The sequence below is a fragment of the Saccopteryx bilineata genome, chromosome 2, assembly GCF_036850765.1.
Source record: "Saccopteryx bilineata isolate mSacBil1 chromosome 2, mSacBil1_pri_phased_curated, whole genome shotgun sequence".
NCBI classification, from domain to species: Eukaryota; Metazoa; Chordata; class Mammalia; order Chiroptera; family Emballonuridae; genus Saccopteryx; species Saccopteryx bilineata.
Window position 1 is genome coordinate 56,691,573 of NC_089491.1, and position 1,148,152 is coordinate 57,839,724.

General features: G+C 38.3%; 2 protein-coding genes across 7 annotated transcripts; both read left to right on the plus strand.

Moving 5' to 3' along the window:
- Positions 1-413,916: 413,916 nt before the first annotated feature.
- Positions 413,917-956,698, plus strand: TRPM3 (transient receptor potential cation channel subfamily M member 3). 6 transcript variants are annotated; one of them, XM_066257107.1, is made up of 28 exons: positions 413,921-414,241; positions 678,148-678,227; positions 679,507-679,711; positions 697,097-697,310; positions 700,264-700,388; positions 713,784-713,955; positions 732,851-732,925; positions 754,393-754,567; positions 773,974-774,097; positions 811,157-811,229; positions 840,276-840,376; positions 841,748-841,882; positions 846,355-846,405; positions 854,988-855,023; positions 855,190-855,330; positions 858,901-858,930; positions 860,152-860,441; positions 861,713-861,941; positions 865,215-865,382; positions 871,318-871,458; positions 878,593-878,721; positions 883,656-883,907; positions 890,826-891,000; positions 938,306-938,456; positions 938,565-938,764; positions 941,086-941,218; positions 951,225-951,508; positions 953,181-956,698. In XM_066257107.1, the coding sequence occupies exons 1-28, from the start codon at positions 414,065-414,067 to the stop codon at positions 953,201-953,203; spliced, it is 4,089 nt and encodes a 1,362-aa protein (XP_066113204.1). In that variant the 5' UTR covers positions 413,921-414,064; the 3' UTR covers positions 953,204-956,698. The 6 variants fall into 6 exon arrangements, with proteins under 6 accessions (XP_066113200.1, XP_066113202.1, XP_066113203.1 ...); XM_066257103.1 differs by having other exon boundaries at positions 413,917-414,241; positions 951,225-956,698; XM_066257108.1 differs by lacking the exon at positions 732,851-732,925.
- A 131,937-nt stretch (positions 956,699-1,088,635) lies between these two features.
- Positions 1,088,636-1,118,089, plus strand: KLF9 (KLF transcription factor 9). Its single transcript, XM_066257109.1, has 2 exons — positions 1,088,636-1,090,122; positions 1,114,717-1,118,089. The coding sequence occupies exons 1-2, from the start codon at positions 1,089,618-1,089,620 to the stop codon at positions 1,114,944-1,114,946; spliced, it is 735 nt and encodes a 244-aa protein (XP_066113206.1). The 5' UTR covers positions 1,088,636-1,089,617; the 3' UTR covers positions 1,114,947-1,118,089.
- Positions 1,118,090-1,148,152: the final 30,063 nt, after the last annotated feature.

Genomic DNA, 1,148,152 nt, shown 5'->3' on the forward strand with positions numbered 1-1,148,152 from the left:
TTGGTTGGCACTACAGGATTACCTAATAGATATGTGCCAGATATGGTTTTGTAAATCATAGTCTTCCATTTCAAGCATATGTTACTATAATTATCAGGGCTGTTAACTGCTTAGGAAAATGACATGTGCCTCTTTTGTACACAATTTATCTCACAGAAATGTCATTTGGTACAGCTTTAATCACAGCCTAATCAATGTTTTTTTTATTGTTATGTTTTTGTTTTTTTACATTGGCTGCATATTAAAATCACCTGGGGACCTTAAAAACATCCCTGTTCCCAGGGTTCTCCCAAGATCAGTTAAATCAGAATCTCCAGGTATTAGTAATTTCTTTTGAAGAGCTGTATGTGATTACAGTGAACAACCATATTGTGAAGTGGTTCTGAAGCTTGCTACTCAAACTCTGATTCACTGAGAGCAGCATGGGCATCCATCTATCCATTCCTCCACCCATCTTTTTTTTTTTTTAAGTAAGAGGTGGGGAGATAGACGGACTCCCACATGTGCCCAACTGGGATCCACTCAGCAACTGCCATCTGGGGCTGATGCTTAAATCAACCAAGCAATCCTCAGTGCCTGAGGCTGATGCTCAGACCAACCAAACTATCCTTAACACCCGAGGCTGACACTTGAACCAGTGGAGCCACTGGCTGTGTGAAGGAGAGAGAGAGAGAAGGGGAAGACAGAGGGAAAGAGAAGCAGTCTCTTCTTGTGTGTGCCCTGATTGGGGATCGAACTCGGAACTTATACACACCAGGCCAACACTCTATCCACTGAGCCAACCAGCCAATGCCTCCCTCCACCCACTTTATGCAGCACTAATAGTCCTGCCCCAGACCTATGGAATCAGAATCTGCATTTTAACAAGATCCCCAAGGGACTTTCAATGACTAAGTTATTCTAAGTGGGTAATATGTATCCTTGCTCTATCATTCTTTTTCATCAGCACTTGCCTTTTAAAAAAAAAATGGCTTTGTTGGGATATTATTAATATACAGTAATATTTTCCTTTTTAGAGTGTACATAAATTTTGTACACAACTGTGAAACCATAGCCACAAGCAAGACAACAAACATACCCATCATCACCAGAAGTTTTCTTCTGCCCTTTATATCACCTTTTTCTCACTTTTCCCCTCAGCCCCATCTCTGTTCCATGCGTCATTGACCAACATTCTGTCACTATAGATTAGCGTGTTTCTAGAATTTTATATACATGCAGTCATTTAGTATGTACTTGGATTTGATGTCTTTCACCTAGAATACTTACTGAGATTTATCTGTGTTGATGTATGTAACTGTAATAATTCCTTTTCATTGCTGGGTAGTATTCTGTTGTATGATGTAATATAATTTGTTTATTCATTCACTTGTTCAAGATTCTTGGTTTGTTTCTAGTTTTTGGCTTTTACAAATAAAGCTGTTTCATGCAGGTATGAAGAACTTTCATACACAACTCTTTGTATGCACATAAATTTTCATTTTTCCTAGGACTGGAATGATTAGATCAGGGGTCCCCAAACTACGGCCTGTGGGCTGCATGCGGCCCCCTGAGGTCATTTATCCGACCCCCGCCACACTTCCGGAAGGGACACCTCTTTCATTGGTGGTCAGTGAGAGGAGCACTGTATGTGGAGGCCCTCCAACGGTCTGAGGGACAGTGAACTGGCCCCCTGTGTAAAAAGTTTAGGGACCCCTGGATTAGATTATATGATAGCTGTATGTTTAACTTTCATAAAATTGCTTTTTATAATAATCCTTTAAGGTAGATATTATTGGTGATCTCATTTTGCAGTTGGAAAAAAGGCCCAGAGTGGTTAAGTGACTATGTTGCCTATTCTGAGATATTTTCCCACTCTTTAGAGTGATACCTCAGTAATAACAAAATTTTCACATATTCCTGGATATTCACATTATAGACATTACTATAGTTTGGGGCCCATACCTGGCATCTCAGCCAGATATGACTGAAACCCTTAGGTCCCAGGAGGGGGTGGGGCCCTTACATATTCAGCAAACTCTCTTTCCTTCCAAATTAGCAGATGCTGCTGCTGAGAGCCAAATCACTCTATGGATCTGAAGCAGGTCAAAGCCCACATTTATATACTTCTTGAGCTAGCAATGTTCTGTACCTGTAATGCATTTGTGAAGATTGTAGACATTTCCTAACTCTTGCCTTTGTCTAGCTTGTAACTCATATCTTAACACAAAGACTTGATTCAATGTATAATTACTAATACTTATCTGCCAAACAGTTTTACCTAACTTCATGTCTGCCTCACTTCAATTATTTGCTGTAGTTCTGAACTTCAGTCTGTAAAAAAACTCTCCTGCCTGACAAGGTGGTGGCGCAGTGGGTAGAGCATCGGACCGGGGACATGGAGGACCCAGGTTCAAAATCTCAAGGTTGTTGGCTTGAGTACAGGCTCATCTGGTTTGAGCAAGGCTCACCAGCTTGAGCCCTAGGTCGCTGGCTTGAGCAAGGGGTCACTTGGTCTGCTATAGCCTCCCAGTCAAGGCACATATGAGAAAGCAATCAATGAACAACTAAGGTGCTGCAACGAAGAATTGATGCTTCTCATCTCTCTCCCTTCCTGTCTGTCTATCCCTATCTGCCCCTCTCTGTCTCTGTCACACACACAAAAAGAAGTCTCCCTTATTGTATCATTACTCTTATTAAATTAGTTTCTTATGTTCTCTTAGATAAACAGATAATATATGAAATATTTATGTTGTAAAGCATAACAAACATTCATGAACTCATCATCAACTTAACAGTGAGAAGTCTACCTATCCTATTCCCTCCCTCCTGCCTGCCCCCACCAGAGGTAAATGGCATTTAAAAATTTGTATTTATTATTACCTTGTTTTAAAAATGTGATTTTATTTAATGTATATGCTTCCCTATACATTATATTATTTAGTTTAACTCTTTAAGAACTTTTTAGCCTGACCACGTGGTGGCGCAGTGGATGGAGCGTCAGACTGGGATGCAGAGGACCCGGGTTCAAGACCCCAAGGTCGCCAGCTTGAGTGCGGGCTCATCTGGTTTGAGGAAAAAGCCCACCAGCTTGAACCCAAGGTCACTGGCTCCAGCAAGGGGTTACTCGGTCTGCTGGAGGCCCGCGGTCAAGGCACATATGAGAAAGCAATCAATGAACAACTAAGGTGTTGCAACGCTCAATGAAAAACTAATGTTTGATGCTTCTCATCTCTCTCTGTTCCTGTCTGTCTGTCCCTGTCTATCCCTCTCTCTGATTCACTCTCTGTCTCTGTAAAAAATAAAAAAAAAAAAAAAGAACTTTTTAAAATAGCATAATATAAAAATCATCTAGAAGTTGCTGTTTTAATTTGAGAGATATATTTCAAAGGCTCAGTTACATTACTGTGTATAGCTTTGGTTCATTTATTTTTCATTGCTCTAGACTGTTTCTTTTATGACATATGAGTTTACTGCTCCTATGAATATTCATTCGTATATAGATCTTTTATTGTTGCATGTTAAGAGATTTGATGACCAATTCTCCATCTTCAAATTCAGATCCCTAAGGCTAAAGTTGCTTTAACTTCTAAGACATGCTACACAATAGAGAAAGAGGTCTTGCCCTTAGATCATTGGTTCTCTAACTTGAATGATAATAAGTATAGTCAGGGATGCTCATTAAAGCTTTAGATTTCTGGGGCCCTCCACAAAGTTTCTGATTCAGTATATCTGGGATGAGATTGAAAATCAGCATTTTAAAGTAAATGCCGCAGGAGATTTGCTATGGAGTCTAAATGATGGGTAGCAGGATGTGTGAATGGTCAACTTTACAAGATTATTGCCAAGTGTATTTCCTTAAGGGGTGTAACCTTTTTATATGCCCGCCAGCAGTATGCAAGAGTTAACCTTACTGAATTTTCAGCATTATCTGATGTTGCCAGTCTTGTGGCTATAAAATTGGGTATCACTATCATCTTTCTTTATACTGCTCTGGATTACAAATAAGCCGGGGTAAAATTTTAAACCTCTATGTTCCCTCTTTTGAGAAGGAACAAGTCCTGCTCATATACAATATTTAAAATTTTGGATTGTCTTTTTCTAATTAATTTTATGAAGTTCATGTTGTATTAGTAGGCATTAATTTTTGGTTGTATGTGTGCACTACAAATACTTTTGTATGTGACTTGTGTATGTGTGTATTGTTTGTTTTCACCTCTTGGTAGTTTTTGAGGAATAAAATGTCTTATTTTTAGGGCAGTTGAATTTTCAACTTTTTCTTTTATGAGAAGTGTTTCTTGCTTTGTAGTTAAATTCTTTTCTACTTAAAGTAATGAAGATATTCTCATATATTTTACTTTTATATTACCTTCTATATATTGGGAATTGATTTTTTGTGAATAATGTGAGGTAGGCACTCAATTTCAGTTTTTTGACTTAAGATAACCAATTATCTAAGCACCATATAGTATACCAAGTTTTCATATATGCATAGGTCTATTCTACAATTTCCATACTCTTTATTTTGTCCTTTTGCCTGTGTTTCTTACTTGTCCTTAAAAATTATTCAAGATTTTTATATTCTTGCTTAATTTTTCTTAATTTTCCCTCCTACTAGTTTAATAACTATATACTTTGCTTCTATGTTTTTATGGTTATTTTTGAAATTTTTATCATGTGCATTTAACTTAATAAAATTTATAGTTATTAGTTTAATTGTTATCTCATTATAAGGATGTCAGAGACCTTATTCTCATCACAATGATATTGTCTAGTATTTTAATTTTATTCTTTTTTTTTTTTTTCTGAAGTGAGAAGCGGGGAGGCAGAGAGTCAGACTCCCATATACGCCTTACCGGGATCCACTCGACATGTCCACTAGGGGGGTGATGCTCTGCCCATCTGGGCCGTTGCTCCATTGCAACCTGAGCCATTCTAACACCTGAGGCGGTGGCCATGGAGCCATCCTCAGTGCCCAGGCTAACCTTGCTCCAATGGAGCCTTGGCTACAGGAGAGGAAGAGTAAGATAGAGAGAAAGGAGAGGGAGAAGGGTGGAAAAGCAGATGGGTGCTTCTCCTGTGTGCCCTGGCTGGGGATCAAACCCAGGACTTCCACACGCCGGGCCGATGCTCTACCACTGAACCAACCAGCCAGGGCTAATTTTATTCTTAAAAAAACCTTGTTAGTAAGAAATAATTTATGTCAATCATGTTTGTTTAAATTTACCTACATATTTTCCAATTTGCTCACCATTATTTCTTTCATCTCAGACTATTCTTCTGGGTATCATGTACTTCTTTTCTGAAATTTCTTTGATGAACATCTGTTAAGTATAAATGTTTTTTTACCCCCTGTTCACCTAACTCTTTATAATAGTCTTGGGGTTATAGAATTCTTGGTCAACTATTTATATCAGCATATTAAAAATGTGTTTCAATTATAGTTGTTGGGAAATCTACAGTTACGTACATTTTTGTACTTCATAGGTAATCTTTGTATCTTTGTATCAGTGAGCCATTGCTGTGTAACAAACTAAAAGCTAAAACCTAAAAGTTTTTATTTATTTCCACAGTCTGTGAGTTAGCCAGGATAACTGCTTCAAGCTGTAGATCTAACAAACCAAGTCGTTTTACTGTGTGTTGTGCTCAGGTCAGTTTCATTTGTCTTTATTCTGGGGTCCACATATTAGTTACTATTATAATCATTTCTGGTGAGACCAACTGGCATACTCAATTTTCTAGAATGAAATTGCTAAGTGCATGGATAGTTATACTAGAGTGGTGGAATAGAAATTGTACAAGTAGGGATAAAAAGGCACAGAAGAACACAGAGAATTTTTTCTTTTACAAGTAGGATACCTTTAACAAGCACCATCCAATCTGTGAACAGACTGACATATTCACCTAAGGAATCCTGCATAAATTAGAGGTTAGCTGATTCCATTTAGCACATTAAATTATATCCACAATACTGCATTCCTCTTTTCTGCTTGAGAAAAACCTGAAAATAACTTTGGTAGCTTATGAAAGATATTCATAAAATTATAAACTCTAATCTTCCAGTTTGCTTTAGGTTGACTTATAACAGACTGATGATCTAGCATTATGAGAATAAGCTTAGCATAGAGGATTACAATGAATTTGCTGATAGAATGAGCAAGGTACAGATCCAGCTGACTTTGAATAAAATCACCAAGTTGATGATCAGAGTACAAATAAATTAATGACTGGCAGCTAAGTGCACTATATGATTTTAAAGTGATAATAGCATTCTTACTTTGAGATAGTTTCATTAGCCATAAATGCTCTAATGCTATTAGACTAAGCCAGTCTTTTACTGGAATACAGTTTCACCTTTTCCTCTTTAATTAGTGTTTGTGTCTCTATTTGGGAGCAAGTAAACATTATTTTCTCACTCATGTGACCTAAATGTCAAATGAACATGAAAATATAATTAGTGTAAATTTTCAGGTCTTGGTAGAGTGTCCCAGGCTGTTAATTCTAATTTCAGAAATTCATCGTCCATATAAACAGGCAAGATAAAACCAGTTGGTTTGCATAAAATGGCACAAAACCATCACTACCATTGGAACTAATTTGATGTGCCATCACGTAAATGAAACATAGGCATGGTTCCCTAGGGCTGTTTTTGGAGACGGTCAAAACATTGACACCCTATCACCAATAATGGAAAGTGCAATTTAATACTCTGACCAGGAACATTGCTGTCCCTTGAATTTTTTATTTTATTTTATAAATATATCGGTGCTCTTCACCTGTTGGTTAAAAAGTGAGTCATTTCAATTTTATAAGTTAGTAAACCTTGCATTCTTATTAATATCATAACATTAGTTAGAATATAGAATTTGTAGAGGCTGGAGTTCCAATTAAGCTCATTAAGAAATCCCATGCAATGTGTGGCATGACCAATTCTCCAACTTCAAATTCAGGTCCCTAAGGCTAAAGTTGCTTTAATTTCTAAGACATGCTACACAATAGAGAAAGAGGTCTTGCCCTTAGATCATTGGTTCTCTAAATTGAATGATAATAAGTATATTCAGGGATGCTCGTTAAAGCTTTAGATTTCTGGGGCCCTCCACAAGGTTTCTGATTCAGTATATCTTGGATGAGATTAAAAATCAGCATTTGAAAATAAATACCACATAGGATTACCTGAGATATTAGGGGCAGGAGTCATTTACAAAAGGAAAATGGGTGTGAAAGGATAGATAAATTAAAGAGATTATCTATCTCACAATTTTATTTAGGGCTATTCTTGCCCATCACATTGGATGAAATGATATAAAATTATCTTCATTTTTCTGTGTGTGTGAGGTGCCATGTGATCTGCTCATATTAATAAAAAAGAAGTAATTTAGAAACAAAGGAAACCCTTTAATGTTAGGGATGTTTATAGTAAAATATGTACATATTGTGCTGATGTATTTCAAAGGGGCCAGAGGAGATACAATTAACAACTGAAGTATGGAGAGAAACATGCAGCAGTTGTCAAATGAGAACCTTGAATGAATTTTTTCTCTAGATGACTAGTATCTTACTTGTATGTAGACAGACTTGAGTCCACTGGGAGAAGTCACAGATTTGGAGTGGATTTTATCTAGAACACCAAAGAATGAACATTGTTCGAGGGCCTTTTAGTTACTACTTCTTATTTAATATGGCAAGGTTTGTGTTATGACTCCTGATGTCTAATATTCTGGCAAAACCTGGGCAAAATGGGAATAGTCCATTTGAAAATTCATAAAGTACATCTCAAAAGCACATTACATTGTAATTCTCATTGAAGATGAAAATAAGCCAAGCTTTCTTAAGATTACCCTGAAGGAATGGTACTAATTATGAAAAGAAACTATCCAGTGAAGTGACTGGTCTTGAGCACATTTCAATTACACATCAGAAAGGAAAATTGCATTAGCTTTTCATGGAGGGGAAATGGGAGGAACTCATTGTCTTTTACTTGTTTTGTTTTTGTTTAAATATACACCACTGGTATATTTTTAAAGCTATTTTGAAAGTATCTAGGAGATCCTTGTGCTAATACAAACATCTTAAAAGTCTTTGTTGGCTAAAGCAACTCTTCTTTTTAAATTAAAAATGTATATTCTATTATTATTTGATCAATTCCATTATGTTGCTCTTCACAGATTTTTCATTTTAATACAATATGTGGTTTAGAATTTTGAAGTTAGGTTTTTCCTTTCTTATTTATTTATTTATTTATTGAGAGAGAAGCAAGGAGAGAGAGAGACAGGAACATGAAGCTGCTTCTGTATGTGCCCTGCTGACCAGGGAATCTAAGCGGCAATCTCCGCTCTCCAGCACAACACTCTAACCAGCTGAGCTATCCAGCCAGGGATTAGCTTTTCTTCTTTTTTATTGAGACAGAGAGAGGAAGAGAGAGAAGGGAGAGGAAAAGGGAGCATTCATTTGTTATTCCAGTCAGCGTGCTGAGTCTTGCTGAGTCGTTGCTTCCCATGTGTGCCCTGAGTGGGGATTGAACCCGCAACCTTGTTGTTTTGGGAGAACACTCTTAACTGACTGAGCTAACCAGCCAGGGCCTAAAGTTAGGTTTAAGTCTTCCAATAAGACATGATGGAACACATAATAGAGCCCAAATCAAATCAATCCTAATCACCCCATCATGTGTCCTTGGATCTCTGTATTACCCAGAGCCCAGAGCTTTCAATTCCAACTTTCCATAGTTTCTTTGGCGTAGTGGTTCATTTCTTTGTGGTCTTCTAATCCTAACTGGGGTAGTGCAGAGAACGGGAATATAATAATGAGAGGCAGTCTTGGAGGACTGAAAAGACAGAGACCCCAAAAAGAGAGGATTCTAAGGTCAGATGTGGGAAGGTTTCTATTGTCACTGAAGTAAAATCAATATGGGTAATTCATAGCTCTCATGACTTTGGTATGAGAACTACCTGTCCCTTATTTTTGCACATTATCTTTGAGTGCAGAAAAAATTGTTAGACCTTTCATATTGCCTCTGAAGTCAACCAACAAAATTGGTTTTTGATATTTTCTTCTGGTGGCTCATCATTTTGGAGGAAATAATTGGTTCAAATGATTGCAGAATATAATATTTCTTTTAGAAGTTTGACTCAGAGCCAACAGCAAATGGATGTTACAGATAAGAGAGAGTGCAATTAATAACAAGGCAAGACGTATATAGTTACCTAGGAAATCACTCTCCTTCCATTTTTTTTCTTAGAAATGTAGTGGGTTATATAAAATTCTAACTGTAGGAATTATAGTACACAAATATAAAATTGTGGAAACATTATTATACTAGCTAAGTAAATAGCCTTTATCAAGTATACATTAATAATTTTAAAGCTGTCCTTGTAACACAAAAGACAAACACCACAGTTTCTTGAAAAGACAAATTCAAAGGGCATCTAAGATGGCAGTGGAGTAGGTGGAGGTTACACTCACCTCTTCTCAGAACCAGCCTGAAATTACAACTAAAATATAGAACAATCAACCTGAATAACTGACTGAAAAATAGCTGATCAGAAGTTTTATAACCAAGGATTTACAGAAGAAGCCACATTGATTCCTAAAGGATATCTCAGCCGCAAAGTTCCCTCCTGAGTAGCTGTGGTCACTACCCCATGTGAGTCTCCCCAGCCTAGAGTGCTAGAGCTGGGAAGAGGCTTCCACATAACATCTGGTGGATTTTGTCTGCCAAGGAGAGGTAGTAATCTGCCAAAACACAGGTGCCCTCTTAAAGGGCCAATGCACAAAATCTGATTCATAGATACTCACCATGGGCTCTGGCGAAGGGAAGGTGGAGCAGACTAGAGTCATATGAGAAGAGATTGGGATTTGTGGCTCTGGGGAGAGAGCTGGAGGGACAGCCACCAGGATCCCAGTGCTTAGTCAATCCCCAACTCCACTGATGTCATCTTTCTTGCGTGGAGCGTTCTCCTCCATATGCATCAGCTTGTGGGGATGCAATAGCCTCACCCTCTGTACTCCTTGTCACCTTACCCTGCAGGGCTTGTGCCTTACTGAGGAGTCAGCTGCTTAGGCTGGTGTGTAGAAGTCTAAACAGACTTAGAGGGTGTTAGTGACTGAGTTATACTGCTTTGGGACAGGGGCTATTATCAACATTTTCCCTGTGAACCTGACTGGCACATCCTCCTCACAGGAGATCTTTTAGTTTCACTCTTTGGGCTCCTGGGGCCCCATCTTCCTGACTCCTGGTGGTTTTTCTCTGTCAAGATCTGGGCAGAATCTGGGACTGACTTATTTGTGTGATTCTGGCAGGAGCCATTCCCTCCACCTTCCCCCAAGCTCGAGCAGTCCCTCCACCTCACAGGAAATCCACTAGCTCTCTCCTCCCAATTCCCCGAAGCCCTGTTTTGCTGAGATTGGGCCCTTGGAAGAATTTGGAACAGATTGAGTGGTATGGCTCGAGTTTGAGGTGGCATTTTCCCCTTGTACACCTAAGCATGCAGAGCCCTCACTTCACACAGTCAAATATTTGTGTGATAAAACCAATCTTTTGACCTGTTAAATTTTGCTGGCCTCAACCTGATGACTCCCTGAGACCTCACCCGAATACAAAAGTGTGCCAGTGTCCAGCAGTTGGCAGCAGGACTTGGTATACCCTTGGGCATTTTCTGAGTGGCCTCAGACCTAGCACTGGCACTAAGTTGGAACTTATATCAATCTGGTGAATACCACTCACCCTACCTGGTGACTCACTAAGAATCTACCTCATGCAACTTGAATGTCACTAGAGGCTCTTTTAGTGACTGAGTCCAATAGGCAGCTGGCAGGCAAAAGCAGACAGTGGTTGATCTTGTGGTGCCTTGGGACATTTTCTTATTCTTTGAAAAGATAAACAAGATTGAAAAACCTTAATCCAGATGCAACAAGAGAAAAAGAGAGAACCCAAATAAATAAAATAAGAAATGAAAGAGGAAAAATAACAATTGGCTTCATAGAAACACAAAGGTTTATTAAGAAATACACTGCTCACAAAAATTAAAGGATTGGGGAACATGCCGATATTCCAGTACTTTCAACCTTTTGTACAGTGCATTTTCACCAATGAAATAAAAGTTTGTTTTGCATCTCATTTGCATAATCAAACAACTTTCTTTGACTTTTCATTTGCTTTTCTGATATTCTTGTTTAATAAAAAAATATCAAATACTTCTTTCTTATCACTTTATATTCATTTTGAAATATCCCCTAATTTTTGTGAGCAGTATGTTATGAACAACTATCTGCCAACAAATTGGAAAATCTAGTGAGTAAAATGGATAAATTTCTAGAAAGATACAATCTTTCAAAACTTAACCAGGAAGAATTAGAAAATCTAAAAAGACAGGTAACAAATAATAAAATTGAATCAGTAATACTAATAATATAAAAAACATTTCAATAAATATAAATCATGAACCAGATGACTTTACAAATGAATTTTACCAGACATTCAGAGTAAAACTACATGTATCCTTCTGAAACTATCCAAAAAATTCAAGAGGGAAGACTCTCAAGCTCGTTTCACAAGGCCAGCATTATCCTAATTCCAAAATCAGTTAAAGACACCACAAAGAAAGAAAATTATAGACCAGTATTCCTGATAAATTTATGTGCTAAAATATAACAAAATATTAGCAAACTGGATTCAGCAGTACATTTAAAAGATCATACACCATGATCAAGTCAGATTTATTCTGCAGATGCAAGGTTGATATATCTGCAAATCAATAAATGTGATACATCACATAAAAAGGAAGGATAAAAATCACACAATCATATCAGTAGATGCAGATAAGGCCTGTGATAAAATCTGGCACCAATTTATGATTAAAACTCTCAGCAAAGTGGGGATAGAAAGAACATACTTCAACACAATAAAAGCCATATATGATAAAACCCACTACCAACATCATACTCAATAAGCAAAAACTACAAGTGTTTTCCTTAAGATTGGAAAAAAGACAGGGATGTCCACTTTCACCACTCTTATTCAATATAGTACTTACTGGAAGGCTTAGTCACAGCAGTCAGACAAGAAGAAATACAATAAAAAGCATCCAATTTGGAAAAGAAGAAGTTAACCTGTCATTATTTTCAGATGACATGATACTGTATGTATATAGGGAACCTTAAAGATTCCATCAAAAACTACAAGAACTGATAAATAAATTCAGAATATAGCAGGATCCAAAATAAATATGCATAAGTAAGTTGCATTTATATACACCAATAATGAACTATCAGAAAGGGAAACTAAGAAAACAATTCCATTTAACATTGCATCAGAAAACAAAAAATCTAGAAATAAATTTAACCAAGGATGTAAAAGACTTGTACTCAAAAACTTATAAGACACTGAAGAAAGATATTGAAGAAGATACAAGTAAGTGGAACAATATACTATTTTCAAGGATAGGAAGAATTAACATCATTAAAATGTCTACACTACCTAAAACAATGTATAACCTCAATGCAGTTCTTATAAAAATGCCAATAATATATTTCACAGTACTAGAACAAATATTTCAAAAATTTATATGGAACCACAAAAGACCTCAAATAGCCATAGAACTCTTAAAAAAAAAAAGGAATAAAATTATAGGAATCATGCTACCTGACATTAAACTATACTAGAAGGCCACAGAAATTAAAACAGCATGGTACTGGCCGAAAAACAGACAATGGAACAGAATAGAGAGCCCAGGTATAAACTCACATCTTTATGGTTAATTAATAGTTGACAAAGAAAGCAAGACCATCCAAATGGGGTAAAGACTGTCTCTTCAATAATAGTGTTGTAATGTTGGACAGATATGTGCAAAAAAATAAAAATTAGATCACTTCTTATCCCATACAAAAGAATAAACTCAAAATAGATTAAAGACCTAAAATATAAGACTCAAAATCATAAACATCCTGGAAAAAAATATAGGCAGTGAAATCTTGGATATCCCACAGCAATATTTTTTTCTGTTATATCTTCTTGGGCAAAGAAACAAAAGAAAAAACAAACACATGCAACTACATAAAGCTAAAAAGTTTTTGCACAGCAAAGGAAATAATCAACAAAATGAACAGACAACCCACTGAATGGGAGAACATATCGTATATTCCAATGATATATCTGATAACAGGTTAATATTCAAAATTTATAAAGAATTTATACAACTCCACACCAGAAAAAAAACAATTTAATTAAAAATGATGGACAAAGAGCCTGAAGAGACACTTCTCCAAAGAAGACATACAGATGGCCAATAGACATATGAAAAGATGCCCATCACATATCATCGGAGAAATGCAAATTAAAACCACTTGAGGTATCACCACACACCTGTCAGAATGGCTATTATTATTAAATCAACTAAGAGCAAATGCCATTGTGGATGTGGAGAAAATGAAACCTGGTGCACTGTTGGTGGGAATGCAGATCAGTTCAGCCACTGTGCAAAACAGTATGGAGTTACCTCAGAAACATTAAAAATGGAACTGCCTTATCATCCAGCAATTTCACTTTTGGGAATATATCTGAAGAAACCCAAAACTCTAATTAGAAGAAATATATACACCCCTATGTTTACTGCAGCATTATTTACAATAATCAAGATTTGGAATCAGCCCAAGTGTCCATCAGTAGATGAGTGGATTAAAAGGCTGTGGTATGTATACACAATGGAATACTATTAGACTGCATTGAATGTCACCCCATTAAATTTAATTTCAAAAAAAAAGAAAAAAATCATACCTTTTGTGACAACATGGATGGACTTGAAGAGTATTATGCTTAGTGAAATAATGCAGTCAGAGATTATTTGATCTTATTTATATGTGGAATCTAGTGAACAAAAAAAAAACTAACAAAGTAGAAATAGACTCAGGTGCAGAGAACAGACTGATGGCTGTTCCAGGAGAGGGCTTCTGGTAGGCTGTGTGAAAAAGGTGAAATGTATTAAGCAAAAAAATAGACAAACAAACAAAACAACTCGAGACAAATAACAGTATGGTGATTACCAGAAAGTGGGATGGGGGAGGTAGAAGAAGGTAAGGGGGCAATAAATAGTGGTGGAAGGAGACTTGACATGGGGTGGTGAACGCACAGTACAATGTATAGATGACATATTATAGAACTGTACACCTGAAACCTATATAATTTTATTAATCAATATCACCTCAATAAATATAAATAAAAGTTTTAAAAATGAAGATTAAAAAATAGAAAAGACAAATCCATTCATGGGGGAAATCAATAAATGAATACACAAGAGCTATAGCATATTAGAGCTGGGGGGTTTGTTAGAGGTTACCTGTCCAATTGTGTCATGTAGCTGTGGAACCAAGCTCAGGGAAGTTAGCTCAAGCTTACAGTCACAGGCAGTACTGGGGTTCAATTCAAATTCAGAATTCTTTCAATTAGAAGGAAATCTTTTTTCCCCTCTTTTGTCTACATTTTCTGCCTCCAGAGCAGTGGTTCTCAAACAGGGGCAATGTTGCTTCCCAGGTGTCTTCTTTTGCAAAGTCTAGAGACACTTTCAATCGTCACAGCTGAGTCTGTGTGTGAGGATGTTGTTATGGCATCTGGTATGTAAAAGCAGAAGATGCTATTCCACACTGTACCGTGCACAGAACAGCCCCCACAACAGAGAACGATCTCTTTCTAAATGTCAATAGTGCTGAGGTTAAGAAAGGCTCTTCTAGATTTTAATAAATCTTAGAGCATCCTGCATTAAAATAACAATGTGGGAAAATCTAGATTAAAAGACAAATGAGTGCTTACAAAGCATTTACCAAAGGGTTTTTTATTAATTTATAATATATTCTACTGTGAACATTTTAAGTTTTAATCAAGAACAAAAAGCCATGTCAAAGATAGGTGCTGCTAAAAAGGCTGACATTCTTACATGAAAAATCATGAAGACAAGTGAGAAATAAATATTGTAATACATGCTATAGAATATAACACAACTTCACAGGTTGTTCCTCTCTATTACAGTCTTAAATCAGTCAAGTGAAGTCAGGAGAGCATTCCTTAAACATAAAACAAGAGCAGAGAACCTATCACACTGCAGTAGAGCTAGCGCCGAAACACAGGATTTGTCTCTAACAACAATGTTCTCTATACATTTATATGTTGTCTACACAATATATAGGTTTTTATATGTATATATTTTAAGAAGCTATAGTCTGGAACATATACATATTCTTTTTTTTAAAGGACTTAAGTCTTTTTTTTTTTTTACTTTTTTTATATTAAATTTAATGCGGTGACATTGACAAATCAGGGTACATATGTTGAGAGAAAACATCTCCAGATTATTTTGACATTTGATTATGCTGAATACCCCTCACCCAAAGTCAAATTGTTTTCCATCACCTTTAAAGGACTTAAGTCTTTATATTAAGAGCAGTAGGATAATATTGAAAAATTTTAACTATATAGACAACATGATGTTTTTTACATTAAAATTTTTTTAAAAAATGTTTAATTTTTAAAAAAAATGGTTTCAAGTGTCCCACTCAATTTAACCCCCCTACCCCCATCATGCCATCCATGCCCCATGCAAAGTCCCTTTCCATTCCCATCTCCCCCGCTTTGCCCCTCTCCCCCTACCAGTAAATGTTCTTATGTCTTGTGTTCTGAGTACAGAGAAAACCAGTCTTGCATTATTTTTCACTGAGAATCAGAAACAAAAATAGTAATAATATTTTATAAGACTGGTGCTTCTTGGACTGAAAGCACATTAATTTTAAAAGTCATGACTTGTCTAGATCCTTTCTTCGTGGTATTAGGGTTGTATTAAAATTAGGTGAAGAAAGCCATGACCAAAACCCATGGAGGGCTTCAGATAAATGTCACAGTTGATGTTCTCAGTGAATTTTTCATGTACCTGTACACGGTTACACGGTTTCTTTGTTCACAGACTTCACCGGGAATATGGGTATGGGGTACAAGTGACAGGACATTATTTTGATCTGTTGAAATCAAAAGGCCACCATCACTAAGAGTGTTAACTCTGCTACGTTGGAACTACAATATTTACTTTTCAATTTCTCAGTCTGAGTTTCTGTGTTTTCTCTCCTGAAAGCTTTCAAAAGGAAAAGCCTCTCCAAATGCATATTTCAGGAAGATGACATTCAATATTAAAAGGGTATCTCTGGTGTGTCTCAATTTTGCTGTATTGATTTAAACTCGCAATTTAATTGTTTCTTCTCTTCTAAGAAATTGATAATTTGAACCTGTTAATTTTGAACCTTTTAATACAAGTGTTTTTTATAACATGTAAGTACTGGTTTATATGTCAAGAACAAAAACAAAATCAGATTTTTAATGGAAATTCATTTTAATATTATTTTTTTATAAATTCTGTAGTCAAATTCTGAGAATCTTTTCCTGTAGGCTGTTTCTCATGAGTCTCTATGGTAAGATGATTTATTCTCAGGACTAAATAATCCTCCATTATTTTAGTCTTTTAATCTCCCCCATGGCAGATTGAAGGCAACTTTACTACCTGTGTTAACTTCCTTCCAACCCTTTCCATTTTGTACCAAACACTAAAGGTGAAGGAAACTTCTTTGAAGGTAGCATTCTCCTGAATGTTCTAGGGAGGAAAACATTGATAGTTGATTCTTGACATCCCATGGTTCATAGGCAGGAGTCAGGCTTGGTCTGGATTTAGAATATATTTAGCATCCTGTATTACCTGTGTCTAAGTCTACTCTTAGGAAGGCTAACTATGGAAAATACTACAGGGAGGGCAGGTTAGGGATTGAAGAGCATAAAAGTACTGAGCAGTCAGTCGTTTCTGGGAGCCCATGGGTTGGTATCATGAAGCAGGACAGAACTGTTAGAAGTCCAAGAAAATATTCAAACTGTTTCAAGATATTGTCCTGGGAGGCCACTATCTATATAGCAACAAATTCAGCTGCTACCATTCCATTTATTCATTATTTCATTTATATAGCCTTTCATTTTTTTTCTTCTTTTCCAAGTGAGAGGAAGGGAGATAGACTCTTGCAGATGCCCCAACAGGATCCACCTGGCAACCCCCATCTGGGGCTGATGCTCTGCCCATCTGGGGCCATGCTCAAAACTGTGCAATTTTTAGCACCTGAGGTGGAACCTCCATGGAGCCATCCTTAGGACCTGGGGTCGATGCTCTTGAACTAATGGAGCCATGGCTGCAGGAGGAGAAGAGCAAGAGAGAGAAAGAGAGAGAGATAGATATATATATAGAGAGAGATAAGAGGGAGGGGTGGAGAAGCAGATGGTTACTTCTTCTGTGTTCCCTGACTGGGAATTGAACCTAGGACATCCTCACACCAGGCAGATGCTCTACCACTGAGGCAACAGGCCAGGGCCCATTTATATATTTCTAATTCATTTAGGCATTAGTTTAATCAAACAAATATTTATTATTGATTGTGGATGATTCCCAGCACCACATTCTCAGGAAATCAGGTGCCCAGTTTTCTCAGAAAAGAGTCTCCTTTTATATGAATGTGCCAGTGACATGAATTCTTCACGTGTAGAAACATAGGGCTATGTTGTTACTTTTAGCACTTGTAAAAAATACTTAAATTAAGACATCTTAAGGTTGCCTATTGGGCAACCATAAACATACACAACCCATAGAGACTGACCGTAACATGACTTACTTGGAGAAATGTTGTTGTAAAAAGACACACTCCTGTGTGTACATAGGAGTTATGATTCTGAAGTATTGAGGCCAGTTTTTTAGTCAAGCATAAAATTTATTTTTATCACTCTAGAATTTTTGGAAAAATTTTTATAAGCTATTACCAAAAAGATATGTAGATAATGTTTTCACCTCTGCATATTATAAATAGTAGTAGAGAAATAAAAACACTGTGTCTAAATTCTCTCAGATGCTCAGTCTTATTGAATAAATATCAACCTTTTCTTTAGCAAAAGTTATTTATTTATTATAACATAAATAAAATTAATAAAAAATAATACTTGGGGAAAGTAGCTAAATAAGTAAATGGGGAAAAAACTTTAGAAAGAGATTTATTTTTGTGAGTTTTGTAGGCTGTGATATTTGATCTGGGTAGCTCTATGTTGGCCAGATATAGGGTGGTGTCATGTTTATAGCTTCAGATCTTTCAACAGAGCCATCTTTGTATTTATTAAGAGTGTGGAATGTGGGGTGGGACAATAAAACCACAAATTAATCACAGCAATTCTCAACAGGGGAAAAATACATGTGTAAGAAGCGTCAGGAGGAGTCCACTTAGCAATAGGAAGCTAATTGCTTCATTTCTATTCCACAGCAAAATCAAAACCAGGTGGCTGGCTGGCAGCCCACACGTGAAGATGTTTCTTGGAGTTCCCCGGTCATGGCCATGGATGCTGTTAGATGAAGTTGGAAGGCTGAAACAGCCATCTGGTGGCCAATCATAGTTTTGAACTCTATGACCTTGGCTTCACCATGGAGCTTTCTAGCTAAGGTCACCTTCCTGGTGGTCTGCACATCTTTTATCAAGAATCAGTACAGCCAAGAAAAGAAAAAAAATTCAATAGAGCCACTAACATTAGCCAGACGGATCACACACACACACACACACCTCATTAACTCACATTGAGGTTGATTCTCCATTCTTTATAATAAAAGTAGAACTTATTGTTTCTTCAGAATTGCCTGGAGGGCTTGCAGGAAAACAGAGTGCTAGGTCTCCTCCCCAGGTTTCTGAGATGGCTGATGGGGTGGGGGTCTGAGAATCCGCATTTCTAACATGTTCCCAGGTGGAGTTGCTACTCTGGTTCACTATCATCGAGGGCACCATTTATTGTGTTAAGTGTAACTAAACGAAGAAAAGAGCTACATTATAATATATTTTTCTCCCTTTATGTTGGACTCAAAATTTCTGAATTTTTATTTTCTATGAAGTTATAGGGCAGGGTTTCCTGTATTAATGTTTTTGTATAGATCCTTTTTGATCATGGATTCTAGGTAAAACCTCTATCCCCACCCTTTCACCCCAAGAAGTAGAAATAAATTAATGATTCTATTTAGAATGACTCATTACTTGGTCAGAAAAACATTCACATCCAATGTGGGCTGACCAGACCTGCAGGCTGGCTCATCAAAAAAGGAGAGAAAAAAAGCAGATCTATTGTGTTTTCACACTAACAAGCATTTAATAACAAGTAAGGTTTTTTTTTCTTTGCTTCTCTTCCTGGAGAATACACTGACCTACACCTGGTATTCTGTGTAATGAACATTTTTAAGAGTTTACAATGATAGAAAGGTGGAGAGCAGAGGTGGGCTTCAGAGAGCTGGAGAGTTTAAAAGAGTTGTTTTATAATATATCTGGAGATGAATGTTATCTTTTTTTATTAGAAATAATAGAGGCAGGTTCTGCATGTACAAACTTTAATCTAATTGACTAAAATAGATGTTGGTTAGATGTTTCATAAGAAAGAAAAACTTTTATTTTGTAATATAAATCTTGAAAAAGAAGAACATGTACTTAACCAGCATAGGAAAAAAGGAGACCCATAGAAGAAGTAGTGGTTTTTTAAAATTTTAGTGAGAAAAGGGGAGGCAGACAGACAGAATGTGCCCTGACTAGGATCCACCTGGCAAGCCCATTAGTGGGCAATGCTCTGCCCATCTGGGGCCATTCCTTGGTTACTCAGCAACCGAGCCATTTTTTTAGGGCCTGAGGTGAGGCCATTGAGCCCTTCAGAGCCCGAGGCCTATTCGCTGGAACCAATCAAGCCATGACTGTAGGAGAAAGAGAGAGAGAGAGAGAGAGAGAGAGAGAGAGAGAGAGAGAAGGAGAGTGAGAAGAATGGGGAAGCAGATGGTCACTTCTTCTGTGTGCCCTGACCAGGAAAGGAACCTGGGACATCCACATGCAGGACGATGCTCTACCACTGAGCCAACCTGCCACAGGGCAAAAAATAGGGTGTTTTTTAGCTTGGTGATTTAATAAAAATCTCATTATTGGCCACAACAATTTCTTTTCTCCCTTTCATTTTTTCCTTCCTTTCCTCTTTCTTCCCTTCTCATTTCTTTCCTTCCCTTTTCTTCCTTTCCTTTGTATCACTTACTAGATTTTTATTTGGCCCTAATATGTATAAATAATATTTAAGATCATAGGGGGAGATGACTGAAATGTGGATTCTGCCCTCAAGAAAGTGCAAGTTGACAATTATACTATGTTTAAGTTTACTTGTACTTGAACTATAGTTATTTCACCCCAGATTCTCAGTATTATGATAAATTCTTTGAGGAATGACACAGTTGTCTCCCATACTCTGTTATGTTTTGCTTGCCCTGAATATTTTCTCTTCTCATCTTGGGTGTTTCTCTGATAGCCTCTGTCCTTTAATTTGATTTTCTGTTATCTTTTAGTTGGTTTAAATATGTACAGCTTACAGTGAATGGAGCTGGTTTTTCAACACTCTAGAGAACTGGGCTTTTCAATTAAGAATGTCTATCCTTTCAGCTGCCAAATACAGCTTATGCCCAAGACAAGCCATGTGCCTGTCAATGAAAACGGTTATTATATTCATATAGCTATGGCTAGTACTAAATTATATTGGCTCATATAATGGTTTAATGTATGGTTACCAAACAAAATTATTTGCATTGTGGGCATGTTTCTTGGTCATTTAATTGATCTGGGAGTCTTGAAGAGCAGAGCATGGTCACAGCTTGGGTGTCTGTCTTTGAGTCATGCTGGGACTTTGGCAGCACTGATGGTGGAAGAGGGGAGGAACTGGTGAGTGAGCAGGATGAGGGGGCAGCCTTGGTTCCCAAATATTGTATTGACCAACATGGAATAAGAGGAATACATTAGATAGGGAGACATAACTTATAGTTGTTATAAAAAGTGAAATCATCTATCACTTGTGTGGACCTGCTAAGGCAAAATTTGCAATGAATTAGTGATTGATTGCAATGTAGTTCCAGGGTATTGGCAGCTATAGCAGAGGCATCCAGCCATCAGCTGAAAATCCAAAAGGTGCAACACTCCAGGAAAGGGGGCTGGGGCAAGAGATAGACAGGATGGCCAGCTCTGCTCTATCCTTCTTTTCCCCATCCCAGCCAAGCCACCTGGCACCGGGGAAGGATTCTCATTACCTGAGAAAGTGAAAATGCAAATCATAACAGAATCTGAAAATAAGAATAGAGTAAGGGAAGCCTCCGATTTTGTGGATATGTAGGTAGCCAAGATCCACTTACTATAGGAACCCAACTTATCCCTGACCGGGTGTGAATAGACTCTGGGATTGGTTTGGAACTGATGATGAAGAGTGCAAGTATTCATCCTTCCACCTGAACAGAGCTTGGCAAGGGACGAAAATATTGGGTAGACTCCCACAAAGTATAATTAACTTCAGTTCAAAACACCTCTGATGCTATCTACTTCATAGGCCTGCTGCTCTGTGCTCCTAGCTGACAGATTCACAGGCATCATGGAAACTTCTTTTTACTTTGTTTTAGCATTTTCTTTCTTTCTTTTGTAAAAAATTTTATTTAGAAAATTAACTTTAGCCTGACCTGTGGTGGCGCAGTGGATAAAGCGTTGACCTGGAACGCTGAGGTCGCCAGTTCAAAACCCTGGGCTTGCCTGGTCAAGGCACATATGGGAGTTGATGCTTCCTGCTCTTCCCTCCCCCTTCTCTCTCTCTCTTTCTCACTCACTCTTTCTCCTCTCTAAAAATTAATAAAATAAAAAAAAATTTAAAAAAAAAAGAAAATTAACTTTAACAGGGTGACATTGATCAGTAAGAGTACATAGGTTTCAGGTGAACATTTCTATAACATTTGAACTGTAGATTATAAGCATTTTCTTTCTAAGGCCAGCTATGTGTGTCTGGTGATAGCTGCATGAATCCCCAGGGATTGCCCTCTTATTTACACACTGTGTCCAAGTGACCTGGGCTAGAAATCAGAAATGTGTGCTTGTGTTGGATGATCACACTTGGCCACAGGTAGGGCTTCCACAGTGACTGTTTCAGACACCTCATGGGAAGAATCACACAGTGACATAACTGGAAGACTTCTGGGAAATCATTTGGCATCTCCTCCTGTGGAGAACCCAGGACAGTAAAAACAAGATAAGAAAAAAACATAACAAAACCAAAAAATCCTTAATTTTCTCCCCTCTTGCTGACACACTGTATAATTCCAGTGCTTCCTCCCCATGTTAGCAGAAGAAGTCAGGCTCAGGATGCCAGTTGGGTGTTTTCTCAGCCCTCTATCATTTAAACTCTCACAGTATGATACTCAACAGCTTGGAAATATTACCCCTCATCTGTAAGGTATGGATTGAAATTCTGCCTTACAATTATGACTAGAAATGAAATCCAGTTGAATCAATGAGGGTCCCCTTGTTATTAAATAGAAATTAAAACCTAAAAATGTGAATGAGTTTAACAAATATTTAAGTCCCCATTAGGGTAGTTCTCAAATATCAAACAGAAGAATCACTTGAAAGACTTATTTAAAATGGTTCCAGGAGTGGCGAACACACCATATAATACACAGATGATGTATTATACAATTGTACACCTGAAACCTATAAAATTGTATTAACCAATGTCACTCTAATAAATACAATAAAAAAGTAAAATGGTTCCAAGACTCTACCCTCAGAATTTCTAATTCACTGGGTTAGGAATGAGACCCAGAAATCTATATTTTTTACAATTATGCCCCAGGTGATGCTAACATTAGTGCTCTATGAAGCATATTCTGAGTAGTGCAAGTAGGGGAAAGGACAAATACTTTGTGAGCAGTTACTGCAAGCAGGTTGTAAGCTTCCTACCAGCAGGAACTGATTTTCCATTTGCCACCAGAGTATTCAGTCTTATGGGTTTAAATACCATTTGTATGCTCAAAACTCTGTATCTGTATCTTAAGCCCTCACAAAGTTTCTAACTCCAGATTCATTTACCCACTCAGATCCTTCACACAGGTGTCTAGTCAACATCTGAAATTTAGCACGTTGAAACTGCACTTCTGATTCTTTCCTAAACCTATGCTGCTTTCACTAGTCCCACCTCAGCAAACGGGAAACACATCCTTCCAGCTGTTCAAATGAAAAACCTAGGGGTGATCTTTGACTCCTTTCTTTCATACCCTTTATCCAATCTGTTAAGAAATCCTGTTACCCTATCTTTCCCCATTTGAAGTAAAAGCCAAAGTACTTACAATGGACATAACACCTTTAAGAAGTGACTTCTCATTGCCTCCCTGACCTCATCTCTTGCTATTCTCTTTGCTTACTTTACCATATCCACATGATCTCCTGGCTCTCCCTGCAAAACACTTGGCATGTTTGCATGCAGGCCTTTATATTAGCTGTTTACTTTGCCCAGAACACTATTTCCTCATGTATTCAACATAGCTCACGTCACATCTTCTCCATGTCTTTGTTTCCTTCTCAATAAAGTCTATCTTTGCTGCTCTACTTAATATTGTAGCAACCACTGAAATCCTCCCTTATCTTCCACTGAAACTGTTTTTTTCTATAGCATCATATGAAATTTAGTGATTTCATGTTTATTGTCTCTTCTCCCCCATTAGAATTTTTTTGAAATTTATTTTAATTTATTGTTTATGTAGATTCTAGGGTACTCCCGAATACATCCTCCCCTCCCCCATGTTCCTCAGTACATCCCCCCTGTTCCCCTCATAACGCCCCCCTCCCTTCCCTCCAGGGTCTGTTTTCTGCTCTTATCCCATCCTATCACCCTATCATCCCCTTTCCCTCTGTCTGCTTTCCCTCTGGATCCTTTGATCCCGCCTCTGTCTCTATTCTGCTCCTCAGTTCATATTCTTTGGATTCCTCAAATGAGTGAGGTCATATGATATTTTTCTTTCTCTGCCTGGCTTATTTCACTTAACATAATAGTTTCCAGGTCCATCCATGTTATCACAAAAATGAATATATTTCCTTCTTTTTCATGACCCATAGTATTCCATTGTGTATATGTACCATTGCTTTTTAATCCATTTGTCCACTGTCAGACACTTGGGCTGTTTCCGTTCTTGGCTATTGTAAACAATGCTGCCATAAACATGGGGCTGCATTTCTCCTTTTGAATCATTGATGTGGTGTTTTTGGGATATATTCCTAAAAGTAGGATGGCTGGGTCAAAAGATAGTTTGATTTTTAATTTTTTGAGGAATCTCCATACTGTTTTCCACAGTGGCTACACCAGTCTGCATTCCCACCAGCAGTGCAGGAGGGTTCCCTTTTCTCCACATCCTCACCAGCACTTATTCTGTGTTGTTTTGTTGATGAGTGCCATTCTGACTGGTGTGAGGTGATAGCTCCTAGTGGTTTTAATTTGCATTTCTCTAATGATTAGTAATGTTAAGCATTTTTTCATATGCCTATTGGCTATCTGTATGTTCTCTTTGGAGAAATGTCATTCATTTCTTTTGCCCATTTTTTAATTGGATTGTTTATCTTCCTAGTGTTGAGTTTTACAAGTACTTTATAAATTTTGGATATTAACCCCTTATCAGACGTATTGTGAAACATGTTCTTTCAATGTGTGGTTTGCCTTTTTATTTTGTTCATATTGTCTTTAGCTGTGCAAAAGCTTTTTAGTTTGATATATGCCCATTTGTTTATTCTGTCCATCATGTCCCTTGCGTGTGGAGATAAATAAGCAAATATATTGCTGCAAGTGATGTCGGAGAGTTTATTGCCTATGTTTCCTCTAGGATGCTTATGGTTTCATGACTTACATTTAAGTCTTTTATCCATTTTAGTTTATTTTTGTGAATGGTATAAGTTGGTGGTCTAGTTTTATTTTTTTGCAGGTAGCTGTCCAATTTTCCCAACACCATTTGTTAAAGAGACTGTCTTTACTCCATTGTATGCTATTTCCACCCTTGTCAAATATAAATTGTCCATAAAGGTATGGGTTTATTTCTCGGTTCTCTGTTCCATTCCATTGATCTATATGCCTGTTCTTATGCCAGTACCAGGCTGTTTTGAGTACAATGGCCTTGTAGTATAACTTGACATCTGAAATTGTGATACCATCCATTTTATTCTTTTTTTTCAAGATTGGTGAGGCTATTTGTGTTCTTTTTTGGCTCCATATGAATTTTTGGAATATTTGTTCTATATCTTTAAAGTATGTCATTGGTATTTTAATAGTAATTGCAATGAATTTATAAATTGCTTTGGGTAATATGGACATTTTAATAATGTTTATTCTTCCTAACCATGAACACAGTATATGCTTCCACTTGTTTTTATTTTCCTTGATTTTTTTTTTATCAATGTTTTATAATTTTCCAAGTCCAACTCTTTAACCTCCTTGGTTAAATGTACTCCTAGGTACTTTATTTCTTTTTGTTGCAATAGTGAAGGAGATTGTTTTCTTAATTTTTTTTTAGACAGATCATTGTTGGTATATAAAAATGCCTCTGATTTTTGAGTATTAATTTTATATCCTGCCACATTGCTGAATTCATTTATCAGGTTCAATAGTTTTTTTTTTTTTTTTTTTTTTTTTAAATAATTCAATAGTTTTTTGACTGAGACTTTAGGGTTTTCTATGTACAGTATCATATCATCAGCAAATGATGATAGTTTTACTTTTTTTTTCCCAATTTGGATGCCTTTTTATCTTCTTCTTGTCTGATTGCTAGGACTTTCAGAATTATATTGAATAAGAGTGGTGAAAGGGGGCACCCCTGCCTTGTTCCTGATCTTAAGGGGATTGCTTTTAACTTTTACCCATTGAATATGATGTTGGCTGTGGGCCTGTCATAGATGGTCTTTATCATGTTGAGTTATGTTCCCTGTATTCCCAGTTTGCTAAGAGTTTTGATCATAAATGGGTGCTGGTTTTTATCAAATGCTTTTTCTGCATCTATTGATATTATCATGTGGTTTTTGTCCTTCCTTTTGTTTATGTGATGAATCACATTGATTGATTTGCAAATATTATACCAGCCTTGCCTCCCCAAAATAAGTCCCACTTGATCATGATGTATGATTTTTTCATGTATTTTTGGATCCGGTTTGCTAATATTTTGTTGGGAATTTTAGCATCTGAATTCATTAGGGATATTGGCCTATAGTTTTCATTCTTTGTGTTGTCTTTGCCTGGTTTTAGAATCAGAATTATTCTTGCCTCATAAAAAGAGCTTGGAAGTTTTCATTCCTCTTGAATTTTTTGAAATAGCTACAGAAGGAGAGGAGCTAGTTCTTCTTTGAATGTTTGGTAGAATTTGCCTGTGAAGCCATCTGCCCAGGGCTTTTCTTTATTGGGAGTTTTTTGATAACTGTTTCGATCTCAATTGTTGTAATTGGTCTATTAAGGTTTTCTGATTCTTCCAGATTGAATTTTGAAAGATTATATTTTTCAAGGAATTTGTCCATTTCACCTAGGTTGTCTAATTTTTTGGCATATAGTTCTTTATAGTATTTTCATACAATCCGTTGTATTTTTGCTGTGTCCATTGTTACTTCTCCACCCTCATTTCTAATTTTATTTATTTGAGTCTTTCTCTTTTTTTCTTGGTCAGTCTGGCTAAGGGTTCATCGATCTTGTTTACTTTTTCAAAGAACCAGCTCTTGGTTTCATTGATCCTCTGTATTTTTTTTTTAGTCTCTATGTCATTTATTTCTGCTCTGATCTTTATTATTTCCTTCCTTCTACTTCCTCTAGGCTTTACTTGCTGTTCTTTTTCTAGTTCTTTTAGATGAAGGATAAAGTCATTTATTTGAGCTTTTTCTAGCTTCTTCAGTTATGCCTGTAATGCTATGAACTTCCTTCTCAGGACTGCTTTTGCTGTGTCCCGTAGATATTGAGTTGTTGTATGCTAATTTTCATTTGTCTCAAGGAAATTTTTTATTTCTTCCTCGATCTCATTGTTGACCCATTCATTATTTAATAACATGCTGTTTAGTTTCCAAGTGTTTGAGTGTTTTCCAGTTTTTCTATTGTAGTTGATTTCTAGTTTCATTCCATTGTGGTCAGAGAAGATGCTTGATATGGTTTCAATCTTCTTAAATTTGTTGAGACTCGTTTTATGCTTTAATATGTGGTCTGTCCTAGAGAATGTACCATGAGCACTTTAAACGAATGTATATTCTGCTGCTTTAGGGTAAAAGGTTCTGAAGATATCTATTAAATCTAGTTGATCTAGTGTGTCTCTTAATTCTAATGTTTCTTTGTAAATATTCTTTCTTAAGGATCTATCCAGTGATGTTAGTGGGGTATTGAAATCCCCTACCATTATAGTATTGTTGTTTATTTCTCCCTTTATGGTCCATCAAAATCTGCTTCATATATTTAGGCATTCCTATGTTAGGTGCATAGATATTTATAAGGTTATTTCTTCCTGTTGGATTGCTCCCTTTATTGTTATGTAGTGACCTTCTTTATCTTTTACTATAGTCTTTGTTTTAAAGTCTATTTTGTCTAAGTATTGCTACCCCAGCTTTTTTTTAAATTTTCATTTGAATGAATTATTTTTTTCCATCCTTTTACTTTCAGTCTATGTGTATCTTTTGTTTTGAAGTGGGTCTCTTGTAGACAGCATATGTACGAGTCCTGTTTTCTTATCCATTCAGCTACCCTATGTCTTTTGATTGGATCTTTTAATCCATTTACAGTTAAGGTTATTATTGATATGTAGTTATTTATTGCCATTTTTTTCTTTTAAATATACCTTCCTCTTTTACTATCTATATGTATTCCACTTTGTTCTATCTACAGCAGGCCTCTTAACATTTCCGACAGCATTGATTTGGTTGTGATGAATTCCTTAAGTTTTTTTTTTTTGGTCTGGGAAGCTTTTTATTTCTCCTTCAATTTTAAACAATAGTCTTGATGGATAAAGAAGTCTTGGTTGTAAGTTCTAATCCTGCATGACTTTGAATATTTCTTGCCATTCCCTTTTGGCCTCAAGTGTTTCTGTTGAAAAGTCATTGTCATCTTTATGGGGGTTCTTTTATAGGTGATGAACTGTTTCTCTTTTATAGCTTTTAGTATTTTTTCTTTATCTCTTAGCTTTGGTATTTTGATTATGATATGTCTTGGTGTGGGTCTCTGTGTTCTTTTTTAATGGGTTTCTCTCTGGTTCTTGAACCTATGTGACTCTTTCCTGCATCAATTTAGATAAATTTTAAACTAATTTCTTCAAACAATTTCTCTATTTTTTTTTTCTTTCTCTTCTCCTTCAGGAACCCCTATTCAGATATTATTTCTCTTCATGTTGTCACAGAGGTCTCTTAGAGTTTCCTCAGATTTTTTGATCCTCTTTTCTTTTTGCTGTTCTGCTTCTGTGCTTTCGCTTATCTTGTCCTCTAAGTCGCTGATTCAATCCTCTGCTTCATCCAGCCTGCTTTTTATTCCTTCTAGTGTAATCTTCATTTCTGATATTGTTTGTCATTTTTGTCTCTTACTTCTTTATGATTTCCATGTCCTTTTTTTTTTTTTGTATTTTTCTGAAGCTGGAAATGGTGAGAGACAGTCAGACAGACTCCCACATGCGGCCGACCAGGATCCACCAGGCACGCCCCCAGGGACGACACTCTGCCCACCAGGGGGCGATGCTCTGCCCCTCTGGGGCGTCACTCTGCCGTGACCAGAGCCACTCTAGTGCCTGGGGAAGAGGCCAAGGAGCCATCCCCAGTGCCTGGGCCATCTTTGCTCCAATGGGGCCTTGGCTGCGGGAGGGGAAGAGAGAGACAGAGAGGAAGGGGGGGTGGTGGAGAAGCAAATGAGTGCTTCTCCTATGTGCCCTAGCCAGGAATCAAACCTGGGTCCCCCGCATGCCAGGCCGATGCTCTACCGTTGAGCCAATCGGCCAGGGCCTCCGTGTCCTTTTTGATGCTTACAATTTCTTTATTGAGGTGTTCATTAAGTCCATCCATTGTAGCTTTGAGATCCTTAAACATCCTAACAATCATTATTTTATACTCTACATCTGATAATTTGATTATTTCTATTTCATCCAGGACTTTATCTGAAGGTTTGTCTTGTTGAAGCATATGATTTTTTTTTTTTGCCTTCCCATTCTCTGTATGGCTTGTAGGCTTGATCCAGTTGTGATCTCCTTTCCTAGTAGAGCTGCTTTGAAGTCTTGACTTGTTTTCTTCTCAATTTTCTTAAGTTAGTGGTAATCTTGTTTATTGAGCTCAGCAGGGGGTTTATTTGAAACTGTATCCAGGAATGCAGTGGGTGTAACCTCTGAGAATGGTAAGCCCTGTTCTGCCAGCTGCTCTCTGAGGGCAGAGTGCTTTCTCAGCTTCAATAAGGGAAGGTGTATCTCAGATCTCCCTGAAGACCTAAGTTACTGTGTCCCCTCCCCACTTCCTGCTTTCAGCTGTGTCTTTTGCACTGATTGGAGCTGGAGAGTTTTCTGGAAGTGGTTCACCTGGATCCACTTTAAGCTTGTGCTATGTGGAGGGATCAACCCCTCCCCCAGCTATGGCTGCCTCTGCACTGGATGATTCAGCTTTCCAGGTCATCCCTGGCCATTCCTCTGCCTGCCACCATCTGCCTCACTCTCCCCACTTTCCTTTTGGAAGACAAGCCTGTCTTCTTAGCCCTCCTTGTCCCTAGGGCCCCAGGCCAGTGTCTGTGAGCAATATTTTCTGTTCTGTCCCTTTAAGGCACCCCCGCCTCTTCCCACTCACAGATCCTTGCTCTTTTCCATCTGTCTCCTCAAGTCTCTGGATTTCTAGGCTGGGTCTCCAGTTCTGAGACTGAGGGCCCCCGTCTTTCAGGCTCTCTCTCCTTGTAAAGAGAGCCCTTCTGGGCTCTCAGCCTCACCCCCCCATTCCTGAAATCAGGGGAGCCCCCACCACACCTCCACACTCCCTACTAGGCTCAGTGTGGCTCCTTCTTTGCTTCTTAGTTTTTGAGACCTGTCTTTTAGTCCAAAGTTGGTTTTTCATGCTGATTGTTCCTAAATTAATTTGTAATCCAGTTTGATGGTGTGAGCTGGGTGTCTGTGCATCTGCCTACTCAGCTGCTATCTTACTTCTCCCTCCCCCACTAGAATTTAAGTTTCACAAGTGTGTGGATTTTCATCTATTTGGTTCACTGACACATCCTAGGCACCTAGAACAGTGTCTTGCACATGTTAGGTCCTCTATTAATATTTGCTAAAAAAAATTAATTCTCAGTACACAGTAAATTGCCAATATTTATTGAAATATTACTTTAACTCACAGCAGCCCTCTTATCCCTATTTTGGAAATGACAAAACAAAGATGAACAGATATTAAGTAACACGATCAAGATCAAACATCCATATTTGCCTGATTTGGAAATGCCTTCACTTTCTAGCTCTCTCATAGCATATACAATGCCTTAGGCACTATACTGGCTATTTGGAATATGCAAAATAAAAGAAGCATGGATAGCTCCTTCTCCAAGTATAGATAAAATAAACAACGCCCTCCCCCCCTAAAAACCACTGTCCTACAAGAAACTTACAGTAACATATTATTGTAGTAAACATATAGATAAATAACTGCATTACATACAGAATGTGGCATCTATTATAAAAAATACACTAAATGTCATAAGAAAGAGAGTTAGTCTTTTCATGGAATGACAAGAGATTGTTAGAAGAAGGAAATAGTGATCATTGCATATGTGAATGATCCTTGGTTAGTTACTGAATAATGGGTAAGATTTAGCAGGTAGAGGTGGTAAAGACTAGCATTTCATCATGAGCAAAGGAAATAAGCAGGAAAGTGAAGATTAGGTGTAGGTTTGAGACATGATATTTTCTAGAAACACAATGTATAAGGTGGCATAAAAACAGTAACCTGGGTAAATCTATTGGGTCTTTCTTCTGAATCTACTGAAAGTTCTTGTTAATGGAAGAGCCATTCTGGCAGGCATATGTTTATTTAAGTAACATTATTTATTAAGTGCCTGTTATGTGATGAAGGGGTTAAAATGAAAAGAGAGGCAGAGGATGGGTCTGTTTCAAAGCTTGAAATCTGGCAGATACGGCAGCTAATTAAATAAGCAAATACAGTCCAGTAAATATGTACAATGAAAGGAGACATAGAATCCATGACAAGGGAGAATTGATTTACTAGAGGAATTTTCATTTCAGCTGAGACCTGTGGGGTATGTCAGCATTACCAGGGCAAACAGGAGGGTGAAGAGTGTTGTAGGCCAGGGAGTGACATATATGAAGAACCAAAAGTGACTGACACCTTTCATTGAACTCTCCAAGATCTAGAAGAAGTTCAGTGAAGCTGAGGTATAGAATGCAAAAGAAAAAAAACAGTAAGGAGTCATGTTGGAAGAGTAGGCAGAAGTCAGATCATGAAGCATTTTATAGGTATTTTAAGAGTCTAATCATAATCATAAGGGAGAAAGGGTGTCATTAAAGGCATCAAGAAGGAAATTATATGGTCAGATTTACATTTTAGAAGCTTTAATCTTGCTTCCATGGGCAGAATGGATTGAGAGGCACTAAAAATGAAAGTAAGGATATCTCTTCAGAGGTTGTGTTAATAATACAGTCAGATGGGGTTGGATGAAAGTATATAGATGAGACTGTCAAAATCTGGGAATTGATAGGGTATATAGAATGTAGAAAAGGGAAGGGTCAAAGATGACTTACCTATGTTTCCAAATTCTGCAAATGGGTCAAGGTAGAGTCAGTTACTGAAATATGACTGAATGGAAACTACGCATTTGTGTAGGTACATACAGACATATGTGTGTGTATGTATCTTTGTAATCTGCTAGGGAGTGAGTACAACAGACCAGACAAGAGACTTAAACATGATAACAATACAATGGAAATCAGGCAAGTAATCTGTTATCAAATTTATGAAAATTTTAAAATGATAATTAAGAATCCATGTTGATTTAGAAAGTGATTATAGCACAAATTTTATAATCCATTTGTAGTTTCCTAACTTATTATTTGATAGTTTGCATTCTGAGTTGTTGAGTCAGTGCCTCATTTATTTAATCAATGCTTACTCAGGGAGAGTGTTTTAAACCATTTTATGAGAACAAAATTTGTTATTTAAGAAACCAAAAAAAAAAAAAAAGAAACCCTTTAAAATATCCATCATTTTATGTAAAGAATGAGTGCCTTATTTAAACGAAGTGTTAATTTATTAGCTCCAGTACAATAGGAGTTGCTACCTATTCTTTTTTAAGAAACATAGTAATTATTCAACTGTAAAACTTAAAAAGTAAATAGAAGGAAGAGAAAGTCACAAATGGCTCATACATGAAGGATGCATAGAACTTCATCTTTGCTTAATTCTTCAGGGAGTGATTTTCTTCAAACACTTGGTTAAATTTACATATTATATTCATCCAAGTGGCTCCTTGCATATGAAGAAAAAAGCCCAAACCTGGAATTGCAAACATTATTCTTTTAAAATAAAAAACTTAAACGTTAATTTTGAAAGCACAAATATAAAAAATTAACCTTCAAAATATCTGCTGAGAGCAGTGATCAATGAACTGGCAAGCATTACTGGACTAAGAACAGAGCGTGCCCAGTGCACAGAGGCTACCTCTGCATGCTCTGCTGGTGACTGGCATCGCAGGAAAAGATCCAGCTGATGGGAAATTAGCTTCATCAACTAAATGGACTTGGTAAGATATTTCTCTTTTCTACTACTGAGTAACTAGAAGGGATCTATTTATATAATCCTCAGGAGTCTGGTCAGCTTCTATTGCACACCTCCTTATTTTTAAAAGATAAGTAATACTTCCCAGCCCTGAGCTAAGTGCTGGGGATATAAGGTACAGGTTCTGGTCTCATACTCTGGCAGCAGGGACACTCTCTTTAATGCTATTTCTAGTGATTGAGCAACTGGAATATTGACCTGCTCACAGGAAGTATTCAACAAATGAATAAATAAACAATCAATACTAAATGATTTATAATACATACTGCCTGATTTTACTTCCCTGGTTCCCTGTAGAAACCCATGCACTTGATATGTCTATTTTTTTTCATGCAAAAGAATTTCAGGTAAGACTTCAAAATTAGATTGTTATTGCAAAACCCTTAAATTTGCCAAAATAGATTCTTCTTTATAACTATTGCTATCATTCCACAGAGTGTCTAATAACAACATTGTTCCTTGCTAAATTATTAGATTAAAAGTAACATTTCTGTCCTAATGTAACCAAATATTTGGAAATTGGATATATACAGCTGAATGGAAGACAATTTCCTCATTTAGCCACAGATGGAGGAGATTGATCAGCAAGTGTGTGGTGGCCTGAAGAGCCTTCAGTTTTTCTTTTCCTGCCTTTTCCCTAGCTGGGCCTTCTTCTTTGAGTCTCTAATGTCATTCAATTTTACAAATCTGCTCTCAGAAAAGCATCTATAACTTCATAGAAAATTAAAAAAAATGATATTGTCTTATATTTTAAGGCTTAATTCTATTATGAAAATTACCTTGTTATAAATGTACAGTATCTTTTAGGGGTCAAATGGGGGCTCATGAGAGGAAGGGTAGGAGGTCCCTCAATATCCCTGTTACCAGATCACACAAGTACTGCCTTTAAGAGTAGTTTGCTTTGAATAAACATTCTTAATAAATTAATTTATTAATTGCTTCAACAATTAAATACTTATAAAGTTGTTGGAGTTTATAAGACAAGACAAAGTTATGAAGTGACAGAAATTTTTATTCAAAAATTAAAGGTAGATAGTAAGTAAAATGGAAACAATGAAGTCAGTAGATGAGTGAGCAGATTCAGAAAAACACAGACACTGCTGGCCTCAAATGTCTTGAAAGGACAGAGATCAGGGCCATACCTGACACTTACATCTTTGAAAAGTATACTGGAAATTATTTTAAAACTCTAAATGGAGTAAGTGGGAAGTTAGGAACCAAGGAAACATTAAGCCCAAATACCCTTCTTCTTCCTTATAGTGACTTTCTCCCTTGTACCTCCAACTCTAATGTTCTTCATGAAATCCTTTCAAAGTTGGCTTATCTGCAAACTATTTAATATATTCCTAATTTCTGGAACACAAAATCTGTGAAAGTAATATTGACCCAGCTCATTTCTTCACTGTAGATTTGCTATATTTATGTCATGCCTGATTCCTGGTCTAATTCATTATCCATTAGTGGCTGCCCAAAACTAGGGTCATAGGTAAGGCTGTTTACTCTAAAAAAGATTTGGATAGGCAGCCAACTTAATGAGAGATGATATTTTCAAATGACAGCTCAGATAAGGGGCTAATATCCAAAATATATAAAGAACTCACAAAACTCAGCAACAAACAAGCAAACAATCCAATAAAAAAAATGGGAAGAAGACATGAACAGACACTTCTCCTAAGAAGAAATACAAATGGTCAACAGATATATGAAAAAATGCTCATCATCATTAGCTATTAGAGAAATGCAAATCAAAACTACAATGAGATACCACCTCACACTTGTTAGATTAACTATTGTCAACAGGACAGGTAATAAGTGCTGGAGAGGCTACAGAGGAAAAGAAACCCTCATTCACTGTTGGTGGGAATGTAAATTAGTACAACCATTATGGAAGAAAGTATGGTGGTTCCTCAAAAAATTAAGACTAGAACTACCATATGACCAAGCAGTCCCTTTATTGGGTATATACCCCCAAAACTCGAAATCATGGGTACAAAAAGACACATGTACCCCTATGTTCATCGCAGCATTGTTCACTGTAGCCAAGGCATGAACACAGCTGAAATACCCTTCAATAGAGGATTGGATAAAGAAGATGTGGTAAATATATGCAATGGATTACTACTCAGCTATAAGATGTGATGACATAGGATCATTTATGACAACATGGATGGACCTTGATAACATTATACTGAGTGAAATAAGTAAGTCAGAAAAAGCTAAGAACTGTATGATTCCATACATAGATGGGACACAAAATTGATACTCAAAGACATAGACAGGGGTGCAGTCGTTACCAGGGGGAAGGGAAGGGTGAAGAGGGAAGAGGATGGGGAGAAGAGGAAAGACTTAAAGAGAAACAAAATATAGGGTGACAGATGATGATGTGACTTTGGGTGATGGGTATACAGCATAATCGACTGTCCAAATGATGTGGAGATGTTTTCTCTAAATCTATGTACTTTGGTTGACCAATGTCAACCTGTTAAATTTAATTGTCTAAATAAAAAGAAAAAATGATTTGAGACACTGTAGGCATGAAGACTAAAAAAATTTAAAAAACAGTGGGTTGTTAGGATAGAAAAAGAGCTAAGTATTTGCCATATGCTTCATACTGCTTTATACACATGAAATTTATCTAACCTTAAGAACAATTCTTTCATTACACTTGCTTTATATATGAGGAAATTGAGGCACATATATATTCAGTAACTTGTCCATGTTGATGCAGACAGCAAGGGGCAGAGTTGATTTGAACTCAGGCAGCCTGGCTGCCAAACCTATGTACATAACCATTATGTTCTACTGTCAAGGTTTAAGTTGTGTTTTCTCACTTACTCTTAGTTGTGTGCTTCTAGGCAAGTGATTAACTTCTCTAAACTCCAATTTTCCATCCATGTAATGAAGAATAGGAGATTTTTCTCAGGATTAAGAAAAAATGTATTTAAAAATTCTTTTTATACTATATATTATAGTTTAAAGCAACAACATTGATGTTGATCAGATTACTGCTGTCCCATCTAAGAAATGACATTATTACTGAAGAAAGGCAAATATCCAGGGTCTGCATCTATTTTTCTCTTTTTCATCCTCCCACCAGTGATTATTTGTGGAATAGATAAATTTATAACATGATTTAAAAGCTTCATCTGAAAGGTGTTATAAGCAATTTAATAATAGTATGTTCTGTTACATTGTTTGTGTCTTGAGCTGTTCAACAGCAAATTGCACAATGGGAAGCTCCTTTAACTTAGAGCTCTTTTTAGTTATATGTCTGCTTTATTTTACCACACTAAGATTTGTATAGCATACATTTACATAGCACACATCTACATTTATGAAAAAAGAAATAATTTTTTATTTTTTTCTTATCCATGAGCTTTTATTTTAACACAATTCACTGGAACAAATAAGAACACCAATGTGTTTAACTGGAAATAAATGGGAATAAAGGCAATTATTTCTCCCAAGTTTCTCTATTGAAGTAGCAAGCACAGTAAATGCTAAAATAGCATTAGCCCCCAAAACATATTAGTTTGCTATGGGCTTATTAGAACTCCATGGTAACAATTATTGGCAGAATTTACAAGATATACTTTTGGAATTAAAAGATGCTAATCTCATTGTCTTTTTTTGTAAAAATAACAGGCATAGATCAAGGAGAACAGAGGAAAGTTTAAACTGGACTGTTTTTATTTTTTAAAGACTTGACTTTATTCATAATTACTCCTTGCCTGTGGATATATTTGTGTTATTTCACTTTCTCTTATATTTCTCCTCTCCTTTCATTACGACAAAGGGTGAGCTTGTGCTTGTAGTCTGCTGGGGGATTATGTATGGTTATGAGGTTGGAAAGATATTACATTTCACCTCATAAAGTTGATTATTTCCTCAGAGTATGCATAAAAATAAAATTTGCTTTATTCGTTTGTGCTTAGAGGAAGATCCTCAGATAAACTAGTGTCTTCATTTTAATTAAGTTGACAACCATATCCTCCACCTATCATTCATAATATTCTTCTTATGCTTTTACCTCTGGGGCAACAACCTGTTCTTATAAAGAAAGAGGCAAGAGTCAAGGCTAATCACTAGAGACACGGTACACAAAACCAGAGAGTCAGATATCATCTCAAAATTCTGGCAAAAATTGTTATTACAGGCATAGATAAAAATGGCCCTTTGAAATAAGGTGGGTTTAGAAATTGTGAAATAAATACTACCATCCATTTTTCATGGTTATAGACACAATGATGCAGAAAAAACACTTGACAAAATCAATACCTTTTTATTATTAAAAGACACTCTACAAACTAAGAATAGATAGTAACTTACTCAACATGATAAAAGGCATAAAAATACACAACTAACATCATACTTAATGGTAAAAGACTGGAAGCTTTCCCTTTAAGATCAGGAGAAATAGAAGAATGTCCATTCTCATCACTTCTGTTCAGCATTGCACTGGAAATTCTAATCAGGGCTATTTGGCAAGAAAATGAAATAAAATCATACAAATTAAAAGGAAGCAGTAAAGCTATCTTTATTTATAGATGACATGATCTTATATTATAAAATTCTAAGGAATCTAATTTTAAAATCTATTAGACCTGGTAAATGCATTGAGCAAGAATACAAGGCTAAAAAATCCACATACAAAATTAGTTGGATTTCTATACACTAGGAATAAACAATAAAAATATAAAACTAAGAGAAAAATTCCATTTAAAATATCAAAAGGGATAAAACACTTAGGAATAAATTTAGCCAAGGGCACTAAAAAGTTGTACACTAAAAACTGCAAAATATTGTTGAAAAAAATAAAAGAAAGTCTAAATAAATGGAAAGAAATCTCACATTCATGGGATGGTAGTCTTATTAAGATATTATTATTGTTAGGATAATAATATTCCTCAAATGGTCTACAGACTTGATCTAATCTTTATCAAAATCTCAATGACCTAATTTTTCAGAAATAGAAAAGCTGATACTAAAATTCATATGGGATGTAAGTGACCCAGAATATCCAAAACAATCTTAAAAAACAAAGTTGGAGGACTCACATTTCTCAGTTTAAAAACTCATTACAAAGTGACAGTAATCAAGACAATTTGGTACCGGCATGAGAGTAGACAGAAAGATGGAACAAAATTGAGATTCCAGAAGGAAACCCTTACAATCAATTTATTTTTCAAACAGTTGCCAAGATAATTCAATGCGAGAAGGAATCATCTTTTCAATAAATGGTGCTGGGACAAGAATATGTCCACGTGCAAAAGAATGAAGTTTGGACTCCTTCTTACCCCACATAAAAAGGTTAATTTAAAATGCCTCATCAATCTAATGTAAAAGGTATAAAACTCTTAGATGAAAACATAAAGGCAGTCTTCATGACCTTGAATTAGACAATGATGTTTTAGATGCGACACCAAAAGCACAAACAAACAAAAATAGGTAGTTTTCCTTATAATTAAAACATTTATTCACTAAAGAGGACCATCAAAAATGTAAAAATAAAAACAACCACACACACACAATGGGAGAAGGCATTAGCAAATTATATATCTGATAAGAGACCTGCATATAAAATGTATAAGTAACTTACAAATCAATTATAAAAAACATAAAAATAAATTAAAATCATTAGTGGATCAGAATAGACATTTTCCCAAATAAAATATATAAATGATCAATAACCACATGTAAAAATAAACAACGCAATTGGTTTAAGACCACTAACCAATATCACTGTACCCCACTAGGATGACTGTGATTAAAAAGTCAGATAATAACTGTTGACACAGCTGTGGAGAAATTGAGACCTCATATACTGCTGATAGGAATGTAAAATGGGAAAGGTGCTTTGGAAATCTGTCAGTTTTTCAAAATGTTAGACATAGAGTTCCTATATGACACTAATTTCATTCTGAATATATACCCTCCACCAAAATACATTCATGCAAAATTTTGTACACAGTAGTTCCTAGTAGTCTTACTCATACTAGATAAAAAAAATGTTGATAAATCAAAAGTTTCTCAACTGGTGAATAAATAATTGTGGTATATCCATACAATGGAATAGTACTTGGCAATAAAAAGAAATGCACTGCAAGCATACCTCAGAGATATTTACAGGTTCAGTTCTAGAACACCATAATAAAGTAAATATCGCAATAAAGTGAATCATAATCTTTTTGCTGGTGGAGGATCTTGTTTTTGGTTTGTAAAAAAGCACAACACTTGTGAAGCTGAATGAAATGAAGTGAATAAAATGAGGTATGCCTTACTGTTACAGGCTGCAACTTGGATGAACCCTGAAAGCATTATGCTAAGTGAAAGCAACCAGGCACGAAAGACCATGTATTGTATCATTCTATTAATATAAAATGTCAAGAAATGATACATCTTTTGAAACAGAAAGTAAACTAATGGTCGCCTGGACTAGGGGGAGAGTGATTGCTAATGGCTGTGAGTTTTTTTTTTAAGGCAATGAAATCATTCTGACATTAGATTATAGTGATAGTTGCACATGTCTGTGAATATATAATATTTTAAAAATGTATATTTTTTTACACTTTAACAAGGTGAATTTTATGGTATGTAAATTATATCTCAATTAAGCTTTAAAAAAAGAAGGTTGAATAAACCCCAAATGGGATAAACCCAAAAAAATCCGTGTTAAGACACATCATAATTAAACTCACAAAGAAAAGGCAAAGAAAAATCTTGAAAGTAGTGAGAGAGAAACGACACTGTCAAAACAACAACTCAGATGGTATTTAATTTTCATCAGAAAAGAAACCAGGGAGGCCAGAAGGAAAAACACTTTTCAACTGCTAAAAGAAAAGAATTGTCAGCCCTGAATTCTACATCCCATAAAATTTTCTGTCAGGAATGAAAAAGAAATAAAGACATGAGACAAAGGATAACAAATAGAAATATCATCAGTAGATATAATATAACAGTATGCTAAAAGAGGTTTTGAAAGAGGAAGTATATCTGAAAATATCAAGGAAGAATGAACAATGAAAAGAGTCAAAATATAGCTAACTACAGTAGCTTTTTCTTTTCCTCCAAAGTTTTCCAAATTATATTGGACAGTGTAAGCAAAAAGTAAAACATTGATGTGGATCTCAAAATGTGTGGAGGAAATACTTAAGACCATTACAGTATTAGTAGAGGAGGGTAAAGTGTCTTAAAGAAAGGTAAGTTTTCACTCTGGTAAAGTGCAGACAACAGTAGATTTTTGGACTATTTCTTTATCTTTTCGCCTATTGTGGCTACCAGAATCTACACGTTCGGTGAAATGGCATAATGATACACACATGTTTACCAATGTCAATAATCTGACTTTGATACTGTATTTTAGTTTAACAAGAGGTAACTATTAAAGAAAATTGGGTGAAGAGTACATGGAACCACTCTATACTATTTTTTTTTTTTTTGCATTCTATACTATTTTTGAATCCCTGTGAACCTATAATTATTTTAAAATAAAGTTTAAAAAATAATGAATACATATATACTTATGGTATGTGTGTATGTGTATTGTGTATGTGTATGTGTGTGTGTGTGTGTGTGTGTGAGAGAGAGAGAGAGAGATAAAGGAGTGGGTGGGGGGGAGAGAGAAAGAGAGAGATAGAACGATAGAAAATGTATTGAATGGTAAATAGAAGATGCTAAGTGAAGGTGGACCAATATAAAAGGCAAATTTCACCTATTTCTCAGCCTGGTTCATGGTAGTCTTTATATTTTCCCAGTAGAACCTTATTTCTCACAATTAGTTTTTCTTACTTTCATCTCAATGTTTTCTAAGAATTCATACACGCTAACTTCTTAAGCCGTCATTGTATGGTAAATCAACACGATTACTTAGATCCTGCACATGCTTCAGTCTTGTGACTTTGTTTTCCACTTAAGTGTGTCTTCAATGCTTACTAGCATCCTTCATGATTTTATTTATTAGAAGGTAGACTTTAAAAAATAAACATGTGTTTACTAAATACCATCTATGTGCAAAGTAGAGTAAATTTGGAGTTTAGGTGATTAAATAAGAAATTATAGAGAATCAAGAAAAAATGTGTCATATATTTTATTTTAAAACTTTATTTGTAGCAGTTTTAAACCACTAAAAGACAGTGAACTATAAATACAAAACGCAATAACCTTACCAAACAGGCTAATTATAGTTAAATCAGACAGAGGTAGGACCTCTTGCTGACAGAAAGGAAAAATAAAAGCAATACTTAGGATACTGGGAAGAGTTGAAATGAAACACAAATCAATTTAAAATAAGCACCCCTCCTTTACAAAAAAGTTAATAAAAAGCTTAATTTTTATTCCCTTAGAGGAAGGCAGGGTATATGGAAAAACATACTAACTTATAAATTTAATTATATTTAATAAATATCCACCTGTTATGATGAATGTCAAAAGCTTCCTAGAGTTCTGCACCTTTGAGTACAGTGGCAGATTGATGTCTGAGAGGGAGCAAGTAGGTGTGAAGATTAAAAAATAGTAAGAATCATGGATTTGCATTGCATTACTTCTGTATGCATTGCTTTTAATAAGTAGATAGATCTGGATGTAGATGGGAATTGAACATTATAAGCAGATTGAGTGGTTTCTCTATCAAGAACTCCATGAATATATGCAGATGACACCTAGTACATGTTCCCAAGCTCAAAAAGATGACTTGTGAAAGGAGCTTCAAGTTTTTATGTTTCCATTTGTCGAGGGCAAACCAAGAGTGTTTATAGCTAGGTCTTGACACTTAACTAGTATACAAGCAACATTTGCGGAACTATCCCTTCCGGTAGGAGAATGTAATGATTTGTTTCAAGATAATAAGACATAGAAAGTAGTTCAATCCAGGGTCCCTGATATTTGCTAGAAAGAGAAAGAATTAGCAATTATCCTGCTAATTTTTCCTTCTCCTCCACTTTGATATCAAAATGCTTAAAAAAAAATCCAGCTAAAACAAAATTTTAAAATAGATAGTAAAAAAAACAACAACACCTAATGATGTGTACCCCACCACATTGGCTTGGTTGCGGTGGAGGCAAGAGCCCTGTTATTTTAAAAAATAATCTTGGGTGGGTAGAACTGCCACCTCCCCACCAACTGCCTCCATGACTCACAGCCGATTCTCCCTCAGCCCTGGGAGCAGGGACGGGGGCGGCTGGGTGATAGACCTTCTGTAGTACTCAGTTGTTAGCTGAAAAGTTTGACTAGCAATCCAGCTGGTGGGAAGTGTTTCCCAAAGCACTAAAATGCTGGTGACATCAATTTGGATTAGGCCAAAACTGAACAGTAGATAAAGTAATAAAACTTTATACAAATAAATATAGCATCATTATTATCGTTCATAAGCCCTTGCACCATTATCAACATGGTATTGGAGATGAGACATCAAGAACTAGCTTTCTCCATTTCAGACCGAATAAATTGTCAGCATTTGCCTTAGAGCTGTTTAAATATGCATGTTTATATTTGTTAATATTATTTGCCTCCCCACTCTCACAGGGCTAACATACAATATACAAGTGTCAAATATGATTTTAAAATGTACGTTTCTCATATTTTCTCCAACTTGTTCTACAGATAATTATCACCATCAGTAATGAAATTTTCAAGTACAATAAATAGATGAAATTTTGAGGTACAAAAATCAACATGACTTTTCCATTCTTTACTTAACATAAAAAGGCTATCTTTATTACAATAAAATATGAGTACTGTGTGTTGATAAATTAAGAATGAAGATTTTAAAACTACTTTTAATAAGAAAACTCCCTCCCCCTCTAGAGAGATAACAAGCCTCATGTTTATTTTTAGGTGTGGCAGAATTCCTTTCATATTGGATATATTGAATGCATACATATTGGTGTAACTGGCATCAATACTTTTTCTTTTGCTATTATTGAGTATAATTATGTTAAAAGGACAAAACATTTCTTTTCACTAATTATAAGTTAAATTGTTTAGATAGAAGGTGATAAGGACTTTTAAAAAACTTCTCAATTTTAAATTGAGATTCTTAGGAGGTTGCGAAGAACTGTAGCACAAAGCTTGCAGAAATGAACAAGTCTGAGGCGCGATGGTGTGTAACTGACCTGGGTGCGGATGAAGATGGCCCTGGGGAACTGTACTTTTAGGCTACACTAAATTTATTGTAAAGTATTTTTCTTTCTTCATAAAAAATTGGCCTTAGCTTACTGTAATTTTTTACTTTATAAACTTTTTTTAATTTAATTTTTTTGACTCATCTATAATAACACAGCTTAAAACACAAACAGATTGTTCAGCTGGAAGGTGGACTTTATATTATATCCTTATTCTATGAACATTTTTAAATTTTTAACTTTTTTTTTTTTTTTTTTTTTACTTTTTAGATATTTTAGTTAAAAACTAAGACACAAACACACATGTTATCCTAGGCCTCCACAGAGTCAGGGGCGGCAGTCTCGCTGTCTTCCACCTCTGCATCTTATCCCACTGGAAATAAAGTCTGCAGGGGCAATAGCAGGCATACTGCTGTCATCTCCCGAGATAACAAAGCTTTGTTTTGAAATACCTCCTGAAGGACCTGCCTGTGGCTCTTGAAGGGCTGTTACTCTTTTCAGAAATATGTCCATGGTAGTTAACTTTTTTTTTTTTAATCATTTAGATTTTTCTTGTAAACAGACAATGAGCTTAGACGAGGTTCACTTTATTGGAGGAATTCATAGGAAGGTTACTATTCTGTATTGTCCTTCAGTTTACATGGTTTCTCCTATGCTCAGTGTAGCATAAACTCACCTTTTGTCGGCAAAGAAATTAAATTGAAATCTTGGCTAAACAAGATAACCTCACAATAAATGGTGTTGGGAAAATTGGAAGAATACAGTTAAAAAAAAGTGAAACTAGACCACTTTCATACACTATACACAAGAATAAACTCAACATGAATTAAAGACTTAAATGTAAGACTCAAAACCACAAAATTCTAAAAGAAAACATAGGCAGTAAAATCTAGGACATTTCTTGTAGCAATATTTTTTTCTGATGTATCTCTTCAGGCAAGGGAAACAAAAGAAAAATAAACAAATGGGACTACATAAAACTAAAAATGGTTTTGTACAACAAAGGAAACCATCAACAAAATTAAAAGGCAACCACTGAATGATAGAACATATTCACTAATGATTATCTGATAAGGAGTTGATATCCAAAATTTATAAAGAACTTATACAACTCAACACCCCCCTCCCCCCAAAACCCCTCAACCGACCCAATTAAAAAATGGGCAAAGGACCTGAATAAATTCTCCAAAGGGTATAGACAGATGGCCAATACACATATGAAAAGATGCTCAATCATCAGAGAAATGCAAATTAAAACCACAATGTGGTAATACTTCACACCTCTCAGAATGGTTATCATCAATAAATCACCATACAACAAGGGTTGGTGAGGATAAGGAGAAAAGGGAACCCTTGTGAACTGTTGGTGGGAATGCAGATTGGGACAGCCACTGTGGAGACAGTACGGAGTTTCCTCAAAATTAAAAATGGAACTTCTTTTAATCCAATGATTCCACTGCTGGGAATATAGCCAAAGAAACCCAAAACACCAATTTGAAAGAATATATGCACTTCTATTTTCATTGCAGTGTTATTTACAATAGCCAAGATCTGGAAACAGCCCAGGTGCCCATCAGTAAATGAGAGGATAAAAAACTGTGGTCTGTTTACTCAATTTAATACTACTCGGCCATAAATTAAAAAAAAAAAAAAAAAAAAAAAGGAATTCTGCAACAACATGAATGGACCTAGAGGGTGTTATGCTTACTAATATAAGCCAGTTAGAGAAAGATAACTACCATATGATTTCACTTATATGTGGAATCTAATGAACAAAATAAACAAACACAAAATAGAAACAGACTCAGGTATGGAAAACAGATTGACAGCTATCAGAGGGGATGGGAGTTGGAGAGCTGGGTAAAAAGTGAAGGGATTGAACAACAACAAAAAAATAGCCTCATAAACACAGGGCACTATATGGTGATGACCAGAGAGAAAGAGAGTGAGGAAGTAGAGAGAGAAGGGAGGATAAATGGTGACAGAAGATTTGACTTGGGTGGTGAACACACAATACAATATACAGATGAGATATTATAGAATTTTACGGTTGAGACCTATGTAATTTTTTTTTTGTATTTTTCCAGAGTTAGAAGTGGGGAAGCAGTCAGACAGACTCCCAGATGTGTCCAACTGGGATCCACCCGGCATGCCCACCAGGGGGCGATGCTCTGCCCATCTTGGGCATTGCTCTGTTGCAGTCAGAGCCATTCTAGTGCCTGAGGTGGAGGACCGCCATGGGGCCATCCTCAGTGCCTGGGCCAACTTTGCTACAATGGAGCCTTGGCTGCTGGAGGAGAAGAGAGAGATAGAAAGGAAGGAGAGGGGGAAGGGTGGAGAAGCAGATAGGGGCTTCTCCTGTGTGCCTCATTGGGAATTGAACCTGGGACTTCCAAATGCCGGGCTGACGCTCTGGCTGAGCCAACTGGCCAGGGCTGAGACCTATATAATTTTATTAACCAATGTCACCCCAATAAATCCAACAAAAATTAAGAAAAAACAAAATAAAAAAAATATATATGCATAACACATAGATGAGATAACAGAGTGGCAATAGCCAGAGGGAAAGGGGAGGAGGGTGAAGAGGGAAAAAATGGGGGGGAAATGCTTGGGGGTGGGGGTGCACAAGGCAGTGTGTAGATGGTGTTATACTGAGTTGTATACTTGAACTCTTTACAGCTTGGTGAACCATGTCATCCCAACAAATTTTAAAATAGCAAGCAAATAAGCTTATGGTTCAGAAATCTCTGCTGAACAAACAAAACAAAGAAATGCTTTGTAACAATAAACTAAAATATGACAGAATTTTTTTTTATAAAGCTTAGCAAAGATAACCTTTTCCCAAAGAGTGAGGTTTTAGTATTAAAAAGAAAAAGTGGCCTGACCAGGTGGTGGCGCAGTGGATTGAGCATCAGACTGCCATGCAGAAGACCCAGGTTCAAAAACCCAAGGTCACTGGCTTGGGCGCAGGCTCACCAGCTTGAGCGTGGGATCATTGACATAACACCACAGTCACTGGTTTGAGCCCAAAGGTTGCTGGCTTGAGCAAGGGGTCACTCGCTCTGCTGTAGTCCCCCCCTCCCCCCGTGAAGGCACATATGAGAAAGCAATCAATGAACAACTAAGGGGCCACAATGACGAATTGATGCTTCTCATGTCTCTCCCTTCCTGTCTGTCTGTCCCTATCTGTCCTTCTCTCTGTCTCTTTTTCTCTGTCTCTTGTCTCTCTCTCTCTCACACACACACACAAAGTGGATGACAACAAACAAGCAGAACAGAAATAGACACAGCGAACATTTTGACAGTTAAGGGGATGTGTGGAAAAGGTGAAGGGACTAAGAAGTAAAAATTGGGAGTTACAGTATAGTCATGGGGTGTAAAGTGCAGTAAAGGGAATATGGTCAATAATATTCTCATAACTATGTATGGGGTGTATGGGGTCAGGTGGGTGCTAGATTTATAGAAATAATCATTTCATAAGTTATAGAAATGTATAATTATGGGATTGTACACCTAAATCTAATATAATATTGTACATCAACTACAATTAAAAATAAAAAATTTAAATATTAAAAAAATTAAAAAGTGGATTAGTCAATAACCCTAAGAGATATGAACATTTGTATTTTAATGGTGTCAATGTGATAACATTCCATTTTCCTCTTTCCTGAAGCTTCAGGTCTTATTGGGTAGCACTTGGGTCCTTCCAGGGAGGGATTACAGCCTCATTTTCCTATCTTTACATACGTATTGCAGGGCACCCCTAAGGACCTGCATGTTTTAACCCACGAGCCAGAGAAAGAGCCAGAAAAACGATGAGAGGGAGTGATTTTGTTAGATTGCCGTTTGAAGTTTCCTAATGCACAATGTTGCAGTAGTTCTCTTGAGCTTAAGTCATTCTCATTCAACATTTTACTACCTTGAAAGTAAAACAAATAAGATTTTTAAATTGTTTTTCTGGCCCTCAAGATACAGGGGCAAAAATAAATTTACAGTTGTGAGTACTATAAGATACTAAGTAATTTCTAAGCTAATGAATCACTAAGCCCCTCAAGATATAGGGGCAAAAGTAAATTTACAGTTGTGAGTACTGTATTCTCAACTTCCTGTTGAGAATTTATTCTTTTCCTAACTTAAAAAAAATTGCATTTCTTTATTTTAGTGAAAGAGGAGGGGAGAGAGAGAGAGAGAGAGAGAGCAGAGAGAGAGAGAGAGTGAGAGAGAGCAGAGAGAGAGAGAGAGAGAAACACTGAGCTGTTTCTGTACACGCCCTGAACTGGGATTGAACCAGAAACCTTTGCATTTTGGGATGAAGCTCTAACCATCTGAGCTAACCAGCCAGGGCCAAGTTTATACTTGCATTATTATTTATTAATTATTTTATTATTTTCCATATGAACAACTGTAAACCTACTTTTGCCACAACCTGTAAATGTTATTTTAACTCCTTCCTAAACCCACCAAGATAAAACCTAAAATGTTACTGGTTTTCTCCCTTGCAACACTATTGAAATTGTGTGACAGACATTGCAATGATTTTTCTTATGGCTTCTAAGCTTTATGTTATAGCTTTTTGATGTTTTAGATTTATGTGGTTACTTTCCTAAAAAGTTTGAGCTGCCATTTTATTTACTATTAATGGTGTATGTGTATGTGCATGCACTTGTGTATGTGCATGCTTGATGTAGCTCTGATTTGTATTATTTTCTTCACTTTATCTGCAGCTACAGTGTTGTAATAAAACCAGGATCATTGCGAACACCTCTAAATAGAAGAACAGTATTGTGACTACCATGTTATTGTGGTTTCTATTGTATTGTGACTCATTAACTTAGAAAAAGAGGCTTTAGCTCTTAGGTATCCCAATTCTATGAAGATTTCAGGCCACAAATGAAAAAGCAAACACATTTCTTATTAAAATAAAGCAAACCTTTTTAAGGCAAAAGGGTTTGTTGGCTTGTTTGATTGTGGAATCAGAATAGGAAAAAAAATAATGCCAATGAAATGATTGAGTCAGTTCCAAATGATATAAAAATATGTAAAACTGTGAAAATAATACAGCTTTAATAAGTAGTTATTGTAAAATTGGGAAATAATAGGTATCAGTAAGTACTCTTTACCCAATAGTCACGGTATTCTGTGCTTTGTAATTACTACTAGATAGATGTGATTATGCTCATACTAGACACCATGCAATATAACAAGGACACTGTGGGTAAGAAAAATAAAGATATTTGTCCAAAACATATACATAGCAAGTAAGGGCAAGAGTTTGAACTTAGATCTGTCTGACCCCCAAATTCTTGCTTTTTAGACTGAACCTTTTTATTTTTATTTCTGACACAGATAAAGCATTTCCTTTTCTTTGTAAAGACAAGACTGATGTAACGGTCAAACTCTTCTTGGCTTCTTTTGAATCCAAGATTTAGTTAGAAATAAAAGCTTGTTGTTCTTGAAAAAAAAAAGGTGGTAGTTAAGGAAAACCTAGAAAACTTTTGTCATTTCCAAAATATTAGCTTATAAAACTTGATCAACAATTGTGTCAGATAACTTAGTGTTACTCTCTTGGTAGGAGTATTTCTCCAGGAACTTTCTATATAGAAGAAATTACAAATATTCACTTGTCAACATGATTGTCATTATATATATATATATATATATATACACACACACACACACACACACACACACATACATACACACACACACACACACACACACACACATATATATATATATATATATATATATATATTCACATATATGAAACAAATGTGAAAACTTCCCTCTACTCTCTATTATCTTTTGCAGCTAGAAGGAAAAGCTTTATAATTCCAGGCATTTTGTTTGGGGAGAAGTAATGAGTACCATATGGTATGTCTGCTGTGAGAAGTGGTATGCTATTTTCTCATCTAGAGAACAGAATTGGGTAAAAGAATAGGATTGATGTTATGGGACCATAGAGCCAGGAATAGTCAGGGAGGAGCCTGCCAGCTTCTTCTAATCCATCAGCATGTGTAACCCTCAAGTTACCATCTTCTCCAAAGACAGGGCAAATTCTGGAGCATCTCTAAGTGTTAGAGTCCAGACAGGAAGAGACTCAAAAGAAACAGAATTTAGAGTTCTCATAACTTGGTTAGGCTGGACTAGAGGAGGGGACAACATGATAGATCTATTCTGGTAAAACCCCAGGATGCATCTGAAGAGTTGGAAATTTCTAGGCCTTCTTTGGCTCTGGCTTCCCCGTGGGTTAGTCTAATTGGTTCTCAAATTGCAATGTTTGGTTTGAAACATAATAAGCCTTTAAGAGATAAGAGGTGGGTAGGAAATGGGGTGGAGTGTGATGTCTGAGAAACTACCCGCAATCAAACTTTTGAATGGTATGCATTGCTTACTTTTGGAGTTGAAACACACTTACCCACATACACTCCTCCATGCAATTCTTTCTAATAACAATGACTCTTTCCTTTGTGGAGATCACTGTTACTGTTTCTAGACTTGTACATAAAGGTTCAGCTGTAAACTCCTATAGCCAGGAGGCATTCTAGGGAGAAGAGAATTAAATACAACTGGCAAAAAAATAAGGGACATAATGGGCTTTTCAAAAGGAGATTTTATAATTTTTAAAGAAAGCCAAAGTCTCTAGTTTTGAGACTATTTACAAATACTACAAACAGAAGAGAAAATCTCTCTCCCTGACACAAAAACACAGGTTGTAATAAATTAAAATATAAAGGAATCGATTGGGTGGCTTAAATACTTTTCTTTTTCTCCAAGGTAATAAACATCCTGCCTGAGTTATATTCTCATTATGTCTCTGAGAAATACACTGCCACATTTAGTACAAAGTCCTTTGTAAACAGTGACAGTCTCAAAGGTGCCTCCACACTTAGAAATAATCATTTATTCTGTCAAATTAATAAGAAATTGATGGAGAACAGATGTTATTAAGAAAGAATAAGTAAATATTTAAGAGCCAGTTTGACAAATAGAATTAAATAACACTTGGTGTACTTAACTTTTTAAAAGATAATCAGGAACATAAAATATGGATTCAGAATAATTTGAATTTTGAGTGATTTCATTCCAAATTGGGTAAGTGAAAACCAGTGATGGTTACATAGTAAATTATAAATATCGGGAGTTTATTATTGTTATCAGGAGTTTATTATTCTCACTGTTACTGTTAATATGAAAATCTCAGTAACAGTAACTGCTGACTGGAGGTTAATTTTAATGCTGCAATTTAAAAGTTGAATAATTTGGGTCATGCTGTCCCCTTGTGTGAATCTCTGTTTTTCTCATCTGTAAAATGAGAATAATATTTCCTACTTCATAGAGTTTCTGAGGTTAGTGATCTCATGCAGGACACTTAGCACAGTGCTTGGCACAAAGGAAGCAGTCTATATTAGGCAGGTATTATAATTTTTTCCTCCATCTGCTTTTCTACATATGTCATAATGGTAAAGTGCATGGGCTCAGGTGCCAAACTTCCTGGTTCAAGTCTAGGGTCTGCCACTTTCTAGCAATTTATCTAGTCTTCTTTGTATCAGTTTCTTCATCTGTAAAAGAGGGTTATTGTGAGAATTAAGTAAATTAATTCATGCAGAGAAGCAATGCCTAGAACATAATAAGTGCTTAGTAAATGTTAACCATTTTAATTACACTACTAGTTTCAGTTTCTTATAGTCTCCTCTTCCTTTCATACTTTTACTGTTTTTCTTTCTCTTTTGGATTCTTTACAACATATCACTTGGGCTTCCAGGGACACTTGTTAATGCTATGTAAATAAATTGGTAACAGTACTAAAATTACTACTATAATCTTGATCAGTGTGTTTACTTTGCATCATAAAGCAATTTCAAAAGAATATGATCATATACCCTTTTCAAGGCATTTTTATGTTACCCATTATTTTCAAGTTAAATTTTATCATAGACTCAATCGAGAAGTTGAGATTCTGAGAACAAACACATAGATGTTTGTAATATTCAAAACCCAGCTGGCCAAGGAATATCACCATTGTAAAACTGATTAGACAGAAACTTACAACCAAACTTTTACTAATGGATGTGAAGTAATGAATAGGACCACTTCATTCATTTGCCATGGCTCCAATGTTAGGTCTGATTGAAAAATACTGGTAGAAGATAAGAAGTAAAGCTGCCTAAACTCTCTACAAATACTGAGGCATTGTGTTGGTAAGAATTCTAAAAATCAATTTTTCACCACTAGGTAAAAGAAACATTTATCTATAAAATGTTTTTGAAAATAAGAGTTTAGAAGGACTATAGCTGTTCCATTTGTATTTCACATTTTGGTTAAGTTTTTATTTTAACCAGCTTGGCATTGCTTTGCATCTCTTATAATTTTAACATCTTGATGAGTTTTGTTTCCATGACACCAACCTGGACATGCAACTTTGCTAAACTCCTTTACTGTTGTAACATAGATCATACATTTCAGCCAATCAGAGGAGCCTTCCTTTCAACTAACTAAATGTCATGACTCTCTGCATAATCTGGTAAAATGTATTTCCTTTAAATCCAATTTAATACAAATCATCTTTTAATCCCAAATATCATATTAGGCATTGAAATCTGTACTGACTCTCTCAGGACCCCATTCACATGGCAAAGATAATTTCCGTGGAATATATTGTGTTAATGACTATACCTTGTCTCATTTTTTAGCATACTAGTGGCTTTGTTTCTTTTGTAGAAGTCAAAAAAGACATGTGAAGCCTGTGAGACTTTTAGTTAGTTCATTGAACCTCTGCCTTCAGACTCCTTTCAAGCTCCAGTAATGATTTTTCATGAATTGGAGGAAATGAATTATGAAAGTATAATAAAAAAATGAAAAGATAACTAAGCTGTTATTTCTTGTTTAACTAATTGCTTTCACTTCATTCATCTTTGTACTTTAGAAGGGAAAATGCACAAATTTGTTCTGTTTTGAGCAGTAAAAAATAGGATTCTAATTATTATGCTCAGATTCAAAATCACATTTAAATAATTCTTTTCAGCATGAATAGAAATTTTGACTATTAGGATTATGAGAATTTTGCATGGTCACTTCCATGCTTCCTTTTACTCTGTTTTTTAACAGACTAGATGACATTACTATTTGTCTTCCTGCACAAAAAGAAAAAATTGCACAAAATTGTTCTGAAGGACAGTTTACAATTCTAGTTTCATAAGGCCATTTAATGCACTCACACTAGGAAACTAAATGTGTCTGAATGTTGGACCTTACAATTTATTACTTACTACTAAATATTTTCCTGGACCTGTGTGGTACTTTGAGAAATCCATATTTTCATAAAAATAAAGAAGAAAAATAATGATTTTCCCTAATGACTAGACCCTACCTCTAAGACTGTGTGTTCCTTTTCAAGATGACCATTGATGTTTTCTAGCCATTTATGCTGGACAGAAATAATTGGACTTTAGCACAAATGACTGCCTTCTGTTCTAGTTTTCTAACATGAAAGCAGGAAGTTTAGAGCTCCCCAGGCACTGGATTCTGGACCTCTTCTTGCCATATCTGTGTTGTGTAGCCCTGTTTTGTTATACACCTAAAAAATTCTGACTGCAGAAAGGTGATAGATAATAAGTGATAAAATTGAAAAATTACTTGTTGCAGAGGAAGTTGCATTTTTAGTGAAGTAAAAGTAATAAAATTTTAAAGGTAAACATTCAGGTTTCTATCATGTCAGAAAAGCAGTTTGAGGAAAAAAATTCGCCATTTTAGATGAGTAGCAACCAATTTCTTTGACTGTTAACAAGACCAGTTCCAACAGAGATAGCATTATCTTCTACCAGTTGAAAAGTTGAATAAACTCAAACATCTGTTTAACTGAAAACAGATTATGCATATTTACTATTTTTTGATATAGGGATAGTCTTGTTTTTATGTTATTAGTACTTGAATCTCTGATTTATCTTTTTACATAAACCACATCCATTATGTAGGATTTAATTTCTAGCTTTGTTTCTTTAAAATAGAGAAATCTTAATTATAACTGCCCAACAATCTGGTGGATGACAACTTCTTTTTTCTATATTATTATTATTATTATTATTATTATTATTATTTACCGTAGTCTATAACATGCTGTAGTTGTTGCATCACCCTGGTTTTGCATATAACAGTGGTTCATTCATTTCCATTGCTGAATGGAATTCCATTGTTCTATTATACCATATTTTTTTACCCATTTTGATGTTGATGGGCATTTGTGTAGTTTTTGGTTTGGGATTTCCACAAATAGTGCTCCTAGAATATTTTTATAGTCTTTTAATGATCATATTTATGCATTTCCGTTGAGTATACACCCTGAAGTAGAAGTGCAGGGTCATAGTATGCATATCATCAGCTTTAGTAGATGGTGCCAAATAGTTTTCCAAATGGTAATACTAATATACTCCCACCAGTAGTGTGTGAGTTTCAGCTGCTTCACATCCATGAAAATAGTTGGTATGTTTTTTTCTACTTAAATTTTTTATCTGAAGAATTTTAGCCCTTCTGATGGGAGTGTTACATCAATATTTCTTTCTTTGTTTATTTTAGACATTATTTTGTAATAAGTGGAAATGTACTTCACTTATACTTCCTTTTCTTCCTTTTTTCTGTTTTCTCTCCATTCTCCCCAATTTTAGTGGTTATATTATTTTCAATTTTATTACCATTTACCTTTATAATTTTATACCATTCACTTTAGTCATTATCTCTTAATTTTAAAATAAAGTTTTTTAAAATTGCTATATGTAGATTTAGAAAGAGAAAAATTTGTTAATGTGTATATATCAATTTATACTAATGCATTATTAAAAATAAAGAGGACTTTATAGTAAAGATTACTACAAAAAATTTTTTTATTCAATGAGAGTAGGAGAGGAAGACAGACAGACTCCTCCTGCATATGCCCCAACTGAGATCCACCCGGCAAGCCCAGTAGGGGGTGATGCTGTGTCCATCTGGGGCATTGCTCCATTGCTCAGCAACCGAGCTCTTCTTAGTGCCTGAAGTAGAGGCCATGGAGCTTTATTCAGTGCCTGGAGCCAGCTTGCTCCAATTGAGTCATTGCTATAGGAGGGAAAGAGAGAAAGAGAGAAATGAGAGAGGGAAGGGTAGAGAAGCATATGGGCACTTCTCCTCTGTGCCCTGGCCGGGAATCAAACCCAAGACATCAGCATGCCGGGCCAACACTCTGTCATTGAGCCAATTGGCCAGGGCCAATTCCTACAAATTATAATAGCACTCAAAAGTAGAAAGCCTGGGTAATTGTAGGAATTTCTTCAATGTTGAGGTTTGGTCTACAGAAAAACTAAAAATAGGAAGAAAAAATGAATGAAAGAAGGGAGAGAAGGAAGGAGGAGAGAGGGAGAGAAGAAAGGAGGCAAAGAGAAACAGGGTGTGCACTAAAGAGGAAAGGAAGGTTTCCTTTTCTCCACATGTTTACCAGTCCTTGTTTGTTGATTTGTTAATGAAAGCCATTCTGGCAGGTATGTGGCGATATCTCACTGTGGTTTTAATTTGCATTTCTCTGATGATTAATAACGTTGAACAGTATTTCATATGCCTATTGGCCATCTATGTGTCCTCTTTGGATAAGTGTCTATTGCGGGAACTCTCCTGCACTGCTGGTAGAAATGCAAACTCGTGCAGTGACTTTGGAAAAAGTATGGAGTTTCCTCAAAAAATTAAAAATGAAATTGCCTTATGATACAGCTATCCTACTTCTAGGAATATATCTTAAGAATCCAAAAACACACTAATTCAAAAGAAGATATGGACCCCTGGTTCACTGAGCATTGTTTGCAATAGCCAAGATCTAAAAACAGCCCAAGTATCCATCAGCGAATGAGTGGATAAAAAAAGCTATGGTGCATTTACACAGTGGAAAACTATGCAGCTGTAAAAAAGAAGGAACTCTTACCTTTTCTGACAGCATGGATGGACCCGGAGATTATTATACTAAGTGAAATAAACCAGGCAGAAAAAGATCAATACCATATGATCTCAGTTATATATGAAATCTAATGAACAAAATAAACTGAGGAACAAAAATAGAGACAGAGGCAGAGTTATAAAGAACAGATGGACAGCTATCAGAGGGAAGGGAGAAAAGGGGATGGGATCAAAGAAGGTAAAGAGATTAGCCAAAATCATATATACATAATACACACATATATAGACAACAAGGTAGCAATAGCCAGAGGGAAAGGGGAGGAGTGGGGGGGGAGGGGGACAAAGAGGAGGAAATGGGGGTGGAAAGTAACTTTGCATGGGACATAGAGGGCACAATGTGGTATGTGGAGGGTGTTGAGTAGGGCACTTGAAACCATGTCAACACAATAAAAACAAGAGGGAAAGAGGACAGGAGAGAAAAGAGCTGGGAAGATAGGTAGATAGGATGGAAGCAGTGCAGATATGTAGTTAGATTTTCTGACCTGCAATGATTTTTGTTGGGAGCAGTTGATGGGATGTGTAAAGAAAGGCTTGTCAGCAGGTATTTCAGGGAGGATATGAGATTGTTTTTCACTGAGAAGGAGGATAATTTTTCAGGAATTTATCACCCAGAAAAGTTCATCCACATAGATGGCCAATTTACTTAAACCAGTTTAACCTTATTGCTCCTTTTCTTTATAAATAGTTATGGACTTTGGGAGATTTTTGGCCTGAGTTACAGGAATAATTATTTCAACTCTCATACTTGTTCGGCTTGAGTGAGACCGCCTTCATGTTTACTGTAGGAAATCTAATCATAACATAATTTCTACATCCTATCTCCTACTTCATAGGTATTGACTAATTCTACTTTGCTGTGAATCTATTCATAGTGATTAAGCTTTTAGTGAATTTACAGAGCAGTTGGCCCCCCATTCATTTCACACTCACCATTTTCACATTTCTCGTAGTATTTGGAAGTGCTGGTTCTGACTTTGCTCCCCTATGGTGCAAAGAGACAATAAAAAGATCTAGACATTGTTTAGCTTAAGAGATGAGAAAATCTAGGGGACTTGCAAAGGCTATTGTCAAGTATTTGATAATTATTATAAGAAGGGGAAGGGGACCATATGTTAAATTAGTGTGATTCCAGAATTTAAAATAAGGATAGAAAGCTTGGGTTTTAGCTTATTTTTTAAAGGTGGGCATCCTACCTTTAGGAAGGTAGAAACTTAAAACTGTTTAAAAATTAAATGTCTTGCTTATGAGAAAGAAGATATCTAATGCTGAAGAATGAATGTTTAGGTAGAGGGTGAATGACAAGAATGTTGAGTTTCTAAGGTCAGATCTCCAGGAGTCCACCTGCCTTTGGGGCTTTATGATTCACATTATACTGAATCTGAGAGATACCATTTATTATAAAAGGCATTCTGTTTCAAAGGGGTTAAAAGTGTAAAAAATTAAGGGTGATAGAATTGATAAAATATGGTTTATATTATTTTGTGAGGAGGGTTTTTGGATCAAACATAGTTTTATAGTTTCATCATTTCTCTGTTTACCCAACCTTCTGTACTTTTCTTGATCTAGTTAGTCCCAGAGTATGCTATGGGTTTACACATACTGGGAATAACCAAAAGGAAAAACAATTCTTATTAACTTTCCTGCAATAAGTGCATGTCTATGTGACCTAGCAGTTGGGAGTTGGACAGAAGTTGTTCGGATTTAAGACTCATATTCAACAAGCTAGTAGGGCCATGTAAGCTGCATAGAGTTCCTAGGGCAAATAAAGTACTGTTGGCATTTGATATTTCCTTGGGAATTTTTTTAGGATACTAGTTAAAGTTTACTTCCCAGAAAACTGGAAAGCCACATGCAAAAGAATGAAACTCGACTACAGCCTGTCCCCGTGTACTAAAATTAATTCAAAATGGATCAAAGACCTAAATATAAGACCTGAAACAATAAAGTACATAGAAGAAGACATAGGTACTAAAATCATGGACCTGGGTTTTAAAGAACATTTTATGAACTTGACTCCAATGGCAAGAGAAGTGAAGGCAAAGATAAATGAATGGGACTACATCAGAATTAAAAGTTTTTGCTCAGCAAGAGAAACTGATATCAAAATAAACAGACAGCCAACTATATGGGAACTGATATTTTCAAACGACAGCTCAGATAAGGGCCTAATATCCAAAATTTACAAAGAACTCATAAAACTCAACAACAAACAAACAAACAATCCAATAAAAAAATGGGAAGAGGACATGAACAGACACTTCTCCCAGGAAGAGATACAAATGGCCAACAGATATATGAAAAGATGCTCAACTTCATTAGTTATTAGAGAAATGCAAATCAAAACTACAATGAGATACCACCTCACTCCTGTTAGATTAGCTATTATCAACAAGACGGGTAATAACAAATGTTGGAGAGGCTGTGGAGAAAAAGGAACCCTCATTCACTGTTGGTGGGACTGTAAAGTAGTACAACCATTATGGAGGAAAGTATGGTGGTTCCTCAAAAAACTGCAAATAGAACTACCTTATGAACCAGCAATCCCTCTCCTGGGTATATACCCCAAAACCTCAGAAACATTGATACGTGAAGACACATGCAGCCCCATGTTCATTGCAGCACTGTTCACAGTGGCCAAGACATGGAAACAACCAAAAAGCCCTTCAATAGAAGACTGGATAAAGAAGATGTGGCACATATACACTATGGAATACTACTCAGCCATAAGAAATGATGACATCAGATCATTTACAGCAAAATGGTGGGATCTTGATAACATTATAAGGAGTGAAATAAGTAAATCAGAAAAAAACAAGAACTACATGATTCCATACATTGGTGGAACATAAAAATGAGACTAAGAGACATGGACAAGAGTGTGGTGGTTACCAAGGGTGGGGGGAGAGGGAGGACATGGGAGGGAGGGAGGGAGAGAGTTAGGGGGAGGGGGAGGGGCACAGAGAACTAGATAGAGGGTGGCGGAGGACAATCTGACTTTGGGCGAGGGGTTTGCAACATAATTTGATGACAAAATAACCTAGACATGTTTTCTTTGAATATATGTACCCTGATTTATTAATGTCATCCCATTACCATTAATAAAAATTTATTAAAAAAAAAAAAAAGTTTACTTCCCAGATCAGAACATTTCACAAGTGTATTTTGATTGATTAATACAGAAAGATATATATTTGCATTTTTATTTTATATAGACTATCTATTATTTAACAATATTATTAATTCTTGCTTATTATTTTTTTATTCTTTTTCTAAGTGAGAAGAGGGGAGATAAAGAGACAGACTCCCACGTGTGCTCCCAGCAAATCCCATCTGGTGCCAATGCTGCCTATCTGGGGATATTTTTAGTGCCTAAGGCCGAGGCTCCACAGAGCTTTCCTCAGCAACCAGGGCCAATGTGCTTGAATCAATCAAGCCATGGCTGTGGAGGAGAAGAAAGAGAAAGAGAGAGAAAGAAAGAAGGGGAGGAGGAAGGGAAGAGAAACAGATAATCACTTCTCCTGTGTGCCCTGACCAGGAATCGAACCCAGACCAGCACTCTACCACTGAGCCAAGTGGCCAGGGCCGGCTTTAATCTTATTTATATAATTTTTAATTATTAAGTGGGAAGCGGGAGGCAGAGACACAGACTCCCACATGCACCCCAACTGGGATCCACCTGGTAAACTCCCTACAGGGCAATGCTCTGCACATATGGGGCCATTGTTCCATAGCTTGGCAACTGAGCTATGTTAGCACTGAGGGGAAGCCATGGTACCATCCTCAATGCCCAGGGCCAGCTTGCTTGAATGAGCCATGGCTGAGGGAGGAGAGAGGGAGAGAGAGAGAGAAGGGAGAGGGGAGGAGAAGCAGATGGTTGCTTCTCCTGTGTACCGTGACCAGGAATCAAATCTGGAACTTCTACATGTCAGGCCAACGCTCTACAGCTGAGCCAACTGGCCAGGGCTAGCCTGCTTTAATCTTGATTTGCTAATATTTACATTCTTTAATGCCTAGAAACCATGGAAGAAAACACAGTTTTTTGTTTTGTTTGGAAAAAAGGTTTATATTGTACTTCCTATTTGTATTTGAATGTATTCACATCCACCATTGTGACTGCAGTGACTCTTTTAGGAAAAGTGCTCTGTAAATACCTTCCAATCCTGATTCCAGAATTTCAGTGCTGGTGATTTTATTTCCTATTTTTATATATATTTTTTATGACCTTCATTTTCCAAGAGACTATTATTTAAAAATTAAATAATGTTCTTTGCACTGTGAAGGCCCTCTAACTAGCTGAACCTCTACAGGTAGCGTCAGAAGAAGGTGATGGGCAGGGAGCCGCTGAGGACAGGAGCTAGCTCTTCCTTCCTCAGTGCTGGTGATTATAAATTCTTAGCCTTGATGCCACCATTCTCTGCTAACTTTGTAAAAAATATGAAAGACTTTCAACCTAGATTTCCAGTTTCTGGCTATTAGAAAATTTGGAAAAGACAAATGAACATCAGAAGTGGAAAGGCCAATTTTCTGCTTGCCTATAATCACGTCTAATTTAGCCTCTTGTACAGTTTCCAGATAATTTTTGGTATGTGTCAAGTGCAAAAAAAAATTGCAGAGTTGTCCTTCAAAAAGGCTTTAAAAACACCACTGTAAGTAAGATAAAGGCAATGGAAAGCTCATTTTTAAAGCAGGAAAAAAAAAAGACATGTTCAATCACTACTCATCATTACATTTTTTTAAAGTATGTCTAAAAAGTTAATCAGTTGCTGTGAGTGCTCATGAAATGCTGGTACCATTGTTCATGACAGATATCCTTGATAGCAGGGTTATTTTCCCCTTAATTGGCTGATATGAGTGAACCAGGGTGCCATGGCTCTGTGAGATGAGCATTCTTGGATGATGTTCCTTGATATATCTGTGAAGCCCCTCTTAGCGCTATATCAGGGATTTTATCATTAACCCTAAAAGAGTGAACTCTCCAGGCATCTAGGTTAACACACATACTTTTCATCTCCAAGGAGTTTTTCCATTTGTTAGCAAGTAAAGGAAAAGGTAAATATTTTCTTTAAGTCATAATTTGCCAACTTTTATTCTACGCCCCAGCTGATATTTAATTCTCATATCCATCTAATTTGCAAGCTATGCATACTCATTTTGATTTATTTTTGTGAGAGGGAGGAATCTGAACTGAATTGTTATATTTCTATGAAATGTCATGAATAATTTCAAATCTATGAACTTAGATAGAAAGTAAGAAGAAACTGCAAAGCGGAACCTGGGGTTTTCTCCTTAAATGGCATTGTGTATTGCAAACATTGTTTAGAGTCTCATTTTGTTTAATATGGCTGTGTGATTTCTGGACACAGAAGATTGTTTAAAAAGGTAGGAAGTATGCTCTGTGAGTCTCCTTGCTTAAAATGACAGGATTAATATTAATGTAGCACTACACACAGGTGCACAGCTGTGAGATTGTAGAGCTTTCTGTATTTCATTTCCATGAACTAGCAGATTCGAAAGCCTCTGCTTAATCAGGCTGACCACTGACAACTCAGACTATGATTTTCACAGCTGGCAACACAACACTAATTTTCCTACAGTATGTTTCATCTCGTCCCCTTTCTGCTTAATCCCCTTTTACTTTTTCCTTCTGGGAGAACCTGGCATTTTTTCATATAGGAGGGAAAGGGCTCTATTTCAGAAAACAATGAAGATACGCCTGTTGCCATTGCAACAGATAAGTGACCAAAAACAGCTCTTTTGACCAGAAGCAGTTTTAGGCCTTCTTTCCTTCAACAACGAGTAAGATCATAGTCTCAGCTTTTGTAAATTTATGATGCCCCTAACGGCTCTCTCTAATCTGATCGAGGGTATTTCTGAACATCAGGACAGCTCAGTCTGGTAAAATAACTGACATACATCTTATGAGAAACTTCAGGCTTTCCCTCTAATGAGCAGGAGGCAGACATGTGAAGCTAGGACGAGGTGTAACTGCCAAAGAATATGCAACACACAGGAGCTCACAAATCGTCCTCACTGCACTTGCCCTGGGAGTGAGAGGGTACACTGAATATCCCATTCCGACCTCAGAGAGAAAAATTAGTCAATTAAGAAGTATCGACCCTTTCTTTCCCTCAAAGACCCTCCTCTGTCCTGTCGCCATAGTATGAGTCTTTGAAAGCACTAATTGAGGTTAGGACAGCAAGAATCACTTGGGGAGATATTTTAACTATTCCGATTCCCTGGCCACAGCCTGGCGAATTATATTCCGAGGAATATGATCATCATCGTCATCAACAACAACAACAAATTTAGGTAATTCGAACGTGTAGCCAAGATTGAGAATCAGTGGACTAATCGGAGCAAGGGTGAGAAGGAATTCGCGTGGCGTCTAACAAGGAGAGGAAGCCCTACTCTCCCCAAGGATACTTAGAGACATTTGTTGCTGCAAGGTGGAGAAACGGGAGAAAGATAAAGGAAGGAGGGCAGGGCCAAGTTTCCTGTTTTCTGTCTTTCTCCAAGTCAAGGGAATCTCTACCCACCCAGTGTAGATAACCCAGGCTTCCACCTGCAGCGCGGGGTGAGGTGAGGTTGTTCTCCAAGCCTGGGGACTGGGCGAGGTCAGATGAGTGGAGGTCACTACCCAATGGCTCATCAATAGCTTCAGGCGTGGGCCGTGCATTCCGCCCCCCCCCCCTTCCAGAGAAGGCTGCTGCCGCTGCGGGGTGGAGAGCGATTTGGGGCGCAAAACGAATCTGGCTCCAGCGCAGGTGGCGCTCGCAGTCCCAGCCCACAGTTTAGCCAATCGCGGGCGCAAGCGCAGCCTGGTGGCGGCGGCGGTAACCGAGCGCGCGGCTCCGGCTGAAGCCCGCGGCGGCAAAGGCAGCGCCAACCGAGAGCTCCGCTGAGACTGGAGTGAGACCCGGCGGCGAGGGGTGCGAGCGAGAGCGCTCGGCGCCGAGGGTCGTCCCGCCAAGAAAAGCGAACTTAGCATGGGGAAGAAGTGGAGGGATGCAGCGGAAATGGAGCGGGGCTGCTCGGACCGGGAGGACAGCGCGGAGAGCCGCAGGCGCAGCCGGAGCGCCAGCCGGGGCAGGTTTGCCGAGTCCTGGAAAAGGTTAAGTTCCAAGCAGGGTTCCACCAAGCGCTCGGGACTCCCGTCGCAGCAGACGCCGGTAAGTGGCGAGGGGAGAGCTCCTGGCTCTTTCCTTCCCTTCTACCTCCACACTCGACTCGAACTCTTTCCATGGTGCTGAACTTGCCTCCTTAGGGGCTCCAGCCAGGGAACTTGTGGAGCCTATTCTAATGAGAAATAAATAAAAATAAAGGGGAGGGGGTGCTGTGAGGAGGGGCAAGAAGAAATGATTTCCCTTTCTTCAGACATGGAGAGTCTCCTGACGTCTCTGCAAAAATGAAAAACATGTTTGAGAGCCGACTGTCTCACTGTCAGATCATTAGAGCTTTGCAATTAACAGAGCGTGTGAGGTGTTGTTGAGTATATTGTTGTGACTCATGTGTACATCCCGGGGGTCTGTCTGTGCAGCATGTTCAGAGGCACTTGGCCACCACTGAATTAGGGTGTTATAGAAAGGGCCTCCCATATTTTTACTCTATTACAGTTGCTCTATTTCATCCCACACTATGTTAATGGATGTGTTTAATTGTTTGCAGAATATAATTTGCATGAATAGAATAGCAAAAATATCCCAGGTGTTTATAATCCTAGTTAACATATACCGTATTCAGAAAATAGTTGTCGCATGTGTCAGCTCCTCCTCAATGTCTAATTAGTGCAACAGAAGCACTCAAGTGAAATTAATGCAGGAATCGTATGTATAGAGAAGTACAGTTGATAAAAACTTCAGCCGCATTTGCATTTTTAGTATTTACATATTAGCTGTTTTTCTTCAGCCCAGGGAGCGAGAACTCTGTTCTAAAAGAGAGTACAGAGCCCTCCTGTTGCTCATAGGGAAGAAGGACACACCACTTAAAAAAATTAATTTTGTTGACTTTATTGAGGTGACATTGATTAATAAAATTATACAGGTTTCAGGTGCACAATTCTACAATACGTCATCTGTATATTGCATTGTGTGTTCACCACCTCAAGTCAAGTCTCCCTCCATCACTATGTATCCACCCTCTACTCTCTTCCACCTCCCTCCACCCACTTTTCCTCCTGTAATAACCACACTGTTTTCTATAAGTTTTTGTTTTGTTTTGTTTTGTTAATCTGTTCACCTCTTTAACTCTGTTCTAAAAGAGAGTGCAGAGCCCCCCTGTTGCTCACAGGGAAGAAGTATGCAGCACCTTTAACTTCCAAAATATTAAGGACATCAGCATATGTGTGTGTGTGTGTGTGTGTGTGTGTGTACACACTTATGTTTTACATGTAGAGAAGTTGACAGCAAATACTCAGTGAAGAGAAACTGAATTAATTAAAAGAAAGGAGATACATAAGCATTGTATTCCATAGCATGAATAATGTTAGCCTGCTCTGTTTCTGAACTGCTCATCATTGAAGGATAAAAATTAATCCTTGAAAAGCAGGATGTTCAAAACATTACTTTGACAGAATAAAATATAAACACATTAAGATTTATGATATATTATTTTGTTTGCTTGTTCATCAAAACTACTAGCAGAAAATGTTATTAAATTTGAAATACTTTCTCCTGACCTGTGGTGGCACAGTGGGTAAAGTGTCAACCTGGAATGCTGAGTTCACTGGTTCAAAACCCTGGGCTTGCTCAGTCTAGACACATATGGGACTTGAAGCTTCCTGCTCCTCACCCTTCTCTCTCTCTCTCTCTCTTTCCTCTAAAATGAATAAATAAATAAAAATAATTTTAAAAAATTTAAAATACTTTCTGTAATATTTAGTATGTTTTGTGAGTTTTTCACTCAAATGTGAATATAGTGCACTTAAAATGCAATTAATTTTATTACGGCATGAAATATTTAGAAATGTAGACTTGGAAGTATTTATAAGAGGATATTAATATTTTGAAGATAGATTTTTCTGAAATAAATTATGTAGAAAATATAATATTGGTGTCTTCTGGTTACTATCAATTATGGGAACTAAGAATTTTATTCCCTTTCTAATAGAAAGTCTGAGTATTATTCTAAGTAACTGATGTTGTTTCTTCAATTCTGTTCAACAGGTGTGTACAGTCTGTATCAGGAATATATAAAATCATATAACTATAAGTTAAATTAAATAATTTATAGATTTGTTATCTAGAATAAAGATGTGCGTGTGAGAGAGGGCATAATATGATACCATGACAACCAGAAGACATCTGGAAAAGCAACTGTGTTTTGTTTACTAAGAGTGATGAATGTGCTATATTTCTCTTAAAAAAATAGTAATTCAATTAAAAACTAGTTATGGCAAAAGCCTGAGCTTATTCTCACATTACATGGCAAGTTTGATACTAATTTTGTTCTAAAAAATCTAATAAGTGCTCCTAACCATACTTTAATTATCAGAATGTTTTTAAACAAAGATAATGGGTTTTTAACCAAGGTTTGATTCTGTTAATTGTTAACAAAAACTTTCTACTTTATTTTAAGAGAAACACCCCACTTATTTATGTAAACAGGAGAGAGGGGAATAATAATGCTTAGAGCAGATATGCTTTGCACAAGTTATAATCTTCAAGGCAAGATTTTTTTCCCCTCTTAAGGTAGGCTGGTGTTATTTTTAACTGATTGTATTTCATGTAAAAAAATAGCTTAAACTATAGAGTAGGAAGTGATTAAAACATGCTGGTTTTTATTTAATCTAAGTAAATCAGACATTCTGTGATGTGGTTTTCAATCATATCCATTCTGTATTGTACTCAGAAATATTGTGACATCCATCCTGATAAAAATCATGTGAGGATTTTACTCTTTTTTTTGAAAACAAAATAAATAAGTGTGTAAAAATTTAGTTAATAATAAAAATTGGAAGCTTTCTTAAATCACCCTTTCTTTTGAGAATGTAAAATAATTAGATAGTTGTTTTATTAATGTGGCTTTTGTTACTCTCTTCTTTGCTATAGTTAGAGTCTTGAAACCATTTTCAGTTAAAGATATTCCCAGGGAACGATACAATCCATGACTTTCTCCCCAATGGGAAAATTGCATTATTTTACATTTTAACAAACAACAAAGCATGCATAGATCATAAATAATGTGAGAGTCTGCCATCTTCTTGGTCAACTAGAAAATACTTTTCTTCCATGATCTGAGTCATGGTGGTTTTTGTATGTGAAGTGTAGAAGAGGTCTGTTTGAAGCAATCTTGGCAATTAGATTTCCTACCTACTTTTCACTAAGTATGTTGTGGATTTTTTTGAGATTTCTCAGAGGTTGGGCTGGCCCCATGATTTTAATGCTGCTATTAGAAATCACTTTGGTACTCAGAAAATGGTGTCCTGGTGTTCTTATGGAGAAGGTAGGCGTGTGTAGCATCCCTGCCACAGCTCTCTGGGGTCTGCTTCTGTTCTGGCACTAGGCAGAAGCAGAGCACCCTGTGCAACAGCTGGAAGACAGGAAACCAGCCAGACTCAGAACCACCCTGTTCAACAGCTGGGAGAAAGGGCAGCTGTTCTGAGTCACAACAGTGGCATTTAAAGGGCATGTTTTTGAGTTCTGGGCCCCAGTCTTTTGTCTGTCTAATAAATCAATTCTTGATAATTTCAAAAGATATTATTTTTACTTTTGTAATTCAAGAAACACTCTTCTCTCCCCTCATTCTTATGCTTTATGGTTGGCAATGCAAGATTTCATCTAGTCATCTACAGTATTCAAATTACATTCCAAATCATAAAATTTTGATAGAGTGTTATAGGAGTTAATTATATTTAATCTTTGAAGTTTGTTCCTCTTAGAGAGTGTGTCACAGATTATTATTTTTAAATCTAAAGACTGTTTTTAAATAAATATAAAAGAATTTTATGTCAGTTTTATAGGTATATTAGTATGAAAGTTATATATTTGAATTTTTGGATATGAAATTAAGTTTCTGGATATTAATGTGTTAAATAATGTCTCTTTTGAATTAGTCAATAGGCATAAATGTAATTAAAGTTTTTTGGCCTTCATTCTATATGATCTGAGTTTTATATTTCTCCTTGAAGCATGGTTCTTATTATTCCTATTACTTGTTTCAATTCTATCTACACAGCAATGCATGGGAATCTGTTGAAAGGTGATTCAGCAAGTGCCGTCTGCTGTTTCAAATAGCCAATGTTCACATTGCCATGTATGTATTTTTAATTTTGAAAGATGATTTCCTCCTCTGGTGCCACTACTATTTAAAGGCTTGTTTTCAAATAGTTGTACATTTAATTTAATCTCCAAGTAAGTGCAATGTAAAAGAAGAAAAAAAATGTTCTGAGGAGTGAAATAATAGAGTTGTAATTAGAGTTGTTTTTCAACCTTAAATGGCAAGCTTGCTTCCACTAATGCCATAATTACCTTTATCAGCAGGTGCCGACCATAGAAGAGCACACCTTGTGCAGACAGGTGAGCAACTGAGAGTGTATATAGAAACCACACTGAGGATGTGAGGGCGATCTGGCTGTGACATCTGCCACCCCATTGATCGCCATGGTTGATTTGGCTGATCTGGCTGGGCAGGTGTCCCCTTCCTCCCTCACTGCCTCATGTTCATCCCTCCTGAAGCTGTGCACTGCTCGGCTGAAAAGGACAAGGACAACCTTCTCTGATAGAGGAGGGGACCGTTCTTCAGTCAAAGGTATACGACTAAGCTGCGCTCCCCTGCTAGAACCTCCAAACAAGAAACCACACTGAGTGTGCAGAAGCTATAGCGCAGTGAAGTAGACAGGTCTAGTTCAGCTGGTTACCAAATTCACTGTCACCACAGCTGTTGGGATACCATGCATGCAGGAGGATTCCATGAACAAACCTGTTTCCATTTCTGGAGCTGACTTGCTCCTTTAGGCCTAGTAGGTGACTTTTGGCTCATCGAGATCTAGTTTTGAAGCTGTGTTCTTCAAGATCTTAAAATAAATGAGGAAAAACTAAGTCAAAGGCAGGACTAAAGTCAGAAAAACTCATCCCCAAATCAATTGCCTATTTGAGGATTGTGTGGATGATAGATCCCTTGGTGGCTGTAGTAGAAACTACAGCAAGTTGGTGAAAAGAATCCTCGTTCCTCTTTCAGTGTCTGATATGCTATTGCAGTGTCATTAAACCCTTAATAGTTTGTTCTTGTTACACAAAGGGCTCTCCTGGTGGAAGCCGAATGAATTCCCCGCAGTGCTAGTCCATTATTGAATAAATCATTTCTGGACAGGTTGATTTTTGTCTACTGCCTTTTACTCACTATGTTAAAAAACTAAAAAAGGGACACAATTTTGTTGCTCAGGAATACAGATGTATTCTCTTGTCATTGTGAATTTTTTGATGGGGAAAAATGTCATTTTCTGATTATGGTTAATTTTGTTTAAGCATTTCTGAAATGCTATCTTTTTTCCTACTAATTAATATACAACTAACAAGCTTTTTCTCATCAATCATAGTGATTTAAAATTTATTGGTTTCATCTTTAATTTGAGAGCCTTGAATATATCAGGTGGCAAATGAGTGATTCAAATATTTTAAAGTGTTTTTATGTTATTGTTTGTTTGTTTTGAGAGAGAGAGAGACAGGGCAAAAGAGACAGGAACATTGAGCTGCCTCTGTATGTGCCCTGACCGGGGAACTGACCAGCAACCTTTGTGTTTCAGAATGAGGCTCCAACCAACTGAGCTACCCAGCCAGGGCTTAATTTTTTTTTTCTTTAGACTGATTTAGTTTTTTAGAGAAACAGAAAATAAGGGAGAGAGAGGGGAGGGGAGAGGGAAGTATCCATTTGTTGTTCTACTCAGTCATGCATTCATTGGTTGCTTTCCATGTGTGCCCTGACCAGAGACCAAATCCACAACCTTGTTGTTTTGGGAAAGTGCTCTTAACTGACTGAGATAACTGGTCAGGGCAAATATTTTAAAGTCTTGAGAAGTAAAATATACTTGTATGATGATGGCTTTAAATATTTTCAGTTATTTAAAAATATATTAGAACAGTTCCTCTTGCCATTATTTATTAAGATATTTAAAAAATTGAATTGTTAAAATTATTTATAAATAGTGGCATAACAAATATATTCATTTGTTCTGTCCAGATGTGATGGTCAGTGTATTGGCTTTACTTTTTATTTCTTTCATTAGCAAAGCCAAAAAAGGGCTGGTAGAGCAAAAAATGGAAGGATTGCAGGGAACAACATCTTTAAAAAATCTTTTTATTTATCTAACATTTGTTGAGTACCTAGGAAATGTTAGGCACCATGCTAGGTTCTGAACAATTACCCTAACAGAACTGATGGTTTAATACAAGACAGATATGCAAAGCAACAGGACAGAGATATATAGAGTCTAGCTTTATAGTCAGAGTGAAATATAGCAAAGGCTAAAGTAGCCGATGCCTCTTAAGGGATGATGATAAGAAGTTTAGATAAAATGTTTCCTAGACTTGGTTCCTGATTCTTAAAAGATGGGTTTGGAAATTTGGAAAAAGAGCAGGAACACCTTTCTGAGAGTCATTATTGCTCTCTTTCCAGGCTTTATTTAATACATATTTAGTCTATAATGTTAGTGAATAATTCAATGTTATCATGCAGAAATATGTGTTTTTGTGAAATTTTCTTTTTGTTAATCCAGAGGTTGCTAAAGCATTACTTTGTATCTTTGACCTATCCAAATACCTCAATACTTTGATCTCTCCAAATACCTCAACAGTTGTGGGAAATTTCTCAGATTTCAAAAAGGTGGGAATCACTACTTTAGTTGCACCAAGACAGTTATTTTAAGTTCAGAGTTGACAGGAGAAACTAACAATGCATGCATTCAATGTCATGGGATTGCATATTCATTCATAATGTCTCTCTAGGATAGTGGAACTTCAACCACAAAATAGTTACATAAAAGAGAACCCATCCATGGTAATAACCATCTAGATTTATCCCTCTTCAGAGTTTGAGTTTTCTAGGAATTCTATGGGAATGAATTTTATAGTAGCAAGCTTAAGAGGGAGGGCTGTAGTGGATAAGTATTCCCAAGAGGCTCAATTTGAATGCAGGTTGATTCTACTCTGGGAGTTCTATGGAAATCTGAATTAATTTTAGAGAACAGGGTAGCTTTTAAATCAAGCAGAGCTAGATTGGACTCCTGGCTCTGTTAGTTATTAGCTGTGTGGCTAGGAACAAATTGTATTTCTATACCTCTTTTCTACTCAATTCTACCAGAAGAATTCCTTCTTCCTTTCTCAGTGTTTAAGAGTTCCTCTAGTGTTCTTCTTCTTCTTTTTTTTTTTAAATCAGAATTTCTTTTTTTTAAGTGTATTTTTTTTAATTTTTTTTTATTTTATTTACTCATTTTAGAGAGGAGAGAGAGAGGGAGAGAGAGAGACATAGAGAGAGACAGGGGGGAGGAGCTGAAAGCATCAACTCCCATATGTGCCTTGACCAGGCAAGCCCAGGGTTTCGAACTGGCGACCTCAGCATTTCCAGGTCGACACTTTATCCACTGTGCCACCACAGGTCAGGCCTAGTGTTCTTCTTTATAATAAGGAAAAAGTATTTATTGCATTCATTTTTATTTGAATTGTCTCAAATATAAAAAAACATATTTTGAAAAAAATCCACATACTCATAACACATTAAAATATTGTTAACAACTTAACATATCTTTATATCTTTTTATTTTATTTATTTAAATTCATTTTAGTGAGAGAGGAAGGACAGGAGAGAGAGAGATAGGAAGATCAAGCTGTTTCTGTATGTTCACTGACCTGCAATTGGACCAGCAACCTCTGTGCTTAGGGACAATGCTCTAACAAGCTGAGGCATTTGGCCAGGACTTTATATCTTTTTAAAGAGTAAAGTTTTATGGATACAGCTGAAATATCTTCCTACCATTCTCTTGATTCTTCTGAACTTGAGGATCATTGTTCTTATATAGGTTTATTTTTTTAAATCCCTACTAATGTACTTATAAAGATATGCTAATAACTAAAAATTTTACATGAATTATATTATATAGTATATATTCTTCTGCAATTTGCTTTTTTCACTTAACATTATATATTTTGAGGTATATCAAAGAGTCACATGTAGATGTTGCCTATAATTTCAATATTTGTTTGTACCATAGGTAATTAACTCATTGCTCTATTGGCAACATTTTAGTATATTTTCTTTCTTTTTTTTTTTTTCTTTCTTTCTTTGCTATTTCAAACAGCATTCAAGAACATCTCTGTACTTATCTCTTGGTTCTTAATCTGCAAATATTAAGGTCTACCCAGAAAGTTCTGTCCGTTTCTATCACAACAAGTTTTGACACGTAAGCACATGTTTATTTGGCGCATGTGTGCCTCTCTATTTTTATCACTTAATGTATACATACTGATGTAGCAAATTAACTAAAACAAAGTTGATTCACGTTAGTCTTATATGTGAAGCGATAGTGTACCCATGGCTACTGATAAAGTTCATTTACACCACTGTAATTTTTACGAATTTCAACAAGGAAGAAATGCTACAGAAGCATGTCTGTCACATCCACCATATTCCCCGGACTTAGCACCCTCCGACTATCACTTGTTTTTGTCCTTACAAAATTTTTTGAAGGGCAAAAAATTCAAAAATGAAGAAGATATCAAACAAGCACTGGTTCAATTTTTCGCATCAAAAGATAAAACATTTTTCAAAAATGGGATATACAAATTGCCCTCACGCTGGCAAGAAACCATTAATAATAATGGCGATTATATTATTATTATTTGTATTTTTCTGAAGCTGGAAACGGGGAGAGACAGTCAGACAGACTCCCACATGCGCCTGACCGGGATCCACCCAGCACGCCCATCAGGGGCAATGCTCTACCCACCAGGGGGCAATGCTCTGCCCCTCCGGGGGGGGGAGGGTCGCTCTGTCACGACCAGAGCCACTCTAGCGCCTGGGGCAGAGGCCAAGGAGCCATCCCCAGCGCCCGGGCCATCCTTGCTCCAATGGAGCCTTGGCTGCAGGAGGGGAAGAGAGAGACAGAGAGGAAGGATGGGGTGGGGGTAGAGAAGCCAATGGGCGCTTCCCCTATGTGCCCTGGCTGGGAATCGAACCCGGGTCCCCTGCACGCCAGGCCGACGCTCTACTCCTGAGCCAACCGGCCAGGGCCGGCAATTATATTATTTAATAAAGTTTATTGATGGTAAGAAAAATTTGTATTTTGTTTTATTCCAAAAACAGACAGAACTTTCCGGTAGACCTTATACTTTTGACAGGTTATAAACTCAGGAATGAGCTTGCTCTTTGGAAGATGTAAGAAACAGGGCTTCTTCTCTAGAGTTGTTGTGCACTGGAGACAAGTTAAGCTTGTTTAGGTCCTGACCTCTGAATAGAGCCAAAATTGGCAAGGGGCTGGCGGGAAGTGGTACTGGCTTCCTGCTTTAAGACTGTATTGACACTCAAACCAGACAGACTTAATTTCTAGTTTGACTTAGGTCATTAACTGGCTTTGGAACTTAGTCTCTCTGTGTCTCAGTGCCTTAATCATAAAATGAAGTGGGAATACGTGTCCCCAAGAGAATTGTGAACATTAAGTGTAGTGATGTTTATGGCTAGTTAAATGTCTGACAAGAGTGACTTAAATGGAATGTTACCTAACTGTGGTATTAACTAGAGGTGTTACAATAAAAATCAAAAGCAGAAGTTGCCTTTGTTGGGGAGGTACTGTTTGTGGTCTTTAATTATTCTGAAATTAGAATGTTGTTGGTTATAGCCAAAATGTAATATAAGACTAATAATTGTTTGTATTAGGCTTCTGGTTTTGAGAATGTTTTTGAAAATAAAATCAGCTTGTCTTCCTCAAAATAATTGTTTTTCATACTAGATTCTGGTCCTTGAAATGCCCATCATTTTATGTTTTTTCCTGGAGGTGAATTGAACAGTTTGAGAAAAAAAAGTAAAATCTATACCATATTGACATATATGATACTCTTTGCTTTTGGTTTTTCTATCACTGGGTTCTTTTTGTTATGAAAGAAATTGTGGTTATAAAACCTTATGATTTTTGGGAAAAATGTTTTTTTAAATAGTTTATTAAGGAAAGCTCAATCATATATAGGTGTGTAGAAGGAGTAGTATAATAAACCTCATGTACCCATAAGCTAGCTTCAACAATGGTCAAATAACGACAAATCTTGCTTCATCTATGCCCTTATTTTCTGTTCCTTCTCTCCCCACTATATCATTTCAAATAAAATGCCAGATAAATATCACTTCATCTAAAAATATCTGAAGGATAAAGATTCCTTATTAAAATGAAATGCAAACAAATTAATATTTTCCTAATATCTTCACACATTGAGTTAGGACTGCATTCTCTCAATGACCTCATAAATCTTTTTTTGTTACCCACAGTTCAAATTGACACATTACAAGTGTTTGGGCTTTTTAAAAATTAAAAAATAACTTTTTAAGTCTATGGTTTTTTTCTCCTGATCTTTTATTTTATTCCGTTGAAAATTATTTGTCAAGAAAATTTATCTGTCCTGTACTGTTTCCCACATTCTATATTTTGCTGAATATATCCCAGTGGTGTTATCTTATGTGTTTCTCTGTCCATTGTAGTTCCTGTGAACTGGTAGTTTGATAAGCACCCTAGATCAGTTTTGATTTTTTTTTAAAGGGGGAGGGAACAGACAAACAGACAGGAAGGGAGAGAGATAAGAAACATCATCTCATAGTTGCAGCACCTTAGTTGTTCATTGATTGCTTCTCATACCCAGGGGGGCTCCAGCTGAGCCAGTGACCCCTTGCTCAAGCCAGCAACCTTGGGCTCAAGCCAGTGACCTTTGGGCTCAAGCCAGCAACCATCGGGTAATGTCTATAATCTCACATTCAAACCAGCGACCCTGTGCTCAAGTTGGTGAGCCTGCGCTCAAGCTGGTGACTTTGGGGTTTTGATCCTAAGTCCTCAGAGTCCCAGGTTGATTCTCTATCCATTGTGCCAATACCTGGGCAAGCAATTTTTTTTGGCAAGACTATGTCATAGATATTCTAGCTGCCTGACTGAGAAACACTCTTGATCAGTTTTAATTTTTTTTTCGCAAGACTACTTTCTTGGTATTCTAATTGCCTCTCATCTTATGTATTAGCTACCATTGATGATCATTGCCTAGAGCTGGGGTTGGCAATCTTTTTACGCAAAGGGCCAAGTAGTAAATATTTTAGGTTTTGAGCACTATAAAGTCCCTTAAAACTACTCAACTCTGCTCTTACATTTCAAAAGCAGCTACAGATATTATGTTAAATAAATGGGCATGGCTGTGTACCAATACAACTTTATAAATAAACACTGAAATTAGAATTTCATATAATTTTTACATTTTGTGAAGTGTTATTGTATTTTTGATTTCTGAAAATCATTTAAGAATGCAAAAATTATTTTTAGCTCACAGGCTAAGAAAACATAGTACATGGGCTAGATATGGCCCTTGGTAGGAGTATACAAATCTCTGGACAGATTCATTGCTTCATTAGGGCATTGGAAAATGGTGATATTACAATTTGTCTTTTCTTTTTCATTCATTAGATGAACTATTTTTATAAATAAGAACCTCTCTCATCAATTCTTTGCTTACCCTGAATTATAATTCATACAGTAAAGTTAAGATAAATGCTCAAGAGACAGAATTTCTGACAAGTTGAACTGATAATAATAATAGGAGCTATGTTGTGGCATTGCTCATTTGCTGTCAGGCCTTAGATTTTAATTGGGTCACTGGGTTTAGTTAATGTTCAGAAAATATTTGGCTCATTTATTGTGGAGGCCAGTTAAACTGTCATTAAGAAACAGAATATGTAAAAATATTTTGTCTAACTATTTCTGTGTTAAGGTTTTCACTCTTGGGTTTTAAAAAACCCTGGGCATTGTGTAAGATTTCTACTGTTGCCTTAAGAATGTATCACAAAGTGAGTGGTTTAATGCAACATGAATTTATTATCTTACAATTCTGTAGTTTGGAAGGCTTAGAATAGAGAAACACAGGTTTCTCTATGCTAAGGTTAAGGTGTCAGCAGTGTTCCTTTTTGTAGTTTCTAGGGAGAATCCATTTATTTGTCTTTGCTAGTTTACAGAAAATACTGATATTCCTTGGCCTCTAACCCCTGGCTCTTTCCTTTTTCTTTAATGGCAATCAAATGTCATCACATTATAGACCCTTAAGGTTACATTGGATCCACCTGGATAATCCACAGTGCCTTCTTTAAGGTCAGATAATTAGCATCCCTAATTCCATCTGCAACCTTAATTCCCTTTGCCACATAAAGTAACATATTTACAGGTTCTGGAGAGTAGGATGTGAACCACTTTGGAAGGCCATTCTTTTTGCTTTTCTCTGGTATTAAATATCATCATTTTATTGGTTAAATCTTTACTCAGGAAAGTCTCGAAGATGGTAGTAAAAGATGCTCTCTCTAGGTGCCTTTAAATCCATGATAAACACTCATTTATATGAAGTGAGTTTTTGCTGGCAAACAAAGGAACAGAATAGAAGAGGATTCACTGCATTCTTCCCCACCCCCACAGCTTTATTGAGCTATAGTTGACAAATTAAAATTGTGTATATTTAAGGTATACAGCTTACCTTAAATATATACAATTCTATACATGATGTTTCTGAAAGGCAGAAACCATGGGAATAACCGAAAACACAAGGCTAGTGTGTTCCGAAAGGAAAGTTTATTTTAAAGGTGTTTGGGTGCAAGCAGGCTGAGATCAGCAAAGAGTGTCAGTATGGAGCTGGGGGAGGGAGCATTAGATATAGGGGTTACTGCAGGCACTTGCTGGCAGGGGGTTGCCTACACCTGGACATGCTCAGATTAGCTTAATCGGTATTTGTGGCCTTGGTCAATGAGCAGGAGGAGGGAAATTCCAGGGCAGAAACACAAGTTGTTTTTTTCTTTCTGGTGTCTTTGGTAAATTTTAAGGATAGTCAAGAGGCCAGGAATCTCCCAAGATTAGCTTGGACCTGTGTCTGTGGCTAGGCTTTTACAAACAACCATTGTAATTTAAACTCCCCTAGTGGTCAGGTCTCTCCCCAATGCAAGCTTTTCCTGACATTCCGCAAAGATAAACTTTTTGCTGTATTTCAAAATGAAGGCCAGGACGCCATTAAGAGAGAGAATAGCAAGCAAATTAACTAAAACCTTACTGTGGGGGATAAGAATGTTCTGTTTTGAGCCTGGGTGAGAAGTTGGGTGAGGAGAATTTGAGTTTTACAGGCGCTGGAATTAAAGGAGTCAATTTAAGCCTAACAGTTTAAAGATAATATACATTGTGAAATGATTCACAGTCAAGCTAATTGACACATTCTTCACCTCACATAGTTACCTTTTTTGTTTTTGTGGTTAGAACACTTAAGATCTATTCCCTTAGCATATTGTTAACTATAGTCATCATGTTGCACGTTTGATATTGATAATTTATTTATACTGCATAACTGAAACTTATACTTTTGCTTTCTGAGTGTTGAGTTCATAATGCTATCTATAGCAGTGAAAGTTATCTTTCCTACAAGTAAATTTTGGGATATAAATATTTTGTTTTGCTACATTTTAATGAGCACCCACTCTGTACAAGATAAACCTTCATGCTGCAGGAGAAAAACAAATGTGAGAAAGACTTTTGGAAGACTTACTTATGATGGTGGGAGGGATGAAACAATAATTTGTCATATAGCATGGTATAGCATAAGCATGTTAGGTATATACTAGTTAGTAATTATAAGTAAATATATTATGATTTATTTATAAGTACATTAAAATTGTCTTAACTATTGGTTTGTTATAAAGCTTGGTAAGAATGTCCACATGAATGAGAAAATTAATTGATTGGTCCTATGAATAAAGAATATCCTTATTTAATATTTTATATACAGATGTTGCAAAGAGTAATTTTTACTACATTGTAAATAGTTTATTAATTTTCTACTTCTTAATGAATAAAAATAACTCAACTTGAAATTTTGAGTTTCAACTCTTTTCTAAATAAGGCCTTTACAGTTTTTTCTTGTTATTTCAGGATGCCTGATTTTTCATATGTCTCCTTTATTCAATAATCATTATAACAATGGATAATTATTATAAATCACTGTTAATAGAAGAGAAAGGAGGATAAATAATGAGTAGCAAATGAGGACATAGTATAGGTAAGAGTCTTTATAATGCTAAGGTCAAATGAGGTAAGAAGTTGAGTTTTTTTTAAACATGCCTTTTTTTAAATAATTTTATTTTTTTAATGGGAAAGGAAGGGAAAGAGAGAGAAAGAGAGAGAGGCAGAAAATCTGTTCCTCTATGTGCCCTGACCAGGGATCAAGCCCACAGATTTTGCGTATTGGGACGATGCTATAACTAACTGAGCTATCTGGTCAGGGCCCATTTCATTTTCTTAACATTTTTTTAAATAATTTTATTTTTAATGGGGCAACATCAATAAATCAGGATACATATATTCAAAGATAACAACTCCAGGTTATCTTGTTGTTCACTTATGTTGCATACCCATCACCCAAAGTCAGATTGTCCTCTGTCACCTTCTATCTAGTTTTCTTTGTGCCCCTCCCCCTCCCCCTTTCCCTCTCCCTCTCCCCCCTCCCCCCGTAACCACCACACTCTTATCAATGTCTCTTAGTTTCACTTTTAAGTCCCACCTACGTATGGAATAATGCAGTTCCTGGTTTTTTCTGATTTACTTATTTCACTTCGTATAATGTTATCAAGATCCCACCATTTTGCTGTAAATGATCCGATGTCATCATTTCTTATGGCTGAGTAGTATTCCATGGTGTATATGTGCCACATCTTCTTTATCCAGTCATCTATTGATGGGCTTTTTGGTTGTTTCCATGTCCTGGCCACTGTGAACAATGCTGCAATGAACATGGGGCTGCATGTGTCTTTATGTATCAATGTTTCTGAGTTTTGGGGGTATGTACCCAGTAGAGGGATTGCTGGGTAATAAGGTAGTTCTATTTTCAGTTTTTTGAGGAACCACCATACTTTCTTCCATAATGGTTGTACTACTTTACATGCCCACCAACAGTGTATGAGGGTTCCTTTTTCTCCACAGCCTCTCCAACATTTGCTATTACCTGTCTTGTTAATAATAGCTAATCTAACAGGTGTGAGGTGGTATCTCATTGCAGTTTTAATTTGCATTTCTCTAATTACTAAAGAAGATGAGCATCTTTTCATATATCTGTTGGCCACTTGTATTTCTTCCTGGGAGAAGTGTCAAACATGCCTTTTTAATTTCTTTATTGAAATATATTTGACATACAATATTGTATAAATTTAAGGTGTACAACATATTAATCTGAGACATTTATGTTTTGTAATATGATCACTGTAAAACAGAACAAATTCTGACCAAATTACTGGAAATATAACTGAAGAAGCAGTTATGAGAAAGGAAGTAGTTTATCTTTAAAACAATAGTTGATACTAATTTTCTAGAGTTTCATACTGTGATTGCCTAAGCCACAGCACATTAGGCAATGAACAATTAAATTGTAAATCTTCAGGGAAGCAGTTGATTGTTTCCTTTCAACATCTGTCACATGATGGAAGACATTTTATGGTGAAACTGGAAAATTTTTCAAGGTGCTTGAACCCTCTAAATTGGGACAGTAGAGAGCTTTGCAGAGTGTGAGATAGCCTGGTCTGGAGCTGCTATTTTCCTATCTTTCTATCCCAAGACAGAAAGAGAGAGAGTGAAAGAAGGGAGAGAAATCAGGGCAGGGGGAGGAAAGGAGAAGGGAGATATGGATGAATAAATAAAGATAAGTGATCTGACTATAACATTTGTATCAGGTGTTCTTGGGCTATGGATCAACCATGGTCAGTCATTTGTATATGTAGGGAATGTTTTGAATGTGAAATTTCAGCATGTGTTCAGAATTAGTGAAAAATAAACATATATTTGTAGATCTACAATTTATGGTGAATTAAGTAGTGGGTTATGAAAGCTAGAAATTCTACAGTTAGTTATTAGTGACTGCAAAGTACTAGTGAAGCATGGAGCAGAAACCAGAGAAAGCTGAAGACCATGTCCATAGCAAGGCAAAAGGACCAAGAAGAAGACAATAGATTTAGACCCTGACTCAACATAGAGACATTTCCTTTTATCATTTTGACTAAGGTTTTTACTATGGCTATAGCTATGTATGTATGTATGTATTATTATTATTATTATTACAATGTGTATATGTGATTCAGTTTAAGGTAATTGAAGAGTTAACTCTATTCATTTTATTTTATTTTTTTGTTGTCTTTGTATACTCTGTCATGGAAGAAATCCTTAGAAATTATTGAGGGAAGTAGCATAATTGAACCTGAGAGACATTTGTTGTTACCAACCCATTGCCCAGTGAGAGTGCCAATTTCAGAATAAGATCTATTCCCATTGTTTTGACTTTATATCAGAAAGCTGTCCATCTATGTGAAGACACATTTTGAACAATAAGATGAACTTTTTCCTTTGTTCTGATTATCAGCAACCACTCTGTGGGAAATAAGTAGGAATTTTTAAGCATTTAAAAATATTAGATACCCTAGCAATAAATGAAATTAGTTTTCCTTAAAAGATAAACAATAATGATTCAAATTACCAGAGCCTAGGACAAAGTGGGAATGATTTAGGTTGCAGCTACAAAAAGAGCTCATAGTTTAAAAGGTCCATCTGGTTATTGGATGTAACTATAGAATGCAGTGGTAACAGTAACTAAAACAAGAGCTTAACTCATGTTATAAAGACTCCATACTCCAACTAAATAGACTGAAAAATGAATGCGGGAGAAACCAGTGATAAATAATGGCTAAGGTCTACTTTTGACTCATCTATTAAATACAATTGGGGGAGGGAATGTGAGTTTTTATTTATTTATTTATTTTTGTGTGACCATACCATACCTGCTATAACTGGTGCCTTTGGGTCCACTGATGGAGACAGATGACTAAGCTGGTATGATAACATCATGGTCTTGTGTTGATCTGAGTGGTGAGGTAATTTACAGGATATTGTATTACCACATAGCTTGTGAATCATACACACTGTAAAAGCTTTGGAAGGCTGGGCATTATTTCTTTTTCCTTTGGAAAATGTCTGATTGTCAAACACAAGCTTAGCTATACCTGGAATGTAATCTAGTCCAGTGATTTTCAACCTTTTCATCTCATGACATACATAACTAAATTACTAAAATTCTGTGGCACACCAAAAAATGTATTTTTTGCCAATCTGACAAAACAATAGGTATGATTTTGATTCATTCACACTGGACAGGTAATGTTGTGTTGGCCTTTGTCATTTGTTTGTTTGTTTGACAATCTAAAGGAAAAGAGGTCTTCTCTTTTTTTCCTGACTAAATAGTGCCCCTGACTAAATAGTCCAATATTGCATGTTTTAAAAATTCTTGTGGCACACTGGTTGAAAATCACTGATCTAGTCCTTTGGTTTAGGATCTCATTTAGGACAAGAGATGCATTTTATTCTTCAGGGTATCCCAGATCTTGCTCAGTGTCTGCATGCTATGACAACTTGGCACTTGTGTGTGGAGTAAGTGAAAGAACATAGTGAAAATGGTCTAGACTTAGATGTTTTATATCCTGGACAGAGAAACAGTCAAGGGGAGGAAAACAAGGACTTTGAACGATTTCTTCTCTAATCTTGTCAATATTATCCTGAGGTAGGATTAATTTGGCTGCCCAAAGCTCAGAAGAAGAAACTACATTTCAGAGAAGTCAAGTAAAGGTTAACCAAGATAGCCTGGGAAATGGGATAGGATTCAAATGCACCATTCATTTGTTTTCCAATACTCTGTTGACCTGTGAGTTAGGGATAAGATGATTAAAAGAGAACAAATAGTTTATACTTATCTTTTCCTTCACAAAGGCAATTTGTTTATGCAGGTAGCTTAAGGGTTATTGTAGATAGTGATATTCCGCAGGATATAACTAAGTAATGAAAGCAGTGGGACTCTCTTGTTGGCAGTCTTGCAAACAAACTTAGTTAAAGGAAGAAACAATTGAATAGATAAAGAAAAACATGGCATCTTTTATGTCACTTCTCTTAATATTGGTCAGTGAAAATAAGGAAATATAACTGTATTTACATGATCACAAGACATTATTTCCTTTATTATTTTTAACATGTTGAATCGTTCACTTATTCAAGTTTTAAATAAACTCTGGTTATTTGTGTGATGTCAATCAAAACCAGATCTAGAAGACTTTAAATTTAAACAAAATTTAAGTATAGAACCCTTGTTAAATAGGTTCATCTTTATGTGCATGTGTGTGTGTGTGTGCATGATCTACTATTAGAAAAATATGACAAATAAATCTAAATAAAATACCTTTACTGTGAGTTTAATTTGAAAAAGTAATTACCTTGGTTTGCTGTGAGGTCAGAATAGAGTTGGAACAATATGCTGTGACGTCAGTATCTTTAATTATATCAGATGGTAATTTGGGTCCATAAGAGTATCCTCAGCCAAAATGTTGTAGTCAGATATAAGAGAAAATGGATTTATGTTCCATGCTTTTACAATGGGTGAAAAAAATGAGTTGATTATGGACTAAAAAAATCATTTAACAAAACATCCTATTTTACAAGGACTCCTATTGAATCTGACTCTGTGTGTACATAAGAAGTATGTACCTATATTTTCACAAACAGGTTTATTTAAAATCTAATTAGGACATGCTGACTTTTGCTGCAAATCTAAATAATGATCATAGAACCAAAGAGTTTCCATTCATTTTTCTCAGGTCTCTAGGATACTAATTGTGGAGGATGACAGTGGTGGTAGGGCTATATATATAAGAAGCAACATGTGCCTACCCTCTTCACTTGTTATTATAAGAAAAGGAAGAAAACGAACATTTGCGATATGCTCAGCATTTTGTTATATTTTTCATATTTATAAAAGGTTTATATTTCATGCATGTTGTCTCATTCAATCCATACAACAACCTAATTGGGTATGCCTCACTTCCATTTTACCAAGTTTCAGCCTTTCTGCAGCTTATACTTTAGTGAGGGCTGACAGAAGATACACAGACGAACTAAAAAAAAAAAAAAAAAAAATATATATATATATATATAGTAAAATGTCTAGTGATTATAGGTCCTATGAAAAGGAATAAAGCAAGGCAGAGAAGTAGAAAATGAGGGGAAACTGTGTTGGTGCGATAGGACAGATGTCAGAATGAAGCCTGGGAACAAGCAATGGAGATACCCTGGGGAAGAATGTTCTAGGCAGTTAGAACAGCAAGTACAAGTGTCCTGAGGCAGAGGAATGTTGAAGGAATAAGAAGAAGATTAACAATGTTGGAGCAGAGTGAACCAGGAGGAGAGGGGAAGGACGTAAAGATGGGAACCCAGGTTTGTCTGACTCCAAGCCTATGTCCACAATGTTCCCTTTACACCACAGTGAATTGGGGAGATGTGTACCAGCTAGAGAATGACACAGGAAGTTAGAATCAACTCTAGGCTTTGCTGGATAGACTATAAAAAATCAAGAATAGAACAGCAAGATGTCTTGTTGGAAGCAGGATGACATGGGCTCTTAGGTTTAGGCTCTTGGATATAGGTAAATATGGGTTTGCAAATTAAAATTGCAAAGAGCAGATTGAAGTGCAGAGTAATGACACAGGGATGTTAGTAATAGTTACACATATTGAACTCTATGTGCCAGAAATTGTTCTGTGAGGCTTACATTTATCGAATCATTGGATTCTTTTTTTTTTTTTCATTTTTCCGAAGCTGGAAACGGGGAGGCAGTCAGACAGACTCCCGCATGCGCCCGACCGGGATCCACCCGGCATGCCCACCAGGTGGCGATGTTCTGCCCCTCTGGGGTGTCGCTCTGTTGCATCCAGAGCCATTCTAGCACCTGAGGCAGAGGCCACAGAGCCATCCCCAGCAGCGCCCGGGCCATCTTGGCTCCAATGGAGCCTCGGCTGCAGGAGGGGAACAGAGAGACAGAAAGGAAGGAGAGGGGGTGGGGTGGAGAAGCAGATGGGTACTTCTCCTGTGTGCCCTGGCCGGGAATCGAACCCGGGACTCCTGCACGCCATGCCGACGCTCTACAGCTGAGCCAACCGGCCAGGACCTGGATTTTTATATTAACCTCGTTGTACCCATTTTACAGATGATGAAACTAAGGCATAGAAATATTAAGGAATCTGCCAAATGTAATGAAGTTTAAAACTGAAATCAGGCTGCCTGACTCTACATTCTCTACTCATGAGAAATGAACAGAAAGAGAAAACATGTAATTTTCCTTTTATCTTTTTGTTGTTTTTGGCCTTCACCCATCACTTGCCTATAAAATGGAGCAAAGACTGACAGATGAAATATCAGAAAAAAATTAATGTTTTCCCCTTGAAGAGTAGATGAGGAAGTTTGGGAGGAATACGTTGGGTAGAGGCTGGTGAAGATGCACATTTAGTCAGAGTATTTTCTCATCCTAGGTTCCTCCTGGCTTGTGGCCAGGGTGAAAATTTGATTAACCAGTGAGGTATAGTACTACAATCAGAGGTCCCCAAACTTTTTACACAGAGGGCCAGTTCACTGTCCCTCAGACCGTTGGAGGGCCGCCACATACAATGCTCCTCTCACTGACCACCAATGAAAGAGGTGCCCCTTCTGGAAGTGCGGCAGGGGGCTGGATAAATGGCCTCAGGGGGCCGCATGCGGCCCGCGGACTGTAGTTTGGGGATGCCTGAAGTAGATCCTCAATAAGGAGCCTATTAAATCTGCTTCAACATTGTTTTTATATTTAACTAAGCTAAGAAGCCAAGCATTGAAACCTGGGGCAATTTGATGATTATACTATATTTAAAATGTTCTCAAAGGTTCAAAAAAGCCATGAAAAAATATAAATTTGGTTCCATTATTGCTCTATCTTTTAAAAGTTATGTTTTGTGTTTTTCATTAAACACAATTTTTAAGCTTGTTTTACTTGCAAATTTGTCTGCTGTAAAAACAAGTAGTTTTAGATTAAATTTGAGCATAAAAACAAGTAGTTTCAGATTAAATTTGTCAAGCTCTGCAGAGATACATCAATGAAAAATAATCTGAAGAAACTCAGCGTTGAAATGGTGAAATTGTTCATTGAAATGTGTAACCGATTTTAAACAGCAAGTGCGTTAGAGAAGGGTTCTCAAATCTGCTGGCCATCTGAGTCACCTGGTTTGAATTGTGCAGGTCCACCGGCCACACCACACCTGCAGACTTTATAGCTTTGTGGGAACACTGAGCAGCTGACCCTTGAACAACATTTGGATTTGAATTGCGTGGGTCAGTTGAACTGCAGGGGTCGACTGAAAAAAATGCACTTGTAAGTGGATCTGCATAATTCAAATCTGCATTGTTCAAGATCCCCAGGTGATTTGGATAATAACCCACAATTGGATACTACTATTTTAATAAATATTACCTGTGGACCTTTCTAACTACACCTGGGGAGTGGTTGGAGAACTGCAGTTGGAATAAATTTTCAGGTGTGGAACTGGCTTCTGAGACTGCTGCTCTGGGCAGTGCACTTTGAGAACCCCTGACTTCCAGGAACCCCAGAGTAAGACATGGGAGGCTACAGGACAGGTAAGCCACTTCACTATTATTAACAGTATCTGGAAGACTCCATGGCACCGTCTAGAATCACTGACCACTTAAGAAAAACATTGTAGTAAGGCAACATCATTGCTCTAAGGTCCAGTAGTCTTCCCATCCATAGTTTTGTTTCCGTAGTTTCAGTTACCTACAGTCAACTGTGAGCCAAAAAAATTAAGTGAAAAATTTCAAAAGTAATCAACTCGTAAGTTTTAACTTGCTTGCCATTCTGAGTAGCATAGTGAAACTTGGCCATTTGGCCATCCTGCTCCCTCCCCGCACCCCAGCACGTGAATTATCCTTTGTCCAGTGTCTCTCCCTCCATATGCTGCCCACCTTTACTCCCTTAGTAGCTGGCTATCAGGCTAACTGTGATGTCACAGTGCTTGTGCTCCAGTAACCCTTATTTTACTTATCATTGGCCACAAAGTGCAAGAGTGGTGACACGGGCAGTTCAGCTCTGCTGCAGACAAGTTGTAAAGTGCTTCCTTTAAGTGAGAAAGTAAAGGTTCTCAACTTGATGAGGAAAGAAAAAAATTGTACACTGAGGTTGTTAAGATTTAGGTAAGAATAAACCTCCCATTTGTGAAATAAGATATTTTGAGAGAGACCATGTTCACATAACTTCTATTACAGTATATTGTTATGATTATTTTATTAGTCGTTAATCTCTTGGTGTACCTAATTTGTAAATTAAACTTTATCATTGGTATGTATGTATAGGAAAAACATAGTATTTAAAAAGGGTTTGGGGCCCTGGCCGGTTGGCTCAGTGGTAGAGCGTCGGCCTGGCGTGCGGGGGACCCAGGTTCGATTCCCAGCCAGGGCACATAGGAGAAGCGCCCATCTGCTTCTCCACCCCCCCCTCCTTCCTCTCTGTCTCTCTCTTCCCCTCCCACAGCCAAGGCTCCATTGGAGCAAAGATGGCCCGGGTGCTGGGGATGGCTCCTTGGCCTCTGCCCCGGGCGCTGGAGTGGCTCTGGTGGCGGCAGAGCAACGCCCGGGGGGAGGGGGGGGGCAGAGCGTCGCCCCCTGGTGGGCGTGCCGGGTGGATCCCGGTCGGGTGCATGCGGGAGTCTGTCTGACTGTCTCTCCCCGTTTCCAGCTTCAGAAAAATACAAAAATAAATAAATAAATAAATAAATAAATAAATAAATAAATAAATAAATAAATAAAAAAATAAAAATAAAAAGGGTTTGGTACCATCCTGGTTTCAGGCATCTGCTGGGAGTCTTGGACCATCTCTCCTGTGAATAAGGGGGAATGCCTTCAGTCAATTTAATTGTGGTTTTGGTGAGTTTGTGAATAAAGGGTTAACCAGGGCAATGTAATTTATTAGACAAAGTCTCTGATTGGATTCTAGACTAAGAAAATGTAAGATAATCTAGTTTTATGGGATTGGAAAGAGTAGAAGTGGAAAAGTCATCTTTTTTATTTTTTATTTTTTATTTTTTCAGTGAGATGAGGGGAGGCAGAGAGAGTCTCCTGCATGTGCCCCAGCCAGGATCCACTTGGCAAGCCCACTAGGGAATGATGCTTTGTCCATCTGGGGCTTTACTCTGTTGCTCAGCAACCATGCTCTTCTTAGCACCTGAGACAGAGGCCATGGAGCCATCCCCAGTGCCTGGGACTAACTTGCTCCAATTGAACTATGGCTGTAGAAGGAGAAGAGAGAGAGAGAGAGAGAGAGAAGTGAGGGGGGGAGGGGTGGAGAAACAGATGGGCACTTCTTTTTGTGCTCTGACCGAGAATCAAACCTGGGACATCCACACACTGGGCTGATGCTCCACCACTGAGCGAACTGGCCAGGACTGGAAAATTAATCTTTTATCCAAAGATAATACCAGTTTTAATGACAGATATAAAAAGAAGATAAGCAGACATTTCTCAAGACAGAGAAAAGATATACAGGCATATCTTGGAGATATTGTTGGTTTGGTCCAGACCATGGCAATGAAGCAAGTAGTAATCTTTGTGCTAAGGGAGGATCTTGCCTTTAATTTGTCAAATAAAAGGCAAAAAAGCAACACCTGTGAAGCACAATAAAATGTGATAAGCCTTTAGTGAGTTACATCTGGGATTAGGTCTGGAAATTTCTTTCCCTTAGCACTAGTGAATACCTTACAACTGTGAATACAGTGGTAAATCATTCAGTGTGTTTAGATCCTAAATTGTTTCAAGTAAGAAAATGCCAAATTAGTGGGAATAAATTTAGGAAGCTCTGCATAGCAAAACCTGTGGCACAGTCAGGAGCAGCTGCACAATTTGTGGAGCCCAGTACAAAATGAAAGTGCAAGGCCCATGTTCAGAAATTAAGAATTCTGAGATGGCGATAAGAGAGCAAGAAACAAAGCATGGGGGTTCTGTGTGACTAAGAGGTTCTCACACCTATGAAGCCAGCTCTGGGTATAATCCAAAGGTCTTCGAAAGATTTGGAGTTCAGAGCTAGATCTGAATGCCATCCCTGATGGTATTATCACAAGCAGCATACTTTTACTCCTCAGTTGCTTGATATGCAGTTTGATATATAATTAAGGTGACTTAACTTTTTTACAATGAAAAGGAAGACAAAAATAAATAGAAGAAAAACAATATCATAAATAAAAGAAATATTTTATTCATTGTAACAATAATACACTATAATATGATAAATGCATAATAAAAACATTTGTAATATTTTATATTGTAATTATGTTTACATGCCTATTAATATTTAATAATAATTGTAAGAAAAAAGTACTCATTTAGATACAAATATGTCACATCACTCTCAATAGATTGACTCTGCCTCGATCGAATATGGACATTTACAGAATAGTCTTCCAGTATCAAAAAGGAGGACATATAGGAGGACACTTTTTGAGGGAGGACGGAACTTACAAAAGAAAGACTGTCCTTCTAAAGGAGGACGATTGGTCACCTTAATATAATTCTTTCACAATGTATTGAGCAAAGCAATTAGGTAATATATGAAAGGCCCTATGGTAATGGATGGCATTGGGAAGACAATAAAAAAAAATCCTAAAAAAAGAAAAGAGTTAGTAGGCTGGAGAGATATTTACTTCCTTAGTATGTCATGTGTCATATTCTTATAAAGCTGACTCATTTAACAAATGTTAGTTAATTGCTTATAAACTGCTAGGTAGTATCTTAGGGACTGGGCTCACCACTGTCCTCATGCAGGTCAGACACAGCCAATAAACAGTAGATGAAAACATAATTGTGAAGGAGAAAATGCAATGGAAGGAAATAACTGGCATGAGAGGTATGGAGAAGCCTCTCTGAAGAGGTGGCATTTAAATTGCTACAGTCTCAAGGTTGAGGAAAATCCAGTTGTGGGAAGAGTAATGTGGAGAGAACAGCATAAGAACCAGCTCTTAAACAGGAAAGACTTTGACTTGTTTGAAGAACTGAAAGAGGACAGTAGACTACAGCCAGACAATGAGCTAGAGAGTGCTTGGCAATGAAATCCGGGAGGATCATAGTGCCAGATACCGAGCCCCCTGTGGACAAGGCTGGATTTTATTCTAAGCACGCTGGGAAACCATTGAGATTTAAACAGGGAAATAACGTGAGCTAATAGATATTGCTAGACTCTCTCCAAATGCTTTGTAGAGACAATACTTGGGAGAGGAAAAGGAGAGGAAGTGAGAGGCTGTTGTGGAGAACACAGTGAGAAATGATGATGGCCTGGACCAGCTTGGTATCAGTGGAGTTGAGAAGAAATGGACTGATTTTCTAATGTATTTTAGTAGAAGAGGGCAGTTGGATTTGCAGATGAGATTCATGTGAGTGTAAGCAAATGAATCAAGAATGGATCTCATGTTTCTGGGTCAGGCAACTGAATGGACGGTAAGAGTCACTGAAATCATGAAGACATGAAGGAAATGGGCTTTGGACAAAAATGGGCAGGGATGGGTCTTCTATAAAATAAAATTCTGGTAAAAAAAAAAAAAAGGCAGAGTGTCTTTCTGCGAATAAGAAGACCCCAGGGTAATCCTGTCATTATCAGTAATAGTTGAATGTGTCCTCCCTTACTTATGCTGTTGCTTATATTTGGATTATTTAATTTGTCTCGTAAACTTTCTCTATTTCTCTCCTTGGCTTGCCAGCTGCCAGAGGAAGAAAACCTGTCTAATTTACGTGACGCCTAGCGCAGTGCCTTGACATAGAACCATCCAAATGAGTTTCCTAAAATGTTGTAGTGGGGAAAAAATGGAAATTTAAAACCAGATCTCTTAATTGGTAGGTGGTTTCCCATCGGTACAAAATGGCACTTCCTGAACAGTAGATTAATGAAAATGCAAACAGACTGAATTTAACATAAAACAACGAAGAAATGAAATTTCTTTATTGTAGACTAGCTGTACTGAATTATGTACATGGAAACTCATGACATTGTAAAGTGGTAGTAGTCTTATAAGATCCTTAAGAATCCAGATGGTTAGAGTTCTGGGTGGAAATCAAAAAGGCAGACCCTGGAAAGTTGGAAAACTGCAGAATAGCATGCACTATGATTGGGAGCACCCACGGTCTAGAAGCTCAGCTCGCCTAATTTCATTCAGCCCCTTTTTGTCACATGATCCAAGACAAGGTGGAAATATGACTGAATTTGGAAGGAAAGCAAATGAAAGAAGAAGGTTAGCTACATGTGATGACATCTTAATAAATTAAAGCTCATTAAGAAAATAGTGCTTCTCTGGCTTATGAAATTGGGGGCTGAGGCTAAGATTTAGGAGGAAATAAACTGTCAGAAATAATAGAGAAACATTAAATGAATTAGGCAAAACTGTCCCCATAATGTTAATATCCTGGATCATTCTTTTAGATTTCTCCAAACTATATATACTTAAATTTCATAGCCAAAAGGTATAATGTACAATGTTTTGTTTTTATATGTAGAAGAGCAAATATAATGTTTTCTATCCACGGAGGTTTAGTAATGAGCATAAAATATTGAGAGAAAAACTGCTTTCATGATGCCAGGCTTTATTTGGTTCTGGAAGACTGTTTTGTAGAGATAATTGTAAGAGTAGATTGTTCTGAGAAAACAAAGGAATGGTTAGTCAGAAAATGCCATGTTGTTTTCATTGTTTAGATGGAGTGTTTGCTTCTCACATTTGCAAATAGTTTTAAAAGGATGAATCTTGAAAACAAAAATGGCAAATTTTGATTGGTTGTTAAAGAGTAGTTAATAAAAAATTTTTAGAAGTCTCTATTTAAGGTTTTGTTTTTTTTTCTTGTCATCTTCATGGGATTTTAACTATGGCTCTATTTCTCATAATGTTTCCAGTTTAAAGTTATCTGTCAAAAAGTGAAAAACTGCTGCAAACATGAGAAGTGAGTTTAATGTGAATGAAAACAGTTTGCTCGCAGCAGGGAATGGCACTTTAGTCTGGGTTTTTGCTTTGCTGTGCAAGTGACAGTAGACTGAAATGAAAGTGTTGGGAAATGAACAAAACTCTTAATAATCAGCTATGTAGGAAACGGTGATAGGATGCATGTGTTTAGTTTACTGGGCTGAGACTTAGAGAGGGTGGATTTTGCTTTGTAGATACTGCATCTTGATGTGGTAATATGAGTGTAGGGATACTTCAAAGGTCACCTGTCTTTCTGAGGGAGTGTGGCAAGCGGATCAAGGTTTAAAAATTATTCTTAAATCTCCCCCAAACAAAAAGGGATCTGAGTTGCTGTACTGTATAGATGTTTTAAAGGTTCAGAGATACTGGAAAATATCAAACAATGTATGTTTTAAATATCAGCTAAATAATTTGCAAAAGCTAACTGTTTCTAAGAAACTAAACATAGCAATATGACAAGGATTCAGCCAGATGTCTCTCAGTTGGAGTTCCTTTTAATTTCAGTGATCATAGAAATTATTTTAGTGTATTTGGACGTCTGTGGGGTAAAAACGTGTCAAATTATGTTATTTGTAGCCTGACCAGGCAGTGGCGCAGTGGATAGAGCATTGGACTGGGACGCGGAGAACCCAGGTTCAAAACCACAAAGTCACTGGCTTGAGCGTGGGCTCATCTAGTTTGAACAAGGTTCACCAACTTGAGTTCACGGTCGCTGGCTGAGCAGGTCACTCAGTCTGCTTTGTAAAGTTTAAGGGGGCAGTGATTTTCAAACTATATTTGGTAAAACCCTAGGTTTTTACAAAATGTGTTTTGCAATCCCTTGGGAAACTAGACATGTGATCAAGAAGTCATTACCATTTGTTTGTCACTAGGTCTAGTAGGAAGTGGATTGAGGGATCTCTAAGGCAGAAGGGTCCCTTGAATCAAAGGGTAGAAAATCATTGCCCTAAATAATATATGTAGATGGCATCACTTGCTGAGAGTGTCTCTTTATAACTGTTTAGATAATCTCACATTTTCCTTCAGCATGGAATATGCTGATTCCTTTTTTCATTTTTCCTTTCAGTATGATGTCAGAGTAGTCATGGTTCCTTCTTAAGTTGATAGTCGTGTTAGTATTTTTGTGATATTTTCTACATTACTCCCTTCAGAGTAATGTAAAGGTGTTTTATACCTTTGCCCTAAACATCATTCTGAACGAAGGAGGGGTGTAACAAGACAAATGGATTCATGGTTAATTAGGTGCCTCTTTGAGGGAGGAACAGGTCAATAGAAAGTCCATGTTATTCTTACCCTGAGTGGTTTTCTTTAGTCACCCCTCTCATTATCTCCTGTTCCTGTTCCTTCCCTACCAGACTTCCCACCCACACCACCCACCTCGTGATGTCTCAGCTCCCCAGTGTTCTCTCCTCCTCATGTACAGTAATGTGAGACAAAGAAAATAACTAACGGTTATAAAGGTTTTAAATATGGAAACAATAAAAATTGTTATTTAAAATGAGATGTAGCAGAATATTTTAAATGTAAGAGTGTATATAATTAATTGGAACATGAATTACTAATCGCATAATTTATGATTTTATTTTAAAGAATAGTTTTGTTTTATTTCATTGAATGAACTTCAAGAGCTCTAATTGTTCCAGAATGTAAGAATTATACTTGAAATAGGTATATTTCAAACCAAAATATGAGCATACTTACCATTATTTGCACCTCTGTTATGGAATAGAAATTATTAGTCTGATTTTATTAGGAGAAAATAAGCCAAATTGAGATTATTTATATCAGAACTTTTTACTAGTATATTTCAATGTTTTTTACTGTGGTAAGATATACATAACATAAAATTCACCATTGTACATTTGTAAGTGTACAGTTTAATGACATTAATTACATTCACATTTTTATATCAGAACTTTTTAAGGGACATGCTTTGTGACATGTATTTCCGGTCCCAAACTTTAATTGCTATAGTTTTAATTTTTTTTATTACTTACCCACATTATAAAAATTAAACTAAAAGAATTCATAATTTATGGCTAACAGAAATTAACTGACTTTGTATTTGACTGATTTTTTTCAACTTTCTCAAGAATAAATTGTCTCAGAACTCCATTTCTCAGGTAACTGGAAGCCTACCAATTTGTAAACAAGTAAAAGCTCCATTTGACAATATGGTGTCTTCTGCACATTTAAATAAATTTCCCAACCTTGAACTCTCTGAATAGTTATTCAGTTTCTGCATCCTTTGGGAGGGAAATATGTTTTTAATGCAAAAGAGAGTCTCTTCAGAATAAACAAATATCCATAATTACTGCAACTATAAATAATTATTGTACTACATAATTTCACCTGAAGTGATAAGAAATTATCAACCAATCCAAAAAAATTGTCAATCAATCCAAACTAATTCATTAAAATAAAAATGATCATCCTTTCAAAATATTTAACTTAATATTTGATTATGTATTTTATAAAACTTGTAAGAAAAAACACATTAATGTGTTAACATTTCTTTTACTCTCTTAAATACCTACTCTAAGATATATTATGAAACCTTCTCTGCTCATTTACAACTTTTAATATCAGCCAAATGAATACTCGACCAGTACCTTGATTGTTTAGGTAAAATGACAAGGTCCATTTTTCAATTAATAAAATAAAAATATATTAAAAACTCATTAATTGGAAAGGGCAATTCTCAGCCTGTCAGCTAATATAAAGTATTATCTTACAAAAAATTTTGCAATATTATAACAGGATTATTAAAAATGTATTTTTCCAAAGCCTCTAGCAGTCATGGAAATTCAACATTTTTCTACCATCCCCCCTTTTTAGTGCAATTTCAGAGCAAGATATTTGGAAACAATTTTTTCACAATTCTTTCCATACTATTTAATGCTTGGTGTTTATAATTTATAAAAATCTTTAAACCATAAATCTAGAGAGGCTGTTAGGGATGGGGGAGCTCACAGACAGTTAGATACCCATTTCAAGTTGGGGTATATAGAAAACTTTTTCAATGAGGCAGCAACAGAAGGTCAGGGATGCATTTTGTGAGCTGAAATTAATGTCTACATTAGCATTAAGAGTTTAATGGCCATACATAGCAGCTGAGGTTTATAATTTCCTAAAAAAATTCTGCTTGCAATTTTTAAAAATAGTTCTGAAGCTTACTTGAGGGTTTATCTCCTTAAAAGCAATTTCAGTATCAGCTTTAGTATTGCTTCAGTTTATTAGCATATGCAGAAAAAGAGGTTTTCTTATTAGGTTGTTTTAAACAGTTTTAGAATAATAGAAAAATTCATGTTTATATGTATTTGAATAATAATTAGACAATTATACTATATTGAAGCTTAATCATTACTGCATTAGTTTCCTGTGGCTAATGCAATAACCACAGCTACATAAAATTCATTCTTGCATGGTTCCAGAGGCTAGAAGTCTGAAATTAGAACCACTGGCTGAAAGGAAGGTGTCAGTAGGGCTACACTCCCTGCAGGGACTTGAGGAGAGCATCTGTTCCATGCCTTTTTAGCTTCTGGTGGCTATTGGCATTCCTTGGTTTATAGCCACAGCCTTCCAATTTCTGCCTCCAGGGCTGTGTCTCCTCCTCTTCTGTCTGGATCAAGTTTAACTCTGCCTCTCTCTTATAAGGATGCTTGTGATTTCATTTAGGTCCCACCCAGGTAATTCAAGATAATTTTTCCATCTCAAGATCCTTAATCACATCTGCAGAGAGTTTTTTTTCTCCCCAAATCAGTTAATGCTTACAGGTTCCATTAATTAATTACAAACTCATATTTTTAGGGGGTCATTATTCAGGCTACTACAAAGACTTAAAAAATGAAGCTTTCTATTCTAATTACATTGCTCTTTTTCTTGTCACTTTAAAGCACATATGGTTTTTCCTACACATTTTATAGATTGAATATATTATTTACTCAAAAAAAGACTGAGTACTGCTATTGTATAAGACACTGTCTGTTGTCATTCATAATAATCAGAAGAATCTTTGCATTTTCTCTGCTTCATGAGTTAGTATCTTCCCTGTCCAGTACAATGGTAAAGAATTTGAGCACATGACCTATGTGTACAAGGTCATGTACCCAAGAATTTCCCTGAGAGGACCAATTTAAAACATTCATTTCTGTTGTTAACCAGTGTATGGGTTACTTTACATTTTTTGATTCAGAAACTGCGATTGCCATATATAGTCTGTCTGATAGAAGAGGTCTTTTAAAAAGTATCTGTTCAAGAGAATAACAGCATTTCATATTTTTAAGCTAGTTCATGACATCCCACTATTTTTTAATAATTTTATTTAGACAATTAATTTTAATGGGGTGACATTGATCAACTAGAGTACATAGATTTAGAGAAAATATCTCCAGATCATTTTGACATTTAATTATGTTGTATACCCATCACCCAAAATCAAATTGTCCTCCATCACCTTTTATTTGGTTTTCTTTATGCCCCTCCTCTCACCCCACACCCTTTCTCAGCTCCCTTCCCCTCCCCCTGGTAACTGCACTCTTATCTATGTCCATGAGTCAGTCTCAATTTTGTGTCCCACCTATGTATGGAATCATACAGTTCTTAGTATTTTCTGATTTACTTATTTCACTCAGTATAATATTATTAAGGTCCATCCATGTTGTTGTAAAGAATCCTATGTCATCATTTCTTATGGCTGAGTAGTATTCCATAGTATACATGTACCACATCTTTATCAAATCTACTATTGAAGGGCTTTTTGGTTGTTTCCATGTCTTGGCCACTGTGAACAATGCTGCAATGAACATGGGGCTGCATGTGTCTTTATGTACCAATGTTTTTGAGTTTGGGGGGTAGATACCCAGTAGAGGGATTGTTGGGTCATATGGTAGTTCTATTCTTAATTTTTTGAGGAACCACCATACTTTCTTCCATAATGGTTACACTACTTTACATTCCAACCAATAGTGAATGAGGGTTCCTTTTTCTCCACAGCCTCTCCAACATTTGTTATTACCTGTCTTGTTGATACAAGCTAATCTAACAGGTGTTAGGTGTTATCTCATTGTAGTTTTGATTTGCATTTCTCTAATAGCTAGTGAAGATGAGCATCTTTTCATATATCTATTGGCCATCTGTCTTTCTTCTTAGGAGAAGTGTCTGTTCATGTCATTTTTCCATTTTTTTATTGGTTTGCTTGTTTGTTGTTGAGTTTTGTGAGTTCTTTGTATATTTTGAATATTAGGCATTTATCTGAGATGTTATTTGAAAATATCATCTTCCATTTAGTTGGCTATCTGTTTTGTTGTCAGTTTCTTTTGCTGAACAAAAGCTTCTTAGTCTGATATAGTCTCATTCATTTATCTTTGCCTTCACTTCCCTTGCCTTTGGAGTCAAAGTCATAAAATGTTCTTTTTTAAATTTATTTATTCATTATAGAGAGGAGAGAGAGAGAGAGAGAGAGAGAGAGAGAGAGAGAAGGGGGGAGGAGCAGAAAGCATCAACTCTCATATGTGCCTTGACCAGGCAAGCCCAGGGTTTTGAACCGGCAACCTCAGCATTTCCAGGTTGATACTTTATGGCCAAGGGCTGTGAGTTTAGTACCTATGTTTTTTCTGTGTAATTTATTGTTTCAGATCTTATATAATTATATTTAGGTCTTTGATCCATTTTGAATTAATTTTGGTACAAGAAGACAAACTGTAATTGAGTCTCATTCTTTGGCATGTGGCTCTCCAGTTTTCCCAGCACCATTATTGAAGAGGCTTTCTTTTCTCCATTGTGTGTTGTTGACCCCTTTATCAAAGATGATTTGACCATATATATGTGGTTTTATTTCTGGGCTCTTTATTCTGTTCCATTGGTCTGAGTGTCTATTTTTCTGCCAATACCATGCTGTTTTGATTATCATGGCTCTGTAGTATAATTTGAAGTCAGGTATTATAATGCCCCAGGTTTTTTTTTTTTTTTCCTTAGAATTACTTTGGCTATTCAGGGTTTTTTATGGTTTCATATAAACCTGATAATTTTTTGTTACATTTCTTTAAAAAATGACATCGGAATTTTAATGGGAATTGCATTAAATTTGTATATTGCTTTAGGTAATATGGTCATTTTAACTATATTTATTCCTTCTATCCAAGAACTAGGAATATTTTTCCATTTCATTGTGTCTTTTTCAATTTCCTTTAACAATGCTTTGTAATTTTCATTATATAGGCTCTTTACATTCTTTGTTATGTTTATTCCTAGGTATTCTTTTTTTGTTGCAACTGTAAAAGGGATTATTTTTTTTAGTTCATTTTATGAAGTTTTATTGTTGACATATAAGAAAGCAATAGACTTATTTATATTAATTTTGTATCCTGCAACCTTACTGAATTGGTTTATTGTTTCTAATAATCTTTCTGTGGAGTCTTTGGGTTTTCTATGTACAGGACCATATCGTCTGCAAAAAGTGAAACCTTTACTTCTTCTTTCCCAATATGAATGACTTTTATTTCTTTCTCTCATCTGATTGCTGTGGCTAGAACTTCCAGCACTACGTTGAATAGGAGTGGAGAGAGTGGGCAGCCTTATCTTGTTTCTGGTTTTAGAGGAAAAGTTTTCAGTTTCTTTTTGCCATTTAATATGATGTTAGCTGATGGTTTGTCATAAATGGCCTTTATTATGTTGAGATATTCTTCTATACCCACTTTATTAAGTGTTTTAAATATAAAATGATGTATATATTTTATCAAATGCCTTTTCTGAATCTATTGATAGGATCATGTAGTTTTAGTTCTTTGTTTTGTTGATATGGTGTATTACGTTAATTATTTTATGTATGTTGAACCATCCTTGTGATTCAGGATGAATCCCACTTGATCATGGTATATTATTTTTTTAATATGTTCTTGTTCAATTTGCTAGTATTTTGTTTAGGATTTTTGCATCTGTATTCATTAGAGAGATTGGTCTGTAGTTTCCTTTTTTGTGTTTTCCTTGCCAGGTTTTGGTATAAGGGTTATATTGGCCTCATAAAATGTATTTGGAAGTATTGCTTCTTCTTCAATTTTTTGGAAAATTGAGTAGAATAGGAACCAAATTTTCTTTAAATGTTTGATAGAATTCACTAGTATAGCCATCTATCCCTGGACTTTTATTTTTTGGGAGGTTTTTGATAGTTGTTTCTATTTCCTCCCTGCTTATTGGTCTGTTTTGGCTATCTGCTTCTTCATGACTCAGTCTAGGAAGATTGTATTGTTCTAGGAATTTATCCATTTCTTCTAGATTGTTAAATTTCGTGGCATATACTTTTTCATAGTATTCTACGATAATTTTTGTATATCTATGATATCTGTGGTAATTTCTCCTCTTTCATTTTGGATTTTGTTTATATGAGTTCTTTCTCTTTTTTCCTTAGTGAGTCTTGCCAAGGATTTGTCAATTTTGTTGATCTTTTCAAAGAACCTGCTACATGTTTCAGTGATTTTTTTCTATAGTTTTTCTGTTCTTTATTTCATTTATTTCTGCTCTGATTTTTATTATTTCCTTTCTTCTGCTGTATTTGGGTTGCCTTTGTTCTTTTTTAGTTCCTTAAGATGTGAAGTTAAGTTGTTTACTTGGGCTCTTTCTTGTCTGTTCATATAGGCCTGTAGTGATATGAACTTCCATCTTATTACTGCTTTTGCTGCATCCCAGAGATTCTGATATGTTGTATTGTCATTTTTGTTTGTCTGCATATATTTTTTATCTTTGCTTTTATTTCTTCTTTGATCCACTCATGATTTAGAAGTATGTTGTTTAATTTCCACATTTTTGTGGGTGTGTTTACTTCTTTTTTTGCAGTAGAATTCTAGTTTCAAAGCTTTATGATTAGCAAATTTGCTTGGTATAATTTCCATCTTTCTGAATTTGTTGATGTTAGTTTTGTGGCCCAGTATATGGTCGTTTTTTGAGAATCTTCCAAGTACACTAGAGAAAAATGTATACTCTGATGTTTTGGGATGAAATGTCCTATAGATGTCTATCATATCCAATTGTTCTAGTGTTTCGTTTCAGGCCAGTATTTTTTTTAATTGATTTTCAGTTTGGATGAACAATCTAGAGCCATCAGCAGTGTATTGAGATCTCCAAGTATGATTGTATTTTTGTTTTTTTATATTTTTAGATCAGTTAGTAGATGTCTTATATACTTTGGTGCTCCTTGGTTTAGTGAATATATATCAAGAAGTGTTATGTCTTCTTGATTCAATGTCCCCTTTATCATTATAAAATGACCATCTTTGTCTCTGATTACCTTTGCTGTCTTGTAGTCAGCATTGTTAGATATGAGAATGGCTACACCTGCTTTTCTTTGGATATTATTTGCTTCAAGAATTGTTTTCCAACCTTTCACTTTGAATCTGTTTTTTTTTCTTTTTAAAAAAAATTTATTTATTAAATTTAATGCAGTGACATTGATAAATCAGGGTACATATGTCGAGAGAAAACATCTCCAGATTATTTTGACATTTGATTGTGCTGCATACCCCTTCCCCAAAGTCAAATTGTCTTTTGTCACATTCTATTTGGTTTTCTTTGTGCCCCTCCCCTCCTCCAACCCCTCTGTCCTTTCTCTCCCCATCCCCCCACCCCCACCCCCATTGCCATCACATTCTTGTTCATGTCTCTGAGTCTCATTTTTATGTCCCATCTATGTATGGATTCATATAGTTTTTAGTTTTTTTCTGATTTACTTATTTTACTCCGTATAATGTTATCAAGGTCCATCTATGTTATTGTAAATGATCCGATGTCATCATTTCTTATGGCTGAGTAGTATTCCATAGTATATATATACCAAAGCTTTTTTATCCACTCATCCTCTGATAGACACTTGGGCTGTTTCCAGATCTTCGCTATTGTGAACAATGCTGCCATAAACATGGGGGTGCATTTCTTCTTTTCATACAGTGCTATGGTGTTCTTGGGGTATATTCCTAACAGTGGGATAGCTGGATCAAAAGGCAGTTCGATTTTTAATTTTTTGAGGAATCTCCATACTGTTTTCCACAGTGGCTGCACCAGTCTACATTCCCACCAGCAGTGCAGGAGGGTTCCTTTTTCTCTACATCCTAGCCAGCACTTATTCTGTGTTGTTTTGTTGATGAGTGCCATTCTGACTGGTGTGAGGTGATATCTCATTGTGGTTTTAATTTGCATTTCTCTAATGATTAGTGATGTTAAGCATTTTTCATATGCCTATTGGCCATCTGTATGTCTTCTTTGGGGAAGTGTCTATTCATTTCTTTTGCCCATTTTTGGATTGGATTGTTTGTCTTCCTGGTATTAAGTTTTACAAATTCTTTATAAATTTTGGTTATTAACCCCTTATCAGACGTATTGTCAAATATGTTCTCCCATTGTGTAGTTTGTCTTTTTATTCTGTTCTTGTTGTCTTTAGCTGTGCAAAAGTTTTTTACTTTGATGTAGTCCCATTTGTTTATCCTGTCTTTTATTTCACTTCCCCGTGGAGATAAATCAGCAAATATATTGCTCGAGAGATGTCAAGGAGCTTACTGCCTATGTTTTCTTCTAATATGCCTATAGTTTTAAGGCTTACATTTAAGTCTTTTATCCATTTTGAGTTTATTTTTGTGAGTGGTGTAAGCTGGTTATCTAGTTTCTTTTTTTTGCAGGTGGCTGTCCAATTTTCCCAACACCATTTGTTGAAGAGGCTGTCTTTACTCCATTGTATTTCCTTACCTCCTTTGTCAAATATCAGTTGTCCATAGAACTGTGGGTTTATTTCTGGGTTCTCTGTTCTGTTCTATTGATCTGTATGCCTGTTCTTATGCCAGTACCAGGCTGATTTGAGTACAATGGCTTTGTAGTATAACTTGATATCAGGAAGTGTGATAGCTCCCACTTTATTTTTCTTTTTTAAGATTACTGAGGCATTTGTGTTCTTTTTTGGTTCCATATAAATTTTTGGAATATGTGATCTATATCTTTGAAGTATGTCATTGGTATTTTAATTGGTATTGCATTGAATTTATAGATTGCTTTGGGTAATATAGACATTTTAATGATGTTTATTCTTCCTAACCATGAGCACGGTATATGCTTCCACTTGTTTGTATCTTCCTTGATTTCTTTTATCAATGCTTTGGAATTTTCCGAGTGTAAGTCTTTAGTCTCCTTGGTTAGGTTTACTCCTAAGTACTTTATTTTTTTTGGTTGTAATTGTGAAGGGGATTGTTTCCATAATTTCTCTTTCTGTTTATTGTTGGCGTATAAAAATGCCTCTGATTTCTGAGTATTAATTTTATATCCTGCAACTTTGCTGAATTCATTTATCAGGTCCAGCAGTTTTTTGACTGAGACTTTAGGGTTTTCTATATACAATATCATATCATCTGCAAATAATAATAGTTTTACTTCTTCTTTTCCAACTTGAATGCCTTTTATTTCTTCTTCTTGTCTGATTGCTGTGGCTAGGACTTCCAGGACTATGTTAAATAAGAGTAGTGAAAGGGTGCACCCCTGCCTTGTTCCTGATCTTAAGGGTATTGCTTTTAATTTTTGCCCATTGAGTATGATGTTGGCTGTGGGTTTCTCATAGATGGCTTTTATCATGTTGAGGTATGTTCTCTGTATTCCCACTTTGTTGAGAGTTTTGATCATGAAAGGATGTTGGATTTTATCAAATGCTTTTTCTGCATCTTTTGAAATTATCAAATGGTTTTTGTCCTTCTTTTTGTTTATGTGATGAATCACATTGATTGATTTATAAATATTGTACCAGCCTTGAATTCCCAGAATAAATTCCACTTGATCATGGTGTATGATTTTTTCCATATATTGTTGGATCCGGTTTGCTAATACTTTGTTGAGGATTTTAGCATCTATATTCATCAGAGATATTGGCCTATAATTTTCTTTTTTTGTGTTGTCTTTGCCTGGTTTTGGAATCAGAATTATGCTCGCCTCATAAAAGGAGCTTGGAAGTCTTCCTTCCTCTTGAATTTTTTGAAATAGTTTGAGAAGGATAGGAGTTAGTTCTTCTTTGAATATTTGGTAGAATTCCGTTGTGAAGCCATCGGGCCCCGGACTTTTCTTTGTTGGGAGTTTTTTGATAACTGTTTTGATCTCATTTGGTGTAATCAGTCTGTTTAGGTTTTCTGATTCTTCCAGATTAATTTTTGGAAGATTGTATATTTCAAGGAATTTGTCCATTTCATCTAGGTTTTCTAGTTTTTTGGCATACAGTTCTTCATAGTATTTTCTTACAATATTTTGTATTTCTGTTGTGTTAGTTGTTATTTTTCCTCTCTCATTTCTAATTTTATTTATTTGAGTCCTCTCTCTCTTTTACTTGGTGAGTCTAGTTAAAAGTTCATCAATCTTGTTTACCTTTTCAAAGAACCAGCTCCTAGTTTCATTGATTCTCTGTATTGTTTCTTTAGACTCTATGTCATTTATTTCTGCTCTGATCTTTATTATTTTCTTCCTTCTACTACATTTGGGGTTTACTTGCTGTTCTTTTTCTACTTCTTTTAGATGCAGGGTTAAGTTGTTTATTTGAGCTTTTTCTAGCTTCTGAAAGTGTGCCTGTAGTGCTATGAACTTCCCTCTCAGTATTGCTTTTGCTGTGTCCCATAAATTTTGAGTTGTTGTATGCTCATTGTCATTCATTTCTAGGAATTTTTTTATTTATACTTTGATCTCATTCTTAATCCATTTGTTATTTAACAACCTGCTATTTAGTCCATGTGTTTGAGAATTTTTGAGCTTTTCTGTTGTGGTTCATTTCTAGTTTCATGCTGTTGTGATCGGAGAAAGTGCTTGATATGATTTCAATCTTCTTAAATTTGTGGAGAGCACTTTTGTGCCCTAACATGTGGTCTATCCTAGAGAATGTACCATGAGCACTTGAAAAGAATGTATATTCTGCTGCTTTAGGGTGAAAGGTTCTGAAGATATCTATTAAATCGAGTTGATCTAGTGTGTCCAATAAGTCTGCTGTTTCTTTGTTAATTTTCTTTCTTGAGGATCTATCTAGTGATGTTAGTGGAGTATTGAAATCCCCTACTACAATATTATAGTATTGCTGTTGATCTCGCCCTTTAAATCCACCAAAGTCTGCTTTATATATTTAGGTGCTCCTATATTAGGTGCATAGATTTTTATAATAGTTATATCTTCCTGTTGGATTACTCCCTTTATCATTATGTAGTGATAATACATAATGATAATACATAATTCTTTATCTCTTACTATATCCTTTGTTTTAAAGTCCAATTTGTCTGATATAAGTATTGCTACCCCAGCTTTTCTTCATTTCCATTTGCATGAAATGTTTTTTTCCATCCTTTTACCTTCAATCTATGTGTATCTTTTGTTCTAAGGTGTGTCTCTTGTAGACAGCATATGTACGGGTCCTGTTTTCTTATCGACGCAGCTACCCTATGTCTTTTGATTGGATCATTTAATCCATTTACATTTATGGTTATTATTGATATATAGTTGTCTATTGCCATTTTATTCTTTAAAGCTGTATTCCTTTTTTGCTATATTCTTTTTATTTGCTATATTCTTATTCTATATTGATCTGTTTATAACAGGCCCCTTAACATTTCCTGCAGCATTGGTTTGGTTGTAATGAATTCCTTGAGTTGCCTGACCTGTGGTGGCGCAGTGGATAAAGCGTCGACCTGGAAATGCTGAGGTCGCCGGTTCGAAACCCTGGGCTTGCCTGGTCAAGGCACATATGGGAGTTGATGCTTCCAGCTCCTCCCCCCCTTCTCTCTCTGTGTCTCTCCCTCTCCTCTCTAAAAAAAAATGAATAAATAAATGAATTCCTTGAGTTGTTTTTTGTCTGGGAAGCTTTTTATTTCTCCTTCAATTTTAAATGATAGCCTTGCTGGATAAAGTAGTCTTGGTTGTAGGTTCTTGTTCTGCATTACTTTGAATATTTCTTGCCATTCCCTTCTGGCCTCAAGTGTTTCTGTTGAGAAGTCGGATGTCATCCTTATGCGGGCTCCTTTGTAGGTGATAGCTTTTTTTTCTCTTGCAGCTTTTAATATTTTCTCTTTATCGCTTAGCTTTGGTATTTTAATTATAATATATGTCTTTGTGTAGGTTTCTTTGGGTTGCTCTTTAATGGAGTCCTCTGTGCTTCTTGAACTTGTGAGAGTTTCTTCTGCATTAATTTAGGGAAGTTTTCAGCCATGATATGATTGAACAAAGTCTCTGTACCTTGTTCTTTTTCTTCTTCTTCAGGAACCCCTATGATGTGGATGTTATTTCTCTTCATGTTGTCACAGAGCTCTCTAAGAGTTTCCTCAGACTTTTTGAGTCTCTTTTCTTTTTTCTTCTCTGCTTTCATGCCTTCATTCCAGTTGTCCTCCAACTCACTGATTTGATCCTCATTTCTATCTATCCTGTCTTTAATTCCTTCCATTGTGGTCTTTATTTCTGATATTGTATTTGTCATCTCCATCTGATTCTTTTTTATACTTGCTATTTCTTTATTTAGGTGTTCATAATGACCATCCATTGTTGTTCTAAGATCCCTAAGCATCCTTACAATCATTATTTTGAACTCCACATCTGGAAGTTTGATTATTTCCATATCACTCCGTTCATCTCCTGAAGGTATCTCTTGTGGTTTCATTTGGATTGCACTTTTTTGTCTTCTCATTGTGTTTGGGTGTTTTATTTGTAGAGTTGGTTGAGTCTAGGCTTGGTGTTGTCTGCCTCCAGTTTTCAGTTGTGTTATTTCTAGGTCTTCTTGGGTTGGTATCAGCTATTATTTGTAATCCACTTTCGGATTTGGGCAGCTTTGAAGTCTTTATTTGTTTGTTTTCTTAACAGGTGATAATCTTGTTTATTGATCTCAGCAGGGGGCTTCCTTGAAACTGTATCCAGGAATGCGATGGGTGTAACCTGAGACTCTGAAGGCCTCTTCTACCAATTAATCTCTCTAGGGGCAGGGTGTTTTCTCAGCTTCAGTAGGGGGAGATGTATCTCAGATCTCCATGGAGACCTGAGTTACAGCCTCTCCTCCCCACTTCTTGTTTTCAGCTGTGTCTTGTTGCGCTGATTGGAGCTGGAGAGATGTCCGGAGATCTCTGTTCTGGAAGCAATTCAGTACTGTTTTGTGGAAGGTTCAGTCCCTCCTGCAGCTATGGCTGCCTCCAGCACAGATGAGTCAGCCTTTTTAGTTTGTTTTCTGCCTTCCTTAGCCCCTCACAGTCTGTCCCTCTCCCTGTTCTTTCCACTTGGGAAATAAGCTGGTCTTTTCAACACAGCTCGCTCCCTGGTCGCCAGGCAAGTGGCTGTGAGCAGTATTTTCTGCTCTTTTCCCTGGGGTGATATCCCCTCTGGGCTCTCAGCCTCCCCCTCTTCTCTGTTCCTGTAAACAGAGGAGATTCAGGTGCTCCCTACCAAGTTTGTTGTGACTTCGTCTTTGCTCCTTGGTTTTTGAGAGCTGTTCTTATAGTCCAGAGTTGGTTTTTCATGCTGATTTTTCCTAAATTGATTTGTATTCCAGTTTGGTGGTGAGAACTGGGCGTCTGTGCATCTGACTACTCCGCTGCCATCTTCTCATCCTTTAATCTGTTTTTATTTTTGTAGCTTAGATGTGTTTCTGGAAGGCAGCATACAGTTGGATTTTCTTTTTTCATCCACTCTGCTACTCGTGTCTTTTTATTGGTGAGTTCAATCAATTTACATTTAATGTAATTATTGACACTTGAGGGTTTCCTTTTGCCATTTTATATATTGCTTTCTGATAGCTCTGTTTCTTGTTTGGTTCTCTTTTGTTTTTCTATCATTTTTTAAAATTGTATTTCATACTTCTTTCTCCTGTTTCTTCTTTTTTTAAGCCATGTGTTTCTGTAGTGGTTTTTTTCAGGGGTGGTTACTGTTAGGTAAAAATAAATATTAAAGAATATATAATATATCCTATTCTTTGTAGAACATTATCTCGTGAGTGCTTCTGCACTCCATCCTCCTTTGATACTGCTAATCTTTGTCCTCTCCCCTTTTTTCTTTTGGTTGTCACAGATTATTCTTGTTTTTATTGTGATATTTTTGGAGCTTATACTTGTGATTTCATTTTGTTTTGTTCTTTGTATCTGGTCAGATAACCCCCTTTAGTATGTCCTGAATTAGGGGTTTTCTGGTGATAAATTCCCTCATCTTCTTTATATCTGTGAATGTTTTTATTTCTTCATATTTGAAGGATAGCTTTGATGGACATAGTATTCTTAGCTGGAAGTTCCTCTCTTTCAGTACTTTAAGTATTGAAGTCCACTCTCTTCTGGCTTGTAGAGATTCTGCTGAGAAATCTGGTGATAGCCTAATGGGCCTTTCTTTATATGTTGTAGTCTTCTTTTCCCTGGCTGCCTTGAGGATTTTTTCTTTGTCATTTATTTGTGATAATTTTATTACAATGTGACTTGGAGTAGGTCTGTTTGGATTAAGGTAACTTGGTGTTATGTTTTCTTCTTGGATTTGAGGCTCTAATTCATTTTTTTAAAAAAAAAATATTATTCTTTTATTTTTAATTATTATTATTTTATTCATTTTATAGAGGAGAGAGAGAGTGAGAGAGAAAGAGAGAGAGAGAGAAAGGGGGAGGAGCAGGAAGCATCAACTCCCATATATGCCTTGACCAGACAAGTGCAGGGTTTTGAACCAGCGACCTCAGTGTTCCCAGGTCAATGCTTAATCCACTGTGCCACCAGAGATAAGGCTCAAGGCTCTAATTCTTTGCACAGGCTTGGGATATTCTCAATTATTTGTTTGAATATGTTCTCCATTTCTTTTTCTTTCTCTTCTCCTTCTGATATACCCATTATTCTTATGTTGCTCTTTCTGATGGAGTCAGACAATGCCTGTAGGGATTTCTCATTATTTTAAATTTGTGAGTCTCTCTCCTATTCTCTCTGTAGTATCTCTAGTTGCCTGTCTTCTATGTCACTAATTGTCTCCTCTATCTGGCCTGTTTTATTAGCTAAGCTTGTTACCTTGTTTTTCAGTTCATGTATTGAGTTTTTCCATCTTTGTTTGGTTGGTTTTTATAGTTTCAATTTCCTTGGTGAAGTATTCTTTTTGTTCATTAAATTGTTTTTTGAGCTCTCTAAGTTGCCTTTTCTTTTATTTCACTAAGTATTTTTAGGACTTAAATTTTTAATTTTCTGTCATTTAACTCCAAGGTTTCCAAGTAATGAAATTTTTTTCTAGAGGTTTATCATCATGTATCTGAGCTACATCTCTGTCTTTTGTAGGCATGATATTTGATTTTTTTTTCTTAATGGCATGAAAGTGGTATTGTTAATAACACTAATGAGAGATAATTTAAAAAAATTAAATAAAAATGGAAAAAATACAGTGAAAAATGAAAATTCTATACTGATAAATGGAACAAAAAGCTACAGAGAACAAGGAGCAGGAACTGAGGCAAAATGACAAAAGAGAGAAAAAATGAAGTAAAAAACAAACAAAATGCCACAAATAAAATTATGAGTTCAAAATATAATAATTTGATGATAAATGATGATTGAATGAAAAGAAAAGAAAAAAAGAGAAAGGAGAAGAAATGGGATGAGAGAAGATAGGGAGGAAAAAAAGAACAAAAACAACAGCAACAACAACAAAAAGGTTTCTGAAATGAAACCCTCACAAAAAACAAGAATGAAAAATATGACAACTATGGATAATGAGGAATAAAGAAAAAGAAAAAAAGATAAAATGACCAAAATGAAAAAAAAGTTATAAAAATGTAAGTTTTTCCTGGTTTTGAGAGGTAACTTCTTCCTTTTTTCCCCATCATGTGTCACTGTACTACAGGTTTTGCCCCATGGGGCTCTTGGGCAGCTGTCTGCTGGTGTGTCGCTGTGGCAATGATATAGGCTGGGCCTCAGTCCCGTTGGTAGGCAGGGCTTGTTAAAGCTCTAAGGCTACAACAATGGCAGTCTCAGCTTTCCTGTCTCCTCTCCCTACATCCCTCCCACCTGAATCAGCAACCTGGGGACCCAGTCGTGAAGTTCACCCCAGCTACTGTCTTCAGAGCAAGAGGTTCCAAGGGCAGTCAGGTCCTTCCTCCAGTACTGCTCAATGCATAGTTCTAGGTAAGGCAGTGGCAACCAGAGCCTCCAGTGAGAGCAGGCAGGGTTGGGAGCCCATTGCAGATCAAGTGCCCCTCTATGAGCCCCTGGGTAGGTCTAGCACGCCTCAGTGCCCCACGGGTCCAATCTCCACAGCTTCTTCCTCCTGCATTGTTTGGTAGCCTGCAGTTAGCCACATGTGTGCCCAGATCCCAGACTCCTGCAATGCACACAGAGGCCTGCCCCTGCTCACTCAGGCGCCCAGCGCCTGTGATCTCAGTCAGAGCCAGGAATGCATTCAGAAAGCCTGCATCGTCCCACAGAGGTACCCAGCTTGAGCAGTCTCAGGCCAAGGGTTTTGGCCTGTGTGTGTGCCCCGCACTGGTGATTGTGGAGCTGGAATGCACAAAGATGCTGGTGCCAGCTCACATGGGCACCCTGCACTGGCAACTCTAGGTAGAGCCCGCCACCAGTGTGTGTGCCCCACATTCATGATGTCAGGCAGAGCTGGTGTGTTCTTTCTTCTGTTTGAGCACCTACCCTAGCTCAGCTCCTTCTCCTCTAGCTCAGACTCTCTACCTTGCTCAGCTCCAAACAAAAGAGCCCCTTCTTAAGATCAGTAAGGAAAGCAAAATACCCCATTCTCTTTCTTATTTCCTTTAGAGTGGATTATATATTCAGCCACATTTTCGCCCAGTAATACCTTTGTCCAGTGTGTGTATATTCAGGTGCTCTTGATATTTTTTCTCTGTGTTTAGTTGTTGAATTTGTTGAAATTTCAAGGGGAGAGACTGGGAGTCTTCCTCACAGTACCACTTCTCTGACATCACTCCCACTACATCCCACTTTTATTTTTCACTTTGTAAAAGGAAGTAAAAAGGTAATCAGTGAATGAGCTGTTGAGAGTAACAATATCAAGTCTATTACACAGCATAAAATTATGACAGTCTATTATTTTTATGATGAACTGACTCTTATAAAAAGGCATTGATGTATTGTAGAAGAAAGTCTACCACATTAGAATTTTATTTCCATGGTCTCACTAGGTGCTGACATCTGCCCTCAAATAGTATAATCTTTTTCTTTTTAGTATCTTTTAGCTTAGTAGTAGACTACTGACATGCAAGTTGTGTGGGAGAGGTTCAAGTTAACCTATATGTGATGAAGACTGGAACTACAACTGCAATACAATGGGACAAATTAAATTTTATTTCTGCATTGCAGAATTAAAAGGCTATGTTTACATTTAGCCTTGTTAATATTGCAAAGCAAAGAGGCCATTTCGGAGTAGTGCCCACAGATGTGGGTGATGAAATATAGAATAGAATGAAAAGTAAGCAGATGGTATATAAGCCAGGGAGGAGATAAACATGACCAGTAAGAACTGTTCATTTATCCATTGAACAATCATAAAGAGTCCATCCAATATTTAGACACTTATTAAAGGTGTAGTTTTGGGAACCTTACCACAAGCACATAAATCACATTGCAACTTCTTATTTTATGATCTTGGGAAAGTGATTTAATGTCAGCAAGCAAAGTATGTTCTTAGCTATAAAAAAGGATTACAGCTAGTGCTCAACTTACGGCCACGATTAGTTCCGACAGACCATTTGTAACATGATTTGGTCATAAGTTGAGTAGGCTATATGTATAGTACTGTGAAATGATGTTATAAAAAATTTTAAGACAAAGACAATTTCCTCTTGGTAGACATCTTGGGAGGGGTTTGATGAAAAATATCCAAGACACAAAACACAAATTGCTGTACCAAATCTGGGATAACAGTTGAAATGGTGCACAAAGAGATGGTAGTACTGCTGGAAACTGGTCTGCACTGTCATACGCCCAGCTGGGAAACACTTGTGCTGCCAGACACGGAGCAGTCGTGGCTAGCGATTGTGGTCGTAGTTGAATGGCCATAAGTTGCATAGGTTGTAAGTCGATCAATACCTGTATAGTTTCTATTATTTCATGATTTTGAGGTGAACTGAACTAAGCACTTAGGATTAGTACCTACTAGATGTTCAATAATGTGAGTTCCTGATTTTCAGGGTCAGAACAAGATGTAAAATGATACAGGAAAAATAGCCAGTTTGATTAATTAAACATAAGTAGGTCATACTCAGTGCACAAACCCAATAAAAGTTTTTCTTAGTTTTTTTCTTTAATAAAATCAGAGCTTTTTGAAACTCTCACACTGGCCTTCAAATCCCACATATCAAACCCAATCATTGCTTTAAACCTGCACCTCAAAAGTCTGAGTTCTAATTTCAGGTCATTTTGTTGTCTTTGAATTAAATCCTCAAACAATACCATCATTTTCATTTTCTAAGGGTATTATTACCTCAAAACAAAGTCCCATAATTCAGTGAAACTGTTGGCTATGGTTCACAAGGAAGTAAACACACATGACATGATAGTAATAAAGGTGGTAGAACAAAACAAAAAAACATCTTTGACTTGAATTGATTTCAGGTCATTCTAAGTCTCTGGTAAAGTTTTAGTTACATTGATTTCCCTGCCCCCTCCCTACCTTACAGAAATCTATTTCTCTTTTTCTCTCTCAAAAAAAGACTCATTTGTGCTTACATTGTGGTGTGTGTGTGTGTGTGTGTGGTATTTTTATTTTATTTTTCTCTCAGTAAACTGAGATTAAATGGTTTCTTTATTTAGGAAGGCTGGTCTTGACTAAATATTGTGGTTGAATTCAGTTTAACTGAATTAACTTTCAGACATTTTCTTCCTTTGGAGGGTCCCCCTTCCCAGTGTATCTCACTGTCTTCTTATTCCTTCAGGAAAATTTCGATTAACTTTTAATTTACTTGCATTTCTAGACTATCTCTATAGGCAGAGACTATATTGTGTTCCTTCTTACATTGATCTACATTCTGTTTATTCATTCTCTTATTCAACAAATATTTATTAAGCATGCTCAATATTTCAGAGATTATATGCTAGGCTCTAGGAAAACTAGAGTAAACAAAATAGGTGGGCTTGGATTGTTTTTGGAAAGGGAACTATTTACCACCTTCTTAATGTTTAAAAAATAACACTATATTCAATGATGGAAGGCTTTATCTTTATTTTTTTTGTTTTATTTTATTGCCTTTTGAATGTTTATACACTCAGATATAAGACAATGAAGAATAGGGAAATAGATATTTTCTTAGCTTTTAGCACCCTTTAAAATATATTTTTGTTTTGAAAATGTATTGTCATCTGCCACATATTAATTACTGTTCTTTGAAGCAGCCCTGTTTTAGAGAATAAATACAAATAGAGTTGATAATTTTACATGGCACTGTGAAAAAGAGCACTATCAGAAGAAGATGAAATTCATAAAATAACATTTTTGTTAAAAAAGCAATTATACTTGGATCTTAATGCTTTAAAAAAATGTTCCAATGAACTGTCTGAACTTATGGTGGCTTGAATGGTTTAAGGGTTCAAGCTTTTGTCCTGCTATCATATTCCTAAAGAAAAACACACATCCATTTATACAACATTGACAGAAAGGAAAAAGTCCATGTGTATGGTTGAAGTTTCAGAATAAAATTCTGTTTCTAAGAAAAGAAAATCTACTAGTTATTAGTGTTCAAGCACCTTTGGGATTTGGGTGAGGATCGAGCAGCTGGTTTGTGTCTCTACCTACTCTAAACCCAGTATCTAATGATTATTTGTGCCTTTTCTTAAATTTTTGGAATTCGTCACAAGAGAAAAGTTTATGTGTGAGTGTGTATTTACTTTGTGCATCTCCTGGGTAGAGGACAGGGCCATACACATAGTAGGTAAGGAAATACTAAATTCTAATAGACTCAGAATAAAGTTGTTTTCATATGATGGTAGAATGTATGAAAATAGTCAGATAAGGAGTAATTATCACTTTGTTTATCAGTTGACACATATTTACTGGTAATTAGTAGAAGACAGAAATAAATGTTGAGAATGTGAAGTCAAATGAAACAGAATTCCTGATTTAAACATACTCATAGTTTAAGTGTGACACATGACTGATAACTATAGCACATTGTGGGAAGATCAAAATGTAGATTGGTACAACTGAAGGGATCATTGACCAGTGCTGCCTGGATACATTAGAGAGGACCTTTAAAAGTACAGGTGACACTTGATTTATATCTAGAGATATTTTCTAGTTTGTCAAACAAGAGAAGAGCAATGAGCCTAATTTATGGGGAAGAGTCAAATACTGAGGCAGTGAAGCTGGATGAAGGGCAGCTAGAGATGGGTCTGTGGGCTGTGTGAAAAAAGCTCAGACTTCATCCTCCATACAATGAGGAGCCATTGGAGCCATTGGAGGTTGGAAGAAGACCAGTGGCATCATCTTAAGATACCAGCAGCCAGTTTTGAGAATGGTCTGGAGGAGAAAAAAATATTGGAGGCAGCAAAAGCAACCAGAAAATGATAGCACCAGTCAAGAGAGGACTAGCATTTGCCTGACAAGATAGAAGGACAAGAAAGAGGAGGAGCAATTTTAGATTTTTTTAAAAGCAAATTTGAGAGAAATTGGTGAGTAATTGAATTGTGGTAAAGGGAGAAATGAAAGATGAGTAAGAAATAGACATCTGGGATAATTTCAAATCATAAAAAGATCTGCACATTATGTTGTGTTGTTCAAGTGGAAATGCATCTGATTAAGTTTGATGTTAGCTAAATTCATTTTCTAATGAAAATCTATCAGTGCAACCAACAATAATTGAACACCTGTTTATTTCTGTTATGTGTTAAACACCTGTTTCTCCTTAAAAATTCAATAATAATAACTATCATGACTGAGCTGCTACTTTGTGTAAGGGATGGTGCTAAACACTTAGACATTTTTATCATCCTCTTGGAATGTGTGTATGACAGTAACTATTTTACAGATGAGGAACTGAAGCTTTGAATCATTAGTTTCCTGTATAACTTTCGAAACTTGTGAGAGGTTTACAAGTAGAACAAAAATTGCACATCTTTTATTCTAAAATTCTACCTTTTGCATTAGCTTATTTTGTGTTTATGTCAGAATTTCATATATTCTACAATTTCAGAATTTTAAAAGAAAAAATATTTCCTTTATTGTTTTTTTCTGTTTTTGTTTGTATGTTTTTTAGGTGAGAGCAGGGGAGATAGTGAGGCAGACTCCCACATGCACCCTGACTGGGATCCACCCGGCAGCTCTATCTAGAGCCAATGCTTGAGTACCAAGCTATTTTTAATGCCTGATGCTGATGCACTCCAGCATAGCGATCTTCAGCATCTGGGGCCATGCTGAAACCAATCAAGCCACTGTCTGTGGGGGGGGGGAGGGAGAGAAGTGAGAGAGGGAGGGGGGATAAACACATGATTACTTCTTCTGAGTGCCTTGACTGGGAATCAAACCTGGGAAGACCATATGCCAGGCTGACGCTCTATTCACTGAGCAACCAACCAGGGCCAGGAAAAATATTTCTAATTTGTCATTAAGAAGTACTGACTTGTTGATACCTCCTGAATTTCTTTAAATTTCATTTGTGCAGATCATTAATTCTCTTTAGGAAAGTGCATATGCTCTTTGTCTTATAGCAATCTATGGGGTTCTATCAGTCTTAGCTCTTTGAATGCCATCTGCCAAAGAATTTGCTTTATAAGTATGGAGAATAGGAATCATATCACCTGAGTTCAGACCCTTCGTCTGTCATTTATTGGCTAGGTGGCCTCACTTTGATTCTCTCTACATCTGTTGCTCACTTGTCAAATGGAAAAAATAGTTTTACTTCATAGGACTGTTGTGAAGCTCAAATGAGATAATGAATGAGAAATGGTTGGTATAGTAATACCTGGCATATAGCAAACATTAAAAAATGGTAGACATCAGTAATACATTTTTTTTTCAATTATGAACTGCTTTGTAGGCTGGTCCATGGTCATTTTCTACCTATATTTCTCCCACTACCCAAGCATACTTTGCTCTAGCCAGTCTGAACCACACATAGTTTCCAAAAATAATTGACTTTTGGTTACTATGCTATCTTTGCACATGCTTTCCTACCTGGAATGGCCAAACCCTATCTCCAAATCCTTCACCTTTTTCTTTAGAGCAGGTGTTGGTAAGCTTTTTTGTCAAGAGCCAGATAGTAATTATTTTAGGCTTTGAGGTCCATTACGTATCCATAGCAGCTACTTCATGTTGGTATTGTATGGCAAAAACAGCCACAGACAGTATTAATGGAATAATTGTGGTTGTGTTTCATTAAAAGTCTTTTACAAAAGTAGTCTCCATCTCAGTTTGACCTGTAGGCATAGTTTGCTGCCACGGAACAGCGCAGTTCATAATTCTGGGTCTTGAGTGAGAGCGATGTGGAATTAAGAAAACAGACTTATTAAGAAAAAAGGATGGGATTGGGAGGCCTCTTCATTGCTAATGGCAATATCCCATAGCCCCAAGTGTCCATAGCCCCAGTTTGCTTTATTATATAGCCATATGAAAATCAAGAAAGTCCTTGATACAAAGTTACACATCTGAGGCAAAAACAGGAACTCTCCCAAGGCATAAACAGGAATCCCCCTACCATGCACAAGCAAAATCAACCAACATCTGAACAAACAAAGAGTAAGAGGAAGGGCATGTAATCTGCTTCCAGCAATTTAAGCAAGCAAGTGAAGTGGGTGCAAATACTCAGCATCATAGCTAATATGGAGTTGGAGGGAGGAGAATTTAGCCTTTTGCTAAGCCTTGAATTTACAAAGGCTTTTTTCCATTTGCAGTCTACAACAGTTTGCCAATTCCTTTTCTAGAAAGTTTTCTCAAATTTCCCAGTCTGAAGTGGGTCCCCTCTAGGTGGGCCTTTACCTACTCATTTACCTATAACTAGGCTCTATTTGCCCTTGGGAAATTGTGTCTCTTTATCACAAGACTGAGAAATTTTGAGAGCAGAATTGCAACTTGTCTTTTCAGACTTTTGATACCTTCCCAAGGGTAGAGAGGCTCGTTACTCTTTCCTCAGTGAATGGATGAATTTCATTAACAAGATGCTGTGTACCAGCTTTGTGTGATTCAGTTGCTTTTTAAAAATCTGGAATACTACTCAGCCATGAAAAGTGATGACATAATGACATTTACAACAACATGGATGGACCTTGAAAACATTATACTGAGTGAAATTAGTAAATCAGAAAAAGCCAAGAACTGTATGGTTTCACACACAGGTGGGATATAAAACTGAGACTCATGGACATAGATTAAAGTGAAGTGGTTACTGGGGGAAGGGGTTGTGGGGGAGAGGGAGGGGAATGGTGGAGGGAAGGGTGTAAAGAGGGAGAAATATAAGGTGATGGAAAATGATCTGACTTTGGGTGATGGGTATACAACATAATCACCAGTTCAAATGCTATAGAAATGTTTACCTGAAATCTATGTAATCTTATTGATCAATGTCACTGTGTTAAATTTAATTTTCTAAATAAAATTAAAAATAATAATAGAAAAATTAAAAACTAAAATTACCATATGGTCCAGTGCAAGAAAAATAATCTAGCTTAAACTGATAAGGTTAGTGGAAGTTCAAACTGAGGCCAAACCAGCAGGAATCATAGTTGGGAAAGCCATGGCCTTTCTGCCTCACAGATAACATGTGCTGGGCATATACAAACTCTTTTCTGCTTCCTTTTAAATAAGTCTTTTTTCCTGTTCATTTCTCCCTCCATTTCAACCTTGCTGGCTAAGAGTTGGCAGAAACAATTCTGAGTACAATGTTAAAAGGTCATTGAAATGAAACAATTCAGTATATACTGTTCTCTCATGTCTTAGAAATGAGGTGATTCAGTTAAGTACAGTTTAAAAAATTTTGATGATGACGGAAAAATAATTTGGGAAGGGCATGTTGCTTAATTGTTTGCTTTGGAAATATCTGCTAATAGAATATTGAATTAGATAAAGGAACTACTATAGTCCTGTGATACACCCATGTAACACTTTAGCATATCTTCAACATTGCTGAGCAGGGAGGAGGTCAAAGATAGGGGTTACCAAAATGACCAAAGAAGGATTGATCTGGAGGAGGTAGCAAACCACAAGATACAAAATCAAATTCAAGACGTCTCTTCTCCAGTTTCAGGATATTATGTGTGTACTTATTTTGATTACTAAAACAGCAAAATTTTATAGCATCTTTTCACATTTCTGTTAAGTTGTCTTGACACATAAAAACAAATCATATACCTAAAATAGCTTTGGATTTAAATTTATTATGGCATATGTAAGCAGCCAAGTGCCAAGCTGTGTTGACTTGCATGCTGATACTAATTTCTGATAAGCAATTAATGACAATTTGTTCAAATGTTCATTTCTCTCTCCATTTCAACCTTGCTGGCTAAGAGTTGGCAGAAACAATTCTGATATGTATACCAGCCATCACTTTGCTACTTACCGTATTTCCCCATGTATAAGACACACCGTTTTTGGAAAAATTTGAAGTCTAAAAACTGGATGCGTCTTATAAAGTGGTTGCAGTTTTTTTACTTGCGTTTCCTGCTTTTTCGTGCTTGTTTTGCGCTTATTTTTGAAGACAGTGATTCATCATCAGACACAGATAAGGACAGGGTAATGGTGGGAGTTTTGATAGTGATGAAGAGTTGTACGAATTTTATGATGAATTAAACTTGAGCTTAATAACTTTATATAATACATTTTTTTTCAAATTTCGGGCCCAAAACTTAAGGTGTGTCTTATGTATGGGAGCATCTTATCCTTGGGAAATACAGTATAGTCTGACCATGTTTGGTGTGACTTTTTACAACTGTCTGTCCCCTAGTAGCCCATGAGAGTGATCTGAGGGGGTAATATAATTTTGGAAATTTCAGATTTTTGCCTCTGTCTGAAGGCTGTTCAATAGTATAAGTCACTTATTTAAAATAATTCCTCAATTACCCAATTGTTTCTGGGTTGGAATAGAGACTAGCTTTATGTTGACATAGCCTAAGAAGTCTCAGGCTGCTTCCCTTTGAAATAGCAAGCAGGCGCTTTGCTTCCTCTCCACTCCAGTTGTCAGCACTCAGGTTCATCTGTTTAGCACCTTGGCCTTATAACCCATTGCCCATTCTCTAATCACTCTCTTCTCTGACTATTCTGTGTATTAATTCTACTTTCAGAATATCATTATTTGTTCCAGAATAATTCAGTATTGACTAATGACCCCCTAAAACAACACACCTGGAGAGCTGATACATATTCTATTGAGATCGTCCCCTAAAATCTCCACCCTTAAAAGCCTGAGGGCATGCCTGTGCCTCTCTCCTCCCCCTTTCAAGGCCCTCCCCCTTTTTTTGCCTGCTCAGTCCCTTCTGAGTATATTCCTGTACAACCAATAAATTCCTCCTTTACTTGTTGCATGCATGCATAAGTAAAAAATATATTGTAGCTCCAACTTGTCTCTCCAACCCTGGGTTTTCTCTCTTACTAACTTAAAATACTGTTTTCATATCTTGACTGTGAATAATGTTTCAGTAAACATGGGAGTGCAGATATCTCTTGTCAAACTCATAGAAATAGAGGATAGAATAGTGGTTGCCAGGGCTGGGTGGGCGTGGGGAGGGAGAAATTAGGATACATACTTATGCAAGAAGAATAAATTCTGGAGATTTAATATGCAGCATAGTTAACAACATTGTATTGTATACTTGAAATATTATAAGAGTATATAGATCTTAAATCTCAACCCATACAATGGTAAATATGTAGAGATGATAAGTTATTTGGCTTGATTGTAGTCATCTTTTTATAATATGCATATATTAAAACACCAAATTGTATACCTTAAGTGTATACAATTATTATATATCAAAAATAACGCAGTGAAGTTGTTAAAAAACCCTTTTCTCCACACATGAATTTATTTACTGTCCCTTGGGCCTGCCAAAACCATGTCCTCCATCTGCCTGCCCTTTATTTAATAGTCCATGTATATGAATCCTAGGTGACTTCTGAGACACTGTAGTTCCCTGAATCCTCTAACTGCTCCAGCCTTCCCCAACCTGATCTTTCCCCATCTTCTTCCCACTCCATGTCCATTTGATTCAGTTACATGGAATTCTTTAAGTTCCTTGAAAGCAGAGGTTACTGGTTACATCATCGATTCTTAATGAATGTATGTCTGGTTTTGTTAATGAAATTTAGAAACCTTTTCTTTGAATGTATTTTTGTAAAGTTTCTTTTTTTCTCTGTTATTAGAATCTCTGGAGAATAAAATATAGGAGTAAAATTAACATAATCATTTTACTGTCCAAAGATAACTCTTGTTCTCAGTTTATAAGTTACTTTGCAGTCTTTTTAAAAATATATATATTTAATGCATAACTATAGTCACTGTGACCATCTGAAATCAGTAGTTTTTTTTATCTAGTTATTTCCACTAAAGTCTAAGCTCCATGAAGGCACTCTCCTAGTGCCTTGAAAATTCTCTGGTGTATGCTATACATCAACAAGGACAATTCACTGTTTTTTTGTTTTGTTTTGTTTTTTTACTTTTATTAATTTTTAGAGAGGAGAGAGAATGAGAGAGAGAGAGAGAGAAAGAGAGAGAAGGGGGAGGGAGGAGCAGGAAGCATCAACTCCCATATGTGCCTTGACCAGGCAAGCCCAGGGTTTTGAACCGGCGACCTCAGCATTCCAGGTCAACGCTTTATCTACTGCGCCACCACAGGTTAGGCCCACTGTTGTTAGTTCTATATTAAATAGTCATAATCACAATAGTGAATTATACTATGTTAATTTAAACATCCCTCTATTTTTTATTTTAGTTACTTTTTGTATTTTTCTGCAGTGAGAAGCAAGGAAGCAGTCAGACAAACTCCTGCATGCACCCAACCGAGATCCACCTGGCATGCCCACCAGGGGGCGATGCTCTGCCCATCTGAGGCATTGCTCCATTGCAACCAGAGCCATTCTAGCACCTGAGGTAGAGGTCATGGAGCCATCCTCAGCACCCAAGCCAACTTTGCTCCCATGGAGCCTTGGCTGTGGGAGGGGAAGAGAGAAAGAGAAGGAGGTATAGGGGAAAATCAGATGTTTGCCTTTCCAGTGAGCCCTGAGTGGGTATCCACACACCCGCTGATGCTCTACTGCTGAGCCAACTGGCCGGGGCCCATATTTATTTTTTTTTAAAGATAAATACTAGAATTACTGAGACAAAGACTATGGCCAAAATTCTTTAATTTAATGGCAAATTATGAATATTGTTGGTGCCCTTAATAAATATTACCAATTTTGAAATATTTTTCTTTTTAATCAATCTAAAGACAATTTTAATTTAAAGTATGCATTATTTTATTCATGAAATTAATTGTTTTCTAACATTTATGATTACCGCTACTATTAATATTACTATCATCAACAATTGCCTGTTCATAACTCTGTGGCCTTTATTTCATGGGAGTGTTCTTTATATTTATCACTCTACATTGGTATAGTGATTTATGGATTCAAAATACACATACTACCCTAATTTATTCTTCGTAGCAATCTTTTAGGAGAAATAGTGCTACATATGAGCCTTATTTTGTATATGAAGGAAAATTTCAAAAGTTGCTAGCTCAGGGTAGTAGGCTAACAAAGATATATTTGGAACCAGAACATGACTTTTCATATTTTCCTACAACTTTTCCCTCAACCCTACTCTAGCTGGTAGAAAATCTTTTCAAAGGTGAGATCCTTGAACTTGTAAGGTAAAGGAGCAATTACAATTACCTGAGAGGATCAGTTATAATGAAGTTTCTGTGCTGTGAGACTCATGAAGCAAACCAGAGTTTATCAGTTTACCAGTGCCTCTGCCAGTGTCTGACACAGACAAAGCACTAGGTACACAATTGCTGAGTAGATAAATGGAGAGAGTCTATAATGGATAAAGTGGATAAAGTTACTGAGAGGGTGTATGTTATGTTACAGTTGAAAATCAAACTTATATGGCTGGAGTTTGGCTTGGTAGAGAGTCTATTCTATTAAGCAAGGTTCCGATCTACATTGGAAAGCAATTTTGGCTAATTTAAAGAATCTCTAATATGAGTTCAGTGAATTTTGGTGGACTTGATATTCTGGAATATATAATGTAGGTTCTCCATCTTTCTCTTCCTAGTTTTTTTGTGATATAAAAATGAGAGTTCGGAATAAATACGTTGTAATATTAGACGCGTGAGTTTGGTTTGCATAGTGCTCATCTGAAATTTCATTTCAAGCTCCTCTGACTTAGGTTATCACAAGTTTAATACCAGAGTTTTAATTTTTTTTTTTTTTTTGCCATTCCTTCTGCTTGGAAAAGAATGTAATCAAAGAGAACCTTGGGGAAGGAGGCAAGCCCCAACTCTTCCCTGGCGAGGTTTGCATTTTTAAAGGTTTAATCCTACGAACACTTCACTGTAATGGTGTATGTAATATTCAACAGATTGTAGGGTGTCAGGATCACAGTTATATTAAGATTAGATGATTTCAGAAAGACATTCCATTCTTTAGGGTAGAAAGGAAAAGCAAAGATTGAAAAGTGTGATTATACTTAAAGGTCTTTAAACACAGAATAGTATTAATCAATATATGCTTTATAAACAAAATCTATTATACCAAGTATCCTCCAGATAAAGACTTATTGTTCTGGTGGTAAAAGAGTATAATAGTAGCTTCAAAAATGATACTCATCTCAATGGAGATACATTTTATTGTTGGAGGGTTATGGTTTTATCCTGATTACCAACTGTGCTGTTTTTATTTAGAAATATCTTGTTGCATATATTAAGGTTACTGAATTAGTTCTCTGTGTTGGAAACACACACACACATATATATATTTAAATTTGTGATCTGAGACTTTATTTTTCCTGCTTTACAAAACATATGTAGGCATAGCTGTAAACATTGACCTCCACAAAGCTTGTGTATGTTTCATTCTACTGTTTATGTCTCTCTCTCTCTCTCTCTCTCTCTCTATATATATATATATATATATATAGAGAGAGAGAGAGAGAGAGAGAGATTGTTTCAAAGAATGACTTTAATTTTCTTAGACATGAGTCTTTCTCCTGAGCAGATTTCTATAGTTCGGATTTCCAAAATATAAGAGTGTAATAGGATAACTCACATCTAACACCCTGGCCTTCTGGTTTTAAAATACTCAATTTCATAGTGACAAACTTACTGCGTTAAATGAAAATTAGGTCAGAGTTCCTTTAAATTGAGAAAAATGTACTCTTTGGATTCTTAAAAGTTATTTGTTAATTAAAATGTGTTTTGATAATTATTACTGATATATAACCATGTGTACATTAAGAATATTTTAGTCAGACAGTAATTCTTAAAAACAAGGTTTAAAAACTTGAATATAGAGAATGTATATCTACTAAATAATCTGATAAATTCTAAATGTCATGAACTAGAGCAGAAAATTTACAAAATTATTTCTTTCACTTCACTGATCTGTTTGAATCAGTTTTATGGTCTTAAGAATTGTTTCCCACTGGTTGTGAAATTAACACCAAATTTCCCAAACTCTTCCTCAAAGTAGCCCCTTTTATTAACTTTTGATATTCTCTCTCTTTTTTTGCATTTTAGCTTTTCAAGGTGATTTTCCTGATTACTTTCTTCACTTGATTTTTTGTCTCCCCTCTTCTACTCTATTTGTTCACCAAATTCATACCCAATGGAAATTGTCCTCCTGCTTTCAGATGGTCCACTCCTGAAACTTTACATTAACTCTAACTGCATCCTTCCCTTGAAACCATCTTCACTTTACTGGTTAAAGAGGGTCATTCTCCTTCCCCTCAGCCTTCCAGGCATTCATTTTTCAAAGCATGCAATTTCTTCTTTGTTTCTGTCTTTTGCTTCAAGACCCTCTCTTCCACAGGCCCCCAACATCCTAGGCCCCTTAAAACTAAGTCCTTTATCTCCACATGGTAAAATTTTACTTGGTTGATTTCCTTAGTTTTTTTTTTTTTTTTAGTCTTTGATGGAAAACTAGTCAAAGGTAAATGTTTGGTTAGTTTTAATTGGTATTAAGTTTGCCCAGCACATGAACCTACTAAGTGCTTCTGAACTTGATGCTAAAGCATGAACTAGAGTTTTAAGACTTCAGTCAGGATGTAATTTCAAAATGCTGTGTGGTAAGCTTTCGTTATGTAATTTCCCTGCAGCTAGCATAATCAGAAAGGGAAATAGTTAATATTTGATCTTCTACTTTGGTATCAGTACTGCCTGAGCACATTACTGCTACTTCTGTCAGTGACACAACATAGAGGTTAACCATTCAGCTCAACGTGTGTTTGTTTCTTAAAAATAAATCCCTTTCCCTAGAAAATATAAAGTGTTTACATTATCTGACCTTTTTTTTATGTAATCTATTCTGGTTTGTTCAGATAATGCTTAGTATTTTCTAGATGATAGTGTTCAGAATTTTCTTAGATCACTATGCACTTGGAAGCTCACAGTTCTGTCCAGGAAGGTGAAGCATTTATATATGAAGCTGTTAAATCTATACATGGGAAACCATATAATTAAGTACCAAATAGAGTACAAGAAAAATACAGAGAAGAAATGCAGTGAAGTATTTGGGGAGGTTTCACAGAGAAGAGGAAAGGATAGGAAGAACACAAAGGCTGAGTGTTTCTAAATGTAAGAGGTATTGATTGGCCTTTTAGTAGTACTGTTCTTCATTCTGACCAATTTTTCTGGTCACTGCAGAATGTTTAGCATTCCTGACTGTTGGGTACTAAATGAAAGTATTTGCCTCCAGTTAACAGTGGTAATCAAAACATCCCACACAGTTCAAAGCACTTACTTGGGTGCTGTATGTACTGCCCTAGGTTGGAAACTATACTAGAAATGCCTTCCTCCAGTGAATGGTCCTGATTTCGGCCCTCCCAGGTAAGTAGCAGGAGGTAGAGGTTTATTAAGTGACACTGTCATATATTTTAGAACAGGGGTCCCCAAACTACGGCCTGCGGGCTGCATGCGGCCCCCTGAGGCCATTTATCTGGCCCCCGCCGCACTTCTGGAAGGGGCACCTCTTTCATTGGTGGTCAGTGAGAGGAGCACAGGATGCATCTGTATGTGGCGGCACTGCAAAGCGCAGCATCGCTCATGTACAGTACTACTTCTGATGATGCGGGACGCACACGTCAGGGCTCTGGAAGTACGTCATATAACTTGTTATGGCTAGCAGTGACAAATATGGAACTGGACATTGACCATCTCATTAGCCAAAAGCAGGCCCATAGTTCCCATTGAAATACTGGTTGGTTTGTTGATTTAAATTTACTTGTTCTTTATTTTAAATATTGTATGTGTTCCCATTTTGTTTTTTTACTGTAAAATAAGATATATGCAGTGTGCATAGGGATTTGTTCATAGTTTTTTTTATAGTTTGGCCCTCCAACGGTCTGAGGGACAGTGAACTGGCCCCATGTGTAAAAAGTTTGGGGACCCTTGTTTTAGAAGAAGATGTAGATTGAATTCTTTTAAAGGATCGGCTAGATTTTATCTTGAAATTGTTTCTAAATTTTAGTTTTTCAGTGATCCAGGAGAAACTTTATTTTGGATTAGAGAAAAATAAATATGTGAGACAAGCATATTATATATAATAATAAAAGCTGGAATATGTGAGGACAGGATAGGCACCAACAAAATATAATTTTCACAAATTGGCGAGTCTCCAAAGAATCCAAAAATGGATTATTTTTGGGTGACTCAGACACCAAAACACGGAAAATATATTCTCACATTTAGTCTTAGAAGTCTGTTGTTTTCATGTATCTTTATAAATTATATATCAATATACAATTAAATATATATCTAATCTTTAAACAATATATGCTCATATAAGAAAATTTGAAAAACACCAAACATTTTGAAAAGGAAACTAAGAATTATATAACCTCAGTGAGGAGCTGTTTTTCAAAATATGTTTCCATGGTTAAAATCATGTAATTTAGTTACCTAACTTTTTTTTTAATTATGAAAAAGGTATTTTATATGTTAAACTTCTTATAATCATTTATGATGCAGCAATAAAAGGATGTTTAATATCCCATTGAGTCAATTGCATTACAGTCATATGATCAGTTCTACAAAACTTCTCATATTAAATGAATAAGAAGGTGTCTTTGATTTTCTTAGTATTTAGCCATGATTCCTAATTTCTTGTCTATCACATTTCTTTGAGGTTCTGAGGAAATCAAAGGACTTTTCCTCAAAAAAAGGACCATATGCACTTACAAAGAAAATTTCCAGACAGCCTGAAGACTAAGGATCCCCTAAAGAAGTAGAAACCTTGGGTTATGAACTATTTTTTTAGCATAAACCTTCTCTCAAATATGGAAAAAGTCAGGGGAAGAATTAAGAATAGTACTGAAATGTCTGTCACTTGTTGGTTTCAGTGGAACTTAATGATATGGGTGTACTGTGTGGTGTGTACTCTTGCCAAGTGTGTGTACCCTGAGGCCATCTAGAGTTTGTTTAGTCCAGACCATTGTACCAGATGCTGTTATTGACAGATCTGGCTGTGTGACATTAGAGGGGTTTGAAGAGTCTAAGTTATTAACTTGGGCAGAACTGTGCTGTTCACATTTTCAGAGTGTCGGAATAAGTCTCTATCTGGTCACTGCTGCCATGCTGCACAGTTGAGAAGTATTCTGATTTTCTCTGGTGAATTTCCACTTTTTCTTCAGGTGTTTTTATCCCTTTGTTTGATACTGCATTTTCAGGTTAACCTCTACTGCAACATTTCTCCTGCAAGCACCCTTAGCACTTATTAGCATTTCCATTTTTATTCTTGCCTCACCACTGTCTCATCTATTTTTTTTTCTTTCCAACTGAGGCCAAGTACTATTTACAGATGTGAGAATGGAAATGGATATTTTCTCAATACGTGGAACATTTCACTTCATACTATGCCATTCAGTATCTGTAGAAACACCCAGAAAGAAGTTTCTCTCTCATTCTTAATTCTGTGCTTCTCCTTGCCTGTTTTATTGCCATAGAACACCCATCAGATGTAGAAGTCAATTCACTTTTCTCACTCCGTTGGCCTGAATCAATCTCTTCTTTTCTTATTTTTACATTATTTCAATCCCTCCAGACTTGACTACCCAGTTATTGCTGATGTCTTTATCTACCAGACATTTGGAAACATGGAATTCTCTTAAAAATCAAATCACTCCTTCTTATTGATTCCCACGACTACTGCCTTAATCCAAACCATAATTTATGACTTAGATTTCTTGTTTCCTTTCTTTATTCTATACTCCTACCAAATAATTTTCAATACTTTGATCATAGTGCACCTGTACTTCACAACATTTAATGGTTTCCCCATTTCCTAGAGGGTAAAATGCTTTCAGTTGAATAATTATATTGAACTAACATGTCTTAAATGCCATTTTCTATACTGTATAGGCTACATATGTTATTTAGATGTAGTCTATCAAGAAACTCACTGTTAAAAGAAAAACCAAGGTATGCAAACTTAACTATAATGCTAGATAGTAGGTAGAATAAGTCTTGAGAGACATAAAGAAAGTTCTAGTGAATTTGAGAGAAGGAAGTGATGATAATTCCTTCTGACTGAAAGATGGAGGGCAGGCTTGGTAAAACCAGATCTCAAAGAATGACTAGAATACAGTCAAGGAGAGAAATGGCTTTGAAAATAGAATAATATGAATAAAGGGAAGGCACAGTTGAAGAAACTGAAGTTGTCCAGTTTAAACTTGTTAGTGTTTCGCTGATGACCTTTCAAACCTTAGCCTGAGATTTCTCTCCTTTAATCTCCTTCTAAGCACCGGCTGTCCTGACCAAATTGGCTGATGCTTTCTTGGCTGGCAAATGCTTTGTTTACCCTTTCTCTATGATTTTGTGTCGCTTTTCTTTTAGAAGGCTGGATCTCTCAATCTTCTCTCTCACCAAAGTCCTCAGACTTTCAGTCTCAGGTCCCACTTTGCTTCTAAGGATGTCTTTTGTGTAGCAGATTCAATTTTTAAATTGAATTTGAATGCGGGGCGTACATACTATAGTTCATCACAGTTCCCCTAGTTTCTGTTGTCATATTCTTTTAAGTAGCTTTTCTTTTTAGTTTCCACCCAGACCCTTGTAAACATTTGAATTTGAATTTGTAATCTGTGTGAGTTCATTCAGATCTTACTGAATTTTTCTTTAATGCTTTTTCAAGTCACTCTAGCCCACAGAAATGACCTCTATCTTTAAATTCTCTTTCTTCTTTAAATTCACTTCTTTATGCCCTTCAGTTGGAAATTATATACTACTTTCAAGTACCACTGGGTTTACTGATTAAATTTGCTTCAGTATTTAACCACTATCCCGTATTTCCTCAGCAAGCTAAAGGACCTAGAAGTGTTTTATAAGCGTCCCATACCCACAGAATGCCTAGTAGTAAGTTAAATATTAGCTTGAACCATGTGAATTACTGTTTTTTGCTGGTCTGGATGTTTGAATATTAGCAATTTCACACAGTTCAACATAATAAAAATCAGATTTGATTTTTTAATTTGCAAACTCATGAAATTTTCTAAAGTGGATTTTCATATTGTATTAGTAAAAGTTCATTTATTTAGCACTCTTCATATGGAAAAAATCCAATAGCATTTACTAGACTATTAAATTTAATTGTCTATTATATTTGTAAATTAGAAATTTAAAAAGGCATTTTAATCAGTATATGAATAATAACTATTATTAACCTTTACTTAAAATAAGAAAAAAAACACTCTATTTTTAAAAGAAAAGTATTATCTTAGGAGAATCACTTTATATATTTTACCATTCTTTTTTCTCAAGAAATAAAGAGAGGTAAATAGATGTAGTTGCTTGAGTTGTTTAATGTAGAATCAGTTATCTGAACTTAAAACTGGTTTTAGGCAAATTGCTTCATTTGTTAGCCTCAGTTTTCTGTTGTGTGAGGGTAATAATAACTTTACAAGTTTGTCAGGAGGATTAAATACGACAGTACATATTAGGAGACTAAGGATCATGTCTAATATGTAATAGACACCCATGCTGGTTTCCTTCCCTTTGATGTTCAGGCAAGGATGGTCTTAGGGAGAATGTTGGCGACAAGGGTAATTTGTAATTATCAAGGGTATGTTTGCTTTTTTATTTATTTATATTCTATTCATTTGGATCTGCCTAATATATATTTTTGGCCTTGTGCTCAACATTTTTACCTTTTCATTTTACTGTTGTTCCCTTTGCTCTAGCCAACTTCAAGTCTTCTTTTAATCTTTCCTTGAAATATAACCTTCCTTATATTTACAAAAGCACATCTTCCAGAACCCTGTGCCTCCTTTTTCTTTACAAATTCTCATAAATGCAATGAAAAAGCAATCATGCAGTTCAGTGTTTAATATCTTCTCCTTCATTAGATTTAAAAATCCAATATGATGACCGTGTAAGTTTCATTTGCCACCATCACTACTGGGCCAAGCATGGTACATGGCCCATAGCAGTATGGTATTTAATGATATTTACAGAGTCAATGACTGACTAACACACTTAATTAGTGAATGTCTAGATCTAGAGCAGCACATGCACAATCAAGATGAATAAGAGTCTGTTAGGTAGTCACTTCAAGTTAGTTTTCTAGCTGTAAATAAACTAGGTCTAAAGGAAGGACTACTGACTCTTATTTATGGAGTTGGTAGAAACGAGAATCCTGTCTTTAGCCAAACCAAGCATGGGGCTCTCTATTTAGAATGATCAGAATTTAAAGATTTGCAAGTGACTAGATCTAAAATTTGGAGAACTAGAAATTTAAGTGCTCTTCAGATTACAAGAGCCAAGGTCATTTGTTGACTCAGATGAAGAAAGTTATTTAGTTGTTTATTATTGTGTTCCTTGTTAATATGTATGGCAGACTTGACACCATACATTCCTTCCATCTCTCTATTTCTTTCCCCTCTCCTTTTCTTCCCTTCTTTAAATAAATGGGCTCCTAATACTTTTACCTCCTATCTTCTTCTATGTGCCAGTGAGATCTCTCTGTCTGTCTATCTATCTATCTATCTATCTATCTATCTATCTATCTATCTATCATCTATTTATCTATCTATCATCTATTTATCTATTTATCTATCTATCGTCTATATATCTATATATCTATCATCTATCTATCTAATCTATCATCCATCCATCCATCCATCCATCCATCCATCTATCCCATATATAGAGTGTAGATGAATGAATGTATGTATGTGTGTATATATATATGTCATATGTATATATATATGCATTTCACCAATGCTTTTTACTCTAAAATTAAATTGTCCTAGATGGATCATGTGAGTCTTACATGGAGATAAGATTATCTTATTTTTATCATATGACATTTTGTTCTTTTGTTTTCTTTTATTTTCTAAGAAACTGTTGCTTTGCTATAATTCTTACAGCAGGAGCTGATACTTTTCAAATGGCCAAACCTATTCACATTAATGCAAGTCGCCACAATTCTCATTTTGATTTCTCTGAAACACAGTAGACTCCGTTGATCCTGGGCTCTAGACTGCAAATGTGCATTTCCTCAAACTGTTAGAGTACTCCCTCCTGGGATGCTGAAACCACATTAGAAAAAAATGAAGATAATTTTTGCTGTTGTTGTCCTTGAGTTTTAAATGACTTTGCTCTGAAGCTAAAGCCTCCCTTGGCTGGTATATGTAAAGCTGTTACAGAACTTCAAGTCTAGTAAAATGAGTCTTTGGGCCCCAGTATACTGTACCAACTATTCTCTAGGCTGAAATAGGCCGACCTGGCAGGAGCATGGATTAATTTCTGCTTCAGAATCAAATAAGCTACATATTCCTTAAAGCAATTTTAAAATTATCATTGGCTTTCCTGTATGCATCCCATATAATGAGACCAAGCTAATGCCACAGATGTAATGTATACTAAGGCTTTATTTCAGAAATTTTGTGAGAAGGGCAAATTTTTTTCACTTTCTCACTTTTTATTTTATCTTTCTCTTAGCCCAATTTTAATTTGACATGTAGATGTAATTAAATAGCCAGATTTTATATTTTTCTTGAAAAAAGGGATGATGTCCTTTGATGTTTTCTATTCCTCTAAACTTTGTGTGCCTATGCATGTTTCGGTGTGAAATTACAAAAGTATCAAAGGACAAGCCTGCAAACAAGGTTTCCTCCTCCTGGTTCTGCATATACCTGGTGGCTCTTCTTTCTCTTATCTAGCCATGTAAGATGGGTACTGCCAAAATCTTCCAGACAGTAGCACAGAAATCTCTGATTAATGTCTCTTTGATTATTGTGTTTCTTTGAAGATAGGAAAAAATCCCTGAAACTTCTTAGAGTCAGAGCTGTCTAAAAAATTGACATTGGAAAAGTTAATGAATAATGTAGATGAATTTATATATTTTGATGTTGGAAATGTATCCACAATATATGATTGAATGGAAAAACATTTTACAACATACTATATAAAGTATGATTTATTTTTCTCCAGAGAGAAGATTTACGTGTGTTGGCATCTGTATGCGCCTTATTTGTACGTGTCTTGCTGGATATTCATTTTGGTGCTAATAGTGGTTATCTCTGGAGATGATATTTTGCTTTTTGATGTGAAGTTTTTGTAAAAAAAAACAACATCAAAAAACAAAACTTTTTTTATAGTAAAAGTACCTAATACTGATATGTAGTTTTTCTTGACAACTTAATATGTCAAACCTTATCTAAATTATTTAACTTCTCATGTTATGTAATGCTATACATATTTTAATAAGAATCAAGTAATACTTAATCAAAACAATAAGAAATGAATTATTAAAAGAATGCTACCTTATTTTCCCCATTTTTCCAACTGTACTAAAGTGAGCTGTATTGTTACCAAATATTTAGTTGAAAATTGTGAAACTAACATTCCTTTTCATAAAGATTCAGTCTTCCTTTTCTATTTCCTTGTAGTTCAAGGAACCTTTTCATGGAGTCAATTATAGATGCAAAATACTGTGGGTTTTGGTATAATTAAAAATGTAATGATCATCTGTGTCAAAACTTGGTCCTTTACCTGACAGACCACAGATCACCTGCTGATATCAAATTAAAGACCCTAAATAGTTATTAAAAAAATAACTGAATTATTTTTTCAGAAAAACTGATTTCATAGATTGCTATTTTGAGAATACTGAAGACACATTTTGAGACTGCTGAGGGACAAATGTAGAGATGGTATTCTGCCTCCACATAGTCTGGAGCCATTCTCTGGGGCTTCAAGAACAAACTTCTGTAATTTAAATTAGTGCTCTTCATGTGCTGCTCAAAGCTTTTAGAGGTTTTCTTTGTCCTTTTCTTTATCAAGGAAGGAGCTTAGTTTTATTCCCAAAATGGAATGGAATGTACTGTGTTTCCATTGAGTTCTCTCTGGAGACTCAATGATTTATATGTTCTTGCTTACATTTTGCCAAAATGGATAGACTTCAAAGTCCCTTATTAAGTAACATTTTCTCTCTATTATTTGAAAAATGTTTATTAACTGAAGAATTAATGTCCTTTAGGATTGTTGATTCTTCTTAAACAACATTAGAAGTAATTTTTTATTTTAGAATCTTGAGAGTTCCTGAACAGTTTTAAGGCTCACCTAGGATTCTATTAAACTATTTTTAACATTGAGTTTACTGCTCAGATTTTGATGACTGATTTACGCTTTTACATTTTAGGTACAAGATATCTACAATTTTTTGATTATTTGTTTTCTTTGTGGTATTGCTAGAAAGCCCTAAGACTGCTAAAAGCTAAGAAGATCATAGCTGAAATTTCAGTGATATCTATGGGAGCATCAAGAAATGGAAAGGCTAGTGACTGGCAGTTTCTATGGCAACAACGGGATTTTTCAGCTAGAAAGATGTGTAGGTTACACCATCAAATGTGCCAGAGATTGGTCTCCATGACGACAGCATGTGAATGGGGCAATGTATGCTCATGAGATTTTGTTTTAAAATCCTACTGGGTTATTTTAGAAAAATATCTTCAGCAAATCAACATTTTTTCTATACCTAAAAAAATACATAGTTAAAATAAAGAATTCCATTTGTCCCAATATTTTTTTAACATTCTTAAATATTTGTATTACAGCAAGTATTATTGACTTACAAACAACTCCACTGGCAGCATTCCTGAAGATTGCAGATTTTTTCAAATGTATTTACTTTTAAATGTAAACATTTATTTCAAGGAACAGTATCTCCAAATGTGAAAATAACTCCAGAATTCTTTCAACATTCTGATGTTTCTGAACATGAATCAACCACTAGAATGCATAATGTATTAAAGCTTTACCCTTGTTGCATTAGAAAGACAGGATTTATTACACCAGTCATAGAATAGAAGAATGCTCAAAACTAATTACTACTCAAGTTCTTCCTATGATTTGTAACAGCTTTTGGTGAACTTTCCTTATTGCTGTTTTTTTTTAAATCTCTAATTTAACATAAGCAACATAGGGAAATGGACCATGCCTTAGTGTGCTGTGTATAATTAGCGATGCACATGTGACATGTTAGTGAAGAATTGATTTAACCACAGAAATCAACTCTGGCCTTATGCCTAAGGTTTAAAACACTTGGTGAAAACATTTTGCTTTCATTTCATGGGAGCATGCTTCTGAGATAATTTTTTGAGACCTGCTTGGTAAGGTAAATCTGTATATTAGTGAGGAAATGTAAAACTGTAACAGGATTTGGGAAAAGCCAAAAAGGGATAGTATCTTCTGGCCTGGCACTGTCTGGGAACAATTAGGCTAAATGTTATAAAAGGAAGGAAGTAATCCCACAATGTGGAGAGAGTGCAGTGGAAGAGAGCTACCTGACAAGATCCTCTGCTTTTGCAGAGGGACACAGGTAACTAACTTGCCACAGTTTAGGAGAGTAAGGACCGGGGGTTTAAATATCATGACCTCTTGATCTCCTGCTGGTGTCTCCCATTGATTGAACCCAACAGAAGTCAGAGGACGAAGAAGCAAATATAAAAAGTCAACTAATGGTCTATTTACCAGGGCGCAGAACAGGGAAAAGAGGTTGTAAAATGGATCTGGGAGGGTCAAATACAAGATTCCCAGAATCAACTGAAAGAACACACATCAAAATGTTAAGAATAAAATGTTTGTGGGGAGAGGGGAAGGGGAGTAGAGAGGAACAAATATAAGGTGACAAAAAATGATTTGACTTTGGTTGGTGGGTATACAACATAATCAACAGTTCAAATGCTATAGAAATGCTTACCTGAATCCTATGTACTCTTTTTGATCAATATTACCCCATTAAATTTAATTTTCTAAATAAAATTTAAAAAAATACAAAAATACCCCATCACATACATATACATGTACAAATGTGTCTTTCTGTATTAGTTTGGGTAAATAGTGATGTAAATATTAATGTAAAATGTTAGAATTATTCTTATGCTCTACCAAAAAAAGAAAGCACAATTGAATATTAATATGGGGTATTGATTAAAGTCTTTATACTAATGAGTTCCACTTACTCATATTTTATCCATAATTTCAAGTACTTAATTGTGTTAAATCACATGTTTACATCTATTTATTCAGTATCTATAGTATTCAATATTTTGGGAGCTTATACAAAGTAAGCTAAATAACTCTTTAAAAAATTAGTATCCTAGACCTGACAAGGATTATCAGACTTATTTTAAGGTTTATTATCTGCCGTTAGACTATTATATAAACTATCTCAGTAAGTGGTTCAGTGTTATGAATATGCTCATTTCTGAGTGGTAAAAAGAATGTCTAAAACATTGTTCTGGCCTTTAGAGAGCTAATTATTTGAGAAAGAAGACTATATTCAAGAGACTAAAGAACACAAAAAACAGACTGTGGTGATCTGCAAAAATGACTTTATAGATCCCAAAATTCTATGGCTATTATTATTTTTTTCATTTCTTTTGAGATTTGCAAACAAGAATTAAAATACCACTTGTTTGGGAGTTCATCTGGTATTTTCCTGATCTTACAGACAAGCATTCTTTTATTTTTTCTCACGCAGCATTATATGTATGGATCTGGTTTCTTTGTGTTTTTTTCCTCCCTCTGGCTGTTTAAATTATCAGTACCACTGTAGTCAGTCAAAACACATGAACCCAAATCTTGGTTCTACCATTTCCTAGTAGTGTGATTCTGATCTTAACATGTCAGTGCCTCAATTTCCTTATGTGTAAAATGTACACTGAGGCATTGATTCTGGTGAAGTTCCATATCAATTTTGTGGCTATTGAATATAAGCACTGTAATGGGGCAAGTAATGATATTTCATAGTAAGCTTAAATTTGAGAATTGGTTTAAAAATCTTAGATGAAATTTCCCATGAGCTCCTTTCTTCTTATAAAATAACTCAAATTATTATCTTTGAATGGTAGTTAATACTTTATTTCTGAGTTTAAGGATATTTTATTTCTATATCTCAGGTTTATTATAATAACCTGTTACTAAAATATTTTTGGTTAATAGGAATTGTAACTAAATGGCTACTATATTTAAGTTTTTTTTATCTATATGTGGCACTGTTGTACAGTAAAGAGAAAAAGTGACTTGGCATTTTCAGAAAGTGATATGAAACTTAATTCTATTATTTATCAGTTGTTTACTTTGTGTAAATTTCTTTATTTCTGAGCAATTTCTAATTTTTATACTAAAATAGAAGTACTCTCATGGTACATAGTAGATACATGGTAATTAATAGCTATTATGTAATTTTTGTGGCTTTTCAATAATTTAAAATTTTATTTTTAAAAGAATTTAAAGTGAAGTGATATAGATGAAAATTAAATTTTGTGATTTCTACCTGACCAGCTAGTGGCACAGTGGGTAGATTTTCAGACTGAGATGCAGAGGCCCCAGGTTTGAAACCCAAGGTTGCTGGCTTGAGCTCAGGCTCACCAGCTTGAGCATGGGGTCCCTGACTTGAGTGTGGGATCATAGACATGGCCCCATGGTCACTGGCTTGAAGCCCAAGGTTGCTGCTGGCTTGAGCCCAAAGATCATTGATTTGAGCAAGGGTCACTTGTTCTGCTGTAGCCCCCACTCCCAGTCAATGCACACATGAGAAAGCAATCAATGAATAACTAAGGTGCCTCAATGAATTGATGCTTCTCATCTCTCTCCCTTTCTGTCCATCTGTCCCTGTCTATCCCGCTCTCTGTCTCTCTGTTTCAGTCACACACACAAAAAAAATTGTGGTTACCATAGAAGTAGAAAACACTTTCAAATTTAACTTACATATTAAGCAGAAATATAAATTTTTATCCATGGTTCACTGTGCCTTTGTGAATAGAAACAGAATTTCCAAATTTTCAGTTCTCTTATTATATTATTAAATTAGAATATATATAATTAAACTTAAATCATTTTACTTATTATTATTTTTCTGTGTATGTGACAGAAACAGAGACAGAGAGGGGCAGATAGGGACAGACAGACAGGAATGGAGAGAGATGAGAAGCATAAATTCTTTGTTGTGGCACCATAGTTGTTCATTGATTGCTTTCTCATATGTGCCTTGACTGAGGTGCTACAGCAGACCAAGTGACCCCTTGCTCAAGCCAGTGACCTTGGGCTCAATCTGATGAGCCTTGCTTAAACCAGATGAACCCACACTCAAGCCAGCGACCTCGGGATTTCTAACCTTGGTCCTTTGCGTTCTAGTCCGACGCTCTATACATTGTGCCACCGCATGGTCAGGCATATTCCTTATTTTTGATGACAAAAACCTGAAGATATATATTTAATTTGGAGAAAAGGAGTTATTCTGATGATGAGTATGGTGATAAAATAGCAATTATTAAGCTTTTACTAAATATTATGATCTGTGAACTTGGGGAAAGAGATTGTAGTCTTGTCAGGAAATATCTAGGTATATAATTTAATTTTTAAGGAAATATTTTATTGCAGTATAATATACATGCAAATAAATACAGGCAGTCTCCAGGTTACAAATGAGATAGGTTGAATAGATATGAAAATGTTTAAGTATTTATCTGAACAGAAAAGTGAAAATAAATACTATGTTAACACAAACATCTCTGTTGCATTTAACAGGTACATGTACCTGTTCCAACCTACATACAAATTCAACTTAAGGATAAACCTACAGAACCTATCTTGTTCTTAATATGGGGACTGCCGATACACAAATTATAAGTGTAGAGACTGATGAATGTTCACTAAGAAACACATCTAAGTAACCATAACCCCAATCAAGAAATTGACCATCACCAGCAAGTCAGTTTTCTCCTTTTAGTTTCCCCCAGTCACTGTAATCCTCTCTAGAGAGCGCTAGTAAGTTGTCGATCTTCTTTGTTCAGTTTCTCTAAGTTCTGAATTTTTTTTTTTTTTAGAAATGTGTTCTATCTTCAGTTCCAAGTATATTGGCATAAAATTGGTCATAGTATACTCTTATTATTTCTCAATATATAGAGTATTATTACTTTTTAAATTCCTGGTATTAAAATTAGATTTTTCCTCTTTTTGTTCTGTAATCAATATTACTCAGAATTAATTTTATTATTCCTTTTAGAAAAACTAATTTTATTGTTAATTTCTCTTTATATGTTTCTCTTTCATTCCATTTATCTCTGGTCTCTCCTCTTATTTTCATTATTATTTCTTTTTATTTTGTGAGGAGGTTAGTTTGTAGTTTTTCTAAAATGTTTAAAATGGATAGCTTATTTTATTTTAGTGAGAGAGAGAGAAAAAAAGAAAGAGGGGTGTGACAAATAGGATGGGAGAGAAACGAGAAGCATCAAATCATAGTTCTGATACTTTAATTGTTCATTGGTTGCTGTCTCATACATGCCTTGACCAGGAGACTCCAGTGATCTCTGAGCCAGTGATCCCTTGCTCAAGCCAGCGACTTTGGGCTCAAGCCAGTGACCCCACACTCAAGCCAGCGACCTGAGGGTTTCAAACCTGAGTCCTAGGTCAACGCTTTATCCACTGTGCCACTGCCTGGTCAGGCTAAATAGTTTATTTTTAGCTATTCTTTTGCAATATATATATGTATTTAAGACTATATTGCCTCTAGGCATGATTATTTTCTATATCCTACATTTTTTTGATATGTCCTGTTTTTATTATCATTCAGTTTATCAATTTTGGTTCCATTATGATTTCTTTTTTGGCTGATGTACTGCTAATTTTGGGGATTATCTGTTTGTCATATATTTCCTTTTCGCTTAATATTTTTATTTTATGAAATTAATTCAACAGAGTTTGTTATTTATTATAAGTTACAAAACTTACTTGTGTATTAGTATTGGACTATTTGTTTTGTTATGAATCATACAGAAAAGATTTTATTCTCTTCATAAACCAGAGTGAAAACCTTTTTTTGATTACCTAAATTTAGATTTGAGAGAAAACATTTTAGACCAGTAAATCACTAAAACCATAGTATGCAATTATATTCAGGTTAAAGATAATTATATAATTATAAATAATAGTACATAGTAAGCATTACCTGTTTTGATTTATTGTTCTAAAACCTTAATACTCAGACACATTTACTAATGGAAGATGAAACTAATTTTAGCTTGATATTGAAGTTTGTAGCTCTGCTTAGGGTACTAGTCAAATATAATTTATAGAAGACCAGAAAAAATTTCTTTTAACATTTTAAGATTTGAAAAAACCTAGATAAAATTAATGGATGTGGCCTGACCAGGTGGTGGCACAGTGGATAGAGAGTCAGACTGGGATGCAGAGGACCCAAGTTCAAGACCCCAAGGTCGCCAGCCTGAGCATGGGCTCAGCTGGTTTGAGCAAAAGCTCACCAGCTTGACCTAAGATCGCTGGCTAGAGCAAGGGGTTACTCAGTCTGCTGAAGGCCCGTGGTTGAGGCACATATGAGAAAGCAATCAATGAACAACTAACGTGTCGCAATGAGCAACAAAAAACTAATGATTGATGCTTCTCATCTCTCCATTCCTGTCTCTCTGTCCCTGTCTATCCCTCTCTCTGACTCTCTCTCTGTCCCTGTAAAAAAAAAAAAAAAATTAATGGATGGGTAGTTTTAAAATGGCTTTTTAAGTTTACCAATGAAGTAAAATTTTGGATCCCTAAAGACAAAATCGATGAGTGTTATTTTGAATGCTTTCAGAGCAATAATAACAATAATTGGTGAGTCATGATCTTATATTTCTACATATCCAAGGATGGTTTAACATGTTTTAAGAGCAGTGGAATTCATATGCCATTTTAGCATTTGGATAGTAAGAAAAATCTTATTATAGTAATTAAAGGCAATCTACAATTTTGCCTCAAAATCTAGTATTATATATTTTGACACAAAGCACACAGTGCCTAAAATGATTAACCTCACTGATAGGGGAAAAAAAATCAAAGAATCCCTGCCAAAGGACACAGTGATAATACTTTAAAAACAGGTGTATTACTGTAACTGCTGCAGGTAGTACATTTTCCAAATTCTGATGAGGAATTTGTAAATGTTCTCCAAACAGTACTCTGCATACATGATACCATATGAAATGAAACTTTTTTTATTTAAAAAATGTGATTGCTGTTTATTTGTACTATAATATCAAACAGAATCTGTCTTTACAATTTCTGCTAACTATGTCTTTTTCTGTTTCCTCAGCTTGAAATTATAGTGCAAGTTTTGTTACAAATTGTTAAAGGGACTGAGCGCTATGCCTCTGAAGGCTGCACTATGGGCCCAGCTGTGTTACTATACATATTTGGGAGGGGGGAAGGAAAAGGGACAAATTCTCAAAATTTAAGAGATTTCAATAACATTATGGAATGCTGCCATGAAATAAAGCACCTTAGTCTGGATTTAGCTTGTATGAAGTAGGAAGTGATTTATGACCCTCATACTGTGTTACTTTTTCCAAAGTACTTTTTTGATGTGATTGACAGTTACAAATTATTTTGTTGTGTGATGGTGAGTTGGTTTACTCATAATGAAATGGCTTCAGTTAGCTAAATTTGTGATTTTTAAGCTTCTTTTATCTTTAAATTTTCTAGCCTTAAATTTATGAATCTAAAGGAATTAATGGGTAAAAAAATTATCTGACTACCTTATTTCATTGTTTTAATAGTGGATTACTAGTCCATACTATCTAATTCTAAAAATGTGAAATTTCAAAAAAAGTATTTAGATGAAGATATGGTTAAAAAGTGGTTATATTAATGTTTATATAGATTATGATCCTCTGGCTACCACTAGATCCCATTCAGTGACAACTGAAAGCAAGCATTATCTAGAAAGCCAATTAACTAGCATAGTAATAAATCAACCAAAATATTTAGTGCTTAAAATATTTTTTTCCTTTTAAAGAGAAAATGAAAGTGAAAAAAATACAAAGTGCTCAAGGTAAGTAAAGAATATGGTTTAAATTCATAAAATGTTCTCTATGACCAAGGTCTATAAATTTAGTATAGTACCTATGTTTTCTTCTGTGTAATTCATCATTTGAGGTCTTAAATTTAGATCTTTGATCCATTTTGAATTAATTTTGCCCTACAAACTGTAGTCTAATTTCATTCTTTTGCATGTGGCTTTCCAATATTCCCAGCATCATTCATCGAAGAGACTGTTTTCTTCATTGTGTTTTTTTGTTCCTTTGTCAAAAATTATTCACCCATATTGTTTTATTTCTGGGCTCTCATATGAATTTTATTCCAAAGGCAAGGGAAGTAAAGGCAAAAATAAATGAATGGAACTATAGCAAACTGAAAAGCACCTGCAAAGTAAAGAAATCAACAACAAAACAAATAGGAAGTCATCTGAATGGAAGATGGTACAGTATTTGCAAACAACAGCTCATATGAGGAGTTAATATTCAAAATATATTAAGAACTCATAAAACTCATCACCAAAAAATAAACAATCCAATTAAAAAATAAGCAGAGGACCTGAACAGACACCTCTCTCATGAAGACATTTGAACAGCCAACAGATATATGAAAATATGCTCATCTTCATTAGCTATTAGGGAAATACAAATCAAAACTACAATGCGATACCACCTTATACCTATTAGATTGGCTGTCATCAACAAGACAAGTAATAAGTGTTGAGAAGTTGTGGAGGAAAGGAACCCCTCATTCACTGCTGGTAGGAATGTGAACAGGTACAGCCACTATGGGAAACAGTCTCATGGTTCCTCAAAAAATTAAGAATAGAGTTACCATATGACTGAGCAATCCCTCTACTGGATATCTGCCTGAAAAACTGAAAAACATTTGTTTTCAAGGCCATATGCACCCCCATGTTCATCACAGCATTATTCATAGTGGCGAAGACATGGGAACAACCAAAGTATCCCTCAATAGAGTATTGTTAAAGAAGATGTGGTACATATACACAATGGAATACTACTGAGTCATAAGAAAAGATGAAATACTGTCATTTGTGACAACATTGATGGACCTTGACAATATTATGCTAAGTAAAATAACTCAATCAGAAAAGCTAAGAACTACAGGGAGTCCTTGTGTTACGAACACAGTTCCATTCCTATGATAGAGACATAACATGAATTTTGGTGTAAGTCAAAACACACCCTAGCATAAGTCACTTACCTAACCTAACACAGTTGTAAAATCATAATCTAGAATATAAAAACACAGCTAAGCCACAGAAAAAGAAAAAGGACATAAATATACTGTTCTGTACACTTGTACTGTAGTAACAAAAAACAATGACAAAAAATGAGCGTAAAAATAATTTCTTACCTTTATTCCTGTGGTTGGCTTGCACACTGGAAGGGGCATTAAAGGTGGGAGAGACTGACCTATTGGGAGGAGGAAGCTGGGGAGGCACGAGAACCTGAGAAGGCGCTGGAGATACTGGGTCAGGAGAATCAGGATTGCCTAAGGAACATGCAGGAGACGCTGGAGATGATTCTACCTGTACTACATGTGTTTCACCTCGAGAAGCAGCTGATGTAGAGGGTACAGGATCTGTTGCAGGCCTCTCAACCTTCTTTAAGAATTGTTCTAGGCTAGTTTGGAAGGTTGATGACATCTTCTCTTCTAAAATCTGCCTATAGCATTGCAAGGCATCCATAACAGGTCTGTAGACCTTACTGAATCTGTCACCGCCAGGGTCCTCAGCCTGAAATTTTGCCAACCTATGCCCTACCCTAGAAAAACCTTCTTCCAAATCCTTGGCAGTAAATCTCTTGGGTTCTTGGGTTTCTATCTCTTCCTCTTCAATCAGTTGCTTCTCCAGCTGAACGAGGTCCTCAGGAGACAGCTCCTCTCCATGTGACACCAGTAGCTCTGTGACATCCTCAGCCTTTACCTCCAAATTAAGCTGTTTACCCATCGCAACAACCTTCTCTGTTATAGCCTCCACTGACTCCTCAAAGCCATGAAAGTCATACACAAACTGGGACATAGATTTTTCCACACACCATTTAAGTTTGTTTGCCTCACTTCATCCCAGGCAAAAGCAATGTTTTGTACAGCATTGTAAATGTTATAAGACTTCCAAAAGTCTGAGTGTCAGGTTCTTGTCATTCTCAGCTGCATTAAGGGCAATAGCAAATGTCTTTCAGAGGTAGTAGGTCTTGAAAGAGGAAACGACACCTTCGTCAATGGACTGTAAAAGGGCAGTGGTATTAGGTGGAAGGTAAACCACCTTGACATTAGGGTTAAAGTCACTCAAGTGGGCAGGGTGACCAGGGGCATTGTCCAACACTGGCAACATCTTAAAAGGCAGCCCCTTGCTAACACAGTAGTCCTTCACTACTGGCACAAAGTGGCTGGAAAATCACTCTTTAAAATCTGCAGCGTCACCCACGCTTTCTTGTTAGACCTCCAGATGACAGGCAGTTGACTCTTCCAAATGCCCTTTAGGGCCCTTGGATTCTCTGCCTGGTACACCAACAAAAGCTTGAGTTTGAAGTCACCTGTGACATTCCCCTCAAGAAGTTAAGTCAGTCTCTCCTTGCCAGTTTTATGACCTGGTGCTGTCTTCTCCTCCTTGGCAATGTAGGTCCTGTTAGGTATATACTTCCAAAAAAACCTGCCTCCTCAACATTAAACATTTGTTCAGCACAGTAGCCCCCCTCTTTAATTAATTCAGCCAACCTATAAGGAAATTCACTTGCTGCTTTCTCATCCCCACTAGCAGGCTCACCCTGTACCTTAAGGTTATGCTAGTTGGCACGAGCTTTAGAATGCACGGACCAACCCTTACTGGCCACAAACTCTTCACTCCCTTCCCCTTTTCACTTTTTATTGCCTCAAACAATTGTTTAGCCTTCTCTTGAATCAACGTTAGACTAGCTGGTTTTGTATATGCTGCAGATGCTGATCTTCCAGCCACAAAACTAGCAGTCTTTCCATCTCAAGCATTATGCCACTTTGCTATTTACTAAACACAGTCAATTTTATAGGGTATGATTCCTTTGCATGCTCTAGGATGCGATCTTTATCTTTGATAATTGTTGCTACAGTAGAGCGGCTAAGGCCTAGCACATGGCCGATGTTCGGTGCTGATTTCTCCTTTTTCTGATCCTTTACAATGTCTAATATCACTTTCATCGTGATGGCTTTTCGCTTCTTTGAAACACTACCATCTGAAGACTCTGACTTTTGATTAGGAGCCACAATAAGGGCCAAAAAGTCATGAAACAAAGCAACATAAATGGAACACTTGCCCTTTTAACTGTCCAAAATGGTGTAGGTAAGCGTACTGGGGGACGCCAACTCCCTCACTCATATGTCACCTTACTGTGTATTTTTCTGCCTCATGCAACCAAACTAGTTTTCCCACAAAGTCCATAAGTATGATGTTAATGGCTTAAGCTGAAACACTAATGTTTTAATTTTTTTTAAAGTTTTTTATGGGAGTGAGTACTGTAAACTCAAAACATTGTATGTCAAGACTATCATAACTCCAGGACTCCTGTATATGATGTTACTCATAGGTGGGATATAAAACTGAGACTCTGAGACAAGACAGTAGTATGGTGGTTACCAGAGGGAGTGGGGTTGGAGGGAGGGGAGTGAAGGGTGCCAAATGTACAGTGACAAAGGTGGTTTGACTGGGTGATGGGCAGACAACACAATAGCCAAATCATGTACTATATAGATGTACACCTGAAACCTATATGATCCTATTAACTAAGTCATCCCATTAAATTTAATAAAAAACAATGTGGTTTAAAGTGCACAGAGCTGCATGTATGTATTATTTTGTGGCTTCTCTTAATGACTGTATACTTGCTAAAGACACAGACCATGTCTGTGATGTGCAGCCTAAATACTCACTGTCTATTCTAGTAGGTTATATGATTAATGATATTGAACAGAAAACTTAAGACATATTGAGAGTTGTAGGAAATCTTACTTGTGGCTCTAAACTTTATTGGAACAATACATGTTCTTGGATAATAACAAACAAATTCATGTATCACTTCAGAATTACTCTGAAGGGGATATAGGACTCTAGCCATAAAATTTCTCTGCTTCCTTTTCTCTTTCTTCCCCTCAGATGCAGCTTACAGGGGCTTTGCACAGATAGAGTAAAACCTCTCATTTTACTGTAATTTTTTTTATTCATTCACGTAACATTTTTCAGAGCACCTCACTCTATGCTCCCTGCTGGGCAATCACGATTAAGCAGATTGACAGGGTCCCTGTTCTTGGGGTCTTTCCATCTACTGGGAGGGGCACTGCTTTACTCCTTTGCTACAAGCCAAACCAATATGGAATGTTTTTCCCTACAGGCCTTGGGATAAAAGTCTCCTTGCTGTTCCTAGAACTCATGTGGGTGTTCACTGGGAGTGTGGCCAGCTGACTGAGGATTTTCTAATCACTCATTTTGTCAGTAAAACTTTCAGGGCAGCTCTGAACTAATGGATAAACTCTGCAGTGGTTAAGTAATAAGAAGGTCCACATCAGCTTCTACAGTGGTACTCATGATCAGAGGGAAGAGCACTGTTGGGAGTCTCATCACATTTTACCATAGAAAAACATTTTTATAAGGTAGGTCACTGTGGCACACCTAAAATCTTGGTCCTCTCTTCAGTGGTTGCAGGTCTGACCCTGGTTACTGCCACTTCTTCATTTAGTTAACCTCTCTCTCTGACACTAGAAAGTTGAAAGACCAACTATTGAGGCATTTGAAATAGGAGAAAAAATATCTATTAGGAGGATGGCAAAAAAGCAACCTCTGATTATCCTAACCGTAACTGAACACTTGCCCAGAACGTAGCAGACACTGATGGCATATATTCCCATCGAGACAAGATAACTTCCCCATGGGTGTTCTGCCAGTAATTTAGCAACATGGAGAAATTGCTAATTCCTCATGCTCTGTTCTCTTTTGTTTATAGAGCACTTTGTCTTTATCCTTTTATTAATGGTTTTGGTGGGCTTGGACATGGACTGGATGTTTTTGGATAAGAAAACAGTCAGGAAGAGAGGGCTGAGACTGTCACTAGAGCTCAGGTCTTCTTTCTCCTCCTATTACTCTTCGTTTTCTGCTATATGACTTTATCACTAATCAAAAGAGAATTTAAAAAAAAACCTCACAAAATGTTTTATTTATAAATTTGTCTTGTACTGTGTGAATATTAGACAGCTTGGTGAACTTTAGCAAGATCTTTATTTCCCTGTCTAGAAAATGGAGGTGATAATAAAATCTCCCTTATAAAGTTCTCCAAAGGACCCCAGGAGGTTTAGCTGTTATTATGCAATTCTTTCCAAAATGTTTTCCTGTGTATGGTCTCTTTATTGTTTGTATACATTCTTTTCCAATTGTGCTCTTAGCCTAGGGCAATGCATTGCTAATATCACCAGATTTTTTAAGCTATTGTTTAAGGACGAAAATTTGATTCTGAGATTGCATTGAATATTTTTCTTAGGATCATTTTGTTCTGTGTGCTTCCCATTAGAGCAATACAGTTCTAATAAAATCTGTAAAAATTTCCTTATTCTGTTCATTATATACAAATTAATGCCCTCTGTCTACCTGGCACTTTCAAATGGACAACTAAATAAGCTCTTTAGCCTTATAAAAATCTTCAACTCTTTTCGATTGGTAGAATCCTATCTATGAGAAATTTATCTGAATTTTTAATGACTTTTTTTTTTTTATAATTTTATTTTTTTAATGGGGTGACATCAATAAATCAGGATACATATATTCAAAGATAACAAGTCCAGGTTATCTTGTCGTTCAATTATGTTGCATACCCACCACCCAAAGCCAGATTGTCCTCTGTCACCTTCTATCTTGTTTTCTTTGTGCCCCTCCCCACCCCCTATCCCTCTCCCATTTCCCCCTCCCCCCCGTAACCACCACACTCTTGTCAATGTCTCTTAGTTTCAGTATTATGTCCCACCTACGTATGGAATAATACAGTTCCTGTTTTTTTCTGATTTACTTATTTCGCTTCGTATCAAGATCCCACCATTTTGCTGTAAATGTTCCGATGTCATCATTTCTTATGGCTGAGTAGTATTCCATAGTGTATATGTGCCACATCTTCTTTATCCAGTCATCTATTGATGGGCTTTTTGGTTGTTTCCATGTCCTGGCCACTGTGAACAATGCTGCAATAAACATGGGGCTGCATGTGTCTTTACGTATCAATGTTTCTGAGTTTTGGGGATATATACCCAGTAGAGGGATTGCTGGGTCATAAGGTAGTTCTATTTGCAGTTTTTTGATCATATCATCTGCACCATACTTTCTTCCATAATGGTTGTACTACTTTACATTCCCACCAACAGTGTATGAGGGTTCCTTTTTCTCCACAGCCTCTCCAACATTTGCTATTACCTGACTTGCTAATAACAGCTAATCGAACAGGTGTGAGGTGGTATCTCATTGCCGTTTTGATTTGCATTTCTCTAATAGCTAAAGAAGATGAGCATCTTTTCATATATCTGTTGGCCATTTGTATTTCTTCCTGGGAGAAGTGTCTATTCATATCCTCTTCCCATTTTTTTATTGGATTGTTTGTTTGTTTGTTGTTGAGTTTTATGAGTTCTTTGTATATTTTGGGTATTAGGCCCTTATCTGAGCTGTTGTTTGAAAATATCATTTCCCATTTAGTTGGCTTTCTGTTTATTTTGTTACCAGTTTCTCTTGCTGAGCAAAAACTTCTTAGTCTGATGTAGTCCCATTCATTAATTTTTGCCTTCACTTCTCTTGCCATTGGAGTCAAATTCATAAAATGCTCTTTAAAACCCAGGTCCATGAGTTGAGTACCTATGTCTTCTTCTATGTACTTAATTGTTTCAGGTCTTATGTTTAGATCTTTGATCCATTTTGAGTTAATTTTTGTACAGGGGGAGAGACTGTAGTCCAATTTCATTCTTTTGCATGTGGCTTTCCAGTTTTCCCAGCACCATTTATTGAAGAGGCTTTCTTTTCTCCATTGTGTGTTGTTGGCCCCTTTATCAAAAATTATTTGACTATATATATGTGGTTTTATTTCTGGACTTTCTATTCTGTTCCATTGGTCTGAGTGTCTATTTTTCTGCCAATACCATGCTGTTTTGATTGTCGTGGCCCTATAATAGAGTTTGAAGTCAGGTATTGTTATGCCTCCAGCTTCATTCTTTTTCTTTAGGATTGCTTTGGCTATTCGGGGTTTTTTATAGTTCCATATAAATCTGATGATTTTTTGCTCTATTTCTTTAAAAAACGTCATTGGAAGTTTGATGGGAATTGCATTAAATTTGTATATTGCTTCTGGTAATATAGCCATCTTGATTATATTTATTCTTCCTAGCCAAGAACAAGGTATATTCTTCCATCTCATTATATCTTTTTCGATTTCCCTTAACAATGGTTTATAGTTTTCATTATATAAGTCCTTTACATTCTTTGTTATGTTTATTCCTAAGTATTTTATTTTTTTTGTTGCAATCGTGAAGGGGATTATTCTTTTGAGTTCCTTCTCAGTTGTTTCATTGTTGGCATATAGAAAGGCTATTGACTTCTGTATGTTAATTTTGTATCCTGCGACCTTACTGTATTGGCTTATTGTTTCTAGTAGTCTTTTTGTGGATTCTTTGGGGTTTTTGATGTATAGGATCATATCATCTGCAAAAAGTGATACCTTTACTTCTTCTTTTCTGATATGGATGCCTTTTATTTCTTTCTCTTGTCTGATTGCTCTGGCTAGAACCTCTAGTACCACATTAAATAAGAGTGGAGAGAGTGGACAACCCTGTCTTGTTCCTGATTTAAGGGGGAAAGCCTTCAGTTTAGTGCCATTTAATATGATGTTAGCTGATGGTTTATCATATATGGCCTTTATCATGTTGAGATATTTTCCTTCTATACCCATTTTGTTGAGAGTCTTAAACATAAAATTGTGTTGTATTTTATCGAAAGCCTTTTCTGCATCTATTGATAAGATCATGTGGTTTTTGTTCTTTGTTTTGTTGATATGGTGTATTACATTAACCGTTTTACGTATGTTGAACCATCCTTGAGATTCTGGGATGAATCCCACTTGATCATGATGTATTATTTTTTTAATATGTTGTTGTATTCGGTTTGCCAGTATTTTGTTTAGTATTTTAGCATCTGTATTCATTAGAGATATTGGTCTGTAGTTTTCTTTTTTTGTGCCATCCTTGCCTGGTTTTGGGATGAGGGTTATGTTGGCCTCATAAAATGTGTTTGGAAGTATTGCTTCTTCTTCAATTTTTTGGAAGACTTTGAGTAGAATAGGAACCAAGTCTTCTTTGAATGTTTGATAAAATTCGCTGGTATAGCCGTCAGGGCCTGGACTTTTATTTTTGGGGAGGTTTTTAATGGTTTTTTCTATTTCTTCTCTACTGATAGGTCTGTTTAGGCTTTCTGCTTCTTCTTGACTCAGTCTAGGAAGGTTGTATTTTTCTAGGAATTTATCCATTTCTTCTAGGTTGTTGAATTTAGTGGCATAAAGTTTTTCATAGTATTCTACAATAATTCTTTGTATATCTACAGTGTCCGTGGTGATTTCTCCTCTTTCATTTTGGATTTTGTTTATATGAGTTCTTTCTCTTTTTTCCTTGGTAAGTGTTGCCAAGGGTTTGTCAATTTTGTTGATCTTTTCAAAGAACCAGCTCCTTGTTCTATTAATTTTTTCTATAGTTTTTCTGTTCTCTAATTCATTTATTTCTGCTCTGATTTTTATTATTTCCTTTCTTCGGCTGGTTTTAGGTTGTCTTTGTTCTTCTTTTTCTAGTTCCTTAAGGTGGGAAGTTAAGTGGTTCACTTGGGCTCTCTCTTGTTTGTTCATATATGCCTGAAGCGATATGAACTTCCCTCTTATCACTGCTTTTTTAATGACTTTTTAAATTTCTGAATGTTCAGATCTGCTACTGCCAAATTATTTCTATTAGAGAGTGATCTGTATTGAAATTACTGAATTCATTTTTGATAGACCTGTAATGAAAAACAAACCTATAGTTTAAACATCTAATTAGAAACTCTTCTCATAACCTACTGCCCTATAGAATAAATTATTAGTAGGAGAATACTCTCTTGGGGACATAATATTTTAAGACATAACTAAATGTGTCTTTAAAATACAAAGACAATTATGGTGGCTCTACAATGTCAAGCCCCAAGTAGACTGGTCACATAGATGGGCCTGGGTGTGGAGACTCTATTTCCTGCTCTCCTCCCCATACCACCTCAGCCTCTCTTCATGCTTGTGCCTGAGACCCCAGGCTGTCTGCAGGGCTATGAAGAGCCTTACGTGCCCTTCCTTTCAGTCAGTGTGTATCCCCAGTTCCATGCGCCTCTCTGCTTCTCTCCTTGGTGCCATCACAAAGTGTCAGTCCTTTAGGCTAACTCCATTTCTCCCATTTTACAAGGAAACAGTAATAGGATAAAGCTCTCTATGGTAGGGTGCTTATGGGCAATATTGTATTTGAATAAGTTGGGCCTGAAGGATAGAAAACAAATGAACTCTAATTTTTATGATGCCTACCATGTTTGAGTGCTTACTAGGCACTAAGCATTTACTGTACTAGGTCCTTTATTTATAATTTAAAAACAATTTATTTTTAAAAATATGTTTCTTTATATTTTGGTACTCCTGTCTAGCATGCCCCACCCCCATCCTTCTTTATCGCCTGTTGCTATTTCATTTTGTTTCGTATCATTTATATGTTGGTATTATATTCAAGGTCTGTCTAGGTATTTGTTTATATTCTGTCACATCAGCTAAAACGGAAGCCCCATGAGAGTATGATCTTTGTTTTGTCTGCCACTGTGTTCCCATATTTAGAACAATAGGGGGTATATACATATATTTATTAAATTAAGTTGGGCATTATCTCCATTTTCACAATTGCTGAAGTGGCTCAGAAAAATTAAATAATGAGTAAAAAGTCATGAACATAGATAGATAGAAAATGGTGAACATGGGTCAGAATCCATACTTATTTGGCTCCAAATCCTTAGTCTCTCATAACATCATGCTGTAACTTTCCTCACCTCTGATATAATAAATTAAATGGCAGATGACCTAAGAACTCTTTTTTTTTTTATTTTTTTTTATTTTTATTTTTATTTTTTTTTATTTTATTCATTTTAGAGAGGAGAGAGAGAGGGAGAGAGAGGGACAGAGAGAGAGAGAAGGGGGGAAGAGCTGGAAGCATCAACTCCCATATGTGCCTTGACCAGGCAAGCCCAGGGTTTCGAACCGGCGACCTCAGCATTTCCAGGTCGACGCTTTATCCACTGCGCCACCACAGGTCAGGCCAACCTAAGAACTCTTTAAGAGATTTTTTTTTGCTAAGTCATACCTTTCAGAACCCTAAAATCATAATTACAAGGTTGCCATCTCTTCTCTCTGTGCAGCTCGCTAATCCAGTCAATGTTTATATTTAAGGAGTATTGAGAATCTAAGATGAAGTGATATTTTGAATGAAATCAAATGAAAAGGAACATTATAACAGAATAAGAAAAATAATATGAAAATCAGTCCAATATGTCACTCAGATGTTGGAAAATAGTAAATTAAGTAAGTAAGTAAATAAATAAATAAAATGGAGAAAAAGTTCTTGCCTGACCAGGCAGTGGCGCAGATAGAGCATCGGACTGGGATGTGGAGGACCCAGGTTCGAGAACCTGAGGTCGCCAGCTTGAGTGCGGGCTCATCTGCTCTGAGCAAGGTCACCAGCTTGAGCCTAAGGACACTGGCTTGAGCAAGGGGTCACTTGGTCTGCTGTAGCCTCCCGGTCAAGGCACATATGAGAAATCAATCAATGAACAACTAAGGAACTGCAACGAAGAATTGATGTTTCTTATCTCTCTCCCTTTTTGTCTGTCTGTCCCTATCTGTCCTTTTCTCTGACTCTCCCTGTCTCTGCCACACACACACACACAAAAAAAAATGGAGAAAAAAATTCTTTATTATGATCTTTACGTGGTGTCTGGTATTGATTAGTGGAAAAATAAAGCTTAACAAAAATAAACATGCTATTATGTGACTTAATTTTTAAAAGCAATTTATTGTGAACCAGTAGGATGTTTTTGGATAGACTCAACTTGCTCATTTATTTCAGGGGCCCATGGTCACAGAACAGAGGAGGAGGAGGATCTTGGCCTGTTGTCTACACTGACATATTGTCTACATCATCTATTGTCTACAGTGACCTTGAAATAAGTTCTGATGCTCTTAAGTCCCTTGGTAGCCTATTTCTTTCTGTATCTTTTCTTGTTCTTTTTTCCTTTATGATCTGGTATCACTAATACCAGGTGTTTGTTTTTGTCTAAAGGTCTGCATTCCCTTTTTTATTTTTATTTAAAAAATTTTTTCTTTTCCAAGTGAGAGGAGGGAAGATAGACAGACTCCCACATGCATCACCTGATAACCCCTGGCCTGGGGCCGATGCACTCCCCATCTGGGGCCATGCTTGGAACTGCACTATTTTTAGTGCCTGAGACAGAGACTCAGAGCCTGGCAGATGTGCTGAAGCCAATCAAACCATGGCTGTAGGAGAGGATGAGAAAGAGAGAAAAAGAGAGAGAAAGGGAATGGGGAAGGAGAGGGGAGGAGAAGCAAATAGTCGATACTCCTATGTGTCCTGACCAGGAATCAAACTGGGGTTACACTCTGGGTCAATGCTCCACCACTGAGTGAACTGGTCAGGGCTAGTATGCATTCTTAAAATAAACAGATTCTAGTGAGAAACAGATTGTATCTTATGATGTAATTTCCTTTCTGGAAAATAGACCCCCCTCCCCCTTACAGGTGAGTGCTTATGAACATTCATGTGATTATTCAGTTATAAAGAAAAGGGATGTGTTTCTGTGTATAAGTCAATCTGTAGTGACTCATAGTTTGTGCTCCTCCTCCTCCTCCTCCTCCTCCTCCTCCTCCTCCTCTCCTTCTTCTACTTCTACTTCTTCTTCTTCCTCCTCCTCCTCCTCCTGCTCTCCTCCTCCTGCTCTCCTCCTCCTCCTCCCCCTCCCCCTCCTCCTCCTCCTCCTCCTCCTCCTCCTCCTCCTCCTCCTCCTCCTCCTCCTCTTCCTCCTTCTTCTTCTTCTTCTTCTTCTTCTTCTTCTTCTTCTTCTTCTTCTTCTTCTTCTTCTTCTTCTTCTTCTTCTTCTTCTTCTGTATTTTTCTGAAGTGAGAAGTGAGGAGGCAGACAGACAGACTCCCACATGAACCTTACCAGAATCCACCGGGCATGCCTACTAGGGGGAGATGCTTTGCCTCTCTGTGGCATTATTCCATTGCAAGTGGAGCCATTCTAATGCCTGAGGTGGAGGCCATGGAGCCATCCTCAGCGCTTGGGCCAACTTTGTTCCAGTGGAGCCTTAGCTGCAGGAAGGGAAGTAAGAGATAGAAGGGAGAGGGCGAAGGGTGGAGAAGCAGACGGGCACTTCTTCTGCGTGCCCTGTCCGGGAATTGAACCCAGGACTTCCACATGCTGGGCTGCCGCTCTACCACTGAGCCAACCGGTTAGGCCTGTTTGTGCTTTTCTAATTGTAGACTTGTCTGTCTTTATTTTTATGCCCTGCATCAGTAACTTGAATCACCAATGATAAAAGATATTTTGTTTAATGAGATATAACTGCTCTTAAGATGTAGGCATGAATACTCAAATTTCTTATCCATGGGATCTTAACCATCTTCCCTGTCCTAGGATTTGTGAAAAAAAAATTTTTTTTTGTATTTTTCTGAATTGAGAAGCAGGGAGGCAGAGAGACAGACTCCCCCATGTGCCTGACCAGGATCCACCTGGCATGCCCACTAGGGGGGAATGCTCTGCCCATCTGGGCCATTGCTCCATTGCAACCAGAGCCATTTTAGCACCTGAGGCAGAGGCCATGGAGCCATCCTCAGTGCCCAGGCCAACTTTGCTCCAATGGAGCACTGGCTGCGGGAGGGGAAGAGAAAGATAGAGAAAAGAGGGGGAAGGGTGGAGAAGCAGATTGGGTGCGTCTCCTGTGTGCTGTGGATAGGAATTGAACCTGGGACTTCCACACGCTGGGCTGACAGTCTACCATTGAGCCACCCGACCAGGGCAGACTTGTCAAGATTTTAAAATCATTTCCTTGTCCCACTTTAGCTTTGAATCTTACATTAAACTCTAAGAGGATTTATAATCCTTTACAGTCATTTGAAATAATAAGCTGGGTTCTGCAATAAGCAAGTTAGCCAGCCTTCTTCTAATGACTCCCCATTTCTCCCTGACACTGCAAAAGGCTGACAGGTCAAGGTAATCAGCCCACGAGAACCATGTTATACCCTGACCAATTAGTGCTTGAAAATGTCCAGAAGAATATCCCATTTAATTAGGCATAGACAAACAAAGACTATGTGTGTCTCCTATTATCTTTAAATATTCAAGTTCCCTTCAAGTGTTCAAGAATTAATTTTCAGTATTGTTTTATAATTTATATATCCTCATAACAGTGAATAGAAATATTAAGGAATATTTCTGCCCCTTGAAGGACAATGCTCTCTTTGTACATGGGGCCCAACACTTTCATTTATTTATTTATTTATTTATTTATTTATTTATTTATTTATTTATTTATTGTGGTCATACTTTATATGCTTTGCTTCTTTACATTCTTTTATTTTTTCTTTGCATAGAGATGTCTATTCATTCTATTGTGAGATAAACCTAAGTCTTTTTTTTTCTAGTCTTATTTACTTTTTGACATTATTAAACAAACATCATTCAAAATCTAAGTGAACTTAAATACTACAAATTTAGTATTTAATTTCATCCATTTACTTTATATACATTTTTGTTCTTTTATTATGTATGAGGTTAGGGACAGCGTGGGATCAAAGTCAAGTTCAGGATCTACCCTCACAGAATATACAGACCAGTGGGATAACAGGCTTCAGTACGAACTTAAATCTAGTGTGATGTGTTGTGGCAGCGCACGGGGTGATAGGAACGTGTGTCAGTGGCTTCCTGTTTAGGAGCAGGAAAGAATTCCCAGAGGAAGTGTGGTGTAAGCTGAGATGCCATGGGTAAGAATGTTAGCTTAAAGAAAGAGATTTTTACAAAGCACATTTTTTTACTCCTTTTGTGCTTATGAGCTTCTAGTTCTGGCAAATGTATTTTTAGATAACTAGGACCAGAAGAGTTGTTTCAAACAAAAAACAATGCACTGAGTTAAAAAATGAAACAATATATAATTAAACCATATGGGGAAACATAGTGACATAAAAATGAAATGGTGTTGGAATGACTGGAGAGCTTGAGCTCAAAGCCAACCTCTGTGGTTTATTAACTGTGTGCCTCTGGATATGTTACTTAACTATGCCAACCTTCAGTTTTCCCTTGTCTACTAAGGTTTGTTGAAATTAAACAAGATATAAAGTATCAGTATACAGTAGCTCTTTTCTAAATGGTTTCATTTTATTGCTAGTTTGGGACTCTTGGACAAGATCTGAAAGCTATCTATCATATTAAATATTTGCAGTCTGGTGAGCAACTTAGCCTACTGAAAGGCATTTGAATCGAGAGACATATTTTGCTCCCTTATTTATGACATGACGTGTGTACCTCTTTCAGAATCAGTTACCTCATTTCAGAAAAGATGGAGATGATCTTCGCAAATTTTTATTTCGCAATTTTAATGACTACAAATAAAGTGATTTTTATTTGTTATTTGTGGATCAAGAACCTTTGCAGACATTTTGAATTATATTCCAGTACTATGTATTTTTCTGGAGTACACTTTTGGAGTTCTATGCTTTATTCCCTTAAATTATAAAAGATGAGACTAAGAGTATTTCCTTAACAACCTCTCAATCCAGAGTCTGTGAAAGTGATTTTCGTGGCATATCACATTTAAGCATCTGTAAGGGAAACAGTCACTGGATAGATTGGGGACTTAGATTTTAGTTACCCTGTGTTCTAGGTCTGGGTCTGCTACATATTAACTTGGAAAAATTGATGTCACCAAGCCTCTATTTTCCCACCTCTACTATAATACTTGTAATAGTTACTACAATAATAATAACCACCTGATAGTGATTTTAGGGTTAAGATAATAAATATAAAGTACATACTACATGCTTAGAATAGAACATAAATTCAATTAATGGCAACTATAATCTTTCAATTCGGTTTGGAACATTAAAATAAAAGTACAACTCCTGGTCTGCTAGCAGGTGGACTACTTATTGGTCTGGTATAGGTAGAACTTAAGACAAAATTAGTAATTCCATGCTCATATTAGGAAATGATGGTAGAATGCTTTTATTAACCTGGGAGTAATAGCAGGTGCCCTTTTATATAGCTGGGTGTTTCTCTTAATATAGTCTTAACACTCCAGTAATAATTGGTTGAGTTCCAGTAGAGCCCACATGCAAATATTTTGCCAAATGAAAATATTATCATTGTGGTCCCTCAGGAGTAGTACATAGAGTAAAATGAATAAAATTAACACTTCTGATTTCTCAAACTTAGCATTTGCAAGGCTTCTTGTTTTCAATATACTGCTTTAAAGCTGATTTTTGTTTCCAGTTTATTTGCTTGTGTTAAATGAAAAAGTTGCTTATGTTTTTAAACAATCCCAATGAAATGCCAGCATGCTTTCCCAAACCTATGCCTTCTAAGCTTATTATTTTATGGTTATTATTTCTTGTATCTTTACAAGTTCTGGACTAAATTTCATGCAGCCATTAACTAGAGCGATAATCTGTGTTCCCAAGTTACTCAGCTTTAGTAGTACTGGTACTGTTTAGTTTTAAAATTTCAATTTAATTCATTATGTTAGAAGAAAATGTATTTAATTACAAGTTATAAGAACTGTTATCTATTATGTTCAGAGGTTTACCTGTAGTCATAGAGACAGGCAGTAATATTAACTAGAAAGGATCATTATGAATGTTGTAGTTTGAAATATTAATTTTAGCTCTCATATTTTTAGAGTATATGAATACGCGCTACCTTTGCTGAAATTTGCTTTAACCAGATAATAGTAACCGTGTACTGTTCTTCAGGGCCAGCAACAGGGGAATAGTGAAGTATGCGGAGATTTTCTTTCCCCAAATCACAGCTTACTGTACCACCATTCTGTTTGCTCTGAAGAAAGCCCTGAGGGGAGCATCTTTGCTTTTCATTCACTGGACTCTGCCCTCTCCGAGGTCAACATCCTTTGCTCTGTGTTGATCATTAGTGGCTACAGGTGCCTCCCCTCCCAGGGGAACTGGTTTTGTAATTAATTATTCCCGAATAAGGAAATTTTAAGAAACCTCCTCTGCAATGAGAGATGATGCTAAGGTCATGTGAACAGATATACATGTGAGATAGAGGAACCCTTTCTGAAGTTCCTGCAGTCACCGATATATAACGGGTGGTGTGTCCTTAAATGTGGGCAAGATGAATGCCACAGGGAGCACTAGCTCAGAGCCAGCAGCCTAAGACCACACCCCAGTGTGGCATTAAGTAAAGTGGGATGATCTTAAATTAAATACCCTCTAGCTGAACCTTGGGTTTCTTGCCTGAAAAACGAAGAGGCTTCAACTCAAACATGCTGTGGTTCTAGAATCTCTTCCATCTCTTCTGCACACTTGCTTCCATTAGACTGCAAGTAAAAAAAAAAAATGGCAAGGTTTTGTTTTTGAAATACATTTGAAACTGATCAGGGAAGAATAACAGTCCTCCAAATCTGTAATAAATCCAGTTTAATTAGTACCAGCTTTTGAGTGGAAGTTGTAGTGTAGTGTAGTCTATGAAAACAGTAGAGGAATTTCATACAGAATAATTCATAGGCACTAGGAATGAAGCCATTTTTTACATGCTGGGCTGTGGCCATGCCATGGGAACACAAGTAATAAATATGCAGTCTGGGTCAAAACAGTGAGCTTGGTTACAAACGCAGATGCGAGAGAAGATTGCTCTTTCATCCAGCCAGTTTGCCATATCAGAACTAGAACCTCTCGTATGTAAAACTCCTGTAACCACCACTGTCTAATCAATGGTTTGTGTTATGGTCAACTATAAGGGACCATGCATGAACCAATCCCTGCCATATATTCTTGCACCTCGGGAGGTAGCATTTTTGGGTAAATTTTTCCAGTCCCTTTCGCACCATTTGTTTTTGCCTTATCCCCCCCCCCCCCCCCTGCTTTTTTTTTTCTGAAGCTGGAAACGGGGAGAGACAGTCAGACTCCCGCATGCGCCCGACCGGGATCCACCCGGCACGCCCACCAGGGGCGAAGCTCTGCCCACCAGGGGGCGATGCTCTGCCACTCCGGGGCGTCGCGACCAGAGCCACTCTAGCGCCTGGGGCAGAGGCCAAGGAGCCATCCCCAGCGCCCGGGCCATCTTTGCTCTAATGGAGCCTTGGCTGCGGGAGGGGAAGAGAGAGACAGAGAGGAAGGAGGGGGTGGGGGATGGAGAAGCAAATGGGCGCTTCTATGTACCCTGGCCAGGAATCGAACCCGGGTCCCCCCTTATCCCTTTTCTTTTCCTGAGGATCTGATTAAGAGTTAATTTTATTATGCTATCGTCTCTCAAAACATCATATTGACATTTAGTGTCCTGATGGATTTATTAGTTTTGAGAAATGCAAAGTTCATTTCCAGGTTAGGTTATAGTTAAGATTATTATAATAAATTTCTAATGTACACAAAAGAAGAGACTAATTTGAACCCTTACATATCTGTCATCTAGCTTCCACAATTTTCAACGTTTTGACAATTTTCTTCACTCTTATTCTGGAGCATTTTTCTGCAAACTTTGCTGTTACAGTAAACAAAAATGATGATATTGTGCTGTGCTCTGGCAATTAATACTTCTAAATTAGGAATTCTTCTAAATCATAAAAATTCAGTTGAATGAACAGAAAACTACAAATAAGCTGTCTTATCTGATTCCAGATAGAAGTGATGTTATGATGACATGCAATCAGAGATCATCTGTAAGATATTGGTATATTATATTTTCTTAGTTATTGATCATCTACTGAATGGAAGCTTGTGAGAGCAGTTGTTTTTTAAAGTGATTTATGTTAATATTTGGTCAGTAGTTTTCGATTTAGATTTTAGAATATCTTAGAAATTTAAATTGAATGGATCTTTGTTACCCTCTTACACCCAGTTATAATATTTAATCCAACATTTTATGATGAAATGTCTGACATTTTAAAGCTAACTGTAGTGAAATTACTATGTACTTTTCAAATTTGAAACATTTTTATACATTGTTTAGCTCTCATGATCTTTGTACTCAGAAATGTTCATAACAAAACTATGATTTTATTATACTATTCTATCTATTCACTGAGAGAGATTTGTCCAAAGTCAAATAATTGTATGTGATTTAATTAGAACTGGACTCCTGACTCTTAAGCCAGGCCATTTACCACTATCTCATAATGCTTTCTAAAATCCAATAAAACTTCTAGACTAAAAACTGCCTTACAGTCAGTCATACAGCTGGGAACTCAAGATTAGGACAAATATAATAAGAATGATAATGATGAAAATAATAACTAATAATTATTTAACATGTGCCAGCCACTTTTCTACCACCATTGTTTATTCTCTCTTCTTTACTTAATGGATCTTTATTGAATTCCCACGAAGTACCAGATACTGTTCTAGGTGCTGGAATGTAGCACTGGGCGGGGTCCTAAATCCCTGCTCTTATGCATCTTATTTTGCAGTGTTCTATATAGATCATCCTAGTATTTGAATTTACACAACTTCTCCCTCCCATCTTATTATTGTAGAAAGTGAGTCACAGAGAGTTGAAATATCTTCAACTCAGGATCATTCATGTAGGGCATGACACCCAAAATTTAAACACAGGTGGTTTGGTTTCAGAAACCATATCATAAGCACCATTCTATACTCTTTCCATATTGAAATCCAAAGCCTTTATATATAACAACCGTGCTATGCCCACCACTAATCCTGCATTTCTTACTGAAGTTCTTTCTTAGCTTTGCCATTAAAAGTGAAATCATAGATGGCAAACCAGGTTATACTATATCCATGTGATTTAGCCTGTTTCAGGCAACTTCTATTGGAGGCAACATGAGAGTTTTCTCTCTTCATCATTTTGTCATTTAATCTTCGGTATGTTAGTTAAAATCTTCAATTGTGATTTGATTTTTCTGGTGGCAACACAGAGACTGCCAGCTTGTATCAAAATTGCAGCAGCATTGTTTCTTGGGGTCACCCAGCTAATATGCCCCAAGACAGCCAATATCAAATCGGATTTAGAGAGAAGGATGGACTTTTTAAAAGAATATCATAACCCATTTAAGTCACTTTAATTTTTGTTTCTAAAAAGTAGCTTTCTTATGGAAGGAAAAAGTAAGCAATAGGAAAAATGTTAGCATATTTCTAGTACTGACTGATGAAGAGTATATCAGACTATTAGATAATAGTGAATCAAAGTAGCCAGAAATTGATAACATGAACATTAAAATGTTGCTTTTACCAACAAGCATTCTCTTAAAGTATTCCATAGAAAATATGGCAATTGATGAGATGTTAGAATTTAAAAGGTAAAACAGTCCCTGGCCAGTTGGCTCAGAGGTAGAATGTTGGCCCAGCATGTGGAAGTTCCAGGTTTGATTCCCAGCCAGGGCACACAGGAGAAGCACCCATCTGCTTCTCTACCCCTCCCCCTCTCCTTTCTCTCTCTCTCTCCCTCTCCCTCAGCCAAGGCTCCATTGGAGCAAAGTTGGCCCAGGTGCTGAGGATGGCTCCATGGCCTCTGCCTCAGGCACTATAATGGCTCTGATTGCAGCAGAGCAATGGCCCAGAGGGGCTGAGCATCACCCCCTGGTGAGCATGCTAGGTGGATCCTGGTTGAGCACACCCAAGAGTCTGTCTGCCCCTGCCACTTCTCACTTCGGAAAACTACAAACAAACAAACAAATAAATAAATAAATAAGATAAATAAGATAAAACAAAGACATGCAAAGTGCAAAGTTAGATTTGTTTCCCTTTTAAAAAGGCTTCATACAGATTAAGTTTAGTTCCCCTCTTTAATGTCGTCTATTAACTATGAGTGTCAATAATTTTAAGTTTGGCTTAAAGTCCCTTGCAATAGGCATCTGTGGAAGAACCTAGCCATGAAGAGTTCTGAACTAGCTGAAATCCAGTAAGATGTCATAGGTATGTGCTTTGTGACTGAAATCAAGAGTGATGCTAAATTATAATTTCAATGGCATTCACAAGTTATCTTGGCACTCTTGCTTGGGAATCAAGAATGTTACCTCTATGTCCCTTCTATTAGCCTAACTACTGAAAAGGGTGAAAAATTTTGCTTAATGTGTAGTTCTAGGAACATCTGAAAATCCTGGGTGGAAATATGTGCCCAAGGAGAAAGTTAATATGAAAACATAGGGAAAAAGTCTTTTTAAGTACTGGCATATTAAGAGCTATGGGAGATTAATCACAATGTTTGTCACTAGCCATTATACTGAAAAATTGTAGCACTGTGTTTAAAATTATTTGTATTACAGAATAATAGATATTTTCTTAGACACATTTTAGAATTTTCTGTTAAGGTTTCAATGACTTTCATTGAAGATTTCCTTACTTCATGGATACAGCCATACTGCATCACAGACAGCCCAAAAAACCAGCACTTTTCTTTTTTACCTTACTAACCATTACTTGACTATTCACCAAATGGATTGTGTGATTCTAACAGGTTCATTGCCTCACATTCAAGCTCTAAGCCTCTTCTTTCTACTACATAATGATTGCTATTCTCTAATTCACACTCTTTGGGTAGAATAGGATAATTGCTATAATTAATCCTCCTCTGACTCCAGTTCTTAACACTTAGATAAATGACACCTAGCTTTGGTTTTAAGAATCAGTGTGGTGCCATATCATTAAAGGAAGTATGACTGAATTTTTATACAAATTGTCAATAGAACGTTAAATTTATTTTGATGTATAAAAGTCATATGTTATTTTGAGAAGTATTTAAAAGGCCTTGAGGTATGTTTGCTGTTGTCAAAAAGTTTGGAAATAATAAGCTATACCTGTTTAGCCCTTGGGCCAATAGCACTGATGTGTTTGTTGCAAGCCTGATGATCCCCAAATTTTTGCAATTTCCATAAAGCCAAACTAAAAACTGTTCTCTTGATGATTTGTGCTTTATGGGTCTGTTTAAAAATATTTCTGATCCTGAGTTCACAAATATATTATTCTACATGTCCTAATGGTAGGTTTTATTTTTTTCCCTTCCACATTGGTCTATTTGGACTTATGTTTTGAATATGGTAGATGTTATCAGTCTAATTTTATGTTCTTCTATAGATTGAGCTAATTTTCCCAACACTATTTGCAAAATAATGTATTCTTTACAAATTGACAGATACTAGAGTATTATATAAGTGCTTCCATTTTTGTATTCTTTACTGTATCTCCTTAGTCAAGTTATCTATTATTATTCCAGAACTGGGTATGCTGCTATAAATTTTATGGATTTTTAAAAATATGACAACATATAAAAAGGAGTGTCTTCCCCTTTTACTTTTCTTTGAGAAATTTTACCATATCTGTATTAGACTTTGTTCTTCCATGGGGAAAAGTAATTTCGGGACCTGTCACTTTGATCAGATACTTGGTAGAAGAGAGGTGTCATGTCCAACTTTAAAACTTCTGACTTCCTCTTTCACCTTACTTTGTTTTCTGATCTCTCATCATCTTCTGGTGCACTCTATTTTCTATTCTTTCTTTCCTGTCTAGTGCCTTTATATATATTAAGGGTTTGAACGATGAAATACCTTTTACTTAGACAAGTTGTCAGTAAATTGTAAAGCATTTAGGCTCAAAGTCCATTTAATCTGAAGAAGAAAAGCAAACAAATGTATAACATGCTTGCAGCCCTTGATTTTGGAGGTTAAGTTCTTACCCACAATTACTAGGCTAGATTCCTTTAGTTGTTTTTCCAGTATTGGTGATGGGCTGTGTTCGTCTAGCTGTGTGTCTTACTTGGGTCTGCCTGACAAAAACACACATTTTCTAAAAACTTGTCTAAGGCTTAAAAGTCTGAACTTTTGTAAGTGATATATAGTTAACAAATCTATGTGAAGATTGAGCCCATAACTGGCCTCAGTAAACCCTACCAATGAGTAAATTGTTTATACATAAAACAAAGAGAAAATAATAATAAACAACACTGTTGGAGCTGATGATGTCTGATAAGAAAGTAAATTGACATTCTGATAATTATTATTATTATTTTTTTTTTTTTACAGAGACAGAGAGAGAGAGAGAGAGTCAGAGAGAGGGATAGACAGGGACAGACAGACAGGAATGGAGAGAGATGAGAAGCATCAATCATTAGTTTTTCATTGCAATGCCTTAGTTGTTCATTGATTGCTTTCCCATATGTGCCTTGACTGCGGGCCTTCAGCAGACTGAGTAACCCCTTGCTCAAGCCAGCGACCTTGGGTCAAAGCTGGTGAGTTTTGCTCAAACCAGATGAGCCTGCACTCAAGCTGGTGACCTTGGGGTCTCGAACCTGGGTCCTCTGCATCCCAGTCTGACTCTCTATCCACTGCGCCACTGCCTGGTCAAGCCTGATAATTATTGAATGTTCAAACTACTTTATCAAAAGTGAGATTTGAACCCAAGCTTATTACATTTATTGAGGATAAAATGACTCCTCTAGTTAGTAAAGAAGGTCTACTGAGGAAGTATTGTATTTTCTTAGAGTGTTTTACTTTGACTCTGTTGTTCACTTGTTTCTGCACTTTTTCTGGTTCCCTAAGGCCTTTTTTGCATTAAGATCTGGGGCAGAAATATGGAGTGAGTAATCTAGCCTATTTGGACAAATTAAAATTTGTTTTCTGACCTGTGGTGGCGCAGTGGATAAAGCATCGACCTGGAAATGCTGAGGTCGCTGTTTCGAAACCCTGGGCTTGCCTGGTCAAGGCACATATGGGAGTTGATGCTTCCAGCTCCTCCCCCATCTCTCTCCTCTCTCTCTCTCTCTCTCTCTCTCTCTCTCTCCCTCCCTCCCTCTCTCTCTCCTCTCTAAAATGAATAAATAAAAAAAAAATTTGTTTTTAGTGTGTATTATCTTTCATATTGATTTGCTAGTGATTTGCAGTCACTTTCCTTTATCACAGATTCATGGGAAAAGTTTTAGAACAGAATAGTTTTCTGACTCTGAATGTCTCTGTATAATGATTTTCTTAAAAGATGCATTTTCTTGTGGGTAATGTCACTAAATGTAAAATGGTTAAGCCTAGTTTGAGCCTAGTCCCAAGGAAATGAGGGCATCATTAGCCCTTCAGAGAAGGCCAGTTAATTTTGGTGTGTGACATTGCCACAGACAGTGTTTCCAGTCCCATGAAGACATCTGGCAATAACATGCTGTTTTTAATTAGAGACTAGACCAGAAAATGTTGATGGATGCAAATTTATACCAAAGTAAAGGGACAGTAGTGCAATCTCTGTGTGTGACAGAGAGAATTGCTATGAATTTCAGTATAATGAAACATGTATACTTATCCTTGTATTTGGAACTGCTGAGCTTTGGTTCAATTTCAAGTTACATGTCTCTCACTGTTTGAGTTAATGGCACTCAAAGAATTTGAACATGCTCTTTAGGAAATATTACCACTTTGGATTGAAGATAAATGACATGAAATTGTATCTTTACATGTGCCATTTGCTTCTTTAGAAATAGAAGGCTAATAAGAAATGATGACATCGGAACATTTACAGCAAAATGGTGGGATCTTGATAACATGATACGAAGCGAAATAAGTAAATCAGAAAAAAACAGGAACTGTATTATTCCATACGTAGGTGGGACATAATAGTGAAACTAAGAGACATTGATAAGAGTGTGGTGGTTACGGGGGGGAGGGGGGAATGGGAGAGGGATAGGGGGTGGGAGGGGCACAAAGAAAACAAGATAGAAGGTGACAGAGGACAATCTGACTTTGGGTGGTGGGTATGCAACATAATTGAACGACAAGATAACCTGGACTTGTTATCTTTGAATATATGTATCCTGATTTATTGATGTCACCCCATTAAAAAAATAAAATTAAAAAAAAAAAAAAAAAGTTTTGAAATAAAAAAAAAAAAAAGAAATAGAAGGCTACATAGAAAATGTTGGTACTACAGCAAAAAGTAAAGCTTACAAGTTTGAAAATGAGTCAAAGAAACCAATTGCAACTGAGTAGTATGTTCATTTTTAAAAAAATGATCCCCTCCCCCTTAACAAACCTAGCATTGTGATGACCCTAAATGCAGTGGTTTGCTGGAGAGTGGGCTCTCTGTTCATTTTCACCCTGCCGTCCCTTTTTATTATTCTGTTTTCATAAGTGCCACCATGCCAGCAACCTCATGGTTTCCCAGAAACTGCTCTGGGAGTGTTTTCTTGTCCCCATTTGGTCTAATCATATTGTAGTTCTAGTTCTTTTGTTAGCCTCTCTCCTTGGGGCTTAGAGATGAAATACATAAGGGAGTAAGAAAGATTCAGGATTAAATGTGCATAATAAACAGAAAGTGGTAGAAGTCTCTGAGTTTTGTGCTACTATGTCAAAAAGTTATATAGTTTATAATAACAGTTGGTAACATTGACTGAGAACCTCCTATGTGCTGTGCCAGACATTGACCCAGTCCATGGTTCCCATGGATTATCTCATTTAATTCCCACAGCAACCTATGGGAATTATTATCTCCATTTTATAGTTGTTAAAACTGAGGCCTAGACAAATAAAGGGACATATTCATAAAGGTGGGAAGGAGCTGAGATTTGAATTCAAGCGCATCCTCTTATTCACTTCTCTATTCTACCATCCTAGGGCATAGAGACATTAATCTCCAAGTTTCTTTGGTCACAGACCTCACTCTAAGAGTTCAGTTAAAAGTTGTTGGTAATCTTGGCCACAGTCTGTTTAATGATTTTCATTAGTGGAATGGATAGTTACTTACCTGATATGATTCAAGTATGGCAGAAAGACCTACCGAGACCTACCTGCCAGTTATTGTCTGAAATGTCACAATTAGAGATGTCCTCCAATACTGAAAACACAATAAAACCTAATCAAACACTAGCTAGCAGATTTTGTTTTTCCTGACTTGTCCTCTAAGTAGTGTGATTTTGATTATTGGACTTTATTGTCAGATTTAGTTGTCTATTAGAATTCTTAAAACTTTTCCTTGTATTCTGTTCTTTCAAGGAATATAATAGTTATAGCCTCTGGAAAAGCCAGAAGCTATTATGCTATGGTAAAATGTCCTGTCAGTAGTTTGCAACAATAAAGGTTTTGTTATAGCTTATGCTATGTGTCCAGGTCCATTATAGGTTGTTAGAGACCTGGGCCAGAGGGAAAAATATTTTAAAGGGTTTCACACCAGCAGCAAATTGCTTTTAACTGTGTGTAATTTCATGTACTTTCCCTATAGCTTATTGCAGCCACACGGGACTGTATTAGTTTCCTAGGGTTGCTATAACAAATTATCACAAATGGGAGATTTAAAACAACAGAAATTTATTCTCTCATAGACCTGGACTAGAAGTCTAAAATTCAGGTGTTGGTAGAATTGGTTCTTTCCAAGGGTCTGACTGATAATCTGCTGTATTCCTGTCTCTAAGCTTCTGGTGGTCTCCAACAATCCTTGCCATTTCTTGGCTTGCAGAAACACCACTCCAAGCTCTGCCTCTGGTTTCAAATGGGGTTCTTCCTTGTGTCATCAGTTTCTCTGTGTCCACATTTTATTCTTATAACAACACCAATCATTGGATTAGTGCCCATCCTACTTCAGTATGACCTCATCTTAATTACATCTGCAGATACTATTTTTTTTTCCTAAACAAATTCACAGTTACAGGTACTATAGATTAGACTTTGGGCACGATTTTTTTTTTGAGGGGGAGACAAATTAAACCCACAACAGGGACCACAAAGTATAGTTACAATGTGGTCAGAAAGAAAGATATGTGAAAATAGTAGATATATGGCAAAGGGCGCAAATGCCAACTACATTCCCCTTTGAAATTTGACATGGAGACACTTCTTTTCAGTTGTTAGATGTTTAAAAAAAGTTAGCAGCTCAAAGAACTAAGCCAGACTTGTCTATGGATGTAAATCAAATAGATCTGCAAAGTATGTCTGAATAACGAAGAGAAGCTATTTGGGAAAGGAGCCACAAGGATATTTATAGTCTTGGTTTTTTGAGGCATCTGCATATCTACTTACCTTTGTCACCTCATGGAAGGAAGTGAATCAGGACTTTTGTGAGCTTAGGAACGGAAATATAAACCAAGTTCTTTTACCTAACTGGAGCACTTTCTATAGGATATGAGTAGTTCCTCGGCAGTGATTGTGACAGAAAATAACTTAGAAATGAGTTAGATAAGACATTTTGGTGCCAGGGCTGTCTGAAGGTGGAGGATTTACTACAAAGAACATAACTTGATTGCAAACAATGATTTTTTTGTGTGTGTGTGTGAAAATCAATGAAAAAATTCAAGATTAACATTGAAAAGTTGGCAAGCTGTATTACTTAGGTATCTTTTAAAATAAAATTGTGTTTAAATTCTGAAGTTTAGGGATGAATTATATTTGAATAGATAAGCTGTGGGAAATGCATGATAGTAAATGTCTGTAGGGTTAAGAAGCTGGCCCCGTCAGAAGCCTGTATAAAGTATCCATAAGTCAAAATCATGGGTTCTGGGTCATGCATCTAGTTAGTGTATAAGGTGATGCTGAATCCATAAATCAACGTGGGAGCAATATAACAAGAATCCTGTGTGTTTGGGTAGTTGGGGTGCCATGAGAATGTTGGGATCTGCCAAGTAGCAAAACAAGTCATTAAAACGGGAGCATCTGAAAACACCTTGAATCTAAGACTATTTCTTATTACAAGATGCATCTTCTTATGGCTGGACCCCTCTTGATGGCATTTTTCAGCTTCATTGGGTCTCTCCTCATGATCTATTTCCCATAGTTTTGGGGGGGGGTTTAGGGTAGGTAGTGATGAGACCTTTCACACATTACAATCTCAAAGGCCAGCAAAAATGACAAAGTATTTCAGGAGTGCGGACAGTGGAGCATGTGGATAAAACAGAGTGGATACTCCATGGGGAGTGGAGACCTGAAGGAAGTCAACAGTTAACTGAGATGAGAGGCCATGGGATCCAGTATAAAGAGTGGGAGACAGAAGAGTAGGGAGTAGGGTTGTAGGACAAACTTTATCACTAACCATTATGTCTTATGCAAATCACTCATCTGCTTTAAAATGGAAACAGATGTTTTCTAATCTCCTTTCTAGCTGGAAACGACTATATAATTAAGGACAGCTACAACTTTCTATTTATCAGTATATGTGGTCAATGATTCATAGCAATAGGCAGTGCTCAGTGTTGAGAGAAGGCTTTTTTCCATAAAATTACCAAATGTTTATAAAGAAAGAGTATTTCTAGTTTGATATCAGAACTGCATACAGGGAACATAAGAAAAAAATTACAATGAATATTGAGTGTAATAATAAATACTGTTGTCAGACACTGGTCTGAGTTTTCTCAGCAGTTATTCCTCATACAGCTCTTCAGAAGGAAATGGAACTGCAGAAGGTAGAAGTAACTTGACCAAAGTAATACAAGTAGGAGTAATGTGGCCTGACTGCTGAGCCTTTGCTCCTACTCCTTCATCATAATGCTTGCCATGGATAAATACATAGACATCAGATGAGAAAGAAGCCAGGACTTCCGGACAGCCCTGGACTTTGCTTAAATTTATGCATTTACTCATTTACTCAGCATTAATTTACTGTGTACTTGAGTGCTCCTCACTGTTCTAGACACTAGAAACATAGTTGTGATCAAGAGACGCCCACGCCTGCCTTCATAGTGCTTTCAGTGCAGTAGAGGAACAAAGGTGTTCATCAGCTTTATAGTGCTGTGTGAGAAATGCAGATATAGCCTGACCAGGTGGTGGTGCAGTGGATAGAGCATCGGACAGGGATGCGGAGGACCCAGCTTTGAAACCCTGAGGTCACCAGCTTGAGCACAGATTCATCCAGTTTGAGCACAGGCTCACCAATTTGAGTGTGGGGTCACTGGCTTGAGCGTGAGATTATAGACATGACCCCATGGTCACTGGCTTGAACCCAAAAGTCACTGGCTTGAAGACCCAGGTCACTGGTTTGAGCAATGGGTCACTTGCTCTGCTGTAGCCTTCCGGTCAAAGCACATATGGGAAAGTAATCAATGAACAACTAATTTGCTGCAACCAAGACTTGATGCTTCTCATCTCTCTCCCTTCATGTCTGTTGTCCCTCTCTCTCTGTCTCTGTCGAAAAGAAAAGGGATGCAAAAAAAAAAAAAAAAAAGAAAAAGAAAAAAAAAGAAAAGCAGATCTAGAACCAGATGCATTTAGGAATGTGTGTGTGTGTGTGTGTGTGTATGTGTGTGTGTGTGTGTGTTTAAAGAGGTCATCCTGGATGAAATATCCACCCTGTAACTTGAAGGCTGTATACTAGGTACAGGAAGAAAGAAGTAGGTGGAGAAAGAGAAGTGTTTCTAGCAGAGACAGCAAGTGTGCAGCATCTATAGCTAGCTCATAAACTCTGGACTGGTGCCAACCTGACTGCTTAAGCATCACTTGAAATGCTGACACGGTAGCTGTGGGATGGGGCCTGAGCGTTTGTAATGTGAACAAAGTAGTTTGAATGTCAGGCATGTGCACCTGGTATTTTAGGTTGATTTGATTCTAGGAGTCCTACATGCACACAGGGTGGTTCTGGGGCCCTACCTTAAAGTTCTGGATTGTTTTGGAAGAAAGCAGGTAAAGAACTTGGTCAGATGTGAAAGATGATGACCTCCAAGGAATTTTCTGCTGTGCAAGGATTTGGGTGGCATCTGACACAAACCAAGGCTGGACTTTCTGAGAACAGTTGGGGAGTGGCTGAAGCCTGCCAGGGGGACATATGTTGGAGGAGACACTGAAGTGACAGAGCAGGACCTATTTTTTCCTTGTCTGAAAATCTATTTTGTGAAGTATCTAATTCTCAAAGACTAGAGGCAGAATTATATCATAGGGTGAATAATGTTCACTTAGGTGCCCTCTTTCACATGTGAATAACATGGCAAGTATTTGTTAGTATTGTGACAACATTTGTAGGCATTTTCCATTAACTTCAAAGGCCCAATTCTGTGATTGCACATGCCATTTTTATCAATAAGTAATCTTAGAAGAATATAATCAGGATCACTATTTTTTATGGTCTCAGTGACATCTCTATGATAGTCTTTCTAAAAGAAAACACTAGTTTAATCTAATAAAAAAAACTGTCTGAAGTTATACTGTATTTAAGTTACTTTCTGAGTAATCATGAGAGAAGTTCTTAAATCAGTTTTCTTTTAAAAATGCTGTGGGGAAGCCCTGGCTGGTTGGCTCAGTGGTAGAGAGTCGGCCTGGCGTGCAGGAGTCCCAGGTTCGATTCCCGGCCAGGGCACACAGGAGAAGCGCCCATCTGCTTCTCCACCCCTCCCCCTCTCCTTCCTCTCTATCTCTCTCTTCCCCTCCCGCAGCCAGGGCTCCATTGGAGCAAAGTTGGCCCCGGGCGCTGGGGATGGATCTATGGCCTCTGCATCAGGCGCTAGAATGGCTCTGGTTGCAACAGAGCAAAGGCCTAGATGGGCAGAGCATTGCTCCCTAGTGGGCATGCCAGGTGGATCCTGCTCGGGCACATGCAGGAGTCTGTCTGACTGCTTCCCCGTTTCCAACTTCAGAAAAATACAAAAAAAAAAAATCTTTTTAAAAATGCTGTGGGGCTGGGTGAAAAAAAGTGAAGGGATTAAGCAAAGAAAAAAATAAACCCCTTGCCTGACCTGTGGTGGCATAGTAGATAAAGCATCGACCTGGAAATGCTGAGGTCACCGGTTCAAATCCCTGGACTTGCCTGGTCAAGGCACATATAGGAGTTGATGCTTCTTGCTCCTCCCCCTTCTCTCTCTCTCCCTCTCTCTCTCTCTCTCTCTGTCTCTCTCTTCTCTCTCCTTTCTAAAAAAAATGAATAAATAAAAAATAAAAAAAAAATTAAAAAATAAATAAATAAATAAAATAAACCCCTCACAGACACAGACAAAGCATGGTGATTAGCAGAGGGAAAGGTGGTGGGAGGAGGTAGGAGAAGATAAAGGGGGATAAATGGTGATGAAGGAGACTTGACTTGGGGACACAATACAATACACAGATGATGTATTACAGAGCTGTACACCTGAAGCCTAAATAATTTTATTAACCAATGTCACTCCAATATATTCAATAAAAAATAAAAATAAAAAATAAAATTATGCTAACAGATTTTTTTATTTTTTATTTTGGTACTTTTCTAATATATAAAAGGTTAACAAAGAATAATATAATGAGAACGCGCGCGCGCACACACACACACACACACACACACACACAATGTTCACCTGAAAAATCTTCCCAACTTCATTTTCTTCTGTTTTATCATCCGCTCTGCTCTCATAATAAGCTTTATTGAATTTGGTTTCCAGTTTTAATTGGGTCTTCACCTTAATGTTTTTAAATGTTCAAATTACTACATATTTCTAGGGTTATACAGTTATATAGTAAAATTATAACATTTATGGTGTTTAAAAATATTATATATGTAAATGTAGAACCCTGAAATATATAGTAATTTGGACATTTAAAAACATTATTTAAATCATAGCTTTCTGTACATATATTTGCATAGTTTTTTTGCTCAACATTATATTTTGAAGATCAATCTCTGGTGATACATATCACTCACTACTTCCTCTATTTTTATTACATTGCTTTATAGTATTTCACTGTCTAAAAAGGCCATGATTTATTTATTCATTTTCTTATTGACAAGACATTTAAATTGGAAACAAGCTACATGTCAGGTTCTTTGACTAATCATACATGTAATTTAAATGTGCCATTTATTACTGCCTCCTGTCTCATTTTCAGAAATCCTGTAAGGTATATAATGATTGTTTCAGGAAAAAAAAGATTAAAGAAAAGAAGACAACATTGCAGTAGCAACTAAATTTGCTTGTGTGAATTCAATTCCAGCTTGAGCACTCTATGCCTAAACTTACAATCGGAACTAAGGATGACATTCTAAATGGAGAGTAGTCACTTAGCCATATTAAAACTGAAGCTCTGTTTGTGTTCCACAACGCAATATTTTCTAGCCCAGTGAGTTTATTCAAGAGGCCAAATAAATTGGTAGCTATCTACAGGAAAATATTTTTATATCAACTTCTTAGTTTAGCAGATTCACCTTTGAAAGAATTACTTATTATATGAAAAGGTCACTCAACCAGATCCTGTCACACTCTTGGCCTTTCAATCTTGAATTATGAATTTTAAAAAAGCCCTTATTTTTAGCCATTTCCAATTTCCAAAATGTTTCAGAAATATTTGTTTCATGAGCATGGAGTTAGATATCATTATGGCTTAATCACCAGGGTGTGTAGTGAATTATCAATCCTCTCCCGAACTTTCCACATTACTTATTGAAGTTTTGAATGTCATTGTCAGAAGACATACCCTTTCTCCTTTATGACTAAAGATAATGCTTACTTAATTCGGGTAACATAAAGCTGAGCATGTGACTTGTAAGTTAAATGACAGAGGTAGTAACTTCATATACACAAGGGAGAAACCTAAATCAAAATTAAATTGAATTACAATAAATGGAAATTCAAAGAATCAATGAAAAAGCATTAGGCTGGGTCAACTCTATTTGGCAATCTTTCATGTAAAAAACTTCTGAGGATTTTAGATGACAATAATTTTAGTGTGAGTCACTTATACTAGGAAACTAAGAATACAAACTGAAGGCCACATTAATAGAAGCATATTTAGACAATCAAGGGAGGAAATGAGCCTATTCTACTAAGGGACTAGTCAGCCAACATCTGGAGACTTGTTAGAAGTTCCAGAATCTGAATTTTTATTGACACATTGGTCAACTAGAAGTCTGGAAACAGACCAGCGTACTAAAAGGTTTGGAAATATTGCTAATGAAGAAGAGTTTTTGTGAAAACTAGCTCTTTGTAATCGTGACACAGTTCTAGTGTTGTGATTGACCACTAGTTGACATAGAATACATTTAACAGATTGAATTGGAACAGTATGTAATTATTACTTTTCATACAATATATAAGCAATTTGGTTATTATTTGTGGATATATCTCATCAGGATGTTTCCATAAGGATGAATCATAATAAATAGGAAAATGAAAACAAGAACCAAGTTCCTATATTCAGTGTGTTGATAGAGAGAAGGTAATTATTAATATTTGGAGGAATGCCACAGTTCAGGTACATACATTTTGAAGAAAATACTGAAGAACCTCTAAATCAGAGTAAAGGTTAATTTCTTTCAAGCAGGTTATTTGTGAGACCCATATAAATATAAGTATAATGTGCACACTCTTAAGATGGGGCAATGGACCCCAGGTTTCTGCATGATCACCTTCTTCTCTTCTCTCTGTGGTAAACAGCTGAGTGGAGGAGGTGACTGTGTCCTGGCTCTGTGGCCGGCTATGAGAATATTGTTGGGGGAAACAGGCCACACAACACGGTTAAATTGTTTAGGAACTCTCTTTTAAACATGTTTTAGAAAGAAAATAGGTCAAACAGAAAAGGCATTTGCCTAATTGCTGATTGTAATCATATTTTCAAATCCATATATGAAAAGAGCATTCTGTAACTTTAGAAGTAGGATTTTGGGGGCAAACTTACAAAGTCAGTGTATTATAGTGAAGTAGAATGTCTTGGGATTTTAAAAACCTGAAGTCAGTCTCCATTTAAAGAAAACATTCACTGAACCTTACGCTAAAGGTCTCCTTGATGGACTTTCTATTTGGTGGTTCTTTGGAGTGGGAACCACTCTGTGAGTTTGCCTGTGCAATTTCAGTGAGCCCTCTAGAAACAGAAATGGAGGTTTCCTCCCTCTGGCTCTACTTAGTTGAGCCTTTACAAGAACGCAAGATCTTAATATTGAAAACAAATAATTTTATATTTTTCCTTAGTTAGAAATATTGATACAAATTTTATTTTGATTCTAAGATCGCAGGGAGGTAATTTGAAAGCGAGTCTGAAGCCCTGTTAGATCAGGTGAACTACAAAAGAATGAAGGCTTTTTCTGGCTCTTATATAAAACCACTTGATATTCTTGAATATAATATGTACCTGAAGCCCAGGAAGGTAGGATTTTAAGTCAGGGTGCATTATGTTTTTGAGTTCACATGTTGGCTAACCTAACTGATCTTCAATAGCTTTATTTAGGAAATAGCATAAAAACACTACCGGTGGCTAGTCCTGGATAACCTTATACTCATCATTCAACCAGAAAGAACAAAAATTGTTTTCAAAAAAGTTGGTTTATCAAACAACCAAAATGATGCTATAAACTGAAGAATTTTTGAAACAGTTTTAATCTACAAAAATGGAAATGGTAATGATTTTTTTTTCTAAATTATTTTGAAGATTAAATGAGCTGTAATGTTTGTGATGGTGCTTAGCACAGCAGCAGCTACCCAGAGAAAGTCGTGAAGTGAGAGAATTCAATCACAAATCACAGAAGAAATTTGTCTAATGGATACAGCTACTGTTAATAAAATATGGCAATGATTTATACATAAGCCCCAAAACCTTTTCTGGGTATTAACATTTATTTGCATTAATACCTCTGTTGCTCACTGAAGTGCAGGTGTATGTACATGGCAACTTTTAAATTCTTACCATTAAGACAAAAATAAGAGAAAGTGATTTTTTCATATTTAGGGCTTTAAACTCTAAAGCTCTTGTTCATAATCAGAATAAATGACAAATTTTCTAAATTTTATATTTCTCTTGGTCACTTGACATTTTTGTAGAAAGGAAAATATTCCTTAAAGTTCATGAAAGTTGTTCATCTGACTTTTTCCTCAATAAAAGGGGAGCAAAAATTTTCTCAATAAAAATGCAAATACATCAGCTTTATTATATGATATCTTTTGAACTTTGCAAGAAATGAGCAATCAACAGTATGCTCTTTAAATGTAAACTGCTAAGACTAATTTTAAACTTAAAAAGCTTTTTAAATTTCTTGTTAAACTGCAGATAATGGATATATTATCTGGTGGGCAAATATTAAACTATTTAATCCAAAATATATTTTTATAATTTTAAATTGTAAAACTACTGTATCTATATAAAAGGTTTTATTTTAAAATCAACCATTCCTTCCCAAGCACTATAATAGTGCATTTTAATAATAGTAATTAAATTAACTAGACAATTGAGCAGAACTATGTAAAATTCATAAACAAAGACCCCACGTGCCTTGGTAGAAAAATGCTTTGGCAGGAACCAAAACAAGAAAACTTCGACTCACTGGGGAAAAGAAAATGATGTGAGGATATTAGTGATGAAATAGAGTTGCAGAGAAAGTAACAGGAATAAACATAGCTAAATGCCTACTATGTGCCAGGCAATTCTGCATTTGTTATCATGGTTAATTTTCCCAGCAATATCATTTTAGGGTGAACATATAATTTATGGTTCAAATGGGAATACCTTTCAACCACTCAAATGTTAAACCAGGCATGATATTGGAACAAAAGAAAGGAAGTGGGAAGTAGAGCATATAGTCACTGCACATTCTCTATCTTTTCATGATAGGGAATCCTTCTTTAGGGTTCTGCTTAATAGCCAGTCTCCCCAGCATACCAGCAATGTCAGGGTTTCTCTCACTGTAGTTCACTCGTGGTTTGTTCCACATTACTTTGCCAAATGAAAGGAGCAATGTTATATTCTAAAAGTCCAGGACCAGGAAACAAAAAGAGAAACCAGATTCTAGAACTTGATTTCCCCTACCTGCCCCATCAATGCACTATTCCAACCCCATTCTGCCCTTTCTTGTACACAGTAGTGGTGGTCTTTCTTTACTTTCCTGTTTCAACCCAGACATTAAAATGGAGATGCCTTTGTCCACTCATCTTAGTTTTTGTGTCTTCAATTATTACTGCATCTAAAGTCAACTTCTCTTTCCTATTATTTCCCCTCTGCTTCCTTTAGCTCATGAACCAATGACTCCTCTTTTTTCTAGAAGAAACCTCTTTCTAATTAAAAAAAATATTTATTTTTATATTATATATATATATATCTTATATTTTTCTGGTTTACAACAGCTAACAGTGACACTGGCTCCCTTTGCAAAGAGTTTGAACTCCCAATAGGTGAGGTATGTAACAGTCAGGAATGGGTTTACCCTGAAGTTGTTGGAACTTAATCAGGTTTCGTGCCTAAGTTGTACTTGTAATATTGCATTCCGTTCCTTAAAATAAGTCCACAAAACTGTAGAAGCAGCAGACTAACCCTTAAAACCTGGACCTAATCTTGGTAAAAATTTACAGATTAGGAGGGACAGTGATTGAGGGAATGTAGTAAAAAGTTCATAATAGGAAGAGGCCAAAGTTGTTTTTTTTTTGTTTTTTTTTTTGTTTTTTTTTTATAATTTTATTTTTTTAATGGGGTGACATCAATAAATCAGTATACATATATTCAAAGATAACAAGTCCAGGTTATCTTGTCGTTCAATTATGTTGCATACCCACCACCCAAAGTCAGATTGTCCTCTGTCACCTTCTATCTTGTTTTCTTTGTGCCCCTCCCACCCCCTATCCCTCTCCCATTCCCCCCTCCCCCCCTGTAACCACCACACTCTTATCAATGTCTCTTAGTTTCACTATTATGTCCCACCTACGTATGGAATAATACAGTTCCTGTTTTTTTCTGATTTACTTATTTCGCTTCGTATCATGTTATCAAGATCCCACCATTTTGCTGTAAATGTTCCGATGTCATCATTTCTTATGGCTGAGTAGTATTCCATAGTGTATATGTGCCACATCTTCTTTATCCAGTCATCTATTGATGGGCTTTTTGGTTGTTTCCATGTCCTGGCCACTGTGAACAATGCTGCAATAAACATGGGGCTGCATGTGTCTTTACGTATCAATGTTTCTGAGTTTTGGGGATATATACCCAGTAGAGGGATTGCTGGGTCATAAGGTAGTTCTATTTTCAGTTTTTTGAGGAACCACCATACTTTCTTCCATAATGGTTGTACTACTTTACATTCCCACCAACAGTGTATGAGGGTTCCTTTTTCTCCACAGCCTCTCCAACATTTGCTATTACCTGACTTGCTAATAACAGCTAATCGAACAGGTGTGAGGTGGTATCTCATTGCCGTTTTGATTTGCATTTCTCTAATAGCTAAAGAAGATGAGCATCTTTTCATATATCTGTTGGCCATTTGTATTTCTTCCTGGGAGAAGTGTCTATTCATATCCTCTTCCCATTTTTTTATTGGATTGTTTGTTTGTTTGTTGTTGAGTTTTATGAGTTCTTTGTATATTTTGGATATTAGGCCCTTATCTGAGCTGTTGTTTGAAAATATCATTTCCCATTTAGTTGGCTTTTTGTTTATTTTGTTATCAGTTTCCCTTGCTGAGCAAAAACTTCTTAGTCTGATGTAGTCCCATTCATTAATTTTTGCCTTCACTTCTCTTGCCATTGGAGTCAAATTCATAAAATGCTCTTTAAAACCCAGGTCCATGAGTTGAGTACCTATGTCTTCTTCTATGTACTTAATTGTTTCAGGTCTTATGTTTAGATCTTTGATCCATTTTGAGTTAATTTTTGTACAGGGGGAGAGACTGTAGTCCAGTTTCATTCTTTTGCATGTGGCTTTCCAGTTTTCCCAGCACCATTTATTGAAGAGGCTTTCTTTTCTCCATTGTGTGTTGTTGGCCCCTTTATCAAAAATTATTTGACTATATATATGTGGTTTTATTTCTGGACTTTCTATTCTGTTCCATTGGTCTGAGTGTCTATTTTTCTGCCAATACCATGCTGTTTTGATTGTCGTGGAGGCCAAAGTTTTTTAAAAACATTTTTTAAAATTGAGGTTTGAATTGTATGCAATAAAATGCACAAATTTCAAGGGAAGAGTTAGAGAAATTTTGATAACTGCATGTGTTTCTGTAACTCCACTCCAAACACGATAGCCAAATTTACGCCACCCAGAAAGTTCCCGGTCCTTTCAGCGGTAAACATTGTTCTAATTTGCATCCCTTTAGCTTAGATTTATCTCTTCCCAAATGTCACATAAATGAAATCATAAAGTACATACTCCTTGTGTCTACCTTCATTTAGCTTAATGCTTTGGACATTCATCCTTGTTTTTTTTTTGTTTTTTTTTAAATGAGAGGAGGGGAGATAGAGATAGACTCCTACATGTGCCCTGACTAGGATCCACCTGGCAACCCCTGTCTGAGAATGATGTTCTGAGTACAGAGCTATTTTTAGTGCCTGAAGCTGATGCTCTTGGACCAACCAAGCCATTCTCAGTGCCCATGGCCAACGCTTGAACCAATTGAGCCACTGGCTGTAAGAGGAGAAGAGAGAAAGAAGGGGAGAGGGAGGGTAGGAGAAGCAGAGGGTCACTTGTCTGACTGGGGATCAAACCTGGTATGTCTGCATGCTGGGCTGACCCTCTATCCACTGAGCCAACTGGCCAGGTTTCATCCTTGTTTTATGTGTCAATAAATCATTACTTTTTATCGCTGAGTAGTATTACATCATATGAAATATCGTTTAATTTGTGTATCCATTTGCTTGGTGATAGACATTGTTTTTTCTTTTTTTTTGTATTTTTCTGAAGTGAGAAGCGGCAAGGCAGACAAACTCCCACATGTGCCCGACCGGGATCCACCCGGCATGCCCACTAGGGGGCGATGCTCTGCCCATCTGGGGCGCTGCTTTGTTGCAACAAGAGCCATTCTAGTACCAAAGGTGGAGGTCATGAAGCCATCCTCAGCACCCAGGCCAACTTTGCTCCAATAGAGCCCTGGCTGTGAGAGGAGAAGAGAGAGACAGAGAGGAAGGAGAGGGGGAGGGGTGGAGAAGCAGATGAGCACTTCTCCTGTGTGCCCTGGCTGGGAATCGAACCCAGAACTTCCAAACGCTGGGCTGACGCTCCACTGCTGAGCCAACCGGCCAGGCATTTTTTTAAAAAAATTTTAAGATATTATCAGTAAAACTCCTGTGAATATTGAGAATATATAACTTTATTTCTTTGGGGAAAATACCTAAGTACCTAAATGAATGTATAACTTTTTAAGTAAAATGTGTTAAATAAATCTACTTCAAGCTAAAAGTTTTAGTTGTTCCATGTTTCTGCTAACATTTTGTTTCATCAGTCTTTTCAACATGGGTTATTCTAGGGTTTGTATGGTGCTATTTGTGGTTTTAATTTACATTTTCTGATGACTAATGTTCAGCATATTTTTGTATAGCTATTAAACAGTCATCTAGCTTCTTTTGTGTTGTGTCTTACATAGACACATCTTTTGCCATTTTTAAATTTGGGTGTTTGTCTTACTGATTTATAGGCATTCCTTATATATTCTGGTTATAAGTTATTTATCACATATTTATTGTGAATCTTCTAGACTGTTATTTGCATTCTTATTTTTTTGATTGTATCTTAGGATGAGCAGTAGTTCTTAATTTTGATGAAAATCAGTTTACAATTGTTTTAAAATGCCAGTGCATTTTGGGTTCTGTAAGAAATTTCTGTCAATCCAGTGGTGTGAAGATCTGTAGTTTGAGATGCCACTTTTACCATATTATAAATTTCTATAAGTTGTGAGGTCTTTTACAAGGCTTTTTTATTTTTTTTTATTTTTTTATTTTTCTGAAGTTAGAAGTGGGGAGGTAGTCAGACAGACTCCTGCATGTACCCGCCCGGGACCCACCCAGCACGCCCCCCAGGGGACGATGCTCTGCCCATCTGGGGCATTGCTCCATTGTAGCTGGAGCCATTCTAATGCCTGAGGCAGAAGCTATGGAGCCATCCTCAGCGTCTGGGCCAACTTTGCTCCAATGGAGTCTTGGCTGTGGGAGGGGAAGAGAGAGACAGAGAGGAAGGAGAGGGGAAAGGATGGAGAAGCAAAGGGCACTTCTTCTGTGTGCCCTGACTGGGAATCAAACCCGGGACTTCCACATGCCAGGCCGTCGCTCTACAGCTGAGCCAAACGGCCAGGGCTCATCAAGGCTTTTTAGTTTATTTCATTGGTTTCTCTATTTATTCATATACCAGTACCTATACTACTTTATTTATTTATTTTATTTTTTATTGATTTATTTTAGAGAGAGAGGAAGGAAAAGAGAGAGAGAGAGAGACAGGAACATTGATCTTTCGTTCTGGTATGTGCTATGACTGGAAATCCAACCGGCAACTTCAGGATGATGTTCTAACCAACTGAGCTCTCCTGGCAGGGCCGCACTGCTCCCCAGACAGGGCCGCACTGCTCCCCGGACAGGGCCGCACCGCTCCCCGGACAGGGCCGCACCGCTCCCCGGACAGGGCCGCACCGCTCTCCGGACAGGGCCGCACCGCTCCCCAGACAGGGCCGCACCGCTCCCCGGACAGGGCCGCACCGCTCTCTGGACAGGGCTGCACCGCTCCCCGGACAGGGCCGCACTGCTTTATTTTTAAGACTTTATATAATAGAATGTTCAAATATCAGGTAGAGAAAGAGTTTCCTTATAGTTATTTTTTATCACTGTTTTCCTAGTTTTTCTTGAATATCTATTTTTTTCATTTGAACCGTAGTATCAGTTTGCTTAGATCCAGGAAAAATGCTTTTTATTGTCATCACATTAGATTTATAAATTAACTTTGAGAGAAATTACATCTTGATGATATTAAGATTTAAAAATCAATAAAAACTGATGTTTTCTATTTACATGGGTCTCTAGTTATATTTTTATGCATGTCTTCATAATTTATAAATATTTTGAAGTTAGTGGATACGTTTATTTCTGAGTATTTGCTGTTGTGAATTGAATTTTCTCTTCCATTTCCTCTTCTAAGTTATTATTACTTGATATAAAAAACTATTGGTTTTTGAATGCTAATTTTATATCTGCTACCATGTCTAACTCTTTTGTTGCTTTGGTTAGTTTTATCATTGATTTTCTAGTTCCTTGGTGTAATATCATTTATCTGCAAGTAGAGATAGTTTTATTCTACCTTTTTAATGTCTAATTGCATTAGCTAATGCCTCCAGTACAATGTTAAATAGTACCGAAGATAGTGGATGTTAAAGTCCTTGCCTTATTCTTGACTTTAATAGAAATGTTTGTTTCCCCATCAAGTAAATGCTATCATCAAGACTGAGGTGTTGTGTGTTATGTGTATAAGAAATATTCATTCTCTATAGCAAGGGGTTTATTAGAAATAGCTGTTGAATTTTGTTAAAGATTTTTTCACAACTAATTAAATATTTTATTTCAGATGTTGTTTTTCAATTCTAAGATTTATTGAACTCTTTTATAGTTTTTATATTTTCCCTGAAATTACCATCTCGTTATTTAGAAATTTATCTGTATAGTTTGGCTTATAGGTTTTTTTATTTTCTACTTCTTGTGTGCTAATTCCAAAATTTGTCTTGTCAGTGGATCTGTTCCTTTGTATTTTTTCTCTTGACTGTGAGTCATATTTTTATGTTTCTCTGCTACTATCCTGGGCATTATGTGTATGACCCCCTGGGGAGACTTTGGATTCTATCATGTCCTGAGGAGTGTTGAGTGATGTTCTAGCAGCCACTTAAATTTACTAGCATATCACTTTGATCTTCTGGAGGCTTGGTTTCATATTTAAAAAAAAAATTTTATTAATTTTAATGGGGCGACATCAATAAATCAGGGTACATATGTTCAAAGAAAACATGTCCAAGTTATATTGTCAATCAATTATGTTGCATACCCATCACCCCAAAGTCAGATTGTCCATCACCTTCTATCTAGTTTTCTTTGTGTCCCCCCCCTCGTAACCACCACACTCTTGTCCATGTTTTTTAGTCTAGTTTTTATGTCCCACCTACGTATGGAATAATGCAGTTCTTGTTTTTTTTCTGATTTACTTACTTCACTCCGTATAATGTTATCAAGATCCCACCATTTTGTTGTAAATGATCCGATGTCATCCTTTCTTATGGCTGAGTAGTATTCCATAGTGTATATGTGCCACATCTTCTTTATCCAGTCATCTTTTGAAGGGCTTTTTGTATTTTTTTAAAATTTATTTATTAAATTTACTGCAGTGACATTGATAAATCAGGGTACATATGTTGAGAGAAAACATCTCCAGATTATTTTGACATTTGATTGTGCTGTATACCCCTCCCCCAAAGTCAAATTGTCTTCTGTCAACTTCTATCTGGTTTTCTTTGTGCCCCTCCCCTCCCCCAACCTCTCTCTCCTTCCTCGCCCCCTCCCCCCCTCCCCGTTGCCATCACATTCTTGTTCATGTCTCTGAGTCTCATTTTTATGTCCCATCTATGTATAGATTCACATAGTTCTTAGTTTTTTTCTGATTTACTTATTTCACTCCGTATAATGTTATCAAAGTCCATTCATGTTATTGTAAATGATCCAATGTCATCATTTCTTATGGCTGAATAGTATTCCATAGTATATATATACCAAAGCTTTTTTATCCACTCGTCCTCTGATGACACTTGGGCTGTTTCCAGATCTTCGCTATTGTGAACAATGCTGCCATAAACATGGGAGTGCATTTCTCCTTTTCATACAGTGCTATGGTGTTTTTGGGGTATATTCCTAACAGTGGGATAGCTGGGTCAAAAGGCAGTTCGAATTTTAATTTTTTGAGGAATCTCCATACTGTTTTTCACAGTGGCTGCACCAGTCTGCATTCCCACCAGCAGTGCAGGAGGGTTCCCTTTTCTCCACATCCTCGCCAGCACTTATTCTGTGTTGTTTTGTTGATGAGTGCCATTCTGACTGGAGTGAGGTGATATCACATTGTGGTTTTAATTTGCATTTCTCTAATGATTAGTGATGTTGAGCATTTTTTCATATGCCTATTGGCCATCTGTATGTCCTCTTTGGAGAAGTGTCTATTCATTTCTTTTGCCCATTTTTGGATTGGATTGTTTGTCTTCCTGGTATTAAGTTTTACAAGTTCTTTATAAATTTTGGTTATTAACCCCTTATCAGACATATTGTCAAATATGTTCTCCCATTATGTAGTTTGTCTTTTTATTCTGTTCTTGTTGTCTTTAGCTGTGCAAAAGCTTTTTAGTTTGATATAGTCCCATTTGTTTATCCTGTCTTTTATTTCACTTCCCCATGAAGATAAATCAGCAAATATATTGCTCCCAGAGATGTCAGAGAGCTTATTGCCTATGTTTTCTTGTAATATGCCTATAGTTTTAAGGCTTACATTTAAGTCTTTTATCCATTTTGAGTTTATTTTTGTGAGTTGTGTAAGCTGGTGATCTAGTTCCTTTTGTTTGCAGGTAGCTGTCCAATTTTCCCAACACCATTTGTTAAAGAGGCTGTCTTTACTCCATTGTATTTCCTTACCCCCTTTGTCAAATATCAGTTGTCCATAGAACTGTGGGTTTATTTCTGGGTTCTCTGTTCTGTTCCATTGGTCTATATGCCTGTTCTTATGCCAGTACCAGGCTGTTTTGAGTACAATGGCCTTGTAGTATAACTTGATATCAGGAAGTGTGATACCCACTTTATTCTTTTTTAAGATTGCTGAGTCTATTCGTGTTCTTTTTTGGTTCCATATAAATTTTTGGAATATGTGATCTATATCTTTGTAGTATGTCATTGGTATTTTAATTGGTATTGCATTGAATTTATAGATTGCTTTGGGTAATATAGACATTTTAATGATGTTTATTCTTCCTAAACATGAGCACGGTATATGCTTCACTTGTTTGTATCTTCCTTGATTTCTTTTATCAATGCTTTGTAATTTTTCGAGTACAAGTCTTTAGTCTCCTTGGTTAAATTTACTCCTAGGTACTTTATTTTTTTGGTTGTAATTTTGAAGGGGATTGTTTCCTTAATTTCTCTTTCTGACTGTTCATTATTGGCGTATAAAAATGTCTCTGATTTCTGAGTATTGATTTTATATCCTGCCACTTTGCTGAATTTATTTATCAGGTCCAGTAGTTTTTGACTGAGACTGTAGGGTTTTCTATATACAATATCATATCATCTGCAAATAATGATAGTTTTACTTCTTCTTTTCCAACTTGAATGCCTTTTATTTCTTCTTCTTGTCTGATTGCTGTGGCTAGGACTTCCAGGACTATTTTAAATAAGAGTGGTGAAAGGGGGCACCCCTGCCTTGTTCCTCCTGATCTTAAGGGTATTGCTTTTAATTTTTGCCCATTGAGTATGATGTTGGCTGTGGGTTTCTCATAGATGGCTTTTATCATGTTGAGGTATGTTCTCTGTATTCCCACTTTACTGAGAGTTTTGATCATGAATGGGTGCTGGATTTTATCAAATGCTTTTTCTGCATCTATTGAAATTATCATAAGGTTTTTGTCCTTTTTGTTTATGTGATGAATCACATTGATTGATTTGCGAATATTGTACCAGCCTTGAATCCCCAGAATAAATCCCACTTGATCATGGTGTATGATTTTTTCCATATATTGTTGGATCCGGTTTGCTAATATTTTGTTGAGGATTTTAGCATCTATATTCATCAGAGATATTGGCCTATAATTTTCTTTCTTTGTGTTGTCTTTGCCTGGTTTTGGAATCAGAATTATGCTCGCCTCATAAAAGGAGCTTGGAAATCTTCCTTCCTCTTGAATTTTTTGAAATAGTTTGAGAAGGATAGGAGTTAGTTCTTCTTTAAATATTTGGTAGAATTCACTTGTGAAGCCATCAGGCCCTGGACTTTTCTTTGTTGGGAGTTTTTTGATAACTGTTTCGATCTCATTTGGTGTAATTGGTCTGTTTAGATTTTCTGATTCTTCCAGATTGATTTTTGGAAGATTGTATGTTTTAAGGAATTTGTCCATTTCATCTAGGTTTTCTAGTTTTTTGGCATACAGTTCTTCATAGTATTTTCTTACAATATTTGTATTTCTGTTGTGTCAGTTGTTATTTCTCCACTCTCACTTCTAATTTTATTTATTTGAGTCCTCTCTCTCTTTTTCTTGGTGAGTCTACTTAAAGGTTCATCAATCTTGTTTACCTTTTCAAAGAACCAGCTCCTAGTTTCATTGATCCTCTGTATTGTTTCTTTAGCCTCTCTGTCATTTATTTCTGCTCTGATCTTTACTATTTCCTTCCTTCTACTACATTTGGGCTTTACTTGCTGTTCTTTTTCTAGTTCTTTTAGATGCAGGGTTAAGTTGTTTATTTGAGCTTTTCCTAGCTTCTTAAAGTGTGCCTGTAGTGCTATGAACTTCCCCCTCAGTACTGCTTTTGCTGTGTCCCATAAATTTTGAGTTGTTTTATGCTCATTGTCATTCATTTCTAGGAATTTTTTTATTTTTTCTTTGATCTCATTTTTAACCCATTTGTTATTTAACAACCTGCTATTTAGTCCATGTGTTTGAGAATTTTTGAGCTTTTCTGTTGTGATCGGAGAAAGTGCTTGATATGATTTCAATCTTCTTAAATTTGTAGAGAGCATTTTTGTGCCCTAACATGTGGTCTATCCTAGAGAATGTACCATGAGCACTTGAAAAGAATGTATATTCTACTGCTTTAGGGTGAAAGGTTCTGAAGATATCTATTAAATTGAGTTGATCTAGTGTGTCCAATAAGTCTGCTGTTTCTTTGTTAATTTTCTTTCTTGAGGATCTATCTAGTGATGTTAGTGGAGTATTGAAATCCCCTACTATTATAGTATTGCTGTTGATCTCGCCCTTTAAATCCACCAAAGTCTGCTTTATATATTTAGGTGCTCCTATATTAGGTGCATAGATATTTATAATAGTTATATCTTTCTGTTGGATTACTCCCTTTATCATTATGTAGTGGCCTTCTTTATCTCTTACTATATCCTTTGTTTTAAAGTCCAATTTGTCTGATATAAGTATTGCTACCCCAGCTTTTTTTTCATTTCCGTTTGCATGGAATGTTTTTTTCCATCCTTTTACCTTCAATCTATGTGTGTCTTTTGTTCTCAGGTGTGTCTCTTGTAGACAACATATGTACGGGTCCTGTTTTCTTATCCACGCAGCTACCCTATGTCTTTGATTGGATCATTTAATCCATTTACATTTAAGGTTATTATTGATATGTGGTTGTTTATTGCCATTTTCTTCTTTAAAGGTGTATTCCTTTTTTTTGCTATATCCTTTTCCAACTTTGATCTGTTTACAACAGGCCCCTTAACATTTCTTGCAGCGTTGGTTTGGTTGTAATGAATTCCTTGAGTTGTTTTTTGTCTGGGAAGCTTTTTATTTCTCCTTCGATTTTAAACGATAGCCTTGCTGGATAAAGTAGTCTTGGTTGTAGGTTCTTGTTCTGCATTACTTTGAATATTTCTTTCCATTCCCTTCTGGCCTCAAGTGTTTCTGTTGAGAAGTTGGATGTCATCCTTATGGGGGTTCCTTTGTAGGTGATAGCTTTTTTTTCTCTTGCAGCTTTTAATATTTTCTCTTTTTCACTTAGCTTTGGTATTTTAATTATGATATGTCTTGGTGTAGGTTTCTTTGGGTTTCTCTTTAATGGAGTCCTCTGTGCTTCTTGAACTTGTGAGAGTTTCTCCTGCATTAATTTAGGGAAGTTTTCAGCTATAATATGATTGAACAAAGTCTCTATCCCTTGTTCTTTTTCTTCTTCTTCAGGAACCTCTATGATGCGCATGTTATTTCTCTTCATGTTGTCACAGAGCTCTCTAAGAATTTCCTCAGACTTTTTGAGTCTCTTTTCTGTTTTCTTCTCTGCTTTCATGCCTTCATTTTAGTTGTCCTGCAACTCGCTGATTCGATCCTCAGCTCTATCTATCCTGTTTTTAATTCCTTCCTTTGTGGTCTTTATTTCTGATATTGTATTTGTCATCTTCATCTGATTCTTTTTTATACTTGCTATATCTTTATTTAGGTGTTCATAATGACCATCCATTGTTGTTCTAAGATCCCTAAGCATCCTTACAATCATTATTTTAAACTCCGCATATGGAAGTTTGATTATTTCCATATCACTCCGTTCATCTCCTGAAGGTATCTCTTGTAGTTTCATTTGGATTGCACTTTTTTGTCTTCTCATTGTGTTTGGGTGTTTTATTTGTAGAGTTGGTTGAATCTAGGCTTGGTGTTGTCTGCCTCCAGTTTTCAGTTGTGTTATTTCTATGTCTTCTTGGGTTGGTATCAGCTATTATTTGTAATCCACTTTTGGATTTGGGCAGCTTTGAAGTCTTGATTTGTTTGTTTTCTTAACAGGTGATAGTCTTGTTTATTGATCTCAGCAGGGGGCTTCCTTGAAAGTGTATCCAGAAATGCAATGGGTGTAACCTGAGACTCTGAAGGCCTCTTCAGCCAACTAATCTCTCTGGGGGCAGGGTGTTTTCTCAGCTTCCGTAGGGGGAGGTGTATCTCAGATCTCCATGGAGACCTGAGTTACTGCCGCTCCTCCCCACTTCTAGTTTTCAGCTGTGTCTTGTGCTGATTGGAGCTGGAGAGATGTCCGGAGATCTCTGATCCAGAAGCAATTCAGTACTGTTTTTTGGAAGGTTCAGTTCCTCCCCTAGCTATGGCCACCTCCAGCATGGATGAGTCAGCTTTTTTAGTTCATTTCCTGCATTCCTTAGCCCCTCACAGTCTGTACCTCTCCCTGTCCTTTACACTTGGGTGATAAGCTGGTCTTTTCAACACACCTCGCTCCCTGATTGCCAGGCAAGTGGCTGTGAGCAGTATTTTCTGCTCTTTTCCCTTGGGTGAGATCCCCTCTGGGCTCTCAGCTTCCCCCTCCCCTCCATTCCTATAAGCAGAGGAGATTCAAGCGCTCTCTACCAGGTTTGTTGTGGCTTCTTCTTTGCTCCTTGGTTTTTTTGAGAGCTGTTCTTATAGTCCAGAGTTGGTTTTTCATGCTGATTTTTCCTATATTGATTTGTATTCCAGTTTGGTGGTGAGAGCTGGGTGTCTGTGCGTCTGCCTACTTCGCTGCCATCTTCCCATCTCCTGAAGAACTTTTTGATTGTTTCACATGTCTTGGCCACTGTGAACAATGCTGAAATGAACATGGGGCTGCACGTGTCTTTACGTATCAATGTTTCTGAGTTTTTTGGGTATATACCCAATGGAGGGATTGCTGGGTCATAAGGTAGTTCTATTTTCAGTTTTTTGAGGAACCACCATACTTTCTTCCATGGAGTAGTCCTATATCAGGTTACCCTAATTTAGGGAACATCTGTTGGTTATGAAATGTAATTTTTGCTCCTCAAGTAAACTGAGATCTTCAATGGAATAACTGAGTTGTTTACCAAGGTCCTCTGACTTCGTGTCAAGGGCGGCTGCTGAGGTCTCTGCTCAGCCCTTTCCCCTTATTTGTGTTGTTTTCCCCCTTGGCTGCTGGGCATCCTGTCTCAGGTGTGGTTAAGAGCCATCCAAACACTTCAAGAAAAAAAATTTATACAGATTTGGGATTGCCTTATTTGTAGTTCCCTCCTTTCCAGGTATTTCCTCATGAATTTATAGTTTTCCTAGCAACCCAGACTCTGACATCTGACTCCTCATTTCAAAGGTGACCATTTCTGCTTGAGGTCTAGTCCTTGCTCTGGATAGAATGGGTGGTGCTCTCAAGGGAATGGCTGGGTACATGTGGCTCTCCTTTAGTGTCATAGCCTTCTCCCAAGGCATGGATTCTTTCTAGTTCCTGTCTACTTTTCATCACTCTCCAATACCTCCAGACACATTGAAAAAACATACTGCCTACAATTTGTTTTATTATTATTGGCAGGATACGATATAGTCTGTTATAAATTGTGCCAATTGAATTTAGAAGTCTAGAACCAAGGCTAATCCCAAGGGAATTAACTCCAAAGTCTGCTTGTTCCATTTCATCACACTGCCCTACCGACTTGATTGGTACTTCCTAGGTGTTTTACTGTTTTCTGGTTGTTTTTCAAAGCTGGAATGCCAGAAGATACCTGGTAGTTTTGGTGTGTGGTAATAAGCAATCGTCTGACAGTTCTTAGTGAATTGATTGGTAGTTTGGAGAAGCAACCACCTTGACTATTTTCTCCTGGGCTGTTTATTCTCACTGATCCTATGATGATTTGCCTGACTTTGGTAAACACGTCTGCTGCTTTTATGTTGTTTATATACAAATTCTGAAACCAAAGTGCACCATAACTTTACACTTAAAAAAGGGTTAAAGATATTTTGTACTGAAGCCCCAAACTAGTTTCTAAATGTTAGATTCTAATAGGTTCTACTTGATATTAGATCTTACACAGATATTTGTCATGTTTATAATATGAATTTGAAGATTTGGGAAATATATGGTAAATCCATAAGAGAAAAACTCATTTTAAAAAGATTGCTTATTCTTTCAAATAATCTAGTTCATTGGTCCCACGGGCATAATATCTGACTGTTATAATTTCTTTCTCATATTATTTTAAATGGAAAAATTGTGAATTTAATTTTGGCAATTGTCTTTAGCATTGTTTTATACCAGTGATGCGGAGGCTTTCTTATGCAACTTCATCAAGTTATAAAGAGGTTGGTATGAGTCATATAATGGGAAGATTATAAAGGTGTGTTCTATTTTAAGAGAACTCAGTATATGGGAATTTATTAATTGTTAAGTTTGTGAAGGTCTAGTCACTTTATGAAGCATTGTTTTATTAATATGTTTTGTGTAATTGGTCTTTTGATATATTGAAATAAAATATAATCTGAAAGAGTTTGATTTTCCAAACTTCTACACAGTGTTTCTGGGCAAGGACTGCGTTTAATGCAATCTGTAATAACCAATCTATGCTAAAGAGTAAATCTTGGCAAAGAGGAGAGTGAACTGCATATTCCTAGTGAGCCATGACCATAGGTCTCATTTCTGCAAACTTGTTAATATACATCCAGGTCATTAAAATTGGTTATATTTGCTTTTGGCCATCAGTTTTGGATTATCCATAATCTGCTTCCTAATTTTTTTTTAGCTCATTTCTTGCCATTATGGCAGTTTAAAATTCAAGGGTGACTGCATTTTGTAATGCAGGAAGAAATTCTATTATATAATAGAAGAAATTCTATTATAGAGAATAATTGCTATTTTACTCAGTGATATTTTAAGGGGCTCAATTTTGGTATGTATTGGTGTTATATAGCAATATGTATAAACTAATGAGGAGTAAATAGTTGGAAAGAAAAAGATGAACAGAAGAAAATAACAGTGTTAGTTGGTGAGAGCTTGAACCAGGGTCATTCTTACAGAAATATAAAGGAAGTAATTTTTAAAATAATTTAAGATAATTAAGATAATTTAAAATAATCTGATTAGATATTCTTTAATTATATTTCTTTAATCAGATTTTTTAACTGAAGGAAAATGGCTGTGGTGGCATGGTGTGGTGTAGGGGGACACAATTTGAGGAGAAAGAGGATTGCTGAATAAGAAATAGGATAGCTAAGAGAAAATATAATTTGAGATAAAGAATTGTAGTTAGAAATGTGACCAGAGATAGAAATGCATATTTGGGATTCATTTCATAGAAGTGATAGATGAAATGTTGAGAGTAAGCTGGGATTAGCCATTGTTGGTAATAGAGCAGATGATGCTATGGTAATTCTGTGGCACAAATTTATAGAAACATTTAGCTCTAAAATATTTTAGAATGACTTATATTCCTGAGAACATATCTGCATTAGAAATTGACCTCTTTTGCCTAGCAGTTAGCAGCTCATGTATATTTAGGATAGAATAGGTTTTCAAATTTAAAAAGGAAAAAATAATCCCTTGGGTTTACTCTGCTTCTTGCTATTACCATTTAGTGGAAACACATGAGCAAAATGTTAAGCAGATTTAAAAATTAGAGCTTTGATTGATTCAAGGTTTCTCTCTGGTGAATTGCTCAGTTAGTTATGATTTTTTCCCTCTAATTTTATTACTGTCATACCTACTTGCAACAGAAACTTCTTCCCTTTCAATATACTATCTCTGTCTTCTTATACTTTATAAATAAAAGATAATTTTTTTCTTTTTTATTCATTTGGAAATTAAATTTAATAGGGTGACAATCAATAAGAGTACATAGATTCCAGGTAAACATTTCTATAGCATTTGAACTGTGGATGGCGTTTTGTGCCCATCACCTAAAGTAAGAATTTTGTTGTTTTTATTTCAGCAGACATTTTCCTTATCCCACATGAGTATATGTGTATGTGTATGTATATGTATATGTATATGTATATGTATATGTATACACACACATACATATATACACATTCATTTTTGGTTATCATCTCTGGTATTTCCCTTATTAATGTATCAGTGAGAAACTGGAAATTTGTAACCCCTTTAGCCTTCAGATATGGCTACATATTTATCTATTAAATAAGTTGTTTTTCTTTTTCTTTTTTCTTCTTTTGTTTTTATTCCTTTCCAACTGAGAGGAGGGGAGATAGACAGACTCCTTTATGTGCCCTGATCGGGATCCACTCAGCAACCCTCATCTGGGTCCGATGCTCTGCCCATCTGACTCTATGCTTGCAAATGAGCTATTTTAGCATCTAAGGTGGAGGCTCCAGGAAGCCATCCTCAGCGCCAGGGCTGATACACTTGAACCAATGGAGCCATGGCTGTGGGAGGAGAGGACAAAGAGAGAAAGAGAAGGAGGAGGAGTGAAGAACTAGATGGTCACTTCTCCTATGTGCCCTGACCAGGAATCGAACCTGGGACATCCACATGCCAGACAGATGCTGTACTACTGAGCCAACCAGCCAATGCAGTAAATTATTTTTCAACATTAAAAAGCTAGGAGGTTTCTTTCATACATGTGAATCTGGAATTTTGCCTAGCTGCTTTGGAAAATTTGATGACACACTGCATAGGCTGTATACGGCTTGAAACAACAATATTTATTATCTCAATTTCTGTGAGTCAGGAATCCAGGAGCAGCCAAACTGGCTGAGGGTCTCTCACAAAGTTGCTCTCAAGATGTCTGTTAGGACTGCTCTCATCATATCCTTATAAGATTCTGCTGGGAGAGTAGCATCCAAGCCTACTGCCTAGGTCAGTGGTTCTCAAACTTTTTGAAGTTGAGGCTTATTTAAAATCCTACAAATAATTGTAGGCACAATATAAACAAATTTCTGAGAAATATATTATAATAAGTAAGTCAAATAATAAAGAAAAAATATAAAGTCCAAGTGTGCCTTTATGGTAATTAAATGAAATAAATATGACAAAATTAAATTTATTCTGACATTAAAAAACATTTTTATGTTACATTTTTGTTATGCTTTTTAGAATTTGTAAAAAAGAGGTGTTAAAAATTAAAAAAATGACAAAAAGTTATTTTTTTTATATACATAGATACACTCTTAGTAAGATTTAGTAAATTTGGCAGGTCCCAGCACAAACACGTTAAGTTTTGTCATTCTTGTGTTTATGAGAAACATGAGCCTGATGTGTCCTAGTGATTTCTTCACTACTTGGGCATACATTTGAAAGTCACACTCTCATTTTCTTGTCACTACATTGAAGAATTCCTCTCTTTTTACTCTTAATTGTGTTGAGTGCAGAAAACCACCACCAAACTTTACACCAAACAAAGGATAGAAGAAACTTGCCTCCAGTCTTTCTGGGGAACATTGGGGTAGTGTAAACAATTCAGCATCATAGCTTAACAGCCTTTTGCAACCTAATCAGGCAAGTGAGGTGGGGGGGGTTGGGCAGACTGTCAGCTTACAGCCAATTCCCCACACCTCTGTCCCCCAAAAATCTAAACTCCAAACCCTGTTGGTTTTTTGGTCCCCAACAGGCACATATTTCTCTGTAATACCTTAGGGTGCACCTGTAAATCTTCTAGGGTGCACCAGTGCACCCTGGCACACACTTTGAGAACCACTGGCCTAGGTTGTTGGAAAAATTAGGTTTCTCAGGGATGTTAGTTAAAAGCCTCCCTTTGGTTTCTTCTCACGTGGGCCTCTCCACAGGGTGGCTGATCACATGGCAGTTTGCTTCATCAGAACAAAGTAGGAGCCAGAGAGAGGGCCAGCAGGAATGAAGACACAGCTTTTGCAATCTCATCTTGGCCGTGCCATCCTGACACTGTTGCTGTGCTTTTCCCCCATTGGAGGCAAGTTACTGGTTCCAGCCCACACCCAGGGGGAGGAGATTACCTAAGTGTGTGAATGCTATCCCAAGCCGTTTTAGAAGTCACGTATTGTTCCCTGTTCCTGAACTACCACAGCACAGCCATGTGTTACAGCTGAGTACTGACTGGCACCTTATGAGTAGGTCATGCACTCTCGGGTTCACAGCTGACCTTGTCCAGTTCTCTTAACCTGAATATATTCCCTCTTGGGATTCTATGTGCGATTGAGTCTGTGAGCCCTGTTTATTGTTATTGTCACTATCTTTTTGTAGCAACGTTTGTTTCACAATTTCAAATTCTTCTCTTCTCTACCCTTTGGAGACAAAAATAGCCAAATGGACCCAAAGTCCTTGAAAAGGACCAGATTTAATATAGACTGGTTGGTTAACATATACTGCTTAGTGTTTCAGAAGTTCTTTAGGAATACTCTGAATTTTAATTCAGACTTTATTAACATAGGTATTTAAATTATTTTTAAAATGTTTAAGAAAATCTACTAGCTAGTGTTCCTTGAAAGTTGTCACAGTTAGAAATCAGCAAAACATAATTTGTGTTGTTCTGGGTAAATTGTCTACTTTGCACATTCATTTTACATTTGTGTAAATGTGTTATTTAAAAGCTATGGCACTGTACTGGTCTTCAAAAATTTTATAAAATTCTGCATAAATGCTCATTGATATGAAGCATTTATGTGGAAAGGTATCAAGCAGGTTCTTCATGAAATTGTACAACTAAAATGAAATAATGTGAATAAATAGACAATGAAGCAGATATCATACTAACTTTTCTTTCTATCCCTGACTTCATATTTTTTGGTTCATCGGAGCAGACTGTATTTTCATTGACTGATTATATGAGTAACTTTTTTTAAACATGAACTTAGGCCCTGGCCGGTTGGCTCAGTGGTAGAGCGTCGGCCTGGCGTGCAGGATTCCCGGGTTCGATTCCTGGCCAAGGCACACAGGAGAGGCGCCTATCGCTTCTCCACCCCTCCCCCTCTCCTTCCTCTCCTTCCTCTCCTTCCTCTCTGTCTCTCTCTTCCCCTCCCGCAGCCGGGGCTCCATTGGAGAAAAAGATGGCCCAAGGGCTGGGGATGGCTCCTTGGCCTCTGCCCAGGCGCTAGAGTGGCTCTGGTCGCGACAGAGCGACGCCCCGGATGGGCAGAGCATCGCCCCCTGGTGGGGCGCATGCGGAAGTCTGTCTGACTGCCTCCTCGTTTCCAGCTTCAGAAAAATACAAAAACAAACAAACAAACACACAAAAAACCATGAAATTATTTATGTTAATAAAATTCCATTTTTAGCTCAATTGCAAAGGGCTTCACTGCTAAAAAACATATTCAAAAACATTGAGCTAAACCGATTTTCCTTTAGGGTAAACAGGCTTTATCAAGAGATATTTCAGTAAAAGTGTTATTTCTAACTGAAATCATTAAATACAATAAAAGCTTAAATTTCTGAAATAGCTACAGGTAATATTTACACTACTAACTCTGAGGTACAGCAAGATTCTGAAATATCTTTTTTAATCATCTGAGATTTGAATGTGCATAGTATAGATTTCATGTTGAAGAAATTATCAGTTATCTAGATATATTATTATTTGGCCATTATATTCAATTAGCTCAAATTTTCTATTATCTCTCCATACTATGTTACAGAATTTATTTTATAAACACTATGTGTACACAATAACTTGTATAAATATTGATTGATTTACCATAATTATTTTCACTATTTTTAGAATGCAACTTAAATGGTAAGAAATTTTAAAAGTATACTTATTTTCTTCTGGCTAGGTTTCTTTTTTCCCTCCACGTAGAATTTAGTAGAAAGTTATGTGCAGTGATACTATTAGCAAATCAAAGATCAGTTAGTTATCTTTATTATATAAGTCTACGTTATAACCTATTTCAAGGAAGTTTATTACTTATGAGGCAAAATAAACATGAGTAGTTTATTATATCTGAGTATTAATGAAATGTTTCTTTTGCTTTTAAACACAGATATTTTAAGAATTCACAATATTACTTTTCGGATATGGTTCTGTCATGTAATATTTTGGACATTCACTACCCCAATAGGGCAATGACTTTATTTTAATTATTTATAGATGTGCTATGCAGTTAAGAAACCTGGTACTCAAGATAATTTGTTTCATCTTGTCTTCTGTGCTAATCCCCTCTCAGCACTAATGAAAAAAAAAAAAAAAACCCTCACCCCAGGGAAGCCGTCACTAGAACTGGAGATATTATTGTCTCCTGGCTGAAATTTTTAGTTCCGTCATAAACTGGCAGATACTTAGTGACAGGCAATTGTTTGTGGATATGAGGAGCCCACTGCCATTTATAACCCTTTGCTAGAGCAAAATGTGTTCTGAATGCTGCCTTACTGTCCAAACTTTACAATCCAACCTAGTAGAAGGGTTGAAGACTGCCAGTACTTTTTGTTCAAACAGATTTGCGATCATCTTAACAATTAAACCTTTCAATACAATTGAAATTTTATCCTCAGATTGCCTCTTTCCAATCTGAATATAACATGTATTTTTATAAACTCATCTGAAATTTATAAATCTATAAATCATCTGCTTGAGTCCATTCTCACTTTCGGCTGGCATCCTTGGTCTTATTCTGCTGCTGCTTTGTACTCAGATTCCAACCAGCTCGTTCAGGACAGACACTTAAGCTTCACCGGCTATGTACTGCTTCCCTCCAGGGGGTGCCGTTTGCAGGGTCAATAACTTGAATATGTCCCTCTGACAGTGTAGCACTCAACCTGCCCAGTAGCCCAGTGAGTGGATCATGCTTTAGATTGCCTGAATAAACCGGTTGTTGGCGTGTCTTCACTGTAACTGTTAACATAGGCTGCAGCATTAGGCTTGGAGATACTAATCTCCTTTTTTCCTGCTTCTCTTAGACAGAGAAATCAGAAATGTCTTCTGTGCTTTCTCTACTATACCATACTGAGAATTTATTTCCTGGGACTATTGCAAAAATATTGGCAATAATAAATTTTAACTTTTTGGGATTATTTTGATGATTAGTAATATAATACCTGGTAAGTGGTTGGCATTTATTTAATAAGGCTCTTTATCCTTTTAATGCAACTAATTAATATAAGATTCTGAATTTGTGCAATGCAATTTATGTATGAGTTAATACAATGATTATTAAAAGCATGTTTTATTCATTGGGGTAGGTCCTCCACCAAACTGAAAATATTTTGTTAGCTTAATTGAGTTACTTGTGGTCTTAAAAGTAATTAAACTATGTAAGCAAAAATTCTGCAATTTAGTATTTTAAAAATTCAGAATGCAATTTCTGCTTTAATGAGGCAACATTAGTGAGACATTGCTGTGTGTGGTTTGACAGATACAGGAGTTGCCTGCTTGAAGGCACCGGGACTCAGAATAAAAAATGCTTTGTTGGGTGCTGTGTTGAGAACGATGTTACACCTGCTACCAGGATGTAATATCCGAGGTGTTGGCTTTCTTCTATTGTCTTTCTAAATTTGGGTTCTATTTTTCTTGCTCATTTTTTTTTTTCTGGTCTGCCAACTTACATCCCACAACTACTTCAAATTAAAACTCAGAATATGATGCTTCCAAGAAATATGTTCTGTATTTCTATAAAGGTTCATGAATACTTGCATTTGAGTTGTTAGATGCTCAGCATACAGCAGGTGCTCAGGAACGCCCATTTAACAGAATTGGGGAACCATAAAAACATGTTTTCACCTTGCTATAGGGAAAGGGTCGGGAATCTTTTTGGCTGAGAGAGCCATGAACACCACATATTTTAATATGTAATTCTGTGAGAGCCATACAACAACCTGTGTACATTACGCATTATCCAATAAAAATTTGGTGTTGTCCCGGAGGACAGCTGTGATTGGCTCCAGCCACCTGCCACCATGAACATGAGCGATAGGAAATGAATGGATTGTAATACATGAGAATGTTTTATATTTTTAATGTTATTATTTTTTTTATTAAAGATTTGTCTGCAAGCCAGAGGCAGCCATCAAAAGAACCACATCTGGCTCATGAGCCATAGGTTCCCGACCCCTGTGATGGTATCCCTCCCAAGTTCTGGGGTCATGCATATATCTCTGTTCCTCAGGGTAAAGAATGAAGGGAGAACATAGAGGAAGACCCCTCTAGAATTTAAAGATAAGTGGTTTGATGCAAGATATCTACAGTTCATATTGATATGTGTGATATGTGTCATATATTATTTTGATTTCCTATGGCAAGAATTTCCAACCCCTTTTTTAAATCTCCCCCACTTTTACCTAATTTCAATTTTACTGAGAGCTCCAAATTATAAAACATCTACAGTAGAGCACCTGTAGTTGGCACTGCACCTTCTTGGCCCTTTTGAGCCCTCTGCTGTATCCTTGAGGCTCAGTCTGCCTTACAACTTTGGGATAATACATAGCGAACTTTTCTGACTAATTGAAATATTGAAGAAATGTCAGATAATTTAAACTATTTGAATCTGTCTTCTGTATGTTCACAATCACATTAGATACTGTACAAAATACAGAAAATTATAAGACCTACTCATGTCTCTTCGGGTGCTAATTTAAGAGATGAGCTAAACACACGTGAAATGAGCATGAACGATCAAAGCAGTAGATAATTAAAATTATATAGTTGGTCTGGGGATTCTTGCTATTGAAGTCCTTCATGGATTCTACAAAGCCCAAGATAACAAAAAGCAGCTAACACTTTTCAATAGTGCCAGGTACTATTCTTGCCTTAACCTATTTTAATCTCAAGACAGCTCTGTTGTCACCCCTCTATTACAGCTAATGACACTGGGGTTCAGTAAAGTTAAGTGTCTTGCCCATAGGCACCAGAGCTGAGTTTTGAAACCTGCTAAGTCCATACTTTTATTGTTATACTTTGCTGGCATTCAGGGTTGTCCATATGTGAGTATGGGATGTCTTGGCCTCTGGGGCATGGTAACAGGGATGCATTTCTTTGGTGGTGTTGGAAGTAGCAGTTAAAACAAAAATGAAGGCCCTGGCCAGTTGGCTCAGTGGTAGAGCATCGGCCTGGCGTGCGGGAGTCCCGGGTTCGATTCCCGGCCAGGGCACACAGGAGAAGCACCCATCTGCTTCTCCACCCCTCCCCCTCTCCTTCCTCTCTGTCTCTCTCTTCCCCTCCTGCAGCCAAGGCTCCATTGGAGCAAAGTTGGCCTGGGCGCTGAGGATGGTTCTGTGGCCTCTGCCTCAGGTGCTAGAATGGCTCTGATTGTGGCAGAGTGATGCCCCAGATGGACAGAGCATTGCCCCCTGGTGGGCATGCTGGGTGGATCGCGGTCAGGTGCATGCGGGAGTCTATCTGACTGCCTCCCCATTTCCAACCTCAGAAAAATTTAAAAAAAATGACATCTGTGTGGTAATGTAATGCATGTGATATAGTAATTAAGAAAAACAAATCTGCTGAATGAATTTTGTATTTTGAAAGCAGCTTTATTACGTATTATCATAGATATGAATCTATCATGACAAGCTCTTATGTTGTAACAGCATTGCTCATTGAAAAGATGAGGAAATACCAGAAGACCTCAAATGACTTGTCCTCAGCTACAGGGCTAGTGATAGATCTGGGAACAAAATTTGGTATCCCAGACTCCTTTTCACCAAGGTTTTCTTCAGAATTGAGAGACAGAGTAAAAAGGGGACATTTTTGTGGGCTACCTGAATATTCTTAGTAATAGCAATTTTTCAATGTATAAAAATCTTCCATGCATGTAGAAGTAGTGTTGGATGAAAATTTAACATTAATTACTTGGACATGGAGACTTGATTCATGCTGATTTTTCATTTTTTTAATAATCTTTCAAATGCCCTGAAATTACCTTGAACCCCTTAATTATTTGATCATATTCTGCTCCAGTAGCAATTGTGGAAGAATTCAAACCTACTTGCCTGAAACCTTGTGGCAATCACCTGGACAGTTAGTGATGGGCATTCTTTAGACCCTAGCATTCAATTTTTAAAAAAATTTATTTAGTGATTTGAGAGAGAGAGAGAGAGAGAGAAACATCAATTTGTTACTTTACTTATTTATGCATTCACTGGTATATCTTATATGTTCCCTGATCGAGAACCGAACCTACAACCTTGGCATATTGAGACCACTCTTTAACCAATTGAGCTACCTGGCCAGGGTTCAATTAGTTTTTGAATATTAGTGAATTATTTATAAACATTTTCCCCTTTGGTTCACAATTTTCATAAGTTTCCACCTCAGTCACATTTTAAACTCTTAATAATTATACTCTGTGGCCTGATGGGAAGGGGAGAGCAAGGGAAGGATTAGTATGAAATATGAGGTGTCCTATTAGGACACCCGAGTGGCAAACATGGGACAAGTTAAGCTTCCAGGGATGTAGTAAAGGTGAAGGTAAAGTCAGGATATAGACAGGGTGTTCGGAGACTCTTTGGCTTCTTCACTCAGGCCATCTGGGTATTTTTTTTTTCTCAGAAAGACAATATATCTTTTCTTTGGCTAATGCCATCTGGATCATTACCACTGCTCTGAATGTCACCCCCCAAATGAATCCAGCCCCGTAGTGACATGGAGCAGTCAGCACAGTTTCAAGGCTGGAGAAGAGACTACTGGAAGGGACACTTATGAAATACTTTTTCTTACATCCTTTTGGAAGCAGGCAAGGTTTAATGAGTAATGCAACACAACATTTAAAACCCTTGAGATCCTCTCAGGAAGATGCCAGTCGGCACAGATTGTTTCAGAGGAAAAGCTGACTTCTGAAGGGAATTCAGAGGTTGTTAGAGAAAAGAAATGTTGAGGAAATCTAAGAACAATGTGTGTTGTGTTTCAGATACACAAAATCAAAAACTAAATACATTATTTGAACCTTTTGCAACACTGGTTCATTCACTCTATAGTGTTGGTTTGGGAAGCCTATAGGTGATTTGTTCTTTGCTGTTCCATTTGGTGACGGTGCTAATCTCATATATTATCTCTATCTGGTGATTTTGCGTTAAAAGTTGTCAATGTGACTCATATTGCAGATAAAATTCTTCTGTACCCTGGAAAGCCACTGCCTCTCTGTTGGAGGGTACATTAGCTGGGGAGGCAAAAAGTATATAATGTGGCTGATTAGTCTGCCTATTCCAGCATGCTAGGTTCTTAGGTATTCCTAGAAGTACTAGCATTGGATGCTTGTCCATGGCTTTCCACAGGTCACCTTTTCCCAATGAATGTGTGTGTGTGTGTGTGGGGGGTGTGTGTGTGACAGAGACAGAGAGAGGGACAGATAGGAACAGACAGACAGGAAGGGAAAGAGGTGAAAAACATCAATTCTTCTCTTGCGGCACCTTAATGTTCATTGATTGCTTTCTTATATATGACTTGACTGGGGGGCTATAGCAGAGCAAGTGCCCCTTGCTCAAGTTAGCAACCTTGGGCTCAACTCAGCGACCTTGGGCTTCAAGCAAGTGACCTTTGGGCTCAAGCCAGCAACTATGTGGTCATGTTTATGGGTCATGTCTATGATCCCATGCTCAAGCCAGTGACCCTGTGCTCAAGCTGGTGAGCTGCGCTCAAGCTGGCGACCTCAGGGTTTCGAGTCTGGGTCTTCTGTGTCCCAGTCTGATGCTCTATCCACTGCACCACCACCTGGTCAGACTTTCTAATGATCTTTTGATTTTTATAACATTTTAACAAAATTCTAACTTTTGATATCAAATCTTCAGCATCTCTCTAATAAAAGTTAGAGATATTCAACTTCATTATCACAAGAAAGCAGATGTGATGGTCCAAGGGAGATGGATAAGCAGCTTAGCTCCAAACAGTGGCTTTAGAAAACAGAGTATGAACTCCTGGATTTGTAACTGAGGAGAGTTTCCTATAGGCAGAGAGTCTCTGAATAGCACACACGATTGGTCAGTCCACTCAGCTTTATCAAGAGACACAATCCTATTGTTATCATGTGGGCTGAGTTCATAATCAGTGTGCAGTACACCTGGAAAAAGAGTATGGATAGTTGTTCTCCCACTGTGTATATTTAGGAGGACCAGGGTTTGGGAGACATACCAGAGATGCTAACTCTGTTTCTCATCTGCTGGGTCAGAGGAGGTTGTGAGAAGGGATCTTCGTTCTTGCCCAGGGCTCGGAGCTATAAAAATGTCAATATATTTCTGGACTTGGGGAGGTTTCAGCTGTCTCATATCTCTCTTGTTCATCTTCCTTGTTACAATAGTATTCTTGGGATGCTTTGTGAGCTAATTAAAAACACTAAATGGCAATAATAAAGATTGTGTTAAAACAGCAATCATCTAATACTTCGTCTTTGTTATATCCTATGCTTCAGGGATCTGAGTTGCATCTTATAGATATGTGTCCCTACACTTATCAAACATTTGGTCAACAGTCTTATGGTAAATATGCTCAAAGCCTGTATTTTAAAACTTTTGAATATAAAAGTAAAGATATTTTCTGACATGGGCAAGTTTTGCTCATATGGAGGAAATATATAAGTCAGATACAGTGCAATGTTTATCTCATGCTGAATGTTATCTCATGTTTATCTCTGACTTTTAGAATGGACTTCTGCTATAGTGAAAATACCTTCTGAAATTATAGTTCTAGAATCTGCCCAAGCATGCCACATATGTGTAAAACATCTAAGTAAATCAGTTATAATTAGCAATTAAAAATATGTTGTTATAAACAGAATGAAAGAAATAAAGTCTCAGTGGAAAACTCATCAAAGTCCTATTCCCTTTAATGAAGTATGTGGCAGAATCTACATCATTCTGTGTGTGTGCACATGTGCATAGGAGAGTGACAGAGAGAGAAAGAGTGAGGATGAGAATGAGGACAGCATCTATGAGAACAAAGAAGGGGGGTAGTTGCATCTTTGACTTGATGATTGTCATAATTTTTTTCTTTACTAAGCTATTACTTCATTTATTAAAAAAAATTACTTACTTGAAATGTGAAAGGCAGTTTTTAAAAAATGTATCCTATTCTCTCTCACCTATGGGTAAAAGTGGATTAAAGCTACATGATGGTCTCTTCAATATTAGTTTTATGACTTACCATCTCTGTGACTCTAGACTTGACATTTGATCTCTCTAAGCCTCAATTTTCTCACTTATGAAATAGGGAACAATTTCTTCATAAGATCTTTGTGAGGATTTTAACAAGCATGGTATGTGAAAAAAGGCTACAAATGTGTAGGCAGCCTCCTGATATGGTGAACTCTTGCTTGAAGACATGATAGCCCCTTTTCTTGCTTATCGCATTGGCTCTAAATGTAGAAATTTTTTGTTGACATTAGCCCTATTTCACAGTCATGTGGAAGCCAGTTTTAAAGTTTTGTGCTAGAAAGAATCTGCTTTTTAGTTTGGATTACAGAAAATATAATTTCGACTCACTTATAAAAGAGACCCATAATTTTCAAGATTCAAAAGAATTTTGAAAAATATTTATCTATTTTCTCTAATTATTTCCTAATTATTATTTTTATAATTATAAAGAATAATAATTCTATTCAACCATAGATCTCTGTCTCTATATAGAGAGAATAGAAGGTTATACCAGTGAGCATATTCTGACACTCAGTCTATTTAAGGTATCAAATCAATGAATTCCATAAGGAAGAGAAATTTCACAATTTTGTGAATGACAGAAACACTGGGAATGAAACCCAAAGAATGATAATTCAAGTCATGCTCTACCATTATTTTTTAGTTAAGAAAGTTTTATTTGTGACAGAGCCTGCTCAGAATAGCCCAAGCAAAGAGATTTATTGTAAGTCTTTAGTAGTCAATTTCATTGTCATCGAAGATCAGGAAGTAAAGTACAGTCACACGTTGGGGATCAGAACTGAAAATCAGCTACGAAAACACCTTTCTTTCTTCAAGCTGCGTTTCCCTTCATGTTGTTTTATCTTTGATATTTGTGTGTCAACTTCATTTTATTTTTCTTAACTAGTTTTTTTTTTTTTTTGCTTGTTTGTTTTCAGCTTACTTATATTGGATAGGGCTTCGCAAATTTATTTCTTGGTCTCTCAAACTATAGTGTGGCCTTTCATTTCCAATACCTATATCTAATTGACAATAGTCTCTTTATATCTTGGTTTAAATTCTCCAAACAACCTTATGGGTTGTTGGTTGCTTTAGGTTCGAATATCCATGCCTGCTCCATTCGGTAGTTTTGCTTGGGAAGGGTCCAGACAACAAAGCGTGCCTAGTAAATCCTTACGAGTTTGCTAAGTTTGGATTAGATTCAGATAAAATTTGTCATTTGAAAAAAAAAAAGTGCATAGTACTACCTCCCTCAAAGTATAAGATTTAAATAAAATAATGTACATGATATTGTTAGGTAAGATGTAAAGAGTTTTATAGCAAGAAAGACCTACTCTTGGGTTACTGGGTAAGTTGCAGTGTTTGGTAGCTGGTATTTCTGAGACTACAGATATTGCCCTTTAAATCGACTCCAACTCCTTTAAGGACTCTGACCCCAATTGTGCTATAAGACATGGAGGCTAATGAAATGGTGTCTCTGAAGAATGAATAGAGACTACACTCTTTAAATTACTAGAATATAAAGATAGGACAAATTAGCTTGAAACTGTAGAGGAGAAAAAGAGGTTTTTGTGTTTCCAAATGTTGGAATATTTAATATCATACATCATCAAGTCTTGACATTTAGAATATATCAACTTTTTTATTACAAAGGGCAAAAAAAAATATGCCAAAGTAGATATATTACAAAAAGGTAAATAAGAATGGCTGGTTTTTTGGTCATCAGCATACTTTACTAATTAAACTATTACTTTTACTTTGAACTACTAATTTTTTTTCAAATTCATGTACTTAATTTATGGTTTGTCTTAAGCTACTCTTTTTTCTTCTTTACTTTGAAAATGATGAGATCAAAGGTGAATTGTTTAATATGAAACTCATCATTTCGATAATGTATCAGAACTTAGAGATCTGCTAAAAATAAATGAAAAATCCTAGCTTTTTGAAATAGTGCTTTTTTACATGAAAAGAAAACTTCAAACTGTATCAAAACTTAAGAAATCAGCTAAGAAATAAACAAAAAAGTATTAGCTATTTGATCTGGTGCTTTAACATGAAATCCTGGGATAAATGTTTATCTGCTATAGTTTATATTTTTAATGGAGTTTATTGATTTTATAAAATATAAATTGCAAGAAGTGAACTGCTTTTTATTTTTGCCTTGTTCTCAAAATGTAGTTTATGAGACAGGATTCAATATGTCCTTGTAACTACTTACTAACATAGAACATGTTGGCATGGTCTAATTCTGCTGTAACCAGAGGCAGTGTGACAGACTGAGATGTCATTTCTAGGATAATGTATCAGGGTGGATAGCTACTTATATATGAAGACGCTTAATAAATTTTCATTTAAGAGAATTTACTGAAGCCTTAAAAAAATTGTTTGAGGAATACTATGTTATCTTGATAACTAAGATATCATCATCTCATTGTATGAATCATTTCAAAGGTTTGTTCAGATGTGAATTATCTGTTATGAATTCACAGGCCAACATTCATTTAACATACCAGTGGGGTTTCTCTTGACCTCTAAGATGGCTTATGGTCAAATGAATGACAAGTGGTTTTAATAATCAAAAATATTTAAATAGTTAAAAGCACTGCTAAATATATAATTAACTCAAACTAGGTAAACATTATGGTATTGTTCCTCACCATTATCACACACAAAAAATCCAAGTTGTCTATATAACCAAAAGTTATTGGTTAAATACTTCCTTAAGCCTGACCAGGCAGTGGCGCAGGGGATAGAGCATCGGACTGGGATGCAGAAGGACTCAGGTTCGAGACCCTGAGGTTGCCAACTTGAGTGCAGGCTCATCTGGTTTGAGCAAAAGCTCACCAGCTTGGACCCAAGGTCTCTGGCTCGAGCAAGGGGTTACTCAGTCTGAGGTAGCCCCACAGTCAAGGCACATATGAGAAAGCAATCAATGAACAACTAAGGTGTCGCAATGAGAAACTAATGATTGATGTTTCTCATCTCGCTCCGTTCCTGTCTGTCCCTATCTTTCCCTCTCTCTGATTCTCTGTCTCTGTAAAAAAACCCAAAAAACAAAAACAAAAAATTTCCTTAAGTCAAACCTCCCGCCCCAAACCATAGACTCCTTCATCTCTAATTTTTATTAAATATTTATTTAGTTCTGCTACTTCTGTTTGTTTCTTACAAAGCTTCTGTATACCTATTAATCTCTTTTGCACCACCTCATTTTTTTTCCTTCTGGGATATCTTCTCATTACATGCTTTTAAACTTTATCTTGTATCAGTTATAGCTCCTCAACTAGATTATGAGCACCTTGAGAGTAAGGACCATTTCTTATACCTCTGTATGTACTAAAAGTTGTTCACTAAACTAATGTACTTATACTAGCTGCCCAATAAACATTTTCTCAATAAGCTGGACATTTTTTTTTAGCCCCAGCTCAGACCCCTCAGCAGTTCATAAGCAATTGTAATCTCATATATCTAGAAGATTATATTTACCAGGAAATTCTCTTCATAGTAACTACTGTCATTTAGTTGAAACAAGTATGTAAAATACTTACCATATTTTGTGCTCCATAAGATACACTTGACCATAAGATACACCTAGGGGTTTAAGGAGGAAAATAAGAAAAAAAATATTCTGAACCAAATGATGTGTTAAAATATTTAATAAAATACTGTATTTTTCACTCCATAAGATGCACAGGCATCTTCCCTTCCACTTTTTTTTTGGGGGGAAAGTGCATCTTATGGAGTAAAAAATACATATATCTTACTAGCAAATGCTTAAAATTTTAACTCTATTTTTGTGTTCCTTGTGTCTTACAACATCCTAGGAGTGGTAAGTCTTATAAATAAGGGACTCTTAAAAATTGAAAGTGATATTTATGTATATTCATAGTTTCATGTTAATAATTTTTTTCTATTTGTATAATTTTAACTCTGTAGTTTAAGCAGGAGAGAGAGATAATCCTTTTCTTTAGAACAATGAATTTGACTGCACTTGTAAAACATACCAGGGAGACAAAGACCGAAGGCAGAGAGAACAGTTTCAAAGTGGCTGGTATAATCTAGGCAAGGGATGAGGATGATGATGATGTCGGGGTCTAGTTGAATGACATTGGGGTTGGAGAAAGATGGACAGATTTAAGGGATATTTGGTAGGTAGATTAAAATTCTTGATTGAATTTGAAAGATCTCTCTGGCTGCCTAGCAGAGAATGAACAAGAACATACCGGAAGAGGTATGGGTTGACTAGTTAGTGAGTTACTGCAGTTGTCTATAAGGGCAATTTGGACTAAAATGAAAGCAGTGGAAATTGATAGAAATGGGCCAATTTGAGAGAGATATGATGTTTAGAGGGCAAAGATAACAAGTGTTGATGATGGCTTAAATATGGGAGGGGGTATAAAGGAAGGAAGAGTTAAGGATGGCTTCTATGTGTGGGTGGCTGGATGAATCATTCACAATGACCGGGAATTGTGGAAGAGGATCTTGCTTGGGAGGAAGATCGAAAGTTTATTTTTGGCATGTTGATTTTGAGATGGCTTTGAAACATTCAAGAGGAATTATTATGTAGGTGAACGGATATATGTTTCTAGAGCTGTGAGGAGAGGTCTTAGCTGAAGATACACTACTATGAATCATCATGTTGAGATACCAATTAAAGGCATGGGAATGGAAGAGATTGTCAGAGATGAAAAAGAGGGTTGACTGTCAAGCTCAGAAAAACTTCAGCATTTACTCACTGGGTTGAGGAAGTTAAACCTGAAAAGGAGATTGAAGAGAAGTTGCGGGGTTGTATTGTACTGGGCAGGAGCAATGAGAGAACAAGTGATAGAGTGTTGGATATTTGTCTTTGACCAACATTGGTGTTTTCTAATTTCCACTCTATGCTATATTGGTCTGATCCATTGATGGAGACTCTTGATAAGCAGAGGATTCTTTCATTTTACGAATAATTGCTCAATGCTTAGACCACAGAAAATATATTTGTTTTTCTTTTTAAGTAATATTGCAAATATGTTTGCAACACCAGAATTACAGGACATAGAATTCCAAATAACAGAATTAACTTCAAACTATTCTGCTGTTGTTTTTGTTTGTTTGTTTGTTTGTTTTAGTGAAAGAGACAGAAAGACAAACAGGCAGGAAGAGAGATGAGAAGCATCAATTATTCATGCAGCACCTTAGTTTTTTATTGATTACTTTCTCATATGTGCCTTGACTGGTGGAGGACCTTGGGCTCAAGTCAGCGACTATGGGGTCATGTCTGTGATTCCATGTTCAAGCTGGTGACCTTGGGGTATTGAACATGGGTCCTCTGCATCCCACACTGATGCTCTATCTACTGCGCCATCAGTTGGTCAGGCTGGCTGTTTGTTTTCTAACAGAGCTTTCATACTTTAAGGAAGACAAATACTTTTTTTTAATATTCAGCCTAAAATGAGTTTCATGGACATAGATAAAAGTCAGGTGGTCACCAGAGGGAGGAGATTGGAGAAGAGGAAAGTAAAGAGGGACAAATATAAGGTGACGAAAAATGATTTGACTTCGTGTGATGGGCACACAACATAATCAGCAGTTCAAATGCTATAGAAATGTATACCTGAAACCTCTGGATTCTCATTAATCAATGTCACCTCATTAAATTTAATTTTCTAAATTAAAAAAATAAGACATCAGAGAAGCCTTGAGGACTATACTTACCATTAGAGGCATAGATAAAACTGGACAAATGAAGGGGCTTAAAGGAAGAGTGGAGAAAAGAATAAAATTGTTTTATAATTAAAAAAAAAAGAAAAGGAAGACAAATAGTATCTTATGGGATGGCTGAGGCCCCTTCCCCTCTTACTCAAATCCCTGTCATTCCAGCAGCTAGAGTGGAAGTTATGTTTTAAATATGCTTTGCTCATCTGCTCTAATTATCATAATGTGAGCCTTGAAAATAACAAAGTACAAAAATATAAAGTCTTTTCATACTGGGATTTTTTTCTTGTCAGATATCACAGGAACCAGTGTGATGGCACAAGGGAGTTTGTGTTCTTCCCCCTTCAAAACCTGCTTCCCAATTCACGCACCAGCAATCATTTGCTAAGAACCATTTGCTTGTTGCCAAAGTTGTGGAATGTCTAAGGCTAGGGTTAACAATTTGAAATAGTAATATCATATTAATTTAATAACATTATCTTGTGAAATGCATGTAACATTTGTGATGGAAAGAACTGTGAATCATAGTTCATTAAATTGCTCACTGAAGGTTCATTATTTGAATTAAAAAAATTAACTTTAGGAGTACTACTCAGAAAAAATAAAAAATATTGATATGAGCAACAAAACAGATGAACCTTAAAATCATGTTGAGTGAAAGATGTCAGGCAGAGAAAGTTATAAATGGCATGATTTTAATTATCTAAAAGACAAGTGAACTTTAGATAATGAAAATGCTCATTATTTTGATTCTGGTCCTGGTTTCAAATGTCAAAACTGCCGGTGATCAAATTGTATACTAACTATTCACATGTCCTTTAGTTATATGCAGTAAAACCTCCTTATCACTATAGAATAGTGAAATCTGGTCTGAATTTGTAACAAGTAAAAATTTTAGATTTTTAAAGAAAATGACAGTTTAAATCAAAATTTGACATTTAAATGTAAAAATAGTGATTTACTAATAGTGCATGATTATATTTGGAGGTAAGCCTGTGTTATAAAACCCTAAGATTTTTCATTTTTTTTTTTTTCTCCTGCACTTCTCTGAAGCTGGAAACGGGAAGAGACAGTCAGACAGACTCCTGCATGCGCCCAACCGGGATCCATCCGGCACGCCCACCAGGGGGCGACGCTCTGCCCCTGCGGGGCGTCGCCCTGCCACGACCAGAGCCACCCCGGGGCCTGAGGCAGAGGCCAAGGAGCCATCCCCAGCGCCCGGGCCATCCTTGCTCCAATGGAGCCTCCACTGCGGGAGGGGAAGAGAGAGACAGAGAGGAAGGAGAGGGGGAGGGGTGGAGAAGCAGATGGGCGCCTCTCCTGTGTGCCCTGGCCGGGAATCGACCGGGACCTCTGCACGCCAGGCCGACGCTCCACCACTGAGCCAACCGGCCAGGGCAAAACCCTAATATTTTGACTACTTTTTAATAACTTGGAATTCAATAATGATCAAATAAGTTTCTGAATGATCACAAAATCTCTATTATGAGATATCACTTACACAGCTTCACTTTTTCCCAATTTATTCTAAATGGTGAAACCCAACATTCTCTCTGCAGTTTTTCTAGGATATATTTAAAAGGTACATTTTTTTGTTTTTATTTAAAGCATTTGGTCCTAGATAGGTCAAAATTTAATGAATATGATTAATGCTATTTTTGATAATTTTGAATACTTTCTTTGTGTATGTGTGACAAAGACAGAGAGAGGGACAGACAGACAGGAAGGGGGAGAGATGAGAGCATCAATTCTTCACTGTGGTACCTTAGTTGTTCATTGATTGGTTTTTCATATGTGCCTTGACTAGGGGGTTATAGCAGACCGAGTGACCCTTGTGCAAGCCAGCGACCTAGGGTTCAAGGTGGTGAGTTGTGCTCAAACCAGATGAGCCCACGCTCAAGCTGGCAACCTTGGGGTTTCGAACTTAGGTCCTCTGCGTTCATTCCGACACTCTATCCATTGCACCACCGCCTGGTCAGGCTTGAGTACTTTCTTAAAAATAAGAAAGTATTTTGTTAGTTGAAAGAATAAGTGAGAAGAATAGTGGTTCGAAAACATATATATAATTATAATAACAAGTCTTTTTCCCTGTTCTATGCTTTGAACAATTTATGTTCTTGATCCTATAGAAAACAGAAAATTGTTTTTATTTGCCAATAACCATTTTTTTTTTACTTAACAGAGATAGTTATCATTCTGGCCAAAATATTTATCCTTTTTTTAAGTACAAGAAATGATTAATTTCTTTTCCATGCATTCATTTTTTTTAGCCTTTAATTTCAGCATTCACAGGTACTCCACAATGCAAATTTCTGAGAGGTCAGAATTACATCCTCCTTGTTAAGAATGCATAGTTGAAGTCTACTGGAGAACAGAGCAAAATAGAATGACAGAAACCAAAAGGTGGCCTGGGGACTATGGTTTATGTATAACCACGATATTTCCCATGCTTCAAAAAGTTGGAGATTCAATATATAAATTGGCTTAATATAGAAAAGTATTTTAGAAGTGATATTGTAGAGTTGTGAATGACATTACTCATATGAAAAGCATAATAGTCAGTTGGTCCACAAGATTTTTTTTCTTTTACAATGAAAGTAATCCTTGTGAATTGTACCAGTTTTCTCTTGCTGTCTTGACAAAATCCCACATCCTTAGTGGCTTAAAACAATAAAAAAAGTTATTGTCTTAAGGTTCTGTAGGTCAGAAATCTGGGGATCTCTCTGCATCAAAATCAATGTGTCAGCAAGGCTCGATTCCCTCTGGAGCCTCTAGAGGAGAATCCATGTCCTTGCTCTTCCAGCCTCTAGATAGCTGCCCTGCATTTCTTGGGCTCATGGCTTCTTTCCTTCATCTTCAAACACAGCAAGATTGCATCTCTCTGTGACCTCTATCTGATTCTGATCTCAGCCAGAAATGTTCTTTTAAAGACTCACGTGGTTAGTGTGAGCCCACCCAAATTATTAAGGATAAACTGCCTTTTCAAGCTCCACAATCTTAATCATATCATCAAAGTCCCCAATGCAATGTAAGATAACATAGTCACAGGTTCCAAAGATTAAGACAGAGACATTTTTGGAAGGTCATTATTTTGCCTACCATGTGGGTGAAATACAAAAGTTAGGGATTAAAGCAAGGGCAGGGGGAGACTAAATTAATGGAGACTATCTGTTGGTGTAGTTCTCTACAGAAGAATCAACAAATGAAAAAAGAAATTATTAACAGAAAAAGGAGTAAGCATTAGGAAAGCACTCTATAGTTATCAGTTACCACACTTTGCATATAAAGAGTGGTATTCTTTGTTCAATATTTTAATTAAATAATAAGCCTGTTTGTCATCTGTTTCTCAATCTGGGTAGCAGATTCAACTCTGTCATTTAGATACTTGAATACTGAAGTTCTGTTGCAAACATTTATGACAATTAGTTGATAAGTATTAATTAAATAGAAGTAGGTTAATAGACAGTTTTTAAACCTAGAATTTCTTGCTTAGGGTATACTTAGGATCCATAGGAGAATGACAATAACTGTGGATAAGCTACATGAAACATTGAATATCTTCTGACGTTTTTTACTCAAACAGTAAAACTATGATATGTGTGAATATTAAAAGAAGGGCAATATTTAGTTCTAGCTTATAAATTAACAAAACAAAAAATTATAGTTTATACAAAAGTTAGTTGATAGGAAAAGACAGATTACATTTTTAAAATATATTGCTAGATAATATACTTTTTGTCCTATTTAAATGCCTTTAATTTCTTAGTAAATCTTTTAAAACTGCATTTTTCTTAAATTGATTTTAATCAATGAGCTGAATAATATTAATACTCAAATGAATCTAACAGCAGCAATTATAGCTGGATTTGATAGTCTTAAAAGTAATAGGAGTTTGCTACAAGCTGTAAAATCAAGAACAAGTGGGGAAAGCAGAGATCCAGACAGAGTGGAAAAATAATTTTGCATGCCATGGGAAATTTCTCAGCTTCAAATATATAGAAAGTTTGAAAAAAAAATGCCCTCTTTCCAACACTGATATTTATAAAAGCAGTAATTCTCTTTCTCCACCTCTTGGAGTAGGCTGGACAATCTAGAAAGAATTCAGAATTTCCTTGATCTCACTCTTTCTTGAGTGTAGAGGGGAAACAGGAAGGCATAAGGGAAGCGGAGGTCATCTGGAGGCTGGGAAGGGAATACAGTTTATTAAACACTTACCATGTACCAGGTACACCACTTCATGCTTTACACAGGTTGTCACAACTGTTTGAGTTAGTGGTTATCCTAGAGAGAAAACTGGGAGTTCAAGTGTCCAAGAACTTTATCAGACACACCCTAAGCAGTATATGGCCTGACTTGAACTCACATGGACTTGACTCCAAAGCTTTGTTCTTCTGATCGCTTCCATGTTTCTACTTGAAACTTGAGACCCATTTTCCTGCTTCTCAAATAGAAGGCTATGTTTATCTGAAAGAAACATCAAAAAAGAAAAAGTCCCTCCAAACCTTTGACACTGACAGGTTTATAGGATTCCCCAAAGTATCCCAAGACCCCTGAATCAGAAAAGCCTTTAAATCATGAAACCATTCTTGATCATCTAATTGTATGATCCATTCACCCTCTAACCTAGGCCTTACTCCCAAGTTACGAATCTCTGGGAACAGATTGACTATGAGTCCGTAGTGTTTTCTGAATGATGGTGAGCATAGTTATAGTTTAGATCTTTCTGTCTCATCAAACCTCCTGAGATTGCTCTGAACACTCCTGTTTCCTTGTCTGTTCCTTCCTTCCTGTACTCATCGGGGATTAAGGGGATAGAATGTGGGGCCAAAATAATTTTTCTTGATTTTAAAAGAACTTCTTCAATAACATGGACTGTAGCTAAAACCAGAGATTAAATGAATTATCACTTAGGCTACTGCAAGAAGAAAAAAACCCCTTTCATATGTTGAGGAAGAAGGAAGGTAGGAATATGTGGGAAATATGTTTGATAAAATGATATAGATCTACATGATACTTTCATGTGATAAAGAAAAATATAATTATGTTCATGGTATATTTATAACAGGTATATTTGAATTATTATTAAGGTCAGCATGGTATCATTTAGAAAAGCAGCTGCAGGGGGTTCTTAAAATGTAGGCAGGCTCTGTTGTGAAAATGTATTTATTGTAACATGATCATATTTGGCAATAGGAAAATGATTAAACAAATTATTGTATCTCAATGTGATGTCCTTAGTCTTTAAAAGTGATATTTATAAGAAAATTTATAATGATATTTTAAAAATAAGATGGAAAGTTAGGGATAAATATTTTCTCAATTTTGAAAATGCATACGGATTCTAGATAAAATTGCTGAAATGTTAACAGTGATTGCCCAGGGAATTCTGGTTTATTACTGAAATATTTTTCTGCTTCATTATATTCTTCCAATATTTACAACCAGAAAAACAAGTAAGTCTCCATTATGAAAAAGAAGATTTTATAAGAATTTTCAAGTGACCAGCGAGGGAGTAAATGGCCTTCTGGCCAGATGGGGCTTACCATTGTTGCAAGTTAATTGATTCAGTGATCCTTCTGTGATTAAAGCTGATAGAAGTCAGGTAGTGGCTGCAATCTTAAATATCATGTTATCTTAGGAACCAGAAAACAATACATAGAAAAGTTATGCAGCAAAAATTTCTCAACTCTGATAAATCAAGATAAGGCATGTCCGAAATCATATAAGGCATATGTTTTAGACATTAAAGTGTTATTTTTGGAAGGAATCATGTAAGTTATTTATATAATTTTGATGTAAAATGTAACTAGTATAGTATCTTAATGAATTTTCTGCTCTTTTCGTAATTTATTTTGACATAAAAGTACCTCTGTTTAAAGAACCACATAAGTCATCCACATATATAGGAACCAGTTATCATGTATCATTTCATCCTTTTTAAAGCTCTTAAAATATTAGATTTGGGTATTCATATTAATAAGAAATGATATAGATTATGTAAGTTCATAAAAATATTACTTTTAATTTTTTAGTATTTTATTTCTCTTAAGTAGACTTTTTAGGAGCAGTTTTAGATTCATGGCAAAGTTGAACAGAAAGTACATATAGTTCCCATATTCCTGTATTCCTCCTTCCCCTCATACAGGCACAGCCGTTCCACTGTCGACATCCCACTCCCAACGGGTGCATTTGTTGGAATTAATGAACCTACATTAACACAGCATTATCACCCAAAGCTCATAGTTCACATTTAGGTTCATACTTAGTGTTGAACAATCTATGAATTTAGACAGATATTATAATGATATTATCTACCATTTTGGCATCATACAGAATATTTTCACTGCCCTAAAAAATATATGTGCTCTGCCTATTCATCTCTCTAATCTCTGGAAACCACTGATCTTTTTACTTCTGCCATAGTATTGCCTTTCATAAAATGTTGTATACTGGAAATCATACAGTGTATAGCCTTTTCAGATTAGTTGCTTTTATTTTCATATGCATTTAAAGTTCCACTATGTCTTTTCCTGTATTTGTTCACTTACTGAAACATATCGGTTGCTTCCAAGTATTGGCAGTTCTGAACACAGCTGTTATAAACATGTGCAGGTTTCTGTGTGGACATAAATTTTCAAATCTCTTGGGTAAATACCAGTGAATACGATAGCTGGATTGTATGACAAGAGTACATTTGGTTTTATAAGAAACTGCCAAACTATACTGCTCACAAAAATTAGGAGATATTTCAAAATGAATATGAAGTGATAAAATATCCCCTAATTTTTTTTATTGATTTTAATTTATTGTTTACATAGATTCTAGTGTTGCCCTGAATGCATTCCCCCTCCCCGTATTCCCCTCAACATCTTCCTTGCACCCCTTTTTAAAGTGCCCTACCCCCTTCCCTTCAGCTTTATCCCATCCTATCATCCCCTTTCCCTCTGTCCTCTTCCTCTGGTCCCTTTGATCTCTCCTCTGTCTCAATTCTGTTCTGCAGTTCACATTGTTCATTGGATTCCTCAAATGAGTGAGGTCATATGATATTTTTCTTTTTCTGCCTGGATTATTTCACTTAACATAATAGTTTCCAAGTCCATCTATGTTGTCACAAAAGGTAAGGTTTCCTTATTTTTCATGGCCCCATAGTATTCCATTGTATATATGTACCACTGCTTTTTAATCCACTCGTCCACTGATGGACAGTTGGGCTGTTTCTAGATCTTTCACTATTCTGAACAATGCTGTCATAAACATGGGGGTGCATTTCTTCTTCTGAAACAGTGCTATGGTGTTCTTGGGGTATATTCCTAAAAGTGGGATAGCTGGGTCAAAAAGCAGTTCCATTTTTAATTTTTTGAGGAATCTCCATACTGTTTTCCACAGTGGCTGCACCAGTCTGCATTCCCACCAGCAGTGCATGAGGGTTCCCTTTTCTCCACATCCTCACCAGCACCTATTATATGTTGTTTTGTTGAGTGCCATTCTGACTGGTGTGAGGTGATATCTCATTGTAGTTTTTATTTGCATTTCTCTAATGATTAATGATGTTGAGCATTTTTTTATATGCCTATTGGCCATCTGTATGTCCTCTTTGGAGAAGAGTCTATTCATTTCTTTTGCCCATTTTTTTTATTGGATTGTTTATCTTTCTGGCGTTGAGTTTTACAAGTTTTTTATAAATTTTGGTTATTAACCCCTTATGAGATGTATTGTCGAATATGTTCTCCCATTGTGGTTTGTCTTTTATTCTGTTCTTATTGTCTTTAGCTGTGTAAAAGCTTTTTAGTTTGCTATAGTCCCATTTGTTTATCCTGTCTTTTAGTTTCCTTGCCTGTGACAATAAATCAGCAAATACATTGCTGCGAGAGATGTCGGAGAGCTTACTGCCTATGTTTTCTTTTAAGATGTTTATTGTTTCACAGCTTACATTTAGGTCTTTTATTCATTTTGAGTTTATTTTTGTGAATGGTGTAAGTTCGTGGTCTAGTTTCATTTTTTAGCAGGTAGTTCAATTTTCCCAACACCATTTGTTGAAGAGGCTGTCTTTACTCCATTGTATGCTCTTTCCTCTTTTGTCAAATATCAGTTGTCCATAAAGGTGTGGGTTTATTTCTGGGATCTCTGTTCTATTCCATTGATCTATTTGCCTGTTCTTAAGCCAGTACCAAGCTGTTTTGAGTACAATGGCCTTGCAGTATAACTTGATATCAGGAAGTGTGATTCCTCCAACTTTATTCTTCCTTTTCAAGATTGCTGATAAAAGAAGTCAAGGAAGATACAAACAAGTGGAAGCATATACCATGCTCATAGTTAGGAAGAATAAACATCATTAAAATGTCTATATTACCCAAAGCAATTTATAAATCAATGCAATACCAATTAAAATACCAATGACATACTTCAAAAATATAAAACACATATTCCAAAAATTTATATTCCCTAATTTTTGTTAGCAGTATATTTTTCAACCTACAGTGGTACCTTGAGATATGAGCAGACCAACATACAAAGTTTTTAAGATACGAGCTGCGACTCAGTCCATATTTTTGTTCAAGATTTGAGTGACATTCTGAGATACAAGTTGTGATTTGGGAAGTTGCCGCTAGTTGGCGCGTTGGCGCATGGGTCCAGTATCTGCAGCACAACACCAGCATCTCGTTCTTTCTCACATTTACCCACAGAATCAGATCGAATCTCATGCGCTGTACTCGTTCTTGCATTATTTTGCATTTTTTACTAACTTTTTTTGTTTGCTATCATGGGGCTGAAGAAAGTGAGTGTAAAGGACAGTGGTGAGAAGAAGAAGAGAATGATATTGATAGAAGTAAAGCAAGAAATAATAGAAAAACATGAGCATGGTGTACGAGTGATTGAACTGGCAAGGATGTACGACCCCAATACATCTATAATTTGTACCATCTTTAAACAAAACGATGCCATCAAAAGCACAAATCCAGTGAAAGGAACTATAGTTCTGTCCCAATTAAAGACAAATATCCATGAAGAAATGAAGAAGCTTCTGCTGGTGTGGGTGAAAGAGAAAGAGCTGGCAGGAGATACAGTGACAGAGACTGGAATATGCAAAAAGGCACTTATTATTTATGGTGACTTGAAGAAGAAAGAACCATCAACTTCAAAAGTGGCAGCAGAAGATACATTTAAGGCAAGTCACGGCTGGTTTTAAAATTTCAAGAAGCGTTCTAGCATCCACTCGGTGGTGAGGCATGGTGAAGCTACAAGTGCTGATGTTAAGGCAGCTGAGGAGTACATTGCACATTTTGCTGCGCTTATCGCAAAGGAAGGCTACATCCCCCAACAAGTGTTCAACTGTGATGAAACAGGATTGTTTTGGAAAAAAATGCCCCGGAGGACTTTCATCACTGTAGAGGAGAAGAAGCTGCCAGGCCATAATCCCATGAAAGACCGTTTAACCCAGGGGTCCCCAAACTATGGCCCACAGGCCACATGCGGCCCCCGGAGGCCATTTATCCGGCCCCTGTCACATTTCTGGAAGGGGCACCTCTTTCATTGGTGGTCAGTGAGAGGAGCACATTGACCATCTCATTAGCCAAAAAGCAGGCCCATAGTTCCCATTGAAATACTGGTCAGTTTGTTGATTTAAATTTACTTGTTCTTTATTTTAAATATTGTATTTGTTCCCGTTTTGTTTTTTTATTTTAAAATAAGATACGTGTAGTGTGCACAGGGATTTGTTCATAGTTTTTTTTATAGTCCGGCCCTCCAACGGTCTGAGGAACGGCGAACTGGCCCCCTGTGTAAAAAGTTTGGGGACCCCTGGTCTAACCCTTGCATTGTGTGCAAATGCTAGCGGTGACTGTCAATGAAAGCCACTGCTAGTGTATCATTCTGAAAATCCTTGAGCCATTAAGACTCACAAGATTCTTAAAGAAAAACTGCAGGTTATGTGGCATGCCAAGGCTAGGGCATGGGTTACGTGGCAGTTTTTTATTGAATGAGTAAATCTCGTCTTTGGTCCTGCAGTGAAGAAATATCTTCAAGAAAATTAACCCCCGATGAAAGCATTACTAATCCTTAAAAATGCTCCAGCCCACCCACTTGGTCTTGAAGATGACATTCTCAATGAGTTCAAATTCGTGAAAGTCCTCTACCTCCCACCCAAAATGACTTCAATCTTGCAACCTATGGATCAGCAGGTCATTTCCAAGTTTAAAAAGCAACATACGGAGCTTCTGCAAGAGATTAGTAATGAGGAGGAGGTCGAGTCCGAAGAAATGATTTCCACAAGTGAAATTAAAGACATGCTGGCAATGTGGGAGAAGCTTTCAAGTGTCACTGAAAAGAAACAGCCAGAAAAAGTTTCAAAAGTGCTTCAGCACTTTTTAATGACGCTTGTTTGTCACATTTCCATAACATCTTAAAAGGCAGGCAAAAGCAAACCTCTTTGGATAGATTTTTATTCAAAAGTCCTGCAAGTGAAAGTGCTGAAAGTGCAGCCAAAAAGGCAAAAGCAGGTGATGATTAAATGAAAAATACATAATGTTAAGCTTAGGTTAAATTTAAAGTTAAGAAAGTGCATTTTTTTACAATTAAGTTTCTGTGGTTTTATTTTAAGTAAAGAAAGTGCAGTTTTAGTTTACATTTAGTGTTAAGAAAGTGCAGTTTTAGTTTACGTGTCTACAGTGCCTGCATCCCTTCCTCTCTCCCTCCTCCTCCACCATTCACCTTTGTTAGTCACACTCGTCTGTCTCCAAGGTAAGAATACAGTACTAAATAACACTTTTTTCTTTTATTTCATATATTTTGTAATGCATTGGTAAAGTATACATATGTGTTTCTTAATTAAAAACATGTCTTTTCATAATTTAGGATGGTTTGGGGATGTTTCACCGAGCTGGAATGGATTAAATATATTTCAGTTATTTTAAATGGGAGAAATTTGTTTGATATATGAGTTGACTGACTTACGAGCTCGGTTACAGAATGAATTAAACTCGTATCTCAAGGTACCACTGTAACTGTACTGTTTTGCATTCCTACCAACAGTTGATGAAAAGTTCCTACTGTTCCACAGTCTCACTAACATTTGGTGTTGTTGGTATTTGGATTTTGGTCCTTTTATTATGTGTATATCTATTGTTTTAACTTGTAATTTCCTATTGACATATGATATAGAATATCTTTATGTACTTATTTGTCATTTTAAGTCTTCTTTGATAAGTTGTCTATTCATATTTTTTGGCTTATTTTTAATTGTTTTGTTCTCTTGTGTTTTAAAAGTTTGTTTTTTGGTATGTTGTGGATAATATTCTTTTATCAGTTATGTCTTCTATAAATTTTCTTTTGGTCTGACGGTTGTCTTCCCATTCTCTTAGCAGTGTATTTTCACATAAAGAGTTTGTTTTTATATTAATGAAGCCTGGTTAAACAATTATATATATACTTTTAGGTATTGTGCCTTTGATGTCGCATCTAAAAGGTCATATTTAAGGTCATCTAGATATGCTCCTATGTTATTTTCTAAAAGTTTTATAATTTTTCATTTTACATTTATGTCTCTGATCCATGATAAGTTAATTGTTATGTAAGGTATATAGCCTTTATCTAGATTTATTTTATTGTATGTGGATGTCCAATTATTCCAGCACCGTTGGTAGAAAAACCTCTTTCTCTTTTGTCAAATATCCATTGACTACATGTATGTGAGTCTATTTCAGAGTTCTCAATTCTGTTCCATTATTATATTTGTCTATTCTTTGTCTTGAAGAGATAGTACTTTTAATCAATTTAATTTTTCTTTATTTTTTTTTAATTGAAATTATTTGGGTGACCCTTGTTAACATAGTTATACAGGTTTCAGGTTTCCAATCCTACAACACATCTCTGTACAACATATTGTGTGCTCACCCCCTCCCCCATTAAGTCTTCATCACCATTTATCTCCTCTAAACCCTCCTCTATTTCCCCCTAGCTCCAGACTGATAGAAGGTACAGTTCTTTCCACCTGACAGTGATTTATAGTTTATCCAAAATAATTGTGTTCTTGTAGAATATGTTTTCTTTTTTCTTTTCTTTTTTTTTTTTTTTTTTTCATTTTTCTGAAGCTGGAAACGGGGAGGCAGACAGACTCCCGCATGCGCCCGACCGGGATCCACCCGGCACGCCCACCAGGGGGCGATGATCTGCCCATCTGGGGTCGCGACCAGAGCCACTCTAGTGCCTGGGGCAGAGGCCAAGGAGCCATCCCCAGAGCCTGGGCCATCTTTTGCTCCAATGGAGCCTCGGCAGCGGGAGAAGAGAGAGACAGAGAGGAAGGAGAGGGGGAGGGGTGGAGAAGCAGATGGGCGCTTCTCCTGTGTGCCCTGGCCGGGACTCCTGCATGCCAGGCTTGACGCTCTACCACTGAGCCAACTGGCCAGGGCCTAGAATATGTTTTCTAATGTTGAAATCAGTTCAAATGCCCTAGAGAGCTTAAATAGCATTAAAAGATGAGTTTACAGAAAAATACTTTTTTAGTGACAGTTTGGTTTTACTATGTCTATTTGTGAAAGTTTTAAACTATTAATTTCTGTAAGAATAAACAGAAAATAAATTATTAGAATGATATTGCATTACAATTTCTTTTTGTATTATTTATAGTGTCACTCCCCAAAAGAGTTTGTAAGGAAAAAGAGAAACCTTTATGATTTCTAGTCACCATAATTCTAGAATAACATTTTTAATAATTTTAGTAGAAAATTCTATTCAAAAATAAAATTTAGTTAAATAGGGGACTGAGAAATTAACAAATAATATCATATTAGACAATTTTAATTATTTCATCTCTTATTTAACTGACTCTGTGATAAAAATAAATACATCAAACTATTTCAGGTTAAGCCTTTCTTGGTGTCTAGATTTTGATAAAGGGTATTATTTAGTATACTGTCCTACACTTGAAAACTCTGAGCATGTCTGATGAGCTGTAGGTGGTAACAGTCTGAAAGACTGATTCATAATAGCCAAAGTTACAAGAGACTGGTTTATAACTGTTAAAGCCCACTCATTCATTTATAGTGGGAGGCTAGATTGTATACTATAACTAGACTAGTTAACTGTACATGATGCTCCCTTTGAGAGGTACTAGACATATTGGGTTGGTCACTTTGTAAGTTATATAAATGTCTAATCACTATGTTCTAAACCTGAAACTAATATAATATTGTATGTTGACTGTAATTGAAAAAATATATACTTCCTTTAAGGGAGTACACGCACTCCAGTGACCAAATTATAGATTGGAAATGTGCTTGGAGGCCATGAAATTAGAGCAATGAGAATTGACTATTAACAGATATTTATTTCTAGCTGGAGGAGGCTAATAATTTGCCCTTTGTTCCTCCAAGGATTTTTCTATTTTAATAATCAGAGATGTTGCCCAGATTGCCCCTTAAATTATTTTTACTTTATAATTCCTTTCTTTAAATCATTTAAAATTGCTGTGATATACTGTCATTAAACTATCCTTCATAAAATGCTGTGTTTTGTTTTTAAGGTTATGGTGTATTTCAGATTTGTCCCATTTTATTCTGGGTCTGTTATGCTGACTCAGATACATTTTCCTAAGAAAAAAATACCTTTTGAAAATATTAATATAAGGTAGGTTACAAAGAATTCCAGCTATTATGGGTTGATTCTCATCTCATTTAATCTCAGAGATTACAGCCCTTTGACTTCGGATCTATCTACTCCCCTCCTTTTTTTGGCTTGTTGTTTTCTTTCCCTATAGCATTGACTAATAGGCTAAGATCTAATTTTTAGTTTTATATTTTATTTTGATGGTTTAATATCAGTAGTTTAATATTTTTACTGCTCACCATAATGTGCACTATATTCTTTCTTTTGTGAAAGGTAAAGGTTCTCTAAAAGTTTGTTCTCTACAATATATTTCTATTTTTTCATAATTCTGTTTATGGGCTGAATTATAACGATAGATATGCTTTATTCAATTTTGAATCCCACAGATTACCTTTAGAAATTAAAAAACAAATAACATGCTGAAGGAATCTTTTTTGCTGTCATGTTTGTGAATTCTGCCATGATATTTTTATGGTATTTGAATGAAAATGAATATGTGAATATTTCAGTTGTAAATTAAAATCTCAACAAATAGGTTGTAAAAATTATGTTATTCTAAGAAAATAAAAACAATGAATTCAGTATTCAATTTGTATCTTTCCCTTAAGTATTTATTAAATACAATATTTTATTCATGTGAATAATATTTCAGAATTACACTAAAATTATAAGATTAAAAAAACAAAATTCAGCATTAGAAAAATGCAACTCTGGTAGATTTTGCCAAACATACTTTATTTTTGATTGATATGTGGTTTTAGTGATGGCTAGGATGCTTTTCTTAAAAGTCTACTAAGTAACTAAAATGGTTTTGCCTTTAACAATCTATACTGAGATGTATCTATTTTGCAGGCATTAAAAATGAAACTATCACATTGGTATCTTTCTGGAAAAAATATGAAAAATGTTCATTTTTTATATATTATCTTGAGCCTATTTGTATGGAGAGAAATGGAAATTTGCCATGAATACAACACAAAAGGGAATATTTGTGAAACTCACTTCAGAGAGTTTACGTGTCCAAAAACATTATAGCTGTAAAAGATATAGGCTATAGGCAAGATTGTTTATTGTGAATACGTTTGAAAAGGAATAAATAATCTAGAGAAGCTACACTATTGATTGCACATTTAAAGATTAAAAGAAAGTGTCAGGTAATACAATATTTATACTTCTCACACTGAATCCTGTATTCTTTGGGTGGGGTGACTTCTGTGATGGTTTCAAACATGTACCAGCACCTTCAAATAATGACCATCCAGGGGCGGCATTCTACCCAGTGGAAAATTCTGATAGTCTAGTCACTGTTATGTTATGATGCCCCTTGACACAAGAACAGTAATAGATTATTATCTTCCAGTAAACTTGAAAAGCAACTTTAAGAAAGAAGTACAATTTATTGCCAATGCAAGGTCCCACAGTATTAGAATTGGCCTCATATGTTTCTAAAGATTGGGAATTGGGAACCAGTCTTAACCAGAAGCACCATTGGTTTTTATTTGTTTTCTCTGAAAATTTATCTTGGTTTTCTGCTTCTGTGGTTTCAGTCTGTCTTTGAACTTCAATTACAGAGCACAGTAGTACTGTTTGTCTTGAAGTCCTCAATTACTTTGTTTGCTGAAGTATAAAATAATTTTTATTCCATGCCAGAAGAAGTCCTACCTAGTCTCCAGCTGTCCCTAGAACAGCAAATAAAAATGATTAGGTTCTATAATTTAAGGGGTTTACATACTACCTTTAAGATAAACATTTTATTGAAGTGGTAACTGGTCATTAGATAGTAATGACAACCACACTCTGCCTGAATTGCTAAGACCAGACAAATATAGTGATCACAAATTGATGTTTAAATTAGATATACAAACAACCTTATTAATCTTCTTCTTAGTTCTGGATTCATGCTGAGAAAAATCTCAAAAAATCCTCTATACATAGGCAGTGACAATGTGTAAACACAAGTGGTGTAATTTTTCAAAAGAGATAAATAGTTCTCAAATGTTATAGCTACTTCCATATAGACTGTAAGTATAAAGTTTTAAAATTGATTTTGGGCCCTGGCTAGTTGGCTCAGTGGTAGAGTGTTGGCCCAGTGCGTGGAAGTCCTGGGTTCGATTCCTGGTCAGGGCACACAGGAGAAGCACCCATTAGCTTCTCCACCCTCCCCCCTCTCCTTTCTCTCTATCTCACTCTTCCCCTCCCACAGCCATGGCTTGGTTGGTTTGAGCTCATCAGCCCAGACACTGAGGTGGCTCTGTGGAGCCTCTACCTCATGTACTAAAAATAGGTCAGTTGGGAGCATGGCTCCAGAAGGGCAGAGCATCTGCCCCAGATGGAGGTTGCCAAGTGGATCCCAGTTGGGCTGCATGCAGTAGTCTGTCTCTCTATCTCTCCTCTTCTCACTTGGAAAAAGAGGGGGGAAATTAAATAAAATTGATTTGGGGGCAAAGGGTTGTTAGAATATAGGAGTGGGTAAAAATAAACTTATAGTTGTTTATATGGAAATAGAAAAATAATACAATAATTAATAAATAACAAGAATAAACTTTTATGCACACACAACTGTAAACCTACTTTTGCCCACACCTGTATATTTAAATATAAACCTTAAACATTTAATTATTGATATGTAAGATTCTTAGATAAAAATATTTTCAAGGGGAAATCACAAAGCATTTAGAATTCTAACCCTAAAACATTATAATTATTGACACTTTTTGGAGACATAAAGTTCTTAAGTAGAAAAATTAGATTAAACAATATGATATAGAAATCATTCTACTCAAACAACTCAGAATTATTCTATAATGTGTTCAATATTAGTAAATTTATTAATGAAAGAGATTTAAATTGAAAATTAGTGGAAACCAATAGGATTATGTTAATAGATGAGAAAGAGGCATTTAATAAATATTAACATAAATTTAGAAAGCCGCTCAGAATCTAAATATCAGGAGATTTCCTTGACATAGTTAACATATAAATTCCAAAGCAATACATAATTCTGCCTAGCTGAAATCATATCTATTTTTATAAAATTTAAAATGTTTGTCATAATTATTTAAACACAATAGTATTTTTGATGTTTTGACAAAGGCAATGTAATATTGAACCCAAAATATCAGTGTTATAATAACCAGGAACACTCACAGTAATTAAAAAAAACTTTTAAGAAAAGTCTCTATTAAAGTAGATGAATACAAAGTAAGTAATTAAACAACAAAATAATGCCTTAATAGACACAGTTTTTCAAAAAAATAATGAAAAATATCAATTCCTAATAGAAGCAGATATGTATAAAATATCTAAAAAATAATGTGCAAAGGGAATGTGCATTTCTTACGAAACTTTACTAAGATAATAAAAAGCAGATGTGAGTAGATATACTTCTAGTGGGAAAACTAAAATTCATATATATGGCACTTTTATCCAAGAAAAGACCTGAATTCTTGGAAAAGAAAAGATAATCACTGAATAAACTTAATTACAATACACATATACTCTTCCCCCAACCTCCTAAAAAAGGGAAAAATGAACTATATAAAAATATTTTAAATAAAGAGTTGGCGGATTGGGGGACGAATTCAGTTAGATGCACACTTTTTTTTTTCCTGAAGTGATTAGGGGGGAGGCAGAGAGGCAGACTCCTGCATGTGCCCAACCTGGATCCACCCGGCAAGGCTGCTAGGGGGCGATGCTCTGCCTGTCTGGGGTGTTGCTCTAGTTGCAACCGGAGCCATTCAAGCGCCTGAGGCAGAGGCGATGGAGCCATCCTCAGCACCCGGGCCAACTCTGCTCCAATGAAGCCTTGACTGCAAGAGGGGAAGAGAGAGATAGAGAAAAAGGAGAGAGGGAAGGGTAGAGAAGCAGATGGGCACTTCTCCTGTGTGTCCTGGTTGGGAATCAAACCCGGAACTTCCACACACCAGGCTGATGTTCTACCACTGAGCCAACTGACCAAGGCCTAGATGCACATTTTACTACAATAATTTTCCAAGACCAAAATTACAATAAATATGTAAATAAGTAAGAAAAAAATAGAATATTTATTACCTCTTACATAAAAAAGTATCTAATTTTAACTATGCTGAAAATCTGAAAGAGAAATATTAACAAATGTAATTATATAAATTTTTTAAGTTAGGCATCCCGAAGAACCAAAATAATTAGATAATTAAGTACAATATTTGAAAAATATAAAGAACAAATAAGTATAATATTTTAAAAGACAATATATTTAAATTATATCAAATTATACTACAGGGTCATAGTAATCAAAACAGCATGTTACTGGAATAAAAACACATATAAATCAATGAAACAAAATAGAAATTCCAGAAATAAACTCATGCCTTTATAGTCAATTAATATTTAACAAAGGAGGCAAAAACATACAATGGGGTAAAGATTGTCTAATTAGTAATGGTGTTGGTGTATATAATAAAATATGTAATTATGTAATTTCATATGAAAAGCATGTAAGTAGATAAAAGGCCAAGTTAAACATAAAATTCACAAAAGAAGAGCTATATTGGTAAATAAAAATGAAAACAGGGAAAGATTAAAGCACTTGCTATGCTGAGAAAAAAATTACAAGAAAAACAAAGGAAAAAGAAATGAAAATAAAAAGGAAGAAGAATATAGCTTCTCTCGCGAGGTTGCCATAAAACCAGGCGGTGGTGCAGTGGATAGCGCATCAGACTGGGATGCGGAAGACCCAGGTTCAAGACCCCGAGGTCGCCAGCTTGAGCACGGGCTCATCTGGTTTGAGCAAAAGCTCACTGGCTTGAGTCAAAGGTCGCTGGCTCGAGCAAGGGGTTACTCGGTCTGCTGAAAACCTGCGGCGGTCAGGGCACATATGAGAAAGCAATCAATGAACAACTAAGGTGTTGCAACGTGCAACAAAAAACTAATGATTGATGCTTCTCATCTCTCAGTTCCTGTCTGTCCCTATCTATCCCTCTCTCTGACTCTCTCTGTGTCTCTGAAAAAAAAACCAAAAAACCCAAAAAACAAACCACTATGTATAGGCATAGCTGAGAGGTATTGCGGGTTCAGCTCCAAACCATCGCAATAAGGTGAGCATCTGTATTGCTTCAGTCAGTGCACATAAACTAGTTCCAAAAGTTATTAATATTTACTGATGTGATCATAGCCCTTTACCCAGTAATCCCACTTTGACATTCCAAATTAGTCCAAATGTGGAAAAGCTAAAATCAGTAGGCTTATAAATATACAACATGTCCAACACAGCAATATTTAATGTTAAAAAATTGAAAGCAAACTAAATAGTGATCAAAATATTAAATGCCAATTAAATTATGTTTTGTGGTAATGTCAGAGGGACATTTTTATGGACAGTAACTTTAACAATCAGGAGAATTTGGAAATATCCTTGAACTTCTACTTCAAGTTTCATTTTTAGCTATATATTTAAAAAGAAAAATACAGAAGGCTTGTAATTGTATTAGAATAGTGCATTTATATATTACCTACTGGGTTTCAAATTTATTTGAATTTTTAATATAAAAATAATAAAATTAAATAGAGAAATACAGGAGAGCTTGCTATATTGACCATGTCTGTCTATTACATGTAAGAATGTCAAACTGAGAGGATAAGAAAATGTTAAATGTCTAGGGATATTCCTCATTTAATTTGGGCAGGAATTCTCTGCTGTGGGGCGCCAGTTATAAATGGAGGCTCTGGAGGCCAATTTAAGTCATTTGCTTCATGGGTAACAAGAACTCACATGAAGGGAATAAATGGTCCTCTTATATTTCAGAAAAGTTAAGAAGTCCACAGGGAATATCTTTTCAGTCCAGAATTTATACTAGGATTTATAATTTGATCTTAGTAGCCAAAGTGTTTCCCCCCACCTTCTAAACTATAACCAATCAAATAAGCTTATGGTAATAGTTAGCAAGGAACTAAGCCAGGCCATTTTCCACTTGCATTTCTGCTTGAGATACTATGCACTTCAAATAGTATGTTTATGCATGACAGTCAAACATCCTTTTTGTTAATGGCAACATCAAACTCTAAGAGAGGATCTATCAATTTGAAAGGCAGACGAGGAAGAAATCTAGAGTACATGTGTCACCTCTCTCAGATGTTCTCCTTGCAGCTACAGAAAATTATAAACTAACACCCTGGTTAGGGATAAGCCATAATGGCATAAAGAAATTTCCATACAAGAAACAAAATGCTGGTACACACAGCAAGTAAATCCTGGTTATAAAAAGATATAGCTGTGAAGAACAGGTGGCTTAAGGAAAGAGGGAAAGCAGGGCAACACTAGCTTTTTAAAACATATAAACCTAGTCTGAAAGCTCACATTTTATATTCTTCTCACAGAGATGGTTCTGTAGAAAGATTCTGAAACCAGATTGCGTGTTAGCATCGCTGTAGAGTGCTCAAAATTCCGGACATCCAGGCCATGACAGAGGACAATTGCAGCTGAATTTCTGAGGCTATCTTTAAATCTCCCCAAGAAATACCATTATGGAGCCACTGTGGAGAATCAGTGCCTTAATGAAATATCAATGGTTTAGAGGGGTTTCATAAAATAAAGGTTGCAAATAAAAATAGAGATTACAAGAAAAATGTCCTTATAGGTAGTGCAAATGAGTGAAGCTGGCCAGGTTGGTTTGGCTGTTTTTGTTTGTTTTTTCACAATGGTGCCTTTAGTGGTATTCTTTCGGAGCAAACACTTTGCTTACATACGCAATGCATAAGAATAGTTTGTACTTCTACAAAATATATGCTGTCCTGGCATCTATAAAAAAAACCCCACCCAAACCTGGCCATTGGGTTCCATCTCATTTGCCCAATTTTGATAAATACTTGGCACAGATATATATATTTTACTTCCTACATTACCTTTTATAAACATACCACTAGGGTGATAATCAAGGACAGTTAACACTTGTGGCTTTCCCTAATGGCAGCTGCTTTTCATCAGGCAAGAATGCAGACCCAATCATTGCCATATTTGGGAACATTGCAGGTGAAAACAGATTCAGGAATATATGTGAAGTCTCTGAATCTTTAAATATTGATGATCCAATTTCTTTAAAAATCTTAGTGTACATCAACATTCCAAGTAAAAAAATCCATCTGTGAGCTTTTTTTTTTTTTTTTTTTTCCTCACAGATAAAATTTGGCTGGCAGGGTGGCAGTTCATATTCTTTGGTCTAAAGTAAACTTATCAAGGCATTATAATCAATTGACATTATTGAATCATTTGAGAAAGAGTTAGTCATCGGTTTTAAAATAAGGTGGGGATTCAGGTACAAAAGATGCCTGTCTCAAAAATAAGGCCAAGGCACTAGAATTAAGGCACATGGTCGAGTTAGTTAAGGCACTATTGGCCAAAGAGATTTGACGGGTTCCCGATAGAGTAACATTAAATCAACTCTTACCAGGTCAGGGTAGGTTCCATAGTTTCTGGCATGGGTTAGTTAGTAAGATGAGAGCTGTAGGAACAAAAGAATCAATGCCAAAAAAAAAAAAAAAAAGAAAGAAAGAAAAAAAAAAAGAAACACCAGTGGAGTCTGAGGCTTAAAACATATCTTTGTCTTGTTGAGCCATAAGTGTCTTATTAATGTGGAAACCATGTCTGCCTCTTATTAGCTCCGTGATCTAAACAGCTCAGTTAATAATCTACCGCATGACTTTTTCACTAGGTTGGTTTTTTGGGGAGAATTTGGGGGAGAAAAATATGTTCTCCTTTGGCTGACTAGACAAGAAAATGAACATTACATTTAGAGAACAGCAGGTCTCAAACTAGTATGCCTCAGAATCACCTGGAGGATTCGGTAAAACATCGGTAGGCCACCTCCAAAACTTCTGAGCAGTAGGTAAGAAATGGAACCGGAGAATCCGCATTCCTAACAAGTTCCCAGGTGATGCTGATTGCTGCTGGTTGGCAGCCATGTTTTGGATCCTTAGGTCTTGAACTTTAATTCTTATTTTCCCACCAACCTGTTTTTGTACCCTGTGCCTGAATTAGTGGGAAATGTTTTTTTTAGTGTTTGTTAGAGTGCTTCTTAGAATAAAATAAAATATACAAATGTTGACTATAAATTATACGCTGTTTCCTTTCTAGGGCCAGCACTAATCTTTGGGTTCTGTTAATCGGCAATTTTAGGAGCCACTTGAGATCCTTTCCCTGGAAGTTTTTCATAGACATCAATGAAAGCTGTTTCTGCACTTCCAAATTTCCCAGTTCGTTGTCAGGGATAATGACTAGTAAACCCCAGAGTCTGAGCTGCATAGAGTCCAAACATGTGTGCTTGGATTGTCTCGTGTCTTTTTCTCATCTTTATATATCTGATGTGATTTTCTAAGACAGTTGAATCACGAGGCACATCCTGGAAGCTGTTTATGATTTCCTTGTTATTATGATGTTAGTTGCTGGAGCTGTCCTTTGTCAGGCATGGACCCAGTAATTGAACTCTCTGGAGATCAGGATCACTGAGAGAGGGAAAGCATTAGTATATTCAGTTCAGCCAGATATTTTTTCCTGTCATATTTTCTGGGAGGAATACTATGTGCATTAGTGCCATTTGGAACAGATCTTAAAGGAAAACAGGCCAGTGGTTCTCGACTGTAGCTGAGACATTAGAAAATCCTAGGCAACTTTGGGGTGGGAGGTGGAATGCCTGGGTTCCACCTCAACTAATTAAATCTGATGTTCCAGATGGGGAGCCTGGCATTGTTATATTTAAAAATCTCTCTAAATCAGTGGCTCTCAGATACTGGTCTGCATCAGAATCACCTGGAAAGCTTGTTGGAGAGCGCTGGGTTCCACCACTAGAGTTTAGAATTGAATTATGTCTGGGATGAGAGGCGCAAGACATCTGCATTTCTAACAAGCTCCCAGGTGACGCTGATGCTGCTGGCTCAGAGACCACCGCTCCTAATGAATGCAGTGTGCAACTCCAGCCATCTCAGCCTTTCCTTTTAGCTCAGCTGTTACCTACTTCATTAACCCAGCTTTCCTTGCCAGCAAAATAATAACCTTTTTTTTTTTTTTTAATCAAGTAAGAGGGAGGGAGGCAGAGAGACAGACTCCCACATGAGCCCCAACTGGGATCCACCCAGCAACCCTGGCCTGGGGCTGCTGCTCTGCCCATCTGAGGCCACTGCTCCGTTGCTCAAGAACCAAGCTATTTTAGCACCTGAGGCAAGGACATGGAGCCATCCTTAGCACTTGAGGCCAACTTGCTCATTGGAGCCATGGCTTCAGTAGGGGATGAGAGAGAGAGAGAAGGAGAGAGGGAGAGAAAGGGAGGTGAAGGGATGGAGAAGCAGATAGTTGCTTCTCCTGTGTGCCCTGACTAGGAATTGAAATCGGGACTTCCAAACACCAGGCCAATGCTCTACCTCTGAGCCAATCAGCCAGAGCCAAAATAATAACCCTTAAATCCACTTGAACCTCTCTTTACACACACTAAAGAATTTTAGGGAGTTGTACTTTTAGTTGCAATGATGCCCATTAAATTCTGTGGAAATTTGTGCAGAAACAAAACTATAGTATTTGTATCAAAATTTGTCACATTAACCACCTCAGACTGCATCAATCAGCTTCAGAAAGCTCTAGCTTGGCTCTGATTTTTCACATTTTTCCTATAATTTTATTTACCAGTAGAAAAATAAACAACTGCAGTATCAAAAGGCCAAAAATAAATTAGATCTATGTGGGAAGTTTTCTGCATTATACTCCCCTGGTATGATAAATTTGGTCAATTAATGAGGCTCACCATTTCTGGGAAGGTAATTTTTTTGTTTTGTTTTGGTTTTTGGTTTTTGGTTTTTTGGATCTTTCTGAAGCTGGAAACGGGGAGGCAGTCAGACAGACTCCTGCATGCGCCCGATCGGGATCCACCCGGCACACCCACCAGGGGGCAATGCTCTGCCCATCTGGGGTGTTGCTCTGTTGCGACAAGAGCTACTCTAGTGCCTGAGGCAGAGGCCATGGAGCCATCCCCAGTGCCCGGGCCATCTTTGCTCCAATGGAGCCTCAGCTGCGGGAGGGGAAGAGAGAGACAGAGAGGAAGGAGAGGGGGAGGGGTGGAGAAGCAGATGGGCGCTTCTCCTGTGTCTCCTGGTCGGGAATCGAACCCAGGACTTCTGCACACCAGGCCGACGCTCTATCACTGAGCCAACCGGCCAGGGCCTCTGGGAAGGTAATTTTTTACCGACATGCCTAAAAGTCATCCTCCAGCTCAGTGAACCCTAGAAGTTTTCAATTTTTGGTTCTCATTTTGGTTCTTGGCCTTCCTCTGATCCTGCAGCATTCTGAATGTATTCCAATCTTAATTAAACCATTTAAAATGTCTCTGTATGTTGGTTTTCTCACTGCATCAAATGTCCATGCCTCTCTTGCTGGTGTAAAATGAACAGCAAGGCTTTCACAGACAAATCAGGATTCTTATTACTGCGTAGACTTGAGAAGATTACTTATTTTCTTCCACCCCAGTTTTCTTATCTGTGAAATGGGAGACTAATCCTTGTCTCACAAGGATATTATTGTGAGGCTCAAATGAGATAAGGAAGGCCAAATCCCCAGCATAGTTTGTAAGCAGAAGTGTACTTTATTCTGAAGTATTAAGTGTGCCTCAAGAGAGAACGTTGCAGGCCAGACCTCTGCTCTAAAGCAGTGGTTCCCAACCTTTTTTGGGTCACAGACTGGTTTAATGTCAGAAAATATTTTCAAGGACTGGTCTTTAGGGTGGGATGGATAAATGTATCACGTGACCAAGACAAGTGTCAAGAGTGAGTCTTAGACGAATGTAACAGAGGGAAGCTGGTCATTTTTTAAAAATAAAACATCATTCAGACTTAAATATAAATAAAACGGAAATAATGTAAGTTATTTATTCTTTCTCTGCAGACCTGTACCAAATGGCCCATGGACTGGTACCGGTCCACGGCCTAGGGGTTGGGGACCACAGCTCTAAAGGATGACTTTTGCAAACAAATATAATTGCTGACCTAATTGTTAGTACCATATTTCATGTTTACACAGTGGCGTGATACATCTGTAGGCACTATGGCAGTATGGGGTCTTCATTTAGGCTGAATTAAAAATAGAACTTGATTGCATGAAAGGATTACATTCCTAGTAAATGTTAGTTTGGATTTTTTTTTTTATATTTGTAAGTCATTCTAATTTTCATGTGGCTGATGCCTTGTGAGACTGTGCTTATTTATAGCTCAAGCCAGTCCTTACAATGCAGATTTCTTATCTCACTGAACAAAAAGGGGTTGGGAATTTCACCCTACCTTAAATGAGGTGGGCACACACTATAGTTTTTCAAGGCCAACACTAGTTTGAAATAGTCTATGTGAAAACCATTATCAAAATTACATCTAGAAAACTCTAATTATGCTTATCTTGGATGATAATTTAACTAGGCTGCACTATAACTGCATTACTATATAGTATCATTATAGAACTATATAGGTGCATAGACTAGGAACATTAAGCTCAATTTGTTACATCAATTATGTGTGCAATTTCTTCACATTAGGAGGTTTCTTTATTGGTCCCCAAGATTTGTGTGTCTCAGTGTTCACAGCTGTGTTTATATGTATGCTTTTGTGCAAGTCTGGGAGCAGTTTTTTGGGGATGGTCTTTTGTAATCACAGAAACAACCCTTGAGTAAATCATTGCAATATAATGAACACAAAGCATAGTTTTATTTTCATTAAGTACTTCTGTTAAAACACATTTAAAATAATATAAAACCTTTATATTCTACTTTTCCTCCTGAGGTCTTAATAATAGAATTTAATTCTGTGTATCTTTATATTTTAATAAGTTAATGTGACAGGCGAGCCTCTTGGATTTTATTTTGCCAACAGTAGGTAAGGGCTGAGTTTTCTCCTATAAGCTTAATCATTCCTCTCCTCTCCCCCTCAGGAGGGTCATCTGTTCTTCTCAGTAATGAGCTAAAAACTGAAAAAAACAGTGATGTGCCCAGGAACGCATGGGATTGTGACCTCTGGGATAAGGATATGCCCACATCTTTTACCTGAGTCCATTCTGAGTTTTTGCCAACATTTTACTTTTCTATCTCAATATTCTTATTGAGTATTTCTGCTTCTCTTTTCTGCCAGTGTTCAAAAGTTAACATCAAGGGAGAAATAGTATAATCCATTAGAATTTACTCTGCAGGATGCAGATAAATAGAAATTTGACTTTGTGTTCTGCAATTTATCTTACTTTTTCAAAGTCATACATTTCTTCCTTGATACAATTTAGTTTCTATATAAGACAATGAATGAATCCAGAATATTTTTCTACCATTTCCCTTCTCGTTCCTTCTCTTGGGAAAAAGGGCAAAGCTTACCTCACAGCATGATAGGGAGTAAAATGGGTTGGAGTGTTCAGGATGTCCTCTGTGCTCCCTCCGGACACTGTGGGCGAGGTCATAAGATTTACTCTCATCTGAGCTTTGGTCATCACTCGCTGTTAGTGTCCATGGAGTCTTTGATAGCCTCAGGCCTCAAAGTGCAGAAACTCTGAACATGTATCCTTCAACTTCATGACGACCTCCTGGTATTTTCTCAGAGCCCCAAGTATGAGCCAGGACACAGGTCCCCTTTATTCCAGGTTCCCTATCAGTCTATCTGGACTTGATACAGTTTTTTCTTGGGCCCTCATCTTAACCTCAGGCCTTTCTCAGTGATAAAGGAAATATTCTTTTAAAAAGTTGTTTTTTTGCGAGGGCCCAGCATATGGACATCCTGAGTTTGGTTCCTGGTCAGTGCAAACAAGAGAAGCGGCCATCTGCTTCTCTCCACCCCTCTCTCTCCCTTCTCTCCCCTCTCTCCCTTCTCTCCCCTCTCTCCCTTTTTTCCATTCTCTCCCTTTTCCCATCCCTCTGCCAGTGGCTCATTTGGTTCCAGCATCAGCTCTGGGGCTCTGGGGACAGCTTGGTTCATCTGAGTGCACCAGTCCCCTGTGCTAAAAATAGCTTGGTTGATTTGAGTACCAGCCACAGATGGATCCTGGTCAGGATACATGCAGGAGTCTGTCTCAATATCTCCCCTCCTCTCACCTCAATTTTTCTTAATTCAACTTTCCCTGGCCGTTTGGCTCAGTGGTGGAGTGTTGGACCAGTATGGGGTTCAATTCCTAGTGTGTGTCCTGGGTTCAATTCCTAGTGAGGCCACACAAGAGAAGCAACCATCTGCTTCTCCCACACCCCTCTTCTCCTCCTGCAGCCATGGCTCTATTGGTTCAAACGTATCGGCCCCCGGTTCTGAGGATGGCTCCATGGAGCCTCAACTTCAGGTGCTAAAAATAGCTCAGTTGTGAGCATGGCCCCAGATAGGCAGAGTGTTGTCCCCAGATGGGGGTTGCTGGGTGGATCCCAGTCAGGGCACATGCCGGAGTCTGTCTATCTCTCCTCATCTCACTTGGAAAGGAAGAAAAATAATTCAACTTATTGGGGTGACACTGGTTAACATAGTTATATACCTAGGTTTCAGGTGCCCAATTCTATAACACATCTGTGTACACTGTATTGTGTGTTCATGCTACAGGCAGTATCTTAACACTAGGATTCTTCATAATCTGTTCATTGTGCAGTACAGTTTGTAGGACCTTTTTTATAAAAAAATTCATGGTAAAAAAATTATATATATATATATCTTTATTCTATATTCTGCAGTTGACCTTGATTATTTTTGTACCGAGTCTTCTAGCTTGGATCCATTGGGCCTTATGAATCCATCCTTTCAACAACACCTGGCTCTTACCAATGAAAGCTTTGTATCTTAGGAGTATGGACTGAGAATTAGCAAGAATTAAAGAAAACAATGCTATTAGATAATAATTTAGAATTATTTCCTAGTACTACTTTAATCTTGAGTGTTGCAGATCTTGCATATTGGCGGTTTCCAGTATTGTTCTGGAAACTATTTGATTTACTTTTGTATCAATTACATGGTCCTACTTATTCAAATAGTTTGTTAACCTTTCCATTTGATCACAAAATAGTAGGAGATGATAATATATAAAATATTTATTAATCCTTATTGGCTAATTTCCATGTTTCCAGCCATACTAAAGAATTTCTGCAAAAACTTTTGTTCTATGGGATTTAAATAACTGCAGTTTATTTTTTAAGTGTATAGATTGTTTTGTTAGTGTGTGTGTGCAAATGCGAGAGAGAGGGAGAGAGATGAGAAGCATCAATTTGTAGTTGTGGCACTTTAGTTGTTTATTGTAGGCTTTCTCATATGTATCTTGGTTGGGGGGCTCCGGCTGAGATAGTGACCCCTTGCTCAAGCTGACAACCTTGAGGTTTCAAACCTGAGTCTTCAGCATCTCAGATTGACACTCTATCCACTACACTGCCACCTGGACAGGCCAGATTTTTAAAACTATAGCTACATAGAAAGCAATTTAAAATCTTACAGCATAGGAATTGATATATTTTTTAATTTTCATTTTATATAGACATTTGGAGTCTGCTTTATTATTCCCAAAGCAATGGTAATTATCTCTAATGAATCAGGATAAAGAGGGACATAAAACACAAAAGCTATTTCAATAAACTTCATTCAATGCACCATTGGAAAGGAGAATAATTGATCAGATTTTCTCAACATTGAGAAAACTTCTTGAGGATAAATCTATGTTTCCATAGAAGCATAAAAAGAATTCATATTTATGAAGCATCTACTATATGGCGGGCACTACACAAATAGCTCATGTTTTATTTAGCCTCTATTAGACATGTAGTTCTTATAATAATGAAGTACTTTATAATGAAGCAAACAGCATATGTCCAAACTGGCATGAAACGCTAGGTCTCTTCCCTTTAACATAATGCCGAACACAACAATCACCTTTCTATAATCTTTCTCATCATTAGATGAATAGGTGACTTTTGAATATATAATGTCTTTAGAAGATAGTTATTCAATTGAATAATTGCAGTGATTTTAATTTTAATTTTTTTTTATTTTATTTTTTAATGGGGTGACATAATATGACAGTCCTTGAATGTCATTTGTATTACCCAATCTCTAGCAGATTGTTTGCACAAAATGTTACTAAATATATTGTAAGAAAATGAATAAATAAATTGATGAAAGTATTATTTAAAAAAAAGATAGTTATTCATAGAAAACAGTTAACCATGTAATCAGAAAGTGATTTATTAAAACATTTTTATAACATTATATTTTGCCATAAACTATAAATTTTAGTCTGACTCATATATTGATTCGGTAAGTGACTTGGAAAGTAGGTACAAAAAGTGATTTGAGAACAATTGACAATCATTTGGCATACATTCAGTGACGCTTGGAAATTGGGCATAACAGTAATCAACATAAAAAGCATCACTTTCCCCTCTGAGAAATTATTTTAGAACTAGGAAGATTTCCCTTCTCATGCTCTGTCCTATTCATAAAGTAAAAAATTACTTATAGTACTATTCAGCACTCCAAGCATTCTTTGGGTGCCTATGAGTAGGGCTGTATACCACACATTCAGAGGACAAAGATGAGTAACATATGATAACTGACATCTAATCAGATATGAACAACAGTAAATTAAAATGTTTTAGGCACATGTCATAAGACAGTTCCCTGAAGGCAGGTATGCTGTTTTTCTGTGTTTCTTTTTCTACTTTAAAATGTTGTATATGTAGGACGTGCCTATACATATTTATTTGATGGTGATGGAATGGAAGCGTGATAAGACAGATCATCAGTTTAGTAATGTAAACTCCAGTACAAACTAGCTATTGAATATATATTAATCACATTAAATTGAATTTCAGGTTACTATTTAAGACGATGGAGGGTTCAGTCTGGTCTAGAGAACATGAGTCAGTAGCAGACATCTCCTAAGCTCTGAAATTCCACATATCTTTTGGGGGACATCATTGGCTTTAGGTACTTTTTCCATTTCATAAAAAAGTATCTTTCAATTACTGTATATCTTTTAGGAATTAATTATGCAACTTGGAAAAAGTAATATTACTTTTTAAAAAAAATTTGTAAAATTTTTATCAAAGTTAACATTTAATACAATATTACTTTCAGATGTACTGTACAACATAATGGTTAAACATTTATATACCTTATGAAATGATCTCCCATAAGTCTAGTACCCATCTTGTCACCATACATAGTTACTACAATATTATTGACTATATTTCTTATGCTGTATTCTACATCCCCAAAGCTAGCTGTACTTCCAATCAGTACTTATTAATCCCTTCACTTCCTAGCTGTACTTCTTAATACCTTCACCTTTTTACCCATCCCCCAAAGCCCCTTTCCATCTGGGAACCACCAGTTTCTTCTCTGTATCTATGAGTTTCTGTTTTGTTTGTGTATTCTATTCTTTAGACCTCATATATAAGTGAAATCATTTGGTATTTGTCTTTTTCTGTTTGACTTATTTTACTTAGCACAATACACTCTAGTCCATCAATATTGTTGCAAATGGCAATATTTCATTCTTTTTTTTATGACCAAGTAATATTTCATTTTATCTATGTTGCACATCTTTATCTAATAGTCTATCAATGGACACTTAAGTTGCTCCATATCTTGACTACTGTATATGAAATATCCTTTTTCCCTTGTTGTAACCTTTGTTTTAAAGTCTAGTTTGATTTTATGAACTTGACTCCAATGGCAAGAGAAGTGAAGGCAAAGATAAATGAATGGGACTACATCAGAATAAAAAGTTTTTGCTCAGCAAGAAAAACTGATATCAAAATAAACAGACAGCCAACTAAATGGGAAATGATATTTTCAAACGACAGCTCAGATAAGGGCCTAATATCCAAAATTTACAAAGAACTCATAAAACTCAACAACAAACAAACAAACAATCCAATAAAAAAATGGGAAGAGGACATGAACAGACACTTCTCCCAGGAAGAGATACAAATGGCCAACAGATATATGAAAAGATGCTCAGCTTCATTAGTTATTAGAGAAATGCAAATCAAAACTACAATGAGATACCACCTCACCCCTGTTAGATTAGCTATTATCAACAAGACAGGTAATAGCAAATGTTGGAGAGGCTGCGGAGAAAAGGGAACTCTCATCCACTGTTGGTGGGACTGTAAAGTAGTACAACCATTATGGAGGAAAGTATGGTGGTTCCTCAAAAAACTGCAAATAGAACTACCTTATGACCCAGCAATCCCTCTACTGGGTATATACCCCAAAACCTCAGAAACATTGATACGTAAAGACACATGTAGCCCATGTTCATTGCAGCACTGTTCACAGTGGCCAAGACATGGAAACAACCAAAAAGCCCTTCAATAGAAGACTGGATAAAGAAGATGTGGCACATATACACTATGGAATACTACTCAGCCATAAGAAATGATGACATCAGACCATTTACAGCAAAATGGTGGGATCTTAATAAAATTATACAGAGTGAAATAAGTAAATCAGAAAAAAACAAGAACTACATGATTCCTTACATTGGTGGAACATAAAAACGAGACTAAGAGACATGGACAAGAGTGTGGTGGTTACCAGGGGTGGGGGGAGGGAGGACATGGGAGGGAGGGAGGGAGAGAGTTAGGGGGAGGGGGAGGGGCACAGAGAACTAGATAGAGGGTGACGGAGGACAATCTGACTTTGGGCGAGGGGTATGCAACATAATTTAATGACAAAATAACCTAGACATGTTTTCTTTGAATATATGTACCCTGATTTATTAATGTCATCCCATTACCATTAATAAAAATTTATTAAAAAAAAATAAAATAAAAAAATAAAGTCTAGTTTGAGTCCTGGCCAGTTGGATCAGTGGTAGAGAGTTGGCCTGGCATGTAGAATTCCTGGTCAGGGCACACAAGAGAAGTGACCATCTGTTCTCCCCATCTTCTCTCTCTGTCTCTTTCTCTCTGTCTTCTTCTCCTGCAGGCAGCCATGGTTTGATTGGTTCGATTGAATATTTCCCTGGGTGCTGAGGATGGCTCTGTGGAGCCTCTGCCTCAGGTACTAAAAATAGTTTGGTTGTGAGTATGGCCCTAGATGGTGGAGTACTGGCCCTAGATGGGAGTTACTGGATGGATCTCGGTTGGAGCACATGCAGGAGTCTGTCTATCTCCCCTCCTCTCACTTGAAAAGAAGAAAAAGTAATAATAAAGTCTAGTTTGTCCAATATAAGCATTATTATCCCAGCTTTTTAAAAATTTTCATTTTCATGATATATTTTTTCCATTCCTTTACTTTCACTCTGAGTGTCTTTTGATCTGAAGTGAGTCTCTTGTGAGCAGCATATGTATGGGTCTTATTTTCTTATCCATTCAGCCACTATATATTTTTTGGTAGGAGTACTTAGTCCATTAGTCCATTTATATTTAAAGTAACTATTAATAGATATGTATTTACTATCATTTTATTATTCATATCTTTACTTCTCTTTCTTAAAGAAAACCCTTTAATATTTCATGTAACTGGTTTGGTAGTGAGGCATTTCTTTAGTTTTTCCTTGTCTGGGAAGCTTTTTTATGTCTCCTTCGATACTAAATGACAGCCTTGTTGTGTAAAGAACTTTGGTTGTAGATTCTTACTTTTCATCACTTTGAATATTTTATACCAATCACTTATGGTCTGAAGAGTTTCGGTTGAGAAATCAGCTGATAGTTTTATGGAGCTCCCTTGTACATAACTGTTTTTTCTTGATGCTTTTATGATTCTCTCTTTGTCTTTAACCTTTAGCATTTTAATTATAATGTGTCTTGGTGTGGGCTGCTTTGGGTTCTTCTTTTTTTTCTTTTAATTTCTATTGATTGATTTTAGAGAGAGAAAAAGAGAGAGAGAGAGAGAGAGAGAGAGAGAGAGAGAGATATCAAACTGTTCCTGTATGTACCCTGACCAGGGATCAAACTGGCAACCTCTGCACATCGAGACCATGTTCTAATCAACTCAGCTATTTGGCAAGGGCTCTTTGGGTTCATCTTGTATGGGAGTCTGTGCTCCCTGGACTTGTGTGTCTTTTTTCTATTCTCGATTAGGGAAGTTTTCAGTCATTATTTCTCCAAACAGGTTTTCAATCCCTTGCTCTGTCTTCTTTTTCTGATGCAAATATTGTTACATTTGATGTTGTTCCAGAGGTTTCTTAAACTATCTTAATTTTTTAAATTCATTTTTCTTCCAATTGAATGTTGTCTACCAGATTGTCCAGGCAGATTCAATACTATGCTTGATCTAATCTACTGTTGATCCCATCTAATGTATTAGTTATTTCAGTTATTATAGTCTTCATTTCTGACTGGCTCAGTTTTATATTTTTTATCTCTTTGTGTGAATTCTTACTTACTTTATCTATTCTTTCCCTAAGTTCAATGAGAATCCTTATAAACAGTGTTTTGAGAATTCTGTTTCTGGTGGATTACTTACCTTTATTTCACTTAGATTTTTTGTTTATTTGCTTTTCTGTTTTTCTAGTGTTTTCTCCTGTTCTTTCATTTGGGACATGTTTCTCATTTTGGCTGCCTTCTTGTGTTTGTTTCTACATATCAGGTTGATCTGCTAGGTTTCCCAGTCCTCTCAGGGTGTCCTCTGGGACCAGTGGTGCAGACTCCCTGGTCAAGCAAGCTGGGCTTCAGCTGTGTCCCTTGTGTGAGTTGTGTGTGCCTTCCTTTTGCAGTTAGTTGTCTTGATTGCTGTTGACATGTCAGCACATGAAATTAACCTTCAGGCTAACTGATATGAGGACTGGCCATGACTATAGGAAGTGAGCTGTTGTGTGAGAGCTGATACCACAGAGTAAGAGTCATTCTAGCAGAGATTTGATGCCTGCTGAGTCCACCCTTTGGATGTGTCATTTGTGGAGCTAACTGGTGGTGCTTTGGTGTGGGCTGAAGCCAGCAACCTGGTATATTGGTTCCAGAACCTCTTGGAAGGGGTTGTGATTCAGGCCTAGGTCAGCTGCTGTCTGTTCCTGGCCTGGGCCATCTAGTAGGAGCTACAAAGTGATCTGTACTTGGTAGTTGCCTATGTTGAGTTTCAAGGGACATGGGAGATGCTGTACTATGAACTGAGACTGGCTGCTTCTAGAGTCAGGCTGGGGACACTTAGGGAGATGTACAGGGCATGCTAGAGCCATCTGCTTTTTGTGAATTTTTTTTTCATAGATTTTAGGGGACTTTACATTATGGGATGAAAGAGATTTCAGCCTGTGTGCAAGTCCTGAGGGAATCACCAGGGTGGGGCAAGTTTGATGAAGACTCAGATTTGGAACCTGCTTAATTTCTGCAAGCTGGGATGGTGGGTGCAGTCTCAGCAAAGGAACACTGACACCTGCCAGCCCTTTAGTCCCAAGAGAGGTGCCCCTCAAGCTCTCATTCTGAAGTCTGACAGTTCTGATTCTCTTCATATGTCTCTGGTGCTTTTGAGCTGCTGCCCCAGCATTGGAGCTCAGAATGAGTCTATCATCATGTAAGTGCTGATAGCATGTGCTACCCTTAAAAAAAGAGTGTGAAACTACAGTATCCCTTTCTCTCACCCAGATGGAATCCCTTCTGATTTTCACAGTCATATGTTGTGGGGACTCCTCTTCCTGGCACTCATGGTCTGGGCTGGGGAGTCCAGAGTGGGACTGGAATTCCTGGCTCCTCATAGGGGACCTCCATGGTCAAGATATTTCTTCCAATTCTTAACCACCATGCATGGGTGTGGAACCAGCTCATTCAGTATCTCTTTCTCTCCTACCAGTCCAGTCTCATTGTCATTTCTTCCTCATATCCTTCCATATAGGAAATTCTGTTCATCTAATCCTCAGATGGTTCTCAAGGGTGGTTGTTCCATAATTCCATTGTAATCTATGGAATGTGGTTGTGGGAGGAGGTGAGCACAGTGTTGAACCTACTTGGCCATCTTGACTGGAACGGGCATTTCTTATTAATGAACTGCTATTATAAAGACAGACAATGAGGTGAAAATTCTAAATTAGGAAGTCTGAGAAAATTCCTGACTTAGAATTATATTTAAGATTTTATATGAATATCATCTTTAAAAACAAACATATAAACGAAACCTCTGCTATATTCATCATTCAGGGAGTTTTTCATTTAACTATACACATTTGAAAAGGGTTAAATGTTTGAAGTTGTAGTTAAGTGTGTAGGTCTTACACTTAAACGCTCAACTACATTTTGACAAAGAACCCTTAGGAAAGCACTGAGAAACCTTAAGTAAGCTAAGAAATGTATATACTTTATAACTAAATGGAGAAAGAGTCCATTAATAGGCAGGCATAGCAGTTCTGGGCTTCCATGATAGTGCTATTAAAAGCAGCTCACAGCTTCATGCATTTTGGAAGTGTTTTGACTACCTTTGAGGATATATTTAAGATAAATATTTATGAATTAACTGTCTAAGTTATTGTTTCTTTGGATGCCTTATACTTAATATTTCACCACTATAGAGTTTATTTTATATTTAAGAGACATAAAATGAGGAACAGTACCAATGATGTCTTGCTTCTTTATAGCTCCAAGTGAAAAGAAAGATAATTCTCATTTAGAAATTCCACTTCCTCTTTGTGTATGGGAAATAGCACATGGAGACAGATGAGCCCAACTAATATTTTTAGACTTTCCTAGAAAGACCTCTTCTACCAAACCTCTCACATATAAATGTGCTTTTCTAATGGATTCTTATCCTATTTTCCCTCTCCCTTGTATTGTAACCCGATATGTCTATTTAAACTCAGAAAACCTTTGCCTCTTATGAAGACTTTGTTCCTTAGTAGATATATTTTTTAATAAATTTTCTTTTGATTTTATGTTTATAAAAGCAAGGCCATTTCAGGAGAAGGTATGTAGTCAGTCACCCAGTGGGAAATAACAAAGATGAAATGTGTTTGCCACCTTGAATAACTTTCTAAGTGGAAAGTGGTCTTTGATTTTTGGGAGGACTGAGACACACATTTCACACTAAAACTAATAGTAGAACAATGATAAAATTTGGGAATAGTTTCTCTATTACTTTAATTTCCTTCCCTCCCTCTCTATTTTTCTTCCTTTCTTTTCTTTTTCCTTCTCTTCTCTCTCTCTTCTTCCCTTAAATTTCTAATTATTTTTCCCCTTCCTTTTCATTTTTTAAGATACCTTTCGCTTTTAAACTTTTTAAACTTTAAGTTTTTAGGTAACAATGGTATATTTTCAAAGCTCTTTTGTATTTTTTCACCTACCCCAAATCCTCTATTCCAACACCTAGTAATTGCCACTGTGTAACAGGAATGGTTTATATCTATGAAAATAATGCTTACTTCACAAGAATGCAATGACATAACCTCAGTCCACCTCTTCCTTTTATACTTTCACCATTTACCCTTATTTATACTCTGATAGTATGTTTTTATGAGTGACTTTTTCCTAATACGCTCATTTAAAGAAGCCCGTTTTCAGAGCTTTATTACAGTGTGTTAATATTACCCAAAATTTCTCCTGGAATGCTGATGCCATTTCTGAATTTCATTTTTTGTCTCCAGTGTTGGCACTTTTTTCCTTTCTCTAGCCAGCTGCCAGGGTGATCTTTTCAGAATGTACATCTGAATAATATCACTTGCCTGCTTCCAACCTTTCTATGATTCCTCATTGACTAAAGCTGGGTTCCCAAACGGTATGCGATAAGGCCCCAGGCATTGTTAAACTCACATGGGCATGATGAGATATTTTAAATGTTTAGGGGGGAAACAAAGCACTATGTCTGTTGAATACCCTTTGCACCAGCTTGAGATAGTTCAGTTTCAACATTAGATTGGCTGCATCCCTTTGGACAATGCCATATTTTGCATGGCTGGTTTTTCAGTGGTTGCTATAATAAAAAGTAAGTATCACATTAAAAAAATATAAAACAAAAATGGAAGATGGCTGTGTCCAATTTGACTTTTGTCTGTGAAGACGTGCAGTACCCAGCCAAGCTCATCCCATTGATAAGTGATGTGGTTACTGAAGGATGAAGTAAAAAATGTTAATTATTTTCTCAATCTATGTGTATTATTTTTTGAAATGGTTATTAAGTTCTTAGAACATAAGTGTTTATTTAGTTTTTTAAGATATATAAGTACTTAGCAAAGAGAATGTTATTCAGTCATTTCTTTGGGCTGAGAGTACCAGTGAAAAAAATTCCTGAGATGAAGAGGGCTGCAAACAAGGAAAGTTTGCAAGTATCTGGTTTATAGGGCAAAGTTCAAATGCCAGGCAAGGTATGACATGCAAGTCCTTCAAAATCAGTTTTCTTGTCTTAAAATGAAGGAATTATACCATTCATATAAGAATCTAGGTTTTAATTTTCTCATCTGTCAGATTGGGATAATATTAGTGCCTAATATTTAGTAGGAGAATTGTTGAAATAAAAAGATATTAGCATGTTCTAGCTCTTAGCATTGTGTCTGGCACAGAGTAACCATTCATTCAAATTTGGCTATTAAATCAAACACATTATTTTTGTTGTTAAAATTAATATCATCTCAATCAAAACAATGCAGGATTAAAATACGAGAGCCCTAATATTCTTAAGCCTCTTAGTGTTTGATGACTTGCTTAAGGAATTTCAGCTAGTTAGTGGCAAAGTGAGACATCATAGTCAAACTTCTTGGCTCTATCTCATCAGCTTTTTCTCTACTTTGTATGCAAAATCAGTGGTTTTCATCATACAGAAAATGTGCATAAAGAAGTACTAGTCTTGAGTAGAAAAAATGTTGTCTAGGTTCAATGAGAACATTAAGAAATCAAGTACAATAGTGGGGTTTTTTTTAATTTTTTACTTTGCTTTGGACAAAGATTTATCTGTTATCACTTTTATAGGAATGAGAATAGCATATTAGTTGTTTGCCTTATCTAGAAAGGTAGGACAAAGTGGCTTATAATTTAAGTTGGTTCTTATGTCCATCTTGCCTTTTGATTCAGTGTCTTCTTTTTCCTTAAAAGGTATGGTTCTTTAAAAATACTCAGATTTATTCTGCAGGTGAAAAGCACATTTGCCCAGTGACGCAAGTACTCTGAAGGAGGCCTGTTTTGAGCTGGAGAGAGGAAGAGAGGTATCATAGAGGTGACATTAGAAGGCCTTTTCTGTGATGCTACCTGCAGTTCGGTCTTGGGCCCTGGCCAAGCAGTAATGGGGCATCTGTTTAGGCTCTGAATTTCTAACATTGAGCAAAACAAAACAAGGGTAGGGATTAGTCAAGTACTGTATTAAACACATATTGCTGATGAACAAATTTAAGACTGTGAACCTTGATTTTTTTATGTATGTAAGAGAAAAATATTTGGGTAGATTATTTTTAAAGTTCTTTCTTTTTCCATAATAATATGGGAGAATCAAGTTTTACTGTCAGCAGAACCATAAACTTATATTCTACCCTTGTGGTTTAGACAAGACACTTTCCTCAGTGCAGGGGTTTCCTGATTTGTTGGGTTGATACAACTGAGTCAATGGATCATGCTTTTTGATGTCATGCAGAACAACCCCTAAGGATTGCTAGATTAGCATATAAATATTCATTATTCCTCTTAGAGAGTCATAATCACATTATTATATTAAAAACTTAAGATCACTTCACAGGGATAGGTTTATTTCACTCAGTTTCCTAAAAAAAATTTAATTATATATATTTATACACACACACACACAGTGACACAGTTAATGGATATACTGTGGACTAATCTCTCTGGACTAGATTATCTCTAAATTGCAACTGTAAACATTTTGATGCTAAATTTCTAAAAAAATAATTTAGGAGACCAGAGGAGTTGATGGATAGCTCTCTGAGTCTGCTGAGCTTTATCATTCACCTTTTATTATATACAATGGTCAACTGCATTCAGAGTATGCTGAGTAAACCATGAGATCAAGCAGTGAAATGGCCAAGAGTGAAAATAATGGAACCAGGTTGTCTAAACCCATGACTCAAATCATGTTTCTGACATTAATTAGCCTTGAAACTTGGGGCAAATTAAGAAACTCAGTTTTCTATTATCAAATGGATACTATGATAGTACTTATATCTTAGGATTCTGATCAGGAACAGGGTCTGGTATACAATATGTTTTCAATAAATGTTACTACTCCTACTAACTACTACTGTGGTGATTACTAAAGGAAGCTGAAGATTTCTCTCCTGGAGATGCTGAGAATGAATGAAAATATTCTAATCTTATGTTCACTCATAGTTCAATTCTTATCTCCTTACACATTTTCTCCACATCTCTGTAAAAGGCAGCATCCTTCAGACAACAGTTCAGTCTCAAAACTGTGGAGCCAAATTAGTTTTTTGCTCTCTACCTTCAAAATATATCTCAAAACCAGTTCTTTTGAGATATTTACAGCTACAGTCACAGTGCAAGCTACAGTCTTGTCTTGTCTTCCCTGGGATCCTGTAAGATAATCCTTTAATAGTTTGTGATTCTACATAGTCCTTTTAACAGTAACAACTAAAGTACTCATTTAAAACATACATCAGATAATTTGCCTAGGATCTCAGTGCATTAGAATAAAATCTGAACCTCTAAGTGACCTTCAAAGTCTCCACCTGCTTCCCTAATCTCATTCCCTTTATTCATGGTGCTTTGGTCTCCTGGCCAAATAAAGCCTGTTTCGTCCTTGGTTTTTGTATTGATGTTCCTTTGCCTACAATACTCCTTCACTAGATCTTTATAAGCCTGGTACCTTCTCTTTATTCTGGTCTCAAATGTTACTTTCTCAGAAAGACAATTCTCCATTACCCTAAGTAGAAGTAGCCTCCAACACACTAACTGAGTTTTAAAATTTGTTCATATGTTTATTTTTCCATCATCCTACCAGAATTTAAAGCTGCATGGGCATAGAGGCCATGCCAGTCTTATTGAGAGTCTAGAATAATTATTATTATATCCATTTCAGTGTATATTTAATTACTGAGTGCAGTTCACTTAAGAGCTTAATAGTACCCATCTCACAAGCTTGTTCTGAAGGCTAGAAGAGAAACTATGCATAAAGCAGTGATGCCCAGTGCTTAGCTCATGGCAGTTGATGAGTACCTGCCCTTAGCATGTCTTAGTATTTTTTTTTTTTCATTTTTCTGAAGCTGGAAACAGGGAGAGACAGCCAGACAGACTCCCTCATGCGCCCGACCGGGATCCACCCGGCACGCCCACCATGGGGCGACGCTCTGCCCACCAGGGGGCGATGCTCTGCCCATCCTGGGCGTCGCCATGTTGCGACCAGAGCCACTCTAGCGCCTGAGGCAGAGGCCACAGAGCCATCCCCAGCGCCCGGGCCATCCCTGCCCCAATGGAGCCTCGGCTGCGGGAGGGGAAGAGAGAGACAGAGAGGAAAGCACGGCGGAGGGGTGGAGAAGCAAATGTGCGCCTCCCCCGTGTGCCCCGGCCGGGAATCGAACCCGGGTCCTCCGCACGCCAGGCGGACGCTCTACCACTGAGCCAACCGGCCAGGGCATGTCTTAGTATTTTTATGCCACTTCCATATTTTCTTATTCTAACACATCAAAGGTCCCAAGAAAGAGGCTCAAGATCCTCTAAAATTTAGAAGTTGCAAGGAGGCAGAGTCAGGACTGGGACCTGGATCTCAGAGCTTTTTGTCCAGGATTTTTTCCACTATCTCACCCAACTTCTAGATTTATAAGTCATTGGTTATATTTTTATACAGTGTAAGAATAAATTATAATCATTTTTTTTAAAACCCACTACAACTGATTTTGAACCCACAGTGGAGTTTCTTTTCTGTCCTATAATTATTTAAAATCTATTTTTATAGTTAATTATTTATATATTTTTACCTCCTTTAAGACACAGTATTTGGTATGAGATCTCATTTTATAGATTATACTGTTAATTATATTAACTTCCAAATATAATTTAAAATTTCTATTTCCAAAGTTTGAAAGTATTGACTATCGATATTTCTCATTTTCCATATCTAATCCCTTTTCTACCCTTCTGAGCTTTATGTTATTTGAATAACAAGTTAACAAGATTAATAGTTGTGTACCATGGTCATCTAGAATAAGTGTTATTATTTCCATTTCAGTGTATATTTAATTACTAAATTCAGTTTTACTTAAGGGCCTAATAGTACCCATCTCATTGGCTTGTTTTGGAGGTTAAAAGAGAAACTATGCGTACAGTTGGATACAATTGTGCATATTGAAAAGTATCATGAGAAATATGTACAAAGTATATATAACATGAGTATATTATAGTTTTAAAATAATAATTAAATGAATATCTCTATTTTCCCAATCCAGGTTTTAAAAATAGTCAAGATCAGTATCATTGACGTTTTTTGTGTGGCCCCTTCTACTTAGGTGATTGAATCTGAATTTGGCAATAATCATTCCCTTGATTTTCTTTATATCTCTAAACAACATGTTTAGTTTTACCTATTTTTGTTCATTTCATACAATCAAATAATACTGTACACATTGCTCGGTGACTGGATCTTTCCACTTTATATTAAGTGCTTGAGATTCATCCATGTTAATGACTATAACTGTGATTCGTTGGCATTCATGTCAGTATAGAATTCCATGGTGTGACTAAATCACAATTTATCTCTCCATCATCTGGCTGATAGATATTTGAACTGTTTACAGCTTATTGTTATCTGAACCGTGTTGCTGTGGACAATTTAATATGCCTCCTAGTACACATGTGCAAGTGTTTTTGTACCTAGAATTTGTATTACTTGGTCATAGTATATATAGTCTCATAATCAACTCTACTAGGAAATACCGATTTGTTTTCAAATGCGATCACTTCAAATTATATGTGCCTCCAGAGGCACATGAAAATTTATGGGGTTTTATATCCTCCTGAACATTATCAAATAGATTGGCAGACGTTTCAAGTTTTACCAGTCTGACAGGTGTGAAATGATATCTCCATGAGATTTTAATTTCCATTTTCTTGCTTACTAAAGAGACTGAGTATCTTTTCAAATATTTATTTGGCATTGCCATGTTTTCTTTTGGGAAATGTTTGTTCATGCTCTTTTCTGTTGGGTTATTTGTATTTCTCATTGATTTAGAGAAGCTTTAGAATACATATTTTAGATACTATTTTGTTTGTCATATGTACAACAAATATTTTCTCCCAGTTTCTGCACTGTCATTTTGATAAACAGAAGTATTACATATTAATATGGTTAAATTCATTAGTATTTTTTTCTTTTGATTAGTACTTAAACCTTCTCCAACTCGATGTCATAAAGATATTTTCTTACATTTAAAAAAAATCCCTTAATATTTAATTCTTCACATTAAGGTCCTTGAATAGATTAGACATATATGTGTGTATACACATACACACATATATTTATTCCAAGGAAGGACTCAATCTTCTATTGTCTTCTCTGTAGATTTGTAATTATTGCAGCATAACTTATTGAAAATAGATCAATACCAGCTCTATCATATATCAAGTCTCCATATACACACAAGTCTGTTCTTGAAATCTCATTTTTCTGTTTCTCTCTCATTGGCCTATTTATTCCTGGAACAATACCATAGTTTTACAATTTATAATAAGTCTTAATAACTGATAGGGCAAATTTTTATATGATTTTTTTTTATCCTTTACTCCTATGTGAAAATATTTGGACTCATTCTGTTATGTCCTATGAAATATCCCATTGAGATTTTTATTGGCACTACACTAAAGGTATAGATTAATTTAGAAAAAGAGATTGGTATCTTTACACTATTGGATATTTCTATTCATAAACACAGTGCAGCTTTTCATTTATTTAGATATGCTTTAGGGTCTTTCAATAAAAATTTATAGTTTCTACATAAAATTTGTATATCATTATGTTAGAATTATTTTTAGGTTTATTATTCTTTGAACTAAATTTTTTTTTTTCTGTATGTGTGTGATTTTCAGAAGTTAGAAGCAAGGAGGCAGTCAGACAGACCCTGCATGCACTTGACTGAGATTCATCTGGCATGCCCCCCGGGGGGTCGATGCTCTGCCCATCTGCAGCTCTGTTGCATCCAGATCCATTCTAGTGCCTGAGGTGGAGGCCATGGAGCCATCCTCAGCACCCGGGCCAACTTTGCTCCAGTGGAGCCCTGACTGCAGTAGGGGAAGAGAGAGAGAGAGAGAAAGGAGAGAGAGAAGGGTAGAGAAGCAGATGGACTCTTCTCCTGTGTGTCCTGGCTGGGAATAAAACCCAGTACTTCCACATGCCAGGCCGATGCTCTACTGCTGAGCCAACTGGCCAGTGCCTGAACTTGAATATTTTTTTAAAATTGCATTTTCCAAATTGTTCTATTGAAAAACTACGTATTATTAATTTTAATAATTTGGAAATGCTTAAGTTTTCTTTTCATGCAATAATGTTAACCATGAATAATGGAAATTTTATTTCTTCACTTACAAGCTACTTGTATGTTATATTTTTTCTAACTAAATGTACTGATTAAAAAATAAATTTTTTTATTAATTTTAATGGGGTGACATTGATAAATCAGGGTACGTATGTTCAGAGAAAACATCTCCAGATTATTTTGACATTTGATTATGTTGCATACCCCTCACTCAAAGTCAAATTGTTTTCTGTCACCTTCTATCTGGTTGAATTAAAGTAACAGTAGGCTTATTTTTGGTGTAAATTCAAAGGGAATGATTTCAATATTTTCCCATTGAACAAGATGTTTGCTGTAACATTTTTTTGTAGATATCTTTTCCAAGATAAAAAAAAAATTTATTCCTAATTTTAAACAAAGGTTTTAGGTAAGACGAGGTAAAAGAGTGAGGCAGATTCCCGCATGTGCCCTGACTAGGATCCACCTGACAACCCTCTAATGGGACCGATGGGCCCAGAAATGAATTTTTTAATTTCTATATTTTATATTTCTCTTTCTTATTCAATGTGCTGTTCGTATCATCTGCCTCTTTTTATCTTTTATTATTTGTTTCTAACTTGTTTGTAGTAAGAGAACATGATCTATATGATATTGATATTGATTCTCTTAAATATGATGGGATTTGCTTTATTTCTGAAATTGTAATCAGTTTTCCTAAATGCCCATGTGAACTTGAGAAAAATACATATTATTCAGTTATTGATTGCAGGATTCTATTTATCCATGATGTCAAGTTTCTAGTTATGCTGTTCAAATATTTGCTATTTTCACCATTTTGTTTTTATTGTTTTATAATATAAATTATTGAATGAAGTATATCAGAACCTCCCACTAGATGGCAGATTTGTCATTTTTCTTGTACTTATTAATTATTTCTTTATGTATTTTTGAGGTTACCTCATTACGGGGATAGAAATTTGAAATTGTAATATATTCTTGGCAAATTAAATAATTTATCAATAGATAATGTCATAATTTTATCTTTGTGAAGATTTTTTACCTAAGAAATAATTTTGATTAGTAATCATTTATTGCCTTATGTTGGTTCAGGTAGTATTCACTAACGTATCTTTTACTAATTTTATTTTTTTAATTTCTGGTGTCTTTGCCAACAACACACATTTGGATTTTATCTTTTTTTTCTCATTTTACTATTTTTCTCCATGTATTTAAAATTTATATGTGCTATGTCTATTCTTTTAGGCCCAATACATTTTAAAATGCACATTTAATTTAGCAAAGTCTAATATTAACCCATATTTTAACATCATCCTAAATAACATAAGGATTTAAAAAGGGCTTTATCTTGCATTATTTTCTTCCTGACTGGACTAATTGTCCTGGATTTTAGCTGTTTCTTGATTCTTTTCACTCCAGAAATAAGACCTATATTATTGTTGTTTTATAGTTTCATAATTTTTTTTTGTTCATAGTTTTCTTAAATCTTATATATTTCTTTTGACACTTTTTTCTTTTCTTTAGAATATGCCTTTTAGAAGGACCTAGGGTCTCTTAAACTCAGTTGCTATTGACTGGTCTGAAAATACACTTGTTCTACACTAATTCCATTGGACATATAATTCTGGTTGATTTTTTCTCTCTCATATTTTGAAAGTACTGTTCCAACTACTGATTTCCACTTTTTCAGATAAAAATCATTTAACATACTTGTCTTTCATTTGTATATATATATTTTTGTTATTTTTAACATCTTTGTTTTGGGTCTTCTGAAATTTCATCATGACGATATATTTAAGTGTGGATTTATCTTTAATTATTCATGGGATATCTTTTTTTTTTTTTTTTTTTTTTTTTTTGACAGCGACAGAGACAGGGACAGACAGACAGGAACGGAGAGAGATGAGAAGCATCAACTCTTTGTTGCAGCAATTTAGTTGTTCATCAATTGCTTTCTCATAAGTGCCTTGACCAGGGTGCTGCAGCAGACCAAGCGAGCCCTTGCTCAAGGCAGCGACCTCAGGCTCAAGCTGGTGAGCTTTGCTCAAACCAGATTAGCTCGCACTCAAACAGGCGACCTCGGGGTTTCAAACCTGGGTCCTCCACGTCCCAGTCCAACACTCTATCCACTGCGCCACCATCTAGTCAGGCTATTCATGGGATATCCTGAACTTGAAATAAGTGTTTCTGTTTCTTCAAATGTTGCCTCTGCCCCATTTGGTCATTTCTCTCTTTTGTGAACTTTGAATAAACCTGCGTTGCCCTTTCTCTTTCTGTTCTCTAGCCTTTTAGACTTTTGTAGTTTGTCTCTCATTACTGCTTTAATTTCTTCATATCTGTCTTTAAAGACACAAATTATTCTTCAGTTGTGTGCAGTGTGTTAAACTCATTCCTTAATATTCTGATTTCTATTCTAGATTTTTATCTCTAGAAGTTTTATTGCTTTCTTTTTCAAAACTTTGTGGTCAGTTATTGAAGGTCCTTTTTATTTATTTATTTATCTTAAGTGAGAGGTGGGGAGGCAGAGAGACAGAATCTCGCATGCACCCAGACCAGTATCCACGCGGCAAGCCCCCTACCAGACATTGCTCTGCTCTACCCATCTAGGGCTACTGCTCCGTTGCTTGGCAGCTGAGCTATATTAGTGCCTGAGGCAGACCATGGAGCCATCCTCAGTGCCCAGGACCAACTTGCTCCAACCAAGCCATGGCTGTAGGAGGAGATGAGAGAGATAAAGAGAAAGAAGGGAGAAGGGAAGGAGTGGAGAAGCATATGGTTGCTTCTCCTGTGTGCCCTAACAGGGAATTGAACCTGGGAAATTCATACATATGCCAGACAGATACTCTACCAATGAGCCCACCGTTCAGGGCCTTGATGGTCTTTTATTCCTTTGAAATACTCTTACTATCTCCTTTTATTTATCTCACTTAAAGCATTTACAGGTACTAAATATTTGTGGATTTTGCAGGACTGCTCCTGTAGCTTGCATTTCCTGTTGACTGTAGCTTACTGTTTTAGGACGCATTTTGTAAATTTATTTTGATAAGCTTATGTTTTTAGAAATTTACTTGTGGAAATTCTTTTAGGCCGAGTTTTACAGCGAGTTCCTACAAAGAGAATCTGCTTTGTGTGTGATGCTAGAGACATCCCCCATCCATTGCTTCTTTAAAATAAATATGTATATTAGAGGGTTTTGAGTCACTGAGGTTGTACATATTGTGAGCTCTCAAAACACAATGGGATCTGGGATTAGAAAGTCTCAGGGGACAGTTTTTCTCTCCTCCTGCCTAGAGTCAAGATCAAGAAGGCGTGATACTCTCTGCCAGCTCTGCAGAAGGTTTTATTCTTCTAGCTCAAGCACTGAGGAGATTCCAGCTTCCAGACAAGCAGGTCTTCTCTGTGATCTTTCATCCACTTGACCTGTAAGCTTTTCCTCTCTTATTTTCTGCTCATGTAACCTTCAAGAAGCTAGGTTTTGGGTTACAATAGATTGGCTGATACTCCGGGGTAAATGCTGGTTTTTATGCTGTTTACCTCTGAATTCATTCTTTTCTGTCATTCTGTCCTCTGGAATTCTCCTTATTTCTTGATTAGCTCAGCCTTGAATTAAAATTACTTTTTAAATTCATCATTTTTAGTTTTTTGGTATTACAGAGTTTGTGTGTGTGTGTGTGTCTGTGTGTGTCAGTGTCTGTGTCTATGTGTTTAAAACCAATCTGCTATACGTTTGGTAACCAAGTGTGCATTGCATTTTTTTTCACCAGGGAACATTCCGTTGTATTCAGATAAGTCTTCTTTTTATTGTTTGTGTTTTTCTCTCTGTTTATATATGGACATAAATATATACATACACATATATATGTAGACATATATATGTGTATATAGATACAAATGTACATGAAATACAATTTAAAGCTAAGGAAAATAGTATTAGTAAACTTTAATTTTGTTAATGATTGAACAATTTTAGCTCTACATACACATTATGTTTTTATAAGTTGTTCTTGTGCTATCTTTTAGGTACCTTTTTAAAAATTCATAATTTAAATAAAATATCAGGGATTTAGAGGAAGAAATAATGGGAAAAAACTTTTTCCTTTAAGAAGGAGGCAAATGTTATAAAGTTTCCATCCAGAAACAAAGAATAAGCCAGCTTAACAAACACTTAGGCTTGAACTCAGTCACAGAAAAGAGATAGTTAATGTAGGTCTTCTGTCTGTCAGGAAGTTTAATTCAGAGCCATTGGTACCTGTCTTTGGAAGTACCTGTAAATATCTGAGCAAACAGGCAGATGATTTCTCAGAAATGTGACCTTGCCTGCAATTCTAGAGTTCAAATCCTAGTTCTGATTATGTATGTGACATTGGGCACCATGCTTAACTTCTCTAATTACCCTTTCCTTATTTAATGGGTTTAATGAATATAATACTTATATCTGTCTCATATAGCTTCTGTAAGAAATAGAAAAGAATATTCAGTTGGATACACAGTGCATGGCTAGAGTGAAATCTTAATAGGTCAAGTTTTATTTTTCTGAGTAAATGACAACATATTCTGATTCTGAAATCTTAGCCTTTTCATGCATTTAAATCTAGCCGTTGAATTTGAAGATCTTCCTCCCTACCTGCTAAAGTAAGAACCTAAACTTGTCATATTTTTACTTTTTTGAAGTTGCTCAGCACTTATAAAACATCCTATTACCAGGAGCACATACAGATTTTTGCAACCAGGTTAATGATTTTTTCTATACTCTGCAGAAGGGGAATTTGTGTGCCAACCCTATCATGGTTGCCAGTATAAAAATCTGTTTGCTCCACAGCCACAGGAGCACATGGAAGTGTATTCTGAGATTTCAAGACTTAGGAAGGAAAGGCAAGTCATTGTGTCTACCCTGAATGCCTGTAATTCTTTCTCTTGCCATTTGTGCAACACATCCCGGTATTGTTTTCCTTACACGCTAGATTTCTCAAAGTAGATGGCAAGTTCTCAGAGGATGGGCATCCTCATGTATTTTTCTAATGTTACCTATTCAAAATATTATTGTTTTTGAGACTAAACTTATCCCTCATTCATTCAGTCATTTAACAACTATTCATTGAGCATCTACCAAAAGCCACCAAAAAGAAAAGTTTTAGGTTCTAGGGAAGGCATATTAGTGAATAAGGGATACAAGGCCTTGCTCTCATGGAATTTACATTGGCTTAAGGGAGACAGGAAAATGAAGTCAATTAAGAATCATTATAAAAAAAAAGAATCATTTTAAATAGTGGTAAGTGCTCTGAAGACATAAGAGATATGGGATGGGAAGGAGGCCAGGGAGGCCTCTGTGAAAGATGATAGTTGAGCTTTGAATTAAACAGTGAAAAGTTGCCAAGCATGTGAGGATGTGAAAGAACAATCAGGCATGGGAAAGAGGTTGCTGTGCTGAAAAACAGGAAGAAGGCTAATGTAGTCACAACCTAACAAACAAGGCATAGGGTGATACTATACTACTCACAAAAATTAGGGGTAAAATATCCCTTAAATTTTGTGAGCAGTATAGATGAAATCTGAGAAACAGATCAGGACTACATCATTTAATGTGGGCTTTTATTAACAGTACTCCAGGTGAAAATGATAAGGATTTGCCATATTGACTTCTTCATTTTGTTTCCTCCCCTTGGACACTTGTTGCTATTATTCCCTTTACATAGGCTATTGATGCCAGTGAATGCCACTTCCTCTCTCAGCCTTCCATACTCATCAGAACTCCTCTGGGATCCAGTGACCAACAAAGCTAGTTTGATTAATGAGGTATTAAAGAATAAGGGTATTAATAGGCCCTATGGGAAGAGATTTTCCCTCCCAATGGAAGACAGATTCTGCAAAGTGAGTTTTGCACATGAAGGGCAGATCACAGCAAGATTCTGGCTTCTTGCAATAAACAGATTGCAAGTCTGAATAAATTACATGCCCCTCCCTTGGCATCGCTTAATTTGAATCACTCTTGCCTACTATGAGTTCCTTGAACTGTTTATTATGATTTATCAACAAGTTGATTGGGAAACTATAAAATGACTATCCCTAATTTGATGATACTAAATTGTATTACAGACTTGCTGCAGTTATCACACCTTCCTACTCCCTCTGAGAGGCCCCCAAGAGGGAATTCGTATGATCTTAGGGGACACTGTTAAACGTTATAACCTTCTCATAGATGTGGTGCCCTTATCTCGTGGCTCATGGGTCTCCAGATTTGTAGACACAGGGCTTCTCTTTTCTGAAAGTTACATGGCTTTTTGCATTGAAGGACATAAGCACTGGAAGAAATAATGATTTGGAGAAAGTTACAAGCAAACGCAATTTTGTGCTGTTGCATTATAAATCATCTGCATTTGTAAAATGGGTATGTTACTTTTTTACAAGTATGGGCATAATAGGTTAATTTGCACCTGTGGGTTGATTGTCAAAGGGAGTCTAGGTGGCGGTCTTCTGTGAGGCTTGATTTTAAAATTTGGTACAAACTCCAGCTGGGAAGTTAGCTACCGAAAGCAGCAGGAACAAGCTAAATGTGCATAAAAACTGGTAGTGTTGGCACTTGTTCTCAGCAAAGAAAGCCTAATATGATGTCTGAGCACTTGAGAAGCTTGGAGCAAACGGCTTAGGCATTACTGATTTTATCCCTGGGATAAAAAGATCTTTCATTTAACTTCGTTAAATGTTAAGGGCATGCTGTGCTTTGCTTTACTCCTAAGTTTGCCAAGTGGAAAGGTTGGCAGCTATGGAACAGAGCAAGACATTTCTGCTACCTCACCCTGTTGATGGCAAGTCATTTTCAACTCAGAGCTAAGAGGCAGCTTTTCAACTCCAAGAGCTGTTTGCGCAGTGTTTCCTTGCTTGTTTGGTTACATAAAAAGAAATAGAATGAAAAAGAGGCCCAGACCATACCTTTCCATAATGTAGCTAGGGCCCTCTTGTGGGCAATGATAAGTATGCAGGTAATTTGAACTGCAAGTCTGGAAAAATTGGACTGTTTCTAACACTCAGATGAATGATGCATACTAAGAAAGATTGGGTACAGGTTTAGTGGGGTCTAAAACATACAATTTGAGGGGCCCCTTTTAGAAAAAAAATGCAAAATATCTTAAGTTTTACGTAAACCAGCAAATGTGTAAACACAACGTGCTTTCCTTATCACCTAAGAAGCCTCATGAATTTCATGGTAGATCTACCTCTGGGTTGACTGATTCTATGTATGCTGATTTTAAATAAAAATGAAATTAAAAAATTTAAAAATAATAAAAAAAGAAAAAGAAATAAAAAAATGAAATTATGGAGAATGTATTTTTTTAATTGATTGATTTTAGAGAGAGAAGAAGGGGAAGAGAGAGAGAGAGAGACAGGAAACAGGAATATTGATCTGTTCCTGTATGTGCCCTTACTGAGGATTGAACCGGCCACCTCTGCGCTTCTATACAACACTCCAAATAACTGAGCTATTCGGCCAGGGTAGAGAATGTATTCTTTAAAAATGTTTGGGAATTGCAGTTTTTTAGTCTATAGAAGTTATTTTGGAAAAAAATATATAGTTACTTTTAAAGTATAATACAAAATTCAGACCTAATTCACATTTTTTTCCTCTTAGGAGTAGTTAATCTAGTTTTTATTCTGTTTCCCAGAGAGACTATTCTTTTATTCCCTGACTAAGTTTAGCAATGTTTATACTAAGTAATGTACATAGTACATTACTCTTTAACCTATAAAATTTTAATTGAGTATGATAAAGTACAAACTTAGTAAAGGCTAGTAATTAGTTTGTCCTCATTAATCTGAACAGAATATTTTAGTGGTCAGCATATTTACTTTTACTTATTTATTGGTGTCTATGGAAGTAGATGATTCTCATAATTAGAAATGTTAGAATTTGCAAATTGGCCAATAGATTTGTAAAGTGCCTAAAAACTAGCGTGTTAAAAGGTCAATTTTGAAACAAAATAAACAATCAATTTTTCAGTTTCCTTGAATTAAAAGGGATATACTTTTGTGGTTTTGTGCTCATTTACAAGATTTTTAAAAAAATTAGAATTCTAAGTAAAGTTACTTAAGTTGGAGAGTTTTCTATACTAAAAAACATCTCCTAAGTAAGAATTTATAGATTTTTTTTTCAAATAGTTTCATTTGTGAATGGGGTGGGGTTTTTTGGGGGGGGTTGTTTTTTTTATAAAAAAAGAGACAGAGAGAGAGACAGACAGGGACAGACAAGCTGGAAGGGAGAGAAATAAAAAGCATCAATCTTTGTTGCAACACCTTAGTTGTTTATTGAACGCTTTCTCATATGTGCCTTGACCGAGGGGCTCCAGCAGAGCTAGTGACCCCTTGCTCAAGCCAGAGACCTTGAACTCAAGCCAGTGACTTTGGGGTCAAGCCAGTGACCATGGAGATCATGTCTATGATCCCACCCTCAAGCTGGAAATCCCGCACTCAAGCTGGATGAACCCATGTTCAAGCTGGCGACCTCATGGTTTCAAAACTGGGTCTTCAGCATCCCAGTCCAATGCTCTACCCACTGCACCACTGCCTGGTCAGGCAAATTGAACTTGTTGATTGCTACAAACATCGAGTCAAGCTACTTGAAGTACTAAAAGCACTGGACTATTAATTGGAATCACCAGCTTTTATAAAGAAATAAAAGTTGATTTTATTTTTGCAAAGATAATTTATTTTGATTTAAAATCTAAAATTATAATAGCTCTTTTGTTTGGATTTATAATATATCAGGCACTTGCACTTGTCCATGTATCATTACAGTGCTTACACTTCTCACCTGTCATTTCTCTCTATCTTTACAACAACCCTTTGAGGCTGAACTGCAGATGAGAAAACAGACAATCACAAAGGTTCAGGAAATGGCCCAGGGTCATTTAGCTACCAAGCCTGGCTTCCTGATATATTGTGCTCCTATCAGAAGCCCTGGAGAAATCCTACTGGTGACTAAGCATGTGACAGATTCATGCATTAAAAAGGAAAGCTATAGGTACAATTATAAAACACAAACTCCAAAAACAAATAACTATGTTTATGTGGTTGTTGGTACCTTAGAAAGCACACCAGGTTTGGAATCTTAAACTTCTGAATACTGGTGGGAGTAGATGCAATTCCCAAGAAAGGAGTTACAGCTAAAAAAGGAGGACAAGAATGTGGAAACTTGGGGAACAGAAGAGAAGAGGAAAGGTGGCCAGAAGGTGAGACTGAAAAAAATGGAGAGTAAGGAGAGAGAGCTCCCAATGACAGTGACTCTGGGGGAACTAGACAGACATTCTTACAAGTTGAGGGCAGTTGGCAGTACTGTAGTATAACACACACACACACACACACACGCACACGCACACGCACACGCACATGCACACATGCGCAGCCTCCTTAAATAAGTACACTCGATAATCACCTGAAGGTATCTGGTCATAATCAGCCACAGTTAGAGTTTGATTATATTCCAAAAATAAGGAAATAAGTTACTTTGCAGGGGACAATGGGCAGGAGCAGTAATATTTTCTAAATAAGAACATCAATCTAGTGGTCTTCGGTTCTGCAGCTGGTGAGCCTCAAACAAGAAAGAGCATGCTGTTCATTTCGAGTTTGAATTCCTACGTGGTCTTAACAGATGGTCTTAACAGATGTTTCCAAACAACAGACTTCTAAAAATCACAACTCTACTTCAGGTTTCAAACATAAATACACGCAGACTTTGTAGTACTTGGGCATATCTCTTGTTTTCAAAATAGCACCACAGCCTCAATCACTTGGGGTAATTGAGCGAACCTCTGTGTAAATATCATTTTCGCGTTTAGATGTACCTTACCATTGTTACGAATATTCGTGTACACTTGAACGTGGCTTTTTCTTGTTTTTTTCATGGCTTTAATAAGAAATGAAAGATGACTCAGGGCTCCAGCAAATTCTAAAATAGGAAAAGTGCACTCCCTAGTTCAGGAAAATACAGAGACATGGATGACATGGATGACAATAACAATAACAATTATAAAATATTTTTTCTGTCCTGGCCGGTTGGCTCAGCGGTAGAGCGTCGGCCTAGCGTGCGGAGGACCCGGGTTCGATTCCCGGCCAGGGCACACAGGAGAGGCGCCCATTTGCTTCTCCACCCCTCCGCCGCGCTTTCCTCTCTGTCTTTCTCTTCCCCTTCCGCAGCCGAGGCTCCATTGGAGCAAAGATGGCCCGGGAGCTGGGGATGGCTCTGTGGCCTCTGCCTCAGGTGCTAGAGTGGCTCTGGTCGCAACATGGCGATGCCCAGGATGGGCAGAGCATCGCCCCCTGGTGGACAGAGCATTGCCCCTGGTGGGCGTGCTGGGTGGATCCCGGTCGGGCGCATGCGGGAGTCTGACTGTCTCTCCCTGTTTCCAGCTTCAGAAAAATTAAAAAAAAAAAAAAAAAAAAGAAAGTATTTTTTCTATAAACCCCTACTGACAGAATTTTTAATTTTTTTATTTTTTTATTTTTTAGTGAGAAGAGCGAAGGCAGAGAGACAAACTTGTGCATGTGCCCCAACCAGGATTCACCCAGCAAGCCCACTAGGGGACGATGCTCTGCCCATCTGGGGCTGTTACTCTGTTGTTCAACTACTGAGCCATTTTATTTAGTGCCTGAGGCAGAGGCCATGGAGCCATCCTCAGTGCCTTAGGCCAACTCACTCCAACCAATTGAGCCATGACTGCCATAGGAGAAGACAGAAAGAGAGAAGCAAGAGGGGGAAGGGTGGAAAAGCAGATGGTCACTTCCTCTGTGTGCCCTGACCAGGAATCGAACTCAGGACATCCACACACTGGGCTAATGCTGTACCATAAAGCCAACCAGCCAGGGCCCCAATGGAATTCTTTTAATCATTAAATATTTATTGAGTATGTACTACAAACCAGATGCTATGTATGAGGAGACAGCAATGGACCAAAATGCTTTTCTGTGGAGCTTTATTTTAAAAAATAAAATAGATAAATAAAACAGATGTTATGTTAGATGAAGATGAGTGTTTTGGAGGCCAGGTGACCCAAGCTTCCCTGATCCATTAAGTATTTCAGGGTGCTAATGAGTTCTTTTTAATATACTTATTCAAGTTGTATCATTCTCCTTGTTGAAGTGTGCCTTTCCTCTGTCCCTTCTTCTATTGTGAATTGCTGCTGTCTTGTCATCTTCCATATTGATTTAGGTTAACTTTTCAAGATTACAGTGACCTCGGGTATGCCTTTCATCACATTGACACACCTGTCACCTTCACTTTGGAAGTCCTGATTCTGTCTATAGCAATGGCCCTTGCTTCAGTGTATTCAGTGGTCATTTCAACACATATTTATGGAGAAGGTGTTATATTTCAGGCCCTGAGCCAAGTGTTGGCCAGACATGATAAATAAGACAGTCATGGCCCTTGCCTGCATGGAGCATATTGTCTGGATAGGAAAAAAACATCACAAAAATGCAGACACTCGAGTGAATCTTGTCAGTGCTGTGAAGGAAGCAAACAGCATTTTGAAATAGAGAATAATCAGGAACATTGCTTTAGACCTAGTGGTCAGGGAATTCTTCCTTGAAAATGTACCACATAAGCTGAGATTGGAAGTAAGAAAGGAATCGGCCTTTTTATTTATGTATTTATGTATTTGTAAGTATTTGTGTGAGGGGAAGGTTGCATTTCAGGCCATGAGAACACCCTGTGCGAAGACCCTTAGCCAAGGAAAACAAAATCCGGCCCCTTCAAGGACCTTCACAAAGGCTTTTGTGACATTGAGTTCGAACTGGAACACTGGGTGGCCCGAATCTGTTTCTTAAAGTACACTTAAGTTAAAACCATTTTTGACTCCATTATTTAATTTTTCCCCTCATATCCTCTCTCAAGAACCTGAGGATCATTTCTCTTCATGCTGGGTGTTCACGAAGCCTGAATCGGTGTTGTTCTCCAAATCATCTCTTCCTGTCTACATGGAGGCCCACCATTGAAACTCCTTCCTCAGACATTGTCCTCTGAGCATAGGGCAACCATCATTGTTCTTCCTAGGATTCCATGGAGTCCCTAAGAGTTTCCAGTGTCATACCAGGCTCAATGGTTTGATTCCCTTTCAAGACCCTTGTCACCAACACACATGCTTGGTAAAAAGATATCATTTCATGTTTTTCCCACTTAGATAAAAGAGGTTTTATTTTAAGTCTAGATTTAGTTTCTCTTTTAAAAAATACTTTATTTTTCAAACTGTGCCAGTTGAGCAAATATTTAGCTACACCCTCTATTACCTTGGCGAACTTCTTAGTAAGCCAACATACCTTTCAATTCTGTTGTGTAACTATCCATATTTTTTTTCTCATAATATATTTTTTACCCAGTGGATATAACTCCAGCTGTTGATACTTTCCCAGGAAGGGGTTGCCCTCCTCTGCCTGTCTGAACATTTTGGGCTTAGTAGCTCTGCCAAAGGAAATATTTATGGTAAGGAACAATCTGCTAAAGAAATTAAGTTACTTACTTTCATTACCACTATGAGGTATTCTTCAGCAATTTGACTAGAAGGAAATAATGAGCATAAGTGGTCATTGGCTGTTTTTACTGTGTGTGTGCCTAAGCAGGATAAGTTTTGGTCAGTAGAGAACTGGAGAAAAAAGGTGTAATTTTTGACAATCTGATGAACAAAAATTAGTATGTTATTGCTTTAGCTTGAGTTTCTTTGATAACCATTAAGATGAGCATTTTCTTGTTTACCACTGGCATTTCTGTGTACCTTGCTTCTTTTTGTCTCTTACCTGTTTTTCTTTTTGAGGCTTGACCTTTCCTATTGACAGGTTGCCTATATATGCCTTTATATATGTTTTCTATAGCTATATTAGTATGTAATCATTAACCCTCTGTCACCTATGTTTCCAGGTTCTTATTTCTGGTCAAATCAGTCCATTTATCTTTTATATCTGGTTGAGCCACTTGCCATTGCTATTTCTGTTCATCAAACTTGGTTTCAAAAAATCTAGCAATTACCTATGACTCAAACTCAATAACTTATTTCTTTGATGTCAGACTTAGGGTTTGTACTCATCCCAGATTGTATTGTTTTGTATGTTCTTTTCTTTATGCCTAAAACCTATATTTGCTCATTTATTTATGAGTTGTGTTTCTTTGAAAATAAATACTTTATTCCTCACTATAATATATAAACACTCTCTTCCAACGTGGCCTGGTTTCAGCTGATTTGGTGCCTTTTGCTTTTCTTTTGTTTCTAATACTGTGTTGTTAATATTCTCTCTGACATCTTTTAGATTCAACGCAGGCATCGCCAGTTCTAGGAAGCCTCCTCTGACCCCTTTGGCTTCATTTGGTGCTAATGTTCTCTGTTTCCATGGGACCCTGTGAGCACTTCTCCCAGGGAATTTACCACTTCTAATGGAGTTATTGATTTCCTATCTTCAACCTGGGACCACATTTTATTTACCTCTTAGTCCTAGGATCTAGGACAGTGGTTGCCTCAAAGCAGACTCCTAGATGTGGGCTTATTTATTTATTTATTTCCTGAATTGATTTAATTATGCTGTTTCCCATGGACGAAGGAATAGAGTGGTTACTTTTTACAGGCTATGTTATGTAATATACATTTGAGCAGTCTCCCGAGCACAGCACTGTTCAGTTACCCCAGAACCAAATGTGCTGAATTCCATTACATTGCTATTCTACACTCTTTCCTCTTTATTGTTTTTTTTTCAATTCCATTTATTTATTTATATATATATTTTGATTTTAGAGAGAGAAAGGGAGAGAGCAGGAGAGAGACAGGGTCATCTGTTCCTGTATATGCCCTGATCGGGGATCAAACTGGCAAACTCCATGCTTCAGGCTAATATTCTAACCAACCGAGCTATGGGGCCAGCATTATTTATTGATTTTACAGAGAGAGAGGAAGAGAGAGACACACAAAGACACATTGATTTGGTATTTCACTTTTATGCATTCATTGGTTGATTCTTGCATGTGCCCTACCCAGGGATTAAACCCACAACCTTGGTGAGTCAGGACTACGCTCTAGCCAACCGAGCTACCCAGCCAGGGCTTATGCTCTTTCTACTTAGATGTCTTTCCCTTTTTCTTTTCTTCTCATTCACTTTCCTTTTTATGTTTACAAAATAGCCACCTGCCTTACATTTCAATGCTCTAACCTTGTCCTACATTCTCTTTTCCTGAAATTCACCTTTGGAGACTAGTGTTTAGCTATTTTATGTATATGTGCATTATATAACAACGAAGTATTTTTCTATTTGAATATTTTATTCTTCTTATTTAAATGCAGGCTAGGTGTTTGTTGGGGGAAAATGTCATTAGAAGAGTCATATCATTATATACAGCCTGGACCATGGGCGTTTTCTCTTTGGAGAGGTGCTCTGCTTTCTCGCTGACCGTATGAATATATTATAGGTCATTAAACCTTTTCTTACACTTCAGCATTTCCCACCTTGTGCTCTTCTTTACTGTTCTCATCTTTCTTTTTCAAACAAGTGTTTAAAATCAGCAAATCCAGTCATGTTCCTTCAATTCATCATACCGACTTTTCCAAAAGTTTCCTCTCATGCATGTTCATTTACATTAAGTATAAATAGTTCATTATAAACTCTTTTTAAAAATAAAAATATTTTTATTGAGAAGTATAGACAACATAAGAAAAGTACAGGCAAACATATGCAGTTTAAGAATAATAAATAGGCCCTGGCCGGTTAGCTCAGTGGTAGAGCATCGGCCTGGCGTGCAGGAGTCCCAGGTTCGATTCCCGGCCAGGGCACACAGGAGAGGTGCTCATCTGCTTCTCCACCCCTCCCCCTCTCCTTCCTCTCTGTCTCTCTCTTCCCCTCCTGCAGCCGAGGCTCCATTGGAGCAAAGATGGCCCGGGCACTGGGGATGGCTCTATGGCCTCTGCCCCAGGCGCTAGAATGACTCTAGTTGCGACAGAGCGACACCCCGGATGGGCAGAGCATCGCCCCCTGGTAGGTGTGCCAGGTGGATCCCGGTCGGGTGCATGCAGGAGTCTGTCTGACTGCCTCCCCGTTTCCAGCTTCGGAAAAATGGAAAAAATAAAAATAAAAAAGAATAATAAATAGATATCTGTGTATATTTCACCCAAAGCAAGAAATGCTCACTATTTCCATGGTACTCTCATTTATTTCCTATGTAGGCCTTCAGAGGGGACCATTATCCTAAATATTGTGCTATTTCATTTGATTAGAATATAAATTATAGATAAATTTGTGATCAAATAACATTTTTTCAAAACTGAGTATTCCAGATCCTTAATATGGTATTTCAACATAATAAATTAGTCTTTAAATAACTATTAAGCTATTTAAGTTATCTTTACATTAAGTATTAGTTCACCATAGACATTTTGCATATGATTTTATGCTACTATTAAACAATGTCATTTTTAAAAAGTTTTCATTTTCTAAATTTTGTTGCATGTGAATAGAAATTTAAATAATTTTTGGTGTGTTGGTTTTATATCCAATAATCTTGCTCACTGTGTTTATATTTATGATAATTGGCAGAATTTTTATTGTATACAAATGTATGGTAAGTAAAAATAATTTTGTTTCTTTTCCAATCTTGGTACCTTTATTTTTTCTTGTATTACTGAATTGGCTAGGAATGTCGAAATGAGTCTGAATAGGTGTGATTGCAGATATCTTTTCCTTTTTTGCAAAGTCAAAGGAGGTGCTTTTAATATTTCAACATTCGGAATCAGATGAGCTGCTCCTCCCAGCACTAAGTCTTATATAGTGAGCTTTTAAGAATTGATGTGAAGCACTGGTGACAGGAAAGAATGCTAACTTAAGGTTATGTTTATGCCACAAAGTGTATTTGGACTTTAATGTAAAAATTTTTATCAGAGAAAAGTAAAATATTTCTTGCATATCTAAGTTTGTAGACAAAGGTACATGCCCACTACACAGTGAATAGTTTCAAGAAAATGCTTATTCTGGTGCCAAAAACATCATCAAAGTTTCGCATAATCATTTTCTGGTACTCTTAGTGGGTGAGTTCTTAAGGAATTACTTTGTATTAATTCTTCCTATTAAAGAGTAATGCAGTGGCTGATAGGTTAACTAGCCTTTGCAGAATTTCCTGGAGGAAAGGAAGAAGGCAGGGTGCTTGCAGGGCCCCTTAAAGGTCCCAGTAAGTGTATGTGGGACCTGGTGTGCTCTTCCGCTAATACCTTATGGGGTAAGTATAAATGTAAGTGAATGGAAACAAAACAATACAATAAGACTATTCAGTTTTCTCATTGTAAAAGAAGTCAGAGTTCTCAGTAAAACCATTAGTTCCATCCCAAATAAAATCAAAAGTCTCAGTGCTGGTCCTGGCAAAAACGAGCTTTTCTCCTGAAATCAACGTGGACATTTTAGAAATCAAACCAAATGCCTGATAAATCTAGGGGCTCCTCTGGCTGGCACACTCCTGTCACAGGAAACGTGGGCTGAGCCACTGAAGCAGCCTGGATCACAGGTGAATAATGACAAAGGAGATGGTTTACTTACAGCTCTAGGGAAGAATGGAATGAACATTATACAGAAACCACTGATAACAGAATAAGAAATGTGTAGATTTTATCCATGAACATATGTTGTTTATAAATAATTACTCAGTGACAAGAGATGGCATATCCTGTTTTATTATTGGGAACTCAAGGAGGAGAGTCTTAGGGAACAGTGTGTAGGATGTAACTGGGGTTTTGTGAAGCTACTAATGTAGAGATCAGGGTTGGCCTAGAGAACACGTTTCATCCTGACTAGCAGACATGTGTGCTGGACTTTGCTCTGTGTACAAACATTAAAGTGATGCACAAATTTCAAGTGGTTTTTAGAGATTCATTATCTCCCCCAAGAGTTCTAAACCCATTATAGGAACAACATGCTTAATTAGCACTTTAGGGAATAGATTAATAATAAACATTGTAAAGTTCCCAGAATTACATCAAGCTTTCTTTTTGATGCTAAAACCTTAATGTATAACCTCATTGACATTCTTAATGAAAATCATAACAGGAGAAATATAGAGGGCATAATGATCCTTGTGAAATGATCACTTATTGATGTCAACTTGGTCTGCCAATACCATCGTTTTGTTCCTATGCCAAGAGATGAGACAGAATAGAAGAAAGGAAAACAGACTGGGGTGAGAGTTCAGATGACAGGGCTTTATTTTCTTTCTTCCAGCATTGTCATGTCTCTTACAGTACCACAATGCATAATTACAGCTTCGCTCTAGTGATCACTCTTGAAAATCCTGTAGAGATGGAACTGAACAGGTCTGTGATGGTCAAGGGGGGCAATGAACGACTCAAATTTTGATTTTTTTTACCTTCAGGATTCTGGTCATGTAAAATTATTGTTAGTGAATTAAACCTGCTTTATAAGATTCCTATACTAGAAATTTATGTATGTGTTAGACCTGACTCCTGATTTACCTGACTAGCATGATACATCTGAGTTCTCTTTACACAGAGCATAATCATGAATAAATAATATAACAGTAAACATATGATTATATAAAAGTATGTAATATTATATAAAATAATTAACTACACAATGCAAAAATTAGTAAATAATTTATATAGTTCCTATTTCAAATGGGTCAATTTTATAGCATCAGACTCCAGTGATAAACTGTACAGACATGTACGCCTGGTCTAGTGGATACAGCTGCATTTCATCTTTTAATCATAGATTATAAACCACTGAGTCTATTTCATCTTTGTATCTCCCAAGCTCCTTAAGTACTTAGCAAATGAATAAATATATGAATGAGTGAATAAATTAATAAAGGAGATAATATATAAGTATATAAGTGAGTAAATTAATAAATTAGCTAATATATAAGTGAATACATTAATAAATGAGTTAATGACTTACATACATAAATATGTAAACACATGGTGTTTCTCTAGGAAAAGTAGTTTGTACATATTTTGGCTTTTATGCAGTATATTACCAAATGGACTTTCACTTATTTAATACCCTTTACATTGATGTACAGCTCTTTGTATTTTTAGGTTTTTTAAAATTATTTTTATTATTGTATAGAATATAGCTATGGAAAATTGTAATCACCTTTTAAAAATGTCAGTGTCTATGCTATTTCCACTTTCCCAATGTCTTAATCATTAAAATGCAAAAAAGATGATAAAAACTTTCCTTCCAGCCCTGGCCGGTTGGCTCAGTGGTAGAGCGTCAGCCTGGCGTGCAGAAGTCCCGGGTTCGATTCCCGGCCAGGGCACACAGGAGAAGCGCCCATCTGCTTCTCCACCCCTCCCCCTCTCCTTCCTCTCTGTCTCTCTCTTCCCCTCCCGCAGCGAGGCTCCATTTGAGCAAAGATGGCCCTGGCGCTGGGGATGGCTCCTTGGCCTCTGCCCCAGGCGCTAGAGTGGCTCTGGTCACAACAGAGCGACACCCCGGAGGGGCAGAGCATTGCCCCCTGGTGGGCAGAGCGTTGCCCCCTGGTGGGCGTGCCGGGTGGATCCCGGTCAGGCACATGCGGGAGTCTGTCTGACTGTCTCTCCCTGTTTCCAGCTTCAGAAAATAAAATAAAATAAAATAAAATAAAATAAAATAAAATAAAATAAAATAAAGTAAATAAAAAGTTTCCTTCCATACCCTGTTTGAACAGGATGCTCTCTCATTTCAGGTTGCTACCTGCAGGGTTCATTTTCCAAGATTCCTTTGAGCTACAACTCTTACTTTTCTAAGTTTCGAATTAAACTTCTGTTACCCAAAATTATGTCTCAGACTCTCCAGCTGGTAAAACAGGGCTGGGATAACTGGTACTGAACTGCTCTTTATAGGAGGAAGGAGGAGAGCCACTACTTTGGCCCCCCCAGGAAGAGAGCATGAATAGATTTCTACCCTTTCTCTCTTCATGATCCTGTCCATGAGACCCTTTTTTTCAGTATTTTGATTCAAGAAGGCAGCTTCTGTTAGTGGAAACATGACTCCACTTTGTGCGTTTGGATCGGCTGGGGATGATAGTGAGACCTTCCATTGAGAATTCCATGGAGGTGTATTTGCCAGTCTAGTTAGTCATTATCCAAATCAAATGAGGCTCTTTGGGAGCCTTTTGTGGCTCTTTTAGGGATTTTGTTAGTTTATTTGTTTCCCTGGCCAGGCACTTTTTTTCGGCCCCTATGAGCTTACTTAGCATGGCCTCTCAGAAGCATAGTCATGTCCTTTCTTTATTGTAGGAATGATCTTCCTTTCCTTTATCACAGACTTGGTGAGCTGGTGCTAAGTCTGCATCCATAGTAGAGAAAGCCAGAAAATACAGTAGTTCAAAGATGTGACATCTTTTGCCAACTGTGATTGTCTGTTTTCAGTAGTTAAGTTTGTTTTTTTTTGTTTTTTTCAGAGACAGAAAGACAGTCAGAGAGAAGGATAGACAGGGGCAGACAGACAGGAATGGATAGACAAGAAGCATCAATCATTAGTTTTTTGTTGTGCGTTGCAACACCTTAGTTGTTCATTGATTGCTTTCTCATATGTGCTTGACCGTGGGCCTTCAGCAGACTGAGTGACCCCTTGCTCGAGCCAGTGACCTTGGGTCCAAGCTGGTGAGCTTTTGCTCAAACCAGATGAGCCTGTGCTTAAGCTGGCAACCTTGGGGTCTCGAACCTGGGTCCTCTGCATCCCAGTCCGATGCTCTATCTACTGCGCCAACACCTGGTCAGGCAGTAGTTAAGTTTTGTAATTAAAATAAATTTCATAATTTTGACTATAGGGTAATTATTTGTCAATTTTAATTTTAGAGTAGGATGCAGGAAAAAACAAAAACATTGTTTTTTTATGTTTGTCAACCAGGACATTTTTTTATTACTAGAGCTTGTTGAATGTTATATAGTTAAGATGCTTATTCAAACTTCTGATCGTTTAACTCCCTACCAAATATATTGTCTTACTGCATGGAAAATACTTCACACATCAAATTTAGTACAGCTATAGTTTATTACCTCTTAAAATTTTGATTGAAATTTGATACATTGATTGCTTTGTGCTTCTCTCAGGACATGAATACCAATATACTTCCTAAGGCAGCATAATTGTAAAGTCGTACATGTAGGAACACATGGCAAGTATGTGAGGGTGTGTTGGGGTGTAATGTTGCTTCACTATTGAAAAATGCGGTTCAACAGACACTTTCTGCAGCTGTGACTTTGTACACATGGCAGGACCTAAACCAGAGGGGCTAACAAGGCTTCCTGGAATGGAGCCAAGAAATAGATCCAGTTTTCTTCTATTGGATCTTTTGTAAAAACCACTTGAAAATCCATGTTGTGTGTGTGGCTATTCATGCTGGATGTGTGTAGATATTTTACCCCCCTTTTGGTCATTGAATTATATCTGCTACACCTACTATCTGCTTATGAAGCCTTAAACCATGTACTTATGTAGAACTTTTAAAACATCTGTTTTATTTAACAAAGAAAGCTGAACATAGAGCAGTATTTCTTGCTTTGGTCTTAGAAATGCTTTGAATGATTCAGGTGCAAATATTTCAGATGGTCTGAAGATAAGCAGATACCTCTATTACTTTCTTTGAATTGTTTGCCACCTCATTATAATATTTTTCTCTCTCTTTTTCTGGTAGTGATCATCTCTTTTACCTTAACTGTAATCCTCTAATTAATGTCCTCCTTTTTCTTGCTAAAAAGAAAAAAAAATCCCGTTCTCTATATTATGTACATTTCTACTAGATCTCCAGATTCTTTGTCCTAAAAACTTTCCTATATACCACTCAAAGCAAATCAAAAACTTGACCCTTTCTGTAGTTCAGGACATGCAGTTTTACCCAAGGGGTAACTAGGACCCCTGGCTCTATTTCTTTGCTTGGTATAAACACTCCTTTACTATTGCAAGAAATCTGGGAATGGTAAACCACCACATAGATTAGGAGAAGAATTAGACTTACCAAACTCCTACACCTTGAAAAAAATAAGTAAAAACATATTTGCATATAGTGATAAGTTATTCTTTCAACAGATATTTATTGACTGTCTTCTCTAGATGACCCAATTCTGGGCATAACCACTGATGAATCAGTCAGACAAGGTTTTTTCCTTTAAGCAGCTTATTACATTCCATTGTGGGAGAGACAAGTGCTAAACAAAAAAATTAAAATGTTCAAGATAACAAGCTATGGGTGAAATGAGAAAGAAAAAAAATGAATAATTTTGTAAAATGTGACGTGGGTAGGGTCTTTTAAGAGTCAATATGAGGAAAGACCTATATGAGCAGGTATACTAGTTATTACTGCTGTGTAATCAAGTACTCCAAACCTACCCACTTAAAAAAAACATTCATCCTGTTACATGACTTTGTTAGACAAGAGTTCAATAACAACTTGAATGGGTAGTTGTAGCTCAGGGACTCTTAGGAGACTTCAGTCATCTGAAAACTTGCCTGGAGCTGAAGAATCTGCTTGCAAGAGAGCTCCCTCCCAGCTGTTGGCAGGGCACCTCAGTTCCTCCCCCCACGGATCTTTCCATCAGGGAATGCAAGTGTCCTCGTGAAATGTTGACTGATTTTCCCAAAACAGATGATCCAAGAGAACAAAGCAGAGCAGCAATCTATTTTATTTTTTAGCCTCTGAAGTCACATGGCATCACTTCTTATGCTATTGGTCACACAGTTAATGCTGATGCATTATGGGAAGAGACTGAGGCAAAGGTATGGATAGCAGGCGCTGTGCGGATCATTTGGGAGTGCATTTCGGGTGCTGGCTACCACAGGAAGGGATAGTTGAACTGAATGAAGCCAGAATAATGAGAATAAATCTGTTACGTAAGTACCTGGGAGGATGGTATTTCAGTTGAAAGGAAGAGCAGGTCTTATGACACTGAGTCAGGGATAACTTGGTGTTTTCAAGAAATAAACATAACAGAGAAAGACAGATACTATACAATTGCACTTATATGTGGAACCCAAAGAACGAAATAAATGAACAGACAAAATTGAAATGGACTCAATCAGAAAAGTAGTGGTTGTCAGAGGGGAGAAGGGTTGCGGGCTGGGTGAAAAAGTGAAGGGATTAAGAAGTAACAATTGGTAGTTACAAATTAGTCATGGGGATCTAAGCATAGGAAACATAGTTAATAATACTGTGATAACTCTGATTGGTTGCAGGTGGGTACTGGGAATATAGAAGGGAACAGTACGACTGTCTGTAAGGCCAGTAGTCGCAGTCGTCATGGCCATTCACACACAAGTTCTCTTTGAATTTGGGCAGATGGTGAAGAAACAGTGGAGCCAAAAGTGGTGGGCCATTCCTTTATTAAAGTCTCGCACCGGCCAGTGAGCAAACACAGAGGGAAACACTTTCTGTTTGACACATTCTGACATATTCTCTGGCTCCACAACCAGGAAAATTTTCTCCAGTTTCTCCTAGAATCAAAGGCCTCATCAGTCTTAGTAGTGTTAATCCAAATTCGGAGGGACCCAAATTATGGAAGACAAGAGCAAGGTCCGTCGTTTACACATTAAAGTTTTATTTTCTAGCTTGGCCAAGCGGCGGGAACTCCGACAGAAATCTGACGGAGACCGCGCTGGCCCTTTGTTCTACTTAGTTTTTATAGTTTTGTAAGTGGGAAGTACAGAAGCAAAAATTGCAATTAGGAGCCCCTTACCACTATTGGTTATAGTCATATGTCCTTTAACATGATAGGACCACGTTCAATTTGCAAACCATACATCATTTTGGAGAAAACAAAATTTACAAGTCAACACAATGGTAGAAAGATATCTCTTTACATATTAAAAGGCCTTCCTATATTTTCTAGTGTTCATCCGCCAGAGGTATTAACCACATGCATTTACATAAGAGAGGTAGTTTCCGTGGGGACAAATGCCCGCAAATGGCTCATAGTTATAAGAAAAGGTTTATTTTGGCTTTTCCCTTCCTGCACCTGGCTAGCCATTCACTCCTTTCCCCACAGGTGTGGTGGAATGTCTGGGAATCTATGCTTTCCTTCCCTTTTCATTTACAATACAATGGCAAGTGCCATCCTGGTTATGCTAATCACACAGTACAGAAACTATTCTCACAATTTCTCTGCACACCTTAACCCAAATTAATAAAGTGTTCTCCAAGCCTCCTAAAATATTAATATTAATTCTGTAGCCTTTTGGTACTTTACAACATCTGCAGGTGAAATGGCTCAGTGGCTCCTCAGTAGAGCTAACAAAGCCCCTCAGCACTGGTTCCCCATCTGCACACCTTCTCTTTCCCTGCCAACATGGCTTCTTCTTCAGCACCCTGCATTCTCTCTACTCTCCCTGCAAAACATGGCTTCTTTCTGCCTCTCCTCCTCCTTATCTCTCACTTTTCAAAACTTTCTGGCATGAAAAGCTCTCCTCCAGCAAACATTAGCAAAATAATAGCCATTCCCAAGCAGGAAGGTAATTTGCAATTTCATAGACCACATATACCTGGCGTTGCCCAGCCCTCATTTTGTAACAATAAAAGTGAACAAACTCAAAAATACAAATTTTACAAACTCATTTGCCCGACAATGTCTAACCACTTAGCTGTACACCTGAAACCGATGCAAAATAAAATTGAAGCAAGCAAACAAACAAACAAACAAAAGCCTAACCTGACAGTAGCACAGTGGATAGAACATTGGTCTGAGATGCAGAAGACCCGGGTTCAAAACCACGAGGTCACCAGCTTAAGCACAAAGGTCGCTGGCTTGAACCAAGGTCACAGGCTCAAGCAAGGGGTCACTGGCTTGGCTGTAGCCATCCCCTCTCCCCCCGGCAGGGAACATAAAGGAAAGCAATCAATAAACAACTAAAGTGCTGCAATGAAGAATTGTTGCTTCTCATCTCTCTCGCTTCCTGTCTGTCTGTCCCTATCTGTCCCTTTTTATTTCTCTCTCTCTCTGTGCCTTGTAAAAAAGAAAAAAAGAAAAAAAGAAAAAAAAAGAAAAGAAGAAACATAAAATAGGTTGAGTAAGTTAGGAGAATTGTATAGGATGAGTCCCATGAGAAAGGGCCACATTACGTAGGACCTTGTAAGGGTTTGGAATATATTCTGAGTGTAGGAGAAACTGTTGGAAGGCTTTAGGCAGAGGAGTAACAAAAACTGCATACCTACCTGTTAAACAAAAGTGTAATTCTTATAATTAAATTGGGCCTGAAAAATTGTAATACTAAAGAGAATGAGTTAGAGTAAGACTCTTTTGCCCTTGTTGATCATATTGTGGAAACTCCTAAAGGTGAGAAATACTTATTCTACTCTGCTCATAGAACAAAAGGGATTTAAACATGAAGTGTGAGTTCTCCTAATCAGCCCTGAATTCAGGTTCTGTCATTAAAAAAAAAGGCTTTGCTATGACTATTTCTTGAAACCAGAATGCATGGGAATTTCAGGCAGGAATATATCTATCTAGGTGGCATTTTATAAATGTTTCAAGGGCCAAGTTGTATTCCTGCTTGAGCTGTTGGGTGGCCTCCCTGTTATGTGCCTGACAGAGTGTCCTCCTCTCCAGTTCCCCAAGTTTTTTCTCATGTTGTTAAAAGGCAGGCTTTAATTCATTTTTAGAAAATTTCTTCAGATATAAAATAATAGCTCTTTGTGCTTCTGACTCTTACGTCCTACGCTCTCAGCTCACTGGTTAATGGTGAGTCTTGCCCTTTGTAAGGTGGTTCCAGCCTCCAGAGAAAATGTAGCCTTTTATTTCAAATGAGATTATTCCATTCTGTTGTTCTGTGCAGATGCTGAGATTCTGGCCATGGTTCACTGAATTGAAGTTATTCTCTTAAATACCTGCCATGCTCCTCAAAACATTTCAACGGTGCTAGAATGTAGCACATAAAAATGTTCATAGTCTCTGATCTCGATTGTGTATGCAAAATTAACCTTTCTCCAGGTCTGAAGTTTTGCTGTGACATTCCTATCTCTTCACTGCTTAAATTTCTTTGTACTTAAGAACAGGAACAGGCATGGTTGTACTTTTAGTGACTTGCATATGATGGACCAACTTTTCAAATATGAATCTACTAAACTTTATGTCTTTATTAGTTAAAATATTTCTGATAGTTGGAATGTACATATGTTATACAATTGAAAAACCATATCTGAATTTCTTGTCCACCTGTGCCCACACCTTGTACTCTATGCTGTCGCTCACTGATAAGTATACTGTGTACTTTCCTATTTTCACCCTGCACATGCTGTTTGCTCTCCCTGTAATGCCCTCCAACCTTATGTGTATCTTGTGAATGTATACTTCTCTTTCAAAGCTCAAGGCAAATATCACTTCCCTGAGAAGTCTTTACTGGTCCCTGTAAATTTATCTAACTCCAGTTTCCACCATGAACCTATGCTAGGACATTCAGGCCTCTGTTTGAGTAATTAGTTTTAAATACCATAATTTCTTAAAGACATAATTCATAGTCTCTAATATAGCCTAAGCTCAACAAATGTTTATCTTTACCAGTTAGCGCTAACCATTTTAAATAATCAATGTAAGGTATTTTGTTGTTTCTTAGCAAATTTGTTCCTAAGTCGTTTGCTCATCAGAATCTTGTAACAGCTTCAAGACAGGGACAACTTCACAGTGATTGATCTCAAGAGATTTAAATGCACAGAGATGGAAAGTAAATTCCTGTCTTTTCTTTTACACTCCCAGAAGCTTTGGGAGCCACAATCAGGAAGATCTGAAGTTCGTTTGATTTATGAGATGATTGTTCTCATTCTTTATCTCCCATTGGAATATCAGAAAAATGATACTCAGTTCCATCTTTTGTCATATCCATTTAGATCGTGTGGCAGCAAATAAATGTCTATTTGTGTTTCTGAACATTCTAAAAGTAAATATAATGAACGATCACAGGTAAAGAGTGAGACTTGGCATTTAAAGTGGGCTGTGGGCTGTGAGTGTTAGGCCCTTTGAGGGAGCAAAGGCTCAGTGAAGAGTCTACTGGGACTCCCAAATCTCTCTGTGGAGTGGGGGAATGACAAGAAGTAGCTGCATGGCAGAGTACTTAGGGAAATTATCATCCATTCATCTATGCATTTGCTTATTAATTCATCTATTCAGCCATCATCTACCAAGCTCTCTCCCTGTGGGCTGTCACTGCTGGGTGTTGGAGGTACGGTATTGAATAAAACAGAACAGATGTTGTCCTCATGGTGCTTCCAGTGTGGAAGGGATGAGAAACCTGATTACATGAATTATTTGTTTACTATATTTTTATAAGTGCCATAAGTGATGTTCTGGGGATGGTAAAGCACATAATAGCGGATGGGGCATTAACTTTGTTAGGGATCTTAGAAGACTTTCCTAAGGGGGTGACATTTAAGTTGAGTCTTAAAAGAGAAGGCAACCCAGCAAACAGAATGGGACATGGGGAGAATGAGGGATGGGACAGGATTGTGAAGGGAGATCAAATGCTCCAGGTGGATGAAAGCACTCCTAGGGCCCTCTCCTCCTTGAATTTGCCATAGTGACTAACAGGGTTCGCTTTATTGCTTGTTTTAATTTGAGTTGTGTGAAATTAAAATGAACACTAGTCATTTGGCATAATACTTTTTTGGAAGAAGAAGGAAATGGAATTCAAAGGATTAATGTTTTGTTCATTAATAAAAACAGAGCACTTTAAAACTATTTTTATTTATGCTCTGTGTTCTTTTTGCCACTAATAGAGAAAGTAGGGAGAGAAAGACAAAAGGAAGGAGAGGATGCTAAGTAGGAATTATTGGAACGACAAAGGCACAGAAAGAGAAAATAGACAAAATTAAATATAAATAAAGTGTTGATGTATTGTCTGTATCAACAATTAAATAAATGGTTTTGTTCTGGCTGGAATGTCAAAGTTCAGACTGCTATCTGTTTTCATTCCTTCATGATATAAAAATTACTAGGTTAGTTTGTATCCATAGCCCTCAACCTTATTTGGACATCATCAAATAAATTGTTCTCGAAGTTTAGTACCCATAATCACACAACCCTGAGGGTTGGATAAGATAAAGTCAAGAGTCCAGACAAGCTTTTGTTCACTAGAACCGTGCAGTGGAACGCAAGGGGGTGAACTAAACTGTGAAAGTAGCCAAGAAATGGCAACTATTTTAGGATTTGGAGTTTGGCTGTAGTAGACTTCTTAGGTTTGAGACATCTGACAAATCTCAACCACTTAAGGAGTTAGAACTGGTAATGAACAAAAATTACCATTCTTTAGCCAATGAGAGGGCAATGACAACAAGTTGGTTGATACCAAATCATAAGATAGGTTATTTATCCTCAATGGGAAGTCAATGTGTGATATAGATTGATAATAGCCATGACAGTTTTGGATTTTAATGGAGTGGGTAACTTGAATTTAGAATATGGGAATAAAAGAGGTGAGAAAGAAAGAGAGAGAACAGTCAATGGTTAGAAGAGGTGACAGTATGAGGGAAGAACTACAATGGTAGAAAATTAACCCAGCCTACTGTTAGCCTTTAGAAAGGAAAACACAAAGATATTAATGTTGTTAATATCACAGGGACTTGTCCATAATGCTAGAACACTTATAATAATAAACTTATAATAGTTTTAGGCTAGATATCATCATGGAGGAGTAAAATCTATTAAAGGAGACTTTAGTATCTTTTGAAAATAGATGTTTGAAAACAAATGATAGGTAAGGCAAGAGGAAGAAAGTTAGTAAACAGGGTGTCTTGAACTTTAGTTAACTTGACATTTATAATCAGGAGGGACAATAAAGCAACAGCACACACATTCACACATCCAAAAATGTCACCCTTTCAAAGAAGGTTTTTAAAGAATCAGTCTTACTAATTCATACTTTCGTATCTTTTTAAAAATTTTTATTTAGAAAATTAAATTTAATGGGTGATATTGATCAATAAGAGTATATAGGTTTCAGGCAAACATTTCAATAAGATTTGAACTGTTAACTGTGTTGTGTGCCCATCTCATCCAAATGATTATTGCAAAGAATGTGAGAGTAAACAAGTTTAATAAGGTGTTCAAGAAATTTAAGTTCATGTCAGAAAGATAAACCTAGATGAATATAGTCTATGTAACTATGGGACTCTTTGGTATTGTTATACTCAAAGAAAATTAAAAATCACAAAATAATTTTTATATTTTAAAAATGCTTAAGATATTTTGTAAGTAATAGATGAGAGTGGCTTTATTAACCTTTATATTTTTTTCTTTGTGTCAGAAAAGTTCTAACTCATCTTTTTTCTTAATTTAAATTAAAATATTAAAGATCCTACACTTAGACTTCAGAGAACTGAGTGGGTGCTTTGTTAGCATCCAATTAAATGTATTTCTTTGTTAAAACACTTTGTGCAAGATTTAAACATTTTTTTCTTCAGTTTTAATGAGAAATTATACACCCACACACAACCAATAGCTTCTAAGAATTTTTTTTTAATTTGGCATAAAGCAGAGTTTCAAAATATATCTTAGAAATATTCTGCTTTGGTATATAGAGGATAAAAGATAAAATAATTTTATAACATGAGAAAGAAGGTAAAGTAAAGCTTAGGGAAATCAGAGAGGTGCAATGAGTGCATATTCAGCTCCAAAATATACTTGTTTGGATTCTTACTGAGGCTCTAATCAAGAGTGACTTTGAGCAAGCCACTCAAATTTTCCTAGCTTCACTTTCCACATCTGCAAAATGGGTAATAGTGGGTTCCACCTCATAGAGATTTTGTAAGGATCAAATAACTGAGTGAGTGTAAAACTCATAGAATGTACATGGTGCATCCTCACCAATTATAAGCTCATTTATTATTTTCTTTCAAGAGGAGGCTATTTCTGTGGTGTTTTGGGAACTTCCTTTGGGTTACTTAATGTGATGATAGTAACATCAGTTACTTTTGTTTCCTCAGTACATCAGGCAGTAGAGATTGTAGGGGAGGTGGAGCCCACTATTGTCAATATGAAGGCTCCTCTCTGCCCTCTAGAGGAGGCACACAAATCTACCATGTGGTTCTCTAGCTCAGTTTTTGATCCTTTCCTTTGTCAGTTTTGTTTCCTTCCCCTTCTCCTGACATTCAGAATCAACAATTGGATCAAAGGTAGTGACATTGTTGTGGGCTAGAAAAAGGAGTAGCAAGTTAGTTCAAAATAGAACAGGTGAGGTGTTTCACATTCAAGATTTCAGGTGGTTATTTCCTCAGCTGGTTCTGTGGCTCTCGTACATATTTGTGGATACCTTATTTCTTAATTCACCAGAATTATGCCAAAATCAACACACAATGTTGCTTCTTTGCTCTAAGAAGAATGATCTAATTTTGGTAAAGTATAGAGAAGGTAAATAAGACAAGCTCATTTAGTCTAAGAAATGAGTCATCACAACATATACAGTGTTAACTGACAATTCCATGGAGATTTGTGATGAATGTCATGACAGTTATGGCTGAAAGAATTGACAGATGAAAGATATTGTTGTAGGCCCAGAAGTTCTCATGAAATTTATCTTTTGGGACTATTCTATCTCATGATTTTAGAAGTAAATTTCAAGAAAAATTAATAGTCCCTAATTATGTTGTTTCCTGCTCATTTTGAAATTTAATTTTAAAAAATTAACCCAAAAAGAAGGAAAAAGTTTGAAAAAATTAGTTACTATAACATTTAGAAAACATTTTTTTAATTTTAAGCAAACTAAATGATAATGGTTGGAGGAAAGTTAACTAAGTTATAATGCAACTAAGTACAATAAGTTATAGCCATTAGAAATGATAATTATAAAACACAGGATTTAATGTTAAGTAAAATCAGGTTTATATAGTTTTAGAAAAAAAGAAAAAAGAATTAAAATAGTGGTAGTCAGTGTAAATTATGGGATTACAGTGATTTTTAGTTTTTTTCCAACTTTTCTTATTTTTTTATTTTATTTTATTTTTTTCTGAAGCTGGAAACGGGGAGAGACAGTCAGACAGACTCCCGCATGTGCCCGACCGGGATCCGCCCAGCACGCCCACCAGGGGCGACGCTCTGCCCCTCCGGGGCGTCGCTTTGCCGCGACCAGAGCCACTCTAGCGCCTGGGGCAGAGGCCAAGGAGCCATCCCAGCACCCGGGCCATCTTTGCTCCAATGGAGCCTCGGCTGTGGGAGGGGAAGAGAGAGACAGAGAGGAAGGGGGGGGGGATGGAGAAGCAAATGGGCGCTTCTCCTATGTGCCCTGGCCGGGAATCGAACCCGGGTCCCCCACACGCCAGGCAGACGCTCTACCGCTGAGCCAACCGGCTAGGGCCTCCAACTTTTCTTAAAGCCATTGAAGTTCTTATAAATATAGTTTTAAAATTGAGAAGGTTAGGTATTTAAATATACTTATTACTAAGAACTTACAAATTTATTGTGATCCCCAAATTGCAAGTAGCCTGTCATTTTTAAAGGGGTTGAGATCAGGAAAAACTTTTTTACCCACTGGGGAGCTCAGATTGTTTATCTGTCAAATATTCTGTGCAAAATGAAAAGTAAAGATATAATAATGCATGTAAAGCAATTACTACAGTACCTGGCAGTAAACAAGCACACAAAAAGATATTTATTTTATCGATATCTTTTAAAGTGTTAACATATCAATTAAAATTAAAAAGAAACATTACTTTGAGTGATAGAAATTCAAAATGAAAATTCCACAAGGTAAATACCAGTTTAGTCTAATCATATAAGGCATTTATTTATTTTTAAATGGGAAAAAAATAAGAGGACATATAGTATATTCTCAATAATGTATACAATTCAGATGATAGATAGATTGTGCTCCATCTAATGAACAGAATTCCTGGGGACTGTCGGGGCATGAACTTGAAATATCACTCTGGACCAGTACAAATAAGGTATGGCCAGGGAATCAAGAGCTCATGCTCTGGAGACAGGCTGCCTGGGTTCAAGTCCAGCTCTGCTGCATGAACTTGAACATCTTACTTAACTTTAGTTTTCTCATCTATAAAGTGGGGTTAATAGCAGCATTCACTTCATACTGTTATGGAAAGAATTAAATGTGTCAATATGTGTAAAGAATTAAATGTGTTAATATGTATAAAGAGGGCAGCACTTGGTACATCAATGAGTGCCATATAATTTCCCTAGAAAATCTGACTGAAATTTTATGCCATATAATATTTTTATTTTTAACTGCTTACTCACTTATAATTTGATGAGCAATACCATGTGTGGTGTTAATAAAATAAAATGCTATTCTTTAAATTGAATTTATTAGCATGACACTAGTTAACATAATTAAACAAGATTCAAGTGCCCTGATCCATAACATATCTCTAGGCAGCATATTGTGTATTCACCTTCCTCCCAAGTCAAACCTTTGCTCATCACTATTTATGCCTTTACCAGGCCTCCCCAAACTACAGCCTGCGGGCTGCATGTGGCCCCCTGAGGCCATTTATCCGGCCCCCGCCGCACTTCTGGAAGGGGTGCCTCTTTCATTGGTGGTCAGTGAGAGGAGCACTGTATGTGGTGGCCCTCCAACGGTCTGAGGGACAGTGAACTAGCCCCCTGTGTAAAAATTTTGGGGACCCCTGCCACCTTCCTCCAGCTTCCCCCTCCGGGCAATCACCACACTGTTGGCTGGGTCCATGATTTTTTTTTAGTCTTTTTTTGCTTTGTTCCTCCACATCCCTTGCCCAGCCCTCCCACTCCTTCATAGTTGTTATTGAAAATGTAAGTCCTGATGCTTTTAGATGGAGAAAATCTTCAGATTTTCCTTGTGTTCTTGAGCTATACATACTTGTTGAATAAGTTCAAGAAAATTATCCCCACAGAGCAATTTAATACATAGTGACCAAATTGTCTTCCCCTCCAATTTTATGTATCTTATAAAGACATAGTACCTTATTCTCAGGAGGTGAAGCAATCACACAACTGGATGAAAATTAAAACAGTTCACTCAGTTACCAGGATATTGGCAATAATGGCATAGTATTGACTGTCAAATGACATTATCAAAAGACCAAAATGTGTCAGCTTTAAAAATCAATATGTCTGCAAGTATAAACTTAGTACAAAGATACATTTCCTTGTGTTTACAGGTTTTATGAAATTCCCTTAGGATTTCTATAAATACACAATTTCTTTTGATGTAATTCAATTCAAGGTATATAAAAATATGTAAAGAGACTATGTCTTAAATAGCTCAGACCTATACCTTTGCTATTATATTGAAAAATATATGTAGTATTTTAGTCATCATGATCACATAGGTTTTATTGAAACCACGCATGGAGTTTTTATTTGCATAAGAACTGAAATCACTATTTTGCTCCCAACCTGCTCTTTTCCCTTTTTCTCTCTTCTGTCAGATCATTCACCATCTACTAAGTTGCTCTGTTTGACAATCTAGGGTCCATCTTCTCTTTCCTTTTTACATAATGCTCACTACTCAACCAGTTACCATTTTCTTGGAAGTCTCTCCCCTAAATGTTTTTTTTTTAATCTAAAAGCCCATTTAGATATGAATTTAAGGCCTTGTCATCTTTGTACCATTATAGCACTTTCCTACCTGTTTCCCACTCTGATCCATTTGCTATATTACTTTAGAAGATAACCTTAAAGCAATTCTTCTAAAATGCAAATCTAATTATGTTACCAGACATTTCCCATATTGCTCAGCAAACATTCTACAGGATGTTAAAAATGTTACATGTGAGAAATTCTGGGTTACATACTTCACTGTAAGATCTGTCAGAGTTTTGGGGATATATACATTATTGTATTCCAAAAGATTATAATATAATTAATATAATATATACAATATAATAATTTTTTCCCCAACTTTACTTACCAAAAACTTCTGTTTTGAAACAGAACAAAGAGGACTGGTGTCTGTAAAATGCACTTTGTGAAATACTATTTTATTTGCTTCTACAAACCTTCAAAATTCACATTAACCTGTAAGATAAAACAAAAATTTCTTAACATGCCTCTCAAGAACCTCAGCAGTCACCCTGACCCCATCGTCCATGTCCCACCCACGCAGCTGTTCTTACCCATACACACCTTTTTTTTCCAGCCCCTTGAAATCATGTCTAAATCCCACATCATAAATATTGTCATGCCTCACATTCATGGCTCTCTCTACCTGAAATGCTTTTCCATACTTTGATTGCTTGGTAGACTCCTCTTCGTCCTTCAAAATGAGGTACAAATAACGCCTCCTTGGTAAAGCTTTCCCTGACACATTCAAAAGTCAATCTCTCACCTGTGACTCCCTGATACTTATCTCTCCTATTGTCCTCATCACCTTTTATTAAAAATAAAATGTTTGTATGTAGTCACCCTTCTGTACAGACTGGATTCCTTAATTGTCTGTGCTCCTTAATCCCATGTCCTGGCACCTGGCACATAGTTGATGCTCAGTAAGAAAAAGGATAGTGCTTTATTGAGGTAAATGGCCACCTGTTGTCAGAAGAGAGCTTCAGTGCAGTTAAGTGAGGACTAAATGGAACCATAAAGGTAAGACTCTTTGCTCATGAATACACAGCGACTGCAAATATGAAAACAGTATCAGCATATATAGCATCTGAATTCCAGCTCCACTGTCTACTATAAAAGATGTCCTCAACTCAAATGGTGAGCATTTGTTAACTTCCAAGGTTACTTCCTGCTTTCTCTTTTTATCTGTTTTCATGGCTACCATTGAAAAAAAGAGGAAAGAAACAGAATGGCCTTCAAAGAGGCTGAGATCATTATTGAACATGTCACATCTCAGATTATGGAAGAAGATCAAAGGAAAAACAATAAATAGTTTTTTTCCCCCTTTGATTTAACCACTTGCTCTTAGTTAGCTGTACATCATCCATTTTTGAAAAAAGATAATTGTGGTAACAACTGTCTATAAGAAGCAAGCAGCAGAGTTGACTTTACTCCAGGAGAAAAGATGCTTAGAGAATGACTATACTCAGAATTACAACTTTATATAGGCTTTACAATTAAAAGGGGGCATTTAGAACCCATTTTATAATATGTAATAAAATGGTGCTAGACTAGGGTAAAAGAATTTTTTAAGGCTTCAAGAACAAAAATATGTACATTTTATAGGTTGCAATGGTATGTTTTTACCCAATGTTTAAAAATAAAGATAAAATAAAACTGGAAAAATAAACCAAGTAGACTTTAAGATTATTAGGCAAAATAATATCAAGCTTTTGTCTTCCCTGTTTTACCTTCAATTTGTGGGTAGCATATGTTTTTCTAATGTTTTTTACCCTAACTGATGTTTCATGCTAGTCAGTTGGAAAGGTTTAAAAAGAGATGGGTGTTCTTTGTAAATGCAGGCAGCTGGGTGAATTCTTGGCCAGCCAATGAGGGTAGTGGTAGATCACCATCTTGTATAAGTTTTGCAAGATGAATCTAAAGCATACTTCATTAATATTTATTTATTTTTGTTTTCTAGTATCAGAAAATCCAAATTACTGACTAGCTGTTGGGCAAACAAGTTTGTAATGGGGTTGCTTGCTTACATTTTGCCTAATTGTTGCATTGGCGTGGGGCAGGCCATGTGTGTATAGTCTGTGGAAGACTGTGGGTGCTTGCCCTCAGGGCGGCTGATTGCAAGTTGAGGATTGCCTTCCTGCATGAGAGGGGCCATTATTTGCTATTGTTTGCGGAGAAGGGTTTTTGCTGGAGAGTGCAGAGAGAGAGAGAGCAAGAGAGTGAGAGAGCTGAGGGGCTTAGGAGCCCTGAGATTTCAGCCCAGCCTGTTTGGATGGGGAGTGCCGAGGCTGGTGGGGGCCTGTGAGTTCAGGTGAGTCTCAAGTGCTGAGGGGCCTGGGAGCCCTGCCTGTTTGCTCATCTGCCGTTAGGAGACTTTAATAAATGGAATGGTCCACCCTTTTCTGGCTCCACTGCTCCTTTACCATCTGCCTGAACCCAATGGGAACCTGCGTGGCCATGGCAGCGGCCACTGGCTTTACACTATGCATTCTGCGTTTTCTTTTAAATGAGCATTTAAAAAGTCATTAGAAAACTTAAATATAAATATTTATGGGAGCAGGATGGTTTAGCTATGAAGCAATGGGAAGATGGAAATGGACAGAGGTGGTCACAGGTGCAGGTTCTGGTCCTGTTTGCTTTCAGCAAGCTCAGCCATGGACTGGAGGTAGCTGTAGGGACTTTGATGCAATCCTTTTGTGGGCTCAGTGGAGCTGGTTTAGGAACAGCCACTGCTCCACGCTACAGAAACCAGCAGACTCCAACAGTGGCTATGACTTTGCTGGAATGAGGGCTATCCATAAAGAGGTAGGGCTTTTATTTGCTATTTCAAATATATTTTTGAATATTTGATATTTCAAATAAAAATTATTGAAAATTTTAGCCAACCTTTTCTGAACAAGAGAGAAGGAAGGACAGTTGTCTTCATTCCTCTCACCTTCATTTTTATTCCCACCTCTTTTCTGTCTTTGCTCTTACCTCTGTGCACATTAAGGCCATGTGAGATCTGATCTTGACATTGTCAAAAATCCAGAAACAGAAAAATTAAAACCAGATCAGTAAAATTTTATTTAGTAAGAGTTTCATGTGCATATAAGAAGAGTTCACAGTCTGAGACCTTTCAAACCCAACACTGATACAAAGCTCTCAGGTATGACATTATAGGATAACTTATAAAGTAAAAGTGAGAAAGTTGTTTAACCTTTACAGTAGGGGTCGGAAACCTTTTTGGCTGAGAGATCCATGAATGCCACATATTTTAAAATGTAATTCTATGAAAGCCATACAATGACCCCTGTACGTTACACATTATCCAATAAAAATTTGGTGTCCCAGGCCCTGGCCAGTTGGCTCAGCGGTGGAGCATCGGCCTGGCGTGCGGGGGACCTGGGTTTGATTCCCAGCCAGGGCACATAGAGAAGCACCCATTTGCTTCTCCACCCCCCCCTCCTTTCTCTCTGTCTCTCTCTTCCCCTCCCGCAGCCAAGGCTCCATTGGAGCGAGGATGGCCCGGGCACTGGGGATGGCTCCTTGGCCTCTGCCCCAGGCGCTAGAGTGGCTCTGGTCACGGCAGAGCAACGCCCCGGAGGGGCAGAGCATCGCCCCCTGGTGGGCAGAGCTTTGCCCCTAGTGGGCGTGCCGGGTGGATCCCAGTCGGGCGCATGCGGGAGTCTGTCTGACTGTCTCTCCCCGTTTCCAGCTTCAGAAAAAAAAAAAAAAAAAAATTGGTGTCCCAGAGGACAGCTGTGATTGGCTCCAGCCACCTGCAACCATGAACACGAGCAGTAGGAAATGAATGGATTGTAATACATGAGAATGTTTTATATTTTTAACATTATTTTTTTATTAAAGATTTGTCTGCGAGCCAGATGCAGCCATCAAAAGAGCCACATCTGGCTCGTGAGCCATAGGTTCCTGACCCCTGCTTTACAGTATACAGGGAATACTATTGGGGCTTTCCAGAAGGAAGGAGATTCATGAAAAGAGATTATCTTTCATGAATAGGGAGATGACTTGAGTTTCTTTTGTGATGATCACAGGCATTTGCAAAAATTAACCTAAGTTAAGTTTTGTTCTTATTCATCAAATTAGCTAGATTGAGTTTTGCTTACATGGCTTAAGTGGTTTTGTTGGCTCTGGGGATTTTCAAATTTGGTCTCCATTTTGTATTTAATTTTAACATCATGTATATATAAAGCTTTTACAAACGATCTGAAGAATTACAAGGCCAAAATGCTAAAGTGCTTTTGCATTCAATCTCTTAAAAATGCTGTTTTTGTAGACCTTAAGACTTTGAATTAAATCAAAGCAGTTTCTGGTAGGATAAATCTGTGGGCTGCTGTCTTATTTTAATATGTGTGAACAGTAAATGAAACCTTAACCTAAAGCCGAGTGTCTCAGCCTTGGTACTATTGACATTTTGGACCATATAATGCTTTATTGTAGGCAGTTGTCTTGTGCATTGTGTGCTTCAGCAACATATAGCAAAATTTATGGCTTCTACCAACTAGATGACAGTAGCACACCCCCCTTTGCAGTTGTAACAACCAAAAATGTCTCCAGATATTGACAAATGTCCCCTGGCAGCCTAAATTGCCCTCAAGCACAGTTTGTGGTTTCTTGCTTATTATGAAGTAAAAATTAGCCTTTCAGTCAAAAAAACTTCAGTACTACTGAAATCCATTTTTCTCTTATCACATATATGTTGAACATGTTACAATGAACAAGATGCTAGGGATAGAAAAATAAATAAGAAACTGCTCTCATGGACTTGCGTTTGAATAAGGAAGACAAATGTATGAAATAAATCATGACTCGATAGATTACAAGTATAATTCTGTAGAGGTTACGTACATGGTGCCACAGGAGTTCAAAGAATGCAGAATCAACTTCAAAATGAAGATCTTAGGGAAGTTCTGTAATGAAAAGTATTTCTGGTCCTGACCGAGTAGTTCAGTTGGTTGGAACATTGTTTCAATATGCCAAGGTTGTCGGTTTGATCCCCGGTCAGGGCACATACAAGAATCAACCAATGAATACAAAATAGGTAGAACAACAAATCAATTTTTCTCTTTCTCACTTGCTCTCCCTTTCTCCCTCTAGGCCCCTTTCTCTCTCTAAAATGGAAAAGAAAGGAATTATTTTCAGAGCTGTTTCTCTTGTTATAGATATATTCTCTGGGAGGTTAGGTTCCTCCTAGTTGTGATAGATGTGGAAAAATCATCAATTTTAGTTATCAAAACCTGCTTCCAATAAAGTTGCATAATTTTATATTGAAAGAAGTTGGTCCTGGTGAGTAATTTTCAGAGAATTAACTGTGTGTTGATGTGGGAAGTCATGATGACAGAGAGGGTTGATATCACATATTTTCATCATTTTCAGAAACATGAAGTAAGCAAAGTCAATATCAAGTAAATCAGTGTCATAGCTTTAAAGAAAATGAACAAAACTGAGAATGTCACATAAATGCCAAAACTAAAAAAAAAGAAAAACTTTGTTACCCTTATATGCTCTTTCCCACTTGTTTGAGGAGCTGAGCATCAGAATTTATATAAAGAATCATGAATTCTACCTCAATTACCATAATAAGAAAACCTAAAATAATAAACTCAAAATAAATTAGCTTTGATCTAAATTTTTCTTTGGGGAGGTAAATATTATAATTTTAGAAATTAAAATTTTATGTTACAAGGAATTACTATTATACTTCAGTTTCTTACTTAGTTAAATATTTGTTGTAAAGCTTCCCAATATAAAAGACAGTATTGTAAGACTGCAAAAAAATGAAGACACTGTTTCCTGTCAAGCATGTATATAGTCTTGTAGGGAAGATGAGCACAAAATAACAAGGTTAATTATCGTAAGATTTGTGCTGCGATAGGGGAAATTAAGGAGGAAGTGCAGAATTATAACTGGTTAGTGAGGCAAAATGAGCATCAATTATTGCTCTTATTTATTGAGCACAAGAATATTTGCAGGTCAGAAATGTCATCGTCTATCAATATTGAAGCTAGTAGAGAGTTGTGACATGGTTTTCAGTAAATTGTTCTTAAATTCATTTTTTTCTTTAAACAAAACAGTAAAAGGAAACTTTCTTTAAAAGTATGTGAATACCCTCTCTTGTCTGTCCATACACCCGTCCATCCATCCATCTGCCAAATAGGAGCTGTACTGATCTTTTCAAAATGAATCAAATCATTACTCTTGTGATTAAATCCCTCCAATGGCTTCCCATTACTCATAAACTAAGAATCAGACTTCCTTATGCTCCAGCTGTTGTGCCTTCCTCTCCCCCCTCCTCCATCCTAGCACCTTTCTGTTTCCTTTGCTCTTAGCTCCTGCTCTCCTGTCTCCTGGCTACTTCTCATGTTTCACATCACTGCTTAAATGTCACTTTCCTAGAAATGGTCTCTATTACAGCCTCTGTTCACTTCTTCCTTTATACTTCAAAGCACTCTTTGAGAGTAGAAATCCTTGTCTTTTTTTTTTTTTAACTAATGAATCCCTGAACAAGGTACAAGAAATAGTGTATGAATAAACAAATGCATCTCTTCAAGAGTTTATCAGCTACACTAGAGTATAAGCTTCTTTAGGGCAGGGTGAATGTCTATTTTGTTCACAATTGTATACCAAATGCCTACATCAGTGTGCAGTTTGATGGATTGTCAAAAAAATTTTTTTTTGAAGATGGAGATGAATGAATGAGTCACTCACAACCTATTTCAGGTAAAAAGCAGAAAAGCATATTGAGCAATAACAATACCAAAACCCTATGATCCTACCATTAGGCTGCCAATCAACATACAAGTGTTGGTGAGGATGTGGAGAAAAGGGAACCCTTGTGCATTGTTGATGAGAATGCAGATTGGTGCAGCCAATGTGGAAAGCAGTATGGAGTTACCTCAGAAAATTAAAAATGAAATTGTCTTATGACCCACTAATTCTACTTCTGGAAATATATCCAAAGAAACCCAAGACACCAATTTTTTTTTTTTTTTTGTATTTTTCTGAAGTGAGAAGCAAGGGGAGGCAGACAGACAGACTCCCGCATGCGCCCAACCAGGATCCACCTGGCATGCCCATCAGGGGGCGATCCTTGGCCCCTCTGGGGCATTGCTCCTCTGCATTGGGAGCCAGTTTAGCACCTGAGGCAAAGGCCATGGAGCCATCCTCAGTGCTGGGGCCAACTTTGCTCAATGGAGCCTTGGCTGCGGGAGGGGAAAAGAGAGATAGAGAGGAAGGAGAAGGAGAGAGGGAAGGGTGGAGAAGCAGATGGGTGCTTCCCCTGTATGCCTTGGCCAGGAATTGAACCCAGGACATCCACACGCCAGGCCGATGCTCTACTGCTGAGCCAACTGGCCAGGGCCCCAATACACCGATTTGAAAGAATATATGTACCCCTATGTTCATTGCAGTGTTATTTACAATAGCCAAGATCTGGAAGCAACCCAAGTGCCCATCAGTAAATGAGTGGATAAAAAGCCTGTGGTACAATTACACAAGGACTACTACTCAGCCATAAAAAGAGAAAGAAATCTTACCTTTTGCAACAGCATGGATGGATATGAACAGCATTATGCTAAATGACATAAGCCAGTCAGAGAAAAACTAGTACCATATGATTTCACTCATGTGGAATCTAATGAACAAAGTGAACTAACAGACTTATACTTAGAAATCAGGCTGACAGCTGTGGGGTGTGGGCTGGGTGAGGGGGTGGAGGGATTGAGCCAAAAAAGAACCCCCACCCACCCCTCAAAAAGAAAGAAAGTACTCATGGACAGGGAGTAGGAGGAGAGTATATCTGGAATAAGTGGTGATGGATGAAGACTTGACTTGGTCAGGGGGCAGGGTGTGTGTGAACAGAGATGTGTGGTAGAATTGGGCATCTGAAATCTGTATAATTATGTTAACCAGTGTCACCCAATAAACTCAATTAAAAAAATTTATGATCTTATCATTAGGCTGCCAGTCAACATATAGAAAGTGTTGTTAAGGATGTGGAGAAAAGGCGAATCTTCCACACTATTGGTAAGAATGTAGATTGGTGCAGCCACTGTGGAAAGCCGTATGGAGTTTTCTCAAAAAATTAAAAATGGAACTGCCTTATAATCCAGCAATTCCACTTCTAGGAATATGTTCAAAGAAACTTGAAACACCAATTTGCAAGAAATATATGTACCCTTATGTTTACTACAGAGTTTACAATAGCCAAGGTTTGGAAGCAGCCCAAATGTCCATCAGTAGATGAGTGGATAAAAAAGTTGTAATAAATTTACACAATGGAATACTACTCAGCCATGAAAAAGAAGGAAATCTTACCTTTTGTGACAGTGTGGATGGACCTGGAGAGCATTATGCTGAGTGAAATAAGCCAGTATGGAAGACAAGTACCATATGATTTTACTCATAAGTGGAATCTAATGAACAATATAAACTAAGTAACAAGATAGATACAGACACATAGATACAGAGAACAGACTGACAGCTGTCAGAGGAGGTGGGGGTTGGGGGGCTGATTGCAAAAGGTGAAGGGATTAAGCAAAGGAAAACACTCATAGACACAGACAACAGTATGGTGATTAGCAGAGAAAATGGGGATGGGAAGTAGAAGAGGGTAAAGGGGATTAGTGATAATGAAAGAAGACTTGACTTGGGGTGGTGAACACACAATGCAAGATACAGATAAAGTATTATAGAACTGTACACCTGAAACCTGTATAATTTTACTAATGTCAACCAAATAAATTCAAGAAAATTAAAAAAAAACTTTTTGAAAAAATAAAAAATTTGGTGAGTTAATTAAAAATTGTAGCTTCAAGGCTAAATATAGTTGCAAATATATATGCAATTTGAATTTATTACAGAAAAAATTTTCTAATTTGTTTATTAAACAGGATGGAGTAATTTTAAACATAGTTCCCTACCCCATAGAATTCTGATATTCCATTATTAATATTCTTTATAAAACTTTAATTATTCTAAATGGCAAAATAAATGTTGTTAATAGGGTTTACTTTGTTAATGGCACTGGGGAGTTATAAAATTTTAAATTATGGGCCATGTGAGAGACCAATATTCACATTACGTTTTTATTAATTTAACATAATTCCCAATATTGGCCACCAGATGGCAATGTCTCGGACAACCATACTTCAAGAAAAATTCTTTCTTCAGCCACTTGATGGCATCTCTTCATTGTTTTCAAGAACTCTTGACTCTCATTTAGATTCCTTTGTGTTCCCTATTCTGCATTGCTTTAGAAAGTTCTGCAGTTCTTCCCTGTCACGTATATTCCTACCTGCAATGCCAGTCATGTGTAAGATTTCATAAAGAGAATGTCTTTAGGACATTCTTTTAAAGAGTATTTATTGTGAAATTTTCATTCTAATTGGTTAAACTGTATTTTACAGCAAAAAAAATTTTTTTCCTCTGTTTTAAATTAAGTGGAAAGCTGCATAGAGTTTTTAAAAAATATATAAGGAAATTATGTATATAGAATGGACGAAATGTATATGTCATGTTTTTGTTTTAAAGGCATTATGATGAGCTTGTATAGTAGCATGGAGTATGACTGCACATGAAGTTGTATTCCTCATAGCAAAATACAGAATATTTAAATCGCATTTGCTCATTAAATCTCCTCTGACTTTTAAAAATATTTAGGGTAAAATATACATCCACTTCAAATCTTCAATGTAATTTAAACTTTGGTTTTATAGTACTTGCAGGCAAATAAACCTTTCAAACTGTATATATATATATTTTTTTCTTTTTCTTTTTTTAAGGAAAATTTTCCTCTGAGTTTAGATGTTTCCTTATTAACATATTTGTTTTGATCTTAGAATAGAAATTTTGATTGGCATTTTATAAACAAAGTTTTAGAGATCATAATTTCAGAGATTCCTCTTTCAGAGCAATTTTAAAGATGCTCCAGATGAGTTTTCCTATTAATAGTTTGCAAACACTATTTTTAAGTCAATTCCTCATGAAACATTGTTTTCATTGCCTACTGTTTGTTTGTTTATTTATTTATTTATTTATTTATTTATTGTTATTTAGTGAGAGAATGGGGAGGCAGAGACAGACTCCCATATGTGCCCCAACTGGGATCTACCTGGCAAACTCTCTAGGGGGTGATGCTGTGACTATCTGGGGCCCTCATTCCATTGCAACTGAGGCAGAGGCCATTGGAGCCATCCTCGCTTCAATCTGAGCCATGGCTGCAGTCACGGAGGAGAAGAGAGAGAGAGAGAGAGAGAGAGAGAGAAGTTAGAGAGGGAGAGGTGGAGAATCAGATGGGTGCTTCTCCTGTGTGCCCTGACAAGGAATCGAACCCAAGACATCCACATGCTGGGCCAATGTTCTACCACTGAACCAGCCAGCCAGTGCCATTGCCTACTATTTAAAAGCAAATCATAGACATCTTAAAGCTCATTAGAGATGATCTGCTTTGAAATAAATGTTTTCATATTCTTCCTTCATGAAGATTTTTATCTGTGTATCTTCAAATGGCCTTTCTTTGTGCTGTGTCAGGTTCCCTTCTTTCCACAATACAAAAAAATATATATTTATGATCTTGAGAGCTCTTCCAAAATATTAGTATTCACAGAGATTGACAAACATAGGGAATCTATAAGAGCAATGAAACGTACATTTTATCACATATCAGGGCTCTGTTAGAAGTGCCTTGGCTGAAGGATAGTCACTCAGACAATGACAAAACTGGTAATTAGCTGGGAATAGGGACTCTCTCTATGCTACCCCTTAAATGAGTTAAGGTGGGATTTTCTCCAAGTAACAAAAACTAACAGAAAAATATAAGAACATGTAACCTCATATAAAAAGGACCAAGGTATGATGTTTCCAGGTTGGTTAGCATAAAGCATGATAAATAACTTCTCTGTCCTTTCCTTCTATCATCTCCAGCCTGTCATCTTTGTCTTCTGTCTTGTGCCCTCATAGCCACTAGATGATTAAGATTCAAATACCAGAATGTACAGAGAAACAAGATACCATCTAACCATACTGAGAGACACTGTGGTCACCTTCCTCTGACCTTATTGGTCAGAATTGGCTGAATTCCCCTTTCTAAACCAATCTGTAGCAAGGCAATGTGTCCATGATTGCTCAGACTATTCAGTTTACCACTGAGCCACATAGTGATAGGGTGAATTTTCCCATGAAAAATACCCAAGAGTGAATGAATGGGCTTTGGGTAGACAACTAACAATTCCTGATGCCTCGCCTTTCTCTCAATTGTTGGAAGTTTTGGAAGGCTTGAAAAATGCATTAATCAAATAAGAATTTTCCTAAAATCTCAGGAGTTTTAACATTCTGGGATCGCAGATCCTTTGGGAATGACACTCCTTCAGCCTTTGAGAATGTGCTGTCAGCAGGTCTCATTCTTGTCTCCCCAAATATTTCATTATTGCATCTACTTTGATGTTTTCACTCTAGATAGAAAAATAGGGTATTGGTTATAAAATAAAGATTTGGGATTCTGAACTTCCTTGTTTTAAATCCTAGTTCATGTTTGTTGAATCTTATCTTTTCAGCCAGGAATGGTAACTCTAGACCAGGGGTCTCCAAACTACGGCCCGCGGGCCGCATGCGGCCCCCTGAGGCCATTTATCCGGCCCCCACCGGACTTCCGGAAGGGGCACCTCTTTCATTGGTGGTCAGTGAAAGGAGCATAGTTCCCATTGAAATACTGGTCAGTTTGTTGATTTAAATTTACTAGTTCTTTATTTTAAATATTGTATTTGTTCCTGTTTGTTTTTTTACTTTAAAATAAGATATATGCAGTATGCGTAGGGATTTGTTCATAGTTTTTTTTTTATAGTCCGGCCCTCCAATGGTCTGAGGGACAGTGAACTGGCCCCCTGTGTAAAAAGTTTGGGGACCCCTGCTCTAGACCATCATTAAATACTAGGCAGAAGAATGCAATCTATTCTGGCATTTCACTAGCCCATTACCCCAGCAGCTGTTCCCTCACTGTGAGCTTTTAATCTTGTATCACTGAAAAAAAAAAAAAAAAGATTATCTCACATGAATCACATCAACTGATCTTCTTTTTGTCCTCTCTGAGTTTCCCCTCCTTTCCCATTTTTTGAGTATGGATACCTCTCCTCTCTTCCAATGCTACTTTCTCTACCATCGTTCCTGATTCCTTTCTCTCCTGACTTCTTGAACCTTGTCAGTTCAGTCCTCTCCAACCATACTTTGGACTTACTTTGCCTTTTCTATAACCCCACATGCAACGAGTTGCCAATTTCTATTGATTCTCCCTGTCAGCTATCACTTTTACCCCTCCCTACTCCCACTGTTGTCTCCTGCTGAAGTAATTGTAGTTATTGGAGCTCAGTAGACTCTGTGTCTTGATTCTAGTTGTGCAATAGTCTGGCCTTTAAAATGCAGTTTCTATTTTGCTATTTTGTAGCTTTATTAAGTGTTCTGAGAGATAACCTTTTGGTAATCTGTATTTGCTTTTCAGTACACTAGAATTACAGGATGTACATAAATCCTGAAGAGGCTAAAATGGTAGTAACTAAGTACCAATACAGAGAAAGCACTAATTAAAGTGTCTTAAAAATAAATCTCCCTGATATTAGGGTAGATAAATTAGAACTGTGTGAATTTACAGAGGCCAATTTTGAGATGGCAAAATAATCCCACTATTATTCACACCCTGAAAATAGGTTGATAAAATTGTAGGCAAATGTCATCTAGTTTTGTGAAACTAGTTATTTGTATAAACGGCTATTTTATAGGACCAATTCAATTCTGGGTACTTATGTTAAAACCATTGTTTACTTCTATTTTTTTTTTCTTTTAATCTCAGTCTATCTGTTATTATAGCCAACACTAAGGGCTTGGTGAAATATCTCATTTTCCAGAACCATGTGTTGAAAACTGAAACAGCACCTTAAGTAATTCCATTTAGTTTGTGTACAATGCTCCGTTGACTGTTCCACTCTTGTTTTAATTGATTTAATTCATTTGCAAATCTGAAATATGAGCATGCCTTTTCTGATTGTTTTCTAAAATATAAATACTTTAAAAATTTAAAAAAACATTCAAAAATCTTTAAACCTTAGAGAAGAACATAAAACATTCTTGTAAAAACACTGTAGTTTTAGAATATTCATTGAATTACTTCTCCACCTCTCAGCAGATCAAGTAAAAGGTATGTTAGGAAACTTAATAAGGATCCAAATTCTCAGTCCCACAATCCATTACCAAATCCCCACTCAAGTTCCTCTCCGTAGCTTTAGATGGCTTAAAACATTATTTAAAACCACAAACTCCAATTCTTTCTCAAGTAATGGTCTTGGGTCTCCTTTACTTAGAAAATAAAATTCATTCAAAAACTTCATCTGACCCTGACTGGTTTGCTCAGTGGTAGAGCATCAGCCTGGCATGTGGAAGTCCTAGGTTTGATTCCCAGTCATGGCTCACAGGAGAAGCAACCATCTGCTTCCCCATCCCCCATCTCTCTCTCTCTCTCTCTCTCTCTCTCTCTCTCTCTCTTTTTCTCTCTCTTCCCCTCCCTCAGCCATGGCTAGAATGGTTTGAGCAAAGCTGTCCCAGGGTGCTGAAGATGGCTCCATGGCCTTGCCTTAGGTGCTAAAAATAGATTGGTTGCCAGGCAACGGAACAGCAGCTCAGGGGGCATAGCATCGCTTGGTAGTAGGCTTGTCAGTTGGATCCCAGTCCAGTGCTGCAGGAGTCTATCTGCCTCCCTGACTCTCAATAATAATTAAAAAGAAAAAAAAATACTTTTTCAGATACCTTACCACTTCTATAAATCTTTCTTCCATTCCTCCCCTTTTTAGGTCAATGTAGACTTCAAATCCTGTTTATTTGATAAGATTTGTTACTATTTCCTAAGCCTTTTAGTCACTATCTTTTCAGGCTAGACAGTTTCAAATCATTTTTGGCCCCTTCCAGGAGCCTCTAATCAAGTAGTAACTCGTTCCTGTTCATTTAACTTCACAATTCTTCTATCCAATTCCTTGCATTTCCATCACAACTGCTCTGTTGAACACCTACCTCATCTGTACAACCTTCTCATTAATTTATTCTTCTTATGAACTGCTTCAGCTTATTCTTTAAAAAATTGGAATTATGTTAACTCCTTGTCTCAGAAACATTCAGGGCCTCCCTCTGGTCTAAGGCTAAATTTAGATGTTTTCAATTTTCATTCATACTCTTCCTTAGTCTGACACAATACTGCCTTTGCATACTCTTCTTCCAGAATATTCTTTGATCTACTCACCTTGCACTTGCCAATGCTGTACCAATTGCTATGATTGTCATGTCTCTGCTCATGTTCTGTCAAACCAAAATGTCCTCCCCACCAACCTGAACTGTCAAAGTCCTATGTACCTTTCAAGGTCCACTTTAAATACCAGTTACAGGCCCTGGCCGGTTGGCTCAGCGGTGGAGTGTCGGCCTGGCGTGAGGGGGACCCGGGTTCGATTCCCGGCCAGGGCACACAGGAGAAGCGCCCATCTGCTTCTCCACCCCTCCCCCTCTCCTTCCTCTCTGTCTCTCTTCCCTTCCCGCAGCGAGGCTCCATTGGAGCAAAGATGGCCCAGGCGCTAGGGATGGCTCCTTGGCCTCTGCCCCAGGCGCTAGAGTGGCTCTGGTTGCGGAAGAGCGACGTCCCGAAGGGGCAGAGCATCGCCCCCTGGTGGGCAGAGCTTCGCCCCTGGTGGGCGTGCCGGGTGGATCCCCGGTCGGGCGCATGCGAGAGTCTGTCTGTCCCCGTTTCCAGCTTCAGAAAAATACAGGAAAATAAATAAATAAATACCAGCTACATTTTCACATAAGCTTCTTCTCCTGGTTCTTCAGTCAGAATTAACCAAACATTTCTTATACTCCTAAAATAAAGTCCCTACAGCATGATCAAATTGCTTCACTTCTCCTGCTTTTTATTGTATCTGATGGTTCATTTGCATTTTCCCCATTGGATGACCCACCTTTTGAGGAAGATGACTACATCTTACTTCCCTTTGCAGCCATTCCCACTTCCCTGCTCTGAGAACTTAGCAGAAAACCAGTAACATTTGTCAAAATGAAATCACCTGTTATTCAAATAGTCTGGCTTATGTTTTGATGTGATGTTTATAATTTTATGATATTTACAATGAAAAGCAAAGCACAGTGCTCAGCTTTTTAGTTTATAATGCACTAGTTTACCTCAAGGGGATTTTCTCTCTGTCCAAATATTGATCCTTTTAGTATTCAAGGCTGGAGAAAACTTGGGATAGCTTGAATGATTTACCCCAGTAAGAAGTACAGATATTAATGCTTTCTCTGGTTATTGTGATGTGAACAAGGTCGGCAGAGTGGTTAAGAACACGGCTGCTGGAATGAGAATGTTCAGATTAGAAATCAGACTCTGCCACTGACTTTTGAGTCTCAAACTTTTGAATCTTAGTTTTATTATTAGGCTGGTGAAATAGGGCCCTGCTTTCTTCACAAGATGAAGAGTTCATGCTACTAAGGGGGCTCGTACTTCCCTTTTAAAAATGGTCTGAATTCCCAGAACATGCTATCCAGAGGAACTGGGACCCACTCCAGCACCTGTCTTCAGGTGACCACTTTCCTCAGCCTGTCTTCCTGGGGAAGAGCACAGGCACAAATAGGCTGCTTGAGGAGATGTGGACAGAGAGGAGACATGTGAGCTGAGGTGTGCACATACTGTGCACAGGATGTTTTGTGCAGTGTGGGACGCAGCCTGGGGTGGGAGATAAGGGAGGGTAGACTGGGGATGGGGTCCAGAATGGTCTTGCCCATGCCTTCGTGTGCCTGTGTGAATGCTGAAGAGTTTAGGAATTCAAGCCCGATTAGTTTTCATGAAGGTATATTGCCAAGATAAGAGTAGGAAATGTGTTTTATTTAACAGATTATCAGCTTGGTTTATTATTTTTCAGTATTTAGACTCAAGATATGCGAGTCTCCGTTTGTCTTCTTCCCTAAGCCTGGCATGTTTTAAACTATTAAACTGAGATAATTAACACCTCTCTCCCTTATAGGCTGACAGTGTAGATTAATTATGATGATCTAATCACAACACATTCTCTGGTTCTTAGTGTTTAGTAAATATAAGCTCCCATTAACAATAATAATTTAATCTTCCATTCATTTGTTCACAATATTATCTAGTAATTTCAATTTATCAAGCATGATTTTATGTGAAAGTGACAGGATTCCTGCCCTTATGAAGTTTACATCTTAGAGAAACAAACAATAAAGACATAAAATATGCAAATTATGCCAAAAGCAATAAAAAAGATGAACTGGTTATGCTAGAGAGTAATAGGGCAGCACTGTGCAGTCAGGAAGGCATATGACCAGGAGGTGCCAGTTAAACAATGGAGATGACAGTAGTTGGAAGAAATCTTCACACGAAAGATGGGCATGACAATTCCAGGTGTGGGGAGGTGGGAACAAATATCATGTGCAAAGGCTCTGGGGCATGAATGAGCTCAAAGGGATTAGGGGCAATGAGGGCCAGTGTACAGTGCCTTCCAATGTACCCGGGCTACACTACTGTGGTATAAAATTGGTAGACAAGGGCAAATTGTCATTTCTGTATAACAGGATAAATAGCTTGCATTTGATTTTGAGCAAATGGGCAAACATTGGAGGACATTGCAGGGAAATGACATAATTCACACCTTTTAAAAGCTCAATCTGGTTGCAGTATGGAGAATGAAAAGTGATAAAGGCAATAATGGATAGTAAAAGGGCAAGAGTACAAGTAGAGAAATTAGTGAGAAGGCTATTACAGAAGGTCAGGCAAGGAGTGGTTGTGGTAATGAAGATGGCAAGAGTCATAGTCATAAAAGTAGTAATAATAATCAAAATAATATCAATGTCTGTATCGGTGATATAGCAATAATAGTAATAGTAATATACAGTTATTTTCTTTGTCAGGTTCTGAATTGCATACTTGTAGAAGTCAATTTTTAGACAGCCAATTTAAGTTGAATTCTTGGATCAAAAAATAAATTATTTTAATGACATGTCATTTTGTTAACAAAAGCCAAGCTTAAATGAATAGATCATTTTCCCCAATTAAGCCAATAAGTAACTAGACTTTTCAGAGTGGCACTGTGCAGTTATAGAGGGTGTTAGGCTGCAGGAAATCAGATATTTCCTCAGTTAACTGACCATTTCACAGAATCAGCCTCTTTGAGTTGAAAGTTGTCCTGTGAATCATGCCATCATTTGCCAGGGTGGAAACTGCATCAGAGGACATAGTAACCTAAGCTGGAGGTGCCTCAGTTTCTTTGTGTCTTCTCATCTATTGTGGCCATGCACTGCTATGGCCCCATACCTTGTGCTGCTGAAGGATAGTGGAATCTTATGCGTACAACATCTCTTTCCACATCTGCTGGCTACAAAAAATTATTTAAAGCTGTTGAGAGACGATGATTTCCCAAGTTGACACATATGCAAATAGGAGAAATATTTTTGTCTTCAAGTCCCCTTCCAAAATCAGTAATGTATCTGAGTCATTCTGATTCTGTGTGCCCGCTGGCAAAATGAGCACTGTGGCTGATAGCTGATGAAATGAATGCCCTGAATTAAGTCACATGAGGTAGCTTTTCGCCCAAGAATGTTTTAAATCACACTAATTTGCTCAAAGTCCAAAGTATTTCTTCCACCTTTAACTTTAAAGTAAGTCTGCATATATCACATTTATTTCTATAATTCGATTTTTGCAAGGTGAGTTTAGATTTCATAGTATATCAAATAAGTGAGCTAATAAAGCATTATTATTACATAATAGATTTATATTCTATAGAAATTATTTTTTAAAAGATATTATTTATTGATTTTAGAGAGGAGAGAGAGAGAGATTGAATGACGGAGGTGGAGAAGGGTGGCAAGCATCAACTGTTAGTTGCTTCACTTTAGTTGTTCATTGCTTGCTTCTTGTAGGTGTCTTGACCCGGCAAGTCTGGGGTTTCAAACTGGCCACCTCAGCATTCCATGTCAATGCTTTCTCCACTGCACCCCCACCACAGGTCAGACTGTAGAAATTATTAGATACAGATTTAATCCAGCATTATATATATTTAAAGTGTTGAACCAACTAAATTTTTGGATAGACACAGTTAAGAAAAGGCCACCAGAACTATAATGAAATGAGCTCCAAAGAACATAAGCAAGAAACACTCTGGCAGCTTTGCTATCTCCACTACTGAAGATTTTAAGTTTAAAGGTGTAAAACAGAATTGGAAAGTGCGTGCTCCCCAGAGGTTCAAGGTCCATTTGAAGGCCTGCATTTGGGTGAAGCAATGTGTTTTGCTATTAACTTTAAACTCTACAAAGAAGTGATAGTTTGAAGTATTCCCTCTATTTGCATTTCTCTTAGAAGCCAAGAAACCAAGAGTGTTTATAAAGCTTTTTATGTCTTTGGAAAGAAAAGAAATAGTTTTAAAAAGACACAATGTTCATTAAAATTTTAATCATCAACTAATAATATAGATCATATTCTCCATTGTAGGAAATTTTCAACATAAAATAGTTGGGTTTCCTACTAGGAGACAAAAAAGTTCAATTAAAATTTTATTCCTGCCATGACCTAGATACCACTCCATGACTTCCTTTTAGCAGACTAACCCTACAATGGGTGGCTACAGACTTCTGAGTTGTTTTGTTTTGGATTTCTCAAAAATGTTGGTATTCTCTTCCTCTCTCACTCTTGCATTCTCTCTTTTCTTTCCTCTCCTCTCTCTCTGAATGTACCTTAAACGTGAAAAATGTTTCTTTAAAAGTTTTAAACACAAGAATATTTTTCAAATGCGTATCTTTGTTTAAAATAAGAAAAGATATATTTTCTGTTTAATTCTGGGTTTTTAATGCAAGTATTAAAGTTGTGTTGATATTTTCACAAACTACCTGTATTAGAATCAATGTAGACTTAGAGAAAAGATGTTAAATTAATAAATAAAGCCAGATGGTAATGATAATGTATCCTGTTGGCTAACAGGCATGGCTGTATTTACAATGTGTTTATTCTTTTACTCAGTCAAGACCACACTTGTCTATTGCTTATTCTGATAAACCAGATGCCAGGGATAAAAATATGAATGTGACATAATTTATACCCTCCAAGAATTTGTAATCTGGCCAATCTCTCTTATCCTGATGGTCATTTTGCTATAAAAATAACTTAAAATTTCCCTAAAAGAACCAAAATATTTATTTAGTGTTGATGTAAAGATTTGTTTTTAAATCTACAAAATAAAATTTTAATAATCTGAAACAGGTGCACAAAGTTGTACATATAAGGCTCATCCAGCTCTAGAGGGAAAGAATTTTTACATTTATATAATAAATTTCAAAATGTGCTAAATTATTCCTCTGAGCTATATTTAGATGCTATAGAGGTCTCTTCAGTTAATCCTTGACAAAAGAATGAAACCTTTCAAGTGGATAAATCCTTATGTAGCAAATGTTGCGAATAAATTCCACAGGCTGTGCCAATTAATTTTATTTTTTCAATACAATGCAATTTCCCTTTTAACAAAGACCTAAATAGGCACAGCAGTCCTTAAAGTTAAAAACTCTAACTTTATTATGCTGATATAATAGTTTCAATGCATAACTTTTATATTTGATAAACTTAAGGGTTTGAAGTCAATAAATTACATAAAAATATATTTTCCTCATTCCAAGTTAAAGAAAAAAAGAAAGAGCATCAATACTCTACTCATTTTTAAAAATGCATAGTATTTTCCATTCTAAGGAATGTAAAAGTACATTATCTTTTCAGTTGAATTATATTCTGAGTTCGTACCAAAGGAAACAGGTAAATATATATTTTTTTATTATTTTGTATTCAGCGAGAGGAGGGAATGTGGATCCACCAGGATCCACCAGGCAAGCCCACTAAGGGGTGATGCTCTGCCTATCTGGGGCATTGCTCCATAGCTCAGCAACCAAGCTCTTCTTAACACCTAAGGTGGAGGCCATAGAACCATCCTCAGCACCAGGGGCCAACTTGCTCCAATCGAGTCATGGCTTCAGGAGGGGAAGAAAGAGAGAGAGAGAGAGAGAGAGAGAGAGAGGGAGAGAGAAGCAAGAGGGGGAGGGGTAGAGAAGCAGATGGGCATTCTCCTGTGTGCCCTGACTGGGAATCAAACCTGGGACATCCATACACTGGGCTGATGCTCTACCACCGAGACAACGGCCACAGCCAAATATTTTCTATAACTAATGAAATCCCTATTTTGATTCATGACATTTGATGTTGAAAGGTGATTTTGTTTTAAGTTCATGCTACTTTTTAGTAAAGTTAATTTTTTTTTCAAAATACTCGTGATTTTTTGAATGATAAAATCATGGATCAATGTGGTTATATATTTTCCTATAGAATATTGAACTATATAGTAAATGTAATTTACTACTTTGATGATTCAGAAGTGCCCTAAAATATTTGATTTGCAAGAGCCACACATGATGAAATGTTTATCTGTGTGAAAATTTTCAAAGCATACCATTAATTACAGTAATGAACCTGTTTTCTTCTGTTTTGGGAAATGCTACCAAAAATTGTTGATAAATTTTACTGCATAAAAGGTTAAAATTCCACATTAGATTTGTAGGACTAGGTTTTAAAAATTTGTCTTTCCTCCACCACTACTACTACTTCTCCTTCTCCTTCCTCCCCCTCCTCCTCCTCCTCCTCCTCCTCCTCTTCTTCTTCTTCTTCTTCTTCTTCTTCTCCTCCTCCTCCTCCTTCTCCTTCTCCTCCTCCTCTTCCTCCTCCTCCTCCTCCTCCTCCTCCTCCTCCTCCTCCTCCTCCTCCTCCTCCTCCTTCTTCTTCTTCTTCTTCTTCTTCTTCTTCTTCTTCTTGGGAAAACCATATTTTATCCAACATATTCATATGCGCTTTTGGAATATTCTCTCATCTAAGATCATTTATAGAACACTTTTTTGGTAACCACAGGTACAGTTTGTAGAAAGCCATATCAAAGAGAATATTAATACCTCTTAGAACAAGGATTAGCAATTTTTTTAAAGTGTTCTTCAAAAGTAACAATACTCTCGAGGTATCCTAGGAAGGAAGCCCAAATATCTTTCCATATTAGAGAATAGCTGATTGTTTGTGTGATATTACTTAAGTAGAATCAAGAATATCCCCTTTCCCTGTTTTCTTGACAACTTTCACCCACTTTCACTGCCCAAAATTCTACTGATTAGAGATACATTGAGTATATAAGTAAATGGCTTTTGAAAACCAAAGATGTGTAATATCAAATTTGATAGCCATTTACCTTATTTCCTAACACCAGAAAGAAGCTTACTTTACTCAGTAAATGTTGGAGAAGTGGGAATTGAGAAGAACTGAGACCTGAGAGATAAGGGTAACAGATGGCCAAAATTAAATGAGGGCTGTATAAAACAAAGTAGGAGTTTCTCCTGTGGCTGAGTTGATAACTACATTTATATCCAAGCTTAACACTTGGACCAGGAGAGATAGTGATCATTTAACCTGAGTTAGGAAATGCTCTATGAGAAGCCAGACTTATTCCCTGAGATCTCAGGAACCATCTCTGACAAAGTGTTTATGATCTGTGTGAAATGGAATCAAGGAAGATTAACTGAGGAGCAAAATGGATATCCTAATAATGCTGCTACAACTTTTTTTCTTCATAGACATACATTATGCATATTACTTTGGAAAACATGTGAAATATCTGCTAATTCTTCATTGCAATGAACCATTAGAAATTTGATAGGTATAACCTATGCCCTCCAAGGGGAAATAAGAAAATGAAAAACCTGCCAATTACTTTTGTGGAGTGTTCTGGGGAGATTCGCATTTAAATTAAAAACGGTATCACGACTACTAAAAGATTAAATTCTATCAGAAATGCCAGAGGACTTTAGAATGGAGTAGACCATCTAATAATAAAATTATAAAATTTGGGCTTTTTACTGCTATCTACACCTTCTTCCCCCAGCCACCTTATAAGAAAATGAAACAGGTTTCTGAAACAATGTGTCTGGGTAAAGAACAACTGCTTAAAATCTCAAGGGGGAAATATTTCTAAAGGATACAGTCTAGGGAAATGTTAAAGATATGTTGGACATGCTTTTGAACTATGTTCATACTATAATCATTCCATTCCGACAAAAGCAAACAGCCTTTGACTCAAAAGTATATACTAAGAAGACTTTGAATGGGTCAGGATGATGAATGAGAAAGTGTCAAAACCACACAGTCTAGATGTACCCATTTCTGGTATAGCTCAGAACCAACTATTTAAACATTTAGCTTCTTTTATATGTAGAGTTTTACATAAGACCTGTAGTAGGGGAAACACTGGCATATTAGGTACAATTTTTGAGCATGCTCGTCCATAATTGCTATAAGACATAAGATATATTATCTTGCCTCTGTCTTGAGAGGACTCAGTTAATGTTGATGACAAGGCTGTCTTGTACATGGATAGTTTAAATTATGAAAATTAATTTAAAGCCACCTGCCTTTATTTAACAGATAATAGCAGAGTGGTGCATAATTTCTTCCAGCTTGAACAATTAACAGAGGTGTGTTTATCTTATGACCTGATGTGTGCTATCTTAATTCACTCCCAGGAAATTCTGTCTCTACAGAATTTGGGAACAGCAATCGAGGAGTAATAAATAGTAAAGTACATATCTTTGGATTCTTATTAAGTGAAATAAGATTATTTACTTATCACTTTTCTTAAGTTTTCCCAGGTACTTCTTATTTCTATCTCCAAATCTGAAGGGAAGAGGAGGGAGAGGATAAGAAAAAGTAAATGACAGGACTTTTGAATCAAAAGAAGTGTTAGAAATTGAATATCTACTGCTCAATTTATAAATAAGGAAACTCTGTCCAGAGAACTTCAATGCTTTGCTACAATTCACACATAGTTACAGATCTAACAGTAGAAATTAGGTCCTCTCAATCCCAGCCTAGAGGCACATAATGCAGAACAAATTTGAGACTGCAGACAGATTATTTATGTGTCTCTGAAAGTGCTTTCTGTAGGTGATGCCTATTAATTTCTTATACAGCATCTGTAGAACATGAAGTTGCTGAACTATTTAATCTTTTGTCATACCACTATAGGTACAAATTATTGTATAAGTTCAGGACTTGATTTCCAGGTAAGAAATTAATGTACAACAAAAAAAGAAGTTGTGAAGCATTCTGTAAGCTTGATATTTGGTGTATATAAGAGAGTAAAGAAGTATCTCTTCATGGTTGAATTTTGGATAACATACAAAGCTCTGTTATCAACAGAGATACCTTTCCAAATATGGGAACTTGAGTTTTTAATATTGAGAAATTCTGGGAAACACATCCAGATTGGCACTAAATTTTGTGTTTGCCTGTTCAACATCGCATATGTAATATCTAAATGTCAGAGTCTCATATCTAGGGAAAATAAACATTCACTGGCAATTTTCAGTATGATTAAAGCAATTTAACTGAAATTATATCATCAAAGCAAAAAAAAAAGTTTGCTATTAGTGATCAGAGACCCTGGAAGATGTAGATCACAAAACATAGATACCACCATAATTTATCTTTCTCTAGTACATCCAATAAGTCAGGCTGCCCAAACTACCCTAATTGATTTAGTCACTAGTTTATTTATTTAACAAAAATATATACAGCTTACATAGTATATACTATGTTCTAGGCACTGAGGACACATAATGAACAGGATAAATAAAGCCCCCCATTGTTATGGATCTCATGGTCTAGTGTCGGAACTATACAATAAATAAAGAATTAGAAATATAAACTATACACACACACACACATACTATAGTTTCATGTAGCTATATATTCTATGATTAAAAATAATTCAGGGTAAAATTTAGGAAGGAAGACAGGGGAAGGTTAAAGAGAATGGTTGGTCAGGGTAGGTCTCTCTGAAAAGGAGTCATTTGAGCAGAGTCCTATTCAGTATGTAAATAAGCCATGCAGTGATACAGCAGAAGAACACAACAGGGAGAAAATAGGATGGGGGAAGGTCCTCTGGCAATGACCTTTTCAAGTAGGCTATTGGAAGAGAAAGGAGGAGGCTGAAGAGTCTTCAACAGGCAAAGTGGTATGGAATTAGGTTGGAGAGATAGTCAGGGGCCAGATAAGATGGAGAGAGCTCAGTCCATGATAAAGACTTCAAAGTTTGTCCCTATCTTCTTGGAGCTTTCTCTTGAAAACATGTGACTTATATGGAGATAGATATAAACTAGTTACCTATTCAGTATTTGTTAAAGTTATTCCTGAGTAAGCATTTTGAATACTTGGCTTTATAAGTCCAAGGGCAAAGGACATATATTGAATAATAGGGTATTATGGATTGAATTATGCATCACAGAAAATTTATATGTTGACCTGGAAATGCTGAGGTCACCGGTTCGAAACCTTGGGCTTTCCTGGTCAAGGCACATATGGAAGTTGATGCTTTCTGCTCCTCCCCCCCTTCTCTCTCTCCTCTCTCTTTCTCTCCCCCCTTCCTTTCTAAAATGAATAAATAAAAAAATTATAAAAAAATTTATATGTTGAAATCCTAACCCCCAGCACCTCAGAATATGATTGTATTTGTAGATAGGATCTTTAAAGAGATAATTAACTTTAAATAACGTTATTAAAGTGGGCCCTACCTAATTCATTATTACTGATGTTCTTAGAAGAAGAGATTAGATATAGACATATACAGAGGGCAGTCTGTGTGATGACCCATGAAAACAGTCATCTGTACACCAAGGAATGGGGCCTCAGAAGAAACCAACCCTGCTCACACCTTATTCTCAAACTTTTAGCCTACAGGACAGTAGAGATGAGGGAGCCAACTGTTTAAGCCACCTAATCTGTGGTCCTTTTTGGCAGTTCTAGCAAACTAATGAATCTAGAGTCATCATCATTTTCTAGTTGTGGTGCTCAGCACCAAAGATGACCCCCAATGATCCCTGCCTCCTGGTAATCCAACCCTTGTGTGGTTCCCTCACACATAGAATAGAAATGATTTGTGTAACCCATGGAAAGTCAGAGTGACTTCTAAGGCTAGGTCTTCAATGATATTGCAGCTTCTGCTTGCTTGGTTTTGGATCATGCATTCTGGAAAAAAAACAGGTGCGACATTATAAGGACACATAAACAGCCCTATAAAGAAGTTCACATGGCAAGAAAATTAGGTTTCTTGCCAACAGCCAGGCATGTGAATGAGAAACCTTAGAGGCAGACACTGCATTTCTGGCTGACATCCTGGCAGCAACCTCATGACAGATCTTGAGCCAGAACCAACCAGCCAAGCTGCTTTCAAATTCTGCATCCACAGGGATCATTAAATAATAAGTATATACTCTTGTTGGAAGCCACTAAGTCTGGGGGTAATATGTTACATAACAATATGTAAGTAATACAATGATTAAAGAGAAAGGAAGTCATCAAGATAGCTACATCATTTCCTGTGAATCTGATAGTTGGTTAGTGTGATTTTATTCAGTCTGAATTAGAGAAAAAGACTTTTGAGCTTCACGACAAAGAGAAATTTCAAGCCTAGAATAATGTTTAAAAGACCTAAGTTTTTGCCTAGAATCTTTGAATGTTTGGCCTCTTAGAAACTCTGGAAGATGTTCTAATGCTAAATAACACCTATACTTTATTTGGCTGGAGTTTTAAACATGTTCACATATAGTTAATTTAATCTTGAAGATGACAGTCTTTTCTGCTGTTACTTAGAATTTATGTATTCTTCTAAAAGTATCAAGGCTGTTCTCCATGGAATGATAGATACAATGAGGTTTTTTATTTTTGTGGTATAAACAATGCCTTTGCAAATTAAGACTCCTATCTTAGCATGCCATTTAATGTTGCATATATTACTTTTATCAGGAAATGAGCAATTGAAGATATCTGCATATAATTACAGAAAATATGTTACCTGAATATAAGTATTTGGTACTGAAATGCCATCTTACTTTCAAATTGAAACTTGGTGACATAAGATGTCTGTTGAATTTAAATATCTACAGATTTTACAAAATGGCAGTGAAGAGCAGTCTTTGATAAAGTTAATATGGATTTTTTTATTAGCCTTTGGTTTTAAAAAAGAAAAATTTATTTGACTAGAAAAAACATCATCTGATGTCATCAATAGGTTCATTAATTCAATTGTCCTATGCTAGTCTAGGATATATACTGGGTAATGTATACTATAGGACGTAAAAGCAAGACAGTAAAATGAACACCTTAGCTCACCTTTTCCTAGCTGCGGCAGGCACTTTCAAATGCAACCTCAGAATGAGCCTGGGCTTGGCTCACTCCTGGATGAAGACAGGACAGATAGCAGATACAAGCCTGCTTATGAAAGGAAGGTGATCCCTACCTTCCCCCAACACAACTGTGTGATGAGGTGGAGGGCTAGAGGGTTTGCACAGGTGCAAAGACAACACAATGAATGGAGAAGAGATACAAAGTTCAGTGTGGACCAGGAAGGGAGAAGGGTGAAAGTTAAAGAATTGGTATCTTGACATTGAATCCAATTTATAAAATGCATTAGAATACGCATCTGGGAGTGGACAGGGCGAGGAAAATGAACAGATATTACTCTTGTAGCAAATATACGGGAGGCAGAGTGGTAGAACCTTGATAGTATGTGCATTGTAGTTATATCCACTTCAGAGTAATTTCTGGTTCCACTATTTACTAATCAATAATTTGATCTTGGCAGGTTGTTCTGCTGGTGCAATAAGATACCCAGCACAGTCCAGATTAACATGTCAGGGTTGTGGTTTCAATCCATTTTTAGATTGGAACCTCAAATTCTCTTTGCTTATTCCTTTCCTTCTTAGAATATGCCCCATTTTGTATGAACATCTGCTTAAAATCCTGCTTTCTAAGGCTGGTTTTCATTTTTAATTTGTAAAGATGATAGCTTATTAGCTAGCCAGCATCTTTTAAATCTCTAAAGGATCATAGTGCCTTTGGAGTTCTTTGATTTCAAATCCTTGAAAATACTAATATAAATGTAATATTTATATAATAACCTCATTTTTAAATGTATTATTTCAATGTCAGTATATGTGTAAATATAATCTGTGTGTATTAATTTCCTCTAGCTGCTGTAACAAATGACCACCAACTTAATGGCTTAAAAAATACAAATTTAGGCCCTGGCTGGTTGGCTCAGCGGTAGAGCATCAGCCCAGCCAGGGCACATAGGAGAAGCGCCCATTTGCTTCTCCACCTCTCCCCCTTCCTCTCTGTCTCTCTCTTCCCCTACCGCAGCCAAGGCTCCATTGGAGCAAAGATGGCCTGGGCGCTGGGGATGGCCCCTTGACCTCTGCCCCAGGCGCTAGAGTGGCTCCAGTCGCGGCAGAGCGACGCCCCAGAGGGGCAGAGCATCGCCCCCTGGTGGGCAGAGCGTCGCCCCTGGTGGGCGTGCCGGGTGGATCCCAGTCGGGCGCACGCGGGAGTCTGTCTGTCTCTCCCCGTTTCCAGCTTCAGAAAAATACAAAAAAAAAAAAATTAAAAAAAAAAATACAAATTTATTCTTTGCAATTCTGGAGTCCAGAACACCCTAAAACACTAGTTGGCAGTGTTTATGTTCATTCTGGAGGATCTAGAGGAGAATCTTCTATGTCTTTTCTAAGTCGTTTAGCAGCTGCCTGCCTTTCTTGGTTCATGACTTTACTCTGCCCCCATCTTTAAATCTAGGTGGTAGCATCTTCCAATCTCTCTCACTCTGCTTTTATCATTAAATCTTCTTCTCCGATTCTGACCCTCCCACTTTTCTCTCATGAGGACGCTTGTTAATACATTGGGTTTACTTGAATACTCCAAGCCAATGTCCACATCTTAAGATTCTTAACTTTATCACTTCCGCAAAGTTCCTCTTGCCATGTAGGGTACCATATTTACGTGTTCTGGAGATAAGGACATAGGTGGGCTATTTTTCAGCCTACGACATTCTATACTCCAGTTTACTGGTTGAATATTCATGATTCATAACTTTATCTTTAATAGCAGTCACAGGAGACAGTTTATTAGCATTTTCTGCAGGCTGCAGTGTTATCATTTGCTGTTATAGTGATTGTTTTAAATACCACAGCTATGTGTTGTTTTTTATTTTTTTTTAATTACAGTTGACATTCAATATTATATTAGTTTCAGGTGTAGAGTTTAGACATTTATATAGCTTACAAAGTGATCCCCTTGATAAGTCTAGTATCCCCTGGTACCATAATAGCTACTCAATATTACTGACTTGATTCCCTATGCTGTACTTTATAGCCCCATGACTTTTATAACTGTCAATTTGTACTTCTTAACCCCTTCAACTTTTTCACCCAGTCGCCCAACCTCTGACCAGTTGGCAACCATCAGTCTGCTCTATCTATGTATCTGTTTCTGTTTTGTTTGTTTGTTTTGTTTTTAAAATCCCACATAGAAGAGAAATCATGTGGTACTTGTCTTTCTCTGTCTGACTTATTTCACTTAGCATAATACCCTCTAGTTCTAGACATGTGTTTTTTGCATTTTTATTTATTTAATTTTTTAAAATTTATTTTTTACATTATACTGAGTGAAATAAGTAAATCAGAAAAAGCTAAGAACTGTATGATTTCACAAATAAGTGGGATATAAAACTGAGACTTATGGACATAGATAGAAGTGAAATGGTTACCAGGAGGAGGGGGGGAGGGAAGAGGTGGTGGGGAGAAAGATGTAAAGAGTGACAAATATAAGGTGACGGAAAATGATTTGACTATGGGTGATGGGTATACAACATAATCAACAGTTCAAAAGCTATATAAATGTTTACCTGAAACCTATGTACTCTTATTGATCAATATCACTCTGTTAAAGTTAATTTTATATATAAATTTTAAAAAAATTACTTTTCAATTACAGTTGACATACAATATTATATTAATTTCAGGTGTACAGCCTACTGATTAGACATTTACATACCTCATGAGGTAATCACTCTGATAAAGTCTAGGACCCATCTGATACCATACATAGCTATTACAATATAATTGACTATATTTGCTATACTGCAAATAAACATTTCTCTCTGTTTTGTAACATATACTTTCCTGGGTATCAGTAATTTGAAGTTTGCCTTTCAACATGAAAGAAAGACAACCTATAAGCCAAAACAGAAATAAGTGCTTTAGAGGTAGGAGACTTGGGAAGTGGCAGACTGCATTTGCAAGCCATAGTCTTGGAAGATTGACTGTAATTGTCTTCAGTTTATGTACAATTTTATATCTCACTGCTTTGAAAGCTATGCATATCAGGGCCCTTAACTTACTTAGAGTAAGAACATAACCAATCTAAACCACATCTGTTCTGCAAGTGCAGAATTTGGGGCAAAATTTTTTTGGCTTTTGGCTAAGTTGTCCTATAAACACCTTTGTATTAGTTTTCTTTGTTAAAATTTCCTACCTTAATTATTGGAAAGAATACATATAGGCAACTTGAGATCAGAAGTTCCCGTGCCCAAAACAAACTACCAAAAGAGTCAAGGATCACTTCTATCAACAGGATAATGCTTGCTGTTTGTCAATAGAACTTTATTTCTTAACTTTCAGACTCTGCTCCTTATTAGACCCCAAGCTTCCTGGGGAGATGAAAACTGTTATCAGTCACTGAAAACTGGCTTAATGTATTTTTAATCTTTCATAAAGATAGTCGTTTATTGATTAGCCATTTATCAACAGTCTATTGCTTGGTTTCAGCTTCAAGTGATATATTTTAAGCACATACCAAAGGCAAACACCATAGTAGGTACCATGATCACATATAATAAATGTGAATATATAACATCGTTTTTGCCTTTCAAGACCAATGATCCTTTAAAGATACATAACAAATGTAAGAATGATTTCAAATCTCAGTGGTAGAGACATTTAATTTTGTTAAACTTTAAGTAACTGGGCATACGTGTTCATTCATAGCAGCTCTAGCCGGCTTCCTCTTTTGTGGCTATCGTTTCTCTTCATCCTCCTCCCTCAGGTACATCCTACATTTCTTGCCTTTTTTTTATCTTACCTGTGTTTTATTCCCTGATCTGTATAAAGAAGGCTCCCGAGTGACCCATTGCCTGATAGGGTTCCTGAGGTAAAATGCCTGTGTTTAGATAAGTGACCTGGCCAAGGCTTGGTCAAACAGTCACTTCTGTCCTCATGATGCCACTGCCCTGCTTGGACCTTGAGTCCAGCACCGTGTGATATAGCTACATGTGGCTACTGAGCAGTGGAAGTAGAAATGGCTAATCCAAACTGACATATGACTTCAGTGCAAAACATACACCAAATTTCAGAGATGTAGTTTGAGGAAAAGAAAGTAAAATCCCTCATTAACAATTTTTAATGCTTTTAAGTATATTGACTTAAAAATAGTAAAATAATTCTGTTTTACTTTTTTAATATGGCTACATGAAAATTTAAATTAGATAATTTTTATATTAAGATATTGAAAATTATATAAATTGTTTTATAGGACAGCAACTTTTTCAGTAAATGGCCAGATAGTAAATGGTTTTGGTTTGTAGTCATACACAATATGTAATGAATGAGTATGGATATATTCACAAGCTGTCCAGGACAAGGGCAGACCAGATTTGGCCTATAGGCCAGAGTTATAGACACTTTCCCTAGACTTTAAAAAAATAGGTAAATATTTTCTGCAAAGGTGTTGACTTTAGTTGGTTTTTGGACCTCTGCCTCTGTCTGAGTCATTTTCACTAACTCACAAAAACACCGACATCTCCCTGTAACCATAATACTGCTCTTAGTAAGCCGTTCTCACATTTTTCAACTGTCTTGGAATAAAGGCCTTTGTGTAAGGCCCTTACAACAGAGAATCATAAAAATAACTGCTTTACGTATAAGACACAAAATGATAAATGTTAAAGCAAAGTGCTGTGGGAGCACAGAAGGATGTGGTCTGTGATTCAAGTGAATTAATTTGCAGTTTGGCAAGAAAATGTTTGGATAGAAAGAGTAATTCCTCCTTTTCTAGGTCATGGTCACTGCAGGGTCATAAGTTGGGTGGTAGGAGACGCTCCTAAATTATTCCAGACGCAGGCGGCTGTCAAGTACAGTTCAGCAGAAGGGCCCCGGAGGGGATGCTGTGGCCAGGATACACTGTTGCATAAAGCCTTATGTCCATGACTCCAAGTTTTCTGGGTTGGTTCCCAAGTAGGCTGTTTGACTTTCTCCAAAGTAGAATGACCCGATGAAGGAACATTGGATTTAATCAGGAGAGTGATATTTCAATTCATGCTTCAAATCCTTGTATTAAACCTTTAGATGTCAAATGTTGCCTATTATTCCCTAGCCTAATATTCTATTAAATGGTATTAATCAATAGATTAAGTTTCACTGTGCACATTGTAAGAATGATACCGTACTAAATACCATGGACATAAATTCTGACTTCACAGGGAAGTGATGAAGGTAGCTGGGAAGAAGACTGCTATGCTTAACACTTTACTTGATCATAGAGGACAAGCATGAAGCATTCCTTGGTTCCTTCTCCCTGTTCTTGGCTCATGTATAACAAGATGAACTTGGCATAGTGTGTCTTTGCTAAACATATGACCATGAATTCCATTATGCTGTTCAGAATTCATAAGAGAGAGAATGTTCTAAGAGAGGGCCACTAAATATGTTTGTACAAGGCCGATCTCACAAATTTCTGTTAGGGTATTTTGTGAGGTAGAATTTTTTGGTGCTTTGTCTGGAAGTATTTGCTCTTTCTCAAGGGATAAGGCTAGAAAGCAGATATTCAATTCAATGCTACCGCTATATGTATTGAACACCTTCTATGTGTCTACTACTGTTAACCTATAGAGATGAGAAGATAAAGATTAATCTCTTAAAGGAACTTATAAGGGAGAAGATCTAACTAAATATACATAAGCCAGGTATTATACTGGGTACGGTATAAACATGCCCTTTGCTTAACTGTTCACTTTCCATTCAACCCTATAGAATAATTAAAAAATAAGCCACCTTTCTTTCCCTGTACATGTCTCTAAGTCATTATGGACAAATGTACTGAAATGTGACCACGAGGCTCAAAGTCAAATTTACAACCTTCTGCCAAAGAAAAGAGCTATATTTTATTATTTTATGCAAACTATAATAATTCAATTAGCCCTTTTAAACAATTGCAATATGGAAGTGATTTATAATCTCTGATTCCCTTACCATTCCCTAAAAATGAGGCAAAATGAGAGACAAGAATAAAATCTCTGAATCTATTTTAATATGTTTGATAGGTATTTTAAAATGTACACAAATTAGTAGAAGAATGATTCATATTATACTTGTTTGTAATAATTCTCTTGCTTTTAATAAAATCACATTTGTTAATAACCAAGAATGCTGACATTTCCTTATTTGGGAGCAAAATTATATCAGTAACTTTTTACTTCAATTACAGTCAAGGTGTAGGTTCTTGCTTCAACCGTCAAATTGATTGAGTTTTGCAGTAGACATAACACTGGACCCTTTTCCACAAATCTCCGTTGGCTCCAGCCTCTTAGATTCTGTTCCATCTTTAGCTACAAATTTGCACTTACCCTCCCATCCTATGAACCCATTAAGAGGAGACGTTTCCATATGTTGTAGATAACTTTGAAGGTCTCCCTGTTACTCAGTGATACTTCCTCTGTTTTGCACTGAAATGTCTGTTCATTCTGGCATTAAAAAGAAAAAGAAGAAAAAAAAAGTATGGATAAATCTTTAAAACAGTAAATGAGTAAATGCCATATATAATTAAAATCACCAGAAAAAAGTCCTCAGTTCCTTCCTAAAGTGGAACTGGCACTCTAGAGATTTCATTTACGTTTTTCTCACACTTAAGTAAATCTGCCTCCTAAATTGGCCAGTTTCTTAATAGTGGTCTTCAGATTCCCAAGGATTTCAAGAAAATTTAGTGCATTCATTGGTAGTGACCCAATAATACATTTAGTTCAGATAAGTTCAAAGGAAAATTATTTTTAAGCCCGACTGCTGCTAGAAGGAATCTCTTAAATTGAAAATCAGAGGAGTTAAGTAATTTTGTAATCCCATGGAACTTAACATTAAATTTGTGATCTTGAGCAAAAGTGAATTGCAAAGCAGAGTCTATCCTTTTTTTAAAATGGAATTTTATTAGAATGACACGTGTTCTACAGGTTTCAGATGCCCAGTTCTACAACATGTATCTGTACATGGTATTGTATGTTCACCCCTCCAAGTCAAGTCTTTGACCAGCACTATTTATACCTCCATACCCTTCTTTACCTCTGCCCCTCATATTCACTGCTCTGTTGTTCATGTCCATGAGTTTTCTTTATTTTTTGCTCTATCCCTCCACCTCCTTCACCCAACCCCCACCTCCACCTCCACCCCACCCCCATCCCTACCCCTGACCACTGTCAGCCTACTAAAGCAGTCTATCTTAACGGCAAGCTTTCGCTAGATGATGAGCACAAGATAATATATACAGATGATGTATTATAGAATTGTATACCGGAAACTTACATAATGCTATTAACCAATGTTAGTCCAATAAATTTAATTTATAGAAAGTTTTATAAAATTTCAGAGATGAGACTACTGAAAATGTGTCTTGTAATACAAACACATTCTATGAAACAATGGTCTTTGTCTTCATTGTTGGCTTATATTTATGCTTTAAATGAGTGTGTTCAACATCTCCATATACAGGTCAAATTCAATATCTTATTAAGATAAATTAAGAAGTATAATTTCTTGAAAATGTTGCTTGCTAATGAAAATGTGGGTAGTGTACCATTTTATACCAGCACTCCTCAAAATTGTTTTAAGTCATCAGAAACAAGCAATGTCTGAGAAACTATTGCAGCAGAGAGGAGCCTAAGGAGGCATGTAATGTGTTGGTCTGCATAGGATCCTGGACAGAGAAAGGCATTAGGTAAAATCTAAGGAAACCTGAATAAAGTATGGACTTTAGCTAATAATAATGTTGAATATTAGTTTATTAATTGTAGCCAAAGCACCTTACTAATATAAGAAGTTAGTAGAGGAAACTGGGTCTCAGGGACTATCTTCAGAGTGTTTCTGTAAACCTAAAACTGTTGTAAAGTTTAAAGTTTACTTTTAAAAATAAAGTGAATGTTGCCCAAAAAATGTAAGTAGTGTTCAAAGATGTTAGTCATTTAACATATACTTTATGAGCTATAACTTTTTGTCAGGCATTTGTGAATAAGACATGGCTATGACATTCTTCCTATCCTCACAAAACTTAGACTTCAGAGGGTTTTTTTTCTATAGGGATGGACAGATATGACAGTAAAGTCTACTAAAAAGTGAAAATGATAAAATTATAACAGTTGTGAAGAAGCCTCTGGGTACAAAACGATAGGACAGTGTACCTGGGAAAGTGGAAGGACTCAGGAAAGTCATCAAAGACAAGAGTCTACTTCATTTGACCTTGAAAAGCAAGTTTCTAGGGGAGCAAGATGGGGAAGGGCATTTTAGGCAGAGGAATAAACAGAATCAACAGAGACAGACGTGTGGAAATGAAAGTACATAGAATAGTCAGGGATAGGTCATTAGTTCTGTGCAGCTGGAATGTATGATACTTGGAAGTAACACCTGTAAAGGCAGTTTGGTAGTGTACTATTGTTCAGTTGTTTGACTTTACCTGCCAGTAATAGGTAGCCATCAAAAGTTTAAAAGGGAAATGACATAATATGATAAAAATTTGAGAATAAGGAATAGAGCCTTTACATAGAAGAGATTGAATCATTTGATAGTTATATTTAGAGAGTCGAGAGCAGTTGAAGCCATTAAGTATTTTTTACTTTTTTGCTGCTCTACATCATGCTGCTAGAAAATTTTGTGTCCAAGTCTTTGTATGGATGTAGATTTTCATTATTCTTGGGTGAACACCCAATAGTAGAGTTGCTGAGTTGTATGATAAAGATATATTTAACTTTTGAAAGAATTTCCAAATTGTTTTACTACTACTACTAATTTTTTGCAATGCCTTGAAATTCTGATTTATCTGATATATTAAGCTGTGATTCATGTTCCGGTAACTGTTGCTCCTACCCAACAAAACTTTCTTTCCTGTTCTCTCAAGTCTCTTCATTCTGGGGACCCTGGCGCCCTGCCATAGACCTTGTTTATAATGGTGAAATGAATTGGAGGCATTCTATTTCAACAAATCCTGTTACGTAATTCTGAGTTTCAGTATCTTTTAAGATATGTATGCTGAATTTTGAGACATTTGAGAAAAAGAATCTCACATCCCAAGTCAAATTACTTTCTTCTTGAAATGTGGAGACAGAAAATGGAATGTTTGGAGAAAAGATAAAAGAGATTACAATGCAAGATACTTTAGACTTAAGTATTTAAATTAAATAAAAATTGTACCTGGCTCTACTCTGGCAAACAGGTTCCATTATATATATGGTACCAGAAAAAATTAGATATTCTTGACTCTTAAAAAGTCAATGGATGTGGTCATTTAATTATTCAAGAAGTAGCTACAGACTTAATGCAAAATAGGAGCCATGTCCTAGCCTTCTGGCCACAAAGGAAAGGTTGGTGATCTTTGTAATATCTATTGAATGCTCTCTACCTCCCAGTAGCCTCAAGAACTGATGTTTCTCATTTGTTTTGTATCCTTTTCTTAAAAGGGTGAAGTCAAAAAGACAAATAATAGTCTTGTTATTCATGACACCACTATAAAGAGTCATGACACATCTTTAAAAGGTATTTGTTCTAAGCGTAAACATAATACACCAAAGAAAGAATTAAGCCAAGTAGTGTGTTTAGTGGTTGGTGAACTGTTTCTGTAAAGGAACAGCTAGGAAATATTTTAGAATTTGTGCACCACATAATCTCTGTCACAACTACTTAACTCTGCCATCGACAAATGTCAATGAATAGCTGTGCTCCAGTAAAACTTTATTAATGGACACTGACATTTTGATATTATATTATGTCCATGTGTTTGATTCTTTTCAACCATATCAGAATATAGAAACTGGTCTTATGTCATGGTCATATGGGAACAGACAGTGAGCTTGATTTGACCTGTGGGCAGTAACTTGCCAGCCCTACAGTGGACAGTTCTCCTCTTTTGCATCAGCAAATGCTCCTTGTCTCTCCCTAAAAGTTTTCTAAGCTCACTGATGATCTTTGTGTGCCAGTGATAATTTGGAAGATTGTGGGGTACAAATTAAGAGGTGGGTTCTACTAGCTGATACTGTTTAGGTTGAGATTTCTTTGAAAACCTTTTTATTTTCCTTCTTGTTTAATTGCTTTGATATTCATGTTAGAGGATAATCCTTTTTGAATAAAGTTAAGTCTCACCTTCCCCATTTCTCTATCTCTGCCTCCCTAATTGAAAGCCCTTTTCCTTAGATGTTCCAACTCAAAATTACTCTTGGAAGTGGCTTCCTTATTTGAGTTAAAACTTCAGAAATAAATATTGCTTATGAAAATGCAAAACATTCACTCCCTAATATCTGTAAATTACAAGCTTATTTCTTAAAAAAAAACAGGCAAAATTAGCAATCATTGTGCAAAATAGAAATGGGTCATCAATTTGCTAATTACTCTTTCCCACTTTAACATTGGCCAGAATTCAGTTTCTAACTTGTGGAATATGAATAATGAAAGGGATGGAAATTTCATTGTATACATTGTATCTGGATAGGCTATGATGTCTATACTTATGTAACTTCTTCACAAGTGAATACTAGTTTCATGGATGACCACTAAAGTCTTCAGATTTGCACTACTAGAAATGTTTTCAGTTTACTAGGGTTTTTAAGATACATAATAAAACTTTGCAATAATTTTCCAATCACTGAGAGTTACATTTATGTTTTTATGTCCCTGTCCATTTCACTTCTTACCTTGGAAATGGGTCAATGAAAGAGAGAATGATAGTATGGGGTTTAGCAGTTAACACAGAAATGTTTAGACATATTGTTTTGGCCATCAGGTCTATTAGTGTGATGGAAGATAATTTAGAAAATTTTTAATTTCATAAGCTTTAATAACATTAATAAAATACAATATTTTATTTTGTCTTCAAAGACCCAAGTAAATTCTTGATTCTTTCTTGGAATCTGACCTCATACTCAGTGGTAAATTACTGCTAACCTAATTAAGCCTTCAAGGGGCAATTTGAGCTATTTATTCTTAAGACCCTGTAACAACCACCACCTCCACAACACCCCCACACCACCTCTACACCACCACCACACCACCCCCACACCACCTCCACCACCTCCACTACCTCCACCACCTCCACTACCTCCACCACCTCCACTACCTCCACCACCTCTACACCACCACCACCACCTCCACACCACTACCTCCACACCACCTCCACAACCACCACCACCTCCACCACCTTCACACCACCACACCACCTCCACACCACCTCCACCACCTCCACACCACCTCCACACCACCACCTGCACAACACCTCCACCACCACCACCACCTCCACACCACCACCTCCACACCACCACCTCCACACCACCACCTCCACACCACCTCCACACCACCACCTCCACACCACCTCCACACCACCACCACCTCCACACTACCACCACCTTCACACCACCTTCACACCACCACAACACCTCCACCACCTCCACCACCTCCACACCACCTTCACCACCACTACCACCTCCACCACCTTCACACCACCTCCACCACCACCTCCACACCACCTCCACACCACCTTCACCACCACCACCTCCACCATCTCCACACCACCTCCACCACCTCCACACCACCACCTCCACACCACCACCTCCACACGACCACCTCCACAACACCTCCACCACCACCACCACCTCCACACCACCACCTCCACACCCCCTCCACACCACCACCTCCACACCACCACCTCCACACCACCACCTCCACACCACCACACCTCCACAACACCTCCACCACCACCACCACCTCCACACCACCACCTCCACACCACCACCTCCACACCACCACCTCCACACCACCACCTCCACAACACCTCCACCACCACCACAGCACCTCCACCACCTCCACCACCTCCACACCACCTTCACCACCACTACCACCTCCACCACCTTCACACCACCTCCACCACCACCTCCACACCACCTCCACACCACCTCCACACCACCTCCACACCACCTTCACCACCACCACCTCCACCATCTCCACACCACCTCCACCACCTCCACACCACCACCTCCACACCACCACCTCCACAACACCTCCACCACCACCACCACCTCCACACCACCACCTCCACACCCCCTCCACACCACCACCACCTCCACACTACCACCACCTTCACACCACCACAGCACCTCCACCACCTCCACCACCTCCACACCACCTTCACCACCACTACCACCTCCACCACCTTCACACCACCTCCACCACCACCTCCACCACACCCCCTCCACACCACCACCACCTCCACACTACCACCACCTTCACACCACCACAGCACCTCCACCACCTCCACCACCTCCACACCACCTTCACCACCACTACCACCTCCACCACCTTCACACCACCTCCACCACCACCTCCACACCACCTCCACACCACCTCCACACCACCTTCACCACCACCACCTCCACCATCTCCACACCACCTCCACCACCCCCACACCACCTCCACCACCACCACCTCCACACCACCTCCACCACCACCACCTCCACCATCTCCACACCAACCCACACCACCTCCACCACCCCCACACCACCTCCACCACCACCACCTCCACCACCCCCACACCACCTCCACCACCACCACCTCCACCACCTCCACACCACCTCTACACCACCTCCACCACCCCCACACCACCTCCACACCACCTCCACCACCACCACCTCCACCACCTCCACCACCACCTCCACCATCTTCACACCACCACCACCTCCACACCACCTCCACCACCACCACCTCCACCACCTCCACCACCACCTCCACCATCTTCACACCACCACCACCTCCACACCACCTCCACCACCACCACCTCCACCACCTCCACCACCACCATCTCCACCACCTTCACACCACCACACCACCACAGCACCTCCACAGCACCTCCACACCACCTCCATACCACCTCCACCACCACCACCTCCACCACCTTCACACCACCACCACCTCCACCACCTCCACCACCACCATCTCCACCACCTTCACACCACCACACCACCACAGCACCTCCACAGCACCTCCACACCACCTCCATACCACCTCCACCACCACCACCTCCACCACCTTCACACCACCACCACCTCCACACCACCTCCACCACCTCCACACCACCTTCACCTCCACCACCACCTCCACCACCTTCACACCACCACACCACTTCCACACCACCACCATCACTCCCACACCACCTCCACCACCACACCATCATCAAATGTTTATATATCTGCCACTTTAGAATTATTTCTACTTTTATTCCAGGTTTTGGGGTAAGGGATAAAAGTTAAAGTATAGAATGTCAATGTTTCAAAAGCTTTTGAAATACTGTACCTAAATTATTGATTTATTTTGTTGAGTGTTTTGTTCAAAATGAAACTTTTATACTGCAGTAAATTATACTTCCACCTCTCTCTTTGCCTTAGCAGTATCATTTGGTATTATAATTCAGTAGACAGTTCCATCTAAGGTGAATATTCATTTTAGGTAGATAGGCATACCAGATAAAAATAATTGGTTTAAAATCTAATAGTATTCTCTCCCTTGCCCTGATTTTTTTTTTTTTTTTTTTTGCAAAACACATCCAAAAGTTAATTTTCTTTTTCAGAACTAGAGGTAAGAAAACAAACTTGAAGTAATTCTGCCCTTTTCCTATTTTTTCAACTGCCCTCCCTCCTCTTCACTCCTGTTCTATAAGATGCTTTATTCTACAGGTTAATTGTAGACCTAAGATGGGAAAGCTTTGGAAACAGGGTCACAGTTTTCATCAAAAACAAATTAACAAGCCCTGGCTGGTTGGCTCAGCGGTAGAGCGTCGGCCTTGTGTGTGGAAGTCCTGGTTTCGATTACCGACCAGGGCACACAGGAGAAGCGCCCATCTGCTTCTCCACCCCTCCCCCTCTCCTTCCTTTCTGTCTCTCTCTTCCCCTCCCACAGCCGAGGCTCCATTGGAGCAAAGATGGCCCGGGCGCTGGAGATGGCTCTATGTCCTCTGCCTCAGGTGCTAGAATGGCTCTGGATGCAACAGAGCGACACCCCAGATGGGCAGAACATTGCCCCCTGGTGGGCATGCCGGGTGGATCCCGGTCAGGCACATGCAGGAGTCTGTCTGACTGCCTCCCCGTTTCCAGCTTCCGAAAAATGAAAAAACAAACAAACAAATTAGCATAATTTTGGGCTAATTAAAATAAAAAGAAGTTAAGCTATATTGAGAAATTGATAAAAATAAAAGTATTTCTTATCAGCTCTTTATATCTGTTTAAACAGATTTTTCAGAAGGGCAATGAAGAGCTATTAAAAAGCTTAAAGAATCAATTGGTTTTATACATATTTAAAAATACTTTAACATTCATTCTCATTTTAAACAACAACTGATTCAGAGAGTTTCTATGATTGCACTATCCATTCCATACAGAAGTTTTATGTAATACCACACTATATAGTGTCAAATTGCCAACTGGAGAAAAGTTAGGCAAATGATGTGCTGTATCTAATATAGAGTATTGGTTGCATATCTCACATTTATCTCTCTTTGTCATGCAAAAAAAATCATGGAAGGAAATAATGACCAATTTGACTTAATTTGGCATCCTATTGAAGAATCTCAATATTTTTATTTAAAAATGGTAAAATATATGAAATATATTACTTATCCCAGGAATTAGGTCTATAATTGTTAGTGGCATGTTAGATATATGTATATTTTTTTTTTTTCATTTTTTCAAAGCTGGAAACGGGGAGTCAGTCAGAATCCCGCATGCGCCCCATCGGGATCCACCCGGCATGCCCACCAGGGGGCGATGCTTTGCCCTTCTGGGGCATCACTCTGTTGTGTCCATAGCCATTCTAGTGCCTGAGGCAGAGACCACAGAGCCATCCCCAGCGTCCGGGCCATCTTTGCTCCAATGGAGCCTCGCTGGGGGAGGGGAAGAGAGAGACAGAGAGGAAGGAGAGGGGGAGGAGTGGAGAAGCAAATGGGCGCCTCTCCTGTGTGCCCTGGCCGGGAATCGAACCTGGGACTCCTGCACGCCGGGCCGACGCTCTACCGCTGAGCCAACCGGCCAGGGCCAGATATTTTTATAGTATCTTTATTCTTCTGTTTAAGAAAAAGGAATTGTAGTAGAAACAGATTACTTGTTTCATAAAATTTCAAGGAAAAGTTATCATTTTTGACCAGTGTCCAGGTACATAGCATGGATTTAAAAGATCAACTTTATATACTAATAGCTACTTAGTCTCCTTGTTTAGCTTCTATACCCACTCCAACTGCTGAAAAGAAGACCCTCCCATAAAGACTGCCTCAGGTATCTCTGGGTTCATGAATAATTCCTTGAGGTAAAGTAGAGAACCCTTTTAGTACATTATAAATCATTTTTGTCTTGTCCTGCAAAGCATTTTGCAAACCTACAAATTTTCTTTGCTTAGTGAAGAAGTTAAAAGAATTTCTCTTTATACCAGCTATTTAGTATCTCTCATCTCTTGCTTTCAAATTTCTGAAGTGTGTTCTCAGAATGGAAGCCAAGACTTCATTTGCTTGATTTCTTTCCCTGAGGTGACTCTTTCACACTTTCATTCTCCTAAAATCATAGTGTACAAACACAGGGATTTCTGTCATTTCTCATGGAAAGTACCAGTAGATAGTTTAATTTTTTTCATTCTGATGACAGGAGATATTTATTAATTTGTATGAATGAGTCACTGTTGCCACTACACAAAATGTCGATTACTTTTTGAGCTGAGATCTTTTAGACTACATAATATACAGGATCAGGCAAAGTAGGTTTAGGGTTGTAAGTATAAGAAATGTATTTTTATATTATTATTATTATTTTCCATAAGAACAACTGTAAGCCTACTTTTTCCCCACCATGTATAGTTCAAAACAGAAAAAGCATTTTTTAAGGAAAGTGCATAATTAGTAAGCATAGCTCTTATTTTGTCTGTATCCTCAAACAGCCCGTACTGTGTTTTAACACTTCACATAGCATTGCATCCAACTTTATTTTAAAAGTACCCAATACACTTGGCATGGATGCCATTCCATTCCCTTAACCTTCCTGTCCATCTTGATTTCTCCCTAACTGTTCTCCACCCCATGAGGAAAAGGAAGCATATCTCAAAACATGCACTCGTAAAACTCAAGCACATTCAAAGTAGAACACATTAAATTCACTTTGAGCTCAATGAGTAGTTCTTTTTAAAACTGTGAGAATAAAGACTAGTGTGTATTGTTATAGAAGCATTTTCCCTTTTTTACACTCAAATCTTTAAAATGGAATTACTAATAATTGTATTGCTACATGTGGCACTGAATTGTCATTTAATATGATAGTTGATTATGTTTGATACTTCTATAAAAGTCTTTATGCGGTGCTGGGTACTATTCAAAGTACCATAGGTATGTTAACTCATTTAATCCTCCCAACAATCCTAAGAGGTAGATACAACTATAATCATCTACAGATGAGAAAACTGAGACACATAAAGGTCAGACAGCATGTTCAAGGTCCCACTGGTAGTTTAGTCCATAGCAAAGCTGGGATTTCAACCTAAACATTCTGGCTCCAGGGTTCTCCTGCCCTCCTAATATCTAATCTAATATCATTATACTCAGTTTTACCCAGTCTGTTGGGTCTTTAAGATAATTTGGCTGAATAAACAGAGGAGCAAATAAAAGTTAAAAACACACTGAAGTTTATTATACTTTGGTACAAAATTAAGCATTGTAGATTTGGCTGCAAGTTATTGAGGCAGATTAAAAGAGAAAAAGGGGTAAAAATAATATTGAATATGTATCATGAGCTTACCATAGTGGTACTGTAAGGGGAATATTTTCCAGATTTGCAGATAAAGGAGAATGAAGCCAAGACAGTTTAATAAATGTGCATGATATGATAAGTGGTGAAGCCAGCATTTTAAACAGTTTGATCCTGCTCCAAAGTTTCTCAGAAACTAGCCTTTCCTCAGAGAGCATGTATCAGTCAGTGTTAGCCAGAAAGCGGAACGAGTAATACATGTCTGTTGGCCAAACCAAACACTTCTAGGAGCCAACCTGCAGCTCACCAATTCGCAACCTTCTCTAATTAATTGATACTGTTTTCTTACAATCAGAGCATATCATGGTATTACTGGCCAGTTTTGGAGTGTCTCTTTTACCAAGGAAAAATGCATTATTCAATATTTATGTTGTCCTTGCTTGGAGAATCTTTTTCTAATATCTATTATTTATCAGGCACTATTTTATGGTACTTACAGAAATTTTCTTGTTAATCTTCATAACCCAACATAAGCTGAATCATTAGCTTCATCTTGTTAATGGGGGTACAAAGAATAAAGGGGTCTGGTTGGCAGTATAGTGGTATTCAAACCTGAGCAATCTGGCTGCACAGTTGGAGCTATTAAAGTGATTTTTCATTAATGTATTACAATCAAGAGTACTGAAGCTTAACTTACACTGAAACCTGCATTGTCCATCTGAGCGCTGGACCTCACAGTCTTCCGCATAAAGCTTATATGTATCTGCTTATATAGATCTGCTATGCCTGGAAAGATGCTCAGAGCAAAAGTCAGAAAGGGTTAAAAATAACAATCTGAGATCCCAATCCACCTATGAAGTCCATGCCAGAGAACACCATAATAAGGCTCTGTTCAAATATTAACAATTGATTTATCTCTTCTTTTTTTTTTTTTTTTTTTTTTTTTTTGTATTTTTCCGAAGTTAGAAGCGAGGAGGCACTCAGATAGACTCCTGCATGCATCCAACGGGGATCCACCCGGCAAGTCCACCAGGGGGCGATGTTCTGCTCATCTGGAGTTCTGCTCCGTCTTGGCAGGAGCCATTCTAGTGTGAGGACAGCCATGGAGCTGCCCTCAGCACCCGGGCCAACTTTGCTCCAATGGAGCCCTGGCTGTGGGAGGGGAAAAGAGAAATGGAGAGGAAGGAGAGGGGGAAGAGTGGAGAAGCAGATGAGCACTTCTCCTGTGTGCCCTGACCGGGAATCGAACCCCAGACTTCCACACGCTGGGCAGACACTCTACCACTGAGCTGACCATCCAGAGCCTGAATCATTACTTGAGCTGTTCAGAAAGCCATAACATACTTCATTCTGCTTCACAGCAGAGAGTGCTGTGCAGTTGCACCTATGTGTATAAAAAATGGCTTAATGTACTAGTCATATCTTAGTTTTCTATGGACTGCTAACTTAAAGAAAAGAATTTAAAGAAAAGAAAAACTCTTAATGCATCTGATATTTATTTGGTTTAGTGGGAATTTAGCTGCCAGGTGGCAATTAGAAAATCAGACTTTGGGAGGGGGTTGTGATTGGGGTGGAGTTAGAAGTGAGTGACAGCGTCAGGATAGGTCAATATGTAGGGGAGAAAGAGTGAGTTGTGGCAAAATACACATGATATTTATTAACAGAAAATGTAGACTATAATCTATCCATGATATTAGAGTGGAAATGAAAATATTAAATATTCCCATGAATAAGGCCAAAAGGGTAACAGAGATTTAAGATTATGCAATTTGAGATAGGGATATGGGTGATTTTTTTTCTGTTTGTTTTTTGCTTTCTGTCATTTCACTACTCTCTGAAACATATAATATATTCAAAAAGAAGAATAAAAGCAAATAGTTAAGGTCAAGAAGTTGAGAAACCAAATAAATATACTATGAATAGAACAAATAAAAACAAAACACTATTTTGTGGTAGTTATATGTGTATGTAATCTTTTACAGTATCCGAAGTGATGATTGATACCTATTCTGCATTTTTCCTTTATAAATTAAATCAATTAAATGAGAAATAAGATGTCAATTTTTCTATGTGTAATCTGTATGCCATTGATTCTGAATGAGTGACCTAATTAGAAATTGACTCAGGGTGATTATTTTTGGTGAGGGGTGTTGTTGTATACATTTTGATAATATTTGATCCCTTTTTCAAGTCTGAGTTCTTAGAACTAATTAAATTAAGGTTTTTAAAAATAATTTTTCTGAAGAACTTTATACTTCCAACCATGGAAGTATAACTAATGCATGTGTAATAGTTAAAGTAGAGCTTGCTTCTGTGGCAGGTAAATCCAGTGGTTTAAACATGGCAGGACTTGACCTCTCCTTTGTGTCAGAGTTCAGGGAGGGTGTTCCAAGTGTTGCAGCTCTCCTCCAAGCAGTAATTCAGGGCCCAGGCTCTTTTTGTCTTGTGGTGTCACCATAATCAGTTTATGATACTCAGGCTCACATTGGAGGCCATATTCTCTCCAACCAGCAGCTCTCCTGTGGGAGGTTTTCGTGGACTGACTGGGTCTGGAAGTAGAATGCATTCATTTGCCCAATTATTTTGTGTAGAATTCTGCAACAGAGCCACATATAACTAAAGAGAGGCTGGGAGACATAGTGTAGCTGGGTGCGGAAGGAGAGGGATAAGATGTGATAACCTCATAGTCTCTGTCACAATTGACTTTCTTGGTCACCAGGTATCTAAATTCTCTTTCTCCCATACATGAAACATTTCCATCTCCTTTCCAAGGAAAATACTGAACTATCAGGAAGTGCAACATTTAATAAAAATTCCAGTAATCTGTGATGTAAATTCAATTTTCTAATTTAGTAGAAACCAAGAGCAGGTGGTGAAGGTCTGAGCTATCCATCACCATAACAATTACAATAATTGCAAATAATATCGTCCCTCTCAACAATATGAAATGAGTTCAGTATCAACTACACTGAAAAAAAAAGTTTTTATTTTAAATTTGTATATTTATTTTAACTATCTAAATTTAACAGTTTGGTCATACATTGAATTCCTATTAATTGATGCTTTAATGAAGCTGAAACTATGAGAAACACAGAATGCTGAAAATGTGCATTCTGATAATGATAAAGAAATTGATCTATAGTTAGTGTAAGCCAATTCCCAATATTAAACCACTTATTAGTAGCATAATTTCTATAATCCACACGGCATTTCTGTATTTTAGATTTCTTACTTGAATTATCTGTTGAGTAACAACACCATAATGTGACTTAAAGAACACAGGAAAATAAAAAGTCTGGAGAATAAAAGAGACAAGTTTGTATTTAGTTTTGGACTTATTGAGTTTAAAGTGATGATGAGCTATTTTGTGAACAAATTTAATAGATCATTTAAATTTCGGTATGGGAGACTACTAGGAATTTGAGGATTAGAATTAGAAAAGAAATAACTAACATAATAGTGTTCCTTTGACATTAAAGGAAGAAAAAAGTTAATTTAGGAAGCAGTGGTAGAAGAAGAGGAGGATGGGAAATGAGCAAGGACAAGAAATGAAGGGAAAATTTGGGAACTAAATCCATTACAGAACTGAACGTAGAAAAGAGTTTGGCTCTGTACGAGAGAGTGAGTCATGAGAGTTAAGAGGATGGACAACAGCATTAAATATTAAGTGGAGTCCAAGAAGGGCACTGGTGACTTTTCTAAGGTATTTTCAGCAGAGTCAAAAAGGTAGACTTCCAAATTAACTGAGGAGCAGTGCAGAGAAGGAAAGAAAGTGATGACCACCTGGGAAATGAGAGGAAGATGACACTACATCATTATGATGAAAATGGTGATGAAGAGAGCACTTCTAAGAGAGAGGAAGGGGTAGAGAGAGAGAGAGTTCTATTTGTTATTCCACCCATTTATGCATTCATTGGTTGATTCTTGTCTCTGCCCTGACCAGGGATTGAATCCACAGCGTTGGCATATCAGGATGATGACCAACTGAACCCAGGGCTTTGTTAGCACTCTTATGGTTGGACTTTAAATTGCCAAATTACTTTCAGAGAACAAAACTACATGCCTTGTTTTACTTCCAACTCTTCAGAAGCCTAGATTTGGAAAAAGAGAACTTTAAAAATGCCATAAAAAGGAGAGAGCCACAGTGACACCCTTTGTACTTCTTGTTCATTTTTATGTTCTATTTACATTACATTTATGTTATATTTAAATGAAGGTTTAAAACATTACCTTCTATAAGCTTAGAAATAATATATATGGGATACATTTTTCCTCTTTTTTTTAATTTCACTACTGAAAAGGCAGGGCAAAAAAAATAATAACAAGATTATTAGAATGTTATATTCATTTCTACATGAAGGAGTAAAGCAGCCAAAGGTAGCTTCTCATCAGCTCTCAGGGTCAGGAAGAAGAAAGGGAGTGAACCCCACAGCTACCCCATTACCCTGAGACCAAGGCTCTCAGTGGCTAAATTCACACTTCAGTTTTCTGATCCTTGATGTTGTGGTAGGTTCAAAAAAATTGCTGTTCAGTTGTTTCTTACAAAAATAAATACAGATTAAAAAATAATAGCTGACCTAGGTGGTGCAGTGAATAGAGCATTGGCCTGGGATGCTAAGGACCTGGGTTTGAAACCTCAAGGTCGCTGGCTTGAGCATGGGGTCAGTGGCTTGAGCAAGGAATCATAGACATGACAACATGGTTGCTGGCTTCAGCACAAAGGTCACTGGCTTGAAGTCCAAGGTTGCTGACTTGAGCAAGGGGTCACTGGCTCAGATGAAGCCCCTGGTCAAGGCACTTATGAGAAACAATCAATGCACAATTAAGGTGCTTTAACTGCCAGTTGATGCTTCTCTTCTCTCCCTTCCTGTCTGCCTGCCACTGTATATCTTCCCTCCCCCTCACAAAAAAAAGTTAAAATAATAATAATTTGTCCACAAAAATTTCTATTTGAACATGAATTGGTCCAAATTGTCAAACCTGCAATGCTTCCAAATAATTTTACCTTCTAGAATTGCAGGTCAGTAGAATACAGTTCAGCACAGAGAATGTAATTTGTCTATCACTGAGATCCAGACATTTAACAAAGTGATGTCTTTAAGAATTAAGAAGTCCATGTGAATAAAAGTAAATGATAAATAAATGATGAGTGAATGAATGAATAATACATAAATGTTGTAAGGGGCATTAATTGCAGTTTTCTAAAGTAGACCGTAAGTTAATGAGAGAGAGAAACAAGCTGGCTAGGCTAGTCATGGAAAGGTTATGGAAGAACATGAAATTGAAAAGGAAGTGGAGGAACGGCAAGATGGTGATGCAGTAGGTAGATGTACTCACTTCTATCTCCCAGAACCAAAGTGTATTACAACTTAATTTTAAGAAACATCATCTGGAAAAACCAACTTTGGGCTAAACTAAGAGGACTCTTTAACCAAGGAACACCGAAAAGCCACACTGAGACTGGTAGGAAAAGCAGAAATGTAGAGAAAGCTGCCCAGCTCCCCAGAGCGAACAGCAGCCTGAAGAGACTCACATGGTGGGAAGAGAGTTTAGCACAGAGGGGAGGGTCCTGAGCCCCAGGAACAAAGCCCCAGCCTGCAGCCCCAGAGCTTAGAAGAGGCATATGGACAGTATTTAGCTGCAAACAAGTCAGAATACTGTTTGTGAGAAAGAGACAGATTTCTGAGACCCAAGACTCTTCTTAAAGGGACCACGCAGAACACTTCTCTCACAACCACCCACCTGGGCCTCCAGGGGACAGGGAGAGAGGAGAGGACCAGAGCAGCAGGAAGAGAGTGTAATCTAGGAGGCACAGGGAGAAACACTTTGAAGGACAGCCACCCTAAACCCTGGGCTGAGTCACTCCCCATATCTGAAGCAAATATTTCCCCTGGAAATAGCAATACCATCAAAGGGAAGCAGGACACCAGCCACACGAGCTCTCCCGTGGCATTCAGAGCAGTCGCTTAGAAGGAGGGAGCTTTCAGGACTACAGTATTGAGTGTTAGGGTCTGAGCTGCAGTGCCCCCACCCACACGGCTGAGGGCTCACCAGAGGGCGGGCAGCAGTGGAACGCAGAAGTGCAAGCACATTTTGTCATCAAGGGCAGAAGCCAGCCGGCCACAGCTGAGGCCTGAGTGTGAGCTCAATCTTGCCCGGCTAGGCGGAGGGGACAAGCAAAAGTTCAGGCCCAGCTGCAGCCCGCCTGCAATCCTGCCTGTGGGGAAAGGCAGGAGCCCCAGAAGGGGTAGACACCCACTGCTGAGCAAGGATGCACACAGCCTTGCCCAGGCATGCAGGGGTGGGGCTAAAGCACAGAACAGTTGGAGACCTGTGACTGAGTGTGGGTGCACAGTCCCACCAGCCCGCAAAGCCGAGGCTTACAGCTGACAGGCGAGTGGGCTCCGCCCGCGGGGGCAGGGCAAAAGCCCGGAAACAGGTGGAGACCCGCAGCTGAGCAAAGGTGCTCACCCATGCCTGCGGTGCCCAGGCTTGTGGCCCAGGCACAGTGCATAACCCCACCTGCAGGGACAGAGCGAAGGCCAAAGCCACCAAGGCTTGTAGACCTGGGCACATGATCACAGCCCATTCCGTGGAGGAGAAGCAGAAACTGCAGCAACACCCCAGCAGGCTGGCACCAGCAACACCCATACCGAATGCCATAGGCAGCAGCGATAGAGGGGGTGGTGGGCCTGCAGGCAGACCACGCCTAGGGAAAACTGAGGCTATACCCATTGAACTCCAATGGCCACACCCTTCCTATACACAGACAGAATGAGAAGGCAGAGAAGTGCAACACAAATGAATCAAGAGAAATACCAGAAAAGGACCTGAATGAGTCAGATATAACCAAATTACCAGATGCAGAGAGTGTCTGCCTGGCGTGCAGAAGTCCCAGGTTCGATTCCCAGCCAGGGCACACAGGAGAGGTGCTCATCTGCCTCTCCATCCCTCCCCCTCTCCTTCCTCTCTGTCTCTCTCTTCCCCTCCCACAGCGAGGCTCCATTGGAGCAAAGATGGCCTGGGCTCTGGGGATGGCTCCTTGGCCTCTGCCCCAGGCACTAGAATGGCTCTTGTTGCGACAGAGCAATGCCCCGGAGGGGCAGAGCATCGCACCTTGGTGGACAGAGCGTCACCCCCTGGTGGGCATGCTGGGTGGATCCTGGTCAGGAGCATGCGGGAGTCTGTCTGACTGTCTCTCCCCATTTCCAGCTTCAGAAAAATAAAAAATAAATAAATAAAATAAAATAATGATTGTTAGGATGCTCAAAGATCTCAGAACAACAATAGATAGTCATTGCAAACACCTAAATAAAGACATAGCAAACATAAAAAAGGACATTGAAATAATTATAAAATATCAGTCAGAAATGACAAATACAATATCAGAAATGAGATCACAGTGGAAAGAAATAAAAGCAGGATGGATGAAGCTGAGGATTGAATCAACAAGTTAGAGGACAAAATAAATGAAGGCACAGAAGCAGAGCAGAAAAAAGAAAAGAGACTCAAAGAGTCTGAGGAAAATCTAAGAGAGCTCTGTGACAACATAAAGAGAAATAATATCCGCATCATAGGGGTTCCTGAAGCAGAAGAGAAAGAACAAGGGATAGAGACTTCATTCAATCATATCATAGCTGAAAACTTCCCTACATTAAAGCAGGAAAAAGGCTTACAAGTTCAAGAAGTACAGAGAACTCCGTTAAAGAGGAACTCAAAGAGATCTACACCAAGACACATCATCATTAAAATATCAAAGCTAAGTGATAAAGAGAAAATATTAAAAGCTGCTAGAGAAAAAAGGCTATCACCTACAAAGGAGCACCCATAAGGATGACATTCAACTTCTCAACAGAAACACTTGAGGCCAGAAGGGAATGGCAAGAAATATTCAAAGTAATGCAAAACAAGAGCCTACAACCAAGACTACTTTATCCAGCAAGGCTATCAATTAAAATTGAAGGAGAAATAAGAAGCTTCCCAGACAATAAAAAAAAAAACCTCAAGGAATTTACTACAACCAAACCAATGCTGCAAGAAATGCTAAAGGGGCCTGGTGTAAACCGATCAAAGGGGAAAAAGAATGTAGCAAAAAAGGAATACAGCTTTAAAGAATAAAATGGCATAAACAACTACATATCAGTAATAACTTTAAATGTAAATGGATTAAATGATCCAATCAAAAGACAAAGGGTAGCTGCATGAATAAGAAAACAGGACCCATACATATGCTGTCTACAAGAGACACACCTTAAAACAAAAGATGCACATAGACTGAAGGTAAAAAGATGGAAAAAAATATTTCATGCAAATGGAAATGAAAAAAAACATGGGGTAGCAATACTTATATCAGACAAAATGGACTTTAAAACAAAGGCTATAGTAAGAGATAAGGAAGGTCACTACATAATGATAAAGAAAGCAATCCAACAGGAAGATATAACATTATAAATATCTACGCACCTAATATAGGAGCACCTAAATATATAAAGCAGACTTTGATGGATATGAAGGGTGAGATCAACAGCAATACTATAATAGTAGGGGATTTCAATACCCCACTAACATCTCTAGATAGATCCTCAAGAAAGAAAATTAACAAAGAAACAGCAGACTTAAAGGACACACTAGATCAACTGGATTTAATAGATATCTTCAGAACCTTTCACCCAAAAGCAGCAGAATATACTTTCTTTTTAAGTACTCATGGTACATTCTTTAGGATAGACCACATGTTAGGGCACAAAAGCAGTCTCAACAAATTCAAGAAGACTGAAATCATATCAAGCATTTTCTCTGATCACAATAAAATGGACTATAAATCAACCACAACAGAAAAACTGAAAAATACTCAATCACTTAGAAACTAAGTAGCATGTTATTAAATAATGAATGGGTTAATAATGAGATCAAAGAAGAAATAAAAAAATTCCTAGAAATGAATGATAATGAGCACACATCAACTCAAAATTATGGGACACAGCAAAATCAGTCCTGAGAGGGAAGTTTATAGCATTACAGGATTACCTTAAGAAGCTAGAAAAAGCTCAAATAAACAACTTGACCCTGCATCTGAAAGAACTAGAAAAATAACAGCAAGTAAAACCCAGAGCTAGTAGAAGGAAGGAAATAATAAAGATCAGAGCAGAAATAAATGACATAGAGGCTAAAGAAACAGTACAGAGGATCAATGAAACCAGTAACTGGTATTTTGAAAAGGTAAACAAGATCGATGAACCTTTAACCAGACTCACCAAGAAAAAAAGAGAGAGGACTCAAATAAATAGAATTAGAAATGAGAGTGGAGAAATAAAAACTGACAGAACAGAAATACAAAATATTGTAAGGAAATGCTATGAAGAACTGTATGCCAAACAATTAGACAATCTAGATGAAATGGACAAATTTCTTGAAACATATAATCTTCCAAAAATTAATCTGGAAGAATCAGAAAACCTAAACAGACTGATTATAACAAATGAGATCGAAACAGTTACCAAAAAAATTCCCAACAAAGAAAAGTCCTGGGACTGATGGCTTCACAAGTGAATTCTTCCAAATATTCGAAGAAGAATTAATTTCTATCCTTCTCAAGCTATTTCAAATAGTTCAAGAGGAAAGATGAGTTCCAAGCTCCTTTTATGAGGCGAGCACAATTCTGATTCCAAAACCAGGCAAAGACAACACAAAGAAAGAAAATTATAGGCCAATATACCTTATGATTATAGATGCTAAAATCCTCAAAAAAATATTAGCAAACTGGGTCCAGCAATATATGGAAAAAATCATACACCATCATCAAGTGGGATTTATTCTGGGGAGGCAAGGCTGGTACAATATTTGCAAATCAATCAATGTGATTCATCACATAAACAAAAGGAAGAAGAAAAACCACATTATAATTTCAATAGATGTAGAAAAAGCATTTGATAAAATCCAGCACCCATTCATGATCAAAACTCAGCAAAGTAGGAATATAGGGAAAATACCTCTACATGATTAAGTCCATCTATGACAAACCCACAGCCAACATCATACTCAATGGGCAAAAATTAAAAGCAATCCCCTTAAGACCAGGAACAAGGCAGGGGTGCCTCCTTTCACCCCTCTTATTCAACATAGTTCTGGAAGTCCTCGCCACAGCAATCAGACAAGAAGAAGAAATAAAAAGCATCCAAATTGAAAAAGAAGTAAAGTTATCATTATTTGCAGATGATTTGATATTGTATATAGAAAACCCTAAAGTCTCAGTCAAAAAACTGCTGGACCTGATAAAAGAATTCAGCAAGGTGGCAAGATATAAAATTAATACTCAGAAATCAGAGGCATTTTTATATACCAACAATGAACTGTCAGAGAAATTAAGGAAATAATACCCTTCACTATTGCAACCAAAAAAATAAAATACCTAGGAGTAAATTTAACCAAGGAGGTTAAAGACTTGTACTTGGAAAATTATAAAACATTGATAAAGAAATCAAGGAAGATACAAACAAGTGGAAGTATATACCGTGCTCATGGTTAGGAAGAATAAACATCATTAAAATGTCTATATTACAAAGCAATTTATAAATTCAGTGCAATACCAATTAAAATACCAATGACATACTTCAAAGATATAGAACACATATTCCAAAAATTTATACGGAACCAAAAAAGAACATGAATAGCCTCAGCAATCTTGAGAAGGAAGAGTAAAGTGGGAGGTATCACACTTCCTGATATCAAGTTATACTACAAGGCCATTGTACCCAAAACAGCCTGATACTGGCATAAGAACAGGCATATAGATCAATGGAACAGAACAGAGAACCCAGGAATAAACGCACACCTTTATGGACAATTGATATTTGACAAAGGAGGTAAGAGCATACAATGGTGTAAAGACAGCCTCTTTAACAATGGTGTTGGAAAAATTGGACATCTACCTTCAAAAAAATGTAATGAGACCACCAACTTACACCATTCACAAAAATAAATTCAATATGGATAAAAGACTTAAATGTAAGCCATGAAACAATAAGCATCTTAGAAGAAAACATAGGCAGTAAGCTTTCCGACGTCTACCACAGCAATATATCTGCTGATTTATCTCCACGGGCAAGTGAAATGAAAGACAGGATAAACAACTGAGACTATATCAAACTAAAAAGCTTTTGCACAGCTAAAGACAATAAGAACAGAATAAGAAGTCAAACTACACAATGGGAGAACATATTTGACAATACATCTGATAAGGGGTTAATAACCAAAATTTATAAAGAACTTATAAAACTAAACACCAGGAAAACAAACAATCCAATCAAAAAATGGGCAAAAGAAATGAATAGACACTTCTCCAAAGAGAACATACAGATGGCCAATAGGTATATGAAAAAATGCTCATCTCTAATCATTAGAGAAACGCAAATTAAAACCACAATGAGATATCATCTCACAACAGTCAGAATGGCACTCATCAACAAAACAACACGGAATAAAGGCTGGCGAGGATGTGGAGAAAAGGGAACTCTCCTGCACTGTTAGTGGGAATGCAGACTGGTGCACCCACTGTGGAAAACAGTATGGAGATTCCTCAAAAAATTAAAAATCACACTGCCTTTTGACCCAGCTATCCCACTTTTAGGAATATACCCCAAGAACACGATAGCACTGTTTCAAAAGGAGAAATGCACCCCCATGTTTATGGCAGCATTGTTTGCAATAGAGAAGATCTGGAAACAGCCCAAGTGTCCATCAGTGGATGAGTACATTAAAAAGCTTTGTTGTATATATATATATACACACACATACCATATATATATATACACACACATATATACATACACACATACATACACTATGGAATACTACTCAGCCATAAAAAATGATGACATCGGATTATTTACAACAACATGGATGGACCTTGATAACATTATACTGAGTGAAATAAGAAAATCAGAAAAAACTAAGAACTATATGATTTCATACATAGGTGGGACATAAAAAGGAGACTCAGAGACATGGACAAGAGTGTAGTGGTTACAGGGCAGGGGCGAGGAGGGGCACAAATAAAACCAGATAAAAGGTGATGGAAGAAAATTTGACTTTGGGTGATGGATATGCAACATAATCAAATGTCAAAATTACCTGGAGATGTTTTCTCTAAATATATGTTCCCATGATTTATCAATGTCACCCCATTAAAATTAATAATAAAAAAAGAAAAGGAAGTTGAAGAAAGACAGGAGTGAGGTGAGGTATAGGGGCTTTATCAACCAAGTCAAAAAAGCAAGTAGACCTTACAGATCCTTTTTCATTTATTCAATAAAAGTTTATTGACTGACTGATATATACCCAGCATTATATTGGCCACTAAGGATAGAGAAAAAAAGTTGAAGTCAGACATTATAGGTCTGTTCAACATAGTTTTAGGTTTTAAAGGGCTTGAAATTTATATTTTAATTCTAGCTACATTATTTCCCATCTGTGTGGCTTTAGAAGAGTTACATAATATTTTCGGTTAAAGTTTCCTTATCTCTTAATCCAATACGTAACGATTCTCTGGCAGAACTGTTGTAGGAGTAAATGAGAAAATATACCTCGGCTATTAAACACTGTGTATATATAATTTAGAGCTTAGAGAATGGAAGTTACTTTTCCTTGATTGAAACTTACATTTAGTGGATAGCAGGATAGTTCAACTGGATAATGGTTGGGAGACAATCTGAATGGTTTTCAGTGGTGATTGGGAATTTGGGCATATTCTATAGGTTATAAAAGTCCTTACAGGCCCTGGCCAGTTGACTCAGTGGTAGAGCGTCAGCCTGGTGTGCAGGAGTTCGATTCCCAGCCAGGGCATATAGAAGAAGCGCCCATCTGCTTCTCCACCCCTCCCCCTCTCCTTCCTCTCTGTCTCTCTCTTCTCCTCCCGAAGCCAAGGCTCCATTGGAGCAAAGTTGGCCGGGCACTGAGAATGGCTCTGTGGCCTCTGCCTCAGGCACTAGAATGGCTCTGGTTGCAACAGAGCAATGCCCCAGATGGGCAGAGCATTGCCCCCTGGTGAGCATGCTGGGTGGATCCTGGTCGAGCGCATGCGGGAGTCTGACTGCCTCCCTGGTTTTTTTTATATAAATAAATTTTTATTAATGTTAATGGGGTGACATCAATAAATCAGGGTACATATATTCAAAGAAAACATGTCCAGGTATCTTGTCATTCAATTATGTTGCATACCCATCATCCAAAGTGAGATTGTTCTCCGTCATCCTCTATCTAGTTTTCTTTGTGCCCCTCCTCCTCCCCCTTCCCCTCTACCTCCTTCACTCTCATGCCCCCCCTTCTTCCCCACCCCAGGTAACCACCACACTCTTGTCCATGTCTCTTAGTCTCGTTTTTATGTCCCACCAATGTATGGAATCATGTAGTTCTTGGTTTTTTTCTGATTTACTTATTTCACTCTGTATAATGTTATCAAGATCCCACCATTTTGTTGTAAATGATCCAATGTCATCATTTCTTATGGCTGAGTAGTATTCCATAGTGTATATGTGCCACATCTTCTTTATCCAGACTTCTATTGAAGGGCTTTTTGGTTGTTTCCATGTCTTGGCCACTGTGAACAATGCTGCAATGAACATGGGGCTGCATGTGTCTTTACGTATCAATGTTTCTGAGTTTTTGGAGTATATACCCAGTAGAGGGACTGCTGGGTCATAAGGTAATTCTATTTTCAGTTTTTTGAGGAACCACCATACTTTCTTCCATAATGGTTGTACTACTTTACATTCCCACCAGCAGTGAATGAGGGTTCCTTTTTCTCCACAGCCTCTCCAACATTTGCTATTACCTGTCTTGTTGATACTAGCTAATCTAACAGGAGTGAGGTGGTATCTCATTGTAGTTTTGATTTGCATTTCTCTAATAACTAGTGAAGGATGAGCATCTTTTCATATATCTGTTGGCCATTTGTATTTCTTCCTGGGTGAAGTGTCTGTGCATGTCCTCTTCCCATTTTTTTTTATTGGATTGTTTGTTTGTTTGTTTGTTGTTGAGTTTTATGAGTTCTTTGTATATTTTGGATATTAGGCACGTATCTGAGCTGTTGTTTGAAAATATCATTTCCCATTTAGTTGGCTGGCTGTTTATTTTGTTGTCAGTTTCTCTTGCTGAGCAAAAACTTTTTAGTCTCATGTAGTTCCATTCATTTATATTTGCCTTCACTTCTCTTGCCTTAGGAGTCAAACTCATAAAATGCTCTTTAAAACCCAGATCCATGAGTTTAGTACCTATGTCTTCTTCTATGTACTTTATTGTTTCAGGTCTTATATTTAGGTCTTTGATCCATTTTGAATTAATTTTTGTACAAGGGGACAAACTGTAGTCGAGTTTTATTCTTTTGCATGTGGCTTTCCAGTTTTCCCAGCACCATTTGTTGAAGAGGCTTTCTTTTCTCCATTGTGTGTTGATGGCCCCTTTATCGAAAATTATTTGACCATATATATGTGGTTTTATTTCTGGACTTTCTATTCTGTTCCATTGGTCTGAGTGTCTATTTTTCTGCCAATACCATGCTGTTTTGATTGTCGTGGCCCTATAATATAGCTTGAAGTCAGGTATTGCAATATCCCAGCTTCATTCTTTTTCCTTTGGATTACTTTGGCTATTCAGGGTTTTTTATAGTTCCATATAATTCTGATGATTTTTTCCATTTCTTTAAAAAATGTCATAGAAATTTTGATGGGAATTGCATTAGATTTATAAATTGCTTTGGGTAATATGGCCATTTTGATTATACTTATTCTTCCTATCCAAGAACAAGGAATATTTTTCCATCTAATTGTATCTTTTTTGGTTTCCTCTAACAATGCTTTGTAGTTTTCGTTATATAGGTTCTTTACATTCTTTGTTATGTTTATTCCTAGGTATTTTTGTTGTTGTTGTTACAATCGTAAAGGGTATTATCTTTTTGAGTTCATTTTCTAATATTTCTTGTTGGCATATAGAAAGGCTATGGACTTTTGTATGTTAATTTTGTATCCTACGACCTTACTGTATTGGTTTATTGTTTCTAGTAATCTTTTTGTGGAGTCTTTGGGGTTTTTGATGTATAGGATCATATCATCTGCAAAAAGTGATACCTTTACTTCTTCTTTTCCAATATGGATGCCTTTTATTTCTTTCTCTTGTCTGATTGCTCTGGCCAGAACTTCCAGCACCACGTTAAATAAGAGTGGAGAGAGAGGACAACCCTGTCTTGTTCCTGATTTAAGGTGGAAAGTCCTCAGTTTTATGCCATTTAATATGATGTTGGCTGATGGTTTATCATATATGGCCTTTATCATGTTGAGATATTTTTCTTCTATACCCATTTTGTTGAGTGTCTTAAATATGATGTTGTATTGTATTTTAGCGAATGCCTTTTCTGCATCTGTTGATAAGATCATGTGGTTTTTGTCCTTTGTTTTGTTGATATGGTGTATTACATTAACCATTTAATGTATGTTGAACCATCCTTGAGATTCTGGGATGAATCCCACTTGATCATGATGTATTATTTTTTTAATATGTTGTTGTATTCAATTTGCCGGTATTTTGTTTAGTATTTTAGCATCTGTATTCATTAGAGATATTGGTCTGTAGTTTTCTTTTTTTGTGCCCTCCTTGGCAGGTTTTGGTATGAGGGTTATGTTGGCCTCATAAAATGTGTTTGGATATTGCTTCTTCTTCAATTTTTTGAAAGACTTTGAGTATAATAGGAACCAAGTCTTCTTTGAATATTTGATAGAATTCACTAGTACAACCATCTGGGCCTGGACTTTTATTTTTGGGGAGGTTTTTAATAGTTTTTTCTATTTCCTCCCTGTTAATTGGTCTGTTTAGGCTTTCTGCTTCTTCATGACTCAGTCTAGGAAGGTTGTATTGTTCTAGGAATTAATCCATTTCTTCTAGATTGTTGAATTTGGTGGCAAATAGTTTTTCGTAGTATTCTACAATAATTCTTTGTATATTTGTGATGTCTGTGATTCTCCTCTTTCATTTTGGATTTTGTTCATATAAGTCCTTTCTCTTTTTTCCTTGGTGGGTCTTGCCAAGGGTTTGTCAATTTTGTTGATCTTTTCAAAGAGCCAGCTCCTTGTTCTATTAATTTTTTCTATAGTTTTTCTGTTCTCTATTTCATTTATTTCTGCTCTGATTTGTATTATTTCCTTTTTTCAGCTGGTTTTGGGTTGTCTTTGTTCTTCTTTTTCTATTTCCTTAAGGTGTGAAGTAAAGTGGTTCACTTGGGCTCTCTCTTGTTTGTTCATATAGGCCTGAAGTGATATGAACTTCCCTCTTATTACTGCTTTTGCTGCATCCCAGAGATTCTGATATGTAGTATTATCATTTTCATTTGTCTGTATTTATCTTTTGATCTCTGTGCTTATTTCTTCTTTAACCCATTCATTTTTTAAAAGTATGTTGTTTAGTTTCCACATTTTTGTGGGATTTTTTTCCTCTTTTTTGCAGTTGAATTCTAGTTTCAAGGCTTTATGATCAGAAAATATGCTTGGTACAACTTCAATTTTTCTGAATTTGCTGATGTTGTTTTTGTGGCCCAACATATGGTCAATTCTTGAGAATGTTCCATGTACACTAGAGAAAAATGTATACTTTTTCACTTTGGGATGAAATGTCCTATAGATATCTATCATATTCAGGTGCTCTAGTGTTTCGTTTAAGGCCAATATATCTTTATTGATTTTCTGTTTGGATGAATGATCTAGAGCTGTCAGAGGTGTATTGAGGTCTCCAAGTATGATTGTATTTTTGTCAGTTTTTGTTTTTAGGTCAATAAGTAGCTGTCTTATATATTTTGTTGCTCCTTGGTTTGGTGCATATATATTAAGGATTGTTATGTTCTCTTGATTTAGTATCCCCTTAATCATTATGAAATGACCATTTTTGTCTCTGAGTACTTTTTCTGTCTTGTAGTCAGCATTATTGGATATGAGTATTGCTACACCTGCTTTTTTTGGATGTTATTTGCTTGGAGTATTGTTTTCCAACCTTTCACTTTGAATTTGTTTTTATCCTTGTTGCTTAGATGTATTTCTTGTAGGCAGCATACAGTTGGATTTTCTTTTTTAATCCATTCTGCTACTCTGTGTCTTTTTATTAGTGAGTTTAATCCATTTACATTTAGTGTAATTATTGACACTTGTGGGTTCCCTATTGCCATGTTATAAATTACTTTCTGTTAGTTTTATATCTTGTTTGATTCTTCTCTTTTGTTTTTCTATCATTTGTTTTTGTTTGTTTGTATTCCATACTTCTTTCCTCTGTTGCTACCTTTTTTAAGTCATGTGCTTCTGTGGTGGTTTTTTCAAGTGTGGTTACCATTAAGTAATGAAAAGTGTTCCTACCATATTCATTGTAGTACCCTATCTTATAAGTGTTTCTGCACTTCATCGTCCTTTGCTACTGTTAATCTCTGTCCTCTCCCCCTTTTTTTTTTCTTTGTTGTCACAGTTTAAATTTGGTTTTATTGTGTTCTTGGTGGAGCTTCCACTTGTGGTTTTGTTTTGTTTTGTTCTTTAAATCTGGTTGGAAAACCCCCTTTAGTATTTCCTGGAGTGGGGGGGTTTTGATGATAAATTCCCTCATCTTTTCTGTATTTGTGAATGTTTTTATTTCTTTTTTGTATTTGAAGGATAACTTTGATGGGTATAATATTCTTGGCTGAAAGTTCCTCTCTTTCAGGGCTTTAAATATTGGGGTCTACTCTCTTCTAGCTTGTAGAGTTTCTGCTGAGAAATCTGATGCTAATCTAATGGGCCTTCCTTTATATGTTGTATTCTTCTTTTCCCTGGCTGCCTTGAGAATTTTTTCTTTGTCGTTGGTTTGTGCCATTTTCATTATGATGTGCCTTGGAGTAGGTTTGTTGTGGTTAAGAAAACTCGGTGTTCTGTTTGCTTCTTGAATTTGAGGCTTTAGTTCTTTCCATAGGCTTGGGAAGTTCTCGTCTATTTTTTTGTTTGAATATATTCTCCATTCCATTTTCTTTCTCTTCTCCCTCTGATATACCTATTATTCTTATGTTATTCTTTTTGAAAGAGTCAGACAATTTCTATAGGGCTTTCTCATTTTTTTTTTTTAATTTTTGAATCTCTTCTTCTCTATCTTGTGCCTGAAGTTGCTTATTGTCTATGTCACTAATTCTACCTTCTATCTGTACTGTTTTATTAGCTAAGCTTGTTACCTCATTTTTAAGTTCATGAATTGAGTTTTTCATCTCTGTTTGATTTGTTTTTATAGTTTCATTTTTTTGGTAATATATTCTTTGTGTTCATTGAGTTGTTTTCTGAGGCCTCCAAATTGCCTTTCTTTGTTTTGTTGTATATTTCTGAGTATTTTTAGGATTTCTATTTTAAATTATCTGTCATTTAGCTCCAAGGTTTCCAATATATTAAATTTTTTCTCCATAGATTTTTTTCCACATCTATCTGTGCTACTTCTGTATCTTTTGTATCCATGATATTTGATTTCCTTTTTCTTAATGGCATCTGAGGTGGTCTTGTTAATACCACTAATAAAAATTAATAAAGAATAAAAAGTAAAAAAAATGGAAAAAAATTTGGAGAAAAAAAACACACAAAGAACATTTATAATTAATATTTCCCCGCTTTTTTTAGTCTCTTCCCCTCTTCTCCCCTCCTCCTTAGGAAAATATCATGATGAATTGTGAATTATATTATGCTAAATGGAACAAAAACTGCCTATAACGAAGGGCCTGAGTTGGGGGGAAGTGTTCAAGGGGCAAAAAGGAAGTAGGGACCCACAAAATGAAAAAAAGAAAAAATATGAGTCAAGTATAAAATGATTTGCTTGTAAGTGATGGTTGACAAAGAGATATAATGAGAGGAATAAGAGCAAAGCAGGAAAAAGGAAAAAAAACTATTGTATTAAGTGGAGCAAAAACTAAATAGAATGAAGATCCTGGGTTGGGAGGAATGCTAATGAGTTAAAAAGCAAGGTAAAAGCACCCAAAATGCCACAAAAAAAAACCTTGAGTCCCAAATTAAAGAATTTGTTCATGATTGAGGATTGATTGAGAGGAAAACTAAAAGGAGAAAAGAAGAAACTAATAGGGAGAAATAAGAAAAAGGGAAAAAGGAAAAGAAGAAAAAAAACAAAAAGAGGGAGAGAGAGAGAGTTAAGGGTTTTGGAGTGTAACACTTATGGAGAGTAAGGAAGAAGAAAAGAAATAAAATTAACACTTATGGGTAGTGTAGTTCAAGAAGAGGACAGAATAAGATGGGCAGAGAATAAAAGGACCAAGGTGGAGGAAATAGAAATAATAATAACAAAGGCAAGAAGATGAAAGAAACAAAAATATAGTGGAAGAAGTTATAAAGTCTGTGGATTTTTCTTGATTTTGAGAGGGTAACTTCTTCCTTTTTCTTTCCTCTCCCTCTTCCTGGTCGGTGACTCTGTACCTCAGGCTCTGCCCCTGTGGCATGCTTAGGTAGGGATTTGCAGTTGATGAGACTCTATGGCAGGGGTCCCCAAACTACGGCCCGTGGGCCACATGTGGCCCTCTGAGACCATTTATCTGGCCCGCCACACTTCCGGAAGGGGCACCTCTTTCATTGGTGGTCAGTGAGAGGAGTAAAGTACGGTATCACTCACGTACAGTACTACTTCCGGTGACGTGGGTCCTATGCGTCATGGCTCCGGAAGTGCGTCCTATCACTTGTTAGGGCTAGCAGTGACAAATATGGATCTGGACATTGACCATCTCATTAACCAAAAGCAGGACCATAGTTCCCATTGAAATACTGGTCAGTTTGTTGATTTAAATTTACTTGTTATTTATTTTAAATATTGTATTTGTTCCCATTTTGTTTTTTTACTTTAAAATAAGATATGTGCAGTGTGCATGGGGATTTGTTCATAGTTGTTTTTTTTTATAGTCCGGCCCTCCAACGGTCTGAGGGACAGTAAACTGGCCCCCTGTGTAAAAAGTTTGGGGACCCCTGCTCTACGGCGATGTCATATATTAGGCTTCAGTCTTGTTGGTAGTCAAGGCTTGTTAGCGTTTGCAGGCTCTGACAATGAGAGAGTCCATTTTCCCGGAGCCTCTCTCCTAGTCTCTCCTTCCTGGATTAGCAGCCTGATGATCCAGCTATGAGGCTGCCGCTGCCTCTGCCTGGGGAGTAAGAGGCTCAAAGAGCTGGCAATTACCCACTCTATCCCCACTCAACACAGGGCTCTGGCAGTCAGAGCCGCCAGGGTAATCAGGCGGGGCTGGGAGCCAATTGCTCTCAAGGTGACTTTTTATGAGCCTCCAGGCCTGTTCAGCATGCCTAGCACTATGTGGGACCTCTCTCCCCAGGCTTTCCACACTTTGTAACCTGTTTTGGCTGGAAAGAAGATGTCCTAGTCGCTGCCTGCAGTACAGGAGGTCTTAACATCTGCCAAGTCCCTCTTTTTATCATATATCCCTGAGTATGAAAGTTCTGCCAATCAGAAGTTGCCCCCACCCCTTTAGCAAGAGGCACTAAAAAATATCATGACCTCTTGTCTTAGATTGCAGAACTGAGAGAGATCTTGTCAGTTAGAGCCACGTAGGTCAGTTGGGAGGTGAGCAGACTGTGGGTTAAGCTAATTCCAGCAATTGTATACGAAGATCTGCTACAGAAAGGACTGCAAGCTGCCCGCGCGCCCCTCCCCCGATGCTTGATTGTTAGCTTGAATGTCTGGGTGAGGCGCCCCGCCTGCCCAGAAAAGCTTGGGCATAGGGAAGTTCACTTTGGCGCGCGCACTCCCCGCGTGCCACTGGCAGCTGCTGCTCACAGTGCACGCGTTTGCTTGAGTGGGCTGATCCACCACAGGCACACTCTCTCCTCGGCTTGAACGAACATCCATGCCACAGGCTAGCCTCCTCCACACCCTTAAGCCCCCCTGGACTCTCAGTTCTAAGTGAAAGCAGCCTTTGCTCAGGTTAGTGAGAAAGGCAGAGTGTTTTTTGGTTTGACTTATTTCCTTCAGGGTTGGTTATATATTTAGTCAATTTTTCACTTGACCCTACCTTTGCCTTCAGCGTGTGGAACTCCCGGATGCTCCAAGGATAGATTTTTCTGTCTCTGGTTGATGAACTTGTTGAAATTTTAGGGAGATTTGTAGGTCACGTTCCTCATAGCACCATTTCTCTGACGTCACTCCGCCTCCCTGTTTCAAACTTCAGAAAAATACAAAAAAAAAAAAAAAAAAAGGCCTTACAGGTTTCTGCCCAGTGTACATGATACTAGAATCATTGTGGTTGTATGACAGGTGAACAAGAGCAAAGGAACAAGGTGGCATTGAGTGCTATTAAAACTTGATGTTGGTTCTGGCTGGTTGGCTCAGTAGTAGAGCATCAGCCTGGTGTATGGATGTCCTGGGTTCAATTACTGGTCAGGGCACACAGGTGAAGGTGAACACCCATCTGCTTCTCCATCTCTACCCTCCTCTTGCTTCTCTCTCTGTATCTCCTTCTCCTGCAGCCATGGGTTGATTGGAGTGAATTGGCCCTGGGTGCTGAGGATGGCTCCATACCTCCGCCTCAGGTGCTAAGAAGAGCTTGGTTGCTGAGCAACATAGCAATGCCCCAGATGGGCAGAGCATCACCCCCTATTGGGCTTGCCAGGTGGATCCTGATTGAGGTGCATATAAGAGTCTATCTCTCTGCCTCTCCTCCTCTCACTGAATAAAAATAAAAAATAAAATAAATAAAAAAATTAAAGCATGATGTCCTAGAATAAGTGATACTGTGATTCACTATACTTAGATAGATGTGGAGACCCTATTTAATAAGAACTGCATGTCTTAAATGGAATGTATGATATTAATTCCAGGAGTATATAAAGTACAAATTTAAAATATGTACAAAATTAAACATTCCCTTTACCCCATACCCTTCATTAGCCTCCCCATCTCTCCTTAGAGCAGTGGTTCTCAGAGTGTGCACCAGGGTTCACTGGTGTGCTCTAGAAGATTTCCACATGTGCCCTACGGTATTTGAGAGAAATATGTGCCTGTTGGGAACCAAAAAACCAACAGGATTTTTGGAGTTTAGGTTTTTGGGGGACAGAGGTGTGGGGAATTGGCTGTAAGCTGACAGTCTGCCCAACCTCCACCTCACTTGCCTGATTAAGTTGCAAAAGGCTGTTAAGCTGTGGTGCTGGATTGTTTACACTACCCACCATGTTCCCGGGAAAGACTGGAGGCAAGTTTCTTCTATCCTTTGTTCGGTGTAAAGTTAAGGCAGCGGTTCTCAACCTGTGGGTCACGACCCCGGTGGGGGTCGAACAACCAAAACACAGGGGTCACCTAAAGCCATCGGAAAATACATATTTATTATACAATACATTTTAAAATAAAATATGTATTTCCCCTAAAGCCATCGGAAAATACATATTTATTATACAATACATTTTTAAATAAAATATGTATTTCCGATGGCTTTAGGCAACCCCTGTGTTTTGGTCATTTGACCCCCACCAGGGTCGCGACCCACAGGTTGAGAACCGCTGAGTTAAGGTGACATGTATGGTGGCAGTTTTCTGCACTTAACACAATTAAGAGTAAAAGACAAGAATTCTTCAATGTATTGACGAGGAAATGAGTTTGCCTTTCAAATATATGCCTAAACATTGAAGAAATCGCCAGGACACATCAGGCTCATGTTTTACACAAGAATGGAAAAACTTAACACATTCACGCCAGGACCTGCCAAATTTACTAAATCTTTCTAAGACTGTATCTATATATATAAAAAGATAACTTTTTGGTCATTTTTTTATTTTTTAACCCCTCTTTCTTACAAATTCTAAAAAGCATAACTCAAAAAATGTAACACAAAATGTTTTTTAATGTCAGAATAAATTTAATTTTGTTGTATTTATTTTGTTTAATTACTGTAAAAGCATGCTTGGACTTTATATTTTTTAATATTTGACTTTATTATTATAACATACTTCTCAGAAATTTGTATATAGTGTGCCTACAATTATTTGTAGGATTTTAAATGTGCCCTGACTTTAAAAAGTTTGAGAACCACTGCCTTAGAGGGTGGCCTTGGATACCTGGAAAGAAAACTTGTGCATTTTCAGATATTTCATAAATTAAGTAAAGTTATTGAATGGGAAAAGAGAATTGTTGTCTTTGAGCTAATTGCACTAAGTCCTTGTGGCAAAAATTTCAATATGATACTTGGATATGAATGGAAGTACTTTAATTGGTGAGGATATATGCTATTTACCCAGAATATATTAATTAAATGTTAAATAATCAGTTAGGCCTGTAGTCAAGTTCTTTTGGAACAGAAAGGACTGAGTTGCTTTGTGTGGATCCTAGCTCACAAAGATTACATTGCCATTGCTGCCTTGTGTATATTGAACAACTGTAAAAATTGACATGGATCTAGTCCTGCTCATGCCTGAGTGTTGAACTACTGACACAACCAAGCCCATGTGCTTTTACTACAAAGTCAAAGCAAAAAGCAAACTATTTGGTTTGCTTTTTCAAATTCTTACATCTCTGATAGGTATTTAGGAAATTAATTTGTAATTTACTGTGGGCTATAGATGGATTTTTATATGAATAGTACATGTGATGGACACACTATACATATTTGTTGATATGTAAAATCTTGGAGATAAAAGATTTAGAAAGTACATGATAAATATCAGTATATATGTTATCAAGAGATATAGAAGCCCTATGGTAGGGAAGAGATATACAGATAAATTGAGATAGATGAGGCAAGAGCTAACTTGAGACATATATAGAGTGTTATGGAAGAAAAGAGAGGGATGAGGGTAAGAGGGTGGAAGAGACATTTGAGCTGGGCTTGATGAGTGGGAGTTTGGTGAGCCAGTGGTTGGGTGGAGAGGAGGAAGCATTTCTAGGCAGCAGGGGCAGCGTGGTCACAAGTACAATGACATGAAAACGTGGAAGCTGTCAGGAAGCCATGGGCTGACACTTTTTTAAAAAAAAGAAAGCTAAGATGATAGTTCCAGAATGCAAAAAACTTGTCTTTGAGGCTAAGGCATTAGTATGTCCAGTAATATATAATACCACACAGCCAGCAGCATAAGGATTTGCATATATGCATTAATATCTACTATATAAAATTTCTTTAAACTAGCATATACTCAGGTGGACCCAAAGCAAATGCACATTCCTACCTTGATTGATTTATGTAGCAGAAACAACAAGTTTTTCTATCAACTGACTTACCCTAATCCTCCACTAAAAAATAGTAGTTTTTTTTCCCCTCTGTTTTTTGGGGTGGGGTGGGGGGAGATGATAAGATTTCAGAAAGCAGTAAGCTTTTATTACTCATTCATCAAGAGTGCTTTCTTAAATGACATGAGGCTTATACTAGAGATTAAAATTTTTGTAGGGAAAGGAGAAGGTGAATTTTAGTATGCTGCAAATAGCCTTCTAGTTTTTATACAAATGTGCCATATATGCTGTTCAAGAAAGAGGCCACTACTCTATATCTGAAACAAAAACCCGGATATACTGCGTATTAAGCTAAGAAAAGCTGTACTTCTAAAGCAGAGTGGACAAAGTAAACAGAACCTTGCATAGAATTTTAGAAGGGCTGGTGTTCGAGTTTAGTGGAATTTTAGAGGTGGGAGTGGTTAAGGACTGGCTGACCTTTATCCTAGAAAACCTAGACACAAAAGCAAGGCAAGAGCTGATCAACTGACTTTCACAGTACCCTTGTTGAATTGATATTTGTACAGATAGATTTAATACCAGTTCTGGGTATTACATGTTCAAGGATTGGGGATGAGAACAATCAGTTTCTTTATTTTTTGAATGCTACTGGGTATCTACCCTAAAAACACAAAAACATTGGTACATGAAGACATATGCACCCCCATGTTCATTGCAACATTATTTACAGTGGCCAGCTCATGGAAACACCAAAGTATTCCTTGATAGAGGATTGGATAAAGAAGATGCGGTACAGATATACAATGGAATACTGCTTAGCCATAAGAAATGATGACGTAGTGCTATTTACAACAACATGCATGGACCTTGGGAACATTATACTAAGTAAAATAAGTAAATCTGATTTACTTATTTCACACATAGGTGGGATATAAAACTGAGACTCGTGGACATAGATAAAAGTGAACTGGTTACCGGGGGAGGGGGATCTAGGGGAGGAGGATGAGGGAGTGGTAGGGGGAAGGGTGTAAAGAAGGACAAATATAAGGTGATGGAAAATGATCTGGCTGGGTGATGGGTGTACAACCTAATCAACAGCTCAAATGGTATAGATGTACCTGAAACCTATGTACTCTTATTGATCAAAGTCACCCTGTTAAATTTAATTTTCTAAATAAAGTTAAAAAAAAGAATTTGTAAAATTTTGACTTATATACAAGTGGAGAAACATGGTGGCCCCTGGGTCATAGTGGAGCATCTTGGGGTCATGCTCTGAAGTCTGCCTGTAGGTGTTTGAGAGACATGCATTTTCTCCCTAGCCACAGAGAGGTTCAAATTCTACAATTTAGTGTTTCTAAGCATTGTAATCCTAAATATCACATGGTAGCTTCAAAAGGTTCATCCTGTTGTTTAAACAAGAGGGGAAAGGTATAATATTGCTTGCACACTGATTACAGTGAGATCAACCTACTTAGGGACATAGTCAACCTATGCATATCAGTTCTATGCGTAAACTCTGCTGTCATGTTGATGTGTTTTTAATTAAAAAGTTCCCTTTTCCTAATGACATTGGAAAAGATTCATATGTTGGTGACGCCCAGTGTTGGCAAGAATGTGGGGGAGCATGCACTCTCACGCAGCCCTGCCAAGAATGTAAACTGGTACAGCCTTGGTTGTTTCCCACTAAAGTTGAAAACATGCAAAATTTTTATTCAACACTTCCGTATGTAGAAACTCATTGTGTAGGTATACTAGCCTTTGTAGCTGAAGAAAGGTATACAAGGATGTTTATTACAGTTGTTTGTAATAAAAAAACTAAAATTTAATTAAGAGAGAAATGCTAAATAAATGATGAATTATGATATAGCTATGTAATTGAATGGTTAAATTAAGAAAATATGTATGTAAATGTATATGTGTGTGTTGACATAGAAAAGAGAAGGCACGCTCAGGGAGAAGAGTGTTGTAGAATCATATGGAAAGTATATTTCTTGTTGTGGTGTGAGAAATATGTGCCTATATGTGATCTTATATTCTTGGAAAGTGAAGAAATAAGAACAAAATTAGGAGTGATCAGCTTTGGGTAATGGGGAAGTAGGAAGGGGAACTTAAATTTTGCTTAATATATTTCTGTGTTTGAGTTTTTATTTTATAAAGGGTTATGTTTTCAAATAACAATAAACCTTAGGTTTAAAGAAATCACTTAATTTTGTTAGGTTTCTCCCTAAGATAAATTGTATTTCTGATGTTCATTAATGACAACCTTCCTATCCTAGTTTCCCAGAAATTTCTTGAGGGACTGATGCAGTGGGAATATGCTTGGTTATAATGACCAAGAAAACACATCCATTCTGCATTCCCTTCACCCCTTCCAGCTGGAAGGCCTTTGCTTAGAGTGCTGAGCACCCAGCAGGATGTGGTGGAATACGAGGTGAACACGGTTTTATTGGCATTGTGATTTGAAATTTTCTGGAGGGAAGAGAGAACTTCAAAGTACATGTTGAATGATAATTCAGCTGGAACAAACTATGTAGCAACAAAGATTGGGATGCCAGCATATAACCTCTTGAGTATAAATTGACTAATTAGAAATAAGAGAATAATTTAACCTAAATTGAACTAATGTTTAACTATCTGATCTATGAAGAAGAGATTTGTCAAGCACAATAGTATTGTTAAAAAGATAGTCAAAGTCTTGTTTATGCTGCTTTATAGAACTATTAAAAATTTAGTGACCTAATTAGTGGTATGCAGATATACTAGAAATTACAAACCAGGCTTATCTTTTAATTAAAACTGGCCCAGAATTATGTGTGTTCATAATACATGATAAAGTATTATGCACCATTATAAATGATTTTAAGAAGAGTTTTTAACTGATAAGGGAAATATATTATGAAAATCATTTAAAACCCTTGGCATGCTCAGATGTGCTCAAAGATCCTGTCTAGAGATAATGAGACCATCAGACATTTCCTAGATCATCTTCATGAACAAAGCATCAGTCTAACAGCAATACACGTAAAAAAAGCTTCAAGATTTTATAGACTTTCAAATCTGTTTTTAAGGAACTAAATGTAAGAACTAATGACAATATATTGCCCTTAATATATTTCTAGCCTGACCAGGCAGTAGCGCAGTGGATAGAGTGTCAGACTGGGACGCAGAGGACCCAGGTTTGAAACCTGAGGTCACCAGCTTGAGCGCGAGTTCATCAGGTTTGAGCAAGGCTCACCAGCTTGAGCTCAAGGTCTCTGACCTGAGTAAGGGGTTTACTGTAGCACCCAGTCAAGGCACATATGAGAAAGCAATCAATGAACAACTAAGGAGCTGCAACAAGAGCAACAAAGAACTGATGTTTCTCATCTCTCTCCCTTCCTGTCTTTCTGTCCCTATCTGTCACACACACATACACACACAAATATATATATATATATATATATACATATATATATATTTCTAATTAGCAATATTATAAATTTTCATAAAATTCTAATAGATTTCATTCCTAATCTTGGTCTGGACTAACTATGCAGAGTGGGACAAAAGTAAGTTTACAGTTATTGGTATAAAAAATAATATAATAATATAATAATAAATATATAACAATACTGGGATAAACTCTGTGTTTCACATATTCACAACTGTAACTCTACTTTTGTCCCACCCTGTATATTGCCATGGTTCATTTATGTATTTTCTCACGGAAACACAGTTTATATTGCACATAAATCAGTAGCCTTTTGGAGGATAATTTGCAAGCTACATGCCTTTGGAGACTGAAAGTTAAGATAGACATAGATCTTGCCCTGAAACAGCAATAATCTAAGAGCAGATGGTGTCTGATTTAAAGAAAAGTTGTCCTGGGTGACCTCTGTAATATGACATATTTTTCTAAGTTTATAGTTTGAAAATAGTTTAAACTCATCAGTTGTTTCATTATTAAAATATTGTTAATACAATAAATAACTTAGGAACTAACCATTTAGAATGATTTTTCTCTGAATGTGAGATTGCAAAGCTTTTCAAGTGCTCTTGATATTCAGAGTGGTCAAGGAGCCCCAGGATGAGTTGCCTTATTTCTGTGAGCCTCAGTTTTCTGATCTGTAGGATATTTAGACAGATACCTAATAGCATTATACAGTTATGTGGTGAGACTGCACATAAAGCATGGAGACAGAACCTGACACATAATAGATGCTTAATAAAGAAACATGAATTCTCATGCATTGACTCTTTATGAGTTGTGAGGACAGAAGATACTCTCTGAGTACATTTGTTCAAATTCTCTTCTGTATAACTAGAGTCGGAGTAAGAGAAACCAGGTCTACTTCAGGGACTGAGTTATTCCCCACCTGGCCTAGACATTTAAGCAGGAAACAAAGAGGGTCTAGCTACTTCTAAAACAAATTTTTAGTTCTGTTGTTGTTTTTGTTTAGTTTTTTTTTTTTACTATTTTTTATGAAAATACAGATATTTGTAGAATTTCTACAGGTTAATAGCTTTGCTTTAGATCAAGGAACATTACTATGCTTTTCAATGATGAAAAGCAGGAGGAAAGGATGGGAATGAAACAGCTGTAGTTATACTAAGCTTTATACCCAAGATTGATTTCTTTCTACTCTGAATTGATTTCTTTCATGTCTCCTCATGCCTTTCATTTACCAGTTTCACACTAGGTTGTTATTACTATAGGTCCTAGATTCTCCATAGCATTTTTTCCTATCCCCAAAGCATTCCCTACAGTTCAGTCAAGAGCACAATCTTTGAAAAGATATTTGGTTTCTCTGGGCAGGTGATCTGCTCATCAGTGTGTATATTTTCATATCTGCTTGTGATAGAAGATCAACAAATCTTGGGCTGGTCATCCTGTATCATGATATATGCTATTCTAATGTTTGTGTATATGTTTTGACAGCCTATTTCTTACTTTTCTCCATCTTTCTTTTTTGTAAGAATAAAGACACAGACTTCTTCATCACTTAAAAATAGGACTCATATGCAAATTCTTCTGGAGTCAGAAACACATGAAATCAAATTTGGATGAGCATGCAAAAATGGTGTCAGATCCTTGCTTGAGAGAAGGGTCAGAGACTAAGTAGTACTTTTTTTTAATGGGTCAGTGACTAAAGGAACATATGGAGAAAGAATAGGTCAACAAGACAGAGAAGAAGGCAAAGGATGTGTGCTTATGAGAATGTTTTGCCTTCATCATGATTTTGCCCAAGGGTAGTTCTAGGCTAACACTACACAACAGAATAATGAGCCTGCTCAGTGCACACACAGACCTGCCCAAAAGGCATCATTGCAGGGAACAGGTATAGAATAAATTGAGGACTAGCAGTATCAAGAGAAGCCCATGACATTTTCATTTTTTAGGGTTTCAATACTATTAAAGAGAAAAAAAAAAGGAGTACCAAATGAGGTCATAAAAGTTGTGGTATGGTTTAAATCAGGGGTGGTCAACCTTTTTATACCTACTGCCAACTTTTGTATCTCTGTTAGTAGTAAAATTTTCTAACCGCCCAATGGTTCCACAGTAATGGTGATTTATAAAGTAGGGAAGTAACTTTACTTTATAAAATTTATAAAGCAGAGTTACAGCAAGTTAAAGCATATAATAATAATTACTTACCAAGTACTTTATGTCGAATTTTTGCTAAGTTTGGCAGAATAAATCTTTATAAAACAACTTACTATAGTTAAATCTTTTATTTATACTTTGGTTGCTCTGCTACCACCCACCATGAAAGCTGGAATGCCCACTAGTGGGCGGTAGGGACCAGGTTGATTACCACTGGTTTAAATTATTATAAGCAACATGTTAACACTTCTTTCATTTAGAGAGAATGGCTAGCAATCTAGATTTGAGGCCCTTACTAAGTGTGAGGCGTGGGCCAAGTGTTCCTTGTGGAGCGCCCATTCCAGGTCCAGGCATGAGTTGATACTATTACTTATGCTTTGATCCATTTCCACGTGTTATGTTCGAGGCTGATTATTCTGAGGTCATAATGATAGCTCACTGTGGGAGGTGTTACTCATTTATCTGACGTCTGCACATTGGTGACATGTGGGAGAGAATCCCCAAAAGCTGCTTCTGGAGATTTACATTGAAAAGCTGGCTCCCTGTATATAGCTTGCAATCTGCCCTGATTTTGGCTGAGCTGCTGGTAAGAATAGACACTTCCTGACAATAGGGACAGAAAAGATATAACAAAGCTACAATACCATTGCTCACTATTTGTCAGTGGGGCCCTGAATGGATTGCTGTTAAATTATCTATATTGTGGAAAGCAAGGAACATATCAGGGATGCCTGAAAGTTGTTGCTATGTTTTCTTGTACTAATTGTTAGCCTGTATTTCCCCCACGGGAAATGTCCTAACACTTTTTATTTCAAATGCTCCTGTAGGTTAAATTGTGATATGCAGAATTGTTTAAAAAACAACAGAGGACATTGAGAAAATTACACCACTTTTTGTGTGCATGAGTTCAGTGAGAGTGTAATTAGCTACAACGATGTGATTAAAAACTTAAGAGGAGAAAGTTTTCTTGACTGTGTGTATTTGGATAAGAGAGTACTCAAAATAAATCATCTTAAATATAAATTATAGAATTAGCATGAAATTAATAAATAAAGCTCAGAAAAGAATAGGTTGGTACATAATAAGGAAAAATATGTAAGGCACTGTTTTCGGGAGAAGGAGCTGATACTTGTAATAAGACAGGAAATTAAAGAGCAGAAGAGGAAAGACACTTTCAAAAAAGTTAGCTGGCTGGGGGAGAAATGCCTCCAGCATCACCACATGGAGGAGGACATCCAAGAGAAAGATGTGATTGAAGTGAGATGTTTCTCTTTTCTGCTCTTCAATTTGCATTAACCTTAGAGAATGTGGCAGAGGATGAACAGGTGCTAATGAGGACCAGAAAGCACAGTAAATGCTATGGCCTTGACTTCGAAGGTTTTGTCAGCTGGGCTGATCCAATTGGACACACATTAGTAAGTTCTGGATCATGAACATTTATTTGATTTTAGGTCCTACCCAAGTGATAAATGTTGGAAAATCTCCTAAAGCATATTATCCTATACACCCAAATCCCTATTTACTGCTTTGCCAGATATATTCTATCTGTATACCACCACATATCTTTTTTTTTTAACCCTACTTAGGGAATGAGTTAAATGATTACATTCTTTTATGTTTTTTTTGTTGTTGTTTACAATAAGCCATTACACTATTTTGTTTAATTCAATTAAATGAGATTTAAAGAATGCTAAAAATGTATTTTAGGAAAAATAAGTTCTTTTATGTTTTTGATAGATTATATATGAAGTTAAAACCATTGTCTTCATTGAGATCAACCTGCTGTGTTAAGGGGGAGGAAAAGAAATATCACATTTTACTTAGCCATGTAGAATTATTATTACTTTTATTTATTTTTTTTACATGAGAGAAGGGGAGATAGAATTCTGCATTCACCCTGTCTGGGATCTGAAAAGTTGGCCAAACAAGGAATACACCTGAGTTCAGGCAAGAAAACTTTATTGGGGGTTATCTGCCAGGCTGATTCCTAAGGTGGAGGTGAGCAGTGGTCTTTCTAACATGCAAAGTTAAATAGGGAACCGTTGGGTGGGAGGCTAACAGCCACTGGAGGAATGGGAAAATGCGATTTTGGCTGTTGACATAAGCTTTCCTGTAAGGAGGTTATAGGAAAGTTCCATATCTAAGTTAATCAACCCGGGTGTCTGAGTTAGTCAACTCAGATGCCAGGGGCAGTGATTTGGATTGTCCTGTTTGTCAGAATTCTTTTCATGTACTAAGAGAAGTGGGGGTTAGGGACCCTGGCTACAACCCAATCAGGATCCACGCAGCAACCCAGGGGCTGATGCTCCAATCAACCAAGCTATCCTCAGCACCTGGGGCCAACACTCAAACCAATTGAGTCACTGGCTATGAAAAGAAAAGGGAGAGAAGGGGAAAGGGAGGGAAAGAGAAGCAGATGGCCACTTTTTCATGTGTGCCCTGACTGGGAATCGAACCCAGGACTTCTGCACGCTGGGCCAACACTTGATCCACTGAGCAAACTTATTTCAGACCATCCTGTGTGGTTACTTTAGGTCCCTGAGTCTGTAAGGCCACCATGCAGGCTTTCCCTGAGCTTGTCAGGGTCAGCATGTGGCCTCTTTTTCATCCACAATATTTAGGAATATATTTGAGTACAGAAAACCTTCACAAGTGGACATTTATTCAATACACTTAAAATACCTATTATATACTTGTGTGGATCTAACAAAATATGATTTATTTAAAAAATAAGACAGCCGAGTATAATATTCAAAAAAGAATTTGGGCATGAATCATGTAGAGGCTGTGCTTTGCTTCACCCAATGTGCTTAAAAATGGCCTGTGGAGTTTGTCAAAGATTTCCAGGCCCCCACTGATTCTGGTTCTGTATTTATGAAGTGGCTTAGGAATTTGTATTTTGGGTGATTTATGATGGAGGTAAGCAGGTAATAGAGGAAACACTGAGGGGATAGTCTTAAACCTCTGTTTTATGCTGGTCACGGTAAAATAATCTTAAAAGGATTACTTGGGGGTCAAACATTTTAGCAAAAGTTTTATTCAGCAGCTAGTTCCATAATAACAGTCCCATGTGAATGAGTGTGTATGGCAGATACAAATAAGAAAAAAGAAGTGGAAAATGACCTCTTTGTTGCTAAAGAATATGGTATATTTGACATCACTTTTGTAAGTTTTGAAAAGAAAAATTGATCTGTAGAACTATAATAATTATAGTATTTGATTCATAGAGAAGATTACATAAGAAAATTATTGTAAAATACTGGACGTAGTATTTCACATACTGTCTGATAATATATTTAATAAACATCGTATTTTTCTTATCCTACTATTATTTACATTATGTATTTCCTGTTTACTGCTTTGTTTTTTAATAGAGTAAGTTGACCTATGGGTTTGCTTTTTCATTTTGTTTATCATCTTATGGTTTAAAGAACTAGGTTTTCTTCTGTTCAAAAGAAAATAGCAGTCTGCATTTCTTTTTCTTTTTTTTTCTTTTTGTATTTTTCTGAAGTGAGAAGCAGGGAGGCAGAGAGACTCCCGCATGCACCCGACTGGGATCCACCACCTGGTATGCCCACCAGGGGGCGATGCTCTGCCCATCTGGGGAGTTGCTCTACTGCAACCAGGGCCATTCTAGCACCTGAGGTGGAGTCCATGGAGCCATCCCCAGCACCAAAACAACTTTGCTCCCATGGAGCCTTGGCTGCGGGAGGGGAAGAAAGAGATAGAAAGGAAGGAGAGGGGGAGGGGTGGAGAAACAGATGGGGGCTGCTTCTGTGTGCCCTGGCTGGGAATTGCACCCTGGACCTCCACATGCCAGGCTGACGCTCTACCACTGAGCCAACTGGCCAGGACTATTTTTTTTTTAATCAAAGGACATGGATAGACCAGGTGTAAAGTCTAAGCCAAAAGCCAGACATATTGAAAGGTATGCAAAACAATGTCCAAGTATTTTAATTAAAACATTAGATGGAGAAAAAAAAATGAAAGAGTTACATAGTTTTTCTTACAGTTTTAAAAATTAAAGAGGTCTAGAGTAGCCCAGGATCAGTTGTCGCACAATTTTTGTTTCTTTTGGTGGTGCTTTGGGATTGTTTGAAGTGTTGGCTCTTAAGTGACTTGGGGGCAAATGAAGAGTTGCTATCCAATTTAAAAGAGAATCTTAGATAAGTCTGAATGGTGAATGGTGAGTAGTGAATGACTGGAAGAACTCCTTTGTTTTCAGGCAGATCACAGATCTTTCTTTCTCTATGAAGTAGAAGTATTTTTTAAAAAGGCATCGTTAAGTCAGTTTTAATGAAAATGAATCCAACTTCTGAAGAATCTAGGCAGTCTTGTAACCCCATGTGACTAAATGAACATGATAAAAATGAGCCCTATAGAGCATAGGACCATTTACTTTTATTTTAGCAACTTAATTCTCACAAGACTGAAAGGCCAACCTTTAAGTGGTACTTTTATTTTGTAATTAGAAGCCCCAATATACTAGAATTTAGGAGGGAGATGAAGGACCTCTTTTCAACAACTATTAGCCTTTATTTACTCTAACTTTGTAATCATGGGATTTAGAAATTTTAACTGGGGTCAAATTGCTCAAATCTTGTTTTGTACAAGAGAGAAATCCCTTAAGATACATGCTTTCTTCTTTTTAGTAGAAATTTTCAGAATTTCATGGGTAATAAAGGGAACACGTGGCCCAGGATACCTTCCAACAGAGCAACACACTACTAGTTTCAATGGGGATTGTGTAACTACACAGGATCCTTCCCTTATAGTCAATAACCCACATTTTCAGGAATTAATTTGAATTTAGAATGTCTGGTATAGATTTCCATGTGATGTACTGAAATGCACAGTTCTCACTAAGTACAATAATTATAAAGTATAGTCTTCTTTCTAGAAATGGAGTCAGGCCATGACCCACACCTTAGGGAATTATGTTCAGGTTAAATTCCTTTTAAGATGAGTCAAATTTGAAATACATTGGGAGGGATGTTCCTTTCTAAGGAAGATGGATGATAAGGATCTCCCTTTTCACTGTGTAAATGTCAAATGTATTATGTTCTACTGAGAGATGGTTTCCAACATGGCAGTTCCAGTGAAGCTATTTCCTGCACTGACAAACACCAGCATCCCAGACACATTAATGCCATATGGTGGGTCCTGCTGCTATTGTCAGGTGAACTCTAAAATTTGCTTTCTATTTTGGGAAGCAGATTTTATTAGGAAGTCTGATTATGATTTTAAAATTTTGTTTACAGAGAATGTTTATGGGGAAAACATTTTCCAAATGGAAAATTCTCCAAATGGGAAAAATGTTGGTTGGTTATGTTTAATTGGTTTGACAGATTAAGTGCTTCTAATGACAGCTGTCTTCAGCTAAGTTGGTGTCCTGGCTCTTCAGAAAAAGCATCAAGTCTGGTTTCTTTATTGCCTAACCTCATTCAGAAGCACTTTGTTTTTATTTTATTTTATTTATTTAAAAAAAAAATTTTTTTGTATTTTTCTGAAGTTGGAAATGGGGAGGCAGTCAGACAGACTCCCACATGCGCCCGACCAGGATCCACCGGGTATGCCCACCAGGGGGCGATGCTCTGTCCATCTGGGGCATTGCTCTGTTGCAACCAGGGCCATTCTAGCACCTGAGGCTGAGGCCATGGAGCCACCCTCAGTGCCCGGGCCAACTTTGCTCCAATGGAGCCTTGGCTGTGGGAGGGGAAGAGAGAGACAGAGAGGAAGGAGAGGGGGAGGGGTGGAGAAGCAGATGGGCACTTCTCCTGTGTGCCCTGGCCGGGAAGCGAACCCGGGACTCCTGCACGCCAGGCCACCGCTATACCACTAAGCCAACCGGCCAGGGCCAAAATTTTTTTTAAGTGAAAGGAGGGAGAAGTGAGATAGACACCCACATGTGCCCTGATAGAGATCCACCTGGCAACCCTGTCTAGGGCCATTGCTCAAGTACCGAGCTGTCCTCAGAGCCTGAGGCCAATGCTTGGGCCAATTGAACCACTGGCTGCAGGAGAGGAAGATGGAGAAGAGGGAGAATGGATGTGGAGAGGAGAAGCAGATGGTTACTTCTCATGACTGGGAATTGAACCCAGAATGTCCATACACCAGGCCGACGTCCTATCCACTGAGCCACTGGTCAAGGCCCTACTTTGTTTTGTAGCTTCAGTATTTACTAAGTAGATTTCATTAAAAAAACAACAACACAAAACTCATTCATTCAAAATTATCTAAGCTGATAATTTACTAAAAAATGCTGAACCCTCCATTGTATTTTTACATAATATGCTTTTAGATTTGGTTCCTAATAAAATAAAGCAAAGTCAAGCAGAAAGAACAAGAATGTGGAGAGACTCTGGCCCACAGCCTTGGATGTGGTGTAAGTTTTGCTGTTTTTGTGGGACAAATGGATATCTGTCTGGTGACTGTAACTCTCCTTAGGATCAGAAATGGTGATGCCTCATGCTTTTCCCTGTTTCTTTTAACAACTGGCTCTTCTTATCCATTCTTGTAGACCCCATCTGGCTACACCAGTCCAGTCTCTCACACTGACACTGACAATGCATTATTATTGGCCCGTAGCATGTTGCACCAGATTGTTCTCTTTTGCAGATGTGTTCACTTTTTCTCCTAAACTCATTTGTCAATTTCTTGAAAGCAGGCAATAAATATTGGCATATAAAAAACTAAGAAAAATCAAGGTATCATTTCTTCTGGAAATTACTCTTTCTCTAGTTCATTATTCGAATGCATAAAATTTCTGTTTAATTAAAGTTTAAACAGTCTTCATAAAAATGTTTTTAAACAAAAGTTAATTTTAGAATCTAGGTTCTATGGTGGCTGGAATGTCACTGAGGGAATAAAATAGAATAATTACCTTGACTTTATAAAAGGAACTCCTTTGAAGTAAGAAAAGCATCCCTGTCAGGGTTTCAGGGGGCAGAAGCAGACATTTTTAACAGAAGATTGGAATAGAAGGGATAAGAGGCTGATGATTAAGATAATATGGATGATATAACATTTATGCCTTCTATTTAGCAAAATATATCCTTAGAAATGGAATGAATCTTACAAAATTGCTATTTTTCTCTTAATACATAACATTCATCATACAATTTGCCTGTTTTGGGTGATTATTTTAAAAAATATTATCCTATAAACATCAGTACCATAAAGATAATATCCTAAAAGAAATAGTCTTATACATTACCGCAGTAGAAAACAATTATGACTTAAAAATTATTTGCAATGTATTAGTCATAGATTTGAATCTCGAAAGTCTATGATGTAACTAATTCTTAAATCTTATTTGACAGATTTCTTATTTGACAGAGGTCTTATTAAGTAATAATGATTATTTTTTTATTTTTATTTTTGTATTTTTCTGAAGTTGGAAACGGGGAGGCAGACAGACAGACTCCCGCATGCGCCCGACTGGGATCCATCCGGCATGCCCACCAGGGCGCGATGCTCTGCCCATCTGGGGTGTTGCTCTGTTACAACCAGGGCCATTCTAGCGCCTGAGGCAGAGGACATAGAGCCATCCTCAGCGCCCAGGCCAACTTTGCTCCAATGGAGCCTTGGCTGCGGGAGGGGAAGAGAGACACAAAGAGGAAGGAGAGGGGGAGGGGTGGAGCAGCAGATGGGTGCTTCTCCTGTGTGCTCTGGCCGGGAATCGAACCCTGGACTCCTGCACGCCAGGCCCAATAATGATTATTTTTAACAGAAATTAAATTGCTCAAGATCTTACAGAGTGAAGTGGTATTTTGTTTTTAATCTTCATTTTATTTTAAATTTCTTAGGCATGTAACCTACTTTCCTCAGAAGCTTTTATATTTGACTACTAAGGGAACTGTTATTTTATTATGTTTACATTACCTAAAACAAAATGTATTGCTTTTATTCACTCACATTCTGAAATGTGCTCTATTGTGTTGTTTTGTATTGTCTTATGTATGTGTATAGCATACATAAGAATTTCCTCTGAAGTATAGTCTTATCAATATAAATGCAATGATACATTGTGAATCACACATTACCCACTGCTACATTTGCCATTGTGTAGGTTTATTATACTCTTTCTATAGTGTCTTTATGATAGCAACTTTATCTAGAGAAAATAAATTCTAAGAACTACCAAGTTGAACAATGCTTATACTTGTACTGGGTTTAAGACCATATCTTGATTTAATAGAAAACATCTTCTGTTAGCAAAGACAGGTTTATTAGAAGCATTTGCTTTTAAACTCTTCTTCCCATTGTGGTACAAAAATGCAGTCTCCCTGAAGTGTAAGCAAAGGAAGGAAAACAGAAAATGAAAACCTTATGAATACCGATATATAATAACCCCCTATGGCATTCCCACGTGACTAAAATCTGAGCCTGAGTGTGCTGGTCCCAAAGTCAGAGGAAGCAAGAACTGAAAACCTAGTCAAATTTAAATTATAGGTTGAATAACTTTTAGAATAGATAGAAGATTAATTAGGTGTTCTTTAAGTTGAGTATTTGAGAGTGGCAAAAGCTAGGTTTTCCTAATGCATGAACAACACAGAATCCTGTCTATGTGTGTGAAAACTTGAGTATTCAGTGGGTTACCGAAACAGTTTCCATTGCATGCCATAAAATCACTGATTGCTTTTTATACCTTCCAACTCTTCCTTGGATTTTCGATGCCCAGTCTATCCATGTCCTGTACCACTTGATCATTTTAACTTCTATGTTGAAAACCAATCTGACCCCTCCATCACCTGGCTTTATGCCTTTGTTGATGGCACAGTCACTCACCAGGAGAATGTAATCAGAGATCTTTCCTCTATCCTCTTACTCTGTCCTCACTGCCACTGAGACGAGTCACCACTCCAGCCTGCCTGTCACATCTACATCACTGGCTGCCTTCCAGCTTATCAAATAATTCCCTCTCTTTTACCTCCAATCTCCATACTTTTAGAGATTTGTTTTTCCCATGCACAGTTTGTCCCTTGATTATCCTCATTTTCAAATGTGCACTGATGACACTTGAAACTGTCTCAGCTGATGTTTTCTGCTCTTCTGCTCTTCAGGGGCTAAACTTGATGGGAGAAAGGGTAGAATTCTACAGGCTAAGCCTATTACAGGGTCACACAAATTTAGTTTGGCCACTATGATAACTTTACAAAGGCTACTTGTGACCTTTTTTCCTTCTTTGACTCTCAATTCTGCCTTCCCTCAGTTTCAAATGTATGACAAAGATCATCAGTCTTGCAAGAGCTGCTCTGCATCTTTGGTCATGTTAATCTTCATGTGTCACTTCCTTCCAATCCTCTTCTCCCTATACTTCATGCCTTCGTGGAATTTGTCCTACCTGCTTCGAGGCCTTCTATCACTCATTTGCTTCCAATAACTCCAGCTCCTTTCAGTATCTGACAACGGAACATCAAATAGCTTTCGCTTGGCTTTACTAGCCTCTCTCAGTATTCTTGACTCGCTGTCTTCTGTTGAGCTGCTAGAATATGTGGTACTCACTTGATGCCTGCATCACCTTCATCAGCAGTATTTCTTTAAGTTCTTGGACTTTTGCTTCTAATCTTGCTGAATTCAACAATTCAACGTTTTCCCAATGGTCCTGCTCTGATTCTCTTCTTGTTGCCTGATTTTTTTTTTCCAGTCAGTGTCTAAAATGAATGTCTTTTAAAAGGTCGATCTTGGGTAGCTTTCCCTCCTTATTCTTTGCTTGGCATTCCCCAGTTCCAACTATTAACTATATTTCCATGATGCCCTAAAATATGCCCTAACACAAATCTATCTCCAAAATTACAACTCTGTTTTCAAAGGCCTACTGAACATTTCAAGTTAATTTTTCTATAATTTCTTTCATTTTAGCTTGTCTAAAATTTAATCAGTTCTCTGCCTCCAAACTGTTGCCCTATGCCATTCCTTTTCCAAATGATTTTTTTTATTTCCAAATTTTATATTTTAGAAAAGAAATATAATGCTAGTAGAAATATAATATTTTGGCTTGGTGCTAAGCTAATTATATGCTGAGTAAGTTATTGCTTCTGGAGATCTTGAAATATTTTTCTTCTTAGAAAGTACATTCCACTGCAGATGATTATTGTGATCTGGTTTATCTTTGAGTGCAAAGAATACAGAATGATTTTATTGTTAGGTATGTATTTATAATGCAAAATAATGCCCAGATCATGTCAATTATTTGATAATCAAAGTCATTTTTTTACAGTCAAAGCTCAGAATAAGAACAGTGATTTCAAGAAATAAATTGGTTTTCTGAGATAATGCATCTAAAAACAAATTAAAAGTTGACTTACGCTGTTTTCCATCTATTTCAATATCATTTTAACCTTAGATTAAATTTTTTAAAATGGATAATTTGTGATGTGCTTGTCTCAAAACATCCTTACTGTTGCTCCCTGTAGCCCTGATGGAATTTTCCATGAGGAACTCAGGCACCTCCATCAACTCATAGCCATGGATTTTTTTTTTCAACCAAATGCAGAGGCTGCACTTGCCAACTATGTTCTAAGAAGCAAAACTCTTGCAAACTAAAAGCTTGTTTCTTACATCACCCTCAAATACAAAATATATAAAGTTAATATACACTGTTTCCATATTCTATAGGGAAGGAAAAAGTTTTCCTCCATCCTCTTTGGTATTGGTTGGGTCTGAATATTGAATAGCCAAAGAGAGATTAACAGGAGAAAAGCATAAAAATGTATTTAATCTGAGTTTTACATGACACCAGAACCTTCATAATGACACAGAGACTCAAAGAAGCAGACCTAAGTATTTGTATGCTAGGTTTGATGAAGACTGCAAGGTCATGTAAGAATATGGTAGGTTAAAGGAGTGTGAAGAAAGCATAGGAACTGGGGGAAACTTAGTAAGGTCTGCTTGCTGGGATACTTTGCGACATCCCATTGTCTTCAGTGATTAAGATGCTCTTTTCCTTTGGGTAAAGGATGAGCACCTCTCACATGTGAGGTTGTGAAGGGGAGAAATTGGGGAAGACCCAAGTCACCTTCCTGCTTCTGTTTTCTCAAAGACCTTCAGCTTAAAATATTCAATATGCCAAGATGCTGTATTTTGGGACAGCATGTCCTGCACTCCATCAGTTCAGTTTACTTCTTGCACTCTCTGTTTCTCTAGTTGTCTTTATTATTCTGTAATTAGGAAAAGTTAATTATAATACACTGCTAAGGGAAATGGGTGTTTGGAACAGGGGAGACCTTGTAAATTGAGTCACTACATATGTGTATGGAAGTTTGGAGAGTCTAGGGCAAAGTTAAGTTGTTTTACGTAAAAAGGAAGTAGAAATATTAGAGGCATAGAAGGAAGATCAGGATCAGTGGTAAATATACTTACTGACTCAGACACCTTTCCAGAACCCCAGTAGGAGGCTGGGTAAAGAGACCAGAGGAAAAAGAGATTTGTCATTGGTGCTGTGGGGAGCAGGATACAATATCCCTCTCCAATTATAGTATAAAACGCTCGGGAAAGTTTTCTTTACTTACTAATCCTTTTCAGTGTAAGCAGACACTTCCTGGGAAATGCAAAGACTCCTACATCCTGCTGGCACTCATAAAGCCTGTGTGGTAACAACTGCACATGGTGGTGTTACAATTCACATCTCATAAAGCTTGGGTGATGCCATTGTTTTCTATTTATAATCATCAACATATGTTAATGGCCCAGGTTCATGCTCAAGCCTCTGTGAAAAATGCAGAATTATGAGACAGGGGACTTAAGATCTAGTAATGAAGGTAGAACAAAAAACTAGCTAGAAAGGCAAGCAGGGCATCATTGAAAAGTGTGTGATTCAGTCAAAAGGTTTTCAGAAGAAGGATAGATTATGGTTTTCAGAAGAAAAGCCTTACTATGCCTTCACATGTCTATGTGGATTTTCCCATTTGTTGCGGTGTTTTGTTTGCTTACGCTTGTTACCTTACCGGTTACAAAATCCCTTTGCCATTTATTTTATTATATTAATTTTTTTCTTTTTTAATAAATGTATTAGGGTGATATTGGTTAATAAGATTATATATGTTTCAAGTGTAAAATTTTATGTTATATCAGTTGTGTATTGTATTTTGTGACTTGACCAAAGTCAAGTCTTCTTTTATCATATATTTGTCTTTATCCTTTATTTTCCACCAACCCCCTTCTCTCTGGTAACCACCATACTCTTGTCTTTGTCTATGAGTTTTTCTTTCTTTATTTTTTCTGTTTATTTATTGATTTTAGTTTTATATCCCACATATGAGTAAAATCATATGGTTCTTAACTGTTTCCGTCTGATGTATTTCACTTAGCACAATATTCTCAGGATCCATCCATATTGTCGCAAATGGCAGTATTTCAACTGTTTTTTATGGCTGAGTAGTAACCCATTATATGTACGTATCACATTTTCTTTTTCCAATCATCTAGCAAAGGAAACTTCAGTTGTTTCCATGCCTTTACCACTGTGAATAATGCTGCAGTGAACATAGGGGTGCATATATCTTTGCAAATAAATGTTTTCAAATTTAGAGGTAGCTACCATGAAGAGGGGTTGCTAGGTCATACATTAACTCTATTTTTAATTTTTTGAGAAGCTTCCATACTATTTATGATAGTGGCTAATATCTAAAATATATAAAGAACTTCTACACCTCAACACCAAACAAATAGACAATCTATGTAAAAAAAAATGGCAGAGGACCTGAACAGACACTTTTCCCAAGAAAACATACAAATAGCCAGCAACATATGAAAAGATGCTCAACTGCATTAGCTATTATGGAAATGCTAATCAAAGCTACGAGATATCACCTCACACCTGTTAGAATGGCTATGATCAAAAACGCAAGTAAAGGCCCTGGCTGGTTGGCTCAGTGGTACAGTATCAAAATTACAGAAAAATCATCATTTAGAACTGCCTGAAATCTGGCTGAATGGAATCCCTAAAACTATGGAATTAAGGGAGAAGCCATGTGGATACTTATAGGAGGGGTGGAGATTTGGAACAGGCTGTTTCCACATGCACATGTAGCAGATAAAAATTGGGAGGGATACATCAGCCACAGAGGTCCCTTTGCAGAGCTAGGGCTCCCAGACTTGCAACAGGCCTCCCAACCCAGGGTTCTAGTGCCAGGAAGAGAAGTCTCCATAAATTCTGGCTAAAAAACCAGCAGGGATTGAGGCCGAGGGAGATGAAGGATTGCTGGAGTTCCAGGCACTTCTTAAAAGGGCCCCTGCATGGACTTACTCAGACCACTTGCTCGGAGCTCCAGTGTTGGGGAAGCAGCTTGAAAGGCACCAGAGACATATGGGGAGAAACTGAATTGTCTGGCATGAGAGCGAGACCGGGGGCAGCTTTCTCACAGACTGATATGCTGACAGAAGACATTGTTCCTTGACGAGTCATACCCCCACAGAGCCAGTGGGTGGGCACTGTATCAGACTCCAGCAACCTGGCTCACACTGTTTGCCCTACCTCGCTAATTCCCTGAGGACTCACTCAACTTTGAGGTCTGCCCAAGCTATTTCCAGTGGCTTTTTCAAAGAATGGCCTGTCTCAGCTTATACTTCAATTTTCCTAAAATATTTCTAATAAGCAGCATCAGCTTTAGTGTGCCTCATCCATCTTGCTAAGCAGCCCCAGCCGTGGATGGAACTAGCAGCATTTGGCTTTGGTTCACAGCTTGGCCTTGCCTGGGCACCTCCAAGAACAGCACAACATCTACAGATCACTCTATGGCTCATGTTGTCTGGCCCCAGGCAGAAAACAGGTGTTGGCTGACTTGGCCTGCACCTCCTGGGAGGCTCCAGAGCCAGCATCACCATCCAACCACCTCCAAAAGCAACACACTCAATGAGCAGACTCAGTGGGCACCAGAGCCCCGCTGAAGTAAGTTGTGCCCTGTGGGGTGAGCCCCTGCAGAGCTGATTCTCCATGGAAGTCAGAGGTAGTGGTCACAGTCAGTCCTTGCAGCTGATTGACCTGGGAGTAAATCCCTCCCATTGATGTGCCAACAGCAGTCAAGGCTTAACAAGAAGAAGGTATGCACAACCCACATGGGGGGGGGGGGGGTCACCTCAAATGCCCAGCTGGGGCTATTAGGGCGACTTTGCCACTTGACCCTACAGTATACCTACTATATTAGGCCATTCTACCAAGTCTAGGAGATGTAGCAGGGAGGCTGCCAAAATGAGGAGACAAACAAACATGTCCCAAAGAAAGAAAAAAACTAAACTTCAGAAACAGAACTAAGCAAAATGGAAACAAGCAATTTATCAGACGCAGAGTGCAAATTACTGGTTATTACGGATGCTCAATGGGCCCTGGCCGGTTGGCTCAGTAGAGCATCAGCCCAGCATATGGACGTCCCAGGTGAGATTCCTGGTCAGGGAACATAAGAGAAGCGACCATCTGCTTCTTTATCCCTCTCCTCTCCCCTCCTCTCCTCTCCTCTCCTCTCCTCTCCTCTCCTCTCCTCTCCTCTCCTCTCCTCTCCTCTCCTCTCCTCTCCTCTCCTCTCCTCTCCTCTCCTCTCCTCTCCTCTCCTCTCCTCTCCTCTCCTCTCCTCTCCTCTCCTCTCCTCTCCTCTCCCCTCCCCTCCCCTCCCCTCCCCTCCCCTCCCCTCCCCTCCCCTCCCCTCCCCTCCCCTCCCCTCCTCTCCTCTCCTCTCTCCTCTCTCTCCTCTCTCTCCTCCCTCTCCTCTCCCTCCTCTCCTTCTTCTCCCTCCTCTCCCTCCTCTCCCTCTTCTCCTCTCCCTCTTCTCTCTTCTCTCTCTCCACTCCTTCCTCTTTCCCCCACCTAGCTCCCACAACCTGTGGCTCGATTGGTTCAAGCATCAGCCTGGGAGCTCAGAATGGCTCGGTTAGTCTGAGTGTCAGCCTCAGGAGCTGAGGATAGCTCAGTTGATTCAAACATCAAGAATCAGCCCCAGACAGGGGTTGCCAGGTGGATCCTGGTTCGGGCACACGCAGGAGTCTGTCTCACTAGGCCCTCCTCCTCTCACTTAAAGAAAAAGAGTAAAAAAGATGCTTAATGAACTTAGAACTTCAACAACATAAAAAAGGACAAGTCAGGCCTGACCTGTGGAGGCGCAGTGGATAAAGCGTCGACCTGGAAATGCTGAAGTCGCCAGTTCAAAACCTGCACTTGTCTGATCAAGGCACATATGGGAGTTGATGCTTCCTGCTCCTCCCGCCTTTCCCTCTCTCTCTCTTTCTCTCCTCTCTAAAATGAATAAATAAAAAATTAAAATAAAATTTAAAAAAAAGAACAAGTCAGAAAATAATGTACAGGGAATCAACAGTAGAGTAGATGAAACTGAGAATCATCAAATCAGTGATTTGGAATATAAGGAAGCAAAATACACCAAATCAGAACAGAAAAAAGAAAAAAGAATCCAAAAAAAAAATAAAGATAGTACATGGAGCCTCTGGGACAAATTCAGGCATACCAACATCCATATCATAGAGGTGCTGGAAGGAGTAGAGAGATAACAAGAAACTGAAAACCTATTTAAAAAAATAATGACAGAAATCACCCCTAACCTGGCAAAGGAAATAGACATAAAGTCCAGGAAGCACAGAGAGTCCCAAATAAGAAGAACCCAAAGACTCTTACACCAAGACACATCATAACTAAAATGCAAAAATTAAAGTCAAAGAAAAAAGATTTTTTAAAGCAGCAAGAGAAAAGCAGCTTGTGGCCTACAAGGGAGCTTCCATAGCCTGTTAGCTGACTTCTCAACAGAAACTTTACAGGCCGGAAGAGATTGGCAAGAGATGCTCAGAGTGATGAAAAACAAGGACCTACAACCAAAACTACCCAGAAAAGCTATCAGACTCAAAGGACAGTTAAAGAGCTTCCCAGATAAGAAAACACTGAAGGAGTTCATCAACGACCAAACCAGTATTCTATGAAATGTTAAAGAGTCTTATTTAAGAGGAAGAATAAAAAATGATAAAAAAATGAACAGTAAAATGGCAATAAATATATATATATATCAATAATTGAATCTAAAAAACAAAATAAATGAAAAAGCAGAACAGAAACAGACCTGTCGAAACAGAGGACATTTTGAAGGTTGCCAGATTGAAGGGGTATTGGGGGATGGGTGAAAATAATGAAGGGTTTTAGAAGTACAAACTGACCATTACAAAACAGTCACAGGAATGTAAAATACAGTATAAGGAATACAGTCAATAATATTCTAATAACTATGTATGGTGTCAGATGGGTGCTGGATTTATTAGGATGATCACTTAATAAATTATATAATGTCTAATCACTGGGGTGTACACATAAAACTACTATAATAACATATGTCAACTATAATTAAAAATAAAAATGAGTTGTCTTTGAAAATTAATTCTATGACTTGCTATTTGGCAGCTAATGTCTTTTAAGCATGACAATGGTGAAACTATTAAGAACATGTATCTTGTCTTTCTCTAATTTTCTCTTTTTTTCCTCTCTCTCTCTTTTTTTATTTTTACAAGTTCTCACAAGAATGTGTTGTTTCTTGTTCCCTCTCCCAACCAATTTTTGTATTTCTGAAATGGTTAAATTCTGAATGGCTAATTTTTTGTATTTCTGAATGGCTAAATTCTCCTGATAATTTTAAGACTCAGTCCAGGAGCTACTTCATTTCAAAAACCCTTCTTGACACCAAACTCATCTAAGTTACATGCTTGATGCTGCCACATGATTCAGTTCCAGGGGACACCATTTACTTCCGGGGTACGTGAGCAGCACCTCCTGGACTTACACAGTTCACAGCCTGAGAAGCAGCGTATGGCAGCCATGGGCATTTCCCCCACAGCACCCAGTGCTTTCCTACATTACACTGTTGCCTCTTCCTATTTAAATTTCTATCTCCTAACGTATTGCAAGTATTTTAGTAACGGAGTGTGACTTAATTTCTGGTTCGTAGAAAGTACAGAATAAAGTTTATTTTATTAATGCAAAATAAAACTAAGTTGAATCTCTCTGTAAAATTCCTATCTTACTGATGACTTCAAAGACTGAGGCTTAATTCACAGTGTTGTTATATATCCTGACCCACCAATTTGGCAGTTCAGACTTTCTTCCCAATTGTGACTCCTGATCCAAAATACTGTACAGGGGTTTCCATTTCCTAAGAATCCTGTACACTTCTGATCTGACCCCCTGTGTCTGTGCATTCTTTATCTCTGCACTCTCTATCTACTGCAGCCATGTTCACAGACGTTATCACCTTCTTCCCCTGACTCGTTAACTTTAGAAAAAGACTACTAGAGAATCTTTTCATAACTCCACCACTTCCAGTTTCTTCTCCAGGGATTTTTCCTTCTTATTTTCATTGTTCATCTCTAACTGTCCTCCTCCACACTTGCCACCAAAAAATTAGAAATTCAGCAGTTTATTGAATTTGAAGTTTATCACTGCCTTTCTTACCAATGGAAGGCAGAAATCTATAGGCTTAATATCAATAAGAAAGCAAATGTCTGTCTAGTTGAAACAAAGTAACTGGTTAGTGCAATTGCCTGTAAATAGTTTTTTTTTTTTTTTCCTATACAGACATGGCTTTTAATTAGCATTTCTGATCCACCCTTTATCTGTGTAGCATGGCTACATTCTGCACATCAATTTTCTATTGCACATAGATAACATTCACTTATATACACTCCCTTCCAAGGCTACATTTCCCAATCTCCTCTTATGTAGAATATATTTAGGAGATTCTGTTTCCTGCTCTTGGTGAACATGAACTGCAAGCCTTGCAAATTGGAGGCTTAGCCTTGGAAATTTGGCGAGCACAGTACTTGGAAGAAATTATTTTTCAGCCAACATATGAAAATTAGAAGATTTTCAAAAAGTGTATATTTCTGTGTTTTATTTTTAAAAAATCCAACAGATGATCTACTTTACAACATGGGAAAAAAATTAGTGAAGGCTTAGTAGCAATGACATCATCTTTTATAGATTTTCACTCCCCATAGAACACAGTCCTCACCACTCTCTATTGTCTCCCTGATGTGGAGGCCTGCCATTCATCTCTGCTCTTTCATTGTATTTTCTTGTCATAAAGAAACACTTCCTTTTTATTCATGGCTCTGTCAATTAATTAAAGGAAAATGAAAGATGGTTGAAGAGAGTAACTTCTCTCAAGCAAAAACTGGAAGCTACTTATTTCTTTGTGTAAATGAAGCATATTCCTACGTATCAAATGCAAAAAAAAAAAAAAAAGATGTGTATGTGTAGAAGTTTAACCAGGCATCCTCACTCATTTAAGTTACTTTCTTGTTCCTATAGACATTTAAATCTGTGACCCTTGGAAAAAAAATGGTATTACTGTAATAATAATACTAACACCCCAAAAAGTAACTGTTTGCCAGTAGCACAGGAGAATCTGTGTGATGATGTTAGGGTCAAAGAAAGATGTCGGAGTTGTAAATAAAGGTGAAGTGAGGCAGTGACAGACTCCCTCCAACTCTAAATCACCATGCAATATCCACTGCTGTTTTCTCTCCGCCTACATGGAATGGTGGCTGGATTAGGAGAGGTGGTATAGGGTCTGTCCTGATTGATTCTCTGATACTTAAAAGTACACACAGTGAAAACTAGACCACAAAGACAGCAGATAAATAGTGTATTCAGGATCACTGCAGTCTAGATGTCACTTGGAAACAAAAGCATCTGGTGGCTTCAAAGACATGCAAACAATACCACTAAATTGGATACAATGATGAGTGGTAGTTTTTAATTTGGTTTGCTCAGACCCTTAAAGTGACATTTTTGGCATTCATTTTTGTATTTTCTATAAGTTGATAGTAACAGTTCTTAAATGATGTACTGTATATCACAGTGTACTTTTATGTTCAACTTCAGCAAAAACAATTTCTTAGCAGTCTATTTGTCATGGTATTATACAGCTGTTGGTAAGGTAATTGTGTATCTAATAAAAACTATTGTTTTATTTCCTCTATTCTCCCACATCCTCCTCTCCACTTATCCCTTCCAATTTCTCAATATTTCTTTCTGCATAATGCAACTAAGATGCTGTTAGACTTAAAAAAAAATACACTGTCATGATTTCCTCCATAATTGGTTTACTGGGAAAGTCTGTATAAATCTCTCATAACTCAATAGGCAAAACACTGAAAAACAAAATAAAACAAAACAAAATCTCTAATTTGTGCAAGGGGTAGAGAGTTTTAATTTGGAACTTCAGCTCTGAGTCTGATTCTCTGAATTCTGGAAACTACTAATTAGGTCCAAAATTAACTTCTGCATGAAGCAGAGGATTGTCGAAGTTAGGAATGTATTGTCACTATTTGAAAAAGTGGTATCCATAAAGAATCCAAAATTAAATGTATTATAGGAGAATAAGGTGTGGGTGTTTGAGGGGTTCAGGCATGGAAATATTCTGTTGGTTGGTTGGTTTTATGGATAAAGCGGGTATTTTTGTAAGTTCACTCTTATGTTCTTAAAGTCTTCCAGTATACAATTTGGGAGTGGCAGAAAAAAAGTAAGAATGGATTTTAAATAAAAGGTAATATCTTCATATCATGCCCAGTGGTCTTAAGAAAAAAACACATGAAGAAAATAAGATAAATAAGTAAGGAACTCAACTAACAAGATATACCAGACTAAAATGAAACCATTTCTTTTTCAAAATTCTCTGGATGTTCTACTACTGGTTTTGAACCAACCAGTGACTAACCAAAGTAGTATCTTATATCTACCCCCAGGTGTAGGCTATAATCTTGGCTACTTGGACATTGGAGAGCAGGAGCGTCTCCCTTCTATATCCTTCTATATCCTCATTCTCTCTTCCTTTTCAAGGTCCAGTTCCTTGAAATAGGGAGAAAGCAGAATAGCAGAAGCAGAACTTGTTATATAACTAGGCTGCTCTTGTCCCATCTATGACCTACAGAGAGAATGGTCTCCGTGTAGGTGCTTTACATTTTGGTGGGGTTAGAGGAAAGTGAGGACTTTGTTTATCCTCCTCTTGGTGACTGCTGTTGCTGGTAACTCCTGCAGAGAGCTAGTTTCCATTGAGTCTTTCCAGAAGGCATGTTCTCAATTCCTTCCTGTGGTGGGTACTTCCCCACTTGTTCCTGCCCTTCCTCTCTCCTATTTGCTTCTTCATAAGAAGTCACGAGAATCGTGGAAATCTTTTTCCATGCCCACTGACAGCCTCTGGGAACCTAGAATGGGCTGCCCTATTATTATTTTTTACCCGTATAATGTGTTTTAGTCTTCTAAAGACCTGCTGACAGGGGCTACTCTGAAGGTCTTTCTGCCTTCAGGCATTTTTAGCCCAGAGGTGGGTAACAGGTTCTGTATTTATGTTTATCCTATATTCTGAGGGATGGATGTTAACCTCACCTAAAATTTTTTCATTGTGCTCAACTTCAGCTCAGAAATCAACTAGCCAGTTTCCCCTACAAACCTCTGTATTTGAGTTTCCTCCTCCCTGAAATGTTTGGCTTTAGAAACAGACTATTCTTGCCTTTATCTTATGGTTGGGACAGGGATGAGCAGCCTCTCAGCACAAACAGTGCATAGCTATCAGTTCTAAGGCTGACAATCAGGCTATTTCTTTCATGGACTGGAGTAATAGAGGGCAGGGGGACAGGCTGGGGAATGGGAGAGCTGGTTCTGCCACCCCTTAATCCTTATGAACAGGAACATGCCTTGTGGCTTATTGTTAGTACAAGTTTGTCCTCTTCCTGCAATATAACATGCTGTTAGCCAGAGTGTGTGTACACATGTGTAACAGTCTGTCTTGTGTATACATGTGTGACATTCTGTCTCTCCTTCATGGATTTTAAGCCACTTTGAGGCAGAAGGAATGTCTTGCAGCTTTTTTCATCCCTGCAAATAATAAAATGATTAAAAAACAATAATAATAAGAAGAAAATTTTTTATGGTTCTAGCTATAAACCAGGCACTGTCTTAAAAGCTTATTTATTTATTAAATACTCACAAACCCTATGAGGTTGGTATTATTATTGATACAATGTTGCCTTGTGAAAATAGATAGAGGTTAAGTATCTTTCCCAGGATCCCATAGCTGATAAGTGGTAAACCTGGGATTGGAACCCAGGGAGCCGGGCTCTGAGGCTCATCTACACTAATTGTTCTTATTATAAACATATGGCTTTGCTGTGAACAGGTGTTGTCGGTTAAGGTAATTAAACAAAAGATGAATTCATTCAGTATGATTTGGTATGTGAAGAAACATATCAAATTTTAATTAAATAGGTTATTTTATTGAAGAGGAAAATCAGGTAATTATTATTTATGCATACAACTTTATAAATTATTGTTGAACTTAGTGAATTTGAAACTTTATGGATTGAACATAAGCAGTAAGATTAGTCATAAAAGAGGAGAGAACATTAAAGCAATTCCTTCCAAAGGTAAGTGTCCAATCAGTTATTTAGTGAGGAACTGTACCTGAATATGCTAGATGTAATTATAAAGTTAAGTTTGAAAAAGTTCAAAACATAATTGTTATCTCCTTTTAGATACTACCTGGTATCTCTGTTATTGTTATAGAAAAATCAAATCATAGTTCAGACAATGAAGTTCATTTTTCTGACTTTTCATCTCCTTAATCGCTGATTATCTCCTAGCTTTAAATATACTTTTTGGACCATCCCTTCCACAATCCCCTTCTCTTTCCTCTTTCTCTGCCCCTCATTCTCCACCTACTCGTGATCCACAGCAGTAGCTGTCCTGGTGTCGTGGATTCTGACTCCCCTCTCTGCTCTTTTTTTTTTTTTTTTGTAATAGAGAAAGAGAGAGAGAGATTCAGGGACAGGTAGGGACAGACAAACAGGAAGTGAGAGAGATGAGAAGCATCAGTTCTTTGTTTGCAGCACCTTAGTTGTTCATTGATTGCTTTCTCATGTGTGCCTTGATGGGGGGGGGGGGGCTACAGCAGACCGAGTGACCCCTTGCTCAAGCATCCCAGTCCGACTCTCTATCCACTGCGCCACCGCCTGGTCAGTCCCCTCTCTGCTCTCTTTCAGCTGTAGTTTCTTGCTCTCTGCCTCTTCTCCGGCCAGCTCTCTTCAGTTCTAACCTTGGGGCACACTGAACTCTCTTGAAAAGACTATTTTGTAGAAAAAGTAAAGAACTGCTCAACTAAAACAGCATAAAAATTTCATAAGATTATCCCTACCTCATCCAATATAGTCTTCTGTAAACCATCTCAAATCATAAAAAGGAACAAGTAAATTCAGTGATCTGGTTGTTTGCTGAACTGGCGGTTAGCAAACTGGCTTTAAGTGAAATGGCCATTCAGTCAGCTAGTGAAATGTGGATTGTCTTTTGCGATATTGGCCCTGAGAGTGCCCTGGTTTCAGCCTTCCTGTTTGTTCGGCTCATCCTTTGATGCCATGAGCTATCCCAGCATGCTTTGGCTGGAGCTGGTTCTGGTAGGCATCTATCCCTCTATAGAAAGAGCACTAATACTTCAGAACCTTATTCAGCTAGTCCGTGAGCAGTTCTGTTGGGAGTGGCAAAAGCAGAAAACTGAGACATTCTGTACTTCTGGTTCCTGGCTCCTCTGATCACAAATGGTCTGTGCATGTCTCTTGCTCATAGTTTAAAACTGTACTTTTTAATATGTGTATTATAGATACAAACTGATAGGATTTGGGTTAAGGTTATCAATGAGCTAACTGCTGGATTTTTGATTCCTCAATAAAAAATAATTTAAAGTAAGGTAAAGGTAAAGTGACCAACTTTTTTACAATGAAAAGGAGGACAAAAATAAAGTGAAGAAAACAATATCATAAATAAAAGAAATATTTTATTCATTGCCACAATAATACACTATAATATGATAAATGCATAATAAAACATTTGCAATATTTTATATTGTAATTATACTTACATGCCTATAAATTTTTAGTAATAAGTGTAAGAAAAAAGTACTCATTCAGATACAAATATGTCACATCACATGCAATGGGTCGACTGCATTGATCAAATACAGACATTTACAGATTAGTCTTCCAATATCAAAAAAGAAGACATGGGCTCTGGCCGGTTTGCTCAGTGGTAGAGCATTGGCCCAGTGTGTGGATGTCCCAGGTTCGATTCCCGGCCTGGGCACACAGGAGAAGCACCCATTTACTTCTCTACCCTTCCCCCTATCCTTACTCTCTATCTCTCTTCCCCTCCCGCAGCCAAGGCTCCATTGGAGCAAAGATGGCCTGGGCACTGAGGATGGCTCCATGGCCTCTGCCTCAGGCGCTAGAGTAGCTCCGGCCCCAATGGAGTAATGGCCTAGATGGACAGAGCATCGCCCCCTGGTGGTCATGCTGGGTGGATTTCAGTTGGGCTCATGCAGGAGTCTGTCTGTCTCCCCACTTCTAACTTCAGAAAAATACAAAAAACAAATTTAAATAAATAAATAAATAAATAAATAAATAAATAAATAAATAAATGGAGGACATGTAGGAGGACACTTTTTGAGGTAGGGTGGAACTTACAAAAGAAGGACTTTCCTTCCTAAAGGAGGACGATTGGTCACCTTAGAAGGGGATTGCACTCCCTTGTAGGATGCAAGCTGACATTTTAAAATGGATAGCCCAAGTACAATTCATTAAGAAAATGACATTTGATTAAAAACCTGGAAATAAAGACAAGAACCATTTATATATGTCAGAGGAGAATGTTTTGAGAAGTGAGTAGTAATGAGGTCAAAGTGTGTCTTGTATGTTCAAGGAATAGCATGAAAACCACTGCAATTGGAGCAAAGCAGATAGAATTCCAAGGTTAGTCAGAGAGGTGTGGGGTGTGGGGGTGGGTCACACAGGGTCTGAGAAAAGGTTTAAAAGCCTTCTTGCTTCCTCTGCCAACACTTGTCCCAAGCCATCAGCAGTTTCACAGTTTTGATATTTCACTCAAAATGTGGAGTCAATGTTCTGCCAAGCTTTTCCCAGGAGGGATGTGGTGATTTATTTATTTGTATCCCAGCAAAAGAAATCAGCATAGATACTATATTTCATATTTTGACTCAACCTCATAGATCTCTGGTATGCAGATGATTTTATGAGTCTTCAAAGAGTAAGGAAGCAACATCTCAGACTGTTAAATATTCCCTGTGTACGAAACATAGCCATGTTGCATTAGGCACAAGACTGAGGTATTTTTCACTCAAAATGGTTTTTATCCCAAGAGTATTCAAGGAAAATTTAATATAAATTAAGAAGAGTTGTTTCTATTTTGCTTGTTAGTTCAGTTAGAGAGCAGGCAGACAGCTGTTGGGGAGGGAGTTGGGGGCAGGGGTGTGTGTGGAAGGATTGAGCAAAAAAGAAAAAAAATTTCATGGACACAGACAACAGCGTGGTGATTGGGGTGGAGGAGAATGAAGGGAGGTGGAGGAGGTTCTAGGAGGGATAAATGGTGATGGAAGGAGACTTGACTTGGGGTGGTGAACACAATATAGTGTACAGAAGATGTGTTGTAGAATTGTGTACCTGAAACCTATATAATTTTGTAAACCAGTGTCACCCCAATAAATTTATAAAAAAGGGGGAAAAGATTGTTAATAATGACATTGTTAAACACAAAGGATGGAAAGATAAAATGATATGTTAATAGGTTTGATATTGGTTAGTATTATTCTTTTTAACATATGTGTGCTTTCTCTGACCAAACATTGAAATACGCTTGCTTGACATAGTTGATTCAACACGTTGACAATTGTATTTCCTCTTTTAATTAACACAGATGGTATAGCCAAGTTTTCTTTTTCCCCATAACACTATATACAGCAGGGATATACAATAAAATATGTTTGTGTGTGCCTGTGTTAATGGACTTCTATAGCCCATTGTGTTTACTAATGTTTGTGCTATATGTTATCTCTTATCCTTACAATGACTCTATAGGAGAGTTATTTTTATTCTAATTTTATAGAAGAGTTACCTGAAGTTTAGAGGAGTTAAATAATTTTTCCCAAATTGCATAGCTTATATGTTGCAGTGAATGCTGTAATATTAGCTCATATTGCTCGAACCCCGAACCCTTTGTATTGAATTGCCATCTTCTTTTTAACTTGTGTGAGTAGTGCGTAACTACAGTCCAGTAGAAGGAATACATTTTTAATAGGTTAATAGCAACTGGGGGTTCATTAACGCCTGATATGGTATCCTAGACTAATGTGGGTAGTAAGGATTAAAAGTACTGGATTCAAATCTTAGCTTTGACCCTCAGGAATGGTAAAACTTTCATCAGGTTATTTTATAGTTTTGAGCTTTCATTTCCTGATCTATAAAATGAGGATAATTACATCTACCTTGCTGAGTTGTTAGGGGAATTGAATAAAGGCACATTTTAGAGTAAGTAAGGCTTCAGGTTTTTTTAGTTAAATATAGTAGGACCTTTTCTTTGGGTGTTTGGCAAAGTGTGTTACTATATCAAGAATTAATGGTGAGCAGTGTCACAACTTTAAAATTGCATATAATGTAGCTCACTGTAAAATATTATAATTAGGTTTCCATAATGAAAGTTCATTTCTAGTCTTGCACAGCAAATTTTATTACCCTCTTTTAACCCTGTCAAGTGTTCCATGGCGCCAAATGCAGAAAATTTTTGACAATCTGTCAAATTTTGCATAATTTAATTATTTCAGTTTCAACAATCTGGGTTCTCTTCAGCTTAGATCTTCTCTTCCTAAGCTACTTGATTTCTCCTATCTACAAAAGAATAACTAAAAATAGCCTAACTCTAACCTAGTTTCTTTTATTACTATCCATCTGCATTTAAATATTATGTCAGTTAAATGTTAGACTATCACAAATCTACTTAAAACAGTATTGATGCAACAAAGCATGTGTAAGCTAATAATGTGGCTAATTACTGAACTTTAATCAGAGTTTTGAGTTTCTGAAAAAATATATATTAATGGAAAATCAGAATGGCTTTGCTTTGACTTACAGATTTTAATTGATAACATCTTTGTAGTGTTATAAGACTCCTTAGAGACTGCCATTGCTTTAATTTTATCCTGCTCCCCTGTGAAAGAGCAAGAGTTAGAAAAATGATACTATCTGTATATTCAGGTGACCATAGGATAGAAAATAGAAGAAACCAATATCTTTTGAAATTGATAGCTCTAACCTTTAGAACTTTTTGAAATAAAAGTAGTACTTTTTTTTTTAAATTCATGAGAGGAGGGGAGGTAGAGAGACAGATTCCCACATGTACCCTGGGATCCACCCAGCAAGCCCACTAGGGGACAATTATCTACCCATCTGGGATGTTGTTCCATTGCTCAGCACCAGAGTTCTTCTTAGTGCCTGAGGTGGAGGCCATGGAGCCATCCTCAGCACCCAGGGCCAACTCACTCCAATTGAGCCATGGCTGCAGGAGGGAAGAGAAAGAAAAAGAGAGATGTGAGAGGGGAAGAGGTAGAGAAGCAGATGGGCTCTACTTCTGTGTGCCCTGACTGGGGATCGAACTTAATACATTCACATGCCTGGCCGATGCTTTACTGCTGAGCCAACCAGTCAGGGCCTAAAAGTAGTACTTTTAAAGACGTTTAAATAGATTGTATACCCATTTATGGTAATTTGCTTCTGATTTTTTAAAATATTGTAACATTTTGCTATTTCCTTAGGCAAAAATAATTTTACCTTCATAACTCTAATATTTGTTAATTCAACAAACCAAAATGTACCTTCAGCATAGTTTATGTGCTATGAATTTTTTGATAATGTACTGTTACTCATCATCTACTAATATTTGGAAAACAAACCTGGAATCCAAGAAAAGTCAGTATATGTCCATTTTGGATTATTACAGTCAGGGAAGCGCTCTCTCATTTATGTGTGTGAGAAGGAGGCAGAAGCAGAGCATTTAAATGTTTGATCAAGTACACTTTATGAAAATTATATTAGGTCATGATGATCTTAAGACAATTCATATGGAAGCACCTTTTAATGGTTATGACTTAATTCACTTTTAAGTGCTTTGGTATGGAGAATGGTTGTTATAAAAATGCCCATCATTACAGCAAGCTATCATGGTTTTTCTTAACAAAGCAATTTGAAACACATTCACAAGTGACATTGAACATTCTATTATAAGAGTTTGCAAATTTTCAAGAGGGTAAAATTTTCCGGATCCTATATTAAAAATTTTTATACGTCTCTTAATCCTTGATAATCCTTATTATTTGTTTGTTTGTTTAGTAAGGGAGAGAGAGAAGGGGGCAGGACAGTCAGATAGGAAGGTAGAGAAATGAGAAGCATAAATTCTTCATTGATTGCTTTCTTATATGTGCCTTGGCCCCGAGAGGGCTCCAGCTGAGCCAGTGACCCTTTGCTCTATCCAGCAAACTTGGGCTTCAAGTCAGTGGCCTTTGAGCTCAAGCTCGTGACCAGGGAGTCATGTCTATGATCCCATGCTCAAGCCAGCAACCCCGTGCTCAAGCTGGTGAGCTCACACTCAAGCTGGTGAGTTTACACTCCAGCCGATGACCTCAGGGTTTTGAACCTGGGTCTTCAGCATCCCAGGCTGACGCTCTATCCACTGCACCACTGCCTGGTCAGTCTGAATAATTCTAAATAGCAAGTTTTCTTAAGTATGATGATGAATAAATTAGAAATAAGTATATTTTTTATTCTACAATGAAAAGCATTTAATAAAATAATCACAAAGGATTATATGGATAGCAACCTGATCACAATCAGTTCATTTAAAGCATTAACCCTTTGAGTTGTATGAACATTCATGTACATCCTCATACCTCTCGACCATCCAGAGTATGAGATAACAGAAATTCTTATTTTAAAAATGTGTAAGACAACATTAATAAAAGGTAAATGTATGTTCTTCTTGTTTCCATAAATTGGTTATCAAACAAACATGATTTTAAGTTAATAAAATGGTAACTGGAACTAATTTCATTTTTTGAAAAAAAACCCAAAAAAACAAAACTCACTCCCGGGGATCATCCAGCATGAAAAAAATCTCACTACTCAAAGGGTTAAAAATTAATCTTGAGATCAAGAACTTAGATGTACTTTTAAACAAAAGTAACTAAAAAGACTAGGCTGTTTCTTTAATTATTAATTATCATAGTTGGCATTTACTGATTAGTTACTGTGTATCTGGTACAGCTATAAACACTGTACATTCATTAGCTGATGAACAATGCAATAAGTACTGGTGGAAAACTTGTATTCTCTATGAAGAAACTGAGGTTTAAAGAATTTAACTTGCCCAAGACTATACAGTGGATGAGAGTATTCAAACCAGTAATGAGCTGACTGCATGGCCTCCATCTCCACTCTATGGCTTTTCTCAAATTCTCAGTGTACCTGACCTAATGAAAGTCAACCTAGGTTTGACCCTTAGAGTGAGGGACCCCAACACATAATCTAGTTGCTAGAACATGGCAATTTATTGATTAATTTTGAGCACTAGATTTTAACTTTTGTATCAAAGTTATCTGGGGAATTTTAAAATATACTGAGATTCTGATTTAGTTGATCTTGCTGAGGCTTCTGCATTGGTTTTTCTTTTTCTTTTTTTTATTATTGTTAGGTGAGAGGCGGGAGGCAAAGACAGACTCTTGCATGTACCCCAACAAGGATCCACCCAGCAAGCCCCCTACCAGATGATGCACTACCTGTCTGGGCTACTGCTTTATTGTACGGCAACTGAGCTATTTTAGCACTTGAGGAGAGGTCATGGAGCCATCGTCAGTACCCGGGCCAACTTGCTTGAACCATTCAAGCCATGGCTGTGGGAGAGGCAGAGAGAGGGGGTCAGAGAGGGGTGGAGAAGCAGATGGTCACTTCTCCTGTGTGTTTTGATCAGGAATCAAACCCTGGAGTGTCACGCACTGGGCTGATGCTCCACCACTGAGCCAGCTGGCCAGGGCTTGCTTTGGTGTTGCTTAAATTCTCTGCAACTAATGTTAATGTGCAGCCAATATATAATGGGTTTTTTTTTTGGAACAAACAGTTTCTAGTAGGACAGTGGCATTCAGTAAAATGCTTCAGGTTTGTCTCAAGTTTAATTTTTAATATAGTACATTCTAATTGTTAAATAATTATAATAAAAATACATCAGTATGTTTAGATACAAACGTTTAACTGCAGAATGGGTCTAGCTAGCTCACTTCAGCCTCAGGGTTAGGCCTAGCTTATTTCAGCTTTAGGGTCTTTCCAAATGGCCTAAAATAGAAGCTTTGCCTACACTTTTTAATTTTCTGCAATTTTCTTATTTTTATTTATTTATTGTTGGTGTTCATGCCATCTGTCCTGATTTAGCACGTGTGTATCTCTAGCACAAGTTGTGGAGTTTGGCACAAGTAAGCACTCTATTAATGTCTGTTGAGTGAATTACTAAACAGCCAAAATTTTAGGATAGATACTTGGTTAATCTACCTGCTTTTCAATTAAACAGACTCTCCCAACTTTGAACAAAAATTCTATGTGTATCATTGTTTTTCTAGGTAATTAGAAGATAACATAGCTAGTGTCCAGATAGAGGTATTCTGAATTCATTCTAAAATTAAGATTATTTGATAAAGCCTTTATTTATAGCTTGGCTGATAACTCTTATTTCAGAATACAGCACTGTATCTGAAGTATATTAGTTGTTTTCCAGTAAAGTGACATCTTTAATATATAGCAAAATTAATTTTTTTAGACTATCCAGCAAAATTTCAAGGTAATGCATTTTGGATGGATGTGTATTATTAGTATCATTAGATTTAATTCTGTAATTTGTATCATTTTGAAAGGAATCTTGAGTTTTGAATTCTAGACAGTATCATTCTTTTCTTTGGTGACAATGCTTTTCAACCAGGGCACAGTATTCTTTGGGTAAAATAAAATTAGTTGGGAAAAATCTCTTTTTCTAGAGATCAGAAGTTGGGCGATAGGGGATACTTAAAATATTTCCTAAGAGAAGTTTCGAGTCTTTGCTTATTCAGAATGCAATTTCTAGAAACTGCCCAATTCGGGTTCAGATTCCTAGAATAATACACAAGGAAATTCACTTCTTGAATAAAATTGGCTTAGTGCTTATTGTGGGATGGGAAAAGTTGAGGAAAAGGGCAGTTGGGTTCCATCCCATGCAAATATATTTTGACCTGCCGCCAATTGAAGTTTGCCAGTTTGCAAAGTAACAATGGACTTAAGGCATAGTTATGTGTAAAAAAGACTTACATATTATTTAGCTCAACCACTTCATTTTACATCAGGGAAACTGAGATCCAGAAGGAAATGAATCTGGAACTCTGACTTCCCTTGGTAACTGAGGTGGAGCCACATGTTTTGCCTTCCTAACTAAGATACTAGATGGTTTACTTGGTATGTTTTGGTGTTTTTCCTAAAGGAAGTGGGTTTTTTTATATACTTACAAAGCCTGAAATACAAGTTCTAAACATAGTAAGTTTGTATGTGTGTGTATGTGTGTGTGTGTGTGCATGTGTCTAATAAATGCAAAATATTAGCGGATGAAGGAACTAAAGCATAAGCAGTCTTTCAAGTAACAATTTAAAACTAAAGTTTTTCTGTGTGTGTATATATATTAAAATTACTTTTGCAGAACTCTAAGATTACAAACTTCAAAAATTATTTACTGTTCAAGGTTTGAACTTTGCCATTGTGGATCCCTCCAGCGCCAAAATAAATTTCCTCCTGGTGTTTTAACATCAGCTCTATGTAAAGATGGCTACATATACCTCAATTGCAAAACATTAAAGGATCATGGAAGGAAATACTCTAAATTAGACTTTTTGAAATTAAGTCAGTTTCCTAAGATAAAAGAAAAAATAATAAAGATTTTCACTGTACCTGTTGTGTCACGTTTTTGGGTTATAAGAGTCTTCATTTATTAGGGTTTCTTTTTTCTTTTATTCAGTGAGACAAGGGGAGGCAGAGAGGCAAACTCATGCATGTGCCCCAAAGAGAAACCACCCAGCAAGCCCACGAGGGGGCGATGCTCTGCCCATCTAGGGTGTTGCACCATTGCTCAGCAACCAAGCACTTCTTAGCACCTGAGGCTGAGGCCATGGAGCCATCCTCAGTATCCAGGGCCAACTCATTCTAATTGAGCCATGGCTGCAGGAGGAAAGAGAAAGGGAGAAGCAAAAGGAGGAAAAATGGAGAAGCAGATGGGCGCTTCTCCTGTGTGCCCTGACTGTGAATCAAACTCAGGATACCCACACTATGGGCTGATGTTCTACCACTGAGCAAACCAGCCAGGGCCAGGGTTTCTTTCTTTTTTCTTTTTTTTTAAGTTTTATTTAGAAAATTTAATTTGACTGGGTGACATTGATCAATAAGAGTACATAGTTTTAGGTGAACATTTCTATAGCATTTGAACTGTTGATTATGTTGTATACCCATCACCCAAAGTCAAATCATTTTCCATCACCATATATTTGTCCCTCTTTACTCCTTTTCTCCCAGTGGTGGGATTCAAATAATTTAACAACTGATTTTCTGCCCTAATGACAGCTTTAAGTATTAAAAAACAATATATTAAAAGGTAGTTTGTTATTTCATGCATTTAATACTTAAATAAGAACAATAAAAGAGGTACACAAAACTAGATTGTTATAAGAAAGTTTTAAAATATTAATGAAAAATACTAAATAATACCTTAAAAATGAAACTGTTAAGATATTTCCATATTGCTTCTTGATTGGCACCCTCACTTGCAATTTTTTTCACCTGTGGACAGAATGAACATTACTACAGGTGCTTAGAATATGCTATTGTACAGATGAATGTTAAAAAAGAGTAAGGAATGTAAATTTGTGATTTCCACATTGGGCAGCTGCCCAGGTGCACACCTTAGAGAGAACCCTGATGACAGGTGCCATTTTAACAACCAGTTCACCGAATTCAACAAAAAATTAGGTATTGGTTCTGCCAAACTGGTGAGAACCAACGGAATCCCACCACTGCTTTCCCCTATTCCATCCCCATACCCTCCTTCCCTTGGTAACCACTTCATTTTTATCTATGTTCATGAGTCTCTCTTAGTTTTATATTCCATATTGTGGTTTCATTTCTACAATTTCAGTCACCTATGGTCAACCATGCTCTGAATATTAAGTGGAAAACTAATGGAAATAAATAATTTTTATGTTTTAAATTGTGTGTTGTTATGAGTAGCATGATGAAAACTTGTGCAACTCACTCTCACTCTTTCTGGATAACATGAAGCACCCCTTTGTCCTGCATCTCCAAGCTTTTCATACACTTCCTGCCTATTAGTCACATGGTAGCCACCATCTTGGTAATCAGACTGACTGCTTTGGTATTGCAGTGCTTGTGTTCAAGTCACCCTATTTTACTTAATAAGTGTGCTAAAGTGCAAAAGTAGTGATGCTGGAAATTCAGATATACCACAGAGAAGCTATAAAGTACTTCCTTTAGGTGAAAGGCTAAATGTTCGCTACTTAATAAGAATGCCAAGGTTGCTAAACATAAATCTTTTATCTATGAAATCAAAGAAGAAGAAAAATTTTGAAGATGGGTAAGTGCAATATAATGAGATATTTTGAGAGAGATAGAGACTACAGTCACAAAAGTTTTATTACAGTTTATTGAAATAATCATTCTATTTTGTTATTTTTGTTGTTAACCTCTTACTGTGACTAATTTATAAATTAAATTTTATCATAAGTATGTATATATAAAAAAACATAGTATATATTGGGTTGGTGATTTCAGGCATCCATTGGAGGTCTTGGAACATATACCCTGAGACAGGTAAGGGGGTATTACTACATAGAATTTCACCTTTGATGAGAGATACTGTAGTTTAAAAGCATGAATGTCTGAGTCAGGTTAACCAGGCTGCAAGTCTCACTCTACTTATGAGCCAGAGCCCTAGGGTGACTGACAAGGCAGCCCTGACCCTCCTTTGGCTCAGCTGCAAAATTATCTTAGGATAAAAGTATAAAAGTGAATGGGGGTGTTTCCCTAAGGCATTGACATCAAGGGAGAACAAACATATTACAAGATAAAATTGTAACAGTTAAAATATTATAACATTCACATATTGACAGCGTATATGCTAAATTTGCACCTACTTAGCAAGACAGAGTAATTAAAATAGGGAACCACCATGTGAAAAGCATTGTTACCTACACATGAGGCACATTACCAAGATGATATACGATGCTCCTACTTTCCCTGGGCGTAGTATTGCCTGTGACTTCTCTGTTGTTGCCAACCTCACAGTGGTATTAAAAGATTCTGTAAAATGGCATATAAAATGCTGCTATGAAAGTATAAACGGTAGACATTGTCCATTATGACAGGAGCTCTTTCTCAGTTCTCTGTGTTTAATGTTATACTGACTTTTAGTTTTTTAAATCTACCTGCTATCTGTTCTACTAGACTTTTTTCAGGGTAAGGCCACAGTTGGTTCTTGTTTGTATTTGTGTCTGCCAAATATAGTGGCTGATATGGAGTAGGTCCTCTTTAAAGAGTTGAAATAAATGTACATAGTTATCCAAAAGTTACTTTATTGGGGATCTTGTTATCATTTTGACAGTTTAAATCTCTGCTCAATAGGGTAATGAGCTAATAAAGGAGAGTTGAGTATGTATGTGTTTTACTCCTGGATGGTTTAAACCTTCTTGGAAAGTGATAAGGCGAGGAAGAGCCAGTGCTGCACCACTCCAATGTGAGGACAGACTATATCTATGTATTACTTCTCCCCCTCCTCTGTGTTTCAATTCATTTGAAATGCACAGCATAGCATGACCTGTGGTGGCGCAGTGGATAAAGTGTAGACCTGGAGTGTGGAGGTCGCCAGTTTGAACCCTGGGCTTGCCTGGTCAAGGCACATATGGAAGTTGATGCATCTTTTTCCTCTGCCACTTCTCTCTCTCTCTCCTCTTTAAAATGAATTAAAAAAAAGTTTATCTTAAAAAAAATACACAGCATACCTCTCATTGTATTGTACTTTGTTTATTGTGCTTCACACACATTGTGCTTTTTACAAATTGATGGGAAGACGCACCACAAGCAGAGAGATTAAGCCCAGCTATGTGGCTGTACTCGCTTTATTGTGAGGGTCTGGAGCAGAGCCTTCTATATCTCCAAGGCAAGACTTTAATGGGTTGAAATCGATAAATTAAAATTCTCCCTTATTTATATTATTTTCATTGGGCATTAATAATGCAGTGTAATGGAAAAATAGAACTCTTTTTTTTTTTTTTTTTTTGCTCAAAGCTGTATTTGCTTTTCCAGTTAAAGATTTCTTTGAGGTTGATGACTTTAAATAATGATGATTTACTCCTGTAAGCATAATAGTAATTGTAAAGACACTTGTCAACTCATTAAGTATGTACTTAGAAGCAAAGTACTAGGCAATCAACACTGAGCATCTTACTTCAGACTACATAAAACAATGCCCTCCAAAGTGACTTGGTTTTTAGCAGTGTCCTTGACTTGAAAAATAAATCTTCAAGTTACTATGCAGTAAATCTCAGAATCATTTTTCTTACAGTTTATAGCAGAGCAAGTTGAAGGTGATAAAATTCTTATTAACAAGGACTTCACAGTTTTATATGTGATTAAGGACATGTACTTCTGGTTATTTATAACATATGTTCAGATTTTAAAAATCCTTATTATCATAACATCAGCTATATAAAATGATTGAAAAGCCATAGCTCTAATACTTTTCCTGAAAGGAAAGGTAGATCCATCATAGTATGGTTTTTATATCATACATTTTTCACTTGTTGATGGCAGATAGTTGAGGTAAAAAAAATTCAGAACATTTGTATGGCAGCTTGGAAAATATTTTTACAATAATAGAAACATGAAATACTGTTATCCACCTTGCTTTTTTCACATGGAGCTCATGCCATATTAGTACATATAGAATTTTCTCATTTCTTTAATAGCTGCTAAATATCTTTTACTCTTTGGATTTAAAGAAAGTAGTTGAATTTTCATCCATAGGAGAATGGTCATGTTGCTTTGCTGCTATAAACACTGTTTCACAGAATACCTGTGAGCTCGTGTCATTGAGCTCCTGGGTCAATAGTCTGCACATAACTTTCTAGTAGTCAAATTGCTAAGTCCTGAGGTCTTTTATTTTTCATTAAGATGGCCAAATTGCCTGTCAAAGAAATTGTATTTATTTACACTCCCAGGAGTGTTAAAAGATGTATAATTCTTTACATATGTAAATCAAGCTTTTTAGATATCTACCAATCTGATAGATGAAAGGTGGCATCTATATATAAAATTTTTAATTCATATAGATTTTGTTGCAGATGAGAGCATTTGAGATTATTTATGTTTTATTTTATATGAATTTTGTCTTTCTTTTGTCCAATCTTGGATAATTGGTCCTTTCTAATTTAAAACTCTTTCCATATTGAAAAATCTATGGTATTTTAATAGGGTTTTCAAATATTATATTTCCTCCTTTGTCTTTTAGTGACACATTTTTCCATGAAGAAAAATTTAGATTCTTTTTTTACTTTTTCAATTTATGAACCTTATTTTATGACTTCTCATTGTAATTTCTCTCTCTCTTTCATTCTTATTTGTTTCCAGTGGTTTATCTTGAATTTATTTTGATATGAGATAAAATATCCAACCTTAATCTTTCCCAGATGGCTTCCTGGTTGTCTCAACACCATTTAATAGATATTCTGTTGATGCACCATGTCACTTATACCATAAACTAAAGTCACATATGAATTTGGATTTATGTCTAGACTCTATTCTGTTCCATTGACTTGTCTTTTTATGCATCAAAACCACAATATTTTAATAGCAGCAGACTTATAATAATAAAACTACTTTTTACTCTATCTCCTCCTCTTCATCAAAATTCTTTTCTAAAAATTTTGGTTTTGTGCACATTCATTTTTCCATGTGAATTAAATAAACAGCTTAGTAGTACAGATCTAAAGTATCTTGAAATTGTATTTAAGGTTTATGCATCAGTTTTCTTAAGTGCTATTTACATGTGATTTTAGTGGGAAGCTATTCCATTATTTCATGTTATACTGGCTTCATATAAATAATATTAAAATTTTTCTTTTTTTTCTATGCTTTGCAACAGTTTTATTAGTGTTGGAGGTAAGATTTCATATAGTATTGGATCTATTTACTCCTTACATGTTTTTTTTTTTTTTTAATCTGGGAATTACCTGAGAATAGTGCTTTTTCAAAGGTATATGAGGATGTGGAACAATCACTCTTCTAGTGTTTCCTCAATTTTATTTTCACCAATTAGGATATTTATACATTCTGCTTTCTTTTAGATCATTTAGGTTTACAAGAAAATTGAAAGGAAGGAATAGAGATTTCCCATATACCCTCTGTTCCCACGCATATATAGCCTACTCCTTTATCAACATCATTGACCAACATGGTACTTCTTTTCATTTCTTCTCATTTCTTTCTTTCTTTTAAACAAAGGATGAACCTACATTGACACATCATCATTACCCAAAGTCCATAGTTTACCTTAGGATTGGCTTTTGGTGGTATACTTTTAGTGGGTCTGAACAAATATATAATGACACAATCTAACATGTTGATATTATACAAAATATTTTTACTGCCTTAAATCCTCTGTGCTCTGTCTATTTATTGCTTTCTTATTTTTGTTCAGTTTGTGCATATTATAATTTCTAATTAACCATACATTTCATACAGATTTTCAAATTTATTTTCAAATTGCTGAGAATCATAGGCAGCTATTATTTCTTCTCATTTCCTCTGTGCTTGAGATTATTTCCCCCTTCAACCTTGTGTATGTGGGAGTATGTGCTTCCCCTTTTCTCTTGGTTGTGTTTGTTGGTTATTCTATTGCAATTTTTTAAACCATCTGTTATGTTTTTAAACTGATTCTGCAACATTTCTGTACTGAGTTTTTTGATTTTCAATTTTCTTATTTCTTTGGTTTTGCATTTCATAATTTCATTTTGCTCTTTTTCAAAGTTCTTGCATAAGGTTGGAGAATTATTAACTAATTTTTTTCATTATTATAGAAATATTTAAGACTGCATGTTTTCTCTTTACCCTGGTTTTAGCTATTTCTTATTATTTCTAAAGTAATTTTCATTATATGTAAATATTCTAATATTTTATATTCATTTCCTCTAAAACACATGTATCTGTACTGATTATATTTTGGGGAGATTTATTAAGGTTTTCTATATAGCCCAATACATGGTTAATTTTGTGTGTCTATTCCATCATTACTTCAAAAGAAGTTACTGTTTTGGTTTATATCAATTACTTTGTTAATTTTATTCTTTAGTTCTAAGATGGTTTTGATTATTTCTGGTCCACTTGCTCTCCTGTGAACTGGTAAAAGGAATTAAAATCACTATGACTGATGTGATTTCATCTACATCTCCAAATGGTTTCTGTAGTTTTTTCTAATACATTTAATGCTATATTATATTATTTATAGATATCATAACTGTTAAATTTTTAGTGGGCTGAACTATTAATCATCATTGAATGTCTTTGTTTTGGTTTAGTATTTATGACCCCAAACTTAACTTTGTTTAATAAGTTCATCCTGACCTGTGGTGGCTCACTATTCTTTGTATCTTATAAGTTCAAATAGGCTTTTCAATCACATATACACTCAAATGATTTCTTAGCTGGGTATGACATTTTTGGTTCATGTTTTTCCTAAGATCTTTCTAGGCATCACTCTACCGTGTACTATAGTTGTTACATACTCAGTTCTGGAGAATTCTGTGAATAGTTGACAGAAGAAAAATAGAGGAGCACCTAGAAAGTTATATAATGTTTACATATTAATTATCATTAATTAATATAATACTTGTCAACTATAATTAAAAAATAAAAATAATATTTAAAGTCAAAATATAAAATTACCCTTCAAAAAAGACCCCTCAAAATATAAAAATCTAATATAAATCCCATAACAGCAAAGCATTTCTAAACAACATGCAGCACACCTCACTTGTATCTGAAAACATTATTGTAATATATCAAATAGTAATGGCATATATTACCATGTCCCAGGGTATTAAGAAATATGTATATTACTTTTAATATTATTTATAAAAATTCAAGCAAAGGTATTATTTGTTTTAGAAATATTCTATATAGTAATTAAAAATACTGTAATATTTTAAATAGTATCTGGTGATTTTAATTGATAAAGAAATTTTATTCTGTAAAATTTTTTATTTCCTAAGGAATCAAGAAAAATATGGTACTTTTGCCTCTAGCAGTTCAGTTTTTCTTTTTAATGGAAGAACAAGTACATCATAGTTACTTGAAAAGAATTTTAAACTTGAGACAATTATGTTATATTACTTCCCGTCATCCCCATTTAAGAATTGGTAAATAAGTATAAAATGAAATACGATAGTGAGAGAAAAGAGGGAAGCTTTTTGCTATATTTTTCAATGTGGGCTATTTGACGAGATAACTCTGGAGCTGGATGGGTTTTCTCAAGGTAGAGAGTGGAAGGAGAATATTTCTAGATTCCTGAAAAATGAAATGTTGGTCAGAAAGTGCCACATAGTAAGTACCGCTTGTGAGACCCTGTTTGTAGTGTTGCACTTCTTCCTGAAGGTTTAGGTTATGAGTTGTGCACCTACCTTTGTCCAGAAGAAGTATTTGCTGTGTGGGGACCTAAAATCTGGCAGGGTTGACAGCAAATAAAAGTATTATTTTATTTATTTGTTTGTTTGTTTATTTTTAGTCTGTTTTGTGATTAGAGCCTTTGAAAAAGGCTGAGTTCTAAAACACTATTTTAACCTGATTTCCATTCACACTGGAGATCGGTTTTAAAAAAATCACTAAATTTGTAACCCAGATCTCTTGAATGTCTCTGTCAAGTGTGGACATAGGACTTCAGAGAAGCTCTGGGACAGAGTTTCCTTTGGAGCAAGAGGGGTAGAATACTGTCTCTTCACAGACAGTATAAAGTATATTGCCCTGGGTGTGTTGGGGGTGAAGTAGGAGAGTGTTTAAAAACAGGGGTGTGTATTTTGTTTTAATAACAAAGAGATATAGTTTTCTCAATCATGGCATAGTTATACTCCAGCTAATTCCTGTGTGAGATTTCTGTTCTAAAGGTTTCAAGGTCTATTTTTAACACAGAGAGATTTTTAAACAGGAGCAAATTAACCTATGCCTTTCAACACACTATGAAACCCGACCATGATTTCCAAGCTCTCTAGCACCTAAGATATAGCTAGAGGTATGTTACATGTTTAAATTCTTTATTTTATTTAATGAACATTTGTTGAGTATTATGATATAGGGAAGCACAGGTGTATAAAGTACCACTCATACATTCCAAACAATCAATGAAAGCAGAGACCCAGAGACCAAATCCATGGCAATTTTGGAAAGTACTCGGAACTGAATGGAAGCTCTGTGGTGTGTTTGGCATTTCCTGATCATAGGGCTTTTTAAGCATTTAATTTCCTTTTCTCATAGTCTGTGTCTTTCCTGTGCACATCATTAAAAGGTCAGATCTGTGGCACGCCCCTCTCTCTATCCCTTTCTTTTTAACCAGTTCTCACACAATGCAAACATAGTTAAATGTTTTTATTTATTCTAGATACAGTTGATCAATTGTTTATAAATCTGGGATTTATATATAGAGAGATTAGAGTCAAATTGCATCTCTGAGCCTTATTAACTGTGTGACATTAGGCTCTTCATTTATTCTGTAAAACAAGAATGATGTGAAAAGACTACTGAAGACTAAATGTAATTATGTATGTCAACTATAATTGAAAAATAAAAGATTATTTTTAAAAAGACTGAGGTAATACAGGTAAAGGACTTAGCAACTGCTTAGCACATAATAATGTGTATATTATATATATTTCTCATAATTATTGTTAATAAATGGTAAACTCCTTAAAAACAGGGGAAAATTTATTCATTTCTTCTATCTGAGCATTAGAGACAATGCTTTGTATGAGACAGTAATTTAACAAATGTTTGTTCCATGAGGGAATATTAATAAATTATGCAAGGCTACCAGCTACTGAGATCTTCAAGAGAAAGCATTTTCTTTCAAGATTCTAAGGACATAGATGTTGCCTCATTTCCTACACCCAACAATATCATGTAAGGCACATATAAGTCAGATGCTGATTTTCAAAGACATGATGATGGATGTTTATTGTATTATTATGTATAATTATAAAGGAAGAAATTCAAATGCCCATTAATAAAGAAATAGACAAAAGATAATACATCTACCGTAATAAAAATATTTAGCACTTTTAAAAAGATGGATCAATATACTGACACTTTAAGGAGCACTATGACATATTGATAAACAAATGGACTAAATACAAAAATATACAACCATACATAAGATGATTTAGTTATTTTAAACCATATAAAAATAACTATTCATTTACCCAGGTACTCATTCATCTATTATTTTTATACCTACATGTATAAAAGAGGTTATCTTTCTACTCATTTATTTATACATATACACAGATACAGCCCTATTTCTATATTCCTTTTGTAAACATGAAGGGAAATTAATTCTGATGATACAAACTAAACAGATAAAAATAGATGTGGTAGGTGTTGGAGTGGGCAAGAGAAAGTTTTGCTTTATCTGTAACATAATATTTTGCAAGTAAAATTCTTAAAGGAATTTCTTGTTTTTAAACTCATTTAATTTGATATTAAACAAATCCATGAAGCTGTCTTTTTGCTAAAAATATTGTACCCTTTGTAGGTTGCAAATGACATGGTGACTATAGTTAACTCCATTAAACACTTTGAAAGTTGCTAAGAGAGTAGATCTTAAATATTCTCACCACACACAAAAAAAGGTAATTATACAAGGTGATGGATGTGTTAACTAATCTTACTGTGGTAATCATTTTGCATTATATACGTATATCAGATCATCATGTTGTATACCTTAAACTTACGTAATGTTATACGTCAATTATTTCTCAATAAAGGTGGGAGAAAAATGAAGAGACTTTTGAGGACATGTCTAGAAAATAAAGCATGACTTGGTAACACTTTCTCTCAGTTTTCCAAATACACAAATATAAGAAGAATTTTTTAGTTTGTTTTGTCTGAAAGTGAAGAACCGATCTAAATAGTGAAGAACATATGTCTAAAAGAGTAAATGTGTACCGAATTTAGCACCATGGAGTACATCTGACTCTGCCTTTGTGTCTCTCCATGAAGTACCAGGTTATTAGGCAGACTTTTTCTTAGTTCTTTGAAATTTTTTTATCAAACTGGATAAACCTAAAATATAATTTAGTAATGAGGGGGAATTAAAATGTTTAATTTTGTACTGTGAGATTCTCTTTGATTCACAGGCATTATCCTAATTAGTTTGTAATATTTTCCTTTGGTAAAACAAAATTTTAGATTTTACTGGAAATCATTAATCTGAAGTTTAAATTTCACATTTTGATATGTTTCTTTCAATGCTTTTTTTCCTGTGCATATGATTAGAATACCATGTTAACAGTAGTATACTGTTTTCCTTTTTAACTACACAAAAGAAAAATCAGGACTCTACAGAAAAAAAAAGTCTTAGGAATGCCTGTTTTGTCCATTCTTTATATTATCTGTATTTTCTTTCTCTTCCCAGAAATTAAATGAGGCCAGGATATGTCCAGTCCTCATAATAGTTTACTAGAGCTTTCAAAGTAGTATGAGTAAACACAATCTAATGACAAGGTATTTTCTGCTTTCCCACTTAGAGTATCTCAGACTCTCCTCTCAAAGTTCCATACATAAAAGAACTATACCTCTTACTAAAAGAAGGAAAGAGTAGCAGAAGCATTTGCCTGAATGCTCACATTCACTCTTTCTTCTTTTGTTATTCTCCTTTGTTGTATATTAACTCTAGGAAAGTTACCCTAACAGACTTCCAAATGGAGCTCAACCTGATATCCAAGGTGGCATGTACACCTTCTCTTATTTTTATGTCCTTTTTGATTTCACAATAGTCCAAAGGCTATGTGACCCTTGACTTTGTGCTCTTCTTTATAAAGGAAATAGCTTTTCTAGTTTCTCATAGAATAATATTAAAAACCTTTTAAACTGTGTGATTTGCTGTGAAGTTTCTTTATTGGACTATTAACTAATGGGTATTTATGAAAACAATTTTACCTTGTTTTAACTTTTTAAATAATTTATATAATAATGATGACATAGCTATTTGAAATTCAAAATTATAAACCTGGTTTGTCATGGATATGTACATGCAGAAGCTTACTTATTTCATCAATTTATTACAGAACTATTTTTAGTGTATGATATAGTTTCACCAAAAATACTGACGTAATTGAGGTTCATTTGCTCTATCAATGAGGTTATTTTATTAAGCATATTGCTCCTTAATTGTTTTACTTCTAAATTTTTTTCTCTAAAGACACTTTACTGCCAAAGAGCACCGTTTAAACTGTGTCAAAATGACTGATCAGCAGTCTAGGTTGACTTTGGCTGCTCTTCCTTTCTCCTGCTGCTATGTCAAGTAAGGTTTATATATAAACCTCAGAATAATGCTTGTTATAACGTGTTAGACCAACTCACTAGGGACATAGAAATCTAATTGACCCAGAGGGGAGAAATAAAAAGTAAAACTTTAGCACCCTCTAAGAAAAGTCCCAAAATATCACTATGCTCTGCCTATTTTAAAGATACCATAACAATTGTTAAGTAAAGACTAGTAGCAAAAACCAAACTGACTGATATCCAAGAAAGAGAGTGAATGAAGATGGGAATGAATGGAACTAGACGTAGATCAGGCTGTCCCCGAGCAGAGGGTGGGATGAAAGGAACTAGAAAAGATTGATTTTTGAGTAGGACAACACTAGGTAAGACTGAAATTCATAGAAAGTACTGCTTCTGCTGGGTACATAGGAGCAAGTCTAATAAGTTTAGAAGTCGTGAACCTTTTGAAATGTAGAAGTCTCCTATTCATTTTTTATACTTTCTCTTTCCTATACAGTGATTATAAAGTAGGAGATATTTTGTTGAAACTAAACAGAAAACATACATTAGAGAACTGACCACTATGAAAAAAATAATGAAATTGTTTAGAATGTATATATATTTAAAAAGGCAGCTCTATTAACTACTGTAATAGCTAGTGGGATAAATTACTATCAGTGGAAAAATACAAAACTGCTTTGAAGATTGTACTATTTATAAAAAGTAACAGAATTTGACAGTGCGTGAAAAATGCATCTTCACATAGGCAGAAGAAGAAACAACTTCAATTTAAATTGCAAGACAAGATTCTTTTTATAACTTATCAGTGAAAATAAAATCTGAGGATGCTACCTTTGGTTCAGTTAATGTGCTCCTATTGGTTTGGTTGATGTTTTTCATAATCTGATTTCAATATTAACATTCAAATGTTAGATTTGATCTTAGGTTAAATTATATACATAAGGTATACAGAATAATGGAAAAGTAGTAAGTAGCACAGTACCTTAAGCATATTTAGAATCCAATATATGTTTGTTGGAGCTGCTACTGCTGAATGAATTTTCAAACATCATCATGGCTCACTGAGTTTTTGTTGTTATGAATATGACAGCAACATTAAAATGTGAACACAAACTACTCTGGTATTTAAATGTCTAAATAGTTTAAGGGTCACAGACAAAAATGGTTATTTGGCATAAATGACTATAGTAATTTCTGCATGGTCTGTTTCTTTAGAGAAATGAGGTAAGAGGCAGCTTGGTGAATGCTAAAGAACCACTGGCTGATCTGACAGCATCGATCAAATAGATGTGGCTGGACAACTAGGCTAGAGATACAAAGAACTTAGAGTTTAGTGGGATGATAGGCAGTGTAGTGTGATCATTTCTGTGATGGAAGGATGTGGTATGACAAAGCTGGGGAGTCAAGGGAAGCTACACCTGGATGATGTAATGTTTGAGCTAGTCCAGAGGATGACCATGAGTCTGCTAGGTAGACTGGTAGAGGGCACAGGAAGGGAGATGTAGCAGATCCACTGACATCCCTTCAGCCTATTTCAGTGCAGACAGGACCAATTTACAACTCCTCACACTGGCATCTCTTTGTTTGAGACCATCTGGTGTAGGCTGAAGTTCTGGTGATAGCACCCCTCCTCTCAGTAGCCCCCAACCTGTGACTGACAGGAGTTGGTGTACGAATTCCCTGGCTCCCTCTGCCTTCAGATAGGATAATTCTGAAAAGCCCTTCTAATCTAATACATAATGCTTAAAAAGATATTTTGGAACTAATTGATGAGTTAAGAAAAATCTACTTTGGTTACAGAAAATGATTTGACTTTGGATGATGAGTATACAACATAATCAACAGTTTAAATACTATAGAAATGTTTACCTGAGACCTATGTACTCTTATTGATCAATGTCACTATGTTAAAGTTAACTTTCTAAATAAAATTTAAAAATTAAAAAATAAAGAAAGATCTACTTTGAAATCATTAAGGAATGAATAGACGCAAAATCAGAGGTCAAAGGGCTGAGATACATCCATCTCCTAATTTAAATATTGAATGTTCACAGCTTGTTACAATCATTTTGAACATTAAAATTCACCTTAGTTCAGTATGTTTTGTGTTTATATTAAATGTTCCAAACATTTTTAAACTTGTGCAAGGTTATTAGACTCCTACTCAAGTAGATGCTATTTATAAAGACCTCTGGAGCTAAGAGCATTGATAAGTTGTAACACTTTAAGACAACTAATTAAATTATTAAAGGTATCAGAGTAAGAATTAAACTTAAGGAAGTGCTGTCTAGCTTTGTTTAGTTTTTTGTATCATGTTTAACGTACTTGATTTGGGTTTTTGATAATATAAAAGGGTAAAGACGGGATATGTATGATATTTATAATTCAACATGAATGAACACATGACAAATGAGCTGGACATCAAAGGTTTCATTTGCCTACTTTTGAGTATAGAAACTAATTAAATTTGATTGTGATATATTCCAGCTCAGGCACACCCCCTCTGATCCTCCAAGATGCCCCCAGACAGAGCCAGTTGCTTTAGTCTTCTGCTAAAATCATAGCTTGTTTAGATTTATATTATTTTGCTTTTCACTATAATATATTTCTACAATATAACAATATACAGTATTTTAATATATTAATACACTTATAATTTAATTGTTAGGCACTAGTCCTGTTTATTATTACCCTTGCTACCTATCTCAGGGCCTGGCACTTAGCAGAAGCTTAGTTAATGAGTGGATGGGATGAATGGATAAGTACATGAAGAAATATGTTTAGAGCAGTCATTGAGAAAAGTTCAATGTCTGTTGGCTTTAAAGGTACTGTGACAGCTAACCATTTTCAAACACTATTATAGGATAGGATAAAGAACTAAACTTGGAGAGATGTCAAGATGCTGTATGAGGAAGGGGAGGAGAAAATAAGGGGTTGAATTGGAACAAATTAGGAGACTAAAGAAGGAAAAGGAAGTAACTTTACTTTAAAAAACCATACTATTTCCTTCAGAAATAAAAGACAATGTTGAGTAGGGATTAAGACACTGAAGACAAAATGCCTAGTGGAAATGGTGTCTCTGTCCCTTCCTAGCTCTGTGACTTTGAGCAGGTTAGCTTTTCTTTCCTTCAATTTCTTTGCCCATAATTTGTTTCATATGGCTGTTTTTACTCTAAAGCCTAGGGTGCAAATAACAGAAAACCTATTAGTTGCTTAAATAATAAAGGCATTTGATTATCTTATATAACTAAAAGTCTTGGAGGTAGTAGATTCTAGATTGGTTCAACAGTTTAAGATATGAGACCACTGACAGGCCATGTCTTTCTTTCATTTGGCTTCTCACTTCCTGTTTCATGATGATTACTACACCCTCAGGCATCCCCTCCTCAAATGACATCAGAAAGGTAGAAAACAATTGGAGAGACAGTAAGTGGCTTGGCAAGAGCTACACAAAATCTTGGTGTCTTTCTCATTTTTCGGGAAAGAAAAATCTTTGCCCAAATTCCCATATTATTTCTTACCCTTATTGACCAGAACTAATGGTAAGGGGGCTTAAAAAACAAACATCTTATTTTTTAGCCTTTTTAACAGAAGGAACTAAGAAAGAGGCTGATATTTTCTTCTGGTAGCCAGCCAAGAGTATATGTCACTGTTGTTAAAAGGATTATTGCTATTTAGCATCATTCCTAGCATGGATTTCATATTATTATTATTGTCATCAAATAGTTATTTGATAACAATTACTATTATTGTGATAACCACTCTGTACTGCACTAGAAGGAATAATTCCAATATAAGTTAAGGTTTTTCATGGTAAAATAGGCTACTTCCTACCACTTACAATTATTTTATAAATTGTTTGCAAACTCAGTCATTACTATTATTATTATCCTTTTAGTATTATTTCCACCCTCACCCTTCCTTTATCCCACTCCCACTCTGTGTTTGTGCAAATTGCCAACTAAGAGGAATTTGTTCCTGTTTTCAGGATGGAAATATAAACACTGGTTTTTCTAAACTATCAATTAAAATGAATAGAAATTTTTGTTTTAATTATTTCTAAAATATCCTCAGGAATTAAGGTTAAATTTTACCTCAGAGCTTCACAATTTATAAAATTTCCATTGCAGAAAACCTCTTGAAATAATACATTGCCACACAGCCATTTCTATGTGGATGATATCGCTAACGGGAAAATTCATCTAATATGCTGTTCCCATCAATTTAATCTTTAAGGACATTCCTTATTTCAGTTACAACATGAATTGTGGTGAGAGAGGACAGCATTTTGGGAAGATAAAATGGCATGTATTCAGGGAATCAAGTAAGAATACCAAAGAGGTAAACAAACAAAAAAATGAAAATAAAAAGTGACCTCTAAAGAAAAGAGAGAAGGATGAAAGTAAAATCTACAGCCAAATTTGTTATGCTAGTAAATTAAGAGATCCCTTTTAAATATACTAATCATAAGATTTTATATTATAGAGGTTATATACTAATATAATTTGCAAAGGCAGGAGCCTTGAGCAATAGTATTTTTCATGTTAATAAGTAGAAAAAAAGCCAACTTTTTTATATTGGAGCAAGTGGAAATATACATGACTTTGCAATGCATGTCTTCAAGAACCTGAAGGGATCAGAGAACCAATTTGAGAAAGGAGACTCTCCCCAGGGATACCAGATGTGATTTCCTCCTAATAAATAGTCAAAATATTGGGAAATTGGGACTATAATCCAAAATATAAACCTATTATTATGCATATGTTATAATCTGTTTTGTTTTTAAACAAAACAAGCCACATGAGCTATAATTTACATACCATAAAGTTCACCTATTTATACAATTTATTGCTTGGTCTTATTTTTTTTTGAGTGAAGCAAACAAACTTAAAAAAAAGAGAGAGAAGACTTTTAAAAAATGCCAATTTTTAATTAGAAGCTCATCTGAATACTGAAAAAATCATTAGAAGGATAGTTTTTATTTAAAACCTGAAAGCACATTAAAGGTCACATTTAAGCACTGTATTGCTCTGCATTTCCTGAGTTCTTGCATCCTTAGTGTGTGCACAGGACCACCCACCTGTGAACTGAAAAGCACCAACTCTCCTTATCTGATGACTGGGAGCAAATATAAAGAAACACAGAGAGGGAAAGCTGGGTGGGAAAAGATGACAAGGAGGCCTTTAATATGAAACTAAGTGTATGAGTTTGAAAAAGGAGGTTTGTTGTAATGGGTCATTTTTTGTTGTTGTTGTTATTTTTCCAAAATGAGAAGCAGACAGGGATGGGTGGGGAGGTGATACAGATTCCTTCATGCACCCAATGGAGATCCACCCAGCATGCCCACCAGGGGGCGATGCTTGGCCCATCTGGGCCATTGCTCCACTGCAACTGAAGCCATCCTAGCACCTGAGGCGGAGGCCATGGAGCTGTTCTTAGCACCTGAGCCAGCTCTGCTCCAATGAAGCCTTGGCTGTGGGAGGGGAAGGGAGAGATAGAGAGGAAGGAGAGGAGAAAGGGTGGAGAAGCAGATGGCGGCTTCTCCTGTGTGCCCTGTTTGGGAGTCGAACCCAGGACTTTCATACTCGGGCCAATGCTCTACTGCTGAGCCAACTGGCCAGGGCTGGTCATTTTTATTACCGTATGTTTTGCTTCATAAGATGCATCTGACCATAAGACACACCTAGAGTTTTAAGGAACAAAATAAGAAAAAAAATATTCTGAACCAAATGGTATGTTAAAATATTTAATAAAATACCGTATTTTTTGCTCCATAAGTTTCATGGGCATTTTCCCCTCCATGAATGGGGGAAAAATAGTGTGTCTAATGGAGCAAAAAATACAGTACTTGATTTCTAATACTTTCTCTTTCCAAAGTGCCATTGTTACTGTTAATTGCAAAGTTTTTAAATATGGATTTTAAACTGTTTACATACTGTAAAAATGTTACTTTCCTTGGGAAACATTTAAAATATGTCATTCAACCTTGAAGTTTCCTTTTGTATATTTTAAAGAACTCTTGAATCTTTTGCATTTTAGTCCTTCAGTGACATCAAAATAAAGAACTGATGAAGATTAAAGCTCAAAGTCATATGCTCTTGCATTTGAAAAGTTAAAAGGGAGCAAGATAAGAACCACATATTTTCAGAAAAAAAAGATGAAAAATAATTGGAATTGCTCAGCCAATTTACCAAAGTTTATGTTGACATAATTACCTAATACATTGTCTATAATTCCACTAATGAATCTTCAGAAAGCAGTTATCATTGCTTCATGTTAACCATGTTATGCTCAGACTAGCTTATCTTATGTATTTAATTTAAGTATTTAAGGTAATCTGTTCCCTTGATATTTATTAGATTGTTAGGGGTTTTTTATATCAGTTCTTTCTACAGAGAGAAGCTATATCAAGGATAATAATTTTTTTAGTTAGTGTAAAGCATGAAAATGGTAGAACTTAATCTTTATTTGAAGTAATATCTTTTTCTTCTTTGTCTCTTTTGTGTGCATTTCATTTACTAAAACATAATCCTGATCACATTTGCTCCCACATTTAAAAACTTCAATGGCCTTCCCAACCCCATCCAATTTAATGATACAGTTCAAACTATCACCATCCACCCCCATTAAATACTACTTCCTGTCTTTAAAAGGTATAATGGATGGACCTGATAGTCCTTGGCCCTTACCAGGTATTTTCTTACTATTTAGAGTGCCTTTCTCTTGTTTCTATAGCAAAACTGACTAGATCCTGGTGCTTCCATAAGTAGTTTAGAAATCGCATGTCTCCCTGTGCCCTGGACGGAGAGGCCACTCCTGCACGCTCCTCTAACTGTGCTCCCTTTAATATTTTGTGCATATCTCCATCTAGATCTGGATCAAGGAAGAAACCCTGGAGCACCTTCCTTGTCCCAGTGTCATAATGGCATTTGAATCACTGTAAATGTCCTAAGGTGGAGGACATTAAATTTATGAGAACTCCTCTATACAAAACTCAAGTGTGCAGTTAGGAAGAGCTGTTTGAAAAGTAAGTAGGGTCAAAGAGTAAAAATCCCCAGTAAATGAGTTCCAATCACAATATGGTCTTCACCCCAAACTACCCGCTCTGGTGGATGAGTCTGGGTACCTGTGACACATTTGCATTACCAGATGGAGTTTCCATGTTTGATGTCAGTACTGAGAGACTAGGACAAGCAATCTTAAATCATTCACCACGTGACAATCAGCCACTCCTCCCAAGTAAGACTTAAACGATTAACCTTTCTTGAGCTGGTAGCTAAAGAATTTGTGTTTTTAGCTTGTCCTGTCCAATCTTGCCTTTGGTCTGGCACTTGCCATACTATGTGAACCTCCTGTTTCCTGAAGTAATCTGTTTGTGTGTTCCAGCATCCTGCAAATTCTATTTTAATCTCTGCATGCCCTCAGCACCTGGCATGGTGCTGGACACCTAGCAGACATTCAAAAGGATTTGATTAGATGAACAAATCCGTGCAGTTAACCTAGTTAATGTTAATTAAATCACTTTAAATAGTGTCTTTATACATGTGCTAAAATCTTAACTTCATGATCAGGCTGCAAGTGTGGCATCAAATAAACTCTAGGCCTTGATCAATGTATTTATGTAATTCTTCAGAAAATAATGAATATTTGTTTTATGTAACAATAGCCCCAGCTATGTTTTACTCTGAGAAGATGAAACATATCTAAAATTTGCTGGTGTTTTTCTTTTGCTTGGAGATAAGCCCATGCTCAGGTAATGTTAATTTTGGAAAGAGCTCATCAGATCATCAACACCACTCTTATTTCACACCATTATCCCAATCCCCAGAGGAAGGAGGGTCCTGGCAGATACACTCTGCTTCTTGGTGGTACGGCATGGGGAAGAATCCTGATGCCTGGGCTTCTGCGCTACTCCCATGCTCCATAAACATGTCTCAATGGCTTCTTATTACACTTCTCTCTGCCCTTTTGTCAGAACTGAAGGTAACAGATGGTAGGATTTGTGTAACGAGGGGAATAGGAAGCTGAAGGGTGACTGAGAATTTACTCTCCCGTGTACAGGCAAGACACCAAAAAAAAAAGATGATTTTATGAGTCCAAAAATAATTTTGGCTCTAGGTAAATGCTTGAGGAGTCACTAACATAACTCGAGGATGCTGAAAGTTATCATAATCATTAATTCCAAAATTTTTGGATTTAGGTATGTTCCTATAAGGCTGTATTTATGATAAAATTTTCTTTTGTTGACTTTCTCTTTGTATGTTTGCCTGTTGCCCATTTTTCCTGTTGTGAGGTTTAGTGAGTTTTCAAATTGGATTTTTCCCAGTGGGTTTAGTGCCAGGGTGACAGCTCTAAAAACAGAAGTTCTCTAATTTCTGGCTACCGGTCCAGAGAGCTTAGTTCAAGGTATTGGCTCTGATCTTCAAAGTCTCTGGTGGCTTAAATCCTGGCAAACCCAGAAATCTATGTTACATTTAGTCAGTATCCTCACAGTAAAAAGGCATGCAATTCATGCATTGCTTTTGCCAGTCAATTTTGAGGCCAGGATTGCTGCCACATTGAACGATGCAGGCCAGCATCTATCAGAGATGAAGCAGATAGAAATTTCAAAGCATTAGATTCTTTACTCTGTGAGATAGTATTTGTGAAAAAGAAAAACCCTTAATAATATTTAAAAATATGAAGCAACAGGCCTCATTGAGAACAGATTGTGAATTGTGTGATGGAACAGAAGATTCCTGTATTCCCAGTTGTGGAATCAGGAATTTTATCACACTGTTTGGATGGGCCTATGATGATGATGATGATGATGATGATGATAAAGTAACAGAATTGCAGTTAGGTTAAGTATGAGCAAGGAAATTTTAGTCAAAATACTTAAATTATAATGACAGAAATTGTGAGAGACAGACTTACACACAGAGTTTCGTAGATAGTAGACAAAATAATGAGGACACGAAGGAAGGAGAATGGAGCAGAGATGGTGTTAAGAGCTGCTAACTGCCCATAGAGCACCTATAAGAATCTTTATCTGAGCTTGGATTGAGGATGGTCTTTCTTTAGCATAACATTTGTGTTGAGAGCTACAAAAGAAATGACTGCTAGATTTGAATGTATTAAATATATTTTAAAACTTTTATAAGTAACAAAAGTTTCTTATAAACAAAATAGTTTAATATAATAGCACAAACAAAATTAAAAAGCAAGTGGAAAACTGTAAAAATACAAACTCATGACAATTGATTAATGTCCTAAGTATAAAAAGAGCTCTTGTGAATTAATAAGAAAAGTAAAATTCTAATGGAAAGGAGAAGCAATTTGCTAGAACAGTTACAAATGGCCACAGGAAAATGGAACTTTATAAGTTACCAAATAAATATGTTTTCTTTTACTGCAATCAACTTGGCCAAACATTAATTTAAATTAATGATATGCCTGGTTTTGTCAATGATTCAGTAATAGGGACATTTGTATGTATTGCTAAGGGGCATGTAAAATGGTAGGTACAATATTGCTGGGTAGCAATCTGAAAATACCTATCAATAGCCTGAAAAAATGTTCATGACTCAGGAACCAATTATCCTTCATCCTAAATTGTATCTTACGGAAATAATCAGAGATGTGCATAAAAATATATGACCGAGTATATCTATAATAACATTATTTATAACAAAAATGGAAGCGGGCTGATTATCTTGCAGTAAATAAAATAACACAGTAGAATTCTATATACTCATTTAATATTGTATTTTCTAAGATTGTTCAAATAACATGGAGATCAATATATGATATTATAATCATATTAAACTGTATATAAAGCATGATTCCTAAAATACTTAATGAAATTTTTAAATATCACATTAATAATTATTTATTGGTAGTGGAATTATAGACAATATATATTTATTTATACTATTAAGAATTTTCTAATTTGAAAGGTTTCTATATTGAAAAGTTCTTTTATAATCAGGGGAAAACAAATATATTTTTCCAGCTTTATTACATAAATAATTCATTAATTTTGAGTGTATATAAAATAGAGAAGACTTTCCAGAAAGGATATTAAGTTAATCCCTCAATAAATTGCCATCATGGCAGGTGTTTGAGAATGGGTCAGACTGTCACAATTCATAAGTGACTGAATTCTCTAGCATGAGTTATTTTCAGATTGAAGTTCTCATGTCCATACTTTCCCCTTTTTTCCTTCTCTTCTTCTGTTCCAAATCCCTCTGTGTTTAAAGCTTGGTCTCTATTAGATGGTTGGAGTCTGAAAACAAACATGTTTTATTAATTTTTTGTTATTTAAATAAGTAATTTTTAGACTTTTCAAGGCAATGAAGTTAAGATTTGGAGGAACAGAAGATACTGAAAAAATCAATGTGTTCTTACCAGTTTGCAAATAAGAACCAAGCACCAAAAGATAACTCCAAATGACTTGAAAGAATACAAACAGCCATGTCTAGGTCATTCATATATCATTCATTTTCACTTATTCTACAGTCACCACAGTTTGCTTGGGTTTTTATTATGTGCTAAACATTCTAGAGGGCCTGGGATTCAGTTGATAATTGCCCTGATAGAAATTACATTCGAATAGGAGATAAAGAGCTGAAATAAAATTTCAAAAATCCTACTATTTAATAGTTACAGGTTCTGCTGCATGTCAAAAGAATTCAAACAAAGAGCTGCAATAGGTGATGAAGCAGAGGTAGAGAAATCAGAGAGGATTCTCCAGGGAAATTACACTTTAGCCGAGTGAGACCTGGAGCAGAAGGAGCTAATCTCGTGAAGATTTGGGTGAAGGAGCATTGGAAGAAGGAACACTATTGGTAAATGCCCTGTGACAGGAAATACAGAAATGAAAAGAAATCAATGTGACTAGAGCATGAGTGGGGAAAAAGGCCAGAGTTAAAGCCGAAGGGTTAGGATCATTCAGTCACAATATTGTAGACCAAGATGAGGAGGTTGGGTTTTGTCCTAACTCCAGGGGGAGAACCAAATGGTTTTACTCATGGAAATGCGTTAATCTGTTTTATTCCTGGGTATTTTCTTGGAACAGAACTGCTTATTCTTTCATGTGATCTGTAGCCAATACTTTACCTGAAAATAATTTAAGACATCAGGAAAAAATGCACGTTAAAACTTTATCTACCTATTATTTTCTAAAACAACAATTTCTCAATATTTTTTCTTTGGGATAATTTCAGGTACTATAGAACATTATATTTCTTTTCTCTACTATCAACTCTCTCCTTCCTTATTGAGGAAGGCTGCCCAGGGACAGTGGGGGGCCCCATGTAGTCAACCGGATACCCCACGTCAGAGCATGTATTATTTAGGCTCCTGTGGATGGCTTTGGCTAGATTTGGAGTAACAGCAGTCAGGATCTAATTCATTATCCAATTTTGAAGCTATTATAAATAAAATTCTTCTTTTGTACTGTTTCCTAACTTAATAGCTTCAGGTCAGTACTAGCGTTTGATACTATTTTGTTTTCTCCCCAAATGCTTTGTACATTTTATGTAAAAGTCAAGTAACCTTGAATAATTATCATAATTTTATTTTGATGACTGCATAGATACCTTTGATGTTTATTTACTGTGATAGTTATAGGTTTTCTGGCCAAGTGTATCTTTTGTGTGAACTGAAGCCTCCTGCTACCTTGATAAATATCTAGAGTATTCTTTCAGTTATAAAGATAATGCATTACAGTTTTATAAAATATCTAACTAGAGTATCTGAAACTTATTTAATTGAACTAAAATAGATTTTATTTTTATTTACATATTATAAAACATTATGCAATAAATGATTTTATATTTTAATTTTTTTATATTTTATATTTTAATTAAAATTCTGACTGAAATTTACTCTTTGAACTTGGGCAAATATTTAACCTTTCTGTGCCTTAGTTTCTGCATCTAAAAAATACAGTGGGAATAAAAGTAGGATAGTATTAAGAATTAAATGAGTATATATATATATTCATTATATATGTATTTGTGTGTGTATCATATGTGTATATATAACTTTATATATATATAAAACTATATATATATAAAACATATCACACATTTGCAAACTGATTTTTCTACTTGATAAATACAGTGTCCCAAGCATTATGTTATATATCGAGTATACTAAAAATGTAAGAACAGATCTTTGTCTCTCCAGACAAACCCAAGCTTCTTGCTCAGGACCAGCAGCCCCAGTCAGACAGAAATGAAGAGTAGAGCAGGAATGAGGAAGTCAACAGTATAAACATAAGAAACCCAGAACCATTGAGAGAAACACTGGTCCTTCCTATGCCCTGCAGGATTCTGATGTTAAGGTTAAATCCACTAAGTTACTTTTCCTCTTTTCAGATAGTGTTAGTGATCAAATATGATCTTGCTTTGGGAAAGCTGCAGGAAATTTGTGGGTTTTTTGTTTGTTCTTTTCAATCAACATATTATAACAGATAAACACAGATTATGGAATCAGATATGCCTGGATTCAAGTCCATTTGCCAGTCATGTGACCTTCTCCACATTGCTTTACTTCTCTAAATCTGTGGTTCCCTGAGACTGTTTCCTCATTGGTAATATGAGGATAATAATGCTGCAAGTTTCATAGGTTTGCTGTGAGAACTAAAAGAGCTATGCACTTAGAAGACTTTAGCACATAGTAAGTGCTCAAAAATTATCAATCATCATGTTAACATTATTGTCATTAGCCACTGTCTTTATTTTAATGATGAAAATTCATAAAAGTTCTGTGAATTGCCCAGTGATTTTATGGGGATTCTCCCCGATTTCAAAATCTATGTTGTTTGCATGGATTTTATGCCTCCTCATGAGGAAAAAGGAAATTAAACCAATGCTTCTCAAAATCTAAAATCATGTAATCCCTGCCACTATTATTAATCAATATAAAAATAAAAGGCTCCTGGTTATTAAAAATGATACCAAAATAAGTATTTACAGGCTGACGAAAGTAGATAGCAAGAATGATTTTCACTAGGTTTCTTCATGAAAATCCTCTACTGTGCAGAGCTACTGCTTTCAGAATCCTCCAGATCACAGTGTGTCCCTGTTTCCCAGGGGAGCAGACCTTATGGTTAAACCCAGTGCTAGGCATTAGTGTCAGAGCCCAGATGCATCAAGTAGGGGGTGTGGCTGGGGCAGGCTCTCTGCTCTCATGAGAGTTAGGCAGTGTTTGAGAAGGACTATGTGAGCTTTGAGCTCAGACTTGGGTCAAATTTTAGCCTCCACTGGCCAAAAGAGCTGACTAATGCTGCACTGAAATGCTGAGCTTCCCTCCTGTTCACACAGTCTATTCAGGAAGTAGTTGAAGATCCACTCCTTAAATCTCCCACCCAAAAGGTATTCATTCATGCATTCTTTAACATGTTGGTCAAATTTATGTTTTCATAATGTAAAATTACCTTAAATACTTATATTATGTGTGTGCATGGTGTCTGTGTATCTGTGTGTGATGTCTAGGCTCAGACCAAAGAACAACTACTATATTAGGAAAATGCAAATATTAATCGGCTTGGAAATGCATATCTCAAATTCTTAATTTATTCATTTTTTTAGAAAGGAGAGAGAGAGGGAGAGGAGAGAGAGACAGAGAGAGAGAAGGGGGGAGGAGCAGGAAGCATCAACTCCCATATGTGCCTTGACTAGGCAAGCCCAGGGTTTCGAACCAGCGACCTCAGCATTTCCAGTTCAACGTTTTATCCACTGCGCCACCACAGGTCAGGCCCATATCTCAAATTCTTATATTTTTAACAAGCCTCCATGGACTCGTTAAAATTTCAGAATCATACCCAAAGATCATACCCTTTTTGAATAAAAGTCTTAGAGTTTCAAAGCTTGAATGAGGATATATGTTAGCTTTTGGCCTTTGAAAATTTGTTATACATTTTTAGTGTGGGTGTATATGTAGGATTTCTATTTTTGTGAAAAAAAGTTGTTTATACACCTTAGCATGTTCCAGAGTGATTTTATATATTAAAGTTTTATACCCTATTAGTAAAGTGTATCATCCCCTCTCTGCTGCAGAGGGGAAAGCAGTTAAGCAAAGCCAGGTGTGGTTCTCCTCTCTTGTATCCTCTGCAGCTAATCCTCTTAGTTGAAGAAGCAAAGAAGGAAATGAAGGTGTTTTGTTTTGCTTTGCTTTGCTTTTCCTAGAGCGGCAGCTGTGGGAAGGACAGCACATATGACTTTATATTGGAAGTAATAAATTACTAATATTTTTTTCATCTCTTACCACATGCTGATTTCTCTTCTGAGGGCTCTGCACATATTAGCTAATTAATTTTATAACTTTCCTTTAATATAGGTAGTATTATTATTCCCAATTGACAGATGAGAAACCAAAGCATGATGAGGTTAAGAAACTTTCCAATACTATATGCAATGGTAAAGCTGGGTTTTAAATCCAGTCCACTGGGCTCATGGCCAGTGACAGCAGCATGCCGGTGGCATCAGCAAAAGAAAACTATCAACATTATCACAAAGACATTGAAGTGTATTTTTATTATATCAGTACTGTGCTAATTGCCTTTAATCCTCACAAAAATCTTGAGGTGGAGATTGTTATAGATCCTGTGTTACAACATGGAAACAGAAGCTCTGAGAGGTTAAGTAACAAGTCCAGGGCTACACAGCCAATAAAAGGTAGGTCTTGGCCCTTGCTCAATGGATAGAGTGTTGACCTGGCATGTGGAAGTCCCAGATTCCATCCAGGTTAGGGCACACATGAGAAGTGACCATCTGCTTCTCTACTCCTCCCTCTTCCCCTTCTCTTCCTCTTCCCCTCTCACAGCCAGTGGCTTAGTTGTCCAAGAATTGGCCTCAGGCACTGAAGATAGCTCGGTTGATTCAAGCATCAGCCCTGATGGTGGTTACTGGGTGGATTTTGGTTTAGGGAATGCAGGAGTCTCTCTTTATCTCTGTCTCCCCTCCTCTCACTTAAAAAAAAAATTAAAAGAAGAGGTAGGATTTGACTTTGAATTCAGTCTTTAGTCTGACCACTAAAACTACCAAGTAAAGATAGGGAGAAGGAAGCACAGAAGATCCAATCCCTGCCCATTTTTTGACACAAGCATGGGCTTCCCATTAGGCAGGGCATATCGCTACCTCCTTTCTGAATCAGGGTAAAAAACAAAAACAAAACAAAAGGAAAAGCAAAGTAAGAAGTTACAATCATTTAGGCTTCAGCTATAATGGAGGGAACTCTGCAGCAGAGGTTCTGTTTGGCACAATTGCTTTGAGTGTGGGTGAGGGGGGTGGGGGAAATCAGCTTTTACTTAAACTGAAATTGAGTAAACTTCATGAAAAACATTTTTAAAAGGAGCTAAATTACTACTGACTTTCGCCTTGAAGATCCCTAAAGGAATTTAGGGGATGTAAGTCAAAGGATTTAAGAGGATTAGACACTATTATATTTAAAGTGCCCCATAACATATTATTGACTCTAGCCCTGAAGAGGGTTTTAAATAACTATCCTCCAACATGTGCAGAATGATTTAAGGACCAAGATGTTCAATGCAGAGAAGAGGATTGAGTGGCACTTGTTGCCTGTCATTCTATACTTGGAGGAACACTCTCTAGAAGAGAAACTCAACTTGGAGGTTACAGGGAGGCACCTTTTATTTCATTTTTAGGAAGAACTTTCCGTCACCTAGAGCTGTCCAACCACTGAATGGGCTGCCTTGAAAACTGCCGGGATCTCTGTCACTGGAGGTGTACATGGGGGTGGGGGGGCAGGGAGCAGCAGACAAGGTACAGGTGGTGAGACCCCAATAACTAGGGAGTAAACAAAGAAGACAACTATTCTAATTCTGAGGTATTTTTGTTCTACACAGAATAAATGCTGTTTATGCTACTTAACAATGTGAATCGTTTATTTTGATAGATTTTTAATGTATCCTAGAATCTATTACCTATATAAATGCCAAAAGGAGAAAATTAAGTAAAGAAAAATTATTTATCTATTTCAAGAGCACATATTTAAAAATAATTAAGAATTGTTCTTTAGGTCAATGGAATCTATAAAGAGATTTAATGTTTTTGAAAATATTGTAGAAGTATCTAAAAATTCCTAAAACATTTACAGTATTTGAGTGTAGTTAAAGGGAAGAAACAGGAAAGCATACTTTTTAAAAAAATTTGAACAACAAATAATGATAAATTGCCATAGAGCTTACAACACAAATTACTTTCTGATAAAAAATGGTGAATTATCAAACATAGCAAATCTAATAACTGAGGCCAGTCATAAGGCAAGCAAGATGTTAATGCTGAGATTATGAAATATAGAGGCATTGAAGTTATATGCAAAGGCTCACCAATGGTCTGGTACTGATATTTCCCTGGGATGCATGAATATTATTCTTCTACATTATTTATACTACATTCATATATTAGAGCCCAAAAATATCTGTTCAATTAATGTCCAGGTACTTATAAATTCCAATGTTATAATAACAAACTTGAAAAATTACACTGGAACATTTTTTTTTAGTGTTCTATACAGAAAACACATTTCAGCAGGAGGTTTTGGAACACCGTGAACTACCTGGGTCACCATTTCATTTTCTTTCTGTTTTCTTAGATTTTCAAAGGTCAGCCCCTTTTATATCTAAGGGTTATAAAAGAAGACAGTGTCCCAGGTGGTGCGACGCTACACTGAGACTGCCATTATGTTTTTAAAGAGAGGGAACATGGTTTTCAAAAGAAAAATGTGCAATGTCTATACTGTGGCTTATTGTCAGCATTAAGGAAGCTCCATCCTATCATGGTTCTTAAATTTAGCATCATTTACACAGTAAATAAAAAATAATGATTAGTGGAAAGTAGGTTTACATAGCCTGGGAGAGAATTAGCTTGTTCAGGGCAGGCTTTGGAGTGCAGAGATTTGATGTGCTGGGTTTGCTATGTTTTAGGATACTTCCAGCTCATGCCAGACTTTTAAGTCCAATAGAATTTGTTCTGTAGATTTATAAACACATTCATAAAATTTATAAATGAACATTTTGAATTTATGAAATGCTAACTTCTGAGGCTGGGCTTGCTTCTCTTTGCTCTTTCCTTGTTTAGACTCCTCTCTAAAACCCAGGAAAGCATCATTCCATTTGAAAATATCCTTTCCTGAAAGTTGGGGGTGAGGAGGTCATGAAAATCCTGCTTTTGATGTTTCGATAGCAAATAGTTCTGGCACAAACTACTCCAACAGTGGAAGAAAAACCTCCTCTCACATACTGTCATCCTTCTTTGATCTCTACCACTTTTGCAGTGTAATCTCCAAATCAATTCTCCGGAGGTTTTTTGTGCTTCTCTCTTCTAATTGCTGTACAGCGGGCTGTGAATCCTCCCACCTCCCCAGGCCACAAAGTTCCTAACTCTTCCCTTTGACCAAAGTTGTTCAGTGAAAATTAAAGGGGTTTGGGGGATAAAGGATGTGTGTTTTCAGAAGGATACTGTCATTTTTGTGGGGTCCTTAATGTATTGGAACACCAAAGAGCAAGGGAGGGGAAAAGCAGTGGTTTAGCATTTTCATGAAGCAGGCTTCTCACAACCGCAACGGAACCACTTAATAGCATTTAATAGCTTAGAAAGGCTGAACACTTGGAGCCTAACTAAAGGCAACATTTTGCCATCTGATGAATACCACTCTGCAATATAGCCTGAGGAAACCTATACTGTCCTCCTAATCTCCCACCTTCCTCTTTACCGTATTTATTAAACTTGTGGTCACTCATCAGAAGCATTCAAGTTTAATTCTGTCTAGCTTGACTTTATTATCTGGTATATAAGTGTGCACAATTGTACTTTACTTACTGGAAATTAATGGTAGATTCTGTCCTCAATAGCAGCACATGCTGCCTAGAAGGTAAATCATGGTACAAGAGACTTAGTATGTACCAGGCACTGTGCTTAAGTCCTTCACTGATATTAACTCATTAATCTTCACAACAGTCCTAGGTGTGTGATTTTATTTGTGTCTTTTGTTTTATAGATGAGGACTCTAAGGCACAGAGTAGGTGAGTAAATAGCTCAAGGCCAGGGTCAAAATGAGAATGTGAACTATGCAGCCTGATTTCAGAATTCATTGTGTTAACGACTACATCAGTGTCATACCAAAGGAATAATCTGAAAGAAATGCTGAGCATTTCTTCTTCAAGATCTTTTTTTTTTTTACCTCAATGCTTTTATCAGGTTAAATCACCAGCAAATTGAGACAGTGGCTTTATTGCTCTGGCCTCCTTACTTATGAAAAAAAATAGGAAAGAAGAGAAAGCTTATCTTTGTAGTCTGGTAAAGTGGTTTCAATTGTAATGTATTTTAGGGCTGTTACTAATTTCTCAAGACCTCAATTGCTTAATCTGTAAACTGGATATAGGACAATAGCATCTACTTCATAAGATTGTCACCAGCATGAACGTATATAATGCATTTAGAGTGCCTAGCACAGTGGCTGACATGTTAGCTGTTATTTTTTTTTAAGCTACCTTTCATCCTGTATGGAAATAGAATGGTGACAAAAAATAAACTCACTGTATAGGAGGTCTCTTAAAATAATGCTGTTTAATAGAAGATTATCAGATGCATGAATTTTATTATACAAGGCAAGTCAACGGTTTGGATTTCACCAGTTGACTAGATTTTCTGCAACAGTGTCCTTAGATTTGGAACACGGGACCATTGTGAGGGAAATAGTGTTGTAGTGCAGTATGCCAGGTGTTTATTACACTCTAGGGAGCATCCACATTTTCCCAAATCCTGAATGACAGCAGGTTCCCTGTACATCACATCTGCTCTTACCCCATTCTTCTTCAGAATGCGTAGTAGTCATGAATCTGGGATTTACCAGTCTCTTCAAGTTGATTAGAAACAAGAAATAAGTATAGTCATATGGAGGGATATAGAGAGAAAAAAATAAGTAAGATAGCAATGTTTTAAGGATGTGGGCATTCTCCTGGGTAGCAGTCAGTCACCTGCACCCACTGAGTTCTGATGTCTGGGAGCATGGGGGAATTCAAGTGCCCAGCCACCGAACTTCACTACTTTAACTGGAATTATCCGATTTCTACCTTCAATTCGAAAAACTCCCCTTTATTCTCTCACCACAGGATCTCTAAAGACAGTATATGCTAACACAGCAACTCTCTCTTAAAGCCATCGTTAAAAAATGATGGGGGTGGGAATCCACTTCAGGAAACTCCATCTTTTATAGAAAAGCATTTCAATTGGCACCTCCAGGGTTAAACTTTTGTCGCAGAGGAAGAGTATCAAGTAGCTTTCCAAAAGGGGAAAACCCCCAATTTAGAAACTGCCATGTTTAAAAGATAGACAAACATACACTAGTTTACACTGCTTTCTATGAAAGGAATAACTCACAGCTCCCGGGGTGTATGTTACTTTGCTTTTCTTTCTGCCGTCTGTCATCTATAGAATGTACATATCAGGGTGAGGACTGTCAGTCACAGTTAATAAAAAACCCCAGAACATGACTGAGATCCTTTTTAATATAGATCCATTTGACAATGGCTCGCAATTTATTGTCTCATAAATCAAAAGCAAAGTGTTTATCTTGTCATTCAGAGGCATCCCTTCTCCTTCTGTGTCCTAGCCCCTCCCCCTGTGCCAGTTTCCAGCCCCTCAAAGATGCTTTGTGCAAGAAAGTGCAAGTTCCCCATTCTGGCTTTATTGATGTTCCCTTCTCCTCTCTTCCTGGCTCCCCCCCAAACCAAGCGAACAGACCAAATGCCCCGGGTTCTCCCCCAATGCCTGCCCTGCATTTACGGGGAGGAGAGCGGGAGAGGGAGCGTGCATTCTGAGCAGGCTGCTCTGACTCCGACCACAGGCTGTTTCGTGCAGGCTGCCCCTCTTCCTCAAAACCGTGCATCCCCTCCCTGAAGCAGCAGGCAGTGTGCCTCCATTCAGACACATTTGGTATGCATGAGCACGGCTGCAGGCAGAGGGGAGGTGGCTCTCTCAAGAAGGTTCAGTGGCTCAGGCAACGCCACTTGACTAGTCTCCCAAGTTCCAAGAAGCCTCTGCCCTGATGGAATTTGCAGATGTGAAGATGACCATGGGATGCCAGGGTCGTGGGGGACTATTTATTTTCTAGGCATTGCTCAGGTTTGCAGTTTCTGGTTTTTCTGGTGGAATTTTGAAGGGGTCATGAATCAAACTGATGCTCCTCGACCCCTAAACTGGACCATCCGGAAGCTGTGCCACGCAGCCTTTCTCCCGTCTGTCAGACTTCTTAAGGTACTGTAACTTGCTGCTTTGAATGGCTCTAATCGTGCTTTTCAGGTCTCAATGCCCAACTTCGCACTCGGGCCAGGACGCACATTTTGGGGAGCAGAAATGCATGCAGTGCTAGCTCTGTTGTCCGTGGTTTGAGAGGGGTTCTCAGCGCCCCTCACCCCATGGTATCAGGGAGGAGCCGATGGTCTGAGCCACATTAGAGAATGAGATTATGGTCGCAGAGAATGGGCTTCCTGAGTGCTTCCCCCACCCCTCCCAAATATCCCTAAAATAGAATTAATTAACTTCTTTGGGAGGGTGGGAGCAGTAGTGGAAGTGAAATCTTTTACTCCCCTGTGTTTGGCTACAGGGCTTTTTTTCCCTTCCCTGGGGAAGCCCTTCGACCTAGTTTCCCTTTAAATGGAACCTGAGAGAACAAAGGATTCTCCTCATTATTTTAAAAGTCCTGTGTCCTTAGGTGGTTGCTCAGGTAAAGACAAAGAATAAGCCTCATCAGATTGTGACTTTTTTAGTGTTCTTGATTATTTTTAAAACTGTGTGATAATTTTAGTCTCCTAAGTGAAGTCAGTAGTGGAAAAGTATTGTTAAATATATACTGAACGTCTGCCTCTAGCTCTCTTGAGCTCTGAGTTACACAAAAGAATGGTACTACGTACACCTGAGCAAGGATTGCTACCCTGTGCCTGCAGCCCTCCTCCTTCCAGAAGCAAATCCATGAAAGATACTGAACAAGCCCCCACAGCTTCATAATAATTTGCCTTTATCATGTGCCTTGTAGGGAAAGAGATGCAAATGCAATTTAAAGGGTGCAGAAATCAAGTATTCCCACCCCCCCTAGGAAAGAGTACATGGTAACATTTATTTGGGAAAAGAGCTAATTTCTGGATGTCCCATGGCCAAGAAGTTAAAAAGCCCTGGCAAAGTTCTTAATTCTCCTTTTCATTCTAATACGATGTTTTGATTTAATGATCACTGGACATTGAATCCAATCAGCCACAATGAAAGATTAAAGAATTAGACCTGAATAAACTATACTTGCGATGATTTGTTTGTTTGTTTTCCCTGAGGCTGTGTTCTGGTTGAGTCAAGTTTGATGTGGACAATTAGTTTTGTATAGCCAAGTGGCTTTTCACAACAGAGCATTTATTACCCACCCTCTGAGTTTTCTTTCTTTTTTTTTTAAAGATTTTATTTTATTAATTCTACAGAGAGAGGAGAGAAAGGGGAGGAGTGAGTATTGACTCATATTTGCTTCACTTTACTTGTTCATTGCTTGCTTGTTGCTTGTCATATGTGCCTTGACCAGGCAACCTCTGCATTCCAGGTTGATGCTCTATCCACTGCGCCACCACAGGCCAAGCCACCCATGAGTTCTCCTTATTCTGTTCAACACAAACTGCCTCCCATGACCCATACAAACCCCTATCATTTTGTTGTCACAGTGAGGCTTTGCCTCCCCAAGATTATTAAAGAAGAAAAGCAGGTTTGGGGATGGGGACTGGAAGAAAAGCTTTTTTGGATGTAAATGCTTCTCCTGTATGGGAACCATGTGTGTGATGGGACATGAAAAAGAATGAAACCAGGGAACTAACAAACAAATATAAATTTTCCTCCAGAATCACTACTGAATCAAGGGTCTGGGGCAAAGAATGTCTTGGCAAATCCAAGTATGATTGTGAAGATTGCTTCTAACAATTTGATGTGTAATGGGAAGCATTTTCCAGTTAAAGTCAGTCATTGGCTTTACCCCAAAAGAATGCCTTTTAACTTAACACCATGATCTTAATAGGCGTGTGTATACCACCCTTGACATATTATTAAATAATTATCTTGTTTTCTAATGGAAAATGTAATTAATCATTTACTTGTCATAAAACCATCAGAGAAGTATTTGTTTGAGGTAGATTATCTTTAGAAAACCTGTCATCTTTTTTAATTAAAAGTACTGTCCATGCTGTTTATCAGTAGACATTGTCAGTAGTACACCAATACTGTTGGCATACAGTTCAAATCTACCATGCTTTATTAACATCCTTTATTAACATGGTGCTTTATAACAATTCATCCAATAAAGTACATTAGTGAGTATCCTTCCAATTCTCTCAATATCTGGAAGACAGGGTGTGTTTTACTAGAGAACTTATTTTCCAAATTGACATCTGGATTTTTGGAAGATCATAGCTATCCTAGGAGACTTCAGATATTGAGCATATTTCAAGCTCTTAAAAAAAATGAATCGGTACCGAATTCTTTCAGCAATACTTACAAAGAGATGAAAACTGCTTTTGTATAAGAGTAATTGTAGTATCAACATTCTGGATGTGGATGTTATATAAGTTCCCCCTCTTCTGGGTTGTTGCTGCCCTGTCTTTGCTTTGCAAACACCTATATATTCTTGCCTGGCTTTTCTATGTAAAGTGAAATGAAAGTTCATGAGTGATTATTTGCATCTTTTGGCCAATGCTTTTCTTGGCTTAGTCTAAAAATGAAATATTGAATAATAATAATTCTGAATTTTTTTCTTACTTTCTGTTTCCTCCCTCCCCTCACAGTCTATTGCTCTACCTCCCACACACTCCCACTACCATGTTAATTTGATGGATAAATTCTCTGGGTATCCAGGAGTCTATTGAAATCCTAAGCTAACAAACCCAAATTCTCCTATTCAACAGGTAATTTTTTTCTCTTCCAAGCATTTTTCTAATGCGAGTGCCCTTTCTAGTGCCCTTACTCAGTAAATCCACTGTGGGGCATGGTGACATGATCAAATTTGGCTAAACCCTGATCACTCACCATTTCTGACAGACTGGGCTCAAGCCAATTTTCCTTACTAGTCTTTCCTTGAAAATGTGTGTTTCTTTGCTAACTTTATTTTAGTAGCATGCTAATGTTTAGAAATGGCTTCACAACCCTGTTTTCTGTATTTCTCATTTCCTAATAGAAACAAGAACCTAAAGAATCAGAAGGGAAAGACCACTATCTGAAGCATAAATTACACCCAGTAGATGTTGGAATATACCACTTATTCCTTCTGAAAACATCTCATTTGTTGTTTTGTCCACCTCAGAGCAAATTTTGAACATGCTAACCAACTTAGATTTTGAATTTGGGATTGATTGCATTTGGAAATGAGATTTGAAAATGAATTTCTGGACAGCACATGGTGATGATAGCCAGAAGACAAGCTGTTTTCTAATAGATATATTTCAAAGGGGACCCTTTCTCAACTACTTATCTTTGATTGTTTTCTTTATTCTTCTGTGTTTCAAGATTTCATCTTGCTATTAATCACAAAAAAGTAAAGTTTGTTTCAGTGATAAGTGGTTCTTATCATATTTCATGTTCATGATCAGATCTGCCTCTGCCATTGTTTTATTTGGGAAACCTTATTGGTAACTTGTATTGAATTTGAAGATTAATCTTAGGGCTGAGAACTTTCTTTGTATTGAAGTCTTGGTGGACTTAATAAAGGAAAGGCTTCTGAAAAATAGACTGCGTCGAGGGACAGGAAAGCTCTGTACTTGTAGCATAATTTGTAACATGTTAAAGCATGTTTGCTATTGGAAACTAAAAGATCATTGGACACCAAAAGATCAGTATGATTTTAGGGTTTTCAAAGTTCTATACTGAAAAACAGTATGATTTTGCTCACTTTGAACAATGTCAGAAAAAGATGAAAGAAAATAATGAAAAGCGTAGTGATCAGGTTAGGCTACTAGATCATAAATTCTGCCCACGTACCAAAGTTTTCTACCTCTGTAATTCCATATAATGGTAATCAGTTTCCATTATATTGTTTCTTAAGCATAGCAAGATCCTAGTGACAAAATGAATTGGATTTGTCTTCTACATTTGATGCCAGGCATTCCAGAAACTGACTTCCCTTTTGGGTTCTCTTAGATTCATTTAAATTTGTGTTTTAAATTTATGACTTTCACAGTCTTCCTTAGACACTTAAAATTCTATATGTATACATGGCAGGTAAAACGATATCAATGAACCATATGCCAATAAGGAGCAGTTACGTTTCTACAGGAAGAGCGGAAACACATACCTGATATATCTGGACGTGCTGGTGAATGGTAGCGAACGAGATCAGGAAACTTGTTATTGGCCAATTCCACTAAATGCCTTAAGGATGAGAAATGAAGAATAAATTGCTTTTATGAAAACACAGTGTATTGTTAGGCAGAATTGTAAGAGCCTAGTAATAAAGAAACTTTCGTCTCATAGTCTCAGCACATCAGCCTCAGATTCCCTTTAACGGAATGAGAGAAAGAAAAGAAAATGTGCCCTAACTAAAACCCGAGAGAGAGAGAGCATTTATCTGGTGTGTTTCAAATGGTGGCTTCCACTCAGACTGCTGAACAGTGACCATGCGACTTGCCTTTTTGTGAAATGTTCCTTGGGCAGCCTGAAGGAAATTCCTGAGGCAACAAGAAATCCTCCCATCTCTGTGGAAAGTGCTGACTTTGAATGCCCTCTGTTGTGGAGGAAGAATGGAAGTGTGTGGAGACTGAGGGAGGATGTAGCTGGGAGGTCCAAGCCCAGGGCCACCAGGTTTGTCTCAAGGGAAATGGTTTTGCCTCTCTGGTAGTTGACTTCCTGCAGGGAAAGAGATACTCTGCCATCGTGACTTTACATTCTGCCACCTTTAAGGCTGCTGGTGTAACTTCAATTCACTTTGAGCTCATCTGAGCACAACTAGATTATAACCTTTTTCCTGTTCCATTGTCTAACATGAAAAAGAGGTTTAATTCTGTGGCTAACAAAAATATTCAGTAAATGTTTATTGAAGAATAAAGGAACAAACAAACACTTGAATGATATGTGAAATCCTAAGAATGCTTAGAAATCACCTGGGGAGCTTGTAAGCAAAGCAAACATTAAAGTCTACCCCAGGGGTTCTGATTCAGCAGGTAGGCGGTGGGCCCAGGACTTTGCCTTTGAACAAGCTCTCCTGTGATTCTGCTGTGAACAGATCTGGGGAGGATCCCCCATTGAGAAAAGCTGCCTTAGATGGAGCTGAGCTGGAGAGAAAGTCTGTGGAACGCCCCCTCTCACGTTGGCCTCTGGGCAGGACAGATCATGTGTTAAAACAGCGAGAACAAAAAGTTTTAAGAACAAAAAGTTTGTGGGTTTTCAGAATTGAAGCATGGAAGATTATGTACAGATAGAGAAGTAAATTGAGTTCAGTGGCCCTGTTTTGGTTTGTAAATGTCAGCATGATCAGGAACGTCCGTATTCTTTTTATTTTTGGTTTCTTTACATATTTCTCTGTATAGTTTCATGATGTTTTAACCATGCTATGTACAATTTTAGATTTTTCTATTCTATTGAATTTATGTGGACATATGAGTGTAAACTGGAGCTCCCAAAGATGGTATCCATAGTCAAGATTCTGCAGCATCCTGCTCGTGCCCCCCCTTATCGGACACTCCCTCTGATGGTCCGAGAAATTGTAGTGGTCACTGAAGTGCATGTCCCTTGAATTCCAATGGTATAATAGTGCCAAGTTAGAAGTGGCCAGTTCACGTGAGGGCCAAGGCCAAAGCAGCCATTGATGTTGCCCACAATAGGAGAGATTCCTGCTAACCGCCTGTTCTGTCTGACAATTCTCAGAAACTAAGGAAGAAAGAGATTCTGGACAGGGACAGGGGAAAAGACCATCCAGGGCTTTCACTTGGAAAGTTACATTCAGAGTTAAAATGAATTTTATATTAAAAAATATTAAATGATACCTGGTATTGAATATTAAATAAGGGAAATTGAGCTAAACAAAAAATAAATTTGACTTCTGAGCACATGAGAAAGATACAATGTAATAACTGGTGGGGTGGGGTGGGGTGGAGACAGGTAAAACAAAATCCCTAGAAGGGGGACATATAATTTTTACATTTATCATACCTAAATTTTATATTTAAAAGCACTTAGGAATTCTGTTCCAACTAGTGGCTTTTCTCTACTTCCATTATCAGAGGCATGTGCATAGCAATTTCAGTTTAGGAATAGCACTGGTAAATGTTGCCTTTTCTCCTCTAAATAATTAAAGATTTTTCAAGGTAGATAGCTAGATAGATAAATGAAGGGAGATTTTTGTTGTTTACAAATCCATTAACAGCAACATTTTATATATTGAATTGCTTTACTTGGAGGGAGATTTATCCACTAGAATGAGCTCTTGGAAGAGTGTTTTTGAAAGTGTTATTCCACATTTTAACTAGCAACCCAAATGAATGTTATGCATTGTATCATTTGAGACCATCTCTTCTGAGGTGTAACACTTCAGTGAAGAGACATTGGCTCATTAAAATTATGCCTTTGGCCCTGGCCGGTTGGCTCAGCGGTAGAGCATCGGCCTAGCGTGCGGAGGACCCGGGTTCGATTCCCGGCCAGGGCACACAGGAGAAGCGCCCATTTGCTTCTCCACCCCTCCGCCGCACTTTCCTCTCTGTCTTTCTCTTCCCCTCCCGCAGCCAAGGCTCCATTGGAGCAAAGATGGCCCCGGCGCTGGGGATGGCTCTGTGGCCTCTGCCCCAGGCGCTAGAGTGGCTCTGGTCGCAACATGGCGACGCCCAGGATGGGCAGAGCATCGCCCCCTGGTGGGCAGAGCGTCGCCCCTGGTGGGCGTGCCGGGTGGATCCCGGTCGGGCGCATGCGGGAGTCTGTCTGACTGTCTCTCCCTGTTTCCAGCTTCAGAAAAAATAAAAATAAAATAAATAAATAAAAATAAAAAAAATAAAATTATGCCTTTGCCATGATCACATCTCAGTATCTTTATTTTATTGTTAAAAATTGAGTACCCAATATCTCTCTCTCAATCTATATGGGCTCATAATGTTTCCACATCTTGATAGTCCCCATACTCACAGAGCACTGAATGACTTTTTTTTTTTTTTTTTTTTTTTTTTTTTTTTGCATTTTTCTGAAGCTGGAAACAGGGAGAGACAGTCAGACAGACTCCCGCATGCGCCCGACCAGGATCCACCCGGCACGCCCACCAGGGGCGATGCTCTGCCCATCCTGGGCGTCGCCATGTTGCGACCCTCTTGGGTGTCGCCATGTTGCGACCAGAGCCACTCTAGCGCCTGGGGCAGAGGCCACAGAGCCATCCCCAGCGCCCGGGCCATCTTTGCTCCAATGGAGCCTTGGCTGCGGGAGGGGAAGAGAGAGACAGAGAGGAAGGCGCGGCGGAGGGGTGGAGAAGCAAATGGGCGCTTCTCCTATGTGCCCTGGCCGGGAATCGAACCCGGGTCCTCCGCATGCTAGGCCGACGCTCTACCGCTGAGCCAACCGGCCAGGGCCTTGAATGACTTTTATAATTGTTTCTTAGGGGATCATGCATAGAAAGCTAATTTAAGTACTAGAAATGTGGAATAGATAAGTAATATCCCGGGATTAGGAGAAAAGATTGCATATTAACCCTGTTGACTTCAAGACATGATACATGATGATGGTTGAAGGCAGAAAAAGTTGCAGCAAAGAAAGAGCACCAAGTCTATCCTCTGTCCTAATTATTCAGCTATTGCTGGACTAAGCAGGCTCCCTCACATCTGCTCCTTTTCTTCTATACCTTCACCCAATTGCTGGAACCACCCATTCACCAAGTTGCCCAGACTGGAAAACCTGGGTTTATGCCTTTTGCTTTCATCCCTTACATAATCATCCATACAGTTCTGCTAGGCTTCCCCATAAATATGTCTATGATTCACCCCCTTTTGTCTATTCCTAGTTCCCAACACCAGTCTCCTTTATTTCTTGAGCCCAAAACATTGCAGCTGTCCAGTTCAAATTGATCCTTCCCACAGCTATCAGAATGGCTCACTTAAAATGAAAGTAAGACCAAGATGCTCCCAAGTTTGAAATTCTTCTCCTATAGAATAAAATCTAAGCTCCTTCTTGTGATGCATAAGACCCTCAGTGATATGTCCTCTACTTCTCTGCTTTTATGTTTTGTTTTTTCTTTCCTCAAGTTATGAAATTCCATAAAGCTGGGCTTTTTGCACAGCTAATTTAACTGCCTGGAAAATCTGAACCATTCCTTCTTCTAACTAACTCCTAGCTGTAGTTTAATACTCAATTCAGGTGAGCTGGATGAATTAAGGAAAAAGTTCCCTCAGTCTCCAAAACAAAAGGAAACTCTTTTTATATGCATGTCCATGGAAGTCAGTGGATGTTTCCTCATTTTTTTGTATGTTGTAGTATTAGCTCTTTTACTTCATTTGATGATCTTCTTAAAATCAGTGTATTATTTCTCAGACAAATTGATGTGTGCAGCTGTCAGCAGAGAGACTAAGGGATTTTGAAAGTTAGATGAATTACTCTTGACTAGGTAAATGTCGGAGGAAATGGATAACTGCTCTAGATGGCAGTGCTCTGAAGTCACTACTTAGAACCAAATGGTATTGTAGGATCTTGGAATTTTTGTCTAATTAAAAAATAATGTATAGCTTGTGGTGATGTACAGGGTTGGAACAAAGTTGTTTTGCAGTTGTTCATATGGAAAATAATACAGTAAGTCAAAAATAGTAAGAATAAATTCTGTGTTTCTAGTACTCACAACTATAAATCTACTTTCGTCCCACCCTGTAATTCATATGTTCCCCTAATTGAAAAATGAATTAAGGAATTGAACCAACATTTAGTACTCAGTAAAAGTGATACAGAATAGAATATGTATTCAGGAAAGAAACTGTAAGTAGGTAGCACCAGATGTCTGCTTTGAAAATATTTACTGCCCTGACCAGGTAGCTATGTTAGTAAGAGCACTGTCCCAAAGTGCAGAGGTTACAGGTTCTATATCAGGGCACTTATGGAAACAGACCAATGTTCCTGTCTCTCTCCCTTTCCCCCTTCCTATCTCACTAAAATAAATAAATAAAAAACATTTAAAAAGAAAAGTAAATATTTACTGAGGAAATTAAAATTACCTCATCTAATGAATTATGTTGGTGAAAGGGCATTTTGAAGTTTAGTGCTCTGAAAGACTTTAATATATTATTACCTTTAACAATGTTGTTGGCTGGGTTACACTGTGAATTACAGAAAGTATTATTACAAGAAAAACTACACTGTTAATCTTGCTGAGACAGTCTTACTTTATCCTTTAAGTATGCCTTTTGCAAATGTTGAGAGATAACCATGTCAGCACAATCCTATTGAAGTATCTAGGCATTTCCATTTTAGGGAAAATGTGACTTAGAATGTGTTTTTATGTGTTAGTATTAGGTTATTTTGCTATACTAGGTATCATGGATAGGTGTCAAATAGAAGTCTTAGTTATTGGGTTCCAACTAGGAAGAAATCTGACTGATGTCAAAATAAATTTCTTACAGAAGTGATCAGAATCATTAGAAAATTATCTTACTACATGTTGGTTATGAATAATGGTAGCTATGGCTGGGGAAAAAAGGTACATAATTTTTTTTGTGGGTTTTTTTGGCATAATCTCCATGCTTATCCATTTCTTTCTTCTAGTGAAAATATTCCAAAGAATGAGCTGTCACACAAATATCCTTTAAAATATTTGCTCTGTAGTGCTAGTTCATGAATAAATGATGTGTTGAACATTTAGGATCTAGTGGTTTAATTTGTAGTTGTTGAATGTTTTAGGTTAGCCTAGTGATTTTCTTTTAGAATAGAATTTTTTAACCTCAGTAATATTGACATTTGGGGCTGGCTAAATATTTTTTGTGTGATCTATCTCTTGTGCATTGTTGGGCATTTAACAATATCTTTGGACTTTACCCACTAGACACCAGGAGTACCGCCTTCCATCTCCCATTGTGACACCAAAAATGCCTCAAGAGATTGATAAATATCCTTTTAGAGGCAAGATTACCCCCTTTTGAGACCACTGCTTTAAGATTTCCCCTTGAAGATGTATTTTAAGGAGTGGGTAGGTGACTAATTTTACTGAAAACCCATTAGAGACTGCCTAGTGATGTGAACAGGATGTTTTGACTTTAGACACACTTTTTTGTGTGTGTCATTTTACAAAAGACTGAATTTAGCTTACATTTTGGAAAATACCTTGTCTAGCTCTAGTCACTAAATACAGAAAGACTAAGCAATTATTTCTCATCCTGTTGTCAATCTTCTCTTGTAAGAAAATTGAATGTGGCCAGTTTTCCTGAAAGTATTTAAATGTCTTATATATTACTTCTTTGTGAATTAAAAACAGAGAATATTTTAATTTGATTGATGTATTAAATAAAATATTACATTTCTACCAGTATTTTATTCTGTAGTAACCTCTGTTTTAAAATATTGAAGAATAATACAATATAAATTCATTTCAATGAATAAATGATGGAAATATTTTAGTTAATCAAGATGAATTATTTTGTATGATGTTTGCTCATGTGAGCAATCAAAGATTTTGAGGTAAATCTAGTAATTGGCACAAGAAGGCTATGTATTTTAATTTAAAGATTAGTATAATTGGCCCTGGCCAGTTGGCTCAGTGGATAGATCATTGATCCAGCATGAAGACAGACATCTCAGGCTCAATTCCTGGTCAGGGCACACATGAGAAGTGTCCATATGCTTCTCTTCCCCTCCCCCTCCCCCTCTCCCTCCTCTCTCTCTTCCCCTCCCCCTCCCCCTCCTCTCTCTCTTCCCCTCCCTCACCCCCTGCTCTCTCTCTTCCTCTCCCCCTCCTCTCTCTCTTCCCCTCACTCTACCCCCCTCTTCCCCTCACTCACCTCCTGCTCTCTCTCTTCCTCTCACACTCTCCCTCCTCTCTCTCTTTCTGTCCCTTTCCTCCTCCTCTCTCTCTTCCCCTCTCACAGCCAGTGGCTCAGTTGATCTGAGCATCAGCCTCAGACACTAAGAATAGCTTGGTTGGTTTGGAAACACAGCCCCAGATGGTCAGAGCATTGGCCCCAGACGGGTTTGCCAGGTGGATGCAGGTCAGGCTGGACGAAGGAGTCTGTCTCTCTATCACCCCTCCTCTCACTTAAAAAAAGAAAAAGATTAGTATAATTAAAACTAATTTTTATTATTAAATTCAGCATGATAAGATGAACAGAAAAACTAGATTTTAGCCCTAATTCTGCATTTCTTAATATTCTTGCTGAGTTACCTAAAATAGTTTTATCTTTCAATCCCTCACTTTTCTCATCTATAAAATGACAGACTTGAGTTAGATCAGAGTTGGCAAACTTTTTTTTATATGAAAGACAGATTATAAATGAATTTGTAGGTTATGCAATCTCTATCAAAACTACTTAACTCAGTCATTATAGTTTGAGAAAGCAATCATGAACAACGCATAACAGATAAATATAATTCTGTTCCAGTAAAACTTACTTCTGAGCCCTGTGCTATAGTTTGAACGTTCCTATGTTGAAATTCTAACTCCTCAAAGGTGATGTAATAATTTTAGTAGATGGGGTGCTATGTTAGGGAGGGACTTATGTCATGAGGATGGAACCCTTATGAATAGGATTAGTGCCTTATAACAGAGGCTCCAGAAAACTCCCTGCCCCCTTCCACCATGTGACGATACAGGAGAAGGCTGTCCCCTAAAGAAGAGAGCCCTCACCAGACTATTATGAAACTCTGATCTTTAACTGCTAGAATGTTGAACAATAGACTTCTGTTTTTATAAGCCACCCAGTCTGTAGTATTTTTTTAGAGTAGCCTGAACAGGCTAAGACAAACTGAAATTTGAATTTTATGTGATATCATTAAATATTCTTATTTGCATTGTTCTCAACCATTTTTCAATGTAAGAACAATTCTTAGTTTATTGTTTGTATGCAAACAGAGGGTGGAACTTGCTCTGTGGACTGCACTTTGCACACCATGAGATAATTGTTAAGGTCCCTTACAGCTCTGGTGTTCTTGGTTTAAGTAGGAATGATAGAAATCCAAAGTGTGCCCTATTTAATTTAAAACTACTTTGATAATGGAAAGAGCTTAGAGTAAATTATTTATTAATTATAACCAACTCATGCTCATTGGGGAGTGGTATGTAGTATAGTAGGCTTGCTGTCTCACAATTTAGCGCATATTCAGTAAATGTTAGTTGGGGAATGCTTCTATTTCTCTAAAAATTGAGAAAGCCTCAGTTCTTCAAAAGAATTCAGTTATTCACAAAGTAGATTGAAATGTACAGAGAATGAAAGTGAAATGATATTAAAACTTAACATATGAAAAGTTCTTTCTAATTTGCAGAGTATTACATCTAATGAACTGAATTTCATAGCAGCCTGTGAAATAAGTGCAATAAACACAATTACTCATCTTTTTAGCTAAAAAATTATGGGTTGGATAGGTTAAGCTATGTATTAGTGGACTTTTCCAACTCCAGTCTCGGAATTCCTTCTATGGCTTACTCTCTCTTAATATGAAACCGAATTAGATTATAGAGTTATGTATTGATAATACAAACACATAGGTTATTTGGATATTTGACAAAAAAAAAAAAGAAAAGGCATGTTTTCAAAGTGATAATTGACAAGATACTAAACTTTTCTGCATCTCAGTTTTCTTAGTTACAAGTTAAATAAAAATACTGCTTTGTATTGTTCAGAAATTAGTACATGTTTTGTGTTTGGCATACATTTTCAATTGATGTGCCATGGAGATACAATGGTGTGCTACAGGAATTTTTTAAAATGTAATTCCTTACTAGTAAGGGCTACTGACCTGTTTTCACTTTGGATTGTCAAATTAAAAAATGACAACAACCAACACAACAATAGTCATGTGGTGTGAATGAATAAAAATTATACCTTTTTTGGTCAGATTGGGAAAAAACTATATATTTTTGTATGCTACAGAATTTTAGTAATTAGTTTATCTGTGCCGTCAGATAAAAAAAGATTGAAAATTTCTGGCATACACTATAGTCAGTATTCAGTAAATGAGTTCTTTTCTTTCAACCTAATAAAACAGAAATGATACAATGTAATAAACTGAATTCACAATGTCTTTTGTAATATTTGGGTTAGGGAATACATTTTATTGTATTTGTCAGGGTTCTCCTGAGAAACAGAACCATTAGAATGTGTTTGTATATCAAGAGATTTATTTTAAGCAAATGACTGCCACGAATGTGAATGTGGAGTTTTGGCAAGTCTAAAATCTGATAGTGGGGATTGGGAGGCTGGAGAGTCAGGAAAGTTGTCATGGTTAGAGTCCAAATGCAATCTGCTGTAGAACCAGGAATAGCCACTGTTGCAGATGAAGTCCAAAGGCAATCTTCTGGAGAATTTCTTCCTGCTTCGTGAGAGCCAGGCTTTTTCCTATGCAGGCTTTCAACCGATTAGACAAGGCCCACCCACATTATTGAGGGCAATCTGCTCTACTCAAAGACCACTAATTTAAATGCAAATCTCATCCAAAAAACACCCACTCAGAAATACACAGAGTAATCCTCATTCAATTATCTGGGCACTATGGCCTAGGCAAACTGACATATAAAATTAACTATCAGCCTGACCTGTGGTAGTGCAGTGGATAAAGTGTCAACCTGGACTGCTGAGGTCGCCGGTTCGAAACCCTGGGCTTGCCTGGCCAAGGCACATACGGGAGTTAATGCTTCCTGCTCCTCCCCCTTCTCTCTCTCTCTTTCTCTCTCTCTTTCTCTCTCTTCTCTAAAATGAATAAATAGATAAAAATAATTTAAAAATAAAATTAACTATCACATAGATTATTGTTAGTTATATTAAAATTACTGTTTTAACTGTATCTTGTCAAATAAGAGAACTGCAGTCATGCAACTTAAGTAAAATTTGTTCTCTAAGACTAATATTTAAGATAGTCAGCAACTGGACTGGAAATGTAGCCGGCCAACACAGGGGCCCAGGCTTCTCTGTTATGGGGCCCTAGAGTCTCTTGGCTCGTCAATTCTATACTGTTGTTTTTCTGTGGACCAGCTTCCTCTAGTACGCTCTATTTTCACTGACACTTGTCACAGTGTCCAGTTCTATATGATCTTGCAGTTGCATTCCTTACACCTCACCAGTTGGTCTCTCCCATACTCCTCAGGAATCTCATGGAGTCAGATTTGGTCAGATAGTCACCTTTGCCTGCACAGGTAAGGCCAGGGAAATTGAATCAAGAGATATTAATATGGTCACAAAGACCCACTTTCCTAGCACATGAAGTGGGTGGGAGCCGATTCTTTCAGCAATGATGTAGGCACAATGCTTCACTAATTCAATTAGCATGAATTCCCTAGACACACAATAGCTGAATGGTTCTGGAAGCCACCCAGGCCTTAAGGGTACTTACTGCATGTAATCCAAAACTAAGCTTTCACTCTGCAAGTACAGATAACCAATTAATGTGTACCTTTTGCTAATCTATAACAGGAGGAAATGGACTCCCAACTACAGAACCTCATTTTAGGGGTACTGTGCAGACAGTGTTTCTGATAAGAGCCATAGAGAGCCTGGAAAAATAGTAGGTTCTCCTCTATTAGAAGAACACACTGAAATCAAAAAGAAAGGCTTTTAGAGTCCCACTACAAAATGGCATAATGATCTCCAGTGTTCCCTTAAATGCCTCCTTGAGTTCCCCACTGTTGATGGTTTCACCCCTGCTGAGAGGTCCTATGAAACTTTGAATGGGGTTTGTCAACTCTTCTGGCTCAATGAAATTGTACCATCCCGATTTTGTATCCCTGAGAAATGAAAGCAAAATCGCTCATTGTTTAGAAGTCATAACATGATAATAAACTGCATATGAGAAAAGTTTTATGTATTTTTAAAAAAATGAACCATGCTTAAAAGAGGTCTGTATAAGAGAAATTCATGTTTTAATCAGAATAATCCTGTTTTTGTCTGTGTTCTTTCCAAGGGGAAATGTTCATACACATTTAATACTGTCAGAATGAGTATTGTTTTGTCTTTAGTTGTATAATTATTCACAAGTCAAAACAAGAATATAAAATTAGCTTTCCTCCCACATTCATGTATTCATTCTTCATACCCTTATTTGTTTTACAGTCATCTATTGCAATGTGTCAGAAATAGTGCAGAGGTTCTAGAAATTAAAAGATGGAAAATACCAGGCCCCCAGTCAAAAGGAGCTAATAGTGGATTTAGGGAGACAGACAAGCAAATTGGTAATGACACAGTGGCTTGATATATGTGTTCATATTGGCGAGCATAGATAAGGGTGGCCAAAGATAGCCTGGCAGTTATACAAAAGGTAACTCCTTATCTGAATATTGAAGGTGATACCTATGGAAAGTTGAGGCAGAAAGAATATTCCAGATAAACAGTGTGGCATTTATAACAGCAAGGAAGCACCGTAAAGAGTATTATGGACGAAGTCCCATGAAAGAAGCTGAAGTATCCAGTGTAAAGGTGACGTTGTGGCCCTGGCTGGTTGGCTCAGCGGTAGAGCATCGGCCTGGCGTGCGGGGGACCTGGGTTCGATTCCCGGCCAGGGCACACAGGAGAAGCGCGCATTTGCTTCTCCATCTACCCCCTCCTTCACCCCCTCCTTCCTCTCTGTCTCTCTCTTCTCCTCCCGCAGCCAAGGCTCCAAAGATGGCCTGGGCACTGGGGATGGTTCCTTGGCCTCTGCCCCAGGCGCTAGAGTGGCTCTGGTCGAGGCAGAGGGACGCCCTGGAGGGGCAGAGCATTGCCCCATGGTGGGCAGAGCATAGCCCCTGGTGGGCGTGCCGGGTGGATCCCCGTTGGGCACATGCGGGAGTCTGTCTGACTGTCTCTCCCCGTTTCCAGCTTCAGAAAATAAATAAATAAATAAATAAATAAATAAATAAATAAATAAATAAATAAAGGCGACGTTGTGGCGAGCAGTGGGTTGAGGAGGGTGAAATGAAGCAAGGGCCTGCTTCTGGTGGTGGGTGTGGAATATACTATATATCTGTATCTTTATATTGCTCTGCTGTACAGCTCATCCTCACTTGCCAGTCTGAACAGATTAGGCTGCTCAGTTGAAGTGCATGCTGCCACCTCCTTGCCCACGGCCTCAAAGCTCTGGAGATGGCACACTGCCCCCAGCTGTGCAAATGCAGAGGAGAAGCAGGTTTCATAGTCATTTAGTAATTGTTCAGCAGCTGCAGAGTGCTCTATTAAGAGGGTTACACTGTAGGAGGGAGCTTTCCTTTTCTTTTTTCTTTTTTTTTTTGTGCCCCTGGCAAACTCATTTTTCATAGCCAAACAACTTTGCAAATGACCTCATTACAGAGAAATGTTTTCTGCTATTTTATACATTTAAAAATGTTCTCATCTGGAGTGATAATGGCCTTATGAGAATTTAAGTAAACAAAAGCAATGGTGCAAGACCTTCTTTAGCTTTGGACTTCTATAACATGGTAGGCAAAGAGAGTCACGGGCTTACTTTTCAGTCGTCAACATGGCATAGCGCAGAGACGAAGGAGTAGGTGTCCTGATTCAACTAACAAATAAGCTCTCTACAGCAAGACTGTTCAAATGTAACCCGATGTCTCTGGGTTAGTCATCCTCCCCAATCTTGTAAAAGGTTGTAGCAGGTGAACTACTCAAGTGAATTGTTGAACATCATCAAGAAAACTTTGTTAAACTGAGGAGAACATGCACACAGCAAAGTTCATGAGTTTTAATTATCAGCTTAATAATTTTTATAAATGTAATCACTTATGTGACCCCTGCTCATATCAAGACATATTAATTTTTATCACCCTCAAGAGTTGCCCGATGCCACCACAGTCTCCACCACCCCTGATAACCACTGCCAGGCTTTCATCACTTTATCTTACATTTGCCTGACTTCGAATTTTGAGGAATTACACAGTATATACTCTTGTGTCTGGCTACACACAATATTTCTGAAATTCATTCACTTTGTTTCATCTATCATTCTGCATAATCATGTTGTATGATTGTACCACACTGTTTTATCCTTTTTCCCTGTGAACAGATATTTGGGCTATTTCCCATTTTGAGCTCCTATGAATAAAGGTGCTATGAACATTCATTTAAACAAATTGAACATTCATGTGAACAAATGTACTCATCTGATTTGTTACATACACTAAAAATGAAATTGCTGGATTATAGGGTAGGCATATATTTGACATTAGTAGAAACTGCCAAAGAGTTCTTCAAAATGGTCATAACAACTTATACACCCCTTAACACAACATGTGAGAATTTTAATTGCTGCATATTCTCACCAAAATTGGTGTTATCTTTATTTTGTTTTAATTTTAGCCTTCCTAATGTTTATATAGTTGTATTTTATTGTTATACTTTTCATTAACCTGATGAGTAATTTTCACATGAAAAAATATTTGTAAAAAACAGTAACAATAGCAATAAATGTATGGGTAAAGCTGAGGAAAGAGGAAAAGAAAATCTTTTATTGAGCTATTATTGTAGTTAGAAGCCAAGATTCCTGATTTATATTCTGTCAATTTTTAATAATGAGGTAATATTATCTACAGTTTTTAGATGAGAAATTTGTAATTGAGAGATGTTAAATAAAGATAGTAATAATAGTTATTTTGCAATGTAGTTAGAAGAAATAAATGAGTTTAACATTTTTACACATCATATTTTTTTATATGAAGTACTGAGAATAGTACCTGGCATATAGAAAGCACTCAAGTTTTTGTGTTTTGAAACATAATGCTGCAAATTATAAATAAAAACAGATGAGTTTGTGGCTTTGAAGGAAAATTGGAATGTGGTAGGCTATAGAGTTCTGTAGCTAAAGTTAGCATGATGAAGTTTTACAAAATGTTGCCTATATCACTAGGGATGGATTCATATTAGAGATGATGGTCACCCTTGAAAAGTTGAAAAATGTGTCTGATTGTTCTCAGCTACAGTTATTTCATGTCACTTGATTTGGGTGGAATGTGTCTACATTTCAGAAAGAGGATATAGCCTGTCATTAACTGGGTGATGAATTCACTGTTTCCACCAAACTTCTTAGATATATTCTATGCATGAGATGTCAAAGTAAATGCTGGAAATACAAACTTGCATAGTGGTTATTGTTAGTTTTCATGGAATAAAAGAGAAGATAAAAATATCTCTGAGTGTACTCTGTTCCCCTAGCCCATATACCTAGTTCCTTAATCAATTATACTTAGTCTACTTAGGATGCTTTTGAAGACTTACTGGCTTCCAGGTTGCTACAGTTAGCAAGATCTCTGTGTTTGGGGCAGGTTTTAGGTTAATAGTTTTGTTTTCGAGGTCCCTTGGGAGTAAATTTCAAAGATTACAGTGACAAATTATTGTGCCAGTATTTTATAATTTTTTTACAGCTTTGGTGTCTGAGATCTCAGACCTTATTTGGCAGGCTTCTCAAATAAATTGTCATATTTTGACAGGTTGAAAGACTCACTTACACAGGATACTCAGGTGATAAGAGAGAATATACACCTCACTTTGTTCTAAGGTTCTTATTTTACTTTTTATGTTTAATAATTCTTACTTTATAATAAGAAAATTTAATAGGAGCCTATACTTTGTTTACAATAAGAATTCAGTAGAGCCTGACCTGGGGTGGCGCAGTGGATAAAGCGTCGACCTGGAAATGCTGAGGTCGCCGGTTCGGAAACCCTGGGCTTGCCTGGTCAAGGCACATATGGGAATTGATGCTTCCTGCTCCTCCACCCTTCTCTCTCTTTCTCTCTCTCTCTCCTTTCTAAAAATGAATAAATAAAATTTAAAAAAAAGAAAAGAAAATTTATCCCTACATTTAAAAAAAAAAAAGAATTCAGTAGAAAAACTCAACATGTAATTTATGAAGGATAGGTATTTTTAAATGACTAAAGATGTTATCCTCTTTACTTATTTACATTCTTTTTATGTCAAACATGATTAGAGGTAATAATCTCCTATTTAAAACTAAGAAAAAAACAACTTCTTTGTCTAGTTTTTAAAAAATTTGACTATATCTCAGTTATAAAAACTCAATTTTGGGGAGAGTATAATAAGTACTGGTTTATCATAAAGAGGCAAAGCATATGTGCTGGACTGAAAATCATAAATCTACTTCATTTAGTAAATACATTTGAACATTTCTTGTATTTCCAGCTCCATGCTAAGCATCTGCAATGCAAAGGTGAAAATGATATAATCTATAATTCTAGGATCTGACCAACTAATGGAAGATATTGACAATCATAATGCTTTCTAATAAAAAATATAATAGAAAAATGTTGCAGATGTTATAAGAGAACAGTTTGCAAAAAACCTAGTTTTGCTTGAGGAAAAAAAGAACCATAAAATCCATATTTGGATTGTGCAAATCTTAAAAGATAATTCCAACAAGAGGAGAATGAGGGAAAGGACATTCCAGGTGGAAAGCAGAACGCATTCAAAGCATTGCAGTGTGAGCGAGCATGGTGTGCTGGGGGATTCGAAGTTGACCAGTGTGGCTATGTCAAGTAGCCTTGAGGGAGAAGAAAGCAACGAGGCAGAAGCTAGGACAGGAAATAGGAGCCTCACTGAAATGGTCAGTATTTTGGATTTTACATCTTAAGTTGTTTCTAATATGTTCTTAGGGGGAAATGTATTTTAAAAATATTTACAGAAATCAGCTACATGGCAGAGTCTGAACTAGGCCCTGGGAACACAACAATGTACACAGATGTACTCCCAGAGCTCCAAAATCCCAAGTGGAGCTAGACCAGCATAGAAACGAAAGACAGGTGGTTCTCTTAATGGGAAGGAAGTTGAGAGCTTAAGGGAAGGGGCTTTGTTTTGCTTTGCCTTTAAAGAACACATTCCATTTACTGCCAAGATAATAATGTTCCTGTTGGGAACCAAAAATTAATGTGTCTATAATATGATTTTTATTTTTTTCTTTGATATGGAGGGGTGCTTGCAATATATTTAAAGAGAAAAATTCATGCTAAAACCCTACTTTCATGGATTTGTTGTTCTAAACACACACATATCCTTCTAAGAGGAAACAGTCTTGACTTAATTGTTTCTTCTGAGCTTCCCAGAGTGAAAACTGTTGGGCTTTCTAGGCCTTTGCCAGTTTTGTTATCAATAATACAAGATATAGATGCTTAAATGTAGCTTTCTCACAGAGAAATTGCTGTCACAGGAGCCAATGACCTAAATTGTCTTCGAACATCAAACTTCCTACAGGGAAAAGGACACATCTGCCCTTTGAATATTAAACTACTGACTAAACTGGGTCAGAAGTGCTACAAAGAGTGCATTTATAGGGTTCTTTTCTCTTCCTCACAGGAAGTGATGTCTTGAGTATTCATTATCTTGAACAACTTAATTGTACTTCCTAAGCAAGTTGCTTCTTATGAATGATGTGTTTTACAATATTTTTTCTGAAAATATAGTGTTGTGCCCATTTTAAGGTGCCCTTAACTGAGTTTGAATTAATTCCTTGGGAATTACTCATCCCACCCTACCGGTGTTCTCCTCTGAATCTGTCTTCAGTTACACATAAACTCATAGTTCAATCCTTTCTTTCATCATTAGAACAGTCTTATTAATTGTTTGAGAGACTCCAGAATATTTCCTTACATTAGCTTCCTTGGTAGAAGGAAGTCAGTGAGAACTAAAACGAGATTCTTGAGGTGAGTGATTCATAGGATCAAAGGAGACTAAAAGAAGAGCTATGTTAGGGTGATCAAGAAACAAAAACACCCACAACCATCTCAAGAGCAGAAATCATACCTTATTCATGTTTTATTCCACAGCACATACACCAAAGTCATAGGTGCTTGTATGATTTTTGAATGGATAAGTAAATGAGTAAACAAAAAATGAAGGCAATGGGTAGACTATCTCAAGATGTCAGAAGGTAGAAAACACTGTGGGTGAGCTTCAGATGGTTACATGGTCCCAGGGGAATAGATACAAATGCTCCTCGACTTATGATGGTGTTATGTCCTGATCAACCCATGATAAGCTGAAATATCATACATCAAAAATACATTTAGTACATCTAACCTACCTCATATCATAGCTTACCCTAGTCTACCTTTAATGTGCTCATAACACCTACATTATCAGGAATAATTGCTTGATAAGTTGAGGAGCCTCTATAATTATATTCTTCTTCTTGTCACCAGAAGCTTTCATGGAATTGAAAAGAAGAATCTCATTGGAAGTATACTCTGTCCTCCTAGCCCATACACCTAGTTTCTTAATAAATTATACGAGACAATGTAGGGTGCTTTTGAAGACACACTGATTTGTACAGATGGGTGTTTTATAGACATGATGGGTCTAAAATTACAATGTCTAAAAAATGCTGGCAACACAGTAAAGGGTAGGGTATTGGGAACTTCAGCTCGTGGCCACTGCCCAACATCATCAGAGAGTATTGGACCACATATTGCTAGCCCGGGAAAAGATCAAAATTCAAAGTACAGTTATTATTGCAAACATATTGCTTTTGCACCATTGTAAAGTCCAAAAATTAAAACCACCATAAATTGAATAATGTTTGTATTTAGCTTTTAAACATATAAGAAAAAGCAAGTAGAGAAGAGGGGATCAAAAATTCAATCATGATTTAAGAAAAAAAAAAAGATCAGTCAAAATCACAGGCAAGGAGTGTTCCTTAGAAAGGAGAAGTCTAACAGTGGGCACATAATAAATATTTGTTGAATAAGTCAATGAGTGGGAAATGACACTTTATCTCAAGACAGAAATAAGATTGGCAAGCAGTACATGGATTTTGATGCAGAAAGAAATGATGTTGGAAACACTTATTCATTAATCATTTTAGACAATTGAAATAAAGATTTAGGAAAGTATTGCTGTATGATAGGGTAACGTGTAATGTACTTTACATATGTTATTTTATATAATCCTTGGCATAAATGTACAAGACAGTGAGGGGTAGTATTCTGGTCATGTATAGTTGTGACAACGAGACTTAGTCTTACAATGAACTGGACTCAGGGAACAATTGTAGCTGAGCTAGGATTTGAACTTACAGACTCTGCCTCTGGAGGTAATTACTACCTGAAAGTAAAGAAATGAAGCCAGAGAGTTGAGAATATTTTACTTGTAATTTTTCAATGGTTTCTTATTTTTTCATTGTATGAGTCTATTAGTGTACAGCTCTCAAAAATTAGAAGATATTTTATTGCTTCATATATATTTTGCAATATCCCCTAATTCTGCTCACTAAAATTAGGGGATATTTATTACTTCATATTTATTTTGAAATATCTTCTTATTTTTGTGAGCAGTAGATATGAATTATATACTTATTAAGGTGAAGACATTGATTTTGTATCTTTGTATCTTCCTCAGTGGCTAAGAAAATGTCTGAATTATTGTAGTCAATTGAATATTTATTTATTTGCTGACTTGTTCATCAAAGGAGTTGAAATTTGGGGTATGAAAATTATTAGGATTTGAAAGTCTGAAAGAAATTAATTTTTATCAAATATGATGAAACACAGAAATGTATTAGTTCCTTGAAGTGTGGCCAATAAGATCTGAGGCCCTGCTATAGTATGTAAAACTTCTAAAATGAAGGCATATCTAACTTCTTCCAGAGTTAAAAATAATGGAAAAGACTACATCATGTAGTCAAGCACATGATAATCTCCACAAACATCAACAAAGATGCAGGTTATCATAGGTATTGCATGTGTCCAAATATCATCTCAGTCACTAGAAACTTTGGCTAAATTACTAATGTCTTAAACCTCAGTTTCTTCATCTAAAAAGGAAATAATGATACCCCTTCTTAAGGTTGTTATTGAGATCAATAAAGGCCTTAGAGATAGTAAGTGCTCAATAAATACCAGCTCTTATTATTTGATGTTGAATAAGTAAAAGGGAGCTTAGAGTAATAATACAAATACAGCATAGATCTTAGGTGAAGCCTAAGTTTCATTTTCTATCCTAACATGTGTATATATATTGCTTCATATATATTTTGCAATATCTCCTAATTCTGCTCACTAAAATTAGGGGATATTTATTGCTTCATATTTATTTTGAAATATCTCCTTATTTTTGTGAGCAGTAGATGTACAATGGGTTTGCTTCTTAGGAAAGAACTCATCTAAAGGTACAATCACACATAAGCTTAAATCACTAAAAAGGCCCTATACCAGAAAGGGCGAGTAACGTGGTATACAGCATTGTACTTACCCTGTGCATTTCAGGAGAGGAATAGTGAATTAAATACAGTGGGGAGAGGGAGGAGCTCTTTTCCTATAAACTGCCCAAGGTATTGAAAGTACCAGCTAACATTGCTTTGGATGTCACTTCCTAAACAGTGGACCCGGTATTGACATTTGTGAGATGCCATCACAGGTTCATTGGCCCCTGAAATTTCCAGGGGACTCGAAGACATCTGTGGACAAAATTTCAGGAGGATTAGAAATCCTGTGGTTGAGGTTAGAGACAGAGAACTATGCTACAATTATATTCATGTATTAACAACTTCCACACCATCATGGTCAACAGAACAGGCATTATATAGAATTCTAGAGCGGAGAAGAATGTAACTGGTCAACTGGTTTAGTTTTATCCATTAACCTGTTGTCCAGAGAGCCTAAGTGATGTTCCCAAGGTCACCTGCAATAAGAATCCATTTTAACAGTTTGAGTGACAGGGAAGCACTCCCAGCTACAGAGGCCCATTGCCTAGCAACATTATGAAAAATTTTACTGAGCTGAATAGTATGTGAAAGTGGTTGCATGAAACCAGGAAACATCAGTATGAACAACCAGGCACCCTGGCTGGGTTTGTTTCCCCACACATACCTGCTTTTTCTCTTTTTAAGGGTTGCAACTAATCAAGGATGTAAAACAGACTTTCTTAACTCCTGACACACTAAGTCGTTTCACATTGAAGGATCACTAGTTTCCACTAAGAACTGTGGATTTCTAGCTCTTATTTTTAGTTGCTGCTTTATTTTTCTTTTCATTACTTTTGGTTTGGGATTGTGTTAGTAACATGAGGAAAACTGACATGTTCCATGACCCTTATCAAGGGGCTAATAGATTATTAAACCTATTACACATATTCCAGTGTTGACCACAGAACCATTATTACACAATAAAAATCTCATGGTACGAGCATACACCAAAGAAGCTATGCTGGTATTGGGTGAATTTTTGCATCCTCTTTTATTCTGCTTTGTAGCAGGATGTTTATGAGCATCCTGGAACGACTTAAGGAGCTTTACTGTCTACATCTTTTCCTTACTCGACGGATTTAATCATGTATCCCTTCCTTTCCCCACATCTCTAACTTCATGTCATCTGATATTTGATAGCTGCTCATTAAATCCAAACTATCCCTTGGCCCCTATGTCTATCAGTTGGGATAAAGCTGGAAATATTTCATTTTTTGCCAATGTCTTTCAAAACCATAATTGGTTTTTTGTTACCTATGATATTGGGAATTTTTTTTCCTTCTATATGGCACTCTTGTCACCTGGACCTCTGTTTATAGCTCTTTTTAGACTCTAATGTGTGGAGACATATAAGCTTGAATCATGAAAAATTTGTTTTTTCTATAGAGTGTATATTTGGTTTTAGGAGAAATCAGTGGTGCTAAAGAAAATAAACAGAATACAAAGTTTGAAGGGTCAGAAATCTCTGTTTAAAGCTCAGAAAAGTTTGGAAGAAACCAGAACTGAAATTATATATATTTATATATCAATATATTTTGTGTGCATAATATTAGGTATGAATAAATACTATATAGATATGTAAATTGAACATATCCTAACTTGTACTACATATAAATGTGTGTATAGTGTGTGTATGTATATGTACATCTGAAAGTATTAACATTATTACAGGACAGACTTACAATTGTATTTTCTTGTATATCTTCTGAGTATTTCATTTTTTATCAATGAGCATTGAGCCCTTTTATATAAAGGAACAAACTAACATTATAAAACATATTCATGCTTGAGTCTTTGACAGCCAACCATGAAAGCTGCCAGAGTCAGGAAGGACACAGAAATTGCTAATGTTACCTGGTCTCTGGCCAATGGGTCTCAGGAATTGTCCCCCGCCCCCTTCTCTGAAGCACCAGCTCCTTTAAGCCAAATGATATATGTGATTAAGGAAGTGACTGCTATGGCATAACTAAACAGATTACTATAACAACCGTTCTAGGGACAGTCTGATTATGTTTGAATTCTAAATTTGTATTTTCTCTTAAATAGTTCCAAATAGTATCTCCCTACTCATAGAATTTGTAGAAACATAAATTAAGTTGACCACCAGCTGACCTAAAAGCTCAAGTTTAATTATGGAAGACTATTAGTTTACAGATAATGATTGCAGCGCTCCAGGTAAATAAAATCTGCCAGGGCCATGCTACAGTTCTTTTACTTCCTTCACCAAATTACTCTATTAGGTATGTGTGCACACACAGGACGAGGGTTCCAGTATCAGTGTGGGATCCTGCAAGCTTCTCCCCTACTGGGTCTCATTCTCACTCTCAACCTCTGGAAGTTGCTGTGCACTTAGAGCCAGTATAGTATGTACTTTGATTTTTCAGAGCTTTCCTAACTGAGGTTTTTCTAATGATTTTCAGTTAGGAATTTGACTCTGGACGTGATCGTCTTTCTTCAGATCCCAGCAGAGTAATTACAGCAATTCTTAATAGTTTATGAAAGTGAAAAGCAACTAGATATTAAAATCAATTGCCATTAAGAGGCTACTACTCTATGCTGTTTTGATTCCGGGTAGAAACATAACATTTTTGACATTGTTTTGAATTGTATTTTTTTTTTACCACTAATCTATTTTTAGATGGGAGTCAGTGAACTTATTTTTGAAACATTAGCTTTACTTAAAATCAGATTTGGTCTTCTAGAAGCAAGAAAGGTATTCTTGAAAAGTAATCCTGCTTGGATAACTAACATTGTTTAACTCATTACTGGATAAATTCTTGGTGGTCTCCTGAAAAGAAAACCACAGGATTTTTATGACTGCTCTCTCTGAGAATAGAAAAGGAGAATTGTAATTCCTTCAGAAATTATGCTAATTAAAACCTCAACTGCCCGCCCATTTCTGGAAGTGACATAGCTGAACAACAGAAATATCCTCATAATTATTAGAAGAGAATAAATTTTTATGGAAAATTCTCAAATTCTTCCTGGGCTGGAAGAGTTAATTTTGTCTTGTACCTGTTTTAACTTGTGTTTAAGAGCTCATGAGGAACATTCAATTGCATAAAGGCCTTTTCCTTCATGCCCCACGTCACCTCCCTCCCCTAACCCTATGTTCTTTCATGAGAGAAGAAAAAGAAGAAAATCTGGAAAATGCTTCTATCTCTTATATATGACAGTGGAGTCAGTCTGACCCCTCTGAATTCATTTAATAAGCAACTCTTTTGTTTGTGAAAACAGGAGAGTTTTTGTTCGCTTAAGTTTTAACAGCCAAATGTAATCAGAAACTCGGTCCAGAAAGCGAAAGGGAAATAGTAATATGGTCTTTGAGCCCTGCTTCAGATAAAAGCCAAGGCATTTCCCAGGGTTTGGATTACAGTCCATTTTGTAGATAGCCATCTATGGAGATAATATGGTTCCTCTTCTAAATACAAAGTAGTTGTTTTGTACGGAGTGTGCTGAGAGAGGACTGAAGACCTTCCTAGAGCTGTGTGGACTTCTAAAACTGCAGAGCTTCCTAGCTGTTCTTTTCCTGGCCCTCCCTATAAATTGTAACTGTATTTCAAGAGGTCAATGTTGTTGCTGAACTGAATGTCTATATTTTATTCTGAGAATGGATTTTTTTCCTTTAATGTTATAAGTGAGTAAACCAAAGGCAAAGTTTGATTTTTAGACTGTACCTATTTAATAATATATATAATGTACCACAGAGCAAGTACTGTGTGATAGGCGTTGTGTTTATTACCTTCATTCATTTATCTTATTCATCTTCCCAACAGCCCTGTGACATAGATCACCCTAACCCAGTCTGTGCCCTTAATTGCTAACTGATTTCCTCCTACTATCTTCCTTTTGCTATGCTCTTCTGTCTCTTCCATGGAACAAGAGAGATTCTCTGAAACAGTAAAGCATAGCACAGAAATGGAAGAGAGAGAAGCAGTCAAGGTAATAAAATGTGAATATAACAAGACTGGGAGAAGATTCAACTTTCAATCCAAAATGTCTATTGGTGATAGTTTCTATAAGAAGAATGACAATGTTTACTCTTTTCGTTTTTGCATCCTTAGCACAGTGATTAGCAGATAGGGGCAACCAAATATTTTTAAATATGTTTCTATTACACCATCTATAAACTTTTTACAGTGTTTAATGTAAAATGTACATTATAATAACCAAAGAGCAAAGGACATTGATTTTGCTAATTCAATTGAATGTTGCCATTTTGGTCTTACAGATTCAGAAGTTTAGAATCAGAGCAGAAACAACTAGAATACTTAATTAATTTTATCTTTTTCTTAAGTCAGTGCTACAGTTTTCAGAAATATAACTGATTTACTGTGGATACTTTTCTAATCAGATCCTATAATATAAAATTGGGTATATTTAATAATTTTTAAGATATTAAGAAAATAAAGCAGAAAAATCTATGCTTGGTAAGTGAAGAATTTCATCTTATTGTCACCAGGGAAACAAATTTTTGAGAAATATTTAAATTTTAATAAATTCACATCTTTTCATGTTTATCATGAAGTTAGATCAATGTCATTTTATTTAGGTTAAAAACCTTGCTCAAATTGTTCTACAGCACAACTCCACAGGTCACCATTTTCATTGTTGTGAATCTATGGGCTTAAGGGGTGCTCTATTTATACAGTGCCAGCAGTCCTGCCTGTCTTTCTCTCCATATAGACTATTTAAATCAAAGCAATAGACTCCTATTTTCAAAAAGCAATCAATTTATCGAGGGACTTTTTTTGTATTAATATGACAATTTATTTTATGTTAGCATATATATATATAAAGTATATATATATACACATATATATAAATATAAAGTACATATATATAAATATAAAGTATATTATATATATATATATATATATATATATATATATATATATATATAAGTTCTGAGCTAGGAGCTTGCAGATGAGTAAGGCATAATCTCTAGAAGAGACCTACGATACTAAACTGATATGACAGAATCTCTATCTACAGATGGATATGATTGATGGTCTAGTGGTACAGATACATAGAGATTTAGAAGTATAGAGATATAAATAATACATGCTATGCTTGGATAGCTAGAAACCAAGGCTATTGTGGTATTTTAAATTTGGGACATCCATTCAAAGATTTTTTTATCTCATATGCACCCTCATCACTCATAATAGCCAAAACACTCCTATGCATGGGCTTTCCAATACTAGGGGAGGTTTGGAAATTGGTCTTTTTATAGGGTTTATATCCTTGATTTTCTTTAGCAATATATGTCACTAGTGATTTTATTTGTATCAGTTATGGCTCTTTGTGAGCTGAAAATGATAGGAAACTCAGTTTAAAGCACAGAGTAAAACTTGCTGGGTCCTATTACTAGAAACCCCTGGAGTTGTTTGGCTTCAGGTAGTCAGCGTTGCTAGTCTTCAGTTTCTTGTTTCATCTTTTTTTTTTCTACACTTCCTCTAGGTTGTTTCCTTTCTCAGTCATGATCTCATCTTGTGGCTTAAGCTGACTTCAACAACTCTGGACTTAAATCATCATGGTTCAAAGTCTCTGATATTGTCCTATGGCAAATCCAACCAGCCACTGTTGTAAGGGATCTGTGAAGCTCTGACGAGGTTGGACCTCTATACAAAATCCTACCCTGAACTGGAATGGCTTCTCCAGCGGAAGACTAGGGGCTGAAACTGAGAGGGAGGGCGTTTCTCAGAAGTCTGAGTTTCAATTATCACAAGAGGGATGATGGGAATTCTGAGTAGTAGAAACAATAGATGTCAATTACTGAAGCCACAAGGAGAAATTTGACTTTCTTTATCTATTCTTAACCACAGCCAACACTTTTGTAATCAAAGCTGCCCACATGCCAAAGAATTGTATGTCCTATCTACAAGGAAATGGCAAACATAGCATTTTCAAGTTTTTGTGTTTCAACACATTTCTTAAAGAGCCAGAGTTAAAAGGTAGGGAAGGTAGCCATTAAGAAAAAACTAATTTAGAATATAGAAAATGACAGTAAATTTTTATGATCTGTTAAAAGAAAAAAAGTTGAAGGGAGACTTAAAATGTTTCCAATGGTAGATATAAATCAAGTATCTAAAAGTTTTATTGAAACTTTTTTTAAAAAATCATTACACTTGTAAAAAGCACTACTAATAAGAGCCTAACTTTTATTAGGCACTTGCTATATATCTAGCATTACACTCACCACTAATCCCATGACAATAGGTAATTGTCATCCTCATTTTACACACGAGGGCACCAAGGCTTGGGGAAGTTATATAATGTGTCTGAGATCACACAGGAGTAACTAGTAGAGCCAGCCTTAAACTTGGGTGCAGTTTGAGAGACGCAGTGACCTGTGTTTGCAGCCTCCTCCATTAACAGAAATAACACACAGTAAGGAAGCAGTTTTCCCACTGTTTTTGCACCAGTCTGGGAAAACAGAGAAGTGAACAGATTCAGTAGTATATTTTAGGGGAGACTTTGAAAAACAGGAGAGCCTGGTGTCAAGGATGGTCAAGATGGTGATGAGTCTGGAAATTGGCAGATGAGAAGGCTTATATCAAGGAAAAAGAACAAAATTACTTTGCTTATGTCTTAGTAGTTCAAGCTGTTAAAACAAGCTACCATATCCTACGTGACTTCAACAACAAATATTTCTTTCTCATAGCTCTGGAGTCTGGAAATCTGAGATCAGAGTGCCAGAGGGTTCTGGTGGGGATTGTCTTCCTGGTTCGTCTTCTTACTGTGTCCTCACATAGCAGAGAGCAGAGAAGAAGCACTCTCTGGTGTCTCTCCTTAAAAAAGGGCACTAATTCCATCTTGAAGGCTCCACCCATGAATCCCAACATACTGGGATTACGGTCTTCACATATGAATTCTTGGGGCATACAAATATTCAGTCTATAGCATCCTACTTGTGAAAACTGACTTGTGGGTATGGAATTATACAGTATTGGATGTTTCAGGGAGATAGCAGCTAAGGAAAAGACGTTTTAGACAACGCTCTTGGTCAAATGCTATTCCTTCTATCTAAAATGTTTTTCCATTCTTTTTACAAGTGTGAATACAATTAACCCTTGACAATTTAAAATGCCATTTATTCCATGAGATCTTGCTTGATTTTCTGTACTATTGCTATCAAGTGAGTTATATCCATCCAGTTCCTCCCAGAGCACTGCTTGTGCTGTCCTTTATTAACATGGAGATCTTACCTCTGATTCCAGCCCATAAGCCATTTGAGGACAAGTACTTTGCCAGCTTTATCTGTGAATCTCTCCCAAGTGCCCCATTTAGCCTTGCACATAGCAGATGCTTAGGACACCTGCTGAAGTGACCTGGCTGGGAGACACTGAGCTCCTGTTCCTGGTTATCTTCAACAGAGAACTAAAGGGTATGTATATGACATTCAAGATCCCATTTGATTCTAAAATTCTATGATATTTATGGCATAATTTTATGCCCATTTTGTATGTTTATGCATTGTTCAAATATTGTTTTATGCATCTTACAAAAGAACTCTAAATAAATTTCTATTTCTGAAATATTTGATGTTTATAATTAGACAGAAATATACTGCTCACAAAAATTAGGAGATATTTCAAAATGAATACAAAACTATAAAATATCCCCTAATTTTTGTGAGCAGTGTACTTTCAGGTGCTATAAAGGAAGATACAGATAATATAGACATAGAATCTGTTACTATCTCATTTACTAAGTCACAATTTATGTAAGTTATATGGAAATAGAAATGCTATATAAAGGATAATATGTATTGTATGTATTCTAGCATGTATGCTATATCCTTGTATATATTTGAAATTATAACACACTTCTGCAAAAATAATTTTATTTTATAGTTATAGAAAACTATATATTCATATAAGTAAATGTTTGCATGTATAGCATATCAAGTAACCATATACACACCTGATAGATGCATAAATGTGTACATACAATGCATATGTATATATTATGCACACACAGTGATTTACAAGCTTGGCTTGATATTTGAGGTGGCCTTTTTCCCTGGAACACAGCTCTGGCAGTGCCAGGATTATTTTTCAGAGAGAATGAACTAAAGAAAAAGGAGAGCAATATATCAGAAGCTGTCTCCTTCCCCCTCAAGTTTCCATTGCACCTTTTTCCCACTCTATTTTCACCTCTCTTCTTATAGATCTTATCATCTGGGTTCAGTATACAAGTGCAAGTAGCAAGTTTAGGTGCAGTGACTTCCAAAACCGAAAGATCATGAAGACTTTTTCAAAGAGAGGAAATGTGGGTGAAGTGTATTATAGAGTTTTAGAGCTGAAAATGACCTCAGCAACATTCACATGCTAATTGTTATCTTGGGCTAATTAAGAATGATAAAATCTCATTATACCTTACAAATGCTGCTGCTTATACCTGGAAAATATAAGTTGGCTTTTGATTAGCTCAGATAACTTTGGGCCTTCTAGAATTAAGTAATGGTAGTTAACTTGCATCTAGAACCAGAGAGAAATATAGTTCATTTTTTTTTTTTAATTTTATTTATTCATTTTAGAAAGGAGAGAGAGAGGGAGAGAGAGAGAGAGAGAGAAGGGGGAGGAGCAGGAAGCATCAACTCCCATATGTGCCTTGACCAGGCAAGCCCAGGGTTTCGAACCGGCGACCTCAGCATTTCCAGGTCGACGCTTTATCCACTGCGCCACCACAGGTCAGGCTAGTTCATTTTTTTAAAGAAACATTTTGGTAGCAATAATTTAGTTTGTATAATAAAATATTGTATTTATAGATTATATTGATTTTCATAGACATTTTATATCTTAAAATATAGTAAATCTTAGAATACATTTAACTCATTCAGAACTCCATAGATTTCTATTCCCACTTCACAGAATGCAATTTTTCTCTTGCCATCTGGACAAATCCCATTTGAAATCTGTTCAAACAACTTCCATACTGAAATCCATTTTTTCTTTTCTGGTATAACCAATGTTCAGTCTTCTCTATAATTTAAGTTCATAAATGCTTCTTTCTACCAATGCTTGTCTCAAGAGTGTCTTTTCTTCCATAGTTGGCTGTGGAATCACTTAATCTGATAGGATAGCTCATCTTATTGTTAACAAGAACTCACTGAAAAAAATAATTTTTTTTCTTTTCTTTGTATTTTTAGCAGCTAACCCTAAGTCAAGCACAATGGAGATATATAGTTAACACTTGGTTAAGGAATGAATAGCAGTATAAGGGCAAGGCAAGTGGACTGCCACGGATGCAATTTCTTCCTGTCAATGTTTGAATCCAAAGAACATCATGTACACATTTTTTGAGCTTTTCAAATACTTGAGCTTACAGTACTTATTTGCTCTGTATTCATGCAGATTGTAATTCTCAAAATACAATTACACTCTGTGCTCACCCTGAAGTCATTTATTAGTTATAAGTGTTTTCCCAGTCTTTATACTCAGTAGGATTAAACTAAACATGCAACAGCCTAGGTTTAAAATCTAGTTTACTGATTAAAGAAGTAAATGAGTGTGCATTTGCTCTCTGCAAAAGCTTATTAAACCATGTGTACTTACTCTACTAAAGAATGTACCGAGTCATGCAGTGAGGTGCAAATATATTGAGGGCCCACCATGTGCAATTCACTACTGAGTGTTGGACTCTTCCTTCAATATCCAAAAGGTAGTCATAGAATGAATATAACTGCAAATAATATGCTTTTTTTTTTGTAAAAGAAGCAGTGAAATACATGCTCTCTCAATGTTGTGAATAAAGAGAGTAGTAAAACACAGAAGAAAATATTAATTCTTATGAATTAGACATGAAAAGGCCTTTTAGAGAAAAGAGCTTTTCATTGAGCTTTTTATATGCATTGTACAATATAAGCAGTATAGAGAAGGAACTTCCAAGACAAAGACATATCTTGGCAGAAAGGCTGGCAGCAATCAGGTTAACAGTTATTCTTTGGCACAGATGGAAGTAGGAGTGGAGATGGGGTTTAAAGTCCAAGAGCTGAAAATGTAGCCACTGGTTAGCCCCCTGACTCAATATGAGATAAGAGTGGGAAGTCAAATTTGGTCAAAAGTTCTTACAGATGAGGCTCTGGCTTTAACTTCCCAGGCAGCAGGAAGATAATAAAAGTTTGTGAAGAAAAAAAAAGATAAGCCATGGTGGTCAAAATTTTTCAAAGTCAGAGATATCAAAGTAAATTCACAAACAGGTGGAAGTTTGGTAATTTTGTAAGGAAATTACAAGCTTGGCTATAACTCTCCTCTTCTTAAATAAGGGCTGGGATGAGGGCAAAGCATGTGAGGTGCATGGGGTATAAATTTGAAGGAGGCACTCATTCTTAGAAACATGAAAGTGCATAAAATGATGCTTCATTCACCTTAACCCAGTCCTGCTCTGCCTAGAATATTAAGTTAGCATCACTGTAATGGATACAACATTTCCAGTCTATTTTTCTATTAATCTCAAAGTGGTTAACTAGATTCTTTCCTTGGGCCACAATTTTCCATTTCTGCAAGCGGAGAGGAAGGTTAATTTGAATAGAAGAGTTGTACTGCAATGATGTATTACAGTGAACCAAGCCAATTAGAAAAGGACCTTTCTTTTCCAGAGCTGAAGCTCCCACTTATCCTGGTGGGATATGCATTAATGCCTCCCTGGTCTTTGTCACTTTGACCTCTGTTGGTTCGGTTTTCAGTCTGGGGTAGAGTAAAGGAACTCTCTCACTGATTGGTAATAAGCATCTAACTCTGAGCCCTGAATTTGTGTCAGTGTTTCATTATGATAATAATTATAATAATCTCGCCTTACTGCTCATTTTTAAGATAGCTAAAAAGAGGAGAAAAAATTAGAATGGATCTCTTAACACGAGGACGTAGGTGTCACAGAACATTTGCTCATTCATGGTCTTCATGTTATTACTAATTCAGCATTGATTGCCAATGTGGAGTCATGTCTAATCACAAATTCTTAGAACAATGTTTCAGCTGTAAATATACTGTGTGGTTGAATGTTAAAATGAGTGTGCACTATGCATGACTATCCAGCTAAGAATATCTGCTCAACTATAGTCTGCAAAGCTGTTTCTCACCCATGTAAAATATAGGAGATCTTCAGCAGGCATATCACATGACATTGTACATTATGGGTCCTCAATCAAATACTGGTTCACTTTATTCCCTTCTTTTAAAATTTTCCTTCTTCTATATAATCACTCTCTGCCCCATGGACTGTGTCCACATCACTTAACTTTAAGATTCCACTTTATGATAATTCTTCTAAAGTACTTTTTGAACATCCTATGACAGGCAATTGGTTTAACATATTATACCACCACTTTGAAGGAAAAATTTGTTAAAAATTATATATCCATATCTATATTTGTATAGATATGGATATATAATATATCCCAGTTGGTATACATATACAGTAGTGATATATTATGTGTGTGTGTGTATATATATATGTATATATATATATTTGTATGCCCTTCAATGTATAGATTTACTAATTTCTTTATACTTTCCCATCCATCAAAAACAGTGCAGTATACAGTCAGAGCATCGTGGTACTTACAGTGTCAGAATATGTGCCTCTTAAGATTGGTTCGCCCAATAAGATGCCAAGAGCAGCAGAATGGAAAATGGGAAAGAGTACGTGTGGGCTTTGAATCAGTAAGACTTGGGTTTCAGTTTCTGCTCTACCAGTCCTGTGACCTTGAGCTGGTTGCTTACCTTTCTGAACATTTGTTTCAGGTATGAACTGTCCCACTACAATGCTTTAAGCATTCGATGAGATGTTATTATGTAACTCATCTAACATAGTTCCTTATCCGTGGTAGGCACTCAATAAATGGTAACTGTTATTATCAACCTGATATTGAATACAATTTTATGACATTGTTCCTATCTCATATAATCACTCAGCCAATTTAGTTCCAATGTGTTCTAAAGGATTCACTTGGAATTCAGACTCACCACTCCTTTAAATGTTCAATGGATTGTATGAAATGCATTACCTGTCTTATTGTATCATCTATAAAGCTGTTCCTTGGAACATACACATAGAGAAATTTGACATGTCCCTACTCAGGACAGGCTAAAAATCTCCATAGAAAACCTCCATGTAAAGACTTTTTGAAATCTTCTAAGATGTTATGTCTTGTTCCTGCCTTTTCAATTCCTTTCTGCTTTCCCAAATTCTTTTACAATAGAAATGAAATTCAGTATTTTATTGTGTTTTCATGTGACTCTTATTGCTTTCACCGCCACAGCAATATTCTTCCTGGTAAACCCACTATCAATGGTTACATTATTAACCTTTTGACTTCCTTTTTCTAATATCGACCATTTTAATTCCAATAACAACCTGTTTCCTCTTCCTTAATTTGACAGGGGATCAAGCCATGTAAGATCACCTAATCCACTATGAAGAAATTTGCAGACTGTTGGAGCTAGAAAGAATTTATTAGAGTATCTAGTTCACTTTGTTTTTTTATAAACAGGATAAAAAGGATATTTTGATAAGGCACCTTATAAACTATCATTCAGTACTGTCTGGAACTTAATGTCTTGAAACCAAACATAGATTTCCTTTACTTACCTAAAATGAAATTAGAACACAGTGCTAATTTACCTTATAGGCATTCTCTTTGCTCCTTATGTTAGTAGGTATTACATGAGAAGTCATTGCAGAACAGTAAAATTACACAGTCATGTTAATAATATTTCATCAATATCAGAAAAACTGGCATCTTTTAAATTGTTTCCTAACCTTTTTTTCAATTTCAGCTATTTGGCCTTCTATGCATATACTCTTAGGAATGAGTATTCATAATCAAATCCATCGCAAACAAATAATCATCAGAAAACATCAAGGAAGTAGCCCTCAGCACATTTGTTATATGTTCATGATCCTTAAGATTGGTGCTGGGATCAGTTGAGAGTTTACATCTATTAACTGAACACACAGTTAACAAAATTGGTACTTTAGAAATCCTGTCTATTACATGCAAACATTCATAGTCAGATAGATGCACTATTCCTGCATTATTTCCAATAGAATTTATTTAAAACATCAGTTGATGTTACATCTGTGTAGAGACATATGGTTCTGCTAGTAAAAAACAATGAAAAGGTTGGTGGATAGGCAGATGAGGCTTTTATCTTATTCAGGATCATCTTAAACTGTTACTCCAATAAGTTGGTGTCAGCATATAGCTAAGGATAGAGCTAGAATATCAGACAGATGTTTGCACACTTTTATTAGAACTGCTTAATACCAAATCAAGACTTGAGATTTGAAGAACCAACAGTAATCATTTCAGAAATAGCTTAAAAAGCAAGTAGTTAAACTAAATGTCTTATTTCCAAGTGTTCACCTGTGTGCTTGATTCCGTGTGTGTGTTTTCAAATATTGACATAAAGCATTTTCATCTAGATTTTCTACTGAAGAGCCTTCTTAATAAAAACTTTATATTTAGCTTGCAGTTGCTTTCTTAGCAATGCCACACAAATTTTTAATAGAGGACACTCGTCTTGGCACCTTGCAAAACTCCCTGATTACCTTGAGACTCTCAAAAACTTCTCTTCTGTGAACCCTTATATTAATTAAAACACTTTTATATCCTAGGCAGAGTTTTAAGCATTTAATCCTTTCAATAGTTACTAGGGGAGCTACTCTTATTATCTTCTTTTTAAAGATGAGAGCACAAAGATACAGAGGTCACCTTGGCCAAAGGCATTGGGCTGGTGAGAGATTGGTGAGGAGTGGGATCTAAGCACAATCTTCCTTGAGAGCCCATCTTCCTATCTACTTGCAGAGATTGCCTCACATGTTCACTGATGATTCCCATTCTAGGTGACTATATCCTCTCCTTTAAGGTAGTTGGTGAATACATTATAGAGGTTGTTCCTCTTTACACTCTTCAAGGCAGAGTACAGTTTGTCTTGATAAAGATCAGGTTGGCTTCATATCCAGAAAGGCGAGTGCAGAGGTGCTGTCTCCGATGGGCCGAGGCCAGGGCTGGAAAGGGTAGTGCTGCCTCTAATTCACCTGACATTTCTGTTCTCTCCCCACACCCTCTCTCCTGTTCTTTGTTCTGTTCTTTTCTGGTACATGATAGACTCCAGAATGTGTATATATAGAAAGAGTTTAGGATCAGCCTTTCCTGTGAAAGGAGGGATTTCAGGGATTTTCATAACTATTCTGTAAATACAAGGCCAGCTACACAATTTGCTAGGCCTGGTACGAAATAAAAATATGGAACTGTTGGCTCAGTGGTAGAGCGTCGGCCTGGCGTGCAAGAGTCCTGGGTTCGAATCCCGGCCAGGGCACACAGGAGAAGCGCCCATCTGCTTCTCCACCCCTCCCCCTCTCCTTCCTCTCTGTCTCTCTCTTCCCCTCCCACAGCCGAGGCTCCATTGGAGCAAAGTTGGCCCGGGCGCTGGGGATGGCTCCATGGCCTCTGCCTCAGGAGCTGGAATGGCTATGGTCATGGCAGAGCAACGTCCCCCGGTGGGCATGCTGGGTGGATCCCGGTCGGGAGCATGCGGGAGTCTGTCTGACTGCCTCCCCGTTTCCAACTTCATAAAAAAAAAAATATAGAACTGTATTCAAAAATCAAGAAAAAAAATTTCTTTCTTCTGTGGTCTCTCTTTTCATCTGACATGGTGATTTTTGCAATTTATTTGTTTTTATTTATTTATTTAATTTTTTTACCAAAAGAGAAAGAAAGAGAGAGGAAAGAAGAGAGATGAGAAGCATTAATTTGTAGTTGTGACACCTAAGTTGTTTATTGATTCTTTCTCATACATGCCTAGTCCAGGGGGCTCCAGCTGAGCCAGTGATCCCTTGCTCAAGCCAGTGACCTTGGGCTCAAACCAACGACCTTGGGCTCAAACCAGCCACCTTTGGGTTCAAGCCAGCAACCATCATGTCATGTCTATGATTCCATGTTCAAGCTGGCAAGCTTGGAGTTTTGAACCTGAGACCTCAGCCTCCCAGTCAATGCTCTAGACACTGCGCCCCCACCTGGTCAGGTTTTATTTGCAATTTGATGTTATACTTCCTCGGGCATGGGGATACTCATTAGAGAAATGCATCTAGGACTCTGCAGGAGGGATGCAGGGAGGGTGTGATTGAATCTAGGATACAAGCCCCAGCACATCCTCCACTGTCTCATCAAAACTCAGTTACAGAATGCAAATTTACAGTAAAATTATTAAGAATTTCAATATAGCAACTACAGATTATTCAACCTCAAGGGTAGGCCATGCTTCTGAATGTGGGGCCTATGTAGTTGTACTAGTTGTGAGACCGTGGATCTGGCTCTTTATACATATTTATTTAGTTTAATAAGGGTCAACGCTGGTAGAGGCAATGGCTAAAGCTCCTCTAAGCTACATCCTGCTTCTGCCACTATTAGTGTGATAGCATTCTTTGAGGTAATGGTTATCATCTCAGTCCAATGACTAGATTGTAAATCTTAGAAGGCAAAGTGTCACACTGGCCTTTTTATAAACTCTCCTAAGGTGACCAGAGGACCACGGGACAGGAAAGTGATCCAGGCTTTTCACCGTGGCAGGAGGACTCGCACCGCTTTGTAATGGTGGCGAGTCTCCATGTCATTGGACTCACTGAGAAACACTGCTTATAAGTAGCAGCCAGATGTAATTTGCATAACCAAGCACTTTGTTTCATTGGGAAGACTCACATGCATTTTAAATAAAGGCTTGCATACTTTCCAGTTTACCTTCAAGGGAACTGAAAAGAACATTGGAAATTATCCCACCAAAAGTCTTTTTGATAAATCACTTTACCAAAGAGAAAAATGAGACTGGGGAGGTGACTTAACGTTCCCTAAGGTCACACATTTCCAGAGATACAACTTTTATTTGGCCTGGCTTTTATCACAGCACACCTTTCCCTGGAAACCTGGCACAAAGTCCTTGGGATAGAAGCCAACCTGAGGCCAAAATAACAGTGCAGAGTGTTATTCACAATTCTTCCTTCACTCCAGACCCCAACTTGTCACTGCCCATAGACAATGCAGATGCACTTTTTCCTTCCCCAGGAACACGTTCCTTTTCATCTTTGCATCATTCAAGTGGTTTATCCAAGTACAAGCCACCAAGACTCCTGGACAGTAAAACATCTTCTCCCTACCTAGGTATCTGAACTGTGCAAACAGGACCCTAGCCAGGCCAATGCAGCAGCTTCTTCTCTCTCTCTCCCCAGGAATTCAAGGCAAGTGTGAGGGTACACAGTTTAGGGCTGATATGGAGAAAAGGTGGTTCTCAATCCACTCAACTCACAGTGAGTTCCTTGCAGGTTCTGAAATTGCATGCAGTATCAGTGGGAAAGTAAGCTTTGAGCGGTGGCAGTGGCTTCTCTGGGTGTCAGGGCAGAAGGGGTGGCAAATGGACCACTCATTTGCTTGGTGCTGGTTTAGACATTTACTCTGGATTTGTTCCTGGATTTATTGTGCTGCAAATTGAAATACTATTGGAAAATGTTTCAGTTGAAATTCTAGGCACATGGGCTAAATTTTATAACAGGCTCTTTCATTAAGCTTCACCAGCAGAAATCCTGTCATTATACCCTTTAAGGAAGCAAGATGATTACAGGAAGATGATTTTGGTAATCCCTTTAACACTGCAGTCTCTATTTAACAAATGCTATACTTGCATATATGCTGCAGTCTAAATATTTTAGAACTCTGTTTTTTTTTAAAAAAAAAACTTGGATATTTATTTTTTTAAAAATATTAATTGAAGAAGTAATACAGGCCATGGCAAAAAATTTTAAAGAGTACAAGAAAGAAGTCAATGAAAAATATTATGACATCTCATCACTGATAATTAATTCCAAATTCTCCCTTCCAAGAGGCAATTACTATTAAAATTTCCTTCTGTATCTTTCTAGAAATTTGCTTTGTATAAACAGATTGTGTGTTTATACACATGGGAAGACACTTTACATATTATTCTGCATCTTTTTTTCATGTAAAATTATATCTTGAAAACAGTTACACATAAACACAAATAGATGTCTCATTTTTTAGCATCTACACATATTTCCGTTTCAAAGATATTCCTTAATGTATGTCAAAAGTCATCTAACAAGGATGGTTTCTAGAATTTTGCAATTATAAACACTACTGTAAAAAATTTCATTAATATGATTTGGTCCACATGTACACACATACATGTATAAGATGATTTTCTAGAGGTGGAGTTATTTGCTAAAAACATTCATGTAATTAAAAATTTTTGATATTTCCAAACTACACTCCAAAGAACTTGTGTGATTGGCAAGCATTTGAAAAACTGTGATGGAATAGAAAAATAAAAGACAACTATTAAAACCAAAACAGATGACTATGAGTTGAATTAGTATGTCACAATATGCTAAAAGAATGAAGGGAATAGTAACGTCAATGGAATATAAGAACAGTAAGTAATTTAGTTCAGTTTATTAAACACTCGGTACCTATTGTGTGCTAAGCAGTGTTAGATGGATGAGGAGGAGGTGGAGGGCATGAGGAGAAAAGTGCCCACAGAGAGCTTGACTGCATGCTGTCTTATGCTTAAGGGTTCCACCATCTACTGGTGCTGGCAGGTATGCGTGAATATGCAGGAGTTACAAGCAGCTCTTGTAAAAAGCTTTAATAGGCATGTTGTTCATGTTGTTGGGGAGAAGACTCATGTTCATAGTTCTTTTTTGTACTTCAAATATCTTTCTGCTTTAGCCTATAGCATTTTTATACAATTCAAGAAGAACTGATACTCAGGCTGTTTTCTGTTTAGCTATGGGGCTCAATCTCCAAAGTTGGTTTTTAAGTCTATTGAGTACCTTTCCTCACAAAAACATTACCATTGTTTGTTCAATTCCTAAACCATCAAGTGAAAGCATATCTTACCTGCACTGTGGTAGGGAAGCTATGCACTTGTGGTTAAAGAAGGCAACAATATTATGGTAAAAATGGAATTAAGCAAAAGATAAAAAAAAATTAAGTAGTTTACCCTTAGCACATGCACTTAAAGACTACCAGGTTTAGTTAGAGGAGGATGGAAAGGGATGTGTAGATTCTGAAGGGCACTGGCTGTTTCACTGGAAACTTTCAGGGGCTTTAGAAGTTTACCAGTTTATCCTGTTTTCTACTTTTTCTCCCCTTTGCACTGCCTTTCTTTTCTGAATCATAGAAATGGCTCAGAACAAGAGGTTGTCCTAAAGTAAAAAAGAAAGAGTTGGAAGAAAGAGTAGAAAGAAAAAAGAATTTGAATAGGATGTGTAAAACGTGGGAAAAAGGTGTCCTGAGGTGGAATTGAGGATGGCATGGTGAATAGTCAAGTGATGAAATTTAGAATTGGACAGTTCTGCCCACTGCTTAGAGGTCATGATGCTTGTTCCGAACCCCTTTGCTGATGTTTACAGGGAGACTTTTCTTTGATAGTGTTTGCTTTAACTCGGTGGTTCTCAAGCCTGGAAGTGTCCCATAATCATTCAGAAATTTTGGAAATGCAAATTCCTGGCACCAGTACTGGAGATTTGATACAGGAAGTTGAGGGAGGAGCCTAAGGAATTGGTATTTTCTTGTACAAATTCATGAGTTTTCCAGGTGATTATCATACATGGCCGGGTTGTAGAACCACTGAAGGGTTGGACAGCATAGCTTTGGGTGAAAAGGAAGGAAGACTACATATAACCTGTTTATGTGTAAGCAACATCTGTTTAGGCCAAGTGTTTATAATGTATGGAATGCTTGTTTGTATCTCAGGAAAGTGAATTCTTCTCTTTTTGAAAAAGTATGGGATTCTCTGTTCCTGGGAACAGGATGGTAAACAAGGCAGGTTCCTGCTTTCTTTGTGATTATACTTGAGATTATACTGTGGTTGTTGCTCTATTCAGTGGACCTAATAAGTGATTCTCAATAGCACTGCACCTAATGCCTGGTCTTCACTCTCAGATGTGATTCACTGTTTCCAGGATGGGGCTCAAGCATCGATGTCTTTTTAAAGCTCCCTTGGAGCTTCTCAAGAGCTGAAGCATTGAGAACATTGCCTAGATCTGTATGAGGTTGAAGAAGGAATAATAACCTCTCTCTAGCTTTACTCCTCCCCCAAATCAGCTCCCCTCCCTTCCTTGATTTCTCGTATAAGGGAAGATGCTAGTATTGTCAACACTTTCTGAGTGGGGGAGAAAAGAGTGTGTCATTCATTGTACTCAGAAGTGGAGCGTGCTAAGAACAGCAGAACAGTGATTTTTAGTGGCTCCCAGAGGCTTTCCCAGTGTGTAGTAGCCCTCCCTTCCTCAGCTGATGGCTGTTGCAGAGAATTCTCCACCCAGTCCAGGAATCTGAGAGAAGATAATAGCTTTTCTCCTCTTCCCAAATATGGCTGCTTGATCCGGTAGCAAAGTAGCCTATTGTTTTTAATTATAAGATTCAGTTATGTGCTAGTGAATGTTTAGCAACCCGCTCTGGAAAAAAACCAGAATCTCTGGCTGTTAGCATTTGCTAATTTCATGGTGTAAATACTCTCCCAGGGCTGATTTTAAGCCGGCACCAACGCCTGACTTGCAAGGTTCCTGAAAACTGGGGAGCTAGCTTCAGCACATGGTTAGATATATCTTTCCTGCACCCCCACATTTCAATCTTTTATTTTTGATAATTTCTTTCACATAAATGTATAGTTGGCATTAATTGTATATGTATAAGCAATGTGTCAATGAAACAATAAAATAAAAACCAAATTAAGGATTGAGGCTTAGGTTTCATTCCTTTTACCATGACCAGTTTATCCATCTTTGTTGTTTGATTTTCCTTTATAGGGACAATTTATCTTGTTGCTAGTTAATACGTACCATACATACTCTTAAGATTCTTTGTTGGTGGTTCATATATACTATGGAATACTACTCAGCCATAAGAAGTGATGACATTGGATCATTTACGACAACATGAATGGACCGTGATAACATTATACTGAGTGAAATAAGTAAATCAGAAAAAACTAAGAACTATATGACTCCATACATAGGTGGAACATAAAAATGAGACTCAGGGACATGGACAAGAGTGTGGTGGTTACCGGGGAGGGCAGGGGAGGGAGGAGAGGGAGGAGGTTGCGAGAGAGGAGGGGCACAAATGAAACCAGATAGAAGGTGATGGAAGACTATTTGACTTTGGGTGATGGGTATCAACATAATCAAATGTCAAAATAACCTGGAGATGTTTTCTCTGAACCTATGTATCCTGATTGATCAATGTCACCCCATTAAAATTAATAATAATAATAATAATAAAGTGTACAATGTTTGTGTTCTGAGAGGTCCTGTTATAAAACTTGTGCCAAAAAACTTACAGTTATCCTCAAAGCAGAAACAAAAGTGTTTGTTTTAATATTTTCTCTTTTTTAACATTTAAATTAATGACCCAGATATCTATTATTTATGGTTTATTCATGACCCTCAAGACACTCATTAGATGTCTTTATGAAGGTGATTCATGCTGTGGAAGTTTTATAGACTTTTAAAGTTAAAACAGATGCATATTTAAATTAAACAAGTAGTATAGGAAAGGAGGTATTTTCCTCTGAAAATTTATTGTCTAAATCTCTAGGGGAACAATGTTGAACAGGGAAGCAAAGAACACCGTATTATAGAAATATTCACAAATGAACTAACCACATAGAAAATTAGCCCCCGTTAAAACAACCCTCTGCTCTTGACATCTATTCTGTTTATTAAAATGCTGAACAAAATGCAGTGTAAAACACAAACCGATTTCAAAAAAAATTGGAGGTCCTCGAATATGTGAAATTTTATGGAAGGCAATGTTGGTGAATGATTTGACTCTTGCAAACCCATAAACAAATGTTGATCTGTTGATTTAGCTGAATCAATAACTGAAAAAAAGAAAATTCTAAGATTGAAGATAGGATAGGTTCTGAAGAAGTGAATTATTCAAATATCAAAATGTTGAGAGAAACCTTTGCAAAAATTGATAGTTGTTTTGCCAAAATGGCTATTTTAATAATGGCACCACAAAGGATCATGCATCTTTGTTGGGAAAGTTAGCTACATTACCATCCACCAAAAACAAACAAACACAAAAACAGTAGAAACCATCTACTCTTAGAAACAATAGACTAATTCTAAGCATCAGTAGTTTTTTTGATATGTAAAAGTCATTTTCATAGTTCAATTTCTTTCTTTCTTTTCTTTTTTGGGGGGGAGATAAAGTCTCATTTAAACCTTTTGCCCCATTATTTATAATGAACTGTTTTTGTTGCTTTAACTAGGGTCATTTTCAGTTAGCTTTTTCTTGGTAACAGTTATACTTAAATAACTACAATGATGTACTTCTGAATTCTATCCAGAACTTGCCGGTTCCCTATATTTTTAGTAGTAATGACATCAATAATAATTATTGAGAATCTACTGAATACTATTCTATTCTCATTGTGTGCTACTCTAAGCACATGGTAAGTATCATCTCTTTTAAATGTTACAGCAATTTTGTGAAATAGAAATTTTATTATCATCAATTTAGATGTGAAGTGACTGAAATTGGAGGATAATAAGAAATTTGCCAAAGCAGAGAGTATTCAGAGACAGGTAATCTGATGCTAGAGCCTGCTGTCAATGTTTAGCAATGACTTTAGCAGGTCCAAAAGATAGCAAAATTCTGAACTGCTCACAGTGTGACAGTGAAGTGACTAAAGTCATATTCTTATCTACTTTAAAACAAAATACATGCTATATATTAACAGGATTAAGCAGATATCTATACCAGAAAATCCTCTCGAGTGACTGGCTTATTCAGATACCAATCTGAGTAAAATATGCTACAAGACACACTGACTGTTCTACAATGTTTGGACAATAATTTAAATAAGAGCTAAGTTTTTACCTGGTCTGCTAGTTACTAAACTAGAAGTAATTGCAGGCTGTTAAATTGTAATCTATTAACAGTAATCATGGTGTTGCTGACCTGTTAAGAGTGAAGAGAGAAGCATAAGATACCTCTTAAAGTTATTATTATTATTTACAAGCCCCAGATTAGTACAATCAAAAAGTGTACTCTTTACAGAGAAGAAAACTGGTCAAGCAAAGAAAGTTTAATTTGGAATAATTTTATATGATATTTTTTTTCTTAGATTAGTGACTTTCTAGCTTTTTAATAGCTACTTAGGGAAATACAATCAAGATAGTCATAAATGCCTTTTGTATCACCATAAATTTCAGCATTCCTTTTTCAGCATTATCTCAGCAATATTTTTATGGGTTTTTAAAAAATAAATATTTAATTCATAAATCAAGGAGTCTTGCCATACATAAGCTTCTAGTTTGAAAAGCAAAGCTCTCTGCTTTAATGTTAAATGACACAAGAAATAAGATTTTCCAAACAAATTGATTTATTGTTCACTGGTAATCTGTGGAGTGGAATGGGGAAACACATTACAGCGTGCTTGAATATTTTATTCAAGAAAGTATAAATGGGTATATTGGGACAGGACATTAGTAGAAGCTATATCTCTAGCCAACAAAATTAAAGCAATTAGACAATGTTAGGGGCTAATCACTGATGATATCTCTGTGCTTTCTCAAGCTTAGAATTGAGAAATGAGAGTCTGGGAATATAGTATGAGGCAGTACATTTCCCCTTGAAAAGTGGTAGTCTTTCTTTTACCATACAGTGAGAACCATGTCACTCTTTTTATTTGTCTCAACTTCTAGGAAGTTCAGAGGCACAATTTGGCTCAGGATCAGTATCTTGCATTAAGTCTATATTATTGTCTATTAAGTCTCACACACCCCCATCCTTAGTCTTATTACTTGAATTTCCCTTCTTAGCCTTCTGTTTATAGTTTTTAATTTTTCTTATTTCTGTCCATTATGCTGTGTATTATTTTAATTTATTCAAATTATTTTGAGTACTTTTTTAACTTTATGTTTTCATTGAATTTATTGGGGTGACATTGACTAATAAAATTGTACGAGTTTCAGGTGTACAGTTCTATGATACATCATCTTTGTACTGTATTCTGTGTTCACTACCCTGAGCCAAATCTTCCACCACCACTTATCCCCCTTAATCCTTTTTATCCTCCCCTACCCCTTTCACTCTTGTAATCAGCATCCTGTTGTCTAAGTTTGATTTTTTTTTGCTTACTATTTCACTTATATAATTATATTTATATATAAAATTTTATGAACAAAATAAATTATTTTGAGTTCTTGAGGAGGCAATATAACTGCACAGGTGCTGGAGTAAGCCTGCCTGGATCCATATCTTAACTCTACTTCTCAAGAGCTGTGTGATTTCAAGAAAATAACTGAATCCATCTGTCATTCATTTCTTCTTCTGTAGAATGGGGTAATAATGATACCTGCCTCCTAAGGTTATTATAAGGATGAAATGACATAATACCTGTTAAGTACTTCGGAAGAGTCTGGCACATGATAAGTTCTCAATAAGTATTAGCTATTGAAGCGATGCAGATAGACAGAGAACCATGCCTAGGAACGGAGTGAGAGAAATAGGCAAATATACGATAAAATGCTTTGTAGACATGATGGTAGGTTTGACTGCCTTAACTTAAAAAATAATTAACTACTGACCACCATGAAAGAAAAATGTGGTCATGAAGCTTACCAACGGTAATTATAGGTAGAAAAACTCAAACAGTAGAAAAGTTGTCGTTAATGAAAAATTTCATAAACTCCTAGAAACTAGATCTGAAATGTTGAGTTTCCTTATATTAAAAAATAAATAAATAAATAAATCAGGCCCTGGCCATTTGGTTCAGCAGTAGAGCTTCGGTTCAATGTGTGGAAGTCCCAGGTTTGATTCTCAGTCAGGGCACACAGAAGAACTGCCCATTTGCTTCTCCACCGCTCCCCCTGGCATTTCTCTTTCTTTCTCTTTCTCACTTTCTCTCTTTCTCCCCCTCCCACAGCCATGGCTTGAATAATTCGAGCAAGTTGGCCCCAGATATTAATGATGGCTCCATGGCCTGCCTCAGGTACTGAAATAGCTCAGTTACTGAGCAAAGGAGCAGTGGCTCCAGATGGACAGAGCATCGCCCTGTAGGGGGCTTGCCAGGTGAATCCCAATTGGGGTACATGTGGGAGTCTATCTCTCTACCTCCCTGCCTCCCCACCTCTTACTTAATAAATAAAATTCAGATGGCATGTGTTTTGTCACATTATTTTCAATTAATTCCTCTCTGAAATAATGTCTTAAAATTCTGGTCCTATTAATACTAGGATTTCTACCTAGTTAAGAGGTTAATCCTACCTAATCAAGAAATTTAATACCAAAAAAACCTCAGAATCCCCTTTCCTATTCTTTACTATTACCTTTCTCTTTCTTGCTTTCCTGGCACTAAGATGTATGTCTGTGATGTCCCTTGAATGGGAGTGGAAGAGAGATGAGTACATCGACATTTGTTCATTCCCAATGCACAAACCATGTGCTCTGCTAGAAACCCTAACTTGCATTTTCATGCTATAAGCAGGTATCAGTATCCTCACTTACATTATAGGCTCAAAAGAGTTAAGTGAATCTCCCAACATCTCACATTTAGTGAGTGGCAGAGTTGGACTCAAACTTTGTTATATATGGTGCTAAAGCCCATTTTTTATAGATATAGCCTATTCTGTAGCTCTAATCACTCTACCAAAGAGTCTATAGATAAAGATATAGTTATGATACATTAATTAAATCTTACTTAATTAGAAATCTATAGCAATGGATGTAGAGTCTGGGTTACAATTCCCTGTTGTAAATTTTTGAAGAGCAGTTTTCTTGTGTAGTTTAACATCATTCATTTCATTGTCATAATTTTAATCCTTTGGCTACAATCTTCTAACAGCTTCTCATCCTTTACTATTTGTGACCCTATCCTTTGTTGATTACCCACAGTTTAGTTAATTTCCTAAAACACTCTACTATATCAAGCCATCTTTATTAGTTAAGGTATAGGCAATGCTTTTGTAAACCAAAGACCCAAAAAATACAGTGACCCAAACAAGAGAGAAGTTTATTTTTCTCTCATGTAATAGTCCAGGACTAGCAAGCATCTCTATTACTCTCCAAACATGGTTTTGAGTATTGCTTTTTTTCCAGGAACTGCAAAGGAGGTGGGCCAAGTCAAGGGGGTGGCCCAGAAATGGCACATGCTCGGGCCACTCATATCTCATGGGCCCAAATGGACTCATACAATAAAACTACTGAACCTTCTAACCAAGTGGCTGCAGGGATAGAGGTTCTACTGTGACAAGAAAGAAAGGAAAACACATAGTGGAGTATAATCAGTGATATCAGACTCATCACTCCCAAACTGAAGAACCCCTAACACTCTCCTCTGTCTCTTTTGTTGAAGTCGATCTTGGTTCCAATGTCCTCTATGGTGAGCTCCCACCTTACCCATTCAATTTTTTCTCTACAGCCTCACCAATAGAGGGTTATATCAATTTCAGAGCTAAAAAGGGAAGCTTGTAAAAACCACAGTTATGGGCTTGACATGTATAAAAGTCCATATATTACAAGTCCATCAGCTGAATTGGAAACTCTTCAGCCCTTCTCCAGGATAGAGTTCTGCATGTGGGGTGAAAAAAAAAATGAGATTTCTATTTATTCTAAGTAGAGACAGAGATTTATATTTTTATTATAAAAGGCAATAACTACACTGAAAAAATAATTTCAGAATCGAATACCTCTTATTATCCTTTTTCCCTCATCAGTAAAAAAAAAAAAAGAAAAAAGGAATATGTTGTTATTTGCATGGGTGTCACTCAGAGTTTGGCAAATGTTGTGCTTCTAAGATATCTTTCTGTGGGTTTGTTTTGTTTTGATTTTTTTAAAAAGGAAAATACATCTGATAAGAAATCTGGCCCAGGAGAATTTAGGCGACAAAGCTCACAGAAATTGCAGTGGATTTGTTCCACAAGCTGGTGCAAAGCTAAAAGCAAAGTAAAGCATGCTTCTTTGCTCTCTCTGTTTCAATCTTCAGTGAAGAGCTGTAGAGCTAAACTTTCTGTAGCACCATGCATCATTCATGACCTGATGTAATGGACAAAGTGTGTAACAATCAACGCAGAAATCCCACTTTATAAATAAGCTCACCAGTTTGAAGACTTCTCTCATTTTTTCTGCTGATATAGGATATTTCCCAATCCCATTTCAGGAGCAAATTATTGATATATTTTAATAATAATGCTTCATCCAGGTATGTTTCCCTTCATCTGTAAGTTGATTTGGGTGATAAGCAGTTTTGGTAACTGTTAAGAGTAAAATATAACTTCATGGTCAACACTCATTAAAATCTAAATTAAACAGAAGAAATTGGCATATTAAATTACCTGGCATGTTAAGTTACTAGACTAGTAGCTTTAAGTCCATTGTTCTTTGCTTAGAATACATTTATGTTAGGGGAAGAGACTAAAGGGTATGCTTTCTGAAAAATTTAATTTTGATATAAAGGTCCTCCTGCCCCTACATACCTGCTTCTCCCTTATCATGTGATCCCTATAATAACCATTTTTATTACTTTCTTTATGCACTTACATATACATGCAATTACCTATTCTTATTTCTCTGGTTTTCTTATATAAAACATAGTATATAAGGTATTATATATGCTGTTATGTGCTTTATTTTTCTCACATAAAATACCTTGGAGAGATTTTGAAATAAATACATAAGCAACTTAAACTTATGCCTTTATAGAGCTGCATACTTTTCTATTGTGTCAGAATTTATTAAGCCAGCCTAAGGGGCATTATTTAATTAAATCCTCAACTACTTGTAAGGTAAGCATTTGGTTGCAATGCAAACAAAACTCTGGGAGAGTCTACAGTGCTACCATGGTGATCTCTATCTTTCAGGGTCTGGTAGATTGGTTTATATTATGCCACTATGCTGGAATGAATACTATCAGTTCTTAAATACTGGGTATTGTTAAGAAAATCTTCTTTCTTCATATGCTCACAAATCAGTTTTTCTATGCCAGATGATCTCAACTTCAGAATACAAGAGAACCATTTGATTGATGCCCCTGAAAATGTAAATTTCTTGGCTTCCCTTTTATAAATTCTCCTTAATATGTCTGGGCTAGTTGTGGGAACGCAGCTACCCCAGGTAGCCCCCCGCCACCATGGCTATTCACGTAGAATGGAACATAGAGTTTCTGCTTGGCAATTGCCATTTTGAACATACACCCTGATTTGGGAGCAGTGGTCCCTGGGCCACATGTTAACACACAGCTATAGACAATCTCTGGAGGCACATACTATCTGTGCAGGGCATCATGCTTGGTACTCAGCAGCATCCCCTGATCCCAATGCCACCTGGTTCCATGTGGTACTTTGGACCAGGCTTTGTTCTCCAGGACATTGACATCTTGGTTGTGTGCAGGCTGTCTTAAATTACAGTCATTGGGTGCAGCAAAGCCTGAGACTGAATATCTCTTTTTAAAAAATTTTCATTGACTTTACTGGGGTGACACTGATTAATAAAATTATATAGGTTTCAGGTGTATAATTCTATAATACATCATCTGTATATTGTGTTGTATGTTCACAACCCCAAATCAAGTCTTCTTCCATTTCCACTAATCTACCTACACACCCTCTTCTACCTCCCCTATCCCCCTATCCCTCTGGTAATCACCATACTTTATCTGTGTCTATGGCTGTTTTTTGTTTTTCCACTGATATGAGAGAGGGGAGAGGGAGGGAGGGAGACAGAGAAAGTAAGAAAGGGAGAGAGATAAGGAGAAAGGGAGAGAAAGAGAGAGAAGCATTAACCCATTGTTTCACTTAGTTGTTCTATTTTAGTTGCACACTCATTGATTGGTTCTCATATGTGTCCTGACTGAGGGTCAAACCTGTGACCTCTGGCTCACCGGGTCAATGCTTTATATCCCCTGAGCCACTCAGCCAGGGCCTGAAGTGATTTTTTTCCTTTGATTAATTCCTTCACCTTTTCACCTAGCCTTCCAACACACCTCACCTCTGACAGCTGTCAGCCTACTCTCTATGGATGAACCTGCCTCTATTGAGATTGTTAGTTCATATGAGTGAAATCATATGGTACTTGTCGTTCTCTGGCTTATTTCACTTAGCATAATACTGTTTCACTTAGCATCCATGCTGCTGTTGCAAAAAGGTAAGATTTCTTTTTTATGGCTGAGTAGTATTCCATTGTGTAAATGTACCACTCATCTATAAAGAGGTGCTTGGGCTGCTTCCAAACCTTGGCTGTTGTAAATAATGCTGCGATGAACAAAGGAGTGTATATATTCTTTCAAACATAGTTTCAGGTTTCTTTGGATATATTCCCAGAAGTAGAATTGCTGGTTATAAGGCAGTTCCTCTGCTAATTTTTGAGGAATCTCCATACTGTTTTCCACAGTGGCTGCACCAGTCTGCATTCCACCAACAGTGCATAAGGTTTCCCTTTTCTCCACATTCTCACAAGCACTTGTTGTTTGTTGATTTATTGATAATAATCATTCTGACAGTTGTAAAATGATATCTCACTGTGGTTTTAATTTGCATTTCTCTGATGATTAGTGATGTTGAGCATCTTTTCATATGTCTATTAGCCATCTGTATGTCTTCTTTGGAGAAGTGTTTATTTAGGTCCTTTGCTCATTTTTTAATTGGATTTTGTTTGTTTGTTTTGGGGGTTGAGTTGTGTTATTTATGAATTCTGAATATTAACCACTTGTCAGATGTGTCATTGGCCAAAGTGTTCTCCCATTCATGGGTTGTCTTTTTATTTTGGGATTAAGAAAGCCTACAGTTCTCTAGCAAATTAGCATATAAGTGCTGTTGAATTCCCAAAATCTAACTGTACCAGGAGTTGAAAGCGCATATGTGCAAGGGATTTAAATAGAAAATACTTGCAATCTCTAATAACAGAAATCTTTAGAAAGAATCGCTTCCTAAATATACCTTTTATATTTTTCCTTGCTTCCACCATAGTCAAATCAGGAATCATAAAAATTGAGCCATACCTATTGAATTGAACACCGTAGAATCTCAGAGCTTGAAGAACCATCAGAGGTCATATAACATACAGATTATTAATTTGTCAATAGACACCCTGAAATCATAAACCAAATGCTGGTCAAAAGAGTTTCTGAGCTCTTTAAAATAATTAAGAATCACTAATAGAGTCTAGCGCCCTTATTTTAAAATTTATGAAACTATGATGCAAAGGATTATAATGCCTTACTAAGGTCACAGAATTATTTGTGGCAGGGATGGGGCCAGAATAGGGGCATCTTAATATTTTGTAACTGGTATCTTCACAACTTTGAAGTAATATGTGAAGATGGCCCAGTAAGAGCCTTTGAAAATGGACATGCCATTGCCAGGATCTGCAATCTTCATAAGAGAAAATGTTAACTGAGCACTTACTTTGTGCCAGACACTGTTCTAAGCACTTTACATATCCATTTGATTCTCACCATAACTCCATAAAGTAAGTAGTATTACAGCCGTCCCTCTCCATATTGCAGTTCACTTTTCGCGAACTCACTGTATCGCAAATTTTTAAATTGTGTATATATAATTTTGTATCACAGATTTTTTTATCTATTGCAGGATTTTGCAGTATATAGGTATTTTTATATATTTATTATTTTAATTATTTTTGCAGTAAAGTAAGCATTTTCTAGCCTAAAAAATCAAAAACAATATAAAAAATATAAATTAAAACATTAAAAGAATATCAAATTGAAATAAAGCCTTAAAAATATATATAAATAAAAAAATAAATATAAGGTCACTACTTCACAAATTTTTGACTCTCACAGGGAGTTCTGGAACCTAACCCCCATGACAAATGAGGGACCACTGTACTATTATTATTATTATTATTGCCATTCTTATATTATTTATGAGGAAAATAAAGTACAAAGAAATTAATTAAACTGCCAACATTTATTTAACTCAAACTCCAGCTGTTTGGCTCCACCACCATTTATTATTTCATCATTATGTCATGCCGTTTCTTTCTGTGAAGTGGTGATTAATATCAACTGGGAGAATGACAACCAAAACTTTTATAAATCCACTTTTTCTTTTTCTTTTCTTTCCTTTTTTTTTTTATTAAGTGCAAAGCAGGGAAGCAGAGAGACAGACTCCTGCATGCGTCCAGACTGGGTTCTACCCAACGAGCACCCTACTGGGCAATGCTCTGCTCATCTGAGGCCATTGCTCTGTTGCTTGACAACTGAGCTATTTTAGTGCCTGAGGCAAGACCATAAAGCCATTCCCAGTACCCAGGACCAACTTGCTCCAACCAAGCAATAGCTGTAGAAGGGGAAGAAAGAGAGAGAAAAAAAGAAGGGAAAGGGAGAGGGGTGGAGAAGCAAATGGTCACTTATCCTGTGTGTCCTGACAAGGAATTGAACCTGGGACATCTACACAGTGGGCCCACGCTCCAGCACTAAGCCAACCAGCCAGGGCCACAAATCCCCTTTTTCTTGAAATACAGGAAAAGGTACCCTTGGCACTTTTCCTACTAACTTCTGCATTTGAACACGAGGAGCTCTAAAGTGAAGAAACATCACTGAGATGTTTTTAATAGTAAAAGATAAATAACAGTGTTTATCTCTAGATCATACAATATGTGTAATTTTATTTTTGCTTGGTGCTTTTTGTTTTCAAAATTTTCCAGAAAATATATCTTTTATTTTGATAGTAAAAAGAAAAACTATTTTTTTTATATTTCTTTATTTTTGAAATTGAATGTTTTGCAGTACAGGTTTTGATGTACAACTCAATAAAACATCTGTACACTGCATCATACACCCGTTGCCCGAAGTCTCTTCATCGCCATTTCCCCCTCTTCGCCCACCTCCACCTACCCTCCTGCCCCCTTCCCCTCTGGCTGTCACCACACTGTTGTCTGTGTCTGTGTACTACATCTACATCTATATTTTTGGCTTAATCCCATTACTTTCTATCATCCAATCTCCCAAACCCCCTCCCCTCTGACAGATGTCAGTCTGTTCCATGTATCCATGTCTGTGTTTCTATTTTGTTTGTCAGTTTAACGGTTCATTAGATTTCATCCCAAAGTAGCAGAATATACATTCTTTTCAAGTACACATGGAACATTCTCAAAGATAGACCACATGTTATAAAACAAAATTAGTCTCACAAATTTATAATAATTGGAATCATATCAAGCTTATTCTCTGGTATGGTTCTAGAAATCAACTACAATAACAATATTAAAACCTGAAAGTCCATCAAACTGGAGGCTAAAGAGCATGTTATTAAACAATGAATGGGTCAACAAGGAGACCAAGGAAGAAAACAAAAGGTATCTATAAACAAATAAAAATTAGCATACAAACCTGCAAAATCTATGAGACACAGAGAAAGCAGTCCGGAGAGGGAAGTTTATAGCATCACAGGCATACCTCAAGAAAAAAATATCATTTAAAAAATATATAGTACACAATATAAGAAGCCTAGGAGTTCATTGCCTTCATTTTTATCTCAGGCCATTGAAAGGAATCCTTGGCCTCTACAGACATTTAGATTCAGATTTTAAGCCTGTGACATATATGACATATATTCCCGTCTATCTTCAGAGGGCTTTTTTACAGTGGGAATTTCAAAGGCTGACAAAACTGCTTTAATGCTTTGCTATGTTGAAATAAGCATGTTAGACCAACCCCTAACATCAAAAGAAGGAAAAATAGTTTCTCCAGACGTTCTCTGTAGAACACTATGAATGGATGAATTGTCGGAGTTCACTTTTGGGTACAGGGAAGTGAAGAAAAGCTGGACACTGTGGTGAGATGAAATGAAAAGGACAGGGGCCCAAAGAGATTGGCAGTGGGGGTGGGGGGACAGATTTTTAGGATAGGCTACATAGGAACAGGTGATTTAAAAAATAAATGATGTTCAGTGGTAATTTTTCCACCTTATAAAAATAAGTAATTTAACATGCAGTATTCTTCAGTGCTAGCCAACAATGATTTATCAGTGTGTGTCTCGATATGCTCAAACTTGGAGTTGTTAATTAGCAGCATAAAATGTGACCCTGCTCCACTGATAAGGTCATAGGGGGCCCTCTCTGCTCCGTGCTGTCACAAAAAGTATTAGTGACAACAGAAAGACTGCATCCCATCTGCCAAGACCCCACTTATTAAACATTTTTAGAATCTATTATTTATGACTAGGAAAGCCTGTGTCATGGAGTTTGTTACCATTTCAAAGCTCAAGTTAATGGGCAATTTCTTGTAAAGTCTGTAGAGAACTCCTGTAATGAAGATCAGACCATAACTTGTTTCTCCTAGCAATTCTCAAGCTATGCCACAGACAAGTTTGCCAACTTTTAAATAGTAAAAGTCACAAAGTTAAGCCTTGTTTAGATACTATTGTCATCAGAATATAAAATATTGTACTTCAGTGAATTTTTTTCACCAGACTAAAATTTATAACTTTAAGATGTTAAGGTTTATTTTCTCTAACTTGAAACACATGAGTAGAGTCATTTCTCCAAGTATTTAGAACACAGTAGTGGCCCCATCATTCAGACATGGAGGATGAATGACTGGTTCACAGAATGCTGTGGCTGAGATTTGACCATGGTACTAATACTTAGCAAGTCAGGATCAGTCCATCGGTATCAGTGCAGAGTCTCCCAAATCACCCAGTTTTCAGAGCTTTCATTCATTTATTCATTCATTCATTCATTCATTCATTCATTCACTCATCGAAGTGGTATTAAAGAGGGAATAATTTTATACTTGTAAGCAGAAAGATTTTGAGGTCATGGAGACATAAAAGGGAAGAGGACTTCTGAGAAATATAAGCCCGAAAAATGTTTAAATCAGTTAGAGGCATTTTTAATAATTTAGCATAAAGTGTTACCCTTCTTTGACAATTTTCATTTGTTAGCTTTGAGATTCTTTAGGAATTAATACATTTTACAATAAAACCCAGTTTATTAAATTTTATTTAGAAAATTAAATTTGATGGGGTTATACTGGTCAATAAAATTATGTCTTTTATACCAAGGTTCATTATTATAGGGATTTGGACAAATCTGTCATACACAAATATCATGAAAGATCTGATACAGTAATTGCTTATAAGCCCAGTCACCTAACTACAGTAAGGTGTGTTACAAATAAACAACTCTTGCTAGACATTTTGCTTCTAATGCACCTTGTTTAAAACTAGATTTATCTGGCCCAGGCCAGAAAAGCAACCATCTGCTACTCCCTCCTCCCTCTCCCCCTTCTCTCCCTTTTCCCCTCCTGCAGCCAGTGACTTGATTGGTTTGAGCATGGCCCCAGGTGCTAATGATAGCTCTGTTGGAGCACATCTGCCTCAGGCCTAAAAATAGCTCGGTACTCAAGCATCGGCCCAATATGGGGTTGCTGGGTGGATCCTGGTTGGAGCACATGCAGGAGTCTGCCTCTCTATCTCCCCTTCTCTCAGCTAAAAGAAAAATAGATTTATTATTTTTAAACTATCTCCTCTTCTTAATATGCCCACATACTAATTCCAGTTTTTGAACAATTGCAGTATGCTGCACCCTACCCCAGGCAATTAAGAGCTAAAAGAGGATAACAATAAATTAGTAATTACACAAATAATCATTTTGTTTCAATGATGTTAAAGGTAAAGATTTAGAAGTTCAGCACTTTATACAAGTGTATTAAAAACCAAATTGTTAAAACTTTTTTTAGGGGAGCTCCATATCCTAAGAATTACTAAAGTTTGTTGGTTGTCCCCTCATCCTGCATATTATATCCCATATCTTTTTCCTCCTTATGTTTTCAACCTAGTTTGAGCTCTTTTCATTTCAGTAGGCATGCTAGGCTGCCCTTCCATTTCTGATCTTTTCCTGATTTCTATTTCAATGACTTATAGTCTCTTCCACACCTCCCTCCCATTTTGTCCTTCTTATGCCACATCTCCAAATTAAACATCCACAATGTTACCTTAAAAGCAGATCCTTTAGTGGTTGCTCTTCCGTCATCAGCAAGAGAAATGCCAACCTTCCAAGACTGTATTTAGGCTGCCCTCAGCCTGGCTCTAGCCTGCCTGCCCAGACTTGCATTATATCCTTAAACACACTCTCCCTTCAGCCTTAATCTATTCATTGACTCCTGAAAGTGCATTTATGCACATTATCAACTCCATCAGAAATGCTCTACTCTCTCAGAGCATTGAATCCCACCAATCCTCATATTTCAGTGTAGACCCTTCCTGTAAAGTCATTTAGATCCACAGAGCATTTTTTCCTTTTTGACTTCATAATTTTAATCTGTATTTCTTCCTTGAAAACATAGTTCTTCTATTGCTTCATTGAATTGTAATGTGTGGTTACACAGCTAAGGCTGACAGTTCTAGACATCAAGGACTATGTCACCTTTAGATATAGCAAATGCCTTGCATGAATTAGGTGCTCAGTAAATAATTATTGATTTCATAAAACAGTTCTAACTGTACTCAGCAAAGATGAAGACATTTTATTGATTCACATGAATGAGAATCTCCGTAGGAATAGTAAGCCAGGATCCCCAGAGATGTCAGGTTTGAGAAATTATGACTCTCCCAAGTGGCAGAATAAGTGCTGTGATAGAAATTAAGACCTGCTTTGATACTATGCTCAGAATGGCTGGATTGCAGAGCTAGAACACCAGCTGAATTGTTCAGTCGTTTACTTTAGAAAGCAAGCTTGTTTTCCATGCCAGTTCTTGTCTCATCATTATTGCATTGCTATTTTTCTCTCTTGGGGACATCAGAGTAATATATTAAATCTTCATTTCCTCAAGGAAACAAAAGTATTTAGTAAGTAAAATCAACACTTTTAATCATCATTCTACTTGACTATATTGAAACTGGCATACATTTTAAAACTTTTGCTTTTGTGTAGGATTATAGTATGCTTTTATTGGTAGTTTTTGTGATTAGCAGAGTATAAAATACAAAGAAGTGACTCATTTTTTTCCTGGTCTTGAATAATAAATTGACAGCATAAAATAAAAGGCCATTGCAACCATAATTTTGACTAGCTTAACATAAAGATATGAAACCAAAATGCCCTTAAGGCCACCTTACTAGACTTATTAGCACATCCTGTATTTTAATAAAGGGCAGATAGATTAAAGCTACAGAGCATTACGAAGTTGGCTTTCTGAACTCCCAAAGGTAAGATGGTAAATGCAGGGCAGTGGCACTAGGAATCACAGCTGGCTTTTAATATTTATTATGAATCTTCATTGGAAGTTGGTGTATGTCTTTGAATTTTCAGCACCCAACTGTGGATCACTATGCACATTTCCAGACACAACACTCAAGCCCCATGTGCAACTGCATTTCCGAGTTGTATGATTGGGATGTCTGAGGCCACCAAGGTATCACTATTATATTTAAATATATTGAATATATCTAGTAACTTCTGGGAAACCACCATGTTTTGTGCTGGGCTATGCTCTGGGTTTTTTTTTTTTTTCTGTTCCTAAGTGGTATCAACTTGTAGTGAAGTGTTTCACAGTGTAGGATATTATCCCGTTGGTGACTCACAAGATAATTTTAGGTACTACATAAATGATGATTTTTTATTCTAGACATGTGAGCTTATTTATTTTGTTACATATTCTTGTAAAAAGTTTGTATTTATTTTAATGTATGTTTTAAAAGTATAGCTATTGCATTAAGTTATAAAAGTATAGTTGCTGCATATTAAAACAATTTTAAGGTAAATATTTGAGTCTATTTTTAAAAATGCTAAATAAATAACAGACAGTAAGAAGACATGATAAAAGTTATTATAATGACCTGAGAATAACTATAATTAGAACACAGATATCTAATGAGAAAAGGCTGGGTTTTACTATCAGAACTTAATCTTTAAGTTTCAGTTCCATTATGACCTCTTTAAGGTCTTATATTTTTAATCCACAAAATGGAAATGATAATATTTAACCTTTAGGATAGGTTTAAGAATTAGAGCTAAGAATATGAAATATCAGGCACATTATAGGCACTCCATAAATAGAAATTCCTGCTTTTAGCATTTTAAATCTATTAGAAGGAAATAGCACACTCAGAAAGATGTGAACAAAATATAGAGAGCTAGCAGGAAGAAATAAAGACAGAAAACTCTTTAAGTCTGTGGGCCTGCATCAGTGTAAATAAGCAATATTTTAGCTGACCCTGTTAAGGCTACTTCATTATCTGACATCAGCTTCAAATACTGTACTAAAGCAGAAGGAGAATACAGCAGTTAGGGTGAGGCCATGCTAAACCCTACCCCAATGTAGATTCAGTGGTATGGAAAGTGTCATGAGTTTCATCTTTAGGTGCAGAAAGGAGGGACTGACAACACCCTGACACTTCAGATGAAAGGGAGAAAGTAACATGGACCCCCTGGTTACGTGGAAGTACCAAGACGGGCATGGAAATGCCATTCTTTCTCAAGGGCATCACGGACCCATTGTACGGATGCTTGGAGACTTAATAAAATGAGACAGACACTACAGACAGAATCTTTTATCCCCTTTCTCTAATCTATTGAAGTCTAAAAGACAATAAACACTCAACCCTTGTCACTGGACTCCCAGGTCTCCAAAGTATTTTTTCCTCATCCTTTGATCCATCTTAGTCAATACACTGATACACTTCTCCTCACAAGGGCAACCAGGTTCTGGAGAGTGGACCAGTCCCAGTTTGTTGGACCAGTTTGTTAGGGCTGCCATAAAGGAGTACCACAGACAGCGTGGCTTAGAAAACATCCTTGTTTTCTCACTCTTTTGAAGAATAGAATTCTGAGGTCAAAATGTCAGCAAAGTTGGTTTCCCCTGAGGTCTCTCCTTGGCTTGTACATGGCCACCATCTTCTTGGGTCTTCACTCTGTGCCCTTCTGTTTTCACATTTTATCTTCTTATAAGGATACCAGTGATATTAGATTGGGACCCTCCCTCATAACCTCATTTTTAATTTAATTATCTCTGTAAATACTATCTGCAAAATTATACTCACATTTTGTGGTACATAGGGCTAGGACTTCCACATACAAATTTTGGGGGACAAAACTTAGCCCATGTATATGTCCATTGACCATTCTTGGAAACAAAGAATTCACATTGTGATCTACTGATTAGACAACCAACTCCATCTTCATCTCAATGAACAGTGGTTAATTACACTGGGGAACAAAATTTTTGTTCATCCACAAAAACACTTGTTCTTATCTAATTTGAGTGTGCTGATTTCAAATCTGACATTAGTTTTTCTCTGTAAGCTACAGTTTTTTGCAATTCAAGATTTTAGGTTTTCATTTCATTATAAAATTTTTACATTTAGTTTAACATAATGAAGTAGAATGTCTTCTTGGGCATCATCTTTGTGAAAATATAATAATTTATATAATGCAGTAAATACACTAATACACTAAAAGATATGATTGCATCAGAATTTGTCTACAATTTTGAAATAAAACATATTAAAACCCTTACTTTAATCATAAAATTTGTGCAAAACTTATTTAAATTCTATTCAGGCAAAAATTTGCGATTGTAGCTCTTGTGTTTGTGTACTTGTTGAGGACAATCTCATTTGATGCTCCAGCAGTAGTCTGCTCATCACTCACAGCTCCAAGATTTTTGGAAAACTTATCAAGGTGACTGTTCAGGAAGTGAATCTTAACACTCATGTTATATCCAATGTCGTGGAAACCAACAGCATCCTTTGAACCAGAAGTTCATAGTTTTCTGCTTTTTTGTTGCCAAGGAAGTTCTTTGTAATTGCCACAAAAGACTGAAATGCTGCTTTCTCCTCCTTATTCATCTTCCTGGCAAATTCTTCATCGCGTATGAGGGTTTGAATTTGAGGTCCATGGAATACACCTGCTTTTATCTTCTTGAAAGACAAAGCAGGAGAAGCAGAAATAATATGTTGAAAGCATTCACTTTCTCCATTCAAAGCTTGAACAAACTGCTTCATTAAGCCAAGTTTGATGTGAAGTGAGGGGAAAATGATCCTGTCTCAATTAACTACAGGTTCATTCACAATATTTTGCATCCCTACTTCAGAGCTTCACGTTTCTGCCACTCCTCTTGTGTCCAGTGTTTCTCCCGAGATCAGCTGTCCCAGAAACACAGAAAGCAAAGATACTTCATGAAACCTCTCTGTTGTCCTAGCAGGAAATTTACCATTTTAAGATCCACACAAATGATCCAGTTATGCTCCGCATACTTCAGAAAGTCGAGGACAATTTTTTTTTTGGTATTTTTCTGAAGTTGGAAACAGGGAGGCAGTCAGACAGGCTCCCGCATGCGCCTGACCGGGATCCACCCAGCATGCCCACCAGGGGGCAATGCTCTGCCCATCTGGGGCATTGTTCTGTTGCAACCAGAGCCATTCTAGCACTTGAGGTAGAGGCCATAGAGCCATCCTCAGCACCCGGGCCAACTTTGCTTCAATGGAGCCTTGGCTGCAGGAGGGGAAGAGAGAGACAGAGAGGAAGGAGAGGGGGAGGGGTGGAGAAGCAGACGGGCGCTTCTCCTGTGTGCTCTGGCCAGAAATAGAACCCGGTTCTCCTGCATGCCAGGCCAATGCTCTACCACTGAGCCAACCGGCCAGGGCCTTGAGGACAATTTTTATGTCATAAATTTCTCGCAGATGAGTTTAATAACCAATTGGAACTGCTGCATAAACATTACCGTTGTGTAGGAGAACACATTTCAGACTTCTTTTAGAGCTGTCAAGAAATAGCCACCATTCTGTTGGACTGTAAGTGGTAACCTCTAGCTGGCTGAGAAGACTACTGATATCATGAATGTAAACAAAGTGTTTGTCTTTGGAAAAAAAAGTCCACAAAAATTTGTTCACATTTCCTGTAATGGGATACTTTAGCTCAGGGGTCCCCAAACTTTTTACACAGGGGGCCAGTTCACTGTCCCTCAGACCATTGGAAGACTGGACTGTAAGAAAAACTATGAACAAATCCCTATGCACACTGCACATATCTTATTTTAAAGTAAAAAAACAAAATGAGAACAAATACAATATTTAAAATAAAGAACAACTAAATTTAAATCAACAAACTGACCAGTATTTCAATGGGAACTATGCTCCTCTCACTTACCACCAATGAAAGAGGTACCCCTTCTGGAAGTGCGGCAGGGGCTGGATAAATGGCCTCAGGGCCCCCGCAGGTCGTAGTTTGGGGACCCCTGCTTTAAGCTGATCGGTGAAGTACATTCTTTTCTTGAGCCTGGAGGCTAATAACTCAGCTGCTTTGTTTGATAGACCCACATTTCTTACTAAGTCATTCAATTTGGGTTGGCTACACTGCTAAGGGGTTAATGACTGCTTGGCATCAGAAGAAGACTCTTCAGATTCTACAACCATTTCCTCATGCATCTTATCAAAATATACTTGATCACCATGTTCACTTTCTTCATCCTTAGAATAAATAAAACCATTGAAAACTGGAACCAGGAGTGTCTCCAAGTGTGGGATAGGTTGTATTGCTGAAGGAATATTAGGATATGTGATCGAATGCTGTTTTTTCTTGCCAATGCTTTTTGTATGGATCAGACAGAAATAACAGTCACTGCTGTGATCCTTAAGTTTATGCCAAACCATGGGAATACCAAAAGGCATTCCTTTGGGTTTTCCTTTTGTCCAGTCACGAAGCAGTTCCTCACAATTATGACACACAATATGAGGTGCCCAATTCTTGTCTTGATCGCCAAGGGGAACTTGAAAATGGGCAATATATGCATGTGTCACAAATGATGAAATATTGCACCTTTGATGTTGAAATGTGTAACAGCCACATATATAACAGAAGGTGTCAGGACTATTCTTAATATTTACGCCTACTCAAAGAAGCCATGATTCAATCTTAAAATGAGAGGGTGTTTTTATCAGATAATAATTTTTTACATTTAAAAATAACTACAATTATGTAAAAGTGATGTTTGTAAAACATTAATTGCCTTGTGGTTATGTTCAATCCAAGAGTCGTTATCCTTTAACTCCAATTTAAAAACCAATGCATGCCCTTAACTGTAACAAAAGGAAATTAAAATTGCATAAAAACTAGAGCATGAGCCCTGGCCGGTTGGCTCAGCGGTAGAGCGTCGGCCTAGCGTGCGGAGGACCCAGGTTCAATTCCTGGCCAGGGCACACAGGAGGAGCACCTATTTGCTTCTCCACCCCTCCGCCACGCTTTCCTCTCTGTCTCTCTCTTCCCCTCCCGCAGCCGAGGCTCCACTGGAGCAAAGATGGCCGGGCGCTGGGGATGGCTCTGTGGCCTCTGCCTCAGGCGCTAGAGTGGCTCTGGTCACAACATGGCGACGCCCAGGATGGGCAGAGCATCGCCCCCTGGTGGGCAGAGCTTCGCCCCATGGTGGGCGTGCCAGGTGGATCCCGGTCGGGCGCATGCGGGAGTCTGTCTGACTGTCTCTCCCTGTTTCCAGCTTCAGAAAAATGGAAAAAAATAAAAATAAAAACTAGAGCATGCACCAAAAAATGGACTTCAGATTTGGAATCAGTGATGCAGAAGTATATAGAAACAGTTCTAAAACCTAATGCAACAGAAAACAGAAAAAAAATTGTTTCCCCGTATTATACATATCTTTGCAATGTATCCTAAGGATTACAGTCAAATAATCATTCTTCTCTGAAGTTTTAAAATAATATTAGATTTAATTTGAACATATTATAAATAGAAGCAGCACACTGCAAATGGTGTATTAATTGCCATTCACAGCTAATGAGTGCTTTGACAATGAAATATAATGTATTTTCCCTGCTAATTCTAGCCTCAATTCTAGCCCCAAACATGCTCTTTGAATACTCCTTTAAGCTTTGATTTGGATTATAGCTCTGTCACTAGCTTGTCACTAGCTCTGTCACTACTTGAGTGGCCTTGGGCAAGTTTTCCCATCTAGGTCTCAGTCCATTCCTGTGTAAAATGGGGATGATAATTATATGATAAGGAAGCTAAGGTATAACAGGACATAATAGCTCTGAAGTGCTGTATACAATGCCTGGTGTACAGCAGGCAACTCAGTATAAGATAGGTAATATAAATGTACCATAAGGTATATTTGCTTTCCTAATCCCCATATTCATATCAAGAGGGACTGAGCAGCTGAAGAACCAGCATGAGAAAACAAAAGAGTGGAGTGTGTTGCTTCAAAAATAATGTGAGCCCACAACATCAGTCAAATCTATAGATTTGTATACAATGTATGTAGAAAAAAGTTGGCTTCTTAGATGTTGGATGGGAAAGCAGTAAAAAGAAAGGGATAGTTCCCTTCAACTCCTGTTCTCTGTCAAGAGCCAAAACTATTCTAGATTATTCCCATATCATTGATTCATATCAACATTTATTTACAAACTCAGAAGAACACACTCACATTGAACTGTAGCAGCACCAGAACATGTAATACTGTCATCAAAGAATTCACATAAATATATAAACTCTTGTGACTTCTGTTTACAACATCAGTTCCTTCAAGAACGCAAGCAGTAAAGCTGGGGATTCTACGATACATATCAGAGCAAATAGCATGAAGCAGTAAGTGATATTGCCAAGAAATGCATGCATTTGAATTCTGATCAGCTGAAGCTGCCCTTTTGGGGAAAAAATACAGTTCCATTTGGATATAAGAAAAGATGTATACTGAATATTTTCTCGTCTCTCACAAGCCCTGACTATAAAAATATATTCATGTAAAAATAAGAAACTGGACACCTTTTCTTTCCCCTCTTAATTCTATTGTTCATCTTGAATTCTCTCCTTTCTAACTATCATATTTTAAATCTTTGGGACACATGTAATTTCTTCACTTTTATTCTCTATCTCCAATGGTGTCTAATTATCTTTAGACTGCTTCTTCAATGTGTCTCTGTCTGTTGCATTGGCTTTACCTTAAGTTCCCATTAACTCTTGCCAAGATTATTATTTTTATAACTACTCTCCTTGACTTTATTCTCTCTCTACAATCCAACCACTTCCCTGATTAAGTTTCTTAAAATGTAACCTGTTCAACCCACTACTTGAAAAAGCAAATATTTAGCCAGCAGACTGCCTCCCAACTGGTTTAAGCACAACTAAAATCTGGCTTCTACCTAACTATATGGAGCCTTACTGCCTCACTTGTGTTTCAGATAAACTGATAAACTGGAATCTCTGCTTAAACTGCACACGTAGCTAAAATTTATTTGAGTGCTCACAACCTGCCACACATTGTGCATAGTACTTTATTTGCATCATCTTTTTAAATTGTTACAATCACTGTATAAGAATGTGCTTGGAAAAGTGGTGGCTAAGAAGGTTAAGGGGCTTTCCCAAGGTCACACAACTGGGAGTCATGGAGCTGGGTTTACCATGACTCCAGACTTATTTTTGGCCCCAGTCTGTGCTTTTCAGATCTCCTGGTCTGGCTTTTCAGGTATGTCTAAAACACCACTAGTAAATGCAAGCTCCTTTATTATTGGGATCATGGAAATGCCATCTATGTATTTTTTTTATTACTCATACAGTATAGCATAGTGTTAGCCTCACAGTAGGTACTTGAAAAATGTTTGAGGTCCTGGCTCATTGGCTCAGTGCATAGAGCATAAGCCTGGCATACAGACATCCCAGGTTCAATCCCAGGTCAGGGCACACATGAGAAGCGACCACCTGTTTCTCTCCCCCACTATATTTCCATTATCCCCCTCTTCCCCTCTTGCAGCCAGTGGCTTGGTTGGTTCAAGTGTTGGCCCTGGGTGTTGAAGACACCATTTGGTCCAAGCATTGGCCCCAGATGGGGGCTGCTGGGTGAATCATGGTTGGGGCACGTGCGGTAGTAGTCTGTCTCTCTATCTACTCTTGTCTCACTTAAAAAAAATATTTGATAAATGAAATGGATGAAACAAGATAATTTCAGATAAAGCATAAAAGTAAAAAAGCAAAATGGTACCAAGTGCTACTGTATGGACTTACATAAACAAAAACTGAACTAAGCTAAATTTCATTTCACTTCACAACTACTTCAGTATACCTCAAGGGTAGAATAAACAGATTCTGTGACTCTTATGCGTTCATACTCATAAAAGAACATTTTGGCCTCCAATAAGAAGAAATAGAGTTTCATAGGTGGTATCCAGAATAACCAAAGATGCAGAAACCTGAATGTGGGAAAAAATATCAAACAAGTCAATAAAATCAGGCTGCCACCCTCCTAGACACATTATGTTTGCTTAGCATCCACACAACTTACTGGATTGTCTTGGACAAGCCACTTCACCCATTTCAAACAAGTTCCTTATCTCTAATGCAAAGAGACTAGTGAAGAAAATAACAGCTACCATCATTTCGATGCCAGATACTAGCTAAAAGACTTACATGGGTCAATTGTGTGCAGCACAGCTAGTATTAGGCAGAGCTAGGATTTGAGCCTGCTACCTGAATTTAAAGCCTAACACTACCATTTTAAAGCCCCTTCTAGCTCATAAATTCAATGAGTCTCCCACAGGTTTGATCATGAAGCACTCAAGTTGGCTGGAGGCTCTTAAACGTCAGTGTCTGAAGATCTTTCACCCTGTTTTGTGATGTTTGGCCAATAATAAGTGTTAATGATTTTTGTACATCTAGCCCTGACTCATGCTTCAGTCACACTCTCCTTCTGCAGGAAGTTGAAATAGATGATGCTGAGGTCCCTTCGAGGTCAGTAATTGCAATATTCTGAACATCAATTGCTAAGGCTAGAGGACAAATTCCCTTTTCTCTCTGCTCATTTTTTTTTCCATAGCATGGTTCTATGAAAGAGGTATATTAGTTCATTTATTATGAAGCTTCATTTTTATCATTGATGTTAAGAGTGTTACTGAGATTCATTTTGGATAGGTGTAAATATTGTTTTGTCATTTTATTTTTTATAAAAGTAAATATTTTTTTCTCATGAAAGTAGAGCTTCTGATGGTCATTTCCGTCAAAAATAGAAAAAATGATGTCACATGGATATATGAGAAATTCAGTTTATGTGGTGAAAATAAATTAGGCTTTAGTTGTGCAATGAGGAAAGCAAATGATGGTGCCTTAGCAATTTGCAGCAAATTCCCGGATCCCTGGAGTTGTAGGGTTTTGTGGGTGGTTATATGGTTTTTGGTTCAGCTAGCAAATATAGATAGAAGCAAAGTGTTTCTGTAGAGTGTTTGTAATGAGAATTATTTATTTTCTAGTTACAATACTTAGAGTAAAGGTCATAAAACATGGAGTACTCATGCACCCACTCCTGCTTCATACCCCTTGTAGATACGACTAACTAAACATTGTGCTCTTTCCTAACGACTTAAGTTAAGACCTCAGAATCCTTTCTTAAATTTTTTTTCATTGTTATTGGAGAGAGAGAAAGAGAAGGAGAGAGAGAGGGAGAGGGAGAGAGAGAGAGAGAGAGAGAGAGAGAGAGAGAGAGAAGAGGGGAGGAACAATAAGCATCAACTCCCATATGTGTCTTGACTAGGCAAGCCCAGGGTTTTGAACCGGTGACCTCAGCATTCCAGGTTGATACTTTATCCACTGCGCCACCACAGGTCAGGCAAAATCCTTTCTTGACAAAGCAATTCAGGAAGGCACTACCAGCTAATAAAAATTAGTACCCAAAACCCAATTGCTATTCCAAGATTCATCCCTGTAGACTTCCAAGAAATAGATAAAGGAGTTTAAGTATAACAGTTAATTTTTCATGATTTGAATTAATGGTCTCTATGTCTTTACTCTAGCTTAATTTTAACTACACCTCTAATAGCTACTTTGGAGACAGTAGGATATGAATCCTTGATCTGCCATTTACTAACTCTGTGACCTTGGCCAAGTTTCCTAACTTATCCCATTCCTCTAGTATGAAATATGGCTTATTAACATGAAGTAGATTGTGCTCTAAGCCTTTACCCTCCCCCAAGACACAGAACCAGCAACTGTGGTAACAGAAGGTTGCCTTTTCACTTTCTCCTTCACCCTGCTGTGCTTTTCTCCCTTCTGACTTGGTTATTTCATCGTCAGGAATACGTTTGATTAAGACATATAGTACAGCAGTAAGACATGCAAATTTGAACACTAATGGGGATGAAATTAAATTACAACTGATTTTTTCTACTATCCTCTTGATGATGATAAGACTGAAATAAACACTAAAACTGTGTTCTATAATAATCCATGGTAACATAAAATAAAATAAAATTAAAAAACAGCCAAATAATGTATTGGCCTCAATACTCAGAGCACATCTGGATGCAGAATAAGACTAAACAATTCCCCATTTTTCTTTCTCTCTTCTTTTTAACAATATTGTTTGAGCAGTAAAGTCCCCTAAGTTGATATGGGTGAGACAGTGGGCTATGAAGGGAGGGACATTGAACTTGGGATCAGAATACTTGTGTTTATGTGTCATATCTATAACTGACTATCTGTTTACCTTTGGGGTACATGCTTCACTGCTATGGCTTCAGCTTCCTAATCTTTAAAATGGAGGAGAATGATAGTATCAACCTCACAGCAATGTAAAAATGAGAGAGTGAATTGGACTTAGTAATGCATTGAATAAGCTGCAAAAGACCTATACATGTTTTAGAGTCTTAAAAAAGATTGAATAAAGACGTTGTACATATATGCATTGGTATACTACTCAGACATTAAAAAGCTGAATTATTGGCATTTGCGATAACATGAATGGATCTTGAGAGTATTGTGCTAAGTGAAATAAGTCAGATCATAAAGAACATGAACCATAGGATTTCACTTATATGTGAGATAGAAAACACAAAGCAGCAAACAAGCAAACAAATTAAACTCATAGATATTAACAATAGTATGGTGATTACCTGAGGAGAAGAGGATAAGCGGAGGATAAAGAGGGTAAAGGGGATTATATATGGTGACAGGAAACTAGACTTTGGGAGTATACAGATGTCATACTATGAAGTTGTGTACCTGGAATTTATATAGTGTTATTAACTAATGTTACCCTAGTAAATTAAAAAGAAAGAAATGTTCAAAGTTGCTGAATGAATGCAAACCAATTAAGTAGTAGAGGCTGAGACCACCAACCTTGTAGATTCTTTGTACTATACTTTGTTCAAAGAAAATCTTACTATGGAAAACCAATAATTGAAACATTTAAAAAGAAGCTGCCCACATTAAAGAGGAGGACACCCAAAGCCCAGTCTCGTCATATCCTCCTTACTCTTGAAACTCCCTAGGGACCAATAGAGATAGTTTTCAAAACCACTGGTCAGTTCTAAATCTTTTATTTTATATATAAGAACAATAAGCTTATGGGTGTGAGGGACTTATTTCTCATAAACTGAAGCCAATGTCTTTATTGGCAATTGCTAGTCCATTAGCATGTTAGGTCTTTTCCCATCTCATCTTAATCAGATTCCCTCACTCAATTATAAATTTATCTGGAGCCCTCCTCTGTGAATGGATGTCTGGAGACATTACAAGGAAGACTGACTAAGATGTGGGCTTTGAGTTAATGTTAGTTCATTTTGTTGTTATGGTTACTGACCTGCATTCTTTAGTGATGGGTCTATTTTCAGAGATAGATGAGTAAATAAATGTTTGAAAAATGAATGTACATCAGAGTTGTGAATATACTTTATGATGTATAAAAGGAAGTATTTATCACATTATACAATAATAATTATATTTCAATAATCCAAGAGATGTGCTTTGTTTTTATATGTTCTTTCCCCCGTTACCATGGTTTTCCTGTTTTTCCTGTATGACATGGCAGGGACTTAGGGACTCATTTGAGAAACACTTCCATTGCTTGAAGCAACAACGTACCTTATTCTATGACTTTCTGAAAGGTACAAACTGTAATCTTTTTCTATTTATTTTTTAAAATTCCTTTACCAAGGTGTGTCTGAGTTCTAAAAGAATCTCACAAAAATAATTGATAAATCTCATTCATGCACATAAATAGTAATTGAGAGCTTTGTAGGTACTGAGTACTATGTTCACAAAAGCAAAAACAATGATGAGAAAGTCACAATCCCCATATAACAGTATCCTATTTGTGTTATTTTCTACTCTGTGCATGAAACTGAAGGGGTCACTTTGTAGAACAAAATGAATGAGGCTTTTGAGCACCTTCTGTGTTCCAAGTCCAGCTGTTATTTCACGTTGCTATTTAACCCCAAATTTACCTGGAGAAAGGTGAGTTTTCTGTTTTTTACCATTCTGTTTTGTTTTTAATTATGATAAGAATGCTTAACATAATATCCACTTTCTTAACAAATGTTTATGCATCTAATATAAGATTGTTGACAATAAGTACAATGTTTTATAGCAGATCTGAAGGGAGGTTATTGTTAACCCCTCAGTCACAGAAAAGAGAACTGAGTCTCAGAGAGTGAGGAATTCTCCCAGACTCACACAGCTGTAACGTGGAGGAAATGGGATTTTAACCTAGGCAGTTGGAACTCTAAAACCTGTTCTCATTTTCATTACACCACAGAGTGGCAGTTCAGCAGGGCAATCCAATAACCCATGGTGACTAGGCAAATTAAAATTGACTAAGTGTCAATCATGTCAAGGATCCTCTCATTTATCTGCTTCTTCCCTTCCTCCCCCAAACTCAGGCAGCACATGTGCCCCCTTACTGGCCTGGACCCGTTGAAGCCATCCCTTCCCCCTTCCTGTCATGAACCAAACAGGAGTTGGTTCATTTGGTTTCTGCATGATTATAGAATGATATTTTAGGAACTAAATCTCACATTTCAGAAATGGAAAATTTCACAGCATTGTTATACAGAGTTTTCCCATGCCCTGAAAGGTGAGTGCTGAACTCTGTGGCTGTGGCTCTGAGCATTTTGCTCTGTGGCTGTGGCTCTGATGTGGCTCATTGATGCAGGGCAGAACTATATCTCTGGAGGATGAGCAAGTCGCTAAGACAGGTCAGAAAAGCCCTGAGGTGAGGCAGTCAGGTGTTCCTCATGGTAAAAAGATAGATGAGATGGAGTCATTTATAATGCCTGTGAAACATGAATAAGAATGGTGCCCAAAACGTTAATACAGCAGAAATGTGGTGGAGAATGTGAGGGTGCTCAGCCTGCTCTGTGGGAAGGCTCACTTGACATATTTTTTTTGGAAGAGAATAATCATAGTGAAGCTATTTTGTGAGACAGAATTTAAAAATGTGAATTTGAAAGGAATGAATAATTTCTATCTGCTTTCATCTCATAATGGCTAGCATGGACCAGAATGAAGCTACAACACAAGTTCCTGATGAAAAATTATATGTCCCCATTACAGTAGCAATGAGTGATTTCCAGTTGCTATAGTTATTTAATACCCCATGGAAATCCATCTTGACTGTCCTCTCAGATCAACATCAAAGTGAGTTTTTTTTTTCCTCTGAAGCAGTCTCAGAAATTGAACAGTGATCCCCAGTCACCTGCAATTTCTATACAGGGGTGTGATGGCCCGCAATGGCTCATTCCCTTGCAGTGCAAGGCTCAGGTTCTAACTCACACATGAAACACAGTTCAAATCACAGGATCAAATGAGGTGAGCAAGACAAGACTCTTCCCCCAGTCTGGCGCAATAAATAAAGTGCCTAGAGAGGAAACCGAACAATGGAAATCCTCCTGACTTATGCAGTAGGTAAGAACTGCAGGATTGTTGCTGAGAGCATACACTGCCCAGCATGCCTGCTGGGGAAGGTTGGGCCCTTCCTGGATGGCCAGTGAGTGAAGTATTCCAAAAAAACAAGGGACAAGGATTTGAGGCCAGGTAGCCAAAGCTCCTACATGAAGGCTGACCTTCTGGGCAGTTTAGCCTAGAGTGGTTACTTAGTTTTTTTGTCATAAAATGAGATAGGTAATTTGATAACAAAATGCTCTAAAAAGGTAAAAAGTAGTTGTAGTTATTCTTTCATTTAACAAATATATTGAGCACCTATTCTGAGTAGAACACCAATCTAAACTGTGTGTGGGATGGGCTGATGAAAAGACTACTCCTTACTTTAAAAAACAAATGTCAATAACATACTAGATTAAATGTCTGTAGTAGAGTTGAATAATGATATGACTGGGGAAAACAAGATGGAATCATTTCATTCATTCAACAAATACTTATTAAGCACTTACTGTGTACCAGGTACTCTACAATGTGTTTGAGAATGGGAGAATCAAATTTTCTGCCTTTAACATACTTTTGTTCTAGGGAGATTCCACAATTAGGCTTGAATTTCAAAGGCAGTGATTGTTTTTTTCTAGTGATTGCATATGTATAAATTTGTTGTATAGTTCTGACTGTGGGGCAGATGTAGCCGTTGCTAGCTTTCACTAATCATGAAGGAATGAGTTATTACATATGGTAAAACCAGCTCATGTCTGTTTTAGATACTATTCAGATGAAATAACCAAATAAGCCATGTGTCTATATTATCTAGTAGACAGCCAAGGTTGCAGGAGTTTTGGACAGCACCCCTTCTACGAGAAAATTTCAATCCCTGCCCAAAATCAACCTAGAAACTGAATGATTTTTAACCCTATTTCTGTCGTGTCTAGATTCTTAATGATGTACCCTAATTTGGGGGCATTTAAGTAAAATATTTCATGGGAATTTCAGGAAGAAAATTGTTAAAGTTTTCTTACCTGATAATCAGATCAGGTTAGAGCATTTGCATGTTTAAAAGAAAGCCAACAAAAGTGAACTATTTTATATTAAAAAAATGAAGTCCCATGAATGATTAAAGAGCACCATATTTATATATCTAGATAAATATAGATGTATAAAAGCAGATGTATTAGTATGGCATTCTTTATAGTAATTACACTATATAGCAATTTCTACTAATTACTAGTGATCTCAATTCCAAATTTCCAGAATGAGATCCATATATGAACTTCTTTTTCAGATTAATTTGAGACCCCTTTCATCTGTTAGAAAAACTTTGCATTAAATTGATTTTATACAGAGAGAGAGAGAGAGAGAGAGAGAGAGAGAGAAACAACCCTACAAACACTCTTTTCTTCCCTGAAAGATTAGTCCTGAGGAATTTGTCCTCATAAAACACTATAAATGCTGCCTATATTTTACTTTCAAGATATTACAAGGGGCTGTTTTTAGATATAACAAGGGTAAGACTACTTTGGCATATGTGAGAAACTCATGTGATATTTGGTATTTATTCCTGTAAAGTATTATTTTGAATATTTCTTAAGTAAATGCCATGGCATTTAGGAAACAGAAGATGTAAGATGTATGTAGCACAACTATGAAATACCAAAGACCAGATAGAATATTAACTTCATTCCATTCGGATCAGTTTCTTATTCTGTATCTGCAGGTAAATATCTCTTCAATATATATGTTTCTTTAGCAACACTTTTAAGTCATGGTAAATCCATTTTAAATTATAAGGGCCTAAAACATGTGTGTGATTACTTTTCTTTTTCCCACCTTCCTTGGATTGCTCAGAAGATCCTTCTAGAAAAATTAGGAATGGTGCTTCCTGACCCTCATGAAGTGAGAATTGGCGGTAGATGATAGAGGTAGGAACAGGCAACAAATTACTGATAGCCTGGGGAATCCTCTTGGGAGAGAGGACCGTTAAGCAGACAACAATATTGGATGCTTGAAATAAAAGTGTCCTTTTCTTGCCATTTTATGGGCCAAATAATTTACTTTGCTCTATTCCTGAAGTAGTGAATATTAAATTTGTCTTTAGTTTCTTATTTAAAAGCTCACAAAATATCAAATCTCAGAGAGACGGTCATGCAGTGTTCCCATTTTGCTTTCCTTAAAAGCGCTATTCCTACAGGGTTGTCTGAGATAAAACAGGGTGTGGTCATGTAAGCGTAGAGAATATCACAGGCTACAGCCCCTCCTGGAAAGTCACACATTGATAAGTGGAAAGATCTAGGGAGCGGTGTAATAAAAAATTAGTTTCCTTTTTGTTTTTCAGATTTTTCCCAGTTACTTGACCATACAACCCTCCATCTTATGACGTATATCAGCTGTGTTTTGTCCTCAGGAACAATGTGACACAGTACATTGAGCTCTGTGGGAAACACTTCTTCAAGTATTCTTCCCTAACTGTCCCTTGGTCTGCACTTAGAACTCCTCAAAATTTAAAACAAACCCACATTGCTCTCTTAAATCTGTGCTCCAGGAAAACTCCAGTATTTATTTCTCTCAGTCATAAAATGTATCTGCTTGTTTTAGGTTCCATCTGTCCTTTGTCCCTCCGCCTCACTGGGTGCTTGTCTTATGAGACCCATCAGTCCTTTCATAAGCAAACAACAGACAATGCTTTTATTCAGTACACAAATAGTAAGCATCTATAATGTGGCAAATTGTATACTAGGTACTCAGGTGAGAAAGAAAATCTTAGCAATCAGCTAAGTATCTTTCCTCAAGAAGTTTACAATCTAGCCAAGAGAAGGTATATTAAACATTGTTATAATAACTGGCAGATGTGCCTCCTATCATTAGAAAAGTATAAAGGAGTGAAAACGGGGGAAGATAATGTTCAGATGAGGGCCAACTAAACATGAGACATGGAAATAAATTGACATGGTAATCCACATTGGGTGAAAGCATTAAACATAAAAGTACAGAAATACTAAAAATATCGGTAGGCCTTGGCCTGTTGGCTCAGGGCACAGAATGTTGGCCCAGTGGCATGTGGATGTATGGGTTCAATCCCCAGTCAGGGCACACAGGAGAAGCGTCCATCTGCTTCTCTTCTCTTTCCTCCCCCACTTCTTTCTCTCTTCCCCTCTCATAGCCAGTGGCCCAGTTGGTTCGAGCTTTGATCTGGGTGTTGAGGACAGCTTCAATGATTTGAATATTGGCCCCAGACGGGTTGGCAGGTGGATACCAATGAGGGGGACATGGGAGTCTGTTTCTCTATCTCCTCTCCTAAAGGAAGTTAGGAGTTATATAGTAGATAATCTCATGTGTCAAGCTAATGAAGGTGGATTTTATGTGGAAGGTAGAGGCCTATATCAGAGAATCATTGAATGTCTTTTTTGTGTGTGTGTGAGAGAGACAGAGAGAGAGAGAGACAAAGGGAGGGACAGATAGGGACAGACAGGCTGGAAGGGAGAGATGAGAAGCATCAACTCGTAGTTAGGGCACCTTAGTTGTTCATTGATTGCTTTCTCATATGTGCCTTGACTGGGGACTACAGCAGAAGGAGTGACTCTTTGCTCAAGCCAGAGACCTTGGGCTTCAAGCCAAAGACCTTTGGGCTTAAGCCAGTGACCCTGCACTCAAGTTGATGAGCCCACGCTCAAGCCAGTGACCTTGGGGTTTTGAACGTGAGTCTTCTGTGTCCCCATCCAGTGCTCTATCCACTGCACTACCACCTGGTCAAGCTGAATGTCTTTAAAAGTTACAATCAAAACATTGATAAAATTAACTTAGTAGCAATTACTAGAAAAAAAATGCAAGTGAAAGATGACTAGAGGTTGGGTCTACTGGGGAAGTTGGTGGAAATACAAAGCATATATGAACAAACTCAACAAGACTGGCAAGTGATCTTTGATGTAGTGAAAAAAAGATAAGATGAGCACAAGTCTTTGAACTTCCTTGTCAGGGAGCCTAGAGAGAGAAATGGGAAAACTGAGGAGCAGCTGCTTTGGGGGTGACCACGACAGAATGTTTGGGTTTTGAGGTTTTCCTTTTAAGAGGCCATGGAACGTAGAGGTGGCATTTCTATGTAAGCAACTAGAAACGCAAACTTGAAGAGTAATAGAGAGGCTCTGTTTATATTTTATAGAATTCTACAAGTTCTGTGACTAAAATGAATAATAGAGATCATAGAGATTTATCAGATTCTCAGGAGAGAAAGTACAAAGTGAAAATGAGGCAAGACTTAACTGGAGAAAACTCCAGAAAATGGGAGGAAATAGTCAATGAAAGAAATAAAGGAATGGTGTGAGTGGGACAAAGCCCCAGAAAACCAGGAAGGAGAAAGTCTCAAGCAGTGCTGTGAAAAGATGCAGGGGTAAAGAAGGATCAGGTTGAGGAAAGACTGCTAGATATGATGAATCAAAGGTCCTTAAAGAACTTTGAGAGATTGGTTCCCAGAGGGCAGCGGTCCTGAATTTAGCATGTTCTGGGACTGCGCCCAGGGCTTGTTAAAACCCTCTCAGGGCAGTTCTCCTCCTTAGCCATTCCCACCAAAGATTTGTTTTGTAAATCGAAATGGTAGTAAGGCTAGAAACTTTCCACTTGTAACAGATTGCCAGCTGATGCTAATGCTAATGTTGCTAGTTCAGGAACCATAATTTGAGAACCACTGTCATGGAATGATGGAAAATTGTCACAGATGCAAGAGAACAAAGGAGTAAATGATAATATGGATGTCTATACAGGCAGTGGAGACAAGTTCAAAATATTTGCTGATGAAAAGATGATGGGAGAAAGTTGTAGTTCTGGGGACCAATTTTCCTCCCATAGTGCTGGGCACTGTATATTAGGTACTCAGAGGCTATCAATACATTGAAGATAACTAATAGCCATTTTTTCCCTCTTTGCTGTAATGGCAAAGACTTCAAAATGCAGTGACCTTTTCTAAGCTCCATCTCTTTCCCCAGACTGCCACAAACTTTCATCTTATAACCAAAATATACCATTAGTGTGACTATCACCCTCAGAGTACCAAAGTGGGGTTATAGGAAAGTTTGAGGTTTTCTACAGAGTTTAGTTATTAAAAGAATCAGGAGACGATGTCAAAAATTACTTTAGCCTTGAAAATGCAGCAGTGTGTGCATTTTTACATTTATGTGCTTGAAATCTCAAGACCTGTTTTGCAAAGATATCAAAATTTTTATTTTCTCATAAAACTGCAAGAACTTGGCAGAAAATGTGTGCTTTCCCCCAAATGCAGTCATGCTCACGTGTAATCCCAGGAAATAGGAATTAATGCAGCTCTAGCAGTTTAGAAAAGCCATTTCAAAGTCTGTGTAGGGGTTTTGTTCATGACACTATGATTTTATTACCTATAATTTAACACATCATGGTACTTCCTGATGAACTGTTGATGGCCCTTACTTTTTCTCCAAATGCCAGTATATAATGTTTATTTAAATTAAATTTTTTTCTCTCTATTCAAAACCTTTTAAGGACGCTATTCTTTGAAAAATTGACTGTTACCTGGGTAAGAAGAGAATGAAGAGTTACACCAATGTAATCAAAGTCTGTCAGAGGGCTGGAGCTTCTGTTAATGATTAGAAATCAGCTTTGGACATCAAAAGATTACTTCATTTACATGTAAATATTAGTTGTTTTTTTTTTACAGGAAATTAGAGGAATGAAATGTCAAGGAGAACTACTAAGGAATACTGTAAGAAGAAAAGGGACCATCTAGGAGACTTTTAGTATGTCCCTGCCAGTAATCATGTGTATTTATTGAATACCTACTATGTGCTTGGCATGTGAAGGAAACTAAAGTATAGGGTGAACCTCATTATTTCTAGTAAATAATATCTATTTGGGTAATAAGAAAAAATTACATAAAAGAAAACAAACATGTTTTTTAAGGGGCTGTTGACTGGCATAGTAAATATTAAATGGGGAATACTGCATCAGTGCATACACACTGAAAAGTAGAGATATGAATTAGCACAGTAAAGGCTACTTAATTAATTAATTTTATTTAGTGTAGCATATCCCAAATGTGTTTGACCAATGAGCTCCCCACTTTTTTTCAAATAACAAATTCAATATTCTAAGGTACATAAGGGAAAACTTAAACAACAAATTGTCTTAAGTTTGGTCTTCAGTTTCCTGAGCTCTAAAATGAGAATCATAGAAGATATAGGGATTAAATTTGATTATGTGCATGCATGTGTGTAGTTGCAGTAGTAATAAATTTAATGGGGTAACAGTGATCAATAAGAGGACATAGGTTTCAGTTCAACATTTTTGTAGCATTGGAACTGTTGATTGTTTTGTGTGATATCTTGACTTCAGTACATTTCCCCAAAACAAGGACATTCTCTTTCATAACAGTATAGAGAGCTAATTCAGAAAACTAACACAAATAAAATATTATCTAATCTGCATACTTTGTTCAGATTCTTCTAGATTATTTTCTTCTACCTGGGAAAGCGCCTCAGTCTTCTTTCATGACCTTAACACTTGAGGAATATGAAGAGTATGGAATAGTTATTTTTGGCAATACTCTCAATATTTGAGTTTGGTATCTCCTCATGATTACACTTGGGCTACGAATGATTACACTCAGGTTATGAATTTTTGCCACACAGGTGTCTTTGTGTCTTTCCCTGTGCACCACATCTGCAGACACCTGATGTCTGCCTTTTATGGCCGGTGACATTAATTTTCATTACTAGATTAAGGTGGTACCTACTAGGTTTCTTCTGCTCTCCTCTGCTTCACTCTCTAATTATGTAAATATTATGTTATTAATCAGTTTATCCTACTTGTTTAGCATTGCTGATAATTTTTTCTGAATGAGTTATAACCATGATAGTAGCCAAATGATGACTTTTAAAATTCCAAGACAAAGGCAGTTTTTAAAAAGCTGTGTATTCAGAATGATACTGCTCTAGGTATATGAGTCTAGTTTACAAAACGCCACCCTGAAATTAAAATGTTTTATATCAACATAGGAAAATATTGCTAACACCAACTGTGACTCTTAATGTCATAAAGCTAGGTTCTCTTAAAAAGGTCTGGGAAGCAATATCAGGTTGATGACCAGCTGTGCATTTCAAAGCTTTGGTTATAGAGAAAGCTTTGTCCACTAATGCTTTTTTAATACATTGAGAAATAAATTGTACTCTAGTCTAAACTATTTTTATGATAAATTCAAGATCTGGCCACCAGGACTTGTTTCTACTTAAAGACATGAAGAATTTTGTCTTTTGCTTTTACCAAAGCAATAAACTTGTTTGTATGTGACTGGAAGTAGATTAGAAAGAAGCCTTTATATATAGCCTTGTTTGAAATAGCCACAGGCTTTCACTTCCCTGCATTGGAATGCCAGCTAGTGTACTTTTCTCCTTACTTGAAAATTAGGGCCAAAAATTAATGCTCGTAACACCTATGAGATGTATTAGATAAATAAAAAAGTTCAGCTGGGTTTTTTTTATTATTGTCCTTATAATCAAATTATCAAGTATTAGCATTTTGAACAACTGTATTTTGAATTAATACCATTGTATATCACAAATAAAAAGTATAACATGTACTTCTCACTTATTATGCGCAGGCACAGGATATATGAATATAATAGTCTATGTATCCTCGGTTAATCCAAAACCACTCTGGGAGGTGTTATCCTGATTTATAGAAAACAAACTGAGACAGAGAGAAGTTAAGTGCTATTAATTTCATTTCCGGTGCTTATAAGTCCTTCTTGTAAATGATGAGAGTTAGAACCTGGTTTTGATCATCTGTGTTCATGAGAATAGTATTGAGACTAAAGACCAGGCCTATGGTTCAAAAGGCTCATAAATATTTTCTACTTTTGTGGCCACAATGTGGCATTTCCAAACCCAATGTCATCACTTGAAATAGTACATTTTTTCATCCTGGCTGTATCTAGCTGGGTAGTGTGTGTGTGTGTGTGTGTGTGTGTGTGTATATATATATATATATATATATATATATATATATATACCTTCTTATAAACCCATTGATATTACTATAAAGTGTCTACTGATATTATTTAAAACTTTTACTTTCAAAATATTCTATACCTTTTTACCCACTTATGGTATGTCTGTTCAGTACTTAATGTGCCTGGCTGACACTATGTTCAGCTCTTTGCGTGCTAACCTTCTGGTTCCATACCTTCTAGATAGTAGTTTTGAATACAGATTCTGCAAATGAGGAAGCTGGCATTTAGGAATAGATTTGCTCAAGACCAAAACACCAGAAAGTTCAGTTAAGGTTAAATTTCGTCTTTGGTCTGATTTCTGAGTCCATAACTCATATACCACACTGACCACACTGCCTTTCACAAGGGTGCAGGTGTGGGTAAGAAAAAGACTAACATGCACGGTTATAGCATAGTGTCTTAACATGAAAACGAGATACATTTGCCCGTTTCTTTTCCTTAAGTTTACTTTAAAATGTTTATTCCTAATTTATTAATGCAAATTTTAAAGAGTATACAAGAGTGAAATATTTCAGAGGGATTTTCGGGCTGGAGATTGGGGCCATAACATTGAGGACATAGTTGAATAATAATACTCTTTTGCCATTGCCTGATTTATCAGTTCTGCTGAGGTCCCCCTAATGGCCTCTTCTAGCAGCTTTCTGCCATGAGACAACAGCACAAAGTGTTTCCTCTGCCTAGAAGGTTGTAGTCTCCCATTCTGTGACAGGCTATCTCTGACTCATCCCCTGGTCTCAATGTAAATATGATTTCCTCAGAAAGCATTCCTGACCTGTCCAGGCCCTTACTTAATTGTAAGTTCCTTGAGGCCAGGGACACATCTCAATCTCTAGTCACGACTGGCACATAATAGATATTTAGTAAATAATTGTTAAATAGATAAGTGGGAAAATGAAAGAGAAAAGGACAGAGGACAAGGAGAGTAGTGGGGAGAGAAAAGGAAAGAGGGAGAAATATTGTTATTGAGAAGGAGACAATACGGGAGGAGAAAAGAATAGAAGAAACTAAGGTAGAGAAGAGAAGAAAGAAAAGTTCTCAGCCAGATTATACAACAAACATACAGGAATGGATGAAAGTATGTTAAATTACCAACCATCATTACCTAAAAGATACATCATAAGTAAGAATATGAAATAATAACAATAATAATAAGATAACTAATATAAATAAATAGTACAATAAGAAATAAATAACACAAAAATAAATTATTTTATGTACTCACAACTGTAAACTTCCTTTTGCCCACCCTGTACTGTAATGCAAAAATCAGCTGACCTAAGGCCAGTAAAAATGAGTTCATCTGTTTATTCATGTGTTCTATAGTATGGAATAAATTATTTCTTCTCTCTGAACCTCTGATTTCTATCAATAAAATTAGGATTTGGACTTCAAGACAGGAGGCATCTCATATCTCTTAAATCTCTGTTATTCTCTAATCTAAAATTGTCAGAAGATACGTGTTCTTAGATTCCTAAGATGCACTTCTCCATTTCTCTTCCAACTCCCAAAGAATAAAACAACCTGAAACAATGCAAATGTGTTTGAAAACACTGTTCTATGTCACTCTCTCTGTCACTTCAGCTTTTATCTTACTAAACTAAAACTGTTGAAAATTAGAGTCATTAAATTCAATTCTTAGACCTCTGTTCCCTTGTAATCAGTAAGCACTGCTGTATTTTGACTGAAAAAGACAAATAAAAGCATATAAGAGCCTGAGTAGCAAGAACGATAGGCTGCACCACTTATGTGAATGCATAGATGTCATTTTCTAAAAGGAATGATGCTTTCATCCAAGTTTTTCTTGATTAGGATTCTTGTGTGGTATCCTTGCTTGATGGAGCGGTGAGTGGGCAGGAGGGAAGAACAGCAAAATGGCATGCATTATACAGCTAGTGGGTCTTGTGTATTACTGATATGATCTGAAGTGATACATTTCACTGGGAGGCTTTGGTATGTGCCTGCCTTATCATACCAATGTTCTTCAGGCTGTTAGCTGAGAAATGAAGTAAAATTATAGTGTCAGCTACAATGGGAAGTCTTGAGTATGCAAGAAGTGCTGCCTTGTAACTCCAAAATGGAAAATATGTGCTGAGTGGATGAACAAGGGCCTCTTTGCTGCACATACACACATATAACCTTGACCCATTTGAAGCTGTATATTACATGCACACACAGGTATATACATACAAATGTTCATAAATATGTGATCCTCCATTGAGCTTTAGGAAATTCTTGGATTCTACCCAATAAAGTTAAATACAATCAAAACACTGGATTTGTGTTATATATTCAAACTTTAAATTTGATATTTCCCAGGATACCAAGACTTACTCTGAGGCTTAAAGGGTAGCTACTAATTGATCAACTAGGATAGTCGTGTGCTTGCTTCAGCAGCACGTATACCAATCTGGGATAGTCTTACGTATCTAAGTATCCAAGTGTAGAAATGCTCCTCACTATTAAAAGTTGGAAATAATTATAATAAGAATTGATCAAGGCAGGATAATCAAGATACTGTTAATTCTTAATATTCTTAAGAGGAAAAAAATTAATGTGGAGTTTAAACAGGTGTAGTATATGTTTACATATGGGATGCCTTTTAAAGTTGTGTGTTATTACTGATACTTCTCTTGTTGCTACTGTTATCGGTCATGAGCTGTAGCAACTATGCCTCATATTTCTTGGTATGTCCTGTCATCATACATGCTTAGTAAATGCTTTGTAATCATGTTGTAGTCTGTTGTCCTGAATTTTGCATAATTTAAAAGTGACCATGTTGTGTTCATCTTTGAAATGTGTATTTTACTTGTATTTTAGTGTCTATTGCTTTTCTTTTTCTTTTTTTCTTAAATGAGAGAAAGGTAGATAGAGAGACAGACTCCTGCATGCACTGTGACTGGGATACACCCAGCAACCCTGTCTAGGGCTGATGCTCAGACCAACCGAGCTATCCTCAGCACCTAGGGCCATAGTCGAACCAGTCAAGCTACTGGCTGTGGGAAGGGAAGAGAGAGAGAAGAGGGAGAGGGAGGGAAAGAGAAGCAGATGGTTGCTTCTCCTGTGTTCCCTGACTGGGGATTGAACCTGGGATGTCCGCACATTGGGTGATGCTCTATCCACTGACCAAACCATCCAGGGCCAGCTTTTCAACTCCTATTGAACTGGCTAGTGACATCCCCAAGGTGCCGAGGAATTTTCTAGTTCCCCATGTGGCCATTCTTTTTAGCCAGCTACTTTTCTTCAGACTAATGCAAACTTAACCTTGTTTTAATGCTTCTCTGAATCTGGGCAAGGGGCCAAATCTCCTATTTCAAAGAGTTTTCCTCAGGCAAAATAAACTGAAGGAGTTCCCTCCTGCAATCACCTATTATTTCTTTTCTTTTTTTTCTTTTTTTCTTTTTCTGAAGTGAGAAATGGGGAGGCAGAGAGACAGACTCACACATGCACCTTACCAGGATCCACCTGGCATACTCACCAGGGGGTGATACTCTGCCCTTCTGGGGCGTTGCTCTGTTGCAACCGGAGCCATTCTTGTGCCTGAGGCAGAGGCCATGGAGCTATCCTCAGCTCCTGGGCCAACTTTGCTCCAATGGAGCCTTGGCTGCGGGAGGGGAAGAGAGAAATAGAGAGAAAGGAGAACGGGAAGAGTGGAGAAGCAGATGGTTGCTTCTGCTGTGTGCCCTGGCCGGGAATCAAACCCAGGACTTCTATACACCAGGCCAATGTTGTACTACTGAACCAACCAGCCAGGGCCACCTATTATTTCAAAATATGTAATGAAACTTTTTCACTGTCAACTTTTCAGTTACACCCAGCAAGTAAAAATAAATAATTAAATGGACTGGGGACTATGGAAAAACCAAAAGGCAGTCTAGATAATATATCCACAAATAAGTGAAATTTGATTGCACTGAGTTGACCTGGTCTTACTAAAAACCATGTCAAGGTGCCTAAAACATAAGTGCTTTCTCTAGAAAAATGAAAAAGCATAATTTAAGAAAATGTGACTCGGGTCTGGACTTCATGCATCCTAATTAAGTATAGCAGGCAGTGCAATTGCTTTGTGTCATCTGGATAAGAAGCAATTACAGTTACATCTCAGGTTAGTGGTTTGGTTAGGGAATAAAGTATTGTATTTAGCTGACTCCTCCAATAAATTAATGTCTATAATTGTGAAAATATAAGGTGGCAAAGAGGGAAATCTCGTAACTGCTTAGAAGATGGAGACTTCACAAATTCAATATAAAACCTTGTTTTTGAGATCATAAAATTAGGGTTGGTGATAATTTTTATTTTTTCTCTAACTCAAAGTGAAATAATATCCCAAAATTGCTTTTTTTTTTTTTTTTACAGGGACAGAGAGATTCAGAGAAGGGGATAGATAGGGACAGACAGACAGGAATGGCGAGAGATGAGAAGCATCAATCATCAGTTTTTTGCGACACTTTAGTTGTTCATTGATTGCTTTCTCATATGTGCCTTGACCACGGGCCTTCAGCAGACCAAGTATTCCCTTGCTCGAGCCAGCGACCTTGGGTCCAAGCTGGTGAGCTTTTTGCTCAAGCCAGATGAGCCCACGCTCAAGCTGGCAACCTCAGGGACTCGAACCTGGGTCCTTCTACATCCCAGTCCGACGCTCTATCCACTGCACCACCACCTGGTCAGACCAAAATTGCTTTTTAATAAGACCCATGTTTGCATTGAGTTGAGTTTTAATATAGTATATAATAAATTCAGTTAGAATAAATTTCTTCATAAAATATTTTTGTGTATCTTAATTTTATAAAACTGAAACATAATTTGTGATCTGACCCCAGTGAGATGGTAAGTTCTTCAAGCATTTTTTCTTGATTCTAATTATTACAGGTCCCCAGAAATTTTAATGGAGTAAATTTATTTATTTATTTATTTATTTATTTATTTATTTATTTATTTATTTTTGTTTGTTTTTTTGAGAGATAGAGACAGATAGGGACAGATAGAGAGGAAGAGAGAGAGATGAGAAACATCAACTCATAGTTGTGGCACCTTAGTTGTTCATTGATTGCTTCCTCATATATGCCTTGTCTTGGGGGACTCCAGCCAAGCCACTGACTACTTGCTCAAGCAAATGACCTTGGGCTTCAAGTCAGTGATGTTTGCACTCACGCCAGCAACCAGGGAGTCAATGTCTGTGATCCTATGCTCAAGCCAGCAACCTTAAGGTTTTGAACCTGGGTTCTCAGCATCCCAGGTTGATGTTCTGTTCACTGTTCCACCACCTGGTCAGGCTTATAGTATGTTTATGCAAAATATGAATTGGCAAGTTTGTCTCCTGGTGCCTGTTCTTGAAGTATACTAAGTCTCTAAATGTAGTTTCTGGCTTTTTGTTATTCTTCTTATTAAAAGATTTTCTGGAAATATTGAAGAGTTTGCATTGCCTTTTGGGGGTTTTATCTTTCACTTCCTGATCATTCTGCACTCTATGAATTGCTATTACTTAATGGGTATAGTTAGCAGAGTTGTTAACTAAGTTTACTTGTCAAAAACAAATGAGATTAAGTGGAAAACCTTTTGGAATAATTCTAACTACAGCAAAAGGTTGGTCTACTAAAGAAAAGAATTGGGCTGTAATTACCAACAGGTTGAGATTAGTCCATTGTTATCACTTTGTGTGTGTGTGTGTGTGTGTGTGTGACAGAGACAGAGTCAAAGAAAGGGACAGATAGGGACTGACAGGAAGGGAGAGAGATGAGAAGCATCAATTCTTCATTGTGGCTCCTTAGTTGATCATTGATTGCTTTCTCATATGTGTCTTGACTGGGAGCTACAGCAGAGCGAGTGACCCCTTACTCAAACCAGTGACCTTGGGCTTCGAGCCAGCGACCTTTGGGTTCAAACCAGCAACCACGGGGTCATGTCTATGATCCCACGTTCAAGCCAACAACTCCATGATCAAGCTGGTGAGCCCATGCTCAAGCCAGCGACCTCAGAGTTTCAAACCTGGTTCCTCTACATCCCAGTCAAATGCTCTCTCCACTATGCCTCCACCTGGTCAGGCTCCATTGTTATTAACTTCTTACTGTAAAAAAGTGAATAAGCACAAGGTAACAATGCTAAGAGAATTTGTACACAAACCATATATCTGACCACTTTTTAAAAAAGATTTTATTTATTCATTTTAGAGAGGAGAGAGAAAGAGAGAGAAAGAAAGGGGGTGAGCAGGAAGCAGCAACTCCCATATGTGCCTTGACCAGGCAAGCCCAGGGTTTTGAACTGGCAACCTCAGCATTTCAGGTTGATGCTTTACCCACTGCGCCACCACAGGCCAAGCTGACCATATTTTAAGGCATGGGTGAACTATAGCAAAATATAAAGTTATTTCAATTAAATTTCCAGAAATTAAATTTCAAAATGAGTACATGTATACACATATACAGACATACACTGAGTGGTGTGCTAATATATATTTAATGGCAGAACAGCTTTCTAAAAATATATATTAATACAAATGGCCAGATTTGTAGGATTGTTGATTTCCATGTTGTTCAGACTTCCATCATGGCTGATTTCAAGTTATGAAGGTGGTGTTACTGAGAGTAGAATTGGAAAGACATGTGCACAATTAGCTCTTATACTGAGGCAAACCAGCTCAAGCAAACCAGTGCATATCCCACCGCCTCTACCATTTAACCTCTAATATCTCAGGCATTAAATCCTGTGAATCATACATAGGGGAGACCCAAAACCTAGTATTAAATTATCTATACTGGTAGATTCAAATACTCATCTTTCTTTTCTCTACGTAAACATCAGTTCAACAGAACAATGAGGCTTGCCTCTCCTTGGGAATAAGCACATTTAGAAAACAGAATCTAAATTGATAAATAATAACTTGTATGCCAGGGGCCACCACCATCATGACCATGCACATTCTCATTGAATTCGGACAGATGGTAAAGAAGGAGTGGAGAGCCAAAAATGGTGGGCCATTTCTTTACTAAAATCTCACACCAGCCGACAAGCAACGCACAAAAAAACACTTCCCTTTCACTCATTCAGAGCTCTGAAAATCCTGACACATTCTCTGGTTCCACAACCAGGAGAATCTTCTTTGGTTTCTCCTAGAATCAAAGGCCTCACCAGTCTTAGCAGAGCTCACAAAGCCCTTCACCTCTGGTCCCTCATCTGCACACCTTCTCTTTCTCTGCACAAACTGGCTTCTTCCTCAGCACTCTGCATTCTCTTCACTCTCACTCTGCAAACATGGCTTCTTTCCTGCCTCTTCTCCTTCTTCTTTTCTTCAAAACTACCTGGACACTCCAAGCCCCATAATCCAGCACACATTAGCAAAACAATGGCCCTTCCCAAGCAGGAAGGTAATTTGCAATTGCACAGACCACATATACCTGGTGCTTCTCAGCCCCCATTTTGTAACAATAAAAGTGAGCAAACTCATAAAATACAAATTTTACAAACTCATTTGCTCAAGATATCTATAAGCATGAAGTCTTCACCAAGCCTTTCTATTGTTTTGCCAATGACCCACACTTACTGACCAAACTGAGTGCTGCCTGGATATCTACTATTCCAAGCAGAGCTGGGGCATGGCCCCTATGAGAACCAGAAAGGGCAGCTTCAAAGTACTCTCCTTGAAGATATTAAAGTCAGCTGCATCCTTGGGCCCTTGGCTCTCAGCACAACTGCTTCTTAGAACAACTCAGTCTAGCTGTTTGGCTTCTCTGCCATTTAGGACCTCTTTTTCTCCCTATGTTCAGAGATTGACTGCAAGCCCTAACCTGCTTGATGTGGAGTGATGACTCATCAATAGAGTATTAGATGGGTGCCAAATAGTCAGATGGGAAGAGGATGGGTTTGTTTAACTCTGCTAATAATAAATAATTGACATCATGGAAAGCAAGATGTTTTAATCAAGGTAAATGGGACTGTGATCAATAGATAGCAAAATGAAGTCCAGGAAGTAATAGAGAAAGATTACATTTAATCCAAATACGTAAAAGTTACTTCCTTACAGATTCTGGAAATTCAGTAATGAGCATATACTGAGAACTCTAAATGACATGAATAGCCATGTATCATAGAGTACATTATACCAAAGGGCATGGTTTTGGCACTCTAGAAATTGTCTACCTCTAATCACAAATCTTTTCCAAATCTATACAATTGGGTCCTTATTGAAATGAATTAAAAACTTAGATGTACATTGCTCCTCAATGGAATTTTATATATAATACAAAATCAATGACTGAGCAATCAATCCAGCATGCCTTTCCTTATAAAGAAATTAAACACCTCTTTACTTCAAATCCACTTGCAAAATACTAGAGCTAATAGTAAGAGTCATCATGGTGAAACTGTTTTAAAACAGATTTTAAAAACGTACCCTCAGGGGTGTGGTAGAAAAAAATAAATGCCTGCATTTTCAGGCTATGGTTAATTGGACACAGGAGATTGCTTTTTCAATTTACTGGTCCAGATCTTTGCATTATGTGCTCTTTTATATTATCCCTAGTTAACAAAATGTTAGTACATTTATGTAAACAGAATGACTCTCTTCTTATCCTAATCCTCACTTCTGCAATCTTTTCTCATTTTACTCTTGACCAATTAGTTTGTTACACTTCTGCAATATTTAGACTATATTTCTGTAATATGTTCAAATTAGTAGTGGATTTAAAACCTGATATAGATTTTTTTTTAATCCTGATATTAGTAAATACATCAAGGATGGGTCCCAATATCTTCTGCTTACATCAATAAGTAGGATGTTTCAAATTTCAGTGGTTTCCATATCATGGTTCACAAGTAAAATAGGATTGGCCCAGTGTCTCCAGTATTGACTCTCAAGTTGAGATTATTACATATGAAAAGGGAGTGTAACTCTCCCATAAGATCAGAAATTGGAAGTTCCAAGGCCCTAGTGCAGGGGTCCCCAAATTTTTACACAGGAGACCAGTTCACTGTCCCTCAAACTGTTGGGGGCTGGACTATAAAAAAAACTATGAATAAATCCCTATGCACCCTGCACATATTTTAAAGTAAAAAAACCAAAATAGGAACAAATAAAATATTTAAAATAAAGAACAAGTAAATTTAAATCAACAAACTGACCAGTATTTCAATGGGAACTATGGGCCTGCTTTTGGCTAATGAGATGGTCAATGTCCAGTTCCATGTTTGTCACTGCTAGCCATAACAAGTGATATGACGCGCTTCCGGAGCTGTGAGGTATGTGTCCAGGTCACCAGAAGTAGTACTCTATAGCGACGCTGTGCTTCACTGACCACCAATGAACGAGGTGCCCCTTCCAGAAGTGCGGTGGGGGCCAGAGAAATGGCCTCAGGGGACCGCATGCAGCCCGCAGGCCATAGTTTGGGGACCCCTGCCTTAGTGGAATATAAATTGGCATAATATTTTTAATATTACTAAAAATACCAACAACCACAAACATAATAATTATTATACTTTTATACTAGGTATTTCATACATACTGCATCCATTCTTGATAGCAACTTGGCTAAGGTGTTACCACGATCTTTTTTTTATAAATGAAGAAATTGTAATTTAGAAAAGTTTAGAGAAAAATAAAAGGTAGAACCAATATTCAAACTCAAAGTAAGTTGACCATAGGTCTGCTCTTGCACTACTATGGCAATCTGATTTTCAGTTCTGAAAGGGCAGAGACTATGTTGGTCATGTTCAGCTTTCTATTTTCAGCATCTAATAGTTTGCTTGGCATTCAGTGTGTATATGTGAGTTGAAAGAATAAATGAGCATCTCTTCTAAGTTATTAGCTGCCTTTTTTTATCTGCAAGATGAGAATTATAATGTTAATTTTTTTTCTTAAACTTTCAGACATTTAATGAAACCATATGACTTAAGGTAGCTGCAATATTTTAAATCCTCAGCATGGAGCAATGGGAGTACTTGGAGACCCAGATATAATCCAGGAAACACTACAGAGAGGCTTAAATAAATCTGAAATTTCATTGGTTTAACAATTCAACATTTGATTCAAATAGTTTTATTGGTTACTAATAAATTCCTTGTGCCACTGCAATTAAAAAAATATTCCATGTAACTATGAGCATAATAAATGTAAGAATTGATCTCTCTAGGAAAAATAGCTTTATATTTATTTAGTCTTTGTAACCAGATAAAACTACCAAATAGTATTAACTACATCCTGGGTTTTGAATTCATGCATTTTCCTTTATAACTTGATATAATTATTACTTATGCCCAAGTTGGTATTGCTACAGTAGATTCCAAAATGAATTATCTTGCTTATACTAAAATAATGTTTTGTGTTTTTAAAATGTTGTTTAGCCTGATTAGTCAAGGAAACCCTGCATGTCCTTTTTAAATTTAATTTATTTTTTTATTCAGTAAGAGGAGGGGGGCAGAGACAGACTCTTGCATGCACCCCCATTGGGATCTACCTGGCAAGCCCACTAGGGGGCGATGCTCTGCCCATCTGGAGTGTGGGTCTGTTGCTCAGCAACCAAGCTCTTCTTAGCACCTGAGGCGGAGGCTATGGAGTCATCCTTAGTGCCAAGGGCCAACTTGCTCCAATCGAGCATAGCTGCAGGAGAAGAGAGAGAAAGAGAAGCAAGAGGGGAAGGGATGAGAAGCAGATGGACACTTCTACTGTGTGCCTGACTAGGAATCGAACCCAGGACATCCATACTCCAGGCTCTCTGCCACTGAGCAAAACAGCCAGGCCCACCTGCATGTCATTTTAGCAATCTTTAATCTTCATTAAAATGTAGAATTCTGTCATAAGGAAAAATAAAACTCCTCTTGCCAAATATGGTTTTTCTATGATCTCTAAAATGATTGAAAATTATTTTAATAACTTTCTTTAACTACAAAGTAACATTTATTGAACAAGTTTTTTTACATATTTTGGGCACTTTTATTTTATTTTTTTTACAGAGACAGAGTGAGAGTCAGAGAGAGGGATAGACAGGGACAGACAGACAGGAACGGAGAGAGATGAGAAGTATCAATCATCAGTTTTTTCATTGTGACACCTTCGTTGTTCATTGATTGCTTTCTTATATGTGCCTTGACTGTGGGCCTTCAGCAGACCGAGTAACCCCTTGCTCAAGTCAGCAACCTTGGGTCTAAGGTGGTGAGCTTTTTGCTCACACCAGATGAGCCCACGCTCAAGCTGGCGACCTCGGAGTCTCGAACCTGGGTCTTCTGCATCCCAGTCCTACGCTCTATCCACTGCGCCACCGCCTGGTCAGGCTATTGAACAAGTTTTTAAAAACATAGTAAAAAATAATAAATATATCTCCTGAGCCTAAGATAACCACAGAGAATGTTTCATTAACACATGTTTGCACTGGCTGAATCTATATACTTTCTTTATAGATATGTGAGTCAGTAGAAAGAGAATGTGAGTCAGACATCCCTGTCTTTATAAAAAAGCTTCAACATATCATTTCAGGTATTTGGACCACTGAAGAAGCTTCTTTTAGCTAATCGAACAGTCTATATCCTAGAATATGACTCAAATAATAAGTGGAATAAACCAAAGCGATGTCATAGCCCTATTCTATTCTAATTTTCTACTAAATAATCTTTCCTGAATTCTAGTTTTTGATTATTGATTATTATCAGTATCTATAATATTGGCATTTGAACTCATATCTATAAAAAATCTGAGTGACTTAATATTTCTTATTGAAGGTTTCTGATAAAACATTGTTACATACCTAGATTTATAAAGACTTTATGAAGCCAGAAGGACCCTTATCAAGAATACATACATTGAAAAATATATTTAAAAATCTTATGTTATCTAAACTTCATTATAGTATTTATCTTCCTTTATCATTTCTTCACATAGTAGTTATATTTGCAATAGGTAAATCTTGAACTTTTTATTAATACAATATTACTTCTTAATTTGGTATTATTTTATATTTTTTGTCATTTTTCAATATGTAGCTTCTACTCCATACTAAATTTTATATATCTTTAAAAATCTGTGAATACATAGAGCATATTAAATAGTCCCTCATTAATATTAATCTGATTCTTAGTATATTTTACTTTTTTTTCATTTCTTTAAACTAATAGCTTTTAAATTTTATTTTCTAATTAGTTTGTATTCAGTAGTTTTTTCTTTGCATTAGTTTCAGGTGTACAGCATAGAGACAGACATTCATATAGGTTACAAAGTATTCCCTCTGATAATTCAGTTGCCCATTTGGCCCCGTAGATAGTTATTACAATATTGTTTACTCTATTCCTTATGCTTTACTTTGCATCCCCATGTCTATTTTGTAACTACCAACTATAGTAGTACTTCTTAATCCCTTCACTATTTTTACCCCAAACCCAACATCATTCCCCTCTGGCTTCCATTAGTTTGTTCTCTGTATCTGTGTTCATTTCTATTTTGTTTGTTTATTTGTTTTGTTCTTTAGAGCACACATATAAGTGATGTCATATAGTATTTGTCTTTCTCTGCCTGATTTATTTCACTTACCATAATACCCTCTAAGACCATTTATATTCTTGCAATTAGTGAGATTTCATTCTTTCTATGGCTAAGTAATATTCCATTGTATACATGTATCACAACTTTTTTATCTACTCCTCTGTTGATGAACACTTGGGCTGCTTCTATATCTTGGCTATTAATTTTTTACTCTTTCTTGATGGAAATACTTTGCTCTTATCATAGGTTATAAATTCTTTACCTAGAATCCTCAGACCCCAAAAGGTTTTAAGGATTGAATTCATGCCTGACCAGGCAGTGGCGCAGTGGATAGAGTGTCACCCTGGATGCAGAGGACCCAGGTTTGAAACCCTGAGCTCACTAGCTTAAGCACATGCTCATCTGGCTTAAGCGTGGGCTCACCAGCTTGAACTTGAGTGCAGGGTCATCAGCTTAAGCATGGGATCATAGATATGACCCCATGGTCGCTGACTTGAGCCCAAGGTCACTGGCTCAGCTATATAGCCCTCCACCAGTCAAGGCACATATGAGCAAGCAAGCAATGAACAACTAAGGTATCACAACTATGAGTTAGTTGATGCTTCTCATCTCTCTCAACTTCCTGTCTGTCTGTCCCTGTTTGTCCTTCTCTCACTTGCTAAAAAAAATGGATTAAATTTATAGGGTCTATGATCTGATAGGAAAAGCAGGCACATATTTATATTCACTAAACTCTAATTAAAATTTAGCAGTTTCTTCAATGATACCTGTAGAAAGAAAACCACAGTAATGTTAGCAATATCTATAACGGTCACCAATGAAATCCACAGGTATTTTCATGTCCCTTTACAGTTGCTATAGATACCTTAAAATTTCATTATGTTCATCACTACATTGAGATTATAGCAACTATTAGATCTGCTAAATCTTGATATTTATATATTAATAAAGGCTTGCGTATTTTATTCTATCACCAATTTTGGATTTTAGTATTTCAAAAATAATATCTAGTATTTTAGAATTTCAGCATAATAAGTTTTCTTTCTAAATAGATGTAGTTTATTTTATCCATTAAAACTGTTTTGAGAATAAGACTATCATCCAACTATTTATTTTAGTCTCCAAAGGTTAAGACTATGTACCAACACATAAAAATAATGATTTCCTAGATTAAAACATTAAGAATTTTCTAAGAATAACACTAGATGACCTTTAAAATCTAGTAATTCAAAAGTTAGGTTTTTATTTAAAAAAATATATATATATTTTTCTGAAGCTGGAAACGGGGAGAGACAGTCAGACTCCCGCATGCGCCTGACCAGGGTCCACCCGGCACGTCCACCAGGGGCGACGCTCTGCCCACCAGGGGGCGATGCTCTGCCCCTCCGGGGCATCACTCTGCGGCGACCAGAGCCACTCTGGCGTCTGAGGCAGAGGCCAAGGAGCCATTCCCAGCGCCCGGGCCATCTTTGCTCCAATGGAGCCTTGGCTGTGGGAGGGGAAGAGAGAGACAGAGAGGAAGGAGGGGGGTGGGGGTGGAGAAGCAAATGGGCGCTTCTCCTATGTGCCCTGGCCGGGAATCGAACCCAGGTCCCCTGCACGCCAGGCCAACGCTCTACCGCTGAGCCAACCGGCCAGGGCCTAAAATATATTTTTAAATGCATATTTTAACAATAACAATCTATTCTTCTTTGATTTATATATAAATATTGACTATATTTTTTACTCAGAAATAGTTATTGTTATTTGGTGTGTGTTATTCCACTCTTTTACTTAGGTACATGCTTATATTTTAAAAAATAAAATGATATCATGCACAAACTTTTATAACATTCTTTAGTGTGTGTTTTTTTCTGAAGTGAGAAGCAGGGAAGCACAGAGACAGACTCCCGCATGCACCAGACCAGGATCCACCCAGCATACCTACTAGGGGATGATGCTTTGCCCATCTCAGGCATTGCTCTGTTGCAACTGGAGCCATTCTAGTGTTTGGGGCGGAGGCCATGGAACCATCCTCAGTGCCCAGCCAACTTTGCTCCAATGAGCCTTGGCTGCAGGAGGGGAAGAGAGAGATAGAGAGGAAGGAGAGGTGGAGGGGTGAAGAAGCAGATGGGTACTTCTCCTGTGTGCCCTGGCCAGGAATCAAACCCTGGACTTTTACATACCAGGCCGACGCTCTACCACAGAGCCAACTGGCCAGGGCTAACATTTGTTGTTGTTGTTGTTGTTACCAGTATAGCAGAAAGATTATCCCTATTGTCAAATATTTTCTTAAATCAAATGTTTTTTTACACATTTTCTTAATGGCTACATAATATTCCTTTGTATTGACTTACCATGTAGAGCCAATCTTTCTTGATACTGAAACTTTAAAATATCTTTTATTAGTTTTCAGACTTAAAAAAATACTGTGATTATATAGTGTGATTCCGCCAACTTTGTTCTTCTTTCTCAAGATTGCTATAGCTATTCAGGGTCTTTTGAGGTTCCTTACAAATTTTTGAAATATTTGTTCTAGTTCTGTGAAATAGGCCTTTGGTATCTTAATAAAAATTGCATTTAATCTATAGGTTGCTTTGGTAGTATAGATATTTTAATGATGTTAATTCTTCCAATTCATGAACACAATATATGTTTCCACATATTTATATCCTCTTCAATTTCTTTCTTCAGTGTCTTATAATTTGCCTAGTATATATCTTTTTATCCTTGGTTAAACTTATTCCTAGGTATTTTATTTTTTGATGTAATTATAGACGGATTGTTTTCTTAGTTGCTTTTTATGATAGTTTATTACCAGTGTATAAAGATGCAAATAATTTCTGGATATTTGCTTTGTATCTTGCTACTTTAATTCATTTATCAGTTCTAGTATATTTTTGTGGAATATTTAAGGTTCTTTACATATTGTATTGTGCCATTTGCAAATAATAAGTTTTACTTCTCCTTTTCAAATTTGTCCTGTTTATTTCTTCTTTTCATCTGATTGCTGTGGCTAAGATTTCCAGTACTATGTTAAGTAAGAGTGGTGAATGTAGACATCCCTATCTTTTTCCTAATCTTAAGGGAAAGGCTTGTAGTTTTTTTTTTCGTTGAGTATAATGTTGGTTCTGGGTTTGTTATATATGCCTTATTACATTGAGGTATATGTCCTCTATTCCCACTCTCCTGAGATTTTTTATTATAAATGGTTCTTAGATTTTATCAAATGCTTTTTCTGCTTATATTGATATAATCATGTGGTTTTTATCCTTCATTTTGATTATGTGGTGTATATTTTATCGAGAATTTATTCTGAAATCAAACTATACTACAAGGCCATAGTAATCAAAACATCATGATGCTGGCATAAAAACAAACATATAAGTCAATGAAATAGAATAGAGAGCCCAGAAATAAACCCACACCCACACCTCTATAGTCAGTATTTGACAAAGGTGGCAAAAACATAAAATGAAATAAAGATAATATATTCAATAAATGGTGTTGGGGAAATTGGATATGTTCAAAAAATGAAACTAGACCACCTTCTGGTACTATACACAAGAATAAACTCAGCCCTGACTGGTTGGCTCAGCAGTAGAGTGTCGGCCCGGCATGAGGAAGACCCGGGTTCGATTCCTGGCCAGGGCACACAAGAGAAGCACCCATCTGCTTCTCCACCCCTCCCCCTCTCCTTCCTCTTTATCTCTCTCTTCCCCTCCCACAACTTTTGGCTCCATTGGAGCAAAAGTTGGCTCGGGCACTGAGGACGGCTCTATAGCCCCCACCTCAGGAGCTAGAATGGCTCCAGCCTCAACAGAGCAATGCCCCAGATGGGCAGAGCATTACCCCCTGGTAGGCATGCTGGATAAATCTTGGTCAGGCATCAGCCAGAGTCTGTCTGACTGCCTCCCTGCTTCTAACTTTAGAAAAATAAAAATAAGAAAAAAAGAGTAAACTCAAAGTAGATTAACGACTTAACTGTTAAACTTGAAATCATAAAATTTCTAGAAGAAAACATAAGCAGTAAAATCTCAGACATAATTGTAGCAGTAGTTTTTCTGATATATCTCACCTTGAGCAAGGGAAAATAAAAAAAAAGTGAACAAATCGGCTACATCAAACTAAAAAGTTTTTGCACAGCAAAGGAAACCATCAACAAAATGAAAAGGTAACCCACTGAATAGGAGAACATATTTACCAATAATAAATCTGATAAGGAGTTAATATCCAAAATTTATAATTATAGAATCAGCACTAAACAAACAAATAAAAATTCTGATTAAAAATGGGCAAAGGAGGCCCTGGCCAGTTGGCTCAGTGGTAGAGCATCGGCCTGGCATGTAGGAGTCCCGGGTTTGATTCCTGGCCAGGGCACACAGGAGAAGCACCCATCCATTTCTCCACCCCTCCCCCTCTCCTTCCTCTCTGTCTCTCTCTTCCCCTCCCGCAGCCGAGGCTCCATTGGAGCAGAATTGGCCCCGGGCACTGAGGATGGCTCTGTGGCCTCTGCCTCAGGCGCTAGAATGGCTCTGGTCACAACAGAGTGACACTCCAGATGGGCAGAACATCGCCCCCTGGTGGGTGTGCTGAGTGGATTCTGGTCCTGCACATGTGGGAGTCTGTCTGACTGCCTCCCCATTTCTAACTTCAGAAAAATACAAAAAAAAAATGGGCAAAGAACCCGAATAGACATGTCTCCAAAGAGGATCTATGTTAGCGAATGGACATATGAAAGGATACTCACTGTCACTAATAATTAGAGAAATGTAAATTAAAACTATAATGAGACAGTACTTCATATCTGTCAGAATGGTTATCATCAATGAAACCACAAACAATAAGTATTGGCAAGGATGTGGAGGGAAGGGAACCTTCGTGCATTATTGGTGGGATTGTAGATTGATGTAGCCACTGTGGAATGCAGTATGACTTGCCTCAGAAAATTGAAAATGTAACTGCCTTATGACCCAGTGATTACATTTCTGGGAATAAATCTGAAGAAACTCAAAAAACTAATTCTAAAGAATATATACACCACTATGTTTATTGCTGCATTATTTATAATAGTCACGGTTTGGAAGTGGCCCAAGTTCCCATCAGTAGCTGAGTAGATAAAAAAGCTGTGGTACATTAAAAAATGGAATACTACTCAGCCATAAAAATGAAAGAGTTCTTACTTTGTGACAACATGGATAGATCATGTTGTCATATACAATAATGACAACAACATTAGGCTGAGTAAAATAAACCAGTCAGGGAAAGAAAAGTCTCATACGATTTCACTCATATGTGGAATGTAATGAACAAAATAAACTAACAAACAAAATAGAAACAGAATCATACATAGAGAACAGACTGCCAACTCTCAAAGGAGAGGGTGGTTGGGGGCTGGCTGAAAAGGGGAATGGATTAAGAAAAGAAAAGAAAACACAGACAGCAATATGGTGATACCAGAGGGAAAGTAGATTAGAAGAAAGTATAGGAGGAGACATGATTTGGGGTGGTAAATATACTACAAATATTGATCGACTTACGACCTATGCAACTTACGACCATTCAATTTTATGACCACAATTGCTAGCCATGACTGGTCTGCGTGCGTCTGGCAGCGCAAGCGTTGCCCAGCTGGGTGTACAACAGTGTGGACCAGCTTCTGGCAGCACTACCATCTCCGCGAAAACCATTTCAACTGTTATCCCAGACTTAGTAAAGCAATTTGTGTTTTGTGTCTTGGATATTTTTCATCAAATCCCTCCCAAGATGTCTACCAAGAGGAAATTGTCTTTGCAAATATTAATCCAGTTGTACTGGTAATGCAGTTTTACTTAAACCTGACGAATGTGAAAATAAGAAATAAAATGGTGTAGAGATGATACAAATGGCATAAAATGAACAAAGAAAATTATGACATATAACAATAATGAAAGAAAATTATGATTAATATGACATAAAGATTTTTATAACGTCATTTCACAGTACTATACATATAGCCTACTCAACTTACGACCAAATCATGTTACAATCGGTCTGTTGAAACCAATCATGGTCGTAAGTGGAGCATTAGCTGTATACAATATACAGATCATATATTATCATATATTATCTGGTGATATATATATATATATATATATATTACAGTGGTGCCTTGACACACGAGCACTTTAAATCACAAGCAACTTGAGAGCTGAGCAGTCACTAATGGGATTTTTTGCTTTAAGTCACGAGCGGATATTTGAATCACGAGTTTCTGCCACCCTCCACTAGAGAGCCTGCCAAAAATTCTGAAAGAGAAGAAACAAACTTCCATGGAACAGTTTTAGGTGAAACAGCCTCTAAGTGGAAGCAAAGAAAGTGTGGCGAAAAAAACCAAAAGTCAGTGAAGAAAATGATGATAGTTGGGTAAATGAGTTTGTAAAATTTGTATTTTCTGAGTTTGCTCACTTTTATTGTTAAAAATGGCACTGGGCAGCTGTCTGTGAAATTGCTAATTACCTTCCTGCTTGGGAAGGGCCATTGTTATGCTAATATATCTTTCCCCTCTGCCAGCATCTTTGCCTGACCTTGTAGGTAAATATACTTCAAACCTGTTTATTTCTTTACATTCTCTCTTATTGTGTGTGTGTGTGTGCATGTGTATGTATTTGTCATTTATAAACTACATTTTCTTATTTAAAAGCATATAAGACAAAAAAATTCATGTGGTTTTTGGGGGCCAGAATGGATTAATTGCATTCCCATTAATTTAAATGGGGAAATTTGATTTTGACATACGAGCATATTGAGTCACAAGCTCGGCCATGAAACGAATTAAACTCATGTGTCAAGATACCACTGTATATATTTTATATATATATATATTCTTTCAATAAAAAAGAAAAAGGAAAGGAGATCATAGAACTTCAAAGAATTAGATAGGAAATCAACTTGAAAACAAACAAAAATGGAATGATTAAAAGATAGATGGAGAAGAAGAAACTATGATCCCAAATAATCTAGAAGAGAGAATTTCCAATCTCTCTATGTATAGATGATGCTAATCTCATTTAGGAAATGAGTTGCCAGATTAATAAGGATTATTTCAAAAAGAACTCATAAGACATGGCAGGTGTGCTTTTTAAAGAAAAAGTAATACATTTATAGAAAACAATTCTAGTAAGTGTGTATGTATATATATATATACATACATATATATATATATATATAAATAAATCTAGAAGCCATTGTTGACTGTTTCCTAAAGTGTAGTGTTCTGTAGTCAGAAATGCCTACCTGTTCCTACCCATTCCCACTCATTCCAAGCTAATCCTCTTCAGGAAGAGTTCCGGAAAAAAAAAATCATCTTTCTATTATATGTTTAAGCATTATATATTCTTGCCAGAGGTACATTTCTGGGTCCTCTATTTGCACGTGCGCGCGGACACACACACACACACACACACACACACACACACACACACACAAAGGAAGAGTGTGGAGGAAGTTCAGTGAGTATTAGCTGAAATGACCAAGGGATGGATATATGCCTTGATTTGAGAAGAGTGAACAAACCCAAGTCCTATAAAATTTTGAAGCATATGCATAAGACAGAGATGACCCTATTAACAAATTCTGGAACTTGGAACTCTTGAAGTAGTTTGATTTAAGAAATTAAATAAAAATCAATGGTAGAATCACCATATACAGCAAGTGATAAACATGGAACTACTCATTTCAATTGTGATATTTGTCAATATAAACAAAAAGGGGAGCTCAAAACAGTTAAGTATGTAAATTGTGACTTTGTAAGGGGATTTTGTTAAGTAAAGGTAGAAATAATAAACATGCCTAAACTCCTGAATTTACTGACAAGAGAGGGCAACCATGGCTTATTATAAAATATCCTTTAGTGACATTTGCAGGAGCCACAGAATGGACTGAATTCTAATGTTCCCACGGTGTGGTTTTTTTGTGTAGCTATGTCTGTATGTTGCATATGGTATACCAACAGCAATGGCTATTAAGTCAGAAGAAATATGCCTGTACTACCAACATGATATTTTTCTTAGGAGTGATCATATTACAGTTCTTAAAAAATATGAGTCCCATATTTCTTATACCCACAAATTTAGGAAATATTTATTTCTATTCCACGAATCATGTATTCTTGCCAGTAAAAGTCAGGCCCTCACAGAGTGGAATTCTCATGGCTGTCATTTTCTAAGTTGCGGGGCTACTTCAACTGCTACTTCCGCACCACTCTGACAAGCAGAGCAAGTCTACCTGCAAGGGATTCAGAGCTGACAGCTTCAGTCTAGATCATTACTGTCTGTCAATCTTCATCAGTCAAGAGGGTTGAAACATAAGGGAAAAAGTTATCAGCAGGGCTGGAAAATGATGATGATAGCTCTTCTTTGGGAAATGAATGTCTCATTATCTAAGGTGCATTGTGCTTCGGTTGAGAATAAATGGGTTGTGTGGTACTGAGAGTGTGAAGAAACTACGGAATTATTTTTAATTTGTGCTGGATTCACAAAATAAGGATATGCTGGAAATCAGGGACAAGACAAGAGGGACAGGTTCTAGTGAGATTTATTGAGAAACCGGTCTCTTCCCTCTCCAAGTAATATTGTGGGTAGTTGGATGGGTAAGCAGCCACCTACACAATACTGTGCTTCTTTGGCCCACTTTCAGTGACTTTAGAAATCAGAGGTATCAATTCCCCCTGGACATTCGGGGGATGCACTCAGATAGTGGAAGCATCAAAACACAGTAAATAATGAGAAAAAATAGAAAAATCGTAGCTTAATTTGTCATATATAATAAATGCCCTACTATCAGATAATGATAAAGTTAGCTAAGCTTGACTAAATGTCAGGCACTTTTCTAAGGTTTTTTATATCTATTAACTTATTAAGTCCTCATGATAACCTTATGGGATTCATGTATGCTGAGGAACCTGAGGCACAGAGAAGTTTCAATAAATTGCCCAGGGTCAGACTGCTAATAATTGGCTAGAAGACAATTTTAGAGCTCACACTGAACAATTACACTCCATTGTATATTTTGGGTTATAATATGATATATTCTGTTCAAGAAGGCATCATGATATACCTTCTCTAGATTTTCACCCCTGGGTAGGTATATTTTCCAATTCTCCGTTTAAATTTCAGTTTCAGTTTTACTCAGTGCTTCTACGTCATTGATACTATTTGATCCAATTTGTTCATTCTTTTCCAGAACCTGATAATGGCTCAGTTCTTTATACTCTGCTTCCATCCTAATGTATGTGTGTATACTTATAGCTATACTTTTATATATACAGAAATACACATATAAATTCATTCTGTGAGTTTATTAAAGAGATTTTTGTGTAAACTTTTTATTTTGAGACCAATCTAAATTTACATACAATTGTGAAAAGAAATACAGAATGATATTGTGTATCCTTTATTCAGTATCCCCCAACAGAAACGTCTTGCAAAACCATACCATGGTGTCACAACCAGGATCTCTAGGTTAATGTCACAACCAGGATATTGACGTTGGACAATCTATTAATCTTATTTGGATTTTCCAAGTTTTACTTGTACTCCTTTGTATGTGTGTGCATTTAGTTCTGTACAGTTTTACCATATTCATTATATGTGTCTATCCCTGTGTCCACACCACAGCCAAGACACAGCAGAGTCCTATCACCACAAGAACCCTTTATGACCATACCCTCTCTCTCCCAAACCTCCTCTTCCCTGCCGCTAATTCCTGGCAATAACTAGCCAATCCCCACTGCTAAAATTTTGTCCTTCTAAATTAAACCATATAGTATGTCACCTTTTGGGGATTAGCTTTTATTGTTTGTTGATTCAGCATAATTCCCTAGAGATTCTTCAAAATTGTTGCACATATCAAAAATGAGTTTCTTGGCCCTGGCCTGTTGGCTCAGCGGTAGAGCGTTGGCCTGGCGTGCGGGGGGCCCGGGTTCGATTCCTGGCCAGGGCACATAGGAGAGGCGCCCATTTGCTTTTCCACCCTCCTCCCCCTCCTTCCTCTCTGTCTCTCTCTTCCCCTCCCGCAGCCAAGGCTCCATTGGAGCAAGGATGGCCCAGGCGCTGGGGATGGCTCCTTGGCCTCTGCCCCAGGCGCTAGAGTGGCTCTGGTCGCAGCAGAGCGACGCCCTGGAGGGGCAGAGCATCGCCCCCTGGTGGGCAGAGCGTCGCCCCTGGTGAGCGTGCCGGGTGGATCCCGGTCGGGCGCATGTGGGAGTCTGTCTGACTGTCTCTCCCCGTTTCCAGCTTCAGAAAAATACAAAAAAAAAAAAAAAAGAGTTTCTTTTTATTGTTGGGTAGTATTTCAAAGTTATTTTTAACAATTTACCCATTGAAGGACATATGGGTTGTTTCCACTTTGGGGATGTTATGAATAAGGTTGCTATTAACATTCATGTACAGATTTTCATGTTAACGTAAGTTTTCTCTAGAATAAATGCCCAAATGTACAATTGTTGGGTTATATAATAGTTAATGTTTAGTTCTATCAGAAACTGCCAAACTCTTTTCCAAAATTACTGTATTATTTGATATTCCCACCAGCAAAATATGAGTGATACAGGTTTCTCCCAATCCTCACCAGTATTTAATACTGTTGCTACTTTTTTTTATTTTGTCTATTCTGATAGGTGCATAGTGATAACTCATTGTGCTTTTCATTTGCATTTTTCTGATGTCTAAAGTTGAACATCTTATATACTTTCTTGTCAGCTTTATTTTCTCTTTTGTGAAATGTCTGCTTATTTTTTGCGTATTTTCTAATTGAATTGTTTGTGGGGGTTTTTTTTTACTGTTGAGTTGTGATAGTTCTTTACATATTCTAGGTAATAGTCTTTTGCTGGATATGTGGTTAGCAAATATTTTCTACAACTGTGTGACATCTTTTTTTTTTCATTTAGCTGGGTCTTTTGCAGAATAAAATACTTTGTTTTTGTTTTTATGGGTCATGCTTTTGATGTCAAGACTAAGAATTCCTTGCCTAGTCCTACATTTCAAAGATTTTTTTTGCTCAGGTTTCTTTTTTAAAACTTTTATATTTTTATGTTTTACATTTAAGTCTGTTATCTTATTTGAGCTATTTTTTGTATAAGGTATGAGATTTAGCACAAAGCTCATCTATTTATTTATATTGTCTATGGATTCCAATTGCTCTGCTAGTATTTCTTGAGAAAGCTATCCTTCCTGATAAATTGCTTTTGCTCCCTTGTCAAAAATAAGTTGGATATATTTGTGCACATCTATTTCTAGGTTCTCTATTTAGTGCCATCAATCCATCTGCACAGCCCTCTACAAACACCACACTGTCTTGATTAATGTAGCTATATATACGATAGTAAGTCTTGCCACTTTTTCCTGTCTCAAGTTTCCTTTAAATGTTTCATATTTAATTTATAATGTAAATTTACAATGAAAGACAACAGCACAGTCTTCACTCACATCCTTATTTCAACCTCCTGGAGGCAACAACTGTCAACGAATTGCACTTTAGTTTCTTATGTTAATTGACTCTTTATCTCTAAATAATATGCTCAGCCTGCTACCTCTTGCTTTATCAATTTTGATCTTATGCATTTGCTTTCTGCTATAAAATATAGGGTCTTAGCTCACTTAAATCAATCCCCACTCCCTCTCCCTCCTTGCTCCCCCTGTGGTTAAACCGCTCTTTTCAGACTGTTCACTGGTCACCTGTGCACCTTCAAAACACATACCTGCATCTTCATTTCTTGTCCTCATTTAGTTAGAGGACATTTCTATTACTCCAACTCTTTTTTCTCCAATTCTTTGTATTAAATATTTCAAACTTTTCAACATTCTGTTTTATAATGGTTATTTTCTTATTTTTTGCACTTCAATTTGAAAAGTTGAAAATCACTCAACAGTACTAGCTTTTAAACTATAAATGTTTAATTCTAAATTTTTCTACTGTGCCAAATGACAATCCAGGGAAGATTCTAGTGAGTATGGTCCTAATACCAAATGAAATAAATAGACTGTCCCCACCAATTAACCAAAATTATGTCAAATTTGAGATGGATTTACACTCGAACAATAAATTTATTGATTCCTGGAATTGTGTATTGTCAATCTTTTTGAATAATTAATTAAAGTACATGGACATATAAAAAGTACAGATTAAGCCTAACCAGGCTGTGGTGCAGTGGACAGAGCATCGGACTGGGATGTGGAGGACCCAGGTTCGAAAACCCCGAGGTCACCAGCTTGAGCCTGGGCTCATCTGGCTTGAGCAAGGCCTCACTCGGTCTGCTGTAGCCCCTCGGCCCTCAAGGCACAATGAGAAAGCAATCAATGAACAACTAAGGTGCCACAACAAAGAACTGATGCTTCTCATCTCTCTCCCTTCCTGTCTGTCTGTCCCTATCTGCCCCTCTCTCTATCTCTCTCTGTCCCTGTCACAAAAAAGTACAGATTATAACAATTTAGTCTGATAAATTTTTACAATACAATATTACCAGCACCCAAAAAAACTCACATGCACTATCCTAGTCACTATTTGTCCTTCCATGAAGGTAACACTTATCCTGACTTCAAATACTAATTTTATTTGTTTGATTTTGAATATTATATAAGTTGAAGAATACAGTATTGATGATTTGATCTGGCTTCTTTTAGGAAGCCACTTTACATTAGGGCTGTTAGAGACATCCATGTGACTGAGTTTAGCACTAATTCTTTGATTTTTGTTATTGTAGAGTAGTTTTTGTATTAAAATATTATAATTCTTTATTCCAATTCTGGTGTATATCTGCATTTTTTTTCCTATTTGACTGTTATGATTGTGCTGTTATAAACAGTTTTCTACCAGTCTTTGGTACATACACATGAGTTGCCTGTTGGACATATGTTAGGAGCGCAATTACTCTTTTAAGAAATATGAGTATTTCCAAGGATAGAGCTAAACAGTATTCCTAAATTTTGTTCTTCATATGTCTCACCAACATGTATGAGAATTATAATTAGTCAATTTTTACACCAACACATAGTCTTGATAATTATTTTAATTTTACCCAATTTGATGAGTAGGTTTTTAAAATCTCATTATGGTTTTAGTTTGCATTTCCGTGATGACTAACAAGGTTGAATATATAAAGAATGTACAGCTTAACACCAAATAATCTAATGAGAAAAATGGGCAAAGGATCTGACCAGGCACCAGACACTTCTTCCAAGAAGACATACAAATGAGCAAAAGACATATGAAAACATGCTCAACTTCACTAGTTATTAGGGAAATGCAAATCAAAACTACAATGAAACACCACCTCATACCTATTAGAATAGCCATTAGCAACTAGACAGGTAATAACAAAAAAAAGTTCCTTTAATTTCTAGTTTTTTATATACATTTTTGAGATAATATGACTACTACACTCACCATTTTTTTAAGTTAATGTGGTGAATTAAATTTTGAGTGTTAAATCATTCTGACATTTCTGAAATGAATCTAACCAGTTATAATGTAGCATTCTTTATATGTGTTCCTGGTTTTAACTGAAGTTTTGTTCAGTATTATTTAATCTAAGATTTTGAAAGCCATTGGCTTGTAATTTATCTTTATCATAAGGTTCTTGTTAATAGTTTCTAGATTTCGTTGGCCTTATTATCTAAAAGGTTTGCTTTCTGTTTCTGTACAATGAAAGTATTTGGTTAAAATTGATGTTATATTTTCCTTGAGTATTTCCAAGAATTTCCATCTAGTCTAGGTTGAGAGTTTCTTTTGTCAGTGGGTTTTAAATTATGGCTTTAATTATTAAAAATATGTAGGATTTTTTATATTTTACTCTTTTATGTCAGCTTGGTGCTTTACTTTTTCTAGAAATTTGCCCTTTTCTCTGAATTTTCAAGATTGTCAGCATAAAAATGATTACAAAATTCTCTTTTTAGAAAATGTTTATTGGTTGTCAGGTAAGGACCATATTTTCATTTACAGTATTAGTATTTGGGCCTTTTCTCTTTTTTTTGCATTAGTCATGCTAGGATTTTATCAATTCTGTTTGGTCTTTTCTGAAAACCACCTTTTGGCTTTCTGATTGCATTTTATGTTTATTTCCTTATTCTTCTTCATTTTTTTTTTTTTTTTTTGAGCTAGAAGCTTGGATCATTGATTTGCAGGCTTTTTTTTCTCATTAATATATTCAACCAAGACTTTAAATTTTTTCTCTAGGTAGAGCTTTAAATATAATATAATATAAATATAATTTAAACTTCAAGTTATAATATATACATTATAATTCATCCTAAAATATTTCAGCATTTCTGTTTTCATTTTTTATCTGACTCATGAGTTTTCCCAAAGTGTGTTACTTAGCTTTCAAACATTAGGGATTATCTGTTATCTTTTTGTTATTAAAAACTATCTTAATTCCACTATGATCAGAGAAAATTTCTGCAGGATTTTATTTCTTTGAAATATTTCTAGACTTCTTTATGGCCCAGAGTATGAACAATTTTGGCAAACATTCTTTTTGCATTTAGGAAGAAGACAGAGTGGAGCAAAGGTATGTTTACAGTTATGAGAACAAAAAACACAGGAGTTTATTCTTATATTACTATTTATTAATAATTGTATCATTTTTCATACATACTACTGTAAGCCTACTTTTGCCAAACCCTGTACATCTTCAACATTTGTTTGGTATAGAGTTCTATTATGTTAGTTAGGTCAGTTATTTCCTATAGCCTTGATATTTCCCCCATATAGTTTATCAGTTATGAAAAAATGTGTTATAATTGTCCACAATTATTATGGAATTTCTTTTATTGGGTCTACTAATTTTTGCTTTATAAATTTTAAGGCTATGTAATATACACATTAGTTTTATTATATTAAATGACCTTTTATCATTATGAAATAGCCTTCTTGATTTCTAATGACACTCTGCTTTAAATAGCCCATCTTTCTTTGCTTCATCTTTACATGGTATATATTTTTCACCTTTTTATTTTAAGCTGTTTTGTATGTTTATAGTTAATATGTATTTCTTATAATCAGCATATAATGTTTCTTTGTTGCTTGCGGATACTTTGGTTGTTTTTACTTCTTATTTTGTTTTATCTGACCCAGCATACCCTTTAGTTAATTTAGCCCATTAATTTTTGTCCATTGATATTTTATATACTAATTTGTATATTTTTGTTCAAATATATCATCATACTATTTTTTTGTGGTATCCAATATGTTTTATGTTTTTCTTTTTTTCTCACTTCTTGTCTTCTTTTTTTTGAAAGTTAATCAATTTATTTAAAAAGGTCAGAAAACCTAGCAGAGCAGAGATATGTTATAGCTGCCTTCCCAAGTTTCCTTAGGCACATTTTGAAATGTTTTCATAAGATGTATATGAATTGGTTTGTTATATTCAACAAATGTGAAAATATTTGTATGAACATATAACAATATCTGGCACATAATGGCACAATGTCTACTTAGTTGAATCTGGATCTTGTATTTATAACTAAATATTGTAATATAAAAATAATATAAGCACAAAAGGCATGTTCTATATAATAAGACACTACTTCATACCCATTAAGATGGCTATTATTGCAACAACAAAAAATATCCAGTAAATAACAAAGTGTTGGTGAGAATGTAGAGAAGTTGGAACAGTTTTGAACTGTTGATGGATGGATGAATGGATAAACAAAATGTGGTAGATATATGCAATGCAATGTTTTTAGCTTTAAAAAGGAAGGAAATTCTGACACATGCAGCAATGTGAATAAACCTTGAAGGCATATTTTTAGTGATATAAGCCAGCTCAAAAGCACAAATACAGTATGCTTCTACTTATATGAAGTAGCTTGAGTAGTTAAATTCATAAAGAAAAAAATGGTAGAATGGCAATTGCCAGGTATTGGCATAAGGATGGGGAAATGGAGTCTTATTTAATGAGTATGAGGTTTCAGTTTGGAAAGATGGAAAATGTTTGGAAGCTAGATGCTGGTGGTGGTTTTAGAAGAATGTAAATGGACTTAATGCCACTGAACTGTACACTTAAAATAGTTAAAAAGTTAAATTTTATGTTGTGTATATTTTACCACAATTTCAAAAAAGGATATTAATGACTTCTGCAATATACTCAGAGTTGATAGTGCCTTCTGAATTTCTTTTACCTCTCATGGTTTATTATTCGGCGAAAGGAAGCTCTATCTAGGGAATTGTTCAAAGCCTGCTCCTCACTGTGACACGTGAATATTATATTCAGAACAACAGTATGTCCAAGATCTTTAGAGAATTAAATAAATCAACTGATTCATTGACTTTATTTTTGCTTAGCCTATTTTTACTAGAAAAATTTTGGTTTTAGAGATTGTGAACACAGAACAAATGTGACAGGTGCTGAATGATAAAATTTAAAGTGTCGTGATAAAGGTCACTTTATACACTTTTTATACACTTTTATAATACATTTTTTAATACACTTTAAAAATAGCAACAGATAAACTCCAGGAAACAAAGAAAAGTTAAAAATTGTTAAAGCTATTTTGCATAACTCTATACAAATATATTTGAAAATCTAGCTGAAATGGATCATTTTCTAAGATCATACGATTTACCAAAACTGGCCTTTTAGAGATTACAAAGATGTTAGACCAATTTCTATAGAATAAAAATAGTTATCAAAATATTACCTCACAAAAAATACTCCTTTAATAGGAACAGATGAACAGATCAATGTTTCTGTCTCTCTCTCTCCCTTTCTCTCTCTCTTTCAAATCAGTTTTTAAAAAATTAAAAAAGAAACACATAGACAGACACAGGCAAAAGTGTGACAATAGCCAGAGATAAAGGGGGCTGCAGGTAGGTTAAAGGTGAAAAATGTGGGGGAAACGAGGACAAGACATTTTGTTTGGGGTGATGGGCACATGATGCAGTGTGCAGATGATGTTTCATTGAGTTTCACATCTGTACCTGTATCCCAGTCAATTCAAATTTAAAAAAACCACTCCTTTAGATAGTTTCACAAGCAAATTCTACCAAACCTTCAAAGACTTGACCATCTCAAGCATACTTAAATTGTTTCACAGCCTAGTAATACAAAAAAACAAAAGCTTACGAAGTATTCTTATGAAATGAGTATGGCATTAATTTCCAATATATGTATTTTAAAGATAGCACAAAAGAGAAAGCAATAGTTTGGTTCCACATATGGTTCCAAATGTAAAAATCATAACTAAAAGGTGGTAGCACATTAACTTTTTTTGTATGTACTAAGAATGTTTTATTTCAGAAATTCAAGAATAGTTTAATAGATAGCCAATAATTTACCATAATAATATATGTAAGAAGAGAAAGCATATCATTATCTCCATAAAAAAAAGGCATTTAGTAAAATTTACCATCCATTCCTGACTTCAGCAACAAAATAGAAATCAATGGATCTTTCTTCAATAAGACTCACTGTTTTTTTTTTCTCTTCTCTTTCTTTCTCTCATACTTACTCATATGTATACCTGTTTGTATATGCATGTGTATAAATATGTATGTATACATGCATATATATGTATGTATATAGATAGAAAACCCAGCATAAGTGAGGACACACAAAGTATTTATATTATGCTCAGGAACAAGGGGAAAATGGCCAGTGACATACTATTGTTCAAAATTGCTTTGGATGTATTAGGCAATGAGGTAACAAGAGTAAATATGAAGCAACAAAAGAGTAATTATAAGAATTTGAAAACATTGTCTATTTTTGCTAATAATATGATATCCAAAAAAATTCCAACACAATTCATAAAAGGATTCAGTAAAATATCAGAATATAAAATAAATATATAAATATTAGCTTTCATGCCTACATAACAAAAGCAATAAGAAGAAACAATGAAAATTTTCTTTTTTTTACATTATTTTTTATTAATTGGAAAATTTCCTTTTAAGAAATGTGTCAAACTTGTATTAGAAAAACTTCAAAGCACTCATGAAAGACAAAAAAGTAGAAGTGAACAAGTTAATATATAAATGTAATATGTCTACTAAACACAATATGTGTTGTTATTCCTAGAGATAAACCAGCTGATTCTAAGCTTATATGAAAAAATTAATGTATAAAAAGAACTAATAAAATAGCCCTGGCCGGTTGGCTCAGTGGTAGAGCGTCGGCCTGGCGTGTAGAAGTCTCGGGTTCGATTCCCGGCCAGGGCACACAGGAGAAGCACCCATCTGCTTCTCCACCCCTCCCCCTCTCCTTCCTCTCTGTCTCTCTCTTCCCCTCCCGCAGCGAGGCTCCATTGGAACAAAGATGGCCCGGGCGCTGGGGATGGCTCCTTGGCCTCTGCCCCAGGAGCTAGAGTGGCTCTGGTCGCAACAGAGCGACGCCACGGAGGGGCAGAGCATCACCCCCTGGTGGGTAGAGCATCACCCCCTGGTGGGCGTGCTGGGTGGATCCCGGTTGGGTGCATGCAGGAGTCTGTCTGACTGTCTCTCCCCGTTTCCAGCTTCAGAAAAATAAAAAAATAAAAAAAAAAAAAAGAACTAATAAAATGCTTAAATGGACAAGCATTAAGGAAGGACTGGCCCTACCAGATATGAAAGCAAACCATAAAGCTCCTATATTTAAAAGATTGTGGGACAGGTATATGAGTAGATAAGCAAACCAAAGAATGGAAGAGAAAATAAAACAACTCACATACATATAGAAATGTAGTACATGAAAAAATGGCATCTGTAATCACTGGGGTAAAGATAGTACTTTTAATAAATAGTGTTATTCATTATATGGTTATTTAAACTCAAAAGCAGTTTTGAGGTTATTCAAATAAAAAGTTGAGTGGTAAAAGAAATGTCCAGGATAAAAACTGATTTAAATTAGAACTCTTTCTTTTACTTAGTTTGTATTTCATTACAAGTTGGGTGAACATTTTAATGTTACAAAGTAATAAGTTGGTCAACCTTATATAATAAGGAGCAAAGAAGTAAGTCCAGAAAGAAACATTCATTGAATGCCTGATATATTTGTTTTATTGTAGAGAAGGAAAGAACCTAATGGGGTTATTAGACAATAGATATGTATAGTAGAAGGAGAAAGAAGTCAAAGGAGAAAAATGGTCCACACTCTAGATAAAGTTTTATTGAAAAAGATCAATGTAGAATAATTGTGTATCTAAAAAATGGTCTATGACCCTGAGACCTCTCATTAAAAAGAAATGTGGTCCCTTGTATTAAATGGTTCCCTGGAAACTGACTTTTCTCCTTAAAGTTCCAAAGTTCACTGCTCCAATTTTAATCCAGAGAGATATTTCTAGAAACTGATGAAAAAAAGAAAAGATGAAGAGTAAGAAACAGGATGCAAATGCCCCCCTCCAACCTTGCTGAATTCTTCCTCAGGTATTGGCATGTCAACCACAAGGGGGCATTCAAAACCCGATAACTGATCCTTGGCCCGTGTGCCATCCCAAAAGTATTTCCTTTGGTCCTTAGAGATGTACAAAACCATCCTGGGTAGCTTCCATTTCCTTCATATATGTATGCCTTTGCCAACTGAACAGGAAAGGCAAAGTTCCAAGTTACTACCACCACATAATAGATGCCATGTTTCTCGTGACTTCCTCATGGGTTAAAATTGCTGCCTGAACACATGGATCAACAGTGGTGTCTTCCTGCTGTTGTAATGATTGTGTTTGGTTTGAATTCAACATCAAAAAGGCTAATGTTTCAGGTTTATGGACTGCTGTTTTTACAGGAGAAAAAAGTAGGACAGTGTTTTTTGTTTTGTTTTGTTTTGTTTTGTTTTGCAATGCCTATATCATACTAGCTAATGGACATTTAGAAGGCATTTAGAAGTAGTTCAACAAGTCTGTTCAGAATGCATTTGAATCAATAGGAACACTATAACTTCTTCTGATACTAGAACTATGAGGTATCAGAAGTCTTAGGTTTGCTGAATACATTAAAGCTTAAAATGACCTTACTAGAAAGAACAAATATATAAACACCTGAGGGACAATGGTGTTATGTGTATGTCTTTTTCTGTATCTCTGTATTTGTTAGTTAATCCAAGGTTAATGAATTATATCAGAAGGCACTGTGACTACTGGATTGCTTAGAGACATAATCCCCATACTGGGCGTACTGTTGGGGAAACCCAAGGGTCCCCCACAGCCAATACTCCTTGTTCCCAGGACTGGAGTGACCTGTAACTGGCTTTGGGTTCCAAAACTAGAACAAATAATAAGAATTCATTCAATTACTACTCAAATACATTCTAAATCTACCCCAATCTTCCATCTATAATTAGGTAGAATGAAGGAAATTTATCAGGAGAAACTCATTTTGTATTCTGCATGTAATTTGTTGAGCCCCTTCTAATAAGGAAAGGTATTTCGTTTGTTTTCTAGCTGGCATTATGTCTATAGGAAAAAAATTTCTCAGACTGACAGGAGTTTCTTCTGTGGGAGTAACAGGACTCATCTACTGAAAGATGGAGTGGTTGCAATTTAGGTGGATTCTGTGAAAATTTTTTTTATTCTCTGCATACTAATGAAATAAATGGGGAAACAATCCACTTTACTTTTCAGAGTGTATCAACCCTGTGGGCTAAATATAGTAGCAGACGTACATGTTATTGTAGAGTGTTATTAACTACGTGAGGGGTCTTAATGAAGTAGAGGGCAAGAGCCCTTTCTTTTATAATGGCAGATGATTGTTATTTAACCAGCAAACTGTGTCTTCATTAGCTCTACAGATGATCAAACTAGTTAGGTTTGACTATTAACTGCCGGAGAAAAGCCAAATAAATCAAAAAGCAAAATTTCTGAAATGCTGAACAGGTATCCTTATCTCACTTCCAATCTCAGGGGCAGCTTTCAGTATTTCTCCATCAAGTCTTATGTTTGCTGTAGGTTTTTTATAAATACTCTTAATCATACTGAGAAAGTTCTAGTCTCTCTAGTTCTTTTTTTAATTTTAAAAATTATGAGTGTTGAATTTTATCAGATGCTTTTTCCGGATTTATTGATATTATCATGCTATTTTTAAATATTAAACATTGCCTTCCTGAAATAAATTCAACTTGTCAATAATGCATTATTTTTTGTCTATCTCTTGATTCAATTTGGCCAATTTTTTTTTTTTTTGTATTTTTCCGAAGTAAGAAGTGGGGGTGGGGAGACAGTCAGATAGACTCCCGCATGCACTCGACAGGGATCCACCCAGCATGCCCACCAGGGGGCAATGCTTGGCCCATCTGGATCATTGCTCCACTGCAACCAGAGCCATTCTAGCACCTGAGGTGGAGGCCATAGAGCCATCCTCAGCGCTGGGGCCAACTTTGCTCCAATGGAGCCTTGGCTGCAGGAGGGAAAGAGAGAAACAGAGAAGGAGAGGGGGAAGGGTGGAGAAGCTGATGGGCACTTCTGTGTGCCCTGGCCGGGAATCAAAGCCGGGACTTCCATACTCCAGGTTGATGCTCTACTGCTGAGCCAACTAGCCAGGGCCTCAATTTGGCCACATTTTGTTCAGAATTTTTGAATTGATATTCATAAAGATTGTAATTCTTCCTCCCCCTCACCTTGTGATATTTTTATCGTTTGACAACAAGATTATGCTGGCTTTATGATAAATAAATAGCAACATTAAATTTCTCTTGATACCATCTAGGTTGAGAAAAAATTTCTTTTGTTGTATGTGTACACTTTGAAATTTATTTTTCATTTAACACTACACCTCAGGGGATTATTTTTGCACCAGGAAAGCCTGGTCAGAGATCTGAAAACCAATTTAGCCCTTCCTTTATTTTATTTCCAAAACTTAGCAGCACTTTGGAAATAGCTAAAGAAAAATTAATAACTAAAATGAGATGAAATTCAACACTTTAACCTCATTGTTCAGCCAAACAGAATCATAAGGCTTTGAAATTGTAAACTCATTCTATTTGACTTGATTTCAGGGTCACATTGAGCCAAAACTAACTTATGTGTCTTGAATTCACTGCTTTGAACTGAAAAGTAAACTGTTTACTTGCTCCCAATGGGAACACATTATGCTGAAAGATTGCTTCCTGTTTGTCCTAGAGGGTTTCCCTTCCCTGAAAGAAGTCATAATTTGGGTCAGCTGTCTCTGCAGGGGCCCTCCCTGACAGCTTTCTCAGGATAAGTGAGAGTAGAAAAAACACTAGGCTGTCCCAACAGTGTATGTGAAACTACAGGCTTACACAGCCCCGACTTTTGCAGAGGGCTCTGCCTTTAAAAATGGCCTGAACGCTGAAGTCAGAGAAAAAGAAGACATTTTCCCCTGGAGTGACTCCTGCTGAACCTCATAGTGGATTGTTTGAGGCGCTCCTAAAAGCCGTGTGGATATTTGACGGTCTGTAGGAGGAATGTCCAGAAAGAGTTGCACCTTTTTCTGCCGGGACATTAGAGGGTGCTGGAGAACATAAATAATCCTTGATCAATATCTGAGTCAAATGCTGCACTTATCCATTTGTCAGATAGGGAATAGAACTTTAAAATGCCACCTTGCTGAAAATAATGGGCAATTAAAGTATGTTGAATCCATTACCCTATGTGTGGTAGCCAAGTGTTCTCTTGATGAATTCTTATGGAACAATAATTAATTACACTGGAGTTTCCAGCCATTCATCTTCCCTGATGTTGCCAACTGAACTTTTTAGCCTTTTGCATTTGAAAAGAAGTGAAAGTTTCTTTATTTTCCTCTTCGTGATTCATCCAGGATAGTGTCACCACTTCTGCTTCTTATTTCTGATCACTATCAGATCAGGGAACTACTGTGCCTGTTCTGATAAATTCAAATATGATGCTGAATTCTGGCACAAGCCATTGTCTGAAGGAGTCCAAATGAGAAAGTGTGGACATCCAGAGACGACCCCATTTACACAGCGCGAGCTATCAGTTCAATTGAAAGCACATGTGCGCTCTTTGCCTGGTGTTATGGGCAGCATATTACCAGGTCAATGCTTTATAAGTCTTTCTTTCTAGTGAGATCCTATACCTATACAGTGGTCCCTAACCTTTTTTGGGCCACGGACCAGTTTAATGTCAGAAAAATATTTTCATGGACCGGCCTTTAGGGTGGGACAGATAAGTGCACAAAATAAAATTATGCAACTGGCATAAAAACTGTGGTATTTTTAAATATAATTGTCAAACTTATGAGACAAGCATCAAGAGTGAGTCTTAGACAGATGTAACAGAGGGAATCTGGTCATTTTTTAAAAATAAAACATTGTTCAGACTTAAATATAAATAAAACGGAAATAATGTAAGTTATTTATTCTTTCACTGCAGACTGGTACCAAATGGCTCACGGACCGGTACTGGTCCGCGGCCCGGGGGTTGGGGACCACTGCTATAGGAGACTGGCCAGATACTCTGACTCATCTTTGCTGGGTTCTTCCAATCTTTGTGCTCCCATCCCTGAAAGGCAACTGTATTGAAGAAAATAGAAACTCATCTTGAGGTGAAATTGGAAGGGACGAAGGAACTTCATGGAGGTAGTGATTGTCAGGCAGAAATAGGAGGGTTTGTAACCACAATGCCTTCTAAATTTGCCTACACTTCATCACACTGCTTTGTATGTAGCAAGTATGCAACAGAGCATTATGGAGAGTATAAGAATGATGAGTGTGCTATTTAGTATTAGAGGAGATAGGAGGGTTAAAAGTAAGAGTTCAAAGAGCGTGCATCAGTTATTATTTTTAAATAAATGGAAATGTAGTTCTAGGATATCTAAACCACACTAGTAAAATTATGTGTCTTATGATCCTATAATATGAATTCTAATAGTAAATAATCTATTCTTCTCATGGGAATAATGTAAATAGAGTGGGTTGGAGGGAGAGAGAGAGAGAGAGGATCACACAAAAATAACTAGAAAACAATAACAGCAATACAAATAAAATTCAGTAAAAGCAGTTACATCAAGATAAGGAAGAAACTAAAACTAAGAAATACAATTAAAGCACTATATATATGGAGTATATAAATAGAAAAGAAATTTTTAAGAAAAGAAAATTTCAGCTACAGCCACAACCCAAGAACAATAGGAACAGGCTGGAAGGCATATGGACAAGGTATTTCTTGTTACTGTGTGGGATGTGTGCCGCGGGATGTGAGATTTCTATTGGGAGGCTGTGAGAGATCTTGCTGGTGTGTAAGTGGGTGCTGGAGGACAGTTGAGAGTTTGTAAATTACTATCAATTCAGAGAAGGCAGATAGACAAGCAGATCAGAAAGGGTATAACAGTTCACCAAAGAATGTGAAAAATAGTAAAAAAAAAAAAAAGAGTAAAAATCCACAATACAATAAAATCAACATTGATACCCAGGAACCTTAGACATGGAAAATTTTGTCAAATTAACTACAGAGAGTGTATTGTAAGGACTGTCTGGTACTGGATGAACACCAATGATGCGTCCTGCAAAAGAAGCCAGTGTGCCTGCTTATATGACGGTGAAAAAGTTTGGGAATTCCTGTACTCTACTTTACCAGATTCCAAATTGGACATGGTAGTCCAGGAAAGAATGTGAAAGTGTCAGATTTTAAAAAGGTGGAAGAAAACCAATGAAAGCATTGAGATTAACAAGTACAAAAATGTGATACAGAGGGAAATGAAAAGAAAAAGGAATTAATTACTAAAGTTATAGAACAGTTTTAAGGTTTATTGTTGGGAAGCAGATTGTCTATCTAGCTCTTCTTAGATGCAAACAACCATACTCAATAGAGCATTAAAGAGAATTAGAGAATTAGGGCAAAAGAAGCTCTAATACTACCCAGAGGAGAAAAAAATAAATAAAAACAGGACTCATAAACCCTTATTAAAGAGACATTCACGACTGATTGGAAGTTTGCTCTCATTTGGAAAAAATAATGGCAAGCCTTCCAAAAACTCCTGAGACCCAAAAAAGCTTTATCTACATCTACTTGGTCATAAGTGCCAAATAGCATCAGAAAAAAAATATATAATCAATATTTCTTGCTACTTTGAAATACCAGGTAGTAAATACTAAAGCTTTGGAGGAAATTTAACCAGGTAATTACCGAGCCAAACAAAAGAAAACTTGAAGCTACTGTTAAAGTGAAAAGAATGGGTAATTTCAAATACACTATTAAATCAGATAGAGTTCAGTATATTAGAAATAACCCAGTGAGAAATTTGTATAATTTAATACGGTGACTCAGCCAGTAATTCGCTCATAACCTTGGATATAATCAGCATGCCATGGCCGTGGGATGTAAATGTAAGGTGGAACCTTTTATTACCACCCTAGTTTGCTTCATCTGTCATAAACCAGTTTAATGTTTTTGGGTATCTTGTTCACTTGGTTTGACTTTCAAGGTTTGTTTGTCGTAGACATAGATTATAGAGCAGTGAACAAGAGGAGAGCATCTCTTTATCAGATTCCCCATGAAATCCAACAATACTGGACCCCTGCATTTGGCCACCTAAGACTTAACCCTCTGAACAAGATAAGTTCATGTCTGTAGGTAAAAGTTCTTAACCCTTTAAAATGATAGACAGAATTATGTTTCCATGGATATGTGATCAGTATTTTTAAAGAGAGGCTATCATTGGCCATTTACCTGAAAAAGTTAAGAAAGACCTTTTATTAATTTGACAATATAGTGCCTTCAATGTATAAGATGCTAAATTCTGTGATTATAAAAGCAACGTAGACAGTAATTTCCCTGGAGCAATTCTCAGTCCCATGGGGTAAACAAGCCCCAGACAATTTCAAAAATGCATTCTATATTACAGTAAAGAGACGCATAGAACTAATGGACCCAGGGAATTACAGGGGGAAAAAATGAACAGACTAGGTTTCTTCCTGAAATTGTCTGAAATGGTGGCAATTAGGGACCAGAGTTGGGACAGCAATACAGGAGAGTTAAGGAAATAGGTCTAGAAACATATGCATTGAGAGAATCAGTGTGCATGGGGAGAGACAGCTGCTGAGTTTGGCTGGGATTTCTTCCTTTCTTTCTTCCTTTCTTCTTTCTTTCTTTCTTTCTTTTTTTCTTTCTTTCTTCCTTCTTTCTTTCTTTTTCTTTCTTTCTTTCTTTCTTTCTTTCTTTTATTCAGTTATTCTTTCTTTTTTTTTTTTGAGCAATCAATTTTAAGAGCCTGGATCGCTGAGTTTATTTCTCATCTTGCTCATGCATGTGGAAAGATGCTAGGCACCTGTGACATAGCTAATTAAAATAAATGCTCTTGTTGCAGCATTGTGGGTGGCTAGGGAAGTAATATCTCACTCTTCTCTAGCAGGTCTACCATACACTAATGGAAGAAAAATGTCAAAATGTCCTACCAGATGTCTCTCCTAATTGATACAACAACTGATGTGCAGAGATGACAAATGCCAAAATGAAAGGAGGTGTAAAGAAAAAAATGGATCCAGTATATTGGGTTTGGAGATTAAATTGGTGAAATTTTGTTTAAAAAATATCATCTATCATACATACTTTAAGAAGATGAAAATTAAAAGTAGCAAGCGATCTCTCTCTTCTGCTTCTTATCTGCCCTGACCTACAGAAAATTTGTTTAAACTGTTGATTTAAATCATTTTAGGAAACCATAATGAGGATAGTTCAAAGGCAGTTAATTAAATTCTCTAACCTTAGAGTGTTCTGGCTGTTTAAAAAATGGTCAGCATGCATGTGTTGCACTATAAAGACTCCTAGACTCATTTTCAGCCAAGTGTAAAGCAGGAAAATGCTGATGAGATTACGCACACACACACACACAGATGGGAACATGTATCATAAAAACCTGCATGCTCTGATTTCTGCAAAGCTCCCTATCTGCTCCTTGATGGTGGTGGTTTATTAGGAGTATCCACATGGAGCCAATGAATCACCTGAGCAAATATAAAGTGAAATGGAGACTGCACTCTGCAGCAAAGAAGAAAAAGTATTTTGGAAATGACCCCACTGATCTGGGTCTGGGTTTCTAATTGAGCAGCAGGGATAAATAAATTGTCAGCCATCTCTTTGTTTCTCACATCCGAAGAGGCTGGAGGTTTATTAAATAGAATGCACAGCAAAAACGGAGTCAGCAGGAATGTAGCTAATCCTGTGTCTACCTCTAGGTTGGGAAAGAGCAGTGTGTGATGCTTTGCTAGCAAGCTCTGGGTGCTGAGTCGGCTGGTGAGGTTCCCTTGCAGAGTAAGGAGGGCTGCAGCAGGAAAACGGGAAACAGCGAAGGAAAGGGTTTCCCTGAGCATGTATTTGAGAGGTAAAATCGTATAATTTTCTGCCAGAAAGCAGAAAGCAGAGCCAATTTCAGGAAGCAGCACTTTCCAATTTTAAAAAATAAATTTTAACCCATAATTTTTAGGGAACATTAGGGAGGTAATCAAGAGAAAGAGAGGAAAGAACCAAAATCAGATATTTCTCAAGCACAGGAGTCACAGAACCATGGGAAGAGCACAGGCATTGGAGTGCAGACACCCGGATAAATTTCCTAGCTGTGTCGCATGGTCACTGGGATTGCTAACATTGGCCAAGGTATTTCATATAAACAGCCAGTACATTTTAGGTATAAGCTGTATGTTAGGCATCAATATTTAATGCATCATTTTACCTAGTTCTCTATAGCTTCATTTTATTTAAAGTTTGGGAGACATTAAGTATCCTGTTCAAGGTTATGTAGCAAATAAACAGTCAGGATTTTAACTCAGGTCTGTATGACTATTCCTATCCCAATTACATTCTCTGTGAAGAGCAAAGATGCTCTTACTAATCTCCCAAGGCATGTCGGTCCACATAGTAACATTAATAACTGTTGATTTTCTCTCTTCCTGGCTGTACACATTTGATTGATGCAAAAAATTAAACTTCACCTCCAGAATATACATAGATTCCATCCACTTCTCTCTACCTTCATTACCAGACCCTACTACAAAACTGCCATTACCTCACCCCTGGGCTACTGGCTTCCATGGTGTGACCCCTTCTTCATTCCACCCTCACCATGACCTATGTGAGATGCATGCTATCTTCTTGCTTAAAAAACCCTCCAATAGCTTTGCATTGGGCTTGGAAAATAAAAAATCCAAATCCCTTACTGGCTTATAGATAGATCCCTGCTATGTGGCATTAGTCCTCCTCAGACTTTGTATCCTAATACAACCCCTTCACATATTGCACTGTGGGTGCATTGCCTTTGCATCTTTCAAACAAGCCAGCACACAGCTCTCTTACAGCTTGTAGTTATTCCTGTTTCCTCTGCCTAGAATTCTCCTTCCCCCTTTTTTCCCGTAGTAGGATATTTCTTGATAGTCTGCTCTCAGCTCAAGTGTCACCTCTTCAAAAGAACCCTCTCTGACAACCCTGTGACTCTATGTTGACTTACTTGATTCTTTGCGTTGGCACTTTTCAATATCTGAGGGTTTTCTTATTCATTTATTTGGGTTTTTTCTTATTTATTCACAGATTGTTCACTTACTCATTTCTGCCGCACACCCTCTAGAATTGCATTGTCAATATGGTACCCACTGCCAACATATAGTTGTATAAATTAAATTTAAAGATTTTTAAAAATTAGTTTTTCTCTCATACTAGCAACATTTCATGGGCCCAATGCCCACAGATGGCTAGTAGTGACTATGTTGGACAATGGAGATACTGTATATATCATTGCTCTCACTGAAGAAAATTCTTTTGGATAGCATTGCACTACATTGTAAGTATGCTTCATGAAAGCAGGAAGAAGGTTTATCTTATTTGTTATTACTGAATCTCCCAGATAGTGTCTGGCAGATGATAAACTGTCTCAGAAGCATTTGCTGAATGAGTGAATGAGTAGATGAACAAACAAATGTTGTATATAGAGAGGAGTCTAATTTTTCAGGAGGAGATGCCACTTGAAGATATCACAAAGAGTTAAGCTGATGACTTAATGGTTCTTTTATCACAGGAGAAGTCTCCCTAGGAGCACTTTGAAGATGTAAGTTATTCCACCCAGAAGGGCCAGGATATCAGCACCAATATTTGGACTTTAGCAGTTCTACTTCACAAAGAAGCTATCAATGAAGCATATTAGTTAGTGCAACCTCCTATTCAGTTGTGAGTCCTACACTAACTACCAAGCCAGCTTTTGGACCAACTCAAGAGTTACTTCTTTATTTAACACTTCTGAACAGTAGTGAAGCTCATATGCATAAAAGGCACACAGTGTTCTGGCAACCTTTGCACAACAGACAGTACAAAGAGCTTACGGACTAATAAGCCCTCAAAATAAAGGAACCTATAAATACACAACCAAGATGCCTTGTGTTAAGTGCTAACACAACTAGGGTGTGCAGGAGTGAAGCAATGAAATGAGTGATTGTCCTGCATCTGGAAGGGATGAAGAGTTAATATGTCACACAGAGAGGTGACTGGAAGCTGGGTCACAAAGGATGAGCAGGAATCTATCAGCAGGTCAATCAAGAAGAGACATTTTTATCAGAGAAGAGAGTGTCCAGAGCCAAATAAGATGTTTGATGGTTCAGTGCACTTGGGAACTTGAGGCAGATTGGAACTAGTGGAATGCAGAGAGTGAGGACAATCACAAGGTGACAAGGCAGCAGAGGGAGGCACATGGATGACGAAAGACCTTCTGTGAACAACATAGGATTTGAATAATGTTAGACAGATGACTTAGAGCCACTGAGGAAGCATAAGTTAAGGGAGTAACATTATGAAAACTTTATTCTAGAAAGATTCTTCTAGAACAGAAGTTCTTCGTTCTTGTGTGTGTGCCATGGACCGCTTCAGCGGTCTAGAAAAGCCAATATATTCTTAATTTTTAAAAAGACACCTAGACTTTTAAACAAGACCAATTACCTTGAAATTCAGTGGCCCAAAATTGTAATACAGCAATATATATGCTTTATTAAATGCATTAAATAATAGATCTAGCAGCAGGTCTAATAATGACAATAGTTTTGAATGGTGGTGAGCTTACATGATATTTGAAGATATTTACTACAGTTGTAATGCATTATAAAAATGTCTGTGATTGATTTGGTGACAAGATCACTGCTACTGTAAATAATATTGAGGTTTGTTGCCTCTATTCATGTTGGAAGAAAATACTAAATTTCAAATAAGAAGTAGTGAAAATAAAGATAAAAGTTTTTTTCATTCAAGTTTATGGACCACTGAATTTTATCCATGGATCCAGATTAAGTCTCTACTCTAGCTGCTATGGAGAAATAACTTTTGGGTGCAAAAATGAGGGTGAATGTTGTGGGTCTGGGGACAGGGAAAACAGTTAGGAAGATACTGCCATTGTTCTGGTGCACGATAAGGGAACTTGAACTGAAAAGTTTCTTTAAAACTGATGCAGCACATGTTTGCTTCCAAAATAGATAATTTAAAGGGTAATGACTTGTGTTAGAAATGATTGATTGCAAACCTACTATAAATTGGTACCCCTTTACTTTATATAACATATACTTTATAGTGCTTTAAATATATGCAAGCATCAGAAACACAGTGTTTCCAGAAAGATATAGTTGTGCTAATCCTGTTTGCAAAACTCATTGGAAACATGGTGGGAAAAAAACTGAGTACTTCTCAAACCTGTTGTTCCAGAATGGGAGGGAAGCCCTTTTGTATATTTTATGTCTTTGTTTTGTTTTTAAACATGTGCACATGTGTGTACACACACACACACACACACTGTTTAATACCCTCAAGTCGGTGACAGTAACAAATAGCCTAGAACCAGAAGAAGTAAATTTTTACCTTCCTTTATTTCAACACAAGCATTTCAAGTACAGCATGTTTTGGATCCAAGAACATGTTATAAAGGAACAAGGATCCAGGCAATCACCTTTCAAGACCTATTTATCTCTTAACTTAAACTGAAAGCTTCTATCTTGTTTTAACTCTTAAATTGTACTGTCTTTTTTTATAGTGCCTTATTAAATTCTCTAGACTCTAGGCAGAAGTTTTAAAGTAGTATTTCTTACTCTTCATTTTTATAGCCTGTAGCAGTGGTGAAGGAGAGAGAAATGTTTGGAGAGGGAAAGGTTTGGACATGATCACTAGTTTTTATATGTTTTCTTGTTTCACATCTGACCATTTTGTCTCTCCAAGCAGAAGCATGCTTTGACATGAAGGCCCTGCTGAACATGGTGCACTTTGCTTGAAGATCTGTGGACGGAGAGAAATAATACATCTTATCTCAGAATAGAATAGGTCTTAAATGTAAAACTTGAGAGCCAGAATTTCTGGGTTCCTGACTTTTTCAATTATTAGCTATGTCATCTTGGGAAAGTCTAATTTACTCATTGTACAAAAATGCATGAGGTTAGAACTTATAGTTTCTTTTTCAAAGAGTTAAATTAATGCACTTAAAGTACCCACATCAGGGTTAGGCATATAATTGCTTAATAAATGTTAGGTGCTATTGTTATTATTATCTGCATGAAGAATGCACACAGGCTTTCTACATAAGTAGAAATTTCTATATACATTGTGGGGCAAAAGTAGGTTTAATTATTAAAAACTGAAATATAATTAAAAAATAGTAACACAAGAATAAATTTTGACCCTAGCCAGTGACACAGTGGGTAGAGCGCCACCCTGCAGCACCCAAGTCACTGATCAGCCCAGGATTGCTGGTTCTATCTGGAGGGTGCCAGCTCAACCCCAAGCTCACCAGTTTGAGCCCCAGTCAGGGCAGGTATGAGAAACAATCAGTGGCAAAACTAAGTGGAAGAACGAGCTGATGCTTCTCTCTCTTTCTCAAAAAAATAAAGGAAAAAGAAGGAAGGAGAAAGTGAGAGAGAAAGAAAACAAAAAAGAAAAAGGAAAAAGAACAGAAAGGATATTTTTTATGTTTTGCAAACTAGGGAAAAGAGATCATTATGCATATGACTTCTTTGAGACTGGTGACATGGTTTTTATTTGAAACAATTAGAAGATAAAATTTGGATGAATGTCCAAATTCCTAGTCAAAACAATCCCATCCAATTAGGATTTAACTTGAAAAATATATAAAGCTTACACTGATCTCTTGGTCCAGGTTAAAAGAGCAAAAAGCACCTACCTTTTCCCCCCAGCCATATAGAAGCACTAAGAAAATGAAAAGTCAACAACAGTAATAAAGGAGAAAGCTCTTCACAGTTGTGAACCATTGGGGATTGTTATTTCTCCAAGTTAAAAGTTCAGCTGCTTTTGCTTCTAGGTTCTTAGCTAAGCCTGTGGACAAAATGGGAAGGTTATTGCACTGGAAGGAATTTTTAACAAACTAAAGCAGATGGAGTGAAAGAGATGTGCATTTATGTAGTCCTTGGTGGTATGTCAAATAGTAGATGTGCTGTTTTTCCTAACATTTGTCCCTCTGAAGATAAAACCTGTCACTTCTTGTTTATGTTATAGATAGAAGCATAGGTGTGTGGGTGGTGAAAAACAGAAGGAATTTGTTCTTCAAATAGCGTTACCTTTTAAAACCCTAGTTGTACAATTTCACTACACACACATATATACACATACATTATTCCTATTGAAGTATAACAAATGATCACCAACTTGGTCACTTAAAACAACATCCATTTATTATCTCAAACAGTTTTGTGTGTGAGAAGTCTTGCACAGCATGACTGAGTTCTCTGTTCAGGATATGGAAAGTTCAAAGCAAGATGTCAGCCAGCTGTTTCTTCATAGGGAGAGATCTCTCTCTACTCCACCTCAGATTGTTGCAGAATTCATTCCCTTGCAGTTATAAAACATCTTAAGTCACTAAGCTAGAAAACAAGGGAACATTTCAAACTCTCAACAATCTAGATTCAAGGTCTGCACACTTTACTCCATGCTAGTGGTTCTTAAATGTTAGGATGCATTTCAATCAATGTATGAGAACTTGTTGAAGATGTTAATTTTTAGAACTCCCTCCCAGACTTGTGATTCCTGGTTTGAGAATTATTTGCAGTCATGGTTTGGGAATAGCTATTTGAGATCTCTTGCTCGATAGCAATGTTTTCCACAGATTCCAAAGAATCTCAGTGGCTGACATGAGCCTGCCTACTTGAAGAACAGATACTTTAACACAAAATAAAATTAGAATACCATAATTACATAATAAAAGATAATCTTTTATGTTCTTATTGTTCTCCCTTCTTCATAAAATGGTAACAAATTTGTCATGGAATGCACTAATCCAAGGTTTTCAAAAGGCCACTTCTGAAATCTTGTTCTAGTTCTAAAAGAGAATTTCCAAATCAAAGGCATTTTGACCATGAGATAGGTTGTTTCGAGAGATGCCAGTAACCACATAAGCAATATTTATTATGCACTGAAGGGCTGCAGAGCATTACCAGACCTTGAAAGTGCAATTACAGGAATACTCAAGGGGCACTCATGAGTCTGGAACTATATAGGGTTTGAATCATGGGTGGAGCTATTATTTTGGGGAAAATTTGTGAGGATTGCTCTGGAAACAGACTTTAAATACAAGAGGATACAATATGGAAGAGAGAAGAAACCTACAATAGCACCCAGTAGGTATTCTGTTAGGCCCACTACACAAATAATGACAAATTATTAAAATATGCATTGTCCCCATTGTAGAGTAAAAGATGATGATGCTTAGAGATACCTCCCCAGGGCCTGATAGCTCATCAGGAGTAGGAATTGGGGTCTATCTAACTCTAAAGCCCATATTACTTATATAAACTTCTGCTGTGTAGTCACTAGGAGGTAAAATGTGTATGCCTTGAATAGTCAGAGAATCTTTTAAGAAGTGAAGTATTAAATTGACAATCCTCATTCTTTTATATGTGGAGTGAGGAGAAGGAATGATCTGCCATGTATGTATGTCAGAGTAGACAAGAAACCTATCTTGTTGAGATCACACTAATAATGTATAGTAAATATAAGGAGGAAAGAAACTTTCTAGAAGGAACATCACAAAAGACTTGATTTGAACATGGGTTTGAGGAAAGTTTTCCTTAATATACCATGCTTTGGCTAAAGAGGAGTAGGAGTGAATTCAGAAAAGGAAGGAGGGTTTTCGGGGATACATGCTTGATGGGGACAGCATGTACAAAGGCCCTGAGGTGGGAAAAAGCAAAGTTTACTCAGGGACCTGAAATACATCAAGCATAGTTGGAGTCCTGATAGGAAGGGAAAGAGTAAAGGAGCATGTGGCTGAAATACTTGACATGGCAAGCTATGGAAGACTGTTGCAGGTCTACTAAAGTTTCTTATTATTACCCCAAGAGAAAAAAAAAAACAGTAAGAGTGTTTAGTTGGGTGGGAACAGATGACAGGTTCATTATATGATCAGATTAGCAATGAGTATCCTTCTTCATAGTCCTGAGGAAAGATTGTAGTAACTGATAGTGAGGATGGAGAAAAGAAAAGATATCAATGATACTGAAGAAATGATGATGATATAAAGAATTGGATGATAGATTAAGAAATAAGAAAATAAATAATAATGATAGCTAACACTTATTAAATGTTTGCTATATAATGAAGTGTAAGAGTAGATATTTTTCATGGATTAGCTCTAATTTTTTACAATAACTAGGTGATAATGTATCAGTTACTATACTTTTGGCTTCAAGTCACAAAAATGACAACTTAATATGGTTAATGTTATACTACACAATAAGTCTGCAAATATGGTAGTTTTCTTGTTGATTTATCAGCTTTAAAGTCATCCAGGACCCAGGTTTACTCTGTGTGTCCACTGCCATCTTTAGTGTGCACTGGGACCCTTTGGGTAGCTTTCATCATGGTGGCAAGCTGGCTAGAGTGATGCCGATCGTCACTACACACGTAGCTAAGTCCAGAAGGAAAAGCCTTCCATCCCTGTCTCCTATCACCTCCCTTCCTCTCTAGTAAGCACTTGTCCTAGTTTGATGGTTATTTCCCTTGTTGTTTCTTTCTGAAAATAAAAGTAAATATGAAGATCTATATATCTCCTCTTTTCTTACAAAGGATAGCATACTATTCATATTGTTCTGCCCACAGATTTTTAATACTTAACAATATACCTTGACAATCACTCCATAGTGATATATAAAGCTCTTTCTCCTTTTCAAAGCTGTATCACATTCCATTTATGGGTATTAACATTATTGATTCCACCAGTCCTTTATTGGTAGACATTTGGATAAATCCGAGCCTTTTGCTATTGCAAATAGTGTTAGAATGAATAAACTGGTTCATATATATCATCTCATTTTTTTTCCCAATGTATCTTTAAAATAGATTCCCAGAAGAGGAGTTGCTCTATTAAAGGGTAAATACATGTGTAATTTCAGCAGTGAACACAATTTCCCTTCACAATGGCGTGCTGTATCTTTGCTTTCCTACAGCAACATATCAGATGTTGGTTTCCTGGTAGCCTGGCTAGTGATGATTTTGTCAGACTTTGGACTTTTGCTAATCCAATAGATAAAAAGTAGAATCACATTATATTCTATATTGCATTATTAGTCTTGAAAGAAACATGACTAAACTTATTTTCATATATTTAGGGCTATTTGCATTATTTTTCTGTCATCTGCCTGGTTATATCATTTGCTCATTTTTCTATTGCATCATTAGTCTTTTTCTTCTAAAATTTGAGAGGGTCTTTCGGTGTTACTTATATATATTTGGATAGTATCTAAGTTTATAGCATTTTGTGATTCAAATAAAAAATATGTTTTCTATTTTTTTGCATTTTATTTTACTACTGATGCTTTTTGTTAGAGAAAGCTTTTATTTCTGTATACTCAAATTTATCAAATTTTCCTCATAATTAATGAAAGCACTTGTATGTTTTTTTATATTCAATTCTGTGCTCTATGTGGAATATATCTATTTTACATTGTGAGAAATCCATTTCATGTTATCTTTCTCCATAATTCTATTCAGTTTCTCAACTTGTTAAGAAGCTATATATCCTTCCAATAACTGATTTGAGAAATTGTCTTTATCATATTCTGAATTTTCAAATGTACTTGGACCTATTTCTGGACTTTCTATCCTGTTTTATTGGTTTATATTTCTCTTCTTACACCAATACATACTATTTTAATTGAAGAAACTTACAAAATAATATCTGTTAGCTATCCCTGTCCCCTTCCCAAACTGATCATTTTTAAAATTTTTCCTGAAATGGTTTGCTTACTTATTCTTCCAAATAAACTTTGTAACTGACTAAATATGGTTCCAGAAAAAAACTAAATGATGTTTTTATTAGAATTATATTATGTATATAAATTAATTCTGAGAATTAACATCTTTTGGATATTGAGTCTTTCTAAGAACATGGTATAACTTTCTATTTGATGAAGTATTCATCTTCTTTAAAATACTTTATTTTCATATAGCAGTTTTAGTTTCACAGCAAAATTGAGAGGAAGTTATAGAGTTTTCCCATATGCTTCCTTCTCCCACTCATGCATAGCTTCCTCCTTTAAAAAATCCCTTACCAGCCTGACCAGGCGGTGGCGCGGTGGATAGAGCATCGGACTGGGATGCAGAAGACCCAGCTTCAAGACCCCGAGGTCACCAGTTTGGGCGCAGACTCATCTGGTTTGATCAAAAGCTCACCAGCTTGGACCCAAGGTCTCTGGCTTAAGCAAGGGGTTACTCAGTCTGCTGAAGACCCACGATCAAGGCACATATGAGAAAGCAATCAATGAACAGCTAAGGTGTTGCAACGAAAAACTGATGATTGATGCTTCTCATCTCTCTCCATTCCTGTCTGTCTGTCCCTATCTATCCCTGTCTCTCTCACTCTGTCTCTGAAAAAAAAAATAAGTAAGTAAATATCCCTTACCAGAGTGGTACATTTGTTATCACTGATGAACCTACATTTATTCAAAGTCTGTAGTTAACATTATAGTTCACTCTTGGTTTTGAATATTGTACAGGTTTGAAAACTATATAATGACATGTAGTCACCATTATAGTATCACACAGAAGAATTTAACTGACCTAAAAATCCTCTGTGCTCGGCCCTGGCCGGTTGGCTCAGTGGTAGAGCATCGGCCTGGTGTGCAGGAGTCCTGGGTTCAATTCCCGGCCAGGGCACACAGGAGAAGCGCCCATCTGCTTCTCCACCCCTCCCCCCTCTCCTTCCTCTCTGTCTCTCTCTTCCCCTCCCACAGCTGAGGCTCCATCGGAGCAAAAGTTGGCCCTGGTGCTGAGGATGGCTCCATGGCCTCGCCTCAAGCACTAGAATAGCTCTGGTCGCACAGAGAGACGCCCCAGATGGGCAGAGCACCCCCCCCCCCACCCGTGAGTGTGCTCGGTGGATCCCGGTTGGGCGTTTGCGGGAGTCTGTCTGACTGCCTCCCCGTTTCCATCTTCAGAAAAATACAAAAAAAAAAAATTCTCTGTGCTCTGCCTGTTCATACTTCCACACTCAAACCCTGGAAACCACTGATTTTTTCACTGTTTCCATAGTTTTGCAATTTTCAGAATGTCGTATAGATAGAATTATATAGTAAGTAATCTTTTTAGATTTTTTTTCACTTAGTAATGTGTATTTAAGATTCCTCCATGTCTTTTTATGGTTCAATAGCTCGTTTCTCATTTCTTTCTATCCATAATTGATATTATGGTATGCACCACAGTTTATCTATATACCTACTAAAGGACATATTGGTTGCTTCTAAGTTTTAACAATTGTGAAAGAAATTGTTATAAACATCATGTTCAGGTCTCTGTGTGGACATACGTTTTCAACTCCTTTGAGTAAATACTAAAGCATGTGATTGCTGGATCATATGGTGAGAGTATATTTAGTTTTGTAAGAAACTGCCAAATTGTCTTCCAACATGGTGGCACCATTCTGCATTCCCACTGCAGTGAGTGAGAGGTCTTGTTGCTTTTATACCCTGGCCATTGTTTGCCTTTGTCAGCATTTAAACTTTTGCAATTGTTATAGGTTTGTAGTGGTATTTCACTGTTGTTTTAATTTGCATTTCTTTGATGACATCTGATGTGGAGCACGTTTTCCTATGCTTAATTTCCACCTGCACATTTTTTTGAAAATCTCTGGGCCATTTTTTAAAATCAGGTCGTTTATTTTCTTAATGTTGAATTTTAGGAAGTTTGTATATTTTGGATATCAGGCTTTTAGCAGATGTATCATTTGCAAATATTTTTTCCTAGTTTATGACTTGTCTTCTCATTCCCATGTTGTTTTATTTCTCAGACTAGAAAATTTTCATTTAATAAAGTCCAAATTATCAATAATTTCTTTTTTTTATTTATTTTTTCTTGTGGGAGAGACAGAGAGAGTTAGAGAGTGAGACAGATAGGAATGGACAGACAGGAAGGGAGAGAAATGAGAAACATCAACTCTTTGTTGCAGTTCCTTAGTTGTTCATTGATTGCTTTCTTATATGTGCCTTGACGGGGGGCTATAGCAGACTGAGTGACCCCTTGCTCGAGCCAGCAATCTTGGGCTCAAGCTGGTGAGCCTTGCTCAAATGAGCTCACACTCAAGCTGGCGACCTTGGCGTCTCGAACCTGGGTCCTCCACATCCCAGTCTGACACTCTATCCACTGCGCCACCACCTGGGTAGGCTCAATCATTTCTTATATGTATTGTGCATTTGCTGTTGTATCTAAAAAGTCATCACCATACCCAAGGCCATCAAGTTTTCCTCTATTATCTTCTAGGCACTTTATGGTTTTACATTTTACATTTAGGTCTTTGATCCATTTTAAGTTAATTTTTGTGAAGACTGTAAAGTCTCTGTCTAAATTTATTTATTTATTTGTTTGTTTATTTTGCATTTGACTATTCAATTGTTTCAGCACCATTTGTGAAAGAGAATATCTTTGCCACACTCTATTGACTTTGCTACTACTTTGTAAAAGATCAGTTGACTATGTTATTCTACTTGGAGCTATTTTATTTCATTGATCTATTTGTTCTTTCACCAATATCACACTGTTTTGATTACTGTCTCTTATAGTAAGTTTCAGAGTTCAGCTGTATCAGTCTTCTAGCTTTGTTCTTCTCCTTAAATATATTGGCTATTCTGCAGCTTTTGCCTTGTCATATAAACTTTAGGATCAGTTTGTCAATATTCACAGAATAGCTCAGTAGGATTTTTATTGGGATTATATTGAATTTATAGATCAAATTGGGAAGAACTGACACATTAGCAATATTGAGTCTTTCTTTCCATGAATATCTCTCCAGTTCTTAGTTCATCTTTGATTTCTTGCATTAGTTATATAGTTTTATTGATATAGATCTTGAACATATTCTGTTTGATTTATACCCAAGTATTTTATTTTAGGGATGTTAATATAAATGATATTATGTTTTAAATTTCAAATTCTACTTTCATTGCTAGTTTATAAAACAGTGATTGACTTATTATTATTATTATTAAGCTTGTATCCTTCCTATAACCTTGCTATAATTACTTAGTAGTTTTAGAAGGGGTTTTTCTGTTGTTGTTTTTTGTTCTTTCAGATTTTCTACATAGATGATATGTCACCTACAAAGAGTTTTATTTCTTCCTTCCCAATTTATATACCATCATTTACTTTTCTTGTTTTATTGCATTAGTTAGGACTTCTCATATGATGTTGGCAAGTAGTGGTAAGAGGGAACATCCTCGCCTTATACTTGATGTTAGTGGGAAAGATTTTAGTTTCTCACCATTTAGCACGGTATTAGCTGTATGTTTTTGTAAATATTTTTATCAAGTTGAAAAAGTTTCCTTTTATTACTTTTTCTTAAAAGACAAGGAATACATTTCTAGACCCTCTCAGCATATTTCTTGCCTTACCTTATTGGCCAGAATTGCATCACATGATCATTCCTGGCAATCACTGGCGTGAAATGGAATTACTAAGATTGGCTCAGAATCACAAGATTTACATTGGAAATAAAATGAGGCCCAACTTACACCAAACACATGACCAGTTTTCACATAAACATAATATTTTATCAACAAAGAAGCAGCAATAGAGGAGATAGTGAATGACCATTGAGTTGTCTGCCAGCAGTATTTGCCACAGTTCACCTCCTGGGCTACCCAAAGTTCATAACCATACATCACCCCACACATACCTTTAAGAGTAGCATGTCTACATTAAATATACTGATATCCTCCTCTATCAAGGAAACTTTATATCTTAATTAGTTTTTTCTTTGATTTGTTTTGTTTGGTTGTTTTTTCCTACTGAGGTGGGAAAGTATTCTCCTGCATCAGGTCTGAATATGACAACTCAGGTTCAGGTATTCTAGTTGCAAAAGAAAAGTTATTTAATCCTAGCACACCAAACTAGTATGCTAAAGAAGTAAATAGATGACTACAATTAAAACTACTATTTAAAAGAAGGGAAAAAAGAGAAAAAAAAAAAAAACCCTGAAGAATAGCATGTATCATATCTTATTATACAGGAAACATAAGAACTCTACTATGGTAAAAGTTAGTCAATCAATCTAGTCATCACTGGTTCTACCCTGAGGAGGATGTTTCTTATTGTTGAACTTCAAAGTGACATCTGAGATATACATTAAGTAGAATGTCCTCTTAGCATTCTGGGTATGAGTTGTAGAGCCTAAAAATCACTGTAGAGTTTGTTACATATTATATATATTCTGTAGGCATGTGGTAAATATAGCAATTTAGTACTCTGGTTCTGTTCTGGTCTTTTTTCCCCCAGTCTGTATCATATTGTAAAACCAGAGCCAAGAATCTTCCTGTGCTTAATCCTTGAGAATATCTATTTTTTTCGTCTAGTCACTGGTCCATTTCCTCTGCTAATCCAAGTAGTTTTAATTTTAGTGGTTGTAGTTAAAATATGAAATGATATATATTTATATTATATATATATAGTATTACTGTATATACCTTAAAATTTTTTAATTTTTAAATTTCATTTAGAAAATTAACTTAACAGGGTGACATTGATCAATAAGAGTACATAGGTTTCAGGTAAACATTTCTATAGCATTTGAACAGTTGATTATGTTGTATACCCATTACCCAAAGTCAAATCATTTTCCGTCACCATATATTTGTCCATCTTTACACTCATCCCTCCACCATCTCCCCCATCCTATCCCTGACATCCCCTCCCTCCTGTTAACCACTTCACTTTTATCTATGTCCATGAGTTTCAGTTTTATATCACAACTATGTGTGAAATCCTACAGTTCTTAGCTTTTTCTGATTTACTTAATTTTACTCAGTATAATATTCTCGAGGTTCATCCATGTTTTCCTAAATGACACTATGCTATCATTTCTTATGGCTGAGTAGTATTCTATTATGTATATGTAGCACATCTTTATCTAATCCTCTATTGAGAGACACTTTGGTTGTTTCTGAGTCTTGGCCCTTGTAAATAATGTTGCGAAGAACATGGGGAGCATGTGTCTTTAAGTACCAATGTGTTTGAGTTTTGGAGGTAGATACCCAGTAGAGGAATTGCTGGGTCATGTCGTAATTCTATTCTTAATTTTTTGAAGGACTATCATACTTTCTTCCATAATGGTTGTGCTAATTCGCATTCTTACCAGCAGTGAATGAGGGCTCCTTTTTCTCCACAGCCTCTCCAATGTTTGCTATTACCTGTCTTGTTAATAATAAGCCAGTCTAACAGTTGTGAGGTGAAATCTCATTGTAGTTTTTATTTGTATTTCTTGAATAGCTAGTGAAGATGAGTATCTTTTCATATGTCTGTTGGCCATTAGTATTTCCTCTTGGGAGAAGTGTCTTTTCAGGTCCTCTCCCCATTTTTTAATTGGATTGTTTTCTTGTTTGTTGCTGAGCTTTGTGAGTTCTTTATATATTTTGGTTATTAGTCCCTTATTAGAGCTACTGTTTGCCAATATCATCTCCCATTTAGTTGGCTGCCTGTTTGTTTTGTTGTCAGTTGCTTTTGCTGTGCAGAAGCTTTTTAGTTTGATATAGTCCCATTCATTTATTTTTGCCTTTACTTTCCTTGCCTTTGGGGTCAAATTTATAAATTGTTCTCTATGACCAAGGTCTATGAGTTTAGTACCTATGTTTTCTTCTATGTAATTTATTGTTTCAGATCTTTTATTTAGGTCTTTGATCCATTTTGAATTGATTTTTGTTCAGGGGGACAAACTGTAGTCAAGTTTCATTCTTTTGCTGTGGCTTTCCAGTTTTCCCAGCACCATCTATTGAAGAGGCTTTCTTTTCTTCATTGTGTGTTTTTGGCTCCTGTGTCCAAGATTATTTGTCCATATTTATGTGGTTTTATTTCTGGCCTCTCGATAATACATTTAATGTTATAGGAAGACACCTCTTTTAAATTTACTTTTGCCATCAGTCTTTTCCCCTTTTTTAACCAGATAATTATTAAAAGGAACACTTGGAAGATGCCAGAGGTCTATTGTTTTCTTAGGAGTATCTTCTGCCTCTTTCTGTTTGCTCAAGGTGTGAATTTCATTATTCCAACACTGCAAAGCATCAAATTATGGAAGTCTTAGTTTATTTAAATTTCAGACAATTGTCAGAAAGAGCTTCTCTTAGCAAGATAGGAGCTAACATACACAAATAGGCTAGATTTTCCATATATTAATATAGGTCTTGTTAATACAGATATCTTTACTGTAAAGAAATAAGGCAGTAATCAAACCAAACTAAACACTTTTTCTTTGAATGACAAAGCATATTAATTCCCAATCTAGGAATAGTGCAGTTCTTAACACCCTCCATCTCCGTCTTTCTTCAATTAAATTCTCATGTTAGGGTCTGTTACTTATAATGCACCATTCCTGATAATCCTTGGACTAAGCACATAGTTGATGGGTAGTGGCTATTGGATAGGTAATAACTGTGTCTGCCTCTGGTTTCTGGTTTACACAGCTGGACTGATGGAATTGAGAGAATGAATATACAAATACACCATGTCCAAACCATATATAAAGTAGAAATATGACCCATAATCTGCACAACCAGCCAAAAAAGCTAACCAACTATTTATAGTTACTATTCCAAGACGTCAGATTATTATCTCTAGCAACCTGTCCAGGAAACCAAACAATAATACTTGTAATAATCAGTTTAAAACAGCCAGAGCTTGATTAATAACTGACATATTTCCTAATTTTGTCCCCATTTCCAATGTAGGGCCAACTGGAGAAATTCAAATATATACATCTATTAAATTCTCACAATCACATAGGATCCCCACTTCTAGTTAGTCCACTTACAACTAACTACTCTAGGTCAACAGCCTCTAATCAGGACATGCCTAAAGCCTCTTTTTCTCTCCACTATAAAACATACCCACTCCTCTGAGCACCTTTGAGTTTCTGCCAAATACAAGAAATGTTGACTGATGCTTTTACTCTAAATAAATAGCCTTTGCTTATTCTTTTTTGGGTGGTCTTTTCTTTATTTCCACAGACGTGTCTTTCAACAAGAGCAAAACATGCTAGAATGAGAGAAAATGACTATTGGATAAGATGTGTTTGATATTGTTGAAGTAAAGTACACTGCTCAAGCAGGCACTTAGTTGTATTGTTCTGAAGTGTATAAACCATGAAGGGTAGATAAAGTAGCTTGGGGAATGAGGTATTAGAACTGATGTTAGATGGATTTCTACATCTAATGGCCAGGAAAAGCAATGTCAGCTTACGAGAGAGAGAGAGAGAAAGAGGGAGAGAGAGAGATCGGGAAGGTAGTAGAAAAACTACAGCAACAGGAAAATGGGTGTCAAGGAAGAGAGGTTTTTGAAGAAGAACATAATTGACAGCATCTAATGCTTCTAAGGGCTGAGTGGGTTTTGCAATATGGAGTCAATGGTGCCCCTAGCAGAAATGCTTCTGTGATAGCATGGATTCCAGAAAGTGAAGGTTATCTAGAAAAAGACCTGAAGAAAGGAAGACTAAGAGTTTAGAGAGCTTTCAACGAGTTTGGCTGTGTAAAGATAGGGGATAAAAATGGAGTAAGATGTGATTGGAAAGCTATCAAAAGATAACTAGGTTGTGCCTGTTTAAATGTTGGTGGAAGGATACATTTGACAGGAGTTAACTGCGGGTTCGATTCCCAGTTCAGGGCACACAGGAAAAGAGACCATCTGCTTCTCCACCTGCCTCCCTTCCTCTTCTCTCTCTCTCACTCTTCCCGTCCTGCAGCCATGGCTCAAATGGCTCAAGCAAATTGGCCTCAGGTACTGAGGATGGCTCCATGTCCTCACCTCAAGGGCTAAAATAGCTTGGTTGCCGAGCAACAGAGCAAGCCCCAGGTAGGCAGAGCACCGCCCCATAAAGGGCTTACCAGGTGGATTCTGGTCAGGGCCCTAACAAAAGTCTCTCTGTACTGCCTCCCACTTAATATAAAAGAAAGAAAGAAAGAAAGAAAGAAAGAAAGAAAGAAAGAAAGAAAGAAAGAAAGAAAGAAAGAAAGAAAGAAAGAAGAAAGAAAGAAGAAAGAAAGAAAGAAAGAAAGAAAGAAAGAAAGAAAGAAAGAAAGAAAGAAAGAAAGAAAGAAAGGAGGGAGGGAGGGAGGGAGGGAGGGAGGAAGGAAGGGAGGAAGGAGGGAAGGGAGGAAGGAAGGAAGAAAGAAAAGAAAGGGGTGAAATGATTATGTGGAAAAGGAAAATAAATTACAATATATCAGATTCCTGAGGAGATTAGAGGGGAAGGATCTAAAGCTTAGATGATAGAAGGAATAGTACCTTTAATCCAACCGGTGAGAAAATAGTACTGTTATCTAGGCCAGTGGTTTTGTCATTTTTAAGAGGTTTCCTTTGGAAATTTTTTATTTTCTGAGTAACATGAAGTGAGATTGGAAATATTTCAAGTGGTCACTGTGAGAATTGGAGATAGTTTACCAGGGAAGTGATGCAACAAATGTAAGGTATGAAGGCCCAGTGAGGTTTATGAACTTGAAGTTAGTGTTTTATTAGTAAATTTATCCAGGAGTGTGAGGTTGTACATTATAACCGACATGGAGAAATAAAGTCACCAGAGAGATGCCAGGCTAGGCAGAGAGGGAAAAGAAAACATTCATGATGGATGAGGTAATATTAGTTTGGAGAGTGGATATAGCCCAGGACTGAGGTTTGAGAGGTTTAGATGCTAAAACAGCCCCAGTCTTCTAAGGTTGCAGAAAGAGCAAAGCTTTGCAAGGTTTATGCAAGTCACGCCAGTATATCCAGGCACTTCAGTGTAATCCTCTTGCAGTCCTTTTCTGCCTACTAAGAATAGTTTTAGTGCATTATTGGATTGAGTCCAATTTGTTTGGGGATAATACAAAGATAATATTTTGTAAGATTAACAAGCTTCTATTGCAATTTTGGAATTCATATTTTATGTGTCTTAGAAGCACAAGCTTAAAAATGGAATGAGCAAAATGATATTATCTTCACATAATAATTATTATTAGAATTAATTGAGTGCTTACAATAAGCCAAAAGACTGCCAGATGTTTGCCTACATTGCCTCATTGTATCCTCTCAACAACCATATAGCTTAGATTCTATTATTATCTCCATCTTACTATCAAGGCAACTAAGGCTGATAAAGTGTTTTGTTAGAGGTTCTGCTGGAAAGTAATGGAGCCAGGACCAGAACCCTGGACTTTCTCAGGGAAAACTGTGATGTCAACAAAAGTGATCTTCAGGAACACCTCAGTTCTTGCAACTGTCTCCCTTAAAGCTTTACTTTCTTGGATCTTGCCTGACACTTCTACTTCTGCCAGATGACACAGCTTCTATCTCCTTTCCAACTAAGGCAATAAAACAATCTTCGCTAATGGGTTAATCATGTACTCCCAGACATCTTATTCATAATTTATTAGGAAAATTCCTAGAGACAGTGGCCTAAAATCAAAGAGATAGCTGTAATGGTGCTTTTACTCTCCCATCTTCAAGCCACTGTGCTATAAAACTACAGAAGAGGTGACAGCACTCTTTCATACTGCAGAGCTCTAACAATTAAGATGTATAAAGCTCTGGAGCTGATCGCATTGTCATCTTTCTCAGTAGAAGTGAGCAGGTCTATGGGGATGGGAGAGCAGAGAATTGACACAGATTATAGGTTCATCAAAGCTCATACTAATTAGGAAGCAACTTCTCTGATGTGCCCCTTGAGTTTTCCAGTCATCAAGGAAAGAGGCATTCTTGTGTGTGCGTGCATGCATGCATCTGTGTGCAATCACGTGTGTGTATTAAAACTGCTTTAGATTTCTTTTTTGTACGTATTCTTTTTAAAAATTTTAGCTCTATGGAAGTATTGCTGACACAATTGTAAGATATTTGAAGTATTCGTTGTGATGATTTGAATATGTATACATTGTAAAAGTATTCTCCCATCTAGTTAATTAATACATTCATCAACTCACGTATTTTTAGGACATATATTTCTCAAAATAAATGAATTATAATTCACTTTCCTGATCCTAATACATATGCAAAGATGGAAAAAGAGAAGAAGAGACCATAGCATTTTGCCTATCTCTATAATGCAATAACATCTACCTTAGATGGTCAAGCAAAGACAGCACAAAACATCCAAAAATTGGGATCTCACATTTGTAAAGTAGTTCAGTTGATTTTTAATCACCTCTTACCGCTTTTTCAGAGAAAACTTCAAGGCAAGGAGTTGGATGAAGATGGGAGTAATATGCTGATGGGCTGGGATACTGTTTAACAAATAGATTGGCAGGTGGGAAGTAAAGGAGATGGAAACCAGAGGAGTGAGTTTAGAGAAATGAGTAAGTCACTCAGCTTGGATAGAGACCCAAGCAAAATGAGAACATGAATCAGATGCCTTAGAACCCGCACATGTCCTAACCCCCAATGTCACTGTGTCTGGAGAGAGAGTCTTTAGGAGGCAAAGGGTACAGGAGATCAGAAGGTTGGAGCCCTAATGTGGTAAAATTGTAGCCTCCTAAGAAGAAGAGAGATGCCCCACCTCCCTCCCAAAGAACCCCGTTTCCTGTCACCACACGAGGTCACAGCACAAAGGTGGCTGTCTACAAAGCCAAGAAGAGAGCCCTCATGAGAGACTGAACCCTGCTGACACCTTGACCTTGGACTGTTCAGTCTCCAGACTGTGAGAAAACCAACTTCTGTTGTTTAAGCCATTTAGGTTGTGGTATCTTGTGATGGCAGCCAGAACAGTCCATGACAGTGTGTGTGGGTAGGAGGTGGTGGCCGTTGTGAAGAGTGTGGTTAAATTTAGGTCATCCCTGTTAGAATAAAACTCCCACAAGGCAAGGAGTGTCCATTTAACTCAGTTTACAATAAGGAGCCCAGTGTTGATGTAAAGCAAGTACCTCATAATTACCAGTAAATCTTTCTTTCTTTCTTTCTTTCTTTCTTTCTTTCTTTCTTTCTTTCTTTCTTTCTTTCTTTCTTTCTTTCTTTCTTTCTCCTTCCTTCCTTCCTTCCTTCCTTCCTTCCTTCCTTCCTTCCTTCCTTCCTTCCTTCCTTCCTTCCTTCTTTCTTCTTTCTTTCTTTTTCTTTTTTTTTTTGTATTTTTCTGAAGTGAGAAGCAGGGAGGCCGAGAGGCAGACTCCCGCATGTGCCCGACCAGGATCCCCCCTCCCCCCAGCATGCCCACTAGGCAGCAATGCTCTGCTCATCTGGAGTGTTGTTTTGTTTTCTGTTGCAACCGGAGCCATGCTGGCGCCTGAGGCAGAGGCCATGGAGCCATCCTCAGTGCCTGGACCAACTTTGCTCCCATGGAGCCTTGGCTATGGGAGAGAAAGAGAGAGAGAGAGAGAGAGAAGGGAGAGGGGGAACTGTGGAAAAGCAAACGGGCACTTCTCCTGTGCCAGGAATTGAACCCAGGACTTCCCCACACCTGGCCAATGCTCTACCACTCAGCCAACCAGCCAAGACCTCCTGTTTCTTTTCTTTTATTTATTTATTTTTATTTTTTTGTATTTTTCCGAAGCTGGAAACAGGGAGAGACAGTCAGACAGACTTCCATCCACCCGGCACGCCCACCAGGGGCGATGCTCTGCCCACCAGGGGGCGATGCTCTGCCCCTCCGGGGTGTCGCTCCACCGCAACCAGAGCCACTCCAATGCCTGGGGCAGAGGCCAGGAGCCATCCCCAGCGCCTGGGCCATCCTTGCTCCAATGGAGCCCTGGCTGCGGGAGGGGAAGAGAGAGACAGAGAGGAAGGAGGGGGTGGGGGTGGAGAAGCAAATGGGCGCTTCTCCTATGTGCCCTGGCCGGGAATCGAACCCGGGTCCCCCGCACGCCAGGCCAACGCTCTACCGCTGAGCCAACCGGCCAGGGCCCCTCCTGTTTCTTTTAAATTAACAAGTATTGCCTGCCTGTCTTGCTCTATGAATCCAGTTGGCTCCCCTGTTTACTTTCCCCTCTGCTTCCACCAAACTTCTGTTTACCTGAAACCAGAGGTCCAGATACAGCAACGTTGCAGGTTCTGGGTTATACAAGGCAAGGTTGGAGTAAAGTTTTCTAATAAACTGGAGAGTTGAGAGGCTACGCCCATTAGGTCTGACTCTTTCACATGCTTCAGCATCTCTGTTAAACTAAAGCTGCAGCCAGCTGTATGCATTTTTAGGTGCAGAACTCATCTAAGATGAACTGTTTCATGTAAGGACACCTGCAGTTATCAATAAGTAGGTATTATATGATAGTGTAGCCAAAAAAAAAACAAAACACTTTTCTCACTATCTTAATCATTGTGTTAAAAGACTGTTTAAGAAACCTGGAAGTAACTAGATGTCACTAAGAAGGGGTGGAAGGGCAACTCTTCATTCTCCTGGGACAGCACACCCACAGCATAATTGACATCAAGGAAACCTTCCTTCTGACTCAGAAGAGGGTGGTCCTGGGGGGTTCCCCTCAGGTGGAGAGCAGCTGTGCCCCCTCAGACTTACCCTTGTTAACCATTGGATGCTCCAGTTTAGCAACATGGACCTCAGAAAAGAATATTTGCAAGGTTGGCAAAGACTAGGTCTTTGCCTTCTATAAGGCTTCAGAGCCAGAATAAAATGGCCGTGGCCATTTAGAAGAAAGATTAATTCTGATTCTGCTCCCATTATTAGGGAAAGAACCAGGATGGGGGTCAGGGGGTGTGTTAAGATCTTCAATTTTTTTCAACCCTTTATTTTGTACATTATACATCAACACTCCAAAATCCTTTCTTATTCCAGATTTTGTATTGCATATATTAAACAAGGCTGATTGCTAATTCTTACAGGGTCCTAGACAGTTAAGGAGTGTGTGTGTGTGTGTGTGTGTGTGTGTGTGTGTGTGTGTGTGTGTGTGATAGAGAGAGAGTGAGGTAGAGAGAGAAAGAAAGAGAGAGAGAAAAAACCAGGCTCAACACCTGCCCTTCTCGTCTTCATCTCTACCTCTACCTTTACCCCCTAGCTCCCATGAAAACCAGAAGGGGCCCTGAGGTCAGGAACCAGGATCCAGAGCTGTTTCCCTGCACAGGACCACAGATCCTCCTAACATGCATCACCCTCTCTTGTCCACAGTACAACCTGGGTTGAACTGAGGTCCTAAACCTCGAAACCACTATATAACCATGTATAAGTAAAAAACATAAACACATCTAAATGGAACAGACATATAATTAATCTTTCAAACCTGGACACCTTTGAGAGTGAAAGAAAGAACTAGTGACAGATACTAGGGCAACAGGATAAAACAGGAATGTCCTGAACAAATAGGGGGTATATGATTATCCTAATTCAATACTATACAAAGGTATAAAAACATTCTTTTTCCATGATAACTAACTTGATTTGGAAATATCAAATTTTAAAAAGTATTTTCTGTCTAATATATATATTTTTGAAGGGGATGATACTTGGTTGGCTTACTATTAAATTCAGTGGTTCTCATGTGTAGTCCCTGGACCAGTAGCGGCAGGATCACCTGGGAACATGTAAGAAATACAAATTCTCAGACCTACGCATACCTGCTAGTGGGGCCCAGCAGCTTGTGTTTTAGTACACCCTCTAGGTAATTCAGATAAACACTAAAGTCTGAGAGCTGTTACACTAACCAGTTTAATACTAAAGGCAGCTTGTTCTGGGGATTCACCAGGAATTTGTTTATAATGGCTTCCTACTCAGTGGAAAAGGACAACACCTGGATGAACCTGACCAGTATGTTGCAAAGAACTGATAACCTGCTGCAATCACTTCGACCTAAGCCTACTTGTCTATCAAAGTCTTCCCCTATTGGCTAGATTCCTGACTCTGAAAGTGGCAGCTTCTGCACAAGCCACATGCAGGATTTTCTAAAATGCTTTAGTTCCTTGAAAATAGACCTCAATTTAAAGCATTCAAATACAGTGTTTGACATTCAGACCATTGAGCTTCCAATGCGCTTTCAGAAATTTATTATGTGTGACAGTAGAAGAATGTCTGGAATTCTTGGATGTGTGACATTGGACAAGAGTAACTTCTCCATCTTCCATGTGTCCATCAAAGTAGTTTAGGAGATGCTGTGCTATCAGACAACCCCAAATCTCAGTGGCTTAGGACAAAAAGGTTTATTTCTTGCTTATGCTTTATGTGTACCATAGTTTTGTGGGGTGAGAGGGTGTGTGAGAATCCTGCCCAGCGGAGTAACTCAAAGTTCAATGTCACCATCCACAAACACTGCTGATCTCCAGACAGAGGTCAAGAGTTCTAGATTGTCTCACATCAACACATAAGTATCCTAACTTGGAAGTGACACATTTTAATTCTTGCAACTCAGTGGCAAGGGCTAATTACATGACACAACCCATGGGACATCAGATTGTAAACAAAAGACAAGAAATGAGTTACAAAGTTTATAAGAAAGTGACAGGTGTGAAGGAGAAAGAAACCAAAATAGGTAAGGAAGATTGGGTGTGCTGCGATGAGAAAGGAGACAGGGCCAGGGAGAATGTGACTTTTAAGTAAAGACTTAAAGGAAGTGAAGGAGTTAGACATGAAGGTAGGAACAGAAAGAGTATCCAAGGTAAATGAACAGAGGAAACAGCTAATGCAAGTACAAATCCCCTTAGGTTGGAACACACTTGGCATGTTCTGCTGTAACCTGAAAAGAGGCTGGTGGTATAATAAAGAAGAATGAGTGACAGGGGGAGTGGTAGGAGGTGAAGCATGAAATAGAAAGGGGTCCTGGCCTGACCTGTGGTGGCGCAGTAGATAAAGCGTCAACCTGGAAACACTGAGGTTGCCGGTTCGAAACCCTGGGCTTGCCTGGTCAAGGAGCATATGGGAGTTGATGCTTCCTGCTCCTCCCCCTTCTCTCTCTCTCTCTCTCTCCTCTCTATAATGAATAAATAAAATCTAAAAAAAAAAAAAAAGAAAGGGGCCCTGGCCAGTTGGCTCAGCGGTAGAGCTTCAGCTTGGCGTGCAGGAGTCCTGGGTTCGATTCCCAGCCAGGGCACACAGGAGAAGCACCCATCTGCTTCTCCACCCCTCCCCCTCTCCTTCCTCTCTGTCTCTCTCTTCCTCTCCCGCAGCTGAGGCTCCATTGGACCAAAGATAGCCCGGGCGCTGAGGATGGCTCTGTGGCCTCTGCCTCAGGCGCTAGAATGGCTCTAGATGCAACAGAGCGACGCCCCAGATGGGCAGAGCATCGCCCCCTGGTGGGCATACCGGGTGGATCCTGGTTGGGCACATGCAGGAGTCTGTCTGACTGCCTCTCTGGTTTCCAGCTTCAGAAAAATGAAAAAAACAAACAAAAACAAAAAACAAAAAAAAGAAAGAGAAAGGGGACCTCATTTACATGGACTTTAGCTTTTACTCGGTACAGTGGTGGTGATCTACTACAATACAAGCATTTGGGAAGAGGACTTCATGGTCTGACCTGCAGATTAAGACTGATTGCTCTGGTAACCTTGTTAAGAATAGCCTTTAAAAGGGCTAAGGTAGAAGGAGAAGAATCATGTAAGAAGCTGTCATAATATGGGCATGAGATGGTCATTTGGGCCAGGAAGGTAGCAGACGTGTGGGGAGCAGAGATCAAGTTTGTATGTTTGGAAGGTAGAGGGAAGCAGGGTTTCTTGGCAGACTGTATGTGAGATATGAGATAGAAGAGTCAGGGACCCCCTTCAAGGAATATGGCTTAAGCCTAAGGAGTTGGAAAAATGGAATGACCATCAACCAAGACAGAGAAGGCTGGGGGGTGGGGGTGCTGGTTTGTGGAGGGAAGACTAAGATTTAGTTTTAGTGTGACATGTGAGAGAAAGCTTCCTGAAAAAGGCAGCCAAAACTAAAGTTTGATCATCTTTAAACATCAAAAGAAAAATACAACCCACACTTTAACACAGGCTAGCTTCCCTAATTTCAACAATTCATTTTAATATAAAAGACACCTGGAACAATTATCTAGACAAAAAACTGTGCTTTTACTAGTTATTATTACCTGTTTCATAGAGATTCCTCAAAACGTAGTATGATTACTGAAGTTAAAATTAGAAAGCTAGCAATCATGATACAGCAGTCCCCTCTTACCCGCAGTTTCACTTGCTGAGATTTCAGTTACCTTCAATCAACCATGGTCTGAAAACATTAAATGAAAAATTCCAGAAGCAAACCATTTTTTAAGTTTCAAATTGTGTACCATTCTGAGTACCATGGTGAAATGTCATAAGGTCTGCTCTGTCTCTGTCTCACCTGGGACATATGTGAATCAACCTTTTATCTAGCGTCTCCATGCTGTGTACAACTTCCACCTGTCAGTCATATTATAGCCACCAGCTTGATTAACCCTTATTTTTCTTAATAATGTTTCATTCTCCTCACTTTATCTCAGCATGTAGGCATTTTTTTTCATCTTACCTCACCACAAGAAGAAAAGTGACTACCATACATTATTTTGAGAGACCATATTCACAGATCTTTGATATAGTCTATTTTTATAGTTGTCTATTTTGTTATTAGTTATTATTGTTCATCTCTTACCGTATCTAATTTGTAAATTAAACTTTATTACAGGTATATATGTAAAGGAAAAAACATTGTATATATAGGGTTTGATACTGCCTTGGATAAGGGAGGACTATTGTATTTATCTTTATATCTATTATAAGGAGATAGATATTTGATAAATGAGTAAATGAAATTACCATTCTCCCCACATACACATCTCCCTAGTTTGTTGGTATTGATGAGCAGTGAATTGGCAAATGGTGAGGTAGAACAGAGATAAGGAGAACCAATCAGAAGGCATGGGCTTGAAATGACTAATCATTTGGCCCAACGGGTACTTTGTATATTAACCTATCACTGGCCTCAAAAAGCAGTGCACAACCTAGCTGTAGAAGTCTTTGTACTAGCAGCTGAAAATTCTTTTCTGCTCTAGAAAAGATGACTTAAAATATTTGCCAGGAAAATAATACTGAATCTTCTGATTTTCTTTCTTACCTGGGTGAAAAATATCTCGTTTTCTCTTGTTTTTCTCTGGCATTTGTGGAAACGATATGAGTGTGACATTTTGGAACAATTGTGTTCATTTCCCTAGGATATGGTGTCATCCAAACATCGATGTTTGTATTGAAGAAACTGGCAGGGCACACAGTGAGCCTATAGCCATGTGACACACTTCCCCATATAAGACAGAGCCGTCTGCCACAAAATAAATGTATTTGTATTTCATGCCATTTGTGTTTTATGAAGTTGTTTAAATTATGCTGATGGTAAATTAACATCAAGCTAAATGCCTTACCCTATGATGGGAACTACAGTATTTCCTTATGAAGGCAGTGTTTCAGAAACTGATATTGCAAACAAGGCACTAGAAATAACTTAAATGCTGATGTCTTGGAAGCACTGAGAGTGACTCTATTGTAGATGCACTAAATAAAATTGTGGCTGGAAAATGAGTAAGAACACAAGTTTTGAAAAGGAAGAAACCCATAAAGGGATTTTCTGGGCAATGTTAACTGATTAGAAAAGAGTAAAATATACTATAAGATTGCGGGTAGGTAGATATGTATGGGTATGGTTTTTCTTATACTCAGTGAGCTGAATTGCATTTGCTTTGGTCACTAGACATAACTATATAAGCAGACAGTGACCCGTAAAAGCATCTATTAGCCCTGGCTAGGTATTCAGTTGGGTAGAGCATTGTCTTGATATGCCGATGATGTGGGTTCAGTCCCTGGACAGGGCACATACAAGAATCAACCAAAGAATGCATAAATAAGTGGGAAAATAAATAATGTTTCTCTCCTTTTCTCACTCTCCAATCCTCTCTCTAAAATAAATAAACAAACAAACAAACAAATAAATAAATGCACTTTCCATTTCACATATCACATTAGCAAAACTGCACATTAGCAAAAATGACAGTGACTGATTGCCCCCTTTTCCCCGACACCCAGTTAGAATATGTTTTAGAGTCTTCGCATTTACATATATTTTTGTGCCTTTGCTCTTCATAATTAAAGTAATTCCACATCTTTTTTTCTTCTTCTTCTCCTTCTCCTCCTCCTCCTCCTCTTCCTCCTCCTTTTCCTCCTCCTCATTCTCCTCCTCTTTCTTCTCCTTCTCCTCCTTCTTCTTCTTTAAATGCCTAGACTTAAAAATGTTTCACATTGTAGTAATTCACAAATGAAAAAATCACAACTCAGAGGGATTATCAAAGACTTGCCTGCTGTCCATCAGTGGCAGCCGCTAGGATCCTCGCTCTCAGGCAAAGAATTTTTATTGTTAATAACTGTATTTACAAAATACTCACTAGAAACAGGTATAGTGGCACATAATCTCACTTAATCCTTACAAGTTTGGTCAAGTATAATTATTATTTTGCACTTTTTTACGGAAGAGGAAATAAAAGCAGAGAGAGGTTAAGTTAGTTGCCCAAGACCACCCAGCTATTAAGGTGAGAAGCCAGACTTTAATGCAGGCAGTCAGGTTCTCAGATTCCATCCCTGTCACCACTGCACAGACTGGCATTTTAAAGACATATGCACTTTTAGAGAAATGTACTTCTTTAGAAGATGTTCTCATATTGAAGCATACATGAGAATATCCAGGAATCTTCTGGTTCAATGGGTCTGGGCAGTCCATAAATCTTTCAAATTCAGGTGCCTGCGAATGAGCCACATTTTGAGAACACCTCTGTTGTCTAGGTGGTATCTGAGATGGGGTCAGATGGTTTTATATCTTTTGATTTCAGCATATACAGGGGGTCCTCAGATTACAACACAGTTATGTTACAACAGTGACGTGACCCGAATTTTGGTGTAAGGAGAAACACACCCTAGTCTAAGTCACTTACCTATCCTAACACAGTTGTAAAATCATAAACACAACTAAACCACAGAAAAGGAAAAAGGACATAAATATACTGTATTGTACACTGTACTGTAGTAACAGAAAAAAGTGACAAAAAATGAGTGTAAAAAATGCCTTACCTTTATTCCTGTGGTTAGTTTGCACACTCGAAGGGGCATTGCAAGGTGGGAGAGAGGGACCTATTGGGAGGAGGAAGCTGGAGAGGCAGGAGAACCTGCAGAAGGTGCTGGAGATACTGGGTCAGGTGAGTCAGGATTGCCTAAGGAACATGCAGGAGACACTGGAGATGATTCTACCTGTACTACGGGTGTTTCATCTGAAGAAGCAGTTGATATAGAGGGTACAGGATCTGTTGCAAGTCTCTCTACCTTCTTAGAGAATTGTTCCAGACTAGTCTGGAAGGTTGATGATGTCTTCTCTTTCAAAATTTGCCTATAACTTTGCAAGGCATCCATAACAGCTTTGTAGACCTTACTGAATTTGTCAGCGCTGAGGTGCTCAGTCTGAAATTTGGCCAACCCATCCTCTACCATAGAAAAACCTTCCGCCAAACCCTTGGTAGTAAACCTCTTGGATTCTGGGGGTTTCTATCTCTTCCTCTTCAATCAGTTGCTTCTCCAGCTGAATGAGGTCCTCAGCAGACAGCTCCTCTCCATGTGATGCCAGTAGCTCTGTGACATCCTCAGCCTCCACCTCCAAATTAAATTCTTTACCAATGGCAAGAACCTTCTCTATTATAGCCTCCAATGATCTTCAAAGCCATGAAAGTCATATACAAACTGGGGACACAGTTTTTTCCACACACCACTTAAGTTTGTTCACCTACCTTTATCCAGGCAAAAGCATGTTTTGTACAGCATTATAAATGTTATAATACTTCTAAAAGTCTGAGTGTCAGGTTTTTGTCCTTCTCAGTTGCGCTAAGGGCCATAGCAAATGTCCTCCGGACACTAATGGCGTAAGCCAAAATATTCATGTCTCAATTTTTTAAAGTTCTTATAGGAGTGAATGTCATAAACTCGAAATGTCTTATGTCGAGACTGTCATAACCCAAGGACACCATGGACTTTGAACATTCTGTCTAGTGGTTTGGCATTGTGAGAACTTCCAACTGTATGTGGATATTGGTGAATTTAGTTAAGATATAACTACTATATTACCTCCCAGGCAGGAGAAGTTGAGCTTCCCTGTTCCGTGTTTTCTTTCACATTGGACAAACCCTTCATACCCTGACGTTTGGCTTATGAGATGATACATATTCATCTTACTCCTTCTTAATTAATGTCTTATTATGAGTTGTTCTACATCAGAAGTGTGAGTATATCTGTGTTCTGCATTCTAAAATCATCCAGGGAATATAACCATAAATAGTTTTCTTTCCACTGGCAGTAGATTAATTCTCACTAAATAACTGGACTGATAGTGTATACTGGGTACAGTGAGATAAGAATTCTTGGATTCTGTCTCAGGCTGAGAATAAAGATGGAGCTTGGGGAAGGGGTGGGTAGAAGGGAAGTAAAGTATATGTCCTATGTACTGTGCTTGAGGCTCCTCAAAGGAACCTATTATTTATTCTTACAGATGAGAATTCTGGACTCAGGGAAGTTAAGTAACATGCCCAAGGTTGTACAGCTAAAATATGACAGACTTGGAATTCAACTCTGGCCTACCTGATTCCAAAGAGTTTGTTTCTTCCATGATACCATGCTGGTGACTGAGAGGAATGATGGCCAAGACAGGGCAGGTAGCTAGCCAGAGTAAATTCCTAGGTAATCCTAACACTGCAGAATTCAACATCTTTAACCTTTGACTATAGCTGTCTTTTAGCAGGTATGGAGTTAATAGAAGTCTCTCTGAGAGGTTCCTCAGACCTTAGGACTTACATAATGTTTATCCACTGCATCTAATTAGAGAATCTTCTTTAGAAATTATGACTATTCAATGTTATATAAATATACATCTAAACACCCAAGTTTTACTTACATGAATAAAATGCAGTGTGGCTTAAAGTCCTGGGTAGTATTACATATGTATTCCAAGAGGCACATAGAGATGTTCATAATACTGTAGATATTCAAAAGGCTGTTCTATGAGTATTTTCAGGAATGGCTATGGTACAAGTAACAAGTTCTTTTTCTTTTAAAGAATCTTAAATTTATCTGTTATAGTTTTACTCTTAAAGATATGGTACATTTCGAAATATTCTACTGACAATTTCCTTGCTGAAGTTTTCTTTAGCTTCCTAGGAAACTGATGGTGGTGGTGATTGTTGTTGTTCTTCTTCTGTAACTGCAATCAGTTTTCAATTTTTGTCCTTTTTAATGTTTCTGAAATCCATGTTTCTCCTCTGTTAAAAAACCTTTCTTATTCACATCTGGAAACTGTTATATCAATAAAAGAAATAACGCATGTGAAAATACTTTGGTGGTTTATCATGCTGTTCAAAGAGAAAGAATTTGCTTTCAAACCATGATAACTGGATTACTTTTTAGGATTAGCCTGCTGGCTTCTTTAGTTAGTACACAGTTAACAGCATTTGTAAGAATCATTCTTTGTTATTTATATAATGAATATACATGTATACTTCACTTACTATGTTCTAGGCATTTTGTGAATAGTAACTCATTTAACTTATTGGGAATATTGTCCTTCTGGGCATCAAATTGCTTTATAAAATTCTCTATTTGTCTGTGAGAAATTTTATTATGTCTTTGAAACTGGTGATTTTTTTTTTTGCTGTGCAATTTATATAACTTCAAGATTGTATTCAGTGAAATCTGTTACAATTAGTAGTCCTTAACCAATGACTCTAGTCTGAAGGTTTTCTTTATTTCTTTTGGGAGATAGTTCTCACCCAGTGGTTTGCTGTAAAGGTTTTATAGTCAGATGGATAAAGTTTATAACCAAGTTTGGGAGGGGATAAATACCTTAATTTTTATCATTTGTCAATTCCTATGGAATATTCTCACCATGGCTGAGTTAATGCTAACAATGTGATGTCACAATGTGGAGTTGGGAAGAGATACTAACAGTGAGCTCCAATGAGTGAAATCTTTTTATTTCTTCCCTTAAAGATGCTGTACGATTGAGTTTAGTGAGAATGGCCTAAATACCTTCATAAGCTCAGAAAAAATAAGTGTCTCATGAAATGGAAGATATTAGTTGCCTGACAGTCTCCACTTTCTTATGTAGGTATAGTTGATAAGGTTTCAAATCTCATATAAACACAAACTAATCACTTGTACTAGAAATTAAATGGATTCACAAGTAAATGAGACCTTCATTTAGGCTCACTCGGCCTTAGTGAGCAAGGTAAACAGAGACTTGTCAATGTGAGAAGAAAACTAAGAAAAAGAGGTCTCTGCTAGTATTAACCACCCACAGCCCATCAGTGCCATGATAAATTCAATCACTTGAGTTAAAAAATAATTGTACGTAATAAGATGTAAAGAGGATTAGGCTGTGATTCAGCAGACTCAGAGTCCAAAATTGCTTTCTGTCTAAGTCACTTAAATCTTATTTAGACCCCAGTTACTTCATCTCGATATTGAAAATAATAATTATTATTGAAAGCATAAATGCCAAAGTGCTTTAAAAGCCAAAGGCATTATACAAATATCATATATGAGTAATGAGGTGTTAAGAGTACAGTTATATCTTTTGTAGGGGACTAGTTTCCAAAGCCAGGACATGAGAAGCAGAAATCATGTGTAACATCAGTCCATGCTTCCATTTCTTTAGATATCATAGCTTTCATAGAAAATAATATGTTGGTGGGTCACATTGAGTACTAATTAAAGAAATTTCTAATTCTAAGCTGAATAATACTCACTGGAAGAAAACTTTTAACTATATAAGCCAGATACCATTTGAGTTTATTTTTGGCCCTTGAAATGTAGATACACTAACATAAGACTAAAACCTTCTTTAAAAACCTAGAAAATTTCTAGAGCACTAATGTGTACACTATTATAGTCCTTGACAAAGACTAATGTACTTTCTATCTCTATAAATTTGCCTGTTCTGAGCATTTAATCTAAATGGAATTATAATATGTATGGCCTTTTATGTCTGGCTTCCTTTACTTTGTCATAATATTTTCAAGATCTAGCCATTTTGTGTCATGTAGCACAACTTCAGTCCTTCCTATGGCTCACTAATATTATATTGTATGGTATACTACATTAGTAGTAATAAAGTATTTGAATTGTTTCCTTTTTAGAATATTTTCCACTTATTTGAGAGAGGGAGAAGGAGAAAGAGGTGGGAAAGGAGAGAGAGAGAGAGAAGCATCAACTTGCTGCTTCACTTAGTTGTTCCATTTAGTTGTGCACTCAGTGAGTTTTTCTTTTATGTGCCCTCACCAGACATTGAACCCATGACTTCTGGTGTGCTGGGTTGACATTTTATCTACTGAGTCACCTGGCCAGGGCCTCACTTCCATTTTTTATACTGAATAATACTGGTATGCCCATCCATAGAAGTTTATAAGTGGATACACCTTTTCAGTTCTCTTGGGCATATGCCTAAGCAAGGACTTGCCAGGGCATATAGTAACTCTGTTTCACTTTTTGAGAAACTGCCTCCAAAGCTGCTGCACTCTTTTAAATTCCCACCAACAATGAATGGGGATTCCAATTTATTCTCATCTTCGCTATCAATTATTATTATTGTCTACTTTTTTTATTATAACCATCCTAGTGTGTGAAGTGATAACTTTTTTGAAGTGATAATCAAAATCTGTGGTTTTGATTTGTATTTCCCTAAGAACTAGTGAAGTTAAACTTCTTTTTCATGTATTTCTTGGCTATTTGCATATCTCTTTTGGAGAAATATCTATGTAAATAATTTTCTTATATTTTAAATTGGTTTTCTTTTTATTATTGAGTTATATGTTCTTTATGTATTGTAGATTCAAGTTCCTTATCAGATATGTGATTTGAAAATTTTTCTCATCCTGTGGGTGTCTTTTCTCTGTCTTGGTGGGGTTCTTTGGTGCACAAAAGTTTTCAATTTTGATGAAGCACACTTTATCTGGTTTTCCTTTTGTTATCTATGCTTTAGTTATCTTATGTAAGAAATGATTGCTTAACCATGGTCACAAAAAAAATGACTTTTATGTTTTCTTCTAAGAGTTTTATAGTGTTAGTTCTTCTGTTTAGGTCTTTGATCCACTTTGAGTTGATGTTTATAGATGCTGTCATTGATGCTTTTATTGTACCTCTCCCTTTGGGCTACTCCCACACAGTGTTTCTGTTCTCACATTGACACACGGGAAAATCATGTTCTTCCTTTATTTCTACACACACAGAGATACACACATGTACACCCAAACTCTTCTTTCATAGAACATTTATGAGATAGTCTACTTCACAAAAATTTTATTAATCACATCATATATCAGACAAACAAGCTAAAAATCACATTTTAGACAACTCTAACCTTCAAAGATCTTTTGGCCAAGGGATATTTCACCGTTAATTGCTCCCATACCCACCCACACATACAATTCACCTCTCAATGTTTTTCCTTCTACGTAGTCTTTCTCTCCTTCCTGATTTTCTCCAGAGGCTCTCTTGAGAAATAAAACACAATTTTCTCTCATGTTCTTATGCAGCACAACTTAATTTCCTCACTTCCTTACTTGAGGTCCTCATGGTTTCTCACTTTCTTTCCCAAAGGATGTATTTCCCCCCAAAGATAGTTCCCTTCCTAAAGGAATTCTGCAATTATTTTTCACACCTTTATTTTAGGAAACTTTTAATAGGGTCATGAAGAATAGTCCCAGGAGTGAGTAGAGAGCTTAGATACCTAAACAGTAATAAGAAACAATCAGCAAGTAAATTAAAGAAAGGCACAAAAAGGGGAGACAAAAAACACCCGTGATTATGACCATCAATAATTTCAATGTGCTGCTAATATTTAAGGTAAGAGAAAGGGGCTTTCAGTTCAACTCAATATGATGGGAAGGGGGTTATGAAGAGATTAGTTAGTGGAAGGGAGAAAGAAACCTCCATTTAAATTAAAAAAAAAAAAAAGCTACGGTATTTTGATTATGAAGACCTACAAACTTTTAGAGCTAAACATGTTTTGAAAATTAAGTATTTCTTAGAATTTTTTGAAAAGTAATACTGTAAATAATCCAGATATGTATTATAGAGTACTTCTGTAGGGTCTGAGGCAGCAGCCCATAATCCAACACAGAATCAAATTAATACAGCATTAAGGGGCATGGATACTCTAAATAGTTTGTATCAGTTTTAAGGACTGTTTTGTTGCAAATAGAAAAAAATTATTTTTTTTCTTTTTAATTCTGAATGTCATATTGTGGACCTATATCTTTGAAATGTCAGATCTGTAGGTGATAAGCGATTCTTTAAATGTTCCCTTTTGCTGAGACAGCTCAGCAAGTCTAGAGGTGATGAAGATAATGATGTGAATGCTTCCCAAAGGCCAGTCTTTCTAGCTGATGCATCATTTGCTGGTGATTTTCCTTGCAGAGTAGCTTTGCTGCTTAGAAGCATTCACTTTAGCCTTATTTCTTATCAGCTTTCTTTTTAGCTCTTCTATGGTTGACTGCAGTAGGCATAGTCAGAACAGAAGATAATGGGAAGATGATGTTTAGAACAATAATATGAGCTGAAAATCACTTCAGAGAGGAGATTGTCAAGGAAAAGAATAGACCAAACAGTATTGGGAAGTTGCTAAACCCTTCACACCCCTCCCTCCAAAAAATGGTCCATCAGCTGTATCAACTCTATTTGGAACACCTTGAATGATAATAAATGAATACAGGGATTTAGAAGGAGAGACTGGCAGCCTTTACAGACTTAACTGAGACTTAAAGGCAAATAATTTTATTTTTCTTTTACCTAAAGAGATTCTGATGCAGCTTTGACATAGAATAAAATAAGCAATATTTGGATTCAGGACACTGGGTCTTATCCAACCTCCTCCTCAATAGGGCCTTAATGGGCATCATTTGTTTTCATTAGTGAAAATTATCATTTTGTAAGAACCATATGATAAGAACATTTTACAAACATTAGCTCTAATATTCATAATAGCCTTATGATACATAGCTTCACATCTCTATATAAATGATGAGGAAATTGAGGTTTGGACAGGTTAACTACCTTGCCTAGAGCAACCAGTAAATGGTCAGTTCCACTGGGATTAGAAAGAGCTTTGTCTGATGCTAAAGCTCATGTTCTTTCTATTACTCAGGATACATCTTTGATAACCTAGTTTTACTGTTGTCTATATAGATACCAATAGTACTCTACAATGTAGAGATCCACAGACCTGTTTTCAAATCTAAGCTTTAACATATGCTAATTATGTGACCTTGGAATAGTTATATTAGTAGTAGTGGTAATAGTTACCATTAACTATGTATGTATTAAGCACTCTTCCACAAAATTATGTAGCTATAGCCCTGGCCGGTTGGCTCAGCGGTAGAGTGTCGGCCTGGCATGCGGGGGACCCGGGTTCGATTCCCGGCCAGGGCACATAGGAGAAGCGCCCATTTGCTTCTCCACCCCCGCCCCCCCTCCTTCCTCTCTGTCTCTCTCTTCCCCTCCCGCAGCCAAGGCTCCATTGGAGCAAAGATGGCCCGGGCACTGGGGATGGCTCCTTGGCCTCTGCCTCAGGCGCTAGAATGGCTCTGGTAACGGCAGAGCGACGCCCGGAGGGGCAGAGCATCGCTCCCTGGTGGGCAGAGCGTCGCCCTGGTGGGCGTGCCGGGTGGATCCCGGTCGGGCGCATGCGGGAGTCTGTCTGACTGTCTCTCCCCATTTCCAGCTTCAGAAAAATACAAAAAAGAAAAAAAAAAGTAGCTATAGGTAAATATAGATATAGATGATAGATGATAAATATAGATATAGTGTAGATACAGGATATATATGTAAATGATAGATAAACAGATGATAGATAGATAGATAGATAGATAGATAGATATAGAAATAAATATATGAATGGCACCAGCTGGTTTCTGTGGAGTTCACATACACATGACATAATGTGATTCAGTGTTTTTCACAGTATATTCTAGGAACTTTGACACATCCCAAGAGAAGATTGATGCTAAAATAAATTTGAAAAACACTAAATATATTCCCCTTTTAGAGATTCTCAATGCAAATTTGGATCATAATGATACTGAGAAGTATTTGAGGCTAAAAAGAAATTATTGAACCTTGTTCAATTAGTGAGTTTTCCAAATATGTTGACCACACAACCTCTTTATTTTGAGTTTATCTGTTGACATCAGAAGCTTCCCCTACAATGAATTTTGAGAAATAGAAATACTAATCCATGTGAAAGTCTTTCATGTACTTGCATAAAAGGACATGATCACTCACATTATTTCATATAATCACAATGTAAATTCACAAAATAAACAGAGTTTTGGGTCAAAAAATGTGTCTAATTTCTCATTCTACCTGAGGACTTCACCCACTTGTATATTTTTTTTAAATTAAAAAACATTTTTAGAGTTATGTGTTACCATTTAAATTCAGCCTCCTCAAATCCAGGTCAATGTTTCCCTTTTACAACCCCCCCCAGTCCCCTCTTGCCCACAGGGCCCCTCTGTTCTCTGACCTGTCTGTACTGACTGTCCCCAAAGAACTGGGGCTTTGGAGTCGTCTCTAAGAAACAGGAATTATGCAGAATTAAAATGTCCCACATTTGACAGAGTTGAATAGGATTAGAGTAAAATTTGTGAGAAAACCAGTTTTAAAAGAAAAGGCAGCATTTTCTCATTGACATTGCAGAAGAAACTGCTTTATTTCTTTTTTTTATTTTTCTTCTTTTATTTTTCTCTTGTGGTATAATCCCAACTTCATAATTACAAAAATTTATTTACCCAAAACATGTACTATTAAGTTTGAGTCTTCTAAACTTAGACATGGCTTACATTTAAATTACTTATATATCTTTTAAAAAAATACAACTGTAGTGAGAAATCCCTTTATTACACTGATTATATTCACTGATTTGCCAATAAAGCACTATGACATTAAAACTAAATTTAGAAACCTCTCTAACCTAAAAAGGAAACTTCCAGAGAAAACCATTGTAAAGAAAAAAAAAAGTAAAGGTAATAGGATCTTAAAATCATAATTGTCCTCATTAGCTAAAAAAAGAGAAACAAAAGAATTTGCTTTAAAATTTCTTTTAGACCAAAGCATGGCCTAGTATTGATACAGACGACTTTCATTCACTCCTTTTCAAGGCAGCAGAGCTTGGGAAAAAATGTAGATTTTGGACCGCAGTCTGAGAGGGAAGGGTGTGAATTCATATTCTTCCACACATTTTTCAGGTAAACTTAGAAAATTTATTTAACCCTTTACAGCCTTATTTTTGTAAGCATTTTAGCTGAAACACACACACACACAAATACTCAAAATATCAATGTATAGCTCAATGAATTATCACCAAAAGAAATTTGGGTAGCCACTACGCAAATTAAGACATGGACCATAGCCAGCCCACCAGAATCCCCTCTTGGGCTGCCTCCCATCACTCCCACTCAAGAGTAACCGCTCTCTTGACTTCTAATACTACAACTGAATGTTATGTCCCCTTTATCCCTATTGAATCAAATCATATGCATTGTTTGGTGTCTGGCTTCTTTTACTGAGGCACATTTCTGCATCTGTAAAGTGGGGGAAATGGTGCCTACCTTACACTGTGGTTGTGATAATGATGCTGGAGCTATGCAGCGTGTAAGGCACATGGGTCCCCATCAGTTGTCAGAAAAGGTGAGTATTTTATTCTACCTAGTTCCATACACAAGCAATATGTACATATATGCAAATCCTAGCTGCAACAACTGGAATGGATTTGGGAACATTTGATAGACCTGATTTTGCCTTGAGGTCTGTGGTTTAAAAATGGCCCATAATCCTGGCATTTAAATCTTCTCTTTTCTATGCTCTTTCCTCCTATGGAGTCACAAGCAATTTCTCCATTCATTTTCAAGCAAGCTCAGTTGGCTTGTGCCCCAGAAGATTGTAGAGGTGACCGAAGTAGGTTTCAGAAATAATAATTACAACTAATCTTTCATAGGAACTTATTATGTAGCAGACACTGTACTTACACTTCACAAATATTAGGTCATTTAACTGTCACTACAACTGAATGAGGAATTGATCATATAATCCTCATTGTAGAGATGAGGCACGGAGGCCAGAAAGACTTAAACATTTACCCAACCACTAAGAGACAGTGTTAGGATTTCAATCTGGGCCATTTGTCTCTAGAATACCAGAACATGAGTATTGAACTGCTGATGTGCAGGGCCCTGGTACAAGCAGATTCTGTCATTTTTCTACTGCAATTCTTTGTAAAGATCATCACCTATTAATTCAACTTATCATTGGAGAAGTTCTTGGCTTAAAAAATGATGAGGAAGTCTATTAACACTCTCCCCTCTACATTTACTAGAAAATGGCCTCAGTATATGCTATTCTACAGAGCTTGGAGGACACAGGCTGCATAAATGTCTCATTAAAAGCCCTGAAATTTAAAGCCTAAATTGATTTTATTGTGTTAGACTTTCACTAGAGTGTGTCATGGTACCTAGGAAAATGCCATGGGGGGCTCTAGTGCCCTCTCTGGTTTTATTGTCATTTCCTTCTTCTTCTTTTTTTTTTTTCAGTGAGAGAAACAGACAGACAGGGACAGACAGACTGAAAGGGAGAGAAATGAGAAACATCAACTCGTAGTTGTGGCACTTTAGTTGTTCTCTGATTGTTTTCTGATACGTGCCTTGACTGGGGGGCTCCAGGTGAGCCAGTGACCCCTTGCTCAAGCCAGCAACTATGGGTTATGTCTGTGACCCCACACTCAAGACAGCAACCCCTCACTCAAGCTGGTGAGCCATGCTCAAGCCAGATGAGCTCATGCTTAATCTAGTGACCTTAAGGTTTTAAACCTAGATCTACAACATCTCAGCTTGACCCTCTATCCACTGTGTCACCACCTGATTGGGCACCATTTCCTTCTTTTTGTCTTCATAATATTTTAAACTATTTTATTACTTCCCATGACTGACCAGTAATAACAGCCCTATAGAATTGTTTTATGATGCTACGACAGACATTGAGAGAGATTCTATGAAAACACACTGCCAAGTTTAATCCTATTAAGTTGATGATAAAAGGGGCTATTTGGATTATTACATACAATAATCCCTTTACAACATTATTTAATATTTCTCAGTTTACAAAAAAACAAACTAATAAAAAACTTAGTACTGTTTTTTATGCACTATACCATGTTAGGAGCTGTAGATAAAGAAGAAAATAATATGATATAAACCCCAGCCTCAGAGTACCTAAAATTTGATTGGGGAAGAGGAAAAAAATGTAATCACAGAAAGTTTAATATTAGTTCAAAACAGTAGAAATGTCATAATACTGCCTATGATTAAGAGAACATCTAAGGTGGTGTCAAAATATAATAATTCCTAGAGCTGTCCAAAAACAGCAGCAATCGCTTGGTCAGAAAAGAGATGACAATGAAGCTTCTCCTGGAGGGTGAATAGGGCTGCAGAGTCACCTGTTAAACACCTTGGCCAAAGACAACATGGCTTCAACCAAGAATTCAAAAAACACAAGGCAAGATAGTTATAGGTGAATGTGTTTGTCTCCTATGGCTACTGCAACAAACTACCATAAACTTAGTGGTTTAAGACAATACAAATTTATTATCTAATAGTTCTGTAGGTCAAAAGTCTAGAATGGGTCTTAGAGGCTAAAATCAAGGAGTAGGCAGATGTGCGTTCCTTTTGGAGGATCTAGGGTGCAGTCTTTCCTGGGCTTGTCTGGATTCTAGGTACCACCTGCATTGCTTGGCCCATGGCCCCTTCCTTCATCTTCAAAATACATTACATTTCTGCTTGTATCATCACGTCTTCTTCTCTGACTCTCATCCTCCTGCCTTCCTCTTACAAGGGCCCTGTGATTACATTGGCCCCATTGGAAGAATCAAAAGTTATCTTCTCATCTCTAAACTAACTTAATCACGCCTGTAAGCTCCCTTTTGCCAGCTAAGATAACATATTCACAGGTTCTAGAGAATTAAGACATGGCCATCAGTGCAGGGGCCAATATTCTGTCACCTATAAGTCATCACTGTATTGAGGAGGTTCTTAACTGTACACTTTGAAGTTTATCCTGCACAACATGAAACCATTGAATGTTCCAATCTGAGAAGTGACCTGAGCAAAACCCAAAGTAAAAGGCAGAGAAACAATCAGAAAAGCATAGAGACAAGGGGACCAATGAGGAGAGTGCTGAATCTATATCACTGACAGTGTGTGTGTGTGTGTGGGGGGGTGTTGCGTTTTTCTTTCTGAGCATGTGTTATGAGTGAGCGTGAGAGACCACCCACAAGCCCACCCACAACTGTTCTTGTGAACACAACCTCAGCTTGTTCTAAGTAGTTATTTGCTTAACCATGGGAAAGCAGCCACCTATCGAGGCCTCCCAATATTCCTGCTGGAGCAAGGGTAATATGGAACTATTTTGATTTCCAAGGAATCAGCATCACGCTTTGAACTATGGCATAATCAGAGAGCTGGGAACTACCTCTCCAGACAATCTTCCAGGTGTCTCAAAGGAATTTCCATTTTTAAGGAAACTAAGAAAGATTAGTCTGTGATGGGCTACAGATCAGGCTACACTGATCTCCCAGAGAGACTATTTTCATGGGTGGTAGCAGCCCAAAGAAGGGATTTGATTAATAAGAAGCCTGAGTGGTGTGCAGAACAGGGCCGATATGCTGTTCATTAACTCTCCTCTCTGTCCTTGACCCTTTTCATATTGTCCAGAATTTAAACAAATTATTCCACACAGTGAGTTTTGATTCAGACATTACTTTATTGGAGTTAGCTGTCACCATGACTCCACATGAATATGAAATTCGAAAAAAGAAAAAAAAGACCAAAGCCTAAGAATTAAATGAATTAGCAGATTTGCAATCTACCAAGAGAATTTTAGGGCAGTTCTCACTAACATACAGGCAAAAGCTGGAGTTGCCTCTCTAGCACAACAAATTCAAATAGTTTAGGAGTAAACAAGCCCAAACGGTTTGGCAGCACACTGGGTGGTGGTGGTGAGGTTCTATCATCTGTAGAGTTGTTTATCTAGGGTAAAGCTATTAAGATGGATCAGATAGCTGCCCAATTAAGACTTGATAACATAGAATTGTGTTTTCTGCAATGGGAGAGAAAATTATAATGTTGGTGCTAGACTCTGAGGAATTACCACACAGTCTGAAGGATGGACATTGTGAAGTGAAAACGTTTCCCTGTCTCCAAGGCAGAATGGTGCAGCAGTTATTTTGGTAATCTTTAGCTATATGAAGTGCAATGGTAAAGACATATCCTCAGAAATCAGCCCAGAAGTCTCTGAGGGAAAACAAATACTCAGCTTTGCTTTTAAAGACTTGCTATTTTCTTTCTTAATTGTGTTTACCTTTTAAACAGCAACAAACAGAAACCAAAAACTTGGCAGAGGGCAGCTTTTCAAGGAGACTGTATTCTTTGGCTGCCAAATTAACATGCCTCTCTTTTTCACTTGGTTCTTTTCAATTTTTTTCTTTTAAAACGTAACTCTTCCCATTTCATTCATTCAAGAACGTCTTGCCCTTCATCCATCACTAATTTTCATGAACATGGAATTTTCATGAAAATACTGACTGCAGTATATGAAGGTCCCAAAGAGGACAGGTCCAGGGCTGTGTTTATTATTATTTTAATCACTATTTTTATATTACTGCATTAAATAATAAGAAGAATCTATTAAGGCTCAGAGATGATAATTCTCTTTGGAAACACAAATGTCAGAAATGTTTTAACCCCCCTTCCAAACCACAGCCTTTCAGTTTGGCCAGAGCAGCCAGAAACCACCTTTTGCTGTAGGAAAGAAGGTTAACAACATATAAGGTGCTGTGCTACTGGAGAAGAATCAAGATGCAGTGGATAAAACATTGTCCTAGAGTTCCGCCAAGGGTCCCGGATTTGAGCCCTAGTCAGGGCACATATGAGATGCAATCAATAAAATGAGTTGATGCTTCTATCTATCTATCTATCTATCTATCTATCTATCTATCTATCTTTTTATCTATCTATCTACATATCTCTTCCCCCTTCTTCTCCCCCTCCCAAAAAAACCCAGTGGCCACTGAACTCAGTATCTTGGAAATGGAAGGCAATATTGACAAAAGCAGACAATTGAAAACTATAAATATTTGCTTGCTAAGAAACTTAAGAGAGAGTCTCAACATGCAAAATAATTAGACAAGAGCTACGTTAATATATATATTTACATGTATAGTGGCAAGAAAATAGGCTCCAAGTAAGAGGAAAATGGGCACTTCCATCTCAAACAGAAATGACCTGTCAAAGACAGACCAGGGGACAGACTATGAATGAATTATAAAGGTCAGTCTGAGGTCACAGAGGATGATTATCAGGAGAAAGTGGCTAATAAAATTACTTTCAGGTTGCAGAAGCAATGAAAAAGCTGATGAACTGAGTAGTGATATAATTGTGAGCAAAAAGGCAATTGAACTTCTGATGAAAAGTGCTGAAGTTTAACAAAATGGTGGGTGAGTTGTTTTTTTTTTTATAATAAATGGTAGTCAAAGAAGAGCAGCTGGTGGAGTTTCCTGACTATCCTGAAAAACACTCCTAGTATCAGTGAGAAACAAATTAGGGACATTTTCTACATTGAAAACCAAAAGGAGTATGGAAATTTAAAAAGCTGCTAGGAAGAGGAGAATACAAGTGTTGGTGGAAAAGATTAAATTTTTTAAAAGTTTAAATTTTCAAGATGGAGATACATCATGAGAAACTATTGCAAGTGACACAAATGAGACCCTGGAAGGACCTGGAGAAACTAGAAGCCATTAAGGTGGATCATTCTTATGATCTGGACATTTTTCAGTGCATTTTGAGAAATAAGCCTTTCTAAAACAAAATTGTAATCATTGCTATTGAAAAAAATTAAAGCTTCAAAATTTAAAAGAATGCTTAATGTAAGAAGTAAATCATTAAAACTTTCATTTAAGTATGACATGCATATCAATGTACACATATATCCATATCTTTAGTCAGCACTAAGTCTCTATAGAATGTCAACATCTCTATCTTTGTTTAAGCACTTACTGCAGCTAATCCATTTGCCTTTTTTTTTTTTTTGTATTTTTCTGAAGTTGGAAATGGGGAGGCAGTCAGACAGACTCCCGCATGCGCCCGACTGAGATCCACCTGGCATGCCCACCAGGGGGCGATGCTCTGCCCATCTGGAGCATTGCTCTGTTGCAACCAGAGCCATTCTAGCACCTGAGGCAGAGACCATAGAGCCATCCCCAGCACCCAGGACAACTTTGCTCCAATGGAGCCTTGGCTGCGGGAGGGGAAGAGAGAGACAGAGAGGAAGGAGAGGGGGAGGGGTGGAGAAGCAGATGGGAGCTTCTCCTGTGTGCCCTGGCCGGGAATCGAACCCAGGACTCCTGCACGCCAGGCTGACACTCTACCACTGAGCCAACCAGCCAGGGCCGATCCATTTGCCTTTTGATGTATTGCAGTTTATATACTTTTCCTAGTTAGAATTTACTATCTTTAGAAGAAAATGTTGAATTAATAGAAACCAATGCTTTCTGGGGTTAAAGATATGCATTTCTTAGTAAAGTCTTGACTATATTTATTTACATGATTAAAAAATATTAATCCTAACAACTATCCAAATGTTCCATTGACTCATACATGAAGCATGTAGCCTGTAGTTCATTACTCTCTGCATTGCCCAGTTCCTTTATCTTTATTCTGAAAAGCATAGCTGTGAGTAAGCAAAAATTTGTTGCTGATTCTTAGTTGGTGCCCTTCAAAGTGACACTGCCAAATAGTTCAATTAGAATCTTGGGCATTCCTCTGATATGAAAATTCATTTAGTAGATATTATACCACTGACTAATTAGTATTGTCCACAGATAGGTTGTCAGAGATTGTGATATATTGTCACTCCCATATTCTTATACTTCTCCTGTACACCAAATGTATGAGATGCCAAATCATAATCACAGAGCTGCCCCTTACAGTGATCTTACCTGTTGAGCTTGTTATATTAATTTGAATAATGGGCTTCAGAGCATTGACAAAATAAACAGAGCATTTGCAGAAAACAAATATGGTGACTCAGAGTTACTAGGGCTTATCCCACAAAAAACTGTCCAAAAATTTGCATGCAGAGAGTCGTCATCTTACTTGATAAGAGAGTAGCATGCAATCAGACACCCTGGAATAACTAACAATGGTCAAAAATATTGAATTTTAGTCCTAGCACATTCCCTGATTTCTATGTGACCTCAAATAAATCACTTAACTTCTATGCATCTCTAATTTTTGTCTATAAAGTAGGAAAATCTAATGCCATGCTAACTCAAGTTATAAAATTACTGTGAAGATCAAGTGAGATTATATATATATATATATATATATATGCATGAATTGAAAAATATTAAGAACTAGAGATATTAACTGCTACTGCAATTATCGTTATACAGCCATGAGAGAAAGTGGAGAACATCTAAAGACAGGAATATGAAGTATAGATAAATATAAAAATAATTGGATGAGAGAGGGAACTAAATAAGGCTAAAAAATAGTCCTCGGTCTCCCTGTAATCTCTTCTGTTACACAGAAACAGCCTCCAAAATGACTCCCCCCTAGCTGTTTAAAAAGTGTTGTTAGCTAAAGGCAGAGAGTTGTTGTATATGTAAAAGAAGAATGCCACTTGTTTTTATCACTAGAAGTACTTCGAGCAGAAAAGCATATAATACAGGAAATCAGAGGTTGAAAGGGCTGCCAATGTAAAGGTCAGAGGGAAAATTTACTGCTGGTTTTCAGGAACTTTGAAAGTATGAGAAATACAGAGAAGCTACTGATAATCTTAATGGTCTGAAAGTTCCAAGTGACTCACAAGCGCTTACCTAGAAAGCGTGGAAAAATCTTCCACTGGCATCTGTCAGTGTTCACCTCACTCCCTCTCTCCTGTGCTCATATTTCCTGCAAGTAATTCCCATCAGTAATTGGAACCTAGCTGGCAAGGGATCCCAGAAAGTGTAGGTCCCAGGCTTCTCCCTGAGGCTGAAGAGTGATAGGGACAGGCAGTCCCCAGGTTATGAATAATATAGTTTCTGTAGGTTTGTTCTTAAGTTGAATTTATATGTAAGTTGGAACAGGTATCTTACCTATCTATTAAATGCAACTTAGACAGATGTTTATCTAAACATAGTACTTATTTTTACCTTTCTGGGCATATAAATACTTAAACATTTTCAAATACAACTTTAAACAATCTTGGATAATACAGAACATGATGGACTTGTTGGAGAGGTGGGGACTGGTGTTAAAGACTCAGGTTGGAGTCAGTTTCCTGAAGAAGGCATCAAGGGAGGCTGTACAGAGCTTTTCTTTTTCTCCTCATAAATAGTCCTGTAGCATCTCAGGCCTTTGGTAACTATATGATAAACTTTGGTGAACCTCTCTGTATCAGGATCTTGCTCCTCTAACTGCCATTCCTGCTTCAATGAGATGAAAAACATCAGCTAACTCTTTTGTAGAAAACTTTTTCATTCCTGAGTTTCTAGGTCCCTGTTTTCTTTCCTAAATGCTATCATCTGCTGCTCTAGTTCCATAAGATCTTTGTTGGTTAGTTTTTTGCCATGGGAGTCATGTAACTCTATATTATTTTCAATGATGTCCAACTGCAGTTGATTACCAATAGCCCTATGGTTCTTTGTTTATAAGTATGAATTGTATGTAAGTCAGATGTTTGTAACTTAGGGACTTACTGTAGTTGACAATGGACAGGCTGACAAACTACTGCTTTTTTGAATGATTTCTTTAGTAATACTTGGCTGAAAAGACTAACATTACAAACCAAGCATTCCAAATGTTAAATCAGAAATATTTGATACTGGGAAGCAAGACTTTATTCTTGTACTCTCGTATGTCCACAATTCAGACTCCAGTGATTAAGAGTTGCAACATTAATTTAATAAAAGCTTTCAAAAAAAACATAAAAGGTACATGTCAAATGTAAAACTTTCCCCCAAATTACTATTGATAATAATATAAATATTAGTCAAGAAAATATGATGCTACTGTAATTTGAGGAGTTCTACTAGAAGGGAGTTGGAAATCTTCATTCTTTCTCACATACCTCTACAACAGCAGTTTTCAACCAGTGTACTGCAATAATTTTTAAAACATGCAATACCTGACTATTTTGTCAGGGGCATGACTTTTTTCCCCTAGGTGGTAAAATAAGAAAAAAAAATGAGAATAGCCAATACAACAATAGCCATCAATGTGAATGAATCAAAATTATACTTATTATTTTTGTCAGATTGGCAAAAAAAAATATGTATTTTTGGTGTGCCACAGAAATTTAGTAATTAGTCGTTGTGTGTCATGAGATAGAAAAGGTTGGAAATTGCTGCTGTACACACTTATATCTGATCCTTTAAGAAAGTTACGTTAAGATCAAGGCATTTCACTTCACCACCAAAGAGGACTGGTGGACATGCTCAAGCATGTTGTACTGGCCACTGAACTCTAGCAGTGGTAGAGAAAACGTCTCACTGTCCACAGCAGAGAAGAAAGGGGAGAGAGGGACTGTCACAGTCTTTCTCTTTACATGGACTTCTTACAATATACTAGGCAGGAGTAGTTACTGTCATTTCCTTTTCCTACTGCTCCCTCCTGACCTTTGAAACAGAAGGATGATTTCATGAAACATTCTCAGGCAAACTCCTCAAAACGGAAAAATAAAAGAGAATATTTGAGGATATGTCACATAGACCTTATTTTCTGTTTATGCTATAGAAGTTACATTGAGTAGTAATGAAGCAGGAAACATTTTGAGCCCTACAGCTTTGAGCCACATTTTAAATTTTACAAATATACTTTCAAATTTTACAAATGTACTTAACCAGAAAAGAAGCACCTATTTTTGAGACTGTTTCCATGTGATTTGGGTCACTAGAAAAATCATTTTTCCGGCACTTGGCATAGTTGCAGAAAAAAATAGTCTGAATGCTTCATCACTTACCACTTCTTTGCTTAAAAATTCCTTCAATGGCTCTCCCTTATTTTCTGGATAAAGTTCAAAGTTTTCCACATGCTCTACTAGACCTTTCAGCGACTGGTTCCAGACTCATCTCACATCTACCCCAGGCTTTCTTCATTACAGCCTCAGTGAATGATTGTCATTTCCCCAACACTCATACTCACTTGCTAACCCCTCTCTATGGCTTCAGATCTTTCCCTTACCCTCCTCACTCCTTTATTCAATCTTCCAGATGAATTTTTACCTAACCTTAAAGAGAATAAACCTTAATTGCCTCCAAAAATTGGCCATGTTTTATTCATCTCCAAATTCCTGGTGCCTGTCAGAAAGCTGATATAGGAGGGGATCTCAAAACAATTTAACAATCTGTGTGCATAAAATGAGCTTCATAATTGTATATTTTCTTTATTATCATTATTCTAATATCAAGAGTCTTCTTACGAACAAGCATTAGAAATTGCTCGTTTAATTTCTGTGACATCTCACTAGCAAGAGCCTTTTTTTGGCCATTATCAAAGTCCCTATTAAGAGCTATATTATGGTTTTCACACTAAAAATAATGTCCTAGCATATCATAAGAATTCAACAAAATTGCAGTTGTAGGAGCAAAACCATCCCCTGTCTATGGATTCAGGCTATAAGATGAACAATAAAAATTTGTGGCTAAAGGAAAATATGCTTCCATTAGTGTCACAAATTCATAAATATTAAAGTCTTAGTTAAAAACAGTAAGCAAATCTTTTAAGGAAGAAATTCAGGCTTATTTGATGATTAGGAGAATGACACTTTTCTGTTCATGGCATTGCATTTGTTTTTTCTTTGTTTGTTTTCTTTCTTTGTTTTTTATTATGTGAGAGGTGGGGAAGCAGAGACAATCACCCGCTTGCACCCCAACCAGCATCCATGCAGGAAGCCCCCTACCAGACTATGCTCTGCCTGTCTGAGCTGCAGCTCTGTTGCTCGGCAACTGAGCTATTTTAACACCTGAGGCAAGGCCATGTAGCCATTCTTAGAACCCAGAGCCAACTTTACTTGAACCATTCTGAGCCATGGCTGCAGGAGGGGAAGAGAGAGAGATAGAGAGGAGTGAGGGGTAGATAAGCAGATGGTTGCTTCTCCTGTGTGCCCTGACTGGGAATCAAACCCAGGACTTCCATACACCAGGCCAATGCTCTACCACTGAGCCAACTGGTCAGGTCCAGCACTGCATTTGTTTTCTGGATGTAGAATCAAGCCTTCTTGGATCCTGGATCCTGGGGAGCCTCCTGACCTTGAGCATTTTGGTCTGCCCCAGAGTATCCATATTCAGAACAGAATAAGCCTTGAGCTTTGTTGAATTGATCAGAAATTCCAGAAGGTTGAAATACAGTGAAACAAGTTATGGTTTATTTGAATGTTTATTAGTTGGTTGCTTTGTTTAAATAGAATACCATTCTTATTACCAAATCACTTGTCATGATAACAGTAATAGGAAGCAAGAAAGAACAAACAGGCCTTCCAGAAGAAATTCCCTTAGTATTGCAAAATATGTATCTCCCTGAAAGTTACTTCAGAGACACAAGAACAGACTGTAACAGAAGTATTATCAATGAGCTTCACTGCCCCTGGCTTATATAAACAATAACACCTACATTCTGTCCTGTTTTTGAAATTCTATAAAGATCATAATAGTAAAATATCTCTTATGTGTAGAGTGTGTTTAGTGAGGAAGAGCTAGCAATATAATAGGATCAAATTGAACTGAATGTTGTTATAAAAGATTTAGTTTACATCTTAATAGGGTACTTATTTTTTCTTAATCTCTTACATGCATTATACATATTTTGATATTTACAACAAACTCGTCTAATCTATAATTTGATTATTTACAAGATAAAAAAATTGTGTCACATTACTACCTTTTTAAATTGCCTTGGTCATATGGTTTGCAGGTTTAGAGTTATTTATATGGATATTAAAATTTCTCAAGAAGTTTATCATCATTATTTGTTAACATTCTACATATCCACCCATTGAAATATAATTATTAATTAAACATCTACTACGACCAAATCCTGAAGTGGAAAATATATTGCTTTCCACAAGTTAAGTTGATTGAATTAATATTTTCCTATATATTGAAGGAAACCTTGAAGGTTGAATAACTGAAAAATAAATTAAATGAAACAGCCAGGTAGATGTGCTGCATGAAAAGATGTTGATGCTGTGGAGAGGTTGAATAAGATTTAGCAGGCCTTTACAGATTGATGATTTCAGTGAATGTATAGGTCATGATGTTAGCCTTTTCCTGTTCTCTTTCTTGTGGTGAATTCCATTTGCCTGATAACCTGTCTGCCCATTTACCATAGAGCTACCTCCATTCTCACTGCCTCCACTCAAAGAATCTTGTTCCTTGAAAGGGGTGCCTTTTCCAGAGGATTCCCATGCATCTGTGTAATACCAGGTAGTCTCAATTTTATTTGTTCTGAAGCACCTTACTTTTTCTGCTGTGCTACTCTGAGGAGCACACAATTACTATGTCGTCCAAATCCCTGAAAATGTGGCAGAGGTTTGCCCTTCTATTTTTGATAGACTCATTAAAAAATGTGTTATAGCCACTTAAAAAATAATAACATGAACTTGTAAGAAAGAGCCCTTTATTAAAAGCAAATAAAGACTTCTGTGAAAGATCTTTTGAGATCACAAATTATGTTCTGCTGTGAGTTTAAATGTATGTCCTATGGCATTACTTACAAAGAAAGCTATTTTGCTCCTTATATATTTTCTAAATTGTTTAAATAAGCCTGCTCTAGAGGGTTTTGCTTGAAATTGCAATACCATATAGAGTTTGCCATCTCAATGTAAGAGAAAAATCATGACTGCACAAGGAGCTTTTCAAATATTTTTTTTTCTTTCAAACCTTGGTAAACAAGATATGAACATCTTATCAGGCATGCCAAAGTGAATTGCTTCAGCATTCTTCAAAACTGCACTGCCAAATTAACTTTTAGACAGCTTCCAAGTTTCATAAGGACTCTATGAAACAGAATCAGTTTGCCCGATGGCTCAGCTTGGCCGGGTAGGGACTCCCAAGTGTCAGGTGAAGGAGCTGATTCCTTCCACCAGAAGTGAAAGAATGTTGAATTTCTTCCAGAAACCTGCATCATTCTTTTAAATAACTCATTTGAATGTACAGCTCATTATTATTATACATTTCCTTAAAATACTTCATTGGCTCCCCATTCATTGTCCTTAGGATTAAGTGCAAACTCCCCACATGTCAGAGAAGTCCTTCCAGGGAATCAGCCTCTCCAGGATCCGCATCTCACTTCCTCCCCCTCTGGAGTGGCTGCCCTGGTAGTCCTCGCAGTTCTTTACACTACTGGGGCTGTGCACGTACAGCTCCATCCACTTAGAACAGGGACTTCAACCTCTTTCATCTCATGGCACACGTATACTAATCACTACAATTCTGCCACACACCAAAATATATATATATAGTTTTGCCAATATGACCCCAAAATGGGTATAATTTGGGTTCGTTCATGCTGAAAAGCTATTGTTGTATTGGCTGTTCTCTCTCTCTCTCTCTCTCTCTTTTCTTTTAATAATCTAAAGGAAAAGAGGCCAGTGCCCCTGACTAAATTGTCAGGTATTACAGGTTTTAAAAATTCTTGTGGCACACCAGTTGAAATTCACTAACTTAGAACACTGTGCTACCCTACCTAAACCATTCCATTTGTCCCTACCTATTTTTTAAGACTCACCTCTTCCATGAAGCCTTTCAGATATGTCAGACCACTTTTGGCACCAGTAGGCACTTTATGTACCTATTACTTTTCTGTTTATCTCAGCTACATTGTAAGGTGTTTATAGAAAGAGATATAATATTTATCACTGTGTTCCCAGTGCCCAGAATACTGCTCAGACCATAAGAAAGCACTTTTTAATGTTGAATGGAAACAATGAAGAAGATTAGCTATGGAAAGAGATGACCTTATGCTACTGCCATTATATTCTGTATAAATATGCTTTCTGGAAAAACATGCTTTGAACTCACTTCACTGGAAGACATTAGAAATGGGAATACATTTAAGTGAGAGGCTGGGAGGTAGAGAGACATACTCCCACATGCACCCCAATCAGGATTCATCCAGCAAGCCCACTAGGGGGCGATGCTCTGCCCATCTGGGCCTGTTGCTCTGCAACCAAGCCACCTTAGCACCTGAGGGAAGGCCATGGTGCCATCCTCAGTGCTCGAGGCCAATGAGCCATAGCTGCAGAAGGGGAGGGGGAGAGAGAAGGAGAGAAAGAAGAGAGAGAGAGAGAGAAGGGGAGATGTGGATAAATAGATGGTCGCTAATCTTTTGTGCCCTGACCAGGAATCAAACCAGAGAATTCCACACACGGCTGATGCTCTACCGCTGAGCCAACTGGCCAGGGCCACAAAAAAATATTTTTATAAAAGAGAACTCATTTTATTAGTTTATCTGACTCTAAAGTAATGCAGGCTAATTGTAAAAATGTAATGCAAACTACATAATTTTTTTTTACATTTTATTTATTCATTTTTTTAGAGAGAGAAGACACAGAGAGAGAAAGAGACAGAGAGAGGAAAGAGATAGAAAGAACAGAGGGAGGAGCAGGAAGCATCAACTCCCATATGTGCCTTGACCAGGCAAGCCTGGGGTTTTGAACCGGCAACCTCAGTATTCCAGGTCAACGCTTTTACCCACTGCGCCACCACAGGTCAGGCCAAACTACATAATATTAAAAAATAAAAAGAAATCATAATCCAGATATAAACACCATTTAAACTCCCTATCATATTCTGTCCTTTCTATATAAGAAGACTTTACTATTCTTATACTTGTATAACCAACATTTTAGACTTCAAAATGGCCAGCTTTCTCAGTCAACAAATATAGATAATAATGACAACAATAGTACTTAATACAAAAAGAAACTTTTCCAAGTTTATTACTTGGAGATTTACATATATTACTTTATGTAAGTTTCAAAGTGGCCCTCTCTGTTATTATCCTCATTTTACAGAGAACTAAATCACAGCTATGTAATATAATTTGTCCAAGGTCACACAGCTACAAAGTGGCTAAGTGTCAGTTTGAGCCTAGGCTGTTTTGCTCCATAATCTATATTCAGAACGACTAGACATTACTGCCATCCATGTTCAATCTTATTTTTAATGGATGTACAATTTTAAATTCTAAGCGTGAACCTTAATTTATTTTAACAGTCTCCTGCTGTTAGAGGAGGAGTTATTTTTCCACCTTTTTAGTATGCCAGTTATTTTTCCAGCTTTTTAGTATGATTAAACAATGCCATGATAAGTAGCTCTGTGCAGTCATTATTGCACAACTGTCCAGTTATTGCATTGTAATAAATCCCCATTTTTGACTTGTTCTTTCATCTTTTGGGATGCTATGCTTCTGCTACATGTGCTTATTCAATTTTTAATTGGTTGTAGAGAGAAAGAAAGGGGAACAGAGAGAAGGAAAGAGAGAGAGAGGGAGAGAGAAATTCATTTGTTGCTCCATGCATCCAATGGTTATGCATTCATTGGTTAATTCTTTTTTTATTAATTTTAATAAGGAAACATTGATAAATCAAGGTACATATGTTCAGAGAAAACATCTCCAGATTACTTTGACATTTGATTATGTTGCATACCACTCATCCAAAGTCCAATTGTCTTCCATCACCTTCTATCTGGTTTTCTTTAGGTCCCTCCCCTCCCCCCCTCCCATTCCCTCCCCATTACCATCACATTCTTGTCCATGTCTCTGGGTCTCATTTTTATGTCCCACCTATGTATGGAATCATATAGTTTTTAGTTTTTTCTGATTTACGTATTTCACTCCATATAATGTTATCAAGTTCTACCCATGTTATTGTAAATGATCCGATGTCATCATTTCTTATGACTGAATAGTATTCCATAGTATATATGTACCAAAGCTTTTCAATCCACTTGTCCACTGATGGACACTTGGGCTGTTTCCAGATCTTTGCTATTGTGAACAATGCTGCCATAAACATGGGGGTGCATTTCTTCTTTTCAAACAGTGCTATGGTGTTCTTGGGGTATATTCCTAAAAGTGGGATAGCTGGGTCAAAAGGCAGTTCGATTTTTAATTTTTTGAGGAATCTCCATACTGTTTTCCACAGTGGCTGCACCAATCTGCATTCCCACCAGCAGTGCAGGAGGGTTCCCTTTTCTCCACATCCTCGCCAGCACTTATTCTGTGTTGTTTTGTTGATGAGCGTCATTCTGACAGGTGTGAGGTGATATCTCATTATGATTTTAATTTGAATTTCTCTAATGATTAGTGATGTTGAGCATTTTTTCATATGCCTATTGGCCATCTGTATGTCCTCTTTGGAGAAGTGTCTATTCATTTCTTGTGCCCATTTTTTGATTGGATTATTTGTCTTCCTGGTGTTGAGTTTTACAAGTCCTTTATAAATTTTGGTTAGTAACCCCTTATCAGACGTATTGTTGAATATGTTCTCCCATTGTGTAGTTTGTCTTTTTATTCTGTTCTTATTGTCTTTAGCTGTGCAAAAGCTTTTTAGTTTGATATAGTCCCATTTGTTTATCCTGTCTTTTATTTCCCTTGCCCGTGGAGATAAATCGGCAAATATATTGCTGCGAGAGATGTTGGAGAGCTTACTGCCTATGTTTTCTTCTAAGATGCTTATGGTTTCATGTCTTACATTTAAGTCTTTTATTCATTTTGAGTTTATTTTTGTGAGTAGTGTAAGTTGGTGGTCTAGTTTCATTTTTTTTGCAGGTAGATGTCCAATTTTTCCAACACCATTTATTAAACAGGCTGTCTTTACTCCATTGTATGCTCTTACCTCCTTTGTCAAATATCAGTTGTCTATAAAGGTGTGGGTTTATTTCTGGGTTTTCTGTTCTGTTCCATTGATCTATATGCCTGTTCTTACACCAGTACCAGGCTGTTTTGAGTACAATGGCCTTGTAGTATAACTTGATATCGGGAAGTGTGATACTTCCCACTTTATTCTTCCTTTTCAAGATTGCTGAGGCTATCTGTGGGCTTTTTTTGGTTTCATATAAATTTTTGGAATATGTGTTCTATATCTTTGAAAAATGTCATAGGTATTTTAATTGGTATTGCATTGAATTTATAAATTGATTTGGGTAGTATAGACATTTTAATGATGTTTATTCTTCCTAACCATGAGCACAGTATATGCTTCCACTTGTTTGTATCTTCCTTGATTTCTTTTATCAATGTTTTATAATTTTCCTAGTACAAACCTTTAATCTCCTTGGTTAAATTTACTCCTAGGTACTTTATTATTTTTTTTGTTGCAATAGTGAAGGGGATTGTTTCCTTAATTTCTCTTTCTGACTGTTCATTGTTGGTATATAAAAATGCCTCTGATTTCTGAGTATTAATTTTATATCCTGCCACCTTGCTGAATTCATTTATCAGGTTCAGTAGTTTTTTGACTGAGACTTTAGGGTTTTCTATATACAATATCATATCATCTGCAAATAATGATAGTTTTACTTCTTCTTTTCCAATTTGGATGCCTTTTCTTTCTTCTTCTTGTTTGATTGCCATGGCTAAGACTTCCAGGATATGTTAAATAAGAGTGGTGAAAGGGGCACCCCTGCCTTGTTCCTGATCTTAAAGGGATTGCTTTTAATCTTTGCCCATTGAGTATGATGTTGACTGTGGGTTTGTCATAGATGGCCTTTATCATGTTGAGGTATGTTTCCTGTATTCCCACTTTGCTGAGAGTTTTGATCATGAATGGGTGCTGGATTTTATCAAATGCTTTATCTGCATCAATTGAAATTATCATGTGGTTTTTCTCCTTCCTTTTGTTTATGGGATGAATCACATTGATTGATTTGCGAATATTGTACCAGCCTTGCCTTCCCAGAATAAATCTCAATTGATCATGATGTATGATTTTTTTTATATATTGCTGGATCTGGTTTGTTAATATTTTGTTGAGAATTTTAGCATCTATATTCATCAGGGATATTGGCCTATAATTTTCTTTCTTTGTGTTGTCTTTGCCTGGTTTTGGAATCAGAATTATGCTCACCTCATAAAAGGAGCTTGGAAGTCTTCCTTCCTCTTGAATTTTTTGAAATACCTTGAGAAGGATAGGAGTTCGTTCTTCTTTGAATATTTGGTAGAATTCACTTGTGAAGCCATCAGGCCCAGGACTTTTCTTTTTTGGGAGTTTTTTGATAACTGTTTCAATCTCATTTGTTGTAATCAGTCTGTTTAGATTTTCTGATTCTTCCAGATTGATTTTCGGAAGATTGTATGTTTCAAGGAATTTGTCCATTTCATCTAGGTTGTCTAGTTTTTTGGCATACAGTTCTTCATAGTATTTCCTTACAATATTTTGTATTTCTATTGTGTCAGTTGTTATTTCTCCATACTCATTTCTAATTTTATTTAATTGAGTCCTCTTTCTTTTTTTCTTGGTGAGTCTAGTTAAAGGTTCAGCGATCTTGTTTACCTTTTCAAAGAACCAGCTCCTGGTTTCATTGATCCTCTGTATTGCTTCTTTAGCCTCTATGTCATTTATTTCCACTCTGATCTTTATTATTTCCTTCCTTCTACTAGCTCTGGGCTTTACTTGCTCTTCTTTTTCTAGTTCTTTTAGATGCAGGGTTAAGTTGTTTATTTGAGCTTTTTCTAGCTTCTTAAAGTATGCCTGTAGTGCTATGAACTTCCCTCTCAGTACTGCTTTTGCTGTGTTTCATAAATTTTGAGTTGTTATATGCTCATTATCATTCGTTTCTAGGATTTTTTTATTTCTTCTTTGATCTCATTGTTAATCCATTCATTATTTAACAACCTGCTATTTAGTTTCCTTGTGTTCGAGTTTTTTCAGTTTTTCTGTTGTGGTTCATTTCTAGTTTCATGCCATTGTGATCAGAGAAAATGCTTGATATGATTTCAATCTTCTTAAATTTGTTGAGACTGCTTTTGTGCCCTAACATGTGGTCTATCCTAGAGAATGTACCATGAGCTCTTGAAAAGAATGTATATTCTGCTGCTTTAGGGTGAAAGGTTCTAAAGATATCTATTAAATACTGTTGATCTAGTGTCTACTTTAAGTCTGCTGTTTCTTTGTTAATTTTCTTTCTTGAGGATCTATCTAGTGATGTTAGTTGGGTATTGAAATCCCCTGCTATTATGGTATTGCCGTTGATCTCACCCTTTATATCCATCAAAGTCTGCTTTATATATTTTGTTGCTCCTATTTAGTTGCATAGATATTTATAATGGTTATATCTTCCTGTTGGATTCCTCCCTTTATCATTATGTAGGCGCCTTCTTATCTCTTTTTATAGCTTTTGTTTTAAAGTTCATTTTGTCTGATATAAGTATTGCTACCCCAACTTTTTTTTCATTTCCATTTGCATGAAATGTTTTTTCCATCTTTTTACCTTCAGTCTATGTGCATCTTTTGTTTTAAGGTGTGTCTCTTGCAGACAGCATATGTACGGGTCCTGTTTTCTTATCCACGCAGCTACCCTATGTCTTTTGATTGGATCATTTAATTCATTTACATTTAAGGTTAATATTATTGATATGTAATTTGTTGTCATTTTATTCTTTAGAGCTGTATTCCTCTTTTGCTATGTTCTTTTCCCACTTTGATCTGTTTACACCAGACCCCTTAACATTTCTTGCAGCATTGGTTTTGTTGTAGTGAATTCCTTGAGGGTTGTTTTTTGTCTGGGAAGCTTTTTATTTCTCCTTCAATTTTTAAATGATAGCTTTGCTGGATAAAGTAGTCTTGGTTGTAGGTTCTTGTTCTGCATTACTTTGAATATTTCTTGCCATTCCCTTCTGGCCTCAAGTGTTTCTGTTGAGAAGTCGGATGTCATCCTTATGGGGGCTCCTTTGTAGATGATAGCCTTTTTTCTCTCACAGCTTTTTAATATTTTCTCTTTATCACTTAGCTTTGGTATTTTAATTATGATGGTGTAGATTTCTTCGGGTTTCTTTTTAATGGAGTTCTCTGTGCTTCTTGAACTTGTGAGAGTTTTTCCTGAAATAATTTAGGGAAGTTTTTAGCTATGATATGATTGAACAAAGTCTCTATCCCTTGTTCTTTCTTTTCTTCTTCAGGAATTCCTATGATGCGGATGTTATTTCTCTTCATGTTGTCACAGAGCTCTCTTAGAGTTTCTTCAGACTTTTTGAGTCTCTTTTCTTTTTTCTGCTTTGCTTCCATGCCTTCGTTCAACTTGTCCTCCAACTTGCTAATTAGATCCTCAGCTTCATCCATCCTGTTTTTAATTCCTTCCATTGTGGTCTTCTTTTCTGATATTGTATTTGTCATTTCCAACTGATTCTTTTTTAATATTTCTATGTCCTTTTTTATATTTGCTATTTCTTTATTTAGGCATTTGTAATGACCATTTGTTGTTGTTCTAAGATCCCTAAGTATCCTAACAATCATTATTTTAAACTCTGCATCAGAAGTTTGGTTATTTTCATATCACTCAGTTCATTTCCTGGAAGTTTCTCTTGTGGTTTCATTTGGATTGCACTTCTCTGTCTTGTCATTATGTCTGTGTGTTTGGGTGTATTGTTTGTAGAGCTGGTTGAGTCTAGGCTTGGTGTTATCGTCCTCCAATTTTCAGTTGTGTTTTTCTAGGTGTTCTTGGGTTGGCATCAGCTGTTATTTGTCCATTGGTTGATTCTTGTATTTGCCCTTACCAGGAATTTAATCTACAACCTTGGTATGTCAGGAAGATGTTCTAACCAACTTTAACTACACAGCCAGGCCTTATGTGTGCTTCTTGTTAGAAATCCTTTCCCAGATTCTGGCCTGTTGGCTCAATGGTAGAGCATCAGCTAGGCATATGGATGCCCTGGGTTTGATTCCCAGTCAGCGCACACAGGAGAAGTGCCCATCTGTTTCTCTAACCTTCCCCCTCTCTCTTCTCTCTCTCTCTCTCTCTCTCTCTCTCTTCTCCTGCAGCCATGCTCTATTGGAGCAAGTTGGCCCTGGACACTGAGGATAGCTCCATGGCCTCCACCTCAGGTGCTGAGCAATAAAGCAATGCCCCAGATAGGCAGGGCATCACCCCCTAGTGGCTTGACCATGTGAATCTCCTTCATGGTGCATGTGGGAGTCTGTCTTTCTGCCTCCCTGCCTCTCACTGGATAAAAAAGGAAAGAAATCCTTCCCCTAACTGGATCCCACCTTTGCTATTTATAATCACTGCATATAGTTTATTTCCTTTAAAATACTAAAGTTCTGATACAATATACATCTGATAGTCTACCTGTTTACTGCCACCTCTTTAACCTCTGGCCTATGGGCTCCATGAATCCATAGATTATGTCTATTTATAGAATATGATTTTCTTAGGGATCAGTCTGTGGTAGGTATGTAAGTACTAATTGAATGAACAAATAAATGTAAGAATAATTACTGAATCAAGGAGATGTCATGAAGATTTAAACCAAGGACATGATACTTTTTCTCCCTGAAACACAACACAGAGAAAAATTCAAGAATCAGCAAAACAGAAGGCCTATCTGTAGCAAGGAGATAATATAATCAAACCTTTGGAGCAAAAAATTACCATCTTTCTGCATCAATAACCACTCTTTTCATAGGACAAGTGATTTCAGTATTTCAAGCAAACCTGTGTCAAAGAGACTGGCCACCTACAGTAAATAGCTGCTAGAACACAAACTGCTGCAAAGCAGCTGAAATTCTGTTTGCCAATTCTAAATTCCTAAAGAAGGTGATGTTTGTTTCATAGTTTCTCTACTACCCAAGCCATGTTTCTGAAGACAGCTTCTCCTGTTGTCAAAAGATTCATTAATCTTTCATCTACAGCTTGATGCTGATCAGAGTCTCAATTCTTTTCTTTATAGATGTAGCAAACCAGAGGGCATATTACCCTCCAAAAATATGGCAGTCATCAAAGGCTCTTTGGTTGTTGTTTTGTTTTGTTTTTTCAGTGAAAGAGGAAGGGAGAGAGAGTGAGAGGAAGGAACATCAATACATACTCATATGTACGTATTGATCAAACTGGTAAACTCGGTGCTTTGGGACAATGCTCCAGACCAACTGAGCTATCCATCCAGGGTAAAGGGCTCTTTGTTTTTTAAGCTTAGTGTGTCCTTAGAGAAAAGACAGGGAAAGGACAGAATAGGTCTGAATGCCTGGAATTAGAACCATTAAAGTATATTTTGTTTTCAGCAGTGTTCAGATTGGCATAGGTGATTCAAAATGTATTTTCCTACTCAACTTTCCCATACTAAAAAAATAGATATTTTTTAAAATATATTTTTTGAAAAAGGTTCTTAAGGAAGAAATTTTCAAATCTAGGTGAAGCAAAATTGTATATTTTAAACATAAGCCAAGAAGATATATATTCATTAGCCAGAACTCTATTTATGGGAATGAAGAGAAGTTTAGTGTTCTACCTGAAAGGCAAGAAAAAAAATTAGCTTTAGAGGGTGACAATGAAAGTTTGTATGCTGAATGATAAAAATGCTGTTGTTTATAAAATCAAGTTATGATAAGGGATTGGGTGGTATTCCTGTGTATTCTTGCAAATAGAAAAGCAGGAACAACTTAAATGTTTTATAAATGATGTATTTTATAATAGTAACTTTTCCTACTTAGTTTCACTGCAAAGAGTTTTGGAGGAAGTACAGAAAACAGGTGCATCTGTATGTGTTAACAGTGAAAGTAAAACTGAAAACCCAAAACTACCGTTCTATTTCCCATATAAAATACTCAAAGTCTTTCTGTATTGTCATTATTCTTACACTTACACCCAGCCTTCTTTCCCACCGCCCCCCCCACACACCTGGGTCAGTTTCAGATATAAATGCAATGAAAGCACCTTGCAGTCACTGTAAATGGTGTCATGGAGCTTCCAGAAGTAGGTCAGCTTTCTTTATTGTCTTCCCTCTCCCCTCCGCTGAGCTCTGAGCTGGCCTGCAGAACCAAGATAATTTTTTAATCTCACTATGACTGGCAACAGAAGAAAGAACAAAAATGTTCTTTATGGAAGACCCCCTTTTGTTTCCTCCATTACCATAAGATAATTCTCTAAATTACAAAAGAAAAAAAGCGAATCCAAAATAAAAACAGTGAATACCTTTAGTTTCTAAATTAGGACTTACAATTTATAAAAAGCTTTGGTGGAAGACACTTATTATTTTTTTAAGTGGGGATATATAGAAAGAGCACAGGCTTTTGACTTAGAGAATCTTGCTGTTAAATCTCCAAAGAAGATATAGAAAATGCCCAAAATAACAGGAGTTTAATCTGATTAGTTATCAATGAAATGCACAGTAAAACCACAGTAAGATATCACTCTACACCTTTCAAAATAGGTATAACAAAAAAGACAAAAAAGTAAAATCCTCATACTCAGAGTATTTATTGTACAACCATTTTCTGTTGTATGCTATATTCTAAAGCTGACTATACTCATATCTGATGAGCCAGAAATTTCACTTGTAGGTATATACCAAGTAAAAATAAGTATACATGTTTACCAAAAAAGTATTCATTGAATGTTTACAGCAGTACTATTGTTAAAAGCTTAAATCTAGAAACTACTCAAATGCTTATCAACCACAGTAGAGTGAATATATAAATTGTGATAAATTTGCAAATGGAAAACCATACCCCAGTGAGAATAAAAGATTTTTATTTACATACAGCAACATGAATGGATCTCATAAATATAATCTTGAGTGGAAGAGGCCAGATTCAAAAGGTTCTAGATTGTATGATTCCTTTTATATAAATTAAAAAGATAAGAAATGTCATTCTATTGTTAGAAGTCAGAGTATTGGGCAGGGTGGGGTGGTGAGGACAGGACTAGAAGGAAGTATGAGGGGAGCTTTTCGGTACTGGTAAAGTTCTGTTACTTGTTTGGATACTGGTTACATGTGCGTGTTCAGTGTGTGAAAATCCATCAAGAGATATATAAACTTTAATAGCTTTAAAAATTCTGGTTCCCCCTACCACTGCATATCCTTATCTATGATTAGTATCCATTCCATGCCACTGCTCTGAGTGCTTTACAGATAGTAATTCATTTAATCATCATAACAACATGAGAAGGTATTGCCATCCCTGTTTTACAAAGGAGGACACTGATGCATGGATATAGATGGAACTAGTCCAAGGTGCTATGGCTGGTACATGTCGGAACTGGGTTTCTGACTCAGCCTGCCTCTCCCCAGATTCAGTGTCCTTATCGCTATCCTGTGCTGCTCCCTGGAAACTTATCATCGGTGAACTACCATTTTTCCTTTTATAAAATTAGGATATTAATTCATCAAGAGTTGCCCTAAAGATTAAACGATATGGCAGTTGTCTACCTCACAAGGTACTTGAACTAATGCCGTCTAAAAGCATGACTGCTTCACTTTTCAGATTAGAGTTAACCCAAGATCTTATCAGTTCAGGGTCAATGGAGTTTGTCATTCACATACTTCTCTCTCCCTTTTCCGGTTTCATTCAGTGTCCTCACTTTCTTGCCCTACGTCTGTCCTCCTCTGTAGGCCACACTGCTAGCCAGTTCTTTCTGCTATCTGGAGCTGCCCTGAATGAATAGTATGGAACCAGTCAGTTTAACTTGTTCTATATTTCAGGGGTTCTAGTGGTTGCTAAGTGACATAAACTCATCTAATTAATATTATCCACCAAGGTAAGCAATTTACATTTTAACAATAGCCAGAAACCAAATAAGGTAACCTAATGTTGAAACTTTTTTAAAAATTTCTTTTATTTATTCATTTTAGAGAGAACAGAGAAAATGTGTGTGAGAGAGAGAGAAAGGGGGGAGGAGCAGGAAGCTTCAACACCCATATATGCCGTAGACCAAACAAGTGCAGGGTTTTGAACCGGCAACCTCAGCATTCCAGGTCTATGCTTTATCTACTGTGCCACCACAGGTCAGGCCCTAATGTTGAAAATTTTAAGCTAGGAGCTATTTGGGGAAATGCTTTGGGTTAGATAGTTTTGGAGTTATTTTGTGTTTTGTTTTGTTTGTTTGTTTTAGTAATAAGAATAACATTTATTAGGTATTTCAGATTATTCACATTAGTTTACATGGACATGATTTCCTTGAATCATCACAGCAATTTACAAGAGTAGTTGGTAGCAGTACTTTGTTTATTGTTAGATGAGAAAGCTGATGTTTAATAGATTTAAATGTATTTATTTGACAAATATAGAACAGCTACCCTGTACCAAATATTATCAGGGTTTACTGGAGCTTACATTCTTAAGAAAAGAGGGAGACCATACACAAATAACATATAGGTATATAAAGACAATTTTAGTGTTAGTTAATGCTATATAAAAAAAAGTAGTAATACAGGCCTGACCTGTGGTGGCGCAGTGGATAAAGCGTCGACCTGGAAATGCTGAGGTTGCCGGTTCGAAACCCTGGGCTTGCCTGTCAAGGCACATATGGGAGTTGATGCTTCCAGCTCCTCCCCACTTCTCTCTCTCTGTCTCTCTCTCCTTTCTCTCTCCTCTCTAAAAAAATGAATAAATAAAATAAAAAAAAAATTAAAAAAAAAGTAGTAATACATAATGCAAGAATAGAAAGAAACTGGCAGGGCTAGCTCAGGGGGCGCTTCTGTCCTAAGAAATTAAAGTATCTCCTGTGCCTTTTCATTTCCTTGAAAACAATATTTCTCCATTCTAGTTGAACATCAGAACTCCCTGGGAGCTTTTAGAAAATAGCTATGCCTGTGCTCCAGTCTGAAAGAGACTTTTCAGCTAGGCACATTACCTTTCAAAGCAAAATACAATTGAATATAACCCAAAGAATGACAATACTTACTCCTGTTGAATGCTTAGTTTAATGCAAAGCATGGACACACCTACATTAATTTTTTTAAATTTGTTGATTGATTGATTTTTTAGAGAGAGGAAAGGAGAGAAAGAGAGAAATATCAATTTGTTCCATTCATTCTTGCATTCACTGGTTATCTCTTATATGTGCCCCGACTAGGGATCGAACCAGCAACCTTGGTTTATTGGGACAACAATCTAACCAACTGAGCTACTATGACAGGGCACATCTACATTGATTTTTGATCACTAACCTAATTGTACTGAGGCTTTTCTATGGTTCCCACCTCCCACCTGTGAAGGGAGTCATCTGTCTCTGTGCAATGAGAGAAAATAAAAAACTTCAAAACATAAATGAGCGTAAACATTTCCTTGCAAACTACAAAAATGCATTGTTTTAAAATTCAAGGGATTAATGTTCTTCTGGCCATTTTAATCGACAAATCTTTAGGAAGACTGAAAGAAAATCTGAAGTGGTGTTATATATTTTGCTAGTGTCACTAAATCAAGTTTCTCTCATTGGTGTAAGCTGTCAGTATAAAGGACTTCAAAATCGTCTCAAATGACATTATCATCCTCTCTTAATCTATTAAGGTATGAGGCATATTTGTGGAGAAGGAAAATCTAGAATAACTCTTCACTAATGAGTCTCTTTCACTGGAGAAAAAAAAGAGACCAAACAAAAAGAGGGGTACAGAAAGGAATGAGAAAATAAGAGATGTGGAAATGAGGCAGAAGGATGTGGACTCTGTGGTCTAAAGCAGTTGAGCCCACTCAGAGGTCAGAGAATAAAATAAAGGAACACCAGAGAAACACATGCCTTACTCCAAGGCTGTTTCTCACTTAGGCTTGTAGCTTCTTTTTTACTTATTGCTGGCAGGATTGTTCAAGCAGGGTGGTCATTAATGGTGCTGCTGCTTATTTTCTCTTCTTTGGCTTTCATTCATCTACCTCCAGCCCTCCAAGACTTCCTTCTTTGTACTGCGAGCTAGACCAGAGGCCAGACTGGGTTTGCTTCTGTTAGTTGCATAACCCTGTGGAGTGATCATTTCATGAAAAAGTACTTAAAGCCATTATCATCATAACGACTAATGCACAATAAAATTATTACTAAACATCAGGCATTTTGGAGACTTTGATGTCTGTATAAAATTATCTAACCAAATGGTAAGGTTTTTTTTTAATTTTTTAGTTTAATAAAGTGAAATGCTAGCCCAACTCAGAAGCATACTTCATTAACTGCGGTTCATGTTTGTGAGTAACTAAGAGTTTGGTCAAAAGTTAAGAGGATTTGTTCATAGTCAATAAAAATAACTTCTAACCCAGTAAAACAGAATGTTTCCTCAGTCTCTTTAGGATGACAATAGATGTAAGGTACTAACAGGGGCTTTAACGTTAGGGCATACAGGAACCATGTGTTATGTAGCCAAAGCATTTTTTTTGTCAAAAGTTTTGTTGAGTGTTGTGGGTAAATGCAATGGCAGTCATACATTCAACTCCTACACTCTAGAAATAATATGTAATCTATCAGAAAAGTTTTGAGAGTTTTCATGAAGTAAAATTCACATCAGTTTTGTGTCTAGAAAATAAGTAAACAAATTCAAATGTAGGAAGAGATTCTACTTCAGCCAACGTATCTCAGAAACCTCCTGTGAGCCACCTCATCTGATTAAACTCCTGACCCCTCAAAGTAGTGCATTATTAACTGTATTTAACAAATGAGAGTGGGTCTCACAAGTTAAGTGACTTAGCTGAACTCCCACAGTTAATAGGAGTAAAACCTACATAGAAATTCAGGTCTTGGACAACAAAGACAAAACCCTTTTCCATTTTACCACATGATCCTAGTTAGAAAACATTATTGGTAGTCAGGTACTTGTTACTCTGGCTTATTTTTAATCTTCACAATCAGTGGTTCTAAAACTTTGGTGAGTACCAGAATTACCAGAGGAACTTGATGGAAATATAAGTGCTCAGGCTCCATCTTCCTTTCATGAACTTGAACTTTATGTTCCTATTAGCTCTCCACCAAAATTTGAGAACCACTGGTCAGAATCATCTGTATCGCATATATTCTATAGAGGTTAGTAGTTTTTCCAAAAGCAATGGTGGAGCCATTAGAGGAGATCCGAATGGTGAAGCCAGGACTCAACCTGGTCTTATCCCAAAGACTTTGCTTCTGAATTGGGATGCAATGCCAGTGGAACTGGAAGGCATGAAAGGCACGTGCTACATAGGACCAGTGTTTTTGCTGAAGAATATATAAATAACAATATGATTACTGATAAAAAAGAAAAGAAGCCCTTCCCAGTGAAAGTTTCAAACAAGGTTTTAATCTCTGAGAGCCAGAGTTGATTTATAAATAACTTGTGCAATATGCCAATATGGTTAAGATGGTTGAGATATTCTCTCTTCTTTCTGAATCTTGCCAATCTTTTCTTTTGCTTCTCCTCTTCGACTTCCATGCATTTTTGGCCTTAATGTACTTGTCAATCTCTCCTTTGCCTGAGACTCCCTACTACACCTGAATGGTTAATTCATGTGTGTGTGTGTGTACATGAGTGTACATACATGTACATACATACATAACAGCCTTTTTAAAATTTCTAAGGTTAGCTCTAAAAGTATCAGAGAAAATTGTTCAGGGGTAGACTTCAGAGAAGGAAGATTGTCTCTACTTTTTCAAAGATCTGTTTCTGGAAAGTAAATCAGTTAAAAGGTAGTCAGTAGTTCTTGCGATTACTTACTAACCTTAGCTGAATGATCCATTTGTCTCACAGATAAAAATCAAATGATATCCAAAGGGAAGTTAAAAAGGGTAGGTAGTAAGATTTTAGAGGAAAAAACCAAAGTGTACCTTGATAGAAGACTGGATAAAGAAAATGTGGTACATATATACAATAGAATACTACTCAGCCATAAGAAATGATGACATTATAGCATTTACAACAACATGGATGGACCTTGAGAACATTATACTGAATGAAATAAGTATTGATAAATCAGAAAAAACTAAGAACTGTATGATCTCACACATAGGTGGATATAAAACAGACTCATAGACATAAATAAAAGTGAAGTGGTTACCAGGGGGAGGGGGATGTAGGAGAGGAGAACTGGGAAGAGGGTGGGGGGAAGGGTATAAAAAAGGACACTATAAGGTAACGGAAAATGATTTGACTTTGGGTGATGGGTATACAACATATCAACAGTTCAAATGCTATAGAAATGTTTATCTGAAACTTATGTATTGTTATTGATCAATGTCATCTTGTTAAATTCAATTTTCTAAATAAAATTAAAATAAATAAATAAATAGATAAGTAAGTAAATAAATAAATAAATAAAAATTATACTTAAAAAATAAAGAAAAATATATTAAAATTTTCAAGGTACTCTACTGATTGTTTTTAGAACTGATATAGACAGCTTAACTCTCTTTTTTTCTTTCTTTTTTTTCCATCTGGGGATGGAATTGAGGAGTCAATACTAACAGTAATAATATTTATTTTTCAAAAAGTCCAGTGAGTTCTCAGAAGGTGCCCTGAGATTCAGAGGAACACAGTCAGATCCAGATGCTCACTTGGCGCAATCCAAGCTCTCTGGGTCTGTTGTAGTGTGAAAGGGAAGCTGACAATTTGCCGTGAGTCTGGCCTTTCTGCATCAGCCTGTGTGTCAACTAAATCCACAGACCATGAGGCCACCTCTCAGCCCAGGCCAATACACTGACACCCCTTGACATTTCCCTCCACACTACTAACAATTTCCAAATTCTATTCTTGCATTCTTTATATGCAAACTATTAGAAATCATAAAATGTTCAATGTTCATTATCTTAAGGGTAAGTATTAAGTAAATTCTTTAGTTGTATTGATATCTAAAAAGAGAGTCAGGTTTGTCCTTCACTAACACACACCAGTGCTGGCCATCCTTCATTTATTTAAATACAAACTAGCTCCTTCTCTCCTCAGACCCTTGCACATGTGCTCCCTCAGGATACACCACTCTCCTTCCCTCCACTCTGTAGCTCTGTCCCTAGACTTCTCACTGCTAACTCCTTATCCTCCAGTTGTAGTTCCACTGCCACCTAAACAGAAGCCTTTCCTTACTCCCTGATGGAAGCAGGTTTGTGCCTCGATGTTCTATGATTATTTCTTTCATACACTCATACTGTACACCATCGTATGCTTACATATTTTTGTTTACTTCATTTATTGTGCATTCCTTTGTTTCCCCATCATAGTGTAAGCCCCATAAGGGAAAGGAACACCCCATCACCTAACATGACACTTAGCACACAGTAGATGTTTAAGATATTTTTAGTCAATGAACCATCAAGGCCAAAAGATTGAGACTGAGCCAGTTTCTTGTCTCCATTTCTTATCCATTGCCTGACAGTCTTGCTGTCTTTGTATTCTAATGGAATCCTAACTAGTTTTCAAGGAAACTTAAAGAGATAATGTACTCGATGATGAAAATCATAAGCTCAAATCTAGCTTTACTACTTCAGATGTCAGTGAACTTAGGCAAAATAGTTTATCTTTCTGTGTCTAAATTTTCTCATCTATAATTTGGAGTTAGTAATTCTATTTGATTAAAATGTTGGAGTCTTAAATAAGTTAACACAAGTTATATGTTTTATTTTATTTTATTATTTTTAACAAGAGCTGACACATAAATTCTGGCAATTATTCCTCAGGAAAGAGTTTCGAAAACTTCATACAGAAGCTCCAGTGTCTGTAGAAATCCTGGTTCATTACAAGAAGGTTGAAGCTACCCAACTGAGAATCAGGGTCGTTTGTTTTAAATACTGAGACATTGTCTGGATTCCTCACTTTAGCTTCTTAAGTTTAGCTAGAAAGAAGCTACTGTAATTATAATGGAGAATCTGCCTCATGGAGCAGAAGAAAACTGGATCACTGTATTTTCATGCTATCTTTATGCTTCAAGGCACATCTTATGTCATTAGCAGGATTAGTTTTACCTTAACAGATAGATAGATCCTGGGGAAGAGACTCTCCAGAGCCAGAGAAAGAGTGAATAACAATAGTTATAGCAATTCTATTTTTTAAATTATTTATTGATTGATTTGAGGGGGGTAGAGAGAGAAACATTGATTTGTTGCTCCATTTATTTATGCATTCATTGATTCATTCTTCCTTGTGCCCTGACCGGACATCAAACCCTCAACCTTGGCATAGCAGGGCAACACTCTAACCAACTGACCTCAGCAACTCTATTTCATAATTCAGCACTCAATTCAAAAGATTGAACTGTCTCTCCTTTGTATTTTTTGTTCTATCTTTCAATATTAAATTTAATTGGATTTATCTTAGGCAATTCTTTTTTCAATCTTTCACTAATAAAGTCAACCCTTGTGAGTAGGCCTGATTACTACAGCCCAATTAGGGACTTGTTGATTAATCTCAAGAAACTGTTCCTTAAAGTGCTAAGTAAATCTGCTGCTATTCACATCTTGTATTGCTGTAAGCAATGGGCTGACTAATATTTATGCTACCGCTGAAATCAAAATAAGTTATTAATCTCACTGAATAATTAACATCTATGAGAAAAAGTGAGGAAGTACTAGAGACATCTGAAAAGAAGTGGCAGGCACTGTTGGGAAATTAGCAGCAATAGTAGTTGGAACCTCTTGCTCAATTGGAAAAGTTTTATCACCAATAAAGATATATAACTTCACTGAAAGTTTTGGTAAAGAGCAACAACCTCAAGCAAAACTGTCAAGAAAAAAAAACAAACTCATTTTAAGTGTTCCCTGCCACCCTTTTGGTCTTCTCTTTCCCTCCTTACTTAGTTGCTTTGACACAGAGAGCCGTGATTGGCTATTCCTGACCTTTCACAGAGGAGAGTGGCTCTGACAGCAGGTGTCTTTGAACAGGTTAGTAGTTTAGTAAGGTATCCCCTACATATAGGATATTGTATTATTCAAAGTGACCATAAAGAAATGAATGTCTAGTGGTGAAATTTCAGCTGCTGAGACACCTTGTTAGAGGGAGGAAGGAATCATATTACTGATAACTGGCAACATTTTATGATGCACAAGGAACTGAAATGGGCATCCGTATTTAAAGAATGTTCAAAAGGACAGAAAATCTGCCAAGTCTGAGAAAGAATCAGCAGAAAGATAGGAGGAAGATCAGGAGTAAGAGAAAGACATATTCACCAATATAGACAGTGTCAAGGAGAAAGGCACAGTTAGCATCTGTAGATGTACAGCGGGCTCATCAAAGGTAACTCCCAGAAAGTATGCAGCAACAGAGTCAGTGGTGTCCTTAAAGACAGCAGGTTCTGGGCTCAGCAAACTGAAAAGGGAATATGGCCTGAGGAAGTGGGCATGACATAGCTACTTCATGCTTGAATTGGTTTTTGAAACCTATCTAGACTTCTGTAGTTTTTGAAGCAACCTCACCAAGCAACTCAGATCAAAAATCATTGAGCATGCTCCCTCAGTACCCTTGGTGACCCAGCCCTATGTACCTAGCACTCCTCTGAACCATTATGGCGATGCAACCCCATGTTCTATTCCCTATCCCAGCAGATTTAGAAGTCCCAAAAGTGGTCATTCAACCTCTGCTTACTTACTAGACAAAATATACTGAGACACTGTAATAGGAGAAGGAGGTTCTCATAGGAAAGTGTCAAATTTAAGAACAAATCCTCAGAAAATAACTAACAGATCAGAAGTCGGGACTTTATAAAATTATTATAGGAGTTCTTTAGACTCAACAACCCCCTCCAAAAACATTGCTGTCTTTTTACTCTGAGAATCCAGTTAGGGTCTCAGCTGTTTTCTGCAGGACCTATTAGAGTCACAAGGGATTACAAATACAATTGCTTAAGCTCTCCTACCACAGGAACTTTAAAGAGGCTTTCACAGTCTTCCCAGTGAAGATTCACATATCTATTCAGTGATAGCCACATTTTCTGTCAGCCACATTAGAGATGGCTTTTCTAATGAGATTTGCACACAAAAGAGTCAGTAAAATATGCTACCTTATTTAACTCAAGAATGGCAGCCGGTTAAAAAATTGATTGTTTATTTGTCCACAGAAAAATTTGTATTGTCTTAGTAACTTTAGATACATTTTTCTCTAATACATTGCAAAGTTATTTCATCAAGAATGAAATTAAATATTCCAAAACTTTGCCATGGTTACTGTTTCCAGTGGCATCTTATAATTTAGAGCCTCAAAGAACTGATTTTAGAATCATAAATAAATCTTCTTTTTTAGGTATGGGTATGCTAAGGAAATGGTATTGAAGAGACTTGCCCAAAGATACTAGTTTGTGGCCAAGCTGAGAGAAAACTAGAGAGGAGAATAGAACCTAAATCTAATTCCAAGCTCAGTGCCTGTTTCTATGCCTATCTACTTTAACCATATTTAAAATTTTATTTCATTTTGAAATGTATAGTTATGAAAAGACATTATCTCATCAATCTTGGCCATGTGGCACAGTTCCATCAGTTTGTATAACAAAACAAATTCATTAATTCCTATAAAAGCTGCTTGCAGCAGTTCGTGGCACCTTTCTTCATTGTGTTAATATTGAACAAAAAGATAAAATAACTGATACCTCAGGCTGATATGCATCCCGAAGGTTTTTGAAATAGCAGAGATTGAAAACTGGTGATAAGCCATGTATCTTTTATATAACCAGACGATGTGAGAGTCTGAAAGATCTTGACAGATGTAAGTTATAATAAAGAAATTATATTTGAATTTCCTCTTTGATGCCGAGCCTGGAGTCAGCCAAGCTGAGTTCGAATGACCTTAGTTTGAGTTCACTTCGCTTATGGGGATAGCTTTCCTGAGCAAAGAAAGCATATCCCATTGAGTCACAACAAAAATCAATTTACTGAAGCAAGAGAACTCTAAGCATAGGAGGCTTATGTGAAACAAAAGCCGTCAGGACCTGAGGGGTAAAGAGCTTAGCTTTCAGTTCATCTGAACCATTACCCAAAATATCCAAGAGCCTGGTAGTGATCAAACCATGATTAGTTCTGATTTCCACTCCTCTGCTAACCCACAGTATTCTCAATTGAATAAATCAACTGTTTTTCATCTGCGGTTTCCAATTTCCACTAATTCCTCCTGGATTTCTTTATCTGATTTTAAAGAGTTAATAATGAAACATTCTGTCAAGAGCTGTAGAGTACAGAACCCCATCTTTAGCCAAAGTTTTACAGGCGCTAGACATAATTCTCTTCCTTTATGGAAAATCCTGTGCCTGCCAAGTCTTCATATAGAATTTAATGAATGGAGTTGAATAAAGTTTTTGTTTTGTTTTAGAAATTTCTGAAAATGGAATCAAAGGAAAGCAATACTATTATTTGCATCTCTCAACTGGTACAGTCAGTCATCTATTTACTACACTGAACTTACAGTACATTTATGTCATACAAACAACATTAAAAACCTGAGAGGCTGAAGACTGCAAATCATAAATTTACCTCCGTGAGCAATCACCCCAAGAAAGTTCTTTCTTCTATGTTTTGGAGCCAAAGATAATCTTTAGCTAAGGCAGTGCCAGGTATCTTTGACATTATCAGAAAGCATCTGAAGGAAGGAAAGTACATAAATGCACAAGTGTTTGCAGACCCTTTTGTTCTGTCAGTACCGGACCACTAATACTCCTTTGCCTAAGCCTTGCAGCTTTGAAGCACATCAGCAAATTTGGAAACGGAATTGATTTGAATGAACAGCACACCAAAAGATATTATGATGCAGAGCATTTATCATGTTTGGGGGGATGTCTGTTTTCTCTTTTTAATCAGTTCACAAATATAAACAGATTATATTTAAGTCTTATGCAGAAAACATAGTTAAATGTCTACCTAGTCTAGGAATCAGATTGATGATTAGATATAGCTAGTTTGTTGGGATTCCTGGTGCCAAGAGACTCAAATTCACAGGGCACATATCAGTGAGGGAAGGGAGCAAAGTAGATGCAAAAAGGTAATAGGTGATATCATACATACTCAGTATGCATAGGGCAAAGGTTAGGTATATTTGCAGGCAACCTGTGAAATGTGAACAACTTTCTGTTTGGATGGTATTATTTTCTAACAGATATATATGTTAGATAATTGTGCAAGTCACCTTATTATTTAAAATATCCCCAGTATGTATTCTTTACTTCATCCAGCAGTTGTTGAATAGCGTGATAGTCTAGCATCATAGTAGGAACTGACATGGTTCCAAAAATGAATTGGTTCCTTTGCCCTTGAGGTGCTCAGTTCTATGGAAAAGGAAAACCCATTAAGAGATTAATTATAGCCTGACTAGGTGGTGGCACAATGGATAGAGTGTTGAACTGGAATGCAGAGGACCCAGGTTCGAAACCCTGAGGTTGCCAGTTTAAGCACAGGCTCATCTGGTTTGAGCAAGGCTTACCAGCTTGAGCCCAAGGTTGCTGGCTCAAACAAGGGGTTAGTCAGTCTACTGTAGCCTCCTCTCCCCGGTCAAGGCACATATAAGAAAGCAATCAATAAACAACTAAGTTGCCGCAACAAAGAATTGATGCTTCTCATCTCTCTCTCTTCCTGTCTGTCTGTCCCTATCTGTTCCTCCCTCTGACTCTCTCTCTCTCTCTCTCTGTCTCTGTCACACAAAAAAAATCATGAAAAAAAGAGACTAATTATATATATATATATAACCTGATAAATATCACAATGCATATATGCTCAAAGCTTCCAGAGTGTATGATTTTGGTTGTAGGTCCTTGCTTTTCAACCCAGTAAAACTGTCATTTAGAATTGAAGGACATGTAAGGATCTTCCCAGATGAGAAAAAGCTAAAGGAGTCCATTACCACCAAACCAGCACTACATGAAATATTAAGAGATTCTTTAAGAAAAAGAAGAAGAAAAGAAAACAAAATATAAAAAATGTAAATAATAAAATGGCGATAAATACATACTTATCAACAATTGAATCTAAAAATAAGCGAACAAGCAGAACAGAAACAGACTCAGATACAGAGAACATTCTTATGGTTGGCAAATGGGAGAGGGGTTGGAAGGTTAAGTGAAAAATAGTGAGAGGATTAAGAAATACACATTGGTAGTAACAGAGTAGTCATAGGGATGTAAAGTACATGGGGAATTCAGTCAATATTATTCTAATAACTATGTATGGTGTCAGGTGAGTATCAGATTTATTGAGATTATCACAGTAAGTTATCTAATGTCTAAACACTCTGGTGTGCACCTAAATATAAATATTGCCTGTCAACTGTATTTAAAATTTTTTTTAATGATTTAAAAAATAACTTTCAGAGTGCCATAAGCCTAAAGAAGAGATAAACCAACTACCTGAAGCATCGTGGAAGTCTTCAGAAAAAAGATTATTTCAATAGGGCGAGTGGGAATTAATGAGGTAGATAAGAGAAGCCATGAGTGTAGGAAGAGATGAAGGAGGTGGAATGGAGCTCATGGTATAGTTACAAAGTGGAACATATGGAAGTGGTGGAAGATGAGGCAATGAAGTAGACTGGAGTTCAACTATGAAGGGCTTTGTAGATTTGCACTTCCTTCTGTGAGAACTTGACCATGGAAAAGGCTTTCTAGACTGCAGATGTCGCACCCAGACTTTGTATCAGCACATGAATACCCAGCTCTTTCTTTCTGGGCATTCCATGGCATAATTCATAAAATCCCAGGTTAGATTTTCTGTAGCTGTGCCTCAGCTGCACAGTCCTTGTTTAAAACACATAAATGAAAGAAAGATATTCAACTTTTTTCTGACTGAGAAGGAAATTTTATTGTAGTAGACATTTCACATACATAAATCTAATATCTAATTCTTTCATCAAGTCCACAGTAGTAGGTATTATTCATTCCTTGTTTTTAGGATGAGGAATCTTAAACACTGATACTTACAAAGAGTAAATAACTAGCCCAAATTCACCATTATAATAACTTTACAAGTTACACTTAATGTATTCCAGGTACTACACATATATTATATAACTGTATATATTGTTCCTTTTAACCTTCACAACTCTTTCAGATCAAATTTGTTCCCATAAAGTGATCAGGGAACTGAGGCTAAGAAAGACTAACTTGCTCATAGTGGAAGTAGGATTTGAATTCGAGTCTAGCTGATTCCCAAACCTACTTTTTTCTCTGTAACAGCCACTTACGCTTATAAAGCAAACCTGAAATCTCTCAGTTTTTCCCAGGCCTAATTCTACAATCATCAGATATGTTTTTCTTGCCGAATCCTTCCATTGCCCTTCTATATTGTAGACATATCATCTATGCCCTTCCTGTTATTCTTGAGTCTACAGGGACCCAGCACATGTTGATGCTGTCCTGTCCATTCCAAGAGTTTTGGTACATTTACAAAAAGATGTGGACAAATACATCTTTCGAATAGCCAAGGGAAATCCCGATAGCACCCAACATGTTGGGAAAACAATGCAGGCCAGCGAATGCAGTTATGTGGCTTCCTTAACTTCAGAAACTAAGGTTAGTAAAAGAGTTTATTCACTGAGTAGAGTGTTCGATTCTATGCTTATTTTGACTAGAAATATCCTAACATATGTTAGATAAACATCCAGATTTATCACAATCTTTTATTTTAAAGTTTTGCATAAATACAAAAAAAGCATTAATGAAAATACTAAAGGTTTTGTCATTGAGGAGAAATACCACCCTGCTCCATAGAATTCATTTGTCCATTTCTTTCTGATCATCCTTCTATGCTGCTAAATAATTATAGCACCAAAAAAAAAAAAAAGTGAAATGATGAACAATCCTGTCTTTTACTTTCTTAAGTAAAATGTTTTCCCCCCAACTTTAATATATTTTTCTTATTAGGAAGTTGGTGGGTGATACATATACCTTTGGATTTAGTTCTATTTTCTGGGTTCTATGTAATCAGTGTTAGTTATCAAGCTCTCACATTTATAAAGCCATTTTTATTTCTTAATTATGGGTATATTTTCTTTATGCATTTTGAACACACCATCTTAAAATTACATAACTTTTGCATTTTTATTTTTGTTTTTTGAACACTCTCAGAAAATGTTTCTTAAATTTACTCATTTTTTTTCCAAATGCAAATTACACATTTAAAATCATTCTTTAAACTTTTAGCTTATACATGGGTATCAGTACATTTACTACAAGGATAATTATCATTATGCCAGAAATCCTGCTGAACATAAGTTTCTACAGAGTCTGAACATTGCCAACCCAGGTAGCATAGCTCATCATTGTCCTTATATAATTCATAAAGGAAGGGAACAGTTCTGTTGCATTCAAAAACTAAAATCACTTTTAGGGAAAAAGTAATTAGGCTCCTTTATCCAATCCAGAGCTTGGAAGATATAGTTATTGTAGCCCCATTGTTTAAAGTTATCTACATTTGCTCAGCTCTGATTATTGCATTTGATACATATGAATAGGTGTATTGTATTTTTCCTCAGTTATTTTCCTTTATTCTTCTTTTCCTTATTTCTCAAGCCTCACATCTCAGCAGAACACATGGTTTTGTCTTGTTTTCAATGAATATTTAAAATGAACAGTATTCTTTTGCCAAAGTGTTTATGAAAACCACTTTGATATTTAAGTTAATTGAATTTAAATTATATTAAATTACACAAAAAGAGCCACGCTGTCATATTTCAAGACATCACTGCTCCTTGATAATTCTGCATTTCATTTTGTGGCACCTCCTGACATAGCATTATTAAGAGTTTGTGGGCCTGACCAGGTGGTGACACAATAGGTAGAGCATTGGCCTAAGATGCTGAGAACCCAGGTTTGAAACCCTGAGGTTGCCAGCTTGAGCGTGGGCTCATCCAGCTTGAGCAAAGGTCACTGGGTTGAGCGTGTGATCATAGATAGAAATGACCCATGGTCGCTGGCATGAGCCCAAGGTCACTGGCTTGAGCAAGGGGCCACTGGTTCAGCTGGATCCCCATGGTCAAGGCACATATGAGAAAGCAATCAGTGAACAGCTAACTATGAGTTGATGCTTCTCATTTCTCTCCCTTCCTGTTTGTCCCTCTCTCACTCTCTATAAAAAGAAGAAGAAGAAGAATTTGGGGTGCTCTGCTCTATTCTTAACTTTTTATTTATTGTGGGCTCAAACATTAAAATACTGTGGCTTACATGTTAATAGTTAAATAAATAAAATCGGCCAATAATTTACATGTAACACTTTTTAATAATCAAAAAAATTGTAAGATAATGAAAGATGGTAAAATGATGTATAAAAATTCACTCAGAGAAACAATTTCATGGCACTGCTGGATCCTCACATATAACCTTCTGTAATCTGCATTAAGTGACATGATGGACAATTTCTTGAACTACAAGAAATATTTCAAAATATTATCACATTTTGAAAAATGTGATAATAAATAGCCACCATTTACTGCACATTCTCAGTATAAGGCATTATACTAGGCACTTTACAAGTGTGACTATTTTTCTATTAATTTGTTTTTTCCCCACCCTAGCCCCATTCTCCATTATCTCTGTATTTCTTCCACACCCACCCTCAAACAAATGGGTATAGAGGGGAAAACTGTGGGAAGCCCAAGGTATTGCATCCTATCTTTATTATTTACTACCTTTAGGATTTGTATTTTCTCTCTCTTCTTTATTATTTATTGATTTGAGAGAGAGAGGAGGGGAGGGGATAAAGGATCATCTCTTTGTTTTTCTACTTATTTATGCATTCATTGTTTGATTCTTGTTTGTGTCCTGACCAGGTATCATCCTTGGTGTATCAGGACAATGCTCTACCCAACTGATCTACCTGTCCAGAACTTTACATTTACTATCTTTTTATGTTCTCAGAGCCTCAGTTGCTGCACAGATAAAATGGGAATAAAATATTTACTTCATAAAATTTGTTGTGAAGAACAAATTATATTATGTACACCTAGAAATTGATACTTAAGACTTCACAATTTATTTCCTCTCTAACAGCCTGACCTAAAAGCTAAAATTTTGAGGGCTAATTCTAAATCTACACAGGGAATAGAAACTGAAGTGTGGAGCTGGGGAGGAGGATAAAAATGTCCTTAAAAATCAAAAAGAAAAAATACTTTAAGTATATTAAAGCATTTGGAGAAGCGTCTGGTTAAGATAAGGGTCCTGTGCCAGAAAGTATGGGAGAAGCAATCTTTTCCCTAACTATGATTTGGTAGATTGTCCAGTTGTCAACATCAACTATAAAGAAACTCAACCAGGACCCAGTACAATGTGTGATTTTGGATTTAACTGTCCTCAAGGACCATCCAGGGTATGTGATTTTGTAAAACTGATTACCTCTATGGCTTAGGCTCCAAAGAATGAAAAAATATGAGGAAGAATTATATTCAAGAAATGTGACAAAAATAAAGCAATATTTGAAGATCATTGGAATGTATCAGCCACCACTAGTAAAAAATGAGTAAATTTAAGGAACATTTTCTGAGAGTGTTCAAGAAACAAAAATAAAAATGCAAAAGTTACATAATTTTAAGATGGTGTGTTCAAAATGCATAAAGAAAATATGTCCATAATTAATAAACCAAGAGGCTGCCTTGCACAATTTATGAGTATGGCTAGAAAGACCATGAGAATGTAGAATCCTTTCTCCTGTGAATATGTATTGAGTCTTTCCTGGTCTGTGGAGGAAGCCATGTTTGGCTGGCTGACTAAGAATCATAATAATTCTCATCAGATATCATGCTGTGATTTTTCCTTGATTATAAAGTGAGGAAACCATTTAAGCTTGGTTTTGTGGTAGATGGCTAATTGTCAGGACAACCGCTCAGATACCCAGCTGGCAAGCAGGAAAGATCAGCCAGGTCTCGAGGTTGTGTGATCCCCATTCCATCTTTTCTCTATACCACTGCTTTGTTCTCCCAGATCTCTCTGAAGATCATGTTTCTCAGAGCCTCTTGATTTCTACTCCTCTCATCATCAATGGCTCAGGTTTGTCATGATATTTTCCTTAAATACAGTTGAACAAGTTCAGTTACCAGTCGCCATGAAGTAAACAGAGGCAATCCAATGTTGATAGGCATTGCCACAGGAGCTCCAATGCTCCATATTGTCCCAACTATATTTTGTGTATGTGTTTTTGATTAAATTATCAATCAATACACCATAATTGACTTTATTTGATCTCTAAATGGGTTCCTTTAGGATTAGGGAACTGATCTAGCACTGTGGCCAGACAGTTAAAATCATTGGTATTCAATTTGACTGTCACTAAGATCCACATTGTAGCAAAAATTGAAGAGAAGGCACCTGACCAGGTGGTGGCGCAGTGGATGGAGCATCAGACTCGGATGCAGAGGACCCAGGTTTGAGACCCTGAGGTCGCCAGGTTAAGTGTGGGATCATCTGGTTTGAGCAAAGCTCACCAGCTTGGACCCAAGGTCTCTGGCTTGAGCAAGGGGTTACTCAGTCTGCTGAAGGCCCATCAAGGCACATATGAGAAAGCAATCAATAAACAACTAAGGTGTCGCAACAAAAAACTGATGATTGATGCTTCTCATCTCTCTCCCTTCCTGTCTGTCTGTCCCTATCTGTCCCTCTCTCTGACTCTCTCTTTGTCTCTCTAAAAAAAAAAATTGAAGAGAAGGGAATTTTTAAAAAGGGGTAAGAGGACATGGTCAGTTTTAACAAGTCCTGATATCTCTAATAGAACTTTATCCAGCAATCCTGCAGATAGCATTATCTGATGTCACAAATAACGAAACTGAGTCTTCACAATATTAAAGCTTCTTTCCAATGTCACCTACCTAGAAAGTTACAGAACTGACATTTCATCCTAGATTAATTTCTCACACTTCAAAGCCCATGTGCTTCCCTTTTTGCCTTCCTAGTAAATACCCAAATGGCCTGCATACATGGGGAGAGTTAGTTTAAAGTCATAAAAACTCGGGAAAAAGTAAGGTCTCCAAAGAAGCAGTGTATTTACTATCTTGGAAATAAGAGATGTCCCAGGAAAGCTCTTAATAAAAAATAAATAATGCTTAAAATTCAATTAGAAACAGTTGACTAGTGGAGGTGAGAAAGCTATTCCAGAGCTGAAAATAGATAGAAAGGTGCCTAAATTAGGGGGAGAATGGAAAAAGCTCAAAGGAAAAGAATCCTGGAGTGACTGAGCCCAGCTCATAGTTTTGCCCTAAATCACCTCTGCTGTCAGGGTTTATCAGGTGCTGTGACTTTGCCAAATCTCATTTTTTATGCAAAATGAGGCACCCAAGACTCTGTGTCCAAACCTCAGAGGAATACTAGAAAGAAGAATCCAGGAGAAAAATATTCAGAAAGTTCTTGCTAATAGCAAAGACCGTTAAACCAACCACTGGAAACTGGCAAGCCAAGAAGGTATATAATAAGACATATATTTTTTCTCTCTCCATGAAAAAATCTTAATGTACTTTTTCTAATTTACAAAATTAAATTGAGAGATTTAATGCCTTCAAGTTTTTACTAGTGTCATTAAAATTACTTTACCTTTTCTGATTGTAAATTTCCTGAAATTATGTTCATTTGGTCTATATAGCTATCTGACAGTTGCTTTGCATTTAGCATTATCATTCAGTGAACAGTCAATAGCTTCTTACCTGCAGCTTAATGTATTTTTACTTTCTATGTGCAGAACATGATATTATGAAAGCAAATTTGAATTTTTATAAAAATGTAAGGTGACACTCTCTCTCTCTGGTTTCCACATAGAGAACTTTTCTTTGGTCCCCTCAGCTTCCCATGAAAAGAGAACTAAAGTATAATAAATTCAGATACAAAGTGATGAAAACAGGAAAACATATAAATATGTTGGTAATAAAGTATAGTATCAAAGATACTATACTTGATACTTACACCTTGATAAGTAAGACTAAACCCTTCAACTGTGACAGTCATGCTGTCACATGAATAGAATTCTAGAATAAATTTTCATGTTTCATGAAGAAGAATTTCCTTAGAGATGGAGCATTTTCAGATTAGCAGTCATTTTTAGGCTGGAAATTTTCCAATTAAATCCAATGCCTTCATTGGGCAGAGTTGTCAACACAGGTCTCCTCTAGTTAAAAGATTTAGTTGACAAATTCTGCAGTGTATGCTATTTGCAATCTCAAATCTACAAGGTTGCTGACACCTTTGAAAATTTAGTCTTTAAAATGCTAAATTTTAAAGGCAGCACAGTAGGACTGGAGCTGCCCACCAGTTACAGTGTGTGCAGGAGCAGCACAGCCCAGTGCATCAGCTGAATATGCACAAGACTACATACAACAAATTTCAAAAGCTGCTTAACACTGGGGAACAAAATTTTTGTTGCATCCACAAAAGCACCTGTTCTTACCTAATTCGAGTGTGCTGATCTCAAATCTGATATTAGTTTTTCTCTGTAAGCTATAGTTATTTTGCAATTCAAGATTTTAGGTTTTCATCTTATTGTAAAATTTTCAACATTTAGTTTAACATAATGAAGTACAATGTCTTCTTGGGCATCAGCTTTGTGAAAATATAATAATTTATATAATGCAGTAAATACACTAATATACTAAAAGATATGATTGCATCAGAATTTGTGTACAATTTTGAAATAGAACATATTAAAACACTTATTTTAATCATAAAATTTGCCCAAAACTTATTTAAATTTGATTCAGGCAAAAATTTGCGTTTGTAGCATTTCTGTACTTGTTGAGGACAATCTTGTTTGATGCTCCAGCAGTAGTCTGCCATCATATTTCTGTCCCATTGCCCTGATAACGCTCTTCCATTGTCTTCAGATCTTGATGAAAGCGTTCTGCCTGCTCATCATTAACAGCTCCAAGATTTTCGGGAAAGGTATCAAGGTGACTTCAGGAAGTGAATCTTAATGCTCATGTTACATCCAATGTTGCGAAAGCCAACAGCATCCTTTGAACCAGAAGTTCATAGTTTTCTGCTTTTTTGTTGCCAAGGAAGTTCTTTGTAACTGCCACAAAAGACTGCCACACTGCTTTCTCCCCCTTATTGATCTTTCTGGCAAATTCTTTGTCATGTATGAGGGTTCAAATTTGAGGTCCATCGAATACACCTGCTTTTATCTTCTCAAAAGACAAGGCAGGAAAAGCAGAAATAATATGTTGAAAGCATTCACTTTCTCCATTCAAAGCCTGAACAAACTACTTCATTAAGCCAAGTTTGATGTGAAGTGGGGGGAAAATGATCCTGTCTTGATTAACTATAGGTTCATTCACTATATTTTGCATCCCTACTTCCAGAGCTTCACATTTCGACCACTCCTTCTGTGTCCAGTGTTTCTCCCGAGCTCGGCTGTCTCACAAACACAGAAAGCAAGGATACTTCGTGAAACCTCTCTGTTGTCCTAGCAAAAAATTTACCATTTTGAGATCCACACAAATGATCCAGTTATGCTCCTCATACTTCAGAAAGTCAAGGACAATTTTTATGTCATTATAATTTTCTCTCAGGTGACTTGAATAACCAATTGGAACCGCTGAAAATAGGCAATACATGCACGCGTCACAAATGATGAAATATTGCGCCTTTGACGTTGAAGTGTGTAGCAGCCACATGTATATAACAGAAGGTGTCAGGACTATTCTTACATTTATGCCTACTTAAAGAAGCCATGATTGTTGTTGTGAGTCAGGGGCGCAGAGAGAGAGATCAACAGACAAAATCATCAAGGACTAGCAAAGGACCACCGCTCGCTCAGGCAAATGGCCCCGAGTTCATGCAGTGTCCTAATTTTATTCACAAGACTTCAAAAAGCTTGTTTACTGAGAAATTGGCATAACATCATGAGTAACTTTTACTTAAAGATACATAGAGTGCACCTGCAAGATAGCTTAGTAACAACATAATATCAGAAGGCATTAATTGTTATTGCTTCTATGGATCCCACAACATTCCTCTCCTTATCTTAAGGTATAACCTTGGAAAGTACAGAAATCTTATGAGAATATTTTACTGAGGAAAGTCCAGCAACTGCCTTCAGTCACATAGACCTGTTTCAGTGACCCGTCTTCAAGTCACAAAACAATTTTCTTGGCAAAACATTTTTTTCTTGTTGGCTGTGTTCCCATCCAAGGCCATGCAATGGGTTATTCCACTACACATAATTCAATCTTTTTTTTTTTTTGTATTTTTCTGAAGTAGGAAACGGGGAGGCAATCAGACAGATTCCTGCATGCGCCTGACCGGGATCCACCCAGCATGCCCACCAGGGGGCGATGCTCTGCCCATCTGGGGCGTTGATTCAATCTTAAAACAAAATAAAAAGGTGTCTTTATCAGATAATTTTTTACATTTAAAAACAACTACAATTAGGTAAAAGTGATGTTTGTAAAACATTAATTGCCTGTGGTTATGTTTAACGCAAGAGTCGCTGCCCCCCCCTTATTTTTATATATATATTTTTCTGAAGTTGGAAACGGGGAGGCAGTCAGACAGATTCCTGCATGTGCCCAACTGGGATCCACCCGGCATGCCCACCAGGTGGGCATGCCAGGGGACGATGCTTTGCCCATCTGGGACGTTGCTCTGTTGCAATCAGAGCCATTCTAGCGCCTGAGGCAGAGGCCATAGAGCCACCCCCAGTGCCCGGGCCAACTCTGCTCCAATGGAGCCCTGGCTGCAGGAGGGGAAGAGAGAGACAGAGAGGAAGGAGGGGGGAGGGGTGGAGAAGCAGATGGGCGCTTCTTTTGTGTGCCCTGGCTGGGAATCAAACCTGGGACTCCTGCACGCCAGGCCGATGCTCTACCACTGAGCCAACCATCCAGGGCCAAGAGTCATTGCCCTTTAACTCCAATTTAAAAACCAATGCATACCATTAACTGTACCAAAAAGAAATTAAAATTGCATGAAAACTAGAGCATGCACCAAAAAACAAATTTCATATTTGGATTCAGCAATGCAGAAATATATAGAAACAGTTCTAAAACCTCATGCAACAGAAAATGAAAAAAAAAATTGTTCCCCAGTGTAATGGGCTACAAAGAATGGTTTTGTTTGTTGACTTGTAGTATTGAAGCCCATACTGAGGTCTGAGTTATGTTTTTTGGAGCAATACTATGTGAAGAAAAAGTTGTGACTATTTTCCTAGGATGTTTCAATACCTGCCTTTGTTATCTGATTCCTCTTTTCCAAATATCTAACATTTCCTTTTGGGAGAGCCTGCTTTTCATTTCGTGTGTGTGTGTGTGTGTGTGTGTGTGTGTGTGTGTGTGTGTGTTTCTATGAAGTCATATGTATTTGTGTGATTTTTGCAAGAGAAGAGTTCATATATTAGTTTCTCTGTATTACCGTATATATAACCACAAATCTTTACAAATAAATATAGATACCTTCATAAATATAAATGTTAGTTTGGGCTACACCTGAAATATTTTACAAATACTATTTTGTCTCATTTTGTTCTTAGGGGCACTTCACTCTGAAAATCACACAAGACCCTAAACCCAGATTTGTAATTTATTTCCATTCCTTCTCAAATTACAAATTTGGGAAGGAAACAAGTATAGGTCATCTACTTGTTAATATCATTGATTATCAATCCCTTGACCAACAGCCTATAAGTTGTTTTTGGACTTCTTAAAATATGAATGGCTTTCCTATGTGGATTAGTAACAGTTGAGATATGCAGATTCTAGATTGATTTTAAAGATGATTGGGGTTTTTTGTTTTCTTTTTCAAGCACATCTTTTTCTTTCCTAGTTATGAGTAGATTGTAAGATTGTTCATTGAAACTGAGCCCTCACCTAAATGGACATTGTTTTCAGAGAAGTTCGACTGGCTTTGTTTTCACTTTGTAAATAGTTTCTGACCTGAGGAAAGGGGCTTTTCTTCTGCAAGTGTTGATTGTGATCAAGGACACTTCTAACCTGTATTGACAATAAGATTTATGTCTATTGGTCTGGCTGAAAAGAGATACTGTGTTTTTTATCTTTTGTTTGTTTTAATTTTTTAAAGTTCTCCATATAATTTAACATTAAATTATTTTGGAAGAAAGCGTCACTGCTAATACCCTAGCCATATAATTCATATTATACTGACATTTGTTCTGTGATATCTACCATAGAAAAAAATATAGAATTTGTATAATCATTTATTATATTTTTATGATATTTATAATCTTTTTACCATGTTTAAGACCCGTCTTTGCCTCATATAAGCTTCCCAAACATTTTCTTCTTTGTCTCTAGGAAAAAAGTCTGGTTTACTACATTTTTGCTGTAGGGTGCTAATTTATAATTCATTTTCCCTCAGTACTTTGGAGAACACATTGTTGCCATCAGTATTGTGCAAAGACTAGTATTGTGTTTTCAGGTTCAATTTTTGGCCTGTGAGCAATTTTAATAACTCTAATGTGCAAAATAGATTTCATTGAACACCTTAAGCAACTCTGCTCAAATTGTGACAAATACATGATCTCACTTAAATGAGAGATCTAATGAACAAAATAAATGGACAAAATAAAAGCAGAAGCATGGATGCATGCAACAGACTGACAGCTGTCAAAGGGGGTTGGGAGTCTGGATGAAAGAAGGTAAAGGGATTAAGCATAATAACGTTTGTGTGCATGCGTGCGTGCGTGCGTGTGTGTGTGTGTATGTGTGTATAACACATAGACACAGACAACAGTGTGATGATAGCCAGAGGGAAAGGAGGTGGCGTAGGTGGAAGTGGGTAAAGGGGATGTGGGCAGGGAATGGGTACATGATGTGGGTAGAGATGATGTTTTGTTGAGTTATACACTTGAAACCTGTATGGTTTTGTGAACCAATGTCACCCCAATAAATTCAATTTATAAAAAGTTATAATTTTCCGTGTAGCTGATTTAAATGTTGGAAAAACAGCACCATCTGCTGGAAAGGGGCAGGAAGGGAAATACATGTGAGCCAAGTATTGGAGAATCTGAAGGCCATTTAAATCCTATACTGAAAGTGCTTGTCCGTGTTCAAGTAATTCACATTATGAGATGGCAATTGTGTTGCTTCAATAATAATGAGGCATTACAGTTCAGGGGCAAGAGCATTAAATTAAGGTATGTTCTGGTCTTGGTTTAGCCTTCTTTTTTTTTTAATATCTGTGTAACCTTGAAGAAATCACTTCTTTAAAATAACAGTTTCGCCTGACCTGTGGTGGCACAGTGGATAAAGCGTCGACCTGGAGATGCTGAGGTCGCCAGTTTGAAACCCTGGACTTGCCTGGTCAAGGCACATATGGGACTTGATGCTTCCAGCTCCTCCCCCCTTCTCTCTCTCTGTCTCTCTCTCCTCTCTCTCCCTCTCTGTCTCTTTCTCCTCTCTAAAAATGAATTTAAAAAAACCTCTAAAATAACAGTTTCTTTTATGGGTCTTACGAATGAGGTGGGTAATAGTACCTGAACTTTCTAAATCACATTAGTCACCTGAAAGAATGGTTGTCACAATGATGAGGTCATTCTTTTGAAAAAGTGTTTAGTACTCTCTAGGTCACATTACAGCTCTGAGGTGTAAGTCCCATGTTGTCTTGTCAAATTTCAATTCAACGAGATGTAGTAGAAACAGTACAAGCCTGATGAGTACCCCAGTCCACTGTAAGAGAGAATGTTAATTGAGAAAGTAATTTGGAGACAAGAGAAAGAGCTTCAAGAACATCCATTTAATTTGAGTTAGTAATTATACTTCTAGGAAATTATTAAAGAAATGGAAATAAATTTTGGTCAAGAACGTTCATACCAAGATTATTTATAATGTTGAAATATTGGAAATCTAACTGATGATCATCAGTAAGAAATAAATCACATTATAAAATACTGTGCAGCATTGAATGTCATATTTTGAAGAATGATGATATGAAGAAATATTCACAATACGATTATAAGTAAAAAATATATAAATAGAAAAAAGAAAAAGAGGAATCAAATCAGAAAAACATATATTTACAGACATGCAACAAAATGCAACAGTGGTTATCTCTATTAATGCTGTCTGCACTGTTGACATTTTGGGGCATACAGTTCTTTGTTGTGTATGTGAGAAGCTGTCCTGTGCATTGGAGTATTTTAGCAGCATCCCTGTACTCCACACAATGAATGTAATAGCACTGTTTTCCCCGATACAACAGCCAAATATGTCTCCAGAAATTTCAAAATGTCCTTTGGTGGCCCAAAGCACACTCAGTTGAAATCTACTGGTTTAAAGGAAAGCAGTCGAAACTATAAAGTTATTTCTGTGCTTGTACATTACTAAACCCAGCTTAACCAGTGTCACCCCAATAAATTCAATAAAAGAAATAAGCTGGTTATAAGAATCAAATGGAATATTTGAAAGTAATGCACTGGCTCTCCAGGGTCTTGCCTAAAGGAGTTCTTTGAATATGGATTTGAGATCTGGCAAGATAAACTCACAGAACACACAAATCTATGAGCAGGTTGAAGAAAAAAAAATATTTTTGACGTATAATCTTTAGGAGCTTAGGCATTCTCTCTTCTTTTGTACTAACTACGTTACTTTATAGTCATTACTTGGCAAAAGAGGCTCAGTTCTCAACACTAACAGAAGATAATAAGTGATATTTTTTTTCTTTGCACTTTCTACATTTTTTACAATTGACATGAATTAATTTGTTATCAGGGGAAAAAATGTTTTAAGAGACCCTGAAGCAGACAGGCTAGGAAACAAGTGCTCGAATCCTGGCTGGTGTTGCTCTGATAAATCCTAATGATTTCATCTTCTCTTTGTATTCAGCTTATCACCTTAAAAATAAGACTAAACCTGCAAAATTGGCATGATAAATATGAAGGGGTATTGAATAGTATAAAATACCGTGCAAATTAAAACACATAATGATCTTAAGTAACATTTACCTTCAGATTTTCTGGGCTTTTCCTTCATTAGCTAGTTTACCCAAATTGTCAAAGAAATTGATAAGCCAAGCAATCATAAGCTTCAGTTAATTGTCCCTGGATTGGCACCAAATTTTGTAAGAGGTTATTTCTTTTAGATACCCAAAGTCAGAAAAACTGATTGTCATTACTCTTGGTGGGCATTATTCTTTTTTTTTTTTCTTTTTTTTTTTTTCTTTTTTCCGAAGCTGGAAACGGATGGGGAGGCAGTCAGACAGACTCCTGCATGCGTCCGACCGGGGTCCACCCAGCATGCCCACCAGGGGGCGATGCTCTGCCCCTCTGGGGCATCGCTCTGTTGCATCCAGAGCCATTCTAGCACCTGAGGCAGAGGCCACAGAGCCTTCTCAGTGCCCGGGCCATCTTTGCTCCAATGGAGCCTTGGCTGTGGGAGGGGAAGAGAGAAACAGAGAGGAAGGAGAGGGGGAGGGGTGGAGAAGCAGATGGGCGCTTCTCCTGTGTGCCCTGGCTGGGAATTGAACCTGGGACTCCTGCACGCCAGGCTGATGCTCTACCGCTGAGCCAACCAGCCAGGGCCAGGCATTATTCTTGATAAGCCGAGCTATTGCACTGCTATGGAGGAGCATTTGTGAAAAAGGTTTACAATCTCCTCTCTTTCCTCAAGCCCCACGTATGCTATTCTATATAAAATGCTGGTTACCTGAATAATATCCTTTTGAAAAATAGCCTCTTTGAAAATGCAAGCTCAATACATGAAGAGGAAACAAGCTTGGGAACCCTTAGCCACACAACAATAACTAAAATCAAATAAAAAATGAGCAAGTTGTTTTCCTTTCCAATTTTTCAAAATGCAATTTTCTCACCAGTAGAATATCAGTGTGTGTGTGTGAGGGGTTAGCCACAAGCTAAGTTAAAGAAGTTGTAATAAGTTCTGAATCCAATGACTTAGTAGAAAAACAAAAAACCTAACAAACAAACCGTAATCAAAGGAGCATGTTATGTATCATCAAAGAGAAGCAGGAAGAGTATCTGCAGAAGACTTGTGCAGATGAAAGAAATGCATAGACTTCCTGCTATTTAAAATCCTTTTCTAAAACAGCTTTATTGAAGTATAGTTTACAACATGAAATTAATTCATTTTCAGAGTGCATTCAATAATTTCTTGGTAATTTACAGAACTTCACAACAGTACACTAATTGAACTCTTTTTTAAGACTTAACATATTTGATTGCCCAAGTCAAACCTTAATAACATAAAACAAGGGGACATGTGTGTAACTGAGTTCCGAATACAGAGAGGTGGCATTTATTCAGAACTAAATTTGTTTTGCCAAGAATCGATCATGGAGGAATGTGGTTATTGCAAAGGAAAAGATGCTTAGATTCTTAAGAGTCAAGTCATATGTCTCATCCAAGGGTGACTCCCCCACCCCATCTTGTGGGATGTTTGGCAGTATCTGGAGATACTCTTGGTTATCACAACTGGAAGGATGCTAATGACATCTGGTGGGAAGAAGTCGGGATACTGCTAAACATCTCACAATGCACAGAATATTTTCTCCCACCTATGTATTGAATACATAACAAAATTATTTCTGATGTAAAAGTCAAAAGTCCTGCCTGACCAGGCGGTGGCGCAGTGGATAGAGCATTGGACTGGGATGCAAAGGACCCAGGTTCGAGACCCCGAGGTCACCAGCTTGAGCGCGGGCTCGTCTGGTTTGAACAAAAGTCCACCAGCTTGAACCCAAGGTCACTGGCTCCAGCAAGAGGTTACTCAGTCTGCTGAAGGCCCTTGGTCAAGGCACATATGAGAAAGCAATCAATGAACAACGATGTTGCAACACGCAACAAAAAATGAATGATTGATGCTTCTCATCTCTCTCCATTCCTGTCTGTCTGTCCCTGTCTATCCCTCTCTCTGACTCACTGTCTCTGTAAAATATAAATAAGTAAATAAAGTTTAAAAAAAAAGTCAAAAGTCCTAAGCTTCAGATAGCCTCCTTTAAGCTGAGTTCATCCATTTGCTAGTCCCACCATAAACAAAGTATCAGAGAGGATCCACATCTTCTCCAATCGTTTTATAATAAAAAGTCCTGTGGTCACTTTCAAACACTTAATGGTCCACATTAAGCAAATAATAATAATTTAAAAATCCCAGTCTCTTCAGGTCAAATATCAAGAGTACAAGCTCATTCAGAGGAAGCGTAGCTCAGGCCTGCTGGAAACCAGCAAGAAGGGAGCATGGCTGTCTGGCTGTCTGATTCCTCCTTCCTAGCTTGCCTTGCTCTCTGGTCACTGAGCTGCCATTTCTGTGCCCTTTAAGGTCCAGCCCAAGTGGACAAGGAGTTGCATGAATGGCACAGTTGCAATTTAGCAGCAGTGCTTTCTGGTATAATGCATGGACAATACAGATTTTTTCATCATGAACACTTTTGTTGTTTCTTGGAAATTCTCCTACATATCCTCAACCCAACTCCCCAAGATCTTCTCCAGCTCTCTTGATTCAGGCAATGTCTTTCCTCTTCTGGCTTCCTACTTCAGATCCTGTTTTGTTATTTTGTCCTTCCCTGGTCGTCCCTCTCCTGGGAGCTTTCACTCACCACTCTAGGTGCTTCTCTGCAAGGAGGTCCATTTTAAGAGATGCTCAGAACAACTCTCCTTCATGCAGTCCAGAGTTGGTTCCCAGGTCTATAAGTTATCTATGACTATGTAACAAGTTATCCCAAAACTTAGTTGTTTAAAACAACAATGCTTATTATCTCTCAGTTTCTGTGGTTTAGGAGCCCAGGTATATAACTTAGCTGGATCCTCTGGTTCAGAGTCTCCAACAAGACTGCAAAGTATTGGCTAGAGCTCCTGTCTTATTTTAAGTTCTATTGGGAAAGGATTCTCTGCCAAACACTTTCATGTGGTTATTTACAAGATTCAGTCCCATGCTGACTGAACTAATGACACTCTTAGTTCCCTGCCATGTGGGCCTCTCCATATGCCAACCCACAACACGGTACTTTCTTCATCAGAGAAAGAGAGAGAGAGAAAAGAAGACAGGGAAAATGGAGATAGAACAATAAGACCTTTGCCCTGCTATTGTTTGAAATGCCGACACACTCTATGTAGCCTTCCTTCCAAGAGATACTTATCAAATTCTTCTCCTGGGTCACTTGTTGATCCACTTAGAGCTAACACTTAGCTAAAGGAAATCAACCTTCTTTCTTTTCCTACTGGAGCATTGTCATAACACCTCAACACCCTCTCACAAATATATTCTGTCTCTTGAACTGTTTAATATTGATCTCCTACATAGATTGTGGGAGTGGGACGCCTGGCTAATTGCTGACAGTATTAATTTGGAGCTTGCTTCTTTGCAAAGCCCACGTGCATGAGATAGCATTTTTCTCTACAGTATGAAGGACACTTGCAATTATTTATAATTTAGCATTTAGGCCTCAACAAATCTGAGGCAGAAAGTACTCCATTTTATATTGTGTTACTTTTTAATTGAAAGGAAGTAAAGAATGAAGAAGCAGATTATAAATTTTTATTTAAATGCATGGGGGAAAACAGATTTTAAAATGAGAACTGTGGTGAAATTAGAAGAGAGACTAGACAGCTTATGTAGAAGAGTACAATTATTTGTACTCAATAAAGAATAAATAAATAAGCAAAGGATGAAAAGGACACGGGTATAAAAAATGGATATACTCATTTTTGTTAATAGAAAATGAGTGAGGGAGGCAGTAAAACTTTTTAGAGTAAAATGTTTTACTTAAGAGTAAAAGAAACATATACATCAAAGGAAAATGATGTATACTTACTTGGCAACACTTCTTGTGTGGCCATAGTGAGTAGGAATATTTAATTTAGAGTGTGCAACCTGTATTTGATGAGTCTGATAAAAATGAGGCCCTAATATTGTTTAACAAAAGTTACATCAGTTCAGGATGAAATGAGAAATAAAGATATCATAGTAAGCATTTCATATTTATTCAATGTATTCAATTTAAAGTATAAACTATCTTTTTCTGACATTATATCTTTCATATCTGAAAATGTTAATATTTTCTTATGAAATAATAGGGGTTTATGTTTGATTATTTAGATTGGGAATTTCATGTTTTTTCATCTTAGTCTTTAGGGATTTTTTCTTTTTGATGGTATATTTCATCAGTTTTTTATAGTAATGGGTAGGTAGCTTTAGGAAAATATAGGGTAGCAAAAATCATGTTTTAGTTCCTTGTTAAGATTCTAGCTAGAAATGTGATAGAGTAGACTTTAAAATACCAACATTATTGACATTTTAACATGATCTGCCATTTTCCATTATTTCTTTTGTTTCTAATCTAGTACCAGGTTTCATTATTTTCACTATTTCTATCTCATTACCGAAGCAGAAAACTAACAGACTTTCAGGAGCACTGACATCACTCACTAAGCAATGGAACAAAATTTTACTAGATACCTACTATGTGCAAGGCACACAGGCATTGTGAGGGGTACAGATGTAAATAGGTCACAATAGTTGCTGTCAAGAAGGTTGTAGTCATGGGTAAGAAATGTTTTTATCTCACATATGTTTTATTGATTTCTGACTAACAAGGATTGAATACTCACAAAAAGTACTAGGAATGAAATATCAAAAAGACAAGTGGTCCTTATCCTTTCTGAGTAATCACCAACTACTGACCATGGGATAATTTATTACCTACTGCCAGTTTTCTTTTCCGAGACTCCCCATTGGACAAATGGGCCGTATTAGAGAAAGCTAACTATATTTAGTCAAACTGGAGAGAAGCTGTTCGTCCTTTTAGCCCCATTATATAAAAAGATCCAGTGTTGATTAACGGACACATTAATAACCAGTTAGCTCCCATTTATTTAAATCCTTTATTCTAATCATTGGTTACCTTTGTCTTTTTCTGCTATAGAAAGATAAGCAAATTTCAGCAGAGGCTATTTTTCCCTCTACAACTTTGAATTTGGACATTGTAAACAAATATACATGAACTTGATGACCTTTTCTCTATTTACTATCTCTCTCTAAATCACTCTCAATGGTGCTGGTGAGGTAAAATGTGTGAAACCTAGGAGAGATGGTGATGTTTACTAATGTAAGGAGGAAAAAAATCACTGTATACTGATAAGAATACTGACTACTTCTGACCCCCAGAGGCTCAGAGAGTGCAATAAATAATTTCTGGATGAACCAGATAAGACTGTTGAAATACTTCTGCATACAAGCACAATTTAGAGTTCATATCCCTGAGTCATGTCAAAGGAACAGAGGCCTGTAAAACAAAATCAAATACTAGGAAAGATGACTTCACAAATTTCAAAGAGAAAAAAAAAATACTGTTTCTATCATTTTGTTTTGGGTTTGGCAATTTTGCCATTAGAGAAGGTAAACCTAAACCCTATACTACATTTGTAGGTTGCCTAATTAGAATTTATTTTACAGGAACCTAGCTCATAGATTGGGTAGCTATATATCCAACTGATTACTGGGAAGGAACGGATTATAAACAGAATGAAGAAATTTTTTGTGGGTGGTGAAAATGTATGTTATCATAATTATGGTGATGATTTTATACTTGTATATGCATGTTAAACCTCAGTCAATCTTATATTTTAAGTACGGATAGTTTATTGACTGTCATTATATCTCAATAATATTGTAAAAATGTAAAAAAGACAAACTCAAATAGAGACAGAGACAGGGAGAGAAAGAGAAGGAGAAACAGAGAGGCAAATCTGAAATACCTTGCACAGTGGTGACTGCCATAAAGTTGATGTCCAACACACTTTAGTTTGCTTCCTCTTCCCATTACTCACTATGTTCCTAGGCTTTCTTTCCAAGTCTGCTTTCTGAAACACTTATTAGGGGGCAATGTCCACATTTATTTTGGCTTCCCAGCCATTGCTCCTTTCACTTCACAGTGCTTTCTAGACACTTTTGCTGACTTCCAGATAAGTAGCCCAAACGTGTTTTAGCATTTATTCTACTGCACCACCCCATTCTCTCCTCACTGTTTCCTCCCCCCCCCACTATCTTTACTCTCTGAGAAATTCCAGTTTGTTTTAGGTGTGTAAGGTCATCTTGCTTTATCATGTCTGTAAGGCAGCTATTTAAAACACCTAAGAATTGTTTTTCATTTTTATCGAGTATCACAGTAATTTTTTCCACCATAATACTTTACTTGTTTTGGAATTTTAACTTTCAAAAAGATGTTTAAACTCTCTAGGAAATATATGATTAATTCTTCCTGCCTATATTGGTCACAAAGATTGTCCTCCCATTAGCCACTGATTGAGGTAAATCATGAGGAATCCACTTTGATTATTCTGACTCCACTCTTTTCTCTGTTGTTTATTATTATTCTGTTGCTTAAGGTCACATCCAACTCCTTTATTACTGTACTTCATCTCCTCCCCACTCCTGGTTACTTAGTCACTTATAATGCAAGCTAAACCCAGCCATAGAAAGGAGAGAAGGGACAGTGAGAAATACGCAGGAGGTATACGTTATTCTAGGGAGGCAAATAAAGAGAAGGGATGATGGGATGTGATGAAGCTTGTTAGGAGGATGTTGCTATAAGCAAGAAGAGATGAAGGCATAGACTATGACAATTGCAATGATAATGGGGACAAAGAAGAGAAGACAGATTTAAGATATATGTAGAAGCTAGAATCAAAAGGACCAGGTGACTTTTAGATGGTAAGTGGGAAAGTAAATAACAGGGGTGAGACTATTGGCATCCAGGTTTCTGTTTTAATCATTGATAGATTTATGAGTGATGTTTACTAATAGAGAATATAGATGAAGCTGGTTGTAGTAGCATCCCATGAGTTCATGTTTGGACATATAAAATTTTTTGTTGTTGTTCAGTGAGAGGCAGGGAGGAAAGAGACAGACTTCTGCATGTGCTCTGACCAGGATCCACCCAACAAGCCCACGAGGGGGCAATACTCTACCCATCTTCTTAGTGTCTGAGGTAGAGGCTACGGAGCCATACTCAGCACCTGAGGCCAACTCACTCCAATTGAGCCATTGCTGCAGGAGGGGAAGAGAGAGAGAGAGAGAGAGAGAGAGAGAGAAGTGAGAGGGGGATGGGTGAAGAAGCAGATAGCTGCTTCTCCTATGTGCCCTGACTAGGAATCAAACCCAAGACATCCACATGCCTAGCTGACACTCTACCACTGAGCCAACCAGCCAGGGCCTAGACATTTCAAATTAAAGATACTTTTGAAATGTCTACTTGGAAACAAGTAGTAGATAGCTGAATATACATGTAAAGAATTTGGAAGTAGGATCTAGGCTTGAGTCAAAGATTTTGGTGTCATTAAATTATGGTTGATAATTGAGGAATGATTTTATATGACATTACACAGGAAGGGAGTGTAGAATGAGATAGATGAAAGGAGGGCCTAAACGGAGGCTTAAGGAACACCTGTGTTTCAAAGGACCTTGCAAATAAGATCAAGAAAGAATGCCCAGAACAGGTGAAGAAAAACCAAGAGTAACTGATATCATAAAATGCTTTCCATAGCATGAGCTGTAGGACATTACAGGTGATTCCAGACTTTACCATGGTTTGACTTACAATTTTTTTAACTTTATGATAGTGTAAAAGCAATACACATTCAGTAGAAACCACACTTTCAATTTTGAATACTGATCTTCTCCTGGGCTAGTAATATGTGGTACAATACTCTCTTGTGATGCTGGTCAGTGGCAGCAAGCCACACAATCACAAGGGTAAACAACCAATACTCTTCAATATGTTCATTGCATTGGATGATTTTGCCTAAATATAGGAAATGGAAGTGTTTTGAGCCCATTTAAGGTAGGCTCAGCTAAACTATGATGTTCAATAGATTAGGTATATTAACTGCATTTTTTACTTGGGATATTTTCAATTTACAGTGGGTTTACTGAGGCATAAACCCATAAGTTCAGGAGCCTCTGACTCCTATGATTTTACATGATATGGCATTCATTTGTCTAATAAGTTTGAGTAATGCTGCATAATATATTTCTTCCTTGATGAAAGAGTCCCCAACTTCACAATCCTCCAGTAAGGAAAATTGTTCAAGTTGTATAATCTAGGAATTAGAACATATTGGGCTACAGAGCACTTTTCAGATATAGTAAATGTCATTAACAATCAATAAGACTATTGTTATTCCTGAAACACACTTTGGAAAGAGCTAATTAATTGAAGTCAAGATATGAGCACTTCAAGGTAGGGGATGTCATCTGGTTCCATTGTTTCAGCCAAGTCAAGGATATATTTGAATGGAAAGTCATCTATTGCATTTGGTAGTAATCTACAACGGTTAAGAACTCAGAGAATACTGGTAATTATCCCTTAGAACTCCTTGCATGATAAAAAAAGTAAGTTGTATGCAAACTGCTTAGAGCAGTACCTGGCTCATATTAAGTATTCTTACATATTACTCATTGCTTGGCAATTTTAGTTGCATGTTGTAGCAGACTCTTGATTTGTAGAGGCTAAAGAGTGAATACAAAGTGATAATCAAAGTTTCAGCTTTTATGACATATCTTCCTATTGGTGTTATAATTTTACTGTTTTATTTTTAATAAAAACTTAAGTTAAAGTATGACAACTGGGAAAGCACACAAACCAAAAGTTTGTTCTTCAATTAATTGACACAAAGTAAACAGTCCTATGTGTCTACCAGCCAGATCCAGACAGCACCCTAAAAGCCCTGCTCTTGCTCCTCCCCAGGCACTACCCATCCCTTCCTCCGCAAAGGTAACCATGGCCTGACTTCCAACACCACATTTAATCTTACTTGGTTTTAAACTTTATAAAATGCAATCATCTGTTCTTTTGCACATGACTTATTTTGTTTAACATTATGTTGATGAGAATCACCCATATTGTTGCATGTAGTAGTAGTGTAGTGCAGTAGTAATGTAGTGATAGTAATAGTAGTTGTTTATTCTTTTTCACTGCTGCATAGTATTCTATCATGTGAGAATGCCACTGTTGACTTGCCTATTCTACAATTAATAAAAATCTGGATTGTTTCCAATTTGAGGCTTTTATGAATAATGATACTATACACATCCAGCTACATGTCTTTTGGTGGAGATACATATATATATATTTCTACATATATATATGTATGTATTTCTGTGGTATTTGCCTATGAGCAAAATTGCTACATTATAGAGTATGCATATATTCAACATTAGTAGAAAATTCCAAGTAAGTATATCTACTTATACTGAAAATTGTAGCAATTTGCTCTTCACCCACATTGAGGAGTTTCATTTTCACAATATCAACACTTTGCATTTTCAATATTTTTACTTTTAGCCATTAGGATGGGAATGTACCAATATTTCACTGTGGTTTTAATTTTTATTTTCCTGATAAAAAATTAGGTTAAACACATTTTAATGTGTTTATTGGTCATTTGGATATCTTCAAAGGACCTCATCAAATCTTTTGCCAACTCTCCCATTTGATTTTGTGTTGAGCCCAATTTATATGCCCCTGCAATTAACTCACTTCTCTTAACCCTAACTTTTGGGTCCTTAGCTACTTGCTCAATGGAAAACCCAAACTTCTAATACTGTTACCTCCTTTCATAACACCACAAGCTGCCTAGGGTTCCCTCAGAATCAGCATAGCCTCTTCATCCTTACCATGCTGGATCTGCAGCCGTTCTGGTTCTGAAGAACAACCCTACCAGACTATTGAAGGTCTGGCTATTCCAGCCACCTCTCTAGAGGTTCCCTAGAGGCTACCAGGAAAAGTCAGTCAGGTGACTTAACATGGAAATATAAAAGATTTCAAGCCCTATTGTGACCATGAGAGAAGCTAGAAGGAGATCAGCATACAAATTCGTTTTCTTCCCTTTTATTCATATACTATTCTGAGCTAGGTATCTCTCTATGTCCTATTCAGAAACTGAGCAATCAGCAATGTTTTCTATTAAAGCTAGGAGTATCTAGGCATTGGCTTTCCTGCCTCTCTTTCCTACTTCACTCACTCTTGCTGTCCTTGAATTTTTACCCTCCAATAAAAAGTATTATCCCATTAGCTTTAGCTTTCCCTTGGGGTCTATTTTCTAGGGAACCTAGGGTATTGATTTAAAGGGATATATATATCAATATATTCCAGTATAGAGTCTTAGTTATGTGTATTGCAAATAGCTTCTCCCATTATATGACTTGCCTTTTAATTCTTATAATGAAGTATTTTTGGTTAACAGAAGTTTATATTTTAATGTACTACAGTGTAGTACAGTGTACTACATTTTTTCATTTTATTTATTTATTATTTTTTTGCTTATGGTTCATGCTTTTGTGTCCTGTCTAAGAAATTTTTGCCTACCTCAAATATATAAAGATATTTTACTACTTTCTAGAAGCTTTATTTCACATTTATGTCTATAATCTAACTAGAATTATTGTTTGATAATAGGAGTAGCTTGATATATATATATATCATATATATCACAATATCACAATTGTGATATTGATATATGATATATATATCATATATATCATATATGATATATATATGGCTATTTAATTAGTACAATATCATTTTCCCTTTATCTACTACTCTAAAATGTCTTTTTAGTGATATATTAAGTGTCAAAATATGTGTGGGTCTGTTTCTGGATCCTGGATTTTGTTCCATTGTCCATTTGTCTACCCATAAGTCAATATCACACTATCTTAATTACTGTAGCTTTATAAGAATTATTCATGTATGTTTGTGTAAATACTCTAATTTTGCTCTTCTTTTTCAAGCTTGTTTTGACTATTTGAAGCCCTGGGCTTTTCACTGAAATTACATTGAATACAGATTAATTTAGAGGAGACCTGACATTTTCACAATATTAGATCTTTCAATCTGTGAGTCCATTTGTTTAGGTCTTCTTTGGATTCTTTTAATGTTGCTATGCTCATTTCCTTTTTATTTATTTTTTTCATAGAGAGTCAGAGAGAGGGATAGACAGGGACAGACAGGAACGGAGAGAGATGAGAAGCATCAATCATTAGTTTTTCATTGCGACACCTTAGTTATTGATTGCTTTCTCATATGTGCTTTGCTTTCTCATATGTGCCTTGACTGTGGGCCTTCAGCAGACTGAGTAACCCCCTGCTCGAGCCAGCAACCTTGGGTCCAAGCTGGTGAGCTTTGCTCAAACCAGATGAGCCCGTGCTCAAACTGGCGACCTCGGGTCTCAAACCTGGGTCCTCCATATCCCAGTCCAATGCTCTATCCACTGTGCCACCGCCTGGTCAGCTATGCTCATTTCTATGGGTTCCCCTTCCCTACTGAGTCTTAGCCCCACACATTTTTGTTGCCTTTATTGCTTCCTATTGTCTTTAAAAGTTTTATTTATATTTTGTTCAACTTGTCTTGTTGTTCTTGGTGGGAGTATTGATCTGCAACCAGCTGGTCTGCAATTGCCAGAGGTGAAACTCTATTTAAATATTAATTAAATAATTGATTCTTATTATTTGCAGTAATTATGTTCTATAAAATCATCACAAACACTGAATTAGCAAATATAGAATCATTGCTCCCAGGGAAAGTATAGGGTTGAGTTACCATAAGCCTTTGCTCATATATATTCATTAGTTGATCAACACATAACCATATGTCATTTTACTTTAAAGACAATTAATGTATATTTCTGATTTATTAACATTGAACTCACAGACAAAGGCAAGGCACTATAACTTATGTCTGAGTGAAACTTTTCTCCATAAGGCACACCACAGCTTTCTTGTACTTGAGAACACTCACAAGCCAGCACTTTTAAGCATGATGTTTGGGATAGATTTTGAACAAAGAAATTATCAGCAAAAAGCATAAAAATGTAGAAAACAAGGCAGTAAATAGACCTTGAAAGGTGTACATCATGAGAGCTAAAATACAAAGACAAAGCATCACCTTGTTTGATCTGGCCTAACCTTTGGTAGGTGCAGTGGACAAAAAGTCGACCTGGAACACTGAGGTCACCTGTTTGAAACCCTGGACTTGCCTAGTCAAGGCACATATGAGAGTTGATGCTTCTTGCTCCTCCCCCACTTCTCTCTCTCTCTCTCTCCTCTCTCTAAAAATGAATTAATAAAGTCTAAAAAAATTTTTTAATGTGTTCAGCTCTCATATACTTGGATATGTTCTACTCTAATTAAACTCCTTATTTATCCCAGAGTTTCCCAATCTTTACTGTTCTGTTTCTGAACCTTTAAAAAATGTTTTGTATTGAATTTATTAAGATAACACTAGTTAACGTAATTATACAGGTTTCAGGTGCCCAATTCTGCGTCACATCTCTGTACACCACATTATGTGTTCACCCCCTCCAGTCAAATCTTTGTCCGTCACTATTAATGACCCCAGATCCTCTTCCAAGGCATCATTATTATCCACTTTGACAACATTTAAAATTCCCATCTAAATGTTACTCCCCTGGCCTGGAGGACTGTTCCTCAAACTTCCAAGAACTCCCAAAACTCCTCCCTCATTTACTTCTCTGAAACTTAACAAAAGGTTCAAATTAATAACCTCCTAGAGGTCACATGCCATCTTTACCCTTGATTCTAGCTCTCTCCCTTAGAGCCCAGGACAAGTGAAGGATCATTAGCTAGCCTCTTTCACACACTTGCAGACAAAAATGAAACCCATGTGCCATCTCAATTTTCATTTTCTTTTTTTTTTTACCTTTTCATTTCTTTTCCATACTAGATATGAACTCTAAAATCCTTGGCTATCACCTCGATTTTCTAATTGTATCACCTGGATACAATTAGAATGTAGCTGTCAATTCACAAGACTTCTTCTAATATTATTACATAAATAAATATTGTTGGGCAAGATATAATATATTATGCTCACTTTGTTAAAGATGGCACTGCCCATATGGAAGCCTGTGGGCAGGCAGGATCCTTGTAGCCTAGGGCTTGGTTTTAAGACTAAACCTTTCCCACCTTTTTTGATGTGGGTTGGTACAATCCCATTATGCCTCAGATAAGTGACTTTGTATTAGAAACTTCCCTATTTTGTATATTGGATTAAAGGTTTTGATTTCTGCACTATAAAGTGGGGCAGACCAGAACCTTGCCCTCTCTCCGTTCCTGGAATTATTAGCATTACAGAGGAGACCAGAGAGGAGAGAGCAGAGAAAGGCCACGTGGAGGAGGCCAGGAGAAGCAGCCAAGATGGCGGAGTGCTGAAAGAAAAGCCAGTATGTGCAGAGTTTGTGCAGGAAGGAGGAAGGAGATGGGGAACAGAGGTGAATAAGACTGGTGAGGTTAGAAACCTTTGATCCTAGGAAAACTCAGATAAGTCAGTAGCTCTGTGAGCACTGAATTATTTGGTTTTGGAGCCCAGTGTGTGTTTTTACTTGCCCGCCAGGTGCAAGCTAGGATTAAAGATGATGGCCCACCAGTTCTTGGCTCCTTTGTTTCATTGCCGTCTGTCTGAATCCAATGTGAACCTGCATGTGAATGGCCATGATGGTGGCTCCTGGCCTTACAAATATTCAGCAAAAAAATAATAAAGGAGGATATGATTATTTATGTTGTGAAGGAAGTACAAAGTCACAATTGTATTTTGTCTTCTTGAGAGCTGTTACTGTTAGTTTGTGACCAGAGAAATCAGAGAATTCTCAAACAAGAAATGAATCCCTTTTCAAAGACATTTGGATGGATACTATGTCTGTGTATTGATCATCCCTGGGCATATTTATTAGTTATAGAGATGACAAATGGTTATTCATTGCCTGTGTGATTTCCAGGTATTTATGAAGTATTGTTGCTTTTACCTATAGCTATAAATCTTGTTGGCCTTTGGCACAGAGATATGTTACTCTTCTGAGTAATTAAATATACTTTTTTGAGAGGAAATAGTATAATTACAACTAAGTAGAGGCCATTCCCCTCTGTTGGTTTTAATGACACAATGAAAATTCTAACACAGGCACTTGTTATCTTTTGCAAGATGTTAACAGTTGCTACTGGTCTCTAAACAAAAGGGAGAGAAACTTTTAATTAGGTTTGGAAATGTTGATTTGAGGGAAGTTAAACAGCTTTCCTTGCTGCTGGCACTTATGCTCTTTAATATGTTAATGTGCATTGCTTGTCTCAAGAAGGAGATTACAGTGTGCTGCTATCTCAAATGAACTGAATTTCAGAAACTTTTCAAGCAATATCTTGCAGGAATGGTGCTAGGAAAGGCATAGATTTGGAAATACTACTCAGGGGTATGAACTACATTACATTTGTAGGCTCAGAAATTCTAGGAAAGGAAAACAGATAATTAATGACTGATGGTAGCCACATCTATTTGTTAGTCGTGCTCTAGAGATGGCTTTTAAGGATTATCTCCCTGGGATATCTTGAAATCTGCTAAAACAGTTGAGTTTTTGCTTACCTACTTTGTTAAACCATGCCGTGAATGAAGCAGATATTATGAGATTCAGGGATCATTACAAGGAAAGCTTCCGCAGCCATAAGGAAAATTAAACTCTGGAATATAAACAAAACATTTAGAAAAGCTCTTTTCAAGATTGTTAATATCAAAAGAAGCCAACTGCCAATGGCAAGGTTCTCCTTTAAGTGTTCTTTTAAAATCTGCTTAAATCAGCATAACTTTATTTTAACAACTTTGAATAGAAAATATTTCAAATGATGATTGCCCTGGCTTCTCAAACTGATATACAAAACCCAATTTAGCCCTTCCTTGCGAGCTGTGTCATTTTGTGACATTTTGTGCTGAAGTCAGTGCCTCTCCAGACCCATTAATATATATCTGCCATTTATCCTGCTGCTGGACGGCCCCAGGTTGCTCTGCTTAATGAGGTTACTTTCTATTTCTTATCTCCCTCTATGTTCCTTCCTTCTTACCTTTCTCCCTCCTTCATGCCTTTCTCTGTGCTGTTTCCAATCTGATGGGCTCTTGGAAACCACATTATTTATTACCTTTGTTAGTATACGTAGTAAATTAGAGACAGAACATCTAAATTGCACTTCTTTGATTAGAAAGAAATATCATCTCAGAAAATTTTCTTAATTTTTTTTCTAATCTGACAACTATTCAGTCAACAAATATTATTCTGGCTTGTGGCTGTGTTTTTGGATAGTCAGGATTACTAAAAAAAAGTGATAAAATTAATATTTTTATTAATTTAAAAAATAAGCACAAAAGAAACTAGATCCTTGCCTTTATGTATAGTAGTTCTAGCTAATAAAGTAAAATGATATTCTAGAGGGAAAATTTAACTTAAATCATTATTTATGGCCCTGGCCAGTTATCTCAGTGGTAGAGCATTGGCCCTGTGTGTGGAAGTCCTAGGATTGATTCCCAATCAGGCACACAAAAGAAGCAACCATCTGCTTCTCCCCCTCCTCTCTATCTTTCTCTATTTTCCCCTCCTGCAGCTGTGACTCGAATGGTTTGAGCAAAGTTGACCCTGGGCGCTGAGGATGGCTCCATGGCCTGGCCTCAGGCCCTAAAATAGCTTGGTTGCCAAGCAAAGCAGCAGTGGCTCCAGACCAGCAGAGCATTGCCTAGTAGGAGCTTGCCAGGTGGATCCTGGTCAGGGCGCATGTGGGAGTCTTTCTAAGCCTCCTTACCTCTCAATTTTAAAAAAAAAAATCACTATTTAGTGATATATAGAGAGGGGGTTAACAAACATGTGTTTACAGTTGTAATACAGCTAGATAATACAATAATAATAAACAATGCAAGAATAAACTCCATGTTTCATGTATTCACAACTGTAAACCTATGTTGGCCAACTGCCGTATATAGTGATATCCACATTATATTGAGCATTTTGCATTTTCATTTCCTGTATAACTCAACATATAAAGCAAATTTTATATCTTTCATTTCCCTTATTAAAAAAATAATACGTTGATTCCTAATTGGAATTCCTTTCTTTTTAACCAATTCCTTTTATTTTTTTAATCGTACCCCAAGAACATTTTTAACAGAGTATATTAAGGAAAAATATCATTTTAGAGAGGCAGATGGAAGCCTCCAGTCACACTTTAATGGGCCCAGAATGTTAGTGTAGGAGTGCCAACATGGTGCTTTCATTCAACAGAGCTAATCCCCACAACCAAACTTGTCAGTCATTTCCCTGTGTATTAATGCCTCAACTCTCATTTAAATAGGCAGGAAAGCTCAGATCATTGTTTTAAATGCAAAGCCCTGCTGATGGGCCAACTTTGTTCAGGCCTCTGCACATTGTCTATACTTCATGACCTGGAATAAAGACCCATTATTTCTGAAAATGTTAACATTTCAACACAAGGAGAAGACAGTGAGATACAAACCAACACGGAGTCATCTTTCTTTTGTACTGTATTTGGTTTCTGAATTCCTTCCTGGGAAAGAGTTCCAGCTGTAATTTTCCCCTCACCAGCTACGTGGATATAACATCGCTACATCTCCCATCCTCTTTTACATTTGCAACAGAGCACATTATGCCTTGTATTATGGAATTATATGCACTTATGTCAACCCGTGCACCAGGCTGCAAACTAGAGGTGGCAGCAGGGTAGTGCCGACCTGCTGCTGTTTATGACATGAAACTGAACTTTTTCAGTAGGCTCTATAACCTGAATTCTGATAAGAACTAAGCCAAAAACTTTCTTTTCCCCTGAAACATTACTATGTGCAAGTTACAGGTCATTCATTCGTTCATTCATTCATGATGCTTAAGACATCAGACACTGGTACTTATTCATCTGGGATCCCTAGCACCTAAGGTAGTACCTGGCTGAATGTGTCCCTAAAAACTGAATGAATGAGTGAGTGGCCTACACTTTGCTCACAGTTGACATGACTCTTATTCAAATAGTAATAAATAATGTAAAGGAAAACTAAACTAACTTGTCTCATACAGGTGCAATAAATTTGTCTTTTATGCAAAAATATGAAATCTGTGTCTCTTACCCTCCTTCAGATTAAAATGAGTGGCATTTAGAATAACAAAAACAAATCTCAACCAGTTCCCATTCAGTCTTCAGCATTTATAGTGTACGTACAGTGTCAGGCACAGAGGAAATGAGTCATTCCAGATCTTGGGTGCCATGAGGTCAAGCATAACCACAGCTTTGCTGAGAATGAAGTGTGACTAGATGAAGGGGCATGCCTGAACTGGGACAGAAGCCATGGCTAACCTCACTAGACTCTGCTCATTAGCTCCTTGGACATTTCTGATGGTATCTTTACTGTGTGTCATGTGCTTTTAGTAGTGCTGAATTTGGTATTTTATCAGCTCGACAATGATGGGGAAAAGCAGGGCTGGTAAAGAACTATATAAAATTGCTGTGTGTTGCTAGCTAGGTATACAATGTTTACCCTCATATTCTATGCAACCCTACCCCCAAACACTAAAAAATCAGGAATGTCAATGCATAAAGCTTGCATTGTGTGGCTACAGGTGTCTGCCCATGTCATCTTATCCTAATTGTACAGCAAGCACAACATGAGACATTTAGTCAAAACATATGATGATAGACATCATCTACTGATTTAAAGTTTAGAAAGGATCTTTCACAAATAAGTCATGCTCTGGGGTCATTAATCAATTATTAGTAACTTGGAAAGTAATAACTTGAAGACAAACAAAACTCACCTTCTCTATTCTTTTATGCCATTAGGTAATATCAAATCTTTAATTTTGCAAATGCTTTAAATTGTCAAAGTCCGATGATCATTCATAGCTCCACATATTGCTGCTCCTCTCCCATTATAAACAACTAAAATTTTATTTTGAATGCTTAAATTTTATTTGCAGTTTACTTATTAAATTTATTTCTGAATATAAAATAAAAATTCTTGAGTATATGCTTTCAATGTTATATTTCAAATTCCATAAAATGTTTTTCCACCATGGACACATCTATCATGCTGCTTACAAAGTCACATTTAACCTACCTTCTTAAGAAAAAATGTAGAATGCTATATCTTAATAATTTTATTCTTACAGAGTAAGCTACTGGGTTAGAAATATGCCTCCACCTGAGTTGTGCTGGCACAGATAGAGCATTGACCTGAGGAGCTGAGGTCCCAAGTTTGAAACCCTGAGGTCACCAACTTGAGCATGGTCTCATCCGGCTTTAGTGTGGGGTCATCAACATGATACCAGGTCTCTGGCTTGAGCCCAAAGTCACTGGCTTGAGCAAGGGGTCACTGGCTCAGCTAGAGCCCCACAGTCAAGGCACATATGAGAGACAATCAATGAACAACTAAAGTGCCGCAACTGTAAGTTGATGCTTCTCATCTCCCTATCTATGTCTCTTTCTCTCTCATGCACATGCATACATACATACATACATACATTCATAAGCAAATAAAAATCTAAAAAGGAAGAAAGAAAGTAATATGCCTCCAAAATGTCCTGCCTTTCATCTTAGAAAATTTTCAAGTATTTCTAGCACCTTCAAGTATTAAAGATTTTCAAGGACATTTTCCCTCCAAGGACTGATTCTACAATATGTAGAAATATTTATGTGGTCATTAATCTACTATGCCCAATGAGCAAGGATGTTTCCGTTTATTTTAATTGGTATTATTACAGCCATACTCATAACAATTTGTGTAGGTCATTACTCTATGCATTTTCACCTAAGTCCTTGATTACATTATATTTATACATACCCACACTTGCTTTTCATAACACTTTTATTTTAGATTATGCTGTTCCTTCCGGCAGAAGTCAGTATACAAATGTCAATGAATCAAAAGACAACGTTAAGGCAAAATGATCAGTGATTTCTGTTGAAAACAAATTGAGGGGAAGTTGCTCTTTACATCCAATTGAGAATATCATAGAAAATAGTTTTGAAAACTCTTCAGGAACCTCAAAGACTTAAGCCAAGAAGAAACATATTAACCTTATGAAAGAGTTGTGACTGCCCGCCTGTGAAGCTATAGACAGATTCTTCCTCTAGACTGACATTTCTCATCTTATTACCAGTCCTAGAAGTCTGTATCATCACCACTGTTAAGGGCAGACGAGAAGTCAGGCTGTGCGGTGACTTTGGCTAAAAAAATAATAAGAAAAGTGTATGTGTAAATATTGATCTAAGTGAACTTCCATTTATAGTGGGAAAAGATTAGAAATTCATGGTAAAAAAATATTTGTGGATGCTTTCCAGTTCTGAGCTGTAATTTACACAATATTTCTTTTATTTTAATAACCTATTTCTATAATGGTCTGGTCTGTGTCACACAGTTGTATCTTATTTGTGAGATTTTCTTGAGATTTACTTCATGACCCTTAATAAATTTAATCATGTATGTTATAAAAGTTATAATTCCCATACTTGGAACTGTATTTTTCTTTTTTGATAAACTTATTTGTAAAGGTCCCTGAGACTCTCTGTAATATTTCTTCTGTCCAAGAAAGAAAAAACAATAAGAATTTCTGCAGTGCTTATTCTTATATTCTTTACACATATTTTAAAGCAATTATAATATTGCACTAGCATAAGTAAGACCAATCTCTTCATATATACATTTGTCCAGTGGTTGATTCATTCATTCTTCAAACATAGACATTTTTACTTTTAAATAGCTTTATTGAGGTATGATTAATATATTTTAATGCAAGCACATTGCTAAGAACTATTTCTACAGTGATAAAGCAGAGAGGATTCTTAACCAAAGGAATTTATAGTCTACTAGAGATAAACACACAATTAAGCATATGCCATAAAGTGGAATCATGAGTATGCTGTAAGCATCTATGGGGTGCATTGGAGTACAAAAGAGTGAGTGGTCAGATCTCCCTGAGGTGTAGATAAAGAAAAGCTTCGTAGATGACATGATTCAGTTGAGTTTTGCAGGACAGCAGATTTATAAGACATGAGGGGAAGGGAAAAATAAAGAGCAGTTTGGACAGAGGGAATAGTACAAGAAAAAACAAGGAATGTGAACCAATATGGCAGTTTAGGATCTGGGCAGTAACTCTGTGGCTCAAGTATAAGGTGTGAAGCTGGGGCATAGTAAGAGATAATTAAGGAAATAAATGGAAAAGAGCTCTGAATTCCATGATAAATTTTAACACAATCCTTTAGGCAATGAGGATCAGTTGAAGGCTACGATCAGATTTGCCTGAGAAACTCTGTTTTAATAAATAAATAATAACTATAAGATTACTTCCAGGAATGACAAGTCATCTTTAAAGGCTACAACAAAATATGACAGGTTTATAATTAGAGATGATAGTCTATTATGTAATAAAATGAAATGTCCCTTTCCTTCTTTCAATTGCATTTGCCCAATATTTCTTTTAAAAAGAAGATTTTATTTGTTGATTTTACAGAGAGAGGAGAGAAAGAGGGGGGAGCTCTTATCAACTTATAGTTGCTTCACTTTAGTTATTCATGCTTGCTTGTCTATGTACCCTGACTGGGCAAGCCCAGGGTTTGGAACCAGTGACCTCATCATCCCAGGTTGACATTCTATCCACTGCACCACCACAAGCCACCACCCAGTTTTTCATGTCAGTTTCTTCGATATCTCTCAATCCTTTCCTCTTGCCTCCATGGCCTGCTCCTTTCTCCTTTTGAGCAAAATCACATTTCATGTTTTCTCTGAACACTCTTCAAGCATTGGCCTTGGCTTCAGTTCCTTTCACTGATTTTGTCCTACAGAGGGATAGTGCATTTGTATCTGTTGTCCAAACTCCATATTGGAAACAAGCTTGCCAATTAGGCATACATTTCCCGAAGCCATTTGGACCACCTTCATTCCCAGTAAGGGTTTGAATTCAAGAGATTTGTTCAGTCCAAATTTTCTCAGAAGCTTCTGCTATCCTCAGGCTGCTTTCAAATTGGTAGAAGTAGAGGGAAAAAAAATTCATCTTTCAAAAACATTTACTTTTACATTTATTGTGATCTGCTCAGTGAGAATTTAGGTCCCTGCAATACCAAAATAAAGACTCTCCTAATGAGTCACTCACTATGTACCACTTGTCATGGATTTAATCCAAGCACGGCTATCCTTGGAGCTAGCAAAGGTCTAGAAATTGGAGTTAATGCTTTATTTTGTCTTGGACTGTCAATTATCTGTGATTTAATCATGGCTGCTTAGACAGCTTGAGGCTTGCTATATAATTTACCAGTCTGACCCTCTTTGACCTTCACAAGAGATGCTGCTAAGGGTCAGTAAGCTAGTACACAAAAATACAAAGAATTTTCTAGGCTATCAACATAATTTAGAAGCCATTGTTTGTTTCATTTTACAACCCATTAGTATACTCTGCTTCTTCTCTTCACTAAACATAATCAGTTCTTCTCCCAGTTGGAAACACCAACCTACAGATTGTATAACCGTTCTTGGAAGTTGCCTCTGGGAAAACAATTTCCTTTTCAAAACTCAGCCTAGACTTTTTGAAGCTTTTACTCCAAGACGTTTTGGAGCTTGTTGATGCAATTCTCCAATAGAATCAAAGATCTCCACAAGGAGTTGTTGGAAAATCAGGGTCTGGTTCCAACCTTGATATTCACAATCCCTTGTGCAACTCAGTTTTCTCACTTGTCAAAATGATTAGTCAGTATGTCTGCTTAGTTCTAAAATGCTCTGTGGTGTTAAGCAGTGCTTTACCCTGCTCTGTCACGTAGCAAACTATTTTAAACTAGAGAAGTCGGTTTTAATAAGACGCCAAACTCCTGGTTTAGGCATGCATTAGCCCTTACAAATCTCATCATTGTGATTTGTTAGTGGTAATCTTTTAATTAAAACCTGCCTAATCCAATCCAAGAATAATATACAGTACAATACACATGTTAGGCTTTTACTAATAAACGTTAAAATATCTTACTGCACAATAAACATCAGTATGATTAAACAGCTCTATTTTTTGTTTCTTTCTTTTTTTTGTATTTTTCCGAAGTTGGAAACCGGGAGGCAGTCAGACAGACTCCTGCATGCGCCCGACCAGGATCCACCCGGCATGCCCACCAGGGGGCGATGCTCTGCCCTTCTGGGGCATCGCTGTGCCACAATCAGAGCCATTCTAGTGCCTGAGGCAGAGGCCACAGAGCCATCCTCAGCGCCTGGGCAAACTTTGCTCCAATGGAGCCTTGGCTGCAGGAGGGGAAGAGAGAGACAGAGAGGAAGGAGAGGGGGAAGGGTGGAGAAGCAGATGGGCCCTTCTCCTGTGTGCCCTGGCTGGGAATCGAACCCAGGACTCCTGCACGCCAGGCCGACGCTCTACCACTGAGCCAACCAGCCAGGGCCTATTTTTTGTTTCTTTTGTTATTGAAAGTACTCATTGTATTGATTCACAAACTGATTAGTACTTGTTGTATAATAATTCATGCACATTCACATTTGGATTCTTTTATCTTCTAGCATCTGGCTCTTATTTTCTGTGACTGTATCTTATAAAAGAAATTGAAGACATGGCAGCAATCTATTTAATGTAAGCAATGTGTATAGCTGAAATAGAAAATTCATCCAGACCTCAATATATTGTGAAGACTTTTAGCTTTTCAGTGATCAATTTAGCTAAGTTAATTTGTAAGATTAAATCACTACTTACCATTAGGCTGTTGAGCTAGCCTGTGTAACGGATGCCACAAAAGGAAAGCATGACAGGAAAATGGACATGAACATACCTCAAATTGCCCACTATATAGAAACCTTATAGAGCAAAAACATTAACTATAGCCTATATAAAACAAAAGATATCACCCTAAACCTCCTTATGAATTGTTACTGTTCTACTTTCTATCTCTTTTTTCTAGAGATTGAACTTCATCTCATCTTTCATCCAAAAGTATTCTTAATCTCCAATAATTTTTCTTGTGACCTATCAATTATATATATTTTTTAGTTTCTCTTTCATCCTTTATACCACCTGCTGTCTGGTCCATTCGACCAGTAATGCATTTTATAAGAGGGAACATTTCCCTATGTGATGAGTTTTCACTGGAGTTACTCTCGTATTAATTTCTTCATTCCTTATTTAAGGGTACCTAATAGTTTTGCCATCTCCAGTCAGATTTACTCTCTTCCAGATGCAGTGTTTAGGAGATTAACCCTTTAATTTCTGGGGTATTTTGAGGGATGGTAGTGGTCTATTACTTTTTGTAAATTATAAATATTTAACTTTCTGAGGTTCTACTCTGTCTATAAAATATATCCTCCATGCAAGTTCTCTCAGAATAGTTTCTAGTACAGTAAATTCATTGAAAGATTTTTTCAAAGTATAGAGGTTTACATAAACATACACAGAAGTAAAGAGATTATTATATTATGACAATTAGCTCTTATATACCCATCACTCAGCTTCAGTATTACCAACTCATGGCCAGTCTTGTTCCATTGACTCTACCACCCACTTTCTTTCCTTGTGTATTATTTTTAAATTATTCAGACATATTTCATCCATAAATATGGAGTTTTAACAAATATATAAGTAGGAAATAAATATTAGAATATATGACATATTTTAATATATAAGGCATATATAAATGAGGTAGAAAATTATCAAAAAATTCCCTCACTCATAAACACTGGGAATTTTTTGTAATCCATTTGTCTATCATAAATACTGGGAGTTATCATGGTTATCTTTTTTTTTTTTTTAATTTTTCTGAAGTGAGAAGCAGGGAGACAGAGAGACAGACTCCAGCATGTGCCCAACTGGGATCCACCTGGGAGCCCACTAGGGAGTGATGCTCTGCCTATCTGGGCTGTTGCTCCATTGCAACCAGAGCCATTCAAGTGCCTGAGGTGTAGGCCATGCATCTGTCCTCAGTGCCTGGGCCACCTTTGCTCCAATGGAGCCTTGGCTGTGGGAGGGGAAGAGAAAGATAGAGAGAAAGAAGAAGGGAGGTTCTAGAAGCAGATGGATGCTTCTCCTGTGTGCCCTGGCTGGGAATTAAACCCGGGACTTCCACACGCTGGGCTGATGCTCTATCACTGAGCCAACTGGCCAGGGCCCATAGGTCATCTTTAATTGACTAGCTTATAGTATTAGGTAATTCTAATTGAAATATCAGATATCAAGGAAAAGAAAAATCAGGATTCCATCCTGATGTTAATTATATAGTTTAATTTCAAGTAGCATGGACATTTAATGTGTTTCTGTACAGTTTTAGTGGAGTGTAAGCTATTTTGTAGATAAATGTGCCTATTCAAAATGGGCCAGGTGGTAGAAAACATTTAAGGATTTTAAAATTTTTCTGAAAAGTTAATAAGCATCAAACATAAAAACAAAATACAAGTGCTGTGTGCTTGAGAATTCTGTAAACAACAGAAAATACAGCAGAGGCTCTCTTCAGAGTCCAGACCCATATGTGTTTGAACTGGCATACAGAATTATAATATTGCTACTGATGTTTGTATTCACTTGACAGTTTGCAAAGTGCTTTCATGGATAAGGTCTCATCTGATGGTTAGTCCTCCTGAACGATAGGGACTACTGTCACCTTCCCGGGGCTCATGAGAAAATAGAGGCTATGAAAACATAAGGATCTTCCCAAGTCCTGGCCCTAGTGCCTGGGAGAGCCAGCACACAAACTGACATTATCTGACTCCAACACTGTGTTCTTTTTCTCATTTCAGGTGCTCAGACTTAGCAGCAGTGTCCAAGGGCTTTAGTGTGTTCTGTTGCAATGTAGCACTAAGCTGTAAGCTTCCTGAAGACATAGACATTCAAGAAGGTCTGTTGTAAAAAGTAGTATTGTCATGATACTACGGTCATGTAGCAAACTGTTAAGTGCTTTTTTTATAAATGTTACTAATATTATGACAATTCTATATGACAGCCCAAATCAATATTGGTCTGGAACCTGGAGAGGCCCAATGCTGCATTTTCTATTCTTTATAAAATTCTCAATTGTATATAACCTTGTATTTTTATTCTTATGTTAAATCTTCTCTTGGTCAGTACTGTACAGCCAAGTGCCTAAAATAGTGCCTGTACATCTCAGATGCTCTAGGAACACTTGTTGAATAAATAAATGGATAAAAAGTGATGACAATATCTTTGGCCCTTATACCAAAGGCAAAGACCTTGATTTACAGAGAAATATCCCAGGACATGCAAACACTAATTATAGTGAACCAGGGTGGTGCAGTCCCAGAAAACCCATGTAATGGTCTATGGTCCCTCTGCCCAGGTACTTACTTATTCACCTATAGCTCAGGTCCTAAGCTTCCCACTGCCAATAGTTAACAGTGTCACTGGACAACTCATTGAAAAAATTCCCTTTTATTTTTGTGAAAGTTCCCAAAATTTTTTCACAGATTGTTCAGTGAGCCTCAATACAACTGAAGGAAACAATCCCAGGTCCCTGTGCCTTACTGGGTTCCTTGCCTAAAGTCCTTTTCCATTCCGGTGCTGTGGTTCTGAAGATCATACTCTCTCCTCACTTGCAAAATAGGGACATGTGCATATCTGTCATAGAATAACTTCCCAACTTTTAAACTATTGTAAAGCAAAGAAAGCTTTTTATAGTAGATTTTTATCAGTCTTATTTTTTATTTTGTTTCTAGAGCATATTTTTGATCTACATGTATGTGTCTTTGTGTATGTGGAGGGGTGTTCCATGAATGTACATCATAGTTAGATGACTATTTATCTGCAAACATAGACATGCATCTGCTGCATTTGTACATAATGCCATACAAGAAAACCTGTTTCTTTGCAGCTTAACCAGGAGCACATATTGGTATTGAAATTTGATAGGATGTTTTATGGACACTTATTCATTCTGTCTACTGTACAAGCTCTTTTCTACCTGCTCCAAATAAGATCCCCAAGTACCTGGACATCCATGACCCAATTTGCCTTCCAATATAGTACTATTTTCTATATGTGGAGTGGAACCTTAAGCATATTGTAACTTCTGATATTTTCTAGTAGAAAAAAAATCTGTGCTTACCTCATCATATTTTTCTACCTCTATTAAAATAACTAAGAAGCTTAGAATGCTTTGCATAAGACTTCCTTTGTGTCCCAGACCTTCTTTGGGAAAAAAGAGAAAGAATCCTTTGATGTAAATCTTTTTTTTGAAGTAATCCCTTTCTAATATTAATCTTATTCACTCTGTGTTAATCTTTAATTACCATTAGCTCTTAAATATGACCACATGTGGGATTTAGGGAGTGAGATATGCTTTGCTACCATAGTAATGTGACTAGCCACATAAATTAGTGTTCCCTTCCCAGTAAATGAGAGTATAGGGCCCTAACTATCCCAGTAGTCATCAAGATACTACTAAAAATATCTGTAGTATACCAGGAGCTCTTGGTGGTTATGATCATGGGACATCTTGTTATTTATGTTATTCTATTATTCTTTGTGTTTGGGGTAATATCATTTTGGGGTAACTTATTTTTCTATGGTACTCTATGATTTATAAAAAAGCTTCCTGTATAGTAGGTACTCATATTGTATATTTATTTGAACCTAACAAAAGCCCTATGAAGCAAATAGGGCTTCCCTTTTATGAATATGAAAATTTGGGCTGGGAGACTTTCAGTTATTTGCCCAAGATTCCTTGTGACAAAACCAGTTCTTTGACCCAAGCCCCTAGCATGGTCCATGTGATTTCACCAAGCAAATCTCCACAGCATGGTTATGCAGCCCTTCCAACTTAGAGGACCAATAGGAAGTAGTTTTATCAGCAAATATGTTATTGCTGTCTCAGGCAATATCGGCACATAGATATTGTAATAGTAACCCAGTGCAGGAGACTGTCCTTTGGGGAAATAGATCATCAGTGTTGCCTCTTTATCAGAATATGTTATATATAGATGATGCTTGGTGATTGTTTGAAGTGCCATCTTATGTTGCAGCATACTAACAATCTTGTAAGTAGTTACAGTGAATCATATTTTCTCAATTTTATTTCTGAGCACATTTGGTCCTGCAATTAAGTAACTTACCTAGACACCTGAAGGTAATTATGAAGAACATGGAAAAGCAACCTATCATGTTCTTTTTGTAGTTGTTGTTCACATTATTTTCTATTCACCACACACTATGGTTGGAATAAAATTTACCAGTTTAACCACTTACATCCTAGTTTTGAGTAAGAATTAGAATAGACCCTTTATTTGGAAAACTTTAACCTAATGAAGAAATAGATTCTCTTAGAACTGGTTTTAACCATCCATACACATAATTGTTTTTCACAAATGTTTGCAGATTGGCTAATTATTTAATCCCATTTTTTATAAAGTCAAACAGGAAAGGAGAAAGCTTGAATCTAAAGAAAAAGGAACAATGTATTTATTTGGGATATTTTCTCAATTCTAAAATCATAAAATATTGAAGTGACCAAAATTGAATTGAATTGAACCACAATATTTCTTTCAAGATAATTATTTTAAAAATGTAAAAAGTGGCATAACCTTAGTAATAGCTGAAAGCATTTCACAGAAAATAATCAAGTGACTTTATTTTTAATCTCATAATTCAAGGTCTGACTCCATTAATGTGAAGGGAAAAGTGCTGCTACAGGGAAATTACACTATTTTTTAGCTATTCCCACCAATTTATAGATGACTAGTTTAATGTTCTGACTATAATAGGGACTTATTTCTCTGAAAGATATTTAATATCAATAACTCATTCCACTTTTGGTAGTTTCTACTACTCTATTGCCTAAAAAAGTCAATTCTCTATTCCCATGAATAATTTCTAAATATAGTCTTTCAAACCTTTAAGACACAAAATATCGAAATTATGTGGGTAATACATTCAGAGACTAAAAAAACCTCTCCTCAGACCTTGCTTTCCATTTTTTTCTTCTTTCTTTATTAATTCCTCCCAAAGAAGGATTAAACTTATCTTCTATGTGCCCACTTTGTTATGGACCTCAAAGAAAACTGGGAGAAACTTGGTGGCCCATACAATTTCTTAAAATAAAACTTTTTAACATAATTAAATAAAACTTTGAAATATAGTAAGAACATAAAATTCAGGTTTAAAAATAATTAAGATAGGGTCTGACTTTGCTAGTCCTCAGACCTTAGACAATCACACCTTTGGAACTCTGAGCCTGAGTTCTTTATCTGGGACAAAAAATGCCCATCTGATAGGGCTGTCATTAGGATTAAAATAATGCATAAGAAACTGCCTAGCCCTGGCCAGGTAGCTCAGCTGGTGAACATGTCATCCTCATACTCCAAGGTTGGTGTTTAATCCCCCATCAGGGCACATATAAGAATCAACCAATGAATGGATAAGATGTTTCTCTCTTTCTCACTCTCTCTCTCTCTCTCCTTCCCTAAAACAAGTAAATAAATTTAAAACCCTGGCCAGTTGGCACAATGGATAGAGTGTCAGCCCAGAGCGCCAGGGGCGCCAGCTTGGCCCAAAGGCAGCAACTCCACTTGGGTGTCTGATCTACCCCCGAAGTCACCTGGAAGATCTACTACCTGGGTCAGGGCACATATGAGAAACAATCAATGGCACAATGAGTTGATGTGTCTCTCTTTCCCTCCCTTCTTCTCTAGAAATAAAGAAAGAAAAGAAGGAAGGAAGGAAGGAAGGAAGGAAGGAAGGAAGGAAGGAAGGAAGGAAGGAAGGAAGGAAGGAAGGAAGGAAAGAAAGAAAGAAAGAAAGAAAGAAAGAAAGAAAGAAAGAAAGAAAGAAAGAAAGAAAGAAAGAAAGAAAGAAAGAAAAAGAAAGAAAGAGGGAGGGAGGGAGGGAGGGAGGGAGGGAAGGAAGGGAGGGAGGGAGGGAGGGAGGGAGGGAGGGAGGGAGGGAGGGAGGGAGGGAGGAAGGGAGGAAGGAGGAAGGGAAATACCTAATACAGTGGCTCAGATATAGATAATATATGGTTGTTTTATGTAACAATGTAGGAGGAACTGTAAAGATAATGATCCAAACTTCTACTCAAATTATGTTGTTGTTGTTAATTTAATTCTTATTGCAAAGTTTTCTTATAGAGATTAAAATATCAAATATTGCTACAAGACCTTTATCACAAAACCCAGAGTCCCTTACCCACCCTTCTTCACCCCGCATTCCCACTTCCCATCCACCTTCTTCTCTTTTTGCATCTTCTAGTATTTATCTCTATGTTTATAAATAGCACTCTTGCAAGTCTACCTTTTTTATTTTTCATAGTAGATATTTTCACTGTGAAAGACAGGATTTAACTATTTTACTCTCCTTTCCCAACACACACTTCCTCTTCCCATTACTTTCAATAAAGATTTAATAATTCTTTTTTAATCTATATGTAGTGTTTTTATTTTGTATGATGAAGCAAACTTTGCTCACTGCTGAGCCAAATAAAAATGTCTCCCTTCCTGGGAAATTTTAGATTATTTGTGTTTGTTTGTTTGTTTGTGTTGTTTTTTTCATATGTGTGACTCTTTCTCTCTCTAGTCACCTTTCTCATTCCCCCAGAAGCTCTATAAAATGTGCCTCAATGCACTGTCCCCACCAGCCCTTCTGCTCCAGTGTGCAGCGCTTGTTCCAACTCGGCTGCATCGCTGTCTTTGCTGCACGTGGTTTTCCCATCCTCCTGGGAATCCCATCTTCCTCTGCCCTGTCCTTGGTTTTCTGCTCTCCGCACACCGTATTTCTTCATATTATGGAACATATTGTCTGCCCTTCTTACGAAAGAGTGAATAGGAGATTAAATTTTGAGATATTTTTGGTCCTAAAATTCCTTTAGTCTATTCTCACACCTGATTGAGAATCACTTTCCCTCATAATTTCAAAGCAATACATGGCTTTCTAGATTTCATTGACTCTTTGATTTTCTTATGAAACCTACGTTTTTCTTATCTGGAAGTTGATAGAATCTTCTGTTTGTCTCAGAGTCTTTGGAAATTTTACCATGTTATTCTTTGGTTAGGTCTATTTTCATCCATTGGACTGAGCGCTCAGTGGCTCCTTCAATTGGGAAATTTAAGTTCTGCTATTCTGTTTTTGCATCTTCTGGTATTTTTCTTATATCTATTTTTAATAATTTTTTCTCTATTTTTTATAAAAACCTTTACTACTGATTCTCTGATTTTCTTATAATTTTTTCTCCTTTTTGGTTCTATTTTCCAAGAAATAACTTTATCTTCCAGTACTTTATTTTATTTTATCTTTAAATTTTTCTTGTCATATGTATAACTTTCTAATAATCCATTTTTGTTTTGACATGTTATTTGCTATAGTCTCTTTTATTTTATTCATGGGCTCCTTTATTACTCTGAGGGTATTGATTATATATATTACCCTTGTTCTGGCACTATTTTCTTTTTTATTGATTTTGATAGTTTCTTTCATGTTAGAGGTTTTCCTCAAGTCTTGGTAACCCTTGGCATATTATATTTAAAAATGAGTCACTAAGTACAAATTGGAAATTCTTTGTACTGGAATGGGACTTAACTAACTGGTGGTCTTTTCAGTAGGTACTCAATAATTTGTTCAGTTAGCCCCAGAACTCAAGATCATTAGGTCTTTGTTTGGTGCTTATTAATATTTTGAGATCTTTCTTGGTGCTCTTTAGAATTTCCAAAGAACAGTCCTCCAAAATTTTGCCTGGACGTGTATATGGGGTGGGGTAGGAGTAAACGGGGATTGTGGGAAGTATATCTACCCCAACTGTCCATGTTCGTAGCAGCTGAGTGAGATAAGGAACCTGAGGCATCTCACTGGTCCATTTATAGACATTCACTCAATCTTTTCTTTTCAAGACACCTCATGACTTCTTTCATATGTGCCTTGGGGGCTCAATCCTCTGAGGTTCAAATTTTCAAAAGAGTAAATCTCTGGTCTTTTGCCTGGGTGGGAGAGGGACAGTTTCCTGGCTCTGTGGATTAGAAGAGGAAACTTGGTCGCTTCTTTTAAAGACTTTCAACCAATTATTTCATATGTGCTTGGTCCTAACACTGTACCTACACCCCAACCTTCAAAAATACCCATTGTCTCCTCTATTCCTAAACCTGTCTAAAATTCAGCAGAGTGAATCATCTGGGTTCTTGCTGGTTTATGCCACCCTTTCTTTTGTCCCTTAGCTTGGAGCAGTCCCTAATCAGATATACCAGTTATCACCCATCCACTTTGAAGCTTCCAAATATGTTGTTGACAACCCTCATGTATTCCTACCTCCTCCTTGCTGTTGTCCTTCTGGGCTATGCCTAATTTTGTTTATTTGGGGATTTTTTTTTTGGTCATTTTAGGAATATTTGAGAGGAACCAGAAAAAAAATGCACATGTTCAATCTCCTATTTTAATCAGAAGTGCTATTGATTCAGTCCCCTTCCCATTCCAAATGGGCATTATCACACTTTATACTAGGCAAAGGTCAATCTGAGGAGGACTATGTATGTCTCCTTCCTGTTCTCATCCTAGGTACAGGAGTCAAGGCAGTGGATCTGCTAAGCCAAAGGAGGCAGACAGAAACAGTCAATGAATATCCCTAACTCAAGATATGGTACAGCTATCACTTCCAATCATGGAAAAATTTTAAAACAATATACAATATGCATTAGCAATGAAAGTAAGACAAGAGGCAAAATTTGGAAGCAAAACATGTACCTGTCAGTGGCAAAATAAATTTACCTAATGAATAAGAAATAAACTTTTCTGATGAAAGTCTTAGAGAATATATACTATCTGATCATTTCTAATTTTATCTTAATTTCCAGAAAACTTTACATCCAGGATTATATATATACAGCATATATACACATACACCAAAAAACATAAACAAAAGCAAAAATATTCTTAATGCCTATTAAGAAATGTATTTTAAGTAGATATATTGTGATATAAAGTTTTTAGGTACCCACTATATGCTTGGTGGTTATAATACCTGTAATTTATACTAAAAACTGAAGCTAAACTCTTTTAGTCACATAAAGCTTCATCATTATAGTGACTTAGAGATAGCAAAATCTAGTTAACATGCCTTCTTGGTTCTATGGAGCATGCTACAATTTGTGCCAGATGCAATTAAAGAATGGTTCAAATGGCAATCTGTAGAGTTTTGAAGATATCCATGGGAAATAGGCTGCTTTGCTGTTCATTACTGTTGTAATAAATTAGAAGTGACACTGGTTTAAAAAAAAAAAACACCTCATCATTCTGGTTCCATTGACCAATTAGGGCATTCACACTTGTCATACTGCAGTTGCACAACTGTTGACATCATATTTAACCAAGAGATGGTTGTGGGAAAGATATACAGTGCTTTATAGATTCTTATAAAATCGGTACTTCTACCCAAATTTAAGTTGTCACATACATGAGTGTAAATATGTGAATAAACCAGTCTCTGGTGGTAAGGAAGAAAAGGCTGATACTTGAAAAACAGATGTTGAAACATTCAGCTAGCTAGATATCAAGAAAATACAAGGTTTTTATGGGCTGCCTCACTCTCTTGCATGTAACATAAATTATGAGAAAAATCATAACTACCAGAATAAGAAACATAAAATTGCCTACCAGAAGTTTATTCTTGTCATTTTAGATATCAAAGAAACTTTATTCTATAATAATTCATAAGAAGAAAAACTTTATAGTGTAATACTCTACCTGTTAGATTTGTATCACATGTCCATTGCAATATGTTCTAAAAATGGAAGAGATATCATTTTTCTAGTTATGTTCCTTTTTTTATTATTCATTTTAGAGAGGGGAAGGAGAGAGAGAGTAAGAGAAGAAGAAGGAAGGAGGAGCAGAAAGCATCAACTCCCATATGTGCCTTAACCAGGGAAGCCTGAGGTTTTGAACAGCGACCTCAGCGTTCCAGGTCAATGCTTTATCCACTGCATCACCATAGGTCAGACTAGTTATGTCCCTTATATTGTTTTCCACTAAGTTTTATTAGCACTTGAGGTGAGTAACAATGTGGTTAGGAATTATTTTTGTCAGTGAACAATTAGCTATCTAAAGATCTTTCCAGAGTTTAAATAATCTTGCATTTTTCTTTTGTAACTTAAATACAGATGTTGGAAAGAAGACAACATGTAAATATGACACAAATTGGACTTAATAAGACTTAGGACAACCTAAACTACATCACCTGAATTCATATCCTCAGCCCTCCTTCTTTCTTAGCAGGTGCCCAATCAGCTAGATGTGGTTTACAGAAATCCAAATTACATTGGAGTTAGATAGTCTGTACATTAGTATTGGACAACTCTAGGCAGAATGTTATTACAGATTTCCATATAGAAGAATGACTCTCCTCCTTTTAACTCAAACTCTATTTTTATTTCCCCTTTATTATCATTTATAAATGTTAACACCCTATATCATAAATAAACCGAGAATCTCTCAAAGGACCTCCATCACCGTCATCATATCTTCCTCAGCAGTTCTCACTTTACCTTCAAGTCATTGTCCCCATTCCCTTCCTCTGTGTTCAGGGTAGCTAAGGTGATGGAAGACATAGGAGCCGGGGGCTGAGGTCAGATGTTTAGAATCAATTGGATGCATTTGTTGTAAAACATAAAATAAAGGCACAAGGCAATGAGGGAAAAATGGAGACAAGTTAAATTGCTATAAATTACTGCAACTGTTATACCAATAATAGAGTAATTCCTGAATCCTAGATTTCCTTTGGTGTACTTTTGTAACAATTCTTTCAATGATTCTTATGCATGACCTACTTTTCAAAGATGACATGAAATATAATTTATATTTTCTTTAAAAAAAAAAGAAAAGGAAAAGCAGTAAAGTGAACATAGCTCAGAGGTATGTTTTGGGCGGAGTCGTTTAATTTGGGATGCTTATGAATAGTTTTGTAACTTTTTTTTTTACTAATTTTAATTCTAGTTAAGGACTGAACACAGATGAGTTATTCTAAAATGTTAATGGCTAATATCCTGGCTTTAATTATATTGCTATAAGTCTATAACACACATTTAATGTTATTTGTGTTATTCTTGGTAAGTTACAAGATATGGATTTTAAAATTCTTTAATCTCTGTGTTCTACTTTAACTGCCAAATTTTTATTCATGTGAACAGATATTAAGGGCCCACATGTGCTTTTCCTATGCTAAGTGCCAGTGATGTGGGCAGAAAAAGTTCTTGTCTTTGCAATCAAGGGGAAAAGAGATGGACAAAAAATTGGCTGAAGAATAAATTGTAATGAATAAGCTCTAGTGAGAGGAAGAAGTGTACAAGGAAGGAATGAAAAATCAAGAAAACTTTGAAATTTTGAACTAACCTTTGAAGGAGTCAGATTTTTCTGGGAAAGAAACCAAACCAAACCAAAACAAACAACAAAGCATGCACAAGGCTGGGAAATACCAAATGTATGGAGGTGTGAATGTCAATGGTTAGTTGGAAGAATGTCTTATTTGGTATAGAGTGCGGGTCATTGAATAGTTTAATAGAAACAAGGCTGAGAGTGTAGTTTGGAAGCAAATTGCATAGATGTTTGAATGCCATGGTGAAACCTTTGGACAATAGAGAAGGAGACTAACCAATTCTTCCCTAGTTTATGAACCATGGTTGTAAACCAAGGTTATATTTGCTCCAAAGGGACATTTGGCAATGATTGGAGACAATTTGTGGTTGTCACAACTAGAGCTGATGATGCCACTGGTTTTTAGTGAATGGAGGCCATATATGATGCTAAACACCTTTCAAGGACAGGACAGCCCATCATAACAAAGAACTATTTAGCCCCAAATGTCAATAGTAGCACGGTTGAGAAAAATCTAGTTTAAGAAGATATTTCTTATGGCACTGTTAAGGATGGAATAGGGACAGGGAGGTGGGGACAGAAAAGCCTGTTAGAAAACTGCAATAACAGTGTTGGAGTGAGGTATGAGCACTTAAACCAAGGCAGCAGCACTGGGTTTGAGATATTGCAAGGAAACATTAGGAGTTGACTTTGAGAAACTCAGACCCCAACCAGTAATTAAGAGAAACTATTAGCAGTGTGACTCAGAGAGTCATTCATGGAATTATCTACAATTGCCACTAAAACAATTGAGACACTGGAGACCAACCCTCACCTCCAGATGAAGAATCTGTGAGCAAGGGACCATAGTACACGTTTTCACAAACTCCTGGGATAGTTTTTAGCAGGAGTTCTGCCTCAAGTCATTGGCTTATAAATATATCTGCGATTGCTCTATTTTTTTAATCACTTAAATTATAAGAATACCTATCCCCCAGCTCTGTGAAACAGGAACATAAACACATTTAGGAGTTTGCAAAAACAAAAGAATAGCTATGTGCAGGAACTGTTTGGTGTATTCATATAAAATGCCATGTCTCTCCTGTAATAAGGGCACCTTTGCCCCATGCTGGGACCATCACCAGCTCTGCCCTCACATGCCTGGTCAGCACATTCTCAGATGAATGGTTAATTTAGTTCTGCATGCTTTCACCAGGTCACGGCATTCCAGGGAGAATTCAAACATTTGCCTGGAGGTTTCTGGGATATCCCGCATTTTTCTACCAAGAACATTTGACAACATGTTATCCAAGTTCTCTCTGGGTGAGAGTCTGGGTTAGAGAACATATATTTTCTTTTTTTGTGCAAGTATTTCCCAAAAGGCTCTCAATAAATTAGCACAGCTTTTGTGATAGGAAAAGAATATACAAAATAAATTGTAAACAAACAACTTGAAGAGTTTCCCTTTGGGCACTGTTCATGCAGGGGATCATTGTAAACTCTACCCTAAAACAGAAAGAGACCCTAGGAACCCCTTTATTTTCAATAATGGCAAAGGATTGAAACTGGAAGGGGATAAATCTCACTGTAAATACATAAGTATCCCTTGTTTAAAAATATGTTTTAATGTAACCCCAAAACACGTGCTCAAATGTTGAAAATATAGTTCATGATTTCATTAAGTGGAACACTGGGACTTCCAAGACCCATGGATGTCAGAGCTAACACTGTAATCATGTCCAAATGCAGAATAACACCCATGATCCTGCCCCTGAAAGAACAGATTGTTTCAGTCCCTATGTACTTGTCCTACAAATCAGCCCCTTTCCAAAGTTGAACGTACTCTATCTTTGAAGCCAACCATCTGTAGATGCAGGAGTGGGTGTGAGATGACTGGAGGGCACAGGCTTCTGAGTTAGACAAGCTGCCTTTAATACTAGCTTTGCTAGCTGCTAATGGTGTGACCTTAAACAAGTCATGTGCCCCCTCTGATGTCAGTTTCATATACTGTTGGGCTCGGGTCGGTCAAATGAGATGCTACATTTGAGAGCTGGATTTCTGAACTATGAAGAAATAAGGGGTTTTTTTTGGTAGTTTTTGACTCACGTGATTTTATCATGACATTTCCTAGCTGTGCTAATGAGAATCACTTAAGTCACTTCAGGAGATGGGAAATTATTGCGAGGCTAGTAATTGACTAGGATTAGAATAAGAAAATCATCAGGAAGCAGGATTACTCTCTTCATCACTCTGTCTTTCATAGGCTACTGATTTCCCTGTCATACTCAGCATTTCTACTTCTACGTCTAACTGCATAGGTGCCATTGAGTGCTTTCATAATGCACATGTTCCCCTCTCTCAATTTCTGCTTATGCATAGGAGTTGTTGCTTATGTGGAACTTTCTCTACCTCAAGCCTTCTGTGAATTAGTTCTCCATGGTTCCTAGCTTATTTTATCTAAATTTCTAAGTTCAAATTTCTAAGAAAAGAGATGATTCCTCAACTTCTCTTTGAAACCAATCCATAAGTCAAAGGTAGTAGCCAGCCTAAACAGTTTTGCTCTGGAGTCAGGTATCACTGCTGATCTGCTGCTCTATTCAACTATGACCATGGAGGGGGGTAAGTGTGTGGTTTCATAATAAAAATGGCCACATGTGGTCAGGCGGGCACTGACTAAGACCTCAAAAAGTACACTCTTTTGAGTATTGCTATTTAATTTCTGGCACTCTTACATACAGTGTGTCCGTAAAGTCATGGTGCACTTTTGACCGGTCACAGAAAAGCAACAAAAGACAATAGAAATGTGAAATCTGCACCAAATAAAAGGAAAACTCTCCCAGTTTCATACCTATTCAGTGCAGTTTGATGTGGGCTCACGCACAGGATTTTTAGGGCTCCTTAGGTAGCTATCCCGTATAGCCTCTACAGACTCGTCACTGACTGATGGCCTACCAGAATGGGGTTTCTCCACCAAACTGCCGGTTTCCTTCAACTGCTTATCCCACCGAGTAATGTTATTCCTATGTGGTGGTGCTTTGTTATAAACGTGCCGATATTCACATTGCACTTTGGTCACAGATTCGAATTTAGCGAGCCACAGAACACACTGAACTTTCCTCTGTACCATCCACATCTCAACTGGCATGGCTGTGGGCTGCTCCACTGTATACACGGTGTTACATCATCATCTGTGCATGTGCACATGCTGCCACATTATCTTACAGAAACTGGGAGGGTTTTTATTTTATTTGGTGCAGATTTCACATTTCTATTGTCTTTTGTTGCTTTCCTGTGACCGGTCAAATGTGCACCATGACTTTACAGACACACTGTATATCCTTTTAAGGTTTGTTACTATCCTATTATATGGTACACGGAGCATATATTTCTAGGGATGTTGTTTTGGGAAATGGATCAATGATGTAAAACGTACCCAATCTAAAACAAAGTCTCCAATCATTCCAATAAAAGACCAGATTCAGGCCTCCCTCTCCTTTGTTGTTTTTGTTGTTATAAAGTCATTTGGAATCATTGTCATGACCCACAAGCGTGCTTGAAAGGTCACTTAGTAGAATCTTTAAGGGAGAACCTTATCAATAACTGAAGGTAGACCTCATATGATCAAGAGTATGCAGTGGGTGACACAGGAGTGGGATTCAGTGTAAAACCAATTTTAAGATGTAAAAGTGATGTAGTCCAGAATACTCAAAACTTCTTGCTAAGTTTGAAGTTTGCGTGTCATTTTGAACAACAAAAAAAAATGTACCTGAAAGTCAATGGAGACAATGGAAAGCGGCAAACATCCCTGAGGCCTGAGTGTCCGCACTTGCAGCTTTAGCGGCGTCCGAACATCCAGAAATGGGAGAGAAACAAAACCGAGACTGACCTTAAATATTCATCTCCAGCCATCCCAAACAGCTTTGGCATGTCCTGTGAAGAATTATTAGTTATGTCAGTTCCTTTCAGTGCTGCAATGTTCACTGTCTGGTTTGTAACTCAGAAAACTGGCAGACCTAGGAGTCCCAGAGGAATAAAGACTCTTTCTTGTCATCTTGCAATGACACCATATGCATGTAACCAAATCAACTAAAATGAAGACAGATCATGTCAAGACGATCACATTAATTTGTTTAGTCAACTGACTTGAGCTGAACGCTCTGTATGGCCAAAAGTCTATCAGATGGTAAATCATCATTCTACTCATTAACACAATCTCTTTTATATCTTGCTTCAATCTTTGGGTAACACAGCAACTTTATACTTTGGCTGAAACTAACTTCCTAGAACTTGAATACTTGGAAATAATGTTATTTTCAGAGCATATTTTATGATTATTTAAGAACTTCATTCATATTTAACAAATTCACTTATTCTTAAACAAACCAACTTGAGTGTCTCAATATGCCAGATATTGTATATATTAATTGCTAAGAAGTCAGAGGAGAGACATGGTGCCTATCCTTAATGTACTTATAATCTGCACAAGGTGATGGACAGAGATTTTCAGGGAACAGTAAACAAGTTGTGACTGAGGTAAGGAATACCTTGCTCTAAAGTGAATATTTTTATTTGTGGCTTATATTTCATCTGATATTTTGAATATCTCTCTAAATAATGTAATTAACAGGTATTAGGTTTGGTGTCAATTTAGAAAGATGCAGAAAACTCTAATGATAGTACTGTACAGGAAACTGCAGCAATGCAGATATGGCCAAAAACACCATTGTGATATCTCCTTTTATTAACCCACAGGGAAGACATAATTATTCTACTAAGTTTGTGTTTGCTATTTGAGAGAAACAAATTAAACCTCACTAATCTACCTCACTGGATGGTACTTACTGAACATAAGAGGCTTCAATTATCAGCAGCTTATTAAATTTACTAATCTGTATTAAATGAAATCCTTGCAAAATCACATTGAAACAATGCTAAGTCATAATCAGCCTTACTTGTATCTACAGCCTGCTGGGGCTGAGCCCCAGAATGCACTGTGTAATCAAATTCCATGTGACTTAAATCTCAGAAAATTCCTAATAGTTGGTCACGTGTGTGTGTGTGTGTGTGTGTGTGTGTGTGTGTGTGTGTTATTTTGGTCACATTAATTCATACAGTGCTTTTTTAATCGAAAGAAAATTGACCTTTAGGTATAAGTCAAGTGAGAATGTAATTTGGAACTGCTTAAATTTATCCACTTATTATCATAAAAAGAAAATTTAAAAAACGAACAAACCAGCACCTATGCTAACAAGTCCTCATAGGACACTCAAAGAATCCAGGGCTGTCATTGTGTTATCAATCCAGACCACAAGGAATCCAGTCCCTTGTGAGGTAGTAAGAGATGGGCACATTTCTTTAGGCTTGCATAAGGAGAAATTGAGACAATAGAATGATTTCTCCCCACTTGTAGTTGGGAACACAAATAGGCTACCATTTCATCTCTTTTTTCTATTCTAAACAGTTCAAGTAAGAGAAGACTGTAAGAACAGAAACACTAACTGAGTGGTTTGAGATTCATGTAGGTATTCTCCAAGATACTTGCATTCATGTCTAGCACAAAAGCTCAGATTGATAATAACAATGTCATGAGGAACTCATCAATTAGGTAGGTCATAATTGTTAAAGAATGAGTAGCGCAGTGCAGATGAGGGTAGGATTTGTGCATCTAAGATCACAAAGGTAGTCATTAAATTAAGCTGAACAAAGCATTTTAAGATTTTATTCTCAATCTTATAGACTAATTAAGCATTTAAACCTGCCCAAGGCACACACAATGACACACACCTGCAAATACCAACTAAAATCTACCTATTTAGGATTCTGCTGGCACAATGTTGTTATTTTAACATAGAAAATGCAGAATTTTCTATCTGGGTAAAACAAAAGCTAACAACCTAGCAAGGCCCATTATTTAAAAACCACCTAAGAAATATAAGTTCTGATCTCTATTATTTTGAACTATGCTGACTACAATTATTTTTCAGATCATCTATATCCACCTGTTTTTTTTAAGACTGAAAAATTTTTGAGCAAAGGGGAGGTTAATGTGATTTAAATTCAATGGAGAAACATAATTGATGGGCAATTATACCATTTAAAAAATGACTGAATTTAAATAATGACACCTACTGACATTAAGGAAAGTCTTTGCATATTGTCAAAATAGCATTTGACAATCTCGATCTTTCCTAAGATTTTTTTCTTAGATGCTGAATTATTAATTTGGAGGTTTGGGCACTCAAGAATAATAATGTGGATCCATTGTTGTTTTTTTTAATTTAATCTTTCATTTTATTTTTTAATCTTTTATTGATTTTAATTTATTGTGCTTACATAGATTCAAGTGTCCCACCAAATATATCCCCCTCCGCCCTATCCCTGTGTTCCCCTTGATGTCCCCTTTGGCTCCTCCTCCCAACGCCCTCCCCGTTTCCCTTCAGGATTTGCTGTCCTGCTCTCTATAACCCTGTGTCATGTATATATAATTTCACTAATCTCTTTCCCTTCTCTGATCCCATCCTCCCCTCCCCTTTTCCTCTGACCACTTTCCCTCTGGTCCCTTTGATCCCACCTCTACCTCTATTCTGTCCCTCAGTTCACATTGTTCATTGGATTCCTCATATGAGTGAGGTCATATGCTATTTTTCTTTCTCTGCCTGGCTTATTTCACTTGGCATAATAGTCTCCAGGTCCATCCATGTTGTCACAAAAGGTAAGATTTCCTTCTTTTTCATGGCCACATAGTATTCCATTGTGTATATGTACCACAGGTTTTTAATTCACTCATCCACTGATGGACACTTGGGCTATTTCCAGATCTTGGCTATTGTAAACAATGCTGCAATAAACATAGGGGCGCATTTCTTCTTTTGAATCAGTGATTTGGTATTCTTAGGATATATTCCTAAAAGTGGGATAGCTGAGTCAAAAGGCATTTTTACTTTTTATTTTTTGAGGAATCTCCATACTGTTTTCCACAGTGGCTGTGTCAGTCTGCATTCCCACCAGCAGTGCAGGAGGGTTCCCTTTTCTCCACACCTTTGCAAGCACTTATTATATTTTGTTTTGTTAATGAGCACCATTCTGACAGGTGTGAGGTGGTATCTCATTGTGGTTTTAATTTTCATTTCTCTAATGATTAGTGATGTTGAACTTTTTTTCATATGCCTATTGACCATCTGTATGTCCTCTTTGGAGAAGTGTCTATTTAGTTCTTTTGCCCATATTTTGATTGGGTTGTTTAGTTTCCTGGTATTGAGTTTTACAAGTTCCTTGTAAATTTTGGTTACTAACCCCTTTCTCAGACTTATTGTTGAATATATTCTCCCATTGTGTAGTTTGTCTTTTTATTTTGTTCATATTGTCCTTAGCTGAGCAAAAGCTTTTTAGCTTGATATAGTCCCATTTGTTCATCTTGTCCTTTATTTCACTTGCCCATGGAGATAAATCAGCAAATATATTGCTGTGAGAGATGTCAGAGAGCTTACTGCCTCTGTTTTATTCCAAGATGATTATGGTTTCGTGACTTACATTTAAATCTTTCTTCCATTTGGAGTGCATTTTTGTATATGGTGTAAGGTGGTGGTCGACATATTTGTTTTTCAAATGAGCAAATAATCTATAATGCCAACAAAGAGAAGGATGGAAATTTAATGCATTTTTATATATTTTTATTTTTCATTGTCTTCCAGCATGTATTCTGTAATCTAGAACTGGTAAGAGCAGAACTTGGAGTTTGTCTACCAGATTCTAACAGAAAAGTGCAAATATGCTGGGTGTGTATGAGCATGTGATCTAATGGAATAACTCAGTTAATTTAGTGGCAATACTTTGAGACTGGCAGTTACATTTCACTCAATATTTTAAGGCTTCACATTTTCATTAGTGCAGAACATGTTAGGAAGACAGAAGAGAACAGTGTTAATAAACATCTTAAAGAATGCTCCATCTAAATTATCTATTTTCTTGATAATTATATAATACCCATTATTTTAACAAACATTTATTGTGTATTTATCAGGTAGCAGGTACTTGGGTTTAAAAAGAAGGTAAAAAGGTAAATAGATACAGTCCCTGCCCTCATTGAGCTTAGGGTATAGCATGAGGATACAAGATAATTTGCTCACTATTAGTTAGGATAAAAAGTGTTAACAGGCAGATAAAAAACAAAGTACTTGGAAACTCAAAGGAGAAAATAATTATTTTCCATTGTAGAGATCAAAACATGAGAAACAGGAAGAGAAAGGAAAATTTTAAGCTAAATCTTAAAAAGTATGGAGTATGAGAACAAGTAATTGAATTGAAACCACTTCCCTGAAGTTATGGAAACAGGAAAGAACAAAAGTTATTTATTAATTTAGCTAAATGCAACAAAAGTCATTTAAGTGCCTACTGTATGCTGAAAGCATCAACGATGTGTCAAACCCAGCTCAAATATATCTCCTGGCCCCAACTCACCCTTCCCTTGTCTGAGCACCCTTGCTCAGTCGGTCTTTATGTCTCTTATGTCATGTAAACTATTCTACAGCCCTGCATTTGGCTTCCTAGCTGTGTGACATTGAGAAGAAGTCTAGCCTCTACTGCCTCACTGCCCTCACCTGCACAATGAGCATTATAAAAGCACTTACTTCACAGATTTGTGATGAGGTTCAAATTAGCTAATATATGAAAATAATTAGTCCAGTGTATATATCTGGTAGGGAATATAAACCTGTTTATGATGATTGCTCTTATTATGGTAAATGTTACTGTATATATTGTAGTCTTTCATCCATCTGATTGATTTCCCTTCAGACAGCGCTTTCCCCACTTTCCTGTAAAGGAATCCCTTGAGGATCTCATTAAAATGCAGGTGGAGATTCAGGAGGTCTGGGGTGGGGCCTAAAAATCTACATTTCTAATGAGTTTCCAAATGCTGCCTATGCGCCTGATCCATGGACTACACAGAGTAGCGCCTCATAGCCCACCACCTGCTACTGGCCCATGCAATGTCTGTGAAAGATGAGAGAAATGAAAAATTGAGAATAAGCACTTAGCAACTTCTATAGCAACTTGCCATTGCCACAAAGTCCAAGTGCATAATCATCTTCATGGCATTTACAAAACTCTTTGTTAGTAATGCATTTAAAACTTTCTAAAATTATCCTTTATTCCAAATCATTTGGGAAGCATTGCTGTAGAACACAGCAAACACTTAAAAGCAGATATAGGGTCTTCATAAAGTTTCCTACCTCATCAGCAACTAAAAGCTTTGCGCAAGGTTTGTGTTCAACAGATATTCTTGAAAGCTGGTATGGAATGATCTAAAAAAATAAGTGAATGCAGTTCTTAATGCCCATTTTCAAATTATCCATGTAATTGGCTAGAGCCAGAGCTTCAGGTAGCATCAACTCTAATGAAATATAAGTAGCACACCGCAGCTAAGCTTTTGTTTTAACTTTATTCTTAATGATTGATGAAAGACTATTGCATGAGAATTGTAAGCACAGGGAAGTGTATTCTCTAACTTGTTCTCTCCTATGACATACTAGATTTGTATATCTGCAGAAATGAATGCCCACTTTCATAATAATTCACTTTCAAGTAACTAACATCGTGATCTGAAATGAATAATATACCTAGGCACATGTGCATAAATAGGTGTCTCATATTTTATCACTGTTCTTCATCGACTGTGGTCTCAGGTAGTCAGTATTTAGCAGTTAATGTACACATCAGAATGATGTGTGGTACTCAAAAAATAAAAAAATTAAAGGAAAAAGAAATACCTGTTCATGCAAAAGAACCATAATATTATTTTGGAAGCGTCTGTATGAAAGTCAACCAATACAATAGTATATTTTATGCCCATAGTGACAGTTTTAATGAACGGTCACAAGTAGTATCCTAATACAAGGAATAGCATCCCAGAGTCAGGAATTTCATGTGACTGTGTATGTGTTCTATGATTTTCCTTTGCAATTAAATCATCAATTAAAATGAAGGTATCATTCACCAGGAAAAAAAAAGTCAGTTTTCTTCTAAATATTGAAGAAAGTATCTACGAACTCTTACAAAGTTAGGATTTAAAGATTAAATTGACAGATAAATCAGGATATTTATCTCTTCTTCTGGATTTCCCAGGGGTTAATAACTTTACTAATTACTTCTATAATATTTATCCCCTTTATCCATCATGTGCCAAACAGGAATTTTAAGGGGAAAAGTCACATTATCAAATTAAACAAATCTATGGAGAATTACTGCTTATGAAAATTTACATTTGAAATATCAAAGCATCCACAACTCTCTCCACAAAAGTCATGAATAATATTTGTTTGTATCTTCTCAAAAAGTAGTATTTAAATTAAAGACTAACTTCTATCATGACATTTTTACTCTTCTGTCTTTTTATCTGGAGCAGTTGCACATCTGAAAGAAGGTTAGTGTGGTGGGAGGTAGTGAATTGGATTAGGATGGCCTAGAAAAACTATGCAGACTTGAGCTGGGATGTGACTTCGCAAGGCCTGTGAGGCCCGTTAAGGAATCTAGATTTTATTCTAGAGGTGAGAGAATGATTTTGCAGTGTGAGAGATGGAATGCAATGAGATAATTATCATTTTAAAGGATTATCAGTAAATCTATTATATTTCCTACTGCAGAGATGGATTCCTGACGTTCTACATGTAGCAAATCCATAGAACTGTGTAACACAACAGGTGAACTCTCATGTAAACCATGGATTTTAGTTAATGCATCAGTATCAGTTTATCAATGAAACAAATATAGCACACTAGTGCAAGATGTTAAATAATAGGGGGAACGGGAGAATTGGACAGAGGTGATGTATGAGAACTCTCTGGATTTCTGTTCATTTGTCTTTAAACCTAAAACTGCTCTAAGAAATAAAGTCTATTAATTAAGGGAAGGGGGAGCTCACTCTTGTTGCTGGGTGGAGAGTGAATTGGGGTATCAATTGGAAAGAAAGCACAGTACACTTTTTTAAATATCTTTATTAGCATAGCTTCTTTCAGAAGACTTTTGCTATCAGAAATTCACTGTGGCATCAGATAGTCAAAGATTAGAACTCTACATTAGAGCAAAGGTGAAACAAAGGGGGAAAAAAATCACATTGTCATCCAATAGAACACAAATAAGACTAAATCTGTAGTTCTGTGCTATCTATAAACATATTTTAAAACTAGTGTTGCATTTGTGTTTATTTTTATGTACATCAAATTTAAAGTATTATATTTAGAAAAAGCTAATATATGTATTAATATCCTCTTGGACCAAAAATCTTCTGGAAGATTTTATATTAACATACTTAAGCAAAAACAAATTAAAAAGATATAGGTTTCAATAAGAAGTGTGTTAGGAAAGACATTAACAATATTTTGAAGCTGGGCCTAATAACCTTGAACAACCTTAAAACTGTCATAACCAGAGGCTGAATTTTTGTGGATGGCTTCATTTTCTACCTAACAATTTAGTAATTTGACAGAGAAAGATGACTATCAGACAGAAATACATTTATGTTGCAATAACTTAATACCCAGTAATTTTTCATTTATAGAGAGTAATAGGAATAGATTTACAGTTATATTACTGGAGCCATCTACTTATAACTTGCTTCTGATTATAAAAATGGGATTGAATTGGTCCCAGTCTCTCCAGTTAAATAGTTCTCGACTATTCAGTTTAAAAAAATAAAACTTACAAATCGGGGGCAGTCGCTGGATATTCTGAGCTGAGTGATCATCAAGATTTGATTTATCATTTGTTGAAGTATTAGGGAAAGAGAACACCAAGTTCTGGTTTTGAAAATTCTCTCAATAGCAGGACTAAAAATGCCGAGTTATTAATTAATCGTAATAACGTCTTTACAATACTTGAAGTCTTATTGAAAAAGAATTAGAACATTATACATATGCCAGTTGCTAATCCAGGGGTATTCTTAAGAATGTTTGGAGTCTGGTGAGAATTCTTTCAGGGATTATTTATTACTTCAAATCTCCTTATGTACTTACTTTGTGCTTGGTAGGAAAAAGTTCTTGAGTTCTTCTACATTTATATTTCTTACCAAAAGAAGCATGGTCCCATGCATTTGTAAAAATTAAAATAAAAAGAACCCTCTTATTTTCAAAAATCCTCTATGCCTACTTTGTACACAGTAATGAAGGACTAACAACAAAGCTATCAGGTTCTGATTCCCAGAATCCTCTAAGAACTGGGTCTGACCACGAAGATCACCAAGATTAAGTCACTCCCCCAAGGTCACAAGCCTAGTTGTCAACAAACCATAACTAGGAAGCATACCTTGGGACTCTTAAGCAGTGCTGCTTCCACCAGCTCTGCCTTACAACTGCTTTGAACAAACAAACAAAAAAACCCAAAATTTCAAAAATGAGATCATACAGTCAAATTTAAGTCTGTACCTTGTGATAATAGAGTCTGACCTTAGAATTGGAATCACCATTGATTAAAATAAATCAGTATTTCTAACCAAATAGTCCTTAGACGTAGTTAGGACTAATGATTTAAAAAAAAAACTAATAATAACATTATTACTATAATTATAATTATATATATGTGGAAAGAGAGAGACAGAGGCTGATTTTCTCTGTATTTAATTTTGATATGTGAATTTTACTACAAATATAAATATAGCTATTTATCTTTCTTCACCCTCTTGCTGACATCTTCATCCTTTGAGGTCAAAAGAGGTAAAACAATATAGAAATCAGCCCCTAAATCTATATTATTTGTCACATAAATTCCACATATGTACACAAATAAATTCCAGTCTCCTGACTCAGCCCACACATTTCTTTGGCTCCTGACAAAATCAGAACAGTAAAGGAATGAGCTGTGAAAGCTAAACAGAATTAAGAACTAATATCATCCTTTCAGTCCAGCTCTGCATTTCCTGTGACAGGAAACAAGCTCTGGCTCTCAGGGCACAGCCTCCATGAATATGGAAAACCCTCCTGGTCACTGGTTGTGTGCTGACATTATCACACTGATGCTGCTTTCTAACGAATGATCTATCATTCGTTAACTTCCTGGCCCTTAAGGAGTATGTCAAACCTCGGACTCATGTTTCTGTTGGTCATAATTTTGTCTTCTCTGTGTAAACTTTATCCTATCATTATCTTTTAAGATGTAGACCAGTTTTATCGGGTTGGCATTATTATAGTTATGGGTTTTGGTCAATGAAGACAGTAAAGTCCCTGAATATATGTGTGAGGCTTCTAAATTTTTATGTCACCATGTGGAACAGCTATGACATTAAAACAGATGGCTAATCCTTGACCATAAATATAATACGGTACTTGTGAAATAGAGGTTTACAACCACGTGTCAATTTTTTAGCGGTCTTTTAGATTTGATAGAGTGTGCACATTTTTATTAAGATCAGAATAATTGAAACAAACTTATTACACCACAAAGAAGGAAAAAAATCATTCAGCATCTGTGAAATCAGTCACAGAGTACAAAGATGCAGATATTTCTGTACCCTAGTAGAAGCACAAGGGCTTCAGGTCTGTCTATCAGACTAAGCCACTGACTGATGTATAATTTTCGCATGATGTTTAACCTCTGTAAGCCCCAATTTTTATTTGTATAATTGAATCTTATAATGCCTTCCTTGGGAAGGTACTGTGAATATTGCCATCCCCATGGCATAAAACACTATATGTGAAAACATCCTGTGAATTGTAAAATACTCTATAAATACAACATATCATTGCCAAGCAATAATTAACTGATTCATAATGAGGAAACAATTTTTCAAAGAAATGTGGAAACATATTTTTAATTGTTTATGGAAATTCTAGATTAACATTTGTGAATATATCCATATTACTTCTACATAAATAATCTGCATGTGTTTAAGTATAATTTTTACAGTACAATGTATTGGTAAAAGAAGAGTTTCATTGGTAATCATAAAGCATAATTTATTGAATCTTTTCCCAGTTGGATGATAAAAATACAACCTAGTTTAACTTTATGTTAAAGTATCTATAACTTAAGTTTAGAGGGTATTAAATGAATTTTAATACAGGTAATTCCAATCCATAAAAAGTTAGTCCCCAAAGATGACTTATTAGGAAGAAAAGATTGATATTCCCATAGAAAGTATATCAGCAGAAGGAAGAAGGTAAATGTCCTAGGCAAGGCTACAAAACTCTAGTTCTGCTGTAAGAGACCCAAGAACTGTATTTGTGGCAGAAATTGGCAGCAAATGATTATAAACTTGAAGTAAAAAAATAAATAATTATGATATTGTATGGCTTTTCCCCTAATGGATGTTTGAGCAAGGTCCAATATGAAGCAGTAGTTGTGGTGACTTATTCTATCTAGCCATGTCCCTCAAAGAACACAAAGTTTTGTGCAGAGTTTGAAAGAACAAAGAGGCATTTCCTGAGTACAGAAAGAGGAACCTAGAATTGCAGGTGAGTGGAACAGCGTATTCCGAGGTTGAAAAGTGTGGAACAGATTGGTGCATTAGGGGAAAAAAATCAATAATTTAGTTTACTGGAGAATATGTATTTGAAGGTTTGGAGGGAAATTGAAAGATTTCAATAGATACTTCCAGAGCCAGAAGCCAAAGGTTTCAAACACTGAACTGATCTGATTGTGCTGGAATGGGATGCCACCAAAAGATACTGCCCAGGAGATGGCCTGATGCCTTGTTTTAGGAAGAACATATGGTGATCAGCGTGTTCTGGAGGCAGCTGGCTTTGTCATGTTTCTCTAGCATTGTTTCACTGTAAAGGTCAATGGCACCTTTGAACATTGGAAAACACATTACATATCTTTCCATGCACTAGAATAAAAACAAGAAGCCTGAGTGACAGTTAAGAGAGGTTGATCCTGTGTGTCTCCAACTTCAGTCACTTTTGTGATACCATCGTATCTTTTATAAACAAATTCTTTTTAACCTAATGTATTAAATATTATTGATGGACTCATTTCTTTACAACTCCAAAAAAGGAAAAATGTGTGTTCCTAAGCAATACTATTTGTTAAGTTGCAGATATAGCCATTGTTTATATGTTATATATTAATATAAACCCAATTATTAAAAGAAGAATGCCCATCTGGATACCACCCTAAATTCTACCTTAAGAAACATGAGTCCATCTGATGCCATCATTTTATGGGTAAGAAATTGATGTTCAAATCAAATGATATGCCTAAGTCACCTATGTTTGCCTACCATGTTCCAAACACAGTTGTAGGTGCTAGAGAGATAACAGTAACAAAACAGAATATCTGCCACCAAGAACTTACATTCCAGTGGGGACACAGACAAAAATCGAACACATAAAGACATGCATAATGGCAGGTAATGTGGAGGGCTGAGGGGAAAGGACAGGAAATTAAAGGACTATAGAATGACACCGGCTGCCTTTAGATGGTGTGGTCAAGGAAGGTCTCTCAGTGGTCTCACATGTGGAAGGAAGGAGTTGTGGGGTTTCTGAGGACAGAACTCTCCAGGTAGAGAAACAGGGACAAAGGCATTTAGGTGAGAAGTTGCCTGACATTCTTGAGGAAGAGCCAAGACGGAGTAGTGATGGTGCCATGGTTCCATCAAGCCTGGCTCTTAGAATTACCATCCCCTCCCCCACTACCCCATCACACAGACCTCCTTTTTCTAAACTAAGGGTTAACCAGTGCACATCAATTCCAGTGCAGCACCTGTTTTATTGGAATGGAGCCACACTCATTTGTTTACATCTCGCCCAAGGTCGCTTTTGTGCCCCAAGAGCAGAGTTGAATGTTGCCACATAGTCCGTGTGGACTGTAAAGAGCCTAAATTATTTATCATCTAGCCATTTACATTAAATGTTTGCTGACCTCTGCTCTATTTCATGCTTTGTTTTTGTCAAATGTGAACATCACAGGAAAAAATAATTTGGGCATCCTTATAACAATAAAATAACATTTTCCATGTCAAAAATCTAGTTTCCACCTGTAGAAAATATGATTCTACTTTTAAAAATTGAGTTATGTACCAGTGGAAAATTTTTAGTTTATTTGAGTGTGTGTGTGTGTGTGTGCTTATTTAATGATGAATTGGAAGAATAAGGGAATCTGTCATTGCATAAAGATAAGAGTGAAGAATAACCACAGTTTACCTTACACATATAGTTTCCTCTTGTTAGTATTCGATCTACATTCTCTCTAAAGTATATCTGAAACAGGCAGGTAATATAGCCTGTCAGGAATTGCATTGTTGGATGATAACCAAGATTAAAAAAAAAATCCACATGCACAATGTGGCTCAGAGCTACAAGTCTCTTTGGAACTAATTACCTGCCCAAATCAAAGGATCTTGAGATAATCTGTGACCTCATATGAAAGAATTGCTGTGCTGATTTTAACTGAGGCCTTCTTCTCTACTTAAAATGCTATGGTTCTAGCGACAATATTTTTGTCTTTGGTATAAACAAAGTTTGTAGAAGGCACCTCATAGTCTGTCCCTAGAAAATATTTCTAGAAAAGAAAACAGGAAAAGCAAAAACTAAGCAAGACTAGAGAAAGAATGGGGTAAAAAATATATATGTGTGTACCATATTTAAATGACACAGTATATATCTGATTGAACTTAAGATTTTAAGTAAGTCAGATGAAGGTTAAAGTAGTAGCATGACCCATTTAATTAGTTTAATTAGCTTTCCACTGATGGACTTTAATTTGTTTCCAGATTTTTTTTGTATTATAAATAATGCCGCAGTGAACATCTTCTCGTGCTCATCATTCTCATGGTTCCTTTAGAATAAATGGCTAAGAATGCACAGCTGCGTACAGAGAAGGGTGTGTACTCCACTAAGGCTGTCACTGACACTGCATATTATTCTGTAGCCACCCCCTGAAGGCAGGTGAAGGGACTTTCTTCACGGTGTGTTTAATGCTAAAGCTCAGTCTGATGTTCATGTTTTCTCACTGATCATCATGTTTTCTCAGTTGCAAGACACTAAGTAACTTATTGTTCCTCCACTCTGGGAAAACTTTGGTAAGTGAGAGACCAGAAAATGTGAGAGTTTAAAGGAGATCAATAATAGAAAAAGCAGAGAGGTAAGGAGAAGGCTAAGGATCTAATCCAAGTTTGAAATAAGGTATCCGGTTTACATTATGACCCTCAGTGTGTGTCCTCATGACACATGCTAGGCACTTTTGAAGGAGATTATGAGCAAATGAAGATCAAAATAGCATAGCCCTCGTTGGTGTCCAGCCCACTGACTTGATCATGAACACCGCCTCTCAGCTCTAACTTCTGTCTGTAGGAAGAGTTCAATATTTTGTAGATGAGTACTCAAATATTCACTTATTTAAAAAGTATTTTTGCCTTGTTGAAATTTGAGAGGTTTTTTCTCCCAAGTCAGTTCACTTTAGTTAAGAACTGCTATTATACGAAAACTTCACTCTGGGATGATATTTGGAAGAGCCCGTTCTATAAGCTGGAACCCCACATAAACACATCGCAGCGCCACTGCTTTTAGTCTACATTCATGTGCTATAGTGGTCATAGCTCATTTCTTTAAAAACAGGGAAATGGGAGTGTAGGGTTCTAATCACACTTCTGCAATTGTGGGAGAGAGGCTGCAGGAGAAGAGTGATCAGACAAGTCTTTTTATTTATTGACATTTTAGAAGTCGTGGAAGGTCACTGGCAAACTCCAACTTTATTCTACTTGGGCTCATGTTCAAGGACCAAACTATTCTTTTGAAATGTCCAGTTCTTAGCAGTTCCTCTTTAAAGAAATGCTATCATGCCATTCTTTGGGGAGGAACAAACAATGCGGCTTGTGTGTTCAACCCACTTGGAGCATTAATACACTGTTTCTTTAGAAGGATTTGCTTTCCAAAGTTGAACTTTTCAGGACTCAGAACACCTTATCACACTTTCACAAGCCTTCTCTCTGAAAATGGAAAAAGAAAAGCGGGGAGAGCCTGTCAGGACTTGTGCCAGTTAAATCCGATCTCTCTGGGGATTTGTTTGTCTTCTGGCGTCAGATTAGATGTTCAAATCAAGCAGTGTTTGAGGCTGTGAGGGAATGTCCATGGGGTTCTTAGTGAGGCTAATCCCAAAGCAGCACATTCCAAGGGGCTAATCTGCCCAAGTTCATTGCTTACTTGAAACGTCTCTTGGGGGAAGAGCTGGGCAAGTGACTTTTTTTCCAGTGGGCGGTCATAAGAGCATTATTAACGGGATGACCAGCCCCAGACGCAGCAAAATGAAAGCAACAGGAGCTGCTCGTGGGACTGCCTCTTCCACCACCCAGAGTCAGTGCTCAGGTAAAATGATTTCAGCTCACTTTCCTCTTGCTCAACTTCTCAATATTGGATCTGGGGACCTAGAGAAGGACCACAGGAATGCCTGGGGAGATGTGAAGATCTTGAGGGGGAAAGCAAAGGATAAAAATGAACAGAGGATTTAGTACCTTTGGGTCTTTGAGGCTTTGTTCTGATTAGGACAAAATGTACATTGAAAACATGAGAGCCTCAAAATGAGGACCATAATGAAATTTTGCTCGTAATGTATTCCTACCAAGTTAGTGGACTCTTTTTTTACTCTTACAATTACTGGTCTGGGTTGTTGCCCTTCTTTTGAAGTTACCTCTCTAAAGGTTGGAATGCAGTACCACAGGTCAAAATTTTCTGATTTAATATATACTCTGTGTGTGCACTTGTGAACCGTGCCTGCCTGGGGAACTTGCTTCTGGAGCTAGGTTGTGTGGGTTGTGAAAAGGGTCAAAAGTAGTTTGGGAGCTAACATTTGTAGCAGAGCCTTTGTGAAAAAAAAAGTTGAAACCTGCTTAAATGAAACAACTTAATTTTCAAAGCAACATATTTACAGCTTTTTTGTTTGTTTCTATCATTTTCATGTTTTATTGACTGTACATTAGACTTTTGCAATTTACATTTACTTTATTCTTTGAGAACAATCATTATACTTTGTTCAAAATGTGAATGTCCTCGTTTTTTGTTTTGAGTAAGATATTCTTTAATTATTAGCCTTTGAAAAACACTTCCTTTTACACATCACACATGACTGATAATGCAGAAAGACAAGAAAGAGCCTATCACAAACTCAGTCATGGTGATGTGACCATTCTACCTTTAGGGGAAAATGTACATAACTGATTTTCTATGGTAAGAGCACATAAGACATCCGAAGTAGATTTTAAAAGAGAGTTTAGGACACTTTGTCCATTGAGGTTTTGCTTCATATAGGGTCAGCTAGAAATACGGCATGTCAAAACTATTTCATGCTTTCTAACAATGAGGATAGCCATTCTGAACTAACTTAGTTCTATGTTGAAGTCAAGAATAAAGCCTGACATAGAATAGTTCAAAGACTTTCAACAAATAAAAAGGAAATTAGTTTAGAGAACAAGTTAAACCATGATTATATTTCAAATATGCCTTCTCCAACAAAATGACTTTAAAAGTCTAATATACGTCCACACTGATGACCAGAATAAAACCACAATAAAGCAAAGACCACAATAGAGCATAGTAAATTATGCATGACATTTTGTAGCATTTCTAATTCATGTGTTATACATGCATTCTTTCTGTTATACTTTTCTTCTCAAAAAAAAAAAAGAGAGAGACTCTGATTCAATTATGAATGATGGAAAGATTTTTTTTCCTCCTCCCAATTTTTTGTTCCTTTGCAAAGAAAATGGTTAATCTGCTAATAATAAGAAATAGTAACTGATTCTCAATCTCTTTGCTAACAATAAGGTACCTTTCTACCTTTTAGAAGGTAGTTAAGTTGCTAAACTGCACACAAGTCAAATTACTTTATAATTAAAGACTAACAAACAAGTTGACAATCTGTGGTAGGTTCACTTTACACAGCATCTGAGTAAAACTTTCAGGGCTCTCCAAGTTGAAACTGTGGTCTGTGAGTGAGAGAAATAATGATGGTGCTCTTGAAAAGTCTAATCTATGTCATGGACCCCCAAATTTTCACATTAGAAGTCCTGTTGTGATTACATTTCTTCTGTTGTAGTTATTTTAAAGATTCTCCCCTTTGTTTACTTCTTTCTCTTAATCTGATAGCTTCCTGATTTCCCATCTAAATCCCTTCCCTCAAGGAGAGAAGAACAAACAGATAGCACAGTGGGGACTGGAAAGGGGAAATGAGAAGAGGAAACATGCGAGTGTGAACTGGTTCTAAGACATGCCTCTAGAAGCCCAGCTCTCTTCTAAAATCACCAAGGCACTTCCACGCATGCCCAGATGGCACTGCCAAGATCAAGAGGATTTAATGTCAATAATATCCAATTTGGGGAGGCAGCTTAACAGAGTGGGTAGGAGTGTGAACGCTAGAGTCAGATTTCTCAAGTTCAAACTATCTTTAAAACTTATTTGGTGCATCTTACTCAGTTTCTTCATTAGTAAAATGGTTACAATAGTAGTACTTCCCTCACAGTGTTCTTAGGAGGCTCTAAGGAGACAATACATATATGATACAATTTCAGGCACATAATGAGCCTTTAGTAAAGATTAGGCGTTGTTATTATGTATTTAGTTTCTACTAAGTACCAGGTGTTCTCCCTGAATCATCCTCTTTGATTAATACAACTCTCCAAAATAGCTGTGATTATCCTCATATTATAGAAAAGGCTCTCGGAAATGAAATAACTTTTCTACATATCTTGTTAGTGGTCACCCAGGCTTTCTGAGAACATATCATCCCCAGTGCAAAGTGAGATCAATCTAGATCCATCTGCTGCAGCAGTTTCATAGTGCTCTCATCTGAAACTTCATCTGGACTGTTAGTACCAGAACCAACCCAAGACCGATCCCTCTGTTTGAAGTACAACCACAATTCTCAAATCATAATCATAATAATTCCATGTTCCAAGCATTATTGTTGTGCCCATTTTATAGCTGAAGAAAACTGAGGGAAAGGCCCTGGCCGGTTGGCTCAGTGGTAGAGCGTCGGCCTGGCGTGCAGAGGTCCCGGGTTCGATTCCTGCCAGGGCACACAGGAGAAGTGCCCATCCGCTTCTCTACCCCTCCCCCTCTCCTTCCTCTCTGTCTCTCTCTTCCCCTCTTGCAGCGAGGCTCCATTGGAGCAAAGATGGCCCAGGCGCTGGGGATGGATCCTTGGCCTCTGCCCCAGGCGCTAGAGTGGCTCTGGTCGCGACATAGTGATGCCCCGGAGGGGCAGAGCATAGCCCCCTGGTGGGCGTGCCGGGTGGATCCCGGTCGGGCGCATGCGGGAGTCTGTCTGACTGTCTATCCCCGTTTCCAGCTTCAGAAAAATACAAAAAAATAATAATAATAAAATGAAATAGAAAACTGAGGGAAAAAAAGAAATTATATGACTTTGTCCATGCTGCTGAGTGCCGTTCACCCTGCTTTTTCTAACTCCAAACCTCATGCTCTGCTCATGACATTGCCATCCCGCTTTTGCTCAGAGAGTATTGATCAGTACCCTCTGAAATTCCCAGGTGCTCCCCCAAAAGGTCCTTCTGAATCCTAGCCAAAGTGGGCCACAGATAAAAAAGGCAGTGCACTCTTTTCTGCTCCCCAAGGTGTAGGGAAAGTTGGTCTCAAATGTCCAGTGAGGAATATTTTTACCATCTTTCTGCCAAGAGATGTTATCAATGAAAGTATTCAGTGTCTAGGAAAAATCACAGCCTAAGAATAGTTTAATTTACAGGCTGTTTAGAGAGATAAAAACTGGTTGTCATCTACACTGCTAAGCTCCTACCTGGTGCAAAGATGTAGCCACAAGCTTTTCCTACATATTTGAAAAGAAAAATCTTTGAGAATAGACACTGGAACTTTTTTCATACCCAGCTGACAAATAGAACTGCAAATGTTGCATTTGTGGTGTGAGGGTGCAGAGGGCCACCTGGACCCAAGGATCTCTGAGACATGGCAGGTGCTCCTTCCCATGTGGGCAATGCATAAACAAACACTCAGAAATTATGTGGCCTGATTTTGACTATGACCGAAACAGGATGCTGTTCTTTTATACCCTCAAGTATCCTCTGTTGCTACTGTAAAGTGTACGCTGTCATAAGGTTAGACAACCCCTGCCTTCATTGCCACATGCTTGTGGAAACTCTTTTGAGAGAAGGGGGAGATGCACAATTAAGGGGTGGAGGGCTAACCAGACCCTAGCACAATTTATACAGACATTTGGGTCCTGGCAGAGTCAATATCAATCAGTGGGGGCTTGTCACAGTTAATACCAATCACTGAGACAGGCCAAGTAAACAGCTTCGTTACTCTTTGGCCCTGTATATTTTAAGAGTATGAATTTAGTCCTGGTGCTGGGTTAGGAAGAAGATGATACCAGATAGAAATATCATTATAAGTTACTATAGCAACTTTCATCTTAAACACTTAGAGAACTGTTGAGTAGCTTACTGGATTCCATAAGAGACTCCTCTGCTATTTCAAATGCTGGTAAAGAAAGGGGTAAAAAGATGCAGGGTGGATACTCTGCTTTGGAACAAAGATGGTACAGTTTTCCAGAACTGCCTTTATCTTTCTGGGGGCCCAATCTTAGTGGCCAGACTTCTGGGTGCACAGTTCCAATAATGCCCTTCTAAGAAGCTTTATTTACTGTGCTGAAAGACATGTGGGATGCAGGAAAATATGCCATCTTACTTCCTTCCAAAGGCCTATCTGTGAAATTTTGGACTGTGATGAGGACATTTATCTTCCTTATGTATCTATTTCCTTTTCCCCTCTCCATATTTAAGCACTGCTAATTTAGATTTTAGAAAAAGTATGGCAATGGAGTAGGGCTTTTCAGTTATGTAATTCCTTCACCATTTTTCTTCCCTCTACGAGGAAAATCTGTCAGCCATGAAAACTATACTTGTTTAGATATATGCTTAACCCTGAACAAAGCAAGGTTTAAAGGAGCCAACTTCTTGCACAGTCATAACTCTGAGTAAAACTTTGATTTCCCCTAAAATTATTGTTGACTGGAAGCCTTACCGATAACATAGTCAACTAATACTTCTTTTGTTTGTTCTGTTATTATATACTGTGTTCTCACAATAAAGTAAACTAAAGAAAATGAAATGTGATTTAGAAATTTGTGAGGAAAAGATAATACATTTATAGTACTTATTGAAAAAAACCCACATATAAGTGGACTCACATAGTTGTTTTGTTCAGGTGTCAACTGTATATTTTCCCACAACTGAAAAATTGTCTGTAGGGTTGCAAGCATGCTGCTCTATATTTTTTATTTTCTCTGTAAATAGCACTGTTTTTCCATCCTTCAAAAATCATAATTTTGTATGTAGTTCTATCATTAGCTTTTTAAAATTATGATCATACTCTTTAACTCTCAATATTAGAATGTTAAACAACTTAATCACCATGTTCTGAGAGTGAATGATTTTTTATATGCAGTGTTTGTATGTGTAACCACAATTTTAGTTCAGTTTATGAAATACTAGACAACTATGTGATTCTGAAATTCTACTGCCTAGTCCCAAATACTTAAAGATGATGTTCACCTTTACTCTTCTGCTTTTTTTTCTGTGTTTTTTTTAGGCTCAGAAGTCCTGGATAGAAAGAGCATTTTATAAAAGAGAATGTGTTCACATCATCCCCAGCACCAAAGACCCCCATAGGTAATCTCACTATCTTTACAATATACTGAGAACGTGAAGTAGCAACAGTGAAAACAGGACTTCAATAGTAACCACTATCCATTACATGTAGACCAATGTGAAATTAAAGATTAATTCCATCATGTCTGGACATCTTTGAAGCAATCATATATATGCACATCAATTAATATGCTATCTCTGCAGTTAATTCTCTAAGATTCTATACAGAATAACAGAAATACCATTGGGGAAGGAATTAATCACTGTATCTAAGAATGAGTTATAGACTACATTTTTAGTACAGCTACTGGTTTTTCCTTTTAAGCATTTTATCAAAATGCTTAGTTTGTACCAGCATGCTTTGCTCTAGTACAAAAGTGATTTTTAAATAAATGACTCCTAGATTACTAATTAGACTGCAGACTTTCAGATTCCTATCCAAGCATATTTTTAGTATCTCACTTACCTTCTTGAAGATCAGCAGAATATAAGGTGGAAAGTATTTGGGATAAAGTAACATATCAATGTCTGGAAATGCCCTTTTGAAAAGGCAATGTAATAAAATAGTTTAAAATATAGACTGTGTAACCTTGAGCAAATTACCTAACCTTCAAAATTATAACATTTTACCTGTAAAATAAATGCCACATTGTTAGCATTCAATAATTGGTAAGTATGTATCAGTGGTATTAGTAATAATTATAATAGTGGTGGTAGTAGAGTCTGAAGGACATTTTTATGCTGCAAGGAGCAAACTTTGTTTTCGAATATCTTGTGAATAATTCTTTCATTGTTTCTTCAAGAACACTTAAGCTGCAGAATTTTTTTCCCTCAGAATTGGCTATTTGACAGTGAATGTCAATTTGGAAAAGACAAGTTAGGCTATGACTCACATATGAGTGGGATTCCTCATTTAAATGTACATGTTAAAATCCTTCCCTTGAAGCTGTTCAGTGTCCTTCCTGCAAGAGTTGATAGATGGGAAGAGTGAGAAATTAAAAAACCTTCAGAGTTTTTGTTCTCAGATTCCAATCCTGAACTATATGGCAGGTGTGAAAAGGTGAGTGGAGGAGGACAGGAGACTTGTTACAGCTTATACAGCTAGGAGGGGACAGAAAAGGAAAGGTATATATGCCAGGTATATATCCCTAGTTTGCCATTTGCCTAATACAACCACATTATGGGATTCCACCTGATAATCGACTCACTGGCTTGCTACTGTGTGTAAATTCTCTTGCCTTAAGTATGTATTCCAATCGTGGGTAATACAATGAGTTGACTTTGACCTCTTATGTTATAGGTGTTGCTGTGGGCGTCTAATTGGCCAGCATGTCGGCCTCACTCCCAGTATCTCTATTCTTCAAAATGAGAAAAATGAGAGTCGCCTCTCACGAAATGACATCCAGTCTGAGAAATGGTCCATCAGCAAGCACACTCAACTCAGTCCAACAGATGCTTTCGGGACCATTGAATTCCAAGGAGGTGGCCATTCCAACAAAGCCATGGTAATCAGAAAAGCATTCAATCACTTTCCAAATTCTGTCTCAAGTCCTGTAAAAGAATGATAAAGAGTTGGAGATTTGGTTTTAGGATCTAGTCCCAACTCTGCCATTTCCTGGCTGGGTAACTTGCTGCAATTACCTTGCCTTCCTGTGTCTCTGCTCTTTCTCTATATAAAATGAGGCAGACACACCTTCCTCCAAGGATTTTAAAACAATTAGTATGAGATCAGACACATGACTATTATTTTTATTAATAATAAGAAGTAGCTTTTTACCCACTACTTATTGCTTTATTTTCTGGATGTCATCTGTTAAGACATGTTTCTCTAACTCCTTTGGTAAAAATATCTTACCAGTAAGTCTCTCTTTTGTTCTGTTGGTAACTAGCATTTCTCTCGATTCAAAGCAGAAATGGTCATGCCAGACTATTTTCTGCTCTGTTCTATCAAAGATCTTGACATCCAAATTGAGTGCTTTCCTCCAGGCAGCTGTGTTCAATAATGTTCTCAATGGAAGAACTCCATCTGAAAAGCATTTTTCTTTGGAAAATAGCCTTTAGAAAATAAACACATTTTACTTCTAAGAATTGTCACATCTAAATTTTGGTTTTCATCATGGACCTCTCCCAACTTGGCTGTCATATTTTGCCAGAAGGAAAGTATATCCTGTGTTTTGGAAATTCTTGAAATGCTATATTCCAACAAGCTTGCTTCTGTTAATAAAAAGAGTTTGTCGAGCATGGAGCAGTTAGAGGTGGCTGTTCTTAGACATGCCACAGAGGTTTCCAAGTTTGGAGGAGAAATTTTGCTTAGAGAAACATCCTACCAAATGCAAGAGAAGTCACTTCACACCAGTTACAGGCTAGAAATGTACAATAAAGCCACCTCTCTTGTCTTTTTCCTTTTCCCTCCCCACTGTAGTAGTTTCTTCACCAAGAATAGCTGACTGAGCTGTTCTCAGAGTTCTTCCCTAAAAAAAAATTTATTCTGAGCTATATATTAGATTAAAACCAGTGTTAAGCAATATTGTAAAGAAGAGGATGCTGTGTGCAACCCCCAAAAGAGAGAAAGGGTTGGTCTTGGTCTGCAAAGAGCCGAGGGAATGAAAAAAATGGTAACTTCCTTCCACGTCCACTTAAAGGATATATTCACCCACCCCGGATCATTAAGGGTTCCCGACTCAGCACAGTCCCCATTCACAGTATGGATGGTACCATATACAGTGTGGGTCCTCTGAAACAATCCATGAATTAAAAGTCATGTACATCCTCCCAATAAGTAAAGTACCACAGAAGATGAAGTGGCTCAGTAGGCAATAATCATTAGATTGTTATAGCCAGTGACTTCACAGGGTGCTTGAATGGTGCAGCTGAGCACTAAGTCACAAGCTCAGAGGCACATGGTAAGCTTCTGGTCATTATTTCCACTGTTAGCCTGCAGCATTTGTCCAATATCGAGCTCATAAGTAAGAGTGTCCCTCCAAAGTGATCACTTGGGGAGATTCTAATTACCATGATGCCGTCAGTGACTAGGATGTGTTTTGGAGACTGATTTTATACAAATTATAGATCACAAAAGAAGAACAACCCTGTTTTTAATTAAATAATACTTTTAACCAAAAATTAATTTCAAGTACCTGCAATTCAAAAAATGTAGGATATAGTCACAAATGACTTCTGCTAGTTTTTAAAAAATTACATCTATTGTCTGAATCTAAAGTTTTCCACCACTGAAAATTCTAGAAGAATGTAGTTCGATAGACAAAAGTGCAGGATCTGGTTGCAGACAGTCTTAAGTTTTCCCCAGAACCATCATGTAACATGGGAAACGGTAAGTTCTCTGGACCTCAGTAATTTATTCTATTATCCAGGAATAATAATACTACCATCATAAGTACTAAATGATATGTCATATATAAATGCTTTGGCACAATATCACTTGCTACATAATAATATAAAATTAATTTTAACTGCTATGTTTATTATTATCATTATTATTTGCTTCAGACTCTAAAATTTTTTTAAAAATTAACAGAGAGAGAGAGAAAGGGAGGAGCAAAGAGAGAGAGAAGCATCAACTCATTGTTTCTCTTTCGTTGTACCATTGATTGCTCCTCATATGTGCCCTGACTGAGGCTCGGATCAGGGACTCCAGGCTCTAGCCAATGACCCACAGCTTGAGCTGGCTTCCTCGGTGCTTCGGGGCAGCAGGCTATCCACTGCACCCCGTGCCAGGGCTGAAAAAATATTTTTATTAACACTTTGAAGGACATACATTTGGATGTATGTCTTAGAATATTATTTAAGAAAGTTAAATTATACTCTTTCTGTTAACCTTTAAAATAATTCCAGTTTTGGTGCCCTTGTCTAATGGTTGGGCACAGACTTTGAAGCCACATTGCTGGGTTGATGGCCTGGCCTGTCACTCTTCAGCTGTGTGACTTTGTCTAGTTGACTTAACTTTCCAGTGCACCAGTGTAAAATGGAAGTAGTAATTCCTACTTTATAGGGCCACAGCAAGGATTAAATCAATCAGTATCAAGTAAGTGCTTAGAACAGTACCTGGTATTAAAGCTAAATGTTTTGCCATGTTATTACTCCTACTAAGAGTTCATTTACTATAGTTATAAGAGAAGCTTTTCCATCAATTAAAATAAGATGCATAATCTTGAAGTCAGATAGACTGTATCAGATAGAGCTCACTCTCTTGACTAGCTAGAAGTCTTGGTTAAACTAGTTAATTAGATGAGCTTCAAGATTTGTTATCTATAAAGTAGGCATGATTGCCTTATGGGATGTTTGTAAGGTTTAGAGAGAATATAAAATCATCTAGTGTAGAGCTAGTACTCAGTATATTCAGGAAAACCAAAGTGATGGTGCAGTGAGGCAGCTTCCTTTACCTACGAAAATCCAAAGATATCTTCAAATTTTTCTGCAGGAGTAGCAGGCTCCATATGTTGGCATTAGTGACAGTCACTGTCAGGAAGCTGCCACTGTGGGCACCAGCTCATCACTGACCAGAGATATGTGGCTTATAACTATCCCCTTATACACTATTACCTTGACATTGAATCAGTCTTCTGTACCTGCTCATTCTAGCAAAACAAAAAGTGAAGTACTGTTACCTCATTGTCCTCTATTTTATTTACTACACACCTCAACAATTAGACACCCTCTGTGGGTATAGCACTTGTGCCTTTTTTATGATAGACAAAGCTAAGATTCCTTCTCATTATATAATTTTCCTCTACCTGACATTTTTTTCCTCCTAAAAATTTCCAGTGAATTTGAGAAACCCTTAGAAACCTGGAGACTAGAACCCCAAACATGTTTGTTAGAATGTATATCCTTCAAAGTATTGATCAAAATAGTTTTATAACTGCTTCCAGGGTCCATAGTAAATAATAATGACAACTGTAATAATAGCAACTAAAATTAATTGAACATCTAACTATGTGCCATGTACTTATATATGTTAGTTTATTTCATGTTTATGACAGTAGAATTATTTCTATATGGAAGAATAATATACTAAGGCCCAGAAAAATTAAGTAATTTGCCTCATGTCATACAGTTAATATATGATATATGTATATTATGATAGTTAACAGTAGAGAAAAAACTTGAAGATATTCAAGTTTCATCCCTTTGTTCTAAAAGAGAGGATACATATGGACATGGGACTTTAACAGCCCTCCCAGGCCTCACATAGCTCTATGGAACCCAGAGCTGTCTGTTGGAAAACAGGTCAAGCAAGGCCAATTGCATGACTTGTGGAACCCAGTGGAAAATAAAAATGTAAGCCCTCAACAGTAGCAGAAAAATCAATCCTCCCTTCCTGAGGCTGACAGTCCCAATCTTCAGTGGATAGGAAACCCCCAAGGGACTGCCATCTCCCCACTGGAATGTGCTCAGTATCTGGTGTGAATGAGACTTCCCCCCAACTTGCCTATAAAACACATCATGGCACTACCAGCCTAAGGCAAGGACAGCCAGCTCCTTGCCCTGCCATGAAATACTACAAAGCACATACCCAACTCTGATCCTTTCTTTCTCTGTACCCAGCTCCCAGCCAGGCATATAGGGTGATATGGAACCTAATCTTGTCTACCCCGTGCAGTAGGCTGGAGAGGGCAAGCTAGTCTGGCAGGGATGCCAGAGGCAGGAGCAGGTAACTGAGGTCCCATCCCAAGGAGGCAGTGGGAGGTGGGATGTGTGACTATGGACCATGTGTGAGCCGAGGCTCCAAGCCCTCGGCACGTCCTTCATTGTGCCATCAGACTGCACTTACAAACACAAATTCAATGATAACATTGTTGAGAATTTCAAGACAAGTGCAGAGCATTAAACTTTAAGCATTGTTCTTCTGAGCAATGTGACTGCACTGAGTTTAGGTCTCACGTACCATACGTAGATGGTCTCGGAGCAGTCACTATGAGGAGAAACTGTTCTTTTTTAATCTTATCAACAAACAGAAGCCAGTGTTCCTTTTTATTACAATCAAATAGTTAACAAGTGGGAGTCCCTGCTATTCACCAGACACAATGCACATTTTGTCCACTTAGAATATTTTTCCTCGAAGTATTCTAATTCTCCTATCCAGACAAAGGAGTTGAGTTGTCTGTAAGTCATATGTCTTGTTTCATCAGGCAGGGTGGTCATTCTGCACCAATCGAATCTCTTGTCCTCTACAACAAACAAGGACGCAGTTTAGACAAAGGGAAAATCAGCAACTACTATCTGTTAAAGAGTGCCAGCCTTCAGATGGAAAGCCATGATTAATTATTTGCCAAGTTTAAGTTAAGCAGGTCAACTAACTTAATATGTCTTTGGTCCCCTGGTCCAGCCAAGAATGTTGGAAAGTTGAAATGGTTTTTAGCAAAGTGGTCAAAAACTCTAGAGGAAAGGTTAACTTTGACCTTCACCAATTTTTTTTTTAAATAAGGTATAACATTAACTTTTTACTCTAGGACAGCCCAAGATGAAGTGCTTGGATATCCAAAATGCCCATGTGATTGGTCTAGACAAAATGTGAGGCACACTCTGCTGGAGTTTGGTAGAAGACACAGTTGGAGAAAAGAGAATCATTATTAAAATTGTTTTAATTTTTATAAAAATTATTAAAACTACATCTGCTCAGGAACATTGTATACCTGTGTCACCACATAAGTAGTACAGCATAATGTCACAGAACGCTGGACACCAAAGAAACGGTTAGTTCTCAGCTTGGAGGCTCAGGATCACTGGGGGGCGAGGGGAGTCCTACAAATACCCATACAAAGAGTCCCCCCAGAATCCCCTTCATTGGTCTGGGATAGAAACTGACATCTAAGGATTTGTTAAAAGTTAGCCAGGCTATTCTACTGTTCAGCCAGCCTTAAAAAATACTAAATAATTCCAAATCTCTCTACCTGTTTTATAAACGAGGCAACTGGTGCCCAGTCAAGTTGAATTATCTTCCAAGAGTCACCCAGTTATTTAATGACAGATAGTTCACAGTTCCAGGCTCCTCAGGACTCCCCATCAGTTCTGTTTCTTTATCCTGTGTACCTGGTACACACCTTAGTCATGTTTCAAAAGGAAGCTAATTATTCTTATATTTCTAACTTTTTATAGGATTCTAAAAACTTTGTAGTAGAGGTATAAAATCACTATTATTTGACAAGCTTGGTTAAATGTGAAGCTGTGGGCAGGAAGCGTTCTTTGTAAAATTACTTCTTAGGTTGTAAATAGAACCACTTTCTGAGCCCTTCCTAGTATTTTGTGGTATTCCATCCTCAATTCCCAGGCTTGACAAGCCCTAATGAAATAGAAATGAAACCAGCTACTCTCACACATTACAGAAAGAAATAGTGACACAGGAAGGAGGCATTCGAATCTGACAGTGAGTGACAGTTCCCTTCTCTTCTCAACACCAAGCCACATATTACCAAACTGCATCCCCCCACCAAAGAAAAAGAGGTATTCCCGGGAAACCTGAGAGTTTATATATAGATGCATCATAAAAGTTAAAACACAGGGACCAAAAAAATAAAAATAAAATAAAAAGGATCCTAAGATACAAAGATACTAAAGCTCTGGTTTTGGTGTCTTTCTACAAGGGTGGGTTCCAGGTAACTTTTCAAAACTGCCTTAAAGAACAGTGGCAAGATAGATCAACATCAGACATTGGGTCCTTTCTCAAATACTCTCTTTCATCTGGGTCTAAGGCGCTATAGGTTATTTAGAAAAGGAAGCAGTGCTGCACTTGATGAGACAGCATCTTATTTACTTACTAATCACCTCTTATATATACTGAGCTGACTTGTGGACAAGTATAACCTAATTAAGGACTTGTATTTAAACCTGTCAAGTCACCCACATAATTCTCAGGTGTTCCCTTGTTGTTTACTCTGCTTATTAGATCAGGTTGAGCTGCTTATTACAGTTTTCATATCATTTAGATTACTATTCTTATGCCTCATGTTCATACTTAAAGCTCTGCCCAGATGAAAGTCTTATTGTCTGAGCATTGTGGGTAGAGGGCCAGAGGAAGTCAGGAAGACTGAGGGGGAGGTACAAGGCTGGGGGTGGGGAGATCTGTCAGCAGCATGGCGCCTACAGCTTTTCACTCTTAAAATGCTTTAGGATTGAATTTGACTTTTAAAAGCTTGTTGTACTTTCAATATGCAAATTTGATCTGGGAATCATCACTGACTGACACGCACCAAATATGAGATTGAATGAATCCCACTTAAAACCAAACAGCTAATCGCTAGCTAGACTATGGCTAACTAAGCAGCTTTACATTGATCAAGTTAAGATATTGAAGCGGTTCTGTAATTGCTCCATTGATTTCCAATTTTTGTCTTGTAATCTAGGCCATTGAACTGACAATGCCTTTCTGAAACTTAGAACAAAACCAGAATTTGTCACTGAAGCTTCTGATCCCAAACATAGACCTACAGAGAAGGAAGAACCAACCTTTCTCAGGGAACCCATCGTCCCCTCTAGAAAATTCTTATATCCTTGCTTCCAGAAAATTTTGTAGAAAATAAGTCTGGCAGAAAAATCTCTGGGACATGTTCATATTCTCAGTGAAGTTTTATAATTATTTCTAAACCTTTTGCTTTAGCCTATCAACACCCAACACCTGGGAGTACCTGGTTTCTAACATTGAAGAATTACAAAAATATGGAATAAATTACAATGGCATCTTCATTTCCAAAGTGCTCTAAGTCATCACACTAGGAATCTGATAACAGTGACACTTCACATTTACAGTGAAAACATTTTTTTCTGGGAAGCTTTTATATGTATCAAACCACCAGATGTATTAAACTCCTGCTGCAAAGCAGAAGGCTCTGTGGACTTTAAAAGCTGATTTCAGCAAAATCGCCTCAGATGTGTGTCGCAACACATTCTCCTTAGCAACAGCTTTAATTAAAAGTGCTCATTGAAAATGTAGCTACAAAGAATTAGAAAATGAAATGATGCTCATCACATTTCTTAAAAGGAAGGAAAATAGGGCAAAACATCCCTCTACAGACTTATAAGAAAGGCATTAAAAATACTGATAAAATAGATTTTATCATTAGTAGTTCCATCACTCAGAACAAGCACTACTCACAAATCCTAATTGATTATTTCCAAGAATTAAAGGTGGTTTTGCAGTGTTAGGAGTAGAACTTGCCATTTACCATTTCTCAGAGTGCAGAGTGTAGCCAGATTTACTGTTCGGCAGTTCTTTGACATGTTCATTTACGAAGCTAAGTGAAGTGATGTGGGTAAAAACTTTGGGCTAAAGAGGTGACCGATTAATTTTTCAAGCCAAATTGCTCCTCAGAAGCTCAGGTGCAGAATGCCAGAAGAAAGTTATGATTATTTTTAAATTAAACAGCCTTTTTCTGTTCTAAATGGTACTGGCTGCTTCCCTCCCCTCCAGCGGTGGGCATCATAAGGGGAAAGAGATACTGTCTAGTTTGTGACACCCCTGTGATGTCAAGTTTAGTACAGAGTGAGGTCGTGGTCAAGTCGAATTCTGCTTTGAGAAGCGACTAGTAACATTTCTAAAGATGAATCAATCAGAGTGGTTTTAGGAAGAAAACTGTAGTAAAGTCACCTTCTAAACCAAAAGACCTTTAGCACCAGGCAGAACAAAAACTCAAGAGTTTTAGTTACTGAAACCCCCTGCCATTTAAACAAAAGAAAATTTTTACTGTTCTAGTATAGTCTCAACTTTAAATTTTTCATTCAAAGTTTGAGGTTTGGAACTCAAAATAAGTATTCCTGTGAAATTTATACTATATGTATTAGCCTCCAAAGCACCTAAGAGTATACCAAATAGTAAAATTTCAACTAGAGCAAACCTCTATTTAATGCAAAGCATTCTTGAGATGCATTTCGAAATGTCATCAGCTCATTCATTACAAGGTTTTCTGTCAGTCAGGGGTATTAATAATCAAAAGGGGAAAGGAGAGGTAACCACAGACATGGGTAACTTATTTAAGCTCAGTTTATCTCCAGATATTAAGAACTGGGAAACTATAAGAGCATATGATGAAAGATGTGTTAGGTACATCAGAACAGCTGTAGCGTTCTACAGGAACTTTTATATGAATGCCTGCACCAGTCTCTCTAGATAGCTCAAATAATTGAGATACAAAGCGCTACTGTGAAGGCCACACTCATACTCGTTAGAAAGCCAAAGGCAAGTTATTTAAATTCTTTTGTATGTCAATGATATTTATAAGGTGAATGCTTATAACCATCACCCAGTTTACATGTATAAGTTTCTCTTCTGTATAAGTTTCTTTCTGTCCTGTGAGATGTCAGGATCATCCCTGTTCACAAGAATAGGTGCTCAGATTGGTCAAATGACTTACAAAGCCACTATCTATTGCTAGAGAGTGATGCTGCACATAATTGGGAAATCTAGAAATGGAAGCACATGTCACCAAATCAGAGTCATGCCCAGGTGACAAAATTTAATGGACTCATTAGGAGGATTCCTTTTTTTGTAAGGTGATCCCTGAGCAGTTAATGAGCTCATGAGAAGACAGTCAAAATTGCTTATGTTGACATCAGAAATAGCTCCTAATTTCAAATCACATTGACCACTTTGCAGGAATTGACTAACAGGCACAGTCATTGATGACCTTGAAGCTGCTGAGTCAGCACAGGACTGAGCTGTTACCGTATTTCCCCATGTATAAGATGCACATTTTTTCAAAAAATTTGAGGTCTAGAAAATGGATGCATCTTATACAGTGGTTGTAGACTTTTTTTACTTGCATTTCCCGCTTTTTCCGCACTTGTTTTTGTGCTCATTGTTGAAGACCATGATTCGACATCAGACACAGATGAGGATAAGCTAATAATGGGAGTTTTTACAGTGACGAGGAGTTCTATGAATTTTATGATGAATAAAACTTGAGTTCAATAACTTTCTATAATACATTTTTTTTTCAAATTTCAGGCCCCCAAATTAAGGTGCATCTTATAGATGGGGTAATACGGTATATTGCAAACACCTGGAGAGCTTACTGAATAACCTGATTTTATGGGTATAAGAATATAATTTTAAAATGTAAAACTTTAGACATCATAAAATATTTTATCCTTTAATTTTAACTGCTCTCTTATCCTCATGTTGAACTAAAATCTTTAATTTCCATAACTGAATTCTTCTTTTAAGTGAGGTTTTATTGAACCAAGAATGCTAAACAAAAGACTAGTCTTGGGATGGAGTCTAAACCATCGGCAGCATGGGTAGGTAGGAATGACAGCATGTCCACTGTCCAAAATTTAACAAGTGTTTTTATGCGTCAAGTAGGGGGGAAAGAAAAGGAAGAGGTATTCTGTAAGAATTGACATGAACTATAGGCAAAAGAGTGGGAGACAGTAAATCAGGGCCAGCTCAGGGATAGCAGAGTCTCATAAAGAAATATCCATTGGCCCTGACCAGTTAGCTCAGCGGTAGAGCATTGGCCTGGTGTGCAGGAGTCCCGGAATCGATTCCTGGCCAGGGTACACAGGAGAGGCACCCATTTGCTTCTCAACCCCTCCGCCGCGCCTTCCTCTCTGTCTCTCTCTTCCCCTCCCGTAGCCGAGGCTCCATTGGAGCAAAGATGGCCCGGGCGCTGGGGATGGCTCTGTGGCCTCTGCCTCAGGTGCTAGGCTCTGGACGCAACAGAGCGACGCCCCAGAGGAGCAAAGCATCGCCCCCTGGTGGGCATGCCGGGTGGATCCCGGTCGGGAGCATGCGGGAGTCTGTCTGACTGCCTCCCCGTTTCCAGCTTGGAAAAATGAAAAAAAAAAAAAAAAAAAAAAAAAAGAAATATCCACTGCTGCGGATTGGCAGTGGGAAGCAGTCTAGAAAGACTATGTGGAAACAAGTAAAGGCTCCATGACTTAGATGGTGCCTGGCTAAAATAAACTGTAGATATAGCCACCTGCCACCTGAAAATTAATCCAAAATTCCAACAGGCAAAACAGGAATGTGAGAAGTCTTTCGTTAGCAGGTCAGCAGCCATTAGCAGACTAGTGGTTCAGTCTCTTTCTCTCACTCTCCTGCCTCTCTTTAATTTAAAACATCTCAGAATTATCACTCAAAATCATTGCATTAAATTGCTAAACAACAACATAATAAAAAGAAACAAATTGACTTGTTTAAATATTTTCTGCCTGACCAGATGGTGACACAGTGGATAGAGCTTTGGACTGGGACGCAGAGGACCCAGGTTCAAAACCCTGAGGTCACTGGCTTGTGCATGGGTTTATCAGCTTAAGCATGGGATTGCTGGCTTGAGCGTGGATCATAGACATGACCCTATGGTCGCTAGCTTGAGCCCAAAGGTCGCTGGTTTGAAGCCCAAGGTCACTGGCTTGAGCTCAAAGTCTCTGGCTTGAACAAGGGCACTCAATCTGCTGTAGCCCCCTGGTCAAGGCACATATGAAAAAGTAATCAATTAACAACTAAGGTGTCACAACAAAGACTTAATGTGCCTCATCTCTCTCCTTTCCTGTCATCTGTCTGTCCCTATCTGTCCTTATCTCTGTAAAAATAATAATAATAAAATTCTTTCTTTTTTTTCTTTTCCCTTATTTACCTCTTATTCTCAAAGAAAAGGGCAAAGTAAATCACAAATAATGACTAATATCAAAGGACCAGGGACACCAATATTTATGTTACTTATCAAGGGCAGCTGGTAGTTAATCATATGATCCTTTGTATAAGAATTAGTTTTGATCAAATGAATTAAGTGGGTAGAGAGATACCTGAATAGCTTATCAATGACAGTACCTTCCTGTTCTTTATGGACTGATTTATCCAGCATTTTCTCTACTTTTCTCTATGATTTCCTTTTTATTTTTGAAATTGAGAGAGAGGAATTAGAGAGATAGACTCCAGCATGCATCCCAACTGGGGTCCACCCAGCAAGCCCCCTATGGGACTGATGTTTTGCTCATCTGGGGTGCTGCTCCATTGCTCAGCAACCGAGCTACTTTTTAGTGCCTGAGGCCAAGGCCTATGGAGCTATCCTCAGTGCCTGGGGCCAACTCATCAAACCAATCAAGCCATGGCTTCAGGAGGAGAAGATAGAGGAAGAGAATAAAGTGGGGGGGGGGTAAAGAAGTAGATAGTTGCTTCTCCAGTGTTCCCTGACCAGGAATCAAACCCAAGAGATCTACACGGCAGGTCAGTGCTCTACCACTGAGCCAATTGGCCAGGGCCTTCCCTTTGATTTTTATGTAAAATATTGAATGTTCTTTCTTTATTTTGGCAGAATGATAAATCCAAGACACACTATTTGTACCCTTTTGTCTGGAAAGGAATTGTAATCCTTGCTACTCATTTGGTCCCTGGGGAGCTAGCTATTCAGACATGCCAAACCTCAAGCCCTATTCCAGACCTACTGAATCAGAACCTGCATTTCTGACATTCTCCTGACACTCCTTCTGGGATCATGCATGTTAGTTTGAGAAGTACAGCTCAACCTAGAGTTTCCAGTGCAGCAGTAACTCTTGTAATGGATTAGTGAATGGTTAATTATCAGAAAACTAACTGAGTTTTCTCAGCATCCCTGAGTTTCAGTGTCCTCATCTGTAAAGCAGGAAAATTGAACTAGATTATTTCTAGTTCCCTGATTGCTAACATATTTCTAAGCTCCTTTTTATTTCTAAGATTGTAACTACTTCATATCCAGTAGTGAAAAAATTATGGTCAGGTCAAACATAGTTCTTTCCCTCAAAGATATTGCAACATGGGGAGATAAAATTGACAAGTGCAAGAAACAACCAGAAAAAAAAAATCTGACTGGATTGATTGAGAGTTATGTAGAATGGATGTGAGATTGCATTCTCAGGAAGAGTCAGTGGAAGTCTTTGACCGACTAGAATGATTTAAGCAGATTAATGGGGAGGAACTGTTTTTCTAGAATGGGGAAACAGCATTAGCCAAGTACAAAGGAGTAGGGAAATGATTCTAAATAAGTAGGGTAAAGCCAAATTATGGGAGACTATGACAGGCAGAATGTCATAACAATTTGAATCGGAAAATATTATTATCAAAAAGGATTTGGGGAAGAAGTCTGCCTGTTGGTGTTTCATCAAGAGCACAGGGTTAGAGAAGAAGCTGTTAGGACAGTTAGCATATCCAACTGACATCTCACTAAAGAGCATTTGCTCTTAAAATAGCAACTGAAGCAATAGAGGGAAAGGCCTGGTGGAGAGCATCATTTTGAGAAATGGATCCTTAGGACTGGGACACAGTTTGGTTGTAGGTGAAGGAAAAGAGGAAAGGAGAGAGAGGCATTTATATTTTGGAGATCAAGAGCAAGGACTCTGGAGCCAGACAGACCAGGGTGTGACTCTTAACATCACTACTTGTTGAATTTGAGAACTGATGGATCCTTTCTGTCCCCTATCAGAAAAATGAGGATGATATCAACCCTCTCGTTATTGGAAAGCGTCCATGAAATGATGCATTGAAAGCACACAACATTCATGTGCCTAGAAAACAATTAATACGCCAGAATTTGGGTTTAAGGTTTGGGGTTTGGGGATTTTTTTTCAGTAGAGTTTAAGAAAGTGAGAAGCAAGAGAAATATGTGAAGAAGACCTATGAACAATGTAATCTTACATAGGCCAGACACTGAGATCTTTCATTTCTCCATCTCTTCATAAGACAGAGAGCTGAGGACAAGGTGATGTAAGATCATTCATTCCCTCACTGGAAATTTTATTAACTGAGTAACAAACATTCTGTGATCATAAACAAGCTTTTCTTAATTACTAACTAAAAGGGTTATGCTAGTTCAAAAGGAATTTCAACATATTCATTAGATTTGTTGGTCATTTTCCAGTGAACTGCTCACATGATTAATGAACTGATTCCTTACTGGTAACTTTAGAAGACCCCAAAGCAAATTATTTATCAAGTGAGACATTCTTAAAAAAATACACTTGGATTATTATTACCAATTGGTATGAATTACTGAATTTTATATGTTATTTAGCTAGGTTCAGTTTGCTAAAATTATTTTATAATTTCTTAGTATGAATTACAATCTCTTTTCATACAATATAAATTAATAATATATACATATCTGTTTCCAGATACTAAGTGTAGCTCCAAATCTTACATTATTTACCTGAATAAATAAAATGTATAGGTAAGGATGCTTAGAGAGGCATACCAAAGTTCCAAAAGCCATATATCCTAACTACTTATCTCATTTTTCAAAGCATACTGTTCTCATATATGCCTTCTCTAATCATTAGAACTATATCTTAACAATCTTTCAGAAATGTTAGAAATATTATGCAAGGGGCAACATAATTTTAGAAGTATCTTTATACTTTATATGCTTTTCTATATTTAAAAAAGTGTAATTTATATCTCAGAAGAATGTGGCTCATTTAATTCGGTTGTTTTTTAAAAGGAATAAGAAAGTGATACATTAAAGTTTGTGAATAAGAGAACAGTAACTTGAAGAGCAATATCTTACCATCTCTCACATTAAGTATTCTTGGTTTGTACACTTAGGGAGACGTCTTGAGTCCCAGTTCTACTTTATTTTACTACATATCCCTTTCTGGAATTAGAATGATAGAAATTCAATTCAGCAGAGCCACCAAATTTTAACTACTCAAGTACAGATTCAGTGTACAGGCAGAGAAAATATTTTATTCTTTTATCTTATAGTATTTATTATCTAGATATTTTTCTTATAAACAATCGCTCAATAAGATAATACATATAAAATAGATAATAAGCTGTAGTTAAGAAACACTTGTGTTTGTTTCCAGTACTGCAATACCCTCTCTCCAGCCCCAAGGACATGAATGTCGCAAAAGTATACATTGTTGAAAATTTCTGTTGCTAGTTATCTGAAAGTTCTTGCCCTCTGCATGAGAGTTTGTGCACAAAATATGCCATTTTCATATTGTAAACTTCAGTTAAATTCTACTGATATAAGTACATAGCTAAAATCACCAACCTTTACTGTTTCCATTCTGGAATTGATTTTTGCTAAATAGAGCACATCAATAAAGAACCAGCTTATTAGATTACAACATTTTTTTAGGTGTCTGTATATGTGTACAAAAACTTTAGCTTGTTGGTATTGCTTGATGGTGCAGTTTATTTTATCAAACAGCTGTCATATGTTGAGTGTTTTTGCCTCACATAACTAGAAATATTTAAAATATACTTTAACAAAAGAATTGACATGGTTTTGAGGTTTTTTTTTCCAACAATGACTCCTAGATCTAAAAATATGGCAATAAATTGTCATCTCCTGGTAGCTTTATTTATATATCCATCCAAAAGTATGTTTGTATGATCATATGCAGTTCTAGTGTTTTTGTGGTTATGCTACTTCAACATTAATACTTAACAATTCCAGAGTTAATCAATCCCTTTCCCTTCTCTCCCACACAACATAGAGACTTTAGAATGCTTTAACTCTGGTTACTACCATGCAAATTACATGCTATATTAATTCGTGCTTTATTTCTTACCTTTTCCACCACAAGTTACACATTATTATCATTCCGTATTTTACAAGTAACTTTTTTTTAGATTTACCGTATATTTGCTAATATCTTTGTTTACCATTTTTTTCTCATATCCCAGATCATCTATTTGGGGTTTGGGATCATGTAACTTCTACCTGCTATATATATAATTTTACATTTACTTCTATGAAATCCACTAGAGGTAAATTTTCAGTTTGGTTGACTGAAATGTCTATAATCTGCTCAGATATTGGAAAGATATTTTTGCCAAATATGGGATTCTACAATGACAGATAATTTCTCTTGGCACGTGGAAGACACTGGTTTCTGGCATCCATTGTTGCTGTTAAGGACTAGGCCTTCAGTCTGATGACTGTTCTTTATAGGTGATCTGCCTTTGCTTCCAGACACTTTTAAAGAGAACAGGTGTTCTTTATCAGGTGTCTGTGGGTGGGGTTTCTTTTTACTTATCCTGCTTAGGACTCATTGAGCTTCCCAGATCTGAGAATTGGTATCTTTCAATTATTCTGAGAAATTCCTGGACAGTATATGTTCAAGTATTGCTTAGTCACTGTTACCTTTTATCTCTATCTACAATTCTGATTCTTTCTTCCAATGGTCTCAATTTTCTTTTTTCCTGTTTTCAATTCCTTTTTCTCTCTAGGCAATATCTGGTTTATTTCTCTGGCTCTATTGTTAGCCTGTCTGATCTGTAGTTAAATGTATTCATTGTATTATTTTTCATTTAAATTATTACATTTTAATTTTAGAAGTTCTGTTTTTTATTATTTTTCAAATGTACATGGCTCTTCCTTATACTCTCTTGTTTTGCACTCAAATATTCAATCCTCCCATTTATATTTCTTAACCTATAGCTATTTCATATTCCGAGTCTGGCCATTTTGGAGTCTTTAAGGATCTTACTCTACTGTCAGTTGTTTCCTTTTGTTTCCATTCAGGCCATTTTATTTCCATGTATAATTTATTATTTAATTTTTTTACTATGAAATTATGTTTTTCCCATGGGAATTATTTGAGACCTGGATTGATGACACATTCCCCCACAGAGGATTTGAATTGTTTCTGCCACCGACCAGCAGCCTGACCTCACCAGACCATCGCTCTGTCTGAGGTTCCTGAAATCATGCTAATAGTGTGAATGTGGACCAAAACATGTATGAGGGTCCATTTTTGACTATATATTTATATAATCAGGGGGAATTTTTTTTTCCTTATCCATTTAGAACAAAGGTAAGCAGGCGAACTTCCCAGCTCTCTTCTTCTGTACATCAGACATTCTTTTTCTTCCTTACTCTTGAGTGTGGAAGCCTTTAAAATATCCCAGTTTTAAATGGTGTCCCCATTAGACTCACCCATACTGCATAAAGCCATTAAAGCAGATATGCAAGGTCTCCCAGGGGTTAGAAGAAATTGTCAGGGCTAAACCTGCTTTAGTGCTTCCTTACCTCCTGTGCTTCCAGCTTCCCCTTTGTTTAGGAATCTGAATATTCTCTCTTTTCATTCCAGCTCAGCACTATATCACAGAAGACTTTCAAAAACATTTCTCAGTATTTCAGTTGTTTCCAGATAGAGATGGAAGCCTTTATACAATTAAACTGAGACCTAAATAAAGTGTCTGTATATATTATCTGATATGATAAAAAAAAACCATATACATAGATTTATCATATGTGTATTTATGACATTTCATTTATATATATTTATCATAAGTTTATTTCTGGTTGTATGTGGTAATATTTTATTACATCTGCTATATACTTTAATGTTTTTCAACTATACTGCAAGAGTATTTGGCATGCCTTTGGTCACTTGCCTTCTTTGAAAGATAAAGAAAACATTTGGCATGCAGTTATTATAGATTTAAATAAATATAATCAGCTGTTACTTTACTTTAAAAATTTTAATACATTATGTAGAACTGTACAACTTTTAAAACCTTTCAAAATAATAAGGTCACAAAAACAGTTACATTCAGGTCCAACTGGTATAAAAGGCTTACTTAGATTGAAAATATGAGAAACATTTGAATTGTTGCACAAATCTTAATGTTGGTAAAATATAAACATGGTTTCCTTTGAACAAAAAAGATATTCCAGGAAATTTGTGCTGGTTGGTACATTTAAGAAAATCAAATAATTTTAAAGTTTGTAGTAATTCACATTTTCAAGAAAACCTTTAAAAATGGTGTCTCCCTTTGTCTAATGAAGGCTCATTTGGTAAACTATCTGATTTGCCCCCTTTTAAAAATCTGAGTGTATATGAGACATTTTCTTCAAGTAAGTACATATATCATTGTAATCACTGAAGAGAAACCACAGGAGCCAGCCCTACCCTGCCGCCCTAATTGACGGCTGTTCTTCTTCCAGTATGTGCGAGTATCTTTTGATACCAAACCTGATCTCCTCTTACACCTGATGACCAAGGAATGGCAGTTGGAGCTTCCCAAGCTCCTCATCTCTGTCCATGGAGGCCTGCAGAACTTTGAACTCCAGCCAAAACTCAAGCAAGTCTTTGGGAAAGGTCTTATCAAAGCAGCCATGACTACTGGAGCATGGATATTCACTGGAGGGGTTAACACAGGTAATTGGAAGTGGGACAGAGAAAGGCAACATAAGGCCATGAGAACACTGTAATTTTCTCATAAGGTTAAATGTGTTTCTATTCCCTCATGCGTTTCTACTCACTGGTTATCTCTCCTCTCACTGATTCTCTCTCTCTCCTTTAACTAAATGATAACTGCACTATTTCTCAGCCAAGAATTATTTACACATAAGAAACAGATTGGTATATTTAATACTGGACTGTACAGAATTTTTAATTGTGACGAATAGAATTTCATAGCACATTTTCAATACTTCAAGTTGCCAAATAAGCATCCAATAATCCTTTTTTTTTTAAATTTTTAAAATATGGTTGGCATTCAACATTATATTCTTTCAGGTGACCAGCATAGTGATTAGACATTTATATAACTTCTCCCCTCAATAAGTCTCGTACCCCCCAAAATCAAACATTGTTATTACAGTATTAGATGCACTCAGAAGCAGAAGATGGGTAAGAATTTTTTTTTACCAATTATTGACTATATTTCCTATGCTGTAACCAATAATTCTTTAAGGAGTAACTTTTGCTCTAAATCAGAAGCTTTGACTCTGTTCTTCAAGTCATTTTAAGTTTGATGCAAATAGCTTTAATTTTTGTAAAATGCCTTTTCCACCTGGGACATAAATTGTGATAGCAAAGCCCAAAGTATTATTTCTTTCTTATTTCAAATGTTTTATTAAATAATCTCAGCATCAGTAGACGATACATTCCACTCTAAATTCCAAACAAGTTTTTTCTACTTGCCAAATAATTTTCTATATACAGGCAGGCTGTCAAACTAATTCTCACAAACCCACTTAGACTTAAGTGCTTATCTGCAGAAGTAATGTGCGACAGAAAACAGAATGGATGCCTGTAAATTGTTTTGACATATTTCCCCGGCCTGAGTCTGAAGTCCCAGTTGGAGGTGCACAAGAAAAGCTGCAGCGAGTTAATTCAAACTTGTTACAAGGCTCAAAGTCTTCACATGTAAACACACTTGGAGTTATTGGAGCAGTCGAACATAACCCCAGACCAACAAGTTTTAAATAAAAGATTAGCTCAGTGTTTTTATTTTATTTTTTTGTTTGTAGTTTGGATGATGTTTGAGCGAGACCTGCACCCAGAATTCTCCTCAATACCTAGAATTTGCGAACATTTAGCATGGAACCCCAAAAGCACATTTCAGCAGTGAACTCTGCGATTGCCCGTCCTCATCCTTGTTATGTGAAATTCTGACTCAGTCTATAAACTGACATGTTCTTAGAATGACCTGCTCAGTTGTCTCTTCACTGTGTATTTTGTAGTAACCATACATCTACAAAGCAATGTTCTTTCAATGACTGCTTAGGCTTTAGGCTCCAGTGTTCATTTACAGCTTAGCAGACATTATTCACCTGTGATTATTCAGTCTCTTGCTTTCCTGACATAAACTGAAACTCATATAGAGACCAACTCAAAATTTCTAAAGGTTCAAAAGAAATTTTTACCCATCTTTTGTTTCTGAGTACTTGGAGCACTGTTTATTGTTTTTCTTCTTTTATGAAATGCATCTACTATCAAAAGAATGTGCAGCATAAATACAGTAAGCCAAAGAGTTCTTGTCTGCCTCACTCCAGGCTTAATGCTCAGTGTAATGGTGGTCCACTCAGGTTAGATGAGATAATGGTGGAAGTGTGGCAGATAAAGGGGCAGGCCATGATCTTAAACTTCCTGTCCAGAACTGGCCCTGAAAGGAGTTTTGCATATACATGGGAAAATGTTTTAACATTATTAATCACAGCTTTTCTTCTTGTATTTTTTAGATCAGTACTCTCACTTAGGAGATCCACAGATAAGCTAGTGAGTAAAATTGACATTGTTCCCAACACTCCCAGAATAGTTCAACATGGATTAGTGGCTATTTGCGTTATTCTGATATTTGATTTTTCTTATAGAGAAAAATCAAAGGAGATTTCTAATTTATTTTATGTATGTTTCAGAACTGAGTTGTTGGCACATGTATGTCCTGTCCCATATTAAAGTGCCTGATGTGTTCTGTGCACTTAGGTCAGTGCCCAGTTTCTGAGCTCTTACTCTGTGTTTGCCCCTGAAACACACAAAGATGTGTTAGACAGTGACCCTCCAACCTTCTCCTCAAGGAGTTTCACTTGTGAAAGAGACATCATCATGTATGATTATGATTCATGACAGACTATGTCAGGTGACATTTTGAGCTATTCAAGAGATGCAAATCTATTCAAACTTAGAAATAAAATCCAACTCAGCTCTCACATAGGAGATGGAACTAGGTGTGAATATTTTTCCTTGAAAATACATTTCATATCTCCTATGAAAATGATCATCTGAGAGAGAGGTTAAAAAAAATTAGCAATTGCACTTTTTTTTAAATGCTTTAGAAATGGATAAGCCATAGGTTTTCTACCATCTTCTGAACTGATTTTCTTACTTTTCACTCTGATGAAAAAGGCCACAGTGATAAGAAATGCCAACATGAAGGAAGAGGAAAACATTAGAATGATAAAGATAGAGAGGTGTATTTATACATTTTAACATAAGCTTTCCACTGAATAGGCCAACACTTTCTTTACAGGTAGAGCCTGCATATTATGTATCCACAAATAGAAAGGTGGACTCAAGGTTGACAAAAAGAAAAAGATTTCCTAAGTTTAAATAATTGTATTTATGTTTTTATAGATGCTAGATCTTTTTTTTCATATAAAATAAGAAATGCATAGCTGGAGTTTATATACAAGCCTGGCAAATGTATCTGGCATTAGAGGCACAAGTTTATATTCATATAAGCATATGCCATTTGTGTAGAAATGTGTCACAATTTTATATTCAATACATTTATTTAATCTTGGGAGAAACAGTTATCACAATTTCTTTTAGAACACTGGAAAGTAACTACTTTAAAAGGCAAAAGTAATACATCTTTTCCTTTTAGGTGTTATTCGTCATGTTGGAGATGCCTTGAAGGACCATGCATCTAAGTCTCGAGGGAAGATATGTACCATAGGCATCGCCCCCTGGGGAATTGTGGAAAACCAGGAGGACCTGATTGGAAGAGATGTAAGTCTTGGGAGCTTCTCCTGTATGTGACTTCTCATAAAGGTGATATCAAAAGAGTTAAATAAAATTAGAATTCAAAATATGCATATCACTCTACTCTATTAGCCCCTACCTCCCAAAAGGAAACTTATATGAAGAATCATTTCTTGGGAGACTCATTTTCCAAATTCTATCTATGAAAATTCCATTGTCAATTTTTCTGACTAAGAAAGGTCATAAGAAAGACTTATGAACTGTCTTCTTGGTCCAAATCAAGCAGTGGTCTTTCCTCACCCATCAAATCCTGCAAGTGCCCTTGGCAAGGTTATATTAAGATTAATTAACAATGGGAACTCATCAACTGATACATTAAAAAGGATTCTCCTCACTCCAAGTCTCCAGCTATTTTATTATTTGATAGTCCTTCATCTAGGTCGGGAACACTACAAAGGCAGATTCTTTCCATTGAGCTTGTGCTTCCTTAGTTGGGCAAGGAGTAGGCATACTTGGGCTCTTTATTTCCCATTCTGGAACTATTCAGAAGCCTTGATCAAATTCAGCCAAGTGCCAACCTCTGTTTCTATTCTGATGTCCAGAGCTTCACACTGACCAATCAATCTACTATTAGAGAAAAATTGGTCTTATATTTTTTGAGTCATCACCATATTTCTGTTTCTTCCAGGGGTGTCTTTTCCTGTTTTCTTTCTTTCTTTTCTTTTTTCTTCTTTTTTTTAACCACAAATAGGTACATTCTCAGCCTCCTTCCCACTAACCACCAGACTTTTTCCCTTATATAACATTGCTCAAAATTCCATTGGTAGAAATGTGTTAAACTATGTACACAGGCCTGACCTGTGGTGGCGCAGTGGATAAAGCGTCGACCTGGAATGCTGAGGTCGCCGGTTTGAAACCTGCACTTGTCTGGTCAAGGCACATATGGGAGTTGATGCTTCCTGCTCTTCCCCCCTTTCTCTCTCTCTCTCTCTCTCTCTCCTCTCTAAAATGAATAAATAAATAAATAATTAAACTATGTACACAGATTGCCATACTTTATTCACTTCTATTCCCCAATAATTTTAGCAATTAGTTATTTATCATTGCTTCACTCCAATAGATCAGCAGTAGCTGTTTCTTCCCAACCCAGGCATTCCACAGAGTAGAACAAATGTACTAAGTAGCTTTTTACAAGTATATAATATGAGGTCTGTCAAAACAAGAACAAAAAGCCTCAAAGAGGTTGAGAATTAACTGGTCTTAAACTGCTTATTCTATTGTGCTGCAGTACAGTGAAACCATCTTATTTCAATGCAATACAATATATGCAATTTTTCCAATTTAATACAAAATACTTTGAATAAAAAAAATCAAATACCATGAAATGCAAGCAGTAAACAAATATTCTTTCAATCTTTCATGGATTTTATTTTATGGAATAAGAAGTGTCTATGTCAATGCTACCAAATCACATGTGAACACACTAATTTATACAGAATATGTAGGGTGAGGAATGAAATATTAATTTAATCAATGTAATATGCTCATAACTAAAATTGACTGGCTGTTTTATATCACACACAACTGTCTAAAGGAGTAATTCCCAAAATGTTATATAGTCAGAACTGACTCATAAAAGTAATTTTATTATTTTTTTAGAGGGTCCAGGACCAGTCTTTGATGTAGTATGCTTGCTTAATACTTGCCTTAGATTCCAAGTTGGCTTTTAAGTGTATGCTGTGACCTAGAATAAATATATTTCTTAAAGAATTAGAATATGCTAAAATGTCCTACTACCAAAAACATTTGTTGTTGTATTTTATTAATGAATTAGTTATTTAAAATGTTGCGATTATTCAGAAATCATTTTTAAGTGTTCATAGCTTCAGGATTTCTATTGTAAACCCAAGTTATTATTATTCTATTGGGGGGCACATTTTAGAACTTTCTCTTTCAGATCATGTAGGAAAAAATAGAAGCTAATTATTTCTTTATTCAAGAGAAAGTAACCAAGTAATTATCTCAGTTGCCTGTTTTATATCATTGTTTGTTCATCTTATAAATCTTATATGATTGCAGAAAGACAATACTTACATTTCATTTACTTGTTTTGCTGAGCTGAATCACCCCTGATTCATTTTCCTCCAATTCCAGTATTTTTCTCTGATTTTACCTCCTCTTATACTCTTTTTTCTCTCCTTTCCTTTCTCTCCATATTTTCTTCCCACTTGTTTGCCAATAGGAACTTGGGCATGCCTGTGCCAATAGGATTTAGTTACATTGTCTGACTTTCCAATGAGAAATGGTTTTGATACCAGCTGAGAGGATAGAAAAAGTCTCTTGTATGTACAGTAAAATGTGCACATTCATTATCCTGCTCGAGTCTAATGATGGCAAGCCAGAGCTCCCCAAGATCCAAATGAACCTGCAGAGAGACCATACAGAAAAGGAAATGAAATTGGCAGGTTGTAGCGAACTCAGGAAAGACAGTTGCTATTTTAGTTTTTTAGTAAATCTTTGACTAAGATCTGCTAAATTTCAACCATGCTAATATATTTTTTTTCCCAAAAAATGAGTAGTTGGAATATGTATAGAATTTCTCAGGCACTTGTATAATAATAGAGTTTGTTTTTCAAATTATAAATTATTGGAACAAAATTATTTGGTGGATTGGACTTATGACATAGTTTGAGGGATTTTTTTACATGTGTTTGCTATCTAATGTGATCTTTAAAAAAAGAATACAGTGCTAAGTTGTCATAAAAAGTAGTGTTTGAATAAAATGTTGGTGATCAATGGTATAAATCCCCCTAACATCATCAAAATAGATGTGTTTTCTGGTAAAGCTTCTTAAGTAGTTATACCAAGTTTCATAGCTAGTTTAATTCAATGCCTCTGTCCTTTTTCTTCTACTCTATATAATATAAACTCACATGTAATCAACATCAAAAGGTAAATCTCAGGAGCAGCGGAAAAAAAAACTAATGTATTTTTTAAAACCTTTACCACTTCAGAATTCATCACAATGCAATCATTTGAAAAATGGAATAGCTGCATTTTTGATTAAGTCTATTCCTGTATTCTAGAATCATGTTGAAGTGGCACAAAATAATGTCAAGAAAAATCTAGGAAATTTACTTAAAATAAATAAAAATATAAGGATAAAATAAAGGTTCCATTTCTTATGCCTGATATTTACTGCAGTGTATTTATTGCCTAACTGATAGAAAATATAGATTATTTTATCTGTGTGGAGCTGGCTCTCAAATTAGCACATTTAGACACTGAACATTTAAGTACAACTAGACTGTTGCTATGGATAGAAGTAGTCAACACAGCAGTTGCTGGTTGCTCTTCATCTCAGAAAATGAATATCCCTTTGGAATGGTATATAAAAGCAAAACTAATTTTCAACTTAAAGAAGAAAGGTTAAATTGGCCTGAGTCTGCTTCTGTTTATCCTGTAGCATTTATCTCCTTTCAAGTCTTATCTCTTAGCTAGAGATTGAGTTATATTTTAAAGATATAAAACATGAATTTTTGGATTCTCAGAGCTCAAGTGAGAACTTCAACGTAGTAAGTACTCAGTAAGTCCTGATGAAGCTTAATTGGGCATGATGAAATTCAGGATATAAGGAAAATAAACATTATGGAAAAAATGCTATCATAAATCATACCTAGTTCACAACTTGATCACAGTTTCATCTCTAATTATATTCCCAAACCAAACTTGATCGTACTGTAGTGACTATAGTGAGGGCATTTTTTTTAACCAAACGTGAATATAAAACTATTTGCTAGTTTAGCAACTCAAAGTGGGAGGTGGATGGTTAAAGTTCAGTATGTTGAGTATAAAGGCAAAGTGTAGAATGAGAACAGGCCTTTCTCTAAACCCTTTGAGAAATTCATGATCCACCCAACTGAACAATAGAACTAACCTTAATTCTTTAAATTTAAATATTCTATTAACCAGGCCCTTCTTTTCTCAATTAATAGATCATTATAACAGATTCTGATTAGAATGATGCTATGAATACTGAGATAGTAATATTTTTTGTCTTGATATTAGATGTGAAAATGTGTATTGTTCAGCTACTGAGGTTAACTCACTCTCCATATTATCCTACTTCCCCTTTCTTCTATTACAGCCCATAATTCTATACTAACCTCAAGATTTATTTCTACCCAATTTAATGAATAACCCCTCAAAAATAGAGCCTGAATTATTTTTGTTTGTTTCATATTAACCACTAATCTAATGTAATACTTTCTATGAACATAAAACCTTGACATATCATTTAAACTCTGTAAGACTTGATTGCCTCATCCCTAAGTGAACTATAAAAACACCTGTTCTGTCTATCATTATAAAATTTCTATGCACATAATCATAATAATAGTAATTATAGTTTATTGAGCTCTTACTTGAGGATGCTGTCTGTGATGGCACATATTATTAGCCTTATGAGGCATGTGTTATTTCTTTTTTATAGTAAAGCAACTAAATAAGGATTAGAAGAACCAAGATCCACTGTCTCGAAGCCCATACTCTTAACTAGTAGTATGCCAAGTAAGATGTAAGACAATATTTAATGATATTATGTTCTTATTGTTAACTTAGATGATTGACAAATATCTTATGCCTGTAAACTGAAATAAAAATAGGCGCAATGAGAATGGCCAACGTCTTTTACTTTGTCCCTAGAGAATCTCAACTTGCTTAAATGATTAAGAAAGTATCACCAGTGTAAAGTCAAGAAAGAACTTCCAATGCATTTTAATTTTCATATGACTCATTTTCGATTTATATTCCTTTAGAAAACAATCTTCCCCAGTTTTTTCTAGGTAATTGTATAATTTCTGAAGCCTTTGTCATTTGTTTTCTCCCAAATATAGATTAACAACACACATGTCAAATTAAAAATCCAGATATGATCACAAGAAAAAATAGTTTTCATTTTAACCCTAAGGATGAAAATTGTGTTTGGGGAGATTTTCAACACATCATCTTATGTGGTTATCAAATTATCTTGACACTCAAGAATATCTTTTAGTTTCCTAAATTACAGATTTAGTCTCAGAATTTTATAATCTTTACAAGTTTTTATATTTAATTGGAAAGTTACCTTTTGATGTCATTTTTATGTTTCAGGCTAAGAAAAATCAAGTTTAATAACACAATTGATTGATAATTCTGGTGTAGTTATCAATTTGGTACATATGTAACTTATTTCTAAGGCAAACCAAGTATGGGGTCATATGCAGGCTCAGAAAACTTACCATAGTAATCGTCCTTATGCAGAGTTTATTGGACTTCCATGACTAGCTTAAGTAACACATAGCCAGGAGACATGAGAGAAAAAGTTCAGAGGCTAAAAGATCTACCCAAGTCTGCTACAGGTCCAGTGCTAATGGACCCTGGACCACACTCAGGCTCTAGACTACATTTACTTACATGTAGAATGCAAATCAGTGAAGACAGTGTTAAGTTTTGATATGGATATGTTTGTTTCAAAGTTCTTTTTGAGATGTTCATGTGAAAATACCCAGCAGGCCAGTGAGTCAACAAGGGACTGTGTATAGAATGAGGAAAAGGAAGTCCTACCCCTGGATCCTGATACTCTTCCAACATTGTATAGCTGAGCAGAGGAAAAGTAGCCTGCAGAGGAGACCAAAAGAAGAGCTTAAAAGTAGAAGCAAAACCAGAGAGTGTTATGGAACCCACGGGGAACATGTGTTTCAGATGGAGTGAAGGGCAATGCCAAATAGAATGGAGAGGATGTGGAAGGTAAGGACTTGGAATGGTTCATCCAATTTATTAAGACAGACATCACTAGCCTCATTGGTTCACTCTGTATCAGAATGGTGAAGAAGCAAGCTCCCCTTTTAATGGGCTGAGGAAGGAGAAGCCAGAGATGGCAGGTAGAAACTACTCGTTTACAGGTTTGTCTGTGAAGACAAGAGATACATATGAGTAGCCAAAGGGAGCCATAAATGGAGGGTTGTTTTTTGTTTCCATCAAGACAAGAGAGACTTGAGTTTGTTTGTATGCTTATGGTAGATGGGGAGCTAGAGATATAGGGGATATAACTGATCAGTTAAGTCCTAGAAAGACCCTGAGGTAAAGGAGTCCAGAGCAAAGGGGGATATTAACGTCTGTAACCTTTGTAACTGGACAAGAAGAAATAATATGTATGCAAAGGGTTGGTGGCAGGATATAGAAGTTTTAACTTGGAGGTTTATCATTTATCATTTAAAAAACAACAACAATAAGATCAACACTTCTATAGAGCTTAATAAATATCAGCACCCATCTAAGCACTTTTATATGGATAGTCATTTAATTTTTTTAATGGCAGTAAAAAGTTGTTAGTTTTAGTATCACTATCATCCTCTCCATTATACTGGTGGTAAACGTAACAACAAAGGGATTAAGTAACTTTCCCAGGATTATATGATGAATAATGTATGCAGCTAGGATTTAAACCTAGGCTTTCTCGCTCCCAAGACCATATCCTTACTTATTATACAGTGCTATTTTTCCACAATAATAACAGCTATCCATTTATTTGAGTTCCTATGTGCATTGTTCTATGAGCTTATATCCTTACAACATCCCAATGGGGTGGTTTTAATCATTATTTATCTCTATTTGCATATGCAGACACTGAGACACAGAGGGTAAGTTACCTGAATAGAGTCAGCTGAGCTGACTGGCAAGAGTGCATCTGCTGAATGAGGAAGGCTGGTGTTTGTGTCAGACACTTGAGGAGAGTAGAAGTTGGTAGTCCCAGCCCCAATGGAGAACAGGAACCAGACGGTTCAGAGCCCAGGGAAAGAATGCCAGCAGCCCAGAGAACCCAGTGGGGTCAAGAAGTCATGGAATCATGATGCATCAGCTAATCCAGTATAGAAGGGAAAGGATACATTTTGAAGCCTCAAAGAAGATAATAATAATAATACACTACTATACTATATCAGTTATCTATCACTATGTAAAATATTACCCTAAAAACTTAATTACAACATTTATTGTCTCACAGTTCCTGTGGGACTTAAGTTTATGAGTGGCTTATCTGGGTGGCTCTGGCTTGGCATCCCTCTTAAGGTCACAGTCAAGATGTCATTTGGGACTGCACCATCTGAGGAACGAATCAGTGCCCTCTACCAAGATGACTCACTCACATGGCTGTTGGTTAGGAGTTCCTCTCCAAAAGGCTGCTTTATTAACAGGGCAACTGGCTTTCCCCAGAATAAGTGATCCAAGAGAGATAAGAGGAATCTTCTTACCACCTGGATTTAGATGTCACACACCATTGCTTTTATTTTATACTGTTTCTTAAACGTGAGTCACTGCATCCAGCCCAGACTAAGGAAAGATGTTCAAAAAATTTGGACATATTTTAAAATGTTCTCACTGATACATGGTGATTTCTAAAACACAAATTCTTTTTTGAGCTCAAGGGTCTTTTCCCACTGTTAGTAGCCCTGCGTCTGAGTGGTACAGGGCTCCCCTCAGGACAGGACAGAGGGAGCGGAGCCTATTCACAAGGAAGCCTGAAATGAGGATGGGGCCACTCTGCAGCCTACAGGTTGAATGAGGGACACGTTGTCAGAGTGCTGCAGAAGGATGTAATTAGTTGTTCTTCCCATGAGTTTTCGTGGGAGTCACAGCTAAAGTTTGCGGCTTGCTTCTGAGATGGGTCACTGAGTTTGCTGCTTTACTGTTTGGAATGCTGAGCTGAGAGGCGGAATGAGGTTTCAATATGGCCCTACTTTGTACCTAGACTTACAGCCAAGCTGTCTGAACAGTATGCAACACGCCGGTGTACCCACAGCACAGGCTTCTCTGTGATTATAAAGACACACAGTGCCTTTCTTTCTTTTACTTTACATCTCATTCTCAGTCCCCATGTTCCTTTATTTTGGATACAGAGCTCGCTTCCCACTTCTCAGCAGTACCCCCTCTGCACTCCCAGAAACGCATGCCTGATTCTGAGAGAACCTCACCACTCCTTGTTTCTCTCTCTCCAAAGCACAAACCCCACTTTGCTGCCTGCTGGTGCCTTTCCTGACCTCTGTACACTAGCCAGTTCTAGAGGACTCATTTGGAAATAATCTGATCAGCTGTCAGAAGGACTTTCATCCTCAGCTAAGCCACTGGCTAAAATATCCAGCAGCAAAATCATGGTATTCTTTATAAATTAATGTCAGGCTGGGTCCTCTATCAGCCCTCTAAAATCTGGTCTGTAAAGGAATGTAAGGTCTATATGGGGTTTTGAGGGAACAGTGCTTGTGGAGCAAATTTGGCCAAGAAACTTCACTTCTCTGAGCCTCTGTAGTTCCACCTGTAAAATAAGCATGAAATGGATTAATCTGGGTGAAAGTGTCTGTCTCAGTGCCTGGCATAAAGTGGACATTGAGTGCTAATTTTCTTCTTGCCTAAATTAAAATCATAGTACTATTGGGAGAGTGTGTCTTTGTGGACACACTACCCGCACCATACCCTGCTACTTGCCTGGGGCACGCTGATACACACGTCCTCAGGTAATGAGGTCTGGGATTGCCGAAGGCCTGGGACTCAAAAACCTGATTCAGCTCAATTCAATTCTGTCCAGGAAGGAAGTCACAGATGACCTAAGTGCCTTTATAGAAAGTACTACAAAATGAAAGAAACCTCAGGACACATGCAAACTGCCTTTTTTTGTTTGTTTTTGTTTGGTTTGTTGTTTTTGTAGCCAACACACATAAGAGGGTCATCATCCTGCTCTAACTCAGAAAACACAAATGTACTCTTTAACACATGCTGTCCAAACTCAATTTTATTCATAAAAACCTTTAAAAATTATAGCCAAGTCCTCTATTTTATGGATAATAAGGCTACCATCCAAAATGTTTCTTTTACTATTAATAAATATGTTTTAAATGTTTATTGTGAGATATTACCTAGATGTGAGATTATATGTCTCCCCAAGCCAACACAAAGTACTTATTACATTCTTGAGTGACTAAATGAATGAATGAATTCAAAGACTTGTTCAAATTATAGATTAGTAACTAGAGGACCTAGAACATGAACCCTCATCTTCTGACTTCCCACTATCTTCTGAACTCCCAAATCATTGCCTCTTTCTTTTAGAGTCAAGGTATACAAAGGCCTTAGAACCAGAATTTCACCAATCAGCCAGTAGAAAATGCTGTACAATAGGTTAAAGAATGAAAAAGTCTCTCATCTACTCTTGAGGGATAAGAAAGAAAAGAAAACTGTCATTACTTAGAGGTATTCTGGCCCATGATACCCGAAAAGTACTAAGCATCTAACTTCCATTTCTAACCAAAGCATAAACTCCATTTTGCTACCTGCTGATGCCTTTCAGGACCTCTGTACACTAGACGACAGTTCTAGGGGACTGGCTCTAGATATTACTCGTTTCACTAATCTTGAAAGATCAGTTGATATGTAGGCCTTTCAAGCAAAATTCAGCCTTTCTCAATCCAGATTCCTCATCTGAACTATAAAACAAAAGAATTATTTGAGTCATTCTCTTCTTAATGCTCTCAAGAGTGGTACATAACCTGCACTATTTGTTATTCTTAGGGAGAAGCTGACTCATTACATATAATGGGTGCTGTAGGTCATTAGGGCTTGGCTCTCTCGGGAAAAAACTGGCTGTGAAGCATCGTAGAGTAATCTAATATACCTACAAGTCATGAACGTGTCACAACTGTTGTTACTATACATGAGTGTACACATGCACAAACACATACACGTACCCACACGTTTTTTAAGTCCCCTTTTTATGAGCTCTTAAGAATGAAAGTGAATGCATTACCTCCAAAATTTTGTCAAAGGGAAAAATTCATTTGTATTTATCTGATATAAAGGCATTATTTTTCTCTATGTGAAAAACATACCAGGAAGATCAGTACAGCTTTCTTAGATACACAAATTGAAACTCAAACAAAAATAGACTGCTGGTATGTTTGTAATGAAGAGTATCAAGTGTATTTTGTACATAAGTCAGACCAAAATGCATTTCTCTGAAGTATTTGGAAAGTTATTTCCTACTTCGTAGTTAATCAACAAATAGTTTCCGAGCATCACTCTCTTGGATGGCCTGGGAAGACTGCAAAGAAAAAACACCTTGCGTATGTTTCTGATTGCTAAGTTTTTGCCTTTACTTGCATTGCTTGGTTTAATTCCCTTGTGTGAAACAAAATCTAGTGATTTTTCTCTGGTCATTTCCTTTTGGTTACCAGTTTGTAATTGAAAAATCACTTTATAGTTGGTAAAATAAAGCAGAGCTTAAAAAGGAAATCACATTTATAGATTGCCTGGTAGGAGCCAGGCACAGTGCCAGGTACTTTACACATATAATCTCATCTAAGGTAAGTATGTTGATTCTTGTTATTTTAGAGATTAAAAATATGAGACTTCAACTCCCGCAGCCATTGGTAGGACTGGTTTCAAACAGATTTTCATGACTCACATTTAGAATTGTTCCAGGATTCAGCATATTTTTTTTACAGTAGTGACTAGAAAATAAATTAGGACATTGTAATTATTTCAGACTTACATATGCCCTATTTAGCAGACAAAATCCCACCAAGATATGATTACCTTTCATTTATTTACCCCTCACATAAGTAAGATCAAAAGAAATGGGAAGCAGCAAGATGAAGAAATTAAAATGAGTATGTGATACAGTACACTTGACCTTCTTTTCATGACTGATTCAAATGAACAGTATTCCCAAAGAACTAGTGTGCCATGTTTCACAAGAGAAGAAGGTTAACCCTCTGAAGACAGAAGCACCAATGTCCTTAGAATCCTGTGATGGAGGAAACAAATGCATAGAGTATAGTCTGATGATTTAATTATATTCTTTTATTCTCAGATTGTGGTGAGTACATGAACTTGGCCTAGAATTATTTTCATGCCTTTTTTTCATTTGAAAATGTCACTTTCACTGATGGCCTTTAATTAGGTTCCAAGGAATTAGAAAGTACATCCTCTTGCCGCATCTAAAACAAATGTCTGAGTTCACTGTCATACAGAGTTGAACCTCCAAAAAATCGACTGTCCTTTTCTGCTCACAGAATTGCTCTGCGTCTTCCTTCTTAGCATGGAGCCTGCTGTTAAAAAGGGAAGAAGAGTAACTAGAGCATTTCTTTTGACCAAAAGGACAATGCAGGGCACTTTAAATAATAGGAGAAAGTCTTTTAGCTAGTCCTCTTTCAACAAAGTATTAATATTTATTAAGTTCCACTCTGATGTAGAATGAATGTTTTATGATCAAAAGTGAGTAACAACAAAATGGGAATTTCAACCACAAGTGACCTACTCTTCCACTGATAAAGAGCTCAAGATGGAGTTAGCCAACCATTGTCTCTGTGTTTTGAGGGACACTCATTTAGTAATGTAGACAAAGAAGTGATTTTGTTCCATGTGATTACTGGAAACAATAATCAAAAAATTCTGGGCTTTTTTATCAATAAGAACCAACTAAAATAATGCTATGAATTAATTTTATATTACTGTTATATTAACAAATAGGACATATATTAAAAAATAAAAGATATTTCAAAGCTCAGAATTACAAATCTTAAATTTAGATTAGATCAATTCTCAAACAATTCAGAAAAGAAAGGTTGGTTTTTTTTTCAGTTGTGAACAAAAGCATGTCGGTCTGAAGTTGTCATATTCATTCACTCACAATTTATTGAGTAGATTGTGATTGCCAGACCTATAGAAATGTGTGGTTTTGGCCCTGGCTGGTTGGCAGTGGATAGAGCATTGGCCTGCAGCAATGGCATGCAGAAGTCCTGGGGTTCCATCCCTGGTTAGGGCATATATGAGAAGTGATCATCTGCTTCTCTTCCCCTCCCTCTCCCACTTCTATCTTTCTTCCCCTCTGGTATCCAGTGGCTCAATTGGTTCGAGTTTTGGCCCCAGGTGCTAAGGATAGCTCAGTTGGTCTGAGCATTGACCTTAGGTGCTAAAAAGAGCTCAACTGATTCAAACATTGGTCCAAGATGGGGGTTGCTGGTCAAAGCACATGTGGGAGTCTGTCTCACTATCTCCCTCCTCTCACTTAAAAAATAAAAATAAAGAGGAAATGTGTAGTTTCAAAATCAGTACCAAGGTCTGAAAAACAAAAACTTTCATGAGATCTTTGCTACTAAAAACTGTCCTTCCTAAATTATTTTATAATTCCTTTAACAAACTATTCAATCTTACTACACCTTTTCATGGGGAGTTATTACATCCTGAAAATGAACAAGAGCATCTTAACTTCATAGGTGATGTACACACCACACAAAAGCACAGATATAAAAACCCAACAGCATTTATTTCTGTCCTGTCAGTTCTGATGATTCAGTACAGGAGTAACTGTAATGGTACTGTGTGGCAATGAATTTGTTGAATGTCCTTTTCAGAGTCTTGGGGGAAGTTTCTACCAAAATAATTTAGAGTTGGATTTTGAATACATATTGTTTAACTGTGTGTGAGCAGTGTGGAAAAAGAGAATAAGCATAGGTTTTGGAATCAGGCAGTTCTGGATGTGAATTCTGATAATATTCATAGTGGATTCTTGGAAAATCTACTTTACCTGTTTCTTCATCTATAAAACAAACATAACAGCTTCTATCTTGTAGGCTTGTTGCAAGAAATATAGACAATGTGTATATTAAGCAACTAGCTCACAATAGGTTTGCTTTCTTTTTATATCAAAAATCTGGAAGACCACACTAAGAATTGTTCTGTTTTAGGTAGTGTAATTAACCATGAAATTAAAAGAAGAACAATAACAAAAAAATAAGATAGTGGTGATCATTTCGAGCCTGATTCATCTCATGAAATAGTTATTTTACATTCAACATTTCCACTCAGATAAGGTGTCTAATAAGAACAGTGTGGCTCTGAAATAACAGAATTCACATTGCTGACTTGACAGAAAAATTTAACCTCTGTCCCCTCCCATTCCCCACCATTCTTCAGAATCATGATTCCTGTGTTGTGCTTATTAGAGTATGGACATGATAGAGAAGAGAAAGAAACAAAATAACTAAATTTAAAAATTATTTTGTTCATCAGCAAATAAAAGATAAACAACTTCAAAATGAAACAATCATTCACATGTCAATTTTTGAGTACAAGGAAAGGACAAACTCTCGTTTCTGTATGTGTTCAGTAAATAAATAAATACTTCTTCTTTAAGCATAATCTTGCTTTGAATAGAACACTTACTATAATCTTGCTTTTACACAAAGCAGTATTAGGAAGAGGACGTAGACTGTACTTTCACTGCACCAAAGAATTGATTTTTCTTCTCTCTCTCTTTTCTCTCTGTCCAGTTCTCCTTTTTAAATTTTGCTTCCTTTTCTCTAACTTCTGCCTCTTCCTTTTAAAATCCTGCAGGTTGTCCGGCCATATCAGACCATGTCCAATCCCATGAGCAAGCTTACTGTTCTCAACAGCATGCATTCTCACTTTATTCTGGCTGACAATGGGACCACTGGAAAATATGGAGCAGAGGTGAAACTTAGAAGACAACTGGAAAAGCATATTTCACTCCAGAAGATAAACACAAGTAAGTAGCTACTTTTCCCTAGGATGCCTCCTAGGATGTGTTGAAAGTGAATAACTTTACACCGTGTAGAAATATTATGAAAACTTGAGCAAGTTTTGAACAGTGATCATTATTTCTTCTGGGCCTGTGGTTAGAATTAGAGGAAGCTGTGTAGAGGAGGACAATTGGAGGCAAAGAAATGATCACACAATTAGTGGACTTCATCTCATTGATCATGCATGAAAAATCCAACCCTATCTGAAATTTGTGAATGCAGATAAGTTTTTCTCTCCAAACTTTTCATATATTCATTACACAATTCTCTTAAGGAGGAGAGTCACCTTAGGGAAATTATTTATATTTATTAATCTATTTTTGGTGCTGAAAAGAAAAAATATTCACCTTTGATCTTAGCACAGATATGGCTTGTGTAAAGGTATTTCAAGGGAACTGACATTCTCTAAACTAATGCATCATGTGTAACCATCTTGATGAAACTTTAATTCTGTTTAATTCTGTTTCAATTTTATGTATGTATTCATTCATTGTCTCTTGATACATATGTATTTAAATATATGTGTACTACATTACACATATCTGATGGTTACACTAAAATCATTTCAAGTATGTATGTGTTCTATGCTTTATTTATTACATACACATTTGTTTTAACTGTGAAAGGTAGCATTGTGAAAACAGCAGTGCTCCCCAGATCACTGAGTGCCTTGCATTTAAATGTGATAGAGGTATAAAAATAATCTACTGTCCCTGCTCACAAAATAAAATTCAATTTGTTTTCACAAAGCAACACACGGGGCTCATGGCAGGCTCCAACTTTGTGCCAATTGTATGTCCCATCAGGGAAACTTGAATTGAATTGATTGAACTTTCAAAGCCTGCAATTCCAAATAAGAAAAAAGATTCTCTCTGGCTAGATAAGTTTTCAAAAGTTCAGTGCAATATGAGTCAACTTGTTCAAATGGCTTTTCCCTTCTCTAATCTTCTCTCTCCATCTGTTCCAAGTGGGGTTTCCTGGCTATAACCACCTTCCTCCCAGGACTGAGATGTTCGTCCTATCAAAACACAACTTCTTTTTCTCTTTTCTGATTTTACTTTCCAGGAACTGCTGCTGTTTAGACAGCCAAGTTTCATACCTTCTTCTTTTTCACAGAGAAGTCTGGAACAACAAATTTTGATGTAGGCCTGAAATCAAAATTATATTAGTAAACTCTCTTGTTTCTAAGAATACTCAACTGTCTTAGGAATGAGAAAACATGGTATTATCCCAAGGTATACATCTTTTGACAAAAAAAAAGATAGGAAAGATTAGAAAATCTATCCATAGAATAGCGTTATAATAAATATAATAAAGCACTACAAGCAAAGGGTGGTAGGTTTTGTTATTTAAAATTGAGTTTTATTATAGTATTTGAAGAGTGGATAAATTTATGTAATTAGTGTTATCTGTTTAAGTTTTTTATAGGCTGTAGCATTATTTTGTTTGCACCATCAGACTAAGAATGAGACCCTACATAGCAGTGATCTGAAAGCAGGAGACGGGAGCCAGGGGACAAGGAGCAAATTCACTCATATTTAGTGCTCAGTGAGGAGACAAAATCTGTCTAGACAAGCCAAGTATGTCATTATGTTATGGCCCAGTCAGTTCTGTTAGGGGGAGATGTAGGTGTGATTGTGTAAATTACACACCCAGCTATGGGGCTGCCAGCAGCAGTTGAAACCTAGCCAAGGCCCTGTCAGCTACACCCTGGGCCTTGAAGGCTGCCCAAAGAAAGGATGTTCTATTCTAATTGGTCAGGCACCCATTTGTAGTTTGTCTCCCTGGAGGGTGCCTTTCTCCAGAGTTCGCAGAGGGGCTACATGTGTGAGTGGCAATGCAGAAGGCCTGAGGAGGCTCATGGAGGAGCAGAGCCCAGCAATGTGTAGTGGAAGGGCCAGTCAAGGCAGATAGGACATTCGGGATGCTGGAGGAGTCAGGATCCCATTCCCACCCACGTGCCATTTGTGGAAATTCTGGACTCCTGTTAGATTATCATAGCAGGAAGTGGCATACAGTCACATTGACAAGTGCAGACCCAGTCAAGGGAAGCACAAACCCAGCTTCTGAGCTGAGGCATAAGGCTTAAGACTACTGAAATGCTTAAAATCCATACTCAGGATCAGACTTAGAGTCTGGGCTAGGTAGGGCACAGCCCCAGAGTAGGTTAAGTGATAGTAGCTGGAATACGGGGGAGGGAATAGAAGAAGCCATATTGTCATTATAATTATTTTAATTTATAAACATAATTTTTATTTTCTTCTTGCTTTGGGGACTATTTTGAGGTTGAACAGAAACTCATAGGCTCTCATTCAGTGAATGTAATTAAATGGGAAGAGGAGGGTTAAAGATGCCCAGCAGGGATCCCTGAGGTCACAGGAAGTTAAGAGCCTTGAATTAGCTCCCACCTCAGTTCAACTACTGAACTGAATAGTGGAAGGGTGACCAGCTTGTCCCAGTTTGCTTTGGACTGTCTCAGATTTAGCAACTGAAGGACAGATTTAGCAACTGACCAGGCTCCCTTGGTCCCAGGCAAACTGAGATGGTGAGTCAACCTACAGGTGAGGGACTCATGAGTAATTAGGTCTACTTCTCTTATTACTACATTTACCCTACAAAGCAGGGAAGGAATGGTAAGGTCCTCAGAGCATAATTAAGGTGTGACCACTGGGGGTCACAGAAGGAGTGCGGGACCTTGAGAGCTTCGTTCAGTAGCAGCAAGGCCCACTGAGAAAAGCCGCCAGAATAGGACTGAGAAAGGAGAAAAGTTGACCTGGTTATGACAGGAAATAGCAGAACAAAAAGTACAAACCTTAATGCAATCTTCAGCCTATATTTTAGCATATTAATTCTACTTTCTGATCTGTACACTATTTTTTTCTTTATATAACAATTGGCAGTACTGTGGTTCTTCCTATAAATAATAAAATTTTATTCTAGAAGTTTATTTTTAAAGACTCCTTTGCTTCTTCTGTTTATTCTTCAAAGGTTTAGGAAATCTAAAATATACCAGTGGGATTCAATTTCACAGGGCCCCAATTTAATCTCCTAAAAATTAGACACTATGCCATAATACACTAGTACTGTTCACCACCTATTACACTTAGGATGATTCTGGGATGTCTGAATATAAACTTACCATTTTCTTCATTAAATGCCATTACTTCTGCTCATTACTTATGGGTTGCCTACATGCCATAGTGACCTTGCAACAAGTCTATTTTCTTACCTTATGATATAATCCTCTGAAGAATGTTTTCCTTAAATATTCAGTCAATCCTACTCAGGAGATCTTGAAATCCTTTCTCATCAACATTCCAATTATTCATAATAGCATATTCTGGCACAGTGTTTTACGTTTTTCATACTCCTCTAGCATCTATGGTCTCATCCTTCCCCACCTTCCACTCATTCCTGCTCGCCAATAGTCTGTCTTGAACTCCTATTATATACCAGTCACGGTGAAGGGCTAGAAAAGCAGTGGTAGATAATGCACTGAGTGTAAGTCAGGAGGGCAAGCAGAGTAATAAGTAATTAAGTAAACATAGAACATCTGGTAGTAAAAAGAACTGTTAAGAAAAAAAAAGCAGAAAGATATATGTATGTGTCCATGTGTGCACATATGTGTGTTCATGTATGTGTGTGTTAGGGGGATAGTATAGATGAGATGATCAGGAATGGTCTCTATCAGAGGTGACATGCAAGCAGAGACCTGAAGTCAGGGAGCCAGCTGTGGAAAGAGTACCCTGGGGAGCGTAACAGCAGGGACAAAGGCAGCAGGTGTTCAGCAAAGAGCAGGAAGGCCTTTGTAAAGAGTTGGATTTTATTCCGGCAGAGCTTTGATCTGGTAAGTTACAGGATCTCCCTTATAGTTTAAAACATCACTCTGCTGTTCTCTGTAGAGATCAGACTGAGGTAGGGAGCAACATACAAAGCATGGGGGTGTTTTAACATGCCCTTGCAGTGATGGAGGTGAGAGATACCAGTGATTTGAATTAGGATGGCAGCAATAGTGGTAGCAAAACGTGGTTGAATTCAAATGAAAGCACGTTTTTTTTCTTAACTGATTTTTTTAATATGGCAAATTATACATTACCTGAAATTTACCATTTCAAAAAATTTTAAGTGTACAGTTCAGTGGCATTACATACATCTCATTGTTGTGCCATCATCACCACTAGACTCTATCCCCAGAACTCTCACCATCCCCAGCTGAAACTCCATGCCCGCTAAACACTATTTCCCAATTTCTTTCTCCCCCTAGACCAGTGGTTCTCAAATGTTTTGAAGTTGGGGTGCATTTAAAATCCTACAAATAATTGTAGGCACACTATATACAAATTTCTGAGAAATATGTTATAATAATTAAGTCAAATATTAAATAAAAAATATATAAAGTCCAAGCGTGCTTTTATGATAATTACATGAAATAAATACGACAAAATTAAATTTATTCTGATATTAAAAAACATTTTTATGTTATATTTTTTTTGAGTTATGCTTTTTAGAATTTGTAAAAAAAAAGAGGGGTTAAAAAATAAAAAAAATGACAAAAAAGTTATCTTTCTATATATATAGATATATTCTTAGTAAGATTTAGTAAATTTGGCAGGTCCTGGCTCAAATGTGTTAAGTTCTTTTATTCTTGTGTTTATGAGAAACATGAGCCTGATGTGTCCTAGCGATTTCTTCAATGTTTGGGCATATATTTGAAAGGCAAATTCTCATTTCCTTGTCAATACATTGAAGGATTTCTCTCTTTTTACTCTTAATTGTGTTGAGGGTAGAAAATCCTAATACACATAAATAGGATGTTGAAAATTGTAGTAAAATGTTCAAAGCTTTTTTAGATATTGCCACATATTCTTCTTTTATAGAAATCCAAAAGGCTTCAAGAGACAATTCCTTATGTTTAATCATCAATCCAAAACCCCCACTATACATATCATCTTAACTTTACACCAAACAGAGGATAGAAGAAACTTGCCTCCAGTCTTTCTGAGGAACATGGGGGGTAGTGTAAACAATTCAGCACCACAGCTTAACAGCCTTTTGCAACCTAATCAAGCAAGTGAGCTGGGGGTTTGGCAGACTGTCAGTTTACAGCCAATTCCCCACCCTCCGTCCCCCCAAAATCTAAACTCCAAAACCCTGTTGGTTTTTTGGTACCCAATAGGCACATATTTCTCTGGAATACCATACATAGGGTGCACCTGGAAATCTTCTAGGGCACACCAGTGCAACCTGGCACACACTTTGAGAACCACTGACCTAGACCGTGATAACCACTGTTTTACTTTCTATCTTTAAGAACTTGCCTATTCCAGGTACCTCATGTAAGCGGAACCACACAATATTGGCTCTGGGATATATTTTGAAGGTAGAGCTCAGGAGGATTTGCTAATGAATTGAGCATTCAGGGTAAGAAATAGATACATCAAGGATACTGCATGGTCATCCATAGAAATACCAGTGTAGTCTTAAAATAATGATACTAGATTAGAGCTTCTAATGAGTATGTTTCTACAGAAAAGAAAAGGCAACTGAGGACCAGTCTCAAAGGAATTGGAATAAGGTTCTTGAGAAGGAAGGGAGGATGAGATTCAGTGGACAAAGAATGTGGCCTTAGGTAGAACAGAAACAGTTTCATCCTGTATAGCAGGAGGGAAGGCAGAGAATAGAGGTGCAGATGTGGGTAGGACAGAACATTTTCTGGTGGGAAAACCAGGTAGTTCTCTGTAGATAGCTTCTATAGCTAAAGAAAAAAAATACAGGTCATGGACTGAGAGAGTAGAAGAAAGGAGTTATAGGAGATTAGGGAGAGAAACGAACTATAGCTAATATAGAGACTGGGAGAGTAAATGGACTACAGAAATGTAGATTACCCCACAGTTACCTGGACCCATTTGATTTTTGCAATCAAGAATTTAAAGTGGCATGAATGATCAGGGTTGTGTGTTTTCTTTTCACTCATGTTCAGCTTGAGTAGTAAAGTAGGCATCGAGTTGAGTCAAGCGCACACTTGAATTTTGTAAGGCAATTACAAAAGAGAAAGAGAGGCAAGGGAGTAAGACTATATATACTCAATATATGTATATCCCAAGGGTATTATTCTAAATGTCTATGAATGAAAGCAATGCTGCCACTGACATGCATGAGAATATACAATCATTCATCTAAGAGATCAGACTTAGGTACAGAGAGGTGGTTAAGTGACTTCTCAAAGAGGACCCAAACCCTTAGTTAATATTGGTAAACATCACATACACTAAGCATGAATTAAAACAAACAAAGGCCCATAATAAACAAAGACTGAGAATCGAAGGACTGCTACAGAAAGGAACATTATCAGTAGACTAATGAGGCTTTAAAATCCCATGCATACTTTTGGTATACATTTTTATTGTTAACAGTTTCAAATAAATACAAAATTAGAGAATATTATAATAACCTTCTATAACTGTTACCCAGCCTCAACATTTATCAGCTTATGGGCTATCTTGTAGGATAGATAAAGAGAGAGAATGTAGGTTATATAGAGAGAATATATAAGTTCTGTAAATATATATCCTATATGCACCTTGTGTATATATATTTGCATACATATATGCATGCTACCACTATATATACATGTATGTGTATATATATTCTCCTCTAAATAATTTTGAAGGAAATCCAGACACCCATAAAGTTTTCATTATATTTCATTCCATAAATATTTTATCCATAAATATTTCAGTACCAAAACATTATTTTTAACTTAATGGCAACATGTAGGGTAGATTTTAAAAGTATTTCCTGAACTCTGTGACAACATATTGGTAAATATATATTATCCAAGAATTCTTTAACAATTTTTTAAAAAAATAAAAATTAGGAGTAATATTATTACATTTTAAAGTTCATTCAAAATAATTGACAATTATATTTTCAAGCCCAAGTTCTACTCTTAGCAGACTGAAAGCCATTTAAAACAAATATTACCCAGCAATTTTTAAAATAAAGATTAGAAAATCCCTAGAAATTGTGCCTTTCTTAAATAAGTTTCACGGGAAGAATAAAACAACTGGGAAGAAAGATCTTTGTTTATTGCTGGTGATAAGAAGCTAATAGTGTCAGAGAGATCTGAAGGTCAGATCATCGAGGCTCTGTGATCTAAGGCAAATTACTGTATTTTCTTCCAGGCTTTGTTTCTGCAACTGTGAACCTGGAACAATAATTCCTCACAGTGTTAGGATTAAATGAGTCAGTGACTAAAAGGATTCTGGCATGTGGCAGTTCAAAAAGATTGGTTGCCTTCCTGACTTCAGGGCACTATGATCCCCCAGCGGGAAGCCATGTCCCATGTTTATATGGCCTGTCTGCCACAGGTTCCAACCTGAGACCCAAACTTTTTTATTCAAACCCCATCAGAGTCCAGGGTATTCATCAGAATCTCTCTACCACACATAGAAATTGGCTCTGACTAAAAAGTCATGTATCTTTGGGTCCCAAGGGGAAAATGAGGCTCAAAATTATATTCTGGAACACATCATCTAACCTCTGTTAACTCTACTTATTGAAGAATAATTTATTTACATTCTTGGTTACTACAACAATAATCGGAAAACTCCTTTGTTTTTTCCGCATTATTGAAATATATGTTCTATACTGTAGTTGTTTCTCCTGCCTAACTAAATAGAGAAGACTGAGAAAAATTAATTTTTCTTTAGAGATTCAAGCTATTTCAGTGTGTTGGAGTGATCATTATAACTGTCAGGATTGTTGAATAGTCTACTTGTTGGAGGTTTTAGAACTTGGACTAAATGTGAACTAGACTGTATCTTAAAAGCTTAGATTTGGTCCAATCAGATTTTCTTCTTGCAATTTACCATTTTATTTTAAAAGGTGATTGAAGAAATAGGACAGAAATCTAGCTCTCTTTTGGCTGTATGATTAAAATGCTATTCTTTGTATTTGAGCTTTATTTTAAGTTTTATTTGGATTACATGTCTATTTATATTGTGAACATAAACTTTGGTTGTAGAATATTTCCTTATAAGACTAGAATTTTCTGACTTTCCCATCTGCCTACAATATAGTGGAGTCTGCATCAGACTAAATTCATAGGTCAAAGGCATTATCGATAGTCATTATATATACCTATTTTGTGATGTTAATTTATAGAAGTATTGAGTTAGATTTAGATATCCTTAACTAGTGCTTTTGCTACTTACTGTTAGGATTTACCTGAAAAAATAATTTAATTTCTTTCTTTGTCCCCTTTGTAGCTACTGACATTTGAGTGTGGCTTCATCTGATGAAGCCACCAACAGTATTTTTCTCTAAAGCAGCAGATTAAAATGGGCTTGTTACTAAGTAAACAAGTAATGGAAATGACTGCTGAATTCATAAAACAATTAAATTTGATATTTGAGGATATTGCTATTTAGAATTCTCTAGAAAATGTGTTGTACTATTCAGTCTGTAAGCCAACACACCAATTCATATATGATTGTGTATGTACTCACACAAACTAACAAAAAAATTTATAACAACACTGTCTCCCAGCAGTACAGACCATCATTCCTGAGAATTTATGCTTCATTATGGGAACCAATATTTCCCTTTTTACTGATTTGTATTATAGATGAGCCCCATATACATGCTAATACACAGAGTGAGTCAACCGTGGCAAAGCGCAATTGGTTACAGGAGATTTTATTTTGAAAAGCTTGTCTCTGTGAGGTGACACACACCAATTTAAAGCATTGTGTCTCAGTGACATTTCCATAATCAGAAAGAAGCACTCATCACCGTATCATTTCTATCCTAACTCCCTTACCATCATTTTTGGGGGATAATATTTTTTTAAGTGAGAGAAGGGGAGATAGTGAAGCAGACTCCCACATGTGCGCTGACGATATTCACCTGGCAACCGCCGTCTGGGGCTGATGCTGTAATCAACCAACCTATCCTCAGCACCTGAGGCTGATGCTGGGACCAACCAAGCCACCGTCTGCAAAAGGGGAAGAGAGAGAAAAGGGGGAGAGGGAGGGAAAGAAAAGCAAATGGTTGTTTCTTCTGTTTCCCCTGACTGGGAATGGAACCCGGGGTGTCTGCATGCCAGGCTTATGCTCTATCCACTGAGCCAGTGGGCAGAGCCTTGGTGATAATTCTTAAACATGGCTAGAGTAGTCCTCCACAGTGACACGGCCTCCTCTAGGAGGCATTTTAAAATATCAGGGGAATATGAGTTGACACAATTTCTGGTGCTCCTAATGGCACTGGGAAGTAGGCGGGAATGTTAACATTCTACCATGTGCGGGGCAGTTTCACATAGAGAGCTGCCTGGCCCAAATGTCAATCACATTCCTTAGGAAACACGACCCTGACTATGTTCCTTTAAGTTTGCTTTTTAGTTTTCTTTTCCCAAATATTTCCAACAGCTCACTTTGATACAGCAGGGCCACCCCTTTCCAAGATACTCTGTCCATTTTAAAAGACACATGTAGAAGCAGTAGTAGTAGTGAGCAATTGGTGACACTCAAAATATTTAAATGACCTGTGAAGACTTCGGTATCCTAAATCCATCCACAGCACAGGCTGGGTGTTAGCCCTAGTATATCTCCTTCAGATCCTCACGTCATGTGCTGTTGGGTAGTTCTTCCTTACATCTAACTTCATATGCTCTGAATCTGTTCTCTCCCAGCTGAAGACCAAAATCATTGTTTATGTTAGAACCTTCAGTATATTGGAAAACTGCAAATGGACTTTTGTTGATCTTTCTGCCATTAACTGCTATAAGAAAGCTATTTTTCCTTTAGAGAGAAATACCCATCTGCTCAATGGGCAGAACTAACTCATGAAATACATCAGAATTTCTAGTTCAGCAGCTCCTGCTGTACATGGTTCAGTCTCAGTGACTCTAGAAATGTGTCCAGCTATGGGAGCCGCCCTGTCAGAGCACTTGATGCTCAGATAAATCGTACAATTCACCATTATGAGCTGGTTTGGGGGTATAGGCAGAGGCCCAGAAATGTTGTTACTTTACTACTAGGTCCCTAGAGAGCCTACTCACCAGAATTATTTCTCAAGGAATATTTTAATAAATCAAGGTTTTAGTATAATAAAGAGTTCAAAATCAAATACAAAATGAACTCTGTTTTTTATCTATAAATTACCGAGAATTATTTTGGAAATATGGGATCAGGGCAGTAATGTAAATCTTGAGTAAATGAATAAATTCATGAAATAAAACACTACAAAGCAGTACTTTTTAAAAATTCATCTTTCATTTCTGGTATTTGTCTCTCATTCCCTTGGACTGCAATAGACACCTTTTATGTATTTATATTTTCCTATTATTAAATTATGAAGTCAACTTACTCTGGAAATAATTTGACATATATTAACTAAAGTTTACCATTGACATCCATAATAGATTTACCAACATCTCTGACACCAAAATTAATATTAGTGCACATAGTAAATGCTCAATGAAGAGATGCTGGTTTGACATGAAAAAAATCAAGTGATCTGACCTAGTCATAATATTATACAAAATGTGTGAATTTACAGTTTCAAAGAAATTTCAAAAATGTTTTTGCAACAGTGGCATCATTGAAATAGCATATAGCATGTCAGAAGCCTAATTTAAAGGATTGTAATCATTTATATATGAATAACTTATAACATTATAAATATACACATATTACTTATTTTTATTCAATGATTGTTAAGTCATACTCATTTCTTTGTATTTATACCAAATACAGAGAGGCCAAGCCTGAAGTGATCAACACTAGTACAGAGAGGGAGGCACATGGCAAAGGGAGGATATAAAGTGTGAGTTATATGGGAGTTTCTTTGGAAATTTTTCCATTTTGATCTAAGTTGCCCACTGTCAACATTGCAAACCTAGCATGACACTCTTCCCACTGAGCTTTTGATGAGCTCAGAAACATTTTTCCTTTATTAGAATACAGGTTCTGCTACTATAATACTCAAAACAATGGATGCCTAAATGAGACATAAGTTTGTTTCTTGTGTTATTCTGAACCTGAGTCTAGATTTGACATGATAACATCACAGTGTTGAGAACTCAGATTCCTTCCTCCTTTTGTTCTGCCCATCTCTGTTTTCATGGTGCATGGGAGCGCACCATCACATCTACTTTCTGGCCACAAGGAATCAGAGAAAAAGAGCAAAGGAAAATCAGAACCTTTTCCTCCAAAGGCACAATAAGTAAGTCATACAAACCATTTTGGCCTACCTCCTACATGCCAATATTTGGTCACATGTTCACACCTAACAAAATAAAGGGTTCTAAAATGTAATCTTTCTTTACCCTGGGTAAACACATAGCCAGCTAAAAATTCTTTCACTACAAAGAAAAAGAAGACTAGATATTGGAGAACAACTAGCAGTTTTGCTACACTTTTTCAGCATAGCATTTCAGATGATTATAAAATAAATGGAGTTGTCACATGAGATAAAATGTATCTGTCATTCATAAATAGGATATGTCTCCATGTTCCAATATCATTGGGGAGCCTTGTCCATAAATAGCTGCTGTAGTGAATGCTTCATGTTCTGCCCTTTCACTCTTCATCTGTGAGTTTCTTAGAGATATGTAGTTCAAAAGTCTGTCACTGAATCTGGAAATTGTAATGTCTCCTTGGAGTCAGATTGAGACAAACTGTCTAAGATTATATAGATTATTTTAGACCATCCTGATTTAGTTAACTTTTTAAGTTCACTAACTTGAACAGATCCCTTTAGCCTCTGAGTATTTGCATATGCCACACTATGCATAATGCATGGGCGTTTCATAATGGATGTGTAGCCATATATTTTATTGCACATTATTTGGTAACATTTAAAATCCCAAGATATTAAAAGTAAATAGAATATATCCTATGTTTTTATGGCACTACACTGTTAATATTAGTGTTTCAAAGGTAATTCTGGGAAATGCAACCTACACATGACTGTAATCTTGGTAACACACAGTAGAATGAAAATTGGTTGACTTCTTTAATCCATCCTGAGTAGGAAAGGTTTGGCCCTATTGGGGGAAAAGGACAAGAGACCTGTCTTAGGAAATAAGAACAGACCATCTTTCAAAACTGTTGAGGAAATACTTGACAAGACCTGATATGCAGATGCGCTTGTGAAGGATTTAAAGCCTTTTTATACCAAGTCTCCAACTTGACACTCCTACATTTTAATAATCCCTAAATGATAACTAATAATTTTACAGGATAACAGCTGAAGGGCTCTTGAAACCTTCTGAATGCCAGTAAATATGTAAGTGAGAGTACTTGCTGATGCTGACAGTTATTAAAATTAATTATACAGTTTCTCTTCATTAATGTTGAGTTTTCTCTCCTGTCTTAGAGACTGAAATACACATGTCATTATTTATCCAACTTTAGCTTTTATTTAAATTTTAGCTTGTGTTATCCAATAAAACTTAAAAGGTAGAGCTTTAAGATAGTTGGGGGTTTTCTATCTTGCTAAGGGAATAAAGCCTAGAAAGGACTATTGCCTTACAGATTAAATGGAACCAAAAGCAAATGCTTTAAAAATAAGCCTTGCTTTTCCTCTGTTAGATATTCTATGCATAGAACAGTTTCTTTGCTTTGTTTCTGCCTTACCTAGTATACTTTCCTTCAACTTTTTATAATAGCAAACTCATAACTATTGTGATTTTTATTTATACAAGCTGTTTCTATAGAAAATAGACTCAAAGTTTAGAAATCCCATTAGAAAACATTATAAACAAAATCAACAAAGAAATAGCAAAGCAAAGAAAATATTTTCTCTCTTGACAAAGGGCTAATTTCCATAATAATCAAAGAATACATACCAATCTAAAAGAAAAATCCTATAAAAAGATATATCAACAAAAAATATTAAAATTAAGAGAAATGAAATATTTTAATGTATCAGATTGGCAAAACACAAAGTTTTAAAATATCTAGTGTCAATAAGTGTAGTATATGGAAGTATGTACTGATGTGTGTGTGTAAATATGGACAACCTTATTTGGAAGACAGTTTGGTAACTCCTATAAAATTTTAAATGTGTATTCCCTTTGGCTTTGTAATTTTACTTTTAGAAATTTACTCTATTCATACTTATTGCAATAATATTTAAAGTAATAAAAATGGAAATAACCCTGATTCACCAGCAAGTGACTAATTGAACTATATGTAGATATACAGTGAAATACTCAGAAATTATTATGTATAATTCAATAGCTATTTGGACTCATATAAAAATCTATCTTAGGGTATTTTTTTTCTTTTCTAGTGTTAAAAACCTGTATTACAACAGCAAAACTGTTTGTTTACTAACACATTTATGTTTTTTAATTATATACATTGTGTGTGTATATATATACATACATATACTGTATGTACACTTATAAAATATCTGAAAGTGCACAAGTGAACAATTATTAGTTATAGTTTCTAGGGAATGAGACTTGAGGGAGACATAAAAAGAGAATTGACACTTTCCCCTTATACCTATGAAAACTACTCATTGTTTTTTGTTTTTGTTTTTTTACAATTAGCAATTATATCTTTTCTAATAGAAAGAGAGGAGAGGAGGGAACAAAGGGAAGGGGAGGGAAGGGAAAGGAAAGGAAGGGAAGGGAAGGGAAGGGAAGGGAAGGGAAGGGAAGGGAAGGGAAGGGAAGGGAAGGTAAAGGAAGGGAAGGGAAGGGAAGGGAAGGGAAAGGAGAAGAGGAGAGGAGAGGAGAGGAGAGGAGAGGAGAGGAGAGGAGAGGAGAGGAGAGGAGAGGAGGGGAGAGGAGGGGAGGGAAGGGAAGGGAAGAGAGAGAAGAGAAGAGAAGAGAAGAGAAGAGAAGAGAAGAGAAGAGAAGAGAAGAGAAGAGAAGAGAAGAGAAGGGAAGAGAGAGAAGAGAAGAGAAGAGAAGAGAAGAGAAGAGAAGAGAAGAGAAGAGAAGAGAAGAGAAGAGAAGAGAAGAGAAGAGAAGAGGGGAATAGAAGGGGAAAAAGATAGATGAAAGGAAAGAAGGAAAGAAATGAAGAATGGAGGGAGGGAGGGAAGAATGGAGGAAGAGAGAAAGCTTTTAGAACTAGCCTGCCTATCCAAGTAATGTAGAAGGTTATTACCTTCTTCCCACAAGTGCAGGTGCTACATCACTCTTGACCTGTTGGTAAGGAGCCAGCATGACTGTTTGGCACACCTTGTTCTCTCTTGCTCACTCAGTCTGCTGGCAATCCTCCACTCCCTCTAGATAAGAGTCAAATCAGAATACCTAAGGGGAGAGGCTGGTTATGGACACATCATAGAGAATAATATTCTCAAATCCTATATAGAGAATGTGTATAAAAATTATAGGTTTGGTGCTTACATATAATAATAGCTGAACTGAAAGCAAAATTATATTCCCTATTAAGAGTTGGTCAATGACAAAACAGCCTAAATTTATTCCCAATCTTTAGCTATAATCAGATATCTTAGTGTGATGAGACTACTGAAAATTCCCTACTTTTATATCTCAATCATGAGTATAATCTACTAGAGTCAGAATTCTCTATTTTCCTTCATCATGCTCTTGGGCATCCCAAAGTCCAGCTCCCTTCTCTCTGGTTTCTTCTGCCTATGATGGAAAGTGGCTCAATCAAGAGCTCTTTCAAAAGCTGTTTCATGTTAAGGATTGTCTGTAATGCTCATGGTGGAAACAGTGGTTCCAACTATATTCTTTATTCCTCCATATTTTTAAGATGCTTCAAATGGCATCAAAGTACATGTCAGAAGTTCTTCAGTGTTTCAAAGTATGGCCAAAATGGAAACTCAAAATATCTTTCATTTAAAATAAATAGTGATTGCTCTCTCTTATTTCCCCTTGACAGTACTTTTCTCTACCAGTCTTTCCTTATGTGCTTAAAATATACAAAACACTGTAGGGGTTGCAAGGTAAAGAAGACCTAGCTGTTTGGTTGAAGAACTTAGAGTTTTACAAATAAGTTGATAAATACTATTTACTGAGTGCTATTCTAAACACTTTACCAATAAAAAAAGATCTAATTTTTGTAACAATCTTGTAAAGTGAGTTTCATTATTGTTACTTTCATTGATCAAAATGAAAACTGAGGCACAAAGAGATCAAGTAATAGCCCCAAGGTCAGACTGCTGCTAAGTGGCAGACCCAAAACTTCTGCCTGTATCTATGCTTCAACCACTATGCTCTAGTGCAATGGTAGTCAACCTGGTCCCTACCGCCCAATAGTGGGCATTCCAGTTTTCATGGTGGGTGGTAGCGGAGCAACCAAAATATAAATAAAATGATAGATTTAACTATAGTAAATTGTTTTATAAAGATTTATTCTGCCAAACTTAGCGAAAATCTGACATAAAGTACTTGGTAAGTAATTATTATTATACACTTTAACTTGCTGTAACTCTGCTTTATAAATTTTATAAAGAAAGTTACTTCCCTACTTTATAAATCACCATTACTATGGAAACATTGGGTGGTTAGAAAATTTTACTACTAACAGAGATACAAAAGTGGGCGGTAGGTATAAAAAGGTTGACTACCCCTGTTCTAGTGCCTCTCAGTATGGGAAGAGTTGCATTAAAAAGTAACAAGTGTAGGCCCTGGCTGGTTGGCTGAGTGGTAGAGCGTTGGCCTGGTGTGCAGGAGTCCTGGGTTCAATTCCCGGCCAGGGCACACAGGAGAAGCACCCATCTGCTTCTCCACCCCTCCCCCTCTTCTTCCTCTCTGTCTCTCTCTTCCCCTCCCGCAGCCGATGATCCATTGGAGCAAAGTTGGCCCGGGTGCTGAGGATGGCTCCATGGCCTCTGCCTCAGGCTCTAGAATGGCTCTGGTTGCAACAGAGCAGCGCCCCAGATGGGCAGAGCATTGCCCCCTGGTGGGCATGCCGGGTGGATCCCGGTCAGGCACATGCAGGAGTCTGTCTGACTGCCTCCCCATTTCCAACTTCAGAAAAATACAAAAAAAAAAAAAAGTAACAAGTGTAAATGCCCTTTAATAATACAAAGTACAATAGGAATTCAGCCAGAGAATATATCTGGGGGACTATTTATAAGGGTACAGAACCATGGTATTTTAAGGGAAATTTTGATAGGTATAATGCGGCAAATGATAGCAAGTGATGTCAGTGAAAACTTTCAACATCCAGAAATTTAGTAAACAGCATGTGGTCTAATTAACTTTATTTTATTTTTATTAAATTGTTTATCCTGTCTTAATAAGAAAAATTTCAGCTGCAAATATAAACTAGAATGACATGCGAAGTAGGGTTAATTTTTTAGGAAGTATTATTAGAATCATGAGGAAAAGTTGTGTTTCATTGTTTATCTAATATCAACTCTTCTTAATAAGACAATATGAAGGTAAACTAGAATAATATAATAAATAGGACATTATGCATGTGTTATAGATATAAATATATAAGAATATCTATATAGATAAAGGTGTGTTATATATATTTCATCAGTTCATGGCCTTCATTTTCAAGATAGGAAAGCCCACTTAGAAAAGCTCAGTGTCCTACCTAAACTTATACAGTGAATTAAGTGGTGCAGCTTTTATCTGAACTCAGAACTCCACATTTCTAGTCTGCAGTCTATTGCTCAGCATGGTCAATGCCTTAGTTTGGGAGGTATTTTTCTTATTTTGTTTAATTTAGTACCAGGGAAACTAAAATCATAAAAACGTTGCCCATGCACCTGGGCAAGGTACAAAAGCAGGAGACTTAAGGCATGAGGCTCATTAATGCAAAATCCTTAGCCCTTTATGCCCTCAGTTTTCCCCTTGAGACCATTTTTTCCCCACTATGTCCTAAAGCATTATTAAGGAACTATCAAGACATTTAAGGTTACAGTCAATGAATACCTGATATAAAGACTTTCCATTTTTAACCATGCAACAAATCTGGTTGATCTTCACTGAAGTATCATCTTAACTTTTGTTCATATTTAGTAACTGGGGGGATAAAGAAATAAACAATATAACTGTGTTGTTCACTCTGCAGGGATAATACAGTCCAATTTCATACATGGTTCCATAAACAAATACTCAGGATACATTTCCAGTAGGGTTTGTGTTGTTGTCTGTTTGAGGCTTTGCTCATAGTATTTAGCAAGCAGTCTAAGTGGTAGAGTGACCTGGGAGGCCTGTGCTCGCAAGCTCAATTCATGTTCTCAGGAACATACGAACAAATAACTTTCTTAAAAAATATACAGTAGTTAATTTTGGCTTGTTATTTTGCAAACTATTGAGAATCCAGAAGAATCAACCTTATATTTTGTGCTTCGAAGGATATTTCTTTATGCTCTCCCCAAAGAGTACATTCTTAGGAAAAGGTAGCTTTGCCAGGTTATGGGCTGTAAGGATTTACCAAGTTCTGTGAATAGTGGGCTGAGACCCTCTCACCAATCAGCTACCCCTGCCCAGCCACCCACTGCCAACAACTGCCATAGGTTGAGGCTGCTGTACAAGTCTGGCTTGATCCTAGGAACCTAGTGCCAGAATACCTAAGTTGAGGGTCTGGGGCCCTCCATAGACTTTGTTTCTAGGGAAGGAACAAAAAAGGGCAGAGCTAATCGACTCACACTGATAGCATTCTCCTCTGAGGCCTGCCTTTGAAATGAGACACTCCCCATGTCATCTAGCCCAGTGGTCCCCAACCTCCGGGCCATGGACCGGTACCGGTTTGTGGGCCATTTGGTACTCAGAGAAAGAATAAATAACTTACATTATTTCCGTTTTATTTATATTTAAGTCTGAACGATGTTTTATTTTTTAAAAAAAGACCAGATTCCCTCTGTTACATCCGTCTAAAACTCACTCTTGATGCTTGTCTCGATCACATGATACATTTATCCATCCCACCCTAAAGGCTGGTCCCTGAAAATATTTTCTGACATTAAACCAGTCCGTGGCCCAAAAAAGGTTGGGGACCACTGATCTAGCCCAAAGCTAGCTTGTTTAATAAGCTAACAACTCTAGAGACTTGACTTACCATTAAATTTATCTCCCAGCAAGGGGTAGAATAGCCAAATTGATAGGAAACCTATTATAATAAAATATCTTTGATGCCCTTTTTTGAAGATTGATAGATAGGTGATAGATAGATGATATAGATATATATGACATAGTTATATGCTATATATGTGACTGTATCTGTCTATTTATCTAAAGAGTCATCTTCTTAGCCAATGAGAGAAAAAGAGAAGGAAATGTGGGGATCTTTTCAGTAAAACATGTATTGAGTGACAGGTTGGCATTGGCTTCATTCAATTGCTCTTTGAAAAGAAAAGAATAAGTACATTAGCCTGTGAAAAAGGACTTCTGTTAGATCAAAAGTAGCTAATCACCTGAGAAAAGAACACAAATCTCCAGAAATTAGAAAGATATTTTTTAAAATAGAGAGGGGAAATCCAGTTCTTGTATAGCCTTGGAAGATACAGAATTTAAAGATTCCTAGTAATTACTATAATTAGCAATACAACAACTAACCTTTCTTGAGGAATTTACTAAGTGCTAAGCATCTTTGCAGGCACTTAACATAAATTAACTGACTTAACCCTTAAAACACCACAAGCAATCATCCAGGCTAAACCAGAATAATGAAGGGCACTTCCTCCAGTGGAGGGAAGGCTGCTTTTAAGGACCTATTTAACTGAACAAGTGATGAGACCATGGATAGCTGGTGCAGAAGTGCTATCTGATGCCTTACATTAGTCTGAATGGGCAACTTGGGTTGCCATCATGTGTATAAATTTATATCAGTTGGGTGATCACTCTGCTTTAATAAAATGTATATTCGACCATTGGGTTGTAGAAATTTCAAAGATTTTATTTTTTGACAGGATGCCTGCCGTTTTTCTCTCTTGACTCCCGCTTGTTTTATTCATTTTGGGGTAGTTGCCAATTAGACCAAATTGGTAAGTATAATTAATGGACAAAATAAATTTTCTCTTAAACCCCAACCAAGAAAAATAACCATAGAAGCATTCATTTCTTTTAGAAATTTCTAACACTATCCTTCCCTATGACTGCTCTTTATCTCTACTTCTTCTAAGACATCCAACCACATCAGAGACTAGTTACTCCCTATTACTTATCATCCTAAAATACTACATACAATAGCCAGGAGGGAAATGAGCATGTATTGAGGTCCTAGAATGTTCCATGAAGTATGGTTGGCATGTTTGTATACACCATCTCTTTTAATATAAGAACATTCAAGATAGAAATTATTATCTTTCAAGGCTGATGTGATCCTAAAACCTTTGTTCTTTTCACCCTACATAAGAAAGCATTATTTCATTCAAAAAGACACTCTCCTAAAATTCTACAACCTTGGAGGATTTAGAGTTTATTATTTTATTCAATAACTATTTGAATACAAACTATGCCAGATACTTTTTGAGCATTGGTTTAGTTGGAATTAGTCACTGGCAGAACTTTGGGCAGCAGACCATGGTCAGTGGCGAGACGGTGGAGGGACTCACAGAACAGCCTGAGGGGAGGTAGAACAGGGTGAAGGCCTGGCAGGAATGGGTAGAGACAAACAAAGGCGCTCCTGGTCGTGTCCCCATGGCTACAGTCTTCCTTCATGTGACTCGTGGACTTCCCTTTGTCATCCTATGCCTGAGAATATATGAAGGAGGCTGGGAAGGCAAAGGGACGTTCAATTGTCATCACTGGCATCTTTTTTGATCATTGCATCATCATCAAATGCATTGGAGTTAACCATGACATGAAATTTTCCATCATTGAGCCCAAACTGTTCCATGAGATAAATAACAACTCTGAACATTAAAGGTCATAGTAGAATTTCATCCTGAAAGTCCTGAAAGTAAGAAGCAGTCAATTTATATTCTCATCAAACTGACAGCCCTGGGTTCAAATCAGACGACTTGAAAAGGAAGTTAAACTGCCTCTAGGCAGGTTACATGTATACAGGAACTTATTATTGCTTTCTGTGGGTGTTCTAACCCGTTCAGCCCAATCATTCAGACTTTCTATTTCTACTAGACACCAGCCAAGTAAAAGACCATCCAAAATACAAATACCAAAGTCCTGAGTAGTTAACTTTGATTGAGATGACTTGCCATTTTTCAGATGGTCTCAGTTGAATGCAGTATTCAAAGTTTTCTCTGCTGTCTGAAGAATTTTTTTCTCTAAAAAAGAGGTGTGTGAAGAAGATAGCACAGTGTAAACATTTGCTCTCTCTTCATCTTGGCTTGACTCAATCGGCTGTGTCACTGAAATGTTTGACATGCTTGTTAATGAAAAGTCACTTTGTCAAATAAGAAAGTGATAGAGCCAAAAGAATAATGTTGGGAGAGTAGAACAAATTTTAGTGAAACCTATTTTTTTGTGTTTTGAATGTTTTAGTTATCTAACTCATTTTCCAATTCAAGCTAGGAGTTCTCTCTTTTTGAGAAAAGAGCATTTTTTCACATCAGAATTACTTGTTCAGGGACTGGGACAGTTCTTGTAAACAAATGAGTCTGAAGAGGTGAAATTTCCACCATTCTAATAAGGTCTTAATTATATTCTTTTACATGCAGAGAAGAATGCTGAGATCTCCTTTTAGATCAGAAAGATTTGGGTTGCGAATGTTTGACTGGCATTTGATCTCAAAATCAGCAAAGTTTCCTTTGCTGGTCAGATCTAATAGGTTCCTTTTATGTTAACATGAACCTTCTCACTAAGACCAGATCTCTTCCTTGTTTCATTACTGAAGGACTTTCCATATCTTTTTATCTCATTCTTCTAGCATCTCCTCCTTACATAATGTATGTGGACCTTATGTTACAACCATTCCAAGCTACTTGCTGTCTCCTTTAAATGACATAACCTGTAAAATATGTTTTTGTCCTGTCTTTGACATTTGGTGAAATTCTAACCTCTCCCCTATTCTACTTATTGGCAAAACCAACACTCCAAGTCTCAGCTCAAAAATCTTCTCTCCTATGAAATCTTAACAGAATTACACACAGATACACACACCATGATCCTTTTAGGCTCAGTTATTCACCTATCCTCCAAACTCCCACAGCAATCTATGTAAACCTCTGTCGTAGCACTGTCTCTTTTAGCTAGAGTGGTTACCTATCTACCTGCCTGTGCTGCCCCCACCACCCATAGATTGTGAGCTCCCTCTGAGCAGAGGAGGGGTCTTACCCATTCTTGTCATCCTGTAAGCCGAGCACAGTGCCAGATACATGGAGGTTGGTACTCAATAATTTTTTATGGTAATCATCAATATTTGGTTTTCTGGCCTTATTTTTAGCTCTGTTTTCCAGCCTGACATAAAAATGTAGTAGACAAGCTTTGGTATTAAGAGCTGTAAAATAATAAAACAATAGTTATAGAAAGACTCAGAAAGGATAAATGAATAAGACATGTCCAGGCGAAGACCATCATGCATGCTTCTAACTGTCACGGGCATGAAAGCATTTACTCTGGGAAATTTCACTGTGTTCATGTTCTTGTTGTTAAATGATTTCATTCTATGGATCTAGAAAGTCTGAGAATGTATTGTCTGTAGCTTTCAGTGCCATTGTGGCTTCATTATTTCCATTTACGCAGAAAAAGAAGTACCTATTGGCTTTTTGCATTATTTAAGGTGACAATGTGCATGCTGCTTTTCAATCCAGATTAGGATCAACCCATTTCGTAGAAATGCATAGTTCACTTTAGAAAGCTAAACAAACCTAAAATTAATGAGAAAACTTGTGCTGATTGATTACTTTTTTGTCATAATTAACAATTTTACAGAAGGATATATATTTAGAGAAGATAAGTTATCTCACCCTCTAGGGGTCTTAAATAAAAAGTGGGCAGAGATTTTAATTTGCTTGAGATAGATAAGCACAGGAAGTTTAATCATAGGGCCCTTCAAAGCCCCTTCCTGAGACTGAAAATATTTTGCTCATTCCTTCAGAAAATTATTTGGAAAATGTCAAGACTTTGAAAACAATGGATGTAAGAGTGAAGTATAATTCATATAGGCTTGCAAAATAACTAGGAACAGTGCTCTCAAGATGTCACTAATAGGGTTGTCATACGTTTTAACAGAATAAAAATCTTTTCAACCTTGAACCCTTAGCTAAAGATCATTAATTCCTGAGAAAAGTGAGGATAATAAAGATGTTATGCCCTTTTTTTTTATTTTTATTTTTTTATTTTTATTTTTTATTTTTCTGAAGCTAGAAACCGGGAGAGACAGACAGACAGACTCCCGCATGCGCCCTACCGGGATCCACCTGGCACGCCCACCAGGGGGCGATGCTTTGCCCGCCAGGGGGCGATGCTCTGCCCCTCTGGTCGCTCTGCCGCGACCAGAGCCACTCTAGCGCCTGGAGCAGAGGCCAAGGAGCCATCCCCAGCACCCGGGCCATCTTTGCTCCAATGGAGCCTTGGCTGCTGCGGGAGGGGAAGAGAGAGACAGAGAGGAAGGAGAGGGGGAGGGATGGAGAAGCAAATGGGCGCTTCTCCTGTGTGCCCTGACCGGGAATCGAACCCGGGACTTCTACACGCCAGGCCGACACTCTACCCCTGGGCCAACCGGCCAGGGCCTATGCCCTCTTATTGACCAAATAAGCAAACAGCTGATTTTTTTTCTTTTCTGGTGTTCATAGCTGAAATAAATAAGCAGCTATTCCCCTACTGAACAGGCTGTCCCTGTTCTACGAGGAGGCCAGACTTCAAAAGCTGCGTGGAGTTCCACATGCCACAACCCCACAGGCAAATACGGATGTCCTAAATCTCAGGCAGAGGAATCAACAGTCTTGTTGACTAATGAGCCTTGGCATCGTTACTGGGTCCATGTGGGGTTCTGTGGGCATTTCCTGCTGGAATGAGACAGGGTGGGAAAAAACAGGTGCACCTTTGCTAAAAATGGGGGATGAGGATTGAAGAGTCAGCTTTTCTAGTCATCAAGCAAATCTGAGCTGAGCCTTCCTCATTAGCAGCATTTCTTCCACCCAGAGGGAGAACACAGAAAGTGCACGCTGAGTCGGGTGCACATCAGAACTTATTATGAAATCATGGGGGAGATTCTGAAGTAAGCAGCAATTAAACACGGAGTGCCTGCATCAGGAGTTCAGGGAGCGTGAAGAGCTCACTTCCCCTGTGAATGCACTCTCACAGTCTGCTTTTCTGGCATGCATGGGCAGGATCTGTTTCATTCCGCTGATTTATTTGGTTCCATTACTCGAGGAATAAGAATCGTTGTAGTGAGTATGAATCATAAAATTAGGGATTTAGGAAATGTCATATAGTAAAATCTTTCTTTAATTCAAATAAATCCAGTTCTAAGCCCCTTTTTATCTAGTATCTAGTTTGGATAAATTCAATCTTAATCTTTACTAAGTCTCTCTCTCTCTCTCTCTTTTTCTTTCTCTCCCCATCTGTCTCCTCTCCCTCTCCACCTTCCTCACCTCTCTCCCTTTTTCCTCTTCTCCCTATCTCTCACCTTCTCTCCTTTCACTCTTCTCTCTCTCCCTTCGTATCCCATATCTCTCTCTCCCTCCCTCCCTCCTTCCTTTTCTTCCCTCATCCCCCCCCCCACCTTCACTCTCCTCCTTCCCTCTAACCCTGCCTCTCTCATGCTTACAGTATTTCTGGAAAATTGGAAAAGGGCCTCCTAACTTTCCTCAGCCGAGGTACCACTGACACAAGCCTGCTTGGCCCCTCCCCGGCAGAGGGCTCTGCTGCTCCCCCACTGAGTGAAGCCAGCCGGGTTCACTGCAGCTGGTGTCACCAGTGCCCAGGGAGCAGCAGCCTCAGGTTCAGCACCCCAAGGTGCACTTCATGACAGTCCCCCTCAGACCAGGTGCCTGTACTCATCTCACCCTGATGGAGCTACATTTGGGTGGGAGAAGACAGAAAATAAGTAAAATATGTAGTGTATTAGTAATAAGCGCTAAGGGGAGAACCAGTGTAGCTAAGGCAGAAAGGGGAGTGCGGGGGGGGGGGGGGGGGGGGAGGAAAGAGTTAACAATTTAAATAGAGTGGTGGGAAGGCCTCGCTGAAAGGGGATATTTGAATAAAGACTTGGAGGAAGTGAGAGAGCAAATTCTGGGGTATCTTAGGGAAGATTTTCTAGATGAGGGAACAGCAATAAAAAGGTGCTGAGGTGGGAATGTGGGCAACACATTTGAGGATAAGGAGGGCTGTGTGGCCGTGGGAAGGAGGAAGGAGGGAAGAAGCAGGGAAGGAGGCTGGAGAGGGAACCGGGCGGATTCTGTGAGGACTACAAGACCTTCCCTTTCACAGTCACTGTGCATGGAATGGGAGCTCCCAGAGCTCTGAGCAAATGAATGAGTGGTCTGGTATGTTTCAACAGAACCATTTTACCCTCTGAGTTGAGAGCAACCTAAATCACAAGCAGGATGAAAGCAGAGGACCCATTCAAAGGAAATGGCAATAATCCAGGAAAAAGCTGATGGTGGCTAGACTAGAGATTCGGGAGGTGACAGATACTCCAATTCTGGCTATAATTTGAAGTTAGAGCCAGCAAGATTTACGATTAATTTCTATTTGGGGGTATGAGAGGGAACAGATGAGTCAAAGATGACCCCAAGTGTGTTGAATGAAGATGCCATTTTTTTAGGATGGGGAAGACGGTGGGGATGGGGATGATAGCTATGAGACAATTCCAGGGCATATTTGAGATGTCTTATATCATGTGTGGAGATGTTGAGGCGTGCAATTATGTGAGACAGGAGTTCAGTCATGATATTTGGTCTGGAATGTTAATATGGAAGTTTTCAGTGTGTAAACCAGTATATGAAATCATTTGAATGGATGAGATCACCAAAGGAGGAAAACACAAAAGAAGACCAAGAACTGAGCCTTGAGACAGTCCTATCAGAGGTCAGGGAGATGGGAAGGGGCCAGCAAAGGAGATGAAGAGGGAGCAAGAGAGAGGGAAACCAGGAGAGAGGACTGTCTGGAAGCCAGGTGAAGAATATTTCCAAGAGAAAAGACTGGCCAGCTGGGTCAAATTCTGCTGACAAGTCAAATAAGAAGAGACCCAGAAACTGTCTCAGGGTTGGGTAATATTTTTTTCTAGCTCATCTGCTCCCACCTCTCCCCATTGAAAACACTTGCCTTTCTCTTCTTCCCCTTCAGGACACTTGTTGCTTGGGTTTTCAACAAAAGTTATTGAGGAGGCTTATCTTCAGGTCAGCAGTGCAAGGCACCCTGGAGAAAAGACAGCCCAGTGGCCTTTTTGGAAATGAGGAAAGGGAAAAACCAATGGAAAACAAAATACAAGTTAATGAATAACTCTACACATGATTCTGCTACCCAGAAAGTATTGTTTATTTTTAGTTATCATATCAAGTAGAGAATGCATTAAATATAGATAAGCCAGTCACTAGCATCTCAATAGCACAAAAATCACTCTTCACATCAGTACAGAAAGTCAGGGTTTACACAATGAGTTCCCCATTTCTCCCTCAGGGCTTTCTAATCTCTGACTTCCATCACTGGCTCACTCAATACACAGGGCGCCAACCCAGACAGCATCCACCCAGTACTTCAGATCTATCACTTGCCTACATGGGTCTCCCAGGCAGGTGCAGGTTTCAGGGAAAATCCAGACAGTCAAAGCCTGTCAGATCAGAGAGGCTTCAACACCCTGGTTCCACTCCCCTGTTCAGACAAGAGTATACAGATAAAGCTGCCAAAACAAAGTACCATAGAATAGAGGCCTTGAACAATACACATTTATTGTCTCATAAATCCAGAATATAGAAGTCCAAGATCAAGGCATCAGCAATGTTGGTTTCATTCTGAGGCTTCTCTCCTTAAAAAAAAGATAGATTAGATATAGATATATAAACAATTTCCAAGAGTGCAGTGAAGCTCCTATTGAAATAAGATGAAGTGGTTAAGAGATTCATTTTTAAATAGTTGGTTCTAGAAGGCTGAATTGCAAAGAAAGGGCATATATTCCTAGAAGGGCATATTGTATTCATCACATACATCTAGAACAGGTGCCATACTTGACTTCCACAGTCAGATTTCCTATGTGATTAATTTCTCATTGTTTACAGGCATATTCAGGCTTGGCAAACCAACAGGTTTTGCCTTGTGTGAATCATTTTTATCACATTAGTTATACCCAAAGGTTGGCAAACTATGGCCCATGGGCCAAATCCAGTGTGCCATCTGTGTTTGTAAATAAAGCTTTATTGGAACACAGCCATGTCCATGCTCATTCTTTCATGTACCATCTATGGCTGCTTTTGAGCTACAGTGACAGAGCTGAACACTTGCAACAGAGACCATCTGGCCTGTAAATCTGAAGATATTTGCTCTCTAGTCTTTTACAGAAAGAGTTTGCTAATTCTTGATGTAGACTTGAAAATAGACTGTTGCAAACATAACATGGCTATTTCTATCCTATTCCATGGATTTTCATCTTAATTTACTTGAGGGGCACATCTTAAATTTCACCTCTTTTCATAGGAGGAAGTTTGCTATCCTCAAAGATTTTGCCAGGACAATTGGTTCCCAAAGTGTGGTCCATAGATCAGAAGCAATAGCATCACCTGGGAACTTGTTAGACATACATATTCTCAAACCCGGTAGCTATAGGGATGGGGCCCAGCAGTGTATATTTTAACTGCTCCTTGAGGGAATTCTGATACCTGCTGGACTTGAGAGCCACTGTAGGGAGCAGACACTGAGAAGAAGAGCTTGAAAGGGGCATTTCTTCATGCCCCTTTGTGTGATAATTTTCAATGCAAAAAGTAGTCCTTTGCATTTGAATCAGGCTTTTCAGAGCAGTCCTTAGAGTACCACTTTCTTGTTTAGCACATTAGGATAGCCTGCTTTCTAAAATGATGGTATTAACATTTATTATTGCTGTCAAATGATTTGTGGTGGTAGTAGTAGGAATAAGCCAAGTGGCTGTTTCACACAAATATGACATAGTAGAATAATGAGGTTAAACACCCCCAGTGATTAAGGACCTAAGGTACCCATTGCATGCCCTTGGGCCATGACTTTCCCCTGGTTTCTCATCATGCACTTTGATGTGCCTAAATGATAGAACATAATGAAGCATTTATTTATAAGAGAGAAAAGTAGGAGGTATTTGTTTCTAGCACTATGATGGATGCATGTTAGAACTTGTGAAAAACTTTACACCAGTATTCATGCAGGTGCTGCTGCTATATTGTTCTTGCTATTTTCCTTCGCTTAATGATCTAATCCTTCCCTTGAGCTGCATCCCTCTGTGCATCTGGAGGACTATCTCTGATAATGAACAGCTGTGGTTTAGATGGAGCTGGAAACCTGATCCCAGGAATCAGGGAGGGGTATCAATGAGTCTCAGCTTTCTTAAGCATGAAGAGATACAACCCAGGCACAGTGAACAAACTCAGGCCCCTTTCCAAATATCTCAGTACTGCATCTATTTTTTAAATCTACCAGAAATGAGTTTGAGACCTTAAGACATGAGAGAGAGTGAGTGACATTTGTATTGGTTTGTCCAGTTCATTTATATTTGTTATCCCAGAGTAACAATTAATGATGACCCCTTTACTTGAAAAAGTGTTCTGAGATGTGTGTGATAAATCACATGGTCACTGCAGTGAGGCACAACCCAGTAGGGTGCAAAGAGTGTAGACTCAGCATTTCCTAACAGGTCTTTCTTTGAAACCCAGTTCAGACATGCAGTTTACTCTCTATGCCTCAGTTTCTCTAATGGTAAAATGGGGGTGATATTTCTATCACAGGGTTGCTGAACAGATTGTGTAAGCATGTGCAGCCTGGCTGGCTGAGTGCACAATACCCTGTAAGTGCTCAGCAGTGGCTTCTTCCCCTAAGGGAGAGAGAAACTTCCTTCAGTCAGTTGGCCCAGTGGACTTCACTACCTGAAATCATTCACTGCAACCCTGAAATTCATTAGCAACCTTGCTTTGGCTCTATTTGTAATTATCGTTTTTCACATATTGCAAATTTTTAAAGAGTTATGACATCAAGAAAAAAATTCTTTCAGGAAAGGCCATATTTGCATCTAAAAAATAAGTTTCTGTTCACAAATTTGAGGACTGAAATTAATTAGATACTGCTGCAAAATGAAGCCAGAAAGAGGAATGACAGTATTGCAATTTATGGTGTTGAACCCTGAGGAAGCCCAATAATTGTATTTCACCCTTAATGGGACACGTTTCAAACTGACTAAGAGTAGGACACCGAAGTCAGGCAAATGAAGATCAAAATATCATTTTATTAATGATGAAGTTGTTAGAGATAATGACTTAGTATGAGAGCAAAATGGGTTTTCCTTCTCACCCCACCTCCAGACAGTGAACCAGAGGAGAAATTTGGGTCTACAACAGATACTTTGATGAATATCACTGACTGGCACTAGTACATGAGGGAAAAAAAAGAACGAAGCTAAATCTTCCTCACTGAAGACTTTTAGTAGATTAATTCTATCCAGTTAAGAAACACAGGCATTAGTCACCGCTAATCAGGTTCTCAATTCTACATGTGGAGAGGAGTAAGGGGCTAGATGTGTCACTCTAATGGAACTCACTGCACATGGAAACTTGAAACCAGAGGACAGAAAGTTCCCTAAGACATTGTCACCTGTATGTCTCACTGAGGATTTAACACAGTAAAGATTTGATTGAATTAGGATTAAAAAAAAAAAAAGATATTTGACTAGATTGGATTTATGTTATCTTTTAGAAAAGATACCTAGATAATAATTTTTTTAAATGTATCACTTTTCCCAACTGTTGGTCAAATATTGGATTAACTAACATTACTAGAACCCAAATAATCAGTACCCTTCTTTTGACTCATACATGATTATGACAGTCAGCTATTTTAAAAGCCTTGATGGTGAATGAAGGTCACTCCTAACCTACGGAACCTTAGCTGCTAAAACACATCAACCCCCTCAAAGGGAATAGAATTTAGGTTTCCATTTCAGTCATTTAGTTCCCTATTCATTTTAACTAAAGGAAGCGATAGTTTTCATGGACATCCTTCTAGCACAGGGAAGAAGGTAAACCTTTGTCTACATCTTTCTCCCCAGTGGCCAGGACATGGGACTCAAGCTGGGTCCACTTCTGAGAAATAGAATGGCTTCAATTTGAAAGTACAAGACAGCTGAACCTAAATTGCCTATTCAAGTTTCTAAGAATCTGGACCCTTTCATTGTCAGCTAACCTATGAGGAATCAAAATATACTTGATGGTAATTCAGTATCCTGCCTTCTTTCTCTACCACAATTTTTGGAGATAAACTATTTACAGATAGAGCACTGTATGATATGCTGGGGATACAAGTATAAACCTAATAGAGAAAAGAGATGTCCAAACATGTAATTAATGAGATGATACTTCAAGAGATATGTAAGGCACATACTTATTGGCAGGTGCTTTTGAAAAGGCAAATGCTATAAAAATACATGAATGAAAATGGTTAATTATGCCTTGTGGGAATCAAAAGGAAGGACTTGAGGAAGGCTTGTCTTTGAATCTGGCGATTGGAGGATGAGTATCAGTGCCTCACAGAAAGTAAATAAAAAAGAACATTCCTTAAAGAGAGAATAGAACCTTTTGCATTTGGGACAGAAAAAAAGGAATTGCAGTCTCTCTCCACTGATACAAAGAGATTTTAATTTTTTTTAATGAGAAAATCAAATTAATACACATACCACCAACATTTCCCTCTCTCCTGCTGTCTGCCTCTCCTACCCAGCTCTGCTCTGCATGGTAGGCTAGGTCTTTGCATGTTTTTTCAATCTATAATTCCCTTGGCTGCTCTGCTCCTTGCTAATTCCTGCCAAGAAGCCAAAGGAACTGGTATAAGATGTGGAGCTAAATCCTGGCACAATTATGGGGCAGCGTTGGCAAAGTATTATAAAGTGAATTAAAACCACTCTGATTACCTTACATTTGAGAAAGCAAAGGATGCCTTTTGATGTGGGTTTTGAACAGAGCAGAGACTAAGAAGACTACAGCTTTGTTTAGCCAAGTTTTCTTGTAGACTTAGATCAATTACATTCAAACATTCAGCCTGCAAACAATGGCCCCAAAGAAATAATGCTGGCTTTCCTTTTATGAAAGCAATACTTGCCTTATAGCCCATGGGATTGGCTGTTTGCTTTCTATTGAAACACTTCATGTGGAATGTTGTTTGGATGTCCCAGTTATATATGGACATTAATATCAGAATATTTCAATCAGAGCTCTCTGGTCATAAGGGAATAAATGTTTCTCATTGAATAAGTCAAAAGCTAACTTAGTTCATTAGCATAGAATATACTTGAAGTCAATTTGTGGTTTATAAATTTTGTTATTTTGCATTTATAGCTTTGTCCAACTCACAGAACTCAAAAGACTTGACCAGCTGATTTAACAAGCTGATTGAAGCAAGGAGGAGAGGCCCTTGGTAGAAGGCATTGGAGAATGATACAAAAAGTCACCTACCCCAAAACAGAAAGTTTTAGCCTTTTGGTTACATGAGGAAGGATTTGAGCTTCCTAAGAATATTATTGGTCTACATGAGAGACTATTTAAACTTTGGAAGAGTATGTTTCAAATTATTTATTTTTCAGAGCATCCTTTTTGGTTTAAATACATAAAGTGTATTTATTTTACTTTACTCTTAGTGAATAATTTATACATTTAAAATAGAAACATTATTTACATATAAATAAAACTATAAATATAAATAAGAATATTTAAATCTGCATTTGTTTAACTATATTGTTTTTATTAAGTGCCAGGACCTGTCCTAAGTGCTTTATAAATAATAACTTCTTTATTACTCAGAACAACCATATGAACTATGTACCAACTCTATGTGTTAGATACTGTGTACAACAGCAAAATATATTTCTGGCAAATCAATTTACATTGAATTGTATTTCTGCCCTACTAGTATGATCATGGTTCCAAATAATACGTTATTAATTTTGTAAGGTCTAGTCATGCTGTCAAAGTTTACAGTAGCAGAGAGGTAAAATAGACTAGTGACCCCTGTTGGGAGAGGAGGTGGGAGTCAACCGGAAGCCAGCAGAAAAATGAAGGGAGAGGGTAATCATGGGACTGAGAATTAGATTCTGAGAACAAGAATAGGACAGATTCAGCCCAATTCCAGACACAGCCCACAGTCTAAGAACAAACCTCAATTGGAGGGAATGAGACAGGTAGGTTAGAGATGATAGTGGTATTGAATGAAAAAGTGCTTTCAGGAAATCCCACCAAAATCATGGCCAAACCCCAGTCTTGGGGCCCAGAGAGACAGCAGGCAAATGTCCCAACCTAGTTTGCATGTAGAAGATGGTGCTGCTCCCCAGGAACTATGGCTAATCAGAGAGGAGTGATTCCTCTCTCCCTCATGGGCACAGAGCTCTCCAAAGAGGGGAGCAAAGCCCCTCCTGCTGTTGTTGGGGTCAAGTCCTCTGTACAGCATGAGAGACTCCTTCTACCCTGAAGTGAGAGAACAGAGCAGCTCTCCCTGACTGGTAGTCAGGCTTCCCAAGGGAGCGTCAATCTTTGCTTCAAAACAAAGGCCACCTGACACTTGTAGAGCTAGTAGTCTCATGCTCAATTTTGACTTGAATATTGCCTCTTAAAGACCTACCTCAAAAATTTTTTTTTGCTATCCAGAATTCCTCTTATACGAAGAGCTTTCAAGAACTATCTCCATGCTAGGGTCTTCATGCTAAGAAAAGTGTACATGAGGACTTTTAGGGCAGGTAAGGACAGGTGAAGGCTTCTACAGAGTGAGCAGAGGTGAAGCTAAGGAGGGGAATGTTTGGTAGCAATAAAAATAAACTCACTCAAAATAAAGGCGTATTTTTGATAAGGAAACCAAAATGTGTCTCTATCCTGTTTTCATATGACTCATGAGCAAACAATGTTTTTTTAAGTATTTGAAAATAAATCAAAAACATGTTTTGTGACATATGAACACTATCTAAAATTCAAATTTTAACATTCATATAAATTCACTTTCTCTCATTAGTAGACCTGTAGTGCAAAAAACATTATATTTAATTGTATTTTGAAATTTATTCTTTATCAAGTTGTTTTCTTTCCTGTCATATAAGTATCCACACAAGGTTCTTAATTTGACCCATTGCACTGCAAAGCCTAAAATATTTGATATCTAACCCTTTACAGAAAAAGAACATTTATCTCTCCTCTATAGAGGACTCTATGTAGGAAGTGCAGCCAAGTGACTGTAACTTGGACTGAAATATCATACAGTACAGTGTAGGTAATCTCAATCTCTCTCTCTCAAACACACACACACACACACACACACACACATACACACATATACCTTTTACCTCCCTCTTGCTCAGGACAGATGATTTCTCCTCCATGGTGTCCTCTTCTCTTTTATTTTTTTCTTTCTTTATAGTCTTCTTTGCCAGTTTAGTCAACCTCACTCAGTCCCAGAAAAGCCACCACTAACAGAGATTTTACTCAACAAAAACAAACACACACCCATCTTACCCAGTTATTCACCTTAGGCGCAGGGTCTCCATTTCAATCCCAGAAAGGCAAATCTAGAATCAAACCAGCATTGCCTGACCAGTGGTGGTCAGTGGATAGAGCGTCAAGGTCCTGGACTCAAAACCGCAAGGTTGCTGACTTGAGCACCAGCTCACCAACTTGAGTGCAGACTCATCAGCTTGAGCATGGGGTCACCATCTTGAGCATGGGATCATTGATATGATTCCATGGTCACTGACTTGAGCCCAAAGTCACTGGCTTGAGCAAGGGGTTTCAGCTGGAGCCCCCGATCAAGGCATGTCTAAAAAACAATCAGTGAACAACTAAAGTGATGCAATTATGAATTGATGCTTCTCAGCTCTCTCCCTCTCTGTCTGTCTGCCTGCCTGTCTGTCTCTCTCTCTCTCTCTCTCTCACCAGAAAAATTTAGAAAGAAAGAAAGAGAGAGAGAGAGAGAGACAGAGAGAGAGAGAGAGAGAAAAGAAAGAAAGAAAGAAAGAAAGAAAGAAAGAAAGAAAGAAAGAAAGAAAGAAAGAAAGAAAGAAAGAAAGAAAGAAAGAAAGAAAGAAAGAAAGAAAGAAAGAAAGAAAAGGAAGAAAGAAAAGAAGGAAGAAAGACGAGCATTAAAAGGAGTCAAGTAATGACAGGGGAATGTGGATCAGGGAGACATAATGGGTGCTTCCAGTTCACATACCACAGTGACCTCCTTGGCTTATGAGAGTTTCTATTCAATCTACCCATCCACTTCTCCCAGTTCTGTCCTTTGGCCTCTGATTGCTAGACAGAAAAGCTAAGCACAAAGACAATGCCCAAAATGAAAGCCAGCTCTTGGGGGCTAGTACAGGATTTCCATGGAAATATTTGCAGTACTGATAATTCAGAAAGTAGATTGCTTCAACAATATTGATAGCAAACAGAGATTTGCCATATAATTTAATAGATTTTATATTTTCAGTGCCCAGGATGAGAAATGCTACACACCATTATTTTCAATCTGTTATGACTGTCTCTGAGAGGCATCCCCATTAATACAAATTCTGCATTTTCAGTGTCTTGACAACCTCTCATCTCCAGCCAAATGTGCTGAGATTTTAAATGCCAAGATAAATTATACATGTTTTACCTGAAATATTGGTATTAACTCTAAATACAAAAAGAGTGTATATGGAGGGGGGGTTTATTAAGTTAAATACCAATAAGGGAGTTGTCATAGGGATTGGCAACGACAAGAAAACCCATTTATGAAATTCACATTATTTTTATGCCTGCCTAATCCTAAAGAAGGTTGTAAGTATATGCCTTGTGAAGTCAACCTCAAGGAAAGACCATCTTTCAAAAAATTTCTTCCCCACTAGAGAACCATAAGTATCTAAAAGTGAAACATCTTGTTGTGCTTTCACTTTGCCTAATAGTTTATATATAAAGTACATTACTTTATATCATATTTTAAAAAACTTTCCTAAACCTCAATTTAGGTACGGAATTACAGTGGCAGAATAAGTATAGTAATAATTGCATACATAATTGCTTTGCACTGGGTTTGGCACTCAATAATTGAGGACATGATCAGGATTTGCTAAAAAATATTTTGGTTATTACCCATTTCTGGTAAATTCAAACTCATTTCAGTTATGGTTCTGTTATCTTGAAAAGATATTGTATCTTTCCTCCAAAACATGAAGGCAGTATCCAAAACATCTGCTTTCATAGAAGACTGGAGAGATGTTCTAGTTAAAATGAGATGCATTTTTTTCTTAAGTCATCCCTAGATGTTTTCTTGGGCTCACTCTGTTCCTTAGAAGCTCAAAGATTTTCAGTAATGTTTCCTTTTCAAAGTATAGCATATAGAAATATTTGAATATATATATATATAATATTCTAATATATAATAATAGTCTACAATTGTACCTGAATATTCATGCCCTGGGAATATTCCTAATTATAAGAATCACCTTAAACTAAATAAAAAAGAATAACTTTAAATGTTTTCAGTTAAAAACAACTGATTACTAGTTTTATGTGGTTTTTATTAATCCATCACACAACTTCCAGACCACAGAAGAAAGGCACTAAAAGGAAAGGATATCAAGAATCTAAATCTAAAACTGTTTGTGAAAAGCTGTAATATCGTGCAAACTTGGACTGTTGCTTTTCAAGTAGGCAGTAAATAGGTGCCCATTAAAATAAGGCAAATAGCTTAATTGCTCTTCTTTCACCGCCAAAGTAATTGCTAATGTCCCCCCAATCTATGTAAGATTCTATTTGAAAAATGCAGTTTTAGGTGGTTGCTGAGTTTATGTAATTCAAATACAGGAGATAGTGATCAGTGCCCTGTTGGTTGAGTCAACCATTGAATCAAAGCCAGGCCATTCATGTGAGAAGTTGGATGAAGGGGACATATTTAATTCTTTTTAAATTTATGCACAATTTAACCATTCAAATTTTAAATTGTGCAACATAAAATATATTAATAAAATCCCATTCAAAGTATATGAATTCTCCATACAAACTTCTAAATCAAGAATCTCTCTATTCCAGAGTTGGAAAAGACAGTGAATTAACTATGTTTGTGTTAATGCTATACAGCTTTTGCAGTTAAACAGAAATGTCCACCCACCACTGACAGACTCAGTCTTGAATTGTCCACAATCTTCAGAAAGTCAATTATCACATAAAATTCAAACCCTTCTTTTCAAATGTCCTATACTGCATGATCATATGATCTGTGGCCTTGGGCATTAAGGTTTAGCTATGATCAATCTGCTACATTCTATCTCCATGTATATATGAACCATTTTCCAACAATAAATAAATTATTCCTTAGGCTCATGGGCATTTTAGATTATATATGGTGATGTTGACATAAAACCAAAATGTTAATTTAGTTTAATCAAAATTCTAAGTAATTTAAACATTTTTACTATAACACACTGATTAGTTTCACAAATGTCTAAAAATAAATTATGATCTCATGTTAGCAGAATGAGAGGGGAGAGAAAAAGAATGGCCTTTTGGAATTTAAGACATTCTCCTACTCCCACCACCTCTGTTCTTCACAACACCCAACCCAATCTTTGTTTAAGCCAATTCAGACACTTTTTGCCATATTGGGTGCCCCGGTTAAATTGCAAAGCAGTCACAACAAAATGTGACAAAATAAGCAGTTCTCTTCTGCAAAACACAATTGATTGGAGTTCTGTTTGTAATTTGAAAGTCCTTGGTCAACCTGAAGAATATACCAACTAAATCCATGACTCATGCTCACATTTTAGTAGGTTATAATGCTTCCAGCTCCAAAATTGTAAGAGCTAGAGTGTGGAAGAATCTTGCCTCTTCCTGCTTAAGCAAATCTACATTACTTCAAAATTTAATTTTAATGGAAATCTCTAAGAACAACTGCCAGTCTTGGGTTATGGTAGAAAATAAGAAATTATTGCAATCAACTAAGAAATTAACCTATTTTTCCCCAAAACTAAAGGAAAAAGTATTCACAAACAGGTCCCTGAGGGATCTAGATAAAATAATTGTTTTCCTAAATAATAGAGATATTTTAAAAACTGTAAGTTTAAACAACTATTTTTGTGAATGTTCAGTGGGTTTAGCTGAGCAAGGCATACATTTGTGAGACTCTTCAAAGGAATTTATGTTAATTTTTTATGAGCATAAAGAAAATGGTAGCGGGCCCTGGGCATCCCACTGGATCTGCAATAGGATCCCAAAATGTTTTCTTTATGTCAACAACAACAACAAAATGCCATTTTTGATACGTTAAAAAAGATTTTCTTTTACTAATGAAGTTATATACTACAGATATTATTTTGTAAATTTGTGAATTTCTCTAGAGAATATTTTAATAATCTATATCTAAATGCAATTTAGAAAATAAAGTGTGAACATAAGAAACAGAAACAAGGAAGAGAGGGGAGGGAAGAGAGATAGCCTGTAAATAGTGCTTCATCCTGGGAAGTGAAGCCAATCAATGTAACAAGATAGCAGTAACATGATAGTTTCCCTGGACATAGTTTTGTTTGAAAATCCACTCCAGAACTTGTTTTACAGGCCTCAGTGAGCTTCATAAAAGAATAAACTGATGCTCTTTGTAGATATATCAATGTGCTTAATTTAGGGTGGAGTTATGTAGGTGTTCATTAGCAAGTTTTTCATGAATAGGCTTCAAGGATCCATAAACCCCTTGAAATTACATAGAAATATTTTTGTGACTGTTCACATTTGCAGTTATTTTCTTGGAGAAAAAAGTCACTAGCTGTCATAGGTTTCTTGAAAGTATTTAACAGCCCAATACCTAAAAATAGGCTAAGTACCATTGCTTTAGGTCATTACTAATTAGTTATTTTCTCAGAAATAAAGATGTGTTTGTGTGTGTATCTTGATAGCAAGGCTTAATATTACTCTATGTTAGCAAATTTGTATACAGCATGATATTTTTAGTCATAGCCTGATTCTCTACCACCCATAACTAAGAAATTCAAAAATGCTTTTACTTAGGCTATAAGGGCTTTTATTCCCTCTAGAATAAATGTATTATCACTGAAGGAAAAGGGAGAGAATTTGGAAGCATAGATATACTAGATATAGTAGATATTTTCATGCTTTGCTCCATTCAATTTTTAACACTGAAATATATATATAACACATATATGAATTGATGTAGTTTTGCATCATTTAATTGATAACATTTAATTGATTAATTCATTCCAAATATAGGAAATCTGCTTATTATAAATATATGTGAATTAATATATTAATTAGTATATTTTGCATCATTGAAACTGATAACAGCTTCATTTCAAATATAGAAAATCTGAACCTCTGTGTTTCTAGAGGTTAGAACAACTTGATTCACGAGAAATATATTGTCAGGAAAACAACGGACAGTTCATTGCTCTTGAATCATCCTGTGGAAATTGGTCCTTTGCACCTATGTATCCTCTCAAAAATAAGAGATTTCCAGCCATCTTGCCTATTGTCTGGTAGACTCTAGATCACTGGAACATTCTAGAAAGTCCATTGTAAGACTTCTCCCTCCACGAGGACACAAGGTAGATAGATTATCATTGGTCTGTGAGTTGGAGTCAAGACCAATTGACATAATCAGTGCTCAAGAGTCAAAATTTGGCAAAGGCCTCCCTAGAAGAATCTAAAATGAGACTAAATTTATTATTTGGTGTAAAACATCAGGTATAGTTAATTGTTTCTTTACATGAAGCTGTATGGGAGCATGTGCTCAAATCAATCAAAGGGGAAGTTAAATAGCATAGGACTTCAAGAAATACTTCATAAGCTAACTTTAAACATTAGAAAAGATATTATTTTCCATGGCACATTAAAATACAAATCTGTAGGGATGGATATTTTTTATGTCAGCAAGTTCTCCTCCCAAAGAAGTGTTATGTATTAACATTCAAGTTGGATGTTAATCTTCAGAGTGCCTTTCAACAGTAATCTACTTAATCCTCATAATCAGCAGCAATGGGGAACGGGTCCTCCTCACAGACACCCAAACAGAGCTTTAAAGCAACCTTTTGCGTGAGTCATGAAGGGCTTCTGGGTAAAAGGGAATAGCATGACCTTTCACTTGCTTCTCCTTGGATTTGGAAGAGAAACTCAAAATTTCTCCATGCACAAAAAACTCTGATGGAATCATGAGTCATCTCTCTCTCTCCCAGGTCCCTCTGGTGAACAAAAAGAAATCTTGACATCTTGCCTTGATCAATAGTTGTTACTTTTTTACGCTTTTAAAATGTAGATTTAAAACAGCACCCATTTTTATATAACTAGCACTTTAGACCACTCCTTTAAGATGAAAATCAAGCCTGACTTATAAGTAAAACACTGATTTATAAGTAAAACAGGTCACATATAAGTCAAATAAAATTTCATAATAATGGAGCAAGAAACCAAACCCCAAACTAGCATTTCTCATAGGGAAGCAGTTTCTTGATATAACATAAAACCATAGCAGAAGGGGAGAGGGGAAGAACCAAAATGACTATTTTTCTTCTTATTTATAGACATGGTACAGAATCTTGATTAGTTCTTTTTTTTTAAGAAGACTATTTTGTGTACCCTACAAAACCATCTCATTTTATGGTACTGCTCAATTACCTAACTTTTCTGAGAAGATTGAATGAGATACCAAATTGAGTAAAAGGAAGTTATTTAATGAAGAATGATGATCCTTGACATGACACTTAAAAAATGAATTTGCTTTCTTTCTCGTGTCTCTCATGGACATTTGTTTTTTAATCTTTCTCTTTAATATGTTAGATTGAACCATATGTAAGTGCAGATGTTATGGCAGTTTTTTCCTGAAAAAAAAAGCACTGTCTTGTGGTTTGGTATTAATAGCTTAAATCAGGGGTAGTCAACCTTTTTATACCTACTGCCCACTTTTGTATCTCTGTTAGTAGTAAAATTTTCTAACTGCCCACCAGTTCCACAGTAATGGTGATTTATAAAGTAGGGAAGTAACTTTACTTTATAAAATTTATAAAGCAGAGTTACAGCAAGTTAAAGCATATAATAATAATTACTTACCAAGTACTTTATGTTGGATTTTCATTAAGTTTGGCGGAATAAATCTTTATAAAACAACTTACTATAGTTAAATCTATCTTTTTATTTATATTTTGGTTGCTCCACTACCACCCACCATGAAAGCTGGAATGCCCACTAGTGGGCAGTAGGAACCAGGTTAACTACCACTGGCTTAAATACTTTACAAAAGGTCTATGAAACTACTAAATTTAACAAATGTTTACTGACTGGCCCGGCACCTTGCTCATTAGTAAAGGATGCAACAATGGCAGATGGCCAATGCTCTACCTCCTGGTACCTTATTATGACTGTTATGCTATTAGGAATCAATAATCAAGCTGATCATTTGAGGTCAAAACTAATCCCATTATTTAGCCAGTAGTTGATTCAACAATTCAAAAGATACTCTCAAGCCCTGGCCGGTTGGCTCAGCGGTAGAGCGTCGGCCTAGCGTGCGGAGGACCCGGGTTCGATTCCCGGTCAGGGCACACAGGAGAAGCGCCCATTTGCTTCTCCACCCCTCCCCCTCTCCTTCCTCTCCTTCCTCTCCTTCCTCTCTGTCTCTCTCTTCCCCTCCCACAGCCAAGGCTCCATTGGAGCAAAGATGGCCCGGGCGCTGGGGATGGCTCTGTGGCCTCTGCCCCAGGCGCTAGAGTGGCTCTGGTCGCAACATGGCGACGCCCAGGATGGGCAGAGCATCGCCCCCTGGTGGGCAGAGCGTCACCCCTGGTGGGCGTGCCGGGTGGATCCCGGTCAGGCACATGCGGGAGTCTGTCTGACTGTCTCTCCCTGTTTCCAGCTTCAGAAAAAAAAAAAAAAGATACTCTCAACTGATTTTTACAGCCTTTAATGAAAAGAATGATTTAGGCATTTTCTTACTACTGTGATGATTTTAGGGAGGTAGCATTTTTTACCTTCTCATTTTTCATGGAAGAAACTGAACCATTGCCTACATACAAGACTTGCTTAAGATCACCTTTATCTTCCAGTCTGTGGCTGCTGACCCAGTGCTTCATCTGCTAATCAGTCCCTTTCTCTCCTCCTCCCCTTATGCCCTCTCTTGTAAAGTATGGTATAAGTGCCTTAACTGACACCAGCATCCTGGGAATTGTTGTGAAAGGGCAAAGTCAAATGGGCTTTCTGGTGGGAACATCCTGCCAAAGGGTTTTCTGTAAATTTTCGCTCAGTATTTTATTCCCTCGTATGTTGTTACCTCCCCGCTGTGCTCAGTAATTTTAGTTTGTGCTTTTTGTTTCTCTTTTTTGTTTCTTTGGTTTGCTGGCTTTGTGTTCTTTTCTCTTTTTTCCTTTTCTTTTTATTTTTTAATGCAGGAATCGGCCAAGGCGTTCCAGTGGTGGCGCTCATTGTGGAAGGAGGACCCAATGTGATCTCGATTGTCTTGGAGTACCTTCGAGACACCCCTCCTGTGCCGGTTGTTGTCTGTGATGGGAGTGGACGGGCATCTGATATCCTGGCATTTGGGCATAAATATTCAGAAGAAGGCGGGTAGGTAATTTGCCAGGCCCTACTGGAGAGCCATGAGTGCAAAGCCTGTGCTGCAGGCTTGGAAGAGAGGGTATTCAGCTGATTAAGAGTTTGGCACTGGGCGGCAGTGGGGAAGAGTGGGAGAACATAGCCTATGTCCTATGAAGTGGGAAATTCTGTGAAAGCTGTGCTAGACCACACTGATGATAAAGAGGGCGAGGGGAAGAAAGGGGCCATTGAGGCCTTTCTCTTTTCTTGATTAGCACAGCTAATCTGGACCATATAAAGCAGGTTAGTAACTTGGGGGAAGCTGGAACGTGCAGTTTCCAGGCTTGACTGCCAAACACCAGCGTCACCAAGCTGCTGCATGTTTACAAATTCTAAATATTTACATAAACAATTGGCAGCTTGTGCTGTCGAAGTCCTCTAATTTGGCTTGGAAAGTGGAATCTCTGTGACCACTCTGGCCCTGTATAAACTCTCTTGAGTCCTTCATGTCCTTTCCTTCATCTGTCAGCCCCCGGGGCTGCTTTCGGTAGTCCAAAGCCCCCAGCCCCACAGAGCACTTCCCTTCACAGCCCTCTTCCACAGTCTGAGGTCCCGCTCAGTGAATTGTGAGATCCAGGCATGCAGGGATTATTAGGTCAATGTAATTCCTTTCAAGGTGTGAATGAGTGGAAAGAGGAAAACTCAAGAGAGCCATGAAATTTTAAATAAAGAACTTCCTGACCTAATCAATTCTCCTAACACATGAAACTAGAGGGATAGAGAGGCCCCAAAAGAGATGGGGGCCTCTCATTCATTCCTGTTATGAATCTACAGTGTTTACTGTGTGCCATGCACTGAGATGTGGAGAAGAGTAACATACTATTTCTACCCTCAAAGAACTCATAGCAAATCTAGTAAGAAGACAAGCTTGTGACTATAATAATAAAAGTGACAGGTGAGCTTGCCTATTTCAGGACACTTTTCCCTATGCCTCTCTCTCACCCAGCCTGCCTTAAAATAAAGAGGTTTCGCATGGCAGCTCAAGGCCATCTCCTCCATCCCCGTTCCTGCCTTGTCATTGCCGTGGTCCAGCAGTTCAGCTGAGCCATTAAACCACACCCTTCCCTGGTGAGTTCATGACCCTAAGCCTGTGAAAGGAGAGACAGTGAAAGCAGGAGGGCCTCTGGTTCCATGCTGTGAACAGTGAGTGATTTTAGATCCTGTTAAAGCTTTTTATATTATTTTTTAAAAGCTGACTTTTATAAGCACTAAGTGAAGTTTGCTTAGTGGCAAATTTAATTAAGTTACTTATCTTTTTTGATAGTAAATATTGGTCCACTTTATAGCTAAGGAGAATAAAAGAGAGAATATTTGCCCAAATACCTCCATGTCTATTACTAACAAAAATTTAAGATCCTCAACTGTGCTTTGCTTTTATTAAAAATTTAGCCATAGTTCTCATTAAATTAAGTATAGAAATGTGTTCCTTTTTCTTAAATAACTAAAAAAATTATACAGGTTTTTACCTTTGGCTTATTTTTTGCTTTCTAGTGCTTATAATTAGTTTTTTGTATTTCTATAAAGTAAATACAAGTTTGTATTCAGAATGCGTGTTTCTTTTCAGAAAAATAGTGAACAAGGAAACTGTTCATCTCAGTATTTCAGTTTTTCTAAGTCTATACACAATGAAAGTCTGTACCTAGTGTCTATCTTTGTCATCATTTGGGGTTGTGTACCTTTAAAATGTTAAAGTATTTGATAAATTGCCCTTCTTGATTCTGTTTTAATAACAGAGAAATGTTATATATGTTAGTGCTAGACGGTACTGTATATTATTTAACCTAGGAGGAGATACACAGAGAAATTACATGCTTTGCCAAAGTCACAAAGCGCATGATCCCAGGTCAGGATTCTTTCTGGTAATAGAACAATTCATTGGAATGTGTTTTTGGTATGCCCTTGGTGTTTCTCATATAGCAGTACTTCAGTGATACTCTCTTTTAAATATATGAATTGTACTTAAGTTGCCTTCAGCCATCTCTTTGCATTATAATTTTTTTTATTATTCTGTGTATTCCAAAAAGATAAAATCTGCACATTCCTGAATATAAACCAGTGTCCAAGCTGGTCAACCCTACACCATGTGGGTTCTTTTCCTTCCCCTCACCCTGATCATTATACCCCCCCACTCCCGGAAATTAAGAGTCAGAAATCCCAGGCCTCTTTAACTTCCATTGTCAGTTTTAATTTGAAAACTAAACTTCAACTATAGTTCTAATTATTCTATGGTCAAAATATGCAAGAGCACAATCTCTATAGGATCTATATGAACATGTGAATCATGACTGATTATCAAAGAATATGAAGTCATGCACAGAACTAGTGTGGCAAGAAAGAATTAAGATAGAATTTCGAATCTTGGGGGTTATTTAAAATTAAAACTTTAAAATTTTAAAGAAATATTTACAATGTATTATCGTTAAAAGTCTGTTCCTCCGACTCCGGGAAAGCAATTGTAGATTTATCATGATAAATGAATTTGGAATGTTTCTGTGTACCATCTGAATAAGTGCCAGAATTAATCAGGTTTATTTAGCTTGAAATAAGATTGTCTAGCCACACATGTACAGCCAATTTAAAAAAATTATTTCCAAAGAACATTATTTTGCAGTAGTATGCTTTCTCTATGCTAAAAATAGAATTAGCCCACCTAGACTTCATTCACCCAGAAGGATTTCTTCTTTGATTTCCAACAAAGTTCATCAGACTTTGGAACCTGTTTTGTTATAAATAAATATAAATGCAAACTATTTTTTATCTAAACAAACCTACATAAATATGTATGATTGTACATATAAAATTGACTATGGAAAACATACACACCCTGTTTGTAAAACTTGGATTGGGATTTGAAATTATAATTTTTACTTTTTAGCTGCTTTGGTGATTTAAATATGATTAAAATTTTTTAACTTTATTTAAAGGTTGTTAAATAACACAGACCCAAAAACTATAATTATGTATATTCAGCTATATAGCTTATTTTTATCATCTTAATGGAGGAGAAAAAATCTCCATTTTTAACCTTTGTTAACTTGATACCTTCCCTTTAAATTCCGTTATTAACCACCCTCCAAAAATATGAATTTGAAAGGGAAATGCTTTGGAAGCAAATTATAATTGCCAAAATTACCCTTTGTAGCTGAGATTAGTTGAAGTAGACAACATGACTGACCTATCACAACACAAACGGTCTTAGATAAGTTAGGAGACAATTACAATAAAATTTTTATTTTTATTTTTGTCTTTTTTCTCCATCTCTGCTCTGTGGTACATACTACTTGAAAGAAATGATCAAACTTCTTGATCTTGATCTTGATTACATATTGTTATACTGGATTTTCTGTTTTATATCTGTCATAGTTTAGAATGAATTATTGTACAAGTCACTTTCCCTATTCAATTTCATTGTTTGAGAAATATTATTAAATTTTATTTCTGAATCATAAATGACTAAACACTGTGAACATAAATAAATTAGTGCTAAGTAGATTTACATTTAATTATCTAAATTTTAAAATATTTATTTATTAATTTTAGGTGAGAGGAGGGGGATAGTGAGCCAGACTCCTGCATGCACTCTGACTGGGATCCATCCAGCAACCCCATCTGGGGCCAATACTCGAGTACCAAGCTATTTTTAGCACCTGAGGCCAATGTGCTCCAACCAAGCTATCCTCAGCACCCAGGGCCACGCCTGAACCAATCAAGACACTGGCTGTGGGAGAGGAAGAGGGAGAGAAGGGAGAGAGGGAAAGGGAGAAGCAGATGGTCACTTCTCCTTTGTGCCCTGATTGGGAATTGAACCTGGGATGTGCACATGCTGGGCTGATGCTTTATCCACTAAGCCACTAGTCAGGGCCACCTAAATTTTTAAATAATAGGATTTCACTATGCTGTGTTCAACTAAGCAAGACACCCAGTCAGGAAGACCTTTCAGGCTTCAGGTGGCTGAAACTGAAGTTAGATATGACTTTGCCTGGTTATTGTAAACCTAAGTCTAAGATTACAGGAAAATTTACCAGTGGGTGAGCATGCATTGCATGAAACATGTCAGTGTGAAAAAGGTACCTGATTGAATGTGTATTCTGAGCTGATGCTTCTCATTCACCCAAATTTTTGTTGATACTTATGTTTATTTTAATGTGTTTGTCCCAAAATAATCATCTAGAATTACCATTTTTAAACACCCCAGGACAAAAGTGGAACTTGCAGTAGCAGAAGACTTACAGGTTTTACGTAGTATATTCTTAACTTTTGGGGAGTTATCAGTGGGATAAACACCAAAAGACCATGAATGTTTTTTTTTAACTGACTATATCTGACATATAACATTGTGTAAATTTAAGGTATACAATGTGTTAATTTGATACATTTAAATATCATAATATTATTGCCATGGTAGAGATATTTATCACCTCTACTATATCACATAATTATCCTCTTTTTAGTGGCTGGGATAATTAAGTTCTAGCTGTTCACATTGTTGTGTGCTAGTGGAATTGGTATTCCATATTGTGAAGAGGAAAAAAATGGGTAATGGATTGCTCTTGAGAAAAGTATATAAATATATATTTCCAGTAAAATCTAATTTTCCTGTATATAGGCAGCTTAATAAGGGTCTCAACATTTTTGGATTAGCTGAAGTAAAGGCATAAATAAAATACAAAGTGGAGATTTTTTTAAAAAAAGGGAAAATACATTGCATGGCTTCAAATTATAAAACTATATCCTAGCAGAGAAACGAGAAAAGTTTGTTTCTAACTACATACCAAAATGACCAAAGACAGGAGAAAGAAAATTAGTCATTTTAGAAACCCAAGTGTAGCCTGTATTCCCTAGACATATCATTCTATGCAATGGTCACTAATGTTTTCTTCTGCTGCTCAAGAGATTTCCATCTAAAGCTGAAAGCTGTCACAGCCCTATCATTTTTCTCTATAAAACCTGCTGAAAGAAAGTAATTGTTAGTGATGGTTTGTATTCCAGCATGACTTAGACGTAATTGAAATGTCAAGTGAGAAAGAAGGAAACAAATATCAAACATGCTGACTTTGTGTCCATTTTTGTTTTTTGTCAATTTCATCTTATCTAGCTCTTCTGGAGTTTTGTATAAGAAGGAATGTCCTAACTTGATTCTATTTTTTTTTTTTTTTACTTTCTCACAGGAGTAGTAAGGAAAGTTGAAAACATTTGGTATAGACAAAGAATAGTGGTGACTTTATTTATAAAAGTTTTGCTCTTGTAAACTGTTTTCCAAGTTAACATTTATTGAGTGCTGATTATAATCATGGGACTATTAGAGGATGGGCAAGTCATGGCCCTCTCAGGGACTTTATAATGGAGATTAACACATAGACATGATTATAGATAACTAGAAGATACATGTGCTATGATAAACATATAAAGTGTTACAAAGCACGGAGGACAAAATATTGAGTGTAGCATTCCTCACTCACTCAACACATACATTCAATGGAACCATGTATTCTAGTTATTCACAAAATGACAGTACAATGACTCTATTGCTTCTCTCCCCTTTCCCATCAAAAACTGGATCTAAACTAAAAGTCAGCATGAATGACCAAGAAAAAGTTAACAAGTCTTTATCTTATAAAACTCAACACAGAAAAGTAATCAATCTGGCTAGGATTGAAGTTAATAAGGGGACAGGTTCTATGAAATAGTGTGGTGGTGTTTTGTGTGGTGATGTGTGTTTCTATGTGCATATATAGTATGGACATATATGTACATATATTATTAAATTGAATTATATATACTCAAATCAAATTCAATGTAAATAAATTTAAGTGGTAATTAATTTAATATGATAAAATATGTAGATTTATATAAAATCAGGTATATATATACAAATTCCTATAATTATTTATATATATATACATATGTATATATGTTTAAAATTTAAGAGAAAACTTAAAGATAGGTCTGATAACAAGATTTCTCAAGTCAATTAATCACCAAAAGTATTTTTTAAGATGCTTGCTTTAAGCAAGAAGTACACCTTTCCTCAAGATTATAATCTCTGCCTGGCGCAGTGGATAGAGCATGGGACTGGAACATGGAAGACCCAGGTTTGAAACCCTGAGATCGCTGGCTTAAACGCGGGCTCATCCAGCTTGAGCGAGGGCTTATCAGGTTGAGCGTAGGGTCACTGGCTTGAGCGTGGGATCATAGACATAACCCCATGGTCGCTAACTTGAGCTCATAGGTCACTAGCTTGAAGCCCAAGGTCACTGACTTGAGCCCAAGGTCACTGGCTTGAACAAAGGGTAACTCATTCTGCTGTAGCCCCCCAGTCAAGGCACATATGAGAAAGCAGTCAATGAACAACTAAGGAGCCGCAACAAAGAATTGATGCTTCCTATCTCTCTCTCTTCCTATCTCTCTGTCCTTTTCTGTCCCTCTCTCTGTCTCTGTCTTTGTCACACATGCACACACACACACACACACACACACACAAGACATAATCTCTTTTGAACTAATATAATAAATAATTTTCATTTCACTGTTAATAATTGAGTTCTAAGAAAGCAGAAAAAAGCAAAGGTTGAAATAGATGGTGAAAGTTCATCGAGTGATTATTACAATTATTTTCCTCTGTTGAATACATGAAGCCATATAGATACCTGTATTAAAATTATCTGAGTTCCACAAAACTAGAGTGGCATTATTTATTTAAGAAAGTGAAAAATAAAATAAATACTTTATCTTACAGTTTGATATTTGATCCCCTGTGTCTGTCAGCATAGAGAGGATGAAGCATTGACATTGCAAAAATTATGTCACATTCATGGGGGAAGGTATGAAGTGTGTGAAAAGTTTTGTTGATCTAATTGGCCAATTGGAACTCTACAGTGTTTAAATTTGCTTTAGGATTGTTCACCTTCAAGTTGAGAAAATGTGATCTTGAATATAAACAGCAAACATCAGAAAAAGAGCTTGGTAATTCATCATGATAATAAAACCCTTTTTAGAGAATACCTGTGCATAACTTTTAGATCGCCCCTCAAGGCTAAGCAAAGGTTACAAAGGTATCTATTATGTTCCTCTGGGATTTACTTAGGTAACTTTTGGCTGCTTGTCATACAGAAAACTTCCGAAATAAGCATATGCTGATTACACTTCAGCATGCCTGAGAATTACCTGGAAAAGAGACACAAATTGCCCTCAATATCCTGATTCTGTGTTCCTGTGCTGAGTGCAGGAAAATGTATTGAAACCAAAACCCCAGGAGAGGCAAATGAAAGCAGTCCATGGGCCACACGTTCAGAAAATCTTTTAAACCTTATATAATCATTAGATTTCTCTTTGTACTTCTCTGGTGTTACTAAAAAGTGGTTCTTCATTTTCCATGCCTTGTGAGCATTCTCCTTACACAAGTCATTGCATTGTTACCACAAGTACTTTGTACCCTTTGCCAAATTTTGTCTTTGGAACCAAGTTAACTTGAAAAGTTTGTTTAGCATAAATCATCTTATTTCTTTCTTTATCACAGTTGTTCTTACTTCCCAACATCTGTATCACTTGAAAATTACTCCTTGGAAAGAAAGATATACCACAAAAGTACTCATTTTGACAGAACTGGTAGACTTCTCTATCAGTGTTTTTATTTACATGGATTCTTTTAAGGCATTTGGTTCATTTTTTTTCTTTTGAAAATTAATTTCTGACTGGTTCAAAATATATGACCAATTAAAAAATTTTTTAAAAGATGAGAAAAACAAAAACATTTCCAAGTGAACTGGTGCTAGTTGATTGTAAATGATGGTTCTTCATGCTATTGGAGAAGCTGTGGATAGTCATTAGGGCCAGTACGTTCAGCATTAAAAGGTCCTACCTCCCTTTCCTTTGACTTTACAATTGCAATGGACAACCATTTATTTTTTTTATTTTTATTTATTTATTTATCCATTCATTTTAGGGGGGGAGAGAGAGAGAAAGAGAGAGAGAGAGAAAGAGAGAGAAAGGGGAGGAGCAGGAAGCATCAGCTCCCATATGTGCCTTGACCAGGCAAGCCAGGGTTTTGAACCAGCAACCTCAGTGTTTCCAGGTTGACGCTTTATCCACTACGCCACCACAGGTCAGGCTGGACAACCATTTAAAAGTCCCAATTTCCCACTTCTCTGTAGAATTGATTTCCACTTTTTAAAGCCTCTGATCCCCTTCTCCAGTGCAATCTCTTGTAGAAGTATAATATATAAAACAATAAATCTTCAAGATGAAGGTTTGTTTTGTTGAAGCTGAAGTGGAAGGCCAAGAACTCTGGGTCTCAATTTTTATCTTGCTTCTGAAATACCCAGAGGGCTTATTAAAAACCATATTGCTAAGACCCATCTCAAGATTTTTTAATTCAGTAAATCTGATAAAGGCCACATGATTTGCATTTCAAAAAAGTACCCAACAGATGCTGGGATGTTGGTCCAGGGACCATACTTCAAGAATACCTGGCCTAGAGCCCTCCTCCCTCTGCCTGGCTCTGACCCACTAGGGCAGCTCTGAGGCAGCTCTAGAGCTCCTCTTCAAAATTCCAGGGGCTTCTTTGTAGAACACCATTGAAGACCATGAATTTACAGGTCAAGTCCACTTTCCTTTGCCTGGACTCAAGACTCTGACTTTTGGCCCAGCCTCCTTCTTAAAGCCATTTCAATGAAACTTGCATTTGCCCAGCAACCCATATGAAATATATATATATATATATATATATATATATATATATATATATATATATATATATATTTTATCTTTTTCTTACTGTTATTTTTTTAATTGAGGTCTATTTGACATAGAGCATTATATTGGTTTTAGGTATACAACATAACAATTAAATATTAGTATGCATTGAGAAATAATCACCATAATAAGTCTAGTAACATTATCACCTTACATAATTAAAAATATTTTTTCTTGTAATGAACTTTTAAGATCTACCATCTTATTAACTTTTAAAAATGTAATTATAGCACATATACTTCTTTACCTACTTAATTGCTAGGAAATTTTTTTCTGAAGTTCTGTGACATAGACTCTCTCTCATTAAAAGAAGTAGTAAGGGCTTTAAAATCCACAAATACATTTTAAATATATCTGACTGAGGCACAGATAATAAAATGTCTTGGTATTTAATGTCTCTACCTTAGAGGCAATGAATTCTGAATCAACCTGGCTGACATTAGAATCTGCAGCTGCTAGAAATAGAATGGATTAACAGCTCACTCAGTGGTGTCATTAATAATAAATGATGTTTGCAATGTACTTAATGGATTTTCTACAGATTCCCCATGCAATTCTTAGATCTTGGTTATGGACCACAAAATTTATGAAAACTAAATATATTAGTGAGCATCTGCTATAAAGCTTCTTCAACTAGAGAAACACTAAAAATGCATTCAAGTAGCATTCCATGGTCAACTCAGGTCTAGAAAAGTCTCCATCTAATTTTAATAAAGTCTTTCCTTTATTGTTCGAATTGTCCAACAACTGCCCTAGAATTTATAGGCACATTAACTGTGTTTCCTGGGGATATTCAATGCAAGTGAAGTGTCCATTTATGAGCAGTGACACCAAAAGGTCTTGAGTAAGCAGTAAAAAATTGGTTCCTCTAAATTGATGGAAACCACAGTTCAGTGTCTTGAAAACAGACCTAAAATTTGGAGTTCTTTAACCCTATGATCTCCTTGGTTTTCACCATTTGATAGTATATTGGAGATTTTATTATCTCTAGTTCACGGATGACAGATCGTTTTTATCTTAAGTGTCCATAATAATCAACTAGTACTGGCATCCTGGCATGATGTGTTGAGAATGATTCTGAGCCTGAATATTTTGGCTCAGGAGAAAGATTATGTAATAAATTAATAATATGCAAAGAAAGAAATTTATAGTTAATATGTCATGGATGTCTACTCTTATTCTAAAATGGAGATAGACTCTTATAGACGGCCCTAAGAAATTTATCTGCCTAAAAGAGTTCTACTTCTGAATCAATATTGGACCAACTTTTAAAGCCTGTCAGTTGAAGAGGTGCCAGTGTTTTTACCTGCCCAAGGAGCCCACATGTCTCAGTCAGCTCCAATTCTGTCCTTCCTACAGAGCCTAAAACAATAAAAAGTTTGTTCCTTTTGTCTGGCTCTGTGCAACAGTCACCAATGGGATCTCATTTGAAGTGAATTCTTGAGGAGGTATTTCCCTTACAATTTTGGCAGCAGAAAATCAACTTGACCAGATGGCAGTCCCTGTATCATTTGGCAACACTTCAATTTCTACTCTTAGGCACATTTATAACCAAAGGCAAAAGAAAGAAGGGAAATTGCAGAGACACTGATCTGAATTTGTCACCTACGTGGCCTGCTAGTGCCGGCCTCATGTGAAGAGTTTGGCAGCTGTGTTGACTTCAAAAGCAGTACTCTCCAATAGGTGATGGAAATACTCTATATTTCTGCTGTCCAGTCAGATAAGTACGGAGCACTTGCATTGTGGCTAGAGTGACTAATAATGGAGTTTTACATGTGATTTAATTGTAATAACTTTAAGTTTAAATCACCGCATGACTGATGGCTACCATAAAATACAATAAAATTGCACAGTTCTCATATTTCTGCAATCGGGTCCCACAAAACAGGGAACCCTTGAATACCTGACGGATTTCCATTGTTCCCTTATTTTTAATTACATTTTTTCATTCAGCCAACATTATGTATCTAGTCATTCAAACAATATTTTTTTAACACCTACTATGTTCTAAGCAACATTCTAGGCACTGGCAAAAACATGCCTGTGAACAAAATGAACAGAAGCCCCTGTTGTAGTGAAGCTTACATTTTAGAAGGATTAGAAAAATAATAAGTAGTAAACATAATAAATGCATGTATACTACTTTAGAAGGTGATGTGCTATGGGGGAAAAGAGAAAGGCAGAGGTCTCAAGGTCAGGAGGCAGTGGAAAGCCTCCTGTCTTCAGCATTTGGATGGCACTGAGAGAAGAGAATGCATAGCAATATAACGTACAGTCCTGCACCCAAGGTGGTACAGTCGTGTTAGGACTTTCTTAGGGTAATATGTCTTTATGAAATGCCATGTATAAAATGCGTAGCACAAAGCTGCTCTTACTTGCCTTTCTTACGACCCTCAACCCACTGTGCCACCCACCCTTTGTTTCCTTTTGTGTGTGTGTCTATGCCTTCTATTTTACCTTATCTGGTTTAGGGCTCTAGAGTAGGTTTAAAAAATAAGTAAAACAAAAGAAAGTGAACAAAAGTAAGAAACACTCTAGGAGTAGTGGTAAATGAAATTTATTGAACAGATTGTACCATCAAGGTGAGTTTTTTCCGCCCAGTTACAGAAATTTCTCTTAAGATCTCTCTAACTACTGCCCATTTCTGGAGGGGAACCTCGAGAAAGGCCCAGGGGGACAATTTCTCTAGGCTAGATGGGAAAGCAAGGTCAGAGGTACGATCTCCCACAGGCCTTAGCTGACAAGGGACATTTGTATCTGAAGTCAATTCCCAGTAAAAAGTTGGGCAAACTAGTTTACTCATCCTACCCCATCTATTGGTCACTTTTTTGTGTTCTATTCATATCATCCCCAACTTTTTATCCAACTAGTGCTTCTGAAAACCATCAACATCAGTTACAGTTAAGCATTAGTTTAAACTGAAGCATCATTTATCCCAAGTTGCTCTTAGGGCTTCCAATCATTGAACAGCATATCTATTTGCCTTTTAATTAATTAAAAGTAACACTGGTCATCTGTTAAGCTAGGGGAATAAATCTGGGAAAGTAGAAGCTCTTGTAGTGACATGACTCAGTCTTCTCACACATAAGACATAATTTTCTGTTTCAGGAACAAAACAGAAGAAATCTATACTTGGATCCAATCATTTAAACAACAGATCACTAACTTTGCATTACTACACTGAGTTGAACTTACATATTTAGGTTCTTATAATTTATTATAAGAGATTCTTCCTTCTTGATTCTCTTGTCCTCTACACACCGCTCTGATATTTTCAGCTACAATGTAATCTTTGGTAAGCCAGTTTAGCTCTGTAGGCTTCAGATTCTTCAACTGTACATGGTTTCATTAAAGTTGTGTCATTGCTTTATCCTGAACTTCAAATCCCTCAGCAGAATTTTTAGAATAATACTTTCCCTAAAACATGCAGGCTCCAGAAATAGCAAGAGTTGATAGTTATATTGCTAGTGATGGGATGCTATTGCAGGGTTTTTAAGAAGGATGTGATAGAATCATGTTTGCTTTGTAGAAGCACCATTTGATCAGCACTGTAGGGAATGGATTAGAGGAGGATAGAGAACAAACCAGTTAATGCTCTGTCAGTCCCCTCTGGGTAAGATATGATGAGGGCCCAAACCAAGGTAGATCAAGAATAAGACTGATGGGAACAGTATTTTAGGAAGTCAGATCTCTCTGTTATTTAGTTTCTGGGAGGTGCTGTTGTTGCTTTTCCTCTCCAAACAGACTCCAAAGTGAGATAAGGGCACCAAGAAAACACCCCACTGTTTTTGCAGGTGAAAGCCTGGGCACATTACAAGTTGATCCAATTTTACAGATGTCCCTTATAGCATTTAACAGAGACAAGGTATAATGATGGTAGTATCCATGGGAAAAAGAGTCAAACCAAGTGTCCATGGCCTGAAAGAGGTACCTAGTGCCTAGTAGGTGCTGAATAAATGTCTATAGACCACTGAATCAAAAGAAAACATTTTCAGGTTCTCTGCTGTGAATAAATAATTACATTTTGAAAATATTTTTCGGTGGTTAAACTATAACTATGAAGGAAAATTGTAGTTCTCATTATAATCAGCTGTTAAAAGAGGGAATTGAAAGTAGAAAGAAAGCTGAGGCCCTTTATGCTTAAGTAGGGAAAAGATCAATCCTTTGCAATGTCTTCAATGTCTCATCTGAACAGAATCACTTGGAGTTGCTTGTCTCCAAGGTGATCACCATTCCTTCTCTATATATTTATGGTTCTCTTCCATCAAGAATGACATGATTAATTGAAAATAAGTGAATTACATTCTGGGATTTCTGAGATTAAGTCATTAAAAAAAAAAAAAGCGGCCCTGGCCGGTTGGCTCAGTGGTAGAGTGTCGGCCTGGCTTGCAGATTCCCGGCCAGGGCACACAGGAGAAGTGCCCATCTGCTTCTCCACCCCTCCCCCTCTCCTTCCTCTCTGTCTCTCTCTTCCCCTCCCGCAGTGAGGCTCCATTGGAGCAGAGATGGCCCGGGCGCTGGGGATGGATTCTTGGCCTCTGCCCCAGGCGCTAGAATGGCTCTGGTCGCGGCAGAGCGACGCCCCGGAGGGGCAGAGCATCGCCCCCTGGTGGGCAGAGCGTTGCCCCTGGTGGGCGTGCCGGGTGGATCCTGGTCGGGCACAGTCAGAGTCTGTCTGACTGTCTCTCCCCGTTTCCAGCTTCAGAAAAATACAAAAAAAAAAAAAAAAAAAAGCTTTGCAGTAGAAACAGGGCCTCTTCGAATACCCTTTCTTGGAATCCTCACTTTGAGAGAAACAGCTGCCATGTCCTGTAACCACCAGAGAAAACAACATCAGCCATTCCTCAGTTCACTCAGGCATCCCGGGCCAGGTGCCAGACATGAAAGTAGAGAAGTCATATTGAACATTTCAGCCCCAGCAGAGGCCATGTGGAGAAGAACTGAGGCCCCAGACATATAGTCCCAGTTGAAGATTTTAGCTATCCTTAGCCATTTCAGCTTCTCCAGCCAAGGCCCCAGATACTATGGAGCAGAGATGAGTCATCCTACTGTGTTCTGCCTAAATTCCTGACCTTCAAAACCACCAACACAATAAACAAATGTTGCTTTCCATAACTAAGTTTTGGGCTGCCTAACCAATTGAAGGATTATCAGAACAGGTGTCAGACCACCCTATAAGTTATTTGAGGCTAGGATTGAATATTCTTCATCTCTCTACTTGTAGCTTAGTGCCTGGCATGTAATAGGTACTCATACTGTGTTGAATTAATAAATGAATAGATGTGCAGATGTCTATATGGAGTGTTTGCAGGTTCCACTCTAATTGAGCCTCCTAAATCTGTTTAATACATCCATTTCCCAAATGTAAGGAAGAACTGGTGATTTCTGACCTTTGTGAAGTGAGAAAGTTATTTTTCCAACTTGGATTGGGAGTAGTCTTATTCCATTGGGCTCACCGGGTGTGCAGAATACTGATGATCCCAGGACAGAGCTCAGCATTGTACTCAGAGGCCCCGCACTGGTCATGCTACTTCACAAGGACTACTTAGTGACTCTTTCCTAAACAGCATTGTAGGACACTATTTTGATAATAGCAAATGCCTACATAGGAGTTGGTATGTGTCAGGTACTTTTCTAAGCCCTTTACAAAGATTAGTTAATTTAATATTTATAAGTCTATGAAATAAATACTATTATAATTCTCATTTTACATGTATGAAAAATAGTATGATATGGAAGATTAATAACTTGCAGAAGATCAGACAGCTAGCAAGTGACGTCCTAACTACAGATAGCCTGGCCCTGGGCTATGGTGCTTTTACTCACAATGCTGTCTTGTGTCTTTGGGAAAGAACATTCTGTTACTTATGACCTGGAGTCATGACATTTGGGAGGAAGTGATAACTTCTACTGAAGAAGGAAAATAAGAATAAAAGGAAAATATCATTCTCTGTGACCTTAGGCAAGACATGGAATTTTTCTGTGTCCTTAATTTACATTTAGTAATTAGCTTTGGCTTCAAGAAAATAATAAACAAAAATTTTAAGAGCATTAGAGATTCTGTAGGAAATGATGTCCTTTAAATACCAGATTGTGGCATTATTTTTATTTATATAAGTAAAATTTCCTCATATTGTATTTGAATAAATTAATAGAGAGTGTCTATGGAGGGCATTAGAAGAGCTCCTCTCCTCAAAACCCATTAACCTAAGTCTAGTTCTTTAAGTTCCACTGAATTGTAAACACATTTTCTAATTTTTGAACAGAATTCTGACATTGCAGATTATTAAATTAATTCTGAGGAAAAATTGTATATGCAAATGATATTCTTAGCATTTGAACTGAATACTAATAACAAACTGTGGGAAGTTTTGTTTGTTACTCTGAACACTGGATGAACATTGACCTATTTCAAATAACTCTGTGACTCGTCTAAAAAACTCCAGGTCGCATGTGCAGCATTTAAATGGAGTCATAAATGCCATAGTATAAAGATTTTCCTCACTTCAATGACTATATTTTTTAATCAGAAAACCTTCCAATTTTAGTTTTACCAAATATAGCATTGGTATATGGAGCCACAGATTAACAGCTTTCATAAATAGGCATCACTGTGTCAAAGACCCAGTTCTAGAACTAAAATTTTACATAACACTATGACCATGTTTTGATGTCAAGAACTTTCCAATTACTATTATAATGCCATAAAAAGAGATCTAAAATGGGCTTATTTCTATTTTTGCTGACAATTAAATATCACAGTCAAGATTTTTAAATCATTCCAGTGTTTTGCAGGAAGAAAAAAAAAGCAATAAGAGCTACAAAAGCAATAATATCAAGAAAATAATCTTCTCAATATCCTACAGAATATAGCCACAAAAGAAGAAAGGGTCCTTGGAGAAGACAAAGAAAGTCATTGTTCCAAACACAAAATATCTGGTTCAGCACAGCAAATACTTGCGAAAAAGTAGAAGCAAATATAATGCTCAGCGTGCTAAATGCACTTTGCCTTGGTCCTCACTTACCAGTCACTTACTTATCTCCCCCAAACTCACCTGATTTCCTGCAGATGTTCTCCTTATCACAAAAGGAGAATCAATTTGCTACAACAAAATGAAAAGACAATCCACTGAGTGGGAGAACATATCTGCTGATGTTTCTGATAAGGGGTTAATATTCACAATTTTTAAAGAACTTATAAACCTCAACACCAAAAAGGACATACAGATGGCCAATTAATTTATGAAAAGATGCTCAATGTCACTAATTATCGGAGAAATGCTAATTTAAACCACAATAAGATATTAACTCACACCTGTCGCAATGGTTATCATCAATAAATCAACAAACAATAAATGTTGGCAAGGGTGTAGAGAAAAGGGAACCCTCCTGCACTGTTTGTAGGAATGCAGATTGGTGCAGCCACTGTGGAAAGCAGTATGGATTTTCCTCAAAAAGCCAAAAATGGAACTGCCTTATGACTGTTCTGAAGAAACCAAAACACTACTTCAAATATATATATATATATATATATATATATATATATATATAAGCATCTCCTATGTTCGTTTTAGAAGTTGTAAAATTTCATAATTGATTCAAAACTACAGCTTTAGTCAACTGCAAAACTTAGCTAAAAGTGTAACATTCTTAGTGTCTTTCATCTCTCCTAACCACTGAAACCCACAGTCAGCTAAATTGCACATGATTCCTCAATTTTTACAAAATGACAGGCTGGAAACAAGTGACAGACAGATCCCTCAGACAGTTAACGACCTCAGGGAACTGGGATTCTTATTACAGAAGGTTGGCAATAGAAAACAAATTTTGAGTTGTTATCAAAATTAAACACCTGCAGATGAATGATTGGCTCTATCAAGTGACTAATCAGGAGAATCTCTTCTGTTGTTAATCATGTACAACATCTATGTACCCTTCATATTGCAGAATTCTCTAGACCCATGCACATGAGTTAGTTGTCAAGTAGACATGCCCAGGTATGAGTGCTTAGGCCTGACTCTGTAAGAAAATTAATTGGCAGCACAAATGTAATTATATCACTTTCCAAATTAAATACTTCAATGGCTTCTTATTGCCAGGTGATAATATCTGAGATCTTTAACATGATCTCAAAAGTCCCCCCGTTACCTTGCCCTTGCTTACCCTTTTTGAAGCCCCGTCTTGTTCCACTTTTTTTCTTTTGCTCTCTATGCTCTAGGCATGCTGATCTTTTATTTTCCCTAACTAAGCCTGCTCATACTCTTTTGTCTGCCAAGAATGCTCTTACCGAGCCCCACCACACTCTGACCATGCTAATGCTCGTTAATTCTTCAAATCTCAGATAAAATATTTCCTCAGAGGAATCTTCCCTAAACCCTCTAAATTAGATTATATGCACTGAAACATGCTTCTCTACTTCTTTTTTTTACCACTGTCAGTCACAGTTGAATTGAGGTTCTTTCTACTCTGTCTTTTTACTCCACCAGTATATAAGCTCATTGAAGGTTGGGAGTGTATATATCTCATCTGTCCCTGTAGCCTTGGTAGGCACCAGTGTCTGGCAATGAATAGACATCACTAAGAAACTGTTGGATGGATGGATGGATGGATGGATGGATGGATGGATGGATGGATGGATGGTTTCAGACTAGTCAATACCTAAGGCCACCAGAATAATAACCTTGAGAGGATCTGTTATCACCTATCAACCTTATCTAGACTATCCTCTTTTCTAAACATACAAGTTTATGATATAAATCTTCCTGAGAGACAGAGGAGTAAGCCATTCAACTACTGAACTGAGTGACATTCCAGGATCCTTGGTATAATTCTGTCATGGGAAATGTATCCTCCTCAAAGCTGGGCCACCATAACATCCAACCTAGAAGGTCCAGATGTATCCTCTCACAAACCGGGGCACAGTGGGCTACTGATATGAAGACATTCTCAAGCCTCCCATCTTGCTTTCTTTTAACCAGCAGAATTTGTCATGCTTTTATGTTAAAGGAAATTTCATAATTTCCTGCTCAAATAGCCACCACAAAGAAGAGAGGCAGTGGTATAGTACACTTGGTGTAATAAAAAACAGTATGGCCTGATCAGGCAGTGGGGCAGTGGATAGAGCATTGAACTGGAACACATAGGACCCAGGTTCGAAACCCCAAGGTCGCTGGCTTGAGCGCAGGCTCACCAGCTTGAGCGAGGGGTCGCTGGCTTGAGTCGTGGGATCATAGACATGACCCATTGTCACTGGCTTGAAGCCCAAGGTCTCTGGCTTTAGCCCAAGGTCACTGGCTTGAGCAAAGGGTTGTTGGCTCTGCTATAGCCCCTGGGTCAAGGCACATATGAGAAAGCAGCCAATGAACAAAGGAGCCCCAACAAAGAATTGATGCTTATCATCTCTCTCCTTCCTATCTTTCTGTCCCTATCTGTACCTCTCTCTGTCTCTCTCTCTGTCTCTGTCACACACAGTCTCTGTCACACACACACACAAAAAGGCAGTGTGGTGTAGTGTAAAGAGTATTAGACAAGGAATCAGAAGAACTAGGTTCTGATTCTGGTTCTGCCACTCATTTGCTGAGTGACTTTAAGCATATGGCTCTTTTTGAATAAAATATCCTTTTAAATTGAATAAATATCCTTTTAAATTGTATAAATATTTTGGCTGTAGGGTTCTTGTAAGCACCAAATGAGATAATAATCATATTTTACTACTGTTTTGTAAGAATTACTGATACTTCAATGTTTTTTTTTAATTGTAAACTTTAAAATACTAGGCAAATTATGATCATTTTGTCACTTAAGGGTTCTTAAGAGCAATTTTATCTTCCTAATTTTGGTCAGTATCTGTTAATAATAAAGTGATTTTTTTCCCCCTGTCATTTGATGGTTAGTACAAATAGCCCAGTTCTCACCAGGCTAGAGAAAGAGGAGTTAAAGTTAGTTATAATTGGTTTATATTTAAGAGATAATTATTTAAGAGCATTGATTGGATATGATGCACCTCCCTTGCTTTCTCATTCTTCTGTAGTATAAAAACTGTCTTTTAATAGAGTAGTCAATATGATACCTCTTTATGAGTCAGACCCTTGTTGGCTATAGCATAGCAAAATGCTGACTAAATAATAACCTGAATCATGAGCTACTACCTACATGGAATGATTTAGAGGAAATTAAGTTCTATATATCCTTATTGATGCTTAAAAAGCCATTAATGATTTATGACCTGTTTTTCACAATTAGAGATAAAGTTGAAATTTAAATCCTTAGATTTAGCATCTTTTACCAAGATGCTAATGATTAATTGAAGGCATTTTTTGATTATAGCACTTGAGGAGGAGAGTATTAAACACATGCCATAGAAAAGAAAGAAAAATAAAAGGAAAAAAGAACTAAATCTTCTTACTTTACTCTTTTAGGTTCTGAGAGAGGCATTAAAATGGATTTATTTTTTAAATGCACATTTTTGTTAAATTATCCATAAAATAACTATTGTAAGAAAAGTATAAGAAGTAACTCTTATCTTAAGTAAATTATCATAATGCTTTCTTATGTTCTATCATATTTCTCAGTAATCTGTATTGACTAGGAGCTGGGTTGACCTGTTTTGACATTGTTTTTAATTGCAGACTTATAAACGAATCTTTGCGGGACCAGCTATTGGTGACCATCCAGAAGACTTTCACATACACTCGAACCCAAGCCCAGCATCTATTCATCATCCTGATGGAGTGCATGAAGAAGAAGGAATTGGTATGTAAACAGTGCTCCCTGTGAGTGGAAGAGCTCTCTCCACAGTCCCTCTGTCGGTTTAACCATTTTCTTGAATCACGGGTTTTTCTTTCTGGCCAATCTTACAACCTTCCTTTGGCTCCATTGGCTTCTTTAGTTTTCTCCCCTCAGTAGCTAAGACACTGCTTTTCCCATCCTAATTTAATGAACCATGTGAGACAGGGGCCTAGTATCATTTCCTACTGAAGCTCACCCAAATGCCTCTGATTGGCTCAACCCAATGAGTTGAAGAGTTAAACAGGTTTCCTTCTGGGAAATGCTTCAGTTGATTGTCTCTTAGGTTTGGAGTTTCACTGTGCCGGTGAGTAGGGCTTATCGTCAAATATCTTAGGAACCTAGGGTCCAGGCTAATATGCTAATCTATACAGGTAGAAAATGGAGGACTGTACCCAAGAAATGCTGGAAGTTGCTGTCATTTCTAAAGTATCCTCCAATAGCTGCTGAAGCATTTTCTGTATCTGGGAAAATTGTCTTAGAAACTGTGGTATAATCACAGAGACCTTCTGTCAGGGCGAACAGAAGTAAAAACTGAGCTGATGTGTAACGAGCACATGCAGTGCACGGGCACAATGCTAAATCTTTACATGTACTGATTCCTGTGATGCTGGCTCTTGTCCAGTGAGTGAGGTATGATTATTACTTTGACCTTCTAGATGAAAAAATTCAGTCACTTGATTAGTATATGAGGAACTAGGGCTCAAAACCAGTGGTGTTCAATGGCTGTTGGAAATATTTTTATTCAGAAATCATCACACTGAAGCCCGTGTTGTGAACCCACCCAATCTCTGGGAGTTTCTTGGTAGGCTGCATTAGACAGGGGCTGTTTTCAAACAACATTTAAGCCCACCTGCTGACAGTGGAGGTCAAGGAGCAGTTTAAACCCAACTAGCATGCACTCAGATTTAGACAATCTCAAGTCTGCATGGGCATCCTGAGATAATGCCTCTGGGGATATAGGGGGGCTCTTCTCCTGAGAGTCACCAGGGCCAGGCCCCAAAGGCTCAGCTACAGGGAGAAAGGTAAGGGAGAGAGAGGGGCCAGAGCCAGATGCCTTCATCCAGTTCCCCCACTAGACTGTGAGCACCTTAACACATGGGCTGGAGCTGTCTTGTTCACCAGCATGCCCCCTATGCCTAAGACAGTGGCCGGCATGCACAATGGGTCACTGTGACTGCCAGGGGAGAGGGAGAGAGGCAGCTTCTGAATCTAAGAAGCTAAACATTTAGAAAAAGGGAGTTTGATTCAAATAAGCATAAGCCATCTCCAGAAAACACCCACACAGTCTTTGTGAGAAGCTTTGATAGCTTCCAGGTTTGGGAGAAAGGAATGGAGATGAGGGAAGTGGGCAACATCTCTAATCCTTGAGTATTCATAAGATCTCAGTAGCCTGTCCCCACTGTTTGGAGAAGCCAAAGTACAGATGGGATTCACAGCCATGACAGAGGCCCCAGGAGAGCCTCTGTCAACCCAGTGGCCCTCGCATTCTTCCATCTAGGAGGTGGTTAGCTCACAGCTGTTCAGCTCTCTGCTTCCTCTGCCCCAAAGGAGGCACAGGAAACCCTGAGCTTCTGACTGAGTACTAATGAGTTTCCAATGCTAAGGCCAGTGCTGACTGTGAAACCTTCTCAGAACTCCACGTTTCAGCAGTCCTGCAAATTCCGAGAGAAGCAGTTAGGATTAAAATTCTAGGAACCAGTTGGGACTCATAAAACCAAATGAAGCTGAATGTGCTTCTTTGGATATTTCATAGGACTGTTCTCTAGGATTCTGCCTGATAATTGTCATGTCATTTCATCATGACTCCTGCTGAAAGTGTCAACTACATTTTAATGTAAGATATTTATTGAAAGATATATGTCAGGTAAGGCAATGTGATCTTAACAAGAAACAAATTGTCCTATTTCCACATCTGGGTGAAAATTAGGCAGGATTTTCTTAAATAATAAATGTAATTATATCAATTTCCATTTTTTTGAGAGAATTTATTTGCATGGACAGTACTAGATGCTTAATAAAGAAGGTGGATGTGAGGCAGGCGTTAGTTTCCCTTGGAGGGAGCAGGGGAGGTTAACTGGGCCTGGGTGATGTGTGCAGCAGGAAGAGCTGCACTAGGGCTGTCTTACTCCAGAGCCCGGGTAACTTCTACTCACCATGCTGCACAACCAGCACACAAAACAAGAAAGCATTGCACAGTGGAGTTTCTCTTCACTCTTCTCTCCTTCAAGTTTCTTTTTTTTATTTAATTAATTGTGTTTACATAGATTCTAGGGTCACCCCAAATGCATCCCCTCTCCCCCATATCCCCCTAAACATCTCCCTTGCCCCCCTCTTTACAGCACCCTCCCCACTTCCCTTCAGGTTTATCTCATCCTATCATCCCCTTTCCTCTTTTCTTCTGGTCCCTTTGATCCCTCCTCTGTCTCCATTCAGTCCCTCAGTTCTCATTGTTCCTTGAATTCCTCAAATGAGTGAGGTCATATGATATTTTTCTTTCTCTGCCTGGCTTGTTTCACTTAACCTAATAGTTTCCAGGTCCATCCATGTTGTTAAGTTTCTTTGGATTCTCTTTATAAACTAAGTGGGACATACTATCCTGAGGTCAATTCAACTAAGGGATTTGATTCTGGAGCAAATCTGATGTCTTTCTCATCCCAGCATCCTAGTAACATGTAATAAAGAACTGCACTGTGGATGTGGATGTAGCTGGTGAAACAGAGGCCTCTGAGCCATGTGGCTTCATGGGAAGTATGCATTAATTAGCCTGTTGTGTGAGAACTTTCTACTCACTTCATATCACTCTTGAAAAAATTATCTGTTTATTTCCCACTTTGGGTCAAAACAGCATCTCAAAACCTGTCACCTTCTGAGATCATAAATCCCCCTAAACTAACTCATGAGCTACGTTCCACCATTCCTACTGAGAAAAAAATAAAAACCAAAGGGTTAGAAACTATTTTCAGCAGAATGTTAATTTGGGGGGGACAAATATAAGGGATCAGGAAGAGGGGATAGAGAGGCATTCCTCTTCCCTCTTCAAAGTTACTTTCTCATGAACTCAATAATATTAAACCCTCATTCTCTGTTTCTAAAAAGAAAGAGTTTATTTTCTCTTTCCATTGCTAACTCCCCTTATCCCTCCCTATTCTACAAACAGATATTTATTAAAAATCAATTCTTGGCTCTTTTCTTCCTTTTTCATTCACTATTCTACTTCAGTTATCATTTTGAGACAATTCTTAAATGCATGAATACCTAGCCTGTCTTCCTTCAAGCTCCTGCAATTCTGAATTTCACAAAAATGCCATGGACCTCCTATGATCATGAGAGAAAGAAACTTCTAAAAGTGGAAAAGCTTTTTAAGTCAAATAGCTGAAAATCATATAGAGTTCTGTATCAAGTTTAGAAAACAGTTCTCTCCAATACAATGTTTGTGAAGAAATAGAAATGTTCATTGTAATAGATGCTGAATTGTACCTAGCCACTTTTGAGTTTATTTGAATATCATCTTATCAACATTATTAAAGTCTAAACCTGCTAAATGAGACAAGGGAAAGAGGATACAGAAAAGGTATTACTCCATTAAAATGTTTTCGTATTAGTTCTCAATTCATAGTTACAGATTAAATTTTGGAAGTTCTGAAACTCTTCGAGATGATTAGAATATCACTGTTCTAAGAATAAAGATGAAGCAGGCTTTGGAGTCAGTTTAATACATAACAATGGGCAAGTTATTAGATTTTTAGAGGCCTTTGTTTTCTCTTCCAGAAAGTTGAAATAATAATATTTATATTATTGGGTTAATTATAAGAATTAAATGAGTTAACATATGCAAAGAATATAGAAAGCACTCAATATTTTATTGCAATGATGATGATAATCTACGTAGCATTTTATATTTTAAAAAGGTTATTTTTATGTCATTTTCTTTGATACTACAACCAGCCTTGCTGATGTCAGTATGACCATTTTTTAGAGAAAAACCAAGACTCAAAAACTTAAGTGACAAGCCTATGGTCATATAGCTAGTTAGTGGCAACCCCATGGCTTGAACCAAGAACATCTTTTTGCAAGTCCTTGCCTCTTTTTACCATATTTCAGCTGATTCTATCTTCTAAATATTAGGTATGACCAAGTTAAAAATGACTTTAAGTAAAAGCCTATTTTTTCTGTCATTCCTGGAGTAATCTGAACAAGTTCTCATTAGACTTTGAGATTCCTAGAGAAAAAAAGAATACATTATTTGTTGGTTTTCCTGGAATGTCCTCTGCCCCTATGTAGCAGTTACTGTATTTCTACAGGGACAATATAAGCATAATGTCTAGGTCACTTGATATTTCTACATCAAGGGCAAACTAAAATTATTCTTTCCAGCATAATATTTGATCAGTCTAACTGGAAGCCCAAAATTAGACATCAACTCATATCCTTCTCACAAAATATTCATTGAAATAAAAAAAGAATTTGAAGGAAATATCATTTATACAATTTCTTGCCAATATAGCTAATAAAAATAACACCTTTCATCTTATGATATATAAGGTATTGTAACACCTTATATAGACAAAATTCTGGTACATTCCTTGTGCCATTTCAGCTGCACAACAATGAAACAAGAATTATATCTATTTTTCAACTAACTAAAAAAATTAAACAATTAGAGAAAACTAGATAATTATGCAGAAAATGCCCATTTGATTTTCAAATTTAATATTCAGATCTCAGATTCACTCTCATAACCAACAAAACTACATAGAAGTTTAATGCCCCTGCCCTTTTTTAGCCATAATCACCAAAAATTTCTGTAGATTAGAGGCAATAGGAAAACATAGATAGTACTGTACTTCTTTTATTGGGAAAAATTAATAAAAATAGTACAATAAACAAAATATAAATAATACACAAAAATAAAAATATTATTTTACACACTTTAAGAGCTTGCTTGCCATATAATTTGCATAACACTTGTTTTGAGTTTCAACTCTAGGAAGATATTTCTACAGATAGCAGTGATTCCACCCTGTATTCCCACTCTGCCTTCTGAGATCATGGCCTTACCATGCCCATCTAGACCATCAACTTTTGCTTGGTCTCACAGGCCCCATTCTTCCCATTCTAACTAACAAACAGCTTCTGAGTGACTCCTTTTAAAGGGAAAATCTCATAACAAAACCCACATTGCCCTCACTAGTGTTTCCCAAAGTGAGGAATGCTGATTGCCAATGAGATCATTTCAGGTGAAATGCAAATTGATATTTTTTAGAGGTATGTTTTTATTTACCTATGTATTAAACATAATTATAGTAACACAAAACCATGGGTATTAAACATAAAGAAATATAAACTTTAAAGGAAATCAATTTGAAGAAAAGATCTAATTATAGTGTTGGTATATAAATATAGCAAAAAGAAGGAGATTGTACAAGAATGAGTGTGGGTCCGGACATACTGACCTTCAGAATTAAGTTCTGCCTTTGCCTAACATTAAAGACCTTCCGTGATCTAGATCTAGTCCCCCTTTCCAGCCACAGTCACTAGTACTACTAACTCTTGTCTCTTACACTCTAACCAAATCTAATTTTCCTTGAGGAAAAAACTATGCCTCATATATTTTTCTTTATTTTGTACAAGCTCTTGAATCCTTTCTCAAATGTTAAATGCAGTAGTCTGACAACCTCTAGGAAAGATTCTTCACCTCTACCCTACAGCCTATTCTCAAATAGGAATTTTTCTATTCCAAAAGGACCATATGGGCCAGTGTTTTCCCTGAATTTAATATAGCACGAATTATTAGCCTAGTGTCTGAGAACAACTAGAAGTCTTTAGGGAGTTCTGAAAATCCCTTAAATATATATACAAAAATTTTGTGAGCATAAGTACATTATGGGGAATACACTCAATTCTCAGATTCTCCAAGCTGTGAATAACTCAGAGTTAAGAACCGATATATTAGATAAAGGTCATTCCATGGTAGCAACTAAGTTAAACTCATAAGAGCCGTATACATTGTCTGACGTCCCTTCTGGTTTCTTGGAGATACCATATCTGGATATATATTTAACTTCTGAACAATTTTTGAACATGGAACCTTTATGTTTCTCATTAGTAGTTTTTATATGGGTAATATTTTACATGCTAAATAGTCAATCATGTTCATCACAGCATTATTCACAGTGATCAAGACATGGAAACAACCAAAGTGTCCCTTGATAAAGGACTGGATAAAGAAGAGAAGATGTGGTACATATATAAAATAGAATACTACTGAACCATAAGAAATGATGACATAGTGACATTTACAACAACATGGATGGACCTTGAAAACATTATACTTATTTTACTGAGTAAAATAAGTAAATCAGAAAAAGCGAAGAACTATGATATCACACATAAGTGGGATATAAAACTGAGACTCATGGACTTCGATAAAAATGAAGTGGTACCAGGGGGGAGAGATATAGGGAAGGGGGAGGGGGGAGGAGAAGGGTATAAAGAGGGACAAATATAAGATGATGGAAAATAATTTGACTTTGTGTGATGGGTATACAACGTAATCAACAATTCAAATGCTATAAAATTGTTCACCAGAAACCTATGTACTCTTGTTGATCAATGTCACCCTGTTAAAGTTAATTTTCTAAATAAAATTTAAAAATTAAAAAAAATAGTCAATCATGTATTTCAGGAAGTCATCTGCTTATGAACAGGCTATGATCCAAGGATTGATTCCAGAACCAATTTTCTCATAAAGCAATATAAATAATTTAGCAAAATTCTGGTTAGCTATAAAGAGCCTGAGAAGAAAAAACCAAGAAATGTAGTAGGAAAAAAGAAAAGGTTGTCATCCCCTTCTTTGGGACAGAACTGACCCTAGACAAAGTTGTTAATGTATTAACATTTTAATAACTGCTTCCTCCTTCTCTGCAAGTGTTGCCCCCAGAAATACCCCAAAACCTTCTTTAACATCCTAATGGGACTTCCCCCGTCTTCTTCCCCCAGTGTTACCCATCTCTCACCTCCTATAATTAATTCCATGTCCTCATTGAAAAGGAGCTGACCTGGGAATCCTGAGGCCAGCAGTATTATTGAATTCACATTCATATACACTAGCTCTTTGGCCTCTATAACATACCTGAACTTGTATTAGAGTCTATATACTGAACCAAAGAGATTATCAATTAGAAGACTTTTAAAAAGCTTAACAAATAAAGAGGGAAATACAGGTGGAAAGGATGAGGATGGCCAGAGCTATCACTTATGTCTTGTTTAGAAATCTTCTCATGTCAACTCTCATACTGAAATACATTTTCAGACTCTGCTTCTTCCAGTATTTTCATGGTGGGTTAAGGCAAGGAGAAAGAGAATGCTAAACATAACAGACACTGGTCCACCCTTTCTCTATTTCAAATTTATCTTAGTTCTCTAACCCTTTCCCAGGAATCTTTCTTTTACTAAGGTTGTAGGACTAAAGTTTGAAAATCACTGCTCCAAAATAGATATTTCTTAGCTAACCCCCTCCCTCCACTCTAATTCCACAAAATTTACTCAAATCTGTTCAGCTTTGTTGTGTTTTTGACCCACTGCTTTTGCAAGAGGCAGAGGGAAGTGGAGGGGTAAGGGAGACATAAGTGGGAAGGCGCTATTGAGGCTATTTATATGCCTGTGTTATTTATGGATTGGGTGTCTGAAAACCAGGTACTTCCTGCATTCTCGTTCATGCTAATCAATGTGTAGAAACTACCTCCTCTCAGTTAAGCTCATTTACCCATACTTCCTTCTATATTAGTATTTCTGTTTCTTCTTATGAGTGTGAGGCTCAGCAAATAAATACATTCATCAAATTCCAAGGTTTCAGCCGGGGCCATTAGCCTGATGTTGGTTGTATGTTGCCTAATATATCATTTTTCCTGTTTATTATCTGCCTTCACCAAACCCAAACTTAGCGTGAAAAAGGTGTCCTAATGAGAGAAAACAAACATACGGCGTATAAAAGATGACCACTGCCACTATTGTCTCTATCAGTGATTTGGGGTTTTATCCGCTGTACTTGGCCATCTTCTCCCTTAAAGGCAATTTAAGTGTTTTACCTGCTAATTGCCTCCTTTATTTTAAATAATATTTTTCATGTTTCCTTCTCATCTGGTCTTTTCTCCCTAGCATTTCCTTTATGCTCTTTCCTAGTTCCACGATTTGTTATAAGCACACAACTCTCAGTCACAGGGGCTGGTGATCATGTCTCCCTCTGGGGCCGCTCTGTCATCTTCTTTTCAATGAGGATATGAATAACTCTTGCTTCACCTCTATCTTTGAGAGTCTTTGCAGTGGACTGTCATCACTACATGATTGTAATTTTCTTCTCCTCCTCCTCCTCTTCCTTTTTAATCCATAGAAATGTAGACACATAGTCCACAGAAGCATAGAGGTTTGGGGCATTTAGAAACCACACAGCAGTGGTTCTCAGCCTTGGCTGCACATCAGGATTATCTGGGGGAACCTTAAAAACTAGTAATGCCTGGATCCCATCCCTAGAGATTGTGATGTGATTGCCCTGTGCTGTGGTCTGAGCATGAAAGATGTTAAAAGCTCTCCCGGTAGACTTCCTCGTATAAGGAACTTCTTGCTTCTGCACCATTACCTCTTACACCCTCTATTTGCTTCTGTGCCTTTGGGCTGAGAGAAGGTCTGGCATAATTTACCACAAAAGATGGGCTTAATTTTTCTGGAAAATATATTCAAATCTCATTTATGAAATTCCTCATTTTGAAAAGATACCACCTACTGAAGCTTCACTGTACATTGAGAGCAGGCCTGGTGGGGACTGGGGCAGAGAAAGAGCATTACTTGAAATTTGGCACCAACCGAGTTGATTTTAAATATTGTGATTACATTCTTCTTCAAGCACTTGGCCATGATTTTAACGAGTGGTGAGAACGACTGTTGGGGCTTCACCACCACATCACGGGTTCTCAGCACATGCAAACGATGAGTCACTAAGTGATCAAAGACAGACGAGAGTGAGAAGGTGCCACTGAAGGTGCGGGAAAGGAAAGAAAGGGAGAGAAGAAAGAGTAAATTAATACCTAGCTCGCCATTTGCTTTTTCTAATTTTATCTTCCTCACAATACTAAGAGAGAGATAGCACCCCTATTCGTACAGACAAAAAAAAAATGTGTTTAAGAGAAGAAATGTGTCTTACAGACAGAAAAATGTGTACTTGCGATCACTCTGCTAGTGTGAGGTATAATCAGTCTTCCACCTTCCACTCCCCCTTATCATCATCTATCCAAAGAACGACCATCCTAGTTTGTAAAGGTAGCAAGCATAGACCTTCTAGTTATGAATGAAATAAAGTTCCCTTGCTACTTCCCACCAACCTGTTCCAGGTCCTACCCAGGGGAGAGGAGGATCATAGCTCTCAGCCCTTCTGGTGGAGTCAGGCTATTTGGGGCCCCAAGAAATGGACCCCACATGTCAGCCTCCAAGGGGATCTGGACCAGGGAAAAACAGAAATGCCTCCCCCAGCAGGTTCCAACAGGTGTCGCATGAATGCAAAGACTTGAGTGTGAATCCTTTCACCAGGCTCCTCAGAAATGGATTCAGAGGACTTCTGTTATGGAGCAGACGAGGAAACATAGGGAACAGCATAGCATTCACAAAAGTCCACCATCCTCTCATCTAACAACACTGGGAAACAATCAAATGCTAATGATTAGAATATTCATATAAGCAAACTACTGCACTTCAGAAAAAATGACGTATTTTTATTTCCAAAATTGTAGAGGACAGAATGGTAACTGAAGGAAGAAATCTTTCACAAAGTAGCATTTTCTTGGGGTTGGGATTTGGGGAGGTTGGGAAGAGTGTGGAACAGCAGTCTCTCCAGGAAGACTTTCCCTAGAAAGGACTATCAACACTTTCACCGTGGGTCTCTTCTTGCTCCATTGCTGGCCTGTCCTCTCAGCACTCTGGTCTTCTTTCAGTGCCTCAAACATCCTGGAGTCGTCTTTGGTCTCAGACATTAGCTTGCATCCTTCCTTTTGCTTGAAACCCTTTCTTTCCAGTCTTCACATTCTTCATTCTTCACTCTTCCCTTGAATATTACCTCCTCCAGGAAGCCCTCCCTGACCACCCTATATAAAGTAGTTTCCATTTTCATTCCACTATTTATTTTCTAAGAGCACTCACCACACTTTGCAATTCTCTCATTTATTATTTTTGTGTGTGTTTTTGTCTTTCTGCCCCTTTTGAAGACATATCTGTATTGTCCAACGTGTCATACATTTCTAAACACAAAGTAGAGCCTCAATTTAAATATTTCTGAATAAGTTAACATATGGAGCTCAGGTCTGCCATGTCTGGTGCTATATTTTCTTTCTACACCTTTTTTTTTTTGTAACTACTATTTAGGATGATCTTTATTTCAGACTCTATGCTAGGCACTTGGCTTATATTTCATTTAAGACTCAAAACAACACTGTGTGATAGGTGTTATTTCTCCAATTTTACAGTTTGAGAAATTAGGTTTCTGACCTAAATCAGCATTATAACTGAAACAGCTAGGATTCAAGCACAGATGTATCTAATCCAAAGCCTTTGGTCTTTTCACTCCGTGACACTATCTCTAAGGAAAAAGGAGAGCATATTAGGGAGAATAGATCATTTTTTCAAAAAAAAGAATAACAGTTTATCTTTCTTTCTCTTCTTCTATTTGTTCGTTGCTTTTCCCCGGGCTTCCATTTCACATTGCAAAAAACATGCACGTTCACTGGCAGGAAATAGGGAACATAATCCCTGTCACAGGTAGCACATTGAAGTCAGAAAGCCACTCTAAATGGCAAGCTCTTTTTCCAGAGTGCTCACAGAAATCTCCCCTCTTACCACCTATTTCAGAGCCTCAGTGCACCATTCTCAGCCACTGCCCCTTCAGAGAGATGCCCCTGCATGGCTGAGTGCTCCAGAGAAAGGGTACAGTGGCCAGCTGACACACCTACCGGCACTCCAAACCCTAGGGCTCACAAGAGCTAACTTGCAAGTTTCATTATGGACAAAAATAATGGGGCAGGGTAATAGAGGAGAGGACCCTAATGTGACACAGATAGAGCTTGAGATTGCCCAGACTTGTCACCGGCCAATCTATGGCTTTAATTGTTCGTGTTTCAACTCTGCCTAAGATAAAATGTTTCACGACAACCCGATTTCTGACCAGACCTCCACCATCTGCCATCCATGAGCCAGAATCTCTTCATCTCCCTGTTCTCGTTGGTCCTCGGAAGCTCTGCATCCCCACTGCAGCTGTTTCCTCTCCTTGTGTGGGTCGATTCTGTCACTCTGCCAGCTTAGCAGACTAGGTAGCTTTTGCAGGCCCAGTAGGATAAGCCAGAAGGCTCAGAGAGAAGAATGTTCTAAACCTTATAACAGGCCGACAAACTTCCAGACATCCTGTGGGCACGGGCACACAGAGGGGCAGGAAGCAGAGCAAATGCCAGGCACAGCAGACCTCGGACACAAATAAACATGGGCACATGTAGCCAAAGCATACGGCAGAAAAACCCAAGCTGGAAATGCATCTCTTTTGAAAACCAAATTACCACACGTGCCAACAAATTACAAGCATTGAAAAGAAGTCCAGGAACTGCTAGTGGCGTCCATGGGCTGGGCTTCAGTTTAGACTATTCGTTCACAGTCCACATAGGGTCCACTTCTAAGTCACACAGAGCAAGGTAAGACCTGTTACCTGCAATCTTTTGTTCCCCAAACTGTTTGTAGTCATTCATTTCACAAGCAGAGCACCTGCCACATGCCAGTCTCTATTCCAAAGACTGGTGAAATAGCACCTGCCCTCATACAGCCTACAAGCCAGTGGGGAAGATATAATAAATCCAAAATAAATAGAGAGAAGGGAAGAGAGGATGCTCTTGTGCTAATAAATCAAGAACTAAAAGGATTAAAAAAAATTGCCACCAGATTTAGCAAGATGGAGTTCATTTGTGACCTTGAGAAGCAGTGTTGTGGGAGGAAAGTCTGAATGGAGTGCGTTCAAGTGAGAGGAGACTGCAAAGAGTGGAGGCAGAATAGAAAATGCTTACGAGAAATTTTGCAATTAAAGAAAACCAAAAATGAAGCGGAAGTTGGAGGAGACGAGAAATCAAGAGAGGATACCACAATAACTCTTGTCTATAAAAAAAATATGCCATGACCAGAAATATTTCTCCTATCCAGTGTTAGAAGGCATAGGACAGAAATTTCAGTAGTTCTTTTCATTCTCTTATAAAACCAAGAGAAATAGCATCAAAATATCTCTGGCCTGGGGGCCACTGAGGGACCACAGAGGCTCAAATAATAATGATAATGTTAAAAAGCTGCCATTTATTGGACACCTTTAGGTACTAACGTGTATCCTCTCTCGTTTAAATCTGAAAACCACCACAGGAAGTAGGTATTACTGTCAACTTTCCAAAGCATAGAGAGGTTAAGTAATTTGCCTAAGGGACACAGAATTATGGAGCAGCATTAAGATTTGAATCCAGATTTTGAATAAAAATGTTGTGTTCTTTCCACTTCTCTCCTCTAATGTGAGGACAGGCTTTTTATCTTTCCAGCCTAAAACAGGTCTCGCCTTCAAACGTCCTGATGAGGTGGAACACACAATGCAGATGAGCTCTAGGTCCCAGCTGCCACTGGTTTTCAGGGATTCTGTGATTCATTTACACAGAGTTTTCTTGTATATTTCAAATTATTATCTTCACTTTTTAAACAAATTAATTTTGCATCCCTCAATGAGCAACTATCTTGCACTTGATTTTTAATGTAGCTTTTATCCAGTTCATTTTGCCATTGTGAAAGTAATGTATGCCAATTAAAATTGTGTTTATTATAGAAATGTACAGACCACCAAAAAAATAAAAGGAGGAAAAATATCACTCGCAGCCCCATAGGCACCAAAGACTTTTGCTGAATTTCCTCCTAAGGTTTTTTTTTCCTATCTGTAAGTTTTCAGTCTTAATTTTATTTTAAATACAGTTGTGAACAGGTTGGTAATCTTTTTACAGTGTGATTTTCATTTAGCATTAAAACACTTGCATTTTTTCATACTGTTTATAAACATACATTTCTTAAGGTTAAATCATTCCTTATTTTATAGTGCCATTCCCCCACTAAAAACATTTAGATTGAGTGTTAAGTTCAGGGGAAGATGCCAACAGTGTACCTAAGCCATGCTTTCAGAAAAGATTGGGTGTCCAGTTATAACAGCATCTTCCCCCATTTATACCATAGTTCTCAAAAATGCTTTTTGTAAGGGAGCTCCCTTGGCAAGTATACACTTTGGGGGCCATCCTATTATCAATGCTATGACCCTCCTGAGAACCATAGAAAAAAACTTTGGATTCAGAAGCATGCCAACCCCACATCTGACTAACAAAACCCTCCCGAGCCACTAAAACTTCATGTGAATGCTGTTTACAGGCATCTATCTGCTAAGGAGAGCATAATATTGTAACATTTAAACAGAGGATAATTGTTAAATATTACAATGAAGAGATGACCCTTACTACTTGACTCTTTTCACTCTTAAAGCTTATAAAATACAGTTAGTTTGAATTCATAGAATGTCCAAACACACTGTTGGGCTATTTGCTGAATTGGTGAGTATTGTGGATTTTTAGGCACCGTGGAATTTGAGGTAGTCAAAGCCTACTAGAGAACCTTTGTCCACCGAATACACAGTTCCAAGTGAGGGGGCCACGAGATAAAAAGAAATGTGAAGACCCAGCTTGTACTTGACATTGGTGATGAATACAGCCTTTCACTGATGTACTCCTGCCAGGCCTGCCTCGTTTCATTTGCATTCTCTATGAATGTGGCTATAATGCTGGCCCTGGTCAAAGTCCTATTGTAAGTCTCCTGTTTCCTCCATATAATACATATAACCGGCAAGGTTACTTACTTACCAGCTGTTGGCTAACAAAACAGTGATGTCTTATTGAAGAGGTCTTGGGTCATTGTACAGCATACTCTTTACATGAAGCAAAAGCTATGTCGGGGACAATGTTAGAAACCACAAACAGAAATCCTCCTTTATTCTTTCTCTCATGCATACTCTATCCTTCTTTTTTGTCTTTCTTTTCCTTTGGAATTGTTTGCAAGAATGCCAGTATGCATACAGTTGCAGTATGCCAGTAGATCTCTGTCTAATGAGGAGTGGTTTATTTTGTAAAACATCATTGAACTGAAACTATAGCTGAATAATATTGGTTTTCTTTTCTGGACTTTTATTTCCTCAAAAAATTGAATCTTCTTGGTTACATTGTCTCTCACAAAAAGTATTAAAAACTACTTTTTCTACCCATTTGCAAACAAGTAATATAGCCCTTGGATTTTGGAGGAGCCAAAATACTAAGAAATGGTAAGGGAAAATGTCTTTTTGAGGAGAGGGCATACTCACTAGCTCAAAGCCTAATTTTAAGCAGGTTGCAGCCCCGTGACCAGCTTAATTTTGCATAGGAAGATATTGGAGAAAAAAAGCAACTATTTGGGGAGTGAAAGATTTGCATAGCAGTTGCTGGAAGAACTGGCTCTCAGCCTGTCCAAACATTCTCCCAGATTTATAACATAAAATTAATGTATCAGAATGAGTCCCCAGGGAGCTACAACCACCAATTGACAAGCTGTTCTGCTCCCTCTTAAGGCTGAGCCAGATCTCTGTCCTTCTGGATCCCAAAGCATTTAAAACGAAGCCAAGTTTTTAAGCCCCTATGGGAAATTACCTGCTTATTATCATTTCATCATTCTGGCATTATAAAAAAAAGAAACACAGAGAAGTTATTTACATGGAGCAAGACAAAATAGTTATTCATCTGCTCCTATTTGCCACCATGGATTCTTCTACTTCAGGGTAAATTTTAATTTGTGTTAAATGTTAACCTGAGCTGCCGTGGCTAGGTGGCTCAATGAATAGAGTATCATCCCCGCATGCCAAGGTCATGGATTTGATCGCCAGATATGGCATGTACAAGAAGCAATCAATGACTAGACAACTAAATGGAACAACTTAAGTGGAATGACGAGTTGGTGCTTTTCTCCTCTCTCTCTCATTTTTCCTTCTCTGTCTTTCAAATTAATGGAAATTTTTTTTTTCAAATGTTAACCTGATGCACTCACCTAGGATATTAGTTACTTCATAGAAAGTTAAAGGACCGAGTAACAGTGAGTCTCCAAAAGAAAGAAACTACAGAAATTGTTGAAATTAAATCTACCTGTTTAGTTTACAGATGAGGAAACTAGGATTTTAAATAATGATAATAATAGCAACAGCATTTATTGAACACCTGCCTTTTCCAGGTAGCTTGGTTGTTTTTAGCTTATCTGTCAAGCTAGTTCAGTTTTTTTCCAAGAACATGCCCAGGTCTTTTCCGACTGTGTTACACATATTAATTCAGTTTTCTTGAAACAACTGATGAGGGAGATATTATTATGTACTGCCCTTGTCTGTAAAATAAAAGAGTGACTTGCTCATGCCAACAAAACAGTTAGTAGCCTAATATATTATATGATTATATATTATCATATTATCTATGGCATTTATTTATGTATTGATGTATCATCTGTCATAATAAAATGTCAACTTATATAATAAATACTATAGACAATTTAAAAATATCCATTTTTCTAAAAGGTTCTACATATCAAGTATTTCATTCAAGAGTATTGTAATAAGTCTATCATGTCTTGGTAAGGAAAACCAGGAAAAAATAATATGACATATGCCACATAGTAAAGTCCTCTGGTCTACGGCCATACTACCCTGAACACGCCCGATCTCGTCTGATCTCAAAAGCTAAGCAGGGTCAGGCCTGGTTAGTACCTGGAGGGGAGTAAAGTCCTCTGATTTCACTAGATATTGAATGAGAGTAGGCGTTTAGATATTGAATCTAGAGTAGGTGTTTAGAAAATACTTATTGAATCAAAATCTGAAGTTACTCTTAGAGTCAAAACCATGGCTAATATAGGTCCAGAGAACATATTTTCAAAACTAAAATTTAGATTAGATGGTTGTTAGCTGACAACTAGACAGAATATTTGAAGTCAGGATGATTCTGTATGTAAACTAGGGATTGTTTATATTAATGTGCATACTTAGTAGACATCAGTGACATTTTTAAACTTCTTTTGTTTGATACTTTAGTCAAACATTTACAAAATTTTGAAACTTGGCCATTTTAGAAACTGTAGGGAATGCCCAGTAAATATTTGAATCAGAGAGCAGAGTCTCTAATATTCTTTTGCAGGTCAGGAAAGGTAAGTTACCAGTGAAAAGGAAGAAGTATCTTCCCTATATTTCATTCTAAATCCAGAAATGCCTTCTTTCCTCATCCATATCACAAATATAGGTTAAGTTGCTATAAAAGTTATGTTGAGGCCCTGGCCGGTTGGCTCAATGGTGGAGCATCGGCCTGGCGTGCGGAAGTCCCGGGTTCGATTCCCGGCCAGGGCACACAGGAAAAGCACCCATATGCTTCTCCACCCCTCCCCCTCTCCTTCCTCTCTCTCTCTTCCCCTCCCGCAGCCGAGGCTCCATTGGAGCAAAAGATGGCCCGGGCGTTGGGGATGGCTCCTTGGCCTCTGCCTCAGGTGCTAGAGTGGCTCTGGTCGCAACAGAGCGAGGCCCGGAGGGGCAGAGCATTGCCCCCTGGTAGGCAGAGCATCACCCCTGGTGGGCGTGCCGGGTGGATCCTGGTGGGGCTCATGCGGGAGTCTGTCTGACTGTCTCTCCCTGTTTCTGGCTTCAGAAAAAAATACAAAAAAAAAAAAAAAGTTATGTTGAAGACACTTGATTCAGAAAACTGTTAAAATGTGCTTTTCCTTTAAGGGAATTTCTAGTCTTTCCCAGCCTTTGTCACATTGGCCCAGGTGGTTCTGTGATTGCCATGTGCTCTCTGAAATAATGTTTGAAGGCAGTTGAAACCCCAGCTTGATTGGGCCTGTAACAGAAGCCAGTCTACTTAAAATTACCGCCTGGATTCCTTGAAATGAAACTAGTCATGCTCAGCAAAACTGTTGACTGCCTGTCATATCCGGGAATTCTTAGAGAAACTGAACCTGGCTGACAGACTGAAAAACCAAGCAACCTGGAAAATGCCCCTGAGTCTTCCCTTCCTTCACAGACTCAGGGATGCTAGTGGCCAGGCAGGGCTGTCCTCCTCATTATTTCCCGCTGGTGTGGAGGTCATGCTTTAGGTGGTCTTTATGTAAAGGTGATCAGATTTTTGATAAGACATTGTCATGAATAATTAAAGTATTTGTCATTTGCATAATATTTCTTCTTTTGAAAAACAATTCTTCCTTTTGTCCACTTTACTTTAGGCAGTACCTCACTTATATAAAGTCTTAGGTCCAGAAAGTTATAGTATGTTTGAACTTGGTCTTACCTGCTCTTTCAGATTGACAATATAACTATAAAGGGCTACTTATAGTGGAGTCAAACATACTCTGTTATGTAATAAAAAAAAACTAGGTGTTTTTTTTTCTAAAGGGTGTATAAAAATAAAACCTGATTTCTTTTTAAGGAATTAGATTTGCCCATTGTATCTGTTATAAACCCACTAATTTTTCTTGCATTAAGAATTTTAGGGACTCTCTAAGAAGTTCATAATTTTATAAATTTTCTCCACAGCTAAATTTAGCTTCACTTAGCTGCTAATATATTCTATTGTCCCTTATTTTAAATGACTATATTCAGAGAAAAAGTCTCTCTGAGGCACATATTTTCATCATCTAAAAACTGTATTTCTCTTTTAACTAATACAATTGATGGAGTTTTTAAGGTTATAAACTTTGAACTGAACTTCAGCTAGCTATAGTTCCTATTCCACAGAAACTAATATGTATCTGGAATCAGAGTGTCGTTAAAGTTTATCAAAGAGTTGATTACATTATATTTACCCAATTATCCAAAACATGAGATAAAGGGTAAATGATTCTAAAGGTAGGCACAGTACATAAATATATATAATATAGATATACAGTATTCCTAAGTATATTATGTGTGTGTGTATGTATAATAAACATAATAACTAGGGGCCTTTAAATAGGTTATTCTGCAAGTAACCACACTGCCACTTTAAAAGCTGCTGGTTAATATTTTAACTAAAGATTTCTAGCAGCCCTAGTCTAATAGCTCAGTTGGTTAGAGCATCATTCTGGTGCACCTAGGTTGCAGGTTCAATCTCCAGTTGGCACATACAAGAAACCACCAATAAATGCATAAATAAGTGGGAGAACAAATCAGGGTTTCTCTCTCTCTCTCTCTAAAAAAAAATCAATAAATTAAAAAATAAAAATCAAAAAGTAAAATTGTCACTTAAAAAATAAAAAATAAAGCTTTAATATAATATATATATATTATATATATATATGGGCTCCTGGTTTATATGTGTGTGTATGTACACATATGGTAAGATATCATATATATATATATATAAACTAGGAGCCTTTAAATATATATTTGTATAAATATATAAATATACAAGTATGTATGTGTGTGTGTTTTCTAGGCTCTTGCACCACAGTTCCTAGCACTTTAAAAGCTCCTAGTTAATAGTTTTGGAAGGAAGGAAAGAAGAAGGGAGGGAAGAAATGAAGAGGGAAAGAGGAGAGGTTGAAAATATAACCAAAAGAAATGTAGCATTTATATAAGATGTTGGGATGTTTATATAAGAAACATTGTGATGCTTCTTGGATGTTCCCATGCATCTTTCTATACATAACTTTCAGACTAAGGGACGTTTTGCTGCAGCAGACTGATAAAAAAAAAAAAAAGAGGTGGAAAAGGAAAGAAACATCTCTCACTGCTGTCCAGAAATGAGTAACAAAGTGACAGACTCAAAGACAGGTGCTGCACAGAAAATAACTGCGTTCTACTTTGTGCCACTGTTACCACAATTAAATTCGGTAGCCTTATAATTCCAAGCTTAAAGAAAATAGGCACCTTTTTATACCATTCTACCATGCTTGTTTATTTTGGAATTTAATTTCCTTAATAGCTTGCTTTATTCCATGCAAGTTCTACTCTGGGCATCAAAGGAATTCTCTACTTAAAAAGCAAAGTCTAAGGAAGCTAATGATTAATGATAAAATCTGTTTGAATAATCTGACCAATCTGTAGGTCCTCTTGCCAGAGCCATAGAGAGGATATTTAAGACTGGCTAGTAACCCCATCTCTTTCTTTGTATCCAGTCTTTTTGTTCTTTTTTTTCCCCCTATTCTGCATGTTCATGGTTTTACATCAAATAACAGGAAGTGAATTCTGAACATTTGAGAGCAAAAGTAAGAATGACTAGCAGTCATGATTCTTTTCTTCTAGTAGGCTTTTCTTTTCCTTTGAGTCAACTGAGCAGAGAAATGTACTGCATAGAATAAGAGGCAATGAGGCTCCAGTGACCGAGCAGCTGGTCAGTGTGGCCTGAGAGTTGTCTGGCCTCCAGTCTGACCACCAGGGCCCCGCAGCTGTTCCACCTGTTCGCTCAGCAGACTCTTTATTTGCCTGAACGCAGTGGCCATCGACATCAAATATGAAACACTCCCTTTAACCTCAGTGTGGCTTCCATGCGTTTTCCTGTCCCCGCATAGAATCCAGAAACTCGGACAAGGCACCCAGCAGACAGAGCAGGAAGCCTACAGCAAGACTGTGTTTGAGAGAACAGCATGGGAATTACAGCTGTGTGTCTTAGAATAAGTCACTTTACCTTTTTAAGCCTTGGGTATCTCTACTGGAAAATAAGAATATACTGTCCAATGAGGGTCACTAGAAAGATTAAGTAAGCATTATCCAGGTGCAAAGTTTAGAGGAGTGCTTGCACACCACAGCTGCTATTATTATTAATAAGAGCCCAACTCGATTTTCACCTTAGGCAGACGCGTTTATGTCACTTAGCAACTGCTCTCCCTAAGAGTCTAGAAATGTTCAATCTTTAACTCCGTAGTAGCAGAAAGAATTCAAATAAGATTAATTAGAAAATTTTTCTGTCTAAAATATAATACTTAATTTATCTAAAGATCTCTTATACAGAAACGTCAACTACTCAGAACCAGGAAATAAGAAATTTTTTTAAAAGCCTTATCTGAATGCCAATGTCGATACCAGATAATCTGTGCACTAAACTTCACACAGTCACAGGCATCAAAGCCACAGAAATCACTGCTTTCAGCTCAATGGTGGTTGAGTGTTCCTGCCTGTTGCAGTTAGAAGAAAGGAAGGCAAAATGAATGAGGGTTATGAGAAGAGTTATCAGACTGCAGAGTCAGGAACCTGTAAATAACAGATAAATGAACTCTAAGCGTGAGCAATCTGGGGCCATTTAAAGAGAGCCAAATAGATCTACTTCCTTTGAGTCAATGATAACAACACTAAGTCACACCAAAAGACAGCAATGAATTTTCATTTTATTTAATGTTGTCCAAGATGACAAATGTGTCTGTAACACTTTAAAATTTTTTCATCCAAGAGAATTCACTTGATTTTAACTGGCATTAAGGGATAACCTATATTTAACTGAAAATTTCATTTTTATAGAATTTCATTCTTTAATATCTCCAGCTAAAACAGACATCATTATCTAAATGCACAATTGGGGTAATAGAAGATATGTGAAAAAATGCTAGCATTTCACTGAAATGTTATAAAGTCACAGAGTTTTCTGATGGTTCTTTGTGGGAAAAGCAATGCTGGCTGAAATCCACATTCTGCCACCCAGAACCACATTTAAATTGTATAGAGTTGTTTTCTGAACAATGGTTAACATATTTAACATTTCCCAGTCACATGACTCACAAGGCCATGTATGTATGTATATATGTATGTGTGTGTGTGCACATGCACCTGTCTCTTTATTATCATGATAGGCAAATGGATAGGTGGGATATCTCCCTCCACTCTGCTCTCCAAAGGGAGCAATTTAAGGAGAGCTCTGTTCTTGGTCTAGGGGTTCTCCGCATACTCACACATTGCTCTGTGGCAGTTATAACCTAAAAAGTAGCTGACAGCCTCTAAGCTTTGCCAAATATTTCCCTTTCCCCTCTTAGTATCCCCAGGGCTATGGCATAGCTCTCTTCAGTGGCATTTTCACAAAGAGCTTGTTCTTTCTGCTCACTAGTGCAAAGGTGTCAGGGCCTGTGAGCAGCAGAGACTCTGCCATTTTGGTTTTACTGCAGGGCAGAGCACTGTCTGAATCACCCATCCAGGGTGCTCCCCTGAGCATATGCTCAACTTTTGAATCAAAAAAGATGTGAGTTATGGATAAACCCATCGCCTTCTTCCAGATTAGTCTGGCTTCCCTGTTTCTGTCAAGAATAGCCCCATACTCTCTGCGCTGAGGCCGGAAAACTATTAAGAGTCACCTTTGGAGTCCCCCTGTCTCTTGACCCCTGAAAATCAACCCACCTTAAGATTATTTCTTCGTGGTTTTTTCTGTTGTCATTGCATATAATTGCCTGGAAATTTGTTAATAATCCTTTTGTTTTTTTCCTACAGTATTAACCTTTAATCTTTATTTTTCAATTAGAGTTGACATTCAATATTATTTTGTACTCTTTCAGGGATACAGCATAGTGGTTAAATAATCATACACTTTACAAAGTGGTTCCCCTGACATTTCCAGTACCCATCTGGTACCATACACAATTATCACAACATTGATTATATTCTCCATGCTGTACTTGACATCTCCATTTCTATTTTGTAACTACCAATCTGTACTTCTTAATCCCTCCACTTCTTTAATCCAGTCCCCTAAGCCTCCTCCCTCTGGCTACCCACTTTAGGATTGTTCTTGCTGTCCCTCATCACCCAGCTACCTCCTAGCTCAGGCTCTTGCTATGTATCTCAAGCCTGCTGTGGCAGCCAGGAAGCTGGGCTGTACCTCCAGTTCCCACTCAGATTAATTTGACTCCAACAGCATGTGACTTGAGCAAGATAGCCGAGAGAGGCTGTAAGCATAGCCTTTACTGCTGCACAGATCTGAGACCCATGTGTACCTCTATTATTTACCAGCTAAGTGCTTCTAGGTACCTAATTTAACCCCTGAGCCTTATAAGGTTGCTGTGAGGATTAACATGGTCATAGATATAAAATGAATCATGGCCTAGTATACAGTAAATTATGTCCAAATTCCTTAACACTAAAATCATTCACAGCTTGGCCTCAACCTTCCTTCATAAGTCATCTTCCCTTTACGCAGTGCTCCAGCGAAGGGGAATATTTGTATATAATATTTTTAACGTTCACTTATCTCTTATTTCTCCTTATCACTTTCTTTTTCCTGCTCCTCCTCAGCACCATACTTCCGTATGGAAAGTCTACCTACCTCACGAGTCCAGATCAGATCCTGACCCTCTCAATTAAGTCTCCTTGTGCCAGTAATGACCTTTGTCTGTAGCTCCTACATTCTTTCCCTAGCCATAGACTTCTTGTGGCTTTCATCACAGCTTCCTCATTTTGATCGTGTTTGAATATCTTCTTTCCCAAGTGTTTTTACATGTGACACATGTACAAATGACATGAGACAATAAAGCAATCGTAAGAAAGAAGGGAAATGATGGCTCTTTTGGGGAGAAAAGATATTCCTCCTTGTCATTTTAAAAAAAATGCTAATAACCCCAAGACCTTAGCCTGCAATTTTTTTGAAAAATTTTGACCCTGGATCAGTTAGTAACTATTGTTTATGCAATGGTGAATGATGAGAATATAGTCATTTATTCAATTGGAGAATACAGAGCTTTGTGCCTGAATAGGCCCAAGGAGGAGAAAGGGATTACTTGATTTAGGAAGAAACAATAGAGTTGATAAACAGAATTGATTTTTCTCGAAATCGATTCCCTCTGAGCTTGAAAGAATAAAATGCTTTTCCAAATAAGGTTCATCGTCAGTTGGTATAATATGACAGTGACAGGCCCTCTCTTTCACCATTTAAAAAATGTCATGTTCTTCCATTGTCAGGTCAGAAAATGGAGCTTCATTTTTAATTTGGCAAACTAATTTAAGGAGAAAACTGATTCCAGAGAAAACCTACCAGGGATGCTTTTTGTTTCCCTGTGTTTCCATTCTTGTCCTATGACAAAGAAAGCTCTTGCATCTCGTTCTTCTCAAGTGGCCCTAGAAGAAAGCTGTGGAGAAAGCACAAATTGCAATAAAAAACTATTAAAAAGGAGCAATAAAGGCAGAATCTCCAGGCTAGGCATTATGTAAATAAACAGGGAGTTTCCTCCGCCCCAGGGACTGAGAGCCAGGCACACAGGGACAGGAACAAGAGAGCAGCCTCAGCAGGCATGCAAACTTAAAGGCAGAGAAAGCTCTAGGAGGGCTTCACTTCAAATTAATGGTCTTTGTGATTTTCTCTTCCATTTGCCATTGCTTAAGACTAAAATAGAATTGTGCAAATGCTTTCAAATAATTTAACTCAAACACACAGAATTCAGTATGACCTTGGGTCAGACACAGACCCCAGGATGTCCTGGCACTGGCCGAACATGTCCATCCAATGTGGGTTTGTGCTCGCATTTCCAAAGCAGCCCAGAGCTTTTAGTTCTCTATCCTCTCTCAGGCTAGGACTTTCCTTTAATGCTGGTTCTTTGAACCATAGGGGACCTCTTGACAACATGGCAGTATCTCTTTTGCTTATGGTTAGCCTGCCAGGCTACAAATGAAATGAGTCCTGCCCCTTTCTGATCTGAGTACCCTTGGAATGGTTCTTGGTACTTTCCCCATAGAGTCTTTGCCATAGACATTTTTGCTGCAAAAATTTTTTCTACAGACATTTTCACCATATAACGAATAGGCCATAGGAAATTTTGCTATAAAAAAGATAAAATAACTGGTTTACAGTTTGCGTGTTTTCTGTTTGGTTTTATTTCTCCATTGATGAATCAACCATCTTGGGTAGACTTAATATATTTAAGCTAATTGTTAGTTCTGTTTCACTTACCTACTAGTGGAATTATCACAGTTACTACTATTCTTATATTATCTATAGAACTTAGCTAGCCCTCATAATAGTCCATAGAAGGATAAATAGACATGATGATGGTGGTCTTAAAGTAGTGATCATTTCTTCCAGATGATGATGGTTTTCCCCAAGAATTGGTTTCTGAGTTTGAAACATACTATGTAGGGAGGAAAAAGAGAGACAAGAGCCCTCCTTGACTACACGGAGTTGAACCCACATTTCCCGTAAGAAGAAGGGAAGTGCTTCGGGGCAATCCATCAAATAAAGTCAGTTATTTGCATAGTATTACCATGAATCTACACACATTTTAAATAAAGTCTTTATAAATGTTGTTATTCATTTTTTCATGTTTTATTATCTTCTTTTTAATGTTCATCTTTTTTTTATTTGTCATGATTTTATCTTTTTTACACCAAAATTGCCTTATAGACAATTAGTTGTATGGCACAAATGCTTCAAGCTAAGATGTCTACATCAAAGTTATATGTCTGGAGATACAGCAAAAATACCAGACCACCTTAGAATTTAGCAATAAACCTGTCCTGCTTTACTGATGAGACCGAGTAGGGATCTGAGGTGGAAACCTGATCAATCTGTGGATGGGGAGTCAGGCAGAGATACACAGACCCCAGAACCCTGCCATTGAACATCTAAGACTCCAGTCTTGCTCTTCCTGAACCCAATGAGGACTGTTCAGTCTCAGATATGTTAACTAAAAATGAGCTCTGACACTTGTTAAAGATGGCAGGGAAATCTTTATTCAAGGGACCACTACAATGGGGCTTACAGCAAGGGAGAGACATTGGGCTCAACTCTCAATAGAACAGGAAAAGTGCAGATTTGTGGCCAAGAAGCAGAGAGGGAGAAGCGTCAATGAATGGAAAATCACTAAGAGGGTAGGGTCATTCTTCCTAAGCTGACCTAATGGGATTCTTGGGGAAAGCAGGCCAGGGTGATCAGACACCATGTAGATAGAGGGTGGTGTAGAAAGATGCCTAACCAAGGTCAAGGATAAGTAGAATCAAGATGGACTTGCAGGAGGTGGTGCTTGCACTGTACCTGGGAAGACAGGTGGCAAGCATAGCTTTGGGGGCAAGGAATACCAGCTGAGAGGAGACAGGGCAAAGCCACCACTGTGGGAGCAGGCCTGGGGAACATGCCAACGATAGCAAACAAATGCAAAAAAGAATGAACAATTATTAAGCCCATGCCAGATATTGGAAACTGTGCTGTATAATTTAAAAAGGTGGTCCCACATAAAGCTTTGCAATAATCTTTTAGACAAAGAGTTACCCCTATTTCACATAGGAAGAAACCATGGCTCAGAGAGATGCAGTAGCACCTAAAGTCTAATAATTAGCATGACTCACTTCTCAGTCTGTGTGATTCTAATGCTCAGATTCTGTATGCAGTCTGTCCTCTCTGAGCCAGAACACAAAATGTATCTGGGTTTCAGGAGGGCTGTGGGAGCTGTGGATGATGGGAACTCAGGGGCCAGAGCAGTATTCACAGTAAGGGGTTTGAGAGTTGCCCTGTGCCACAGGCATTGATGAGACTGAGTGACAGGTTTCCCTAAACAGAGGTAGGGTTGCTGTGTGCCACTTAATTAATTTCATAGGCATAAGAGAGGGGTGATTAATAGGCTAAGTATAGTAATATGGCATGCATGGCATGGAACACAGATTAAGTGCTATGGTTCAGCAATATAAAAAGGGAGCATTTTAAAAATGGTAATTTGTTTGACGTTTTTAGATTCCACATATAAGTGATATCATAGTTTTTGTCTTTGTCTGACCTATGTCATTTAGCGTAATGCCCTTAAAGTCCACCCATGTTGTCACAAATGACAGGATTTCCTTCTTCCTCATAGCTGAATATTATTACGTTGTGTGTATGTGTGTGTGTGTGTGTGTGTGTGTGTGTGTATACCACATCTTCTTTATCCATTCATCTGTTTGTGGACACTAGTTGTTTCCATAGCTTGGCTATTGTGAATAATGCCATGGTAAACATGGGAGTGCAAATATCTTTTTAATATCCTATTTTCACATCCTTTGGATGTGTACCCAGAAGTGGAATTGCTGAATCATATGGTTAATTCACTCTAGAGTGGTAATCATATTGAGATATATAAATGTATCAAATCAATTCAATGTACCTTATACAGTAATATATGTCAATTATATTCAATTAAAAAATGGCAATTTGCCCTAAGCAGGCTAAATAAGATTGTAAATGGAAACAAGATTTCCCTGTGGAACCATCCACAAAACTCAAGGTCCCTTTTTCTGGATGAGGTAACATCAGGGACACAATGAATATATCAGGTAGGAAGCTGATACCCATTAGATACCACACTAATGCTGATCTAACTTTCTGCTAGTTTGAGCATGGAGAAAGAAATTATGTGACCTCTAGCACTAAAAAGAGTGCCTATGATCACTTAGTCAGTTATCTGTTTTCTGGTTTCTGTAGATGGTAAAACCAAAATTCAGAAATGTGAGGTGATTAAGCCAAGATTTTTTTGACGTGGGACATCTGCCATATGAAACCAACTTCATCCTATCAGCCGTAGAAAACCCAGAAATCTGAAAATATTCACACAGTTTGAAATGGGCATTTTCCCCAAGAACATTTCTCCTGACTCTCCATTGGAATCATTCACAGGCTCTGAACTGAGTGTCATTTGAACAGTTCTCTTTCCCTGCTTTCCCAATAAAGGTGCAGAAAGCCTGCCTGGAAAAAAGCATACATGTCCTACTTTCAAGTAGTTTGTTTCTGGTGTTCCTTATGGTGGAACAGGAAGGGAAGGAGAAGTTAAATGTGTCCTTTTCTAAAGTGAGAAATGAATCCAAAATGCTATTCTCCTTACCCTCAATGGCATCTCACTGGCTGAGACTCAAGGTTGTCCTGTCCAAGTGGAAAGGTGAGACTGGCCCAGCTGCAAGTGGTATGACTTCTAGTGGGCAGGTTCCCAAAGGAGTGAACCAGGGACATCTGGTTTATTAACCTTGGAAACTGTTAATAAGATTGTTACCAAGGAAACTAGACAGACTTGAGAAGGGAGGGGACAGACCTCAGTCTGTAGCACTTTGGGGTTTCTTCTTGGCAACCTCTCACCTGGAGAAGTCACAAAGAATGATTGGGCTGCAGAAGTATGTGATATCTTGATATTTACGACAGGAATTCAGATAGTTTTATCCTGTGGCAATAAAAAAGTAATATAAAACCACCAAAAAAACTAACAAACAAATTTTACAACCTAATAAGCCCATATGGTGTCGGCTTATAAGAACCATCTGTTGTCCTACATATTTTCCTCAGAGAGATGTCTAGGTATTTTGTAAAAAATATGTAAGAGAATGCATATAAACCGAATAATGTCCTTCCTGAGGTACAAAATACTACCTTGGGTCAAATAGAATTTTCCCCCATCTGGTTGGCTGACAGGATGGTAGATAACAGATAGTCTTAATTCTGCTAGCCAAGTACATGAGGTATATAAAGAAGCTTCTACAAATACTATTGCTGGACCTCTGGCTTCTGTCATATTGGTACCCAATTGGTTTCAATTGTCAGGAAAGAAACTGAAAGCAAAAGATAGTAGATGACAGGTTGACATCTATTTCCAACTCCCAGGAAGCACTACTGAAATTTTCCCAAAGATTTCATACATGACATTTTGATCTCATAAAATCAGCTGGGCCACTTTTTCCTGTCCTTCGTATATGTCACTGTAGGATCACAAAGTGCTCGTTAGACTATAAAGGATATGTCAACCATGGATCCAGGGAGCCTGGGTTGAGTTCCTGACTCATATTTAACAAATCCTTTGCTGTGACATGACTTACTTGCTTTTAAAAAAATAAAAAGGATACAAAGCTCATGTCTACCAAATGGTTTCATTTGCACCATCCAGTTATTTAAGCCAGCACTGCACTGACACTTAGCATTTAAAAGGCTAAAGTAAAAATCAAGAAAATGAAACTGGAAGAAAGTAATAAAGGCAATCTGTTTTTCCAGACCCCTTTTCCAAAAAAAAAACAAGAGCCTAAATAAATCTTAGAGGTCAGTGGTGGTGCAAATAGAGAGGGAACAAGAGCTGATCCTGCTCATTGCTCCTCTGCCTCCAGGTGTGAAGGCTGCATTGTCAGCATATGATGTATCTGTGCTTGCCACTACCATTTTGCTACAACCAGCTTCATAAGAGCTGCCTCCCTCTCTACAGCCATTACAGCACATCTGGTTCAAGAACAACACAAGCTCCCTTTTACTTCAAATAGCTTTTATGTGTTAAAATATTCACTTCTAGCTATGAAGCAATTTGTGACAAGAGCACCAAATTTCTGGGAATCTATGCTAAGTACAGAATGCCAAAAACAGAACAGGATTTATATGCAAAGATATTTATTACATCACTGTTTATATCAAATATATAAACACAACGGAGGTATTGATCAGTGAGAGCTATACACATCCATTGAACAAAATATTCTGTAGATATTAAACAGTATGTTTTTGGAGAGTTCTCAAAAATACAAGAAAGTGCTTAATTAAAATGCTAATTGAGCCTGACCAGGCAGTGGCACAGTGGATAGAGCATTGGCCTGGGACTCTGAGGACCTAGGTTTGAAACTCCCAAGGTTGCCAGCTTGAGCATGGGATCAAAGACATGACCCCTAGCGTGCGGAGGACCCGGGTTCAATTCCCGGCCAGGGCACATGGGAGAAGCGCCCATTTGCTTCTCCACCCCTCCGCCGCGCCTTCCTCTCTGTCTCTCTCTTCCACTCCCGCAGCCAAGGCTCCATTGGAGCAAAGATGGCCCGGGCGCTGGGGATGGCTCTGTGGCCTCTGCCCTAGGCGCTAGAGTGGCTCTGGTCGCAACATGGCGACACCCAGGAGGGTCGCAACATGGCAACGCCCAGGATGGGCAGAGCATCGCCCCCTGGTGGGCAGAGCGTCGCCCCTGGTGGGCGTGCCGGGTGGATCCCGGTCGGGCGCATGCGGGAGTCTGACTGTCTCTCCCTGTTTCCAGCTTCAGAAAAAAAATGCAAAAAAAAAAAGGCATGACCCCATGGTTGCTGGCTTGAGCCTAAAGGTAACTGGCTTGAAGCCCAAGGTTGCTGGCTTGAGTAAGTGGTCACTGGCTCAGCTGGAGCCCCCTGGTCAACACACATTTAAAAAGAATCAATGAACAACTAAGGTGCTTCAATGAAGAATTGATGCTTCTTATCTCTCTCTCCCTTCCTGTCTGTCTGTCTCTCTCTTATTAAAAAAATAAAAAGAAATATATGCTAATAAAAAATAATACAAATTAGAACTTCACAAATATACTCCTCACATATACATATACATATGATACTATGCTTATAAAAAAAGGAAGAAGAGACTAAAAAGAAATATACCAAAATATTATCAGTTGTTGTCTTTGGGTAGGAGTTAGAATTTGGGAAATTATTTTTTATTTGACTTTTTCTAAAGTTTTTACAATTTCTAATGACAATCATGCATTGTTTTTATAAAATAAAATAATTTTTTCTCATATTAAAAATTATGGGCTTCTAGGCCCTGGCCTGTTGGCTCAGCGGTAGAGTGTCGGCCTAGCGTGCAGAGGACCCGGGTTCAATTCCCGGCCAGGGCACACAGGAGAAGCGCCCATTTGCTTCTCCACCCCTCCACCGGGCTTTCCTCTCTGTCTCTCTCTTCCCCTCCCGCAGCCAAGGCTCCATTGGAGCAAAGATGGCCCCGGGCGCTGGGGATGGCTCTGTGGCCTCTGCCTCAGGCGCTAGAGTGGCTCTGGTCGCAACATGGCGACGCCCAGGATGGGCAGAGCATCGCCCCCTGGTGGGCAGAGCGTCGCCCCACGGTGGGCGTGCTGGGTGGATCCCGGTCGGGCGCATGCGGGAGTCTGTCTGACTGTCTCTCCCTGTTTCCAGCTTCAGAAAAATGAAAAAAAAAAAAAATTATGGGCTTCTGGCCTTTGAACTGCACTTATTGACTAGAGAAACAAACTCTAGTGTTGTTAGATTACAGTGAGAGAATGACAGAAAAGGGAGTCAAGGATTACAATCAGAAAAGCAAAATTTCCTCCATTCTCCAGCACTCTTCATTAATTGCCAAGTTGTTTATGCATGAAGGTCCTTTGAGACAGCATGAGGTTGAGTGGTAATGTAGGTGTGCTTTAATTTGTGAGACAGTCTATTACTGAAACTAATCTAAATTGAATTATGTAGTAAGAGAAGAAGGAAAACACCTTTAAAACAAAATGGCAAACACGTATAATAAAATATCCATTTGAAAGTCAAATAATCACTTATTTATCTAATGTATAAATTCCCAGACGGTAGTATTTTTAAAGTAGGGCATGCTAGAAGTATATCAATTTCATCCAATTTCTATCTCCATAGCATTACTTGTTATTCACCACTTCAATATGAAACTGAGTCTTGTTTAAAAAAATTACATGGAAAGTCAATGTATAGTCCATATGAAACTTGCTAACAAACACTGAGGAACAATTTTTTGTTGTTGTTGCATGGGGTTTTAGAACTGTTTCTGTATATCTCTGCATCGCTGGATCTAAATCTGAAATCCGTTTTTTGGTGCATGCTCTAGTTTTTATGCAATTTTAATTTCTTTTTGTTGCAGTTAATGGCATGCATTGGTCTTTAAATTGGAGTTAAAGGGCAACGACTCTTGGATTGAACATAACCACAAGGCAATTAATGTTTACAAACATCACTTTTACATAATTGTAGTTGTTTTTAAATGTAAAAAATTATCTGATAAAAACACCCTCTTATTTTGTTTTAAGATTGAATCATGTCTTCTTCGAGTAGGCGTAAATGTAAGAATAGCCCTGACACCTTCTGTTATATATGTGCCTGTTACACACTTCAACATCAAAGGCACAATATCCCATCATTTGTAACACATGCATATATTGCCTATTTTCAAGTTCCCCTTGGCGATCAAGGCAAGAATTGGGCTCCTCATATTGTGTGTCATAGTTGTGAGGAACTGCATCATGACTGGACAAAAGGAAAACCCAAAGGAATGCCTTTTGGTATTTCCATGGTTTGGTGTGAACCTAAGGACCACAGCAGTGACTGTTATTTCTGTCTGATCCATACAAAGGGCATCAGCAAGAAAAAACAGCATATGATCGCATATCCTAATATTCCTTCAGCAATATGACCTATCCCACACTCTGAGACACTCCTGGTTCCAGTTTTCAATGGTTTTACTTCTTCTAAGGACGAAGAAAGTGAACATGGTGATCAAGTGTATTTTGATAAGATGCATAAGGAAATAGTTGTAGAATCTAAAGGGTCTTCTTCTGATGCCACGCAGTCATTAACCCCTCAGCAGTTCAGCCAATCAGAATTGAATGACTTAGTAAGAATGACATAAAAATTGTCCTCAACTTTCTGAAGTATGAGGAGCATAACTGCATCATTTGTGTGGATCTTAAAATGGTAAATTTCCTGCTAGGACAACAGAGAGGTTTCACAAAGTATACTTGCTATCTGTGTTTGTGGGACAGCCAAGCTCGGGAGAAACACTGGACACAGGATGAGTGGCCGAAACATGAAATTCTGGAAGTAGGAATGCAAAATATTGTGAATAAACCTGTAGTTAATTGAGACAGGATCATTTTTCCCCCACTTCACATAAAACTTGGCTTAATGAAGCAGTTTGTTCAGGCTTTGAATAGAGAAAGTGAATGCTTTCAACATATTTTTTCTGCTTTCCCTGCCTTGTCTTTCAAGAAGATAAAAGCAGGTATATTTGATGGACCTCAAATTCAAACTCATATGTGACAAAGAATTTGCCAGGCAGATAAATAAGGAGGAGAGAGCAGCATGGCAGTCTTTAGTGGCAATTACAAAGAAGCAGAAAACTATGATCTTCTGGTTCAAAGGATGCTGTTGGCTTTCCACAACATTGGATGTAACATGAGCGTTAAGATTAACTTCCTGAACAATCACCTTGATAAGTTTCCTGAAAATCTTGGAGCTGTTAGTGATGAGCAGACTACTGCTAGAGCATCAAACGAGATTGTCCTCAACAAGTACAAAAATGCAAGAGCTACAAACGCAAATTTTTGCCTGAATAGAATTTAAATAAGTTTTATGCAAATTTTATAATTAAAATAAGTGTTTTAATATGTTCTATTTTGAAACTGTAAACAAATTCTGATGCAATCATATCTTTTAGTGTATTAGTGCATTTACTGCATTATATAAATTATTATATTTTCACAAAGATGATGCCTAAGAAGACATTCTACTTCATTATGTTAAACTAAATGTTGAAAATTTTACAATAAGATGAAAACTTAAAATTTTGAATTGCAAATAAACTTTAGCTTACAGAGAAAAACTAGTGTCAGATTTGAGATCTGCACACTCAAGTTAGGTAAGAACATGTGTTTTTGTGGATGCAACAAAAATTTTGTTCCCCATGTAATTGGACACATTTGATATTAATTTTCTTTTCTTTTCTTTTCTTTTTTTTTTGACAGTGATAGAGAGAGGGACAGATAGGGACAGACAGACAGGAAGGGAGAGAGATAAGAAGCATCAATTCTTCATTGCAGCAGCACTTTAGTTTTTCATTGATTGCTTTCTCATATGTGCCTTGACCAGGGGGCTACAGCAGACCGAGTGACCCCTTGCTCAAGCCAGCAACCTTGTGTTCAAGCTGGTGAGCCTTGCTCAAGCCAAATGAGCCCATGCTCAAGTCACCGACCTCAGGTTTCGAACCTGGGTCCTCCACGTCCCAGTCCAATACTCTATCCACTGCACCACTGCCTGGTCAAACTGATATTAATTTTCTGACAAAATTTTTGAATATCACTTTGCACTGATCTTTGGTTTGCTCATCTCCAAGTGTGTTTGAATTTCCTCTGATTTTCTCTCCTGCTCCCTATAAATCAGCATGTCCATTTTTAGAAGCCACTAGCCACTACCTTGTCAAAATGTCAGAATAAAAGATTTTAACATGCCTGTTAGAATTAAGAAATAAGAAAATATGTATTTAAGAATAGTTAAATAAAAAGTTAGTAAGTATAATCTATATCTTGAGAATGCATACTTTTTCAAAAAATAATATCAAAATAATGCATTTGCAGAAAGTTACTCATATACATATACATTCTGATATTAAACACAATTATAAGAGAAAATAAATTGTGTATATTTAAAAATGAATGAAAATGACATAACACATAAAAAACTTGTGAGATATAGACTCTTAAATGCATGTATGAGAACACAAAAAAGGATAAAATAAATCGACTAAAAAGTCAACTCGAAATTCTAAGAAAAGAATGGCTAAGAAAGCAAAATATAAGAAATAAATGGATAATGATAAAAGCAGAGAATAATATTTAAATTGTAAATATATTATTGAGCAATAAAATGAAAACCTGATTCTGTGAAATTACCAAGATTTTGATCTAGTGAAAAATAAAGAGGAATGAACAAGTTGCCATATAATTCTAGATATAGAGGAGGTTATTTAAATAATAAGAGAATTCTGAGCACAGCTGTATAGCACAAAATCTACATGAACTGTTTGATTATCTAGGAAAATCTACAAAATTGAGTCAAGGAGAGGCAGAAAAATCTAAATTAATCAATAACTGGAAAAATTTATAAAAATGATCAGCTATCTATCCCAAGTGCTTCAGTGCTCAACAGTTTCTAACCATGCTACTACATATGCAAGAAGCCTAGTTTCTTGTTATGTGAACTGTTCTGGGAGATAACTAAACAATGCTTCCCAATTCATAGTGAAGTTAGTGCAGCTCTAGTACAGAAACCAGTCAAGACTGTGACATGTACCAACCTCACTTACAAACATACTTGTAGAAATCCTAAATAAAATATTAGCAGATAAATCTAGTGCTGTTAAAGAATAACAAATCAAAACCAAGGAATTTTATATCAACCTATCTTAGGTCAGCACTACTGTTTTTGGTTGGGTTTTTTTTTTTTTATTATAATTTTATTTTTTTAATGGGGTGACATCAATAAATCAGGATACATATATTCAAAGATAACAAGTCCAGGTTATCTTGTCGTTCAATTATGTTGCATACCCACCACCCAAAGTCAGATTGTCCTCTGTCACGTTCTATCTTGTTTTCTTTGTGCCCCTCCCCACCCCCTATCCCTCTCCCATTCCCCCCTCCCCCCCGTAACCACCACACTCTTGTCAATGTCTCTTAGTTTCAGTATTATGTCCCACCTACGTATGGAATAATACAGTTCCTGGTTTTTTCTGATTTACTTATTTCGCTTCGTATTATGTTATCAAGATCCCACCATTTTGCTGTAAATGTTCCGATGTCATCATTTCTTATGGCTGAGTAGTATTCCATAGTGTATATGTGCCACATCTTCTTTATCCAGTCATCTATTGATGGGCTTTTTGGTTGTTTCCATGTCCTGGCCACTGTGAACAATGCTGCAATAAACATGGGGCTGCATGTGTCTTTACGTATCAATGTTTCTGAGTTTTGGGGATATATACCCAGTAGAGGGATTGCTGGGTCATAAGGTAGTTCTATTTGCAGTTTTTTGAGGTTTGGTTGGTTTTTTTAAAATTATTTTTTATTTATTTATTCACTTCTTTAGAGAGAAGAGACAGAGAGAGAGAGAGAGAAGGGCAGAGGAGCAGGAAGCATCAACTCCCATATGTGCCTTGACCAGGCAAGCCCAGGGTTTCGAACTGCCACCCTTGGCATTCCAGGTCGACGCTTTGTCCCCTGTGCCACCACAGCTCAGGCCAGCACTACTGTTTTGATTCACATCCCCACCTGATTTTCTGCATCTCTGCCAGCTCCTTGGAGCAGCAGGAGAAATCTCTGTTTTCTTATTGGATTTATTTTTCTGATGCAGACATATAAATTTGTACCTAGTATTTTACCATTTTTAAATTTCAAAAAAAAAATGTTTTAGCATAGTGATGAACACATAATATCTCAGGTCAGTTCAAGGCAAAATTATTAAATAAATTTTATCTTTGGGTCCTCCAGCCTTTTTCCAGTGCTTCCTTCCCCACGTTCTAGAGTCCTCACGTTCTTCAATCTAAGCACACAGGGTGGGGTATGGACTTGTGGGCAGCATTACCTCCACATCAGTTAGCCAAAAAAATCTGCAAAGTTCTGGCTTAAAATTCCATTTTAGGCTCTTTGACAAACAACAGCACATGTACCCATGCTTCCACCTTCCCACCCTAACATCCTTTAGAAAGCCCAAGCTGAACATGTTCCTTTCCCCCTCCTCACATGTGTTTCTGAGAAATACTGATACTATATTTTAGAGTAAATTTAAATTACGTATTTGCTGCCTCAGAAGAACTTGCACCTGAAATATGATCTCTAAGCAGTGAAATTTAGGCATCTGCAAAACAAGTAGATCATATGTTTAAAGAATTCCATTTGTTGCTTTATTTCTGAATTCTTCTAAAATGGTGAGCTCAGATATGATCCTAATTTTTTAGCCTGCTAACAGCTTAATATACAATAATATCTTTCAGATTGTAGCCACCCTGAATTTTAAAGCGTTAAATAGTTAGCCAAAATTTCCACTTCTGTCCCCTGGTTCTTAATCCAGTGAAACTCAGATTTTCTTCCCATGAGTGCAGAACAGATAAGAGCTGCCTCTCATCTCCCAAGTAGATTCTGTGGGGGCATCAAGAGCTATTTGGGGCAATGTTTCTTTGGCGCTTTGGACAAACTTAAGGTTGTTCAGAAGCAGGTTTCTCTGGAAATCTAATGGAGTTGGGGCACACCTCCAAACACAGTGCATAAGTGAATTTTGTCTGGCTCCCTCTATTTGTTTACATTATTGAGTTCAAGTGCCTGTGAAGGCAGTTTACCTTGCAATTCTGCCTTTTACTCATCCCAAGACATACACTAATATGAAAGAATTAGGCAACTCACAAGTGCCCATATATTCTTATTCCTTCCCTGCCTTCTTCCCAGTGCTTAAAGTACACAACAAAAAGGTGAGATCTATTACGTGCCAGTCACAGCTGTCCTGACTAGTTGTTGACCTTAAGCATTGGGTCTTTGTCTCTGGATAGTGGACTAGAACATTTCTAAGGCAACTGATAGTTTAACAGTCTATGGTTCTCTATGTCTATTCTCTCAATCACAGTAGCAAAACTTAGAATTATATATTAACAAATTCTATAAAGTTTACTTCTTACGTAGTTGGAAATAGGTAAGCACTATTATTTTTCCATTTACAGACAGGGAAATTCAAAGCCTAAAGTAGTTGAGTAAAATAGTAATTCAACATAGATATTTAAAAATTCTTTTGGCTTCCTTAAGTAAGTTCACTCTGATTTGGAAAAAAAAAATCTTTATTGTTCTTAAGTATGACTTTGGGACTTTGTATTAATCCAACATGTATGTATTAATCCTTCCTCAGAGAATACTTTTCTCCCCTGAATGTATTGCTAAATTATTCTCAAGAGGTTTCAAGGTTATTGAGATGACTAAAGGATCTAGAGGCATCACAACATTGAAACCCTTGCGTGCTGTTGCTGAGGAGTCGGGGTGGCTATATTGCACACATGCATGCACACACACATATGTACACACAATGGGGCCAGTTACTAAAGGGCATGCTAACTATATATTTTAAACACTTAATTTCTCATCTTATAGTTTACATTATGGTTTACACATTTTTATAAATCCAGTAAGTTTTCATTTTAAAACTGAAATGTTAGAAGGGGACTTTTTGTTGGTGTCTGTTTCTCCTCATTGTAACCATAACCAATGCAATTATCTAAGATGGTCTCTGTTAGAGGCTACTGTGGCATCTCCCTCTTAATGAACTGCAGAGCCCTCTAATTGAATTCTTGCTATGTATGCTTTCCCTGTGGTTAAGAATCTACCTTGTAGATATTAAATTGGTCTATGTTCAGATATGATCTCATTGATTTAATTTCTCTTAGAGGGAAAAAAATGCATTTCTAATGGTCACCTTGTCTCAAATTGCAGATTACAGTGTTCCGGATGGGATCAGAAGGACACCAGGACATTGATTTAGCTATCCTGACAGCTTTGCTCAAAGGTAAGAGAGATTCAGTGTTCAGAGAGTGCAAAAAATAGTTTAAATGGATTAGCACAGCAACCCTATGTCTCCTAATAGCTAAATGATACCATGACACATCCAATTATAGATAACACAAAGACTTCTCCTGTTAGACATTGTTACTGCTACTAGATTCTTCTATAATAAGAAATAAAGTCATGGACACATGGAACAGACTGACAGCTGCCAGAGAGGTTGGGAGATAAAAGACAGTGAAGAGGTTTATGAAAAAACATATGTACATAGCATGTAGACACAGAAAGTGTGATGATAGCCAGAAAGAAATGGGGATAGAGGCTCGGTGGAGGTGAGCAAAAGGGGGGAAATGGGGACAGAAAAGGCTTTGCTTGGGGTGGAAGGTGCACAATGCAGTATTTGGATGGTGTTTTATTGAATTGTACACTTGAAACCTGTACGATTTTGCAAACCATGTCACCCCAATAAATTCAAATAAATAAATAAATAAATAAATAAATAAAATTCTCCTAGAATGGACTCATTTTCATAAAATTTAAATATACTAAATTCAGTCATGTTTACTGAATCATAACTATATATAAAGTAAAAGGCTACTGTGATATGTAAGACACTGAGTTACTAAAGTTATTTAATAATTATTGCCCTAATTTCAAAAATTACTTAATATGGCATAGATGATAGATAGACAGAGATATATCATAATACATTAAAATTAGAACCATTTAGAGCAAGAGAGAAAGAAACCAAAAAAATAGGCTACTGTACTTGTTATAATTGAACATTAAATTTAACTAAATTTCCTCTCAGTCACAGCAGAAATAGAAATATCTTGGACTGAATGATTCTCTTGTATAAGGAGGGTGTTTGTCCTGTTCTCTAGTCTCAATATTATAAAGAGGGCTCACTACATGTCCTTATCCCTGGAGCCACATTCAAAAGAAAATATTTTCCTCCAGGCTCTACAGATCAAATTCTGCCCTTAATATCCCTTAATTGGTATTTTACATTTGAATAATAATATTCAGTGTTAAAATAAACAAAATAAAATTGCCTTTGTTTGGCACTGAAGCAAAACCACAAACCTTGTTGAATATGGTTCTGTATAGAAATGTGTCCCACATGCTTCCTGAGCCTCATGGTTTGCCAGCTGCAGCATTAATCCCCTGGCTGGGCATTGCTTGTTTGTACACCGCCCTAGATTACAAACTCTGTGAGGGCAGAAAATGTGTCTTGTCCATTACTGGTTTCTCAGTACTTCACACAATCTGTAAAACGTGGTAGCATTCAACCACTTTTGTTGAATAAATAAATTACTTAATGATTCAGTGATAGATTCAAGATTCCAAAATTAGAACTCAGAACAGCAGCCATTGTATTCTATGTATATTCATCTACCTACTCATCTTCCTCTCTTCCACTCTTAATATTTTCTTGAGTACCTATCATGTGGCAGCTACCCTGTTAGGTGCTAAGCTTTTCACAAATAAAGTAAATATTAATTGTTGCAACAACTATATCATGAAGAAGTTATTTTTAATTCTCATTTTATAGATAGGGTAAGTGGAGCTATAGGATTGGTTAAGAAATTTGCTCAAGGTTACCATGTTAATTAATAAGCCTGGACTTCTTAGTATGACTAACTCTTTATTTTACCACGTGACCCCTTTGACACTAGAAGCTGTCAGTCTTCTCCACCTACTCCCCAAATGTAGATATGCACATTCATTCAAGATTCTGATCACATTTCAGAATGTTCACAATCCTAGGAAATGTATCGTATATTATAACCGAGTAGTTATATGTATGTATTTAGAAAACTGAAATTCAGGTACATGAAATAATGTTTACATTGACTATAGGTAATGAAATTGGATGTTTTCTAGTCTTTTTAATGCTGATTATATCCCACTAAATTGATTTCATGACTCACTAATGGGTCACAACCTGAAGTTTACAAATCACTGCCATAGAAGATTAAAGAAAATTATGATCGCTCTAAAAATTAACATTTTTAATCACTATAATTACCTTATTTATGCAGCAGTTGATGCTATGGGAATTTGTGCCATTAAAAGATTATGGTGTGTCAACTCTATTTTGCGAAGGCTTTTAAATGCTCTCTGCTTTTAACCCAATGATTTGTGAAATATATCAAGCATATACTTTTGCTGACTTCCTGAGAGGCCTGAGTATACTTATATCAGTTTCAAATTACTTAGCTTGTTAAATTATTCTTCCTGTGTAATTTTTTATTACATTTGATCATGTAATATTGTTTGCACTTAGTTTTTCTACAATCATAGTTTTCAATTATCTAATGCATAAGGTATCTTTCATAGTACAGTTTTTATTCTCTCCATCATCTGAGAAAACCAGAAATCAGAGAGGAGGAGGAGGAGAGAGTTGTGAAACTAATCACTGGCTGGTCCACAGGTTCAGAGCCTGCGGGGTATGGGTGGAGGACAGGTAGGAAACCAGGTGACTAGGGAAAATATAACTTTACTGCCCCTTGTTTCTGATTCCATTGGGTTTGATTTTCTTTTGGATCTGTATGTATCAAAGGGTACTGTTTATATGATACAGACTTAGTGGGTATCTGTTCAGAAATGAAGAGAGAAAGAAGACAAAGTGAACGCTGTTACAGACATCTAACAGGCCCATGGTTTCTTTAAATGCAGATGTGGGGTAGCTTTTGAGAACAGGTAATGTCACATTTGTCGTTCGCATTAAGGTAACCACACTCTGAGAGTGGTGGTCTGAGGCTAGAGATTGTACACCCTCCTTTTCCATTCTTCTCTCCCCCCCCACACACACACACACCCATGTGAACCCAAGGAACGGGTGCGAAGTAGAGTTGCCAAAGAAATATAGGATGTCAAATGTTCAGATAAACAACACATTTTTTAGGATAAGCATGTCCCAAATAGTGCATAGAACATATTTACTAAATAAAATTGTTCATTATTTATCTGAAAGTTAGACTCCACTGGGAGTCCTATATTCTTATTTGCTAATTCAGGCTACCCTACTCAGAGGAGAGCTGACACCATTACTTCCGGACTTCAGGCACCTTGAGAGGGTCTGTGGAAAAACACTCAAGAATCTAGGGAGGTCACCTCATTCTTCTGTCTGCTCCCATCTCTCAACCAGGCCCTGCCTACATCATAACAACCACAGAAAATTTCCACTGGGAAAGACCCCAGACTTATCTTAAACTATCAGATGCTTAACAACATGCTGTCTCAATCACCTCACACTATCTGTGTCTCCCATGCAGTAGCATGAAACTCCTGCTCCACACTCAATAAAGCCAGAAAATACCTGCTCACAGCAGAGTTACCGTAAATGATGCTTGGCACTTTCGATGGATAAAATGACTCCCAATTTTTGTCTTATTTTTTTCTCATACACCTTGGAAATCAGATCATGTGGGTGTACGCTCTCATACTTACACATGCACCAGAGTATAATATATGATGATCCCTGTTGTCCCTAAATGAGAATTTCTCTTTTTGGAGTTTAAACTTTATTGGTAAAGAAGTTCATCAGCAGCCTGGAGAGAGAGTAACTTTTCCTACTTACATCTTTTTCTGGAAAGCAATTTAAGAAGACTTAAAGAGAGTGAAAAATAATGTGTTTCTACGCAAAACTGTCCCAATCTTCAAAAACAAGGAAGGTCGGAGAAACAGTCACAGCCTAAGGAGATATGATGGTTAAATGTAATCTGATTTCTTAGCTGGGATCCTTGAGCCGAAAAAGAAAAGTATTAGGTTAAAAACTAAGAAAATCTGATAGAAAAGGAGAAAGTATCTTTATTGAATTAACTGTAAAAGTCAAGTACATATATACATAATCAAAGTACTATAATGTGTGCAGGCAACATTTCACATAAAGTATTTCTATAAATCATGTATGGATCATAGCTGATCACTATTAATCTCAGAAATAATGAAAAATACCATTAGAGAACCTAAGGAAGAGATATATGAATTCAGAATTAACATAAAATAATTTGTAGAAAATCTAATCTTTGTATAGGCTTATACAGTTGTTTCAGAGAAAATTACCCAGTTTCTATCATTTTATTTCACATGTTTTAGTTCTTCATATCTAATTAATTCTAATTAATAATTAACAAACAAAATAAATATTTATAGATACTTATGTAGGAGAGGACAACTATTTTTAAGATATGCATTTGTATGTTTGTTCAAATCATAAAGAAAAAAGTTTAAGATGAAAATTCAAATGTGAACCTGAAAGTAATACAAAAAATTAAATTTAAAGTGTAATTGAAAAATAAAATTTTTTAAATTCAAATTCCAAAAGAATAGCCAATATGGTCTATCTAACTTTAGAAAAATTTCAAGATCAATACCATTGATTAGATTAGAACATACAAAACAATGAAAATCACTATGTCCTAAATCATTTTTCTAATTATATATTAAAATACAAAGAGTTATTATTATGAACTATAGTAGTACTAACATCAATAGGCAATTGGTCTTGCTAAATAAGTCATTTTATTTTTTAAATGGTTTAATTACTACCTAGCAAACCAAATATTTTGGAATAGATCCTGAAGTAGATTATGTCCAATAATTCTGTGCACCCGATAGGTCTCACAAGTCACTAACATCCTGGAGTGTTTACTGAGAAGCTGGCTTGCTTATACTCAGATAACTCATGAACAGGTGTATGGGAATTAATTATGACCTCACTTTGAAAATTAAAATATATTTCTAATTATATATTCAGTATTTCACATCCCTCTTTCCTGTGTGTAGGCAGCTTAATACAACACATGCATGATTGCTTTCCTTTTAATACTTTTTTAACCTGGAACTGTTTAGATAGCTTTATTAAGGCCAAAGACATTCATATTAACACTTTCATCACTCATGAGATGCAAAATTATCCTAGTAATTAAATATTACACAAATGAAAGTAGATGAAATTTTGTCCAATAGAGATCTACAAAGTCAAAATGTGTGGCATATTCACTTTATTTTAAATTTAAAAGGGGATAGAGGTAAATTGTAGAATAATAGTGAACTATTTCAATTGGAGATAAAACTCACCATGTAATTTTTACAATGTAGATTCTTTACCAAAGTATTTATTAAACCCTTCTCTGCATGAGACCACTGTTAGTCCTCCATGTGTCCTCTGACTTATGAATCAGGTTTCCCTAAATGCATTTGTTTCCTGATCATTCAGTTTATTTCTTTAGTCAAATCTTTAACTTTGATGTCACAAAGCAGATTGGCCATGAGCAGGTAAAGTCTAAACATGGGTCCCAAACCTATGTCTGCTACTGATTCTTACTACTACCTCATCCAAAACCACCCTGAAGCCACAATGCCCCCTTCCACCTGCTACCCCACGCATTTTACAAACTAGGAAATGAGGCCAAAGAGTTTAAAAGACATTCAAGATCACTGAGCAAATTAGCAGCAAAGCCAAGGCTTAAACCCATATCTCCTCACTTCAAGTTCTATTATATCACATGAATAAGTTCTTTGCGAAGCCAGGACTCCTTGGCTCTACATTGCCACAGAGATCTAAAGCTTTCACCACTGTAGCTCCAGGGGTGTCTGAGTGATTAATAGATCAGGACATCTGCTTACCAGGGCCTTTAGCTGCCAGATGATATTGGTTGCATGCACAATAGCTAGTAATGAAACTAGGATGCCCACAACTTTACCTAATCATAATGGCAAGAATAAGTCTGAACTCACATTTTTTTTTATTTATAAAGATTAAACCACTGGTGGAATATTCACCAGGAAATGTTTTAATTACAAGTGAAAGGAACACAGTTCAATTAGCTCAAGCAAAAATAAATAAGATGGATATATTGGTTCACATGACCAGAAAGTCTAAGGTTAACTGAGTTCAGGCAAAATAGGATCAGGGCCTACATGAGGTCATCATGGTCTGTCCTTCATCTCTCAGATGCTAGTCTGTACATCTGTCACACACAGCAGCAGCCATCAGCAGTGCCAGGCTCATACCCAACCACCCAAGCAAACCCCAATCCAAAAATGCCAGCTTTCCTGGTAATTACAGGAAAGATCCCAGGGAGGACTTGGGTGTTCTCGCTGGGATCAGTGTCTATCCCTGGATCCATCACTGTAGCACAGGAGATGAGAGAATCCCTGTAAACATGAAGTGAGAGATGGGAGCATCTTCACCCGAGTCACAAAGTTATGGGTTCCCAACACAAAAAAAGATTCTGTAGCCGGAAAGTGGAGGAAGAAGGAGTGCTGGTAAGACCAAAACCAATGTCTCCACAGTTGTATTAAAAGAAGTACTGAAGGGACCCTGGTTGGTGGCTCAATGGACAGAGCATCGGCCCAGTGTAGGACACCCCAGATTTGAATTCCAGTCATGGTACCATCTGCTTCTCCCCCACCCTTTCTCTCCCTCTTCCCCTCCTGTAGCCAGTGGTTTGATTAGTTCAAGCATTGGCCCCAAGCACTGAGGATGGCTAGATTGATTCAAGTGCATCGGCCTCAGGTGCTAAAAATCTCCAGGTACTCAAGCATTGGCCCAGACAGGGATTGCCAAGTGAATGCTGGTCAGGGCACATGCAAAAGTCTGCCTCACTATCTCTCCTCCTCTCACCCCCCCAAAAAAAGAAGGAATAAGAAGTACTGAGGATCAAAGAGTGTCAGATTTGCCTCAAATGCAAGCACCTCAAAATCTGTGTACCCATAAACTCTTCATTTAGCAGAGAAAAACAGAACTAGATCAAATGAATACTAATTGGGGTTCAGACATTCACCCAACACATAAAGATTCTGTAAAGGCTCAATTGCCCCAGGCTTTCCCCACAATGTCCTTCTACCTCATTATCTACTACTACCCCAAGCCTTCAGTATAGGACTTTCCACAGTGAAACCACGCTACAAAGTGCCTTATAATAGAAAGAAGGACAGCCATATTCAAAGCATCACCACTCCATGATTAAAGAAATTGTTTCACCTCATTGAAGTTCTACTTCCTAATCTGTAAAATTGAGATAATTATCATACCTCCCTCATAGTCACTGTAACAGTTTTAATTGATAATACAAGTAAAGTGTTTAACACAGTACCTAGAAAAATCTCATTCATAAACAATGCCCTGACTGATGATGATGATGCCACCAAACCAGAAATGAAGATAGGGACTCTTATCACCATCTTTTTCACTCACACCAAACACATATACACAGCACCTGGCATAGTTGGTATTCAATAACTATTTATTGAACTCATGAATAAATGATCAATAGGCTTTGGGATCAGATTAGATATATATTTAAATCCTGGTACATTACTGGCTGTGGCATTAATAGGTAGATTAGTTTATCTCTGCGAGCCTCAATTCCCTTCCCTGTGCAGAAGAAAACCATACTTCTCTTATGTAGGTTGATATAAGGGACACATAAGAAGGTTAAAGTGAAAGCTCTTTGAGGGAAAGCAATATGCCTTCTTTATGATAAATACTTAATACCTAGTTCTTTTATACTCAATTCCTTTCTAAAATAGGCTTTAAAGGTCCTTAGGGACATGGCATGGCCCCCATGTTCAGAAACCATCAGAATTATAAAATGTTAAATTTGAAAAGACCCATAAATTTAAAAACAACAACCAAAAAAATAAATTTCAAGGATACATGTTAGGACCCAGAACAGACCATAAAAATGAGCTTAATCTTGAAAATGTTTGAGAATATGCTAAACTGCCTTAAAATGAAATTAATTTTCTGGCAAATTTATTGCAAAGCCAAGTAGATCTCAAAGCAATAGCAATTGCAGACATTTCTGTTTGTCTCTCATAGCAGAATGCTATAAAGGAACTTAAATCACTTAATCTCTTTATCTGTGTAATGTTTTACAATTCACAATGCATTTTCCCATGTATTTTAATCATCTGTCTAATCTTTACAACTCCTTGCAGCGGTTACCAGGTAATTTATTTTTGTACTGGGACTTTCCTAGGCATGAAAATGGGCAGTACTGATAGTTATGCCAGGATAACATAAACCAAGAATATCCAGGCTATCTCAGAAGTATTAACACCCTAGTAACAAACTCCACCTTCCAATTAGAAAGTTTCCAGAGCAAATGGATTATGTTTTCTTTGCCTTTATATCCCAACACCCAGAAAAATTCTTGACATATGGTAAGCATTCATAAATATCCATTGACTGAAAGAAATGGATGGAGTCCTGGTCCGATCAACCATGAGCCAGAATCACACACAACCCAGACATAAGCTTTCCCCTTGAAATTTTATTGAGGACTCTAACCTCTCAACTCAATAATTCACAGAGATGCAAATCCTACATCATCTCCAGGAGTTCCACAGATTCTTAAAATTCTTAGGTTCTCCCTGTCACCCTGCCTTCAGGTTCCTGATTTGCGTATGTTCTTTCTTTTCCTCATCATGGAACAGGAAAAAGTAAAACTCAGCCCTTCCACGGTTTCAAAACAAAAATAAAATTCACTTAACACAAAGCATTTAATAGACATAGACTAGTCTAAAAATATAGGTAGGGCTGGAAGAGAGGCTTCTTTCTGAATAATGTGAACACTGCTAATTGATCAGCAGGCATATCCAGTGTTGATATCCTTTGGCTCTTTCATACCAGGAGCTTGTCATGGTTTCTTCAAACATGAACTCCCCAATGCCATACTGTCCCACAGGCTTCCCCTCCCCCATCCTTTCCCACTATTTGCTTCTTCTTCATGTTTCCCCTTTAAGAGTAAAATGTGTCAGCATGGGATGCAGAGGACCCAGGTTTGAAACCCCAGGGTCACCGACGTGAAAGTGTAGGCTCATCTGGCTTGAGTGCAGGCTCACCAGCTTGAGCTCGGGGTCCTGGGCTTCAGCGTGGGATCATAGACATGACCCCATGGTGTCTGGCTTGAGCCCAAGGTCACTGGCTTGAGCAAGGGGTCACTGGCTCATCTGAAGACCCCCAGTCAAGCCATATATGAGAAAGCAATCAATGAACAACTAAGATACTGTGATGAAGAATTGATGCTTTTCAAATCTCTCCCTTCCTATCTGTCTGTCCCTATCTGTCCCTCTCTCTGTCTCTCTCTCTCTCTCATTAAAAAACAGTCAATAAGTAAATAAATAAATAAAATTAAATCGAAGTCCTCTTCTCCTTTCAGAGTGGTCTGTCTCCATTTTCTGATATTTTTGCCCCAGTCCTGAAGGTTTCATCTGTCCTAAGCAGGTTTGCAAAGTATCTTGCAAACAAAGACAGTCCCCTCCCTAAACAGAATTCTTAGTAGAAGAAAGTTATTTCTTCAGCTCCTTTCTTCTAGATAGTAAAAGTAAGAGTGGGGCTTGAGATTCAAGTTTCTCATCAGAGAATGAGAGTGTAACATTCTTTGCTCAGCTGGAAAGGTGCACATGTAAGTTCAAGTGTTTCAAGGACCATGAACAATAGGGCCTTGGTCCATTCCCAGTATAGTTCCAAAGTTCTGATAATTTCTGTAAAACTGTCTTATTGTTGAATTTTAAAGCTAAATAGAGCCATAAAGATCTAGGCCTCTGCCTCTGCTGGTGTTTGGAAGAGAGGAAAGTAGAATCCAGGTCTGCAAATGCCCAATCACATTATTCCTTCCCTGCACCACGCAGCTAGTTCTGATGACAGATGTGCTCATCTTTGGCCTCTCCTTACACAGAAGCCAAACACCCTTTCATTCTGCAGCTCACACACGCCTTGGGATTGGCATGATGCCAGCATGCTCAGTGATCTGCACATTAAGCTAATTGCAAACCTAAAGCTTATAAGCGGCTCTCAGCTGGTGAAGAAGTCATCACTGCCCACTGCCCAGTAGAGCTATGGAATCCTACTTTTTCTTCCTTGACTACAGGAGAGCAACGAGTCAGCTTCATTCATTAAGCATTGCATGTTCTGAATTACCAAATCATGCAGGTTGACAGTAGCATGATTCATGAAATTAATAATTTACATTAATAATACAAACAGTAGTGAGAACAAAAATAAAACTAACATATAACCATAACAACTAATATGGCACGTAACTATAGTACAAGTATTAACTAACTTAATCCTCACAGTACCACAATGGGACAAGTGCCATCAGTATCACCCATTTTATAGTTTGGGAAACTGAGGCACAGAGAAGCTAAGTATCTTAGTCAAGGTCACACAGGTAGAAATTAAAGGTGTGTGGGTGTGAACCCAGGTTATCCGAGTCCAGTACACTTGCTCTGCAGCTGGGCATCTATGTCCAAGACCAGATAGGCAAGACTGCCCTTATTTTTTCACATGTTTTGAAAAATCAATGATGACTAAACTTTCCTTGGTGCAGAAAAATATATAGACAGACTCCCTAGATATATAGAGTTCACTGAACACAAAATGTACTTAGCCTCCTGTGCATTCCTCTAAAACAAGAGTAAAGGGCTCTTTTACTAAAAAGCCACAGAGCAGAAACAGCGTTGTGGTTTCTTGCATGATGCAAGACTGATGATCCCAGCCTCCCTGCAGGGAGGTGCAACCACGTGACTGGGAGAGGAACACTGAACACTGAGCTGCTACCAAGCTGATTTACATTTGCACAGAAATTGGGGCACCCAGAACCTCAAAATAAGGAGTGATAGGAGGAAAACATAAAACAATTTATTAAATTATTTTAAAGAAATAACTAGAATGCCTATCCTCTCCCCAATTCCGCAAAGCCCTCTCCACCCAAAAAGTAAAGATTTAGTCTCTGAAGAGGGTAAAACAGATTCTCTGGACCAGAGGACACCAGGTGTAAGGCGAGGGCTGGGATCAAGTGTTGAAAATAGTGGAGAGGGTAGAGCGTCGGCCTAGCGTGCGGAGGACCCGGGTTCGATTCCCGGCCAGGGCACATAGGAGAAGCGCCCATTTGCTTCTCCACCCCTCCGCCGCGCTTTCCTCTCTGTCTCTCTCTTCCCCTCCCGCAGCCGAGGCTCCATTGGAGCAAAGATGGCCCGGGCGCTGGGGATGGCTCTGTGGCCTCTGCCTCAGGCGCTAGAGTGGCTCTGGTCGCAATATGGCGATGCCCAGGATGGGCAGAGCATCGCCCCCTGGGGGGCAGAGCACCGCCCCTGGTGGGCGTGCCAGGTGGATCCCGGTCGGGGCCCACGCGGGAGTCTGTCTGACTGTCTCTCCCTGTTTCCAGCTTCAGAAAAATGAAAAAAAAAAGAAAAAAAAAAAAAAGAAAAGAAAATAGTGGAGAGGCTGCTCAATAAATTAATACATATTGGATGCTGAGACTTAGCCCTCTTCCCTCACTTGGTTCTTAGCATGCCGGTGGCTGGACTCTATCCTCCAAGCAGGAGGCTGGAAGAGACTTTTCTGTAAAATATGATGTTCCTAAAAGAAAAGACCTAAAGATACTATTATGACTGATTAACATCTAAGGAGTCCAACCAGTTCATCTCACATTGAAGTTTACAGTTGAAAATCTCTATCATACACTCAGGGCTTTCCATCAGCATGTTAGTACCATCTTTTTAAATATGAACTGATGACCAAGGACAACCAGACATATAAGAAAGTCCTTCAACATAGAGGGTATAGACACAAACAGAGAAGTGCAACCTGAAGCAAACAGAACTTATTTAAGATAAAAGAAATTTCACTAAAACTGTCATTAATATCCTCAGAGAAATTATAAAAAATTTTTGAATTATTAAAAAAAATAACAGCATTGTACTATAGTTACGTGCCATATTAGTTGTTATGGTTATATGTTAGTTTTATTATTGTTCTCACTACTCTTTGTATTATTAATGTAAATTATTCATTTCATGAATCAAGAACTAAAGAGAGCTCTTAGAAATTAAAAATAGCATCAAATAACAAATAAATGAAAGAACTAAAACACAAAGTTAAAGAACTCTCCCAGAAAGTACAAAAAGAGAAAGAATAAAAAGAACAGAATGTGGGAAATTATCAATGCAACAATTCCAGAATATGTCCCAGAACTCCAGAATACGTGTTTCCAGATTATAAGGATCCACTGAGTGCCCAGCACAATAGATAAAAACAAACCTATATTAAGTCCTGTTATGATACTGCAGAACATGTGAGACCAAAACCAGTTTATTATAATTGCTTTCAGTGAGAAAAGCAAAGGACCAGGAGCTCAAATGTTTTAAACTTCTCAACAACAATGCAGAAAACTATCATGCAATACCTTAATTTCTTGAAAAACATTTATTTGCAATCTAGAATTCTATATCTAAACTACTAGTCACTTGTGAAGGTAAAGACATTGTCAGACATGAGTTGTCAACCACTTCAATTCCCATGAACAATTTCTTTGGAAATTACAGAAGCTCCACTAACTGAAAGAGGAAACAAAATGAAACAGAAAGCACGGGACACAGGAAACATGAGCTCCAACATGGGAGAGAGATGTTAGACATTCATGGATGATGAGGAAGGAGAGACTCAAAGTGATAGTTCTGCACCAAGTGTAGGAGGCAAAAGCAGGAGTGGCCTGGCCTCTCTAAGGCTTAAGGCTGTGATTGGCATAGTGTCACTTCTGCTACATTCTATTGGCTAACGCAAGTCACAAGACCAGCCAAGACTCAGTGCAGGTGGGCGTATCCCAGCCAAGAATGTGAATACTGGGATACAGAATCCCTCAGAAGCTCTCTTTACAAACCAGCTACCATGAAAAACCAAAATAATCAGCCACTAGAAAGGAATAGTTGCCTAGAGGGAGAAGTATTGGGGTGATGAGACTTGGGATTTTTGTAACAAATCTCTGTGCATGCATAACTTTAGTAAAAATAAAATACAAAGTAATCCCTGGATTATCCAGTTCTCAAAGAAAAAAACAATGAGCGAAAGAAAAAGAGAACAGAAGCTAGGAAATCATCAAGGCAATAATTTCAGAAAATGTCCCAGAACTCCAGAGCATATGTTTCTATAGAATCCTGCTAAAAAATCACAATATGGAGAATGCAATTATTTTAATTACCAACTTATGGAAATGAATTCATATTTTTCATATTACAAGCAAGCAGAATAATCCGATAGAAACATTTTTTTTATTCCTCCTGTCTTATGTTGATAATGTTTCTCAGTTTTGCATATTGTGCATAGTACAGGAATACTTTCATAAAAAATCTTTAACATGTCAATGGGAGACTTTTGTGAAATATTTGCTTCTTTTATTGCAGAAAGGGCACAATAAAGAGGATGCATCCATTTAGGTTAGCAAAAGAAGTTTAGCAAAAAGAAAGAACTAGCATGGTGCTTTACAATGTTATTAATCATGAGCTATATAATTCCATTTGTCCTACTGGCTTGCATATGTTATTAGTGCATGTGGCAATATTTACTGCAGAAACCCTTGGCAAATATCAGTACACAGACAACCCGATTTTGTAAGCTTTTTGTATAGTTTTGCTTCATAAAAGTCTAGTATCCTAGATTCGAAAAGGAAGCTAAGAACAGTTTTTCAAAGTGAGTGAGATCTTACACAGAACACTCAGACCCAATAAATAAGGGAAAAACAAAACAAAGCTTAATCCACCTCCCGCCACCCTTTGACCCAGTGGTTAGGATGGGTAGGGACCCATGAGTGATAGAGTCCAGCCTTTAGGCAGGATACCGTGCCAAGAGGAGGAAGAGCATCCTTCAGTCCCTGGGGAGCCCCCAGTGACAAGCCAGGAAAAGGGCAGCAATTCTCTGAGTAGATTGGAGCAGGTGATCAGCTCAGAAGTGGTGTCCTGTAACACCGCTGAGGAGAGGACCGGTGCACTTTCCTAATGAGTGTAGTGTGGTTATGGCTCCTGAGAAAATACCCAGTGTCCCTGGCTTGGGCTGCCTAAGCATAAATATAAAGTCAGTCTTCTCAATTTGTGTTCCTAGGAAACAATCACATTCTTATAATCCAGACAGAGCATTTATATCTAAATTGAGACCCTTTCATCACAACAAATTTACCTCTTCTTGCTTCAGTCTTAGCATCTACAAGCTTCAGCTCACTTAAGGGAGTGTCTAAAGGACAAACCTCAGCAGAAGGTAGCATTTAATGACTCCTCACGCTCTGTCAGAGAACTATTCCTAATGCCCATTGGCAATTCTGAAATGCGTATAAGCCCTGGGTAATTTAAGAATTGGCAGTACATAATTCTTAGAATTGCTGTTTCACTATACAGTAAGTATTTCTTTTATGAAAATGCAATGACACCTAATCATTCATATCAACCACAGCATTATAATAATCTGGCTGGTAATTGTCCTCCATCCAGGAGTATTTGCATGGTGGTGGCATTAGATCTGATAAATTTATCCAAATTAATAATCTGGTAAATTTATAGTCAGAAATACATAAAACACTAAAAATACTTGCACTGTGCTTTAATTTAACAAAGCACTTTTTCCATCTGTTGTTCTATTTAACCTCCAAAGCAATCTCTTGAGGGCGAGATTATCGATCCTGTTTTATGCATGAGTAAGCTGAATGCCCTTCTCTTCCACCCAGAGAAGGCATCACAGCCCCTTTTTACGCTCACCACGCATCTGTGGTCCAGGAAAGGGCAGCCTGACATGGCTCAGCACTGAGCCACGCAGCGGCCATCTGGCTAGTGTCCCATTCAGCTCTCCAAGAAGCCAGTGTGCATCATTCTTAATGTCAGGAGTAAATGACCTCTTAAGTGCTACAAAGTCTTTAAAGACCTATATATGGTAGAAGTATTTATCATAATATACCATTGTACACCATAATATAAAGTGTAAACAAAATGCTAAAAAGACACCAATGAAAGGGACTCCTGGGTTAAGGAAAAATTTTAATGCACCTCTCCATTTCAGAATGCTAAGCCTATTATTTTGGGTAAAAAGCCTACAGAAATACAAAATAAGTAATATACCATTTACTTTTTCAGAGGAATTTAAAATTAAGAAGATACTATTTAAAAATCTTACTCATACAGAAAATCAGAGTCTCCAAATATACAAGGTATAAGAATGTCCAAACTGTGTTTGTTCTTCCCACACAAGTGCCTATCATTTTATCCAATAAATAACTTCCTTAAAGTGTATTTACAAACTGTATCTTTTGAACTGCATCAGACTTTAGATGTATTTATAAATTTCTAATTAAGAATGAGAAAAACTTTTGTAGAAGAATAAATATCCTAAGTCACGCATTCATTTTTATAGCATGACTTTAAAATGGAGAACTTCTATTTACGGCTATCATGGAGAAATGGCAGTAGATATTGAATGATTGGCATGAATGAGGCTTGCAGAGTGGAGTGAATGGAACTCAATTCAGAACCAATCTTAGCTGTCCCAAAGGAAATAAAGAACACTGAATTCATTGTGAGTCACTTCAGAAACTGACATAGACTATTTGATAGCTTTTGAATGACTTCATCCAAACAGAGACTCAGTAATGAAACCTAAAGGAGGCGCACTGGCAAATTTGCTCAGTGATAGAGCGTTGGCTGGCATGTGGAAGTCCCAGGTTCAATTCTCAGTCAGGGCACACAGGAGAAGCAACCATCTGCTTCTCCACCCCACCTCTCCCCCCTTCTTTCTTTCTCTCTCTCCCCCTCCCAAAGCCATGGCTCAAATGGTTTGAGCAACTTGGCCCCAAACACTGAGGATGGCTCTATGGCCTTGCCTCAGGTGCTAAAATAGCTCTATTGCTGAGCAACAGAGCAGCAGCCCCAGATGGGCAGAGCATCACCCAGTAGGGAGTATGCCAGTTAGATCTTGGTCAGGGCGCATGTGGGAGTCTGTCTATCTGCTTCCCTGCCTCTCAATAAAAAAATAAAATAATTTTTTAAAAAGAACTTAAAGGAAGACTCAATAGAAGGAAACAATAAGGTTTTACTTTTCTTTTCTTTTCTTTTGTCTTTTCTTTTCTTTTCTTTTCTTTAAGGGTAAAAACTTTGGTCCAACCTTGTTTCCCCAGTGCCTACAACAAAGGCTGACAGAGAATTGGAGTTTAATAAAAACCTGTTGAATAAATTAAACTGAGGATTCAGCTCTCTGCCCTTAAGGCTTTTCCTATTCTCCTTTCTCAACACTGGGGGCAGTAAATGAAGACTTCAAGAGTTCAGCGGTGTGGTGGTGGGGGGTGGGGTAAAATGGGTGAAGGTGACCAAAAGATACAACTTCCATTTATAAGATAAGCAAGTCCTGAGGATGTAATCTACAGCATGGTGACTACAGTTAATAATACTGTAGTGTATATCTGAAGGTTGCTAAGGCAGTAGATCTTAGAAGTTCTAGCCACAAGGAAAAAAAACGTTAACTATGTGTGACAATTTACTATGATAATCATTTCACAATATATACATATGTCAAATCATCATTTGTACTAAAACATATGTCAATTGTATCTCAATTAAACTGGGTAAATCATCAGTAAACCTCATTTGTACTAAAACTAATACTAAAACATATGTCAATTGTATCTCAATTAAACTGGGTAAATCATCAGTAAATCTCCACGCCCAAATGGCTTGACTAATAAAAATAAAATAAAAAGAGTCAAAGGAGCTGATATGTGAGTCTGATATAATATTTTATCATTTGACCAAATTTAGCCCTAATCCTGTGGCATTAGAGAATATTCTGGCTTTCTTCATTAATGCATATGGGTTGTTTTGTGATAGAGGATAAAAACGCCTGTGGGCTTATTGGTCAAATAAGTTTGTAAATATTTATATGATGTATCAATATATGTTTGCTCGCTTATAGTTTGCATTGGGTGTGGGGGACAGGCTGTAAGCAGGCGGGGTCATTTGTTATAAAGTATCGCACCCCAGATTCTGAAAGGCACTGTACCTCATTTCATCGAGTTCACATAGAGACACCCAGTCTAGATGAATTTTGAAGAGTTTTATTACAGGAGGAAATTTTAATATGCCAGCTGCATATGGCTGACACGGGGCATCTGCAAGCCCAAATCGTGCAGTGCCAAAAATAGTTCAGGGGCTGCTTATATACCTGTTGGGCAGATAAAATATATTGTGCTCACTTTGTTAAAGATGGCGCTGCCCACATGGAGGCCATTGCCCAGGTGATATTAATGTGTGTCTCTGTTGGCTGTGGGCAGGCAGGATCCTTGTAGCCTGGGGCTTGGTTTTAGGATTAAGCCTTTCCCACCCTTTTTGATGTGGGGTGGTACAATCCCATCATGCCCCAGATAAGTGACTTTGTATTAGAGACTTCCCTATTTTGTATGTTGAATTAAAGGTTTTGATTTCTACACTATAAAGTGGGGGCAGAACGGGAGCTTGCTCTCTCTTAGTTCCTGAGATTAGCATTAGAGGAGACAGCAGAGAGCAAAGAGAGGCCACGTGGAGGAGGCCAGGAGAAGCAGCCAAGATGGTGGAGTGTTGAGTGAGAAGCCAGTTTGTGCAGGGAGAAGGAAGGAGATGGGGAACAGAAGTGAGTAAGTCTGGTGAGCTAGAAACCTTTGATTCTAGGAAACTCGGGTAAGTCAGTAGCTTTGTGAGCACTGAATGTGAGAGGGTTTTGGAGCCCACTCTGTGTTTTTACTTGCTCGCCGGGTGCAAGCTAGGATTAAAGATGATGGCCCACCAGTTTTTGGCTCCGTTGTTTCTTTACCGACTGTCTGAATCCAATGCAAACCTGCATGGGCCGGGTGGCTGTGATGATAGCCCTGGCCACTGGCTTTACAATACCCTTGCTCACACATGGGTGGGGGAAGAGCATGACATCATAGCACAAGCTGACAACATTTGTTTAAGGGATACACAGAAACAAACATTAAGACTTTTAAGGTAACACAATCAAAGATGTTTACAAATCTTTTAGGGTTCATCTTCCCTCACTAGCCTAGAGGTATTTTACCCTCAAGATTCTAGGAAGGGGGAGGAACTAAAATCAATGCAGAGTGGTATGTAAATGCTGCCTCCTATTGAAAAAGAAGAAGTTTCTAGGTTAACCTTTATTTTAGATTTAAAACTGAATGACCCATTGTTCTTGCAAGCCAGAAACTTCTACATTCTTCTTCCTCCCCTCCCTAAAGGAGGGATGGGACAGGAAAGCCTGATAGGAGAGGTTGACCTTTCCTCCCAGAATATTAATATCGATTTTCAGCTTTTGGTACCTTACAACAGTTATAGCCTCTAAGGCTTAGTTTTAAGATTAAGCTTTTCCCCACACCCTTGACTGTTGCATGATGTGGGGTGGTGCACTCTCATGAGGAATCCCATTATGCCTCAGATAAGTGACTTTGTATCAGAGACTTTCTTGTTTGTATATTGGATTAAAGGTTTTGATTTCCACACTATAAAATGGGGCGGAGGAGCCCATGCTGTAGCAGGGCAGAGAAGGGCCATCGTGGAGGAGAGGAGAGGAGAGGCAGCCAAGAGGGTGGAGTGCTGAGGAGAAGCCAGTTTGTGCAGATTTTATGCAGAGAGAAGGAGATGGGGAACAGAGGTGAATAAGGCTGGTGAGCTAGAAAACTTTGATTCTAGGAAACTCGGATAAGTCAGTGGCTTTAAGAGCCCTGAATGGAAAGGGAAGTGTTTTCCCACTATGTGTATTTCTTGCTTGCCAGGTACAAGCTAGGATTAAAGCTAATGGCCCACCAGTTCTTGGCTTCATTGTTTCATTACTGTCTGTCCGAATCTAATACGAACCTGCATGGGGTAGGTGGCTGTCAGGATGGCTGTGGCTACTGGCTTTACATGGCCTCTTTCCTTTTGTGTGGGAGTATCATGAGTTCCATAAAATTTTCTAAGTTTCTGTAAATCAAAAAAAAAAAAATCAGCTCTGAAAACAGACTGTCTGACCTGAGTTTGAACCTCATCTCTGGCACTTCCTAGCTAATTCACCTTGAGCAAGTTTCTGTGCCTCAGTTTCCTCATCTGTAAAATGGTGATAATGGCATCTCATAGTTTGTTCTGAGTATTTAATACATTAATACTTAGAAACAGTTCCTGGCACAAGCTAAGCATGAAAAAAGTATTAGTTATTATCTTTCTTATTTACTAAAAATAAACCAAGAAAGAAAACCCTAATTTCCTGCAAAGTCAGTTACACTCAGCTGCCTCCTTTGTCTCCTACAAGCCAAATCTAAATTTCTTTAGCTAAAGTTAATCCAATTTTTCCTACTTCCTTTTCACTTTCCCCTGCGAGTTCAATAGTTATTTTTACCAACCAGATATAGTTATCATTCAGGGCAAAAGAAAATAGAGGAAATTATGCACATGTCTCCTCTACATTTTGTGTGTATGTTTCAAGCCTTTAATTTGGTTTTTCTCCATGTAGCAGCCACATTCCTGAGAGGTTCACCAGGGTAGGTGGAGTCTGTGCTCTGAGAGACTACTGAAGGTGTATCCTAGCAACCGAAACCACATGACAGCCAATCCACATCACATTTCAACTAGTTTCATTTCACCAACCTGGTTTTCAGATAGAGAATTGGATGTCTTCTTTATAATTAATTAATTTTTTTGAGAATCGGATATCTAAATGAATGGATTAACCATCTTTCATTGGTTGCATTTAGTTGCAATATTTGCAAATAAAGTAAATTGATGGAAATAAATAGAATCCCTAGGAAGAATATTTAATCCAGATAAAATTCTTTCAGTAAGAAACAGAAAGAAAAAATGTTCTTCAACTCATATAGAGATGGATGGCATCATCCTGGTTATCACAGAATCCTGGCACTGCAGAGGACATTGCAAGATCAGCAGATCCTGCCCCCTCTGTCAACACAGTTCATCAAGCAGGACCATAATTAAACTATCCAGCGTAGATGGCACACCTGACCTCCTTTTTTATTTGGAAACTCCAAAAGGGAGTCCACAGCTCTTCACAATCCATTGGAGTGTTTAATGACCCTTAAGAGTATTGGGGAAAAAATGTTCCCCAACACTGATGCGCAAGCCCCTAAATAAATATCCCCTGAAGCACACACCCTTGGTGCCGTGACGTATTGGGGATGGCATACCTCGAGCAGACCCTAGCTCTGCTCTGAACCCACCTCGTTCTCCAAGCCTCAGCCTTGTACATCTTCTCCCAGTCCGCCCTTCTCCTCAGGTCGCCACTCCCTCTCACTCTGAGCAGATGGGATCCTCCCATACATCCCACATGTTTACATTCATCCAACTTTCCTTCCTCTCATTCTTTTCCACTGGGGGATAATATTTTCTTCACCCAGCCTCTTTGTTTTTCCTCTTCACTCTGAAAACCTCTCTTCTCTAAAACCAGCCTCTATTCTCCAGGGTCTTATCCAACATGTACTTGCTTTATCCTTTCACATTTGCAATGCCTCCCCCTCCAGTGGCTCTTTCACTCTGCTATAACACATTTAGGGTCCCTGTCACCTGAGAAGACCCTGACTCCTCCCCGCCAAGCCCCTCAAGGCAGCATCTTACCCTTCTCTTCCTAACTATCAAACTCTGAATGTCAGTCTGACTTCTACCACCATTCCTCGGCCTTCACTCACTCTACATTTTTGATTCACTTACTGACTGCAAGTTCTTGCACTCCACGTTCTGTCCCAGTCTGTTCACTCACACAGCTTCCAGTGCTTGTGAAGACCCCGAAATCCACAGTCTTCTTACTCCAATAATGATCTTCCTGAACTGTTAGCAATTTTTTACAGTGTTGACTTTATCTACTTCTAACTGCCACCTTTCCTTACTTTGAGGGAAGACCTCAGTTGAAATTCAAATTCTGCAAGTTACTCTACCTCTCTGAACTTCTGTTTTCTAATCTACAAAGGGGGGACTAACAAATTCACTATACAGGGTTTTTGTGAGCACTGAATAAGATAATACATGTACAGGGTGGGCAAAAATAGCTTTATAGTTGTTCATATGGAAAATAATACAGTAACTAGTAATACAAGAATAAACTCTGTGTTTTGTAACTCATAACCATAAGCCTACTTTTGCCTACCCTGAATAATGCTTAGCATGTAATGGCTCTCAATGTGTGATAGTCATTATATTTATTATTACCTCTCATTGGGGTCAAATAGGCTGAGTGTTCTGTCTTTCTGACCCTCTCCTTTGTCTTCGTCATCAGACCCTCTTATTTCTTCACTCTATCTTCTGTCAAACTTAGTACCATGGCTTTAAATATCACACCTAAATTAATAAGCTCCACATTTAACTCCAACCTAGCTTTCCTCCCTGCTGCCTCTTCTAACTGCCTACTGGAGAACTCCCTTGAGATCAATAGGCACCTCAAATGTGATCAAAATAATTTTCTTAAAAAAAAGTATATAAAACTGAAAACAAATGGTCTTTCCCCAAAAAGCTGATTTATAGTTGAATTCTCCATTTATGTTCATATAACCACCATTCTTACAATTTTCTAGGCTCAAAGCCTTCATCAAATTCTTCCTCCTTTTTTTTAAGCAAATACTAAACATTTGGGCATTTTAGCAACTACAACATCTCTCATATCTATCCCTTCCTTTCCTTCCTTGCTCAGCACTGTTAAGCCCTCAGTAATTTTGAGCTGATTTATTGCAGTGACCTCTTAAGGGATCTTCTTGCTTCTTATTGAGCATGTTCCTATCCATCCTCTATACTTCAATTAAGGGAATACTACTCATGCAAAGCTCTGACCTTCCACCAACAATATCCTTCAGGACTTCCAATATAAACATGGCTACAAAAACATCATTTTCTTCTTCTCCTAGAAAGCTTCAAAATTCAATCATAGAAAATAGGAAGAAAAACAATAAGCACACTTCATTTTAGGTAAAACTATGAAATGTTCCAAAATATCTGTATATGCAGCAGCTACATGGGAGAAAGAGGGGAAGCTGGGGAGAGAGAAACCAACAAAAGTGCATTTCCTACATATGGGGAACACCCCAAGGTACTAAGAATAGCCTGTCTAGAATAGCCTGTATAAGGATAGAATAGCATTGGAGGGTGGCAGAAGACCCTCCCGATCCTGACTAGTACATAGGAATAGAGAAGGTGAGCTACATATAGAAGGATGCAGCTAAGCTATGTTTGCAGGAGGGAGTTTGTTTTTCTGGTAGCTGAGAAGAAAGCCTTCCAGTTGTGTATAATAACTAGCCTAGAATGCTACCCTAGGCCCATTATGACCCAACTCATTAAATGATAAATAGTAAGTAAAGGATTAGCATATAAATATAGTTTAAGAAAAATACAAAGAGAAAAATGTATTCACAGAAGAATAATACTCCATAAAAATATTTTCTGGGAATAGATGAACATTATGAATAAATATTTTACTATGAAATCTAAACATTTTAAATGTCAATGAAGTACTCATGTATGAAGAAATACGTTAAAGTGGGAATACTAAAATTCTCCAAGTAGGTGAGGCAGCAAGAGGTGATAAAATGTCAATAGCATTGCAGAATGAAGTAGAGGGGAAAAAAATCATCACAGAATTGCCAAAGAAATGAGAAATGGTGCGAGATAAAATATACATTGTAAAAGCGCAATGCAGGACATAAAGAACAGAAATGAGGACAGTGAACAAAAAGAAAATGAAACAGAAATAAAGAGTTAATTAGCATAAAAGAGAAATTTTATTTATAAAAGACAGAAAATGGAGATACGACATAAACATAATTGGTGTCTCCAAGGAATAAAACCAAAATAATAGATCAGAACAAATATTTTAAAACATAATTATATAATTTAAATATATAATTTAAGAATTATTTCATTAAAACATTTGTAAACTTTGATCTAAATATTGAAAGATCGACCTTACCCTGGAGAAAAAATAATTAGAATCTTCAACACCCAGATAAATCCTAGTAAAGTTACTGAACTTCAAAGAAAAAAATAATAATTAAAGAAAATAAAGAATATTTGGGGCCACCAGGCAAAATGAACAAGTGTTTTATGAGGTAGAAAATCAAGCTGATCTCAGACCTTCTTACAATAATACTCAATACCAAGAGACAATAGAGCAACAGATTTTAAACTGACCTATTGTCATTTAACTATAGACCACTAAAAAAAATACAACAAAGAACAAAAACAAAAACACTTAAAACATTCTAGAACTCTGGCAATACTGTTCCCATAAGTAATTCCTTAAAAAAAAAAAACTATTAGAGAAGAATTCAACCTGCCAAGCAAGAGTTTCTTGAGCATGCTCTGGCAAAATCTTTAATTGTTAGCACAGCACTAAGATAAAAACAAAAATGGGAATTGGAGTGACAGAAAGGAGTTATTTTTCATAACAAGGCAGAAAAAATACAATAACAATTGTATAACAATTATATATTTTTTTATTTTTAATTACAATTGTCACTCAATATTATTTTATATTAGTTTCAGGTGTACAGCATAGTGGTTAGACAATTATATAATTTATAAAGTCATCCCCCTCAATAATGCAAGCACCCACCTGACACCCTACCTAGTTATTAACATATTACTGACTCTGTTCCCTATGCTGTACTTTACATCCCTGTGACTACCATTGGTACTTCTTAATCCCCTCACCTTTTTTACCCAGTTCCCCAGTCCCCCTCCCATCTGGCAACCATCAAGTTTGTTCTCTGCATCTATGAATCTGTTTCTAACAACTGTGTTCTTAGTAGCTCTATATTTGTTTCCTATTGCTACCAGAACAAAGTACCACAAATTTAGTGGCTTAAAACAACAAAAATTTATTCTCTTAGAATTCTGAAGGCTGGAAGTCTAAAATTAAGGTGTGAGGATTACATTCCTTCTACAGGTCTCAGGAGAGGATCATTTCCTTGCCTGTTTTCAGTTTCCTGAGGCTGCCTATACCTTGACTTGTCACTTCGTCCTTGCATCAATCCAACCTGTTGTTTTCATTTCATCTTCACATGTCCTACTACTACTTTGATACCCATGTCCCTTTTATAAGGACCCTTGTGATTACATTGCATTGGGGCCACCCGATAATCCAGGATAATTTCTTTTTCTCAAAAGCCTTAACTTAATCACATCTACAAAGTTACTTTGCCATATAAGTGACATCTTCCCCGGTTCCCAGGATTGGGACATGGACATCTTTGAGGGGCAGGGGCATCATTGCATCATTCAGCCTCCCACAAACTCCATTGATGTCAATTATATCTCAATAAAAATAAATAAAAGCATACTACCTGAGGTCAAAACAAGTTAGAGGTCTAGCCAATGTACTCATAGGCCCAGTTATAAAATACCCTGTATATATATATATATATATATATATATATATATATATATCTTCAGAAAGTAACACCAAGAAAAGTTAGAATAAATAACGTCTGAATTGTTTCCCCCGCAAAATTAAAAATAAATAAAATAAATTCTACTTTGATCAAATTCTGCTTCCTCCTTACTGTTGCTATGACTCAGCTGACGAGGATGTGCTCTGGCCTTATCCGTACAGCTTTTATGGCACTTACCACTTGGTTCTTTGATGTAGTGATTTGTACACTTGTCACATCTCTGCCTTTATCCCATTCCAACTCCATTTTTATTAGATTACAATTTCCTGGAGGGAAGAGATTGCTACAGACATGCTTCTATTCCCTTACTCAACTAAAGATGCACACTACTTTCGTGAGTCTTCCAAACTGCCAAATCCAGTGCACACTTTTAGGTTCATTTATTCAGTCAGCAAATAGTTACTATTGTGTGGCAAGCACTGTTCTGGACTCTAAGAATACAGTACCAACTAAAGTAGACTCAATCCCTGGCCTCTTAAGATTTACATTCTGGGCCCTGGCCGGTTTACTCAGTCAGTTAAACTGTCATCCCAAAACAACAAGGTTGCGGGAGTGATCCCTGGTCAGGGCACACATGGGAAGCAACCAATGAATGCACAACTGAGTGAAACAACAAATGAATGCTTCCTTTCCATCTCCCCCACTCCCTTCCTCCCTCTGTCTCTCTGAAGTAATAAATCAAAAGAAATTAAGCCCTGGCTGGATAGCTCAGTGAGTGGAGCATCGTCCTAGAGCACAGAGGTCGCCAGTTCGATTCCCTAGTCAGGGCACATACAGGAGGAGTAGTAGCTCGATGTTCCTGTCTCTCTCTCTCCCTGCCTCTTCATAGAAAGATAGATTAATAGATTGATTGGTTGATTTACATTCTGGAGTTGGAAATAAATAATGAACTATTGATACTTCGGCAGGTGCCGGTAATGAGAGGAGTTGTGAAAAAGGAAGGCTGACCTTCCTTACTTACCTCCTTTGGCTTTTGCCCTATTGACCATCCCCTCCTTCTTGAAAATCTCTCTTCCCATAATTTAGGGCACCATGATCTATTGGTTCATGTCCTATCTCTCAGACTGCTTTTCATGATATTTTTCTAAAAATTTGCTTCACTTTTCTACCTTTTAGAAAATGGTATTATTCACCACTTATCCTCTGCCCTCCTCTTGTCACCTTTATGCTAATGTTGACAAATTTTCCCTACCTCAGTCCTCAGTAACCAAGGGTGTGTGGTCATTCTCACTTGGATATACCACAATTATTTTAAACTAAGCATATTCAAGATAATAATTTGCTAACCTCAAAGACTTTTTTTCTCTTGCATGGCAAATCTCTGTTGTCATTGTATACCTGGGCTCTCAAGCTACAGACGAGGGGATCACTTTTGACTTCTACTTTAAATTAATCACCTCAGGCTATTGCTTTTGCTTCCTAAATATCCCTCTATGTAAGTTGCTCCTTTAGGTCCTCATCCCTTTTCTGGAATATTACAAAATTTTCCTAACTGTTCCTCCTTCAATGCCCTTCCAGTCCATTCTTCACACTGCTGCCCAGGTGATTTTCCTAAAATGTAAATGACTGCATTGCTTCTGAGACAAAATTCTCTGGTGGTTTCCCCAGGCCTTCAGAATAAAGGGAAACTCCTCCACATTATTTATCAATCCTTTTATTCTAGCTCCATCTCTCTCTGCTTCTAATCCAAGCTACACCCCAAGCTATACCCAAAGAGTCTTCAATGTCTTCCCATGAATATCCCACATTCATTGGACTGTTTAACTCCCCCAGAATTTGCATACTCTGTTTCCTTTGCTAGAACAACTTTCTTCACCTAACTTTTCTAGTGAACTAATTCTTTAAAGCTATGTGTGATCATTATTTCTAAACCTAAATCTTCCCTGACCTCCTGCAAAAAGAGGATATAATAAAACCATATTTTCATGTTATAACTACTTGTATTCATCCCACATCAGGCCCTTTGTATTCGATGTTTCCTCTTCCTATAATACTTGCCCCTACTTGTCACATAATGACTTTTTCTAATCATTTAGGTCTTGGTTCAAATGTCACTCTCAGAAAGACCTCCTGTCCACTCATTCTAAGATAGCACTCCACCACCACCACACTGATCACTATCAGTATCACCCTTAGGCCATTGCTTTAAATTACTTTCTCCATGCCCACCTGGGATCTGGCACCAGTCAGGGCTTCAGACTGTATGAGTGGGGTTCCCTGAGCCCAAACCGGGTCTTTCTGGACCCCAGACCCACCTCAATACTTTTGGGCACTTTTTATCCCTCTACTTCCCACATATGGTCAACTAGATGCCACAAAGGACTCCCAGACTTGAGCCAAGGAGTTTAACCAATGTCTTCATATCCAGCCCTGGTTTTAGGAGAGCAGCCTGGCCAGGAAATCACCCCAGCTGACTAGCATAATACTTCTGTCATGGGACCATGCAAAACTGAGTAACCAGAATGGTGTTGCCACATTGATTTGGAATAATTCAAAGTGTGTTTATAGACATAGGTTCCACATCTTGCTAATGGCACTATTCCTTCATAGCACTTACACAATTTGGAAGTGCGCTGCTTATTAGTTTGTTAACTCATTTATTTTGAGTGACGTGGAGTGGTAAGCTCTGTGAAAAGAGTACCCTTAGATATCTAGTTCACCAGTAGATGTTCAATGACAAAACATTTCCTGGCACAGAATATATTCAATACATTTCTGTTGAGCAAATAATTGAATGATTGCATGAAATGGTGTATTTAATTTCAGACCTCTCTCTTCTTCTACAATGTAAGCTCTCAAGACAGAGTATTCTGTCTTATTCACTTTGATTCTCATACTGGCATAGTGCCTTTCACATGAGAAGGAATAAAATCAATATCATTGAATGAATGAATGAATGAATGAATGAATGAATGGATAAATGAGTGAATTAATGAACAGATAGTATCTAGATTTAAACTCTTAAAAACTATAATGCCCATTTAACCCAAAATTTGGGGGATGCATCCCAAGAAAGAGTATATTTCAAGTTCTCCAGGCAATTTCAGTGTACAACCACAGCTGAAAATGTGGTGACCAGCCATCCAAGTTTTTGTAGGACTGAGGGTCTCCCAAGACACAAATTTCAGTGCTAACACTGTGACCATACCAGGCAAACTGGAATGGCTTGTTGGTCATTCTGATTGAGAACCACTGGTACAAACTGTCACCTAGGACCATTCTTGAGTGATGTATTTTCAATTTTTGAAAAGTCAAAACTCATTGGCTTCATGCTTTCATTTGACACTTACATAATTACATTCAAGTAGCTCACGTTGATCTCACTGCCTGCTTCCTGCTATGTGTTCTTGTTCAGATTTTTGCTACTACTGTTGACTTAGCTGACACATAAATGGTAAAGGGAATTTTTAAACCATTAGAGTCAGCAATGACCAATAGATCAGCTAAGGAAGCAAAAGAATTTATGAAGCACTACCTTTCCAAATGCAGGTCCAAGGAGCCTTCATTTTTATTTTTTCATTCAAAATGATGACAGTATATTTTGACATGTTCCTATTTATCACTTGCTTATTCCAGTGACCCTAGTATGATTTTCCAATTCTAGTTGTTATCTGAGGAGATAAGAAATATATTTTTATGGAAAAATCCCTGTGTAAGCTGAATTAATATTTATCATTTCAAACACTGATTAACTTAGTACAAGTATGTGGTTTATACTGAACCCAACATGTGTGGACACTAAAATTTAAAATGTTTTTTAAGAATGGCTATTATCAAAAAGTCAAGAAATAACAAGTGGTATTGAGGATGTGGAGTAAAGGGAACCCTTGGCGCTGTTGGAGGAACATAAACTATTACAGCCACTGTGGAAAACAGTGTGAAAATTTCTCAAAAAACTAAAAAGATATCTACCACATGACACAGCAATTCTACTTCTGAGTATTTATCCAAAGAAAACAGAACACTAATACAAAAAGATATATGCATTTCTATGTTCATTGCAGCATTATTTACAGCAGCCAACATATAGATGCAACCTAAGTGTCCCTCAATAGATAGATGAGTGGATAAAAATGACATAATATATATATATATACAATTGAATATTACTCAGCAATAAAAAAGAATAAAGGCTTGTCATTTGTGATAACATGGATGGACCTGGAGTATATTATGCTATATGAAATCAGTCAGATAGAAAAAGACAAATACCATATGGTTTCACTTATATGTGGAATAAAACAAATTAAATAAAACAAATGAACAAACAAAACAAAAACAGACTCATAGAAACAGAGACTAAAGAGATGAATCTGGGAAGAGTAAAGAAGATAGGATAAGATAGTCAATAACATTGTGATTAGTTTGCCCAGTGACAGATGATTACTAGAATTTGCGGGTAATCACATTGTAAGGTATAAAAATGCCAAATCACTATATTGTACACCTGAAACTAATATACTATTGCATACAAACTATACTAAATTTTTTTTTTAAAGCAGCAGTTCTTAATGGCTGATTTTGTCTCCTTTTACCCCTGGGGGAATTTAGCAATGTCTGGAAACATTTTTAATTGTTATGAGTTTGGAAGGTGATGCTATTGGCATCTAATGAGTTGAGTCCAAAGATGCTGCTACATATTTTACAATTATAAGATAGTCCTCCCAAAAAATGTCAATAGTGCCAAGTTTGATAAACCCTATTACATAACCAAACCTTCTTTTCAGGAAGAGAGATATTGATGTGAGAGTGATGGAGTAGGTCTTCTTGGTATTATAACTCATAATTGTTTTTTCTCTCCCACTCTTTCCTCCTACTTGTCTCTATAGGAGCCAATGCCTCTGCCCCAGACCAACTGAGCTTGGCCTTAGCATGGAACAGAGTTGACATCGCTCGAAGCCAGATCTTTATTTATGGGCAACAGTGGCCGGTAGAGTATATGTTGTCACCCCCTGAAAAGTCCCCTTGCTTGGGCAAGGGTGTTTATTTAAGGAGCCCTCTGAGAGAAGTTGGGGAAACTGCTGCCTTTTCTTTGGGGTGGAAATGACCTAAGAAACCACTGCAACCAGGCAGAACATATGACTAAGCACAATTCAAAATGTTCTAATCACCTCCTCTCTGAATGGCTTCTGATAGCAATTTTTAGTAGCAAATGCTGCCATTTCTTTTAAATGTCTAAAAGAATATATATCATACAAAGTTGTATTAATTAAAATAAAGGAGGGATTGGAAGCAGCAATGTGTTTCAGGTTGTCTTTGAGGTCGCTGTTTCCCAGTGGTGGCACCTTGTGCTGGTGCGTGTCTGGGTGGCACCTCAGGTTGCAGAACTAGCACCCCCATGCAGGTGCCATCTGGTCCTGGTAGCTAAGCACGGGTCCTCCCTACGCCCCAGAAGAGCACAGAGGGAACCAAAGCTTTATATAACTGTTCTTGGTTTGTTTCCCTCAAATGATTCTACCAAAAATAAAAATTTGGAAAATTTGCCATTGGGTGATGTATGCATGTATCCCCAGGAAGTCACCAGAGGCCTGAAATTTTATTTCTGTGCCTGGAATTACTGTACAGGTTGTTTTTAACCTTTGCTTTCCCCAGAGAGCTTCTGCATAGGATTGAACCCTGTCTTCATTTAGTGCCACTAGTGCATTGCTGGTGTAGAAAGATTTGTCAGAGTCTGGACACCGGGAAATTTGTGTAATAAGAATTAAATAAAATCCTAGTAAGAAGGCCAAAGGACCTAAATAGTTGTTGTGTCTCCATGTGGAAATGGGTGAAACAAAGGCAAAATGGTATTGCTTAACTAAAATATATATATATACAATATCCTACTTTCTGGTCTCTTTACTAGGGTCCCTCTTCTCAAGCCAGCCAGCATCTAATTTAGAGCCTAAGGAGAATGAAAACAAAGACAGCAAAACAAAAACAGCAAAGTATCCACTTTAGCACTTCACTGGTATTGCAGAAGTTTGATCAGAGAGTTGGGAAAGGAAAAGCTTTGTGAACCCTTGTTCCTTCTCAAGATCCAGAGAGAGAGAAAAAGAGAGAGAGAGAGAGATTTTCAAGGAAAAAATAACTTTAGGAATTAGAAATCTTTAACTTCTATTTCCAAAGACAGGCTCCAAAACACAGGAGAAATTGTAGCTGTCCCATAAGCAGAGTTAGGAGCAGTCTTGCTAGTATGTTCCTGGATGTGCTGAAGGTTTACCTGATGTCAAAGTCATCCATTTCTGAACTATTCCAGTGAATGCCAGAGGACTGCATCTCCGAAGCCTGGGGCAGACTAACTCAGTGACTTGCTTTGCAGGTGGGGTCTCTGGAACAAGCCATGCTGGATGCCCTAGTTCTGGACAGAGTGGATTTTGTGAAATTACTCATAGAGAATGGAGTAAGCATGCACCGTTTTCTCACCATCTCCAGGCTAGAGGAATTGTACAATACGGTAGGACCAACCTAAGGCACTTTTTATTTTCTCTATGTTTTTTGTTTTACCTTCTCCCACTCCCCCACATGCCTGTAAGTCTCCTCCCTGCCCTCCAAATGCATGGATCATGTTTCACAAATGCTCCCTTACACCTGTGTAGACAAAAATACCAAGTCACCAAGATTCCACTTGTTTTAACTGCTCAGTTGTCAGCATCTAAGGCAAAAGGTTATGTGATCACCATAAGGTAACATTCTCAAATTCTTACTCCAAACTACAAGAACATAGAAATTAGAACACAGTTTATTTGTAAGCCCACAAGGAGTTTGAGGCAATATGCAGAGGAGGACTGATTAACCCCAAACATCAAAGGAGGCATATTAATTATCCTGCACCATCCTGTTAACTTCAGAGCTATGGCATTCATTCTTTTTCCACTACAATAGAATAAAACATAAAACCTCTTGTTTGGGGTTACCCATAAATATTTTTTGTTGTTTTGTATTGATTTTTAAAATTTACTAGAGATACCAAGGAATAATCATAAGAAAAACTACTATTTACAAAGTTTCTGAGAGTATTCAATGAATTAAATACATTGGCTCTGAACTAATACTCACTAAAAAATAGAGTGAAATTGAAAATTTAGATATTGCATTTCCCCATTTTACAGATGAGAAAACTGACTAAAAAGTGAATTGGTTTAACTAAGGTCACAGAACTCCTAAGTAAATAAAGAAGCTAGTGTTGAACCAAAGCTTCTGTTTTAGAGATTATTCTTCCCTTCATTTGTCACAATGCTTCTCTGTCCCACCATCCACAATACTAATGAGATGAAGCTTATTGACCTATTCCCATCTAGTTTTAGGTGTTAGATGGTGCCACCCTGGCTCTATCTAATTCCCATTAATGGAAATCTCTGCAGATTATTTTTTGGTTCAGCATACTGAGACTTTCAGTAAAAATAATAGACACCAAAATGGTAGAATAGGAAGCCCAAACATCCGGCCCCACAAAATGGTCAACAATTTGCCATAGAAGAAATGAATATGTTCCTAGAAATATATAACTTGCCAAGTCTGAATCGTAAAGAAATAAAAGATTTAAACAAGTTAATAACAAGTAAGAAGATTGAATCAGTATTCAAAGACCTCCCAACAAAGCCCAGACTACATGACTTCACAGGTAAATTTTACAAAACATTTAAAGAATTAACCTTGATTTTTTTCCAACTCTTTTTAAAAAATTGAAGAAGAGGGAAAACTCCTAAACTTATTGTATAAGGCTAGCATTAAACTGGTACCAAAGTTAGATAAGACGCTATAAGGAAAGAAAACTACAGGCCAATATCCCTGATGGATATAGATGCAAATTTTTCAACATAATACTAGGAAACCAAATTCAACAGCTTATGAAAAAGATTATACACTATGATCAAGTAAGCTTCCTCTAGATACAAGGATGGTTCAACATATGAAAATCAATGAGTGACTTATCACATTAATAGAATGCAAGACAAAAATTATATGATCAGATCAATAGAAAGAGAAAAAGTATTTGACAAAATTTAACTAACATCTTTTCATGGTTGAAAACTCTCAACAAATTGTGTTTAGAAGAAACTCACCTCAACATAGTAAAAGCCACATATGACAAATCCACTGCTCATATCACATTCAATAGTGAAAGGTTGAAAGTTTTACCTCTAAGATCAGAGACAAGACCGTGGGGGCCCACTCTCACTACTCCTATTCAACATAGTACTGGAAATCTTAACCAGGACAATTAAGCAAGAAAAAGATAGAAAAGGCATCCAAGTTGGAAAGGAAGAAGTATAATTGCCTCTGTTTGATGATAACATAATCTTGTATATAAAACATTCTATAGACTCCATCAAAAAACTGTTAAAACTAATGAATTCAGTAAAGTTTCAACATACAAAATCAGCATACAAGAGTCAGTTTTTATTTCTACACATTAACAATGAACTATCTGAAAGAGAAATAAAGGAAACAATCCCATTTACAATAACAACAAAAACAATAAATTACTTAAGAATTTAAGTAAATAAACAAATAAGAAGTGAAAGACCTCTACACCAAAAAGTATAAGTCATTGATGAAAAAAATGGAAGAAGTCAGAGATAAATGAAAGAATTCCATGTGTCTTTGGATTAGAAATGTTAATATTATTAAAATGTCCATACTGTCCAAAGCCATCTACAGATTCAGTGTGATGCCTTTAAAATTCCAATGGCATTTTTTACAGAAATAGAAAAAGCAATCTTAAAATTTGCACGGAACCTGAAAAGACTATGCTAGGCAAAGCAATTTGAGAAAGAAGAACAAAAGTGAAGCCATCACACTTTCTGATTTTAAACTACATCACAAAGGTATAGTCATCAAAATAGTGGGTATTGACTTAAAAACAGACATTTAGACCAATGGAACAGAATCAAGAGATCAGCAATAAACCTCTGCACATATGGTCAACTAGCATATGACATGGAAGCCAAAACTGTGGTGGGTCCTCAAAAACTTTGGGGCTGAGGGGCTTAAGGAAATGCAAAGCATTGGTCAAATGGTACAAACTTTGAATTATAAAACAAATAATTCTAGGGAATGAAGGTACAACATGGTGACTACAGTTACCAATACTGTGTTGTGTGCTTGAAAGTTATGAGGATAGCGCTTAAATGATCTCACCATACCAACAACAAAATGGTAATTAAATGAGTAAAAAATGTGTCAACTAACCTTATTGTGGTAAACATTTCACAACATATACAAGTACCAAGTCATCAATCACAATTATATCTTAAGCTCACACAATATTACATGTCAATTATATCTTAATAAATGTGGAGAGGGGGGAGAGAATAATTGTTTTTTTAGTAAAATTAAAAATAAAGCTCAGAGTTGAATGACTTCCTTATCAATTAGAGAATCAAAAGAGTAGAGTGATTTATCCCAAGGATTGGCAAGAAATAAAGGGGAAAGTTCTAGATTGAGAAAGGCCAATAGCATCACTTCAGTCAAGTGGTGATATTTCCCTGGAGAACACTGTTGAGAAGGATTATAAAACAGTGAATAACCTCAGTAATAATAATAGCTAACATTGATTGAATGCTAGACACTTCTTTAGTAGTTTTACAAATATTTCATCACTTAATCCTCACAGCATCTCTCTCAGGTAAGGGGTGATGTAATCCTCATTTTAGAGATGGTACTACTGAGTCACAGTTAAGTAGCTTGCCCATAGTCACAGCTGGAAAGCCATAGAGCCAAATTTGGAGCCAGGCACTCCCTACACAATACTGTAACCCACGGTGGAAAAAGATTTCTGATGGGTATGTCTGCATTCATGGGCAGGTCATTGAGGCAGTAGACAGGGATTGTCTCAATCCTTAAATGTGTTTCAACTGTGCTTAAGGACTTGCCATCACTGTTTGAGATTCTCTAATAGGTTCACCAGATTTAGCAAATAAAAATACAGGGTGCCAAGTTAAATTTAAATTTCAGATCAACAACTAATATTTTTTAGTATGTGTATCCCAAATATTGCATGAGACATACTTATATTAGAAATTATTCACTGTTGATCTGGAATTTAAATTTAACTAAGCATCCTGTATTTGCCCTAGCAATCCTATTCCTGAGGGACAATTGGGTGGCAAACCATTTCATTTCACACTCACCTTAAGCAAACATACATACACCTTTTCCCCAAACTTCCTGTGGCCTTTTCTTTAGAAACAGATTTTAGCAAACTACCTCCCAAGGGCCAAATCCAGCTCTCTGCTTATTTTTATATAACCTGCAAACTAAGAATATTTTTTCACATTTTCCAGTGGTTGAAAAAATCAAAAGAAGAATGATATTTTGTGACAGTTAAATTCTATGAAATGTTACTCTCTTTTTATGTCCACAAATAAAGTTGTACTGAAACAGGGGCTAGCTCATTTGTTTAGGTATCATCTCTGGCTGCTTCGGCCCAACAGCCGAGTTGAATGGTTGCCATGAAGACTGTATGACCCACAACATCTAAAATACAGTAGTGACTACCTGGCTGTTTACAAAAAAAGGCTTGCCAACACCTGCTTTAGATAATTTCTCATTCAATGTGGATAAAAAACAAGATGTGACTGGCAATATGCCAAAGTCTATTTCCAATGCGGTGAATTGGCCCCTTTGTCTCCCCTGCTGCAAAATTAGCCCTTTAAATGATGTCCCAGTTTAGCTGACAACAGAGTTGATTGCTTCCTTTATGAAATTTGAACCTAGGGCCTCAAATGTTTTTTCTTGGGGAACCACAGCTCAAAGATCTGCCAGTGTGTTTCTTTAGAAAAGACAGGGACAACTGAGCAACTACAACAAGGCTCATCCTAACAACTGTCCCTCACCAGCCAGACCCTTCCTTCCAGATCCTCCTCGCCTTGCCAGGGAGAGCCCAACTAGCAAAACCATTTGATTCTTCTTTATTGTTTTCAGAGACATGGGCCCTCAAACACATTGTACCACTTGGTCAGGGATGTCAAAAAGGTAAGAACCCTCTTGACTGCACGTCGGAGGCCCTGTCTTGACTGCTTCCTGTGATTAGAAAGCGCGTCTGTTTTGCAATGCATGAGCCGCCAGAGTATTCCTGTCCCTTCTAGGCCCCCCTCATTTCAGGGCACAGCGTGTGTGTGTGTGTGTGTGTGTGTCTTTTAACCCTGACATCTCTGCTTCTGATGCAGCTGTGGTTTATCTCCAGTCTCCGTGGATATAGACACTTTCATTGGACATAGTGCTTCTGGATAGTGGAACTCTAGGCTTTTGCCCCATGCTGTGTGGATTTATGCCATTACCTGTATTTTTCCAAAGGCCCTCACTGTTTGGGGAGCTAGTTTCCATGCTGCCCAACTGACCATAAAAGGTGTCCTCATCTACTAGGTCCTGGAGCAATGTATCACTGTCACACCTAGCATTGTACAGTATGAAGTAAGGGTAGTTCAAAAAGCCTCAGAGAAGCAGAAACTAAAACACATATATGTATATACCATTCTTCTAACACTTTATTTTTTGCAGTGTATTTTTTTTCACATTCATTGTCTAAGATTTTGATGGGGGGGAAAAGCCAGTAGGTTTGGATCAAGTAGATTTAGTCCCATTTTACAGATGAGAAGGCTGAAATGCAAGGAGGTGAGAACACACACACACACACACACACACACACACACAATATACCCCCCTCCCAATTTGTAGCCATTCTTCACCAAAGTCCATAAGACATACTCAGAGAAGGCTACAAAGATCAAGAATAGAGTCGAGTCCTGGCTGGTTAGCTCAGTCAGTTAAGAACGTCATTCTGAAATGACAAGGTTGTGGGTTTGATACCCAGTCAGGGCACACACAGGAAGCAACCAAAGAATGCAGAACTGAGTAAAACAACAAATGAATGCTTTCTTTCCCCTTTCCCTTTCCCCCTCTCTCCCTTCCTTTCTCTGTCTCTTTAAAAATCAATAGAAATTAAGCCCTGGCCAGATAGCTCAGTTTGCTGGAGCATCATCCCAGAGCACAGAGGTTGCTAGCTCAATTCCCTGGTCAGGGCACATACAGGATAAGCTCAATGTTCCTGTCTCTCTCTCCCTGCCTCTCTCAAAAAAAGAAAAGAAAGAAAGAAAGAGAAATAGAGAGGGAGAGAGAGAATCAATAAAGATATAGTGGCCTTAAACGAAATACTAGAACACCTGGATATGATAGACATCTACAGGACACTTCATCCCAAAGCGACAGAGTATACATTTTTCTCTAGTGTACATGGAACATTCTCAAGAATTGACCATATGTTGGGCCACAAAGACAATATCAGCAAATTTAGAAAAATTGAAATTGTACCAAGCATATTTTCTGATCATAAAGCCTTGAAACTAGAATTCAACTGCAAAAAAAGAGAGGGAGAGAGAGAGAGAGAGAGAAAGAAAGAAAGAAAGAAAGAAAGAAAGAAAGAAAGAAAGAAAGAAAGAGAAAGAAAGAAAGAAAGGAAGGAAGGAAGGAAGGAAGGAAGGAAGGAAGGAAGGAAGGAAGGAAGGAAGGAAGGAAGGAAGGAAGAAAGAAAGAAAGAAAGAAAGAAAGAAAGAAAGAAAGAAAGAAAGAAAGAAAGAAAGAAAGAAAGAAGAAAGAAAGAAAGGAAGGTTGGTTGCTGGCTCAATTCCCTGGTCAGGGCACACACAAGATAAGCTCAATGTTTCTGTCTCTCTCTCTCCCTGCCTCTCTCAAAAAAAGAAAAGAAAGAAAGAAAGAGAGAAAAAGAGAAAGGAAGAAAGAAAGAAAGAAAGAAAGAAAGAAAGAAAGAAAGAAAGAAAGAAAGAAAGAAAGAAAGAAAGAATCTAATGCCTTCATGTCATAGGAATGTGTTGACTAGAATTGACCCTTTGTTATCCTGTAGCCTCTTTTTCATTTTCCTTCAAAGGGCCAAGCAATGGCCCAGGGACTGCTTATAATGGGCCTATTAACTTTTTTTTTTTTTGTATTTTTCTGAAGCTGGAAACGGGGAAGCAGTCAGACAGACTCCCGCATGCGCCTGACCGGGATCCACCTGGCACGCCTACCAGGGGGCGATGCTCTGCCCCTCCGGGGCGTCGCTCTGTTGCGACCAGAGCCACTCTAGCGCCTGAGGCGGAGGCCATGGAGCCATCCCCAGCGCCCGGGCCATCTTTTGCTCCAATGGAGCCTCAGCTGCAGGAGGGGAAGAGAGAGAGACGGAGAGGAACGAGAGGGGGAGGGGTGGAGAAGCAGATGGCGCCTCTCCTGTGTGCCCTGGCCGGGACGAACCCGGGACTTCTGCACACCAGGCTGACGCTCTACTCCTTTCAAAATAAGGGAAACAGATGCTATAAAGTCTGTACATCCAACCCAACAACCATGTTACCAAGATCACATCTTTGCTTGGTCTGCCCTGTTTCAAGCCATAAGCACACCTACTATCAACAAACCTATTTCTCTTCCCTCAGGTCTTCCAGTTTTGTTTAATTTATCCTGGCTTAAAATTGCCTAGAGATTAAACAAGGGGCAGTAGCTCAGAAGATTGTGTATACATCCAACATGTATTCTTTGCCAAGATATTTGTTCCTCATGTTCAATAAAATGTCTTGAGGTTTTCTAAAATAATCAGGTTTTATTCCTGTCCCCTAAAGCTACTCTATCACTGAAGGAACTGGGAGGCTCGCAGAGACAGCTGTGCCTTTGTTCCTCAGCCCCAGCCATCTGCTAATCCAAACCTTCAAATAAAGTGACTCATCCACCTCCATCACTCAGGTTCTCACTGTCTTGCATGATTTTCAAAGGGATTGTTTTGTGTGTATGACAGAGACACAGAGAGAGACAGACAGAGGGACAGACAGACAGGAAGGGAGAGAGATGAGAAGCATCAATTCTTCATTACGGCACCTTAGATGTTCATTGATTGCTTTCTCATATGTGCCTTGACCGGGGGGCTACAGCAGTGCAAGTGACTCCTCGCTCAAGCCAGTGAGTGACCTTGGGGTTCAGGCCAGTGACCTTGTGACCTTTGGGCTCAAGCCAGCAACCCCGCACTCAAGCTGGTGAGCCTGCACTCAAGTCAGCAACCTCGGGGTTTTGAACTTGGGTCCTCTGTGTCTGATACTCTATTCACTGCGCCACCACTTGGTCAGGCTCAAAGGGATTTTGTAGTTAGATTTTACTGAATACAAATGATCAAAATCCCTCCTATTGGGTTTTGCTCTTTGCTGGACTCTGCTTAGAAATGCCATTTTCTCTTTTCTGAAATTCGATTAGCTGCCTCTTGCATTTCGTCACAATACTTGTATTAAAAGGCATGTAGAATATTTTTAAGCTAGGGTTTAAAAAAAAACACATCTTAGTTAAAGATGTACCTCAAAAATAATAACTAACAAGAAATAACAGGATAGTAAGAATTTGGAAGGAAGAAATATTAGGAGCAATTTTGTTTTTCTTTTACGTGTTATCCAAATACTAGAGCAAGAATATATGATAGTTACATAAGAATTCATTTACTAATTTGGTAACTGGAAAAATGATAACAAATCACTCAGGATAGTACTGAAATGGCTTAGCAACAATCTATCTTTTTGCCTGGGAATAGGGACTGCCAGTGAGGTGGCGAGAAACAGAAAGCCTATGTTTAGTTTCTTTCTTTGAGAAGAAATGGGGACAGGAAATGCCGACTCCATTTATTTCTGTGATAAGGAAGGGCATCTGACTGTTGCAGGGCAGGAAAGAGTAACAATGGCCAAAGGAGCCAGAGTGTCTACATTTTATGTTACATGGAAGAAGGGAGCTGAAAACAAGGGGTTATGCTTGTGTTTTTTTAAGAAGGGAATGATAGAGAAATTAATATTGGTTATACATTTTCCCCAGGTGATTCTGGAAGACTTCCAACAATTTAGTCCAATGAAACACTTGAAGTGTATAAAAACTTGGTTTAAAAGGCTAAGAAAATCTTGGACAGTTTAAGCAATTAAGGAACATAATAATTAGCATGTGCTTTGTGCTTTATGATTATAGGACTTTATGTATGTATTAACTGATTTAATCTGTAGCACAAAAAAATTTTTTTTAATCAATAAGTGATAGCCCTGGTAACAAATGCTGTTCAGAAGAACACAGTTCTGGATTTTAAACATAGTGTTTGATAATAAATGAAATGTAACTCTTACCCAGGGAATTCATATAAGAATTATCAGACCATCATAAGTTAACCAGTGTGACATCTGCAAATACAACTATCCTTTGAAATCAACAGAACGGAATGTAGAGAATTCCTCCCAAGCTACAGTAGTTTCAAAATCTCGAATCATTTATACCAAGGAAACAATCTAGAGCAGTGAGGTAAAGAGTTGTTATTCAGCATCAATCAGAAGTGTAAAATGATCTAAGCCAACCCAATTCTCTGAGCTGTTTTCATGCATAAATCCATTGAGTGTACTGGTGCTCTCTTATTAAACCAGAGTGGCCTGAGTCTGTCTGCTTTTTCATGAAATCTAACTTGCTGTTTTAGTAGCTAACTGTCTGCGCAATTTGTGCTTCTGTATGTTTTAAAGTGGAAGTTTTTCCTTCTTAAATTAAATGTGCTGATACTTCAGATTGCCTATACTATCCGTCCACACCAAAAGAGTATGATATTTATATTTAAGCTTTATATAGAGATAGTGTGAAATTTCTCATGGGAATCAAGACTCGGAGTTTTACAGAATGGGAAGAAAAAAAAAGGCATTCCAGACACACTTTGAGTAAAGAAAGGACATTTTGTAATCCCATCTGCCAAATTCACACAAATTTACAAAAGCTTTCCTGTTTTTTATGAGTTGCCCAGTCTATTACCATGCCAAACATTGAGGGAGTGTCCTCCTTGTCCATATATTTTCACCAGAATAATCTTTTCCCAACTCTTCTTGGGAAACCTGACAACCAGCCATCATTTGCCCCTTACATGCATCAGAAGGAAACAATTCTGTCTCAAAGATTTGTTATAAGTATCTAAGAATAATGTGTTTCTTAAACAGCTGAAATTTGTTGTGATATCAAACACCGACATCTGAAAAATAGAGTGCATTTAGAAGAGCAGATCTAAGTGAATTTAAGCTAGTCTTTTACTTCACAGTTGTCCTTAGATGTGGCACAAATGAAAACTTAACCTCAGAGCAGTAGCTCAGAGTATGACAAAAGCAGAAGACGTTTTCAAGTTATAAAGTTGTACCTGTCTGTAGATCCACGCTTCTCTGTTTTACTCTGTGGGTCAAATTATTTAAATCACATGGCTTGCCATGTGTTGTTAAGGCATGAAATGGGAATAAAGTGCGCAGGCTTTACCAGTTACCAAACTAATTGCCAAAAACGGTGAGGGGAAAGAACAGAAACAACAGGCCAAGGCAGGAGCAGCCGCCACTGTCCTATTGACTTCCTATTCGAAAGGGGCCCGAGCGAAGGAAGACTCCTCCAGAAGGCTTTTGGACATTACCTGTGGCATGCGAGGTGCCATGCACTTTCTCTGCTCTTTTCGGAGGGGCACAGCCCTACCCCTGTCTGTCACTTCACCGTCCCTGGTCTCTAAGCTCCCGGCTCCACTAACCGAACTTCAGGGGATTAGTGGAAACTACATCAGCCCTGGAAGCTCTGGACAAGAGTCTTTGCCCAGTGACCTGGCAGCACAGAGCTAAGAGCAGCCTGCCAGGCAGTAGCCAGACAACTGGACCTTTAGAAACAGAAAAGACCTCAGTAGTATCCTAACTGCCTGTTTTCAAAATGTAAACTGAGGTGCAGAGAAAGGGTGTGATCTGGCCAGGCCCACAGCCCAGCCCAGTGCTATTTCCACTGCAGGGTCATATTGCTGACTGTTCTCTGAACATCTGTTCCATCTGTAGGTCACAGGTGGCCAAAGCCATCAGCCCAAACATACACCAATGCTGTCATCCCCTTCAGAGTTCAACCAGGACATAGTTATCACAATTGTATTCATTTTATGAAATCTATTTCTTCCTCCCCAAAAGGTTTCTACTCTTCCCAATAAAAACTATGAAACTAATTTTCCCTAATTTCTCTGCTTCCAAAAGACTCTAGAAAGAAATATACTGCTCACAAAAATTAGAGGATATTTTATCGCTTCATATTCATTTTGAGATATCCCCAAATTTTTGTGAGCAGTATAGCTGCAGTCTTGCAGACTGAGTTCAAACACATGACTTGGTGAAGAAGCTTTCCCTCCCCCACATATCACTTCAACAAAAGCTCTCTCCTTATCCACAAATCCTCCAGTCTGCTCTGCATTGGTTATTACATCGCCTTATTACACAAAACAGAGCAGGCAGGCAGGCAAACGCTGGTGAGGAGGAAATCTTCACTGGCTTCAGGTGAACATCGCCACCTTGTGGCCAAACAGAATGCAGGCCCGTTCTTTTCTGGCCTTCACAAAAAGCTGGGTAGAACCCAGGATAGTCTCTGAATTCTTTCTCCTGCTTCAGACCAGATCCTACGTCACTCTGAAATAATCAAGCTTTATATGAGAAGTTTATAAAAATAAAAAGAATATTCTAGAACCTTATCTGGTAGTCTATAAACCCAAGAGCCCTTTGTGAATAAAGCCATTCGCAAAAATGTTTTATTTGCCCCTCTTAAATTTTTATTTACTTTGAATTTTACTATTATTACTTTCCTGACAACCACCACTCTCCCAGACACCTCAAATGTAGAAATATTGCCATTCACAACTGGTCTTCAGGCAATATTAGTTCTTGTTCTTAAGATTTCAAACTAATGCTAAAATGTGGATTTCTCAAAAGAAAATATATAGGTGTTAGACCCAATTATTGCCCACGTTTCAAATTTAGGAAATTATTACAAAATTAAAAATAGGCACAAATTCCTAGACTTGCCATGACTGCCTTTCAATAGCATCACAATATATCCTTTGGGGTTTTTTTTTTTTTTTTTGAAACTTGGTACTTGAGCATTAAAGACCCTTTCTATTAGGGAGAAGACTGGGGCACTGAGGGAAAGTGGCTGATTTGTTAAAGATAGACAGAGCCGAGGGCAGGTGACTCATGCCAATATTCCTTACCCTGCCTACCTCGCCTTGCCTACACAGAGGGGCTGGGCCTCCTCTGGAGGTCATCCTTATAGGAACCAAATGCATGGAGAGGAGGCTGACCTGGGTGTGTCCAGCCTCTGGGGCTCTCCTATTTTGTAATAACGGAGTTGCTTAAGAGTCTGGTAGAGCCAGACCGTACAGAACTGCAGCCCCGTTATCCCTTCCCAAAATAATGGAGAAAAGTCATTGCACGGGTAATATTCTTAAATTTAGTTTAATGTCTATGGAAAGGGTAATACCTGAAAAGTTAGGTTCTTCAAATTAAACTTTCTCTATGTTCCCTTTTTTATATTTTTGCCATGCTTTGAATAAAAGAGTCAGACAATTGATCTTGCTTGATAGCCTGAAGGTAGTGTAATTTGACGACTCAGATTGATGAGATAATCTTCAAACAAAGGAAATCCCAAAATTCTGAGACGGAATTTTGAGGAACTGAGAGACCATTTTTGTGAAGGAACAATTCAGCTAATGAAAGGTGTTCTGATGGGCCGAGGTCAAGGATAAGAGGGGTTCTGTGCCTCCGAGTGCTTCACACAGTCCCACTTGGCTCAGCCAGCTCTAATCAGGTCCCCAAGCCTGCTGTGTGTCCCAAGTTGAGAGAGAGGTAGAACACAATGGGTGGGGCTGAGAACTAAGTCTGCACGCAAGTCTGCACGCAGCAAGGAAGTTGAAAGAGCAGTGCCCGATCTCACACACTTGGGCTGGTGCATCAGGTGCCAACAATTCGTTCTTGTCCATACAGCTACATCAATACACATAATTTCAAGTCAGATGTCTGCAGTAAACCGGGGCTTTCCAGATAGGGGTAACTTCACACACCACACGTGGCTAGTTAGTTCTGTTAAGGACAACATGATACTAAAAAAACAAACAAACAAACTGAAACTTGATTCCACAACATCAGTTAATTTCACTATTTTACTCATTTACATTTTTAACAACAACAAGCATTTGAATGCCTACCATACACTGGGCACTATAAAAGGCACTGAGAATACAAAGGTAAATAAAACAATTAAAAATATAAAGCCATTCTTCCCTGCTTTCTCTTTCAATACAAGGCATGTTCATAAGTGACTTCATCCTGACATCCATCCTGGCTTTCTTTTATGAAAAACGTGTCAAGTGTTCAAATAGAAATTTGGTATTAACGGAGACCTGAGCTCTAAGCATACTCCACCTAATGCAAGTCTTGGTAATAACAATCACCTTCTGGAAGGAGTCTTCATTTAGTGAGCGTGAGGAAATAAATGATCAGCAAGAGGGCGGGCGGTGACAGCCGGGGTCAGAGCAGCACAGCGCAGGGGCCTGGGGACATCTGGGGAGCTCAGTTGCTAGAGTCTGGGAGCTGTAGCGTTTGCCATGTCTAGCCTTGTGTTTCTTTCTGCTACACTGGTGTTTTTTTCTCCTCAGCTGAAGACTTGAATAAAAATTTTGATTTTCTGTTATTGCCGACGATTACTGCATCTTCTTATTTAACTTATGTCTTCTTTCCAAGCGAGAATATCCAGGTTTCGGTTGGATCTATTTTAAGGTGAATTAATTAACCAGCATAATAATACATTCATAATGTTTCTTTTTTTTTTTTAATTATTATTACTTTTTACTCTAAAATAGTTACAGAGCACATGGGATCGAATCCCTAGTAAATCACGCTGTCTTTTGGATCTGTTTCTGTTTGTTCCGTTCTCCTCTGATAGGGGAACCTGCCCCCAGACTACAGAATCAGCCTGATCGACATCGGCCTGGTGATCGAGTACCTGATGGGCGGCGCCTATCGCTGCAACTACACGCGCAAGCGCTTCCGGACCCTCTACCACAATCTCTTCGGCCCCAAGAGGGTGAGGCTTGTGCAAATTCCTTTTTCTGGAAGCGGGGAGGTCCGGGGTGCAACAGATTTGGGGTGTGGCTTCTTTCTCTCCTAGCGGGAGATCAAATGAGAAAGCAACTGCCCACTTCCGCCCGTTGCCATCAAATCCGTTAAAACAACACCACCAAGGAGTGTGTTCAGCGATGGAGTAATCGCTCACTCTTTTCTTTTCTTCACTAGGTCCAGTTCAATCAGAAACTGCCAGTGAGAGTGAGCCTTAGATCAGAGAATAGCAATGAAATTCAAATTAATCTTATTATCTACCCCAGCAGCTTTCAAGGTTTTTGTTCCAGGGATCTATTTATACCTTTAAAATATTGAGGGCTCCCAAAAGCTTTTTAACTATGTTGTGTTCTATCAATATTTATCATACTGGAAATTCAAGTTGAGACTTTTAAAAATAACTATTTATTAATTCATTTTAAGATAGCCACAAGAAGTCCATTCATTACTTAGTCACAGAGATAACATATTTATGAAAAACTATTTTTCAAAAAAAATACAAAAATTGGTGATGGGTGGCATTGTTGTACATTCTCTTGCAAATATCTGTAATATCTGACTTAGAAACCTAGCAGACAGCTAGATTTTCATATCTGCTTTGGCATTTAATCTGTCACAGGACATTATTTGGTTGAAATGTATGGAGATAATCGGACCTCATACAAATATGTGACAAAAATGACAAATCTATCAAAAAGGGAAGAAGTAATCTTTACAAATAATTGTAGATGTACATCGAAATTCAGCAAGTAGCAATTTCTCAAAGACCAATTGCAACATGAAATCTGAAACCATGTCAGTGAACTTTTCATACTGTTACATTAAAATCCAAACTGCAGTTTGTACAGATGTCTTAACATCGTAGATTAGTTACTATAAAATAAAATATCGATATGTTAAGTAATGTGCAAATCTTCTAAATGTTGATACATTTTATTATATGATTTATAAATTTATATTTGTTGCTATCACTTCCAATCCTATCAGGAGAGTCTTTAAGCACTGGAAGCCTATCAAGGTCATGGGGCAGGGAAAGATAAGATTTCCACGATTCTGTTTTTCACTTGAAAGTTTGAATTTTGTCATTGACAACCAATACTGTAAGTTGTTTTCCTTGAAATGACTGTCCTACTTTATTTATTTTCAAAATGTCTGCCATCCAAGTCTAAATAACTATAGCTGCCTTACCCAGTCATTCCTTCACATAGAGAGTTCATGAAACAAAGTGGCCATAATACAGTCCAAACAACCCCACAAGTGTCTTTCCTCAGGACCCTTATCCTCACTCAGTATATAGCAGAAGTGCTTTACGCATACTTCCCATCTCATCCCTCAGAATGGTAAAAACACATTTTTTTACTAGCAAGTGTAGGATTTCATAAACTTAATAAATTGTTCAGCCTCATCAAGCACATTCTTAAGTGAAACTGTTTCATTTTGTGTTGTTTTAAACTTCAAGTGTATAACAACGAAATCTAATGACAACTAATAAAGTCTGGTACCACTGCCTTCATCCCTGCTAAGGCACCCAGCAGTTTTACATACCATTGCTCTTGCACCATCGATAGAAATATTAATACAGTATGGATATCAAATAACACTTAGTATTATTATGAAAATAGCTTTGACTTCACAGACCCCCCAGAAGGGTCTCAGAAAAGACCGCTCTGCCCCTGAATGGGTCACGTGGTCCTTGGAGAGCTGCTGCTGTAGCTAGTGGGGAGCATGATTTTTATTTTCCCCAAAGCTTATCTTCTGATTATTCAAGTATTTTGTAAACACCAAAAAGTATAAATTTCTTTTAAAACCACAAATTTATTTTTTTATTTATTTTTATTTAGACAATTAAATTTAACAGGGTGATATTGGTCAACTAGAGTACACAGATTTAGAGACATCTCCACATCATTTGGACAGTCAATTGTGTTGTATACCCATCACCCAAAGTCAAATCATCTTCCGTCACCTTGTATTTGTTTCTTTTTATGCCCCTCCCCCTTCCTTACCCCTTCCCTCTTCTCCCTTCCCCTCCCCCTGGTAACCACTGCACTTTTATCTATGTTCATGAGTCTCAATTTTGTGTCCCACCTATGTGTGAAATCATACAGTTCTTAGCTTTTTCTGATTTACTAATTTCACTCAGTTAATGTTATCAAGGTTCATCCATGTTGTCGAAAATGATACTATGTCACCATTTCTAACGGCTGAGTAGTATACCATAGTTTACATGTACCACATCTTCTTTATTCAATCATCTATCGAAGGGCATTTTGGTTGTTTCCTTGTCTTGACCACTGTGAACAATGCTGCAATGAACATGTGGCTGCATGTGTTTTTACATACCAATGTTTTCAAGTTTCAATAAAAAAATGGAAAGAGGACATGAACAGAGACTTCTCCCAAGAAGAAATACAAATGGCCAATAGATATATGAAAAGATGCTCATCTTCACTAGCTATTAGAGAAATGCAAATCAAAACTACAATGAGATACCACCTCACACCTGTTAGATTAGCTGTTATCAACAAGGCAGTTAACAACAAGTGTTGGAGAGGCTGCAGAGAAAAAGGAACCCTTATTCAGTGTTGGTGGGAGTGTAAAGTAGTGCAACCATTATGGAAGAAAGTATGGTGGTTCCTCAAAAATTAAGAATAGAACTATCATAAAACCACAAATTTCAAACTGGTGGCCATTATGAAAGCTAAAAGAGAAGGAAAGGGAGAGAAACCAGGTTTAGGCTATTCCTACTTGAATAAAATCAGAGGAACTAGAAGTACTGTCACCTTACTACTTACTGGCACCCAACCATTCAGTAATACTTAAAACATAGAATTGGAATTCCTGACCCCTTAAATGTAATTTTATATCTCCCCCAGTTAAATATAAATCAAGTTCTATAATTTGCTGAGTGGCCTTCTCTGTCTATCTTGGTCTGTGCTTATTTTGCACATTCCCAGCATGACTAATGGTGCTTCTGTATGTGCTGACACTTTCCATGTTATGAGTGCCTTTTGCCACCATCAAAACATGTTCCTCTGGCCCCATGCATCCTTGCTCTACTGGACAGCACACAGAGAGATGGCCTGCACGAAGCATTGAAACATGTATTTCTGAATAATATCTCAAGTCTCCAGAAAATAGAGGTCTTTCAGAGGTTTGAGAAACATCTTGTGGTTTGATTGACTGTTGTAGTGTTCACTCAAGTGCTCAATGTCATGGAGATGCCAAGCAGGATGGTTCCAGGAAGACAGAAGAAATTCCGGTCCATAAAAGGGGTGGTAAACCTGCAGGCTCTACCCCCGAGAAACCGCCTTATGCCTCTCCAGTTTCCTAATTGTGATTTACCAAAATCACTAAATCCTTACTTCTCTAAGAATTTCTAAAAACAGGTTCCCTTTGTAGGGTTTTGTTTAGTAAAATAAATAAATGCTATATGGTACAAGGAAATTGTTTCATTACTTATTTGAGATCAAGTAGGATTCTTTTCTTATATCTATAAAGAAATACCTAACTTTGTGCATGAAATTTTTTTTAACAGCCTAAAGCCTTGAAACTACTGGGAATGGAGGTAAGTGTTTGCTCAAATTGTTAATGTCAAATATTTATTCTCTTTGTTACACATTTTAAATATATATATATATATATATATATATATATATATATATATATATATATATATGTTCATTTCAGTGGTAAGTACATGATTCCCAGTGTTAAGGGGACAGGTCACAGTAGCTTTGAAAACTTCACTATGAGGTTGCATTATTAGCATTACAAACAAGAAAATGAATCCTATTTGAAATACTAACTTGAAAACCAAGGAAGCGTATATAGTCCAGTAAGCAAAATCTATTTATGTGTGTTTTCAAATGATAACAAATCCAAAGTCAGAAATACTTCACAAATGCATCTGATAAGATATGCAGAAACTTGAGGTAGGTTACCTTCTTCTTATCTTTTGTGAATGTGGTTATTGTTATATATGTAAATGCAAGCATAGGATATCCTTGTCCTTTAAGAGAGAAGGATAGTGCTGTCCAACATAAGGGACAAATAACCCTACCTAGAGAGGGAGAAAAAGTAAAGAAGAAAGAAAAGGAAGGAAGGAAGGAAGGAAGGAAGGAAGGAAGGAAGGAAGGAAGGAAGGAAGGAAGGAAGGAAGGAAGGATAAAGAAAATGGCCCATTATAAATATCTTTTTTTTTTAGCCTGACCTGTGGTGACGCAGTGCATGAAGCATCAACCTGGCTTCCTGAGGTTGCTTGTTCAGAACCCCAGGCTTGCTTGGTCAATGCACATACAATGCTTCCCACTCCTCCCCCACATCCCTCTCCTTCTCACCTCTAAAATCAATTAAAAAAATCTTTTAAAAAAAATGCTTTTTAAAGAAATTAAAGTATAACAATGATGTGTTCCCATATGCTATTCTCACTTGTTTTAAAATGAAGAATGTATGAGCTTGTGAGATTTTTTAGGATTGGAGCTAGGATAGGATACAGGCAAACCTCAGAGATTAACTACAGCTGCGGTTCCGGGCCACTGCAATAAAGGGAGCCCCGCAACAAAGCAAGCTGTCATCTTTCTGCTGAGGTAGAGTCTTGCCTTCAGTTAGTAAAAAAACACAACATCTGTGAAGTACAATAAAGTGAAACACAATCAAATGAGGTATGTCTGTTCATTTATGTATCTGTCATCGCTGGGCAAATAGTAAATATACAGTAACTGTTTACTGAATTTAAATGATTCATTTCTAACTCCACCTCAATGACTTCTTTTCCCTAAAATCTCAGGACGATGTTCCCTTGAGGCGAGGAAGAAAGACAACCAAGAAGCGTGAAGAAGAGGTAGACATTGACTTGGATGACCCTGAGATCAACCACTTCCCCTTCCCTTTCCACGAGCTGATGGTGTGGGCCGTCCTGATGAAGCGGCAGAAGATGGCCCTGTTCTTCTGGCAGCATGGCGAGGAGGCGATGGCCAAGGCCCTGGTGGCCTGCAAGCTCTGCAAAGCCATGGCTCACGAGGCTTCCGAGAATGACATGGTCGATGACATCTCCCAGGAGCTGAACCACAACTCCAGGTTGGCCAGTCAGAAAATGGGGTAGTCAGGAGATGGGAAAGGATGAAGGGTCTGAGCTACCCAAGACGTTAAGGGGAGACAATATCACCCTAGTGGTGTGCAGAGAGGGCGGGCAGGAAGAGTGTCTGCTTATGATGCACAGCATGAGACATGGAAGAAATACAGATATGCAGAAGATTTCATTTCATCTTCTCAACCGCCCTAACGTGTCCAGTATTTTTACTGTAAGCCTGTTTGCCGTAAACATCTTTGTGCAAGCATTTTTACCACACAACTGATGGGCTGTAAAGCAATTTTTCCATAAAATATAAAATTACAAAAAAATAAAAGAGGGACATTAAAAAAAAAAGACATAATGGGGGGGAAGGGCAGAGTGGAACATGAAAAATTAATACAAAATTTAAAAACTATTACAAAAAAATGAAAATGCATTGTTTTCAAAGTCTTTCATTCATAGTACTATACTTTTCTATTTGCAATAAATACCTTCGTAAACCTTTGGTTTTGATAGGTGGGAGGCTGACTCTGCTCACTGAATGATTTGCAAACTGATATGTTATTATTTTGTGTGATATATAAAGCATTTTCTGGCTTTATACAAAACTTTGCAATCTGACTTTATACGTAGTTGTTAACATCTACTATTTTAAGACCACCATCTCTACGCATTATTGGATAGACCATTACAAGAGTTAAGTTTATATAATATAAAAATGGAAGTAACTGTGAGAACTTACTCCATGGAGAAATGAAACTAAACCAACAACTACCTTAAATAAATTGAGTCTGTCAAATGTAAATCAAACTGCCAACCTGTTATTTTATCTTTTATGGTGAAATTGCTTAATGGCTAAGTAGTTGTGCAAGAAAAATTCTTACAGCAAAAATACTTAGAACCCTGCCCCAAGTTATAGGTCCTCCTGTTATGCATATTTTACGGCTAAAGGAAATGAGACTTAGAATTTAAGAAACTTGTCCAAGATCACACACTTGTGGTTAGCAAGGCTCAGATTTGAACTGAGGTCTGTTATATTTAAGAAGACATACTTCATTGATTTACCATCCCCATCCATTGACTTTAAACATGGTGTCTGGCACATACAGATGTTTAGTAGATGTTGGCTGGATGAATGAATGAAGAAAAGAGACCCCATAAGAAACACAGCTAAACCACTCAAACCTCCTTTTCTAGCTTAGCCAGTCTGTCTCCACTTTCATCATCTAAGTCTCCAAGAGGGCCAAAACATGACTCCTCACATTCTCTTTTTCAGGGACTTTGGCCAGCTGGCCGTGGAGCTCCTGGACCAGTCCTACAAGCAGGACGAGCAGCTGGCCATGAAACTGCTGACGTATGAGCTGAAGAACTGGAGCAATGCCACATGCCTACAGCTCGCTGTGGCTGCCAAGCACCGCGACTTCATCGCACACACATGCAGCCAGATGTTGCTCACAGACATGTGGATGGGCCGGCTCCGAATGCGCAAAAACTCAGGCCTCAAGGTCAGTGCACCAAGGAGGCCCTACTCTCTGTGAGCACCAGTGGGTTGGTTGGAGTTTTCCAAACTAAATATGTGGTGGATTAGGCATTCTCATCTCTCAGGAGGGTGACTCTACCCAACTGAGCATCAGAATCTTCTGTATAGTAGAGCTTTTTAAAATTTTTTTCATATAGAGACTAAAACCTCCCCCAAATTCTGCTAAACCAACAGAAATGATACCTAGACATTAATATTTTTCAGAAGATCCAAGACTGATAGGCACACTCAGGTACCATAGGGATGTGATTTCCTCAGGCACAAGCCATGCTGTATGAGAAGCCGCCTACAGGGACAGCTGTTCACTGACAAGGGAGACCGAATGCCCTGGCCTCTCCTTTACTCCACGTCGTAAGGAGACATTGGCTCTTATTCAGCTGTACTTGAGAAATTTTTGACACTGAAATATCAGTGAGATATGTAAAGGCATTGCTAGATAATTTTTACCTCTTCTTAAGAAAAACAAGTTGCAGATCATTATTTATAACCTGGGTTCATTTTTGTTCTTTTAAAGCATGTACATGTATAGTTAGAGCTGTATAGATTAATTTTTTTTAATTAATCTCTACAGGAAAGATAGTTACCTCTAGAATTGAAGTATAAGAAGGATGGTGCGTGGCTTTGCTTTTTTCCTGTTTTCTTCACGTTTTTCAAAGAAAACATTAAACTAAAAGAAGTAAAAGAAAGACAGGAACAAAGGGGAGCAAGAAGATTAAAAGAATGTGTTAAAATAGTGTATCTGTTTAGAGTCTGTGGCTGTTAAAAGTGAAACCAGGCTCGTATTTACCTAGAACTACCTGATCTGGGTAACTCTGAGGTCAGCCCAAAGCAGAAGGGCCAGGAGACCAAAGCAATCATTGAGTCTGCCCTGACTGAGCCAGCACCCCTCCCCTAGTCCGCCCTTCCATGGGCTCTTGGCTCAGACTCACAAGTTTCCATGAAGTGAGCCATGTGTTTCATAGATGCACTGCTAGTGACCGCCAAGCTTGGCTCTCAGCTCCAAGGACAGGGTGTCATGTCACCTGAAGGCTGCCAGCATGCCACCTGAGCTTTCCCAGCCTGCCAGGCACCCTGAGTCCAGGGTCACTGCTCTCCTGTTTCCCGTGGCTGCTCCACAGCCCCTGTGGGATCTGCACACGGGCTGGTCCTGACTCATTCTTTGAGAATCATTTTTACTTGCCCTTCAGAATCTTCCTTACCCCTCACCTTGGTTCATATTCTGGAGCCTTGTGCAACAGAACCATTTTAGGGTTGAGAGCAGAGGAGGGAGGCGTAGGGAACACAAGTCAGATATCAGCATTATCATTCAGAAATGCATTTGTTCCCTGGCAAATGGAAAATGAGGTTGAGCTTTTGTGAAAAGGACCCATGTGTATTTAGTATCACCACATGGAGATTTAAGCATGTTTTTTACACATGAGAGAAATATAGTGCTGGCGCCTCGAGGGATATCTGAGCAGCAGCTTCTCATGGTGGACACAGAGCCCACTGGGGTTGTATGTGTTTGGTCCTGTTGGACAGTAGTTAATGACAGAGGGAAGCTCTAAAATGAAGAACATGTTTTTCTACATGGGCTTTTGCAAGGTCAACCTAAGACAGCATTTTTTTAGAGATAACCAAATGACACAATCAACTCCACTTGATACATTAGTAAATAAACGTGAATGGACAGGCATATAAATTGATTTCACAGAGTCAAGTGGTATCTAATGGCTAAATATAAATCTCAATTCTTTCCCACTTTTGCCTTGGGTAGGGGCTCTCTTTTTCCTCAGTTTTCTATGCAAAGTGAGTGTTAATTGGGTAATATATATTTGGGTAAGATGCTTTGTTTCTTCAAAGTCAAATTGAGCTAACTGTGCATAAAGATTCTAGGTAATTTTTCTACAAGCTTCTTTGCCGCAAACATGTTTGCCACAGAGTAATTGGCCATAAGGCATTTTTTCTGTAAAAGATATACTAATAAAAAATAAAAAGGAACATTAAAAAGGACATGATGAAATTCACTTTTCGTAACAAAATTAAAAGGACTATTGCAAAAATACGAACTATTTAAATTTGTTTAAAATGCATATAGATTTTTGGCAATACTGTGGAAATAATGGATTTTATTTTGTGGGTTGTACTTAAGCATTTACACATTTTTGCTTGTTGATTTGTCTCCTCTTCTGAGCTGAGCTTCTTAAAAACTGTTGTTTTTATTCTTGGCATATTGTCACATGTCTGTCAACAGACATTCCAAAGTTTCATGAGAAATGTGAGTTCAACTCTGTGTCTTTGAATCACAGAGGACTTGCAACTGACCTGTCCGTTACCCTCTTCTAACACAGTAGGAAATCCGGCTTTACACTCTTTTATTTCCCACGTTCAGTAAGTTTTATCACCATATTTTCTATCAAGTCCATATATATAGTTATTATTTACTATTTGAAGACTGCCACATCTACTTGTCACTGTATAGACCATCATGAGGGCTAATATTTATGTACCAGTAATATAAAATTGGGAGTACACTGTCAACACAGTCAACCAGTTAGTTGACAATTAGTTTTACAGCCAATTAGTTTTATGGCAAAAGTACTTGCAGCAAAGAGGTTTACAGCAAAGAAGCTTACTGTGAAAATACCCTATATGGGCCCTGGCCAGTTGGCTCAGTGGACAGCCTGGCGTGCAGGAGTCCCAGGTTCGATTCCCGGCCAGGGCACACAGGAGAAGCGCCCATCTGCTTCTCCACCCCTCCCCCTCTCCTTCCTCTCTGTCTCTCTCTTCCCCTCCCGCAGCCAGGACTCCATTGGAGCAAAGTTGGCCGGGGCGCTGAGGATGGCTTTATGGCCTCTGCCTCAGGCACTAGAGTGGCTCGGCTCGCAACAGAGCGATGCCTCGGATGGGCAGAGCATCGCCCCCTGGTGGGCATGCCAGATGGATCCCAGTCGGGCACATGTGGGAGTCTGTCTGACTGCCTCCCCATTTCCAGCTTCAGAAAGGTGCAAAAAAAAAAAAATGCCCTACATGATGCCTCACAGTTCTGGATGGACAGAACTGACCCTCGGAGCATTGATGTGCATAGTTATTCAAATATGCAGGTCCTCACTCAAGGATTACACAGCACTCGTATATATACATGCGCGCGCGCACGCACACACACACACACCACCCCCAGGCCCTCTGATTCTGAGCAACCACTCTAATCTTAATCCTTTAAATGTGATTATTATTATTATCATTATTATTACTTTAGGTAATTCTGGGAATTCTACTTCCTCCTTCAATTCTCAGCTTGGAGTTCAAGAACAAAGACGACATGCCCTATATGACTCAGGCCCAGGAAATCCATCTCCAAGAGAAGGAGCCCGAAGAGCCGGAAAAGCCCACGAAAGAAAAAGATGAAGAGGATATGGAACTGACAGTAAGAAAATACTACTCAGTTATTGTCCATGGGGAGAATCCCTAATCTGCTTGTCCTGTCAATACGGCTTAAGATTCAATAACTCTTGAGGTCAGTTTTCCCCTGGATGCTTTCATTTGAGTCGTGAGACCAGGGTGTACAAAAGTGCTGTCTCTAGGCACAAATAATATGACTACTGGAACTAATTCTACAGTGTGTCCATAAAGTCATGGTGCACTTTTGACCGGTCACCGGAAAGCAACAAAAGACGATAGAAATGTGAAATCTGCACCAAATAAAAGGAAACCTCTCCCAGTTTCATACCTATTCAGTGCAGTTCAATGTGGGCTCACGCACAGATTTTTTTAGGGCTCCTTAGGTAGCTATCCCGTATAGCCTCTACAGACTCATCACTGACTGATGGCCTACCAGAACGGGGTTTCTCCACCAAACTGCCGGTTTCCTTCAACTGCTTATCCCACCAAGTAATGTTATTCCTATGTGGTGGCGCTTCATTATAAACATGCCGATATTCATGTTGCACTTTGGTCATGGATTCGAATTTAGCGAGCCACAGAACACACTGAACTTTCCTCTGTACCGTCCACATGTCGAATGGCATGGCCATGGGCTGCTCTGCTGTATACACAGTGTTACGTCATCATCTGCACATATGCACATGCTGCCACATCATCCTACAGAAACTGGGAGGGTTTTCCTTTTATTTGGTGCAGATTTCACATTTCTATAGTCTTTTGTTGCTTTCCTGTGACCTATCAAACGTGCACCATGACTTTATGGACACACTGTATGTGAAATTTTTCAGCCAGGGTCAGTGATGCAGGACAACCCAATGAAATTCAAAAGCAAGGCACCCTAAAGTGTCCAAATAGGCAGTGCCTTATATACAAGCAGGTAATTTGGCAGCCTCAGCACACAAAGAAGGAAAGGAACTTTGTGATCTGGGAGCAGCCAGCTCCACTGAGCTGGAACTGTTCTGCTGATCAGAAGCTAAGCCTTTGTCTGTCTTCAGGGTCAGCCTCACAATGCAGGACTAATTGAATTTTGAGGTTTGTATGGAAGGCTTTTATTAGCTCTTCCTGGTATAATTATAGAGCATGGATGCTTTGTTCTGTGGGGGAATGGGGCAGCGGGGCATGGACAGCTTCCTGCAACCCCCGCCTGAGCAGCGTGACTGCCACTGGATTGGTTCCCAGTTCTAAAAATATCACACGCTGTTAAAGGGACAAACAAGGCCTCATAGCTTTGGTGACATCAAGCAACAACACCAGTGCACCTCCTTGATATTCCCACCCTCCCTAGCACTCTGACCAGTGACTGTGATGACCCAGAGAAGCTATGAGGAGAGAAAACAAAAATTGGTTTTGCTCAGGTGACAAAAGGCCTTTGTCCTTATTATCCTAGTGGGACCACTCTGTGAATTGTTTTTCCTCAAAATAAACAGTATTTCCTACCAGTAGGTCCTTTCTAGCCCCATGTATAGCAGGGCAAATGCCTTAAGGCTTAAGGCATTCTCTTTTTTTTTTTTTTTACAGAGACAGAGAGAGAGAGTCAGAGAGAGGGATAGGGACAGACACACAGGAACGGAGAGAGATGACAAGCATCAATCATCAGTTTTTCGTTGCGACACCTTAGTTGTTCATTGATTGCCTTCTCATATGTGCCTTGACTGCGGGCCTTCAGCAGACCGAGTAATCCCTCGCTCGAGCCAGCGACCTTGGGTCCAAGCTGGTGAGCTTTGCTCAAACCAGATGAGCCTGTGCTCAAGCTGGCGACCTCGGGGTCTCGAACCTGGGTCCTCCGCATCGCAGTCTGATGCTCTGTCCACTGCGCCACCACCCAGTCAGGCATTAAGCCATTCTTTTAATCAATTAATCATTCACAGCTTTTGACTTACGGAGTTTAAAAGCCACATTTGCTTTCAGTTTTAATTATACAAATTGGAGGATTCTACTTCCCCCCATGATAGGGGTGACTGTCTTCTCTCATTTTGGTCTCTGGACTCCTTCAAAGATAGAAAATACTTTGATTATGAGCAGAAACCTTGTAGTAGTCCTCCAGAACCTTTATCGACTAGTCAGCAGAGGGGTGAAGAGTGTGCACTCTGGGTCCGGATTCCTGCCCCGTCACTGATGTGGTGTGGAACCACAGGCAGATTTTGGAGTTTCTTAACCTCCAACATGAGAATAATAATTGCTTATATGTGCATGTAAACTATAAAAAGTGTACATGTAAACTAGGTAGCCTGGTATGTAGCACATGGTAAGCCTTGGTAAATGTCTGCTAATATTGTTACACCAGTGTTAAATGCTTCACATGCACCTACACATGAAATCCTCACAATATTTTCACAATAGGTGATATCATTTATCCCATTTTAGAGATGAAGAAGCTGAGACTCAGAGCGGTTAAATTGCCCATGGTTACGCAGCTAATTAGATGTGAAGCTGGCATTAGAACCCAACCATAGAGACTCCACTGGCCATGCCTTTAACTGATAGGCTGAGGGATGCTAAATTTTTTATTCCTTGTTTCAAATGTAGACACTCAGCTGGTTTGGTCTACCATGTAGCAGAGAGAATCTCAAAGTGATGAATGGGACTTTTATATCAAGAATGACATGGCCTTGACATTGGCATAATTCTTAGGAAGGCTCAAGGAAGGATTTTAGGAAGGTAACCAGAGAGTGAAGGCAGTATTCTTTCTGGTTATGTCTCAAGGAAGAAAACAAAGAAGGCAGCTCCCTTCTCCTGCTTCTTCTACAGCTTTAAGTACCTGATCCTTCAAGAAGCCACTGTAAAGATGCATCCCTGGACTGGGAGCACAGTCTGCTTCCCAGAGAATAGACCCTGTAATTTTTATCAAGAACCCAAGTAGAAGACACCAAAATAGCATTACTGAGAGTCTTTCCCACAGGCCAGAGCAGCAGGGAGAAGGAAAGGAAGGTAGGAACTTACAGGCTGGCAAAGTCAGGGATAAATAGCAGTTGTTTTTAAGGTGGAGTTTCCTTTGACTCTCATGACAAATATTGTCACTGCTTGAATGCTGATATTGGCTCACCCTGAACAGGACTGGAGAATGCAGCTGTTAGCATCTCTGCTCTTTTACAGGATTAGTATTTGAGGTTCTGTGTAAAACCAGTATTTCCTCACTTAAAATGGAATATTTTCTCTTGGCTCTTCCAAAATTATACATGAAATATCAGCCTCGGTTTGCTTCATTTAAATAGCATTTAATAGCTTTCTTCACCTGAAAAGATCTTACCCAGACTTGACATCTGTGTTCAGGCAGCAAAGACTTTTCAGATTTATATTGTGTGGTTTTATTCATTTGACCCTTTCATGTTCTGCTTTAAGGAATGTAGGCAAAGGAAATGTTTGCCCGCTGGAGAAAGAAGTCAACAAAGTCAGCAAATTAAGCTGCTTAGGCCGGAATTAATAAAACATCAAAAATGCTTTACTTAAACCCATGAAAAAAGGGTCATTTAAAAATGCATTCACTTTGGAATATATCTAAATAATAAAAGCAAAACAAAAAGGTTGTTGTGTTTTTGTTTTTGTCTAACCTGCATTGCCAGATAAATATCTTGCATTTTGCTTAATAAAGTCCCAACATGTTCACAGACCCAGAGCATTGTTATGACTCTATTGGAAAAAGCCGCTGTTCCCAGAGGTTACCTGAAGATGCCACTCTTCATGATGCCTAAACCCTTCAAGCTGTCTTTACTTTCATCTCATTGTGGCCCCAAATAGCATTGTATTGTTGAGTATATAAATAATCAAATCAGAAGTAAGATAATTATGTTTATATCACATATATTATAAAGGGACAAATTTGTAACCTCAGAGTTTCTCGGAGTCAGTGATCAATATTTATGGAACTCTGTTGCTTTGTAGTTTGCCATACCAATCACAAAAACTGATTCAACTTACTGATCAAAATCAACACCTGAATAGGCCATAATATAGACCAGTGGTAGTCAACCTGGTTCCTACCGCCCACTAGTGGGCGTTCCAGCTTTCATGGTGGGTGGTAACGGAGCAACCAAAGTATAAATAAAAAGATAGATTTAACTATAGTAAGTTGTTTTATAAAGATTTATTCTGCCAAACTTTGTGAAAATTCAACATAAAGTACTTGGTAATTATTATTATATGCTTTAACTTGCTGTAATTCTGCTTTATAAATTTTATAAAGTAAAGTTACTTCCCTACTTTATAAATCACTATTACTGAACCAGTGGGCATTAGAAAATTTTACTACTAACAGAGATACAAAAGTGGGCGGTAGGTATAAAAAGGTTGACTACCGCTGGTATAGACTATTACCTATTCATTAACTCAAGGTACTTTTCTAGCCAAAGGGTCCATAAAGAAATGGAAGTTACCTTCTCTAGAAATCCTATTAGTTATGGGTGAATCATTTGTGATTATGATATGTGTGAGTGAAGTGGATATTTGAGGCAATGACAAATACAATTGAAACAAATGTTTTATATTCAATGTAAGGTGGTTTGAAACCAGAATATCTAGTGATTGTGTTCTCAACTTCAAGATAACTTTAATTTCTATAGGTAGATCTCTCAACTCTAAACCAGTGTTTTTTTCTGTACTGAATCTTTGTCAGTTTCTAAACAGTTAAAAGGTTTCACCCTGTTTCCACATTTAATGAAAATTTCTTTTCCCAGACATTGTAGAACAAACCTTGTCTTAGAATGATACTGAAAGACTCAAAGTCAAGAAATTATGCTGTAATAGACTCCTAGTAACTTACTTTTTTTCTGGTGAGAGATACCAACTAGATCATTTCAGTCAACAGGATTTGAGAAAGTCTCAGATCACTTTGAAGGCTAGCTAATACTTACTGAGCACTTATTAAGTGCCAGGTCGTATTGATTGTAGACCAAGCCTCTAGCAGGTGCTAGTATTGCCCTTATTCTACAAAGAAACTAAGTCTCGGAGAAGTTAAAAGACTTGTCTAAGGTGCCATGGATTCTAAGTGTCCAAGTTAGGACTTGATCCTCCTTCTGAGTGACTCAAAGTCTTGAACTCTTCACCATTAGGATTTTATCCATCTTTGGGGTATCCTGTCACTTGCCATCCAGACAGGCATATGTCTATTTTTTTTCTCAAATTCTGCCTTTTCTGTGATAGTTAACCATTATTGTTATTGTTGATGCTGCTATTGTCATGAATGAGAAAAAAATAATCCCATTCTTAAGGAAACCTCCAACAGCCTGAGATGAGGGCCTCTCCAGGCCCCACCTGACTTCTCCTGGTCTCACCTGGCTGGCTATGCCATGCAGAGGAAGGCAGTGAGAGCAGGAGTTACCATGAAACTTAACCCCAGCAGTAATTTTGGTTCGACAGTGTTTGAAATCAGGAAACCAAGGCATATGTCTAAGGGTTGGGGAGATGTCGCTCACCTAACTAAGCTCCAGTTACTTCAATAACTAATTTCTGGAATACTCATAACCCTTGGATAAATTAGGTATTAGTGGTCCAACTTACCTTTGACTTAAGAGTCATTAGCATGAGTGCAGACACAAGTCAGATCTGCATGTTTCCTGATATATATACGGGGAGAGTGGGCTTGGGAATAAAAGACGGATTCATGGCCTTCCCAGGCTGCACTCTTTCTCCTGATCAGAACTCTGGGTATCTTCCATCACTCACACCTTCCAGAGATCCTCAGGGTGGAAGACACAAAAATAGTCAAGGCATATCCCGAAGGGCTTCCATCCCAGGCAAAGGTACATGGATTCCATGTATGATGCAAATGCACACTTAGGGAGGGAATAATCTCTGAATCTCTGGGGGCCTTGGACAAAGCCTTAAGGGTCTGTGAGCATGTTGTCCTCATCTGTAAATGAATACATTAAACTCTGTGGTCTCCAGAGCCCTGCTGTGATGGTATTGATTCTCTTTCACTGTAGGCAATGTTGGGAAGAAACAATGGCGAGTCTTCCAGGAAGAAGGATGAAGAAGAAGTTCAGAGCAGGCACCGGTTAATCCCCTTGGGCAGAAAAATCTACGAATTCTACAATGCACCCATTGTGAAGTTCTGGTTCTACACTGTGAGTCTTTCCTTTTCCTCTCCCTAATAGATGGCCACAAAGAGCCAATGTCAACTTCTCATGCGCCTGAGTGGTGTCCTCTCTGAGTCATGAGGACCACACAGGAAGAAACAAAAGCTCTCTGGTGGCCTTGCTTTTTCCAGTAGCTTTGAAAGATTTATGGAGTCTATGAGTAAGCTTCCATTGCTTCTGCATTTCTCTTGCTTAGGGAAAATAAAGGAAATAGTAAAAGTGAGAACTCACAGAAATAGAGGTGAGATGAGTATGAATCTAGTCTAGCAGGAAAATAGATGTCACTTTATAAAACACTTCCCTGTTCTGAATGGATGACTGCTGGATCAGAGTTGCCTGTTTGAGATGCCAGGGCTGGGTTTGGGGGGACATTGGTGGGTCTGGGCTGAGCAGAGTTAGCAGTGACACCACTGAGGTGGGTAGCATTAATGTGTCATGACTCCCAATCTGGTAGTGTCATTGAACAACATTTCTGGCTGTAACACAGTTAACATGCACACAAAACAGCAAAAACTACAAAAAGCAAACTACAACCATGGCAAATACTGTTCAGTAAGCACACCCTGCAAGCACTGTCTGCCCGCAAGATGAGGGATTGTCCCTGCGATAGCCACCTGGTGTGGTAGAAATGGCACAACTGTTGGGATTCTACTTCTACTTTTTTAGTGATATTTTAAATTTAAGGTGAGCTGTGTGGCCCAGGTCATCTCTGCTTCTTCCTGGCCATAGTGGAACTATGCCCGATGAAGGATAGTGTATTTTTCCCCTTCCTCACAACCAACTACATGCATACCAGTCACTTGAGTCAGCAACAGGATAATCTGAGTCTGAGGTCGCGATGACTCAAGTGATCAAATGAGATGCTTTCGGTGTGGTCCTATCTGCTACTACTTAACGATAGGCTTTCTTAGCACTATCGATGTTCTAGGCAGAGTAATTCTTTGTTAGGAAGGGCTGTCCTTTGCGTTGCAGTAGCACACTTATCAGTATCCTTGACCTCTGTCCACTGGATGCCAGTAGCACCGTTCATGCCCCAATTATGACAGCCAAAATATCTCCAGACATTATGAAATGCCCCCTGGGGAGGGGGGTAAAATTGCCACCAGTTGTAAACCACTGCTTCAAAGTATGGTCTTGAGAGAGAATGAGATATTATGAAAATATAATGATTAGATCTTTTTAATAAAGTAAAATTTAAATCTGTTCATGTTAAAAAAAATTCTCCTTCGAAAAAGAATAATGAAAGCATACAAAAATTATATCTATTTATATGTTTTATACAGAAACATATTATTTTTCCCTTACAGAAAACAACTTAGTAGTGACACGCATGGCCTTTGGAGTCAGACAACCCGAGTGGAAATCCTGTCTGTGCCTCTTAGTAAAGTAACTTGTGACTTCAAGCAAGTTACTTCAGCATTCTGTCCCAGATTTCTTAAGATGGGGGTAATAACAGTGCCTACTTTATAAGGTTTAGTAAAGATTAAATGAGTTAAACTGTGTGAAGCACTGAGAACAGTGCCTGAAAGCACAGTATAAGTGCAACTTGTTATTCCTAGACTAGTTCCATTGAAGAACAATCATTGGTGTTTTGTTCATCCGTCCATTTAACAATAATAAAATATCATTTCTTGAACACGTACCATGAGGCCCTGTTCCTGGAAGGTGTTTATATACACTTTCCCCAACCTCACAGTTTAACCGAGGTAATATTTTCACTGCATTTCACTCTCAGGGCTGGCTTTCCTCTTCCACGAGGGCCGCCCCAGGTGTCTCACAAACTAGAACCCAGCCCAGTCAGGCCTGTTATTGCGATCTGCGAGCTAAGAATTTACATTTTTAAAGAGTTGAAATAAGATCAAAGGAAGAATACTTGGTGACACATAAAAATGATACAAAATTTCCACTTCAGTGTCCATAAATAAAGTTTCCTCAGAACACCTCCCACCAGTCACTCGGTTACCTATCCTCTGGCTGCTTTGATGCTACCACTGTTGAGTGGATTACTTGCACTAGAGCCCCTCAGGCCAACAAAGCCTTAAAAATTAACTCTCTGGCCCTTTTCAAAATATATTTTCAAGTTCCTGACAGAGTATAAAGCAAACCAGGAGAAGAATTCTTTAGCACCTCTCAGAAGAGTACTCATTTCTCTCACCCTTCCAAGGCATTGCTTTTTTTTATTTTCTTGACCTATGTTCAGTATTCATTTTATTTCCTTGATTACTCTAGCCTCCAACTTTTCAGCTGAGGCAAGTTGTTAGCCAAGGAGGTTTTTAAATCACAAATGCCCTGGCCAGTGGTTCTCAGCCTTCACTATACATTGGTGAAATCCTGACATCATTGGTCTGGGCTGGGGTACAGCCTGGGCATCAGGATGTTCAAAGCACCCAGGCAGTTGTAATGAGCAGCCAGGACTGATAACCACTACCCTAGACAGAGGGCTGAGCTTTTAGCCCAGTGTTTCCAAACATACATAAAGGTAAGGGGTTGTGTTAAAAATGCAAATTCCTGACCCCATCTTAGAGCCACTAAATCAAGTGTGTAGGGGGAGGAACATGAGAAACAAGGTTTAACAAGTTTCCTGGGTGAGTCTTACCATCCAAGAAGCTTGGGGTATACTGCTTTCCCTGCCCTCTAGGGGGCAGTGGTGACACTGCCTCCCTGAGAAGTGGGGCACCTGCATCCTTCTCTCTTCTATATGGCTGACTATGTTAGTGTCAGGAAATCCATCAGACTGGATGCTCCAGTCATCTTTGACTTTGTTTATGGATTTTCAGGAATCCATATTTACATATTGACAAAGCCCAACCTCAGGGAGGTAAATAGAGATGGGGAATGCCAACCTTTGAAATCTCTAGAGATGCTTCACCACAAAATTAGTGTTAGATCATCAAAGGTGTCATTCGCTTCTGCTTGTGTTCTTTTCTGTAAGAGTGTTTCGCACTCTTATTTCCTATGTATCCCCTTCTACACTCTCAAGGTTCCAAAAGTTGGACACTCCCATTTGCACATAACCTCAATTCTGTACCATAGCAAGTTGCCAGAGGAGCAGATTGGGTCCTCTTCTGTCCCAGGGAAAGGAATCAGGGATCCAGCTGGCTCCCAGGCCATGTTCGTGATGAGAACTGGTTTCAAGTACACAACAGAGAGGATGCAAATTCAAGGTGTGAAATGGCGCCAGGTCAGAGGGCAGGGTGTGGGCTCTGGTCAGCAGGGACAGACTTCTTCCTCCACCTACACCATGTGCCCCAGCCACTCTCTAGGGGCAGTAGAAAAGGTGGTGAAGAATAGCATTGCCCCACCCGGGTCCACGGGCACCTACAACAGACTGCGGTGCTTGCATTTCATAGTTTAGGAGTCATGCATCTTGGTTAATGGGAACTTTACAATAAGAATATATAAGTGTATATAAAATACAAATTCTTATGGATTCCCACTGACTTAAAAAAAAGAATCCTAAGGTTATATATTTTTTTCAAAGCTTTGACATTCTACATCCAGCTTGTTAAAGCTCACATACATGCACACATACCATTAAAATACTTCACGTTCGGGTCGTCTGCAGCTGGGCCCCACGAATATCGGCAAGTTCTAAGAGAGGTTGCTTCTAACACAGCAGCTGCCCCTCTGTTGTGCCATGTGCATACGGTTAAAGCCCTATTTGTGGAAATCTGTATTTTAAGAGTTGACCCTGAATATTATATTATAGCTTGATGATGGGAAGGAAAGCATTGTAGAGGTTTAAATAACAGGCAGGAGCTAGAAAGAATGATCATAGAAAAAGCAGAAACAAGAATGAGGGCAATTTTTAAATGAAAAAAGAAAGAGGTATGAATAATGAATGTGATCAAAAGGAAGCAGAGATAACACAAGAGGAATAAAAGTTTGACAAAAGAGGAAAATAATCATGTTAGCCACCATTCACTGGTCCTGCACACGGAGGTAAATGCATGTCCCCTCTCTGACACCCATCTTCCCAAAGCTCCATGAGGTCAGTAGCAATCATCTTCACGAAATGGAGATCCAGGCAGGGGAAGTGAAACTCACAAAATGATACAGCCTGTGAGTCCTTGAGCCAGGATTTAAATCCCAGTTTTACTGACTTCCTTGTGTACATTCCTTTCACCAAACACTGTTCCCTCTATAAAACAAATACGCTGGACCTGTATTCAAATGGCCAGGGGAAGGTTAGGAGTTACAGGCATGCCTCATTTTCTTGTGTGTCACAGATGCTGTGTCTTGTACAAATTGAAGGCAAGACCCTCCCCCAGGAAAAAGATTATGACTCACGTTACTGTGACCCACGCTTTATTGCAGTGGTCTGGAATTGAACCCACAATATCTCTAATTGTAGGCCTATACTTCAGTACTAAATACAGAGGTTCTGAAAGAATTTGTGTGTGTCACTGGGCCTCCAGGTAACAAGAAAAGATACTGCTTTGGAATGTTTTGCAATGAATTGACTAAAATGATAAACACCAGGGCAGTTAACAGGATTCATTTCACCTAGAAGTAAGAGAATATGATCCAACAAAGAGAAGGAAGCAAACAAAAAGGGAGAAGGATTTCAGGTCAGTAGGAGGCGAAGAGTACATTTTAGAGTTTAACCACTGAAGTCCTTTCTTTGTGTTTTGTAAAATACCGTAAACATAGGAACTAAAGAGTGGACGCCAGTGTGTAATGGTAAACAGGAAGGATATGAACCAAATTCCGTTTTAAACAGCGTCCTACACGACTTCAGGCAGAGTAGACTGTTTTCAGGTGAGGTTTTTCACACTGTGCTAATAGATCCTGAGGGGAGGGGTAGGACCTCAGGCAAGGATTAAAAGGGCAGTCCTTGGGGGGATGGGTGAACAAGTCCCAATCTCTCAGGTGGAGGATGAGCCCTGTGGGCCCTCCAACATCTCCAGAACTGCTCTCTTGCTCCCACACATGTTCTCATTGAGCTCCCACCCAATTGTGTTGTATGAAAGGAGAGAAGGTGAGCTCCCACCCAAATGCCCATCATACAAGAGATGGGAAATTATGTGATTGTGTCGGAAAATGTGTCAACATAATAGGGTCTCAGAAAATACCTTTGACTTATATTAAGAATCTATGCATGAAAGGAAGGAAAGAAGGGAGGGAAGGAGAGAGGGAGGGAGGGAGGGAGGGAGGGAGGGAGGGAGGGAGGGAAGAAGGAGAAAAGAAAGAAAGAAAGAAAGAAAGAAAGAAAGAAAGAAAGAAAGAAAGAAAGAAAGAAAGAAAGAAAGAAAGAAAGAGAAAGGGATCCCACGGTAGAGAAAGCAGCATTTCTGTAGCCCTGTAGCTGCGTTTCCCTTTGTACTTCCGGCCACCCTGCATCGTTCCCCACCTTCTAAACTGCCCCCCGCCCTGGCCTCACTGTATCTTGAAAACTTTCAAGGCCTCAATCCCTTAGTCATCACTGTGTCCTATTTGCTGTGTTGGTCAAATAAGTTTGTAAAATATGATTTTTAGGTTTGCTTGCTAATAGTTTGCATTGGAGGCTGTGCAGCACCAGGTATATGTGACCAGTGAAATTGCAAACTACTTTCCTGCTTGGGAAGGGCCATTGTTTTGCTAATGCTTGCTGGAGGAGAGGTTTTTATGCCAGAAAGTTTTGAAAGGAGAGAGCAGAAGGAGAAAGAGAAAGAAGCCATGTTTGCAGAGTGAGAGAGGGAGAATACAGAATCCTGAAGAAGAAGCCAGTTTTGCAGAGAAAGAAGCCATGTTGTCAGGGAAAGAGAAGGTGTGTAGATGAGGGACCAGAGGTGAAGAGCTTTGGGAGCCCTACTGAGACTGGTGAGGCCTTTGGTTCTAGGCGGAAACTGGAGAAGATTCTCCTGGTTGTAGAACCGGAGAATACATCAGTGGCTTTGGGAGCCCTGAATGGAAAGGGAATTGTTTCCCAGTGTGTTTGCTCCTCGGCCGGTGCATGACTTTAATAAAGGAATAGCCCACCATTTTTTGGCTCCACTGTTTCTTTACCATCTGCCAGAATCCAATGAGAACCTGCATGTGAATGGCCACGACAGCCACAACTACTGGCCATACACTAAACAAGCTCCAAAGAGTAAAGAAGATTTGAATAAACTCTCTCTTAGTTCCTACTCACAGCCCCTGAGGCCCCTAAAGCCAGTAGGTACCAAACTCAACTTGACGCATGCCTAGGAAAGGTTTAGTTTATGTGCCATTGGCCTTCGGTGAGTTTTTCTCCCAGAGGCTCCTGGCCCATTATGCAAGAACCTCACCAGCCCTCCTACACTCCACTCATCGAGACAGAAATGAATCATCCAGTGACAGTCACCAAACCTGCACCCTGCTTTTCCCTGGGACACCCAGTGATTCAGCCAGTCCCAACAGGGTTTATCCTCTGATGCTAGGGCCTCATGAGGATTACACCCCACTCCCAAGATACAGTCAGCCATTTCTTTCAATAAATTGCTTTGTTTTCTCATTTTATGCCAAAGAAGCAGAAAGCAGGAAGGACTATTCCAACTTGAATCGGGCAGGAAGTGGGCTGATGGGAAAGAGGTGAAACCCTGCCGGGGCATTGTCAGGACAAGCGTGTTAAGGAAGGAGAAAAACAAAAGACATTAACTCGGAAAAGAATTAAAATGGGGCTTCTAGATAAAGTCCAGGCTATTTTTATGTTGGTTTGACCAATTTACAAGTATAGCAAGTGTCTTCTTTTCCTTTTCACTGACATCTAATCCACCTGGCATGCATTAGGCAAAAATCCACTGTGCTGCCCTAGTTCAAGAACCTGAGACTCACGCATGAGCAAGAGCAGCCCTGAGAGAAGTTCCCTTTTTAGCCAGAAAGACACGAGAGGCTAGATGATTGCAAAACAAAATGATGCATCATGACACATAAGTACAAGCACAGTACTGGGAGCCAGAGACAAATGGAAGAGTCAAAACAAAGATTGCATATCAAATTGTTTCCAATAGTACAGTCTTTTTATATCTTTTTTGATAGTTAGAGCTTCAAAGTTCATTTTGTCATGAGCTCCGAGTCCTGCTTCCTGACCTTGTTCTTGTCCTGCCATGTGGTGGCCTTGTCCACGGGCAGGGCTCCCAGGTCTTTGCAGCCAGAGCTCTGTATTGTGTTTCCTTACAGCTGGCGTACATCGGATACCTGATGCTCTTCAACTATATCGTGTTAGTGAAGATGGAGCGCTGGCCTTCCACCCAGGAATGGATTGTCATCTCCTACATTTTCACCCTGGGAATAGAAAAGATGAGAGAGGTAACCACTTTCATAAAACAGAACTGAGGAGAAAGACGGTGGTTAGCTACACTTGTGCGTGGAGGGGAGAGGGGGATGCTAGAGATTCAAACACAGACCATTAGAGGAAATGTTCTCTGATGCAGCCACAGAAATTTGGCCTTGGCTTTGAGGGCTGCTCAACCTGGGGAGGCTCTCCCGTGTGTCTACAGGATCGTCACTCCATGAGTGCTTAGCTTTAGTCCATTTCCTGTTCACATAGCTCTTGCCCCAAGGAGCCCTCAAATTGTTTTCAGTGCTGTTTATAATTTTGTACTCATCCCTATAAACAGGACTTTTTAAATTGTTCCACTTTTTATCTTTATTTTTTTAATCTTTAAATATTTCCACTTTTAACTCCATTGCAAACCCCTCACTCTGGATACCTTTGGACAGGGTCTACCAATACCTTCATTCTCCAAGTGCATTTCAGCAGCTCTGGGAGAAGCTATGCTTTCATTGGCTGATTCATTCTCTGGTTTATTCCTTCTCAATATTTATTACGCACTTGCTGGGCACCTGCCTTTCCACTAGCCTTGGCCATCACTGGAGTGAATTGAACATATTTCTCATCCTTCGGGCTTTGAGTGTAGGTCCCTCTCTTCTCCTTCAACCCACATGGAATAAAAGTAGCTATCAGAACACTACCCCTATAAGGTATTGGAAGTCAAAGATGGCCTCCAAGGCCATTAGATTCAGAGCCGCTAAAATGAATGTAGTGAAGCGACAGTCCACCAGAGGGCTCTGCAACCCTGCTGAACACACTCCACAAACTCCCATTCCCAAGCCCAAAGGGAAGTCAAGTCTGCAGTATGATGATTCCTCCGCATTTCTCCCTGAAGCTATAGAGTCTGCAGGAGAGGCCTTCTCAGGAAGAATTGCTCCTGTCAAGTCTACTGCCCCCTCTAGAGCTCCTGAACAGTCCTACTCTCTGTACGACAGTGAGTAGGGAAATATGTTGGGCTCCACAGTAAAATGGATCCCTACCAACACACAGATTTACTCGTCTTCATTACTAAAACAGGTTAAAAGTCCCTCACTATCTTAGATTTTAGCTCCAAAATGTTCTCTTATAAAAACAAAAATGTGGGCCTGACCGGGCGGTGGCGCAGTGGATAGAGCCACAAACTGGGATGCGGAGGACCCAGGTTCGAGACCCTGAGGTTGCCAGCTTGAGCGCGGGCTCATCTGATTTGAGCAAAGCTCACCAGCTTGAACCCAAGGTCACTGGCTTGAGCAAGGGGTTACTTGGTCTGCTGAAGGCCCACGGTCAAGGCACATATGAGAAAGCAATCAATGAACAACTAAAGTGTTGCAACGAAAAACTGATGATTGATGCTTCTCATCTCTCTCCATTCCTGTCTGTCTGTCCCTATCTATCCCTCTGTCTGACTCTCTCTCTGTCTCTGTAAAAAAGAAAACAAACAAACAAACAAAAAGCAACAACAAAAAGAAAAATGTGGTATATTGAGAACATTTAAAAATTTATATATATATATATTTATATATGTGTGTGTGTGTGTGTGTGTGTGTGTGTGCATGTATTTCTAGTCCTTCTCTTGGGTTTTTAAACTGCTTTGAAGAGGGTAAACTGCTCCCATTTTATAAGAGACTAGATTTATTTAAAGAAAAAAAAAAAAAGGATGCCTTGCCTTCTTGCTGTGTTCAGCCCAGTTAACAGTGCCTTCTACTTCCTGACCAGTTTGTGGCGCTCCCATTTGTAAACTAAAAACAGTCATGTATTTGCTCTGGTCTTCGTGCAGGTCCGGCGTGCCCCTGCTGAGGGCTCTCTCGCTGGGGTGTCAGCTCACTCCGGTGAATTAACGCCCAGACGCATAGTCCTGCCCCATGATAAGCAGAAAAGGGAAGACTTGAGCAGGGAGATTGGACCCTCTCCAGGGATTAGACTGGAAGAAGACAGGGAGCAGTCTGTACTCTACAGCCTGTTCTGAATGCGGCTGCCAAGCAGGCAGGCTGCCAGGAACCTCAGGGCCTGGATATCCATTTCTCCTGAGGTGGCATGTCATAGCAGAGAGGTCTCGCAGGCTGGGGTCAGCGGGGAGTCAGCAGGAGAGAGCCTGCTCTGAGGAAGCTGTCGGGAGGGAGGCACGGACCACCTTAGTGCCTGATCTTTTCCTCTTCAGCCTGCGGAGGCAGCTCCCCCACCCCATGGCCCTGAACCCATTAAAGAAATATTTAACTGCCAAGGGAGCAAAGACACCCACCTCCCCAGGTCCCACCTTTGAGTCTTCTCATAGTCCACACGCAGGCCCTCCAGATCTCAGGCGCCAGATCCTGGAAACATGGAAAAGTTTGTAGGCTTCTGACGAGGGATACACAAGGCTTTGTGGTTTCACATGCTGCCCTCCCATTCCCAGAAACACATACTTCTGCTTATAGTCACCAAAACAAGCCACAGTAATCCCTTAATAGCATGCAACTGTTCACAACGTGCATCGGTAGACATGATCTCACTTGGGTCCTCCTCCCCATGACTCTGTGAGGTAAATGGTATGGTTGCTATGACATCCCCACTTTACTGGTATGGGAACTAAGACTCAGGGTTTGAGCTATTTTTCTGTATTCCACAGCTAGAAAGGGGAAGTAGGTCTAAAGCTGACCGGTGGCTCTCGGGGTCTCTGTTCTTCCCACTCAGGCAGTGGGTCCCAAAGCAGCTGCTCCCCAGAGCCCGGGGCTCTGAGAGGAGCCTCAGAGAAGCTGGGAGAGAGAGGGGTGGAGGGCGGGGCTCGCCTTGTCCTGCCAGCCTCACCTCCAGCTGCTTAGCTTTTAACCTTTTTTTTTTAGGTTGAGATTTCTCAAGAATATTTTTACTATTTTAAAAATTATACTATAAATCTCTGTGTTTAACAGTTTTAGGAAAGTGTAGGAAAAGTGTTAGAGAAACTCTAAAGCATCTGCCCCTCACCCCCAACTAGGCACACACAGATTTGCGCCTAGTTAAGATGGAGCTAGGCGTTAGAAACCACCAGGACAACAGCAGCTGCAGTACTTTCTGACGGACAGGATAGTCAGTCTATGGGCATCAGCTTGACCTAGGAATACGTTGAATATATAAGTCCTCAAGCCCTGCACCAGGCCACTGAAACAGAAACTGCAGGAGTGGGATCCAGCCATCTCCAGGTGATTCTGAGGCATGCTCATGGTTAAGACATCCTGGTTTAGGAATGAGGCTACCAGATGGCTTCTGGTATCTTGCTTAGCCTTCCAAGCCCTAGTCCTGACTTACTAAAACCTCCCTTCCTTATTATTTCAGGCCAACATAAGCCATAAAGGGGGATACGCCAGTTCAAATACATAACTGCGGATGAGAACTGTCCCTGGTCTTTTCTCTCTCATTTAAGAGGATCTGAGTTGGGCAAGTGGTGGGTCCTAGCTCGAAGAGATAGAAGTCTCAGGGGTAAACATATGATTCAATCAAGTAGCCCTGCTCCATAGCCTCAGTAGGCTGACTTCCCTGGCTCCTCATCTCCTTGAGCAGGCTGTGGTATGGGATGCGTGGCAACTCCTGTTAGTAGCTACACATTTCATAGTGTGCGTAACCAAAAAGGCCCGTCTGGATTTCAGGTAAGTCAGAGCCCCACCCAGCAGTGAAGGGACTGGAGAGCCGCTGGGTGATATCCGTGCCACAGTCAGTCAACAAATGTTTGAGTATTATCTACGTGACTCTGGGGAACACAGGGTCTTCCCGCAGAGTTTACAGTATAGTGGAAACGGGTGATAGGTGGATAAATAGATAGACAGACACATAGACACACACATACTGTACATGAGTATGGAAGTTAATTTTAATATAGTGATAAAATCCTCAAAAAATAACATAGGAAACTATATCAGAGAGTGACCTGGGGCCATGGAGACCTCTGCAGGGAGGGTGCTCAGGAAGGTCTGGAAGGAGCAATGTGAGCAGAGACCACAGGATGAGGAGAAGCCAAACGTGAAAATCTGGAAGAAGAAAAATGCCCAACAGAAGGAACAAGTGCACAGGCCTGAGCACAGAATGGATTTAAAAGCAGACCACCATGGCTGCAGGGTGGGCAATGGGGAGCAAATGGTGGGACATCAAATGAGGCCACGGCAAGGAGTTTGGATCTTTCTCTATTTGTAATGAAAGCCATCAGAAGATTGGAGCATTCAGTTATAATTTGCTTTAGTTTTTATTATTCTTGTTCCTATGTCTCTCAAGTCTCTCTTTTTAAAATTGAGGTATAATTTACTTGTTAGGAAATGAACAACTCATAAGGGTACAGCTTGATGAGTTTTTACCTACACATACAACTGTGTAATCACCATCCAGAGTATGGCATATGTTTTTAAAGACTGTGCTGCTCAGAGAATGGATTGAGGCAGGGCAGGCAGCAATGGCACAGGGATACCAGTTAGAAGGTTGTTGCAGACACCTGGGAGATGTGATGGGGCTTAGCACAGAGTGGCAGCAGTGGAGATGGTGAGAAGTAGTTGGAGTAGGTTGTATTTAGAAATAGAGGTCATAGGACATGTTGATGCGGGAGACTGGGGTGTGAAAGAGAAGCATAAGGAATCCTCCCAAGCCACGAGGTTGGAGTAGCTCAGTATGGTGGTGCTGTTTACTGAGATGGAGACGTATTTCAGAGATTTACAGGGTATTAGAAATCACTAATTTTCTAGGAAGACCCCAATTTATATCTTAGAATTGTAAAGCAACCCAAAAAAATCACACCTATTACTTATATTTGCCCTGGAATATTTGCACCCCGATGGTCCAAGCTTTGCTCAGTTGTACATTTATAGCATGCAAGTATTCAAGTAGATACAGACAAACAAAAGAAGCTGCTGTTGTCACTAGCAGACCAAGCACTCTCCAACTGGGCTGAGAATCTAGACCAAAATTCTTACCCGCTCTCTTTCCCGCCTTTTAGATTCTGATGTCAGAGCCAGGGAAGTTGCTACAGAAAGTGAAGGTATGGCTGCAGGAGTACTGGAATGTCACAGACCTCATAGCCATCCTTCTGTTCTCTGTTGGAATGATCCTTCGTCTCCAAGACCAGCCCTTCAGGAGTGATGGGAGAGTCATCTATTGTGTGAACATCATTTATTGGTACATCCGTCTGTTAGACATCTTCGGCGTGAACAAGTACTTGGGCCCATATGTAATGATGATTGGAAAAATGGTAAGCAGGGATAAATTCCATGTGATAAATTCTCAAAGAAGGAGTAGTTAATAATAGGAAGAGGAAAATAATTTATTTGGGCCTGTTATCAAGATCTAACTGAGATGGCCAAGGGAAGGGGGCTATTTTATAATTCCTTTTAAGTATTCTGGAGTTTGACTACCTCTCTGTACATAACTGCACAATTAGCTATTACTCACCCATTTGCTTACTGAAAAAAATATATAAAGATCACATATTTTGTGCCAAGCACTGGATTAGGAGTTGAGTATCTAAAGGTGCTCATTCCATGAGACTGCAGATGAGAGAAAGAAGTAATTTCCATACAGTGTGAGAATGCTGTAAGAGACATGTATATAAACTACAATAGGAACACAGGAAAAAGAAACTAGGTCAGGAAAGGTTTCACATGGAGGTTATATTTTTTCTGGATCTTGGAGGAGGAATAAGTCTCCACTCCAAACAGATTTTTAAGATTTTTAACATTGCTTTTATTTAATGAAGTGCTAGGAGAATGCTTTTCTTTACACAAAGGGGGAAAAAAACATAGTTTATTTGACTTTAGCCATTAGGTTGTGCTTGAATTGACCGTTAAGTTCTGTCAATATATCATGTGTCTTGTTATATTACTGGAAAATGATGCCTGTTAAAAACTAGGTTCCAGAATGATGGCCTACTTATCTTATTCTTTAAAAAGGAATCCCAAGTGGCAAACTAATATGCTTCCCACAATGGCTGTGGACTTGTCCCAACATTCCTTGACCACACTAGTTTTGAGACTTCCTCCATAGAGATTGAGCCCTAGGACAACAGCATTATTGTGCACCTGGGAGTGCCCAGGTAAATCAGCTTCCTCTCCAAACTCACTAGAGAAAAAAATCAGAGTCTGGGTATTTGGGGTTTTTTTTTAATGAGGCGGTCTACTTTTCTAAGTGTATCTTCTACTTTACCTTTGCAGGACATATGTGGGAAAGCCAAGTAATCCATCCTACAGTGGCAAATACCACTTATTAAAAATCCTCTTTGTTAAAAACCTCCACTCCAGTTCCATTTATGAACTATTGGGAACCAACAATTGGTCAAGAGATGTTCTTTATTGTTCTCACTCAAGTTTTACTATATACATTACTGCTGCTTACCTTTCAGTCAATAAATCCATATTTATTATGTGTGTGTGTGTGTGTGTGTAACTCTCCTAAAATAAATCTTGAATAACCAAGACACTTCCTACAAAAGCACTGACAAACTCATGCAAAGAGAGGGAGAACTTGAATCCAAAAAGAAGTATGAGACCTTGAGAGATTTATTTAACCTCTTTGAAACTCAGTTTACTCATTTTTTACATTAAGTAGTTACAATGAATGCATGTCTTGTAAGGTTGTGATAATTAGTAATGACACCTATTAAATAGCCAACAGTGTCTAGATCATAGTAGGTAGTTGATAAATTGTATCTGTTATTATGTTCATATTATATTTGTTGAAATAAAAAGAAAGGGGGTAAGGCTCTGGCCAGTTGGCTTAGTGGCAGAGTGTCGACCTGGCGTGCAGGAGTCCCAGGTTCAATTCTCAGTCAAGGTACATAAGAGAAGCACCCATCTGCTTCTCCACCCCTCCCCCTCTCCTTCCTCTCTGTCTCTCTCTTCACCTCCTGCAGCCAAGGCTCCATTGGAGCAAAGTTGGCCTGGGTGCTGAGGATGGCTCTGTGACCTCTGCCTCAGGCACTAGAATGGCTCTGGTTGCAACAGAACAGTGCCCCAGATGGGCGGAGCATCGCTTCCTGGTGGGCATGCCAGGTGGATCCTGGTCGGGCACATGCAGGAGTCTGTCAGACTGCCTCCATGTTTCCAACTTCAGAAACATACAAAAAAAAAAAAAGAAAGAAAGAAAGAAAGGGGGTATATTGGTGAGCATAGTTATTCTGCTCTGTTCTTAACACTTTTGTATAAAAGTTTGGTATTTATAATAACAGCATTGTTTTGGGAACATATCCCAAACCCATTCTAGAGAAGAAAAAATTAAATTCAACAAGCTTGAGTTAGACCAAATCCCAAATCTGAACTCCAGTTCTGTTGGAGATTTTGGACTAGGAAAAAAAAATGCATCTTACTCTGTTATACTGCCTGTTATATAATGGTCTTTGTACTTTAGTAATGAATTTGAGATTGTGGTGAAAATTCCTATGTCTAAAAGCAGATAGTATCAACTTGGAGTCTAGGGAAGCCATTTAGAAGAGAAGATCTGTAGACCCTTCACCCCAGTTATATATAAAAATGTGTGGGTGTATGAATTTTCTAAACAGAGAGGAGAAGCTTCCATGAGATTCTCAAATGGATTCTCAGATGGACCCAAAGAAAGTGAAGAACTGTAACAGCTGTAAAATTAGGCCAAGTTTTTTCAGTCTTGACACTATTGATATTTTGGACTAGAAAAGTTATTGTTCTAGGGAGACATCCTGTGCATTATAGGATGTTTAGCAGCATCTTCTACCCACTAGTATGTACACACACATACATACACACACACACACACACATACACACACACTAAAAATGTCTCCAGATATTACCATATATTCCAGGAGAGGGGGAACAAAATTGCCCTTTGTTGAGAACCACTGCATTAGGTGATTATGTAACCTGATTGGTTGTTTTATTTTAATTGATTGCTACCTTATTTTATTTCAATAAACAAAACCCGCAAAGGCCCAAACAACCCAAATATATTACTTTAAAAAGATGAGGTAGCATTTACATAGTTGAAATAACTAAAGTCAAACTAAAGCAGCAAAATAATTTAAAAAGCCATGTCTATCATTTTAATTGATGGCATAATTATCCCGTTTTTGTTAGAATTAAACCTTACTATGGAGTGAGCGAGAAAGATGTACTACATTTTCTCTACCTTCTAATTTATGAATGACTTCACTTCTTCATCAGGAATAAGTAGAAAATGAATATGTTTGGGGTCTTTGTTCTCTATGGGGTGTTTAAGATAATTAGTTCAATAATTGGATCACTGATCCAGAAGGTAGGTAAAATATGCCTATAGAATTTATCAGGGAGCCAGATGGACTGCCAAGCTGGAACCTTAACAAGAAATGCCCAGATGTGATTATACTGAAAGTCCCTGAACCTTAGAAAGTTCCTATTTAGAAGTAACCTGCCAAGTAACTGTGCCCTGTGATCTAGGGATAGACAGCTGCTAAGATGCCTGAATACTGACAGAGTATGATTCCAGTTGACCTTTAGGTCCAGGATTCCACTTCTCAATGAAATTCTCTAAACCTAGTGCTAAGCTAACTTATAATGCAGAATAAAAATAACAATGATAAAACTATCATTTACTCTGTTCTATATCCATGTCAAACATGTCATCATCAAATACAATCCCATGAAATAAATTTTCGTGTTTCATTCAACAATGGAATAAACTGAAAGTGGTCAAGGGGCAAAGGCAAGATTCAAACCCCTATCTGGTTCCACAGCCTGACCTTCTTCCAATTCTAAAAATAATAGTAATAATCCATTAATATTTACTGAAAACTACCCACATTAAATATTTCACATATTGTATCATTTAATCCTTACAAAAACAATTCACATTATTATTGATGTTATTGCCACTATTTTGAAAATGAAAACAAGATTAAGTTAAGAGCGCCTAGTTGTGTTTTGGGGTTTTTTGTTTGTTTGTTTGTTTGTTTTGTTTTGTTTTTTAGGGAAAGACAGAAAGAGAGAGAATGGGACAGACAGGCAGGAAAGGAGAGAGACGAGAAGCATCAACTCATAGTTGCAGCACCTTAGTTATTCATTAACTGCTTTCTCATATGTGCCTTAACTGGGGGGCTCCAGCCAAGCCAGTGGTCCCTTGCTCAAGACAGCGACCTTGGGCTTCAAGCCAGCAGCCTTTGGGTTCAAGCCAGCGACCATGGGGTCCTGCCTATGATCCCACACTGAAGCCAGCAACCCCATGCTCAAGCTGGTGAGTCCGGGGTGACCTCAGGGTTTCAAACCTGGGTCCTCAGCATCCCAGGCTACTGCACTACCACCTGGTCAGGCATAAGACCACTTAGTGGTTTTTACTAGCAGAACCAAAATGAAATACCCCAGGTAGTCTGACACTTGAGAATATGTGTTAACTATGACAGTATATACACTCCTCTATAAAGCAGAATCAAAGAATATTTGTAAGAATGAGACAGAACCAGGTCCCTTAATATTAAACCAAATGGACAATTTAGCTTTTAATACATAGGTGGCTAGCCCCAGTTCTCACTAATAATGTTCTATTTCTGCACTCTATTCTCTCAGATTTGGGTATTTGGTGTTTGGTCTCTGAAAAAAAAATTGAAATTGAGTGTTTGGGAAGAATGCTTCTTCCCTTTGATTGTTTTGACCCTTTGAATAAATATCACAATCAATCTGAATGAAAACAACCCTGAGAAATGAGAATAGTTGCAGTATTTACTGGCTGAGTTTTCTTGGATCAGACTAGCTCCTAAATCTCATGAGTACATACCTTCCTCGCCCCACCCAACTTTTAGTCAATCTAAATAAATATAACATGAAAAACCCATTAGTGTTTCTTCATTGGTAGAATTTTTTATAAATAAATAATGAAAGGATTTTACAAAATAAAAAAGAGAGCAAAGAAGACCCATGTTTCCTATAAACTGGTTCAGCACAGCTGGCTTGCTCATTTTAAGAGAGCTCTGAGGCTACTAAGTTGTGAAAGGAATAACTAATTATCTAGCATTTATATTTTAAGGACAGAGAACAAATATGAATTACTGTCACATTTTGAGAGATTCTTGCTTAGTTTCAAAGTCAGACAATACTTGAGACATCGATTTTGACATTGCCTTGGAAGTTGATAAAGTGACCTAAAGTATATTGAGTTCCCAGTATCCTAATGCAAACAAGAAGGCTGTCATGTTTCAATTCCAATAACAGGCACTGTAAATGTATTCTATTAAAATAAAATTTTAAAGCTAATTTAAAGCCTTTATTATCACTGATAAGATCATTAATCTTCCTTTATGGAGGGATATTCCTTTCAGAAGTTTGTCTTTTGTATTTCAGAAGGTAAACTTTTGTATTAGATGGTTTGATGCAAGGGATAGAAACTAATATCTAACTAGCTTAAGCCCAGAAGGGATATACTGACTTGTAGTTGGGCAAGATGGAACTGGCCTTAAAGACTACTGCAGTCAGACTCTCAACCACTGTCAGGACATACTGTCTCTCTCTCTCTTTCTCTCTCTCTCTCTCTCTCTCTCTCTGAAATATCTGCTTCATTTACTCTGATCAGTAGTGGGGCACATTGTCTCGGACACTTTAAATTCACATTATTACAAAGAGATAAATGAAGTGTCTGTCTCCCAGTTTCAGTTGAAAAATATCCAAAGAGTCTGACCAGGCAATGGTGCAGTGGATAGAGCATCGGACTGGGACGTAGAGGACCCAGGTTCGAACCAAGGTCACCGGCTTGAGCACAAGGTCGCTGGCTTGAGCATGGGATCATAGACGTGACCCTGTGGTCACTGGCTGAAGCCCAAAGGTCACTGGCTTAAAGCCCAAGGTTGCTGGCTTGAACAAGGGATCACTTACTCTGCTGTAGCCCCTGGTCAAGGCACATATAAGAAAGCAGCCAACAAACAACTAAGGTGTCACAATGAAGAATTGATGCTTCTCATCTCTCTCCCTTCCTGTCTGTCTGTCCCTATCTGTCCCTCTCTCTGACTCTATCTCTGTCAAAAAAAAGAAAAAAATGATAGAAAAATTTTCAAAGAAAGGATTCTGGTTAGATTCTTATGTCACATGCCTACCTCCTATCATTGCTGTTGCCAGAGGGTGAGGTACCATGATTAACCTAGCCTGGAAAAGACACCAACCTTTGTGGCCAAAATGGAAAGAAACTGTCTCTAAAAAAAAAAGAGAGAGAGACAGAGAGAGTGAGAGAGAGAGAAGCAATGGGTTCTAACTAGGTAAAATAGTAGTTATTATATCCTCATCTATTTTGGTGATTAAAAGAAGTAATTTTGCATATAAGGAGAAACAGATCCCAAATATCATATGGTATGAAAACAAGCAAAAAAAGAAAGAGGAATAAGAGAAAACACTGTACTTGAATGCAGTCAAGAAAGTTTTATAAACATGTCAAGATGAAAATCCAACCTTTCAACAGCAGGTACAGGAATGGGCTACCTGATTCTAATGCCTAAGAACACACCCTTCAAAACTGATAGAATATGCTGCAGGAGAATTAACTCCAAAAAAAGTGGTTCTCTGTGAGCCTGGTTTGTTGTAGAATACCACGTGATGACATGGTATATGATGAATATTTGTTGTCCAAGCTTTGTTTGCAAATAATTATTTTCTTGAGCTTTCCACCTCTTCATTAGTTTTTCAGAACTTAGGAGAATTTACAGCATTGCAGTAGTTCTTGAAATTGTTCAACTATACCAATTTTAATTTTGCTAAAAAGAAAGAGACCCAAGAGGGTCATTTGCCTTCCCCAGGAGCAGAGAAAAAGTTAATATGTACAAAATTCATGTAGATACCCAAGCTTCTGTGTTACTTGACTTTCAGGTCTAGTCTTGACTAGGTCCTACAGACAGCAATGGAAAATGAAGGCGTCCCACTGGGCATATGTTTCAGGGTTTTGTTTTGTTGTTGTTGTTTTTTAATGACTTTTGAGTTACTGATAAGATACCATGAACGCTGACATCAATAAACCAGGAGGACACAAGATAGTTGTGTCCTCCTATCTTGACACAACTCCCTATCTAAACATCCCTTGTCGACATTATCAAAAATTGAACCTCCTTCAAAGATTTCCATCAAAGTCAGTGTCATTGGAACATTCAATCATGTGAGTTTTCTTTTGTTTTTCCCTCTGCTTCCCCACCCTTCCAGATGATAGACATGATGTACTTTGTCATCATTATGCTGGTGGTGCTGATGAGTTTTGGGGTTGCCAGGCAAGCCATTCTCTTTCCCAATGAGGAGCCATCATGGAAACTGGCCAAGAACATCTTCTACATGCCCTATTGGATGATTTATGGGGAAGTGTTTGCGGACCAGATAGACCGTAAGCAAGTTTATGATTCTCATACACCAAAGTCAGGTATTTAACTTCAATTGAGTCATGTCTTTTCCAAGTTCATTTGTTTGTTCTCAATAAATGGCTCAAGATAGAGGACCAATTCCTAGCTTGTTATCTTGGAGGAAAAAAAAAAAACAAAACAAAAAAACAATTACAGAAGATGAAGATACAATTTTAACAAAGTAGTCCTCAGGTATGTCTTCAGGTATGTCCTTTCTGTGACACAAATCAACATCTGGTGTGCCAAATTTGATCAAGAAACAAACCATTGAAAAAGATTGAAATTCTTTGGGGATTCAGAACCCTAGGGCCATGTGTTGACTATTTTAATATTAGTAATATATTACATCACTACTCCCCACCCCTACCCCAGCCTGTAAAAAATAAATTCCTTGGGTTTGACTTCAGAACAGATAAACAATTCTCAATTTCACCATTAGAATTCAAGAGTGAGGGCCAACATCTGCATGGTGTTTTCCTTGCACTGGAAACTATTCTCCAGCTCCTTCTCCCACTGCCTTGAATTATGTGCTTTTGACACTCAAAAGAAGCAAGTATTCATTGCCTGGAAGTACGGAAAATGCCTTAGGTTATAAACTGAGTTGCTTGCCGTAAATGCCAAAAATAAAATAGTATCTCTATCATGAAGTGAATCAATGTGGGGAGTGAGCAGCAGAAGCAGGCCCCTATGCTTCAAACCCTGATAGATGCTGATTCTCTATATTAAACATACTTCTTGTATAGAATGTGATGATAGTTGTACCCTAGAACTCTGTTCCAGAATTTTGTTTGGACCAAATGTTAGGGTACACCAGTCATTGGAAAGTTGTTTGGGAAGAAGGCATCAGGAAAGTAATATCTTTCAGTGTGGAGGAGTTGAATCCTAGGAGCAACTATTTTTCATTTTCCCTGAGGACTTTAGCTCTAGAAATAACATCCCTCCAACACTGTTGAATTAACATTTTTCAGACATTTTCTGCTGACAGGCCAGCCATCTGAGCCCTGGACTGTAGACATGGATTAGGGTTATATAACCAGGTAATATAGCTTATTAAGACAGGAGCAGAGACTAGTCAGCATCCCTCTTCTACCCCTACCAGCCCCAGGTAAGGCTAAGGCCCAGAAAACAAGGACAAAGTACCAAAAAGTGTGAGTCCACCCTGCCTGGGAAAAGCGTGTGTCCACTGGAGACAGAACATACTACAACATCATTTTCCCTTCCGTGATGGATTTTGAACAAAATACCCCTTCCTTCTTAAAATAAGTTATCTGAGGCAAGAGGTTTTTTGGAACACCTAATCGGAACAAATATTCATTTCATAAGACTTAGCCAGCTCACTGAGGAAGAATTTTAACTCCATCTCCCAGTTGAAATATCTTTGGTTGATAATGTGCAGCCTTCACAAGACAGCTTTCCAGGGATGAAAGAAAACTCTTTTGGAATCCTCCTTTCAAATGGTCCCTCAAGGCAAAACAACACTTGAAAAGCCCACCAATGATCATTCTTCTCAGAGACTAAATGTACTATTTTCCCCCAAGAAATTGCTTTTCATCTTACTTACATTATTTTGCCTTTTCTAATTTTCCTTTTTTCCCCCCAAAATGAGATTAAGCTCCCATGGGTATTTTGAAAATGTAACATTTTGGGATGAGAGAAAGAGGGAGGTGCAGGTGTGTTTTATGAATCGGATTCTGTCTGTCCTTCTACAAGTGGCCATTTATTGATGTTGTACTATGAACCCAGCCTAGTGCAACAAACATCACCATCTGGCTGAATAAGAGGATCTATTATTGTTATTTTAAAAGAAGGGCTGATTGTAGTTTAGAACTTGAAAACCACCCCTAGAGACAGAAGAGAGGTGTTTTGTGTGAGTGAAGTATGAAAATAGATTTTCCACATTGTTAATTTGATCTGTGGTGCTTTATGTGTGTGAGAATAAATTTCTACCCCAAATGCCAATATGTAACTGACCTAGCCTTGGATATAACCTTTGTGACAGACACCCTTCCCCTAACCTCTTCCTTTTTGATGTTCTGAAATCGGCTACAGTGGTAGCTATCGTTCTAAGCTAAATCAGCCAGTTTTCTGTGTAGAGCGCTAAAGAGTATTTGTCCTTTCTCAAATGAGTATAGAAAGATGCCCTCAAATCTGTTATCACATTTGGCCAAGGTCACTGAAGATCCCTCTCCCCTAAATTATTTGATTTTCACACTACGGCACTGGGTGGGCCCAAGGGGGATTACATGACTGCCCCACCCAGTCATTCAGAACTTCCAGGGAGACCCAAGTACCAAGCTCTTTGAGAAAGGTATAAATCATTATGCTGCCCTGCAGTGTCTTGCCTCTTTTCTGTGCCGTGTTCAGGATGGTTTGTGAAGCATGTGTTAAGGCTGATTGGATCTCATATCCACCTGGACCCACAACCCTGCCCAGAGTCTACCAACGCCACGCTGCAATGTGCCCTGTGGGGGCCTCTCCAAGTGCTGCTCATTCACACACACCTCAGAGCAACTCACTTCTAACATAATGCATGTGCTCAATATCTAACTTTGTGTTTTTAACTGCAAAATTGCTGAACCCATTTCATGTTTGGGGAAATAATCTTTCTTAGTTAGAATGAGTGTATATGGATAGATAAGGGGGCCCCAATAGCCACGTTATTAACATCTGTCACATCTCAGAACAGAGGACAGCTTTAATGCCCTCACTCTGGGAGGCAATGATAAAAACAAGGTCTTTTTATATGCATTTATTTTTTGTAGTTTGTCCTAAACCCAGGGACTATCAATAAGGCCAAATAACCTAGAATAAGACTTATAAGATTACTTTCCAAACGAGCTCACAGACTATAAGAAACAGAAGAAGAAAAAAAGAAGGAGTCACTCACTGTAAACTCATAAAATAACACAGGTGCTTTTACTTCTCAACCAGATTGAATTAATACAAATGGTAGTTCAGCTTTAATCTCAGTTATCCATAGAAGTTAAAATATTTGCTTGTGGTGCTGGGAGCCAAAGCGAGGGCAAAAACGTGATTGGAAGCAGCAAACAGTGCAACTGGGGAAGAGACAGCAACAGTGTGCTCTTTCACCAACACCCTGATTAACTGGTGGAAACTGAACTTGCTGTTGTTGGTTGGTATAGGTTTTCGTTTTTGCTTTTGTTTTGTTTGTTTTGTTTTTCAAATGGTTCAAAATTATCTCAGATGTTTGTTATATAAAATACTAACTCTCTAAGACCCAACCAACAGGCCACCAGGAGGTGACCTGGGCTGCAGGTTGCTAAATGCCTTGCTGCCAAATGGTGCCATTCTCTTGGGCATCTTGTTAAGGTGCCTATGTTGCATGGTGACTGTGAGCTGGCCAGGATCTTCCTGGAGCCTGAGGGGAAAAGAGCCTCTTAGAGAAGAAGAGCAGCAAAATAAATTTCCAGCACATTCATGCCAAAATCAGGGCAAAGCTAAAATTTGATGGCCTCTCGCCAGCAGAGAAATCTGGTTCTGTTTTGGTGTGTGAGGTATCTGGAAGTACACCTTTGTGGGCAGAAAAATGGGGTGTCCCTGGCTCCCGTGAGCCTCTGAATGAATGAGACTACTCTGTGTTTACAGGGCATCCTTGTGTTGCCGTGGTATGACACAGATTCCCTGGGGCTAGGCCATACCAGGACAGGGGGAAATGAATCATGCTCTTGAATGCGTTAAATCAGGGTCTAAATTTAGTCCTTCTTTCTGCCTCTCTGAGTATTTTAACAAGTTTGGGTAGAAATGTGAAAGCATTACTTTCTACCATGACAACTTAATGTTATTTGGCTGTTTCTACCCACACTAAATTAACTAGCCAATCTACTTAATGCATCAGTCAATTATTTTCTCTCTCTTACTGCCTAGGGCTTTTCCATCAGAAATTAATAGGTAATCTGGAGAAAAAGCGGGTTTTTGTTGTTTTGGTTTGATTTTGCTCTATTTAATTAATTGATTAGCACAAAACTTTTACTATAAAAAAATGCTTGCTCTCTTGTACCCTTGTTTTGTCTGTGATGTTGACTGGATTTAAAGTGTCGCTTTTGTCAGGAAACAAGGAGCGTGTATGAGCACGTAAAGCTAACATCCTCTCCTGCATTATTTGTTTGCCTTGGAGTTTTTGTTCCTCACTTCAGATGTGGAAATTAGAATAACTCAAGGCCAGTCTCTAAGACGTGCCTGCCTATGGTGAGACTTAGAACAGCTTTAACAGGGATGATGGCTATTGTCACGCATTTCAATTGTTAGACTCCAGTTCTGGGAACTCTGCTTCTGTTTGGTATTCAGCACTGACCTTCTCTAATGGATTCACGGCACACTAATGCCTAACAGCTATTGCATGGGGAGTGATGCCTGGCCAAAGAAAGTATTTTGGAAAAGAAAAACTTGAGACAGTGCCAACTTTTGCCAAACGGGGGAATTGTTTTGCTGGGTTTTGTTTTTGCAAATTGCTAAAGAAGCAAGCCAGTATGAGGCACCACCCCCCTCGTCTGTCCCTGAAAGTCAGCTTACATTTTAAAGAATTCCCACCTGACTTGTTTACTAATGCAAATTGAGGCATAGTGAGTTTACAAATAGCAGAGCTATCTGCATACAGGCCTTTGTGATGATTCAGTATGCTACTCTGATCATCAACATTTGTTCCACTATCATAATATCCGTTTAGCCTTTGCTCACAGGTTGGCCTCCATTTTTAATTTGTCCATTCATCATTCAGTAAATATTTATTTTCTTCTTACTACATGCTGGACACTGAGGTACAGAGATGCATGTGACAGAGACACTGTCTTCAAAGATTTTTCAGTCAGGAGAGTTAAACTGATGTTGACAGTATTCTGTGGAGATGGAGCCCAAAAAAGAAAGTAGTCAGTTCTTCTGCGGTGAGAGTAGGGACACAATAGATGAAACCTTGCAAAGAATGAGACGGTTGAGCTAAGCCCTGAAATATGAGCAAATATCTGCTAGGCAGGAAGGAGCAGAGGGTGTGAAGGAGAAGAACGGCATCCCAAACTGAGAGTTAGCATGGAACATTCCAGGCTCAGCAGGTAACGTATATGCTGACTGTAAGATGAAAGGCAGGAAGCAGGAAGAGAGACAGAGGTATAGATCTTGGAGGACTTATACTTCATGCTCAGGTGGTACCATGATCTGGTATGTTTTAGTCAGAGCTATCAAGCAAAACTGTAGAGTCCATATAAAGCCAGTATTTGCATCCACCATCACAGCCACCTGGCCAATGCTGGTTCAGGTTTGATTCAGACAGACAGTAAGGAATCAATTGAGCCGAAAACTGGTGGTCCATTTTCCTTTATTCTAGACTCTCACTTGGCAAGTGAGTAAAAACCAAAGACACTGGGTTCTAAAACCCACTCATTCAGCGCTCAAAAAGCTACTGACTCATCCGAGTTTTCCTAGATTTAAAGGCTTCCACCTCACCAGTCTTACTCACCTCTGTTCCCCATCTCTTTGGCCTCCATGGACGGGCTTCTCCTTCCCCATTCCACCATTTTGGGCTGCCTCCTCCATGTGGCCTCTCTGCCCTGCTACCATATGGGTTTCTCCTCTCTACAAGAACGTGGCCACCTCTTCCCCAGTGGCCTCCTAGCTTCACCTTTTAAAACCTTTTGGCATGAAAACCCTCCCCCAACACAGATTAGCATAACCACGCCCACCCCAAGCAAGAACGGCAACTAGCTGTATCACGTGAGAACATCGCCACATGAGAGCAGTGGCCATCCTTAACAATAAGGGTGAGAAAAAATAACTTATCTGCCCAACAGTCCATAAAAGGAGTTGAGCTGGGAGGTGAGAGGACATTAGCTAATATAATAGCAGTTGGGATAGAGAAGATAAGCCACTACAGACTTTAGGAAGGTAAAATCAGAAGGACCCAGACAGAAGTCAGATGGTACAGAAGGTGGTAAGGGGGTAAATGGATGAGAATTTAAGATGGAGGAGTTGAAGGTTACTCCAACATTTCTGGCTTAGTCTGTAAGGTGATACCATTTACAGATATAGAGAACTGGGAAAGAAGAAGGATGGGTGGAAGAGAATTTCTTCAGTTGGAGTTGGACTGAGTTTGATGTTCCCATGGGAATTGGACTGAGTTTGATGTTTCCAGGAAAACTAAGGTAGTTATTTTGTATATAAAACACTGGAGCTTAGTAGAAAAAGCTAGACTGGAGATACAAATTTGGGGATCAAGAATATGACTATCAGTTAGAGCCATAGAAGTGGGTGAGATTCCAGGGGAGACAAGTAGAGAAAAAAGAGAAGTCCAGACAGAGTAGAACACTGAGAATGTAGGAGCTAAGAGTAACAAATGCAAAATAAGAGTTTAATTGGGTGAAACTTTGGAAAAGCCCATTCAGTTAGACTTTTAGGGTGTCACTGGTGACTTTGGCTAAAAGTGGTGAGTGCAAAAGCCAAGTACAGTGTGTAGGGCCTGTAGTCGCAGCCGCCATCGCAGCCAGCCACATGCAGGTTCTGACTGGATTTGGACAGATGGTAAAGGAACAGTGGAGCCAAAAAATGACAGGTCATCCCTTTATTAAATTCTCACACCAACCAGCAAGCAAACACACAGGGAAAAAACACTTCCCTTTCACTCAGGGCTTCCAAAGCCACTGAGACATACTCCAGTTCCACAACCAGGAGAATCTTATCCAGTTTCTCCTAGAATGGAAGGCCTTACCAGTCTCAGTGGAGCTCACAAAAACCCCTCACCTCTGGTTCTCCATCAGTACATCTTCTCTCTCTCTGCACAAACTGGCTTCTCCTTCAGCACTCTGCATTCTCTCTGCTCTCCCTGAAAAACATGGCTTCTCTCTTTTTTTTTCTTTTTCTGCTCTCTACAAAACTTTCTGGCGGGAAAACCTCTCCTCCAGCAAATATTAGCACAACAATGGCTCTTCCCTAGCAGGGAGGTATTTGCAATTTCACAGACATACACCTGGCACTGCCCAGCCCCCAATGCAAACTATAAGCAAGCAAAAATAAAAATCACATTTTATAAATTTATTTGACCAACACAGTGATTTAAGAGTAGATGAGCATCAAGGAAAAACATTTACTAGGGAAGAGGAAAAAAAAAGTTTTATGTGTATGGGGGTGTCAATGAAATGGAACTTTGAGAAGAATATAGTAGTCCCTCACTACCCATGGAAGATACTTTCCAAGACCCCCAGTGAATGCCTAAAACTGCAGATATTACTGAATTCTTATTTTTACTATGTTTTTCCTATACATACATACCTATGATAAAGTTTAATTTATATTTTAGGAATAGTAAGAGATTAACAATGATAACTAATAATAAAATAGAACAATTGTAACAATATACAATAAAAGTTCTGTGAATTATCTCTCTCTTTCTCTCTCAAGATATCTTACTGTACTGTACTCGCCCTTCTTTCTTGTGATGATGTGAGATGATACGTTGCCTACATGATGAGATAAAGTGAGATGAATGATGTAGAAATTAAGACATATTAGCATTATGCTACTACAAGGGTTATTGAACACAAGCACTTATGATAACTGAAGATGGCTACTAAATGACTAGTGGTCAGGGAGTGTATACAGTGTGGATACACTGGACAAAGGGATAATTCACATCCTGAATGGGACAGAGCTGGTTGGTGCAAGATATCACCACACTACTCAGAACAGTATGCAATTTAAACATGAATTGTTTATTTCTGGAATTTTTAAAATTAATTTGTTTAGACTACTGTTGACCACTGGTAAGTAAAACCTCAGAAAGCAATACCTTGGATAAAAGGAATTACTCCATTGTTTTTTAATCACCACTCAGGGAAGTCACTGACTCAGTGCATATCAAAGAATTGTGTAAGGCCACTGATTTATATAGTTAGTTGTCTATTTTCTCAGTCAAGACTCAGCTGTCCTAATCAGAAAAACAAATAGATTAATCTAAGGTTGAAGCTATGCAGTGCTGGTATGGCAGAAAAAAAGGGGGCTAGATTTTTGAAGATGCTTGCAAGTCTTCTTAAAGTTATGCCTTATGAGCCTGACCAGGCGGTGGCGCAGTGGATAGAGTGTCAGACTGGGATGTGGAGGACCCAGGTTCGAGACCCTGAGGTTGCCAGCTTGAGCGTGGGCTCATCTGGTATGAGCAAAGCTCACCAGCTTGGACCCAAGGTTGCTGGCTCAAGCAAGGGGTTACTCAGTCTGCTGGAGTCCCACATATGAGAAAGCAATGAATGAACAACTAAGGTGTCGCAATGAAAAAACAGATGATTGATGCTTCTCATCTCTCTCCATTCCTGTCTGTCTGTCCCTATCTATCCCTCTCTCTGACTCTGTAAAAAAAAAGAAAAAGAAAGAAAGAAAAAGTTATGCCTTATGAGATCTAAGATGGAGGGAGAAGAAAAGAAAGGTATAATGTTGGTAAGTACCTAGGAGGGAAAAGAACGACCAAAAGACTAGAGATCTAATCTGAGCATCAAGTAAATTGAGAGCTAAGCCTGACCAGGCGGTGGCGCAGTGGATAGAGCGTCGGACTGGGATGCGGAAGTACCCAGGTTCGAGACTCCGAGGTCACGCGCGGGTTCATCTGGCTTGAGCAAAGAGCTCGCCAGCTTGGACCCAAGGTCGCTGGCTCCAGCAAGGGGTTACTCGGTCTGCTGAAGGCCCACGGTCAAGGCACATGTGAGAAAGCAATCAATGAACAACTAAGAAGTCGCAACGCGCAACGAGAAACTGATGATTGATGCTTCTCATCTCTCTGTTCCTGTCTGTCTGTCCCTGTCTATCTCTGCCTCTGTTAAAAAAAAAAAAAAAAAAAAAAAAAAAAAAAAAATTGAGAGCTAAGAATCCTGAATGGTGATGATAAGATAACGTGGTCAGAAAATGGTAAATTGCCATTCAGAATTAGAGGTGGCTATGAGAATGGATTCTAGGATATGCTGGAATTGAGGTCAAGCATCTTAAAGCTAGGTTCTTCTGTGTTTGCCAATATAGATAGTGAAGTATTTGTCAAAATGACAGGAGAAGGAGTAAACAGGAAGACTGCAATCAGGATGACCTGAAACTCAAAGGAGAAATGGCTCTTTGTACAAGAGTGAAAAACAGTGAAGAGTATTGTGAGAATGCAGACATTACTTAGGGGAACCACAATGGTGGGTATATAAGAATGTACAATTTCCATTTAAGAAGGTTATAGGAAGTTGATGTCTTCTTGCAAATGGGTTTTGGCTAAGGCAAGAAAATGTAGGAGTAGGCTTATAAAAGTAGGGGAAAGCAGTGAAGTTTGTGTTCAATGATAATGGTGTTCCAGAAGGCTCTGGGGAAAGGGAGGAAAGGGAGAAGAGATGGGAAAATTCAGTGGGCAGAAAGCCCAGAGTCATATAAGGACAGTAGCATAGAGGAGAATAGTTGACCAGAGGAGCTTGCATTGCAGCAATAAAGGATGATAGGTAAAAGAAGTACAGTGGGAATAACTTTTTCAGAGTTCTGAGGCAGCTGAAGACTAGAACCCCGGTAGTCTAAGAGACCAGATAAGGCTAATGATATCTAGAGCTCACAAGCAGTCTAGAGTAGCTGTGGCTCAGGTTTCCATGATTGTACTGAGGACAGATTGTTCTGGTGCCCTAAGAGCAAGGAACTCTAGACTTTGTGTAGTGGAGCAGAACAACCAGACTCTAAAGCAGAACCTCCCCAGATGGCTGAAGAATTCTCTATTTTAGAAGAGGCCCTCTATTTGAAATTAGCAGTAGCCTCTGATATTAGAGAAGCATCATTCACAAGAATGAGCTCTTATTATCACCTTGGTATATTTAATTTTTCTTTAACATTTTCTAGACTTGCTAATATCTTGCATATAATTAAATTTAATGCTTGGTCCATCTTGACCATTTTTAGCCTCTGTTGTAACTCTGCCATTAGCAAAGTGTTTTTGATACACCCTAGTTTTACATGATTCCAAAGCCCACACTTTCTCTACTCTAACTCAGATACCCCAAGTAAACCCTATAAAACCCTATGGAACATAAGGCATCAGCAGATGGGACATATTTAAAATTCTCAAAACCTTCTCAAAAGAGAACCAAACCATTTCCCAAAAAGTTGTACTTGGGAGAAAAAAAAGTTGACTTCCTATCTAGTTGCTGGAACTATTTTGTCATCTATGGGGAGCTAACTTATCACTGGGGGGGAGGGGGAGGCGTTAAAAATGTGTACCCCTCCATAGAGGCAAGTCAGTAAGGTGTCCATAAAACTGTGTTGGAACTCGTCCTCTTCAGCATGTCAAAAGTGATCTAAAAATGGGAGTCTGCAAGATTTAGAGACGAAACTAAAGTTTGTAGCAATTCTCAATACTAAGCCAACTGTTAGGGACTTCAGAAAGGCTTCATGTGTAAGCCAGCATGAAAAGTAGCAGATAATGTGTACTATGAGCATGTTTAAGATGAAATTAGTCATTAAAGGACAATGATACTCCATACTCTGGCTAGATACAATCAAGTACAGGTAACAAAAAGTAATCACTATTGACTGAATATTGGAGACACCTCCATGGTATGTAACTGAACCCAAAATGATGTTAGCAAACACCTAGAAAGCATTAAAAACAAAACAGAAAAAAAAAGAAAAGGAAAAAAAAACCAGAAGGGGCTAGCATTACCTAATGCAAAGTTGTGGTGTGTATCCATGTCTGGTATACCAAGTATATTACTGTTCACGGTCCCTCAAGGAGGACATAAATCCATGGTGCTGGAGAAGAGCAGCCAAACTAATCAGAGGAATGAATGAAAAGTTGCAATTTGAAGACAGATCAGGAAGATGAGAGTTCTGCATTGTGGAAGATGAAAGTCGCCATGTCTGAAGCCTATGCATTTCCAAACTGATTCTCTCTGTGGATAATGTAAACATGAAATGGATCCCCCAATCCCACTATACTAGAGTCAAGAATCCTTTGAAGTATGAAAGTGGTAGACAGGTCAAATAAAAGAAATACTATTCTACAGGATGAGAATAGAACTTATAGGATTTATTCTCCCCAAGAGATGTTACAGGATAAATAATATAGTCTTAAAGAGATTTTTTAAATATTATCTTTGTAATAATAAAAAGGGAGACTCCTGAAAAAAACATGGCTTATATGTTGTTGTTTTCTCCACCAAAATAATTTTTTTTGAAGGAAAGGGATGAGAAAAAAGAGGAAGGAGAAGATTCTGCTATCCAATGGAGGACCCATATCATAGAAATGACACGGGTAATTCAAAATGGCATAGCCCTGGCTGGTGGCATAGTGAATAGAGCATCATCCTGGAGCACCGAGGGCACTCGTTCAACCCCAAGATTACCACAAAGATTACCGGTTTGAGCCACAGTCAGGGCACATATGAGAAGCAGTCAATGGATACACAACTAAAGTAGAATAACAAGTTGATGCCTCTCTCTCTTCTCCCTTCTCTTTCTCTCTCTCTCTCTCCTCCCTCCCTACTTTTCCTCTAAAAAATGACATGTGATCTTAAATCACATGTTAACATTAGTGATAAAGTCTGGCATGTAGCAGATACCATTAGTCCTCCACTCAGAACTCAGTCAACACCCTTTACCAAAGTTTTGCACCCATCCTTCAGTTTCTGTGCTCTGATGCCTAGAGCTGTCAGCTGGGAACTTCATACCATTGCCTTGAGCTGCTGAAGCCTCTTCACCACTCAGAGAGCCTAACATGCCTGAGAGTTTTTGTACCTCCAGGACATTCATACTCTGATACTGCCTGTTAGGATGGGGAGGGTAGAACACATATAAAAGCCTTGGTTCCTTACTTCTTGCTTAACTGGTAAAAATGACTACCTTCAGGACTGCACAATCACTTCTTGATTGTGAGGTGCAATCCATACTCCAGAGATCCCTTGGGATCAGACTGAGTACTGCCTTAACAAATCACTTTCACTTGAATCTTTTGCCAGGGGTCACTCCTGGAAGAACCTAGCCTAATACAGGCACTGGGGTTCCTCAGATACAATCTGACATCCTGCATGCTGGAAGCTCAAGAACCTTCCTTGCAGTGCAGGGTAGGAGACCAGGGGGCACCTAGATTCTATGCACACATCCCTTAGAGATACTGCAGATTCTGTTCTGGGCCACCACAATAAAGCAAATATCAAAATAAAACAAGTCGTAATCTTTTGCTGGTGGAAGGTCTTGCCTTCAGTTTGCAAAAAAAACTCAACATCTGTGAAGTGCACTAAAGACGCTCAATAAAATTAAGGGTGCCTAGATAAAGCAGATGCTCAACCTAGTCATCTGTACGAATGAGGTGAGAAAATAAGATTCTCTCTCATTACAGATGATAGAGATTTATTTGCAACTGTACTTCTTCAATACTTGAAGTTAAAGGCTGTATGTAACTCAAGGCATTATGTTCCTAGGAGTCACTGAAAGACATCACTCTCAAAGCTGGAGAGTTTTTTCCAGCCTTAGAATCTTGTATTCTACCTGACCTGTGGTGGCACAGTGGATAGAGCGTCGACCTGGAAATGCTGAGGTCACTGGTTTGAAAGCATGGGCTTGCCTGGTCAAGGCACATATGGGAGTTGATGCTTCCTGCTCTTCCCCCCCTTCTCTCTCTCCCTCTCTCTCTCCTTTCTAAAATGAATAAATAAAAAATAAAAAATAAATAAAGAAAGAATCTTGTATTCTGCCATACTTTTCAAATCCCTATTCTGCCCCAAGCAGGCCCCCTAAGGAAACAGGAAGATGTATAGATACAGTACTGTCCTTGTCTTTAAGGAGTTTGTCATCTTGGTGAGGGTTGGCAAACTTTTTCTGTAAAGGGTTTGGTGGTATTGGGAGCCATATGGTCTCAATTGTAACTCTTCAAAATGATAAGTAAACTAATGGGCGTGGCTGTGTTTCAATAAAACTTCATTCACCAAAACAAGAGGCACGACAGATTTAGCCCATGGGCTGTATAGTTCAGGAACCCTTCTTTTAAATCATTCAGTCATATGATTGCATTGGCTCTCTCCCCCTTACTTCAGTTGAGAAATGTGTAAAACCAGAGATCTAAGATAGCATCAATTTTCCATTTGACATCTTATCCAAACACATAAGGTAGCACTGCTTTGTGAATTCATCTTTTCCAGAAAGATTGTTATACTAATTCAAATAAAAAAGATCAAAGGAGAAGATTACTTCTGTTGTTGAGCTAGTGCATAAGGAAACCACACTACTTTAGGATTAGGTATGGCTCCCAGATCACAAATGCAAATGCTGCCAGAAAAATCAACTTAGTCTTTTATTTTAATTCCACTTATTTCTATTTTGAACACCCACCCCCCTAAGCTGGTACAAAGCCAATACCTGCTTGGAAGACATGCAGAAAAAAATGGGTACTTCAAAATGCTATCCTACCTCACTGATTTACCATTTTATAAATAAAAATGGAATCCCCCAAATAAAAATAAAATTACTGGCTCCAAGTGTGCTAGATATAAATTTTGTGTTGCAAAGAAGAGGGTGGTGTATAAAGGAATCCTAATCTGGTGTCGCAATAAATCATCTCACAGTATTGCTCTAGAGATTCCTTAAACTCTCAAAATGGTAATAGGCCTGGCAGATTTTCCTAGAACAGCCCTGTTCAACAGTATCTTCTGTGATGATAGAAGTCTAAATCTGCTTTGTCTGACACTGGAGCTTCTAGTCACATGTGGCTAGTAAGCTCTAGAAATGTGGACAGAGTGAGTGAGAAAGTGAATTTTTAATTTTGTTCAATTTTAATTAATTTAAATGCCTACATGTTGCTAGCGGCTACCCTATTGAACAGCTCAGTTCTAGAATACAAAAATGCTTTGTTTTTCTGTTGTTGTTTTTAAATTTTTATTTATTGATTTGAGAGAGAGAGAGAAACATTGATCTGTTGTTCTTTTTTATTTTTATTTAATTAATTGTGTTTACATAGATTTTAGGGTCACCCTCATTGCCTCCCCCTTCCCCCCTATTCCCCTCAACATCTCCCTTGCCCCCCTCCCTACAACACCCCCCCTTCCCTTCAGGTTTATCCCATCCTATCATCCCCTTTCCCTCTGTCCTCTTTTCCTCTGGTCCCTTTGATCCCTCCTCTGTGTCAATTCCATTCCTCAGTTCTCATTGTTCCTTGGATTCCTCAAATGAGTGAGGTCATATGATATTGTTCTTTCTCTGCCTGACTTATTTCACTCAACATAATAGTTTCCAGGTCCCTTCATATTGTTGCAAAAGATAATATTTCCTTCTTTTTTATAGCCCCATAGTATTCCATTGTATATATGTACCACAGCTTTTAATCCACTTGTCCACTGACGGACACTTGGGCTGTTTCCAGATCTTCACTATTGTAAACAATGCTGCCATAAACATGAGGGTGCATTTCTTTTTTTCAGTCGGTGATATGGTGTCCTTGGGATATAATTCCTATAAGTGGGATGGCTGGGTCAAAGGGCAGTTCCATTTCTAATTTTTTGAGGAATCTCCATACTGTTTTCCACAGTGGCTGCACCAGTCTGCATTCCCACCAGCAGTGCAGGAGGGTTCCCCTTTCTCCACATCCTCGCCAGCACCTATCGTGTGTTGTTTTGTTAATGAGCGCCATTCTGACTGGTGTGAGGTGGTATCTCATTGTGGTTTTAATTTGCATTTCTCTAATGATTAGTGATGTTGACCATTTTTTCATTTGTCTATTGGCCATCTGTATGTCTTCTTTGGAGAAGTGTCTATTCATTTCTTGTGCCCATTTTTTGATTGGATCGTTTGTCTTCCTGGTGTTGAGTTTTACAAGTTCTTTATAAATTTTGGTTATTAATCCCTTATCAGATATATTGTCAAATATGTTCTTCCATTGTATGGTTTGTCTTTTTATTCTGTTCATATTGTTTTTAGCTGTGCAAAAGCTTTTTAGTTTGATATAGTCCCATTTGTTTATCCTGTCTTTTATTTCATTTGCCTGTGGAGATATTGCTGTAATAGATGTCAGTGAGCTTACTGCCTAAGTTTTCTTCCAGGATACTTATGGTTTCATGATTTACATTTAAGTCCTTTATCCATTTTGAGTTTATTTTTGTGCATGGTGTAAGTTGGTAGTCTAGTTTCATTTCTTTTTGCAGGTAGCTGCCCTATTTTCCCAACACCATTTGTGAAAGAGACTGTCTTTACTCCACTGTATGCTCTTACCTCCTTTGTCAAATATCAGTTGTCCATAATGAAGTGGGTTTATTTCTGGATTCTTTGTTCTGTTCCATTGATCTATATGTCTGTTCTTATGCCAGTACCAAGCTGTTTTGAGTGCAATGGCCTTGTAGTATAACTTGACCTTAGAAAGTGTGATAATCCCACTTTATTCTTCTTTTTCAAGATTGTTGAGGCTATTCGTGTTCTTTTTTGGTTCCATATAAATTTTTGGAATATGTGTTCTATACCTTTGAAGTATGTCATTGGTATTTTAATTGGTATTGCATTGAATTTATAAATTGTTTTGGGTAATATAGACATTTTAATTATGTTTATTCTTCCTAACCATGAGCACGGTATATGCCTCCACTTGTTTGTGTCTTCCTTGATTTCTTTTATCAATGTTTTATAATTTTCTGAGTACAAGTCTTTAACCTCCTTGGTTAAATTTACTCCTAGGTACTTTATTTGTTTTGTTGCAATAGTGAAGGGGATTGTTTCCTTAATTTCTCTTTCTAACAGTTCATTGTTCATGTATAAAAATGCCTCTGATTTCTGTGTATTAATTTTATATCCTGCCACCTTGCTGAATTCGTTTATCAGGTCCAGTAGTTTTTTGACTGAGACATTAGGGTGTTCTATATACAGTATCATATCATCAGCAAATAATGATAGTTTTACTTCTTCTTTTCCAATTTGGATGCCTTTTATTTCTTCTTCTTGTGTGATTGCTGTAGCTAGGACTTCCAATACTATGTTGAATAAAAGTGGTGAAAAGGGGCATCCCTGCCTTGTTCCTGATTTTAAGGGAATTGCTTTTAATTTTTGTCCATTAATTATAATGTTGGCTGTGGGTTTGTCATAGATGGCTTTTATCATGTTGGGGTTGTTCCCTGTATTCCCACTTTGCTAAGAGTTTTGATCATAAATGGGTGCTGGATTTTATCAAATGCTTTTTCTGCATCTATTGAAATTATCATGTGGTTTTTCTCCTTTCTTTTGTTTATGTGGTGAATCACATTAATTGATTTATGAATGTTGTACCATCCTTGCCTCCCTAGAATAAATCCCACTTGATCCTGATGTATGATTTTTTCATGTATTGCTGGATCCGGTTTGCTAATATTTTGTTGTGGTTTTTAGCATCTAAATTCATCAGGGATATTGGCCTATAATTTTCTTTCTTTGTGTGTCTTTGCCTGGTTTTGGAATCAGAATTATGCCGCCTCATAAAAGGAACTTGGAAGTGTTCCTTCCTCCTGAATTTTTTTGAAATAGCTTGAGAAGGATAGTAGTTAGCTCTTTGAATGTTTGGTAGAATTCACCAGTGAAGCCATTGGGCCCAGGCGTTTTGTTTTTTGGGAGTTTTTTGATAACTGTTTCGATCTCATTTGTTGTAATCGGTCTGTTTAGGTTTTCTGATTCTTCCAGATTGATTTTTGGAAGATGATATGTTTCAAGGAATTTGTCCATTTCACCTAGGTTGTTTAATTTTTTGGCATATAGTTCTTCATAGTATTTTCTTACAATACTGTGTATTTCTGTTGTGTTGGTTGTTATTTCTCCACTCTCATTTCTAATTTTATTTATTTGAATCCTCCTCTTCTTTCTTGGTGAGTCTTGTTAAAGGTTCATCAATCTTGTTTACCCTTTCAAAGAACTAGCTCTTGGTTTCATTGATCCTCTGTATTGTTTTTTTAGCTTCTATGTCATTTATTTCCTTCCCTCTACTACATCTGGGCCTTACTTGCTGTTATTTTTCTAGTTCTTTTAAATGAAGGGTTAGGTTGTTTATTTGAGCTTTTTCAAGCTTCTTAAGGAATGCCTGTAGTGCTATGGACTTCCCTCTCAGGACTGCTTTTGCTGTTCCCATAAATTTTGAGTTGTTGTTTGCTCATTATCATTTGTTTCTAGGAATTGTTTTATTTCTTCTTTGATTTCATTGTTAACCCATTTGTTATTGAATAACATGCTATTTAGTTTCCATGTGTTTGAGTATTTTTCAGTTTCTCTGTTGTGGTTGATTTCTAGTTTCATGCCATTATGATCAGAGAAAATGCTTGATATGATTTCAACCTTCTTAAATTTGTTGAGACTGCTTTTGTGTCCTAACATATGGTCTATCTTAGAGAATGTACCATGAGCACTTGAAAAGAATGTATATTCTGCTACCTTAGAGTGAAAGGTTCTAAAGATATCTATTATATCAAGTTGATCTAGTGTGTTCTTTAAGTCTGCTGTTTCTTTGTTAATTTTCTTTCTTGAGGATCTATCTAGTGATGTCAGTGGGGTATTGAAATCTCCTACTATTATAGTATTGCTGTTGATCTCACCCTTTATATCCATTAAGGTCTGCTTTTTGTATTTAGGTGCTCCTATATTAGGTGCGTAGATATTTATGATGGTTATATCTTCCTGTTGGATTGCTCCCTTTATCATTATGTAGTGACCTTCTTTATCTCTTACTATAGTCTTTGTTTTAAAGTCCATTTTGTCTGATATAAGTATTGCTACTCCAGCTTTTTTTTCATTTCTATTTGCATGAAATATTTTTTTCCATCCTTTTACCTTCAGTCTATGTGCATCTTTTGTTTTAAGGTGTGTCTCTTGTAGACAGCATATGTACGGGTACTGTTTTCTTATCCAAACAGCTACTTATGTCTTCTGATTGGATCATTTAATCCATTTACATTTAAGGTTATTATTGATATGTAGTTGTTTATTGCCATTTTATTCTTTAAAGCTGTATGACTCTTTTGGTATATTCTTTTCCCACTTTGATCTGTTTACAACAGGCCCCTTAACACTTCCTATAGCATTGGTTTGGTTGTAATGAATTCCTTGAGGGTTTTTTTTTTTTGGTCTGGGAAGCTTTTTATTTCTCTTTCAATTTTTAAATGATAGCCTTGCTGGATAAAGTAGTCTTGGTTGTAGACTCTTGTTCTGTATTACTTTGCATATTTCTTGCCATTCCCTTCTGGCCTCAAGTGTTTTTGTTGAGAAGTCAGATGTCATCCTTATGGGGGCTCCTTTGTAGGTGATAGCCTTCTTTTCTCTAGCAGCTTTTAATATTTTCTCTTTATCACTTAGCTTTGGTATTTTAATTATGATGTGTCTTGGTATAGGTCTTTTTGGGTTTCTCTTTAATGGAGTTCTCTGTGCTTCTTGGACTTGTGGGACCCTTCCTTGCATCAATTTAGGGACGTTTTCAGCTATGATTTGATTGAATAAAGTTTCTATCCCTTGTTCTTTCTCTTCTTCTTCAGGAACTCCTATGATGCGGATGTTATTTCTTTTCATGTTGTCACAGAGCTCTCTCAGAGTTTCCTCAGACTTTTTGAGTCTCTTTTCTTTTTTCTGCTTTGCTTTCATGCCTTTGTTCATCTTGTCCTCCAACTCGTTGATTCAATCCTCAGCTTCATCCATTCTGCTTTTAATTTCTTCTATTGTGGTCTTCATTGCTGATATTGTATTTGTCACCTCCAACTGATTCTTTTTTTAATATTTCAATATTCTTTTTTATGCTTGCTATCTTTTTATTTAGGTGTTCACAATGACCATCTGTTGTTGTTCTAAGATCCCCAAGCATCCTATCAATCATTATTCTAAACTCTGCATCTGGCAGTTTGGTTATTTCCATATCACTCAGTTCCTTTTCTGGAGATTTCTCCTGTGGTTTCATTTGGGTTGCACTTCTCTGTCTTCTCATTATGTCTGTGTTAGAGTGTGTTGTTTGTAGGGCTGGTTGAGTCTTGGTTTGGTGTTGTCTGCCTCCAATTTTCAGTTGTGTTATTTCTAGGTCTTCTTGGGTTGGCATCAGCTGTTATTTGTAATCCACTTTCAGATTTGGGCTGCTTTGAAGTCTTGATTTGTTTGTTTTCTACTCACTTGTTGTCTTGTTTACTGATCACAGCAGGGGGCTTATTTGAAACTGTATCCAGGAATGGGGTGGGTGTAACCTGAGACTCTGAAGGCCTTATCTGCCAGTTACTCTCTCTGCATGCAGGGTACTTTCTTCGCTTCAGTAGGGGGAGTTGTATCTCAGATCTCCATGAAGACCTGAGTTACTGCCCCTCCTCCCCACTTCTTGTTTTCAGCTATGTTTTGTTGCATTGATTGGAGCTGGAGAGATGTCTGGAGATGTATGATCTGGAAGTACTTTCGTCTTGTGTTATGTGGAAGGATCAACCCCTCCCCCAGCTATGGCCACATCCAGCACTGGATGAGTCAGCTTCTCAAGTCCTCCCATGCATTCCTCTGCCAGTCACCGTCTGTCTCTCTCTTCCCCCTTTCCTTTTGGAAGATAAGCCAGCCCTTTCAATACACCTCGTTCCCAGGTCCCCAGGCAAGTGGCTGTGAGCAATATTTACTACTCTTTTCCTTGGAATGAGAGCCCTTCTGGGCTCTCAGCCTCATACCCCCTTTGTTCCTATAAGCAGGGGAGACTCACCGCTTCTTAGTGCTCCCTACCAGGCTCAGTATGGCTTCTTCTTTGCTCCTTGGTTTTTGAGAGCTGGTCTTGTAGTCCAGAGTTGGTTTTTCATGCTGATTGTTCCTAAATTAATTTGTAATCCAGTTTGGTGGTGTGAGCTGGGAGTCTGTGTGTCTTCCTACTCTGCTGCCATCTTCAGGTCCCTCTGATTTGTTGTTCTAATTTATGCATTCATTGGTTGATTCTTGTATGTGCCTTGACTGGGGATTGAACCTGCAACCTTGGCATATTGGAATGATGATCTAACCAACTGTATTACCTGGCCAGGGCCAAAATTATTTCAGAATGCCAGCTCCATGACAGCAGGGTCATCTCTGCCATGTTCCCTGCTGCAGCCTCAGCATCTCAAACTGTACCTGGCACATGCTCAGTGCTCAGAAAGTAGGTGATACATAAATAAGGAATAAAAAGAGGGTAAGGCTTTTATCTGCTTTACACAATCAAAAAAGATTTCAATGACTATGTATAAGGGAATTAGAAATTTTTCACCCTGGCTGGTTGATTCAGTGGTAGAGCATTGGCCTGGTGTGTGGAAGTCCTGGGTTTAATTCCTGGTCAGCTCACACAGGAAAAGTGACCATCTGCTTCTCCACCTCTCCCCCTCCCCCTTCTCTCTCTCTCTCTCTCTCTTTCTCTTTCTCTCTTTTTTTCCTTCAGACAAATTGGCTCAAAAGTATTGGCCCCAGGGACTGAGGATAGCTCCATGGAGCCTCTGCCTCAGGCGTTAAAAATAGTGAGGTTGCAAGCATGGCTCCAGATGAGCAAAGCATCCACCCCAGATGGGGGTTTCCAGGTGGATCCAGTTGGGGCAGATGCAGGAGTCTGTCTCTGTGTCTCTCCTCCTCTCACTTAGAAAATAAGGGGGAAAAATTTTCAGTAGAAAGTGTAAAAAGAAGTTAAATTTATTATAAAGCAATTTAAAATTTGGATTAAATTAAATATAATGATCATAAATTCATACTTCAAAGAGAGAGAAAAGTAAACTCAAAGGAAATCCTAGAGTTGATAACTTCCTGCAATTTAGTCATATTACGTCCAAGAAATTGTCATTAAACCAATCATCATTTTTGTCTATGTGCAGAGATCAACCGTTGTTCAGCTATAAAGAAGAGAGGAAGGAAAAGAGTGAAAGAAGGAAGGAAGGAGGAAGGAAAGGAAAGCCCTTAGTTGTCGAGCTCAGCTGAGGAATGAAGAGGGAGCTGTGTGAGCTCAAGGGGAGCCAGATGAGACCCAAGCAGAGAGCCATGCCAGCTCCATGCTGTGCCACACTGGAGGAGGTTGCCATGTACCCTGTAACTACAGCCTTTCCAAGGGCACAGTGTTCTGACCAAATGCAATGAAGCAGATGACTGATTTCACTCAAAGCAGAGCAGAGTATACCCCTTCTGATAACATGGTAAAATTCTAACTGATCTGTATTAACAGCCACCCAAAACTAGACTGATCTCAACACAGATTAACTGTTAGCAGAAAATCCCAGCAAGACTCATATGTTAATTGTCTTTTCTCATATGTGACAGAGTCCAAATAAGCCTGCAGCTTCAATATGGTGGGGCAACTAAGGTGCCCAAGATCTTTTACCAGACACTGTCCAGTGGAGTGAACAGCTTTCTGCACTAGATTTCAGACCTTATCTGCCAAGTGATGTCTGATTGAATTGCATGGCTCTCAGCCAATATTCAATATCTAAACTATCAGGCCTGAGGTTCAAAATGAGGACATGCTTGGCAGAAGACCCCAATAACTTCAGGTCAGATACACAATTTTGAGCCTTCATCTTAATGTCACATTCAATTCACAAACATGACATCCACTGATGAGTCAAGAATAGAGGGGCCTATTTCTTGACCTGGGTTGTGGCTATAGGTATTTCATTTTACACTGAACATACATGTTTTGTGGACTCTTCTATATATTTGCTATATCTCACACTGTAATATAACAAGAATAAAGCAATAATTCTGCTATCTCATTCCCCTGATTCTAGTTTGAATGGATTTGTCCATTCAGTGACATTCCCTGAGCACGTCAGTGTACCAGGTACTCTGCTGGGAGCTGAGGATTAAAAAAGAAATATGTGCTATTGCCTCAGCTTTGAAAAAAATTTAATGGGGGAAGATTGACAAGTAAACAAATCACTGGAAATCAGCATGAAAGCTCTTTCTTTAGAAGTGATGTAGAAGGACTTAGCTCACAAGAAAAGCATACTTTTGTTGTGGGTGGGTGGTAGGTAGGGGGCGGGCAATGAAGCAGGGCATAACAACGCTAAGAAAAGCAAGAGAGGATAAAGTACAGTCAGAAATTCTCCTGGAGGTAACAGTTAGACTGGATCATAAAAAATATTTAAAATTTTCCATACAGATCCTGAGAGGGCATTCTAGACAGAGGAACCATCATGTCCAAAGCTAGAGGGGATGATTAGGTGTGCCAGGTGTAGGCATGTGGAGACGCAAAGAAAGAGACTTTCTTGCTAGGCGAGCCAGTTAGAGGTTACTACTTTTTACAAAGTGCTCCCAAGCCTCCTGTACCTCCCCTAGGTTAACACACGGCACCATGTGGTTTTTGTCTGGTTTGTTGTATGTATTCCTCACTGGATTATATGCATTTTGGGAAGGTGAGAACCAGGGTTTGTGTCCATCTTTTTTTTTTTTTTCTTTTTTTTTTTTTTTTTTACCTTATTTGAGTGAATGAATGAAGAAGAGGTTAGGTGGATTATAAAGGGCTTTGTGTGCCTGGCTAAGGAATTTGGATCTTTTCTTATGGGAAAGTGCACAGCTCACCTTGTGTGGAGCCCCTTTCAAAGTTCAGGCTCTGATTTATGAAATCCAGAGATTGGGGTGCAGACTGGGGAGATTTTGGCTGGAAATTATACAACCTCAATGCTCATTTCAGGGAAACTTAAATAAACCACAGAAAAGCCCCTTGTTCCAAAATGTCTTCTTAAAGAGGAGTAGCAAGCTTGGAAGAGTCAGAACATCTCCTGCATAGGTTAAACCTACCTGACTTCTCCTCTATTTGAATCTTTCCCCTTAACCCCTGAAAGAGCTGAAATCAGTGTTCAGGGGAGGAGAGTTAAAATAGGGGCAGGCCATGAAGCTGATGGCTCAGGCTGGGTGAGGTGGACTTTGAGCAGTCAGAGGGCAGCGCCAGGTGACTGAGTGCCTGGAGGGTGAGGAAAGTGAGACAGGATGTGGGGGAGGTGCAGAAAGAGAAGTGGTGGCAAAAACAGCTTTGCCTACTTTGCAGTTTTGCCGAGGGCCCTGCCAGATTCCCGCTTGCCTCCAAAAACCACCCTCTATGCTGTCTGCAGTAAACTGCTGATGCCTGAATTGAAATATCAGGATTGCTGGAAGTTCTGAGAGCCCCAGGCTCCCCCAGTTCAGTCTGCAGGCACTGGGCTTCCCAACTGCCGCCTCTCCAGTTCAGTAGGTTTCTCCTCATCTCCACCCAACCTCTCCCCTGCTAAAGGAGAGGGAGGAAGGCAGAAGAGGGTTCAGTGCGTCCGGGCACTACCCTCTCCCACCTTTTCCCTTTGTTCACCTTCGGCCATCTGCAAGTATATCAATAGTCCATTTCCCAGGAAACTCAAAGTTCTAAAAGGCCCCAGACCTGCCAAGTGAAGCTGAAATACTCTCAAAGTTTTTTTGTGACCATAAAATTATCTCCACACTTAAGTCTCTCTCTTTCTCTCTCTCCCTCTGTCATACTGAACCAGGAGAATTTTGCCCCACCCCCACTCCCCAAGGGACATTTGGCACTACCCAGAAGTATTTTTGGTTAACTTGAGGGGATGCTACTGGCACCTAGTGGTAGAGACCAGGGGTGCTCCTACCCTTCCTATAATGCACTGGACAGCCCTCCCCAAATTACCCAACCCAAAATATCAGTAGTGCTGAGGTTGCACAATCCAAAATTCACCTTCTTATTGTTGCTTCTCAAAGTGGCACAAGGTAGTTGTCATCAACTTTTGCAGAGTCCTAAAGAGTACAGATCTGAGAAGAACCCAACTGGGTCCTCACAATCTGAATCCAGGGGTGGCGTACTCCTGGCCTTCATCCACCATCTTTTATACAGTTTCCCGTCTCCCTCCACTCTGCTCACTCTGTCTTCAGACCAAAGGCCAAGTTAGAACATCACGCAATTATGGTATTGGAATGGTCAACATGGTAAACCACTTTTGGCAAACATCAGTAGGTCCTGACTCTTACTGTTGGTCATCGGTTTTGGATAGAATAAATCCAGCTACCATTGAAGAATGAGAAGAACCCAGAGGCCTTAACCAGTTTAGATTTCACCGAATATTTTGCTCATCCAGGTGAAGTCTAGCCAACTTTAATACTTTCCTTCCCAAGTTTGTATCTGAGAGATGCCAGTGATTTTTTTTAATAGGAAAACACTGTGATGGATTAACAGAGCAAGTGTTTTGAGGGATCTCAGAAGTGCTATGGTATGATCCAGGTTGACCAATCCCACCTATCATCTGGGATGAAGCAGGAAGGAGAACCACACTCCCCATGATCAGACCCCAAAGTTATAGTTACTGACCACCTTAACACCACTGAACCAAGTTCAAAACTGTCTTTGAACATTTGCGGGAGCCAGTGACATTCTCCAGAGTAGACCATGGGGTCCAGCTTTATAAAATCACAGTCCTTGAAGCAAAGGAACGAAGTCTGCCGCATGCCCTTTTTAATATTCTGAACAGGGGCTTTAGAAGTAAAATGCCATTGTGAATGGAACGGTTACAGCACTGTTCCAGAAAAGCCAGTTGCTGACAAGTACTTCAAAGTCACTTATGCCACCTGAGGAACATAATGTTCAATTACCAAAGAACTGTGGACAGCACATGCGGTTTTATTATTCATCAAATAATTGAATATACAGGACGGGGACACCTCTATCAAATAGGTCATGCACTACAAGTCTAGATTCTTTTCAGTGGATTTAAGATTATACACACTATCAGGAGACCACATAAAATAACCAAATGTCGAAAATGTCACTGCCTTTTGAAAATTGCATGGCAGTTGTACTTAAGCAGATTGTATAAGGATGTCTGAGTTCTTCATTGGCTGCCAAGTGTGTCACAAAGGCTGTGTCATGAGTTTCTTGTGTTTCTTCTGGTGTTACTAAGGCAAAGAAGAGTCCATTAGCATTAGCTGAGATGCTATTACAATGGCCGGCACTGGACCAGGCATGTGGCTTACTGTGACTCATTTGGTTCTTGTGGACTGTGGTGTACATAAAGAATAGGAACTAAACAACTTGCTTATGGCACACAGCCAGAAAGAGGGAGAAGCAGAATTATAACCCAGGCCTAACTCCCAAGCCAGTGCTATTTCTGCACTATAACAGAAAGCTGCTCCCATCTGATTCCACAGACCCGCTCGTTGCTGGCATCTCACTGTGGTGACTGGACCACAGTTAGGCATTTATTTCCTTAACAACTACTTATCGAATGCCCTACTCAGCACTGGAGAAAGAATGGTGAACAAGAGAGGCCTCATCTTTCCTTTGGAGGGAGTTGCATTCTACTGGGGGCAGGAGGGAGATAGACTACAAGTAAAAAATTCAATAAGATACCCTGGGGTAGTATAAGTTCTGTGCAGGAAATAAATTCAAGGAATGGGCTAGGAAGTCATAGAGATGGGGAGTTGGGAGTACAATTTTCTACAGGATTGTCAAGGAAATGCCTTGAAGAGATAAGATTGAGTGGAAATGTGAATGATGAAAACAGGTGTGGCAAGAAATTGGCTAAGAACATTTCAGACAGAAGAAATAGCAAGGACAAAAACCATTTGGTGGTAATGATCTAGATGTGTGCAACTGGGGTGAGAAGCATGTCAGTGTGACTGCAGTCTTAGGGTCTGAAGCAGTTTAAGTTGATGTAACATGTCACAGGGGAATTCTGGGGTTTGAGGGTATGACTTATCTAAATTAGAGGCTGGATTTAAGAACAGAATCAGCAACTGTGCAATCATTCAGGAAACATCATACTACCATATGTCAGATGGTAGGGTATCTTCCAGAAGCCAACAGCTTTCAGAGTCAGGAAGGGAGCTCCTCTGCTGTAGGAGCCATGCCATGACCTCACTGAAAGGTCCCTGTGGCAGTGGGATGGGGACACATCATTTATTCTCAGCAGCACCAACTGTGGACAAGTTAGACACCCACATGAAAAATACATTGCATCTCCCAAGCGGAGATTTACTGTCCCATGAATATGTCAAAATAGCATTCACAATAAAAACTGGGGTATCCTAGTATATAAACAAAAATGCAGCATTTGTAAACGAGACATAGCTCATGGATAGGTCAGAAAATTACAAATTGGAAAGAGGAAGTTAAAAAGTGCTAGCCTCAAGATACCGGCAGTATACTCTGGATATAATGTACTTAAGGGGGAAAATCCTTCCAGAAGAGTTTGCTCTGGGGAGTGATTATCAGTCCCATAGCAGTTCACATTTATGGAATGCCTGGCATGGATGAAGAACTCAGTTGAGAATCGTTTCAGTTAGTGTAAGGGACAGCCTAGGGCAGAACCAGAGGCAGACACTCTGAATTCCTGTTCTGTTACCACCTGTAACTCTGTGACCTTGGGCAAGTTAGTGACCCTCTCTGTCCTTCGGTAGTCTTAACAAATTTTTTTTTTTTTATTCATTTTAGAGAGGAGACAGAGAGGGACAGAGAGAGACAGAGAGAGACAGAGACAGGGGGAGGAGCTGGAAGCATCAACTCCCATATGTGCCTTGACCAGGCAAGCCCAGGGTTTTGAACCAGCGACCTCAGCATTTCCAGGTTGATGCTTTATCCACTGCGCTACCACAGGTCAGGCAGTCTTAACAAATTAAGAACAGTAAGGAGGTCTGCCTGAGTGTGTGATCTTCTACAGGAACACTGAAGGAAAAGGGCAGTCCTTCCCAAATGAATAAATTAAGCCTAAACTGGAGTTCATGCATATTAGTGTTTATGATGAAGCTGAAATCAACACCAATGTCAAGGTGTGATGTACTCAAGGCAAAACATTAATAAATAATAGCGCTGGTGATGTGCAGATGTGCCAAATTAATGAACGTGATACCCAAAGGACTGAAGTTTGGGAAAGAATACAACAAAATTTGCACTTCAAAGGCACATTACCAAGAGCTGCTCAGACATAGGTGTTATTGGTAGTAACAGGGGAAGGATGAAGTGAGATTTCCTGTAGGGTTGAGTCCTATAAAGCCAAAGCATGCAAAGCTGTTACTTGAACCCCAGTCCCTTCCAGCAGAGAAGCCAGCTGTAGATAGATGTCAGAGCCTTGAGTTGTCCAAACATCGAGGTACCTTCTAACCTCCTCTATTCTGCTGTTTTCTTTTAAACCCAATCCCACTGAAGCCAGTATGCCAAAACAAGCTGTCTCAAATAGCATGCCTCTCTCTCCTCACAACAAAATGAAACCAAAGGTCTATTGCTACTGCTCATCATGAATAACCACCATTTTGTTTGCCCTGTTGAGTCTGCCTTTTAGTTAACCTGAAAGTCATTCTGGCCAGCTAATACAGTTATTCATCTATTTAGGAGTTCAGCAGATATTTAGAACCTACCTTGTTCTGAACACTATGCGATGTGCTGAGGGTACAGTCATGAGTAAAACTAGCAAAGCTCCTGCCTCCTTGGGAGCTAATCGCCTAATGGAATCATCAGATCTCAAACACAAAATCACACAAAAACTTAAGCATAAGCTCTGGTGACTGTATGTTCAAGAAATAAAGAGTGCTATGAGAACATCCAATCAGGAGACCCCAGAGAAGGCTTTCTGACAAAGTGGCTTCTAAGCTAACCCATGCAGAATCAGTAGGAGTTGCCAAGCAGTAAGTAAGCAAAGAGCCTAAGGTGAGGTGCCATCCATTCCAAGGCACTGAGACAGAAAGGAGGTTGCCCTTGTTAGTAATTGAGAGAAGATCAGCATTATAGAAGCATAACATGTAAGGGAAAAAAACAATATGAAATAACACTGAAGGGGCAAAGAAGGACCAAGTTGTGCTGGGCCTTTGAGCCAGTGTACAGATGTGACTCTACTACATTTAAGGGAAAATGTACAAAGGTTTTTGTGCAGGGATTGAGTTGTAGTGATGATGGTGGTGGTTATGATGGGGGGGGGGGGTGTACATACTTATGTGAGTGTGTATATGTGTGTCTTTGTATTTGTGCATATGTGTGTGGTATGAATTGCATGATCTGATCAATCAGCATCAATCCAAGGGTTACCAGTGGGTATTGTTCATGTCTTACCAAGCACCAGGTCATGCAGATTAGGAGCTGGCAAACCTGACTTCCAGGCTAAGTTTTTTCCTCTCTTTCTGGCTACATGGACCTGAGCCTGTCCCCTAGATGTGAGCTGACCAGGACAGCATGGCCTCTATATTTCAGAAATTTTATGTTGAAATCCAAGGAGTCTTTTTGCTTGTCCTCCCTATTGGGGCACCATGGGTGTTTAGTAGGGGAGTCCAGGACGTGTACACAACCTGCCATGCACAGGACACTCCCACAATCAAGTACTGCTCTCTCCCACACAGCTTTCCAGGGATCCAGCAGACATTCATGTAGGTGAAAAGCCTGGTTATGATTATTTCAGTCTAACTTTATTTTACACTTAAAGATATAATATTGTTGCACCCTTTTAATAAGCAGTGAATTTTCCAGGAATGAAACCACCATGAACATTGAGGGCAATGGTATTTTGTTTGCTTTGGACCTTTCACAGAGTTGTTCACCCTTTTAGAAAATCAACTCACCAATGACAATGCTGCTTCTTGTACTTGAGTCTTCTATTAGTCTACATTTGGGTCTGTCTCATTCATGGAGAGTCTTCATAAAAGTACAGATATCTGACCACTTCACTGTTTCTTGTAGAATAGTCAGACCTTAGCATTTATTTATCAAAATAATTATTATTTTATTATAAATCACTTTCTTTTGGCTTTCCCTTTATATTAAAATTAGGACATTATGTTGATTTGTGATTGTGTATACAGGTAAATTATACCACTTATAAATTTAATTTCAGAAGAGTAAAAGAGAAAGTTGAAATTATTTACTTTAAAATGGACATGTTGGATCTTATACAGTTAAGAACAACTAAACAAGCCTATTCTGTGCTTCAAAAATGCTATGATTTTAGGAATTTAGCTACTTACTATATTTTAATGATTTCTTGGTAATTTTAACATGTAAAGAATTCTATATAAAAATTGTACTTTTTAAAATAACCCAGAAAGGTATTAAAGTTGACCTCACCAATGACAAATCATATTGGTATCATTTGCTCCCATTATAATATGATGAGAACATTTGACCTTTGTGGTATTCATCTCCAAAATCTATATATGGGATTTTTTTTTGGGGGGGAAGGACGTTAGTGGAAAATGGATGAAATATTGAATCAAATCTGGAGTTCCATTCATAGTATTGTACCAATGTCATTTTTTCATTTATGCAAATATACAAGGGGTGTGTAGGATTTTGACATTAGAAAAAACTTGGTAAAGGTTATATGGGAATGTTCTGTCCTGTCTTTGCAACTTTTTTTATAAACCTAAAACTTTACAAGTTTTTAAATCTATTTTTAAATTTTTTTAAAGATTTTTATTTATTGATTTTAGAGAGAGGGGAGGGAGAGAAGGGGGAGGAGCAGGAAGCAGGAAGCATCAACTCCCATATGTGCCTTGATCAGGCAAGCTCGGGGTTCAAACCAGTGGCATCAGCATTCTGGGTCAATGCTGTATCCACTGTGCCACCATGGGTCAGGCTAAAGTCTATTTTTAAAACCATAAGAAGACATTGGGGTCCCACATTTGAATATAACAAGGAATTTTTCTGAAAGGTGAAAAGTAATCATTGTATAAGAAGACACAATTGAAGCAGAAGAAATGTCATACCCTCCCTGGATCCTTACACTCCAGGGTCAATGTATGAAGGAGACAAAGACAGCAGTAGAACCACTGCCAGCTAGCACCCTTAGTGAATATACTAATGCCAAGAGACATGGTAGAACTGGAGGGATGCAGTGGGTAGGTGAATCAGATGAATGGACACCAAGCTTTGAAGGAGCAGAGAGGTATTACAGGTAAGGCAGAAATACTGGTGACAAAGAGAAACAAAAAGAGGGATTAATAAGCAGGCTGTTCTTAGTGGAAATTTAGTTCAAACAGTAATGAGATGTGAGAGTAATAAAAATAACAGTGGCAAATACTTAAATAGCACTCTCTATTTATCAAGCATTGTCCCACATGGTTTATGAATACTCATTTAATCCCCATAACAATGCTATGAGGTAGGATTATTGCCACTGTTTTAATGGGTGAGAAAACTGAGGCACAAAGAATATTATCTATGTATTAGGTTGAACTTTATGAAGTTGCCATTTTTGTAGAACAAAATTACTCTCAGAAAGTTCATCTGGTTTGATCTAGTAAGTAACTTGCCTAAGTCACACAGCTATTTGAGAGGTGAGGCTGGACTTTGAACCCTGGCAACTGGCTCAGGAACCTGGTTGGGAACTTCCAAGCTAGAGTCTCTTAAAGAAATAGCCAGCATTTGCTGAGTTATTATTATGAACTGAGCTCTGTCTAAAGCCTTACATGTATCAACAGCAACTCATTTCTCTTCACAACAACACTCTTGAGGTAGGTATATTAATCATCCAATTTATAGTTGAAGAAACTGAGGCCCAGAGAGCTTTAAGTGACCTGCCAAATGTTATGCAGCTAAGTAAATGGCAGAGCTGGGATTGGAACCCAGCCTGGCTGTCTCCACAGCCTGAGTTCAGTCTCTCTGCCTCTCATGTATTTATAGGTATGGTGTGGCAGAATTTGAACTGAGTAAAGCTTTCACTGCAGTTCAATGGCTGGTGAAGAGAGACTTTTCCTATCAAACCTCAGAACAGATGTTAAGTGTTTTGCATTTGGTCAGACACACAAGAGGGAAACATTGTGTTTTCTGGCCAGCTCAAAATAAATGACATTGGTATTCTGGTGAAGTAGAAAATTGACCTCATAATCTCTTAAAAAATAAGCAAGGAAATAAAAGAGAATGTAAGACATGAAGCAAAAAGAGAGAAAGAGAACATGAAAAACTGGAAGATACATAACAAAATACTATCAAGTATTTTATTTGCAATTGGCTAGCCTCTCCCTACTCTTAAATGATTCACTGGCCATTCAATGGACATTTGGTTTTAGAATCTTCTCTGATATCAATCAAGTGGGTGTGTCATCATGGCCCTATATTCAATCAACTTAATTTACACCAGGATTCTCTTAGGCAGAAAAGAAAAAATAGCTAATTGTTGCTCTTCAGCAAATTAATTTTTTAAATAACATTTAATAATATGATCTAAAACTTTACTAACTTTGAATATTAGGCAAACCCAAATTAGCCAAACAAAAACCCAACTAACTAAATTATAGAAATTTTAAAAATGCAATTTCATTATTTTTGCATGTGTACAATATCTTAAGTTAGGCTAAGAATAGTCTAGCAACATTTTACACAAATAAAAAGCCCCAGAACCTAAAGTAACTACAACCTTGAGTACTAAATAATTCAGACTGCCAACTCTACACACAGATGAAAAATTCTTAACTTTATCTCTTTAAATCTCAATATAGAGCAAAGTGAGTCCCATGGACTTCATGGATCAATATTCCGGGTCAGTGCCACGGAAATATAACTTAGACTGGAGACAGATATAAGCAAGGCATAAAAAAATTAACTAGGCCCTGGCCGGTTGGCTCAGTGGTAGAGCGTCGGCCTGGCGTGCAGAAGTCCTGGGTTCGATTCCCGGCCAGGGCACACAGGAGAAGCACCCATTTGTTTCTCCACCCCTCCCCCTCTCCTTCCTCTCTGTCTCTCTCTTCCCCTCCTGCAGCCGAGGCTCCATTGGAGCAAAGATGGTCCGGGCGCTGGGGATGGCTCCTTGGCCTTTGCCTCAGGCGCTAGAGTGGCTCTGGTTGCAACAGAGCGACGCCCCGAAGGGGCAGAGCATCGCCCCCTGGTGGGCAGAGCGTCGCCCCCTGGTGGGCGTGCCGGGTGGATCCCAGTCGGGCGCATGCGGGAGTCTGTCTGACTGTCTCTCCCCGTTTCCAGCTTCAGGGGAAAAAAAATTAAAAAAAAATTAACTAATTCATATGAAATATAATTAATTAAATGAAAAGAGCATTGCAATGAATATATTGTTGGGACCACTCAGCCAACTTGGCCCTGGAGACCTGCTTTAACAATGGCAATTCTCTTGGATCTTGAGGCACATAAACATGACTATGAACATCTTGATTGGTGTCAGATACTGACACACAGACTTCTACCAGATGGTAAGCCAAAGCCCTTTGCTTGATATTCCTTAGCTCAACTTCACTGATTCCTACTGTAATCTGAGATCAGTTGAAGTAGTGTGTATCTATGGCAACCATCGATATAACTCATTCTTTCACTCATTTTTAACATGAAATAATGGACTCTTTTTCATGACACACAGCAAAACAAGATTTGGCTTTTTCCATTGCTTATACATTATTTTAAGCCAGGCCTCAGCCTCTTCTCAACAGAGATTCTACTGTGAACCCAACTCTACTTTGCAAAATGAAGCTATCAGTCATGCGTGAGTGCAAGTAAACTAGTTATTCTTGCACTTATCTATATACTCAAGTGAAATGGAGAGATATGTTTCCATGGGTTAAAAACGGACTGTTTACATTGTTAACTGGGATAAATGAGACCTAGAGAGGACTTAAACTATGTCTTCAAGCCTGTAGGATGATGCACTTTGTCCAAGGCACAGTAAATGACACTTCCTGGTCTGGAATTGCCTGTGCCCCTGCCAAAGAATATTAGTTTATTCACTTCCAAAAATATCATTGGATAATAAATAAAATAAAAATTGGGCTGTAAAATATTTTATTATATTTGTGGTGATAAATATATTTTTTCCATTTACATTGAATGCATTATCCACATAGATGTGATTCTTAAAGTAAGCGGGTTGACCAAAACTCAGTAATGGTCAAATTTACTCTCAAAATCTTCATAATGTGGAAAGAGTATGACTAATGGATACCACCATTTGAGGGCCACTGACCCAGATAAAAGAGTGAAATAGAAGAAAAGTCTAAATGCAGACATTTGAGCATTCAAACCATCTTGAGTTTAACATAATTCTCAATTCTCTCATTATGAGAAATAGCACAATATGTGTAGGTAAGATGATAAAATCATAGGTTTTAATCAATTTTATGAGGCCTCTTATTAGCTGTGTGTCATTGGGCAAGTTATTTGTCTCTTTGTGCCTCAGTCTACTCATCTGTAAAATGGATATAATATGATCTACTTGTTTTGAACTAAGTTGTGTCTCTACAAAATGCAGGTGTTGATTACCTAAACCTCAATGTGATTATAATGGGACCTTTAGCTGGTAATTAGATTTAAATGAGATCATGAGTTTGGGACCCTCATGATGGGATTAGTGTTTTTATACGAGGCAACAGAGATCTTCTTCCCCTCTCTCTGCCATATGAAGCCATCTGCAAGCCAAGAAGAGGGCTCTCCCTGGAGAATGGAATTAGCTGGCAGCTTGATCTTAGACTCCCCAGCCTCCAGAACTGTGAGAAATAAATGCCTGCTGTTTAAGCCACCCAGTCTGTGGTATTTTGTTATGGCAGTTTGAGCTGACTAGGATAGAACCTTATGGTTTTTTCTCACATTTTTCATGAGTTGGAATTTATAAAGCATGCAAAATAATGCCTGGACTATAGCAAGTACTTTACTGTTTGTCAAATGAAATCTTTAAAAGTAAATGAATGGGTGGGAAATTCTAAAGTGTTTCTTGCAGGATTTCTACCATTTTGTCTTAATGAACAGCCTTATTAATATTTTTTTAAAAATTGTGTTTGTTATTATGACAATCAAATTAGCTTATATGTGTAGAAGCATCTGGCATAGAACAACACAACCATCTCTAAGATGGTTTTAACCACAATCGTTTGCTATATAATTATAAATGCTTCCTGTTCTTGAGTTTAAAAATTGTTTCATCAAACCCATAGCAGTACTATTTTTGAAAACTTGTAGAGAAAAACTTGGTCATCTGATTTATGTATGTCCAAGTTGGCATGTCCTATTGTGGCCCCAAGGAACAATAATCACTCTCCGTCTACTGGACATTGGTTTTATGTTGCCATAAGTAGAACTGCATCTTTCATTAGAATGCAGTTGTAATCAGATCATATTAAATGAATGCAGTAGGGTACTACTCTCTATCTTCTTAGCTAACTTAGTTATCAAGTTGGACTTGACCCCAAACTCCCCAAACTTTCTTCTCTCTTCCTTCTATCCTGGTGTGTGTGAGAGTGTGTGAAAGAGAAAGAGAGATCATTGAGTAGGCACAGAGCCTGCACATTAACTGTCCTCTTTTGATTAAATAGTAATACAAGATATGGAGAAAGAAAGACAGAAAACAGTCAGTTACAAACTTCCCAAGCTTGCAATCCACAATCTGGTCCACCAGAGCCCAGAGAATAGCCTTTGTTTCACAATTAAGCAAGGGATATAGTGGGGGAAAGCCCAACTTGTTTTCTTTCTGAGTAGGACCGAGAAGCTAGCCAATTTTATACTGCTTGTGGTTTAGTTTTGGATTTTCCAACAGGTCTCTTTAGACCAATTTGACCAAAGGAAATGCCACCACCCAGCATTGTTTAGAATGAAGCTGTATGAGGCATAAGCTCATTAAAAATGGAATGTTCATGTTTTAAAAAAAGATTTTATTTATTGATTTTTAGAGAAAGGAGAGAGAGAAAAGCGGAAGGGGGGAGTGGGAAGCATCAACTCGTAGTATGTGCCTTGACCAGGCAAGCCCAGGGTTTCGAGCCAGTGACCTCAGCATTCCAGGTGGACGCTTTATCCACTGAGCCTTCACACATAAGGCCGAGATGTCCGTATTTAAAAAAAAAAAATATATATATATATATATATATATATATATATATATATATCAGCTTTCATGTTACTAGTATGTAACTTGTGCAATGAAAAACTATTTTCAAATATGAGGGGTAGGCAAATGAGGTTCACAATTGTGAAAGTGCAAAACACAGAGTTTATTCTTGTATTTATCATGTATTAATTATTGTATTATTTTCCACATGAACAACGGTAAACCTATTTCTGCCAACCCCTGTATTCTAACCACATGGTCAAGTCAGTTGATCATTTGTGAGAACAGCAACATCTGTGGAGTGTGTATGTGTATTGTTTTTTTTCAAGTCTAAGAAAAAAAATACAGATTTCATGGAAACCATCAATTTTACTTAAAAAGAAGAGTAACAACCTTCCTATCTTCATGAAGAAATGCAATGAGAATGTAAATCTACCCTTTCTCTTCAGATATTTTGTGATGGATACACAAACTGTTGAGTAAAAGAGTTTAGAAATGATCAGTTTAGCCTTGGCCGGTTGGCTCAGTGATAGAGCATCGGCCTGGCGTGCAGAAGTCCCGGGTTCAATTCCCGGCCAGGGCACACAGGAGAAGCGCCCATCTGCTTCTCTACCCCTCCCCCTCTCCTTCCTCTCTGTCTCTCTCTTCCCTTCCCGCAGCGAGGCTCCATTGGAGCAAAGATGGCCCGGGCGCTGGGGATGGCTCCTTGGCCTCTGCCCCAGGCGCTGGAGTGGCTCTGGTCGAGACAGGGCGTCACCCCCTGGTGGACGTGCTGAATGGATCCCAGTTGGGCGCATGCAGGAGTCTGTCTGACTGTCTCTCCCCGTTTCCAGCTTCAGAAAAATACAAAAAAAAAAATACAAAAAAGAAAAAAAAAAGAAATGATCAGTTTAAGCAGGGCTGCAGCTTTGATTGGGAAGGCTGCCACAGGAAAGGGTTGGTCTGTACTTAAGCTTATTGTTCTTTGACACAGCAGGTACAGCAAAGAGTTTGCACCAAGCAGCAACAACTAAGGAGTTTCTCTGTAATGAGAAAAGCTGGGATTTTGCTCTGAAGTCTTTAGTAAGAACTTTGTTTCTGCTCCCAAGCCACCTATTGTGAGGGTACTTGTTGGCAGGAATGCAGAGTGGTGCAGCCACTGAGGGAAACAGTATAGAGTTTTGTCAAAAACTTTAAAATGAAACTGCCTTTTGACCCAGTGATATATTCTGGGAATATATCTGATGAAATTGAAACACTAATTCAAAAGAATGTATACACCCCTGTGTTCACTGCAGCATTATTAGCAATAGCCAAGATCTGGAAACAGCCCAAGTCCCCATCAGTAGAGGAGTGGATAATAAAGCTGTGGTATATTTATACAGTGGACTACTACTCAGCCATAAAAAATAAATAAAAGGAAATCTTACTTTTGCAATAGTCTGGATGGACCTGGAGAGTATTATAAGTGAAATAAACCAGTCAGAGAAAGACAAGTACCATGTGATCTCACTTATATGTGGGATCTAATGAACAAAATAAACTGATGAATAAAATAGAAACAGAGGCATGGGTACATGAAACAGACTGACAGCTGTCAGAGAGAAAGGGGTTGTGGAGGTAGGTAAAAGAAGGTAAAGGGGTTAAGCAAAAAAAAAATATGTGTATATATTCCAGCCCTTGTAGCTCTGAAGCATGTATCATTGCAACATTATGAGCTGTGATGAAAACATCACAGTCAAGAATTACAATGGAGGAGGACAGTAGCTTAAAAATCTGGGAGAGTAAATCATTTATTTGACTTTTTCTCTGACTTTTTTGTTGTTTTGGTTTGAAGAAGAAAATAGTCTATCTAATCCTATTTTGTTTTTGCAAATATCAAAATGAATAAGGTGAGTCCTCAGTAAATTTGTAAGTTAAATGCTTTTATTTCCACCCTTCCAACCCTTCCCTGGGCCGCCTTCTTTCCAGCCCCTCCGTGATTGCCACGAGTTTCCCAGAACTCTGGATCTTTGCCTTCTCCTATGACATGATGAAACTACCAGCCTGAGACGCTGATTCTCTCTCAGGTGTTTACTAGAGAAAAATGTTCTTCACAAGAAAACAAATCCCACTTAAAATAGATTAAATGAAGAGTAAGCATATAAAAGGGAACCTCAAAGACATTCAAAAACAGAAAATGGAGTGACGCCTGAATGTGAAGACCTGGTCACTCTTGTCTGTTTTTCTCTATACTTCTCTCCAGTCTCAACCAGTCAATCATCTCAGGTGTTCTCTCTTCCTCTTTCACTGTGTCTCCTTTTTCTCTCTTCCCTTCCTTTCCCCTCCTTTTTAGATGGCTTGCTTTACCTTTACATGACCTAATACTATAAGATCTTTCAATTTAGTACCTGCCTTCACCTAAAGTCTCACACCTCAGTTCAGTTCTAAAGACAGTCAGATTAGTCACTGGTCAGTCAATGAACTCACTCCTCCTTGGGCAACGATAGGACCTGTTTTTTGAGCAGTGATGGGAACTGGTCTGAACTGAGGTGAGATAGTGAAGAAATTAGGAAAGGTCTTTGTCAACCTGAAAGACCTAGGTTTGCCTAGCTATGAACAGGGCAAAGGAAGTGGAGCATGTACATCAGGTATTCGTTGACATTACTCCAGATGGCAATGGTTTAAAGCTGCAAACATTTATTGATCTCACGAGACTGTGGGTTGTCTGATGGTTGTTCTGAACTTGGCTGGGCTCAATCATGCTCAGTCATCTGCCAGGAAATCAGCTGGCTGTCAACTGATCTACAACAGTATCAGCTCAAAAAACAAAAAGGAGCCCTGGGTGGTTGGCTCAGTGGTGGAGCATCAACCTGCCATGTGGAAGTTCTGGGTGCAATTCCTGGTCAGGACACACAGGAGAAGCAACTATCTGCTTCTCTACCCCCCCCCCTTCCCCTTCTCTCTCTCTTCCTCTCCTGCAGCTATGGCTCAGTTGATTTGAGTGTGTTGGCTCCAGGTGCTGAGGGTGGCTCCATGGAGCCTCTACCTCAGGAGCTAAAAATAGCTTGGTTACAAGCCTCAGCCCCAGATGGGCAGAGCATCAGCCCCAGATGGGGATTGCCAGGTGGATCCCAGTCAGGGCACATGTGGGAGTCTATCTCCCCTCTTCTCACTTAAATTTTAAAAAAGGGGACTAGGAGCAGAGGCTTGAATATTCATCCTCTAACAGGCTAGCTCAGGCATGTTCCTCAGGTGATGACTGAAGTAGAGGAGTGGAAACAGAAACACCCAAGGACTTTTTAATGGTTCTGTAATAGTCTCATTTACTAATATCCTACTGGCCAAAGAAATTCACATAGCCAAACTCAGAATCAAGGCGAAAGGAAACAGATCCCACCTGTTTAGTGAGAGAAACTATCAAATCATCTGACAAAGGAGCTTAAATAGGGTGAAAGAAAAGACCCTGGAGCTACTAATGCAATCAAGCTGCTGTATCACACCAACAAACTCACTGACATGCACAACAGGCTAGTGTAGATACACATCCTTCCCTGTCAAATTTGCACAAACTCTTTCTGATATAATTCCTGATACCAAATAATGGACTACTAAAGTTGGAATGTTGAAGCCCTCTCAAAAGACAGAAAATAAATGATAGTTTGGTCTCTAGGTAAAACTAGATGTATAGAATAGCAATAACACAGGACAGGATAACAGGGGGAATTGAATTTTCTCCCCTTTTCCCCCACAACCCACACACAACATACCTAGGCTTGTGACATCCTGCTTTCTAATTCACTAGATTAAAAAATGAGGGTTAGTCAATTTAATTGTGCTTTCTAAATAGCTCAAAGCTAAAAATGTATGCAAATAGCAAATAGATCAGAAGGCCTAAAGAGTTACATGCCCTGTTATCATCCTCTTTTCATCCTGTGGTGGCTGGGTTCCATATCATACAGGAGAGGCTAGTTATTAGATTGCTCTTCTGCCAGAAGTGGGAAGAATAAGATTTCTTTTACAAGTGACCTACAGTTAGCTCCAGGAGTAGATAATCTAGTCTAGAGGTTATTCTGGTCTTTTGCTTCTCTTCATAGAATCATAGCATACATAATAGAATATCAGAATTAGATGAGATTTAGAGATCATCTAATCCAGCATTTTCCAATCATTAGTCACATATACCACTTATTGTTTTATAACATCTGTTATACTCTTTAATATTTTTAGTTAAATTGGCTCATTTAGCCTGACAAGGTGGTGCTGCAGAGGACAGAGCATTGGATTGGGATACAGAGAACTTAGGTTCAAAACCCCAAGGTTGCAGGCTTGATCGTGGCTTATCCAGCTGGAGTGTGGGCTCACCAGCTTGAGCTCAGGGTCGCTGACTTGAGCATGGGATCATAGATATGACCCATGGTCACTGGCTTGAGCCCAAAGGTCACTAGCTTGAAGTCCAAGGTCACCGACTTGAGCTAAAGGTGTCTGGCTTGAGCAAGGAGTCACTCACTCTGCTGTAGCTCCCAACCCCCCCCCCCCCATCCCTGGTCAAGGCACATATGAGAAAGCAATCAATGAAAAACTAAGGAGCTGCAACAAAGAATTGATGTTTTTCATCTCTCTCCCTTCCTGCCTGTCTGTCCTTATCTTTCCTTCTCTCTGTCTCTCTCTCTGTTTCTGTCACACACACAAAAAATGACTCATTTAGAAAATATAAATTAATTAATTAATTAACATATTTATTTATTTTGTATTTTTCTGAAGTGAGAAGCGTGGAGACAGTCACTCTCGCATGCACCCGACCAGGATCCACCTGCCCACTAGGGGACGATGCTCTACCCATCTGGGGTTCTGCTCTGTTGCAACCGGAGCCATTCTAGCACCTGAGGTGGAGGCCATGGAGCCATCCTCAGCACCCTGACCAACTTTGCTCTAGTGGAGTCTTTGCTGGAGGGGAAGAGAGAGATAGAGAGGAAGGAGAGGGGGAAGGGTGGAGAGCAGATGGGCACTTCTCCTGTGTGCCCTGGCCCGGAATCAAACCATGCTGGCCCTTGTGCCATGCCACTACTGATTTGCATCTTATCCAGCAGTTGGATTAGAAGAGAAAATAAATGAACCACTCCAGGCTGATACTCTATCACTGAACCAACTGGCCAGGGCCCTAAATTAATTTTTTTTTAATTTGTATGACAGCCATAAGTAGAAAAATCAGTAAGATTTTATGTAAATAGAAGATAACTATAAAATAAACAGAATTAAAACACCACATTGTTACAAAATTCTGTCCAGGTGCTAGAGCAGGGATCCCCAAACTTTTTACACAGGGGGCCAGTTCACTGTCCCTCAGACCATTGGAGGGCTGGACTATAAAAAAAACTATGAACAAATCCCTATGCACACTGCACAGATCTTATTTTAAAGTAAAAAAACAAAACGGGAACAAATACAATATTTAAAATAAAGAACTAGTAAATTTTTTTTAATAAATTTTTATTAATGGTAATGGGATGACATTAATAAATCAGGGTACATATATTCAAAGAAAACATGTCTAGGTTATTTTGTCATTAAATTATGTTGCAGGCCCTGGCCGGTTGGCTCAGCAGTAGAGCGTCAGCCTGGCGTGCGGGGGACCCGGGTTCGATTCCCGGCCAGGGCACATAGGAGAAGCTCCCATTTGCTTCTCCACCCCCACCCCCTCCTTCCTCTCTGTCTCTCTCTTCCCCTCCCACAGCCAAGGCTCCATTGGAGCAAAGATGGCCAGGGTGCTGGGGATGGCTCCTTGGCCTCTGCCCCAGGCACTAGAGTGGCTCTGGTTGCGGCAGAGCGATGCCCCGGAGGGGCAGAGCATCGCCCCGGCGTGCCGGGTGGATCCTGGTCGGGCGCATGCGGGAGTCTGTCTGACTGTCTCTCCCCGTTTCCAGCTTCAGAAAAAATACAAAAAACAAAACAAAACAAAATAAATTATGTTGCATACCCCTCGCCAAAGTCAGATTGTCCTCCGCCACCCTCTATCTAGTTCTCTGTGCCCCTCCCCCTTCCCCTAACTCTCTCCCTCCCTCCCTCCCATGTCCTCCCTCCCCCCACCCCTGGTAACCACCACACTCTTGTCCATGTCTCTTAGTCTCGTTTTTATGTTCCACCAATGTATGGAATCATGTAAGAACTAGTAAATTTAAATCAACAAACTGACTAGTATTTCAATGGGAACTATGCTCCTCTCACTGACCACCAAATGAAAGAGGTGCCCCTTCCGGAAGTGGAAGTGCGGCAGGGGCCGGATAAATGGCCTCAGGGGGCTGCATGCGGCCTGCGGGCTGTAGTTTGAGGGCCCCTGTGCTAGAGCCTTCAGCCTTCCCAGTCTTTACAGCAAAGGGAATTTAGCAAATGTGAAGGAAGTTTTAAAGAAATATTATCCTCAAACTGACACATTCTCTCTGGTGGCGGAAGAAAGATGGCAAGAGGCTTGGAAAGGTTATCACTTTTTCATCCAATTCAATGTTATTTAATGCCCTGTTCCTGTGTCCTAAAATCATCTTGGACTTCCCAAATTGTGTATGTACCACACTGTAGGAAATATCAATAATCCAACTTCTTTTTTTTTTTTTTTTTTTTTTGCATTTTTCTGAAGCTGGAAACAGGGAGAGACAGTCAGACAGACTCCCGCATGCGCCCGACCGGGATCCACCCGGCACGCCCACCAGGGGCGACGCTCTGCCCACCAGGGGGCGATGCTCTGCCCATCCTGGGCGTCGCCATGTTGCGACCCTCCTGGGTGTCGCCATGTTGCGACCAGAGACACTCTAGCGCCTGGGGCAGAGGCCAAGGAGCCATCCCCAGCGCCCGGGCCATCTTTGCTCCAATGGAGCCTTGGCTGCGGGAGGGGAAGAGAGAGACAGAGAGGAAGGCGCGGCGGAGGGGTGGAGAAGCAAATGGGCGCTTCTCCTATGTGCCCTGGCCGGGAATCGAACCCGGGTCCTCCGCACGCTAGGCCGACGCTCTACCGCTGAGCCAACCGGCCAGGGCAATAATCCAACTTCTTATACTAACAGATGAAGGAATGAGTACTCCTCTTACTCCTTTCTCATGCTGGCCCTTGTGACATGTCACTATTGATCTGCATCTTATCCAGCAGTTGGATTAGAAGGGAAAATAAATGAACCACAAAAACAAGTAAAAGGCAAAGCTGGTGGGTGGTACTTCTGACTTTACAAAGTGGGAGCTTACCTTTCAATGACCTCTGCTCTTCCTCTCCTTCATTACTGGAGGACATTGGTGCTGGCCTATTGAAATAAATAGAAAGAAAACATCTGCCTGGATCTACTGCTATCTAGGATTCTTAGATCAAGAACCTTCTGGAATGATGTAGCCATACAAAAGGAGACATCTCCAGTTGTCTCATCAAGAAAACCATTGTGTCAGGAAAAAAAGACAAAAAACCAAAGCTATCTGAACCTAATTCACCCTGGGGTCAGTCATAGAAACTGTGCTAATGGCATTCTAAATTCTCCATGGAAAACTGGATGGATTTTCAAAAGGAGGTAGAAAAATCCTCTTTGTCTCCTTACCATCTCAAGATGGATTTTTAATTGAAAATCCTTTCTTTAGAAAAAAAAAAAGAATAAATTTAGTCATGTACTCAGCTAAGGTCTTTATTCCATTGCCTGTGATTTGGCATAAGCTTTGGAGACATTTCGTTAGACAGGAGAGGAAGGGACAATCTTTAAGAAATACAACTTCTTCATCATTTTTTAAATGATGCTGATTATATCAAACATTGGTATTTTGTTTTAATTTCTCATGCTTTGGTTCTGACTGGTTGGCTCAGCGGTAGAGCATGGGCCCAGCATATGAAAGCCCTGGGTTCGATTCTCAGTCAGGGAGCACAGGTGAAGTGACTGTCTGCTTCTCCACCTCTCTCTCTCTCTCTCCCCCTTCCACAGCCATGGCTCAAATGGTTCAAGCAAGCTGGCCCTGGGAGCTGACGATGGCTCCATGGCCTCGCCTCAGGTGCTGAAATAGCTAGGTTGCCGAGCAATGGAGCAGTGGCCCCAGATGGGCAGAGCATCACCTGGTAGAGGGCCTGCTGGGTGGATCCTGGTCAGTGCTCATGTGGGAGTCTGTCTCTCTGCCTCCTCACCTCTCACTTAATTAAAAAAAAAATTCTCATACTTTGGGGGAACAATGTGTTGTGCTTCATGACAATCCACATAACTTACCTCCCATCATGAAATCTGCTGCTTACCAGGGCTTTAAATCACCCAGTTCATCTCTTCAATGGCAGACATCTGTAAGTTTGAGACAGAGCACTTTCTAATGCAGGTAAATAGCCAGAACAGAACATCATTCGGAGCCATTATAGAATAGCGTTTTGTGCTAACTACTGCATATAATATTCATTGCCTCTTTGCTAATATTACCAAATGAAGGCTGTGTCTTAATGATTCATTTTTATTATCATTATCACTGTCACAAGGATCATCTAATTCATTTATAATGCACTTGTTGCTGTACAATCTAGATGGTCCTCAAGGCTGACCCTGACTACCAGACTGCCCAGTGTGACCCGGGCAGAGGGGCTGCAGCCATTCTGAAGTGCTTCTTGAGAGATCACATCACATAATAATACTGTACCCTGTTCTCTTCCCTTTCTGTGCCCTCTACTAAATTGTAAGGTGCTTAAACAACAGGGATCATCTCTTTGATCCCCAATGTCCCCTGTACCCAGTGTATTATAACCACTCACTATATATTTGTGGAATAAGTACTATGCATTGTGATTGCAAAACAAAGAAGAATCAGACATAGTCCCTAACCTTGAGGAACTTAATGTCTATTCATTACAGAAGCAGCAATACTAAGGACGGCACTGGCTAATGTTAATTGGTGCTATGTGTTAGATACTGAGCTACATGCTTTGCATGCATTATTCCATTTAATGATCTTGACAACTTCCCCTCATGTTACATACTATTACTACCCCATTTTACAGATTAGGAAGCTGAAGTTCTTGGAGTAAGCTAATGTCACATAACTTGAAAATGATAGAATCAGGTCTGAACCCATTATAATGAATATTTCCAACCACTAAAATAATACTGCCTCTCTAAAGGCAAGATGAATGAAAAGTATGGGAGAAGCTGAAATAGATTAATACCCAAAGGATTGGCAGGGAGTTCCCACATCAAAGAAAATCATGTATAAAGGTATTGAGCTGGTTAACTTTTAGGGGCCTTTGAGGAATGAAGCAGAGGAAACAAGCAGAGGTCTAGAATATGTCAGTGACACTACCTGAAGGCACATAGCAATGTACATGAGCCATGAAAACAATAAGCACCTAGTGTTCTCCCTGGTTTTCTCTCTAGGCTGGAAGAAGCTTTAGTGGAGAAGCGTCTGCACGCTTCACTACACATGGGGTCAAAAGAGCAAGATGGATGTGCCCTGCCCCTCACACATTTGTTTTATGTTCTCGCAGAATGTAAAGAGAAATCTCAGAATGTCATTGAGAAATGAAGATCGGGGACCACATCTGTCTAAACTGTACAATTGGTGACTTATCCGAAGCAGTTCCTTCTGCTGCTCTTTCTCGGTTTCCCCAGAGATCTGAGCAGGAGCCAGAGGGAAGGGCAGCACAGGAGTGACAACCACCCAAGAGGTCAGCTGGGAGGAAGGGGGTGGCGAATGGAGCCAGCTACCCTGAGGAGAGAAAAGCAAAGCAAGTAATCCCTTGAGGCCTGTGGTCAAGTGGGTAACTGAGACCCCAAAGTCTGGTCAAGGATGAGTAGCCTTCTTGCCAAGTTGAGGGTGGGATTTCTGGAAAGAACCTAAGGAAGGAGCCAACAACCACTCAGAACTGGGTCTGTCTATCATGAGCGGGCCTGTGGAGCTGTGGGAAATGTCTGTCAGTGCTCACCAACCAAATGCGTCCAATGACCTTTTTTGTTCATTCAACAAACAGTGGTCATGTGACCATGTGAGGATACGTGTGGATGTCCTGAGTGTGTGCACTGAGTCAAGAGCAGTTTTCCCACTGGAACTCTGTGTGGGACACAGATGAGTAAATTGGTAATGGTGACACAGTGTGAGAAGCCTCCTAAAGGAGTAAGCACAGGGAGCTCTGGAATTGTAAGGAAAATGAAATTACTAAGGAAACATTACTTATTAAAGAAAAAAGCATTCCTGACATTTGTTAAAGATGGTAAGGAAGACTTTATTCAAGGGGATGGGACCACTGCAATGGGGCTTTGTATTTTGGGAGAAAGATTGGACTCAACTTTGAACACAACAAGGAAAACTGAGAATTTATGGCTCGGAGAAGGGTAGGAGTCAGTGCATGGAAAATCACTAAGAGGAACACCAGGGATAAAGGGGAGTCTGGATAAACTGACCTAACAGGACATTTGCTTAAGGCAAGTCGGGTGATCAAACATCAACTGGCAGGGGAAGCGGAGGGTGGAAAATAAGAAACCTGATTAGATATCAATAGTATCAGATCTCGAGGGTTCTAGCTAAACTGACTTAGCAAGATTTTTGCTAAAATTGGACAATGCAGTGACAAACACTGAAATCCAAAAGCTGAGGCCTGCTGGGAAAAGTTCTCAGGAGAGACTAGGGAAAGGCTGGTCAAACAGAAAATCTTTGTCAATACCTATTCCAGACCTAGGGGCAGAAAGTGAGCTGGGATAGGCGTCCAAAAGCTAAGTGAGTACTGGAAACTGTAGAGCATTCACCCAAGGGAAGCATGGCAGTGGGAGCAAAAGAAGCAAAGCTCAAAAGTCAGGAAGGAAGAGACAGCATGACGCTTCTAGGAACTGCGAGAAACTTGGCCCAGTTTGGGCTCACAGGGTGAGGTGCAAAGTGGCAAAAGATGGCTCTGGGCTGGCCACCCTCAGAGTCTGGACTTAGTCCTGGAGCCAGTGGGCACCTCCACCACCAGGTTTTTCTTCCACAGGACAGCTGTCTCGGGTGGTTAGTGCCACCCTTACCAGTAATAAAAAAGATGCCAGCTCTTTGGAAACATCTGACTCCAAGACCCCATCATCTTGCAGGCACATCCAAAGGATGCATTTTGGTCATCTTTCTCTGGTCAGAAAGACAGGGGCTTGCTGTCCTGATGTTATGAAAGACACACCCCACCCCATTCCAGTCTGAGAAAGTGCATTATGGGCTTTAGGGCATGTCAGAAATCACGTAACTTTTCCAGCCTAATTTTAGTTCAGTAAACTTATCTTAGTGGCCTGAGAATTACCTGGGAAGTTTTAAAAGAAATACTGATGCCTGGGCCACCCTCCGAGATTTGATTGAATTGTCTGGGATGGGTTTGGTTAGGAATTGGTATTTTTCTCAAAGCTCTCCAGGTGATCCCCTGTGAGGCCAGGGGTGGGCACTCCAGAGAGGTGCACAGCTTAGCAACATTACCTCTTGCAAAGAGATTGGACTTCCCTTGCCAGGTCCTCCTGTTAGGAAGATTCTGGGTCATCTTTGCAAACCTTCCTGTCAGGTCTTCAAAAGCTGCCTGTGGCAACTGCTGGGACTCTTCAAGTCCCACCCCTTTTTTATACACTGCTCACAAAAATTAGGGGATATTTTATTGCTTCATATTCATTTTGGAAATATCTCCTAAGTTTTGTGAGCAGTATAAATAGCTGTAAAAGGACCCTGTTCTAAAGCCAAGTAAGGGAGAGGGACAGATGGAGCTGGAGGGTGAGCTCACCTGTCCCCGGGCACCTGGGGCCATCATCTCACTCCCTGAGCCCGGCTGTCAGTGCAGCACTAAGAAGTTCTGTCAAAGGTTCCTCTTTCCCCTGAAGTTACCCGGAAGCTCCAAGCACAACTCGTTAGCACATGACTCATGCTCACCCAGTCCCACACTTCACCTTCCTCCTCACCCTCACCTCCAGATCTTTTCTGTCTCCATTTGCCCATTTTTTCAATGCAGTTGGGTCTTGTTCCCTGTGCTCTGGAGAGCACATTTTTAGAATGAAAATGCCGCTGGAAGAAGCAGGAGGTTCAGGGCTCCAGGGTCCTGGCCCATCGCCCCATCACGCGCCCCGTGAAATGTTGTTTGTCAGGAGCACCTAGAGACAAGGCCTCTAAAATACTTCCCAAAGCATGGCCCTCTTTTGCTCCTTCCTCACTGAGACAGCAAATCGTTAACTCAGAGCCCCTGGGTTGTTTCTTGTAGCAATTAACAGCTGCCCTGGTGTTAATTCCCAATCAATAGTCCCTCCTGTTGCTGTTCTTACAGCTGTCTTCTGGCCTCCGCAGCTCATTCTGAAAGGAACTTGATGGGGCAGTGAGATTGCTCTCCTGCTGCTCCCCAGGAAAGCCCTCAGCAGGTTTCCGAGTTCACTGAGGGCCCCAGAGCGAAAGGCAGGGGCCTAGGAACAGCATGAGCAAGGGGGCTCCACCCACCTCTTTAAAGTTGGATGAAGACTTAGGAGACAGGAGGAACCAGGTCCCCGCTGGAGTAGCAGTAGCCCCCTCGGATATTCATGAAGCTTTCATTTTTCCATTTTGGCTTTTTTGGGGGCATTCTTTATTTTTTTCTGTTTGTTTTGAGATGGCTGTATTTTTTCTTCATCTTTAAAAAAAAACCCAACTCTCATCCATTCAGTCGTTTTTTTAAATCAGATAGCCATGATTTCTCATTTTTTGCCTGTGTTGCTTCCTGCAGCTCCCTGTGGACAGAACGAGACCCGTGAGGATGGTAAAATCATTCAGCTGCCTCCCTGCAAGACAGGAGCCTGGATCGTGCCGGCCATTATGGCTTGCTACCTTTTAGTGGCGAACATCCTGCTGGTCAACCTCCTCATTGCTGTCTTTAAGTGGGTGCTTCTTCAGAGCACGCGGATTGGGGTGGGGGCGCTGGCAGGGTGTGATGCTTCAGAAAGCTGTGGAGTTTCTCACTTGCTTCTCTCGGGTTTCTATTTCAGCAATACATTTTTTGAGGTAAAATCAATATCCAACCAAGTGTGGAAGTTTCAGAGGTATCAGCTCATCATGACATTCCATGAAAGGCCGGTTCTGCCGCCACCACTGATCATCTTCAGCCACATGACCATGATATTCCAGCACCTGTGCTGCCGGTGGAAGAAACACGAGAGTGACCCAGATGAAAGAGACTATGGCCTGAGTAAGATTTTTTTTTTTTTGTATTTTTCTGAAGTGAGAAGCGGGGAAGCAGACAGATTCCCACATGCGTCTGAGCAGGATCCACCCGGCATGCCCACAAAGGGCAATGCTCTGCTCATCTGGGGTGTTGCTCCATTGCAACCTGAGCCATTGCAGTGCCTGAGGCAGAGGCCATGGAGCCGTCCTCAGCACCCAGGCCAACTTTGCTCCAGTGGAGCCTCAGCTGTGGGAGGAGAAGAGAGAGATAGAGAAGAAGGAGAGGGGGAAGGGTGGAGAAGCAGATGGGCACTTCTCCTGTGTGCCCTGGCCCACAAGCGAACCCAGGACTTCCAAATGCTGGGATGACACTCTACCACTGAGCCAACCAGCCAGGGCCCTGAGTAAGCTTTAAGTGACAACCCCCAGCAGCCACAAATTAGATGGCTGTACCTGCTTCCTGTAGGCAGTTGTACAAGGCCTATGGCCACTGGTTCCCCCTCCTTCCTGCCGACTGCTGCCAACTCTAGACTTGGAAGAGAACAGGAGCCATGCTTGCCTGAGAAACAGTGTTAGAAAAAATACCATCAAGGCTGAAATAAAGCATCTTCAGCCTCACATCTTTCTTAGGGAGATAAAGCCAGGCTTTAGCAAAGCTGTTTTAGTACCTTCATAGGTTCTAAGTTTCTTCCTTTACAGAGGTCCCATTACAAAATATATCAACCATATTTATATGCTCGCAATACTGCATTATATATAATTTAGACATCACTATTTGAGTTGAGTTGCCGGTGACTAAGTTTGGCTTTCCATTATCGTGTCTGGACCTATTATTTTTTTTAAGGTCTTAAATACTTTCCAAGCCTTAGGGATTGTGTTTATATGACTTCATGAGGACACCGGACCTGCTTTTCAGGATTCAAAAGGAAAAGCAAGGAGACTCTCCACCATCCACTTCTTGTCAGAACAATACTTCGCTTACAAGATTGTCCCACACATTGTAGGGGATTTAGCACATGCGGCCTCCACATATTAAAAACGAATATCTCCCACAGACTGCTAATTGTCCCTTGGGTACCACCCACAGTTAAGAGCCATTGGGCCTCCAGCCCCATACAAGCCACTTACAATGGTTTTGCAAGTAGACCGCCTACACTAAATCTACCGAATGAGCCTCTAGAATGGAGGCCCAGGAACTACCTCCAGGTGATCGATCACTAGTGGGTCTGAAGTTTGAAACCAAAGCCATTTAATCAACTGCTTCCCTAGTCTGAAGCTTTTAACAACTTCCCTGACACGGCCATGCCAACTTCTTTCTAGACATGAACATTGGAGAACTGGCAAGGGTTGGGCATTCCAAAGTTCACTATTTCCATCTGAAACATAAATTTAGACAAATAGAAAGCTGGTAGTGGGTGGGGTGGGAAAAGGTCCAAATTTACACTGAGCTGATTTTTTGTTTGTTTGTTTGTTTTGTCTAGATCAGTTATGAATTAGTTTACCTCCTATTAATAGAAACCAGACTAACAATAGTACAAATAAGGTTTTCTTTTTCTCACAAAACAAAAAGTGACTAGGTGATAACTGAGAGTATGACAGCAGCTCACTGAAGTCAGAGACCCAGCGTCCTATTTTTAGGCTCAGCTGCTCGTTAATACACTCTCTTGTCTCCTGGTAGCAAAACAGCGGCTGCACTTTCTGTCGGCACATTTATATTCAAGGCAAAAGGAAAAGGGAAAGGTAGAAAAAGTGTAGAAAGACTCAATCACATCACTATAGTTTATCTGGAAAGCAAAATCTCTTCCCAACACCCGACCCCTCCCTGCAGCAGACTTGTTTAGTTTCTTGAACCAAACTGGGTCTCATCATGGCTGTTACCTTCAAGGGAGGCTGGACCTGTGTGCGTTTGGCTTTCTAGCCTCTGCAGTAGGAAGGGGGGGAGGCAGAATGAAGTTGCAAAGGGGTTTTTAGTAAGCCCAGCTAACAATGTCTGTCTGCCATACTCCTCAGCCTGGATTTGAGCTTTTAAGAAACCTCCATTTGCTGTGTAGCTTCCCTTTCCTTGACTTAGCTACATTTTTTTGGCCTTACAGTTTGCATAATTGTAACCAGTTCTTTCAGTAAATCAAGTATGTTCAGATGAACACAGAGACCCATAGTGAATCTAACTCCCAGAAAGGGGACAGTGACATAAGTCGCCTGGCTGGATTTGGACTTAGTTTGAGACTTAGCAAAGAATATAGGCCCCTTCTCCTAACCTTGGCTTAGATTGGGAATGTCATTAGGCCCACAGAACAGTTGCTATTGCTTTTACTTCTCTGTCTCATATCTCATTTCTTTCAACAGAACTGTTCATAACTGATGATGAGCTCAAGAAAGTACATGATTTTGAAGAGCAGTGCATAGAAGAATATTTCAGGGAAAAAGATGACCACTTCAACTCATCCAATGATGAGAGGATACGGGTGACTTCAGAAAGGTGTGTTCCCAGGTCACATGTCTGCTGGGATGTGTCATGCCATGGCATGCTTTATCAATTGCTTTTGTTCATGCAGCCATAAAACAAACAAACAAAAAAACAGAGACCCCTTCTGTTTACTTTTATCTTCCAAGAAATTGTTAAGCTTATGAGAGAACAGAACACTGTCTGAAGGGTTCACAGATCAAAATCCCAGACTGAGAGATCCTAAGACTTCTCCTGCGGGCCATTGTAGCCCCCTCCACAGATACTAGAGTGTTGCATTCAGAACAGGCCAGGAGTTGCTGGCTCAGACCAGAAATTGGAGATTTCTGACCCTTACACAAACCAGAAGAAACCCAGCCCAGCTCAAAGCTCTACAGCAGGTTTGTGTTCACTATTACTGAGCCTCTTCTCCATGGGTATTGATAGTCCTGGTTTGTATAAGTGCCTGTATGGGTATCTTCTGAATAAACCACAGCATGAGACTTATGAATTAGTTAGAATAATGGTTGAAGTTTGGGGTTTTTTTTTTCAGAATTATTTTATTTCTTCTTCTTATACAACAAGATAAAAGTGAAGAAATAAAAGCAGATTTTTCTGCTCAGTGGTCATACATATTTTACATCTCATTGAGCAAATGGTCTTGTGGACTAGTAGGGCTATAAGAAAAACCTCAAAATACAGAGAATTCTTTTCATTTAGTAAGTCTAGCTTTATGCAGATGAACTGAACATTTTCTAACTTTCCTCATTTTGCTGTAGACTAATCAACCTCATTCCAGGCTGGCTCCTTCAAAACCCAGCATTTGGGAACCACTGTTCAGACAATACCCAGAGGATTAGAAAGCATTCGGTGTGACTTTAAATTTTAAACATTTGCAATATAAAGAGGTCAGAAGCAAATTATAAATAGTGGGAAAAGGTATACTATATTGATGATGTTAATTGCTATAATTCAGACTTCTAAGATTTGAGTCCGTCACTTCTAGCTTTCACGAAATGATGCTTTGTTGCTTACCCACTTCAAACATTCTCTACAAGTTCTGTAGAAATTACACAATAGCGTTTTTCTGTCCCGGGCCCTTTATTTCTTCAAAAAAATGTAGTCTACATAAGGAGGTGTATATGTATATGCCATTGAGTGATTGTATCCACAGGCACTCAGCCGATATTAATAAAGTTTAAAGCCATGACTAGGTTTTATACACATCTGTCACTGCAAAATAGAACATTTCATGATAAGATGATGTGAAGCAATTTTCTGGCAAAGAAAGGAACTGCAAATCTGATGATCTTTCTCATTCTGAGGCCTAGAAAAAGCAACTTACTAATGGACATATAACCCTGTGGTTCCCAGAAAATTGTGCCATGCAGACACACACCCATTGCTCAGACGTATTTCCAAAGTCTACGTCCAGGGGCCTTTGCAATGCTTTTTGAATTCAGAAGGCCATTGGCTTGAGAGGACTGAAGGCAGGGGGAGGAAGTGTTGAGACAGAGAAGCCTTTGCCTGTCTGGGGGACTAGCATGAGACGTGCAGACAGCAGGCAGGGCACATGAACATAACGTGACCTCATCACTGATTCCTTTTGAATAGAAACCGAAAGGAAGCATAGCACTTCTGCCTTGGCCTCTCACCCCACACCTGCAAACACTTCCAGAAGATTCCTCTCCCAAAGCCCTGTTCCTCTCTGGGTGAATACAAAGCCCCAGTCTCCAGGAGGGTGAACAAGGTGAGCAATTTCCAGAAATGCAGGACAGAGTGTAGGCCCACCTTCCCTAAGTCCTAGGCATTAACTGGCATTGTGGAGTAGCGGGGGCCAAGAGGCCCAGGACAACCTCACAACCAAGCCCAGGTGCCAGGGAAGGGAGCCTAAGTCAAGGCATATTCTGCTTCTGGTGCTGTTGTCTGTGCTTGGGCTTTTGTTTTTGTTGTTGGTGGTTGTGGTTTGGGTTTGTTTTATGTTTGTAAATTTACCAAAAAATAACATCTTTAAATATTAGAATTGCACTCAGCACATCAAAAATACCAGGAGGCATACCAAGTAACAGAGATCAACTAATGGAAGATGTTGCCCATCCCACACATCTTCTAGGATATCATGTCTTTCTGAGTGGAGTGGCTAGTGAAATCAACCTGGCCTGTTTACATTAGCTAGCTAGAGATGATAGATAGATATGTATATACACCTACTTAGATAAGTACATGTTTAATTTACATAAATTAACTGTATACATTCTATATAGTTAGTACATAGAACGTTATATAATTCTCCTTCATGCTAGATAGCCCCAATACAGAAATTTGAAGTCAGAGAAATTAAGAGCTGGCTGTTTGCTCTACTAAAAGACTTGAGGAAGGTGTTTCTTCACATAGTCAGCTCCACATTCCTCCCCCTGCCGGTGTCTTTAAAATATAATTTATTTATACAGATTGTATTTGTATGAATCTTTCAGAAATACAAAGATACTTCCATAATTGTCCATTTAAATGCATCATAATTATATCACATTTTATACCCTATGGTATATAAAGAACTCAATACTATATTTGGGAGACCATTAATGCCTCAGAGGAACTTGGTTCTGAAAAATCCTTGTCTTTTTCCATTTGTATGTAGCAATGATTCTGATGCATCTAAAGCAATACAATTTTAGGATGAAATGATCTAATTGAGTTACCAATACCCTCCACTTTTTTTGAGTCAATATCTAGCTAATGATAATTATATTAAAATCAAAAATTTAACCTATTAAGCTACATTTGTAACTGCCTCCTTTTCTGAGGATTTTTAGACTTTTGGCTACAGATAAGCAATCCTTTGAATCTGTTTCATCAAGTTCATGTTCACTGTCCTTTTTCAAGCTCAGTTCTATTTCAGTATGTATGAGCTTTTACAGTATGCCAGATGATGTGGCAGGCATTGAGGACCCACAGGGCACAGCCCTATCCTCAAGAAACATCATGTCATTGAGTTCCAATGTACACTCAAGGTAGGAACAGTTATAAACTTCTAACCCAGTGTTTCTCTAATTTTGAAGGCCTCAAAATCTTCTCTAGTGGGATTATTACAACACAGGTTGCTGCGTATCCTCCCCCTGTCCCACATCACCAGTTTCTGATTCACTATATCTGGGATAGAACTTAAGAATTTGTATTTCTAACAAGTTTCCAGGTGATGCTGATGCTAACGCTGCTGGTCCATAGACCACATTTTGAGAACCACTCATGAACCCAACAGATAAGCTCAAAGCCCAGAGTTAGAAGAGGATGTTGCTGAATCATTCACGGTGAAGCATATAAAATTGTACCCGATATTTAGGAAAATTTCTGCATATAACTAAGTGCAGATCACTTGTACCCAAAGCAGCTGTTTCTCCCACACACCTGGCCAATGGTGGTTTAACAAATATGTACTGAACAACTGTCATAAGCAGAGACTGGCCTAGGGCATTGGAATATACTGTATCATTCATGCAGCAGGTCTCCCCTCACTCTACTCACTTTCTCACTGTGCCTTTAAATTGTCAATATCACCCTTTAATGTGTACCTAAATGGAATGTAATTCTGTACTGTAGTAAGAGCCTAGGTTTAATTACTTTATTCATTCCTTCACTGTTTCTTTACTACTATGTGCTAATACTCATAGAGTAAAATAGCACAAGTAGTTCTGTCTATGTTATAAGAGAAAGAACACAGTACGATGAAAAGGTTTTAATGTTAATTTCCAGTAACTATCTGTGTGAACTTAAGCAAGTTACTTAACTCCTCTGAGCCTGTGTCCCCATCTGTACAATGAGGTATTAACACCTAACTGTAGAGTATTAAATTTTATTGAAATAACATATGAAATAGTATGCTTTCAATGAATGGTAGTTGTTATTATTAATCTACATATTTTACTTTGCATCATGATCATTGCAGCGAGGTCATGACTTTGGTTTGGAGTGAATCTACAAATAATTAAAATGAGAGCTTTTTCACAGGAACTGATTCAAATATCCTCAGATCTGTTCTTGTGAGATGTTTCTTTTTACCCTGAAATGGGAACTGAACATTCATTGCTATGATACTTTTTAAAAATATTTTTCCCTTTTGACTCATTATTCCAGCACCTCAAGGACTCTGGATTCTGATTTTATCATTCAGTATATTAATTTTTCATCCTATTCATTCTGTATCATGGTTTGCTCAATAAGCATACTCTGCCTTCAACATAATTCACCAAAATTCTCACCAGCATAGATTAGGTGAACCAAGGCAGAACCAAAACATTGCACAACTCCAAAAATACTTTTCATGATGACATCGGCCCATTGTTCTACTGCTTCTTGTTTGGTTAATCAGCCAGCCAGGTATCCAATTCATATTCCTCCAGTCAGCCCAGTGCATCAAACTCCTTGCTAAAATCACAATGTCCCTCATGACAAATATTGTGTACCTAAATCACTCCATTAGTCTACATTATCAAAAAAAGAACAAGATTAATATTGAGCCCATATAGTCTCCTGTTAAAAAAAAACAAAAACCCCTATCTTTTTAAAATGCTCAAAAGATACCATCTGGTTAATTACCTCTGATTAAGCCATTCTTGAATGCTGCCTAGAATTTATGTCAAATTCCTATAATCTCTAGAATCTAGGAGTGCTATCAGGAGAACATTTTTCCTATCTGCAACCTCCTGGCATTTCTTTTAATTTTCCTCTGGTTACTAAGAGTTAGTTACATTTTCTGGTGTTCACAGCTGGGAGTTCTTTACTGGTTCCATCAACTTGTTTAAAGCAGAATTTGCCAACTGGTGATTTGTGAGCAGCATCTGCCCACAGAGGGCTATGGTGTTGGACTTACAATAATTATGAACTCATTCCGAATGCCTTTGGACCTGGCATGTTCTCTGCTGCCACAGAGCCCCTGCTTTACCTACTTGTTATGCCCCTGCCCATAAGCATTTAATTCTCAAACCCCTAACTTAAAGCTTCAAGGTCATCCTCACCATCACCCCACCTGTCAGGCTCCACTTGTCAGAAGAAGTTACAATTTGGCTTTCTTCTTGGCATTAACAATTTAAGTAATCTGGGATATAAATGATTCCTAGCATCATCATTAAAATTATTTTTCCAAAGCCAATGGGCTTTGAATCCTTTTTTTCACTTCACCTAGATCCAAAAACGTGATAGACATATAACCATTAATAGTATATCCATCCAATTTATAATTTTTCAAAACAAAGAGAGACAGGAATAACTTAGGATGTATAGAATTCATAAGTAATCAAAATATAGCAGAAGGCAAAAGAAGATGAGCTCCACTCACCTCCTGGCACATCTTTTTCCAGTGCTGGACTTAGGTATTTTCACTGGTTGAGTTGAATTTAAAATTTTCTCCCTTTTTCTTCCTAAAGTTAATGAAAAGGCTAATGGGCTCAAAGGTAAGGATAGATGACCCTAAAGGACTTAAATAGCTCATAAATTAGGTATCAATCTATGGATAAGCAAGAATTAGTTTTAGCTGTTCTGCATCATTGGCTTTCATCTAAAAACCCTTTCCTGCCCTGGCTGGTTGGCTCAGCGGTAGAGCGTCAGCCTAGCGTGCGGAGGACCCGGGTTCGATTCCCGGCCAGGACACACAGGAGAAGCGCCCATTTGCTTATCCACCCCTCCTCCGCGCTTTCCTCTCTGTCTCTCTCTTCCCCACCCGCAGCCAAGGCTCCATTGGAGCAAAGATGGCCCGGGCGCTGGGGATGGCTCTGTGGCCTCTGCCTCAGGCGCTGGAGTGGCTCTGGTCGCAACATGGCGACGCCCAGGATGGGCAAAGCATCGCCCCCTGGTGGGCAGAGCGTCGCCCCCTGGTGGGCGTGCCGGGTGGATCCCGGTCGGGCGCATGCGGGAATCTGTCTGACTGTCTCTCCCTGTTTCCAGCTTCAGAAAAATGAAAAAACAAAAAAACAACAAAAAAAAACCTTTTCTTCCCACAAGAGCACCCATGGTTGGGCACTTGAGATACAGGATTATTGTCACTCAATAATCCTGCACCCACACTACTGCTAGCACTCCAGAGAATATTTGAAATTCAGAACAGGCATGGCCTGCCAATATTCTTTTTTTCTTTAGCCATATTTCCTTTAACCACATTTTGAGGTTATCAGAAAAGAAAATGAATTTCTGGAAAACAACAATCCTTATATTAAGAAATTTCATATTAAAGCTGAAATTTTCTGGGCCGCCAGAATCTTCTTTTGAACATCTTTTTCATCCACACATTGTCCAAAGAGGCTGGTCATCTTCTTAGTGGGGTTTTTCACTAACCTTTTGAGCCCTTCTGAGGGGCTCCTGGCTGTTACTTCTTTGGGTTCCCCAGGACAGAAGCCACCTCACATCTTCCCAGGACTCACTCTGTTATGTCCCTATTTTGGTCGCCTCTTGAGTTATTCTGAAATGAACCACACAAAGTCTGGGGATGTGAAAGAGGAAAGAAAAATAAGGAGTTTCTTCCATACAACATCTTTTATTCAGTAGACCCTCTATTTTGTTCGTCACTTCTAGTATATGTCCCCATGTGGATTTCTATTGATCCACAAACTTTTATCATTCTTAACTCTATTTTATCTCCTGAGTGGTTTGACCAGAGTCAAGCTCCTAACAATCATGACCCAAAACGGTTTGTTCCTTAGACCTGTTTAATCTGCGATGCATGTCCATTTATACTTAACTTTTCAATAATTTTTATTTTAATTAAGAGATGTACTTCAGTTATTAAAGAATCATATATATTTGACTCTGGAAATGTTTATTCTTTTATAACCTCTATATTAAACCCCTGTATCCACCACCTAAATTATTATACAGCTAGGTTGTTAAACACATTCAGAATTCTGGAAGAAAATAGGTGAAACATAGTCCTTTTTCTTCCAAGTCTTGTAATACAGGGCCCCTCAGAGCCCATAGGAGAGCTAAGATTGGGTGAACAATAGTTCTTGACCCTCTTTGAGCAGGTTTTCCTCCCCTCATTCCTTCTGTTCCCTGAGGCCACACTTCTCTACTCTTGGGGCTCCCACTGTTTTCCCAGGGGAGCCTCTTCCTCCCTGCACCTCTTGCCTTCCTTCCTGTACTTCCTGTCTTTCTCCCATCTCCTTGGGCTTGTGTCCCATTTACAGCCCACAACCAGTTCTTGACTCTCCCTCTGTCTCACCTGTTAATTTCTCTGCAGTGTAGGACCCTGAGGCTGAAGGGAGGTGACACACAGGGAACAGAATCCCCACAGTTCACAGAGCCATTTCACAGTGCTCAGAACAATGATCATAAGCAATTATGTCAAAAGAGTATCTTTAACTCTTTCTGTACTAACGTTGCATACACGGGGCTCCAGGACAGGAAAGGAGGAGGAGAAAACTATCCTGCCGTTTGTTTCTCTGCCAACACTAGAAAGCTAGAGGGACCCAGTACCCAGAGTATCCAAAACAGAAAGTCTCTTTCTACAGAAATGCATGCTCTGCCCCTCTCCTGACTTTAATGAAAAAGTATTTTACCCACTTACCCAAAGATTATTGCATTGCAAAAAATGAAATTGCAGTACTTGCAAACAAATTCCATTAGCTAGATAATAAAAAAGTAAATTATAAGTCCATAAGACACACAGATTTATTATTTTCAGTAATGTGTTTCTTAGGCTATGTTTATATCACAAAACAAAATGAAACAGGGAAAAGTTGTATTTTCCTTCTGAAATAGCTGTTAACTGGATGAATAGTATTGGGTTTGCCAGAAGGAGAATTGCTCAATTTACAAGTCTTTTGGGAATATAGCAGTACCTGGCCACAGTGACTGAGTGTACCTGGACCCTGGACAGTGCTGAGCTGGTTATGGGACAGCAGGAAAAAGCAAAGAAAGATGTCTCCCAAACCTTAAGCTGGTTCTGAAGTGTAGCTGAAAAATAAAAGAGCAGAGTCAGTGAATTGGAGGGGGAGGGGGACTACACAGAGAAACAGAAATGTGCCCCAAGGCAAAAGAATCACACACCCCCACCCTCAAGCTTACCTGTCTCTCAGAGAGGGGAACTCCTGCCTCTTTCATCTCCTTCTGGCATTGAAATACAGTGTGTCCGTAAAGTCATGGTGCACTTTTGACCGGTCACCAGAAAGCAACAAAAGACGATAGAAATGTGAAATCAGTACCAAATAAAAGGAAACCTCTCCCAGTTTCATACCTATTCAGTGCAGTTCAATGTGGGCTCACGCAGAGATTTTTTAGGGCTCCTTAGGTAGCTATCCCGTATAGCCTCTACAGACTCGTCACTGACTGATGGCCTACCAGAACGGGGTTTCTCCACCAAACTGCCGGTTTCCTTCAACTGCTTATTCCACCAAGTAATGTTATTCCTATGTGGTGGCGCTTCGTTATAAACGTGCCAATATTCACGTTGCACTTTGGTCACGGATTCTAATTTAGCGAGCCACAGAACACACTGAACTTTCCTCTGTACCGTCCACATCTCAACTGGCATGGCCGGGGGCTGCTCCGCTGTATACACGGTGTTACGTCATCATCTGTGCCTGCGCACATGCTGCCACATCATCCTACAGAAACTGGGGGTGTTTCCCTTTTATTTGGTGCAGATTTCACATTTCTATCATCTTTTGTTGCTTTCCTGTGGCCAGTCAAAAGTGCACCATGACTATGCAGACACACTGTATATATTCCTCCCTAACAACCACTATCTGGACACCTGGGGGACACAGCTCAAATTTCTACCCTTCTTTGCAAGCATATTCTATGCAGGCAGCCATGTTCCTTTTAAGGGTGAGCAGTCAAGGCATTTACTGGGCATGTTGGGAGTACTGGGAAAGTGTCTTGATCCTCTCTAAAAAAGCTGAGAATGGATATCATTCAGATTCTCCAGATTTGCCTTGGGGCATTTAAAAGCAAACATTTGAGTTCAAACCATGACTTGGCTTTGGTTTGTCTTTTCCAAGTTAATTTAAGCAAGTGAAAAATATGGCACAATTTTATTTTAAATATGGGCTTCTGTCTCTTTCAATAAATGGCCAGAGAGTTTATCAGAAAATTGAAATCAAACACATAACAGTGACTGACTCAGTGAACCTGTATTGACACCTGGCAGGTGTTGGTCTGGCAACATGGAAATGGAAACAGGAATATGAGACAGATCATGCCTTTAAGAAGTTCCAGTGGGGAGAATCAAGACACCTAGAAATAACTGTAACATAAGACTTCTGTGGTCAGCCACACGGAGAGACAGAGAGAAAGGAGTAAGATAATTTACCTATTGATAGACACTCCAGAGCTTACCACAATTTACTGTATGTCATCTTAGTTAAATTTCTTGATGTTTTTCTTTTATTACTGAAAGAATTGGATTAGATTAAATCAGCTCCAAGTGCCTCAGTACAGGGCCATATTTAATTCCTTTGGAGGCACTAAATTCTATTAAGATCATTGTGAATAATAACAAAAAAGGTTATTATATAAATGCAAAATAAGAATAATCCCAGTCTGTGTACACTGCAATAATAATAGCTACATGCTAAGATTCTTTTGCAAATTCTGGGTAAAATCATCAAAATGCAACATTCTCATTTTGTTGGTGACTCTGATAAACCAAGACCCTACCTTTTATTTAGGTCATTAAACCCTGTCCCAAGCCATGGGAGTGGTACAAGGATGGGATTCCACTTTCATAAGAAGTATTCAAGTTTGGTGTGTATCAGCATTGTGCATTAAGTTTCATTGACAGAAGAGGGGATTAATCATTAAAAATCACTGGATGAGATCATCTCTAAACCCTCTTCCAGCTCAGAAAGATTGGATTCTATGATTTTCAGTGACAGCATCACTGATGTTCTTTCCTCCCTATTCCTTCTTCCAAACCTGTAAATTCTCAGTTTCCCCCAATAGGACATTGATGGCCAAGGTTCAGACCTAACTTTGGCCTCTCTGTCCATGCGTTCTATACCTCAGGCAGATGAACCTGGCGCTTAGTGACTCTCATTCTCTCTTCTCCTCACAGGGTGGAGAACATGTCTATGCGACTGGAAGAAGTCAATGAGAGGGAGCACTGCATGAAGGCTTCACTCCAGACTGTGGACATCAGGCTGGCGCAACTCGAGGACCTCATTGGGCGCATGGCCACTGCCCTGGAGCGTCTAACAGGTCTAGAGCGAGCTGAGTCCAACAAAATCCGCTCTCGAACCTCCTCAGACTGCACAGATGCAGCCTACATTGTCCGCCAGAGCAGCTTCAACAGCCAGGAGGGGAATACCTTCAAGCTCCAAGAGAGTATAGACCCTGCAGGTGAGGAGACCATGTCCCCAACTTCTCCAACCCTAATGCCCCGTATGCGAAGCCATTCTTTCTATTCAGTCAATATGAAAGACAAAGGTGGTATAGAAAAGTTGGAAAGTCTTTTTAAAGACAGGTCCCTGAGCCTACACCGGGCTACTAGTTCCCACTCTGTAGCAAATGAATCCAAAGCTCCTGTAGCCCCTGCAAATACTTTGGCCATTGTTCCCGATTCAAGAAGACCATCATCATGTATTGACATTTATGTCTCTGCCATGGATGAGCTGCACTGTGATATAGACCCTCTGGACAATTCCATGAATATCCTTGGGCTGGGTGAACCAAGCTTTTTGGCTCAAGTACCTTCCACAGCTCCTTCAAGTAGTGCCTATGCAACTCTCGCACACACAGACAGACCTCCAAGCCGGAGCATTGATTTCGAGGACATCACCTCCATGGACACTAGATCTTTTTCCTCAGACTACACCCAACTCCCAGAGTGCCAAAACCCCTGGGACACTGACCCTCCAATGTACCACACCATCGAGCGTTCCAAAAGTAGCCGCTACCTAGCCACCACACCCTTTCTTCTAGACGAGCCTCCCATCGTGAAATCTCATAGCTTTATGTTTTCCCCTTTGAGGAGCTATTACGCCAACTTCGGGGTGCCCATGAAAACAGCAGAATACACAAGTATTACAGACTGTATTGATACAAGATGTGTCAACGCCCCTCAAGCAATCGCTGATAGAGCCACCTTCCCGGGAGGTCTTGGAGGCAAAGTGGAAGACTCATCTTGCTGCCATCCTGAGCGAGAAGCAGAACTGAGTCATCCCAGCTCTGACATGGAGGAGAATGAGGCTAAAGGCCGGAGAGCCGCCCTCGCAGTACCCTCCCAAGAGGGTGATAACTCAGACAGAACACTGTCCAACAACATCATGGTTCCCAAGATAGAGCGCGCCAACAGTTACTCAGCAGAGGAGCCAAGCGCACCCTATGCACATACCAGGAAGAGCTTCTCCATCAGCGACAAACTCGACAGGCAGCGGAACACAGCAAGTCTGCGAAATCCCTTCCAGAGGAGTAAGTCCTCCAAGCCAGAAGGCCGGGCGGACAGCCTGTCCATGAGGAGACTGTCCAGAACATCTGCTTTCCATAGCTTTGAAAGCAAGCACAACTAAACCTTCCTAATAAGCATTGCAGGAGGCTCAAGAATCCAGTCCCAAAATTCTCCCCAAACTCCACCTGTTCCCCTTCCTTGAAACATACCTACTTTATTCTTAGATGAGCAAAACAAGCAATGCCTCGGAGGTGTTAACTCTAAGGTGACTTCTGGGCCACAGATCAAAGAGGCATTTGCTCTGGTCCAGTGCCAAACACAGGAGATATAAATCATGCTGACACTTGCTGGGTAGGGAGGGGGAAGAAAGGGAGAAGAAGGGTTGAAATGAATGTGTATCACTAGTTCATGTCAGAAAGCCTTGAGCTCTGGGAATGAAGGGGCTTCATGCATTCTCCGTGCCAGGAGGCATCTTTCACATTTCTGACCATAATCAAGAGTTTTAGGATGCAGGGCTAAATTGCAAAATGAAATGAAATAAAGTAGCCAGCATACAAATGAGATATTCTAAACTTCAATTCTGTTTTCTTTTCACATTGGCTCCATCACTGGTGACTGATGAAGAGCATCCTTTTTATTCAGTATAAGCCGGCAGCAAGCAGTTCTACCTAACGTCCCACATCCTTCTCATGCCAACACTTCTGTAATTGATCATTATACAGAAAAAACAAGGTAACAGTCATAGTTCACCTGTCTCTTATATATTCACTTCTGGTGCCACAACTGTTTATCTTTTTTGAAGAAAATAAGGGAAAAGAAATGCCTTTTTATATTGCAAGCGAAATGAAAGAAGAATTGATGGTAAAAACAAAGGTCAAGTGGCCTATTATATACAGTGGGCATTCAAGTCTGGTCGAGCACACACAGGATGAATGTAATTAAAATAATTTTCTATTTTTTAAATTTATTTTGTATCTCACCTGTCATCAATGAATTCGCTCACTGAATATATAATAGTGAACTAACAAAGAATATAGTGGGCAGATCTCACCTGAAATTGCCACATGGGATATCACTGTATCTTACTACCTGTGTCATGTGTTATGCTGCTGTGTGATCTCCCTCATTTGAGTGACTCCACCATGTCTTCTGAACATCTCTAAGATGTCACTGCCAACTTTTCACACCACTCATCACATGACCATTTTGTATATGAATATCTGGTGGATAATTTCATACCTAGAGTTTTGCCATTTAACCTGAGCTCAGCATAAATTTAATTGGAGTTTTTCAAGGGCTGGTATCTTTTTTTATGGAAATGTTCCAAAGTACTTTTTAAGAACGTTTCAAACCATAAATAACCTTAGAATTGACTGGAAGTTTGGTATCAACCCAAAGCCATCAGTTGCAAACATGCCATGAATTTTTTTTCTATACAGAGCTATAAAAAAGATACAGTAGACTAAAATAGAAAGCAAATAAACTATGTAAAGAGTTCTGTAGTATATGCTGCCTATATACATATATATGCATTTACAGAGAGACATGTTATATATAGTATATAAAAAGCATATATAGCTTTCTTAAGAGGCTTGGACTTTTCTATCACCTTGAGGTATAACCAGAATTTTTAATATCCAAGGAATTTCATCAAAAGAATTCATAATATTTTGACAGATGTTGAGATTATGATTTTTTTAAATCCCTGTAACTTTAACTTTTTTTTATACCCAACTGGAGTTGTCAAAAATGACTTGCTACCTGACTCTGCCCCCCCCCTTTTTGTCCAAAAGCAGTCATTATCATGACATCTCAGTTACTCTGGTTTCTCCTGCACAAAGTGATTGTACCAAGTACAATATGAACAGTCATAATACTAAACCAGATGTAGACTCTAGAATATAGGTATACATGCTTCTAGATAAGAATCTGGATTTGAAGTGGAATAATGAAATTTGATCCTTAAATCTTTGGATTTCTATTTGGATCACTGATTTAAAAGAAGAAGAAGAATATCTTGAAGAAAAATTTCTTCAATTTTTGTTCTCTAATATTTCTGGCCCAAAACAAAACCTGGTTCTTTTATTTAATTGTAGTTGTGAACTCCAAATTTCTCATTATCTGAAACCAAGTAAATACTTTGACAAAACCTCTAGCATTTAAATACTTAAAAAACAAAACTCTGAGTATGGAAATAGTGAAGAGGCCACACATAAAGAATTAAGGAATTCCTTTTTCACTCCTTGGTATGTAGGTGAATCAGAAACAAGCAACCAGAGTCCCTTGTATGTAATTGTTCTAAGAAATACTCTTTTTTTTATAACCCAAATTGGATATTTCTCCCTCAGCAAACATGTATTTTTGTACAAAATAAATTCAAACATGGTCTGAATTGCCCTGAAGCTTCCTTGAGTCATGAAGATATATGAGGATCTGGTGAAAGCTCTGGGTTCTCTCCCCAGAAAAAAAAAAAAAGTAAATACATGGAAAGTTGCAATATAACTTAAAGGGTTCCTGTACCCCTGGTTCCATATTGATTGATAATGAGGAAGAGGAATCTTGTTTGTTTATAATCAGTTGTAATAGGCACTTTACATTTTGAGACCAATTCTCTGTGATTCTCAGGAAGGTCAAGTCTCAGCACCAGAGTTAGAACGAAGTTTTTGTTATTTTTTGTTCCTTAGATTAGATTTTGCTAGTTTGACATGCTTACACTCTAACGTATTGATAATTTTCAAGTATGGAGCCCACTGGCAAAGCCAGAAGGCTCTCTGAGAGAGTCTGTAGGGGAATCAAGAAGGAGGTGATACCCTTGCTCTTTGACCACAGAGCAGGACATCACAGCACCCCCGGGGCCTTATTCTGGACCAAATTGAAAGTGAGGGAAAGAAATTATGAGCCCAGGTGTTTCCATTCATCACTATATCTGGAGAGAACAGAACAGGACCTGAGAAACAAAGTACTTAACAGTCCTGACCTTGCAACTACCTGTTTTTGTTGTTTTGTTGTTGTTGTGCATGAGAATAAAATTCTTACATCTTTTGTGATATGTGTGAAATTTATAAGCCAAATTTAAATGACTTTAAACACAGACTGTGTAACTTTCATGAGCCATTTCTTTCCTGTGCGCATACGTGTGTGTTATGTTTCAATCCATTTCCCTCTATTTCTGGATCCTCTGCACACTGACATGACATCGATTATGTGGCCTTGTACAGTCAGCTTGTGTGCAGCTCATTTATTCCCCACATCCCTGATCAAGGGACGTTAATTACCTGTCTCTGTGAATTAAGCAGCTCGTGAGCAGCAAGTTATTGAGGAACATAAATAAAGTCATAGAGAACTCAAGGAAGTACTAGCTTTGGTTTAATCATCTGCTTCTAAGGTGCCAATTTTTATAGACTACTTTATGTAATGATTCATTCTAAATTGCTTGGTCCTTTTGAAGAAAAAAAAATTAAGAATGTTTTATGAAAATGACCGCGGAGATTTCCTGTTTAATCAACATCCCTTATATTGATCGTGGGACGTGCCCTCCTTAATGGGTTTGGATGAGGAGCTGGAAAGCCTATGGATTACTAACACAGAGAGTTTGTGTGTTTCTCCAAGCCAGGCGGTGTGTTCGCGGTCAGAATGCTGCACTTTACTGAACTAGATTTTCTTTTTTAAGTCTAGGCTTCTAGGTCTAACATTTAGCACTTTGACGGTTGCCCCTTGAAAACATATATGTGAGAATAATCAAATGGGAAAACTGTACTTGTAAACACATAATATGTGTTTCTTCTGAATGTTTCAAATGTATTTTAAAAGATGGTTTCTATAGATAATACTATGGTAGATAACTGGATAGTACATTTATTCTACTTTTTGAGGCTGTACAGTCTAATCTTCCTGAATGTTTGAGCTGTTTAACTTCTTTAATGATAATAAATATTATCCAGTCATCCATCATGATATATCTATAGGCTATGCCATTCAGTGTGTTGGGCAATGTGTATTATAAAACACATATAAACATATATGTAACCCATGTTTAAGCCAGCATAGTTGTAGCATGTGGTTGTATTAATGAACGTTACAGGACAGCTTTATAATCATTTACGAATCTGTAACATTCAATAAAGAAGCACATGTTGCAAGGATTAATTATGTCCCCAATTCTGTGTTATTCAGCATCCTCGTGAAATGGGCTCTTTTGTTCCTGATCTGCTTTATGTTTTCCACTTTCCTGTAGACCACTGTAAAATATCTGTACAAGCTGATGTACATCTTCTAACCAGCCCTGCGAGTTGTGGTAGACAAGTTGTGATTTTGTGAAAGATGAACTGGCATGTTATGCAAAAGACTATCTTACAAACGAACTTAAAGTAATATTTTAAAATCCAGTTTAATTAGCTGTTTGTTTACAGCTGCTGACCCACCGTGGAAGCAGTGTACAGTATTTTATAAATATGCTCATTTAGTAACACTACAATGTTTGTTTCTAGATAAAGTGATGCTAATGTGTAGGTGGTAATATACTTATTCTAGATATTGCATTAACTCACTCTTCTTTAACAATAGCAATGTGACTTAAATGAAGTAATCCTGCTCCAAACCCAGTCTTAATTTTGTGGCAACAAAATGCATGCACTGTTTTATGTTTCTTTTGACTTTTTAAAGGCATTTAACATTTTACTCTTGCCTGCTGTGACCCTTAAGCCAGTTAGGAACTCACTCAAATTGTTGGGCTTCTTACATTGTTTGCAGATTATGTTCAAGTTTTAAAAATTAAAAACAAAAAAAGTAACCAAGGGGTTTTTTATCATTTTTTTAAAGCTCTGAACAAATAATATGAAACAAAGTATGAATAACAGGCTGTATAGCTATGGGACCCGGAGATGGCTAGCCAATACCACTTGGGTCTACTAAGGTCTAGGTGTTGGTGCATCTGTGATATATAAAAGACACTTTTCCGATTCTTCAGGGCCACTGGGTAAAAATTGCTAAACCAGAGATAAGAGTGAGAAGTCCACTGATGACAGTGCAAAAAATCCACAGATCATTATGAATGAGTGGTCCAGTTGTATGACTTCCCTCCTACCTGGTGGCTTTTCTCTTATAGGTGAGCCTGCCCTGGGGGGGGGGGGGGAGAGATGGGTGACTGGTTATCTGATTGAGTGACTCTGAAGAGTTTGCCCTTGAAAGAAATAGTTATTTCATCATTAGAAGCCATTCAACAGCTGGAAAATAGAGGAGCCAATCTGAAGTCTTATAAATAACTGCTCCTTAAGAGTAGAGGAAACTTTTCTCTTAGCCTGCACTAGCCTAAGCTTTCTCTTCTCTCTACATCACAGCCCCTCTCTCTCATATTAGAGTCAACTGAAGGAGGGGTTGGTTCTGATGTAAAGAAAATAAGATCTTTTTTCCTTTCCTTTCCTTTTTTTTTAAATTCATTTGAGAAGGCAGTTGTGTTACTTTTATCATCTGATGTATCCCTTGCACTGATCACTGCAAATGAAATCAAGACATGACAAATTTCTACATACTGTCTAAGGAAGGATTTTAGAGGCCGAGCAAACTACATGGCAATAAGAGTGAGGTGAACTTCCCTTCTGGCCACTGCCTATTTACACAAAGTTTGGAAAAGGACATGTCCTTAGCCTTTTGAAGAACATCAACACCAAACTTGACCCAGGCCTTGCTCTGGTGCAGGCAAGCTACTAAGAGCTGAGACCCAGTGGAAGTTCAGCCTCATGTCTGGGTGAAAGCTTCTTCACCCCCATGACTTTCTTCCTTTCTCTTAGTCCAACACAAGATTCTTTTGTGGCCATACTACAGACCCTGGCTTCCATTACCTCAATACCACATGGACTTTGGCACAGTAAGCTGGAAGATGGCTACTTAGAAAAAGCCAAACATTAAGACATTGTTCTAGCCCTGATCTTCCCACTAACTTTGCCTCCTCCCCAAATTCTACCCAACACAACCAACTTGGCTGGTGTTTACATCAGCCACGACCAATTCTTTGCCTGTCTAAATCCCAAAAGTGTCCTTCACATCTCCACCCCAGCTTCCCACATATCATCAGAACCAGCCATCTGCATCTAGAGTGTGGGCTTGAAGAGTCAAGTTGGTGGAGGGGCTGGATGTGGAACACAAATGTGTTGATGTGTCCACTAGACTGGTGAGCAACAACAGGAAGAAGTAGGGTTGATAGGACATGAGAGAATGCATGTCCCACTACAAAGATGTTCACATTCAGATTTGCAAACACTGTGTTAGCCAAATAAGTATACCTGCCAGTAGCATTCGGTCCCAAAGGTAAATCTTGGGACCTCTGATTTAGAGTCAACAGGGATCACGTTTTGATTCTAATTCAGTGAGTGTATACATGAAACACACTGAGAATTGAGGTAGGGAAAAGAAAGTCACCCTATTCAAGGGCATCCTGTTCTCCTGAATGATATATATCACATCATTCTGGACCCAAATGCAGGATCTTCGTGAAGGGAATCCAGAAGAAGAATACCATAGCATTCTGTCAGGCCTCTCAGCTTCCTGTCACTACAGCATCTGACTTGAGTATATATTGCTGCCCCTGTTGCGTGAAACAGTATGTGCAGTGACTGTCCCCATAGCCTTTCATAACATAGAATTTAAACTCTCATTTGTAAATGTTCTAACCATAGTTTGTAATGGAGAAAATTATTGAAATATCATTTTTAAATGCATTCCTATAAATAAAACAATTTTGAAATTGGGTTTCTTAAATATATAATATATACAACTTTCCTTCTTTATGTATGGATAAGCAGTGGCTTACATATCTATCAATATTATAAATATATATGAATTCTTAGAGGAATTGTTCTTTTTCAAAGGTCTATTATTGGATTCACAATGCACTTTGAGCTTGTTTGTTTAGGTATATAATTTGAAGCAGAAGTTGGCAGATAACACAGGAAATACTTTCTGAAATTTCTGTAACACATGTTTTGCAATAAAAAAAGAGAAACCTCAGTAGTTCAAAATATGATTTGGACTTCCTTGTGCATTTATTTGCCGCCATTTGATCTCTACCATCCCCATGCCAAGAACCATTGGGATGCACAGAGATAATTGCTTAGAGCCCCATAAATACAGGTTGCAAACTGGTGGCCCATGGTCATATCTAGCCAGCAGAGAAGGGGTGTTGGTAGGCAGCACAGTGTTGTTTAAAATTTTTAAAGATTTTAAAATTGATAGAATTCCCATCTAATTCTATACTTCTGTCTTCTCTTGAACAATCTGAAGATCCAGTGACATGAGACCTGTATTCCCACATGACAATAAACATCTAAATCATGGTATCTTGGTTGCCTTTTTAAAAGGAGTGTGTGATCTCTGATATACCACAGTCCCCACCACTCCCTCTGTCTGTAACATATGGTCCCCTTCACTCATTAATATTACCTAGAAAGCCCGATAAGCATGGAGTATTGGACCCCTACAGTGGGGAATATAAAAAGGCAATAGCAGCTCTAGAATTTCTGAGCAGGAAAAGCTTAAGGGTAGAAATTCGCCTGGATGAGAGAGACAGGAGGAACTTGTCTTCACACTAGTGGTGCAGCAGCTGTTCTTCCCCAATCCATTTTACAGTACACTCTTAAGAGCTTTAATTGGACTGGCCTTGAGAAAGCTGAGGGCTGGGAGAAAGGGGCTCCAGCCCACCCCTCACTAAGTGACTCTGATTGCAGCTCCTGCCAAAAAAATAAGCAATGGTCCTTGAGTATACAAATATTTTAATTTCAAAGAACAATGGGAAGAAAAATGTAAAACATGTATACATGCAGTTTTTTATTAAAAAAAAACAACATTTGTTGAGTTCCAGGAGTACCAGTGGTGTGCCGGTCGTGTGTCAAGGTAAGTAAAGTGGCAAAGTCCCTGCTATGTGGAATTTTAAATCTAGCTGTAATTAAAAGTAATTATATACAGTTTTGTAATTACCATCTAGTTGTCTAAGAAATAGAATATGAAAAAGAAGAATTTAGAGGTTCAGAGGGGTGACAGTGCTGCGTCTCAGGGCCACGAAGTGTCTGTGGAGGAGGCTACGCCAGAATGTATCCTAAGGACAGGGAAGGTCTAACTAATCATACAGGAGAAGGCCACGCCAGGTAAGGGAAACATTAATTTCACAAGCACCCAGCTGTAACAGCGCTTCATCCTAGTTGGAATTTCCAGGCAGCCTGGCTTCATGGACTGCATCTCCAACATGGACCCCAGGTTGGAAAATGAGGCTTTGCTCCCATTAGCACTTTTATCTTTGTCTTTCCCATAATGGCTTGGTCTAGTCAATGTTGTCTTTTTTTTTTTTTTTTTTTCTTAAGTGAGAAGCAGGGAGGCAGAGATACAGACTCCCTCATGTGCCCCGACTGGGATCCACCCAGTTAAGCCCCTTACCAGGGAATGCCCTGCCCCTCTGAGACCATTGCTCCTGAGGCAAGGCCCTGGAGCCATCCTCAGCACCTGGGACAAATTGCTCGAACCATCTTAGCCATGGCTGCGGGAGAGGAAGAAAGAGACAGAGAAGGGAGAGGGGGAAGGGTGGAGAAGCAGATGGTCACTTCTCCTGTGTGCCCTGACTGGGAATCGAACCCAAGATTTCCACATGTTGGGCCCACGCTTTACCATCGAGCCAACCAGCTAGGGCCTAGTCAATATTTTCAAAATGGAATGGCAGGAATGGTTTTCTGGAAGCAACTTGTTTATGTTAATAAATAAGCAGTTATGTAACACATATTCAACCATGTGTCCTCAGATCTTTTTGAAAATCAGGTCAACCATCATTTGCTGCCAAACCCTCAGATTTAGACCGATGTAGGGCTTACTTGAAAGAGATACCAATAGAGGTAGATGACAACTAAGTTCTCTGAACTAATTATTTTGTTTATATTACTCTATTTGATTAAAAGCCAGAACATGGCTCGCCATATAAAGGCCTGGGCTATTATACCCTTATCAGTAACATATTCTCAATTATTCTTTTTTTATCTTTCCTGAATTCTGGTTATTAACTTAGCCTCTTCCCAAACATTCAGCACACTACTTTCTTATAGTATGAGTCATTTTCCGGAAGACGTGGTCTTTATCACAGTCATTATCTTACAACATATCATTGGGGTAGACTGCCCCAATATTCTTTGTCTCAAGAACCAAAAACACATTTCAACACATGGTTAAATATTGCATGTGTAATAAATATACATATTTATTAACATATACAAGTTGTTTGCAGAAAACTATGTCAGCCATTCCATTTTCAAAATACTGACTAGACCAAGCCAATAGGAAAGATAAAGATAAAGAAGCTGGTGGGAAGCCCTGGCCGGTTGGCTCAGTGGTAGAGCGTTGGCCTGGCATGCAGGAGTCCCGGGTTCGATTCCCGGCCAGGGCACACAGGAGAGGCACCCATCTGCTTCTCCACCCCTCCCCCTCTCCTTCCTCTCTGTCTCTCTCTTCCCCTCCTGCAGCCAAGGCTCCACTGGAGCAAAGTTTGCCCCGCGCTGAGGATGGCTCTGTGGTCTCTGCCTCAGGCGCTGGAATGGCTCTGATTGTGGCAGAGCGAAGCCCCAAGATGGGCAGAGCATCGCCCCCTGGTGGGCGTGCCGGGTGGATCCCGGTCAGGCGCATGTAGGAGTCTGTCTGCCTCCCCGTTTCCAACTTCAGAAAAATACAAAAAAAAAAAAAAATTATTAAAAAAAAAAAAGAAGAAGAAGCTGGTGGGAGCAAAGCCTCAATCCCAAACCTGGGCTTCAGGCTGGAGGTGCAGTCCATGAAGCCAGACTGCTGGAAGGCCCAGCCAGGATAAAGCACTAGAACATTTGGGTGTTTGTCATAAACCTTAGTTTGCTAGGGCTGCCTTTAAAAAAAATACCATGAACTGGATAACTTAAACAACAGAAATTTATTGTCTCACAATTTTGGAGGGCAGAAGTCCAAGATCAGGGTGTTTCAGAGTTTGTTCCTTTGTGAGGGTTGTGAGAGACTGTGTTCTGTGCCTCTCTCTTCTCTTTGCTTCTGGAGATTTCCTGGCAATCTTTGGCATTCCTTAGCTTATAGAAGCATCACTGTGATGTCTGCCTTCATCTTCATGTGGTGTTCTCCTTGTGTGCTTGTCTGTGTCCGAATTTCCCCTCTTTATAAGAACACCAATATGGGGACTGCCCAGGATGGTCTTATCTAAATGAATTACATCTTCAGTGACCTTAAGATCACATTATAAGGTACAAGGGGCCAGGATTTAACATAGGAATTGGGGGGGGGGGTAAAAATTCAACCCTTAACACTGTATAAATGTGTGAGTACAAGTGTTGTGATCAAATTTATCTTTTTAATATATTTTCAGGTAAAGAAATCTGAAATCAAGAATTAGTTGGAAACAACATATGTGTTAATCAATAGGAGAAAAAAATTCAGATCAATTGTGCCATACCAGGAACATTAAATGTAATTAAGTCTTTGTATATTGACATGAAAAGATGTATTTGGTATATTATTAAGTCTTTAAGAGAAGCAAATATGGTCTAATCCCAATTTTTGCAAAAACTAAACCAAGTATGAAGATATGGATGTATTTCTATATGAATGGTAAAAAGACTGAAAGAATACACCAAAAGGATGAAAAGGGAGTTTAAGTTTTGCAACAGAAATTTTTTTTCCCCAAAATTCAAATACCCTTTAAAAGTAATCTAGTGTTTAAAAGAAGAGTTAGTTTCAGCATCAATAGACATCAACCAGGAGACCAGTTCTAGGCATCATCACAATAATCGTATGCCCTGTAATGGCAAGTTGCCTCCTCCAAAGCGTGGTAAACTTAGAAGAAAAGATAATAAAAGTGGTAGCAATGGGTTAACTACTAATGTCATGAAATTATAATTTTAGGCATAAATACAATCAATGCCTTTCAAGCAGCTATTTTGTTCCTCTGGAAGAACTGAAATTTTTATTAAAAAGGCAAAACTGTCATGACTAAGAATATAATTACATGTTGTAGTTATTTAATTAGAGCTGTTGAAAAAGTAAGGATGAGCGGCCCAAGTTTAGCTCATCAACACTAAAAGTATTCGAGTTAAAGTAAAATGGCCGCCAGGAAGGCAGTGTGCAGATGGCTTCCCACACTTGGATAGGGAACTGAACCACATAATCTACTCTGAGACTCTGCATAGAACAAACTAGAAATGTTCTTAGGATTAAGAGGAAAGAATCAACATTCATTCCCTGGCAGGACCTAATACACAGGACTAAAGAAGATAGGAGGTAAGAGGCATATCCAAGGCTGGAGTCCCAAGACAAACAAAGGTATAGCCAAGAAAATAAGACATGCTTAGCGAATAGTAGAAAACCAACCAGATCAGGGCCGAAGACTCACTATTGAGATTTGCGGGAAAGTGTAACAACCCCTTGTGTTTACTCAATCTCAACGTGTCTATGAAATTGGCATTATTATTCTTTAGTCCAAAATGTGGAAAAAGTGACTCATTATTTTATATATAAATGCCAGATTGGAGTTTGGACTTTGTTCTGTGATAAGAAGGAAGTGACTGAAGTGCTCTGGGTAAAAAATGTGACATGTAGAAATATGACAGAGGAGAGAGGTGCAATGGATTTTGGCAAAAGGTGGGGAGGAAAATGGGAAGAGGAATGGAATTTGTTGACATAGATATTTCTCAATGATATATTTTTTTCAGAGCTCATATATAATCCATGAAAAATAATCTACTGGTCTCAGCCATGTCACTGGCTTCTAGAGACTGAAGGGACCGCTCCTAAATTATGTTGCCTTCTTAGAGATTTCAACCATACTTGTCTCTGCTATTTGGGGTTTCTATCCCAACAGCAAAAGCTCCCTAGTGGCTCTATTTTATTCAACCAATTTTACTGGATCATTAGCTCAGTCTGCAGTGCAGAAAACTAGGTCAGTTCTATAAAGTATACAGACATTTGAAAATTTCTATAAATGCTTTTCATTCTGCTGTGTTATCTTAATTTCTCTGTCTGTTATGTGGAGTTTAGAGGTTGGACCAGATCAGTGGCTCTTAAATTTCTTGAGTTATAACTAACCACTTATCAGACTCTGTGGAAAACTAGCCACCCTTCCTAGAGGGGGAAAAAAGCTTAGATTTTGGAGACTCTATACAGGGACTCATGGAATCCCAGAAACTCATCAACAGTCACCAAGGGAAGAAACTGTAAACCCCAGGTTAAGAATCAAATGCCTTTCTAGTTCTAAAGCACTGAGACACCGTGCAGGCTGGCAAAGCAGGAAACACACGCCGTCATTTTGAAACATCTATCTGCAGAAGAAATCAGGCTGACAGCTGGATGAGCCATGATGTAAGTAGCAGGCGCTCACCCGTCCTCCTCCACAGCTGCTGAGCAAATGCTCTGAAGTCGAGACAGTAAGATCCTGAATTAACTAAATCAATCTATTCCTGACAAAGGCAATATGAACAGTCTGTGCACCTGCCAGGCTCCAACAAACCGAAGAGTCTACAGCCTTCCGACTGGAAGTTCTGCCTGAGAATGAATATTAACTAACAATCTTGTCAATTATCTCAGTTTGTCTTCAGACCAGGCTCCTTGCCTCCATGAGAGACTGCCTGCTGATGAGAAAGCCACCCAATCTAAGCACCAGCCCTTCTCATCGGGACTTTAAGGTATTGACACATACCTAGATGTCCTTTCTGTCACACAGAAAGTGAACATTCTAAGTGAACAGGCTCTGTCTGCTATTTTATAAAGCCACTATGAGTTGCTGTTCTGCAGACATGCACTACACAAATTATGGTCGCATCTGTAGTTTTTCCAGTGAATCTTTGAATCCTCACATCTTGCTAACACAAGTCTAGTATCAACTCTTGAGTCTCTCTCTCTCTGTCTTTTTTTACCTGCTAACTCTTAGTTGTGAATACTTTCAAATATACAGAAACAAGGAAAGAATAGGACAGCGGACACTCTTATACCCTTCACTTATTTTCGGTGATTATTGACATTTTGCTCCATTTGCTTTCTCTCTGTATAGGTGAAAAATGAGTTTCCATCATTAAAACACTTCACATCTACATACTTCAAAATTTATCTCCTAAGAATAATGATATTTTCCTCCATAATCACAATACCATGATCATGCCTAAGGAAATTAGCAATAATTCTTAATGTCATCTGATATCTGGTTCATATTTAAATTTCCTTCAATTGCTTCCAAATTTACTTCTGTGGCTAAGTTTTATTTTCTAAATCATCACATTTGGTTGATGTATCTCTCTTGGCTTTTAGTCTAGAGCACACACTTATTTTTCATGACATTGACTTTTTAAAGAGTCAGGCCAGTTATCATAGAATGCCCCATATTCTGAATCTGCATGATTATTTTCTCTTGTCCTGTTTATGCTCCTCTGTCCCCATATTCCCTGTAAACTAGCATTTTGGTCTAAAGGCTTTAACGGATTCAGGTTAAACATAATTGGCAAGAACGCTTCACAAATATTTTAGATATTTTTCCATCACACATAGGACCAAGTACTTTACTAGTAATAGTGGTACTAAATTTGACCACTAGATCTCTCCAATGTGAAGATACATTTTTACCTTTATGACTCATAAGTAACCTTAGGGTGATACTTAGGTAACATATGAATGTGCCATTACCCCAACAATCTTTTGCATAATTTTTTTAGTATCAGTTGATACAGCCCTTGACTAAATCATAATTACATTGGGGATTGCAAAATGCATCTCTATCCTTTCTAGAATTAATCCAAAGGGTCAGTCCTACTTTTACATTCAAGTGAAATGAGAATTAAGTCTGATCAGTCTACCACTGCCATGTTGTCACATACTGGCACTGCTCCAGTCTGGCCCTGTACAATCCTAGTAATTCTGGCTCATCCTGAGATCATATTACTTGTCTAGATCCCCAAACAGGCTGCTGCATCTGCTATGGAGGCTAGTTACCATCTACATGTGCTAAACGAAACTATGGGTGCCTTCTCCAGAGGTCCCCAGTTCAATTCTCTGTTTCATATGTACAGACTCATCGCAGCACATCACCCCAGCACCGAGTGCTGATTCCAGTGGAATCTGTCAGCTTCTATCTCATGGACTCCATGATGGAGCCAGTTCTATCTCTTTCCCAAAGACCCATATTAGGGAGCAGGGTGCCCATTTAACCATGAAGACTAGGTCTGATGATGCTCACTTTTCCAATGCATCCTTCTAAGGGAAGTCATGCTCAGTGACTCAAAGACAATGCATCCTTGTAAGAGTGGCTGCCAGAAGCAATCTAAGGTATTTACTTCCCCTTGTAGGGGTGTTACCTCCAATGATTGCAAAGTTATTGTTCTCTCTTCTAGATAGAGAAAACAAATAGTGGAACATCTCATATACTTTCCACCTATAAAGTACCAAAATTGGTCTTATACTTACACAATATACATATGCTCATGTGCTTTTGTAGATGTCAATGTACTTCCTTTATAAAGTTATTTATGCTTTTGACTTTTTGACCTTATATGTAAAGGTATTCAATTAATTATTTAAACCTCTCACAAAGCCTAATAATTTTCAGCCACACTAATGGACAAAACTGAAAAGCACATGGTATATAAAAGAATACTTGAATTAATTCTACATGGCAAATAGTTCTAGTTAAATTAGGTGTACCCCATTTCTCAGTACGGTCTATAGACACTATTATCATCATCAGAGCTACCGTTTATTAGGCACCTGTTATTATAAGACACTTTACATACATTGTGTCTAATCTTCAAAACTCTCCTGCAAAGTACATTTTATTACCTCCAATTTAGGGATAAGAAAATTGAGGCTCAATATGGTTAAATGGTATTTCTAAAGTTACACACCTAGTAAATAGTGAAGCTCCAACTAAAACCCAGAATTCCTAGACCCCAAAAGCTAAGATTTTCCCACTCCCCTTCCTCTCAGATTGTATGCAAACCAAGGTTTGGAGTTCTGTAGCTCTTTATGTTCTCAGCTGCCAAAGCGTAGCTCTTCAATTAGAGCTTTTTTGATGGAACTAACCAATGAATCCTGACATCTTCTTAGATCTCTACCTACCATGTTTATTTGTACAAAGTACTATAAAATAATGTTTAATTCCAGTCAGTGTTTACTTTGCCTTTTCCAAATACTTTTGTGCCAAGGAAATAGTTTTTAAACCTGAATAAGGCATTTTTAAAATTTAAATTTTAAAGTCAATAAGTAAAATAGATAGAAAAGAGAGAGTCAGGACTCATAAATATTCATTTTCTGAAGTTGCTGTTAAGTTAAATCGAGATACTTAAATGTTTCCCACTTCTATATCAAAAAGGAATGACCACAATATCCCATTACTTACTATTTTGACAACATGTAATCTATCTCATCCAACTCACCTGTTGGACAGCAAATGGCTCCACTAACCAAGCCAGATGATAAATGGGGAGCAAAGTCTTTGCTAGCTGTGGTTCATCCATCATGCCTCCCAGGAAGTGGGACCCAGGGGAACCAAAATGAATGAGGAAACATTCTATGTGTCTGCTGAGAAGGAAGAGGTCACCAAGATGGCAGCTCCAGACCCACTCAGCTACAGAATACAGAATTATCAGATTGCTTCCTGTCCTATTCAGCATCTAAGTGCTCAAAGCTTACTCCTCTGAGGCAGCCCTCCCTCTCATCAAGAGGCACCGAAAAGACAAATCTTTCATGTTATATCTCTCAGTTCTCTCTTTTTGCACTTTGAGAAAAGAGAAGAAGGTCAATGTTTGTTGACTGTTGGCTATGAGCCCGCCAATTTGATGCATGTTTTCTTACTGAAGAGCTTGCAACCACCCTACAAGGTGAGCATTATTATCCTATTTTTACAAAGTGATTCTATCTCTTGCTCAAGAACACACAAATATCAGGTGACAGAGTTGAGAAATAACCCCAGGCTGGTGTGGCTGGAGAGTTTGATGACTTTTGACCTTCCTTCTAAGTAGGTCTCTTTTCTGTTATTTGAGGACATGTGTCTACAGGATAGGCTCCAAACACTTTTTAGACATCTGAAGATTTTGAGCTGGAAGAGAACCTTAATAAGTCATATTCTTTCAATAGTTCTTCACTCCTCTTCTCTGCTACAGTGACTTATACTCTCTAGGCTGAGGCATTGTGTGCCAACGCTAGTTCCACTCAAGAAAGCACATTAGAATTCAAGTGAGTAGACTGGCATTACGATAGAAAACAATGCCAAGTATGTCTTAATTTTGTTTTATTTACAAAATTTGCTATTTTGTCTATTATTTTATCTTTATTGCTATGTGCATTATTATCTATTATTTTATTATAATACTGGATTGAAAATCCTTATTTAGTCCAAAGAGAGTAACAGCCCAGTGAAGTTAAGTGATTTGCTCATATCACACCATTTCTAAGTGGATTTGCTAAAGCAAGTCTTCTGAACCAGGTCTTGGTTCCTACTACTATACCATAATATCAGTCCTGAGCAGGGAAAAAGTCTTGTTGCTAGTGCTGTCTGACTCCCCTCTCTGTACTCTCCTCTTCCTAAAAACCTTTCTGCTGCTTTCTCATGTCTAAGTCTGTATCTTCTATGGGTAAAGACCATCTTTATCCCTACCCTACTCCCATACCCCACTCCTACACCCCACTCCCACACCCCATACCTTCCTTACCCATTTATGCCTCATGCTCCATTATTGGAACAGTAGTGACATGGGAGTTATTTATATCCTACTGTTCAAGGTCATTGCCAAGGCTTGATTTTTCACACATCTGCCTCTTGAGGGTACGTGTTATCACATGGTGCACAGAGTTACTCACTGCTGCAGATAGTGGCATGCTGGGAGCTTGTCAAAAAGTGGTGTAAATTTTTGGAAATTTTTTGAAGAACTGAATTACAAAAATTTCAACCTCTGGTATAAATGGGTTAACTAGTTATTATAAATAATTCAGCCCATACTCAGATGAAGATAGCTAGGCATCATGCTAACTCAGTTACAGAGCAGTGTTTCTCAAATATTTTGGTCCCTGGATGATTAACACTCTTCAAAATTATTGACAATTCCAAAGAGCTCCAAAATAAACAAACAAACAAAATTAGTGAGTAGAATGCCATTGTTTTATATGTTTGCAAACTTCTTTAGTGTACAGCTGAAAAGAAGGCAACTGAATTTGCAAATCTGCTTCTGCCTTCAATCTACGGGGATCACATGTCATTCAACCTCTGAAAAACTTCACCATACATTCATTCATTAGAGAACGAGAGTTTAAAAAAACAGGCATATCCGGTCTTAGTATAATTAGGAAACTAGTTATGACACCACAGACCCACTGAAGGGCCTCCAGGACCTCCCAGAACTCACAGGAATACGCACTGAAAACCACTGCACAGAGCAGTGAACCTGAAGTTAGAAGAGCTCCCATCCTGGTGACCACTTACAGTCAAAGTGACCTTGGGCATGAATTCATGCATTAGAAAAAGCCTGGCAGAGACAGTAAATATATTTTTTAAAACTTCGTAAAAGCTTGTCCCAAAGATATTTATATAAAAAATATAATGCCTAAGAATAGTGCCTGAATACAAAGGAATGACTCCCTGTGTCTATGATGGGGTATCAGGCAGATGTAGAAGAAATAGAGAGTGATGTTTGGAAAATTTGGTGGTGGTGGTAGATAGCCTTAGGCCTTCCTTTCCTGACATGCTTTGGTTCACGGCATGCATGTACACACATTATGACAAAAATTCCAGCTATGGCTGTATGTGTTCCACTTGGTCTAGCAATATCTATTGTATCAGAGCTTTTTAATTTGCATTGACTCATCTGAACACATCTCTAGCCACGGCATTGAACAAGAAGTCTTCTGAAAGACTGCCTGCAGAAGTAAGTCCTTTTGATTAAATGACCTATTTGAACCTGCTATTGGGCCTCTTTCTTCTCATCCTGACAAAACCACCTGGTGAGCCCTCACCCTTCCACCCTTGCCCCATGCCATAGGCATGGATGGGGTCTGAGATTCATCCTAATTTATTTCCTCACTCGATAATAAGCAGGAATTCTTCATTAGACTTAGTTCTTTTGGATTTGTTGCTGTGGGTATTATAAATAATAGAGTGTGGTCTGCATTCAAAATTGTAAACATTATTTCTGACTGCCTGGTGCACGCTGCTTTCCCGACTCAGCTGTCTTTCATGGCCACAGTCCTGCCACTGAGGAAGCAGGGCTTTGAAGACATTCCAATGGTAATTTTAATTGAATCACACTGCCCTACTCCCAAATAAAACAAAGCCCGCAGGAAGGATGGTGGGGCCCTAGCAGCTCTGACTTGTTAGTCCTCTGAGTTTCAGTTTAAATATAATTGGAAACACATGACTAAAATGTTGGGCGGGAGGAAAAGGTGTTAGGGGGAGAAATACAGACACTATTATCTGCAGCCCTAAAGTAGACATTCTCAATCCGATAATAAGGCAGGTGATATTCATAAATAAGTGTCACTGTCAGATGGGACTGAGGTTAGACAAAGAGCACAGGCTCCACCTAAAGGGGGCAGCAGCACCAGGTGAATGCTGCCGACCAAGCTGTACAGTGGGCCCCGGGGTGCAAAATCTTCTGATGTTTCAAGAGAATCCAGAAATCTGGATTTTTTAAAAATGCGAACTACCTCAATACTTAAATGTTTAGATATTTTTAAATAAGGTGATTTTTTTCATTTTTTTTTTCAATAAAAATTCAGCAACAAAACTTCTCCAAAATCATTTCAACAAAATTGTCTGTGGGCTGCCAGTTTGTGTCTTGTAGCCCAAAATCTCATTTCTTGCCATGCAAAACTATTTCTCCCAACGTGAAACACTGTGGCTCCTGACCTGCCATTGCCCAGGACTCTGTTTTCGTCTCCTATGATGATGAAAGCTTGCACTTTACACTGTCACAGAACATGTAGCACTATAACGGATATTTTGCAATATCAAGAACTGATTTCATGTAGTTTTTTTTATTAATTTTAATGGGATGACATTGATAAATCAGGATGCTTTTCAGAGAAAACATCTCTAGGTTATTCTGACAGATTTCATGTAGTTTTGAGAGACCTGACCTGTTTACAGAAGATCTTCCTTCTGGAATGTTGCAGAGATCACCAAATAATTAGGACCTTGGGGTTCTTTCTTATTTCAACTACCATTGCTGCCTCCACCTTGGTTCCCCGGGTGCATTGCTCCTCAGCAAGGTTAATACTTTAATCATGGGGTTTTCTTTGCGATAAAGGAATGAAAGTAGAAGTATCCATCTATCCATCATCCATCCATCCATCCATCCATCCATCCATCTGCCCTAACTCCTAGGGGAGAACCTAGCAGAGCAATAAGGAGAGAAACAGAGAGAAAAACACAATAAAAACACTTCAATTTACAAAGTACAACTCTTTGTTCCCAGCACAGGAAGCTCAAATGCAAATAAAAAACCTTGCTCATGTTTTAATACTGTTATTTATGTAGCCATAATATATAGTACTGTTTCATAGATTTGCATTTTACATAAATGTTATTACATTCATTCTATATCTGTTTTTATTAAAATTAGTTTTTTGAAATCCATATTATTATGTATTAATCTAATCCATTTCTTTTCACTGCAGTATAATATTCTACCACTTAAATATATTACAATTTAGTTCAGCCATTTTTTATGGACACGTAGTATATTTTTTATTGCCACTATTATAAATGGTGCTGTGTATGCTTCAACATTAAGAGCTTCCCTAGAAAGAGAATTTCTGAGTTATAAAACCACGCTTTTATCTTTTCCAGATTTTGCCAAGTTGCTTTTCAAAGTGGTTGAAACAATAAACATTTCCACTAACAGTATATGAGTATATGAGAGGTTTTTCTCAAAGGGTCTTGTTTTTTGCTGTGTGGTCCTGAAGACTGTCAATATCTGGGTGGTACATTAACATAGTTAAAAATATACCCTTTTGCCTGACCAGGCGGTGGCGCAGTGGATAGAGCGTTGGACTGGGATGCAGAGGACCAGGGTTTGAGACCCCGAGGTCGCCAGCTTTAGTGCGGGCTCATCTGGTTTGAGGAAAAAGCCCACCAGCTTGAACCCAAGGTCACTGGCTCCAGCAAGGGGTTACTCAGTCTGCTGAAGGCCCGCGGTCAAGGCACATATGAGAAAGCAATCAATGGACAACTAAGGTGTTGCAATGCACAATGAAAAACTAATAATTGATGCTTCTCATCTCTCTCCGTTCCTGTCTGTCTGTCCCTGTCTATCCCTCTCTCTGACTCACTCTCTGTCTCTGTAAAAAATAAATAAAGAAAGAAAAATTAAAAATATATATATACCCTTTTTGGAATTGTGGACAATATAGGCTGCTGAAAAGGGATCTTCAAGATAAATTGTTAAATGCAGAAAAACTAAAGAGGGAAAAAGGTATGTGTAATGCCAGTGGCAGGCCAGTTGGGTTGCATTGAACTTGGCAAACAGTAGAACTACAGAACTGGAAAGCATTGGGCCGTACCCATTATTGGAGGCTCACAGAGACGGGTGAGCAAATAAACAAAGGAAAACGGCTTTCCACGTAGAGGGCAAGGGATCAGGAAAACCACCTGTCGTGGTGGCAGGCAGCTGAGGGAATCAGGGAACCATACCTCACAGTGGCATGAGAGTGATCTGGGAGAATCACCACCAAGGGAAAGCACCCATAGCTTTTCATAAAGACACTCATGGCTTTCCGCCATGTGCTCACACACTAATCGTGCAAAGTGCTTACAGCCAGGAAACCAGCAAGCAAGTCCAATACAGCTGTTTTCCCCACAATATGTATGGCATAATGTGATTTATCTAAGAAGAAAGGGGATATAAGTAGATAAAGTAGATATATGCATGTTTGTTTATTTTCTTTCTTTTTTTTTTTATGTGAGAGGAGGAGAGATAGTGAGACAGACTCTCACATGCACCCTGACAGGGATCCACCCAGAAACCCTATCTGGGGCCAGTGCTCAAATCAACCAAGCTATTTTTAATTCCTGAAGCTGACGCTTAGACCAACTGAGCTATCCTCAGTGCCTGGGGCCCACGCGCAAACCAGTTGAGCCACTGGCTGCCAGAAGGAAAGAGAGAGAGAAGGGGGAGAGGGAGGGGATAAGAAGCAGGTGGTCACTTCTCTTGTGTACCCTGACCATAAATCAAACCCAGGACATACATACACTGGGCTGACACTCTTTTCACTGAGCCAGCCCCAGGGTGTTTATATTCTTAAGCGGAATAATAAGCTATAATTTTTTTTAAGTTACCTATAGATAGAGGAGGAAATAGATAGAGGAAGCATAGAAAGGCCTAGACTTCTTTGAATATACCTTCTTTTGTAAATTTAGCTTAGGAACTATTTGATGTTTTGCATAATTATAACAAAATTAATTTAGTACAAAAACAATCCTAAAAGTCAGAAGCAAAATAAAGCAAATAAACCTATGTGTTCAGTTGGTAGCATAACCACACAGAGATGAACTATTTCAAATCACTTGATGCTATAGAAATAAAAAAAAGTGTTCAACTACTTTTAGTAATTGTATTATTGGTTGGGATGTTGGCATTGGTTAGGATGTTGGTATTGGTTGGGATGTTCATATTGTTAATTTAAGACTGGTGTGTATATGTGTATCCAGACAACAAATATCAATGGCTTCTCACAATGCTAAGGGAATGATAACCAAACAAAAAAAATACACTACTAACTCTGAAGTCATAGAAAGAAGTATAAGAAGAGGAAAAAGAAGAATCATCTAACCAAACCTCTAGGCCTAACTACCAATTTGCAGGTTACCCAGTTGCTCTTGGATGGATACTACTTTCAAACTACTAAAACCCGTAAGTCCTAAAGATCATTGAACAATGTATTCAATTTCGGTGAAGCTGAGCCATTGAACTGTTCAGATTGTTTCACCTCTTCTTGACTTCCAATATCATGTCCTTCAAATAAGTTGCATTAACTGAACTTCCTGATCATATCCATTCCTTCATAAAAAGGCATCCTACACATTTATAAAGAAGTACAAAATTTCTGTCCCAGCCTTTGTAGACAGATTCTTTCCTCCGTAGTTCCACTGACATGCCCACTAAATGTGGATAATTCAATGAACCTGTGCTGTGTGGGAGATAAGACAAAAGAGATTCTTTAAAGAGGTTTGACTCCTGAAAGATGAAAGATGCTCAGAAATGTCCATTTCCATCATTCCCATATATTGGAAAATATTCAAACACTAGAAATTATAAACTATAATTCATCGAGCTTTATTCTTTATATAAAAATAGAAGCTTAGAGAACATCACCAGCAACTGTTACCATGCAGAGGGCTGTGACTTTTCTACATTGAAGGGATTTCTAATATATTTTGAACATAGAATTAGAGGGATGAAACGATTTCTGAAAAGGACTAAAAAAAGCAGAAAAGCTCCCCTGCTCCTCATGGTGTCTCAATCTTTTCCATATTTAGTGAGCAAGAGTCAAAAATATCAAAACTCCTGGGAAATTCTCAGTAAAAGAATTTATTTTTGCTCAGCATAATTTTGTTCCATTTGTGGCTTTATTGTGCAAAGCTCAGGATCCCTTATGCTTGAAAGAGAGAGAGAGATAAATTAGAAACAGAGATGATCCATGATTGTCAATCAACAGTCCAAATATTCTTTTATCATTTGCCATTTTCTAGCACATTCACATAAAATTAAGGAAACTGGATCAAACAGAATACAAGCATGGTCTTAAATAACAAACACTCCTTCGACAAAGGATTTGTGATTTCACCATCTTACCAATAACAACAGAGATTTTACATCAGCTATGACCAGGGAGCAAAGGAAACAAACTTATGGTAATATCATGCAATGAGCATTGATTTTAATTGCTCATAGATTATGCTGATTTTAATTGCTCTTAGTTTATACTTCAGGTCAGATAAAAGACAAGACTTTGGAGAAAGTAATACTTTATTGAAGCAAAACCAATGATACTGTGCTGTCCATGAGAACAGTTGAGAACAGACTTGATCCATTCTCAAAAGCTCAAAGAAGACATTCCCCCCTTTTCCCAGGTATCTAATTCTGTAAGGTTGGCCAGTGTTAAAAGATTTGCAGTTACAGTGACTACAGGATTCTAAATATCATCCTTAAAAAAATTAATACAGTATAGTGGAAGCAACCCAATTTTTTTTTTAAGGTATAATAATTTGGTCCAGGTGTTTTGTGTATGCTAATTTTAGTCCACTAGTAACAGTTGATTTAAGTTATCCCCATCTAAACTGGAATGATCCTTAAGAATAAAAAGTATCCCTAAATGACACATCTGCATACTGTGAACTGTTTTGTGTCCCCCTGACAAAATTCATATGGTGAAGTTCTAAGCCGCAATATGACTGTGTTTGGAAATAGGTGATTATGGAGGTAATAAAGGTTAAATGAGGTCATACAGGTAGGACCCTAATTCAAAAGGACTGTGCTGTGATAAAAAGAGAAGGAGCTTGTAGTTGCTCTTGCTCTCCTTCCTCCCCCCTTTCCACTCTCCTTCCTACACCCTCCTGCTACAGACACACACACTGAGGAAGGTCCACGTGCAGACAGAGAGAAGGTGGCCCCTCTTTAAGACAAAAAAAGGACTCTCACCAGAAATTGAATTGGCTAGCTGCAGCACCTTGAGCTTGGACTTCTAGCCTCCACATCTGTGAATGTAATGCCAGTGGCCAAGGCCAGACAGGTTCACACTGAACTCGGGTAGATGGTAGAGGAACTGTGGGGCCAGGAAGTGTCAGGCCATTACCTGTTTATTGGAGGCTCACAGAAACAGGCAAGCAAATAAACAAAGAAAAATTCCTTTTTGCAGTGGAGGGCAAGAGATCAGGAATACCACCCTTCATGGTGGCGGCTGAGGGAATCAGGGAACTGCACCTCACAGAGGCAGGAAAATGATCTGGGAGAATCACCACCAAGAGAAAGCACCCATAGCTTTTCACACACACACACACACACACACACACACACACACACACACAGAGCTATCTGTCACGTGCTCACACACTAATCATGCAAAGTGCTTGCAGCTGGAAAACCAGAGCGCCAGCCTAACGCAGCTGTTTTCCCCACAGTGAGCAATACATTTCTGTTGCTTGAACTGCCCAATCTATGTTATTTTGTTATGGCAGCTGTTTCTCAAACAATGTCATTTTGTTATAACGTTGGTAAGAAAACAAAATCAATCCCCAGTGGGAGCTATTGCCCGTATGGAGTTGGCACATTCTCCCCATGTGTGCTTGGGTTTTCTCTGGGCATTCTGGTTTCCTCCACCCCAACGTGCACATAAGGTGAACTGGTGAGTCTATCTATCCCCGTCTGAGTGAGTGTGGTGAGTGGGTGGGTGTGAGGGACCCTGTGATGGAAGGGTGTCCCGACAGGGTGAGCCCCATCTTGCACCCTGACCTTCCGGGAGAGGCTCTGCCACCCAGGACCCAAAACTGGAATTGGTGAGTTGAAAAAATATTTTCTTACTTTTTTATTAATCCCTCTTAAATGTCTGTATCACTCACATTTATTTCAATGTTTAATATTAGAACTCTTGGAGTCTTTATTTAGAAGTTTAGTGATGCTTTATGACCAGATCTATGCGGTGGGAACTTAATTCTTGTGTATATCAATTAGCCTGTGGTAAGGTTGGTTTTGTTTTATGCCATTTTACTTAAAGTCTCAGTTTCCAAGAACCTATCAACAATGTTAAATGAGAATTTATTAAACATTACTACTTTTTAAATTGCTATGCTGATGCTACAGACAAAAATCTATCGTATTTGATGACCTCAGGATTTCCTAATCTACTACTATATAACCATATAATTTCTAATTTTTTAATTTAACAGAATTCTCAAAGATATCCACTCCTGGGATATCTTGTGCATTGTCACTAGTAGTGTACAGCTGAGGCACAGTGTTGAGGACTGTGGCTCTGTTTGAGCTCAGTGAGAAAAGAGAGCTTAGCTCAGTTAGGGCTACTGCCTGCCACCTCTAGGACCCTGGAGGGGTGGGGGGAGCAGAGACATGTCATTTATATGTGCCCCAAATTACCACCCCTGCTCAGATCCCAAATCCCACTTGGAGGTAAAAGACACATCTATTTCTAAACTCTTCCATTGGCCAGTCTGGGCCAGTAACACTAGAAAGCAAAAATAAATCACCTAAAAGAATTGAGCGTAGGTTTTCTCATCAGTCAAATGAGAATAGCAATTATTATCATCTACTCCAGCTCTCAGAGAAGCCAGTTGACAAGATCAGACAAGATAATGTTTATGCAAAGGCTTTGTAAGCCCCAAACAGTATATACATATCAGTTTAAATTCTAAGAAATAACAAATTGTCCTATATAAATTGCTACATATCTTTCCCTTAAGTGTAACCACTCCTGCCAGCAACCCACACTTGGGCATTCTAGTATGATTAGGAATTAAAACTGTATAGAACCATTTTTAAGCATTGTGGGTTTTTTTAAGGGGTGAATATTTTGGAAATTTTTCATTTAACTATATATATATATATATATACACACACACACACACACACACACACACACACGCACTCTCTCTCTCTCTCTCTCTCTCTCTCTTATCTACCAAGCATTTGAGGCAGCATGCAAACTGTATAAAGCTACACATGATAAATGACAATAGAACCAAAGGGAGAGGGCACAAAACTGTCCGAGAAGATGGAAATTTTGCATCTGAGCTTCCTAGAAACCAAGGAAAAAATAAATCGAGTTATTTTTTTTCTAATTTTTTAGAAAGGAAAAAAAGTTTTACTTAAAAATTGTAATCAAAAAACAATTGATTGTGTTGAAGATAGCCAATATTTTTCCACCAAGGCCTCTATTTACCCATGTAAATGTGGAGCCAGCAGGCAAAGTCTCTCAAGAGAACGCTAAATATGAAGAAGTTAGTATCACTGAGAACAAGGATGTACTTTGACTCTGGCACGACATCAATTTCAAAAGCTTGTGCCCAGGAGGCAACAGGAGCCCATTAAGAACACAGAACTGAGAATCAAACACCCATTCAAGTCTCAGTGTCCCCATCTGTGGGCTGTGTAACCATGGGCAAACATTTCACATGTCCTGGCTCTCCCTCCTATAAGAAGGAATAATTATACCTACCTTGAAGAATTGTGATAAGAAAAAAACAGAATCTAATTGACAGACACTTCCATCTGTAAAGCACTAATGACATGTTTGTTATTATTAACCCTCATGTTTTACAAGCCAGACACATATCTAGTATAGCAGTGACCAGCATGTAGTCAATGTGCTCATCCCACATGTTCCTGCAGAGATTTAATGTGTCCATTGGCATATTGCAGGCCTGAGAAGCCCTACAAATAAAATGCTATTTAGTTTCTTTTAACTCAACATTTCCAGACTTACATGATGACAGACCCCACTTTGTTTTATCATGACCCCTATTCCATGATCCATACTTTGGAAACATTAACCCAGTATTCTCAAGTGGGGGTGATTTTGAGCCCTGTTGGGAAAACAAGTGTGTTAGGGTTGCTTGCTTATACTTTCCCTGATTAGTGCATGAGCAGGTGGCAATGCCATGTGTGTATCGTCTATGTAAGGCTACGGGTGCTGGCCCCCGGCAGTGGATGGTGGATTGCAGATTGCCTGCCTGCCTGCCTGCCACTGCGAGGGGCCATTTTGCTGTTCCTTTGCTTGATAATCCCTTTTTCCTGCCTGTTTGCTTGTCTGCCATTACAAGACTCTATTAAACAGGAATGGCCCAACGCTTTCTGGCTCTGCAGTTTCTCTACCATCTGCCCAAATCCACTGTGGACCTACCTAGCCTTGGCCACCAGCATTACATCTGGCATAGTGGACAGGGTTTGGATCAAATTGGTATGAAGCTGCTGACACGCTTGAAGGATAGGATAAAGGAGTGGTCATTGTCCTCCAGCATATGGTTCCCCATGGCTGTTCTGTTGGGCTGGGTGTTTTTTACAGCCCCAAGAAAAGAAACCAAGAGACCTGTGCAAGAAGCTGCCTGAGGTCTAAAGCTCCAGGATGAGCTGCAGACTGAGTGCCAACAACAGCATGAAGTGCAACAGATGCTGGAGAAAGAGACTGACAGGGTTCTATAGCTGCAGTGTGAGATGCAAGCTGAGCACCAATGACACCTGGAACTGGATCTGCTGCTAAAGAAGGAATTACCAGTTCGTGAGCACCAGTTTGCCCTGGAAACTGAATGTTGGCAGTGACAGTTGTTAGAGAAACAACTATGGGTTCAAGAGCTTGAGCTTCAGCTTCAGGCTGAGAGCCTGGCAGCTGCAGAAGCCAAAGAGGGTGCAGAAGAAGGAGCTGCATCTGTGCCAGTGGAGTGGCTCTGAGTCAGTAGTTGTAGTCATTTCTGGACCCTCTTCTAAGGAAAAGGTTCACCCTGAAATACCATCGCTGACTCAGAGCCCAGCCAGTGGTCACCCAGAAGATAAAAACCCAGCAGCCAAGAGTGCCTCAGGGGAAAGAGCAACTCCTTCCTCAGGTAGTGGAGCACTCTGTGGTCCAGCTCTACACCCAGGCAGAGTTGATGGAGTTGGGGGCAAAATTCAGGCAGAAACCCACTGAGCCCCTGGCAGCTTTGTTGCTGTGGTTGTGGGACATAGGGGGTGGATGGCATCATGCTCTCTGGAATAGAGATGGAGAAATTGGTCACCATTTCCACGCACTCCTCCCTGAGGCAGCATCTTCAGAAATTCCATGACAACCCAGGAAACCATACCCTATGAGAATGGGTGATGGTCACCATTAGTATGGTCTGGCAGAATGCTGGAGATTTGCCAGGAACAGTGAGTCAGTGGCCGTCATATACTGAGCTACAGCAGGTCCTCCAGGAACTAGGTATGAGGAATGCTGCTTTCTACCTGAGGTCCTGTGGGCCAGATGAGAAGGTATTTACAGTAGGGATGAAGGACCTTATTCTCTGTAGCTCTCTGTCAGCCCTTTTTGAGTCACTGGTGGCTATCTTGAGCCCCTATGTGGGGAAGCGCATCAATGTGGTTACTCAGATGGTGGCAGATTTTGGGAGCTGAAGGATGGAATGATAAGGCTGTGAGGGCTGCTGCCCATGCTGCCCCCCGGCCCACATGACTAACAAGAGAAACAGGCCTGTAAAGGTTACCCAAACACAGATGTGGGTAGGTTTGGTTGTGGCCAGTGCAGATAATGAGAAATTAGATGGTGGGTCTAATAAAGTCCTGCTAGAGCTTTGGTGTCAGCTTAAGCTGCAACAGAGGTTCCAGCCATTGAAAAAGTGGGGAAGCGGGCAGCCTCAGCAGCTGCCAAGAAAATGGCTGGTGTTTAGGTTGCACAATTGCAAGATTATATGATGGAGACAGCTGTGGGAGAGAAGAATTCCCAAGACTCATTGTCCCAGTTTGAATAGCAGGAAGGCCGAGGAACCCATTTATCTAACAGGGATGGGCAGTGGGTGTACAGAGGCCCCATGTGGAACTGTCCGATGTGCAGCAGGTCTTGGCATTAGAAGATAATAGATGCTTTTTGCAGCAGTACCAAAGAGAACTGTCAAGGTGGCACAGGCCTTGAATGTATTTGACCCCACCAAGCTCTGTAAGCTTGCTGAGGGGTTTGGATGGGGCTTGTGGCAATGGACAGAGTGCTATGGAAAGGTGCTGAGATCCATTACTGTAATTGAACTTTATCTATGTGATTTGCACAGACAGCTGGGTTGTCTATCATGGACTGATCATTGAGTGATGTAATGGACTCTTGGATTGCAACTAGAGGGGGGCATCAGCTCCTGTGTTAGATGGACATGCCACTTGTGGACAATATAAGAGATTTTGATGAGGAGGCCATGGCATCTGTGGAGGCCCTCCTGCACTGGGACACTGTTCCCCTCCAGTTGCAGAGACTCACCAAGGACACTTTCTTTAGTGGACATAGCCCTGGACTATATAGGCCCTACCATCTACCATGGGGTAGGGAGCTAAAGGTGAGCCTCCACTTAACTCCTTGGGCATAATGCTGAGAGAGATGTTGTGAAGGGCACCTTTGTAATTATTGTGATTATTGTATAACATGCTATTACTATAGTCTATTTGTTTATGTAATGTACCTCATGCCTCACACAGGGACCATCACAGAAGATACCTGTCACATAGGTTATAAAGCGAGCAACTCTAAAGAGGTAGAATGTTGGGAAAACAGGTGTGTTCGGCTTGCTCACTTGTACTTTGCCTGATTAGTGCCGAGCACATGGCAGGGCCATATGAGTATATTCTATGTAAGGCTACAGGAACTGGCCCTGAGCAGAGGACGGTGGATTGTGGATTGTTTGCCCACCACTGTAAGGGCCATTTTGCCATTCGTTTGCTGTGAGAAACAGTTTTCCCCCACCTGTTTTTGCAAGACTACTAAATGGGAATCGCCCAACACTTTCTGGCTCCACAGTTTCTCTACTGTTTGCCCAAATCCAATGTGGATGCCCTGGCCTCAGCCAATGACATGACAAGCCCTCCACCACCACCAGGAGACATATGGGAATATCTGAACGCATTCTTATCATTGGGGCCAGGCAGGGGCGGGTGCTCCTGTCCTTTAGTGAAAAGAGGCCAGGGATGCTGCTACACATTGTATGATGCCCAGGACAATCCCCTCCTCCATGACAAAGAATTAGCAAGGTTAAGAAACCCTAAACTAACCACTTCCTTAAAGTATTCATATTTCCACCCTGTATATTCTCACAGGGGTAACAGACCCAGAGAGCTGTTATCTTCTGTGAACCATATTGTCTTCTCTCCCATCCTACTTATTCAGCCTAGTATAAATATCTATAGTGCTCCAGGACTTTATGAACAATCTACGGGGTCCAGCCCTCGCCCCGGCCAATTACAATTCCTGTCAGCATTGTGCATCCTGGGCCCCAGGCACAATTGCACAGCGGCCCTATGTGCCAGCACTGTCCCCACCACCCTCCCTGCTTCTCTCAGAACTGGCCACCCAGGGTCTTCTCTGAAACAGTACGTCCTTCCTGAAGTTCACTGACCAGATCCACACCCAATATTCCAGATACAGGAGACCCTTGCAGTGAGCTGGATGCTTCCTAAGAAAGACCATAAATGACACTTCCCAAGCCACAACCACAAGTCAGAAAATGTCATGTCATAATTATAGTTTGGGAAATATCTTTCTACATGTGATACATACAAATATCAGCTAAACTCTGCCCACAAAATAACTTTATTTCCCTTTCTGTGATTAAACTGAAGTTCCTTTTTCAGCTTTCCTTCTGCTCAATGGTGGAAATTTAATCTCGGTAAATCCCGGCTCCCTGTAGAGCCTCATTTCCTCAAGCCTCCTCAGAGGTCAGGGGAAGGGGTTACTGGGTCCTCTGTGTCACCCTCTACCATGCTGGTACCACAGAGGTGCCCGTGCCCTCACTTCCTCTGCTGTGTTGTTCTGGATCCTCCTCATGTCCATCTCTCTATGCCCCACCCATGCTGCTCTCAGAAGCACAATGTTCTGTCAGAAATCCTCTCATTCCCTGGGATTCGAGAAACTCAAAGATTTGTCCGAGGACCTTCATGCTGCATACCATGCTAGGCACTGTTTTGAACTCACCCGAGGAAAAATGGCCTCAGTTTCCCAAATCTACCTGGAGCGCCATCATTCCTCACCCAGCCTTGGCCCAGGGACATGCAGGACACAGGAATCCTTCTTAAAGCCCCACTTCTCCCCATATTTCTCCTACCAACTGAAATTCCACTCTAGAATAGCTTTCCCTGTTTGCCTGTTTTCATTCTTTTTTCTACTCATCATCTATTCTCTTTGCCCTGAGTCCCCTTAAAAGCCATGCTTTTGTGTGTGTGTGTGTGTGTGTGTGTGTGTGTGTGTGTGTGTGTGTGTGACAAGAGGCACAGAGAAGGACAGACAGGAAAAGAGAGAGATGAGAAGCATCAATTCTTTGTTGCAGCATCTTAGTTATTTGTTTATTGCTTTCCCATATGTGCCTTGACCCAGGGGCTACAGCAGAGTGAGTGACCCCTTGCTCAAGCCAGCAACCTTGGGCTTCAAGCCAGCGACCATGGGGTCATGTGTATGTCTATGATCTTATGCTCAAGCCAGCGACCCTTGGTGAGCCCATGCTCAAACCAGATGAGCCCGCGCTCAAGCTGGCAACCTCGGGGTTTCAAACCTGGGTCCTCTGCATCCCAGTCCACTGTACCACCGCCTGGACAGGTTATAAGTCATGCTTTTAAAATTCTCAAACTTAAGCTGTTAAAACTCAAAGGCTTTTCTTTTTCTCCTTGAATTACCATCCCCTGCCAGGAGTTTCAAAAGTCTCTTTAGACCTTTAGCTTTATCTCTGAATTTTTGCTGAGTCATTCATTCATCAAGAGAATAAAAGCAAAATCTTTTAGCTTGAATACAGGGAAGGGCTAGGGGCATAAGGAAATGAGGAAAAACACTTTGTTTAAATCTCAAAATATAATTATCCCACAGTAGTAAGACCACACACACACACATACACACACTTGTAGGTCCACTCTAGTGGCCTGTTCATTTCTTCTTGTATCCATCCTACAAGGTTTAAAGTTTTATTCCATAGAAAAGGTTTTAGTACATGGTTTAAAGTATAGAAATAACAGATTTCATCTCACTTGCCAAATTCAATTAATCAGTAGTGGTTTCCTGGAGTAGTGCTGAGAATGTTTTTTAAGCCCTCAGCTGGGTTTACTGAGCAAGGTAGATTGGTCCCAGCTGCTGAGAGTAAGGAAGGGGCGGCAGAGAGCACGTGTGCCAGGAACTAGCCATCCCCCAGCTCACTCTCATCCGCGAACTTAGAGATTCACCTATAACCTCCCTTTTCCAAATCATATAAGTAAATACTGTTAGAAGGCTTGAGGAAAGCCTATGAAAAGGGGAAACTCTAACCATAAGGGATGTTTGGCCTGACCAGGTGGTGGCACAGTGGAAGGAGTGTTGGACTGGGATGTAGAGGACCCAGGTTCGACACCCCAAGGTAGCCGGCTTAAGTGCGGGCTCATCTGGTTTGAGCGAAGCTTACCAGCTTGAGCCCAAGATCACTAGTTCGAGCAAGGGGTCACTCAGTCTGCTGTAGCCCCCTAGTCAAGGCACATATGAGAAGGCAATCAATGAACAACTAAGGTGCTGCAATGAAGAATTGATGCTTCTCATCTCTCTTCTCCCTTCCTGTCTGTTTGATCCTATCTGTCCCTCCCTCTGTCCCCCCCCCCAAAAAAAAGGATGTTTGGCTTTGAGGCAGGGTCATCTCAAGACCAACACTCTAAGTGGCAGCCCCAGAACTGGGAATGAGATGTGGGCGGGTGACTGGATCCCCAGCATATAGTCCCTCACTTCTTCCCAGCTCCCAGGCTGGCCCTCGGGGAAGAGTGGCAGAGCTTAATGTGGTTTGTACACTTGGAGTAAACACAGAAACTTTGATTGCACAAACTAGTTATTTATTTCATGGACAATGGGAGCCACTGATGATTTGTAAGTGGAGGAACAACAGGATAAGAGGCCTATAACAAATGAATCCAGCAGCCACAGATAGAGTGGTTTGGAGACGAGAGTTAGAGGCAAGGAGCAGTTGCTGCAGCAGTCCAGGTGGGAAGCCTTCATGAACAGGAATACAGAGATAATACTGAAGACAGCAGAAAAGGACAGTGGGCAGCCTTCACCGAATGCCAAGTCACAGGCCTTACAGAGGCACAAATATTAGGAACTTACTTGTCAACATAAAACAACTTGCAAACCTGTAAGAATTTTTTATGAGTTTATTTGAGCCAAACTGTCGACAATTGTTGGGAAGCAAATTCTGAACGGATTGAGGAAGTGTTCCAGAAAATGGCAGTTTCACCACTTATTTCATACAGACACGTAAGGGGATTACATGAAATTGAATGCATTGGTTATAGATTAGGGCAGTGGGAGAAAGCAAGGTAGGGAAATCTCTGGGATTGGATGGAAAGTACTGAAACTTTTGAATGTGTGTGACAGAGACAGAGAGAGGGACAGTGTGGGGCAAACCAATGTGTTTCAAGTTTGTAACGTGTGTTAGGTTTGCTCACTTATATTTTGCCTAATTGTTGCATTTGTGTGGGGCACCGCCATGTGTGTATAGCCCGTGAGAGGCTGCAGTGCTTGATTTTAGGGTGACAAATTGCAGGCCTGCCTGCCTCCATGGGGAAGGGCGATTGTTTGCTAATGTTTGCTGGAGAAGCGGTTTTTCTCCCAGCCTGTTTAGGTTGGAGAATCCAGAGAGAGAGAGAGAGAGAGAGAGAGCTGAGGGGTTTGGGAGCCCTGATTTGGGCAGGCCTGTTTTGCTGGGAGTACTGATTTGCTTGTGGGGGCCTGTTAGTCCGGATGAGTTCAGAGGGAGAAAGGGAAGCAGTCTTCCCTGCCTGTTTGCTTGGCCGCAGTTACAAGACTTTAAATAGTGGAATGGCCCACCATTTTCTGGCTCCACAGTTCCTTTGCTGTCAGCTGGAATCCAATGAGAACCTGCACCTGCATGGCCACTGTGGTGGCCACTAGCCCTACACACAGAAGGGAGAGAGATGAGAAGCATTAATTCTTCATTGCAGCTCTTTAGTTGTTCATTGATTGCTTTCTCTTATGTGCCTTGACTGGGGGAACTAGAACAGAGTGAGTGAACCCTAGCTCAAGCCAGCGACCCTGGGTTTTGTCCCAGTAGAACCCAACCTCTACCTAGATCAAGCATCCTGGACTTGACTTCCCCGCACAGTGGGACACTCCTGCTTATCAGCAGGGCTGGCAGCCTCTTCAAGACTACTCTTGAGGGTGGCTATGAGGATTCTTCTTATCAGTGCCGAGACCAATTGCCACCAGAGGAAAGACGCGACCGACACACAAGTTAGTTGCAAGAATCACACAGGCAGTTTATTACTCACAAATACTGTTGGTGTGCCTGGGTACAGCTTAAAGGGGCCCCCATCAGTGTGCTCCTCTTGGTTGTCCTTGATAAGAGGGTGTGGAGACAGTCCATGTTCAACATTGGAGTCTGGGTGACTACTGCAGCAGGGGGCCTCTTAGCTTTAGTACTTTTTCTGGCCTGTGCCTTCTAACAGGTGTCAATCTACAGGATTATCACCTCAAACCACCTTTTTGGGTGTTCCTCCTAGGGAGCCCTTTTTATATTAATCTACTGAAATGTTACATCAAGCCACTTTTTAAGGTGTTCCTAGGGAAGCTTCTTGTTTACATTAACCTACAGAGTTATGACATCAAGCACTTCTTACACAAACACTAACTGAGCCCTGTGTGAAAGGCAGAGCCTGTTTATCATATCTGTACACACTATAAAATTCCTATCCAGACAGCATAACTTTATTTAATTTTCTTAATTGCTTTTAATATTATATCCTAATTATTTCTATATATTTTATTACTATAATGTAAAGCCAGTAGCCACAGCCACTATCACAGCCGCCTGGCCCATGAAGGTTCACATTAGATTCGAAGAGACGGTAATGAAACAATGGAGCCAAGAACTGGTGGACCATTACCTTTAGTCCTAGCTTGCACCCAGTGGGCAAGCAAAAACACACACTGGGCTCCAAAACCCACTCATTCAGTGCTGACAAAGTTGCCTAGAATCAAAGGTTTCTAGCTCACTAGCCTTATTTACCTCTGTTCCCCATCTCCTTCTCTCTGCACAAACTCTGCACAAACTGGCTTCTCCTATAGCATTCTGCCATGTTGGCTGCTTCTCCTGGCCTCCTCCACGTGGCCTCTCTCTGCTCCCCTCTCTAATGCTAATCTCAGGAACCGAGAGAGAGCAAGCTCTGGGTCTGCCTCACTTTATAGTGTAGAAATCAAAACCGTTAATCCAATATACAAACAAGGAAGTCTCTGATACAAAGTCACTTATCTGAGGCATAATGGGATTCCTCATGAGAGTGCACCACCCCACATCATGCAATCAGTCAAGGGTGTGAGGAAAAGCTTAGTTTTAAAACTAAGCCTTAGGCCAGGGGTCCCCAAACTACAGCCCCTGCACCCATTTATCCGGCCCCCTCTGCACTTCCAGAAGGGGCACCTCTTTCATTGGTGGTCAGTGAGAGGAGCACAGGATGCATCTGTATGTGGCGGCGCTGAAAAGCACGGCATCGCTCACGTACAGTACCACTTCCGGTGACACAGAACACACGCGTCACGGCTCCAGAAGTGCGTCATATCCCTTGTTACGGCTAGCAGTGACAAATATAGAACCAGACATTGACCATCTCATTAGCCAAAAGCAGGCCCATAGTTCCCATTGAAATACTGGTCAGTTTGTTGATTTAAATTTACTTGTTCTTTATTTTAAATATTGTATTTGTTCCCATTTTGTTTTTTTACTTTAAAATAAGATATGTGCAGTGTGCATAGGCATTTGTTCATAGTTTTTTTTATAGTCCGGCCCTCCAACGGTCTGAGGGACAGTGAACTGCCCCCTGTGTAAAAAGTTTGGGGACTCCTGCCTTAGGCTATAACCACCCTGCCTGCTTGCAGCCTGTCCCCATACCCAATGCAAACTATAAGTGAGCAAACATTTACATCATATTTACAAACTTATTTGACCAACATATAACATTTATATTACTGCAACAGGCTTTAAGCCAGTGACCATGGGGTCATGCCTATGATGCCACACTCAAGCCAGTGACCCCGCACTTAAACTGGTGAGCCCACAGCACTCAAGCTGGCAACCTCAGGGTTTTGACCCTGGGTCTTCTGGGTCCCAGCCTGATGCTCTCTCCACTGCACCACTGCCTGGTCAGGCTGAAACTTCTTTTACATAGGCAGGAATAAGATAGTTCATAGTTAATTAACATGATAACAGTAACAATGAGGGGATTAGTGGGTTACTGCCCTGGTGAGACACTTGCCCTGAAGGCGGAGCAGGAAAAGATTACCGGCATTTTATCAGGTACTAACTATTATAGATGCAAAAGACAACAGCCAGGCTAGATTAAGGTAAACATGGAATTTTGTTAGAGAAAAATACCTCCCTAGGACATAACTACCTGCCAGGAACTGCCTTTAATTAATTTCAGCCCATCCTGTGTGGTTACTTTAAGTCCCTGAGTCTGTAAGGCCACCATGCAGGCTTTCCCTGAGCTTGTCAGGTTCAGCATGTGGCCCCTTTTTGTCCACACACTTGATAATACCTTGTACCTAGAGCTTCTGCCTTCACTTTTATGGGAGCAAGGGATTTGCAGAAGTCAGAGTAAGTCAAAACAGAAGGCTGCCAGCATAGGCTGATTTAGGGAGCCTGGGCGGGGACCCTAAAAGAAAAAAATTATGCACCCAGCCCCTGCAGAGCCTGGGGCAGCAGGCCCTGGGCATGCCCACTTCCACATAGCCAAGGGAAACTTCTACTCTCAGGGCAGCTCGAGGCCACCCTGAGAAAGGTCAGGCTGCACTGGGGATGTGGCCACAGCTCTGTCCCTCTGGGCATTCCTCCAGGGCTCAGAATAATTCCTCCAAGGCACAAGTCAACCCCTCCCACTGAAACCAAAAACACAAAAACAAAGCCAGGCACAGCACAGAGAGGAGATTGCCAAGGAGGAATACACTCTGGGCTGGGGCTGCTTTTGACCTATTAAGGCAGGCGACTTGAGGATAACTAGGGTGGGGTGGCGGGGGACACATCCTGGAGTGGAGGCAGGGGGAAATATAAAAATAGTGGGCACCACTCAGCAGGGCTTCCTCCCTTCAGCAAGATGCAGGAGATCCTACCTCCTCTCACCCAAGGTTTCGGATCCCTAAATGTAGTCCCCTCTCCTCTTTTCCCCCACACTAACTTGCCCTTTTCTCTGTTTCTGTCCCACCTTCCCTCCCCAGTCCACCACTCTTGCTCCCTCTGTGCTCTCCTTTGTTCTTATCCCTCCCCCTAAACCTGGCCACAACAGAACGTACCTCTGTGTCATCCTGAAAAAAACCCAAGGAGAACATTTATGACCGTCTCATCTAGACGCCCAGTCCCAGCATGGCCTGGGCAGGTGTCCCTGCAAGGTGGCTGTGGTGTCCAGAGTCACCTGCTTCCCATTCTAACATCCCACTCACCGACCAGGAAAAGATTTGGGTTCTGTAGCCTTGGCTGACAGAACCTCGGCCTGGCTCTGCTACTGTCCCTTTCTGAGGACACATCAGGGGAGGGGAGGAGGGGGGTGGCTCAGCTGCAATCAGTCAGGAACTCACCCTGCCCCCAGCACAGGAGATGTAAACATGTGAGGAGTCACTAACCACATGAGGCAGGAGGACACGTGCCCAGAGGGTGCTGACTGGGCTTTGGAGTTCAGGGGGAGGGGGGGAGAAAGACTGGGAGCCTAGGAAGGCTGAGAAGACACAATGGGAAAAAGCCTCTCAGGTAGGAAGAGAGAAAGCACATCCCAGGTGGGGATGTTAGAACGAAGGACACCTGCCCAAATTGAGCAAGGCCATTCTGGGGACAGCGAGAAAGCAGGCAGCCTGAAAGGAATGCAGTTTGTGCTGCACGTGGTAAGAAAGGAAGCTAGAAAGCTGAACTGGAACTAGTTTGGGGAGAGCCTTGAATGCCAAGTCAAGAGTTTGGAATTTAAGCATACATAATAGAGAGACGTAGAGAGTTGCTGAGCAGGGTAGAAACATTGTCAAAATGATATGGAAGAAGATATCAAACCTTTCTGGTTGCAGCAGACTTGGCATTCAGGCCCACAGCTGAGAACAGCAGCAGAATAACATATAAAGAATACAGGAAAAAATGGGACCAGGTGCCTGCCACACTCCTCCAGGATTTATTAGCTGTGGTTAATATTAATTATTAATCACCTCCACCTCAGCACTTCTGCTGGGAAGGGGGGTGGGACCCAGAGGGCCTGGCAGGGGGTGCACTGTGACTTTTCCTCCTCTGGGCAGCAGGAATGTGCCTTCTTTGCACCACCTCCAGCGTGGGAGGGCTTCCCATGGGGCTTCACCCACGGAGACTGAGGAGCTTGAAAGAGAGGCAGGCAGGCAGGCATTGTACTCCCTGCTGGGCAGCAGGGCACTGCTCTCCCTCTGAGCCAGGAAAATGCAAGGTGGAGAGACAGTGGGGAGATGGGGAAGAGATCTGGGGAGCACCTGCACTGCCACCATTAGTGAGACTACACTGGATGAGTGTGCTATGAGTCATGAGGATACCTCAAAAAGTAGCTGTGCTTAAAGACACAGAAGGTTCCACTTACATGAATTACCCAAAATAGGCAAATTCATAGACAGAAAGCAGGTTAGAGGTGGCCAGGGGCTAGAGCTGTGATCTGTGATGGTGAACCTATGACACGCGTGTCAGCACTGACACGCGTAGCCATTTTTGATGACACACGGCCGCATGCGGCCGCATACCAGAGAAGTATGGGGCCGCATGCCGAGAAGGACGTTTCATCCTCAGTTCCTGCACAGCCAGATGCAGTAGCCGAGGATAAAACATTTGTTGTAGTGTAGACACTCTGTGCCAGAGGTCTGTAGGCCAAAACAACAGAACTCCGGCACAGAGTGTCTAGTTCTGGGACTTCTGGTTAGGCCGTTAGGGGATCTTTTACCTCACTTCCGGCGGCAGAGCAGGGAGCAGAAAAATGGCCCGGGGGACACATCTCTGGGGGCCCTGTGATCATCATTACCAGCAACCACATAATCACAGCAACCATCATCCAATCTACTGTCCTGGGGTGTCGTGGATTTCTAATTGACCATCATTACTGAGATAAGTGAGGGGGAGGCTGGGAGAGGTGAGGGCCTGTGCTATGGGTGCTGTTTCCCACCATTAGAAATAGCAGCAGCCATCTTAATTTACATAAGATGCAACTTGCAGAATTTCAAGAAAGCATCTGGGCTCAGGTGTTTGTCAACTTGAGGTCAAAGCTTGAGAATCTGGAAAGGTGCCGCTTGGAGAATCAAAAGAGTGCCACTACGAACAGGAAATTTTTGGAGTGCCTGGAACCGATTACCAGACACTTTTAGCACCCTGAAAAATATAGCAATGGCTTTACTCACAATTTTTCCCTCTATGTACTTTTGTGAGACCTTATTCTCAGCGTTAAATAATATCAAAACCAACAAAAGAAACAGATTGACAGATGAAGTTAGTAGTGCTTGCTTGGGCTTGAAGTGTACAAAATACCAACCTTCAATTGAAGATTTAGCCAATGAAATTCAGCAACAAAAAAGTCACTAATAGGCAGGTTAGTTAAAGAATTTCCCCTCCCCCTCACTTATCTTAGTTCACGGCACCCCACACAAGTTAAATAATATCAAGACCAACAAATGAAACCGACTGACAGATGAACAAAGAAGTCACTAAGCAGGTAAGTTAAATAATTAGTTTTTGTTTTATTAAATACAGTTACATATTACAATTATACATTTTTTTTATTTAAACTATAAATATCATGAAATTATGGGTTTTTTTATCTCAAAGTAACACACCACCCGAGTTATGCTCGGTTTTTTGGCGAATTTTGACACACCAAGCTCAAAAGATTGCCCATCACTGGGCTAGAGGGAGGGGGGAATGGGGAGTAACTGCCTCATGGGTACAGGATTTCCTTTTGGGGTGCAACCTCTCTAACAGTCGTGATGGTTGCACAACACTGTGAATGGACTACATACCATCAAATTGGATAATTTAATTAAATTGGTAAATTTCACATTACATGTATCTGAACACAATCTTTTTCTTTAAAAAAATATGAGGCAGCTAGGTTTCAGCCATCTTGTCAGTTGTCCTCCCGGGAGCTGCCTTCCAGGACTGGAGCTCAGAAGAAAGGTGCCACGAGTGTGCTTCTAATAGCTGAGGGGCCGAGACAGAGTTCTCAGACTGGAGACTGAGCTCCCTTGCCAGAGAATTAGGCCATGCTGGATCTTCTGAAGAACTTACTCATGTGCCCTGTGGTATTCGTCAGTACCGTTCCCAAACATTTCAGTGCACCCTCTCTGAGTACATGGTAAGATTATACTTCCATTCCCTTTCCAGTTGCATAGGACCACGTGACTAGTTCTGGCCAATGAAATGGAAGTATAAGTCACTCCTGGCAGCAACACTTCAGTCCTGATACAAATTCTTGTGAGCTCTTGTTCCCTCAATTGAGTGTGGGAATGTTGGAGACCAGGGCTGTCCCATCAGCCCGTGTCCCTGTGTCTGGTGAGCAGAGCTTCTGCTGACCTGCAGCGGTCAGGTAGCATGAAAAGAGAAGTAATCCTTTGCTGATCTAAGTTATTCAAATGTGAGAGTGGTTTGTTATTAGATATACCCAAGAATCAGCATTTGAACTCTTGCCCCAACAGCAGCCTCAATGGGCCCTCAGTGTTAGCCAGAGACATCAGCAAATAAGAAAGACAACACAGTCTCAGTAGCTAGCTATGAAAAAAGAGATTTGTCCCTTTCCCTTTTCCTCTTCCTTTCCTCAAAACGTAAGGGATGACTGGTAAAGGGAGCAGGAAGTGAAAGAGTGTACCATCATGCCCTTCTTGGGGGGGACAAGAAGAGATGAAAATCAAATCAGACATGAAGTGACACTGGAGACCTAGATGAACCCTCCCACCAGGAGCGGGGCTGCAGGGGAACACGGGCTCCACCAGATCTTCACAAGGCTGCCGTGGAGGGTCAGGGGTGGCAATCCCTCATCTTATAGCCCTCACACACTTCAGTCTCCTGCTGTGCCTCCCTTTGGATAAACCAACCAGAAACCTAAGGGCAAGGGAGCCCAAGAGGGGCAGAGAATGGGTGTGTGTGGAGAGAGGGACAAATGGAAAAACCAACTACTTGAAGGAAAGGAAGTATAAGAGCAAGGAGACAGGAAATGGCAGCTAAAGCAGCAGGGCTATTTTCTGGGTAAAGAAGAAAAAAATGAGGCAAGAACTGCAGTGTCAAGCAAAGGTGTTTTATGTGCAAAATAGACCTGGGCATGCTTTACACTGAGACCCAATTCACCTAAACTGCACCACTGACAGCATGGTGACCAGTTAGTTTTGGCTCACCTCACTTTGAGACTGCCTGTCACTGCAGGTGCCTCCCAAAGTTACCAAGGATGGAGTAAAAGAGGCAAGCAACATGGTCACAACTCTACAACATTGCCTGCTCCTCTTGGCTTTATCTACAGAAGTTTCCCTTACCTGTGGTTTCACTTTCCATAGTGTTAGTTACCTACAGTCAACCATAGTCCAAAAGTATTAAATGGAAAATTCCAGAAGTAAGCAGCTCTTAAATTTTAAATTGCATGCTGTTCTGTGTAGTGTGATGAAATCTCAGAATGTCCCACTCTGTCCTGCCCAGGATGTGAATCATCCTTTTGTCCAGTGTCCCCACGCTGTATATGCTCCCTACCCAGAAGTCACGGTAGCCACTATCTTGGTTATCAAATTGACTACAACAGTATTGCAGTGCTTGTGTTCAAGTAACCCTTATTTCACTAACTAATGGCCCCAAAGTGCAAAAGTAGTGATGCTGGCAATTCAGACCTGCTGAAGAGAAGCCATAAAGTGCTTCTTTTAAGTGAAAAGATGAAACTTCTTGAGTTAATAAGGCATTTTATTATCTCATATCATCACAAGAAGAGTGAGCACAGTACAAGAAGATATTCTGAGAGAAAGAATAAGACAACATTTATAAAACTTTTATTAGAGTATATTGTTGTAATTGCTCTATTTTACTACTGGTAATTGTTGCTCATCTCTTACTGTGCCTAAATTATAAATTAAAGTTTATCATAGGTATGTATGTATAGGAAAAAGCATAGTTATATAGGGTTTAATACTGTATGCTGTTTCAAGTATCCACTTGGGGTCCTGGAACATATCCTCTGTGGATAAGGGGGAACTATTATATCTATCTTTCCCATAAGAAAAGCATACTCTTTCCAGAATAGGAAGACTTTCAGGCATAGTAACATAAAGACTGCTGTGTTGCACCCCTGGATCCCTGAAGGCTGGCTGGATTTAGTTCAAATAATTTTTTTCCAGAGTTGTGTTGCCAGGAGGATTTAGAAAGCAAACAGTGGTGGTCAGTGTAGGTGAAGTTGCCTGTGCTTTTCATCCCTTTTCCTGGGCATCAGAGAAATCAGCATCTAACTTTCTAGCAACAGCCAACTGTGGTCAACCAAGGTCCTGTGTTCATTGTAAAGGGTGAGGTTCTCCCTGCAACATCACTCCTCACAATGGTTAAAAAGGAAGGATTCTCTTTTCTTGGAATGATATGCAGTGAGCATCTGAAAAGCCAGCAGAATCTGGATGCTAATGGGTAGTTAGTGGAGACAGCATGACCGCTGCATTCAGCATGAAGTGACAATTCTCAGGAAAAGGGGAACATGATAAATGGTCTTGGGGGTTAGATGAATTTTGCCAGGAAAACAAGAAATTAGCCTACCAGAGTTCAACCTGCTCAATAGTTCAACACCAAAGTCAGGGCACAAAGCACAGTTGTGCAAGTTAAGCAGTGCACAGAACATCTCCCCACCCCTGTCCTCCCACCTTCCTGCCTAGAGGTCAACAGTTGACACCCAGCATTTGTTCCAGTTATCAAGCCATCCAAATCTAGCACACAGGTGTGTCTAACTGAAGGAAAGGGTGGCTTTATCTTCACACAAAGATGCTATCCATTCACCAAGCCACATTCCCTGGGAACGGCACCACCCAGGGGTAGAGGGGGGAGTCTATTTCTGCTTCTCACAAGGATACTATATATGCTTACAGAAATCCTGGCCAAATTCTTTCTATTTGCTTATGATGCTTTTATTCTCCACGTCTTGCCTTAAAAAGCACTGCATCAGAATCAGAACATGAGTGGGAGAGATTCAGAAAAGATGATAACAGTAATAACCAGAAAAACAACAGCAAATCCCTCATTTTGGTTTAATAGTTAACATTTTTAAAAGGTCTTTCCTATTCAAGATCACATTCAAGCCTCAAAACAATACTTGGATCAAACTGGGTAAAGACATCCTTCCCCATTTTACAACTGTGAAGCTGAATCTCAGAGCAGGGACTGAAACCTCAGTTTTCTGATTTCAAATTCTATGCTTTTTGCACAATATAAACCTAAAATATCTACACATTTAGAAAAGTTTGTAGGTATCGAGGTGGACAGCTCGCCCCTATTCACCTGTCTCCTGGGTAACAGAACACTAAATTTCCCCCGGGGCATCTCTTGCCATTCTCAGTCTACACGCTTTTCATTCAGCAAGGGAGACCTGCCCATTCAAAACACTGCCATAGTGATTGGTTCAGAATTAGACATGTGATCCCACCAGAGCAAATGGCAGGCAAGAAGGTACTTGCAGAGCAGTTTCCGGTCAAGATGCTGACATAGAGAGAGCTTGAGCTCCCCTCCTCCTCCTCCTCCTCCTCCTGCAAGGAATCTACAGCTAGAAATGGAATCATTTCTTCTGATAAAAAAACCTAAGAACCAGTGAAGGGATCCCTTGATGCTGGGCAGACAGAGGAAACCATGCAGAAGTCAACCCCTTCACATCAGCAAAGGAGGGAAATCTCATCAAGGCTAATAAGAACTGCTGAGACACCATCTCCCATAGACCCCACTCCCACCCCCAGTGCAGCAACCCGCAATCATGAGAGAGCCCCAAACCTGGTGCTTCCACTTGGAGAGGCTGAGGGGTTCATGCCCCATGCTGGGCACCCCAACTTTTAGGACATTTGTGCCACCTCAGAAAGAGAGAGGCTCACCTCTCTTCATTGGCTGGAGCAGGGGAGGAGGTGTGTCTGTAGTTGTTGCTCCCATCTTGCCTCCATGTGGAGCGTTAGAATAAGTGGATGTGGGTGATAGGACAGCCAAGAAATGACTGGAGGCAGGGTCCTACTGACATCATCTGAGCCTGTGAATTAAGTCACACACCCAAAGACTTTTTATTTACTTGAGCCAATATGTCTGTTTCATTATTTAGACAGCTTGAATTGTATCATCTGTCAGTTATCACTAAAATATCGTGGCTAGTTCAGGCAGTTTCTTCCTCTTCAGTCACCTTAGCCATATGCAAATGCAGACAAAGCCATTCACAGCACTGAAGTTCAGTCACCAAAAGACCAAGCCACAGAAATTCCCTCAGCGCCATTCTGTGGCTACTCACCTATTCTACTCAGCAACCTGGTAAATTTGGAAATGTCCCCTTTGCCCAGATGCCCAGTGGAGTAGCCTAGTATGGGGGAAACAGCTGTGTTGGACTTGCTCACTGATTTACCAGCTATAAACATTTTGCACGATTAGTGTGTGAGCCCTCAGCGGAAAGCCACGTGTGTCTCTATGAAAAGCTATGGGTGCTTTCCCTCCATGATGATTCTCCCAGATTGCTCTCCCACCACCACAAGGTGTGGTTCCCTGATTCCCTCAGCCACCACCGTGAGGGACGTTTTTCCAGATCCCTTGCCCTCCACTGTGAAAAGCAGATTTTCCTTTGTTTATTCACTTGCCTGTCTCTGCGAGCCTTCAATAAATGGGTGTGGCCTGATGTTTTTCAGCTTTGCAGTTCCTCTACCGTCTGCCCAAATTCAATGTGAACTTGCCTGGCCTCAACCACCAGCATTACACCTAGCCTGCTGGTAATTGTAAGACAATTGTGTGGTACAATGAAAAGTACACTTTTTAGTAGCAGTCAATCTGTGCTCTAATTGTGCTTGGACACCTGCATCAGACAGACCCCTGTGGAGGAAAAATGGCTCCCCAGGTAATGGAGGCTACAAGCAGGAGAGAGAGTCTTCTGCAAGCATGAAATTTAAGTCCTAGAGGAGTTGCCAAGAGAATGCCATGCATTGATTGGCTTAGACTAACGAGGATCTACCCTGAAGCTGAAAATGATGTTACTTTGATTATCCCTGAATCACACTGGGGAAGGATAAATCCCCAAACTGGAATTCTGTTGAGAAGTAGGGACTAGATGTTAGAGAGGATCAAGAATGTCATTATAGGTGCTCTCCCTCTGGAGAGCATGTCCATGACATTCTTCCCCTTGAAACATGCATCTTCTGAAGGTCCCCATGAGACATGCAACCAGGGGAGCAATGGCGGCAGCAGCTAGTCCTGGGCTAACCCCTGTACATGTCTCAGGGCCTCCTTGACTCTGGCTTTCTAGTGACCTAAGGCAGCCCCACATAGGCTCATTTCTTACTATAACATTTCTAGAGTGCTAAAGCAGCACCATCTCAGGTCTTCCTGTTGCTTCTTCTATCCTAAATCCTTCTTTGTTTCACTGTCCCCAGCTTTAATAAACTTACTCTCAAAAAAAATAATGTTTGTAATGCCAGTGGCCAAGGTCAGGCAGGTCCGTATTGGATTTAGGCAGACGACAGAGAAACTGCAGAGCTAGAAGATGTTAAGGCCATTCCATTTAATAAAGTCTCACAATGGCAGACAAGCCCACAGGCAGGGGAAACCTCTTCTCTGGCACACAAACAGCAAGAATGACCCCTCACAGTGGCAGGCAGGTAACCCACCATCCACAATCCCCCTGAGCACAAGCACCCATAGCCGTATATAGGCCATGCACACGTGCCTCTGCCAGGTGCTTACACACTAATCAAGCAAAATGCTTGCAGCTGCTACACATTATTATAGTCACTACTTGAGCATGTGACCCTGACAGATCCTCTAACTCTTTGGGCTCCATTCTTATCTGCAAATTGAAGGACAGACTCCCTCTCTAGTCCAACATGTTATGACTATTCAACTCCTAACAGAAAGTAGAAAACTGTAATGCTGGTGGTTGAGGCCAAGCAGGTTCACATCGAATTCGAGCAGACAAAGGGAACTGCGGAGCCAGAAAGCATAGGGCCATAACTATTTATTGGAAACAAAGGAAAACCCACTTTTCACAGTGGAGGGCAAGGGATCAGGAAAACCACCCCTGACGGTGGCATGGCGGCTGAAAGAATGAAGGAACCGCACCTCATGGTGGTGGGAAAGTGGTCTGGGAATCATCGCTGAGGGAAAGCACCCATAGCTTTTCATAGAGACACACACGTGACTTTCTGCCATGTGCTCACACACTAATTGTGCAAAGTGCTTGCAGCCAGTACACTTGTCTCTCGCCATATCACAATTCACTTTTTGCAGTCTCATTGTATTGTGGATTTTTAAATTGTATATATCTAATTTTGTATCATGATTTTTTGCTTAATCATGAGATTTTGCAGTATATAGATATTTTTATATATTTATTTTAATTATTTTTGCAGTTAAATATTTTTAACCTAAAAAATTGCCTTCAGAAGAGCTGTAATGCTCTTCTTACCTGTGTAGTATACTCATCTCATCATCATCATCTTCATCGTCATCAGTACTGCACAGCTAATTCATCATCATCTTCATCATTCAAGTTGTAGTATATTCACTGGTGAGTACCCATATAGAATTTTATATGTTGTTAAAATTACATAGGTTTAAGAGTGTAGAAAGTGTTTAAGAGCATAGGAAGTATTTATAAGAGTGTGGGAAAGGTTAATAACAATGTGGGGAAGGTTAATAACAGTGTGGGAAAGGTTTATAAGAGTGTAGGGAGGGTTTATAACGCCTTAAATATATATATAAATAATAAAATAAATATAAGGTTGCTACTTCGTGGATTTTCGCCTATCTTGGGGGTTCTGGAACCCAACCCCGCAATAGATGAAGGTCCACTGTAAACCAGCGAGCAAGCCTAACACAGCTGTTTTCCCCACAGAAACCCACGTAGATAGTACGGTATGAAAGGGGAAACTGATGATGATAATAATTTCTCATGCTCATTTACTTCAAAATTATTTCACTTTTGGGGTGAGGTCTTGATAGGGCACAGGTGTGTCCTATTTTAAGAAAACCCAAAATCAGTTCCACAAAATACATAAACTTAGATTGGACTACACATACTCCATTCACTTTACAAAGGGATTTACCACAGTTTTCTTTTCTGTTTATTTCTAGATAGTATGATGATATGATGTCTTAAGCTTGAAGAAATTGCTTTTACAATCTTTCAATGTTTTTGTTTGAGAAATTCTGCATTTCTTCATGCTTGAGAGGGCATTACAAGCTGTCTTATACAATAAGGAATATGGAACTAAAGAGACTTTCAAAGAAAGTGTTAGAAAATAGGTTTAACTTGGTATAGCTCAGTTCAGCATAAATCAGCTTATCACTTGTATGCTATAATTGATTCCCTATCATTCCTGAACTCTGTTAAGAACATTTATGCCCAAACAACAGTTTTCTTCTTTCCTTCTTACATTTGTTCTTCTTTGACATGCTTTAGGGTCATAAGAATGAAAAAGCAGCACAGCAGTATATCCACTGGTTCCACAGCCAAAATTTCATCTCAGTATCTAGAAGTTTCAAAGAGCATGAGGATAAACCAGTCTTACTCAGTTCTGACTCTCAGCACCTCCTTCGTCCACGACAACATTTCAGTCTCTCCTCACTTCCCTCCTACCTCTTACCTTAAATACTCCCTGCCTTCTGCCTCTCTTGATACTACTTTATGTACGTAAACAGGACATTGTGCACCAGGAACACTGTCAGTATTGCTTTGTGACATTTTCCTCCTCCCTTCTGCTCCAGACCCACCCCATGGACCCTGACCTTGCCAGCTTGGTACAAAGGTTTGTCAGACTTTGTCAAATTAAATCAGATAATACAGCAGCTAAGGTTCCTTTGAGCTCAGAACTCTTCTCTGGATCATCTTCCCCCCTTGGCAAGGTTGACTTCTTAAGCTTATAAAACTCCAAAATAAATAAACAAACAAACAAACAAATGTCTCTAGTGTCTCCAGGGATAACAAGAACTTCTCTTCCTCTAGCAAAGCAGCCTAAAGAGTGTCAATCCATAAAATAGAATATATGTGAGTTCGTAAATGGAGTGATTTGCTTTTTTAAAATCTAATTTTAAAATGATTCTCACCTCTGTACAGTTTTAAAGTTCACAAAATGATGATCTATGGGTCCAGCCCTCAAATATGTTTTTTGGCATTCAGTGTTCTTAAAATTGAGCAATTCTGCATACAAATTGTAATGCAGGTGGCCAAGGCCAGGCAGGTTCAACATTGGATTCGGGCAGACGGTAGAGGAACTGCAGAGCTGGAAAATGTCGGACCATACCCATTTATTGAAGGCGAGCAAAGACAGGCGAGCAAATAAACAACAAAATGGAAAGAGCTAATAAAGGAAAAATCTGCTATTCACAGTAAGGGCAAGGGAGCAAGGAAAACCACACCTCACAGTGGCGGGAGAGGGATCTGAGGGAATCACTACCCAGGGGAAGCTCCCAAAGCCTTATATAGACCATGCGCACAGTGCCTCTGCCGTGTGCTCATGCACTAATCAAGCAAAGTGCTTGCAGCCAGTAAACCCGCGAGCAAGCCTAACACAGCTGCCCCACAAAATCCTAATGTATGTCTTCTCCTAGGAAAAAAATAAAGGAGTTCTGGCAACATTAGGTCTAGATTTACTTGGCAAAAATCAGCCAGACCCAGGTCAGTGCTACCCCCTAAAGACAGAACTGCCTCACCCTAGGTCTACCAGTCCTTGTTAGCCTCTATCCTGCTCTCCCTTCTCCCACGTGACCCTGCCTGAGCACCCAAGCAGGTATAGGAGGCTGCAATTCCTGGTTTACAAAACATGGCTGCTCATCCTCCCCAACACACACACACACACACACTCTCTCTCTCTCTCTCTCTCTCTCTCTCTCTCACTGCTGCATAAACACATTTAGGCTTCACAGCCATCCTGTGCAACAAGCAATTCCCAATTATAATTAAAGAACAAAAGATTTTTTGTGAATTTCTTATATAGAAAATAAATTCTAGGCAATGATAACCTGTTCAAACAGGCTGGATTTAGCTATTTTTCTTCCTGGACCTGATCAGATTATACAATTATAGCATATTAAAAATACCTGGGAGGACTATTAAATCCTGATGCAAGGATACTCCCCAGACTACATAATTTAGACTCTCTAGTGGTGGACTCCAGGCAGCAACAGTATTTTAAAGTCCTCAGGTGATTCTAATGTGACCCCACGGCTGAGAACCACTTTTTTAGAGCTTGCCTTAAATCAGTGGCTACCCAACCTCAGTAAGAGGATGCAGTTGAGTTAAACATTTCCCAACGTCTGACTATAGCAGGGGTCGGGAACCTTTTTGGCTGAGAGAGCCATGAACACCACATATTTTAAAATGTAATTCCATGAGAGCCATACAATGACCTGTGTACATTTGCATTATCCAATAAAAATTTGGTGTTGTCCCGGAGGACAGCTGTGATTGGCTCCAGCCACCCACAACCATGAACATGAGCAGTAGGAAATGAATGGATTGTAATACATGAGAATGTTTTATATTTTTAACGTTACTATTTTTTTATTAAAGATTTGTCTGCGAGCCAGATGCAGCCATCGAAAAAGCCACATCTGGCTCACGAGCTATAGGTTCCCGACCCCAGGAATATAGGAAAAGTACAATTGTGACCAGATCATTAAAGTCTAATATTCTCGGATATTTGGAGCAGGAAGGTGTTGTTCTGTCTCAGAAAATAACAAGAGGAACTAGCTAAACTTATTCCTAACAAGTTCTAACAGGAGCTGGTTATAGGGCTCCTTAGCAGAAGGTCACTAAAATTATTTTATTATGGCTTCACTACAGAGGAATTTTAACTAAAAGGGGCCAGAGAGGGCACCTGAAATGTTCCAAATATTCACCAGGCAGAAGCACTTAAGCAAGAGAGACACCTTCCACTGGAGAAGCTCCAGCTCAGGGCTAAGCCAGGGGTGTGTACATGTGTGGCCTTTGCCAGAGACTAAATGTAGGCACAGGAAGTCAGCTCGGGCAGCTGAGGGACATTTAAGGTGAAGCATTGGTTCAGTTCAAGGCATAACCTGTTCTGTTAAAACCATTTTCAAATGTTTCTCAGCCTCCAATTTGGGGGATTGACAATATTCCAAGAATCAGAGGCTAAATTTTGGAGGAAAAAAAACACAATTTTTACCACTAGTTCAAGAATACTTGATCATTCTTTAACCCAGAAGTGGAAATAAGCCCTGTGTTGAGAACCAAGAACGTGTTTTCTATTTATTCAATAATATCTCTAAATAACATCAGACTAAAAAGCATTGTTAATCACCAAAGTATTTATTAAACAGCTACTGGCTTAGGGCTATGCAAGATGACTAAGAAGGTTTGTTCTCTAATTTCTAGTTGGTGCTTATAAAATATATGCATTATTAAATGAAAACTACTCTAAGTTTTTTCTTTCTATGTAGTCACATTATCACCACCACTAATTGATAAGCCCATTTTAGATTTATAAACATATTATCATAACTCTTGATCAATATGAGGACCCTGTCTCCTTTTAAGATATGCCTATCCTATCAAATGATAGATCTTCTACATTGGCAGAGATGCAAAGCTATCTGCACAAGGCAGCTGACATAAGCCAGCACAAAGCTCCAGGTTTACCCTGAACAGTTGGATATCAGCACCAGGCAGGGTGCCGTGGGAAGGATTTGGTGCAGGGAAAAGGCAGTGCTCATCTATAACAAGAGATGTGTTAAACCAGTTGACTCACTTTAATCTGACCCTCCACTCAGCCTGAGCTGGAATGAGAATAAGTCTAGGCTGATTGGGGCTAGGGAGGTAGTTTCAGGTCAGATGCCAGGGAGCTGACCTTTGAGGTGTTATTCACTTGCAGAGAATAATGGAGCATGGATCTTGAAGGAAGCACCACAACAGTTAGAACTCTTAGTTACAAATTTCAGAATCTTGACAGAAGTCAAACAAAAAGAGACTTTGTTGACTTCAAAATACAGTCATGGCTACATCTAAGTGCTTGAAAGATGTTATCCAGAATCAATGGCTTCCATTCCTCAACTCTGATTTCCTCCATGTTGGCTTCTTTTTCAGACAGGCCTTTTCTAAGTGGGGTGGCAGTTGCCAGAAGCTTTGCGGCTCACTTTCTACCAGTTTTAGAATCCTCAGATAGTTCTTGTAAGAACTTGGGGCTGATTCCCATTGGTCTAACCAGACTCACATACCCACTTGTGAACCAGTACAACATCTGTGACCAGAAGAAAGCAGTTCTCCCACTGGGTAGGCCTCCGTCACATGCCCACTCTGCATTCAAGGTTGGGATAGTCAGTCCAGCTCATACAACATGGACTAATACCTTGGGGAATGCCTCCCAAAAACTGGGTTAGTTTTCACAAAGGTAAATGGAATTTGAATGTCAAAAACAACAGCTCTCCTACACTGTGTGTGCTGGCCCTGTCTGTAGATCCTGGAGTTATGACACCTCTTCTTACCTTCAATGTCATTAAGTTTTCTGTGTCTGAAACTGAATAGGCGATTCTGTAAATAGTTTTAAGATGAATAAATCTGAACGAGGATGTAAGCATGAACTATTTAAATAATCTACAGTATTTAGTGATATTCCTAAATGCATGGTACAAAAACAAAGATACAAAGATAAAAGAGATTGTGGAAGGCAGACATAAAAGGCAAGAGCTGAACTGGCTTTTGAAGGGTGGGTAGGTATAGAAAAGGGGAATGGGTAATTCCAGGCAGAGATACAGCATGGGCACAGTCACAGAGATCAGGGACAGAGAGAAAAGTTGCCTGCTGGGCTTCCTGTGAGGAAACTGGGAAAGGTAGCGTGGAGCCAATTTAGAGTGTGGAACAGCCACTGGAAGAACTGACACTAGGTGGAGTGGAAAGGGTGACTGGACACTGAAGGAGAGAGGAACAGTTCAGTTTGGGACAGGATGAGCTGGCAGCATCAACAGGGGCAGCTAGGAGAGCGATGATGAGTGTGCTGCTTTGGAAAGGTAAGCCTGGTGGAGACATGAAGGGCAGATGGATTGTCAGGATGAATATGGAAGCAGGGAGTTGGTCCAGATGCTGTTGCCATGTAAAAGTGATGAGGCCTTACAGACAGCCTTTTTCAAACCAGTCTCAAAAGCCCATTCATCAATCTACTCTTTCTCCTGATTCTGTTCCTGTATCCACTTCCTGAATGCATGTCAGAATTTTTACTATATTTAAGAAACTTTTCAATGCATGGAGGTTCCCCTGAGAAAAGGATTAAAGAGTACCATAAGAAAAGACCAAGTCTTGCCAAGAGATACACAAGGGACTGATGGGGGTGACCTTGAGGCCCAGGTAGGCCAAAGACGATATAGCTTATTGTCCTTATTCTGCAAGCCAACTGATTGACTTTGAATCCCAGCTTTCACATTTACTGTCTATAAGATCATAAGCGAGTTATCTCACTCGGCTTCAGTGTTTCTCATCTGTACAATGAAGGGAATAATCACTCTTCCCTCAGAGGCTTATTGTGCGAATTTAATTGTGCTAATTATGTATGTAAAGTGCCTGGTTCAATAATGCTGTTGTTGTTAGTCTTAATATTAAGTATTATTAACATATGGGACCAACACAAGCAACCCTGCCGGTAGAACGTACCTAAACTTCCTTCCAAAGCTGTAAGTTCCTACATGAAAAGCAAGCCTTCAGAGATGGAGGTCAGCTGTACTGCAGGTGCAGAGACTAACAAACTGTTCTCCCTGGAAAGATGCCCACCGCGAGAGGGAAAGTGGACTTCCACGAACCACAGCCCTTCGCTCTGTCTTTCATATATTCAACTTCCTGAGGCCCAAACAGCATTTTTTTTTAAATGAACTAGAACAAACTAGAAATAGCATTAACTTCGAAAGATACAGATGGAGATATTGTTTCATAAAACCCTTTGTTTTAGTTACATAATTATATATGTATGTATAAAATGCATTTCACTGTGGGTCATGGTCAACCATCAAAATAGTTTGAGAAATACTGTCCTAGGGACATGTAGGAGGAAACTATCTATTTTCTTCACTTCTTAGACACCAAACAGGTTACATTCAGGTGAATCATTGTATTTTACTAAAGAAGAATCCGACTTAGGAGAGAAGGACTAGGTTTAACTAATAGAGCCCCATATTGTTAGGAATTTATATTATTTCTTGAGTGCTCTTCCTCTGGTGTTGATTCATATAAGCACCTCTCAAGGTCTAACCTGGTCCTCTGTTTTTCTGAAGGTCTATAAATGACCTGCATACCTCTCTATCTACATGATGTCATCTACTCCCAAAGCTGTCATTGGTTCCTCTATACGGCTGAATTCTGAATTACTTCTTTAGCTCTTAACTCCAAATATGCATTTGCAACTGATAGTTGGAATTCTCTCCATAGATGTCCCTTTAGACCCATAAGTTAAATCTGTCTGAAACTCAACTCATCATCTTCCTTTTTTTAAAAGAAAAGTACAAAGCCTTTCTTCCTGCATTTCCTCTCTTGGCCCATGTCTTAGTCCAGTCAAGTTGCTATAAGAAAATATCACAGAATGGCTAGTTTATAAACAATATACATTTCTCACTATTCTGGAGGTTGGCAGTCCAATAACATAGCACCAACATGGTTGGGTGAGGACCCTCTTCTGGATAGAAGACTTCTCCTTGTAGCCTCACATGGCAGAAGGGACTAGGAATCTCTCTGGAGCCTCTTTTATAAGGCTCTAACCTCATCCATCAGGGCTTCATCCTTGTGACTTAAGTATCTCCTAAAGTCCCCATCTTCTATTACCATTATCTTTGGGGGTTAGGATTTCAGTACACAAATTTTGAAAGGATACATTCAGATCGCAATAGTCCTCTCTCCTCTCTATAACCCAGATGAGAGAATGTAATTATTATCAAGTCATCTTTCTCCCTCTATCATCACCAAATCCTATCATTTCTGCCTTCCCAGTGTCCCATCTGTCCAACCTACTTTTCTTTCCCACTCCAATTATTCTTGATAATTCGTGTAGTCTTCTTAGTGATCTCTGTGTTTCAAATATGTCTGCCGTCAGTCAGTCTACTTCCAGTCTCCTATCTTTCTCATGGATCCTTCCCATGGCCATCAGTTACCTTAACAGAAACACAGGTTGAATCATGTCATTCATTCATATCATTCTGATTCTTAAAAACATGCAATAATTACCCAAGAACAACCTAATAAGATACAAATATGTAAGCATGGGATTTAAGGCCCAACCCAGGAATGAAAAATGTTTTTATCTCAAGTGCCAACCCAAACTGATTAGTGGTGACTTTTTAGGGGGGTTGTGTTGAGAAGGATTCTGAGGCTTTATACAAAATCAGTAAGAAAGACTAGTGGGCACTAAGGGAAAATATCCCTAATCTAAGCTCAATCTATTTTTTGCTTTTTCCTACATACTCTAGCAACAACTGCTCAGTCACAAGAACTATTTGTTACCCAAATACACTACACAATTCTAATAACCATAAACATCATCTATTTTCATGACTCCCTTATCTTACTGTCTAGACTGCTCTTGTCTCAACTTCTATCTATTAGAATCCTCATCTTGTTCCTGTAATCCTCTACCTTCAGTCTATTAGTTGTACCTCCATTAAACATGCATCAACCTCCTTTGTATTATAAGTACTACATATGTACATATGTTTTATATAGGTATATGTATGTGAATATGCATATGTGTGTATGTGTATGTGTTTCTGTATGCGTGTGCATTTCTGCTCCTAGTGAACAATATGTAAGCTCTTTGAAGGCAGTGAACATATTTTACTCTTCTCCCAATTCCTAGATCCCATCCAGTAACTTAAACATATCAAGTACTCAATGAAAGTTTGTAGAATAAACAATAATTAACCAATATTCTGATGACATGCTGACTTGGGAAAAAGAAGGTCACAGAGAATCTCAGAGAACAGAAATCATCTCAGGAATAAAGACATTCTGTAGAAATCTTCTATTTGCCAGCAGTGAGCAAGATCTATAAAACGGCACCCCTCCAACTAGGAGGTAGGCAGTGGAACTGCAAATTCAAAAGAAGAGTCTCTTTCATTGGTACAGCAGTGTAGCACTCAACCCTTATAAATGCCTTTGCAAGTACACAAGATAAGCTTTATGCCCCTTCACTAGCTGAGTTTTAGAAGACTTGCCCAATAGCATATGTGCATCTAAAAGTAAGAGACTAAATCCCACAGCTCAGCCAAAGCTGTGCTCTTCTGCTTCACCAGTGGGGTTTTGGTAAATTTTAGTATAAAGAATTCACTGCCATTAAAAATAATAGGTTATCAAAAAGCCCGGCAATAGATGACTGGATAAAGAAGATGTGGCACATATACACTATGGAATACTACTCAGACATAAGAAATGATGACATCGGATCATTTACAGCAAAATGGTGGGATTTGATAACATTATACGAAGTGAAATAAGTAAATCAGAAAAAAACAGGAACTGCATTATTCCATACGTAGGTGGGACATAAAAGTGAGACTAAGAGACATTGATAAGAGTGTGGTAGTTACGGGGGAAGGGGGGAGAGGAAGAGGGAGAGGGAAAGGGGGAGGGGGAGGGGCACAAAGAAAACTAGATAGAAGGTGACAGAGGACAATCTGACTTTGGGTGATGGGTATGCAACATAACTGAACAACAAGATAACCTGGACATGTTATCTTTGAATATATGTACCCTGATTTATTGATGTCGCCCCATTAAAAAAATAAAATTAAAAAAAATAATAGGTTAGAAAACTGCTGCTGCTAACCTAAAAGGTCTCACCCTTCAATCCTCCATGCAGACCCCCAAAATCACTTATCAGTGTGCCCTCAAATTGGAGATTCTGCCTTAAGAATAGGGAAAGATTGTTTTAGAAATTTCAAACCACCTTATTAACCATTGGCAGCTTTTTAAGTTGGTGATTTATATGGAGGCCAGTGACCTAAATGCTTCAGTATTCATTCTCTCTAGCCATACAGAAAATTGGGGAGCACTATTTATAATATCACAATAGCCTGAACAACTAAGAGAAAAGTCACAGGCTCTGGGGGCCTTTCCTTGCAGGAAAAAATCCTGCTCATAAAAACCAGGGGATATTTTATAGCTTCATATTAATTTTGAAATATCCCATAATTTTTGTAAACAGTATAGCTTTTGTTGTCATTGTCCTTTGAATACTCATCAGGAAAAAAAAATCTGAGGAAAGGTGATGACAGACTTGTTAATCTCCAGTCCAGACTTAGAAAAAGGACTTCCTTCACAGGCACTTTGTTCTTTCAAGAACTGTAATGCTTGGGATTTTTAATTTCAAGCAGTGAAAAGCAAATGATCTGGATCAAAATCAGAGAGAGCAACATGATTTCAACTATTGGGGGGTTACCTTCCCTGTGTTTTTCACTCTGTGTCTGTGTAGTTCCTCAAACAAAGTGGGTTGGAAAAGTTCAAGCTCAGTTCACAGAAGAGAACATTCTGTACTCTGCACAACAGACTGGGCTGCTGTCTGTAAAACAAAATCAACAGCATGATCTCAGCCACTGCTGCTGCGGCGGCAGGCACTGCGCTGCCAACCCACGGCCCCAGTGTTTGAATAGACTGGCTGTCAAAGGCGCCCTATGGACAGGACACGCCGCTGAAGGTGCAGCCGTGTGAGCGTGCGTGACACACACACACACACACACACACACACACACACACACACACAAGCAAAAGGCCACAGAAATGACTTTCTACCCAATTGTTACTTCTCTCCAGAGGGTCAAGGAAGTTGTTTAGATAGTTTTCTTTGGGGAGTAATTACAGCTGAAACATTTCCAAGGAAACAACCCCCTGCATAGGCACTTGAGCTCTGGCATTGATTGGAGCTTTTCAATCTATTCGGATGTTACTGTAATCAAATGACAGCATTAACACTAAATAAGCCTCTGCTTCCCTTCGGAGGGAGGGAGACAGGAAAGGGAAAGAGAGTCAAGTTGGTTGTTGCGCCCCCTCCTCAACCCTCCAAGCTTGTCAGTTTTCTTTTAGATCCCTAGCTTTTTCTTCTTTTCTCTAGAATTTGTCATCCAATTCAATAAATATTTATTGAATGCATATTTTGTGCCAGGGACCGTCCATAGAATTATACCTGTAGCAAGGTTTTCCTAGTGGAGTGAAAAGTCGCCCTGAAGCCAGGCAGGAGAGGAAGGAGAGAGAGAAGCCAAGTGTGCCCCCCACCCCGGAAGGCAGGCGAGGAAGGGGCTTTGAGATTGGGGCACTACAGCGCTGTGGACAGACATGGGTGTGTGTTCTTAAGTATGACAAAGCAGACATCTGTGGGGGTTGGGAGTTGCTTTCCCACTGTGCCTTCCATACTGAACTCAAACCTATTTGCAAGAAAAAGAAATTATAAAAAAGAATACACAACTGCCCACAGCAGGAGAGTGGCCACGTCTCCTCTAAAGTCACCCTTTCTTACAGCTGTTTCAGGATACAGAGCTGGGGATGGGGGGAGACTGAGGGGGTAGAGAGGTCAGGGCTCTGTGAGAAATGGGAAAAAGAGAAGCAGGGCCTTCGGTTATACAAAGAACCTTGAATGCTGGTTTACTGTGTGTGTCATCTCAGGTGAGAGCCTCAGACTTCGTGCCCATGAGTCTCTGCGCCCTCAGCTATTTACTGGAGAAAGGAACACTTATTTTGTAGAACTATTGATTCTTGTAGTATTTAAGAAAATAATATATGCCTTTGCTTGTCATAGGCTAGGTATTTGTTTAATAAATAGTAACCATTCTTGTTATTAATGTAAGTACAATTCAGAGAAACCTGTTAACTGGGGTATCAGTTAAGAACTTCTACCAATGTGTCTTCTCAAATGTTTTCTTGCCCACATATTTTCACAATTTATTGACTTAATAAATGTCTGTTGAGCACCTGCACTTAGTACTGTGCTCTGTGCAAAGCACAGCACCAGGCACTAGAGCGACAAGAGCTTTGCCCTGAAAAGCTTCCTCGCCTTTCCAGGGAGGGCAGTGAACACAGGTCAGTGGCCGGACCCTGGGGCTTGACAAATGCTTCCACACAGCTTTCATGCTCACGCTAATTTTTTTCTAGATCCCAGATCTGTTGCAAGCCATCCCACAGAGAGCAAAGGCACTGAGGAGCAGGGGTGGGTCAGGAAGAGCCCTGATGCAAGACTTTTCTGGAACTGCTTTTCTAAAATATAAACACCCTTTCTCACCTCAGGACTGCAGCTCCTGCCAAGACTTTGAAAAACAAGTTACACAAGCACCTTTGGGGTGGTTGGACATGCCACAACATGGCTGCTGCTGCACAAAGGGGGCAGGGTGGCCTTAAGGACTCGGGGACAATACATAAATCTATAAACACAATGCTCACTGGGCAAGGAGTCCAAAAAACCACAAGACCTCAGGCACCACACCAAGCCTCAACCTGTGAAAGAAGTCAATCATTGAAGGTAATTTCACAGACTTCTCTGCTACCATCACTGATATGATCCCAAGTTCACAGAGGAATCACCTGCCATTATAGCCATGGCCCAGACCAAGGAGGTAACCAGGTTATCAGCTCTTTAGAGTTGACATCTTAAAGTTCGTCTTCCCATAATGACCACCTCCCTGACTATACCTACCTCATTGAAAGCACTGTTTAAGATTTTGGTAGCAGGCAGCCATCTTAAAAACACCCTCTCATTGGACCTCCTTTGCCAAGGGCTCCTGCTAACTTCAGCCAACTGCAGATAGACTTTCTCAGAAGGCCAGAGTGTGCATGGAGCAGTAAAAGCAAAATCCTAAGGATCTGCGGTAGATCATGCTAAATAAATTTAAGAACTAGACAAGTAACCAAGAGCTCGAGGAAATAAATGAGTAGTTCCCAGAGAATTAAGCAAGAGTTCTTACCAACCCACAGACTTGATGGGAGGAGAATGTAAGAGAATTATGTTTATTGGCCATTCATTATGTGCTGGGTGATTACATACATTCTCTCATTTAATGCCCACAATAATCCTGTGTAGTAGGCAGTAATGTTATTCCAGACTCAAAGAGCTTAAATAACTGGCTCAAAACCATGTTAGGTTTAACCAGGACTTGCACTTGAACCTAGATCTATCTGGCTTGAAAGCCCAGGCTTTTTTCATTATAATCATCTTGTACATTTATTTTGGTTTTTCAGAAACTGATGTCTCAAGATGAAATCCTGACACCAAGTCCCACTCTCCAGTTTCATACATTTTACTTTATCTCAGTATACATAAATAATCAGCAATAGTTATTGAACCTGTATGAGGCTATGTTCTCTAGTGTGTAGAAAGGTGAGTTATGCCTGAGTGCTGCCTTCAAGGAACTTACCATCTATCTGGAAAGGATGGGTTGTACTGTAATAACACACAATTATTTTTTATTCATTTCTGTTATCAATTATTCAGATAACCTCCAAATCTAAATGGCATTAACACAACAGAAGTTTACTTCATCATACCACATGCCCGTTAACTGATGGATATTTCACCATATATCTCCCATCCAAGTACTAACCAGGCCCGACCCTGCTTAGCTTCCAAGATCCAATGAGATGAGGCACATTTCAGGGGGGCATGGCCATAGATGTAAAGCCTCATGTGCGTGGACTGATTTCCTGGACTACGACTGGAGTGGGCACTGGCTCCTTTGTTAGATGGACTTACGGATTTTGGACAATGTGAAATATCCTGATGGGGGTGGGGGGTGGCTTTGCTGGAAGCACTCCCCTTACATAAATGTAAGGCCAGTAGCCACGGCCACCATCACAGCCACCTGGTCCATGCAGGTTCGCATTAGATTCAGACAGATGGTAATGAAACAACGGAGCCAAAAAACTGGTGGGCCATCATCTTTAATACTAGCTTGCACCCTGCAGGCAAGTAAAAACACACACTGGGCTCCAAAACCCACTCATTCAGTGCTCACAAAGCTACTGACTTATCCAAGTTTCCTAGAATCAAAGGTTTCTAACCTCACCAGCCTTATTCACCTCTGTTCCCCATTTCCCCATCTCCTTTTCTCTGCACAAACTGCACAAACTGGCTTTTCCTTCAGCACTCCACCATCTAGCTTGCCTCTCCTCTCCTCCACGTGGCCTTTTTCTGCTCTCCTCTCTGCTCTCCTAGAATGTAATCACTTTTCTCCCAAACAACATGATCTCTCCTTTTTAAAACCTTTTGTAGTGAAAGCCCTCCCCCAACACACACTAATACAATCATGCCCATCCCAACCAAGAAGGGCAATTAATACTTTCACCTGAGTGACGGGCTTCTATGTGGGCAGTGCCATCTTTAACAAAGTGAGCATAATATATTTTATCTGCCCAACAATCCACCCCTATGCTCACTTTACTACCCACAATCTATACCACCAGCATCCCTGTACAAGGAAATTAGACACATTACACAAATTACAACAACATGACAAATCATACAATTTTAACAATTGCAAAGGTACATTTCACCAGTCTCTGAGCACTTTGCGAAAAGTGCAAAATGTCCTTGGACTTCTTTCTAGCCATAGGAAAAGCTTCCCGGGCAGGGGATAGCCTCCAGCTAAGCCGCCCCCCACCCCCATCAGGGTATTTCACATTGTCCAAAATCCGTAAGTCCATCCAACAAAGGAGCCAGTGCCCACTCTGGTGGTAGTCCAGGAATCAGTCCATGCACATGAGGCCTCAGCCACCCCCCTCATTCCTGCCATCCTGGCAGGTCTTTCACTGTCCCAAGGAGGAGCACGTGGCAATGGCAGTCAGCATTTCCATCTCTGCTCTGGAGAACATGATGGCATTCACCCCTATGTCCCAAAAATGCAGACCTACCAGGGCATAGCAGGTACACCAGATCACTCAAACACTACCAGTCACCATGTCAATGGGAAAGACAGCATGACCAATTGCTCACCAGTTCTTACCATTTCTTCCTCTAAAAGCTTCTTCCTTAAAGAGGCTCATGTCAGTTCTGCTCACATTATATTGGCCAAAGTAAATTCAATAGTCACACTAGTCACATGTAATTTCAAGGGGTTAGATAAATACAAAGTCTGGAATTTATGAAAAACCTGGTAAACAAACCAATGAATGGCCACATTCTAGGAAGAGAAATGACCTCAAAACCTTATTCTTCAAATTCCAAACCATGTAAAGCTGAAAGATTAAAGTACCATCAGAGTGGATGCATTTAGGCTTATGTCCTAAGAATTGCCTGGACTGGAGACTTCAGAGAAGTATCCTGAGGAAGTAAAGACCTGCACTGAGCCCTGAAGAATGAGAAGGTCTTGGATGGATCAACAAGACCAGACTAGTTGCATCCAACTTGACCTTCAATAGGGTGATGGTAATCCACCACTAACCACTCTTATAAACAACATAAGTAATTCTGGGCCTGGAGAGACAACCTGAATGGATGACTTTAGGCAAGAACATGTATAATGGGCTTGAGGGAAGAGGACTCATCATAACTAAGCGAATCAGAGAGAAATGACAGGTGACCAAAGTGTTAGTTGAGAAGTTATAGAAGATATTTAAACAGGAGAAAACAATGATTAGATTGGGCCTTTACAGATTTTAATCTGTAGCTACATTCTTTCATTTATTTCTTCTTTCCCTTTATACATACAGGGGTAGGCAAAAGTAGGTTTACAGTGTGATTGTGTGATCTGAGTTAACAAAGCTACTGTGATAATCATAACTGCATGTCTTTTACCATACAAGCAACTGTAAACCTGCTTTTGTCCACCCCGTTATTTTGCACAGGGGATGCAAAGGTGTGTATGGTGTGTGTCCTCAAGTTGTTCCAGTCTTGAGTGGAAGGGGAAGAAATGTGCTTGGTTTTTCACCCTTGCTTTTTAACAGAGATTGAGCTCAAAGAGATACTTTGTATGATGAAGAAAAACTATAACTTGAAGAATGTATGTTAACGAAGAAGAAAGGGCTAAAAGGGCTAGATTGCTTATTGAGATTGGAGTGACAGTGACAAAAATCAGGGGTGGGAGGAAGCCATAGGAAAGTGGTGAATGGAGGAAACAGAGGAGATCAGGCAGCTGACGATGAGAGAAAAAGCTTTCTGGATAATGGAGATTTTTAATGAGGATATTTATGAAGTGTGGCCATATGGTATTCAATGTAAGCCCTCCACTTTTCTCTCTTGTGAACATTTCAGTGAAATCAACATTACTCATAATGCTTTGGGAAGTGGCTCGAGAGGTTACAAGGGGGCAATTGGATAGCAGTGAAGTGCTGATTGCAGCCTCAGAGTAGGCACAGGGTGTAAGCAGGGACTTTCTAAGAGAGCCCAGTCATGTCAATGTTGAATATATATGAGAAAACAAACTGGATAGAGTGGCAATTCTGGAATGTAAGAATTTGACAAGAAAAGCTTAATAAAAAGATTAAATGTGATACAGATATACCAGATGTTGAAAGGTCAGAAAATGTCCCCAACTCATGTGGCTTAATGGAACATATTCTAGTCCAAGCATAAAAGAGCAGCACATGCAAAGGCACTGGGGTGTGAACAGCCTGATTTATTTGAACTATTCCAAATAAACATTGACAGACAGGATTATGAGAGGTAAAGTCAGGATGAATAAATTCAGTAATCCAATCCAACCAAGGTTTGTAGAAACGAGGGCATGTATTTATCAGCAAAATTGTTTATGCAGCATATATTGACTCTCAAATACTTTCCATCTTTTCTATTATTACAAAATACTTACAAAAATACTTTGTTTTGATTTGGCAAAAAACCTGGGAAACTCATGATTTCTTATTTTCTTACCTATCTGTAAGAAAAATGGTGGATCTAAAGATGAACTCTCCTAAGGATGTCCTGACTTATTTATATTCGTTGCTCACATACAGCACATGCCAATATTTACCTTGCTACTAAACACCACCTCTCTATGAGCAGTGGAGAGAATATGCCAAGATCCTTCAGGCCCTGTGTCCCGTGAGGTGAAGGATTGCCTGAGACAGCAGCACACAGAAGCAGAGAGGTGGTGTCTAGTAAAGCACACTTCTTGATTTACAGTCAACTGTCAGGAAAGAAAATCTATCTCTGCTGATCAGAGCAGAAAGCATCTTAAGTGTGGGGTGTAATTGTATGTGTGTGCCCAGGTATATTTTAACTATCCACCTGGGAAACCTTTAAATCAGCATTTATTTCAATAATCTTGAACATTCATAAAACACCGTTCTCTACAAATGCTTCCAAAGCAGTTTGTAAATTTTATATAGCTGGGGAACCATCACTGTTGAAATAGAAGGAAATAAATGCTTAATAGAAGGATAATGAATAGAAGGAAATAAAAGCATCCCTACACGAACTTGAGACTAAATGTACTTTTGTTAAAAGTATGGGGATCCAGCCTAACCAGGCACTGGCACAGTGGATAGAGCAATGGACTGGGATGCAGAGGACCCAGGTTCAAAACCCTGAGGTCACTTGCTTGAGCATGGGCTCATCTGTCTTGAGCATGGGGTCTCTGGCTTGAGCATGGGATCATAGACATGACCCCATGGTCGCTGGCTTGAGCTCAGGGGTTGCTGGCTTGAACTCAAAGGTCACTGGCTTGAGCCCAAGGTTGCTGGCTTGAGCAAAGGGTCACTCGTTCTGCTGGAGATATCCCCCCCCCCCCCAGTCAAGGCACATATGAGAAAGCAATCAGTGAACTAAGGTGCTGCAACAAAGAATTGATGCTTCTCATCTCTCTCCCTTCCTGTCTGTCTGGCCCTATCTGTCTCTCTCTCTGTCTCTGTCTCTCTCACTAAAAAAAAAAAAAAAAAAAAAAATGGGGATCCAAGAATGTGTATGTAATTCAGAATGTGTGTGTATTTAAATGAGACTGTAGTTCATTAAAATTATTGTTCAAATTTCCTCCTAATTATTCAAATTCTACCCAGCCTTCCAGGCCCACCTCTAAATCCAATTCTACAGTTGACATTAAATTTTGGTCCCCTGGAGCAAAATACTGTCACCTTGCCCTGGATACTGTTCTTCTCTAAATACCCAGAACAACAGAAGTGGGCCTGAGATCTTGTGTCACTATTGGGGATTATACGTTATGCATTTCTGGCCCATACAGAGGCTGAGAAGTATCTGGGAGTTCAGTGAGCATCTATGAGGAAATTAAAGGAACTTCAAATTATTCATTAATTCAGTAAATATTTATTAAGCAATTACTATGTTCTAAGACTCTGCTGGGATACTGGCGATACAGCTAAGAGCACAAGCGACAAGGCCCCTGAGTTTCTGGAGCCAGCAGTCTAGCTTGGTCATCAGTGAAATAATCCCATAGATCATAGTAAACTGAAAACCAAGATAAATGCAAAAGGATCGTTCTGACAGCATAAGCCAGGAACTTCCCTGGGAGTGGAGAGTCAGAGCAGGCACATGAAAACAAAGTTCACATTTTCATCTAAAGGATGCATAGCAATTAGCTGCCTCCCTCCCTTCCCCTTGCCTCTCTCTGTCAAACAAAGGGGTCTCAATTGTAAAATTACTATATTAACAGGACCCGGCCTAAGTTTGGGGTCCCCAGAGGCCAACCTTGGGATATGGACTCATGTGAACATGGTTTATTAGGAACTGCCCCCAAGGAAAACTGCTTGAGAAGCTGGGTGGGACTAGGAAGGAAAGGAGGCTGAGCAAGTTTGAGAAGCAAACAAAATGCCATGGAGGAAAGCATCAGGACAAGATGGGCGACACGGTAAGCTGCGGTGCTTGTGCCCCTGCCTTGGTTAGTTACCAGTCAAGTCAAGGCATTTCTGTTCTCTGGGCTGTTTCCAGTAGATTAAGAACTGTCTATTAACAGAGTTGCCACAGTGCTGACTGCTGAGAGCACAGCACATGACAGTAAGTGTATGCAGGAACATAGAGTAGTAAAGGGATGTGAGGGGATACAGTCCGAGGACTGAAGGCCTTCGCTGCATAGGCTACAGGTACCGGTTAAAGGAAATAATGCATAGAAGAAACTTAGCACAGGGCCTGACACATAGTGTTCAATAAATATTAGTTCTCATTGTAATTACTTATTGACTGTACATTGACATGGCCTGGGACACGCTATGCCTTATCCAGTTATCTCTGCCTACTCCAATCCTGCAGGAACCGACACTGCTACCCACCCCTCCCTGCCAGGTCTCCTGAGACAAACATACATATAAATATACCAAAATAGATTTATATTTCTCAGGATTGTCACATTTTGCTGAGCTCATAACAGAACCGAACAAAATAGCCCTGTCATCCTCTGTAATATGTTCTGTCATTCACCAAGGCTTCATCCCTCCCTGTCCTTCTGGGCTCCTGAATCTCAGAAATTCATGTGCCTGGCTGCTTCTTAAACATGATCCATATAACCTGATGCAATTCTCAGGCCTTCATTTCCTGGGAAAGTTGAAAGAGTTTTTAGACCAGAAGGACTTCCTTGATCTTCTCATCTTACTGAGTGGTACATTGAACAATTATATGCTACTTCAAAAATCAGCATTTTATATAAAAAGGAATGAACTACAAGACCTGAGCAAGAATGAATCTCACAAACATCCTTGGTGAAAAAGTCAGACACAACAGAATACATATTGTATGATTCCATTTATTGGAAAGTCTAAAACAGGCAAGCCTACTCTATAGTGATAGAAAGTGGGTCAGCAGTTGCCTGGGGCTGGGGCTGGGATAATGGCAAAAAGGTCAAAGGGAACTTTTGGGAGTTAAAATGTTCCATGTTTTGGTTGTGGATATAGTTACTGATTGTATCTACTGGTTGTACACATTTGTCAAAAACTTAGAATGATGTTCTTCAAATGGGCATGTTTCAGTGCATGTAAAATATACCTTAGTAAAGTTAATTTTAAAATTCAATAGGTATTTTGTTGCTTGACCAAGAGATCAAAATTAGATCTAAGGATCCGAGATGAATTACAGTGAACTCTATCTGGCCAGACACACAGAAGTCACTGTATTGTTCTCTATCCCTACCACCAATTTTTTTTTTTTTTTTTTGGCAAGAAGCTGCTCCTTATTATTCTCACTAATGGAGGAGGACAATGGCCTGGAGAATCTAAAAAGAGAATATAATCTACAAGTCTTTTACAGCTGGTGGCTCTGGAATGTGTTTGTTGCCTATCTGGTATTTGAATAGAGATGTGCCTGCTTGATATCCTGAAAATACACTTCAAATGAAATAATGAACTTCCCTGTAAAGAACTGAATTGTTGGAAGCTTGGGGAACAGTTCACTTTCCCTGCCTGACCCCACTTCTCCCTTCTTCTCAGTCCAACAAGGAAATGCAATGTGTCACCCAGTTCCAAACCTTCCTTCAGGCAGGCACTCTCAGATGGTGCAACTCTGCCTTCATTAGACTTGGCGCCTCTGTGTTAACACACAGTGAAAATAGAAGGAGTTGAGATATTCAAGCCATTGCTAAAAGGCTTAACAAAATTTTCTTGCAAATTAAGTGGAATCAACTACTTGAAGATAATTGAAAACAGATTCTACAGAAATTAGTTTCTTATATTTAGGATGCACTTTAACTGCCTCTGGCTCTTGGAAGCCTCTGCTGGTACACACCACACCCCCAAGCCCTGTCACTCTCCAGGCTGGGGGCTGGGTTTGCTGCTCCTGCTATTTGCACCCCACTCCCATTTGCAACACCCTGGACTTTGTCTTTCATGGTACTTACCACGTGGAGGACAAATGCCTGTTTATTAACCTGTGTCCTGGACCCAACTGAAGGCAAGGTCTCCTGAGGTCATTATCTTCAGCTCTTAGAGCCAGGCTCATAGTAGGTGCTTCATAAATAGTTGTTGAGTTGTTATGATTCTGAACACATCACAGCAGAGTTTATTTAAGGTTTTGAAAATCAACTGCACAAACAGGAACATTTTGGTACTTCCAAAGGGAACTCCACCCAGACAGCTCTGGCAGGAAATACCAAAAAATCAGTATCTAGCACAAAAATTATTGTGTATGTTTCAGGGAAAATTCTCATGAGTTGATCTTAGAGAGGCAGTGGAATAGTCTGGAAATCCAATGCTTTAGAAACTCTTCACATCAATTTTCCTCCAAAGCATGTGACAGTGAAGGGAAGGAAAGAGAAGCTTCCAGGAGAAGACCCTGGGCTCTAGAGAAGCCATGAACTTGGAATCAATGGACCAGGCATGTTGCCTTGACTATTAGAGCCTCTTTAAATGTCAATAATGACACCTTCCTCTTAGAGTTGTTGTGAAGTCTCATCTGTAAGTTCTAAGAGCAATACGCATTTTAGCTGTATATTATCAAGAACAACAACAATCAAATGCACCTGGGACTTTAAAGTTGACAGAATAAGAAGAGGAAGAATGAAGAAATTATAAATAATAATTCTATTCATCTATTTCTCCATCCCTCCCCTTGTCCTTTCTCTCTCTCTTTCTCTCTCTCCCTTCTCCTCCCACAGCCATGGCTTGATTCATTTGAGCACATTGGCTCCAGGGGCTGAGGAGGTTGGGTACAACCTCCCCCCCAGGTGCTAAAAATAGCTCAGTTGCTGAGCAATGAATGGGCAGAGCATCACCCCCTAGGCTTGGTTGGTGGATCCCAGTAGGGGCGCACATGGGAGTCTGTCACTCTGTCTCCCTCCTCTCATTTAAAAAAAAAAAGAATTAGGAAAGAAACAGCTGGCTAAAATGAGCATTTGAGAGTATCTGGATTTCAACTTTCCATAAACTCTCCTTGGTGGAAACCTAGGTGTCAATGCACAAAAAGAAAATTTGGTTAATTAATTGATGATATCTCCTTTCACTACAATGCTTATTTAAGAAGTGATTATAAGCCTAACCTGTACTGTCACAGTGGATAAAGTGTCAACCTGAAATGCTGAGGTCACCAGTTCAAAGCCCTGCACTTGCCCAGTAAAGGCATATGCGACAGGCAATCAGTGAATAACTAAAGTGAAACAAATATGAGTTGATACTTCTCATTGCCCCTTCTCTCTCTTCTCTCTGTAAAATCAATAAATAGAATCTTAAAAAATAGTGATAATGAATCATGCCAATATTTGGAGAAAAGCATCAGAATTGCAGAATATTAACAATAAGGTCAATTCCTGATGTCTATTGTGATATCACCATTCACTCATTCATTAAATCGTTCATTCAACAAAGAGAAAGAACTTAGAGTCTGGCTTGAGTCTTCACTCTGCCTTTTACTAGTGTATAACCTTAGTCAAGTTGCATACCCCTAAATTTGTAAATTGCAGATCACAATAATTCCTACTGTGGAAATTTACCATGAGCACTAAGCAAATAGTTCTAATTATTAATAATAACAATAACTGTGGTTCCGAATATACTATGTGCACTAGAAACCTAGAACCATTTTGCCTTCTCCTTCAGGGGTGCCCATCCACATGTGGCAATAGTTGGAGCGGAGCAGCCAACTGTTCATATGGCATTTCCCACTTTAAGAATATTCTTTCCATCCATAAGGCTTTAAGTCAGGGGTCCCCAAACTACGGCCTGCAGGTCGCATGCAGCCCCCTGAGGCCATTTATCCGGCCCCCGCTGCACTTCCGGAAGGGGCACCTCTTTCATTGGTGGTCAGTGAGAGGAGCATAGTTCCCATTGATTGTTGGTCAGTTTGTTGATTTAAATTTACTTGTTCTTTATTTTATTTTATTTTATTTTTAATTTTATTTTTTTAATGGGGTGACATCAATAAATCAGGATACATATATTCAAAGATAACAAGTCCAGGTTATCTTGTCTTTCAATTATGTTGCATACCCATCACCCAGAGTCAGATTGTCCTCTGTCACCTTCTATCTAGTTTTCTTTGTGACCCTCCCCCTCCCCCTTTCCCTCTCCCTTTCCCCTCCCCCCCCCCCAAACCACCACACTCTTATCAATGTCTCTTAGTTTCACTTTTATGTCCCACCTACGTATGGAATAATGCAGTTCCTGGTTTTTTCTGATTTACTTATTTTGCTTCGTATCATGTTATCAAGATCCCACCATTTTGCTGTAAATGATCCGATGTCATCAATTCTTATGGCTGAGTAGTATTCCATAGTGTATATGTGCCACATCTTCTTTATCCAGTCATCTATTGACAGGCTTTTTGGTTGTTTCCATGTCCTGGCCACTGTGAATAATGCTGCAATAAACATAGGGCTACATGTGTCTTTACGTATCAATGTTTCTGAGTTTTGGGGGTATATACCCAGTAGAGGGATTGGTGGGTCATAAGGCAGTTCTATTTTCAGTTTTTTGAGGAACCACCATACTTTCTTCCATAATGGTTGTACTACTTTACATTCCCACCAACAGTAGATGAGGGTTCCTTTTTCTCCACAGCCTCTCCAACATTTGCTATTACCTGTCTTGCTAATAATAGCTAATCGAACAGGAGTGAGGTGGTATCTCATTGCAGTTTTGATTTGCATTTCTCTAATAGCTAAAGAAGATGAGCATCTTTTCATATATCTGTTGGCCATTTGTATTTCTTCCTGGGAGAAGTGTCTGTTCATATCCTCTTCCCATTTTTTTATTGGATTATTTGTTTGTTTGTTGTTGAGTTTTATGAGTTCTTTGTATATTTTGGATATTAGGCCCTTATCTGAGCTGTTGTTTGAAAATATCATTTCCCATTTAGTTGGCTTTCTGTTTATTTTGTTATCAGTTTCTCTTGCTGAGCAAAAACTTCTTAGTCTGATGTAGTCCCATTCATTAATTTTTGCCTTCACTTCTCTTGCCCTTGGAGTCAAGTTCATAAAATGCTCTTTAAAACCCAGGTCCATGAGTTGAGTACCTATGTCTTCTACTATGTACTTAATTGTTTCAGGTCTTATGTTTAGATCTTTGATCCATTTTGAGTTAATTTTAGTACAGGGAGACAAACTGTAGTCCAGTTTCATTCTTTTGCATGTGGCTTTCCAGTTTTCCCAGCACCATTTATTGAAGAGGTTTTCTTTTCTCCATTGTATGTTGTTGGCCCCTTTATCAAAAATTATTTGACTATATATATGTGGTTTTATTTCTGGACTTTCTATTCTGTTCCATTGGTCTGAGTGTCTATTTTTCTGCCAATACCATGCTGTTTTGATTGTCGTGGCCCTATAATATAGTTGGAAGTCAGGTAGTGTAATGCCCCCAGCTTCATTCTTTTTCTTTAGGATTGCTTTGGCTATTCGGGGGTTTTTATAGTTCCATATAAATCTGATGATTTTTTGCTCTATTTCTTTAAAAAATGTCATTGGAATTTTGATGGGAATTGCATTAAATTTGTATATGCTTTGGGTAATATGGCCATCTTGATTATATTTATTCTTCCTAACCAAGAACAAGGAATATTCTTCCATCTCGTTATATCTTTTTCGATTTCCCTTAACAATGGTTTATAGTTTTCATTATATAAGTCCTTTACATTCTTTGTTATGTTTATTCCTAAGTATTTTATTTTTTTTGTTGCAATTGTGAAGGGGATTATTCTTTTGAGTTCGTTCTCAGTTGTTTCATTGTTGGCATATAAAAAGGCTATTGACTTCTATATGTTAATTTTGTATCCTGCGACCTTATTGTATTGGCTTATTGTTTCTAGTAGTCTTTTTGTGGATTCTTTGGGGTTTTCGATGTATAGGATCATATCATCTGCAAAAAGTAATACCTTTACTTCTTCTTTTCCGATATGGATGCCTTTTATTTCTTTGTCTTGTCTGATTGCTCTGGCTAGAACCTCTAGTACCACATTAAATAAGAGTGGAGAGAGTGGACAACCCTGTCTTGTTCCTGATTTAAGGTAGAAAGTCCTCAGTTTTATGCCGTTTAATATGATGTTGGCTGATGGTTTATCATATATGGCCTTTATCATGTTGAGATATTTTCCTTCTATACCCATTTTGTTGAGAGTCTTAAACATAAAATTGTGTTGTATTTTATCAAAAGCCTTTTCTGCATCTATTGATAAGATCATGTGGTTTTTGTTCTTTGTTTTGTTGATATGGTGTATTATGTTAACCATTTTACGTATGTTGAACCATCCTTGAGATTCTGGGATGAATCCCACTTGATCATGATGTATTATTTTTTTAATATGTTGTTATATTCGATTTGCTAGTATTTTGTTTAGTATTTTAGCATCTGTATTCATTAGAAATATTGGTCTGTAGTTTTCTTTTTTTGTGCCATCCTTGCCTGGTTTTGGTATGAGGGTTATGTTGGCCTCATAAAATGTGTTTGGAAGTATTGCTTCTTCTTCAATTTTTTGGAAGACTTTCAGTAGAATAGGAACCAAGTCTTCTTTGAATGTTTGATAAAATTCGCTGGTATAGCCATCAGGGCCTGGACTTTTATTTTTGGGGAGGTTTTTAATGGTTTTTTTCTATTTCTTCTCTACTAATAGGTCTGTTTAGGCTTTCTGCTTCTTCTTGACTCAGTCTAGGAAGGCTGTATTTTTCTAGGAATTTATCCATTTCTTCTAGGTTGTTGAATTTAGTGGCATAAAGTTTTTCATAGTATTCTACAATAATTCTTTGTATATCTACAGTGTCCGTGGTGATTTCTCCTCTTTCATTTTGGATTTTGTTTATATGAGTTCTTTCTCTTTTTTCCTTGGTAAGTCTTGCCAAGGGTTTGTCAATTTTGTTGATCTTTTCAAAGAACCAGCTCCTTGTTCTATTAATTTTTTCTATAGTTTTTCTGTTCTCTAATTCATTTATTTCTGCTCTGATTTTTATTATCTCCTTTTTTTGGCTGGTTTTGGGTTGTCTTTGTTCTTCTTTTTCTAGTTCCTTAAGGTGTGAAGTTAAGTGGTTCACTTGGGCTCTCTCTTGTTTGTTCATATATGCCTGAAGTGATATGAACTTCCCTCTTATAACTGCTTTTGCTGCATCCCATAGATTCTGATATGTCGTATTGTCATTTTCATTAGTCTGTATATATCTTTTGATCTCTGCACTTATTTCTTCTTTGACCCATTCATTTTTTAAAAGTATGTTGTTTAGTTTCCACATTTTTGTGGGATTTTTTTCCTCTTTTTTGCAGTTGAATTCTAGTTTCAAGGCTTTATGATCAGAAAACATGCTTGGTACAAGTTTGATTTTTCTGAATTTGCTGATGTTGTTTTTGTGGCCCAACATATGGTCAATTCTTGAGAATGATCCATGTACACTGGAGAAAAATGTATACTCAGTCACTTTGGGATGAAATATCCTCTAGATGTCTATCATATCCAGGTGCTCTAGTGTTTTGTTTAAGGCCACTATGTCTTTGTTGATTCTCTGTTTGGATGACAGATCTAGAGCCGTCAGCAGTGTATTGAGGTCTCCAAGTATGATTGTATTTTTGTCAGTTTTTGTTTTAAGGTCAATAAGTAGCTGTCTTATATATTTTGGTGCTCCTTGGTTTGGTGCATATATATTAAGAATTGTTATGTCTTCTTGATTCAGTGTCCCCTTAGCCATTATGAAATGGCCATTTTTGTCTCTGAGTACTTTTGCTGTCTTGTAGTCAGCATTATCCGATATGAGTATTGCTACACCTGCTTTTTTTTGGATGTTATTTGCTTGGAGTATTGTTTTCCAGCCATTCACTTTGAATTTGTTTTTATCCTTGTTACTTAGATGAGTTTCCTTTAGGCAGTATATAGTTGGATTTTCTTTTTTAATCCATTCTTCTACTCTGTGCCTTTTTATTGGTGAGTTTAATATGTTTACATTTAGTGTAATTATTGACACTTGTGAGTTCCCTATTGCCATTTTATATCTTGCTTTCTGTTAGTTTTGTGTCTTGTTTGATCCTTCTCTTTCGTTTTTCTATCTTTTGTTTTTATTTGGTTGTATTCCATACATCTTTCCTCTGTTGCTATCTTTTTTTTATCTCATGTGCTTCTGTGGTGGTTTTTTTATTTTTTATTTTTTTATTTTTTTTTTTTTTTTAAATTTTATTTTATTAATTCATTTTAGAGAGGGGAGAGAAAGGAAGAGAGAGAGAGGATAGAGAGAAGGTGGGGAGGAGCTGGAAGCATCAACTCCCATATGTGCCTTGACCAGGCAAGCCCAGGGTTTCAAACCGGCGACCTCAACATTTCCAGGTTGACGCTTTATCCACTGCGCCACCACAGGTCAGGCCCTGTGGTGGTTTTTTTAATGGTGGTTACCTTTAAGTAATGAAAAGGGTTCTTACCCTGTTCATTGTAGTGAACTATTTTGTGAGTACTTTTGCACTCCATCATCCTTTGCTACTGTTAATCTCCATCTTCTCCCCCTCTTTCTTTTTGTTGTTGTCACAGTTTAAATTTGGTTTTATTGTGTTCTTCTTGGAGCTTTTACTTGTGGCTCTGTTTTTTTTTGTTGTTGTTGTTCTTTGTATCTGATTGGAGAACCCCCTTTAGTAATTCCTGGAGTGGGGGTTTTCTGATGATAAATTCCCTCATCTTTTCTGTATCTGTGAATGTTTTTATTTCTCCTTCATATTTGAAGGATAGCTTTGATGGGTATAGTATTCGTGGCTGAAAGTTCCTCTCTTTCAGGACTTAAATATTGGGGTCCACTCTCTTCTAGCTTGTAGAGTTTCTGTTGAGAAATCTGATGATAATCTAATGGGCCTTCCTTTATATGTTGTATTCTTCTTTTCCCTGGCTGCCTTGAGAATTTTTTTTTTTTTTGCTGTTGGTTTGTGCCAATTTCATTATGATATGCCTTGGAGTAGGTTTGTTGGGCTTAAGAAAACTCGGAGTTCTGTTTGCTTCTTGAACTTGAGGCTTTAGTTCTTTCCACAGGCTTGGGAAGTTCTCATCTATTATTTGTTTGAGTATATTCTCCATTCCATTTTCTCTCTCTTCTCCCTCTGATATACCTATTATTCTTATGTTATTCTTTTTGATGGAGTCAGATAACTCTTGTAGGGCTATCTCATTTTTTTTAATTTTTGAGTCTCTTTCTTCTTCTCTCTGTTGTGCCTCAAGTTGCTTGTCTTCTATTTCACTAATCCTCTCTTCTATCTGACCTGTTCTATTAGCTAAGCTTGTTACTTCGTTTTTCAGCTCGTGAATTGAGTTTTTCATCTCTGTTTGATTTGTTTTTATAGTTTCAATTTCCTTGGACATATATTCTTTGTGTTCATTGAGTTGTTTTCTGAGCTCCCTAAATTGCCTTTCTGTGTTTTCTTGTATATTTTGGAGGATTTTTAGGATTTCTATCTTGAATTCTCTGTCATTTATCTCCAAGGTTTCCAATATACTAAATTTTTTTCTCCATAGATTTTTCCTCATCTAGCTGTGTTACCTCTCTTTCTTTTGTATCAATGATATTCGATTTTCTCTTCCTTAATGGCATCTGAGGGTGGTTTTGTTGATAGTATTAATGAGATTTAATAAAGAATAAAAAGTTAAAAAAATAAAAAATCGAAAAGAGTTGGCTTTTTAAAAAAAAAATTAATAATGAAATAAAGAAAAATAAAATAAAATAAAAATTTTAAAAAAAGGAAATTATTCCCCCCCTCCTTTTTTCCTCTCCTCTCCTCTCCCCTCTTTCTTGAGAAAATCTTGTGGTGGACTGTGAATTATAACAAACAATGCCTGTAATGGAGGGCCTGAATTGGGGAAAAGTAATAAAGGGTCAAAAAAAAAAAAAAAAAAGAAAGAAAAAAGAAGGGATTATGGACCCACAAAAAGCAAATAAGGAAAAAATTTGGGTCAAGAATAAAATGATTTGCTTTTAGGTGCTGGTTGACTAAGAGTTATGATGAGAGGAATAAGAGGGAAACAGAAAAATGGGGGGATAAATTAAAAAATTACTATTGTATTTAGTCAAACAAGAACTAGATAAAATGGAGAGCCAGGGATGGGAGCACTGCTAGTGAGTTAAAAAGGTGAAGTAAAAACCCCCCAAAATGCCACAAACATAAGTTTGAGTCCCAGATAAGATAATTTGTTTGTTATTGAGGTTTGAATGAGAGGAGATGTAAAGGAGAAAGGAAGAAATTAATATAGAGGGAGAAAAGAAAGAGAGAGAGAGAAAAAAAGAGGAAACCACTGAAAGAAGAAAAAAGAAAAAAGAGGAGAGAGAGAGAGTTAAGGATTTTGGAGTGCAACCCTCATAGAGAGAAAGGAAGAGGAAAGAAAAGATAATGGGAGATGTAACACTTATGGGTAGTGTAGTTCAAGGAGAGGAGAGAGTAAGACCAGCAGAAAGTTAATCGGCCAAATTGGAGAAGGAAAAAAATATCAAGAATGAAGATAAGAGAAACAAACGAACAAATATAATAAAATGGGATAGGTTATAAAGTCTGCAGATTATTCTTGATTTTGAGAGATTATCTTCTTGCTTTTTCTTTTCTCTCCCTCTTCCTGGTCAGTGACTCTGTACCCTGGGTTCTGCCCCTTTGGCATGCTCAGGTAGAGGTTTGCAGTTGATAAGTCTCTATGGCGATGTCATGTATTGTGCTTTAGTCTCGTTGGCAGTTGAGGCTCATTAGCATTTATAGGCTCCACCAGTGAGAGAGTTCGTGTTCCTGGAGCCTTTCTCCTAGTCTTTCCTTCCTCAATTAGTAGCCTGATAATCCAGCTATGGGGTTGCTGCTGCCTCTGCCTGGATAGTAAGAGGCTCAAAGAGCTGGCAACTCCCCACTCTATTTCCACTCAGCACAGGGTTCTGGGTAAGGCTCAGTCAGTCTGAGCTGCTAGCATAATCAGGCAGGGTTTCCACCCACTCAAAGACCTCTGGCTCTGCCACTCTGTCCGGTAACACAGGTGGGCGCCCACTTCCGGGGCACTTGGAGGAAACTCTCGTTCACTATCTGCGCGTGCAGACCAGGATATCCGGCTGGCAGTCTCACGCTCTGAGTGAAACCCCCAACCGCATGGAAAAGTTCCAGAGTTGGAATTGGCTCTTGCTCCGTCCCCGTGCGCGGCTTTTGCAAGGCGCTGGGGCGGCCTGAGATTCCACTTTGGCCCACACAAAGGCCCCTGACTCTGCCCCTCTGTGCGATAACACGGGCGCGCACTGCCAAGGCACTCAGAGGAATCTCTCGCTATCTGCGCGCGCAGACCAGGATATCAGGCTGGCCACGTTTCCCGGCCGCTGAGTGAAACCCCCACCAGCACAGAAAAGTTCCACCGTTGGAATTAGTTCTTGCTCCCTCCCGTGCACGGCTTTCCCAGGGTGCTGGAGCTGCCCAGAGATTCTGCTTTCGGCCCACACAAAGGCCTCTGATTCTGCCTCTCTGTGGGGTAACACAGGCACCTACTCCCGGGGCTTTGGAAGAAATCTCTCGCCCACTATCTGTGCGCACCGACCAGGAGATCGGGTAAAGTGGCTGCCCCGCTTGTCTTTCTTTGTCTGGGTTTGGCGTGAGTGTTAGCTTGTATTGCCCGGGTTGCCACAGGAACAGTTTTTCCTCGGCTTGTATCTCCGTGCCACAGCCTGGTTCGGCCGTTTGTGCCACGGCCTGGATCTATTCACCCCCTTTGCCCACCTCAGTTTCTATATTCACAGTTCCCAGAGAAAACCGCCCTGTTTAGGTTAGTGAGGAAGGCGGAGCATTTCTTACTCCCTATTTCCTTCGGGGTTTGGTTATATATTTAGCCAATTTTTCGCTCGACCATACCTTCGGGTGTATTGCGAAGCATCTGGAGGCTCCAAGGATAGGTTTTTCTGTTTCTGGTTGAAGATCTTGTTGAGTTTTGGGGGAGATTTATCGGTATCGCTTCCTACCCCGCCATTACTCTGACGTCATCCTCCGGCCATTTCTTGTTCTTTATTTTAAATATTGTATTTGTTCCCGTTTTGTTTTTTTTTCTTTAAAATAAGATATGTGCATTGTGCATAGGGATTTGTTCATAGTTTTTTTTATAGTCCGGCCCTCCAATGATATGAGGGACAGTGAACTGGCCCCCTGTGAAAAAAGTTTGGGGACCCCTTCTTTAAGTGGATATCATTGCCGTCAGGCTCATGTGCCACAGATAGATATTGAAAGGAATCCTATATAAAGCAAGCTTTGCGAAGTGCTGTGTTTCTAGTAAGACAATCACAGTTTCATTAGACTCACCCTCTATTTTTGGAGGAAAAGAAAGAGTGCAAGTGGGTAGGAACTGGAAAACAGAAAACACAAAAGACCAAGGAAATATTTTTAAAAACCTGTTTAAACATCTCAAGTCAGATCTTTCCAGCACAGAGTTGTAGTGAGCATAAACCTTTCTCAGTGTGTCCCTGCCTAAGTTCAAGCATAGAACTTTGTAAAGAATGTGTGCTGATATGTTCAATAAATATTTATCATGCTTTCGGTGGGTTAGGCAAGGTAAGAGAAACAAACATGTATCCTATGGGGTGCTCTCCTGAAGGAATGTATCTGGTAAGTGCTTGATGTCTTAAAAAGAAAGTTTTGGGTATCATTCTAGTTTATTAAATTCCATAGAGCTTTACCTGTCCCACTCTTAGGCAGCAGTTCCTCTGGAGCCTGCCGCAGACCTCTCTTGCAAGCACCAGCAGTTGGAAGAGGTCCATGGCTGGTCCATTCATAGTACTGTGTATCCCTCATGGCATCCAACAGTGTCGAGCACATAACATATTCACCCATTCATATTCTATATATATATATATATATATATATATATATATATATATACACACACACACACACACATACCTACCTACCTACCTACTGTCACTCCTGTAAATGCCTTTCTTTGAAGAGTGTAAAATTGACCATAGTTGTCTATATTTTTCTTGCAGTAATTGATGAGATAGACAATGCATTCATTTGGAATGTCTGGACCCCTACCTTTTGCCAGTTACATAATACATATTATATAAATATGGAAAGTCTCAAGTGGATACAAGCTACTGTGTTTCCTGTCTTGTCAAACCTCAGCACTTTCTCCCTTCAATTATACCTTCCCTAGGATACCTATAAAATCATTGGCTATTTGTTCAAAGTGCACATCTACAGAAAAAGGCAAGAAAGCCAATAAGACACAGCCTCTACCACCCTATCTATGCAATGAAATGGGCAACAAAGCAGGATGGCAGTGCTCCAGGTCATATAGCCAGGGATATGGTCAGCAAAAGAACCCAGGTTCTTAAGTTTTTGCCTTCCATGTACTCTTTTCTGAGGAAATTAAACCCCAAGTTGGAAGAGATGCTTGATTCCAAGAGCTAACCTTGAAAACAGCAGAAATATGGAAATAGTCCCATATCTTTAATGACTTTGAATTTTAAAGGCTGTTGGGGCAGAGTTGTTCTATTACATTTAGCAAATGTATATGAACACACACGCTTATTTGTGCATATGTGTATCCATCTGTTGCATTAAATTTCAATATATGTGTATTTATAGTATTAGTGTATGTTATAATATAATATATAGCATTATTGCATACACACACACACAACCTGGTCAGCTATTAGGGTTGGCTGTTTTAGAGTTAAAATTTAGAATTAACAGGGTGACATTGATCAATAAGAGTACATAGGTTTCAGGTAAACATTTCTATACCATTTGAACTGTTGATTGTGTTGCATGCCCATCGCCCAATGTCAAATCATTTTTGGTCACCATATATGTCCCTCTTTACTCCCCTCCCCCACCTCCAGTATGTGGAACTGATGTGATTCATGGGAAAGAATTCAAACTAATGAAACCAGAGTCTCAAAGCATCTGCTTGGTTAAAGAAGGATGGCACTGGGTGTTGCCTGGAGGGCTGTTCCTCAGAGTGCTGCTGCCCTCTCTTCCTCCTCTCAAGTCCTAAAGTCCCTCCCTCTCCAAATAATGTTCTCAGACGGAGAATGCTGGGGGTGAGAGAAGGTCTGCAGCAGCTGCAGCAAAACAGCACAGTAGAGGATTACACTCATTCAAGGAAGGGAGTAGGAACCATACGGGAGGGCTACGGCAATTCTGGGTGCAGGTCCACAAAGGAAAAATGGGATTTGTTCTGGGCAAACCGGTTAAAGGCTGAACCAAAGAAATTATCTGCTTGTCCCTGGCCCTTTCAGCCAGACAATACCCTTCCTGAAATGCAGAACCTCAGCTGTTGGTATTTGAGGGAGTCCCTTCCTCATGCAAGTTTGAAAGCAATTGAGAGAAAGTCAGGCAGGATGGAGATGAAAATACCATTCCCGTTTGCCATGAACAGACATGTGTGTCCCCTAAAGTCACATGTTGAAACACTAACCCATAATGTGATGGTATTTGGAGATGAGGCATTAATTAACTCATGAAGGTGGAATCCCTCATGATGGGATTAGTGTCCTTATAAGAAGAGACATATAATAAGAATTTGCTTCCTCTCTCTCAGTTCTCTGCCATGTGAGAACACAGAGAGAAGATAGCCAGCTGCAAACGTAACAGAGGGTCCTCACCAGAATCCAGCCATGCTGAGCCTTGATATCAGATTTCCCAGCCTCTAGATTTGTGTGAAGTAAATGTTCATCATTTAAGCCACTCAGTCTATGGTATTTTTATTATAGCAGGCCAAATTTACTGTGATTACTCACAGTGGAAAGATGTGACTTAGGTGTACAGCAATAATAATGAGCTTTCTAATACTGACTCCCAGAGTTAGACAGACTTCCCACTCAGCCACAAGCAGCACAGAGTGCTGCTTGTAAAGACCACCAACAAAGGCAAAGCTTGCCCTATATAAAAGGATGCCAGAACAGGGAAGAGTGGGGGCTCTCTGCTGGTAGATCAGTCCCAAGAGAAGGAGAAACTGAGTCACATAACTTAATCCCTTATTTCAAATTTATCCTTCTATTATATCGCCTATCCTCTCTCAGGATAGGTGTAGAAATAGATATTAAAAGGCCAGAAATGGCCTGACCAGGCGGTGGCACAGTGGATAGAGCGTCAAACTGGGATGCGGAGGTCGCCAGCTTGAGCGCGGGCTCATCCGGCTTGAGTAAAAAGCTCACCAGCTTGGACCCAAGGTCGCTGGCTCCAGCAAGGGGTTACTCGGTCTGCTGAAGGTCCGTGGTCAAGGCACATATGAGAAAGCAATCAATGAACAACTAAGATGTCACACAAAAAAACTGATGATTGATGCTTCTCATCTCTCTCTTTGTTCCTGTCTGTCTGTCCCTATCTATCCCTCTCTCTGACTCTCTCTCTGTCCCTGTAAAAAAAAAAAAAAAAAAAAGGCCAGAAATGTTACTTAGTAGAAGACACTTCCACATGGAAGGAATATCGTGAGTGGGGAGTAAACATTCTTTCAACATGAGCCAAGACATAACCCATGCTGCAGCAGACAGTTGGAGGTCCTCAAAAATGGCTGAGAAAGTGGTACTCTTCTTTCTGGGTCTCCTTCTTTCCTTTCTCTCTCTCTCTCTCTCTCTCTCTCTCTCTCTCTCTCTCTCTGCCTTTATTATTTTTTTAAATTATAGTTTACATTTAATATTATTTTGTATTAGTGTCAAGTGTACAACATAGAGGTTAGACAATCAAATACTTTACAAAATGTTTCCCCTGATATTTCCAGTAGCCACCTGGCACCATATACAGCTATTACAATATTATTGACTGTATTTATTATGCTACACTAACTTTCTAGTGCTCACTCTGTTTGCAGCCCCTTAGGCTGCTTCTCTGCATCTTGGGTCATGAAGCCCTTGCATGAGGGAAAGGAATAACAATAAACCCAGGTGTATTTTTTTTTACTTCAGTGACTTAGTTGGAGTGGCACTTTTCACAAGAAGAAAATAGAGAAGGAGGAGCAGGTCAGAGCAGTGTGATGATTAAAGATGCCTCAGACTGTTAACCTCTTCCCCATCTCCCCAAAATGGATGCAAAACACAAGCCAAAATATTCTAAAGTCATGACCTTATCTCATACTACTACTTTTCAGAACTAGTAGGGGATCAAATGAGTCAATTCTAGAGCACACTCTTGGATTTTCAAAGCTCAATAATCCCCAGTAATACTCACTGATTCATTCATTCAACAAACATTTTCACTGAGCACCTAAAAGGTAGATAGCTCTGTACTAGGTGCTGAAGACACAGGCATAATCCCACTCCTAGTAAGGTTTATATCAATCCATTAATCAAATAAGGATTTCTGAGCATCTAGTATGCACCCCATTGGGCCAGACATTCAGTAAACACCTTACACTTGTGCCCTCAAACCTTCTGAAGGCAACAGTGGAAAAGGCCAACAACAAAAGTATCCAAAAGCCTTGTTTCCTTTGAGGAGAGATTTCTTCAGATTTCCTGGCAGGGGCAGAGGGTTTAGAAAAACAAAATAAATGGTTGATTCAATTAACTAAAATTAAATGTCTCTCATGAAAGACTGAACAACTTCTGAAGAAAGGTTGATGAGCATTGCCCTTGAGGGAAAACCATTCTGGAAAATAATATGTGATGGTTTTAAAATGCTAGAGTAGTCAGAATCTGCACCCTGTCCTTGATGAAGGCATGACTGCTGACCTTCCCACAGGTTTTAGAGAAATGGATTTGTACATTTTTAGACACTATAGAAAAATTTCTTTCTGTCTGGACTTCTTCAGAGAATTGTACATTTTGATAAAATTTTAAAACAACACAGCAGGCAAAAGAATAAAAGCTTTCCCATCCTTTAGTCTCAATATAACTGTGTATGAAGGGCAAAGAGCCAAAAAGTTCATATCTAGAAATTCAGGTACTATTTGTAGCTCCCTAATGAGCAAAACTTTTTTGGCCATTTATTCATTTGGTTCCCCAAAAAACCTAGCATGAAGATAGGTACATAGTAGGTGTTCAATGAAGACTTATTGGATGGATGGATGGATGGATGGATGAACGGATGGACGGATAAATGTTCAGAGATTAATCCACAGTCCATCCAGCTTCCCACAGCACAGCATGACTTCAGGACTGCCCAGCAGTAACAATTACATTTATATCCAACCAGGGACTAGAAGTAGAGAAGTAGAAAGAACTCATTCAGAAAAACTGCTGAACCCAGGAAATAGACAACTAGAGAATTGTGCAACCCAACCCTTCTAAGACCCATCCTCAGGTCAACAATGACCTCAGTTTAGTCACTAATATTTACTGAACTTCTACTATATGTCAAGAGCTGTGGGGACCAAGAGAAATAAGACACATGTTCCTATTCTTCCAGTTTACCTCCCCTAGTAACCGCACTGCCAATCCACTGGTCTTACCATCTTGTCTCTGACCAACTGCCCTTTCCTGTCTTCATTTCCCTCTCTATGACTTTAGGGTTCCTAGTCTAATAGTATGCTAACCAATTTCTTGAAGATGCCTTTAGCTACCTTGTTCTTTGTCTCCTGTTGCCCACTCCTGACAAACCATCACCTGTGGATGCAACCTACAACTACCTTTTCTGTGCCAGCTAAACATTGCTGGAGAAAGTCATATGACTATGCCAACTGATGTCATTATAAATATATCCCCAAAACTAATCATTTCCCTGTTTTCCCATTTCAGTAAATATACTACCACCCACCGAGATATTTTTTATTGATTTTAATTTATTGTGTTTACATAGATTCTAGTGTCATCCCGAATGCACCCCCTCCCCCGTATTCCCCTCAACATCTTCCTTACCCCCCTCCCCATAGCACCCTCCCCCCCTCCCTTCAGGTTTATCCCATCCTATCATCCCCTTTCCCTCTGTCCTTTTTTCCTCTGGTTCCTTTGATCCCTCCTCTATCTCAATTCCATTCCTCAGTTCACATTGTTCATTGGATTCCTCAAATAAGTGAGGTCATATGATATTTTTCTTTCTCTGCCTGGCTTATTTCACTTAACATAATAGTTTCCATGTCCATCCATGCTGTCTCAAAAGGTAAGATTTCCTTCTTTTTCATGATCCCATAGTATTCCATAGTATATATGTACCACTGCTTTTTAATCCACTCATCCACTGATGGACACTTGGGCTGTTACCAGATATTCACTATTGTGAACAATGCTGCAGTAAACATGGGGGTGCATTTCTTCTTTTGAATCAGTGATATGGTGTTCTTGGGGTATCCCACCGAGATATTCAAACCAGAAATAACTCATGAAATTCCTTTCTCTCTCATATCTCATGTCCAAACTGTCATCCAGGTGTTGATGCCATGTCCAACATAAATCTGAAGTTCACCTCACTCTTCATCTGCTACCACCTTGCCCATTTACCACCTGAATCACTAAAATTGCCTCTAAATTGGTCTCTCACTTTCACACTGGTCTGCTTCTGGTCCATGAAAGAACCAAAGTTAGCCTGACCTGTGGTGGCACAGTGGATGAAGTGTCGACCTGGAACGCTGAGATCACCAGTTAGAAGCCCCGAGCTTGCCTGATCAAGGCACATATGGGAGTTGATGCTTACTGCTCCTCTCCCCCCTTCTCTCACTCTCTCTCTCCTCGCTAAAATAAAATTTTAAAAAAAAAGAGAGAGAACCAAAGTTAGAACTATTAACTTCTAAACTGGATCATAATTGCAGTGGACAACACCTGCCCATATACCCTCACCGTGACATACCATGGCATTTGGGATAATAACGTTCAAACTCCTCCTGTCCCAGAAAGTCCTACATGAATCTCCTACCTACCTCTCCAACTTTCCCTCTCAGCATGTTCCCTCTTTCCCATACTGCCTTCTATCAGTTTCTTGAAAATTCTAAAACCTTTCCCACCTTAGGGCCCCTGTACTTTCTACTCTCTTGGCCTTAAATACCCTTCGCTTAGGTTCTCACATGAATGCTTGACCACTTACCTCCAAGTCTCAGCTCAGCTCATGTGTCCTTCCTGAAATGGGTGTTCCTTAATTAGGGCATTACACCTAGGGTTTCCTGTTACTCTCTCCTAGCATCCTCTACTTCCTTCATGGCATTTACTACAATGTTTAACCTTTGTGTGTGTGTGCTTGTCTAATGTTGGACATCCCACCAGAATGGAAGCTCTAGGAAAACAGAGGTTTTTGTCTTTTCTTTTTAAAAATATTTACTTATTTTAATTGTATTTATTGGGGTTCAAGTTCAGGTGTGCAACTCAATAAAGCATCACCTGCACACTGCATTGTGTACCCATCATCCCAAGCAAAGTCTCTTTCGTCCTCATTTTCCCCTCCTTTGCCCACCTTCACCTGCCCCCACTGCCTCTTCCTTCTGGCTATCACCACACTGTTGTCAAAAAAAAAAAGATTTTTTAGCTTTTTTTAACTAGGACATAGCAAAGGGCCTAGCATATGGGAAGCCATCAATACTTTTTTTTTTTCCTCCCAAAGATTAAACAAAGACATGGTCCTTGCCCTTACAGTGAATATAATGGGAGAAACTTAAATACAAATGGACAGTTTCCATGAAATGTTAGAGGTCAGATAGTCATGAGCAGAAGGTGCTAATAGAGTGCAACAGAGGAGCACTAAACCCACAGTGGTGGAAAAGAGAAATGATACTTCATTTTACTGACCCAATAGCCTCCAAGTTCCATAAGACTCAAAAAGTAAACAGGTTCTGCCTGACCTGTGGTGGCACAGTGGATTGCTGAGGTCGCCAGTTTGAAGCCCTGGACTTGCCGGGTCAAGGCACATATATGAGAAGCAACTGCTTCTCGCTTCCCCCTCCCCCTTTCTTTCTCTCTTTCCTCTTTCTTAAATCAATCAATAAATAAGAAAGTAAACAGGTCTTCTTGCTCAATCTTATATCTTCAAAGTTGAGCATAGTGCACAGCACACAGTAGATGCCTTGTAAATATCTGTTACTTGAATTGGATGGATGGATGGATGGATGGATGGATGGATAGATGGATGGATGAGTGAATGATGAATGAGAAATGATTTGACTTTCCTTCTGAGTCAGTCAAAATGGTCAACTCCAAACCCAGGTTTAAAATTTTTAAGTATGTTCAAAAATTCAAAATAATTAAAATGCCCAGCTATAGGGGAAATGTAAAAGAAATCATGGTACATTTCATTAATAAAAAAAATATTCAGCCACAAGAAAAAAAAATCAATGAAAAATTTGTAATAAGATAGAAAATGTTTATAAATTAATGGGAAGCCTGACTGGTGGTGATGCTGTACATTTGCCTGGGATGCTGCTGTCTCAGGTTCAAAACTCTGAGGTCACCAGCTTGAGCTCAGACTCATCCAGCTGAGTGCGGGGTTGCTGACTTAAGTGTAGGATCATGTTGATCAAGTCATGATTGCTGGCTTGAGCAAGGGATTACTGGCTGGACTGAAGTCCCCCCTCCCACACACACCCGGGTCAAGGCACATATGAGAAGCAATCAGTGAACAACTAAAATGCCACAGCTACAAATTGATGCTTCTCATATCCCTTCCTGTCTGTCTGTCCCTGTCTGTCTCTGTCTCTTTCTCTTTCTCTCTTGTTAAAGAAAAAAAGAAATTGATGGGGAAAAGTGGGATTAAATGTTACATTTACAGTACAAGTACTATAAGGTTAAACACAAAACACCAGAATATAAAAAAAGGTTTAGAAATAAGCAAACTCTTATTCAGATGTTTCCTCTTTTTCAGATGTTTTCCTTTTTTGCTTCATATCACTCTTTTACAGATTCCAAGTTGTCTATGTATTGCATTGGTACTTTTATAATTAAAAATTAACTTTTTGTTTTAAAAAAAGAAAAAGAAAAGATCATAAATCTGGCCAGGAATTCTAGAAATCAAAGCAAAAGAGAGAGCTGGTATACCAACATCAATATTTGCTTTGAAATAGTGACCAGATAGAAATACATAAGTAGTAAATCTCATTATCTCTCCCCCCCCAAAATAAAGTTCAGTTTCTAAAGTTGATTCATGCATTTATTTAATTCACTTTAACCTAATTTATCATATCATTAAAAAACTGAGACATAAAGTCTGATATATAAATTACAAAACAGCTCACAGGCCTTATTTCTCAGTAATTAAGAAAACTAAATCTTCTTTTAGAAAGGTTGTTGTAGTAGCCAGCCTCCAAGATGACCCTCAGTGAGCTCCACCTCTTGGTACTCATGCCCTTGTATAATTCTCTCTCTTTGAGGGTTGACTAGATTTAGGGTGACCAGCCATTCCTTTTTGCCCAGAACTGAGAGGGTTTCCAAGATATGGGACTTTTAATGTTAAAGTGAGAAAGTCCTGGAATAATGAGGATGCATTGGTCACCTTAGATGTAGTTAGTGACCAACTTCTAAAGAATGGAATACAGCAGAAGAGATGAGTTGTCACTTCCAAGATTATGTTATGTAAAGACTGTGGTTTCTGTGTGATGCTCTCTCTCATACTCTCTTGCGGTTCACATGGTCTAGGAGAAGCTGGCTGCTGTGTCATGAGGTGGCCCTGTGGAGAAGTCCACAGAAGTGAACCTGGAAACAGATTTGAGGCCTGAGAACAGCCATGTGAATGAAATTGGAAGTGAACCCTCCCCAGGCAGAACTTCAGATGACTACAACCCAGACCACACTTTTTTGTTTTGTTTCATTTTGTTTTGTTTAAATTAAGTGAGAGCAGGGGAAGCAGAAAGACACACTCCACCCAGTCACCCCCTCTGGGGCAATGCTCTGCCAATTTGGGCATTGCACTGTTGCTTGGCAACCATGCTGTTTTTAGTGCCTGAGGTGGGGGCCACCAAAGCCATCCTCAGCACCCAGGGCCAACTTGCTCAGATGGATCAAGCCATAGCTGTAGGAGGGGGAGGGAGAAAGAGAGAAAGAGATAAGGGGGAGAAGTGGGGTGGAGAAGCAGATGGTCACTTTTCCTGTGTGCCCTGACTGGAAATCAAACCTGGAACATCCACATGCAGGCCAATGCTCTACCACTGAGCCAAACAGCCAGGGACCCAGACAACACTTGGATTGTAGCCTCATGAGAAATTCTGACCCAGACCACTCTGGTAAGCCACATCCAGATTCCTGATCCTCAAAAACTGAGATCATGAATGTTTGTGGTTTTCAGTCACTACACTTTAAGAAAATTTGTTACACAGCATGCATAACTAATACACTGTGATAACATGGTAAATCCAGTCTAATGTATAAATTATTTTTGAGCCTAGGATATAAAGTTTCTTTAAAATGAGCTTTATCACACAAACCATTACTTAATTCCACCCACATCTATTTGTTTAAGTGCCCCGAAGAATAACATTCTCTTGTCCCATGTCTCCCCATGCTATTATGAATATTCAGACCAAGTCCCTGACTTTGTATAAGTAAAAAGCCAACATCTTCCCAGTGGAAAGCAATCTCCTCCTTCTCTGCCTCTTTCCAACCCCAGTTGGGTTGGAAATGATGACTGTTATGACCAGTGTATCAATTGACCACACTTTCACAGAATCATATAATCAAAGTATGATAAGATTGAAAAAAGCTCAGTAAAAAATAAAAATAAAAAAATAAAAAATAAAAAGAACTCAGTAAGATTTCTTTGATTACAAATATAATAAAGATAAAAATTGTATGCCTATTTGGAGAGGAAATCCTTAATACTTTTTCCTTTCCCTACCAAAGAAAGCTAATGAAGGCAAGAGCCCACTGAAGTTCTTCATTTTGAATTTTGCATAATAAAAATGTTCAACACAGTAATGTAAATAAAAATAATAAAATAAACCCATAATGTTTGTCTCTCTCATCTTCAACAATTACCAAATTCAAGACCAGTTTTATTTTATCTCTTGCTCCCACCCTGACCCTTCGAATTATTTTGAAACAAATTTCAGACATATCATTTCACCTTAAACACTTAAGTATATATTTCTAAAGATTAGATTAGACCTCTTTTTTTTTTTTTTTTTTTTTTTTTTTAATCTTTCTGAAGTGAGAAGCTGGGAGGAAGAGAGACAGATTACCACATGTGCCCGACTGGGATCCACCTGACAAGCCCACTAGGAAGCGATGCTCTGCCCCTCTGTGGTATTGCTCCATTGCAACCAAAGCCATTCTACCACCTGAGGCAGAGGCCATGGAGCCACTCTCAGCACCCGGGCCAACTTTGCTCCAATGGAGCCTTGGCTGTAGGAGGGGAAGAGAGAGATAGAGAGAAAGAAGAGGGGGAGGGGTGGAGAAGCAGATGGATGTTCTCCTGTGTGCCTTGGCTGGGAATCGAACCTGGGACTTCCACATGCCAGGCCAATGCTCTACCACTGAGCAAACTGGCCAGGGCCAGATGGGACATTTTTTTTTAATATAACCACAATACCATTCTTATGACTAAATTTAAAAAAAAAAAGACTCCTTAATTTTATCTTATATCGTATAAGTATTCTAATTTTTCACAATTTTCTTATGTTTTGTTTGTTTTATAGTTGGTTTGTCGAAATCAGGATTCAAACAAGGTCTACATGTTGCATTTCATTGATAGGTCTCTGAAATCTGTTTTAATTTCTACTTCTCTCTTCATCTACCACCACTCCCCACCTACTACACGCTGGCACTAGTGGTATATTTTGAAACAATCTTTCTAAACCTTAGTAAACATGCTCTTTTCTGATTTCCACTAGTGACTCATCCCTCCTCATAAACAAATAACAACTTCCTGGACTCCCTTTTAAGATACAACTTTAACACATACCCTTGGACTTGGGTCCATTTTGAAATATCAAAATTTATCAAGGGAAGATAACCTGATTTTACATTGTACTGGAGAATATAGAAGCCAATTTTACACTACAGTTGATAAAACTCTTTTTTAAAATGCTATTTTTGAAGGATGTTTCATGAAAGTCAATAAAAATATCACTCTGTTGACTCTGCCCTTGCTATAACTTTTAAATAATAAATATGAAATGAGAAAGTGTTTCCAAAAGCAATACACATCAGTCACATCATGGTGACAGTGGCCTTTCTTCCTAAATCTCCTTAAGCAATTTCTTATTTTCTCTCTATGAAGTGGGGTAATACTAATATAGCTTCACAGGAAAAATCTCAGAGGCCTCTTGCCAAGTTTTTCCCAAGCTAAGGCTCATCTGTGGAGAGCTGGTTGGTGTGAAGTGAAAACACAGGGAGTAACAGATATCTGTGAATTTATTTGGGTCATCATGATGCTATTAACTGCAGGGTTTTAACAGGAATGCTGTGAAATCTCCTCCCAAGCCTGGCATCCCTTAGGACCCAGGAGGAAGCATATTCTCAGGGCCTGTTTATCCTTCATATCTGTCTCCCTGGGCTTGCACTGTGCCTCTACTTTACACCTGACCAGACAGAGTTCTGCATGGTGAACTCGGAGGTGTGAGCCTCATTACTGCTTTTCCTTTGGTGCATGCCTGGGATTTGACCAGCATTAGAACAGGCAAGAGTTCAAAGCCAACGGCACCTTTTCATGACTTGAGTCAATTAACAAAGAACTCCAAGCTAGCCTGGAAGGCCCAGCTGCCAGAAGGGTCCTGGAGCAACAGCTGGAATAAAACTAATAAAAACAACTACAGAGCAAATTGTGAAAATGTCAAGGCCAGCACAAACACGCTGACCCTTGTAAACCTTGACATGAACTTGAAGAAGTTGGAGTAGTCTGCCTTCCGGATGGCAGCAGAGGAGGGCACCCTCTGCCTTCTTGCCAATTCTTGGGCCTCTCCAAACCTTCCTAATGTCTTGCTTCATTGCCCAACCCTCTCCTGATGTGGCTCATTATAGTGCATCAGACATCTGGGCCGTCCACTCTTTTCTCTAGGAAGCCCCTCTCTTTGCACAGAACTCCCTTTTGTGATGAATGGGTGTGTCCTCAGTATCAGAGTGGCTGGAGCCTGCAATTCCAATAGCCTGGTTTTTTAAAAAAAAGAAAAAGAACACCAGCTCTAGGAAGAAGGATGGATAAGTAGTTCCTCAAGCCTATAAAGACACTCAGAACCTAAATAAGTAAACGTTAAGATTCCAGGCTCAACAATTCATCCTTTTGTCTTCCCCTCTCTCCCTTTAAATGGTTCAGAGTGTACTTACCACTGTTTACACAAAAAGCAAATGCCTCTCTCAAGATAAATGGACTTTCTGTAAACTCACAGCTGTATAAGCTACAAAAAGTTACAGAGGTGATTAATTGATGAAAATCACGGTTAGTTTATATAGACACAGAACATAGGGCAGCCCAGATCACAATTTTGTTACTAGTGTAGGTATTGAACCAAATGACTGTTCTGGAACCCTGTAAAATCAATCAGACTGAAAAGAGGAAAAGTTAACTTAAAGTGGAAAAGGGAAAATAAGGAAGATTTCCTTTTATTTTGTATTAATTTTCAAATGTGGGGTTTTTAAAAAAGTACAGTATTTTCATGAGGATAGTGGTTCCCCTGGAGGAGGGGATGTGGCAGGACAAGAGGGGCTGAGAAGGGGAACGGAAGGGGAACGGAAGGGACTGGTGGGAGCTAGCAATGGCACCCCTAGTAACAGCCTTCTGGGGGCTAGCAATGGCACCCCTAGTAACAGCCTTCTGGGGGCTAGCAATGGCACCCCTAGTAACAGCCTTCTGGGAGCTAGCAATGGCACCCCTAGTAACAGCCTTCTGGGGGCTAGCAATGGCACCCCTAGTAACAGCCTTCTGGGGGCTAGCAATGGCACCCCTAGTAACAGCCTTCTGGGGGCTAGCAATGGCACCCCTAGTAACAGCCTTCTGGGGGCTAGCAATGGTACCCCTAGAAACAGCCTTCTGGGGGCTAGCAATGGTACCCCTAGAAACAGCCTTCTGTCATGGTCACACTGAGGTTTGTTCTGTGAGTTGTACTTTTCTATCTTGTATGTTTTCAGTATGTAGGTAATGTTTCCCTTTTTTTTTTTTTCTTGATTGACTGATTTTAGAGACAGAGAGACTAAAGGAGAGAGAGAGAAGCATTCATTTTGGTGTTACACTTAGTTGTGCGTTCATTGGTTGCTTATTGTATGTGGCCTGACCAGGAATCGAACCTGCAACGTTGGTGTTTCAGGAAAACACTCTAACCAATTAAGATAATGGCTTTTATCTATGTATTTTTTTAAAGCTTTTAATAGTCCTTAAATAATACACAGTCCCTCAAAAAATTTTTGCGAATGTTTATTTTTAAGCACTTTCTCCTTATGAGTGCCTCTTAGAACATCCTGTTCCTTAAAGTGTCTCAGTAACTATGTATGGTGTCACATGGGTATTACCATGGTGACCACTTTGTAAGTTACATAAATGCCTGATGTTGTACACCTGAAAGTGATATAATATTGTCTTATCAACTGTAATTGAAAAATAAAAAAATATTTTTAAAAACGGGTAAAAAGAAAAGAGATTTCCTTTGCTAAAAAGCCTTTAAACACTCACTAAGTCTGTCTCCTTAGCAAGATCTATAATGAACTTCTCCACTCTCCTGGCCCTCATTTCTCCAACCTGCTCTCTAGTTTCCAAAGGCAACATGTTCCTCCATACCTTTTTTATTTTTACAGAGACAGAGAGAGTCAGAGAGATGGACAAATAGGGACAGACAGGAAGAGAGAGAGATGAGAAGCATCAATTCTTCATTGCAGCTCTTAAGTTGTTCATTGACTGTGTTCTTATATGTGCCCGGACAGGGAAGGGGGGGTTATAGTAGAGCGAGTGACCCTTTGCTCAAGCCAGCTACCATGGGGTCATGTCTATGATCACACACTCAGGCCAATGACCCCACGCTAAAGCTGGATGAGCCCACACTCAAGCCAGCCACCTCGAGGCTTCGAACCTGGATCCTCTGCGTCCCAGTCCAACACTCTATCCACTATGCCACCACCTGATCGGGCTTCTCCAGACTCTCTTACCTTTGCTAATTATGTCTCTTCTGCCTAGATGGCCTGTCCACTCTCTTCTTCTACAAGTAAAGCCCTACTCAGATGTCACCTTATCTTCTTTCCTTTCCTGTTGCCTGAGACCCTATAAGCTCCTCCCTTTGCCATGCCAGCAATGCTAGAATGATACATTGTGTCAGTTTTTATGGAGAACTTTCACACCAGGTTGTAAACGCCTAAAAAAAGAAGTCTGCCTTGTTTCTTTTTGAATTCCTAAAGCCTTGCAGTTTCTGACTCATAGTAGATGCTCAATAAATGTTTCCTCCATTGAATTTAATAGACTCTAATAAAAATCCAGTAAAACCTATTACTTAGCTCCTCAGCCCTGGGCTCTCCTACCTAAACTGTATGCTGGTTCCTTTCCAATCATGATGAACATTTGAACATTTCTGGCCAACAAAGACGCTGCTACTAATGCAGTCTTTCTTTACTCAGCCTCTTCTCATTGGCCAACTTTGAGCCTGAGCAGCCAACACTGGCACCAGCAACTATAGCCATTATACTTTTCTCTTGCCAATAGTGGCCATGACGCAGGCACGAGCTGAGCATGATCACCGGAAAGCATTCAGTCCTTGCCAGTTGATGGAGCCTTCTCTGGTCACTTTCTGAGGCAGGAGGCAGCAGATAGAATTACCTTCACCTAGGGCAAGATATCTAGTAGGATATTTACCTCCCTCTAAACTAAACCACCTTTTCTTCAAGGTAACTTGGCAGTTAAAACTTCTGCTTCCAGGCCCTGGCCGGTTGGCTCAGTGGTAGAGCGTTGGCCTGGCATGCGGAAGTCCCAGGTCCGATTCCTGGCCAGGGCACACAGGAGAGGCACCCATCTGCTTCTCCACCCCTCCCCCTCTCCTTCCTCGCTGACTCTCTCTTCCCCTCCCGCAGCCGAAGCTCCATTGGAGCAAAGATGGCCTGGGCGCTGGGGATGGCTCCTTGGCCTCTGCCCCAGGCGCTAGAGTGGCTCTGGTCGCGATAGAGCGATACCCCAGATGGGCAGAGCATCGCCCCCTGGTGGGCATGCCGGGTGGATCCCGGTCGGATGCATGCGGGAGTCTGTCTGACTGCCTCCCCGTTTCCAGCTTCAGAAAAGTACAAAAAAAAAAAAAAAAAAAAGACCTCTGCTTCCGTTCCCTGCAACTTGACTTCTTGGGGGCTGCTTTTCCAGCCCAAGATGGCAGATAATCATCTTGGAATGCTTTGATTTCTTTAAGCAGTTGCATCAGCTCAGTGGCTGAGCACAGCATTCATGCTGCTGAGGGACACCTATGGCTGAAAACAGGTTCAGTGGGACAAGCACTGGGTCCATAAAGCATTATATTAAAAAAATAAGGTCATGATAGTAGTGGTGGGATTCAGCCAGCTTGCACCAGTTCGGTAGAACCGATACCTAATGTTTTGTTGAGTTCGGAGACCAGTTGTTAAAATGGCACTTGTAATCAGGGTTATTTCTACGGTGGGCACCCGGGCAGCCGCCCGATGTGAAAAATCACAAATTTACATTCCTTACTCTTTTTTAATGTTCATCTGCGTGATGGTGTATTCTAAGCACCTGAGGTAAAGTTCATTCTATCCATAGGTGAAAATAATTGCAAGTGAGGATGCCAATCAAGAAGCAGTATGGAAATATCTTAAATATACTGCTCACAAAAATTAGAGGATATTTCAAAATGAATATGAAGCAATAAAAAAAGCATTTGATTTTTTTTATTAAACAAGAACATCAGAAAAGCAAATGACAAGTCAAAGAAAGTTGTTTGATTATGCAAATGAGATGCAAACGCAATTATCATGATTGAGTAGCAAATGACATATTGGTGGGGATGAACAGAAGCATGTCATATTCATTTTGAAATATCCCCTAATTTTTGTGAGCAATGTAATAATTTTGTTGGGGTTTTTTGGTCAGGAATTATTTAATATTTTTTCATTAATAGTTTAAAACTTTTTTATAACATAATCTAGTTTTGTGTGCCTCTTTTATTGTTCTTATTTAAGTATTAAATGCATAAAATAATAAACTACCTTTCAGTATATCTTTTTTAATATTTAAAATGGTCATTAGGGCAGAAAACCACTTGTGAAATTATTTGAATCCTAGCACTGCATGACAGCATTTAGTAATATAGCATGCTTGCATCAAAAAGAACATGAGGTAAATCTCAAAGTGTTACACAAGCAACTTAGAGATCAATTAAGTCCACCCTTCCATTTTACAGATAGGAAAGTAAGGCCCGGAGAGGTATAGTGGTTTGCTTAAGATCACATAGCAGGTTGATGCTGAGCCTCACTCCATTCAGAGCTCTTTTCACCATCCATACTTAACCTGGAGGACTTACTGGAAAAACAGCATCCAGGGTTTCCCAGCACCTCTTCCCAGCCCCTCTCCCTTCTGCTCAATTGCTCTTAAGGGAAGTGCATTGTTGATTCCAGAGCCCGTTTGTTTAAAATGCCCACCTGGCCCCTCAGCAGTTACAGATCATGTCCCTGCTCCCATGCTTTTACAGTGGTTCTACTAAGTCATGGTTTCTCGACCTGCACCAGACCTCTTGGAGTGGTTTTTAAAAATAAAATACAGAATCCTGGTCATCCTATTGGTATTTTCCATTTCAGTAGGATGGGACTCAAGATTCTATAGTTTTTTTTAACTCCTTCACTAATTCTCCTGTAAGGCAAAATTTCAGGACCACCCTGCCCACTATCCTAGAGATTCTGTGCTTCTGTATAATATGGAATCCCTCACCTCTGGTTTACTGGCAATCTATCAGTCCTAATTTAATTTTTTTTTAAAAAAAGATACAATCTGAAGTATGGGTTTGTTGTTTAGACTGTCAGCAAGAAAATAGAAATTCAGAGAGAATAGGCAAGTTGCTCAAGGTCACTAACAGACTGCTTTCATCAGTTATAGAACCCCAGAGTTTTAACTCACTAACTGCGAGATGATGCTATAAAAAGGAGCAAAAAGGAGACCTGTGACCCTGAATGACTCAGCCTTTGCCCTGCAAGGTGGAAGTCAATTAATGTCTGTGCACCAACTTTTCATCCATGATGTGAGAGTGATAACACTTGCCTACATTTCAGGTTACAGAGATGCTTATAAAACACTGAAAGTATATATATAAGTGTTAAAGAGAAGACAGACTGTCTTTTTAAGATAACCGAGACAGAATATTCTCCTTTAAGTGGCTATGTCAAGCAAAATTCCCATTTAGAAACAGCATGGTAATATGAACTATGAGAGCACTGATATCTAACCATTGTTCACATAACTTGGGCTGAATGGTGGCCTCAATCGGTATGGCTACTTCAATTTATAATTTATTGAAATCACCCTAACACCAAGATACAACTTTCTCAGGTCAGTTGATTCTCATAGTTACCAGTCAAATCCAAAACTCCATTATAGATCTTGTAATATGGAAGGTGCCTCCAGGGCAAAAGTCATAAACCTTTTCAACAACAAAAACTGGACTCAAGGAGCTGGAATCAGAGAGTTGGCTGAGACCATGGCTCAGGGATCCAAAGAAGGTTCCCATAATCATTGCAGACTCCTGGGAGAACCTCTGTGTTAGCTTGCTATCTTTATCCCAACTCCCACTAATCTATGACCTGTTCAATAGAATGCTTTGAAAGCTTAAGAAAGCCTTGAAAAAACTCAACTTAGTTGTCTGAGATTTCAATGGCCACCAGCTGCTGGAATTTAAGATACTATAACGCTGACATTGTTTTTGCAATTTCTATTCTTCCACTTCCTTTCATATAATGCTCATACTCAGAGCTCTCTTTGGTTTTCCTATTGGTCTGTAGGATAGGAAGCTCTCACTGATCTTCACATATATGCAATGAGAAGCCGCAGAGAGAACAAGTAGGCAGAAATACAGAAAAAGAGAGAGAGAGAGATAAGAAAAAATGGAGCACGGGAGCAGACTAGAGAGAATAAAGAAGACACACAGTGAAACAATACAGTCATGTGTGGAAACCAGAGAAGCAAATGCAAAAACAGAGAATGGAGAAGAGAAAGAGGGAAAGTGAAGAATAGGATAGCTACCTTTCCGGGAATCCATATGCCAGATAAGACGGTAAACAGTTCTTCATCCAGATTGTTTTGAGTGGGGGTGGTAGGAATAGAGGTGAGGGGGGCAGTTGTGATGTTGGTTGTGAAGAAGAGGAAAGTCGTGCTGCCTGTGTGCTGACCGCTCCAAGCCCTGAGCCAAGGGAGCTGCTGCTGTTCAGGATGACCTGACAGACTAGACTCAGCGTGGGAGCACCACTGCACACGCAGCACCTGACACTCTGGGTTCCGGGGCCACAGGGAGTACCAGACATGGCGTGACCCATCCGTCTTACCAGAAGAGAGATGATTCCCAGTGGGCAAAACAAAAGAAAATCTTTCCACCTGGTAAACTGGAAACTTGAGGGAATCCCCCCACACACACATTTGCCACCCAGGCCAAATGAAGACTTCTATCTAGGCTTGTGTGCAAAGCAAGGGTGTCAGGGAGTAAAATCACACCACATGCTGGAGCTCCCCGCAGAGCCTAAGTCTCTGGGGAGGCTGAAGCTGGGGGGAACCACAGGTGGCCACTTGTTTGAGTCCGTTCAGGTCACTAACAAAATACCATAGAGTGGGTGGCTTAGCAACAGATATTTATTTTGCATAGTTCTGGGATCCAGGAAGTCCAGGATCAGGATGCCCTGCCAACCGATTTGATTCCTGGTGAGATCTCTCTTCCTAGTTTGCAGATAGCTGACTTCCCGCTGTGTCTTCACATGGCAGAGAGAAAAAGAGAGCACCTCCCTTGTTTCTCTTCCTTTTTAAAAAAAAATTTTTAATTGATTGATTTTAGAGAAAGAGGGGAATGAAGAGAGAGAGAGAAACATCAATTTGTTGTTCCACTTCTTTATGCATTCATTGGTTGATTCTCTTATGTGCTCTGACCAGGAATTGAACCCATAACCTTGGTGTATCAGGATGACACTTTAACCCAGTGGTCCCCAACCTTTTTTGGGCCACAGACCGGTTTAATGTCAGAAAATATTTTCACAGAACGGCCTTTAGGGTGGGATGGATAAATGTATCACATGACCAAGACAAGTGTCAAGAGTGAGTCTTAGACAGATGTAACAGAGGGAATCTGGTCATTTTTAAAAAATAAAACATCGTTCAGACCTAAATATAAATAAAATGGAAATAATGTAAGTTATTTATTCTTTCTCTACGGACCGGTACCAAATGGCCCACGGACCGGTACCAGTCCGCGGCCCAGGAGTTGGGGACCACTGCTCTAACCAACTGAGCTATACCGCCAGGGCCTGTTACTCTTCTTTAAAGGCATAAATCCCATTCATAAGGACTCTACTCTTATGACCTAATTACTTCCCCAAGACCCCAAATCTAAATAGTTCTATCACATTGGGAATTGAGCCTTCAACATATGAATGGGGGGGGCACAAACTGTCAGTTCACAACTCCACTAGTATTTGCTTTGTTCCTTTTTTATTATGAAAATTTTCAAACCATGGAACAGTATAACATAAACCATAGTGCCCCATCATCCAGACTTAACAAATGTTAATACTTCACCATATTAGCTTTGAATCTTTATTCTAAATGTTACATCTACATTTAGAAACATATCTGGACCTTTCCCCGATTTTGTTTCCTGAGAAGTAACTATAATCAGCAAATCTATGTTTTTATATTTTTTACTACATATATATGAATCCATAAACAATAATTGGCATCATTTGAAGGTGTTTTTAAATTTGTGTAAAAGGTAATACATAGAATCCTGAAACTTGCTTTTTTAAACTTAAACATTATGCTTTTGAGATTCATTCATATTGCTACACAGAGGTCTTATTTACTCAATAGTTGTATGCTATTCACTTCTCAGAATAGCCCTCAATTTATTTCTTCGTTCCTCTTTTAACAGACTTTTAGTCTTTATTTTTTGCTATGAAACACTTGTGAGTTTATCTAGGATACATTCTTGGTGACAGGGTACATATAACTCTAATTTTTATAGATATTACCAAATTATTCTTTTAACAGTCCTCCTAATTTATGTTCACCAACAATGTGTGAGATTTCCTTTTTCTCCACAGCCTCACTACTATTGTTAACTTTTAATGTTCACTAATCTGATGGGAACATGATAATATCTCATTTTAATTTGAATTTGCATTTCTGTGATGGCTGGTGAGATGAGGATCTTCCCTTTCAGGTCAGCATCTACTATGAATTACCTATTGTATTCCTTTTTCGTCTTTGGTTAGTAGGTTGTTTCTCAATTATTTGCAGGATTTCTTTGTGTATTCTGGATGCTAATCCTTTGTTTATGGCATGTTATGCAAGTCTTCTCCCAAAATGTAGTTTTTATTTTAACTGTGTTTTTGGTGTCTTTTATTGCTTAGACTAAGTTTTTCCTTTTCTTTATATAGTTAAATTTATCTGCTTTTCATTTATGATTGCAATTTTTGTGTTTTATTTCAGAAATTCTTCCCTGTCCTGAATGATAATCTCTTATAAATCTTTTTAGAGTTTTGCTTTTCATATTGAGAGCTTCAGTTGTTCTAGAATGTATTTTTTAGTATGATAGGATACAGAGACATACTTTAATTTTTTTTCTTACATAATATATCCAAATGTCATAGCAACAATGAACAGTCCATCAACTTCCCTATTGATTTGAAATGCCTCTTTTATTATACATACCATTCTTTCATATATATTTGGGTGTCTTCATGGGCTCTCTATACTGTTTTATTTATCTTATTTGCTTTTTACTCCACTATTATCAACTTTTGATTAAATAGCTGTTTAATAAGTCTTGATATTTGCTAGAGTAAGTCTCTACCCCTCCAATCCATCTTCTTTAATTTTTCAAAATTCTTGTAGTTTAATCTTGGCCTCTTCATCTTTCAAATTAGTTGTCAGATCAGACTATCAATATCTTTGAAGCTGTTTGCATTAATTAGAAGTTGATCAGAAACACAGAACCATTATGAATAATATAGAATAGGAATTTATTATAAAGCTTAAACCTTACACGTTTGTAGTAGTTTAGCATTTTATGTAAAGCTATTGGTTCTGTGTGGTGTTAGAACTGAAGTCAGTGAGGCAAGCAGTAGGAAGAGAAGAGAAATGTGGCAGAGCAGGGACAATTAGAAATCCACAAGGGCAAACCCCAGTCTCTTTCTCATTAACTTCAGTGATGCAGGCGACCATCAGGATAAGCTGGCATCCTTCATCACAGAACTGCCATACACAGTTGGTTTAGCTACTACTGCATGAATTACAACAGGGCCGGGTCCTAGACTGACCTTCTGAGCATAAAAACTGACTTACTGCTTCATCTCCACCGTCCAACCCTTAAATAGTTTTTCTTTATATATATGGTGATCGAAACATAAACTTATGATCTTTTTTCTTCTTTTTTTCTTTTTACTTAGAAGGGAGGAGGCAGAGAGACAGACTCCTGTATGTGTCCTGACCGGGATCCACATGGCAAGCTCCCTACAGGGTGATGCTCTGCCCATCTAAAGCTGATGCTCTTTTGCTCAGCAACTGATCTATTTCAGCACCTGAGGCAGGCCATGAAGCCATCCTCAGTGCCTGGGGCCAACTTGCTCCAATCAAGCCCTGGCTGCAGGAGGGGAAAAGAGAAAAAGAGAGAGAGAGAGAAGAGGGAGGGATGGAGAAGCAGATGGTCACTTCTCCTGTGTGCCCTGATAAGCAATCGAACTCGGGGCTTCAACATGCTGGGCTGACACTCTACCACTGAGCCAACCAAACAGGGCACAATATGATCTTGATAGAAGTCTCTAGCTAATTCTTGTACAAAGCCTTAGTTGCAAAAGTTTTTGTCTACATGGAAAAATTTAACACTCATGGGAGGGGCAAAGATGTTCCAAATGTTGATTTAAAATCTGTGTTTGTAGGCTTGCCCACATGTACTCCCTACATTGGAAGTGAGAAGGGGTACTGGTGAATCTGTTTAGCCTTGCCACTCATTGTGTGCCTGATCAATGGAAGTAGTAGTGGCCAGCCACCCTGACAGCGTTCACTCCAGATGACCCACTGCTAAATGATCCCTTTGTCTAGTCGTATCATCCTCCCCTGAGTGTTCCAGTCAAGGAAAGGGTTTATATACTTTTGGTAAGTAAATACACGTTTAAAATATTAAAACAAAGTTTCAAAGATCTAATTACCCTTGAAACCCTAATTAAGAGTATGTGGTAATATGGTTGTGGTGGAGGTGGCAGCTACACTTTAAAGCCACTGAATAAATACTATACACCCAAACTTCCTGGCATTGTCCTTAGGACAAAGGCCAGCTGGGTCTTCACAGCTTTTTGAGATCTGATCTATGCCTTCCTTCCCTCTCTTCACTGCCGCCTGCCTGCGCTACACTGCTTTCAGTTCCTTTCCAGTTTACGTGCAGCCTGCTCTCACCTCAGGACACTTGTACTTCCTAGTCCCTCTTCCTGGAACATCCCTCCATTTTCCTCCCTTGCTTGCCTGACTCCTACGCAGCTTAGCTCTCAGTCCTTCCCTGATGTTCTGACAAGCGAGGGACCCCTATTATATTTTCTTTCTAGTACCCTTTAATTCCACTGTCATAGCACTAATCACACTGTATGCGGTTGGTTATTTTCCTCCCCTTTTAGACTGGAGGTTGGGAAAGCAGGGATCATGAGTGTTCTATTCACATTACAGTCATCCCTCGCCATATCGCGGTTCACTTTTCATGGTCTCACGGGATCACAGATTTTAAAATTGTATAGATCTAATTTTGTATTGCGGATTTTTCACTGTATCATGAGATTTTGCGGTATATAGGTATTTTTATATACTTATTATTTTAATTATTTTTGCGGTAAAATAAGCATTTTCTAACCTAAAAAAAATTGAAAAGGTTTATAAGAGTGTGGGGAGGGTTTGTAAAGCCTTAAAATAAATATAAATAATAAAATAAATATGAGGTCGCTACTTTGTGGATTTTCGCCTATGGTGGGAGGTTCTGGAACCTAACACCTGCGATAGACGAGGGACCACCGTATATCCCTGGTGCCAAGCCCAATGCTGGCAGGTAGTGCAGGCCTAATCTACTGAAGAATGAATGATGAATGAATAAATTACTTTCTCTATGAGTAACTATAGAAAATTACCTATAGACTCCATGCTTTATTTAACTCAGGAAATAGACTGTAAAGAAGGACATTTTAGACATCTGTGGCAAGTAAGGGGGAATAATACCTAAAAGTGCTTTATCCCAAAGTGGGCTCTTTTAAGTTCCTAAAGGGACAGAGCATTGATTCTGGGTTCCGTGTGAGGTCTCTCTACTTCCTCTCTATATCACCTACCCACCGCCTTCAATGACACGGCTACACTCTGGTCCCAATATCATGTAACCACCCTACCAAGATCTCAAAACCGCCTTCCAAATACCTTCCCCATTCCCATACTGTTGCTGGGTTACTCAGAGCCGATGTGAGGGCTGATGTCTACCTGCAGAAACAAGTCCAGGAGCCCTGCACCTGGAAATCAACCTGCTGAGCCAAACAAAACCCCAATCGTTGCTGAGTGTCTTCCTTACTGTTTCCACAGTACTGACAAGATATAAAAAGAAAAACAATAAAAGATAAATTTAATTATAGAGCTTGACCAGGCAGTGGATAGAGCATAGGACTGGATGCAGAAGACCCAGGTTTGAAACCCCGAGGTTGCCGTCTTGAGCATAGGCTCACCAGCTTGAGCGCTGGGTCGCTGGCTTGAGCGTGGGATCATAGACATGACCCCATGGTTGCTGGTTTGAGCCCAAAAGTCACTGGCTTGAAGCCCAAGGTTGCTGGTTTGAGCCCAAGGTCACTGACTTGAGCAAGGGGTCACTTGCTCTGCTGTAGCCCCCCCCCCCCATCAAGGCACATATGAGAAAGCAATCAGTGAACAACTAAGGTGCTGTAAAGAACTGATGCTTCTCATCCTTCTCCCTTCCTGTCTGTCTGTCCCTATCTGTCCCTCTTTCTGTCTCTCTCACTGTCTCGGTCACACACACACACACACAAATTAATAATAGAACAAGATATACAAAAACAAAGCCATTATATTTGAATTTTATGACAACCAATACATTCTCCAGTCAGGTCTGTTTCCTCCTTGAAGGAAGGAGTGGGTAGTAAGTTTACAGATCACAGCTCAGGGAGAGTCTCTATTCCTGCTCTGTGAGTTGGAAGGCCAGAACCAGTTCCCTGACTTCTCTGCTTTTGCTTTTGAAACTGTTAAGATTGCCTAGAGGAATTCTTAAGAATTTGCCTATCAGCACCACACTAATTTATGGTTTCCCAGGCAACTCCCTACATTACTAAGTAGTTCAAGTTGATACAAACTTTGGGGTGAGCAATTTGGCAACACACAGCAATTTTGGCATTTTCCTTTATGCTTTCAGCTTCGTTTTTGCCCTTCCATGCTCTGCTTCACAGGACCAACTATGAATGTTAGGGCCACTGCAAAATAAAAATGCAAGACCCTTGTTCAAAAAGTATTGAGAATTTCACCTGACCTGTAGTGGCACAGTGGATTAAGTGTCAACCTGGAATCGGAGGCCACCAGTTCAAAACCCTGGGCTTGCCCAGTCAAAGCACATACAAGAAGCAGATACAGGGGGTCCTCGGGTTATGACATAGCTCCATTCCTCCTACAGTGATGTAACCCAAATTTTGTTGTAAGTTGAAACACACACTAGTCTAAGTCACTTACCTATCCTAACACAGTTGTAAAATCATAATCAAGAACATAAAAACACAACTAAGCTACAGAAAAAGAATACTGTGTGTTCTTCCAACACTCACACCCAAACTAGTTTGCCCATGTTTTTCTAAGTGCAACGCTAATGGTATAAGCCAAAACACTCATGTCTCAATATTTTTGTTTTTAGGGAAGCGAGAGTCATAAATTTGAAATGTTGCATGTCAAGACTGTTGTAACCTGAGGTCCCCCTGTACTATGATTTAATGTATCCCACTACCCCCACCCCGTCCCCACCTGACCGGTGGTGGTGCAGTGAATCAAGCATCATCCTGGGACTCTGAGGTCCCAGATTCAAAACCTTGAGGTTGCTGGCCTGAGCGCAGGCTTACCAGCTTGAATGCAGAGTTCCCAGATTGAGTGCAGGATCATCAACATGATTCCATGGTTGCTGGCTTGAGCCAAAAGGTCACTGGCTTGTAGCCCAAGGTCACTGGTTTGGGGGTCACTGGCTCGACTTGAGCTCCTTGGTCAAAGCATGTATGACAAGTAATCAATGAACAACTAAAGTGCTGCAACTACAGTTTTATGCTTCTCATCTCTCTCCCTCCTGTCTGTTTGCTTCTGTTTCTGTCTCTCTCTCTCTCTCTCTCTCTCTCTCCCTTTCTCTCTCTCTCTCTCTCACACACACACACACACACACACACACACACAAAGTATTGAGAATATCAAGAGTGTTGGGGCTCTTCTAATGATGGGGCCCTGTGCCATTGCATAGATCAAAGATCCATGAAGCTGGACTTGCTGTTCAGTATCAGAGGGAGCTGGATCCTGCAAACTACTTTTCCAGACTTCTTCACCATCTTGCTTTTGATTAGATTCATCCAGAATTAGTGAGGCAGGAGGGGCACCTGGAAGGAAGGAAGGAAGGAAGGAAGGAAGGAAGGAAGGAAGGAAGGAAGGAAGGAAGGAAGGAAGAAATGAGGCATTTGTATCCCTCTCTGCTGGCTACATCTCCTGAAGCAGTGGAGTATCCTTTTTGGTGGGTGACTATGGTTTTATCATTCTGCAGTGACTCTAATAGTACCATCAGTGGTCTCAATAGCAAGCCGTCTTCGTGACTGTCAGCATGAGCATGTGCTTGGCTACCTCCTCCTGCTCACTCCTATAATCCTAGGGTTGGTAGTGGCATCCTACAGTTACTAATCTAGGGGTTATCTCACCTTTTTTTTTTTTTTTTTTTTTTTTTTTTTTGCTCCTTCAGCACTTCCAACAATAGCAAGTGATGCCTTAAATTAGGTCCCCTGATTGAAACAACATGGTTTTTCTTTTCCTGATGGAACACTGTTTGCCAATGTAGCTAAATTCTTAAAACTCCATGTACCCATACCCAGCTATTCAACTTTTAAGGATTTATACTAAAGATATAATCATGGAGTGGGGAAAAATATAGCCAAAATAGTGTTTATTACAGTGCTGTGTGTAATACTAGGACACTGGAAATAACCTTGTTGGTCAAATAAGTTTGTAAATATGATATATATGTTTGCTCACTTATAGTTTGCATTGGGTGTGAGGGACAGGCTGTAAGCAGGCAGGGTCCTTATAGCCTAAGGCTTAGTTTTAAAACTAAGCTTTTCCCCACACCCTTGACTGTTACATGATGTGGGTTGGTACACTCTCATGAGGAATCCCATTATGCCTCAGATAAATGACTTTGTATCAGAGACTTCCTTGTTTATATATTGAATTAAAGGTTTTGATTTCTACACTATAAAATGGGGCAGAGGAGCCCATGCTGGAAGAGAGCAGAGAAAGGCCAAGATGGCAGAGTGCTGAAAGAAAAGCCAGTTTGTGCAGAGTTTGTGCAGAGAGAAGGAGATGGGGAACAGAGGTGAATAAGGCTAGTGAGCTAGAAACCTTTGATTCTAGGAAACTCGGATAAGTCAGTGGCTTTGGGATCCCTGAATGGAAAGGAAAGTGTTTTTCCACTGTGTGTATTTCTTACCCGCCGAGTGCAAGCTAGGATTAAAGCTAATGGCCCACCAGTTCTTGGCTTTATTGTTTCATTACCATCTGTCCAAATCAAATTCGAACCTGCATGGTCCAGGAGGCTGTGATAGTGGCCATGGCTAATCTCTAAATATTCCACAGTGCATCCGCTAATGATAATGAAATAGAAAGACAAATATTAATGGAACAGAATGTAATGTAAAATCTAGAAATGGACACAAATATACATAGAAATTTAGTATAAGACTAAAGTGGTATCTCAAATCAATTTATAGAGAGGCCTGACCTGTGGGATCAACTTGGAATGCTGAGGTCTCCAATTGGAGACCTCAGGCTTCCCCGGTCAAGACACATACAAGAAGCAACTACTACTTTCCTTTTTCTCATTCCACTTTCTCTCTCCCTCTCTCCTCTCTCTAGAATCAATTCTGTGTGTGTGTGTTGTTGGAATCCATGGGAGCCCGAAAAGACCAGAGTAACAGGCTTTACTGAAAGGAAGAAAGGAACCCTGCCAGGCACTTCTCCGTGGAGAAGGGCATCAGTACAAGCTAGGGGATGAATTTTATAGGGTAAGTGAGAGTCTCGAGCAAAGTGGGTGTTGAATCAAAAGTCCTGGTATGTCCGAATGCTCCTTGGAATTCCTCTGTCTCAGGGGTGATAGTCCAGTAAGTAAGGGTGAGGTCTGACAGATAAGCGGAACATCAAGAAGGCAGTTTGGAATTCCTGGTAAATTCATATATCTATCATTTCTCAACTCTGTGGTTACATATAAAAGAAAGGCAGTCATTAATTTTATAATATATGGTGAGGGGTGACAAGAAGAAAGAGGAGAAAAAATTGGAAAATTATTGCTTCTTCTGGAGAGAACTCAAGAAAAGATCCTTGCCAAGCCAAGTCCCTCATCCAGTTAAGGAGGTCGTCAATTTTTGTGCTGTGAGGTTTGAACCAGGCGATGTCTTTGAAAACCTGATTGTGCATTGCTTGCTGTGAGTGCTGAGTGGACAGAGTGACATGGTGATACATGGTCTCCTGGATGAGCCTCATGAGACGTGCTGGTCTGGTTCCTCTCGAATGGGAAGACATGTGGAGATTTTTAGAGACAGGGAACCTGTTGGTGTAAGATTTTAGAAGGACTAAATATGTGTGATTTAAAAGGAAGGGGGTTTGGAGAACATTCAGGAAGGAACTTCTCGGGCTGAGGGGTGGCTTCTTCCTGCTGTCATCCCTACCTATTTGATATTTCCCTCGTGAAGTTCTCCTTGGGGTATTGGGGAACAGGAGTGTAGGAGCATTTGACTGTAGGTAATCCTAGAGATTTCTCTCTTTTGGGCCTGTAGGAACTTGATAAAGAAGGGGGCAAGTATTTGGATAAGGAGGGTTGTTTAGTGGGGGTGAAAGTTCTTCCATGGTAAAGTTAGAGATATTCTTTCCTGGCAGCCCTGGAGAGAGCAGTTAGCTTGAGCAAAAAGAAATGTTTCATGTCTGTTTTTAGGCTCTTCTTCAGCCAAGAAGACCCAGTGATCTTGTCCCCTTACTACATGAAGGGTAAAAAGACAGAGAAGTGTTAAGAGGTGAATGCTATTCATTCTCCTAGTTCTTCAGGGATACGGGAGAGCTTTAGGGTTAGGGAACCTGTAAGGGTTGAAAGATAGGATTTAGGAAGTTTGCTGATATAGGGTTTCAGATTTTTCTGTTTCAAGGGCAGGTTTCAGGGTTGGTATGTAGGGTTAGGTAGATTTTTCCAATTTTCTGATTGGCAAAGGTCTGCATGTGGTTCTGTAAGAAACTAGTGACAAACCTAAGAAGCAGGGTCCAAAAATTAGAAAAATAAATAAGAGAGTGTGTGGACCAATGAAAGGTAATAGTCAAGACACCCAGTTTGTCTGAAACCACTGATTCCATAACTCAGTTTGCTTCTTATGATTCACTGGGCTTCAGAGAGAGAGAGAGTGTGAGTAGGAATAAGACAGGGAAGTGGCCAGTTCCCCTACCCCTAGACCTATTTTTATAGAAATTTTTAAAACAACAAGGAGAGGAATTACCTGTATAGCTCATTTGGTCCTTAGATTGACGGGTAGTGTATTAGGAACTGGAAGAAGCTCATGGGGTGGGATTAGGTTGATATTTGGGGTGAGATAGATTAGGGTACAGGTTTCTGTCTAATTAGTAGGGAGACACATATAGGTGTTGGTCCTACACGAGTAGAAAGCCCCTGATTGGGTGAGGCAGGCTGAGAGGTGAATAGAGAATAGAAGGATAAGGGGTCAGTTTCGTTTCTCTGTTTCTGAGCTCCAGATGGTCAGGGTGGAGGAAAGAGTCACCCTTAGCAGCAGTGGGAGTTGTCAGGATCACGGTGTGTGGACCTGTCCATGTGAAAGTCAGTCCTTGGGTGATGTACTGCTGGAAGCGCCTCTTGGATAGTCTTTGAACAGTTTCCTGAGTAACCTGTAAATCCTGCAAGTACTTAGGGAAAGGGTGGTTACATTTCTACACTTTGCAGTTAGAGTTTAAGTCCTAGTGACTACTGCTTCTAGCTGGAATTAGCAGCAGGTCCCAACCTACAATAGGCATGGGGCATTGAGACAAGAGGAATAAAGGAGACACTATACATTAAATAAAGCAACAAAGTCAGACTATCAATACCCACAGTAGAGATCTTTGAGGGATAAATAAAACTCTAATATTCAGGCAAGGCATAGTAGATGGCCCTTGTGTTTACAAGAAATGAGATCAGCTTATCTGCTACTTGGAAGAAATACCTTGGGCTCATGAACGATGTCCTTGGGCCTTCAGTGGCAATTCCTAGCATGCTGGGCAAGGTCAGGTCACAGGTAGCTGGAGCAGGGCTAGAAGAGACTGAACCCTCCCTCCATGGAGCAAGGGGGCAGCTTACCTTCTCATGTCCCTCTTTCCACAGCAAAGACATGTAAACTAGTGGGGCTGGGAAGCCTGGCAGGCTTCATTTCAGTTTAATGACCTTTCTTTCCACTCTGGAGCAGGGCCCTGATGGAATCCTATAAAGCCCGTTAGGGCCTTGGAACCTTTAAGAATGTATGCCAAAAACTGGTATTTTCTGACTTCTTTGGGCCTTATTTGCCTTTTCTGTTACTTCTTTGGCCATTATAGAAGCCATATTCAGAAGATCTCACTGAGGGGCTTGACTAAGAGGGCAAAATTGGGAATCCAGTGTCTAAAGAAGCCTATTAGACCAAGGAAAGAAGGGATTTGATTTGTGGTGGTAGGTGGTTGGAGACTGTGGAGAGTCTGAGTTTGATCTAGGGTGAGACCTCAGGTGGTGGGGGTTAAGGCGATGCCCAGATAGACTACGAACTAAGAGTGAAGTTGAGCCTTAGCAGAGAAGACACAATATCAGTTCATAGCGAGGAAGTTAAGAAGGGTGGTGGTGTGTCTCCTTGAGGCAGGCAGGGAGGGGCTGCAGAGGAGTAGGTTATTTATATATTGTAAGAGAGTACTAGTTTTGAAATTCCATGCTGTTAAATCCTGAGCTACTGCCTGCCTAAACAGGTGTGGGCTGTTTTTGAACCCCTGGGGTAAGACAGTCCACATACATTGCTGGGCTGCATTAGTGCCTGGGTAAAGGCAAACAGAAAGTAAGAGTCAGGGTGTAGAGGAATGGTAAAGAAGGCATCCTTGAGGTCTAGGATTGTGAAGTGAGTGGTGTTTGAGGGAATGTGTGACAGTAACCTATAGAGATTAGGGACTACTGGATGGAGGGGAATTAATGCCTCATTGATCAGGTGTAAGGCTTGCATAAGGTGATAGATAAGCCCCTGAAGGTTTTCTAACAGGAAGAATGGGGGTATTGCAGAGAGAGTCCGTGGGGATGAGTAAGCCTTGATTTAAGAGATGGGTAATTATTGATTTAAGGCCTTAGAAACAGACATAGTTATACATTAAACAAAGACCACATATAAATTATAATTTAAGAAATTTAAATGAGCATGCTTTACTTGTTTCAATTCAAATTATACTAGAAATATTTTCTGACAAACAAAGAGACAAGACAGATTATTCACTCACACAGCCCAATAGACAACTCTGCTTTTTTAAGCTTTTTGATAGCAGGGAATTGTCAGCATACAGAGGAGGAAGAGAGAAAGCATATGGATAGACAGTGTGAGCAGCTGGATGGAAAGAAGGAGGGTCAGAATCTGCAGGAGAAGGAGGAGGTTGAAGTGCTGGTGGTGGCGCCACATGGTCAGAGGAGTCAAAAGATTTAGAGCTCTGAGGAGAGGGGAGAGGATGAGGGGTAGTGGAAGGCACAGTCAGTCTCTGAGGAGGGGGAAGGATGGGTTGAAGAAGAAAAAGAGACAAAGCCACCCATCGGCTAGGAGAGAGAAAGGGTGTAAGAACACAGTGGAGAAGGGAGGGGTCCCTGGCCAGCAGGGGAGGAGAAAGAGAGACTGGTATTTGCAAGTGAATATGAAACAGGATTTTGCGAAGGGATGGGGCTTTCTGGAGGGAAGAGACTCAAGTGAAAGAGATTTGCAGAGGGACCAGAGAGGGGTCCCGAGAGAGGGGTGCCCCCGGGGGTCAGGCAGTAGGGAAAGAGAGTTGGGAGTCCATGGAGAAGGAAAGATTAGGAGCGAAGGTTTTAGGTGAGGTTTCTCTGGCCAAAAAACGCCCTGCGTGTAGAACAGGCAGCACAGAAATTAAGGACAACAGTGAAGAGAGAAGAAAGCCTACACGTAAGGAATCTCTGAGACCTTCCCAATCCGGTGGCAGAAATTATCTAGGTCCCTCAGAATATTGTAATCGAATGTGCCATTTTCAGGCCAATGGGAGTCATTGTCTAATTTGTAATGGGGCCACACTGTGTTACAGAAGAAAATGAGGTTTTTTGGCTTAAGGTCAGAGAGGCCCAGCTTAGTGAGGTTTTTTATGAGACATCCTAGAGGGGTCTGGTTGGAAGGCTTAGACTCTGAAGAGCTGTGGAGACAGGTGAGCAAGACGGGGTGTCCTCACCTTTTGTCACTGTCCCAAGAGGAGAAAAATCTCCGTGTGAGGGAGTCATCCCTGATAGAGGTTGTCACCACCTGTCAGGGAGCTCCGAGGACAAGAAGTCCGAGAGAGTGGAGAGTTTTGGCTAGGCGCCCAGTCTTCCGTGTAGTGGCTCAATGGATAGAGTGTCATACTAAGATGCAGAGGACCCAGGTTCAAAACCCCAAGGTTGCCAGCTTGAGCATGGACTCATCTGGTTTGAGCAAGGCTCACCAGCTTGAGCCCAAAGTCGGTGGCTTGAGCAAGGGGTCACTCACTCTGCTGTAGCCCCCTGATCAAGGCACATATGAGAAAGCAATCGATGAACAACTAGGTGCCACACCAAAGAATTGATGCTTCTCATCTCTCTCCCTTCCTGTCTGTCCCTATTGATAGATATGTGAATTTACCAGGAATTCCAAACTGCCCTCTTGATGTTCCGCTTATCTGTCAGCCCTCACCCTTACTCACTGGACTATATAGCCTCTGAGACAGAAAAGTTCCAGAAAGCTGATCAACTGCCCAAGAAGGAGCATTCCAGAAAGCTGAAATCCTAAAACCATAAAAGGGAACATATCAGAACTTTTGACTCAGTATCTCCTCAGGCTCTCCCAAAACGCTATAAAATTCACCCCTAGTCTGTAACTGGTGCTTTTCTCCCTGGGAGAAGTGCCCGGCAGGGTTCCTTTCTTCCTTTCAATAAAGCCTGTTACTCTGGTCTTTTCAGACTTCCACGGATTCCAACACCTATCTGTCCCTCTTTCTGTCTTTCTCTGTCTCTCACACACACAAAAAAAGAACAAAGTGAAGATGCCCACTCCTCCTACTTCAGCCAACATTTTACTAGAGGTTTTAGCAAGTACATTGAGGTCAAAAAAAATTAAAAGGCATAAAGCTCAGAAAAGAAGAAGAAAAATTGTATTCATTGATGCCATTATAATATATGTAAAAAAACACAACATATGGAATTTGAAAAACTGGGTATCATTTGGAAAAATTAAATAGGGTACACACTTCACAAATTACACCTAAAATAATTTAATACATCATGAAGGCAGTAAAGGAAGCCATGGAACAATTATCTTTAATATAAATGTGAAAGGCCCTTCTTATTATGAAATAACACATATAAAAACTGCCCTAGACAGGTAGTTCAGTTGTTTAGAGCATCGACCCAATACACCAAGGTTGTGGGTTTGATCCCTGGTCAGGGCACATATAAGAATCAACCACCAAATGCATAAATAAGTGGAATAACAAATCTATGTGTCTCTTTCTCTCCCTATCCCTCCTCCCTCTTAATATTAATTTATTTATTATAAAAAATTAAAAATAATTAAATAAATTACCTTTTTAAAAAGAAGTATAAGAACTGATAAATATAACAACAGTAGCAAACTTCTACATGGCAAAAACACAATACACAAATGGCAAATTGGGGAGAATATCTGTGGTTCATATCACAGACAAAGAGCTAGTATCTCAATATAGATAAGCCTCTTATAGGGAAAAAGCCCATAGTCTGAAAGAAGATGGGCAATGGCTACGGATAAAAAAGGAAACAGCAAAAGCTCTCAAACATATGAAAAGGTTCTCAACCTCACCTATCATAAGAGAATAAAAATTAAAATCATAGTACCATTTTTATCAAGCATATTGACAAAAGTTAATTGCATTTTTACCCTACTCATTGCTGAGGGTGTGGAGAAACAGACACTTTTATACATTGCTAGTAAGTGTATATCAACAGGTACAGGACACACACTTTGGGAAAAGCAATTTGACATCTATGAAAATTACAAATCTATGTGGAAGACTGCAAGCTGACAAAAATCCTTGCAGTTTAGCACTTAAGCCAAAAGGCTAAGTTCTTCCCCACAACCTGATTGTTTGATTAAGTTGGTGAAGGCAATTTACATGCCCTTTCCCACACCTCCACATTAGCTATAATGCTGATTCGTCCCATCCCCTATGTTCCTCGAAGAGACTGGAGGCAGTTTTCTTTTTACCCTTTGTTTTGTGAAGTTAAGATGTTATGCATGGTGAGAGGTTTTCTGCACTTGGGAGAATTCTTGGTTTGCCTCAGAAATGTGACTTTGTATCTGAGCTCTCTTTGTTTTGCAAATGGCTTTGCTCTCTGTACTATAAATAAAGTGTTTTGGGGGTGCAGACTCCCTCTTGCAGACCATCAGTCTTGGCAATGAGTCCTCCTGATCCCATCTTCTTTCTCTCTGTGTTTTTCTAATCCTCCGCCATTCCCACTCGAGACCTGCATAATTACAAGTCTCACTGGCTTGCAACAAATCTATGTATCTTTTAACCTAGCATTACATTTCAAGAACTTTTTCTTACAAGTGTATTGCCCCAGTCGGAAAGAAGGGTATTTATGGTAGAAATTTTAGAAATTCCAACAGGTCCAAAATAATCTAAATGCTGAGCAGCAGGGGTCTAGTTATATAAATTAAGGTACATTGATATCAGAATTCTTATGGCAGCACTTAAACATAAGGAAACTATATATATTAGTCTGTAGTGACCTTCAAAATTTATTAAGTTAATAAACTGCAGAACACATGGTATTAACCACTTGTATAAAAATGTGGGCAAGATACATGTACTTGATTGGAAATATGTAAAATATTTCAGAAAAGATTTACAAAGAAAAGACAATATTTAGTTACTTCTGGAAAGGGTAACTGGATAACTGAAGAACAGGGTTGCGAAGATTTTTTATTACATATTTTTTTTTATACTTTTGAATTCAACCATGTGAATGTTTACTTAATCAAAAGATAAATTAGTTTTTAAACAAGGGAGAAGAATGTAAAATAATGTGGAATACATTTCTAGAAAATTGTTAGCTGAAAAAAAGATTATAAAAAAAATACATGCAGCCTGATCTCACTTTTATTTTTTTAAATGTATAGATATGCATAAAAAGGACAAAACCAATATACTGAAATACTGTAACCCTCCCCACCATGCACAGTTTCATTTTCTGAAGCTTGTTATCCTCAGTCAACCACAGTACAAAAATATTATATGGAAAGTTCCAGACATAAATCATTCTGAAGTTTGGAATTGTGAGCCATTCTGAGCAGTGATGAAATCTCACATGTCCCGCTCCACCCTGCCCAGGATGTCAGCCATTCCTTTGTCTACCGTTTCCACACTGTATGTGCTTCCTGCCTTTTAGTCATTAAATAGCCACCATCTTGGTTATCAGATCAACTGGTATTGCAGTTATACCTGACAAAAAGGGGCTTTATGGGCCCTGGCTGCTTGGCTCAGTGGTAGGGCTTCGGCCCGGTGTGTGGAAGTCCCGGTTTGACTCCCGGCCAGGACACACAGGAGAAGCGCCCATCTGCTTCTCCACCCCTCCCCCTCTCTTTTGTCTCTCTCTTCCCCTCCCACAGCCAAGGCTCCATTGGAGCAAAGTTGGCCCAGGCACTGAGGATAGCTCCATGGTCGCCGCCCCAGGCACTGGAATGGCTCCTGTTGCAACAGAGCAAAGCCCCAGATGGGCAGAGCATCGCCCCCCAGGGGGCATGCCAGGTGGATCCTGGTCAGGAGCATGCGGGAGTCTGTCTGTGTGCCTCCCCACTTCTCACTTCAGAAAAATACAAAAAAGGGGGGAACTTAATGGAAAATAACTTCACAAAGTGAACTGATCATAAATTCCTACCTGGATAGGTCATCTGGATAGTCGTGCCCCAGGACTATGACTTCTTTAATGAAAAGTTTTAAGCTGGCTCTGTCCATTGTTCTTGTGCATCTAGATTAACACATCTTTGAAATACCAGAAGTTAACACATCTTTGAAATAACCCTCAAGAGAGCACATAATCTTGTCAATTGTTAACTATCCTGTAATCCAATCCCTGAGTTGCCTCCCCCACCTCCATGTGATCTTCCTTATGTTTCCTCCCTAATTTCAAATGCATAGAAGCATTGCTAAACATATTCTTCAGAGAATTTGAGATCTTGCTCCCCAGCATATGTCATCAGTTTGGCACATGGAAACTCAAAAATTCTCTACAGGCTGTGTATGTCTTACGTCAGTCAACACAGTGCCTGCATTCAAGTAACCCTTATTTTAATTATGAGCCCAAAGTGCAAGGAGTCAAGATGCTGGCAATTTGGACAGGCCAGAGAAGCTGTAAAGTGCTTCCTTTAAGTGAAAAGGTAAAACTTCCCAACTTAGTAAAGCACTTTTTCATCTCACATCTTCACAAGAAGAAAGGTGAGTACATACAATAAGATATTTTGAGAGAAAGACCACAGTCAAAGAATTTTTATTACAGTAAATTATTACAGTTTATTGTTATATTCTATTTTATAATTAGTTTTTGTTAACATCTTACTGTACCTCATACATAAATTAAACTATCATAGGTATGTATGTATATATGTATGTATAGGAAAAAACATAGTATATATAGGGTTCTATATCACCCCCGGTTTCAAGTACCCACTGGGGGGTCTTGGAACACATCCCCCAGGCATAAGGAGAGGTCTAAATTGTTATCTCTTGGTTTGTGGGACATATTTCTTTTTTTTCTTTTTGTTTTCTATCTGTATTTTTAAAACTTATTGACTGCTTTTGGAGAGGGAAGGTAGGAGGGAGAGAGAGGAACATCAATCTGTTCCTGTATGTGCCCTGACTCAGGATCAAACCCGCAACTTTTGTATATGGATACAACACTCTATCCAACCAAGCTCTCCAACCAGGGTTGTGTTATTTCAAACTCTTCTACGCTGAAAGTATATTCCTTTTGTGACAAGAAATAAGTTATCAAGGAAGCACCATAAATATCAATACATGATTTCCCATCTCAGCTAGGCAGCCATTGCTATTTAATGACTTTATTATAGGCACACGCTGTTCTACTGCTCTTTGACTTTCTGCACTTCACAGATGTGTTTTCACAAATTAAAGGCAAGATCCTCCACCAGCAAAAAGATTAAGACTTGCTTTATTGTGAGACTCACTTCATTTTGGTGGTCTAGAACTGAACCTGCAATATCTCTGAGGTATGCCTGCAGACAGAACATGCCAGGTGCCAGAAACAGTGAGAGGATATGTAAATAAGGCAGCTTATTAAAATGACAGGCACTCCAATCCCCTGTCACTCTCCTCATGGCCTCTGCCACACTCCCCATCATCTCCCTTGCACAGACTACCTGATTCTACTTCACAAAAAAAAACCAGATGCCATCAAGTGTGAACTCCCCAAGTCTTTCCTCTTTCTACCTCCAAAGTTCTCCACATTTTTAGCCAGGCTCACATTCTTCTTTCTGTCTCAAAAGTAGACATGATTTTCCTTTCCTCCTGGATTCTTGAGCCCCTGTTCCCTTCTGTACATTGTCTTATCACTAATATCCTTCACATATTTTTAATTTCTTACTAACCACTACCTCCTTCTCATTTGAAACATATTCAAGTATTTACAATCTAAAAAAAAAAATGTTCTGATCATCTTTCCTTCCCTCAATATACCCCTATATCTGCTTTCTCCCTTAACCTCTCAACTTCTTGAAAAATCACACCATAGTCTCTGATGATATATGTTTACCTATAGTTCACACCAAGACTCATATGAGTTTGATTAATATCCCACTAATCTCCTGAAACTTTTCTTCCTAAACGTGTCTGTTAGAAATGTTTACAGCTGCAAGTTTAAGCCATTGCAACTAGCAATGGTTTAAAGAAAAACAGTATTATTTTCTCTTCATAAACAAGTCCAGAAGTGGGTCATGCTAGCAATTCAGTATAGGCAGTCCCCCAGGTTATGAACGAGATAGGTTCTGTAGGTTTGTTCTTAAGTTGAATTTGTATATAAGCTGGAACAGGTACATTTACCTATTAAATATAACAGACATTTATCTTAACATAGTACTTATTTTTATCCTTCCGTGCATATAAATAGTTAAACATTTCAAATAGAATCTTAAACAATCTTGGATGATGCAGAAGATGATGGACTTGTTGGAGAGGAGGGGACTGGTGTTCGAGCTGGGGTTTGATTCTGCTGCTGGAGTCAGTTTCCTGAAGTAGGCATCAAGGGAGCTTGTTACAGAACTTTTCTTTTTCTCATCATAAATGGCCCTGTAGCATCTCAGGCCTTCAGTAACTGTACAGTAAACTTGGGTGGACCTCTCTGTATCAGAATCTTGTTCCTCTAACTTAGGCATTCCTGCTTCAATGAGATGAAAAGCATCAGCTAACTCTTTTGTAGAAAACTTTTTCAGTTCCAGAGTTTCTAGGTCCCTGTTTTCTTCCCTAAATGCTATCATCTGCTGCTATAGTCCCATAAGATCTTCATTGGTTATTTTTTTGCCATGGGAGTAGTATAGTGTAACTCTATGATATAATTTTCACTGATGTCCAACCGCAATTGATTACCAATAGCCCTTATGGCACTGGGTACATAAGTACGAGTTGTACATAAGCTAAATGTTTATAACTGAGGAACTTACTTTATTTAATTGATGACAGGGCTCTGGGTTAGCTCAGAAATATTCTTGGGCTTCTTTTCATGGTTATAACAGATCTAAACATCATATCCTCACATGACTGTATGAAGAGACCTGAATTGCTGATTGGACGAAATTTCTCCTTGTGTGGCTGCCTCTTAGCATGGGGGAGAGCTTTTCAAGGGGCCCCTCAACAAACTTACCCTTACGCCCATTGGTCAGAACTGCTCCACCTGGATACCTTCAGAGTAGAAATAGACCTAGTTTTTTTGAGATCAAGGGATCTCTGCCAAAAAGAAAGGGGCAGTGGCGGGATCCAGCCAGATTGCTCCGGTTTGGTAGAACTGATACCTAATACTCTGTTGGGTTCAGCGAACTGGTTGTTAAAATGGCCCTTGTAATCAGGGTTCTCTCTAAGGTGGGAGCCTGGGTAGCTGCCCAATGTGGAAATCACAAGTTTACATTCCTTAGTCTTTTTAAACATTCATCGGTGCAACAGCGCATTCTAAGTGCCTGCAGTAATGTTCATTCATCCATAGGTGAAAAAAATTGATGGAACTATGCTTGTAATATTTATATATTCATTTCATAAAACTCATTATACCTTTGATGAAATACTACATTTTAATTCCCTCCCGTTTGTTACTTCAGTAAACAAACATACAATGTAAAGAGGAAAAGTGCCAAACAACCAGGGGGTGACAAGCTGTCATTGGAAATATTGATATCTTAAATAACAGTGTTGGGCAAATAGGTGTGTTACAAGCGTGTTAGCCTTCTCGCTTGCACTTTGCCTTACTGGTGCATGAGCACAGGCAGCACCACAGTGTGTATAGTCTATGTAAGGCTGCAGGTGCTTGCCCTGAGGGCGGCAGAATGTAGCTTGCGGATGGTCTGTCTGCTTGGGAGGAGCTATTGTTTGGCAGAGAAGGTGTTCCCCCTCCAGCTGTCCCCCATGTCTGTCCCCCCTGCCTGTTTTGCTTGTGAGTCCTGAGAGAGAGGGAGAAGTGGTTTTCCCTGCCTGCTTGCTCCTCAGCTATTGTGAGACTCTAATAAACAGAACGGCCCACCATCCTCCGGCTCACAGATCCTTTACCATCTGCCCGAATCCAATGCGAACCTGCATGGCCATGGCCACTGGCCATACAGTTTTATTGTTTTTTGTCAGATATTATTTAATATTTTTTCATTAATATTTTAAAATTCTTTCTTATAATCTAGTTTTGTGTACCACTTTTATTGTTCTTATTTAAGTATTAAATGCATGAAATAATAAACTACCTTTCGGTATACTTTTTTTTATACTTAAAATGGTCATTAGGGCAGAGAACCAGTTGTTAATTTGAATCCCACCACTGGAAAGAGGGGTAGCTTTTGTGTAAAAAATAAAGTGTCTCAGCAATCAGACAAGAAAAAGAAATAAAAGGCATCCAAATTGAAAAAGAAGAAGTAAAACTATCATTATTTGCAGATGATATGATATTGTATATAGAAAACCCTAAAGTCACAGTCAAAAAACTACTAGACCTGATAAATGAATTCAGCAAGGTGGCAGGATATAAAATTAATACTCAGAAAGCAGAGGCATTTTTATACACTAACAATGAACTGTCAGAAAGAGAAATTAAGGAATCAATCCCCTTTACCACTGCAACCAAAAAAATAAAGTACCTAGGAATAAATTTAGCCAGGGAGATTAAAGACTTGTACTCGGAAAATTATAAAACATTGATAAAAGAAATCAGGGAAGATACAAACAAGTGGAAGCATACACCGTGCTCATGGTTAGGAAGAATAAACATCATTAAAATGTCTATATTACCCAAAGCAATTTATAAATTCAATGCAATACTGATTAAAATACCAATGACTTACTTCAAAGATATAGAACACATATTCCAAAAATTTATATAGAACCAAAAGAGAACATGAATAACCTCAGCAATCTTGAAAAGGAAGAATAGAGTGGGAGGTATCACACTTCCTGATATCAAGTTATACTATGAGGCCATTGTACTCAAAACAGCCTGGTACTGGCATAAGAACAGGCATATCGATCAATGGAACAGAATGGAGAACCCAGAAATAAACCCACACTTTTATGGACAACTGATATTTGACAAAGGAGGTAAGAACATACATTGGAGTAAAGACAGCCTCTTCAACAAATGATGTTAGAAAAATTGGACAGCTACCTGCAAAAAAATGAAACTAGACCACCAACTTACACCATTCACAAAAATAAACTCAAAATGGATAAAAGACTTAAATATAAGCCATGAAACCATAAGTATCTTAGAAGAAAACATAGGCAGTAATCTCTCTGACGTTTCTCACAATATATTGTATTTGCCGATTTGTCTCCACAGGCAAGTGAAATAAAAGACAGGATAAACAAATGGGACTGTATCAAACTAAAAAGCTCTGCACAGCTAAAGACAATAAGAACAGAATAAAAAGACAAACTACACAATGGGAGAATATATTTGACAATGCATCTGATAAGGGGTTAATAACCAAAATTTATAAAGAACTTGTAAAACTTAATACCAGGAAGACAAACAATCCAATCCAAAAATGGGCAAAAGAAATGAATAGACACTTCTCCAAAGAGGACATACAGATGGCCAATAGGCATATGAAAAAATGCTCAACATGCCTGACCTGTGGTGGTGCAGTGGATAAAGTGTCGACCTGGAAATACTGAGGTTGCCGGTTCGAAACCCTGGGCTTGCCTGGTCAAGGCACATATGGGAGTTGATGCTTTCAGCTCCTCCTCCCTTCTCTCTCTCTGTCTCTCTCTCTCCTCTCTAAAAATAAATAAATAAAAAAAATTAAAAAGAAAAGAAAAAATAAAAAATGCTCAACATCACTAATGATTAGAGAAATGCAAATTAAAACCATAATGAGATATCATCTCACACCAGTCAGAATGGCGCTCATCAACAAAACAACACGGAATAAGTGCTGGTGAGGATGTGGAGAAAAGGGAACCCTCCTGCACTGCTGATGAGAATGCAGACTGGTACAGCCACTGTGGAAAACAGTATGGAGATTCCTCAAAAAATTAAAAATCGAACTGCCTTTTGACCCAGCTATCCCACTGTTAGGAATATACCCCAAGAACACCATAGCACTGTATGAAAAGAAGAAATACACCCCCATGTTTATGGCAGCATTGTTCACAATAGCAAAGATCTGGAAACAGCCCAAGTGTTTGTCAGAGGACGAGTGGATTAAAAAGCTTTGGTACATATATACTATGGAATACTACTCAGCCATAAGAAATGATGACATCGGATCATTTACAACAACATGGATGGACCTTGATAACATTATACTGAGCGAAATAAGTAAATCAGAAAAAACTAAGAACTATATGATTCCATACATAGGTGGGACATAAAAATGAGACTCAGAGACATGGACAAGAGTGTGGGGGTTACGGGGTGGGGGAGAGGAGAGGAAGGGAGATGGGGAAGGGGAGGGGCACAAAGAAAACCAGTTAGAAGGTGACGAAAGACAATTGGATTTTGGGTGATGGGAATGCAGCATAAGCAAATGGCAAAATAACCTAGAGCTGTTTTCTCTGAACATATGTATCCTGATTTATCAATGTCACCCCATTAAAATTAATCAAAAAAATAAAAAAATAAAGTGTCTGACACACCAAGCTCCCCAATCACCTCTTAGTTGTTTGTTTGTGTGTTTGTTTTGCCTCTTAGTTTTAAAATCCAGTTGTCAGTCTATTTGACCACTATTGACAACTCTTTTTCTCTTGATCCTCTCTCTTCTCTAGCTATTGTGACACACTTTTTTCCTGTCCTCTTCTAATTCGACTTTACTCTTCTTCAGTATCTACACAATCATTTTCTCCTTTCTCTTGACATTTACTCCCTGGACAATTTCACCCACCATAACCCCAATCTCAACCTAGATAATTGACATCTATAAAACACAGGCCTCAACTGTGATCCAGTCCCTCTTTCCAAATGCCCACTGGCCACCTCTATCTAAACTGATCACTTAGGCTCTTTATGTTGCAAATACCTCAACAAAACAGGCTTTATAAAATAGAATACTTGTTGGCTCAAGTACAGGAAAATCTATGGATTGTATAACTTTTGGGGTTAGTTTGATTCATCAAGTCAGGATCATCAAGGGCCCAACTTCTTTCCAACCCTTGTCTCTGACTTCTATCTGTCCACCTCACCCTAAAGCTGGCTTCCCTTAGAGAACAAAATGCCTGCGGATCCTCCAGACTTCATGTAGTCATATATTACTATTTCATCAAAGGAGAGAGTCAAACGGAGCTTCTTTTCTGAAAGTCCCCAGAAAAATCCCCAGGCTCATTGATCCAAGTTGGGTTATGTACTCATTATTAAAGTATCAGAAGATCAAATTGTTTTTGATAAGCTTAGGCTTAAAGAAAAATGCCCAATTTCTGTATTTTGAAATAGAGTTAAGAGTCCCCCAAAACACTGCACTATCCAAGGAGGCACAGGTAAACAAATAAAAAGCCAGGTCCCACGACAAAGGAGAATTGGTATTGGGGCGGCACCTATGGTATTCATCCGATGTCCCTCAGGCTCACTAACTCAAAATGTCAAACCAAGTTAATATTTCAGTTTCTGCCCTGGGCCCCAAATTTGTTCCTCCAGAGTTTTTTGTTTGTTTTCTTTGTAAATGACATCAGTCTCTATATTAATAAACCTGAGGCTACTCTGGATTTCTCCTATACTAAGCTCTGCTAATGCTGCTAACCATCTTTCTTATTATTCCCTCATCCCAGTCCCATTGCCATAGACTTTGTTCAGGCTTTCATCATCTTTTATGAAGATTTCTGTAACCACATCCCAATTAGTTTCTTGCCTCCATGTTCTTTCTGCCTTTTTTTTTTTTTTTTTTTTTTTTTTTTTTTGAGAAGAGAGAGAGAGACAGGGAGAAAAATGAGAAGCATCAACTCATAGTTGCATCATTTTTGTTGTTCATTGATTGCTTCTCATACATGCCTTGACCAGGGGCTCCAGCTGGGCCAATGACCCCTTGCTTAAGCCAGCAACTTTGGGTTCGAGCTAGCAACCTTGGGCTCCAACCAGATATCTTGGACTTAATAAGCCAGCGACCATGGGATCATGTCAATTATAGCATGCTCAAGCTGATGACCCCATGCTCAAGCTGGCAAGCCTGTGCTCAAGCTGGATGAGCTGCGCTCAAGCTGATAATCTCAGGGTTTCGAACGTAGGACCTCAGCATTCCAGGTCGACGCTCTATCCACTGTGCCACCACCAGTCAGGCTCAGCCTCGATTTATCTTCCATTTTTATTCTACAGTGATCTTCCTATATGAGACTCTTCTTGACAGGTTTATAGTTCCTGCTACTCCCAGAGGTAGAACCAGATGACTATTGGTGCCCTAAACGCATTCTGCACAAGATATCTTGCTCTCACATTTGTGCTCATACTGTTTGCTGTGTGTGGGATGTCTTTCTTTTTCTCATCTTGAAATCATCTTTCACAAGCCAGCTCAAATATGACTTTTACTATGAGCCTTTACTTACATACCCCCAAAGAAAGCTAATCACTGGTTGCCTGGAATCCCAGAGCTCTTTGTACAAACTTACCCACTATCTCTCACCAAACTCAAAATGTCAAACCAAATTAATTATTTCAGTCCTTCCCCGGGCCCCAAATTTGTTCCTCCAGGGTTTTTTGTTTGTTTTCCTTGTAAATGGCATCAGTCTCTATATTCACAATATAGCACATCCCACACTGTGTTGTAATTATTTGGACATATGTCTTCTTCTACCATACTGTGAACTCTTTGGGAAGGTATACTACAGTAGTCATTAATATGCTGTACATCAAATATATTTACTAAAAGTTAATATTATACCACTTCACATAAAATGTAGAAAACTGCTAATAGTATCGGTCCACTTACACTCCCCTTATCTTTTATGCTATAATTATCATATGTAGCACATGTACATTATTATGAGCTGCATTAGAAAATATAATTTTTCCTTACACAGTTAATATGCACTTTAAAGAAATTTTCTTTTATATTACCCATCTATTTGCCATTTCTATTCCTTCCTAAAGATGTGAGTCTTCTCAGGTTTCATCTTCCTTCATCCTGAAACACTTCCTTTAGTATTTCTTGTAGTGCAGACCTGCTGGTGGCAAATTCTCTTGATTTTCTTTTATCTGAAATCATTTTTATTTTGCTTTTTTAAAAAAATTATTGGTATTTATTATTATTATTTTTGAGAGAGGCAGGAAGAGAGACAGGAACATGGAGCTGCTCCTGTATGTGCCTTGACCGGGAATCGAACTGGCAACATCTGTGCAGCACTCTGGGATGATGCTCTAACCAACCAAGCGATCCGGCCAGGGCGCTTTTATTCTTGAAGGATATTTTTTATTAGATATAGAAATCTGGCTTGACAGGACTTTTTCCTTTAAAGATTTCATCCATTGTTTTCTGGTATCTATTGCTTCTGATGAAAAGTCAATAGTGTTCAAATCATTATTCCTCTAAATTAGTGTTTTTAAACCCCTGGTCCACCCACAGACTGGTGCCAGTATGCCAGAAATCTCATGATGGTCTATGAAAGACTTAACCACCCTGAAGTTGTATGAAGTCTATAGACCCAATGATTATAGACTCTACAATTCAACCAGAGGTTGAAAACACTGCTCTGGATACAGTATAGCTTGTTCTTTTCCTTTTTTTTTTTTTTTCTGTCCTATCAATTTGTGCAATTTTCTGTTTGTCTTTAGATTTCAGGAGTTTGACTATGATGTGCTTAGGAGTGGTTTTCTTTGTATGATATTAATCCTGCTTAGCCCTGAATGGGTAGCTCAGTTGGTTAGAGCATTGTCCTCATATGCCAAGGTTGTGGGTTTGATCCCCAGTCAGGGCACATACAAGAATCAACTAATGAGTGCATACATAAGTGGAACAGAAAATTGATCTCTCTTTCTCTGACCCCTCTCCTCTCCAACTAAAATCAATTAAAGATTTTTTTTAAAAGAACCAATAAATTGATAAATGAGTGTAACAATAAATTGATTTTTTTCCTCTCTCTTTCCTCCTTTCTTCTTTCTTTCTCAAATCAATAAATAACTCTTTTAAAAAAAAATCTTGCTTAGTGTTTACTGAACTTTTTGAATCTGTTAATTTAGGTTTTACTATTATTTCTTCAAACATTTCATGCTCCATTCTCTCTTCTCCTGAGACTCCAATTACACATGTGATAGATATTCTGATATTGTTCCACAGGTACCTAAGGATCTTTTTGTTTTCTTGTTGCTTTTTCCATTGTGTAATTTCTATTGATATCAAGTTCACCGAATCTTTCCTTTTTCATTTCCATCTTCTTTTAAGCCTATCTAATACATACTTTGAGATTTTTTTAATTCAGTAAATTTCCATCTGATTTTTTTTGTTTCTACGTCTGTACTGAGATTTCTTATTCATTCACTGCAAGCATATTTTTCTTTCCACCCATGAGCATAATTATAATAGCTGCTTTCAAATCCATATCTGCAATATCAAACATCCGAGTTATCTAGGGGCTGATCTCCACTGACTGTCTTTTCTAATGTGAATGGGTCATATTTTTCTGTTTCTTCATATGTCAAGTAAATTAGGAATATATCCTGGATATTGTGAGTAATAGTTTGTAGAAACTGTGGGTTCTGTTATATTTCTTCAAGGAGTATTGATTTTTTTAGTTTGAACAATTAACTTAGCTGAACTCAAACAGCAAAACTCCATTTGTGTACAGTGAGCAGCTGCTCAAATTTTGGTTCACTTGTGTAGAATTACCGAGGCTGCTTGGAGTCTGCCACATGCATGTGTGAGTCAGCAACAAGCCAGAGTTTGGGGCAGAGTTTATACCTAGTATTTGGGGCTCTTTCTCTTTTGCTCTCCCTTTTCTGGAATTTGTCATCTTACTTTTCAGCACTTGTGTGGGTGCCCCTAAACTTATCCAATTTATCCTCTGGTTCTGCAAACAAATGAAGCTGTTTGCTTTCTATCCATATTTTAATAATTGTAAATAGTACAAATTAGGGCCAACCCTCTGGCTAAAAGCCATAATAAACAAATTCTCCTCATATCATTCTCACCTTCCAAATGCCAACTCCCTTCCACTATCTGCCAGCTTGTATTCACTCTCAAGGAGACTCAGGTAATTTTTTATATGTTACCCCGAGTTTATAGTTGTTACCTATAAAAGGGTTTGTACAACAAGAGCTTCCTAGTCATAACTTGACATGAACCCAACAAATAATTGTAGCTCTCTGCCTTTGGGCACATGGAAGGATTGTGCTTTTTGTTCCCCTTATGGATGGGATGTTGTGGTATGAGATGTAAGTAGTAATTATGACTTGAATGTTCCAAATGGTGGCTATTCCACCAACCTGGATCCTGAATTTATAGAGATTTCAGCCTGTTTAAAATGTGTTGTGAGCATAAACAAATCAGCACAAAGCTGCCTGTAGGTCACAAAAAAGGATCAACATCTTCATAAGTAGCAAAAATACCCTGACGCAAGCCAATACATGGCCATGGCCTTGCCCATCACCCTCACCCTTTCTTTTCTTTTTTTTTTTTTTCTTTTTTTTTAAAAAAGTAATTTTTTTTAATTTTTATTTTATTTATTCATTTTTAAAGAGGAGAGAGAGAGAGAGGAGAGAGAGAGAGACAGAGAGAGAGAAGAAAAGGGGAGAGGAGCTGGAAACATCAACTCCCATATGTGCCTTGACCAGGCAAGCCCAGGGTTTCAAACCAGCAACCTCAGCATTCCAGGTCGACGCTTTACCCACTGCGCCACCACAGGTTAGGCCTCTTTTTTTTTTTTTTTTAAGCAAGAGACTGAGATAGACAGAGACAGGAAGAGAAATGAGAAGTATCAACTCATAGTTGTATCACTTTAGTTGTTCATTGATTGCTTCTCATGTGTGCCTTGACCAAGAGGCTCAAGCTAAGCTAATGACCCCTTGCTCAAGCCAGCGACCTTGGACTTCAAGCCAGTGACCATAGGATTATGTTGATCCCATGCTCAAGCCAGCAACCATGCACTCAAGCTGGCAAACCAGCACTTAAGCCAGATGAGCCAGCGCTCAAGCCAGTAATTTTGGGGTTTTGAACCTGGGACCTCAGCATCCCATGTTGATGCTTTATCTACTGTGCCACCAACAGTAAGGTACCCTCACCCTTTCTTTAGCACTACAATCTAGAGTAGGGGAAAGGGCCTGTGTAACCCACCCTGTTTCCACACATATATACTCAAGTGACTTCTGGATACGTCATAATGTGCTTCTCCATAAGTGACCACAGTCACAGCAAAAAGAACTCACGCCTGACCAGGCAGAGGTGTAGTGGATAGAGCATCGGACTGGGACGCACAGGACCCAAAGTGGTTAAAAACATGAGCTCTGTACTCAGAATCCTGAGTTCCAATCCCAGCTTTACCATCGTATGAGCTTGGATTTCTCATTTACCCTCTCGATACCTTAACTTCCTCTTCTATAAACCAGGGGTGCTAAGACCATACAGAGTGTATTTTGGAGTGCCTAGCACATAGCAAAGGTTCAAAAAAAATTAGAGCTCTCATTTATTCAACATTTATCAAAATTTACTGAGAGTTTATCATCTGCCAGACACTGTTCTAGGCACTAAGAATACATCAGTGAACAGAACAGCCTGTTTTTAGAAGACAGATGATAACCAACAAATATATTAAATAAGCAAACTATGATTAATGTCATGAAGAAGGAAAATGTAGAAAAGGAGCACATACAAGAGTGGAAACTACAAATAAGATGCTATGACAGATCTCTCTTAGAAGGGGGCATTTGGACAAAGGCTCGAAGAAGGTAAGGGAGTAAACCATGCAGAGATCTTGGAGAATAGGGTTCCAGGTAGGAGGAAGAGCCACTGCAAATTCTTTAAGGTGGGAAGAATGGCTTAAAATGGGGTACAAGTAGGATAGGAGGTCAGAAAGTCACTGCTAAGGCAGGTGGTATGAACCTTTCTGTTAAGGCAGAAAGTCCCCATTGTGAGGACTTTAGCCGTTACTCTGAGACAGGGTCACTGCACAGTTTTAAGCAAAGGAATGACATGACCTGACATGTTTTAAGAACACTCACACAGTTGTGTTGAGAAAGGAAGCCAGGGCAAGGGTGGAAGCAGGGAGACCAGTCAGAAGTCTACTGCAGTTAACACAAGAGATAAACACGTAAGTGGTGAAGGTGAGAGGTGCCAGATTCTGAATAGATCTGGAAAATACAGCTAACCAGAGTTCCTGCTGAATAAATTAGAGAGAGGGCCTGGCCAGGCGGTGGCACAGTGGATAGAGCGTCGGACTGGGATGCGGAGGACCCAGGTTCGAGATCCCGAGGTCACCAGCTTGAGTGTGGGCTCATCTGGTTAGAGCAAAGCTCACCAGCTTGGACCCAGGGTCACTGGCTTGAGCAAGGGGTTGCTCGATCTGCTGTAGCCCCACGGTCAAGGCACATATGAGAAAGCAATCAATGAACAACTAAGGTGCCACAGTGAAAAACTAATGATTGATGCTTCTCATCTCTCTCTGTTCCTGTCTGTCCCTACCTATCCCTCTCTCTGACTCTCTCGCTGTCTCTGTAAAAAAAAAAAAAAAAAAGCCTGACCTATGGTAGCGCAGTGAATAAAGCATTGATCTGGAATGCTGAGGTTGCCAGTTCAAAACCCTGGGCTTGCCTGGTCAAGGTACATATGGAAGTTGAAGCTTCCCGCTCCTCCCTCCTTCTCTCTTCCTTTCTCTCTCTCTCTCTCTCTCTCTCTCTCTCTCTCTCTCTCTCTAAAAATGAATAAATAAAAATCTAAAAGAAAATTTTAAAAAAAATTAGAGAGAGGAATCAAGGATAATTCCTAAGCAATCAGAAAAACAGGAATGCCCTTATCTAAGATGGGGAAGGCTTTCAATAGAACTGTTTTGGGGGAAAATAATCAAATAATCAGTTATTAAATATAAAATGTTAAGTTTGTGATGCCTATTAAGTATTCAAGTGGAGATGATGCGTAGATGGGTAGATAGTCAAGTGTACAGTTCAGGAGAGAGGCCTGGGCTGAAGATAAATATTTGGGAGTCAGCGGTATAAGGAAGGTATTAAAGCCTTGAAGCAGAATTTATATCACCAAGAGTGAATGTAGATGCAGAAAAGGGCCAAGGACAAGGTCCTACATTTAAAGACCGGGAGAAAAACCAAACCAGCGAAGAAGGAATTAAATTCTCTAACTTAAAACGATTTCTTCTCTTGGCTTCTAGAGCACCTTATTTTCCTCTTACTTTACTGCTCAATTCTTTTTAGTCTTCTTTGCTTCAAGGTGGATGAAATGAAATAAGTATCTGTAGGGCCAGCAGCTGTTGCCGTAGCCATGCAGGTGCAGGTTCCCATTGGATTCCAGCAGACGGTAAAGGAACTGGGGAGCCAGAAAATGGTGGACCATTCCGTTTATTAACGTCTTGTAATGGCGGACAGGCAAACAGGCAGAGAAGACCACTTCCCTTTCTCCCTCTGGACTCACCTGGATTCACAAGCCCCCACAAGCAAAACAGCACTCTGCAGCCAAACAGTCCAGGCCAAAATCTCAGGGCTTCCAAACCCTTCTCTCTCTCCTCACTCTCTAGCCAAAATTGGCTGGGGGAAAAAAACAGTCTCCGGCAAACGATGGTCCCTCCCAAGCAGGAAGGCAATCAGCAACCAGCAATCTGCTGCCCTGAGGGCAAGCACCCACAGCCCTCCACAGTCTACATACACATGGCACTGCCCCAACACAAGTGAGCAAACCCAAAAAGCACTTGTTACAAACCTGTTTGCCCAACAGTATCTAATAGACTTGGCAGGATGGAGGTCATTTGTGACCTTGACAAGCATAGTTTTGGTAGAACAATTGGGTGACAGTCTGATTGGTGTGAGATCGAGAGAACAGGATGTGTGAACAGACATGCAGTGAATACAAGCAACGTTGTGATTCTTTGCAGCCAAAAAATAATAAAATAAAATAAATAAAATAACAGGTGGAGTAATACTGGAGAGTAATAAAGGGTCAAGGAGATATACACAGGTTTACATATAAAGACAGGAAGAAGTACACCCTACTTTTGTGCTAATATGAATTATTTAGGAAAGCAAGACAATTGAGTAGGAGATGGGAACTAATTTCAGGAGCAGTCATTAAATAGTCAGGAGGGGAGGCAACCATGGTGCCAAATGTAGGGACAGGAACACTACATCCATGTGATGGGAGGGAAGACAGAGTCCTGGCAAGAGAGGCAAGTAGGATGGAAGCTATGGTGATGGAAAGTTCTTGTCAAATTGCTTTTATTTTCTCAGTGAAATAAGAAGCAAGGTTTTCAGCCCCGAGTGAGGAAGGAAAAGGGTGTTGGCTGTTTGAGGATAGAAGGTGCAATGTAGTCATTTCAGAGTGTGGAAAGGAAATCAACTAGGGAAATTCTACAAAAAGAGTGTTGAGAGCCCACTTGAGATATATGATCATAAATTTAGTGACAACAGTTAGCACTGTTATTTTTGTTAAGTTAGACAGAATCAGGGTTTTACCAGGTAGTAGAATCTTTTGGGAAAGGGGGAGTGCATAAGAGCCTACAGAAGATCGCAACAAGCTGGGGGGGGGGTACAGTTGAAGGCAGGTACTTAAGAGCAGCTGGGGGGGGGGGCGTTGAAGCTGGAGGGGGGAGGGGAGAAATAGCCTTAGTGGGATAATAATTCATCTGCTCTGGGTGGACCTGCTTGGTTCTGAATCCTACTCTCTTCTACCTCAAGATGCTTCTGTTGGTCAAATAAGTTTGTAAAATATGATTTTTATGTTTGCTCGCTTATAGTTTGTATTGGGGGCTGTGCAGCACCAGGTATACATAATCTGTGAAATTGCAAGTTACCTTCCTGCTTGGGAATGGCCATTGTTTTGCTAGTGTTTGTTGGAGGAGTGGTTTTCCTGCCAGGAAGTTTTAAAAAGAGAAGAAAAAGAGAAGCCATGTCTGCAGAGTGAGAGAGGAGAGAATGCAGGATGCTGACGAAGAAGTCAGTTTGTGCAGAAAAAGAAGGTGTGCAGATGGGGAACCAGAGGTGAGGACCTTTTGCGAGCTCCTCTGAGACTGGTGAGGCCTTTGATTCTAGGAGAAACTGGGGAAGATTCTTTTGGTTATGGAACCGGATAATAATGTGTCAGGGCTTTGTGAGCTCTGAATGAATGAAAAGGAATGTATTTTCCCTGTGTGGTGCTGGTTGGCCAATGCGAGACTTTTAATAAAGGAATGGCCCACCATTTTTTGGCTCCACTGTTTCTTTACCGTCTGTCCAAATTCAATGTGAACCTGCAAGTGTGTGGCTGCGATGGTCGCGACTATTGGCCGTACATACAGCTTCCTCCCCTCCTTCGGCAGCTAAGAGGTCGTCCAGGGTGAGGAATCCATTCAGGGTCTGGGGTCAGAAGAAAACCAGGGAACAGTCAGGACTTTCATTCCCCCTTTTTGCTACCAAAAGACCAAGGCAATGTTTTGGATATTTAAAAGTACGTGTTCAAAATGCCCTTGTTTGTTTCTGTCTTTGTGCAACATTTATGCTGCCCAAGGACAGAGAGCTGGTAACCATGGGAGTGGAGCAGAGTGGTGGTGAAGAGGTGGTTTTTAAATGGGGTGAACTTGCAGGCGGCACCCAGAGCTCAACCTTCATGGCCCCCTCATAGTTCTTTGTTATTTGGCTTACTGAGAGAGTGAGGCTGAATTCTTCCCTGCTGGGAAACAAGCTTTGAAAAGGAAAGGTTTTGCCAGACTCCAGAAGGAGAGGGTGTGTCTGCCCCTGGGAGCAAGTTTCCCAGCTCTGCCTAAAATCCTTGGTCAGCAGGGAACTTTGGACACCCTGTCATGAACAGGACAGCCTGTGACAGCAAGTAAGCCAGCTCTGCAGCATCCTGGATCCCGGTTTCTTACACATTGTCCATTCTCTCACTACCCCTCCCTAGACAGGTGGCCACTCATGGGGGTGGCCCAGAGCCCTGGCCAAGTCAGCCAGGCAAAGCCCCTACAGGATAGTATCTGGTGCCAAGGTGGGAGAAGAGGGAGGGAGAGGTCATTTCTTACACATTCCTGGATGAGGAGCCCCAAGAGCCTTTCTTTCCAGGACAAAGTGCCCCAAGTAGGCGCAGGGCACGGCAGGACAGAGCAGGGCAAACCCAGGCTACAGCTCGGGTCCTGGGAAGTCTCATGACTGCAGTGTTTTGCTGCAGGTTTCCCAGCTGCTCCGGGCGGGAGACAGCGTGGGGTAGTGGGGGCGAGAAGGAGGGAGGGGAAAGAGGAGGGAAGTAAACAGGAGACCAAAGAGAGAGCCAGTTCCCTACGTTCAGAGAACACCAGCCGCCTCCGGTCCCCGGTGGGTGGCTGTAAGTGTGGAAATGAAACTGGGAGGGGAAGGGAGAGTAAGCACGCACTTCGAGACTGCTATCCACCCACTTCTCCTTTCCCGACCCTCCAGCTCACTCCCCTCAGCGGTGAGTGGGGGTGGTAAGGAGCCGGTTCACTAAACGCCCACTTCCAAGTACACAAAGCTGGTTCAGCTGTCGGTGAATCAGACACTATCTCAGTGTCTTGTCACCTGAGCTTCGGAGGGGAACAGGGGGCGGGCGGCCTTGGGGCTTGGGAAGGGGGAGGGAGGTAAGTACAAGACCCAGTACTGGCTTGGGTGTGGGATGACACCTGGGACTGGAAAGCAAGGGTGCCTACCTCTGAACAACTACGCACACCTCGACCCTGTCTCCAGGACACCCGGCTAGCGCTGGTGGGACGAGGGCACGGGGGCACAACTTAAGGGGGAAGTACAAGCAGGGGAGGGCATAGGTGGGTGGGAGTGTATTGCGACGGGAAGCGATGTGGTGCAGGGCCGACGGGGACCGTGGGGCAGGTTACAACCCGCTGCATGCCCGGGCAGGGTTATGCGAGGTAACCGAGAGCCAGGAGGAGGAGGGAGGCGGCGGGGCCCGCGGGCCGCGGTGTCTGGCGCTCGTTGGACAAAGAGATGATGAAACGTGAGCGCTATATTTACCAAGGGGGTGGGAACCAGGCGCGGGGGGGGGGGGGGGCGGGTAAAAAGGACAAACTGTTTCACAACAACAACAGGAAACAGCCCATCTGATTCACTGGGAGGGCCACGGCGACCCCATCGCAGGTTTAGCCCGAAGGCAGACGTGGGGCTTGAGGACGCGGGTGTTCACCGAACGGACCAAAGGAGGCACTAGGCTGAGGGATAATTTATATAAATAAAAACACCTTGGCTCCAAGGGCTGAAGGTGTGTATTTGCCATTTGTGAGGCGGAGAAAGCGTGGAATGGCAGAAATGTTTCCTAACCCTGTGGCTGGACCATCGTAGGAGAGATTTGCCTGCAAACTCGGCAAGCACGATTCCTGCAAAGTCATCTCCTCCCGCACAGCCAAGCGTGGCGGGCCGCCCCGCCCGCGGACAGCAGCAGTCGCCTCCCCCGCTCCCCCCACCCTGCCGCCCCAACCGAGCTCCCAGCGCTCAAAGTTGGGGTGCGGACTATGTTTAGACGCTGATGTCATCCCGACACCCTACTCCGACGTCCTCCGGGGGGGAACCGCAGGGCAGGTTTTCCTTTTCCTGGCGGGCGTGGGGGACGGGAAAGATGCCTCCCTAACTCCACCTTCACACCTATGTTACCCCAGAGGGTTAAAATAAAATGCAGCCCCACTAGTTATGAAACGGTGGTGGGGGCGGTACGCGCATGCAGAGGGCTCAAACCCAAGGGCTTGGACTGCGAAGGACCAGCAGGACCAACAGGGGGGGAGGGGGCTCCCTCTCTCGTCCCCTCCCCTCCTGCCTGGTGCGGGGGCTAATTTCAAGGTTAGCTCACGTGGGCGTGGACGCCCGGAGCTCCTTGCACGAGTTTGGGGCGGGTTCCTCATCCCCCAATCTAGGGCAGTTTGTTCAACTGCAGTAAAGGGAGCTTGATGTTCCAGCAGGGAAAGGATTTCTGAGAACTGGGACTGTCCTCAGATGAACTCGCTTCCTCCGGCTGCTGCTGCGGTGGCCGCCTGCGGAAGACTTTTTAAAAGGGCGATGCCAGACTCGGGCAAGTGGCTCGCAAATGGCTCAGCCACCCGTCAATCTGCGGTCCCAGCCTTGCGCCCGCCCCCGAGCGTGGGTGATTCATCGTGCGCGGCCCGGGGCTTCTCCGAGCGCTGGGGGCTGCGAGCTAAACTTATCCTCCTGCATATGCATGAACGGGTGGCCTTTCTGCTGGGCAGAGGAGAGGCCTGGAGTTTTGCGAAAGGCTGCTAAGTGGAGCGAGAGTGAAGTAGAACGTCATGCAAGTTTTCGTGCGGACCGGAGACCCCCTCCTTCTCTAGCCCCTGGGTGTTAACTGTAGTTAGGGCCACGGACGTTTCACTAGATAGGGCTTTACCTGATTATACTTCAAATCCAGGAACTCCGCCATTGTTGGGAGCCCGATACCTTCAGCCCCTCCTCTTTCCTCCCCAAACTCCCCTTCCCCTAATTCCCGGGTTTACACTATAATGAACACTGCTTTCCCCTAAACTTGCTCTGTGAGCCTAGGCCTGGTCGATGAAGCCATGGGCCGGGGTCCAGAAAGAAGTCTGGTTCTAGTCCAGAGTAAGGTCTGACACGTGATCCCCTACCCCCCAGTGGGCCATCTGTTCTCTTTCCTTCCCGCCTGGAGGCTGGCAGCTCAGCCCAGCACTGTCCACGCCTCTCAGTAGGAAAGAATGAGAAAAGCCAGAGTTGGCGGAGCCTGGTTCCTCCACAGTGCGCTTTTAACGTGCACCTCCCTGAGCCTTGGGCAGGGATGAGACCTGGCAATAAATAAACTCCAGGGCTTTAGCTCTATCCTGCCTGGCTACTTAGAGAAACTCTGCCTCGGGCTCAGGTTAAATAAAAATCTCCCAGGAAGGAGCCCAGGAGTGGGCTGCATTTAGTTTAGAAATAATACCTCACTTAGGGCTAGGGTGGAAACCTTAGCTAGGGAAAAGGATGAGATTCTCTGAGCCCTCCAGGCCACTTCCCACAAACTAGTTTAGAGAAAGAAAAGGCGTGACCATGAAATTAAGGAAGGTTTTTAAGGGATTTTGAACAAATTTATATATATTTGTGCCCGCTGTCCCATTAAATGTTGATGTATTTTTACTTTGACTGCCATGTAGAGTTGTATGGAGATGTATAAATCTAATTCCATCAATTAACATATAAGAAAGTGACTCTAAGAGGTCTCCTAAAGTAACAGTTCATCTCAGGCTCAGGAGACCATTGTTCTTAAGAAATTGAATGATAAAGCCAAGGTTTGGGGAAAATTTAGAGAAAAAAATGCATACTTACAAACTAGAAACACTGTTATGGTCTTTGAATTCTCTTACTCCTCCCAGTTAGTTTGTGTGAATTTGAAATGTGTATTTATAAAGACTAAAATTGGGGGGAAACAGACCTCATATTTATGTGGCATAATGTATACTTTACTGTTAAATTATTCATTGTAATTAGGAATGATTCATATTAATTTGGGATAATTTATTCTGCCAGATTTTAATTAGGACAACCACATGCTGGCAAAACAGCATAAGCTGGTTTTAATCATAAAACTTATAATATACATCCCAACAGAGCAAGGAAACCTGTTGTTGAAAATATAAGGAAACAATTCTGATGTAGGAATTATTGAGGACAGAATACTTTTTTTATTCGGTATTTCCAATGCCTAGCTCACTGACAGAAACATAAATATCTGGGGAGTGAATGAGTTTCAAAGGAGAAAAAGAAGTAGTCTAGGCCAGCTGGTGGCCCAGTGGATAGAGTGTCCTTCCAAAACAGTGGGGGAGCTGGCTCAACCGGAGGTGGCTGGTTGGAGCCCAGTCAAGGCACATATGAGAAGCAATTAATGGGTGCACAATAAGTGGATCAAGTTGATGCTTCTCTCTCTCAAATCAATGGGGGGGAGGGGGGATGAAAGAAGGCTACAGTTTTAAAATTGTTGGGTTTAAAAAGATACTTTAAATCAAGTCAAGCAGTAGTTATGTTTGTAAACATGTAAGAAATTCACATGTATGAAATCTCAGTTTTCCTTTATTACTTTCTTTTTTAAGTCTGAAACTAATGAGTTGGAACAGTTCAGGGTTTATGTCCAATCCAAATAAAATTAAAGGAAATTAAAGAGAAGAGGGCAAGAAGTAAGGAGGGAAGAGTTTATCTTAGAAAAACAACAACACCAAACTATGATGATTGATTTATTCAAGTTCCTGGATTACAGTCTTCAAAGAAAGACAAATTTTCCTTCTTTTCTGGAATATCCCCAGTATTAACTCTAGGGTTGTCTGAAGGTGCCCAGTGTGATGCCAGTTGTAATGCAAGTCTGAAAGACTGTACAGGTCGTGATGTTAGGGACCTGGAGTGATCCCTCTAGTATTTGTGCTGGACCTTACGGAGGTGAGCAAAGGTGCAATTACTAAGTGATCATGTACCCTTGGGGACAGAGTTTGTCCCAGAAAAATCATGAAGTAGGCAAATTCTCCTGGGCTTCAGTGAATTTTTGTCTAAAATTAAGGGGATTGGAATACAAGAAACTTAAGATGGCTTCACTTTTACACGCTATGATGTAAGTATCAATCTTACTATCATGGTGATGGTGATAAGGATATTCTTAGTTGCCCATCACCCCCTTTTTTTAAGATTAAAGAAAATTACAGATTTGAGAGAGAGAGAAACATCGATTTTGTTGTTCCACCCATTTGTGCATTCATTGGTTGATTCTTTTATGTGCCCTCATCAGGAATCAAACCTAAAAGCTTGGTGGACCAGGATGACACTCCAACCAGCTGAGCCACCTGTCCAATCTAGGACAGCACCCCTTTTCTATACTTCCCTTTCCCATGTATCACGTACTGCAATTTCTTCTTACACCACTTCAAAAGCAAAAGCAAAATAAACTACACTAGCCTTCATACTGGGAGGGTTAAAGGATCCATACCTTGGTGTAACTTCCCCAAACCTTGACAAAGGCTAACAGCCAGTGGGGGTCATGGTTGGACCTCACCACAATTTATTCTAAATAAGTAACAAAGAAGCAGGTGCCTCTCACACCCAGTTAGGAAAGTGAATGTATTTTTTATCAATTGTACCGACAGTAAGCCTTCTGCAAGAAACTTCAGCGACAGATTATTTTCTCAGCCATCAAGATGGAAAACAACCCCATCATTCATTAGGAGGGAGAGGCAAACTGAGTTAATCAGACTCTAAGACCCATGCTAATTGTTGATCAAGTAATGCCACAGTGTTCAATGGCTAAGGAGCTCTGGCTGGTTATAGTTAAGAATTTGTTTTAACATAGTTAATATTTCACAAAACAAAAGAGCTTGGTTATTGTAAATCTCCAAGAGCCAGGAATCAGGAGATCTATGATTTCAATTGAGTTCTGTCACTATCTACCTGATAAGGTAGACAGGCCACTTCTCTGTGTCCCCAGTTTTTGTATTTGTAAGGTGAGGGAAGGAAACATGCTCTAACAGTCATGCAGGGATCTGGGGAAAGAAAATAAACTAAGAACGATGGATTTTGTTTTGGGAGTGTTTTTGGGTTTTTTTTTAAGTTATACAAAGGAGGGATTTTATCTCCATTTATTTGAAGGTGGGCTACAATAGCCCCAAAACAAAAACTTATTTAGAATAAATTGCACTAAGGAAGGAGAGGAATTTGGAGGTATCAAAAAGGCAATGATAGGGTGTTTTAATTTAAGAATAGCCAAGCAATAGGAAGACTGTGCTTTTAAACAGAACTTTGTCAGCTTTGCATTAAGATGAATTAGTCATAGTTCAAGGACAATTAAAAATCTTTCCAAAAGTGTGCTGCATCCCAAAACTGGGGGGGAAAATTGCTGCTTTTGCATTTGTGTTTATTCTTGGGCAACTTCACGCACGTAACATGTTTACTTTTTTAAATTTTTATTTATAGACTCACATTGCATTTATTAATCACCCCTGATCTCCCATACATTTCTCAATTTTACTACCAACAACACAAAATACAAGGATGTGTCCAGTTTCACAAGAGCTCTAAACATTTACAAGTGTTGAGCGCTTGCTTTCGGAACGCCCTTCTGATTGGTTGAGCCAATGTCAGTGACATCAACCAACTTACTTTTGATTGGAAGGCTGGTTGCTGGGACTGTAGCGTTTGCAGGAAGTCAGTTAACTGTTTGCAAGCTGAAAACCGAACCAGAAGTTCTCTTTTGTCATAAGAACGAGCGCAACCGACTTGGGAACGTGTCTCCTACAGCTCCGCAAGCTGGAACGGGAGCCAGGAGGCCTGGACCGGCTACCGGACCTAAAGGCACTCCAGAAGATGAGCGGCTACTCCTTTCCAGACTGGAGGCTGTTACCCTTTTAAATGTCAGCGTTCGTGGCTGTAGGGTAGCACGAGGCATCCAAACGGAACAGTCGGATTGGCCGCACGCCTCAGTTCTAGACGCACCTCTCCACGGAAAGGCCATTCTGACTGGCAGGGGGAGAAAGTAAACAGAGTTGAATCACCCTCCCCACTGGCCAATTGGAGGGGGTTTGGATTGTGATGTTATGGGATTCTGCGAATTTGTTACTGAGCAAGAGAATGCCGGAACGGTGCGGACGGGCAAGAGCAGGGGTTCAGAAATCGTCAGTGGAGTGGGCAAAAAGTGTCTCTTAGACGTGGCGCTTGGTCCGACTCTTGCCACCCTCATAGGGGTGGTCGGATGAATGTTCTGGGTCTTTGGCTCCGCGGAGAGGCGGCGGAGGGCGTGTACCACTCTTGCAATTTCCTCTCCCAGCGCCTCGGGGGCGTACTCAGGCGAATAAACTTGCTACCGCCACGTGTGGCATCTTTCCAAGGAAGCCGGCTCGGAGCGGCGGGCGCGCCCGTCGGGGGATCGCGCTGGGCGCAGGACAAGGCGGCGGTGAGAGGCGGCTGCGTGCGGAGGCGCTGCCGGTTACGTAAAGATGAGGGGCTGAGGTCGCCCTGGCGCTCCTGCGAGTCGGAAGCGCCCCGCGCCCCCGCCCCCTTTGCCGCCGCGCCGCGTTCGTCGTCCGAGGCCAGGGCAGGACGAGCCGAACCTCCGCAGCCACCGCCAAGTTTGACCGCGCCGCCGGGGCTGCTGTCGCCCGCACCATGTCCGCGGCCGCCTACATGGACTTCGTGGCTGCTCAGTGTCTGGTTTCCATTTCGAACCGCGCTGCGGTGCCGGAGCATGGGGGCCCTCCGGACGCCGAGCGGCTGCGACTACCTGAGCGCGAGGTGACTAAGGAGCACGATGACCCGGGGGACACCTGGAAGGATTACTGCACACTGGTCACCATCGCCAAGAGCTTGTTGGACCTGAACAAGTACCGACCCATCCAGACCCCCTCCGTGTGCAGCGACAGTCTGGAGAGTCCAGATGAGGATATGGGATCCGACAGCGACGTGACCACCGAATCTGGGTCGAGTCCTTCCCACAGCCCGGAGGAGAGACAGGATCCTGGCAACGCGCCCAGCCCGCTCTCCCTCCTCCACTCTGGAGTGGCTGCGAAGGGGAAACACGCCTCCGAAAAGAGGCACAAGTGCCCCTACAGTGGCTGTGGGAAAGTCTATGGAAAATCCTCTCATCTCAAAGCCCATTACAGAGTGCATACAGGTTAGCGGCGTCTCCCTCTCCCACCGACCTCTGGGGTTAGTTAAGGCCAGTGGTTTTCAACCGCCTGTCTGCGGACCGGTGCCGGTCAGCCAGAAATAATCTTCATACAACATCAGGGTGGTTAATTCTTTGGCTGACCGGCAGGAAATTTCTGGCAGACCGGTTGTTGAAAAATCACTGAGTTAACCTTTGGCCTGGCAGCCTTCTTGAGTGTTAAGGACACTACAGTCGACCTAAAGGGTGCAAACATTTTGGATAAGATGCTATTTAACTCTTTAAATAATTGAATAGTGTAGAAATGGAGAGCTCACTCTTCTTAACTGTCTCCAGCCTCTGGAAACCACGGAGAGCATTAAACTGGAGGACAGAATGCTGAGTGCTAGCTCCAGTGCGTGGCTTCGCTGGGAGTGGTGCTGCCCCTCCCCTGTCCCGCCCCGCCCCGCCCCAGGACTCCCGCACCAGCAACGTTGGTGGCAGGCCACCTGGGCAGAGGCTGGCGGGGGTTGAGGGGGAGTCAGATGGCGTACTTTTTATTTGATTCGCTTGTGGGGTTGCAGAGAAATGGCCAAAACCTGGGGAGACGCGGCACACTTTACATGGAACCTTTTAAGGATGACTAAGGACTCATTTAGCTGTATGCTTGCTACTTTTCAGGGCTTGCCAAGGAGGTTTTAAATTTGACCAAGAGTCCCCAGAGAGGTTTAAAATAACACTGCTTCAGGCGGCGGAGGAGTTTGATCAAGTGATGGTTGGTGGGTTAACTTCATGACTGCTTAACCTCTTTAACAAGAGATTTCGGAGATGGTTCCCCACCCCCCTACCCCTGCCCCTTCCCCATGATTTAGGTTCACCGTCCACCGTGAATAGAGCAGTAAGGGAGGAGGATGTGTGTGATACTTGCTATAGGTCAAGGCTGGGTAATGACTGTTGAAACATCATTATTTGGAGGCCCCAAATAATGGTCTCTCCCAGGGAGAGCAAAGGAAGGGCTGGTCAGATGAATGGCTAGAAAGACATCTGCAGGATAAAATGGGCTTGGAGACTTACTGAGACTGTGGTCAGACAATTCTGTTGTTTCTGTTTAACCTAAGTTTGAAAATATTGACGCTTGGCCATGCTGCTTCACTGCCTTTAGTCAAGTTCCTTTACAAATGCTGTTCTGACAAGGGCTTGGTCTTCTCACGAAGCGCCTTTCCCCTGTCCTATGTCCCATGTTTAAAAGGTTGTTGGAGTTATTTGGAAAAGTATTGTCATTTTTGTGTAATTTTTGGCACTTTTAAGATGAGGCCCTGGACCTGTGGTTTTAAAATGATAATTGGTTGATTGTTTTGTTTTGCTTTTTAAAAGAAAAGCTATGTAACTGCATCTCATATTTTATTTCCTTTGGAAAGTGCTCCTTGTGGAGGCGGCTGCTGGCACAGGAGTAAAAATTTCCTCCATGGTTAATGCCAAATCGGGTTCTGTTTGGGGTTTTCATCTAGCATACCATAAAACAGCACGTTTTAAAGTTTGTATCTGTAAGGTTGCAGAAAGACACGTGCCTGAATTGGGGGATGTGACCTTTAGTGTGCCTTCCCAAGGGTGAAGTAGGGGTGCATTAACCTGAGGGTGTTACTCACTAACAGCTGTTACACAGGCCTGGCTGTGTCAGCCATGTTCCCGGAGTTTGGTTGTTCACATGGGGATCTCCATGCCACCTTGAGCAAAGGCACTTTCTCCTTCAGGGAGCTGCCCAGTTGTGCTTTTGGGGAGTGGGGAGGCCTGCAGTGCTTCTGTGTGAGCTACCTGAACCTACCCAACACAGAAAAAGAATTCTAGCCTTCTGGACCATTCAGCTGAGTGATCTTCCTAAGCATTTATAAAAATGGCTGCTTATGCGTGCGTGCATGCGTGGTGCTCTTTAATTCTCCATAAGGCAAGTCAGCTCAGCTGTTTCAGGAGAACCTTTTACACAGTCAAGAGTGGGAAACAAAATGTTAATCCTGTTTTAAATGTTACAGCCTTTGAAACTAGTGATGTGGTGATTGCAGGTGTCTTATATATGTTTGGGGGCTCTGTAATACTAGGACATGGTTGAACAAAACCCCAGTTTCTGGCTCTGGCTGGATAGCTCAGTTGGTTAGAGCAACATCCCGATATGCAGAGGTTGCTGGTTCTATCCCTGGTCCGGGCACATACAGAAACAGATCAATGTTTCTGTCTCGATCCCTTCCTCTCTCTAAAGTGAATAGATAAATAAAAATGAAAGGAAACACATTTTTAAAAAACTCAGCTTCTAGCCTGACCTGTGGTGGTGCAGTGGATAAAGTGACAACCTAGAATGCTGAGGTTGCCAGTTTGAAACCCTGGGCTTGCCCGGTCAAGTCACATATGGGAGCTGATGCTTCCTGCACCTTCCCCCCTTCTCTCTCTTTCTCCTCTCTAAAATACATAAATTAAAAAACAAAACAAAAAAACAAAACAAAAAAAACTCAACTTCTATAAATATCATCAGAAGGGTACTCCTGCTTAAAAAAAAAGGTATGTGTAAAGGCTACTCTAAATAAGAGATCTGTAGGAGGTTTCGTGCATTGTAAAGTTTCAGGTAAGCTTCGATTTAAATTGTCTTTGGTGTGGGGTAAAGGGCTTCCTCGTTTTCCTTTTGCTGGCATTAAATCCAGAAGGTAGACAGAAGATAGCAGTATACAGTCTGTGAAGATTGTAAGAGCTAAAATTCTGGCCACACACCCCCTGGTCAGTGTGGCCCAACAAGAATCCCTCAGACGCCTTGCTCACCTGGAGCCTCCTACAGCTGCCACTCTGCAGAATCAGTAAATGGCTTTAGCAGTGGAGTCATTTAAGCAAAATTGCATTTAATTCAGTATAACTCCCTCTCTCTCCAGTGTCCTAAGGGAAAAGATGTTTTTGAGGTGGGCTGAACTGGGTTCTGATTTGTCCTACTGTTTCCCAATTGTGAGACCTTAAGCAGGTTACTTGAATTCAGAGTATGCACAGCCTGCTGCTGAATTGTCTTTGCACATCTGTTTGACTTGGCCAACAAACAGTTTAAAAAATTTAATTAGTTACCATTATCTAAAAATCAGGATTTCTGCACAAATCCAGATTTTTGTATTCTCTGGAAAAATCGAACAATCTGGCAGTTCTGGGCCTGAATTCCTCCTGCTTAGCAATAAATATGGGGTAATGCCTCTTTTTATAATCATTTACATTGTCTTTGTTGGTATTTATTTTATTTTTTTTTAAGATTTTCTTTGTTCATTTGGGGGGTGGAGAGAGAGAGAAAGAAGGAGAAGGGGGGAGGAGCAGGAAGCATCAACTCCCATATGTGTCTTGACCAGGCAAGCTCAGGATTTTGAACTGGAGACTTCAGTAGTCCAGATTGACGCTTTATCCACTGTGCCACCACAGGTCAGGCCTTTTTTTTTTTTCTTTTTAATATTTTACTACTGATTTTTTTTTCTTTTTTAGAGAGGAGAGAGAGAGAGAATAGGGGGAAGAGTAGGAAGCAGCAACTTGTAGTAGTTGCTTCTTGTATGTGCCTTGAACGAGCAGCGCAGGGTTTTAAACTGGTGACCTCAGCTATTCCAGGTCAAAGCTTTATCTGCTGAGCCACCACAGGTCAGGCTCTATTGGCATTTAAATATGCAACTCTGCTTTATTTTATTTATTTATTTTTTTTGAGCCTCGGTTTCTTAATCCACAAAATATGGTAATATTACTACTGAACTCAAAGGTTCTCGCGCAAAGTTAAAATAATGTCTGTAAAGTACTTAATAGGATTCCACATATAGTAGGCCCTCAAGAAATTCTGGATCTTATAGTTTTTGTGATAGGAGGTCTTAAATATTAGGAAACATAGAATAAAGTTATTTTTAAGTTGTACTTTAGTACATTTTCTAATATTATGCTCAATTTATTTTTATTCAGCCTCTAGATCAGTGATGTTCTCAGGCGATATACCTCTGAAAGAGCTTAAACTGTGGATCATGGTTAATCTGAAAAAAAGTACAACAAATACACTCTTTTCTGTTTCCAGACATTTTGGACACATTAGAACAGGGGTAGTCAACCTTTTTATACCTACCGCCCACTTTTGTATCTCTGTTAGTAGTAAAATTTTCTAACCGCCCACCGGTTCCACAGTAATGGTGATTTATAAAGTAGGGAAGTAACTTTACCTTATAAAATTTATAAAGCAGAGTTACAGCAAGTTAAAGCATATAATAATAATAATAATTACTTACCAAGTACTTTATGTCGGATTTTTGCTACGTTTGGCAGAATAAATCTTTATAAAACAACTTACTATAGTTAAATCTATCTTTTATTTATACTTTGGTTGCTCTGCTACCGCCCACCATGAAAGCTGGAACGCCCACTAGTGGGCGGTAGGGACCAGGTTGACTACCACTGCATTAGAGTGTATTTACTGTAATGTTTCATATGAACAATTAGACACGTTTAGATACTTTGCCTGAAAACATATGGAGCATATTATGGGAAGTGCAACCAACATTTAAGTTGACCACCACAGACCTACACCCACGTCACTGCCCTACCTTCGCATGTACATACACACAAAATTCATGGTCCCCTCGCAGGACCCCCATCTACACCCACACACTACCCCTCTCCAGCACATACCCCAAACTGGTCCTCACAAGCACCCACTCAAAACCACTCCCCAGAGCCTCTGCTGTACCCACGTCTCCTCAATTCCTTCATGAGCACTTAAAAAAAAAAGCTTATCCCAAGTTTCCTGACCTTGCAGTCACGCAGTACACACAGTGTATGCATGTGTGGGGTGGGGAGTATCTCAAGCGAAAGGAAACGGCTACGTCCAAACTCCAGATCGAAAGCCGTCAGAACTGCCTGCTTTGGAGTTGCCCTGGCTTGACATCTCAGTGATAGAAACCTTAGGTCTTATTTCCATGCCAGGTACAATTTTGCTCTCTGTAGAGGGAATGAAGTCAGCTGTGCTCAAATGGTGACAGTGGGTTGAGCTGAATAACACTGGTTACAGGATTCTGAAAATTGGAAAGCCCTAACTCCCAAGCATCACATTCCAGTTCTACAGGAATATATATTTTTAAACAATATGTATTTAAAATAAGGCAGAAGGACCTTTATGTAAAACAAGGAGAGACAAAAGCTGCAAGCACCCCAAGAGTGGCCGCTTCTGTTTTTTCTTATCCTGTTGAACATTTCCCTGCAATACTTAGCCTGTCTAGCTAAAGGGACGGCTAGTCCCCACCAGGAAGTTATCTTCCAATATGGGAAATAGCTTTTCTGGCCTCTCTAGGAATTTACAGCTCAACTCAGGTAGGATGTTTCTTGTGTGAGACTAAAGTTTAAAAATGTTGCTTATATAGATGCCGGGCTTGCTCTATGTCTCTTGTATTCTTCTCTCTTGCTGACTGCAAAAACCTTTAGAGTTACCTATTTCAGGAGAAATTGTGCCATCACAGGTGTGAGAAGGACTCACTTCCACTGCCCAGGAGGGGTTCAGAGACAGGGCAGGGTCTTCCTTTGGCCAGAGCCCTAGCCTTAGCTCAGAAGTGGGCTACAAACAGCCCGTTAACAAGCCCCTACCCAGTCTTTACCATCTTCTCTTCATGAGTAGAGACATCCTCTCTGTTTCATCCCCCTTTTTATAGGACTTCCTGAAGTGACATGGAATGGTATTTTATAACCTGACATACTCCATCCAAGACACATTGGTAACTAAGTCTGGGTGGGACTTACAAATAGCTTTTCTACCTTTTCTTTTTCCTCCTTTTTTTTCCCTTAAGGAGACTTTAGACATTTTATTGCTTCATTGTCCTCCCCCGTGCCATTTTAGTCCCACGAATATATTATAGAGCCTTCAATATACTGTGCCCCTTTAGAAGAAGACCATAAACCATTGTTAATAGCCAAGACTTTCTCACCTGCTAAAGATTTAATTTTTGCTCACTTAGGGCAACATCACTCCCCCAACCCCCCAGAGAGACTGTCTAAACACAGTCTCATGTATCCTGTTAGGAAAAAATTATCTAGACTTGAGAAGAGAGCAAAGGGCCACACATGACCTCTAGCTGTACAGGATGATGGGTTCCTAAGGATTATGAAGGTGTCCTATAGGGTTTACCCTTGGGTTTCCAACAAGAGGTCAAAATTCCTTGTTGCCAAGGAAAGATGGCCCGGCCTGCTGTTGAAATCCCAGCGTGGGGATTGAAGGACTGTGGGGGATCCCACAGCTCTCATTCCTGGTGGCAGAGGTGGGAAGGACCACTGCTGTTCTTCCTCCCCTTCCGCCTCCCCTCCTGGTGTCTGTCCTCTTGCTGCCCTGACAAAGAAAAAGTGGGCGGGCCTCAGAAAAGCTTCAGCTACAGGCAGGGTGACTGTTTCACAACAGAAAACACAAGTGTGGAGTAGAATTACAGAGGGAAAACATTGTTTCTCTTGATTTTCCTCTCAAATCTGTGAGTGGTGTGAAGAGAGCGGAGAGATGTGTGAATGGGGCCTGGTACCAGAGTAAATATTTTTTGATGTTTTGATGGTAACACCCCATTACTTGTATGGCAAAAATATAACCTAAAGGAAATGAATTTTTGGGCTCTGAATACCAGGGTCAGATTTACGTTCCTGTCTCAATTGTTGACGCTTGTCCTACAAACGTCATTCTGCAACATCTGTGGGAAATTCCCAGATTGCGTTTCCCAGGGAGTATCATAGGACATATTGGGAAAGTGGTTGACAGTGGTCTTCTTTAATAAGTTCATGGAGAGGAAAAGTTGAGGGGATGATTTCCCAGAGGTTACTTTCAGTAGCTGCTGAAACAACTTGACCACCCTGGTTACAGTAGGCGTTCTAACCCACCAATTTGAATTGTGAATGCCTGATGATCGTTAGTGTTCTTGATTAAAAAAAAAAAAGACCAGGCCCTGGCCAGTTGGCTCAGTGGTAGAGTGTTGGCCTGGCGTGCGGGGGACCCGGGTTCGATTCCCAGCCAGGGCACATAGGAGAAGCGCCCATTTGCTTCTCCACCCCCCTCCCTTCCTCTCTGTCTCTCTCTTCCCCTCCCGCAGCCAAGGCTCCATTGGAGCAAAGATGGCCCGGGCGCTGGGGATGGCTCCTTGGCCTCTGCCCCAGGCGCTAGAGTGGCTCTGGTCCCGGCAGAGCGATGCCCCGGAGGGGCAGAGCATCGCCCCCTGGTGGGCAGAGCGTGGCCCCTGGTGGGCGTGCCGGGTGGATCCCCGTCGGGCGCATGCGGGAGTCTGTCTGACTGTCTCTCCCTGTTTCCAGCTTCAGAAAAAAAAAATACAAAAAAAAAAAAAAAAGACCACAGCATTGTCATTTTCATTAGTTTTGACTTCCAAATTTTCCAGTTTTCTCTCCCCTCCTCTTGGCTGTTCTCGGGCTTGGAGAAAAAGCTTGCAGCATTCCAGGCCTGTGCTGCTCAAAGCCTCCCCCACATCCGACCCTCCCACCTTTTCCTAATGTTTCTCCAGCAGGCCCAGCTCCCACTGAAGAGCGTAAATTAGTGCCTGGTAATTGGTACAAAGGCACTTTCTGTTTCTATGCAACACACGCAATAAGGAGGGGTAAAAGGAAGAAGAAAAAAACCCCACAGACAGCTAAAAAGCAAAAGAAATGGGACCCTCTGTAGCGCTCTTTGAGCACTCCTGCCTCTCGCCCCGCCCCACTTTTTGTTGGGACGTTAGTCACAGGCCTGGGCCTAACTCAGAGCACTTGGTGGCAGCAGTTGTTAGTACCGAAGGAATAGAATTTGGAGGTTGGTAGTGACCTTGAGAGGTCATCACATCCATCATGTTGTCTCTAAATAAGCATATGTCCACCCTCTCAGACAGGGATTGTTCTGTTTAAGCATTTTGAGGGCCTTGGATGGTTTGAAAGTGCACCACTAGGGTTCAAAAGCTGGCTCGCAGCCTTGACAAGCATGTGACTCTGGGCAGAGCATGGACTCTCCGTAAGCCTCAGTTTCTCCAGCAGCACAGTGAAGGCACCAGGTACTCTGAAGGGCTGTTCAGAAGATGAGTGTTAAAGGCCCAAAAGTGGCCCATGTAGATGTCGTCCTCGGCTGTGGAGTCTTTGCAGGTCTTTGATTTGAATGCTTTCCCCCATGGTCTCCTGAGGATTTCAATTTGTGGTTAAGTTTTTTGTTTTTGTTTTTTTAATTTAACCTTGGTTTAAAGATCTGCTTTGAATTAGCCAAATTAACCACGTAAAAAGGGCAGAAGTAGAATCAGCCCTGGACTTCTGCCCTTTTATTATGTTTTATGTCCTCTGTGAAACAGCTCGAGACCTGGTGCCTGGGAGGTTTCCTACTCCGCCCTTCCTGGAGCCCTCCTGAAAGTTTAATACCTTTTTGGAGCATTAAGGCCAAGAGTAAACATTTGTCATAGCCAGTTCTCAAGCAGTCCCTTCAGCAAATAATAGGACTAACATTATTATTCATAGAGAATGCCTTCTTCCCCACGAAAGGAGTGAGATGCATCCATTTTATTTAAGCGTGGGATATTCTAAAACATTTATTTCCACTTGTGCTTGCAGCTCGTGTTTATGTGATAGTGTACACACAGGCTTCCCTTTTCGTCTCAGTTTATCATGACCTATGTTAGCTTTTGGAATCCTGAGGTGTGACTTGATTATCTGGATCTAGAAGCTAAAGGTTCTAGAGCAGCAAGAACCAGTGAGCTCACCATCTAAACCCAAGGCCTCTGGGCCTTTTATTTTATTTTTTTAAATGAAATTGAGAATAATCAAATTTGAACAGGAGAATGGAATTCATCCCTGATTGAGCCTTTTTTAAGAGGGAAGATATTTAAATAGATTAAAATAAAGAGATGGAAGCTTAAGCCATACAAAATTAATGACAAGGAAATGAAATGTAGATAGTAGTATTTGTATTAAACAAACTGAAGGCCTTCAGAAAAGAGAAGTAAAGCCTATGAAGAGGAGACCAGCCCCCTCGGAGAGACTGGAATGCGAGGTTCTCTAGGAGAGGATTTTACCTGCAGTGGATAGAGCAGTTAAGAACGTGGGCTTTACAATCCCTCAGACCTTGTGTCTGAATCCTGCCTCTGTCACTCTCTAACTATAGGAATTTTCTTTCTTTGTTTTCTTTTTTTTAAATTGAGAGGCAGAGAGATAGGCTCCCACATGCACCCCAACTAGGATCCACCTGGCAAGCCCCATCTGGGGCTGCTGCTCTGCCCATCTGGTGCCAGTGCCCCGTTGCTCAGGAACCAAGCTATTTCAACATCAGAGATGAGGCCATGGAACCATCCTCAGCACCCAGGGACAACTTGCTCGAACTATTCAAGCCATGGCTGCAGGAGAGGAAGAGAGAGAGAAAGAAAGGGGAAGAGTGGAGAAGCAGATGGTTGCTTCTCCTGTGTGCCCTGACCGGGAATCGAACCCAGAACTTCCATACACCAGGCCAATGCTCTATCGCTAAACCAACCTGCTAGGGCCGAATTTTCTGAGCCTCAGTTTTTCCATCTGTAAAATGTAGTTCAGTAATGTTATACTCATGGATTTATTATGAGGCTTAATTTAGATGAATTATTTAAAGCATTTAGAACAGTTTCTCTATATACTGAATATTATAATTAAAAACACAATAATACATTGTACCCAAAAAGGCCTCAGTCCTAGAATTTTTGTTTACAATTCCAGATGAATCCAGCAACAGTTCATTCATTTAAATAATATTTATTTATTGAGTGACTGACATGCAAAGATCTGTGTAAGATGTGAACAATAGTAATAACAATAGGAATAAGGTAAATTGTTAATATTAATAGTAATAGTAGTAATAATAATACTAATAACAGTGACATCACTGTTGATTACATGTTAAGTTCTAAGCCAAATGGTTGACTTACATTCTCACATTTAAACTAACAGAAGTCCTATGAGATAGGAAGGTACTTGTATTCTCATTTTACATGAGGAATTAGACTGGGAGTTACTTAACCTAGTCCAAGTTTACTCTGGTATTTTCCTAGTATGTTTCTAGGTGCTTAGAGTTGTGCATTTATGGTTGTTGACCTGGACCTCTTCGGTTTCTGCCAGTGGAAGGAGACCCTCTGTTTTGCATGGCTCTCTCGGGTTTGGCCCTAAATCTACCAGTCTTAAGCTTTCTACTCTTGTGTTCTAACTCTGGCTTGGGGTTGGCTTTTATTTTTTATTTTTATTATTATTATTATTTTTTTTTAGAGAGAGAGAGAGAGACAGGGACAGACAGGAAGGGAGAGAGATGAGCAGCATCAATTCTTTATTGCAGCACCTTAGTTATTCATTGGTTGCTTTCTCTTACGTGCCTTGACTAGAGGGCTCGAGCCATTGACCCCTTGCTCAAGCCAGCAACCTTTGGCTCAAACCAGTGACTTTGGGCTTCAAACCATTGACCTCTGAGCTCAAGCCAGCAACCATGGGGTCATGTCTATGAGCCTACGCTCAAGGTGTGCCCGCGCTCAAGCCAGATGAGCCCACTCAGACTGGCAAGCTCAGTGTTTGGAATCTGGATCCTCAGCATCCCAAGCTGACACCATCTACTGCGCCACCACCTGGTCACGCTAGGGTTGGTTTTTATAAACCTTAGGAATATCTGTAGAAATCTTGGACTCTGATCAAACCTATCCTGTCTTTTATAATAATTATCCAGAACCTGCTTCCTTCCAATTGAAAAAGACCCTAGTTCCAGGTACATAGCTATATTAGTCAGGACTCTTGGTTGCAAGCAACAGAATCCAGTTTTGGACTGGCTTCATAAAAAGTAGAACTTTGCTGGTTCAAATGACCAATACATCTGGGGTCATCTCTAGATAGAGGTACTCTGTGTCTGCCGCCCGCCCTGGCACAGCCTTGCTGTTTTTTTTTTTTTTTTAATTTTATTTATTCATTTTAGAGAGGAGAGAGAAAGGGACAGAGAGAGACAGAGGAGAGAGGGACAGAGAGAGAAGGGGGGAGGAGCTGGAAGCATCAACTCCCATATGTGCCTTGACCAGGCAAGCCCAGGGTTTCGAACTGGCGACCTCAGCATTTCCAGGTCGACGCTTTAACCACTGCGCCACCACAGGTCAGGCAAGCCTTGCTGTTTTTAGCTTTGGCTTCATGGAGGGACAGGCTGTCTCTGACCAGCGGTAAGATGGCTGACAGCAGTTCCGGACTCCTCCTCTCCTGTCGGTTCAGCCAGCCCTGGGAAAGACAATTCCCCATTTCTAATGATCCAGCAAAAGTCCTAGGCTTCAAGCTTCATACTTGAGTTAGAATGTTGTACCTGTCCCTGACCAATCACTGTGGCATGGATGGGTCACATGCAACATCTGGCAGGGTGGGGTCACCTCTGAAATTATAGACTCAGTGAGAAAGGGGTGGTTTCTAAAAGGAAATTCAAGGTGTGTTATTTATTACCCAAAAGAGGCAGTGGATGCCAGACACACAAAACCAACAGCCATTCACTGCATCCACTTATTTAGAATTAGACAGAATGTTCCAAAGAGCAGATTTTGACAAAATGAGAGATTAGTATGATATTTTTTCTCCATATTTTCCTTTTCTTTGAAGCGAAAGGGCTTTGAACTGTCTCCAGGGTTCAGGCTGGAGATAGGTCACCCATGGTCTTTGTAAACACAGATGATCACCACATGTGTTTCTTGTGCTCATACCTGTAGACCTGCCTCGGTGGATGTTCTAGAAGCCAGTACCCAAAGCCTCACAGAGAATAGCAGCCATGTGATCAGTAACACCATTTACTTGGTCTTAATTTCATTTGTGTGTTCATTTTAATGCACAGAATGGTTGTCACTCTGTGTACTAATAGATAAAGGCCTCATCTTTACAGAGATGAACTGTTTATTTGGCAAAGCCCATTGGGATTCAGAAATCTATTTAGTGTGTTTAATGCCCAACAAAAACACCATAATAAATCATAAGAAGCAAAAATTAGATATTCAAAATAACTTACAAAAACACATCAAAATGACTTAAAATCCCTATGCTGCCATCATTCCACAGTAGTTTTGTACCGGTGCCATTTTAAGGAAAATAAGCAGCATGACAAGCAGACAGCTGGTTTTCCCCCTTTTGTGTTGCAAATCATGGCCAGCAACAAAATGCTTGTCTGGAGAGCATAATCCCACTGAGGCAGGGGTTCCCAGCATGAAAGAAATATGGGCCACGCCCCTCCATCCTGAGTCATTTCTTCTCGATGTCCTGCATGTGTGAGGACGACTGTGGTTATCGCAGCCTTACTCTGGTACCAGCAGGGTACAGAAGTTGAGCCTGGACGGGAAAAGCTAGAAACGTGCCGGAATAGCATCATGAGTGACTCCAAGTGCCACAGCCTGGCTGGCAGGTAACGTGGGCATCCTACTAATCGGATACCATTTTCCTCTCTAGTACTTTCCTCTCTTGCCCATTGTCTTTTCTGAGCCAAAGGCTTCACTTTCCTGGATGGCACTCGTCTCCAGCGTAGTCTCCATTGGAAGCTGTGGATGTGCTACAAATACTATAATTTTACCTAAGTGCACACAGGGAGAAGCTTTCCTTGTGTTCACTAATAATGCCAAAATTCTCAGTGTCCCTTGTAAAGTAGCTATGCATATTGGGTTAGAAACTTCCCAGTCTCAAACCTGGATGTGTAGAAAGTAACTGTCCATAACCAGACTGAGTTCTTGAGCCGCTTCACCCCCCACTCATTTCCACTGTTAAAGCTAGAACTTGATCCAGGGTATCTCAATCACTTCTTTTAGATTTTATTTATTCATTTTTAGAGAGAGAGAGGACAGAGTGAGAGAGAGAGAAGGGGGGAGGAGAAGGAAGCATCAACTCCCATATGTGCCTTGACCAGTCACGCCAGGGGTTTTGAACTGGCGGCCTCAGCATTCCAGGTCGACGATTTATCCACTGCGCCACTACAGATCAGGCTCAGTCACTTCTGTGTTTAAGTTTTATGCACCTTTGGGCAAAAGTTTGCAAAATCAGAGTTCTCTCTTCCTCTCCCTTTGCCTTTCTTTCTCCTGGGATTGATCTATTCTTTGTTAGGCAAGAGGTTCACCTCTGGTTGTGGCATCATGGAAAGGTTGTCGTGTTGCATGCCGTCCTCTGACATGGTGGTCTCCCCTGGGGTGTTGCGCACCAGCCCAGTCGCTAACGTGTGCTGGCTTCCTCTGCTGAAGTGGTCCTCTGCATGGTGGCTCTAGACATTAGATCCTTGCACTTTGTGACTTAGTCCGCCTGTGGCCTTTTCCCAAGTGCTTGGTTTCAGGCTCAGGAACACACAGGCCCTTTCTCCGTCCTACATTTGAAAGGCTGCAAAGCCGAGAAGCATGCACGGAGACCTTTCTCTCAGGGGGGGCCACCAGCTCCTTTAACCTGAGTCTTTATGGGGACTTGACTAGAAGGACTTTCACAGGCAGTGGGCATGCTGTGGGCCAGCTGCCAGTGGCTGCTCCTCTGGGACTGCCCAAGCCTGTTTCTAAAAGGAGAGGTAAGCCCTGGCGGATTAGCTCAGTGGTAGAACATCAGCCCAGCATGTGGATGTCCACAGTTCAATTCCCAGTCAGGGCACACAGGAGAAGCGACCATCTGCTTCTCCACCCCTCCCCTTCTCACTTCTTTCTCTTTCTATCTTTTTCACTCTCTCCCTTCTCCTCCCCTCCTGCAGCCATGGCTCGATTGGAGTGAGTTGGTCCCGGGCACTGAGGATGGCTCTATGGCCTCTGCCTCAGGCTCTAAAAAAAAAAAAGAATGGCTCTGGTTGCAACAGAGTAATGCCCCAGATGGGCAGAGCATCTCCCCCTAGTGGGCATCCTGGGTGGATCCAGGTGGGGCGCATGTGGGAGTTTTGTCTCTGCCTCCCCATCTCTCACTAAAAAATAGAAAAAAAATGAGAGTCGAGAATGGCAGTCACTACTTAGAGACCTCTGCATCAGTTCTCTACACACAGCCCCTCTAATCTCTTTCTCTACAGCTCAGGTTTTGGTAGGAAACTGACAAATTAAGAAAGTTTAAGGAGTTCAGAGTCTGCTTTACATTTTTAAAACTCTGTTTTGAAATTTAAAGCTCAGTGGTATCTTATTCTTTATAAACCATCTCTGCCCTTCCCAAGTAAATGCACCTGGGAATTAAGAGCGTTAGAAAGACATGCAGTAAAAGGCTCTCTCTATGTCGAATTCGGGCTTTTGCTCTTCTTTCACATCTAATCTTGTTTTGTGCTCAAAACTGAAGGAGAAATTTGAAAACTAGTTCCAATCTAAGGGTGTTGTTGGGCACATCACCTGCCCTCTGAGTGGGCTTTATCTGATATAGGACAGGTTTGCATTTGATGGTTATAAAAATCACCCAGAATGCAAAGATTCAAAGAATCTATGTTTGCAGGAGAGTTTTGCCATCAAACATTTATATTCATTGTTTAGTGGATAGTAGGTTTATTTATTGTTCTTCTTTCCCACAAAGAACTGGGGAGAAGCATCATAGTCTAGGGTGGCACGGAGAATGAGGGCATAGCAGTCAGCTCCTCTGGGCCTGGACCTGGCTGTGTGGTTGTGGGAGCTCGCTTCACCTCTCTGCTCATTCAGAATTGCTGAGATGGGGGCCATGTAATGAGACAGCAAGACATATCTCTAGCTGGGCTGAGAACCTAGAGAGTCAAGAGTCTGTGGTCTGCCATCTTTTTCTGAGGCAGCACTTGAGCCACCTCACAGATCAATTGAGACTGGGGACACACTAGCAATATTCAGACAGGCTTGCTTCCTGGACATCAGTGTGCTCCAGGGAGGAAGTGCTGGGGGACAGGTTACAGACACACCCGCTTCCCAGTTCAGAACTTAAATCGTGGGGCCAGCTGCCTTCCACAGATATAAACACAGGGGCCAGGAAGTAAAATCGCTCATCCAAGCTCTAGAGTGACTCTGTTGTATCAACACAGAAAGTATAAAAGGAATCCAAATCACAAGAGGGATTCTGAGAGGGACCACAAGCAAATGGGATGGCATTCAGGCGGAATTACTCTTCCCAAGTCTAGCAGATTATACATGTGTAAGTAGCAGTATTTTTGGCAAACAGGAGTGTTTGGATTTTTTTTTATTTTTTTTAGTCCAATATGAATTAGAATGCTTTATGTAGGGAAATATAGAATCGTCTGTACCCAGAGATGGCCTGCATACCTCCTCTATCAAGTATATGGGTGTGGATGCACTTGAGAGGAATGGAATTGAAAAGTAAAGCAAAGGCTCACATTTTGTACCTGCAAGTCAAGGTCATTTTGTCATAGGTAAGAGAGATCAAACCTTAAAGGACAGGGGCATCAAAGTCCTGGTGTCAGGGCAGGTATATGTGACACATGCCTCACCTCGTCCATGAGGAATGCTGTATTGGTCTTGGCTTTCTACTTCTGCACACTCTCAGTCCCCAGCTTCCTAACGAGGATACGCCTTGGTGGGGCAGTCCTGCCGTTTCTGTGTGATTCTGCATCTGAAGGGAAATTCCTGTCTGTTCTTACGGGGCCATTTTCCTTTCACATGTAGAAGCGTAGGAGAGGGGGAGGGGGAGGAGGAGTGAGAAAACATGTAGTTTGTTCTGAAAGTTCGTCACGTTCGAACAATTCTTTTGAGAAAGAAATAGAATGGTTCCTCTCCTTTCTTTGGTCTTAGATACTGGAGTGTTCCAGTGATTTCTCAATAGAATATAAATTCTCCCCTCTGGATTCCCGACGATTATATAATCCATTCATGGAAAAATTTTAACTCAGACATGCCATTGTTTTCTTGTTTTCTGTAAGACTTTTTCATGATTTTTCTCATTATAAAATAAATTTGTACTTACTGTTTTAAAAAAAAATTAGAAAATATAGGGGGAAATCACAGAAAGTAGTTACTCTTTATCCCCTCAACTATGATAACTGCTGTTCACAATTTGTATATTTTCTTTCAGGATTTTTTCTCTCCATACGTGTTCACACACACGCACAGCAGATCATATACTACTCCTTTCACTTAGCATTGTACTGCCAACATCTTTGGACTTCATTACATAATCACATAGTATCTTTTTAACACATACATATTATTCCACTGTGAGGTTACACTCTGTCTGTAAAGCAGTTCTTTATTTTTACACATTTAAATTGTTAGCAAGTTTTATCTTTCATAAACAATGCTGGTTTCCCTATATTTTTATGTTCCTGTCTAATTATCACCAAAAATAATTCCTAGATGAGTATATTACCAGATGGCCCCAAATCAATTATAAATCCTATCCATGCACAAGAGGACCGATTTCCTCATGTTTCTAGCAATGATAGGTCTGTGAACGTGCTTTAACATTTTCACTGGCCTGTTAAATATTTCATTGGTGGGTGTTTTAATTAGTGTGTTCTGACTATTTGTGAGATTGAATATATTTTTATATATTTATGTATTAGCTGTTAGTGTTTCTTAGTATATAACTTATTTGCATTCTTGGTTCTTAAATTTCTTTGAAATACATTTTTATTTATTTCAAAACTGTCCTTCAAATAGGATCATGCCTTTGGTTTTATGTCTGCAGTCTCTCCCCATTCTAGGATTCTAAAAATATTCACCTCTATTTTCTTTTACCTTTTTAGTTGTATTTTTTCACATTTACATATGTAATTCACTGGGAATTTAGGGATCTAAATTTAATTTTTTTAAACCAGATTCCTATGCTGTTTATCAAGTGACACACCTCTTTATTCACTGATTTGCAGTATCCCATCCGTATGGAGTCCTGAGTTTATTTTGAGACTCGAGTCTGCCCCACCGGTTTGTCCTTCCTGTGCTGGTTTCACACTATCTTAATTATTGGAGCTTTAATCATGCATTTTAATAACTGGTATTGCAAGTGCTCACTTATTGTTCTAATGCAGAAGTGCCTTGGCAGGTTGAACACAATTATTCTTGCAAATGAACTTTAGAATAATTTTATCAAGTTCAAGAAAAAAGAATTTCTGTGGGGTATATTAATTTCACAGGTGAGTTTGTACAGAATTGCCATCTTTTCACCAGCGAGTCTTGCCATCTAAGAGTCTGGGGAATGTTCCATTTGTTCATTTTCTTTTATATTAGGATTTTATGATTTTCTTCACACAGGTCCTGAACTTTCGTTGTTAGGCTTATTCTGGCTGTCTGTGGTTACATTTTCAGTTATTTATCTTAGATTTTACAAATAGAAAGTTGTGTTAACTATAAATAATACCTATTTAACTTCCTCCTTCCTTCCACAGTTTGCTTCTTATTTTTGTTATCTGGTTGCACTCACTAACATTTCCTGAACAACATGCAATAGCAGCGATGATGGGACTGGGTGTTCATTCATCCTTGAGCTTGGCTTTAGTGGGAATGCTGCCTTTGGGGAAAGGTTTTAGACCTGTATTTTTTTTAATCCTGTTAACTATTTTTCTAAAAGTTTTTATTGGGGATTTTCTCTTAAGAATGTTTTGCGCATTTGGAGATGTTAAAAAAAAAAGAATGTTTTGCATTTGTTAAGGCAATAGGGGTGTGTGTGTCCATGTTAACCTGTTAAAATGGGGAGTAATATCAATATGGTTTTCTAACAGCAAATTAATCTTTTATCTCTGGAATCCTACTTGCTTTTGCTTTTTTTGCAATCAAAGAACACTACTTTTACACAAGAGGTAGCCTTGATTTGGTACATCTGTGAGAAGCTTTTTTTTTTTTTCTTTTTTTTTTTTTCAGAGACAGAGAGAGAGTCAGAGAGAGGGATAGATAGAGACAGACAGACAGACAGGAATGGAGAGAGATGAGAAGCATCAATCAGCAGTTTTTCACTGGAACACCTTAGTCGTTCATTGATTGCTTTCTCATATGTGCCTTGACCGCGGGCCTTCAGCAGACTGAGTAACCCCTTGCTCAAGCCTGTGACCTTGGGTCCAAGCTGGTGAGCTTTGCTCAAACCAGATGAGCCCACGCTCTATCCACTGCACCACCACCTGGTCAGGCTTTTTTTTTTTTTTTAAAGCAAGAGAGAGGAAAGGAGAGAGAGATCTCATTGTTGTGGTACCTTATTTGTTCATTGATTGCTTTCTCATATGTGACTTGACCAGGGCGCTCCAGCTGAGCCAATGACTCCTTGCTCAAGCTGGTGACCTTTGAGCTCAAGCCAGCGACCGTGGGGTCGAGTTTATGACCCCAGGCTCAAGCTGGTGAGCCCACACTCAAGCCCGCAACCTCAGCATCCCAGGTCAATGCTCTCTCCACTGCACTATTGCCTGGTCAGGCAAGAAGCTATCATTCTTTTCTTTTTTTCTTTTGTGACAGAGACAGAGAGAAGGACAGATAGGGACAGACAAACAGGAAAGAAGAGAGATGAGGAGAATCAATTCTTCATTGCAGCTCCTTAGTTCATTAATTGCTTTCTCTTTCATATGTGCCTTGACAGGGCGGTGGGGGGGTTACAGCAGAGTGAATGACCCCTTGCTTGAGCCAGCGACCTTTGGGCTCAAGCCGGATACTATGGGGTCATGTCTGTGATCCCACACTCAAGCCAGCAACCCCGCACTCAAGCCGGATGAACACTTACTCAAGCCAGTGACCTCGGGGTTTCAAACCTGGGTTCTCTGAATCCCAGTCTGACACTCTATCCACTGTGCCACCCTCTGGTCAGGCGAGAAGTTATCATTCTTAATTGGCATTTTTAGAGTTCTGTTCTGAAAGGTGGTCTAATTCCCTTAGATTTGTTTTACTAGATTGGGTTACTTTTGCCAGAAGCAATGGAAGCTTCAGCGTTTGTGTTTTTAACCTTCTTGCCTCAGTGAAGGTTAGCCCACTTTAGGCACCGTCCATGGAATTGTGAAAGGAAAGACGAGAAGCAGCAGGTGGGAAAGGGGCACTGGAGAGCATAGGGCTCCCTGACCTCAGACCAGGACCTCAGTGGCAGCCTGTCTGAACCCAAGGTAGCCTGGACAGGCTTGGGCATATCCAGTTAGCAACCCCTAGGCCTGTCCTCTCTCTCCCTCTACATGGAGAACTCAACACTGTTCATTTCAAGACTTGACTGAGAAAAACAAGCTTCACTTGGCATAATCATATTAATCACCAGGTGGAGGGCAGGCTCCTTCTTAAAAGCAATGAACCGTTGTCTGTACTGAATAGGTAATGCATAGCCAGCAGACTCCACTTCACTCCCCTTGAACCTACTGGAGGCCCAGGAGACTTCCGGGCGCCTGACCTATCTCAGCAAAGAGTCTTTTACACATTTGGTGCAGTGTTCAGGAGCAGTTTTGATCAAGTTTATTTTATACTCTGAGCTGAGTCTGTCAGCAGGAGGTGCTTAGCTTGTTGCTGAAAGGGGAGGGGAGTGCTATACAAATAATGAAAATGCAGAGAAACTTGTGCCGTTAACAGCTCAGCTCCAGTGAAGCAGAGTTGATTGTGTCACTGCCTCTGGGTGTGTTTTCCTGTGAAGGCCAGAAATATAGTACTAGTCCATGTCTGTTCCTTTCTTTCCCCCCCAGGAGGATGGTAACTCTCCATTAACACCGAAGACGAGTTTAAATATTCTTTAATTAATGGTTGATTTGCCATATGATTTGTTTGGTATGAAGAAAGAACCATTCCTTTGGGGGCCTTAGCTCTGAACTGAAAAGAGGACCCGACTTGATCTCCGTCTGGTGGCAGGACACAGGGCAAGCCAGAGCCTCTCTGGGGCTCCTTCCTCCTCTGCACAGCGTGTCTGGCTCTGCTCACCCTGAAATTCTGTTCCCTAATGTGATTTCCCCATTCTTGACTTTTCTTAGGTGTAAAACATACATCATTTTCTAAATGATACCATGTTATATGTGAACCATTGACTAGCCTGCTGAAATGTAGCCTATACATACATAGTAGGTTGTATGCAGACTTCTCCACTGGGTCAAAGAGGTGGATGATGTTAAAGGGCCCCTACTTGTAAGTTCCCAGCATAATCCAGGGAACCCTGCACAGACACACTGCTTGGATGGTGCAGTGTTTTATCAAGTGTTGAATTTGAATGCCTGCAGAGGGAAAAAGCACTCTTCATTGGGCCGTGGATTCCACCATGACCCTGATTTTACACCCCTGGCATTTCACACATTTTTATTATGTGTCTGGCTCCTGAAGACATGTGGATTTACACCAGGTAGAAGTTCAAATCTTTAGATTGAGATCGGGGGTCAGCCAAGTTCCTGTAAGGACCAGACCATAAATCTCCTAGGCGTTGTGGGCCACACGGTCTCTGTGGAAACCACTCAGCACTGCTGTTGTAGAGGAAACGCAGCGTCGATAATACATGATGAGTGCGCATGGCTGTGTTCCAGGACAGCATTGTGCATGGATGTGAACATGTGAACCTCATATAACATTCTCCTGTCACACAATATTATTCTTTTGATTTTTTTCCAACCATTTGGTAAAAAGCAAATCTAAGAATGGTGTTTATACCATTATTAGCTTGTGGGCTTTACAAAAACAGATAGCAGATTGCATTTGGCCTGTGGGCTATAATTTGCCAACTCCTGATTAAGGGCATTGTACAAAAGCTTCTAATGCTTTTCCAACGGATCCTAGAAGAATCAGAATGATCCTGGAGCTTTTACACAAGCAGCTCGCTTCCAAGTAGATAGTTTTTTTAAATGCTTGAAAAATGTAAACTTGAATTACACAAGTTATACGGGTCGAACAAAAGTTGCTATTGACTGGTTTGAGCTGGGTTCTGTGGGAGGCCCTTCTCTCTGATGGACTCGGGGATAAGGATGCCAAGTCAACGATAGCATCTGAGTTGGAAGCAGTGAGAACAATCACATGAGGACAGCTGTGCGGGGCCCTGAAGAGAATGTAGCCATACTCAATTGAAAGTGAATTCGGTGAGAATGGACTCTGATTACACTTGAAATGTATGTTAAGTCGTGAGCATCCTTTCTTACTAATTCTCCTGTATGTAGAGCCCACTCAGGCTTCAGGACCATTTTCCGCTCACTATCACTTCTGTACCACCACCTTCCTGCCACAGAGGGAGGGCTCTACTTCCTTTGTAATCCTAGCAACAGCAGAGTGGTCTTCTGACCCATTTTTTCCCACAGTGTTAACCTCCCCTTGTGACACACTTGAAAGAATCATATGCCAGTGAGTAAGCTAAACCACATCACCCCTGCTCCAAGAAACCACATCTAGTGGGTTTCTGCCCTAACAAGCACTGAGAACACACTGCTTGGCCTTCCTGTCGCTTTCCTCACCACCAAGTCATAGAGCAGTGGGGTGAGGGCTCCAGCAACGAGAGCAGAGAGGCTTCTTTGGTTTCTTTTATTTTTGTTTTTACACTCTTTGAATTCTGATCCTTTTTTTTTTTAACATAACGTGTTTAAAAGACCATTTCTCCCACAGACACATCATTGGGGTTAGAGAGCACTGCTGCAGCCCAGATCTGCCCAGTGATCCAGGAACTTCTGAGCAGGCTTTGGTGACGTGAGCAACCTGGAGGATGAACAGACTCCACATGCGCACACAGTTTTAGCGTTCACTAAATGCTTGGCAGCACAAGTAGCACAAAAGTCAGATATGACATTATCTTTGCCCCAGGAATTCAACCTTATTGGGTTGTGACAACCTGCATTCCAGCTTTTGCTGAGTTCTGCTGAACTGGGTAAAAATGCTGTTTAATCCAACAAAAGTGGTAAAGTGTAGTTTTCAGCTCCATGTTGTTGAGTTTTCAGAGTTCAGTTTGGAGCTCCTTGTTTTTTCTTTTTGTCCTAGCCAGAGACAGTGAGAATCCTGCATCCTCATGCATTACTCTCACCCTAACACTCAGCCACGTTGGGTTGGGCTCAGCACTTACTGGTTTGCTGTTGCCTTTTGTTGCCGTGGCTTTTCAACACCGAGCTCAATGAGAATTTGTACCTGACCCTCATATAGCAAATTTGCCTATCATAGTCGAAACCCTTTGCAGTTTTGCTTTCTGCAGTTTTAGTTACCCACAGCCAACAGTGGCCTGACAATATTAAGTGGAAAGTTCCAGAAATAGAGAATTTATAAGTTGTAAATTGCATGCCGTTCTCGGTAGTGTGTTGACCACTCTGCTATGTGCATAATTCTGCCTGAATGTGAATCATCCCTTTGTCCAGAGTATCCACCCTGTATATGTTCCACGCCTGGTAATCACCTAGTGACCATCTCAGTTAGCAATAGACTGGCGCAGTATTGCAGTGATGGTGTTCAAGTAACCCTTATTTTACTTAATGGCTCAAAATTGCAAGAATAGTGATGCTGGCAATTCAGATATGCTGAAGAAAAGCCATAAAGCATGTATGTATAGGGTAGAAAACATAGTATTCTATAGAGTTTGGCACACTCTGCGGTTTTAGGCATCTTTTGGGGATCTTATAACACATCCCTGTGGATAAGGGAGACTATTATATACAAGTTCGTTTTGCCCATTTGAGTTTCCCACAAGAACAAATACGTTGAAGCGGTTGTGATGACCACTGCTCAGCTTAGAAAGCAGCAGATAAAACCTTAGTCCTGTATAGGTTGCCATGAAGGTGATAGAGGTTTTGTGTGGTTGTTATCATTATTTCTCCATCTCTGGCACAGGTTGGGAGGAGCTGGGGGGAAAGAATGACTTAACCTTTTGATGGTTCAGATGCACCATGCTGGACAGCTCCCAGCCTCTGGAGTCTCTCTCTGGGTTCCGGGAATGTGGAGACAGAAGGGAGAAAATATTCACTTCTCACATCTGCCACAGGAGTGTCTGAGAGTTCTGTGAAAAGTAGGAGTTTGTGTGCCCTGCATCTACGAAGCAGCTGCTTTGGGCTGTGCTTGGAAAGGTGTGAAGGGCAGCCAGGCGCCAGGAGCTGGTGCATGGTAGTCACTCACGGGAGGAGCCAGCAAGACTCTTCATCTTAAACAGTTGCTTCTGCCTTTCTGCTGCGTGTGTGCCCCAAACATGGACACAGCTCCCTCCCCTGCCATTCTGGGGTCAGGAGGCCTCTATGCTGGCCTGATCCCATCTGGAAAGCAGGATTTAGTTGCACTTTACATGCAACACAATTCTGTGAATTTGAGGGAAGTAACTGGAATGGGTAGGGATTTGGAACCACTGTCTAGTGTTACACCTCTGTTTTCTAATCTGCAAAATGGGCCACCTCTAGGAGGTGTTTTGTGAAAATTCAATAAGATACTGCTCTCAGCTCTGTGTCTACATTTAGGTTATTATTTTAGAATAATGTTGGTTCTTTTATGAGAGTTATGGAAGAGATTCTGATTGTTTAGTCTAGACGGAAAGATTAGAGAAAGTCATGTGACCTCTCTTCAGCTATGTAAAGGATTATGATGTGGCAGAGGGCACAAACTTACTTTTAGTGTGAAAACAGTGTGGCCTTTACAGGGAGGCAGCCTTGACACCAGGGAGTGTATGTGACAGAGATGCTGAGGAACATGCAAGCTTTCTTGTCGGTACTAGGTTCCCAGTCACCAGACTTGCTTAGACAGGCAAGGTGGCCACAGCCCTTGGGAGCTCGAGGGGAAATGTCTGTTTCAGGTGGGAGGTTAGGAGGACTGGACACCTCTCTTCTCTACCATTTCTGCAATGTCATGAAATTTAGCAAAGACCTGAGGTTTTTGACTCCTCTGGAAAAACATGCAAAACCAGCAACCATGTAGAATTAAAACAGAACTAATAATTTCTAAGGCTCTTGGAGACCCATTGGGTACAAAGCAAGCTCATTTGCTTAGAGAAAATGATTCTCAGCAATTTCTTCATAGTGCTGGTCTACTAAGGCTTCCATAACAAAGCACCACAGACTGAGGGGCTTAAACAACAGAAATTTATTTCTCGCAGGTGTTTTTTTTGTTGTTGTTGTTGTTTTCAGAGACAGAGAGAGGGATAGATAGGGACAGACAGGAACAGAGAGAGATGAGAAACATCAATCATTAGTTTTTCATTGCAACACCTTAGTTGTTCATTGTTTGCTTTCTCATATGTGCCTTAACCTTGGGGCTACAGCAGACCGAGTAACCCCTTGCTCGAGCCAGTGACCTTGAATCCAAGCTGGTGAGCTTGGCTCAAACCAGATGAGCTGGCGACCTCGGGACCTTGAACATGGGTCCTCCGCATCCCAGTCTGACACTCTATCCCCTGCGCCACCGCCTGGTCAGGCATATTTCTCACAGTTTTGGATGCTAGAAGTCCAAGATTAAGCTGTTTGACAGAGATGACTTCTTCTGAGGCCTCTCCCCTTGGCTTGTAGGTGGCTGTTTTCTCTCAGCATCTTCACATGGCCTTTCCTCGGCGTCTGTGTCCTGATCTCCCCTTACGTGGACACCAGTCACTGGGTTCAGGCCCAGTCTCATGACTTCATTTAACCGTACTCTCAGTGCAAAAGCCTTATCTTCCACTGCAGCCACTTTCTCAGAAATTGGAGGGTTAGGACTTCAACATATGACTGGGACAGAGGCTCATAATTCTGCCCATAACACTGATAGACAAAGGATTTATCCTTTGAGTTCTAGGGCTGTTGACCATGCCCAGCCTTCAGAATTTGTGTTCTGTGTTCTTTAACTGTATCTTGTCTTGATTCCCTTCTCGCAGGTGAACGGCCCTTTCCCTGCACGTGGCCAGACTGCCTTAAAAAGTTCTCCCGCTCCGACGAGCTGACCCGCCACTACCGGACCCACACGGGGGAGAAGCAGTTCCGCTGTCCGCTCTGTGAGAAGCGCTTCATGAGGAGCGACCACCTCACCAAGCATGCCCGGCGTCACACCGAGTTCCACCCCAGTATGATCAAGCGATCAAAAAAGGCTCTGGCCAACCCTTTGTGAGGTGCTACCCGCGGAAGCCAGGGAGGGACGGACCCGGAAAGACAAAACTACTCCCAGCAAACAGACAGACATGTGGAAACGAAGCCCCAGAAGAGGCACGCTGCCAGCACAGGAAGTCCTGTTCTTTGGTCACTATTCTACTTTTCTTCTCCCTGCATTGTTTTTTTTAAAAAAGCACATTGTAGCCCAAGATCAAACTTTCAGAGGGAAGGCAAATGCTTTTTTTTTTTTTTCCTCTCCTTGATTTTTTCCTGGGGTGGGAGGGGATAGAGGGTGGAGGGAGGTGGGGGGTAAGACCAAGATTGGGGTAGAATTTTAAAGATTCAACACTGGTGTACATATGTCTGACTGGCTGAGTTGACCTGTGGCATCACACAGTGATTCTGGGCCCTTTCTGCTTGCTGTCTCTCAGAATTGTTTTTGTACCTTTTAATGTAATGACAAATGTGCTTTGGTTTCTTTAGCAAAACCACTCTCTTGAATCACGTTAACTTTTGAGACAAACAAACAAAAATAAACGCCATAGCACAGCTGTCTTTATGCAAGCAAGAGCACACATCTCCTCCAGCATGATGTCACCTAAAGACTTGAAAACACAAAAGTTACTTATAGTCAATGGGTAAGCAGTCTGAATTTATACTAATCAAGACAAACCTTGGACAGGTTACACTAAGTACAGAACTTTTAAACCTTGCTTTGTATTAATTGTATTTTTTGAACATAAGCTGCACTTTAATTTGTAATGCAGAGGATGAATAAGTTAAGTTCATGCTTTAAGGATAGAAGCAGACATTCTTTTTGGAACCACGTTATAATCTGCTTGTTTTACAGTATACACGTTTCCCTAAGAAATCACAGCAGATGTGAGGGCAGAGCATATACAACAGATGCCGAAGGAGAAGGAGGGTAGGTTTTTTTGTTGTTGTTTCATTTTAAAAGAACAAACAGAATTTTGACTCTTTTAAACTTTTCCAAATTTTCCTATTCTTTTAGTTAACATCAACTTATTATACCGTAATGCCACAAAGGGAAAAGGCTTTGACTCTGTTGGGTTTTATTTGAACGGGTGCATAACAGTAGCTAGCTCTAGAAACACCGATTTTTTGGGAGTGGGGGTTGTTGGTCTCCTTCCATGTCCTTACAACTCCCACTAACAAGTACAAGAGTTAGGTAAAATGAAAAGGGAGCTGAACTGTGAAAAGAAAAATACAACCCTATTAGTGAGTGCCAAGGGAAAATACCACGGGGATTTCAGAGGGGACTGCATAGTCGTCCCTCTTGGAGAATGGAGTCATATGGAGTACATACAAAGGAAAACATGTCACTGTATCTTTCACATCAGAAGCCTCACCACTACGTATCTTGTATCCAGGTGTCTGCAATGGCCTAAACCACTACATCCACAATATGCCATTTACCTGAACACTTCATTTTGGCCTTTACATGGTCAGAAAGAAAATGAACTGAATTTTCGTAATGAAGAAGAAACCTCAAATAGGGGAGTCAACAATGATCGTGCGGAAATGTTTACATTTTTTTTTCTTCAGAAATAACGTCTTCTGACCATTTTAGCTGATATTTAAAACAGGGAGCTCTGGCACACCCTGGTTGACACGTGTGCTGTAAGATGTGTTGTGTGAACCCGGGGTGCCTCCCTGCCAGTGAATTCATTTCACCTGATACAGGCTCGTTTCCAGTTCAGAACCAGTGTGGGCTCCTGCAGCAGGCGCGGGTCACAGCTGACTCCTACTTCCAATACAAAGCCATCATTAGCACGGTGGGTTCTGTTTTTTTCTTTTGGTTTTGTTTAAATGACGTAGTTATATTAGTTCTCTAAAGAGAACTGCTTTTAACATTAGGGACTGAGAGCAGTCCATGGGATAAAAAGGAAAGTGTTTTCTCGCGGGAAAACATGTCAGGAAAAATAACACTTTCTACCTCTGTTTCAGATTTTTGAAACGCTTATTTTAAACCAAATTTTAATTTCTGTGTCCAAAATAAGTTTTAAGGACATCTGTTCTTCCATACGAAATAGGTTAGGCTGCCTATTTCTTACTGAACTCATGGAATGGTTCTGCTTGTGATCCTCTTCACGCGGCCTTTGAGTGAGTGAGGAGTTTGAGGTTGCCTAGCAACCCACGAACTTGTACAAACTCATCTTTCCCTCACAGAAAGAAATGAAGGAAAACCAAGCAAAGTCAGTGAAAGACAATCTTTGTAGTTTCAGGAGTAAATCTATATGTGGCTTTTGTCCAGCACTTAGATGGATGTAAATGCAGCAACTTGTTTTTTAAAAAAAAATGCACAATTTATTCCCCCCAAAAAAGTTGCTCCTTGCCTTTTCAAGGTGTTGACGAACACACATTTGATATTCTCTTATATGTTATAGTAATGTAACGTATAAACTCAAGGCTTTTTATTCTTTGTGATAAATCCTTTTGTGAAATGTCACAAAGCAGGAACCAGCATTCTAATTAGATTTACTACATGAAGATATGGTTCAACTAGGACTACTAGAGTTCATTGAACACTAAAACTATGAAACAATTACTTTTTATATTAAAAAGACCATGGATTTAACTGATAAAAATCCAAATGCAGGATAGTAATTTTTGTTTACTTTTTTAACCAAACTGAATTTTTTGAAAGACTATTGCAGGTGTTTAAAAAGAAAGAAAAGTTGTTTAATACTGTAAGTAGTTGTCATATTCTGGAAAATTTAATAGTTTTAGAGTTAAGGTAACTCCTCTCCTTGGTTAGGGAAGAAGAAAGTCCTTCACCACTTTGGAATGACGCCCTGGCTTTAAGGTCTGTCTCTACATCATGCTTCTTTTGATAATTATATTCGATAGTTATAATTACAGAAACTGATTAGTCAGTTTGCAGATTTAGCACAGTACTCATCACTCTGGATAGATTGCGCTGTTCTTTCACAATAGATGAATGATCTGTAACACTGTAAGATACTGACCTTTACAACTGTTTAATCAGTTTTATTTTTGTACAGTATTAGTGACCTAAGTTATTTTGCTGTCCTGTTTTTGTAAATCAAACAAAATTATACTAGATGATTCTGACAGTGGGTCTTTTGTACATATGTATATATGTTGTCCAAATAAAAATAATAAAAGTGATAAAGATTTCCTTGTTCCTGCCATTCTGTTTTAAAGGAGGCCAATATTGCCATAAGAGGGGTTATTTCTTTAACCTGTGCTCACAAGATTTTTTTTTTTTTTTTTTGTACCTCTCTGAAGCTGGAAATGGGGAGAGACAGTCAGACAGACTCCCGCATGCGCCAGACCGGGATCCACCTGGCACGCCCACCAGGGGCGACGCTCTGCCCCTCCGGGGCATCGCTCTGCCGTGACCAGAGCCACTCCAGCGCCTGGGGCAGAGGCCAAGGAGCCATCCCCAGCGCCCGGGCCATCTTTGCTCCAATGGAACCTTGGCTGCGGGAGGGGAAGAGAGACACAGAGAGGAAGGAGGGGGGGTGGAGAAGCAAATGGGTGCCTCTCCTATGTGCCCTGGCCGGGAATCGAACCCGGGTCCCCCGCACACCAGGCCGATGCTCTACCGCTGAGCCAACCAGCCAGGGCCACAAGATTTAATGGTGCATGCAAAGATGGTTCTACCCTATGCCTCTCAGCATGTGCGATATTTGTATAGAGCTGTGTGTGTGTACTACCCACGGACTTCTGAGGCAGTAGGTGGAATGGGGACTGCTTGAAATCACTGCATTATGCTGTAGGGGCTATTTATATTTTCAGGTAAATCACTAGATTAGGTTTATAAAGCTCATACTCTGCTAGTGTGTGGTTGGGACTGGTTAGAGAATATTAAGTGATTCAGATTGTGCTTTTGAGACACATTATTGGTAAGAACACCCAGGTTGAGGTCTCAAAGGCAGAGCAGTAGAACCATTAAGCCAAGTGAAGATGAACACAAAAGTGTGTGCGATATATACTAGCTATATTATTAAATTCTTATTGTATGCCCATCATGGACCAAGTATTTAGGTCTTTTCTCTCATTTAATGCCTATAGCAGCTCTGTACAGCTCATACAGTATACGTTGTTGTTATCCACATATTTCTGATGAAAAAAATTGAGGATCACATGACTTGCTAAAAAACACATCTAATGAGTGGTATAGAGAGTATTTAAATCTGAATCTGCTGATTCCAACCCTCCATCTTTTTATACCTGTATCAGGGCAGTGATGGATTTACTGAGCATCATTTTCATTTGACCCATTATATTAAGCACCAGTTAGTGCCAGCAAGCGTTGTCACTGAGGACACAAAGTGAGAAAAAAAAAACATAAGTTCTCTGCAGTCAAGGAGTTTTTACAGGGGTGGACAAAAGTAGGTTGTTGGTTGTGGGTATGTGAAACAGTAGTTTATGTATTATTTATTAATTATTGTATTATTTGTATTACAACTGTAAACCTACTTTTGGCAACTTCTGTATGTTAGTGGATAGAAACACATAAACAAGTAAAAAAATTATGTAATTTTAGGTGGTGGTGAGCATTATGATTAAAGTAGAATTGGGTGACTTGGATGTTGGGGAAAGGCCACTTTAGGTTGAGTCTCCCTGATCTGGCACCTGGATGACACGGAAGAGTCAGGCCTGCAAAGATGTGGAGGTAGTGAGGGGAGCCAGTGCAAGGAGTTTGGCAGAAATTCCATCAGGATTTTGGAGGGACTGAAGGAAGGTGTAGTGACTGGACTATAAACAGAGAGGACAAGAAGGGATGAGAAGTTGGGGTGGTTGGCAAAGGCCAGGCCACAAGAGCCTTGTATCGTAGGTTATAATGTGGTGTTTGATTTTGATTCTAAGGGTGGAAGAATCTCAACAAAATATTAGCAAACTGGATTTAGCAATATATTAAACAGATCGTACACTATGATCAAGTGGGATTTATTTCAGGGGTGCAAGGCTGGTACAACATTCACAAATCAATAAACTTGAATTCATCATATAAACAAAATGAGGATAAAAACCACGTAATTGTATCAATAGATGCAAAAAAGCATTTGATAAAACCCAGCACCCATTTATGATAAAATTCTCAGCAAAGTGGAAATAGAGGGGACATACCTCAACATAATAAAGACCATATACAAAAAATCAACAGCTAACATCATACTCAATGGGTAAAAACTATAGGTGTTTCTCAAGATAAGGACCAAGACAGGGATATCTGCTTTCACTACTTTTATTCAACATAGTACTGGAAGTACTAGCCACAGCAATCAGACAAGAAGAAATAAAAGGCATCAAAATTCAAAAGGAAGAAGTAAAACTGTCATTATTTGCAGATGACATGATATTGGATATAGAAAACCCTGAAGACTCCACCAAAAGACTATGTGATCCAATAAGTGAATTCTGCAAAGTAGCAAGATACATAATTAATATTCAAAATCAGTGACATTTTTATATACCAATAATGAACTATCAGAAAGGGAAATTAGGAAAACAATCCCATTTACTACAGCAACAACAACAAAAATAAGATATCTATGAACAAATTTAACCAAGGAGGTAAAAGACTCAGAAAATTATAAGATACTGTAGAAAGAAACAGAAGAAGATATAATTAAGTGGAAGCATACATTGTTTTCATGGATTGGAAGAATTAACATAATTAAAATTTCCATTAAAAAAGCCCTGGCCGGATAGCTGGTTGGTTTAAGCATTGTCCCAAAGCAGAGAGGTTGCTGGTTTGGTCCCTGGTCAGGGCACATATGTTCCTGTCTCTCTCCCTTCCTCTCCCTCTAAAAATAATAATTTCATAAAATCCAAAGATATCTATAGATTCAATGCAATTCTTATTAGAATAGCAATGGCATATCTCAGATCTTGAACAAATATTTCCAAAATTTATATGGAACCACAAAGGACGCTGAATAGCCTCCATAATCTTGAGAAAGAAGACCAAAATTGGAGGTATTATTCTACCTGATATCAAACTATTACAAGGTCATAGCAATCAAAACAGCATGGTATTGGCACAGAACAGGCATATAGATCAATGCAACAGAATATCAAATAAACCCCTTTATGATTAATTAATATTTGACAAAGGAAGCAACAAGATAAAATAAGTAAAGACGGTGTCTTCAATAAATTGTGTTGTAAAGACAGTCTCTTCAATAAATGGTGTTGGGAAAATTGGACAGATACATGTAAAAAATGAAACCAGACCACCAACTTACACAATACACAAGAATAAACTCAAAACATATTAAAGACTTAAATGTAAGTTGTGAAATTATAAAAATCCTAGAAAGAAAGTAAAAATTTTAGGCATTTCTCATAGCAATATTTTGCCAATATACCTCCTCGAGCAAGGGAACAAAGGAAAAAAACAAACAAATGAGATGACATCAAGCTAAAAAGCTTTTGCATAGAAAAAGATACCATCAACAAAATGAAAAGTGAACCCACTCAATAAGAGAACATTTGCCAATGATATATCTAATAAGGGGTTAATATTCAAAATTTATAAAGTACATATAAAACTCAACAGCAAGAAAACCCAATTTAAAAATGGGCAAAGGACATGACTAGACAATTCTCCAAAAAGGACATACAGATAGCCAATAGGCATGTGAAAAAATGCCCAACATCACTAATCAGAGAGATGGAAATGAAAACCATAATCAGATATCACCTCATGCCTGTCAGAATGGCTATCAATAAATCAACAAACAAGTGCCGACAAGAATGTGGAGAAAAGGAAACCCTCACACACTGTTGGTAAGAATGAAGACTGGTACAGCCTCTGTGGAAAACCATATGGAGTTTCCTCAAAAACTTGAAAATGGAACTGCCTTTTGACCCAGTGATCCCACTTCTGAGAATATATCCAAAAAATCTGAAACATTAATTCAATAGAACATATGTACCCCTATGTTCATTGCAACATTATTTACAATAGCCAAGATCTGGAAACAGCCCTAGTACTCATCAGTAGATAAGTTGATAAAAAAGCTGTGGTACATTTACACAATGGAATACTACTTGACCACAAAAAAGAAGGAAATCTTACCTTTTGCAAAAACATGGATGAACCTGGGGAGTATTATGCTAAATGAAATAAGCCAGTCAGAGAAAGACAAATAAAATACTACCTGATCTCACTTATAAGTGGAATCTAATGAACAAAATAAACTGATGAACAAAATAAAAACAGAGACATGGATATGTGGAACAGATTGACAGCTGCCACAGGGGAGGGGCTTGGGATGGGATGAAAGAAGGCGAAGGAATTAAGAGAAAAAAATATATAGATGTATATGTATATGTATATGTATATGTATATGTATGTATCTCGTTTGCATGCCTATATCTATCACATAGACACAAATGTGGTGATGGCCAGAAAGAAAGGGGATGGCATAAGTTGAAATGGGTAAAGGGGGAATAAATGGGGATGGAAAGAGACTTTGCTTGGGGTGATGGACCACAATATAGTGTGCAGATGATGTTTTGTTGAGTTATACACTTGAAATCTGTATGGTTTCATGAACCAATGTCACCCCAATATATTCAATAAAAAATAAATAAAAATAAAGTTAGATTTTCAATTTGGATCAAAAATGAGATTGTGTGTGTACATCTGTGCTTGAGTGTGCATGTGCATGCATTTCTTAGAGGATCACCTAAAATGAAATGACAAAGGTTAAACAAAGTGACTGATAAAAATAACAGAGTTCAACAAAAATAATTCAGGAGTAGTCATATGGATATCAGAAAAGAATAAATTTTAAGGGGAACAAACTGGGTAAAAGAGGTGATTACTTTAATCTGTACATTATTTTTTGTAAATAAAATAGTGCTTACATTCCAACTCAATATAAAAAGCAAAAATACAAAAAACAGGAGAATTTTGTGAACATCATAGTCTAACTCAAAAAACATAGGGGATTCCAAGATGGCAGTGGAGTAGGCAGATATACAAATTGCCACCTCACAGGCCCACACTGGATTATGAATTAAATTTAAGAACAATCATCGTGAAAACCAACTTTGCACTAAAAGAACAGAACTCAAAAACCAAGGAGCACAGCAGAAACCACACCGAGCCTGGTAAAAAGTGTGGGGATGCAGTGGGGGCTCCCCAGCTCCCAGGAGTGAAGGGCAGCTGAGGGTCCAGAGGGTTTTTCATTGTGGGGAGAGACACCCTGAGAGGTGGGGGTCCTCAGTCCCAGGACCGGAGCCCCAGCTTAGAAACCCAGAGACTGGAGTAAACAACCTGACAGCATTGAGTGGGGAGAACAGGATTTTTGTCTGTGGGAAACAGCTGACAAAGAAGTTGCAGTCTTAAAGGACCAGCACAGAAAATATCACAGCCACTTGCCTGGGTCTCCAGGGGTGAGGAGGGCTGAGTGGATTGGTCTTGCATGAGGAGAGTGAGGAGATCAAGGCACAGGGACACAAATGGTGACGGGGAGAAGAATACCTGAGCTGAGTCATTCTCCAGTGCCGAGGTGGCCATAGCTGGGGGGGAGGGATCACTTCCTCCGTTCAGCACAAGCCTAGTGTGGAGCCAGTTGACCCACCTCCAAAAAGCTCTCCAGCTCCAATCAGCATGAAAAACTGTTCGGAAAGGAAGAAGTAAAGGGGAGGGGCAGTGACTCAGGTTCCCAGGAAGAACTGAGCTACACTTCCCACTACTGATATGGAAAACATGCCCTGCCCTGGAGAGTAACTGGGAAGACAATACCTTCTGGTTCTCAGAAGTCATACCCACCACATTCCTGGATAGAGTTTCAAAGGGGCAAAGAGCAAGATATGCCCATGACACCCATCCTAAACACAAAGTTTCCTGCTGGGCTCAGCAAACAAACAGCAGGGAAATTAAGACTTTTAAGTGACTCCATTAGTTAAGGAGAATTAAAATCCAAGCAACCAGCAGAGGCTGAGGGATAAAGACCTGGAGGAGGAGCCGCATTCCATATACCAACCTCAGACACACAACCTCAACAAGCTTGCAAACTGCACACAGAAAAATAGGAAGACAAAGAAATGTAATCCATATGAAGGAACAAGAAATCCCCAGAAAAAGAACTGAATGAGATGGAGCTAACTAAATTACTGGATGCAGAATTTAAAATAATGATTGTTAGGATGCTTAAGGATCTCAGAGCTACAATGGATGGACTTAATGAGCACCTAAATAAAGAAAGTGAAAACATGAAAAAGGACACTGAAATCATAAAAAGAATCAATCAGAAAAGATAATTACAATATCAAAAATGAAGACTACACTAGAAGGAATCAACAGCAGACTGGATGAAGCACAGGATCGAATCAGTGAATTAAAGGACAAGATAAATAAAAACACAGAAACATAGCAGCAAAAAAAAAAAAAAAAGAGTCTCAAAAAGTCTGAGGAAACTATAAGAGAACTCTATGACAATATGAAGAAAAATAACATCCACATCATAGGGATTCCTGAAGGAGAAGAGAAAGAATAATGGATAGAGAACCTGTTTGAAGAAATCATAGCTGAAAACTTCCCTAAATTGATGAAGGGAAAAGTCACACAAGTTCAAGAAGCACAGAAAGTCCCGGTAAAGAGAAACCCAATGAGGCCTACATCAAGACACATCATAATTAAAATACCAAAGTTAAGAGATAAAGAAAAAATACTAAACGCAGCAAGAGAAGTCAATTACCTATAGAGGAGCCCCCAGAAGGATGATATCTGACTTTTCAACAGAAACACTTGAGGCCAGAAGGGAATGGCAAGAAATATTCAAAGAAATGCAAAACAAGTGCCTACAACCAAGACTTCTTTATCCAGCAAGATTATCATTTAAAGTTGAAGAAAAAATAAAAATCTTCCCAGACAAAAAAAACTCAAGGAATTCATTACAACCCTACCCATACTGCAGGAAATGTTAAGAAGCTTGCTATAAAAAGAACAAAGGAGCCTGACCAGGTGGTGGCGCAGTGGATAGAGCATCGGACTGGGATGCAGAGGACCCGGGTTAGAGACCCTGGGGTCGCCAGCTTGAGTGCAGGCTCATCTGGTTTGAGGAAAAGCCCACCAGCTTGAACCCAAGGTCGCTGGCTCCAGCAAGGGTTTAACTCGGTCTGCTGAAGGCCCACGGTCAAGGCACATATGAAAGGGCAATCAATGAACAACTAAGGTGTTGCAGTGCGCAATGAAAAACTAATGATTGATGCTTCTCATCTCTCTCCGTTGCTGTCTGTCTGTCCCTGTCTATCCCTCTCTCTGACTCACTCCCTGTCTCTGTAAAAAAAAAAAAGAGCAAAGGAAAAAAGAAATCAAGAAAAAGAGGATTATAGATTTCAAGAATAAAATGGCAATAAACAACTACATATCAATAATAACCTTAAATGTAAATGAATTAAATGCTTCAATCAAAAGACATAGGGTAGCGGCATGAATAAGAAAACAAGACCCGTACATATGCTGGCTACAAGAGACCCACCTCAGAACAAAACATACACATAGACTGAGAGTAAAGGGATGGAAAAAAATATTTCATGCAAACAAAAAGGAAAAAAAAAAAGCTGAGGTAGCAATACAGTGGTACCTTGAGATACAAATTTAATTCCTTTTGTAACCAAGCTTGTAAGTCAGCCAACTCGTATATCAAACTGCCAATACTGGACTTGTGCGCCAACGTGACCTTCTTTATCTCTTAATATAGCCTTATTTTTAAAGTTTATTTTGTCAAATATTAGTACAGTGGTACCTTGAGATACAAAGACCAACACACAAATTTTTTAGGATACAAGCTGCGACTCAGTCTTTATTTTTGTTCGAGATCTGAACGAAATCTGAGATAGGAGTTGTGATTCAAAAAGCTGCCGCTAGTTGGCACTACATAATGATAAAAGGAGCATTACAACAGGAAAATATAACTATTACAAATATATATGTGCCTAATATAGGAGTACCTAAATATATAAAACAGATTTTGATGGACAAAAAGGGTGAGATCAACAGCAATATTACAATAGTAGGGGATTTTAATACCCCACTAACATCAATGGATAGAACCTCCAGACAGAAAATTAACAAAGAAACAGCAGCCTTAAATGACACACTAGAACAACTGGATTTAATATATATGTTCAGAACCTTTCACCCCAAAGCAGCAGAATATACATTCTTTTCAAGTGCTCATGGTACATTCTTTAGGATAGACAACATGTTAGGACACAAAACAAGTCTTAATAAATTTAAGAAGATTGAAATCATATCAAGCACCTTCTCTGATCACAATGGCATGAAACTAGAAATCAACTACAATAGAAAAATTGAAAAACATTCAAACACTTGGAGACTAGTTCCCATGCTATTAAATAATGAATGGGTTAACAATGAGATCAAATAAGATATTAAAAACTTCCTTGACAAATGAAAATGAGCATAAAACAACTCAAAATTTATGGGACACAGCAAAAGCAGTCTTGAGAGGGAAGTTCATAGCATTACAAACATACTTAAAAAGCAAGAAAAAGCTCAAATTAACAACTTAACTTTGCACCTAGAAGAACTAGAAAAAGAACATCAAGTAAAGCCCAGAGGGAGTAGAAGGAAGGAAATAATAAAGATCAGAGCAGAAATAAATGACATAGAGGCAAAAAATATATATATATACAGAAGATCAATGAAACCAAGAGCTGGTTCTTTGAAAAGGTATACAAAATTGATGAACCTTAAACCAGACTCACCAAGAAAAAAAGAGAGAGGGCTCAAATAAATAAAATTAGAAATGAGAGTGAAGAAGTAACAACTGACACAGCAGAAATTCAAAGGATTGTCAGAAAATACTATGAAGAACTGTGTGCCCCAAAATGGGACAACCTAGATGAAATGGATAAATTCCTTGAAAAATATAATCATTCAAAAATCAATCTGGAAGAATCAGAAAACCTAAACAGACCGATTACAACAAAAAAGATCAAAACAGTTATCAAAAAACTCCCAACAAATGAAAGTCCTGGGTCAGATGACTTCACAGGCGAATTTTACCAAATATTCAAAGAAGAACTAACTCCTATCCTTCTCAAGCTATTTCAAAAAATTCAAGAAGAGGGAAATCTTCCAAACTCCTTTTATGAGGTGAACATAATCCTCATTCCAAAACCAGGCAAAAACACTACAAAGAAAGAAAACTATAGGCCAATATCCCTGATGAACTTAGATGCTAAAATCTCAACAAAACATTAGTAAATCAGATCCAGCAATACATGAAAAAAAATCATACATCATGATCAAGTGGGATTTATTCTGGGGAGGCTAGGATGGTACAATATTTGCAAATCAATCAAAGTGATTCATTACATAAACAAAAGGAAGGATGAAAACCACATGATAATATCAAAAGATGCAGAAAAAGCATTTGATAAAATCCAGCACCCATTTATGATCTAAACTCTCAGCAAGCCTGAGCAGACGGTGGTACAGTGAAGAGAGTATGGGACTGGGAGGCGGAGGACCCAGGTTTGAGACCCTGAGGTTGCCAGCTTGAGTGTGGGCTCATCTGGTTTGAGCAAAGCTCACCAGCTTGGACCTAAGGTCACTGACTTAAGCAAGGAGTTACTCGGCCTGCTGAAGGCCCAAGGTCAAGGCACATATGAGAAAACAATCAATGAAAAACTAACGTGTCGCAACGAAAAACTGATGATTGATGCTTGTCATCTCTCTGTGTTTCTGTCTGTATGTCCCTATCTATCCCTCTCTCTGACTCTTTCTCTGTCTCTTTAAAACAAAAACAAAAAACAAAACAACAAAAACCCAAAAAAAACTCTTAGCAAAGTGGGAATACAAGGAACATACCTCAACCCGATAAAGGCCTTCTATGACAAACCCACAGCCAACATCATACTCAATGGGCAAAAATTAAAAGCAATCCCTTTAAGATCAGGAAAAGGCAAGGGTGCCCCCTTTTACCACTCTTATTTAACATAGTTCTGGAAGTCCTAGCTACAGCAGTCAGACAAGAAGAAGAAATAAAAGGCATCCAAATTGGAAAAGAAGAAGCAAAACTTTCATTATTTGCTGATGACTTGATACTGTACATAGAAAACCCTAAAGTCTCAGTCAAAAAACTACTGGAACTGATAAATGAATTCAGCAAGGTGGCAGAATATAAAATCAATGTTCAGAAATGAGAGGCATTTATATACACCAACAATGAGCTGTCTGAAAGAGAAATTAAGGAAACAATTCCTTTCACTATTGCAACCAAAATAATAAAGTACCTAGGAGTAAATTTAACCAAGAAAGTTAAAGACCTGTACTAGGAAAATCATAAAACATTGATAAAAGATATAAAGGAAGATGCAAACAAGTGGAAGCATATACCATGTTCATGTATAGTAAGAATAAATATCATTAAAATGTCTATACTACCCAAGCAATATATAAATTCAACACAATTCCTATTAAAATACCAATGTCATACTTCAAATATATAGCACAAATATTCCAAAAATTTATATGGAACCAAAAAAGAACACGAATATCCTCAGCAATCTTGAAAAAGAAAAATAAAGCAGGGGTATCACACTTCCTGATATCAAGTTATACTACAAGGGCATTGTACTCAAAACAGCTTGGTACTGACATAAGAACAGGCATACAGATCAATGGGAGAGAACCCAGAAATAAACCCATGCCTTTATGGTCAATTGATATTTGACAAAGGAGGTAAGAGCAATGGAGTAAAGACAGTCTCTTTAACAAATGGTGCTGGGAAAACTGGACAAATATGATACATGCAAAAAAATGAAACTAGACCACCAACTTAAACCATTCACAAAAATAAACTCAAAATGGATAAAAGACTTAAATGTAAGTCGTGAAACCATGACCATCTTGGAAGATAGTCATAGGCAGTAAGCTCTCCAACATCTCTTACAGCAACATATGATATTTGCTGATTTAACTCCACGGGCAAGTGAAATAAAGGACAGGATGAACAAATGGGACTATATCAAATTAAAAAGCTTTTGCACAGCAAAAGACAATATGAACAAACTAAAGAGACAACCCACACAATGGGAGAACATATTTGCCAACACATCAGATAAGGGGTTAATAACCAAAATATATACAGAACTTGTAAAACTCAACATCAGGAAAGTAAACAACCCAATCAAAAACTGGACAAAAGAAATGAATCGACACTTCTCTAAGGAGGACATACAGATGGCCAATGGGAATATGAAAAAATGCTCAACATCACTAATCATTAGAGAAATGCAAATTAAAACCACAGTGAGATATCACCTCACACCAGTCAGAATGGCGCTCATTAACAAAACAACACATAACAAGTGCCGACAAGGGTGTGGAGAAAAGGGAACCCTCCTGCACTGCTGGTTGGAATGCAGACTGGTGCAGCCACTGTAGAAAACAATATGGAGATTCCTCAAAAATCTAAAAATTGAACTGCCTTTTAACTCAGCTATCCCACTTCTAGAAATATATCCTAAGAATACCAAATCACTGATTCAAAAGAAGAAATGCAGCCTGACCTGTGGTGGCACAGTGGATAAAGCCTTGACCTGGAATGCTGAGGTCGCTGGTTTGAAACCCTGGGCTTGCCTGGTCAAGGCACATATGGGAGTTGATGCTTCCTGCTCCTCCCTACCTTCTCTCTCTCTCTCTCTTTCTCTCTCTCTTCTCTGAAATGAATAAATAAAATAAAAATAATTTAAAAAAAAAAAAGAAGAAGAAATGCACCCTCATGTTTATGGCAGCATTGTTTACAATAGCCAAGATCTGGAAACAGCCCAAGTGTCCATCAGTAGACTAGTGGATTAAAAAGCTGTGATACATTTACACAATGGAATACTACCCGCCCATGAAGAAAAAGGAAATCTTACCCTTGGCAACAACATGGATAGATCTGGAGTCTATTATGCTAAGTGAAATAAGCCAGGCAGAGAAAGAAAAATATCATATGATGTCACTCATATGAGGAATCCAATGAACAATGTGAACTGAGGAATGGAAGAGAGGCAGAGATGGGTTAAAGAGTCCAGAGGGAAAGCGGTCAGAGGGAAAGGGGATGAGAGGAGGGGATCAAAGAAAGGAAAGACATTAGGGAAAGTATATATATATATATATACACACATAACACAGAAAGATAGAAGGCAGGATAGTAAATCATGTAAGGAAGAGGGGAAAGTGGTGGGGGAAGGGTGCAAAGGGGTTATCAAGGAGAACAGGGAGGGGAGGGAGGGAAATATATATATTTGGGGAAACACTTGTAACTATGTAAACACAACAAATTTTTTTAAAAAGTGAATTTTAATAATGTGCATATTCTTTTCAAATATCCATGAAACCTATATAAAAATATAGACATATAAGACTATAAGTAGCACATTATAGACTACATTTTTTGTCCACTGGGCAATAGAGTGAACAATCGATAACAGAAGGATACTTTTAAAAATAATAAAAATACCAGATATAAAATACTGTCTTGCCTGACCAGGCAGTGGCACAGTGAATAGAGCATGGGCCTGGGACACTGAGGACCCAGGTTCAAAACCCCGAGGTTGCTGGCTTGAGTGCGGGCTCACGAACTAGAGCACGAGGTCACCAGCTTGAGTGTGGGATCATAGACATGACCCCATGGTCACTGGCTTGAGCCCAAGGTCGCTGGATTAAGCAAGGGGTCACTGGTCCAGCTGGAGCCCCCCAGTCAAGGCCCATATGAGAAAGCAATCAATGAACAACTAAAGTGCTGCAACTATGAGTTGATGTTTCTCATCTCTCTCCCTTTCTGTCATTCTGTCTGTCCATCTCTCTAAAAAAAGGCTAAAAAAATGAAAAAAAAATACTGTCTTTATTAAATCAAAGAGAAAATACAAATTACAATTAGAGTTTACAAAAATAAAAATCAGAAAAACCTATACTGAAATATACCAAAAGCTGTATTTAGAGAAGAATTCAGAGCTTTATGTGTTTTTATTATTATCTATGAACAAATAAAATTATAAAAGATGACATACGATACAATCAACAGTCAAATGTTTTAAATTAATTATTTAAAGAGTTGGAAAATGTCAGAATTTTAGCATCCAGATAATTTTAAAGAAAAATCTTTCAAATTTTTAAGAAACCATTATCACCTTTAGCATTTAAGCTATCAAAACCAAAAAGATAGGCAATGACTCACTTCACTGTAGGAAGCTACTTTAACTCTGGCTTATCAGAATAGTCAATAATATTCTGTAAAATAAAAAAATATATAGGGGAATTTGCCCCACCAGGAATTATAGCCTACTTTGAAGAAACAAGAATTTATAAAAATTTAATATATTTTGTGAGTGGCATTCCAAATCAATGGGGAAAGTATAAATTATCCATTGTGTTTAGCCAACTTATTATCTGGAAAAAAATTATGGTACATTATATTATATACCAAAATAAATCTTATATATCAGTGCAAGATTTTTTTGTGTGTGACAGAGACAGAGAGACAGATAGGAAGGGAGAGAGATGAGAAGTATCAATTCTTCGTTGTGACTCCTTATTTGTTCATTGACTACTTTCTCATATGTGTCTTGATGGGGGGGGGGGGGCTACAGCAGACAGAGTGACCCCTTGCTCAAGCCAGCAACCTTGGGTTCAGGCTGGTGAGCTTTGCTCAAACCAGATGAGCCCACGCTCAAACTGGCGACCTTGGGGTTTTGAACCTGGGTCCTCTGCTTCCCAGTTCGATGCTCTATCCACTGTGCCACCACCTGGTCAGGTTCCATGAAAGATTTTAAATGATTAAAACTCTTAAAATATAGGTGCAAATTTATAAATCATGACTCAGGAAGAACTCAAATGCACAAACCTAAAGGTAGAAACCAATAACAGTAAGATTAATTTAATTATATGAAACTATTATAAATGAAAAATTATCCTAAACAAAATGAAAAGGTATAGCTATGGGAAAATGTACTTTGAAAGCATGAGTAACTTTAAGTAAGTTATTACTTAAGTAACATTGTAAGTCACAAATGTGCCCATATTGAGAAAAATCTGGTAAATGATACGAATCAACACTTTACAAAATGACAAAAATAGTCAATAAACACCTCTAAAAATGTTCACCGCGCTTTCAGTCAGAAATAATATAAAATAATGAGGTACAGTTGTTAGCTCATGGAATTGGTAAAGATTTAAAAAAAAATAAAGCACCCATTTTGTTAAGAATTGGGAGACACGGGCATATTATTAGTGGGAATTCAGACTGGCCCATGTTTTCTAGGAGACAACTGGCCTATAAGGATTAAAAACAATGAAAATGTCCCTAGGGCTTTAAGAAGAGCTTTTGGAAGGGAGATGAATACAAGGCATCCGAGCTCCTTCTATTGTCCCTCCTCCTCTTAACTTCGAGCAACTCAGCCTCCCATCATCTCTCACCTGGACTCCTTGAATAGCCTCCTAAATAGTCTAGTTTCCTCATTTTCCTTGTTTAAGTTTGTCTTCCACTTCGCAGTGTCAGTGTTCCCAAATATAAATATGTCCATACCCTTCATTGTGCAAGGACCTCCCATGTCCCCATTATCTACAAGTTTAATGTCGATCTTAACACGGTTTGTAAGGCTCTCCATGTTTGGAACCCTGCCAAATTCTCTAGGCATACTTTTCCCCACCATTTTGCCATCCATTCATAATACTCACCTGCTTATAATTGTTTCAGATATGTTACCTTTGTTTATGTTATTCCTTCAATTTAAAATTCAGTCCTGTCCTCCCTCTTTTCCCTTCATTCACTAATTCTTTGTAGTGAGAACTGTACCTTCCCCAGAAAGTTTTTTATGACTTTCTGGGCTGTGGTAGGTACCCCTGCGTTGGCTTCCATAAAACACTGTTATCTGCTTACTCCAAATTAAGTTTGTGAGATTCATTCATGTTGTTGTAAGTAGTCGCAGTTTGTCCATTCTCATTTCTGTATTCAATTATAAGAACATACCACAATTGTTGTTGAATAATTCCTCCAGAGTTTAATATGACTAGTTCTTCTATTAGCACTCTATTGCATGTTATTTTGGTAAACGTATATATATGCATTTCAGTTGGTTATATATCTAAGACAGGAATTTCTCAGTCATAGGAGGAGGAAAGCAGAATACTGAAAATGGCCCCCAAGATTTCACACCCTGATAATAGGGAGGTTCTCCATGCGGGACTAGTCTGATCATACCAGCCTCTTTTTTTTTTTTTAATTTTTTATTTATTCATTTTTTAGAGAGGAGAGGGGGGGAGAGAGAGAGAGAGAGAGACAGGAGAGACAGAGAGAGAGAAGGGGGAGGAGCTGGAAGCATCAACTCCCATATGTGCCTTGACCAGGCAAGCCCAGGGTTTCGAACCGGCGACCTCAACATTTCCAGGTCGACACTTTACCCACTGCGCCACCACAGGTCAGGCAATACCAGCCTCTTTAAAAGCAACAAAAAAGCTGGGAACAGAAGAGGAAGTCAGAGAGGTCTGAAGCCTGAGATACACTTGCTGCATTGTTGCGGGCTTGATGACATAGCAAGTGTTGGTCAAATAAATTTATAAATATGATATAGATCAGGGGTCGGGAACCTATGGCTCGCAAGCCAGATGTGGCTCTTTTTATGGCTGCATCTGGCTCGCAGACAAATCTTTAACAGCAAAAAAAAACCCATTAAAAATATAAAATATTCTCATGTATTACAATTCATTCATTTCCTACCACTCATGGTTGTGGGTGGCTGGAGCCAGTCACAGCTGTCCTCTGGGACAACACCAAGTTTTTATTGGATAATGCATAATGTAATACATGGGTCACTGTATGGCTCTCATGAAATTACATTTTAAAATATGTGGTGTTTATGGCTATCTCAGCCAAAAAGGTTCCCGACCCCTGATATAGATGTTTGCTTGCTTATAGTTTGCATTGGGTGTGGGGGACAGGCTGTAAGCAGGCAAGGTCGTTATACCCTAAGGCTTAGTTTTAAGACTAAGCTTTTCCCCACACCCTTGACTGTTGCATGATAGGCGGTGGTGCACTCTTATGAGGAATCCCATTTATGCCTCAGATAAGTGACTTTGTATCAGGGACTTCCTTGTTTGTATATTGGATTAAAGGTTTTGATTTCTACATTATAAAATGGGGCAGGGGAGCCCATGCTGGAGGAGAACAGAGAAAGGCCACATGGAGAAGAGGAGAAGCAGCCAAGATGGAGGAGTGCTGAAGGAGAAACCAGTTTGTGCAGAGAAAAGGAGATGGGGAACAGAGGTGAATAAGGCTGGTGAGCTAGAAACTTTTGATTCTAGGAAACTCGGATAAGTCAGTGGCTTTGGGAGCCCTGAATGGAAAGGGAAGTGTTTTCCCACTGTGTGTATTTCTTGCCCGCTGGGTGCAAGCTGGGATTAAAGGTAATGGCCTACCAGTTCTTGGCTCCCAGCCAGTTGTTTCATTACTGTCTGTCTGAATCAAATGAGAACCTGCACAGACCAGGTGGCTGTGATGGTGGCCATGGATACTGGCTTTACAGCAAGCAAGGGTCCACATACAAAGTCTGGAGAGTAGCCTCTAGGACCTGAGGGCGATCCTCTGTGGACAGCAAGAAAACAGGACCCCCTCTTACCTAAAAACTCAAGGACCTAAAATTTGCCAACAACCTGAATCAGCTATGACATGGATTTCTCACCAGAACCTCTAAATAAAGACTCAATCCTCCCAGCTTCTTGATTTCAGCCTTGTGATACCCTGAGCAGATAACCCAGTCACATTGTCAGACTTCCGGTCTACAGAACTGTGAGTTAAATATGTTTTTTTTAAGTTTGTGGTAATTTGTCATACAGCAAAAGAAAACTAATGCATCAAGTCTGCACGTGTTCATTTGAGTAGGTGCATGCTGCCAATGGTTTTTCAAAGTCCCAATTTATATCCATTTCTTTAAAAAAACACTTTAAAAATGTTCATATCTTTGACAAAGCAATTGCATGTCCAAGGAATTATGAACATCTACAAAGATTTAGTTGCCAAAATCTACATGGTGGTTGTAAGGCCAGGGGCTGCTGCCGCCATTATGGCCATTCACATGCAGGTTCTCATTAAATTCGGGCAGACCATAAAGAAATGGTGGAGTTGGGCCCTGGCCAGTTGGCTCAGTGGTAGAGCATCGGCCTGGCATGCAGGAGTCCTGGGTTTTATTCCTGGCCAGGGCACACAGAAGAGGTGCTCATCTATTTCTCCACCCCTACCCCTTTCCTTCCTCTCTGTCTCTCTCTTCCTCCCCCGCAGCCAAGGCTCCATTGGAGCAAAGATGGCCCGGGCGCTGAGGATGGCTCTGTAGCCTCTGCCTCAGGCTCTGGAATGGCTCTGGATGCAACAGAGCGATGCCCCAGAGGGGCAGAGCATTGCCCCCTGGTGGGCATGCCGGGTGGATCCTGGTCGGGCGCATGCGGGAGTCTGTCTGATTGCCTCCCCATTTCCAGCTTCGGAAAAATGAAAAAAATAAAATAAAAATGGTGGAGTCGGAGGATGGTGGGCCATTCTGTTTATTGGTGTCTCTAAAGCCAGTATCCACGGCCACCATCACAGCTGCCTGGCCCATGCAGGTTCACATTTGATTCGGACAGGTGGTAATGAAACAACAGAGTCAAGAACTAGTGGGCTATAATCTTTATCCTAGCTTGCACCCAGCGAGCAAGTAAAAACACACAGTGGGAAAACACTTCTGTTTCCGTTCAGGGCTCCCAAAGCCACTGACTTATCCAAGTTTCCTAGAACCAAAGTTTTCTACCTCACCAGCCTTATTCACCTCTGTTCCCCATCTCCTTCTCTTTGCACAAACTGGCTTCTCCTTCAGCATTCTGCCATCTTGGCTGCTTCTCCTTTCCTTCATGTGGCCTTTCTCTGCTCTCCTTCCATGGGCTCTTCCTAGAACATAATCACTCTTCCCCGGAACAACATGATCTCTCCTTTTAAAACCTTTTGAAGCGAAAGCCACCCCTCCCCCTCAACACACATTAACATAATCACAACTATCCCAAGCAAAAAGGGTAACTAATATTATCACCTGGGCAACAGGCTTCCACATGGGCAGTGCCATCTTTAACAAAGTGAGCATAATATATTTTATCTGCCCAACAGTGTCTTACCAAGACTGGTAAGCCACAGGAAAAGCCAAGGGCAAAACAGAAAACCTGCTTCTCCCATGGAGGGCAAGGGATAAGGGAGAGGAAATCCTCCTGCATCTCTCAGTGGTAGGGGAAGAATCTCCCTTCCAGTAAACATTAGCAAGACAATGGCCCCTCCCAATCAGGAAGGCGGCCTGCACCTTCACAGACCACTATATCTGGCGTTTCCCATCCCCCAATGCAAACCGCAAGCAAGCAAACATATACATCATATTTACAAACTTATTTGACCAACAGTGGTATAGTGAAAATTTGAAAGCAATCTAAATATTCCGTTCTAACAGGTTGTTTAAATAACAATAAAATATGAAATATTTTGCATCCATGACAAATGACATAGAAGAGTTTTTCACCAAAGATATTCAGAACATTAATTTATCAACTGTTATATTAGAGAGCCCGTGATTAAGTACGTTTGAGAAACCCGAGCAAGGTGAGCCAGGTTTCTCCACTAGACCTCCTTGCAAGCCTTTGCAAGGAGCATTGTTAACACCTGAGGGGCTATCAGTGCAGAATTGCAAAAATCATTTGGTTATTATTGTTTTGCTTTGTTGGGGGGGGGGGAATTTGACAAATTGAACTTTGGGAAATGCCATAGCAACATGTTCATGATATATTTGGTGCAAAAAAGTGGAATGAATAGCACAGTACCAACTTTAAAATGTGTAGGAAAAGCATTAGAAGAAACATTACACAAGAAGTGTTAACTGTGATTACCTTAATGAACAATTTTTAATTTATATTCCTTATCTCTATTTTCCTAAAGTTTCTACAAAGTGAATATGTATTACATTTGTAAAAGGGGGGGGGATGGCAGGTGTTGATAACCCTCAACACTATATCTTAAAATAGCAACATTAAACCTCTGGCTCTTGTGTGAGGGTTAGCTTGCTACATGGTCTGTCTTTAATTAAATTAGATTTGTTAATGATCTGCTTCTTGACTGCCTGTTTCACCATGACAGGCCAACCTGGGGCTCCCACCCTGCAGCCAGTTTGGTTTGGGGCAGCCTCCGGGACTACGGTCCTAGCAGAGCAGTGAATCTTCGCACCTCTCCTCTGTGTCCTAGTTCAGGCCACATCGGTTCACCCTGACACTGAAGCTCCAGTGAGTTTCGTATCTTCCGAGTGCAGTTTCTGCTTCTGTCATCACTGTCAAATTCAAGTTTTTTCCAGGTCAAGATACCACAGTGAAGGCTTTCTGAAAAGACTGGCCCATGCTCAAATCATAGCAGGGAACCAGGTCTGGGCAAAGCACTCACACTTTCTCCGAGTCTCAGTTTCTCGCCTATGAAAAGAGAAGTGTGTGTGTATATATGTAATATCGCATATATTATGAGGATGAAAACTGTAAGACTTAAGCATAGTCAGTACCTGGCACAGTGCTGGTTTTCAACAAATACTTGTTCTTTCCATCTTTCATATGAGAGTTAATAACAGGAATTACAACCCTGTTTCTTCCTCGTGGATGGATTCAGTTTTCTTCCATTAGCCTTTCTTTATGGAAGGAGCTTGAAGTTGGGGGCGTGGGGATATGTGTTGGCGTCTTGTTGGCATTTGGTGTCAGCAAATGGGGGCCCCTGGTCAAATCTACCCCACAGACCACCAAGAAAATGGTTTCTTTGTTTTTAAGTGGTTGAAGAAAATAAAAAGAATGTTACACCTTTAGAGAAAAAGCACACCGACCTTCACTTTAAAATGTTTCTCATCTAAGCATTTCTTGACGGCAAGCTTTAAATATGAGAGGTGTTGTCCTTTAGATTGTGTGTGTGTGTGTTTTAATTAATTAAACAAAATAAATGCCTTTTGAAGGCATGAGTTTTGAAATTTCCATGACGATTTCTGTTCTTCAACCCCGGTGACATCTATCTGTAAGAGGTTTGGGTCCACGAGTGCGGCACAGCGAGGGCTACTTGTTCCTTTCTGGACACTATGCCTGTCTGTTGGTCAAGAGCCACCAGGATAGTGGTCTAGCTTTTAGGGTTAAGCTTTTTGGTTATACTTTTATTTTAAAATAATTTCCATTTTAGATTTGTTTCTATTGTAAGTTTGAATTGATGATTAATTAGCAGAGGCTTAAAACACTTCCTTTGCCATTGGCTTCCCTTGTTATTTAAGGATTTATGAACAAGCATCTGAGAAGATGCTACTTTAAAGGGACCCTGTGGTGTGCAATGTGAGGGTTCTCAGGCAGTGGGACCACTTTTACCTTCACATTTCCTTGTCGGTGAGATGTGCAGACACTAATGGCAAGTTATCTGTTTTATACTGTAAAAGGGAGTCCCGCGCGAGGGACAGAGGAGTGTCTTGGGTAGAACCTCTGTGGAAAGATCTGTGTCCGCCCCTGTCCTCTCTGAGGATGGCGCCTGCCTGCAATGCAGCCTGTTTGGGGTATGGTGATGCTGGGCCTAAATACTTGGAGGGCAAGTCCAGCATATCATCCATTTTGTTATACTTTTCCTCCAAAAGTAAAAATCTTTCTTGAACACAACTAACAATGAGTAAAACTGTACAAATATGAGCAGGATTGGAAAAACTACAGCCCTTTGTTTGAATGGTGATAATCACACCAGACTGAATTCAGTGCTGCTTATTCTGAGAGAAACCTTGATGTTCTCAGGCAGACATATCAAGCCCCCTGGAGACTCATAGCATGCAGGTTTGCTTCTGATGCTGGTTGCAAACAACCATTTATCCAGTTTTAGAGTCCACTAGCTTTCTGTTAATCCTAGGAAAATCCTGGGGTCTTCATATCTTCTTTGCAATTTGACTAGCTGTGAACTATCAGATGTTTGCAGAATTTCCCCATTTTCCTAAAGCTGCAGGACACCAGCCCTTCCTAACTTCCTTTCAGTTCCTTCCTTCTCACCGCCTGTCTCAGGTGGAGTCCTTCCCTGGGCTCCAGCAGATTTAAGACCCCTGACCAGGCCAGACTCTTTACTCTTTTGCTTGTTGAAACACACAAACCAAAATAGAAATACAATAAGCAGGGGTCTCCCACAGAGGAAGTGCTAAGTTGTAGCTTCTCCAAGCTTTTATTATTTTCTAGGATGCGTTAAGTAATTTCATTATATGGTGTTTGCTTTTCAAGATTCCACCTAACTCCCCCCCCCCCCCCCGTTTTTTGTATTTTTCTGAGATGAGAAGTGGGAAGGCAGAGAGGCAGACTCTCACATGTGCCCAACAGGGATCCACCTGGCAAGCTCGCTAGGGGGCGATGCTCCCCCCATCTGGAGTGTTGCTCTGCTGCAACTGGAGCCATTCCAGCACCTGAGGTGGAGGCCATGGAGCTATCCTCAATGCCCAGGCCAACTTTGCTCCTGTGGAGTCTTGGCTGCGGGAGGGGAAAAGAGAGATAGAGAGAAAGGAGAAAAGGAAGGGTGGAGAAGCAGATGGGGCCTTCTCCTGTGTGCCCTGACCAGGAATCAAACCCAGGACATCCACATGCTGGCTGACACTCTCCCACTGAGCCATTCAATCAGAACTAACTTCCCCCATTTTTAAGGAAACCACTGATAAGTGCATTTTAAATGACTTATCTTTCGATGTTGATGTCAAGCACTGAAATGCCATCTATTGTTCCTAACTACCTCTGATAATGGCTAAAAATGTTTTTCTATAGAAATCAAAGTCACTTTTTAAAAGTGTACAATCACTTTCCATGTTTCTGTGCTGGTCTTAGGATATCAGCTTTGGGCTTCATAAAACTACTTCTCTGTTATCACCACCCGTGGAAATGCCAGTTGGCCTCCAAGGAATTTACCTAAATGACTCAACCTTTATGCATGTCTCAGTTATGTTTATTTTTATTATCAAGGCTTATCATTTGTATTTTTTTCTCTTCAGAATCCTGTGAAGAAATGCTTCGGCATTTAAATATTTACTTTTTAAGTGGCATCCAATTTAAATATCTGAGTTTTATGTGTACTCCAAAGGCATTCCAGAATGATGCTGCCTGAAGTTTACTTTTGAAATTGGCATTTACTTAATATCTCTGATGTTGTTGCCTACCCTGCCCCTCCCTGCACCAAAAATAGTATACAAAATATTAAAGATAATAATGTACACAGAAACACAATTGCAAAATAAGCTCAACATATTTGGGGAAGTAGACCAATTAGAAAATATTGCTTATTTAGCCTGATCAGGCAGTTGCACAGTGGATAGAGTGTCAGCCTGGAATGCTAAGGACCCAGGTTCAAAACCCCAAGGTCACTGGCTTGAGTGCAGGCTCACCAGCTTGAGTATAGGGTCACCAGTTAGAGCATGAGATCATAGACTCATGATGACCCCATGATTGCTGGCTTGAGCCCAAAGGTTGCTGGCTTGAGCCCAAGGTTGCTGGCTTGAGCGAGCAGTCACTGGCTTAGCTGGAGCCCATGGTCAAGACACATACAAGGAAGCAATCAATGAATAACTAAGGAGCCCCAACTATGAGTTGATGTTTCTCATCTCTTTTCCTTCTTGTCTGTCTGACTTTCTCCCATGAAAGAAAGAAAGAAAGAAAAAAAGAAAGAAAGAAAGAAAGAAAGAGAGAAAGAAAGAAAGAAAACACTGCTCATTAAAAAGTTGGAAGAAACTTCTTCTCAACATGAGGGAACTGGTAGTGGGGAGTGAAAGTGGGGTAAAAGGTAAACTAGAGAGTTTTTCATGAGAAAATGGTGCCCTTAAGAGAAATGACATACAAAGGCCAAAGAATTCTATGCATTTATTCAGATGATGCAACACTGATATTAAATTAACCATGTGTAAGACCTGGTGCCATGGCTATGCAGGTTTCCATTGGATTCGGGCACATGGTAAAGAAACTGCGCAGCTGAAGGATGGTGGGCCATTCCATTCATTATAGTCTCGCAACAGTGGATGAGTAAGCATTCAGGACAAACTGCTTCTCTCTCTCACACACTCTCTCTCAGGACTCACAAGCAAACAGATGTAGGGGGGGGACCCTTTCTCTGGCAAACAATAGCAAAGAATGCCCCTCCCAGTGGTGGCAGGCAATCCACAATCTACAATCTGCTGCCCTGAGGGCAAGCACCTGCAGCCTTACATAGACTATACACACTGTGGTGCTGCCCGTGCTCATGCACCAGTCAGTCAAAGTGCAAGTGAGCAAGCCTAACACACGTGTTTGCCCAACATTCCACTCCTTTAGGGTTGCTCACTTCACAATCTAAATGACAGGTATCTTCCGTGATGGTCCCTGTGCAAGGAGTGAGGTATATTACATAAACAGACTATAGCAACAGCACAAGTTATACAATTACAAAGGCGCCCTTCACAATGTCTCCCTGAGCACTCTGCCCAAGGTGCTAACTGGAGGCCCGTCTCCAGTCCTCTACCCCACGGTAGGTGGGAGGGCCTGTATAGTCCAGGGCTGTGTCCGTGGAAACTGTCAAGTGTCCTTGGTGCCTCTGTGCAACTGGATGAGAGCAGCTTCCTGGTGCAGGAGGGCCTCCACCAGAGCTGCCCCCCTCCACCAGGGACTCTCATAACATCCACAAATGGCATGTCCATCCAACAAAGGAGCTGATGCCCCCCTCTCTGGTTGCAGTCCAAGAGTCCATTACACCACTCAATGATCAGTCCATGATAGACAGCCCAGCGGTCTGTGCAAATCACCAAGGTAAAGGTCCATTATAGGCAACGAGGGATACAGCTGTTTATTAACGGATCTCAGTGCCTTTCCATAAGTGCTCTGTCCATTGCCACAAGCTCCATCCAAACCCCTCACCAAGCTCACAGGGCCTGGTGGAGTCAAACACATCAAGGCCTGTACCGCCTTGATAGTTCTCTTATTTGTTGCTGCACCTATTATCTTCTAATGACAACACCCACCACACATTAGAAGGTGATCAGTGGATTGTCAGTTTCACATGGGGCCTCAGGCCTCCCTACCCATGCCTGTTAGGTGGGTCTCTCAGCCTTCCCCCTATTCAAACAGGAACAATGGGTCTTGGGGAGGATCCCCCTCTCCCACAGCTGTCTCCAACAAGTAATCCTGCAACTGTGCTGCCTGCACACCAATCATTTAATTGGTAGCTGCTGGGGCCTTTCATCTTCGTGGCTGGAACCTCTGCTCCATCTTAAGCTGCCTCCAAAGCTCCAAAAGGACTTGATTAAACTTGCCATCCAATTTCTCCCTATCTGCCTGAGCCACAATCAAATCTACCCACATCTGTGTTCAGGTAACTTTTACAGGCCCGTTTCCCTTAGTCGACAGGGGCAGGGGTGCCACACAGGCAGCAGCCTGCACAGCCTTACAGGGCCGTGTTGTCTCCAGTTCCCCAAATCTGCTACCATCTGTGTAACCACGTTGATGGCTGTCCACATAGGGGCCCAGAATAGCCACTAGTGACCCAAAAAGGGCTGATGGGGCGGGCACTACAGAGAATGAGGTCCCTCATCCCTGCTGTAAACATTTTGTCATCTGGCTCATGGAACCCCAGGTTGAAAGCAGCATTCTTCATACCTAGTTCCCAAAGGACCTTTGCTAGCTCACTATAGCAATGCCACCTACTCACTGCCCCCAGCAAGTCCCCAGCATTCTGCCAGACTGTACGAATGGCAGCCATCACCCATTCTAATAGGGTACGGTTTCCTGGGTTGTAATGGCAGTTCTGAAGATGCTACCTTAAGGAGTGTGTGGTAATGGCAGCCAATTTCTCCATCTCTATTCCGGAGAGCATGATGTCATTCACCCCTATGTCCCACAACACCAACAACCAAGCCGTCAGGGGCTTGGAGGGTTTCTGCCTGAATTTCACCCCCAACTCTATCAGCTCTGTCTGGGTGTAGGGCCGGACCACAGGGTGCTCCACTGCCTGCGGAGGGGGCTGTGCCTGACCTGGAGGGACTTTTGGCTGCTGGGTTTTTACCTTCTGGGTGACCACCAGCCTGGCTTGTGAGTCTGCAGATGGTAGCTTCAGCCCGAACCTCCACCTCAGAAGGAGGAGTTGGAAGTGCCTGCTCCCACCAACTCAGAGCTACTCCACTAGCATGGATGCAGCTCCTTCTATGGTGACCATTTCAGCTCCTGCAGCTGCCAGCTCTCAGCCTGAAGCTGAGACTTGAGTTCTTGAACCTGCATTTGTGTCTCCACCAAATGTCCATGCCAGCATTCCACTTCCAGGGAAAACTGGAGCTCACAAACCTGTAACTCCTTCTCCAGAGATTGCTCCATTTCCAGGAGCCATTGGTGTTCAGCCTGTATTCCACAGTTCAGCCTTCAAGAACGGTCGCCCCCCTTCTCCAGCACTTGTTCCAGTTCAAGCTATTGGTGGTTCTTAGCCTGTAGCCTGACCTGCAGTTATCGGACCTGCAGCTCTTTCTCCAGTGACCATTCCAGCTCTTGCTGTTGCTGCAGCTCATGCTGGAGCTCTTGATGTCAGGAAGCCTCTCTCAGGGCTATAAAAACACCTAGGCTAAGGTACCCAAAAGGAGAGCCATGGGAATCCATACAGTGGAGAGCAACAACCACACTTCTACCTCACCCTTCCAGGGTGTTGGTGGCTCCATACAAATCTGATCCAAATCCTACCAGCTGTGCCTGATGTAAGGCCAGCGTCATGGCCATGCAGGATCCCACTAGATTCAGGCAGATGGTAAAGGAACTGTGGAGCTGGAGGATGGTGGAGGGCACAGGTGGTGGTAGATCTTGTACCTTCCTGGAGGTCCCAGAGCCAGTGTACCCAGTGGACAGCTTTAGACCATGCCAGATTATAACCCTATCATCATCTCCATGAGTGACACACTCAAGGGGCGGACTTGGTGAGCACCAAAGACCCACTGGAGCAAGTCCTGCTCCATAGGGTCAACCCCTGCATGGCAGCTCTTCTGCTGTAGTTGCAGCTAGTCCTTAAAGCTGGTTGGCCTGAGGGTCAATCCCTCCCAGTGACACCAACAGCAATCAAGGCTCAACTACAATAGGACAGTGCACACAGCCTACACAGGGGAGTGCCTGAAGTGCCCAGCTCAGGTGCCTGGGGAGGCTCTGCCACTAGGCCCTATAGACCAGTGGTCCCCAACCCCCGGGCCGTGGACTGGTACCGGTCCATGGGCCATTTGGTACCGGTCTGCAGAGAAAGAATAAATAACTTGCATTATTTTTGTTTTATTTATATTTAAGTCTGAATGATGTCTTATTTTTTTAAAATGACCAGATTCCCTCTGTTACATCTGTCTAAGACTCACTCTTGACGCTTGTCTTGTAAGTTTGACAATTATATTTAAAAATACCACCGTTTTTACGCCGGTCGCATAATTTTATTTTGTGCATTTATCCGTCCCACCCCAAAGGCTGGTCCGTGAAAATATTTTCTGACATTAAACTAGTCCGTGGCCCCAAAAAAGTTGGGGACCGCTGCTATAGGACACCTATTATGAAAGACCACTCTACCAAGTCTGGGAGGCATAGCTGCTCTACCTAATACATAGAAACAGAGTTTATTTGGGAATAGCAGAGGAACTGAAATTCTGGAAACACATGTCATTTCAAGCTACAGGTAAGTACACTGAGGGTTTGGGCAGGCCATATATGTGGGCAGGGAATGCAAAGAAGAGCAAGTCCAGCCAGAGTCCAAGCAGAAAGTTCATTGGCTTGAGGATGGAGAGAAATTCTTAGCAGATATTCATCGGTCAGGAAATAAATCTCCATCTTCTGCAAATGAGGCATTTATGGAAATAAGTCTCTCAGTTCTTAAGTATAGTTCAGAGGGCACATGTGTGAGAGTCTCCATTTTTACATCCCCCAGTTCCATTTTAGACTGAAATCCTTCCACAACTTTTAACCAAGAATTCTGCCTCAAAGCTGATAAAATTTCTACCACAAAGTTGAAGAAAAAATGTTTGTTAAATAAAACACTAAAAGATTTTTCGAATCTCTGATTTCACAATTGCTTTAGAGTGTGAAATTTAGTTTATTATTATAAGTTAAACAACACTGCAGTGTTTCATTAATGAGCAGTCTTTTGGGAGCTATTTTCCAGAATAAGAAGGAGTTGGGGACTTTCAAGGTAATTTTAATGATCCAGGGATTCCCTTACTCCCACCAGACGTTTTTATTCCTCTCAATCTGAAATATTTCAGTCGACTTAAATTCTTTTATGCCTATTTTGCTACTTAATACCTCCATTGTTTAAATTTTTTAATTTTTAATTTCTAGTAAATTGCCCAAGAGCACACTGGTAGAACAAACAAAACAAAACAACAGTATTTCCTACAGTTAATTCACAGATAGATAACATGTGTTTACTCTAGGATGCTTTTACAAATTTTTTAAATGTACTTTTTAAAAGTAGGCTCTTTACTCTCTCATAATTTAGGCAGCTTTAATAGTTTTTCTTTAGAAAGAAAAACAAAACCTCTAATAGAAATGATCAATTTTTATGGCATATTCCTGAAAAGACCAAAAAGCTTTCTATAAATATTAGCATATGAAAGCACTATGTGATGAGATTATGTCTCATTAATTTAATCTCCTATAGAGAAGAGTTTGGAAACCACCTAAATGTTCATCATAGGACCTCAGTTAAATAAATTATGAAAAATCTAGAAAATAAAATTTGCTGCTAAAAGGAATGAAGTAGAACCTATGTGTGATATGGGATACTTCCTAAGATACATTTCTGTGAACAGTATTATTCATTCATCTAACAATTATCTATTGAGCACCCTCTAAATGCCAGATACTTATCAGTACACTGGAGACGCAGAAGACAGACATGTTCTCTCATTCTCATGCCTACATTAGTAGGGCATATTTCTATTTGTGAAATCGTTTTTATTTTTTAAAAAAAGTATATATAAGTATATATAAAAGTATAATTTTAAATTATATGATTATGTGTATTCACATACACATATATAAAATATATATTTATAACTGTTTTGCAAATTTCTGGAATTTTACCTGATAAAGTATTCAAATGATTGTCTCTCAGGACAAGGGACAGGGGCTCTGAGGTAAGAGGGAGACACTGTTGTCTGCCCTTTGTGTACTAGACATGTATATTACCTTTTCAATTGAAAATACATGCCTTTTTAAATGAACATTCCAGTAAGTATAGGCAGTACCAGCATACCTTGTTTTATTGCACTTCACAGATGTTGTGCTTTTTACAAATTGAGCCAGATCCTCCACCAGCAGAAAGACTACAACTCACTCTACTGCGATACTCGCTTTATTATGGTGGTCTACAACAAACCCGCAATATCTCCGAGGCAGGCCTGTATTTGGAACCTTCTCTTTGAGTATATAGTAATGGTTTGTTAAGGTAGAAGAGTCATTGATGGCTGAAAAGTTGCAAAACCATGACTGGAAATACTCATTTCCCAACAAGTCTGTTTGCTTCTGTATGACGCATGACTGGTGTTCAATAATGCTTGCTGAATTGAATAAAGAGAACACCGTAGAAACTGGAGCAAGAGGCAACCAAAAATGGGAAGTTATAAACACAGAAGAAGAGGGAACTATAATCTGTGAATGATATTAAAGAAGTCCATAAAAAAGTGGGCCGGTGAGAATTATGGTTTATACTAAGAAAAATATGCTGAGGTCAAGGGGGATTAAGAAGCCAGCATTAGAACAGTGGTGAGGCAGGTCAAGCAGTTCCTGGGTACCATGTACCACAAGGTAGCAAACTCAGAAGGCCACTCATGAGAGAAAGAACAAGGCTTCCTTTGATGCAGGGCGTGTTGACGCGGCAGGAACAGGATGGATCCTCCACCTCAAACTTGGTTCAGATGTTAACACTAATGATGTCCCCCACACAAGAGGCATGAGAGGTTTATTACTCATGTAACAAGTCTTTCTGGGGAGATTGGGGGAGACCTTCCAAGTTTGTCAAAATTGGTTTCAGAGAGCAAGGAGAGGAGATGGTGGTGGGTTTTACTGTGGTTGGGGGAGAGGCCAAGGTGAGGGTTCCTGCAGGTGCATAGGAGCTTGTGAGTTTCAAAACTCCTGCTGGCATTAAAAGAGGGAGTGTGGAAGCTCTCAGCCTGCCCAGATATGGGTCATGAAGGGAAGAGGCTTCCAAGCCTCAGAAGTCAAACGTGAACAATAGTCAGACTCTATACACAAGGTCTGATGAATTTAGAGTCCTTTTCCATTATTCCGTTTCCATGTAAAAAAGATAAAATGGGAGATAAAATTCTAAATTTCCACTATCCCATGTTTAAGACTGGTAAGGAGGGAATACTGCTCTGGAGAGAAAAAGATATCCAACAGATAAAGATGAAGTGTGAAAACAGCATGAGAAAGATGATAGAATGAGTTAAAAATGCCCGGCAATCTCAAAGATGATTTTATTAAAGAGTCAATGGATTTTCAGGTAAGGTGGCTACAATGTCAGAAAGTAGAATCTGAATTTTAAGACAAAAATGGGAACTCATGGGAAAGGTTTTGTACCCAAAAAGGATTTTTACTATATTAGTATTAAATATTTTATTCCTATCCATTTTGATGACAAAATAACTGAAGTGATAAGGCCAATATAAAATCAAGGTTAGAAAATATATCTAAAACAGAACAAGAAGGAAAATATAATTTTTCTCCAGAAGAAGGATAGGGAGGTCAGACCCAGGAGATCCACAAGAGGGCAGTCAGAATTCCAGAGCTCAGGCTCTGAAGCAAGACAACGGCCATTCGATCCACTTCCTCACTGTGTGACTTTGACTTAAGTTCTGTAAGCCTTAGTTACCTGCTCTGCAAGCTGGGGATAATACCTGAGAGAGCGGTTATAATGATGAAACGCATTAGTTTATATAACCTTTTGAACACAGGGCCTGACACTGTCAGCCAATGTTAGTATTAATATACATATAATATATATTATATTATATTATATTATATTATATTATATTATATTATATTATATTATTATATGTATGATTTTGAGTACTTGGCAAAAAAGAGCTCAGCATATTTTATCTCATTTAATCCCCACAACAAACCAGCAAGGCATTACTATCTCCACAGATGCTGAAATAGAAACACAGGTGTTATGTCACTGGTCCAAGGTA

Bases quoted from the DNA above. Each gene is read 5' to 3' on its own strand.
- TRPM3 (XM_066257103.1), top strand. From the start codon at position 414,065: ATGCCAGGGTCGTGGGGGACTATTTATTTTCTAGGCATTGCTCAGGTT. The intron at 697,311-700,263 runs GTAATTGGAAGT...TTTTCCTTTTAG, and splicing joins CACTGGAGGGGTTAACACAG to GTGTTATTCGTCATGTTGGA. The intron at 841,883-846,354 runs GTAGGACCAACC...TATTGTTTTCAG, and splicing joins TAGAGGAATTGTACAATACG to AGACATGGGCCCTCAAACAC.
- KLF9 (XM_066257109.1), top strand. From the start codon at position 1,089,618: ATGTCCGCGGCCGCCTACATGGACTTCGTGGCTGCTCAGTGTCTGGTT. The intron at 1,090,123-1,114,716 runs GTTAGCGGCGTC...CCCTTCTCGCAG, and splicing joins CCATTACAGAGTGCATACAG to GTGAACGGCCCTTTCCCTGC.